Source organism: Mirounga angustirostris, unplaced genomic scaffold (assembly GCF_029215605.1).
Source record: "Mirounga angustirostris isolate CCGP_5_RB_7025 unplaced genomic scaffold, mMirAng1.0.hap1 SCAF_7, whole genome shotgun sequence".
In the NCBI taxonomy this organism is placed as follows: domain Eukaryota; kingdom Metazoa; phylum Chordata; class Mammalia; order Carnivora; family Phocidae; genus Mirounga; species Mirounga angustirostris.
In genome coordinates this window covers 88,605,709-89,558,095 of record NW_026991715.1, presented here as the reverse complement: position 1 = coordinate 89,558,095, position 952,387 = coordinate 88,605,709, and the positions used below count along the sequence as shown (strand labels likewise).

Here is a 952,387-nt window from a genome sequence, read left to right as displayed (position 1 = left end):
TGGACTGAATACCATTACGAAATGGATTTTGTGTCCAACATGATGAATACTGAAATTTTCCCAGTTTCATTCTCCAACAGATAAAACAATATTTTTATTGGCTTATTATCGTAGCTTTTCAAATATGCTTTGTGGTGGGTTTGCATAAGCCACCACAGAATGCTAACACAGACACAAGGCATCTAATCAGCATGGCTCAATGGCCAGTGTGCACAGGACTCCCCTCAAATGCTTATTAAAAATGCAGATTCTCATGCTCCACTACCTGCAGTCTGGTGACTCAGACCCCATCCCAAGAACCCAGGTCTAATTATGGCAATCATATGGATATCTGCATCCCACTTTCCATTGACTAGAAGGAGAATGCTCATGTTTTTGAAAGACCGGGGCTTTGGCACCCAACACTCTGAAGAATTCATCTGGTTAGTAGGCGTACAGCATGTCTGTTGTATATTAAAGGTAGGTAGTAGCCACTTATCCTGATAACACAAACCTGTGGCCTTGTGTGTGTAAGGACAGCCCTTCCTCTGCCTGCCACGGTGGGAAGAAGTGGGTACCACATCCCCCAGAGTCAGTTTAAATAGAGGAGAGACATGTATGCCTTTAGTCCAAATGTCCCGATTGTGGACCGCAGAGTCAACATGAGGTACCGGCTAAAGGTTCACATATGCAACGGGAAATGCCTATTTTCCAACAATCAAATGACCAAAAACACAAGACCAAGTGGTCAACCAAACAGGTTGACCAAGGCCAAGACCACTTCAATGCCCTTTCCCCTCCTCTACCTCTAGCAAAAGTTTGTAAAGAGGGGCGCCTGGGTGGCTCAGTGGGTTAAGCGTCTGCCTTTGGCTCAGGTCAGGATCCCAGAGTCCTGGGATCTAGGCCCACATCGAGCCCCGCACTGGGTTCCCTGCTCAGTGGGGAGTCTGCTTCTCCCTCTGCCCCTCTCCCTGCTTGTGCACATATGCTCTAATAAATATTTTCTTAAAAAAGTTTGGAAAGAGAGATCAAGAGACGGTGGGGGCGGGAGGGGTATGTGTATGCGGTCTGATCATCTACTGCTACATAAAAGGCTAAGTACCCTGAAGCCTAGTTGTGTACAACAATCATTTTTATGTTCATGGGTTCTGTGGACTGGAGATTTGAGAAGAGCATGGAAATGTGGTGAGTCCTCCACTCCATGACATCTGGGCTTCTGCTGGGATGACTTGAATGGCTGACACAAGAGCCCAGACGGCTCCTTCCTTGCACGTCTGGCACCTGGGCCCCAGTGGCTAAGGATGGACACCAGCGGGGACTGTCAGCTGGAGTGCCTGCACAGGGCTCCCGAGCAGGGGGGCTTCAGGCAGCGAGGTTTCTTACACAGTGGCTGGGAGCTCCAAGGGCCAGTGCTCCTGCCAAACAGGTGAAGCTGCCTGGCCTTTATGACCAGGCCCTGGAGGTTACAGCACGTTACTTTTGCCACTCCACTAATGGAAGCAATCACAAACCCACCCAGACTCAAAAAGAGGGAACAGGAATATCAACCTTGATATTCCTCTTGATAGGAGAAGCATCAAAGAATTTGGGGCAGTGTTGTAAAATCATCACAGTCATCAGGAGAGTAAATAATAAAATAATAATTGAAGAAAATTTCCCAGAGCTAAAGATGTGAGTATCAAATTAAAAGAGGACCCCAAGTGCTAAGAAGGAGAAAAAAAAAGGTTCAAATCTGGACACATCTTGATGTTGTTTCAGATCACCAAAGATAACTACAGTTGACCTGTGAATGACGTGGGTTTGAACTGTGCTTATACGTGGATTTTTTTTTTTTTTTTAAGTAGGCTCCACGCCCAGCATGGAGCCCAACGTGGGGCTTGAACTCACAACCCTGAGATCAAGACCTGAGCTGAGATCAAGAGTTGGATACTCAATCAACTGAGTCACTCAAGGCACCCCTGGATTTTTTTTGATAAGTAACAGTACAGTACTGTAAATGTTATTTTCTCTTTCTAATGATTTTCTTAATAACCTTTCCTTTTCTCTAGTTTATTATAATACAGTACATAATACATATAACATACAAAATCTGTTAATCAACTATTTATGTTAAATTGGTAAGGCCTCCAGTTGACAGTAGGCTATTAGTTTTAGGGGAGTCAAATGTTATACTAGGACTTTCAACTGTATGGGGGGTCAATGCCCCTAACCCGAGTTCTTCAAGAGTCAACTGTATTCCTAAAAACTTCGAGAAAGAGGGCGCCTGGGTGGCTCAGTTGGTTAAGCGATTGCCTTCGGCTCAGGTCATGATCCTGGAGTCCTGGGATCGAGTCCCGCATCGGGCTCCCTGCTCGGCAGGGAGTCTGCTTCTCCCTCTGACCCTCCTCCCTCTCATGCTCTCTGTATCTCATTCTCTCTGTCTCAAATAAATAAATAAAATCTTTAAAAAAAAACAAAACAAAACTTCGAGAAAGAAAAATAATCTACTCCAGAGGAGTAAGAACCAGAAGATGACATCAGACTTCTAGTTGGCAACACTAAGCAGAAGTGTAAGAGCAAAATAAATCTATTTTCACAGAGAGTTCAGAATGATTACCTCCCTGAAGCATCATCTCTAAGAGTTTCTGAAGGGTATGTGCCACAAAACCAAAAAAAAAGCAGAAGACACGGGACACAAGAATCACAAAGCAGAGAGACTACGCAAGCAAATAACTGAGAATTTTAAAACATTAATACCAATTTTGGAACTAAAATGCCACGTAATTTGTTAGTTTTCTCTTCTGCCCTCCCAGGATGGCGGAGACACCCCGCTACTTAAGACGGCTCTCGCAGGATCCACAGTGAATCCTGGTTCAGGATTCCAGATATATGGAGTTGTCAGCCAAGCAGTGATGCCCAAGGAGATGAGTTGAGCATGCAAGGCTGCGCCACTGCACAGGCATTCGACCCACGTCCCCCAGTTTCCTGAGTCTCGGTCACCTCCACCGCATGGCGTCACCTCAGTCCGGGGCTTGCCCATTTCCCTCCTAACATTCTCTCTCCACAAGATCCCATTCCTTCCTAAATTCTCACTGACCTGTGAAGTCTCCTAAACTCACCAACATAACCATTGCAAGTCCTTCCCTCCTTCTACATAATAGATTCTCCCTCTGGTTGCCAATCCCCACTTGCATGAGCTGGGATTATGTTCACCTGTGAGTAAAAGAAAACCCAACCCAACGCACGCACAGAAGTCGGTTTCTCTCCCTGTGAATGCCATCTCCAGTGGTGGCCAGTCCGGAGACCTTGGCATGCCGTCCTCCTGATGGCCTCGTGCCCAGCAGCCTGCTGCTCGCAGGTTATTCACCCACCATCTCTAAGCCTCAAGCCAGCCTTTCTATGCTGCTGTGTGACACTGGGTCTGAACTCTGCCGTTTCCCAGGCTCCGCCCCCAGCGGGCTTCCTGCTGAGTTCTGCCACTGGGAGGTGGTAGATGGAAGGGGAAGCAGGAAGAATGGACTTCCTTTTTTCCAAGGCCAGCAGCAGCAACCTGCACCAGGCGGCTCCCGCTTCCAGCACCCCCAGCAGCAGGACTTGCCCTGCCAGCCAAGAAAGTGCCAACTCTCCCAGGCTCCCCCCAACCGGAGCTGTGCCTCTCTTGCGAGTCCAAGTAGCCACCACGTTCCACCTTCTCACAGGGCCCTCCAAGCTCCAGGGCCCTCCAAGCTCCAGGGTTCTGGTAATATCACCGCTTCCTTTTGGTCCCTCTGGGAGGTATCTGTTTCCCATACTGAATTTCTAGCATATCTCAGGGCCCCTTTTTGCTCTCTCAGCCTTCCCACACCCCCATAACCAACGACCTATATTGAGCACCCTCTGTTTGAAATACCTAGTGTGGGGCGCCTGGGTGGCTCAGTTGGTTAAGCGACTGCCTTCGGCTCAGGTCATGATCCTGGAGTCCCGGGATCGAGTCCCGGGATTGAGCCCCGCATCGGGCTCCCTGCTCTGTGGGAAACCTGCTTCTCCCTCCGCCACTCCTCCTGCTTGTGTTCCTTCTCTCACTGTCTCTCTGTCAAATAAATAAACATCTTTAAAAAAATAAATAAAATACCTAGTGTGGCACGTTGTCCAGACTGGATCCTGAATCATACAATCTGTCTCCTCAGCCATACTGAGCTGTCCATCACTGTGCTGTACACTCTGCGAAGACAGGAACTGTACCTCTGCATCCCTGACCTACTGCCTAGTACATACTAGTTTATTAACAAAGATGTGTTGAATTAATTAGGCTTTAGTCCATGATGGAACTAAAATTGGAAGTCAAAACATGATAAAACCATGGGCAAGATTATTTTAGTGCACACATTCATTGCTGATATTATTATTATTTTTTAAGATTTTATTTATTTACTTGAGAGAGTAAGAGAGAATGAGAGACAGCGTGAGAGGGGGGAGGGTCAGAGGGAGAAGCAGGCTCCCTGCCGAGCAGGGAGCCCGACGCGGGACTCGATCCCGGGACTCCAGGATCATGACCTGAGCCGAAGGCAGTCGCCCAACCAACTGAGCCACCCAGGCACCCCCTCATTGCTGATATTATTGACTGAAATCAAGAAATGCCAAGTATTGGTCATGAGATTCATATAACACCACCCTGACCTATTTTTTTCTTAAAGATGTTGTCAGAGAGAGAGAGATTCTATTTATTTTTTAAAGATTTTATTTATTTTTCAGAAGTAAAATAAATATTTATTGTCAGAGGAGCAAAGGGAGAGGGAGAAGTAGACTCCCCGCTGAGCAGGAGCCCGATGTGGGGCTCAATCCCAGGACCCCGGGCATCATGACCCGAGCTGAAGGCAGACACTTAACCGACTGAGCCACCCAGGTGTCCCCGCCCTGCCCTTTTGAAAACAAAAGCAAAGGGGCGCCTGGGTGGCTCAGTCAGTTAAGCATCCAGCTCTTGATTTCGGCTCAGGTCATGATCTCAGGGTTGTGAGATCAAGCCCTGCCTCAGGTCCACGCTGGGAGTGGAGTGTGCTTAAGATTCTCTCTGGGGCACCTGGATGGTTCAGTCGGTTAAGCTACTGCCTTCAGCTCAGGTCATGATCCCAGGGTCCTGGGATCGAGCCTGCATCGGGCTCCCTGCTCGGCGGGAAGCCTGCTTCTCCCTCTCCCACTCCCCCTGCTTGTGTTCCCTCTCTCGCTGTGTCTCTCTCTGTCAAATAAATAAATAAAATCTTTAAAAAAATAAAAAAATAAAAAATAAAAGACATTACAGATGGCCAAGAGACACAAAATGATGCTCAACATCACTAATCACCAGGAAAATGCAAATCAAAACTACAATGAGGTATCACCTCACACCTGTCAGAATGGCTAGAATCAAAAAGACAAGAAACAGTAAGTGTACGTGAGGATGTGGAAAAAAAGGAACCCTCATGTACTGTTGGGAATGCAAACTGGTGCAGCCACTGTAGAAAACAATAGGGAGGGTCCTCAAAAAATTAAATATAGAAATACAGTATGATCCAGTAATTCCACTACTGGGTACTTACCCAAAGAAACCAAAAACACTAAATCAAACGAATATACGCACCCCTATGTTCACTGCAACATACAACAGTCAAGGTACAGAAGCGACTGAAGTGTCCCACACACAGACGAGTGGATAAAGATGTAGTATACATATACACAATGGAATCTCACTCAGCCGTAACAAGGAATGAGATCCTGCCATCTGCAACAACGTGGATGGACCTAGAGGGTATTATGCTAAGTGAAGTAAGTCAGAGAAAAACAAATACCCTGTGATTTCACTTATACGTCAAATCTAAAAAAAAACAAGACAAAGCAGACCCAGAAATATAGACCTGATGGCTGCCCGAGGTGCAGGGAGGTAGGGGATGGGCGAAGGGGAGTGTTCCGGCATGACTAAGTCACCCGGACGAGGAGGGCAGCATCGAGAAGACAGCCGATGGCGGCGGACTAGCGCTGCCCGGCGACGGCGACCGCACGTGTGCAAGCCTGGCGTCAGAGCTGTCCATCACTGTGCTGTACACCTTCAATTACTGTACCGCCGGGCGCCGCCACTGCAGTTAAAAACCAAGTAAAAGCTTCTCTTTTGATAGGTAAGTTCATGTTTAAATATTATATATGGAAAAATGCACAAATCTTTTTTTTCTTACAGATTTTATTTATTTGACCGAGAGACACACAGAGAGAGGGAACACAAGCAGGGGGAGTAGGAGAGGGAGAAGCAGGCCTCCTGCAGAGCAGGGAGCCCGACGCGGGGCTCGATCTCAGGACCCTGGGATCATGACCTGAGCCGAAGGCAGACGCTTAACGACTGAGCCACCAGGCACCCCAAAAATGCACAAATCTTACCAATGAATTTTCATTCCACTTCCCTTAGCCAAATGCAGGTCTTTCTCCATCTTCATCTGACTCCTTGTATCCACTTTCCTTAATTTTGTTCCCCTTAACCACGGTTACTGCTTGAGCTGTGTTCCCCCAAAAAGGTTATGTTGAGTCCCAATCCCCAGTACCTTACAATACAACTTTATTTGGAAATACGCTCTATGTAGATAGATCTATTCAAGTTAAGATGAGGTCATGGGGGTGGCTAATCCAATGTGACCAATGTCCTTACACAAAGGGGAAATTTGGAGGCAGAGGGAAGAGGATGTGAAGATGGCCATGCAGTGATGGAGTCAGAGATTGGAGTGATCTATGTCTATAAGCCAAGGAATGCCAAGGATTGCAGAGAATCTGCGAGACAATAAATTTCTGTTATTTAAAGCCACCAGTGTGTGGTACTTAGTTATGGCAGCTCTCAGAAACAAATGCAAGTACTAACATTGCATAGATTATACTTACTATATACTTTAAACTTACTTTACACTCTATTTATTTCACCTGATATCCCCACCAGACTAAGTTCCATGAGGAACCGTAAGTTCCTTTTACTCTGTTGTGTCCCAACGCTTTACACAGCGTGGGGCACACAGTGAGCACATCAGTATTAACCTGCAGTCCAGAGAAGACCCCTACACATTAGAAAATTTGACATATACACGAAGGAGAGCGGCAGGGCTGTTCTTAGCCTCAAATAACACAAAACAGGACTCACGGTAGTTTGAGCAAATACAAATTTATTTTTTACATAAAAGCCCAGTGGTCAGGAGTCCAGGGCTGTGGCAGCACCTCAGTGATGTCCTAAGGACCCACAGTCCATCCAGCTCTGGTGTTCACTTCCGCCCCGGTGGTCACAGGGGGCCTCTGCACCTTTGGGGGTCACCCCCACATGCCGGCAGGAGGAGGGGTATAGGCAAACAGCCACACCAGCTATCTACCACTTTCTACTGAGAACCTCCTCACAGCAGACTGCCTCCAGCATCTCAGCCGGCACAGAACCACCCTAGCTAAGAAACTGGAAGATGTAGCTGAGCATTTAGCCTTCTGGCCATGGAAGAGGAGGAAGAGGAGGGAGCGGTATCCGGAGTGCTTGACTCAGTGGTGCTGTGGCCCCTTTGGAAGGATGAATGTCAGGAAATGTGTTGGGACAACTGGCTAGACATAGTGGGAAAACCAGATCCCCACATCACACCCTACACGAAAGTTAATTCCATGGAGATTACATACTAAATATGAACAGCAAAATTTTTAAACTCTGGGGGGAATAAAATTTTTGAAAAAGATTAGTGAATGACATTAAAATGTAGACTGTACATCACCTGACATCATTAGAAAAGCAAAAAGATAAGCATCCTGAGAGGTATCTGCAAAGCACACAACCTAAGGATCGCATGACAACTCGTACATATCCACAAGGAAAAAGGGAGGGGCAAAAAAATTAAACCACCATGGAGGAAATACAAATAGATCTTTGAGGATAACAAAAATCCTCAACCTGTCTAGTAGAGAAATGCAAATTAAAACTTCTACACCTATCAGACTGTCAGAAAGTACACACTGACAATAGGGAGTGTTAAGAAATGGGCAGAGGGAATCTCTGTCACCAGGATAGAAGAATGGATACAACCCACTCCGGAGAGCAATGTGACATCAGTCCGGCAATTCCTGCACACTTGTGCCTGGATGGAGTCGTGCTCAAAAACAGAGCAGTATTCTAAGAGCAAAAACCTGGAAACCATCCAAACATCCAGCAATGGCCAAAGGTAGAAACTGGAGTCCACTCATGCCACATCTTGAGCTACATGTAACGCAAACATTCACAAACAATGCTGAATTTTAAGATCCGAAGAATACATCTGTGTACCACTTGTCATTTTTAAAATGCAAGATAATACTATGTATTTACTGATACATACCTCTACAGTAACATTTTTAAGAAACACTTAAAAAAAAAAAAAACCCAGAATCCGCAACAATCACCTCCAAAAGGAGGGGCACTTATTTAGGGCAGGGGACAAAGAGGGATGCAAGTGTGTCAGCAATGTTTTATTTCTCACGTTGCACAGCAGGTACAGGGATATACATTTATATTTATCTTTCATATGATGAAATTACTCACTCTATTTTTAAATGCACGTGGCAAAAATGTAGATTACAGCAGCATGATCCCACATGTGTGAAAAAGCAGATGTGAGAGCACACATCGAACCTTCTAGGGAAACACCTCCAGGCATGAACTTTGAAAGGGATGCAAAGGAGACGCTCATAGCCCAGAACAGACCACAACCACTTCAATCTTGGCCTTCAAATCACTGGTCTAACACCTGCTGGTTCCCAAGCCTATAAACTCATCCTACCCACCCAGCATGGTTGTTTTAAAACAGCCCTTGCCCTGCTGCCCCCCACCCCCAAAAAAACCCTGCCCTTGCCCACACCTCACTTTTTATTTTTTTATTTTTTAAAGATTTTATTTATTTATTTGAGAGAGAGCACATGAGAGGGGGGAGGGTCAGAGGGAGAAGCAGACTCCCTGCCGAGCAGGGAGCCCGATGCGGGACTCGATCCAGGGCTTCCAGGATCATGACCTGAGCCGAAGGCAGTCGCTTAACCAACTGAGCCACCCAGGCACCCCTCACTGACTTTTTAAACCTGAACCAGAGAACACAGAGAACTAACTTTCATTCTCCAGGTGACTCCAATGTGCAACCAAGGGCCAGAGCCATACGGTACAGGATGCCAATGTGCCTCACAATTCAGGAATTCACGGAAGGCCCAGACAGGGCCAAAACTAAAGGCCAAGTATGACGAGTGTGGTGCTGACGACGATGTTTGTAGCAGCCATGGGGAGTTCCAGACCCCAGGCCTGAGCCGTTCATGTCAGTGTGGACACGGTGCTCCCCGAGGAGGGAGATGGTCAGTGAGACAGGAGCCACCCAACCTGGTGGATTTCCGGTGTCTGAATGGGTTAAGTGTTGTGGAGAGAAATGAGTTAATACAGGTCACCCGCTCAGAACCATGCTTGGCATATAGTAAGCACTCAAAGTTAGCTACTTTTCAAGTAAAGAAACAGTTTTGGAGAAAGTGCTCAGTAAAATATTTCAATAAAGATCATGTTTACTCTTACAGCTTCATGAATGGGCTCCCAGCCCCATGAGAAGGAAACGCAGCTCAGACTTCTCTGTCACCGTGATCTCGTAATCTCTCGTCTAACCTGTGAAAGATGAGTCCTATATATGCAGGGGACACATCAAGAAGGACAAGAGACCATGAATACCCGATCAACGAAGAGATCAGGAGAGTGAAAGATTAACAGGAAAATAAGTTCTTACTCTTCACTTCATACACTTCTGTCAATTTTTTATGAGAATCTAATCAAGAATGTAAATTACAAAAAGCCTGGGTACAACAGGAAGACAGGGCTGCTCTCGCTTTTAAGATGGAGACTCAAATGTTATTTAATTTTGAGTAGGAAGATGCTGACGATGGTTCTGGAATGGATGAGGACACTGTTCTGTGGCAGGGTCAAAGACATCCAAGAGCAGTCTGGAGAGCATAGGCAGGCCATGGCCAAGATGGACAGACCTGTGAAAGCTGCCAGATAAGGGTGCTTTCCCTTCAGCTGCTGGCTTTCTTCCACTCCCTGTGCCACCTTTCTCCCCTCAAGGCACCCAAAGGGAATACTGACCCCAGCCTGTCCTCCTGTACCCACGAATCCCTTCCAGATCTTCCTGAAGGACCCTTAGCCAGAGTTCCCTAGAGTTCACTTACACTTAGGTCACACCCTCCATGTGGTACCCCACATTCTCCCCTGGCTGCAGCCTTTCACCCAGAGGCTCAGAGCACATGGGAGATGGCACAGGGCCCCATCCCCATGACCCCAATTGCTATGTGACACTGGACAAGTTTCACTTGACCTCCTAGAGCTGTGCTTCCCCACCTGGGAATGGGAGCATGGCACTTGCCTTCTGGGGCTGCGTGGCAGGGCCGAGGGGTGGAGGCTGAGAGCTGTAAAGCACTGGCCACTTGGAAGTTACTTGAAGAAAAAGAGAAGCAAGCCCCTTAGGACAATCACACAGCTGAGGTTGGTTATTTCACTTTATTTAGCAAATGGTTGCACTCTGAGCCCTACACCAAATTGCTCCTCCAGCCTCACTCAAGGGTCTGCCTTGGGAAGAAGCTCAGAGGGCAACCAGGAAGGCCCGGGTTCCCCAGTCAGCCTCCTCTCTCCACCAACACACCCTGCACAGAACAAAATCACTGCTCGTGTCCTCAGGCACCCACCCCAATGTGGTTGGCCCTCCAGTGTTCAAGAGCCACCTGCCAGGGCCCAGCTCCAGGCACAGACTCCTTCCTGCTCCTGAGATGCTGGCATCAGGCAAGTACCTCTGTCCCCAGCTGTGGGGTGCCAAACCCTATTCCCTAGCCCTGCAGCCTGTCCCTGCTGGGCAAGAAGCAAAATGTACGAAAATACTTTTTTAATTATTTCTTTGAAACGGTTAAGAAATAAGGTCGTCTTGTTTTTCTTTTACAATCCCAGTAAAAAAGAAGTTCACATTAGTGCTGGAGCCCAAAACTAGGCCCTTCCCCCGGGCAGAGCATCGGCCACTCAGTAGAAACGCTTGTTCCGCTCCTGCCGCTTCTGAAACACTACGGCCCCCACCACAGCGCACACGATGATGCCCAGGAGCGCACAGAGCAGCAGCAGGAACACCCGCCACCCCGTCAGGGGCCCGCTGCGGAAGTTTCCAGTCGGGTCATCCACATTGTCTGGGGGAGAAGAGAGGGGGAGCTGAAGCAGCAAGTGGAGGTGTCAGGCGGGCTCCAGGAGACAGGGGAGTCCGATAGGACGGGGCAGAGTGACAGACCGCAGCCGGCCAGCCCTACAGGGGGATGGATGGAGAGATAATCCCACTGGGACTGAGCTTCCCAGGGATCAAGGCCCCAGGAGCCTTCTGCTTCAAGAAGCTGGTGAAAACTGAATTCCTGGACTCCCCAGGAGAGCCTCAGTCTGCACAGGCACAAGATCCGTGTTCACAAGCCCCATCCCAGCCCCGTGCTGGGGTCCAAGGTCCCCCTCTGGAGAAACAGCTCTGGCCAAAGGCTGCCCTGACTCACACCTGGATGCATTCCATGGCTCCTAGGGGGTCTCCCAGCCACCGCTGCCGCCCCCGGCGCCGCCCCCCCCCCCCCATCCTTCTGCTCCAGCCACACCACTTCTCTGCCTGCTAAAACCATCAACAACTCCGCTGGGAATGAGGCCTTGACACATGAGGTATCTCCTGGAATCCCAGTCACACTGGGATGGGGAACTCATGATCTCCCTTTTATAGGAGGCTGACAGCAGAAACTGACTTTGTCAAATTCATCAGTCTACGGTGAAGGGACTGGGGTCTGGACTCATGTCCTTCTGCCCTGTGCAGCCTGGGCCCTGTTCCTGCCACTTGGCCTCCCTCCCCAGCCACAACCCTCCACTCCTTACTGTGGGGGCTGCTTGGGGCCTGGAATGCCAGCCAGGAGCCAACTTACATCCTCCTTTCCCACACAACCTGACCAGGGCAGGTCTGCTGACCCGGTCTTAACACCAGCCTCTCTCCTCCTCTGCCTCAGTCAGTAGACTAAGGCCCAGGACAGCACCTAGCCCATGGTTAGCTAGGCACAGAGTAGAAGCTCTGGAACTATCTGCTAAAGGAACGAAAGGATCAACAAGTCTGCAAACCAGTTAATCCCTGCCTAGCCAACCTCATGGGGTTGCTGGGTAGGTCAAAGCAGATGAGGTCTCTGAAAGCTCTCAGCAGCCAGAAACACTTCAATCAAAGGCTGCAAAAACAGCGGTGTATGGTAGGGTGTGTTTAGCCTGAGATGTTTACAAGTAATCTGAATCCTAAAACAGTGAGGTGTCACATAAAATGCTGGGTTTCACTCCCGCTCCCGCTCCACATGGTGACCTTGGACTAGGCTGAGAGGCTCCTCAGTGCCCCGACCCTGGCCCACAGGCACAACTTCAGGGTTCTTGGGGTGGATGTCCACACTCACAGGAGTTTCAGTTCAACCAGAACCCTTGCTCTGTGAAGACAGACTGGTGGCTAATTAGCACCACGGGAAGAGTCTGAGCTTTGGGGGCTTTGCAAAAACTTAAGGTCAAATCTTGCCTTTACTTGTTTCTGAGGAAAGCTGGAGTATCAGTTCCCCTGGCTCGTGGCAGGACCTACTGCCCAGGCCATGCACCAGTTGTATCAGAATGCCCTGCACGCCACCTACACCAACAAACTGCCCCTCTGGCTTTACTGGCCATTTACCCAGCACCAAGCACTGGCAGAAGCAGATGCCAGATGTTCTCATATCTACTCATTAGCACTGACTGCTGATCCAAGACCCCAGGCCACAGCCACAACCGGACCAGGGGAGAGCAAATGGACCACAGGCACTCAGCCAAGCTGGCCCCTCCCCGACCCCAGGCCAGGATGGGCCTCAAGCATGTACCTTTGGGTGACTTGAGGAAATTAACGCTGGGCTCAATCTTGGTCCAGTCAATGTTCTCTTCTTCAGGAGTGTGTTCTACCATCAGCTGGAACAGCTTCATGGAGATGATGTCATGATTGTCTGCAGGACCGAGAGTTAGCTTATAAGGGGCACAGAGCCTGCCTTAGGGCCACAGCCCATCCCCCCTCCCCAGAGTGGGGATGCTGCTCCAGTCAAGGAAAGTAGCCAGGCCCCCAGAGAAAACCCTGCTCCTGCCTACTGAGGGGCCTGTTTTCTTCCCAGTGACCTCCAGCCACCCCCAGCAGGCGGTATTCGAGGGGCTGGAATACCTCTAGAACTCAACAATAAGAGGAGGCAGAATGGACAGGGAAAAAAAGCATGGGTTTTACACTCAAAATCACCCGGGTCTAAATCCTGAGTCAGTTTCCTTGTTTGTAAATCCGGGTGATAATCTCCACCTTGCTTGGTTAGCATGGCAAGAAAATGAGAAAGTACATACAAAGCAAAAGACATTGCCCAGCAGATAGTATGTACAGAAAAACCCTGCATATTATTCTATGGCCAGTTGAGAAGCCTGATCCTCCCAAGGGGCAGGCAGGTAGCTGCTAGGCACTCCTGTCAGAGACCCAAGAACAGGATGCGAATGAATGACTCCACTACAGCTGAGGGCTAGGCCCCAATACATAGGCAGTGACTGTCCCTGAGGAGACATGAGAAAGGCTCAGGTCTAACCAGTTTGGGCAGAAGAGAACCTCTGCTTGACACTAAGTGATCACCCCATTTTGAGATGGGGAGGTTCAGAGCCGAGACAAGGGTCCTGGTCCCTTGATTCTAGTATCAACTCAGCTAACAAGCGGAACCTGAGGAAAAGCCTCATGTCAAAACTCTGGAGATTGGAAAAGGGAGAGCCTAAAAGCAAGGAGCTGGGTCAGGCAGAGCCATGAGGTACCTCAGAGCCGAGTGCGCACAGCCCCGGGGGCCCAGGGACAAGTCCTAACTCTGAAGTCCGACGGCAGTTCCCATCTGAGCTCTGCCCTTCCTAGGTCTGTGAACGTGGGGAAATCCCTTCACCTCTCAAACTCCCCACAGTGTCAGGTGTATAAAAGGGAAAAGAGGCCGCTTCGTCACCTGACTGTGAGACGCCTGCTGCAGAGGCTTGCGTTCACAAGCCTCTGATGGATGGCCAGGCACGACGACGTACACAGCCATCTCCAGCCCTCCTCCCTGGGCCTCTCCAAACAGCCCCGGAGAGCAGCCACCGCCACAGATCTGGCTTTGTGCCCAGAACCTTCTCCTACAGGCTGAAATACGATCAGGCGAAATTCCAGATAACCTGAGGGGAAAGACTGTGGTGGAACCCTAGATGAAACAGGACTGACAGCCAGCTGATAACTGACTACCAGGTCATCCATGAGCAACTAATGATTCCCTGAAGCTGGGTAGCAGGGGCAAAGGGACGTATTGGACCATTCTCCCCACTTTGGGGTATATAATTAAAATATCCACACTAAAAACTTTAAAACCCCAAACAACGACTCTCTGGGTACCAAGTGGACCCAGACATTTCCATGAAGGGGAGGCTCCTGGACAGTGGCTGGATTACAGGCCCTGGAAATGTCCATCCTGAGGATAAATAAGTCCTTTGTCTGATTCTTTACAGTTTCCCACTTCTTTTTAGCAGGAGCTGGTCCTGGGCCTGGTGCCCTCTGAGGGCCCTGATGCCTCCTGAGTACCATGGCCAAGGGTCACTATCAAGTGTCACCCAGGCCCAGTGGTCCAGCAAAGCTTGCAGAGGCTGGCAGCAGCCCAATGCTTATGGAGCACACTGTGAGCCAAAAAAGAGCCCTAACTTTATGAAAGTGAAGGGGACCCTTCGGTGAAGGGGACCCGGTGAAATAAATTATATGATAGATTTCAAGATAGTTAAAATGTTATAAAGAAAAATAAAGCCAAAAAAGGTGATAAGGAGTACACAGGAGACTGGTGTATGCATGTGCAATTTTAAATAAGGGAAGTAGGGGCACCTGGCTGGCTCGGTTGGTAGAACATGCGACTCTGGATCTTGGGGTTCTGAGCTCAAGCCCCACACTGTGTGTAGAGCTTACTTAACAAAAGTAAATAAAAATAAAATAAATAAGGGAATCAGGGAAGGCCCCACTGAGGAAGGGACATCTGAGTAAGACCTGAAGGAGACAAGAGTGAGGCACAGGTACAAAGGCCCGATGGAGGGCACTGGTGGGTCTGAAGAATAGCTGGGGGTGATATAAGGGAGTAGGGAGTCATGAGTCACAGGGGATGGGGTGGGGGAGGCACTGGCACACAGGGCCCAGCGGACCACTACTAGGACAGACAGTGGCCTTGACCCTGCAGGAGACAGAAGTGGCGAGACCTCACTTGAGCTTTCACGGAATCATTCTGGCTGCTGAGCTGGAAGAGACTGTTGGGGGCTAGTGTGGAAGAAGGGGACCACATGGGAGGCTCACACAGTCATCCAAGTGAGTGAAGACGATGGCCTGGACCTGCCAAGTAGTGACAGTGGGGAGAGAAGTGGTCTGCTGCACTGAGAAAACAAGGCCAGCAGGACTCACCAAAAGATGAGAGGTGGCGTGTAAGAGAGAAAAGAGAGACTGGAACAACACCAAGGTTTTTTGGGCTGAACAACTAGAATAACAGAGGTGCCATTTATGCCTCGGTGGCAAGATGTGGGCTTCAGCTGTGGGCATGTAAAGGCTGAAATGCTTGTTGGGTATCCAGGTAGAGATGTTGAGCAGGCTCTTGGTCACATAGGTCTGAAAGGTCTCAGCTGTGACGCAAAGCTGGGACTCTGCAGCATCTGGATTCAAAGCCCCCCAGTTGCTAAAGAGAGGGGAAGATGGCTGAGGGAGTGCTCATGGAATAAGCCCCAACTGTGCCAACATTCCCAGATGCTGGAAAGTGGAGGAAGAAACCCAGGTGCATGTGTACCCAAATGAAGGGAGTTCAAGAAGGAAAAGTGATCAACTACATCACAAGCTTCCAACAGACCAGGGAAAGTCAAGATTGAGACTTAATGCCTTGCTCAGGTCAAACACTCACCGGACAAGTCTCCAGTGCCTGCTGAAGCTCCAAAGTAGTAGCCGGTGGGCAGGCGCACTCCTGTGATGTCGATGCAATTCTTCCACTCATTCTTGTCCTCTAGGTCAGTCATCACCTGCAGCCAGCAGCAAGTCAAGTACACACCAGGCCCAAGCCTGCCCACCTCCCCAAGCCCTTACAGACAGAGCTGGCCCTGGCCCGCCTGCTTACTGTGAGACGGCCCCGGGAGTAGCGCACCGCCAGGAAGGTATCGTGATCACGGTTACGGAAGTCTGCCGTGCAGCCCGCCAGCTCGGTCCAGCGGCCATCTTTGCTATGGTCGTAGGACAGGGAGCCATTGTTCACCATCACCGAGACGTACGGGAACACACGCTGAGATCGAGACACCAGTTAATCCATGGCCAGTCCAGCCTGGGGGAAGCCCCTTTTGTGCCAAGACCAGGGAGAAGTCCTGGCCCCCACCTCCCGGCCGACTGCCCAGCTCTTCCTGTCCTGCCTGAGGGAGAAAGCAGAGGCATACCTCTGTGGTCTCATCGTTGGGATACGTGTCCAAGAAGATGGCTAAGCCATGGAAGTTGTCTTTGCTTCCAAACACAGGCCCTGGAATTAAAAGGAGATGCTCTCGTAATGGGAGATACTGGAGTTGTCCCCTGGGTACCTGAAGGACAAAGTAATGCCAGTGTAGGTGGGGGCAAGAGAGGTTAATCTGTGGTCATTCACCCAGGAAAGGGAAGGAATCTCTAAGGGAGGGGAGGTGTCAGGGGTGCAGCAAAGAAGACTCAAAGTCTGAAACCAGAACTGTTGAGGGGACAACACCTGGCCTTGTACTCTGACATATCTTGTGACAAGAGGGCAGAAAGGACCCCTACAAAGGAAACCCCATCCTCTAACCCAGGGGTCAGCAACTTTCTGTCAAGGGCCAGAGACGAAACATTTTAGACTTTGCAGACACACATGGTCTCAGCCACATAGTCTTGTTTTTGCTTTTTTAAAAAATGGTAGAATGATGGGGCACTTGGGTGGCTCAGTCAGTTAAGCATCCAACTCTTGGGAGGTGGCTCAGGTCATGATCTCAGGGTCCTGGGATTGAGCCCTGCATCAGACTCCGCACTTAGCTCTGCTTCCCCTCTCTCTCTCCCTCTGCCCCTCCCCCTGGCTCGCACATGCTCGCTAGCATGCTCTAGCATGCACTCTTGCTCTAAAATAAATAGGGCGCCTGGGTGGCTCAGTTGGTTAAGCAACTGCCTTCGGCTCAGGTCATGATCCTGGAGTCCCGGGATCGAGTCCCGCATCGGGCTCCCTGCTCAGCGAGGAGCCTGCTTCTCCCTCTGACCCTCCCCCCTCTCATGTACTCTCTCTCATTCTCGCTCTCTCAAATAAATAAATAAATCTTTAAAAAAATAAATAATATAATATAATCAAATAAATAAATAAATCTAAAAAAAAAAAAAAAGTAGAACAGTAAAATCCTTTCTTAGCTGGTGTACAACACCAGGCCACAATGGGGTACAAAATTGAGCTGCAGGATCCAGCTATCCCTCTTCTTACAGAGACACTTCCCAGAGCAGACTCGAGGTCCCGGGTTTCCTCAAAGAGGAGCAGCAGGACCGAGGGTGCAGAATGCCCCCACCTAGACAAGCGCCTCCCTACCTGGCACAAGGCGGTCCCGGGTGTACCACAAGGCAATGCCATCTCCATGGAGATTCTTCTTCCCTGAACCATGGACTTTAAAGTGGACATGCATCTCCCAGTCCTTGAGGAAGCAAGGCTGCAGGGAAAGCAGAAAGAACTGCTCAGAGCTCCCCAGGCTATCCTGCCAGCGAGAGGTGACCCGGCACAGGCCCGTCTCCTCCACTGAGACTGGCACTCCTTGAAACAGGGCCAGGCAGCAGAGTCACAAGTGCCACTGACCAAGAGACACCCCACCCCCTGGCATTCTCAGCAGGAAGGGAGGGGGCTGCTGGGCTTCCCAGGTGGGGAGGAGGGGGCCACACAGTGTCCCAAGGCTGCCTGAGGCCCAGACTCTGCCCATCCTGGCCCTAGTCTTCTCTTGGGTCTGGACACAGGTTCTCACTCTTATGATTCACTTTCCTCAACACCAGCCAAACCCATCAGCCATTTCCTCTCCATCCCCACTGCTTCTGCCCCAAAATCTTGTGGAAGGATTACTACCCCTATTTGGGCCACGTATTTTACAAAAAAGAAAACTCATTCGGAGACAAAATAACTTTCCACAGCAGGTTAAGTGGATGGTCTTGATTCACACCCAGATCTATCTCAGAAACTTGTGCTGTGTCTTGACCTTCAAGACTTTAACAGAAAGTGCAGCAACTCTTTTCTGGTCTCCCACCCCTACTGTCTTCCCTTCCAACCACACTTTCATGCTGAGAGACTCAACCCCAGGTCTGGACGCCTCCAAACCCCAAGCTCTTGGCCAGCACCCTTCCTGCCTCTTACAGACCCAGTCCAGCTTCAGTGTGATGGCATGACATGGCTGGGGGGGCTGGAAGGGTCATGCTCTGGGGTCTCTGGGTTATTGTGATGTGAGAAAAGGCAGATATTCCCTGGCATTCAGGAACACAAGGTGCAGAGCAGGGCACTGTCTACAGTAAGGGGAACAGCCTGGCCTCACCCACCAGGAAGTTGCTCGTGAAAACTAAGGTGTTGACACATACTGTGACAAGAATCCACTTGGGGGAAGTCTACATATGGGGATGTGAGCAAGTGTTTAAACAAAGGCCCATTAGAAAAGCAAACTAAAACAAAATGTCGTTTACTTATCAGATTGGCAACTATTAAAGAGATCATTAATGCCAGTGTAGAAGAGGATGGAAAGAAACACATGCCCTCAAACAACCAATGGGACTGTAGATGCTCCCATCTTCTTGGGGGCAATCTGGTTGTTGCAGCTTTTTAACAGACCATGGTAGATCCATAAGCCTTTACATTTGAAGATATCAAAGATATTAAGAAAAGTAAGTTGCAAAAGTTCCTTTTTTTAGAAAAAGGAATTCATATACAGAGAGAAAGAAAAAAATCAAAAGAACATGGACCAATATTAACGATACGTGACTTTGGTAGGGGAACTACAAGAAATGTTTACTTTCTAGATCTGAATTTTGTATAATTAACATAGTTTTTAAAAACTCAAAAATAGAAAACTTTATATCCTCTCTTGTGTGATCTGGCTTGGGCATTCACTGATTCATCAGACTTACTGTTCTGGCTCTGGGAACCAAAAACCAAGGTGATGAGACCCAGCTCCAGCCCCTGAGAACACAGCTGGCAGACACCTAACCAACAGCTTGCAAGTAGTGTGAAATCTTGGCCTTCCCAATTCTCGGCAGTTCACTGGCTCTGGGAAAATCTGCAGATTCTAGAGGGGACAACTGAGAGGTGGTAAGACCAGCTCTCAAGGACAGATGAACAAAGACTCTGACACCAAGGCCTACTGAGGGAGCGGAAGGCCTGGTGAACCACCCTTGCCTTGGGCTGGGACCACAAAGACGGCAACCCAAATAAAAGAGTGAATGAGGAAAAGCCCTCCCAGGGGCGGTTGCTCAGCTTGAGCTCTCTCATCCCTTAAAGTAGATTAAAGTGACTCACCTAAGCCTGAAATTTTTCAACAAACAATCTTACAAATACAATATCTGGCATACAATAAATAACCAGGCACAAAAGACAAGTTACCAACAAAAACGAAAAGGGAGGGAGGGAGGAAACAGACTGATGGTAACTCCAGATTCTGGACTTGCAAATAACTAGTTTACTACATTCAAGGAGATAAAAGACAAGACTGAGAACTTTGGAAAATAACTGAAGTTTTTAAAAACTCACCTCACAAAAAAAAAAAATCCAGAACTAAAAGAATAACTGAAATTAATAATGTAATAGACGGGCTTAACAACAGATTAAAAACAGATGAAGAGAGAACCAGTGATCTCAAGGCCAATCAGATAGATAAAAATATCCAGGAAGAAGCACAGAGAATGAATGGTAGACACAAAATTGTCAATAAGAGACAGTGAGAAACTCTAAGATACATATAACTGGAGTTTCAGAATGAGAAGTGAGAGAACAGGTCAAAGGAATATTTAAAGAGATGTCCACGTACTTACTAAAACTGATTCAAAAACATTATGCCACAAACCTTAAATCTTACAAACCAAAGGAGACAAAAAGAAAACCATACCTAGGCACATTAAAAAGGGAGAGAGGGAAGGAGAGGGAAAAAGAAAGTCTTAAAAGCAACCAGAGGGGGAAAAAAAACACAAGATTATCTTCAAAGGAACAATTAGCCTGTTATGGGGCTTCTCAACAGAAACACTGGGAGCAAGAAGACAACAGATTGAAATATTTGGAGTTAAAAGAAAATACCAACCAACACAGGATTCTATACTTAGCAAATGTTATCCTTCAAGAATGAAGGTGAAATTAAGACATTTTTAGATAAACAAAAACATTAAAACTGTCTTTCATTCATCAGAAAGAAGGAAAATTATCCAGATCCAGAGTAAAGTCAGAGATTCAGGAAGGAACAAAGAGCAACCAATACAGTAAATGTGGGGGTAAATAAATATTTGACTGTATAAAATAATGTTTTATGTGACTTAAAACAGAGAGGACTAAAATAAATGACAACAATGGGGTAAATAAAGTTAAAGTAGTCTCAGATCTTTGCATTGTCCAGGAAGAAGGTACACATTATCATTAGACTTTGGTAAAATATGGCTGTGTGTTTTAAACTCCAGAGTAATCACTGAAAAATCAGGGATCAAGCAAAGAACTTTCAAGCTAGCAGAAGACTAAAAATGGAATAAAAATTAACCAACCCAAAAGAAGTCCAGAGAGAAAAATGAACAGAGAATGAGCAGTACAAATAGAAAATAAATAATAGGAAGGTAGGTAAAACCAAAATCCGGGACACCTGGGTGGCTCAGTCAGTTGGGTGTCCAACTCTTGGTTTCAGCTCATATCGTGGTCTCAGGGTGGTGAGATTGAGCCCCGCATCGGGCTCTGCGCTCAGTGCAGGGTCTGCTTACGACTCTCTCTCCCTCTCCCTCTGCCCGTCCCCCTTTCTATTTAGATAAATAAATCTTTAAAAAAAAAAAAATCAGTAATTATCATAAATGTAGATGACTACATGCTGACAAGGCTACATAAGATCGCTCTGTATTATTTTTTACAACTGTATGTGAATTGGGGTGCCTAGGTGGCTCAGTCAGTTAAGCATCTGCCTTTGGCTCAGGTCATGATCCCAGGGTCCTGGGATCGAGCCCCATATCGGGCTCCCTGCTCAGCAGGGAGTCTGCTTCTCCCTCTCCCACTGCCCCTGCCCCCTGGCTCATGCTCTCTCTCTCCCTCTCTCTTAAATAAATAAAATCTTTAAAACAAAACAAAACAAAAACCTGTATGTGAATTTACAATTATCTCAAAATGTTTATTTTAAATAGTAAATAAAGGATCAAAGATAAACTTAAGAGCTAAAACTATAAACCTCTTAGAAAAAAACACAGGGAAAATGTTCACAACATTGGATTTAGCAAGATTTCTTGGACAGGACACCAAAGCACAGACAAAAACAAAAAAATAAAGTGAATTTCATCAAAATTAAAAATTCTTGCACATCAAAAACATCAAGAGTAAAAAGACAAACCACAAAATGGGAGAAAATATTTCCAAATCATGTATCTGATAAGGGAGTAGTGTCTCCCAAATATACAGAGAGCTCCTAAAGTTCAACAATAAAAAAAGAAAAAAAAATTTTTTTCAAAATGAGCAAAGGACTTTTTTTTTTTTTAAAGATTTTATTTATTTATTTGACAGAGACAGAGACAGCGAGAGCAGGAACACAAGCAGGGGGAGTGGGAGAGGGAGAAGCAGGCTTCCCTGCTGAGCAGGGAGCCTGATGCGGGGCTCAATCCCAGGACCCTGGGATCATGACCTGAGCCGAAGGCAGACGCTTAACCGACTGAACCACCCAGGCGCCCCGTCAAAATGAGCAGAGGACTTGACTAGACATTTTTCTAAGGTAGAAGATAAACACATGGCCAATATGCACATGAAAAATGCTCAATGTCATTAGTTATTAGAGAAATGCAAATCAAAACCACAAGACACTGCCTCATACCCATTAGAATGGATGACTATCATAAAAAAAAAACAAAACAAAAAAAAACCCAGAAAATAAGAAGTGTTGGCAGGGCATCTGGCCGGCTCCGTGGATGGAGCCTGTGACTCTCGATCTCCAGGTTGTGAGTTCGAGCCCCAGACTGGGTGTAGAGATTACTTAAATAAATAAATGAATAAACTTAAAAAAAAAACAAAAAAACAAGTGTTGGCAAGAAGTGGAAAAACTGGAACCTTTGTGCATTGCTGGTGGGAATGTAAAACGGTGTAGTTGCTGTGGAAAACAGTATGGCGGTTCTCAAAAAGTTAAACATAGGGGCACCTGGGTGGTTCAGTCAGTTAAGTGTCTGCCTTCAGCTCAGGTCTTGATACCAGGGTCCTGGGATTGAGCCCGGCATGAGGCTCTGCTCTCTGCTCTCAGAATTCTCTCTCTCTCAAATAAATAAAATCTTTTTTTTTTAAGATTTATTTATTTATTTATTTGACACAGAAGGAGAGATAGTGAGAGAGCACAAGCAGGGGGAGCGGCAGGCAGGCAGAGGGAGAGAAAGAAGCAGGCTTCCCACTGAGCAAGGAGACCGATGTGGGGCTGGATCCCAGGACACTGGGATCATGACCCGAGCCAAAGGCAGCCACCCAACTGATTGAGCCACCTAGGCACCCCTCACATAAATAAAATCTTCAAAAGAAAAAAAAAAGTTAAACATAGAATTACCATATGACCCAGCATTTCCACTTCCTAGGTATATACTCAAAATAACTAAAAGCAAGGACTCAAACACTCATGTACACCCATGTTCACAGCCCATTACTCACAACAGCCACAATGTAGAAACAACCCAGGAGTCCATCAACAAATAAATGGATTAACAAAATGTGGTAAACACACACAGGAATATTATTCAGCCATAAAAAGGAATGAAGTACCGATATATGCTACAACATGAAACTTGAGCTATGCTAACTGAAATAAGCCAAACACAAATATTCTACGATTTCATTAAATGAGGTCCCTAAAAGAGTCAAATTCAGGCAGAAAGTAGACTATTGGTTATCAGGGACCGTGGGGAACCGGGAATGGAGAGTCACTGTTTAATGAGTACCGAGTTTCAGTTTGGAAGGTCAGGAAAATTCTGGAGATAGACTGTGGTGATGGTTGTACAACAAGGTGAATGTACTTAACGCCACTGAACTGTACACTTAAAATGGTTAAGGTGGTAAATTTTATGCTATGTATATTTACCATGATAAAAAACGTTTGTGGAATTTTCTTTTGCATGTGTGCAGATACATAAATACAATAATCAAATAATTTTTTTAGATAGCCATTACATTTTTCAACACCATTTAAATGCCAATGAGAAGCCTACTGAAGGGAAAGTTTTCATAAAGGATTTAAAAGTGAAAAAAAAAAAGGTTAAAATGACCATTTGTTATGTGTTTTACCACAATAAAAATAAACCAATAATCCCCCGAAAGCCTAATTATATGCTCTTTACGGGACACAACTCTAAAACATGAAAAAAGGAAAAGGATAGAAAAGATATAGCATGCAAATGCTAACCAAAAGCAGGTTTGTGCAGCTATACCAATAACAAAGTTTAAAAGGGGACTTTTTAAAGATTTTTTATTTATTTATTTGACATGAGAGCGAGCGAGCTCGCGCACAAGCAGGGGGAGTGGCAGGCAGAGGGAGAAGCAGGCAGAAGCAGGCTCCCCGCTGAGCAGAGAGCCCGATGTGGGACTCGATCCCAGGACCCTGGGATCATGACCTGAGCCAAAGGCAGATGCTTTACCGACTGAGCCACCCAGGCGTCCCTAAAAGGGGGCTTTTTAATGACAAAAATATTTAATGAACAAAAGAGTTCATTTACCAGGAAAATTTTGGCCTCAAAATCTATAAAGCAGAGACTGACAGAATTACAAAAGTAAAAGCAAATCCACAAAGCAATTTTAACGCACCTCTTCAGTGATTGATAAAAACGAGCAAAAATGTCAGGAAGAATACAGATATTTGAACCCAATCAGCAAATCTGACCAAGGACCTAAATGGCACAATGCACTCAACTAGCTGAGAATCCACATTCTTTGCAAACACACACAGAAAATTTTCCAAAAACCCGACCATTTCCAAGACTCAACAGACCTCCAAGGATGGAATAGCTTGTGTTCTTTCACCACGATAAAATCAAACTAGATATTAATGACAACTTAATTTTTTCATAACTAGAAAAGCCTTCATGTTTGGAAAAAAAAAAAATGTTAAATATATCTCACCTCTATAAAAGCCCAGAAACCAGATTCCAAATGGTCTCTTTGGTGCCCAGGAGTTTTCTGCACCTGGGAACAATGCACTGAGCTAAGACCCCAAGCTGGTTCAAGGGGTGCCTCCAAGCAGAAGGGCAACTGTGAACAGGGAGATGAGAAAGGAACACCTACTCTCCTGCCCCTGGTATGGTTCATAGGGAGAGGAGTTTCTGGAAAGGGTACACAAAGAAGCTGAAACCTGGAAACTGATTCCTACAGGACAATCCAGGCCTTAGAAAGTCTCTGCGTACGGCAGATTGAAGACTGCAGATCAGTGGAGGGAAATACCAAGATAGAGACAATATAAATCCTCTGAAGGATTTTAAGCAGGTGCAGGTGAGGTACCAGCTGGAACGGATTTAGAAGCTGCTTTGGAGACAGAACGTGACACGGCCATGGTTTTCCACCCTCGCTGCAAAGCTGAGCCAACTGGGGAGCTCAGCAATCTTAACGCCCTGGCCCTCCCTGGGGCCAACTAAATCAGAATCACCTGGCAATCACAGAGCATTTTTACAGTTCGTGGTTTCCATGTCTTTGCATGGAAAGGCAGAGCTAATCAAATAGCTTATACATCATGACACATGTTGATGAAAGATCACCACATGATTTGGGGTTTGTAAACCTAAAGAAGTTTAAAATATTGAGTAACTCTGCTATAACAAAACTCCCTGCATCTCCATTACTATCTAAGTGAACACAAATTCTGAGCATTCACATCTATAAAAACAAAAAGCAGAAGTGGTGCTGAGAGGGGTGCCTGGGTGGCTCAGTCGTTAAGCGTCTGCCTTCGGCTCAGGTCATGATCCCAGAGTCCTGGGATCGAGCCCCGCATCGGGCTCCCCGCTCCGCGGGAAGCCTGCTTCTCCCTCTCCCACTCCCCCTGCTTGTGTTCCCTTTCTCGCTGTGTCTCTCTCTGTCAAATAAATAAAATCTTTAAAAAAAAAAAAAAAAAAAAAAGAAGTGGTGCTGAGGCCTGTCTTATTCTGACAATAATATCCATCCAGACAGGGATGGAGGGACAACAGTTTAGTGGGATGCATTCAATAAATTTTTACTTTTAAAATAATTATCAAAAAATTGTGTAATGCATTTATTTTTACCAACTGTGTATTAAAAATTATATTACCCCCAAAATATTAAAACTTAGTTTCAAGGTCCCAAAAAAGTTAAAAGGTTTAAATTATTACATTTTTTTAGTTGCAGAGGAATGGGACAAGTTATTCAGTAAGAGATTTTCAAGCACTAAATACACTGCATAGAACAAAATTCTGGGTGGGATGAAATGAAAATACAAATTCAAAAAAAAAAAAAACCTGATGTATAATTTGGGCTGATTCAGTGTTTAAAACATACAGTGGATAGCAAATTGAAATATTTAGATTCCACTGAATACACTTAAGAGTACTGAACAGTTTCATTTTTTTTAATTTTTTTAAAAAGATTTTGACAGAGAGAGGCACAGCGAAAGAGGGAACACAAGTAGGCGGAGTGGAAGAGGGAGAAGCAGACTCCCCGCTGAGCAAGGAGCCTGATGTGGGGCTGATCCCAAGACTCCCGGATCATGACCTGAGCCGAAGGCAGACACCCAACGACTGAGCCACCCAGGCGCCCCTGAACAATTCATTTTAAGATTTAGGGGCGCCTGGGTGGCTCCGTCAGTTGAGCGTCTGACTCTTGATTTCGGCTCTCAGCCCAGGTCATGATCTCGAGGTCTCACTCCCCCGCTCAGTTCTCAGTTTGCTCAGCTCGGAGTCCGAGGAAGATTCTCCCCTCCCCCTCTGCCCCTCCCCCCACCGGGGTGCATGCGCTCTCCTTCAATACAGTTACGTACACAAAATCTTAAAAAAAATAATAAAATGGGGGCGCCTGGGTGGCTCAGGCGTTAAGCGTCTGCCTTCGGCTCAGGTCATCATCCCAGCCTCCTCGGATTGAGCCCCGCATCGGGCTTCCTGCTAGGCAGGAAGCCTGCTTCTCCCTCTCCCACTCCCCCTGTTTGTGTTCCCTCTCTCGCTGTGTCTCTGTCAAATAAATAAAATCTTAAATAAATAAACAAACAAATAAAATGGCAATATTTAAAATATGCTGGAAACTACATCCTTTACAAATACTTAAACTTAAGAAAAGCAATTCTGGATACCAACTTTTAAAAAGTGCAAGAGGGTATGTACTTTCAGACAGTACATCAGCCAAAAAAGCTTAAATTCCACCCTGCAGCCTCCACACAAGGCTCAAGGTGGGGCCCAATCAGCCCCATGGGCTTCCCTCTGTCCTGTGCTCCAGCCACTGGACTCTTGGGAGTTCCAGTCACCTTGGGGCCACTCCTTGGTCTGAACCATTCTACCCCAAAACAGCAGAAGCTATGTCTTCTCTGCTTGGACAATAGCAGGTGCTTAGGAGTATCTGCTAATTCAGTGCCCCTCCCAGAAGTGAGGACAAAGAAAAGTTCAGAAAGCACCTCTCCAGTCAAGTAAAGGAAGAGATGGTTCTTGGGAAACAATAAGCAGAAAATTCTAAGAGTTCCAAGCAATTTCTTTCAAGAATTACAGGAAACACGCCAACCCTTTCAAGAATATCTGCCGGGCCAAATAGGAAAATCCCCAGAAGTGAATGGAGATGTGGGGAAAGGAAGAGAATTAGAGTCCAGACTGAAAATGTGATGAAGGTTAAGTGCAGAATTCTCTCAGCCTTGTGACATCACCACACCACTGACAATGCCAACCAACAGTTACCCACAACCATAATTAAGTTACTTGTAACTGAACGAATTTCTAAAAGTTCCAGAACTATTTGTACCTTACTTAAAAAATTAAAAAATTAATGACATATTGAACTCACTTCCATAAAAAATGTAATCCTACATTATAATTTTTAAAAATTATCTGAAAGCCCCAGACAGAATAACGTGACAGTATGTGACGCGGGGGAGAGAAAGTAGTTAATGAAATACTGAGTGGGTGGCACTCAAGCTGAGATATACCAGATGAGAAAGAAGCAAGCAGGCATGAAGAGCCAGGAGGCAGTGTCCCAGAGAGAGGGAACAACAAGTACAAAGGTCCTGAGGCAAGAAGGCAGCCAGAGAGGCTGGAACAAAATAACCAGTATAAATGGAGATGCCAAGCACCAGGAGCCAGACTGTGTAGACATAATGCTTGTTTATCCTCTTCGCAGGAGACCCCAGGCTCTGAGGATAAGAGTGAAAGCTAAAGAAAGTAACCCAGAAGCCCCTAGCAGAAAGGAGGAGGAGCAGAAGGGACAGGCAGCTGAGGCAACACAAGGACAGTGTGGGCTCCCAGAACTAAATGGGGAAGCCATCCAGAATGGACCAAAGAACAGGGTGATGGAGAAAAGTAGGACAATGGTCAACAGCTTAGGCCTACGGGAATAACTAGAATCAGGCAGGTTGAGGTAGGAGCAGCTTCCTACCTGTGACCCAGCCCCAAATTAGTCCCCTTTCCTAACCTAGACTTTCTCAGTGTAGAGTCTGTGTAGCAACTTATCTTGGCCACTGGTCATGTATGACATGCCACTGACACTTGAGGTTCCCTAACCTCTGGAGTAAAGATCACAAAAATTAAAACTGCCCACAAGTCCAGCTCCTCTATACCACTGATGACAAGACCCTCCGTGAAGCACTGAGGAAGTGGACTAAGTCTGCAAGTATTTCTTTTTTTTTTTTCCTAAAAATTTTATTTATTTATTTGACAGAGAGACACAGCGAGAGAGGGAACACAAGCAGGGGGAGTGGGAGAGGGAGAAGCAGGCTTCCCGCAGAGCAGGGAGCCCAACGCAGGGCTCCATCCCAGGACCCTGGGATCATGACCCGAGCCGAAGGTAGACGCCCAACGACTGAGCCACCCAGGCGCCCCCTCTGCAAGTATTTCTAAGGGATTCTTCCACTGTCCAGAGGGAGGGAAGGGGTCATGTGTAGCAAGTGAATTGCTGGGCTTAGGTATCAGACAGATCAGAATTTATTTTTTTTTATTTTTTTATTTTTTTTAAAGATTTTATTTATTTGACAGAGAGAGACACAGCGAGAGAGGAAACACAAGCAGGGGGAGTGGGAGAGGGAGAAGCAGGCTTCCCACTGAGCAGGGAGCCCGATGCGGGGCTCGATCCCAGGACCCCGGGACCATGACCTGAGCCGAAGGCAGACGCTTAACGACTGAGCCACCCAGGCGCCCCAGAGACAGATCAGAATTTAAATACTGATTATACCATTCACTGTGTTAGCTCTGCATAAAGCCATGACAGTCATCAACTTCAAACAGCCTGTTTGAGAATTAAATGCAGTAAGGCATTTTAAGTTCAGTGCCTAACACACACAAAATACCCAATAAAGATTCCATCTGTCCCATTTATCCCACTATTGACAGAGTTGAATTCAGACAGCCTGAGAGCTCCAATGCTTAGTAGCTATGCGACTTTGAGTAAGGCACTTTCAACTGAGCTTTAGCTTTGTCAGTAAAATGGAGATAACATCACTTACTTCACATGGCTTTCAAAGAAACTAAATGAGAAAGGTGTGAAGTGTCAGGCACAGCTCCTGACACACAGTAACTTCAGTAATCATTCCTGGTAACTTCAATAGTCACTGGTGAGTGCTACCAAGATGAGGAAACCTTGGGTGGTGGGGGGCGCAAGCCTTCAAACCAAGCGCAGGTCTGTGGTGCTGCGGAGACTGGGAGTAGTGGCTTACTTAAGGGTATACCTAGCGTCCTGGGAGCCACTCACCTGGTGGTTCCAGATAGAGCCCTCTTTGCTGCGCTCATCAGGGGTCAAACGCACGTACTGGCTCGTGAGTATAGTGCTGCCTTGGAAGTCCCAGAGGGGCATGGAGCTGGAACCGACCCCTGTGGGCAGAGATGGGCGTAGACAGATGCGTAAGAGGCCATGCCAGGACTGGCCTTGCCAGAGGCAGGAAACCCACAAAGCTGCTTTGCTCGGGAGAAAGGAAACCCCTTCACCCAACCCTGTCCAGCCTCGCCCTCACCCTGCACTCATTCCCGCCCCAGGCCTCACCTTGGTAAGGCTTGATAAGCGAATGCTCCCGCTTGAGGTGTTCACTGTTGCCGTCAGTTATATCCGCAACAACCGGCCCCAGCAACAGGAGAAGAAGTAGAGGTGCAGTGGGGCCAGGGCCGGGGCCGGGAAGCCCAGGCCTCCCCGGGCACCGCCGGCCCCAGCCCCAGCGCCAAATCCAGCCTTCGGCCGCCATTCTCCGTTCCTCTCGGCCACTTCCGCCCTAGGACTTCGGCCTTCCGGGTGTCCCATCTAATGTCCTCCGGCCGGAAACCCTTCAACCCAGTGTCACCGGGAAGTTAAAAAAGCAGAGCCTCGCAGCCGAAAGGAAGGCGGCTTTATTTACTGAGTGAGCAGCCCTCCAGCCTGGTCAAGTGCTGTTCCATCTCCTTGGCGGCTTCGAGGAAACTGTCGGCCTGCCTCAGCAAGGGGTTCCTAGGAGCGACAAGAGCCGCAACCAATCATGGAACAGCACGTTAGGCTTGTGAGCCAATGAGGAACAGAAGGGTAGTTTGATTCAGGGCAGCACGAAGGTCGTGTGCGTAGCTAGGCATGCTGGAACTCGTAGTTTTTGCGGGCCTTCCGCGCGGGCTGGACAGACGAAGACTATAACGACCTCGGCCACCGGCCGGTGATCGCGTCTCTGGAGTAACGTTTCCCAGTCCTGAGGGGAAAGAATTCAGAATGGAAGGAGGAGGCCTGAATTCCAACTCCCTCGCCCCTCGCTCTCACTGGGTGGCTCTGGCTAGCCTCTCTTTCGCCTCTCTGGTCCCACCCCTCTCCTAGCGTCACGCCTTTGGAGACGTAGAATTCCCAGTTGAGGGCGTACACTACTCCCAGCTCCGTGGCCCATGGAGTTTAAGCAGGAGGAGCCGACCCGGATCCTGTCCCGGACCCCAGTGACGGTTGGGACCCACCCGGATCCAAACCATGTTAGTGCCCGCCCGCTGCAGCTGGAAGCGGCCATGAATGGTCCAGAAAAGCTAACCTGTGGACCAGAGGTTAAAAAACTGCTGGCCCACAGCCAAACAGAGCTCTGTTTTACCTGCTCATGCTATACAATAATTTAAATACCGATATTTTTATCTTTTATTTGTATTATTTTAAATATTTTATTTGAGAGCAAGAGCGCACAAACCGGGGGAGGGGCATAGGGAGAGGGAGAAGCCGACTCCCCGCTGAGCAGCGATTCCCAGCCGCAGGCAGCCACTTAACAGACCCAGCCACCCAGGCGCCCATGGATATTTTTAAACGGACAGACTTAACATCAGAAATCCAAACTTCCGGTTTTTCAGAAAAATCTGGAGCTCCAACCACACTACGCCTACGTGGCCTTATAAAGGCCTTCCTCTGCTGAGCTAGCCTCCCCACTGGCCGCTAATTTATAGCACCTGCCCCGCCCCTCTAGCCATTTGAATTAATAACCCCTGTTACAGATCACGGGGTGGGAGGTGGAATCATTGGTTGGTTGCTCCTTTATATTGTCCAAGAATCTTCCCTTTTGAATGAGTGAACTTAAGATTAGTGCTGAGACATCTTTTCTGGATCACATATTTTTTATTAGCTTATTATTACTATGCTCATATATGTAGTACAGACATATAATACAACGAAAGTCCCCTGCCACTCCCCTCCCAAAGAGTATTCCCTTCCAGAGATTTATCTATAGCTATACAAACAAGGATATGTACCTTCCACTAGACCTCTAGGAAGGCTAGGGTTTTTGCCAGTTATTGTCACTTCTGAATCCCCAGCATCTGGAACCACACTTGGCACAAAGGAAGTGATTATTAAGTAATTAGTAAAAATATGAATATTTGTTCTAGAACCTGGAATTGGGTCATGAAGCATGAGTAGGAGTTTACCGGCAAGGGGAAAGGCATTCTCAGCAGAGGGAACAGGAGATGCAAAGGCCCAGAGGGATGCCTGAGAGCATATGGGATGAAAGCAGTTCGGAATGGCTGAGGAGAGATGGGGGAGAGTGTAGCTGAGGCCAGAACTTGAAGGGCCTTCAATTTCCAGCTAAGAAACGTGGCCTTTTTACAGAAAGCAATGGGATGGTTTTAAGCATGGGAGTGGCCAACATGGGTTTCTCTGGCTATGTTGAGGAGAAGAGATTGGAGGGGGGCTACCCTACCCAGGTGGGGAGACTGAATAGAATGTCATTATGGCCAGATGAGAGATAGCAAGGCCTGATCCAGGGAAGTCTCCAGAGGGAAGGGGGATGAGATCTCCCACAGGGAGACTAGATATCAGTAATTGATCCCCTGTGGAAAGCCAGGGAGAGAGAAGTTGAGAACAGCGTTCTGAGGGCTGGAGGGGAGAAAACTTGATAAGGACTAAGAGATGGGAAGTCCCAGGGTTGGCTGGGGTCCCTGGGGTAAAGATGTGATCAGAGCTGAAATTGGCATCCATAGTGGGGAGGTGAGGAGAGGAGAGGATGACCTTAGCAAGGGTCAGAGCCTGTAACAGGGTCTTTTTGGGGGGAAAGATGAACTGTTGGCACCTGGCCTGTGGGCAGCCCAGGTGCAGCTCCTGGCACCCAAGCATACATATTCACAACTTAGCAGTATCTAACTTGATGTATAACTTTGGGAACTCACTCCTCCCTGAGTCTCAGTTTCCTGATCTGTAAAATGGAAATAACACCACTCACAAAGAGGGTGTTAGGATCAAATGAAGTCATGTGGGGAGAAGACCCTGTAAACGGTGAAGCCCGCCATGAAACCTAGGCCCAGATCCATGGCACAGCAAATAGGCGGTCTCCGCTGACATCACGCACCCTAGAAACCCCTCCCAGGCACAATGCCATTGTCGTGCACCTTATTAAGACAATGCTCCAGGCCCAAAAGCAACCCCCAATACACATACCAAGTCTGACTGAATCCCTCTATCTGGGGGACCTGGAGCAAGGTGTCTGGGAAGAGGGGAGTCAGGGCCTGGTGAAGATGTATATTAAGTAGGGTAACACTAGCTGCTATCACAAATAGACTCAAATGTGTATAACGGTTCAAAGATTATTCCTCACTCATGTAACAGAGCAAAGCTAGTGTTCCTGGTTGATGGGTGGCTTCCCTTTGTGCCCTAATACAAAGACCCTGTCTCCTTCCTCCTGTGGCCCCACAATCCCTTAATCTCCTGCATCCAGCCAGCTAATGGTGAAAGAAACAATGTGGAGGGCACAAACTACATAAAAGTCTTGGCGCAGAAACGGCACCCGTCATTTCATTCACTTTTACTTGGTGGGACTAGTCACAAGGCCACACCTGACTGCAAGTGAGCCTGGGAAATTAAAGTTTAACCATGCACCCAGAGGAAGAGGACATGAACTCATGGTGAAGAGTCAGTCAGTTTCTGCCACCGAAAGGTTCAAGTCACAGCCGGGGAAGGGGACAGTAGGATAGAGGGTAGAAAACTGAAGAGGGACCCAAACCAGAGTGGTGGGTGACTTGAGGGCACTAAGCCCAAACGTAAGGTAAAACGCAAGTCCTTGTAGTAGGTGCGTGCCTGTATAAGAAAGAGGCCAACTGAGGACTCTGGCTAAGGGCCCCGAGTTCGGCTGGCCCGGGGCCGGGGCTGGAGGGCAGGGTGTCACTCTTCAGCTGATGGTACTACACCAAGGCAGGATTTTTGTGTGAGTGAGAATGAACAGCCAGGCATCACACACAGATGCCACCGATGCATTCCCCTGCCTGGGGGGTTGGGCACATGTCACCGGGGTGGCTGGGTGCTTACATGCCTATGTGCAGTTGCACCTGTCACAGGCCCCTGTCCAGGGGACTAGATATACACACCCAGGGGTTTCTTATGAAGGGCGAGCCTATGTGTTTATAACATGCAGACGTGAATGGTTTGGGTGTGCATGACCATGCATGCAAGGTGTCCATCTGTCTGTACGCTTGGACACATGCCTGGGCAGTGTCTGGGGATGAAGGTAGTCACTCTGCATGTGCACAGCTGCCTGGGGGGTGGGTACTGAGTATGCACCTGTGCAGCACAAACACAGCAGGTGTGAGATAAGCGTGTGCTGAGTAAAGTACCCGTGTGCATACTCGGTGCGCATGTCCGTGTGTTTGTGCGAGCCCCCGCCAGGGTGCAAAAAGGTGACTAAGTGTGTGAGCGCACACTTCTGTGTGCCCGGACGTGATCTTGGAGCTCCCTGGGCTGGGCCAGACCAGGCTCGGCTCCTTCCTGGGCGCACAGAGGCCTCTGCAATGTGCTGGTGACAGTGTGGGGCACTGCCAAGGGTGGACTGGTGGCATGTGTGTGTGCCTGTGAATGTGCGTGTGTGTGCATGTGCGTGTGCGTGTGCGTGTGTGTGTGTGTAGGAAGAGGCATTCGCTCTCTTAGACCTTGCTTCTTTCTGTGGTTCGGTTTCTATAGAGACACTTCCTGTGGCAGAGAAAAGAGGTAGTGAGCTGGTGTTTCAGGATGTGAGGGCCCGCAGGAGCAGAGCCGGGCTCTCTCTGTTGCCTGCCTGCTGCTGTGCAAGCTCTGGCCAGGGCTGCCCGCGGTCCCCATGGTGGGCGCTCCTCGCAGCAGGGACCCGTGAACAGCGGCGGCATGCCGGGGAAGCCCAAGCACCTGGGTGTCCCCAACGGGCGCATGGTGAGTGCGGGCTCCAGGCCAGGCCCATGGGGAAGGGGTGGGCACACCCAGGGTGGAGCCCAGGAGGCACAGCCGGCAGGGCTGGGCAAGAGCGTGCATGCTGCCGGCCAGCGGGAGAAGTTGGGTACGAACAGGAGCAGGCAGTGGGACCTGGGACTCTTGTCCTAGGACCTTCTAGATGGCCTGGCTGGGGACCTGGGCCAGCCTCAGAGAGGAGAGCAGAGTACAGTGGGCATAGGCTTCTGGTCCCCACTGCTTCCTCTCCTGCCACTTTGGCCCCATCCAGGGCTCCCCGCATCCTAGGGCAGCAGGGAGACCTGGCATGCCCTTTGACCCCTGCCTACCCCCACAGTGGCCCAGGCCTCCACATCTGACTTAGCCTCAGCCTTCCCCCCGCCTCACCCCACGTCCTGATGCATAAGGTCAGGTAAGGGGTAACCCTCAGTGGGTCACTGCCCTTCAGCTGGACCTGCTCAGAGGCTTCCTGCCAGAACAAGTAGTCCTTGGGCAGCCTGGGATGGGTCAGCAGGGTCAGGCCAGCTTGGTGCAGCTTGTCTTTTCTATTCCTGGGCCACCAGGAAGGGTGGGAGTAGCTGGGTGCTCAGATGCCCTGGCTCCTGCTGCTGCCACACCCTCTAAACCCTCTCCCTGGCTACTTCACCTTTATTTTTTTTTTAAGATTTTATTTATTTATTTATTAGAGAGCGAGCGAGAGAGAAACAGCATGAGAGGGGAGAGGGTCAGAGGGAGAAGCAGGCTCCCCGCTGAGCTGGGAGCCCGATGCGGGACTCGATCCAGGGACTCCGGGATCATGACCTGAGCCGAAGGCAGTCGCTTAACCAACTGAGCCACCCAGGCGCCCACTACTTCACCTTTAAATCAGAGCTGTGCTCAGACAGTCCAGCTTCTGTATTCATTCAGCTGATGGGGCAGACTGTGCTGGGCCTTCCTTCTCTCCCTAGGATACCAGCCCTCTTGGTAGAGCCCCAGCCCCTCCTAACAACCCCAGGAAGGCCAGACAGTGTCTTAACCTCCAACCTAGCCCCAGCCTAGGACTATGGGACAAAACCAATGGGTCTAGAAAGAACTGGGTTCCAGTCTTGGCTCCATTGTCCCTTACTAGGGGTCCTCTCTGACCCTCAGTTTCTTCACCTGTAAAATGAGGAAATTGGAACAGTTCTCCAAGGCTTGTTGAGATGATTAAGTGGAATGATGAATATGAGACCCTTGACCCATTGTGGGGGCTCCATAAATATCAGCCCAATGTCTCCCTTCATTCTCAGCCCCTCTTCAAGGATCCCCTGCCTCATTCAGAAACTGAGGTTTTACTCACACTCCTGCCTCCTAATTACCAAGACCTTTCTCCACCTCTCCTTCCAGTGTCTCTTTATTGCCCATCCCCAGGCTAGTTAGGTGGGAGAGAGGCAAATCCCATCAAGCTGGCCCAGTTCCCCACCTCACTGTCTTTACCATCAACCTAACTTTGGAAGTTCAAGAACCTAAGGTCCTCGCACTCCAACTCTAGAGGCATGATACTCAGGTGTCGAGGCCAAGGAGGAGCATGTCCACTCTCACGCCCAACCCAGCGGGCAGCTGGGTTGATGCTTCTGAGCAGTGCCCAGAACTGGAGGGCAACTGAGGGTGCCTGGAGATGGACCCAGCCTCTGCCCCTCCCACGTCAGCCATGGCTTCTCTACCCCAAAGTCATTCAGAGAAGGGAGGGCACCCAAGTTCTGCACCCAGCCCTGGCCAGCTCACAGATGTCCTGGTTCCTGGCAGCAACCTTCACACACAGGTTTATCTTTGCCCTTCCTGGGTCTGTTGTGAACTCTCCATGTCACCTCTTGGAATCCTGAGGGTCACAGCTCGGCTGCTCGCTGGCCATTGGTCTGCTTTCTGAGACGGTGCTCAGCTGATGGGGGAGGGGCGGACAGGTGTCAGCAGGGACGCACACAGAGGCACCTGTGGAGCAGGCAGCAGGCTCCTTCCACGAGTTACCCCCCCGACGGCGGCTCAGAGGAGTAAATGACATGCTGAAGGCGGCCAGCAAGTAAAGGGACCTGCATCTGAACCCAGCCTCTCTGACTCAATGCCAGTGGTCCCCCACCTCCCAGAAATGCCTGGCTCTGTCCTCCCCCACCTCCCCCTGCCACCACCCCCACCCACGGCTGCCATCATTCCCTGCTGAGGCAGCTTCATTTGTCAGCGTCTTTCCGCCACTCAGCTTGTCAGGCAGTTGCAATGAATCCTGTCACTTAGAGATGGCTCCCAGCCCCCTCCCAAAGACATCTTCACATAACCCCGAAGGCCACTTCATTTGTTCATGCAGGCATTCAGTCAATGGCCCCACCACAGGTCTGCTCTGTGCTGGCCCTGTCCTAGGCACAGGAGACCCAAACCCATGGCCCTAGCCCCTGCCCTCAAGCAGCTCCCGGTCTGGCAAGGCACAGAACACACAGGGCCAAATACCAGAACAAAATTCAGATTTGGTGAGAGCCATGGATCCAGGGTAGAGAAAGCTTGAGGAGGACGTGGGAAGGGAGAACTGACTTGTCGGATCATTTTGTACATTGTGCTATGAAGTTCTTGAAAGGATATGCCATCTGGAAGAGGGGATGGCATGGGGAAGGGTCTGGATGTGGGGAAACACAGGGTGTGTGTACAGGGACATGGCCTAAGGGGAAGCTGGGCCTAAAGCTTGGAGAGTGGTGGTTGTCATATCCTGTCACTCTCAGGGGGCCCAGCGAGTCTTCCCACCCGGAGAGACCTCTGCCTATCTTCCTGGCATCCAGCTCGGGGCTAGGGTTCAGCTCCACAGGGTTGACTCAGGCTGAAGGGGCCAGGCACCCAGGGTTCTCTGTGCATATACCCAGAGAGGATCTTGGGGCCTCAGTTTCCCCAAACTAGGATGAAAGGAGATGATGGTACAGAGTGCCCAGCACAGAAGATGCTAAGTAAATGGGCCCTCCCTTTGAGGTCTGACCTCTCCAGAGGGCAGAGTTCAAGAGGACCCCCTGGGCCCTTTACCCCTGATTGACTTTGCCCACCTGTGTCCAAAGGGCTGAGGCCCTGGGCCTCCCAGTTCCCCTTGTACATCTCCTGTCTGCCCAGGGAGGCGGCTTCGTGGAGGGAAGACCTCAGGCTCCAGTCAGGCACACTTGGCTTTTAACGTCAGCTCAGCCACTTCCACACTGTGGGACTTCTCTGGGTCTAGGTTTTCTCATCTGTAAAATGGGGCTAATAACACCTGCTACACAGATTGGAGGATAGAGTGAGAACGTGGATGTGTACTGTCAGAGAGAGCCCGTCACACAGTTGGAGCTCAGAAGTGTTGGTCCACTCCACGCTCACCTCAGTATCCTTAGACACCAGTGGCTCTTCCAGGGCCTAAGAGAAAGGTATGGCAAACTGAGGCCTGACCATGGGTCAGGGGTGTCACCTTCCACCACACCCTTCCTCATCCTTTCTTCCCCTTTTCTCCCATTCACTCACCACTTCTCCTCAGGCAAGCCAGGGTGGCGCAAGGCCAGCCCTGCTCAGCACAACTTCCCCAGGCCTGGGAGACTGGGCAGGCGGGAGCCCTGGGCAGGGCATCAGTATGAGGTCAGCAGGGCCCCTGACAGCTGCTTTCACACACCCCCTCACTCTTCCTAGCAGCCCCAAGAAATTGGGAATGCCGAGCCCCGTTCTACCCTGGGGGGAAACTGAGGCCCAGGGGAGGAAGTTACTTGCCCTTGAATGGTGGAACTGAAATTGGACCCTATCCTCACTCCCTCCCACCTCCAGATCTCTGTCCCTACCCCGTCTCAGCCCCAACTCTACAGATCAACAACCAGTGGGGCCAGAGGGACTGAGACACAGATGGGGCGTTCAGAGGTGAAGGATCCCTGGTGAAGGGGGTGCCAGGGCCTCACGGGAGGGCAGAGGAGGACTGCTAGGGCCCTGATGGCTGCTCATTGACACCAGAGCAAGGAGGGTGCTTCATGGGAGGGAGTTCAGGTTGGTTCCCTCTACAAACCAGGCCTGCCCTCTGGGAGCTACCAAATTGTAAGGAGAGAGAGGCCTAGACACGGGTGGGCAGAAGTGTGGTGGGCAGGAGGGCTCAGGGCAACTGGTCTTTGGAGGGGACTGGTGTCAATGAGCAGAGATTGGAGAGCAGTTAGTTCAGTGAGGGGAGCAGGAGCAGACACCCAGCAAGAGAAAGCAGCAAAGCAGGAAACAGGAGTGGGAAGGGGCGTGGGGCACCTAGAAAAGTTTGATAAAGTTCAGGGTGGAGTGAGGGGGAGGGAAATGGGGGAGGATGAAGGGGTTCATTAGTCAGGCCCAGGCTGAGCTTCAGCTGTAACCCAGCAACTGCTCCAGCCCCCGGGGCAGGGAGCTTGGCCACAGCCACCACCTGGGAGCCAGCCTAAAGACCCCGACAGTCAATTCAACGTAATGGCAAGAATAAAACGGAATAGGAGTGTCGGCTGGCTTCAGCTTCCGGTGCCTGCCCCAGCCACCATGGGGCTCTGAGCTTGGGAGAGGCTGAGTGCAGGGATGGAGGGCAGGGGGGAGAGAGGCCAGCGTGTGAGGGGGGACGGAGGACCAGGTGGCCACCGTGGAGCGGGAGGCAGGATGGTTCCGGGAGCCCGGAGCAGAGGTTGGTGACAGCCACCCTGAGGTTGGCAAAGCCTCAGAGCAGGCAGGACAAGCAGGTGCGGCATGAGCAGAGCTGCCAGGAACGGAAGGAGCAGGCTGGAAGGGACCCTGGGCTTCAATTTGTCTTCCTCACGCACCCCGGGAGTTGGGACTTTCTCAGGCAGCCAGCTGCTGGAGCTGACTCGGAAGAAGGGAAGAAGCCATCAGATGGGGGGGTGCAGAGGCAGGAGGGCGAGGGTGCTGGGGGTGGGAGTGGGGCACCTGCAAATGGGCTCCACGCCCAGCCACATTCTGCGCCAACTTTCTTTCCTCTTCAGCAAACTTTCACCTCCACACTCCAAGTGGGAGACGAGGCTCAGGGAGGAGCCCGAGGGCGTAAAACTGGAAAAGGGCAGAGCTGGGATTTGAATCTGGGTCTGACAGACCCCAACACCTGTGTTCTTTCCTCTACAACAGGGCTAGCAACCTCGGAAGCGGAGCAGGGTCAGACATCAATACTAATGTGCCAACAGCAGTAACAGTAACGTTCATGCCGGACAGTGTTCTGGGTTCCTTATCTATATATGTAACTTATTTAGTCCCAGCAACCCTTTGAAGTCAGGAGAAGCATTTGCCCCATTTCTATAGAGAAAGAAACTGAGGCACAGAGAGGTGTAGTGCCTTCTCCAAGATCACACAGCACAAATTGGAACTTGGGCAGTCCGGGGCAGCACCTGCCTCCGTAAGTAACATAAATGCATCACACTAGCCTCAGAGACCCCTGAAGAGAACGGGAGCCCCTTCCAGGGAAGGCCGTTGCTGCTCAGTGCCAGCCAACGTTGTCATGCTGGGAAGAAGCTCCAGGTAGCTGAGGCATCACAGGAGTTTATATAAAACTCCTGATTTTTAAATGTGGGAACACCTTTCAACGTAAAATGAAAAAAAAAAAATCTTGGGCCTCCTGGGTGGCTCAGTCAGTTAAACCCACTTACAAAAAATAAAGGCCAAGATATTAATAATGTCCTACATATTTCCAGGCCAGCTCTGGCCCACAGATGTGGGACCTGAGTGTTTCTAGGTGAGAGTGGGGAGCAAAGAGGGAGATTCCAGCTAGGAGGGCAGGGAGAGGCTTCCTGGGGGAGATGTTTGCAGACCTGTTTCCAGTGGGGATGTAACAAAGGGACAGGTGGTAGAAACTCCTGTGACAGGCCTAGTGAGAATATAGGATGTGAGAGAGAGGGAGGAACTGGGGATGATTGAGCCCAGGTGGCGGGAAGAAAGACAGGAACGATGTAGGGAAACTGTTCAGTGCCCTGCTTTGGTGGTGGCTTCCTTTGGGACTGGCTGAGTCGGAAGGGCTTGTGGGACATTTGGGCAGACATGGTAGCAGGAAGTTGGCTCTGTGGGTTTGGATCTGGGGAGATGTGGCAGGGGGAAAGGGCCCAGGACAGAGTCAGGGAGGGGTAGAAGCCATCTTGCGTGGGTAGGAGATGAGGAGGAAGCTGGAGGAGCTGCTAGGAAGGTAGGAAGACCAAGGGAAACCACTGCAAGAGTCATTTTGAAAGGAGGGTTTTTTTTTTTTCTATTTCACTAATGGTTGGGATTCCCAGAGAAGTCAGAGTTGTGTGTGGGATGGGGGGGGAGGGGGAGGACGGAGTTGGTCTCTACAGCAATGCTATTCACAGTGTGGTCTATGGACCAGCGCATCAGCATTGCCTGAGAGCTTGTTAGAAATGGAGAGTCTCGGCCCCATTCTGGACCTACTGAGCCTGAATCTCTGGAGGTGGGCTCCTACTGGTCATTTCAATGCACACTAGAGTCTGAGAATGACTGTCTATACTATAAAATAGCATCCCGGCACCAGCCTAAGGTGGGGTGGGGCCCAGGGTCTCTCAGGATCTTCTTCTCCAAAAGGAAATAGTTCCAACAAAGATATCACTGGCTATAGACACCAGCAAACATTGATGCAGCATTTACCACATGCTGGCCACTGTTCTGGATGCTTAAATATCTTAAACTGATTTGATCTTCACAACAGTCCCGGGAAGTAAGTTACTATTATTATCATCATCCCCTATTTGCAGATGGAAACAAACAAGTATCGAGTCACACAGCTAGTAAATGGCAGAGACAAGATTCAAAGTCTCTGCTGATCCCCACCATGCTGTACATTGGCGCTTACCCAGCACGTGCTGAGGGAGGAGGGAACCAGGGGCAAATGGAAAGTAACTGGCGTTAAGTCCCAGCACACGGTGGTTGGCACATGATGGAAGGGGAGCCAGGAGGAGCCTGAGCAAAATGCTGAGCAAGCAGTGACCTGGCTGGGAATGCCCAGCATGGCCCTCCAGGGGGAGAACACAGCTCCTGTCCTGGGGCCTGAACCCAGAACTGTACCCTGAGAATCCACCCTGGGCTCTGCTCTGACTGCCTACCTTGGGTCTCTTGTAGGTTCTGGCTGTCTCAGATGGAGGTAAGTGACAGCAGGTATGGAGGAGGCTTGCTGGGGTGGGGGAGGGTATGTGGAAACAGGGTGGGGACACCCCTGTCACTTGCTACCTTTCCAGGGAAAATACCTACAGATGGGGTTGGGCCAGGGCCTGGGGAAGGCCACAAGGTTCACCACCACTTGTCCATCCACCTACAGAGCTGAGCAGCACGGCAGGGCCTCAGGGCCAGGGCAAGGGCCGAGGAAGCTCCCTCAGTATCCACAGCCTCCCTAGTGGCCCCAGCAGCCCCTTCTCCACCGAGGAGCAGCCTGTGGCCAGCTGGGGTCTGTCCTTCGAGCGGCTGCTGCAGGACCCGCTGGGGCTGGCTTATTTCACTGTAAGCCTTGGGGTGGGATCGGAAGGGCAGGTGGCAGTGACCACTATGGTGTGTTGGGGGGGGGGGGGCAGCGGGCATGGGAGAGGACATGGAGCTTCAGGCTGGCCAGAGTGGGATTCCTCTGTCAGCTGCCTCCTCCAGCCTTTCCTTGGCACCTTCTTCCTGTTCCCTCAGCAGGGAACTTTCCATTTTCTCTCTGTGCCTTCCAATCTGGCCCCATCTGTCTGTCTGGCCCTATCTGCCTGACTTGGCCTCTTGGCCCTATCTCTATCCCAATCTCTTTGACTGCACCCCCTGACTGGGTCTCCGTGTCTCTAACTTCCTCCTCCTCTGCACCAGGAGTTTCTGAAGAAGGAGTTCAGCGCTGAGAATGTAACTTTCTGGAAGGCCTGCGAGCGCTTTCAGCAGATCCCGGCCAGCGACACCCAGCAGGTGGGGGAAAGGGGAGCTGGGGCAGAGTGGTGGGACCAGAGCCTGGGCCATGTCCTTGACCTTCTCTGTCCCTCCTGCAACAGCTTGCTCAGGAAGCCCGCCATATCTACCAGGAATTCCTGTCCAGCCAGGCGTTGAGCCCGGTGAACATCGACCGGCAGGCCTGGCTAGGCGAAGAGGTGCTGGCACAACCCCGACCGGACATGTTCCGCGCGCAGCAGCTCCAGGTGAGCGTTTCCGGGGGTCTCGTGTGATTAGGGGGCGTAGCTTTGGAAGAAAGGGCAAGAGGCGGGGCCAGATCCAGGGGCGGGGCCCGATTGTAGTGGGTGGGATGGGCGGGAGCGGGGTTCGGAAAAGGGCAAATTTGGATGCCCGCACCAAAGTAAAATGCAGGGGCAGGGCGTGGGTCAGAGGGCGGTACCAGAGGCTGCGGTGAACATGGGCTAGAGGCGGAGACTAGCTGAGGTAGAGGCGGAGCCAAGAGTGGGGGCGGGGCTGGACCAAGGAGTTGGGTGGGAGGGGCTCGGGTCTTGCCGGCCAGGTACGCGACCCAGCCGACCCCGAGGGTTGGGCCAAGCCGAACGCCCTTTCCGGCTCACCTTCCCTGCGCGGGTCCCGCAGATCTTCAACTTGATGAAGTTCGACAGCTATGCGCGCTTCGTCAAGTCCCCGCTATACCGCGAGTGTCTCCTGGCGGAGGCCGAGGGACGCCCCCTGCGGGAACCTGGCTCCTCCAGCCCGGGCAGCCCTGACTCCACGAGGAAGGTGCGGACTAGGGGCTGTGGGAAGCAGGGGGCCGGGTGCAGATCTGTAGGGCTGTGCCCCTGGTCTGCACGTGGGCTGGAGCCCAGCCCGGTGCCAGCGCCTTTCCTGTACCCGCAGAAGCCGAAGCTGAAGCCCGGGAAGTCGCTGCCGCTGGGCGTGGAGGAGTTGGGGCAGCTTCCGTCTGCTGAGGGCTCCGGGGGCCGCCCGCTCCGCAAGTCTTTCCGCAGGGGTGAGGGTCGGAGGCCACAGAGAAGAGTCGGGGTGGGAGTTTGGGCAAGCTTTGAGAATCCCCCCTTCCTCCTACTTGTCGCATAGACAGTCTGTAAATCTGAAAACCGAAATAGAGGTCTCTGTGACCACCGCGTTTCCCCGGTGGTTTGGTTTCTAGATTAGAGCAGAAGTTTGGGAAGCCCCCTCAGTAGCAACACTTCCATGGTCCCAAGCCGCGTTAGACCCCCGCGGGAGGGCTCCAGCGGGGTCCACCAGGTTGTGGAGAAGGGGGTGTGTCGGGGGGGGGGAAGGGCTGTTCTGCTCACTGCTCCCTCTCCCCTAGAACTGGGAGCCGAGGCCCCAAACTCGGCCTTGCACAGAGAGTCCCAGGGCTCCCTCAACTCGTCCGCCAGTCTGGACCTCGGCTTCCTGGCCTTTGTCAACAGCAAATCTGAGGTGAGCAGACTGCTGGGGGAGATGAGGTGCAGGCTAGGGCCACTACTCATGCACCTTTGTGGGGCCGCCATCATTCCTAGTCATGGTCCCCGCTTCCATCTCCCTGCTGCCAACCCCTCATATTCCTTACTTTCTTCCTGTCCTCACCACCTTGGGCCCCATGCATGGCATGGGTGTACATTCTATTTGTGTGTGTGCCCAGGTGTACCCAGCAGGTGTATGTGGGTCAGGGGGAGGACCTGTCTCTGGGTGGTCCTATGTCTGGGTGAGCATATATGTTGTTGTAGGAGGAGTATCTTTGCCTGCCGAAGAGTGTGCCCTTAGGTGTGTGTGTGCGTGTGTGTGCCCCAGTGAGCTTACCTGTCTGTGTGCCTCTCTGCATGTCCCTGAATGTGTACACATGACCTTCCCTCTACTCCTGCCCCAAATCAGAGCGACCGGAAGAGCCTTGGGAGCACAGAAGGTGAGAGCGAAAGCCGGCCAGGGAAGTACTGCTGTGTGTACTTGCCCGATGGCACAGCCTCCTTGGCCCTGGCGCGATCTGGCCTCACCATCCGTGCCATGCTGGCAGGCATCTGTGAGAAACGAGGCCTCTCTCTACCCGACATCAAGGTCTACCTGGTCGGCAATGAGCAGGTGTGAATCTGGCCTGGTCCCCAACTCTCACTCTCTTCCTGATCCTGACCCCAACCCCATTCCTGTCTCTGTTCAGCTATGACTTCAACCCCAATTCCATTCCTATTCTCACCCCCTTCCTAATTCCAGTCCCCAACAAAACCCTGCCCCTCCCCCCATGCCCAGCTTCAAAGCAACCCAGCAACAACTCCTCAAACTCAGGCCTCCACTCTCGTTCCATGAACGTCCCATCCCCACCCTACCCCCTCCCAGCTTCCAGCTTCACCCATCATCTTCACTGTGATGCTCTGGGGAGGTGGAGTAGGGGAGAACCACTGCCAGAGCTGGGTTTCCCCCATCACTCCCAGAGTTCCTACTGGCCATCTTTGAAATGGCTGTCAGGGGCACCCAAACGCACCTAGCCCATGAAAAAAATTTCTTGAGGTACAAGCATTAAGCTTTAAAGAGGAATCTAAGAAAAAGGGTGTGCAGAGGGACCCAAGCCTGAGCTCTGTCCTCCAGGTCCACCTCCGTGGTGGGGATCCCCACCAAGGTGGAGATGAGCCAGGCAGGATGTGATCAGGGAAGAGGAGCTGAAGCTTCAGAGAGTTTCTGGGGGAAGGTAGGCTTTTCTGGCTGGTTCCACGAAGGCTTCGTGGAAGAGGCTGCTGTTGATGAGGGGAGAATGAGGACAGGGAGTTTGCCTGGCAGAGCTGTTGGAAGAGGACATTCTAGGCAGAGGGAACATCTTAAATGAAGCCCTGGATGTGGGTAAGAAGTGCAGGGCAAGTTCCGGGGCCTGGAGAGTGGGACTGGGAGGGCAGCAGTGGGAGGAGCTCTGCCCACTCAGGCCACCCATGCAGCCTCTGAAGCCCAGATGGGCATTCATGACTGCTGAATATAACTTCCCACCCACACTCCACCTGTCCCTGCAGCACAACATAGGCCTATCCCTGGAAGAGGCTGCCTCCCTGCCTTGGGTAGTGCAGACAGTGGGGCCTATAGGGACAGGAGACTCTACACCTACTGTTCATGTACCTACGTGTGCCAGGTACTGTGCCAGATAGTTTACCTCCTTCTGGCCTCACAGCAGTCTTGGGGGAAGGGTTCTTGTTGCAGTGAGGAGACAAGTAGTAAGTGGGGATGGAGAGAAGTGGACAAGTGTCAAAAAAGGGGCAAGGCCCGGGTAGCTGATCAAAGGTGGGTGGTGAGGAAGGAAATGCATCCAGCTGGTCTGGTTGGGTTTCACATGCCTGAGAGACAAGGGGGCAGCTGTCCAGGAGGCAGGTCCTGGCCTGGCCTGGCCTGGCCTGGGAAGAGGCGGCCCCATGATCCAGAACCTAGGCCTGCTCCTTATCCAGCAGCCTCATTACCATTCCGTGCTCACCCCACTCCCATGCTTCCTGTAACTCCGTTTCTTTTCCAAAGCTGTCCAACCTTCTTGCCACCCTTCTCCCTGGCCTTGGCCATATTAGGCTCCCACTCCAGCCAGGAGTCTTACTCCATCCACATCTCTGCGGCTCACCCGCCCATTGGCCTTTCCCTCTGACCCTTAGGGGCCCCAGTGGGGGCTGTCGGAGGAAGTGAGGTGGTTCCCTCGGACCGTGGGGATGGTTGGGGCTGGGGAGGGAGGGACTCTGAGCCCTGCCTGGCATCTGCAGAAGGCCCTGGTCCTGGATCAGGACTGCACCGTGCTGGCGGACCAGGAAGTGCGGCTGGAGAACAGGATCACCTTCGAGTGAGTGCCCCTCCTCCCAGGCTTGGGTCCTGGGTTCCAACACTTGTTTGGGTCCCAGTTCAGGCTATTGTTCTCCCTCTCAGGTCCCGCCCCTGGTGCTAACTGCGTCCCCGGGGCTAAGGGCCCACCCCCAAGTTGTCCCACCCCCTCCCAGTTCAGGCTCCGCCCCCTCTTGGACCTGTCCCTGGGGGGCTGGGGGAGAGGCGGGCCCGCTCTCCTGCCCTGCCGCAGCGCGAGGGTCCCGTGCAGGGTCGAGTCGGTGGCTCTGGAGCGCGTGGTGCGGATCTCCGCCAAGCCCACCAAGCGGCTGCAGGAGGCGCTGCAGCCCATTCTGGCGAAGCATGGCCTGAGCCCGCAACAGGTGGCGCTGTGCCTGGTGAGCCGGGGGGGACAGCGGGGCAGGGCAGGGGCGGCCGGGAGCGGGCTGCCTGTCTCGCGGGCTGCTGACCTGTCCCCACAGCCAGGCGAGAAGCAGCCGCTGGATCTGGGGAAGCTAGTGAGCTCGGTGGCGGCCCAGAGACTGGTTTTGGACACTCACCCAGGTAGAGAAGCAAGGCCCCAGGGCTTGGTCCCTGGAGATGGCTTTGGCCCAGAAGGGAAGGGATCCAGGTGGGAGGCAAACACTAACGGTGGTGCGCTCTGCCACAGGTGTGGAGATTCCCGAAGCTAGGGACATAGCCCAGCGTCACCGCCAGGTGAGAGAGAGAGAAAGGGCTCCCCCTTCTACCCACTGCACCTCCCCTCCCAGCTGTGGCTCTGACTCCGCGCGTTCTTACAGGGCAGCCAACCTAGAGCCCAGAACAAGGCTGCCCATCCCCCTCCACTGTCCCTCAACTCCATGGCTGAGGCACGGAGTAGTCTCACTGGGAAGCGGCAGACCTGTGACATTGAAGGTACTTTGGGGACGGTGGGAGCTAGGGACCAGAAGCATTGGGGACCATTGAAGGTGGGCGGAATCAGAGAGGCTTGAGCTGAGGCCGGGACCTGCATGTCCTTGGGGCTGGAAGAGTGTCCATTGGGGCTGGGGGACCCAAGGGGCTGAAGGGCGGAAGGAGGTTAGGGAGGCTGTGGTCATAGTAAAAGCAGCAGGACGGGGGTGGGCTAGCACCAGTGGGCCTCTTGACTCTATGGCCACCCTTAGGCCTGGTGGAGCTGCTGAATCGGGTGCAGAGCAGTGGGGCCCACGACCAGAGGGGCCTTCTGCGCAAAGAGGACCTGGTGCTTCCAGAATTTCTGCAGCTGCCGGCCCAAGGGCCCAATTCCCAGGAGGCCCCACCACAGACTGAATCAGAGGTCCAGCCCAAGGGGGACCCCTCGGACTCCACTGCCCACTCGGGCCTCTGACAGCTGCCCAGCAGTCCAGGCCGGCTGCATGGCACCTGGCGGGCCAAGCATGCCATGGGCCCGCTCTGCATGCCCTGTCTGTGCCATGAGTGTCCTTGGCCCCTTCCTGCCATGGGCAGGCCCGCAGGAAGAGCTGGACGAGGGTGGAGAGCGGGCTCAGAGGAGCCACACCCCACAGCTACCACCGCTTGGTCCCTCATCAGTTCGCTCACCCATCCCTTGCTGCCAGGTCACTGAGGGGAGGTGGGCCTCGCCTCCCCAGTACAGGCATGCCCAGCACAGAGGGGCGGCATTGGTGGTGCCAGCCCCCCACCCTGTGCTAAGCCTCAGCGGGGAGCAGGAGGTGGGGCTGGCCCCTCCTCAGGGAGCTGGAATGAGTAAGGCCTGGGGGTGCAGGCGGGCAGCCCCTCACTCTACTCACATAGGCTCTGCTGGACGTATGGATTTTGCAGTCGGCCTGGGGCAGCTGGGTTTGTCCTGGATGTACGATATTGTTATTATAATAGTAATTATTATTCTCCCGTGAGGTGTGTTCCTTGTGTGCCTGTCCACCCTGGGTTCCCCCCCGCCCCCCACAACTGCACTGCCTCTGTCACCAAGGTCAGTGCCAGGAAGCTCTTGGGGACCTCAGGATGTGCCCCCCGACTTCCTGTTGTCAGAACTTCTCTTCCTGACTGCACAGAGTATTGGGGTGTGAATATGAGAGACAGACAGAGACGGGGAGCGAAGGAGGAAGGGGGGAGGGAGGGGAAGGCCCTTCTGGGGAGCTGCGCCTCTGCCACCTGCCCTCATGCTGTTCCTCAGTCTCTGGATCTGAGGAGAGCACAGCATCTGGTTGTTGTCCCTCTACTTCTGGTGGTGCTCGAGTGTGTCTCTGCAGACATGGCTGTGGGCTCCTTGGGATGCATGAAGGGCCTTGTGGAGGATACTGGTTGTTGTGGTGGGGGCAGGTTCTGTTCCTTGCCTGCTTTGGCTGGGTAGTCATCCCTGTCCCTAGGCAGCCCACACAGGGAGGGGGAGCAGGGAGGACCTCCCAGAAGGAGGGCCCAGCATGTGGGCGGAGAAGCCGGACTCAGTCCCGGTGCCGCTGAGACAGAGGAAACAAGGGGACATGGGAACCTCGAAGGGACACCTGGGGAGTGAGGGACCCTCCTGACCCCCTCGGGCAGGTCAAGCTCCCTTCCCCACTCCAGTTCTTTGTGCTTGCTGTCCCCTCTGCCAGGAACTGCCCCCCCCTCCGCCCCCATGCCATCATGGCACCTCGTTCTTGAAATTCCTGAGAGATCAGTGGGGTTTGCTGACCCATCATGCCTTTCTCCAGAAGTTGAACCCAAGCCTTTCTCAGGGGCCTTCAGCCCTCTGCCCCCTCTGCTCATTTTGCTTGGCTAGGTTGACCAGACCCCCTAGCTGCTGGAGGGGGGCTCATGACCCAGGCCTGGTCAATCAGAGTTTGGTGCAGGGATGATTCTCTGACCCCAATCAAAATCCCAGTCCTGGTCATCTACCATTTCCCGGGGATTTGAACAGAGGTTATGCAGGGAGAGAACCTGCATGTCAGTGAAGCCAATACAGGACAGCAGGACTGAGAGATAGAAGGAGATTCTTGACAAAATTTACCTGAACACCTAAATTCACCCAGGCCTGAAGTCAACCACCCCTAGACATTCTCATTTAGGCAAGCCAACACATTCTTTCTGTGTGCATGTGCCTCGGACTCTGAGTGGGTTTTCTAAGACCTGCAACCACAAAAGTTCTGCTTCATCATTCAGCTTGAACACCTCAGCAGAGCCTTCCCTGGTCACCTGATGCTGTGATCTAAACGTTTGTGTCCATCCCCCCACAACCCCGCCATTCATATGTTGAAACCCCAGTCCCAAGGTGATGATGGTATTAGGAGGTGGAGCCTTTGCAATGTGCTTGGTCTTGAGGGTGGAGTCCTCGTGAGTGAGGTTAGTGCCCTTATAAAAGAGATCCCAGAGAGCTCCCCCACCCCTCCCACCCTGTAAGGACAGAACAAGAAATTGGCTGTCTACAACCTGGAAGAGGGCTGTCACGAACACCAAATGTGCTGACACCCTGATCTTGGACTTTCAGCCTCTAGAATTGTGAGAGATAAATTTCTGTTGCTTATAAGCCACCTAGTCTCTGGTATTTTTGTTATAGCAGCCCAAACGGACTGATACCAGATTTGAAGTGCTCCCCAACTTTGTTCTCTACAATGCTGTCTAGTTTTCTTCCTTCATAGTGCTCATCCCACTCTGTAATGACCTTGTTTACTTATTTACACTTGTTGGCTGACAATATGAAAAACATGCCCTGATGGCAGTGACCTTGTCCCTCGTAGTCATTGCTGTATCTCTTTGGCCTAGTGGGAAATGATTCCACAGCCTCAGATAGACCCAGTGAAGGACGCAGGGACAGCAGAGCAGTGGGGTCCTGGGCAGGGGACTGCATAGCACCAGGATCACAGTCTGTGGCCAGATGGGGGTAGGGAGACAAACCCATGTCCCTTCCCCAATCAGCTGCAGAACCTTCCTTATAGTTCCGGGCCCTGGGGTTTCTCCCTTGGGGGCAGAGACACCTTTCCATGTGCCTAGATAGAGAGGTGGGGACACCAGGTGAGAGATGGGTATCTTCCCAAAGTTCGCAGATCCTGCAGGCAAGCCCACCCTTCACCCATCCCTGCCTATCTGCAGACCCAGCAGTGATGCCTACTACTCTTAGGGACCAACAGAGGCGATTGCCCCATGATAGAGGAGGTCATGGGTCAGGTGGAAGAGCCTCTATAGATGTTAGCTCCTGCAGGGGGGAGGAAAATTCACATCAGCTCAGGCCCCCAAGTTAGGCATGCTCCATCCTTTATCTCATTTTTGTCCTCATGACAAAATAGCCTGGTGGGGATGAAACCAAGGCTACAGGAAGGGAAGTGATGAGTCCAGGATCCTGCAAGGAATTTGTTGCTGGAGCTTGACCCGCACATAGGCTGTCTGACTCAGGGACACACACCAAGGAGGAACCCCTGATGGGAAGCCGGCACCCTCTTGGGGGAGGATATGTTGATATGGCTGCTCTGGGGAGCAGCTTGGGAGTTTCTGCTAAAAATTAAAAACACACAGCATGTGACCCCAGCAGTATCACCAGAGAATCACTCACTCCCAGGCACAAGGGGCCCCATCCCTGCAGGGTTGTTTATGACCCCAAAACTGGCAAACAGACAAATGTGGGTGGGGGTGTGGTATGGGGTAACAAAAAGGTGGTGGTGTGTCTATGCTCTGCAATACCACAGAGCAGATAAAGAATTGGGTAGAGCATGTCCTGCTATGGAAAGTTCTCCAAGATGTGTTATCGTTCGGTAAAAGAAAGTGGGGCAATGCCTATGACATGATACCTTTATATAAACCACAAACACAGAGACACACTTATAAGGATACAGAAAGAATAGAGAACGTTCTAGAAGGATACATGTCAAGCAGACAGGAAAATGGAGAGGGGACCAGGACTGGGGGTAGTAGTCAAAGGACACATAAAGAACTTCTCAAGGCCACTTATTTGTCACTCTGGCCCACTATCCCTTTCTCCAGAAGGAGAACCAACTCTTCCTTTGGGGGCTTCAGCTAGCACCCACCTTGGCCCACTTTGGCTGGCTGCTTTGTCCCTCTGCCACAATCCCGCAACATGTCCCCTGAAGCTGTCCTGGGCTGAGGGAGACCCAGTTCCCTCCTTCCAGCTCTGCACTCTCAGGATCCCTCAAGGTCCTGGCCCTCACTGCAGTGATAGGGGTCCAGGCCCAGGGGCAAAAGGCACCAGCTGGTCAACCCGCAGGCCGTTTTCAAAGCCCCTGCACTGCATGGAGCTGGGCTCCTGGGTGGTTGGGAAAAGCCATGGAAGCTGCTTCCCCCCACCCCACCAGATGGGAAGCCTGGAGGGGAGTCTGCCTATCCACCCAGCACCCAGTGTGAAGGAGGGGAGAGAACACACATTTGCTGACTGCTCTGCAGTCCCCAGCACCTCCACCTTATGGAGGACACAGGCAGAGAGCGGATGTGACTGCCCTGAGGACAGCCAAAGGACCCAAGCCTCTGAGAGAGAAACTTGCTACCTGTCTCTGGTCCCCTTACCCTTCTTAACAGTCGTGGCGACAGTCAAGCTGATGGTATGGGACGGGCACAGGGCAAGCAGAGAGCACACAATGACCTCGGCTCTGGGCCAAGGTGGGGGCAGGTAGAGGCACCAGCTGCTCGCCTGGTGCTGGTTGGAAGTGCTGACACGGCGGTGGGCAGATGCTCCCTGGGGCAGCCATCCCTACCCCCAAGAGCGAGCACAAGGTGCACCGTTCAGGGGGCCTGGCCGGTGGTCAGGTGACTCCAGTTTCTGGGGGATTAGAGGCTGGAATTCAGCTTTCACAGGGAAAGAAAGGCTCGGATGGGGAGGAACACATGTTGAATCAGACGCAGCCCAGGCCCATACCGCTGCACAAAAAACAGGGCCACCATTCATGTCCTTGGTGGTCCTGGCACGTCCAGGAAAAGCTGAAACATGAACACATGTATGTATCCTGTGGTTCCCGTATTGTCTAGGCAAGGGGTGCTCTGTGACTATCTCAGCTCCTATCTCCAGAGAACTGGCTTGGGGGTCGAACAGAGGCAGAAAGCCAAGGAGAAGCGCCGTAGAACCAGCATGCCACTTCTAGGCCAGCCCAGGATGCTGGCGGCCAGAATGAAGTCCCAGCCAGCTAGGAGGGGTGGGCAGCAATAACCCCACTAGCCAAGTAGGCCTTGATCTCCCAGCCTTATTGCTGAGGGGCTGAAGGAATCAGAAGCCAGACCCAAAACCTGGAGCGTGGAGTCTGCTGCTGGAGCGTGGAGCCTGGAGCCCAGACCAGAACCTGGAGCCAAGAGCCTGAAGTTTAAAAACTGGAGTCTGGAGGGGCACCTCCCTGGCTCATTTGGTAGAGTGTGAGACTCTTGATCTTGGGGTTGTAAGTCTGAGCCCCACGTTGGGTGTAGAGATTACTTAAAAATAAAATCTTTGAAAAATAATAATAATAAAATAAAAACTGGAGACCGGAATCTGGGATTGGAGGCTGCAGCCCGGAACCTAGAGCCCAAGGTCTAGAAGCAGAGCCCCTGCTTGGCTGGACATGGGATGCCTGAAACCGGAGCCAGGAGACTGGAGCTGAGATCCTGGAGCCCGGAACCTAGAGCTTGCACCTGAGAATTTACGGTGCAGGGCTTAGAGCTCCAGGCCCAGAACATGGAGCTCAGAACCTGAAGTCTAAAGCAGGAGCTCAGAGCTTCAGGTCTGGAACCTAGAAGCTAGAGCATAGGACGGCCATCTGGGAGTATGCTGTCACCCTCAGGCCTGGTCCCTGAGGCTGGCATGAGGGCACAGGGCTGGAGCCATATTAGGAAGGGAGCTGCAGGGAAAGAGGTGATTTCTGAGAAAAGCCCAAAGCAACCTCAGCTCTTTTGGCCACAGACTTTAGCCTCATCAGTCAATGAGTGACCGGTGCCTGGGCCACCAGGATTAAACATTACTCAGGGCACTTATCCCTCAAACAAGGATGGGGCATCCTCAGGTCAGCTGCCCCTGCCCTGGGTCCATGGATCTAATGTAGCCTGCGGCACCCAGTCTGGAAAATGGGGCTTGGATGGGAGAACATCGCAGGGCCCTGCTTCTTCTGTGCCAGGCAGCTCAGATGGAAGTCCAGATTCTCCAAGAGAGGACAAAGTCAAGAGGGCCAGGGGAGGGACTGCTCTGCTCCCTAAGGAGAGGAGGGAGGTGGCCCCTAGTATGTCACGCAGCCCATTGGTGAGAATGGCTGCCTCAGCCACAGACAGAGGATGCCCCCATGCGTGTGCAATGCACACTCACATCTGCGTCTGTGTGCAGCGGTGCTGGCCTGAATACTGGGGTGGAATGTTCACGGCCGTGTCCCCCATGTGCAGCAGCATGCTGACTCACTGTGGGGCTTATATGTTGGTTGGAGAAATAAACAAGTTGGTTCAAGGAGACAGGAGGAGCCCCATTGTGGGATTACACTGGTCGTTAATCAGTTCTCCCAAAAAAATCCAGTTCATGGAGGGATGGTCTAGAATGTTAGTTTTTCTTCCCTTGATTGTCCTCAAACTTTAGGTCCTGCAGAAAACTTACATGCAGCAAACTGTATTATTTAAAGGAGCCAATGGATCTTAGCCGGGGATTACAGAAACGGCTAGTTGTGCCAACTTCCACAGCTCGCTCCATTCCTGGACCAATGACTTGTTCTTGGGATCATTCTCTACTCTGCTCAGCAGTTATGCTGCTCCCGGGGAGACTGTTTTCATTGGCACGACCAAATTCCTTATCTGTCAGTCTGTCACGTTCACGTTGGCCACGCTGTCTCGGCTCCCATCTCCTGCTCCTTCCCAACCCCTCACAAGCTGCCCCCGCCCCCAGTACTGCCCCAGGACAGCTCTCCCAGGTCACTAAGTCCGCTCTGTCCTCACAATGCCTGACCTCTCTGCAGCATCTGACCTGGCTCATCAGGGTGTCTCCGTCTCAAAACGGGGGTGACCCCGGCTTCTGGGGCATCTACTTTTCTGTTCTTCTTCCCAATCCCTGTTATACCTGTTGGTTTCCTCTCAGGAGTCCCTCTTTTCTTTTTTTTTTTTTTAAGATTTTATTTATTTGCGAGAGAGAGAATGAGAGACAGAGAGCATGAGAGGGAGGAAGGTCAGAGGGAGAAGCAGACTCCCTGCTGAGTAGGGAGCCTAATGTGGGACTCGATCCCGGGACTCCAGGATCATGACCGGAGCCGAAGGCAATCGCTTAACCAACTGAGCCACCCAGGCGCCTGGGAGTCCCTCTTTTCTTTGCCCTCCCCCCAAATATGGGTGCTCCTCCAGGCTCAGCCCTGGGCCTTCTCTCTCCTCAATGTGCACATTCTCCCTGGGGGGGGGGGGGCATCTTCACAGGCCACACCTGAGGCCCTTGAGGCAGGCAGGACACCAAGTCACTCTGGGCCCCAAGGCTGTGACAGGACACTGGTCTTTGTACGAGCAGGGGCGGGTTTGAAAAGAGAGGGGTAACATAGTTAAAATTGCATTTTGAAAAGCTGGCTGGCTGCTACTTTGGAGACTGGATTGGGGGGCACAAGGGCAGAAGCAGGGAGAGCACTCGGTGAGAGATGGTGGACCGGACCAGGGAGGCGGCGACAGGCTGAGGGAGCTCCTGCAGAAGGGGAACGGGGAACACTGGGTGACGGAGGAGAGACAAGGAGGTGGAGGAGAAGGACATGTCAGAGAAGCTTCTCTGTTTCTGGATCAGATCAGAGGACCACATGCTGCTCACTGAGGCTGGGAACAGGCGGGAGGCCCCTTCTGGGCTAAGGAGCACGTCGTGGGCTTCAGACCCACAGATCCAACTGCTCACACCAGAGGCACTGCAGACACAGTCTGTTCAGATGGATCGTGGCATCTTCCCTCCAAAACTGCTCCTCCTCCTGGGTGCCATTTCTCAGTGTGAGACACCCCCAACCACCCAGGCTCCAGGCCTGGAGGTCTGGGGGAGGCCGCGGCCAGAGTACCGGTGGGCAGACAGGGCAGGAGTCAGCATTCAGGGGACATGCCGTCTGACACGGACTGGGAGGAGGCAGAATGTAAGCGGGAGGAGTCGAGGTGAACCGAGAGAGGCTCGCCTTCTCCAAGCTCTCAGGAGTCCTCACAACAACTCTGGTCAGCTCCGAGTGCTGGCGCTTTCCTCGGTGCTCTAGCGGCCGCCCTCCCAAATCCTTTCGGAAGCGGTCACTGTCTGCAGCATTTTATAAGGATGTCTCTTGCAGTGCATATGATCGGTAACTGCGTCCTTCCCTAAACCCCAAGCTCCATGAGAGCATGGAAGGTAGACTTCAAAATTACCAAAGATCCTAACTTTATTAAAAAGCAGCACCCCTAGTTCATAAGGAGCACCTTGGATACAGCTGCTTCTGCTCCAGGTCTGACCAGAGCAGGGCAGGAGAGAGGAACAGGGCCTGTGGTCTATGTCCCTGGACCCACTGTGGGTAGGGGTGCCTGGACCCAGACCGCCTCCGAGACCAATGTGACTTTAACAGGGCTTGTGAGCCCAGGGACAATTCTGACACAAGAACTCAGCAATGACTGCCTGTCCCTGGCTCAGAGACACCCCTCCCACCCATGCATAAACCCCAGTCTTATCCAGATCACTCCCTCCAGTTTGGAGAGTTTCTGGGACACCCAAGCATTCGCTACATAAATTAGGGTTCAGGAGAGGACATGATGCAACCATTAAAAACAACACTGGCACTGAGTGTAAATACACAGGGAAAGTAATATGTAATAGTAGGTGGAAAAAGAGCAAGATGCAGTCTTTCATAAACACTAAAATCCAAATAGGTTTAAGAGGTACAGAGAAAAGGATGAGAGGCACTGTTCTGTGACAACAATGTGTCGAAGAAGTAGGATTGTTTTTTTTTTCCTTTTTCTATGAATGGAGACCTTTCTAGGAAGTACCACGTGGCTGATTGCCTGCCCCAGTTCTCCAGAATCTCCCAGAACAGGTCATAAGGCTATATGGCTGATTTTCCAAACCAGGGCACTTTTTAAGTGAAAGGGAACTCTGGGCTAACGGTCATCAGCCAGGACTTGGCCAGGCAAAACAGGACTTATGGTCACTCTACCCAAAACCAATCCCAGCTGCACCTCTTCCTCCCACCTCTCCCTGAGCCCCTAGGGGTATTGTGGCCTAAACTGTCTGAGCCACAATGTGGTGGGGCTGGGATCCAAACCCAGGCTGGCCTTCCTCTCTGCTCTCAACCACTTCAACAGAGACAACTCCCCAGTGTTCTGCAAATTAAGTACAAACTAGTTAACTTTTGTCACAGTAGAGGGGAACTGTGCAGAAACGTCCATCTACCTTGATGGGAAAGGCTGGGTCTGTGTCACCCTAATATATGTAAGATATTGAATAGGACAGCAGCTCAGGGGGCCCCAAGCAATCAAAGGGCAACCGGTGAGCCAAGAGGAGTTGTTGACCTGAAATAGGGCTGTGAATCTAGAGGAAGTGGGGCCATTCCCTCAGGGGGGACCCTGCAGCCATCCCAGGGACAGTGAGAGGGACACAAGAGCATGAAGAGAACACACATGCTGAGGGACTCTTCTAGGCACTGAGATGGGTCAGCTAGCTCATTGACTTCAACCCACTGCAAAAGAGATGCTGGTTGCCTTTTTTTTTTTTTTTTTAAGATTTATTTATTTGACAGGGTGCCTAGGTGGCTCAGTCGTTAAGCGTCTGCCTTTGGCTCAGGTCATGGTCCCAGGGTCCTGGGATCGAGCCCCACATCAGGCTCCCTGCTTGGTGGGAAGTCTGCTTCTCCCTCTCCCACTCCCCCTGCTTGTGTTCCTTTTCTCTCTCTCTGTCAAATAAATAAATAAAAATCTTTAAAAAAAAATTTATTTATTTGCGAGAGAGAGAGAAAATGAGCGGGAGGGGCCGAGGGAGAGAGAATCCCAAGCAGATTCCCCACTGAGTGCAGAACCTGATGTGAGGCTTGATTTCACAACATCTCACAACCCCGAGATCATGACCTGAGCTGAAACCAAGAGTCAGATACTTAACCGACGGTGCCACCCAGGTGCCCCTCCGATTGCCATCTTATAGGTGAAGTGACTTGCCTCAGCACTCCAGGCTGACTCAGGGATTAGACCAGGAGAGAGCTGGCCTAGCCAATCTTGGCTCAGCGTAGAGAAGGAACTCAGCTAATGTTCTTGGAAATGGATGGATAGACACATGACTGGCTGGCTAGGTAGATGTGTGAGGCGGTGGATGGATGGATGGATGGATGGATGGATGGATGGATGGATGGATAGATGGTTAGACAGGTTACTTGGACAGTTGCCCAAGCTAGATTTTGAGTGGAACCCACCACAGCTAGATCTGTTAAACCTTCCTCCTGTAGAAGGGAATCTCTCTTGTGAATCTGGGCCCCAGTTCAGGCTCCAGAGTCCCATGAAAGGGAAACAAGCTTCTCAAAGGCTCCCTAAGAACCATCTCTGGGTTTCAGGACTTTTGCAACAGACCCCATACCATCAACAGCCTCTCGATCCAGAAACCCAACTGTCATAAATTTCCTCTTTCTGCCATGCTCCCCCTCCCCCATTCCACCGCCCAAGTATCCCTGGGATGCATCTTCTCCTTATCCCACCTGTTCCACTTGATTCAGACCTCATCATCTCTCCTTTGGACCACCTCATCAGCCTCTTAGCTGGTCTCTCTGCTTCCAGACTTGCCCCTTCGACAGACAACTCCCCCTTAAAGAGGCCATTCTAAAATGCAGAACAGGCCCTTCCTGATATGAGCAGGGCTCCACATTCTCTCAGACGCATCCTGGATTTATGGTCGCACACTGGAGACCTTCCCTGACTCAACACTATGCAGCCTTTCCAGGTCTCTCTCCTGTTACTTCTTCCATCACATGCTCCCTCTCCTCCAAATGCCCCCAAGACCCACAGACAGACCCACAGACATTCAGATGCATGGCAAGGCTACTCCATGGGGAGTCCTGTCAGGCAAGAAGGAGGGAAAGGGGCTGGAGCCCCTGGGACCCTGGGAATAAGGTGCCTAAGTGGCATCAGGGTCTCTGCCTGGGGGCAGAAGATGTGCCATAGCTGGGTTTGGGTCTCCTTCAGGCTGAGTTTCTGTGTGGGGAAAGGGAAAGCCTGACCACAGACTCCCCCAGCAAAGCTGACGATTAGTAATTAACTGGGAGGAATCTCAGGGGGGAGGTTAATCGGGGAACAGAGGGAGGGCAGCTAGGGTTTTGGGACTTTGCCCTTGACCCAAGGGTATAAAGAGGAGGGTCTCAGCTCTTTCTCAGGCCCCTGGGGCTTCCTTAAGCAGCTGAGCAGGAGGTGAAACACAGAACCCCAAGGTAAGCTCAGGGCTCCCCCCTCCCAAACCCATCCCCAAGTCTTAGTAGGCAATAACCTATCACCCTCGTTCCCTCTCCTCTGCTCTAACTGCTTCCTTTTCCTGCACCCATAACATCTCGGTCCCAGTCCAGCCTGGCTTACCCCCCCAAAGTAAAGAGGACTCATGCTCTTCTAGGGCTTGGAATTTAGCTCAGGAGCTCCCCACAACCCCACCAAACAGCCAAGGGCCTTTGGGATAATATAGGAGTCTGGGGGTATGGGTTGCTGATATAGGCCGGGGTACTCCCACCCCAACAACCAAGAACTCCCGGGGCAGTTCAGGGGGCCCTAAAGCAATCCAAGGGCTTCCCAGATTGGAGATAGAATGGGGAAACTTCCTTACCTAAACCAGTCCTGGTCTGAAACTCATTCATGGGAGAAAGGCCATCAGTGTTCGTTTGTTGCTGGGAGGGAGGGCGGAAAGTGGGGAAAGAAGTTCATTTGTGAGGGGAATCCAGGAACTTGGGATCCAGGCCAGTGGACCCCTCCCTGAGTGCACGTCCAGCTGGTCGCATGAGCCAGGTGTCCAGGGCTCCTCACGGCTCTCAGGATGGTCAGAACTCCCGCATGCGCAGCCTTGGCCCACATCTGCAAGCTCTGCTAACACCCGTTCCCTGGTCCCCTGCAGCTGCAGGGCACTCCCAGCTCCTTCCCCTCCCGGGGCCCCTGCACGCAAGCCCTTCTCCCTCGCCATCCATTGGGCAACTCCTACTCATGTTCAGCTCAGCTTGGTCGTCTCTCCCCTCCACTCCTTGCCATGGGGAACTCAGGTGGCACTTGTATCTGTCATTAGAACACTTTGCCCCATTGCCACTTTCTATTTGAGGGATTATTTCATTGACCTCTGTCTCCCTGAGAGACTTGGAGCTTTCTGGGGGCAGGAATTGTCCTTGGACTTAGTTATCGCTGTACCTCAGCATCTAGCTCAGTGCCTAGGATAGAGCAGATTCTCAAGAAACACTCGCTGAATGAATGAATACATGAATCTGGGCCGAGTACCTGAGTGTGCCTCTCTGGCACATGTGGGGGTAGAGGGTGCGCTTCACTGGGTGTGTGTTGGGAATCACACACCGTGGGTATTTGTGCGTGTGAGTACGTGGGTGTGGATATGGGCAGTGGGTGGGTGAGTAGGTTACGTGTGAGTCTCCAGGACACGGTAGCTGTCAGTCAGCGTTGCTGCTGCCCCACAGTGTGTGCCCAAGATGATGTCCTATGGAGAGAGGCTGGGGGGCCTGACTGTCTCCCCACTCCCAGTCCGAGGGGGACACATGATGCGTGGGACAGCCTTTGCCTACGTGCCCAGCCCTCAGGGTGAGTACGGCTCCCATTCCTGGACCCTGTGTGCCCACAGTTGCTCACGTCCCCGGTGAGGTCTCCATCCCTCTGCCAGCCCGCCCCCCCCCCCCAAACCTGCCTATCCCAGGGCTTCTGGGAACTCCTGACCAGCATCCCTCCCCAGTCCTGCACAGGATCCCAGGGACCCCCGCCTACGCCTTCCCCAGTCTCAGCGCTGTGGCCCTTACTGAGCACGGCTGCCCCTATGGGGAGGTTCTGGAGCGCCATGACCCCCTGCCTGCCAAGCTGGCCCTGGAGGAGGAGCAGAAGCCAGGTGGGCCTGGGCAGAGGGTGGACAGCAGGGGCAGCAGCACCCAGTGCCCTGGCCCCTGGCCCCTGGCCCGTGTGCTCACGACTGGAGCATCTCCAGAGCCTGGGCTGGCCCAGAAGCTGCGCCGGGCTGGCATGACTCTCCTCAAGGTGCCCCTGATGCTCGCCTTTCTCTACCTTTTCGTCTGCTCCCTGGACGTACTCAGCTCCGCCTTCCAGCTGGCTGGAGGTAGGGCCAGAGGAGGGGACCGGGACAGGGTTCCTGAAGGGCATCAGGCAATGCTGGCTCATGCTCCTCAGGGAAGGTGGCTGGTGACATCTTCAAGGACAATGCCATCCTGTCCAACCCAGTCGCGGGGCTGGTGGTGGGGATCCTGGTGACTGTGCTGGTGCAGAGCTCCAGCACCTCCACGTCCATCGTTGTCAGCATGGTCTCCTCTGGCTGTAAGTTGGCCCACCGGGGCTAGGGAAAGAGCGCGGGGGGCCTGCGGGGGCTGGAGGGGGCTGAGGGGGTGTGTCCGGGCTGGCGGCCAGGGAGCTAAGGGCAAGGGCAAGAGCAGGACTCCAGCATCTCCCACTCTGTCTTCTAAGGCATGGCCAGGAGTAGTCTCAGCCAGGAGGGATGCCTCAAGATCTGGAAAGGTGGCAAATGGGGAGTCCTGCCCCAGGAAGGCTCAGCTCCATACCACCACATAGTCACTTATTCCATCGGCCAGGGAAACAGACTCTGCTGGAGATGTACATAGGATTTATTGCAAGGAATTGGTTTACATGATTGTGAGGCTGGCTAAGCAAATCCAAACTCTGTAGGGCAGGTTGTTAGGAAGGGCAGGCTGGAACTCTTGGGTGGAAGCCAATGCTGGATAGCCTCAGTTTTGCTCTTAAGGCCTTTAATCTCGCTGGATGAGGCCCACTCAGATTATCCAGGCTAATCCCCTTTACTTAAAGTCAACTGGTTGTAGAGGTGAATCACACCTGCGGAATACCTTCACAGCAGCATCTACTGTCGGATCGAATGACTGAGTGCCAGAGCCTAGCTAAGCTGACTCGTGAAGCTAACCATCACACTCGTGTACACGTGCATGCACGAGCACAGATCTGCATTTGCATGCAGGACATGGGCCCTCAGATACATATGCGCACACGCAGTGCATCTGTTCACTGTGCACGCACACACATCACATGTGCCCGCATGTGCTTGTGACACCAAGGCTGGGCAGCGTCGTGGCAGGACTGGGGGCTGGGACGTGGGCAGCAGGTCTGGAGGGAGATGTTGCAGGGGCAGGAGCTGGGTGGTCCTCACACAGTTAAGAGGTCCCCTCTTCTACTAGTGCTGGAGGTGAGCTCTGCCATTCCCATTATCATGGGCTCCAACATCGGCACCTCTGTCACCAACACCATCGTGGCCTTGATGCAGGCGGGGGACAGGACTGACTTTCGGCGGTGAGGGGGTAGAGTGGTGAGGGGCCTGTGTGTGTCGAGGGAGGGTGGTCCCAGGTGCCGGGAGCCCCCAGCATAAGTGCATCCTGGCCCCGGCCTGCCCTGCAATATGGCCTCCCTGCCCAGGGCCTTCGCAGGGGCCACGGTGCATGACTGCTTTAACTGGCTGTCGGTTCTGGTCCTGCTGCCCCTGGAGGCCGCCACCGGGTACCTGCACCATGTCACTCGACTGGTGGTCGCCTCCTTCAACATCTGTGGTGGCCGCGACGCCCCTGACCTGCTCAAGATCATCACAGAGCCCTTCACCAAGCTCATCATCCAGGTGGGGGCAAGGCTGGCATGCAGTGGGGGCTGGGGGGATAGTAAGGACCCCCTCTCACCCCGACCCCACATCTTGCACACAGCTGGACAAGTCTGTGATTACCAGCATTGCCACCGGTGATGAGTCCCTGAGAAACCACAGTCTCATCCGGATCTGGTGCCACCCAGACCCCACAGGGGTGAGTCTCAGGCCTGGCCACAAGTAATTCTGTGCCAATCCTTTCCAGTCTCCCAGTGGCTTGAGGCAGCTATTATCAATCAACTCGAGTCGGCATGTCATCGGGAAAACGTATCAGAAAGAACTTGGGGGGTGGAACGCAGCAGCCTATGTTTCAACAAGTCCTCTAGGTCTGCTCCGTGCTCAAGTTTGAGAACCTCTGATCTGGCTCTACCTTCTGGCTTCACAGGTAGAGAACAGGCTCCGAGAGGCCTGCCGGAGCTTGTCCTACCATTTCAGGGCCCTGAGGACAGGTCTAGCAGTCTAGGGCTCTCTTCTCCCCGCTAGGGTGCCAGGGGGAGTCATGATTCAGCTGTGCCATGTTTTGAGGCCCAGGTAACATGGGGAGCAGGTGGTGAGGAGGCTATGAGGGCGCCTGGGGAAGCTGAACAAGCAGGAACAAGACAAGTGGGCCATGTGGAGATCTCACTGGAGACACGACAGCCACTGTACTCTCGTCGGCGCTCCTTCTCTGGGAGACTGCCACAGGCGTGTGTCCATGAGTCCTTCTGCCCGGAACGGAGATGTGTTTGGCTCAGTAGCACACCTGTGGACCTGCCATGACACCAGGCTCACAAGAAAGCAGGCGATCGGCATACTTTCTCACTCAGCCACGGAAAGGGAGGTGCTTCATCAAACCCATAATCCACGGTATTTGCTTCTCCTTAATTATCACATCCAAGAAGCAACTCCATTCAGAACAGAGAGAAGGAAACCTGAAGTCCAAGGCTCGGCACGGCCTGGCCCCCTCATCCTTCCTACTTGCTACTTGATGTCACCGGCCCTTGATCCTAGCGTGAACAGAGAGCATCCTTTCAACCCAACCTCTGTGTGGCTCCTTCGCATCTGAGCATCTGAGCATCTGAGCATCTGGGCATCTGAGCACCTGAGCATCTGAGCACCTGAGCATCTGAGCAGCTCTGGTTCAGCACTTCTGAGTGTTCTAGGTAGTCTGACATCAAAAAGCTCATGCGGGCAGCCTTAGGCTGGCTTTGTGACCCCTCAAACACAGTGCTGCCTTCTCACCAGCCCCCTGGGCACTCTCTGAGCTCTGTGAATTGCCCAAATCCTCTTCACTTCATAGCAGAATCTGGACGACACAGAAATCACACTGCTTGATCTTTACAGAAAACCAGCCACGGGAGGGAGCTCCTGGGCTGTGGAGGCCCTCCCTCGGGCTGACAGAGCTGCTGCCCACCTGCAGCCGCGCCCAGCAGGCCGCCCCTGGCAACATTGCGCCAGACGTAGCCTGCCCCTGACGGAATCCTCACGCAGCGCTGGCGAGGTGGACACGAGCATCCGTCTCCCACTCGTGTGGAGTCAGCCCCCTGAGTTCACTTGGCGGGGGCTGTCCCCACTGCGCCCGACGCTGCTAGCTTGAGCACTGGCCTCGCAGCCCAGTTCTCCCAGAAGAGCGGGTCCTCCAGAGCAGTATCCAGATGGGATTTCCCGGGCTTGAGCGTAGCTGAGGGGTGGCATCCAAGCTCCCTGTTCTCACCCTCTCTCGAGGTCGGGTCATGTGGAACACGGCTCCGCAGCCGAGTACCTGCTCCGACCATGGGTACTTGTGGCTCCTCCTGCACCAGACTCGAACTTTTCCTGTGGCCACCGAGTCTCCCTTCCAAGCTGTCCTTGTGGCCTCCAGCCTTCACCCAACTGGACACCCAACCTCGCCCAAACCAGTCTCCAAGGAACCCAGTCACCAAAGGCCGTATTGGGAATCTGATGGTTTCCAGATGGTGGAAGAAAACCCAGAGGCAATTTATTTATTTATTTATTTATTTATTTTTTAAAGATTTTATTTATTTATTCATGAGAGACAGAGAGAGAGACAGAGGCAGAGGGAGAAGCAGGCTCCCCGTGGAGCAGGGAGCCCGATGCGGGGCTCAATCCCAGGACCCTGGGATCATGACCTGAGCCGAAGGCAGACGCTTAACCGACTGAGCCACCCAGGCGTCCCCCCAGAGGCAATTTTAATGTTCCAACACCTCTTGACCCTCCAGGCCTACCCCGGTCCTGGGAATTACCTTCTTATGTACTCACACTATGGATTGTCAACCATACTTGCCTGGCTTAAACAAGCATCCTTTGAGGACTTGCAACCAGGGAAATAGGATTTATCACTGGCCCATTTTCCAGGCTCAGAGAGGCTTGCCCAAGTCCATACCTTCAAGGTAAAATGAAAATCCTGGTGGAATCTGGAGCCCATGCTTCTGAACCTCATCTCGCTGCCTCTTCCAGAAGCCAGTCTGGTGTCCCACCATATGTGTTCATTTCCCACTCTGCCCATCGGGCCTGAATACCACCAGGCGACCACAGCCACCCAGAGACTGCTCCAGGGGCAGTAGGTGCTGCTCTAAGAAGGAGTTCTCCTCTTTGCCACCAGATGGCGCTGCTGGCACGGTGATTTCTGCTTCCAGAAAAACAAAGCCCTTAGAGCCCCCCTTCCCCGGCAGGCTGAACTGCAGCACAGGCCCACATCCTGTGTGTTTCTCCCCAGGGAAAGGATTCTTGGAGCCTGACAGTCCTCTGTGAGCTTAATCATGTCCTTCAGTTCCTACTGGCACTTAAATCCTAACTCTCTTCCAAGATTCCTCAAAACTAGCCCCTGGGAAGAGGTGGGGGCGTTATAGACCTCATGCTGCAGGGAAGGAAATTGGGGCCCAGAGAGGTTAAGTGTTTGGTCCAGTGTCACACAGCTGGGAGTGGCTCAGCTGGGGTTTCAGCTTAGGGCTCCTGGGGCTCATTTATTCTGTTCTTCCCACAGATTTCACCACCCCCAGGCCCAGGAAGGATGGGCACATCTAGGGGTATGTTCCAGACCCTGGGCTGCCCAGTTATTTGTCAAGGCTAGAGCTCCCACCTTCCTGACAAGGAAGCCCTGGGCCTGCTCCCTCCCCTCACTCAGTACCCACCCCCAGCCTGACTGTGCAGCCTACCCACTCTCCGGCATCCCCACCCCTACTCCTCTCTCACACTTTCCAGTCTCTGCATCCCCCACCCCCACCCCTATGAGCTCAGCCAGAGCCACGCAATCCTGGCAGGAAGGTCAAGTGTCAAAACCCTAGGGGCCTTAGCCCTCAGCCTTGCCCTGCCCTAACACAGCCAGCCCTGAGTGGGACACCCCCCCACCCCCGGGGCCCCGTGAAGTTCCTCCCCTAAGAGACCCTGGGCCCAGCCAGGTCAATGGGGCACAAGCTGGTCAGGCACGCATTTATCTCAGGGATCATCTGCCTCCCAGGGCTCCAGGCTGGTCCACTATGGTCTTCCCCAACAGGACCCTGAGATACACCTGCAGGAGCCATTGATCCTGGCTAGGACGTCAATCTCACACAAACACATAAGCACACATCCTTCCCACTGTATGATCCTACATGGGCCCAGGGACGGAGGGGATCTAATCCTGATTAGGAGGCACGATGTCTTACTGAAGACTTATCATGAGATAAGCCTGCGGAGAGCACTTCACACACATTTTCTCCTGTAACCTCTACAACAGCTTTTTTTTTTTTAAGATTTATTTATTTATTCATTTGACAGAGAGAGAATAAGCAGGGGGGAGTGGCAGGCAGAAGGAGAGGGAGAAGCAGGCTCCCCACTGAGTAGAGAGCCTGATGCGGGATTCCATCCCAGGGCCCTGGGATCGTGACCAGAGCCGAAGCAGACGCTTGGCTGACGAGCCACCCAGGTGCCCCTTTATAACAGTTCTTATGTCATCCTGCTTTAAACAGGCTCAGAGAGGTGGCATGACTTGCCCCAGGTCGTTGGTGTAAAAAATGGGACTTGCTCAGATCTGCTGGATGGCAAACACACGGCTCTCCCCCTTACACCTGCTCCCTCCCACCCTCGCGGCACTTAACACCGGTTTTCCAGACCGCTTTTCCAGCAGAGCCCACCAGAGACTATTCTATCCCGGTTTCTCAGCTTGAAGCTGTGGCCTGGGTTTGAGGGTGCCCCAGGGCCCTGGTTGGGCCAGCTAGAACGCAGAAGAGCACACTGCCCCACTCACACTCATAGCAGCTCAGGCCCCTAAGAGAAACCAGATTTGAAGCCAAGCTCCAGAAATAGTTCTTACCTCTATGATATATTTTATAAATGACATGGTTTGGAATAAACCCTAAAGGAGCCATGCCATTGAAGTGCCGCTCCCCCGCCTGAGACACGACCCTCAGCACAGGGGAGGTCTGGGGCTGTGGGTGCAGAACTTCCTGGGACCAGAGCCCATATCAGCTCCCAGAGGCGGCAGAGGGTGAATAAGGAAAAGTTGTTGCTCTGGCGTTTTGCCTGGAGCCCTGGGAGTAAGTGTCCCTTTCTGGGGCTCAGTTCTTCCTTTGGGAGATGGTTTCTCCTCATCCAAGGTCAGCCCATTTTTTCCTTTCAAGGCTGGGATCCTGAAGGAAAGATAAGGCTCCCCAGTGGCATTTAAGAAAAGAATAATTCCTCAGACCAATGAGGCTGCAAAGTAGTGGTCCAGACCAACCTGGCCCTCACATAATTGTAAAGTATGGGGTTTCTCTTGTAGAATTGGGCCATTTGGCCATGCGGGGCTACGTCCCTGGATGGTGCCACTGGCCTGGAGCTGAGGGGCTGCTGCCCCTCTAGGCCCAACACACACCCCTCCACCACCCCCACGCTTAGACTGAGCCCCTCATTTAGGCTACCTGCCTGGCCCTGGGCCCTCTGAACTGGGGGGCCTCCCCCGCCGAGGAGTAGGTGGGGAATGGAAGAAAGGTGGGGCCTGGACTTCTGCCCACCGATGGTCCCCCCCACCCCCTGAACCCTAACTTCTCCCGTAAGGATTTTTTTTTTTTTAAGAATTTATTTATTTGACAGAGAGAGACACAGCGAGAAAGGGAACACAGCAGGGGGAGTGGGAGAGGGAGAAGCAGGCTCCTCACTGAGTAGGGAGCCTGATGTGGGGCTCAATCCCAGGATCCTGGGATCATGACCTGAGCCGAAGGCAGCCGCTTAACGACTGAGCCACCCAGGCGCCCCTCCCATAAGGATTTGAGCGAGAGGACAGTGGAGCTTGGGCTAATGGAGCCTCAGGCGAGAGGATGGGGCACAGATGCTGGGGAAGCAGGGGGCACTGAGAGAGGGACCGGTAATAAAGGATGGGGAAGGGAGAGTTTTCGGAAGGAGGGCCATAGTCAGAAGCACCCAATGCCAAGGAGAGGTGGAAGAAAATGAGGACAAGAAGCCACAGGATCAGGATGCCCCTGTGGGCCTCAGTGAGAGCACAGAATATTCAGAGGGCTGACCATGGCCAGATTCTTGTATGGCAGGCATTTCCACCCCCATCTCTCCAGCAGAGAAGACAGGCTCAGAGAGACAGGCCAACTGTCCAAGGGCATGTAGCCAGAAGGCCCACCTCCCTCCTCTCCCTAACTCCCCCCTTATCCCCAACCCCAGGCTACATTTTCCTAAATTGTCCCTAAGTCATTCTCCTCTTTTTTTTTTTTTTTTTTTTTAGATTTTATTTATTTATTTGACAGAGAGAGACACAGCGAGAGAGGGAACACAAGCAGGGGGAGTGGGAGAGGGAGAAGCAGGCCTCCTGCTGAGCAGGGAGCCTGATGCAGGGCTCGATCTCAGGACCCTGGGATCATGACCCAAGCCGAAGGCAGACGCCTAACCCAGGCACCCCTAAGTCACTCTCCTCTTAATCTAGGCTCCCACCCCCATGCCCAGGGCAGAAGCCAACAACAGCTGGACCGTTGGAAATGCCACTGTGGAGAAATGTGAGTGCCTACATCGTGGGAGATGTTTGGCATGGCAGGGGCAGAGCTGGGCAGAGGAAGGTCTGCCCCCCCAAACCCCCCCCCACTGCTGCTACCAGGCCCAGGAAAGCTAGCTGTCAACCAGCTCAGCTCCTGGGCTTTGGCTAGGCCCTGCTGTTGAAGCTGAAGGGGGCTGAGGTGGGATCTTAGGCTCCAATCCCGAGAGGGCAGCAAAGGTGGGGGGCTGGGAATCAGCTGTAGGGGTTCAGCTCTCAGCAGCTTGACACTCCCCCCTGCCAGGCAACCACATCTTCGTGGACACAGGGCTGCCTGACTTGGCCGTGGGGCTCATTCTGCTGGCCGGCTCCCTGGTGCTCCTATGCACCTGCCTCATCCTCCTCGTCAAGATGCTCAACTCTCTGCTTAAGGGCCAGGTGGCTAAGGTCATTCAGAAGGTTATCAACACTGGTGAGCCCCCAAAACCTGGGTGTGCGGGCTCCAGGACGGGACCTTCCAAATCTTACTAAGTCCCACCGCTGCCTTGCTGTGTGATCTGAGTGAAGCCCTGCCATCTCTGAGCCTCAGTTTCTCCCTGTGAACAAAGAAGGAGTTGGGTTGGGTGTAGATAGATCTGAGGCTCCCAAGGTGCTGGCAGCTGGGGATCTGCGCCTCCTCTGGCTGTGGTTCCATTCGAGTACGTGGCTCAAAACAGATTCTCAGAGGCCACTGACTCATTCAACAAGTACTCACACCCGTGTGCCCAAGCATGGGCTAGTGCCAAGGATACAGAGCTGAGCCACAGAGATGGATCCTACCTTCAGGGGACTCCCCGCCCAGAGGAGGAGATGGATGTACAATGAAAAATAAATGGTCAAGGGGGATACATTCAGATAGAGGAGTGACTGCCAAGGAGAAAGCAAAAGTGACAAATAGAGAATATGGAAGAAGCTGCTTTCAATGGGCAGTCAGCTGTCTCCGTGAGGGGGCCGAAATGAGGAGTTGTCAGATGTGGCTGAGCGGTGTTCGGGGCGGAGGGAACAGCAGGTGCAAAGGCACAGAGGCAGGGACCAGCTGGGCAGAAAGGTGGCCAGCAGTGTGGTGGGAGCTCAGTGAGCGAGGCAGGGAGAGGTCGGCAAGGTAACAGGGATAGAGCAGACCACAGGGCCCCCACAGGCTGTGTTCAGAGCCTGGACTTTATTAAGGGTAATGGGGGCCCTTGAAGGGTTGGGGCAGGGGAATGACACCATCTGATTTTCATCTCAAGCTTCATTTCAGGCTTTGGGGACGGTGCCCGGCCCTGGCGGAGGCTGCGTAACAAATACTGGAGTCAGGTGGATTCAGGGGAGCTTAGGGACGAGAGAAACAAAGTTGGCCAGAGGGCCAAGGGTCAGGGAGGGCTTTTCAGCAGCCGTGGAATCTGCACTGAGCCCCAAAGAGGAACATGTAGAAGCAAGGAGGATATTCTGGGCAGAGGGAACAGTTGAAGCAATGGTGTGAATGAACCAGGCTGAGAAGGGCCTTTAACCCAAGATCAAGGAGGGCGAGTAGAAGCCACCGCAGTTGAGCAGGGGACTGCACTGACAAGGCCCCACCTGGAAGCAGGCATCCAATCCCTCCTCCCTAGGGGAGGCCCTGGCTACTCTGTCAATGCCCTCCTACTGACCCTGCTGGGACGGGGGTGTCCTCGTAGACTTCCCCGCCCCCTTCACCTGGGCCACAGGCTACTTTGCCATGGTGGTGGGTGCCGGCATGACCTTCGTTGTCCAGAGCAGCTCTGTGTTCACCTCAGCCATCACCCCACTCATTGGTGAGTGCCCATGGCAAGGCGGGGTGGGGGGGGGCAGGCTGGCAGGGAAAGGGCTGAGGGAGGGGCCCGGGGAGAACCTATCCTCTCCGTCTGCCTCCAGGCCTGGGTGTGATCAGCATCGAGAGGGCCTACCCCCTCACACTGGGCTCCAACATCGGCACTACCACCACAGCCGTCCTGGCCGCACTGGCCAGCCCCAGGGACAAGCTGTCCAGCTCCTTCCAGGTGTGTCTGGGAGGGTGGCTGCCAGGGGCAAGACAGGACTGGGACTGAGTCGGGGCACCTGACCCAGGGTGGGACACCATGTAACAAGGTTTTTGACTGCCTACTGGGGGCCACCCACTATGCCAGGCTCTGTGGAAACCACACGGGGCAAAGTCGGCCTGGTGCCACCTCCAAGACCTTAGCACCTACCAGGCGCAAACTACTCAGATAAGCACACAAACAACAGCTAGTGGGATTTGCACTCTGAGGAAGGGCTGCAACACGACAGGGGCTGGCCCATTCTTGGGGACCAAGGACAAGTAGGGGGGGCAGATGGCAAAGGGGTTGCTGTTCTAGGAGCAAAGGAGTAATGACAAGCCTGGGGCTGGGGCCAGGGCTCAGACCAATCAGAAGGCCAGAGCTGCCGAGCCAGAAACTAGTATCCATCTCTCTGCTGCTGGGTTTGGGCAGGATCTGCTGGGCAATTTGCGAGAGGGGTCAGTGGGGGGGAATGTGTAGTGTTAGGGCAGCATCTATTTACCACCTGGTCCAGAAGTGCGTCTCAGTATTTTACCAGGAGCACATCAGCTCTGATTTTCCTGCTGCCCAGGCCAGGCCAGGCTTCGCTTATCTACCCCAGCTGGCATGATGGGCAGCCAGAGCCCACGCCCACTTCAGCCCCTCTGCCCTCTCCTCTACAGATCGCCCTCTGCCACTTCTTCTTCAACATCTCGGGCATCCTGCTGTGGTACCCGGTGCCCTGCACGCGCCTGCCCATCCGCATGGCCAAGGCGCTGGGCAAGCGCACCGCCAAGTACCGCTGGTTTGCCGTCCTCTACCTCCTCCTGTGCTTCCTGCTGCTGCCCTCGCTGGTGTTCGGCGTCTCCATGGCAGGCTGGCGGGCCATGGTGGGTGTGGGCGCGCCCTTTGGGGCCCTGCTGGCCTTTGTGGTGCTCGTCAGTGTCCTGCAGAATCGCAGCCCCAGACACCTGCCCAAGTGGCTGCAGACGTGGGACTTCCTGCCCCGCTGGATGCACTCCCTGCAGCCCCTGGACCGCCTCATCACCCGCGCCACTCTGTGCTGTGCCAGGCCTGAGCCCCGCTCCCCCCCGCTGCCCACCAGGGTGTTCCTGGAGGAGCTGCCCCCCGCCACCCCGTCCCCCCGCCTGGCACTGCCTGCTCGACACAATGCCACCCGCCTCTAGCCTGCGGCCCCAAGTGCCACCGGGGGCAGGGAAGGGCCTGTGCTTGGTGCCCGCTGTAGAAGGGCAGAGGGGCGTGTCCGTGCACTGTGGGCACGGGCCTGTCCTTGTGTGGGTCCTCAGGGGTCTGGGCTTGTGTGACTGAGAGTCAGTGTGTGGTGTGTGTGTAAGCATGCTCAGGTGAGACCGTGTGTCATCCTGCATGTGTGGACTGACGCACCTGTGGGGAGCTGTGTGCAGGCTGCAGGGTACCTGGCTATGATTTGAGTCCTTGGCCCACAAGGGGGTCTTGTTGGGAGGCCTGCGCTTGGTTCTCCTGTACACACAAGTCCGACTTGGCGGAGCGGGAGTAAGGGTGGGTCTGAGGACATGACTTGCGGCTGTTTGCTTGTGCAGAGATGTGGGTGCTGAGTCACTGGCTGAGTTCTCACCCCTCCCGGTCACCTTCCTTCCTCCATTATACCACTCTCCTCATCCTCACCAGCTGTTCTGCAGCACTGCCACAACCCCCTTTCCCGATACTGCATGGTGAAAAAGGAATTAAATTCTCATTATGCATTTACAAGTCTGTGTGCTCTCCATCTGGGGAGGGAGGTAGGCCATGGCTCGGGGTTCAGCAGCACTATTTCCTGCAAGCTCACCCCAACAATCCACCTAACCCTGCCTTAATGAGTCCAACCCCTGATTCAGACTTCCTGGGAGTCCCTCCTAGGGCCTGGGACCACCCCCAAGGCAAGTATAAAGAGGGCTCTCTGCGCCATCCCCACCCACCCCATCCAGCTGACTTCCTCTAGTCTCTCCCTGCCTCTGGACTCCCTTCCCCTTTCTGGGATAAGATTAGTGTTCCAGAAAACTAGTGACAGGTGGGGGCTTGTCAGGAGACACTGAGGTGGGGCAGGGAAGGTGGAAATGGGCAAGAGAGGCCATACCCTGGGGCCCCAGCACATATTGGGCAGGGACCAGCAACCCTCCCTCCCACCTTTGTCCTTTACCTTTGGGCAATAAACCAAGCCTCACTTAAACCCGTCCAAGATTTTTAATTCCTCCTCTTCCACAGGGCCCCTGGAGCTGAGGCCTGCAGAGTGAGGGTCAAGGGGTGGGCGATACCTAAGTTCTTCCTTAGACAGCAAGGGGGGAGGAAGGCCCTAGGGCCCCAGACCTCATTGTGATGGTCTTGGACATGCACTCTCCTTCCACTCCCTTTGGGGTATGTGAGAGGAAATGCAAGAAACTGGGAGCCCCAGAGCTGGCCCTACTCCACCACCCACTCACAACACTTGCAAAGGCTTCCTCCTGCCAAGTGGAGGGGGTGAGAAGTTACACCGGCCTCCAGCCTGACTCCCTGATCCCATAGGGCCTACCTGGGGTGCACCTGGGGAGGGATGTGGGAGGGGCTCCCTTTATAGTGTGTCTTGCACAGAGGTGTGCAAAGTTTTTTGGGAAAGGACTCTGGGAAGCCAGGCCAGAGGCCTCTGCAGGGCTCTCATGGATAAGAGGGTACAGGAGGCTGGGAAGCCTCTGGACTCAGAATCCCAGCCCCATCGGGTACCAACCCCCCCACCCCCCCCACCCCCGCAAGAATCTTTCAGGGAAACTGGTTTTCTCATCTGCAACCGCCCTGTTCGCAAACATAGGATGAACCAGCCACGCCCAGCAGTTTATTTTGGCCCAGCCACACGGCAGCCTAGCTGTCCTGCTAGGTGCCCTGCATGAGTAGCCCCTTGATCAGTTTATGCACTGTCTTGTTGAGGATGCCCCCGTGCACGCCGCGCCGGCCCATGAGCACGAGGAGCACACGTGGGGTGTGGCCCACGCAGACCGCGCGCCCATCCAGCCCTTTAGTGCGTGCGTCCAGAACTCCATCGCCCTCAGACAGCAAGTGGTCGCGGATGACGCAGCAGCGGCGGCCTGCCACGCTCAGGCCTGACTGCAGGAAGGTGCGCCGGTCAGGACCCGTGAGCACACCCACCTCTTGCGGTGATATGGCAGCCAGAAGGCCTCCGGGGCGCGATGCCCACACGCAGCGATTGTCCGAGTGACCCACGATGGCCACGTCGTCAATGCGCTGGTCCCGCAGCACCGCACTGATATAGCTTTTCCAGTCTCCCATTCCGGCTCAAAGCGCACCCCTAGCGTCTAGGCGCACTTTCGCGCGATATCCGGCTGTTCCATGTGCCTGGAACCGCGGACACTGTGACGCACGTCGGGCGGAGTTGTGACACTGAGGCATGGCGATGTCACAGAGAGGCTACGTACACTGGAGAATGTATACGTGGGGTGAGGGGAAGGCGTGGTGACGTTGTAAAGTTAGCCTAAAAGAGGAAACTGCGGAGCGCCTGGGTGGCTCAGTCGTTAAGCCTCCGCCTTCGGCTCAGGTCATGATCCCAGAGTCGGGGGATCGAGCCCCCCAACCGGGCCCCCTGCTCAGCGAGAAGCCTGCTTCTCCCTCTCCCACTCCCCCTGCTTGTGTTCCCTCTCTCGCTGTGTCTCTCTCTGTCAAATAAATAAATAAAATCTTAAAAAAAAAAAAAAAAAGAGGAAATCGCCTACGTCTAAGCCCCCCTTGAAAAACTAACTTAATTGGCTCACCAAGCACAGTGTACACGTGGGTTTAAGAACAAAAAGAAAGAGAGCAAGTCTGGACAGCCAGACCTCTCAGCCTGGTAACCATTCAACCCCCAGGATCCCCAGTTTGGTTCAACAGTAGGAACATCAGACTCTCCTGGAAATCTGTTAAACAGAGTGCTGGGTCCCAACTCAAAAGAGTTTCTGATTCAGTAGTATGGGAGGCAGCCAGAGAATATATGTGTTTCTAAAGTTTTCCGCTGATGCTGCTGCTGGTGGTCCAGGCACACTTTGAGCCCCACTGCCCTAGTGCAAGTTGGGTGTGGGGGGGTGTCTTCCACATTGCCAGCTCTGAGTCCACACCAGTGTGTTAATGTTAAGCCTTTCTGACCATGGTTCTCAGCCTCCACTGCACATGGAATCACCCGGAGAGTTATAAAAACATACGCTACCCATACCATACCCCATCCCTAGAGATACTGACTTAATTGATCTGAAGCGGATCTCAGGCATAGGTTCAGAAAGCTCCCCAGATGATTCTGGTGTACAGTAGAGGGTGAGAACCTCTGTTCTACAAATTTTAAATGTTAATAAGTTAGTTTCAAACAAGGAATAATATATGGAATCACCTTGCTCAGGGCTTGGTACACAGTACTACTTAGTAAACATCAATTGGACATGAATCTCTAGATCTTGCTTAAGATTTCAACAGCTCCTGTTCCCTGAGGGGTGTGGAGAAGTGCACCCGTTTACTGTCTTGGCATTCCCCATCGGGGCCCCTGCAGAGCTGTGCCTCTCAAGCATTTTCAAAAGCACTTTATTGAGTGCCTACTCCATGCCTGGCGCCGAGCTGATGTTGCTAAGAGGAATGGAACACAATCCTTGCCATCCATAATCATGGGCCAGCCACCCTTCCACTCCAGAATCGCACAGGAGGGAAGGACGAGTCTCTGGACGGTCAGGAACTGGTGTGCTCCTGGATCCAGGTCAGGTAGCTGGCCACGTCGGTGTACACACCTGGCTTGTAGCGGTCGCCACAACCCGAACCCCAGCTGATGATACCTCGCAGGATGAGCTGGCTCTCTGAGGCCTTGTCCTCACACACTAGCGGGCCCCCGGAGTCACCCTGGGTCGGGGACACGTGGCTCAGCACCCTTGATCTGGGGTCTGCACTTGACCGGGTGGAGGAGGGCGTTGAGCCCAATCCGGCCCATGGGCTCACCTGGCAGGCGTCGGTGCCGCCCTCGAGGAAGCCAGCGCAGAGCATGCCGGTGGTAAAAGAGGCTCCGTGCACGTCGGGGGCGGAGCAGCGCTCGGAAGGGATGAGCGGCACCTGCGCTTCCTGCAGGAAGCTGGAATATTCCCCCGCCCCTGCGAACCGAGAGCGCTTTCCTCACACCCCTCGCGACTCTGCTTGCAGCCCACTAATTGGCCTCTATCGCAGCAAGCCCGTGAGGAAGAGAGTTGCTGTTAACACCATTTCATAGACAAGAAAACTGAGACCAGAGAAGAGCCGGGATTTGAATGGGCGGGTCGGAGCAGGACTGCTTTGGAACCCCACCCCCACTTACCACCCAACGACTCAGAACAATGCACCCCAATTAGCGAACCGACTGCCCCGCAAGGCCGGCATCCTTGTTAGCCCTTGCATCGCAGCGCCCAGAAAGAACCAAGAGAAAGTGTGATTCTCTCTGTACCCCTTAGGAGACTTGGGGACACTGCCCCCCCCCCCCAGCAGTGAAGCCCAGGCCCTGGCAGGAGGGGACTGCAGAGACAAAGGCCCTGCAAGTCCTCCCAACCCAGGAGGTCAACGCCACCTGTCCCTAGTGGTACCAAAACTGCGGGTTTCTCTCGCCTACCCCGGTGGCCAGAGGTGTCCCTGCTGCCCCCAGCCGTTCTGCCTACCCTCGAACTGGTGGCCCCAGCCGGCCACCTCGCAGAGCGCGGCCTCGGGCTCGGCTGGGCTGGTAGCTCGGCTCCGCAGGCACACCGGCTGAACGAAACGCGACGGGAGCGCGCACTGGCCGTCCGCTCTCTCCTGCAGGCGCAGCAGCGCTAACGCAGGCGGGGAGGAGGGTGAGACCCGGGCGCCGGGACTCGGAGCCCTCCCCCCCTTCCCCCTGGTCGCCGCGGGGGCGCCCCCACGCACCCAGGTCGTGCTGGTAGGTGATGGGCGAGAAGGCCTCGTGCAGGCGGTACGCGCGCACGGCCAGCGTCTGGCACTGCTCACAGCTCTGGTTATGGCGGTCCTGGCCGAGCACCACCGTCAGCTCCTCCGGCGCGGGCCTGCGGGCGGAGGGGGGCCGGAGGGAAGCGCGCTCAGAGCCGGCCACTGGCCTCCTGCTCCTGAGCCCCTTGCTGGGTTTCAGCTTCCTCCTGGGGGCGCTGGGGAAGGATGGGGGGTGGTAGGGCAAGGGTTCGGGTGTCGCGCGGAAGCTGGGCACGTAGGAGAGAGGAGCTAGGGTCCCGGGCGGGGCGCCGGGCGGGCGGGGACTCGCCGGTCCTGCAGGCAGTGAGCCGCCGTCAGCACCCAGCAGGAGGCGATGAGGCTGCCGGCGCAGAAACTGTGGCGCCAGTACAGCGCGGCGATGTAGGGGTGCGCCCCGGGCAGGGCCACCAGTCCCCCGACGACGCGGCTCGCCGAGGACAGCCGTTTCCGGAGCCGCTGTCCGCAGCCCGAACTGGGCACTGTGGGAGCAGCCCAGGCTGAGTGCTGGGAGCCGCACCAAGGGTTGGAAGGTAGTTCGCCGTGCGCCCTCCGACTTCCCGCCCCTTCCCAGCTACCTGGGGTCGGGGGCTGAGGCATCTGCAATGCTGAAAGCGAGGGCAAGGGAAGGTCCGGGTGCCCAGAGGGGATCCAGGTTGGAGACAGGCTCTGAAGAGCCGCCAGGGTTGGGGTCTGGCACTGTGCCAGGCGGCAATATTCCCAGCTCAGCCGGTCGCCACTCCACACGAAGCACCACGGGCGGGTGTCATTGTCCGGGTTCCTATAACCACGGAGGGGGCGCTGTTAAAGCGCGAGGAGCCCCAGAGGGCCCTGGGGCAGAGGGGGACGCCCTACCCGCCCCACCCCCACCCAATGCACCGGCAGAAGGCATGGTTGCCCAGTCCCCAGTTAAGCGCTTGCTCTGCAGTCACTTTCTGATAGGTGGCCTCTGAGGCCCACGGTTGACACCGGGCGCCCGAGAGCGCAGTCTCGGCTCTACCGCGGTAATGAAGCCCGCGGCCGGCGTAGCAGCGCGCCTCGGTGTCTGGGGAGAGAGGAGGCTCCTTGCAGGCAGGAAGCGGTATGTTTTCCCACCACCCTCTCAGCCCCTGTCCCCATTCTCCCGACTCCCGCCCCGGGAGCCCTTTCTCTCTGGGGGCGAAGTTTCTGCTTCCCCCAAGACCCCGACTCACCGACGTCGCAGATGCGTCCAGCGTAGCCAGCTGGGCACCGGCACAGGAGGTGGCCCTCCGCCTCTAAGCAGCTGCCCCCGTTGAGGCACGGGTTGGTGCGGCAGGCTGGCAGATGGAGCACTCTGAGCCACCTCTGGGCTCAGAGACACCCCCCCCCCCCCCCGAGAATTCCCCTTTCCTTGGACACACCGCCCGATTTCCTAACAGCTTCTCCTCCTGGCCTTTGGCCTTCCTCCCAGGCCAGTTCCGGAGCCCTCCACTCACCCTGGGTGGCCAGCAGCTTGCAGTGGGCATCAGGACCCTTGCACTGGCACTTGGCCACACCTGCCGGCTCAAGCCTATGCCATATTTCTTTCTCATGGAAGAACTGGAGAAGCTGAGGCTCAAAGCACTTCTCTGGGGACAGAGGGGTGGGGGCAGTGGTCTCAGGAGAGGCTGGGATCTTGCCAAGTCTCTGGGGATCTGGAGACCTCTTCCGTAGGCCCAGGACTGCCCTGTTTTCCCCGCGCCCCCTCCCCTGGCTTCTCCGCCTGCTTACCTCTCTGGCAGTGCTTCCCAGTGAAGTGTTCTGGACAGATGCAGTGCGGGCCGTGTGGCATGCTCACACAGGTCCCTCCCTGCTGGCAGGGGCTGTGTTTGCTGCAGTGGTCTGAGAGATGGACACAGTGCAAGGAAGAGTGAGGAGTCTGAGTCAGACAGCCTGGCTCATGGGGGCCAAGTCCCTACCAAACCTGCTTGTGACCTTGGCACTCCCGAGTTTCCATGCTTTATTTACTCACCTGCAAAATGGGGCTACCTTCTCCTAGCTAGAACTTTCCCCTCTGCAGGGAGGGAAGGGTCTGGATGGGCCCAGAATACCAGATGTATAGGGGCTGATGATACCCAGGAGAATAACTAGTGGGAAGAAGAGGGCTCTGGGCCACCCCAAAGGTCGTGTGTAGCACCTTTCACTTTCCTGGGCTCCAGGCAGTATGCCCATTGCTGGTCCTGCTCAAAGTTGGGGGTGGTGGCACACCTGTAGAAAGAGATGAAGCTTCCCTGCTCTGCCCAGGGGACTGGCCCACCCTTCCCTATCAAAGCCCCCTCTCTCCAAGCAGGCTTCCTTGGGCAGAAGGATGGGCAGAATCCATCTCCCACAGGCCCCTGCTCCAACCCCCCCTGGGTAGTCTTACCAGGGCCGGGGGCCAGGCCGGCCCCTGTGGATGCATTTATGGTGCAGTTGCCGGTTGTACTGGAAGGGGAAGTAGCAGGGCTCCCCTGTGACCGTGAGAACTGCAGAGATAACACATGCCCTGATGACATTCCCATGCCCCCTGCCCAGGTGCCACCCCTCAGGGTCTGGTTGGAAAATAGGGAGACTCTTGAAAAGATTACTGTGCATTCAAGACGGCTTCCTGCTTAAGAGCTTCAGCTCTGGGGTGCCTGGGTGGCTCAGTCGTTAAGCCTCTGCCTTCGGCTCAGGTCATGATCCCAGGGTCCTGGGATCGAGCCCTGCGTCGGGCTCTCTGCTCCGCAGGAAGCCTGCTTCTCCCTCCCCCACTCCCCCTGCTTGTGTCTCTCTGTCGCTGTGTCTCTCTCCATCAAATAAATAAATAAAATCTTAAAAAAAAAAAAAAAAAAGAGCTTCAGCTCTGTAATCAGACAGCTGGAGTGGACTCTTGATTTCACCATCTACTCACTGGGTGACCTTGGGCAAGTCTGCCCCCCCCCCCAAGAATGCTTGCCACAAAGCAGGCACTTAATAAATACTAGTTGAAAGTAGAGGTCACTTGACCACTCTGAGCCTTGGTTTCCTCCTCTGTAAAATGGCAATGATAATAGTATGGTTGACCCTTGAAAAACCCAAGTTTGAACCGCACAGGTCTGCTTAGAGGTGGATTTTTTTTCAATAAATACAGTACTATAAATGTGTTTTCCTTATGATTTTCTTAATAACATTTTCTTTTCTCTAGCTTACTTTATACAATTTATAATACATTTAATGTACAAAATATGTCTTAACTGTTTACATTATCAGTAAGGCTTCTGGTCAGTAGGCTACAGCAGGCTATTAGTAGTTAAGTTTGGGGGAGTCAAAAGTTCTATGTGGATTTTCTACAGCAAGGGAGGGAGGGCATCAGCTCTGCTAACCTTGTTCAAGGGTCAACTATACAGTTGAAAAGTTTCAGTTTTCCAAGATGAAAAAAGTCTGGAAATGGAGGGTGGTGATTTTGCAGGACAATAGAACGTGCTTAATACCACTGACTTGTACACTTAAAAACGACAGTAAATTTTATGTATATTTTATAATAAAAATCACTTTTAGTGATGCAGATATAATAGTACAGAAAACATAATTTCAAATGAAGACCAAGTTAAAAAAAGCATGTCAAGGGGCGCCTGGGTGGCTCAGTTGGTTAAGCGACTGCCTTCGGCTCAGGTCATGATCCTGGAGTCCCGGGATCGAGTCCCGCATCGGGCTCCCTGCTCGGCGGGGAGTCTGCTTCTCCCTCTGACCCTCCCCCCTCTCATGCTCTCTATCTCATTCTCTCTCTCAAATAAATGAATAAAATCTTAAAAAAAAAAAAGCATGTCAAATGTGGTCCTATTTTTGTACAAATATATTTACATATTCATAAAAAAGAAATCTAGAAGGACATGCTCCAAAGTTTGTAGGAATGTTTTTTTTTTAGAAGATGGTGGATTCTGGAGGAATTTTTTTCTTCTTTTGCATTTCTGTAATTTCTAAAGTTTTTACAATGAAAATATTGCTATTATTATTTTTTAAAACAGTACCGTCGAACCTCTCTATTTGCCGCATTTGCAAATCTGCCTTCTTGTGCAAATTTATTTGTAATCCCCAAATCAATTCTCAAGGTGCTTTTATGGTCATTCATGGACATGCACGGAAAGGTGAAAAATGTGAGGTGCCTGAAACACACATCCCCAGCTGAGGTGAAACAAGGTAATGCTCTGCCTCTTGTTTTGGCTCTTGTCCTGTAAAGAAGTGTCCTTTTCACGGCCTATTTAGAGCCACATTTTTGAAATCATGTGCTTCTGGTAGATGCTTTTACTGTTGAAAAAAGCCCCTAGGGGTGCTTGGGTGGCTCAGTCAAGCGTCTGCCTTTGGCTCAGGTTGTGATCCCAGGGTCCTGGGATCGAGCCCTGCGTCCGGTTCCCTGCTCCACAGGGAGCCTGCTTCTGCCTCTCCCCCTGCTTGTGATCTTTCTTGCTATCTCTATCAAATAAATAAATAAAATCTTTAAAAAAAAAAAAAGAAAAAGAAAATGGCCCCTAGATATAGTGTTGATGTTGACGTTCCTAAGTGCAAGCAGACCATGACGGGTGCTACGGAGAGTGTTTCTGTGTGAGATAAGCTTTGTGCGGGCATGAGTTATAGTGCTGCTGGCCACGGCTTTGGTATTAATGAAGCAACAATATATTAAGGAGGGCATCTTGAAGGAGAAGGACACATAAAACAAGCTTTTATGTTGAGGATTGATGAAAATGTGACTGGAGCTCACAGGAACCTAATCTTATATTTCCTTTAGGAACAGCCATTCAGTATTTGCTAATTCAGTGGTCTCGGTGACTTTACAGAACATGGCAACCCGGAATGATAAGACTTGACGATCTACTTCAGAGGAGTGTTGTGAAGCTTATATGAGACAGTGTCTATCGAACACTTAGCACAGAGTCTGGCACATAGTATGCGCTCAGTAAGCATTAGCTGCTATTCTGTTGTTAAAGGCTCAGTGGCACTTGCTGAGGGCCAAACCAGGAACAGGAGTAAAGGAGGAGGGAGGAGTCTTAGATGGACCTTTAAGATGTCAATGGGATGGACAGAGAGGAGGAGGACCTCAAGTAGGTGGTCAGGCAAGGGCAGGGCACCCAGGTTGGCTTGGGCAAGAAAGAGGAAAGCAGTTTGGAAGGATGAGGAGAGGAGGCAGAGGCCAGCAGGGGGGCCCTAGTGCCATGCTGAGGGGCTGGGCCTGGCCTTAGTAAACCAGGCTTCCCATGGAAGGGTCACAGTAGTTCACAATTCTAGGCAAATATTGAGTGCCTGGAAGAATGAAGGCAATGGGGAGCTGTGGCATGGCTTGAGGAGGGGGGAGATGCAGACATCCCCCATTCAAAAGGGAGCTTGGTAAATAAAAGCTAATACAGTTTAATCATTTACCATGCCACAGTCTGTGGGCTGAGTGCTTCACATCGTTTAACAACTCATTTCTCGTCCACAACCCTAAGAGGTGTTACTATTACCAGCCTTTATGGTTGGGGAAATTGAAGCTTAGAGAGGTCAAGTCACTTGCCCAGAGTCACCCAGCACATAAGTGATGAAGCCAGGATTCAGAGGCATTAAAGCTCCAGAGCCCTGCTCTGATCCTTCCTTGTCCATCAAGGGCCCTGACCTCTGTGTGGTATGACTGGTGCCAACTGTGAGAGGTACTGAGGGAAGGGGAAGAAGAGGAGAGGCTAGGGAAATGAAAGAAGACTGGCAGGCACTGGCCTGGGCACTCAGATACAGCTCAAGCCCTGCCCTCAAGGAGCACACAGTTCACTATCACTCTGGCTCCCCAGTGCCCATAGCACCAGCCCTGGTGCACAGTGGACACTCTGGTCTGAATGCCAGCCAAAGTGGGGACAAAGTGAAGAGTACCCAGGATCCCTCCCCTTGCTCCAAGGGCCCCAAATCGCCATATGCACACTCCCCACCATACTCATTCCCCCCCAAGGGTCTCTTAGGAGATGCAGCCAGGGTACTTACCCACTGTGTGTTCATCCATTCTGTGCTTATGCTCCTTGGGGGCTTTCCAAGGTGGAATCTACAAGGGAGAGAAGAGGGCAGGGAATTTTCCCAGAAGTCATAGCTTGCCTCTGATCCCATGCCAGTTCTCAGCTTCCTCTCACATCTCAGAAATGCAGAAATTTCCTCAAAAGACCTAGACCCTTCCTCTTCCCATTGACTCCTTAAGGTCCCCTCCCCCAGAAATGAAGGCCATGTCCTCATATCCACCAGCTCTGGCTGTCTCTCTCTCTCTCCTCCACCTGGGCCTTATGGGTTACTCATGCCTTTCCAAAAAGGCCTTCCAGTCACCTGGACTAAAAGGACATGAGCAGAGGCCAAGGCTGTGATAGGGACGCCCAGGGCCATCCCAGCGTAGTCCTCCTGGTTTCCAAAGCCCTCACCAAAAGCGCTGACTCCAGGCTTCCCAGCAGGGACCCCAGGAACAGCAGAGCCCTCATGGTGTCTGTCTGTTAGCCCAGCTGCTTGCCCAGGAGTCCAGATCAATAGATTGGTCAAAGGTCCCTGAGTCCTGGGAAGCAGAGATTGGTCAAGCTGCCCTCCCGGGCCTGGCAGGGCACAGGCTGTTTGTGGAAGGCCAAGCAGAGTAGCCTCCTGGCTAGGCCACCAAGGGCGGAGGAGTTGAGATTTAGAGTGTGTGGATAGAATGATGAGGAGCAGGTCTCCCCATCTCTTTCACAGATAGTGGGACTGGAAGCAAGAAGAGTGACTATGTTTCAGGTCCTCCTGAGGGGAAGTTAAGGAAATCCAAAAGAGGTTTCCTACTTCAGGGATCTTAGAGTCCATGGGAAGCATATTCGTATTCTATTGCCTAAAACTGACCACAAACTTTGCAGCTTAAAACAATACCCATTTATTCACAAATCTGTAGGTTGAAAGTCTGGCACTGTGACTGGGCTTTCTGCTCAGGGTATCACGAAACTGATGAAGGTCAAGTTCTCTGGAAGATCTGGGGAAAAATCTACTTCCAAGGTCATTCAGATCATTGGCAGAATTCAGTTCCTTGCATTTGTAGGACTGAAATCCCAGTTTCTTTGCAGGCTGTCAGCCAGGGGCCAGCCTCAGGTCCGAGAAGCTGCTTGTATTTTTTTTTTTTTAAGGTTTTATTTATTCATTTATTTGAGAGAGTGAGAGAGAGAGAGAGCACATGAGAAGGGGGAGGGTCAGAGGGAGAAGCAGACTCCCTGCTGAGCAGGGAGCCCGATGCGGGACTCGATCCTGGGACTCCAGGATCATGACCTGAGCTGAAGGCAGTCACTTAACCAACTGAGCCACCCAGGCGCCCCAAAGCTGCTTGTATTTTTGCCATGTGGCCCCCTCTATCTTCCAAGTCAGCAACAGAGAATCTCCTCCATGTTGACTCTCTCTCACCCTTTGAATCTCCTTTGCTAGTCAGAACCTCATTCCATTTCCGGGCTCACCTGATTAGGTCAAGCCCACCAAGGGTAATCTCATTTTAAGGTCAGTTTATTTGGTACCTTAATTACATTTTCAGTATTCTTCTATAGAACATCTAGATTAGTGTTGTAATGAATAACTAGGAGAAGGTATGTATACACCACGGATCCTCGGGACCATCTTAGAATTCTACCTACCACAGAAAGGGAGCCAAGAAAGTAAATAATCCCATGAGAAAAATGCTAAACCAAGAGCTACTACTAAGATGTGCAGTTGGAGCACAAGGGAGGGAGATGGGGTGACATTATTGTTTCTCCTGCCCAAAAACCATTTACCATGGTTCAGTAGTGACAACCTGATTTTTCCTTTGGGAACCACTCCTCCTTCATCCTCTCTGTGAGTCTCTAGCGCTTCCAGCTCTACCCTCAGTTCTAGGGCTGGGCTTGTGACCTAGGTTTGGCCAATCAGAGCATGGTAACTCTAGACCACAGCTCTTAGTTTGGGGATAAGCATATACATGTATGGCCCATCAGAGTCAGCTTTGGGACTTTTGCCAGGACTTTTGGGAAAAGGACACTTTCTTCCCACTGATGTCACCAGGAATGCAAGCCTGGAGATGTTGGTGGCCATCTTTGTCACCGCTTGGGGAAAGCCAGCCTGAGAACGAAGCCTACACATAGGAAAAGTAAAACGAACAGGAAGGAAGGATGGAGGGATGCTGTGGGAGTCAGATGTTCCCTGGGATGCATGCCTTTGTATAGTCTTTTCCCACACTAAGTCAGAGTCAGAGCTGTTCTCTGTGTCCAATAGAATATGGTAGAAGCCCAGGTCATAAAAAGGATTGCAGTTTCTGCCTTGCTTTCTTGGATTGCTCGCTCTGGGAGAAGCAGCTGCCATGTTGTGAGGATACTCAAGCAACCTTTCAGAGAGGCCCATGTGAGGAGAAAGTAAAATCACCTGCCAACAACCAAAACCAGTTTGAATGGGCCACTTTGGAAGTAGACAGTGCAGCCGCAAACAACATCTGGCCTGCAACCTCATGGGAGAGAACCATTCAGCTAAGTTTCTTCTGAATTATTATTATTATTTTTTCAGGTATAATTGATTCTTGAACTTCAGAAATAGTGAGAAATGATAATTGATTGTTGTTGTTTTAAGCCATAAGTGTTAGAGTGATTTGTTACCCAGCATTTGATAACTAATACAGATGGATTGATTCCTAATGACTTACTCCATCCCTCAGCTGAGGCAGGAGTGGGAATGTGATCCATACCTGGCCAATCAGAACACTGCCTCTCTCTGTCCTCAGTGATTGGTTCAAAATGAACACCTGACCCAAATCAAACCAATCAGAGGCAGCCCCAGGATTTTTGCTGGAATCTTCAAGGTAGAGGCTTTCTCCTTCCATAGAAGTTGCCTTATTGGTAAGAAGTGAGCATGGGGCTGCTGACAGCCATCTTTAACATCTGAGAGAGTAAACCTGCCTGGGAATAAAGACAATGCAGATTAAAAGCAAAGTCAGAATATGAGAAAGACAAATTTTAAGTGATACTATTTGAGACCTGGGATCCAAAGACACATAAAGTCAGAACTACCACCTCTTCTTTTCAGTTACTTGAACCAATAAATTCCCTTTTTTTGCCTAAGCCAGTTTTAGTTGTAACCAGAAGTCCTAACTGATGCAAGACTTCATGTATTGTTACCAGGAAGTTCCTAAAACAAAACAAACAAAACAAAACAAAACAAAACAAAACAAAAACCCTCATGATCACTCTGTAAGTCAGTAGCTTAAAGTAGGGAAATAATGACTTTAGAAGCAGGAACTGGAAGAAAAAAACAGCAGTGAACTTGAATCAGGAAACCTTCAATTCCATCTTGGCCACCGACCCCCCCCCCCCCACCAGTGTGACCATGGGTCAGGGGCTCAGCTTCTGTGAATCTTTTTTTTGTTTTAATTCAAGTTATTTAACATATAGTATAGTATTGGTTTTAGGAGTAGAATTTAGTGATTCACCACTTATGTATAACATCCAGTGCTCATTACAAGTGCCCTCCTTAATGCCCATCACTCATTTAGCTCATCACCCCACCCACCTTCCCTCTAGCAACCCACAGTTTGTTCTCTATTGTTAGGAGTCTCTTATGATTTGCCTCCCTCTCTGTTTTTATCTTATTTTATTTTTCCTTCCCTTCCCCTATGTTCATCTGTTTTGTTTCTTAAATTACACATGAGTGAAATCATATGGTATTTGTCTTTCTCTGACTGACTTCTTTTGCTTAGCCTAATACACTCTAGTACCATCCGCGTTGTTGCAAATGGCAAGCTTTCATTCTTTTCTTTTTTTTTTTTAAAGGTTTTATTTATTTATTTGACAGAGACACAGTGAGAGAGGGAACACAAGCAGGGGGAGTGGGGGAGGGAGAAGCAGGCTTCCCGGTGAGCAGGGAGCCTGATGCGGGTCTCGATCCCAGGACCCTGGGATCATGACCTGAGCCGAAGGCAGATGCTTAACGACTGAGCCACCCAGGTGCCCCAAGCTTTCATTCTTTTTGATGGCTGAGTAATATTCCTATGTGTGTGTGTGTATGTGTGTGTATATCACATCTTTTTTTTTCTTTTTTTTTTTAGAGAGGGAGAGAGAGAAAAAGGAGGGGCAGAAGGAGAGGGAGAGAGAGAACCTTAAGCAGGCTCCATGCCCAGCAGGTAGCCTGACACAAGGCTCAACCTCATGACCCTGAGATCATGACCTGAGCCAAAATCAGGAGTTGGAGGCTTAACCAACTGAGCCCCCTGGGCGCCCCCACATCTTCTTTATCCATTCATCAGTCGATGGCCATTTGGGCTCTTTCCATAATTTGTCAGTCTCTATGACCCTTAATTGCCACACCTCTCTAGGGAGGGAGGAGCACTCACACTGGCCAGCTTGTTGCGATAGCTGAATGGGGATGCATTTGAAAGGCCAGAGCCTGGCGGCACCTGGGTTGTGTAGTCCTTAAGTGTCTGATGCTTGCTTCCTACTCAGGGTCCTCAGGGTCCTGATCTCGGTGGAGTCTGCTTAAGACTCTCTCTCCTTCTGCCTCCCCCCTCCCCACATTCTCATAAATAAATAAATAAATAAATAAATAAATAAATAAGTCTTTAAAAAAGAAAGAATGAACCAGAGCCTGGCATATGGTTAGGACTCAATCTACAGAAATTTGCAAAGAAACTTTCCCATATAGACGCACTCCCCTTTCTCAGTAATTTCTACACATCTGCCCCAGTTCTCCCTGTACATCTGGGTGTCTTCCAACCACTTTGGACTAGAGCAGAAAGGCACCATCTTCTTGCCCTGGCTTCTGTCTTTGTACAGTTGGGGCATCAGTCTATGGGATGAGAAGTCGGAAGCCATCAAGTTCCTGCTCACAAATGTATGGATACCCACACACAACACCCCACTTCTCTCCCGCAGAGACTTGGGGCATAAATTTCAAGAGGTGGCAGAAGTGCCTGTTCAAAGACAAGTTTAGTGGATCAAAAGGGTACTCAGCCTACCATCCTTCACTCCTCCTCAGTTGGTGGCACCATTTTTCTCCCAGTTATTCAGGCTGTCACCATGGAACCTTTGTACAAATGGAAGCCACTCCTTCCTCCAGACTAGTGCTATCTGGCAGAACTTTCTGTGATGATGGAAATATTCTCTGTATTGTCCAATACGGTAGCCACACACGGCTATTGGCTCTCCTCAAATGTCACACCTTGAGACCATTCCCCCCTCACACTTTAGTATTTTGTCTTAATGCCTTAATAGCACTTATCACTCTCTGAGACCATCCTGTTTGATTATTTATAGGACTAACCCTTACCACCCTTCTAGCATGTAGGCAGAGAGCTTGGCTGTCTTGCTGACACCACTCTATTCCCCAGCACCTGATTCAATGCCTGGCACAAAGCTAGTGCTCTGTATTTTTGGATGAATGAATGGATAGGGATCAGAGAAACCTGGTTGAATTCGGCTCTGCCTTACTCTTACTCGCTGAGTTTGGGCAAGCCTCCGTTTTCTGTTGTGTGAAGTGGGGTGGAGGGAGTAGGATGTTGGCCTTGTTTTCTTCCGAGCTTCTGGCCTCTAGCCAGCCGCTGGACTTCTCGCACTTCTGTTCTCTACCTGTATAATGGGTGTGAGCTCACCCCAACGTCTCCGGTGGTAGAGCTGCCTTATAAGGCAGCAGAGCCGAGGGCGGGCGAGGCCGTGTGGGTGGAGAGAAATCACAACATCCGGCTGCGGGGGCAGGGCGGGGGCTGGAGGCCGAGGAGCCGCTGGGGAGGCCAACCGCCTCCTCTGGACCTCTCCCCGCTTCCGATGTGCGCTCTCCAGAACGGGCCAAACCAAAGGAATACGGCTGAACACATGGCTCAAAATAGTTCGCAGCCGGCCCGCAGGAGACCCAAGACAGCAAGTGCATCCCCTACAAACCTTAGAAAAGCCAAGGCTGGTCAAAAGGACCCGGGCCACACCCCCATCTGATGGCCCAGTTAAAGTGCAGCGATGAAAATGACTGACGCTCCTTTTATCCAATTAAACATCCGCCCTCCAGGGCGTGACCCAGAGGACCCACCTCTGTTGTCCCAGCAGAGGGCTCGGCCCTAATTGGCAGTTCGCTATCCTACGAAGGCCCAGAAATTCGAACCTAGGGGCTGAACCCCACCTCAGACCAACCAGGAAGAGGTGACGTATTAAGTCCCGCCTCCCTGCTCCTTTGAGCGAATCTCTGGCTCGGAAGGCGGGGGTTAATGAAGAGGCTGCCTAATGGGAAGACGGCGCGGGGAGCGCCCGCCTAGTTATTGGCCGCGTAAAGTAAACAGAGGGCAGGGCTGGGCGGGTCGGGGCCGGGGTGGCCCCCGGGAGGGGGCGGAGTGTGCGCGGCGGGCGGCGGCGGCCGGGGAGGCCCGGGAGGCCGCGGCGCGGTCACTGCGAGCCGAACCGAGCCGAGCCGCGCCGCGCCGATCGCCATCCGGCCCCGGCTCCCGCGAGCGATCCCGGCCGGCGGCGCGGCCCGGCGGGCCCGGCGGCGCCGCAGCCCATGGAGCTCGAGAACATCGTAGCGAACACGGTGCTACTCAAGGCCCGGGAAGGTGAGGCGGCCAAGCAGGCGGCCGGGTGCGGGGAACACGGGCGCGCGGAACACGGGCGCGCGGCCTCGGAGCTCGGCTGGGCGCCCCAGTCACCAGATCCCCTAGGGCAGCGCGCTCCGCGCCCAGCACCCCGCGCAGAGGCGAGCCCTTCCGGCCGGTAGTCCTCGGCACCTGCCCCGGGGTGTCGGGGCCCAGGAAGGGGCGGGGGTCAGGCCACCGCCCTCGCGGCGCGGGGGTGTGGGGGGTTGCGGTGAGGAAAAGAGAGAGGAAGGAAGAGGGAAGGGTGGGACCTGGGTCCTTGGAGAGCCTCTCTGAGGCCTCTCCCAGGTTATAGGTGAGAAGATGCCCCAAGAAAGGGTAGCCTATCCCACGTGCCTCAGGCCCAGACCCTGGCGCCCAGCCTGGATCCGCACAAAGTTGGTGCAGGATAAAGGTTTGGAGAATGAATGAGCGGAGCCACTGCGGTACCACAGCCCACCCGGTTTGGGGAAACTGCTGGTCACATACGTTGCTCCGTGCCTCAGGACACTGGGGACAGAGGCTAATCGGGCATGATTTTTGCCCTCGGGAAGCCCACGGTGTAGTGGGCTAAATGGGCACAGGAATTAAGTGGGAGCTGTGCTTTGAAGGAAGAGAGCATGTGGGGCTGGCAGGACAGTAAGTGCAAGGCCTGGCAGAGGGAGCAAGTCTGGTGAGTGTGTATTGAGCTCCTCGGGGCTCCCACCCCAAATGTTACAAGGCACCTGCTCTCTGAGGGTTCTGGGGGACACAGAGGACCAGACCTGGTCCTCACTGCCTTGTGGTCAGTCTGGCCCTCACCTGCCATTGTCCACCTCAGTAACATAATCACGGAACACTCATTCTGTGCCCTGTCCTGTCTAGGGTGCTGGGGACCAGCGGTGAACAAGACCCTTCTTTTTTGAACTCTAGGGCAGGGAGGTCATGACATGATCATTTTCCACTCTTTGCTGGGCTTCCAGGCTGAGTCATCTGTTTCACTTTTCTGCTCCGTTTTATAGGTGGGAAACAGGTTCAGACTAGGGACTAGCCCCCAAGTCATACAGTGAGACTGTGGTTGACCCAGGCCTAGGACACAGGATGCCCCCAATATAGTCTATAGGCAGCCCAGAGGAGCCCTCAGATGGCACAGCATCTGGTACCCCCTGCCTGCCTAGTGTGTGTTGCCCCCTGGGAGGTGCTGCCTGGAAGTAGGCATGGCAGGCTGGGTCCTTAGTGCCCAGAGCCTTCCTTATCTCCTGTCCCTTATCAAGTCTCAGGGCTAGGCCTTCCTCCTAGCCTCTGGGGGCATCTGCCGATTCTGTTCTGCCTCGTCATCTAGCCAGCTAGGGAGGAGGGGTGGGGAGAGCCTGGCCAGGCCTCCCTCCCTAGGGCTGTAGCCCGTTCAGGCCTTAGACCTGCTGAGAGCACTGTCTTGCCTGGCCAGAGAGTGTGGCACCTCCCGACAGGCTTCCTCAGGCCCTGGGTGAGGCGAAGTGGGGTATGGCCGGACCTGGACTGCTGCCTCCCCTGGAGAACCCTTACCCAACCTGGTTCTGCCCCTCCCACCTGCATGCTTCTAGACAGGTCTCTTCTCTCTAAACTTTAGTAACCCTTTTTGTGGAATGGTTGGGGATGGGACATTAAAACTAAAAGAAATCCCTGTTGTCACAGAGTCCTAAACCCTGGCCCATAGACTGGCTGCATTGGAATCCCTTCATTAGCTGGCTGACAGCTTGGGGCCGGGCCTTTGCCACCTTCCCAAGGGATCTGAGGCCCTAAATGGTTTGGGAACGCTGGGATGGCCAGCATGGCGGGTTTGGGGTTGGAAAGGAGCATGGGTTGTGGTCCCAGAGAGCTGGGTTTGAATCCTGCCTCTGGCACCTCCAGGCTTTGTGATCTTGGACAAATTGATTCCTCATTTCAAGGCCTCCGTTTTCTCATGAGGTTGTGCCTAGCGTGGCAGCGTTGCTGTGAGGATGAAGTGGGGCAGCGCTGGGTGGGGGAGCCCTTGTTTAGTCCTCCTTCCTTGCCCAGGTACCCACAGGCACGGGGCGGGGGTTGCGGGGGCAGGCTAGGCCAGGGAGGAGCCCCACCAACTCTGGTGGCAGTTCCAGGACAGGATATTTGCATGTGACTCTTGTTGCTGCCTTGATGTGGCTGGGAGGAGGGGGAGGAGGAAGTAACTGGTGGGGGGAGGCCAGCGGATGGAGGGTTGGGTGAGGGACCTGTGGGGGTGGGGGAGGAGTTCCCCTTCTGAGGAGGCCTTGCCCCGGCTTGGGGGTGGGGGTCTGTTGCTCATTCACAGTGGAGCAATGACTGTGGGGTACGCTGGGTGCAGGCCGCCGCAGGGCTGCTAGCAGGTTTCCCAATGGGTGTCCTGCAACATTTCCTCCTCCAGGCAGCTTAGGTCACAGAACCCAGGGAGGCGCCCAGCTGTGCTCCCTCCCTGGAGCAGCCCCTTCCCCTGTGCCACCTGCCTTCAGCCAGGCCAGATGGAAACAAGGCTAGCTAAACCGAGGGGAAACTGAGGCCAGGCAAGGGAAAGTGGCTGCCTGAGCTTGCCATGAGTTGTTGGAGCCCAGCTCTTGCCCCAGCCCTGCAGAGTACTAGACACAGACTCTCCAAGTCACCCTGACAACACCTCTGGAGGTGGCTTTGGATCCAAGGTCCCTGTGAGGATATTGAGGTTCATAGAGGGCAAGGGATGGGCCTAAAGTGTGAATTGGAGATTCAGACCTATGTCTGTAGGGCTCTAAGACTCGGGCTCTTCCATTTTCCACCTCCTGGCCCATGGGCCACATCTGGCTAGCTCTCTAACATGTTTAATTCATTTGGCTGCAGTGGGTTTTTACAAAAAATATGAACCAGTATTTCATATAACAGTCCAGATTCCCAGCTGAACGCACTAAGCCTGCATTCCTGCCTGGCAACAACCAAGCGGCAGCCGCCCCTGTTGGAAGGGGCGTGCACGGCCTAGTTCACCACACTCCTCACCACTCCCTATTGTCTCCCATCTGGCCCACATTTACCATACCCATCTGGCTCTGTAGGCACCTGGGCTGCTACTCTGGTCTCAGCAGCTATAGATAGGGAGTCAGCTAGGTAAAATGAGGCGGGTATTGGGGTCATGGAAGCCCTTGTGTACTGAAGTGGGCATCCCGAATGCCAGCCCTCTTGCCACCACGTTGTCCCGAGTTTCTGATAGCTGTGGTGCGGGGCCAGGTAATAGGAGTCTGAAGCCTTCCCAGGGACCCAGGCCGCCCTGTGCCTCTGGCATGTCTCAGTTATGTCCCACATGTCCTGGAGTCTCTCCCTTCTGCACCTTGACTTACATAGTTCCCACCATTGTCATGTCCTCTGCTTTCTTCCCCTGGGAAACTCTTACCTGGTAGGAAGCAGCTAAGGCTTCCCAGAAGCGCCCCCTCCATACACACCACCCCAGTCCCCCACTCCTGGTGGCCCGTCCCTGTCCCTACCACCCCTCTTGGATCTTCCAGCCCAGGAGCACCCCCCCCCAGGAGGGCCCAGGGGACCATGTGTGTCCCAGAGCCCAGCGAGGGCATGCTGAAGCATGTAGAATGAAGACCTGAGGTGCCTCCTAAAGTGGGCTGTGCCTGGGCTGAGCCCAAAAGGCCTCTGGGTGCCCCGAGTGGTGAGGGAAGTGGGTGGCGGTGGGACTGGAAACCCAGTGCCTGTTTGCTCCCACAGGTGGTGGTGGGAATCGCAAAGGCAAAAGCAAGAAATGGCGACAGATGCTGCAGTTCCCCCACATCAGCCAGTGTGAAGAGCTGCGGCTCAGCCTCGGTGAGGCCTGGGTGGAGACTTGGGGGTGCTGGGGGAGCCTCCCCTGAGACCTCACCCTGGGGCAGGCAGGGTTGGGGGTTCTGGGGAGCAGGAAGATTGAGTCTGCACCACCCAACCCAGTTTCAGTTCCTGGGCTTGAGATGGGTGTAGAGCACAGTGTAAACAGGACAGCAGAGGTGGTTGGGGTGGGTGGATGGGGGGACTAGGGCAGGGTCAGATTTGGGGCAGTCTGAGAGAAGCAGAGGAAAGGAGGGTCAGGCCTAGGGTTTGAGGGACAGAAGACACAGTGGAGGCTGGAGCCAGCCCACAGGTGGACTGCATGAGGAGCCCCAAGCCCGTGCTTAGCACAGCCCAGCCCGGAGCAGGGTGAGTGGTGGGGGCAGCAAAACCTGGACCAGAAGGGCCAGGACCCCAGGTCCTGCTTATCTTGGCTGAGACCTCAGGTCTGCGCAGCCCCTAAGGTTGCCTAGGCCCCTCTGACAGCCTGCACGTGGGCAAGGAGTATACCATGGCTGCTTCCACCGCCTGGGAAGGAGGCCTAGCCTCAAGCTCGCCGGAAGCCACAGCTTCCTCCTGCACTTTCGCCAGGCAGGCAGCAGGTTTGGGCCTAGCCTGGGCCGGGCCGGAACCTCACAAACCACACCCAGGCCCAGCGCTGTGACGTATGTAGGTGGTGTCAACGAGGAGATAGCAGGGGGAGGTGAGGGCCTAGCTCCAGAGCCAAACTCCTGGCTGTGTGACCTTGAGCTAATTACTTGGCTTCTCTGGGCCTCAGAGTCCCAGGCTATGATGGAAATAAGAGTAATGTTGGGGCGCCTGGGTGGCTCAGTCGGTTAAGTGTCTGCCTTCGGCTCAGGTCATGACCCCAGGGTCCTGGGATGGAGCCCCACGTCGGGCTCCCTGCTCAGTGGGGAGCCTGCTTCTCCCTCTGCCTGCCGCTCCCCCTGCTGTGCTCCCTCTCTGGCAAATAAGTAAATAAAATCTTAAAAAGAAAGGAAAAAGGTAATGCCCCCCCTCAGTGTTGTGGTGAGGGTTCTGCAGGAGCTAATGGCTTCCATACCACAGGGCTGGAAGTTGCTGTTGGGGCCCAGGGCCTGGCGGTGTGGACAGGAGGGCCCCGCCGGCAGGCTCCAGGTCTGGGAACCCAGTAACTCCCACCCCTGCTTGCAGAGCGTGACTACCACAGCCTGTGTGAGCGGCAGCCCATTGGGCGCCTGTTGTTCCGAGAGTTTTGCGCGACAAGGCCCGAGCTGACCCGCTGCATTGCCTTCCTGGATGGAGTGGTGAGTGCGGCCCAGGCCAGCCCCGAGGGTGGGCAGAGGCCCCCAGGTCAGGTGTGCTCCATCTCCCCACACCTGCCGTTCTGCCCAGAGCCCGAGCTGCTCTGCCTCCCACCCTGCAGGCCGAGTATGAAGTGACCCCTGATGAGAAGCGGAAGGCCTGTGGGCGGCGGCTAATGCAGAATTTTCTGAGCCACACGGTGAGTGAGCAGTGATGGAGGGATGACGGCAGTGGGCAGAGCTCAGTGATGGGGAGAGGAATGACCACAGCCTGGGCAGAGAGTGCCCTGGAGCTGCTCCAGGTTCGCCAGGCAGACTGCGGGCAGGGAGCCTAGGAGGGTGGGCCAGGCAGGGCGGCCTCCAGCGGCTCTGCTTCACCCTGCCTCAAGGGTCGCAGTGGACCTGAGTTCAGCAACTAGGCGGGCTGGCGTACCACCAGCCTGCAGCTGCTCCTAGCACAGGCTTAAGATACCGGCTGTCTCTGCCCTGGGAGGGGGCAGCTGGCCGAGGGAGCCCCCTGCACTGACCTCTTTATTGCCTGTCCCTAGGGTCCTGACCTCATCCCTGAGGTCCCCCGGCAGCTGGTGACTAATTGCTCCCAGCGGCTGGAGCAGGGGCCGTGCAAAGACCTCTTCCAGGAGCTCACCCGGTAAGCCTCTCCCTGCCCACAGGCCTGGGATTGTGTCCCGAGGACGGGGCTTCTGTGGGCCCGGAAGGCTGTGAACGGCTCAGCAGCTGGTGAGGGAGCTCAGCCTCTCACCCTGGCCTTGCACGTGCTGTGTGAGCTTGGGCAGGTGGCCTTCCCTCTCTGTAGCATCTTCAGCTTCTGCATGGGTGCATGTCTCCCGCCTAGTCGGGTTAGCAAGAGGGTTGGCTGATGATGCTGCCTTTCAGACTGAGCGTGCACATAACAGGGGGTCTGGCCCCATAAGCCGAGAACCTGGAGGGTCAGGGGCTGACCCATGGGCTGGGCCCTCTCAACAGGCTGACCCACGAGTACCTGAGCATGGCTCCTTTTGCCGACTACCTCGACAGCATCTACTTCAACCGTTTCCTACAGTGGAAGTGGCTGGAAAGGTGAGCTCCTTGAAGGCTGGGCCATGGTAGGCCAAGTTGCTAGGACTCTCATGGCCTTGGGCCCCTGCTCAGCCTGTGTTTGCTCTGAAATCCCTTGCCCACAGGCAGCCAGTGACCAAAAACACCTTCAGGCAGTACCGAGTCCTGGGAAAAGGTGGCTTTGGTGAGGTAAGCAGCCAGGCCAGAGCCCCTAATGGAGTGGGGAGGTGGGGTACCATGGGCCCTGTACTGCTAGCCCCCCTCCCCGAACTCCTGTAGCCTCAGGAAGGGCACAGCTAGTCCCTATTTGCCCATCTACTTTGGCTACAGGTGTGTGCCTGCCAGGTGCGGGCAACAGGCAAGATGTACGCTTGCAAAAAGCTGGAGAAGAAGCGGATCAAGAAGCGGAAAGGGGAGGCCATGGCACTCAATGAGAAGCAGATCCTGGAGAAAGTGAACAGTAGGTTTGTAGTAAGTACAGACAGGAGACCCCTCCCTTCCCCCTGGCCACACACTTGCCCTGCCCTCCCCACTCACCAACTAGGTCTCTTCCTGCCCCGCCCCGTCCCCTCCAGGCACCGCCTTCCCGCTCTCAGAGATGCCTGGGAAGGGCGGGTTTGGGGTGTTGACACCAGGCCTGGGGAGCAGGCTGGGCCCCAAGGAGCGGCACTGAGAAGGATTTTTTGGGCGGCTGGTGCCAGCCATGCCACCGGGTGGCCCCTGGCCCCTGCTTGAGGGCTCGGGTCCCCTCGGCCACAGGTGAGCTTGGCTTATGCCTATGAGACCAAGGACGCGCTGTGCCTGGTGCTGACGCTGATGAACGGAGGCGACCTCAAGTTCCACATCTACCACATGGGCCAGGCCGGCTTCCCCGAGGCGCGGGCTGTCTTCTATGCCGCGGAGATCTGCTGCGGCCTGGAGGACCTGCACCGGGAGCGCATCGTGTACAGGTGCCGGGCCCGGGCCTCCCCTCAGGGGGCTGCAGCGGGGCACGGGTGGAGGCTGCCGGAGGACGTTGGTGCGCCGGGGCTGCCACGGCATGCAGAAGCTGGTTTGAGCCCTGCCACGCTTGCGCATGCCTGGTACACTTGAGAGCCTCTGGGTCTGGCTCGCTCACACGAATGCTCGTGTCGTCACCCCTCTCTGTGTGACCCTGGGCCAGTCGACTCCCTGCTCCCTACGCTCTTGCCTTTTCTGGGAAGCAGAGACTATAATTCCTGCCTTGCAGGTGGTTTTAGGGACCAAATGAGATAATGCAGTAAAGTGCACAGAGCCCGGCATGGGGGGCTTGGCAGTGGACAGCTCTGCCTGTTGTTATTGGCAGGGATTTCATTTGAACCTCACAACAGCCCCATGGAGGGACAGATGAGTTGCCCCATTTGGCAGGAAAGGTAGAGTCAGCCGCCAGAGTCAGGGGGAGGGTGGGACCCCCTCAATACTAGTGGTGAGCAAGGCTACTGGCGCTGTCTCCCCATGGGGGAGCTGCTCTCCACTTGCCTAGGGACTCCCAGGAAGGGTCCTGGCTGGACAGATCCTTGGGCTGCTCCCTCAAGTCAGGGCTGCTGTGGGCGAGGGCAGGGCCGTGTCTCAGCCTGGCAGTAAACGGCTCCCGCACCTTGCTGCACATTCCATCCTGGGAGACAAGTGAGCCAGGAGGTGGTGGCGTCCCATCTGGCTCCTCTGCAAACTGAACAACGTCTGACCCTGCCCTTCTCTCCTCCCCACAGGGACCTGAAGCCAGAGAACATCCTACTGGATGACCACGGTGGGTGGGTGGGGCCACAGAGGTGGGGTGCCGTGGAGTAGGGCAGGGTCTGGCCCACCTGCTTAGTGGGCCCCCCTGCTTCCCCACCCACTTTCAGGTCACATCCGAATCTCCGACCTGGGGCTGGCTGTGCATGTGCCAGAGGGCCAGACCATCAAGGGTCGTGTGGGCACTGTGGGCTACATGGGTGAGTCTCCCTCCACCCTGACCCCCTTGCTGTCCTGGGCTGGGCCCCACCACTTCTGTCTGGGAGTCTTCTATGTCTCGGGGAGTAGAAAAAGCTGATGTCCCTCTTTTATAAATTAGGACCGAGACTCAGCCAGGGCCCACACACCTGAGAATACTCATTCATTCACCAAATACTTACTGAGCTCCTGCTATTAGCTGGGCTTGCAGGTGGCTACCAGAGAAGGATGAGAAGGGGCTGATTTGGGGTCTCAGTCCTGCCCTCCCCTGAGCTGCCCAGGTTCCGAGAGGGAGTGCCCACCCGCAGTGCCAAGATGTGCCCCATATTTCCCTTGGGAACCGTGTGATACAGCAGACAGAGTCCCAGTTACAGGGCCCACCTCTTGTTTGTGGTGTGTCCTTGGCCACATACTGCTGCTCCCAGCCTCACTTTGCCCCACTGGAAAGCGGTCGTACTGGCTCCCAAATTTGCCTTGAAGATGCGAAGAGGTAGGAGAGGCAGAAATCCCCGTGTGCCCAGCCTGGCAGGGCTGGGTATGCAGCAGATGAGTCTCTTCTTTCTATATTAAATCCAGAGATTGCAAACTGGTAACCACACAGGCCTGATGTGGCCTCCATTTGTGTTTAAATCAAATTGTTTTTAAAACACTTGGAATGGGTTGCCAACATTTGATAGGCCAGACAGCGTCACATTAAAAACACGGATTTCGGACTTCTCTTGAAAAGTCTGCAGACCCGGTCCCCTGCAGGGCCACATCGGCTCCCTTTGATGGGGGCATGTGCTGTCCCACGCACTGAAGTCCCTGCCAGGCTGAGGGGGGTGCCTGCTGGCATCAGCTAATGCCCCACCTGATGTGTGTTGGGCCTTCCCGGGGCCCAGGGCTTGGTTCCTGCCTCCTGGCCCGCCCTCACTCCTGTTCCACCCTGCCCAGCTCCGGAGGTGGTGAAGAACGAACGGTACACATTCAGCCCAGACTGGTGGGCACTGGGCTGCCTCCTATACGAGATGATCGCAGGCCAGTCCCCCTTCCAGCAGAGGAAAAAGAAAATCAAGCGAGAGGAGGTGGAGCGGTTGGTAAAGGAGGTGCCTGAGGAGTACTCGGAGCGCTTCTCCCCGCAGGCCCGCTCGCTCTGCTCCCAGGTATGGCGGCCATCAGGAGGCTGACCGGCCAGGCCGGGGGGCAGCGGGCACCTCTCCCGCGCCACCCTGACCACCCCTGCCCTGCTGCAGCTCCTGTGCAAGGACCCTGCTGAGCGCCTGGGGTGTCGTGGAGGTGGTGCCCGTGAGGTGAAGGAACACCCCCTCTTCAAGAAGCTGAACTTCAAGCGGCTGGGAGCCGGCATGCTGGAGCCACCCTTCAAGCCCGATGTGAGTGCTTTCCACTTCTGCAGAGGGCCGGCCGAGCCGGGGCGGGCGCAGGGGGCTCGGGGCTCCTGGAGGCGCGGTCAGCACACCTTCAGTGCAAGTGTCAGCAAACCCACCTCCAAGGGCTTGGCCGACAGAACATATTTCACTGGGCTCACACAGGTGAAAAGCCTCAGGATAGATCTCGCCTTGGCATCCCTGGATCTGGGGCTCTGTTGCAGGAACTCTCTCTTCCTCTCCCTCCCCGCCGAACCGGCCAGTGTGCAGTCTTTGCTCCCTGGCCGCTCTCCCTAGGGTATGGCCGTGGTGGACCCAGTGTTTCAGGTCCACATCCTACCAGCTCAGCCAGCCCAGGAGACCCAGTGTATCTCTTGCCCAATCATTTCAAAAGAAGTCCTGAAAGGAAAAAAAAGAAAGAAAAAAGTCCTAAGGCTAGTGCTGATTGCCACTGATTGTTCGGAGGCCCCTCAGCAGCCACACTTGGATCACTTGCCCACCCGAACCACTGCCGGTGGGGGAGGTCAGTTTCCTAAAGGAAAGCCAACATGCCATTGCCAGCAGGGTAAGGGGCTGAAGATTGGCTCCCCCTTGTAGAGTCTCACCCATTTCCTGAGCATCTCGGTGGGTCAGGTGTTCTGTGGGCAGAGACATCCTCGAGTCCTCATATTCCAAGTGGCAGAAGCCAGCTAAAACTTATGTCCAACATGGAGCTTATTGGTTCATTTGGCCAGATGGTCCTAGCGTCGGGCCCGTGTCAGGGTTTCACGCAATGTTGCCAGAACTTCATCTCTTGGCTCTGCTTCAGCCTGTTAATTGTCCTCCCTCTGAATTCAGGCTTCTGTGTGTGAAGTCACAGGGAAGGTTGTGAGTGGCCAAGATGAAGTTATGTGCTTGTCCCCCTCCCATGTGTAAGAGGACTGGGTCCTGGCATTGACAGTTCACCGGCAGGCCAGACTGATGGCTGTCAGCCACACAGTGACTGTTTATTGGCTCAACAAATATCTGAGTGCCCATAAGTGCCAGACCTCGGAGAGAAAGAGGTCAACAGGACCCAGTCCTGCCTTCCTGTTGTAGTGGGGAGCATGGCGAAGGAAAGCACTAAGAGAAAAAGCATGTCAGGTAATGTGAAAAAAATAAATCCGGCTAAGAGGGAGATAAGGAATGATGGGGGGGTGGGAGTATTTTTAGACAGGGTGGTCTCTGAGAACCTGACGGTTAAACAGAAGCCTAAAATACATGAAAGAGAGAGCCATGCTGAGTTTTGGGGTGAGAGCATTCCAGGGAGAAGGAGAAACCTCGAGTGATCAGTGAGGAGGCCAGTGTGGCCCGAGCGAGCATGGGCTGGGAGAGGCGCAGGGTTTTATTCCCAGTGTGATGGGGGGCCTTTGGGGAATGTTGAGCAGGCCTGTGAGGTGTAGGGGCAGTGCTAGAGGGGGTGAGTAGAAGCGGGAGGCCAGCTAGGGAGCCGCTGCTTAGGAAGGATTGTGCGTTGTAGGCCTCACCAGCACCCTGGGGTGTGGGCCTTGCTGTGAGTGATTGAACTGAGAGCAGCCTGCCTCGGGGCTGACCCCCCCATCAAGTTTACCCCTGCTTCCAGTGCACATCATCTCATTTAACCTTGAAATCATCCCACCGCCCCTGAGTCTTCAAAGATAAAAAATCAGTGCCCCGGAATTTAACTTTTTTAAAAATTATTTTAATTTATTTTTTATTTTTTTTATTTTTAAGATTTTATTTATTTGACAGAGAGACAGCGAGAGAGGGAACACAAACAGGGGGAGAGGAAGAGGGAGAAGCAGGCTTCCCGCTGAGCAGGGAGCCTGATGTGGGGCTCGATCCCAGGACCTTGGGATCATGACCTGAGCTGAAGGCAGACACTTAACGTCTGAGCCACCCAGGCGCCCTGGAATTTTTTTTAGACGCAATAGATGAGAAGCAAGTTTGATGCTGATATCATTTTTAGTAGCTTTATTGAGATATATTGCACATACCATATAATTCACTCATTTAAAGTGTGTAACTAAATGGCTTTTGGCATATTCAGAGTTGTGCAGTCATCACCATAATCAATTTTAGAACATTCACATCACTCCTTTCCACCCACCCAACAAAAACCCCATGTCCATTAGCATTCATTCCCCATTCTCCTCTCCCTGCGGCCCTGGCCATCACTAATCTACTGTCTCTGTATATTTGCCTGTTCTGGATATTTCATGCAAATAGTGTTATACAATATGCGGTCCTTTGTGACTGTCTTCTTTCACTTAGTGGAATGTTTTCAAGGCTCATCAATATTGTAGCCTGTACTTTGTTCTTTTTTTTAATATTTTATTTATTTGAGAGAGAGAGCACATGTGTGGTGGGGAGGGACAGAGGGAGAGGGAGAAGCAGACACCCCCCTGAGCAGGGAGCCTGATGTGGGGCTCCATCCCAGGACCCTGGAATCATGAGCTGAGCCAAAGGCAGACACTTAACCAACTGAGCCACCCAGGTGCCCTACTTTGTTCCTTTTTTATTATTGAATAATATTCCATTGTATGAATACACCACATTTTGTTTATCAGTTGATGCACATTGGAGTTGTTTCCACTTTGGGCTATTATGAATAATTCTTCTAGTATGAACACTGACATGCAAGTTTTGGTGGGGACATATGTTTCCCTTTCTCTTGGATATATACCTAGGAGTGGAATTGCTGGCTAATATGATAACGCTACATTTAACCTTTTGGGGAAATGCCAGATTGTTTTCCAAAGCATCTGCACCATTTTACATTATGATGTTGTTTTAATTGACATCCTTAATAGTAGGATTTAGAAAACAATGGAGATGAAAAAGACAGTGGCCTTCTGGAGTGAGGTGGGCTCCCAGGAGGGAGGGGCCCTGGGGGTGTGGGGAGTTGGGAGGACCGTTCTAATCCTCTGGTTGGCCATGAAGCTTGAGGGGATGGAGCAGGCCATTGGACATCCTGGGACAGAGGACCTATCAGCTCCAGGCCCTGCATGGGGATGCTCAGCTGAAAGGACCAGCTAAGATTCTGCCATGCGTGCAGTGGTACCCCGAGACAGCCATGTGCGGGTGGAGGGGGTGCCTGTCACTGATTCCGCAGGGCACTGCGGGGGCTGGTTGGCTGCAGCAGGTCAGCTACCATGGACCGGGAAAGGCATGGCCTTTATGCAGCCTCATCAGTCAGGATCAATGAGGGGTAGTGATCCCCAGTTTACAGAGTGGGAATGACCTCAAAGAGAAGGGACTGCTGTGCTTCGGAAGTGCCTGGGGTACCTAGTTTGTGACTCCAAATCAGAGAGCTGCAAGGGTTGGGGCCCAACCAGGCCAAGGCTGGAGTGATTTTCAGGGCTGAGCTGCCTGCATGCGTGTAGATGGGCCGACGTGCGTGTGTGCCCGCTTGGGAGTCTGTTGCTCCCGGCTGACTGCCGTTTCCATCCCCACCAGCCCCAGGCCATTTACTGCAAGGATGTTCTGGACATCGAACAGTTTTCCACCGTCAAAGGTGTGGAGCTGGAGCCCACTGACCAGGACTTCTACCTGAAGTTTGCCACGGGCAGTGTGCCCATCCCCTGGCAGAATGAGGTATGGAGCTGCCCGGCTGGTGGGCCAGGCTCCAGAGGAGCAGCCCCGGAGCCAGTTCTCACGGCTGTCTGTGCTTGGGCAGATGGTGGAGACCGAGTGCTTCCAGGAGCTGAATGTCTTTGGGCTGGATGGCTCGGTTCCCCCAGACCTGGACTGGAAGGGTCAGCCACCTGCACCCCCCAAGAAGGGACTGCTGCAGAGACTCTTCAGTCGCCAGGTAACCCCCAGCAGGGTCCCTGCTTGGCCCCTCGCCTGGCTCCAGGGGACGGTGGGCGGGAGGCAGAGCTGGTGCCCGCGTGTGCTGGGAGTGGGCGTCTTCCAGCCATGCCACGTGTGCCCAGGGTCTCTGGCCTCATTCCCGCCTGTCCCCTACCCCTGGCTGGGCTCACGGCCTCTTTTCTCTTTCCAGAGGTGAGCAGTGTGGGCTCCCCGTGGGTTGGCCTTGCTGCCCGGCCTCGGGGAGCCACGGGCAGCCCTTCCATGGCAGAGGCGAGATGTGGGCGAAAGAAGTCTGGTGCCCGCTCCCCCCTCCCCCCAACTACTTCGTTCCCTGCACCCTGGCACCTTCAAGCTGCTAGCCTTGCTTAGCCATCTGTCTCCCCATGCTCTGCCTCCACCATCTCCAGGGGAGAAGGTCTGGACAGGGCCTTGCTCTGGCAGAGCCCGAGATCCACCTGGACCCTCTCACTTCCGCCTGCTGCCAGTAGACTCTGCGCTGAGGCGCACACACGTCTGGGCCCCTGGTGGGGAGCCCCCAGCCCTGAGCGTAGCTCCAGGCAGCTCCTAGCAGGGCCGGCCTGGCTGGTGGCACCAGTGGCTAATGGCCCTCGCTCTGCCTCTCTCCCTCCGTGTCTTCCCCATCCCTCCAGGACTGCTGTGGGAACTGCAGCGACAGTGAGGAAGAGCTCCCCACCCGCCTCGAGCTCCCCACCCGCCTCTAGCCCCGAGCCTGAGGCCTCCACCGGTGGTTGGCGGTAGCGGCTACTCCGAGCGCTGTTTACAGTTTTGCACAGTGGTCTTGCCCATTGCCCACGCACGTCGTGGCCTGGGGAACACAGCCGGAGCTGTCCCCGGTGTCCTCTGCCCCTCAGCCCCTGGTCTGGCTGAGTTCGGGCAAGGCCTGGGCTGTCCCTGGGACAAAGGTGCGTCCCTTCAGCTCTTGTCTGTGGAGCTCGGGGCTTTCTGTATTTATGTATTTGTACGAATGTATATATCAACCAGAGCGTTCTTAAGACCCACCCTGGAGCTGGCAGAGGGGCCACTGCCAAACTCAAGGCTCCTTGGGCCCAGCTTGGACAGGCCGAGACTGGGTCAGGCAAGGCCCCTGAGCCCCCAGCACTGTGCTCGCCACCGCCGACCTCCGAGTGAGACTCATGCCTGCCTCTGCTGCCTCGGGCTCAGGCCACCACCTCTGGGGTCCAATGCTGTCCCTTCTCAGCACTTGTCAAAGCTGGATCTGGGGCCTCTGTATACCCTAGGCCTGTGCCAAAGTGTGACCAGAGATTGGGCTGACCCTGGGACCCATCAGTCCACTGCCCAGGTTGTCCCACATGGGTCTGCCTCTGCCTTCCAGCTCCTAGGGCGCCTCGTCCCTCATGCTGGGCCCTGTCCTGAAGACACCTCTTGCAGAAACGCCCCAGCCCAGGCCTTGGGAAGGGGGGAGGAGGTTGTCCCTGGCCAACTCTCAAACATTCCAGACTCCCCTCTTAACAATAGACACATGTGCCCAGCAATAATCCATCCCTCCCTGTGTGTGCCTGTGGGGTGTGTATGTGAGCGTGTGCGTGTGTGTGGAGGGGGTAGGCTGAGATGTGTGTGTGCCTGCGCCCCAGGCCCCAGTTCTGGTCCTTCCCAGATTGTGATGGCCATCCTGGTCCCAGTGTTAGGATAGCATGGGATTACAGGGCCCTGGTTTTTCCGTATTTAAAGCCAATTTTTATTACTCATTTTGTCCAATGTAAGCTGCCACGTGTCTCTGAGTGAATACAGTCGAGCACAAACCTGGCCAGCCGCCCTGCCTGCCTCTTTCTTGCTCCTGGTGTTCCAGGGGTCTTTCTGCTTCCCTCGCCCTGCTGGAAGTGGGAAGGGATCAGAGGTGGGCCTGGTGGGGGCTGCCCTTCTCACATGCCCTGGACATCCCCCCCACCCCCCACCCCCATGGCTGATCTTGGAGTAGCCTCTCCAGGCAGCCAGGCCTCAGTGGCCTTTGGGCTCATCCAGTGGGTTTCTCAGCTTCCTAAATGAGAAGAGGCCTGAGGGAAGCCTTGGGTCCCCACTAGGGTACGAGTCTGGCTCTCCCTGTACTGGGGAGGCAGGTTTAGCTGGAAGGGTCCCCTCCAAGGCCAGGGTGGTCTGGTAACCAGTTGTGGGCTTGGAGCAGCTTGGGGAGCAAGATGGAAGCTGCTGTTAGAAACATCTGCCAACTCTGTCTTACCTGGACACCTGTTGTGTGCTTTGCCTAGGGCCAGTGAATTAAGGCCATCCCTTGGCCCTGGAAGCAGGCAGTGTGGCTGGGCAGAGGTGAGACAGTGGTGATGCTGGGAGTTAGGCTGTGGCAAGGGTGTGTGGGGACCAGCCATGGGGACATTAGGGTTCTCTGAGAAGTTGAGCCAGGTCTTTTTTTTTTTTTTTTTTTTTAAAGGAGACTTACCCATCTGGGGACAGAGGGATTGGGGGAGCATTCCATAGCGTTCCACCTATGCAAAGAAGGAGATGACAGTTTGTTGACAAGTCCGTCCCAGACTTCATAAACCTGTTGCCGCACTGTAGTCTCCCAGTGTCCCCAGCCCTCCAGGGATGCTCTGTAACCACAGTAAGGGTTTGTTCCTTGCCTCTGGGCCAGGCACCAGTGCCACGGGCCACATGAGCTTTGCAATTGGACAGTTCTGGGTTCGAGTCTCAGCCAGGCCACTTTTCAAGCTGGCTTTGCATAGGCCCTTCCCTTGTCTAGAAAGATGGGTGTGATACCCATCACCTCACAGGGCAGCTATGAGAATCCGTGAAAGCAGCTGGTCGCCTCCTTTTGCCCCTTTGTCACTGACAGGACTCTTGCTGATTAGGGGAGTGGGTGCTGGGTGCCAGGCTGACAGCTATCTCAAGGGCATCCAGAAGGTTCTAAGCACTGACTTACTAGAAGGGGCCTCTCTGGTGGTGGCCCAGCTCTTGATGGATGTGGAGCATGCGCTGCTGCTTCCAGTAACTTGAGGGAAAGGTCTTCCAGCTGGTGAGTGGCTGTTGCATGGTGGCAAGGAAGGGAGCTGAAGATGAAGCTGGATCCTAGCCATGATGGGTGATGTTGGGGCCTGAGGTGCATTTGCCCTTCTGTTTTGGTGGGAGGGCAGTTAGGTGTCAGTTGGCTGAAGTCCAGCCCTGAGCAGGTGTACAAGGGTGAGTGGGTACCATTTGGACCAGTAGGTCCCTGGAGCATTCTGCCTGTGGGTGGGTCAAGACCTCCCACCAAGCTTCCCCCTTGGGCTAGGTAGGCATCCAGGGAACTTGTTGGCTACAGTTCAGCTCCCTTTAAAACTCTTAGCACAGTGAGTCCAGCTCTGTGGTGGGAGCTGGGGACCCTGATGGAGACAAGGACCCCACCAGTTTGGAGCTCAGTCTGGTAGGGAGACAGAAATGGTAACAGTTAAGACCCAGTGTGATCAGCACTGTGGCAGAGATGATTCTAGAGCTGGTGGGGCTGGGTTCAACACCAAGCAGGGAGGCCTCTTGGCCACAAAAGTCTCAGAATTGGAGCACTCCAGGGTAACAGAACTAGATGTACCTGGGTGGAGGAGCCAGATGGATGATCCAGGGCCTCTAGTGGCTTAGGATGGCTTGGGGTGGGAGGGGTTGGTGATGGGTGGGTGAAGGAAGTGACTGGAGCCAAAGCCCGTGAGCGCCATGCAGGGCTTTGAAAGCCATGTTAAGGATGCGGGGCCTCATCTAGAAGGCAGGGGCATCCCTAAAGGATTTCAGCTGGTTGTATTGGGATGTCTGCCTAGTATGTACAAAAAGCACCCCATGTTTACTTTGGGGAACCTTCTGTCTCAGTCCATGTGATTTTGATGGGGCCGGTTTGCACCCCCTGCATACATATACACCTAGAGTGTGTGACCCAGGTGAAGCTGTTAGAGATCTTTGGTTGCAAGTGACAGAACTGTCCTCCAACTAAGAATGTTAAAAGGATATGGGGGAACATGATAGGAAGAACCAGGACTGGGGTACCTCCAGGGTCTTAGTCACAAACCCCATTCTCATCAGGGTATGATCCCCAGGAGCAAGATGCGACAGCCATGTCTGTGTCCGCATCATTAAGCCTGACTGCAAACCCAAGGAGCCCAAAAGGCCTAGCTGGAAATCTGCCCATGGATGCACTGGGGGAGCAGGGCACTTGGGTTCAAAGGCCCAGCATGATGGCACCCATGGCATGCAGTGAGTCCCCCTGATGAAGTAGGGTGCTTGTACCCAAAGAAAAGGAAATGGATACTGGGTGGCTGAACATATATCCTCTCCCCAGGCATGAAACTGGATTGGTTCACCCATGGACACTAAGCTAAAATGAGTCCAAAAAGACTCTTTTGGGGCACTTGCTAGAACTATTGGGAAAGAATTGAGGTTCTGGGGTTGGGTGGCAGTATATAAGCCTAGAGCCGTGGGGGTCATCCTTGCCACCACCTGGGAATTTTCAAGAATGATGCAAACAGAAGGCAGAGTGGAGAGAACATATATCCGATACCATTGTTGGGACACCTGGAATCAATTGTAATCACAGATAAAATCTACATCTGGACTTCCTTGTTACATGAGTCAAACACCTTTGGGCTCAAGCCTATTTATTTTGGGGTTCTGTCACTTGCAAATCAAAATGTCCCAGCTGATACGGTGGTGGAGGGTGTTTTTGGAAGATCACCGTAAGTGTGATATAGAAGTTGGACTGGAAACAGAGAACCCAATTGAGACTGATGAAGAGCCAGGTTCAGACTCAGCCTACACAGTGGGGCCCTTACTAGGCCTCACCTCTATTCCCTGGGGATGAGCAGGGTCCATGAAGACCGGGGCTATGGGTCCAGCACTGAGTTCTTCCTGTGCCATTTCTTAGTAGACATGGGGTGATGTATGCTCACTGGGGACGCACTGAGGAGGGGCCGTGAGTTGGGAGGGGGCAATGTATTGGTGAGTTGTAACAACACTGGGGTGCCTGCCTGCTGCAACCCTTGCCCACCGCATGTGTGCAGTGCCCCCTAGGATGTGGCCGGGGCGTGGACGTGTGTGTATGTGTGTTTTCCGGGTTGAACTATGTGTGTGTGTGTGTCAGGGTCCTTGACCTCAGCTGCTTGGCTTGAGCATCCTGTGTGCTCGGCCGATTGTGTACACCCCGTCTGCCTGCGTGCGCCCGGTTGCGGACAGCCTGTTGCCAGGAGCTGTGCGGCGTGGCGCGTGCATTCCCTGTGCAGGGTGAGCCCGGCGCCCCGCGTCCGAGTCTCCGCGCGGCAGGTGGGTGCCAGGTCCTCCGCCTTCGGCTCCCAGGACAGCCTCCTCGGCGGCGAGTGGCTGGGGGTGGGGGCCCTCTGCCGGCTGCCGCGCGCGCGCGCACGCCGGGCTGGTACGCGCCGTGAACGCGCCCGTGCGCGCGCCCCACGGCTCCAGCCCAGCGCTCGCAGCCGCCTTCGCTGCCACAGTCAGCTCCCCGGTGCCGCCGCCGCCTCCCCCAGGCCGGGGGCTCTGTCCGCGGGGCCCGCGCCACTCGCCCCGAGCCAGGAGGACGAGCTCGAGGAGGATGCCTGGGCCCGTGAGTACCGCGGCGGCGGCGGGCCGGGCAGGCCCGGAGCGGGGGAGGAAGATGATCCTGGGCTGAGCCCCTCCCCGCGGGCAGCTCCGCGCTCTGGCCCCGGGTCACCGCCCCGGACCCCCCGCCCCGGCCAGCCCCTCCCCCAGCCCACTCCGGAGGGAGGGGGAGAGAGGGAGGGCGCCAGTGAGCGAGGGAGCCAAAGCCGGGCGCGAGCCGCCACCGGTTCGCTTGGAAACGGTTGCCACAGCAACGGGGTTGCGCTCCCCGGCAACGCGGCTGCGGGGCGGCGACGCCCCCTCCCACCCCTCCCCCACTCCGAGCAGCCTAGGGGCGCAGGGGGAGAGAGGGTGCGGGGACTCCCTCTCGAGAGGTGGGGGTAACTTCGCCAGTCTGGGTGTGCCTGCCTCCACAGCTCGTCGAAGATGGGGGTGGGGGGGTGAGCGGCCCCGTGGGCACGAGCTGGCTCCCACGTGGCTGCAGTCGTCGCAGCAGGGCTCCTGGGGTGGCTGCAAACGTGGGGGCGGCCCAGCCCTTGGGCCTGCCGCGGGAGGAGGAGGCTTGGAGGCTGGGTCCGGCGTCTGCACTCCAACACCACCCCCACCACCACCACCACTACCACCTCTCGCCAGGGAAATGGCCTGACCCGAGTTGGGTGCCACAGAGGCGATGTTCCTTACCAGGGGGGAAGAAAGAAGCTCACATCCCTCCTCCTCATGGCCAGGGCATGTGCCAAACCGCGGCTAGGGCCTGTTGTGGGTTTCTGCTCCGTGGTCCAAGCCACCATTCTCCCGGGAGTGGTGGGAGCAGAGTGGGCAGGAGCAGAGGAAAGGACATTGCTGAGCCAGGGAAGCTGAAGCTCAGGCCAAATGGGAGCGCCCCGGCCCATTGTCTGGATCACAAGTGTCCCTTTCTTATCTGAGCACAAAGCCCAGACTGTGCTGGGTGGCATGCAGGTTGGCTGGCAGGCAGGCCAGCGCCACATGGAGATGCTCTGTCCTCCAGGGGAGCTCCTCTGGGAGGAGAGTGGCCGCTGAGTCAGAGGAAATGACCTCTGGCTCCTCTCCCAACCTCCCGCAGCTGGCAGCGGCAGGGTGCTGGGGAGAGAAATGGTCCTGCTGCCAGCTGTCCCAGACCTGACTCAGCAGACGCCAGCCTCCAATCACAGACCTTGGACTCAACATTCCAATGACCACAACCACCCTTGGGTTTCCTCTCCCATCCAGGAAGGTGTCCTGGGCACCAGGGATGACCATCACCCCAGGCATTTGAGGCCTTGGCGTAAGATGCCCTTAGATAGATGGTGCCCAGAGCCAGTCTTGAGTCCCCCTCCTGCAGGCAGGAGTGCCTTTGGAATTATTCACAGGCTCCTTTCATTCTGTCCCTGTTCTGTGCGAGACCTGTGTTGAGTGTTCTGCGTCCATTATCCCCTAAGCCTTTCAACGGTTGTACAAGGTAAGTTTATTATCCCCATTTTAGAGATGAACACTCCTAAGGCTCAGGGAGGTAAAGCGATTTCCCCAAGGTCACACGATCAGTAAGCGGTGGAGCTAGGTTTCCAGTGACGGTTTCTCAGCAGGCACAGCTGCTCTGCCTGCCACACAGCATCTCTTGCGACCCAGGCAGAAAAGAACTGGAGGGCCTTCTAGAGGAGCATTCTTAACTTTCTTTCATAGTCTTCCGGTGAGGCAATTCCCCAGGTCTTTCAAGCCTTAGTACACCTTTCCTTCTAGCAAAATCAGCTAGATTCTTGCTCACTCAGATGCTCTATGGGACTGTGATGCTGCTGGACGGGCTCCCTTCCTCCATTTTCTCTCTCTGGGTGAACCTGAGCAATGAGGGCTACCTCAGTTACCTGGGAACCCCCCAAGCCCCTAGTTTTTGGTTTGGGGGCTCTGTGGCCTGACCAGCTTGCAGCCTTCGCTGTGGTCGAATTCAGCAAAGATGGGTCTGTGTAGTGCTGGCTGTTGTGGGTGCTCACTCTAGTTCAGGGGCTGGAAACCCAAATGCCTCTAGGGCCCAGGGAGCAACGGAATGAGTGAAATGGGCCAGGGAGCTACTCAGTGACAGTCTGTGTCACTACGTGAGAATGTGGACTTGGAATGACCAGATAATTTTCAAGATGAGCCAAGAATCCCGACTTTTATGTAAAATCTCCTGGGCTTTAAATTTGGCAACTAATCAGAATATTTTTAAAAAATTGATTGTGGGCCAACAAAACATGCCCATGAACTGTGTCCAGCCTGAGAGTCACAAGGCCATGACCTCCGGTCCGTGGTAAAGTGATGGCAGTTTGTGCTGGGCCACTCCCAGGCTTGTGTTGATGTAGCACCATGGGCTGGTTCCCATATCTGAGCCTCTCGAGGCTGCAGAGTGCTGGCAGTTGGCTTGTCACGTGCGGCTGGGTACACCGGTCTTGAAGTATTTTCACTCCATCAGTTTTGCTCCTCCCTTGGCAGTGCTAGGCCGATCGCATCATCCCTGTCTTACGAGCAAAGAAACTTCAGCTCAGGCATGGGCACAGCTGGGATGGGGCCACACAGCCTGATCAAGGCAGAAGCAAGATTTAAACCCTGGGCTCTCCCTTCAGTGCTCTGTGTGTTACACCATGCTGCCTCTCGGAGAGGCCGTCCTCCTCTCCCCCCAGCCCCTGAGGTGTGGCCAACTCCCTTGGAAGGACAGATAGGAATACAGTAGACACTGAGCCCCATAGGGCCTCTCTGCCTACAAGCTCTCTTGAGACCCCAGTCCCTGTTGTCCTGTTCGCAGTTTCCAAGCTCCGGGTTCCTGGGCCAGTGCCAGGGTGGGGTCACAGAGGCGCTACCTGTAGGCAAGCGTGCCAGGCCAGTACCTTGGCCTAGCTGGAAATGAGACTCTGGTCAGCTCTATGCCTGGCCGACTGGCGGCAGCCCTCTCTGGCCTCAGTTCATGTGTCTTGGTGTGGGAGGAGTGTAAAGTTGTTACCAGGGCCTGCCTGAAATGCCCTTCCTGCCAGGACAGTGGGCTTTGCAGTCACCTGGGCGTCACAACCACCTGCCTGTGTGGGCCTGAACTGCCCCAGCTCCTTCTCTGGACAGTGGGGCTGGCAGGAGCCACCTGCTGGGTGTCACTGAGAGACTGAATGTGAAGAGGCCAGCAGTGGACCTGGCATGCGCTGGGCATGCAGGACAGGGTAGCAGTAACTTCTCCCACCCCATCCTCACTCTGTACACCACATTTCCCCTCCCTCTGCTGTCCCCTGGTCTGAGTCCCTGTCCCTTCACTTGACCAGCAGCTCTGGCCTTATATCCAGGGAACCTTATGACCTGGAGCCCCTGCTGTCTGGGGTTCCCTCTGTCCACTGCAGAGCCCCTGACATATGCCTCCATTTCCTTTTATTCACATGGATGTATGGATCCTCATCTCGTTTGTAGACCACCCTGCGAGGGCCAAGAGCTGGGTGATGGCTTCTCTCCCAGTGACTGTTTGGTGAACGGCTGCCATTTCCTAGCAGTGAGCGGGATGCAGACCCAGCTCTAGAGGTGTGCCCTGTCCTACGGCTAAAAGACCGGACGGGAAGTGGGCGGCTCCAGTTACCCAGCAAGTGGTTTTGGAGCTGCCGCATGCCAGGTGACAAGACCGACGCCACCCCTGGAGGTGCACACAGACAGCCGCAGCACACTGTCCTACCCCTGGGCTTCCCATCCAAGCCTGGGCAGTGAGGTGGCCCGGAGCTGACTTGTCTAGCAAAGCGACAGTGAGGCCATGAAGCTGAGCAGTAAGTGTGGGGGCAAGAGCTTTGAGGCTGTGTTGCAGGCCCCTCGGGGGAAGAAAGCAGGACTCTCAGCAGCTAGGACGGGAACACGGGCTGGTTGCAGAGGGAAGGGCACTGAGAGGTGAGGCTGAAGAGGCCTTGGCAGGAACTCATCCCAGAAGCCACTGATCTAGGTCAGTTCTCAAAGTGTGCTCTCTAGACCACAACATCAGTATCTGCTGGGAATTTGTTAGAAATGCAAACTCTCGGGTCCAACCCCAGACCTACTGAAGCAAACACTGGGAGCAGAGCCCAGCACTCTGTTTTAACGAGCCCTCCCTGTGGCTCTGCTGCTCATTCAAGGTTGAGAGGCACCCATCCAGACTGTCTTAAAGAGCCGGGCTGCCTCCTGAAATGGTGGGGAGTTGCCAGAGCGTTCAGGCAGGAGAGGGCCTGGGGGAAATGGGCAATGTGGAAAGTGGTAGGCTGGGCAGGGGCACAGCATGGAAGGAGAGCAGTGGCAAGCATGGCAATGGGGGCCCAGGTGAGAGATGATGGTGGCTTGGCCAAGGTGGTGGCAGGGGGACCAAAGGAAGTAGACAGATGAAGGCACAGTGCACTGAGGGTAAAAAGAACAGGATTTACTTTTTTTTTTTTAGATTTTATTTATTTGACAGAGAGAGAGAGACTACAAGCCGGGGCAGTGGCAGGCAGAGGGAGAGGGAGAAGCGGGCTCCCCGCTAAGCAGGGAACCCGATATGGGGCTTGATCCCAGGACCCTGGGACCATGACCTGGGCCGAAGGCAAACGCTTAATCGTCTGAGCCACCCAGGCGCCCGTACTTTTTTTTTTTATTTTAAAGATTTTATTTAGAGAGCGTGAGCAGGGGGAGGGGCAGAGGGAAAGAGGGAATCTCAAGCAGACTCCACACTGAGCTCAGAGCCTGACGCAGGGCTCGATCTCATGACCCTGAGATCATGACCTGAACCGAAATCGAGAGTTGGATGCCTAACCGACTGAGCCACCCAGGCGTCCTGTAAAGAGAACAGGATTTAGTGGATGGAGTGAATGGTGGGCCCTTTACTGAGATAAAGGATCCAATAGATCTTTGGGGTCTAAGACTGGAGTGCTGGGATTCATCATGCAGAGGAGCAATGTGATAGGTGCCCCCAGCAGTGTGCCAGGCCCCAGAATAAGAAATCTGTGTGACCTTGGGGGACCACGGAATCCCTGTGAGCCAAGTGCTCTCATCTGTCAAATGTGAGGAATGCTAACGTAGTTTGTAGGATACCTGAGAATGATTTGTGATGTCCAGCCCTCAGGCAGAGTGCCTTAAGGATACACACATCTCGGCGTCCCCAGCTCAGAAGCCACCATCAGCAGCACTAATGTTGTTGGGCATCTCCAAATCCTTTGCATGAACTAGCTCAGTTTTCACCATGGTCACTGACAAGGAAACTGGCATCATAGGCCTTAAGATATTCACCTCCTGGGGTCTCGTTTTTTGTCCTCCTGCTATACTCCCAGTGAATGCATGGCCTAAGAAAACCATACAAAGCAATACACGCACAAATTCTACAAATAAATCAAGATGGAATCCTAAAAAATGTTCAGATAGCCTGCAAGAAGGTAGGAAAAGAGAATGAAGAAACAAATCACAGAATGGCAGACTTAAGGAGGAGTCCATGTGGGGGCACCAGCCCTAGCACACAGTTGGAACTGGACAGGTGCAGCATTTGCCCTGGACAGTCTGGAGGGGATGGGGAAGTTGTATGGCTGCAGGCAGGGTCTGTTCGGAAGGGCTCCTCAGACAGGCAGGAGCATGCAAAGAAGCATGGAGGAAGCTTGGAGAAGCCTGGCCTGTCAGGAAGAGCATCTGGGAAGGTTTGAATGACTCTCTTGACATTTATGTATCGAGCACCTACTGTGGATTAGATGAGATGTACTGAGCGACTCCTGTGGGCTAGACAAAGACAGGAGGGAGGCCTCAGGCAGGATCCATGCTCTCTGGGCCTCCCAGAGCACCACTGAGTGAAGTAGCAGCCCAGGACGGAGTGTTTAGCATCAAACCCCTGCCCACTCAAACTGGGTATTGGCACCAGTGTGACATCAGAGAGCCTTCCTCTCGGACCTGCAGCGGCCTAATCTGTAAAATACGGCAATGGTTCCTGCCTCCTGGCTGAGGAGCCATACTGGCACCTCAGGGGTCTTGGGTGTGGCCTGCTGCCATGCACCCTAATGCCCAGTCAGCTGAGCTGGGCCCCTCACGCCAGAGTCTGTCCTTTATTCCTTGTTAACCTTGGAGCTGCCATCCTGTTTCTCTACCCTACTGCCTTTTCCTACTCTTGAGTTGAGGGCTGGTGGCCGGAAGTGCCAGGGTCTTGTTGGGAAGCAACAGGAAAGTGTGTTTTGGCTCCAACTTGGCCAGTTGGCCCAGTGTCTCTATGGCTGCCAAGTCCTCACGTACCAGGTGCTCACACGCACCGGGCTCTTCGTCTACATTCCGGTGGCCACATAAGGGAAGGTATTTTGACAGACTCTGGATTCAGATTCAGGCAAATCCTAGCTCCTCCCCTTATTAGCTGTGTGACCTGGGGCAGGTCATTTCTCTGTCTGAGCTTGTCTCCTCATCTATCAAATGGGCCCTCACTGAGCAGGTGGTGTTACATATCACATGAAATTCTGAATGGAAAGGGCCTAGAACAAGGCCCGACATGCAGTAGACAGTTCTTGGCAGGTATTTCTATTTCTAATTCAGCTAAACTCCATCACCTCCAGCCCCAGAAGTACCTTTTCTGATCTGAAGCTGTTCCTGCTGTGCAGGCCAAGGGGCCCCTTACTCAGTGCCAGCTTCCTCAGAGCATTCCTGAAAATTCCTGTGGGCTCAGGAAAAGGAGAACAACAGATTTAATTAACTCCCAGTGACTGGCAGCATCGTGTTTTTATCTGGGCTGCGTCGCCATGGCAGCCTCATGGTAGGGTTGTGGAGGGGGCGGGTGGAACTATTGTTCTTGCCATTGTCTGTTCTGGAACACAGGCCCAGCAGAAAGGGACTGGCACGGGGACCAAGTGGCACATGGCACAAGGCAGCCACAGAATCAGACAGGAGCCATCTGGGGAGAAGTGTGGGGTGGCCTCTGGCCTGGCTTCCTGTCAGAAGCCAGGCTTCCTCTGGCCCGGCTTGCTGTCAGAACAGTCTGAGACAGCTTGATGTGGAGCCCCCTGCTTGGGGCTCAGGCCCACCGTGGCCCCAGAGCTAAATGTGTGTGTGCGTTGGACATGCTGAGGAAGTGGGTGTGGGGGGGTCCATGGGGCTCTTGGAAGAGGCCCACAGAGTAGCTCAAGCAGCAGCACCCTCCCACCCTGGTTAGGGTTTTGTGGCCAGGCTTGGGTTCAGATTAAGGCACTGCCATCTGCCATTTACACAGCTAATTTCTTTCCCCCCTCCCTCATCTGTAAAATAGGAATAACTATAGTTATCCCAAAGGGTTGTATGTGAAAGCCCTGGGTAGTTAGAAGGCATTCAAGAAGGGCACACTTCTGTTCTGTGGGGGTGGTGAACAGTCGCCTGCCACCCGTCACTCGGCAGTCAGGGCTCCCTCCTACATACCTCTTAGGATGCAAGGTTCCCCTCTAAACCCTGGCTGTGGAGAGGAGGAGGCAGAACTAGACGTGCCCATCTGGAGTGATGAGAGACCAGGTGATACAGTAGCAAACGAGCTACTTCTCCTACCCTCTGCACAAACGGAAAGGAATTGAGAGGAAGCCATACCGCGCACAGGAGCTAGAAGGGTAGGGCCAAGCGGGGCTGCAAATTGGTAGGAGGCTGGGGAAACGGAGACGGAGCTGGGATCTGACAGGCGGAGGCGCCTAGAGGAAAGGAAGAGGGAACGGCCCACGCCTGGCGGTGCAGACAAAGGCAGGCCAGTGGCACGCAGTAACGACCCCGCCTGAGCCCCCTCTACGAGAGCGGCGACAGCCAGGAGGCCGCAGTGCGGGCCTGGATGTTCCATGCTTTGGGCGGCCAGGGGTAGGAGCGGGTACAAGGCCTAGAGCGCCTGGGGCTGCCAGGCGCATGCACTGGGCTGAAGCTGGGCGTCGGTGGGCGGCTTGTGGGGCTGTAGGAGGTGGGCCACCCTTTCCCGGCCGCGCAGCAACCGCCCCGAGACGCCTCTTCAGCGCCCCGGGGGATCTATCCACTGGCCTCTGCAACCCTTTCCGAACTGGGGTACCTTCTGGGGTGGCGAACCTCCCGTGCGCACTGAGGCTGAGTCTGACTTTCGCACGCCCTCTGCTGGCCCGTCTGGAGTCCCCTCGGCTCCGCAGCGGCGGCTGCCGGGTCTCAGATCCGGGAAAACCCTACCGGGGGAAACCTCCAGATGTGACGTCATCGTCCTCGGTGACGTCACCGCCCCCCCGGGGAGTGTGGGGGTTCCCGCAGAGGAGGCTTCCCCGGAACTGCGCAGGGCACCGGCGCGGGCAGGGAAGTCGTCCGGGACTGCAGCGCGCCTTCACCGCGCCCTGTGTCTGTCCTACAGGTCCCGCGCGGCCCCGGGTGAGGCCGGCCCGCGCGCCCACCGGCGCCATGGGAAGGAGCGGGCGCCGCTGCTGCTGTCCCCCGCCGGCGCGAGCACAACTTGAGTCCCGTCGCGGGCAGCCCCCGGCCGCGGGTCCCCGAGTGACGCTGGCGGCGCCTGGGAGCGTGGCGCGGGCCCGGGGTCACGTAGAGGAGCCCAGTGTCCAGTGAAGCAGCCGAGGACCCGCCGCCCCGCCGCCGCCATGGTTATGTCCCAGGGCACCTACACATTCCTCACGTGCTTCGCCGGTTTCTGGCTCATCTGGGGTCTCATCGTCCTACTCTGCTGCTTCTGCAGCTTCCTGCGCCGCCGCCTCAAACGGCGCCAGGAGGAGCGACTACGTGAGCAGAACCTGCGCGCCCTCGAGCTGGAGCCCCTGGAGCTCGAGGGCAGCCTGGCCGGGAGCCCCCCAGGCTTGGCACCACCGCCACCACCGCAGCGCGGCCGCCTGGAGGCGCCGGCGCACGCGCATCAGCACGTGCACGTTCACCCGCTGCTGCACCACGGGCCGGCGCAACCACACGCACACCCGCACGCACACCACCACGCGCTTCCGCACCCGCCGCCGGCGCACCTCTCCGTGCCGCCGCGGCCTTGGAGCTACCCGCGCCAAGGTGAGTCCTGACCTCTGCCCGGGGCAACGCGGGCCACTAAGGGTGGGCGGGACCACTGCAGACCAGCGAGGCTTCCAGTGGACAGCCTCCCTGAGGACCTTGGAGGGAGCGGGCTGGGCCGGGGGTTGGCGGCTGGCCAAGGCCTCCGCGGGAGGCCGGGGACGGGTGGCCTCACCCCTCGGATCGCTTCCCATTCTGCAGCGGAATCGGACATGTCCAAGCCACCGTGCTATGAAGAGGCGGTGCTGATGGCCGAGCCGCCGCCGCCCTACAGTGAGGTGCTCACGGACACGCGCGGCCTCTACCGTAAGATCGTCACACCCTTTCTGAGCCGCCGCGACAGCGCGGAGAAACAGGAGCAGCCGCCGCCCAGCTACAAGCCGCTCTTCCTGGACCGGGGCTACACGTCGGCGCTGCACCTGCCCAGCGCTCCACGGCCCGCACCACCCTGCCCTGCGCTCTGTCTGCAAGCGGACCGTAGCCGCCGGGTCTTCCCCAGCTGGACCGACTCGGAGCTCAGCAGCCGCGAGCCGCTGGAGCATGGAGCTTGGCGTCTGCCGGTCTCCATCCCCTTGTTCGGGAGGACTACAGCCGTATAGAGGGGCGTTCCGGGCCCCACCCGCGGACTCATGGCCTGACTGCGGGGCTTTTTAAACGCTTCCCTTGGACTGCGGGGGGGGGGGGGGGAGGGGGGAGGGATTTCTTACCCCGTTTGTTACATTTTGAGGATAATAAAGGTGTGTGATCTGGTTTGGTACAAGCGGAGGGGACACCCACTGCTTGCGCCCAAGGTTCTGGTAGCCAGGCGTGCCTGGGCCTTGGTGGGACAGAACCTGAGTGCGCCTTTTGACTACAAACTGGCCTGAGGGTGCGGAACCTAACTTCATAGGCTGGTTCCCCTGGGAGCCCCAGACCCTAACTTCCCTGCCCATCAGATCACAGTGAAGGCAGCCCCGGTGACCTTGGAGGTGGGAAGAGTTGGGAATCGGGATCAGGGCAGGCGGCACACCCCAGATCCGCCCCTGGAGGCCCGGAGCAGCAGGCCCGAAGGGATCTGGATTTCTTTATTAACAGACATGAGCACGACCCGTTACAGAAGTTTGTGCTTTCCAAAAAACAGTTACTGAACGTGAAAAAGGAACCCAAGCAAAGAGGGAGGAGTTGGGGAGGGGCCACCCAAGCCCCGGGCCCCACCAATAGCCCTGACCTGATCCTCGCCTAGGGCCTCCAGCTTGGGACCTGCCCAGCAGGAGGGGGGCAGGAAAGGGCCTGGAAGCTGAGGGGCCCCAGTTGGGCCTACTTCCTTTGGGACAGGCGGGGAGGGGTCAAGAGAAGGGCGGGGAGGGGGTCCCAGGGAGCCAGAGCCCACGAGCCATTTATTGCCATGTTTTAAAATTCGTGCAAAATATCTGAAGCCCTGGACAGAGAATACAAAGTGATATTTTTCCAAGAAACATAAAACTAGGAAAAGAGGTGGGGCATTTTCCCACCAGAGCTCCCCCGACGCCAGGCCCCAAGTAGGGTGAGGCCTCCACCCCGGCCAGCTTGAATGAGCAGGGAGGACTAAGAGCTACAATCTGGACCGGGCGGGGACGGGGTAGAATTTGCAACAGCGTCTCAACTACCAACGGGAGGAAAACCAGTCAACTGTACAAGTCTCCTATCAACTTTAAAAAAAAGAGAAAAGCTGTAAAAGTCGGGCCCTGTGGGTAGGGAAGCGGCCAAGTCCTGGGCCAGGGCCGGAATCCGGAGTGGGTGCCAGGCGGAGCTGCTGCGAGTGCAGGCGCGGCGGGCCGTCTGGCCAGAGGCCGGCACAGGTGGGCGGCCTTGGCAAGGGCAGCCTGAGGGCGGGCGCCACCGCTAATCACCGCCCTCGAAGCCCTCCTCCTCTTCTGGTACTGGGTCTGCATCCCAGCAGGTGATGTCGATTTCTGTGACGTTGGGAAGGGAGTGGAGTTAAGGAGATTGCCCAGCAGATCCACGGCTGTCCCCCAACCCCTGGGAGCTGTGGCTGTGTGTATATGCAAACACACTTGAACCCAGCACCGCCAACTGATTGTGTGCGTGCGCGCACGCGCATGTTCACACTTGAACCCAGCACCCCTACCGGAATCCCCCCATCGCCCATCCCAGTACTACCTGGAGGTTTGTTGTAGAACACAGGAGGCGGGGCCTTTGCGCACGGCTCTTCCGATTGGGCGAACTCCTCCTCCTGTGATTGGCTGAAGTAGCCCTCACTGGCCTGCAGGAGGAAAGCTCCAGGTCACTGGGCCCCACCCAGGATGACTAGGGCGGACCTACCAGGCCTGAGCTCGTTTCCCCAGCAACCAGTGATTCCATCAGTGGTTTCCAGGGAAACATATATACCTGCCTTGGGCAAAAAAAGCAGAGCTGGCCCAAGGAGGAAGAACGGAATGACCCTCCAATAACGTGGGTCACAGAGAAAGGGGGTACCCTCCTGCTAGAACCCTGACCACCACCCCTCCCACCAGGCTGTCCCTGCCCCACCTGGGTCCCCTCCTTCTGGGTGGTCTCGCCATTGGTCAGCAGGTGGGGCTCTGGCTCTGGCTCCTGATCCAGCTCCTCTAGAGCCGAGGGCAGAGTTGGGACCTGGGGGGCAGCTAGGGGCTCCCCTTCTAGTTCCTCCTCTGGGTCACAGAAGGTAGCTGGCGGCTCAGGCAGCTCATCAAAATTGAGAAGGTTGGCACAGCCTTTGCCTGCCAGTGGCAGTGGCTCCTCAGCCACCTCGTCTAGCAGGGGTACCTCTGCCAGAGTGACCTCGGCACCCGAGGGAGGTGTGGGGACCCGAGGCTCAGCCTGGGCTGTGGAGGCCTCTTCCCCGTTGCCAGGCCATAGGTCAATGAGGCTGGCAGCGGCGGGGGTTACGGGGGTGGCAACAGCGGTGTGAGCAGTGGCAGTGTCGGTCTCTACGGCCTCCGCGGCCGGGGTGTCAGCTGCGGTCGCACTGGCCGCGGCAGGCTCCAGCGGGGCAGCCAGGACGGCCTGCTCTGGAGCTGCCGTGAACATCAAGTCCTCCGTGGGGCTGCCTTGCCCCCGGGGAGGCTCCGGGGCCTGTGGGGGCTCCTCCCCGGGGCCGGCCCAGGCCTCAGGGGCTGCAGCTCTGGCCTCTTTGCTGGTCTCTTCGCTATCCAGGCCGGGCCCGGGCTCCTGGGTCTCTGTCATAGCACACATGGAGGACAGACAGGTGGTCAGCTCCCCCAGGAAAGGACGCAGGCCTGGGGACAGCCACCCTACTCTGCTCTGCCCACCCGCTGGGGAGTCAGCGGCTTCCAGGGGAGGAGGCTTCCATGAAGGGCTCCATACGGAGCACCTTCCAGCACACCCCCTGGGCCCTGCTGCCCCTCTATCTCCTAGGCTCTTTCAGCTGCTCGGCAGCCCCGGGAGAAGGCCGGATCCCCGTGCCAGGGAGACACGCCGAGGTTGAGAGACGGCAGGCCTGACCACAACACCAGGGCTCCCCCCGGCCATAGGCACCCCCAGCGCAGTACAACGTGGGTGATGGCTGACTCAGATCCCCGAGGAGGTGCTACCATGGCCACGTGGGGGTCCCAGCCCAAGGACTGGTGGGAGCCCTGGGGCAGCTAGGGTGTAGCCCCTCACTCACCTTGCGGGGGTGGCGGGGGCAGTGGTGGAGGCTGTGAGGACATGACCTCATCCAGAGCCCGCTCAATCTGTTCGGTGACAGGGGTAGAAGCCGTGCTGGAGTCAGATGGGCTCCGGGTGGGGATGGGGGTGGGTGCCATCCTCCGGTGGCTGTCCAGGTGGCTGCCTGTGGAACAAACCCCCAGGCTGGTCAGGGAGGGCCCGGGAGCCAGGTGGGGGCCAGGACTGTCCACCTTGGGGTCTGGCCAGCACCTCCTGTGTGGAGTCTGGGTGGAGGCTGGGAGCCCCCCCAGGCCCCTCAGGGGCCAGACCACAGCTCCAGATCCTATAAGCCAGGCCCCTTGGGGTCAGAGCCCCTTCGGGGCCAGGGGAAAGAGGCAGGTAGTACCTGCTCTGGGGACAAACACCAGAGATCAGCGGTCAGGCTGGGGGAGTGAGGGTGGGGGCACTGCTGGGAAGCGGGGCCCTCCTTACCCCTCCCACTGAAGCCTGGGGCTGCTACCTACATGGGAGGGAGGAAGAGAGGTTTGGGGTGCGGTGACAGGTGATATAGGGAAAGGGAGTCCGTGGAGGGGAGGAGGAGGAAGAGGAGGAGGAGGAAGGCCCACTGTCCGATGCCTTTATGAAAGGGCAGTACGGACGACCTGCCGAGAGAGACAGACAGAGAGAGACAGAGGACAAGAGAGGGTCAGTCTCCCCCACCCCTGCCCGAGGCCTCACCCGCCCCCAGGGCCGGCCCTAGCCGTCCAAACTGCTTTCAGCTAGGGCGCACAATCAGCCACGCTAGGCCACAGCCTCAAGCCATCAGATGACTCCCACCAGCACCAGGCACGCACAGCAATGAGCCTGCCACACCAAACCAGCCCCTAAGCATCACGGGACAGCGGGCCCCAGCCCTGGAACCCCAGCACAGGGCCAAGCACACAGCAGGGGCAAACACGCAGAGCAGCGGACAGAGCGGAAAGGTGCTTTGTGGAGGGAGGTGGGAGCCGCACCGCGAGAACCCCAGCAGCGAGCACTGGGTGCAGGGTCCCAGGCTGCTCAAACTCAGGTCCAGGGTCAGAGCCCACCCCACATGCACCCGCAGCCCTGCAAGCAAGACCTAGTTCAACCCCGGCGGGGCTGCTCCCTGCAGCCAGGGGGGTGCCTCAGCCCATGCCAGAGCTGCCCGGATGACCTCTGGCACTACCCGCTGCTCAGCCAAGGCCAACACCGACCCCGGCTTGAGCCCCTCTCAGTCCTGCCACCTCGGAGCCGGGGAGTGAAAGCAGACTCGATGAGTGGCCTTGCCTTCTCCAAGGGGTCCTTGGGCAAGGCTTCCCTTCCAAGAAAGAGCCGCAGGGAGGCTCAGGCCCCAGACCTGAGGAGTGGGGGTCAGGTGGGGGTGGGACCTGGGACTACCTGGCCGGTGGTTGAAGGGCGAGGGTGCATCGCAGCTGCCCGCAGAGGCTGATGCAACTCGTTCCTGCTGCTTGAAGAATTCCCGCGGGTTGTCAGGCCGCTGGGCAATAATGGCCGCTGCCTCCTAGGGGCACAGAGAAGGGGTCAGGGCGGGCCCAGCAGAGGCGAGCCCTGCCCACCTCATGTGCCCTCTTCCCAGCTCTCACCTCTACCTCCGATTCGGACTTCTTCATCTGGGTCTCTTCCTCCTCGTCCCGTTGGTCACCCTGGAAACCCAAGGGACAGTGTCCTGGGCACCCCACTCTCCCTGAGCTCTTGGCCTTCTAACAGGCCCCATGTTTTCTCCACAACCTGGCAGGAAGGGGCTTGGAGGTGGCACCTCTGCTCCCTTCACCACCCAGTCACATAGCTCCCTCTCCACCTGCACTGTCACTCCACAGCTCTGCGTCTTCCAGAATGAAAGTGCAAGTCCTCCTCTGACCAAGCTCTCTCTCTGGACCCTGGAAATGACCTGCTCGCTGCAGTCCCCACCATTCCCTATTGCACTGCACCAGCTAACTGCACTGCAGTTTTGAGGCTGCAACCCCAGGAATAAAGGCCCCTTGTTTGTCCCACGTTCCCTTTCCTCTTGTCTGATCTGGCCTGTCACCGCTCTAACACCCACCTCCTGCCCTGACTCACCCACACACCCTGTAAGATGTAGCCAGAAAGTCTCACTCAGCCCGACGTGGTCACAGTTCCTGGAACAGGAACACCGTCTCCCCCCTCCACGCCTTCGCACAGGAGCTCAATCTCTCCTGCCCCAAATGCCCAACTCCCACCCCAGGTCCAACTCTTCCCACTTCCAGCCTCAGCTTGGGCACTGCCTCCTGGGGAAGAGCTCCCTCGCCCATTCAGGTCATTTCTGGGTCTCCACGAGGCGGTCCAGGCACACACCCCAGGTTACACTGTATCCTAACTGCCTTTTTCCGGGATCCTTGCCCCATCCTCTGTGGGTGACACAGACCGGGAAGTCGGATCTGCGTATGAGCGGCCAGCACAAGGGTCAGCTGGTGCACGTTTGCTCACCTGCACTCACTACAGCATGGCTTCTGAACCATGCTGCACCTGCTGCTAGTGCGGCGGATGGGGCGGGAGGGGCTGTGCCGAGGGTACGGCGGGAAAGTTACAGGGCTTCTTTGTTTTGCACACATAACCTAAGACTTCAACTTTTCCCTCAGGATACATTAAGAGAATGGCCCTTCCAAGTACCCCCCTCAAGACGGTTGTCACTCCAACCACAGCTCTGCGTCTTCCAGAATGAAATCTCAAGTCCTCCTCTGACCGAGCTCTCTTTCCAATCAAATTTGCCTTGCTCCTCAGCCCACTGGGCTCTAGTCAGGCTCGCCTTCCCATAAATTATATCCCACCAGCCTTTGCTGGTATTCCTGCACTGCCTAGGCTGACCTCACGAGATTCCTCTGCCTCGTTCAAATGAAAGGACTAGAGGCAAGCTCACCACAAAAGCCTGAACTACCAACAAAGTACAAAACATTGAAACAAACTGGGCTACGGGTAGGAAAGTGAGATCAATACGCTAATCACAGGGTCAAAGACACCGCTGGGTCTGACCATTTTCAGATACATGGGGGCTCCCTGGCAGCCCACGCAAAAAGGGAACTCAGACAAGGAATGCAATTCTTCACAAAGAGAAAGCAGAACGACAGCTTAAGCAACGGGAAAGCATTTTATGGTTCTAAATTCCAAAGTTCTCACATGGGACCTTCTTCAGAGGGCCTGAAGTTGTAGGGTCACCACGCTGACCTGCTAGAACATCCACTGTCACTGTCACACGAGCCACACCTGAAGGGCCGGATGAGACTATAATACAATGGTGTGAGACCTTAAGACTTTGCCTGAGGCGCTGACAACTGGTGAAGATGAGTGATCACTTCAGGGGACTCACCATACTATTCTTTCAACTTTGGGGTGCCTGTGTGTGAAATTTTCTGTCAAAATACGCTTTTCCAGAGTGACCTTGCTCTGAATGGATAAACAACATGTGGCGTATTCATACAATGGAATATTATTAGCCTTAAAAAGGAAGACATTCTGACACGTGGATAAACCTTGAAGACACTGTGCTAAATGAAATAACCTAGTCACACACACAAAAAAATTACGATTCCATTCAAATGAGGTACTTAAGAGTAGTCAAATTCACAGACAGCAGAAAGGCAATTGCCAGGGGTCTGGGGGAGGAGAGAATGGGGAGTGAGTGTTTAATGCGGACAGAGTTTCAGTATGGGAAGATGAAAAAAAAATTCTGGAGGTAAACAGTGGGAACAGCTGTATGATGTGAATTTGTTGGGAATCTTAATGCCACTAAAATGTAATCTTAAAAATGGTGAAGACAGCCCATTCTACGGACATTTTGGCACAATTCAAAATAAACTTGCTTCATCAATTACTTTTGTGAAAAGTCTTGCCCACCTTGTCTGCCACTGTTTCTAACCCGCGGCAAAGGTGCGCCGAATGAATGGCTGCAGCTGGAGCTCACTACCCGCATGGCGTCTGACCCCCAGGGCTGGCGTGACTTCATGCCAGGGGCTGCAGGGCTGTCTGGTCTTCGCCCTCCCAGCCTCCTGTCTGGGTCCTCATGGCACAACTGGTCAGCACAGTCCCGTCCAGAGAACTGCCCACCTCCCATCCAGAACTATACCACGCTCCAGCCTGAATGACCTTCGCTATTTAAGAAATACAAAATTCCATTCAAAGCATGGAGACTCAACTCCAATACGATTTTGTGGGCCACCCCAAGGTTTGGAGGTCAGACAGCACCCTTGGGACGACACACACATGTGCACAGATGCTCCGAACGCTGGCCCAAACTCATTCATGTGGCTCTGCGGCACAACTGTGGTGGGGGCCAGGCCCTCAGCCCCCAAAGCGCAGGAAGCCTGTCTAATCCACCCCAGCCTCTCAGGCTCCACTGGGCGGGGGGGAGGGGGGGTGCGCCTGGTCAGTGAGGGTCTGGGTCAAGGTAGATTTTCTCTTTCAGTCTACAGAATAAGGTTCTTCAAAGAGGTCTCTTTCCCCAGCCAGGGAACAGAGACCCACGTGGTTGGGTGACAGGCCTGACACTCTATGACACTCCGTGCCCATGCAGAGGTACTCTGAACACCCAGAACTGTCCCCAAGCCACTGATAACCATCCCCCCGCTCCAGGCCCCCCTCCCAAGGCCCAGGAACACAGGGACCGTTCTCACATCCCCTCACCAGGAGACCGGGAGCCCTGGCTAAAAACTCACAAAGACAGACTGCTCCTTCAACCGCCGCTTGGCCTCCTCGGCTTCTAAAGTCTGCTGTTTCCTCCTGGAACGAGAAGGTGGCATGCACACCTTAGGGTGGGTCCACACGAGGCCGGAGCAGGTGGCCTAGGGCGGGGCAGGGCCAACCTGTGCTCCTCGATCTGCTGTTCCCGCTCTCGGTAGCGCCGTTCCCGCTCCTCCTGCTCCTGGCGCTCCTGCTCCATCCGCTCTTGCTCAAACCTCAGTCTCTCATCCAGGGCCTTCTTCCGCTCCTCCTCCTTCCTCAGCTCTTCCTCCTTCTGCAACCCCCCACACCAAGGCAGTGCAGGCCCTGAGCTGGGGCCCGCCCCTGCCCCTGCCCCTGCCCCTCCAGCCCATCCCCAACCCAGGACCAGGGAGGTTCTGGTTCTGGGAATTATGCCTTATGGGCTTAAGGCCAAAAGGGCTCCCTCTTTCAGCCGGGGTACCACACAAGACAGGACTCACTGTTTAAGGGACGGACTTGGGGACAGAGCCCAGAGCTATGCCTTGGGGCGGGGTCAGGGAGGGGCAGCTCAGCCTGAACGCTGGGGCGGGGTCCACACCTTGGCCTGCTCCCAGAACTGCTCGCGGTTAAGCCGCTTCATTTCCACAGCTGCATCCGTTTTCTGATAGGTGGTGCCCTGCAGAGTCAAACAGCTTGGCATGAGCGGGCGCGAGGAGCAGGCCCAGTGCTCTGGGAGCTCCCGTTCACAGACGGTGAGGACTGACTGGCAGGAAGGGGGTGGCCGAAGCCCTGGCAGGCCAGCCCGCCCCGGGCACACACTGACCACCGGCTCGGCGCCCTCATCCTCCCGCAGCCGCAGTCGGTGCAGCACGGGGCTGGAGAGCCGCGCCAGCCCGTTGGAGAGCCGCTGTCCGATGGCACCCGCATCGATGTCTTCCACGCTGCTGGCATTCACGATCACATCGACACCCTGCAGCAAGAAGGCGTGTTCAGGCGGCACGGCTCCATCCCGTGACCACCACCAGCCTGCAGACCCGGCCCCTGGGAGTCCGGCCCCACCCGAGCCCTGGCCCCACTCGCACCTGGAAGAACTCAGCCACCTTAGCCACGTGGCTGGCACAAGCGCATTTTCGGGCATCAGGCACATCTTCACCAACCTGCAAAGCACCCAGCAAAGAGGGGGTCGGGAAAGGACAAGAGGGAGAGCAGCCTGAGGCCCCGGGCTCTCTTCCCAAAGGGCTAGTGGGGCTCTCTCTGGCGGTGTCGGCAGGAGAAGCGGGGAGCAGGGGGCCTGTTCTGGGCCCTTCCCCCCTCCCCCAGCGCACAGCTGCATACCCAGTTGATGAGCACGTATTTTGGCAGAGCAGCCTGGGAGTCCTTGACGCTGCAGAAGCCGTACATCACCTTCTGGTTCTCAAAGTGGCCGGAGAGCTCCTGCAAACCCCCATCTGGGGGCATCAGGAGGGTGTCAAGCAAGACTCCCCATCTCCTGAGCCCTTACCCTGCAAAGGGCCCGGAACCCGAAGGAAAGACTCCTCTCGTGGGCTCTGCCAGGCGCACCCAGAGATCTGGAGGTCCCACAGCTCTGCGCTGGTGTGAATAGGGACAACAGGCAGGGGCAAGCTTTATCTCTGAATTCCCCAGGGCCCGATTTAGGACTGCGGAAGTGTTTGTTCTTCACACATCCCATGTCTCACTCTTCGCACATCATCACCTCTCACACAGTGCTATGCCCAGTGAGGTAAAATAAAACCCCTGGGCTCCGGAGAAAATGGATGTGATCTGGGCCATCCCTGCCAGCCCCCTTCTCCCTAGCTGTGTGACTTTGGGCAAGTCACTCTCCGTCTCTGAAGCTCAGTCTTCCCATAATCAAAGAACAAGCAAGGCTCCCTCCCTCCCCACCCTGGGGATCTTCGGGATGGCTGGAGGAAGGACACAGGCAGACAAGTGTGGGTTGGCTGGCTGCAGGCAGGGAGATGGCCCAGAGCCAGGAGGGTGGGGAAGAAAACAACCGGAGGAGGGGGCGGAGAGAAAGGCAAAGGAATGGCTGGAATTCTTACCTCCTGATGCTGCAAGCTTGAGGTCATCTGAGCCATCCTCATATGTATACAGAGCCCTGGGGAGAGGGAGGGGTGGCTCAGAGTACTGACAGGGCCCAGGCCGCCAATTCTGGGTGGGGATGGCCCTGGGGAGGAGGAGGGACCCAGAGCAGGCAGGACAGGAGTAGGGGTTCTGGTCCAGCACTGCCATGTCATCATGACAGCAGGGCTAGGCACCAATTCTGGCTGGAGCCCAGTGGGGGGCAGCCTGGGACTTGGTAGAGGGAGGCTCGAGTCAGGTGGGGAGTAGGCAAGGGGGCAAAAATTGCTGCCTGGTCGCTGGCTTTGAGGGAGCCCATGTGTCCCGTTCTCAGAACTCAGGCCCTGGCAGCCTACAACCCAGTGAGCGGGTGTGAGATGGAGACTCCAAGGCGACGGTTCCTTGGTTACCGTTCCCTGGCTACCACGATCCTCAGCCCCCATTGGCCGGCGCTGGGAACCTACCTGGCGTGTTCTTCAAGTATCCACCGCCCCTCCCCTTCATTGCAAGGGAGGGGGAGGAGAACCTGGTGCTCTCTTTGCTGGGCATCCCTCGGTAACCATGGCAACCTGGCAATTGGCACATGCTGGGGCCCACCCCAGCCACATTCTCCTGAACACAAAGGACCCTGGGGACATGCCCTTGGCCTCAATCTCCACCTCTCAGAAATGGGGATGAGGTCGCCCAGGTTACTCTTGCCCAGACTTGGACCCCTGGTGGGCATGTTCTCCTGAGCTTCCAGCTCCTAGGCCTCTGCCAGAGCTGAGAAGGCCCTGGCCTCCTGGGAATGCTGGCCTTTCCTTCTGCCTTAGCTTCACCAGAAAGCTGACCCTAGCAGCCTTCCTCCTTCCCCCTCCTCCCTGGCTTTTTCTGCCCTGGCGTTTTCTCCCTAGCCGCACCAGCACGGCATCCATGTCACGGAAGGGAAGGCAGAGACGTCTCCTCCTGAGAATCCAGTGGGGCAAGGGAGAAGGGCCTTGTCCCGGAGGCTCAGGAGGTCTCAAGCCCCTTCCCCATGCTTTCCTTTCCCTACTTGCAGGGGAGGTGGAGGAGGGTGGGGGCTAGAAGAAGGGGAGGCAGGGTGATGGAGAAAAGAAAGGGAGGGAGAAACAGGGAGAGAGGAGGAAGAAAGAGAAAAGAAAGGAAGGAAGTGAAGGGATGAAGAGAAAAATGAAAAAGGGGGGGAGAGGGAGGGAAGGGGGAGGAAGGGAGAGCGGGAAGAGGAAGGAGGGGGGTGGAGGAGGAGGAGGGAAGGAGGGAGGAAGGGAGGAGGAGGGAGGAGAGAGGGAGGAGGAAAGGAAAAGGAAGGCCTGGCCCAGTCTCATGAGGTCAGCACAAGTCACTGCCGGGGCCAAATGGCCCCCTAGCCCCCACCCCCCCCTTCTCCGGGAGCCCTCCCTCCGGAAAGGGACACAGGTGGGCTGTGGGGCTGGGAAGCTCCCGGTCCAACTGTTGCCTGGGCCCCAACCCTGGCAGCTGCTTCTCAACACAGCTGTCCCACCACCTGTCTGGCTACCCTAACCCACCACTGGGAACAAAGGGCCCTCAGAGAAGCAGGGGTCTGCCCCTCTCCACTCCACAGACCAGAAACAGAGGCAGAACTCAAAGACCCTGGGTGCCAGACACTGCTCTAGCTAGCACCCCTCCGTGGGACACCTTGTCAGCCTCTCTGAGGGCCCAGGGACACCGGCCCTGCCAAGGACCCCTTCCATCCTCAACCCTTACCCACTCGCCTCTGGCCACCTTTCCTGCTAACAGCCACAGCCCTGGCAGAAACCAGGCCTAAGTTCAAAGCCTTCAGCGGGCCTTCAAACCCTGAGCTCTGCCCCCGCCTGCCTTTCCAACTAGACCTCCAGATCCGTACCAAACACCTGGGATGCTGGATGGCTCCCTGATCCCAAACACAATTCTAGATGTTTCCCACCCGGGGGCCTCTGCATACGTGGTTCCCTCCACGGGAGGGCCAGTCCTACTTCTCTACCTCCTGGCCCACCCCTGGCTGAAATCCCTCAGGGACCCAAAGCCAGCTCCCGAGGAAGCCCTGCCCTAAGCCGCACCTCCCCAGAGCACTTACCATACCCCAGCAGGGATGGCAAGAAGCCTCCGAGCCCACCCCACATCTCATTCGACTGGGCTTCTCAAACACATCAGAGGCAGCCCAGGCCTGAATGGGTGGGAGCTGGTGAAGCCACAAGGTGTCAGGATGGGGGGCCCAGGAATCTACATGTCTCTCCAGCTTCAACCCCTGGAGACAGACAATGCCTCTCACGGCAAGCTGTGTGAGGCGGAGACATCCGATTCAGTCAAACCAACACCTCTCACTCCCTGGGTCCGGGGGCCAGCACAGGGCAGCCCCGATAGGGGCTGACACGGACTCTGAGAAGCCACCCAGGCCAGAGACACTGGACTCGGGTGAGGTGGGGCTGGAATGCAGCCAGTCCAGGGAGATCCTGCATTCAGCTGAGGTGGGGGACCAAAGGCACGTGGACCCCTCAGGACAATCCCACTCTCAGGATGTTGGAGCTGGAAGGGCCTTGGGGGTCCCGGATATGGCGGAGTCCCATCCCCTTTCTCTTTTCAAGAGGACCAGAGAGGAGCAGACACTTGTGTGTGGTCCACACAGTGAGCACACAGCCGGGGCAGTGGTCCATTTCAGAGGCTCCGCCGCTTAGGAGTGAGCTCCCCCCTAGGAGGCAAGGTAAGGGAGGGCAGTGCCAAGCCCCTTGACCAAGACAGCAACTAGACCCAAGATGCCCTCCTCTGGCCTCTGAGTGCAGAGTCTGGCCCTGAGTCTGGAGACTCCACTGTACCCCTGGCTCTGTGCTGGGCGCTGGGGGCACTCATGCCCCACTCTGCAGGATGTGACCCTCACACCCTTTTCACAACATGCTATCTAGGCCCTCGGGAGTGAGCAAATGTGTGTGTGTGCGAGGGTCCGTGTGTACGTATGTGTGTATCCCCCACACACAACCCAGATGGGGGGTGACGCATGCCAATGATGAATAACTTGCTTTGGCCACATGGATGCTGCTGGGAGGTGGGAGCCCAGGCCTCTGCTAAGCAGAATGTGGCCCAGCCGTGGTTGTGTGGCCCTGCACTGGGCTGCCAGAGCCCTGCTGTTAGGAGGTTAGAGGGAAATGGGGTGATGGTAGACAAGAAACACCAGACCAGAGGGTGAGAGGGGGGTTTTAAGGTGGGCTGTGCCTCTCTGCAGGGAAGGCCCCCTATCCCAAGCCTAGCTCCTCCACTGGGCCAAGCCGGCCCCTTGTCCTGAACTCCTCCCATGATCTCAGCCCCCTTGGGGCAGGGCTGGGACAAAGGGTGGGCCGCCTGCCGGCTTAGCCTGTGCTGGCCTCTCCTGTGGCTGACCCGGAGGACATGAGAGCTCGTCTCCCGCGTCCATCCCTCCAGGCCTGGCTGCCCGCCAGTGCTGCAGTACCATGGCGTGGATGCCTGGCCATCTCGCCCGGCCTCCAGCCCCCAGGGCAGTGTCCCTACCCCACTGCCCTCCTAGGATGAGGGGGAAGCCAGCCCAAGTGAGGTCCCTCAGACCTATCCTCTCTCTGTGCCTCAGTTTCCTGCCTTCCAAGAGAAGATCAGGCCTAGAGAACCGAAAGGGCACCTGTCCCGGGAGAGAGTATTTTGGAGGAAGAGGATTCCTGAATGGGGTAGTGTGGGACCCCTTTGCTTTCCTGCCCCCCAGCGGACTCCAGCCCGAGAGCAGGTGGTCCATTCCCTCCCACAGCTCAGGGGAAGACAACAGCAGGGGAAGGGGGAGACGGTAGTTCAGCTTTTCCCCCACCAAGGAGCTGAGAGCCTCTGGCCACAGGGCCATGAAGCTTAGGGGCTCATTGGATCTACTCACTCTCTCATTCCTCTTTCGGGGCTCCCTCCACACTTGTGCGCCTGAGAGCTTCCCCTCAGGGACCCCAGCTGGTCACCTCGCCAGGCAGTTCAGTCCCCATGGCATCTCCCAGCCCTGCGGTCTAGTCCCCGCAACCCCCTTCGGGATCGGGGAGAGGAGGACTCATCTCTGCCTCCTCCGCGACCCCTGAGGGGAAGAGGAGTCGCTTGGTGGTTGCTATGTGGCAGTGAACGTCTCTCCATCACACTCCAACTCCGAGAGGGCCCCGGTGGGCGGGGCGCCCCGGCCCCCAGCCCGCTCCGCTCCTCCCCCGCCCTAGCTTTCCTTTGTGCTGTGGCCGGGCCGGGCTGGGCCAGGCAGGCTGCGCTGGCTCCGCTGGCTCGGTCCCCGCCTCGTCCCCGCCCGGTCCTCGCCCGCTCGAAGGGGGCGAAGGTGCCCTTGGCCGCCCCGTGCACACCTGTCCCCCGGGCCCAGGGTGGGAGGGCAGAGGGCGGGGGATGGGCTCCCGCAGGGCCATGCGGCTCCGGGCCACACATCTGGACCCTGCGTGTCCCCGGCCGGCGTCCGGCCACCGCTCCCACCGCGCGACTTGGACCGCCTGTGGGCGCTCGGGGCCCGGCAGTGCCCCGCCTGGCCCGGCCCGGCCCCTCCCCCGGCGCGCACAAAGGCAGCCCCTCCCTGGCCCTCCCGGGCCGCTGCACCATTTCGGGATCTCCCCCTCCCTTCCCGGCTGCAGGGCGGCGGAGCCGGGTGGAAACAAAGGCGCGGCGGCGGCGGCGGCGCGGGGACAAAGGGGCCGGGGGGCGGGGGGCTCACCAGTCGGCCGCGCTCTCCTCCCGAATCACCTCCTCGTACGCCGCCAGCAGCTCCAGGCGGTGGCCGCTGAAGCTGACGCCGGCCATGCTGCTGGCCGGACCGAGGCCGAACGGACAGACGCACAGACGGACGGACGTCCAGAGGAGGAGGGAAGGAAAGAAGGAGTCGCCGCCGCCGCCGCCTCGAAGCCTCTGCAGCGTTGCGAGCGGAGCGAGCCAGCGGCCGGGGGAGGGGAGCCGGCCGGCGGGGGGCGGGGGGCGCAGGCTCCGCCCGGCTCGCTCCCTCCGCGCGCTCGGTCCTAGCGCCGCCCCGGCCCGGCCCAGGGGGGAGGGCCGCCCCCCCTTCCCGGCCTGCCCCGGGGCGCCCCCACGCCCCTCACCCACAGCCCGTGCGCGCCGCGCCCCGGCGCGGTTCTGCCCTTCCGCTCCCCAGGCGCGGCTCACCCACGTCCCAAACCCTCGCCTACCGTGTTCCCAGTGTAGGCGCTCACCCTCTTCCCCAGCCCCATACCCCGCGGCGACCCCACCTCACCGCGATCCCTGTCTGCAGCCACTACCCAGGCCCGGCTTCACCCCTGTCCTTTCCAGCTCCTGGTTCCAGTCCCAAATCCACTTCATTCCAACCGGGCCCAGCCCCACTCCGTGCTTAATTTCTCCCCGCCCCAGCCTCAGCCCCCATCCCTGGTCCATTTCCGTCCCAACCCCCAACCCCAACCCAACTGGACCAGCCACCCTGGCCCATCCGCAGCCCATATCCACCTCTGAAAGTTCCACTCCTAGTCCATCCCCATCACTATCTATTGCCATCTGTGTCTCCACCCCACATCCAACCCATTTCTTTCCCAGCCTACTCCCAACCCCATGATCAGTGCGCACCTCCACACATTCACAATCCGCCTTCGCTAGCAGCACCCTCCTCAGTCCAGCCTACCCTATTCCCGTGGGGTTCCCAGTTCCCAGTCACACCCCTCCATCCCTGCCTCCTTGACCATGCCCAGCCCCAATCCAGTTCAGTACCCCAACATTCCCAACTTCTTCTCGGTCCCTGCCCCATCCTGCTTCTGGGCACCCCCTCCCTTACTAGCTGCCCCCAGGGCTGTCTCAGATGGGGCCAGCCTAGGAATTCTTTTGCCTTCTCTCCCAAGGCTCAGGCCTCTCAGAGGAATCCCCAGTACAGTTCCAGAAGCAGCATCTAACCCCAGACTCCCAGGGCAGGGTTCCTCCAAGGACACTACTGGGCCAGCCTTCTGCACCTTTATTTCCCAAAAGCTCTGGGCACAGAAGTCCCCTACAAGGGAGTGAGCACCACTGCCAGGGCCTCCTGGAACATCTCCACCTTGCTGAGGTGGGACCCTGAAACCCTCCCCAGCTCTAAGAAGCCTTTCCACCTCCTACAAAGCCTCCCACCCCCAACTTTTGGGGGGAGGTGACAGAACCAAGCAAGCTTTACTTGGTCCAGTCTGGGAGATGGAGGAGGAGGTGATCCCCAGCTGGGCCTCTGAGTTCTGAGTTGGGTAATCAATTACACCAAGAGGAGAAGGAGATCAGTGTGCGTTGATCAGCAGTGAGTCCCAGTGCTTTAGAGTAGGAATAACCTCTTCAAACCCCCTGAATTTCACAGACACCTGCCTGGGGAACTGCACCTACCATGCCCATGGATCCCTGGCCCTAGCAGTTTCTCCACAGCCCCCACTTGGAGCAAGGCCCAGGCAGAATCAGTGGGATTAGGGCTGAGGGGTGCCTGGGAGGGGTAGGTAGAGGGATCTCAGGCCTCATTCCCCTCCTGCTCCCCTTGACGTATCCCAGCTCAGAACTCCCCACCACCTCCTCCTCCCCAGCCTCCTGCTCACTCAATTTCACATCCAAAAAACAGAAGTCCAATAAGCATACTCTCCCTTCCTCAAATTTCTGCTTCCCCTCAGCCACCTACAAACTCTCTCCAGCCACCCCACTCTCACCTCTTTGCCATCTATAATTTTAAATAAACTTTTAATTTTAGAACAGTTTTAAATTTACAGAGAAATTACAAAGATAGTACAGAGTCCTCATATGTCCCATGCCCCGTTTTCTTTATTTTCAGGGAGAGAAAAGAGGGTTCCCTGCTTACATGCCCTGGAGCCTACTCCTTCTGGTCTTCTTACCTTTCACCCCTCCATATCACCTGCATCCTATAATTTGTAGATCTGCAGTCTGTCCCTCCTGCTCCTGTTGTTCCTGGCACTGCTCCAGCCAGGGGCACTAAGGACCCTTAAGTTGCCAAATTTAGTGGCCCCATCATAGTCTTCAGTTTCCTTTACCAGTGGGAGGAAGGTGACCACTGATCTCCCTCTCCTCTGTGAATCTGCCTTTCTTCAGCCACCTGCTACCCCCGAAACAAACCCATGTGCCCAGCCTTGATGGGTGGGTCTCAGTGCCTCCTTGGAGGTCCCCGCCCCCCCAGGCTTTCATGTCTCCCACTCCCAGCACTGATCACCCTTCATGTCACTAACATATTGGGTGTCTCCCATCCCTAGAGTGCAAGTTCCCCTCCACACTGGGAAGCTGGTCCTGTGGCTCCTGGAGTAGAAAAGACAAGAAAGAGGGAGGATTCAGATCCAGAAGCTGGTCACTGGCTGTGTGACCTTGGCTAAAAGGCTTCCCGTCTCTGAGTTTCCTCTTTGATGACTTATAAAGATAAAATGTGACTGGATGGAGGCTTAAAAGGTGAGAAACCCCTCCCCTCCTCCTCGAAGCCTGGCTTTCCCACCTTCCACACCCATCTTCCCATCTTCCCATCTTCCCATTCTGTGCTTCCCCACAACTCTCAGGGAAGGTTTCAAGGCTGACATGTTGGCCTCAGCACGCGGTCAGCACCAGCTGGTAGAGCCTCTCTGCCCTCACCCTGCCTCTGCCAAGTTCCAACCAAGCACCCCTTCAAGAGTACCCATTATCACTCCAGTGCTCCCCGCATTTCCCAGGCATCGGCCCCTGGCGTGGGGCCAGCCACTTGACCACACTAGCTCTGCTCCTGCTAAGTCCATTGCTGTCACCGCACAGACTTTGCCAACCGTATAACCTTAGACTCATTGCTGGACCTTTCTCGTCTCACTCATCTTCCACTATAAAATGGGGATGATCATGATGGTGCCTACCTCATAGTGTCTGAGGATTTAAAAAAAGTAGAACGTGCTTAAAATGGCAACTGCACATAGTAGATGCTATTGATGCGTTGGCTGCTATTCCTGTTTTACAGATAGGAAAACTGAGGCTCAGAGAGGAGCAGTGACTTGCCCTGAGGCGTGTAGCTGGTGAGTGACAAAGTCTGGATGGGAACCCAGGTCTGTCCCATGTCACTTCACACCACAGGCTCTCTCTGCTTCCCCTCCTAGCACCCTCATTTCCAGGGGGTGTGGCCTAGCCTAGAGTTTGGTCAGAAGTAGTTCTTGAGGCTACAGCTGTAGAGACGAGGGTGGGACTCACAGGGCTGGGGGGGGGGGTGGTGGTGGTCCAGGACTCGGAGGGGAGGAAGTGTGCCCAGTGCTGTGGATGTCCATGGTTAGGTGTCCCTGTCGCTGTCTTCTGGCTGCTTTTCCACTGCAGGCTCCAGATGGGAGCATGTAGTCCAGGCCGGTGGGCAGATGCAGAGACTGCTTCAGGGAGGGACACGTCTCCCAAGTCAGTCCAATGGGTGTCAGCTCTAAGACTATTGCTGGAACCATTAAGAAAGGCTCCACTGGGGCTACTGAGCTGGCAAGATGTGGGCCTGGGGCTCGTTGAGGGGCATCTTTGCCAATAATGGGGAGACCCACCTGAGAATACAGCCAGCATGAAGAAATCAGAGCTGAGAGATGGAGAGTGAGGGAGAAAGCAAGCTCAGAGAGACTCCCACTGTCATTGACCTTTCCAGTTAAATGAGACAAATTCTCCCTGTTTTTGCTAAAACTAGTTTGAATGGCAGCTGAAAGAGTCCTTCCTAATCTACCTAATCCCCAAGTAGTAGTCATTTTTGTCTGCGGCAAGGACGTGGGTGAAAGCTGAGCTGGCCTTATGGTGCCCCGCCCTGCCCCAGCCCTGAGAGGGAGGACCCTCCCTGGCCACTCTGTGGTGACCTCACCGCACAATCTCCCTGGGCTGGCCCCGCCCCCCCACCCCCCTCCGAGTTCTTCCCAGACTCCCAGCAAGCTTCTTGCTCCACTGTGGCCCCTGGAGCCCTGGTCCCCACCTCCTCTAGGCCCTGCTAGGGAGGGGCCCTTCCTCCACTCACAGGGTTGTTGGAATCCCAGCCTGGCGGCTGGTCCCTGCGTGTTGTGGGGCCCGGCCCTTCAGCCCACGGCCTCAGCTCCCCTTCCCTAGCCAGGCTGCTGGGAAGGGCCCACAGGACTGTGAATATTCCAAGGCCACGTAGGACCTGGCACTGAGGAGGCAGCCCCAGAATCATCAGTTCTCTGTACTCTGTCCTCCGGTGGAACAGTCCCTCGCCCTGCACTGCCTCTCTCCCCGCTGACTTCAAATGAGCTCAAACCGCTCAGAGCTGGCAAAAGCCCCTCCCCTGCCTGCTGCCTCTCCGGCTGCCCACTCATGCCCCCGCCGTGGGGCTCTGCCCCCTTGGCTGGAGACTGTACTCTCCAAGGGCGCTAATGGCCTCCCCTGCCTGGCACAAGGACATTGCCCAGTCCCCATAGCCTCCACCCGCCCAGCCTCACGCCCCAGCTTTGGAACACCGTGGTCTCTGCAGCTCTGTGGGGAGGTGCCGTGGGGAGCACTTCAGCCTTCGATCCTTGAGCAGCAGACCCAGGCCGTTCTGGCGGGGGGGGCTCTGGACGGGTCACTTCCACTCTCCGAGCTTCAGTTCCCTCCTCTGAAGCATGCCTTTAATCGCATCCCTCTTAAGTGATTTTCTATGATTAAATTATATATAAGCCATTGCTCTGTGGTTCCTGGCAGAGGGAGCGGTACCCCACGCTTGTGTTTACTTCCATCTAGGCTAGCTCCTCTTTCCTGAGATTCGGGCCCCCAGTTTTCTGCTCCTCACCCTCCCCTCCCTGTCCACCCCCTCCCCCAACTTCCCTTTCTTCAACCACCTTCCCTGGGCAGAAGCCTCCCAGCTTCCTCCCTCCACCCATCGGGGCTGTCCAGCTGCCCCTGGCTGCTAGTGGTCCGGCTTCCTCCTGGCCCACCACAGCCAAGCCTCTGAAGAGCTGTCTACACTCTCTCACCTCCTCTCATTCCACATCTCGCAAGCCCTCCCCCTTGTTCCTCTCATCCTGCTGCCCCAGCTCTCTGCTAAACTGATCTGGCAAACATGGTCGCTTTGTTGAGAAATGCAATGGGGACTCTTTGGCCTTATCTGCCTGGATGACACACTGTTGGCAACTTCTGGAAACACTCCTGCCCTGCCCCTGCCTCCCTGCCCTGAGCTCTCCAGATGCTGTCATCTGTCTGCTTCCTCTGGGATGTTGCTGCTTCCTGGCCTCTCATTTCTTCCCCTGCTGTCCTTATGCTGGATTTGTTCCATGTTTATTATTTTTGTAACAGATTAAAAAAGAATTGAACTTAATTGCCAACATCCAAAAGCCAGATTTCACATAAAAGTCTGAATCTCTGGATTCTGTTGGTAAACTGTCAGATCTGGCACAGCTGGGCATTCCTACATGGTGGCCCTTGCTTGGGGCCGAGAGTGGCTGCCCCCAGAAGACTCCCCCCAGACTGCTCCCAGCAGCTCTCACCATCTTCCCCTGTGCTCTTGCTCACCTGTATCCATGGAAACCAAGGATGGACTGAGAGGGCTTCACGGTTCAAGAGAAGTGGGAGAGAGTACATTTCTTTGTGGAAGCGAAAGATACTGTGTTTAATATGCTAGGGATGTCTCAGTTGAAAGGACACCGCATCTTACCTGCTTTACTCCTGCTGTGACCTGCCTGGGCCCCTGCTCCTCTCGCTCTCTGGGCATCAATTACATGCATCTGTGACCTCCCCGGCCCTGTCCCAAACTCATTCCTGAATTGAATCTGAGGTGAATATGGACTTGAATCTTCATCTACTCCCTGAATTTGTCACATAAATGTCCCACAGGCACCCCATCCAGTCATTCAACAAACATTCACTGGGCATCCACTGTGTGCCAGACACTGTTCCAGGCTCTGGCAAGGCGTGATGAAAATGACACAGGAAGCCCTGCCCTCATGCTCCAGGGGTCCTCAAGAGAACACAACAGAGAGGCCATCTCTTCTCTTGAAAAGGATGGGCCCAAGGACCTGCTGAGAATGCCAACAACTTCAGACATGCTAAAGGTCCCCATGCCAGGTTGTCCTGGCCCTAGTCTGGCTTCTCCTCAGTCTCTCTCCAGTCCAGGCTTGAGACGGGAGGGAGAGATGACAGTTCTCCTAGGGTGGTGGATGGTATCGATGGGAAGCAAGAAGCCCCAGAGAAAGATGGGGCCACTACCAGAGCCTCCAAGTTTCAAGACAGCAGGCAGAAGGGAGCTTCCAAGGCACACTCACTGATGAAGGATGCCCAGACTCAGGTCTGGCATCCAGTCTGGCTCATGGCTCAGGAGCTATGAAACCTTGGTCAGGTTTCCTAACCTTTCATTCCCACAGTGAAGGTAAACACCTCCCAGGATGGCTGTGAGAATGGTATGAGATGGTGTGAGCAATGACTGGTATATTCCAGATGCGTAGCAGAGTTGCCTTCCTGCCTCTCCTCACCCCTCATCCCTCAGGCCCCCACTCTAGGCTCCCTGGGTTCCATCTCTGCCAAGTCACTTTCTGCTCCTCCCTTTCCGTGGCGCCTGCCCCTCCTCCTAGTCCCCCTCCTTCCGTCCACCTTGCTCACAGCTCTCAGAGCTCTTTTACAATACAAATCTGAACAAGTTGCTTCACTATTTCATGCTCTTCTGTGCCCTGACACCCCCACCTCGCCCTCACGACGCACTCCCAGCTCCTTGGCCTGGCCTCCCAGGCCCCGGGGGCTGTGTTCTCCAGCCCCACCCTCTGCTGTGGCATTCGGCTGGCACCCCTGGGCCTTCACTCTGGCTGTCGCTGTTTTCCACCTCCCATCTCTGCAGATGTACCAACTCCTCTTCTCTGACCCCCAAGTCAGTCCCGATCAGGCAGCCCTCCCGTGGGTGCTGGGGCCTAGCACATGGGATCCCCCTTGACCTTCTCCTGCTGACCATGAGCTGTCTAAGTCCCCATCGCAAGGATGACCAGGACAGCCAGCCCTGGGAAAACCATCTTAATCTCCACCCTGCCATGGGCCTCAAATCCCAGCCTCCCTAATGCACAGGCAGAAACACATGCAGGACACGGCTGGATACAGGTTTATTGTGGCACTGGATGTGAACAGGGGCTGGTGTGGCCAGCACCAGTGTGTGATGGAGGTGGAGGGAGTGCGGGGAAATGAAGGGGAGAGGGCAGGGCCCAGGGAACCCTAGGCTCAGGCCAGGAGTTGGGGTTGGGGTGACCTCCGCCAGCCCTATCCAGAAATCTGGGGCGATGCCCTGGAACTGGAGCTCCCTCGGGCTGGGCTGGATGAGGTGGCCGTGGGTGGGAGGCGCTCACACGTGGGAGAAGGCGTGGCTCTTGCAGAGGGGCTTGTCCTTTTTGGAGTAGAAAGTCTTTCCTTCCAGGTTGATCTGGCATATCTGAGGACAGCCAGGCTCAAGCCACACGGGGTTGGGGGTGGTAGGAAGAGTCCCCTTCCCAACCTCTCATGAATTCCAGAAGCAGGGAGTGGAAGGGAGGCTGGTGAAGAACCCTGGGTGGGGCCGGGGAGGGGGACCCGAGTCCAAGGCGGTGGGGGGTGGGGTGGGGGGGTGGTGGAGGGGTGGAACTCACCGCACACACAAAGCAAGTGTCATGCCAGCTGAAGCCCAGTGCCTCCAGGAAGCGGTCCCCCGCGTCGATCTTGAAGTCACAGCCCCGGCATTTCGTGCCAAACATCTTCTCATAGTCTGAGGGTGGAGGCAGAGAGGAAGGGGGCCCTGGGTTCTCACCTGCCGCACACCCCACCCCTTACCTGTGCCCCCCCACCCCCGGGGGGCCACCTACCTCGCTCGCAGTAGGGTGCGCCTTCCTCCATGTAGAAGGCCCTGTTCCGAATGGGCGTCTTGCAGGCCGCGCAGGTGAAGCAGTGCACATGCCAGGTCATCTTTAGGGCATGCATGATCTCCTAGGAGGACGCTACAGTCACCAGGCAGCTTGGCCCCTCCTCTCCAGAGCTGGGGACATAGGAAGGCTGGCCGTGGGCCCTCTTCCTTCCCAGGGTAAATGTTCCATCTGCACACCCACCATTCCCATTCTACTTCCGGCCCTGAGGTCTCCCCGTGGATGGCCACTATGCCTTTCAGATTTGCCCCGTCCAGAGCTCGGCGCCTCACCTCTGTACCCCAAACACGCCTCTCCCACAGCTGTCCCTAGCTCAGTTGACGGCAACTCCGTCCTTCCAATCTGCTCAGCTGAGATGCCCCTCTTTCTCTCATGCACCACATCAAGTCTGCCAGGAACCCCTGTTGGGTCCGTCTTCAAGGTGCATCCAGATCCTGACCACTTCTCACTGCCTCCCTGATGCGGGATGTGAGCCTCTGGCATCCCTGGCCTGGGGGACGGCCCAAAATTCACCTCTGAGCTCCTCCTTCTGCCCTACAGACTGACGTCAAGCTGAGCGAGTCCACATTCCCCTCTGCTTGAATCCCTGCCTGCGCTGCATTTCCCTCTGGCCTCTGCACCCTCTGCTCTCGCCACGTGGTCTCTTGCCCATGGCTGACGCCCCAGGAATGCCAGTCTTGGGGTTCACACCGGCTGTCCTCTCTGCCAGCTATGTCCCAAGTCTCACCCCTCACTGCCTTCCCGTTTCTGCTCCAGTGTCCCCTTCTCCAGAGGCCTGTTCTGACAACACCAGTTAAGACTTCCAATCTGCTCTTCCAATGCCACGTTCCCAATACCTTTAACTCTGTTCTCATCCCTCACCAGCTTGTACTAACGCAGTACCAGGTGACTTATTGTATCTATTGCTTAGCATTTCCTCTCCTCCCTTCTTCCTGCTCAAATGTAAGGTCTGGGAGGGAATGGGACAGGACTGTCCTAGTAACCACAGTACTGCGACAGCACCCGTCCCTGTAGGTGCTCATCAACAAGTGCTCGTGAGTTAACCTGCTCCAATGGACTGGGGAGGAAGCCGAGGCTCAGGGAGCCTGTTCTCTCCCTGGGCCTGGGCTGACAATCCCGGGGACCATTGGGTCAACCAGGGCCAGCAGTATTCAGATCTAGAGCAGGCAGAGGGCAGTGTGGGGCCTCGAGGCGGGTCAGATCTGTGGGTCCAACCAGACCTTACTTCTTAGCTGGGTAACTTGGCCAATGGCATTACTTTCTCTTGACACCTGGTTCCTTCCCTTGTGAACCTGGAACCTAATCCCAGCCTTGCAGGCTGAAAGGATGGCCCCACATTGGAAGCTGGGGGTCCCAGACCCCATGCCTGCTGGGGCCCGGTAGAGTACTCCATAGGGCAAGGTGTTGTTGGGGAGCACCTGTAGGGACGGTGCTGAGCAGTTCGTGCGGGAATGCCCGGAAGGCTCAGGTTGAAATCTAGGTGTTAAAGTGAAATCTGATCTTCAAATATTGCCCGTTAATTTAAAATGCAAGTGTAGACCAAGCAGGACATGTGGGCAGCCTCTGCTCTCAGATGGCCCATCAGTGCTCTCTGCCTCTCTGTCGCATCTCACATCTACCTCACAACCACCCTGGCCAGGCAGTGACTGCCACCATTTTAGTGAGGCCCAGGGAAAGTGACCTGCACCAGGTCACATAGACAATAGATGGCAGAAATGGGTTTCATGCCCAAGTCTAGCAGCTCCAAAGCTGGCTCTTCCCACTGCCTGGTGCTGCCTCTTTTCAAGAAGTAGACAAAGGCTCCAGGGGAAGGAATTGGCTGTAAGCTGGTGGCACAGGGGGCTTGGGCAAGAGCGAGGGTAGCCCAGGGCGGGGTCCAGTGTGTGTGTGTGTGTGTGTGTGTGTGTGTGTGTGAGCAGGGAGGCAGCTTTCTGCTGGTCTTCAGAAGAACCTGGAAGCCAGTTACCAGTATTTATTTTAATGCCCTAGTTTCCTCAGTCTGTCTGCCTCTCCCCTCTCCACTGCCCTGACCCAGGCCCCAGCAGCCTGTTCCCCTCTTCAGCTGTCTCCCCCTGCCCAGAGGAAGCTTGGCTCCAAACTCCTAACACGGCCCCCACTCACCTCTTCCGCCTCACCTCACACCCTTCCCAGGTGTTACCTTGTGACACAAGCTATTCCTTCTGCTTGGAGTGCTCTCTCCTGATCCTTCTTCAGCTAATTCCTACTCATTTTTAAAGTTCAGCTTAGAGGCCACTTCTGTCCATTCCTTCAAACATTTACTGATCACCCTCTGTATGTGGAGCACAATACTAAGCAGACCAGCCCCTGGTCCCAGCCCATGGAGTTCACACCTGGGGAGAAGACGGGACAAGAGGACTGGGGAGTAGTGAGCAAACTGTGGGAGACTTGGTCTGGTGGAAAGGGTGGTATGAGGGAAGGTGTTCCTGAGGAAATGATAGGAGTCCCAGATGAGAAGGAACAAGGTAAAGAGGGTGATCAAATAGTATTCCTGGCAGAGAGGACAGACTGTGCAAGGGCCCTGTGGTAAGGGAAACAGCACATTGGCAAAATGAAATGGGTCACACAGCTGGAGCACTGGAGAGGGGCAAGTGGTGAGAGGTGAACCTGAAGAGCATAGGGCTTCAGATGGCCCCCAAACCTGGGTAGGTCCCCTCTAATGTGTCCCTCATGCTGTGCAGTTTCCCTCCAACTCCACGGAAACTGATTGCCCTGCATTTCTCTCCCCATGCTCCATGCTGATCTCCCAGGGCAAGAACAGTTCTGAGCTCTGGGCGCAGACAGGAACGGAGCCCCTAGCAGGCTGGGGAGGTACGCCTCCCCCCGCCCTTTCCCTTAGGGTGAGGTGGGGGCTTCCTAGAGTTTGTCAGGCCCTGAGTCCCTGCAAGAGGGGAAGCTAAGGGCTCCTGGGCCTCTGTGAAACATTAGCCTGGACTGGGGCAGGAGAGGGTTTGCCACCCAAGGCTTACTCCAGGACCTGGGAGCCAGCCAGGCCCTGTTAGGCTTGGCTCCTCATCTGTGGCCTGGATGATAACCCTGTCCACTCAGCACAGGGATGCAGCAGGACAAGAGTGCAGTGTAATGCAGAGAGAGCAGTCATCCAACAGTGGGGCCTTGATTTGTGATGCCCAGCTCAAGACAGGTCCTGGGAGCCAGCCCATTCTCTTAGAATAGCCCAGTGGGGTGTGGCCCCGGCTGGCAGGGAAAGGACTGTGATCTGGGGCAAAATTCCCTCATCCAGAAAGTGGGAATCACTACACTGACTTCCTATAGTAGGACTGTGAAGCTGGACGCCCCACGCACTGTAAGTGCTCCACAACACAAACTGTCATTACAACAACAAAGACTGTGATAATATCCATTTCCCCCTTCCTGTCTACTGATGGAATCCCCATTTTTTTTGCTGGGCACATGGCTGTCCCAAATAGACTGTCTTTCCCAGCCTCTCTTGCAGCTCAGCATGGTCATGTGACTGAGATATGGTCAATGGGAAGGAAGCCCAAGGGCTGGGTGGTGGCATCTCGAGATGGCTGCCATGGGCCTTCGATCCCTTCTTCCCCTTCCCGCTTCCTGCTGGCTGAAATGTGGCAATTTTGGCCGAGGCTCATCTCAGACTAAGAGTGTTAAGTAAGCCTGTCCTGAGAATGGCCGAGAAACAAGATACAGAAGCCTAGATCTGCCCATTAGTCCCAGATTGCCCACCCCTGCACTTTCTTAGGTGGAAAATAAGCTGCCACTATTTTGAGTTTTCTACCGCTTTTGGGCAAGGTAATCCTTACTAATGGGAACATCACTACAGAGCTCTCCGGCCACATCTGGTGGCTCTGCCTCTGTATCCAGACATAAGAAGCATGAAATGTCGGGAAAAGCCCAAGCTGGGAGTCAACAGTGCCTGGGACCGCTCCAGCTTAGCTCTCATGCTTTGCAGCCTTTGGGCAGTTTCTGTCCCTCTCGGGCTTCAGTTTCCATACATGTGTGACAGGAACCCCATTAGCTTTTCACCCTGCCTGTTCTGCCCCTTTTTCTTCCCGCTGTGCCCTTGACCCCCTGACACCCTCTGAGTCCTCCCCGCCTAGTAGGAGCTCCCAGGGGCAGGGCCCAAACCTGTTACTTCATGAGGCGTCCTCGAGCAAGGGGCACACTACCTGGCACACTGTCCACACTTAATAAGAATGAATGGGGGCAGGGAGATGGCCCATCACTCTGTGCTCATCACATGCTGAGCCAAGCCCCAAGCCTGGCTCCTGTTGGCAGCTGGGTTACCCTGCAGAAAACATGGCCAGGCTCTGCTGTGTCTTTAGCCTCAGTGGGAAGAACAGGCTTTTGAATCACAAATTTGTGTCTGGCCTTCTGGCTTTGGCACTCCATAGTCCTATGCCTTCCAGGCACGGTGAACTGTCTGTCCTCTTGTGCACGGGAGGTGGCACACCCAGTGGGTCAGCCTCCTCAAAGCCTGTCACGACCCCCTTCTGCCTTCTCACGGAAGATGAAGGCTAACATACTGGGTTTGCCAACTTCCCCTGCAGCCCAGGTGCTCATAGGATAACAATTCCAAACACTGAGATAAAGATGCAAGGTCCTGGTTTTTCTTCCAGAGTCAAAAGCAAAAACCTTGTTAAAATAAGGCCATTTGGCCCTTCCCTCTCCTTCCCGCCTGCAACAAGAACACAAGGCCTGGGGCTTGAGTAGTCCTCGGGTAAGCATGGTATGAGAGGCTTGGGGACAAGGGTCTACATGCTAAGGATTTCGGAGCCAAAGGCAGGAAAAGCCTAAAGGCATCCTGGAGCTGCTGTTTCAGCCCTGGGATTCTTGTGACGGAAGTAAATAACCCCTTCTGCTGAAAGCTCTGTAGTGAGGTTTTATTACGGCCGCTGAATGCAACCCCACTGACGCAGCCACTGGGATCCGCGTGCGCCTTCCCTCTTTGGGTAACGTCATCTTGTTTTACTTCAGGGAACCGACCCTCCCTCACTCTGTCTGTGCTGCGGGTGGGACCGCCGGACCCCTGCTCCGGCGGGTGTCCCCCAGGCCCGGCTAATCTGAGTCCTGCAGCTCGAGGCCAGAGATGGGCATGTGACCCAGCTGTTGCCATGAGCATCAGCACTGGGACCCCTGACGTGTCCGCTGGCACCGGGGTGCTCCTATTCTCTTTGTGGCACTAAGCCGGGGAGAGGGAATCCTGGAGCTGCTGTGGCACCATCTTTGCCAGCTTCTAAGTAAAAGTATGCAGGGAATGAAGTCAACACAGAGGACGACAACAGAGGCCAGTGGGGGGAAGTCCTGACGACCCCAGGACCCGCCCTCAACTAGGCCTGAGGCTAGTGCCCCTCGGGCTTTCTGAGTGTTTGAGCCAATGCACAAACCTCCTGCTTTTTAGAAGCTAACAATATACCACTTCACTTTTACGACGGACCCTCTAACTGAAAGGAGCTTCGCTTTTACCAAAAAGGCAAAAAGTGAAAAAGAGCGTTCAGCGTTTGCTCCGCAGCGAGCCGTCACAGAGGCGGCTCGTACCTCTTACCCGAGCACGGGGCCCCACCGGCTCCTTCCCCGGGAGCCGCACTCGGCATCCGGAGCCGCATCCCCGCAGCAGGCTGCCACAGCTCTGAGCTGAGTCTGTGAGCATCTGCGCTTCATCTTGATTTACTTTGTGCATCTGCTAGCAAGATGTGTCCAAAGGTACCAGAAAAGCCTACATGAGGTTATTTTTTGGGTCTGGGAACGCTCAAATTTTCTTCCACATAAATTAACAGTACTTGCTTCTTCACCACGCCGTTTTGGCTTGTGAAAGTTTTCACAGGAACGCTCTACTTTCAGAGAGCTGGGGAAACCTGTAACACTCCTGCTTGCTTGAGCCCCTCTGAGCAGGACTTTGGTCATCGGTGAAGAGGATCTTGGCTAATGTAAAATGAGGCTAATATAGCATCCTGTTTATTAAGATGCTAAGAATCCACAGGACTCCTGAGGGGAGCGCCCCCAGGCCTAAGAGTTCCTCCGTAGTACTCTTCCACGCCGACGGGGTCAGATCTGCCCTCCCCCCGCCCCCCACCAGCCCCACTCACGCCTGTGATCTTCTTCTTGCACTTGGCACAGCTGGGTGCATAGCGCACATCATAGCAGGGTGGGCAGAAGATGGCACCCTTCTCCTCAAAGAAACCGCCCTCTTCCAGGACCTTCCCACACTGGCTGCACACAAATTCCTCGGGGTGGTACGCATGGCCCAGCGCAACCAGGTAGCGGCCCCTGAGGGGGAGGCGAGGGCAGTGAGAGGGAGTGCACGCCTGTCCTGTGTAACGTTAGTGGTCACCTACTCTGAGGCCTGGAAGGGAAATTCATGCTCCCCGTTGTCCAGATAAAGGAGAAACAGGCTTGGGAGGTGACCCGAGTGATGACACAGTGATGAAGCTGCACTGCTCTGACGACAAGAAATTGTGACAGGCCGTGCTGGGAGGAGGAAGAGGGTTACGCTGGCTGGGGGCTGCTGACCTGGGCCCAGTGAGACAAACCAGAGGAACTGGGGCTCTGGGGGCAGGAGGCCCAGAGTGCCCACGGGCTCTGAAGACCAGTGGGTACCTGAGCCGACCCTGGTCCCCACCTTGTCCCACTTGCCTGGTCCATCTGGCCTGGGGAGGGGCCTGCAGGTCCCACATAAATGTCTGAAGGGGTTCTTCGCAGAGCCTAAGAGCTGACAGGAGTCAAGAGCAGCGCAGGACCAGGGCTGAGAACTAGCAAGGTTCTAAGGAGCCAGCACGCTGACTCTGGGGGCGCTGTGTGACCCTGCTGGGCCCCAGGGAACAGGGCAGGGAGGGAGGGGCCTCGGGCCTGTCTGTCCTGAGAGCAGAGGTTTGGCAGAGACCAAGTGAACAGGAGGGAGAGCAGAGGGGCTGGGAGGGGCAGGCCCTTCCCTGCCCAGAGAGTGGCCTTTCTAGGGGTGCAGCTTGAGTGTGTTGTTGGTACTTCCTCCATGTCAGCAGGGCAAACGCTGATAGAGGCTGACGTGGGGTGCGGTGGGGGAAGGGATGCAGGATGCAGAATCGGAGGACCTAGGCCAGGTCCCTGCCCCCACCGCTATTGGGAACTGAATCCTCATCCTCCCACAGTGACAGCTAGATGAGTGGGGAGACAGTCAGGGGCGCAAAGGTCGGAAAGATGCCTGGGCCAGGCTTTAGGACGGGGAAGGCCAGAGTAGGAAAAGGAACAGGGCCACCCACCGGATGACCTTGTGGCAATGGTGGCACACGGGAGTCTTGCCATTGTTGCCACTGCCTGCTCCCGTGGCCCCTCCAGCGGCCGCCTGCACGATGGAGGTGCGGTTCTGCAGAGGCGTGGGCGTGGCTGGCTGGCTGTGCCGGGTCAGCACCGTGCTCGTCTTGTCCGGGGCGTAGCGCTCAGCAAATGCGGGGTCCACAGCCCAAGGTGGGCGGCTAGTGGGACTCGGGGTGGTAGGGCCTGCCGGGGCTAAGGAAAGTGGCTCCAGGGAGGTGCCCAGGACCCCAAAGGTCAGGGGGTTGAGCCTGGGGCAGCTTGGAGCACCCCCCGCCCCGGCATGCCCCTGGAGGCTACCCACCCTTCCCCAGGCCCAAGCCCACTCTCTCTCTCACCAGGCCAGGGTTCCTGGGGTGTAGCTGAGGCTGGGGCTGGGGCTTCTGTCCTGGGCACCTGGCTGCAAGATCTGCCATTCAAGGCCCTGTATGGTTGAGGCTCCTGGCGTGGCCCCACCCCCCAACCTTGGTCCTGCTGTCCCCATGGGAGATGCCTGGGTGCATGAGAGCTTCTGGGCTGGACTCCAGGTCCCACAGGGGTAGGTAGGGGTAGGGCAGCAGCTTCTCCTAGCCAGGTTCCAGCTGGCAGGTCTGTTGTACAGGGCTGGGAGGTGGAGCAGGACTCTCTCCCTTCTGGGGCAGTTCTCGGGGCTTCCTCATCCCAGAGATCTAGCTCTGACGGTAGGGCCCGCTTTGCCAGGTACCAGCCCTCATTGAGACCCAGACTGGCATGGCCCCACACTGGGTCTGAACCATCTAACACCCCCACACCCAAACCACAAACCAAGCCCACAAAGATAGAAGGCAGAGGCAGAGGAAGCAGGGCTGAGAATGTTTATTTCCATGCTTGAGCCAGCACAGACCTGGCAGAGAGTAATACCACAGGGCAAAGAGGGAAGGCAGTGTCAGACAGGGCCAGCCCCTCTGCCAGGCCAGCAGGAGGCTCAGTCCAGGGGCAGGAAAGGAGGGGGTGAGGTAGGCGGAAGCTGCAGCGACCAAGTGGGGGGAGTTGCCCTGGGTGGGAGGAACAGAAAGAGAGAGGCAGAGAGGGCAGCCGGCCGGCGAGGGCCGAGCTACGACTGCACGTTGAGCACGTGGGCAGAGCGCTGGTGGTGCCAGTCCCGGAGGCGGGTGTAGCGTGGGCTCTGCAGCTCCAGGACATACTTTTCCCTGGGGGGCAGAGAGAGAAGGAGGAGGAAGTAGAAGGAAGGAGAGTTGCAAGGGAGGAAGGGAGGGAGGACGGAAGGGAGGAAGGAAGGAAAGAAGGAAGGAAAATGGAGAGCCCTGGCGAGGGACCCTGAGGAGCAGACACAGGGCGGTGGCTGGAATGGGCAAGGCAGGAGGTGAGAAAGAGGGGCTACGGCCCGTCCTTTTACCTTGACTTCTTCAGGTGCTCCTCATCCGGGTCTTGCACTGAGAGGGCAGAGGCAGGCATTGACCAAGAGAAGACCGAGGGCCACCCCAGCCCTGAGCCCCGGCAGAAGGTCACAGGGCACCAGAGCAGGCTCCCAGCAGAGCCCAGGCCCAGGCTGGGAGCCAGCAGGAGAGTCCGCCCTGCCCTGGGCTGGCACTTACTGAACTCGGTGCCCGTGAGGTGGGCAAGGATGCGGAAGGAACGGGACTGGCCTGTCCCGGGCCGAGGCCGCCAGTCCTCCGTGTCCTCCATCAGCCGCTGCTTGCTGGCGTCTGGGACCAGCGGCCGGAGGGGCTGTCTGTGGGGAGGGTGTGGCTCAGAACCTCATGCGGGGGGTGGGCAGTGGGGGCAGCCCCTCCCGGGATTGGTGCATGTGGGTTATGGTGCTGGGAGAGTGGGGCAGGGCAAGGCCAGGGCCCTGCTGGGTGGTGGGGGGGAGGGTAGCTAAGTGAGAGCAAAGGAGGGCAGCTAGGGTGGGGAGGGGCCACCGCCCAGAATGCCAAAAAGAAGGAAGAAAGGGACAGGCAGAGGGGGCTCACTGACTTGTCAGGGGTCTGCACCTGTGAAGGAAATAGACAGATGGGACAGATAAAGGGACAAAGGGACAGACACAAGGAAGAAGAAAAATGGCAAGGGGTCAGAGTAGCCAGAGGCAAGGCTGCACTGAGTATCTAGGGCTCAGTCGCCCGACACCACACCCCAACCCCGGGCCACCAGTTGGGGGGCGCTGCCTGGCTCAGAGCGCCCAGGTAGCGCAGCGCCTGGGCAAGAGCCACACCCTCGGAGGGGCCCAGTGCCCACAGCCCCGCCCCGGCCGCCAGGGGTCGCTGCCGCACGGTTCCAGCCAGGCTGGGGCGCAATGCAGACTGAGCAGCAGTGCGCTGCGGGGGCGTGGGGCCTCAGACAGATGGCGTGGGCGCAGGCGGTGGGTGGGCAGGACCGACGTACCCATTCTGCTGCAGGGCGCTGTCAGCGGGCAGGGGTGCCCCGAAGGGCCGGGCCGTCTTGTTGAGGGAGGCGCTGGGTGCAAAGGTGTACCGCGGGGGGTCCGCGGCGGGGGCCAGGGCCTGGGCGGAGACAGAGCCGGGCAGGGCAGGCAGGGGCGGGGACGCTGGGCCGGAGGGGGGTGCCCCCCTGGCGTGGAGAGGACAGCGGTGCTCCAGCCCCACACCCACACATCTGGCCGGAGGCATGGGGCGGGGGGGTGGGGAGGTGGGGGGGAACTCAGGTTTCAAGGGGCCCATGTGGGAGGGATGATCTCAGCCCACGCGGGCCAAAGGGCAGACAAGCGCGACTGGTAGCACAGGCCAGCGGAAGGCAGCAGACAGACAGGCAGACATGCGTGGTGCCCAGACCGTGCGGCAGCTCCCAGCCCAACTCCCAGTTTCCCAGACTCCCCCAGCTCTGGCGCCCACCCTCTATTTCTGGCCAGGGATAGGGGTATCAAGGCTCCTTGCTGCGGGGGAGGGCTAGTCAGCTCAGCAGTCTAGTCCCACCCCTCCCACCGCCCAGATGTCGCGTTCAGATGTCCTAGGCCTACCTTCTGCGGTTTGCTCTGAGCCGGCTGGGCCCTGGAGGAGAAGGAGAAGGGGTAATAGCAGGCCAGGCCTGGGGGTGCCCCACCCACCAGGCAGGCCAGGGCCCTTGTACCTGCTGAGACCCAGGCTGAGGCGCTCCCCACAGGCACGAATCTTGTTCTGGGCTTCAATGTGAGTGAGGCCCCCGGCATTCTCTCCATCGATGCTCAGCACCCAGTCACCCACAGCCACACCGGCCTGTGCAGCTTTGCCTCCAGGAGTGAGCTGTGGAGAGATGGAAGGTCACGGCCGCCCAAGCCTCTGCAGACCAAACTGAGGCCAACATTAGTCAACCCTGCTTAAGCTGCCCTACTTCTCGAACCCAGAGGCCTCTTCATTCAATGTATTTCTGGGCAGCTGTGGAACACTAAAACAATCTGGGCGGGTGGGGTTCACCTGAACTTCACAAACACCTGAATCACCCTATTTATTTAGTCATTTGTTCACCTCCATGACCCCCCTCCCCACGGTGCAGAACTGCTGTGACATCACCAAGCAGCCACCTGCCGGTTAAGCCCCAAGCTTCTCAGCTCCAACCACAGCCTTTGAGCCCCCTGCCAGCCTCCTGCCCAGGCTGTTTCACCCACCGCTGGCTTCTGCCTATGGCCACTTCCTCCAGGACACCGCCAGGTGCTCCTACTGACCTCTTACACTCCCAGCACCCTGTCCTGGGGCCAGCTACAGGGATCTGCCAGGACCCTCTGAGAGCCAGGAATAGGCCCCCGGCATCTCCAGGTTCCCCGTGAAGTGACTGAAGGGGGCCCGAGGTATCAGCTGAGGTTGTAAATGAGTGTCACCCCAAAGCCTTCAATTGCCACATTACCCTCTCCCCCAGTCCTTTGGGCTCTGCCCTGGGAATCCCCGGTTCCTGTGGCAAATGAGGGGTAATAGTGGGCTGGCAGTAATGGTCACCACCAGCATGAACTAAGACTGTCATGAAGGAACCAGGACTTGGCCTTAAGGTTAGGAAGGGCCATCAGCCCTTTGAAAGTCCCAGTGGGGTACTTCCCAGAGCCCTGATAGAGGTAACCCTGACAAACCCCACTGGGCGCTCCCAGCCCTCTAGCCCCTCAGAAAGGGGTGACACAGCTGTTGTGGGTCTAAGCCCACAGAGCTGCCTGGGCATCTGGCAAGGGGCCTGGCATTAAGTACACTTCCATGGGGAAGTGCTGGAAGGCCAATTCACATTCAGAGGTTGGGGGGTAGGACTGCAAGGTATTGGCTGCCCGTGGCCTCAGGAGACTCCTCAGGTGGGCTGATGCACAGATGAAGTTGGGGCAGGGAGAGGGGAGGTGGGAGGTTCTAGAGAGATCTCCAGAAGGCAGAGACACCAGATGCAGCCCTGGGGCAAGAAGGGAGAGCTGGCTCCATATCATGCTTGGGAGGTTAGAAGGGCAGGACAGCTGGGTGCCTCCTTCTTCATCTGCTACATGGTAAGAAGAGCAGCTGACATTTACTGAGCACCTAGTACTGTCACATGCTAATATTGAATCTTCCAACAACCTGCGGAGTGGAGTCTGAGATTATATGCATTTTACACACGGGGAAAAAAAGAGTTTATGTAACTTGCCTCAAACTGCTCAGCTGGTAAGAGGCAAGGCCAGGTCTGACCCTGACCCTAAGGCTCCACTACACGAGGCTACCTCTGCTGAGTGTTGGGACCCAACTCAGAGGTCATCCTACCTCGAACAACTCCCTAAACCCCTGGTTGGGTCTGGGGCCTGGATCGCCTCTCTAGCTTTTAGTTCAATCCAACAACCCCTTATAATGAGCATACAGAAGTGACACCCTTGAAAGGAAGTGACTTACTCAAGGTCATGGTGAGTCAGTAGAAGGGAAACCTGGTCCAGCCACTCCCTACCCACACAAGCTGGCTCCTGGGAGGTGTGGGCTAAGCCTGAGGTAGAGGTCTTGGGGGTGGGCAGGAGCAGCTGGCTCCCAGGGAGGGGTGGGGATTTGGGGACTACTTCCTTTCCTGAGCAAGGAGGTCAGGAAGCACAAGAGGGAGAGAGGAATGGTCAGAGAGGTGGAGAGGGAAGCTGGAGAAAACCCTGGATGTGGGGTGGGGGGCTGGAGAGAGAAGCAAGGAGGCCTGAGGAGTCAAGAAGGGGAAAAGCTAGAGAGCTGGACACTGCATAGGGTGGGGGTGAGTCAGCCTGAGGACTCCAATAGCCAGCCCAACCCCCAAGTCTCAGACATTACCTCATCTCCCAGGCCTGGGCCCACAGCCAGCCCTAGCCCCTCCCTCCTCCCTGGGGTCAGGGGAGAGGGAGGGGCTGACCCAACTCAGAAAAGACCACCCCACCCGCCCACCCACCAGGGCCTAGGTCCAACTCCAGTGCTGGGCTCAGCCTGTGGCCCCACCCACAGCGAGGGCTGCTGACAAGGGAGCTCAGACCCAGAGTGCCCCCAACAGGCCACATCTTAAAGTCCATCCCTCAGGCTATTATGTTGCCCATCCCCTCCAATGAAGAAACTGAGTCTCAGAGTCCAGCCAAGGCCTACAGCTCCCAGCCACATTGGCTAGCACTTTCACAGAGAGGGGAACATAGAATACACTTTCAGGGCTAGCAAGGCTTGACAACTGTAGGGGTGGGTTTGTGTAGTAGGCGGACCTAAGCTACCCAGCTAGCAGGGCAGTTTCCAGGGGAACCCCATGGAAAGGTCCCTGGAAAGAACAGTGACCAACCGCCCGCCCTGTCCACCAGGCCCAACTCCTGTAGACAGACTTGGCCTTGGGGCCCCTCTCAGGCTGGGCAGTGCCTGGACAACCTGGCCCCCTCCAGCCTGTGCTTGCTTTGGGCTTCCTGCCAACAGCTGCCTGCCCGGTGGGCGCCTGGGTGGGCGTCTCTGGACAGGCGGATGTGCGGGCAGGAAGTCCCCGCCCCCTCCTGACCCCCTGGCCACAGACACCAGTCCCAGGGCTGGCCTCATTCTCTCTGGGCACCCTCTTTGTGTCCCACAACTGACCCTACAGTTGGAGCCATGTCCTCGTGGTCACCAGCTGAGGGGCCCACCAATGGCATTTAGGCGTTCAGGCCTCAACCAGCTTTTTTCGGCTCTGTGGACTCTAGTCACCAGCTGGCCATCCCAGCATGGGGTTGCATTCTTGGGCTTATAAGGCAATCCCCCTGCCACAGGGAGGAGCCAGCCCCCAGCTCCGCCCCTACCAGAGCAGGCCTTCAGGAGCTGAAGTTAGAACCTTAGAGGCCCAACCCACACCCCTGCTCTGGGTCAGAGGCCACTGCATCCTGAATAGGACCAATGGATGAAGATGGAGAAACCTCACAGAGGCTGGAAAGTACCCCCACTCCCCACCAAACTGCAGACCATCCCAATGCCTGAATTCAAATCCCTGCTTTGCCAAGGAATCGCTGTAAAGGCCCCTCTACCTCTCCGAGCCCTGAGTTCCCTCATCTGGAAAAACAGGATGACAATTGCTATTCCCTGGGTGGCAATGAGGCTGAAGTGAGATCCTGCAGTCAAGAATGCCCTGGCTGGGGCTTGGCTCCAAGCATTGCTCCTTCAAGCAGCTTAGATACTTCCCAGAGACCTCAGGCTCCCCTCCTGCAGAATGGGCATCCCCCTGGGGCCTCAGAGGTGGCCCCAGGAGCTTTGTGGAATGGCATCAAAGTACAGGGCAGTGCTGGGGAACTGTGGGTGCTCCTCTCCCAGTACCCACCTAGTTGGGAGTCTTTGTGGCAGGTGCCCACCACATCTCTGGACCTAGATACCTCCTGCTCTATTGAACCTGGCTCACTCCTGCTCAGACTCCTCCCATTACCCACCAGAGACCTGAACACCCAAAGACTCCTGGGGGAGCCCCTCCCCCAAAGATGGCTCACCCTGGAGATGGAGAGGGGTACATTGAAGTCCTTGCCCCCCTGTAGCCGAAAGCCCCAAGGTGCGGGCCCCTCCAGCACCACCTTGAAGGACTCCATGGTGCCTGCTCCTGGGAGGAAAGAAAAGGTGAGTGGACAGCATAGTGGGTGTGCACGCAGGCCCAGCTCCGGACACCAGCCTTGGACTGGTGCCAGGCAGGCACGAGCAGCCGCTAAACACAGCCAGGGCACCCGTAGACGGGCACCTTGTCAGGTGTGCCTGGGTTTCTGCCTAGCAGACCTCATTCTGGAAAGGCAGGGGCAAACCCCCTCCCCCAGGGACTGGGATGATGAGGGGTTCCCCTCATTTAATCTTGAGGTTCTTTTCATTCAGAAATGGGCCGCAGGGCTAATTTGACATGGTCTCCCCCCAAGCCAGCCTTAAGCCTCCCACAGACCGCGGGTGAGTCAGGGGCCGGCGCTCCTCTCCCCCGCCCCCAGGTCCCGACAGGCAGGCCGCGCTGAAGCCTGCTCGGACTATATAAGGCGTGTAAGCTGACACTGCGGAGCCAGCGGAGGGAGCACACGGGGGCTCGGGACGCGAGGGGGAGGGGTGGAAAGGGAGGCGGCTGGAGCGGGTCCTAGCCATTCCTGGACGGGTGGAGGCTGATGAGGACTCCTTTGGGCGCTGGGGGAGACCGGGCGGGGCCATGGCCCCTATGGAAATCGGTGAGGGCTTGGACCCCGAAGCATGGCCAGGTAGGGGATTCATTCTGGAGCCCAGCTGGGGTGGTGCCTCCCACACAGGCCTAGTACCATCCCGACGTGACTCAGTTTCCCCCGTCCCCCGCCCGGGCCCCATGCATTGGCAGAGTCCCGGGCGCAGGAAGCAGCGCAGGCGCCAATCGGCCCTGCCGCAGCCGGCTTCGCCGCAGGAAGGCGGGGGCGGGGGCGGAGGCAGGGGCCCAGACTCGCAAGAGGAAGCGCAGCGCTGGCCCCGACCCCGGTGCCCTCCGTGGTACCCAGCAGGCTCTTGCCCTCAGCCTGGCCCAGCCCGAGACGCCCCGCGCGGTCGCCAGTACCTGCTCGGCCCCGCCGAGGCGCTGCCCGGTGGCTGGCCACACAGAGCCGCGTTGGGATCGGCCACCCGTGTTCTGACCCCGCCCCCGCGGCCGCCGTCCGCTTTGAGCCCGCGGAAGGGGGCGGAGCCAGAGGCCACGCCCCGAGAAAGTCACGCCCGCGAGCGGCTTCTCTACGACTGGGAAGCCCTACCCAATCCTTCCGCCCCGCCCAATCACGAAGTCCCGTTTTGCTTGGAGCTCGAAGGCCTGGCCTGCCCGGGACCCCTTGGTGGGGCGGAGCCTGGGCGGGGTCTGGGCAGGGTCTGGGCTGCCCGTCGCCTGGTCTAGGAGCCAGCTAGCAGCTCGCCCAGCCCCTTGCGCCTCCCTCTGGCCCAGCCGAAAGAAAGCTGCCTTCGAAACCAAACAGACCTGGACATCCTGAATCTCAGTTTCCTCCTCGGAAAAACGGGACAATAATACTCGCCTTGCAGGTCCATCGTAAGGATAGGCATTGTTTGGCGTAAGGTGCAAGCCATCGGCGTCTCCAGACTTTCTAAATTGGAGGGACTTGCGGGTGTGGAACACCTCAAGGTGGGGTCAGTTGAGGTAGGGACAGGGGATCTTGAAGCTAGGTTTGTAGAACCCTCTACAAAAGGCAGAAAATAATGGCAGGGGCAGACAGAGTTGCAGGCGGCCCCTGGCCTGGCTCTGAGCCTGACCCCAGGCGGTCAACAGCCCTCTGCCCTGTAACGACTCCACACTGTTAAAATGGCCTGTTGCCTGGTACCCCACTCCAGAGAGGGCAGCGCAGGCAGTGGGGATGTAACAGGGTGACTCTAGCAGGGGTGTCAGAATCCCCACTTTGTCCCTAGTGGTCATCCCGGGCAGCTAGCACAGATGGCAGGGGAAATTGAGCAGAAGCAGCAGTGTTCGGCTGAGGGAATAGGCATCTACCCCTCAGCTCCTTCTAGGGCATGGCTGAGGCTGTTCTCCACCCCCACCCCCTGCCCTCATCACATTTCCCTCTTGTGCATTATTTCCCTGACTACACAGACTGCTGTAAGAGTTACCTTTAAAGAAATCCTCTCTTGACCCCACCTCCCCTTCAACTATTGCTCTTCTACTCTTTTTAAAATAGATTTTGCTTATTTATTTGAAAGAGAGAGCATGAGCAGGGGGAAGGGGGAGAGGAAGAAGCAGACTCCCTGCTGAGCAGACTCCCCAGATGCAGGACTTGATCCCAGGACCCCAGGATCATGACCCGAGCCAAAGGCAGATGCTCAACCGACTGAGCCACCCAGGCATCCCCTATTCTACTCCTTTTGAGAGTAAAATTTCTCAAATGAGTTGTCTGTAGTCCTGTCTGCACTTGCTTTCCTCCTGCTCTTTCTTGAACTCACTCTAGTCAGGCCGTTGTTTCCACCCGTCCTCTGAATTATTTCCCTCTTCTCAGGGTCTACAGTGACCTCCAAGTTATCAAGTCAATGGTGATTTGTCAGCTTTCCTTTTGCCCTGCCTGGGAGTAGCACTGGTCCAGGTGCCTTCTCCCTTGCCCCTTGCTTCCTACCTCCTCCTGCCACTGGCTATTCCTTCTCTACCTCCTTTGGCAGCTCCTCATCTGCCTCCCAACATGGCCATGAAATGTTCCCGACTACATTCATTTGCCGGGACCCCATCTTGTCCTGTGACTATCAATAACACCTATATGCCAAGGACTCCCAGGTTATATGTCCAGTCCTGACCTTCCCCCCACCCCAAATTCCAGACTCTAATATCCAACATCCTACCCAGGCTCTGTTTGGAGGTCTACTAGATATCTCAGCTCATCACATCCCAATTTAAACTTGTGATTTTCCACCTCCCTAACTTCTTCCTCACCTTAGTAAATGGCATCACCATTCATCCACCTGACTCAGTAAAAACTATGACGTTATCCTTCCTTTCTCTGTTATACCTTAAATTCTGCAAATTCCACCTTCAGAATATGTTCCATATCTGGTCACCAGCCAGCCATTCGTCTTGTGTCTGGACACCTTAACAGTGTCCTAACAGATCTTCCTGCTTCCACCCTTACCTAATCTAGAGTCTCCATGCAGCAGCTGTGATATTTTTTAAGCAGAAATCACACCACATCACCCTCAGCTTTTGGCATTCCAGTGGGCTCATGTTACGCTTGAAATAAAACTAAGGTCCTTAAGATGTACATGACATTAATAAGCTAAGTCTACCTCCCACTGCTCCCTTCCTTGCTCACTCTACCCCAGCCACTCCAGCCTCCTCACTGTTCCTGCAACGCATCAAGCATATTCCTGCCTCAGGGACTTTGCACTTGTAGCTCCTTCTGCTTGGAACAATTTCCCCTGCTACCTAAACAACAGGCTCTCTCACTTTGTTCAGATCTCTGCTCTGCTGTTGCCTCCTCCAAGGGGCCTTCCCTGATCACTGTATCTAAAACAATAGCTCCTTGACATGTCACTTGCATTGGGCACTTGGTCCCTTACGCTGCTTTATTTTTCCCCATAGCACTTACCACCATCTGACATTATATTAGGTGCTTGTTTCTTCATTGCTCTTTGTCCTCATTAGAATGTCAATCCCATTAGAGCAGGGATTTGTCTGTCTCATGCACCATTTCCCCAGTGTCTGTACACAGGGGATGTGAATGAAGAGATGAAGGAAGGATTGAGAAGGTGAAACAGCAAATGAGTAAGAGAATAAGTGGTGGCCTGGGGGTCCTGGCAGTCCTCCAGCAGAGGACACCAGGGTCCCATTCCTTGGCTTATGCAAGGTTCAGGCCTGGATGAAGCCACTAATGTTCCCTGCAAAGGCAGCCCAAGGGGAGGGACAGGCCCCAGGCTAGGACACAGTGCCCCCTAGTGTCCAGGACATGTGCAGCTCCAGGGCGAGGCCTGAGAATCCTGGAGATTTGCAAAGACTCTCTTTTATAGACTGGTTGGAATCTCACAAAAACTGACATAAAGCAAAGAGGCTTAGATTTGTAATAAAAAAGCATGCCAGAACAGAGACCCAGAGTTCTAGGTTCCAGTTCTGGCCATGACCCTAATTCTCTAGGTAACCTTCAGTGTCCTGGGATTTGCTGAGCTGTCAAGGGCTGGTTTGCCACTGTGGGGTGGAGGGGTCCTTGCTGCAGCCAATCGGACTGGGGAGGCTCTTGGCCTCAGCTTGCTTTATGGCCGGCAGCCTGATTGATCATGGGAAGACTTTCCCTGTCATAGGGAAGACATCACCCCCTCCCATAAGCGGGGCCGAAACCTACCTCCCCTTGCCTCTAACATCCGTCCAGTCTTTTCTCTCTGTGGCCAGCACTGCACAGAACCCCCCTGCCCACAACCTCCTTTCACACATTGCATCTGGAGATGTCTTTCAGACATCCAGGAGTGTGGTGTGCAGTTGGATTCTTAAATCTGGAGTTCAGGGGGACAGGTCTGTGCTGAGATGTACATTTGGGAGTCGTGAGCATTTAGATGGTCTATGAGATCTGGAGACAGAATTGGCTCACTTATGGCAGTGGTTCTCCACCTTGGACTCCCAAAGAAATCATCCGGGAAATTGAAAAACTGGACATTGGTGCCCACTAGACTGATGAAATCTCAGCCCCTGGGTGTAGGACAAGGCGTAGGCATTTTTAAAAAGGCTCCAGGTGATTCCATGTGCAGCCAGGGTTGAGCTACACTGTGTCTGAGGCTGGAGCCCCAGGCAGAACTCTGGCAGACGAGGTGCCGGCCGAGGCTGGGAAGGAGAGATTTGTGACAAGGGAGGAGAACCAAGTGAAAATGGTGTTTTAAGGAGAGATGTCAGATCCTGCTGAGAAGCTGGGGAGACCAGGTTGCTTTTGTTTGGGGGAACAAGAGGTTGGTGACCCTAATAAGAGTGATGTAATGGATCAGTGGGGCCCACGGGGAGACTTGAGTTGGCTAAAGGGAGAATAGGAGAAGGTGGAAATGAAAGTAATCAACAACACTTTTGAGGAGTTTCACTGTGAAGGGGAAAAGGGAACGGGGAGGTCGCTGAAGCCGAATGTGAGGTCAAAGGTTTCCTTTAAAGATGTGAAATTATGGAGCGTGTTTGCATGTGGCTGGAAAGGATGATGGCGATGGTGGAATTCCTGGGTGAGGAGAGAGGATGGCTCAGTTTGCCAAGCTGGGAGGGGACGGGGGCTGGGGTCAGAGCACGCGGGTTGGGGAGCAGACACTTCCGTCATCGCCGGGCAGGACGGAAATGGTGTGGCTGCTGGTGCGCTTGCCAGTGAAGTGCTGGGAGGTTGAGGGGCTTCGCTGCTGTCAGCTGCCATCTGTCCAGGATATCTTTGAGATGAGAAGGAGTGGGGATGGAGAGGAGAAGGTGAGAAGGTCTTGGGATGGAGGAGCTCTCCGGAGAGCCTGTCTATCTGAGCTTTGAGATCACATCGTGAGAGAATGTGGTCAGCCTGGTTGTGTGAATTTCTCTGGCCACGGGCAGCTGTCGGGGGACAGGCATGGAGGGGAGTTGGGTTCACCCGAGGCTGGGCATTTTGCCAGACAAATAAGATGGAAGAAGAGAGGACCACAATTTGCTCCATTGGCGGAGCAAAGAATTGAAGTCGGACAAGGATGGCGTTGTGGGGACCAACTGCACAGATGGTGAGGAAAGGGTCCTGTAGGCCAGTGTGGTTGGAGAGGAGCTTTATGGGCCATGCCAGAGGAAGTGGGCTGGAAGGAGAAAAGGAGGTGGCCAGAGGTGGATGCTTGGAAATAAGATTGCGAAGAGGGAGCATCACTGTCATGAAGAGGCGCAGGATGTGCCAATGGCATGGGCGGGGGAGGCAGAGTTGAGGTCAAGGGGCTGGGGGCAAGATTCTTGGGGGCATGATGCTTTTGTGCAGGGAGGCCTCAGGCATGGTGACAGGAGTAGCGTGAGGGCACCAAAGTCTTCAAGACACTTGTTTATCTCCCTCTGGAACATGAGATCCTTGAGAACGGAACCTCACTGAATTATGGGGCGCCTGGGTGGCTCGGTCGGTTAAGCCTCTGACTCTTGATGACGGCTCAGGTCATGATCTCAGGGTTGTGAGATCAAGCCCCATGTTGGGGCTCCGTGCTGAGCATGGAGCCTGCTTAGGATTCTCTCTCTCCCTCACCTGCCCGCCCCACACTCTCTACAAAAAAAAAAAAAAAAAAAAAAAGGAAAACAAAAACAAAAGGACCTCACTGTCTTGAACATGGCGGTGTCCCCAGTGCCTGGCACAGAGTAGGCAGGCAGTAAAACTCTAAGGCATGAATGAATGCCTGGTAGGTAATTTGACCTTTGTCCTCGACAGTTGAGGAGACTGAGGCCCAAGGTTCCCAGAAGTGTCTGCACATTTTGGAGTCTTATTGGGGAGCAGGTGTTTTGGTTGTGCAAACCTTTGAAGTCCCTTCCACCTGCCCTCCCCCCCCCGCCCCCCACCTATTACCTCCTCCCCAGCTCAGGCTACTTGGTCTCCAGTTGGGCTCCCTCAAATTTGTTTTCCGCACTGCTTCTTCTATAATCTGACTGTGTCTCTCTGCTGAGGATGAGACCAAGCTCACTGCAGGATGGTCAGGCCTCTCATGCTTGGCCACCAACTCCCTGTCAGCCCCATGCTTTTCCCTTTATCTCTGGGCCAGTGCAGACGCACCCTCAGCCTGGAAAGACCGGGGGCTTGCTGTCCACCTGGTAAGGCTCTGCCTGTCCTTCACGCTTAACTCAGAGGGCACCTCACGCATGGGCAAGCCCAATTTCTCCTCCTGCCTTACTGTCCCTGTCATTTTTGTTGCACAGGACTGACTACATGGGCCCTAATTATCTGCATCCCACCCATCTGCTCAAGTGGACTGGAGCCCACGGGTCGCAGAGGTCAAGTGCAGGCTAGGTGGGTCCCCGGCACCCAGCACAGGGCGCTGGTGTTTGCTTCAGGGCACGTGAGTGAGGGTCTGTGTGTCTGTGCGGCTCGGTGAGCACCACTGCCAAGGGCTGAAGGGAGGAACTGTACACTATGCGCTACAAGGTGGGACCAGGAGCAGAGCTGGGAGGTTTTATTACCAGCAAACCTGTTCACTGTACACGGCGGGGGAGGGGGGACCGGTGGGGCACAGGAGGGGTCCTCCCCAGCCTGCCTGCCTTACCCCTGCAGGCCAGAGTGGATGCAGGGCTGTGGCCCAATGTCCATTGTTGGCCCTGGCCCAGGAACAGCAGAGCACCTGTCTTTCCTCCTGCCACAGAGCCACGCAGGGCTTTCAGGGCCGGTCACAGGGGACTGGGCCCTTCTTCCGCTCACGGCTCAGCAGAGTCACCAGCTTGGCCTTGAAGCCCGTGTGAGCACTGGGGCGGCCAGAGCTCCCAGCTTCATCACTGTCGCCCAGCTCTAGTTCCAGCAGCCGCCGGTACTGGGCCTCGAGGCTGCTGTCGTGGGCAGGGCCCGGACCGCCCAGGTCCTCGCTGTTGTGGTAGATGGGGCTGGCCAGGGGGCTGCGGCAGCTGGGATCCTCCTGCTCGGGGTCCCTATCCCTGGGCAGCACGGGGCCTGCCTCCAGCAGGCATAGGTTCTCATAGAGGTGCTCGGCATTGCCTGGGGGCCCACTGGCCCGCTTGCACACGGATGCGTAGAGCCCAGACACTGGCTCATCTTGGGGCACCGGGCTCAGCAGTGGGGGCAGGCTCTGGGGGCCGGGCTCAGCCAGGCGTGCCCTCCGGGAGCTGGGCGGCTCCAGCCCTGGGGGCACCTCCCGCAGCTCTCCTGGCGGGTCCAGTGAGGGCAGGGAGGTGGCCCGAGGCAGGGGACAGGGTCGGGGCCTAGCCTGCTCTGGCAGCTGTTCCTGCTGGCGGGCAATGGCAGCGGCCACGGCCCTGCACAGGTCGAGGGCTCGGGGGCTGCTGAAGGCGAAGAGACCCTCGCCCGAGTCACAGCGGCGTCCGGCTTCAAAGGAGAACACGTCCTAGACACGGGGTTAGGGGGTGGTATGGGTGGGTTCACGGCGGAGGGACCTGGGCTCCTGTCCACCTACCACCCTTCCCAGCAGGGCACTCCTTGCACCTCACCTTGTCAGAGCCGAACTTGCGCAGGAAGCGGTAGGGCCAGGTGTAGAGGGCCTGGGGGCTGGAGGATTCCCGCAGCTGGATGGTGTCTTGGCTTAGCACTAGGAGGTAGGGCCCCTTCAGCTGGCAGTGGGTGGCAGCCTCGGTTCTCTGCACCACCACTGGAAACTCGCCCACTGCAGGCAGGAGGGTGGCGAGGGCATCAGGGATAGCCCGCCTGGGTCCCCCAAAGGTCCCAGCCCTGGGTGGAGGACGGCTGAGGCTGCCCCTGCCCCTCCCTGACTCACCTTCTTGCCAGGAGGAGTAGATGGAATTCTCCTCCATGGGGACCAGGCCCCTCTTGGAAGCTTCCACCTCCCCTGGTCCTGAGGAATACTCCCCTATGCCCTGGAGAATGAAAAGCAGTCAGAAGTTAGAGCCTTCCCCCCACTCCTCTTTCTACATCCTCTCCCTGGGCCAGTAACCCAGGACTCCAGGCCAAGCAGGAACATCCAGGGACTGGGGTGCCACTTCCAGTTCTGCCCCCGACACACTGCACGACCCTGGGGACCCCTCTGTTTCCCCACCTGCAGCCCCCACGTGCCCCCTTAAGGCTGCCGAGAGTTGTAAAGTAGCGGCACACAGGAGGAGGTCCCCATTGCACTTGCACTTGGCCAGGGACTGGGCCTCCTGTGTGTGTCCCTAACAGCTTGGAGTGATAAAGGGGCAGGAGCTTTAGGGGTGGGACACGCAAGTGAATTGGCTCCTCCATCCTTCTCCAGGCCTCTTTCACCATCTCCCCTCACATCCTCTGAGCTCTGTCAGCACCTCCAGCACAACCACCTTGGCCCACGGTGGCATGGCCGGGGTCACATGCGACAGCTTCCTCACTGGTCTCCTTGTTCCTGTTCATTTCCTTTTTTTTTTCTTTTTAAAGATTTATTTATTTATTTGAGAGAGCGAGAATGAGAGAGAGTACATGAGCGGGGGGAGGGCCAGAGGGAGAAGCAGGCTCCTCGCTGAGCAGGGAACCCGATGTGGGACTCGATCCCGGGACTCCAGGATCATGACCTGAGCCGAAGGCAGTTGCTTAACCAACTGAGCCACCCAGGCGCCCCCCCCCCTTTTTTTTAAACTTAAAATATTGTGGTGGGGATGCCTGCATGGCTCAGTCAGTTAAACGTCTGCCATCGGCTCAGGTCATGATCCCAGGGTCCTGGGATAGAGTCCCACATTGGGCTCCCTGCTCAACAGGGAGCCTGCTTCTCCCTTTCCCTCTGCCCCTCTCTGCTCATGCTCTCTCCCTCTCTCTCTGTCAAATAAATAAAATCTTTTAAAAAATAAAATATTGTGGTAGAATACACAACATAAAATTTACCATTTCACCATTTTAAAGTGTATAATTCAGTGGTTTTAGTATAGTCATAAGGTTGTGTAATGGTCACCTTTATCTAGTTCCAGAATTTTTCTTTTTTTCTTTTTCTTTTTTAAAGATTTTATTTATTTGACAGAGAGAGACACAGCGAGAGAGGGAACACAAGCAGGGGGAGTGGGAGAGGGAGAAGCAGGCTTCCCGCCAAGCAGGGAGCCCGATGCGGGGCTCGATCCCAGGAACCTGGGATCATGACCTGAGCTGAAGGCAGACGCTTAACGACTGAGCCACCCAGGCGCCCCTAGTTCCAGAATTTTTCATCATTCCACATGGAAACCCATTAGCAGTTACTACCCACTCCCTCTTCCTCAGCCCCTGGCAACCGCTAAGCTGCTTTCTGTCCCTATAGATTTGCCTATTCTGGGTGTTTCACATAAATAGACTGATACTAATGTGTGGTCTTTTGTGTCTGGCTCCTTTTACTTAGCATGATGTTCTCCAGGTTCATTTATTGTGTTAGCATGCATCACTACCTCATTTTTTTTTTTTTAATAGTCAGGTAATACTCTGTTGTATGTACAGACTACATTGGGTGTAACCATCAGTTAACAGACATTGGGGTTGTCTGCACCTTTGAGCTATTGTGAATATTGCTGCCCTGAGCATTCTCATACAAGTTCTGTTTGAACACCTGTTTCAATTCTCTTGGGTATACACCTACTAGTGCAATTGCTGGGTCATATGGCAACTCTATGTTTAAGTTTTTGAGGAACTGCTAGGCTCATTTCCTTTTGGTCCATCATAGACCCTGTGAAGCTTTAAAGCTCTCAGTACCTGGCTCCCCAAAGAACCCCCCTCTCAAAGGCATCTCCTCTCACTCAGAATAAAGCCCCGAACTCTGCATGTGGCCCAGAGTAGTTTCAGCTGGCTCCCACCAAACTCTCCACTTTTGCTTCCTCCTGGGCTCCCTCCCACTCCTTAGTCTCCAGCCACAATGGCCTTTCTGTCCCTTTAACACACCAAACTTTCCCCTGCCACAGGGCCTTTGCCCATGCTGCCCCCTCTGTTCAGGACACTCCTCAGACCTCAGTGTCTGGGTCACTCTTGCCTCAGATCTTTGCCTGGTGGGCTCTTATTTGTCCTTGAGGACTTGGCTCACTGTCCCTTCCTGAGAGGCCTTCCCATCTAACATCCCACCATTCATGCCTGGTCCCACCAGCCTTTCATTTTCCCCACAGCATGAATGGCCATCTGAGATTCGTTCTGTGGACTTCGAGGCTATTCCCCCGAAGGCTCACAGGTGCTTGGCAGGTACTTGCTGAGTGACAGGATGGGAGTGAGCATGGAGATGAACAAGGTCGGGGGTCAGGTGGCCCACCTCTTGCCCCTTATGCTCACCTGGAAGGCCAGCTGGCAGATGGGGCCCATCCATTCCTGGCGATGCTGCGCGGCCAGCAGGTGGCTTCGCTCTGTGGTGGTGAGCAGGAAGGCACCAGTGTCCTTGGGGCAGCTCTCACCGTCAGCCGGCAGCACAGACACACAGTCAGCCAGGCGGATGATCCGCCGTTCCCCACGCCGGCTGGGGCCTGCAGACCTGTCACATGCTGGCCCCAGGCCACCATCCCGGACCTCCCAGCTCTCCAGCCGTGCCACACCTGATGGGCTTCCTGCATACAGCAGACCCCATACCTTCCGCCAGGACTTCTGTGGGAGATGAGGATAGGGGAAAAGACCCTTGGGTGGCAGTTCTCCCTGTAGCTCAGCTCAGCACACACTGCTCAGCAAGTGCTCCTGGCCACCCTGGCTGGCCTCTGCTTCCCCCAGATCCGCAGGTCCCAGAGAAGGGGGCCCTGCCAGGGCCAGCCCAGCAGGGGGGAAGAGTCTGTGCTGGCAGGCGGTCAGCTGTGGGTTCAAGTCCATCCCACCAATTGCCTAACTGTGACCCCTATGAGCACTAGTGTCCTCATATCTCAAAAGCCCTGAGAACGCAAGGTTGGGGCTTCTATTGGATCATGTCCCTGACGTGGTTGAAGCAGACCACCTGACGCTACGATTGTATTGGTGCCCCCTACGCCCTCTCCCCAAAGAAAAGGTCACTCGGGCCATGGGACAAGGGCTGAGCAGGAGGGAGGCCTCGGTCTCATAATGGCAAGGAAGGAAACATGCAAATAGTGTAAAGCAAAGGAAACAGACTGTTTATCTGCCTGGGCAGCAGCTGCAGCTGAGCTGTGAGGGTGAAGGGCCTGCTGCCTGGGGAGAAAGGCAAAGCCCCCAACTGTGTCCTGTAACAGGGCTAGGAGGAGCTGAGCCCTCGTCTGCAGGCTGGTGCTCCTCCGACTCAGCCCCAGCCTTGTCCACAGGAGCCTGGGTGCCTCTACTACACAGGGCGGAAGGCTGTTGGGTTAGCCAGCCTCTCAGCTCTGCCCTGCCCCAAGGTTTGGATTCTTAGATCCTCCCCGCGCTTGGCTTCCCCATCCGCAAACAGGACAGGCTCTCCAAAAGGCCCACTCAAGCTGAGAATGGGGCTCTGCTCTACTCCCCAACACCTTGGTTGGGTTCCCCACCCTGACTCCTTCCCCATTCTCCCAGGTCCCGGTGGGCTGAGGCTGCCGCCTACTGTCCTGATCAAGCTGCCTGGCAGCCAGGGTCCCCACCTTGCCGAACTTGATGTGCTGCTGATAGAGGATGCCGTCCTTGATGGGAGTCTCCCGAGGCTCCATGGCCGCTGCCAGGCCCCGGGACTGCCACTCCGAGGGCCTGATGAGACTGGTGACAGGCCGGAGGGGAACTCCTCACACTTCCCCTTCTGGCCACTTCCCCCTCCCTCTGTCCAGAGAGGCAGCTGCAGGGCTGGGGGGAGGGGCGCCCGTCTTCAGTAAAGGAGCTAGGATAGGGGTGGGGACATCACATATTTCTTCCTCAGGGTCCAGCTGGCCCAAGGCGCCCACGTGTGCCTGGCCGGGGCCTCAGACCCCCGGAGGGCGGCTGACCTCTGCCTGCACCTGGGTCAGCTGGCTGTGAGTCATAAGCTCCGACCTCTCCTCTGAGCAGGACAGTCGCACACCCTGGCACCTGACGTTCCCGCGGCCCGGTCCCTGTCCCAGGACCTCCTCTAGCCAGACTGGCCTGCTCCTTGCTTTCCCCACTCTTGAGCCCTGGTTGGTACCCTCTCAGTGCCGCTCTGCTGGCCTTTATCCTGGAAATATTTCCAATATTCACCTGCTCCCCTGTCTTCACAGTCCCTGTCCATTACCAGCCTCTCATCTCCCCTTTGAACCACTGCCTGACAGGGCTCATTGTGGTCCTTTCCACCAACCCCAAACCAACCCCTCTGACTACCCCCTGCCCTGGGGTGTAGCCTGGGCTCCTCAGCCCTACACTCAAGGTGCCCTGTCCTGGCCTCCACCTCCCCTTGGCCCAGTGCCTCCCAGGAACCCCTTACCACTGTGCCACTTGATAGCTGGGCTGCCCAATCCCCTGGGGAGGTCCCCCTTGAGCACCCCACGCCGAGCACAAAGGCCCCACCAGTGAGCCCGTCCTCACGGCATGGCCCAGTCATGTGAGCGTGAGTGGCATGCCCCCATTGGGTCCCTGGAGAGATCACATGCTTTTTTTAAACTTCTTCTTGCTAGGCATTTTTTTTGGGGGGGGGGCCCTCACCTTGCTGGAGGCTACTAATGGGGCTCTGAGTGTGTGTCTGAATTCTGGGAACAGCCTCCTGTCACTCATTCAATGCCACCTTTAGGCAGGCATGTGTAACCAGGCTGAGCAATACTCTTTAGGGTCGCATATGGGGTGTGGACAGAAGTCTTTTCCATGGGCCTCTCCACCCGGCTTTGTGTCCCTTGCAGCCTGGGCAGCCCCAAGCTCCAGCAGCCGGACAGTCTGTTCTTTGCATTCTCATTGCCATTTCAATGATGAGGAAATCGAGGCTCAGAAATATTAAGTAACTTGCCCAAGGCCAAACACCAAGTGACAAACATGACTTGAGCAACTGCTGTCCTGCTGGGATAAGCATGTGGTCTTGCACATGAAGTGCCGGGCCCCGAGGACTTGCTGCCCATCCCTTGCCAGACGTGGAGATCCTGCGCCATCTGCCACCCCCGTTATTCCCATCTCCTGTCTCTCCCACTTACCTATGAGCCTCCCAGCAGGCGTCTGCCTGAATTGCCTGGATCCTGAGCCCAACAGACACCCAGGCACAGGGTGAGATCAGTGAGTGCTAGCTGCCTGAGTGGTGGTCCTGTGGCGTCTGCTGCCCCCTCAGCGAGGTGGACAGAGGGTTCCCCACTGGGAGTCTGTGCGGGCAGGCAAGTGGACAGGGGGCCTGAGGCAAGAAGTCGCCTCCCAAGGGGCTCCGGGAGCTTCATACAACTGACAGGAAGAGGGAGGCTGGGGCAAGTTTGGAGATTATAAGAGCCAACCAGAGACCAGAAAACCCAGCCATTTCCCCCGGGGCCCACCAATGCGGTCTCTCCCCGAGCCACAAATCCAGCTAGCCCAGAGGAGCTACCCAAAGCTCCCAGCAGGGGGCCCCAGGTACGTGGCTCTCTCCACAACCAAAACCCAGCCGGCCGTGTTGGCAGTAGCGGTGGGAGATGCCAGTTCCCCCGCCTTAGAGGGGCTACGGAGGTCAGAGGGTGAGGCCTGTCCAGGAAGCAGGGATCAGGGAAGGCGAAACACAGAGGCAGGGCTGGGCTGAGACCAGGGAAGCTTGTGCTTTAATGACAGCTGGGGTAAAGGGGAACAAAAATAGTAATTCTGGGGGACACAGGGAGCAGGCAGCCAGGCCCAGCCTGGCCCAGCCCAGGCCAGCTGGGCCAAAGATGCTGGCTTTTTGTCCAGGGGGCTGGTGTGTGTAGGAGGTGGCTGGAGACTGAGGTCTCTTGGAGACAAGGGATGACAGAAGGCTCAGAAGTCCATGGAACTGTGGGCCAGGTAGTCCTTGCGCCCGATGTTGCTAACCTGCTTGGTCTGCATAGCCTCGAGTTTGGGGCAGTCAGTGATTCGATGGCCCAAGCCCCCACAGAATGCACAGCCACGCTCTCCTGGGGGCATGGGGGTGAGAGTCAGCAGGACTGCAGGACCAGGCTCCACACCCCAGACCCTGGCTTCCCATTAGAGCCCTCCCTCAAGTCCTCTGATGTGCGGCAAATACTTGTTTTGTGGTGCCCTCGACATGTTCCCCTGCCCCCCGCCCGCACCGCCCCGGGGTCTCCTGGCCAGCGGTCACCTCCAATGTCCAGCATGGACTCATCCCCACAGTGCAGCACTTGTAGCACAGGGGGCACCTTCTGCTTAGCCTCCAGCAGCAGGGCTTTCAGGTCCATCAGCACCGACTCGTCTGTGGGGGTAGGAGGGAACCATGAGGCCCAACCCTAGGCCCTGCGGCCAGGACCTGGGTAGCCACAGGCAGAGGACCCAGGGCACAGCTGGGGTGGCCCTGGTGGCAGCCTTACCACAGGCCTTGTTGATGAAAGTGGTGGCGATGCCTGTGTTTCCTGAGCGCCCGGTACGGCCGATACGGTGCACTGCAGAGAGGGAACAGAACCTCTGGCCTACTGCCCAGGGGCTGGGGCCCAGCCCGCACCCCTGACACCTTGCCCCCCACCCAAGCTCCCCACCGTAGTTCTCGATCTCCTCAGGCATGTCATAATTTATGACATGCTGGATGGCAGGGAAGTCCAGGCCCTTGGAGGCTACGTCTGTGGCCACCAGGACATCCTTCTTGCCCTCCCGGAATGCCTCGATGGCCTTGGTCCGTTCCTCCTGGTCTGGGGAGGGTTAGGCAGGAGCTGTTAGAGTGACAGGAGTCTGGGGAGTAGTGGCGGGCCTACTAGGCAGGGAGAGGGATTAGGTGAGGGCAGCAATGGCAGCAAAATCCATGCCTATGTGTGCACTACCCCCTGACCTTTGCCCCCATGGATGGCCACCGCCTCGACCCCCTTGAGCAGCAGGTACTCGTGGATGGCATCCACATCTGCCTTCTTCTCCGCAAAGATGAGCACCTGTCCAGGAAAGCCAACTTCAGTCATGGGGGCTGACCCCAACCGGGCATGCCCGACCTTCTCCAGCATGCTGCCCCCACTGCCCCCTCCCCTTCATTCCAGGGGTCCTCAGCCAGCCTGGTGGGCTGCACTTACGGGTGGGGGTGTTTTCTGTAGGCACTCAAGCAGGTATACCATCTTGGCCTCCTCCTTGACATATTCCACCTCCTGCCATCACAGGGGCCAGGTCAGGTGGGCCTGCAAATGGGCTCACCAGCCCTGGCCCTGCCACAGAGCCTGGGCCCCCAATCCTGGCTGGGAGGAAACCAGAAGCCTCTTGCCATAAAGCACTGGCTGCCCTAAGAATGTTTCCTACTAAGGGCTGGGGATTTGAATGAAACCCCCAGTGCTCACAAGGTGGCCCCTCAACCCTACTCCAAGAGCTTCAACGCGGCCAGATCCAACCCCCACAAGTGAGACCCTGCTCATGAGGAGTGCCTGCCCACCTGGATGACATCCAGGCTGGCGGCCCCAGCGCGGCCCACGTTGATCGTGACCGGCTTTACCAGGGCACTCTTGGCAAAGTTCTGAATCTTCTTAGGCATGGTGGCACTGAAGAGTAGGGTCTGCCGCTGGCCCTGAGGAAGAGTAGGGCTAGGACTGAGGGCATGTGAGGCCTGGGAAGGCCGAGTAGCTGGGATGTAGCCCCCTGAAGCAGGGGCAGTGGGTGGGCAGTGCCAGGCCTCAGGGCCTGCCACAGTTGAATGGGGTGTGGTGGGGAGGGTGGCAGGAATGCCCTAGCCAGGCAGGGACGGGCACCTTGAAGTAGGAGAAGATGGTGCGGATGTCGCCCTCGAAACCCATGTCAATCATGCGGTCAGCCTCGTCCAGAGCCAGGTAGCGGCAGATGTCTAGGCTGACCATCTTCTTCTGCAGCAAATCCATGAGGCGCCCAGGGGTGGCCACCATCATGTGCACACCGCTGGGGATCAAGAGGACCCTGAGGTCAGGGCTACCCACCCATCCCTGCACCTAAGGGCTGGCATTCTGCTCATTCTGCCCTCTGGCCTCTTTCCTGTCTCTCCTCATCTGTCCCTTCATCACGTCCACCACCCTGCCCTACTTGTAAAACATGTCTCTTCTAGAAGGGGCTGCAACCTTCTTGACTACTGCTCTGCTCCAGAGCTCCTCCCCAGCCATGAATCAACCCTGCATACCCTTCCCTCTCTAGAAGGAGGGTGATCCTGAATCTCCACATAGGCCTCAGTATGTGCTCCCGCAGCTCCCTTTGTAGGCGTTGATGGGCTCACTTCCCTGGAATGCTAACTTAATCTTTTCTGTATCTGAATCTTCCCTGAGACCGGGAATGCCTTGGAAAGAAGGGCTTGAGTGTGGCCTGTCCGTGACTCCAGAGCCTGGTCCAGGGCAATTAGCATTGTCTGCTGGAGACTACACCGTGTGGAAAGGCCATGGATCTGGCCCTGCCCTAGTGTCTCAGCCTCCATGCTGGACCACACTGAATGACCCTGACCTTCCTGGACATCCTGGGTCCCCCACCTCTGTCTCTTCTACCCAGAATGCCCTGACCCCTGACCTCCCAGATACCCCCATTCCATCTGTTGTGCTCCCACAGTACCTTACCACATCCCTCTGTCCCACCCCAACTGATCTCCCCATGAGACAAGGAACTCCTTGAGGACAAGGAAGCTTCTGGAAGGGTCTGCAAGGGTAGCTAAAGCAAAGGACCCTTTAGCTTGTTGAGGGGCTCTGGGGAGGCCCACAGGGTGGGGGTGCTTATGCTCACTGTCGGATGGTTTCCATCTGCTCTTTAACAGACATGCCCCCGATGCAGAGAGCGCAGCGCAGGAGTGGGGAGCTGTCCTCCTGCAGCAGGCGGCAGTAATACTCCAGGATGCCATGGGTCTGCCGGGCGAGCTCCCGCTGTAGGAACAGGGCAGAGGTTGGTACCAGAAGGCAGTCCTGTCTCCGCTCTGTCTCCAGCCTGGTCTGTCTTACCGAGGGGCAGATGATGAGTCCATAGGGCCCTTCACGCTTGGAGAAAGGTAATCTTTTTTCTTGTTCCAGGCAGAACATGATGACAGGCAATGTGAACACCAGTGTCTTGCCTGAACCCGTGAAGGCGATACCTATCATGTCACGGCCAGATAGACTGTGGGGAGAGGAGAGGCCTGAGGATCAGGTTCAGCAGGATGTAGGGAATGAGTCTCCAGATGGACACCTAGTGACTGCTCCTCCCCATCACCACCCTCTTCAGGGCCCCCAGGTCCACACTCACATGGTGGGGATGCCCTGGATCTGAATGGGTGTTGGGTGGTGGATGCCTTTCTTCTTTAGGCCTCTCAGGATGGCTACGGAAAACAATCTCAGTATCATCCTTGTGTCTCACAGATACTTTATCAGGCCTCCCAAAGCTGTAAAATTGGCACTACTCCCACTCCCTTCAAGTTACAAATGAGGCCCAGAGAAAAAGAGAAAAAGAAAGACTTGTCTAAGATCTCTAGGATAACTGGAGGGAGGATTTACACCCAGGTCCACTTAAGGCCAAGATCACTTGCCCACTGAAGCTCCCTAATGGCAGAAAACAGTGAACAGGTACAGCTGGGGCAACTGAAATTCAAACCTAAGTCCCTCCATCTCCACTGGCTAGACCCATCGCTGCAGATGCTGAGCTCAGCGGGGGCTGGGACACAACCTCACAGTTGTTTGACTACCAAAGTTCCCAGGTACCTGCAGGAAATTTCATTTCCTTGAAGCTCTTGATGGGTGGTGGGATGCCATCTCCTTCCACCAGGATGTGGTACTTCTTCCGGACGCGTTCATGCCGCTCTTCAGACATGCTCAGGACATAACGGGGGGGTGTCCAACTGTGAGTGCGTGGTGGGGGTCAAGAGAGGCCCCGGGCACAACTGGCTGTGGGGTGCACCTGCCAGTCTCAGCCTACTACCATCCCAAGTAAAAGTGACTGCCTTCCCACAGACTGAAAAACATACCTGGTTTTGATCGGATCATCATATGTGATTCCCTTGGCCATTTCCTTCACTGACATCAAGGCTGAGGAAACAGACGAGGCTCAGGGCTGGCTCTTGCTTCCCAGAGGCCAGGCCCATGAGATATAACATGCCTGGGGTTTGGGGAGGAGGCTCGGTCCACCTCCCCCTCTGCCCTGGCTACAACCATACCTCGGCCCTCAGCCACACTCTCCAGGATCTTTTCCTCTTCTTTCAGCTGCTTCTCCTTGGCAGACTCCTTGCGGGCTGAGGAAAGTAGCAGATGTCAGACACCAAAGCACTGTACCAAGCTGAGCCTCCCCGCTGCTTTCCAGCCCACCTTCAGCCTTCTCTTTGAGGTGCTGGTGCTGATCCAGGAGGCTGACGTTGGACTGAGGGCCCAGCGGGATATCGTCCTCATCTCCCCGGGGCTCGCTGCCGCTGTCCTGCTGCTCCTCCTCCGCAGCTCCTTTGCGCCTTCGTTGCAGTAGCTTCTGGAGCTGAGGTTCCACCAGCGCCCCTCAGAGCCAAGCCCAAAACAGAGCGGAGCATTGGGCCCAGGGGGCCTGCGTCAAGATCTTGGCTTTTGGTAAAGGGATCTGTACCCTGCGACCTCAGATCAGGTTGCCCGTCCCTCGTTCGCCAGACGGCCACTGTCCCGAGTACTGGCAGCTCGCTCCACTGGCGGCCACCTCTCCCCAACCCCGCCCCCCGATCCCACGCCCTCATTCCTCTTCCGAACCGGGGCCCTCACCAGTAGTTGCCGGCGCTGTCGCAAAGGCACGTAAGGCACGTAGTCTTCGTCATCCTCATCCTCCGTCTCGGAGCGGCTTCCTGTGGCAGTCGCCTCGTCGGTGCGAGCCCGCTACAAATACAAAGAAGTCAGGCCCAGGCCCCCCGCTTTCACTGCCGCTCGCCACAAGCGCGGACCCCTGTCTCGCTCCTACCTTCCGCTCGGGTTCCGAGTCCTCCATCCTTTGCTGCACGCATGCGCGCTACGGTAAAACCCCGCCTCAACTTTTGAGTGAAATCCAATCAGATGTGAAGAAGCGGAACGTGGGCGCCTAGCAACGACCTCTGAATGCCGGATCGCGCAGAGGGACAAACTTTCTTCTGAGACCCTGTCAGGCAGCGCGGCGTCAAAGTCCCTTGGGCGGCTGCGCATTTGTTGCCAGGGGCGAGGGCAAAGCGTCAGACAATGCATTATGGGACGCTGGAGGATTTGGAGCATGCGCTAAAGGCTCAAACGAAGTCTGGTGGAAGAAGGTCCCTGAAGTGGAGACCGGGGATCCGGAAGAGGCCGGCTGGCCAGCTGCCCAGCCTCGCCCAGAGTATGACGTCATCAGGCACGTTCCGGGACAGGGCCAGCTGGGATCCCGCTCGGGCCTCCATCCCGGGCACGGGCGCGGGGACGGGGTGTGGCTTGCGGAAAAATGAATCAACTTACACTGCAGCTCTGACTGGCGTCCTCATCTATGTGAGACAACACGTATGTTCAGAGTGGTGAGGGATAAATAAAATGCTGGTGACAAGTGTTTTTTCGCCGAGGGTCTGTACATACATATGGAGCGATTATTATTGTAAATGCTATAATAGAGCTTAGAGTAACTCACTGGGGAACCAGAGAAGACTTCAAGGAGACCTGAATCTGAGCTTCCACAGGTGTAGAGTCTCAGAACAGGGAGTGGAGGAAAGAGAAGTTTTCTGATTGAGGGTGCTGTAGGAGTGAAGGCCTGGCCATGTGCAAGTAGATTCCTCAAAGAACAAACAAACCACGTGGCCGGCTCCTGTGGAGTGGGGGTGGCCAAAGCTAAAGCTGGATACGTAGGCTGGGTGGCCCAGAGCATGCAGGGCTGACTGTCAAAGTAACTTAAACTTCACTGAGTACTTTATTTGTATTTATTTTTAAAGATTTTATTTATTTTGAGAGAGAGCTCGAGCGGGGGCGAGGGGCAGAGGGAGAGGGGGAGAGAGAATCTCAAGCAAACTCCACGCTGAGCAAGGAGTCTGACATGGGGCTGGATCCCACTATGCTGAGATCATGAACTGAGCCAAAATCTAGAGTCAGAGGACTGAGCCACCCAGGTGCCCTGCACAGGGGACTTTTAAAGAGGAGTGATGCGTCAGTACTATTTTTTCCTTCATTCATGTATTTATCATCAGCACACGCTGGGCATTGTGCACAGTGCTGAAGCAGATAAAAGATGAACAAGATACAAACCTGGCTTGTGAGTTTATGGATTAGTTGAGGAGACAAAAATATAATGGGTCTTGAGGTTAAGGAGAAATATTCTAAGACAGATAGTTGTCCTTTTGGAGGCATCACAAGGCAGGGCAAACAGATTCTCCTAGTAAAAGTGGCCTTTCAGCTGGAATGTGAAGGATAAGCAGGACACAATGAAGGAAAGGTAATCTGGGAAGAAGGAAATGTGAGCCAAAGTTGGGAGACCTGAGGGTGCCAGGCCTAGAGGGAGACTGAGGTCATCTGGTGTGGCTGGAGTGAAGTGCTGGGAGGCAGGGGCCAGGCATGGAAGGCTCTGAATGCCACCCACACGTCTTTCTCTGTAGGTAAAGCAGCTCCTTGATCAGACAGGCAATTTTTGAATGATGAAGCAGAATTTTAGGTAGCTATGCCAGTTCGACTCCAGGGCAGGAGCCTGGTGCAAGACTTGAAGGGAGAGAGGAACACAGATAATATGTATAGAGACAGGTTTCACAGGGGCATATGCAGACTTCCCTGGGAATTAGGAAAGGCCAGGGACCAGGAATTGTGAGCCTTGAGCCTGTGGCGATGCTTTTTAACTTCTTTAGAAGAGGAAGCTGGCACTGACTGCCCATGGTGGGGTTCATCCTGGGAGGAGGTGGAAAGGGGAGGGAATGGTTTCTTTTTTCTTTTTTTTTGAAGATTTTATTCATTTATTCATGAGAGAGACAGAGAGACAGAGGCAGAGACAGAGGGAGAAGCAGGCTCCCCAAGGAGCAGGGAGCCCGATGCGGGACTCGATCCCAGGATCCTGGGATCATGACCCGAGCCAAAGGCAGACGCTTAACCATCTGAGCCACCCAGGTGCCCAGGGGAATGGTTTCTGATCCTGCTTCCCAACACTCTGTAAAGGGCTCTTAGTGACTGTGTGGCCACAGCCTCCACTGCTCCCCACATAAGCTCAAGTTAAGTGTCAGTTTGAGAAAACGACAACAGGGACAAGGATTTGGAGCACAAGTGTGTGTGAGGCATTTTTTTTTTTTTAGCAAACCTGTAATATTAAAATCTGAATTTATGAACCAGATCTGCAGGGGGTGGGAGATAGGAATGAGGTAGTTTACTTTACTTTACAGAAGGGTTCATTATTTGCAACTCTGAAGTACTTAGGCTATGTGTGTCATTCCCACTGGAAAGTCAGATCCAATTTCTAGAAACTCCATTTACTCCACTTCCCTTGACAATGTCAATAACCCAGGCTAAAGGAGCAGTCTGTAAAGGCCTCAAGCCTTTCCCAGACCCCTTCTCATAGCAGCTGCACAGAGACCGAGTCTCACTCCTCCATCTCGCAGAGGGGGAAACAGGGCATGGGGAAGGGGCTGTTCCAGGTCACATACCAGAGTCCTGCCACTAGGAGAAAGTACACAGATGCTGCTGTTATACAGGCCTAGGCTCTAACTCTGCTCAGCCAGACTGAGTGCACTAAAGTCACTTTCCTGCCTTAGCTTTAATTTCCTCATCTGTAAAATGGGATAACAGCCCCATTTAGAACAGTTGTGGAATTAAGTGAAAACTGCCAAACTGCTGACACATAATATCTGCTCAGTGAGGCTAATGACCAAGGCAGATCCCATGCTTCTGAGTACATTCCTCACCTCACCCCCGCCCCAGACCAGCAAACCATCAACACACTGACTCTGTGTCCAAATGTTGCTTTATCTTTCTGCAGGAAAGATCTTCACAGTATCAAAAGTAAAGAATTGAAAAACAAGAACAAAAACAAAACCAAACACAAAGAGAGCAGTGTTGGGCCAGCAGTACCATCAGCCCCCGGCCCACAGGCCAGTCCAGCCCCCAGGCTCTGAGTGAGGAGGCTGGGTAGCACCAGGAAGCGGCTCTGCGGAGGTCCTGAGGGGCCCCAGCACGGCACAGCATCCGTTCAACTTTTGGTTGGTCCAGGATGGCGAGGAGCAGGGAGGATCGTGGGCAGGTGGGTAGGGATGTGGAGGAAGAAACTGTAGACCTTCAGCTGGCAGTTGGGGTCTCAGGACACCCTGAAGCAGCTCGACCCGGCAGGGGGCTGAGAAAACAGAGCATGGCCATACCGTGAGCGATCCTTTGCCTGAGCCTCCCTGCGCTGGCTCTGGGTTTCCATGGATCCCCGTGGGTAGGAACAGCTGCCTGCTATTTTTGCTCCCTGGGCTGAAAATACTGAATAGACTTCCTTGATTACCTTTAGCAGAGGATGCAGGTTAAGACCCTGCCAGGGGACAGCTCCCCTGGCACACATCTATCCCAGCCAGGGTGGTCTAAGAGCCCCGCCTCTGGCCTTTGCTGTCCTGCTGACCAGCAGGGGAGAGGCAGCGTACGCACTCGGGCTCCGGGTACGCAGCCCAGGCTAGGTCCCGAATCTGCGCCTGCACTGCTTTCTCACACACTCTCCGGGCTCCCAGTCCCACTCAGAGGAGGGTGGAAAAGGTCAATGGAGAGCCCTCAGAGTCGGGTGGGGCAGGGAGGAAACATCTTCTGCTTTGCAAAAGAGCTCAACCAAAGAGGGGATCCCCGAGAGAAGATGGCTGAATGAGGTTTCCTGGCTGAGAGGGGCACTGGGCTGGGGGAGGGGTGTGCCCCTTTTTCTCTAAGAAGAGGCAACAAATCAAAGTGCCTGGGGTCCCCATAACTCCTGGATCCTGTGGAAGTGGACAAAAGGGGCAGGAGGGCACCCTGGCCCTGGCAGAAGCTCCTGAGGGTGTGGACATTTCAGTTTGGCAAAAGATGAGGGAGCCTAGCCCCTTCAGAGAGAGGGGCTGAGGTGCGTCTAAAGATAGTCCTGACTCCAGGCAGCCCAAGGTGCCATAGGGAGCCCAGCCCCAAGGGTGGGGAATCCTAAAACCAAAAGAGGACAAGGAGACTCGGCTGAGGGTCCAGGAAGTCTGCTGCCCGACCCAGAGAGGAGCTGTCCTGGCACTGAGAAGAGAAGGAGGAGGAGGACAGGTGAGGACATCCTCCCGGGGTTCCCTGAGTTCAGCTCACCTGCCCCAGTTTCCTGTTGCTTTAAGGGCAGTTGTGTGGTTGCCAGCCAGAAAAGGCCTGATCCCAGGGACAGAGCACAGGGTTATGTTCTCAGTCCAGAACATCATCTGATACGTCAGTATTTCACACAAAAGGACTTGTGTAGGTGGTTGGGAGAGGAGCCCTGAGCCCAGCTGGGGGCCAGGTGTCTTCTTCAGGAGGCAGCTTAGCTATTAATTTCTTCATGGGGCTTCTCCTGTTTGGGGAGAGCACTTACCACCTCCTCCATGCCTAAATGACCTCACTGAGGCCTTGGTCTAGCTCATCTGCCCTCTCACTGGTCCTTTGGGGCTACCACATCTTACATGGCTTTAGCTGGGAAGCACCTGGGTAGCCTACCAGGCTGGGCAAGTGAGATTCAACCCTGAGGCTAATATTGTCAGGGGTGGGGGCAGTCCTCTGGGGATTAAGGCTGCCTAGGCACTTGAGAGGCAGCCAGTAAGGGAAGTAGAGGCCTGGTGGAGATAGCCCAGGGATGGAGATTCAGGAACATAGGCAGGAGGGCTCCCAGGAGGCTCTGGCCCAGGAGGGAGCGATGAAAGGACAGAGGCCTAGGGGTGAGTGGCCACAGGAGAAGAGATGGGGCCTGTGTCTGCAGAGCGCATAGCTGTCACTGTGGAGGTGCAGGGGCCCAGGGCTGGCAAGCCACTAGCCCAACTCCGTGCCCCAGAGCATGAAATGGTCTGGTGGGGACACAGAAGGTGACAGAACTTGGGGAAAGGGAGTACATGCAATGCTTGGGGGTCTCCATACCTCACTGAGCTGTGCTGGGAGTGGTTTTCTTGAGGCTGAAGTTGGTCCAGTTCACAGCAACTTTCTGGCGAGTTTGCTTTGCAGAATCCAAACAGAACCTATTAGGTTTGAGAGAGAGCAGAAAAGCATAATCAGAGGTACCCCTCTCCCTGCTGGACCCCACTTCTAGACCCATGTGTCTTGGTCACTAAAGGAACCAAGTCAGCTCTGTACAACTCCTGTGGCTCCAGGGTATTGGGGTCTAGCAGGTTATGAGAGCTTTGCTGGCTTTCTGGACAGGGTGCCCATGAGCCCAGGGAACAGCGTATGAAGAGAGTGACACTGCCTCGGGATACAGGGTGGCTCCTCACGCTGTATTTTACTCTGGCTACACTGGGCAGCCTTCTGCAACCCTAAGTACTGCGTGTTGTTTTCAGCCTGAAACCTCTGTGCCTACCAGCTCTGCTGTCACAAAGGCCCTGTTTGACCTGGCCTATTGGTTCTTACTTCTCAGATCTTAGCTTGGTTCCCACCTCTTCTGGGAGCGCTGCCCACCCCTACGTCTCAGCTGGGTCTGCAGCCCCATGCCCTTACTCCTCCAACAGCACTTATCACTGGACTGTGTGTTTATGGCTCTCTCTCTCCATCTAGACTATATCTCATTTGCCTCCAGCCCAGAGCTCAGCCCAGGCAGAGCAGAGGAAGTGCAAGTGAACATACAAAGGGAATAAAGCTGGAGAAAGCCCTGGTTCTTGGGGCCTGACATGCCTCCTTCTCCCTGTCCCTTACCTTCCCAGATGGCCTGTCCTGCTGAGCGGCTACCTGGGTTCCAGCAGATAGACTGGTGGGAGAGAGCCTGGAGAGGCTCTCCTTCTGAGGGTGTCAGGCTGAGGGTGAGCCTGAGTGAGGGTGGGCAAGAAGGCATCCCCACACCTACCTCTTGAAGTACTCCACCTCCCGGTCAGTCTCATCCATCTCCACCCCATCCATGTCCTTGGGCAGGAACACATCGTCTAGGAAGACACAGCCAGGAGGGCTCAGTGCCCACGGCCAGGCCTCTGGGGTCATGCTCTTGGGGCAACACTGCCCACACCGAGGACTACCCTCCACCCTGTGGCCTGGCGGGGTGGGGGGCTAACCACTCAGTTCCTGGTGCACTCACCCAGGGAGGCGGCCGTCTTCTCCTGCTTGTTGCGGCTCCGGCGGCTGCGGCCCTTGCCCTGCGGCAAGCTCTGTGGCCTCGCTGGGCCTGGGGGCTGCATGGACTCCTGCTCCAGAGGCCGTGCTTTGGCCTCACCTGGCCAGTTTCGCCAGGAGCTGCCCTTCTCGTCGGCTTTGGGGCTGCCAGCCCAGCCTGGTCCTGGCTGGCTCCCCCGGCTCCCCTCTCCAGCCTCGGCACAGCTGCCCACTTTGGGAGGCTCCGGGGCCTTGCCTGGCTGCTTGGAGCTGGGGGTCTGGCCCTTGGCACTGGGAGCCTCGAGGCTGGCTGGGGACCGGGGGGCTGGGCTCACCTCGTTCTTCTTGGCCTGACTGCCCTGTCTCTTGCCCTTCCGCGGCTTCCCACTTGAGGCCATAGGCTCGGGCAGCTCCTGCTTGCAACTGGGAACCTCCTTTGGGCTTGGCTCCTCAGGGCTAGGGTTGCCTGGCTTGGGTGTCTTGACCCAGATCACCCGGGAAAGGTTGGGCACGGCGTTGAGTCTCCTCACTAGCCCATTCTCAGGGATGATACCGGGAGGGGGCCCCCTCACCTCTGTCCATGGTGGGTGAGAGCCTCTCATTTCTGTCCACGGTGGGGCTGGCTCACCTGGAACTCGTAGCATGTGGTTCTGAGAGGACCCCAAAGTCAAAGGGGACAGGTCAAGGTTAATGTCAGGCCGTTGCTCTGAGGAGCCATTGAGGTTTGAGGGGGATAGGCTCTGGGACTCTGGCTCAGCAGCCCCCTCCTTAGAGAATCCATTGCTGTCCATGTTGAGCTCACACACACTGAAGCTGGCACGGATAGAGTCCTTGACAGTGTTCTTGATCTCTTGCAGACGGCTGCTCAGGAAGCTGTTGACCCGATCCAGCTCCCGGTCAGGCCACTCCAAGAGCCTCTCCCTGGCAGGCCTAGGCTCCCGGCTTCCAGAAACACTACGATTCACCTGCTTTAGAGCTTCTGCTGCCAAGTGGGCCTTCTCCTTTTCCTGTCAATATAAGCAGCAGTTTCAGCTAGGGCCTGGCACCTGCCAGGTACAATGTGATACCTGACACATCAGCCTGGGGCCCAGCTTTGCAGCTAACTGGCTAGAGGCAGGACCTTGGCCATCCAGGCCTGCTCACCCACCCTGCAGGAGTGAGGATGAAATGCAATCGGATGCGTGTTCTGGGGATGGAGACAGACCCACAGAGAATAGGTTTTTATAGCTTGTTCACTCAGAGCCCCAGTGTGAGTCCTAGGGCCTAAGACCCACTGGGACTCAAAGGGATAGGAATGCAGCTAATTGCACCTTGCCTTCCAGGCCTGAACTTAAGCAATTCATTCATTGGCTGAGTCTCAGTGGACTCATCTGCAAAAGGCAGACAAAAATTCTGGGGTGAAGACCAAAGTGGGGATGCAAAGCGAGGGAGACGGCTGCTACAGGGGCATTCCCTCCAATTCTGCTGGTAGTAGGGGAAAAAAGCTGTGACATCATAGGAGGTCTTTCAAGAAGTGAGACGGGGCTGTGAGACCACCGCGGTAGGTCAGACTACTCTGGGTGGCAGGAATTGTGTACGGGTGCTATGGAACAGGGAGAAATTCCGTATAAAAGCCACTCACCACTCAGCTGCCTCAAGTAATCAAGGCCATGCCTAAAGCGTGCCCAATGGATAGCTATGTGGGGCCCCACAGCAAGATGTAAAAGCAGCCCCTCTGCCCAGGTGAGAACTGGGGGGCTAGACTCTGTCAGTCAGTGTTAACACACCCGGTTCTGGAGAATGAAAGTGAAGTCTGTGGGCTCCGAGTCACTCCATCCCTCTGCCCAACCTCCACACACCTGCAGACCAAGGAGGCCTTTAGAGGGAGACGAGAGACAGATGTCAAAAGCCCACGGGAAGGAGATGGTGGTGCTGGGCCAGGGGTTGGATGACTTCCACCATTTCACGTATTTCTAGCTGATTTGGGAATGGAGGGGGAGAAACAGGAAAAGGAAACTGGGGAGAGAAAAAGAGGGCATGCCACCACCTTAGAGTCAACTTAAAGAGGGTGACCCTGTGCCCCAGTAGGGCTCTGCGATGGACTAGGACCACCACTGTGGGACCTTGGACAAATCACTTACTCTCTCTGAACCTTACCGTCCCCCTTGGTGTATTTGGGAGAAAAACTGCCTACATATACCTCCCGGTGTTGCCTGGACACCTGAGAGGGCACGTGTCCCTTTCCCCAGGTGCTGACGAGGCTCTGACTTGGCACTGTGGTGCTCAAGTGGGGAAGCAGCTCGATCTGGAGCAGGGTTTCCAGCCTTGTGCCATGGAGGTCAAGGCCATGGGGATAAAAGAAGGACTGGAAGGCCCTTCACATCACTCCTCCCCTGTACCAGCACAGCTTTTTTCTGTTAGGAATGGAGATTCCATGCAGGACTTCAATTGCAAAAAAAGAGTTCTGCTGCTAAACAAAGAAGTCTGAAAACAATGAGTTAGAGGGAGTAACATGGAACCACGTGTGATTTGGTAGTGAGAGGAGAGCACAGAACACAGGCTTTCTGTTATGTGCCACGAGCCTGACCCTTTCCACACATTGTCTCTTTTAATCCTCACAATTGCCCTTGTTGCGCCATTATCCTCAATTTGCAGATGAGGACACCTGACTTTGGCACAAATAGGGAACTGGCCCAAGGTTACACGGCTAGAAAGTGGCAGAGTTGGGACAGCACACCCAGGTGTGATCTGCAGTTCCTAGTTCTTTCAGTCCTGTTCGACGATCACTTCTTGACCAGTTTCTATAAGGCACTGGGCTGGGCTCTGGGGGATTCAGCTGTGCATGAGAAGTCTGCTTGCGGACTTGAGTCTGCTGGGGGAGACGGACATGCAAACAAGCTGTTTAATTCTGAGTGATAGTGACAAGAACTACAGGGAAGAAAGCACAAGATGCTCTGGGAACTCAGACTGGGCCATCAGAGGTGCTTCCCAGAGGCGGCAGTAGCTCACTGGGCACTGGAGGGTGACTGGGATCATCCCGGAGAGTGAGACTAGCACTTTTTAGGCAAAAGGAAGAGCAAGTGACTGGGGAATGCGCACATATAATCTTTACAGGATGCAAACATTCACAGGGGGAGCTGGAGCCCAGGTTTCTTTTAGGAGTGGTGGGGAGTGGTAGGCGGGAAGGCCAGGGAGGAGAGACGGAGAGATGAAGCGGGCAAGGTAAGCAGAGGCTGAAGAGCCCTGCAGGCCAGGTTCAAGTCTGGGCTTGACGCTGAGGGCAATGTTTGGCCATTGACGGCTTTTTCAGTAGCAGTAGTAGGGTGGAGAGAAGCGGGTAGTTTGAGCTGTTTGGGAGGTCTCATGGCCAGGACTCGGGGACAGGTGGGGAGATGGGATGAGCCACAAGAACAATACTGACAACCCCTAGCGCGGCCACCGCTTCCCTGACCAAGCGCACTCTGTTGAGCCTTTCTGTGCATCACTTTGTTTCATTCCCGCAACCATCTGAGTTAGGTTCTACTGTTATTCTCATGTTGTGGATGAAGAAACTGAGGCTTAGAGCTGAAGTGATTTGCCCAAGGTCATCCAGCAAGTGTGGCAGAGCCAGGTTTCAAAGTGAGGTCCGATTCCAAGGCTCGCTGCTCCCGATCACCACGACGCATTCCTCCCAGGATGGCACCCTGGGTTCTGGTTCAGGCAACTGGGTGGATGGTGGTGCCATTAACTAGACAGACAATGGAGAAGGAAGAGCAGGCCTCCTTGGAGAAAGAGAACAAGCTCAGTTTTGGATGTGCTCAGTCTGAGTACCAGTGGGGCATTTGTGAGGTGCCCCGTAGCAGCAGGAGTTGTCAAGGTGAAGTGCAGGGAGGAAACCGGTAGACCTAGTGAACCAGGAACACTATCTAGACAGCTTCTCTTTGTCAGGGGGGTGGCCTTGAGGTTCCGGGAGGGTCAGAGGAAAGGAAGAGGAGTCCACGAAGGAGAGAGAAGTCAGAGAAGGTGAGAAATCTAGAGAACACGGCATTCCCATTGTTCTTCCCCTCCCCCACCTGGCTGAGGACAGGGGAGCCAAAGAGAACATGTTTGAAAAGGAAAACCAATACAACATGTGAGATATTGCCTACTGGACAGAGGTGAGACAGGAGGGTATGATTTAGCAACAAAGATGTCACTGGTGGTTCTGTGGAGGGGAGGGAGAGGAAAACAGTTTGCAATGAGCTGACAGGAAAGACAGTGAATGCAGACAACAGTTTTCAAGAAATCTGGCTGTGACGGGAGGAAAGAGATGAGGTGAAGGAGAGAGAGAGGCTGTACACTCAAGGCAGTTTGCTTTCAAAAGAGAGTATAGTGGGCACAGTGAAAGGCTGATGGGAGCCAGCCCAGGAAAGGCCAGAGCCAGAGCAGGAAGCCGAGCTTAAGACTGAGGCAGCGGTAAAGAACTGCACAGCCTTAAGCAGAAGGGGTAACTCTTCCCTCATGACAAGAAGAAAGTCTGCAGGTGGAATGGTAAGATGTTTGAGGGAGTGCCTGTTCACTGGCTTTTTTTCCCTTGCTGAAATAAGAAGTGAGCTCATCTAACAACTAAGAAAAGTGGGGTGGGAAGAGCCTGGGGATTTGAGAAGAATCTGGAGGTCTGACAAAGGGTCTGTGGTGAACAGAAGTGGTGAAGAGCGAGTGGACTAGAGGCCTGCTAGGCAATGTGAGGGCTCAGGCAAGAGGGAGATCACGCGGCCTGGGTGCCACAGATAGATGTGATCCAGTGCTTTCCTAGAGGTGTGGAAGGGGAGAGGCAGGGACGGGTCAAACCCAGGGCTGCGATTTTTCTGAGTGGGTGTAAATGGAAGGGCAACAGGGCAAGGAATTGAGAGTATTGGTAAGACAGTGAGTGAATGATGGTCAAGGGATCTCTATGGCCTGGGAAGAGGAGAAAGGGGCAGGTGACAACCTTCAGTGGATGAAGAGGAGTGGCCAGGAGACTGTAGGTGACAGAGCCAGTGTCAGTTTCAAAGTAGGGTTTAGTACATGAGGGACAGACAGTCACGGTCTGGAAATGGTGTAAGGGAGCAGAAAGATACTCAGCTTTATTGGTCTCCTGAGGTGGGAGAGAATGGGCAGTCTCCACTGGATGGCTCCCAGGGGAAGCTGTGTTTTTGGTGGACAGCCAGACTGTAGTTAAGTCTGAGAGGTAGAGGAAGGACACTGGAGAGGAGGCTGATGCATAAACAGACAACAACAATGACTGCCTATCACATGACCTTGCAACTGTCTGGTGCTGTGTTGTACTCTGGCCTCTAGACTGGACTGGGCAGACAGAAGCTGTGCAGCAAGTTTCTGAATGAGTGCATGGAGTGTGCGAAATGGCAGCTGAGAGAGATGTGCGAGGTACAGTGGCAGTAACGTGGAAGGAGTTACCTGAGGAAGTCTGAAGGAAGTTGCCAGGAGGAAAAGGAGGGGAGAGGAGTTGTTACTGGCATTACCAGCAAAGGGGTAGGGATGTGTGGGCGCAGATTTATGGAAAGCACACCAGGCTTGGGAACTTCAAAGTGTGCCTGCTCGCTGGGACCTAACTGGGAACCACTGCCTTAAGAAGCCAGGGAAGGCTAAAGAGACCGCTGTTGCCCACTGGACACTTCTGGTCAGGCAACACTGGATGGGAGAAAGAAAGTGCTGACCACTTTCTGAAGGCAGCAGTGGGACCCCTTGGCTCACTACTTCAGGCTGCAGGGAAAGGGTCCCGGTTTGTCCTTTGGGCTGGAAAAAGATGTAGAACTGCTGCTGCTTTCCAGAGCACCAGGGCTGTTTGACCACCCAGGACCTGGAGCTAGCTGGTTGTCAAACCCAACTCTTCCGCTGCTGGGCTCCTGAGTGTGGCGCTGTGCAGACGCAGCTGGGGGCAGGCAGGTGAAGAGGTAATGAGGTGGCAGGGGACGAGCTGCCAAGCCCTGGGGCTTGCCTGGGAGCAGGGCTGCCCAGGAATAGCTCACTGGGTTCTCTCCTCAGCCCTCTGAGCTCACTCAGCCCATGGGCTGGGTCATTCCCATGGCTTCAATTACATCTCCAAGCTGGCAACTCCCAGCCCCACACCTCCATCTCCACCTGGAGGTCTCCTGAGAATCTCTGAGTCAATGTTCCCCAACTGAATCCTGTTGTCTTCTGCCAATCCCATCCTTGCTCGGTGAAGGGCACACCATCCTGCCAGTCACCCAAGCAATCACCTGGAAGATATCCCTGACTTCTTCATCTCTGTTCCACAATCAGATCACCAAAGCCAGTCATGTCTGCTTCCCTTGCTCCAGACCCACCATCAATCAGCTTTCCCTGGGCCTCAGTATCCCTTCCGGGAGTGTCACCCCTCCAGGCCACCTTCCATATTGCCACAACGTCATAGTGGCATGCAGATTTGATAAAAGCCCTGCAGTGACTCCCCCTCAGCTACAGGATCAAGTCAAAACTCTTCAGCGGGACCTCTGAGGCCCTTTCGCACCTCTACTAGCTGTCCTGCCTCTCCTCTATTTGAGCTTTGGCTACGCCAAACCGCTGTGAATGTGCTATGCCTGTTGCCAGAATGACTCTCCTGATGAAACTGAACTCACTCCCTGCAACTCAGCTCTCAAGTCAGCCTCTTGGTGAGCCATTTCCAGCGTGCCCAGGCAGGATGGGGGCTTTCCTCATCCCAGGGCTTGTCACATGCTAATGAGCTCGTCCGGTTTTGTGTCAGTCTCTCCACTGGACTGAGCTTCTCCGGGGTAAGAACTTAACTGCATCATGCTTTGGCTCTCAGTATTTGCAGAAGTGTTTGCTGAATGAATAAATGACTGACTGACTGAAGCAAGTCCTGTGCTTTGAGGAATCCAGCAAGCAGCTTCTGAGGCCAGGACTCGTCTTTCCTCCAATCACTGGCCCCAGGCTCCCTGACCCTGATGCCTCCCAAATGCATTCAGACCTTCCCATAGCAGTAAGCTGTGCCAAGGCTTCTGGCAGCCAGCACTGTTCATGCCCCACAAGTCTTGGGGGGTTGGGGTGAGAGATTCCTCAGGGAGGAGAGGCGGTAGAGCTAGGCTCCCCCCCCACACCCACCTTCTTTTTCAGCTTGTGCCGGGCCCGCTTGGCGGCCCTGGCGCTGTTGGGGACTTTGGGCTCCGTGCTGTTGATGAATTCCAGCAGCTCATCCACATCTCGGTGGTCCACGGCGGGCTCCCCAGGGATCCCGCCCAGGGCGCCCCCCTTCACGGGCAGCTCCTCTTTCCGCCTGGTCAGCCTCGAGCGGAGCTTCTCGCGGATCTCTGTGTAATTCCGACTCGTCGGGGCAGCGGGTGGCTGGGGGAGGGGAGGTGCTGACGTTACACCCTGGGCCTGGGAAGCCCGGAGCACTCCCACCCGCTGGCACCGAACGTGTGGTGAGAAGCCAGACAACCGTTCTTCCTACCATAGCCACAAAGGCCAAGTGGCTTCAGCCTCGGCCAGGCCCAGAGCTGAGGCAGCTGTGGGCGGAGGGAGTGGGAGATACGTAACAGCATTGTGAGCACACTGACTCGGGAGCGAGGAAAGCAGGTTTGAGCCCGGGCTTTGTCACTTGGAAGCTGTATGACCTTGGGCAGGTCACTGAGTCTCTGTGTGCCTCGATTTTGTCATCTCTAAAATGAGAATAATAACCCTTAGCTTAAAGGTGACTAACAATGTAATTACGTTCATTTCTTCTGTCCTCAACTGCTCTACCCTAGCCGGCGGCCCTTTCCTCTTCACTTTATGAGACTTCTGAGCTGCTTTTGCCCTCTGTCCAGAGACAGCACGTACTCTGCCCTGAGCCTCCTGCCTGGTGCCGTCTGTGCTCATGGCCCGTCCCTCGCTGGCTCACGCCTGGGGGACCGAGAGCCTCTGCTTCCACTCTGCCTTCATCACGCACAAGTGTTCGCTTCTCTGTGATTACACACGTATGCATGCTCATCAGAATCATAGCTTTCTCTCTGCCATTTCCTTTCCTTCTGCCTAAGGAAAAAAAGTCAATCTTAAGGAGAAACCATGAAAAGAGCAAAGGTAGCAAGGTGTTTAAAAATCCCTACCTCACAAGTGTGCTGTAAGGATCAAGCGAGCGGACACAGGCTGTGAGGACTCAGAGGGTCCCAGTGTGGTTACTATACCCATGAGTGGGGGGAGGGGGTCTCTGGGGAGAGCAGGTGCTCCTTTGGCTCACCCTGACTGGCCCCCAGCCCTCTCTGGCCTGGGTGGGCTCACTCACCGCATTGTGGCCGAAGAACTCACAGTAGCAGCAGTCACAGAACTTTCCATCTCTCTGGTGAGTGGAGGAGGAGGTGCAGGAGCTGCGCTCTGAGCTGCTGTCCTCTTCCTCACCCAGGCCCTCATCTGCCTCGCAGGGCTGGGGGAGCTGGCAGGCCAGGCCGCTGTGCGGAAACCTGTGCCCCTTGCACCCAGGGTCCCTGCTGATGCGGGAGAGAGAGAAGCCCACAGGTGAGGGAGGGCAGGAGCAGGCTGCAGCAGGGGACGCATTGCTTCTGATGACCACTGCTGCGCGGACTACCCTTCATCTGCCTCATCCCATAAAAGCCAAGGCAGTCACACCATATCGGTGCCTCTCACAAGAACAGGGCCAACACGGTCACTGTCCCTCAGGGCCCAGCTCAATGGCATTATTCTGGAAAGGTAGGAACCTTATGTCTCCCATGCCCGCACCCACTGTGTGACCCTCCTGGACTCGGAAGGAGGGTCACAGAGTGGGTGTGTATACCTCCCTATCCTACTGTAGATCACACTTTACTTTGACGGTCTGTTTGCCCACCTGTTTCTGGGACCAGATTGTGCATTCCCTAAGGGCAGGGACTGTTACTTCTATTTTTGGGTCCCAGTGGGCAGCGTAACAACAGTGTATACAGCAGGTGCTCAATAAGCAGGTATCCGAAAAGATTAGTGGGCTGATGGCTCTCCTGGAGCATCCGAAGGAGGCTGACAAGGTCAATTTCATCATCTAAGGTTCTTAGACGGAGTCTGCCCCCATTGGTGGAGCTGCCTTAGTGTGGGGCCTTAAAGTTAGAGAAGTAAATATGCTTTGTGGGCCCGACTCTAAGAGCTACTTAACTGTTTGGGTCTGGTACTCTATTTAGCATATCATTTCTAAGTGTCTCCCAAGTCCTGCAAAACAGATGTTGCTATCCCCATCCTGCAGTGGAAGTAACTTAAGGGTCAGAGTGCTTAACTGCTTTGCCAAGGAGTATCTAGGACTCAGCCTGTGCCTGTGTGCAAAGCTCATGCTCTCCCACTGTACTGCTTTGCCTCTGGACTTTAGGAAGCACTGGGGGCATCATGTAATATAGCTTATTTTTCCAGGGTAAGAAAAGACTTGGGCCCACAAAGTCCCGTAACTGGAGCCAGAAGAGCAAGAGCCCTGGGTTGGCCATCAGAAGCTGGAGTGCCCTGGGGCTGGGGACATGGGGTGGGAGCTGGGAGAAAGGGCAGGATGAGGAGCAGTGAGGCGGCTTGGCTGTTGAGCAAGGAGTAGAAAAGGAGGGGCAGGGACCATTATCAGTGGTACTCAGAGAAGCTTAATCCAAATTGACCATTCTTCACCCACATTAGCAAAATTAAAATACCCACTGCTCCTGAGAATATGAAGAACCTAGCATCCTAATATTGGTGGTTACATCAATTTGGAGCCCTTTGAAAAGCAATTTTTCATTTGTATTAAGAATCCTCAAAAAAGACATCCTGACATCCTTTAAACTGAGAACTTTTTCATTCTGAGGGATCTATTCCAAGGAGTAAAAACCCAAAAGAGGGAAAAAGCTTTAGGCAAAGACATCTTTAGAGAGATTATTTACAGTGTTAAAATACTGGAATGACATAAATCATCAGCAACTGGAAAACAGTGAAGTACACTATGGAGAATATTCTTTAGCCTTCAGCTGAGGTCCAGAAGACCACATAGGAACCAAACAATGAATGCTGAGTGGAACAAGACAACAAAAAACTGTAAGCTTTATAGACACCACCACTACTGTGTGGGAAAGACCTGCAGGGAAAACTGCCAACAGTGGTGGTATTGGGATGGTGGGATTTTAGAATAAGAAAATATAAATGCATACTAAACACAGATCTGATTTATAATACAAAAATACACATTTATCTTCTCCAAAGAATTTTATCTTCCACATCTACATTAATAAACTTCTTCAGTTTCTATTAGAGTTACTTCAGGGAATCCTTAAGCCTGTAATTCCAAACTCAAATACAGATTTGGGTGCAAGGATGTTTATTACAGCCTTGTTTTTAGTGGCTAAAAACTAGAAATGCCCCGGGGTTCCTGGGTGGCTCAGTTGATTAAGTGTCTGCCTTCGGCTCAGGTCATGATCTCAGGGTCCTGGGATCAAGGTCCGCGTCAGGACTCCCTGCTCAGCGGGGAGCCTGCTTCTCCCTCTGCCTGCCGCTCTGCCTACTTGTGCTCTCTCTCTGTCAAATAAATAAAATCTTAAAAACAAAAACTAGAAATGCCCCAATGTCCAGAAATAGGGAATGATAAATTTATGCTAGAGGTATACAATAAGACATTTTGCAGTCACTTGAAAGTTTTTTGAAGAATTTTAACTGGGAAAATGATATATAATGTTAAAAAATAATTACCACAAAAATGTATAAACATGGACCTAATTTATATACAGAAACATCAGAAACAAAATATACTGCAGTGGTAGAAGTTTATCGTTAGTGGGACCTGGGTGGCTCAGTCAGTTAAGCAACCAACTGTTGATTTCGGCTCAGGTCGTGATCTCAGGGTTGTGAAATTGAGCCCTGTGTTGGGCTCTGTGCTCAGCGGGGAGTCTTCTTGTGTATTTTCTCTTTCTCCCTCTGCCCCTCACCTTGCTTGCGCACAGGTGCTCTCTTGCTCTCAAAATAAATAAATCTTAAAAAAAAAAAAAGTTTCTCTTTAGGTCATGAAATTTTTTCTTCATTAGACATCTCTGAATTTTTCCAAGTTTTTTAAAAAACAATAAACATTTACTTCTTTTATGACTGTAAAAACTATACAAAAGACCAAGTCTACCCTTTTTTTATTTTCTAAGATTTACTTATCTATCCTACAGAGAGAGAGAGCGTGAGTGGGGGGGAGAGGCAGAGGGAGAGGGAGAGAGAGAGACTCTTAAGCAGACTCTGTGCTGAGCACAGAGCCCGATGTGGGGCTCCATCCTGGGACCCCAAGATCATGACCCAAGCAGAAACCAAGAGTTGGATGTGCAACCGACTGAGCCACTCTGGCGCCCCTAGAGTCTCCCCTTTAATTTCTACCCCAAAGTTATGGTTTGTAAAGTTTCTCCGAACTCAAGGTTGAAGTTAGCAGGGAGTACGCCCCTCATGCCACTTACTTACCTGTGAGTGCTAGGGAGTTGCTGAGAGCTGGGAGGTGGGAGGAGAGGCCCACTGCAGTGCCCGCTGCAGTGCCCGCTACAGGGGTGGCTGCACCCCGAGAATGGTGGAGGCATCTTCAGGAGTGGCATGCTGGTGGAGGGCAGGTGGGGGGTCTGACATGCCCCTGGGGTGTGGGGGGCGGCAGCAGTGGCAACAGGGCATTCTGAAGCCTGGGCAGGGAAAGGCGCTGCCGGGGCAGCAGGCAGCAGGTGCGGGTGGGGTGGTGAGCCGAAGGATCCGGGCTGAGATGGGTTCAGCGATGCTGGCTGGGGGTGGTGGCCAGTGGGGCTGTTGGGTGGAGCAGTGAGGTCTGAGTGCCGGTGGTGCTCCGAGAGAGAGAAAACCTCACCTGTGGATGGTGAAGAAGGGGGTCAGAGTGAGAGCCAAGACCCTGGGAAGGAAAGCCCAAGGGCTCACTGTCACAACATCCTGCTTACTGTGATCAGAGGGAACCTGCCTGGGGACAGCCTCTCAGCACTGCGGACCAAGTCTAGCAGTACCTCGGGCTGGAGAGTTTTCCCTGCAGGGAGCAACTTGGCTGGACAGACCTGAGGACCCCAGATCTAAGAGAAGGACCCAGGAAGGCCACACCACCTCTGCTGTGGCACAAACAGGGGCTATGTGCTCTGTGTCTTGGGGTCTCTCTAGGACTTGCGTGCTTGTAGGCATTCCTCAGGCCCAGGAAAGGGTCTACAGAAGCCAGTGGAGCAGCAGGCCAAAGCTCTGCCTCTGGGCCATGAGGACTGAGGCAGCCAGGGTATGCCAGACTCCCAGGTGGCCCCAGATATCAGAGAAGTGGGAAGAGGCTCTGATGAGTCTTCTTTGGCTTATGCATCAAAATAAATGGAATTCTACTCCATTCTCACAGCTCAACTCTCACAAAGGGGAGCAGCACCCCTGTGGAGAACTCAGGCCCTCAATTTTTTATTCATCTTCTTATGTATTTTAATTCCAGTATAGTTAACCTAAGAGTGTTATACTAATCTCAAGCCCTCAATTTAGAAATAGATAGTAATGAATATTTACATAGTACCTCACTAACCTAAGACTTTTTCTTTGGCTATCTAAGGGTTAACTCAGGGTGTAAAGAAGGCTTATATAGCTGTGAACTTGGCTAATAATCCTGGCAGTCTGTGCCACCAACTTCTTGTGCTTTTTATACGTGTCCCTTAGGTGGAGAAAAGGCGGCCTAGGAAGACAAAGCACCCGGGTCCTCTGTGCTGCCGCAGGGGTCAGGTGTTAGGTGGCTGATGTCCAAAGGAGCACTCAGGTGGCTGAGTGTCCTAAGGACCCTCCCAGACTCCACTTTCTGTTCAGCCGGTGTTTACCACGTCCCCTCCTGAATCTGAAGGGAAAGCTATCAGAGCCAATGACAATATTTTTCAACTTCAGAGCTCTGGGGAAAGGAGCGCCATGGAGACAGCCAAGGGCTAGGTACCCCCTGCTTCCATCAGAACAGTTCCTCTTTTACTTATTTTAATAACTGACCTGATTTGTCTATCGAAGTGGTTAGAAAAACATAGCTCTCTACATTTATGTGGCCTGGCTCTCTCCCGAGCTCAGAGACTCACCAGGGATGGTAGGAGGACTCCCGAGTGAGCTACCCGGCACGGCCCCACTGGAGTGCGGAGAGTTCCAGAGGCCTGAAAGCTTATGTGCTGACAGGAAGGAGCTGGGATCCCAGTCCCCTGAGTTCCCATGGCAGGAGGAGGAGGACGAGGACGATGAAGAGGAGGACGAAGAGGAATGAGAGTCACCCCCACAAGACTGTGATTTGCAGGATGTGTGTGACAAGGAGATCTGGAGAAGGGGGAAGAAAAAGGCTCATGGTAAAACAGCAAACATGAGAGCTGACCCGCTGCTGCCTTAGCTTACTCAGGAGCACCTCCTCCTCCAGGCCCTGTGCCATGGCCAAAGTACAATTCCCACAACTCCAGGTGCACGGGCAGACATGGATCAGGCCTTTGCCGGGAGGGGCAGTGATGCTCCCAGTAAAGTGAAGTGTGTGGATACTGGTGAGAGAGACTGGTAGAGATACAGACTGCCTGTCAACTGTGGGCCTTTGGGGAGTCCTGAGAGCTGCCAAGGAAAGGAAGGGTCTTTAAGTCAAAAGTCCTGAAGCTGACATGATCCTGGGGTAAAAGAGAGGGGCTGGAGGGGAATGAGAACCAAGGAAAGTCTGACTGCTGTGATTCAGGAGATGCCACTTAGATGGCTCCTTCTAACTGAGGCACATGGTCGACCCTCAAACCAACCTTTGCCATCCGTCACATACTGGTTGGCTTTTAAGCTGTCACAGGGCTGAAGGTAGCACGGTGACACAGAAGGGGCAGAATCTCCATCGACAGTACCTACAAGCAGGCACTCACACCGCACAGGCTCTCCTCAGGGGCAAGGGGGCTGCCTGCAGCCTCTCCGTTCTTGCCCCGAGTGTGAACCCAAGCTGCTACTGCTGTGTGGACACAGCCCAGCAGCCACTCAGTGCCTGGGTGCAGGGGCTGCCGGAGGAGCGCCACCTGAGAGGGCAGGGAAGGAACAGCTCAACAGCCTGATGCCTCTGGGCAGGCAGCCCACCTGCATTCAGGGACCCCCTTCTCAGCCGTTACCTACCGCCACTGCATGCTCTCGACCTGTCTGCCTTTCATCTTCCTCCATGCTCTTTCGGCAACTCTGGCAGACCCATAGAGGCATCTCGCCTAGGAGATTCTTGACAAGCTTTGGCATGAAGTCAGGGGGCAGCTTCTCACCCTGCAACACCAGTCCGTTTTGGGAAGGGCCTTCTTCCCAGCCTTTGCGTTCCCGATGACATAGCAGGCAGCAAGTCTGCACAGACTGGGTGGAGGTGGGGGGGACCTGTCCAACAGACAGAAACAGGGTTTCCCAGGAGGGGAAAGGCTCTGCTTAGAAATAGTATTAACCATACTAATAACTTCACTTATTATATGCCAGGCACTGGGTTAGGCACTTTCTATACATAATTTTAGTCCTTGTAATAGCTCTGCAAACTAGGTGTTATTTTATTTTTTATTTTTATTTATTTATTTTTTTTAAGATTTTATTTATTTATTTGAGAGAGACAATGAGACAGAGAGAGCATGAGAGGGGGGAGGGTCAGAGGGAGAAGCAGACTCCCTGCTGAGCAGGGAGCCCGATGCGGGACTCGATCCCGGGACTCCAGGATCATGACCTGAGCTGAAGGCAGTCGCTTCACCAACTGAGCCACCCAGGTACCCTTATTCTATTTTTTTAAGACGAAGGAACAGATTTCGAGAAGTTAAGTAACTTGCCCAAAGTTACAGAGCTAGTGAGTGGCTGAATTAGGAGTTGAACTCCGGTTGACTTCAAAGCTCATGCTCAAATGCCCTACAAAGGTTAAAGGAAGGTCCCCTTCCTTCTCTGGTATGTCTAGGAGAGGCCACAATTCTTGGGCTGTCTGTGCAGTCCACAGACCAATCCTCACCTGGGGGTTGGGGAGATCCTTTCAGTTAATGTTGAGTTTGGGAGAACGCGTGGCTTTCCCAAAAGCCACACAATTCCATTACGATCACAGCAGCATTTTGGTGGAGGGGTTTGCATAATTCATCAGAAAGCATTAATTCAATAGAAAACTGAGTTGGAGAAAGGATAAAACAGACCCTGGTGCTTCCGAGAGGCAGTGAGGTATGGTGAAAAGACCTGGGCTTTGGGGGTCAGACTGAGCCACATTCTAATGCCTGCCTGAGCACACATTAGCTGGGTGACCTTGAGCAAGTTATTAGACTTCCTGAGCTCTGACTCCCTACCTACCTTGCAGAGTTGATGCGAGACTCAGTGCATAAACAGGGAAAGTGCTTAGCCCCGTGCATGCTCAAAGCATAGGCCCAATACCCAGTAATTATTACCTGGACTTTTTTTTTTTTCCTTCTAGGACAAATGACATAGAAATATAAGTCTACAGGTTTTTATGTCATATTGAGGGGTACTGATTGGGAGACTGATTACATTTAATGACCCCAATTAGTGGCTTTCCTATTTTCTGCAGCTTTGGAAGGCAGCTATGCTCACCACTATACCACGAATGCCACGGCTTCCAGGGCTATTCTGTAACTTCGTAGAACCCTCTTTGACACTGGGGTTGGTCATGTCACTTTCTTTGGCCAATGGGATGTTAGCAAATTTGCTGCCAGCATAAGGTTGAAAAGTATGTATGCATTTCTACTTGCTTCTTTGCATGGCTGGGCTTGCTCCCTCTTGCACCTCTGCCTGCCATGAGAGCATGACGGGGCTAGCTGCTGGAGGGATGTGAGAGACGTGTGGAGAAATCTGAGTCTTCCTCGCTGATGGGCCAGTGGATCACATACATGAGTAAGCCCAGCTAAGATCAGCCAAGCCAGCCCCGATCGACAGAAACACCCAGTCAACCCAGAGACTCATGAGAAATAGTAAATAGGGTTGTTTTAAGCCACTAAGTTTTGGTGTGGTTTGTTACATGCAATAGTTGTATTAACTGATATACCTTCCAAACTTACCCACCACTAGGTAGCAGGTATTTGCAGAGGCCTAAGCAAAGAAATAAGGGTACCATCCTCATCCTACCATGAAAATAAATGCCATCATCTTTCTCGAATAAAATCACCTTCTCACAATAAATTGGCACCAGGGTATCCTTAAATCTGTAATGTTACAATTACACTGATCTGGGTCTCTGGTTTCTAGAAAAAGAAAGGAACCAAATAGTACCAGAAGCATAATGAAACATCTGGGGAAGAACAAGGACGTTGGAAAAGAGTACCAGAGAGAGAGAAATCCTATATGTGGAACCTATGTGAGATACTGCCTAAAAAGTTTCTGTCAAGGGAACGTTTCAGTGGACAAGGCAGCTGCTTAACTGCAACTGTAAAAGGACAGAGCTTCTAACCCACTAGTGGTATCTCATGGAAAGGGGGGGGGGGAGATTGATGGAGAAGGATGGTATTCAGAGAAGTCAAGGAGGCCTTTTTGAGAAGTGTACCCAGGAAACTTTTCATACCTATTAGGTGCCATAGTAACTCCAGAGGGAGGAGATGAGGCCAACATCCAAGTCCCTTTCCCTGTGCTGATGGTGACCACATTCTTAAGGAAAACACCAGGACGTGTAGTTTTGCTACAAGAGAGTTTCATTTCATTTGGGTATTAGGTTCTAAAGTTACTACATAAGAGGAAAATCTTGTCTGAGTAAAATTATTCTGAAATTCTTTGTATGGCCTGTGATGTACAGTATATATAGTTTTGGCACAACCAAGATATCAAGTGTATAACATATATGGCAATGTTCACTAAGTGTTTTTTTTTTTTCTTTTAAAAGCATATCCAGAATTCTTTGTAAGTTGAACGTGTGATCAGTGTGATTGTACCTAGTGCCAAAGTACTTGTGGGAGGCACCGGGTGCAGTGGAAATGACATTGGCTTTGGCACTCATCTTGGGCCTCCACCACTTAGCAGCTATAGGATGTTGGGCAAGTTCTAGTCTCTGTCTCTTCATCTGTAAAACGGGATTAAGTCCTACCTTGTAGGGTTGGCTGTGAACATGGAATGGACAAAGCACCCAGTCCAGTGCCAGGCCCATAATATGTTGCCTCAACATATGATACTAATTATGAATATGATGGGAGTGATGGGAAACATTTAAAATCAGGACTAGGCTTGAAAAACATAGAAAATACGGTCACTATATTTTATAAGAATGCAACCATCTTTCATGTGGAATGAATTTAAGGTGACTTTCAGACATCTTAATCTCCGCCCTCTACCCCATAAAGTCATTCTTTAAGTTCCCCAAATATTCTCTGTACTCTCCTACCCCTACCTCATGCCTTTGCTAACGGGGATCCTCTGCCTCAAACCCCCTTCCTTCCCAAGTTTACCAATAAGTAGCTGGGCAGGGCTTAAACCCAACCTCATCCAAGCTTTCCCAGGGAGTCCCTCTTGTAATTCCTCTCCCCTCCCCATATCTCCACAGCACATTATGCCTTGCTTACAGCATCTGTGCCTTCCACTTTATTTATTTACCTGCATTTCCTGTCCCTTCTATTAGGTTGCGCTCCTAGAGGGCAAGCATCAGGTCTGATTCTTGTCTGGATCTCTCACAGTGTAGCACAGGGCATGGGATCAGCTGGGCACATACTGGCTAAATCAGATTTGTTAAATATCACCATGGCAGTACAGCTTAGCAAGACATTGCTTGAAATTTTGAAATTTTTGCTTCTCACAGAGAAAGGCCATCTCCCTACCCTGGACCTTCACCTCGATGGTTCCAATCTCAAGTGTGGAAGAGTGGAAGATCACATTCCTTGGGGATTACAATGAGATGGCCTCATTCATGGAAATAATGTGGCCCTTCCTAGAGCCAAACTGGTCTACATAATAAATGAGATTAGCCATCAATGGAAGCAAATTTACAGGACAGGCTGTCTTTCCAGTTAGAGGGAGAAAACACAGGGCCTGGCAAGCTAATTAGGTCCTAACTGAAGCAGGGATAATACTACCTACACTGCATAAGGTTGCTCAGAGAATTAAGTGACATTAGAGATGCAAAACTTAGCCCAAGGGTTCCATGCAGTAGACAATCTATTACCTAGGCCCTTTGGCCATTCTGTTCTTAATAAAAAGCTACGTTGGAATCTAGTTATTCACTGTCCTGAGTTTGGTATACCTGAGCTCTTTCTGGGCCGCAATTCTTGGGGCTACTCCCAAAGCTGTTTTAATCCTAAGCCTTGGTGTCTGCCCCTGAATACAATGCCTGGTGGGGCCTGGGGAGTTTTTTCTCTGACATTTTCATTTTTACTGCCAGAGGGTGGTGAGAATCCCGAGACCTGGAGATGTTATATTCAGTCAGTACTACCACTGTTTCTGCAAATTTTTGCTTTCGCAGAGAAAAGCTCTTGGTTCAGAATTCCCTTTGACTGCAATCTCCTGCCATTTTTCAAATTCCTGGCAATCATCATCCCTTATGCCCCGAAGTCAACTCAGGCTTTCAACTAGCTATTCTCAAGCTGCATTTTTAACATCAGGCACAGTATTCCCACACAAGAACATGAACAATAAATGTTTATCGAATGAATGAAAAACCCAACCATTTTTCTTCATCACAAAGCCTAGGGAACTGATCCTTAAACCCAGCAGCCCTGGGCAACAATTATTCCTTCTCACTTCAATTTAAATTTCAGAGCCTCTCCAGATAAAGGTCTAGTCCTAAGTATAAGATGGGGGAAAGAGCAAGGAAAGATTCCAGGGTTTTCTAGATTTGGGATCTGCTCAAAAAAGCTCCAAGATTAAATTCTGCTTCACTCTAGGCAAAATCAGCATCTCTGAGAGTGTGGGATTACTCACACAGGGGATCCATGTTTTAGCATGCACATCCCCAGGGCAGTCAAGGAGCCAGGTGAACCCTAGACTGTGGCCACTCCCAGCCCAGGGGGCTGGCATGTGCAGTCATTAAAATCATTATCTTTGCTCCCTCACCTGACCAGGCCCAAGACCTTTCTGTCTTGGCCTGAGAAACATACAGTATTCTAGATTTTCCTGGATAAGAGTAGTTAAAATCAAAGGAAAAGGAAGCCAGTTTTTCTCATGGAACATCATTTTTACTTGAAAGAATGACTGACAAACTGGTTATTCAGACTTGGAAACTGCCAGACATTTTCTCAAAAAATGAACAAAATGAGCCCGTCACTTCAAGGAAAACATCTTTTTATTTGTGGCCAATGACAAAATACAAGCTTTCAGGCAAAAATCAGAATTTTGGAAATTTGAAAATTAGAATTTTGTATCCTTCATCATGAACTTAACAGCTTCCCAATACTTAAAGACTTTTCTGGTGAAAATGGTGGTGATGTTAACAAATGTAGTCTTTTAATACTGTAAAATGAAATGGAAAAACACTTGGGAGAGCTGCATAACTCAGTGAACCTATTTTCCAAATGAGCAAAGCATGATGTTTTAGAATCATGCATTGGTAAAAAAAAATCCATTCAAAGTGCTAGATAAACGAACAGATTTTTAATGTAAATGAGTACGAAGACTTCATTGACACAGTCTCAGATTCCATATTGCAAAGAATATCAGCAATCACCTGGAAAGGCTATTAAAATACTCCTCCCTTTTTCAACTACATTATCTGTTTGGGGCTAGATTTTTGAAAAATATACTTCAAAACAATGTACTGCAACAGACGGGATACAGGAACATATATGAGCATCAGCTTCTTTTTATTAAGCCAGACAAAGACATTTGCAACAATGAAAATGAGACCATTCTTCTATTATTATTTTTTTTTGGAAAATGTATTTTCATTAAAAAATTATTCATGTTAACATGATAGGCTTAATACTGTTATTCTTAAATGAATTAGTCAACAAAATATTTTTAAGCTTTCTCAGTTTTAATACTTAATTTGGTAAATATCAATAGATAAAATCAACAAAAGAAAGCTCTTTTGGGTCCTCAGTAATTTTTAGGAGTATAACAGGGCCTCAGACCAAACACTTTGAGAACTGCTAACGTGAAGCCTCTAACGGTGCCTGTCACCTGGCGGGGGCACAGTTAGCAACAGTGTTTGTTAACAATGATACAGGTCATGGTATATCTGGATAGCTCTTTGGGGGCATGAATAAATTTTCCATCTCACCTTTTTGTCCACAATTTGGGAACTGCTGGGGAATAATCCAGGTCACCAGACCAGGCATCTATCAAGGTCTGCTCTGAAGCTGGATCTAATATCCAGCACTAAACTTGCTCTTATTCCTCTCATGGATTCCTTTTAATCCCAAGAGTGTGTATGTTTGTAGAGGATTCCCCCAAGACATATGCTGTATCTAACCAATGGCCCTGCAACAGCTTCCAAATTCTATTCTGAAATGACCCCATTAGAGCACTCTATTCTCAAGGCACCCAACTCCAAGAGCCTCCCTATCACCAAGGCAGACAGAGGACAACAGAAGCAGCCAAAATTCCCTTCTAGAAGCAGAGAAAAATGATTAATCCTAGCCTAGCAAAACTCATCAGTCCAGTCATTGCCACTTACTCTTCCATCCACCCATTCATTTCCTCATTCAATGAACACGCTTAGAGACCATTCTCATTGTGGTAGGTGCTGGGCAACATCAAACGATATAGAATCCCTGCCTTAAGAACACATGCTTAAACCACGCAGGTTCATGCATGGGGTTGGCAATGCTCCCAAACTCCTAGACGCCTCATTTTGGAGAATCAGGCAGGAACACAAATTTAAAATAACACGCAATTAAAATTAATATAACAAAATAATATACAAATTAAAACAACCATCCAACCAGGACAATAGGCTTCTCTAGTTCATGTAAGCTTATTATGTGCCTTCTCACGTACTTAACCAGTTTGAGGATCTCCTTCCTTTAGTTTAGCTCTTCTTCCTACCTTGGTCTCTCTTTAATCTCCTGGCTCCTTTCTGGTTGAGCTCACTACCATGACACCTTCTGGCTCCTGCGTTTCATGACTTGGCCCCAGTTGACCTCTCCATGCTTCATTTCCATGTGTAACACCTGACAATCTTAGGTTCTATTCATACTGCTCCTCCGATACACCTTATCCTGCAAATCTCAGCGTCTCAGTTCTACTCCTCAGCAAATCTGTACTCATGCCCTAAGATCCTGATCAAAGGTTAATGAGATTTTTGCTGGACCAGGGTAAGCAGAACTAATTCTTTTAGTATAGCACCTATTACACTGTGCCACAGACATATTCGGTCTGCCCCAAACCCCTGGCGGAATGAGAACTCCTTGGGGGCAGGGAGTGCATCTTAGTCATTTGAGTGTGCCCAGGAACCTAGGCTTGGCATGGACCTGACACATGGTAGGCATTCATCGAATAAATGAACAAATGCTTAAAGCCCACCTGGCTCCATTTCAGTTGCTCTACACAAAGGGAAGAATCTAAAGACAGCTGGACTAGCCCTTTCCTGGATATGCCATGCTAACGGCATAGCTCTGTCACTCTGGGTCACTGATGAAAGGGTATCAGTGCTAAAGTTAATTCTTAAGGATGTGATATAACTGCACCTCAGTGCCCTGGAGCTTTCACCCAAACTCACACTCAGGCTGTTGGCTCAGTTCCTTCCTGAAAGAACAGCTGTTTTACACCAGCTGGTTTGTGCAGAATCCTCTCTGGTTGTATAAGCTCAGTCAAGGATAGGGCAGTGAGTCTCTCTGACCCCAGTGGCCTTCCACCCCCCTCCCCCCAAGGCTGGCTCATCTGTTGAACCTACTTCCTGGGTACAATCAGCCACCGGAAGGCCTAAACTACGGTTATTAACCTAGAACTTCAGGCAAACCATATTACCTACTCTGTCACCCCAGTACAGATTTCTCATGGGTGGAAGAGTATGAACTTTGGAGACAGACTGTTGTGAGTTCAAATCCCAGTTCTGCCATTTCAGTATGATCTTGGATTATTACTCAATTTCTTTGAGCCTCAATTTCCTCATTTATGAAATGAGAATAAAACCATACTTCACAGAGTTGTGAGGACAGAAGGAAATAAATTATGTAAAGTACCTGGCCTGGGCCTGGCACACAGTAGGTGCTCAATACCCGTTAGTTTCTTTCCTCTTCTGTCCTGGAAGAAATGACAGGGAAACTTACTAAGTGAGACGTGCCCAATCCAAAGTTATTACTTGAAGCACAGGACAGAGGACTAGACAGGTGACCTTCAAGGCCCCTTTATACCCCCCCATCCACGATCTCTGGCTACAACTTCCTAGTAAGACCCTTCAGTATTTTAGGGCCCTTCTTTCTGCCTTAAGTTTCCCTTTATCACTTCTCAGAGTAGATGAAGAGGCCTATTCATTTCAGAATGGAGGGGGAACCACAAAGGGAGCTGGAGAGCTGAGAGCCTTGAGGAGGGACTAAAAGGAGATGGCCTAGGACTGCAGCATGTTCATCCACCCACAGGTTGAAGGATGAGGGGGGAGCATGGGCACAGAACCAAAGGGTGCAAACACAGGGCCTTTCCTGGGATGTAAGACTTCCTCTTCTCAGTCCTTTTCTGCTCTGCACATTCTGCCAGGAACAACCATTAACCATTTTTTCCCCTAATACCCATTTCTTTCCCCAAATACATAAAGCACTCACACCTTCACTCATGCTGTTCCCTCTGCCTCTTCCTTTTTAGGCACAGTTTGGGTGTTACATCCTCCTAAGTCCATAGGCAAAATTAACTGTGCTTTGCTCTGGAATGTCCTAACATTTCTTACATATCTCTTGAATAGAGCTTATCATATATGTATCCCAGTTTTTGAAATCTGTCTTCTCCACAACACTAAGAACACTGAATGGCAGGACCTGTGCCCCATGACTAACTGCATCCCAATCGTTCAGCAGAGATGGCAGCACCAAATGGGCATGGGTAAGCCTCTGGATACACAAAGGAAGATTAGCAGTTGGAGAATATCATTAATGGGGCAACAACTGGAGAACGGGGAAAGTCTGTTTTTTGTTTTTAAAACTAAGGCTGTTTCTGTTCCTGCTTATGGAAAAGCTCCCCTCTCTGGGAAGCCCCATTCTTTGAAGAATATCCTAGGCTTCCGCTAAGCTTCCCCATGCCACCCTCAACTCAGCATTTCCCAGACCCAGCCACACAATAGAATCACCTGGGGCAGTTTAACAACCACAGATTCCTGGGCTCCAGACCTAGAGACTCTGGTTCTGTAGGTCTGGGACAGGGTCCAGCAAAGCACTGGGGATCTGATGATTAGTTTGGCTGGGGTGAGGGAGAGGTAGAATCAAGCAATCACAGCTGCTTCGTCACTGAGATTGCTTTCTCTCATGCTATCAGAGAATACCCAAGAACATCATGTTCACTTTCTTATTTAAAAGCTTTCATTGATGGGGCACCTGGGTGGCTCAGTCGTTAAGCGTCTACCTTAGGCTCAGGTCATGTTCCCAGGGTCCTGGGATCGAGCCCCACATCGGACTCCCTGCTCCATGGGAAACCTGCTTCTCCCTCTCCCACTCCTCCTGCTTGTGTTCCCTCTCTCGCTGTGTCTCTCTCTGTCAAATAAATAAAATCTTAAAAAAAAAAAAAAGCTTTCATTGATTCTTCACTATCTGCAGGATAAAGCCCAAACTTCTTGGTGTGGTTTGTAGAACCCTGCTAACCTCTCCAGCCTGACCTCATGCTACTCTGCCGGAGTTGGGCAGTTCTCACCTCTGGGTCTCTATGTTGCTTTTTTTGTTTAGATACTTTCTCCCACCTTCTCCTCTAAAGGAACTTCTACTCAACCTTGAAACATCAGTTCTGAGAAGTCTCTAGGGCTATCATTTCTGTGCATCTTCAGTACCAAGTATCTGTAATAATTACGATTACCATTTGTGCTAAGTGCTTGACATGCAGTACTTGCTGCCCTAATGGGAGCCTGGCATCACTGTCATACATGTGAGAAAACAAATTAAGGCTAAAACTCTTCCAAAGGCCACATACTAGGATCTGGACTTGAACCTTAACTCAGAGGAAGTGATGCTCTTCTAGCCTAACTACAATTAATATATACATGTGGGCAGGGACTGATTCACCTCTGCGTCCCCAGCTAGCCCAGGGCCTGGCACAGATCAGGTGTCCATTAGTGTTTGCAGAATAAATTAACACCAGGTCAGGTGAGAGGGAGACTGGGTGTGGTGTGTGCATAATGGGCCTAAATGAATGAATGATGGCCAGCCTGGCCCAGCAGTAGAGGCTGGTAAGAAAAAAGTGGAAGAAACCTAACTTTTACTTCTTTTATTATAATTTGGTTTAACAGCCACTTATTGAGCACCTAAGGACCATGCAACAATAAATACCCCACAAATGAATTAGAACATAGCCCCTGCTCTCAAAAATTCTAGGTTCAGTATATAAGGTTGTCAGGATCTTAACAGGCTACCAGGTATTAAGCTTATAATTTTAGCAAGTAAGTCTTCATCTTCAAAGGCCTTTTAGCATTTCTACATTGTGAATCTCTATTGGCTTACAGAGAAAAACCAGAGGTGGCAGGGATTCCCCCCTCGGTATCATCTCCTACTACTTGCAATGAAAAGTGGCCAGGCTGGGTGGGCAGTGATTTTAAGGGGGAGGTCCCCTGGTATAGGGACTATCTTATTCATCTGTGTGCCCAAAATAAAGGCCGTGGCACAGAGGTCAGAATGCTTGTTGAGTGGATTAAACATAATGAGATGGTTTCAATAAAGATACTGACTGATCCTCTGTTCCAGTCTCTTGAGGGAGCAGGTTTAACTCTGAGCAGTGGGGAACCAGGTCTCTAGAGTCTCTCTAAACTGTGCTGGGCAGGACTCAGCAGGTGCTGTAGAGAGATGAGAGATGGGAAGGGCAGGATGAGCTCAAACAGTTCCAACTGCTGGTTTATAGTCTGGCAAGTCTCCTGAGGGTTTACTGAGTATGCACCTGGACTGCAGGCTGAGTGGTCCAAGAGAGACTAAAAGACAGACAGCAGAATTGGCAGGTGAGAACACTCAGGCTTTGGATGGCCATCTGGCAGTTCCCACTATCTCTGACTCCTGCTCTTGCCTCAGGAGCCTCGATGTACTAGGTACTACGTGGATTGCTCCATATTCTCTTATGATGTTGCTGATGAGGCTTAGAGAGAGGAAAAAACATGCCCAGGGTCACAAACCCAGAGACTGAGCTTGGGAGTTCACCCCAAGTCTGGAATACTAAACACTATTTCTCACTACTGCCTTATTCAGCTGCTTTAAGTTTTTTTTTCTTTGCTAATAAGGCAGTAACTGTTTTAGTCTTATTTAGAAAATGAGGATTTGGATTGTTAGCGAACAGATCAAGATAGTTTAGTGACCTGAAACAAATGGAAGTAGGGACTTTTGGGATACCAAATAGGCCAGCTCAAGGTCCTGCCTTTATATGTGAACAAGTTATGCAAATGAGCCAAGGGGACTGGATGGAACCAGCATGGCTTCAAACCTGAACTCAGGAATCACGGCTCTTCCAGCCTAACTGCAATTACTGTATACATGTTCTCTGGACCATGAGCCCTCTGTGGGCAGGGACCACATCTGATTCACTTCTGCATTCCCAGCTAGCCCAGGGCCTGGCACAGATCAGGTGTCCTTCATATCAGGGGGAGACACTATTCAGAGACTACAGATTACTGCCTTACAGCAATGTGGGCCCAGCAGCACCAGATTTTGAGTTTTAAGAAATGGCACAAGTCCAGTTTGTGGGAATCTTTTGTTTTTTAAAAAATTGGCTTAAATCAAAACAAAAACCAAACAATGTGTGACTTGGGACTTTAGAACCTGTCTGTGGACTACAAGTGGTCCTATTTGCTATCTTTGGCTTCAGTTTGGCCTGCAACACTGAGTTTCCCCTTACGTACGTACCCACTCTGTGTACACAGAGAATTTTAAGTGGCAGTGGGAGACACAGATCCTCACCAAAGGCACGCTAGTGGGCAGAACAATGACCCCAACCCTTTCAGCGGGTGCTTTTCACCAGGGCACAAAAGCCTGCTTCTGGCATTGAGAAACCCCCTCCCCAGCAAAAAAGTGGGGTACAATCAGAAGAGAGTTTGTCAGTTTGTTTCACCTCTTTGTGGCTATAGTATTTAAAAAAAAAAAAAAAGCCTTGTCAAATCCAGCACAGTACAGAAGAGTGTCCTTTTTTGGAGGGGCATGAGGCACCTGAGACCTACAGTGGGAGTTATTTGAGCAAATGCTTGCTCTGAGTTTCCGTTTCTTCATCTGAAAAATGGGGAAATAGTATTTATATCCTTCAGTTCATTCATTAAACATTTGTTAATCACAGGCACAGGGGTACAATAGTGACTGACGTGGTTCCTGCACTCTCAGAGTTTATGTAGCAAAAGCAGACCAATAATTAAACCAATAGTTAACTCATCACAATTGTACTAAACGCTGAGGAAAGAAAAGGGGTGGTGGGAAGATTAGAAGTATGGTATATATAGTGTCTGGCATGAATAAATTAATGGACTGGCAAGTCAAGCAGTGGAGCAGATAATGAAGCTTATAGCTCTTAGGAAAGCTGTGTCCTAAATAAAAACTAAATAGTTAAACCATTATCCAAAATTCTGGCCATGAATACTATAGCCTAGCTAAGTGGCAGGGGACCCTAAAGTGTTGCTGGTGAGTGGGAAGGAGAGAAGACAACAGCTCCCCTGGCTCTCCCTACCTTAATGCTCCCCTTTTGGATAACAGCATTCCCAGGGTGGCCCAGAGAAGAGAAAGAGCAAAGCTAGAGGGGGAAGCAGGTTCAGGGTCTAAAGTCAGACCAGGCAAGGGCGGAGTCCAACCTGGTGAGTTGTATCCCAGGGTAGGGGGTGGGGGTGAAGGTGAGGCTTCTGACACTCAATAAGTGGTGACATTTTCATTAATTAAAAATCTTATTGTGATATGAAACACAAAGGAGAACAGCATCGAAACTGGGTTACAATAAGCACAGGTTCTCAACGGATTCATTCTCTCTCTCATTCACCTAGTTATTTCTACTCAGTGTCAGCAAGGCCCAGGGCTAGGCATGGAGGATCAGAGATAGATGACATAGTCTGTGCCCCCGTGGAGTTCACAGTGCAGTGCAGGGAACAGATACATCAACAGAATGTCTTGAAGAATGGGGAATGCTACCAAAGGAAGCACAAGGGGCTGTGGGCACAAAGAGGGCACCTCACGCAATTGGGAAGGTAGGGAAGGCTTTCTGGGAATGGTACCCCAAATGGCATCCCCACTCACATGCACAATTCCAGAGATTCTACTAGAAGGCTGTCAAGAGCCATGCCTTCTGGCTGCACCAGCCTCCCAGAGTCCCCTGCTGCCCGATGCAGTGTCTGCAGAGCCAAACGCATCTTCCGCCACGCCTCATCCTCATCCGGCGCTGCATCCGACCCTCCAAGACTCCTGCAGGAGCCTGCCTTCCTTGGCAGGCTCAGCCAAAAGACCAACTCAAAACTCTTTTGTCAGAGCAAGCTTAGGGCGAGCCACCCAGCCCTCCCAGAGCAACTGTGGCTCATGCCACCCCGGGCTCTCAGTGAACACTAGCAGGGTACCTCCCATTATCTCCTTTGCTCAAAAGAAAGTGACCTTCTTCCAGGTGATAAGCTGGAAGCTTTGCTGAGTCCTGCTACTGCTCACTCTCAGCAGGATTCACCAAACCCAGGGATCTGAGGGTTGGGGTGGGCCACCTTGTTGGTCAGAGGTATACAGGGAAGAAAGGGCAGGCTTTGCTAGTTTACGCTTCAGTGCAGGCGCCCCACCAAATAGTCTTCTGGGCAGGGAGAGGCGGGAGGCCACAGGAGACATATGCTGGGGGCACACAGCTGCTCAGGGGGCAGTGGCTGCAGGCAGTGAGGGGAAAGGGTGGGGCCGCTCCCAGGGTGGGGAAAGGGAAGAGGCTGCAGCCTTCCAGGCCACAGCGCCCCAGGCTGGGCTGTGGGTAGGTGGGGAAGCAGGTGGGCCCAGGGGGAGGTGAAGGGCAGAGGGCTGAGCTGTGCCCTCAGGAGCACAGCCTAGTCCCAGTGTGGGTGTACGACCAGAAGGTTTAGCCCCTGCTCCAGCCGGGAGGCGGCGGGAGAGGGCAGGCAGCCCTGGTCACAGGACAGGACGGACCATGCTTCGGCTTGGAGAGAAGGGTCCAGCCTCCACTCCCGCCTCAGGGGAGACAGCCTCAGCCCCAGCCAGTGGAGGATGGTCCATCCCCAAGCTCACCCCGGCCCCGCTCCCGGGAGGGGAAAGTGCCGGAGCAGCCGGACTCTCCTCGCTCGCTCCTACCTGCGGTCCGGGCGCCAACTTGGGCTCGTCCTCCTCCCTGGGGCCGTCGCGGTCCGGCTCCACGGGCGCCGCCGGGGGCCCTGCACCCGCTCCCGCTTCCAGGCTCGGCGGCGGCGGGGGCTCGGGAGCCTGGGGCTTTTGCTGCCCCGCGGCCCGCATCCGCTCGCGCCGACCCGCGCCGCCGCTCGGCCTGCTCCGCCTCCGAGTCATGCTGCTGCTCGCGCCGCTCCCTCGCTTCACTCGCGCCGCCGCCGCCGCCGCCGCCGCTCCCCTCGCAGGACAACAGCCAATATGGCGGCGCCCGGCTCCCCCCTCTGCTGCTGCCAGCAGGTCATAGGGCGCGGCGTCCGCGCCGCCGCACTAGCCCCCGAGGCTGCCTGCGCCATTTTGAATAAGGTCACCACTTAAAGTTCTGTGAGAGTAAGAACCTGGCGGACTCCGGGATGCGACCTGCGCCGGGGAAGGGTGGTCGTTGTGGTAACCACGCGGCACAGCCCTGGGCGCTTCATAATTGTCTGCTGAATGGATGAGTGAATTAATTAACTTCTAGAGTACTTTCACACCCACCATCTGACTCCTCGCCCTCACGCGGCGAGGCGGGTACGGTCGTTCCCATTTTGCGGCGGACAAAATCGAGGCTACGGAAGGCGAAGGGGCTGCTCAACGTTAGCCAGCCAGAACTCGTGGGTTCGTGGATGGCCTGAGGTGAAAGGGGTGGAGGAATGGTCTAGGTCTTTATTTGCAACGTATGGTCGACTGGGGAGTCCAGTGTTCTGTGCTTGGGACAGCAGAGCTCAGACCCCGCTCCTGCCGCAGTCTGGTGGAGAAAGTGGACAGTTAAATACACAGTTACAACTAGTGTGATGGTGAGATGACTGGGGCGCATACTAGGTCAGTGTTTCTGCAAAAGTTGTATGTGCAGGGGAGGATTTTGAGTGGTACACAAAGGAACATTTAAAAAATGTGATAATTATGTATTTAATTGTTAAAATGAGCTTCCCCCTCTCTTTTTTTTTGAATATACGAGACATGCGCATGGTACAACTTTTAGAAAAAGTTTTGAGTGCAATATCTCGTGCCAGGGCCAGTGGTACCCTGAGACTGTATGGCGGTTATATGTAGAGTTGCTCTTGGTATCAACAGGCCAGAATTATGACATTAGCCTAATTAATGGGAACAAGGGCTATTTTGAGAAGGGCTACATGGCCCTGGAGCTTTCCTTAACTACCAAGAACGTAAATGAAAAATACTTCATCTCATTATAGGGATTAGTGCCATCATCAAGGATTTGAAGGATTCAGGGTGATTCCCACTACATGAACATTACTTCTTAGTTTGGCCAGAATAGAAGATAGATAGTATTTTTTCCCATTTATTTATTTTTATTGTGTTAAAATATGCCTAACAAAACTTAATCTTAACCATTTTTAAGCATATAGTCCAGTGGTATTAAGTACATTCTCATTGTGTGCAACCATTACCCTCATCCCTTTCCAGACCTCTTTTCATCTTGCAAAACTGAAACTCCATATTGATTAAATAACTCCTCATCCTCCCTTCCCACAGCCCCTGGCAACCACCATTCTACTTAAAAACAAACAAACAAACAAACAAAAACCCAACCTCTTTTTCTTCACACCCCAGCCTCTGGTACCACTATTCTACTTTCTGTTACTATGAGTTCAGCTTTTTTTCTTCCCCCTTAATATTCCATATATGTTAGATCATGCAATATTTGTCTTTTTGTGACTGACTTATTTCACTTTGCAGAGTGTCCTCCAGAATCATCCATGTTGTTGGAAATGGCAGGATTTTCTTCTTTTTTAGAGATGAATAATATTCCTTTATATATATTATGTACATATGCTTTGCATATAATATATATATATATTTTTTAAGATTTTATTTATTTCTTCGACAGAGAGAGACACAGCGAGAGAGGGAACACAAGCAGGGGGAGTGGGAGAGGGAGAAGCAGGCTTCCCGCTGAGCAGGAAGCCCGATGTGGGGCTCGATTCCAGGACCCTGGGATCATGACCTGAGCCGAAGGCAGACGCTTAACGACTGAGCCACCCAGGCGCCCCCTTTGTTTTTTTTTTTTATTTATTTTATTTATTTTATTTTTTTATTTTTTAAAGATTTTATTTATTTATCTGACAGAGAGAGAACAAGTAGGCAGAGAGACAGGCAGAGGGAGAGGGAGAAGCAGGCTGCCCGCTGAGCAGGAAGCCCGATGTGGGGCTCGATCCCAGCACCCTGGGATCATGACCTGAGCCGAAGGCAGACACTTAACCGGCTGAGCCACCCAGGTGCCCCCCCTTTGTTTTTTTTTTAAAGATTTTATTTATTTGTCAGAGAGAGAGCACAAGCAGGAGGAGCGGCAGGCAGAGGGAGAAGCAGGCTCCCCGCTGAGTGGGGAGCCCGATGCGGGACTTGATCCCAGGACCCCGGGATCATGACCTGAGCCGAAGGCAGCTGCCCAACCAACTGAGCCACCCAGGCATCCCATAATATATAGTCTTATACTAATGTATTTTATATATATTTCTTTCACATATATATATATATATGTATATATATGTGTGTGTGTGCGTATGCCACATTCTCTTCATTGATGGAGAAGACAGATGGTCCTGAAGAACAACAGAGCATTATGGCAAACTTATTCTGGTAAGGACCCCAGGTGTGGGCACTTTTTCAGAGTGGTCATTTTTGGAGCATATGGGAGCAGTTGTTAGCCTGTAATAGACAACTATAGTTCTAGTAAATGCTTTTCCTTCTATACCAAATTTTAGGAATAGTTTGTGTTCCTCTGGCAGGGGCAGTAGTAAACCTCTACTGTCTTTTGGGGCGCGTGGGTGGCTCAGTCGGCTCTGCCTGCCTCTCTGCCTACTTGTGCTCTCTCTGTCAAATAAATACATAAAATCTTTAAAACAAAACAAAAAAAACACCTTTACTGTCTTGCTTCAGGGGTATGTCACTCTCTGAACACACTTATTTTATAGGAAGTTTTGACCAAATCACCATTCCATTGGCTACCAGGCTAATCTACTGTGACACTGATGACATCATCCTGATGGGTCCCTTTCTCCCCTTGAGTCTTGGAGTTGGGCCTCAGCCTAATTAAGGACTTTATTTTTTTTTTTTTAATTTTTTCATTTTAAAGATTATTTATTTATTTGAGAGAGAGAGTGTGAGTGAGAGCACAAGCCGGGGTTGGGGGAGAGGCAGAAGAAGAGGGAGAAGCAGACTCCCTGCTGAGCAGGGAGCCTAACTCGGGGCTCCATCCCAGGACCCTGGGATCATGACCTGAGCTGAAGGCAGACACTTAACTGACTGAGCCACCCAGGCACCCCCTAACTAAGGACTTTCTTAACACTTTTTGAGGGAGGTAACCTTTTTGAGGGAGGGTCTCGTTCCTTCTCCCTCAATCCACCTCCCTCTAAACTTGAGAATGGGCTTGTACCTTTGGGCAGGAGGGCCTGGGACTGACTCTCCCTACTTCCCCTGAGAGGGGGAGAGGGTTTAGAGGAGAAGGAATAAAGTTGGAGAGGATGAGAGATTAGATCCAGCATGAAAAGGTCTTGAATCCCAGGTTGAGATTTGGACCATCCGTGAGGGTGGTGGAGCCTTGGCACAGGGGAAGACTGAAATAGGGAGGTCCCAGAGGAGGTGCTCTGGGAGGGGAAGTGCGTTGCTGTGACCTTTTCCAGGCCCTACAGGCCTCATTGTTAGAGTGACTATAGTAGAGTCTGCATGGTGCAATTCTAACAGATACTTTTTCTAGGTAGTAAATAGAAAATGGCTAGTTAAGTAGGTGGCTTTATTAGAGCAGTTGGTTATTGTTCCTAATCATTAATTGAGTAGGCAAGAACAATTGAACCTATGTTACAGGGCCCTGGGAGAAGACCATTGGGGAAGGAGGGAAAACTTTGCAGACAGTATTGAAGAACCTGAATTAGCCTGGGGTGTTTGGGAAACAAATCTCTCAAAAGGAAGAGAGACTTCCTCCTCCTCACCACCCTATCATCCATCTGACCTCCAAGTCTTGTTGATTCTGCTTCCAAAATATCTATTCCAGCAAGGAGGAATCTCTCATCGTAAATTTATCTGTGTAAGAAATATAATTAAAGTTTTTTAATAACTTAATTTCTATTTTGAACTCCCATTCTGTTGGAGTGGCAGAAACTTCATCTCAGCTAATGGAGGGTTTTACCCCTTCCCTGGGGCTTGTGTTTAGCCTCTGGAGCCTCATCTAGTACTCGGGTGTGAGTGTGTGTGTGTGTGTGTGTGTGTGTGTGTGTGTGTTAGGGGATCTCGCTCTCAATGTCATCTGTCTACACAGATATTTGTGGAGATGTCATTGGTCCCACTGGTTGCTGTTGAGACCTGGCTGTTCTCACTCACACGTCTGCTAGAGACCCCAACTCTCTTCCTGCTGCGTGCCACTCTTGCCTGTGGGAATCTTGCTGAGCTTAGCTAAGGTCTTTTTTTTTGGGTGGATGCTCCTCAGAGCCATCTCCATGACAGGGGTTGCTGCTTCCCTCTCTGCTCCTGGGTTTTCTGCCCTGTACTCCAGCCTCTATGAACTCTCATCACTCCCCTCCGTCCTCCTCTTCTACACTCCCTTTTCTCCAGACCTCGGAAACCCTCGTTTTGGGGTCTCTGGAGGACCCCCAAAAGTTGGCACTGTCTTACTGACGAGGGTTCTAAACATACTGGAAAATGAAGCAAAGGAGAGGCAGGTGAAGGCCAGGACATTGCCTTATTGCTGACAAAGGCCAGGGTGGAGCATTCACCCAGTGTGGGCAACTGAATCCCTGAGCTCAGTAGACACCCCCTGTCCCCAGTCATGGCAGTGCTCAACTGGGTAGGCCTCCCTCCAGAGCCCCTGCAGGGCAGTGGATATGGCAGATCTGAAGAGGAAGAAGAGAAGAACTGAGCAGAGCATGCACTGTATTCTTCCCAAATACACAAATCAGAGGAGTTTTTCTCCTCAGCAGAAGTATCCTGCTGGCAGAGCCTCCCTATCTCCTTTAGCTCATGTAGGTTCTTGAAACTTTTCAGCTATGTCTGAGATGTCTCTCGTCCCTAAGTCCTTTTTGAACCCAAATCTAACAGTACTTAAAATTTTTTAAGTAAAACTTAGAAACAAAGACAAATGTAAACAATTCTATAATGAATCCCTTGCAGCCATCATCCAGCTTCCACAGTTACCAGCTCATGGCCAATTATGATTCATCTATAATGCCCCCCACCCCCAACTCCTGTATTAATTGAAACAAGCCCAATACATCATACCAGAGAGACTTGTTTTCTGTCCTATCACATCCCACTCCCAAGGGGCAATGAGCACATAATGGACTAGCTATTTGAAAGGGGCTGGGGGATGAATTACCAGAAAAAGGAAAAACAAAGGGTAACGTTATAAAAACATTATCCTGCCAGAGCAGTGAGGCTGTTTCCATTTTCCTTACCACTGTTGGAGTTCAGGACTCATCATTTGTCTCTGGCGACAACCTCATAATTAGTCTCCTTGCTGCTTCTCTCCCTCTGGATTACTGGTGTTTCTTCAAGTGATGACTCATATCAGAATCCCTCGGAAAATGTTGAAATGCAGATCCCTGGGACCCTTTCCAGCCTGGCTGAATCACACATTTGGAGTGTGGGTTCCAGGTGTGTTTTATGAGCAGCCTGGATGATTCTGATCCACACCCATGCTGGGAACTGCTGTTCCAATTCAGCCTCCATGCTGTCCCCAGATTTCAAACAGTGAGTCTGACTGTATCTCCCCAGCTGAGAACAAGCCAGGACCCCCCCACCTCCCGGGTAAGTTCCAAGACCCCAGGTCTGGTATTTAGGGACCTTTGTGAGCTGGCCTTTGCCTACAGCAGCCTCTTCCCTCACCTTTGTTTCCCTTGAGACCTGGGTTTCAACCCCATCTTACAACCTTGAGGTGCTCAGCACTGTATTCTCTCCTTTACTCCTCCTGGGTCTGATAAACTTGTACTGATCATTGGAGGGCCCGTCCAAGGGTCTCTTCTTCGAATCTATCCGACTCGCTCCTCTGCACATTGTAGCAGAAAGTCATGGGACTCAGACGGACTTAGATTTTGCCACTTACTGGCTATTTGACCTCAGGAAAGCCCTCAATGTCTCTGGGTCTCAGTCTCATCATGTAGAGAATGGGGATAAAAGCAGGGTCGATGGGATTGTGACATACAGAGACCGTAGCACTGTAGGGAGGCAAAACTTCACCTCCATCCTCTTAGGGTCTCCAGCTGGGCCAGAGAGCTAAATTGACATAGGACAGATTAATAGGAGAAAAGCATGGAGATTTTTTTTTTTTTAAGATTTTATTTATTTATTTGAGAGAGAGAGAATGAGAGACAGAGAGCACGAAAGGGAAGAGGGCAGAGGGAGAAGCAGACCCCCTGCTGAGCAGGGAGCCCAATGCGGGACTCAATCCCGGGACTCCAGGATCATGACCTGAGCCGAAGGCAGTCGCTTAACCAACTGAGCCACCCAGGCGCCCCAAGCATGGAGATTTTTACGTGTGCATGGGAGCCCCCACAGGAAAACGGAGACCCAGAGAAGTGGCCAGGCTTAAGTGTTTATATACTAGGTTAAACAAAGAGAGTCAATTGTAGAAAAATAACTAGAATATATGGGGAGACTAAAGATAAGAATTATTTTAACAAAATCTATTTGTACAGATTTCTCTTGGCCTCCACTCTTTGTTTCTGGTGATAACATTTCTCTCCTCCTGGTATAGAGAGACCATCTTTCACATGGGATGTTTATCTCCTGATTTCAGGAAGTAAAGGGTAGGTCAAAGTACCTTTCTTGTACCTGCTGTTTTTCAAGTGACTTTAGCTCAATAATCCTCTGTCAAGAGGCATGTTTTGGGGGTGGCATATTCTGCTGCCCTTCGGCACAGAGCCTGGCACATACTGTACGGTATTGGTAAACAAAGGGGTCCTAACAAGGCCTTGGCCAAGAGAGAGTTAAAGTCCAGGGCATCCTGAAATACTGTGATAACTAACACAGCCTGCCCTGTCAGAAGTCAGCTAATACAGTGATTTATTATGGAAGCAACAATGAGGTCATCACTATCCTGTTGGCCAATAATAGCTCCACTGCAGTGCACTATGACTCTGAGTTTGCCCCTCCAGCCCCCTGCCATCCACTGCCCTATAATTTTCTAATAGGTATGATAGTGTTGTAACTCGGTTTTATTTTATTTTTAAAGATTTTATTTATTTATTAGAAAGAGCACAAGTAGGCAGAGCGGCAGGCAGAGGGAGAGGGAGAAGCAGGCTCCCCGCTGAGCAGGCAGCCCGATGTGGGGCTCGATCCCCAGACTCTGGGATCATAACTGAGCTGAAGGCAGACGCTTAACCGACTGAGCCACCAAAGCACCCCATAACTCAGAGTTTTAGTAATTTCCTTTTCCAAAGTGGCATCCCATGTCTGTGCTTTTGACTTAGTCTCTTCCCGGTTTCTTACTGAAATAGTCAAACTGAAGTTATAGGAAGAATTCTTCTCCATCACTGGAAATGAGGAAGGGTCTCATGCGCATTCTTGAGAATATATAGTAGTGGTAGGGAATCATTCAGATTAGGGCAGAGTGTGGATGGGGAGTCTTCAGGTGGCAGCCCACTCTCACACTCTCTAGTTCCACTGTTACTTCTTGCCTTAAAGTGGGGCCAGCAGATGAGAGGACTAGTAGTCTCCAAGGGATGAACTCCAGTGGGTTTGGAGCCCACACCTAGGGAGCCAAGTCTGTGGGGGGTGGGGATCCTACATTGCTCACATCCACAATGCCCATGACATTGGCTTCTTGAAGAGTAGTTAATGTAGGCGGCTTCCATGTAGCCACACAGTGGGATTGTGATGGAAGCTTCTGCCCAGGATGCAGGCAATAAGGGATGTGTCTGCAGAGAATTTAAAAACAACACCACCAGTTAAAAGTTGGTCTGTAAAAAGGTGGCTTCTCTGGAGTAGTTAATCTGTTTTAGTAACAAATTACACCAAAGCTTTGTGGCTTAAAACAAAAATAGACATTATCTCACATCATTTCTCTGTGGGTCAGGAATTTGGGGCAGCTCAGCTGGGTGTTCTGGCCCAGGGTCTAGCATGAGGTGCAGTCAAGATGTCACTCAGGGCCACATCATCTGAAGGCTTTGAGGGGCTGGAGGATCTCCCAAGGTGGCTCACTCATCTGGCTCTTGGCAGGAGGCAGTTCCTCACCATGTGGGCCTCTCCACAGGGCTGCTGGAGGTCCTCCTGACTTGGTGGCTGAGGCTATTACAGGCCAAGTGTGTAAATCACATATTCTCATTTCTGCAGCATCCTATTGGTTACACAGGTCAACGCTGTTCAGTGTGACAAGGGACTACGAAGGACCATGAATACAAGTAAGGAAGAATCTTGGGGCACCTGGGTGACTCAGTTGTTAAGCGTCTGTCTTTGGCTCAGGTCATGATCCCAGGGTCCTGGGATCGAGCCCCGCATCTGGCTCCCTGCTCCGCAGGGGGCCTGCTTCTCCCCTCCCACTCCCCCCTTCTTGTGTTTCCCCTCTCACTGTATCTCTCTCTGTCAAATAAATAAATAAAATCTTAAAAAAAAAGTAAGGAAGAATCATTCGGGGTCATCTTGGAGGCTGGCCACTCCAGGGCTGCTGTTTCATGCATCCTTGGATTACCAAGATGGAGAAGAGAAGAGGTCCCCCACTCCAAACACGGTATTATACGAAATGTAGAAACATTGTTCAGCTTGAGAAGAAGGAAGGGGCATCTTCAGGGCCAGAAGAAAGAGGGACATCAATGTAGCAAGTAAGCCTTGAAAGCCTGTGAGCAACAATGAATGAATGAACTTTAGGGGCTAGAGTTCACACCTGACCTCATGCTGTCGTAGGGTATATCCCGTCTCTGGGCAGCAACTTAGGGCACAGCGACCTTGACCTATAGGGCATTATGCTGATTTACTAAATGGATGATGTCATGCTGACAGGTACAGCTTAGATTCCTCCCCATAAAAAAAAAAGTTTCATGTCTTTTAATGATCCTATTAATTGGCTTGGGGCCCTAGTCACCATCCCAAGAATGTCTTCCTTCCCACAGTGGGTCCACAACTCAGTTGCCCTGGTCAGTCTTGGCTGCAGGTGTTTGCAGGATAAGACCCTGGGAAGCTTGAGGAATCTCCAGAAGCACCCTGATCGCTCTGGCGGCTGTTGCTGCCGGAGCCCCACTGTGTGGCCAGAATCCACCAGGGGGGAGGAAGTCTGTTCTGGTGTGACTGGAGTGCCCTTAGGAAGCTGGGGCTCTGCCACCATTGCTCAGACTGTTACCACTCTGTACCATCAGTGGCTATGGGAGGGAGAAGGCAGTGGGTAGGTCCAGGATCTGGCTCACCCTGTCCATCTTGAGGAGAAAAGCAGTTCTACTCCTTTAGAGCCTCCAGAGACACTGATTTTGGGCTGGACCACACTGGTGGCCTTGAATTTGGCACATTTCTTTTCCTCCATTCCAAAGCCCATCCTCATTTCCTAGCCCAGAGGTGGGACATCCCTAGAAGAGATGAGAGGAAACTAAGCTGGCTACATTCTTCTCTGTAGATAAGTCTTTGTAGTTAGTTACAAGGATGACAACCTCCCTTCAGAAATCTTTTCTTGGAGAGCATCCTGTGGTAGAAATGCCCTGTGCTTCTAGCCTTGTCCTCCAGGGCTGAGGATTTCTGCATCCAAGATAGCTTTTCACAGAGCCTGGGTTGTGGAGGAGGCATTTTCTCATTGCCTCATCTGGCAACCACTGCCTATTCTCTGGGCCTCCCTTATATGGGTTATACTCTTATCTCCCATGGGTGAGTCCTTTGGTCTCCCAGCTCCTCAGATCCATCCAGGACATGTCAGTCCTCAGCTAGACCTCTGCACATCACCCAGACTGAAAGGTGAAATCCTCAGTGTGGTCTATAAGGCCTTACCTCATCCTCTTCTATTTCTGAGTCCCTCCTCTCCCCCTTGCTGGCATTGTCCCAGCCACTTGGCCCCTTGCTCTTCATGCTCCCATCCTGGGGCCTTTGCACGTGCTGTTCCTTCTGCAAGGAATATGGCAGCTGACCAAGTATGGGTAATGGAAGCCTCCGCCCAGAATGTAGGTAATAAAGGGTGTGTCTATAAATAACTTAAAAACAGTAACACCAGTTATAAGTTGGTCTGCCTTTTATCATCACCATGCTGGCAACTCTAAATGATGTTACATAAGGTACTACCCTGACCCCCCAAAAATATCTTCGGCAGATCTAAGTTCTAAACAATTGCTATGGTTCTTGACGAGTTTTAATGAGTTTTAATGATACACGTATGTGTTTCAAATCAGCATGTTTGTATTACTTATCTTCTAATAAATATAAACACTGTTCTACATGGAAGTTAATTGAGAGAACTCCCAGTTAACACCATCACAATTACAGTCATCCTGCCCTGCCTGCCCCTCTCCAAGCACAAGCCCACAAGGCTTCTTTGCAAGAGAAACACTGTAACATTTTGGAATTATTGGAGCTACATTCAAGAACAGTCTGTGTTTTCAGTCTCTGTGGTAATATATATTCTTGGGTTTAAACAGAACATTCCAAATAAGCAATGATAGCCTAATGATTTTAAAGACCAACTGAACTTGGGAGCCTGGGTGGCTCAGTTGGTTAAGCAACTGCCTTCGGCTCAGGTCATGATCCTGGAGTCCCGGGATCAAGTCCCGCATTGGGCTCCCTGCTCAGCGGGGAGTCTGCTTCTCCCTCTGACCCTCCCCCCTCTCATGCTCCCTTTCTCTATCTCATTCTCTCTCAAATAAATAAATAAAATCTTAAAAAAAAAAAAAGACCAACTGAACTTGAGTTATTTCATTTCTGCCATTCTATATGTGACCACATTTATTTCTGTTTATTATTTTTTTTATTTAAATTCAATTAATTAACATATAATGTATTCTTAGTTTCAGAAGTAGAGGTCAGTGATCCATCAGTCTTATATAATACTCAGTGCTCATTACATCACACGCCCTCCTTAATGTCCATCACTCAGTTACCCCATCCCCCTACCCTCCTACCCTCCAGCAACCCTCAGTTTGTTTCCTATGATTAAACATCCCTTATGGTTTTTCTCCCTCTCTGATTTCATCTTGTTTTATTTTTCCCTCCCTTGAGGGAAAAATCCTATTTTGTGATCCTATGATCCTATTTTGTTTCTTAAATTCCACATATGACTGAGGTCATATGGCATACAAATCATTGATTTATTTTACTTAGTGTAATGCCATAATGCCTTCTAAGTCCATCCATGTTGTCACAAATAGCAGTATTTCATTCTTTCTTACACGGCTGAATAATATTCCATCGTATGAATATACCACATCTTCTTTATTTATTCATCCATTGATGGACACTTAGGTTGTTTCCATGTCTTGGCTGTTGTAAATAATGTTGCAGCGAACATGGGGGTGCAGGTACCTTTTTGAGATAATGGTTTCATTTTTTTTAGATAAATGTCCAGTAGTAGAATTTCTGGATCACATGGTAGTTCTATTTTTAATTTTTTGACGAACGTCCATGCTGTTTTCCATAGTGGCTGTACCAACTTGCCTTCCCACCAACACTGTGCAAGGGTTCCCTTTTCTCCACATCCTCACCAGCACCTCTTATTTATTGAAGATGAAAAAAAATTTTTTTAAAGATTTTATTTATTTATTTGACAGAGAGAGACACAGTGAGAGAGGGAACATAAGCAGGGGGAGCAGCAGGGAGAGGGAGAAGCAGGCTTCCTGCGGAGCAGAGAGCCCGATGCAGGGCTCGATCCCAGGACCTGGAATCATGACCTGAGCGGAAGGCAGCCGCTTAACCGACTGAGTCACCCAGGTGCTGCTTGAAGATGAAAATTCTATAGGTAGGGATGGGCATAAGCCAGATAAATCTGTTTTCCAGCTGGCCCTATGGTCCTCTGGACATGCTGTGTCTTAGGTCATCATTTTTTTTTTTTTTTTTTAAGATCTTATTTGTGAGAGCAAGTGAGAGAGAGAGTGAGAGAGTGCACAAGCAGGGGGAGCTGCAGGTAGAGGGAGAAGCAGGCTCCTTGCTGAGCAAGGAGACTGATGTCCTGTGGGGCTCGATCCCAGGACCCTGGGATCATGACCCAAGCCCAAGGCAGATGCTTTACCAACTGAGCCACCCAGGTGTCCCTTAGGTCATCATTTTATTTTATTTTATTTTTAAAGATTTTATTTATTTATTTGACAGAGAGCGACACAGCGAGAGAGGGAACACAAGCAGGAGGAGTGGGAGAGGGAGAAGCAGGCTTCCTGCGGAGAAGGGAGCCTGATGCGGGGCTCGATCCCAGGACCCTGGGATCATGACCTGAGCCGAAGGCAGATGCTTAACGACTGAGCCACCCAGGCACCCCAGGTCATCATTTTAAAACCTTGTAAGGATTTCTTCTTTGATCCTTGTCCTTATGTCGCTGAGAACTATTTTGTTCAGTTTAGTCTGCCTGGATTTAGGAGGTTGGGTCTGGCCCTGGTAGGTGATAACTGAGGTCTTTGGCCAAGCTCCAGAAAAATGGAGTTACACATGCACCATCCTTTTAGACCATTCAAATAGCTTCTTTCTCATTTAAAACTATGCCTATTCCAGGTCAAACACTCCTTTCCTGCATGTTTTCTCATTCTAGCACCACCAATTTGTACCCTTAGTTCTCTAAGTGGTACAATTTCACCAGTGACAGTTGGAATTGCAGTGGCCACTTGGGGAGATTTTGACATTGAAAAGATTGTTCATTTAGGACAAAAGATTTAAAACAAAGATTGTTCATATCTTAGGACAAAAAGCAAAGAAACCCTCATGAAAAGATGCTCTTGTATATCAAAAAGATAGTTTTATTTAATGCAGGAAGCACACCACTCCTTCATTTCCATACCTTGGAGATTAATAAGGGCTGGCTTTTTAATTGTATGGCTTGAGAAAATAGTCAAGCCCCAAGTTACTGTCTAAACCAGATGTAATGTGGTTTCTTTTTAAAAAGAATTTTTATTTATTTATTTTGAGAGAGAGAGTGTGTGTGTGTGTGTGTGTGTGAACAGGGGCATAGGGGGAGGGAGTGAATCTCAAGCAGATTCCACATTGAGCATGGAGCCCAACACGGGGCTTGATCCCACCATCCTGAGACCAGGACCCTGAGACCATGACCTGAGCTGAAACCAAGAGTTGGACACTTAACTGACTGAGCCACTCAGATGCCCCAAGGTTTCTTTTGTTTCTCTACATCTAAACTTTCTTCTCTCCTCTTGCAGAGGAAATGTAAGTAGGTTTTTTTTTTTAAATATTTTATTTATTTATTTGACAGAGAGAGAGAGACAGCAAGAGAGGGAACACAAGCAGGGGGAGTGGGAGAGGGAGAAGCAGGCTTCTCACTGAGCAGGGAGCCCAATGCGGGGCTCGATCCCAGGACCCTGGGATCATGACCTGAGCCGAAGGCAGACGCTTAATGACTGAGCCACCCTGTAAGTAGGGTTTTAAAATGACAATTTCATTTTGGTCTAAAGCCAGGTGCTTCTCACTCTTTTTGTTCCTCTCTCCTCGATTCTCTCTTTTGGGAAATTCTAAAGATTAGCTATTAAAAAAAAAAATCCTGCAAAAATCAAAACCCCCAGAACATTCTTAGTTATGTGCACACTAGAAATATCTAACCCCCCCAAAGCAGTAAAAGATATCTAAAACAAAGAAAGAAAAAGTTATCAATTGTGGTTTTTGATATGTGTGTGGACACTCAAAAATTTATGTTCATAATAGCCTTTGTTGCAAGATAAGAAAAAGCTTTAATTCCAAGCTAAAACAGCTTTTTGGCATGATTGAGTCTTTAAAAAGTAGTTTACCATATAAAAATAATGTTAGCACAATATTTTGGTTTGTACAAGACCAAGGTTAAATTTCTCATGAATTAAACTTTCTAAATTTCCTGATTGATTTTATGAGTTAAGTGAGTTACCACTGTTTCCATAACTTGTTTTAAATGAAAGATATGTATACAATTTTAACTAAATGAAGTTATAATAATGGACTTTTTTATTGTGGTAATATATACATACATATATATATAACATAAAATTTACCATTTTAGCCATTTTTATAAAAGATTTTATTTATTTATTTTAGAGAGAGAAAAACAGAGAGGGGAGGAGCAGAGGGAGGAAGAGAATCCCAAGCAGACTGTGCACTGAACTCGGAGCCTGAAGTGGGGCTCAATCCCATGACCCTGAGATCACGAGCTGAAATCAAGAGTCGGAGGCTTAACTGACTGAGGCACCCAGGCGCCCCAATGTTTTTCTTTTTTTAAAAAAATAAACTTTATTTTTAGAGATAGGTTCACAGCAAATTGAGTGTAAAGTGCACAGAGTTGGGGCGCCTGGGTGGCTCAGTCATTAGGCGTCTGCCTTCGGCTCAGGTCATGATCCCAGGGTCCTGGGATCGAGCCCTGCATCAGGCTCCCTGCTCCGCGGGAAGCCTGCTTCTCCCTCTCACACTCCCCTTGCTTGTGTTCCCTCTCTCCTGTCTCTCTCTCTGTCAAATAAATAAATAAAATCTTAAAAAAAAAATGTGCACAGAGTTACTATAAACCTTCTGCCCCCACACATGCATAGTCTCACCCACTTTCAACATCCTACAACAAGGTGGTACATTTGTTCTAATTAATGAACTTACACTGACACATCATTATGGCCCAAGGTCTGTAGTTTACATTAGGGTTCACTATAGGTATTGTACATTCTATGGATTTTGATAAATGTAGAATGATATGTATCGATCATTATAGCATTATACAGAACAGTTTCACTACTCTAAGTATCCTCCATGCTTTGCCTATTCATCCCTTCTTCTCTCCCAATCCCTGACAACCACTGATCTTTTTACTGTCTCCATAATTTTGCCTTTTCCAGAGTTTCATATAATTGGAATCATACAATATGTAGCTTTTTCAGATTGGCTTCTTTCACTTAGCAATATGCATTTAAGGTTCTTCCATGTCTTTCTATGGCTTTGAGCTCTTTTCTTTTCAGCACTGAATAATATTCCATCATCTGGATGTACCACAGTTTGATCCATTTACCTAGTAAAGGACATCTTGGTTGCTTCCAAGTATTGTAATTTTGAATCAAGCTACTATAAATATCAGTGTGCCTATTTTTGTGTGGACATAAATTTACAACTTGTTTGGGTAAATACCAAAGAGCATGATTGCTGGATTGTATGGTAAGAGTATGCTTAATTCTGTAAGAAACTGCCAAACAGTCTTCCAAAGTAGCTGTACCATTTTGCATTTCACCAGCAATGAACGAGGACTCCTATTGTTCCACATCTCCACAAGCATTTGGTGTTTTCATGTTCTGGATTTTGGCCATTCTGAATGTTGTGTTGTGGTATCTTGTTGTTTTAATTTGCATTTCTCTGATGACATGATATGGAACATCTTTCCATATGTTTATTTGCCATTTGTATATCTTTTTTGGTGAGTTGTCTATTCAGGTCTTTTGCCTCCATTTTTTAATTGGATTGTTAGTTTTCTTTTTTTTTTTTAGTAGATTTTTTAAAAGAGTATTTATTTATTTATCAGAGAGAGGGAGAGAGAGGGAGAGCACAAGCAGGGGGAGTGGCAGGCAGAGGGAGAAGCAGGCTTCCCACTAAGCAAGGAGCCCGATGCAGGACTCAATCCCAGGACCCTGAGATCATGACCTGAGCCGAAGGCAGGAGCTTAACTGACTGAGCCACCCAGGCATCCCTGGATTGTTAGTTTTCTTATTGTTGAGTTTTAAGAGTTCTTTGTATATATATGTGTGTGTGTGTATATATATATATATATATATATATGTATTTTAAAGCATTTTATTTATTTATTTTTAAAGATTTTATTTATTTATTTGACAGAGAGAGACACAGCGAGAGAGGGAACACAAGAAGGGGGAGTGGGAGAGGGAGAAGCAGGCTTCCTGCCAAGCAGGGAGCCCGATGCGGGGCTGGAGCCCAGGACCCTGGGATCATGACCTGAGCCGAAGGCAGCTGCTTAACCGACTGAGCCACCCAGGCGCCCCTCTTTGTATATTTTGGATAACAGTCCTTTATCACTATGTCTTTAACAAATATTTTCTCCCAGTTTGTGCCCTGTCTTTCCATTCTCTTAACAGTGTTTTTTGCAGAGCAGAAGTTTTAAATTTTAATGAAAATTAAATTATTTATTTTTATTTTTATTTTTATTTTTAAAAAAATTTTTAAAGATTTTATTTATTTATTTGAGACAGAGAATGAGAGAGATAGAGAGCACATGAGAGGGGGGAGGGTCAGAGGGAGAAGCAGGCTCCCTGCCGAGCAGGGAGCCCGATGCGGGACTCGATCCAGGGACTCCAGGATCATGACCTGAGCCGAAGGCAGTCGCTTAACCAACTGAGCCACTCAGGCGCCCCGAAAATTAAATTATTATCAATGATTTATTTCAAAGATCGTGACTCTGGTGTTGTCTTTAGTAAGTCATTGCCATATCCAAGGTCATCTAGATTTTCTCCTATGTTATCTTTAAGGAGTTTTATAGCTTTGCATTTTACATTTAGGTCTGTGATCCATTTTGAGTTAATTTTGTGAAGGGTGTAAGGCCTGTACTAGATTCCTTTTTTTTTTTTTTGTCTATGGATTTCCAGTTGTTCCAGCACCATTTGTTGAAAAGACTATCTTTCCTCCATTGTTTTGTCTTTGCTCCTTTGTCAAAGAGCAGTTGATGATATTTATGTGGGTCTATTTCTGGGCTCTCTATTCTGTCCTATTGATGTATTTGTCTATTCTTCCAGCAATACCTCACTGTCTGGACGACTGTAGCTTTATAGTAAAGTTAGGTAGGGTTAATCCTCCAACCTTGTTCTTTTCCTTCGATATTGTGTTGGCTATTCTGGCCAGCCCTTTTGCCCTTCCATAGAAACTTTAGAATCAGTTTGTTGATATCCACCAAATAATTTGCTGGGATTTTGATTGGGATTGCATTGAATCTATGTGTCAAGTTGGGATGAACAGACATCTTGACAATATTGAGTCTTCTTTCCCATGTATATGGAATATCTGTCCATTTATTTAAGATCTTTGATTTTTTTCATTAAAGTTTTATAGATATCTTTATATAAATCTTGTATATATTGGGGCACCTGGCTGGCTCAGTCAGTAGAGTATTCAACTCTTGATCTTGGGGTTGTAAGTTCGAGCTCCATGTTGGGTGTAGAGATTACTTAAAAATAAAATCTTGAAAAAATCCTGTATATGTTTTGTTAGATTTATATCTAAGTATTTCATTTTTGGGGGTGCTAATGTAAATTATGCTGTATTTTTAATTTCAAATTCCACTTTTCACTGCTGGTATGTAGGAAAGTGATTGACTTTTGTATATCCACCTTTTATCCTACAGACTTGTTATAATCATTCATTAGTTCCAAGAGTTGTTGTGTTGATTCTTTTGGATTTTCTACATAGACTATCAAAGTTCATTTGATTGAACAAAGTTTTATTTCTTCCTTTTCAGTATATTTTAATTTCCTTTTCTTGGGGTGCCTAGGTGGCTTGGTCATTAAACGTCTGCCTTTGGCTTGGGTCATGATCCCAGAGTCCTGGGATCGAGCCCCGCATCAGGCTCCTTGCTCAGTGGGGAGCCTGCTTCTCCCTCTTCTGCTCCCCCTGCTTGTATTCCCTCTTTTGCTGTCTCTCTCTCTCAAATAAATATATAAAATCCTTAAAAAAAAAGAAAAGAAAAAAAATTTCCTTTTCTTACTGCATTAGTGAGGATTTCAGTACAATGTTGAAAAGCAGTGGTGGGAGGGGACATCTTCGCCTTGTTTCTGATCTTAGCACGAAAGCTCTGAGTTTCTCACCATTAAGAATGATGTTAACTGTAGATTTTTTGTAAAACCTTTATCAAGTTGAGAAGGTTTCCCTCTATCTATTTTGCTGAGAGTTTTTATTATGAATGGATGTTGGATTTTGTCAGATCCTTTTCTGCACCTATTGAAATGATCATGTAATTTTTCTTCTTTTGTCTGGTGATGCATAAACAGGTGGAGATGTTGTGGTGGAATTGACCTTGGCCCAGTTTCTTGCTGCCATTTCACCAGGGAATGTAAATGTAACAACCAAAGACTTATGCCTTAATTCCTTTTGAGCCCCCAGTCTCTCCATCAACAATGACAGGCACCTATATTTGAAAGTTAAGAACCCTTTCTGTTTTGTATACTTGTTTGTACTAGCATACCCCTTTATGAAGGAAACTGAGCAACTACTATCTGCTAGGTGACTTTTTTGGAATTATAACTTTTGGGCAAAATAGTATACAAGGAATATCGCATATGTGTATGTAAAAATTCAAACAACTTTATTGTGAAGTGTATCATACATAGAGAAGAGTACGTAAAATGAATATTTACAGTTGGAAGAGAAATAATGTGGATAGCTGCATACCCATCGATCAGGTTAGGAAATAGGCTGGTCCCCAAACCGTAAGTAAGGTTCTTAGGGGCACACCATGTCCCCCACATCCTCCCAGATAACCACGAGCCTCACTTATTAATTCGTATTAGTCTTCTTTGCTTTTCTTTGTAGTTTGACTACAAATAATGTACTCCTAAATAATGCACTGTGTAGTTTTGAAAACCCCAAAAACAAACTTAAACCTATCTGTGCAAGGAAAAGGCAGTATAGTCACTATCAAATGAGGTTCTAGAAGATAAACTGAGCAGAGGTTCTGGGGCATAGCCTTGGCCTTCGCTGTCCTTGAGAGTTTTCAAGGGCCCCTCCAAGGAAGTCAGTGGGCAAGATCATGAGTGAGGCCTGGATGGTCTCACCGTAGTTGGGATATCCCACAGGGCTAACAGGGTTCACAGGTGCTGCACATCTGGCAGCAATGTGAATGGGAGAAGGGGTATTTCTATGCAGTGGGCTGAGCATCCCCAGCTAATGCAGAAAGCAGGGCATAGAGAGGAGAGCAGGAACTTTTTCTATACAAACCAAGTACACATGAAAATTAGGATCATGCTCAGCTTGGCATGTGTCTTCTGGTTATAAGATGATGCAGTGAAGGTGGGCACCCAGGGATTCTCCTTCAACATTCTCCTGGGTTTCCTTCACTTGCCTCTGTGTTAGATCTTTTGGTTCTATTAACCCATGTCTTCCACTTTCTTGTTTATATCTTTTGTTTTGGTGAGGAACATCTCTCAGTAGCCTTTCAAGAAAAGGTGTTTGGGAGGTCCATTTTTTAGACCTTGCATGCCCGAAAACATCTGTATTCAACCTTCCCACTTGATGGATAGTTTGTCTTGGATACAGAATTCTAGGATGGAAATTATTTTCTTTCAATATTTTGAAATTACTCCCTTGTCTTCTTATCTCCATTGTGGTTGTTGATAAATTTAAAGCCATTCTGACTCTTGATCTTTTTGTGTGTGTGACTTTTTTTTTCCTCTTTCTCTTCAAGTTTTAGAATTTTCCATTTGTCCCCAGTATTCTGAAACTTCATATAGTAACTTTCTCTGTTGTGGGCCTATAGATTTTTGAAGGGTTCTTCCAACCTTCCAACCTTCCAAGATCTTCAGTTCTGGCAACTTTCCTTCAATTACTGTTATTTGTTGTGATTGTTGATTATTTCCTCCCTTCCATTTTCTCATTTGGATGTTTGAGTAGAGTTGCTCTAACTTTTCTCATCTTTTTTCTCATCCCTTTTCCTTTGCTCTACTTTCTGGGAGATTTTCTCAAATTATCTTGCAACTTTTACATGGCATTCTTCTTTTTAAAAAAATATTTTATTTAAATTCAATTTAGTTAACACATATACATTGCATCTTTCCATTTATGCTTTCAGGTTTTATTTACTTATTTATTAATGATTTATTTATTTGAGAGGGAGAGGGAGAGAATCTCCAGCAGACTCCCCACTGAGCACAAAGTCAGATGCAGGGCTCAATCCCAGGACCCTGAGATCATGACCTGAGCCAAAACCAAGAGTCAGACACTTTATGGACTGAGTCACTGAGGCGCCCCTATGTTTTCAGGTTTTAAATTCCCTCGGGGAACCTGGGTGGCTCAGTTGGTTGAGCATCTGTGTTTGGCTCAGGTCATGATCCCAGAGTCCTGGGATCAAGTCCCACATAGGGCTCTCTGCTCAATAGGGAGCCTTCTCCCTCTCCCTTTGCCACTCCCCCCGCCCCTGTGCTTGCTCTCTCCCTCCCTCCCTCTCTCTCACTCTCTCTCTGTGTCAAATAAATAAATAAAATAAAATAAAAATTCCCGAGAGTGTTTTTTTTCTTCTTTTGAATGTTTCTTCCTTCTTCCTTTTTTCCCTCCCCCTTGGCCCTTCCTTCTATCCTTCTTCCCTTTCTTTGTTCTTTCTTTTTAGAAATAGCATCCGATTACTGTTTTAAAGATATATATTTAAACATCAATGATAGCTTAAAAAATCTTATTCAGTTTTAAAGTTTACATACAGTAGTATTCACTCATTGGGTGTACAGTTTAAAGAGTTTTAACACATGCATAAAATGTTCTTTTCCTGCATGGTGTCTATTTCCTCCAGGTTGTTTTTTTTCTCTTTTGTTTAAATGTGTTAGACATTTTTCTCAGATGTCTGGCAACTCCTGGTTCCCTGTTCAGGATTAAAACTGGGGACTAAGAAAACATAATGGGAGCTTCACAGCGGATGATGATGTGGACCATTTGTTGGGGGTCAGAGTCTCCAGGAAAGAGCCCTCCAATCTCCTGCCTAGAGGTAGGGGTGTGGCTGCCACCTCCTGGGCCCCCCGAGGTGGGGTTGGGGAAGTAGGGGGCATCTTTGCATTCAGCATTTTGTATGCATCTAGTTACTTAACCGCCTGTTTTTGGTATGCCACCCTGTCTTATTCCCTTAAGTATATCTTTATTACCTATTAGTTTAGATGAGTATCTATTTACTCTCCTGCTGGGAAAGATGGAAAGTCAGCATACTTGCTCTCTCTTCCACCACTTCTGAAACCAGTTTCTTTAATTATTTCTAAGTTTATGTTCTGGAGCCATAAATGCTGCAGTTGTCTTCGCCTCCCTTGTACACTGAAACGCATTCAGTACACCACCACTGACTTTGTTGTTGGCGTAGTCGCTAGTTTTTCTGTGCAGCTTTGGCTGAAAATCATCTTCTAGGACAGTGCTGTTCCAACTTCTATGTTCAAAAGATTCACCTGGGGATCATATCAAACTGCTGATTCTGGTTCAGCAGGTCTGGGATGGGGCTCGAAAGTCTGAAAGTCTGACTGGCATCGCTCAGGCAAGGCTGATGCTGCAGATGACAGTGCAAGTAGTGAGATTCTAGCAGTTTCTTCATGAGCTCTGAAACTTCGAAAACTTCTCTCTGTTGCCTTGCTACTGGTGTGAAATTTGGGCATGCAGTTGGGTCATATTTTTTTTCCTCCATGACTTTGTAGACATTGCTGCACTATCTGCTGATATTGAAAGTTGCTTGGGGTTTTGGAAGACAGCCTCATCTACCCCTTGCAGGTGGCTTGATTTTTGTATGCTTGTTTCTTTTTGGCTTGGATGCCATGAGATTCTTGCTTTAATCTTTGAAATTCAGTGTCTTTGCAGGCAACGTCTCAGCGCTGACTGATGTGTGAGAGCTGTTTTCTGGGATATGGTAGTAGTGCCCTTTTGAATGTGTGGATTCAAAGTTTCTTCTCTTTGGTAAGAGTTACCTGATTGTCTTGGATACAATTGTTGTTTTAACCTGAGTCATTTTTTAAAAACTAAGACATAATTCACATCCCATTATTATAGTATATTTATCCTTTTAAAATATACAATTCAGTGGTTTTTTTTTTTTTTAAGATTTTTAATTTATTTATTTGACAGAGAGAGACACAGCGAGAGAGGGAACACAAGCAGGGGGAGTGGGAGAGGGAGAAGCAGGCTTCTGCCAAGCAGGGGACTTGATGCAGGGCTTGATCCCAGGACCCTGGGACCAGGACCTGAGCCGAAGGCAGATGCCTAACGATTGAGCCACCCAGGCGCCCTCAATTCAGTGGTTTTTAGTACATTTGCAAGATTGCGCAACCATCTCTACTATCTACTTCCAGAACATTTTCTTTCTTTCTTTTTTTTTTTAAAGATTTTATTGATTTATTTGACAGAGAGAGACACAGCGAGAGAGGGAACACAAGCAGGGGGAGTGGGAGAGGGAGAAGGAGAAGCAGGCTTCCCGCCGAACAGGGAGTCCGATGCGGGGCTCGATCCTAGGACCCTGGGATCATGACCTGAGCCGAAGGCAGACGCTTAACCGACTGAGCCATCCAGGCGCCCCCTTCCAGAACATTTTCATTGCTCTAAAAGGAAATCCCATACCAATTAGGGGACATTCTCCATTACTTTCCTCTTCCAACCAAGGACAATTTACTAGCCTACTTCTGTCTCTATGGATTTGTCTATTCTGGACAGTTCACAGAATTGGGATCATACAACATGTGACATTTGTGTCTCTCTCCTTTCACCTAGCATAATGTTTTCAAGGTTCACCCATGTCAAAGCATGTATCAGAATTTCATTCCTTTTTATGGCTGAATAATATTCTATTGTATAGAGAGACCACATTTTGTTTATCTATTCATTAGCTGATGGACACTGAGTTGCTTCTACTACCTGCTATTTTAAAATCATTTTTGAGTATTTCTTTTTCTTTTTTTTTCTTAAGATTTTATTTATTTGACAGAGAGAGACACAGCGAGAGAGGGAACACAAGCAGGAGGAGTGGGAGAGGGAGAAGCAGGCTTCCCGCCGAGCAGGGAGCCCGATGTGGGGCTCGATCCCAGGACCCTGGGATCATGACCTGAGCCGAAGGCAGATGCTTAACGACTGAGCCATCCAGGCGCCCCGAGTATTTCTTTTCTTTCTTTTGCTTCTCTTCTTCAGAATTCCAACTATGTGTCTAGTAGATCCCTTTTTGTCTAATCCTTTTTCTTATTCAATCTTTTTCTTAATTTTCTCAGTCCTCTCCTTTCTGTCCCTGCTTGTTATCTGCAGTGCCTCCCCAATCTCCTCCTGGCCTCACATGTAGCCTTTATTTCAGTGACAGTCAAATTCTCCTCTTTCTCTTTTTCCTGAGCTCTGCTAGAAAAATTTGTTTCCATTTCTTTCTGCTATCCTATCATTTTTTCACTGTGCACTTATATTTCGACTTAGAGATCTTGCATAATGGAGGTGATACACTTAGTATATTCTGTGAATTCTTGGGAGAAAATCTTTGTTCATGATACTTATCTTTACAATAAAATCTTAAAGATTTTATTTATTTATTTGACAGAGAGAGAGAGAGACAGCTAGAGAGGGAACACAAGCAGGGGGAGTGGGAGAGGGAGAAGCAGCCTTCCCACGGAGCAGGGAGCCCGATGTGGGGCTCAATCCTGGGATCATGACCTGAGCCGAAGGCAGATGCTTAATGACTGAGCCACCCAGGCGCCCCAACAATAAAATCTTTTTGAGAGATGTTCTTCACTTGCTGCTTTATTTATCCTCTATCTTCCTCCCTGCCCACCCCCCCACCCCCCGCCGACTATAGATTCTTTGCCTATTCATTTTGTGGTTGAATTCTTCTCGGATTAGCTATTTTCACAAGGATGGTGTTGGGGAGAAGCCAGGGCATTTGCACTATCTCATGGGGAATCCTAATAAGGTGCTTGTGCCTAAGGCGGCTAACCTCTCCTTTGCTGAGCTTATCAACAGCAGCAGCTTTGGGGCTGTTACCTCCCCTAGAGTCCCTTTCTGCTCCCCGTGTTAGCCAAGGTAGTGGTTTGCCAGGTGCTCTACGCGGCCTCTTAATCTCCCTGAGCACCGTATCTCTTTCCACTCTACTGTATCAAATGTGTTTGTTTTGTTGGCCCCATATCTGTCCTGTGTCCTGTGCTGGCCCTGCCTTGAAGGTATCCCTAGATGGCCTGGTGTTCTCTGCCCTTGGCAGTCTTTCTCATTGACTTTAGAGTTTGGAGTTAGAGGTTTTCCCTCACTTTGTCAAAGACGGGGAGTTGCTGTTTCTCATTTTTTATGTTGCTTTTCGTGGGTTTGGGGGAAGAGGCAGACAGGAAGTCATGAGGAGTAATTTCTCATATGTACTTCTTGATACAAGAACTACCAAAAGCAAATGCATAAGAAGTAATAAAGATTTGGAGCTACCAGTCCCTTCCTGATAATAAAATGAAGGCAAAATTGAATACATGTAAATTCCTGAATTTAGCTCAAAATCTTTACAGGGGTACTTACTCTCCCCGCCATACATACGCTAGTTATGACAGTAAAAATATATGAAATGCTCCAATGCCTTTAAAACCAAATTTCAAATGTATTATATAGTTCATATTTTAAGTCAAGCCATGCCAAACATTGCTTTTGAATTTGGAGACAGTCCAGCCATCTCCATAATGTGGTAGCAAACAGTTATCTTATAGGAGGGCAGAAATAGGACTGGATACAAAGGAGCAGTGGGTGTTAATCACTGGGCAAACTTGTTGCTCCCGTTTGAAATCAACATTGGGTTTTTCTCTCTGCTTCATCTTCTCAAATCAAATCATATCAGGAACCTGTCCAGGTTATACTCCTGTAGGGAGTACTCCTCTTCATCAGGACTGGGCCCTTAGGATGGTAACTGGGCATCTCTCACCAGGTGCTGTGCTGGGCCCTTCCAGGGTCTGTGTCTACTTGACTGTGGTTTGGGCCTCTCTCTTTCTGAAGCATTATGATCTGGAAGGGCCCGCAGGTCTTTATAAGGCTGCTGGAGGCTCGTAATTCCCTGAAGTCACCATCACCCAGGGCTCTCAGCCTTGCTGTTTTCCAGCTCAGCCTTTAAAGCCAGTTCTCCAGATCATCTGGCCTCTGTCTCCATTCTTCCTAGTGTTCTCTACCTCTCCCTACAGGCTACTGCCGTCCTTATGGCAATCTTCACAGCCTCCCCCTGGCTTAACTGAAACCTGGCTCCCTCCCTTGTTGACCCCTCATTCTCCCTTGCCTGAACCTCTTGGTGCTAAACAGCAGGACTCAATGGAGTCACTAAGCTCCACGTTAGTAAACCAAGACTTAATATCCAACCTAATTGCAGTTTTAGTCCTTCCCAGGGATGTAATCTTAACTGGGAAGTACTAGTGAGTTAATCCACCTGATAGATCTCTTTTCTTCCCTAAAGGAAGGTGACCTTGCCTGAAAGCACTCATTTTCCTCTTCTGCCTGTAAGAGCCTTCCATTTTATATAGCTCCTTGGAGCTCCTTTCTATCTGCTGGATGAGATGCTGCCCTATTCATGAATTGTTGAATAAAGGCAATTAAATCTTCAGATTTACTCAGTTGAATTTTTTAAAACAGTGCCTAAGCTGAGACTGGAGTGTCCCCATGCTGTAGCCACCTCCCCGCAATTCTGTCCTGCTGTCCCTTTGAAATCCTCACTGTTTGAGCTCATTACCCTCCCCCATATTCCTCACCCCTTCCCTGGAAGCTCTGGGGCTGTGGCTCTTGGCTTCTGCTGTAGGCCTGGGAGATTTCCAGGGCCCAGTCTGCTGTGAAGGGTTATCACTATGCTTCCCCTGGATCCCCACAGCACATCATTCATCCCCCCCCCCCCCCCAATATGGCCCTGACCCCTGGGCATAGTTCCGTTTATGTGAGTGTCTCTCCCAGCCCACTGGAAGCTCCTCTCCTAAAAAACAGTTTTACTCATGGGTGTCCCATTGTCAAAGTTAGAGTCAAGCCCTTGATCAGCCCTAGATCTGTTCTAAGAATAAACAAAAGACTGGAAAGAAGGCAGGCAGAGAAACAGTCTCTGCTCTCCTCTGCTGTCCGTCGTGCTCCTGCTACCACCTGGAAGCCTTTCTCCATCTGCCAGCTCTACAGAACACTTCCTTCCTCCTCCTCCTTCCCTCTATAGCCCTCGTCCTCCAGGACAAGTCCTCCTGGCCCTGCTTCCTGTTCTACTTCTGTTTAGGTTAAGGGAGGCAGCTGGAGGCCTGAGCAGCCTGTGGCCAGTAGAGGGCAGGCATCCTCCCATTTGTGTGAATTGCCTGTCTGTCCCAGTGCCTGTGGCAGGTCAGGCAGGCACAGGTTAGATTAATTAAGGGTGCTTTGGTGCTGAGCCCTCAGCCATCCTGGTGTCTGTAGCTGGTGCCCTGCTCAGCAGCCTCTGCAGGGAAGGATTTGACCACTGACTCGTGGGTACCTGCTCTCCTGAGGAAGCCTTGGGTAGGACAGGGAAGGGATGAGGCTCCGGAGAAGGTGGGGTGACTTGACCCTCCACTGGTGAGAGACCCTGGGGACTGATGGGGAGGGAGGCCAAGCAGGGGCATGGGAAGGGCTGGAGAGGGAGCGTTGGGAGGCCCAGGTTAGTGGTCTCCTCTGTGCAGGTGCTCATTGCTGCCTGCTGTCCACTTTTCTGTTCCCAAGTATCACAGACAGAGGGAGAAGACTGTCTAGGAACTTTCCTGGAACTGGAAAAGAGTGGGTGGTGGGTCAAAGAGTTGTGTTTGACCAGATATGATTCTTCCACCCATTTATTACTTTTTTTTGAAGATTTTATTTATTTATTTGAGAGAGAGCAAGAGTGAGAGAAATCACAGAGGGAAAGGGAGAAGCAGACTCTCCGCCGAGCAGGCAGCCCGATGTGGGGCTTGATCCCAGGACCCCGAGATCACCAACCCGAGCTGAAGGCAGATGCTCAACCGACTGAGCCACCCAGGTGTCCCCCATTTATTACTTTTAAATTATTATGATGGGCACCTGGGTGGCGCAGTCAGTTAAGTGTCCAACTCTTGGTTTCAGCTCAGGTCCTGATCTCAGGGTTGTGGGATCAAGCCCCGAGTTGGGCTCTGAGCTGATTATGGAGCCTGCTTGGGATTCTGTCTCTACTTCTGCCCCTCCACCTTGCACCCCCACTTGTGCTCTATCTCTCTCACTCTAAAAAATAAAAATAAAAAATAAATTATTATAAAAATCTGCAAACAAGTACAGAAATTCAACAGTGGACTCACATATACTCATTTTATTTTAAAGATTTATTTATTTTTAGAGAGAGAGCATGTGAGCAGGGGAGAGGGAGAGAGAGAATCCTCAAGCAGACTCCCCGCTGAGCATGGAACCTGAGGAGGTGCTCTACCCCAGGACCCTGATATCATGACCCGAGCCGAAGGCAGATGCTTAACCGACTGAGCCACCTAGGCACCTCTCTTTAAGTCTGTTTTAATGGAGAGCAGTCTCCCTTTTATTCTGGTCAATGACCTGAGTCAATGACTGGTCATCCTATAGAATGGCTCTCAATCTGTGGAGTAGACAATGTTGCTGCCTTGCCCAGCACCCCTTACTGGCACATCCAGTCCCTGGCTGCAGTGAATGTTGGCGGCTAAGGGCTCACAGCTGCCCCCTATTCAGAATTGCTTCTGGAGAATTGCTGTTGGCTAACCTGAGTTCACCTTCTTCACCATGGCCGGCAGCCAGTGAGACTGATACAGGGGTACTGAAGCCTAGAGGGGGGCCATCCTGTGGTGGCGGTTATGCTCTAGAGCTTTGGCAGGGGCAGGGGGTATTAGAAGGAGCCTAGGCTTCAGCTGAAACCACTCATACTCTTAGCTTCTTCCCCTGTCCTACTCTGCCTCCCTCACTTCCTTGCAGGTTTCTTTTTTGAGAGTCTTTGCAAAAGATTCCTGGTGTCAAGCGTGCTTTGTAGAAGACCCAAACAAAGATAATTTATTTGCCTTCTTAGAGTCATTTAACTTATACCTTGATTTCCTGAATATCTGTAATGTCATCATTTCCTGACTTAATTATTTTTTTCTCGTATAGTATATAATAAGATATTGTTAACTCTAGTCACCATACTGTACATTAGATCCACAGGACTTATTCTTATTATGACTGAAAGTTTGTTCTCTTTGACCTACTTCTCCCCATTTCCCCCACCCCCACCCACCAATTCCTGGCAACCACCAGTCTACTCTGTTTCAGTGAGTTCAATTTTTTAGGTTAGTTTGCTGTAGTCCCACTTACGAGTTTTGGTTTTTGTTGCTTGTGCCTTTTGGTGTCCTATCAGCAAAAAAGTTGCCACACCCAATGCCAAGGAGTTTTTCCCCTATGTTTTCTTCTAGGAGTTTTACAGTTCAGGTCTTGTGTTTAAGTCTTTAGTCCATTTTGAGTTAACTTGCAAGTGGTGTAAGATATGGGTCTAATTTTATTCTTCTGCATGTGATTATTCAGTTTTCCCAACAGCATTTATTGAAGAGATTGTCTTTTTTCCATTGAGTATTCTTGGGGTCTTGGTTGACCATAAATGTGAAGGTTTATTTCTCAGTTATGTTCTCTTTTTTTTTTTTTAAGATTTTATTTATTTATTTGAGAGAGCGAGAATGAGAGAGAGAGTACATGAGAGGGAGGAGGGTTAGAGGGAGAAGCAGGCTCCTCGCCGAGCAGGGAGCCTGATGCGGGACTCGATCCTGGGACTCCAGGATCATGACCTGAGCCGAAGGCAGTCGCTTAACCAACTGAGCCACCCAGGCGCCCCTTCTCAGTTATGTTCTATTGGTCTATGTGTCAATGCTAGTATCATATTGTTCTGATTACGATAGCTTTGTAGTACAGTTTGAAATCAGGAAGTGTAATACCTCCAGCTTTGTTCTTCATTTATTTGTTTGTTCTTTTATTTATTTATTTTAGAGAAAGCATGTGTGTGCATGAGTTGGGGGAGGGGCAGAGGGAGAGAATCCCAAGCAGACTCCCCGAGGAGTGCAGAGTCCAATGTGGGGCTCAGTCTCATGACCCATGAGATCATGACCTGAGCCAAAATGAAGAGCTGGACACTCAACCAGTTGAGCCACCCAGGCACCCCTGTTCTTCTTTCTTAGGATTGCTTTGGTTATTTGGGGTCTTTTGTGGTTTCTGTGAATTTTAGTATTTGTTTTTCTGTTTCGGTGAAAAATGCCATTAGAATTTTGATAGAGATTGTATTAAATCTATAGATGGCTTTGAATAGTATGGAAATTTTAACAAGATTAATCTAGTCCATGGGACACTTGGGACACATTCCCATTTATTTGTGTCTTCTTCAATTTCTTTCATCAAAGTCTTACAGTTTTCAGTGTACAGAATGGATCTTTCACCTCTTTGGTTAAATTTATTCCTGAGTATTTTATTGTTTTTGATATTGTGAATGGAGTAATTTTCTTTCTTTTTTAGGTATTTTAGTGTTAGTGTATAGAAATGCAACTGAGGGGGGCACCTAGGTGGTTCAGTCGTTAAGCATCTGCCTTCGGTTCAGGTCATGGTCCCAGGGTACTGGGATCGAGCCCCGCATCAGGCTCCCTGCTCGGCGGGAAGCCTGCTTCTCCCTCTCCCACCCCTCCTGCTTGTGTTCCCTCTCTCGCTGTGTCTCTTTCTGTCAAATAAATAAATAAAATCTTTATTTAAAAAAAAAAGAAATGCAGCCGAGGGGCACCGGGGTGGCTCAGTTGGTTAAGCACCCGACTTTGGCTCAGGTCATGATCTTGGGGTCCTGGGATTGGGCCTCACATTTGGCTCTGCCCCTCCACCTGTTCGTGCTCTCTCTCTCTCAAATAAATAAATGAAATCTTAAAAAAAAAAAAAGAAATGCAACTGATTTCTCTATGTTGATTTTGTATCCTGCGACTTTACTGAATTTGTTAATTAGTTCTTTTTTTTTTTTAAGATTTATTTATTTGAGAGAGAGAGAGAGAGCGTGCATGTGCACAGGGGGGAGGGGCAGAGAGGGAGAGAGAGAGTCTCAGACAGACTCCCTGCTGAGCCATGGAACCCCATGTGGGGCTCCATCCTACAACCCCTAGATCATGACCTGAGCTGCAATCAAGAGTCAGATGCTTAACCAACTGAGCCACCCAGGCACCCTGAATTTGTTGATTAGTTCTAAGTTTTTTGGTGGAGTCTTTAGGATTTTTTAATATATAACATCTGTAATAGATATAACATATAACATATATATAACATCTGAAAAGACAATTTTACTTCTTTCCAATTTGTATGTCTTTTTTTTTTCTTGTCTAATTGCTCTAAGACTTCCAGCACTATATTGACTAGGAGTGGTGAGAGGATCACCCTTGTTTTGTTTCTGATTTAGAGGAAAAGCTTTCAACCTTTCACCGTTAAATACAATGTTAGTTGTTGGTTTGTCATATATGGTCTTTATTATGTTTAAATATGTTCCTTCCATACCCAATTTATTGAGAGTTTTTATCATGAAAGGATATTGTATTTTGTCAAATGCTTTTTCTACATCTATTGAGGTGATGATAGGATTCTTATCTTTCGTTCTATTAATGTGATAAATCAAATTTATTGGTTTGCATCTGTTGAATTATCCTTACATCCCAGGGATAAACCCCACTTGATCATGTTGTATGATCCTTTTAATGTGCTGTGGAATTTGATGTGCTAATATTTTGTTGAGAATTTTGCATTTATATTCATCAGGGATATTGGTCTGTTGCTTTCTTTTCTTTAGTGTCCTTATCTGGTTTTGGTATCAGGGTAATGCTGGCCTCTTAAAATGAATTTGGAAGTGAGTGTCCCTTCCTCTTTAATTTTTTGGACGTTCAAGAAGTATTGGCATTAATTCTTTAAGTGTTTGGTAGAATTCTCCATGGAGAATTCTAGTCCTGGGCTTTCTTTGTTGGAAATTTTTAATTACTGATTCAATCTCCTTACTTATTATTGATCTGTTCAGATTTTCTATTTTTTTCATAATTCAGTCTTGGTAAGTTGTATGTTTCTAGGAATTTATCCACTTCTATAGTTTAAGTCCAACGTTTCCTTACTGATTTTTTGTCTGAATGAGCTATCTTTTGTTGAAAGAAATATTCTTTATTTCTCCTTTCAGATCAGTTAGCATTTGCCTAATATATTTAACTGCTGTGATATTGGGTACATAAATATTTGCAATTGCTGTATGTTCCTGAGGAATTGATCCTTTTATCATTATATAATGACCTTTGTCTCTTGTTACAGTTTTTGGCTTAAGTCTATTTTGTTTGGTATAAATATAGTACCCTGCTCTCTTTTGGTTTCTACTTAGATGAAATGTCTTTTTCTATTCCTTCACCTTGAACCTATGTGTGTCATGAAGCTGAAGTGAATTTCTTGTAGACAGGAAGTAGTTGGATCTTGTTTTATTTTTGTTTGTTTGTTTTTAATTTATTTGACAGAGAAAGAGAGAGAGAAAGAGCGAGAGAGAGCACAAGGAGGGGGAGTAGCAGGCAGAGGGAGAAGCAGGATCCCCACTGAGCAGGGAGCCCAATGCAAGGCTTGATCCCAGGACCCTGAGATCATGACCTGAGCCAAAAGCAGACACCTAACCAACTGAGCCACCCAGGGGCCCCTATTTTTTTTTTCTTTCTTAAATCCATCCAGCCATTCTATGCCTTTTTTTTTCTTTAATGCACTCCCATGTTTATTGCACCATTCATAATAGCCAGGACTCATGGGAACAACTCAAGTGCCCATCAACAGATAAATGGACAAAGAAGTTGTGGTATGTGTATGTGTGTGTGTGTGTGTGTGTATATGAATATTAATCAGCCATGGGACAGAAGTAAATCCTGCATTCTTTGACAACATGGATGGAACTTGGGCATTATACCAAGTGAGGTAAATCAGACCATGAAAGACAAATACTGTATGATATCAGCTACATGTGGAATCCAAAAGATCAAACTCACAAAAACCAAGACTAAAATAGCAGTTACCATGGGCTGGGGTGTGGAAAAACAGGAGAAATTTTTCTTAGGGTCCAAATCTGCAACCAGTAGGCAGGAGAAGTCCTGGAAATCCAATGCACAGCATATGGACAATAACATTGTATTATATTAATCAAAATTGATAAGAGACTAGACCTTGGTTGTTCCCACCACAAAAAAGAAATGAGAATTATGTGACATGATAGAGGTGCCAATTATCACCACAATGATAATCATATTACAATACATAAATGCATCAAATCAACCTGTTGTGCACTTCAAACTCACATGTTTTATGTCAAATGTAATTCAATAAAAAAAAGAAAGTTGATATCCATCCTTTTCAAGTTTCAGAATTGTCTTTGTCCCAGCATCACCAGAATTAGGCAAGTAGTATATCCCAAACCTCAACCAACCCAAAGAATGTGGGTAAATTGCCATAAGTCTCACCCTAGGGGATGCAGTGGAAGACACCTTTGGAATGGAAGGTTGGAAGGAGTCTGACTACAAGAAGAATGAGTACAGTCTTGCTCCTGCTAAGAGCATAATGGTAATTTAATGCCTTTATCTTCCCAGACAAAGGTGAGGTATGTTTAACTTGAAGAGTCTCTTGCCAAGAGGGTAGCTATAAAAAGTAAGGCCCACTCATGCTGTCCTACTACTGATCCAGAGTGCCCCTCTGGCCCCACCATGAGGATCATTTTGTTGCTCTGACTCCTGGTGGTGGTTCTGTCAATGGTTTTGAAAGGCCCAGCCCTGGCTTAGGCAGCCCCAGACCTTTCTAGCACCTTGGAGCACATCCTGGATAAACTGAAGGAGTTTGGAAACAAGGGTTGGGTAGCCACTAAAAGCATCAGACAGAGTGACATTGCTGATGTTGATCAGCTTTCACCTGCAGGATGACTAGGGTCAGGGTCTCGTCTTTCATGAAGGTGATATAGCTCTCCAGCTAGCCTCAAACATACCCAGCTCTCACATATACAAACATGTGGAGCTCATAGTTAATGAGCTGGGGATACAGGTAGACAACATCTCAAGCTTCCATGGCTGCGGGTAGCCCAGGGTCATTTTGGTAGTGGCTGTTGATGATGTTTTCTTTTTTCTTTTTCTTTTTTTTTTAGATTTTATTTATTTGAGAGAGAGAGACAGAGATAGTGAGAGAGAGAGAACAAGTGGGGAGGAGAGGGAGAAGCAGGCTCCCCACAGAGCAGGGAGCCTGATGCGGGACTCGATCCCAGGACCCTGGGATCATGACCTGAGCCGAAGGCAGACGCTTAACCAACTGAGCCACCCAGGCGCCCCTGTTGATGATGTTTTCTGAAGGAAAATCTTGTTTTGGATGATAACTCTGGTGGATTTGATTCCCAACCACTTCCTTCTCTTCCCACAGAGGGTCCTGAGGAAACCCAGCTGCTGTCAGTGTAGACATGGAGACAAGTCCACTCTATGCCTTTTGATTAGAGTTTATGATGCAGTTAAAAGAATCCATGTTTTTTTTAATGCCCTCCAGGAGTCCTATTTGCTGCTCTCCCAGCCCCAGTCATGCAGCTCATGAGTCAGTACCCTGGATGGGGTGAGAGAGAAATGAGTCTCTTTGGCAGAGTCCTAAACAGCTAGGGAAGCCAGGTGCTTACTCACATGCTCTCACTTTCTACCCTGCTGGAGAAATCATGGACTGAGAAGGTGATTTCTTGGCACTGAGATGTGCATCTTAGGGGACAGGTGATATGGGCAAAGTCAAACTGTTCCTCTTACCTTCTCTGATGTGTCCAAACACACACAGAACTTCTCCTCTGGAAACCTGGTCTTATACGAAGACTCTCTTCTATAAGAGTGATTGTCTAAGACAGTGATCTCCAGAGGTTCCTGGACCTTGGCTGATGGGGGCTAGAGCTGATTCATGGGCCATTGCAGGCTCACAGATGTCACTGAGGTCTATAACTTGACACACGGGTGTGTGAGACTTCTCTTGGGTCCCTTGCATATGGTGCTGGACCCCACAGCTCCCATAAAGGCACTTTCATATGTGGATGGATGTCAAGTTGTTGTTGTTCGTCAGGGGTAGATATCAGTGAGGGACATTGTATTGGACTATGTTGCTGATGTCACTCTAAGCTCTCTTCTGTGCCCCATGTTGCTTCCCAGGGATTAAAGTGAGGGCAGAATTGTACATCAACCTCAGAAGAGGGGGAAATAATCTGCCTTCTCCCAAGAAGTTTTAGAGGCCACCTTAGCACCAAGTACCTTGTCTTTCCCTAGGATTTCCTATAGGCATAAGGCAGGGTTATGCACTTAAGCCTTCTCTACCCTACTCTGAGTAGGGCTAAGGCTCTTCAGGGCCTGGCATGGGAATGGGCTGGGAGAAGGTCCAGCCTCTAGATAATTCTGCCTTTTTTTTTGCCCTGGGCTGATCATAGCCTCCCATCTCACCCCAGGTCAGAGTGGAATTTGGGGATTCCTGGAGGATGGGTAGTGAGAATATGTGAAGCTGCCTGTGTCCAACTCCTGATTTCAGCTCAGGTCATGATCTCAGGGTTGTGAGATTGAGCCCCACGTTGAGCTGACGTGGAACCTGCTTAAGATGGTCTCTCTGCCACTCCCCCCACTCTCACACTCATTCTCTCACTCTCTCTCTAAAAAAAAGAAAAAGAAAGAACTCCACCAGTCTAAATTGGATGCTTGATTACCAGTCTGAGAGCCAGCATTGAACTAGACATTCCTCCTTTGCCCCCATATGATTGTTGCTCTGGGTAATGTTTCAGCAAGACCTGTCATATGCCTCCAGGGAAAGATTCAAGATGCTCCCACACAGTGAGTGGCAAGGGGCAGGAGGTAAGCCACAGACCCCCTTATAAGAGCTTTCTGGAGCCCAAGAACATTCAGAGGGAGTGCCCAATGATTATGCAAAGGGATCAACCAAATTGTTAACCTCAGCCTTGAAAAGGGATGTTGGTCTCTGCTTTGAATCTACAGTGCCCTTCTGCCCCATTGTCTGCCCAGGGATGGAATGGTGGTGACCAGAAACCCACAGGAGGGAGAGTGGGAAGGAGGGGAGCAGCTTGGTTTAGAGACTTCTGGACCTGAGAAGGTGGCAGAGGAAGGAAGGCAGGAAGGAGAGAAGCCTTCAGTGGCCCCAGGTTGCATAGGGGAAGGGCTGCTCAGCTGCTTTGGGACCCAGCCCCCAGTGCCCCATTCCTGAGACAAGATAGGGCTCAGAGATCAGACCCACCAGGAGGTCATCTGCAGGTTCTAGAACCATGAAGATGGAAAGATGCCCCTTTCAGATGAGTTCTCCATCTCTGTGAAGGCTTCAGAGGCCATGCAGGCTGAGAAGTTTGCTGGGTTTTGGCCAAACTGGGGTATGGGATAGTCTAGGAGAGGAGAAGGAAGAAATTCACTGAGTTACTATTATGTGCCTGGATCACCCTCTCTCCTCCACCAGGGGAGAATACAATTATACCTCTCAATCTGCAGTTGAGGCAACAAACCCTGGAAATAGAATATTTTCATACCCAAATTGTTAAAACTAAGTGGAAGATACATGAGGGTAGGTTTTATTATTTTCTTCCCATTTCTATCCATTTGATAAATAGTTACTGTGCACCTATTGTATTCATAGTAAGTCAGCTCTAGCATCTCTCATTTCTGGACTTAGGCTGAAGTGCAGAAACACAAGACAGAAACCAAACTATGCAGGCACATTTAAAGCCTGCATGCTTGTCACAACCACCTGCATCCCACTGGCCAAAGCGAGTCACAGGCCAAGGCCAAAGTATACTCCCACTACTCTGTTGGGCGGCTCTGCTAAGCCACAGGAAAGGGGCATGAATGTATTCTTCTATTGCTAGGAAGCCATGCTCAAGAAGGGAATAAATAATTGTGAGCAAAGAATATACTCTACCACACTTGTATCTATCTCTTGAGTTTGGAACAATGGCTTGCACAAAATACATGTGCAATAAATACTTGTTGGATGCATAAATGAATGTATTTTCTTACTTGTTTGACTACTAGAATGGGTTGAAGTAGTGGTTGCAAACTCAAATGCCAGTAAAGTCCAAACATTCAAAAAGGGGAACGGGAGATAGTGGCAATTTGTGACTTGTTGCCCTATTAATGTGTCAGGATAAGGTCTCACTTCCATGAAGGGGGCCGGGTCCCCCTAAAAAGGGTGGTTAATCACTGGGGTTAATCACTGGGGAAGAAGCAAGTCCGAGACAGACAAAAGGGAGGAGGGGAGACAGTGGCAATTTAGAAAGGCATGTTCCATCCAAGGATTTCAGCCAGCTGTGGACATGAAGGAATGAAGACCTAACAGAGCCAGAAATCTTTACTTCTTTTACTATTAAAGTTAGTAGCAGAGCTGTGGGACAGCCTGGTGAGGCCCACTCCTTCCTCATAAGAGACTGGAGTGACACAACCACGAGCCAAAGAACACCGGGAGCCACCAGAAGCTGTAAGATAAGAAGGAAGTCTCTCCCAGAGCCTTTGGAGGGAGTGTACTTCTGGCCTTCAGAACCATGAGAGAATACATTTCTGTTGTTTTAATTTACCAAGTTTGTGGTAATTTATGTCAGCCACAGGAAACAAATACATTTCCTATCCATACTGCTTACTCTTTAAAATCAGTGAATCTTCTCTCCCTGTGTGGGGTCTTTCCTCTATCTGTAGAAAAGTAGCTGTGACAGAGAAAAGAATGCCAAGAATTGAGTTGAATCGGCCAGGTTTTAGAATGGTCCACCGCCTCCTCACTGGCTCTCTTCTCTAGAGCTGGGACATGTGCATTTTCCTCTGCAGGGACGGGGAAGGACACATGTGGAGGTGAATGAGGAGACTGATACGAGGGGGGCTCCATTCTACTGTGTGTGCAGCTCTCCCGTGGCCTTCTGTTGCTCTTTTGTAACTTGTTGACCTATTGAAGTGTCAGGATAAGGTCTCACCCCAATGGGTAAGGAACAGGGTCCCCCTGAAAAGGGTGGTTCTCTGGGGTTAATCATTGGGGAAGAGGCAAGTCCTAGACAAAAATTATAATTTGGAAGGCAGGCACCTGGTGGTCTGTTGATTGTTTCCTTTTATTTTGATATAGTCCCAATAGTTTATTTTTGCTTTTATTTCCCATATCTCGGGAGACACATCTAGAAAAACATTGCTATGGCTCATGTCAAGAGACGTTATTGCCTGTGCTCTCTTCTAGGATTTTATTTTTATTTATTTATTTATTTATTTATTTATTTATTTATTTTAAAGATTTATTTATTTATTTGAGAGAGCGAGAATGAGAGAGAGTACGTGAGAGGGGGGAGGGTCAGAGGGAGAAGCAGGCTCCTCGCTGAGCAGGGAGCCCAATGCGGGACTCGACCCCGGGACTCCAGGATCATGACCTGAGCCGAAGGCAGTTGCTTAACCAACTGAGCCACCCAGGTGCCCTCTTCTAGGATTTTAATGGCTTCAGGTCTCACGTTTAGGTCTTTAAACCATTTTGAATTTATTTTTGTGTATGGTATAAGAAGTGGTCCACTTTCATTCTTTTGCATGTAGCTGACCAGTTTTCCCAACACCATTTGTGGAAGAGACTGTCTTTTCCTCATTGCCTAGTTTTTCCTAGGCAATGAGGCAAAGATTAATTGACCATATAATAGTGGCTTCATTTCTGGGTTTTCTATTTTGTTCTGTTGATCTATGTGTCTATGTGCCAGTACCATACTGTTTTCATTACTACAGCTTTGTAGGTCTGGAATTGTGATGCCTCCAGCTTTGCTTTTCTTTTTCAAAACTGCTTTGGCTATTCAGGGTCTTTTGTGGTTCCATACAAATTTTAGGATTTTTTGTTCTAGTTTTGTGAAAAATGCTGTTGGTATTTTGATAGAGATTGTATTAAATGTGTAGATTGCTTTGGGTAGTATAGACATTTTAACAATATTTGTTCTTCCAATCCATGAACGTGGCATCTCTTTCCATTTCTTTGTGTCGTCTTCAGTTTCTTTCATCAGTGTTTTATAAATTTCAGAGTACAGGTCTTTTACCTCTTTGGTTAGGTTTATTTCTAGGTATCTTATTATTTTTGGTGCATTTGTAAATGGGATCGATTCCCTGAGAAGAGATGAGTTTTGATTGGCAGGCAAGAATTCTACCGCTGAACCACCCATGCAAGATGAGTTTTGATTGGAAAGGAATATGAGTTTTATTCAGGAGGCTGGCCACCTGGGGTGAAACAGCTCCTGGTTTCATCGATCTATTGTTTTTTTATTTTCTATATCATTTATTTCTGCTCTAATCTTTACTATTTCATTCCTTCTGCTTGTTTGGGGTTTCGTTTGTTACTCTTTTTCTAGCTCCTTTAGGTTAGATTGTTTTTTTGAGATTTTTTTTTCTGGCTTCTTGAGGTAGGCCTGTATTGCTATAAACTTCCCTCTTAGAACTGCTTTTGCTGCATCCCAAAGGTTTTGGACCATTGTGTTTTTATTTTTAAAAATTTTATTTATTTATTTATTTATTTATTTATTTATTTATTTATTTATTTATTTATTTATTTTAATCACCATACATTACATCATTAGTTTTTGATGTAGTGTTCCATGATTCATTGTTTATTTTTATTTGTTTCATGTACTGTTTGGTTTCTTCTTTGATTTCTTGGCTGACCCATTCATTGCTTAGTAGCATGTTATTTAACCTCCATGTATTTGTAGTCTTTCCAGATTTTTTCTTGTGGTTGATTTCTAGTTTCATAGGTTTGTGGTCAGAAAAGATGCATGGTATGACTTCGATCTTTTTGAATTTGTTGAGGCTTATTTTGTGGCCTAATATGTTATCTGTTCTGGAGAATATTCCATGTGCATTTGAAAAAAAATATGTATTCTGCTATTGTTGGATGGAATGTTCTGAATATATCTGTTAAATCCATCTGTTCCAGTGTGTCATTCAAAGCCACTGTTTGTTGTCTTTGTTTTTGTCAATTTCTGTTTGGATGATCTGTCCATCGATGTAAGTGAGGTGTTAAAAGTCCCCTACTACTTTAAAAACATATTTATTTCCTTATTTATTTATTTTTTAAAAAAGATTTTATTTATTTATTTGACAGAGAGAGAGAGAGATCACAAGTAGGCAGACAGGCAGGCAGAGGGAGAGGGAGAAGCAGGCTCCCCGCTGAGCATGGAGCCCAATGCAGGGCTCGATCCAGGACGCTGGGATCATGACCTGAGCCAAAAGCAGAAGCTTAACAGACTGAGCTACAATGTGCCCCTGTTTATTTATTTTAGAGAGAGAGTGTGGGGCAGGGAGGGACAGAGGGAGAGAGAGAATCTCAAGCAGACTCTGCTGAGCCTGGAGCCGGATGCATAGCTTGATCCTACAACCCTGAGATCTTGGCCCAAGCTGAAATCAAGAGCTGGATGCTCAACCAACTGAGCCACCCAGGTGCCCCAAAGTCCCCTACTATTATTGTATTACTATCAATTAGTTCCTTTATGTTTGTTATTTACATATTTGGCTGCTCCCATGTTGGGTGCATATATATTTACAATTGTTGTATCTTCTTGTTGGATTGTTCCCTTTATTATTATATAGCATCTTTGTCTCTTTTCACAGAATTTGTTTTATTTTAATTTTTCCAAACTTTGTTTTAAAGTCTATTTTTCTGATAAAAATATTACAAATGGATGTCAAAAAAAAGCTAGAGTAGCATTATAAATACTTCTCTATCCCCTCACTTTCAATCTGCAGGTGTCTTTAAGTCTGAAATGAGCTTTTTGCAGGGAGCATATAGAGGGTCTTGTTTTTTTTATCCACTCTGTCACCTGTGTCTTTTGATTGGAGCATTTAGTCCATTTACATTCAAAGTAATTGTTGATATATATGTATTTATTGACATCTTGTGATTTGTTTTGTGGTTGTTTTTGTAGTTTTTCTCTGATCCTTCTCTTTTTTTCTTTTATGGTTTGCTGGTTTTCTTTAGTGATATACTTGGATTCCTTACTCTTTACTTTTTGTATATTTATTACTGTTTTTTGATTTGTGGTTACCATTCAGTTTATATATAACATCTTTTGCATATAGCAGTTTATATTAAGCTGTCACTTAATTTTGAACTCATTACTCCTCTCTCCTCCATGTTTGAGATATTTATTATCATATTTTATATTCTTTTATTTTGTGCTTCTCTTGACTGATTTTTACAAATATACTTATTTTCACTGCCTTTGTGCTTCCCATTTTTCTTACTCTTACTTTATGGTTTTTGTTTTCCACTCACAGAGTCCCCCTTACATTTCTTACAGGGCTGTTTAATGGTCATGAATTCTTTTAACTTTTGGGAAACTCTTCATCTCTCTTTCATAGCCTTGCTGGAGAGAGTATTCTTGGCTGCAGATTTTGAATACATCATGCCACTTTCTTCTGGCCTGCAAAGTTTCTGCCGAAAAATCATCTTACTTTAGGGCTTCCTTTTGTGCTTTATCCTCTGGCCAGAACAGTCGTCCTTCAGCTAACTCCTATTATGAGTCTTGGTTCTAAAAAGCAGCCTTCTTTGACCATCTAGACTAGGCTGGGACTCCTGTCATGTTGCCCCTGGCCTGTGCCCTTCTCGGAAATATGCATCACTCTTTTTATCTTATTTTATTTTATTTTTTTAAAAGATTTTATTTATTTATTTGATAGAGAGAGACACAGCGAGAGAGGGAACACAAGCAGGGGGAGCGGGAGAGGGAGAAGCAAGCTTCCTGCCAAGCAGGGAGCCCGATGTGGGGCTTGATCCCAGGACCCTGGGATCATGACCTGAGCCGAAGGCAGATGCTCAACGACTGAGCCACCCAGGCGCCCCAATATGCATCACTCTTATGTCTTGTTCAACCTCCTGCCTCATTTGGTGTCACATCACAGGCTCTGTGGACAAAAATGTGCCTGTCTGGGTCACTGTGTTTCCCCTACAGTAGAGAGCAGAGCACCACACTCTCAGCTTCAGGTGAGGGAGATGGACCCTAAGGTCACATTGATCAGCGGTTACTCTACAATGGTTTCCACTCTTCTTCCTGAGCCTTCAGGTAAGTCCCGTTGATACCTTCAGAGACCATTGTAGCCAGACCCACAAATGAGCAGTGTCCCCGAGGCTTGCAGTCATCCCTCAAGAGTATCCTGAAGGTGAGTCTATCTCAGGCCCCAAGAGCTGGCGCTGTCATGTCTCCGCTTCCTCATGTGGAATCTCCCTTTAATGACATCCTTGGCCTTGACAATTTGGACTTGATTTTGTTGAGGGTACCAACCAGTGAATTTCCTTATAACGGAAAATGTCAAATTCTAATGAGAGAAGACTATATTCCAAAAGGGCAACCAGCGCAGTCTTGATAAAATGTGGGCAAGATCAGGCAGAAGCAATGGGGGCATGGACGCCTGGTCATTTACACCTGTGTGCACATGTGAAGATCAAGTTACAGGGCGTGCTAAATATAATGGAAACAGTGATTTAGAACCCTATAAAAGTGAGCATTTCCTGAAAAAATTTAACCAATGACATCATAGAGACCCAGATTGACTGAAAAATAGTAGGAAAACCAACATGCTCATCTGATCTCCTGGAAGAACCCAGAAGTCAGGGTGACTGGAGTGGAATAGCACATGAATCTGACTGGAACCCAGAGACAGGCACAGGATCATCACAAGCACTCAGGTTATCCAAAAGATGGGCCCAAATTGGACTTTTCTGGAAAGGGCTCTCCACATGTTGCCAAGGCTTCTGGGTCACATCCCTTTACCCCAACCATTTTGGGATCAGTCCCCCACCAATGCATGCAGGGCTTCACATCAATATCTGGTTAGACACATAAAACACAGAATGAATTGCAGAGTGGGAGGCAATAAACGTTTAGGTTAGAAAGCAGTTTATTTTCCCTCTTATTTCTCCATCTTGGGACAGTTCATCCATCCTGTTTAACACAGGGGTTGGGAGCACCTTTACCCCTTTCCTGCTTAGCATCACGGAGTCACAAAGGAGCCCACAGCTTCTTCTGTCCAAGTGTCTCCAACTGGAAACCCATCCTCTCCCCAGTGCTGGCTGAGAAACCAGTTCAAAGAGATCCTCTGTCCCCCCGCAAGTAGCAAGGAAGCCCTGTGGGGTTGGGAGTGGTGGGGAAAGGCAAGAGATAGACCAGGCTAGGCCACTTCCCATCAGTCAACAGAAGGATAGTGAGTGGATGCTAGGTCTCTGGGGCCCATCTACACCAGCTTCTTGGCTTTAAGGAAGCTCTTGAGGTGCTGCATCTGCCAGATGCCAATGGCCACAAGGATGAGGTCTGTAGAATGGACCACAGTGGCACTCACTGATTGGTGTTCTTCCTGGTCTGCCAGAAGTGCTTCTCTTGACACTGTGCTAGGGGAGAATGGAGAAGGTGCCTAGCTAGGACTGAATCCCACCCTCCTTCTCCAAGAGTTGGAAGACTTGCTCCCTGGGAGTTACACATTCCCTGTCTCAACTGGGGCAGCCAAGCCCCTCACCCTCCAGTATTCCTGCCTCTTCTGGATCTGCTCTGTCTACCCCACCTGCTGCACCAGCTGCCGCATGCACAAATGCTGCAGGTCAGCTAGTTGTTGGCCACAAATTCCGCATAATCACTGGTGTGTTCACCCAACTGCATGTCCAAGTGAACAGTCTGGGGAGCAGGGAAGCCAAAGGTGGGGGCGAGGGACCCTGGCTCCATGCACCTGCCAGAAACCCAGCTTCCATGCCCCAGTGTGGGCCTGAACTGGCAGTTTGGTTCCTTACACTCACTGACTTGAGGACTGGCCCCGCTCCAGATGCTGAACACCAGATCAGGACCTTGCTTACATGGAGTTCCATGTTCAAAAGACAGAAGGGATGGGGCAACAAGTGCAGAGAAACAGAGGTATAACTCAGTGTTTGAGACAGGCTATTACTAGAAGTTCTGTGTTGGTGGGAGGTGACAATGGAGAGCCTGGGAGCACTGAGATGCAGAACGGCTCTGAATTTCACATTATGAAGCTTGGTCTTTACCCTAGGGATGTCAGGGAAACAAGGGATGATTTTAGGTTAGAGTGATTCCCTCTCATCCTCATCCCCTCATCCTCATCTCTGTATGCTTGCTTTCTGTAGAGCCCCAGCGCTCCTCAGTAGGCACCACCTTCTTACCCCAGGGACTGAGATGTTGAGCCCCTGAAATTGTGGACCTCTTGCCTGCCACATTCACCAGCTTGCCAATATAGAGGAGGATGAAGTGGATGGGCTCGATGTGAAGGCAGATTTGGTAATCTTGGGGAAACTGGGAGGTAGGTGATGGTGAAGCTGCCCTGAGGGCTATACTGATGACCAGAAGTTTCTATAGAGGAATCAGCTTCCAGTGAGCACATGTACCCACATCTAGGAGAGGAAATCTGGGGGTATCCTAGGTCTAGACCCCCATAGGCCAGGCCAGAGGAGAGGGGGTAAGGGAAATGGCATCAGTTTGAGCTGGAAAGTCTTAGATCCCAGGATTGCCACTACACAATATTCTGTAGTTTGCAAAGAGCATGGCCTCACAGGGCTTCCTTTGAGGAGGACTAGGCATTGACGCTGAAGGCTTGTGGGCTGCAGGTAGTCAAGGCCTGCCTTACCTTGTTCTCAGTGTCCTTCACAAATATGAACACATTGATCCACTATGGAGAGGCCTGCTACTTTTCTCTGGTGGATTCTTATAGCTCAGTCTTGTAGTTTCTTTTTTTTTTTTTTAAAGATTTAATTTATTTATTTGACACAGAGAGACCAGCAAGAGAGGGAACACAAGCAGGGGGAGGGGGAGAGGGAGAAGCAGGCTCCCTGAAGAACAGGGAGCCCGAAGTGGGGCTCGATCCCAGGACCCTGGGATCATGACCTGAGCCGAAGGCAGACACTTAATGACTGAAACACCCAGGCGCCCCATCAGTCTTGTAGTTTCTTAATGGAAAAATAGTATGGAGTTTCCTCAAGAGATTAAAAAAAGAACTACCATATGATCCAGCTTTCCTACTTCTGGGTATATATCCAAAGGAAATGGGACGATTATCTGGAAGAGATATCTGTACTCCCATGTGCATTGCAGCATTATTCACAATAGCCAAGGTATGGAAACAACCTGAGTGTCAGTGGATGAATAGATCAAGAAAATGTGATATATGTATTCTCTCTTTATATAATGGAATTATTCAGCCTTAAAAAAGAAGGAAATCCTGTCTTTTGCTACAACATAGATGAAAGTGGAGGGTGTCATGCTAAGTGAAATAAGCTAGAGAAAGACAAATTCTGCATAGTATTACTTAGATGTGGAATGTTCAAAAAATAAAAAAGTTCAAGCTTATTGAAACAGAGTAGAAGAAGGAGTGCCATGGGCTGTGGGAAGGAGAAATAGGGAGACTCGGGAGAGGAAGGAGTCACATTCTAACATGCCCATGAGTCATTACAAAGGAGTGAGCCCTAGTGTCCTAGAAGAGAACAAAACACACACTGGATGTTTTGGGAGATCCTAGAACAGAATGACATTGTGCTGCTTCCCCAGGTGGAGCCCCAGGGACACAGGCCAGGAAAGCATGGTGGTGTGGTGTGCCAAGGCCGGTGGGGCTGAGTGGGGTGTAGAGCAGTAGGCGGGGTGCAGAATCGGCAGTTATACACTGGACCTGAAGGTGCCCTGTGGCTGGGGACAAGCGAAGAAGGACACAGAAGTGACTTACGTTATTTGACAACCGAGGATCAGAAACGTCTTCTCACACTTCCTGATGACTTGACACCCTTTAAATCCTCCAGAATTTAGAATCAAGCCTAGGGATGGACTAGGGAGCCCCTGAATTAACTGAGATTAGGTTAATTAGAGAGAAATTAAGTCCTGCGCATCTGTGGAATGAAATCTGTTCCTACCACCTGAGGTTTAAGTAATTGTAAAATTTCTTAGTGCTCTATCATTTATTACATATGTAATTATATATGCATCAAAAAATGCATATTTTGCTAATACTCTGTATATGTACCTACAGATCTAGCTACATAGTAATCAGCTTAAAATGTGTATTAATAGATTAGCCACAAGGTGGTACTAGAAAGCTATCTTTGGCTTTTGGTCCCAGGCTGATTTTACTACACAACTGTGAACCGCTGTATAATGGCAGTAATCATAGTAAAAGTTGAGATGAAAGCAATTGTGTTCATGTGAGGCAGTGTTTGTATTTAAAAATCATAAAAATAGACTCTCTGGAAGATGCTATCAACTAGTTTGTACTCTTCCTCTTTTTCTTATCCACTGTCATGTCATTATAGAATAATCAGATCATTACCCAAAGCATCAAACACTAACACGTTCAGTACTCCTACAGCTCTCTTAAGCCTTAGAGTTTAACATTTAAATGAGTATTTTTACAAGATGTGCCTCAAAAACATCTGGAACACTCTTAAACCATCTCTCGAACACGAAAAAGCTCAGCCCCTGAATGTGAACACAATAGGTTAGCAGATGCATTGTGTAACTTCTGGAACACTTATTCTCATGCTGTGAATGACTGAAGAGGAAGAGAAGCACCTCTTTCTGGATTGTCTCTCTTTTTTGTTGGCTTTGTTCAATGTTTTGTTTCTTAAATTCTTCACATGAGTGAAATCATATGGTATTTGTCTTTCTCTGATTGGCTTATTTCACTTAGTGTTCTACTTTTTAGCTCCATCCATGTTGTTGCAAATGTCCAGATTTCATTCTTTTTTATGGCTGAGTGATATTCCATTGTATGTATGTACCACATTCTCTTTATCAGACTCTTAACTCTAGAGAACAGATGGTTACCAGAGGGGAGTGGGATGGGTGAAATAGGTGAAGGGGATTAAGAGTACACTTATCTTGATGAGCACTGAGTAATATATGGAACCGTTGAACCACTACATTGTACACCTGAAACTGATATAACACTGTATGTTGATTACACTGGAATTAAAAGAAAAAAAAGTACCTCTTCTAGGCAGTCTTGATAGGTTCCTCCCCACAAGTAAATGTAATTTTAAAGAGATGTACAGTAAATGGGGCAGAAGAGGTTAGGAAAAGCTCACAGGGAAGAACTTTCTAAATACAAGGTTGGTAGAGAAAAAGTACCATGTCACAACCTTGAAGACCACTCACTGGGAACATGGAGAGTTAGGCTGAAGGAGACAAGGAAAAAAGCAGTGACCCAACATGATCCATGGGAGTCTAGTCTCTGGTCTGGTAGCAAGGGAAATTTACTTTCCCAGGAACTGGAACCACTATATGGATTTAAAGATAGGAGTGACATAAATATGTCAGCTGGCATACGTCCTTGCAGAATTTTAAGGAAACCATGCTGTTAGGATGCCAGTCAAGAGTAGGCTCTGAGGGCGCCTGGGTGGCTCAGTTGGTTAGGCGACTGCCTTCGGCTCAGGTCATGATCCTGGAGTCCCAGGATCGAGTCCCGCATCGGGCTCCCTGCTCGGCGGGGAGTCTGTTTCTCCCTCTGACCCTCACCCCTCTCATGCTCTCTGTCTCTCATTCTCTCTCTCTCTCAAATAAATAAATAAAATCTTAAAAAAAAAAAAACAAAAAGAGTAGGCTCTGAAAATCCAGTGTGGAAATGATGACACTTTGAGAATTTAACTGCATTTGTAAAAAGGATCAGATGGGAATCTGTGGGAGGATGCAGCAGGATTGGGGGAATGACGCCCCTAGGTTTCTCCCTCAGGAGACTGCTAAAAGAACTGGGATACGAAGAAGGGGAGTCTGTCTGTCCATGGAGCCCTCTGTCAGGAACCCTTTCCTGGGGTCCTCTGAAGAGAAGAAAACATCAAAAACCCACTGAAAGAAAAAAGGCTTATCCCTGAATATTTAATGTTTCCATTTTATTAAAGAATGTAGTTTTAATTTTTTAAATTAAATTTTTAATTTTACTTCCAGTATGGTTAACATACAGTGCTATATAATAACATACACCTGCCATTTCAGGTGGACGATGTAGTGGTTCAGCACTTCCATACATCACCCAGTGCTCATCCCAACAAGTGCCCCCATCACCTATTTCACCCATCCCCCACCTCTCCCCATTGGTAACCATCGTTCCTCCTCTATAGTTAAGAGTCTGTTTTTTGGTTTGTCTATGTCTCTCTCTCTTTAACTTTGCTTGTTTGTTTAGTTAAAGAATTCAATTTTTAAAACTTAGGTCAAGGGATGCCTCGGTGGCTCAGTAGGTTAAGTGTCTGCCTTCGGCTTGAGTCATGATCCCAGGGTCCTGGGATCAAGTCCCACATGGGGCTCCTTGCTCGGCCTGCTGCTCCCCCTACTGTCTCTCTCTCTAACAAGTAAATAAATAAAATCTTAAAAAAAGCTTAGGTCAAATTTACCCGTGTATGTAGTTGAAGAAGGATTAGATATGTTTGCCTATAGCTTGATAGTGTATTTATACCCCACAAAATAATGAGTTTCTTTCCCCCATGGCACACTTACTACTTTGCAGATATAATACTTTTTCTCTCACTGTGTATTTTTCTTTAAAATCTTCACAAGCAATCACTGAATCTGAGTGGTGAATATGTGGATGCTCTTTACGCTACTCTTTACTTTTGGAGCATGTTTGAAACTGTTGATAATTAAAAAAAAACCATTAAAAGTCTTTCCAACTTTTCCAACACATATCAAATTAGTAAACCTATTTCACATGTGGGACAAATTAAGAAAGAGGCGTTCCTTTAGGAAATGCAACCACCTTGTTTGATCGGATCATCCAAAAGTAGTCAGAAAACTTCTCGGGGGCTGAGAAGTGCACTGGATGCATCTAACAACAGCACTAGCTTGGTAGTCTCCAGGAGAGGAATAATGTTTAAGAATATTCCCTTGCCAGATGTTTTGGGGACATTTCTTTCATGCCTGATTTAACAAACTGACTCATGTCTAACACTGGAAGGGAAGGGGGCCACATGATTAAAAGGAGACTGTATTATGCAGCTTGGGCTGCTATGCTAAAATACCCACAGACTGGGTGGCTTAAATGACCAAAGTTTATTTTCTCACAGTTGTGGAGGCTGGAAAGTCCCAGATCAATGGCTGGCAGCATCCAGTTCTGGTGAGAGCTCTCTTCCTGGCTTACAGATGGCTGCCTTCTTGCTGTGCGTTCACTAGACCTATCTTCGGAGAGTGTGTGTGGCGAGGGAGAGAGCAATCTCTTTTGTGTCTCCTCCAATAAGGTGCCAATTCCATCATGGGAACTGTCCTAGCCTCATCTAGCCCTAATTACCTCCCAGAGGCCCCATCTCCAAATTCCATCAAAGTGGGGCTTAGGGTTTCAAGGTGTAGATTTGAGGGGGACACACATTCAGTACCCAACACAGATGTAAGTAACTTTAGAATCATGTGCTAAAATTCAGGTGGACTGCAACTGAGTCAAGTCTCCCCAAACTATTCCTTAACCTTATTCCTTTCATAGCTCCTTTCCTGTGCCAGCTGGTCTACCACTTGGGGTAGTGGAGCCCAAGAAGTGCACTGGATTCACATCAGTGCCTTCACATTCTTCTTCAGTCCCTTCTCCTCCTACCCACAAGGCCTGTCTATCTAATGGACTATTTCTACAAAGTTTTAAATCAGTGCTTAGGGCTGAGTAGTCTTCCAGGGGCGTTTCCATTTTAATAGGGTGTCTTAAAGAGGAACCTCCAAAATGCAAAGAAAAAAATCTCTTCTGTAATTTTAGGAAATGCTATAGCTAGTGAGGAGTTTGCAAGCTTGGGATTTCATCTCATTATGCCCTAAATCACCGCATAGAAGTAGTCACTATTCTCTCTGCTTGTGAGACTGACCCTTGTCAAGAATTAGGTAACACATGAGCCGAGGACAATTCTACCTTGCCAATAACTTCCCAGTAATGGGTGATTGAAACTTTATGGCAAATAAATAATGGAATTTTAGAAATATCAGCTAGATCATGTTACAGTTGAGGAAATGAAAGTATAGCGTAGCTGGGTGGATTGCCCAATACTGCATAGCTACTTGAAGATCCAAAGACTAGAAAACCTTTCTATTATATCATTTCACATTAGTGCTCCAGGTCTGCCTCATATCATTAGACATCAAGACCAGCCTTTGGCAGCACACCCTCTCTCTGGGGCTGTTAATGAGGAGGTGGATGAGGGGGCCATTTCCTTACCAGCAAGCCTTTCATTTCTTAGCCCTGAGCAAGTAATTCTATGGGTTTCATGCTGTGTTGAGCCTCAAAGATTAGTTTGTGGCTTCCTGTTAAAGCAAACCACACATGTTGAATTGCCAGCTGTTGCCACCCCACCCTCTCTATTCATAATTTACAATGTCAGGCACTTTCCAGGTAGGTACAGGTCTTGCTGCCTCCTTAATTATCAATGCAGTGAAATAACAAGCATAAATCTCTTCTACCTTCACAGGTTCCTGGGAAGGTCTGACTTCAGAGAGATCTATGGGGTCAATGGAGAAATGCTGGAGTTAGTACATGTTTCAGACACAAAGCCACCATCTCCATCTCTTAGATCCCTTCTGATTACCCAGTGTGACTATGGTAGATCGGCCGCTCCTGGACCATCCGGTCTAATGCAACTTAGTATACTTGGCTGTTGGGAGCTGCCAGGAATGTGGAAGCAGCCTAGTGAATTCATTGCTTCCATGTTGGTTTGAGTTTATGAAGAAAAGATCATATTAGCCCTTGGATGGATTAATAACAAGAAGGAGTGTTAAAGGCATTGTGAGACATTTGTAGAAAATTTTAAATACAAAGTAAATAGAGTATAATGAATCTCCATGTACCTTTCACCCAGCTTTAACAATCTGCCATTCTTGATCTATCCATACCTTTATACACTTCCCACTCTTAATTATTATTATTTTTAAAATTAAAATATATGTACATTGAAATGCACAATTTTTAGCTATATAATTTGGAAATGCATACACCCATGTAACCCATACCCCTGTCATCTCCTTTTGGCACATTTAAGATATGTAAATTGGTAGATAAGGAGATAATTTGTATGTTTTAGCTTTTCTAATTTTTAAATCATGAAACATTGCTGTGGATGTTCCTCACTTTGGGGATTCTTCTCTTTTGCCTCCCATCCTCCCATTTCAGCACTGCAAGATCAACCTTTCCTTCCTCACCCTTGTTTCTGACACTGTTTTCCCCTGCACATTGGCTTTGGATTTCTGCCTACTTCCTTGGATTTGAGGATCCAAATGAGATTTCTAGTAATTTCTTTCTTTTTTTTTTTTTTAGAGATTTTTTTTTTTTTTTATTTGAGAGAGTGCACAAGCAGGGGCGGGGGAGGGGCAGAGGGAGATGGAGAAGCAGGCTCCCCGCAGGGCAAGGGGACACGGGGCTTGATCCCAGAACCCTAGGATCATGACCTGAGCTGAAGGCAGACGCTTAACTGACTGAGCCACCCAGGTGCCCATCTAGTAATTTCTTCACTGGCTCCACCTGTCTCAGATAAGAAGCCTGTTCCAATCCCCTCCCAGAACCCAACAGCCTAGTTCACTCTTGATTATTTTGCCTGCTAGGAGAGAGAAATGGAGCAGTCCAGCCTTCTTAGCCCACCCAGGGCACCAACTGGAAGGGAGAAGGGGCATAGAAGGAACAGAAATAAAATGCATTCTTCTTGATTACCCCAAGTCTAATGAATACAAGATGAATGAAATGGAAAGGAATAAGAGAAATGCCTCAAGCTATTCCTGATAAAAAGAAAGGAAAGCAAAGTAAGGCTTTTGGGCTGACTGTCAGGGTGGTAATTCTTGCTTTAAGTATCTTCCCCCTAAGGCAGTATATTTCAGCCAGATACACAACCGGCTACACACTCATTTTATATTATACCCCAGAAAAAACATACATTCACAAAAGAGTTTTCTGAAGCAATATGTATTTATGTAGTATATTTCTCTAGCTCATTAAAAAAAAAAAAGCTTGTCAACGTCCGCTAAAATGATTTTGTCACCCTTAGATAGGTTACCGCCTACAGTTTGAAAACCACTGCCCTGAAGTCTTTGAGATGTTGGGTTGGGGTTTCTCTCTCTGGTGTTCTGGGCCTCACTATTTTCTTCTTGGGGGCCAGTTTGATCCCTCAGAGTATGGTTGCTCAGCTTGAATCCAGGATACTTAGACTCCTTTCAAGAGATGATATCTGCTAGGGATTATTTAAATCCAACTAATACTGAGTACCCGCTAGAGGGAAGGCTCCTCTTCACAGTCTGCCAAACCCAAACCCACCATAGCTGGGGTGGAGGCAGCTGGAGAGCCAGCCACCGTCTGAGGTAATGAGCGAGTGCTGATGCTTCATAGCTGCGCACATGCTCAGCCTGCCCCCTAGTTCCCGGTCGTGTTTGCCATATCCTCCAGCCACAAGAAGAAATTCAAGCCTCTTACGGGGTGCTGTGTGTGCAAAGAAAGTACCAGGCCCATTCTCCGGAAATTTGAATCTAATACGGTAGAGCTGACTTCCTATATCTGAACCCAGAAAGAAAAATATTTAAAAAAAGGTCTGATGATATCAGCTATCCCACAATAAAGGTCTTAGAAATATTATGGTGCATAGCTTGATCCAGATTTTTTTTAACTTTTTTTTTATTATTGAAGTATAGTTGACCTACAATGTTACATTAGTTTCAGGTGTACAACATAGTGATTTGACAACTCTATACATTATTCAGTGCTCACCATGGTAAGTATGGTCACCATCTGTCACCATACAACATTATTACAATATTATTGACTATATTCTCTATGCTGTACCTTTTATCTCTGTGACTTATTTATTTTGTAACTGGAATTGTGTACCTCTTAATCCCCTTCCCCTATTTCACCCACCCCCTCCCCTCCCCTCTGGCAACCACCAGTTCTCTGAATTTATGAGTCTGTTCCTGTTTGTTCATTGGTTTTGTTTTTTACATTCCACATGTAAGTAAAATCATATGGTATTTACCTTTCTCTGTCTGACTTATTTACTTAGCATAATACCCTCTAGTTTCATCCATGTTGTTGCAAATGTCATGATCTCATTCTTTTTATGGCTGAGTAATATTTCGTTGTGTGTATATGTACATATATATACCACGTAATCATTATCCATTCATCTACCAATAGACACTTGGTTTGCTTCCATATCTTGGCTATTGCAAATAATGCTACAATAAACATAGAAGTATATTTATCTTTTTGAATTATTGTTTTCATTTTCCTCAGGTAAATACACAGAAGTGGAATTACTGGGTCATATGATACTTCTATTTTTAGTTTTTTGAGGAACCTCCATACTGTTTTCTATTAGTGACTGAACCAATTTACATTCCCACAAATAGTGCATGAGGGTTCCTTTTCCTCCACATCCCACATCCCCACAAACACTTCTTATTTTTTTGATTTTAGCCATTCTGACAGGTGTAAGATCATATCTCATTGTGGTTTTGATTTGCATTTCTCTGATGATGAGTGATGTTGAGCACCTTTTCTTGTGTCTTTTGGCCATCTGTATCTCTTCTTTGGAAACAATGTCTATTCAGGTCCCCTCCCCATTTTTAAATTGGATTATTTGTTTTTATGGTGTTGGGTTGTATGAGTTCTTTATATATCTTGGATATTGACCCCTTATTGGATATATCATTTGCAAATATCTTCTCCCATTCAGTAGGTTGCCTTTTCAATTTGTTGATGGTTTCTTTTGCTGTGCAAAAGCTTTTTATTTTGATGTAGTCCCAATTGTTCATTTTTTCTTTTGTTTCCCTTGCTTGGGGAGACACATCCAGAAAAATATTGCTAAAGTTGATGTCCAAGAGGTTACTGCTGACCCGGTTTCATGAAAAAAATAATAATAGTTAAGTTTCACCAGGCTCTTTCTGGCGATCCATATAGTGTATTTTACATGAATTATATCCTGGAGTTTTTACAATAGCCCTATGAAATAAATAATACCCCCATTTCACAGATGAGGAAACCGAAACTCAGGTCAAGTAATTTTCCAAGATCACCCAGTAAGTAATCAGTTTAGTCAGCGTTTGACCTCAGGCTATCTGATTCTCTGTGGGCACAAAGATGTGCCACTTGATTCCCCTTTAAGAAAGGGCTTGTGGCTTCTGCCTTCTGCTGCTGGAGGGCCTGTGGCAGCCTTCTTCTGTCAAACTGTTTAGGGATTGATTCAGCCTCAAAGAAACTCCTTGACCAGAGTCACAACCTTCTTGGAGCGGTTTATATCCAGTGGCTAGTTGAGGTGGAGATAGAAATGCCCAGCCATGACAGGCCAACATAAGACAACTCTGAAAGATCAGTTTAGCTCTGGAGCTCCCTATCAGATCATCTAAGATTGTCATCAGGTCTATACCAAGCTGTACTTTTCTCTCTGCTCAGTCTTGCTTCCTTTCTCTTTTTCCCACATTTCCATTCCAGCAGATTCCTTAATAGATATTCTACCCACCAAATTCTTTCTCTGGGTATGCTTCCCTGAGAAACAAAACTGAGCAAGTGAAAATACTCCTAATGGGCAGATCTTCAAGTTGTCATCCACTTTGTATAGAGAGAAATGGCCCAAAGTTAGAATATATACAGACTCATAGGGAGTGGCAAATGGCTTAGCCAGCTGGACAGGAACATGAAAGGAGGAAGAATGGAAGAATAGGGACACAAGAATGACTGGGTAGAGACATGTGAATGGACATAAGGCAGTGGACAAAAAATGTGTAGACCTTTCTATCACATATTAAAGTCCACCAAAGAGCATCCACCACAGAAGAGGCACTAAACAACCAACTAGACAAAATGACTCAGTCAGCCAGAGCCTGTCTTCAGCCACCCCAGCGCCAGGACAATGGGCATAGAATAAAGTAGCCTTGGTTACAGAAATGGGGCTATACATGGGCCCCAAAACACAGGCACCAGTTTAACAAGGCTGATGTCACTGCTACTGCTACCAAATGTCCAACCTGCCATTAACAGAGACTAATGCTGGGCCCCCAATATGCCACCATTCCTTGAGGAGACTAACTGACCATTGGATGGCAAGTTGAGTACATTGGGTCATTTCTCTGAAAGGACCAGCAATTCATGCTCATACTATACACACATTCCTGCTATAGGTTTGCCTTTCCTACCTGCAGGGCTTCAGCCAATATTACTATCCACAGTCTTACAGAGTGTTACTCTAGTGACATGAGGTCCCACATAGCACTGTGTCAAATCTGGTAACCCACATTACCTAATGTGTAGGAATGGCTCATGATCATGGGACCTACTGGTCATATCACATACTGCACCACCAAGAAGCTGCTGGAAAAAGTGGACCAGCCTCCTGGAAGCACAGCTGAAGTTCCATCTTGAAGGTGACACTTTATGAGGATGGTGAGCCACCCTCTAGGGCACAGCATATATGTTGAATCAAAGACTTCGTATAGAGCTACATCCCTGATAAGAAGTCTACATGGGTCTAAAAACCAAAGGGTGGAAGCAGGAGTGACCATACTTGTCTTAACTCCCTATTGGGAAATGATCCATTTGGGAAATTTGTGCCTCTTGTCCCCAAACCTCTTGTCTCTGCAGGGTTAGAATTCCTCTTCTCCAATGGAAGACCACCTCCACCAAGGGATAGATATCAGCAGGCAAGAAGAGTCACTATCTTGGCTGAGGTAATTTACACTAATCATCAAGAAGAGGCAGTGCTATAATTACACAACAGAGGCAAAAAGGAATATGTTTAGCACACAGGTGATTTATTTGGGCACCTCTTTGTTCCCCCTTCCGTTCTAACAGTAAATGAACAAGTGCAGCAATCAGAGGTGAGAATCTTGGTTGTGTCACCAAGTAAACAGCCTAGACCCGCTCTTGAGGGTGAGGGGATCTAGACTTGCTAGTGGAGGAGGGAGACAATGAGTAACATTTGGGACCCCAGGACCTACAGCAGTGCTGGGGATTGTAATTTTTCCCCACTAACCTTTCTCTTCTAAGATTCCCCCTGAAAGGGAGGCCCACCAGAATCTTGGAGGAGAGGCTCCCCAAATATATATGAAATGGATCAAGTGGCTCAAGGAGTGGCCTGTGATGAACACGGAAATGTACCACGCAGTTCTCCCCTCAAGACAGAATTGTTGCCAGGCTTCTAAGAGTGCTGTCAGAAGACAGCCTTCAGCTGTCAGGCCATCGGGAACTGACTCTTTACTTGGGCATGCTACTCTTAAATTTTTTGGATTTGCTTCCTCTCACTCACCACCTCCTACCCCACAAATAAGGATGATAAATACCTTCCCTACTCGATAGCGTTAAATAAGGTATTTAAACATTTAAATCAGTACTTACTGATTTGTGATAAGGGTTTAATGAAAGTTCAAGGTAAAGCTCAACTTTACCTTATTGTTTTCTCTCAGGAATTTACAACCTCATTTAATAATAAATAATTGGTACTGTGGGTAGGGGAGGCAAATCACCATTAAAGTGTATGATTCTTTTTTTTTTTTTTAAAGATTTTATTTATTTATTTATTCATGAGAGACACAGAGAGAGAGAGGCAGAGGGAGAAGCAGGCTTCCCGCGGAGCAGGGAGCCCGATGCGGGACTCGATCCCAGGACCCCGGGATCATGACCTGAGCCGAAGGCAGACGCTTAACCATCTGAGCCACCCAGGCGCCCTAAAGTGTATGATTCTTATCATTCTAATGATTCTGTCCTCAAAATGTGTACTTCAAGCTAAGAGAGCTCTGGAACATCATTGTGACCTGGGGAGGTAAAGGAAGGCTTCTTGAGGGATATAGGAGCTTAACTGGGCTCATAAAAACACCATACAGAGAGAAAGGGGGGCAGAGGGCACGGGGAGCTGTGGGGCAGGTGTGCATGTGGTCCTAGTTTAGGTAAACAGAATTTGGAAAGGCAAGTACCAGGTAATTAAGTTTGCACAGTGTTGCAATGGTTTTATTTGTTTTATTTATTTATTTATTTATTTATTTATTTATTTATTTAAAGATCTTATTTATTTATTTGACAGAGAGAGAGACACAGCGAGAGGGGGAACACAAGCAGGGGGAGTGGGAGGGGGAGAAGCAGGCTTCCCGCAGAGCAGGGAGCCCAACGCGGGGGCTCGATCCCAGGACCCTGGGATCATGACCTGAGCCGAAGGCAGATGCTTAACGACTGAGCCACCTAGACGCCCCGGTTTTATTTGTTTTAACTGGTGACTTTAGACATAGAGGACATATATCTTGTAATGTATGCAGTGTATTTTGAAATGTATGATAAAAATATGAACTGTTATTATAACCAAGAGGAATCTGAGAAAAGAAAACTGGGTAAGGACGGTGTTGAGCTATGTACTCATCTCAGATAAATACACAAAACCTTTGAAATTATGACATAACCAGTACTGTTAGATTTATGGCCATGGGTATTGCTCTCATTCCAAGCTCCTACTTTACATTTACCATCTTTATATTCATCTGGCATCTCTATTTTCAATGTCTTACAAATTTCTCCCTCTCCTAGTAACCTTTTCGGGTTAAATTCCATATGCTTCATATCAGCTCAGAAGCAAATTCTTTTCTGGAAGGTTGAATCTGTCTGTTCAGCCATTTATGAATTACCCAAGCATGAGCAAATGTTGTTTAGGAAATTTGTCAAGATCTACTTTTTCTGTGTTCAGATTTAATTCAAGATGGTTTAAATTTAAACCTCCAGAGCTGTCATGCACATATTCTCTCAGGAGAAAAACATTCTTTGCTTTGAAATATAATTGGTTGAGGTTTACACTCTGCTTTCTGTATATATGGAGTGTGGTTGTGAAGAGATATACTTGAATCCTGGAAAATCATTTGGGTTTCCAGACCCTCCATACATATGTATTTAGAAAAACTTTTTCTTTCTTTCTTTCTTTCTTTCTTTCTTTCTTTCTTTCTTTCTTTCTTTCTTTCTTTCTTTCTTTCTTTCTTTCTTTCTTCCTTTCCTTTCCTTTCCTTTCCTTTCCTTTCCTTTCCTTTCCTTTCCCTTCCCCTTCCCCTTCCCCTTCCCTTCCCTTTCCCTTTCCCTTCCCTTTCTTTTCTTTCCTTTTCTTTTCTTTCTTACACCCAAACCATCAATTTAGGTCTAGGAGGATTTAAGGGTAACAATTCCTGTCTGGCTATACTGTCAGACAGTAATAAAAGTTTTATTCTATGAAAAATTAGAAAAATAAAGATTCTAAATATTTTTTAGAAGCTTCAACATTGGTCCTTGTTCTATTGTAGGCAAGAATATTTATGTTGACAGCATCTTTTAAGCAAATACTATTGGATATATTGACAGAATTTTTCTTCTTTTTTTTTTTAAGATTTTATTTATTTACAGAGAGATAGAGAGCACAAGTAGGCAGAGCAGCAGGCAGAGGGAGTGGGAGAAGCAGGCTTTCCACTAAACAGGGAGTTGGACATGGGGCTCGATCCCAGGACCCTGGGATCATGACCTGAGCTGAAGGCAGCCGCTTAACCAACTGAGCCACCCAAGCGTCCCTTGACAGAATATTTCTAAGATGACATCCTATTCATTGTATGAATCATAAGTGCCCTGAAGTCCTGGGAACTTACAGATTTAAAAAGAACTGAAGTAGGAAGGGGTGGATGGGGCAGAGAGGGGAGAGAAGAGAGCAAAAACAGCTTCCTTCTGACCTGGCATAGTTTCAAGACATATGGACGTCTTCTGGTTTTATTGCTGCATGAAAAATGACCTCAAAACTTAGTGGTTTAAAACCACAACAATCCTTTTATTATTGCCATTGTATCTCTGGGGGTTGTCTGGGCTCAGTTGGACAATTTTTGTTCAGGGTGTAGAATCATCTGAAGGTTCTCTCATTCACTGGGGTCTGGCACCTGGGCTGGGAAGGCTCGAACAGCTGAGGTTCCTTGGGCATCTCTTTCTGTCTTTACATGGTCTCTCCAGCATGGCAGCTTAGTGTGGACAAATTTCTTTCAAGGTAGTTCAAGGCTTCCAAGGTCCTTGTCCCAAGCAAGAGAGCCAAATGGAATCTATAGTGTCTTTTCTAGCCTGGCCTCAGAGGTTAAGAGAATATTCATAAAGGCCCCCTCAGGTTCAAGGGGGAGGCAAACAGACTCTGTCTCTTGATGAGAGGTGCACCAAAGAATCTGCAGATGTGTTTTTAAAACTACCACAGGAATTTTCAGACCTCTGACAGAAAGTCTGGGACAGAATAACGAGTCATTCCCTAAACCACAAATTGGTTCATTGTGGTTCCCTTTCTGCTGTGGTGGAAGGATACTGTTGTGTTTAAGGGCTTCTGCTTTGGAGTGAGACTGCCTGCCTGGGCTTGCCTCTGCCCTGACACTTACTGAGCCTGGAATTTTAAGCAGGTCTGGGGGCCTTGGTTTTCTTATCTGTAAACTGGGGATAATGAGAGCTAACGTTTACTGAGTACTTAGTAGGTATCAAGACATTGGCCTAAGTTCATTATATACTACTATCTTATTGCCAAGATACCCTATGAAGTAGTTACCTACCTCCTAAAACATAGGGTTGATAATAATAGAGACATCTTTCAGGTCTGCAGTGAAATGAGACCATCTATTATGTTCGCTCTTGATGTTACTAAAACTGTGGGGTCAAATAGTAGTGACGTCAGGTCAGGAGCCGTTTCCAGAAATGGATCAAACGTGCACAATGCCACACCGGAGAGCAGATTGTTTACAGTACAGTGTGGAAGACCAGTCGGAGCTAAGGAGGTTCAGATTTCTTGACAGGTGTTAAAAATGCACAAATCCCCCGCCATTCCGGGTCTCATTTGTGGGTTATGGGTACAGAATCCAGCGCAGTCTTGCAGACTGAGACCAGGAGTATCGCTTTGAGTTTGCAAAACGGGAGTGTTTATCTTTCTCCTGAAAAGAAATCCACGACTCCTGGCAGTTGGAGGAGTTCTGCCGGGAGCACACTCGCCTCTGCCTGAGTCCCCAAGTGTCAGGGGTCCGCGTAGTGGTCGGATACGCGGAGCTGACACCCTTCCAGGGGACCTCCTGTGTACTCTGCCACCCTTCGCGTCCCCTGGCGTCCCCTCGGCATCTTTGGCTCCCCAACTCCACGATCCACCTTCCCCTCCTCCCTCTCCACTAAGGTGCCTACTCCGGCGATTGCAGAGAGCCCATCTTCCCAGCCCGGGCAAAACCCGGAGAGCTGGAATCCCGCGCCCGGAGCGCCCCGGCGGCCACTGGGCATGCTCCGTTGTCAGGCAGGTTCGGGGCTGCGAGCCGCTCTTGCGCCTCGCGGATTCCTCCCGCGGTCGCGCGTCCTCCTCCTCCGGAGCAGGCAGCCGGCGCATGATGGCGGCTGCGGCGGCGGCGGGGAGCGCCAGCGGCTGTGGCAGCAGCGGCGGCGGCGGCGGCAGCGGCAGCAGCGACACGTCCAGCACTGGCGAGGAGGAGCGGATGCGGCGCCTCTTCCAGACGTGCGACGGCGACGGGGACGGATACATTAGCAGGTACTGGGGAGGTACGCGAAACCGGCTGGGGCACAACCACCCTCTCCGCGCTGCCCTTGACCCCTCCTCTGCCCCCTCGCCCCAACTTCCAGCAAGTTGCTCAGAAGCTCACGGGAAAAGTTGGCTGCGTCTCTGAGAACGCGTCGCGGGCTCGGCCACCAAGGCCGAGGGGCTGAGCCGCTCGCCTTCTGGTGGTGCTAGTTGGTCCAACTTTTCCCAGCGCTGTCTTTGTCTGGGCGTTGGGAGACATCTCTTTTGGATGCGAGTCCTCCCCGCGTCTTGGAGCGTTCATGCCTCTGCTGAAACGGGTTCTGGCCACTTGTCCCAGGTAAGAGGGGCTGCCCTGCAGCCTCCGGCTCCTGGGTGAGATGCTATCGCACCGGGCAGCGATCCGTCGTCAGGCTGCTCAATGGACAGCCCCGCGACTGGACCAGGATAGGGATGCTCTCTCAGTGACAGAGTTTGGGCATGAGAACAGGCTGCGAAGAACTTTCGGGTGCTGCAGAGCCCCTATGTTCCAAACTGCGGAACCCACAGAATGACATGGCTTGCCACCCAGTACTGATTTAAACCTGTTAGCCTGAGGGAAACCAAGCACGCAGGCACAAACTGGGGGTTCAGAGGTGAGTCTGGAATATATAGACCCGACTCCCTACCTCCGCTGGGCAAGCTAACCAGGTGAGTCTCCAGTGGGGTGTGAGGGCGCTTCTGCGAGACCACTTAGAACCCTCAGTGTGTTTGCTTCTAGATTCCCTGTGGGGGCTGTGTTGTGGTTTCAAGCCGCAGGGCTTGGCAAAATAATTCTGCCCACCTTTTAATCACTTATCACACACAGATGGTGAAGAAGGCACTCGCAATGTTTTCTGGTATGCTTCTTTGAAGAGTTGACACAGGGCACGGAAGACCTTCCACGCTGAAATTTGAATTGCCTTCTAGGAAGGCCACCTAAATTGTATATTACATGTTAGTTTAGCCTTTGTCTTGATGATAGTAAAGATCTCTGAAAATCCCAGGCTGCCTCCTGCTGATTGTCCTCGCCTACTTAGAGAAAAAAAAAGTAGGGAATCCTGCCCCCCCCCCCAATTTTTTTTTAAAAGATCTCTAAAACAGGTAATTTGACATGTAAGATTTTGACAATTAAAAAAATAACTTATTTGGGACTCAATTCAGTTATGATGACTCTTGACTGAATTTTATTACTTTTCTAGAGTTTCATTGGGAAACATTAGAAAGATATCAGAAAACTTTATGGAGTAATTCTATTCTGAAATGAAAAAAAAAATGTAATTCTGGTTGACTCCATATGGATTTTCATCTGGAAGTCTTCCCTTTTTGGGTTCTGTGATGAAAAATTTCATCATATAGTTTAGATTTTTTTCCCTGCTTGAATAGCCTACTTGAATTTCCTACTTGAATGCCCATTATCTTATTTGTGATAATAAAACCACTCTACATTCTTCACATTAGGATGCACAAAGAATTTTAATTTCACATGGGCAAGGGTACATACAGAAAACTAGCAAAATTCTCTCCTTTCCTTCCTTTGATTTGGCCTATTAATATGTTGCTTTATCTGAACTATACTTTCTGTACAAATGTTCATATTATTTTGAATGCTGGCTGTATCTGCCCTGAAGAATAATGAATTCTGTAGGCATAATCTGAGGACTTTGTTTTGGAGGATGAGGCATTGTGTGTAAGGGTGTGTTAGTAAACAGATTTCAGATTAGAGTAGAAGCCTGCTAAGGCAAAAGTAGAAAAAACTATCATTCCTTGAGCCATATCACTTTAATACATCTGTGTGAAAGTTGAAAGGTGGTATGTGCAATAATGCACCCTAAGCCATAACTTTACCTGTGGGCAGAGTTGCTTCGGAAGTCATTTTATGCTGTGAAAAACTTGCATTTAGGAGGAGTTCAGGGATAGCAATCTCCTTGCAAGGAGGAACCGAGGAATGTCTCTAGAAGTATGTTTACAGAGCAAGCACAGTTTTACCTGGAATATATGTTTATTTGATACGGCTTGGGAAATGAGGTTAATGAAGATAAGCGGCATTAAATGTCTCCCTCTCTGGAGCTGCTGCTTTGTGCCACTTTTGTTTAATGACCTTTCCTGACCACTCTACAGTGGGTGATAAGGAGTGGAGTGCTGTGAACTTTCTCTTTTATAATCATGAGAGTTGGACTTTCTACACTAAAACCTTAAAAATCTTGGATTCTTTAAAAGGTGTTAAGTTTATGCTCACGGTATACCACTGTATCTGTTAGGATTTCAGTTGGCTATATATAATGGAAAACTAACGGGACAGTCAAAGATGGACTTTCTCACCTAGAGGTCTGGAGGTGGTTCATTCAGGCTGGGACCGCCATTCCACAATGGTGTCAATGCCCAGCTTCCTTCCATCTTTCTGCATCACTATTCTTCATATAAAACATTCATCCTCATGGTTATCTCCTAGTCTTAAAGCGATCGCTCTATTTCCAGCCTCATGTCCAGGTTCCAAGGAGGAAGGTATAAAAGGAAGCTGAAATGAATAGTGCCCATATCATTAAAGTCGAGCTTTCCCAAATCCCTTAATTGAAATCTTATTGGTTAAACTCCATCACCTTACCATGCAGTAGTGTTCTTGCAGTAGAGTTCAAGGAAGCATGTAATTCGATTAGTCACATTGCCTCCTAAACAAAATCTAAGTTCTGTTACTAAGAGCAGGGAATGGATATTGAGGAGGCAAGTAGCAACGAAACCTATAATAAAACTTCCATGGTAATCCTCATTCAGTTATTTTGGCTTTGGTCCTTTGCTTAACTCTTATTCTCAAACAGGAGTGGGCTGGAGATCTCATGTTTGGAGGGAGGCTAGTGGAAGATAGACTGAGAACAGGAGGGGACATGTCAGGGCACACAACCTCAGAAAGACGGAGAGAAAGGGTAGGGCTTTGAATCTTCAGTATTCTCTTGGCCCATACTTCCCCAGCAGGCTGACAAAAAAGGCACCAGCTCACTGGAGATTTCTAGAATTGCTGCCTTGGTCCAGGAACTCCCAACCTTCCCCCAGGCCTCAGAATCATCTCCATGAATAGTTAAACTGGAACAGACAACTACTCTTAGGTGGAGCCAAACTGCGGCTTGGACGGAGTAGAGTTGGGACTGTATAGTGGGACCACAGCAGGCTCTTCTGGTGCATTTCATTAACTTTATGATCACTTAACCCCACATTTTATAGTATTGAATTTTTTGGACCCCATTTACCATGGTATAGGAGGTGGTGGGGTTACTCTATGTGTTGAAATTAATTTCCCTTTGGAATTTTAAAGCTTCCTATTTTTACCTTTCAGTTTAAGAAACTGAGCATTAAGTTTAAACTTAAGTTTAAACATTAAGTTTAAGAAACTTGAATATTTGACAGATACCAAAAACCAACATTTGCCTTTATATCAAGTAGCCAAGCCTCAGCGCAAACATTGGTACCTTAGAGAGAGCTTCCCTGACCACTATATCAAAGTGAGTTAGCTCTTCCCCACCATTATTCGCTGTCATAGTACCAGGGGCTTTCTGCCATAGTACTCTTCACAATCTGTAATTGCACTTCTATTTTCTACTTTGTTTGCCTGTTTATTGTCAGTCTCCCACTAAATGTAGCTTCATGAGCGTAGGAATCATGTTTACTTTGTTAAAATAGTACACTCAGGGGCGCTTGGGTGGCTCAGTGGGTTAAGCATCTGACTCTTGATTTCAGCTCGGGGCTTGATCTCAGAGTGCATGCTGGGTGTGGAGCCTACTTAAAAACAACAACAAAAAAAACAAGCAAATAGACAAAAAAACAGTACATTTAGGATCTAGCACAGTATTGGCCTTAAAGTATTCAATCAGTAAATTCTGATGAAGAAATGGCCGACTATAAACACTGGTATGTTCAGGTATTTTGAAAAATCTTTCAACCATTTTCATTTCCAAGCATATTCCATGTTTATAAAGTACTTTAAATGTGAGTGTATTTTATTAAAGAATATTTTCCTTTTTTTAAAAAAAATATTTATTTGAGAGAGAGAGTGAGAGAGGGGTAAGGGACAGAGGGAGAAGCAGTCTCCCCGCTGAGTAGGGAGCCTGATATGGGGCTCAATCCTGGGACCTGGGATCATGACCTGGGTGCCCAGGTGATTCAGTCGGCTAAGCGCCCACCTTTGGCTCAGGTCATGATGATCCCAGGGTCCTGGGATTGAGCCCTGCACTGGGCTCCCCTCCCTCTCCCTCTGCTGCCCCTCCTACTCCCCCTGCTGTACTCTCTCTCTCTGTCAAGTAAATAAATAAATAAATAAAATATTAAAAGAATAACTTCTTTCTGGTTATATAAAAGATATTCTTGTTGAAAAATTGGAAAATGCAGAAATGTTTAAAAATAAAAATTACCAATTATCCCATAACCAAGGAATATCATTTCTGTTTTCCTGGGGACATAGCTACATCATCTCATTCCTCTAGTATATTAAAAATGACTGGATAGGGGCACCTGGGTGGCTCAGTCAGTTAAGCGTCTGCCTTTGGCTCAGGTCATGATCCCAGGGTCCTGGGATCGAGCCCTGCATCGGGTTCCCTGCTCAGCGGAGAATCTGCCTGAGATTTTCTCTCTCTCCCTCTGCCCCCCACCCCTGCTCATGCTCTCTCCATCTCTCTCACAAATAAATTTGAAAAAATGCTTCTTTCCCCCTTAAAAAAATGATTGGATAAAAGGAAAGACATCCCCTGTTCATAGATAGGAAGATTTAATATTGTTATGATAGCGGTGCTCCCCAAAGTTCATCCACAGATTTAATGCAAACTCTCTCAAAATCCAAGCTGCCATTGTGTGCAGAAATTGATAATTTAATCCTAAAATTAATATGGAAATTCAAGGGAGCCAGAATAGTCAAAACAATCTTGAAAAAGAAGAATTAAGGTGGAGGATTCACACTTCCCAATTTCAAAACTTACTGCAAAGCAACAGTCATCAAGACAGTGTGGTATTGGCAAAATGATAGACCTATAGATCAATGAAATAGGACTGAGAGTCCAGAAACAAACCATGTGTCTATAGTGAATTTATTTTCAATAAGAGCATGAAGACAAGGGTTTCAACATCAAGGGTGAAATGTGGAAAGAATTGACTTTTCAACAAATGGGGCTGGGACAACTGCATAGCCACAAGGGGAAGAGTGAACTTGGACACTTTCTTCACATACAAAAATGTATACATTCCTCATATACAAAATGTATGTATTCCTTACATTCCTCATATACAAAAATTAACTCAAAATGGATCAAAAACTTGAATGTTAAGAGCTAAAACTATTAAACTCTTAGAAGAAAACATAGGATAAAATCTTTGTCACCTTGGATTTGGCAATAGATTCTTGTATATGACACCAAAACATAGACTACAAAAGAAAAAATAGATAAATTTGGCTAATAAAAATTTTTAAAACTTGTGCTTCAAAGGACACCATCAGAAAAGTGAAAGACAACCCAAAGAATGGGAAAAAATATTTACAAATCATATACTTAACAAAGGATTTGCATCTAGATTATATAAAGAACTCTTACATCTCAATAATAAAATGATAAACCAATTAAAAATGGACAAAGGATCCAAATAGACTTTTCTTCAAAGAAGATATGCAGATGGCCAATAAGCACATAAAAAGGTGCTCATCATCATTAGCCACTAGGGAAATGCAAATCGAAACTACAGTGAGATAGTCTACGGCCATACCACCCTGAACACGCCCGATCTCATCTGATCTCGGAAGATAAGCAGGGTCGGGCCTGGTTAGTACTTGGATGGGAAACTACAGTGAGACACTACCATACATCCAGTAGAATGGCCATAATCAAAGTCAGATAATAACAAGTGTTAGCAAGGATGTGGAGAAACCAGAATCCTCATACAATGCTGATAGGAATATAAAAAGGTGCAGCCACTTTGGAAAATAGTCTAGTAGATCCTCATAAACTTAAACATAGAATTAACATATATTCCAACAACTCTGCTTCTAGGTATATATGCAAGAGAACTGAAGACATATGTCCTCACACAAACTTGTATATGAACATTCACAGCAGCTTTATTCATAATAGTCAAAGATGTAATTAACCCAAATGCCTATCAACTGATGAATAGACAAGATGTGGTATAGCCGTACAATGGAATATTATTCAGTCATAAAAAGGAATGAACTACTCTGAAACATGCTACAACATGGATGAGCCTTGAAAGTATTATGCTAAGTAAAAGGGTCCAGTCACAAAAAACTACATATTCTATAATTCTATTTATATGAAATGTCTAGAATATACAAATTTATAGAGACAGAAAGTAAATTAGTGGTTGCTTTAGGGCTGGGGAAAATGGGATTAAAGGATGATAGCTGAAGTGTACGGGATTTCTTTTTGAAGTGATGAAAATCTTTTTTTTTTTTTTAAGATTTTATTTATTTGAGACAGAGAGAATGAGAGACAGAGAGCATGAGAGGGAAGAGGGTCAGAGGGAGAAGCAGACTCCCTGCCGAGCAGGGAGCCCAATGCGGGACTCGATCCAGGGACTCCAGGATCACGACCTGAGCCGAAGGCAGTCGCTTAACCAACTGAGCCACCCAGGCGCCCGAAGTGATGAAAATCTTCTAAAGTTGATTATAGTGATAGTTGCACAACTCTATGAATATACAAAAAACCATTGGATCATACACTTCACATGGGTGAATTTTATGGCTTGTGGATTATATCTCAATAAAGCTGTCACCAAAATAAAAACGATTGGAAAATGTGATTTGTAATTATAATATTTCATTATTTATTTAATTTATTTAAGTATTCTTCTATTGTCAGACATTTAGATTGTTTCCAATTATTTGCTTTGGAATTTCATTAAATCGAAGATGCTATAGATTGGGACACACCATTGTTTTCTGTACCAGTCACACTATGATAAGATACATATCATTGGATAGATTTTTAATCTTATTTTTATTGAAAGTTCTGCCTTAAGCTTCTTTAGTCATAGATTTTAATCATATTTTACTGCTGTGCATACATAAAAAAGGAAGACAGCCTGATCAGATTGTTCAAAATAATCCTAAGATTTCTTCACATTTAAAGTGCAAGCCTTCCAAATCACTTTTTGGTTCAGAGTACTGATGTTGGGTCTCAGCACCCAGTGTCGGCCTCAATGACATCAAAATATTCAGAGATGCAGCATTTCTTTAAAGGAGGCGAACTCTTTTCTGTAGGATTGTTTAAGAGACTGACATCTTTCTGTAATCATTGATGTTGGTACTTCTGGTCTTACCAGATCGTGTAGATGGAAGATTCTCTGACAATAGCCAGAACTTGTATTCTTAAGGAAGCATTGAGAGTTATCTAGTCATGTTACCAGGAATGACAACGTGATTCACGCTGCACACGCAGTGGTCACTATGTCAGTGGCAGGCCAACGGAATTATAAGAAACCTTCAGATTTCACAATATTAATTCACTATGCATCTTAGAAGTTTGAAATACAGTATTTTATGTAATGCTAGAATAAACACCTTCATGGTTCCATGTACTGTATTATTAAAGAGTGAATCTAAACTGGAATTATCAATGAAATGTATGAACTAGAATTGCTTTGCAAACATTTTGCTTCATCTTCTTTAGACAAGGAAAGTAACTACAAGAGGATACTGTAGTGTTTAACTAAAGAATTACAGATTTACATAGTAAACAGACTCTATTATTCTTCCCCTGGGCAGTTAGCAGAAATCTGGTTTGGGGAAGCTAGAGAGAGGACTCATTTGGCTTTAAAAGTTACAGGAGACACTTGAACAAAAGTTAAATGGAGTAGAAAGACTATGACTTCTAGATTCCTTGTCTCATGGCCAGGTAGATTCCCAGGACATAAAGATTATTCTTAGAGGTGGTAAGTCTGGAACACAATTTTTGAAAGAGAGCCTTTGGTGATATTCAAAGAACAGCACAACCAAAGCCAAATTTTGAAGAAACTGAATAATACTGAAAGCCTCAAAGCTATAATCAAATTGTAATGTCACTCAGAAAAGCATAAATGGAACCTAAGTGAGGGTAAAAATGAAATCCATTATAATTAATACGAGAGAGAGAATTTTGAATGCGACAAATTTGGTACCTAATCATTCAGAAGAGCCCATTTGGATATATAGTATTTCCTGGTTATTGCATCACACATTCTTTGTATCTAAAGACTCTTAAGAATCATCTAGCGTAGCGCTTCCCAAACACGAATCATTTGTCTACCACATTTATGATTTTTCCATATCACTGACCACAACCTCTTCCTTGAATTTAAGGCAGGTATGTGCAGTAACTGCATATTTGACTTGCATGTCTGAAGATATCTCAAATTTATAAAACAAAATTCCTGACTCTTCTCCCCAACTCTTCTTCCCTCAGTTTTCTCCATTACAGTAAGTGGCTATTCCCTTGCTAGAGGCTCAAGTCAAAAAATAAAGTCATCATGCATTCTTCTCTTTTCTAAGAGTACATTCAGTCCATCAGCAAACTCACCAATTCTGCTTTTAAAATATAGCTTCTGACAGTTTCTCCTCACCTTTCTACTTTAGGTCCACACCCATCTCACACTGAGATTAGTACAACAGGCTCCTCCTGCCCTGGCCCCCTCAACCCTCCACACACTCAGATTATGCATACTGCAGCCAGGTGACCTACTAAAGAGTAAGTCATATCATGTTATTCCTCTGCAACATAGTGGACAGGGCACTGGATCTGAGTCAGGAAATCTGGGTTCACCTCGGATCTGCTACTAAGTAGTTACGTGACTTGGTACCAGTACCTGCCTCTGTCTTAGTTTCCTTACCTGTAAAGTGAGATGATAAAACACTCATCTGCTTTCTCCTGCTTGGGGTTTGTTGAAATTCTTGAGTCTGTAGATTTAGTTTTCATCAAATTTGGAAATTAACCAGCCATTATTTTTTTCAAACATCTTTTTTTTTTTTAAGATTTTATTTATTTATTTGACACAGAGAGAGAAAGCACAAGTAGGCAGAGAGGCAGGTGGAGAGAGAAGGAGAAGCAGGCTCTCCACTGAGCAGGGAGCCAGACGTGGGGCTCGATCCCAGGACCCAGGGATCGTGACCTGAGCCGAAGGCAGCCGCTTAACCGACTGAGCCACCCAGGCACCCCTTTTTCAAACATCTTTTCTGTCCCTTCTCTAATTTCTTTTTGGGACTCCAATTATGCATGTATTAGATTGCTTGATATTTGCCCACTTGTCATTGAGCCTCTCTTAATTTTTTCCCCATCTTTTTTTCTTTTTATGTTTCCATTTGGATAGTATCTGTTGTTATATCTTTTTTTTTTTTTAAGATTTTATTTATTTATTTGAGAGAGAGAATGAGACAGAGAGAGAGAGCACGAGATGGGGGAGGGTCAGAGGGAGAAGCAGGCTCCCCGCCGAGCAGGGAGCCCGATGTGGGACTCGATCCCGGGACTCCAGGATCATGACCTGAGCCGAAGGCAGTCGCTTAACCAACTGAGCCACCCAGGCGCCCCTCTGTTGTTATATCTTCAAATTTTCTGGTCTTTTCTGCAGTGTCTAGGCTGCTATTTTTTTTTTTTTTAAGATTTTATTTATTTATTTGACAGAGAGAGAGAGAGCGAGAGAGGGAACACAAGCAAGGGGAGTGGGAGAGGGAGAAGCAGGCTTCCTGCGGAGCAGGGAGCCCGATGCGGGCTCGATCCCAGGACCCTGGGATCATGACCTGAGCCGAAGGCAGATGCTTAACGACTGAGCCACCCAGGCGCCCCTCTAGGCTGCTATTAATCTCATTCATATTTCATTGTATTTTTCATTTCAAGAAGTTCCTTTGAATATATGGAATGTATTTATAATAGCTACTTTAACTTCCTTGTCTGCTAATTCCATCATTTCTGTCATTTCTGGGTCTGTTTCTATTGATTACTTTTTCTACTGGTTATGGAACATAGTTCTGTTTCTTTGCATGCCTGATAATTTTTTATTGGAGGCAGGATGTTATAACTTGTTGAGTTCTGGCTTTTGTTGTATTCCTTTACTTTGTTCTGCACTTGTCTTTGGATCTTTTGGGAGCTTGCCTTTGAGCTTTGTTATGCAGGATCAGATTAACCTTCAGCCTAGGGCTAATTTAGCCTCTGCAGATCTCTGGAGCTCCCTCTTTCTGAGGCATTCCCTCATCTTCTCTCTGCACCACAAATTCTATCCACCTTGAATTTGCTGAACTTTGTTCTCTGTCTCAGCTCAGTGGAACCACTGGGTTATGTTGGATTCCCTCTCCTGTTCTGCAGCCTGTAAACTGTCTGCAGGCAGTAGGTTGGTATAATTGTAGGCTCCTCTTGCTGGTTTACCTTTACTCAGGGATTCTAGTCTTGTGCTGTCTGTTATATAATGTCTGGAAATTATTATTTCTTATATTTTGCCTGGATTTCTAGTTGTTTTAGGTAGGAAAGTAAATCTAGCCTCTGTGGTTATCTAAAGACCTCAAGTGGAGTCTTGATTTTTCTTTTTCTATGTCTTCAAGTGAGCCTCCCTATTTGGAAACACTGTTTAATTAAGTTTACAAATAAATAATTTTATAATAACATTTACAGCAATATCATACCATTTTTAAGCTACTACCTACAGCCAAGGCCCACATATATATATTTTTAAACAGCTAACATTATTGGGGCAGTCATTTGAGCTCAGTCATTTGAGCATCTGACTCTTGGTTTCGGCTCAGGTCATGATCTCGTGGTTTGAGCCCCGAGTCAGGCTCCATGCTCAGTGTGGAGTCTGCTTCAGATTCCTTCTCCCTTTTCCTCCCCATCTGCCCCTCCCTGCTTATGCATGCTCTCTCTCTCTCAAATAAAGAAGTAAATAGACAAATAAATAAAATCTTAAGAAAAAACCAGCTAACATTATTGAGTGCTGTGTGCTAACCTGTATGCTAAGCCAACACCTTATATACATGACCTCAGTTACTACTCACAATAGCCCCTTTGAAAAGAGAATTATTATTATATTCAATTTAAAGACGAGAAAAACAGGCTAAGAGATATTGTTATTTGCTCAAGTTTCCACAGTTAGTAAGAACCGAACGTCAACTGATGTCTCTGGTTCTCAAATGAAGGTCTTGACCACTATTCAGTGTTGCTTTTCACATGTGTGTCTTTAACATATTTTCTAACAGCTTTATTGAGATATAACTTGCATACTATACAATCTGCCCATTTAAAGTATACAATTCGGGGCGCCTGGGTGGCTCAGTGGGTTAACATCGGCTCTTGAGCTCAGCTTAGGTCTTGATCTCAGGGTCATGAATTCAAGGCCTGTGTTGGGCTCCAGGCTGGGTGTGGAGCCTACTTAAAAATAAATAAATAAATAGATAGATAGATAGATAGATAGATAGATAGATAGAACAATTCAATGTGTGTGGTTTTTTTGTTGTTTTGCTTTTTGTTTTTGGTATATTCACGATTTTGCAGAAAGAAGCCCTGTACCCTTTAGCAGTATTCTTCCATCTTTCCCCAAACTTTCCAGCCCTAAGCAACCATTAATTTACTTTCTGCCTCTATAGATTTGCCTACTATGGACATTTCATGCAAATGGAATCATATATTATGTGACCTTTTTTGCTTGTGTTTTGGTGACATATCCAAGGAGACTTTGTCTAACCCAAGGTCACCTATGTTTTCTTCTAAGAGTTTTATAGTTTTAGTTCCTACATTTAGGTCTATGATCCATTTTGAGTTAATATTTGTGTATGATGTGAAGAAGGGGTCCAGGTTCATTCTTTCGCACATGGATATCCAGTTGTCCTAGCACCATTTGTTGAAAACACTATTCTTTTCCCATTTTCTTGGCAACTTTGTCAAAAACCAGTTGACCATAAATGTAAGGGTTTATTTTTGGACTTTCAGTTCTTTTCCGTTGATATATATGCCTACTCTTATACCAGTCCTACACTGTCTTGATTACTGTTGCTTTGTCGTAAGTCTTGAAATCAGAAAGTGTGAATCCTTCCACTTGGTTCTTCTTTTTTTTCAAGATTTTTTGGCTATTCTTAGTCCTTTGAATTCCCATACAGATTTTAGAATAAGCTTGTCAATTTCTTCAACCCAAGCAGCTGCGATTTTTTGATAGGGATTGAATTGAATATACAGATCAATTTGTTCACATGCGTTTTTAGTAACTTTATTTTTTCAGGGTATTTTTGTTTTTTCCCCTAGGCTGCATTTTTATTTTACAGTCCTTTTATTTTGAGTTCAGTATATTAGTGAAGGTCTAAATAATGGCATATGTTTATGGAAGCCTTTAGTTTATAATCAATTAATCTACACATTATCTCATGTCATCCTTGCAACAGGAATTAATATCTCTATTTTAAGACAAGGAGCCACGATAACAAAGCCTCTGGGGGAAGGATGAATCTGTGGTCCTACTTGAGGGCCTTTTCCATCATACATGCTGCCAAGCTAACACAAAAAAATGCATTTTCCCCAAAGCCTTACGTTTCTTTACTGTTTAATTTACCCAAGGCCTATGGTGAGGGTGAATTTTCATTTTATAACTGGCTTCTTAGCGTAAATGGGAATGGCATTTAAATATTTGGTACAGAAGGTGATGCATTTACATTCTAAATGAAGTTCCAGGGGAGTCTCAGCTGGGGAGACTCTCTGTTGTTCCGCAAATTGAAAATCTCTTTTAAGTGTTAGTCCCAGAGTAGAAACCATATGGAGAGAAAGGGCATTTCTTTTTTTTTTTTTTAAGATTTTATTTATTTATTTGAGACAGAGAGAATGAGAGACAGAGAGCATGAGAGGGAGGAGGGTCAGAGGGAGAAGCAGACTCCCTGCCGAGCAGGGAGCCCGATGCGGGACTCGATCCCGGGACTCCAGGATCATGACCTGAGCCGAAGGCAGTCGCTCAACCAACTGAGCCACCCAGGCGCCCCTCTTTTTTTTTTTTTAAAGATTTTATTTATTTGACAGAGAGAGACATAGCGAGAGAGGGAACACAAGCAGGGAGAGTGGGAGAGGGAGAAGCAGGCTTCCCACCGAGCAGGGAGCCCGATGCAGGGCTCATCCCAAGACCCTGGGATCATGACCTGAGCCGAAGACAGACGCTTAACGACTGAGCCACCCAGGCGCCCCGAGAAAGGGCATTTCTTTAGAGAACAGTTAATTGTCAGCTTCTCATTGTCATTTCAAAATGTCAGTTTAAATATGTAAATGAGTAATTCCTAAATTCATGCCATTGATTATTGCTGATTACCTGATGGGAGAAAAAAAGTTGGGTCAGCAGGCCTGGGTAAGGACTCCTGGACTTACTCATTTTTCAAACATTTGGATTCCTAATGAAGTTAGAATGTAAACAAGCACATTTCTAGATTGACCAATAAGCATTACATGTGTCTATCTGATGGGACAGATGTTAGTTGAGTTTAAGTGTAGCCCTCAGTTGAATATTTAGTTGTAACACTTGTGCTTGGAAAATTCTAGATAGATGAGCTTTGTGTTTATTATTATTTTTTTAACATTCACAACAACTAATGTAGATGTAGAAGATACTTAAAATGCATTTTATTTTAGACTTGATGTTGGTGTTAATTGGGCATCTATTTAACATAATGGCAGGCACCATTGATTACACCTGTTGTCTATTGTTTAAAACATCAGTATATGCAAATTTGTGATACAGATGAAGGAGTTAAGAAAATAGGTGGGGTGAAGGGCAGCATTTGTGTAAAAATGTGGCTGCATTTCCTTTAAATGTCAGAGTTTTTCACTTATTTACAAAAATTCAGAACCTCTTTCTGGGAAATAACAAATTTAACAGAACATCTCATTTCAGTAAGGGTGTTACTATGACAATTTTATGTACTATAGAGTCCTAACCTAAGTTTATTTCATGGTAATAAACAGGATGAAAATCAGTGTGAGGATACTGTTAGGGAAGTAGTTATTCTTCTAAAAAGTGTGATGGCAGTTTTATATTTATTATAAGCAGAGTGAAATCAGTGCTGCTTATCCTCCTCCACCTTCTTGGTTCCGTAAGTTCCTTTATTCTTAATCACAGTTATTGTCCTAGTGTCCTAACTTGTAAGCTCAGCCCATCCAGGCCTCTCTATGTGGACGCCAAAGTCATTTTTCACAAACATTTTTCTGTAACTGAGCAGGAAGCTCTTCTTAAAATCCTTCAACCATTGTCCATTTCTTTTGGATAAGTTCGGACTCCTTCTAAAGACTTTTAATTTAAGGCCCTTGGTCATCTGGCACAGTGACTATATCTCTGTCTAGCATGATCTGCCACAGTCCGCCCCTCCAGCGTGCCTGCCCAGCTGTTCCAAGCATCATGCTTCGCACACACAGCTCCTTCTCTCCCCATCGTCTACCCGATGAGCACCTTCTTATTTTTTTCTAGACTGTTCTCATGGAGCTCTTTCTCTGGAGACTTCCCTCATGCCTCGAGATCTTACACACACTCCTAGGCCAGCACTGCTTACATTTCATATTTTCACTGTTTCCATTTGCTGCCTCTCCATACTTAATATACTTAAGACAGAGACTACACTTTTTTTTGCCTTTTGTCTTTGTAACCTCAGCGCCCAGCATTTAATAGAAACTGAATAAATAGATAAAAGTGTTCATTGGGTAATAGTAATTTCAAACACTTTAGAATTTTTAGAAAAAGATTCTTCAGGATCTGTCCAGTTCAGAAGAAGCTGAGGAATTTATATTTGAAAATGCATTTCGTGTGCATTTTACCTAATCTAACATATCAGTATGGTGGGGATTCAAGGCCCCTGCTGCCAACTAGTCATGTGATGTTAGGCAAGTTACACAAGCCTCTCCAATCAGTTACTTCTTCTGTAAAATAATTTTAACAACTTTTCCAGGACTGAAATACCTTTATTTTGTAGTCTCTAGATCCTAGCTCAGGATTTTGGTGGCAGCATATTCATGCTGCTTACATTAGTCTCTATTGGGCAACTGGTGTTTGTTTATGAGCTAACCCTGATGAATCCATAGTTTCTCTATAGTAGTAGCTGTTCTCATCCTGGGAGGGTATGTGCTCTGGTAAGCGCTGTGAATTGTGTAAGACTGTTGAATCTCAGATCTGTACCTCTGAAACAAATAATGCAATATATGTTAAGAAAAAAAAAAAAGAAGAAGAAGAAGGTAGCGGGAGGGGAAGAATGAAGCGGGGGAAATCGGAGGGGTAGACGAACCATGAGAGACGATGGACTCTGAAAAACAAACAGGGTTCTAGAGGGGAGGGGGGTGGGAGGATGGGTTAGCCTGGTGGTGGGTATTGAGGAGGGCACATTCTGCATGGAGCACTGGGTGTTATGCACAAACAATGAATCATGGAACACTTCATCTAAAACTAATGATGTAATGTATGGGGATTAACATAAGAATAAAAAAAAAACCAATAGCCTTTAATACCACCTAGTAGGTAGTATTTTCAAAAGCAATGAACTGTTGGTTGGGTTTTTTTGTCTATTCCTAAGTACTGGTTATGAGATGAAGTGAACTTAAAAACTATTCTTACTTTTGTGTCCTAGTTACTAAAAAGTTGATAGACAGGTGTCCACATGGTTCTATCTTGACTCTCTCAAGGTATATAAAAGTTTAGAAAGAGAAGATTTTCAAATTAATATTTTATAGACCACTTTTCTGAGCCTATTCCTCTGTGGTTACTAGGTATTTGCAGTAAACTAACATTTTAAAGTAATGATAGAATAAAAATAAGGGAATATGCCCAGTCATAACTTGTATCATAGTAATTTCAATTTAACTCTGCCTACCAGATTATAAGCTTCATGAATGGGACAACTGTGCCTTTATATCTCTCATACTCATACCACCCAACACCATCCCTTGTACATAGATGCTATGTACGTAGATGCTAAGTCAGTGTTGAATGAATGAACTGATGGATTATTACTCCTTGAAGATAAAATTATATTGCTGCTTCCACACTCACAAGATAGAATTTTCATTTTTTTCATTCCCAAAATAGAGAAAAACTCCTATGCCGATGTTAACCTGTCTAACTGTATGCTTCCATGCTTCCAGAATTACCATCTGAGAAATAACATGGGATGAGGAAATTGCAAAGGATATTGTCTTTTGATCTTGTAAGGTAATTTGTTAAAGCCCCCTCCCTATTCTGATATAAAATACAGGTTCCCTTGAAGGAAGAGTTACTATTCACAGTGGTTTGTCACTTTCTAGATTTCCTTGTGAATCTTCAGTACTCAGAGCCTCTGAAAACAATCATAGGAGAGTGAATTTAAGAATATTGATTTTCATTTTCATTTAATTTAATTTAATTTTTCAAAGATTTTATTTATTTACTTGAGAGAGAGAGAGTGTGTGTATGAGAGAGAGAGCACAAACAGGGCGCAGAGGGAGAGGGAGAAGCAGACTCCTCCCTGAGCAGGGAGCCCACTGCGGGACTCGATCCCAGGACCCTGAGATCATGACCTGAGCCAAAGGCAGACGCTTAACCAACTGGGCCACCCAGCACCCCGATTTTTATTTTTAGGCATTCATTGAATGCCCACTGTATGCGCGGAGGAATACAGAGATGGGTGTGTTATAACTCCCACCCTCAAGGAGTATTTGGTCTTATGCAATAAGTCCACCCATGACCAGAAATGAGGAAAAGTGCAATGTGCTTAGGAAGGTTCCGGGAAAGGAGAAAAACCACCAACTGGGCTTTATAGAAGGGTATTGTTCTAGTCAAGGCTGAGTTTGTTGCAAGGAAAAGGGACCAGGCCCACAATGGCCACTGAGCTTCACTTCCCCTCCTTGATCATGGCCTCTTTCTTTACTTCAGCCAGGTGGCTCTAGTGATTGCTCACGTTGTTCTCTGCTTCCCTGCTCTCTCCCCCAACACTGAGGAGCCCCGTGCAACACTGATGACCAGGGGAGACCACCCTCCAGAGGCCTGGCTTCCTTTGTGGCTGCCTGAAGAGTCAGGTTCACAGCCTGAGGTGTTGTGGAGGTCACACCCTGAGGGGCAGCAGTCAGTGAGAGACAGGAGATGGGAGGAACCAGTTGATAAGTTGCTCCTCCTTCTCCCTGAGAAACTATTCTGAGTGCAGTCGTTTCTAATGGCCTCTCTGGAGACATTGTGTAAGACCAGATAACCAGCTGTTTTAAAGCGGTGGCCAGCTTGGTTATGCACCCCCTTATATTGGTTCTCCCCACTCTTTCCTCACTTAGCTTTCCCCTTCACTCTTGCTTCCCTGAGATTGCACCCCCAATAAAATAGAAGCATGTAAGCTTAAAGTAGAACCCATATAAACAGTTCATGGAAAGGAGATTATTGTTTAAATACATTGGGCTGCATAGCCCCTGAGCCTAATTGCCAAAAAAAAAAAAATCATCCAATAAGGAAAAATATAAAGAAAATGAGATCATTCTTAATCTCATCCACTTAAGATCATAAACACACAAAGAGATGCACACACAGATAGGATGTAGTGCCCATTATTAGTTGCCCCCACACTCTCTACCCTCACTTCTCTTCTTCTCAGCAGATCCCTATCGGAAGTGCAGGCAGCCACTCTGCCTACAAGAAACCCCAGTGTCACAGGGTCCCACTTCCAAATGTAAGGGGAAGCCTGACTGATCTAACGTCATCCTAGCCTCTTAGCAACAGTTGGGTTAGGAATGGGCATTTGAGGCAACTTGGACTAATGAGTCTCTAGAAAAAGTTTTCTGGAGATTTCTGGAAAAGTTTTCCACATTCTTCTGGTAGAGTTTCTGGAAGCAACTCCTTCTCTCCTTTCCTTCCAAGTGGGACATGGACCTGAAGAGGATGCAGGTGTCCTCGATTATCAGTAGCAGCCACCCACAGATCCAAAGGGAAATTAATACTAGGATGAAGACCACACATTGAAGGGAGGGAACAGCATGGAAAAAGCTAGAGCCCTGATGATACTGACTGAACCACGGAAACCCACCCTGCCTCTAGACTTCCTATTGTATAAGCCAATACATTTCTTTATTAAAGACTGCTTGAGTTATATCTTTTTGATTTATATGCCAAAGCATCCTAGAACACTCATGTGTTTATGTAAATGGGATTTTACTATGCATGCTGTTTTGTAATCTGCTTTTTCCACAAACTGTATCATATAAACTTTCCATGTAAATGTAGATCTTGTATCACCATTTAAAATTTATTCCATGGTTTGTGTGTGTATAAAACTTGATATATTATGCTAGTTATCTCTCTATAGAAATTTTTTTAAAATTTAATTTATTTATTTGACAGAGAGAGACACAGTGAGAGAGGGAGCACAAGCAGGGGGAGTGGGGGAGGGAGAAGCAGGCTTCCCGCGGAGCAGGGAGCCCGATGCGGGGCTCGATCCCAGGACCCTGGGATCATGACCTGAGCCGAAGGCAGACGCTTAACGACTGAGCCACCCAGGCGCCCCCTCTCTATAGAAATTTAATTTTACTTTCTGTCTTAGTTATTTGTTGCTTGCCCCAAAACTCAGTGGCTTAAAACAGCACATATTTATCATCTCAGTTTCATGTGTCTTGAGTCAAGGCACAGCTTAGTTGGGTCCTTTGTTTTAGGGACTCTCAGAAGGCAGCAGTCAAGGTATCAGCTAGAGCCAGAGTTATCTTCAACTGGGCAGGATCCATTTCCAAGGTCATGCAGTGGTTGCTGACAGGATTCAGTTCCTCGAGGGCTGTTGGATGAGGGCCTCAGTCCCTTGCTCACTATTGACCAGAGGCCACCCTTACCAAGTTCCTTACCAAGTGTTCCTCTTTACCAGAGCAAACACATGAGAAGCCAGAGAGAGAGTGCCAGCAAGAGAGAAGTCAGTCTTTTGTAACCTGGTCTCAGATGTGACATACCATCACTTGTGCCATATTCTGTTCTTCAGAAGCAAGTCACTATTTCCAGCTGATGTTCAAGAGGAGGGGGGTCACACAAGGGTGTGACAACCAGGAGGCAGGGATCATTGGGAGCTATTTAGAAGGCTGCCCATCACACTTTCTTGTATAAGCAGTGTTGTGGTAAATATTCTTATATATGCATCTTCGAAAACTCCTTCTGTTATGGGTTGAATTGTGCCCCCCCCATTCATATGTTGAAGTCCTAACCCCCAGTACCTCAGACTGTGACTATATTTGGAGATAGGGTCTTTCAAGAGGTAAATAAGGTTTAAGTGAGGCTTTGGGGTAGGCCCTAATCCAATATAACTGGTGTCCCTATAAGAAGCGATTAGGACATAGATCCATGCACAGAGGGAGCCCATGTGAGGACATAGGGAGAAAACGGCCATCTACAAGCCAAGGAGAGAGGCCTCAGAATGAAGCCAGCCTGCTGACACTTCCAGTCTCCAGAACTGTGAGGGCAAAAGCAAATTTCTGTTGTTTAAACCACCCAGTCTGTGGTACTTTGTTATGGCAGCCCTAGCAAACTAATAAACCCTTCCATTAATATCTGGGTTAATGTATTACTAATTGCCTTCCAGAATTTACTTTGCCATCAGCAATATATAAAAGTGCCTGTTTCCTCACATATTCAGTAACATTAAGTGTTATTACCTTTTTTTAAAAAAGATTTATTTATTTTAGAGGGGGAGAGAGAGAGAGCGTGCGCATGCATGCATGTCCACAGGGCCAGTTGGGGCCGGGGCCGGGCAGAGGCAGAGGGAGAGGGAGAAAGAATCCTAAGCAGGCTCTGTGCTGAGTGCAGAGCCCGACATGGTACTCAGTCTTACCACCTGGAGACCATGACCTGAGCCAAAACCAAGAGTTAGATGCCCAGCTGCGCCGCCCAGGAGCCCCTTTACTACCATTTTTAATCTTCATCAATCTGACATCTGAATGATGGTATGAGTTAATTTTACAATTATTCAAATCCTAGTGAGTTTGGACATGTTTTCCATTTATTTATTGACTATCTGTATTTCTAATATGTGAATTTTTTCTATGCTCATTTTTTCTGTTAGGGAATTTGTTTTTCTTTTTGACTTATAATAAGTCTTTGTATGTTGGGGACATTAATTTTTTGTCAGGTTGCAAATGTTTTCTCTCAGTTTTGCTTTCTTTTAAAATTTGTGTTATCTTTTGCAAAATGTAAGCTTTAAATTTTTGTGGAGCCAAATCTGTCACTTTCTTCTTTTACTTTTGCCCATGTTAAGGCTCTAATGAACTCAGGAGATAAATATTGATATTATTTTCTTATAGCTATCTTATGGGTTCATTTTGTAACTAAAATATCTAATCCCTATGTATTTATGTGCATATAGTTTACATGAAAGGAAACATCATTTTTTCCCCTAAATGGTTAGTAAATTGTCCTAATCCCATTTAATGAATCTATCCTTTCCCTATTGATTTGAAAATACACGTTTTATTGTGTACTGACTTTAAAAATATATATTCACATCTGGGGCGCCCGGGTGGCTCAGTTGGTTAAGCGACTGCCTTCAGCTCAGGTCATGATCCTGGAGTCCCGGGATCGAGTCCCACATCGGGCTCCCTGCTCGGCAGGGAGTCTGCTTCTCCCTCTGACCCTCCCCCCTCTCATGTGCTTGCTCTCTCTCATTCTCTCTCTCTCAGATAAATAAATAAATAAAATCTTAAAAAAAAATTAAAAAATATATATATATTCACATCTGATTATGGATCCTACATTTTCTTTTACTGATCTCCATGTTCTTGTATTAATACTGTTATTTTATAATATTGTTCAATATTTCATAAGATTTGCTTTCCTTCATCATCTATCCTCAACACCCTTCCCCTCTCCCCCTGCCAAAAAGCCATCTTGGCTATTTTCAGGCATTTTTTCCTCCCAAAAGAACTTTCGAAATTCCACTGAACTTTAGCTGGAATTGTGATACATTTTGAAATTAATTTAGAAAGAATTGATATCTTTGTAAGCCAGTTGTTTCATAAGAGAGATTGTACGTCTCTATATTTACTTAATATTTTTTGAAATGTCACTCAGTGGTTTTTCTCATATTTATGCCTTATTTCTTGTTTTGTTTCTATCTTACCCTCCAAATTTTTTGCTATCATGAATGGAGCTTTTAAGAAAATTTTTTTCTAGTTGATAACTGATGGCATTATATATATTTAAGCTACTTCTTTTGTCTGTTCAAATATTTATTCAACCAATATTTATTAAGTGCTTAGTATGTGATATACACTCTTCTAAGCACTTAGAATATAGAGATGAACAAAATAGACCAAATTCTCTGCCCTCAAGGAATTTACATTCTTTCTGTGAGGGGTGGGAGAATGAGATAAATAGTAAACACAAAAACAAAATATGACCTGTCAGGTGGTGAGAAATACCAAATTGTAGAGAGGTATGAGAGATTAACTTTAGCATTAAATAGAGTAATAAGGGGAGACTTCACTGAGAAAATAATTTTTGAGCAAAGACATGAAGAATTAAGGAATAGTCATTTATTTATGAGGAGGAATTAGGTTCCTGATTGAAGGAACAGCAAATACAAAAGCCATGAGATAGATGCTGGTGCATTCAAAGAATAAGGAGGTCAGTGTGTCTGGAGTGAGAAAGGGAAGAGCAGTAAAAGACAAGTGAGGAGGCAGATTTTACGACCTTGTAGATTACTGTAAGGCCTTTGGGTTGGTTGGCCTTTGGGTTAGTCTGAGTGAGCATTTCCTGCTTAATTCTGGAAGATTGTACTTTGTCCGTTTTCTTCTCATAAACTCCTCAGCCCATTCAGTTCTTGCGTCTGTCCCCCTCATTGATCCATATTATCACTCCATGGAAACAGTGCTAAGTCCACTAGTGACCTTCTTGTCAGTAAATAAAATGGGTATTTTCAGTCCTTGCCGTGTATCCCCTGTCAGTGATGGGTTGTGTTGACCATTGTTGGCCTCTTGAAGTACCCTCTTGTCTGGGCTCCCATGACCCACAGCCTCCTTGCTTTTCCCCCACCTCTGTGGCTCCCCTCCTTTTCCATCTCATTTGCAGGCTCATCTCTTCTCCCTGACTATTGAGGGCCAGGATTTCTCGAGGCCTCAAGTTTTCCATTCCTCTCTAGGTGTTCATGTCTCGTCTCTCCTGTTTCAGCTTCACTTGTCTTTGTAGATACCAGTGGTTCCCCAGTAAATGTCCAGCTCAGACTTCTCTTCAGAGCCTCGGACCTGAGTAACCAAGGAACTCAACTGCCTATCTATCATCGCCCACCAGATATTTCTAAAACATCTCAAACTCCACAGGTCCAATATTGGACTCATGGTCTCACCACAGAATCTAATCTTCCAGCTTTGCTATCTCAGTGAATGTGACCACTGTGCACCCACATACACAAGCCAGGAGAAACCTTGACATCATTCTTGACACCCCTCATCACCTCCCATATTAATTTCATCACCAAGTTCTATTATTTTCCATCTTTATTACTCCCACCCTAATTCTCTCTAAACTTTGAGTACTGAAATACTCCTAGCTGACTTCCTGTGTTTCCTTAGGCCCTCCTCCAATCCAGTCTCCACACTATAGCCTGAGAGTTCTTTTTGAAATGCCAATCTGCTCATATAGCCCCTGCTTAAATCCCTCCAAGTGAGACAGAAACCTCAACTTGGCCAACAAAGGCCCTGCATGGTTCCACCCCCTCCTGGCTCTCCGGCTAGCAACCACTTTAGTCTTCTTCTTTTTTTCAAGTTTTATTTATTTAAGTAATCTCTACACCCAACATGGGGCTTGAACTCATGACCCGGAGATCAAGAGTCACGTGTTCTCTTGACTGAGCCAGCCAGGCGCCCCTCTAGTCTTTGAATGTCTGTTTCTCCAATGCATTCTGCTCTCAATTTCCTTTTGATTCTCATGCAGCTGGATGCGTCCTGCTATTCCTGAACTTGTGCGCTCAGTTCAAGGGTCAACCTTTCAGCCTTCCTTGGCCCTCTCATCCTCCTTGCCTTCAGAGCACTTATTTCAGTTTGTAATGATATGTTTATTTGTGGGAATGCTTGATTAACGTATTTCTGGCCCACTCAACCACGAGCTCCATGAGAACAGGGACTGTGTCTGTTTTTGTTCACCACTGAATGCTCAGTCCTAGCTCAGTAACCTGGCACATTGTAGGTATTCAGTAAATATTTGTGGAAAGAATCAATGCAGTCCCTTTTGCTTAGAATGAAACCAAAAAGGTGCATTTTTGCATAACTGGCACACTAGTACATTTATTTTTATTTGCATAAGGAATTTATTTCCATAAACATAAAAAGTGCCCTTTTTTAGAAGTTTCTAAGTTTTTCTGGAGTTGTTAGGGAAGAAGATCTGATGTAACTGCCCTTTATCCTTTGTGCACACCACCTGGACTCAGGATTGAGTAAATGCAAAGATTCTGTGCTAATAGCTATCCAACACTGTTAATGATATTTCCAAATATATTAAAGATGTTGTTTTGACTTGGGTAAAATCCACTTTCTGGAGGCTTCAGGAAATGAGTGCAGCCTGAGGTGCTTTTCCTACTGTTTCTGCTGAGTACTGTCCTGGAGATTGTGAAACAAGCAGCCAGGAAAACCCAAGTCTGTGCCCAAATTTGAGATTAGAGGTGTGAGGTGTTTTAAAAGGACGCAAGGGGGGGCGCCTGGGTGGCTCAGTCATTAAGCGTCTGCCTTCGGCTCAGGTCATGATCCCAGGGTCCTGGGATCGAGCCCCACGTCGGGCTCCCTGCTCAGCGGAAAGCCTGCTTCTCCCTCCCCCGCTCCCCCTGCTTGTGTTGCCTCTCTCAGTGTGTCTCTCTCTGTCAAATAAATAAATAAAATCTTAAAAAAAATAAATAAATAAAAGGAGGCAAGGCCCGGAAGTAGAAAGTGGGTGAATGGCTGGGTCAGCTGAGGTCACATCACCACATGGACAGTTCCAGAAGGCCAGAGGCCTAGCTCTATGGCAGATCTGCAACTAGTTTTAACATATTTTGACCTGACTTTGACAAGTCCAGCAAGAAAAGTACCCACTTTTATTTTTTATTTTTTATTTTTTTAAAGATTTTATTTATTTATTTGACAGAGACAGAGACAGCGAGAGCAGGAACCCAAGCAGGGGGAGTGGGAGAGGGAGAAGCAGGCCTCCCGCCAAGCCGGGAGCCCGATGTGGGACTCAATCCCAGGACCCTGGGATCATGACCTGAGCCGAAGGCAGTCACCTAACCAATTGAGCCACCCAGGCGCCCGAAAAGTACCCACTTTTAATCTTATTTACTTCTCTCATTTTCTAATGTCTGTGTGGACATTAACAGGGGAAGGTTCTCATGCATGTGCGTTCAACTTTTTTACTTTACCATTCAGACTGACCTTCATTACGGAAAACATTTTTAAATGTATCAGTAAAGTGTAATCATTTTTGTTTATTTAGTTGTATGCCCTCTGTTTAGTAAGGTCTCACTCCTGCTATTCTTGGATGCCTGATTGTCTGATGGAAAGAAGCTTAGCTTCTTGCAGCCCTTCCTGAATTAAGAATCCTTTTGGAGCAAAGGATCTCTTTGGGATTCTACTGTAAACTGTAGCTTCCAGAATAGTTGCTGTTGTAAACAGCTGTGGGTATTTTTTTCTGATGCAAAGCGTCCAGCCTTTAATATCTGTTCTAATTATTTCTCGTATGTCTCCAAGAGGCAGGCAGTGTAGAATCGTGACATACAGAATGGATTCTGGAGTTCTAATCCCAACTCCATCATAAACAAGCTGTGTGACTTTAGGCAAGTACTTAACACTTTCATCCCTAGGTTTCCTGATCTGTACAATGGGGGTACAATAGTTCCTATACAGCCTATTATTATAAATGGGGTTGTTCAGAATGGGAAATGAATTACTATTTGAAAGAGTGAGTTACTGTTTTTAGGATTGCTTGGCTTATAGCAATTACTGTTTCTAAAATAGAATAAATGTGATAAAGTTCCAGAAACCAGTACTTCTTAAATTTCAGTGTGCATAGAAATCATTTGGGGGTATTATTAAACTGCGGACTCTGACTGTAGTTGTGGTGTGGGATCTGAGATTCGGCATTTCTTTCTTTTCTTTCCCTCCCTCCCTCTTTCCTTCCTTCCCTCCTTCCTTCCTCCACACCCAGCATGGAGCCCAGCATGGGGCTTGAACTCATGACCCTGAGAGCAAGACCTGAGCTGAGATCAGGAGTCGGCCACTGAACCCGCTGAGCCACCCAGGCGGCCCTCGGCATTTCTCAGGAGCTCCCAGGTGTTGCAGATGCTGCAGGGCCACACGCCATCCTTGGAGTAGCAGCCGCCAAATGTAAAGCAGCAAGCTCTGTCTCCCAATTTTCAGACGTGACAAGCTGCATTTAGAAGAAGCAGGGACTTAAAAATGCTCCTGTCTTTTGCAGCTCTGTGGGCACAGCACATACGATGTAGAGTGTGAGGCTGTTAGGGGAGCCTGGAGCAGTGTGCAGGCTCCCACAGTCCTCCCGCAGCTTTTAATGGGGTGAAGCCATTATCCTTATTGCTGGAAGTTAGTTCTCCCATCAGCTGAGGGTGAGCCACTGATGCAGTATGTGTCTTATGTGTTTCAGGGGAAAGAGAAGGAAAAGAGGAAAGAATGCTGATGACAAAATGCACAGGGAAAGAGATATCAATGCAAATATTAGTTGAATAAAAAATGGACACACCCAAGTCGAGAGTTCCTGTAGCTCTTCCATTGGGGAAACCACACTGACAAGGTGCCCCGGAGGATGTGTCAAAGGCCTCAGTCTTGACCCTCTTACCTGCCTCCAGATTGTTAGAATTTCCATGGCAAAAAGGGTTCCCTTCATTTAAGATATTCCCCAAATCCACCTGTGGTAATGATGAAAGGCTAGAAATAACTTCAGCTACAAACACTTGGGAGGTTTCTTTTTCTTTCTTTTTTAAGATTTATTTATTTATTTGAGAGCGAGAGAGAACGCATGAGTGTGCATGGGGGAGAGGGGGCACCAAGGGAGAGAATCCTGAAGCAAACTCCCTGCTGAGTACGGAGCCTGACACAGGGCTCAATCCCGGAACCCTGAGACCATGACCTGAGCAGAAACTAAGTCAGCTGCTCACTGCTCAACTAGGTGCCCCTCCCCTTTAATTTTTTTTTTAATCATTGAAGTGTAAACACTGCATCTGTTTTCATGCAAGGGACTCTTAGGCAACCTACTTAGTCTCTCTGGCTTTAGTTACTTTCCCTTTTCCTCAGCTTTCCTGAGTATCACGTGAACAGAGCACATGTTTACAGCCCAGTTCCCTGCCCTAGGATGCGCAGTTCTGCTCTCTTTATCTGTACTCACAGATTGGAGCCAAGGTGTACGTGCACTTGCACATGGGTGCGTGTTTCCCATAGTGATTCCTAGACTTTTTTTGGAGTAGATGTCTGAGTCCTCTAGTTGCATTTTTTTTTTTTTTTAAAGATTTTATTTATTTATTTGAGACAGAGAGAATGAGAGAGAGAGGGCACATGGTGGGGGGAGGGTCAGAGGGAGAAGCAGACTCCCTGCCGAGCAGGGAGCCCGATGCGGGACTCGATCCCGGGACTCCAGGATCATGACCTGAGCCGAAGGCAGTCGCTCAACCAACTGAGCCACCCAGGCGCCCCAACTCTAGTTGCATTTGAAGCGTGTCTGCCTTTTGACTTTTAGATTAGTGACGGCCTTGCAGTGGCTAAAGTTGAGGGGTCCACAGCAACACAGGTTTCTGAGGTACCCCGTGATGACCAGATACTTCTTCTGCTCCAAAAGGTGCTTCAGAATTCTCCCCACCAGTCAGAGAAGAGAATAATGTTCATAGGTCAAATACGATTCTGGGAACACAGAATTCTGATTTTTTTTTTTCCAAAACATTTATTTTTCTGGAATCTTCATTCACACACACATACACACATGCGTGCATGCACCCCTTGGCCCTGGTCCTGGACCTCTCAGCTTGCCCTAATCTTCTTGAGCAAGCTGTCTGTGAGAGGCTGGTATCTGACAACTTTGGGCTGTTTGTTTTCAGGATGAGGGTCCATTAATCAGTAACTTTCCCACAAAGTCAGTTCTACTTTGCTGAGGTGAAAAACCTTTCTTTCATCCTCTAAACTTTGATATAGGTGAGCTGAAGATTCCTCTGGTCAATTCCTGTGCACAGGCCCCTGAAAGTGAGATCTTATTAAACCAGCCAGCCACTTTGGGTTTGTCTGTGGATAACCACACCAGGCCCTTGCTGGTCAGGGCCTGGGGCACTCTCTGTGTGCAACCCTTGGAGCCTTCTTCTCTAATTCTAATTCCTTCTACGCGGCCCAGCAGCTCAATGGAGGAATAGCCCCGGCCGCTGTTATGCTGGCCTATGCAAGCAGTACACGTCAATCTGTTCTGGTCTCACAAACCAGTAGGTTTTTACCTGTGGTGCCTTGTAAAAGAGCCCTCATTCTTTTATACCTCAAATTGTATCATTTTTACATCTTGTAGTATGTAAAAATGTAGTATGCAGTATGACTTTGTCCCCCCCACCCCTCCTAGGTCTTTTGAGATTATAAAAAGGACTTAATTTTCCCTGGTGTGATCTCCCGGGCCCCACCCAGGAACCTGACATTCCAAAAACATTAAACCTCAGCCCGTGTAACAGCCATAAATAACTCAGCTTTAGCCTGCCCTGGGGTGCTGTGCCCAAGGGAGGCGGTGGTTAAGATCGGGATTCATCTCTGTAAGTTGGGAAGCAGGTTAATTTTTATTTTATTATTTTAGTTATTAGGCATTAATTTACATATGTCACCTATATTGTGTGCACCAAATACTACATCATTTAACCTTTTTACACATTTTAAGGGTAGAGTTCTGGAGTTGGGCATTGCATTCTAGTTTATTAGCTGTGTAAGTTACTTAACCTGTCTGTGCCCTTGTCTTCGTTTCTAAAATATGTAGGAACCATTGTGCAGCTCCATACTCCAAAAAAAATAAATAAAAAAATAAAAAAATAATAAAACTGACAGCTTTTTTGTAAGGTGGCTGCAAACTCACTAGGAAGCAAAACTTGATCCTGAATGGACCAGAGTCTATTTATAGTCTTTGCTTGTATCACTTAGTGTGATTGTTTGTATGTGTAGCTGATTGTTTGGTTATTGGTGATTGTAAGTGTATGATTATCGGTGCTGCCCAAATCTCTTTGGGGGCTATTACGTATACTCTTCAACACAACATGTTGCCTTTCTAAAATTCAAAAATTTCTGAAATTCAAACCCTATCTAGCCCTAAGAAACTTGGAAAAGGGCCTTCGGATCTGTACTTTCCGCCTCAGAGGGCTGCCGTGAGGATTATATGTGGAAATTTATTGCAAGTGCCTATCATATAAATTATGTTAGTTGTAACAGACCCCTTATATATGACCTTATTCGCTAAATAATATTTATTGAATTCTTACCATGTGCTGAGTGTGGGTAGAGGGTGGTGGTGGTGGTGGGAAGGCAGGAAAAAAATGCCATTGCTGTCCTTGAGGAGCCCTGGTCCAGTGAAGGGCAGACATGCAGGGTAAGGAAAGCTAGGCCGGAGGCCAGATGGTCTTGCAGACCGGCTTGTCAAGGAGGGATCTGGAGCCTGCCGGCGTGCAACATTAACAGAGCCAAGTGCGGGGTACGAAGAAGGCTTTTCCAAGCAGAGGATAAAGAATATGGGAGAGTGAGATCGCAGTGCTTTGTTGGGGAACAGGGTGCTGCAAGAAGTCAGGTAGGAAGGGAGCCGTGACAGCTCAGAGAGAGGAGGCAAATGGGTGGGAAGTCAGGGGCATGAAGTACTTGGTGTGTCTGGTGAAAGAGTTTGGATTTTACTCTGGAGGCCGCGGACAGATGGCGACGGAGGACGTGACAACTCTGAGCGCATGTACGTGTATGTCCGCAAGATGTAATTCATTTCAGTCAGTTACTATTCGCATAATATTATTTAGTGTACGAATCTATGTGTGCGTGTGCATAGTATTTCCTCTCCCAGATTAACAGTTTTCTGTGTAATAGTGTGTCTGTCCTTCTCATAGAACACATTTCAGTACTTCTAGTTTAATGAGGATGATGAAGGAGCATCTTTTGAATTTATAGGCTCTTCTTATAATTTTTGTTGATGATTCTCTCTTTGAAGTCAGTTGACGTAGTTAAAATAATGTAAAATGTTTCATTCAATTAGTCTTCCTTAGGGTTTTATTATGACTGACATTTAACTAGAAGAGTGACACTTTCTCAGGGAAACTGCCACCACCCATCTGCTTCGGGCCCTGGATTCTGCTACAAAATCTACTGAACTATATGAAAACAGAAACAAACAAAGCAATCCTTTCTAAATAAGGAGGAATAGGAACAGATTTTGAGGGGGTTCTTTAAAAAATATTCATTTTACATTTATTACTTTAATAATTCTTAAATTAGTCCCTGCACCACCCCCTCCCCAGAGATCTCTTCTGTGACTTTCTTCTTGTTGTCCCGCCCACTTTAGCAGTGGAGACACATAAAACACCTGGAAGGCAACTGTAAAGTCCCTTATAAGCCAGGCCTGCTTTCACACAGGAGGAAAATACCTTCCGTGAGAGTTTGAACCCAGAAAGGGCGGCAGGAGAACACAGCCACGGGCGCCTGAGAAGCACGGGCCCTCACAGCAGACAGTGCCATTCCAGGGTGGCTCCGAGTATTTCAAAAGAATTGCGAAACTCCAACGGAAAAAGTGTCAACTTTAATTTTCACTTACTTAAAATAGCTGTTCGATAGCATCTTAAATGATGGAACCGAACGTGCGTGTATGTGTGTGCACATGTGTGCGTGCAAGCTGGGCCTGGGATGAGCGGGTGTGTTAGGTGAGTTAGGCACTGGAGGAGTGTCACGCCTAAAAGAATCTCAGCCATGACAGTGTGTCTGTTCAAAGGAGAGGGTTTGACGGGATGACTGCTAAATGCGCCTTCAAGCTGGAGAATTTAATAAGGCTGTGCGTCAGTCGCCTAGACAGCCTTCTTCCCATGAGTTCTGCGGCCAAGTGGCTCTCTGCCATTACCATTCATCAGCAGATAGATAGCCATTGTTCAGCCAGTTGTTTGTCACCTCACACCTTGCTCTTCAAGTCCTTTCTGAGAACAGTGGCATTAGGCAGATGCCGTCAAATCAACAATTATGTCCGGGCCCTGCTTCATCTCTGCCTTCCAAATAAATGACACATAAAGGTACAGTTGCGGTGACGCTGGCACCACCCAAGAGCAGGGGCGGAACCCTGCGCCTGAGGCTGTGTCGGTGATGAAACCAGAACTCTAGACTTGAACATGTGGCATTCTTACTGATCTTTCGGAGTCCCACCTGTGCTCCTCTTGGTCTGGTAGGTTGTCTGCAAATGTAGCTGCCCACAACTCTTCCCATCCCTGTGCGTGCTTGCGACTTCTGCATCAACAGACTGACTCTATTTCCTTCCCCTTCAATCTGGTTGACCGGGCCTTGCTTTGACCGGTAGAAGGCAGTGGCAGTGATTCTGTGTGACTGCCAAGCCTAGCCTTAAGAGGCCTGGCAGTTTCCATTTTTGCCCGCCTGGAAGTCCTGCCAGGTAAAGAAAGAAGTCTGGGCTGTCCTACTGGAGAGACCATGAGAAGGGAGGTTTTGGAGGATGAGAGGCCAAGTGCAGGAGAACTGAGGTGCCTTGCCAATGGCTAACCATGACAATGAGGCCATCTCGATTGTTCCAGCCTCAGCAAACCTCCCAGTTGATGCTTTGTGGACCAAAAGAACTGCCCAGCCAACCTGGTTGACCTACAGAGTCATGAATACTTACAAATTTTTTTTTAAGAGTTTTTTTTTTTTTTTTACAGATTTTATTTATTTGACAGAGAGAGACACAGCGAGAGAGGAAACACAAGCAGGGGGAGTGGGAGAGGGAGAAGCAGGCTTCCCGCTGAGCAGGGAGCCAGACATGGGGCTCGATCCCAGGACACTGGGATCATGACCCGAGCCGAAGGCAGCCACTTAACCAACTGAGCCAGCCAGGCACCCCTAAATTTATTTTTTTAAGCCACTAAATTTTTGAGGTAGTTCGTTACACAGCAGTAGATAACTGAAATACTTGGTGTGTAGCTTGAGCAAATGATTTGACAGTTTCAAGCGTCAGTTTTCTTAATCTGTAAAATGGTTATTATATATAGGTGATCCCTGCCTCGCAGGGTTGTCGTGGCGACTGTAAGATAATATAAGTAAATATTCTGGATAAATTATAAATTGAATTTAAAAAGCTAGTTGTTGAATTGTTACTCTTTTTTCATCTCCTCCTGAGGAATCCCTTGTTTTACCTTAAGGCCTTTTGTTATAGTACAGAGAGAAGGAAGGCCCCATGGAGGGTCTAAAGAAATACAACCTCAGTCAAGGTATTTAAAACACTTTTCTTGGTGTTATTTTTCTCTACCTTTATCCCTTTTTCTTTTGACATTTTGAGATCTATATCTATATATGTGTGTGTGTGTGTGTGTTCGTATTTATTTGCAAATCTAGAAACATGTCAGTGGCTGGGAAGAGGTTCTCCTCTAACTTACTTCATGCAGGTCATATAAATGACAGGGTTTGGATATGGAGCATAGTCTCTTTTCTGCTGTGAAGTATGCAGCTGAAAAAGTGTTATTTAGGTATGGAGCTTTACAGAAATGTAAAGCATGGAGAGCAGTGTTTGGAATGGAGAGCAGTGTTTGCTTCATAAGTGTTAGCTGTTGTTATTGTAATGAAGTATAATAAAGGCATATTCCCCTTCTCTAACTCACCTCCTGCCCCCACTCAAAGCCCTCCACAGACAGTTCGGTTTCATCTCAGGGATTTGAGGAAGAGGTGAAAGGGCATCAGGTGGGGTCAGAAGAATGCCACCAGGTAGCAATTCTTATTTAACTTCCTGAATTTCACTTAAAGGGGCCAAACTGTGGTGGCATCTGCTGGCCTACGGCATAGGTAGGAAAGAAGAATATACATTTGTGGAAAAGGAAAGACGCATTAGAAGAAAAAAGGCAGAGAGGATGTGGGTTAGAGGGAGAATGGAGGAGGAAAAACAAAAGGAGGGGAAATACTGTCCTCAGAAAGGATGAGTCACAACCTACAAGGCCCTTCGTTAATACATCTTGATAATAAGAAGGAAGACAAACTGCCCTTTTCTGGAATAGAAAGGTATGTCTTTGTAAAACTATTGAGGAATTTGTGCATGTCTGGCTTCCCGCTGAGCAGGGAGCCAGACATGGGGCTCGATCCCAGGACCCTGGGATCATGAAGGTATGTCTTTGTAAAACTATTGAGGAATTTGTGCATGTCTGGCTTCCCGCTGAGCAGGGAGCCAGACATGGGGCTCGATCCCAGGACCCTGGGATCATGACCTGAGCCGTAGGACGGCCCAGACTTCTTTCTTTACATGGCAGGACTTCCAGGCGGGCAAAAATGGAAACTGCCAGGCCTCTTAAGGCTAGGCTTGGCAGTCACACAGAATCACTGCCACTGCCTTCTACTGGTCAAAGCAAGTCCCAATCAACCAGATTGAAGGGGAAGGAAATAGAGTCAGTCTGTTGATGCAGAAGTCGCAAGCACGCACAGGGATGGGCCTGTAGACTTTCCCAAAGATGCTGATGGTGAATTGCAGAGCTGCTCCCTCTCGGAGTCGACATTTCCTCAGGCATGTGTGTACCTGTGTAGTATGGAAGCGTCAGTTTAAGGTGAATGTGTTTCAAAATGCTTATGAAGAGAATTGCAAAATCATCCTTAGAGCGAGTGGTGGAAATTCTGAACTACCTTACAAGCATTTCTTAATGTAGCATATGCTGCGAGAACATCTGTTAAGTGGTTCAAAAGCGTGCTCCGTCCCCTAAGGGTCTGATAAGCAAATGGTCCTGCCAAAGTGCTTTATCTCCTGCCGTCCGCACACATCTGTCCAAGATGCTGCCAGGTTTGGGGGCACCATGTCCGTCAAAGACTGTTCGTCATGTTTGCCAAAAGAACGGTCTCAAGCCCGGATCCACAGCAGGCCAGGCCCACAGCTGACCCCACAGCAGCATGGAGCTCCTTCCTTCCTCCCAGAGTACCTTCAGCAGCCTGGGCACCTCTGTGGCCTCTCAGGTTCCTAGAGGCCGTTCTCAAGGCTTAAATTAATAAACTAATTCAAGGTAAGGTATTAATAACAAGGCAACATTTAATGTTATTTTTTCCTAACCTAATATTTGATTTTAACTCTGCCTCAAGGAAAGAGTCTAATGAAAGAATTTCATTCTTGGGGACACAGGGGAGGGTATATATGGGGAGGGACCCTTCTAGTATTCATAAAATCCTATCTTAAACAAATTCACTAAAATATTGGCAGTGCATTCCTCAAATTGTACATAATGAGCATGTGTTCCTTTTATAAAGGAAAAAGTAAACTTTTTTGTAATGAAATAAGTCATACTCCAAATGCAGCCATATTCTCCACCTACATGTGAGACCACCCAGGGCTCTCCATCCAAATGAAGGTGTTCTTCCCCCGCCCCCCCATGCAGGAGTATAAATTTTAAAAAAGTTTCTAATCTGGCAATACATATATTTTAATATCATCATTTATTTGTTGTGATTTGTGGATACTGCTGGGATCACTTTAGACAAATGTGACCAAAGAGAGAAGCTCATGGCTAGTTTTTGTCTTCCTCCATCTCCCAGATCCACATGGAGCCTGTCCTGGGTCTTAGCACCTATAACCCAGGGGCAGTTTGGCCTCAGAGCCTACTCCATGACTGTTCCCAGTTTGAATACTGCTCTTTTCCTGTTTCACTTTACCCTGCTCTGCTTCCCTCAAAAAGAAGAATCTTAAATATGCTAACTCCCAATTTGTCCCTCTGTCTTTAGATAGAAGTCCGCAGAAATCATCATGGGAAAGTGGGTGACTGGCCTCTGCTGAGGCAGCACCCGGCTGGTGTCTTGCTGAGAGTACAAACCTAGTGTGCACTGTGGAAGGAAGGGACAGGGGGAGGGAGGGAAGTGGGGAGGGAGGAAAGAAGGAAGAGAGGAAGGAGGAGAGGAAGGGAGGGAGGAAGGGAGGGAGGAAGGAAAGGAGGAAGGAAGGAGACCATGCTTTCTCCGTTCCCAGTTATGGTGTTGAATCCCTGACATCGCTATATGCATATTGGTCTCATTTTACTCTCATTCTTTCTTCCTTGCCTCAGCCACCTTTTCTGCTTTTCACATATGCAGGAAGACCTTTATTAGAATATTCTTCAGTGTCTTTTCCAGGTTAAGTAACTTGTTTCTTTTAGCTTTCCTCATAGGTACTATTCTCTGGCTTTTACAATTAGCTCTTTTTCTCTCACTTAAATCCCTGGTGCTGAGAGACATCAAACTGACTTTTTGTAAGTATCCTCCCTGACCTGAGAGTAATTACACAATTGATTAGTTCATGAACCATTTGTGCTATTTTATTCCCAGTAAGTAGGTGAGCTGGCCCTCTGTAGGATTTTCCTGATGACTATTAAAGGTTGGGCCAGCACTGATGAGTGGTTGAACATTAATAGTAAATTAGCTCCGGAAAAACAGTGTTAACTTTTATCTGTTACATGCCATATATATGTGACATGGAATATATATATATATATATGATCTATTTTGCAAGTCTTTTTTATTAGAGAGGAAAAAATCAGATATAAGATTGACAAGGTCAGAATCAAATGTTATGCTTTTATTTGTGTAGTTGCATTGGAGACTTCTTTAAAGATCATGTCTCCTTCTTTTTAGATACCTTCTCTTTCCCAATGAGTATTGAAACCTAAGGACTCTATGGTACTGATTTTTTTAAGGTGACAATTTTATAATGCCAGGAAAAAAATATGAAGAACTCCTTAATATGCCCAAACAGGGGATTTATTCCTACTATCAATAAAAATGCAAAATTTTGTTAAAAGCTATGTATTATATGCATTATAGCTGAAGGCACTGAATCAAATCTGAAAAATAAAAGACCTCAGGGGTGACTGGACCTGAGGCTGTCATTCTGTGTCCATAGGGTCTGTCAGTCTGGGGAAGGGGTATTAATTCCCTTTCACTTGAGGACTTTGCTGCTTTCTTTGTTATGAAGACGGTATTCTTGTGTCTGGCTTTACTTAAGATTAATATTTAAACAAAATGTTTACCCTGGGAAGATTTTTCTGATGTGAATGAAGCCAGTTGTGTCAGGAACGATGATTTTTTCACGAGTTATGTGTCCTTACCGGACTCATAGCTCTTCCTTCAAAAGTCACTCACCAAGAAGAAAAGAGAGGCGAGACCGACTGACCCCACTGATAGAACAGTCCCCCCACCCCACCCCACGGGGCTCCATCTCTCAGAAAAGGGCGCTCCATCTTGGCATAATTAGAAACTTTGGAAGCTAAGAGGAGGCCAATGACAGAAATGGGATGTCATTCTGTCCTGTTGTGAGATGTCGTGTGTGCTCCTTATTTTATTTATGGCGGCGGTGACATTCACATTTCAAGTGTATTTTTTCCAGATAGGTTTCATTTTCCTTCTTCCTCCTCCTAGTCCCTTTTTCCAGGCCCTGCCATCTCTCCCTGAATAATGGCCAGATTCCAGCCCCATAGGACTCCCAAAGAAGGCCCACAAAGCCACAACTATTTGCTGGCTCTCTTCCAGAGATTCCCCCGAAATGAGGCAGCTGGCCCTCTGTGTCAGAACGCTCTCCCTCGGTGGGCTGCCCCATGGCAGTTCCAGACACTGCTGGACTTTTGGCACCAGCCCAGACGCCCCATGTGTTGAACAGTCTCAGAGGTAGCGTCTTCCATCTCTGAGAAAGCCAATCTGGAGAGAGAGAATGTGGGGAGGATGTGTTTATTTGAATTCTAGCCAATTTAATAGTATCTCCTGTTTAAAAAAAAAAAAGATATATCTTTAAAAAAAAAATCCTTGAGGGATGAGCCAACTCGAAGAGAATGTCAAAATGTATTCATATTGTACATGTGGTCTTCCTCATCTGTCAGAGGAGGTAGTTGGACTAGATATTTCTAAGACCTCTTCTGGCTGTAAATTCAGCTATAGAAAAATCAAAGTGGGACCATAATGTACACGGGTACCTGCAAAACCTCAGGGAGAGAGGTTTAATCAGAGCTGAGGAAAGGCGGATGCAAGGAGCATTGGACCAGTTACTACAAATTATAAGAGTGTCATGTTCCCAAGACTCCCCAGACTTGGTACCTGGAAACCGATTTAGGACTCAGACTGGAAAGCGGGGATGGAAAGTCAGACCGGGGACCATGTTCCGAGGTAGAGAGAGTTGAAGTGCTTGGGCTACATCTGAGATACAGATTTGTGATCATTCAGGGAGATTGGATGATTTAAGATTAAGAGACAGTATTGTGTTATGGTGAAGCATACAGCTCTGCCCTTTACTAATCCTGACCTTAAATAAGTTACTTAAATTCTTTGAACCTCAGTTTTCTCATCCACAGCAGTACTTCCTTCATAAGGTTATTATGGGGATATGTGACATAAAACAATGTAAAGCCCATTTTACACTCCTAGTGTTGTAATCATTGGGTCATTGGCCTAGAAACTGACTCAAGGCCTTCAGTACAGAGAATTTTAATACGAAATAGCCACTAACCGAAAAGAGCTATAATAATTGACGAACAATAGAAGCCTTTCCCGTCAGCATAACTAACAGAGCCAGGAGTCAGTAGCAACAATAGAAAAGGAGACAGATGGCCTTTCAGTCCCAATAATGAAAGCAGACATTGGCTTGAGGGCCAAACCCCATCCTTCCCTGATTGTCGTCAAGGACAATGGCTACCCACCCTTCCCTTGATTGTCTTCAGGGCTGTATGGTCTGGATGTGGACTATACAATTATTACCCAAATAAATGTGGTGTCCACGCAACCCAGTCTTGCTTCTTGCTTGCTTGCTTCAAAGAAACTCAATCTAGTCACTCTTGAAGACTAGCAAAGGACATCAAGTGCACAACCTACAAGTGTAGTTTTAATAATCCCAATATCTCTTTATCTTTTCCTTTCTAGCTCTCTTCTCATCTCTCATTTTAACCTTTCAGCTGAAACCCTTTCCAGGCCTTCAGGCTCCTTTGTTTTTTCTTCCCCCGCTTTCCAGGGATGGGCAAACTATGGCCTGCCGGCCAAATTTGTCCAATCACCTATTTTTGTGTAGTCCTTGAGCTCAATATGGTTGTTACATTTTTAAAGTGTACAAAAAATAAAGAATTTGTGACAGAGACCACATGTGAACCTCAGAACACATGTGGTCTCTTTACTACCTCTTTATAGAAAATGTTTATCAACACCTGTTCTATTCCGCTCTCTCTTCTCCACTGCAAGTAGAACTTGTTTTTTTCCTAATTCCCCATCTGTCTTTGTTGGCTCTTCATCTGCCCATTAACCTAATTTGCAAATACATGGTGGGGATGGAGGTGGAGAGGAGGAGAAGAAGTTGTGAACTCCTACGCATGAACAATTTTTGTCCCTGTCACACCATGATTCCAGCAGCAATATGAATAACCAGGTGGTGTCTTTCATTATCAGCCAGACTCATTATATGTCATTGTCAAACTTCTGATATAATCCCCTATTTCTTTACTTTTTTTTTTTAAAGATTTTATTTATTTATTTGACAGAGAGAGACACAGTGAGAGAGGGAACACAAGCAGGGGGAGGGGGAGAGGGAGAAGCAGGCTTCTGGCTGAGCAGGGAGCCGGATGTGGGGCTTGATCCCAGGACCCTGAGATCATGACCTGAGCCGAAGGCAGACGCTTAACGACTGAGCCACCCAGGCACCCCTATAATCCCCTATTTCTTTCTTCCTCTTTTCTCTTTCCTGTTCCCTCTTGTTCCTCCTCTGTTTTCATTTGCTGATTTACTGAAAAATTTACTGGAAATGAGTTTCTTACAGTTCTCTTAAAGGATAGGCTTTCTCTCCTCTTTCTATTTCTTGCCTTTCATTTCTTTCCTCCTTCCTTCCTTCTTTCCTTATTTTCGTTAAACAGCATTTTTCAAGGACCTACAAAGCACTGTGCGCTGAGACTCCAGGGACAAATAAGATGTGATACTTGCCAGGGAAATGCTTTGTTGGGGAGACAGATAAGGAAGTGAACAACTACACTGCAGAGTGTTAAATGCTCATGATAAAAATGAGATCAAGGTGTTGTGGTCCGACTGAGGATGGGGTGAAGAGGGAAGCCAGGGAAGATTGAAATGAAGGCAGAGGCAGGCGTATAAGGAGGGATGAGGCAATCTAGGCAGGGTTGGCAGCACATGCAAAGGCCCAGAGATGAGAGATGTGGAGAATGTCGTTAAAATACAGTATCTGAGAGAGTCAGACACTGAAGGGCTCGAGATTCCAAAGGAATCTGCACTTGTTCCTATGGGCAATGGGGATCTATTTAGGAATTTGAAACAGGGGAATAAAATATCCAGATTTGTCTTGAATAAAAAACACTGAGGATCCATTGAAATGCTAGACTGGAGATAGACCAGTCAGGGGACTGTCATGGCAATGGGTGAGGAAAGATGAGGGGATGCGTGAAGGCAGTATCAGCAGCGAAGGCCCAGAGGTAATAAATGACCGTTAATATTAATAACAACAGCCAACACTAGTTAAGCACCTACTGTGTGCTGGCCTTTTGTTCAGCACTATCCATCATTGTCTCATTGGTTCCTTGCAATAATCCTACAGGATACATACTGTCATTGGCCCTATGTTATAAATGTGGATACTGAGGCTTGAGGAGATTGACTGGGAGGATTACTTGTGGCCCCAGCCTAGGGTTTTGCTTCTGCATTTCTCATCAGTGGCAGGGGTCTTTGTCAGAAAATTTGTGACTGACCATTGGATTTTGCTTCCTAGGCTTGTCAGTTGGGAGGTGCCCAGGGCACTGAGAGACCTAAGGGCACCTGCCATGTTATTCACCCCTACCTCCCCTGGGGCAAGTTTCATATAATAAAAGTTTGTTCTTTACTTTATTCATTAGCTATATTTGTCTGTGATTTATTCAGATGCTGTTTCTCTGGTAGTGGGATCTATCCACATCTACCTATCTAACTCTTCCCCTTATTTCAAAGCTCCTGTCTCTTCACCTCCGTACAAGCCTCCATCTGTCCCTTTTTAGCCACTTTCAATGCACTCAGCATGCCTTCACAGTCAAGTCTGGGACTTGACTGAAACCTTACTCTGAGCCTGTTATCACCACCAGTCTTGCACCCCTACCCCCTTTCTCTGGTCTGCCTAACTGATCAGTCACCTGTGTTCTTTATGTCTTTTCCAAATTGAACTTTGGGTCCCATTTTTCCATCTGATCCCTTATGTTTTTCAACCTGTTTTTTAATTGTTTCCTTAGCTCAGATCTTGGCCCTGCATTATGGAATGTCTACCCAGAGTGATCCGTGGCCCCTAAAGATTATGTCTGTAGTATTTGTTCTTTGGTTTCAGGAACTGTGGTCTTAGGAGACACTGCCCCCACACCCTGCCATGGGTCACCTCCCAGCCAGGAGTCTATATGAGGAAGCTCTTACACCTTCTTGGGCAACCCCAGCTCTCTGATTTCTGTCTTCTCTCCTATAAGATTTAGGAAATTTATTCCAAAATTAGCAGTTCTCCATCTACTTAAGTGTAATGTTGTCATATTACAATATAACATTCATATATATTCTAGTGATTTCCCCAACCTAAATGTAAAAATTTCTTGAAAGATGAGGCCATACCATAGTTTTTCAGCTTCCCTACAGTGCTTAATAGTGTTGAGAAAAATGGGGCCCCTGGGTGGCTCAGTCATTAAGTGTTTGCCTTCGGCTCAGGTCATGATCCCAGGGTCCTGGGATCGAGCCCCGCATTGGACTCCCTGCTCAACGGGAGTCCTGCTTCCCTCTCCCTCTACCCCTGCTTGTGTTCCTTCTTTCGCTGTGTCTCTCTCTGTCAAATAAATAAATAAAATCTTAAAAGAAAATAGTGTTGAGCAAAGTTCTCAATAGATACTTGAAACTTATTTGTTTACATGGTCCCTTCTAGAATGTTCTAAGGTATATCTAAATGTCACTTTGTACATAACTTGGGCCCAATATAGTCAAATGACTTTGCTTTAGGCCATTATGACATAATGCAATCCCAGGATAATAAGAGGTAATTTTCCAGGAGTTACCACATTTATCCCTCAAAATAACTGTGTGAAGTGCATCCCCATTTCACAGATGATATCCAGAGAAGGATGTAAGTTACTTTCCAAAAGTCATACTGCTAATAAGAAGGAGCCACTGGGACTTAAAACCAGCTTTATCTGCCCCATATCTGGTGTTCTCAGCCTAACTCAGCTCTTGGGCCTTACCATGTGGCAGATGGGGCCCTGAGAATGCATCTCTTCAGATATAGAATCACAAAGTGTTAGATGTGGAAAGGACCTTAAGAATTTCTAGTGAAAATACTCTCCTTTCTTTCCCTTTCTTTCTTTCTTTCTTTCTTTCTTTCTTTCTTTCTTTCTTTCTTTCTTTCTTTTTCTTCCTTTCTTGCTTTCTTCTTTCTTTCTTTTGCAAGTAAGGAAATAGAGGGACAAGAGGCACAAATCTCTTGCTTAAGATCATAAAATAAGTTGTCAAAGCCCTAGGACTAGGAATCAGGTCTCCCTTTATGCATTCCACGTAGGAAAACTATTTTCTTGCCCAGATCCTGAGAGTTCTGCTTGCTCAGTCACTAGGTTTTATAGACTGATGATGGCCAACAGCTTCAGTGTTGATTTTAGGACACCTTCATCAACCTATGGGATGGTTTCCAAAGAGAATCCCACAAGGCACCGAAGGAGCAGACACTCAGCATGATAGCAGCAAAAGCTGGGGGCCTTCTTGCCCCTCACCCCCCCCACTAAAATTTACAGAGTATATTTACCTAATCAATAATAAAATTCCTTAGTCAGGGTTCTGGAAGAGCTCTATTACCTGGAAAGTAGATAAGGAGCTCTTTGTAGTGAAAGCATCTAAAGAATCAAAGGAGGACAAAAAGGGGGTGGAGGTGTCTTGGGGAGTTGATTTTCAAAGTATGGCTCAGGGAATTTTGAGCAAAAACAGATATGTTCTGAGTGCTGCACTATTTCTGTTTTATCTCCAAGTGTTGTGTGTGTATATGTCTACATGAGAGTATGTGTGTGTATCATCTGTTGCCCAGATTTTTGTGGAATGCAAATATTCAATGACCCCATCAATTCAGGATTTTAGGTGTGATGTTCCTTCATAATCTTAAGGTAATTATTTGTCATTCTGTGTGACTACCTCATACCTCCCTGTCTTTACTCCTGAACAACGCAGAACACAAAGAAGATAAAGGAGTAATAATGGAGAATGGGTTTTCCCCTCTCCCTTCTGGGCCCCAGTCATTCGGTTCAGCCAGTGTTTATTCAGTGCAGGGCTGTGTGAGGCTCTGTGCTGAGGGCAGCCAGGGGACACACAGATGAGAAAGCCCAGTTTGCAAGATGCTGGCGTCCTTGACTCTCTTTTGTGTTTGCTTCTGCTTGTCTTTCCCTATTTCCTCTGTAAGATAATAGCATTGGGACCAAAATAAAATTGTCTAAGCTGTTTTATTCCTAAGGGTAAACATAACACTGGATGTTTGTCATTGTAGACAGCAATAAAGATAAACTTTTAAAGAAGGCTTGAAAAATATTTTTAAAGTATTAAGCTGACAGAAAGGATGGAAATCTCTTACCCCATATATGCTTCTTTCAATATTATCTTGGATTCTCAGGAGGAACATAGATATTGAAGAAAATGGGAGAGAAGAGAAGAAGAAATAGAAGCCAGCTTAACCTCTAGTTTATTCAATTTTGATTTTCTTATCTCATTACTCTCTCTCTTCTGTTCAAACTCTATATTGTTAACATTTGAAAAAGAGAATGTGGAAATTTTATTTCCATTTCTAACTCTTCTGTATTCTTGATCCTTCTCCTTGTTTTTTTTTTTTCTTCAGGTTTTTAATTTAAAATCTAGTTAATTAATACATAGGGTAAAATTTAGTGATTTATCACTTGCATAGAACACCCAGTGCTCATCACAAGTGCCCTCCTTAATATCCATAACCCGTTTAGCCCATCCCCCTGCCCACCTCCTCTCCAGCAATCCTCAGTTTGTTCTCTATTGTTAAGAGTCTCTTATGGTTTGCTTCCCTCTCTCTTTTTTTCTTTCCTTTCCCTGTGTTCATCTGTTTGTTTCTTAAATTACACATATGAGTGAAATCATATAGTATTTGTCTTTCTCTGACTGACTTATTTTGCTTAGCATAATACACTCTAGTTCCATCCACATTGTTGCAAATGGTAAGATTTCATTCTTTTTGGTGGCCAATAATATTCCATTGTGTATATATACCACATCTTCCTTATTCATTCATCAGTCGATGGACATTTGGGCTCTTTCTATAATTTGGCTATTGTTGATAATGCTGCAGTCAACATTGCAGTGCATGTGCCCCTTTGAATCAGTATTTTTGTATCCTTTGGGTAAATACCTACTAGTACAATTGCTGGGTCATAGGCTAGTTCTATTTTTAACTTTTTGAGGCACCTCCATACTCTTTTCCAGAGTGGCTGCACCAGTTTACATTCCCACCAACAATGTAAGAGGGTTCCCCTTTTTTTGCATCCTCGCCAACATCTGTTGTTTCCTGTGTTGTTAATTTTAGCCATTCTGACAGGTGTGAGGTGGTATCTCATTGTGGTTTTGATTTATATTTCCCTGATGATGAGTGATCTTGAGTATCTTTTCATGTGTCTGTTAGCCATCTGGATGTCTTCTTTGGAAAAATGTCTATTCATGTCTTCTGCCCATTTCTTAACTGGATTATTTGGTTTTTGAGTATTGAGTGTGATAAGTTCTTTATGTAGTTTGGATATTAACCCTTTATCAGATATGTCATTTGCCAATATCTTCTATTCCCAAGGTTGCCTTTTAGTTTTGTTGATTGTTTCCTTCACTGTGCAGAAGCTTTTTATCTTGATGAAGTCCCAATAGTTCATTTTTGCCTTTGCTTCCCTTGCCTCTGGAGACGTGTCTAGTAAGAAGTTGCTACAGCTGAGGTCAAAGAGGTTGCTGCCTGTGTTCTCCTCCAGGATTTTGATGGTTTCCTGTCTCACATTTAGGTCTTTAATCCATTTTGAATTTATTTTTGTGTATGTGTAATTTTGTGTATGTGTAAGAAAGTGGTCCAGTTCATTCTTCTGCTTGTGGCTGCCCAATACCATTTGTTGAAGAGACTGTCTTTTTTGCATTGGATATTCTTCCCTGATTTGTTGAAAATTAGTTGACCTTATAGTTGTGGGTCCATTTCTGGGTTTTCTATTCTGTTCCATCCATTTATGTGTCTGTTTTTGTGCCAGTACCATACTGTCTTGATGATTATATAATATAGCTTGAAGTCCGGAATTGTGATGCCTCCAGCTTTGCTTTTCTTTTTCAAGATTGCTTTGGTTCTTTGGAGTCTTTTGTGGTTCCATACAAATTTTAGGATTGTTTGTTCTAGCCCTGTGAAAAATGCTATTTTGATAGGGATTGCATTAAATGTGATCCTTTTCCTTGTAATCGATATTATAGCCAATTATTCTCTGCCACCCTCCCCAGAAGAAAACTTGGTAAATTAAGGAAAAGGTTTTCTTTTTTACTCATATACTTCTTATTTAAATGCTAACATCAACTTAATGGGAAAATTAATAGCTAATACTGGAAGCAATAAGACATAATTGTTACGAGCACGAACTTTTGATTTCTATAGATTGTTACTAGATGCATGATCTTCAGCAAGTTAGTCAAACTGTATGAGCCTCAGTTTCTTCATCTATAAAATAAGAATAATAATGTTAGGTGTGCTATGTATTAATGTGCTTAATTCTCATAACTCTATGGAATAGATCTTTCACAGATGGGACATTGAGGAAAAGTCAGTTTTAGTAACTTGCCTCCCCCTAAGTGGCATAGTTGAGCTTAAAACCCAGTCATGCTCCAGAGCCCACCACATTCTTTTTTTTTTTTTTTAAGATTTTTAATATATCTATTTGACAGAGAGAGAGATAGCGAGAGCAGGAACACAAGCAGAGGGAGTGGGAGAGGGAGAAGCAGGGCTTCCCGCAGAGCAGGGAGCCTGATGTGGGGCTCGATCCCAGGACCCTGGGATCATGACCTGAGCCGAAGGCAGATGCTTAACCGACTGAGCCACCCAGGCGCCCAGCCCACCACATTCTTAACGTCCAAGCTATTGCTTCTGGGTGTACCCCTCGAAGGCCACATCGTCATGGCTTGTTGCTGGCAGGCATAGAAAGAATTCAGAGTCAGTGCCCAGATGTCTTTGAATAGCACCTCTGCCTCAGCTTCCTAGTGCCTGGGAAAGCCCTTCATCCACTGTTATGAGTTGAGTTGTAGGCCCCCCACGTTTATATCTTGAAGTCCTAACCCCCAGTATGTCAGAACGTGACCTTATTTGGAAATAGGGTCATCACAGCTGTTATTGTTTAAGACAAGATCATACTGGAGTTGGCCGAGCACCTAATCCAGTGTGACTTGTGTCCTTATAAAGAGGGGAAATTCAGACACAGACACCTAACAGGAGAGACTGCCATGTGAAGTTAAGAGTTACACTGCTGTGAGTCAAGTGACTACTGGCAGCAAGGAGAGAAGGCTGGAACAGGTCCTTCCCTGGAGCCCTCGGAGGGAGCACAGTCCTGCCCGCACCTTGATCTCGGACTTGCAGCCCATGGAACTGTGAGGCAAGAAGTGTCCATTGTTGAAGCCACTCTGTTTGTGGTACTTTGTAACAGTGGCCCTTCCAAATGCCTACCACATGCAGCTGGCGTGGTTGGGCCCTTACCACCGCTCCGTCAGCTTGCTCTTCACCTCTTCTCACCTCTCCACCTTAACGCCCTGAATTGCTTATTTCGAGTACCGACCCTGCACCCTCAGCTCTGAAGCTTATTCCTGTAACCCAGCTTGTCTCCAGCACCCATGCTCCTCGTTTATAGCTACCTGGCAGTGGGCCCTACCTGTGGACTCTTCCGTCCTGACTGCCTTCTAAACCGAGCAAGTAGTCTGACCTCTGTACCAGCTTCTTCTCTCTTCTCTCTTTTCCGCAGTCAACCAGACCCAAAACTTTCTTTCCCATGCCCTCCTGCAAACAAAGTTGCCAAGACGTGTTGTTGATTCTTCGCAGTGCCTCCCATGAGCAAGCTTCTAATTTCACTAGACCATTTCCCATCCTCATCCTGAGCAGCTGCAGTAGCTTGCCTACGGTCCTTCCTGTCTCCTCGCACTAGCTTTCAGCCTGTTCTTCATATGCTGCCAGAGTCATCTTCTTGACATAGTGGTTATGCTCACATCATCACTACCCTAGGAGGGCTGGGCCCTGGTTGCATGCAGAATAAAGGCCCATCTTAAATTTGGCATTCAAAGCTCTTCTTTAATATGGCCCCAGCTCACCCCAATATTGCCCCCTAAGATAACCAAGGGAGACCAACAATCCAACAGGAAGAGCTTTACTGGGACCATCTGTTAATGGAAACTTATGGTCTGAAACTAGATTTTATCATTCTGTCAGAGTTGACCTGGCTCAGCTGAGTTCATTCATGTTAACAAAATTCATGAAAGACACAGCCTCTACTCTGATTGCATTTCATATCTGAGTATTCAAGGATGTGGACTTGATTGGGTTTTCATCTTTCCCTAACCACAGGATTATCTCACAGGATATATTACTTCTGTAGGTTGCTAACCTCATTTACAATGTTGGTTTCTTTGTTCATTTATTTGTTTATATGTTTGCTAATTTATTTTATTTTTTTATACGTTTGCTAATTTAGGTAAGAAGCTGCCTTTTCTCTAAATTCTAAGTGCTCCTTACTATTGAGCTCCTCAGAATTTCTCTGAGTAAGTTTTAGGCCACCGCTCAGCAGCCTCTGAAATCCTGAAAAGAACACCACCAGCTGGTCCAGCCAGGGCCAGAAAATAAAAATGTGCAGCCTTCTGGAGTTAAGGGCACTGACAGTGAATGAGCAGGAAAAAAGGAGCTGAACAAAGGCAGTTGAGAGAAAGGAGAGAAGCAGAGCTAAACAGGAAAGTGGTTCCCTTGTGAGGACTAGCACAGTGCTGTAGTTCGCTTAGATAATGAACCACTCACTCCCTGTACGATCTTCATCATAACAAAAGACCATAGGCTGAGTAGCTTCAACAACGGAAATTCACTTGCCCACATTTCTGGAGGCCAGCAAATCCAAGATCAAGGTGCCAGCTGATTTGGTTCTTGGTGAGAGCTCCCTTCCTGGCTCGCAGATGGCAACCTTCTTGGTGTGTCCTGATATGGCAGAGAAACAAATGTCTCTTTCTTCTTCTTCTTAGAAGGCCTGTGGCATTAGGGCTGCACTCTTATGACCTCATTTAATCTTGATTATCTCCCAAAGACCCTATTTCCAGATACAATTACATTGGGGGTTAGGGCTTTGACATATGAATGGGGGGACACAATTCAGTCCATAGCATCCTCCCTCACAAAAAGTATACATAAAGGGTTTTTTCCCCTTTTGCTTTAGTGAAAGAGAGCTGCTGGATAGTGAGATACTCAGGTATAGTGTGATTAGAGATACAGTAAGTTCTGACCCAACAGAACTACCTAGTAGGTCTAGGTTATTAGCTAGACTGGGAAGCAACTCAGCCCTGTTATGTTAAGTGAACCTAGGGGCTTCAAAGACAGTTCTTTTATTGGGAAGTTTAAATTTTATTTAATATCTTTTGGACTATGAAGAACTGAACCCTTAATCTAGGAAGTTCAACTGAGTTTGGTTGGAATTAATTTACTTCTTTACAGAAAGCTGAACTATGCAGATGAGTTCCTCTTAAATCCTTTTTTGAGTTTGGGTTCTTTAGGTAGGGATGTCGTAGGTCCGGTTTCCCAGGAAACAGACTCTGAGGGGATCTGGATGCAGAAGGCATGTTGGGGTGCCCTCTGGGGTCAACACCTGTGAGGGAATCCCAGGAAGCAGGATTAGGTAGATAGGGAAGTTGAACTGAGACATGTTTACAAGAGGTGTCTCAGCTGATCTTATGGAAAGCTCTGGAGGTTAAGATGGGCCTTCAGCACATCCAGAAGAATTGAAGAAAGGGGGCCAGGCCTTTGCAGCCCCTTATCAACCAGTCATTAGATATTGGCTGTCTCTGGGGAAGGGGTGTAACTTTGGTCGAGGTAGCCCCTTTTGCAGAGGGGCAGTTCCCAGAAAGGGACTCCATCATGAGCCTTCAGCAGGTACCATTCCTCATAGCTTCAGCCCATAAAGAGGGCGTCTGGTGCTGCATCACTGGGATGGGAGCTAAGGCCAAGCAACCATTAGTTATGCATTCAAATCTGTTGATATTCCTCTGCTTGGGATTCAGTTTTTTTGTTTGTTTGTTTTTGTTTTTTATGGTTAAAAGATCATTCTTGTGCTAGAGGCTAAAGATTTTTTGTATGTAGGAGCCCTCTGAAAATGGTGGGTTGTGGCCAGCTAAGACTAGTAATTAATTGTGAAACTAAGTGCACAATATTTCCCAGTCATGTCGTTACAGGCACAAGCGAGGGAGGAGCTAGAACTAGTTGTGCACTTAACTGAAAATTCTTGATAGAGGATGTGATGAAGAGCAAGTTTGAGACAAGCCTGGACATTTATCTTGGAGGAGCTCATTTCCTCAGATGTACATGTGGTTTCGGTAACTTTCTGGGCTTTTTTTTTTTTTTCCTGAGAGTATTTATGTTCATTTGCTAGAATGAGCAGAGGAGTTATGAATATGGAATATGGCTCAGTGCTATATAAGTGTTCCTCAACACTTGACTGTTAATTAGTGTGGTTGGTTTAATGAACTCATTTAATAACAATATTCCTGCTGAGAATTTTATTATACTAAATTCTTAAATTTAATAATGCAAAACATATTTGTAGAGTGTTAATAATAGTTGCAGGACTTTCAGAGAGTAAAATACTGAAGGTTAAGTGTAATGGGTTAATTAAATAAGAAAGCCCAAACTACCTTTCAGAGTGACTCCACAATGCTGTTCGCTTTCTTTTAATGAATAAAGCAGGCCATATCAAATGCCATTTGTGTGTGTTCGTTTAAAAACAGCAAGTTTAGACCAGAGGAAACTCAAACACAGCAAAATATTCTGCATGACAAACAGAGTTTTGTTTTCTGTACCGATCCATTAAATTGAATAACTTGATTTTCTTGCACGATGTCAACAATATGTTTCTTCCATGTAGAGGAATCAGCAGGAACTCTCCAACTGCCTCCTGAACAGGAGCAGCTTCTATCAGTGGTGGTCTGCATAAGCATTTGGGAAGTGTTTTAACTGCTTTAATTGCATTTTAGTGAAATGACACAAACTTCTTACAGCCTTTTCAAAATAAGCAGTTCATTTAAATTGGTGAAGAATTTTAAAACTGGTTATAAATGTCCTTTGTGTGATATATTCAAAATTATTTTTAGCAAACTTTTCAGGGTGATAAGTGTGTTTTGTCCTTCATTATCCTAATGAATTGTTTGGACCTAGGGAAGGTGTGCCCCTCAGTTTTCCCATCTGCACAATAGGGATAGAAAAATAATGCCGATTACGACGTGATAAGGCAACGTGTGATTAAGTGTGCACACTTTGAGCTCTCCAGAGTCCTCTAAGGCAGTTTTATTTGAGGATGAGTTTTGTGAATTTTGTTTCTGGAGAGGTAATTACTCTAGACAGGAGCCCTGGGGGAGAATATTGAACTCATTTTCCACTCCTGGTGGATTATAGAGGAGTGAATTTTGAGTTTCTGAAATATTAAGAAAGCCTGGAAGTTGTGGTTTCCAGTCAAATCCATTCCCATCACATTGGGAAGGCACATCAGTTAGGAATGTGTTTAGTTATTCTATTTCCGGCATCAAGAATTTTGGGGGTAGGTGACTCAATGATGCCTTCACTGAGTTCTTTTTCTTTCTTTCTTTCTTCCTTTCTTTCTTTCTTTCTTTCTTTCTTTCTTTCTTTCTTTCTTTCTTTCTTTCTTTCTTTCTTTTCTTTTCTTTTCTTTCTTCCTCCCTTCCTCCCTCTCTCTTTCTTTCTTTCTTTCTTTCTTTCTTCTTTCATCTATTTATCTTTCTGCTTGATATCCTTAGAATGCTTGTTGCTACAGGATTGCAAGATGCCCTACCCATTTCCAGGGAGCATGTTGCAGGCATGAAGAGGAGGGAAAGAAGAAGTAGGAAATGGTGGCTCCTGTATCAAGAAAGAAAAGCTTTTCCAGGAAACTTCAATGTTTCATTGGCTGCATAATTAGTTCATTATATGGATGAGGCACAGTTAAACTAGTCCTGGGAGTAGGTTTTGTGAGGGGGCTACGTATGGCTCCCAGTTGGGAAGTAACAGACATTTTAAAGGAAGACAATGGCCTGCAGCTCTCAGATCTAGTTCACTTAGTGTTTGTCAGGCCACAGAGATTTCTAGTTTTGCTTCCTTTGTTGCTCTCCTCTTCCATGCTCAGCCTGATCCCGGTTCTGAGCTCAGGCAAGATGGAGATAAAAAGTGAGCCCTAAGTACTCTGGGCCTCAGCATCTGCTCAGGTTGGCTGCCTGACAGGCTCCAACCTGGTGCCCCAGTTCTGAGACCCTAATCCCCATATTACATTGTTTCCTGGGCCTGACTCGCTGCCTTGGAAACCTCCCATCCCTCAGTCTCTGGAGGACCTGGCCTGCCTACTCTCACTTGTTTCCCTTTAGGGAGAGGAATTCTATCTTTGAGCTTCTGCCTAATGGCTGGGGTTCCGCCTTCTGCTGACAGACTCACTTAATGATGCCTCGGGCTTCAGAGCATCACCAACTCCCACGACACCAGATCCCTGGTTTGGCCTCCACCTACCAGTCCTCCACCACCACCACCACACATGCACACATACACACCCAGACGTTTGATCAAAGCTATCATGGCTGAAACAATCAAATAGATATTCAAGACTCATAATGAAAAACAGCACTGTTTTGTCCATCCCTCCCTACTTGCAATTCTTTTCTGTTTAACACTTCTAACAGTTTTAGCTGTTTCTTCTCATTTGCCTCTGTAATCTGTAACTTGCTTATATTGCTATTTCTTCCATTCAGTTGTAGATATTATATATTGATTTTCAACAAGAAAATGTGGATCCAGTGCCCTCCCCAAATACACACCAACTTCCCCTTTATCCAATCTCCTAATCTTAATTTTTGGTTAGATCAACATTCAGATTTCTTGCTACATAAGAAAAGAATCAGCTGTCTTGCTTATGCCACTTTTACTTGGTCACTGGTTCTATGCAGCCAAACCCATATACCATGTTTCTGTCTTCCTTATGAACAGCCTCTTGTTGGTGGATCCCTCCTCCAGTGGCTTCCTGAGAAAGCATCCATGATAGACCAGTGTTTTGAGAAACATCTAAATTCTGCCGTTGCATTTGATCGATAGTTTGGGCATAGAATTTGAAGCTGGACATTATTTTCTCTAGGGATTTTGAAGTGATTGTCCCGGTGTCTTTTGGCACCCAGAATTGCTATTGAGAAAGTAGGTGCCATTATGACTCCCAATCCCTTGAATGAGACCTGCTGTTGTTTCTCTTTTTCTTTCCTGGAAGCTTTTGGAATCCTCTTTGCCCAATGTTCTGAAATTTCATGCTGATGTGTCTTCGTATAAGTGTAGGTCTTTTTTTTTTTTTTTAAATCCATTTTGCTGATCCCATGAAGGACCCTCTCCTATGGAAACAGATAGCCTTCAGTTCTAGGAAATTAAAAAGTATCAGTGGTAATTTCCTCCCTTTCAGCTTCTCTGTCATATTTTGGGAACTGCTATAATTTGGACATTAGATATTCTAAAATTATCTCCTCATAATTTTACTTTGTCTCTCATATTTTCTCATTCTTTGGTTTTTACTCTTAGTATTGCAGCTCTATTTTCTTGGAGATTTTCTCAACTTTACATTTCAATTTTTTAAATTAAAATTTAGTTTCTGCTTTTAATTTCCAAAGGTTTTTTTATATTGTTATTCTCTGAGTGTTCTTTTTAAAACTTCCTATTCTTGTTCCATGAATATTATATCATTGTTTAACTCCATATTATTTTATGTTAGATACTCTCTTCGAATATCTAGTTGTTGTTGGCTGTCTCTTCATATTTAAGAGTAAGGCACAATAAAGCCGATTAGAAGGTATGTGAGTGTGTGTGTGTGTGTGTGTGTGTGTCTCTTTAGGGGAGGAAGACTGTTTGGCCAGTGGGCTTCACCAAACGATGATCTGAGAGGACTGTTTCATTGGGTGATCCATCCCTCCCCTGCCCAATATATACACAGGTATTTTCCTTTGGCCCAGGTAGTATCTCCAGAGGGACATCCTTCAGTCTCCTGTCTGGATGTTATAAAGCTATTACCAAGGGTTCTCGGAGCTGAGTGGGAGAAAAGGAGCCAATGATCTTATCATTCAACATGTGGACTTTCCCTTAACTCCCCAATTTCAGGATGACACTCTTATCCTCTGAGTGGTTGCCCAAAATCCAGAATCAATTTGGGATTAACTACTGTAGAGGGTAAACGTCTGGTTTCCTTCCTGGGTTGGGGAAGATAAATAGGGATCCAATGGCTCCTTACATACACTTTTAACGAAACCACCTGTTTGGAGCTGTACGTGTACTGTCTGGCTCTCCTGTCCACAGTGTTGCTTCACTATGTCTCTCTGCTGCACTAAATCCACTCATTTGTTTGCTTTGCAACTTCTGAAATGTAGTTCTAATCTTCTCTTCTTGCCATTATACAATCAATTCTCATTATTTGCAATAACTGTGTTCTATGAAGTTGCTTTACACGCTGAATTAATAAACACTGAACCATTGTTCCAAGGAAATATAGGGTTAGGTACCTGTGAGCCTCATTAACTCATCAATATGGAACCTTGTATTATGTGTATTTCTGTTTAAAGAAACCTTACTTAAAACATTATTGGGGCGCCTGGGTGGCTCAGTCGTTAAGCTTCTGCCTTCAGCTCGGGTCATGATCCCAGGGTCCTGGGATCGAGTCCACATTGGGCTCCCTGCTCGGTGGGAAGCCTGTTTCTCCCTTTCCCACTCCCCCTGTTTGTGTTCCCTCTCTCACGGTCTCTCTCCCTGTCAAATAGATAAATAAAATCTTTAAAAAAAACCCAACATATTATTGATTTGTTAATATCAAAGTCATGGCCAACAGTACTGGAATATATGCCTGAGTGAAGCGGATCCAATACATGCATTTTCTCCATAAGGTGCATCACAGCCTTCTTGTGCTCAGGTGCAGTACTTCTGCACCATGCCTGGAGGACATTTTAGACAACAAGATCACCAACAAAAAACACAGCAAGCCCGATGCAAGGCTCGATCTCAGGACCTGGAAATCATGACCTGAGCAGAAACCAAGAGTTGAACACTCAACCGATGGCACCACCCAGGTGCCCCGCTGAGTTAACATTTCTAATTCTACTGTATTTGGTTTTGGATTGGTTGCTTGAATCTTCTGGCAATAATAAAACTTACTTTGCAGCATTGTTCTGAACATTAAATAAGGCAAGCAACAGCTATAAAACTCTTAACACTTTGCCGGGTGCATCATGCATTGTCAAGACATGCTAGTTCTTTCTCCCCTTCACCAGATGGGCCAGGCTCAAGGTGCCTTTCAGCAGACCTAATGATGGCACTTGGCTCTAACCTCACTGAGATTCTCTGCAGGCAGGCCAGGCCTTCTGCTTGAACCTGCTGGTACTATATAGCAGGGACCTTCAATTCTCTATGTCAGATGTACAGCCTCAAACTTAAAAGTAATCTTCACTTATTTTATTTCTTATTTGCTTTTCTATGAGTGAAAGTTATTTTTTAAACATTATTCTGAATGAGTAGCCAGCTATATTTAGACGATTTGAAAAAAAATGTGGTTTAATTATGCTTTCACTAGTGGGTACAGATGGAGACTACATATGAGATTGTAGAGAATTATTTTTATTACTGGTTCAGAGGAGAGGGCAGAGGACCATGATAGAGTTTAAGCTTGAGGAAAATCTGCATTACATTTACATAGGCAAGAGTTTATTATGTCCTAACAGAATAGGTCTGCTTTGGGTAATTTTAGAAAATTCCCCAATGGGGCTAGAATCATTAATCCATGATATAAGTGAATTTCTGACTGCCTTGATTTTTCGATTAAAATCAGATCTTCATGGGGCACCTGAGTGGCTCAGTCGGTTAAGCGTCTATCTTCGGCTCAGGTCATGATCCCAGGGTCCTGGGATAGAGTCCCCAACCTGGCTTCCTGCTCAACGGGGAGTCTGCTTCTCCCTTTCCCTCTGCCCCTCCCCACTGCTCATGCGTGCATGCGCACTCTCTCTCTCTCAAATGAATAAATAAAATCTTTTAAAATATTAGATATCCATATGCAGCATGATCTTAAGCTAGCAACTCCTTTCCTTCATCTGGGAGGAAATAAAATGATATAGAGCTGGATGCTAAGATGTAAATTGCAGGGAAGATATCTGTAATTAACTTAAAAAGTACTATTTGTGTTTAGCTTCACCATAATTTTTCAGGATAAACAAATTGCACAATAGTGCAGGCAAGAAGTAAGGCCTTTAACAAGTGTAAATGTTTTTTTCCCCAGTCTCATTTTCTAAGATGAACCTGTGAACTTTTAATTTACACATTGGTTTGGAGTAATTAGCCCCTGAATTATCTAGCTTTTGAGACATAATTATTTAGAAAAAAGATAGACCATGGAGAGCATCCTGGTTTTCTGGAATCATCAGAAGAAAAATGATACCCTTCACTGAAAATCATACAATGATGCTCAAAAGGAAAATATAACATAGTCATGTAGACATATGCTAGGTACTTGAAATATTTATAATTTTTTTTTGTTTAAATATATTTTGTATGACTCTTTTTCCCTAGATCACTTTGCCTGGTAGGTTTTGAGCACTTTTTTTTATCTTTACAAAGTTTGGAGAGTGAAAAGAATTCAAATTCTCTCCAACTACCAGGTAATTAAATCTTTTAAAAATCTCTCCTATACTATTGTCCATATTATATAAGTCACCTACAGAAGATTAAGTAATGAGTTTTGGGCAATCAAAGTGAACTGTTGTCCAGGCCAAGTGTGAATTGCAAGCTACTAAAATCTCTTGGCAGGATAACAACCAGAATAATCTGTAAGCTGATACATGGTAAAGAGGCATCTGATTTTCCTCTTGGCAAGGCGCTGGATGCCAAAGCTAAGCTCCTTGGCTCACTTTTCTCTGACACTGCTCTTTAGATACCAGGATTCTGACTGTTGCTGCAGACCTGGTATGTAGCTTTTTAAAAAATGCTTTGTACGTGTACATGAATCAAAATTCACAATGTGCTGAAAAGGATAGGTGGCAGAATAAGTTTCTGTCCCATTGCTGTCTTCCAGACACATTCCCCACCCCCCCAGAGGCAGTCCCTGGTAAGGGTTCCTTAGATGTCCTTCCAGAGATAAGCTGTGCATATCAAGGGCACACAGACACATTCTGCTTCTTTTATACCTATGGTCATATAACGTACACACTGAACTGCTTCTGCTCTTTTGAAAACTTGACCTATTTTGGAGATTGTGCCATCATTATTTAGAGCTGCCTCATTCTTTTTAAAGGCTGTTAAGTATTCATTGCAGCGTATAGATGGACTTTATTTTATTTATTTATTTATTTATTTTAAAGATTTTATTTATTTATTTATTTGACAGAGAGAGAGACAGCACAAGTAGGCAGAGTGGCAGGCAGAGGGAGAGGGAGAAGCAGGCTTCCCGCTGAGCGGGGAGCCCGATGCGGGGCTCGATCCCAGGATCCTGGGATCATGACCTGAGCCGAAGGCAGCCACTTAGCCGACTGAGCCACCCAGGCGCCCCTAGATGGACTTTATTTACCACCGGTGGATGTTTATGTGATTTCCAATCTTTTGCTAATACAAACAGTGCTGCATTGGATGAATCTGTACATTGATTGTTTTGCCCACATCAGCATATCTATGGGATAGATATTTCTAGAAATAAAATTGCTGGTCAAATGATATATGCATTTTTCATTTTGACAAATGCTGCCAAGCTGGAGTATACCTGGTGTAAGTTATCTGCCCACTGGCTGAGTATGAGAGTGGCATGTGCTTTGTAAGTCCTAGACCTGGCCTTTGTCATTGAGGGTTGTATTTTTCTGAACCTGGTCACAGGTCAGAGCCTTTGGGCTCACTTATGTTACATCAGTGACTTTCCGTGTGTGATCGGGACTCATTTTCCAACACTCCGGGACACTGTATTCTATCCCAACCATTTGAAGGCATTGCTTACAGCCTTAATAGGAAAGAGACATATTTCTGTGTTTCCTCATAGATGCAGGGATCAGGGGGAGGTGCTGAGGCTTGAACGCGCCCTGAGTTTTGGTAATGTGGAGGCAATGGAGAGGTTAGTTTATTTTCCTTGGTTTGAAAATCACCATAGGAGGGAACCATCCCAGCCTTCAGGAAAGAAACAAACGGGAGTTTTGACCTTTGAAGCTACAGTGTTGGTGGTGTCTTACCGTTATTCACCACTGACCACTCTCCCTGCTGAGCACACAGCACACGCTCACCCCAGGGTCTGGCTCCCTGCCACCTTGGGGGCGGGGTGGGGGGGACTTGCATCCCTGTCCCCCTGCTACTTCCTCCCCTTCTCTTCCTCACCTGCATTTCCTTTCCTTCTTATCCAAACAGCTTTTTATGATGCCTGTTGGAACTTAATCACTTCTCCCTAAGCCACTGTCCTAACACGGCAGGTCCCGGCACAAACCAGGGCGAACTCTCTTTGATTCTTATGTCTATAGATCTCCCTCCTGTGCTTGCTCTTTTATAGTCTGTGATGTAGTTTGTATTCCAAACTTCTAAAACGTAAAGAGCCCTTTTTGTTCAGTTATGTGAAGCACCTAGTTCACAGTGTTATATTTTAATTGTAATTTATATTAAAAAATATATGTATATATTTTAGAACTGTAGTTCTCCATACAATTTGAGTAAATTTAATTCAACAAACCGACCCTAAATGCTTGAATTTGGTCAAGTAAGTATAGCTTTTTCTTCTTTGTTTTAAGTCTACTTCCTAATTCCAAGTAGCAAAAAAACCAAATTATTTTAACTTAAATATATTTATAACTACAAAACTATGATGACATTTCTGTGGGTTGTTTCCCCAATATGGTGTTCACTAATCCTGAACATAGACTTAAATGTTGCCATGTATACTTGCTTTCCTTGGAATGATCTGTCCAAGTGAACAACATGGGGGAGCTACCAAGGACGCTAGCATTATTACTATTTGGTACCATTCCTCACAACCTCTGTCGCCATGGAGTAAGGGATTGCTTTAGCCACATTCATGATACCTAGAACAGTGCTACCCAACTACCCACAGACTAGTGCTTTTCTTACCTGACTGCAACAAAGTAAGTACAGGAATTGGAAATAAGTGTTCAGAAACCTTTATATCAATCTGACAGAGCTGAATCTAATTTTTTAAATTGAGCTTATATTTTTTCTATGTCCTTTTAAAATCTTTTTCCCCCCAAACACTCATTTTATTTCATTCCGCAAAATACGAATCTATCACAGATTAGGCTTTTGAAAATAATCTAGAAAATTCCTCAAATTTTAATGACTGTCTAGCTTGTAAGGCAGATGCATTGCTCTAAAAGTCGCCGCCTTGGCTTGCTTTCATAGTGTGACAAGTGTGATATCCTCATGTAAAACTTCAGGAAATGAGACACAATGACAGAATTCTCGCCTGTGGCTGCTGCGTATCCCAAAATTAAATCTTTCCCTTCTCATTTCTGTCATCAGACTATGAGGCCTCATCTGCTTTTCATGATATGATATTCTAATTAGAATCTGAGAGAGTGAGTGGAATAAGAGAAAATTAGTCATGAAAAGAACATTGCATTTTCTTACCCTTCAAAGAAAAGTGCAGTAACATTTCCTCTCATGTTATTTTTCCTTTAGTGCCATTTTCTAAAACTGAAGTACTTTGGAAGATACTTAGGAGAATTTTAACACAATGGATGTGTGCTCAGAAAAAGTTCTCTGTGGGGCGCCTGGGTGGCTCAGTCGGTTAAGTGTCTGCCTTCGGCTAGGGTCATGATCCCGGAGTCCCCTCAGGCTTCTGTTCAGTGGGGAGTCTGCTTCTTCCTCTCCCTCTGCTCCTCCCCCCCCCCCCCGCTCCTGCTCTCTCTCTCTCTCTAATAAATAAATAAAGTCTTAAAAAAAAAAAAAGAAAAAAATCCTCTGTGTGCTGCATGTTATTTTATTTTTTTTACTCTTCTAACATTTAAATTCAATTAATTAACATATAGTGTATCATTGGTAACAGAGGTAGAATTTAGTGATTCATCAGTCTTATATAACACCCAATGCTCATCACATCACATGTCCTCCTTAATGTCCATCACCCAGTTACACCATCCCCCCACCCACCTCCCTTCCAGCAACTCTCAGTTTGTTTCCTGAGATTAAGAGTCTCTTATGGTTTTGTGCTGGATGTTTTTTTTTTTTAAGATTTTATTTATTTATCTGAAGAGAGAGACACAGCGAGAGAGGGAACACAAGCAGGGGGAGTGGGAGAGGGAGAAGCAGGCTTCCCGCTGAGTGGGGAGCCTGATGCGGGGCTCGATCCCAGGACCCTGGGATCATGACCTGAGCCGAAGGCAGACGCTTAACGACTGAGCCACCCAGGCGCCCCTGTGCTGGATGTTTTTAAATGCTGGTGGAGAGTATGTAAAGTAATAATATTTGGGGAAATTTGCAGGTGTTACCATGTCAGCATCAGGTAAGGTTTGGGTTTTTGTACCAGCCAAAGTACAACCAAGGAGCCAAAATAAACATCGACAATATTGCCTGTTCTTTTTTTTTTTTAAGATGTTATTTACTTATTTATTTGGGGGGTAGGCAGAAGGAGGGAGAGGGAAAGAATCCCAAGCAGATTCTGCACTGAGCCCAACGTGGGGCTCAGTCTCACGACCCCAAGATCATGACCCCGAGATTGTGATCTGAGCCGAAACCAAGTCAGAGACTTAACCCACTGAGCCACCCAGGCGCTCGGCAACATCACGTGTTCTGAGTGACAACATTGACCCACGCAGCTAGCGTTAGCTGTGCACGCAGAGTTGATAGGGGTTAGGGAGTCAGTCATAGAGGTCCAAATGACGTTTGAAGCAAGAACTGAGAGGGGTGTTACATGGTGGAGAGAATGAGACCAAAAGACAGAGGATGGGAAAGGATGGGGATAGGCGGGAGGCCACCAGGCTGGCTGGGCCTTGAGGCTCCCGGTGGCAGGCTCTGTGGGTGGAACCACTTACATTTACAAGGGCCAGGGGTCAAGTACATGTTTGGAACCTAGCATAAAAAATTTATTAGCTTTGGTTATTTGATTGAAGAGCACCTGATGAAAATTTTTGCTTTATCTTCTATTACCACTTCCAGCAACTCCTCTTTTACATTGGAAAAAATAAATACAGTTACAAGTTTATCATTCACAGCAGGTTGTGAGTCCTTTATATGTTAAAAATATGTAATATGAATCTTTCTGCCTTGATGAAAAAATGTGGGTGCAGTTGTCTTTTTATGATTATGGTGTTATGTGTATGCTGTAATTTCCCCATAAAAGTGTGACCTAAAAAAGATTTGAAAGGATAACTATTAATGAGATACCACCTCACACCAGTCAGAATGGCTAAAATTAACAAGTCAGGAAACAACAGATGTTGGCGGGGATGCGGAGAAAGGGGAACCCTCCTACACTGTTGGTGGGAATGCAAGCTGGTGCAGCCACTCTGGAAAACAGTATGGAGGTTCCTCAAAAAGTTGAAAATAGAGCTACCATATGATCCAGCAATTGCACTACTGGGTATTTACCCCAAAGATACAAAAGTAGGGATCTGAAAGGGTACGTGCACCCCGATGTTTATAGCAGCAATGTCCACAATAGCCAAACTGTGGAAAGAGCCAAGATGTCCATCGACAGATGAATGGATAAAGAAGATGTGGTATATATATATATACAATGGAATATTATGCAGCCATCAAAAGGAATGAGATCTTGCCATTTGCAACGACGTGGATGGAACTGGAGGGTATTATGTTGAGCGAAATAAGTCAAACAGAGAAAGACATGTATCATATGACCTCACTGATATGAGGAATTCTTAATCGCAGGAAACAAACTGAGGGTTGCTGGAGTGGGGGGGTGGGGTGGGAGGGATGGGGTGAATGGGATAGACATTGGGGAGGGTATGTGCTCTGGTAAGCACTGTGAATTGTGCAAGACTGTTGAATCTCAGATCTGTACCTCTGAAACAAATAATGCAATATATGTTAAGAAAAAAAAAAAAGAAGAAGAAGAAGAAGGTAGCAGGAGGGGAAGAATGAAGGGGGGGAAATCGGAGGGGTAGACGAACCATGAGAGACGATGGACTCTGAAAAACAAACTGAGGGTTCTAGAGGGGAGGGGGGTGGGAGGATGGGTTAGCCTGGTGATGGGTATTGAGGAGGGCACATTCTGCATGGAGCACTGGGTGTTATGCACAAACAATGAATCATGGAACACTACATCTAAAACTAATGATGCAATGTATGGGGATAATATAAGAAAAAAAATTAAAAAAATAAGAAAGAAAGGATAACTATTCTGGAAGTGTTGTTAAAATACACTTAGAAATAATTTTTAAAAAGTGGAACACTTCCCCAAATCTTTTATTGCCCCCAAATTTAAATCTCTGCAGTTTTTTCCAGTGTCCTCTCATTCTAGATCTTTCAGATGTGACTGTCTTGCCTAATTTTTGGATCTGGGAGGAACATTTATATATTAAGAACCACTTACCCATTTGTCATACTGACCATTATTGCTAGAATATTCAATTAGTAAGGACTTACTGAGTGCTTACCGGGAGGTTCTATGTCTGTCACTGAGATCACAGAAGAGGTGCCCTTTGTTCATTCATTCATCCACCAACCTGTTTAAGCATGGTGCCAGGAGCTTAGGACAGGTCCCGTTTTACAAGGAACTGATAGACTTTGTAAAATGGAGATATATCTTTTAAAGGTATTATGAGGATTAAATGAAATAATGTTTCTAAAGCACCTGAAACAGATATTCTGAATGAGTATTTTCCCACAGGAATGGCAAAGATAGCTTTTAAGAAATTTTTGCAAATCATTGTGAAGATAAGCTGAATCTTGCTTAATACTGAATGTTAATATACTGATTAAAAAAATCCAAGGGGCAAACACATTAAAATATTTTCTTCTTCTGGATTATCAATAGGAAACACCAAATTGAGGGATTGCCAAAACAATGAAGAGTAAGAGTATTAGAAATCAGTCACATGTAAAAGAATTATAGAAGAGCTTTTAAAAAAATATGTAAAAGTAATACTTTGTTTTCAGATGCTTTCTTCTTGAATGTTGGCTGTTAGTCACTCTTGACATTTTACCTGGAGAAGGGGAGACCATCATGTCAGTGACTGATCTTGGCTGTTCATTATTTCTGTGAACTCTCAGGAAGTTCAGTCTGAACATTAGAGTTAATATCACAGTAACTCAAGTCTAAGAAGACAAATCTGGTGCTTCCTCTGGAAACATACACATCCTTCCACCTGCCCCCTGAAGTCTGATAAATCTTGCAACTACAGTTTTTTGTCAATTGTAGTGTATTGGACATGAATTTGAATTTGATTGGATTTCCTTATGCAAAAGGTGGGCATTTTTGTGTATGTCTTCCAAATAGAAGTGATTCCAAAATTGGAAAATCAGCTGCAAAGAAAGCCTACAGATTTATGACACAAGGTTTTTTCTGTACTCAGGGGAAATGCCTCCAGTTTCATAATTCTTTCTTTACCTAGAAGCAATAACTGACATTTGTAACAATTTCCTTGCTTGACTGATACTATTGCCTGAAGCTTTTTGAGGATATTGTACTCTTTTTTATTTTCCCAGTGCTATTCAATAGAACTTTTTGCTATGACAGAAATGTTCTATATCTGTGTAGTGCAGGGTGGTAACCACTAGCCACATGTGGCTTTTGATTATTTGAAATGTGGCTATTGAGTTTGCATAACTGAGAAAATGAATTTTTTAATTGTATTTAATTTAAATGTAAACTTAAATAGCCACCTGTGTGTAGTGACTACTGTATTGAACAGTGCAATTCAAGATAAATATTAATATATATTAATTCACAAGAGTTAAAACAGGTTTCAGCATAGACAATATTGAGGAGCTTGGTAGCTGGAGATTCTGGTTTTGCAAAAGTTTTTTTTTTTTTTTTTTTTTGAGGGTGGGGAGGGGTACAGGGAGGGGGAAAGAGAGACTCCAAGCAGGCTCCATGCTCAGCATGGAGCCCAATGTGGGGCTCAATCTCACAACCGTAAGACCATGAACTGAGCTGAAATCAAGAGTCAGACACTTAACTGACTGAGCCACCCAGGTGCCCCTGGTTATGCAAAAGGTTTTATCTCAAAATTCCATTGGGTGTCTTGATCTCAGCTCAGATCTTGATCTCAGGGTCATGAGTTCAAGCCCTGAGTTGGACTCCACACTCGGTATGGAGCCTACTTAAAAAAAAAAAATTCCATTGGATGTGAAATAGGGAGAAGCAGGCTCCCCACTGAGCTGGGAGCCCGATGCGGGACTTGATCCCAGGACTCCGGGGTCATGACCCGAGCCGAAGGCAGTCTCTTAACCAACTGAGCCACCCAGGCGCCCTGGATGTGAAATTTCAAAAAAAAAATCTTTATAATATAAATTAGATAATGAAGTGTTTCTTCTTTCACTCTTGACTTTTGTTTTGTCTTTCCTATTTTCCCATATTTTTTTCAAGTTGGTAACCTCAACCAAAAGCATTTTTCAGATATAATAAAAATTAGGCCAACAGCTTCATCATTTCTAGCTGTATGTTCTTATGAGTGAGAGAGACAGACAAGAAGAGAGAGAGAGGGAGAGAATGAATGAGTAGGCTCAACTTTTAGCCAGCCTCAGTGTTTATTACTGCAGCTGACTTGGCTTTAAGACCATAGTGGGAGGTCCAGTATGATTCCACTTAATTTCTTAGAATGCATGTCATACGCTGTTTTGTTTGTTATGGTATGTCTTTTTCTTTCATGGCTTTTCATGATCTCATTCCATGTGTTTACAAACTACAACTGATCTTTTCAAAATTTTTTAATTAAAAAATATTTTGACATATAATTAATATACAGGGTTATATTAGTGTCAGTTGTACAACATAGTGATTCAATAATTCTATACCCACCTCACCTCTGGTAACCACCAATTCTATACAGTGCTCATCACCAGGAGTGTGCTCTTCATCCCCTTCACCTATTTCCCCCATCCCCCTACCCACCTCACCTCTGGTAACCACCAGTTTGTTCTCTATATTTAAGTCTGTTTTTGTTTGTCTTTTTTTTTTTTAAGTTTGTTCATTTGTTTCGTTTCTTAAATTCCACTTATGAATGAAATCATATGGTATTTGTCTTTCTCTGTCTGACTTATTTCACTTAGCATTATACCCTCTGGGTCCATCGATGTTGCTGCAAATGGCAAGATTTCATTCTTTTTTTATGGCCAAGTAATATTTCATCTTCTTTAGCCGTTCATCGATTGATGGACACTTGGGTTGCTTCCATATCTTGGCTATTGTAAATAATACTGCAGTAAACATAGGGGCATATATATCTTTTCAAATTAATGTTTTGTTTTCTTTGGGTAAATACCCAGTAGTGGAATTACTGGATCATATGGTGTTTCTTTTTTTAATTTTTTGAGGAACATCCATGCTGTTTTTCACAGTGGCTTCCCCAGTTTGCATTACCACTAACAGTGCATACAGGTTCCTTTTTCTCTACATTCTTGCCAATACTTGTTATTTCTTGTCTTTTTGATTCTAGCCATTCCGACAGCTATGAAGTCATAACTCAGTGTGGTTTTGATTTACGTTTCCCTGATGATAGTGATGTTGAGCATCCTTTCATGTATCTGTTGGCCATCTCTATGTCTTCTTTGGAAAAATGTCTATTCAGGTCTTCTGCCCATTTTTAAATTGCATTGTTTGTACAACTAACCTTTTAAAAAAAATTAAGATAGAAATTTTTAAAAGGAGCTGGGATGCATTTATCCATAGCAGTGTCTCTTTGCCTTCCTCTTTAACACCAAAGCACCGTTTTATTTTTTAAAGATTTTATTTTTAAGTCATCTCCACACCCAACGTGGGGTTTGAACTCACAACCTCAAGACCAAGAGTCGCATGCTGTACTGACTGAGCCAACCAGATGGCCCCCTGAAGCACCATTTTATATTGTAGAACATGTTTATTCCCCTAAAGGAAGTTGTTTGTTGATTAACTGAAGACTATATTTGCCAATTTGCCTTCTCCATATATATAACATTTCAATTAAATGGAATATTTCCAATCAGGGGCTTCTGGCTGATCAAAAGCAAATGAGAAAATTACTCATACATTCATCATTTATTTATGATCACCTATTATATGCCAGGTACTGCTCTTGGTAATGGGAATACAATGGTGAACAAAACAGACAAAATTCTCATCCTCATGGAGCTTAATTCTGGGAGAATCCTTTTTGTTTCCACTCCCATAGACAATTTTTCTAAAATGTCTGTTTCTCTTCATCTTGCAAGTATATCACGATCTAGTGTGTTTGGCTGGTTTTTATTACTAAGATTTCTGAGTGGCCTTGAAGCCCTCATTCCTCAGTACTATTAGTGTAGAACCAAAGTTCTACTCTGATGCACTTAGGGAGCCTTTTAGCAAATACTGATGACGCTCATCCTGCCCTATCCTGATTTAGTTTTCAGCCATGGGGCATGAGCTTCAATGTGTTTTAATCACCCCAGGTGATTATGATGTGCTGCCAGAGTTGAGTACCACCAGCATAGAAAGGCTTGAGGGATATGCTAGCTGCATATACACCAGAAGATATTTTAAGACCTAATGATACCAACTTGTTTTGTTTTGATTTGTGATTGCAAATTAAGATGTACAAGAAGCAAGGGAGAAATGGGATTGAAGGTTCTTTGTACCGAAAATCTAACATTTTATTTACCTACTCATTAATTTATTTAGCATCTATTATATTTCAGGTGTTAGGGTTTTGAAGATGAACAAAGAATGAGCCCTGTTTTCTATGAATTTATAATCTAGTAGGGGAGTTCACAAACTTTTTCTGTAAAGGGCCATATAGTAAATATTTTTGGTTTTATGAGCCACATAGTCTCTGTTGTAACTATCCAACTCTGCTGTTGTAGTGAGAAAGCAGCCATAGGCAATACGTAGACAGAGTACTGCGTTCCAGTAAACTTGATTTACAAAAACAGGCAATGGTCTGGATTTGGCTGCAGGCCTTAGTTGCCAGCCTTTGATCCAGTAGAAGAAAGAGAAAATAAATCAATAATTACTGTAGAGTAGAGTATGTGATCAAAGCGAGCACAGGTACTTCAGTAACACAGAGAAGGGACATTGAATAGGCCGGGGGTTTACCTGAGAGACTTAAGGAAGGTCTTGGAGGAGATGCTGTTCAAGTGGATTATAAAGCACGGGTGGGAGTTTGAAGAAAGGGAAAAGAAAGGATGCCCTAAACAGAGGGACAAACATGCAGAGCATGGGCATCTAAAACAGCACTGCCTCTCCTGGAAACTAAAAGAAATCCAGTGGGGCTAGAACGCAGGGTGCATGCTTGGGCAGGAGGATAGGGTGAGGAGAGAGGCTGGGCCATATTCTGATGGGCCTTGGCTAGGACGTGAGAAACATCAGGGGTGGAGCTGAAAGTCTTGGGGGGGGAGCAAATAAAGGATTTTAAGCAGGCAAGAGTAATTTGGTGGCTGCCCGCTGGAAAGGAGAAGATGCAGTAACTGTACTACTGTGGTAAATCAGATGGAAAATGGCAAGTGGCAAGTGTTTCTGGGATGGGATGCATAGGAGCGCTGTTTAGACTACAGAAATTTCTCGTCTTGGTGACTGCTTGCACGTGAGGACAGATGAGAAAGAAAGATCTCGGATAACTTCTAGATTTCTGGCTTGGGTGACCGGATGGTATAATCTATGTAGACGGGAGGAGGAAACTTGGGGAGGAGTAAAGATGATGAGTTCAATTCAGGACTTTGAGTTCAGGGTAAATGTATGACACCAAAACGTAGCTTCCCAGTAGAAAACGTATTGCTACTTAACAGGCCATGAAGATTTGGGAGTCGGCATGCCTAGGGATAGATAAGATAGATTAAGTCCCCCACAGAGAGCCTGTAAGGTGACCAAACAGACAGCAGTGGACAAGGCCTTGGGTAATATGCACATTTGGAACCAGAATTCTGAAGGAGCAGTCAAATCGAGGTGGGAGGAAACTGGAAGACGCTTGTTATCCAGGCTGAGGGGAGAAGTTTTGAGAAGGCCGCAGGCAGGGCTGAGAAAAGTGTCTCTGGGGTTCTGTGGTATGGATACTTTGCAGAGAATAAAAGTGAGGCCATAGAGACGGGGAATTAGACTACGCTCCCCAGAAACTTAGCTCAAGTGTGGGCAGCTCAAACACTGCTGCTGGCGCTGTAAATTGGTAGATGTTTCTCAAGGGATGTTTGGAAAACTGTATTGAGAAATTTGACCATTTCACAACAAGTAATTCCACTCTTTTTTTTTTTTAAAAAGATTTTATTTATTTATTTATTTGACAGAGAGAGAGACAGCGAGAGAAGGAACACAAGCAGGGGGAGTGGGAGAGGGAGAAGCAGGCTTCCCGCGGAGCAGGGAGCCCGATGCTGGGCTCGATCCCAGGACCCCGGGATCATGACCTGAGCCGAAGGCAGACACTTAACGACTGAGCCACCCAGGCGCCCCAAGTAATTCCACTCTTAAAAAATCATGTCAGGAAAAATAATCAGATGTTCTGTAGTTGGTAATGATGAACAAAATTTCCAAAATGACATTTGGGTCATCTAATTTGATTAATCCCAAGAGACATGCCCTGTAAGTGCTTACAGATATGAATGACATGGTTCATTTTAATTGTTTTACCCTTTGACCATGGCCTCAGACCAAATTTGTTCTGTTTGAGTTAGCTTTCTATGTGTTAGATTTTTTAAATTAAGAAATATTTAAAATACTGAACATTACAGAGTATATAAGGAACACACACGTACCCATTACCCAGATTGAAAGGATGTTAACATTGTGTCATGTCTGCCTATGATTTTTTAATATGACATTATAGATCCACGTTAAATCCCCTTCCCCAGTCCTATTTTCCTCACTCGCTCCCCACATCACAGTTGATATTTATGCTTCCTGGTTTTGTTTTTATTACTTGCCCATGTGTAAATCCATATATAATTTATAGTGTTGTTTTACATATTTTTAAACTTTAGGTAAGTGCTGTCCTACTGTTCACATTATTCTTCAATTTGAGGTTTTTACTCACCACTCTTTTGAGATTTATTTATGATCATATATTGTACCTATATTTCTTTCAAAAACTTTATTCTATAGTGTTTCGTTAACTGACAGAACCTCAATTTATATATTCATTGTCTGTTGGTAGGCACCTGGACTATTTCCTGTGCACCTCTGTTCTTCAAGTTCCTCTCTTATTAAATGGAGCTAATGAGAGTATCAACCTCATAGGGGGGTTGACATTAATTAAAAATTAATTAATATATTAATTACATTAACTACATTAATTAATATATGTAAAACACTAGCTCAGACCCTGACACACAATAAGCATCCAATGTACATTAGCTATTCTTATCAGTATGACCATTAATATTATTATTAAACTCTCTAAATCTTTGCTGTCATACATATTGTGCAACTCTCCTTATATCCATGCATCATTTTTTCTTTTTTTTTTTAAAGATTTTATTTATTTATTTGACAGAACGAGAGAGCAGGAGAGCACTAGCAGTGGAAGTGGCAGAGGGAGAGGGAGAAGCAGGCTTCCCGCAGAGCAGGGAGCCCGATGTGGGGCTCGATCCCAGGACCCCGAGATCATGACCTGAGCTGAAGGCAGATGCCCAACTGATTGAGCCACCCAAGCACCCCCATGCATAAGTTTCTTTAGCATTATACAACTAAAAGTTGAATTTCTGGTTGAAATGTGTGTTTAACTCTGCTATTTTGGATGTTGCCCATATCTTTTCTAAAGAGGTGGTACCATTTTTTCTTCCACCTACAACCCATGAAAGTTTCTTCTTCCTTGTCAACACTTGGTATTGTCAGACTGTGATTTTTGCCAACCCTCTTGGTATTGAAATGGTATTCCATTGTTTGCTTTAATCTGCATTTTCCTTATGTATAGTGAGATTGAGATGAGAATCTTTTCACATATTTTTTGACCATTTGGGTTTTCTTTTACGTTAATTTTCTGCCCACTTTGCAATTGGGTTGTCATCTTTCTCTTATTGCATGGTAGGAATTCATTATATATTTAAATGCTAATCTTTTGTTTGTTATATCTTGCATTAAATTAATGACTTTTTTGGTTTTTAAAATTTGAAAACCTTACTTTTATCAAAGCACTTCATGGATGAGGTCAAAAAAATGAATAAAATGGTACAGAAGAGCTTGCAACAAAACACAAGTCTCCTGACCCACCTCCCTCCTCATGCCCATGCCCACTCCCAGGGGTGGTTTCTTTCTCCCATTTGTGGTTTTAGTCCTCCTGATCATTTATTCCATAAGTGCTTGCACCTTGTATCCTGATACATCAAGGTGAACAATATCTCTGGGTTCTGTGCTGTGAAAGGTAAGGCTGGCCCCACTATTCTCAGCCCCCTTCTCAATATTACCATTTGTCTTCCTGGCCAGCTGCTCCCATCTCTCTATGTTGCTGAAATTTGTTGAAATCCCTTATCTTTGAGGGATACACTCTTCTCTTTTTATCTTAATTATGGGTTTGTTAGCTTATTTCCTTATTTGTTCAGTTCTTCACCTTAATTATTTCACTTGGGAGCAATGATAAAAGGCAAATGTATTTGTTCCATCCAACCCCTATCCCCAGAAATTACCAGCAGTAGCCCAGAGCCTTTTTTTTTCTTATTTATGGTTTTTCATACTTTGAATATTTATGGTTTTTCATACTTTGAATATTTATGGAACTGAAATTAGAGTCTTCTAAATTACATTTTTGTGTGACTCCAATTGAACAGTTAGGGGCAAAGTGAATTTTCAGACTCTTTTTTGAGTTTTTTCATAAGCAACTTTTTTTGGCCTACCTACCAAAGGTGTCTGTTGAGAATTGTGAGTAGAAGCATCTACTTCTTACTCAAAGTAATGACGGCATTTGCATAGCCTTTATTCCAACTGACTTTGGGATTTAGTATCATCGTGGGGAAGAATAATGTTTTTCTCTGCCTCTGAGCCTCTGAGATGTAAGCCTATCTTTTCCATTAGCTATTCCTGATGTTAGGCCGTGAATTTCCCTGAATGATAAATAACTTCATTGAATTTTCCCTTCCTACTCAATTTCTTTTTAAGTTGAAGGGAGAAGAATAGCCAAGAGACAAAAGGCTTTTATATACAGAAAGTAATAGCTGTACGTTGTGAAAACATGCAGTTTTGAGCTAGAATCATCAATCTTCAGTCATATTTTAATTTTGCTTCCTGGTGATTGGTGTTCTCTCCAGAACTAAATATTATCTGACTTGGCCAGTTCCTCTGTTGTAAATTGGAATCTGTTCCTTTCTTGCCTCATGGTAATATCCTCTGAAGATAAGATATGCATACATGAATATGAATAAATATGAAAAACCTCTTAGAGCAATTGTAGAAATGATTAAAGTAAAAAATTGATTGGGAGGACATTTATTTATTTAGAAGAAATTTAGAGGTTAAAATGTTCACCACATTTTTGTGAAATTAACCAAATGTTTGCGGTGGTTATTGCTGGGTAGAGTGACTGCGTGTGATTTGTGTTTTCTTCTTTTCTGCTTGTCTACATTTTCTATAATGAATGAATGTATTTTCTGAAATAATATACAAAATTTTGTTTTTTGTTTTTTATGTTTTTTTTTAGTTTATCTTCTGTGAGATATCGGTGTTACTGCAATGGTTCTCCACTATACTGTCTTGGTTTTGGACAACTGCTGCTTAGTATCTTAGTATCTCTTCCTCTGAAAAATGTTCCTGGCCTAGAACAGGGAAGCTGTCATTCTGCTCTGTCCCTAGGCTGCAGGGCTGTTGTTGTTTTTATGGTGTCCACAGGTCATTCATACTTAAAGGGCATCCCTTGTGCTGCCTTCTGTGAGAAAATACAAAGAGGTTTGTGTGGGGGCAATATCAAATCAATTGGGGACTCCCTTCAAAAAAGTGATCATTTTTTAACTTCTGAGAGTTTTATGAGTCAGTCCATCAAAACGGATGTCCTGGATATCTGCTGTGTACAGGGCAATGTGCCGGGTGCTGCACAGATCTTAAGGGAGAGTGGTGCATGGCCGACGCTGGCTTCCAGGAGCTTGTGGTCGCGTTGGGAAGATAAGACTGGGGTGTGGGAAAATAATAAAGAGAGAGAGAAATGCAAATTTAGTACAATTATCCCAAAATTGTCACGCAGCTGTACTTAGGCCCTGAGTGAATGGTGCAGGTGCTATATGCCATGGGAAGAAAGAGCTTGCCTGTGGGCCTGAGTGGGCTACAGGTCGCATGGAGTTGGACGGACTTGAGCTGAAAGTGGGAGCTACAAGGCTTCCTAAGGCCTGTACTCAGCGATCCTAGAATGTTATTTCTGGCATATGACATTGGTCAAAGCAAGTCACAAAGCCAACCCAGATTCAAGGGCAGGGAAATGGCCTCCACTTATTGAAGGGAGGGATAGCAAAGGCACATTGCAGACGGGCATGGTCACAGGTGAGTGGAATTCCCTAGAGCCATTTTAAACAACCCTGCACCATGGCTGGCGGTAAAACTGATGCAAAGTTCCAGCTCTTGCTATGTAAAGGAGAGCTTTGGGAATTTTTTCTCTCTTGTGTAATTTATCATGTTGATAACAAATTGTAATTTATTATTTCATCCGTATTTAACATAGAAGGTAATAATGTATAGGTGGATATGGCCTCTCTGGTTTAATATAAAAAGATTATTAATTAATGACCATTGATAATCAGGCTGCTCATATTAGTGCTGTCCTCACTTGTGTTCACCTGCCAAAATTTAGGTATCATTGATATCCAAGGTGCTGGATGATAGAATGGAAAGGGCAAGAGTGTTGGAATCAGAGCGATTCCAGATTTAGATTCTAACTCTGCTGCATATTAGCTCTGTGACTCTTTCAGCCTCCTCATCCTTATCTGTCAGGTGGGGTTAAATCGCACTGCCCTGGCCGGCTTGTCAGTTGTTATTGCTAGTTCTAGATCTCTATGCTGAAAGAATTTAGCTTTCATTCAGCCTTTAGAAACTAGTACTTCTAGTTAAAGATTACAATCTGACTTTATTTAGTGGAGTGCAGTGTATTTTGTTTTTGATCTTTTCTATCAGCCTCTCAGTGGCCCACACTTTTTAAAAATAAAAGTGTATCGTTACACATTCTCCCCTGAGTTGGGATTTCTAGAACACAAATTCTTTATTTAAGCCTTTTTTTTTTTTTTTTTTTTTTTGGTAGAATGAGGCTTCCCAAGCCTGGACAAAGTTGGGTTTCTCACCAGGGTGAGAAATCCGTAAGTGGGCCACAGGCAGGCGGAAGGTCAGTCTCTGCAGATGGAGTGCTCCACTTAGTGAGGCAGTCCGCTCAGTTCAGTAAGCACTTTTTTCCCCCTAAGCAGCTTGTGCTTAATTACTAAAGGCTTAATCATGAAACTGGGGCATTGTGAAAGATTATGATCAATAATTATAAAATAATCATAATAATGATTACCATTTATTGAGTGCTTAATATATGCCAGGAACTGTGTTAAGTGCTTTACGTGCATTATGTCATTTATTCTCAGAACAGTGCTCTGAGATATTTAAAACCTGAAAAATGACATAGCAATTTATGAAAGTAGTGTAGTATGTTGTAGAAGGTTACAGAATACAGACAGGCAAGTGTAAGAGTGAAAACACCATTTTCCTGCCATTCAGAAAATATTACTGTTAACATCTTTTTATGTGAACTTCTGGAATTTAGAAAACCTCTTTATTTTCTACCCAACCCAACTGTTAAGACTATTATCTGAAAATATAAAAAAGAAATTTCCATGTTAGAAAGTAAAATTTTTATATTAGAACATTGGCCCTTTCTATTTGCATTACTAATGCTTTAGCAATCCTAAACATCCCTAAGGTTTTTTTTTTTTTTTTTTAAAGATTTTATTTATCTATTTGAGAGAGAGAGAGAGAGCACACATGTGGGCGGGGAGTTGGGTGGCAAAGGGAGAAGCAGACTCCCCGCTGAGCAGAAAGCCCCATGGGGGGCTCCATCCCAGGACCCTGGGATCATGACCTGAGCTGAAAGCAGCTGATTAACCTACTGAGCCACCCAGGTGCCCTGACATCCCCAAGTCTTAGATGAAGCCAGCTGAATATTATGCTGTATTCAGGGAAGGGTAAAAAAGATAAGCATATAAGTGCATTAAAACAAAACACTTTCCAGTGTATCAGTTAGTTGTTGCTGGGGAGCAATCACAAAGTCTCATTGGCAGAAACGACAAGAACTTATCCTTGATCGCACATTGTGGGGTCAGCTGGAGTGGCTCTTAGGCTACGGATCTATAGGTTGGCTGAGGCGGCTCATCTTGGGGCCCAGACTAGAGGGTGAATGGCCACCGGGGCTCGTTCTTTTCACAATGATGGCAGGAGTGGCAGGGGACAAGCCCCACTGTATAAACATCTGTCTGCTAACATCCCAGGGTACCAAAGGAAGTTCGATGTCAAGCCTGAAGTTAAGGGATAAGGAAAGACATACCTGCCATAAGTGTCCTTAGTCCTGAGGCCAGGGCAAGGGTGTGGAGGTGTACTACTACTACTGGGGAATGAAAAATTAAGACGAATAATTTAATCTACCATCCCCACTTTCATGTGTATGTTTATTTATTCATCTACCCTACACATAAAAAAGTATAAATGTATACACATAGGCAAATATACATGATATACATATATACACACACATATACACAAGATAAAACATGTAGCTACGTGTAAAAAAGATTTATGAAACATGAAAATGGAATGGCATATGGAAGCAGGGTGATCGGTGGAGAAACTAGTGTAATATACCTGAAAAACCCAATTAAGAGTAAATATAAAAGCATTTCAGGGATAGGGCCAACAGAAATTTGATAATAAATTGGGACACTGGGGACCAGGGAGGGGGAAATGAAGGGGAAGATGGAGTGAAGGAGAAGATATTAAAATTATATACAATTCTGTGCGCCCAGGGAAAGTGGGGAGACCATAGTAGCACTGACCAGGAGCAGGAATGGGGGGCTGGAAGACAGCAGTTGGTCTTTCTTTGCACGGTTAGGTTTCAGGTATCAGCAAACATCAAATTGTTCATGTCCTCAAAATGATTGGACTTTGGTGGCATATTGAGACCAGGAGCACTAGTTAGCTTTGTTTGTGACCATGGACGAGTTTCTAATGTCTCTTCCAGCTCTTAAGATCCTTTGACCTTTATAAAGATGTACAGTTGGAGCAATATGAACAAAATGTTTCCCCAAAGAGTGCAGATCGAAAAGAATAAGACTTATGTGTTGGGGGCCAAATGATGTCCTCTAGATAATTGCTCTTGGCCAACATAGTGCTGTTGTTCTTGTTCCTTTTAAATTATTTTTCTTTTTGTTTTTTAAATTTGAAAACATATTGAGGCTGGATATACTTCTCTAGTCCAGCCCCAGACTCGACCAACCTCTCCTGTCTTAGAACAACCCACTTTACACATTTACATTGTGTCCTAGTCCTGGAAGACATTTGGGATTTTGACCCCTTCTCTGGGTCTTAGGGCTAACTGCTGATGGGAAGGTGGAAAATGCTCAAAGAAAATCAGGAAAAACCAGAGGTGGGCAAGCACTGAGTAATGAAAGTTGGGGTTAAATAGTCTTTTAAAGAAGTGCTAAAATTCACTGATTGGTCCAGAAAGCTGAAAACCAAGCTTGTTAACATTTTTGTTGTTCTTTTACAGTTGGACTAGATTTTAAACTCTGCCAAGGGTAGAAACAATGTCTTTTCTATGTTCTGAAAGTTTATCTTGCAGTGAGGTGTCAGGGCTATGCTCGACAGGTGCTCCATCGATTTTGAAAGAAAGACGGGGAAGGAGAGTGGAGACAGGAAGAAAAAGAGAACCAAAGGATTCAGAGTTGCCCCCCTCTCCCAAATAATTAAATAGAGTTCATGTCTAGAATCCCCCAGATGAAAGAGGTCTTTTTGCACACTTACCACTTTTCTAGAAGCACAAAGAGAGTTGGAAATAGGTTTCTTCTGTGTGGATATATTCGAGAAATGCTCTTTTCTCCCCCATTAACCACATTCTCTAGTTCAGTGTCTCTCCTAACGAGTTTTCTTCTGTTCAACCCTCCCGTAGAAATGACTTGTTGATGGTCTGTCGCCAATTGAATATGGAAGAGTCTGTGGCTGAGATCATGAACCAGTTGGGCGCAGATGAACATGGGAAGATTTCCTTTCAGGATTTTACACGGTGCCGCATGCAGCTCGTTCGAGAAATTAGGAAGGAGGAAGTAGGTCTTTCTGAGAAGTCAGACAACTCCTGTAAAAAGAAGAAGCTGAGGGATAGAATTGCGTCCTGGCCCACAAGCAGTGACAACAGTTTGGGTAGGTACAACCAGGTGGCAGTTTGGTAATGCCCCACTAACCTTGCTTGGTGACCTCTGTAATCGGGAGGGGCCTGCCCAGCCTGCTGCCGGCTCATCCCCAGGCTGTCTTCTTGGCCACACTTTCCCTGGGTGAATGCTCCCTCTTTCCCCCAGTTCTGTCCTACAGAGTTTTCTCTTTCTTATTTCTTATTGCTTTCTTTCTTTTAGTTCTTCCATTTTCCAAGCATAATAAAGCATAGCCATTTAGTTATTGGAGAGGAAGGGCACGCTGGATGGGAGAGGTGGTGACTGCATCAGCAGACCTCAGAAACTATTTGGGGACTCCTACACATATTAGTGTAGCTCTGGGCCGTGAGGTTTTAAAAATCCATCTCTTGTTTGCTTAATCTTTAAAATGTTTTCTGCAGAGTTTTCCTGTTCATAAGTATTGTTGGTTCCTACCAACGCAAGACAAGCAAATTAGAAAGAAAAATCCTACTGGGTGATGGGAATGTGGGGCTTATTGTATATATTTTTGAGCACTCAAATATATAAATATTTAGAGTATTTGTAATTTTTTACAATGAAAAAATTTAAAGGAAAGAGGCATCTGAAAGGGTAGCATGAATAAAGGGACAGAGGAAAGTATCTGAATTTTCTACTTATATTTTAGGGAATTTTTTTTTCCTTGAAAATATCTCCTGGGTCTCTCTCTCTTTGTTTCTTTCTCTCCTGGGTAGATCTAGAGGCAGGAAACAAAGCTCCATGTTAATTGTCCATCATTTGTTAAATATATACTAATTAGCGTGGATAATTATGTGGTACCCCACAACACACACACACACACACACACATCCTGAATAGTGCTCTTGGCAGTGGAATCATTCAGAGCATTATTACTGAGTAATTGAAATAATAAATGTGTCCTCATATCCCCTATGACTTACTATCTTAATGGATTCCATTTTAGCTTCAAATCAGATGTCTGGTAATGCATGTGCTCTCAGCATAATATGTAGAAATACTTAATTTTTGAAGTAACATTTTTCTGAGTATTAAAGTAATATATGTTCATTATAGAAAAATAAGGTAAAAAAAGGCAAGCAGAAGAAAATAAAAATTACCCTTAATATCTCACATCCAGAAATAACTACTGCTTAGATTTCTCCCCCTTCTCTCTCTCTCATGTGTGTGTGTATGTGATTTGCTTTTTACTAATTTTTTCACATACTTTCTATATAGTTTTATATCCTGCAATTCTTCCTTTGCATTTTCCTCATGCTTTTAAATAGCATTTGAAAGCATGATTTGTAATAGTTGCATGACATAAAAAGGACATGTAGTAATATTTATTAAGTGAAAGAATGAGTGGAGCTCTTTTTGCTAAGCTGTGTTTTCTAATTTTTCTGCCAAGAACATGGCCTTCTTATGTAAATTAATAAGCCCACACACATAAACATTTGAAGTCAACTGAGGCATATTCCAACAAGTGAATCCCATGTGGCCACTGAAGTACTATTTAATGTGTCTATAGGAGTAATACTTTGTATGGGAAAAAACCTATGCTGTTAAAAATTATATTTTAATATGTAGTATATGTTTATAAATATTCTATAAGGGGCAGTTTTGATAGAATTGTGCCCACATCTAATTGGATGGGCCATCTCATAGGATTGCCCCAACTAGAGAAAGAGGTAAAAAGCAGTTCCTCCCAACCTTTGTAACTGTGTGCCCGGATGAAAGAAGAGGTAACTTAGAGCCGGTGAGTCATAAAACGGGTCATGAACTGAAGAAATGCCAGCAGATGTGCAAACTTGTGCCAGTTTATCCTGGTAGTTAGAGCCTCAGAGTCAGATCATTTGAGTGTGAATCCTGGTCCTGTCACTTCCTGCCTCTGTGACACTGGACAAGTTACCCAACGTCTCCATATCTCAGTTTCCTCATTGAGTGTTGTGTGAGAACAATTATGGTTATTTGGGGGAATGTAGAAGCTAATATCTATAAAAAGCACATAAAACAGTGCCTAGCCCATAATAAGCACTAAATACAAGTTAATATTGTTGTTATTACCACTCAGTTTTACTTCCTGCTGATTGTGACAGTTCAGTCTAGAGTGAATCAAATACATTGAAAAATCTACAATAATTAAACAAAGAGTCCCTCTCTTTTCCCCACTGTTAATCATCCCTTCTGACTCTATGCGGAGAAAGTGGAGTTCCTCCCACCTTGGGGTTGGGGAAGCCCTTTCCTGGCTCCATGTCCCTTCCAGCTCCTGTCCCCCCTTCTCTGCTCCTCTTCACAGCTGATCATTTTGAAGAGTTTATCTACACTGAATGCTTACCAGTCCTCACCAAGGCTTCAACCCACTCTTCCCAGCTTTGGTTGTCACTGCTCCCCTGAACCTGCTCTGACTGCCTCCATGGGGACCAACTCGATGGGTCCTCTTCTGTCCTCATTTGGATCTTTGCCATTTTACTCAGTGAACTTCTCCTTCATTCCAGCTGCACTTCATTCTTTTGAACTTCTCCACACCACATCCTCTTGGGGTTCTGCTCCCCATTTTGGCCTCCCTTTCTCAGTGTCGGTCTCTCAGGTGCTTTGGGATTACAATCTCTCTCTAGATGATGCAGTGCCCGTGATGTCAAATACTGTTTTTGTAACAGCTACTCCCATGTTTGTATCTAGCCCTGCTCTTTCCCGTGAGCTTCCAAATCAGGTAAAAATGACACATATTCCTGGATGTCTTGTAGACCTCTCACCCTTAACACGGTCAAAAGGATTCTCGATTCCCTTCCTCACTCTTCCTCCCAGCATCATTGATCTCCCAGATATCCCCCCTAGAGGAAATATCACCATCCTCTAGTTTGCTCAAGCCAGCAAGTCCTGTTGTCTCTTGTCAAAGTACATCCACAATCTGTCTCCTTCCTTTGCTCTCCTGCCACCACCCTCGTCTAAATCACCCTCATGTCTTGCTTTGATGACTAAAATAGTCTGTAACTGGCCTCCCTGATTCCTACCTTGACCCCCTACATTTCATTCTTTATCCTGCAGTCAGAGTGGTCTTCTAACATTATGGAAACATGCTCAGCTCGTTCTCATGTCTGCAGCATTTTGTGGCTTCCATATCACCTAAAATGATGTCCGAATTCCTTACTGCAGTCTGGCTCATACCCACCACGCTAAGCTGTTATCATACTGATTGCCCTGACTAATTATGCATGTTCCAGCCACACTGACCTTCTGCTATTCCAACTTAGCAAACTGAACCAGCCTTCAGCCTTTGCCCTGGCCCTTTACTCTGGTCTAGAACACTCTTCTTTCTGACTTTTTCATTTATTCAGATTTCAGCTTAAATATTCCTTCTTTTTTTTAAAAGAGTTTATTTATTTATTTGCCAGAGAGAGAGAAAGCACAAGCAGGGGGAGTGGAAGGCAGAGGGGGAAGCAGGCTCCCCACTGAGCAGGGAGCCTGACCCTGGGCTTGATCTTAGGACCCTGAGATCATGACCTGAGCTGAACGCAGATGCTTAACCGACTGAGCCATCCAGATGCCCCCATACAACTTATTCTTATCTGTCATTACATTGTGTACTTACTCAGAGACTTATTTATGTATGTCCCCTAGTACAATGAAAGTTCCACCAGAGTGGAGTGCTGATGACCTTGTAGGCGTACTGCTATACCCCCAGCACTTGGAACAGAGCTTGCCACATTAGAGATGTTTAGTGCATATTTGTTGAATGATTGGATGAGCAATGCATGGTGTTCGTGCTCTTTTAAGGACACACGGCCGCACAGTGCATGGTTCCAGACACCAAGGAACTTACAATTTAATGTGAAGTGATAAGCATATGACAAATTAAATAGCATTGAAATTTAAGTTAAAATCAACAGAACGTTTGAAGCAACAGAATGGTGCAGAAGATAAGGTGTATAAGGAGAGCTAAGAAAGACTGTAAGCAGGAGTTTGAGGAAAGCTTTGGGATGTTACCTGTGGCTGCATTATGGAGAGAAGTAGAAAGAATGTTGTACTGCTGTGAGAAAAGCCTAAGAAAAACTTGGGTTTAACAGTTAAGGGTCAGAAGAACTTTATTGTCAGCTCTGACATTTCCCAGCACATCCACAGTGGGGAGTTGGCAGAAAAAGAAGAGCCATCAAAATATTACATGCTCAACTTGGAAGAGGAATTTCAATAGATTCCTTTTTCTCAAATGTTTTCCACAGAGCACTGGTTTCAAAGGATGGTCATAAATATTATGTGAAGAAATAATTCCTTTGTTAAATACATTTGAAAGCTTTGGATTAAACTAGATTTATAGTTTCCTTTACTGAAAGACATCTCGAGTCTTTAATATGCTAATATTTCTTGTGACTCTCCAGGAGAAGAATACAATATATAGCATTTCACATATTTAATTGACCATAAACTTTCCATGTACGCATCTTCTCTTTGCCTTTGTATTCTCTGCTCAAATATACTTTGGGGAAAAATGAAGATATCTGAACAACTAGATCATAATAGATTTTTGTATCTTTTAAGTCCTCTTAGAAATAATATTTAAAAAAATTCTTGTCTTTTAGGCACCAGCTATATAAAATCAAATACGGCAATAACAATAGTAAAAACGGTTAAAAATTACTAATATTTACTGTGCACAAGGCAATTTGCTAGGCATTTTATTTGTATCATATGCTAGAAAGATAAATTCCAGGTCACCGCTGAGTTGCTCTGGAATTTAGGCTACATTCTTGATTATTCTGGGCTTCAGTTTTCTTATCTCTAAAGATAGAGTAGTAATACCTGCATTATAGGATAGTTGGAAGGACTTAGTGAGATATCATTTGTAAAGTTCCTACACGGTGCCTATTCACAGTAGGTTTTCAATAAATAATAGTGTTCCTATAATTATCACTATCATCTCTAATGCTTTTGGCTACCTGCGAAGTTTAGAATAGAATCCTCCACTTATAGAGGAGGACACTGAGGCTCAGAGACATTACTGGACTTGCTCTATGCCACAGAGCTAATAATGAGTTGAGAACACTAAGACATTGCTTACTGAAAAGAGCTGATTCTGAGTTGCCTGCAACTTAGAAAAAACGGTCTTGATGACCAAGATGCCAATTAAAAAGAACACTGCCATCCAGAGGCCAGTCCCAGAAATTGCAGGCACATGGTCCCAAGGGTCTTCAGAAGGGCTCTGAGAGGACAATTCCTGTGAGATAAACCCGCCCCTTGGGCAGCGAAGTGACAACATACATTACAGCAAAATAGGTATGAGGTTTTGTGTATGCTGCCTAATTTTCCAGTGGAAAACAAGTGCTTTAGGTTTATTATAATTATTTGTAATGTTCATTTTAAAATTTTGTGATTTAATTTTTTTCATTTTAAAATTTAAATTAAATCACATTTTTAAAACTATGATTTAAATTTTTTTTCAATTTTCTTTGTGATTAGGAAAGACTGGAATTAAAACTTCCTAGCATGGTGTATTTATATATGTTAGCAATTCCAACAGGCATATCCTTTTAAATAAACGGTTTTTTTACTTCAACCAAGCTGTAAACTTTACCCATGATTTCCACATATTTTTGCCAAATGTGTGAATTATGTGAAAGAGATAGTGCTTCAGGGTGATGATCACAGGAAAAAAAACACTGAATTACCTGAGGAGAACTGATAAAAGCCTTCAAGCTTGCCTAATGAGGTTGTTATGAGCCTGTGCTTTTCAGATCTTCGGGGGCACTCATTTTTCTTCCTTTGGTCAGGTCTCAGAGAGCCCAAGACTTAATTTGAATCAAATCCCTATGGTTTTTAAACATTGTTTAAGACAGCAGACATTAAGACCTGTTAATACAACTACATTTAATTTATGCTAAGATTAGGACACTGGGCACAGTTTCCAATAAACTATATCTTCAAAGACCCTTTATTGGTCTTGCCTTGAGTTATATTCCCACCTGATGTGTCAGCCTTCATTACTGCTTTGGTAATGCCCCTGTGGTCCAGCAGGAACATTTAAAGTACTGAAGTGTCTCAGAGAAACTAATAGCAAGACTTTTCCTTAACAGGAATTCAAAGTAAAAAATTAGATCAAAGAACATGTAGTTTAGACAGGAAGGTCCCCAAACCCCACAAGCCTAAGGGAAGAATGTAAGGAGATACTGAATGCTTGGCATATTTAAAGAAATAAATAAGCAGCCCCCTGATTTTTGGTTTAGTAGCTTGCTTTCAAAAAATTAAAACCACAATTCATTAATATAACATAAAGCCTGTCTACTCCTGACACATCCCAATTTTTCCAGAATGAATGTTACTCTTAAATATTGTTGGGGCTGTTTTTGTGTATATAAAAATTCTTCTAAACTCTTGAAACAAGTTAAGTGAGACAAGAAGTCATTTTCCAATCCAGCTGCATTATCCCTAGTATGTAGGGTTCTGGCTGGTGAATTAAGAAAATAAAAAATGGTTTAAATCCCCTATGGGTTCTGATTGAGCAATTAATAATTAACACAGAGCCTTTAAAGAAAATCACTCATGAGAGTGATTCATTGTTAAAAGTACTGCCCAGCTAGCATAAAATCAAACTGAAGTCACAGTAGTTTTTAGTTTCAGTTGAAGGTTTCTGGAAGTTTGTTATTTGGGTGGTAGTGGTGATAGTTTTTTACATACCCTAAGCCCTCTGTCACAGAGTGAACAATATGTTTATTTAATTCATTCTACTACTAAATTGGGAGTTAGAATAAGCTTCTAAAGTTTTTAAGTAATAGATATCATTTCACGTTCTTTTTTTTTATGATTCCAATAAGTACAACATAATTTTATTGTATTACAAAGTATTGTATTGATTTGCCAAATTTTTGTAGTTTGGAGAAGGACTTGCCTTCCTTATTTTTTTAAAGTTTTTTTTGGTTTTTTTTTTTTTTTAAAGATTTTATTTATTTATTTGACAGAGAAAGACACAGCGAGAGAGGGAACACAAATGGGGAGTGGGAGAGGGAGAAGCAGACTCCCCGCTGAGCAGGGAGCCCGATGCGGGACTCGATCCCGGGACTCCAGGATCATGACCTGAGCCGAAGGCAGTTGCTTAACCAACTGAGCCACCCAGGCGCCCATTTTTTTAAAGTTTTAATTTAAATTCCAATTAGTTAATGTACAGTGAGTATTAGTTTCAGGTGTACAGTATAGTGATTCAACACTCCATACATAACCCGGTGCTCATCACAAGTGCCCTCCTAATCCCCATCACCTATTTAACCCATCTTCCCACCCACCTCCCTTCTGGTAACCATCAGAGGCCAAGAGATCTTTTGAACAAAGAAACAGGAGAGGATATTATAAATCACTTCTCCCCTAACCCCTACCAAGTTATGTCCTCACTGGTTATTTGAAGCATTGTGGGGTCTCAGATAGCTGAACCCACATATTAAAATTTAAGTACAAAACAGCTAATGAAATAAAAGATAACAAATGACTTTGACACCATCCGAGACAGTGAAAATAATCAAGTCAGATGTATGTTATTTATCAGACTGAAAATGTTTCTGTATTGGTTATATCTGAACTTTGATTCTTTGTGTTTATTTGGCTGTTCTTTGTCTGAACTTTAAATTTTGCACTTAAGATGTCAAATTCTATTTGTAGTACATGACTATCATCTCTCCATTCTGTAGTCACCACAGAAAAACCAAAAGACAATGTAAGAAGAAAAAAAATACGGTGTATTTCTTTTAATTTATTTATTTGAGAGAGAGAGAGAGAGAGCAAGTGGGGTAGGGGGGCAGAGGGAGAGAGAATCTCAAGCAGTCTGCACACCCAGTGCCAGGCCTGCGGCAGGGCTTGATCTCACGACCCTGAGATCATGACCTGAGCCAAAATCAAGAGTTGGATGGTAAGTGACTGAGCCACCCAGGTACCCCTGGTATATTTCTTTTTTAAACTTTCAAGCAAGTATGTATAAGATCACCAGATTCTTGGGTATCTCTTGAGATATTTAATAGTTTAGATTTCTTTTGCAGATTATTACGTCCTGTAAGTCACTATGCTGTTCTGTTGTGGTCTAAATTCTTGGAAAATGATGTCTCACATAGTGCACACTGGTTCTCTCTTACTTCCTGATTTTGTCTTTTATTGGTATTTCCGGCTATCTGGTGCTGCTCCTTTTGAATATATTATTTTAGCCCCCTTCCCAATGGCATTAATTACTTCATTTTAGTCAGCATAGAACAAAAAGTTCCTGAGGATCCAGGTGTGCTTATCTCAGGTGGTAATCCTGGTATGAGGGGCACCCCTGATTACCTGTGTTGATTGTATCTTTTGAAGGACATATAACACAATGAGATTGTTCATCTATTTTCCCTCCAGCATGATTTAGCTGAAGCAATTCTTTAAGTGTCATTGTTTTTATGGGATGTTGAAGCCATTCCAATTTCAGTGGCAGTGATACAACTTGGCACGATTTTAGATATTTTTCATGGAGTAAAAATGATTCCTTGGCTGAGATAAAGGCTCAGTCTGCTGGCAGAAAGTGTTTAGTTTGGCCAGACTATTTCATTGTCCATTGTTCTTTCTGGAGAATCTGTCACTCAACATTATAATCACAAAAAGCTCAGGAAGGCTTATTTTGCTTCCTGTTTTATCTTGTAAGGCTACTGAAAGTTCATTGGAGAACATAAGTGAAAGGGCATTAGTAAGTGACAGTTTAAATCAGTTAAATTTTTATGGTTGTTTTGGAAGGATTTTGTATGGTTTCCAGTTGATCCATTTATGTTTACTATCTACAAGAAAAACATTTTCACTTCTAGTTGAAGCAGAATTTAATCTGATATGTTGTATATTTATTTAGCTCTCATTTTCTGAATGTATATCAGTCAGTTCTAGATAAATTTTAATGCAAACTAATTACCGTGTCAGATTTGTCTCTTGGTATTTGTAGTGTTTTCTTTGGTTTATCTGACTTAAGATTTAGAGTCCTTTGATAAAATTGTGCCCTTGAATTACAGTACAGCCCAGAGGGTCTGTTAAAAACCCTCTGGTTTTATCCTCTGTATAGTATAGATGAGGAAATGAAGATGGAGGGGTTAAATAATAATAATTCTCAGGCCATGGAGTTAGTTGGTGGCATGGCTGGGGCTAGATGAGACCTCTCCTGAGTCCTGGCTTAATTGTTTTTCTAATAATTCACACCGCTGTGTTCTTTTCTATTTTTCTCCTGCTGTATTAACAAAAACTTAGAATTCCAATATTCAAGATGTTTTTTTTTTTTTTTTTCTTGTTAGGAAATTCTACAGCAAGATTTATGCCACCCTGGACTCATGCTAAAAGTAAATTTAATTACTAATCTCACCTATTTCAGTTGTTTTGAGGCCAAAACCAAAGCACTCAAAATGCTTACATCTTTCTAACACTTTACACTTTGCCCTCTTCTTTTTTTTTTTTTTTAAGATTTTATATATTTATTTGAGAGAGCAAGAGAGAGCACACAAGCAGGGAGAGTGGCAGGCAGAGGGAGAAGCAGACTCCCCACTGAGCAGGGAGCCCAATGTGGGACTCGATCCCAGGACCCTCGGATCATGACGTGAGCCGAAGGCACACGCTTAACTGACTGAGCCACCCAGGCGCCCCAAGACATTTGCAAAATCCTTTATGAATGCTGCCACTTTGGTCTGTTTGGGATATTGTCCCAAGGAAAAAGAATTGTCCATTCTTGAACCACAATGCCAAAGGGAATCAGCTCTGCCTCTTTATGGCCTGGGAATGGTTGCAGGGATAATTAGAAGGAAATCCTGAAGGGGGAGGCGTATCATGGAGCACAACAGTTGGGATTATGACGTTCTGCTCCATCATCCACATTGTGGAGATTCTCCATCCATTGCCAGCCTTGTAGGATAAGATAAGTTTTTATTAAGGGAACCATTTTCTCATGATTTGCTTTGATGTTGACTAATTTATACCCTGAGAGTCTATTCCTTTTGTTTATCCCCAAGAAATGCTTTTTCTAAAAGCTAAATAAATACCAGAAAACATATTTAGTCTTATCAGTCATTCATACTGTATATTAATAATATGACCAGATTTATTTTTGCTTGAAAGTTGCTTTATTGAGGAGGAGCCGTGGGAAAGTTCCTAAAGGACAGTGGTAGGACGAAGGAGAATTAGAGTTGTGGAAGAAACCTGAGGAAGGAAGGGGGTGGGGCTTATGAAAACCATTTTGTCTGTTTCACTCCTGCCTAAGCCTGGTCTGATAAAGTTCTCATTTATTTAGGGTGGCATAGATCTGTGTTTCCTGAACTGGGCTCAGTAGACTACCATAGTTTTGGGAATGGTGGCCTGAGATCTGGAATAGGTCATATGGCCCAAAGGGGCAAACAACCAAGGAGCACTAGACATCTGAGGAATTCCTCTAAAATGGAAAATAGAGACCAAAACAAGCAGAAAAACTTAATTTAAATGGAATGGAGACTCTGCAAGGAGAACGCTCAAAATAATCCCTTGTTAATATATTTTGAAATACAGGAGAAAATATTGTATATACACACAAAGAACAGGATAAAAAGAAACATTAAAAAAAAATCTACCCTGAAAAAAATATAGCACACATTATAAACTCAACAGAGAAAGAATGGGAAATAAAGATAATGTCTTCCAGAAAGGGGAGCAAAAAGAAAAAGAAATATAAGATAAGAGAGAAAAGATAAGAAAATCAGAGGGCTGGTACAGCATGTCTACCACTCAGATAATAGCTGTTCTAGAAAGACTAAATAAAGAAAACAGAAGAGAAGACATAACTACAAAATGGCCCATGAAGGGGCACCTGGGTGGCTCAGTCTTTAAGCGTCTGCCTTCGGCTCAGGTCATAATCCCAGGGTCCTGGGATCGAGTCCCACATCGGGCTCCCTGCTCTGCGGGAAGACTGCTTCTCCCTCTCCCACTCCCTCTGCTTGTGTTCCCTCTCTCACTGTCTCTCTCTCTGTCAAATAAATAAATAAAATCTTAAAAAAAAAAATGGCCCATGAATTTGTCTTGCAAAACGAAGGATGTGAGTTTCTTTTTTCTTTTTTTTAATTTAAATTCAACTAGCCAACATATAGTACATCATTAGTTTCAGATGTAGTGTTCAATCACTTGCCCTCCTTAATGTCCATCACCCAGTTACCTCATCCCCCCTCCCACCTCCCCTCCAGCAACCCTCAGTTTGTTTCCTATAGTTAAGAGTCTCTCATGGTTTGTCTCCCTCTCTCATTTCTTCCCATTCAGTTTCCCCTCCCTTCCCCTATGATCCTCTGCACAGTTTCTTATATTCCACATATGAGTGAAAACCATATGATAATTGTCTTTCTCCAATTGACTTAGTTCACTCAGCACAATACCCTCCAGTTCTACCCATGTCGATGTAAATGGTAAGTATTCATACTTTGTGATGGCTGAGTAATATTCCATTTTATACACATACCACATCTTTTTTATCCATTCATCTGTCGATGGACATCTTGGTTGAAGGATGTGAGTTTCTGATAGAAAGGGCCTACCAAATATCACCTACCATAAAACATAAGGACACACATCACTGTGAAATTTCATAACACTAGAGACAAAAGACCCTTCAAACTTCCAGAGAGGAATACAAAACAGGACAAATAAGAACAATTTGGAGTCAGAATGGCTTCTGACTTCTCAAAAACAATGACAGATATTAAATGAGCAATGTCTTCAAAATTTGAAGAAAAATGGTTTTCAACTTAGAATTCCTTACCAAACTATTAATGAAGTGTAAGAATAGAAGATAGGTGTTTTCATGCAAAAGACTTTGAGTGCAAAGTCTCAGAAAATTTACTTCCCATGCCTAATTTCTTCAAAATCTACTAGACCTCCAAAAAAAAAAAAAAGGAGATAACCTAGAAAGAGAAATACTTGGAAACATGAAACAAAGAGTGAAAAAAAGTTAGAAGAGAAGCATTCTGGTCATTGGAACCAGTCTAGGCTAGAGCAGATCAAAAAGCTCCAGGAAAATATTTTCAGACTAAAATTTTTTAAAAGATTTTATTTATTTATTTAACAGAGCAAGAGGGAGAGAGAGAGCACAAGCAGGGGGAGCTGGAGAGGGAGAAGCAGGTTCCCCGCTGAGCAAGGGAGCCTGATGCGGGGCTTGATCCCAGGACCGTGGGATCATGACCTGAGCTGAAGGCAGACACTTAACCGACTGAGCCACCTAGGCGCCCCATTTTCAGACTAAATTTGATGGAATTTTTATGCATCTTAAATTACTGAGAGGAGATTTAGATAACTGAGAATTTGAGACTGAATTCATGACATAGAAAACTAAACATGAAAATACAAAAAAATTATTAATCCCAGGGAAAACAAAAAATTATTCAAGAAAAGAAAAGTAGTCGTGGCCCATTTGTGAATATAGAGTTTACATCATCACAATTCATGTAGTCATAATCAAAGAACAAATATTGATTTCCATATCAAGTAATATTAGATATCAGGGCACCTGGGTGGCTCAGTGGGTAAGCGTCTGCCTTCCGCTCAGGTCATGATCCCAGGGTCCTGGGATCGAGCCCTGCATCGGGCTCCCTGCGCGGCGGGAAGCCTGCTTCTCCCTCTCCCACTCCCCCTGCTTGTGTTCCCTCTCTTGCCGTGCCTCTCTCTGTCAAATAAATAAATAAAATCTTAAAAAAAAAAGTAATATTAGATATCAAGATGTATTTTCTAGCTGAAAATAATTTTAAAAGCTGAAAGTCCTACTTTAACACATATCTATATCTAGCAAATAGTAAAGATTTCTGAGTCTAAAATCTAAGTGAATGAGGAAACTTGGAGCATCAAGCCACTTTTACTTTGAAACTATTGTCTGAACCTGGTAAAATCAAACTTTGGATTACATGACAATGTGGGCCCTGAGAACAGAAAACAAATTCCAAGGACTGCTCAGGTGGGGAATGTAATAAGATATACCCTATTTTTCAAACGCTAGACTACTAGGGGGCTCTACCCTTGTGTAAGGTTGAACCAGAAGTATACCAATCTGTATACTACCATTGGAGTATTCTCAAGGAAATTGCCTTGGAGATAAGTAAAGCAGTTCTAAAAGAATATCCAGAAATAACTTTCCAAGGAATTTGGGCAATTCAGTATCTAAAATTACTAAGTATAAAAGGAGACTACATACCATGATCAAGAATTAACATGACAAAACAAACCCATCAAGATTTCATTTGTTGGAATTATCAGACTCAGAATACAAAGTAATTATGTTTATTGTGTTCAGAAAGAAAATCTAAGCTCGCAAAAGAAAACAAAAAAGCCAAATGAACATCTAGGAATGAGAAATGTTATAACTGAAATAAAAGCTTAATTAAAGTTAAATTAGTTAGTGATGAAGAGAGAATTAGTGAAATAGAAGACAGGTTAGAGGACATTATTTAGAAAACACACAAGAAGAAAGAGATGTAAAATTTAAAATATAAAAGAAAGACTAAGAGTCAGGAAAGTTTAACATAACATAGAATTGGATTCTCAGAAGGAGAGGAAAGAAAGAATGAAGCAGAAGCAGCATTAATAAAAGATACTAACCAGTAGATTCCAAATACCAATGAGTCCTAAACAGGGAAAATGAAAAATATATACAAATCAAGTAACATAATTAAATAATTAGAAATATTATAGTGAGCCTGTGGAACACCAAAGACAAACAGAGAATCTAAATAGTTTTTTTTTTTTTCTTTTTAAGAGGCAGATTACTGGGGCACCTGGGTGGCTCAGTCGTTGGGCATCTGCCTTCGGCTCAGGTCATGATTCCAGGTCCTGGGATCGAGCCCCTCATCAGGCTCCCTGCTCAGCGGGAGGCCTGCTTTTCCCTCTCCCACTCCCCCTGCTTGTATTCCCTCTCTTGCTGTGTCTCTCTCTGTCAAATAAATAAATAAATAAATAAATTAATTAATTAATTAATTAAAAGAGGCAGATTACTTTCAGAGGAGCAACCTTTAGGCTGAGAGCACACTCTTGAGACCAATGGAAGGCAGTAGACCGTGGCATTCCTTTGTCCTCTATGTACTGAGAAAAAGTAACTGACAACCTAACATACCCAGCAAAAGTATCTTTCAAGAACCAAGATGAGGGGCACCTGGGTGGTTGAGCATCCGACTTGATTTTGGCTCAGGTCATGATCTCAGGGCTGTGAGATCAAGCCTTACTGCTGGGCTCCACACTCAGTGGGGAATCTGTTTGAGATTCTGTCTCTGCCCATCCCCTCCCATGCTTATTTGCATTCTCTCTCTCTCAAATAAGTAAGTCTTTTTTAAAAAAGGAACCAAGATGAAATAAAGACATTTGAAGACAAACATAAACCTAGAGGAGACCTTCATTAGGTGAAATTCTAAAGGATATATTTCAAGCAAAATGATAGTGGGTCCAGAAAGAAGTTTTGAGTTGCTAGAAAGAAAGAAGAATAAAGAAAGTGGTAAATATGTGGGTAAATATAAATAAAGAGTGTAAAACAATAATACTTTGTCTTGGAGATTTTAGGGAAAATAAATATAAAGTAATAGTAGCCTATAAGTTGGGAGTGGGATGGGTAGATTTCAAGTTTTCTAAGGTCCTTATATTGTCCAGAGATAGGTAAATATATTGATAAGCTTTATATTTTAATAAATTAAGGATGCATGTTGAAAATTCTAGCATAATCACTAAAATAGAAAGAAAATGGTTTTTTAAATTTTATTTATTTTTAAAGTTTATTTATATATTTAAGTAATCTCTACACCTAATGTGGGGCTCGAACTCATGACCATGAGATCAAGAGTCCCATTCTGTTCCAAATGAGCCAGCCAGGTGCCCCTAGAAAGAAAATGTTTAACTCTCAAACCTATAGATTTAAAAAATGGAATGAGAAAATTTTCAAAAAGGCAAGGAAAGAGTGGCACCTGACTGGCTTAGTCAGTTTAGCATCCAACTCTTGATTTTGGCTCAGGTCATGATCTCAGGGTCATGAGATCAGGCCCTGAGTCAGGCTTCCCTCTGGGTGTGGAGCCTGCTTAAGATTCTCTCTCTCCCTTTCCCTCGGCTCCTCCCCTACCCTCTCTCTTCCTCTCTAAAGAGCAAAAAAAAAAAAAAAAAAAAAAAGGCAAGAAAAGAGAAATAAATATAGAACAAGTAAATGTATAGGAAGAACAAAATGAGATGAAAGAGATTAATCCCTGTATTAGTAATTCAGTCAAACGTAAGTAGATTAAATTCTACAGTTAAAAAACATAGATGATAAGAATGGATTGTAAAAATCTGCTTGGCAGTGTTACTGATTTATAGGTTCATTGCTTCATTGGAAATTAAGGAACATACTCTGAAATAGCCCATAGACCTAAGAAAAAATTATGAGCATTCAAAAATATTTTGAATTGAAGGATTATGAAAATATCCATTGAAATGCAGTACTTAGAGGAAATTTGATGGCTTTATAAGAAAATAAAAGATATATAAATATATGTATATGACAGTAGAAGAAAAGGGCTGAGTTGAGCATCCATTCCAAGAATTTAGAAAAAGAATAGCAAAATAAAAACAAAATAGAAGAGGGGCACCTGGGTGGCTCAGTCTTTGAGTGTCTGCCTTCTGCTCAGGTCATGATCCCAGGGTCCTGGGATCGAGCCCTGTGTCAAGCTCCCTGCTCAGCGGGGAACCTGCTTCTCCCTCTCCCACTCCCCCTGCTTGTTTTCCTGCTCTCACTATCTCTCTCTCTCTGTCAAATAAAAAAATAAATAAAACAGAAGAAAGGATATAACAAAATAAGGAAGATTAATGAAATATAAAACAAGCACACAATATGAGGCACAATAAAAGCTAAAAATGGTTTTTAAAAAATACTTATGAAACTGATAACTTCTTGGTAAGAATGCTAAAGTAAAAAAAAAGAAAAGGCACAAATAATTGTTAAAGGGAACAAATAAAGACCAGTAGAAACCTAGGATTGATTGCTGAGTGGGAAATAGGCAGCCCAATCAAGCATGGAGTCCAGGAAAGTTCTCAAGGTTGAGGTTTGGTGGAAAAGAAGACCACAGCTGTCTTGGTCCTTATCAGAAATGTGAGATACCTGTGCACTGTTGACGGGCAATATCTGGGTTTGTTGGTTGGCTACACACTGGGCTGGCTGAAGGTCATATGTTATATAGGTAAGGCATAGATGGAGCAGAAGTGGGGCATCCAGGGGCCTGTGATATGCACATGTAGCAACTAAGTCAAGCTTGTGTCACCCTGCCAAGCCTATGCTCTTTTTGGCAGGGTAGTGGCCAAGTCAGGGTTTGTTATGACCAATATCAGGAGTGCACAGGAGACGTCACTATAGATACTGCAGACATGAACGAAAAGAAAATAGTATGAACAACTTTCTGCCAATATATTTAAAAATTTAAAGAAATAAGGAAATTTACAGGAAAATATGACTTACTAAATCTGCTTTATTAAGGAATGTAAAATCTGAATAGTTCTATAACTAGGAATGAAATTAAAACAGTAATTTAAAAAATGTCCACAAGGAACACTCCAGGCCCAGACAGCTTCACTGGCAAGGTCTACCTAACATTCAAAAACAAATAATTCCAGTCTCATATGGACTCACACATAATCTTAATACCAAAACGTGACAAGGACAGTATAAGAAAAGTTACAAGACCAATTTTATTTTTGAACAGAGATGCAAAAATCCTAGACAAAATACTAGGAAACCAACATCAATAATAAATATCACATATTTCGACTATGGTGGGTTTGTCTCTTAAATGCAAGTTTGGTTTAACATTAGAAAATTAATACAATCCGGGACACCTAGATGCCTCAGTTCGTTAAGCGTTTGCCTTTGGCTCGGGTCGTGATCAAGTCCCGTGCTCGGCGGGGAGTCTGCTTCTCCTTCTCCCTCTACCTGCCACTCACTTCCCCTGCTTGTCTGCTTTCTCTCTCTGTCAAGTGAATAAATAAGATCTTAAAAAAAATTAAATGGAGATGCCTGGGTGGCTTAGCCGGTTAAGCGTCTGCCTTCAGCTCAGGTCATGATCCCAGGGTTCTGGGATCAAGTCCCGCATCGGGCTCCTTGCTCTGTGGGGAGTCTGCTTCTCCCTCTGCCTGCCGCTCCCCCTGCTTGTGCTGCCTCTGTCTCTCTCTGACAAAAATAAATAAAATCTTTAAAAAAATTAGTATGATTCAACATATTAAAAAACTTAAATGAAAAATACCAATGTTTTAGGAAAAAAACATAATATAGTTATATTTCTTCTAAGAAGCTGGAATCAGAATCATTTTTTGTATTCCTATTTGTGTATTTTTCCTGCCTGGCAATTTCCATTTTGATTAGGCTGATTTTCAGCCAAGAAATATGACAGACCCTTTGGGCATGCCAACCAAAGGATATGTGTGATGCTTCTCATCACAGAGCAGGCCCAGATTAGCATTATCCGCATTCAGTCTGGTATTTAAAAATTAGGGACTACCAAGGGCTTACTGAATACATGGCCCATTAATATGCCTTGTAAGAGAAAGATAAATTGATCCAAAATACGGTCTCTGCCTTCTAACCAAGAAAAACAAGCCTTTTTTAAAAAAAAAAAAATCTTAATCTGTGTGGACCATAAACATTAGCACCCCCAACCCAAGCCAGCCTCAGGTTCAAATGAAACTCAGTCAATACTTCTTTACTCTAATGCTCATTTTAACACTTGCCCTAAACTCTCCTTTGAATTCTTTAGACCTAAATCAACCCTCTTGATTATCTCCTTCATATATCTAGTTTAGACAAGCCAAGATAATAAGCTGCCAAATATTATTTTTAGTTGTTTTTTTAAAGTTAAAGATGCTTGCCTCAGCTGTGCTTTCATAACTAAATTATTAACTGCCTAAGGGCAGCCATTTTCCCTTTTATATTAAATTTAGCAAACAGAACAATAGAATCTAGAGCTGGAGAAGAATTTTAAAGGTTATTTATTCCTGCTTCCTTTTGGTTGTCTCTAAACTGTCTTCCATTAGATGTTCCCAAGCCTGTGCTTAAATACAACAAGGATCATGGAACGTATTTGTACAGAGTGGGACATTAAGAAATAACCAGTAATGACGATGATGTTGATAAGCACATTTCCATAAGAAAAATGCATTTCTTCATTTCTTTCCTCCTTGTCATCTATCAGTAGTCTTGGCGCAGGGGGAAGGGAATTGCATTTCAAAATACATCTTCCACTCTATTCCTGATGTTTCATTGAAATTCAGTACATTGTCCCTAGATAGGCCACATGTGACGTATATTCAAAATAGGACACTAATTGGCTCACTTCCTGAAGATAGCCAAAGGCCGAAGAACTGACTTTTATCATTGGGAGCTAATATTTTTTACCTTCCCTTAGTAGGACATGTGCTTTGCATTGCTTTTGTTTTTTGTTTTTTCCCAGAAGGTTAGGTAGTCTCTATCTATCCTTTCCCACCCAATTTTCCTTGTGACCACAGGCCAGATTTTTAAGACAATTGGCCTGCATTTGCAATGTAATCTGTGCTGGAGGAAGCTAGAGGTCCTCCTGGGAGTTGGGCTCCTGAATTTTATACCAAGCATTGACATTAATAAATGACTAAAGACTCACATGGTGCTTCCCTTCTGGACTAAACGATTTACTGCTCCTTCTGTTGATGTCAGTATTATCTGGAAATAGTAAATGTGCTATGACAGGGAAGGCTGACAGCTGACAGCCGATTTGCTCAAATATTCCCACGCTTCTTTCTATGGTAATGGTGTGGTGGTTCTAAATGCAGAAAGGTAGCTGCCTCGGGTGTTTTGAAAGGAGTATTTTCTCTCTTGCCACTGAGGGTAATAGATTAGGTAATGTTTTCTAAACAATCCACACAGACGAAAAATTAATGACCACTAGATACAGACAGTGTCATAAGATACTATTAATCCAGGTCTCAGGACTGCCTAACCACTCTGTGTTATCATCTGCCTGTGATAGGATGAGAGGCCCCAACTCTCAAATGAAGGATGGAAAAGAAGGAACTGCGGGCAGAAAACAGAGGGGTAGCGAGGGTGGCCAGAGCACAGATACGATGAGTAACTCTTACATGCTCTGCTTTTGAGCTGCTCATGCTGCCGCTGGGCTGTGTGGCTTTCCTCCTGGTGCTGGCTGCCAGTTTGGGGAAGGCTAGTTGTCCTCTGGAGATAAGAGCTGGCCAAGTAAAATAGGGAAGCAAAGTGGGCCTGGGTGGCTCGGTCGGTCAGGCGTCTGCCTTTGGCTCTGGTCATGATCCCGGAGTCCTGGGATCGAGCCCTGTGTTGGACTCCTTGCTCAGTGGGGAGCCTGCTTCTCCCTCTGCCTGCCGCTCCCCCTGCTTGTGCTCTCTCTCTCTTGTTCTCTCTCTCTCTCTCAAATAGGGAAGCAAAGTCTCTCAAACCCAATAACCAAAGTCTTGGACTTACTAATGGAATATTCCTTACTCAGAGAGCCATAACTTTGACTCTGACCTAATTGGCTATATATTGTCTTTATAAGAACCTAGTATTAAAGTATAAAACCATTGATGAAATTTTGGTTTGGTGCCAAAGGTTTGTTTTTCAACAGTTACCTTCTACAAGCTGGGAGAGAGTATACTTTTGCCCCATATAGTGTTCCCTATTAAGTTGTCCAAAATGGGTTACAAATAACTAGAATTGTAAGATGGGACCAGATGATTGCTAACATTCATTGATCAATTTATTATATGCCAGGGGTTGTCTAAACGTTCTAGTATTTTTTTTTAAATTTAATTTTATTATGTTATGTTAGTCACCATACAGTACATCATTAGTTTTTGATGTAATGTTCCACGATTCATTTTTTTCGTGTAATACCCAGTGCTCCATGCAGTACATGCCCTCCTTAATACCCATCACCAGGCTTACCCATCCCCCCACCCCCCTCCCCTCTAAAATCCTCAGTTTGTTTCTCAGAGTCCATAGTCTCTCATGACTCATCTCTCCCTCCAATTTCCCACCCCCCTTTATGATTCCCTTCCTTCTCCTAATGTCCTCCATGCTATTCCTTATGTTCCACAAATAAGTGAAACCATATGATAATTGACTTTCTCTGCTTGACTTATTTCACTTAGCTTAATCTCCTCCAGTCCCATCCATGTTGATGTAAAAGTTGGGTATTCATCCTTTCTGATGGCTGAGTAATATTCCATTGTCTACATATTTTCATCTTGCTTAATTCTCACAACACCTCTGTGAAGAACACCTCAGTGTCCCCATTTTAAAGACGAAGAAACTGGGGCTTAGGCTAAGTAACTTGCTTGAGATCACATAGCTGGTCACAGTGACTCTTGATTTGACCCCACACAATCTGATTACAAGACCCCGGCTCTTAACCACTATCCTATGCAAACAGGGCAATGTCAACAAAAAGAAGCCAAGAGAGAGAAAATGTCCTCTTCTAAAACTGGGGAAAATGATTTAGTCATTCCTAGGCTGTGGGTAGAACTAAATAAGACAATATATGGACGATGCTTAGATTAGCGCCGGGCTCCTAGTGGCCTCGAGTAGATGTTAGGTATCATGATGGTTGTTCCTGTCTCTGAGGTGACTTTAAGGTGTTCTGAATGCTTTGCCTTAGCCTCATGGGGGGGTTGGCCTGCTGGGAAGGTTGCACTGAGCCTTTGGTGAATAAGCACAGTGACTGCAGGAGCCGAACCCGGGTGGCACTTTGAAGGTGGGATTAGAGCACGAGTTTGCAGCTGCTACGTACCCAGCAGAACCAGGGTCTCAGTGTTTGGCGGACTTTCTATTTCAGTATTTCTCTGAGAGCAGGGTTTCCCCAGTGATGTAGTTTATAGACATGTCAAAACACCAGCTGTTTTCCATGCTTTTCTGCTAAGGGAAACATTTAGAATCTGTGCTCCACCACCTTTAAACACGAAATATTTTGGTTTGAAATAAGAGAATACACCTTATCCCCTACTTCAGAGTGCCCTGAAGAATTACGGCGGCAGAAATGATAGCCTTCTCTGATCCTGGGCGTGCAGAGAACTCTAAGCCCAGGCAGTGCTTGGCCTCTGGTCTTTAAAGGGATGCCACACCGTCAGTGTCCTTTTTGGCCCAGAGAGCAACAGCTCAGTTGGTTGTTATGGACTGAGCTTTGTATTCCCCCCAAATTCACATATCGAAGCCCTAGTGCCCCTATGTGAGGGGGTTTGGAGATATGACTTTGGGGAGATAATTAGAGTCAGATGAGATCATGATGATGGTGCCCTCATGATGGGATTAGTGTCCTTATAAGAGGAGACCAGAGAGCCTCGTGAGCATTGGGGGACAGTAGAATGGTAATGGTATCCGTTTTAAGGAAAAGAAAGCACAGCCACCTCCCCGAGTTCAACAGGTTTTTCTTGAGGTTAGCAAGGGAGTGAGGTAAGGCCGGCTATAGGCTGAGTGTGAGCCTGGAAACTTCATGATACTTCAAAAGGCAAAAGGAAGATGGTTATCAGACCTACAGTTTTGATGGTTTTCAGTGAGATCATCCTAATTAACTGACTAATTTTGCCTCAGGAATGTTGGTTTTTATCCAGAAAAATCAGATATGAAGTCACATTGAAAGAGAGTAATGGGAATAGGGAACTGTATTTAAAAAGTGCACTTCCCTTTCTGGGGTCCATTCACATGGATGCTAATGTGATTGACTTGTCTCCCTAGCAGAAGATCTGAGTTCCTCAACATCACTTCGGCAAAAATTGTTATGGTAATAGGTGAGGGCCTTTTGATCTTGCTGATTAACATGGAGCTTGGCTAACTTGATTATATGACTCTGCCAGAAATTGGGTTTAGGTCTGTTAATACAGCATCATAATTCAAATGAAGCTTCCTTGGGCTGTCTTATCCCAGAACTGTTGTATTTTATTATTTAAAAATGAGACTCCCTGTTTGCATAGAGATAAAGTTTAAGTGTATAATTTATTTTGATTTAAAAATTAATCTTCATGTTCCTTTTCCCGTTAAGAAGTGAAACCCTGTGGTACCACAACCATGGATAATTCAGCCATCCACTCACTAAATGTATATTAAGTGCCTGACGTTGCAGGCTGTGTGTAAGGTACCAGGTCCTGTGGTGAAACATAAAGGCAAGGACCCAAACCTATGCTTGCTTATCTTCCACGGGAGAGAGGAGGCCCTCTGTGACTCAAACCATTTTTCAACTCTGACCTCAGGCAGTCTTCTTGCCATATGTTGCTGGGCCAGGGCAGAGAATGTGACCCAGCTAGGCAGATGGCAGAGATCACTTGGCCGGGGGTGGGGTGGGGCATTTTGCAGTCTATATTGAAGGAAAGCAAAACCACCCTTGCAATACAGTTGATAGATTTTAATATTAAAAGAAACTTTGAGGGGTGCCTGGGTGGCTCAGTGGTTAAGCGTCTGCCTTCAGCTTGGGTCATGATCCCAGGGTCCTGGGATCAAGCCCCGCATCGGGCTCCCTGCTCAGCGGGAAGCCTGCTTCTCCCTCTCCCACTCCTCCTACTTGTGTTCCCTCTCTTGCTGTGTCTCTCTCTGTCAAAAAAATAAATAAAATCTTAAAAAAAAAAAAAAGAAAGAAAGAAACTTTGAGGGGCACCTGGGTGGCTCAGTCGGTTAAGTGTCTGGCTTTGGCTCAGGTTCATGGTCTCAGGGTCCTGGGATTGAGCCCCGCATCGGGCTCCCTGCTCAGTGGGGAGTCTGCTTCTCCCTCTCCCCTGACCCCCGCTCATCCTCTCTCTCTCAAATAAATAAATAACTTTAAAAAATAAAAACAATAAAAAAAATAAAAGAAGAAACTTTGAGCAGTTGCAAACATAGTGCTTTAATACAAAGATATGTCACTCCAGCCATACAGCACTGTACAGAGTATTGGGTCAGAATGACTGAAGATCAGACCATGAACCACAGGGGGAAAACATCCTAAGTGGTTCCAGACAAAGAAAGTTTACCTAATCACATTGATTAAACTCACCAATACCTGATAAGGGGAGATTGGACATTCATATCAGAACCCACTGTACATAATTTGTAGTTTGCTATATGTAATTACACTCAAGTAAATTATAGGGTAATCTGTATATGTTCTCATTTCATAGCACAAATGGAATCATTTTAATGAGTCCCCTTTTTTTGCCATTAAAAGTCATGTGTTGAAGACCCACCAATATGAAAACTTCACAGGCAGGAATTAAGATCTGTTGTGCTCACTGCTTCATCCCCGGTACCTAGCACAGTGCCTGTGTATAGACGTTTGTGATGTTTTCTAGCTGTCTAGGCCTTTTGAAATACTCTTCCTGTGTTTGGGAAAGGTCTCCCTTACAAATCCTGCCTCCCCAAAGCAGAAACCAGAAAACAGATTTCCCAGCCTCCCTTGCAGCTAAGACACAGAGGCATGTGACCCAGGCTCCACCAGCCAGCTGCACCCAAGGGACTTCTGTTCAGAAGTGAGCAACACAGGGAAGAGGGCTTTGCCCCAAAACTAATTTTTCTAGCCACGGTGACAACTGAAGCATCAGGCTTTCTCCTCCAGAGAGCTTTCCCTGAACATCCCCACCCCTCTCCAGGTGTACTTTGTCATTATACTTTCCCATTGTATTATACTTTTTAATATCTTTTATTAGGTTTTAATCTGTTGTAATGGTTAAGGTCATACTAGCTGCTCTCACCAACAAACCAAAAATATATAGTGACCAAAGGAATTTCCCTTTCCTCATCTCATGAGGTCAAAACAGGGTGCTTGGCATCAGCAGACAGCCCTGCGCAGGAGATCATTCAGGGACTCAGGCATCCTCCATCTTGTGGCCTCATCATCTGTACCCCATGGCTTCCAGGGATGCCATGCCCATTTGAACCAGGCCAGAAGGCAGAGGGCATGGAGAATCGCACCCTGGGGGTTTTAGGAGCCAGGCCTTGAAGTGACTCTTGTCACTTCTGTTCACATTCTACTGCTCAGAACTCAGCCGCATGGCTACACCTAACTGGCAAACACCGTCTTGTTTCCTGTAGCTTCTTCCGAGTAAGGGAAAATTATGAGAAAGTGCCATTTCTGAACTTTCTGTCTTCTCACTTGCTCCCTTCTTCCTCAACTGGGGAAAATGATTACAGTAAGAAGGCTGATCATCCAGTAACCCTGTGCAAATCACAGACAGATGTGGCTCTGCTCTGGATTTCTTTTCCTTGGGTCTCTGGTGCTTTTTTGCCAAGTGGTTCTGTTTGGGGGGCATACAGTCATTGAATAGTTATTTCTGAACAATTGGCCTAAAACTGCTTTTATCTCCAGGTTCCCCATGTGTCTGTTTGAAAGAGAAAGTGCTTAGCACGCAGTCTGGGCGCCACATGTGTTCTGATATGCTGGCACGAGGAAGGCTTAGGGGGTTCCAGATCATTGCCTATTGGCCACCCGCAAGCTAATGAAGGAAACATCTTTTTATTTCCCCTGCCTCTCCTGGACGTAGGTGCCCTATCAGCAGCCAGGGAGAGCTGGGAGTACGACTCGGGAGCCAGGGACCTCCAGAGCCCGGACTTGCAGAGTCAGTGGGCCCTGCAGAAGCTTCTTGAGTACAGCGGACGCTCTTTGCATCAGCAGGCTGCTGACCTCCACAAACTGCTCACACAGTCACGGCATTTTGGCAGCTCTGTAGGAGGAAGCTATCTGGAGCTGGCCAACATGGTGAGTACTTTCTGGTTCATAGAACACATCTTTTGGCCTGTGTGTATTGCAGTACAGATAATTTGATTTTGAGCTCCAAGGGACATACTGGGTATTGTCTTTCTTCTGGAGCTAAACATTGTACCGTTGACAGCATTGCCAGGGATGTTAAGTGCTCCGAACACTTGTGATCAGTGACTTCACTCTCATCATCGAGAGCAAAGTGGACTCCTAAAAGGCGTTTCAGTGAAGTCTGTAACTTGCATGGATTTAATTACTAGGGTAACGACATCAGCGTTTCCATGACTAGAGTACTTCTATAGTACCAGACATTTCAAATTGATAGGATATGATCCTTTCTGTTCCCTAATTTGGATGTTACTCATTTAAAATACAAAGAGGAAAACAATTCATTGAAAGTTTGATTATTGTTTCTGCTTGTACTTCAAAAGTATTTTCTGTTGACAACCACCCCCCCGCCCCACCATTGCCTTGTGGCACTCTATCCCTTGTGCTATACTCAATAAATGTCTATCTCCTTTAAAAATATATATTTTCTGCTGAAAAGAAACAACTTACATTTTCATTATTAGTTACAGTTATTAGTAATTGTAATAATTACAATCATTATTAGTTCTTACAATTTCATTATTAGTTTAACTTTCCCTTTGACCTTGGGATGAATCACTACCGGGGTGGCCCTTTGGTGAAGAGCTATTGTCTTCCCTTTGAAGTTAGAGCTGTGGAACGCAGAGGGGTAGCTGATGGTCTGGTCCATTTTGGGTGACATGCAGGCAGTTTATAAATTGAGATTGCTATCCAAACACTGTGGGAAAGGTCTACAAACCTACCTGGCTTTTTTGAAACTGAAGTTTGAATGGTGGAATAAACATCTTGACAGCTTCACTTATGTATACTTATAGTCTGCTTTGACATAGACTAGTGATTTTCAAACTTCTTGTGTTTGAGGTAAATTTTCTAATTCTGACATTTTAGGTGACATGTTTGAAGGAACTAACAATTAATTCTAAATATACCAGCAATAATTAAAATACAGTCCTTAGACAAATCCCAATTAAAGGATATTCTATAAAATACCTGATCAGTATTCTTCAAAACTGTCAAGGATACTAGAGGCAAGGAAAGTCTGAGAAAGAGAAACCGTCACAGCTCAGAGGAGCCTGAGAAGATATGACAACTAAATGTAATGTGGCACCCTGAATAGGACATTAGGTAAAAATCTAAGGAAACTTGGATAAATTATAGGCTTTATAAGTGTCAGTATTGGTTCATTAATTGTGACAACTATAACCATAATAATGTAAGATGTTAATAATAACAGAAACAGGGTGTGAGGTATTTGAGAACTATCTTTGCAACTTTTCTGTAAATCTATAACATACAGAAGTGTTCACTTTATTAAAATTCATGAAGTACACCCTTACAGTTTACACACTTCATGTATATATGTTTTATGTCTATAAAAGCTTATGATAAACACATAATCAATAATGATGACTATTCATTGGGATACACTGAATAAGTAAAAAAAAGAAAGAAAAGGAGAGAGAGGCAGAAAGAAACAAAGAAACAAAGAAAAAAACAAAGATGGGACACCTGGGTGGCTCAGTCAGTTAAGCGTCTGCCTTCTGCTCAGGTCATGATCTCAGGGTCCTGGAATCGAGCCCCATGTCAGGCTCCCTGCTCAGTGGGGAGTCTGCTCCTCCCTCTCCCTCTGCCTCTCCCTTCCACTCGTTCTCTCTCTCTCTCAAATAAATAAAATCTTTAAAAAAAAAGAAAGAAACATAGAAAGAAACTATAACCCCTCAAACAAAGTTGTACACTCTTTTTTTTTTTTTTTAAAGATTTTATTTATTTATTCATGAGAGACAGAGAGAGAGAGAGAGAGGCAGAGGGAGAAGCAGGCTCCCAAGGAGCAGGGAGCCCGATGCGGGACTTGATCCCAGGACCCTGAGATCATGACCTGAGCCGAAGGCAGACGCTTAACCATCTGAGCCACCCAGGTGCCCCCAAAGTTGTACACTCTTACTTAAGGTGATCTGTTGGTGGGAATGAGACCATAAATACAAATGCAGGAACTGAAGTCCTGTGACTTCATTATCACAATGTGATTTATTTTTTCACTGAATTGAACATTTCAAAATACTGGGGCACCTGGCTGGCTCAGTTGGTTAAGCATCCAAGTCCTGATTTCCAGGGACATAATCTCAGGGTGGTGAGGTCGAGCCCTGCATCAAGCCCCTAGTGGGGCTCTGTGCTCAGTGGAGAGTCTGCTTGAGATTCTCTCTCCCTCTCCGTTTGCCCATCCGCTCCTCCCCCACCCCCACATGTACTCTCACGCTCTCTCTCTCTCTCTCAAAAACAAAAAAAGTTTGAAAATTTCAAAATACTATTTAAACTCACAGACCCTAGGTAATATCCTTGGACCCTGTGGTAGGGTGCATTTTTTTTAAAAAAGATTTTATTTATGTATTTATTTGAGAGAGAGAATGAGAGAGAGAGAGAGAGCACATGAGAGGGGGGAGGGTCAGAGAGAGAAGCAGGCTCCCCGCAGAGCAGGGAGCCCGATGTGGGACTCGATCCCAGGACTCCAGGATCATGAACTGAGCCGAAGACAGTCGCTTAACCAACTGAGCTACCCAGGCGCCCGGTAGGGTGCATTTTTGAACCCCGATTCCTCACCCTTTCCTGTATCTTCACCATTTGTCTTGTGACTTTGGAGTCCTCCTACCAAATGTGAGAAATAATAAATGATCATGATTTCAACCATCGCATTTAGGGCGGTTTGCTTCACAGCAATAGTTGACTCAGGCTCTGTTCACAGGAACCCATGGAGCCCACTTTGAGGAATACCTCACATAGGCAGCCAAAGAAAGCAAATACACTCTCTAAACTGCACACCCGGGCCGTCCCTTCACTTATGTACTCACATTACACATAATTTAAGTTCCTACTAAAACAAATCCTGAACTAATAAAATTAAGCTCTGTTTTTTTAATAGCTACTAAGAGCAAAAGACATTTTTATCAGTGTCCAGTTCGGAGACAGAAAGCGCACAGTAATTCACACAGGGAAGTTTAACATAAAAAACGATTAACTAGTCGCAGGAGATTACTTACTAAGGAGTAAAGAAAATTCTAACGAACACGGGTAGCATGTGTAAAGAGCAGCCCCTCCCTCCAGAGCGGAGGCATAGTGCTCCAAGAGGGCCCTGTCCTCAGCAGACCCCACTGCAAGGGAGCGGCTGGGGACCACTGGATGGCAGAGAAGTTCCCTGAGACGCTACAGGCCAGGGCTGCTGAGCAGGAAGCCAGCCCTCTGGAGTGTCAGCTCAGCTTGCTGGATGCCACCCATTTGGGTGTCCGCAAGACTCGTTGAGCATCACTAGGAAGGTGCCCACGAGATGTCCACTGAGGAATTCACTGGGAAGCAGCCTGCTGCTGCTTGGTGCCAGAAATCCACTGGGAAGTCCCCCAAATGGCGCCACCAAATGGGGTGACACTGGCTGTCCTGTGCTCCTGGCCTCCATCCACCATAAGAGCGAGCAGGGAAGAAGAGCAGCACAGAACCAGGATGAGAATTCCTTATTGAAAAAGGAGAGGGGCACCTGGGTGGCTCAGAGGGTTGAGCGGCTGGCTCTTGGTTTTGGCTCCATTGTGATCTTGGGGTTGTGGGGTCAAGCCCCGTGTTGGGCTCTGTGCTCAGCACAGAGTCTGCTTGGGATTCTTTCTCTCCCTCTGTCCCTCCCACTCATGCTCACTCTCTCTCTCTCTAAAATAAATGAATCATTTAAAAAAAGGAGAGGGGTGCGTGGTGGCTCTGTCATTAAGCGTCTGCCTTCAGCTCGGGTCATGGTCCCAGGGTCCTGGGATCGAGCTCCGCATCAGGCTCCCTGCTCAACGGGAAGCCTGCTTCTCCCTCTCCCACTCCCCCTGCGTGTGTTCCCTCTCTCGCTGTCTCTCTCTCTGCCAAATAAATAAATAAAATCTTAAAAAAAAAAAAAAAGGAGAAATGTTTACAGGGTCCAGCTTCACTATCACAAAGCAAGGCAAGGAAAGATGGATTTGAAGATGAGAGGCAATAAATCAATAACTGGCACTGGCATTTTTAGCATTGAGAATCTTCTGGGAGCTTCCTATAAAAGCTTTTACCTTTCTAAGAATCCCTTCCTTTTCTTCTACCACCAAATACCTGTCTTCTCCTTCTACCAAAGACAGTGGATATTACGACTTTGAGGTTTAACACACTGTTCAAAATGCAAAGGCAACAAGATGGTGGTGTACATAGAAGCTTATAGCAGCTAGAGTTTTATCTGAGAAGTGGATGGCTACCCGTGGTCTAGACTAAGGGTTTATTACAAGGGGTAGACCTGACACGAATGTGGGAGCTGGGCGAGTGATCTGTGCAGGCTGTTGACTCTGCATCTAGGGTTGAACCTAAAGTTCCTCCAAGTCCATCAGATCCGCATACGAGAAGGAAAGCTGAGAGCAAAGGAGGCAAAGACAAGCCAGCATGCATGAGGACAACCTGAGACCCATAAGGACACAGTGGACCCCACTTCTGTTCTCTTACTACCACGACCAACCTCAGTGCTGTGGGGGACCTGCAGGGGACATGGGCCCCCCCTTATCCTGGAGCTGCACACACACCTGGCCCAGGACTCAGAGCAGCAGGAGGAGGAGACCTAGGGTATCTGGAGCTGCCACAAGCCCGATACACCAGTAGGTAAGCAGCCCCTTAACCGTAACGTCCAGAAATCTTCACTTCTACCTCCTGGATTTCACATAGGTCTCTCAGGGCCGTACAGAATCACACAGGCAAGAGAACTCTGGGAAATGGCGTTCCAGCTTAGCTAAATGGACAGGGCAGTGGCAAAACTGCCGGTACCACGTAAACCTAACTCAGAAGGCGATCAGCAAAGCAAGATGAGACCCTTCAGGAGCTTAGTAAAGAGAGATGCCTTGGGAAAGATGCATCGTCGGCTCTCTGATGGATTTTCTCTCTGAAGATTTGTCCTGCAGCGAAGAGTCTAAGTATTAATTGTGATGTGATAGATTCTGAGTAGTGATATATTTAAGTATTATAAAACATAACTGAAGTTTTACTTTTTAGCTACGACACCGATAAATTTCTGAATGGAGTATCAATTTCTGATAGATTCTTTTCAGCCATCCTACTTGTTTTAAGTATTCATTATCAGCTTTATTAATTTTTACTAATAAAGACATTACCTAATTGATGGCAATTAAAAGTAATTATTCTATAAAAGAAGTCATGCACAAGATATAAAGTATTTGAAGCAATACAGAAAGTTGATGAAATGTTGAAGTCATCATTTGTCTCCCCATTTCCCCTCATTTAGAAGGTCTTCACCAAATTTTTCTTTTTTTTTTTAATGTATCCCTGAATTGCTTTTTTTTTTTTTTTTTTTTATTTGACAGAGAGAGATACAGTGAGAGAGGGAACACAAGCAGGGGGAGTGGGAGAGGGAGAAGCAGGCTTCCCGCGGAGCAGGGAGCCCAATGCGGGGCTCGATCCCAGGACCCTGGGATCATGACCCAAGCCGAAGGCAGACACTCAACGACTGAGCCACCCAGGTGCCCCCCTGAATTGCTTTTAATTTAGAGAACTTTCCATTTCTCCTTTTGTAATTTTAAGATGCTATGATCATATGGTTCTTTCCAAACTCGGGATGACCACATCAAAGCCTTTGTTCAAGAGATGTATCCTGATTGTGGTTAAAGCAAGCTGATTGTTCTGTGAGCACCCTCTTCTGGGCATTGTTCAGAATCAAAGAACAAGAGATTCTTAAGCACATGGCATGCTGATCACTCTTCAAGTTTTCAGAGAATTGAGACAGTACAAATAAAATACTGGATTTTTGAGAGGGGTGACAGAAGGGTCTAGAATATAGGGTAGATAGAAACTTTTCAGAATCTTGAATTGTTACTTCCAAATGATTAAAGCTGAATTTTAATAAGTAAACAAATTAGGTTCTGTGGAGAGACAAATAATACTGTTGGCTTTGTGTTGTTTGTTACCTGAAAAGCCAACTCTCCCTGCTCTGTGAGTTTTCCCTAACATTTCAAATGATGACTTTCTAGGCACACTTTGCCTCATTCCTACGCAGATGGAGAGCAGTTCTGCATTCTGCATCCTGTTCTTCAAGGCCAGCTTCCTTTAGAATCCTTTGGACAATTTGGCTTTAACTTGGCCCATTTTAAGATTTAATTTCATACTTCAAGTATTTTTGCAAAAGTGATTTACATTTTTACCTGTGCTAAAAGTCCGGTGTGCTACCCATTGCACCATAGAGCCTGCAGTGCGTTCCAAGGAGATTTACAAGGAGAAAAAAAAGACAGTTATGAGTTGTACAGATAAAAGTAGTGAATTTAAAACCTGACATAACAGGGCACCTGGATGGCTCAGTCGTTAAACGTCTGACTCTTGGTTTTGGCTCAGGTCATGATCTCAGATTGAGCCCTGCATGGGGCTCTGTGCTGGGTGTGGAGCCTGCTTAAGATTCTCTCTCCCTCTCCCTCTGTTCCTTCCCCCCACTCCCCCGAGCATGTGTGCACTCTCTCACTCTCTAAAAAAAGAAAAGAAAAGTAAACGAAAAATCTTCAAAATGTGTGTGAATAAATAAGGAATTTATCAGTAAATAAGGAATAAATAAGTAGTGGCAAGATAGGTAAGAGTCACCTTTTTGGTTAACCACTTGACCAACTCCTCATGTCTCATGCTAGCTTTTGGTGTTTCCCCCTTTCTTCATTACAAGTATGGGATACTGGGTTTTTATTTCCAAATTATTTTTATTTATTTTCTTATTCTTATGTTAATCCCCATACATTACATCATTAGTTTTAGATGTAGTTTCCATGATTCATTGTTTGTGCATAACACCCAGTGCTCCATGCAGAATGTGCCCTCCTCAATACCCATCACCAGGCTAACCCATCCTCCCACCCCCCTCCCCTCTAGAACCCTCAGTTTGTTTTTCAGAGTCCATCGTCTCTCATGGTTCGTCTACCCCTCCGATTTCCCCCCCTTCATTCTTCCCCTCCTGCTACCTTCTTCTTCTTCTTCTTTTTTTTTTTCTTAACATATATTGCATTATTTGTTTCAGAGGTACAGATCTGAGATTCAATAGTCTTGCACAATTCACAGTGCTTACCAGAGCACATACCCTCCCCAGTGTCTATCACCCAGTCACCCCATCCCTCCCACCCCACCCCCCCACTCCAGCAACCCTCAGTTTGTTTCCTGCGATTAAGAATTCCTCATATCAGTGAGGTCATATGATACATGTCTTTCTCTGTTTGACTTACTTCGTTCAACATAATACCCTCCAGTTCCATCCACGTCATTGCAAATGGCAAGATCTCATTCCTTTTGATGGCTGCATAATATTCCATTGTATATATATACCACTTCTTTTTTTTTTTTTAAAGATTTTATTTATTTATTTGCGAGAGAGAACGAGAGACAGAGAGCACGAGAGGGAGGAGGGTCAGAGGGAGAAGCAGACCCCCCGCTGAGCAGGGAGCCCGACGCGGGACTCGATCCCGGGACTCCAGGATCATGACCTGAGCCGAAGGCAGTCGCCTAACCGACTGAGCCACCCAGGCGCCCTATACCACATCTTCTTTATCCATTCATCTGTCGATGGACATCTTGGCTCTTTCCACAGTTTGGCTATTGTGGACATTGCTGCTATAAACATCGGGGTGCACGTACCCTTTCGGATCCCTACTTTTGTATCTTTGGGGTAAATACCCAGTAGTGCAATTGCTGGATCATATGGTAGCTCTATTTTCAACTTTTTGAGGAACCTCCATACTGTTTTCCAGAGTGGCTGCACCAGCTTGCATTCCCACCAACAGTGTAGGAGGGTTCCCCTTTCTCCGCATCCCTACCATCTGTCGTTTCCTGACTTGTTAATTTTAGCCATTCTGACTGGTGTGAGGTGGGGATACTGGGTTTTTTTTAATACTTGTCAGCTGCCAACATCCTTATTATAGCTCACTCTTGTTTAGATCAGCTGACTTGATGTTTTCGAGTCAAGGGATATGAAAACTCTTAAAACATTATCAAAATTTGGAAATAAAGGATAAATGGAGGCCTTTTAAAAGTCATATTAGAGCCCCCTACAAGCCATCTGATGCTATAGGAGATGGAGCTTTGTTTGGCTTACTGTTTACAAAAGAAGGGTAGCAGAATGTGCCACCCCAAAATATGAGTGTCTGTGTATAGGACATATCACTCCCAAATGTGCCACTATGGTATTTTGGTTAGTTTGAGCTTTAGGTACTTGAAAAACAGCAAGTGCAGGGAGAGGCTTTCTCTGCACTCCCTATATCTGCCTAAAGACAGATCCTCCAAAAGGAACTCAACTGTCATTGATCCTCTCCCGGGAGATACATCAACTAGGGCAAACTGACTCCTATCACAGGAAAGAAGACTAGAAGTCATCCCCACACCCAGACAGACTTCATCACAAACTGCCATTCCTCCCGTCTGCTCTTCCAAGGACCCAATCATCTTTCCCCCAAATAATTTACTCTCCCCTGAGAGGCCTATATCCCCCTACCCTTTCCCTATTAAGATGGTATTTAATCCTGAATTCTAAGCCACCTCAGGGAGGTACTCATTTTTCCCTGGGCATCTCCCATGTATACAAGAGGTATACATGTTAATAAACTTTTGTTTCTTTTTCTCTTGTTAATCTGTTTATTACAGGGGTCTCTGCTAAGAACTTGGAAGGGGAGAGGAATGGGGTGTCTGGCTGGTTCAGTCGGTGGATCCTGCAACTTTTGATCTCTGGGTTGTGAATTCAAGCTCCATATTGGGTGTAGAGATTACTTAAAAATACAATCTTAAAAAAAAGAAGAAGGGTAAAGGGAATATTATTTGGGTATGAATTTGCAGAAGATTGGTAACTTATCAATGATTTTTGTGCAGGTAAAGATGTAAATTTTTTTTCCAGCAGAAAAGATAACCTCAAATGTTACATTGTATTTGCCCTGGTAAGACATTAACCAGTTTGTTTGTTTTTAAAGTAACCTCTACACACAATGTGGGGCTCGAACCCACGGGCCTGAGAACAAGAGTCAAAAGCTCCACCAACTGAGCCAACCGGGTACTGCCACTAACCAGTTTTGTGACTGACTTTGCCATCTTACTCCAGCGCTCTCCCCACCTCCCCCCGCGATTATATAGCCTCTCCTATCCTTCTTTGAATCAGCTTTACTATCCTGCTAGGTTCTTCAATAAATTAGGTAAATCTTAGAACAATGCTCATTCTGTATTTATATGAAAGTCATGTTTTTCCTTTTATTGAAAATTATATTTTGACACTCTATTCTCTTTTTTGGTTTGTTTATTGCTAGTGAAAATAGAGAACTGGATAGGAGTTAACAAATGCAGCCTTACTGCTTGCCATGTAAATCCCCCCTGGTCATTACCTTTAGATTAGGCTTGTCCCAATCAGCCTCGTACTGGCCCTTTCCTTTCTTATTTCTTACAGGACTTTAAATCCTTTTCTTCTTCTTTGTCTTTTATACCCACCTCCATCCCCCGCCCCACCACCCTCACCTCTTTTCTGGAGAAAAATCCCCCCACATCGCCTTACCCCTGACTCCTAGTTTCTGAAGCTGGTACTTCCTGGAAGGGACTAGAAAGGAACACAGAGTCCTGTAGAGTCCTGTAAATTCTTTAGCCCCAAAGAAATTCATTGCATCTGCAGGGAAACTGGGAACGGGTGGTGTGAAGCTCTACCAGGTTTTACAAACAGGGTACTTTAGTTCAATCCTTGGTCAACAAAAAAGATAATATGGATGTATTTACAAACTACCATTTAGCTCACGCTTTTGTTGATTACATGACATGGAAGCATACAGAAGTTGCCAGAAAAAAAGGCACTAGAGTGGAAGAGTCACTTCTTTGAGACTTATTTGCCTTTTGGGAGATTTCCATTATTGTACAGAGATGATTTATTATGGTGTATACTAATTCTTTGTAAAGATTGAGTTGTGAAAAAGCCCTCACAAGTACCTTTTAATCTCTGAAGTCCTCTGCAGTGATAAAATTGAGATGAAGTTCCAACATCCTTTTGAAATTACAAAACTCCTTACAGGAAAAATTTTAAATTTGACAGAGGTCTTTATTTGTGAAAATGAAGATGCGCTCAAAGGATTGTTGCTTACTATTATTACTATTATTAGTATAAAATCTGCAAATTTAGGATCAGTGGTTTAAGTTAGTGTTTGTTTGTTTGTTTATTTTTTCCCCTGGAGAGGTTCTCTGTTCTTATTTAGCAGAATCTGAACTTACTCATACTTTTCCCCCTCTGCTCTTAGTTTAGCTTCTGTTTCCTCCGTGTCTTTGTCACAAACGGAAAGACTGACCAACTTATAGGGTGGCCAGAGGAATCCCCATCTTTTCCCCTTCTAGTTTATTCAGATTGTGAAGAGATGTTAATCTGACAGTCCTTACCAACAAATTATCGTCAGTAAGATACACAAAAGGCAGGCATACCACCCTTATGAAGCTTTTAATCTTGGGAATGAATGGAGTCTCTGCATAACACATGTTCATTCTACTAGAGAACAATGGCTCCCAGATATTGCAAATCCATGGACCAGTAACATTTCAAAAAATTGAGACTTGCCAACTTTTCATTTTGCCAAAAATCAAAAGCCACTCTACCTACTATCTAATACCACCATCATTCCATAAAAGAGAGGACTTTTTGGGCACAAATATAGGTAGGCATCTCTAAATAAGTAAATAAATGGAAAAGATAAATTTAACTTCATGGAAGGATTCACAGTTGTTCTTGTTTTTCCCATATCTCCATTAACTGGTGGGAACTTTGGCACGGATGAGGTTCTGTAGCAGGGTAACTGCGGATGTGGACTTTACTCACATATCCTGTGCTTGTATGTCTGACATTGGGTAAGTCATTTAACCTGTTAGCATCTGTGTTCTCATAAAATAGGGATAATAATACCTTCTTCATATGGTTGTCCTGGAAACTAAACAAGATGATGTGTAGAAAGTGCTTAATACAATGCCTCATGCAAGTAGGTGCTCAATAAATACTCATGGTTGTTACTGCTGTTTTCCCCACTGAGTTATCAGAAATAAGCCTTGAGAGTTACTTACAAGTGGATAAGTTTGGGGTGGAAACAATTTGGAAACAAAAACTTAAAACATTCTGAAGAAATGACATCTCAAGAAGATACCGAGATTTTGAGATATTGAGTACTTTTTTATGAGCTAGGAGTAGTCTCAAAGATGTTGTTGTTAAAAATTATGTTGAGTAATCCTATACGTAGAATTCACACGGAAATACCAGATCATGCAAAAGGGTAATAATTCCTATCTTTGTCTAACCCCTCCATTTAAAAAATGGGGGCATGGAAGCCCAGATCAAAAAATTCCCTTAATGTCAGTTAGAGAGAAGTAGTAGGACCAGGACTGGAGGGTGGGTTTCCTGACACCCCACTGTGCTCCCGCCCCAGACTAGGGGATGGCCGTCGCCATTGGCAAGAGAAGGAACAGCTGCTGGTGGGAAACAGGGGACCCCTGTGTCCTCTCCTTAGGATCTTTGCTATGGGCTCTGGGTCACTCTTCTGTTCTGCTGTTTGGTGCTGGGTTGGTGGTTCTTATGTCCTCTACTCTCTTTTGTGAAGGTAACATTCAACCATTTGTTAAAATATTGGCATGCGTCTCTACCAGGCCCCCCACTGCCCTGGCTACCTGGCGCCATCCGCTGTCCCCCAGGAATGCACAACCTCCCCGTGGTTCAGCCTCTGAGGGGAGGGTGCTGCCCTGCAGGGCCTGGTACTGCTGCCAGCTGGCATCTTCCAGGCAAATGTTCTAGATGCTTGTGGCTGGGCCACATCCAGCTGTTAAATGTTTTAAGTATCTCTTCTGCCCTCTGGCAACCTGTGGGAACAAAACAATAAATCCGGTTTTAGGGCCTGATAACAATGTGGACGTCAACAGATAGTGAGGAGGCAGGAAGCCCTCTGATCTTCCTCTCTTAGAAATTCTTTAAAATGATCCTGTTGGAAGGGGGCACCTGGCTGGCTCAGTCGGTAGAACACGCGACTCTTGATCTTGGGGTTGTGAGTTCAAAGCCCCGTGTGAGGTGTAGAGATTCCTTAAAAAAAAAAAAAAAAACTTAAAAAAATGATTCTGTTGGATAGTTCAATAGGGGTTCATGTTTTATTCTGCTTTCTACTGTCTTTGGGGGTAAGACCTCTGGTTTGCCAGGATAAAGGAATTTTGTCAATTTTAAAGTACACACTAGAGGGCAGTGGCCCCATGTGTAGACACCTGACAATTACCACTTTCTCTGCATTTCTCCACCCTTCCTTTGTATAGGGGAGGGGTAGAGGAGTCTTCCTCCACATCATACAAAGCTATTTATGTCTGAAGTGTTTTATGAACACAGAGCAGCTGCTTGGGAGCACCCAGTCTGTCATTCCTCGTAGTTTCTTTTCCATCCTTCTTCCAATCACTTCTCAGTGGGGCTTTAGTAGTAGACTTAGTTATTGTTCACATCGTAATGTCCTTTTTCTTTCTTTTTTTTTTTTAAGACAAGGCACAGAAAAGGTGGGAAACAAACATTCCTAATTGAGGGCAGTATGGTTTTCTATCTTTGCATCTTTGCATTTTCAGATAAAGTCATCAATTAAGAATGAAGAGAAAAATATGGTGAAGGGTCCTTGTATTTTGCATGTACAGAGGCAAAAACCATTTACCCAAGTCCGCAGAGCTGCCCCCTTGGCCATGATCACTAAGGAGAATCATGTTTCAACTGTGTTTACCTCTCCTGAGGGTTCCTAAGTAGTAGGAGGCCTGCTTGCTGAGAGAGGCGTAGCCAGTCTGTGTGATAGAGAGAGGGGGTAGGGGTGAGTGGGTTTAGAGACCGTGAAGCCACGAGGCTGTGTGTTTGCGGAGCTCTAGGGTATTAAGAGAGAAGTTCCGGCGCAGCTGATCGTGGCACGGTGTTCAAGAGGAAAGCAAAGGGACACTAAGACGTATGTCAGTGGATTATTTATGAATCTACCTTTCATGGAATCTGAGGAACCTAAATAAAGGGTTTGGTTTATTTTTAATTATTTTTGGTTGTTGTTCCTTTGAAAGGGATGACCCTCTGAGCCTGGATTCTGTGAGTCCCTTAGATTTATAAAAGTTGTAGATAGAATACATTTAGTGGGGTGTGTTTCTGAATTTGTGAGATCTACAGCAGTTGTGTTCATACATACATACATACATCTAGATCTATAAATTGTTGAAGTGTTTGAAGTGTTTGTTCACTATGTTTATTCTTAGGCACTTATGGGAGATAAGACACTCTTTTTTGCATTCACCAACTAGAGGCCTGGAGTGGGGAGAGGGAGAGGACATCTGGACCCTCATAACAGCCTTTGCTCTGCAACGCGGGGACAGGGATTCCCTCTGCATTTCTCTTGGTGTTGCTAATATTTATTGAGCATTTACTGTACACCACGTATTGTGTTAAGTGCTCGGCATGGATTATCTTGCTTAGTGCTCACAATAACCAGATGCCATACGTGTGGTTATGATCCCCGTTTAGAGATGAGGAACGTGAGGTTCAGGGAGGTTGCCCACGGTGTAACCGTGAGCATGCAGCAGGCTGAGATTTCAGTGCAGGCTGTCTGGAGGGAGGCTGCAGGTGGTGCCGTCACCAAACCATCCCTTCTCGTGACCAGATCGACAGGGTGCACTGCGGTCTCACACACCCTGAGCTGGCTACAGGCTTTCTGACCTTATTCCTTCTGAGTACAGCCAAGATACCCTGGCTGTTCTGGGGAGAGCCTGGGCCATCTCTCTCTCTCTTTCTCTCTCTCTGTCATGCACACACACACTCATTGGTTCGGTTTTCATGTCTCTGATTCGTATAAGACATTGCCACTGGAGAGTAATTAAAACCTCTGGTGGATTTATGGTGGGGCCTCCTGACATGCTTGTGTAGTTCTTTGTGCCTAGATGACAGGGAAGATTAGCATTAAATGTTGAGAGAAATGCACCTGCCACTATGCTGCAGTTAGAGGCATCTATTAAAGATGCATTTGGAACGCAGAGGCCTCCGTCTAATTTCTAGGAATAGTGCAGGCTTCCTTCAGCTCCACTTAAAACGGGGGAGAAGAAGAGTTAGTGGGGAGAGAAGTGGACCCTCATCTTCACTTGTCGGTAGATTCTTCAGGGGCCGAGGAGTAATCTCTTCACCAGTCCTGTGTCTCTTGGGTCTTTGAGGTAATTATCCTTGTGCCATGGCTGAGGGCAAAACCTGTCCCGAGAGACAGAAGCAGGCAGAAGGACTAATGTGTCCTACTATTTTTCCTGCTACTAATTGGTCACATTGGTTAAGTGTCTATTATGGGCTGGATATTCCTAGGGGGAGTCTCGCCTGCATCATCTCATCTAATCCGTAGATGGCCAGCCCCTCTTTGAAGCCTGAGCCTTTCCAGCCTTCCCCCAACTATCACTTACTGTGCCATTTGTTTCTCCGGGGGTCGGGGGAAGGCGCTGCCTGCTTGTAAGAGTGGCATTCACACAGCTCAAGGAAATACACATTGCCACTGACTAAGGCAGAAAAGGACTAGCTGACTTATGAATTATGTGTCAATTTTACTTCTACTGAGAAGGCTCATTTTGTTGTTAGTTTATAGTCCATGTTTACAGATGTCAGTATAATAGGTTTCACACTAAAATGTAATAATAATTAGTAGTAGCAATTATAATAACCCAAATGTCAACTGTCCCTTTGTCCTTCAGTTTCAGTGTCTATCTGTGCTATCTCTAATTTTGCCCTCATTGTGACCCAGAATTGGAACTCAGGGAAAAGAATCTATGGTCACAAATGAATTGGTGAGCGGGGCACCTGGCTGGCTCAGTCAGTAGGGTGTGCAACTCTTGATCTCAGGGTTGTGGGTTTGAGCCCCACGTTAGGTGTAGAGATTACTTAAAAATAAAATCTTAATGGGGTGCCTGGCTGGTTCAGTCAATGGAGCATGCGACCCTTGATCTCGGGGTGTAAGTTTGAGCCTCGTGTTGGGTGTAGAGATTACTTTAAACAAATCTTAGCAGCACCTGGGTGGCTCAGTCAGTTAAGCATCCAACTCTTGGTTTCGGCTCAGGTTGTGATCTCACAGTCCTGGGATGGAGCCCCGCATCAGGCTCTGCGCTCAGTGCAGAGTCTGCTTCAGATTCTCTCTCCCTCTCCCTCCCACTCCCTCTCTCTCTCTCTAATAAATAAATAAAATCTTTAAAAAATATCTTAAAACAACAACAACAAATGAATTGGTGAGCAACATGGGTTTTGTAAGGGATGAGGACATGGAGAGGTTTGTATCACAAGTAAATCACCCTCCACATACGCACACCTCTTCTTAAGCAAGAAGTTTAAGAGTCCATATTAGATACTTATGTGTTCTGCAGACCCTCCCTGTCTCAGATCTGAGGCTTTTCTCTCTATATTCTATACCCTTCTCCCTAGCAGTGCCCCTGCCCACTCTTCCCTATGTCCTTCTCCTTCACAGGAGGGATGCAAATTCCTCTCCTGATATTGTATGTTGTAGTTTAGAAACCATTTTTTGTTACTAAATACATTTTTAGCATCTTATGCTTCCACCCTTTGTGCTTTATCAAAGTATTCCTTTCAAAGAAACTCTACTTACAAGAAATTCTAGGGGAATAAAATTTTTGTTTCATTATAGAAAAAGGCCTTATTAGGACAGGATTCTGAAATGAAGGACCATCTACAGAATCTTGACTGTAAATGGTGTGACATCGCCCACCCCAATTCAGACATCTTACGTTTAACAGTACATGAAGGGGTTCATTAGCATGGGAATTTATGAAGATGATAGAGTTTTGGGAGTAACTGAATCCATATTTTGTAGTGAAAACCACAAGAAAATTCATTATAAACTTAATGTAGCCCCATGGGGTGCCTGGCTGGCTCAGCTGGTAGTGCATACAACTCTTGATCTCGGGGTCGTGAGTTCAAGACCACATTGGGCATAGAGCTTACTTAAAACAAAAACAAAAACAAAAACAACTTAAGATAGCACCAAAACTATATCAATAATATATTGTGATTTCTGTTGTGTCCTAACTTCCCCTTTACTATGAAACCAGATATAACCTTCAACCAGACAGTCCTGGTTCTGTTTGGGTTCTTCTTTGTGCCCCGTATTACTCTTATCCGTAGTTCTGGTTCATAGTTAGATGTGAGAAATTCAAACCATATCACATTCAAACATATTTTCTCCACTCGTGCCCACTAATGTCTTCAATCTAGACAAAATATCTAATTTATAACCAGAGGTGTAAATGAAACCCTAATTCCTGTATTTGCTCATTGCCTCCCCACCCCCTCCTCTCCCCTCCCAGAATCATCTCGGGTTACCCTTTTACAATGCAGTCCAAATTCCTGGTTTTTACCCTGGCTTTCCAGAGTTCAGGTTCATCAAGATCATGTCTCTGTTAGAGCTTATTGGCTAAAAATGTTTCCAATGAATCCAAAAAGGTAACTGTAGTATCCCAGGGGTAAAACTATATCAGGGTTGGCTATGGATGACTGGTTTAAAATTCCTGTGAACTTTAACCGTGGAGTGGCTCCTTTTATAAACAAAATACAGGTTTATGCTCTTGAAAGTCTTGCCTTCACATGAATTAAACCTTGATTGGAATGGCATCATGCATTGTAATACTTTCCATTAAGTAAATGGCTTTCAGTTGTTCAATAAAATATGCAAGATTATCACTGAGATTTAAGTTTCTCAGGGCCCACAGTACTTGTGATTCTGGAAGACAGCCTAAGATAGCAACAAAAGACTTTGCAGGGATGTCCAGGGAATCATATGAAAATAAGAATGGCTAATGTCCAGGAGGGGAAGAATTTTTATTTCAAACTTGATATCAGGTTATTAGAGATATATTGGGAGAAACTTAGACAACCAGGACAAACAGAACTTAATAGACTTCTCCAGACAGGCTTTGTTTTGAGGTTGAGAATTCAGTTTGAGCACTGTTACTGTATGAATTACTAAAAGCATATCCATCTCTTCAAGCACTGCTCCTATAGTTACAGAGGGGAGTTGGTTAGAATTTGTGGCAAGAAGAAACCTTTTTTTCTACCCCCCAATTTATTTATCTCAGTGGGAGGTATAAAAATGGTGCCAAAATCCTCTATGTAATGAACAGTCCTCAACTTTTATTTTCCTTTTCTAGTGAGCTAAGGAGGGAGGCTGAAATTAAGGAAATGCGTATTTGTGCAATGGCAACTCAGAGTGACAACTGCAGGTTTGAATGGATGGCCACCTGCCTTTAGACTCGCAGAAAGACAGAGGGGTAGCGTTCTTGGTCCTATTTATTTTCTTCCTTATATTTTCTGTATCTTCCAAACTACCTAAAATCAGTATTAGTGCCTTTTATAGTGGAGAAGGAAAAAAAAAAACTAAAAAATCTTAGTTGTACTGGTATATATTACATACAGGCATGAGGATACAAGAAGGATACTTACCAACATGAAAACGGTGTTTATCTTGGAGTAATTGGGGTGACCGGTAATGTTTAGGTTTCTTTCTCTTTTGTGCATTTGCATTTCTTAATTATTCTGCAATTCATATTACCTGCATAATAAATGAGTATTTTTCTACAGGGAGCATTATCTACATAATAAAACACTAAGTTTCTATTCTTAAAAAAAAAACATACCCATACCAAAAAGTAAATTTGTACTGTAAATTTGTTCTTGTCACGTCGACATTTTAGGCTTAGCAAGTAGATAACTCTTCTACGTTTGGAATTGGGTTCAGTGAGGTTCAGAGACTGCCTCAGAGGAGGCTGCGAGGGGGCGCCTGGCTGGCTCAGTCAGTAGTGACGGGTGATCTCAGGGTCATGAGTTCAAGCCCCATGCTAGGTGTGAAGCCTCCTTAGAAAAGAAAAGAAAAGAAAAGAAAAGAAAAGAAAAGAGAAGAGAAGAGAAGAGAAGAGAAGAGAAGAGAAGAGAAGAGAAGAGAAGAGAAGAAAAAGAAAAGGCCCTGTGGTCCTGCAGAAATGGGCAGATATCCCTGTTGCTTTCTCCCCTGCAGCAGCCCAGAGGCCACAGCAGGCCTGAATCTAGAATAATTGCATCAGTAATTGTGACAGTAATTAGATCTTTTCCTCATTCCTAATGCTTTCAAACCATTCCTGATCATTCTTTATTGAGCTCCTGAATAACTGACGAGTAGATAGCAGGCCAGGCATCAGTATTCCTTCCCCATACTGCAGCCCCAGTGAGGTTTTTAAAACAGAACAGATCACATTAGTCTTCTGCTAAAGACTCATCAAAGGATCCCCAATGCATTAAGATGCATTTTTATGCATCTTACAAGAGACGCCACCTGATTTGGCTAAGACAGCCTCTGTGACTTCATCTTTCCCACTTCCCCATAGGAATAAGCTCTGGCCACACTGCCCCCATATACAGCTCAGGACCTTCATGTGGTGCCCCTGTTCTGGAGTGCGGTTCTTCATCCTGCTACCACCACCACCACCTTCTCCTCAGGACTGACTCCATTTTATCCTTCGCAGCCTAAATGTCTCCCTTCTCAAGGAGGCCTTACCAGATGGCTGTGTTTAAATAAGCGTGTTCTGCCTCTCACCCAGTCTCTCCTGTTGTAGTTACCCATGGCTGTACAACAAATCACCCCAAACCTTAGTGGCTTAAAACAACAAGTGTTTATTGTCTCACACAGTTTCTGGGGATCACGAATCCAAGTGTGGCAGGGCTGGATTGATCTGGCTCAGGGTCTCTCAGGAGCTTGCAGTCAAGACTTCAGCGAGGGCTGGGGTCATCTGAAGGCTCGACTGGGGCTGGGGGCTCTGCTTCCAAAGTGACTCACCCACCTGTCTGCCAAGGCAGTGCTGCATGTTTTCTATTTTCAGTTAACTGTTTACTTGCTTATTGTTTGTCTCTTCCCACTCATTCGCTCTCTGTCCTCTGCACCCAGCCCAGTGCCTAACACACTGCTGGTGCTCAACAGATGCTTGTTGAATGAATAGGAAACCCCTACCTTCTAACTCAGCGGATTGCTTAAAACAGGAGGTATAGATTGGGATAAAATGAACATTGCTGGCTAATGTTGACTTCATCCAAGAAGCTTTAACTGAATAAATGGATCAGATAGGAGGAGTTGACTTCCTCTTTATGTGCAGAAGCACTTTCATTTACTTCAATTGGGAAACTAGTAATGTACAGTTTCAATTTTTTTCATAACTGATTCCTTGATTTTTTTTTAAGTGAAACTGTTCACAACAGATTTGTTTTTTTGTATCCTTTCCTGTGGGATCATTTTATTTACAGTTGACCCTTGACAACACAAGTTTGAAGTGCATGGATTCGCTTATACACAGATTTTTAAAATTCTTTTTGGCAAATACAATACTGCAAATGTATTTTCTCTTCCTCATGATTTTCTTTTTTTTTAAATTTTTTTTTAAGATTTTATTTATTTATTTGACAGAGAGAGACACAGGGAGAGAGGGAACACTAGCAGAGGGAATGGGAGAGGGAGAAGCAGGCTTCCCACAGAGCAGGGAGCCCGATGTGGGGCCCGATCCCAGGACCCTGGGATCACGATCTGAGCCGAAGGCAGACGCTTAATGACTGAGCCAACCAGGCGCCCCTCCTCATGATTTTCTTAAGAGTTTCTTTTCTCTGGCTTACTTTATTGTAAAAATACAGTATATAATACATATAACATGCAAATATGTGTTGATTATTTGTATTATCAGTAGGACTTTCCATCAACACTAGGCTATTAGTAGTTAAGTTTTTGGGAAGTCAAAAGTTATACACAAGGGCATCTGGGTGGCTCATTTGCTTGTCCCTGCCCCCTGCTTGTGCTCTTTCACTCAAATAACTAAATAAAATCTTTTTAAAAAGTTATACATAGATTTTTGACTGTGCAAGGGTCAGTGACCCTAACCCCAGGGTTTTTCAAAGATCCACTGTTGTGGTTTCAATACATTCATGAAAAGAAGTTTTAATGCAGAAATAATAAAAAAATTTATGACCACCGTATGAAAATCAGTAGGTAGGAGTGATTTAAGGTCAAACTACAATGGTTCCTTGTTTACTTAGAGGTTTTCCCCACTAGAGGGTAGAGCTGGGGAAGCCACAGTTGTATGTACTCTATATCCTTGCACTCAAGTGTGGTGGGTAAATCAGTAGCTTCCACCTCAACTGGGATTTCGTTAGAAATGCAAATCTTGGGCATCACTCCAGACCTAGTGAATCAAAACCTACATTTTAACAAGTTCTCAGGTGATTCATATGCACGTTAAAGTTTGAGAAGCACTGCTCTTTAATACCTAACCTGGGGCTTTACATTTTAGGAAGCCTTTTTACTTAACAGAAATGGAGCATTTGCTTTTCTGGAGTCAAGTTCAGGAATAAAAGGCCCTGTCTTCTAATAACTGAGATGCTTCTAACTGAGAAGATATTTTTATACATTCTAAGTGTTAACCACAAAACATCACCATCCTTCTTGAGTTTCCTAATGTGGCCGCTGCACCTGCCTGATACAGTTCCTCCCACATCCAGAAGGCTGCGCTCTGATTTAGGTTTTACCTCTAATTAGTAACCTGGTAAAGAGCTGGTTGCTTCTGATTCCCAAAACCAAGGTTTAATAATTGGGGTCGAAGTTATTAAAATTATATGACCCTGAGAATAATTCTTTTCCGTATTGTTTTTTGAAAAAAAAAATTTCGGATTTGCTTCATTTTACAGAGAAACATTGGTTTTTTAAAACTCAACTATGAAAAGGTATATTCTAGTTTAGTTTCTAGACTTCAGATTAAACATAGAAATTCTGTATTTTCAGATTTCAGTAGAAATGAGAATTGCTTACCATTCTTGTTTTTGTTTTCTTTCCTTTATATTTTGCAGTTTCAGTCGTTCTGAGGATATTTCACAAAAACACTGGAGCAATATGACCACTGGACCATGAGTGTGTGATGAAATATTGTTTCATGCCCATGTGTGTGTGTGTGTGTGTGTTTATTAAGTAAGCTCTACGCCCATCGTGGGGCTTGTACTCATGACCCAGAGATCAAGAGTTGCGTGTTCTACCGACTGAGCCAGTCAGGCACCCCTGTGTTTTCTCTTTTAAATAAAAATTTAGCTTTGGTGGGCACCTGGGTGGCTCAGTTGGTTAAGCGACTGCCTTCAGCTCAGGTCATGATCCTGGAGTCCCTGGATCGAGTCCCGCATCGGGCTCCCTGCTCAGCGGGAAGCCTGCTTCTCCCTCTCCCACTCCCCCGCTTGTGTTCCCTCTCTCGCTGTGTCTTTCTCTGTCAAATAAATAAATAAAATCTTAAAAAAAAAATTAGCTTTGGAGAATTAGAGCAACTGAATTTCCTGAAGCTGTTTATATTATTGTGTCAATTATGGAAGTATAGGATATTACATTAAAAATATTTGAGAAAGTATTGGGCGCCTGAGTGGGTCAGTTGGTTAAGAGTCTGCCTTCAGCTCATGTCATGATCCCAGGATCCTGGGATTGAGTCCCAGGTCTGACTCCCTGCTCAGTGGGGAGCCTGCTTCTCCCTCTCCCACTGCCCCTCCCCAGCTCATGCTCACCCTCTTTCTCTCTCTCAAATAAATAAATAAAAAATCTTTAAAAAAATATCTGAGAAAGTATCATTAGTGTTATACTGACACTCCTGAGAAAGGCAAAGGGATTGACATTCAAGTCAAGCCTCCTGTCACATTTCCAAAATCTGGCCAAATTATATTTAAGAGCAAGATCTCATCTATATACTGATTTACCCACTGAGGTTTCATTCAGCAATGTCCATGTGCCAGTGTTTGGGACCAGTGTTGGGTTGCAAAGAAGAGGGTGTAATCTGTGAGGGAACTACCTTTTTTGAAGCAATAGTTTGGTCAGGGAACTCTGTTAATAATTAAACTGGTTACTGGCTGGTGGAAAGTGTAAGATGTTAGCAATATGCTTTCCTAATTCTAGAACAAACCTGTATTTCTCCAGAAATATAAATATTTGGAACAAGCAGAGGGCTTGTAGGTTATCAGGCTTCTTTGCCAGTTGGTACTCTGTTCCTCCTGGACATTGACTTTTTTCTTTTCTTTTCTTTTCTTTTTGCAGTGACTCTGTTGCATTTTCTTAAATAGTCTTGTCTCATGTACAATTTTATCACCATTGGAAAATCTGTTTCCTGACATGACTCTGAATTTGCATTTCTTTCATTTTCAATGTATTTCTCACTTAGGATCCATTGCCATATTTGCTACTGAAATTCGTTTTTTAAGACAGCTTGTGTGTGTGTATGCATGTGTGTGTGTGTGTGTGTTAGTACATACTAAGTTTGGTACACATATGAATGTGGGTTTTTCTGGGATGACATAGTACATGCATATAAAAATACGGAAAGCTAAGATATTGTTTGTATTTTTGTAGAAGTTTAGATACCTTGTTAAACAGGCTAGTGAGTCCAATTACAGAAGATGAGGAAACAAAACACTTTTGAAACAGGGATGTAGAAATGTCTTTTGGTTATTCTGTTTGACATATGGAGGTGGTTTTTTAGTATTTTATGGTGATAATCTTGCTACTCTAATGGCCATGCTGCCATTCTGTTCTTTTTAGAAAAAAAAATGAGAAGGCCAAGACAAAATTATGCTGAGAAATGACTTTCAGGCCCCACCTGGCCACTCTTTGAGTCAGGTTTGCCCAGGAGTAGGCAAGGTATGAGGAACTTCTAGCCTGTCTTCTCGAGTTTTGTAAGAGAGAGGGGCCTGGTGATGTCTGCATCGTGATGTCCCACAGTAGTTTAACCAGGAACCATGGCAAAGGATACTCAATAGTTCCTAGATCCAGCATGCTCGAAGCCTGTTGAATAGCACTTTTAAAAAAGATTTTATTTGTTTATTTGAGAGAGAGAGAGAGTGAGCATGAGCAGTGGGGTGGGGAGAGGAGCAGAGCCAAAGGGAGAAGCAGACTCCCCGCTGAGCAGGGACCCTGACTCAGGGCTCTATCCCAGGACCCTGGGATCATGACTTGAGCCAAAGGCAGATGCTTCACCAACTGAGCCGCCCAGGCATCCTGAATATCAGTATTTTGAAAGAATTTAGCCCTATGTTTAACTTTGAGTTCAGTCTCAGATTTGTTACATATAAAATTTAATTGACTCATACATAGGAGCAGAGATTAGTTTTTTTCAAATTGAATTTTGATTTGAAAAAGATCAGATCCAGGGTGCCTGGGTGGCTCAGTTGGTTAAGCGACTGCCTTCAGCTCAGGTCATGATCCCAGCGTCCTGGGATCGAGTCCCATATCGGGCTCCCTGCTCTGCGGGGAGCCTGCTTCTCCCTCTCCCACTCCCCCTGCTTGTGTTCCCTCTCTCGCTGTGTCTCTCTCTGTCAAATAAATAAATAAAATCTTTAAAAAAAAAAAAAGATCAGATCCAATCAATTTCCTTCTATCTTCCCTGGCTCCAGCTCAAAAAAAAAAGGTCATTCAATGGCGCATAGTTCCCCAAATTGTGGCGAGCATGCCACTGTTGATAGGTAGGGTGATTCATTCCAGGTGGTATATCCACATGTGGCACATCCAGTCATCAAATAAAACTATAACACAGGAGACAAATAGGATTCCCATGTCAGTGCTCTTTCAGTCCTCCTGTTTACATCAAGAGAAAAGTTGGTGCACGAAGGTCTTTAATACCCCTCTAACTTCGCAAGCCCTCCTTACAAGGAAGAGTCAGGCCCCAGGATCAGAGCTTTGGATGGGTCACACTCTTCAGCTAGAATTTATTTTTGTAGTTGCCTTCTGCTTATGGCAAATGATAATTATTTTCTATTAATAATAGCATTATAAAATTTTTATTTTATTTTATTATTTTTAAGTAAGCTCCATGCCCAACATAGGGCTTGAACTCACAACCCTGAGATCAGGAGTTGCATGCTGTACTGTCTGAGCCAGCTGGGTGCCCCATAAATTATTTTATTTTATTTATTTATTATTATTATTTTTAAGTAAGCTCCATGCCCAGGGTGGAGCTTGAACTCACGACCCTGAGATTAAGAGTTGCATGCTCTACTGACTGGTACAACCAGATGCCCCTAATTAGGGAAAAGTATTAAATGGAATATAGCTCTGATGGCACGTGGTCTGGCAAAAGTTGTGAAGGTGATACATGAAAGACAGCCTTGTAAATACTTGTGCTCACATATCCGTCTGGGTAATTAGTAACTTTGTGAAATTATTTCATCTTTGAGCTTTTGTTGTCTTCATCTCAAAATGGCAATAACATCCAATGTATGTAAATTATGTAGTACAGTGCTTTAAAAAGTGAATGTACCCTAAAATGTAACTCCTCCCCAGCTAACTAAAATTCTTCAAGACTTCATCATTTATATCCGATTTCCTCCACAGATCAGTCTCGAGCCATCTCCCTACAGTGTGGTATCAATAATTGGAAATCACCGGGCCTCCACCTCTTTATAATTGATTTGCTTCCCTTTCGTCCTTGTAGGATTTATAAAGCACTTAAGTCTCCCGATGCATCTTGTGATACTGAAGCTATATAAGATCTGAAGTCTGTAAGACTACAAATATCAAAGCTGAAATTATCTCCTGATCATATTTTTTCCTTTTGATATTCACAGAATGGCTCTGGGATTTCTGGGACATCTGGGTATTTAGAGGTAGCCAACTTAATGGTATACCTTTCCTCATTTGCATCTTCATTAGTGCATCCACACTGGCGTTGTGGAAGACACGTGGATTACATTTACAATTTACATGGCCATATGCTATGATTCCATTTTTTAATTCTATTTGTGGAATGAAGTTTTTATGGAAAACATTTTGCTATAGAGTTGTGAATGTACTTAGGAAGATCCATGTTGTACATCACGACAGCTCTTCCCTATCATCACCGCATGCACTCGTCTCTTATTTGAAGTGCCTTCTTTAGCATCTGGCCATATATATCCATTTTTGGTATGATCACTCATGAAACAATGGCTAGTCCACCTGTATATATTTGAATGATGGCACATCTGATTAAGTAGACATCCCTATTACAGTGTCATATGCTCAAATAAATCTCCCAGTGTCCATTTCAACATAATGCAATAAACTCACTTTCCTAGCAAACCCAGAAATTGCAAGCCAAGCCCCATGTGGACCCAAGAGTCTGTTAATTCCACATATGGCCAATTCCCTGAAGGAAGATGTTTAAATACAGTCTTTTTTTTTTTTAAGTGTGTTAGCTAACAGAAAATTTAATTCATATGCTAAAGTGCGTCAGGCAGCTGAGTTGCAGCGTTCAGTTCATCATTATCTTGAATTGTGGGTTTAATCAAGTTCCTTCACTTAATTTGAATGTTTGTGTTCAAAACCTAGCATCCTGCTTTAAGGAAAATGCTCACCTTTTATTTCTTTTGGATAGTCCCCCGCTTTGCGAAATCTGATGAAGACAGCTAATGAAGTGAATCTAATTTGGGTGGTTGAACACGAGGAGGAATCAGGGAGACTGCAGAGTGTTGCTTTCATTAAAATAGCTTTGTCCAAGAAGACATTTTCACTGTACTTTTGCATCCGTTCCCGTGCTGTTTCCATTTTGCTTTGCTTAAATTAAAAAGGAAGGTTATTAAAATGAAAACTTGGTTTTAGAAATAGAGATCTGTAGGATCAAGTCAGTGGGTCGGGCTGAGTGCTGTGTTGACAGATTTTGTGTGTTTGTCCCAGGATGGGAGAGCAGTTTGGTTTACCCTCTTGGATACAAAGCCAGCACATGTAATGGAGTTTATTTGTTCGGAGCTGGGCAGCAGGTGTAATAAAATTATGCACTGTGTTTGTGTGACCCTGCCTTTCATATCCCTGTAGTTGCTCATTCATTCATTTTTCAGATGTAAATTAAAAGTGGAGGTTGCAGATTAGATGTGCCAGGGCTCATGTGGGCTATGTCAAATGTAGTTTCTCTCAGTCTCAGAACTTACTGGATCATGACAGAAATATAAATAAGCTCTAGGAGAATATTTGACTCTAATGAGAATTCATTTCCGTCAAGAATAGGTAGTTGGGGGGCGCCTGGGTGGCTCAGTCGTTAAGCATCTGCCTTCAGCTCAGGTCATGATCCCAGGGTCCTGGGATCGAGCCCCGCATCGGGCTCTCTGCCCAGCAGGGAGCCTGCTTCTTCCTCTCCCACTCCCCCTGCTTGTCTCTCTCTCTCTGTCAAATAAATAAATAAAATCTAAAAAAAAGAAAAAGGATGGTAGTTGGCTTTGCTAGCAGATGTGGCCTATAAATTTATTTTCCTCTTGTTCTTATTATTTGTTATTGTTACTTTAATTCAGTGAGCGATACAAAGGATTTTAAGCAATATTCTCAAGCTATCCTTATAGTCTTTCAATTGTGAATATGATTAATGTGAAATAGATTCTCCTACTTATTAGAAGAAACATCTCTTGAGAGTCTACTTTGTGTCCAGCAGCGTCTGGGTACTTTGCAAGGAGAAATAATCCATTCATCCCAATCTTTTGCTGTCATTTTTTAAAAAAAGGTCAAATGAAGAGCATTTGACCTCTCTGGATGCTATACCTATAAGTTGTGGAGCACTCACTAGAGAAATAACTGGGCTCAGTATCTGAAGACTATGCAAACCCTAACAATAGAAGAGACAGAACTTTGGGAACTGCTGTTGAAGAAAAACTCACTGAGTGGCTGTTAGAAAGTTGGGGATTTCCTAGCAGGGATGAGGCTATATGTATGAGAGCACCGCACTGAATATGGGATTTACAACTTAACATCTTCTAATACTCACCTTAAAAGAGCCTCACCCAGTAGTAAAAATCACCAACTTTATTTGCCGAGAACATGAATACTGACTAGAGCTTATAACATATTTCATTAAAAGATCCTTTCTTGCTGCTTGTTGGAGAACAACACTCACTGGCAGATTAAATAGAATATGCGAATCAGAGGCCATAGTGAAAGGCCAGAATGAGCCAGACCCTTGGACGAGAACTAAGAAGGTCCTGCTGGACCTTCAAACGGACTTGCCAAAATGAACATTCTGGCCCAGTGGAATGCAGCGAATCCAGGGTCCCAGTGGGGCTCTTTCTTGGTCCCTGTCAAGCATGCATTCAACAGCGCTCGGGCTGCTCGCAGTGTGGAGCTGAGCACAACAGTCTTCTCAGTGAGACCACCGGCACTAACAGTGCTCGGGTGCCCCTTTTTACTACGAACACCTCTGGACTGGCAGGAAAATAGTGGTCCCGAAAAATCTCTAAGACAGAGGGTTACAGTTATCCAAACTTGACTCCCAAGTCTAACCATATTGTAATTGGGAAAATGGGCTTTTGTTTGCCTATCGTATCATTTTTAAAGGCCAACTAAGGGCACAAAGAAGCCCAATGATCTTTTGATTTTATTCTACCATTTTGCCTAGAAAATGGCAGGTTCTTATATGGGCTTCTCCGAGAGCTTTGAGAGAATATGCAATATCTATTTTGAATTAAGGTATCTTCTCAGACATTAGGATTTCCACTAAAGGATGCACAAAGAACATCCCCAAACAATAGGAATCTAAGAAAATAGCCGAGTGCTGATACTGACCGGTAACTTCTGGATTAGGAGCTGCACTTCCACAGAGGAAGGTGCCCTGGGTCTCAGTGCACTGTTATTTGCCTTCGATTTCTCCTGTGTCTCCAGCCCGACTGCCCACTCACCCACGGGGTCAGATAGGACAGAAACTCTTAGGTCAGAATAGAAGCTGTGATGTCCTCAAGCCCATTTTTCTTCCTGTGTGTGTAACGTGGCCCTCTTCTCTACACTTTGATATTCCTTCTCTACGCTTTTAGATCACATTGTTCATATACCTCTGGGTTAGTAAGGACATCTCTTTCTTGTGTTCATCTCCCTCCTAGACTGTGACCATTCCAAGAGCAGGAGTCCTGCCTTTGGGTCTCTCCAGTACTTATCAGATTGCTTGGCACCGGCTCATTCATTCGTTGAATCTCTGAATCATATATTCATCCCCAATGGGAACCTCTTAATAAATGTTCATTAAATAAGTGGATGGATGATACCTTTGTTTTAGAGCTAACCTATGAAATTCATGGGCAAATTTCAAGATGTGTGATTGAGAAACTCCCTATCCACTGCACAGCCAGGTAAGCATGTGAGAAGAACAACTGTTATTACCATCTTGAAATTATTCAGTAGTTCTCCCTGTTCTTTGGATTGAGCCTGAAACCCTTCACATGTTTTGTAAGGTTTATAAGTCACTGTCTATGATTCCAGCTCATTTCTTTGCCTTGTCGCCTTTATCTCCATGTTCCAGCCACACCAGCCTTCTTATACTATCTTACTACTTGTATTCCTTCCCTACAAAGCCTTTGCACATGCTGTGCCAGGGACCTAAACAACACTTTTTCCCATTCTTCAGCTAGTGCACTTCTGCACATCCTTTGGATCTTAGCCCACGCATCCCTTCCTTGAAGAAGTGTTCTTTGACCTCTGCTCTCCACCTGCCTAGGCTAGATCTAGCTCTCCTGTACTCTCATGTTTCTATACTCCAGGCCTTCAGAGCACACATTGCAACTTCTAATTTTATGTTTATTTTTTAATGATTAAGTGATGTATCAGTACTCTGTTGCCACATAATGCTGTGTAATAAAACACCACAAAAATCTCAGTGGCACTCAGCAGTAATGGTTTATGGCTCATGTATTTGGAATCAGCTGCAGGTTGGCAAGGCAACTGCTGTTCTTGGGTGTAGAGGCTGGGCTCACCCATATATCTGGGGATGAGCTGGTTGACTACTGATCGAAGACTGGGGCAACGGCTCCACATGTCTCTCATCCTCCAGAAAGCTGGCTCAGGCACACTCTCGTGTCAGTGGCAGATGTGCAAGAGGACATGTGAAAGCCTCTTGAGGCGGCACATACACCATTACTTCTGGCTTATTCTAGTGGCCAAAGTAAGTCACATGGACAAGTCCCAAATCAGAGTGGGAGGGCACTGCAAAGTTACAAACGAAGACATGTTGACAAGGAGCTGTAAAGATTGGGGCCATCTTTCATCCTACTACAACGTGACTCTAGGATCAATGGAAGGCAATGCTGGTAATCTCTTTTTATTCACCACTATTTCCCCAGTACTTAGCAAGATGCTTGACATATAGTTGTTGATAAATATTTCTTGAATGAAAGCAAGACTGAATATGAAAAGACATCAATCTGTCGCTCTTATCTCAAAAATCTAGAGATGTGTTCACTTTTAGAGGAGGTTGACTGCCTTAAGAAAAGTAAAAGAAATTAGTTCAGAATTGTCATCTATTTCTCGTTCTTTAAATTTCCAAATTCCCTCAAATAACAGCTGTCTCCATCTTAGGGTTAGCTTTTATTTCTTATGAGATACATTTCTCTCTCTATCTTTGTTGCCAGTAAGGGTGTTTGAAAATAATTTCAAATGAAGAGAGTTAAACATGAGCTGTATGAAGAAAGGGGCAAAAACTTAATATTTTGGATATGAGGGAAAAATAGAGTAGCTTTCATTAGTTTGGATAGTGGCATGTGCACACTTTTTTCACAAAACAGGCTCTGAAGGGCCAAGAGGAGGCTGATGGTGCATTCAAATAGCTGTGTTCCTAATAACTGGGAAAATAAGGCAAATATTTTCATTAATTCGGGAACATGAAATCCTAAAAAGGTCCTAAGGGTATGAGATGCAAAAAGAAAAGAACAGAAAGGGGCACTTGGGTGGCTCAGTTGGTAGAGCTTCTGCCTTCGGCTCAGGTCATGATCTGGGGGTCCTGGGGTCAAGCCCCATATGGGGCTCCCTGCTCAGCAGGGACTCTGCTTCTTCCTCTGAACCCCCCCCCACCCCCACCGCTCTCTCTCTCAAATAAAAAAATCTTAAAAAAAGAGAAAGGAACTTGAGCTGGAAAGGAAAGACGGATTGGCATTGTCAAGAATGTGGAACCTTAAAAGGGTTTCATATTTGGAGAGTGATAAAGGAGTTGGGGAATACAGATTCAAATGCTGCTAGGAAATTCTATAAGAGTATGAGGATAATTTAACTGAACCATGTAATTGGGTATCTTTAATAAAGAAATGTATTCTTTGATTCTGTCTTCATTTAAGAAACCACATGTCTTTTCTCCAAGGGTGACATTCAAAATACTTGACAACAGGGAGTAGCCATAGTAATGGAGGAAGGTTCTAGAGTCCTTCATTGTGCCAGCTGTTAGTCCTCTGGCAGCTAAACTGTGAAAAGTTCTGGGAGTTTCTGGGGATAGGAATGGGGTAACCTGGGGAGCGACTGGTCAGGGAGTGGGCATTCTCTGAGTTGGGGCAGCGGTTATTTACCAACTGGACCAGAATTATTTCTACTTTCTAATACTGACATAGCCAATAGATGGTAATGGTTGTACAACTCTGAATATACTGAAAACCACTGAATTGTACACGTTAAAAAGTGCATTTTGGGACACCTGGGTGGCTCAATTGCTTAAGCGTCTGACTCTTGGTTTCAGCTCAGGTCATGATCTCAGGATCCTGAGATCGAGCTCCATGTCTGACTCCACGCTCAGCAGGGAGTCTGCTTGAAGATTCTCTTCTCTGCCCCTCCCCCCACTCACGTGCACTCTCCCTCTCAAATAAGTAAATATGTTTTTAAAAAGTGCATTTTATGTTTTGTGAATTATATCTCAATAAAGCTTATAAAAATACCTAAATAAAGATTTACTTGCACAATGACATGATCGAAAGCTGTAGTTTGGAGAAAAATAGCTGGGCCAGAGTATGCAAACTGATTTGGAGTTGAGTCATATTGCTAAGTTATAGTTATCAAAATATAAAGAGACAAGGCCTGGAAGATGCTGCTAGCAGTAAAAGTGGTGAGAAAGGCCTAAATGACTGGAAGAGGAGATGAGGGAGGAGGGGGCTGAAAATGACCCCAGTGTTTCTAGACTGGAAACTCTGATTCCATTTACAGAAATTTGCAAACTGAAATTAAAGCTGGCTTTTGGTGGAACATGACAAGCTCAGTTTTAGACATGCTTTATGGTGATGGCAAGACTTGATGAGAGTATCTGGTAGTCACATGAGAAACCATTAACTGGAGCACCAGTAAGGGTCATGGCTAGAGAGGCCGATCACCCCACATTTGCTTGGATGGGAGAGTCTGAGCTCATGAGGCAATCATGCAGAACAACTGAGGATGACTGGGAGAGATAGGCAAGACCCTGCTCCTCATGCCTTGGCTTGTCCGTAGGGGAAATCTCTACCACGGTAGCCCATCCATTGGCACCTATGGACTCAGTCGGGGATGACTTTCCCCAGCCCGTGCCTGAGAACTTCCTTCTTCACCCATCTGCTTGGGACGATGCCAAGCAAACTACTTCTTTGTCATTAGGCCTATGAGGCATATTAGATTAATTATTTCTCTACTCGTTATGGGCAGCTCCTGTAACATATTCTAGCTAAAAGAGAGTCATGGAATGATGCTGTTTTAACCTCTCAAAGAGCCCCAAATAACAGTGGCAGGCATTTGGAATTCATTTAATTTAAGCATGTTCTCCAAATTTTACTACATCTATTTTTATGCATCTATTTAATATATTTTTTCTTTTTCCTCTCCAGGAGATTGACCATATGCAAGCTCTTCTGGGAGGATTTAAAACCTTTTTTTTTTTAAACTCCCTGGATTTCCAAATCCCTTATCTCCACTGATTATTTTTTCTTTCTCTGGAGAATTTGATATAGTTTAAAGACATTTGGAGAACAAATGAGTGAAGGTTTGGAAAGATACTTTGAGTATTTAAGACAGGATGACACAGGTATTCATTGAGCTCCAAAATATCTTATCAGACAGCAAAGAGGTTTTTGAAGCATCACGTGAGTGATGTGTGTGAATCTCAGCTAGGAATTCCCCACTAATAAAGTCAGGGATGTTGATGCCAAATAATTTAGGTTGTTAGAATACCTAGGCTGGGAGGGAGGCAGCCCATGAATGCAATTAAGGAGATAGACAAACACCACAGGGGTGCTTTCTTTGCTTCAGTTACATTTGCCATTGGAGAAGGCTGGATTTTTTTGCTTGTTCTATGTGTGAGAGTTAATCTGGAAATAGTTTTCAAGTATTTCTTTTCTTAGCAAATTTTAAACACAGACTAACCAAATTATCTACTGCATTCCATCTATTTCACAGCAGTAAGTCATTGGGTCTAAAAGCAATGTGGCTGATTTCATAAACAATAAGGTGAAGACCCAGCGTGATGGAACAGACTTTGGTTACCAGTGTAGGGAGGGCTCCACCGTGGTAACAACTCAGAGTTTTGAATCCCAGCCAAGAAGGGACTTCAGGATAACTTGACTGAAGGGGCGTAGTGCAGGGAGAAACGCTCAGAAGTAGAAGTTAGGATTTTGGTTCAAGATTTCATCTGATAGTTCAGTAGAAGTGAGGCTTTGGGGCACCATGCTTCTCAAAAGTTATCTCCCTGTGCTCTCTCAGCATTTTCCTTCCTAGTCAGTATTCAATCCACACAAATCTAGCTTCTATCCCTCTCCACCATTTAATGAAATTGCTTCTTTCAAGGTCACCGGTAATCTCCAAAACCAAAGGACAAGCCAGTCTGTTTCACTGAAAATCCCATCTATTTCCTTGTCTCCTTTTTAAAAAAGATTTATTTATTTGAAAGGGAGAGAGCAAGAGAGAGAGTGGGTGCAGGGAGAGGGGCAGAGGGAGAGGAGAGAGAGAGATTCCCAAGCGGACTCCCCACTGAGTGTGGAGCACGAAGCAGGACTCCATCTCACGACCCATGAGATCATGACCTGAGCCGAAACCAAGAGTTGGATGCCCAACTGACTGAGCCACCCAGGCACTCCTGTACTTTTTTTTAAGTAGGCTCCACATCCGACTTGGGGCTTGAACTCACAACCCCGAGATCAAGAGTCACATGTGCCACCGACTAAGCCCCCCAGGTGCCCTTCCTCTACTATTTTGACACAAATCTCAGACATTGTGTCATTTTGCCCCTAAATATTTCAATCTATAGCTATAAAAGACAAAGACTCTTTTTAAGTATAACCCTAAGACCATTAACACATCTAAAAACTAATTTTTAATATCATCAAATATCTGAAAAGTATATTTCCTTTTTTTTTTTTTTTTAGATTTTATTTATTTATTTGACAGAGAGCGACACAGCGAGAGAGGGAACACAAGCAGGGGGAGTGGGAGAGAGAGAAGCAGGCTTCCTGCGGAGCAGGGAGCCTGATGCGGGGCTCGATCCCAGGACCCTGGGATCATGACTGGAGCTGAAGGCAGACGCTTAATGACTGAGCCACCCAGACGCCCCTGAAAAGTATATTTCTGAATGTCTCATAAATATATATTTTTTACAGTCAGGTTGTTTAACTCAAGATCCCAATAAGGACCACACATTACAATTGGTTGGGGATATGTCTATAAGATTCTCCTTCCATTAATATTTCACCCACTCACTTGATTTTCTCCTCCCTTGCAATTTATTTGAAGAACCCACATTGTTTGCTATGTAGAGTTATAGTCTGGATTTTGCTGATTGCACCCCTGTGATTAATTTAATGTGTTCCTAAGCTAAGATGGCCTCATGGGTGGTATTGTACTCTTCCACACATGGTGGTGTGTCTTTTTGTGATGTCAGTAGACGTTGCGCTTTATATCTTAATCTATTAATTCAGTAGAGGTTATAAAATAGGAATATTCCACATCTATCAATTCTTCATTTATTTGCAGGAGCACTTCTATAAAGGAGGAACTTTCTTTTGTCTATTTTTTAGGTTACCTATGAGTAAAGTTTGTATAGGAATAGATTTACCTTTTAAAAATGTAAATTGGATCATGTCTCTGCCCTGCTTGCAGTCTTGCCGTAACCTCTCCATGTACACAGGATGAAATATGTGAACCTCACATATCCTGCATTGTCTGGCTCCCCCATCATCCTTTTCATCAGGTTCCATCATACTGTCTACCTTTTTATTGAAATTTAAAATTAAATTAAATAAAAAACTTGAAGTGTATTGAAATTTATTGGAAAGGTGAAGTCCTTTCTTGCCCCTGAATTTTTGTGCCTGCTGCTCCCGCTGCCTGGTCTTCTTCCCCCACTTTCTACCTAGTTGGCTCCTTTTTGACCTTCCTGCAGAAATGTCCTCTCCTCATTGAGGCTGTCTCTGCTTCACTTAATGGGCCTGCTCTCCCTCATCATGGTACCTGTTTAATTCCTTGATAACACCCATCACAAACTGTAACTGTCTTCTTTATTTATTAATCATTTGCCACCAAGCACACTAGCTCTGTGAAAGCAAGGACTTTTTCTGTCCCATACACTGCTGAATCCCAAGGCATAGCACCATTTCTGGTACACAGTTTATGCTTTTCTTTTTTTGAATAAACACCACAAACTTGCTGACCCTGCATATCCTCATCTCTATAAGTGGGATGCTGGGATGAACGAGGTGATTATAGGATTTCTTCCAGTTTTTTAATGTTGTTCTCTGAGGACACAGAGACCAAGACAAAGATCATTCAGTGCAATGCTTTCTGAATTCTTTTTTTTTTTAAAGATTTTATTTATTTATTTGAGAGAGAGAGACTGAGAGAGAGAGCACATGAGGTGGGGAGGGTTGGGAGGGTCAGAGGGAGAAGCAGACTGCCCGCCGAGCAGGGAGCCCGATGCGGGACTCGATCCCGGGACTCCAGGATCATGACCTGAGCCGAAGGCAGTTGCTTAACGACTGAGCCACCCAGGCACCCCAATGCTTTCTGAATTCTTTGGGGGGGGGGTGGGTTGGACACCCTAGTGGGGAGAGATGGAGGGCATAGGTCAGCCAGTCCCAAAGTTTCAGTCCGTTTCCTGAATGCTGGAAGTTCAAGACTTTTACCCAAGATTGCTTTGATTAATCTGATGTTCATTACCAGAAGAGGGTATAGACAAGACCCAGAATATTATCCTGACTGTGTAGAAATTCACTGAGGTCAACAGCCATACATAGAGGGGCCAGACCGCCCCTGCCAGCAGAAAGGCAGTGCTGGGGTGGCTAGAGCGTGCAACCCGCACCCAGACATGTCCGCTCATGCATATGGCCACCTCTGCTTTCCCGGAAACTTTCCCAGGCCTGCTGCTGCCTCTTGGCCCAGAGATCAGATGGGAAGAGATTAGCCTCCAGGGCAGACAAGGCCCAGGAAGGAAGGGAACTCAGGGTATCGCCCAGTTGGAAAGCAGGTTTTCCTCCTCCTCCCAGACCTGCTCTCTGATCCTGATAAACACCTCTGCTACCTCCTGCTTGCGCCTCTTAAGAGGACCTACTCTCTGTTGAAGCAGAGCTTGGAGAAGCTCTTTGAGAGGGATCATGTTGAGGCAGCCACAATATGGAAAGATTTGCAGGCATTCACAGTTGTATACTTGGTAAACTACGGTGAGTGCTCATCTTGAGGCCTTTTTCTTAGGACACTGGAAATGCACTTGGGGCTTTATTTCCCTCTGGTGTGTTGAGATGACGTGCTGAGGTGTTCTTTGCCCTCCTCAGGTACTTAGGATGTTGACCCAGCTGTACTCTTGGGTACAGCACTGTCTTAGCTTTCTTGAGAGTAGAGATTCCCAGTCTGATTTCTGACTAGACTAAGAGGTTAAGAAAAATCACAAAATATTTAAATTCTAGACTTTCACGGAGTCTTAGATTGGAAGAAAACAAATTTGGACTTCCCTTCATTGCATGAAACTGTTCTCTACATACTACTGGGTTTCGGTGTGTCCCAGCAGCCTTTCACCCGGGCTGGGACAATTTCAGAGGTCGGGATTACAGCTGCTCTATTCTTGCATTGACAAACAACTCTATGGTCTTCCCTTCCTTAAGGTAAAATTCAGTCTTCATTACCCCTCCACAATCACAAGAGGAACTTGGATGACTCTTGAAATAAGTGCTGTTAGTTGGTATGTATGCCTGAAGTCTTCTCCCTACTAGTCTGTAAATTCTCCAGCTCTTGCAACTTTTCCTGCTGAAGAAGAATGGCGAAGAAACATCAGAATCCTCTGCCTCTCCAAGCCTATCCAAAGCTAATCTCATGGTTTGGGTCCTTGGCCCTTTCCCTCCCTCCCTTTTCAGGAACTTGGCTCCATCCCCCTTCTCTCTCTCTCTCTCTCTCGTATCTCCAGGGTTTCCTTTAGCCGCAGACTACAAATCTGCCCCTCCTACCCTCTAGTCAGTGCTGCTTACATGGGGCTCGATCCCAGGATCCCGAGATCATGACCTGAGTCGAAGACAGACGCTTAACCGACTGAGCCACCCAGGCGCCCCAGTCATACTGCTTCTTAAGAAGTTCAACACTGCCAGTTTTTCCTCCAGTCTTGGAACAGATCACTTTCACCAGATGAAGTCATCTGCTTGGTTTTAGGGGCCATCTAGTATGAAAAATATGTTTCTTTAAACACCAGCATCACACTCACCATAGTCTATTCGAATTCATGTGTTACTCATGAGTGTGGTACAGATCCATTGAAATGTCTCAAAGCACAGCTCTGATCCTATTATTTCTGTGCTCAGAAACCTTTAGTGGCTCTCCATTGCCTATCAGAAGTCCCATTTCTTTAGCTTGTCACTCAAAACTGTCCACGATCTGGCTTGAACTCACTTACCTAATCCAGATTCCACTCCAAAATGGAACACCTGCCATTCTCGACACATGCCTGGCACATTCTGGCTTCCATCCGTACTTTCTCCCACAGTGGTCCCTCTGTCTGGGGTACGTTTTGCTGTACTCAGCCATTCTTCAGAGATCAACTCAGGGGCTGCCTGTTCGAAGATTCCTTCACAGTTCTCCTCCAATTCAGCCCAGCCCAAATCCCATTTCCTCCTCTGAACCGCAGTAGATCTTTATTTGTATTGCTTTCATGGTAAGTTTCATTTTCTATCTAGAACTGTCGTCTTCTTTATGTTTTATGAGACTATAAACACCTTAGGGGCAGGGTTAGTGCTTGAGTCTCCTTTATATTTTTACATTCACCACCATCTGCATCTTAAAGCACACACTCAGTTCTCAATAGGTGTTTTGTAAATGATTTTTAAAGATTTAATTTTTAAATTCTTATTTTTAAAGATTGACTTATTTGAGGTGCCTGGGTGGCTCAGATGCTTAAGCGTCTGCCTTCAGCTCGGGTCATGATCCCGGGGTCCTGGGATCGAGCCCCACGTCGGGCTCCTGGCTCAGCGGGGAGCCTGCTTCTCCCTCTCCCTCTGCCTCTCTCCCTCCTCATGTTCTCTCTCTCTCTCTCTGTATCTCTGTGTCTCAAATGAATAAATAAAAAAAAATTAAAAAAAAAAGATTGACTAACTTGAGAGAGAGCAAGAGCATGAGAGCGCCACACATGGGTGAGAGGGGTGTCAGAGTTGGGGGGAGCAGAGGGAGAGAGAGAATCTCCAACAGATTCCCTGTTGGTGTGGAACCTGACTTGGAGCTCCATTCCACGACCCCAAGACCACAAATTGAGCCGAAATCAAGTCAGACGCTCAACTGACTGAGCCACCCAGGCTCCCCTAAAGATTTTATTTTTAAGTAATCTCTACACCCAACGTGGGGCTCAAACTCACAACCCCGAGATCAAGAGTTGCATGCTTCACCAACTGAGTCAGCCAGGTGCCCCAGTTCTCAGTAGGTTTTAATGAGTAAATAAGAAAAATAGGGCGCCTGGGTGGCTCAGTTGGTTAAGCGACTGCCTTCGGCTCAGGTCATGATCCTGGAGTCCCTGGATCAAGTCCCACGTCGGGCTCCCTGCTCGGCAGGGAGTCTGCTTTGTCCTCTGACCCTATCCCCCCTCATGTGTTCTCTCTCTCTCTCAAATAAATAAATAAAATCTTAAAAAAAAAAAAATAAGAAAAATAGATGTGGCTTCCTAACCCCTCCCCATGCAGCAGAGTTTCTCCCAATGTGCTCTAGTCTGGCTGTCCCCCAGAACTTTGGACCCAGGGCTCCCCCAAAGCAGCAAACTCTTCTTTTTCCCAGTAGTACCTCCATCAGGCAAAGAAATGAACACACCAGGAAGGCAGCTGGGCAAGAAGATAAATGCAAATGGTCAAGCTCTTTGCTCCTTCTTAAAGAGCAAAATAGGGGAGCGCCTGGGTGGCTCAGTTGTTGGGTGTCTGCCTTCAGCTCAGATCATGATCCCAGGGTTCTGGGATCAAGCCCCGTACCGGGCTCCCTGCTCAGCCAGAAGCCTGCTTCTCCCTCTCCCACTCCCCCTGCTTGGGTTCCCTCTCTCCCTGTCTCTCTCTGTCAAATAAATAAATAAATAAAATCTTTAAAAAAAGTAAAGAGCAAAATAAACATCCTATTTGATTAAAAAAAAAAAAGACCTTGAAAATTAACAATACAATGGCTTTTTCATAGAAGGTTCTAGGAAATGCCAAATCCGTCACTGGGGATGGAGACGTTTTGTTCCCATTTGTATAGCTAAAGAGACTGATGAGGTCTCCTAAGCAATGCTGCAGACCTGTTCTAAGGATCAGAATATTTTTCAGTGTATTTCAAGTTCAGTGGGACGTTAAGCTTTATGGAGAGAAAATCCCTCCCCTCCCACCTCCCTAGACAGGGATGCTTTTACCCCAAGGAAACTCGAAGCTGAGGGGAGCTCTGATTCCAGGAGTCCACTGGGTAGAACAGTCCGTTGAATCTTTTCTGATTCATACTCCAAACCCCAGAAATATAAACCCAGCTCTGCTCAGATAAGCAGTAAGATTTTTAAGGAAGGTATGGGGGTTGAGGAGGATGGGAAATGTAATACTTAAAAGGATGGTCTGGGGTTGGGGAGGATGGGAGATTGAAGCCTATTTTATATCTTTCAAGGGATGGGGCATCTTCATCTTTATTATGGACGTGCAGAAAATGTAATCTGCCTCAGCGACAGAGAGGGAGTTTGACTGAATTTACACCCTCGCTGTTGACTTTAGACCGTTCAGGGAAAATGACCGCCCCACACTCTTGTAAAATCTTAATGTACTATGGGAAGTGCACAGCGCTGCCTGATGTACAGCGTTCAGATTGGTCTTGACCTTATTAAATCATGGAAAGTGGCTTCTAGGAGAAATTAAAAATTTTTTTTTCTGCACAGTTACTCAGGTGGCTTTTCCTGTTTCTTCTCTTCCTCCTGGACTTGGGTCCTGTAATTACTATCGCAGAGAGCTGGAAGGATGCCTGCTCTCCCGGCACGGTCCCCTCTGCTCGGCCTCCTCCCTTCCCCCCACCCTTTCTCTTTCTGGCCCCGCCTCCTCCGCGCACCGCGCAGCTAGACAGCTGTGTTCAATCAGAAACCACTTAAAACTCCAGACGATTCAGAAGGGAAACTTCGGCGTGAAGTGCCGCCCCGCTCCGGCTCTCTCCAGCTCTCTCTCTCCTTCCCCGGAGCCTGAGGCGCGGGTCTCCCTCGCCCCGCCGCCCTGGTTTCTTCGGGAGCTCGCCGAAGCCGTCTGGGGTGCCGGATCCTGCTGGGAGGTGGCCTGCAGCCGGGTAGCGGGCAGCGGCGAGGCCCCGCAGGAGCGGCGAGGCGGCGCCCAGGGCGGCAGTGCTCCGGGACCGGGCGGTGGGCGCGCGCGGGCGGGTCCCCGCGCCGGCTCGGCCGCTGCAGCAGCTGCGAGCGCGCCACGCCACCGAGCCTCCTGCGGCAATGGCTCGTCCGTGAAACGCGAGCCGGCTCTGTGCCTTCCAGGAGAGCTTGCATCCTTCCTTGGGGCTTCCCCACGGTCTTGGGTGAAAATGGCTGTCTAGACTAAAATGTGCCAGAAGGGACCAAGCGGTGGATCTCGAGCCTGGTAAGCCCAAGTCAGAAGCTCCGAGACCCGGAGAAGGAGGAGCTCGGCTCTGAAAAGTGCAGTCATGAATTCTGGAGTTGCCATGAAATACGGAAACGACTCCTCGGCCGAGCTGAGTGAGGTAAGGAACAGCTGAGGTCGGGAGCTCTGGCTTCTTAGGCATTTGCTTTTCGACAACCCCTCCAATCTCCCCCAGCCCTACACCCAACCCCCCTCGTGCTCCCAGGCTGGAGGCAGCGCAATTAAAGATTAATAGATTTTTTTGGATCTTGTTTTAACTTGTAGTGTTACTCAGGAAATGACCTGAACTGGCTTTTGATATTTCAGTCTGAGACGAGGGGTTTAAAAAAAAACGAGCTCGCACTACGGCGTCAAGGCGTTCTGCTCTCCGCGAATCTGGGTCCCCCGTCCCTTCCCGCCCCGGTTCCCCCAGTTTATGTTCAACATTCCTTTTCGTAGCAGTCGGAGATCCCAAGCTGAGCCGCACCCGATGGTAACTAATTTGGTGGGGCTGGGGACCTCAGTGGATTATGAAGTCTGCCACTTGGCTCCCACGTGCGATGCGTTGGCTTAAGTTCGGGCACGGTGGTCTCTCGTCGGCGGAGATGAATGACCCGCGCTGGGGAGGGAAGTGGGGAGGAAGCACATCAAAGCCGCTTAGAACTTTATTTCCTGCCCGGGACCGGGCTCCTGAGTCTTTGAGGCAAGCGCATTTGCAATTCCTAGCTCTCACAGTAACATATCCACTTGAGTGTTGGAGACTAGCTTTGAAATTAAAGCTACATCAAACGGTATGCAAATATGTGAGCGGTAAGATGCCCAAAGCCACCTTTTTTGATGACTTTAGGGATGCCTCGGGCACATCCCCCCTTCCCCGCCGCCCCCCCCCCGGGGGGGCTTTGAATACCTGGAAAGTGGCGATGGGAAAGCTACGAAACTGGATGTTCGAAAGACAGGAGGGAGTCTCTGTGACCCATGTCTACAGCAGGAGGCTTGGTGGCTGTGGGTTTTCCTCCTGGCACCATCACTGAGCTATTCTGGGGGGCAAAAGTAGAATAAATAGTCTGTGCTTCTTGAGTATGGCTGAAGAGAGGAAAGGGGAAGAAAAGGAGACCAGCGTAAAAACAGCCGGAAGGCAGATAGAGGTGATGTCAGATTACCAACCGTGAAGGGAAGATGAAAGGCTGGAGCCCTCGCTTAGGGGGGAGAGGGTTGGAGATGGGGATGAGAGGGGGGTGTGGACAGGGGGAAACCCCGAGTAGGTCCGCGGCTGGTGGCCAGCAGGGAATGCAGTCGGCCCTGCCTGGTGCCCTGTGTTCTGCCGCTGCACTGTCCCTGCCCCGGGTTTGGATAAGTAGCCTTGTGAAGTGTTGGTGAATGAGGTAGAGGCATCTCCGAATCCCAGTGGCTTCCCCTGTGATGTAGAAGCTGGGGAGATGCTAAGAGGGGGAGAGCGTAACTTGAAAACAGGAGGTTAGGGGAAGAGGCAGGAAGACCTAAGTGATTTTTTTTGCCAATTTTACAAGCAGGGAGAGGTTCCACGTCTAAAATAGGACCTAGGACCCTGCTCCATGGCTCACCCTATTGAGGGAGAAGCCTGTGACTTACCTTGTAAGGTCACTTAAAAATCCAACACTTAAAGGTGTTTATCTTGCAGAGAGTCTTCCCCTGGTCCTTCGTGTTGTTTATTTGTGTGGCAGCTGTAACTCCCCATCACCTGAAGTGTGTTGTTTCGGTTGCCTTTGTTTTAAAAATGAAGCCCAGGTTTGGGATGAAGGGGGCTAGAATGCTGACTAGGGAGAGGAGGTCTGGCCTGACTCCATGGTATCGGTGCAGTCAGCGAGTGCGTGAGACGAACCCAGAGTATCCATGAAACTCAGGTGGGAGGGTCTTTGCCTGGTTGTGTCCACTCCTTGTGTACTCTTTAGAAAACGTGTGGCCGAAGCAAAGAGTGGAGGGTGCTCCGTGGCCCCTGCATTAGTTGGAGCCATACTATTTGAGCATTATGGGACATAGTTTTGTCCCTGGGGAAGTAAGTTTCTGGCCAATCATATCCTTTACCAAATTTTCTTTCCTTGTTCTCAGTGTGTGCTCATCATTTCTTACCTTCTTTTTGGCCTTCTTTCTAGATTTGGTGATTTAGTCCACCCTCTGTCCCCCCCAATCCCAGTTTCCCTGCAGGTCGGGTAGTTGCAGTAGACTGTAGGGTAGTTATTTTTAGTTTTTGGACGTATTTTCAATTGGGATACATGTAAGAGAATTTGTAAGGCAAGGGGGTGTGTGTGGTTCATACTTGTGGACCCTAAATCTCAGGTCAGTTGATCATGGGCAACAGTTGTAGGACTGACCTTTTCTATAATATCCACAGATCTGAATACAATTCGTTTGCATTTCTCACAACAGGTCTTTGGGGTACAGGAGAGTTTCTTGTCACAGTAATTTTTCTCTTAAACACTGGTTTTGCTTTAACATCTTGGGGGGGCAAAGTTGACATTCTTTTTTGATGGTTGGTTTCTCCTCCTCACCTGAAAGCAGAGCTAATAAAACCCCTACAGGGGCCCCTTTAGTGCCATATCTCTTACTGCCCAAGAGCCTCAACACGGTCTGGAGGTCACCGTGGGGTCAGATTCAGCCTGTTGTTCACCAGGCGTTTCAAGGGGCAGGAAAAACCGTGAAAGGGCTCAGTGTCATCCTAGGTGTCAGAAACAAGGGGCCTCTCTCCTTGGCTTGGACTTGTGAGCTGACCCCTTCTAGAGGGTCCCTCCAGCCACAGGAATCATGGACTGTTTGGCAGGAATGTTGGCACTGACTCCATAACCTCCTCAACAACGGGGAGTGATTTGAATCCGTTTCTGGTTGTAATCTGCTGGTCCAACTGCTAGGGCAGCCAGCCTTGGTCAGCTGCTGAGGTGCTGACCTCTGCTTACAAATCTCTGGGAATGCTTGCATGAGAGAGAGAGAGAGGAGAGATTTGGGCGTGAGGGATGCATAATTAGGAGATCTAGAGCTAGAGCTGGGCCTTGGGCGTGAGGTGTTTTGCATGTGTGAGAACTTTAAGATAGAAAAACAGGAAATTCGTGAATGTGTCCCTTCTGTGTCTTTAGTTGGAACAATAGCTGTTTAAGATCCTGTGAGATGATTCTAGGAGATGGTAAAATTGCCTCTACCTATGGGCATTCAAAACCTTTTTGTTGATCCATGACCACAAATGGATTATATCAAGTCTGAACACTTTAACGAGAGCAAACTAATCCTTAACATTAACCATGGTAATGCAAAAGGAAAATCTGAGAAACATGAATTGGCTAGTCTCTTTTCTTGGCTATTAGCTGTCCCTATCAGAGAACCAAAGGATGTTTTTCTTTTTTTTTTTTTAAAGATTTATTTATTTATTTATTTATTTATTTATTTGAGAGAGACAATGAGATAGAGAGCATGAGAAGGGGGAGGGTCAGAAGGAGAAGCAGACTCCCTGCTGAGCAGGGAGCCCGATGCGGGACTCAATCCTGGGACTCCAGGATCATGACCTGAGCCGAAGGCAGTCGCTTAACCAACTGAGCCACCCAGGTGCCCTGTTTTTCTTTTTCTAATGTGAGCTTAAGGAAGGATTCCAACACCAGCCAAATCAAAAGTCTTCAGAAAATCAAGTACAGGGTGCCTGGGTGGCTTAGTCCATTAAGCGTCTGCCTTCTGCTCAGGTCACGATCCCAGGGTCCTGGGATTGAGCCCTACATCGGGCTCCCTGCTCCGTGGAGAGTCTCCTTCTCCCTCTCCCCCGCACCCCTACCCTAGCTCGTGCTCTCTCTCACTTGCTCTCTCTCAAATAAAATCTTTTAATAAAAACAAAAAACAAGTATACTTTCAGCAGCACTACATTAAATTCTCCCAAACCTTGTCTAGGGAAGGTTCTATATTCCTCTTCCTCATTGCCATTGGCTTTTGGTTAGCGCTTCATTCTCTTTGTCTTGCTAAAACTTGTGGGACCAGTATGTAGTTTTAACCTTGCTTCACTATCACAATCACATCTCTTAGTTCTTAGAATCCTTCAGATTTGGGGAGAAAAATCTCTTAAGGCACAGCATTATCAAGGTATGACTTGAATTCACTAATCTTTACAAAAGAGCTGTCCACTGGATCTGCTTGTCTGGTGGACAGCTACCTATGTATGCAGCAAAATAAAAATTTCTCTTTTAAGACTTCTTTCCTGGTGATCATTAAAACCTCTGGGGATAAAAAAAAATATTCTTAAGGATAATTTCTCTGAAGCAATCAATTTAGATTTTTTGCCTTTTAAACATTAAACAATGAACAGGTAACATTCTCCTGTTGCTATTTACTCTGAAACCTTAGTTGCCCCTGGAAATCCTACTTCCCTTACTCTTTCCTTATCTCTTTAATGAAAGCTGCTTTCATGAGGTGGTTCCGCTTCGGAACATAGGCTGTAGCACCAGTAGCTTGTTGGGTAGCTCTGGAAACCCCACATCTTCACTGACACTCCAAGCAGATTTGTGTAGAAGGTTCTCTGCATGGATGGTCCTGTGTGGCCATCTCACAGATATATGCAGGGCTCATCATCAAGTGACAAAATAGCAGAGTTGGAAGGGCCTGTGAGCTCACCTAGTATTCCCACGCCCCTTCATGCTTCTTTATACTCCTTTGTTTTTGTAGAATCAACTTCATTCTGATGAGTTGTTTGAAGTCTGTCTCAGCTGTAGACCATCAGCACCAGAGGGCCAGTGTGAAGACCTGTCACAGTCTGGCACATCATAGGTGTTCTACAAATGTTTGGATGAATTAACACCTTGCCCCTTCTCTCCCTTTCCCTTTTGACACACAGGATTTGAGGAACTGCTTTAAGTGCTTCGTCTGAAGCCTTTTTTTTTTTGGTTGGGACCGTCTGTGGCTGTGTAACAAGCTGCCCCCAAATTTAGAGGCTTGAAGAAATCTTAGTTGTGCATGATTTTGCAATTTGGGGCAGAGCTCAGGGGGGAAGACTTGTGTCTATGACTGGAGCGAGAAGATCCACTTCTAATGGCTTCATCACGTGGCTGGCAAAGTGGTCCTGGTCCGTGGACTGGGAGATCACCTCTCTTCTCTTCTGCCTGGGCCTGTCTCTGTGCCTGCTTGGGTCTCCTCGCAACATGGCAGCTGGGTTCCAAGAGGGGGAGAGGGGCCAGCTGGCAGTTCTTTTAAATGTAGGATTGAAACGGGCCCAGAGTCACGTGGATGCCTCTGTGGGTCAGAAACCGCTCTATGCTTAGTTCAGATTGAAGGTGGTGAAGAAATAGATCCCACCTCTATCCTCTAAGGGGGATAGAACAAAGACTTTACAACCATTTTTAATCTACTCCAGAGGCCACAAAACGACAGAGCCTTGTCTGAAACCCTGGTCTCTTAATTCTCGGTGCCTGGTAATAGTTTTGTTGTTTTGTCTCTTAGCTGTTAATTCAGTGGTTTTCCCGGGTATTGACCTGCGTCATTATCAAAAACCCTACAAGAGACATCTTGTTATGCCCATAATACAGGTGTGGAGATTGAGGCATAATGAGGTGAAAACACTGACTGAGGTTCTACAGACTATTAGTGGTGGAGTCAGGATTTGAGCCCATGTAGTCTTTCTCTCAGGCCCACCATCCGTACCTGGCTTCCTTTCGTCAGTTTCTCTCCCTGTTCTCAGCTTTTGGTCACATGTTCCTAGGAGGGAGTATTCTATATAAAAGGCCTGTTGAACTTGATTTGGATTGAAATCTATGCAATACCCAGATAAACATTTTTGATAAAAATGAAATGGATATGATTAAAGAGCTCTGGTACCTGCCATCACCTTCAAGTGGCTGAGGAATTCTAGGCATGGGTTTTCCAGAGCCCTAAAAGCAGATCTGTCAATAAGGAATAGGGTGACGCTCATCCAGGAGAGCCCTGCCTTCCGCCCTTGGTCACTGGTGGGGAGATGGGTCCCACTGCCCGTGTGCTCAGAGGCACCTGAGGGGTTAGCGCTACCACGTTTGAGGTGTCCCAGAAGACTTCCTTTATCACAAGAATCAGTGTTCTCCCAGCCCTGCAGGTGGGGCTCTAGGCTCCCACCGCAGTGGCCTAAATCCCTGCGGGGCTGCAGAGGGCCAAGGTTGGTGAAGAAAGCCAGGGAACCCAGTGCAGTTGGCGGCCGGGGCTGCATGGCAAGGCAGCTGTTGGTGGTCAGGGCCCGAGGAAGCCCGAGCGGAACGTGGCAGTGAGGCCATGAATCCCACCCAGCTGGCCAGGGGGAAGGAGCTCAAGTGTGGCTGGAGCCAGGTGGTAGCCAAAGTACCAAGAAAAAGAACTACATTACGAGAGGAAGAGGTTAGTCACAGACCAGCCAGGTGGTCGGGACTGAGGTGGCCGCAGACGTGAAAGCCAAGAAAGAACCTTGATTCTGGGGACATGCTTTGTCTAACGGGAAAGTTGTAAAACGAATTCTGAGACTTTTTCATATTAAGAAAGTGCTTACAGGACTGTGGCTACCAGATTTGAGGTGCCAGAGCTTTGAGGGAGTGGGGGCACCCATCTAGGAGCGGCAATGTGATGGCAGGACTCAGGAAGTGAACTCAAGGGTGCCGGAAGCTGATGTGCCCAACGCAAGCCACGGGCAACGCGTCCTCCAAAATGAGATGGGAATTGGAATATAAAAGCTGCATTTGTGGCAAAATTAAGATGATGAACAAAGGCTTCAGATTTAGGTTTTGATCCAAGGAATCAAATTTCAGAAAACCAAGATTGCGTTTTAAGTAATTTGGTTCTGGGAAAGAGGTTTGTATTGGCAGGATTGCAGAATCGGACAAGCCAAAAAAAAAAAAAAAGACTTTGAAAGCTGATAATAGTTAGGGTGTGCATTTTTACATCAGCGAGGGGATGTCAGGGCAGAGATAAATTATATGCAATTATTTTCTCATCCCTCCTGGCCCCCACTACACCCGAATTCCTAACATTGGTATCTTTCACTCTTGAAAGAAACGAGGAGAGAATAACCTGGATCACAGAGATAAACACAAGTTCAATTTATAGAGTAAATATTGGGACCATAGAGCTATTCTCTTTCTAGCAAATGTCCTCTTTTTCTTGCTGAACAGAAATAGCCAAAATTAGTCCATAGGGGAAAGATGACACCTTTTGAGAGGTTTGCATGACCATAAGGAGTGACTGAAGTTGTAAAGCGCTTTATAAATGCAAATCTTTTAAGGTATTTCTTAAGCTCAGCAAAGACGTTAAACCAAATCAAGTCTAAGAAAAACAAAAATCCTGAATTAGCCGCTGTTGATTCTACTTGTCATATAAGAAGCTCTAGGTTAGGGTTTGTTAACTTTGTAAATAAGCAATAAAAACCTGGTGGGCTGGGAAAATTGGGTGCCAAAAGCTACTTGACGCTTTGTCAGGTGGGATATTTTGAGGCAGATCCCTTGTCATGATGGGACATACGGGGTCAGAGATGGAAATTCATCTAAAGCCAAAGGCTGTAGCGTTTGATTACCTGAGAACAGGAAGTATCATGAAACCTCAGTGTGTGTGCATGCATGTCAGTTAATGATTCCAGCTGGATTTGTAAAAAAATATTGAAGCAGTTGTCAAGGGACGAATGCCAACATGGAAGGAGATTGCCTGGCAATTAGAAAAGCAGGGGAGTCCTCTGGTTGGTTGCTTGGTGAGAGTGGGAGTAATTGCTTGTCCCTGTTTCCTATGGGCTGTGTGGACTTGTCCACAGAATACGTGGCACGCTTGCAACGACTTCTTGCTTTGTCTGGGCCCCTCCCGGCCTCCCACGTTGGTTGTTCCTTCCCTCACCTGTGTTCAGAACACTTCTTATAATCATCCACAGCCTCCATGGGAGACCAAGAGCTCTTTGCAGGCAGGGACAGAGGAAAACCCATCCGTATCACCAGCAGGTCCTTGTTTGGACTGAACTGCACATGATAGTGTGATGTGTTGGATTGACCACTTCCATTATTTTGGTTGAGGGACACATGTGAGGGAATGTAATTTGGTCATTATTACCATAACTTACTCTCTATTCCCCATTTGTTTGTTCATTCAACCAATACTGTGTGCCTTCCACATGCTAGGTGTGCTGTTCTTAGGCATGGGGATACAGAAACAAAACTGATAGTCCTTGTTCTAATGGATCCTCCATTCTAAAGGGAGGCAGGCCATACACATGACAGATGTATGTCCAAGTGGTGATACGTGCTGAAAAGAGAAAATACACAGGGAATGAAGGAGGGAGGATGCTCTTAGAGTGATGAGGGAAGACCTGTCTATGGAAAACTTTGGATTGAGACCAGAATGAAATGAGGGATAGAGCCATGCAAAGATGGGAGATGATCATTTCAGGCAGAGGGAAGAGCAAAGGTGGAGGTCAGATACACATGGTGTGTTTAAGCAAGGAGGTAATGTGGGAGTGAAACAAGCAAGGGGAGAGTGGAAGGAGATGATGTCGAGACAAATAGTTCTGGCTAAATTACCTATATCTCCTAGGCTATGGAAAAGAATCTGGATTTCTCTGGAGTGTTTTGATATTCCTGAACTGATTTTTTACATAGATATATGTACACATATATACATATACATTATATATAGGTATATATACACATATGTATATATACACACATATATAATTTTTTAAAAAGATTTTATTTGAGATACAGAGAAAGCAAGAGAGAGCATGAGCATGAGTGGGGGTGGGCAGAGGGAGAGGGAAAAGCAGACTCCCTGCTGAGCAGGGAGCCTGATATGGGGCTCCATCCAGGACCCTGAGATCACAACCTGAGCTCAAGGCAGACGCTTAATTAACCGACTGAGTCACCAGGCACCCCTATATAATAAATTTTAAATAAAGTATTTAAATTTTGGGACATCTGGGTGGCTCAGTCAAGCCTCCAACTCTTGATTTTGGCTCAGGTCATGATCTCAGGGTTATGAGATTGAGCCCTGAGTCAGCCTCCAAGCTGGGCATGGAGCCTGCTTTGGATTCTCTCTCTCCCTCTCCCCCTACTCATGCGTGAGTGCGCGGACACATGCATTCTCTCTAAAATAATAAAATATTAAAAAAAAAATCGTTTAAAGACCTGAGTGCCACAGACGTTGGCCATGAATGATTTGAAAACTGCCTTCCTTTGATGGATGGTTCAGTGTTGAGGGATGCTGATGATGTAGAATATAGGTGGGTTCTGAATTAGGAAAATTCAGACCAATTTCCTGGTCACTTGGACCAATTTCCTTCAACTATTTAGAATCATTGACTTTATTGTTATGAAACTTAGTTTATGGATTTATAACAAATGTAGCTCTAAGGAGTCTGGAATGCTAACACTTGTTTTCCTATTGAAAAGTTATCTGGTAGTCAGGTTATAACCAGAAAGTTGTCTGATGAGCTTGGAATTGGACAAAGGAGATGCTTCCATTGGGTGGTACCGTTAAGCCATTCTTTGATATGAGGCTTCTCTTATCCAAACCATTTGCATAACTGATGAGGAAACTGAGGTCTGAATAAGGCTGGCTAGGGGTAGAGGGGAAGTGCAGCATGTGTCCGAGTTTTCTTCCTTTGTGAGACTGATTTTTTCCACTGTGCGTATATATATCATATTTTGTCTGTCCACTCATTCATCAGTGTACCCTTGGGTGGCTTCTACCGTTTGGCTGGGGATAATGCTGCTACGAACATGTGTGTGCAATCATCTGAGCCCCCGTTTTCACGTTTTTTAGGTATACACCCAGAAGTGGAATTGCTAGACCATATGGTAATTCTGTGTTTAAATTTTTGAGGACTTGCCTTCACAGTTTCCATAGTGGCTGTTAGACTTTACATCACCCCACCAGCAGGGCGCAAAGTTCCAGTTCCTCCTCATCCTTGCCAACACTTGGTCTTTTTGGTGTTGCTTTGCTTTTTACATCCTAGCCATCCTCGTGGGTGTGAGGTGGTATCTCATCCTGGGTTCTGTTTGCATTTTCTTAATGATTCCTAAATGTTGAGGGTCTTCTCCTGTGCTTATCAGCCATCTCCATCTTTGGAGACATGCCTGTTGGAGCCCTTGCCCATTTTTTAATTGAGCTGTTTGGGATTTTGTTGTTGTTGTGCTGTTGGAGTTCTTCCTCTAGTTGGGATCTCCATTCTCTATCCCCTTTCTCCTTTGTACGGATCTCGTTCTCTCTGTGGCTGGGGCTTTGCAGGCGCTTCTTGGTATTTCCAGATGGAATGACAGCATAAAACGAGGCAGGAGAATAAAGAGCTTCCCCATGGAAAACAAACAGGCTCTGCCCAGGCCAGGAGGCTCCTTCCTCCACGGTGTCCAGGAAGAAGTGACTTTCGGGCGCATTGTGGGGCCAGCTCGCACTTCATGGGCTGATGACCCGCAGCTTTTCCTATGGACAAGCTAGACACGCTCCAGCGACGTTAGGCCCATACCAGAGCTACGAGTTTTCTGTTCATGGCATTTGAAGAGTTACTTTGCTCCACGACATGCTGGGATTTCACGGTATTGAAAGAGGAGTTTTAGGGGAGAGGGTTTTAGCAAGAGGGGCCTGTGGAGAGTAGCCAAGAAGTCTGAGGCTGGCCTGTTAGATTAGATAACTGTTACTTTATTTCTTGGTGCTGTGAATCTAATCCTGGTTAAACCAAAATCTAATTTATTTTCATGCTTGATCGGGAGCCCTTTTGATTAAATGTTTGGATGAGAGTAAGCATCATATAGGAGTGCTAGTGCTGTGGGAATGAGCTAGTCCAGGGACTGCTGTGCCTGGACTGATGATTAAGAGACTGTTAATAGTGAGTAGGGGGGAAATAGGTGAGTTGGACCCTGAGACAGGAGGAGTTTTTACTTCCAGCTTAGAAGGGTAGACTTAAACTCAAATATGGGACCCCCTCTTTTTAGGATGCCTTGATGTATGTGGGGGGCAGAAAGCAGTATGCCTTCTGCTATGGCTGAACGTGACTTCCAAGACTGGTTTCTCATTTGGGGCTTCTGAGTTGCTTATGAAAATGCTGTCTGGACACACAAGTGATTACTGCCAAAGAAAGTGTCCGATGCTGAGAAAGCTGCCTTCCGACCCTTTAATTCTCAAAGTGTGAAAGATGGGGCTTCTCTCGTACTCTCTTACATGAGAGTGTCCCCAGCCTGCAATGATGATCTACAGGGGTTGGAGGAATATGTCGAATGAGGAGGAAAGGCTCTGGTGTTTTGGCCACCTTCTCTACTAACTTCTTACTGGGTCAGGTTACTTGATCGATCACCTCGGCTGTCTGTGTGTAAAACTATAATGTGGTAAAGTTGTGCGCTCTGAAATCCTGCCACTTCCTAGCTAGGTGGTCTGGGGACAGTTGCTTTTCTGGGCTACACATTCCCTGTTATAAAACGGTGATGTTAGAAGAGTGTCATCCAGCTTAGACGAATGTTGTGAGGGCCAGTGAAATAACCCGGGTAGTGCTTATCCAAGTGTCTGGTAGATACTTTCGGTAGTTCTTGCTGCTGCAACAGTGACCCAACTACTACGTTGTTTTGCTACCACAGTACCAGTGCCAAGTAGAACAGAAGCACTTTATAAACAGAATGTTAGGAGCTCTGGTTGTAAGCACTGAAATAATGTAAAAGAAATTCGTAAGTGTAGATAAAGGAGTCATGAAGAAAACATCCAGGAATCCTGAGACTTGTACAGCCTCCTGATGGTTTTCTTCTCTGGACCTTAATGCCAAAAACTCACTCTGAGGGAAACTGCTCTTCCCAAATATTGGCAAGTCTTTGAAAAGCAAGGTGGCTCATTTCTTTTTTTGGATTCATGGAGCCAGAATGTTAATGAGCTCACAAATGGCAGACAACACTAATTAATTGCTTTTTAAATGTTACTCTTTTGGTTTATTATCTTTGTTAATTTTGTTTTAATTTTGTCTGGACTATCGTGTCTTCAGTCCCTCGTGTGCCCGGGAACAGCCCTTAGGAGAACCGCACTGGGTAATGGTGCGATGTGGGAGAGGGGCGGCTGTCAGGCCACCACCCCATGCCCAGAAGAAGGATGAGAAACAGACCCTGTTAATGTATTGCGTAACTACGCATTTCACGAAGATAAGGCTTTATCATTGATGCATACTTTGTGAATTCCCTTACAAGTTTAGATCTGTTAGCTGCGGGGAGAGAGAGCTTTGCTTGGGTTAGCTGTGGAGGATGGGAGGAGGCATGTCTGCGGGAGGTGAGGGAGGAGCCTTGGTCCGTGGGTTTGGGAGCGCCGGAGTCTGCCCCACAGGTAGTGGGGGCCGCTCTGGTAGGCTTGTGGCTGGCTTTTTCATTTGAAAGAAGGTTGTCGGGTGGTTTTGTCTGTTTGTTTTTAAGTGTCTTGATTGAGGTTTTGTCTACTGGTCCGAAAGGAGGAAATGGTAGAATAATCTCTCTCCTGTTTTGAAGTTGTTAGGTTTGATCCTTTGCTGAAGAGTGTATACCTGAGGGCAAGAGGAAGGAGATGGACAGGAGTCGTAGACCTAAGTGAGCCTGAGGCTCTAAGTCTCACTTGGTGGTGGTGGAGTTTTGGACGCCCTGAACGTCCACCTCTGTAGACACCGGTGGTGATGTTACCCAATCCCGGGGCTGAGACTCGTCTCCGGCTAAGCTGTTGCCTCCCAAGTCAGTGTCTGACGATGGGAACATCCAACTGGGTAAGCAGGGGCACAGGTCTTGTGTAATACGAAACGTCCTGCTCCTTCCTCCTGCCCTTACAAACGGAATCGCACTCGAGTCCCTCTTCCTGCAATGCTCTTCCTTCTGTGCGGATGGACAGCAGCTCATCTTCGACCCTACAACATGTCACCTTCTTCAGGAGGCCTTTCTAACCTTCCTGTCAGTGCTTGCTAAGTACCCGGTGCAGTCTGGCAGCACGGCTCATTCCACTGACTTTCCCCAGCTCCCTAGCATACAGTGTATTTCGTATTCCTCTGTCTCAGCTTACCTGGTGGAGGGTGGCCCGTGGCCAGAAAAAGGCTTTTTTTTCAGAGCACATTCTTGCAGTGTGGCTGACAAGATACATGACAGTTAATAATCATGAAAAGCAGTTTAAAAAAAAAAAAAAGCGGGGGCACCTGGGTGGCTCAGTCGGTTAAGCATCTGCCTTCAGCTCAGGTTATGATCCCAGGGTCCTGGGATCGAGTCCCGTGTTGGGCTCCCTGCTCCGCAAGGGAGTCTGCTTCTCCCTCTGCCCCTCCTCCCACTCATTCTCTCAGTCTCTCTCTCTCTCAAATAAATAAATAAAATGTTAAAAAGAAAAAAAAAAACAAGCCAAAAACTAAGCGGTAGAAAAAATACACAAAGGGCAGCTACTTATATACGAGCTAGTGGTGTAAGCCCTACGATCCACGCTCAGATTCCCTGTCCCTGCAGATGGATCCTGGCTATACCTCCCATCTTGTCCTGAAGGCCAACACTGGGCTTGCCTTCAGGGGCCCACCCAGTACGACTGGGGCTGGAGAGATGTGCTTCCATCTGTGTCTCAGAGTATCAGAACCTGGCTCGGTGTCCTCTCTTAGGATGAGAGATCAGAGTGGAGGCTGACTGGAGGTAGGTTCCAGGCCTGGGGTGGTAGGAGTAGCTCCAGGAGTTAGATTGTGTTATTGTATTAGAAATGATAAACGTGGAGGATGACAATACTAAGGTTTTGTTGAAATACTTCAAGTGAAGCAATTACTTCTGTTCCATCTTGCAAGTATTTTTCCCTTTATGCATATCGAAGTCTAAATCTGTGCTTCCTAAAATATGCAGGGGGGAAATTGGAGGGGGAGACAAACCATGAGAGACTATGGGTTCTGAGAAACAAACTGAAGGTTCTAGAGAGGAGGGGGGTGGGGGGATGGGTTAGCCTGGTGATGGGTATTAAAGAGGGCACGGGGGCGCCTGGGTGGCTCAGTCGTTGTGTCTGCCTTCGGCTCAGGTCATGATCCCAGGGTCCTGGGATTGAGCCCCGCATCGGGCTCCCTGCTCAGCAGGAAGCCTGCTTCTCCCTCTCCCACTCCCCCTGCTTGTGTTCCCTCTCTCGCTGTGTCTCTCTCTCTGTCAAATAAATAAAACCTTTAAAAAAAAAAAAAGTGCACGTATTGAATGGAGCACTGGGTGTTATATGCAAACAATGAATCATGGAACACTACATCAAAAACTAATGATGTAATGTATGGTGATTAACATAACATAAAATTTAAAAAAGATAGTAAAAAAAAATAAAATAAAATATGCCACTTTCAGTACAAGAAAACTTACATTCAGAAGCATCCCAGTAGAAATTACTGTTGTCCATTGATACTGCGATTAACCTAAAGTAAAATTGTAGAACTCAAAAGAATGGTTACCCTAATGCCTCTAACCTTATCAAGGTTTTTTTTCCAAATTAGAAATGAGTAAGTGGTATTTAAGGATGAGGATGTGGAGGATCATTCCATATATAATTGTGCCCACATGCAAAAAGACATCCTTTCTTATAAAGGTAGGGAAGTCCCTGCAGTTAAGCATCTGTATTCATTTGCAAGTGACAGAAATATGTTAATTGCTTTTCTTGGGTGAATGATTCTTAATCTGGTGGGAAGGATAAAGATTTCAATTCATTTCACTAATTTTAAAAATATCTGTGTTCATAGGTTATTATATGGAGCTAATAAGGCATTCCAGTGAGGTCTGGGTTACTGGGCGGATTTCATTGAACATGTGGCATTGCAGTATTCCTCACTGGTAGAATGAAGTCTTCATCAAAGCAGTCAGCAGATGATCCTCTGGGTGACCCTGAGTGCCCTGAACTACTGGTGCTGATGTGGGTCGGATGGGAAGATGGACGTGTATTATGCCTTGAAATGATGAGGCTGGGGCGGTATCTTATAAAGATACACAGCACAGCAGTTGGAAATGGGAAGTTAGTATGATCAGTTACGCAGAAGGTTCTGAGGTTTATGATAAGAAATTTACCTTTTCATTGTTCTTCTGTCAAAGGGCCCAGGTGAAGACTGATGACGTTTCTCACCTTTATTTCACCAAGTAAATTGAGGAAAAAATTTCCGTTGCTAGTTATTTATTTATTTATTTATTTATTTATTTAGTAATCTCTCTGCCCAACATGGGGCTCAAACTCCCAAGACCAAGAGTTGCATGCTGTGCTGACTGAGCCAGCTAGGTGCCCCTAAATTGTTTAAAAATACTCTAACAGCAACTCTTTCTGCCCATGGAGTCTTTCCTCTCTCTATGCTTTAATAAAACCACCTTTTTATGCACTGAAAAAAAAATACTCTAACATATTGATAATTAATAGGAAGAGGCCAGCTTAAGAAAAAAGACGTTTGGTTGTAAATTTGTGGATAGCATAAACCAGACTATATAGTGGTAAAAATGAAGGCAGTTACATACAGTATTGAGGATTAGCCCTCAAAAGTGTGAAGCACTTTGCATGCATTTTTTATGTCCTTTCCCAGCTTAAAACTCTTCATTTCAGGGCGCCCAGTCCCTCAGCCCCTGGTGATGTCTCACCCTTACATTCTAGTCTCTAGCCGACTCAACTTTCAGTACCTTCAAGGTGCCTGTCTCTTGGCCTCAGAACTTCACATCTGCTGTTCCTACGCTATCCATATCCTCAACCCTTGGGTATCTACCTTCTGTGTGTTCCTCTCCCAGGACTTCATTTAAGTGTGTGTTCTCTTCAAAGTCTTTCCAGGTATTCCCACTCTGCTCCAGATGCTGTGCTGTCCCCCCTGCCCCGATAGCATTAGCTGTTTCTGCGTTATAGCCCTTCACACACTGCACAGGCCTGTGCACTTGGGATCTCCTACCGGAGCGACTGCTGTTGACCACGATCACTGGTATCTGCATAGAGCCTAGCCCTCCACATTCCCTTTTAGAGTGAATGACCTTAACTGAAACCTTGCCACAGCCCCGTGATAGGATAAAGGTCCTAGCTTTAGGGGCATTTGGTAGTGAGGGAATGGAAGCTCAGACAGATGAAGGGTCTTGCCCAAGGTCCTGCATCTAGTAGGTGGCTAGGCCAAGTTTAAGCTGGGTTCTGATTCCAGAAGTCCCTGCTGTGTGCACAGTGCCTACAGCCTTCTCAGACCATGTGGTCATGGCCTCTAGAATGGGCATCTGTAGGACCTGGGCTTGGTGGGTGGGTTGATAGGTTCCAGGGAAGGAGGGGTATTCAGGATTCTGAGAGGATTATGCTGATAGGTGAGCTTGGAGATTTCATGGAAAATCTAATTTGTAGCGAATGATGAGACTGGACTTGGGCATGCTGAATTGGAGATGCCTGTTGGTCCTCAAAGTGGAAATGTACAGTAGGCTGTGGGATAATAAGGCTCAAAAATTGGTCAGGATTTGGGAATCCTTGGCTTTCATGGCTATTTGCTCCCAGTGCAGAGGAGCTGATGATGTGCTCTGTTCCAGTCACTCCCTCACAGACCACATAAATAAGGAGTAGAATGAAGCCACCAGGTATTGGGTGTTTTCAAATGCCGCTCAAAGAGCTGTAGTCTCTGCCTTTTAGCATTTTATGTACGTATAATATACACATTGATGCTGATGGCTCAGAATTGGCATTTGATTGAAGTAAGTTGTGTTTTTAAAGTTGTGGTTCTTTAATTTTTTAAAAGAAAAATCTACTTAGCTCATCACACATCCTATGAGCATTTCTGCCTTTGATCATTCCTTAAAGGGCAGGGTAAGGAGTAAGGAGTAAGGGGCATGTGGGTATGATCATAAAAGTAATGCGTGTACATACCAAATTTGGAAAATAAAGGCGTAAACAAAAAAGTCTTATATGGTCCAGTAACATTTTGGTATGTTCTTTTTAGTAACATTTCTTTGAATTTTAATGACTAAAGTATTTTATGGTATATAAGATGGACTATTGACTATTGAATAAATACTTAGGTTTTCAGTCTTTGTTCCTATAGGTAATGTCTCAACACAGTTTTGTGTTTTCTTCTATCTTTAGGGCAGATGGAGGGAGAAGGAGAGAGACTGAGAGGGAGAAAATGTGTGTAAATGAAGAAACGGAGCAGTATGTTGTGCAGAGTTGGTGTCTGATGTTAAAGAAGAAAAAATAAGGGTGCCTTGGGGCCCTGGGATGGTCTTTGTAAAATAATCCCAAGACTAAAAAGATCAGTTTAAAAACACACACACACACACACATACACACGGGCTGTAATAAATTGGGACCATCTGTTGTTCTATCTCAGCCTGCTTACTTAGTTTTCTGCCCTTTGCTGATTTAAGAATGCCTTTAAGATGGTGACGGAGCGCTGCCTGGGTGTCAGATGGCACCCGGGCAGCAGGTCTGGTCTGCAGCCAGCCTGGGTTGCTGCACTGTTCCCCACGATTACCCTCTGGGGCCAGCATAACTGCCTTGACATTCTGCTCCATGGGGGTGTGGAATGGAGGTTATGGGGGGTTAGGGAGTGAACCCCGCCTGCCTTTTTTTTTTTTTTAAACCACCACATGAAGCCAATTTTAAAATGGTGTTTTTAAAGAGCATATTTCATGGGCACGTCTAATAATGTATTACTTCCTTCTTATATGTATGTTGATACTAACCTGTTTCTGCACTATCTCATGCTAACCTATGGTCGCAAAGTCTTCTGTGAACCAGTATATGAGTAGGAAGCTTCATCCCTGGGGTCCTGTGGAGTCCTTTTTAATTACAGGGGCTGCTAAAATTTATTTTCTGGCCAAAGAGCATTACTGTTACGAATTGCTAGTGTTTCTCTGTTTTAATGGTGACTTCCTATAAATAACAACAAAATTATTACTTGAAAATCCCTCAAGTTGAACTACGTTGCTAAGTACTAGTCTATAGCTGGAGGCTTTATTTAATTTTTGTTTAAAGTGGGTATGACCAAAATGCTAATCTAGAGCAACATTTAACCTCCTGGTTTGGCAAACTATGTCAGGTAATTAGCTCTTGGAATCAGAGTAACTTTTTTTTTTTTTTTTTTCCTCCAGAGTAACTATTTTTGTAGCTGAGAGGAGGAGGGCCTGCTTTGTAGCTTCAGGTTTTGTTTTTGGGCGTTTATTGTTGTTGTTTTTCTTTTAAGGAGTTCGTTAACCCCTGTGGCCTACCCTGGATGACCTGTCTGGAGGCTTCCGTTGCTAGAATGGTCCCAGGGCTTTGCTGCTTTCAAGGAAGTGAAGGGATGGCCACAAGCTGCAAGTTGGCCTTGCTTTCCTCTGCACCCCAATCCCTCCCTTCTCTGATATGTTGAAAGCCAACCTGGGAATATAGGCAGGGTGCAAGTAGGTGTCAGAGCCTGGTTTCCTGCCCAGAAATGTCATTGAATGCAAACATTTTCTCAAGCATAAGATAGAACATTCATTCAGAAGTAAGTATGAAAATAGAAAGAGCTGATTGTGGGAACTTAGATGATGAAAACCTTCATACTTGGTGATTCCGATAGCCCAGGATTAGGCCTATCAAAGGATTATAGTAGAAACTTTGACTCAATGATTGGAAATGTTTTCAGAGTGCCAGTCTGGCTTTCATTTCATTAGCCCTCAAAGTATCTTTAGTCAAAATGAAATGATCCCAGCTTAAGATAGATGCTTCTCTATTGGTTTCCCTCTTTCCTGGGAGGAAGTTGGTTTGTTAAGAATTACCATTCTTAGCAAGGCAGAGGAAGGAACTGACCAGTTTCTAATCCTGGCATCTGATTTATGCTCAGCTGTAATTGCCACTACACATTGGAACAAGCATCCCGGCCATCCTAGGAAGTAGGTGTTGTCTGATAGCATGACTGAAGTAAGTCCCTACGTGGCCGTCCTCAGTGACTTCCTGGAAGTCTCCCACCCTGCTTCATATGGCTGGTGGGTGTACAGTGTTCAGCAACTTGTGTGTGCCAGAGAAGCTGGCAGTTCTCTGTGGAGAGGTGAAGCTCTGTCTTCCTCTGTGTGTCAGTGGTACAAATAAACCTGAGAGCCAGCCCATAATTAGTGGAATTTAGGGGCATAACAAGATGGAATTGGGAGGATGAAGAAAGGAAACCGGGAACAAAGCCTATTTCGTGGAGGAAGGTTTTATTAACCTATGCACCCTTGGTATTACTAGTTTCTTTCATCACCCAGTTTATTATGGATGAGGAGATTCCTGGTATTTATTACCATGGCCATTTGCATAGTGTTATTTGCATTTCTTAATCCCAATTCATCATGAAAATGCCCTTATTTGGTCCAGTTGCCTCAACTTGGCACCACTACATGCCTCCTCTCATCCCTTTTCTAAAAATCCTATTGCGTTTAATCTCAACATGCACATGTTAAGTGCTTTAAAATGTGTGGCCTCATCCTACATCTCATGCTGAAGTGTTTCCTGCCCTACAAATTTGTAAGCACCTTCAGTGGCTTGGAATGTCTGGTACTTTATGTGTTCTGCTGACCTTCGGTGATACCTAACACAAAATGGGAAAATCGAAGAAGACCCAGTTGATAAAGACTACACGTGGAAGGCATGACTCTGAACAGAGGATGGAATCCCTGACTCTCAGCTTTATATAAACTCCCCAAGATCTCATTGCTCATCCACAGGGCTTTCCCTGCAGGCGGCTTTTAGAAAACCCTGAGCAAGTGGGAAATCTCTGCCCCCCTTATAGAGTGTGCTGTGGCTGATAATGGAACTTTGCCAGAAGGGGAAAAGGACACACAGTCATGGCATTCCTCCTGTTTGCTAGGGACAGTGCATTGGCTCAGGCTTTGGTAATGAATCACTTTCCTGCTTTGGAGGAAATGCTGCTTTTCTTTAAACTCCAGAAGTTTGTCCAGTGTCACTGTCAGCCTCTCAGGAACTGTTCTGATAAATACAGTAGTTTCTTTTATTCTCTTTCTATTATCATGGGACCAATAGTTCTCTCTCCTTAGTTCATTAACGTTTTCACATTGGTGAAATAGGAATGGTAACTTTTTTTTTTTAAAGATTTTATTTATTTATTTGACAGAGAGAGACACAGCGAGAGAGGAAACCCAAGCAGGGGGAGTGGGAGAGGGAGAAGCAGGCTTCCCGCCGAGCAGGGGGCCCGATGCGGGGCTCGATCCCAGGACCCTGGGATCATGACCTGAGCCGAAGGCAGATGCCCAACGACTGAGCCACCCAGGTGCCCCTAATGGTAACTTCTTTATTGCTCACCCCATTTCTACAGTCCCTGTTGCTGGCAGTCCCAAGAATCAGCAGCCATCCTGTCAACATTATTATAGTTTTGTGATTCTGTGCTGCCTACTCACATGATAGTCAGTGGTTTTATTAGCTTGAGATTAAAAATTCAAATGAATAAAGGACAACAAAGTAAAAGAAACATAGATATGATAGGAGAGTAATGGCCCTTAATTCATTCACTGAAGTGTTTCCTTGCAATCCCTGCATTATCGTATTCATTTTTAAAGAATAATTACTGTGTTTTGTTGAAAGAATGGGCTCATAAATTCCAAGAAGCTAATTATATTTTGTTACTGGTGTTGCTAGAATTCTAATAAGCTTATTCCTATTTCTGTTGCTGTTGGAAAAGGGAACATATCCTAAAGTGGACAAGTGTATTCTGGTAATTAGAAATTACTGAGAAAGAAATAATGCTATTTTGGGGCACCTGGGTGGCTCAGTCAGTTAAGCGTCTGTCTTCGGCTCAGGTCATGATTCCAGGGTCCTGGGATCGAGTCCCGCATCAGGCTCCCTGCTCAGCAGGGAGTCTGCTTCTCCCTCTCCCCCTCTTCCCTGCTTGTGTTCTCTCTCTCTCAAATAAATAAATAAAATTTAACAAAAAAAAAATAATGCTATTTTGTCATTAGAAGAGTTTTCTAACACTTGGTCGTGCTGAAAGCAGCGTGGTAGAGCCTGATTTTTAAATTGAAGAAGGAAATCAAATTGCATCTTTCATTCTTTATGTAGCTCTGTCAGGGAAAAGGGGAGGAATTAAGGGAGGGCATATTAACTTGGTTGTACTTGTAGATTCTTCTGAGATTTAAGAGAAAAAAATCCAGAGCATTTATACAGATGATGGAGGATCTCTAAAAGTTACCAGCAGAACAAAGATGGTGGTACCACTAGGCTTCCAGTGTTCGAGCTGATAATGCTGGCTCACATTTGAGTGCTTACTATGTGCCTGGGAGGATGAAGAACTCTAGACCAAGGTGAAATAACTTACTTAAGGTCACAGAGGAAGTGGTGAGCCCCAGATAACTAAACCCATACTTAGTTCCCTTAGGTGAAACTGAAAAAAATCAAGAAAAGGATAAAATGCTCACAAGCTAAAGCTAGTCAAGCTCCAATTTTCAATGCAAAACACTGAGTTAAAGTAAGTACAGTCAATTAATCCTCTTTGATGATGCAAATATTTTTACTCGAATTTCTGTTAAGGTAACCAACTGTGTTGTAAGAACCCTTTTTTTTCTGTTCTTTTTTCTTTATAAGCTAGTCTTATAAAGACTGTGGGTTATGTCTGCCTTCTGTTTAAGATTTGAGCCTGGAGACATCATTGCGTACACAGTGCTTAGCACTTATCTAATAATTTGTGAATCCAGTGTTCTGGGTGGTTGGTGGAAGAGAGAACAACTGTGCTATTGTTAGTGACGGGGAAACTGAGTCAAGGAAAAGAAAAATATTTCTTGCTATAGGAATCCACAGGAGCCAAGTCAGTAGCAATACGTCCTGGTGAGTCTGTGCTTGGAAATGTAAACAAAGACCTCTTAGATAAAAATATTTCCTTCCCTTAAAGTAAACTTGCTTGATCATTTAAGGGTCCAATTCCAAATAGTCCTCCTGCAATCACTGCCTTGGTTAAATTGCTTAGTTAAGCTAGACTAGTCAATCGAAAATTTAATGAAGCAAATATTTTTGTCCTTGTCTCAGCAAACTTTAATCCCTCCTCGAGGAAAATTAATTTAAGCCTACGTATGCCAACATTTTACTTGTAGATTTGTTTAGTTTTTGCAGGGAAATTTAAGTGGTAAAGTGAAAGAGTTGTCTTTGTGTCCAAGACTTTTCTTAGCACCTATGTGGGTAGCATTTGGGCCCTTTAATTGAAAGAGCAAAGACCTCCCAGTCTACTTGGAAGACCACACGAGTGGGAGTTAGCGGGGAATCCCAGTCATGTGGGGTTTGATATTGGGTTTTCCGTTTCTCCGCTTCCATTTTCTCTGCTTTATCTAGTAAGCTGAAGAGTTAAAATAGGCCTGTATCAGAAAGCATGAGGCATTTCTATATCCCATTTTGTGGGGTAAAGTGAGTCAGGGAGAGATGGGGGGCGGGGGAAGAGGATGACACGAACATTTTGGGAGCCTGGAATTTTTATTCCGTAAGAGGGCAGCCTGTGGGGACTAGACTGAGTGCTTTATTTTCTTTATCCTTCGTTTTGTATGATTCTCCTTTTTCATGGCACTTGGAATGAATTTGATGTGTCACCATAGTAAATTTTGGACTTCTGTCAGTGAAAGGCTGAGTCCAGCCCCTCAAATCAACACTCATGCATGGGCTCCCCGCAACTCCCCTCATTCTGTTGCACTTAGCTTAAGTGAATGCCTCCCGTGCTGGGACATGCAGACACCCATGACCTAAAGGTGAATAGCCCTATTATCCATTACTGACTCTTAGAATGATTACCTTTGTTAACCACTTTGCTTATTTAGGAAGGGATAAATTGAAATGGCTGAAGAAGGAACCTATTTTTATTCTGTCCTGATTAAGTCATAAACAGATTGCTTTCATCACTTTTGCATAGGAAAAAAAAATCTAGATCTAGCTCCTTTAGGTGACTTATTTAGTATCCTAAATTTTGTTGTGAACAGAAGCAGATTTTGTTAAACTGCCCTGCTTTTCCCATTTCTTCCCCTGAAACATTTTATGCTCTCTTCCTCCTGTAGTTAGGCTTCTTATACCCTGTATGTTAAAAAATTTCAAAAATGTAATTGCACTTGAGACAAAATATGTAGTTAGGCTTTGGCACTGAGCTCTTTGTACTTTGCGGCCCCATCTCTGAGCTCAGTCTTGCGGTGGTGAAAGAAACACAAGCAGTCTGTCAGTGGGGTACTCTTGCTACCCTGCTAGTAATCATCTTTATTGCCTACGTTTCTCCTGATTGCTGCTCTGACATTTCCATGCAAATTACCAAGGGCAGCTGAACTAGATAAATTAGGCCCTTTCTGACCAAATAACAAACCATTGACATTTTGGCAGTGTTCAACTCATTAACAGTATTAGCCAGGAGTCCTGCTTTTAGCCGAGCTCCATCCTGGGCATGTGACTGGAGGTTGGGGAAGATAAAGACCTTACAGCTTCTAATTAGCAAGTGTAATAAATGGCAAACAGTTTGTGGGAGTCCCCGAATAACATTAATCAGATTTAGAAAGCGAATACCATTTAATAATTTGTTGCAGTGTCAGTGTGAAAAAACACATCATTCTAATGTGAAGGAAATGCTTTTTTTTTGTTTTTGTTTTTTTGATGTGTTATCATTGCAGTGGTTAAATTCGAGAGCTGGGTGTTCACCATGTTTATCATTCAGGCCTTATTTGAGAAGGTGGATGGCTAGGAGTAAGAAGGCGCCTGGTTCCCTGCAGGAGAGCCTGTTGGAGTCAAAGAGCCCAGTCGCCACCTGGAGAGAGCTCTTCCAGCTTTCAGCTCTGACTCCAGGAAAGGAACTCGCCTGCTGGTGTTCCCTGGGTTTCTGTAAGCAGGGAATGATTACGCCTTGTCTCCCTCCAGCTTGCAAAGCTGGTCTGACTTTTGTCTCTTCATCCCTGGCTTCTCTGTCAAACCGCACCCACCCTAGGGCCTTGCTCTTTCCACTACTACCTTCCCTGTTTGTCATTTTTGCTGCCATTTTTCTTTTGTTCCCCTCGGTCTGCGTTGCTTCTTCCCTGCATTCTTTTGAGAAGCAAGTCTGGCCTTTGCAGCTAACAGCCGCCAATGTTAATATTCCTGTCTCTGTGTTCTCTACTCACCAATCAGGATACCGGTGGGTAAAATTGTTAGCTTCTCCGAGCTGCTCTGTCTCAGCTGATGTTTCTCTCCCCTCGAGCCCCATGTTGGGGACCATTCTAGAAGCCAGTTAAAACTAGTTCCCAGATAACCAAAGATTAGTGGATGATTGGCTCAGATGGTTAAGCATCTGCCTTCAGCTCAGGTCATGATCCCAGGGTCCTGGGATGGAGTCACTCATCGGGCTCCCTGCTCAGCGGGGTGTCTACTTCTCCCTCTCTGCCTGCCGCTCCCCACCCCCCACCCCCCGCTCGTGCACTCTCGCTCGCTCTCTCAAATAAAATCTTTTCTTAAAAAAAAAATCTACTTCCCGACTAAAAAGTTTTTCTGTTGCCAACAGCTTCTGGGGTGTTATATTAGACAGTAACTGTTATTTCTAGGAGTGCACAGTATTCGTTAATGGCTGATACATTGAGGGACACTGTATATAACAGTGTTCAGTTTTAGGCCTGATGGTTGGAGGAAGGACACGGGAGATGCCACTCTAACTGCCCGAGCTGCCTTTTGACCCTCACTGGGGGACAGAACACCGCTTTGTGTTCTCCTGTTATATCAGTTATCAAGTGAGCCCTAGAGATTAGTGCGGGGTGTAGAAAGAAAGAAACATGATGGCCTGGAATGGTCAAGGGAAACTGATGAAGGTGGTGCATCCTAAAGGCCCTCTCGTCAGCAGGAAGAGGGATTTCTGGTGGTGGCTGTGCTGTGAGAGCGAGGCCCAGAGAGACTCAGGCAGGGGTGAGGGGGCAAGCGTGACTAGGTGGGACTCCAGATGGAGTGGGAAAGCCAGGGTTCAGCCAGGCTCCCCAAGGACCTCTGGATGCCAGGCGGAATTAGATACCAGCACCCACTGGCTGCTCTAGGAGAAACCATTGCAGAGCTTTAGTGGGGAAGCGGGGCAGAAAATGGCACCTTATGGAAGATGAATTTTGAACCTCTTTGTATAGGACTGTTGGACAGGGAGATGTGATGTGGTTGTGAGGCAGAAGACTCGAGGCATTGTTGTCAGTAACCCATGTTCGTAGAGACTGGGCCTGGATGGAGATGAAGTGCTGGGTACAAGAGTGACCGGATTGACGGGATTGTGAGGGAAAGGAGCAGAGAGGGGTTGAAGATGGAGCTGGGGTGGTGGCGGCGGCGGTGATGGTTGTCCACCATTCATTCTACTTTCTTTCACTCTAAGACCGGTTCTATTTCAGCAGACATATCTTATTCATAAGATGTTATGGATAAATGCAGAACTTATTTTTAGTAGCTTTATTAAGATCTTCATATATCATACAATCTGTGCATTTAAAGTGTACAATTCAGGGTTTTTGTATATCCACAGGATATGCAACCATCATCACAGTCTAATTTTAAAACCTTTCATCATCCCTGAAAGAAACCCCATTTGCAGTCACTCACTGCCTCCCCACTCCTAGGCAACTACTAATCTCCTGTCACTGTAGATGCCTGTTCTGGGAATCCTGCAATAGGTGGCTTCTTGTGACTGGCTTCTTTCACTTAGCATAATGTTTTCCAGGTTTAACTAGGGTATAGCAGGTCTCATTGTGAAGCTGGGTTCTGCTTGAGCTGTCAGGTGGGTGGGAAATAGTGTCCCAAGAGAAAGACGCTAGGAGATCAAGTGGCCTGGTAAATGGGAGGGATCATGCCACCTTCTTCTCAAAGTTATTGTGAAGATCAGATAATGGGTATGGACATGAAATTATTTTATATAAGCATAGAGGTTTTTATGAACTATTTTGCCAAAGGGGCGGTGAATGTTAGGGGTGAGGGGATAAAATGTAGACCTCATTACGTTTGGGCTGATAGCAGGTCGTGTGTGAAGAAGAGCCTCTTGGGAAGTCACGCTGTTGACAGTGGTTGAATTCATGTGAGCTGATGAGCTTCTCTGAGGCAGAGGTTAAAGAAGGGAGGGCAGAGGATGGAGATGGTGGGGGAGGCCTGCTGTGGGAGGGTGGGAAGAAGAGAGCTGCAGAGAGAGTGAGAGAGAGCCCTAGGATACGTGGAAGAGCTAAACCTGTTCTGCTGAAATGGTTCAATCATGCAATCATTGCTGAGTTGTTTTAATTAGCTAACTGTTGGCCAAGTCATGTCTGTGCAGGATTCTCTGACCCAATTTATTATTGGCCCAGGCCCACATGCTAACTGGTCAGTAACTTAGGCCCTTATTTAAAAAAACAGTGAAACAAAACAATAAGGTGCCCTGGGCTGGAAATGTGACCTGGATCCCGGGCCAAGATTGCACTATCTCATGTGTTGGCTTGAGCTTGACACCCAGTCACTTTGAGCCTTAGGGTTTTGGTTTTTTTGTCTGTACATGATCATTAGGTCTCTTGCTGGGATGTTGAAGGTCACATCACATACAACAGGATGTGCAAACAGGCTTTGTAAGTGCTAAGATGCCTTTAAATATAAGGGACTGGTGCTGTCCCATCTGCTGCCCATCCCTCTCCCATATAAACACAAATAAAGCCAGATGTAAGATAATGGGAATTTCCCAAGGACTGGCTGGGGTTCCATTTGTAAGAAGTCTTGCTATGTTGTGTAACACATTCTGTAAATGGTGTAATTAATTGCTGCTGTGTAAATAAGAGTCTCACTTTGTGAGATCAAACATTATTAATATTTTTCTTGTGTTAGGTTCCCCCCACCATGCCCCCCCCAAGAGAGGGGGTGATTCTTCTCTGGTGGGGGTGGTAGTGGTTGGTGTGTGCATGGAGGGAGGGGAGTATGGAGAAGGTGGAGTGGGAGAGGGGAAGCAAGCAAAAAAAAATGTAGATGGAAGGTGGAGGTGGTGGTCATCTGAGCTGGGACCAAAAAGTATAGATATTTTTCAAATTTCCAGCAGAAGGAATGAAACCAAGGGGAACCATAAAAAAGAACATCCAATTTTGGGGCACCTATGTGACATAGTTGGTTAAGCATCTGACTGTTGATTTCGGCTCTGGTCATGATCTCAGGGTCCTGGGATCCAGCCCCGCACTGGGCTCCGTGCTGGGTGCGGAGTCTGCTTGAGACTCCCTCTCCCCCTCCAGTATGTGCACACACATGTGCTCACATGCACTCTCTCTCTCTCAAATAAATAAATCTTTAAAAAAGAACATCCATTTTTGCTGGAGTTTGGCATGGGACCTTGGGTTTTAATAAAAGTTGAAATCAACTGCCCAAGACTGCCCCATACTGTGAGAGTCTTATTAGACTTGGCCTTGGAAGGAGATTTACTGTCTCCCTTCTTAAATGCATCTACCTTGTTGTCTCCTCCTGTATATTGGTAGGCAAGGTGGATACTTAAAGTATTGTTTATCTAGGTCTCTCCTCATTTTTTAGGAACCACCCTGCACTCCATTTATACTACTATGCTGGCCCTGTGCTCAACCCGTCTCCCGGGCATTTGGAAGCAGGGTATGATTTCACTCCTAGCTTGATTGTCTCTGAAACAGGGGAGATGCGAACCCTGGTGGCTTATGAACTGGGAAGGGGGCTTGGTCTGCAGTTAGGGAAGAATGAAGGAGATAAGCATAGGAGAGCAGAATTAGACGATGTGCTCATGGTCCTGCATGGTGCCCGCGAGCTCCTGGGGACCCCCATGTACTTAATAACAAGGAAAAAGGGAGTTGGCTTGCTTTTCTGCTTAAATTATTTCAAGTGGTTTTGGGAACTTGCAACGAAAGGAACCCTACTTATACAGCAGTTAAAAGCAGTCTGAGATTTTTATAGCTGCTTTAAGGGCCTATTAGAAGGTAACGCAGAGGATGTAAGTAGGGATTGAGTCACTGAAAAAGGGGCCCCATCGAAAGAGCCATCCCCCAAAGTTTTCCTCTCCCTGTTCCTTCTCCAATGCAGATGTTGGAGCTGGGGCGCAGGATAGCCTTGCTCTGAACTAGGAGGAGAAGCATTTGTTAAAGAGACCAGGTTGGGGTGAAACAACCACTGTGCTGCTTTTCAACATAATGGTCTCCAGCCTTCATTTTCTAAGGGTCTCAAAATGCTCAGAGGCAGGTAGGAATTGGGCTCCGAGCAAGGCAAACATTTTCTATAGAGGACCGGATAGTAAATATTTGAATTTTTGTGGGTCCCAGGGGCTGTGTTGTAATGACTCAGTTCTGTCATCATAGGATAAAAGCCACCATGCACAACATGTAAACAAAGCGGGGGGAGCTGTGTTCCAGCAGCACAACTTTATTTACGGACAGGGAGACTGCCCTTTCATGTAATTTTGGGGTGTCATGAGATACTGGTTTTATTTATTTATTTTTTTAAGAACCATTTAAACATGTAAAAGCCTTTCTTAGCTTGTAGTTGATACAAAAACACTCAGGGAGGTGGATCTGGCCCATGGGCTAGAACCTTAGCGCACGACCTGGAAGCATAGGGGTCCCTTCGGTTATATCAGGTGGGTGAGAACAGCTTTCATCAAGGGTGAGTCCTGACTATTTAAACCTTTTCATTAACCCCACCAGATCTCTGTAAGATTGCTGGCTAGTGTTGTGACTAAGCCTTGAGATGGAGGAAGGATTTTAAGCTCAGTGAGCTAGTTTTAGAACCGGGAGCTAATGATTGCCAAGCCAGGCTTTTAGGTGCTTGACCCATGACTGAGGCCCGCTGCATCGACCTGGAGCAGAGGCAGTTTCCTTAGGCAAACAGAGAAATCGGGGCCCCTAGAATATTGCCTAATGCTTTATGTGCAGCCCAAATTAGAATTACAGAGCTTATAGTTTTCTACTCTGTAGTTTAGCTGCCGAAATTCACACCTTTTTACTCAGTAGTTGAAAGATCTAAATATTTTTTTAAACTCTTCTGTTGATGTATAATTGACAATGAATTGTGGATGTTTAAGGTGTCTAAGCTGAGTTTTGAGATATGTATACACCCATGAAACCATGGTTGCAATCAAGATACTGAACATAACCATCATCCCCCAAAGTTTTCCTCTCCCTGCTCCCCATTCCCCTTCTCTTTCTTAGACAACTGCAAATCTGCTTTCTGTCCCTCTAGACTAGTTTACATTTTACTGAATTTAATGTAAATGGAAACTTATAATATGTACCTTTTTTTTTGTTTTTTTTTTTTTGGTCTGGCTTCTTTCATTTGGTATAACGATTTTAAGATTCATCCACGTTGCACATATCAGTAATTCATTCCTTGTGGCTGAGTAGTATTCCATTATATAGAATTTATCTGTTCATCTGTTGATGGACATTTGAATTGTTTCCACTTTTTGGACATTTCAAATAAATTTGCTGCTAACATTTGCGAATAGGTCTTTCTGTGGTGTCATTTCTTTGGGGGAAATACCTAAGAATGTGATAGCTGGTCACATGGAAAGTATATGTTCAACTTTTTAAGAAAGGCAGACTGTTTCCCACAGAGGTTATGACCCTTGACATTCCCACCAGTGTGCAGGGGGGTTCCAGTTCCTTCGAATCCTCACTACGTATGCTGGACATAGGAAGCCGTGTTAGTGGGCATTTATCTTATCAACTGTCTTAAATACAGAAAATCACATCTTTGTGGATCACTTGATTTTTGTTTCCAAAGAGCAATATCCAGCATCTCTTTTTCATTCACAGGACTTTCCTGTAAAATCAGCAATTAAGGAAGCAAATAGGTTGCATGACTGAATCAGTCCGATTGTTTGGCTTCCTGTCTGACCAGGGTTGTTGTTTTTCTTTTTCTTTCTCCCTCCCCTTAAAATATAAGCCCACTGGTATTCTTTCTTTCCTCATTTAGTCCCTTCGGTTATGTTGCTTTTGCCACGTTGACGTGCGAGATTGGTGTCTTGATCTGTGCGCAGTTGGCATTCTCGAGTCAAGCTGTTGTCGGCCACGCTGTGGTTGTCTCAGGAAAATTAAGATGCTCCTGGAGATAACCCCTTAGGTAATAGCTGTATTACAGCTTTTCCTTTTCAGAGTGGCTTCCCTGCAATAAAATTATTGCTGTCTTTTTGCCCTGTCCTTGAGTTATGTTACTCTGAGAAATGAAATGTTGCTGAAAATGTGTGCATCTCAGTAGGCGAGTTTTAAACAATTTGAAAGGGCCGTGTTTTAATGGTGCCAGTTTCGCAGCTTACGAGGTGGAGGTTTGTTACTTGAACCTGTAGCTCTTGAGCTGTCCGAGTGAATCAGGGGCATTATTGATTAATCAATAGTAACCCAGCTATGTCTTGGGTATAGCAGCCAATATCTGATCCAGAGTTAATGTACCGAGAAGATGTCTCCTCTCGTACATTCCATTTCCTTTGTCTTTGGCCTTCAGCTTCCATTTCCTTTAAGGGTCCACCCCGTCACAGTCACTTAGATATAGCTGCAGGCCCCTCTAACTAGTCAAGTTGGAAGGCTGTCCGCCCTCTCCTACTCCAGCAGACACTGCTAAACTGTTGTTTGGTCTAGAAGAGACATCAACACTCTGGTTGTTAGGGCTGGTCTCTTTGTTCTTTCCTGACTTGGGAATACTCCCCTCTACCATGTGGAGAACTGGATATTCTTGGTTTCTTACCAGCTCTTCTCCACCAGCTCGGGGTGGGGGCGGGTGGGGGTAGTGCCTGTTGTTCTGCAGACTCACCGATGGTGTCATGGGGCAAATGGAAACCTGAAGTGGGTTTTCTTGAAGGGCATAAAGACAGAGGAGGACAATACACAATTGGGAAAAAGCATTTCTCAAGTTGAATTTTGAAAAATGTCAGAATTCCAACCTTTTTATTCCGTATAAATTTGGTGACTGTGTTACCCTTCATTTGCTTTCTGCATGCACACTGAACCCTCTGCAAGGTCGTGTTGGCTGATGTGATTTAGAGCAGTAGGTCTCAATGTGTGGTCCCTGGATGAACAATATTAGCATAGAGGTTGGGGGGGCTTGTTAGAAATGCAAATTATCAGGCCCCACTCCAGGCATACTGAATCAGAAAATCAGGGGGTGGGCCCAGGAATTTCTTTTAACAGGCGCTCCAGGTGATTCTGACATAGACCAGCGTTTGAGAACCACTTGTTTAGGACCAAGCCTGTGTTTGCATCTTGTGTTACCTAAAAGCTAACTGGGGACTAGTTTTCCTTCTCTTGCCCTCTATAAAAAGAGGATAACCATTTCCTTTTTTTTAAAATTTAATTTTATTATGTTATGTTAATCACCATACATTACATCATTAGTTTTTGATGTAGTGTTCCATGATTCATTTTTTGCATGTAACACCCAGTGCTCCATTCAGTACGTGCCCTCTTTAATACCCATCACCAGGCTAACCCATCCCCCCATCCTCCTCCCCTCTAGAACCCTCAGTTTGTTTCTCAGAGTCCATAGTCCCTCGTGGTTCGTCTCCCCCTCCGATTTCCCCCCCTTCATTTTTCCCTTGGATAACCATTTCTACCTTCCACGGTCACTGTGGGGATTATTAAGATGATATATATAAATATTTGTACATAAATGCTCAGTAGACAGTAACTGCTGGTGCCATCTTTTAAAAGGTGTGGTGATCGGCAATGAATAAAGGCCTAAAACATGGGTCAGCTCTGAATTTTGCAGTCAAGAAGAGGTGACTTACATATAAATAAATGATTATCTGATGTCCCCCACCCCCCACCAAAGGTAACCTTTGTCATAAAATCCAAGTCAAGAGTATATGCCTTGACTTTTCCCCCTTTCTATCTGATAGCAAATGGAATAGTTGAAGTACAAGTGGCAATGGGATTCTAGAGTCATGAAATTGACATTACTCTTGTTGGAAATCTGTTGAGCTTGAATTTGTAGTCACATGCTAAAAGATTGAAGGTGTCTGGAAGCCCAGGGCATTCCAGAGGGTACCTTTGTTTTCAGGGAGCTGTAGGAGAACAGGCCTTTAGTTTTGCGTGGACCTTGTATTTTTAAAAAATCAGTTGAGAGACAGACCTGAAAAAAGTTAATGCTTTTGTGTTGGTGAGGGATTGGTTAATCAGTCTTTATTACCAATTCTTTATTAGCAGATAGATAGATGGATGCATTTTTTCAATTTTTTTTTAAATCACCTGGTAGCTTTGTGTATACTTCAGTAACATTAAATGATGTCAAATATCATGCTTCCAAAACAGCTTTCAGGAATTCTGTAGCATTGTGTTGACTCTGTAGTAAAAGGAAATGATCAGCAGAAAGGTCTTGGATTTTGGACAAAACTCATTTGTTCTGTCAAAATTACAAAAGGACAGTCTTTTGGGGGAAAAACATCTGAGTAAATGCATGCTTCTTACCTCCCGTGCCAGAAGACAGGGCCTGGTTTCTTTCCTGTTGGATGGGATGGAAGAGGATTTGTATTCCATTCTTTTTTGCTTGGGTCAGTGATGTTGAACTCAAGGTATTTTTGTTTTTGTTTCATTTTTTTTTTAGATTTTATTTATTTGAGAGAGAGAGCAAGCAGGAGGGAGAGGCAGAGGCAGAGGGAGAAGCAGGCTTCCCGCTGAATAAGGAGCCCTATGCAGGACTCAATCCCAGGACCCTGGGATCATAACCTGAGCCAAAGGCAGACACTTAACCAACTGAGCCACCTAGGCATCCCAAGATGTTTTTGTTTTTAAATTTGAAGATGATATTTTGTCAAGCTTTCCCATCAGTGTTAAAATTTGGTATTAATGAGTGTTTGTTTGTAAACTCTTTTAAAGGAATAGGGGCACCTGGTGGCTCAGTCAGTTGAGCTTCTGCTTTCGGCTCAGGTCATGATCTCAGGGTCCTGGGATCAAGCCCCACATCAGGCTCCCTGCTCAGCAGGGAGTCTGCTTCTCCCTTTCCCTCTCCTTCTCCTTCTGTGTGCTCGCTCTCTCTCTCTCAAATTAATAAAATCTTTAAAAAAATAAATTCTTTTAAAGGAATAGATACCTGCCTCTGCTTGAAAAAAAGTTTGGGTTTGGTTTTGTGGCTGTTTGGTCAAATACAGAAAAACCTCAAGAAATAAAAACTTTTAAAGCATAGCATACCAAAATGATTTTAAAACCACTGGGTTAGATGAATTTCTATGTTGAAAGAGTTTTTTTTCCCCCAAAGTTGGAGCACATTGATTTCCTGTTTCCACTCATGAATTTGTAATGAATTCAGGCCACCTTGAGAGATAATATTCATTAATCAGCTAAATTATTAATCTTTTTTTATCTGCTTGAGAGTCATTTTGTAGTGAGAACTTATTTATGCATTTTGGTTAAGTTTGAGGTATAACTTTTCCTAGATATATTTACCTGAGTGAAATATTACATTCTGTGGTACCCAGAACAGTGTCACACATACGAAGTAGCTTTTATTCACTTTTATTGTGATGATTAATGTGTGCTAGGGGTTGGAACCCTCCTAGAGGGAAGAATAATAGCCATGCCCTTCCCCTACCCCCCAGGTTTAAGCTGATTCCTGGAGATAAAGAAACAAGTGCTTCACAGCTCTCTTTGCAAATGACTTTTGAAGCGTATTAAGAGCAACATGCTTTCCAATTAATTTTGTTTTCCTGTGGTAAATGATAATGAGTCATTAAATGACTTGGAGGTGGGAGTAGAGTTCATTACCTGCCAACTTTGTTTTTTCCAAGGCTGGCTGTCTTCTAACCCGTGAAGTAGACACATGGAATTAGAAGTTGGAGCTGAATGATTCTGAAGGACAGCCTTGCTCTCCGAATAGTATTTGCTATTTGGCCAAATGAGAATGTTCATTTTTTTGGCTGTTTCAGTTGGGATTCATCTGTAACAATGGGGCCGCTCTCAAATGACTGAGGCTGGAAAATAAATGCATTTCTCTATAATGGAGTCATTTTTATGGTTCCTTTGGGGGTGGAGGAGTACCTTTCTAAGAGAGAATTTATTTGGCTTTAGTTATTAGAGAACACTTAACAAGAATGGGGTTCTGTGGGGTTTTTCTTTCTTTTTTGTCTTGCTTTTTGCTATTGTAAATCATAAAATGTGGGTGGTTTTAAAATAAAACACCTTTTAACATTTTTACTCCCAGCACATGATCTATCTTACAAGCTAAATAGATCACTTAAAGATCTTTTGATAGCAGAATTTTAATGGATAGCAAAGAGCATAATTACGTGGTCAAGCAGAGTACAGTCCCTTAATTTACTGTCAAATTACCTTAAAAGTTTTAATTAGCATAATTAAGCAGAATAAGTTATAAGATCTATTACTTTATGTATTTTTATATGCATTCTCTCCCTGAGTCACTGAATTTAACAGGAGTCTTCATTTTAATTACCTTCTCTAGGGCAGGCCAGGTGTGAGGCACAAATCGTTACAATGTGGATGAGTGCGGCCACAAACTAAATTGTTTCCAACTTCGCCTGAGTCCCCAGGGCTCCTAAGCCATTCCTTCTGTTTGTGCTCATCTGTTGGCTTTTCAGTATTTTGATTGCCACCCACAGAAAGAACACTTTGATGCCATGATTCCGTTTACATATAGACATGTTTTTTTTTTTTAAAGATTTTTATTTATTTGAGACAGAGAGAATGAGAGAGAGAGAGCACATGAGAGGGGGGAGGGTCAGAGGGAGAAGCAGACTCCCTGCTGAGCAGGGAGCCCGATGCGGGACTCGATCCAGGGACTCCAGGATCATGACCTGAGCCGAAGGCAGTCGCCCAACCAACTGAGCCACCCAGGCGCCCGACATATAGACATGTTATATTAATTTTATTATATACAATTATCGCTTTTACTATATGCAATGTACTCTCATTGTTTAAATCCCTTTTTAAAGAATACTGGTTTCAGGCTCCCTCGCCACCAGTTCACTGACAAACACTGCCCAGGACAGCTCTCTCTGCCATTCACCACAATGGTTATTTGCTATCTTTTCTACACTCCTAACTGATCACGTCTGTCAATTTCAGCAGCTGCCCTGGCCCCCCGCTTTACAGAGCCATTGAGTTGTGACTTCCTCAGCTTGTCACCAACCTGCAAATTTCTGTAGTGGTACCATCTGCCCATCTGTCTTCTCTCCCTCCCTTAATGGAAGAGGTTTCCTTTCTCCACACAAGCTCTAGATACCACCCTGTGAACTCTAGTCCCACACACCCTGCTAGGCCAGGATGACTAGGAATGGTGCCTGGAGTGTATGCCCGAATCCCTTGAATCTTAAAATTGAACATGCACAGCCCCATAAGACGTAGCTGCCTCTGTATCTTGATACCACAAACTTCTGGTAATCTCTACCAACAAGTTAGAAGGTAGAAGGCAAAAAGTAATGCGTTTGGGACACTGACTTGGTGACAACAGATACAGGAAGGGGGGGTCATGGAGTTTGATAGCCTCCTGCCAGGTCTCACGTCTTGCTTGAAAGATGAAGTTCGTTAACGTTGGAGAAGTCAAGGAAGGTTGTAATCTGACTCTCAGAATGATTTCCGGGTTTTGCTTTACTAATGTTTCCTGCAAAGTAAGCAAAAAGTTGGTATGCTGTAGAAATAAAGCAAAAACTGGCATTAACCCAGATTTGAAGGTCACCGTGACTCTTTTCTGATTTGAGGCTATGCTGAGTGTGTCAGGTTGAGAGATTGAAAGTGGCAGTGTCTGCAGTAATTGTACAACTCTTAACTTAGGTGACTACCCACTAGGTTCCTGTTTGAATATCTCAAACCTGTACTCCTTTAAATTCTTAATTTCAGTAATGATACAACTATCTACCTGAATATACAGGTAGATAAGTTCCTTGAACTTGAACTTCAAGTTTCTTGACTATACTATGTCATGTCTTGCCTCTAGACCCGTGTATTTGCTAGTTCCTTTATCCGGAGAACCCATCCTAAGCATCCCTTATTTTTATTTATTTATTTTTTTTAGGGCTCCTTTCCTGACTTTCCTTTCCTCTCCAAGTCCCTGTTCTGTATTTCCATAGTACTCTTGAATTTCCCCTTCCTAGGATTCAGTATACTATATTGTAACAGCTTCGTGACTTGGCCCTATCTGAACCCTTACCCTGGCCCTGCCATCTGTAGACAGAAGCCCTTTGAAGGCAAGTATTGTCTTAAATTCTAGAATATCCACAACACCTGGCAGAGCATCTGATATAGTAGATGCTCATTTAATAAATGTTCAATGAATGAAGCAGTACTAGGATGAGGATAGGCTTTGATTCAGTTAGAGGGGTGGTGTCAACTCGCTGCTTCTTGCATGGAAACTGGAGAGAACTAGGAATAACCCTACTAAAGAGAATAGGGTTGGCACAGCTAAACATCATGCTGGTTTCTTTTGAATCAGAACCTTCCATTTGGATTCGATTTATGTGGGTTGTGGTGAAGTACCAGAACAACAGACACCCAGTTTAAAATACAAATTCATTCAAGGAAGACATTATTTTGGCTTTTCGGTGCCATTGTTCAGTGAACAATGGAGAGTTGACTGGTGAATGTAGATGAAATGTAGATGTGACTGAATTCGACCAAACAAGCACTCTTGAATTTGAGAATTTGCTATGTTTTGAAATATTACTAGATTGATCTAAATTACTCCCTTCACTATGCTTACATAACATAATCCCATACTCTGGCAATATTTTATGTGTTTGTAGACTCTCTGCCCCTTTTTAATGGGGCCCACGAGGACAAATGTGGTGTCTTGTCAGCTTGGTGTCCCATATTCAGCACAGGAATTAGTCTGTGGTTGGGGCCAAGTTAGTATGTATGTATGTAGGTATTTATTTAAGATTTTATTTATTTGACAGAGCGAGCACAAGCAGAAGCAGGGAGAGGGGTAGAGGGAGAGGGGGAAGCAGGCTTCCCGCCGAGCAGGGAGCCCGATGCGGGGCTCGATCCCAGGACCTTGGGAGCATGACCTGAGCCAAAGGCAGACGCTTAGCGACTGAGCCACCCAGGCGCCCCCAAGTTAGTATTTAAATGAAAGCTCTGTGGATGCTACATAACATCCTATTCCTTTCAAGGCTGAAGGTAAAAGATTGGGTCTTTGTCCTTTGGAGCAAAGTGCAAAGAAAGAGGGTATGTATTAGATCTTTCTGGACCGCAGGTGACAGAAACCCAGCTCAAACTGGGTTTCATTCAAAATGGAAATTGATTCCTTGTTTCAGTTGAAGAAAGTGTTCCCCAACAACAGCAGACATGCAGCTAACCTCTTTAATGGAAAGGGTTAGCCTTCCGTGACAAGGAGCCCAAAGGAAGTCCATCCAAGGGTGGTAGGGGCACTCTTGGAGGTCATTTTGGACTCTCAAACCTCATGCCCACCATTCTTTTTTTTTTTTTTTTTTTTTAAGATTTTATTTATTTTTTAGAGAGAGTGAGAGAGAGAGAGAGTACGCACAAGCAGGGGGAGGGAGAGGGAGGAGAAGCAGACTCCCTGCCGAGCAGGGAGCCCGACATGGGGCTCCATCCCAGGATCCTGGAATCAAGACCTGAGCTGAAGGCAGACGCTTAACCCACTGAGCCACTCAGACGCCCCTCATGCCCATCATTCTTAATGTGTGGCTTTCATCCCTAGAAGCAAAATGGTGGGAAAAACAGGGAAGGGAAAAGGGCAAGGCTTTCTCGGGCGCCTGGGTGGCTCAGTTGGTTGCGCGACTGCCTTCGGCTCAGGTCATGATCCTGGAGTCCCGGGATTGAGTCCCGCATCGGGCTCCCTGCTCGGCAGGGAGTCTGCTTCTCCCTCTGACCCTCCTCCCTCTCATGCTCTGTCTCTCATTCTCTCTGTCTCAAATAAATAAATAAAAGAAAAGGGCAAGGCTTTCTCTTTAGCAAGTCTTGGCCTTTTTATCCTAAAGGAAACCACCCCAAGGACCTCAGCTCTAACTGGGGTCACATTGCAAAGGAGGTTAAGAAATTAAGGATGGGAAATGGAGGTTTCCTCAGCCGACTAACAGTGTCTTTCACACTCTTATATTGGGAAAATCCAGGAAATGGTTTGCTCTTTCTCTTGGTTAGATCCAGAGGTTCAGATACCTCTTTTAAAGTGGTATCCAAATGGACCATAAAGATAGAAATCTGTTTCTATGTGTAGGTCACTTAAAGGGAGATAGTCTGATCATCTAAGTCAAATTCTCTCTTTAGGTGTGATCAGTTGCTCAGACTCATGGCACACTTTTTTTTGCTTCATGTATGGACCATGACCATCTTGTGTAGCCCTGTTCTTCCTGGACCTTCTAATTGCCTCTTTCCATTAGCAAAAGTAACATTTTTAAAATGTACTCTTTCTCTTGATGCTAGAATAATGTATTCTCTCAATTATACAACTTTTTGGAATTTTTTTCATTAACTAACTGCTTTCTAAGACCTGCTTACACAGCTGTCATCCTGAAATTTCTTTTCCTCTTATTCTACTTTTTCTTGGATTCTATATCTTCCTCTTAGACATATTTTTAATTCTGCTGGAGCGTATTTTGAAATAAGTTTTCAGAAAGAGCGCATGGCAAGCATACTTTGAACTCCTGCTTATCTGCCGTCATACTTAATTGGTAATTTGGCTGGGTATGAAATGCTAAGTTGGAAATAATTTTCCCTCAGCATATGAAAGGAATTTCTTTCTAGCAGCCAATGTTGCTAAGTCTTGTGCCTTCATATGGACTTTTCTTTGGGAACTTAGAATATTTTATTCTTGATATTGTGAACTTCTGTGAGAATCTTTTTTCATATATTCTGCTCAGTACCTGTGGACTCTTCCACTGGAAAGATTGTTTTCAGCTCTTGGAACTCTCTTATTTAATTACTTCCTTTCCATGATTCTCCCCCCTCCCCCATTTTTTTGGGGTAAATTCAGTAGATTGACATTAGATCTCCTGGATTAACTCTCGTGTTACCTTATCAAAATTTCTCTCTCTGCCCCTATCCCCCCACCAGTTTTCTGGGAATTTCATCACCCTTTTATTTGGCTGTTCTATCGAATTTTTAACTTCATAAGTCAAATTTTTAATTTCTGTATTCTTCTCCTTTTCATAATGTGTTTGATGTATGTATTATATGTTTTCTGATGTCTTTGACTACACTCAGACACACACCCCCTCCTCCCCCTTCTCTCTGCTTCATGGATTACTGTCTCTTTTCTCTGGATCAGTTCTGTTTCATACTTGTTTTTCTCTTTTGTTCCTTTAGCGTTCCTCAAATCTGGTAATCCTTGGTTACCTATCCGTATGCACAAATGAAGGACTAGGTTATAGTTATAGGTAGCTGACTTGATCTCTCTCTGCTTCCAAACATCTGCCCATGCTGACCTTTTCCTTCATTGGCAGGGCTGACTGTTCATTCTGAAACTGAGGACATGGTATGTCCAAGGTGGGTTTTAGTTAGGGTATATCAAGATGAGGCAGCAGGACATGTTGATGTTCCCTCAGTGCCAGAGAAGAGGTCCCCATTGAGGGGTGCTATCCCTCCTGGCAGAGCATTTGCTTGTTTGGGAGAGCAAATGTCTGACTTCAGACCAGGGGACAATCCTATCCTACCCTCATAGGCTAAGGAAGGCTCAAGCTAGGCCCCCATTCTGCAGACGTGCTTCAGACTCTCAGTTTCTATGCTTTTAATCTCAGTTCCCGCCAACTCCCAACTCCGCTCTTTCTTTTACCTGCTTGTGTCCTTTCTAGCAGCCCAGTGTGTTCCCAAGCTCTCCTCTGCTTTATTTCTCAATATGCTCTCATCTCACTTATTAAAATTGTTAGTCCATGGATGAGCCCCTGTGGGTTGGGATGGGGAAATGTTTTGCTGCTTAATCTAGAAGCCCTGGGATACTACATTTTTAAAATGTACTCTATTTTTGAGAAAGTGATACACCTATGGTGAAAACAAAATTCAAAAAGCATGGAAGGAGATGCAGGGGTAAGTAAGACTTCCTCAAACCCGGGTTTTCCGTTCTCCAGGTCCCCCTTCTGGGAGCAACTACTGTTAGCAGTTTCATTCCTACTTGCAGAGAATTTATGATAGGTACACTGAAGAAAAATCACTTTGGTAGTTTTCTGTAGAAGGGACCAGGGTTGGAGAGAGGCAGAAGGAGAGGGAAATGAGTCTGGGGGTGCCATAGTGACGGCAGTGGTCTAGGCAATGGGTGAGGGCTGCACTGAGGTCACGGGATGGGAACGAGGGGCAGCTGCTTGTTGGTGCTAGCCACTGGCTGGGTGTCGGCAGGATGTCAGGGATGGCTGGAGTAAATGGGGGCATAGAGAGTGATGAGGGAGAGCAGGCCTCTTGGTTGACTTTTGTAGTGGATGAAGGGTGGGGCTTTATTTGCATTAACTGAGTGACTTCACAGAGAATCCGAATGCTTTCGTTGTCCCCTAAGTCTATGAAACTTTAATAATTTGCTGTCTCTGCTCATGTTCCTGTTCCTTTTATACATTTCCTCAGGCCACTGGAGGGTTTCTGAGACTAACATTCTAAAGGAATTTTAACAGTATCACAGTCCTTGAATATGTATTATTCCCTCTTCCTGTAGCAGAGGAAACACCAACCAAAGTCTAGCCATGCATGGGCATTTTTGGTTGGGCACTGTTTTATTTTCAACTTGAGTTGACATTCAAAAAAACTGAGACCTCCCCACAAACCTGGATTTGGGGCCTGTCTTGAGAAAGAGGAAGATCTGGCTACAGTACAGCAGTCTTCCTCACGGTAGTAATGGGCTAAGTCTGCACAGCTACTGCCCCTGTAGATGGGCCATACTTTCTCCACTTGGCCACAGCCCCTACCGCTCTGTGTCTGCATGTGAACTTGGCCCTGCCGTCTTGACTCATTTCGTTATCCGCCAAGGCTCTGCAGTCCTGCATTAGTCATCCTGGTTATAAAGATACAGCTGTAAAAGATTCCAAACTATCAGAGAAACTGTCTGCAGCTTCAAGTTTCTTTTAGTACACTTTCTTGTGGTATTTGTTTTCTCTCAGCACAAATGAATGGGATCATATGGAAACTTTAATCCTAAAAGTTGAAATCTAACCTAGGGAATAGCAATGTTTTTGTTTAAAAAGAAAAGAGTAGGCAGCACTGATTAAAAGGTATGAAAAGGAATACCTTCGAGCTTGGCCAGACTGACGTAAATATTCCTGACGCTGTGGTTAGCACATCTGCCATTCACAAAGGCGGTGAGGTGACAACTGGAATTCTTCTGAAGTTCATACGCTAAGAGTTGGGATAGCTTGATATTCCCCAGGACAGTAGTGATGTATTAACAGGGAAGAAAGTGGAGCTGAATAAAACGGTTTTGATGGTATTGTTGAAGCAGTAACCCTAAGGAAGCCTTCTGGATAAAATCTCTGCCCCTTAAGTGAATAAGGAAAAGGTTTAAATCCTTTGTTGCAGCATAATAGTTGGAAAGAACATTGTCACTTGAGATAGTTTATTGGAATGATGTGCCCGAAATTTACCTCTTTTGTGGGGGCCATGTTTCCCTAAGACCATCCTAGGGAGTTCCTGTTGTGTGTGTGTAGGTCGACCTCGGACTAACCCCAAGATTTCCAGTCATCAGGACATAGGAAGTGGAGGGAGTAGCATTACATGCACTTGGAACCCAGCCCGTTAGAAAAAAAGCCACATACATTTTCCAGTGTTGGCTGCCTTTGTCTTCAGTTTTGAGTCACTCACTGAATACTTGATCTGAATTCCCCATACTGCTTACATCAACAGGTCCACGCACTTCTCCGGAATCGTGTGACATAACTTTGTCATTGATGTTAAGATTCCAATAGCAAAGAACACGCGATCACAGAAAGCGTCTGGTAATATAGGTAACTTTGATTTATTTATAAAGGTATGTGTCTCCACGTGGAAGAGGACAGACCTAGGGAGGCCGTGCATGTACTGTGGTAGTGGGATCAATTGGGATGATGACCCAAGAAGCACGGGTTCCAGTCCCAGCTTTGTCTCTGTCTTGTTGTGTGACCTTCGAGCAAATTTCCTCCGCATCTCCTTTTCCTTTTCTATAACCTGAGGCCGTTGAACTGCCTGATGGTCTTCCAGGCAGTGTTCCCATGTCTGACATTCCAGCAATCATTTACTCTCATCATCTTGGCTGGAGAAATTGAGAATCCTGGGGAGGGGCACCTGGGTGGCTCAGTCGTTAAGCGTCTGCCTTCGGCTTAGGTCATGATCCCAGGGTCCTGGGATCGAGCCCCGCATCAGGCTCCCTGCTCCGCGGGAAGCCTGCTTCTCCCTCTCCCACTCCCCCTGCCTGTGTTCCCTCTCTCGCTGTGTCTCTGTCAAATAAATAAAATCTTAAAAAAAAAAAAAAAAAAGAAATTGAGAATCCTGGGGAAGATGCTCCTCAGTGGCGGCCTGATCAGAGACCTCGTCAGCCTCTTCTTCCCTGAGGTAATGGCAGAATGTCCTGTGTAACGTCTGATGGTGGTGAGTCTTCATGACTGTCTCTAATTCCTGCTGTGTGCAGTGCATCTGGAAACACCGTGGGAAGCAAGACTGGCTTTGTGGGGAGACCATCTTTTCTGTCTGGGTTTCAGAATGCCAGGGAAGTTCTGTTCCTTCTAAATGTTTCTCTTACTGTTTGGGAGTGGTTTCTGAAATTGAGCAATATTTTCTTTCATCTCCCCCCTGCCCCTTCTTGAAGACTGTTTTGGAGTCTGAAGAGGCTAGTAATATGGCAAGTCTTAAATCATAGAGGATTAGCTTAGTGGATGGCAATACTGAAGGGCTGGGAGGTAGACAGGGACACCAGAATAAGGGACAGCGGGTCAGAGGGCCTCTGCCACACTGGTCCAGTCCTGGTCGAGCAGATATGGAAGTGAGCTGAAGCCGGCTGCTCGGCACAGCTCTGCTCTCTGCCCCTGAGACCCAGTAGTCACAGGTGTACTCTACTTGCCCTGAACACACAGACATGAACAGAAGCAACCAGATTCCCTGACCGTGTTTGTGGGGTGAGCCAGGAGGAAGGGACAGAAGATACAAAGGAAAGGAAGTAGCTAATACAACCAGAGCTGGACTGAGGCTAGAAGGGATGGGATTGCAACGTAGGTCAAGTGTAAGCGTTTGTCAGACTTGACAGTAAACCTTGTTATCGCAGAAAGCAATGAAAGAAAAGCATAGGATATGGTTTGGACACTGGGGAGAGGGGTCCTTGAGGAATTGTTTATCTTCTGACTTGTCTTCAGTAAAGTGGGGAAGTCTTCCTGTCCTCATCTCTCTGCCGACCTCCTGATCTTTCTGTGTTTTATTTGGTTCTTAGTGGATCTTTATGTTGTTGAGATTGGCATTTGGAGGAGAATAGCTGTAAACAACAGGGACTTGGCTCTGCTCTACATCCGCTAAGCATTCCCTTTCCGAATCTGCAGTGTGGTGTCTAATTGGGCATTTAAACAAGGGAGGGATTGCTTCATGTGCACCAAGAACCAGAGAATTGTTCCATGCTGTTCCTGGTGCAGAGAACCTGTCTGTGTAGAACCGTCCTGTTACCGTGGAAAAGGAGGGTGGCAGTAGCTTTACTATTCGGAACCCTCCTTGCTAAATGTGTTGGCCCAAGAAGGCTTGATCTATGTCCCTTTTAGCATTTAGAAAATCAGCAGAGTTTCAATGCTAAGGAAATTCAGGAAGCAGCCAGATCATCTCTTACACACTGTCCTCATATTTCTACTTCACTTATATATAAAATAGATTTTTATATTTAGCTGGGCACTGAGGAATGGTCACAGGTAATAAAACTGGGTATTGTACTTGATCTGATTCACATTCTCCTGGGTGACTTTGATCTTTAGCTGCTTGTTGAAAGCAAGGAGATGACAGGCTGAGGGTAAGCTACTCTTTTGGGGTCCTGGCTTAATTGTAAATAAAGCAGAGCCCTTTGTTGAGATGTAAAGAAGCCGAGAAAGGGAAGCTGGGTCTTTCGGGAAGCCTTGGCAAAGACATCCTGTAACACAGAGCCTGAGAATCTCAGAATGTTAAGGCTGGAAATGTCAGCGAAGTCTAGCCATATTTTTACAGGTGAGAAAACTGAAGCTCAAAAGACCCGCTTTTGTCCAAGGCTACATAGTACTTGGCAAAGAGCAGTGACTAAGGTGCACTCGAGGCTTTGGACTTAATAGTTTAATTAAGCTAATACTTTATTAGCTTGTGTCCTTGGTCAAGTTCTAGAACTTCTCAATGCTTCATTTTCTACAATAAAAAAAAAAGGAACTAGTAGCGTTTGTTGGCCTGTTGTGGAGGTCAAGTTCATTAACATAGTCAAAAGCTTAACACGGTGCGTGGCACCCTTTCCTGCCCAGCACCTAGAGCTGGTGATACTGTTGGATCTCCAGTTTCCTGAATCAGTGCACAGAGCCTCCTGTTACATCTCCCCACCTTTCAGATTTTGTTGATTTTATTATTTCCTTACAGATTATCAGTGGAGATTTTTCAAGTTCCCGTATCTACTTTTGGACCATTTTATTGCTTAACATCAGCTTTCTTAACTTTTTCTTCTAATACCCATGATCTTCTAGTCACCTCATCTGATGCATTTTCTCTGTGTTCATTGACTCTGCCTCCTTGGACATTTAATACTGATTTGTGAAGCTCCTGCTTAGCTTTCTCTTATCCTGTCTTCATTCTTAGCCTCGTCATGAGGCTTTTCCCCCTTTGTCCCCTTTCCTGACTTTTCCTGCTGCTTACTGCCCCCTAACAATGGGGTATACCCCAGGCTGAGCTCTGGAACTCCTTGGATAACCCCTTCATCATCAGGAATTGGCTCTTACTTCTATATGATTCCCAACACTATACTTCCTAGTGTTTTTCCAGAACTGTAGTTTAGCATCTGATCTCTGCCTTTTTGGATCTGTCTTCATACGTGACCACCCTACCCCTGCCACCACCTGTCGGGGTATCCCTGACATCCTTCTCTCTGGTCATGGAGACCCCATCCTCCCAGACCTGTGCGTGAAGATGTAGAGCTTTCTTGGATTCCTCCATCTCTTTTATTCTGCCCCACATCCAGTTGATGGCCATATCCCATTGGCCATTCTCTGAATGTTCTTTCTTAGATCTATTCATCCTTCTCTTCACCGGGCCCCACCACCTAACACCTGAACTGCTGGTCTCCTCACAGATTTCCCTGATGCCAGTCTTCTTCAGTGCACCTTTTCTGCATTTCCAGCACTGTTCTCCTTAAAATGCTGCCTAGTATGCATTACTTTGTGTACCAGCAGAAATTTTTATTGGCTTTCTGGTAAGTAAAGTTGAAATTCCTCAGCCTGTCATTGAAAGCTTTCTATAGCTTTCCTACTTCCTTCTCATCCCTGTTCACATTCTTCTCTGGTTTCTGAAACAGGTCACAAACCTGAGGTTTGTGGTCACAAACATATTCCAATATGTTCATGTGCTGGGGATGGGACTGTAAGCCCACCACCCTCTCCCCATAGAGTGCTCTCTGTGGCCCTCACCTGTGGTCTGCTCTTTCTCCAGCAAATGTCCCCCACTGTCACAAAGCCTTCTCCTTTGCCCCTGCTCTGCCCTTGGCAAAGGCTCCCTCTTCTGGATTCTTGTAGGACTTTTGCTAACCATATTATCACCTATGTTTTCATGTATCTCCCTGTCTTCTTTAGTAGTTGTAAACTGCTCCAGGGCAGTGATTGTGTCCTAAAAATGTAACCAGAGCCCAAGGGTGCAAGGGCACTTGGCTCTGTGGGTCCCAAACAGACCAGGTTTGGCTACTCGACGCTGACAAAATCCAAAGGCAGATGAGTGGTGGTGAAACAAGAAAGGAATTTATTTCGATGAGACCAACACCGGGAAGATAGTGGACTTAGTCAAATGCCGTCAACAAAGTGCTGAAAATACTTCCAGGTTTATTTAGGAAAATGTAAGACAAAGGTCCGTGGATACATGCAAGTGGGTAGTAAAGGTCAGGTCGATCATTATCTTGGGGTCAGTCCTGTCTTGGGGTCAGTCACGGGGGTTTTGCTGGCTCAGGGCAGTCCTTACTGCTTGAGGGGGTAGTTTGGGTTCCCATCCAGGGGATATTTTGTCCATTAGGTCTTTTGCCTGAGTTAAGAGATGAGCTGGAAAGAACTTCATCAGTTAGAAAGTACAGACTGAGGTCAAAATAGAGGAAAAATCCTCTTTCAAGATTACATCTCCAGTGTCCAGCACCTTCCTTTTCAACAAATGATTTGAGGACAAAGGTAAAAAGAATAGGCTCCATATGGACTGAACAATGAACGGAGCGAGGAAATCTGCGTTAGAATCTCACTCGGGCTTCTAAAAGTCATCGAGAACCTTACCATATCTCTTGAGCTCTCTGGGGCTCCGTTTTTGCATACTTCAGTATGAAGGGAGTGGAGGTCATTTTTCAGGTCCTAAACCTAATGTTAAGTGAATGGCTCCAGTGATCGGACTTGGAAACAGTATCTGCATTGCAGCCTTTCCGTCCCTGTTATGAGTAAGCGGGGGTGTAGAGTGGTTTACAAAAGCAATATATAACTTAATAAAGACAATAGAGAGAGAATTCCAAAATAAAGTGGAAGGATTTTTCCTTACAATCACAGAAAGTGATGAGACAACTTTCAAGAAAATAATGAAAAGCCTAACTGGAGACAAAAGACGGTATTTCCTCTTAGGACTCATTTACTTGGCTCTCAGCCTCTGTCTGTGTCCTAAATAGGATTAGCCGCCTCTTTTTTCCATTCCTCTGAATTCCTGGTTGAATTGGCAATAGCAGGCACTTACCAAACCATTAACTTGGCCTTCCTGTTCTAAAAATTAAATCCACCCCTTCTTCCCTGCCCCACCCCTCAATCTGGAAGACATAATCTGAATTCCTTTTCCTTCCACAATACATCACTGCTTTTCTTTCTACTTTTCTTTCCCCTTAATGTTCTTCTTCCTCTAAATGAAGGCGAGACTACTTTTTACAAGAAATTGCTCTTGGAAGAATGAATTGACTTCCCGTTTACCAATTAAAAAAAAAATGTTTCAATGGGTAGGGATCTCACTATACTAAATTTCTAACTAGGGGCAAGCACATAGAAACATTTTTAACTGTCTCTGGAACTCTAAAACTTCTAGAATCTGAGTTGTTTGGGATAGTCTTGAAATTCTGGCTCACTGCTCTTTCCTACCATTGTTTATCAAATATAAACCATCTTTGATAACTGAATCCAAATGTTTCTCTTTTCTCCCAAAACTCCATTCTTTTTGCTCCCCATCTTCCCCTTGGGGAATAGGTTTGGTTAGGACCTTATCCCAAAGCCTTTTTAATAAGATCTTTCTCTAAAACCTCTGAAGTAACACTATTCTCCTTGGCCTCGGTGTCATTGTGAAGCCCAGACTTCCAGACATTTTCTGATCCCATTAGATGTTGATTACATTGTTGGCCTTTACTCCTGGTGACTTTTTTTTTTCCTTTTTTTTTCTCGTTCTAAGTGGCAGTTGCTGTGATTGAATGAGTTTTAAATTGTCTCAGTAGGAGTTCTTTATGGCTTGGATCCCTTCGGATTTTCCATCATTCCGAGCAGGGGGATGAAAATAAAACTATGAGGCTCAGTCAGACATTTGTTCCTGAAACTGAGAAGCTGTTCCCCCTGGGAAGTTTGCAGGGCGCTAGCACAGCTTCAACATTAATCACTAGGAGTTTTGTTTCTTACACTGGATTCCAAACCGACTATTATCCTGGTGGTACATGTCTTGTTGGCCCTGTGTCATTGGTTACTCCAAAGATACTGTGGCAAGGGCTGAATTCAATCCTGCTGACCCTTCTCTCTGACTAGTTAGATTGCCATGGCTTCAGCACATTTAAGTTAATCAACTTAAAATGTTCAATTGGGTGAAAAAGATCAGACAAAGGAGAGAACATGAGAGATTTCTTTGATTTGCTCTTCCAAGGGTCTTTCAGTTGAAACTCCATGGGGGGAGAAATTTAATGTCCTTTCCAGAAGCAAGAGCTACCCAGGTGACTTAATCTAACAGGTTTGTGTGATTATTATTTTTTTAACCCACATTGACTAATGGATACTAAATTTTGCATACCTGTGGGCAACACTGCTAGTTGAACAACAATGGAGAAACTCGGATTTTATCTGGCAAATTTATTGTCACGGTGGACTTACATTTCATATATATTGGGGAAGTGTTCTACTTATAAGAATTTATAGATGTGGTGTTTGGAGGGTAGTAGTAAAGTGAAACATTGTTTTCTTAATTACTTTAGGGAGGTATTTCTTAGCATTGCTATCTTTGCTACCAGCCTCCGAGAGTAGAACTCCGTAAACTCACTTAGTGACATCTTTTCTTCAGTAGGAGAGTGGGTTTGGATTTGAACTAATTTTGTTTCCTTCCTTTTGGAGTCTGACATTTTATCTTTCAGACTAAGTAAATTCTCAGTCACAAGAGATATTCCTAGTAGCCAAATGCATGTTATTTAAGGCTTTTTTTCTTTTTTTAAAAAGCCGAGATGACTAAAGTTTCATAATGTATAGGCTAAACGTCAGAGCAGATGTTAAACACATTCTCCCTACAGTTCCAGAGATTATATCAAGTATTATATAACGTGGAGTATTTCTTCCATTTACTCAGAGTATAACTATTGGAATATAAAAATACATCATGTTTGTTTCTACTGCTTTAATATTTGTCTCCTTACAGATTACTTAACTGTGGGTATTTATTTTGTATATTGACATTTCATTGAAATATACATGATCATCCTACATGTTAAAAGTACATCTGTAACTGAGACCACAGTTACATGACAGACACAATTTGGGGGTGACAGAAGCATGTTCCCATTTAGAAATGTGTTTATTACATAAGTCAAATCTGTCAGAATCAATTATTTAGATTTAGAGAAATTTTGGTATTTCCATATATACTACACAAGGAAATATCTGAATCAGATTTTCATATGTTTACTTAACTTGTTCCATAGAATCGGACCCCGTTTCCTGTGTATTGCTGCTGGGCATTTAGTCTTCTGATCAAGCCTAGCACTCAAATATGGGTTAAGCTGAGTGTTGCATGCTGGGAGAGCAGGGGATGATGGTGGTAGAGCCTGAAGCAAGGAGAGAAGGTAGGGAAATGCTGGATGTATTGAGAAATACCATAGTGTTAGCTGGCTGCAACATGGGGCAAGTGGGGGGTATCACTGAGAGCTGGGCCAAAGAGCTGTGAGTCCCATTGCCAAGGCCTTGAATGCCTGGCTGCGTTGGTAACTTCGTTCAGGAGTCCAAGGGAGCCAGTGATAGTTTTTAAACATGAAGAAGGGTGAAAACAGTAGGTGTGGCCAATACTCTTGAATTATTTTCCAGAAATCAAAGTTTGGCTTTCCTGAGTGTTCCTATATCTGCTAAAGCTTTGTTGGCATGTGAATTAATATTTTTTTATTAAGTCTTTTTTTAACCTCCCATTTATGTATGTTGATGATGCATTTCTAGAGAAGGATTGGTGTAACTGCAATAAAATTCTAGATCATGCCATTACTTGATACCATCCTATTAAAAAAATTAAAAAAAAAAACATGGTTATAGACAGCCATTTCTGGACCTGGGGCTTCTGGAATATATTGATTGCAAGATGTGGGATGCAGAGGGCATGGTTGTTAGTTTCAGGATTCAGTAGACGGCTTGCCTGGATGTTTTGGCTTAAATTCTTTATATAATATAATAGAGATACACACACACACATTTATATGTTATATATATATATATATATAATAGGTAATTCACTAGAAACAGGAGTCTGTCTACATGGCACCTCAGTGTGAACTGGATTGATTTGATGATCCTCATCTGAATGGGGAGTGGAAGCTCTCACTACCACTGATTCTTCTAACCGGGTGGTGGTCACTGGTCTCATCTGACCCTTTTTATTGTGAAGTCACAGCTTTCGTTTCGTAGGAGAGGCACTGAATGTATAGGAAACTCAGATTCTGAGGTTATGTGTTTAAGATTTCTTAATAATTTACCCTTATTCATTCAAATCTCCCTCTCTTTGTATAGCTTTTTAAAAATGCTATGGTGAGCACTGTGAATTGATTAAGACTGTTGAATCACCGACCTGTACCTCTGAAACAAATAATACATTATATGTTTAAAAAAGAAGAAGAAGATAGCAGGAAGGGAAAAATGAAGTGGGGGGGAAGTCGGAGGGGGAGACAAACCATGAGAGACTATGGACTCTGAGAAACAAACTGAGGGTTCTAGAGGGGAGGGGGGTGGGGGGATGGGTTAGCCTGGTGATGGGTATTAAAGAGGGCACATACTGAATGGAGCACTGGGTGTTATACATAAACAATGAATCACGGAACACTACATGAAGAACTAATGATGTAATGTATGGTGATTAACATAACATAATAAAATTAAGAATATAGGACAATTTTTGATCTAGTCAATTTTGTCCTTATTCTGCCTATTATTTCAAATTCTGTTTGGGTGGCATCCCTTTTCTGTCAGCTTATGTTGGCTGTCCCAGCTAGAGTGGTGTCATCTAAAGTTTGAGAACCATACCACTGACATAATTATCAATAACTTGAATAAGTGTCGAATAAGCCAGAATGGATGCCTTGTAACATACTACAGGAGGTCTCTTCTCCCCCAGGTTTAACCTTTCAGCCTGGCCATCTCTTGACACAAGGAACTTAAATGATCTCCTGAAAGAATTTGTTAATACCTTGCTGAGGCCCAGAATATTGAGAACGAATCCAGGCATATGAGGCATATTGGTCTGCTGCCAGAGGTGGTTCTGATGGGGGATTTTGTTAGCACTGGTAAGGGAAGTGGTGTAAGGGGTCATGGAAAAAACCGAAGTGTGGTTCATGAGAGGGAGAGAGCTCTCGTTTTACACTATATTACTAGATTTGGTCTCTCCGTTGGAGTAATTCCTCAAATGTATGGTGCTCTTGGTCATTGGCTCCTGTTTAAAAGAGTATGTAAAAGCCGATTGGAATCTCTATGGGAGCGTAGGGTGCTCTAGCGACAGGTGGGCTTTTGGAACCCACTGAATATTCGTAAATTAACTGGAGGTCTTGTCTGAGGTTTTCCAGAGAAGACACCTAATCTCCTACTTTGGGGGTATCTGTCTGGCTTCTGACATTTGGAGGAACGAAACTTTGGAGACGGGAAGGAACAGTTGCGTCCCATGGCTCAGAATGCATATTTTCATTTAATGCCCTTCCCCCCCCCCCCCCCCCGATTCCAAGCCTTACTTGTGTTGCCTATAAGTGCCTGAGGTCTGCAGTCGTCATACTTTACATTGTCCAGGGCTCTCTTGTTGAGGGAAGCTGGTGAAGGTGAGAAGATACCACGCCTGTACCTTTGAAGGGATAAGACAGAGACCTGGGGGTCCAACCTCTTTCTAAATAAACTTTCAAATAGTCTCTGAGTTTCCAGCGTCCTGTCTTCTGTCCTCCATGGTACATAGTGTCTCCAAACCTGAGCCTCTTTGCGTTTTTGTGAGGGCAAATTATTCTCAGTACTTCCTCTGCAGGTTCTTTAGGCTATAGCAGAGTTGAAGTTAGGTCAGGCATTGCTCTGTCTGCTTTGTCTTCCCAAAATTTGTTGAAATTAGTCTTCTGCTATTTTCTTTCCTATTCTCTTGCCCTCATCTATTTATTTTATATAGATACTAAATATATATTATATACATCATAAATATATTTTTAAATGTATAATGCACATAACTTAAATATGTAAATAAAATATAACCTATAATACATATAAATATTGATAAATAATATATAAATATAAACTAAAATATGTGTATATTTTGCTTTGCCATCATTTAGGTGGCTTTGAAAGGAAAGGTGAATTGTGTGTGGTCAGTCTGCTACATTTAACCAGAGGAGAGGCCTATATTATCACACCAAAAAGACCAGACTGAAAGTTAGTTGAGTTTTTATATAGTTCTATCAATATGTCCTATAACTCACCCTATTATTACTATGAGATTAAAGATATGTTTTTTAAGATTTTATTTATTTATTTGACAGAGATACAGAGAGGGAATACAAGCAGGGGGAGTGGCAGAGGGAGAGGGAGAAGCAGGCTTCCTGCTGAGCAGGGAGCCCGATGTGGAGCTCGATTCCAGGACTCTGGGATCATGACCTGAGCCAAAGGCTGATGCTTAACCAACTGAGCCACCCAGGTGCCCGAGATTGAAGGTATTTCTAAATGACAAACTGATGTTCCTCTGTTTCTGACTTAACCAACTTAGAGGGCAACCAAAGAATCTGGCAGGACATTGGCACTGGTGTTCTAGAGGCTGCATGACGGCCTAGAAGAGCAGTGGTACAGGACTAGACAAGGCTATTTCTCACCTAACTCTGTGGTGCTCTGAGTTGAATTACTCCCCGCTGTAGAACCCAGTTCCTTATTTTGTGAATCAAGGGTCTGGTCTTCAAGGTGACTTTTAGGGTGAACAACCTGTGATTCTCTGTGCAAATGGATGAAGGGGAGGGCAGTTTGTGTGGAAGCTGAGTACCTCTCCCTACAGGGTCTTTACTCTGGACCTGGAGACTCAAGCCCAGAGGAACTGAAATCCCTGTGAGACATTGCCTCATCTGTAAAGTGGAGCACGGGAGCCCCCCCGCCCCCCACCGGCTCTGGTTACCGGCTCTTCTGGTCCTGAGGCTTTAGTTCCTGGAGCAGATTCTGGTTGGCTGTAATGCAAACTCCCATCTGCTCTTCTCTGGCAGCTGGTGTGTTAACTGCATGAATGCAGTCACCCAGTTTGCTCTCTGTTGAGTATAGGCTAGAGGGCTAGAAACTCTGTTACAGCCAGCATTATGCTTTCTGAGGAAGGTCAATGTGATATGAGCGCAATCTCCATTGAAACTATCCTCCTGTAAATAGTCCTGCTGATCTGTTAAACAGCCATTATACGGAGGAGGGATAGATTGAGTATAGTTTTTTTTTTTTTAAGATTTTATTTATTTGAGAGAGAGAGAGAGAGAGCCAGAGAGCATGAGTGCACAAGCAGGGGGGAGGGGTAGAGGGAGAAGCAGACTCCCTGCCGAGCAGGGAGCCCGATTCGGGGCTCAATCCCAGGACCTCAGGATCGTGACCCAAGCCTAAGGCAGACCCCTAATCAACTAAGCCACCCAGGTGCCCCAGAGTGAGTATAGTTAAGCTTTATAAACTATAGAGTGGAATCCATGGGTCATGTTATAGGCTTCTATCCTGTTGAGTTGAAAGATCTGGACATATTTGCTCCTATAGCCTAATAAAGACGCATCTATTATAGTCAGCGCAATTCAATATGGTCTAAGTTCTAGGTTTATCTTAGTGAGAAGTTTAGAAACCTTTTCCAAACGACCTGAAAACAACAATAACAAAATTAGCTTATAGAACTTACAGGTGCAGGAGTGACTTGCCCCATAGCTAGATCCCGAGGCCAGGTATTCACGACTCACTCTCCCTTCATCTGTTAGTTGTGCTTCTGCATTTTGACCTCAGGGAGGACTCTCTTGGATCCAGTTCCAACCCCAGGCCAGTCACTGTGCTGGGAAGAGGATATTAGGACTGTTCTTTCTTAGGCAGCAGGCCTCTGGCAACCGACACAGGGGAGAGGAGCTTTCCCCAAAGGACCAGGGGGGTAATAACAGCTCCCCACCCTGCTGGTTCATTCCTGGAAAACATAGCCACTTGTGAAGATTTAATTGACAGAACAGGTAACCAGAAAGGAGCAGGATTTAGATTTTTAAAGGTAGGGAGGAGCCATGGGAGGATACAAATGATCTATGAATGCTCTGATGAGGCTTGCGGCTTAAGCTGGATCTGGGCCCTTTGTGGAGAATCCATCACTTACACGGACTTATAAATAGGAGAGCAGGTAATGATCAGAAACTGGCGGCACCTGGCACAGAACCAGGACTCTGTCTTTCTCAGTGTTTGGATTTGACTCAGAGAAGGGTTGGCAATTCCTTGTGGGAAATCTGACAAATGAGAAATGTGTGTGTGACAAATGAGCATATCCACCATCGTTGGCTACGATAAGCACCCCAGATTTGGGCTCCATCCGCACAAGCCATTTCCCCCTGGAGAGTTTGTCACAAATGTGCTGCACTCAGATGGATCAGACCTTAAGTCCCCACCCCCATCTTGACTTTACAACTGAGGGCCTTTCTAGTTGTGGCTGAATCCACGTATCTGCATCCTGCTTCCTAGAATTATGGTTCTGGGGACTCATGTATGCGTTTCAGCAGGTACATCAATCAAACCCCTGGAAATGTATGAGAAGGCCCATTCCACTTACCAGATTAATAGGGGGCTAAACTGAAGGAGATGAAGAACGACTGCTTCCTGAGAGTCCCCTGAAGAAATGAAGTAGCCATGCTTCCTCTCAGAGCTCCTGTTCTGGGATTCCAAACTCCCATTACTGAGTTTATTTCTGAGAGAGACCCACAGTATAATGGGATGTTCCAGTGAGATTTATTCCTGGGGCTGTCTGGATTAAAACATGGAACATGTTTAAGAGATCTTGTTATCAAGATGATAGCAAACATGGGGAATGCTGGTGTAGCTGTATAAGCAAATGGTCTCCAAACCTCTCTGTTTAAAAGTAAGAAGTTAGAGCTTTTACAGCTTGTACTGCCAATTTCTACATATTTAGAAATTACTTTTCCTACTGTATTAATGTTAAGTATCCTATAAAACAAACTAGGTGGGACGCTTAGGTGGCTCAGTCAGTTAAGCGTCTGCCTTCAGCTCAGGGCTCCTTGCTCAGCTGGGAGCCTGCTTCTCCCTCTGCCTGCCGCTCCCCCTGCTCATGTGCTCTCTCTCTGACAAATAATAAAATCTTTTTTTTTAAGATTTTATTTGAGAGAGAGAGTGAGAGAGAGCATGAGAGGGGAGAGTGTCAGAGGGAGAAGCAGACTCCCCACTGAGCAGGGAATCCAATGTGGGACTTGATCCTGGGACCCCGGGATCATGACCTGAGCCGAAGGCAGACGCTTAACCAACTGAGCCACCCAGGTGCCCCAATAAATAAAATCTTATAAAAAAAACTTTAAAAAACCCCATAAACTAGGTATTAAAAAGGCGAGAAACAAATGAATATTCTCACACTCCAGTGAATTATCACAATTACCTTATCTTGGAGAACTTTGGTTTAAACTACATGGGTTAGGGGCGCCTGGGTGGTTCAGGTAGTTAAGTGTCTGCCTTGGGCTCAGGTGGTGATCTCTAGGTCCTGGGATCGAGCCCCGCATCAGGCTCCCTGCTCAGCGGGGAGTCTGCTTCTCCCTCTCCCTCTGCCTCTCCCCTCCGCTTGTGCTCTCTCAAATGAATAATGAATAAATAAATATAAAAAATTTAAAAAAATTTAAAAACTACATGGATTAGATTTTGCAGAGTAAACTGGAAATATGCCCCAACCTGTTTCTTGTACTATTTCCCTGGAAAATGTGTGTGGTTTTTTTCAAAAATTTTTAAAGATTTTATTTATTTGAGAGCGAGAGAGACCACAAGCCTGGGGAGAGGCAGAGGGGGAGGGAGAATCAAGTTCACCGCTCAGCGCGGAGCCCGATGCGAGGCTCAATCCCAGGACCCTGAGATCCTGACCCAAGCCGAAGGCAGATGCTTAACTGCATGAGCCATCCAGGTGTCTCTCAATTTTTTTACTGAAGTATAATTAACCTACAAAGTTATTAGTTTCAGGTGTACAACATGTTGATTTGGCAATTGTATGCATTATTCAGTGCTCACCACAATAAGTATAGTCACCATCTGTCACCATAAATTATTACACTATTATTGACTATATTCCCTATGCTGTACTTTGCATCCCTATGACTTACTCATTTTTTAAAAAGATTTTATTTATTTATTTGACAGAGACACATCGAGAGAGGGAACACAAGCAGGGGGAGTGGGAGAGGGAGAAGCAGGCTTCTTGCCGAGCAGGGAGCCGGATGTGGGGCTCGATCCTGGTATCATGACCTGAGCCGAAGGCAGTCGCTTAACCAACTGAACCACCCAGGCGCCCCTATTTTTAATTTTTTGAGCCTCCTCCATACTGTTTTCCACAGTGGTTGCAACAATATGCATTCCTACTGAGAGTGCACGAGAGTTCCTTTTTCTCCACATCCTTGCCAACACTTGTTTCTTTTTGATACTAGCCATTCTGACAGGTGTAAGATGATATCTCATTTTGGATTTGATTTGCATTGCCCTAATGATGAGTGATGTTGAGCATCTTTTCATGTGTCTTTTGGCCTTCTGTCTTCTTTGGAAAAGTGTCTGTTCAAGTTCTCTGCCCATCTTTAATCAGATTATTATTTGGGTGTTGAGTTGTAAATGTTCTTTATATATTTTGGATATTAAATTCTTATTGGATATGTCATTTGCAAATATCTTCTACCATTCAGTAGGTTGCCTTTTGGTTTTGTTGATGATTTCCTTTACTGTGCAGCTTTTTATTTTGATGTGGTCCCAGTAGTTTTTTTTGCTTTTGTTTCCCTTGCCTCAGGAGACATATTCATTAATATGTTGCTAAGGGTGATGCCCAAGATATTATTGCCTATGTTTTCTTTTAGGAGTTTTATGGTTTCAAGGCCTCACATTTAGGTCTTTAATTGATTTTGAGTTTATTTTTGTGTATGGTGTAAGGAAGTGGTTCAGTTTCATTGCATGTAACTGTCTAGTTTTACTGAAATGACTGGCTTCTCCCCATTGTACATTCTTGCTTCCTTTATCATAGATTAATTGACCACATAGATATGGGTTTATTTTTCGGCTCTTGGAAAATGTTTTAAGTTCTAAACAAACATGTTAGTAAAAATGGGAGCTATAACTCTGTTATATATTTGAGACCCCAAGTATTTTCCTGCTGCCATACTGTATCATCTTGAGACTCTGGGACAAACCATGGTAAGGATGGGATGGCATCCTTACTACATCCCGTTGGGGTGTGGGAGCACAAACACAAATCCCCTGAGTTCTTCAAGGTGCTGACAGTTTCTTCTAATCCCCTGGCTCTTTGTCTATACTTGTAACTCTGAGATTGAACAGCCTTTGTTTTCGAAGTAGAAACAAACTACCATTACAAAATCTTAAAGTTGGGAGAAATCTATGAGCAAAATTTATTTTAGCTTAAATTACTGGATGGTTTTGTTTTAACAGCTTTAGTGAAGAGTTTTTTGAGAAGAGAGAATAAAATGCAAGACTTGGTTTCTTGTGTGGTACCATGTTTAACTGCCAAATAGGAAAATAGGACATAGGAAAAAAAAAAAAAAGGACTAGAATGAAATCTACAAAATGCTAACAATTAGTCGTGGATGGTGATATTGTAGGTGGCTTTTTTTCTCGTTTCCCAGTTTTCAGTGATAAAATTGCTTTATTTACAAAACAGAAAAAAAATTCCAAGATGTTATTGCCGTTCTAAAAATGCCAAAAACTGCATCAGCCTGATCTCAGAATGTGCATAACAACATGCGGGGGTAGGCACGGGGTAACATAAGTTGATATTTTACCACATTTTGTACTCTAAACTACCCAGGTGCCCTAACCCCAAAGCTTTGTAATTCTCACAATGCCTCCTTTCTGAATTGAAGTGACTGTGAGGCTGAGTGTGTCGCTGTGACTACTTCTTGCACTATGAGGGAAACCGAATGTGGCCGTATTCCTGATGTCTGTCTGATACTAGTCTAATAGCCATGAATATTGGAACTCTCCGTTATTGTGGAAGGAGGGAAAATCCACAAGGCACACTTCCTTCCTTCTCTGAATTCCTCCTTCAGTTTTACCTTCCCTCTCCCCACCATACTCAATTCATGGAAATTATTTTTCTGCTGTTGCTGAAAAATAGTTCAATTTTGATACTTCAAGCATGAGATGACCCTGATTGTTTTAAGAAATTAAATCACGAACAATATTTTGCATCCAGCCAGCACACATCAAAACTCCTGTCTGTGTTTAGCTTTGAGAGCCTTGGAAATTTTGGAATCAGTTAGAAATTATAGTAGAGCAGACTGATCAATGAGGAAGCCCAGTTTTATTCAAAACACAATCTCTCTCGTAGCCCATGTGTGCGCCATTGTTTTCTCTAAAATACACCTAGCTCTTATTCCCTTACTTGTTTTCGACCTGAAGCCTCTATGTTTTCCCCTGTGGCTTCTTGGTGGACAACTGTCATTTTAAAGTAAATGACCCTTCTGTAGATTTGAACTTTACTTGGATTTTCCTTGGCATAAATAAGATTAGGTAATTTTATGACCACCTAATCCTAGAGGCACCAGTTTTCCTAGTTTACAATTTTATTATTGGGCTTCTCCAGAAAAATATTGTAAGGATATTAAGATAAATGAGCGGTAGAAGCAGTTGGCAGTTGCTTTCCATGGAGCGAGCCTGTTTATTTCCCATCACATGGTACATGATGTCAATGAAATCACATTAAAATATCTTTGAGCTATGAAACTCAAATTTCTGAGTTTAAACATAATGGCCCAAACTGTACCCATTAAAAAAAAATAGGAATAAAATGTGTACATTTTCACCTCAGTGATCTCAGTAGTATAGTTATACCAGTTAAATATTTAACTTAAATATAAACTGTATTTTGTGGTTAATATCAAGCAACAAGATGCTTAGTGAATTGTATATGCCAAGATTTGTTCCCCAAAGGCATATACATTTCCAACTTTTCTTTGAACAGACAAGTCAGTCAATTAGCAAGTATTTACTATCTTGAGGGCTTTCAGTACAGTAGAAGCCCCTTTTACCATTCTCCTTCCCAGTTTTTTTAAAAAAATGTCAGTGACTACAACTTGAGGGTCTAATATCTTTTCTTTCTCTCCTTTGCTACGTTATTTTTTATTGACGTATAGCGAACACATTACGTTACGTTAGTTTCAGGTGTACAACAGTGATTCAGCAACTCTATTATGCTGTGCTCACAAGTGTAGCTGCCAACTGTCTGACAAGCCTGTTGGCCATCAGTATTTCTAGGAGTTGTTGAAATTTGCATTCCAGACTTTCCATCCTTCTTGGTTTATGCGTTAAATGTAGTAGTGTCGTTTCAAACCTGAAGTCAAGTATACCTCACCTGCTAACTTCCATCTTGTGCCCTCTTGGGGGCATGGCTTAGTTGTTTGGATCAGAGAAACCTGAAAAGGGGATACCACAGCCAGCATCTTGTCCTATTATAGAATTTCTACCTTGGAGGCACTCAAGGGTCTGACTTGAACATGGGGAATCCAGCCTTCTTAAGTTTAGGAAACCAAGGATATGGTAGCAGGAGCATCACCAATGCTGCCTTGGTCTTCTGGACTCCCAAGAGGTGTGGCAGACCCTCACAGTCTCATGGTTCTCAAAATTAGTCAAATTAAGCAGAACATTCAGATTCTAGTTATTTCTGCTTCTGCAAAGTTGGAGCTGTACAGCTGGATATAATGAAGTAAAAGGATGTCCCCTCAAAATGATTTTGTTTTCTGGAGAAATGGAAGTTCTGGGAGGTTTTTTCTTTTCTTTTCTTTTCTTTTTTTTTAATTAATCAAAATGGCATCTCTACAGAAGAAATCATCCCCAAAGAAACTTCCTTCCCTTGTAGTGAAGATGTGCTTCTAGAAGCTCTAAATCTCCTTGTGTAGTTCTGTGGTGAAAGGGATCTATGTGGATCAGGAGTGTTTCCCAGGCACTCTGCCCTCAAGTGGCATAATAGTTAAATCCACATCCACCATTTTATTATAACCTCCCCCCACTTCTTTAAGTATAATTGGATCCTCTTAATTCTCAAATGCTAAATTCCATTTAAATATACTTTCCCTGTGGCTCATTTACTTTCCTTATATTAAGTGGGTTAAAGAAACTAATCCACTTGCACGGCTGAATCAGATTAAATTTATTTGGGAATTTCTTTTGGGAAGGAGCATGGCATGTGTATGTTTGGCTATTGGAATCTAATAAGGAAACCAGTGTTTTTATTTAGGGGAAAATTTTTCTTTGATTCATTTCACATGTCTACTGAAATCATACTTTTGGAGAACCCAAGATGGGAAGTGAAAAGAAAGATGGGAGTTTTGTGTTGTTACCTGTATTGATATAGTTTTAAATCAAGCCCATTCTTATTGTGGAACAATTTAGAGTTTATATGGCACCTTGAGCAGAGTCATCTCATCTCTAAAGTTAGAGAAAATCTGTCGGCCACAGCCTGGGAGAAGCAAAAGAAGTTCAAGGGTTCCATTTTAGGAGTATTGTTGGTAAGGCAGCTGGAAGTTAGCCAGAACACTGCGGTTACCATCTAAATCTGTGGTGGGGAGCTCAAGAATCCTGACTGCTTGGATCAGGACCCTGGTTTTATCTCCTTTTATTGAGACATTTATGTCTCTTTCATGTATCTTTGGGCTGAATTGCTAGAACCCAAGAGTTGGTCATTCTGTGAGGAAACTGGAGCTGCTTTCAGCAGCTTAGATTTTATTTGGAGTCTGCATATCCGGGATCCATGAAGAAGTATAATATTATGTACGAGGCTGGGTGGGGCGGTGAGTTTCCTTGAGGAAATGGGCAGGAAGTAGAGTACTATTTTAACTGGTTGTTTTCTATATATAATATTTGTGCTCAGTGTTGCTTTCTATTTTTCTGTCTTTTTGAAGGAAAATTGAAAACTATGGGTAGAGATACAGAGAGACCTTTTCTTCAGGGATTTTGGTTTTGTAGAAAGCCTGAATTAGGGGACCTGTCTTGGCATCTTAAAGCATAATATGGTCCCATAGTATGTTCCTCTACCCTGGTCTGATACAGAGTCACTGCTTCTAGTCACATTGCACAAAGGAGGAAATTGGTAAGCTTACTTGCATTTTATTATTAAGGGTTGCTCTCAGAGGCCTCCTCTTCTTGGTGACTTCATAACCCTTGATTTTATCCAAATATTTATATGAGATTTCGGACTTTTTCTAGTAATATGAGTCAGTGTGAAGAATTCATCTCATGGGTGCTAAATGTTGAAAGTGACCATGGATCAAAGTAGCAGCTTTATTTAAAAGTAATTTTCAATATGATGGCAATATATCTAATAGGTTTCTTTATGTGTTTAAATGTCTTTTCCTCATCAAAGCAATGATTAGGCAATTTCATTTTCATGAACTATCAGAATGTTCCTGAAAGTAGGTCAGCAACACTAAATTCAGTTAGTCAACAAATATTGAGTTCCTATTATTCTTTCCAGTGCTAGTAAGAATGGATCTTTACGTTTACACTGTATGTTAAGTTTACACTGTTAGGCCAAGCGGCTCAGAATATTTCCCTCACTCTTAATGGTAGAATGTGGAAGAATTTATTCTCCAGTATATACACTTTTGTCTCTCTGTTCTTCCCCCCCATCCCCCCAGGGTTTCCCCATCCTGTGAATTCTTTTCTATTTGGGAACAGGGGATGATCAGATGAGCAGAAGTGGTTCTGACAATCAAGGTCCTCCTGGGCCATCTGTTAGTGTGACAAATTACATAGTAGTTAGGTTTGAATATTATTTGTAATCTAGGGATTTGGGGCAGCTAAATATATCTTAGGTGACTTGGGATGTATTTGGATCTAATTCTCCAAATGTTGATTTAATTGTAAATGTTTGAGCCTTTCCACCCTAAAGTGGCAGATGTGCTGTTACCATCTGGCTGGAATGGGGTGGGGGAGACTGGAGGGAGGGAGGGGGAGAGAATGCACACACAGGCAAGTTAGCATCACCTCAAAACTATAAACCACAGAGAAATGGGAGTTTTGAGCCTATTCTAAATTCCTGGATGGTCTCTTGGAGTAATAAAAGACTTGTCACACCTGGAGTTTCAGACTGACCAGTGAAGGAGACTTCATTACATTCGTATTTGTGCTTGAAGTGGTGATAAAACTATCCTAGGTGATTGTATTTCATAGTTTATGAATCCACTATTTAGTAAATATAAACCCAGAAGGTTAAGTTCAAAGTCAGAGTTTTGTAGAACTTAGTTAATTGTTGGATATAATAAAAACTAGGGATGAGTATAGATAAACAGAGTTGAAGTGTGCTAAAGAGTAAGCTATGATTTGGATGTGTATAGGGAACACTAACCACATGAAATACCCTTGAAATAAATATGAAAGCTCACAAAACTCATTGAGGATCATCAAAACTGTGATTTTTTTTTTTATTGTCTCAAAGTTCAATACATATTTTCCACGTCTCTCTACATTGGCAAATTGGTAATCATGATTACCTTAGATATGTAACTTGTATCTTTTCATAGCTGTCAAGAAAATTTGTGAGCATTGCCTTTCTAGGAGAAAATTCCAGTCTGAAGATGATATGGGGGGAAGGATTAATGAGGAAGCTCCGTAGCATATTTGGCTACAGGGAGAAAGCAAACATGGAAGGCCACCATGGCAAATGGAGGAAGAAGCCTCACCTACATCCTGTGGGCAAGTGAATGTTCTGGGTTGAGATCTGACTAAATAACAGGTCCCCCTCATTTTAAGTAAACAGGTTAAGAATAGCTCATTTGCAAAACTGAAAAAGCTTGATCCTTCTTCTGAAGGATTTGCATCCTAAGATAGTTTTTTTTTGGTGGGAGCAGACTTACTGGTGATGTGTGAGAATACAATACAAGCTGAGCTCCTAAAGTGTGACAGAATTTCTAAAGCAGGGAAACTCTTTTCTTATGAGGAAGCAGAGAGACTCGTGAGAAGCATTGAAATAGGAAAATGTTCCTATATCTTAATACTCCATTAAAAAAAAAGACTTAATCTCTGCCATTTTCACCAATGATTGAAGGCTAGGCTCTTGAAATTTTTTTGCCCCAAGGAACCATTTCTGGAATTAGATAGAGGTTTTGGAGAATAGGGTTTGCTTTTCAGAATGAGGACTTGAAAATTTTGATTGTGGTGTGTAAATTCTACAATTCAAGGAATTTCTGTAGCTGGGGAAAAGTGTGTGTTGGGCTCATCTCTTCAGAATCAGAACATTCCTTGCAAGGTATAGGAGGTATGTGGCAGCATGGTAATCAGAGGTGAGAGGTAACAGTCCATTTTCCAGGTGTTTTTGCAGTAGTATGGCTCATCTGCTGGAAGAGAGAGTCAATGCAACTGTAGTTTTTGTTTGGAGAAATCACAGTAAGGAGGTGCAGTCACAGGGTCAGGTTCATGTAACTGAGGTGGAATGGACACCAGGGTTCTTCCCTAGTTGCACCAAATACTCGTATTTTTTATCCACAAGCAAGTAGTTTATAGCTGCCAAAGAGGAAGAAGAGCAAACCTTTTTCCAAGTTAGTCTACATTAACATGTTCTTTCTGCTTCAGATGGACTAGTTATTTAATTCTTGTTGGATCAGAGGCATAACTTTGCCAAACGGAAAAATTATTGTGAATTATTTTCTCCTTTTTAAAGGAAGAAATGTCAGGTTACTATTGCTTTTCCAGTTCACTGTGCTGGAAGGAATAGTGAGATGGGCAGTATCACATACAAGAATTTGATTAGGGCCCTATTAACATGTGTGATAACAGATTGATTCATTTCTGAAAATACAGTGGTGTTTTGCTTTTATGAGCTGTGAGTCCTCCAGCCATGTCCTCTAAAATTGGACTAACCTCAAAGTCATTTCCCAAGGACGTGGATGTGTTAGCTCCCTTAAGTGTCTTCAGGTTGAATTTTTAATGAAGATATTTTTAAATTGTGAAAGCGAGTTTTAAAAATCCATGACCAGTTTTTAAAAAATCCTATTGCTGCTTTAATTTAGTAGAAAAAAGGATTAGATAGTTGAACTATTCGATGGCCATTTTTAGAATCCACTATTTAACTTCTGTTAGGGACTGAGAATTACTGAGGTGGTGTGAAGACTGCAATTTGCTTTCCTCCTTTGACTACACATCAGCAGAGAGAATTCTCAGCAGAAATGTAGCATATATAGTAATTGCCAAAAAGTTCTCTAGTTCTCTAGGTTACTATATAGCCTGGCCTGGGGTATTGTGTTCAAACCTATAGAGAGAGCATTAGAAAAGGTGGATTTGGACTTGTGGGCCTCAAAATATCTGTTTTGTTAACTCGAGAATTTTTCATCCTTTTGAAAAGCCAACTTCTCTGAGTGTAAGTTGAAATCACTAATAGTTTACATTATTGGGTGCTCAGAAAAATATGTAATTGCAATTTCTGGTTGCAGTCACCATTTTATGTGTACTTACAGGGTATCGAACTGGACACTCCCTAAAAGAACAAGCAGTTTCTGGAATTTTAAATTAGCTTTTAGTTCACATGTCCTAGGGTGGCCAGGGCGCTGCTGTCTCCGGGCTCTTCTCCCACCTCCTGGCCACCCTTCTTGAGCTCTGTGGCTGGTCCTCCCATCCGTCGCCAGCTCCTCATGTTAAGGTGTCCTAAAGCCCAATTTCCTGGCTATAAAACCATCTAAATGGTGACTTCTGAGTCCATGTCACCAGCCCACGCCTCTGTCCTAATTCTAGATCCATGTCCAGTGGCCCTTTCCTCTTCTTTACTTGAATATCGGCAGGTGTCTCCAAGTGAACACGCTAAAGCCAAACTGCAGGAACTTCTCACTATCCGTCCCGTGTATACAGATGGGGACCCTGTCCGTCCATTTGCTCAGGCCCAAAGTGTTGCGGTTTGCCTTGAATCTTCTTCCTCATACCTCGAAGTCCTATGGTCTCTACCTTTGAAGACTACCTGGAATCCAGGTAGTGTGCATATGCACAGCCAACTCCCCACCACCTGTGTCGTCTGTTTCTGTTTTTTGTTTTTGTAGCTGGTCTCTCTCTCTGTCCACTGTTGCCTTTCTACCATCCGTTTTCTCCACGGCAGCTGAATAATCCTTTTAAAGTGTGTCCGTCCATGGTATTCCTCTGCCCCAAAACCTCTTTCCATACACTCAGTATAAAAGCTGAAAGTCATAAGAGTGGGCCATAAAGCTCTGTATGAGCATCTGCCACCACCTGCAATTTCCCCTCATTCTCCCTGCTCCAGACACATTGGGTGCCTTGCTTTCCCTCTGGCATGCCAACACCTTCTCAGGGCCACACTTACCCCAGGTCACCACAGGATTGCCCCCTCACCTCGTTCAGGCCCCTGCGCACATGTCACCTTATTAGTGAGGCCTTTTGGATCATCCTATAAATACGGCAACATGCTCCCTACTCCTCCACTCCTGCACTCCCAGCACCATCTGAATTTTTAATTTATTTTTATTTTTTAAAAGATTTTATTTGTCAGAGAGAGAGAGCACAAGCAGGGGCAGTGGCAGGCAGAGGGAGAAGCAGGCTCCCCGCTGAGCAAGGAGCCCAAGTGGGACTCGATCCCAGGACCCTGGAATCATGACCTGAACCGAAGGCAGGCTCTTAACTGACTGAGCCACCAGGCGTCCCGCATCTGAATTTTTTAAATAGATAATTTGTTCACATACGTGTTTTTATTTATTTACATTTGTAAATAATTTTATATTAAATACATTTATTGAGGCACCTGGGTGGCTCAGTTGGTTGAGCATCTGCCTTTGGCTTAGGTCATGATCCCGGGGTCCTGGGATTGAGTCCCACGTCGGGCTCCCTGCTCAGTGGGGAATCTGCTTATGCTTGTGTGCTCTCTCCTGCGCTCACTCTGTCAAATAAATAAATAAATAAATAATAAATAAATTCTTTTTTTTTTTTTTTTAATTTTATTTATTTATTTGACAGAGACACAGCGAGAGAGGGAACATAAGCAGGGGAGGTGGGAGAGGGAGAAGCAGGCTTCCCGCCGAGCAGGGAGCCCGATGCGGGGCTCGATCCCAGGACCCTGGGATCATGACCTGAGCCGAAGGCAGACACTTAATGACTGAGCCACCCAGGCGCCCCCAAATAAATAAATTCTTTTAAAAATACATATATTTATGAATACAAACATTTATAATAGGAACAAATTTATATATTTAAAAAAAAGAGTAAAATCTTCCTTTATTGTCCCCTGAGTAAAGTAGAAGTTGCTTAAGGGCAGGAACTTATTTTGCATACCGCTGTGTTCCCGGCAGCCAGTGCAGCGCTGGGTACATGATACCCAAAGATAATTAACAGAAGGAATGGAGTTTGGATCCCCCCCTCCCCACCACCAAAGTTGCGAGAATATATTTTATACTATTTTTGATAGAGAAAATGACTGATAACTATTTTCCTGAATAATTTTATTTTAATTTCTTTTTTTTTTTAAGATTTTATTTATTTATTTGAGAGAGAGAATGAGATAGAGAGAGCATGGGGGGGAGGGGCAGAGGGAGAAGCAGACCCCCCAGCTGAGCAGGGAGCCCGATGCGGGACTTGATCCCGGGACTCCAGGATCATGACCTGAGCCAAAGGCAGTCGCTTAACCAACTGAGCCACCCAGGCGCCCCTATTTTAATTTCTTTCTATTAAAAAGCCTAGCTGTCCATATTATAGTTTTATTGAAACAAGTTAAACCTTGAGAAAAGTTGCAGGCATAGTATAATGAACATGTATATACCCTTCACGGATTCTAACATTTTGCCACTTTGTTTTAATCCCTCTATCTATACCTGGGTTATATATATATATTTTTTTTCTTCTGAATTTGAATGAATTGTAGACATCCTGACCCTTCATGCCTAAAACACTTCAGGGTACATCTTCTGCGGACAAGGACGTTCTCTGCGTATCTGTAATGTAAGTATCGTTCCCCCCAAATTTAACACTGATACAGTACTGCTGCCTTTTACAGCCCATCTTAAAATTTCCCAGTTGTCTCCAAAATGTTCATTACAACTGTTTTTAAACATCCGGGATCTAATCAAGTTTCAAGTGCATTAGTTGTCATGTGTCCTTAATCTCCTTAAATCTAGAACATAGTTCCCTAGATTTTATTAGTCTTTCATGACTTAACATTTTTTTTTTAGAATCCAGGCCAGATGTTTGATAGGATGTCCTTCAATGTGGGTTTATCTGATTGTGTGTTCTGAGTCTAGTCATGAGAAAATATTTTTGGCAGGAGAATAACCCATGAGATGTGGGTGCTTCTCAGACCATCAGTTGGGCACGTGATGTCATTCTGTCTCACTGTTGGTGATGCCAGTGGAGGTCGTCGGTTAAGATCTTAACCACTAATTCCTCTCTTGTAAAAATGCCTTTTTTTCCTAGTGTAGTAAATGGTCTGTGAAGTGATACTTTGAGACTGTGTGGTTGACCTGTTCCCCAACAACCTTTCAAGCAGTGGTATCAATTTCTCCTGAAGATTCTTGCCTGAAACAATTACTGTGGTGGCTATAAAATGGCAATTTTCTTTTTTCTATGATTCCTTCCAGTGTTAGTTGGGATTCTTCTGTAAAAAGCTTTCCCTTCTGTATCTCCCTTGTTTTAAATCTTGTTCGGTATCAGTATAAATTAGTGAATTATTTTCTATCCTGGGTGTTCTAATCATTACTCTGACTTATGTTGATACCCAAGTTGTCCCAAATTTGCCTAGGGGGAGTTCTCTATCCCAGTTTTGATGGGGAACATAACTGAGGTACGTTTTTTTCAATATAGTGAGACATTAGAAGAGCTAAAGGAGTCTACTCAGAATTGGAGAACATTGAAGGAAATGGATATATGGTAGATTCTCTGTGGGGAAGGTGAAGAGGCCTCGGGTGTCCCCGGGTGAACAGTCTTGTTCCTCTGGCACTCTGCCAATGATTCAGTACCTGCTGGTCTGGCTGAGGCGGGTCTGGAAGTGGCTGCTGTCTCCTGGAGCCGTTCCTACCCTGAGTAGAGCAATGTGGCAGAGTCTGGGAAGGTTAGGGTCTCTCACTGCAGCAGTGGTTTCCAAATGTAGGTGATCAACAGGAGAGAGATTTTGGCTGCTTTTTAGTTTGTTGTGTTTTTTGTCTTGTTTTCGAGTGCAGCATGTAGACCCATAATATCTAACTCTTTGGATCAGGCTCCATACCTATTCTGAATGTTTACAAGCTTCCCTCCAGTGATCTTCGTATCTTAGGTTTGGAAATAAGTTTTTTTTCTTTAACAGGGACGTGAGCAGTCAGACATTCTGGGCTTTTGGGTGTCATTGACTTCAGACTCACTGGGGCTAAAAGGCATAACCTGTGGATGGATTGCAAGTGGCCTGGCATCAGCTCTGTTGTCCTTAATACCTTTAACTGGTTTTGGTTAGCCTGGACTAGCCTTTAACCAGAAGGATGTGTTGGCTCAAGAGGGAATGATGAGGAGCATAGCTGATACATATTTCTTCCTATAGGATTTTCATGACAGGGGGGCACTGAGTGGCTCAGTCAGTTAAGTGTCTGCCTTCAGCTCAGGTCATGATCTCAGGGTCCTGGGATCAAGTCCATGCTCAGTGGGGAGTCTGCTTGTCCCTCTCCCTCTGTGATCTCTCTCGCTTTCACTGTCTCTCAAATAAATAAAATCTTTTTTTTTAAAAGAGGATTTTCATGACAGGTGCTAAAAAGTGGGAGGTAATGGAAAGTAATAGATCTAAAGGGGGCAGAGGGAAGGCTGCCTCTTAACTTACATGAGAGGAACAGTATGTTTGGCATCCACCTCCTACTTTATAGCTGTTACAGTTGTAGAGAAGTAGTATATACCCATGAGAATTTTATAAGCAATCCCAGTGTTGTTTCCTCCAGACTTACTTAAACTTTACTGTCTACTAAAACATGTAATTTGACCTTTGTTTAAGGATAAAAAAATATCAGTGGGGTAGCATGAACCATATTTATTTAAAGCACAAGGTTAGTATATGAGTGAACGAAGCACCACAGCTACAAGATTGGAACTGAAGTCAAATTTAGGAACCATCTTCCTACCTGGAAGGCACTGTATAGATGACTTGCCGTAAAGTATGGTTCAATTCAGGAAAGGAGGATTTGGAAAATGGATGTCTGAGTTATCCGAGATATGGTTAGATACTATATGACATATGATACTTTTGGTGAGGTTTCTTATTCTGTTTTCTCTAATATTTTGATAGCTTTCATAGTACCTGACACCAGATTATTAAACAAAAATGAACATGCTTATATTTTCTGGAGTGTTGGAGATAAAGTGAAATTTATTATTTGAAGATGGTATTGGGGCACCAGAGATGAGAGAAGATAATAGGCAGAGACAATTGCAAGAATTTAAAATGTGCATTAGAGCATTATGGGCAATTTTTGTTAGCCATCCAAAGTTTTGTGATGCTCTAATGCTAAACCAAATTACTTAATTAGTTCTTTTTAGAAGTAGGTTGTCTTATCATTTTGGTTGAAAAGTAAAATGAACTTTGAGGCTTGGTTTTGCTGAAACTGTTAAATATATCTGATCTAACTGCATTGCTTTATCCTTAGCAAGTAACAATATATATCCGTAATTTTCACAATATACAAGGCAGGTGCAATTATCTACATTTTCAGATGCAAAAACCAATATTAAAATAAAGTAATCCAGTTGAAGTCACTCAACTGGCTAATAGCAGAGACAGACTTTGAACTCCATCTATTTGAGACCAGGACTATTCTCTAAGACTTTTCCCCTGATGACAAATAGTATTTACCACAAAGAAAAACATCGTAATTTTCACATAATTTCTTATCCCAGCAATAAATGCTTTTACTATTTTAGAGGATATTGTTCATTATTGGTTTGAGAAAGTGTTCAATTAGCTTATTTAAAGCTTGTGAAAAGCATATGGGAAGTATTGAAATTGTAACATCTTTTCTTCTATAATGGGGCTTAATAACCTAGACCCTCACATTAAATGGTTAGTTACTTGCAAATGTAGAATTTAGACACACATATAACTTACTTTGAAAATACAAGCTGTCATTTGAAAGCCTGATTTGTTCCATGCACAGTCTCTCTGAACATTTCGGTGATGTTGCACCCTGGTACAGAAGGATTTGTGGATGTCCCCCTGCTTGCAAACATCTGAGCACATCTCCTCTTTCTCCATTCTGGCTCTTGCCTTTCCAGTGACATTAGTCCCTTCCCAGGGACTCAAAGTCGCTGTTTTTTTTGTCCTTCCTGGCCCTTCTTAAGTATGTTAGTACAACAAGGAAAGTTCCTTGCTCAGGACAGACCCTACTGCCTGCTAGCACTCACTGTGAACCCAGTTACTTCATCTCTATAGTTAAGGGATTAGATGCATTCATTTAATACCCCCTCTAGCTCTGACATTGTGTGATTCTCACTGCTTCCGGGGAGACCGTGACTGTCCAGCACACACCAGTGACCCAGGAACAAGTTGGTGTCTGTACAGGTTCCCTGGGTTGTGATACCCACCCTCCTGTTGGAATTATGTGAGAAGATCAAGGAGGTGAAGGACTCAGTGGGGCTTGCAGTCATGAGGTGCTCTTCGGAGTGGAGGACGGATAGTGTGTGAGGGTGCAGTGGAAGTGACTGGCAGAATTTAGCCAAATTGCACCAATGTTCAGTGAATGCCTGGAGGTAATTCTTGAGGCCCAAAGAAAGTTCAGTAGGAGCAAGGTGGCACAAGTGGAAAGGTGGCCAGGAGGTTTGGCTCAAGAAGGGAGTCTTGGTAGTGAGCTCTTAGAGGTAGAGCAATTCTAAATGGTGCCAGGTCTTGGAATGGAGATCTTTAGGATGGCAGCAGTCAGAACACCTCCATGGCAAGTTTTAGAAGGAAATTGATCACGTTAGTTCAGTGGAACATAGGGGAAAGCATGTAAGGTTTAGTGTTACAGCTGGGTTCAGGTCAAAAATTCAAATAATAGCTTAGTGCTATGGGCATCTTTGACTCTGTGTATGAATCGGTAAATACCCATGTCAGAGGTTCTCACCAAATCAGGTAGTGCATATAAAGGCCTGAGGAAATCAATAAAGCACTGTGTAGATCCGTCGGTGGTTGTTTGGTCCTTGTGGATGTGGCCTCATTCTGAAACCCCTTCCTCTCAGTTCTGCAAACTGAGTATAGGCTGGTAGCAGGGTCTCCGCTTCTACATCTCTTCTACCCTACCAGCTTCTTTTCCCTTTCCAGCCTGTCTGTCGTACGTAATGGATCTCGGACAAAAAATGTTCCGAAGAAGCCACTTGATATCTGCTGCTTGATGTTTGTCTCTGTGAAAGGGAATGTGAACTGAGGTTTACTTTGTTGCCTCCGTAAGAGATTTGGAGTTCGTAGGAACTATGCATAACCATTGTTTGGACTTCAGGAAGATCCTTTTTATGACCTTTCAGTGGAGGTTTTTCTTCTGTTTACTCCCATTCGAAGAGCTGCTGTTTGGATTAGTGGTGGTACTTTTGGAATTTACACAGAAGAAAACATACTGTTTACTGAGTCTGGGAGTCTTAAAAGGCTTCTCTTCTTCCCACAGTGATGTTAAAAAATTCAGTGTTATGCCACCATTAGAAAATTCTTAAAGATAAGGATATTTCCTCTAAGGAAAACAAGGATTTTTGGTTTTAGGCCCCTCTAATTCAGACTTGGAATAGTAAAAACAGTTTGCTTGCCTCAAGTATATAAAAGCAGGCTTTAAAAAAAAAAAAAGGCAGGCTTTTTAAAAGAGGGTGGAGAAGAGAGGAAGCCATTAAGGGCCAAAGGGGAAAGAAATATTATATAGGTATGCCCCCACCTAAAGACTATCCCATTATTAAAAAACAACAACAACAACAACAACAACAACTTTTGAACTTGAAAAGGTGACGGAGGTAGAGGGAATTCACTGATCTATAAAAAGAATCATTAATAAGTATTTCCAAGTCCTTTTTAGAAAATTAAACTATTTAAATTCAGGCTGGTGGCAATGAAGCTTAAAGCCTCAATGTTAGAAGTGAAGATTAGTTGATCAAACGTAGAGATTAAACATGTGTGATAACTTAATGTTTGGAAAGGCACAAGAATTTAACTTGCATGTAATGGTTTAGGACCCTGTCCTTAGAGCAGAAGTAACTTGGAGAAGAGAAGCCTGAGGTGAGAGCCAACTTGAGGTTTGTGAAGGACGCTCACATGAGAATAATATCAGGTCTGTCTTTCGGGATTCATGGGACACTTGATTGAACTTGTAGATCTATAGCTGTGAAGTAGGAGACTGTAACTCATGTGGTCCAGCCATCCAGCATGCTTGCAGAGCAAGTAGGCCACTGGGGCATCCGGCATCCCCAGGCTGAGTACCGTGGCATTGCCAGGGGTGTGGTACAAGGGGAAGTTCCTGGGTCTTCCAACTTGGTTTTTTGGGAAGGAACTTGAGATCTGTACTTGAAAACAGTTCTCCAGGAGAGTGTGATGAACCAGGTTGGGAAACCACAAGGCTAGACTGTCTAGGAAGAGGTGGTGATAAACATGGAGATGGTCAGCATATTAGTCTATAAAGTTGCTTTACATTCTTAGTTTTTCCAGAGTTTCTCAGTTAAAATTTATTCAAGTACAGGGTAGAAAATAGTTAAGAACATATGGTCTACTTAGAGTCAGACTGCCTAGATATGAATTCCGTCTTTATCACCTATTGGCTATGTGTCTTTGGGCAAGTTGCTTAACTTCTCTATTTCCTTACCTGCAAAATAAAGATATTAACAATGCCTACTGCCAGAGTGGTGTATTCCTTGAATTATTGTTTGTAAAAGACTTGAAAATCGTGCCTGGCACGTAGTAAGCTCTCAGGAATTATTGCTGGTATAGCAGCAGAGCAAGGATCTTGAGGTTCACGTGAAGGCCTCAGGAGTCCTCGGCCTAGAACCTCAAGAGAATGCCAGTATGTCAGGGCTTGGAAGGAGTGCCAGTTTTCAGGTTAGATGAACTGCACGTGAAGTACATATTTGGTGAAATGTCAAATCTATAGGCCAGTAATAGAAACAAGTGACTTTGCCATTCTGCTATCTAGGTTAGGAACCTTGACTCCTCTCTCTGTTGAATCACCATTTAATCCTTGCTTGAAAAAAATTCTCAAATAATCCTCCTTCCTCTCTAATTCCTCTTTCCACTGCCCTAATATATGCTGGTTGCCTCTCCTACCCTGTCCCTGCAACCAGTTGTCCTGTGCCAGACTTGGTGCTGCCACAAGAGATTTTATCTAGCACCTAGGTTGGGCAGGGACCTTGGTTGGGCAGGGACAACGTGTATCTCAACTCTGGGGGTCATGGACTGCATGTGGCTAGATCTTTTCAACAGAAGCCAAAAATTCAAATTTGTATATAAATCCCCAGAGTTTTAAACTTTCATAATTAATTCAAATGTTTCACAAACAGAACATGCTTATGGGCTAGCAGGTGTCCAGCCACGAGTTTGCGCCTTCTCTCAATGTCCGAGTCTAGGCACATAAGACCTTCCATAAGAGCCCTCCTGCTTGCCTTCCAGCCCCACCTTGTTACACTCCCTGTATCACACTCGAAGCTGCCCTTAGAGCTGGTGGTTCTTTTGAACCTCATTACACTGGTGCCTCTCCCCTATTAGTAAAATCCTGGCTGCCTGGAATGCCTGTTTTGACCTCCTCACACTTGACCTGGCAAGTCTGACCTTTACATTTTTGGGGAAATATCTGAGCCCTAGGCACTGTGCTGTGGTGATGGGGGTGGGGGGTGGGGATAGTCCTTGCCCTGAGTGCCTTTGCAGTCTCTAACTCAGGTGTCATATCCACAGGAGGTCTTCTTGAAGACGCCTTCTGCAACTTACCTTAGCAAGATTCTGCATCCAGTTCTGATGTGTGTGCGTTTTTCCACACTGTCAAGCACTTCTCAGATACCAACTGGGTGTCCTACAATTCAACTGAGTCCTGATATGATCTCCCCGGAGATAGCATCAGATCCCACAAGTCAAGAGCTCAGTCCCACGAGACTGCCCTCCACTTCAAATAACCAATTTCTAGTCCATGTTATTACCTGTACTTCTGGTTGACCGGCTATAAATCAGAGGTTCCCATGACCTCCTCCTTGGGTATGATTAACTTGCTATGGTGGCTCCTAGAACTTAGGAAACCAGTTGACTCATTAGATGATTGATTTATTACAAAGAATCTCAAAGGATACAAATCAACAGCCAGATGAAGAAATAGATAGGCCAGGCTGTATGGGAGGAGCTGTGGAGCCTCCATGTTCTCTGATCCTGCCATTCTCCTCTGAATTTCTACATATTCACCAACCCAGAACCACTACACACCCACTAGAATAGCTAAAAGTAAAAGGACTGAATAAACAAGAATTGGTGTGAGTGTGGAGCAAATGGAATTCTGATAACCCACTGGTGCATGTGTACAATTTTTCAACTACTCAAGAAAGCAATTTGACAATTTCTTAAAAGTTAAACGTACACCCACTGTATCACCTTGCCATTCCAAACACTCACACACACGTTCAGCACAGCTTTATTTACAACAGCCAAAACCTGGAAAAAACCTAGATGCCCATCAGCAAGTGAATGGATAAACAGACTGTGTTATATCCATACAATAGAGTACTCCACGATAAAAAGGCTATTGATACGTGCCACAACCAACGTGGTTGACCAGCTGAGGGAATACACTGAGGGAAACAAGATAGAAAAAGTCCAGAGTGTATGATTGCATTTATATAAAACTATGAAATGCAAAGTAATCTTTAGTGACAGAAGGCAGATCAGTGGTTGCCTGGGGTTGGTGAAAGTGGGAAGTGGCTGAGGAACTTTCTGAGGGTCATGGATGTGTTCACTCTCTTCATTGTAACGATGGTTTCACAGATGTATAAATGTCAAAACATTTTCTGTCTGCGTAAAATGTGAAGTTGATTATATGACTATTATACCTCAAAATTTAAATAAAGACAGGACTGATATTTATTTGATCTTGTCTGTTGTCCTAGAATACACCTTATGATAGGTGCTTATTAATTATGTCCTGAAGTGAATTTTTTTAAAAAGTTGGGTGTGGGAGAAAGTGGGTTAGGAAAACACCTGAGGAACCACTGCATAACGAGTTTACAGTTGAAGCTTCGTTTATTCAGATGAAGGCTGGCTGGGACCACCTTTCCTTTTAAATTACTCGAGCATTTATTTTCTTGTTTTTAATAGACTTGTTTCTGGAAGAAAGAATAAAATATAGCTGTGTTTGGGGCACCTGGGTGACGCAGTCAGTTGGGCATCCAACTTCTGGTTTCAGCTCGGGTCATGGTCTCCGGGTCGTGAGATCGAGCCCTGCGTCAGACTCCGCACTCGGTGGGGAGGCTGCTTGAGATTTTCTCTTCCTCTACCCTTTCTGCTCATGCTCTCTCTCTCTCTCTCAAATAAATCTTTTTTAAAAAATTTAAAAAATATAGAGCTGTATTTTAGCTCTGACAGAGCTTTAGGCTTGTATACCTTTATGCTCAGGGGGGCCTGAGGTACAGGAAGGCAAATCCCACTTTTTATAGGTGAGTAGACTGGGCCTGAATAGTTGTGGAAAACAGGCTGATACCACAGTGTAGCCTTTACCTAAAACGGTTTCACTTTTATTAGCTATCCTGTTCGTTACTAAGTTCTGTGTGGCAGATGCTTTCTCCAGGTCACACCGCCACTCCAGTTTATCTTCCTGCCTGGTTCTGAGAGAGGAGGATGTTCATTCTCACTTTCAGGAAACCTGAGTAGCCACTGAATACAAATTATTCTGAGTCGGATTCTCCTAAATATCATACCTCGGTATTTCTGCTGGAAATGACCTTAGGCACTTTGTCTTTGGATCCTTATACTGATGTTTTTAGGAACTCCAAGTGAGATCAAATGTATCCATACAATAGAGTACTCCACCATAAAAGCTGGGTTGACTTTATTTTGAGGGTTGACCAGGAGGATGTGATGAACCAGTTACTTGAACCTGGCTGGTCAGGTCCCACAGCACAACTGGGTGTGGAGCAGAAGAGGCTGTGGCAAGAACAGCAAGAACTATTCTGAAGGCCAGTTTGGGTGGTTGGAGGGGGATCAGTACCCTCATCACAGCAGACCCAGACCCTCTGGACTGTGTTTGAGGGACATGAAGTTTACCTTTAACATAACATCTGTCTAGTCTGCTGGGATTGGAGATATGTCTTTGTTATGGAAAATTTCAGCCATATGTAGAAGTTGGAAAAATAAGGGGATTCATTATATCGTCCCCTAGCTTAGATTTCTTACACAGTCATTTTATTTTAAAAATTTAATGACTATCAATAATATGCCATTAATATAATGAGAAAAGACTTATTCTGAGACATTAATGGTTTAACCTCACGTTTCTTCAAATAAACTTTCAAAAATATAAACATGTTAAAACCATCTGTAAATACATGTGTGGATAAATATAATAATTGATCGTTGCTGTTGTTTTTTAATTGCTGATTCTTAATGCTGGTAACTTAATATTGGAAGTCGCAGCAGGAGTCAAGGGCCCCAAGGAAAGGCCTCTGGAGGGAATTCATTGCCAAGGGCTGTTTCCTCAAACTTCCCTGTGCACAGACTGCACGGCACCTTCCAAACAATAGTCTCCAAACTGACTTGGCAGCTGAACTCTGTGTTCAAATGAAATCTTCAGCACCCCAATATTGAAAACAACCACAAAGCTAAAAGGAATGAACAGCTTACTTCTCCAGGCATTTTGGGTTTGACAGCAAATGCCTGATTGTTTGCAGGAAGCTGTAAACACTTGCAGGAGGCAGAGGACGCTTTAGAAACTGTGGTCTTACTACATTTCTCTCTTACACAGGGATTTAATTTAGACTCTGTCCCTACTCCCATTAAAACACACACACACACACACACACACACACAAATGACATACTGTCTGTGGAACGTCTAGAATTTCTATGGATACTCTTCGTTCTAGGTTATTTCCAAAGCTGCTCTTATAATGTTGCTCCTTCTATTTAGAATGATAGTTATTAACTAAAATTTTTTTATTAAAGTAGCTAAACATTTAAAACTGAGATTTGTTCATGCCTGAGTATATCTTGACCTGCACAAAATATATTGCCAAACACGTTGTGTGCAAATCAAAGGTTTTATGATTTAACATGCTTGTGTTTTATTTTTTTATATTTTTATATATATTTTATATTTTTATATTTATATTCTAAAAGAATTCTTTTTTTTTTTTTTAAGATTTTATTTATCTATTTGACAGAGAGAAACACAGTGAGAGAGGGAACACAAGCAGGGGAGTGGAAGAGGGAGAAGCAGGCTTCCCGTGGAGCAGGGAGCCCGATGTGGGGCTCCATCCCAGGACCCTGGGATCATGACCTGAGCCAAAGGCAGATGCTTAACGACTGAGCCACCCAGGTGCCCCTATATTCTAAAAGAATTCTATAGTAAGTTCGTTTGTGACATGAAAAAATAGCTGCCTAGCTTATCTGAGGGTAACTTACTTCTGACCTACATGAATCCGAATGCACCCACACTTTGGTGTTAGGAAATTCGTTTCTACCTCTAGGCATTTTCTCATTAGTTGCCCATGTGGGATTTGTAAGAAAGAAGGGGGGAAAACCCTAATGCATTTAACTGATTATCCTATCCTACCTTCTACCCTCCTGGTTGAGTGGATGGTAATGTCAGTAATAAGGAGGAAGCAGAGGCACTCAGCAGATCACACGGTGCCCTTTGCCCTTGTCTGACTTACACTCTGCTCCTGAAACCCTGTCTGCCCAAGCCCCAGCCTTTCAGCGTCGTGAAAAAACTCCCAGCTAATTGCAAGAGATGCAAATGTTGGAGATGCAAAAGAATAAAATTAATAAAAGCCAGGGTATGGATCCGCCTACCCAGCATACATTTTAAAAGTTATTTATTATAGATGAAGCATTTATAAGCCAGCCTCCCTCAGGTTGGTAAGTAAGAGAAGCCGGGTAGGGGCCTTTCCCATCCTCTTCCCTGCCCATCTTCTTAGGAGCCAGATGCTCAGTTAGGAGTTGTGGCTCCTTTCTAAGGGAAACCATTTGCAAAGTCTGGTTCGAGAGGGGGTAGATCAAACTGCAGAAAACAAAAATGCTGAAGAATTAGGTTTTGCATATCTACTGTATACATTTCCGGCCCCCAAAAACACATTGTGTTGGAAGAAGAGCGGAATATTCGGGCATGATGTACACACAGTACACATGTCCTTTTTGACCTCTCAATGTTTCTCCTGTCTCCTGGGAATAGATAGGCAATACTTCCATGAGCAATGCTCAGTGGGCTCTGCCTGAATTCTCTGGTTTCACTCCAGAAGATAAATGACAGCGCTCTGGCCATCCATCATAGTCACATGATGCAACTAGAGCGTCAATTTAGAGGTGTAGGTGGAGGGCAGAGCTTTCCCCCTAATTAGCTTAAGACTCCACCTTTCCCCTTAATTCCCAGCCTCTCCAAAGGTCTTAATATACTGACAGGATATCTGTGTGTTCCCCTTTTGGTGAATTTATTGGTATTACCTCATCTTTTTGTTTTGACATGTGCAAAACTTAAGTATGTCTACCCCAACCCCCATAGACTAACCTTTACTTAAAAAACAAAAACAAACTTTCACATATATTCATTAATTTGGCAAAAGTATCTTGGCAGTAATGAGAGGTTAAAAATTCACTTACTCAAAATTGTCCTTCTGAGTACCAAAATATCTACTCTTAAAAATTTGTAGCTTGAATTCTAAGGCATGTGTTTACAGCTAAAAAACATAATAGTAAAGTCTATCAGGGAAAGACAATTTACGGAACATTTTGTTGACTCCGCTTAGGATCGGCACTAATGCTTTGTAACTGATGAAGTTTTATGGAGGAGAGGGAAAGGCTCTGCTCTTAGAGTTTGCTGTTTTATTTTTATTGATGTAAGACCCAGCCACTTGTTTTTGTATTGTTAAATATGAACCAACCACCTGAACCTGGGCTCCTGCCATGAAAAGCTGAAGATAACGCTAATTACAGCCATGTTCATTACCAGTGTACTTGGAGCCTTAAAGCAGAGGAACTTGTCCATAAAAATAATAGCTCCTATTTATTGAGCACCGACATTGCTTGACAAGGTGGTGGGGCCTTTTACACATATTCCTGGTTTCACAACCACCTACTATCTCATTATCTTCACTTTATAGATGAGGCCACCGAGGTGCGAAGAGTAGACACCTTAAGTAAAATCATACAGCTAGTAAATGGCAAATGCAGGCTTTCAACCCTTATCTCGAGGAAGAATCCCCCAGTCAGGGTTTCCACTTTGTCACCTGTGTTGTCTATAAACTGGTCAAAAACTGATCACACACAAGAATAAAAACCTTGTGAATTGAACTATTGTGTGTTCACCAGGGGACCATGGCTGAACTTTTCTCAGAGCCTTTAAATACATTTATTTTTGAAATACCTCGTAAACACTCATCCACCTTGTTGGTATTTTTTTTGAATGGCTACTGTGTGCCTGGTGCTCTGCTGAGTTATAGCTGTAACTCATGAGCCCTGTCCTCAAGGAGCCTAGTCTGTTGGGGAAGACCGATAAATTCAGAATTACACTACAGGTTTGCAGTGGGAGGATGTCTGGGTGCCATGGGAACCATGAGGGAGGGAGACTGTGTCAGATGGGAAGACTGACAGATCCTGGGGATGCTGCGTTCCGCCTGTACTAGGCAACAGGATGACAAAGGCCAATGGAGACACAGTCATGAAGGTAGGAAGGAAACCTGTAGGAAAAGTTATACTAGATAGAACAGGGCTTGGCCAACTTTTTCTGTAGGGTCCGATAGAAACTATTGTAGGTATTGTGGGCCGTTTGACCTCAGTCACAACTACTTAACTCTGCCCTTATCACAGCCAAAGCACATCATCTCCATGTCCATGAATGGGCATGGCTGGGTTCCAGTAAAAGTTTATTTATAAAAACAGGCAGCAGGCCGGGTTTGGCTGATGGGCCATAGTTTCCTGATCCCTGGAATAGGCGAAGGAGAGGGACTTGTTACCAAACAGGGTATGACCAAAAAGTAACAGTTTTAACTGAACAACAAAGAAGTTGGTGGCTACTTTGGGAGATGTGTGTGGTTATTCTATTCCCACGTAGCATATTTTAGGCATTTAGTAAGGATTTGTCAAATGACTAAACTCTTGACTTCTAGTTAGCCTACAGGCTGTAGGCAATCTGGTAGTGAAGGGAGAGGGGAATGTGGTAGGAGTCTGAGTCTGATTCAGAGTCTAAATGAAATATGTCTAAATTACTTGATGTTCTATTTTGAAGAAAAACAAAAATAACATGTTTGAAAGCTTATTCTTATTTTTAAAAGGATTTACGATGCTGGCCACCTGTTTGGGGCCCAGTGGGCATTCTATTGTTTTTGGTTTTGTTTTTTTGTAGGGGGGAAGGGAAGTGCTGGTATTTAGTGTCCCCAAATATTCAACTAATTGACGCTGAAGGAAGTTTTGATCTCTTATTAAAAACCTGAGCATCTGCATCATCTACAGGGCACAGGCAAAATTCTTGAAAATGAAGGCTTGAACTTCAAGGTACCCATTTATTTGTTGGTATAGGTGATTTTAGTAACCTCTCATTGACATAAGAGTATTTGTGCTTCATTGCACACTATTCTTACTTCTGAACATCTAGGATAACAATACAAACCAGCTCTATTGTTTGAGTTACAGTGACAATAGTCATCCACAGTTCAGTCGTACAAATAAAAATTTGTCTCAGCAATTCAGCTTAGTGACCTTTTAGGGGGTACCAAAATGAAGTGTTTTGTCCCATATTGGGGAAGGCAGGGCCTATCTCTGGCAGCGATGTGGGGGCACAAGGCTAATGGGAAGGTAGGCTTTGCATTTGTTTTTGTTTTGTTTTGTTTTGTTTTTAATGAGAGACAGAGAGCATGAGAGGGAGGAGGGTCAGAGGGAGAAGCAGACTCCCTGCTGAGCAGGGAGCCCGATGTGACACTCGATCCCGGGACTCCAGGATCATGACCTGAGTCGAAGGCAGTTGCTTAACCAACTGAGCCACCCACGCGCCCCCTTTGCATTTGTTTTAAAATGAGGATCTTCCTAGAGTGCCAACCACTGACACCATAGTCGCAAGTGGGCCTCCCCAAACCTTGGGTGAACCATTTTCTTCCCTTCAGGACTGAGGTGATCTCTTCCTGGATGAAGCCTTCCACTGAAGCCTCCAGACAGAGTTTGTCCATTCAGTAAAGAGTCAACTGCTTCTGTCAGGCACTGTGCTAAGGACAAAGATGTAAAGGTAGACAAGTCCTAGTTCCTGTCCTGGGATTCCTTATTTGTAACAGATATCAAGAGACTACACAGGTCCTGTTCTAGTCCCCTTACTTTGTTAGACCTCTGACAGAGGCAAGAGGTTTGCTAGCAAGCATTTGTGGTTGGTGTAGGTTTTACAGCAGGAGCTTGAAAGAGAGGCACAAACTTAAAGGCCTGGGTGCAGCTAGCCAAGTGAAGGTTGGGGGTGGGAGGGAGCTGGGAATTGTGTTCTGGGGAGGATGAAGGGTTTGTGTGCCAAGTCCCAGGGGCAGGGTGGCAGGGTTGAGCATGGTGATTTGGGGGTACTATGGGTGTTTCAGCCTGGCTAAACCAGGTGCCAGGTGGGATGTGGAGAGACGGGAGGGGTTATGAACAGTGACCGATATTTTTAAGAGAGGGGCAGGACCTGCATTGAATGAGTGGTCTGAAAGAAGTGCCTGGCTGTGTGTGGAGCGTGGCTTAGAGGGAGATGAGAATAGAAGGAGAAAGAACCGTCAGCAGACTGAAGAGATCTGGAGAGAGTGGCTGATGAACTGAGTGTTGATTGGGGAAGTAGAAATTCCGCAGAATTTAGGTGCTAGAGTTGACACAGGTGGTGGGACGGACAAAGTGGGAGGACTCAAGGCACAGACCTGGCTTGCTGCTGATCTCCCAGATCTCACTGCATCTGTGTTCTAGCGCATGTCACATTGTATTTGAAGTGCTTCCTTTCGAGGTTGTCAAGTTGGACTGAAGCTATTCAGGGAGGTTGCATCAGGTGCATCCAGCATGAGAGAGCATGCAGGGTGACTCAGTTAAGGGCCGTGGATGGAACCAAGAGGGGAGCCCTGAGCACAGAGGATTGGGCGTCAGGTGGTGTCTCCCCATCCTCCACTCTGGTGTCCTTTGTGGGCTTTGAAAGCAGGCCTGAGGGAATGAGCAGGGGGCATGTCAGGCCTTGGCCACAGCCCACGGCACTTTTCAGGGCTGCTTGGTGTGTGGCTTTGTGCTTTTGTGCATTCACACCATGGTGCACGGCCTAGTATTTAGAGTCTGGAATAGGGAGACAGGCTGGGAGGAGGGACACAAAGAGACAATACCCCCGCACAACACATTTTGCCTTGGCTGCCTGGGTCTCTTGTGTTGTGTTCTGTGCCTGAAGGGGACTTGGGAAGTGGGGGGAAATGAATGATGTACCCTGCGGGAAACGCTTTAGTGCTCAGCAGGACTTGGGGATTAGTTGGGGTGTCCTCTTCCGGACAGAGTAGCCTCTGGTGAGAGAGTTACAGGATTGTGAGTGATGGGGGTAACAAAGGGAAGTAGCCGGGCCATTGCGAGTGTGTGTGAAAGACAGCACATGTCTGGAATTGGAAACTGGCCTTACTCTTTTGGCCTGCAGTTTGAGAACGTGTAGGCCCAGTGACTGCTCCCACCTCCTCTCTGTGCCCTGGGAAGGACTGTCAGCCAGCTCTCTCTCTCGCTCGCTTGCTCTCTCTCACGGACATGCTCTAACATGAGACTGTCAAGACCATGGGCAGCTTGTTGGTCTAGGTGGCCCGTCCTCCTTCGTTACGGGTCTGCGCATTCTTTGGGTGACATTATTGTTCTTATGACTGAGTGTTTTTATCAGGGCACTGCGGGCTGCGAGCTGCCTGAAGGTCATGGTGGTTGTGAGCCTTTCCTGAAAGCTGTGAACATGGCCATGGCCATGATGCGTAATGTGTCACACTGCTTCCTCAATCAGAGGTATCAGATTTTGTCGGCTCTCGCTTGCAAGCTGCCCGGGGCACTGTGTAACTCTTAGGACAGTGCTCCCATTCCGTTTCCTATTGGAATGCCTGGTGGCCTCCTCTCTTACCAGCCGGCTAACCCTACCAGCCGGCTAACCCTACCAGCCGGCTAACCCTAGCTCCCAAGAACTCTGATTTTTCTCCTGTTTATTCCTAGATCCACGAGTTTACTTCCTCTCAGGAAGATGAGGGAGCTGTGGGGTGGTCAGTAGGGAGCAGAGACCCTAGGAAAAAGTGGCAGATCGGAACAGCGATGACCCAGCACATGAGAGCAATTTCAGTTCCTGCAATCTTCTAGAAAACAGTCTTGGCGAGGTTATTCTAAGATACAGGTCAAAGAACCTTTTTACTGGGAAGCAAGCCTCGCAGAGTAGAATTCTAAATGCAGAGAAACAAGCAGACTCCAGAAGGAAGGATGAACACAACAAACACAAGAAGATGTATTTGGGAAGAATGAAAGATGAAATTGATTAACATAAATCAAAGGTAAGGACAAATCCGAATTGAGCGGAAAAGAGAAACAGTAGCAGGAAGGGAGGGTAAAGCTTGGAGCAAGATGGGTTTTTTTGCTTTTTCTTTCAGCAACAGTTAGAGCAGACGGACACCGTAGAAATTGTGCAATCTGGAAAGTACAGGAATGTCCCCCTTGGAGCTCCATGTGTGCAGAAATTGCATTTTGTCTAGTTTTGTGTTCCGTGACCGAGATTCTGCACCTTGGCATTCAGTGTGTGTTGGTGTGTGACTAGTAGGAGGAACAGGTTTTCGGAGGAAGGGGCTGGGAGTTGAGAGAATGAAATCTCAAGTGGTGGGGCGCCTGGGTGGCTCAGATGGTTAAGCGTCTGCCTTCAGCTCAGGTCATGATCTCCAGGTCCTGGGATCAAGCCCCACGTTGGGCTCCCTGCTCAGCAGGGAGTCTGCTTCTCCCTCTCCCTCTTCCTCTGCCTCTCCCCAATGCTCCCGCTCTCTCTCTCTCTCTGTATCTCTCTGTCTCAAATGAATAAATAAAAAATTATTAAAAAAAAAAACAAACCTCAAGTGGTGATACATGTTCCCTGAACTGGTGGAGATTTTGTGTTTGAATAATGGTGAAGTAAAAAAAGAAAAACAACAAAAAAAGATGGTTCTATTTAGAGGCTTACATTTTTGTTGTATATGTCTAACAACTGCATGCTCACATAGCAAAGCTGTCTGCAGTGTGGGATTTGTTTGGTTTTAAAAGATCAGGCTACATGTGGCAGTTGAATGCTTTCCAAGAATGGTATGAAGCCTTCTCTCTGGCCTTCCCTGGAGAGGAGTCAGGTCATAGAGCTCTGTCTGATGGTGGCTGTCAGCAGCAAATGTCCATGTGGAAATTATCTAGGGATTTAAGATTAGTGAGAAGGAAATGTGTACCATGCTGCTTGGCCAAGAAAGGGCTCTGGCTTTTCTTGCCTTTTAGCATTGGATATGTGTGCATTCTCTCTCTCTCTCTCAATTGATAAAGATTGATTATGTATGTAATTTATGTACCAACATAATTTTATTTACTAATGTATTCTTATTGAGAGATCTAGTAGGGTGTTAGTTATCAAATACTGGTTTTTAAATGCCAGATGTTAGTAAAATGCACTTCACTAAGCTGTCAATATGTATTCTTGCTAGATTCATTTGGAATCTTACAGCATCTTAGGGACATTCTCTTAGAGAAGCCGTGTAGGAATTAAAAAATTGTAGATACTTTTTTTTCATGTTTAGGTTCTGAATTTTTTTAAAGATTTTATTTATTAGAGAGTGAGACAGAGAGAACTCGAGCGAGCATGAGTGGGCAGAGGGAGAGGGAGAAGCAGGCTTCCCTCTGAGCAGGGAGCCCAATGTGGGGCTCGATCCCAGGACCCTGGGATCATGACCTGAGCTGAAGGCAGACGCTTAACCATCTGAGCCACCCAGGCGCCCCTTAGGTTCTGATTTTAATGAAAATCCATAGCAGTGTGCAGTTTCTACTTTTCAGGCATGTGTCCAGCATAACTACTCCCGTTTTTTATGATTTTAAAAATGTTAGTTTTTACGATACATTTGTTTCTAATAAAATGTCTTCATTCATGTGTGCTACAAACGGACTCTAAGCCATTTGGGTTATTTTAAATTAAGTGGGGTTTGGGATGGCTCTCAGTAACCTTTGGCAGTTGAGGTAGATGAGGGATAGAAGTCTTACTCCTCCGCCGTGTTCCCAGTGTTGAGTGCGGACTTCTCCCAACCCTCTATGTATGCAGATGCTTCATTGCCTAAGTAGGCGTGAAACAGCCACCGCGCCTGTCCTTTGAACTTCTGGATACCCTGACAATACCTTATGTGCAAAGTTACTGTGAAGCAGATGTGCCATGTCTGGGGAGCAGAATCCCGCTAACCTAGTCAGGATCTGATGACGAGAAGCCTCCAAGCCAGTGGCTGTACGTAGGACTGTCGCAGAATTGGGAAGTGGGCACCATGACACAGGACAAGGTCGGGCTTGTCAGATGCCCCTATCTCGCTGGTCCTCAGGTGGAGTGCCTTACCATACTTCTAGTGCATCCACATAGCTCAAACACCACTAATTTCACCAGTGGGAAATCTTTCCTGACCTCCACTAAGCTAATGGACAAAGTCTTCAGTGTTGACAGAGAGGTGAAGAGCTAAAAGTAGCTGCCTCTGGAGTGATACCTTTTGATGAGCAACTTGCAAATGCTAACCTCATGTCTGGAGTATGGGAGTGCGGTGCCTGGTTACGGTGGATACCGGCCCCTAGGGGGTAGATGAAAACTAACACGTCCCTAGCCTTTGGTCTGTGCTAGACTACGTTAAATTATTATTCTTATAGCTCTTTCTTCACTGGAAATCAGTTTTGTCGTTCAGGGAGCTTCCCTAGTACCAGTCAACCTTGGTTTCTCCTTCCTGTGTTCACTCAGGTCAGGTCTTCCTTTTTGCCTGTGTAGTTAGGTTCATGTGCCCCCAGACATCCTGTTTGCTTTTACCTCAGCAAATTCCACCTTCAGATTCCTCACCACACTTGGCTTTCTCATTCCTGATGCCTTTCTGAATCCCAGCCACAGTGAGTCTGGGAACATACATTCATCAGGGTACACTGGCCGGCTCATACTCAGTATAGGTTTTTGTGTATGTTAAGTAGGGGTGTGTGTGTTAGTCTTCTATTCCTTGCATTCCAGACTAAAATAGAAGGTTTATGATTAGGGCCTCATATGTGTTTCCTAAACTACTCCCACCCGCATTTAGCAGAGCACCAAACTCTAGTAAGTGTTGGGTGAATATCTAAGAGGGAGAATTGGGGAGGAGGAAGAGACGATGTGGACAAATTATGGGAAGGTATATTTAGATGCCCTCTAATGCCTGGTCAGAGTTACTTGTCTGGGAAAAAAAATGTCCTATTTTACTGTTGAGGGCTTAACACTTCACTCTTTCCAGCCACAGCTTTGTCACCACATTCCCTGCCCTAATTTATCCCTCTGTTAATGCCAAAATATGCGCTACGAGAGCCTACTGAATGTAATAGGTTGTTGTGGTGACTGCAAGAAAAAGAAAAAAACAAACACCAACCATATGTCCTTTAAGTCAGGTAGAGACTGTATCTTAGAAATCTTTTTAAGTTTTAATTTTAATTCTAGTATCGTTAACATACAGTGTTATTTTAGTTTTAGGTGTATAAAACAGTGATTCAGTAATTCTGTATATTACTCAGTGCTCCTAAGTGCACTCTTAATCCCCATCACCTAATTCACCCATCCCCCACCCACCTCCCCTCTGGTAACCATCAGTTTGTTCTTTGTAGTTAAGAGTCTGTTTCTTGGTTTGTCTCTCTCTCTCTCTTTTGAAGCTCATTTGTTTTGTTTCTTAAATTCCACATATGAGTGAAATCATATGGTATTTATCTTTTTCTGACTGACGCATTTTACTTAGCATTATACTCTCTAGGTCCATCCATGTTGTTGCAAATGGCAAGATTTCATTCTTTTTTATGGGTGAGTAATACTCCATTACACACACACACACACGCATCTTCTTTATCCATTTATCTGTTGCTTTTTTGGTTCTTTTTTTTTTTTTTTAAAGATTTTATTTATTTATTTGACAGAGAGAGACACAGCAAGAGACAGAACACAAGCAGGGGGAGTGGGGAGGGAGAAGCAGGCTTCCCACGGAGCAGGGAGCCCGATGCGGGGCTCGATCCCAGGACCCTGGGACCATGACTCAAGCCGAAGGCAGATGTTTAACGACTGAGTCACCCAGGTGCCCCTCCATTTATCTGTTGTTGAACAGTTGGGCTGCTTCCATAATTTGACTATTGTAAATAATGCTGCTATAAACATAGGATGTATCCCTTTGAATTAGTGTTTTTGTATTTTGGGGGTAAATACCAAGTAGTGCAATTACTGGATTGTATGGCAATTCTATTTTTAATTTTTTGAGGAACCTCCATACTGTTTTCCACAGTGGCTGCACCAGTTTGCGTTCCCACCAACAGAGCATGAGGATTCCTTTTTCTCCACATCCTCCCTGACGCTTGTTTGTGGTTTTGATTTTAGCCATTCTGACTGGTGTGAGGTGGTATCTCATTGTGGTATTGATTTGTTTTTCCCTGATGACGAGTGATGTTAAGCATTTTTTCATGTGTCTGTTTGCCATCTGTATGTCTTCTTTGGAGAAATGTCTGTTCATGTCTTCTGCCCATTTTTAAATTGGATTATTTGTTTTTTTGGGTGTTGAGTTTTGTAAGTTCTTTGTATATTTTGGATACTGACCCCTTTATCAGATATGTCATTTGCAAATATATTTTCCCATTCAGTTGGTTGTCTTTTAGTTTTGTTGATTGTTTCCTTTGCTGTGCAGAAACTTTTTATTTTGATGGAGTTTATTTTTGCTTTTATTTCCCTTGCTTCCGGAAAAATATCTAGAAAAATTTTGCTATGGCCAATGTCAGAGAAAGTACTGCCTGTGCTCTCTTCTAGGATTATTATGGTTTCAGGTTTCACATTAGGTCCTTAATCCATTTGAGTTTATTTTTGTGTATGGTGTAAGAAAGTGGTCAGTTTCATTTTTCTGCACATAGCTGACTAGTTTTCCCAACAGCGTTTGTTGAAGAGACTGTCTTTTTCCCATTGGATATTCATTCCTCCTTTGTTGAAGATTAATTGAGCATATAATTGAGGGTTTATTTCTGGGTTTTCTGTTCCATTGATCTTTGTGTCTGTTTTTATGCCAGTACCATACTGTTTTGATCACTATAGTTTTGTAATATAACTTGAAGCCTGAAATTGTGATGCCTCCAGTTTTATTTTTCTTTTTCAAGATTGCTTTGGCTATTTGGGGTCTTTAATGGTTCCATATAAATTTTAGGATTTTTTGTTCTAGTTCTGTGAAAAATGCTGTTGGTATTACATCTTACAAATCTTATCACTGCTGACAGAGATGGCTCTAAGTATGCACACCATTTTTATAGCAAAAATGAAATAGCCTCTAGACATATTCATTTACAAATTTAACAAAAGCATTATCCACTTTTCCCCGTTTCTACTTTGTGTGTGTGTGTGCCAGACTTGGATTTTGTCTTACCGCCCCAACCCCCCGCCCAACTCCCTCGAAGAGTAAGTAAGATGAATAAGGAACCTGACCAAAATATGCTATCCCAGGAAGTAGATGATTCCGTATAGGAATAGCCATGGAAAGAGATTGTTAGTAGATCAGCTGACACCAGGAGTTATAGTCTAATGTTTGAAAGCAGCTCCTTTCCTATTCTGAGTGCAGCGGTGGCCTTGAATAGAAAAAACATACCTTGCTTTTTGCTTGACAACTTAATATAAAACTCTTTCCCAGAAGAAATTTCTGTACTGGTCCTTTATATTTAAAATTATTGCAGCCATAAAGGTAGTCATGTACCCAAAGCCTAAAGGAAATCAGGATAGGTCTAAAATAACTGTATACATTCTGTCATCCTTCTATTTCCTTTGTAGTCTTTCTTTATGGGCTCTGGAGGAACCCAGTGGAATTGCCTTAGGCACAGTCTGGTGTTTTCTTGTGTTGCTTAGGCAGAGCATGGCTTATTGGGAGCCACTGATATATGACTATTGGGAACAATAACATTTTGGGAATAAACATAATTTTTGAAGCCTTACTTCCTCTACTTCTGAAGCATTTTAATAAGTTTGTTCTTTATGACTTTAGGTAAACATGTCAAGTATCCCTAAAATCTGAATGAATTCTGTATGCATGAATTAATGAATGTCTTAGAACATCAATCTTGAGATGTAAGAGTCTGTCAGGAAAACCCAGACCCTTGATGCAGAAAATAATCTTCTGTCGGATATACAGCTTCTGTAAAAAGCCTGGTTATAAGAGAGGATATTTAAGGAAGGTATCTTAAGAGGCAGTTTATATCAATCCACTTCTTGAAATATTTTAGGATCTGTCCTCGGATAAAATTAGATCACTACAGGATGTGGATGTATACTGCATCACTTAACCCCTCACAGAATGACCTCAGAATCTGACCTCAGATTTAGGCCTCTGAATTTTATAGTCAGTTGTATTAAATAAGAGCATTAGGAAACGCATGTCTGCCTTTTTGTGGCCATGTTGTTAGTGACATTGTGTTTGGGTAATACAGTGGAGATCTCTATAATTCTTCAGGCAAGAGATGTATCTTTAAAGAACTGAATCTTTTAAGAAACAGGTGTTTTTACTTTTTAATGTGGTACTCTTGTTAATTAAAATTTGTGACTTCCTCTTTGTCTCAGTTTCCAATAAGCTTAAAAGGCAGGTGTTCTCTTCTTCACAGCAATTATATTTCTGTTATGTTAAAAAAACTTGTGGGTCTTTTTTTTTTTCTTCAGTTTTTTCACCTCACATTTCAGATGAGAATGAAAAATCTAATCCCATCTCAAAGAATCAAGTTGAAGAAAGTTGAAAAGATTGTTATCCAAAGGACTTGGTCCCTCATTTTTTTATACAGGGCAGCAGCCTGAGACAGATTAGAACCATCTAGGAGGCAGGTATAAATAGCTTCTGGGTGTTCTTGAAAGGTGATAGTTTTTCCTTCTGCATAAGATTAAGGAATTTTGTAGAAAGGAGTTAATCTTGTCCATTGGGATAAAGGACAGATAGGTGCCAACTTCCTTACTTATAAAGTTGACCATGCAAAGGATTGATTTGAATTATCCAGCTTATGAATTATCATATTTTGTGACTTTGTTTTATCTTTAGTAGCAGAACTTTTTTTCTTAAAATTCATAGGCTAGCCCATTTTGGCCACATCTTCACTTCATCCCCATTAGCTCCTTCGGATACCAGGAGCAGGTAAGTTGAAAGGTATAAATGGAGAGGAAGTTAAAATCATAGTACAAAGTGGAAAGTGTGGGATTATTATTTACCTTACCTTCAGTAAGCAAATATTGCCTATGAGTAAGCATTTGGCCAGGTAAATTCTCTCCTTTAAATAAAAGGTGAAGTTCAAACAAGACTAGAGTCTCAAACATCTCAGGTTCCACCTCTGCTATGATAGTAGGATCCTCATTCAGCAGGCCACTGCTAACAAAAGTCATTTTGTTGAGGTTCTTTTTATAGGTGTGTATCTCTTAAGCTGTTACCACTGGCTCAGATCAGAATAGACCACAGCTCTGCCTCATTTCACCCAGTAGGTATAACTCTGAAAAGTTGTGGTATAATTCTTATAAATGTTTATAGCTCATATTTTAAGTATTCTAGGAAAACCCTTTATTCAAGGGAGCCCTGCTGAGAATCGTTTTGTAAAGCGCTGTGCTCACAGTAGGCGCTGGATAACTACACGGATGGACAGATGAAAAGAAGCATCCTTTTGTACACACAACCCTTTCATCAGAGCCATTGTCTACGATTCAGTTTCTCCAGAAACTTGGTCTCCCAAACCAAGTATGGGTGTTGTTGGGCCCCACTCCAATAATGACATTTGTATGACTCTATCATCATACTGTGTTAATGTTAATTAAAACAGGTATATACTTACTGAATGCTTACCATGAACCAGGCCCCGTACTAAATATCTTTCATTTGTTAGCTCCTTTGATCCTTGAGGCAGTCCTATGAGATGAAGAAACCACAGTTTAAAAACATTTGGTGATGGCGTGCCACGTTCACATAACTGGTAAATAGTGGAGTCTGCTTTCAAATGTGAGTGTAACCCCAAAGCTTTTAACCCCTGAAGACATGTTTTTGCTACCTGTGTGTGTGCGTGTGTGTGTGTGTGTGTGTGTGTCCACCAGACGCCAGCTCCCTGAAAACCTGAGCTCTGTTCTGTCCACCTTTGTCTCACTGTGCCTGATGTATAATAGGCTCCTACGGTGGATGGAATGGAGAAGGAAGGGCCAAGGTTGTGGTTGGAGGACTTGGGTCCAACTCTGGTTCAGATAAATCATTTAACCCCTCAAGAGCACCACATCAAGTTAGGGAAATAATCCCTGCCCTGCCTATATCACAGAGCTGTTGTGAAGGTCAGATGAGAAAGAGTTCATGGAAACCATAAGGAGCTATATAGGAAGGATTCATAGACCAATTACCTAATTTACCGATTTATTTATTTGTTAGAGAGAGAGAGAGAAGAGCTGGCATGAACCAGGGGAGGGGCAGAGAAGCAGACTCCCCACTGATCAGGGAGCCTGATGTGGGACTGAATCCCAGGACTCTGGGATCATGACCTGAACCAAAGGCAGATGCTTAACCGACTGAGCTACCCAGGTGCCCATAATTTACCTATTTTATAAGGTCAGAACAATTCAAGACCAGGGTTCCTCAGAGCACCTGAAATATTTAAATATTTGGAAAATAATTAAGGAAAGGATCGGGGAACAAAGATTTTTTTTTTATCAAGTCAGGAGGAGAAAATGCTCTAAGATAATTTGAAGTCTCATGGTGTATATATACACATATTGGCCAATGGGCAAACAATACAGTTCCAGTTAGGTGACAGAAAACATCCCAGGTTAGTGGAGTGGACACTGGGTGGGGAGTCTGGGGAGCAGGGTGCTCGGTGGAGCTTGGATGCTACCTTTCCCAAGGAAGTGCCTTCATTTTGCTGCCGAGCCTCAGTTTGCATATCTGTAAAATGAGATACTTGGTTCGAATGACTCCAGGCTCCAGGGTCATTCTAAGCTTGGGTGTCCAGGGTAATCCTACAGGACTGAGTGAGTTGTGCAGCTGTGTAGTTGTGCATGCCAGATGCCAGCACACCACGTCTGCTGCCAGCTTCTGGCCTTTCTCTGTGCTGGCCGAGGGCTGGGTAGACCCTCCCAGGCTGGGGCAACGGAGACGACCGTCCTTGCGGTATCCTTCAGGTGTCTTGTAGAAAGCTGCTGGATTCCACAGTGGGTCTGTGTGCTGTGTCAACTTAGTTCCTCGTTAACCCCTTTAGCTCTATTTCAATGGTCTTATTCGGAAGAATGTTCTATTCCCCACCCCTCATGCCCCTAATCCATCAATTTGAAACTATTCGATTTCCCTTATTAAAAGCAAGTACAGTTTTTTTTCTTAGAGTACAATATAAAAATGTCCTCTAAGACTTTCTTTCAGCCTTAGAACTATTTATACTCTAAAAACTTAGTTTTCAAAACTGATAAGAATGTGCCCTGTGATAGCATCTTGGGTTTTGTAATATTTATTTTCAAATGCATTGTTTAAAGCTTCATGTTGTCACTGGCAGGTACACAACAGGAATGACAATCCACATTTTACAAATGGCCTAAAAGGGGAAGGAAAGCACGCAAGGGACAGGGTGAGCTGGGGCTCAGGCTTTGTCTCCTTTATCCTGTTTAGTCCACCTTCTGGATGACACAAAGCCATGTTCACGGACCTGACCATACAAGCTCCAGGTCAGGCCCACGAGGGAAGCAAGCAGGGCAGGTCATGCTCTCAGGCCAGCCGAGGAGAGGAAGCCTCACACGTCCGACTCCTCGCACAGAGGCCTGGGGCTGCTGACGATTCTGTGTCTCCAACCCCCCTCTTCTGACTAGGAGGGCTGCTCTCCTCACTACATTTCCATTCAGCACTTCCCGTCAAAGCTTCGGGCAACGCATTCCTCTTACCAGCATAAAACACATCACGTTTTAGGGACTTACTGAGGAAAATGCTAGTAAAGCAGGAATCAGGAGAAAGGGGAAAGAAGGAAAAGACGAAGACCAGCACTTGGATGGCCTGCCTCCTTAACCAAGAGTGGGAAGCAACCCTCATGACAGGAACCTCTCCTGCTTTGTCCGTAAAACCCTAAACCAGCCCCCAGACTCTCTGCTTCCGCCTTGTCACGTGTTTAGGGGAAAGTTACGGACATTTCCACTTCTCATGCTAAGTATTTGTATAGTTTTTCTATTTTTGCATATTCGCATTTATCAGTTGCTCTATATGTAAGACTTCCAAATGGATTCACTTTAGTTTTCCAAAATTAATCCACCTTGAATTTGAGATCTCATATCTGACAAAATGCAAAAGATATTATCAGAAAGGAGTTGGGATTCGTCTCCCTTTGGGTAATCATTGTCAGACAGAAGGCAATCACCTTTGGAATGAATCTCCCCCTAATTTCTGCTGGGTTCTGGACGGCCATGCTCTCTGCTCCTGTTTTGCTGCCTTCAAGGGCTGTCTCTGCAGCCCACAGTGGCTCTCTCCCCACTTGACCTTTCTCCCTCCATGGGGTTCACCGTAGCACCCTCAGAACTGCCCAGCTGGTTGGAACAGAGACTTTGAATAAACTTCAAGTATCTTTTTTTCTTTTTTTAAAGATTTTATTTATTTGTCAGAGAGATACACAGCGAGAGAGGGAACACAAGCAGGGGGAGTGGGAGAGGGAGAAGCAGGTTCTCCACTGAGCAGGGAGCCCGATGCAGGGCTCGATCCCAGGACCCTGGGATCATGACCTGAGCCGAAGGCAGACGCTTAACGACTGAGCCACCCAGGCGTCCCTAAACTTCAGGTATTTTAATAGTAAATTTTTATTTGGTGCATATTTTTTATTTTAGTGTATTTCTGAGGAAAAGAGGTTGAATTTTGAGTAGCTGTCCTCACAGTTTTAGAACTAAAAACCTTTGTGTTCAAGATCAATAAGTAGAGCTTCTCTGAGGAAGAGAGCTCTGTGTGCACAGGGCTTCATCTGCTGAGCCGGCTTCATGACTTAACATTGAGTGCTGGCAAAATCCTTCGTGACGACTTTGTATATGGCCTAGCATTCTTGTTCTTACACGTAATGCTGATGAGACTGTTCTCAGAAAATCTCAGGACTGCCTCTGCAGGCACGTATGTGAGTGGTTCTCTGGGAACACCCAGTGATCTCCCTGACAGTTGTAGGCTCTGGACTCATCCCTCTTATTTATCTTATCTGCTCAGAAAGGCTGTGGAGAGAGACCGGTGTTCTCCTCTGCCAGCCATCATATTTTAAAAACAGGATAAAAATTGCTGGGAAAGATGAGGAAGTAGGAAAGATTGGTCTGTACTCTTTTTGGTTCCCTGGCACCTTCTCTCAGGTTTGAGAGACTATACCTCCATCGAGGTGCAGTGTAGACTCGATTGGCTAGGAACCAGTCTTAGTAATTGTGTTAGCCCTCTTAAACGTATCCTTCTCAGTCTAGATTAATGCGAGAATGAAATGCCATGTTGCCTCGCCTTGGATCTACTGGCAAAACCCATACATCTGGTATTTTTGAATCCATCTTAACCTGGCAGTTCATGTGCAGCCTTCATTTGTAATCTTTTGATTTGGTGGTAGGGGTGATGTATATAGCAACGATACTTTAACCATCGTGGTTGTGAACGACTTTTGTCACTGCATCTGTGTGAAATCCAGCCTAGCTTTCTCATCCCGGTGGCTTGCACGGCGCCTGGTTGTGCGGTTGAACATTGGTGGCTCAGTCGCTTTGTTAAAGCCACAAACTTTGGAAGTGAAATCCTCACACCAAGCGATCCGGCTTATGTCGACTCTTCTGTAAATAGTCCGCGCTGGGGGAGTATTCTCTGGCCCCAGGGGAAGGTCAGCAAAGTGGTTGTGAGACAGAGTAATCTGGTCTGGGCCGTGCTGAAAGCTCTTATTGATACGGGATTAGTCTCGGTGGAGACAACGCGCTGTCACATGGCCATCACTGTGATTGAGAGGAGTGAGCTGGGAGGCCAGTGGGGGAGGGGGAGGCTGCTGAGTCACTGAGTTCATTAAAAGGCTACCGCACGCGCCGGCAGCAAGACCAACGCCACCACACCCACACCTCTGGGCTGGTTAAGACTCCACTCCATGCCAGGTGAGGGGGACAACGGTGCTCGACAAGGTAGGAACTCGAGAAGCTCACCTCTGTCTCTCCCTCCCTCTCCCCCCCTCTCGGCCTGATACCTCTCACACAGCTCAGAGCCCCTGGGCAGATTTGTAGGGGCAGAAGAGTGAGACCCCAGCTGGAATGCGGGACCTCAGCCTCTGGTCCTTCCTGAGTGCGGGCTTCTCTGTGCAGATGGCCACCAGAAGATTTCCTGCCTTGGTGGCTCAGAAGTTCTAAAAGGGAAGAGAGGAAATTGTGTATGCGGGACAAGTAGCCAGCAGTCAAAAATACTATTTCTCCAGCTTGGGCACTGTTTAAAGTCCCATTTAAACTTGGCAGTGAGCAGGCGTTGTTGGTGTGGGTGGGAAAAACAGGGTTGAGAGTGTTAAGTCACTGTTCCGTCACAGGTGCCATACAGTTAGTCTGAAGCTTCTGTACTACTAGAAGAAGTACAAAAATGGCAAACTTTTGTCTGCAGCGGGGCTGGGGGTGGGGGACATGGAGGCTGTTTGGGGTGGGGGCAATGGGGACAGAAGTCAGGGTCTAATATACTGTGTCTCACGTCCCTAAGAAAGGAGGGTAGTTTTTGGTCTTTGCCTTCAGTTTTGTTCGCAGCCTTGCTCCAGTGTGTGTGAGAGTGTGCCTCCTGCTAGGTGGATGTGGTAGGTGTGTTTCTGTGTCCCCACCACATACAGTGTAGGTATATCTGAACGACTAATAAATGAACATGTCTAAAAAGGAAACTATAGAGATGAGTCTGGAGACCAATTGTATGTGTACGTTGTCAATAAAGACTGAAAATTGGTGGTGGCTGGAGAACACCGTTCAAAGTAAACTTGGAATGATGGAATGCCCCACTGTCCGTTTTGAATCCTGGAGAATTGACTTAGGCAAATCTTGATTAAAAATGGCTGCTTGGACAAGGGGAGTGGTTTTTTTTGTTTGTTTTGTTTTGTTTCTTTTTTTGTTTTTTTTAAAGATTTTATTTATTTTTTGACAGAGAGAGATAGCCAGAGAGGGAACACAAGCAGGCGGAGTGGGAAAGGGAGAAGCAGGCCTCCCGTGGAGCAGGGAGCCCGATGCGGGGCTCGATCCCAGAACCCTGGGATCATGACCTGAGCCGAAGGCAGACGCTTAACGACTGAGCCACCCAGGCGCCCCTTGTTTTTGTTTTTAACTAAGAAGCCATTTTCCCCTGAAGTTCCCTGTGCATTCAGGTAGAAGATAGGGCTTGCTTTATTTTTTGAACTTCTTTTCTGTCCCTCCTCTTCTTTCCCGTTTGCAAAGCTGAACATTGAGTTCTATTCATCTCAAGTTGTTCAGAGGTGTCTCAGGCGAAGAAGGCAGACAGCAGATGTTTGGTGGCTTCAGTGAATGGGGGATATTAGTAATGGAGGAGAGAGGTTGTGCAGGGTCGGGGAAGAAGGAAAGCTTGTTTTGGTGCAAGAAAAGTTTGCTGTTTAATTGGTTGTGTTGGCAGTCAGTAGGGATTGGGAAGGAAAGAGAGCAAAGATGAAGAGAACAGGGTGTTGGGGGGTCATTCCTTGCTCCTGTCATCTCTTTCCTGGCTGGCTTGAGTATAGCCTGTCTGGTGTGTTGCTTGGATGACCAGTCAGGAAACCACTTCATTCCTGGCTCCCCTGGTCTCAATTAGCTTGAGTGTAAAAACTTGCTTGGTTGAATCTGTCCTTCTAGCAGAATAAGACTTTCCCTTTTTAAAGAGAAAGGAACGTGTGTCTTGGGCATTAATGAACCTCTATTAAACTAACCTTCCTGCATAATTAAATTACTTTGAAGTGAAGGAACACCTAAAAATTAAGGGTTGAAGTATGATCCAGAACATGGTTTAAATAGTTCTTTCAAATTTTAATAAAAGTTCAAAAAAGGAGAATGTCAAAAGCATCAACTCTGAAGTGGAGGAAGTTTGTTTAACAACACTCATAACTGGGGAGAAAAACAAAACCTAATTGGTTCTTGAATTTTGTAAGTCACCAAGGAGCTGCAGATAAGGCTTCATCTAACTTGGGGCCCTTGGTTTATGGAGGGGGTGGGATTCTAGATTGCGGTGGGCCAGTCATTTCTAACTTGAGATCTGAACATATGTGATGGCAGATTAATTTTAGAGGGATAGATCAGAAGCTTTTTATCCACGTGGAATGGTTCAAAATGAGAATTTAAAAATTTACTTGTTTGAGAGAGTGCACACATGAGTGGGGGAAGGGGCAGAGGGAGAGGGAAAGAGAGAATCCCAAGCAGACTCCCCTCTGAGCACGGAGCCTGACTCGGGGGCTCGATCTCACAACCCTGAGATCCTGACCTGAGCCGAAATCACGAGTGGGAGGCTTAACTGGCTGAGCCACCCAAGTGAGAATGTAAATGTTTGGTCTCAAACTGCCATACTCCAAATTATGTATTACTGCCATACTGCAGATTATCCAGTGCAGAAAATTAACCTTCCATGTACTGCATGGTCAAGTTCGTTCGTGTTGAAGAAATGCAAATACATTTAAAGATTTAGCCTGACAAAAGTCCTCTCTCTCTCTTGGTTTTGTGGAGGACAGCACTTGTTCCCCACAGCTAAGGGGTCTTCAGACCTCACCCCTGGATATACCCAGATAGCTGTGGGGTGCTGTCTAGTTTCAAACCCCTTCATTGTTATGTCTGAAATTCTTCTTTGTTTCTGGGAATTGACCCTCTTGCTTATGAGGTCGGCTAGATATTTTTAATTTCTTTTTTTTTAAGATTTTAGTTATTTGAGACAGAGAGAGATCACAAGCATGGTGGGGAGGGGCAGAGGGAGAGGGAGAAGCGGGTTCCCTGCTCAGGGCTTGATCCCAGGACCCTGAGACGATGGCCTGAGCCGAAGGCAGACTCTTAACCAACTGAGCCACCCAGGCGCCCCCCCCTTTTTTTCATTTCTTAAGTTTTATCCAGTATTACTATATATTGAAAAGTAAGGAGCTTTCTGTGTCCCCTCAGTCTACTCTATAGACCCAGGTCTAGACTAAGCAGAGCTGAGAAGTTGAAGATAGAAGAACATTTCTTGAAGTTGAACCACTGAGTGGTGGTGTTGGAAGGAGCCCTGTTACCCCCTCCTTCATACAGTCTTCTGCGTTCTAGTGGGGAGGGCATCTGTGGAGACATAGGGATGTATTCTTACAGCGACAAGTGGTTCCACCGTGAAGTTGTCATCTTGACACACGGCTGCTCGCCTGCACGTCCCTCTGGATGGCTTTCTTCGAACAAGATGCCCCTTCCTGTTGCTTCCACCAAGCCTGTACTTGCATGAGATCACCTTTCCTTCATGAGTTCAGGTTCATGGTGTTTATTACCCACAGCCTATGCATTTATGATGATATTCCAGCTCCCTTTTATTCTTTCCTGTTGGGTTTGAAACCCCTTCTGTCAATTTATTGGCTTCCACGCTAGCTAGCTTTTAAGTTTTACCTAAGTGTCTTGCTCCACTTCCCAAATTTCACATTAAAATTGTTCACCTTGTCAGTTTGTCTTTTCAAAATTTCTCACCCGAGCTCAGGAGGTGCCCTTTCACCCCTGTTGGCAGGCGGGGTGGGGTGGGGCAGGGGGTTCCTCATTCCAGTGCCTTATATACTGCCTAAAAACTAAAAATCCTGTTTCTCATTGTCACATATGTTATGATCCATGTCCACTTTATCTTTAAAAATCCATGACCTTCACCTGGAGGAAACCAGGATCAAACTCCCTGGGGTTTCAGGACTGCCCTCAGAAAGTCCAGGAAGTTTTAATGGTTGTTCCTGTGTAAGAAAGCAGATGTGGAGAGGAGAGGAGAGGGTGGGGTCAGCGTTGGCAAGTGGTCACATCCTTCTCTGTACTGTTGGTCGTTTTCTTCAGGAAGTCTGCACCTTTGGGAGTCCTGATCTCATCTGTGGGGGTCTCCAGCTCCCCCCTCCTAGCATTCCCCTGGAGCGGCCCTGAGACCCTTGTGTGGCCCTGGGCACAGTCCCTTAGCCTGCTTGTGACTTGTGTTAGATAACGAGTCCTTTCAAGAAGCTGAAAGCTGCAAACCTTCCTCCCGGAGGAAATACACACATGTTCCATTTGTGTCCAGTTTCAGGGGATTCAGCATATCCCAGTCAAGGTGTGGGAACTCCGGGTGAAGGATCCCAGGCGTAAGCCATGCACACATTGCTTTGAAACCTGGCAATTTCTTTTTACTACAGTCTGTATCACAGATTGTTCTGCGTGCCGTGTGGTTTCGTTTATTATGTCCTTCCGGCCTCGGTGCACAGGACTGGGTTACTCGTATTTCATATCACCCTCATTACTGGTCCACACAGGGCCCTCTTCTGTCACTTTTATTTCTGTATAACAGCTAGCACTGTGAGCCCACCTCCAGCTCGGGAACTAGAGCGCGGCCATATTTACCTGTGCAGTCCACCTACCCAAGCCAGCGTCGCCTCTCTCCCTGATCGTAAGCCAATTATTGCCTTGCTTTTTTTGGAAATAATTTTGTCACATCTGTACATTTCTAAAGGGCCAGCTGGGATATGGTTTCAGTTCCTAAGTCCTCTCAAGAAACCTGTAAGTTCTCTGAGGCTTTTAAATTTAATATGTTTAGTTACATTTTAACATTTAAAAGGATTTAAATATTTAAATATTTATTTTAAAATATCTGAGCGCCTCCTAGGTGTTAGGTACTGAATGGCAGGGGAAGGTAGAAGTAAAGTGACAGACCTGCGCTCACACAGCTCAGGAAGAAGATGCCAGAACCCCTTACGCTCAAATAATTACACCAACAGACACAAATCGAACCACCTTCTGTGGGCGATGCCGTTTCTGTACGTGGCAGGAGACCTGTTTTAAGTCAGATGTAGACATATGATGAGCGAGAAGACCTACAGTACCCCCGCTTCCCTTGGATCTGAATTCGTATCTGCTCTCGGCGTGGCCAGCAGCCCCTCCTGTCCTCACTCCTGTGCTGGACTACCAGCTCACGTGCCTTCATCTTCCCCTCTCTGGCCACCTCGGTTTGTGGCAGGCAGCACGGCGTGGTACAAAAACCACAGCCCTCGGGGTCCGTGACCTTGGGTTCAAGTCCTGAGTTCCCAGGTGCTCTGTGACCTTGAGAAGATTACTTAATGCCTTCCCCTCTCTTTCCATGAGGGCAAAGTGATGATAGTAATAACTCCCTCGTAAGGTACTACGAAGACTGAATGAAGTAAATTCCCTTTATTTCATTTATCTCTGAAAACAATGAAAAGAAAGTGCTTAGTAAATAGTACACAGTAAGTTCTCAATATTTGAGGCCATTTCTAATTGTTTTGGGCCTGCCATGCCCCAAGAAATAGCAGGAGGCAAAAACGATGGAAGAGATGGGCTCTGTCACCTGCAGTCTGAGACCTCAAACTTCCTGCATGCTAGAACGGGCCTAATGAGAGCTTCTTTCAATAAGAAAGGAGCCAGTCACAGCGACCTCCAGCCCAGGACACCCCTTCTCACTTCACAAAGTCTTAAAGTCCTTTCTCCACAGTATCAACACGTGTTGCCATTTCCTGTTCCTGTTACTACACAGGCATGTTATGTGTCCAGAACTGAGGCTTAAGCTTTCTGAGGGTGGAGACTGTGTCTTTTATTGTCAGTGTTACACACAGGATGGCACCCTTCATAAATAATTGCGAAGAAAATCAGTGGCAGGACGCCTGAGTGGCTCAGTCAGTTTTGCATCTGCCTTCTATTCAGGTCATGATCCCAGAATCCTGGGATCGAGTCCTGCATTGGTCTCCTTGCTCAGTGGGGAGCCTGCTTCTTCCTCTCCCTCTACCTGCCGCTCCCCCTGCTTATGCTCTCTCTCTCTCTCTCATAAATAAATAAAATCTTAAATATCAGTGGAGGTTCTAGACCACTAGCCCCAACATACTTCTGTTTGCCCACAGATTTTTTTTTTTAAGTTAGCATTGGTAAATAGCCCTTTCACATCAAAATATTTCACTTAAAAATCCAGATTTTTGGTTTTTCTTACAAAATTGTCTAGCAATACAGGGTCCACATTCCCACCTGGCTATGAGTGCTGGTGTTGAGAAGCACATGCCAGGTGGGAATGTGGATCCTATGTTGCTATGTAAGCAGGGCGTGCCCTCTCCAGTTTGTCATGGACCACACTGTTCCCTGATGCTCATCTAGCCGGCCTCTCTCATATCCTGACCTCCTGGGCACCAGAGTTTGTTACCCAATCCCCATGGTATCATGAGAGCCTGCTACCAGGTAGGAGGGTTAGTCATCCATTCTGCTGCTTCTAAGAGCTGGCATTCGGTCCCGGGGCAGGGCAAGGGAGACAGGAATGAAGAGCCGGACTAGTTGATGTGTATCACCATTAGGTGTATCCGCGGTAGGACAGGTGGTTCGTGTGCAGGCGAGACCACAGTGGACGATGACCTGTGCCCAGTGAGTGGTGAAAGACAGAACTGAACAGAGGGGCGTGTGCTTCTGCCTGAGCTGCTTATGGGGGTCTCAGAAATTAAACGTAGCTCTTTAAGGATGACATTTCAATGTCTGGAGGAGAAAGTGGCCTTCTCTCTGGAGGGAGTGGTATATGCAGGAAAGGACAGCTGTGACTTGGCCAGTTCAACCCACACATGGAGGAGCAGAGGGAGCTGGAGAGGGAGGAGGGCTCAAACGAGGGACCTTGAAGGCCAGACCGTGGCATTTGGAAATAGGCACTGGGGAGCTGCCAAAGATTTTTGAGGACAATATTGTGATCAAAGGAGTTTGAGGAATGAACATTCTTTTCATTTGTCAGCAAAGGTGACATTTGTCACTTCATGCTCTGGGGCTTACAAAATGGGTTCTCTGGATGCTGGTTCATTTCACCCAAGTGCTATTTCTGTAGCTGGTGTTGTGGTCGCCAGGTGACCAGAGGGTGGGAGTGACAGGTGGATCCTCAGGTGTGGGTAATGGGAAAAAACAGGAAGAGCCCACAAAACATGCTTTCGGAGAAAATTAACAAATATTACCTAAGCTTTGGTTAATCCTTCTTAGAAAAGAATGATTAGAGGAGGAATTCTTAGTTGTATAGCCTTCATGGAAGTAAACCCCGGTTGGTCTGTAGACCTTGGTGTACAAATTGGCCCCACAGACAGATGGAAATGTACATGTATGTGTGACTGAAGAGCATAAACTCTGGGAAAGTGGATCCTAAGCTATGAAGTGGTTTCCATGAGAAGCAGAATTTGCTCTTACTTTATGCATCTCTGTATCATTTAAATTTGTAACAATGACTAAAATATACACAGATACAGGATTTGACAACAGACATGCTACTTTTATGGAAAGAATTTAGACAAACTAGGGCAAATAGTTCCAACAAATATATGTTACCATCTTCACAAAGCATTTTAATGCAGTAAAAACATCTGGTAGGCTGAATAATGTGCACCCCACTAAAGATGTCTGTGTCCTAATCCCTAGAATTTGCGAATGTTACCTTACAGGATAAAAGGGACTTGGTATATGTGATTAAGAATCTTGAGATGGGGGCGCCTGGGTGGCTCATTCGGTTAAGCGTCTGCCTTCGGCTCAGGTCATGATCCCAGGGTCCTGGGATTGAGCCCCGCATCGTGCTCCCTGCTCAGCGGTGAGCCTGCTTCTCCCTCTGCCCGTGCACTCGCTCTGCCTAGTTGCTGTTCTGGAATCAGTTTTGTCCCTTTACTGTCACATAATACAAAAGGTCAAAAAGAAAAAAATCGCCACATCCTCAGCTCTGTGACCTTGCTTCCTTTCTGTTCTTCCTCATGTACGTAGAGGTGCAGCTTGATAGGGAGGAGATCTCTGCCTGCATCACCGTGGGGTCAGGGAGTCCCCGTGAGCGTCCTCTCCCCACCCCATGGGGCCCCCTCTCCCCTGTCTACCAGCTTCCCTTTGTTCCAGCCGAGGACGACAGCCTGGCTGTGGGGACACATGGCCCAGCAGGTGCTCTTCAGATGCTGTGACGTCACACTCGGGGACCGGCCCATTTCCCCCACTGTGCAGTCTGGAACCTGGTCTCTCCAGGATAGCCGATGCTTCGGCAGGGGCCTGGGCCAGAAAGAGAGCTGTTGAAAAAAGAGAGAGGACCCCCTGCTCCTCTGAAGGAGTTGAAGGAGAGAAGAGTGGCAGGAGCAGAGCCCAGCGGGAGTGGAATGCAAGGTTCGGAAGTAGACTGGGAGGCTGAGTGGATGGAGAATGGGGTGAACACCTCGAGGAGTTCTCAGATCTGAGAAGCGAGGAGATCTAAGGTCAGAAAAAGGTGTGGCCATCTGCTGTGGAGGCTGATAGGGGCACGCCACCCTTCTTAACCCTTCCTCCTCTGACATTTGTCATGTCTGGGTGGGAAGAAATCAGGAGCATGGACAGCTTCTGCTCAGAGACATTGGGAACCAATATGCAGTGTGATGGGTAATTCCAAAAGGCAGTGATTGTAGTTTTTGCATTTGATGAGTACTGTTGTTTTATTTATTTATATATTTTTAAAAGATTTATTTATTTTAGAGGGGTGGGTGGGGGGAGAGAGAGAGAACGGTGAGTGGGGGCAGAGGGAGAGGGAGAAAGAGGCTTCAAGCAGACTCCCCGCTGATCCCAGAGCCCAATATGGGGCTCGATCTCACGACCCTGAGATCACGACCTGAGCTGAAACCAAGAGCTGGCTGTTCAACCGAGCCTCCCAGGTGCCCCGATTTCTGTTGTTTTAAAACTCAGGTGATCTGGAGGGTGGGACCCTGCAGACACACACTGAGGTCCCGCTGTCATGATCCCACCTGCTGCGTGCAGCCCCCCCACCCCCAGCTCTGGCCCTCCCTCCATCTCCCTCTCCCACTTTAGGGTACTTCTGTTTGGCCCTAAGCACAGCTGTGGATGTGGTGAGGGGAGTTGTTTTCAAGGGGCATTTCCGTGTCTATTCTGAAACTCGAGGCATGTTTATTGTTTTTCTTGGCCTCTCAGAATGAGGCAGGCCCCCAGAAAAAGGAATGGGCTCTGAGTGTGCTTTCTCCCAGTGCTGCTTGCCTCTGCCGTAGGGTCCCTTGGCACAGCTTTTCACGTCTCCAGATGCTGTAACGCTCGAACACGCAGGTATTTTTGCAGTACTGCACCAGCGTCTGGTGAAGATCACCCCACCAGCTCCTGTTTTCACCCCACCGGTGACACCCTAGGTTTGGTGGTGGTTCTGGCTGGCTGTTTAGTTTTATCAGCAGAAGGGAGAGCTCATACTGACTAGCTGTGAGGCAGGAACAAGTTTCCTCCCTGCTGTGGGGCTCTTCTGTGTTTGGATTCAGAATCATTTCTTTCCTGTGTCCTAAGGGCCTCCTTTTCCTGTGGACTGCCTCACTTGAAGTTTTTCTTTCTTTCTTTCTTTTTTTTTTTTAAAGAAATTTATTCATTTGAGAGAGAGAGTGCTCGTGCGTGCAAGTGAGGGGTGAGAGAGAGAATCCCAAGCAGACTCCACACTTGAGTGCAGAGCCTGACGTGGGGCCCGATCCCACGACCCTGAGATCATGACCCAAGCCGAAACCAAGAGTCAGACACTGAACTGACTGTGCCCCCCCAGGCGCCCCCACTTCAAATTTTTCTGACCTTGGAGGATTCCGATAGCCTTTCTCCTCCACCAGATTTTGCCCTTGCCAGGCAGGCCAAACAGCCAGGATCTGGGAAAACACAATTAGCTGTCACCTGTTGGTTCTCACCCTTCTTCCCTGTAGCTCGCTTAGCTGCGTGTGGACATGGAGACCAGGTGGCTTGTCAAAGCCTTTGGGACTGGGAGCGGCCTTGCAAATGCAAGCGGAAGACCAACCCTCTCACATCTTGCCAGCTGACCCGTAAGCTGTGGAGTTAGGTCACTTGACAACAACAGTTTGGTGAGGCAGGCGATAGGGGACATCCGAGGGACGTTAGCCATGATTGGATGCTAACAGAAGACCCCAGGAAGAGTGCTGGGCTGCAAGGTGGCTAGGCTGGGTACGACTGGCCGGTTAGGCCAGGGTCTCCGTAGGCTAATGCTGCCGTCTAGGTAACCAAGCAAAGAAGGAACGCCGGGGGCTCCTCCCGCAGGAACATTCTACCTCTGCTGTGGTGGTTGTAGCGCTGCCTCTGTGTGTGTGACTGTCTGATTAAGATTGTGGCTAATGAATGGTAAATGGCTAGCCTTGTACAATTAAATTTGGCAGTCCCATCCATGTCCTTCAACACAAAGTACTTCTCTTTTCAAAGCTTAACTGGGACTCTACCAGACTCTGATCACTGCATCAGCATTTGGAGGCTCTTGTTGGCTCAGTGGGTTTGCACTCACTTGGATTTTATTCTCTGTTGTGCAGCATGAATACAGAGGGATGTGTGAGGCACTGTGGCATAGTGATAGTTGGGGGTCTTGGAGTCATCCGAGTCCTGGCTCTGCTTTATCAAGTCAGTGATCCTAGAGGGTCCAGTCAGTTAACTTCTCAGACTCCATTTTACCACCTGTAAAATGGGCTTACATCCAAAGGGTAGGCTTTACTGTGAGGCTTTTTGATGATGATGATGATGATAATTAATTGAGTACTTGCTATGTGCCAGGCATATTGATTTATGTGCTTTAAGTACATTATTTAACCATAATGATGCCTCTGAGGAAGAGGCTGTTTTTATACCCACCATGTTACATGCCGGGAAACCAAAGTTTAGTGAGGCCAAGGAACTTTACTAATGTTGCATGAGCAACAGATTTCAGAGCCAGAATTCAAAGCCATGATTCTGACTCAAAAGCTCAAATTTTCTTATCACATTGAGATGTGAGTGGAAGTAAATTTTTTTTTTAAAAGATTTTATTTATTTATTTGAGAGAGAATGAGAGACAGAGAGCATGAGAGGGAGGAGGGTCAGAGGGAGAAGCAGACTCCCTGCCGAGCAGGGAGCCCGATGCGGGACTCGATCCCGGGACTCCAGGATTGTGACCTGAGCCGAAGGCAGTCACTTAACCAACTGAGCCACCCAGGTGCCCCGTGAGTGGAAGTAAATATTAAAGGAAGATTTCCACACCCATCCATGTATCAAAAATTAAACTCCAATCATATGATTTGTATTGGGATGAGAAATAATAGCCACTCTCATGCAGTGCTTATGGGAGTATAAATTGGTAGCACCATTTATAAAAGCATTTGGGTAGCTTTCCGGAAAACTGAAAGTAGTCTAACAGTTGTGCTTGTAGGTATTTCCAGGAGATGCTCCTTCATGAGCACAAGGAGACAAGTAGAGGACTCTACATCACTATGCTATTTATAGTAGTAAACAAATTAAGGGCAGCGGAAACTTCCAGCAGTAAGTAAATTGACAAACCCTGGAATCATCCTATGATGGAATACCATACGGCAGTTAAAATGAATACTTCATTGATATTGTTGCATCAGCATAGATCTTACTATGGCGAGTGGGGGGCATCATGTTAAAGGCTGTGTAGAAGAGAACACTACGTATAAAATTTAAAGAAAGATAAACAATTTTAGACATTCATGGAAAGCTATGTTACGTGAAAACCTGGTAGGGTGGGTTCCCACCAGCCTTGGTGGGGTAGCTGTCTTTGAGGAAGAGCATGGGATCAAGGATGGGCACAAGAGCTTCAGGTGGAGGTGTAACCTATTTCCTTTCAAAATATCTGGAAAAAAAATAGGACCAAAGATTGACATTTATGAAATCGAGGTAGTCAGTATATAGTACAATTCTCTACTGTTCTGTATGTTCTAAAGATTTTCTGATAAAAGGGGAAACAGAGACTGTCCCTAGGGGACCCTTTGTTTGGAATTCCTTGCAAAGATTGTCACACATTCTTGCTCTGACCTTTTCTTTTTTTTTTTTTTTTTAAGATTTTATTTATTTATTTGAGAGAGAGAATGAGAGAGAGCACATGAGAGGGGGGAGGGTGAGAGGGAGAAGCAGACTCCCTGCCGAGCAGGGAGCCCGATGCGGGACTCGATCCCGGGACTCCAGGATCATGACCTGAGCCGAAGGCAGTGGCTTAACCAACTGAGCCACCCAGGCGCCCTCTGACCTTTTCTTAGTAGCCACGCATCTTCATCCTTCAAGGGCAGATTGGATTTTTTTTTTTTTTTCCTAAATAAAGGGCAATTGGCGTTGAATCTGAGGGAGGTAGATAATAAAGCAGGGGAATGCTGTTTTTTAATTGAGAATTTGGTGTGGCCGTCAAGGAGAGAGTGTCTGAGTGGCAGCAGCTTCGGGAGAGCAGGTGCCCATCTTCCCAAGCAGACTTGTTGGGACAGAGCGCATCCACATAAATGGGTGAGTTGGGCCTGCTTGTTAATAGGTCACCCCTGATACTGGCCTGCCTCACATCCGGACTGCTGGATTTTCTCATAGACCCTCACGGTCTGTCTCTGCTCCTGTCTCCTGGTCCTTCAGGCCATTCTTTTCTGTTCAGGTGTAAAATTAGGCTAGAACTTCAGTTTCTTTCTCCTGTCCTGTGAAATCAGGGGGTGGCCTATGATGAGTCCCTCCACCAGAGCCACAGCTGAAAGCCCCACATTGCAGGGCACAGCTGACTGTTGGTCCCAGGACAGGATGCCAGCCTCTTGCAGAGAGGGGGTCGCGGCAAGTTAAGGGCTGTGGCTGTCAGTAGGCTCAGAGTGCACATGCTGGACTGTTCCGGAAGCTCTGGTTTCTGAAGCCTTTGGAAGCAGTGGGCAAGTCTGAGGTGTTAGGGATTCTGTTCAGGTGCATCTTCCGGATGCGTTCCAGGGCTCTCCTCTGTGGTTGCTTTTCACAGGGCTCGGCAGACAGCCTGATTCTTCCAAGGTGAAGCCGTCTCTGGGCTTTGCAGTCAGAAAATCTGTTGCAAAAAGTTCCGCCTTGTCCTGTGGGGGGGAGGGGGAGACAGGCATATTTCTCTTCTCACATTTATTTCTCCTTGTGTAGTATCTACTTCTCATCCACATTATCTATAATATTCTTTGCTCTGTTTTAAGAGTTCGCTGAATTCCGGAGTTTACCTAAGTAATAGGCATGGCTTTAGAGTTGGGCATTTTGATTCTTGGCTCTGCTGCTGATTGACCAGCTCGGTGATCTTGGGCGCATTATTCAGCCTCTGAGACTCCGTTAACTCACACTTAGGAGAAGAGCAGTAGCACCTTCCTTGAAGGGCCATTGTGATGACTGAATGACCCGATGTGTGTAGAATATGTTGCACATGACATTCAGGTTCAATGTTGATCGGCATCTTCTTACCGTAGTCCTCTGAAAAATGTGTGTGCCCTCAGTCTTGGTTTCCCCCTCCTCCTCTGTGCCGTTGGGTGTTGGTAATACATCTTTGCTTAATGATCATGTAAATATAAAGCCTTCAGCCTCTCGATCAGATTTACTTATTAAATAATAGAAACTTTTCAGCCATTCCCCTGCAGTCACCGTGGCTGTCCTTTTGAAACTGAATTTGGCCTGCCACGTGTACTGTGGTAAGACACACGATTCTGTGTTTCTTGGTTACCTGTTTGATGAAGGTGCTAGAATAATTGGAATCTTTTTTACCTCCTTTTGGTAAACAAAGATGAATTTAGTTTGTCAGCTGGCTCTTGTCTTTTCACGAAGCTTGACAGCATCCAGTCGCGCCTGTGATGAATTTATAATGGAAAATGGGGCGTCCAGAAGCAACCACAGGCTTGCATGTAATATGGACAAGCTGGCTCTGATATAAGCTTTATCTGTGATTTCAATTCCCATCTGAGGTCTCTGCCTCCTTAACTCTAAATAATGCATGACCCCTTTTACATCCCCTTTGGCAAACCCTGGGAGCGAGAGAGGCCTCTTTATGGCTTGGTTTACTTGCCCATCTCTAGAATGATCATGGGATCATGCTCCAGCAGGCCCACACACTAAATTTGTTTATGCCCCTGTTGTTATGTCTTTGTCCCTCACTTTGGTCTGAGTGCGCAGTCGAGCTGTAAGGAACCAGGCTTGTAACGTGGGTTCTATCTCACCTGCTTGGCTCACGTTTGTGAGCCTCTCTCAGGGAAAGAGTTTCGTTTTTCTGTTTTCGTCATGAGTGCACACATTCGCTTCTGCTTCTGCTTCTGTTGGTGTGTTTTATTACCACATTCTCTACTAGACTAAAGGATACATAGAGGTGGTTTGGGAGCTCGCTAAGTGTGTGTTAGCGTGCAGGAGATGCAGTCTGCACGGCCCGTATACCTTCTAAACGATGTCCTACGAAATGGTATTCAGGGGCGTGTCATAGCAGACAATGAATGCCTGTTTCAGGAATTCTGTAACAGACACACAAGGAGGGGCTAGGCTCTTTGCTGTGGACATGGGTGGATAAGTGGTTAATCTATAATTTAGGAGTAGACACTCTCTTGGTGTCTTGCTGGATCCTCAGAGAGTCCCAGCTCTGGGGCAGCTGACACTGTTTCTGGGGGACAGAGGGTGCATCTCGGGCTGGTGCTGTCTCTCTCCCTGGGCATGTGGGAGACCTACATACAGCACAGTCTGCAGCTGTGGTATTAGAAGTGCACCTGCCCTGAAAATAGCTCCATAATGCCTCGTCTCAGCTCTGAAATATCCTGGGATCCTCTGATCCTTCCAGTAACCTAGTCTGTTGAGGGTGCTCTTAAGGCCATTTTCATTAAAAAAAAAAAAAAATGATGAGGAGGAAACTTGCCTATGATTACAGAGCCAACAAGAGATGTGCAGCATCCACGTCCTGCGTGCAGAACCCAGGCTTTTAACCACCCCATTTATAACATGCTCTTGTTGCCCCTCAAGCAGCAGCATTGTGAGAATGAAATGAGAGCGTGTAAATACAGACAGATGCAACAACACACAACAAAGGTTGTCATGTTTGTGATATCATCAAGGTTTTTATTTTTAAAAATATGAGAACACAGAAGAAAACCCATCTGATTTGGCAAGGAAACCTTGGGGTCAGCTTCTAGGAGGTGGTAATATTGAAGGTGACCTTGAAAGGTCAGTAGGGATAGAAGGGGGTGGTATTAATACACGAAGGGCTGGTGTGGCCACACTGTGTCCGGGGGGAGCAGAAGGAGGATGGGTAGTGACAGGACAGGTGCAGAACGGAGGAGGAACAAGGGATGGAAGTTTAGATGCTTTTGGAATGGTTGGTGGAGGCCAGATGTTGAGGAGCCTCAAAATATCCTAAATCCTAAAGGCCAGCACTTCTCAAACATTCCCCTAAAGCAGAAGTTTGGGGTGGGTAATTCTTTGTGGGGGGGGACAGTCCTGAGCATTGGGGGTGTTTGGCAGCATCCTTGGCCTCTGCCCACTCTGTGCCCGTAGCACCCTCCTTGCCCCCACTCCCATTGTGAAAACCAGAAATACCTCTACACATTGTCTGGGAACGGAATTGCCCCTGATTGAGAACCACTGCCCTAAAATAAGACAAACTTAGAAACTGCCCACCTCTCAGGAAGCAGAGTGCAGCCAGTGCTGACCTTCGAAAGGGTTCATAGCTTGAAAGTTCTTCAACATCTCAGGGCTAATAGAGGTTTTCTCTTAAGAGTGCACGTGTGCTGACGACTACATAGCTATAGCAATCTTCGGAGGCAGGAAGGCTGTAGGTCTTCAGTGCGACACACTGATCTTTCCACTACACTATGCTCTGGGAATATGTTTCTTTGTTCAAATCACTCTTGAATACTTTGCTTTGTTTGTGTGTCAGTATTTTAATTTTAGAAGATGTCTTATGAAGTCAGGGAGCTTATCTTTTATATTTGGTATTAATATCTTTCAAGTATATATTCTATAATTTACATAATGGACACTTAGTTCTTTTTTATAATGATCATACATAAAATACGGTATTCCTGCTACTTGGCACTGTCTTTAAAAATATGGTTTCGAGGGGCGCCTGGGTGGCTCAGTCGGTTAATCGTCTGCCTTCGGCTCAGGTCATGATCCTAGGGTCCTGGGATCGAGTCCCGCATCGGGCTCCCTGCTTAGCAGAGAGTCTGCTTCTCCCTTTCTCTCTCGCTCTGCCTCTCCCCCTGCTTGTGCTTGCTCTCTCTCTCTCAAATAAATCAATAAAATCTTTAAAAAAAAATGGTTTCGAATGCATAAAATGTTTAGAATTTGATGTCAAATGATGGTTGAACGGAGTAAAGAAGGTATGTCCAGGGATTTTTTCTTCATAATAGTGATTTCTTCATAATAGTGATTCAGTATTTGATTAAAATAAATAATAACCCCAGCTTTCTCTTTAAAAAAAAAGTGCACACATGCTTTGCTTTGTTCTTTAATATATCCATGCCAGTCTTAAAAATGTTTTAAGTTATTGTTAAATAAAGTATTGCTCTAGGGCAGGCTTCCACAAACCCAAATGCAAGGCTGGGTAGGTTAAATCAATGAAGTGGGCTAGAAGGTTTATTTGCTTTTGTCTAAAAGAAGATGTTGGGGCTCCTGAGTGGCTCAGTTGGTTAAACGTCTGACTCTTGGTTTCGGCTCAGGGTCGTAAGCCCTAAGTCGAGCTCTGTGCTCAGTGCAGAGTCTGCTTGAGATTCTCTGTCTCTGCCCCCCTCCCCCCACTCATGTTCTCTCTCTCAAATAAATAAAATCTTAAAAAAAAAAAAAAGATGGGGGCACCTGGGTGCCTCAGTTGGTTAAGCGTCTGCCTTGGGCTCAGGTCATGATCCCAGGGTCCTGGGATCAAGCCCCATGTTGGGCTCCTTGCTCCCTCTGCCCCTCCCCACCCCTCGTGCACTCTCTCTCTCTGTCTCAGATAAATAAATAAAATCTTAAAAAAAAAAAGATGGTAATTATGGAGGGCCATGGTTGAGAGGCGAAGCTGCCTTCACTCCTAGTCCATTGTCACCATGCTTGCTACAGGCCTTAGGTTGCTAGAGTTCAGGTTGTTTAAAGAAACCCACAAACATGTTTTCATGTTAAATCCGTTCATATTTAAAACAGGCTCAAATAAAGGAGACTGTGCAGACCAAACACGAGGTATCTGAATGGTCAGTTGGTAACCCCCCCTTCCTTCTGGAGCCACCTATCTTGTGTCTTCAAGTGCTTACTGATACATACTCTCACTCACGCTCTGGGTTCCCCCAGTTTGAGAATCAGGGCCTCTGAGCCGGGGAGACTGTGCAGATGTGGTCAGATCCCTAGTAACTTGAGAGGATCAGTGCAGCACCGGGGTGTGCGTCCTCTGGGACCACCCCCCCCCCCCCCGCCCACGGGACCCCTACCCTGCTTTAGCAGCAGCTCTGATTCAATCCTACCTACTGGGTTTTTATGGATCCCTCCATCATGCACCCCATCCCTCTGCTAAAACACCCCCAAAACCTTTCTCATATCACCCATTTGCAAATCTCAGGGTCCTGGTGCCTCTCCTCTGAATGCATGCTTATTTGCTCTTCCTTCTCGAATCAAGGAGTCCAGAAATGAATTCATCTGACCCGTGTGGGGTCGGGAGGCATTAACTCCTCTTTCACACTCCCCACACAGCCTCTGTTACTATGTCCTCAGACTGCATAGCTCCTTGGCAGCCACAGTCACACTTAATTCACTGTGAACTTAGTGTGAACTAGAATTCCTAAATCTCTTTTATATATTCTGCTACCAAGCCGTATTTCTCTCCTACACTTGTAATAAATTACTTTAGCATGCTCCGGGATGGTAATGACTCAAGAGCGCCCCAAGTTGGTAAAGCTGTTTGTACCTCTCAGCAATCCTGGGCTGCTGCGGAGTGTTTAAATATGTTTGCTTTTTAACTGAATTGTCCTTCTTAACTTCTTGTCAGCGGTCAGTTTTTGTGGTTGCCTGTGTGGCTGTCTCTAGTCCTTTTCCTTTGCTGCTTCTAGTCTGCTAGGAATTGGGAATTCCTGCATCTAGGAATTTTAGAATTGTGTAACCAGAATTTCTAGAATTTTGGACAGGACAGATGGTCTCTGTGTGTGGACCCTTAGTATGGGTCAAGCATGTGACCACAGGTTGGAGATGATGTCTCCTTTGCTGGTCAGAGCCATTTATTTTCCCTCCAATTTTCAGGTCTGTAGAGTTGTTCCCTCTAGGACTTGACTTGGCTGCACAGAGAAACACTTCCCATTTAGGCAGCTGCCCTTCCTCACCTTCTCATCTCCCCCAACGGTCTGGGGAACTGGGACCTTGTCATGGATACCACCTAGATAGGACCCAGTCTGGGATGCATTCAATTCCTTATGCCCACTCTTTCATAAAGGTGAAGTTTCATCCACGGTGGAAAAGCCATTTACACAGGGAATGGTTAACAGCCTTCTGTGGCCTAACATTTATTCCATGGTTTTTGACCAGTGTTACTGTAGTCGGTGTGATGGTACATGTTATTAGATTCCCCCATGGGCTCCCCTGGGGGTCTTGGCCATCTTTTTCTGTCCTCCTTTTCAATTAAAAAGTGGAGGAGATGGGGCACCTGGATGGCTCAGTTGGTTTAGTTTCTGATTCTTGGTTTCGGCTCAGGTCATGATCCTGGGGTTGTGGGATCGAGCCTGCATTGGGCTCTGTGCTCAGTGGGGAGTCTGTGGCCCCCTTCCTCTGCCTCTCCCCCAGCTCGTACCGTTGCATTCTCTCTCTCTCAAATTAATAAATCTTTAAAAAGTGGAGGAGATGAGATTTGGGTTTGGGCACAGAGGTTCTCAGAATAACTTTTCCTTTCACTACAGTGTATGTCTGTGAGTCCTTTAAAAAACTTAAGATTGCCGATTTCAGAGTATAATTCTAGAATTGGGGATGTGAAGTTGAAGCTATTAGCTGTCTAGTATACCTCTGTCAGTGGAGTATAAAGTTTTTACACAGAAGTTCTGTCTTTGGACATACTCATTTGACTTAAACCTATCCATTTCTTGACATTTTTGATAAAAGCAAGCCTGGTTGACTTCTGTTCCTATAGGATTATGAAACTGAGCTGCTACAGAGGAAAGCCATGTGCTAGTCCACAAATCAGCAAAATAAAGTTTTACAAGTTGGTTTAATTTTTCTTCCAACATCTTTCTAAGCAGCCCAAACAAAAAAAATTAGGTTATGCCTATAAGTGAAGGAAAACCAATTGAGTTGGTGGAGAGTGGGTGGCAGACAATTAGAAGCTGATGTTGTAGCTTTTTTTTTTTTAAAGATTTTATTTATTTATTTATTTATTTGAGAGAGAGTGAGAGAGAGCGAGCACAAGAGGGGGTAGGGTTAGAGGGAGAAGCAGACTCCCTGCTGAGCAGGGAGCCCGATGTGGGACTCGATCCCGGGACTCCGGGATCATGACCTGAGCCGAAGGCAGTCACTTAACCAACTGAGCCACCCAGGCGCCCTGATGTTGTAGCTTTTTTAGACCATCTTAAGTAGAAACAGAGCTTTGGGATAAGGACCTGAGTTATCCCATGATGTCCTGCTAAAGTATTGATACTTTGTATTGCCAAGTTCATCTCAACAAATACATGGTGCTAGTAGGTGGGAAAACAATCTCATAGGAGCAAACTGTAACATTAAGAGATGACCGTTCTTTGGAAGATGACTAAAAATTAAATGCCGGCTCTCTCCTCTGATGAGCTTTGGAGGGAGGTGGAGATGGGTTTTGGCATCAGACATTCATTCTACTCAGCCAGCTTTGTGACTTTGGACAGTTACTCTAACCTCCATGGGCTTCAATTTGTGTGAGTGAAAAATAGAATTGGGAATTGGGAATTTTGGGGGAGGGATGAAAGGGAGGGTAACAAAGAAGGGGGTAGAGTGGCAGGAGCTAGAGAATGGTAGTAGCCCTTTACCCTCACTCCTCTCCACCTCTTGTGTCAGATAGAACATCAGATCAGGATTTCCAGATAGTTCACATCCCTCTGGATGGTCTGGTTTCCTGTGGTGCTCTGAGGATGGGGTTTTTGCATCTGCATAATTCCCCAGGTGTCGGACTAGCTCTGGGTCAGTATTCCCGGATATTGTGCTGGATACAATATTCCTGTTAAGACAGCTGGGGTTGGATTGTCATTTGGGGCAGTTAATGCAGTGTTCCCCTCCATGCTTATTTGGAACTGAAACCCTTGGGTGAAGCCAGGCCCTTCCTCAGGAGAGAGATGTCTGGGGGAAGGAGGTTGCTGAGTCAGTGATCTTGATGTTTTAAACAGGGCTGAACACCAATTGTACACTCTTCTGTCTTCTGAATTAAGAAAGGAAAATATGGGGCGCCTGGGTGGCTCAGTCGTTGAGCGTCTGCCTTTGGCTCAGGTCATGATTCCAGGGTCCTGGGATCAAGCCCTGCATCGGGCTCCCTGCTTCAGCGGGAAGCCTGCTTCTCCCTCTCCCACTCCCCCTGCTTGTGTTCCTGCTCTTGCTATCTCTCTCTGAAATAAATAAAATCTTAAAAAAAAAAATAAAGGAAAATAATATTTTTGAGAGTAGTTTTCTAGGTTTTCTCCAGCCTGGCACCTAAAGGAAAAAAAAAAAGATTTGGAAAGAGTCATATATTGAAAACATTGACATTTAGAGATACTTATTTTTAAAAAAAATCTTTTTCTGTCATACACACATAGCTTAAACTTTTCAAACCTGCCTCTAGTTTAAATCAGAAGGGTAAAGGATCTGCATTTTGGCTGCTAGAGCGAGCAGCCTCTAACCTTTTTTTTTTTTTTAAGATTTTATTTTGAGAGAGAGCAGAATAAATAAATGGGGGGCGGGCAGAGGCAGAGGGAGAGAGAGAATCTCAAGCTGACTCCACGCTGAGCACAGAGCCGACCTTGGGACTCCATCCCAGGACCCTGAGATCACGACCTGAGCTGCTGAAATCAAGAGTTGGAGGCTTAACTGACTGAGCCACCCAGGTGCCCCTAACCTTCTAAATCAGTAACAATAAGGAGCAGCTGGGGCTGCTGAGCCATCCAGAGCCCCAGCTGTGTAAGGCCATCTTCTGGCAGCTAGGTACCCAACATAAATCGTACGATGCTGTCACTTAAGCCGTTCTGCCCACCTGGATACCTTCCCCCCAGAATGAGAATTTTTTATACCTGTTGAACGACTCCCAGGCTTAGCCCAAATGCCCACTCTGCAATAAGGTCTTCCTAAGTCGCCGCTGGTGGGAACTGCATGGAGTCGCCTATGGTGGCAAATCACTGGGACCTGCACTGTGGCCCTATCACAAGCCCACAGTGCTGTACGGACGGTGCAGTTACTTGGTATACACCTTCCTGCCATAGATGGTCATGTCCTCACGGGCTCAACACGCAAGTTTGGGCTGGGACCTGGACCTTGCTTAAATTTAGGCACTCACCATCGTGTATGGAGCTGGTGTGTGCATACAGATCTCACCGGGATGTGAAGGGTGTCGTGTGGTGAAAGGAGGTAACAAGTACTGTAATAGTTTCCCGTGAGTGTCTCGTGTAACTTTCGGAGGTCTTACTGATCTTCCATACCTAACAGGTCCCCAGAATGTGCATATTAAATGAATCATCTGCCATTTCGTTAGCAAAAAGAATGCGTGCCCAATTAACCGCACTGAACCACTGGGTCGGGCTTGAGGGCTCTCATAGAAGAGCAGACGTAAATGCTAAGGGAAGGGGGACATTTTGTATGATGTGTATAAGGCAGTTTAATCCCTCCCCTCCTATAAAAACCTCCTTAAAATCATGTCAGTTGTGGGGGGCTCCCCTGATGGAGAACCTGACCTGACAGGTAAGGAGGGCCCCCAGTGGAGAAGAGCACTGTGGTGTTACCTTAGGAAAACACGGGGACGCTTCCAGCAGAGTCCGCTGAGCTGACACGGAGCACTGGGCCCCTCTACCTGGTGAGCCCAGCAGGGCCTCTGGCTGGGTGGTTAGGGAAGAACAGATGATGCAGGGAGCCCGCCCTGTGGAGAGCACCACATCTGCGCCTGGACTATTACAGGCACCCGCGCAGGACGGGCACTCGGAATGCATGGGGGCTGCAGTCCCAGCCGAAGACACTCGCTCGTCCTTCGCAGTGACCAGTTTCACCATCTTATTTTTATGCCATGTTGATTTTGGAGCTGCGACTTTTACATGTGAAGAGAGGAGCTATCCAGACGGATGATCTTCATTTTGGTTTGAGGTTTGCATTTTGTGGTTAGCACTGCAAGCCCGGCACCTCTCATTTGTCGACGCGGTCACCGTTTCCATTCACTCATACTCATCCTTTTGCTGCATCATTTCCAGTAGTCTAGGTATCCTGTAGCTGGGGAAACTGAGGCCCAAAGAATAAAGTCAGATTTGACCCCACTCTTCTGACGGCAGTGAGTAATCAGAATATAGCTAAGGCCACTGTGCATTCTCTCTCATTTATATTCCATTCTGTAGTTGGAGATGCAAGGTACTTTTGTTGGATGCCATCAGTTTAGTCTTTGGAGTTCATATACATTACCTCTTAGCTTCTTAAATACTGACTTCAGCTATTAGAAATAGTACAACAGCCAAGCTAAATTCCTTTGAGTCTCAGTAAAAGTGTAGCTCACCAGAACCTATTTCTGCATTCTAATCGGGACATTTCAAGGCTGGTCATGGTTTTCCGACAAATAGTGCTGCTCTGAAATTTGCCTGATATGGTCTTTGAAGAGGCCTGTGTGCATCCAGGCATATTTTCTTCTCAGCAGAACCAGGAAAACTGCTTCTTGGGATTTAGAGCTTCCCATCAAAATCTATTTTTAGGAATTGTCTAAATTTGGCTGTCTAAACTGTCTCAATTGTCTGTTTCTGGTGATTCAAATTAATTAATTTAATTGTCTTCTACTTCATGAAGACATTTGTTGGTCTTGGGGCTTAGAAGAATAGGCATATAGGTTTTTCGGGCACTGCTACATCAATATAATTTAATCAGTTTGGCTAGTCAAACCATGGCTCTTCAAAATTAGAAGTGGCTACTTAGGATTATTTCAGACTAAGTTGTAAATAGGATTAATGGTGGTTTGCAACATAGAGTGCTGAATGGGGATAGGTAGGACATCAATGATTTCACGTAATTATAATTTTTTTCTGATTAGAGAAGTAATTCTACCCTTCATTGTAAAATATAGGAAATCAGAAAAATACTAAAGCCAAAATTACCTAAAGTCCCACATCCAGATATATTTACCATTTACCATTTTTTAAAATTAACATATTATTTGTTTCAGGGGTACAGGTCTGTGATTCAACAGTCTTACATAACACCCAGCGCTCACCACAACACATACCCTCTCCAATGTCCATCACCCAGCTACCTCATCTCCCCATCCCCCTCCCCTCCAGCAACCCTCAGTTTGTTTCCTAAGATTAAGAGTCTCTTATGGTTTGTCTCCCTCTCTGGTTTCATCTTGTTTCATTTTTTCCTCTCTTTCCCTATGATCCTCTGCCTTGTTTCTTGAATTCTGCATATCTGTGAGATCATATGATAATTGTCTTTCTCTGATTGACTTATTTCGCTTAGCATAATAACCTCTAGTTCCATCCACGTTGTTGCAAATGGCAAGATTTCATTTTTTATGGCTGCATAATATTCCATTGTATATATGTACCACATATCCTTTATCCATTCATCTGTCGATGGACATCTGGGCTCTTTCCATAGTTTGGCTATTGTGGACATTGCTGCTTACCATTTACCTTTTAATTTTTCTGCTGTACAGAGAAAAAAATGGATCTTGTTGACATTGTCGAAATCCTAACATTTGAGAGAGCAGGCTGGGGACAGGCAGATGGAGAGGAAGAAGCAGGCTTCCCGTGGAGCAGGGAGCCTGATGTGGGGCTCGATCCCAGGACCCTGGGACCATGACCTGAGCCGAAGGCAGACGCTTAACGACTGAGCCACCCACACACCCCTCATTTACTGCTTTTTTCGTTACTCTACCATGTCACATATCAAAAACACAAACTTTTTTTTTTTTTTTTTTTGCAGGGTGATTTTTATTACAATTTACCTTTTTTTTTTTCAGACTTTTTTTTTATTCTTATGTTAATCCCCATACATTACATCATTAGTTTTAGATGAAGTGTTCCATGATTCACTGTTTGTGCATAACACCCCAAACTTTTTTTTTTTTTTTAATGATTTTATTTATTTATTTGCCAGAGAGCACAAACAGGGGGAGCGGCAGGCAGAGGGAGAGGGAGAAGCAGGCTCCCCACTGAGCAGGGCACCTGATAGACTAGATTCCAGGACCCAGGGATCATGACCTGAGCCGAAGGCAGTCGCTTAACCAACTGAGCCACCCAGGCGCCCCAGTTGCCGAATTTTAGAGTAAAATCTTACTGAATTCAGCCGCATCCTTTTGTCTTTTAGAGAACTTGCATACAGTTAATTAGTAATGAGGCAGTACACTAACTTCTTAAAAGAAATCAATGGAAACCGATCCAGCTGGCCTTAATTTAACAAAATCCTGCATCTACTGTTTTTAAAGTCTTAGAACAAAAGCACAGTGGTAACCAAAATCCTTGAACCAGTTTTGGGAAGAATTTCCCTTTGGTTCCCTCTGTAAGGAATCCTAGAGCCTGTCAGTTAAGTGTCCTGAGCATTGCCCTGAGGTAGCTCTTGTGTTCCTAACAGCCAGTGTACTTGCCTCTAACAGCATTTGAGAAGACAAATGTACCCAGTGCTAGGCTGCAAATGGATTAAAGCACTGTTGATCCTCATCTGTCAGAACAATTAACATGAGTAAAATACTTGCCCTACTTAAAGCAGATGGAGGGAGGGGAGGAGAGGGAGAGGGTGCTCTGTGCTACTGTTCATAAGATTAATGTTGCTCTATGGGCAGAGAGAGCACTGGATTTATTTTCTGAACATTACATGGATTTACAGGGATGTCAGTTATTGCTGAAAGCACAGACTGTTCTTAAAGGGTCTCTGTAGGGTATTGAATGAGGCACAGAAGAGGCATGGGGGTGGGGAGTGGTGCATGAGATATATAGCATTTTTAACAGTAAAGTATGACTTGTTGACCGTTTTGTGCTCTGATTTTTAAACTCTGCTAAATTCAAGGCTTAACAGTAACCCAACTTCTTAGAGGATGTATAAATATTGTTATAAGATTTTTTTGATAAAATAAATAGAATGGACAGACACAGGACTTCAGTGACTTGAGACCACAGCTCTGTGTTTGCAGGGAGACGTGAGACCCCCTTTGCCTTCCATTAGAGCTGGATCCGTGCTACCAGGGTGGGAGGAAAAGAAAACAGCATGTTAATGAAGAATGAGACATCCAGGAGGATTTTATTATTCTTTGACAGTGGAAGTGGAATGGGAAAATTGTTGAGGTTAGCACAAGAGTGATAGAAGATGACAGTTGTGTGAGAAATGTTTACATGAGCGCTGAATCAAATTTTAATTATAGGAAGCCTACTGAGGAAGGCAGCGGGCTGTTGGCAGAAGTTCAGCTGTCGCTGCCAGGACAGGACTTGGGGGTGAGGACGGAGTATTATGGAGTGACCACCAGCTGTGGGCAGATGAGGTAGACATTGTACTATTCCTTTGGATATGCTCCCCATAATGTCCCTCATAAATGAATTTTCTGTATTGGTAGCCACTTCTCCCTTGTTTGCTCTTCTTCTTGCCTCCTAGTCCCCCAGTTACTGGAAGAAGTTCAGAGTCCTCTGCTGTCAGTCACAGCTTTCATGTTTAAATGGGATACTTAGCCATCTTGCTAGAACAGCTGCTGGGCGCTGAGATGTCAAGATGGTCCACTCCCCCGTGGGATGTGCTCTTTCTGAACAGGGACAGCAGAAAGGTAGCATCTTAGTTAAGTGACTGAGAACCAAGAGTATCTCTGGAATTGCTCTTCTCAGGTCTTTCCAGAACATACTGCACTTGCGCCTTACCTGTCTGAATTCCGTCTTCTCCTCCACCTGAGCAGCATCTCTTCCTTTCTCTTGTCTTCATCACCACTCACAGCTTCCTTTCTTGCTCATTCCTCTTTGTGTACCACACACGAGTTTTGATCTGCAAGTGCCCTTTTCTGTAATTACACTAGGCACCGTTCTGAATATTGTTCTTGTGGACAGTGTCCCAAGCAGACATTCTTTTTAGGTTCTTTTTGGAAGGAAATAATCCTCTAAAATGAGAAAAAAATTAACTCTGTTCTGATTTGAAAAAAAAATGTACATATATATGTTTTATATATGTTACAACATTATTTAAATTAGTAAAGATTAGAAATTTCCTAAATATGATTAAGAAAATTGTGTACTTGATAGCATTTACTCAGCCATTAAAAATATGATATGAAGACTATACACCCACTTGGGAAAACCTATACAAGATAACGCTAAATTAGCAAAGTATGTATGCTATGATTATTACAGCTGCTAACCAAACTCCAAAAATATAAGGTTAAAAAATGGAAAGGACCACAGAGAAATCTAACAGCTGGTATAATTGTGGTTTTCAAATGTAATTTCTTTATATAAAGTTGTTTTAAAGGTAAAATGTATTTAATGTTCACATTGTTTATAATCCTAAGCAGTCTTACATAATTGACTCTAATGCTCATGTTTGTTTTGCGATTGTATGGCAGACACACAAACCTCTAGCTGTGGGTTTTCCATCCCTGTGCACCTCGGAGGTTTTATGCCTTCCCCGGCCACTGCCGAAAGTCCACACTGTGTCATTGTGCAAGTCCCACGAGGACCCTCCAATGCCTGGCTTAGCTTTTCCATAATTCCCATTGCCCCATACAGAGGAACTGAGTAATCTTCAACATACACACATTCCATATTTGCTGTGTGCTGGGCACAGTGCTGGATGTTATAAACCAGTCAGACACAATCCTGCTCCTCAGGGGGATCTAGAGGAGGAGACCTAAGAAATGGAGCCATTGGGTACTGAGGTAGATGCCATGGTAGGAGGGAGGAAGGGCACGTGGGAGTGGTGCCCACCAGGATTCAAGAAGTCCTTTCAGAAACCACCCGAGTGAGATGTGCAGGTAAGTGGCACAGGGTGGGAGGCAGGGGTTGCGACATACCTGGAGAACTGCAATTTGTTCAATGTGGCCAGAGAAGATAGATTTGGGGTGGGGAGGGGAGGGTGTGGTTCTTGGGCCACATTGAGAAATTTGGACTCGACCTAAGGGCAAAGGAAAGTCATTGAAATGTTGTTGCTGTTTATATTGATCTTTTAGCAAGAGAAGTGATACACAGGACTCAGAATTGCCTTTAGAGTGTTGGCTCTGGCTTTGGAGAACAGTTGGGAGAGAAGGCCAGAGGCAGGAGAGCCAGGTAAAGCACGGTTGCTGCAGTCCAGGTGAGCAATGGCATCCTGAGTTAGAATTATGATAGCCGGCATGGGGAGGAGCAAACGGTTTTCAGAAAGACTTACGAGGTAAGATCAACAACCTGGTAAGAGTGAAGAGTAGGGAGGAAGAATTCAAAAAAGGATGCCCATGTCTCTGGCTTAGGGAAACAGGCATGTAGAACCTGGCTTTTGGCGCCTCTTGGCTCATTGGGTTGAAGCGGCCAGCAGGGCAACACAGTGATGGGGGACAGGTTGGCTTTGCAAGGGAAGAAGACAGGTTGAGTTCTGGATGCGTTGAGTGTGCCTCTGGGTACAGAGGTCTGATAGGTGGCTGGATGTAGAAGTCTGAGGTGCAAGGGAGTTGTCACCATGGCTGTTGGGTTTGAGATCAGTGTTTAATTAACTTCTGTGTGTGAGGTGCATGGTAGAGCTTCAACAGATGTCATTCACCCTGAGAATTCTGCTGACAGTAGTAGCTTCTGGAATTCTACACGCCAGCAGCATACGGCAAGAAGCAACTTCTCAGATTTGAGTTAGCTCTTAGCTGTTGCACGCAGGGCAGAGTCCCTGAGCTCTTGGCTGCTGGTGCTGGGCTGTTACTGCAATCCTTCACAACCTAGCCTGATCCCAGCCTTACATCTCTGTTGTTGTAACCCCCTTATTTTTACATGGCATTTGAATATACAACAAAAGGGAATTTGGGAATTGCTTCTCAGGGAGTGATCCAAACGCAAAGCACTTACCTGTTAGAACAAACACTTTGTTGTGAGGTGGAGAAAATAGAATTATCTCTAATTTTTTTTTTTTTGAAGATTTTATGTATTTATTTGACAGAGAGAGACACAGCGAGAGTGGGAACACAAATGGGGGGAGTGGGAGAGGGAGAAGCAGTCTCCCCGCTGAGCAGGGAGCCCTACGTGGGGCTCGATCCCAGGACCCTGGGATCATGACCTGAGCCGAAGGCAGACGCTTAACAACTGAGCCACCCAGGTGCCCCTCTCTTTAATTTTCTAATGGATATTTGAACTTGACTTTTTTTTTTTTTTTTTTTTTAATGGCAAAATCAGCTCCTTTTCCTCCATATATGGCCAACAGACTTGAAAGTGTTTCGCTCTTGCTGGTTGGGAGTAGGAATAGGGATGGGGGCAGGAAAAAAGGGAGTATTTAAGGCAGTGGTTTTCAAACTTGTTTTTTTATCTAGACCTATGTGGATCACATCCTAAATTTATTTCTAGAGTGATTCATGGGTCAAGACCCCCAGGTTGAAAACATGAAAAGTACTCTCGGGATAGTTGACTGGGACCATTTTATTTCTTTCTTAGGGTTAACTATATTTTAGAGTATATTATAAGGAATGTCAGGTGATCTTTAATTTATTCCCCAGTTACTCCACAGCAAATTTGCACTCTCATACAACCTCCTTAATATTTTCCTGAGCAAGTTGAACGAGGCTTTCACAAGTCAAATAAATTATGGTGGATATAACCTCATCTCTACTTATCTGTCATTGCTTCCCCTGCAGTTTGAGTGGCTAATTGAACACCAACTATAGTAATCTGATTTGCATTTTCCCTGTCAAATATGCCACTCTATGAATAGCTAAATTAACTCAGTCTTCCTGGAATATACCCAAATGTTGAGAACCATTTAGGACTTTTCAAAACCATTTGGTCTATTAGCTCTGTCTTAAGATAAGCAGAATAAATGAGTCCCTGAAATCAAAGGGAAACTAATTGTAGTACCTCTTTCCAGCTTTGAGTCATCAAAGCTTGGCTGTCTCAAGTGTGTTCTAATGGGGTTCATTATTTTGTTTGTTCTACATTTGATAATTCTGAGATAATTTTACATTTGCATCGTTAATATCCATTTTTCAAAATTTGTTGACATGTCTGTTTATTTTCAAGAATAATAATTTATTAGGCTTCCCTTTCAAGGCACAAAAGCTATGTGTGCCCTATGTAACAAGTCAAATGACATAGAAGTAGCCCAAGAAAAAGCCAACTTCCGTCCCTTTTCCTCCATATATTTCCATCTTCCTCCTTAATGCATGTTAACAACTCAGTGTTTATTCTTCAATACCTATCTATGTGCATATAAAATACACAAATATGGTGAACATTTTAATAGAAATAGATCTGACTAGGGGCACCTGGGTGGCTCAGTCGTTAAGCGACGCTCTTTGGCTCAGATCATGATCCCAGGGTCCTGGGATCAAGCCCCACATCGGGCTCCCTGCTCCGCGGGAAGCCTGCTTCTCCCTCTCCCACTCCCCCTGCTCGTGTTCCCTCTCCTGCTGTCTCTCTCTGTGAAATAAATAAAATCTTAAAAAAAAAAAAAAGAAAGAAATCTGACTATTTACATCCACATTTTAACTTATTTAAAACTTACTAATATATCATGGTTTTCTAAGATCTCCAGTAGATCTCATTCTTTTTCAAAGCTGCAAAATATGGATAGGTCACTTTATTAGCATTTGCTCCCTTGTAGATGAGCACTCTGTGTTATGGTTGTTTAGTTCAGTTGTTGTCATTATTACATAGTACCTTTGTAAATAGATCCTAAAACTAGTAAATTAAGTCAAGCGAGTTGCTCCCTGGATATCCTAAATAACGCATGTGATCCTTACCAGTAGGCTGAGCACAATTCACATCATTCCTCCAGCCTCCACCAGCAGGTTGATTTTTTTTAGTTGAGTCCCTTCAACAAGGCATTGGGTCAAAGGTGGGTTAGGAACCCTGAGTCAGGCCATCTTTTGGACCCAGGTTGCTTCTTTCTCTACCCACCCGTGTCCTGGGCCATTGCTCTTTAAACGTCCTAAATCTTTCTTAGCATTGGCTCTAGGACTTTTTTTTTTTCCTCTAGAACTTTTTAAAAGCAGTTTGCTGACCTCTTTACTCGACTATGGCAATGATATAAAAGGGACCCCACTCTAGTAGGGTTTCTGTAGTTCTCAAGCATAAATTCCTACTCTGTGATTTTAGTTCATCTTAGTATATCCCAGTTTTACTCTTTCTTTTGCCCTTTGTGTTGCTATTGCAATAATTTAGGGAGGTTTCCATCTTTGGATTCGTTATGCCATTGGTCAGAGTTGGGTGCTGTGGCCTGTAAGTCCCTTGTACGTCTTTGCTCAGTTTACACACAACAAGTGCATTCAGAGTTAGGCTGCTGTTTTAGCTGTTTCGGGTTAGAGATACTAAACCAAATAAGATACTCAAGACAAAAAAAAAATTCTGGGCCACTTTGATTTCATTCATTAACTATATGTGTGCATGCACTGGACTAGCTGCTGGGAATATAATACACTAAGGGAAGAAACAGGCATGTGTTTGTCCTCAGGGAATTTGTGTCTAGGTTAAGGAGAGCCACTACAAAGAAAACTGCAGTTGATAAAATATTTTTAGGTTTTTAGGTGGCATTTCAGGCTTACACATGACTTCACTGACTTTGGGAGTGGAGATGGGAAGAGTGGAAGCTTAATGTTCTGATTCAAGCCCTGTGAGATTTAAAAAAAAATCTTCATAGTGATTTTCTCTGAAGAATAAATAGCTAAAATATTTTTGAAAAACAAAGGGGATATTTTAATATAACATTGGACATTAAAATACTATCATTTAAAATAGCATAAAAGGATTTAGTTATATCATAAAGGCTGCAATAAGAACAGTAGGGGTTTCATTATTTAGTAGTACTAGGACAATTGTTAAGTAAAAACAAACTTGGATTTGTAATTTATGTATACAATGAAATTCCATACGGAATAAATTTTTAAAAAATGACCATATTAGAAAAAATGAAGAAAATATAGGTAACTATCTGACTAGAGTGGAGAAGGAATTTCTAAACAAAAAGCAGAGGGAAAAAATCTGCAAAGGAGAAGATTTATGGAGACAATAATATAAAACATTGATGCAAAAAATGCTATATAAGTTAAAAGGTGAACAGTCATCTAGGAAAGAATAATTTCAAATACGTATGGTGAAAGATGAATATCTGTAATACACATTAAACTCTAAGAAGTCAACATCCTGCCAAAATGGCCAAAGAACATGAACAGGCAATTAGAAAAATAAAGGCATATGTCTAATAAACTTATGAAAAAAACTTAGCCTCAAATAATCAAGGAAATGAAGACTGAAAGTCATTTTGGAACTGTATTGGCAGAAGGAATTTTTACATGGTACATCTAGATTTGCTGGAAGTAAAGCAAAATAGATACACCTGACAGAAGTATATACTGCAATAGCTTTTCCTCAGCTTTTGTGAGGGAAGCAATTTCACATTCAGAGGCTTTGGACAAATTTTGCCTAATGTCTTCACTGCAGCATTATACAACAAAGGAAATTGGTCACACATCCAGTAACTGGTTTGTTGGTTAAATTATGGTACATCCAGGACATCAGTATTTACATCAAGATGGACAGATGGCCATGGGTGAGGTCTTCTTTCTAGTAGCCTGGTTTGCTCTGGGTTCTGTCAATGTTTAAAAGGTGTGGAGAAAGAGCAAACTCTTGCATTTGCCACCTCTGATCCTTTTTATTCCAACAAGATTACTTAGGTAGCTCTGTACATGGGAAGTAAAGATTTCTCAGTTCTAAACCTATAGGAAGTATGTGATCATATATGGAATGAAAGGAAGATGAAGCCTATTCTGTATCCAAATGAATTGTGGAAGAAGCTAAGACACTGTAATCACCTCCAAACCTTACCTGAAAGAGGTGATTTTGATACCTGAAATGTTTACCTGTGTTGTTTTGTGGTCACATGGGCAGAAACTGTGCCAGTCAGCTCTGAATCCTGTCTCATTTTTAAGTGGAATTTGGTCATCAGTATTAAGTCAGGCACCTGGATTGTTTGAGCTGAATTATGTTCATTTGGTATGAATTGTCCACTGGTATGTGTCTCTGTTGTTTTCCACTCATTGAGTGGAGAAAAGTAGCCTCTCTTTTTTCTTTTTCTTTTTCTTTTTTTAAGACTTTATTTGACAGGGAGATACAGTGAGAGAGAGGGAACACAAACAGGGGGAGTGGGAGAGGGAGAAGCAGGCTCCCCGCCGAACAGAGAGCCTGACGTGGGGCTAGATTCCAAGACCCTGGGATCACGACCTGAGTCGAAGGCAGATGCTTAATGACTGAGCCACCCAGGCGCCCCTCCTATGTGTTTTCATAGAGAATCCTTTCCGTAGATAATAATTCTTTTCTTTCTAAGGCTCCCACAGTGCCTGAAGTCAATCAGCCACATTTGGATAGCTTTCCATTTTATTTTCTATAGGCCAAAAGTTCAACTGATGGTAGATCGATCCTGGAGGCAGGGAAGGGAGAACCTTCCTTAGGTGGGCCTTCCTATAACAGTGCTGATTACCGCCGAGTTCCACGACTCCTCGGTTGACAAACAGATCTCTCTGAAACGCTGTGTGCCTTGAGACCTCACAGTTTCTGGAGAATTCCTTCTCGATGGCTGCTTCTTTTTTTGGAGGCTGCCCAAGAACCACTATGAAATGATAGGGGACATAGAGCCACTGATTACATTTTCTGGGTTAGGGGGGTTTCCACCTTCTGCTTGTCTGTGCATTTTTGCCCTTGTTAGCTAACTGCTTGACAGAACCTTAATACATTCTGGGGCAGGAATGCAGACTGATCGGTACACTAGTGATGAAACTGCTCTATTTTCTGTGCTCCTTCCTTTAGTCTCCAGAGTTAAGAAAATGGCTCCCTGTCTGATAGGAGATTACCTTGGACCATGCTGTGGTTACGCCTTAAAGAATTTGTCTCAGGAACTTCCTGGGGGATGTACTAAGTTGTGATAAGATGTTTTGTGTGAAAGCAGATAACTGAATGAACTTGCAGGAACTCAATTTCTGTAATTCGTTGAGGTCATGGCCAAATGCCCCAACAGAGCAGAAATGCTCCACAGAAGCACCTGACATATTAGAAGCCAGAGCTTTAGGGGCAGTCATTCCCAATACTTCAGTGAAGTGTCCGTTCAGAATTCAGAGATCCCAGTGTGGGGGCCAGACACCCATCCTTTACTTTAGGAGACTCCTATTAACATAACAATATTGCAAGTAATTTGGCAATATGTGGATCCTGACCCTCAAACTTCAAGTCTTGTCCTTAAGATCCCTTCTTAAGGCTCCTTGGTGGGAACAGAACACATCAGAGGTGCTTGCTTATACTGTAACCACTGACTCCATTAGCAAAGAGGCTGTTGTCCATAACGTGACTTCTTTGCAGACTCTATAAACAGAGGCAACATAAAGTGTGTGAGAGATGAATTTTGAAGACCCAAGTAAGAGAAGTTAAATAGAGAAGTCAGTAAATACCCCCCCTTGAACTGTATCATATAACATTTTTATAGTGCTTATAACCTATAACCTTCATATAAACATTTTCCTTTCTCCCCAGCATCCGTGGGAAGTGGCTATGGTGACTATTAGGTTTCACAGAACAGATAAGCAAGAAGTGGGTGGGGGTAAACAGAGGTTGGGCCCTGAGATACTTTAGTTACATGCACACACAAAAAGCAGTGAGCTTCCCATCATTCATGTGGTTGTGTTTCATCAGAAATTTTCAGCAATGTGGCTTCCTGCCTGAGAGGTGGGAAAATTGCACATTGCCCAGTCCTACAAGAGAAGGATGTTTCTGCCATAGGGTAGAAATAAAGTATGTTGATGAAAAGAAGAAAAAAAAAATGAAAGAAATAATGGGACCAGGTACATCCTGGGGCTCCATTTGCCCTTGTTTAAAAGTAGTAGTTGCTGCAAGGAAAGAAAGAAAAATAATAATGTGGATACCACATTAATTATTTCTTTCCATGAAGACCAGCCTGTCAGTGATCTTGTGCTTTCAAAAAAAAAAAAATTGTGCATTTTATAAAAATTCCTCATTTTACACTGGAGTTGAGATCTGGGGTAGACCCATCTCATTCTATCATGGTAGCTATAGCCAAGGTATCATGCACTTGCCATCTCCAGAAGAAAGTGCATTATTTAACCAAAGTGAAGTTGGACAATGTATGAATGCTGGGGAGGATAGCAACGTATCATTTATGCCTATCTCCCAAGCAGTGCACTTTGCTGACTGGTCCCTGAATTGCCTCTCGCTGCCTGAATAGCTACTATTAAAGAAATGAGGCATTTTGTTTTCCAGACAGCCCTCTGATTGTTCCCTACACTCACACAGGAGTGCCTGGCTGCAGAGCTTTCTGTTTTTCTCCTAGGTCATCCCACAGCAGTTCAAAAGGTGATCTGTCACAGGGAGGAGGGCAAGTCATTGCATTTTAAGAAACCCGCCCTTGTGTCTCCGCGTGGCCAGAATGTGACCACAGAATATCTGAACTTGAACATTAACCCCCTTGGCTCTGCACCTGAGCAGTTTGGCCAAGTCTGAATGAGACAATTCTTTTTTGAGAACAAACTCAAGCTGTTTCTTAGTCCACAACTCAACTCCACCCAACTATCTAAGTATGACTGCCCCTGGGTGTGCTTGGCTGGGGGGTGGGGGGTTGGCGATAAAGGAGATGATGCGAGATGAAGACTTCGACACATTTAGCCGCAGGCGGGATCCTGCCAGAAGTCTTTCAAACGGCACATTTTTTGAAAAAAAAAGTGGAGGTATAATTGATAGACAACCTTATTTATGTTAGTTTCAGGTGTGTAACGTGATGATTTAGTATTTGTATGTATTGTAAAAATGATCAACACCATGTCTAATTTAACATCCACGATCACACATAATTACAGAGGTTTTTTTTTTTCTTGTTATGAGAACTTTTAGGATCTCCTTTCTTAGCAACTTTCAAATACGCCCTACGGTTTTGTTAACTATAGTCACCATGCTGTGCATTACCTCCCCGGGACTTAATCTGTTTTATGACTGGAAGTCTGTACCTTTTGACTCCCTCCACCCATTGCACCCGCTGTCCCCTCCCCCACTCTCTCCCCTCTCTCTGGCGACCGCCAGTCTGTTCTCTGCATTTGTGAACTTGGTTCTCGTTTTGTTTTGTTTGTCCCAAAGGGCCCACTTTTTTTTTTTTAAACCTATAATGCTAATTCTCATCATGATTCTTTCCTTATTTTTCTCTCTCCTTCTGGGTTTCTTGGCTTCCTTCAGAATTAATGGCTGCCTCCATGTATATGGCATGTCCATTTTATTTCTCCTTTCCCCTATCCTTTGGATTGAATTCCTTCCCCCTTTTCCCCCTTCCCTTCTTATCTACAAAACCGCAAAAGCAAAGCAAATCAGTGTCCTTCTCCAGCAGGCATGTGGGATGGTGACAATTCCAAAATTTCTCTGCGGGGAGGACTCAGGATGCTCTGGGGCAGGGGATTGGGGGGACAGGGGGCACAAGGGACCTGGCCTTGTCTATTTTCTTAGCCAATGCAATCTCTACCTGGATTGATTGCTTCTATTAGAGGCTTACAGGAATGCTGGTGGGTATTATGGGGGCTGAAGCCCGCCTAAGTTATTGTTACTAGTCTAGCCCAAATTCAAGGGGTCTTTGCCTTATAGACTTTAAGGGGTAAAATGCAGTGCGTGGAATTAGCATTGCCAAGTCTTTGGTCCCTGCCTCGCTCTCCCCTCTCCAGCTCCAGTCGTTTGCCCTCTTCTTCCCCACCCCCTCGACTAAGAGGACTTCATAAAAAACTACAGACACAGCGGAGAAGCTTGGGTTGCTGGGGCCTGTGCCCTATTCAAACTTGGAGATTTGGAATTCCAGAAACCACAAGAGTTTTGTGCATATGGTATATTCTGGAATTTGAACTCGCCATAGGCGAGGTCTGCTTTATATTATCATCTTTCCTAGCATAGATTTATCGTTCTGTGTACACTATTAATGTATTTCTGTGGAAATCACTTAACTTATGGGGCATAGCTAACCTTTTTTACAAGTTTTTTTCTTAAAATACACGAATAACTGTGTTTTTGTCCCTAAAATGCAGTGGGAGAAAGAAATGTGAGTATGTTTTTCAGAAGTTTTCAAAGAACAGATCATGTAAAGCACTGGTCTGAATGGGTATGAAGCTACTCTTAACATCTGGAATTTATTAGGAAAAAAGAACACATATTCAGCAAAATTCTAACACTCCACATTTTAAGTTCTCAATTCCTTATGGCTCCCCAGCTGCCGTGTTGAAGTGAGCATGTACTACACTCCATATAAACTCCAGATTGGCTTGCTGGGGCTTGTCCGAGGCTTAATGCACACTGGGTATGTGAAATGACTAAAGAAAAGTCAGCCTAACCTTGTTGCTTTACAAGGACACTCTCCAGCTCTGTGAGTCCCCAGGAAATGATTTGAAATGTTCCCACTTTTTCTTTGTGAACATAAATCTATTGCACAAAAGAATGTAAAATCTGGAATGAGGCGGGTTAACTTTGTAATTAAAAAAAAAAAAATTCCGAGACAGGAGGCAATTTCTGAATAATTTTAGTTTTTTTAAGATGCGAATTGAAAGGGCAAACTGATGCCATACGTTAGGCGCGACTGCCCCAGGAGAGATTGCTTTAAAGATAGAAAGGGAGGTTAGATCTCTTCCATTGCGATTTAAGCGGGGAGTTCTCTGTACCGTTTTCACCCTGTTCTTTTGGGAGAGGGGGAGCTTTTCCTCGACATATCGATCACTTTAAATATCCAGTTCCAACACAGGCATCTTGTGGGTAGCTCTCACCCCTGTGGGTTTGTCAGTGCCCTAATTCTCAGACCAAAGTACAGCAGGGAACCTCTAGAGGCTCCTGTAAATACTGCTCCCGTTAGCACTCGCTATCGCTGGGTTTTTTTTTTTAAACCCAGAAAACAAACCCCAAAAAGCTTACTTTGAGGGACCTGTGCTTCCCTTGAAATAACCTCTGTGTTTCTTTGCCACATGAAAAGAAACGTCCTCCATAATCACTCTGTGTGTTGACTCACCTTTTTTGCCCCAGCTCATCTGTTGGTGTAAAAGGAGAGAATCATCAGACTGGAATGAATTTCAAGAGGTTGTAGACTAAACTCCCAGGCAGGACTGCACCCACATTAGCCCGGAGAGAAAGAGGCTCTCCCCTGTCTTGAAAGGGTTGATGGGATTAGAATTCCACAGCCACTGTGGTACCTTCTAAGACATAACAAGCTTCAGTGTCAGGAGAGACTTTGGGAGCAAACCGGAATCCTCATGCCGAAATGTAAACTCATTATCTCGGGCTGTACACGCTGGTGACTCTCCATGGAAGAGCTGATCATATGCCTGTCAGCTAGTGCTAATTTGCCTTCATCCTTCTTGCCTCAGAGCCAAATAATCCCATTTCACATTTGTGATATTTTTCTAGGAGCCCAGAACTAAGCTCAGTTATTTTTTATAAAAGGATGCCCCGGATTGAGATCAAAGGGAAGATGATCTCACAGCGTCTTTTGATTCGTACTCCTGTTTATCCATCTCGGAATGGTGTTTACATTTGAAGTATAATAACACCAACACAGTTTTATAATTAGCATTTCAGAATTTGGAGTACACAGGGCCATGCACTCTAGGCCTCTAAGGAGATTGCATCTGAATATCAGGCAAAATCTTGCTCACCTTTTTTCCCCACCCCCTGTGTTTAGTCCTATGCCTAGTGACCGACAGTGTCAACTTTAGCAGTGAAGCTAAGCTTTAATAGTTTGGGTAAATTTGGGGTTTTGTATTGTTGAAACTGCAGTATTTCTGGTCACTGTTAGATTTAGGCTTTCCTTTGACATTTTAGTCTAGGTTGGAAATGTTTCATTCTTAAACAGCCTAGGAATCTTTAATACTTTTTCTGTTCACTGCCTTTCTGCTCTCAGGAAACAAAATAAGGCAGCTTTAAGGAATTTTTGTTGGCATTCTAGTGCTCTGTCTGCAAGGAGTTAGGAGGGCAAAGGGTATTGGGGAGGGGTTAGACGGGCTAAGAAAGTCAAAAGTTAGATAGCCTCCTGTTTGGGTATGGGCATGTTTGAACTAATGATCAGGCCAACTTCTTGGGTTTGGGAAAATGGGTTCCCCCTCTCTCATAAGCGCAGGAGGAATTTGGTTTGCAAGTGAACCTGTGTGATGGGACGAAAGTGATGCCCTACCCAAAATACATGATGAAAGAACACCTTCCAGGAGGCCCTGTGCTAAAGCCTCTCCACCTCCTGGGCAACCAGGTAGTTCGTCTCTGTCTCCATCATTCAGCTAAGTCCAGAAGCATGCTTGTGTTTATTGCGAGCCATGCCTTACAGGCTGGGGGACCGTGCCTTCTTCCCTGGGGTCTCCTTTCATTCGGAAAAAGTCAGAGACAACTCATAGTGTCTGTGCCCAGAGGCACATTTCTTTCATCAGCCCTCCGGTATGGCCTCCTCTTTATCCTTTTTGCTGCTTGGCTCTCAGGTTGTTACAGAAGCCCCAGGACAGCAGAAGGGCAGAGATGAGCACTGCTTCAGGAGGTCTCGTGTTGCCCTTAGCTCCCTGCCTGTGGAATATGAGGTCTGCACCATCCCTGCTATACTTTATTCACTTCAGAGTTAGTCCGGAAACGGAGGGGCCAGGAAAGGGGAATAAACCTGTAAGAGAGAAAATCGTCGAGGCGTATGTGATGAAATATGGTCTTTGTAGGTAGAGGGGGAAAAAGGAAGGCTTTGTTGATTAAAATAATGCTGAGCTGTGATGTACCTGTTGGAATTCCTATTGTGTTATGGTTTCTAGAGGCAAAGCAGGAGGGCAGGGTGCGTTTGAAGGACAAGGGCTCCTTATAGGAAAGGAGCAGGAATGCTGTCAAGCTGGACTCAAACCACAGTGTTTGATTCTAGTCTGTGGCTCACTTGCTTGTGTCCTAGCTTTCAGCTGCAGTTCTGACATCTTTGTGATTTGGCAAGGGATTGTGCAGCACTCACCAGACCCTGGCCAGGCGAGCACTGGCAGATGGGGTGGGGTGCACACCCGCTCGGGGGGGGGGTGAAGGGCTCACTTGTATGCACGGGGGTCGTTATGGGTTCGTTTGGCCCTGCCCTTCACCTGCACTGTAGCTCCTCTCCAGAGCTGGGCACGGTCAAAGCGAGTACAGGGGAGCTCACCGAAACTCCCTTCTGGTGCCAGTGGCTTTTCCAGTTTGTGCAGCAGTGCTAGAAACCATCTGGTGCTGGGCGCCATCCAACTCTGCGGTCTCGACTCCTCCGATTCTTTCCCTTGGCCCACGTCAGATCGTGGGATCTGAGAATGTGCAACCCTGATACCCACAGTTGGTGGCGTGCGGTAATGGTAAACGGGATAGGTCAGCTTGGGAGTTGGGTTTCAAGTACTAGAAAAACTGTGCCCCTGATTGTTATCTGCAAAATGAAGTAATAATAGCTCCTATCTTGTCAGGTGAGAATTCAGTGAAACCCATGTAAGGCAACTAGCATGGTCTCTGGCTCATAGGAAGTGTGCTGGCCAGAATTCGTCTGGAGTGCTGTGCTTGGTCCTAGGTAGTACTTATCAAAAGTAACATTGACATGCTGGAGGGAGCACTGAGGGATGGAGGATTGTTCTAGAGATTTGATGACGTGGAGGGGGATGTTAATAATATGGTGAATTACCTGGAGAGTTTGAAGTATAAGAGAGAGTACTATATTAAACATACTGTTTTGCATAAGCTATTTTAAGTATATTTACTTGTAGAAAAATGTCTGACAGATATTTGTGAGTGATACGATCTCTAGGTGGTGGGGTTAAGGATAATGTAAATTCTTTTATCCGAATTTTTAAAATTTTCTCAATTTATCCATTTAATAAATACTGTCTCAACCATCACGTGGCAGGCTTGGTTCATCTTGTGTTTCGACTGTATCCCCGGTGTCTTGACTTGTGTGCCTTCTGGGAACTCATAGTCTCGTGAGGGAAATGGGTCAGCAAAAAAACCTATATGATATATTGTCAGGTAGTAATAAGTGTTATGAAAAATAAAGAGGAGTAAAAGGTGGGTATGAGGGAGGGGGGAGGGAAAACTTGTTCCAGAGGGCTGTTGGGGACAGGTGGAAAGCAGTCTGAATGACCTGCGGGAATGAGCATACATATGTGAAATCATGATTGCCAGGTTAATTATTATATACATTTCTCTATTTTGTTGACAACATAGTGTATTATTACACGTATCCTGCAATTTATTCAATAATCTTTTTTTTACCATCATGAACAGATCTTTATGCACATCCCTGGTTCACAGTGGCTTGTGTCTTCTTTCCATTCAGATACGTTTTTATGAAAATTAATTTTGGGGTCACTATATATGTCCCACTTGGTTCTTGATCATCTCTTACCTTGTGATATGAGTCAGGATGTCGGGGAGCAGGGAACACACTGGGCGTGAGGCTAGTCCAGTTTCTAGGCTGTTGAGGTCTTGCATGTTTGCGTGGGAGCCGTGGATTCAGTGGCACAAGCTTAAAGACTGAGGATACATTACTGTGATTAATGTGCTGTAGGCCTCAGTGTGATGAGTCATTCTGATTGCTTAATCAGGGTTTGTAAAAACAAGAAGACACAATAGTTACCATCACTGTTTGCAAAGGCTCAATTTTATCTTAAAACTTTTTAGCAAGCTCAACGTGTGACATGATGATCATGATAATTAAGATGATGATGGTCATTGTGACTCACATTCTGCCAGGCAGCACTGTGGTTAAGTGATTTACATGTAGTGTGTTCATTTAATCTTTACAGCTCTCTATGGTTGGGTATGGCTCCCATTTTACAGGGTGAGTAAACTGAGGTTTGGAAAATTTTAACAGTTTACCCAAGGCTGAACCTGGTACTCAGGTCTGGGGTTTGATTTGTTTTATTTTGTGTGAAACCTATGTCTTTAATCACAAAACAGTTTTTTGCCATTTTTTTCTCTCCCTCTTCTCCCTCTCCCGTTTTCTTCCTTTTCAGGGAACAAGGTAATCCTGGTTGGGGCTAGTATGGGCTGGGTTAGGCGATTCGGAAAGGAGAGGAGATTCAGACCTTTTCTCTTTAGCTGAATGCACTGTTCTCTGAACAATCAGCAGGACCCCTGATGGGCGAGAACATTTGAGCAGATTTGAAATGTGTGTCTCCTGCTCTCTCCTGTTGCTTAGGATTAGATGTACCAGTGAGTATAAAATGGCCCATCAGTCAGCAGTCCATGGTGAGGGGGGAGAAGTTCCTGCCTTCTCCTGCCTATGCCTTCACTGAAATGAGAATTTGTTTATGGCATCAAACATTTGAAAGGGATTATCTTTAAATGTACTGCATATTAAAGTAATTTTAATAGTTGGGGATGCATTTAAAAATGACTGTCTTCAATATTTCAGTGGTCAACATCTTAGCTGTCTCCTGTGCTTTAATGACAAATCTGAAAGCACGTGCCTTGAGTCTGGTATACTTACAAATTTCACACGTGTATATGTGTGTGTTAATACATGCATATGTGTATAAGTAGGTCTCTCTATATGTATCCACACAAACACTCAAATCTAAATCTTCAGTTTTTTCCCCTAAGAAAAAAACACTGTCTTTGATCCAGTAAAAAAACAGGGTCCTTCCAAAGCAATCCAACTGTTGCTGTAAACATACCTTGTCCTTTGCTGATCTGCAGAGTTTATTGACTGTTTCACCATTAAAGGTACTTGGTTTCCCTAGAATGGGGAATTCAGTACCTGCTAAATTAGATAAATATAAAAATTTATGAACAATGCAGGCCTTATCAGGGAACTCTTACTCCTGTTCATATAGTTCTGTGTGGGAGTTTTTGCCTCAGGGACCACATCGGTATTTAGTGCACGCTGAAATATTCATGTCCTCTGATTAGTGGGATTTAATTGTTACACCTTCATCTCTTTCATGGTGTGTCGTTAGGATGCAACACGCCTTTGAAATTTAAGTGGGTGCTACCAGTTTATTGCAGTGTCTTTTTTTGTCTGTGTTTCTTTCCAAAAATTCCTGTATGTGCATGTAATTTTGGTTTCCCTTGAAAATAACACTACAAAAAGTAAGAATTTGTTAGCAAAAAATACTAAACAACTTACTTTTACTGGCAACCATTGCACTATATTTGTATAATAAATTAAAAAATAAAAGCTTGAAGATTTTTTTTTTAATTTATCATTTTTTTCCAACCAACGGTCTCACATATTACTGAACCAACCTACTAGTATGGAAGCACAGAAACAGAAAAATCATTTTTCGAGTAAAACATGTCCAGTTGCTCAAGTGGTCGTGATATTTACAGAGTGATAAGGTGTGAGCGAGTGAGCTTGATAGAGCATGACCATGTGCGCCATCTCATGTGAACTTGATAGGGCGTGCATACGCCCGCCATGTCATTGTGATTCCTTGTAGACCGGGCTTGGTTCTTTTCCAGTGTCTCCTCCTGGGGCTGTACCTGATTTTATCACCAGTTTTTGTCCAAATCCACTGGGGGTTGGGGCGATTCTGCTTTTGTTTCTTGGCCAGGAATCGCTGGATCCTGGAAGTCATGAGAAGACATGGTGATGAACAATCAATTGCACACACCGTGATAATGGGAAAGAGAAGAGAGCTTGATTTTTTATTTTTGAAGATCAGTTAAATTAACCTTTCCTCCCATGTGCTGTTTATTTAGCTTTTCACCTACACATTTTCTTCTTCACCTGGTAGGGTGTGGAAATAGCTGGAGATTAATTTTTCTCTGAGAACTTCCTGTGTCTGGTATCAGCTAGGTAGTCTGCTATTTCTCAATGTTGGAAGTTTTAAAGAACTAATGTCTTTTTCCCCATGCTAATTTTGCAATTCTGCTCTCCCCTTTTAAAAAAGAACCTTCTGTCTCAGACCTTATCCTCTCAACAGTTTCATGGAGGATCTGGGAGGATCTCAGAAGTGCTATGACAGTGAGTTGCAAAGCATGAGGCATGGCGGTTATGAACGGGGCTCTGGAATTAGACAGACCTGGGCTTTCATTCTGGCTCTGCCACTTCCTAGTTTGACAAGATGCTGAACTTCTAAGGCTCAATTTTGACCTCTTTAAATTGGGGTTAACAACAGTGCATACTTCATAAGGCTCTGGGAAGAATGATGGAGAAAGTGCATGTTACATGCTTAACATAGCAACTAGCACATAGTAAGCACCCAAATGCTAACTAATATTCCCAGTAAAAATTATGATAGGATTTATTCTTACAGGAGCATATGTTCATGGATGGGGTGGGATTGAAAATCTTCGTCGAAGCTGGGATGGCCAATCTTGGGCACCTCCCCTTTTTGAGTGCCATCTCCCTGACCATTTACTTGAGGCAGAGAAAGCGTGGCTTTAGGTGTGGCTGCCTTCATGGTTTGTACCTGGGCCCTGCTTTGTGGTTTGGCACCATCACCTGTGTCAAGCACCCTTGGATGGGGTCGGTTTTTCTTGTATGAATGATAATTTTGTGCTACCATGTTGAAGAGGGCTTCAATGCTGTTTTCAACAACTGAATTTCCACAGACGTTTAAAGAGTAACTTGGGCCACTGATCTCTCAATGAAATTATCAGGTAAAATCAAAGACGAAAGGCTGATGCTTTTTGAGTTGATGTAAGTCAGCAAAAAGTGATTTGCTTGCAGTGAGCAATCTTGCAGATGATATTTAATGAGTTTTAAGTTTCAAGGCCATGAGCAACCTTTCTTGAAGTTACTACACAGCAGGTGCCCCTAGCTGGAGTTCTGGCAATAAATAGGAATGTTCCAGTCCTGGAAGCCACTGAACAGGCCTAACTATGTCCATTTGGAAGGGAACATTACCCTTTTGCCAGGGATTTTGTTCTTTGTGTATCTGAATTAGAGCATCCGGGATGTGGGGAGTCTTGGAGTGGAAGCTGAATGAGGCTGCTTTCTGGTGTGCAGATGTCTCCTGCTCTTTCCAAGGACAGGACTGGGATACACACACTTATTCACTACCCAGGAGCTCCTGGATTGTCATATGGGAGAGTGGGAAGCCTCAGGACGGGGAATGAGGAAATCTGGATTTGATGAGCCTTGTTTCTCTAGGTCTGTTTCATTTCTTTACAGTGAGGGAATTAGACTAGATATTCTCAATTTCCCTCGCCAGTGGGAAGATTATGTGTGATTCTGAGTGCTCTTTCATTTTCTAGGAGAAAGATCTTTGCTGATCAATTCTATGTAGAGTGAAGTTTCCTTATATGGTGAGCTTTAGCAGATACTTTCTGGGACTAGTGGGCAAATAAATAAAGTACGCAAAGCCCCAAATACAGACCTCAGGGTGGGGCCTGGGGAGGTAAATGTGCCAGGAATACATGCTTATAGGTTTAAAACCAGAAGGATCTTAGAGACCATCAGGTACAAACCCTTCTCAGGAGGATGGCAAAGCATAGGAAGTTAAAGAGATTTCCCCCAGACTCAGAGCTGAGCTGACTACCAGCCCCAAGTGTCATCATGCTGCCAGAGGGCTTCCCCTACCACCTCCCCCTGCTCCTCCCATCCATGGAGATCCTGACCCTGCTTCTCCCCATGTCCCTGCCCCTGCCAGTGCATACATTTGATCTCTTACCTCACATCCACCCTCCCACATACATGCACATACCTATGCATCCCACAAGAAAGGGAGAACAGTGATGTAATGAGTTGGAAGTGCCAGCAAGGCACATAGCAGAGCTTAGAACCCTGAGTGTCTGTGCATTAGCATCTCTTCTATGTTTTATCAGTTCTCTCCCCTGGCTGATTTCCTGCCCCGCTCTATGCCTGGGTTTCTTCGCTTGTCAGAAGGAGGTAGGAATAGCCGTCTCAGAGCATTGTGGTGAGGATTAAATGAGATACTGCATGAAATTCACTTAGCCCAAGCACCAGTTCCCATTAAACATTCAGCAGATGGTAGCTATTAATATTGTGACTTCTGTTGTTACTACTGAGTTGTCTGGAATTCTCAAAATATTCCTAGAGGCTGGCATTGGGGTTTGCACTGCCTTTCTTCTGCAGGACTCTGCAGCTGATTCAGTTTGGTAATATATAGAAAACAGTGCAGAACCTGTCAAGAATGTGTGTGTTCAGTAAGGTTTAGTTGTGCTTGTTTCTTGTTCTTTAATGAAGAAAACCGTTCCCTCGGTGAAATAAGTTGGCACTACCCATTGTCATCACTCAAACCTAAGCAGAAACTGGGTGTATCTTGTACTTGGAAGGCAGGTGGCTCAGGTGGCTCAGGTGGCTCAGGACAGAAAGGTAATTCCCATCATCACGTAGTGCGAAGGAAGTAGAGGTACCCTGTCAGTGAATGACTGGTAGGAACACCTTAAGTAGCCAGAGCACGTAAGAAAGAAAGAGAACAAGCACAGTTTGCCCTGGATGAGCTTACCTGCCGCCAGCGTGGGGAGGGCCGGCTCTGCCATCACACCATTCGTCTGCATGGTGCCTGTCTCTGGATGGAGATTCTGGGAATGAATTCATTCCCCTAAGTGTGGCTGTGGAAGCCTTTGGCCCTTTGAAGACAGTACTATTAAAGAATAGACCAAAGTCCCAGAAAGATGAGTTAAAATGGTGGACTTAGAATTTGGCAGCCTAGATTCAGGCCCTAGATCCCCTTCACCAACCGTGGTCTTGGGGTAAAGTACTCGTCCCTCTGCAGATGGGGAAGCCTAGCTATCCTGTAGGCCCCAGAGCTGGGCTGCGATGGGGACGGTCCAGTGGGCTGATGAAGGGAGAGTGCCGTGTAGATGGGACAGTGTGGGCCCCAGAGCTGGGCTGCGATGGGGACGGTCCAGTGGGCTGATGATGACGGGAGAGTGCCGTGTAGATGGGACAGTGTGGGCCCCAGAGCTGGGCTGCGATGGGGATGGTCCAATGGGCTAATGATGAAGGGAGAGTGCCGTGTAGATGGGACAGTGTGGGCCCCAGAGCTGGGCTGCGATGGGGACGGTCCAATGGGCTGATGAAGGGAGAGTGCCGTGTAGATGGGACCATGTGGGCCTGTGTTTGTTGTTGTTGTCAGTAGTAGCAAGGTGGAGAAGTGCCTTATAAACGGAAATTCACAGTGATGTCTGGGAGACTCATTTGAGTCACTGGGCTGCTGGCTTAAAAGGCGTCTTAAGTGTGAAGCCAGGGCGCCTGGGTGGCTCAGTCAGTTAAGTGTCTGCCTTCGGCTCAGGTCATGATGGGATTGAGCCCTGCATCGGGCTCCCTGCTCGGCGGGAAGCCTGCTTCTCCCTCTCCCACTCCCCCTGCTTGTGTTCCCTCTCTCGCTGTCTCTCTCTCTGTCAAATAAATAAAACCTTAAAAAAAAAAAAAAAAGTGTGAAGCCCTTTGTCTCATGGCCAAGGTGTACTAGGAGAAACATCTATCCACATAGCCCAGGAGGAACCACCAGGAGAGGCCATCACAAAGGCCCTGCTGGCTTCTCACCCAGGCCCCTGGCGGCTGAACATCTTATCTGTCCGAGGCTAAGCGAGCCTGTTCCGACAGCCAGATGAACAGTGAACTGTTAGTGAGTAGGGTTTCATCCAAAAATAACGACCGTTTTGACAGTTACCTTGCAGTCAAATTTCCAGGTGGTTTAGTTTCATTTGGATATACACTGTAAAATGAATGTGAGGCAGGTCTCCAAGCAGCCTGGGGACTTAGGGCCTCGTATCTCCAGAACGATGAGGTAAGTATGGATTTATATCCTTCATGCACTAGACCCACATTTGTTTGGGAAATGTCACAGTCCCATCCCAACCTTGCTTAGACCCTGGGTAAAAATTTCACAGAGATTGAAGAGCCTTGGCGGTCCGCAACTTCAGATAAACCTCAGGACTTCAGCAGAATCAGACAGAGCAGCCCTGGTCTCTGACGCCCGTGCCGATACCCACCAGGAAAGAAGCTGCTCTGAGACAGGACTGGCTTGCTCACTTGGCCCAACGTCACACTCACTGCCTCTGATGGGGCTTAGTCTGAGAAGGCTGTTGACTTGCAACCTGTTGACTTAAAACTTGACTGGAAAAGAGGATGAGTGCATTTGTTGAGTGCTTCCCTGGTTCCAGACACCAGGCGAGTTATTGATGCGGTCTCTCTCGTCTCTGGGGCAGCCTCATAACAGAGTGATTAAATAAGCTATCTAAAGACAAGTCACCCACAAGCGGCATAAATGAGATTTGAAACCAGGCTTAGCTGATTCTTTACAAGTTAGGATTAGATCAACTTCATTTGCCAGAGTCCCTCAACAGAAGAGGGGCCTACACGGTAGAGGTCTGTTGCTGGCTATTCTCTTCCACAAGTCTGGAGTCAGCGGTCCAAAGCTGGTAGGGGTGCCTCTACAGACTTGCTAGGGGCTCAGGCAACTTTGGGCTCCTTAGAGTGTGGTCTTCATCATTATGAAGGAGGGTGGCTGCTTGAGTTCCTTCCATCACTTTAATGTACCAAGCAGCAAGCATGGAGGAAGAGAAAAAGGGTATGGCTTCTCTCAGATTTTTTCTAGAAATCTCCCATAATATTTCTGCTTACATCTCATTGGCCAGAACTTGGTCACATGACTACACCCACCTCCACCTGCAGAGGGAGAGCTAGGAACTGAGATGACTTAGCTGAGCAGCAATAATATGACCAGCTAAAAATTGGGGTCTTGTTGTGGAGCAGGAGAGAAAAATGAGTTGGAGGGGAGACTGGGTGGCTCAGTCAGTTAAACGTCTGCCTTCGGCTCAGGTCATGATCCCGGCCGGGGTCCTGGGATCGAGCCCCGCATGGGGCTCCCTGCTCAGTGGGGAGCCTGCTTCTCTCTCTCCCTCTGCCTGATGCTCCCCCTGCTTGTGCTCTCTCTCTCTGTCAAATAAATAAATAAAATCTTAAAAAAAAAAAAAAAAGAGTTAGAAAGGACGCTGGCACAGACTCCAAACATCGTATATATTTGTTCTCTTTGGTCAGTGAAACATCTTCTTTTAATGGTTCTTTATGGGTCATATGTCTGAAGCTCTGACTCAAATTAGAGGCCATTTCCAAAACCAGAAAATAAAGAGAGCCCCAAAAAGGGTATACATATAATTTTCCTATTATATGTATTTAACAGTTTCGGTTGCTTTGGTAAAGTTGTCTTTCCAGGATTTAAGCCCCCTGTTACTCCTCTTAAAAATTTCCCCCAGAGACCCCTATCCTTCTTCGTGTTTAGTACTTGCCTTGACAGGGCCCAGGTTGTGTCCTAATAGTTGGAGCATTGCTCTCACACTCCCCAGCCTTTGACTTCCCAGGGCTACCAGCAGGTCTGCCAGAATGAGGGGGAGGAAGCCCACAAAGAAGGGGTGTCAAGCTACCTTGATTACTGGATTCTTAATGGGGGGAACTTCTTGTGGTGAGAACTTAGCGCACCTCGTGCTCAGTCGTCAGGGAGTAAGGGGGTGTCGTCAGCCCCCTCCCAAGCAACACGTCCTGTGACTCGCCTGCTTTGCCCACTCTACCTCCCGCCCTCTGATGTTAGTTTCTGCTGAGTAACTGTCAGCAACATTCGGGAATATGTGTATATTCTACCCTCCCCCCTTTCTTTAAAGTTTTATCTTCTATCAGAAGAGCTGGTAGACGGGGAAAAAGATGCATGCAGCAAGGAAGGGAAAGAACCCTTTACAGTTTTTATGCTACAGCCCTACATATACAGAAAATAGAGTCACAACTCTTTTGTTTCTTTAATACAGAGCCTCTTAAAAAAAAAAACCACTTAAAAATATATTGAACGAAATACTTTTTTTTTTAAGATTTTATTTATTTATTTATTTATTTGAGACAGAGAGAATGAGAGAGAGAGAGCACATGAGAGGGGGGAGGGTCAGAGGGAGAAGCAGACTCCCTGCCGAGCAGGGAGCCTGACGTGGGACTCGATCCCGGGACTCCGGGATCTTGACCTGAGCCGAAGGCAGTCGCCCAACCAACTGAGCCACCCAGGCGCCCCTGAACGAAATACTTTTTAAAAAATTTACTCAAAATGTCCCCCCAGAAATTTGAAACCATCCAGAGGCCACCACTAAAATGTTAGGATGCTCTCTTTCTGATTTAGTTTTCTGTTACATTTTTATTCTGCAACCAGAGGGAAATATTTTAAGTAAAAACTTCATACAAAATTGAGAATTACTGTCACAACATCATACAGTGGGGAAAGGGCAGTGGTGGCCTTGGTGCTAGTGCTGAGCTACCCATGGGACCCTGAGTGAGCAAGTCAATCTCTGGGTTTCAGGTCCTACCTGCAAATGGGGAATGGGAAATGTCAAGTACCCAGGGCCCTTTTCCCACTCAAACAACTATGATTATGACCCACAAGAGAATCTACAAAACTTATGTGGCCTCTGTGGTTTCTTAATTTGGAGTTCATGGAATGGTTCCAGAATGTGTCATCACCATAACTAGATAGGATACATGCATAAACCCCCAAATCTTTACTCTTCTCTAGGAGAAGGGTCCATCACCTGCATGGATTCTTAAGGGATTTGTGACCCAGGGAAGGTGAAGAACAACTGGTCTTTTCTCATTTTATGGACAGGCATCTTTCATCCAGGAAAGTGAAGAGATTTGCCCCAAATGCACATCCTATGCATCTTCCTGGCAATCTGGAAGACCCAAAGGTGTTATCCGTTCCAAGCGGGGTCCTCTCCCTGGTAGGGATGATCCATCCTAGACCCTCTCTGTCATGTACTACTCTATGTGTCCCCTCATCTGGCCCAGTTTATGATGTTAGCATGAAGTTTATAGCTTCCTCCGTCAGCTTTGCCTTCCTAATTCTCCCCCAAGTCCTTCAGGTAGTCCTTCCCCCCAGAAGTAGGAAGGAGATTTAGGAGAGAGGAAGCATATCTGGGCTTAGAGTTGGGATCTTAGTTTCTACTCCTATATTTCTTAAGGAACATTTCATCTCTGTATGTATTTTATCCTTCTTGCCAGAGGAGAGGTGGTAAAGCCTCTCACAAGACTTGACATAAAGTCCAACAGACCACAACATCTGACGCTGAAGGAGAATCTGCAGATGGACAGTTCGGAGGCAGAGGCGGGTACCCAGCCGTCTAAGGAGGGAGTGAATTTGTGTCCCTCCCTGGAAGCAGAATGGCCTCAAAAAGATCATACAGTGGGAACACTGTGGTATTTGTGCTGAGACTTCATCACACAAAACCTTGTATCTGAAACCCAAAGTGACCTTTTCCGAGCAGTCCTAGCCCTACACGAAAAGGCAAACACTGCCAAATTGCCTGACATTTCCGTTTTTAAATTTCAGGCATTCCTGATTTCAGATCGGCTGTTCTGTTGGTTGCAGCCCTGATGCAATTAAGCGAACTCATAGTCACTGCTGTTATAGTCTAACATAAACAACTGCTTTGAAAGCCCAGACCCTGCCCTGTATCTCCTCCTCCCCATCGCACCCCAACAAGCCTACCAGCCCACATGCGGTTGCAGAAAAGCATTTTCTAAACCTGCAATTAAAATCTTCAAAGTTGAACTGTGGACCGTCATACCATGTCCATCTTTAAAGATCACGTTTATTTGGTCACTCCTTATTTTAACCCCTCTTGGCAGAAGCTACTAAAAACATATCGAGAGGGAGGGTCTGTTCTGATTCTAGTCACTCCCCCAAATGTAGTGTGGAATTTGGCTAGGGAATAGTCTGCACTCCCCCTGGAGCTGACAGTGAAGACAGATGAGAAGCAGTGACTCAGAGGGCAAAGAAGGTTGAAGGGTGCTGCTCTGGGACCTGGGTGTTGAGCTCCACCCATTGGCCTGAAAAAGCCACAAAAGGCACATGGCGTAGCTTTGGTGCTGCTGAAGCTCAGGGTTTAGGCTCGGAAGTTGAGCACGTTGAGATCCTGGAGGTGCAAGGTACCCCTTGTTAATGTGTTCAAGAACATTCCTTGTAGCTCCAGATAACCTGAGGGAGTTGGCTGGAGAAAGAGATCTGGAGGGATTCTTGGTGTGTCTTTTCCTAGCATCATTAATCCGAGTTCTGGTTCTGTTCCTGCGAGTCAGCCTGCTAGCCCAGAAGCAGCATCTGGGCAATCTAGTCTCTCTGGGGGACAATGAGGAAAGATGAGCTGGCAGGGAAATAAAGGACCAACTTTAAGGGGAGACCATCTGAAAAAAAAAAATGAGCTCTCCCAGTTTTTCTTAATCCTCGGCCCCATGGTCTGTCTGTACACGTAGCAGCATGGGTGATAGAATTGCCCTATCCAACTTTCATATGTGCCAAAGGTCAAAGCTGATGCGGTTCTCCTTCCTTGCTGCTCGGGTTGAGAATCCCATGGCCCCACACCTGCAGTTAATCTCATCCTTGCTGAGTAACTGAGGGAAAGCCCTTAGAGTGGGAGGCTTTGCTCTCTATCCTGATGTGACCACTGAAATTAGGTCCTGCTGCCCACATGTGAGTTTTCTCCCTGTGACCACATAACCCGGCTTGCCTGTCCAACACCTGATTTAATAGCACCCCTTGGAGATGAGGCTTTTTTTTTTTTTATATGATCACACTAATTACAGGGAAGGAACGAGGTTCTGACAAAGGATCTAACCTTGTGCTGCTTTCTTTCCGTCTCCACAGCTCCACTTGGCAGCCCTGGCATCACTCAAGGGAGATATAGTGGAACTTAATAAACGTCTGCAGCAAACGGAGCGGGAACGAGACCTTCTGGAAAAGAAATTAGCCAAGGCACAGGTAAGGGATCTGGAGAGTTTTTTTTCAAACTCTTGTATTTTTTTATTTTAAGATAAAACATAGATCGAGGAAATCCAGCCAATCAAGTTACGGGGTAATGAGCAAACATTCTTATAAGCACCGTCCAGGTCAGGAAATAGGACTTGCCAGCCATCCCAGAAGTCCCTCCTTATGTCCTGTCCCAGTCGCACCTTCCCTCCGACCAAGGTGACCACCACCATGACTCCTATAGTCCTTTTTCCTGTCTCTTTATACTTTATCACTGAAGTTTAGATGTCCCTCGATAGTGGAGTTTAGTCTTGCTCATTGAAACACTTTGGGTTTCTTTTGAATCTCTTAATTTATAGGTTTTACTTCCATTCTTTGTTTGCTTTTAATTAATCTATTAGAAACCTGCCATTTGACCTGTGGAGTTCCCTACAGTCTGGATGTTGCTGATTATACACTCGCCGTACAGCTCACCACATTCCTCCGTCCCCTTTAGTTCCTGTAAAACGGCAGGTGGACCCAGAGGCTCAGTCAATTCATGTCTGGCCCCTTTGGCAAGACTGTAGAGAGGATTTGTTGTTTTACCAGGAGGCACATAATGTCTGGTTGTCTCATTTTCTGTGATGTTAGCAGCTGTTGATACTCAGTGCCTATGTTCATTGATTCACTGAATTATTAGGACTTACAAATGATGATATTTCCGTTGTACCATTTCTCATTAATTGGAATGCTTTTATAGAGACCTCTCCCATCATCTGTGATTTGTTGAAACAGTGGTTCGTCGAGGAAAAGCAGAATTCTTCATCTATTAACATTTTTCAAGAAAATTACCTATGATCCTCTGAAATTGCCCAATAATTTTTTAAACTATTATTATGAAATTATAGATTTAAACATATTTGGGGTTTCATTCCACTGTAACTATTTTCCTTACAGAAACCCGTATTATCTTTGGCCAATGTGAACTTCTTCAGGTTGGCTTCTGAGTCTTTTGACATGAGCCCAGGAGTTAGTTCAGACTCAACTAGTACATTTTTTGCCCCAAATCTGGTAGTAACTGTTCTCTGAGTAACTCTTACTTCTCTCAGCAGAAAATAGTATCTTAAGACCACAATCTGGGTGCTAAGAGTGCTTATGGCTTCTAGGTTGGTCATTTTTTTTCAGGCCTCTTTTATAGACGTAGCCAGGAAATTCTTTATTTCCTTATTTATCTACATCTGCATGTACATATAACTTTTAAGATAAAATACCTTAGGAGTTCATACTAATAGACCCGATTTAAATTCAGACTACAGCATACTTTTTACCTAGCTTCTTCTATGTTTTATCTGTATCACCTTTCTTTCACATGAAGAGTCCTGGTTCTTAATGCTACAGAGGATGATTGAATTAGAATATTCCATAATTACGTACTTGCTTCATTCCATATTATGAACAGCCTCAGAATAATATTACTCCTGCCATAACAGATACAGTTCCTGAGAAGAATGTAATTTGTTGTTGTTGTTGCATTACGCTCTCTTCACTCCCCATTTTTTTTTTTTTTTTAAGATTTTATTTATTTATTTGACAGAGAGAGAGCGAACGCAAACAGGGGGAGTGGGAGAGGGAGAAGCAGGCTCCCGGCAGAGCAGAGAGCCCGATGTGGGGCTTGATCCCAGGACCCTGGAATCATGACCTGAGTGGAAGGCAGACGCTTAACGACTGAGCCACCCAGGCGCCCCTCACTCCCCATTTTTTGCAGCTGTCTTATATCTACCTGCCTGACCATCTGGCCATTGCATCTCACCCTCTCCCCTTCTTGTCCTCCTTTAGGCTCCTATAAGCAACGTTATAGTTAGTGTTCACCATGGTCCTTATGTCCGTGTTCCTCCGTTCATTTGTTCGTTTATTGCCTGAAGTGGATTTTCTAGTATATTCCTCAGGGAGGACTCGGAATAATCTTCACCAGGTTCTTGCTCGTTATTAACAGTATGTCTGTTCTTTGCCCTTTGTACTTGAAAGACATTTCTGGGGGATAGAAAGCCCTTTGCCCATCTTTTCTTTATTTGAATATGTTTCCTTATTCTCTTTTGGCAGAGAGTGTTGTCCCCAAAGTCTGATAACACAGCTTTCTTTGCCTCACAGGACATTGACTCTAGATGTCCATAGCATGTTTTTTCTTTATTTCTTTTTTTTAAGTCTAGTAATTCTAGAGCAACTTTTTTTTTTTTTAAGTTTTTATTTTTAAGTAATTTCTACACCCAGCATGGGGCTGAAACTCACAACCCCCGAGATCAAGAGTCGCACATTCCACCGACTGAGCCAGCCGGCCGCCCCTACTAGAGTAACTCTTAATCTTAGTCATTCTGGTTTGATATTCTCAGGTTTGCCGTGTATTCTTTTGATTATCTCTTTTAATCTTTTAATTTCGGGGAAGTTGTAAAGAATTACAGTGTTTAATATTAGTTCTCTCACTTTGATTTTTTTCAAGGATGTTTATTATTTGTATGTTAGATCTTTTTTGCCTATTTTCAGGATCTCACTATCCACATCCTGTCTCTCCCTTTTTACTTGATTTTCCTATTGTTCATCTTCTGTTTCTTTCAGGGCATTATATGTTGTGTTTATTTCTTCTCGTGTGCCTTCTAGTTTAGTTTGTATTCCTGAAATGCGTTTTTATTTTATTTCTAGTTTTTTCTTGTGTTCTGTTACCGTATGAATTTTCTAATTCTCAGTTATGTTTTTTCATGTCTTATGTCATTTTATCTCCTTAAAGTCTTTTAACTTATTTTGAAATAATGGGCTTTGTTTGGGCTTTTTGGGGGGAGGGATATTCCATTTTGTGCCATGCTTTAATGGTATATAGGCATATATTCTGCTCTTTTTTTCTTCCTTCTTATAACTTTGTATGGAATTTGATGTCAGTACTTCTCCATTTTTCATTTTTATATGAAAAATAGTTTCCTTGAACTTTGAGGAGGCAGTGTTTAAGATGGCTTTATAAGTTCATAAAGCTTAGTCTTTTGTTGTTTTCACTTAGTCAAAAATATGGCAGCCTGCTTTCTAACACTTTCTGGTTCTGTTCCCCTCACCTACTTCTATCTGGATCTATTTCTTCCTTTGTCTCTGTTACTCCATACTGTTCAATCCTGATCCCACTGTCAGCAGGTTTTCCTCCTGGAAGCAAGTCCTGGGGCCAATCTTGAGAGTTCCCAGGTACTAGCTGCTTTAGCTCTTTCAGATCTTACTGTGGGCCCCTTCCTCACTTACTCTTGGCTCAGGCAGAATCCCTTTTAGTGTTAGCCTCTCTTTTCCAATTGGCCCTCCTCACTTTCCTGAGTATATGGACTTTTTTTTTTTAAAGAAGAGATGGAGGTAGTTTTTTTTTTTAAAGATTTTATTTATCCATTTGACAGAGAGAGAGACAGCGAGAGCAGGAACACAAGCAGGAGGGGGAGTGGGAGAGGGAGAAGCAGGCCTCCCGCCAAGCAGGGAGCCCGATGCGGGACTCGATCCCAGGACCCTGGGATCATGACCCTAGCCGAAGGCAGACGCTCAACGACTGAGCCACCGAGGCACCCTATACTGACTGCTTATGTTGGGGTTTTCCAGTTCTCACATCCACCAGCCTTGCTGCTTCCCACTGCTTCTGCCCATTCAGATACCCTTTCGGGCTTGTGGATGGTGTGGGTTTGTCCTTACTTGCTTGTATTTTGCTGTTCAAGAGGATACCTTGTCTCCAAGCATTTGGTTCTGTTGAGTAAGGTGCTCTGTTTTTATGTAGGAATTCAGAGAGCTCTAAAAACCAGGCTGTCATAGTCCTTGGTCTAGATGACCTGTGGAAAGTTTTGAAAACTCATGTCTCGTAATCGTAGATTGTTTGAGTAGGGAGGAGAGACCCTTTATACTTGAGATCATCTACTTCCACATTTGCCAGGCATCCCAGAGAGGTTAACTTGCTTACCCAAAGTCAAATGAGTAGCTTAGCACCAGAGCCAAGACAAGGTCCCAGTGTTCTTTCCTCATATAGGATGTTGTACAGACAAAAACTTTCAGTTTTTACTTGGATGAAAACTTACAATATTTTCCTTCTGATTATAAAAGTAATAAAAATGTGGTAGGAAAAGCTGGAAAGATAACAATATGATGTTTCAGTAGTGGGGTCTGGTGTATTAAAACATTTTTAATGCCTTTTTTTTGTTTTGTTTCATAAGGGTTTTTTTTTTTTTAAGATTTCATTTATTTATTTGAGAGAGAGAGAGAGCATGAGCAGGAAGGAGAGGGAGAAGGGAGAAGCAGGCTCCCCACTGAGCAGGGAGCACAATGCAGGGCTTGATCCTGGAACCCTGGGATCATGACCTGAGCCGAAGTTAGACGCTTAACTCACTGAGCCACCCAGGCGCCCCTGTGAGACTTTAAGAGGAAAGAAATTGTGAAAGCTCTTAACTGGAAGTTGGCATGTGCTATAGTCTTGGATTTTTAAAAATGACCAGGAGGGTGGGCGCCTGGGTGGCTCAGTTGGTTAAGCGACTGCCTTCGGCTCAGGTCATGATCCTGGAGTCCCGGGATCAAGTCCCACATCGGGCTCCCTGCTCGGCAGGGAGTCTGCTTCTCCCTCTGACCCTCTTCCCTCTCGTGCTCTCTGTCTCTCATTCTCTCTCTCTCAAATAAATAAATAAAATATTTAAAAAAAATGACCAGGAGGGTATTTATTAAAATTTAAGCCTACAAAGACAGAGCAACTTATGCAGAGGATGGTAGAGGATAATAGAAAACTTTTTCTGTGCTGTGTCAAGGAATGAGTCAGTTCCCTTTTAACTTATGGTCAAGACATTCTTATGTAATAATTTTTGGTGGCTCTTTACATCATGTTTGCATTCTTACACTAAATATACTTAAAAATTACTCTCTGTTCCTTTCAATGGAGAGGTCTTTCCAGTGCAGATACTGGGACCCAGGAAAGAGAACATAAAAACAAAAAAAAAAAGGTCAGACTCACCAGTCTCATACCTTTTATAAAGATGAGATTTATGCAAGAAAAAATGAGAACAATGAAATGACAGTGCTATTGCTTCCTGTGTGAGTGATTCATGTTTGAGGCTTGACCAGATTGTGGAAGAGCAAGTTCATGCATAAATTTATGCTCTCTGGCTTTACTAAGTTTTACCAGCTCTCTAAATATTACAGAGCTATGATTAAGCTAAAATGTAAATGGTGGCTGTATTCATCAGAAATAATCAAAAAGAGCTTCAACATCTGTTGAGTGATTCTTGATGGTGACACTGGAACTAGCTGAATAAAAAAAGGTTCAATATACATGGTCATAAGGTCAACCTGCCAGTAGAGTTTTGAGAATAGTGATGGGAAGGGAAAAGTTGAGTAAAGGAGACTAGATCAGCATGATGGGGAAGGTAAAGTGCTTCTGTGTTCATTTTCTATTGCTGTGTAGTAAGTTACCACAAAATTACTGGCTTAACACACGTTTATTAACTCATAGCTTCTGTGCATCAGGAGCTCAGGTATGGCATAACTGGGTTCTCTTTATGTTTGCAATCAAAGTGTTGGCCAGAGCTGAATGCTCATCTGAAGGCTCAACTTGGAAGAGTTCAGTCACCCATGTACTTGGCATAATTTATTTCTTTGTGGTTGTAGGATTGATGACAGTTGGCTTTTTCAAGGCCATCAATGCAGAGAAAGATTCCAGAATAAGTGTGCTAATAAGACAGAATCTTACATAATGTCATGGGAGTGACATCCCATCACCGTTGTCACATTGTATTAGTTAGAAGCCGGTCACAGGTGTCACCCAGGCTCAATGAGAAGGTACCACACAAAGGAGATACAGGGATCAGTAGGGGCATTTTGGAGGCTGTTCATCACAGCTTCCTAGGGGATTTGATTAACAATACCACTGTTGGTGTATACAGTAGTGATAATCACCACACTTCTTTAGCTTTGTTTTGTGCCAGGCAGTGTGCCAAGCATTCTGTTTGCTCTATCTTAGGGAGTTCTCATAATGACCTCTGGTGTAGGTACGGTTTTACAAGTGAAGAAATAAAGGTTTGAAGAATTTGAGTATCTTGCTTGAGATTATGTGGCTGTAAAGTACTAAGAGTTAGAATTTGAATCCAGGTTTTGTGGGAATCCACAACTGTACCAATCCCGTATTGTCTTTTAGGCTGCCCAGGCTGCCCTTAGTATCCAGAGGGCTTCTCAAAGTGGATGGGGCATGATGCACAGGTCCATTTGGTTTAAACTTCCCTGCCATCCCCATCAAACAGGTGCACAGATACATGCATGCTTTGGCACCAGCATTAAGCAGCCTTGTGGGGAACAGCCTTGTAGGAAACTGGCAGAGATTCTATATAGTACTGGTTCGATGCTTTCAGCATATTTGCTATTTATTGAGTACCAACAATTTTAAATTGCTGTATTTTTTAAGGGCTATAGAATGATATATCTCAAACAAGCTTATGAATCCTATGAATCCCTTTGAACTCAGTCAGTAGTAATACAGAACACTTTCTATTTCTAAGCTCTCTATCTTTGGATAGCAGATCTTCTGAATTTTCTACCTCTTGGCTTTTAGGAAGAAAACATAAATAGTTTTCGTTAAATGTAACAGAGAGAGCACTTTCTTGGTGCTTTCTCGTTGTATGAGATACTTAAAAGTACAGTTTGGATGTATTCTCTTTGTCAGGAATGTCCTCCATTCCTTTTTACTTGTTTCTACTTTTCTTTGGTAAATTGCCCTAGCTGTTTTGCTCATCAAGGGCATTTCCATTTGTGCTGGGCCTCTTTGTTTAGTTGGCCTGGTTCCTCCCATCTTCCCCCTGGGGGAGAACCTGGGCAAGGACTTAGAATGAGGGTGGAAATACCCTGAGTAATATTACTGAGACCAATCCAGTGTGGCCCTGAGAAAGTAGCGTGACTTCTTTGCATACTTTAAAAGGGAGTGGTGCTGACCCCCTTCACCAGGATGGTTGAGAGGGTTAACAGATTAATGATGGCGTTGCATTTTTCAAGAATGGAGTTCATAATGCTCTTAGGTTTGGCAGCTGAGACTAATGTGAAGATTAAAGATCAGTGGCCTCTGTGGAGTAAGATAAAACCCAGTGAAGAACATTAACAAAACCATACCTTAGCATCACCACATTGCACAGGGTTTTTCCAACAAGGACTCAAGTTCTCAGACCAGTCTGTCTCAAGGCTGACTCATGGCTTTATCCCAGGATTGCACCAATAGCAGAGAGATTCTTGGTGGTTGGAATGATACCACTTGTTTTTATTAAACATTTTTGCATATAGGCAATTTCACCAAGTTATGTGGCTAGACACAGGTATTTATATAGATCTTAAAGTTGCTTCCTCATCATGGTAGGAGAGCTGAAACCTCAGAGTACATATTAAGTGCCAGATAAAATTCAGGAAAAAAACAAAATTTCATCATATCCGATCCCAATCTTTTTTTCTTTGCCTTTCATACTGACTGTTTATAGTTGTGGGAGAAACCCTAGTGATTCTGACCTCCAGAAATTCATGGCAGGCAAGAGGCTGCAACCACAGGCTTGCTTTCTTTGCTGTAATGTAGGATCAGTCAAAAACTGAATATAGGCTAGGAAGAGGGAGAGCCCTGGATGCAATTCCCTGTGCTAATAGGAAAAAAGTGGCAGCGTGTTGTTTGAGACCATTTCTTATTTTGTTCAACTGAAATTATATGGGGTATTTCTGTATGGTGAGGAGAAGAAAATCATCCCTCACTTGCAAGTTTTGCTGGAAGAAGCTGCCATTCCTCCCTGTTAAGAAAGTTGTCACTGAATAATTGACTTTGGCAGCTAAAGCTGGCTTGATGGGAACCAGAGGGACCTAGAATTCCCTGTCTTATAACTCCTTGTGTCTACTCTATTTCGGTGCTCCATGGGGTTGAGGAGAGAGTTGTCTGGGTTTCCTACCTTCATCTGATATTGGAAGGCATAATATTTGTATTTCCTGGAGTTCACCGGAGTTGGGTCAGGGGAGACCAAGAAGGATGACTCTGCTGTCCCTGGAGATCTTTAGGCAAGTGGTACGGGGACAAGCCCGAAGGTCAAGGGGCTGGGAGGGAGTAGTGGAGAGAAGATGGTGGCTACAACAGCGTCTACCCTTTGATGGTGTGAATACAGATCAGACGGTTTTTCAGAGGGTTCTGCTTGTTGCCTAGGATATAACGAATCAGCCACTTTACATTTTGTTTTCATCTGTAAAATGGTTGTATCATCAGAATATGCAGTGATAAATAACCCCAAAGCCACCTCAGTGGCTTAACATAGCAAAGATTTTGTTTCTTGCTAGGAGCTCAGTAGGGCCGGCAGAAAACTGTCCCACATTGTCCTCAACCAGCCTCCTAAGCTGATGGAGCTTCTACTGTCTGGAACATTGCCAGAAGCCATGGCCAGGGAAGGGAATGTAGCAAATCCTGATGGAGCTCTTAAAGGCTTCTAGGCATAAGTGATATAAATTCACTTGTATCTCGTTGGCTAAAATAAGTCATATAGCCATATCTAGCTTTGACGGGGAGAGAAAGTATTATCCTGCCATGTGCATGGATGGGGGTGAACTGGAGTCCTGATGAATACCCCTGTTGGCTACCAGGGGTGCTGATGCTTACATGATGCACACCCCATATGGTGGTCCTGGCAGAGCCCCATGTACATACTGGAGAGAAATGAACACCATTAGAAAAAGGGTTTTGTTAATGAATTATGAAAAAAGTGGACATCTATCATTTTTTAATGTGTATAAAGTACTTCAACTTGTAATTTAAAAATAAAAAAATGTATGCAAACATTAAGGAGTAATCATAGAAGTCCTATTTCTTTTTCCTGTTTAGTTGTCATTGTTGTATGACCGTCTCGATTGAGGCTTTACGGGGAGGGCTGCCCAGAGGTGACTCTCAGATGGAGGTGCGGGTATCCAGCTTGAGCTCACCTGTGCCCCTGTGAAACAGAATACCTGAAACCCCATGCCCTCCCAGGCGAAACAAGGCTCTCACCAGTCATGAAAACTCGTGGTGAGAGGCGTGGGTCAGTCATGATAGCGGAATGTGCTCATAAAATCGGGCATGACTTGAACAGACCAGCCCTGCCGATGCAGGACTTGCCAGCGAAGGAACGCACCGATCACGCGCAGAATGGCTTTGTCTGTCCTGGGCGCCGCCGCTCATCTTCCACTTTCCCTGCACTGAAGTGCCCCTTTCCTGGGGTTGGTCTTGGGCAGTTCAGTGGGAGCTGTTGAACAAGGGTGTTCTGTTGGGTTCTTCGGGCTTGCGCAGGTGATGGCTTGTTTTCTCCTGCCCTGTTGCTCCACCTTGCCCTGCCCCGCAGCGTGGAGATAGGGCTTCAACCTATCTTTGTCTGGTACGACCAGTGTGCGCAGAATGGGTGAAGAGTGTTTAATGTGATACCTCCAGGGGATGTTGATTTGTACAGGTGACCCTTGGGCAGTGTCTTGTCAAGCCATCCATTCCACCTTGAGGCTGGGTGTTTTTTTGTTTTAAAAGATTTTATTCATTTATTTGAAAGAGAGAGAGCGTGAGTGCGAGAGCAGCAGAGGGGAGGGAGAAGCAGACTCTCCACTGAGCAGGGAACCCGATGTGGGGCTCGATCCCAAGACCCTGAGATCATGATCTGAGCTGAAGGCAGCCGTTTAACCAACTGAGCCACCCAGGCGCTGCGAGGCTGGGCGTTTTGATACTTTCCAGTGTTCTCTTTTCACTGTGTAAAGAATCCCCAGGGTACCATTCTACCATCTCTCCTTCCCGCACCCCTCATTTCTGTCCACGTTTCTTATTCTCCAGCAGAGAATTCTACCTAGAAGCTGTGACTGCAGTTCCCTTCAGAGGACATGTCATAATGACCCCCACTGTGTGTCACTCAGCCCGGTATCTTAAATGTTATGGGAAATCAAGATATATCTATTATTTTTAGAAAGAATTAAATTATAGAGGCTTTCCACTATTTTAAGAAACCATACTTGTGGGAAAAATATAGGAATATAAACCAGATATCTTTGCCTTCAGCTAAGAATTTTTTTTTCCTCCGATATATTCTTGTTGCTACTCCCAAATGAACCCCAAGTTCCAAATATACATTATGAGTCTTTTGTCTCCTTTTAGCTACAAGTGCTGTTCTGTCTGAATCATCAGGCTTCCTGTTGCCTCTTGTTCATACTCATACCCTCCAGGCAGACTTCCCAGTTACAGGCAGGGGCAAAGATGGTATAGTACCAGATAGCATGCTCTCGTTATCCAGGCATCAGCCATCTGTGCTGCGCCCCACCCCCCACCCCCGATCTTACCTGTTAGGCAGCTCACAGCAGTCACCAGGGATGCCTGGAGTTGTCTTGGTGATTATCAGTAGATTGTGTGCCTTTTTCTTGCATGAATATTTGCACACCTTCATTTTTAAGTGAATTTTGCAGTTTCTGGTCTGCCTTGGTGGTGGTGGTGGGCTGTTGACATCTAAAGACTGAAGGAGGAACTATAAGTGGGGAATTAAAGGAGAGTGAGAGGGTCGTCTGGGTGGCTCAGTCAGTTAAGCATCTGCCTTCTGCTCGGGTTGTGATCCCAGGGTCCTGGGATTGAGCCCTGCATGGAGCCCTGTGACCGGCTCAGAGCTCAGCGAGGAGTCTGCTTCTCCCTCTGCACCTTCCCCTGCTGGTGCTAGTTCACACATGCACTCTCTCTCTCTCTCAAATAAATAAAAATCTTAAAAAAAAAAAAAAAAAAAGAGAGAAAGGAGGGGCGCCTGGGTGGCTCAGTTGTTAAGTGTCTGCCTTCGGCTGAGGTCATGATCCCAGGGTCCTGGGATCGAGCCCCACATTGGGCTCCCTGCTCAGCGGGGAGCCTGCTTCTCCCTCTCTCACTCCCCCTACTTGTGTTCCCTCTCTCGCTGTGTCTCTCTCTGTCAAAATAAATAAATAAAATCTTTAAAAAGAGAGAGAGAGAAAGGAGAGTGAGAGTTGTTGACTTTGTAAAGGGAAGCATTTCACAGTGTTTTTTTTCTTATTAAAGATTTTGTCAGGGAGAGAGAGAGCATAAGCAGGGGGGAGTGGCAGGCAGAGTGAAAAGCAGGTTCTGCGCTGAGCAGGGAGCCCGATGTAGGACTCCATGTGGGACTCGATCCCAGGACCCTGGGATCACAGCCCAAGCGGAAGGCAGATGCTTAACTAACTGGGCCACCCAGGCACCCCATTTCACAGTGATCTGTAGCCCCAGAGAGCTGAATATGGAAAACCAAAGAGGAGGAGCCTGCAAGATGGCAGTGCAGTAGGAATCACGGCATAAACGAGATCCAGGTCAGGCTGGGCATTATCTTTTTTTTTTTTTTTTAAGATTTTATTTATTTATTTGAGAGAGACAATGAGATAGAGAGAGCATGAGAGGGGAGAGGGTCAGAGGGAGAAGCAGGCTCCCCGCTGCCGGGAGCCCGATGCGGGACTCGATCCCACGACTCCGGGACCATGACCTGAGCCGAAGGCAGTCGCTTAACCAACTGAGCCACCCAGGCACCAGGTTGGGCATTATCTTGTAATTATTTTAAGATCTAAAACTGGTGGTCTTCATAAGAGTGCTAGCTACCCTGACGCATATGCACATCTATACACACAAACACATTGTGAAGGTGGGAATAAAGACTAATAACAAAAGCTCATAGACATTTTGCAGGTATGGAGAGAAACAGTTTTCTGCTGTATGTTCCAGAGGAATATGAACCTTTTTCATTTATTGACACATACTGTCTGTGACACACTGTCATTTTGTGGACTTCTGTTGTTCCTTGTAAAATATGATGGATCGTGGATGAAAAGGCATAACTTCATGGAAAGAGTATTTGTGGCCTGTTAGGGTTTTGATCTGTTTAGGAAAGCCTCCCTGTAGATGTGACTTTCACTCACCCTTGATCCTTGCCTCCGTTTCCATGTACTCCCCGTCTGTCGGACCTTGAGTGGAGGTTATTTGATGTTGCAGTTTGTCCCTGAGAACAGAAGTTCACATCACTGTTTCTCTGAAAGCAGCTGTCTCACGAAGTTCTGTGATACAGCCCCCACAACCTTGTTGCCTCCAGTCTTGTTCCCGGAGCTCCCAGCAGCCCCCAGGAAGTTACCACGTTAATACTGACCAAGGTGGTTTGTAGCTGTGGTCTCTGCCGTGATATATACCACCATATTTAGCAGACTTACGTGCTGTGTACTTCTGTCTCAGTGTGGCGCTGGGCTTAGTGTGTTGTGCTTATCTTTGAAGGCGCTCGTCCCTGCCCAGTAGCTTCTGGGTTACACCATGGGAAGCAACAGATTTAGGGAAGGAGGAGGACATTGGACGTGGTGGGTGAGAAGTCTTACCCTTGCCCATCTGCCACCGGCCCTGAAAGTGCAGAGCTAGCAAGTACATATGGCTCTTGGCATTAGGAAAACCTCGCTGAAATGAAATTAAAATTCCTCTGCTGGACAGGAAATTAATCAGGGCTGAATGCAGTAGACAGGGACAGAAGCTGGATTCCTTGTTCCATCACTGATGAGTGTTTATTGTTATGCAAATGAGATTAAATGCACTGTGACTGGTGGGGCATTGAGGAGGGGGCAGAGAAGTGAAGGAGATGAACCGGTTCCTTAGGATTTGAACTCTAGCTACAAAAATGTTTTTAGAGCATTTGCTGCCTCTTAGACCATCAAATGCTGAGTAAGGGAAGCACCTCAGCTTTTTCTGTCATTGTTTCTGCAAAGCAGTCTTCTTGACAGTGTGATATATTGCCACTGATTCATTCCATAACGCTACTAGATCGCCCACAGTGAAGCAAGCCGCCGTTTGCCAGGTGTTAGGGCTAAATCATGAAAACGCCTAGTTCTTGCCTTCCCAGAGTTCATAGTCTGGTAGAAAAGGATATTGGAAAGAATGAAGTCTACAGATGACCAGCCAGATAAGAAATGTTGTCATACCACTTAGGATTATTTGGTTGAAAAGTGACTGAAAGGGGCACCTGGGTGGCTCAGTCATTAAGCGTCTGCCTTCGGCTCAGGTCATGATCCCGGGGTCCTGGGATCGAGCCCCGCATCGGGCTCTCTGCTCGGCCGGGAGCCTGCTTCTCCCTCTCCCACTCCCCCTGCTTGTGTTCCCTCTCTCGCTGTGTCTCTCTCTGTCAAATAAATAAATAAAATCTTTAAAAAAAAAAAAAAGTGGCTGAAACATACTCTGGCAATGTCAACAAAAAAGGGAATGAATTAAAACTAAAGAAATTAATTTTCATTAAAAAAAATTAAAACAAAAAAGGAATGAGTTGGTACAAGGAAAACTGAACAGCCATAAGGGAACCTGGGAGGGAAGCTCTGGGATATAGGTGTCGGGAACTAAGGGACAATCTTTTCAGGCCCCTCAGTCAAGTGAGTGAACTCCATGCAATCTTAAGTCCATTCACTCAAGATTCACATCCCCAAAAGAAGGTATCTGATGGATCCAGCTCCGGCACTTGCCTACTTCTTGGCGAGGGAAAAGCAAGAGACTTGGATAATGCCACAAAGATTGTGAGCAATGGCAGAGGGACTTTCCTCAAAGACAGAATGAATGCTACAAAGACAAAGACTTTGTCCACGGGGGCGGCGGGGGTGGGTGCATTATAAAATTCAGCTGCTGTTGTGGCTTCTGGGATTCCTGGCCAATGTGCGGGCCTGTGTTTATTGGGAGCATGCTCAACATTGAGGTTGTGGTTTGAGACCATAAAATTGAGCATCACTCACTGATAGGTGCATCTACTCACTGGCACTTGTGTCTTGTTCTCTTGATCCCAGTGTGAGCAGTCCCACCTCATGAGAGAACATGAGGATGTCCAGGAGCGGACAACGCTTCGGTACGAGGAGCGCATCACGGAACTCCACAGCATCATTGCTGAGCTCAATAAGAAGATAGACCGTTTGCAGGGCACCACCATCAGGTAGTGAGCTCCCAGCTGCGGCTTTCTCTCTGCCCCTCTGGGTTCTAACCTGGCTCTTGGAGTTGAAGTCGTCCCAATGAATAATAGTGATGTTTTATTTGCAGCTAAGACTTTTACAGTTGATAACTACTTTCTCTTTACCTTGTTAACCATGCCCTTTCCCCTCCACTATTCTGTTCTCATCTTGATCGTCTCGAGGGCTCCCCTGGAAAGTAGCCAGGGTAGGAGTTTTAATCCTCAGTTTACTGATAAGAGCGTCGAATCAGAAATGGGTGAAATGATTGATTAGCGAGTTCTGAAGGGCGCCCCTCCATCTCCCTCCCAGGATCCCTACCACCTCTCGAATACCCCAGGTCTGCTCTCGATGTGCAAACTGTGTGTCTCCCTTGGGAATTTTGAGAGATCTATGAATGTGGCTTAGGACTAAGCAGTACGTCTGCTTCTAGATAATCTAGCGTCTTGAGCTCACCTGAAGTTGATTTACCAACATTGATGTGGCCTCTTACAAACTCCTAGGGTAGGGAACAAGATTGGATACATCATTTTACTGGCAAAAAGGCTGGGCCTTAAAAATATTAGGGGATTACTTTGAAGTTCTAGTTAGCAGAGGATAGAGGTGGAGTTAGAACCCGAAGTCTCTCTGCTTTTACTTAATATTCTTTCCATGTAAGTGACTCTTGGGGGTCCTGCCTTCCTCATCAATCAGTTAACCCCTAAGGCTCCTGCACGCAGCCCTTAATTGGCGTATCTGCCTTGCTGTTCAGAGGAGGGGTTCTCTTTGAGTGACTTAGCCAAGGATAACTTCTATCTTCCTGCCTGTCCTCGGGGAACCACCCTGAGGAAAGCAAATGGTTGTCACCTACCTTTATGGAGAAAGAGGGCTTTGTTCACTGAATGTTTGTCCAAGCGGCAATCAGGGCAGTTGTAGAGGCAACTACTTTAAACTCTCCCTCTAGAAGTCCCAGGTTAGAAGAAACTTCGGGGACATTTTGTTCCAAGTCTGAGAGAGTAATGACAGGGTTATTTGATGAGGGAACTGATGGGCCTCTGGTTTTCTGGGCAAAATCATGGAAACTTTGCACTAAACTGGAGCCACACAGTAAATTCCATATTCCAATTTAGAACCTCAGGGCCTTGAAATTGTATCCCGGTCTTGAGAGTGATTGTAGGTTAGAAACGCATGAGCAGAGAAGAATTTTCAGACCAAAGAAATGATTATAGCAGATTTAAAGGAGGCTGACAGGGCGCCTGGGTGGCTCAGTTGGTTGAGCGACTGCCTTCGGCTCAGGTCATGATCCTGGAGTCCCGGGATCGAGTCCCGCATCGGGCTCCCTGCTCGGCAGGGAGCCTGCTTCTCCCTCTGACCCTTCCCCCTCTCATGTGCTCTCTGTCTCTCTCATTCTCTCTGTCTCAAATAAATAAATAAAATCTTAAAAAAAAAAAAAAAAATCTTTAAAGGAGGCTGACAGAGTATATTGGCAAATTTGTAATTTCCATTAAAACATGTTGCACTTTTATTTTTTTATTTTTATTTTTTTAAAGATTTTATTTATTTGCGAGAGAGAGAATGAGAGACAGAGAGCATGAGAGGGAGGAGGGTCAGAGGGAGAAGCAGACTCCCTGCTGAACAGGGAGCCCGATGTGGGACTCGATCCCGGGACTCCAGGATCATGACCTGAGCTGAAGGCAGTCGCTTAACCAACTGAGCCACCCAGGCGCCCAAAACATGTTGCACTTTTAAACACTTGAGAAGGTGAGGCAAATGGGCTCAGTGAGTTGTGGAAAAAAAGCATCACACATCACCTGGAAAACTCAGTTGCAGGGTGTTTAAATTGAATGTAACGGCCAAACTGCTTCGTGTTAAAATACAGTGAGCTTCTTGACCATAAACATTTATTGGTGCCTTTTATTTAAAGGGAGATGGCATCTGTGCAGATGTCACATTAAATTCTGCCAGTTTTCATTATGTAAATGAACTGGCCCCTCCTTAAGGGGACTCCCTGCAGGCCATGCGGACATGTGGGCCAGGAGGACAAGGCTCTTCTGGTCCCCTGACCTCCTCGGCTAAGGCATGTCTCCTGCCCCCAGCACTCCAGGAAATGGGTTTGCCCTCAGGTCCTGAGATGCTTGCTAGAGTGAGTGCGGTGGGAGCCAGACACCTTGGAGGAACTCCAACTGCCCTCGCAAATCCAGGGTGTAGAGAATGGATTGTCACACCACTCAGGTACAATGCTGGTACTTACAGATTTTCTTGTCATTTTAGTTTGGGCCTGAGTTAGGAATTTGCTGGAAGTGCTGAAAAATAATGGTAAGGAAATAGTTTATGTAAGCTATGATATATCCATACGTAAGCAATACTAAATTGCTTAAGTAAAAACAAAAATAATCTCATAGTTGTAAACTTTCATCTCAAGTCACAGTCAGAACGGGGACCTTCTTTGGCCACCCTAGAAGACACTCTCCCATCACCTGTAGCCACAGGGCTGACGCAGCTAAGAATCAGACACTGCAGGTGGCCGAATTCCAATGTAAGTTGAATTCACAGCCATACCAGATCTCTTAGGTAAAAATGAAACATTGATAGGAAAAGAAGAAATGGTGAGAATTTGAATCGAGACCCTTGGGTAGGTTTCCACAAATCAGAATACCTAGAGCCTACAAACTCCCGTAAACTCCAAGCACTCCCCCTCCCTGACTGATAAAGCTAGTCTTACTTTGCTTGGAGACTCTGTAGCAATCTGATCCCAAGTAGGGGGTACCAGCTATACACACTTAGGACCAAGTCCCTCAGGAATAAAGATTGCTAATTATTTCACTCGGTGAAGAGCTCTAACCGACCAAGGTGCTGGCCAAACACAAAGAAAATAGGGATTTCCTAGTGGAAGAAGAAGATTAGAAACATCAACCTTAGCCTTATGGCCAGTTGCAGAAAGGATGGCTAGACTGTGCATATTTCGGTGCTTATTTGTGTATACAATTTCTTTTTTATCTTCTTAATTTCTCCTATTATACAAGGTGAGCTGGTATTGGTGAAACTTATCTAATGATTAGGTTAGATGATATCTAGGGGGATTTGCCACTGACCTAGAAGAGAAGTGGTTACCTGACAATGGATACAATAACTGATGGGACTTAGGGTCTCCCACTTCGGTGAGAAGGTGAATCATTCACATTTGAATGAGGGATGGTTACAGAAGCTTGGTGTCACTGCTATTGTAACTTGGAAATTTCAGGGTGTATGAGAGGCTGTGTGTGGTTGTCGAGTAGCCAAAGAGGGTGGCCTATGACATGTTATCTAGCACTTGGTACCATTCCCACCCCTTCTCTCTACTCTCCCCAGAATCAGAGGCTGGACCCTTGGGACTGCTTCCCAGATTGCCTTAATAGCTGGGTTCTGGAGACAGTTTTGGTTCTGCCAGTGAGGTGCCTTCAAATGGGTTTGGAAAGCAGAAGGGAGGTGGGAGCCATTGTTCCTCAGGCCATGATAGAAGCAGCTGACAGAGGCTTTCATGGGCATGAGGTCCTGCACCTCAGAGCCAGGAGCTGTGGGCAGGTGTGAAGGCAGCGGCAGTTTGCTGACCTTTGAGGGGTCCATGCCTGCGATGGCAAATCTGACAGCTCCTGGTGGCCTCCGCCCACACTTCTCTGGTCCTTCCAACAGTTATGCAAGCGTGGAACTGCCTAAATTAAATCTCTTCTACTTGAAACATTCAGTGTAGTTTATGTTCCTAACTGAACCCTGCCTAATGCATCCTAAATCCCATCTCCTAGGAATAAACACTGAACATTTTGTATATATGGCCTTCTAAAAAATTTTACTCATGAATATTTTAAATAAATTGGATCATATAGCAAACAATGTTTTTGTAATATATGCTTTTCCACTTAACTGTATATTATGAGTGGCTTCTTTTAATGCTTATCTGACTTGGGGAGATTATATAATGGGATGGGGAAAGTGGAAAAATACATTAGTAGCTCACTTGAAATGGGGGGGGTGGATTTCGAAGCAAATTAAACATGAGCTGTTTTGTTTCCCAAAGAGGTTCTTTTTTTTTTTTTTTTTTAAAGATTTTATTTATTTATTTGAGAGAGAGAGAGAGCATGCACAAGTCGGGCGGGGGAGGGTAGAGGCAGAGGGAGAAACAGGCTTCCCCTTGAGCAGGGACCTTGAGGCGGGACTCGATCCCAGGACCCTGGGATCATGACCTGAGCTGAAGGTATATGCTTAACTGACTGAGCCCCCCAGGTGCCCCCGAGGAGATTATTTTCTTTGCCCCAAACCTACTCTCATAACATCATCCTTTCACTGCCAGCTCTCGTGAGTAGTCATGTTTTCTGCCTCATTTCCTGTTTGTTAGCCCATTGCTGTCTGGCTTCTGAGTGCAACAGTTTCCCGAAGCTCCTTTTGCTAAGGACTGAATTATGTATCTGAAAATCAAAATTCATATGTGGAAGCCCTACCCCTGAATATGATGGCATTTTGGAGTTGGAGCCTTTGGGAGTTACTTCTGTTTCGTTGAGGTCTGAGGATGGGGACTGCATGGTAGGTGTAGTGAGCGCCCTTAGAAGAAGAGACACCAGAGGGCTTGCTCATGGGGTGCACTCCCCCTGCTGTGAGGACCCGGTGACAGGGCAGCCATCTGTAAGCCAGGAAGAAAGCCCTTACCAGAAACTGACCATGCGGCCACCTTGATTTTGGACTTCAAACCAAAGCCTAGAACTAAGAGAAAATAAAATCCTGTTGCTTAAGCTAGCTCGTCTACAGCGTCTTGTTACAGCAGCAGCCTGAGTGAAGAGACTTTTTTAAAAATCACTAATGACTTCTTAACTGAAAAATCCAGGGACCTTTTCTTGTGTCTGGTCCTTTTCTGCAGGATTTGCTTCCAAATCTTCCTTCTTGGTGTGTTTTTCTTGAACTTCTAGGACCCTATATCTTCTGTCCCTGAGATTCACCTTCAGCCTTGGCTCTTACCCTAGGCTCTCCCCTCCCCTTTCACCTCCAAGGGCTACAACCCTGCAGCCCTGACCCCTCCCCTCTGAGTTACCTCCCTCTGCACTGGCAGTTCACCCTTCTGCTGCTTTGTCTGCAAAATGCTCATTAGCAACAAAGATAATATGCAAAGTCCCGTCTACTCTAACGTAATCCAGTCTCTAAAATCTCATACCTGCACTATGAGCCTGACCTTTTCATTTGCCCAGTTATTCACCAAAAGATTCATGGATGAGTCTGTCTTCCTTTGTGCTAGATGGAAAAATAAGAGGAGGAATTACAGAAAGAATCAGGACTTACCACTGATTTCTTGCTTTAGAGCCTCTAAGAGAATTGAAAGGAATACATTTCCTCATTGTATCTAAAAAGTCTTTGTTCTTTAAAAAAATGATGGCATTTCAGGGCAAGTCTGCCTTTACTTGTCAGGAAGAACGTAGTTCAACAAAACTCCCACCAGGGTCAGGTAGGCTGGGTTAGCTGGACATAGTTGACTGACAGGTGCCAAGGCATGTAGACATCCATCTGGATCTTGTTCACCCATCAATCCAGTGACAAGGCATGAATGTGCACACCAAAATAGAATAGGCATGGGGATTGCTAAAGAAGTAATATTCGTATCAAATATTACTGATTCCATGGTACTTCAGCTTCAGGTCTGGAAATTGGGAAAAGAATTAGCCTTTCATTGACTCTTCCCTTTTCAGATAAGATCATTTCACCCCTAGTCAATAATGAAAAGGAATCTTTAAAAATCATCGTCAGCAACAACAACCAAATCTTCTCCTTAGATCACCATATTTGACTGCTGTTTCATTGGTCCTAAATTTAGGAAAGAGGCTGCACTGCTCACTAGTTGTAGAATCTTGGGTAAATCACTAGCCTCTTGAAGCTTCAGTCGTCTTACTTGTAAATAAAAGGTATTGATCCCGGCTTTGACGAACCCTAAGATCTCTGCTGGTCAGCCACTGCTAGTTACGTAGGTTGTGGGTACAACCTAATGCCGCGTCCTTGGGAGCATTTTTCTTTTGTTGTTTAAGCTCGTAGCAAGCACTAATCATTGCCACTCTAAGAGCAACTTGGAAGCACTTCACAAATGCTTCTAGGTGAACGAAATAAGGTACATTTAGAAGCCTGTGAGATGATTCTTTATCTTCCAAAGAGAAACACCTGAGCACTTTGTAATTCCATAATTCTGAAACCACCACAATAGTGTATAATTACCAACATTTATCAGTCGATTAAGCTTCTGGGGTTTGTTTTGTTGTGGGTTTTTTTTTCTTTTTTTTTTTTTTTGGCTTAAAATGATCACTTCTTGGAAATTTTCATGTTTTCTTCTCTCTCATCTCCAGCATTAGCAGCTGGTGTTATTTGGGGAGATCCTTTTTCCCCCAAAGGAATAAGTTTCATTTGCCAAGAGTTACTGTATACACAACAGAAAGAAGCAAGCAATAAAGTCACTTTGAGATGCTGATGCTGTGGTGGTAGCTAGACATCTTTACCAGCCAGGGGACTCCTACTGCACAGAGCAGCCTTGAAGACACACCTCATGTTCTTGCTTTTGTAAAACTGCTGGGACTTGTAAAGGCTTTTTGACTTCTTGTTCCATTGCTCTGGATGAACTGGTGCTCCCGAATAACACAGTAGAGAGACAACCCCAAGCACCCATGTTCTACATACACTGCAATCACAGATTGACCGTCTGCTTACAAAAGGCCCTATGAGAATTGGCTTTTGTTCTTTCTCTGTCCCAGATTCCAGCCTCTTTTTAGGAATGATGCCAGTATTGCTGTTCAGGAGATGATAAGGATATGCAACTCTGTGAATTTTTTGACAAGGTCAGTGGGTGAAACAAAAGGGTTGTACATACTTTAATATTTGGGTTCAGTTTAACCATTTTTTCTACCTCTTCCTTTGTGGTACAGAACCCTGCCTGATGTTGCAAGGTTGCTTTCTGCCTCTCACTATTATTGACTTGGTTTGCACGAGTTGTTTGTACTATAATACTCACTATAATTACCATAAGGAGGAATCTTAACCAGGAATTGTGTGTGCTCAGCTCAGTGCTTCCCTTTGGGGTCAAGAACACAGACCTTAGGCACTTCCCCCCTGCTTCTTTTCTCTCTTTCCATAGGAGAGCTCGGCAACACTTACTTCTTCCCCTGAATTCCTAGACTTCATCATCTTATTTTTGTTTCTCCTGTCTAACTTTGCCTCCTTCAATTCAGTAAGTTCTCCTTCTGATCAAAATGGCCCGAGTGCCCCATCAGCCTCATGGTTTCCATTGGGCACCCCATGTGGTTTCAGCAATACCAACCACTTATTCCTCTCCATTCTCATCTCATTCACATTCAGAGGCACCTCTGAGCCTTTGCTTGTGCCCTTCCACCCTCGTGACCTACCTAAAATCTACTTGCCTGGGACTTCTCTGGAGCACTGCTCCATCGCGAAAGTCTTCCTTGGCTACTACTCAGCTGCAGCCCCAGATGCTCCTCCTGTGTCCACACACAGCGTGCTTCTTGGGTTAGAATTAGTTGTGAACACATTTGACTCCTGGAAGACAGCATCCAGCTGGTCTTTGCTTTCCTGTTCTTATTTTGGTGCTCGAATACATTGACCACGGATCCTTAGTTTGCATTTCATGACCCTGAAAGTCTTTTGCCTAAGATGACACTTCTAGTGTAGCGTGATTGTCCTTCAGACTGTGCTCTGACCTCAGTGAGGAGTGGCCCCTGCGATCGACAGGCTCCTTTTTCTAGCCCTTCCCTATTCACTGCTATATAAAGTTCATCCTAATAATCCCTAGAAGTAACTCCTTACAAAGCATGAGATTTGACAGGCCCTGTGTGTTTTGGAACCTGCCAAGCCAGGAGGGTTTAAGATGGCTATTAACGATTCTGCAAATGCCATTTATACCAGAGATACAGCAGCATTTATCTGGCTTTCTTGGCTGTAGAACAGTCTCAGCCAAGCTGAAGCTGATTAGATTGGCCATGCAACAAAGGTAATTTATTCATCATACACAAAACCTCCCATTAACTAAAATCAGATTTTTAAGTGCTGATTGAAAGGAGAGCTGATGTATCAGGGCACAATTACCCTCTAGACCAAAAAGGCTACTCTTAAGGTACTTTTTAATTGTTTTCATTCCTAAACCTAATTATTGTTAGCTTTACAGTGTCTAATAATTAACTTATTCATAGAACATTAACCTACATTTTTTGCCTTCACCACTCCCATTCTAATTCATAATTTGCATGTCTGGGGGCTTAGTATCTGTTAAAAGTCTCCCCAGATTTCTGGACGGCTTTTATTAAAAACACCTTATAAAGCAGGGGCTCAGCTGAATTCCTTCCCTGGGAGGATGTTGATTTCTTGAGAGAACTAGGAACTCTGGAGAGTTCTTCACATTTTCTAATTTATAGATGTGTCTTCGCAGCTTAAAATGGCAGTTGCCTCTTCCCCAAGTTTCAGTGGTCACCCATTACCATCTTGGTCTACCCCAAACCCAAGGCTGTAGACTCTCTGCCCCACTGGTGTCCACAACTTCAAGTGAATGCCAAACCAAGAGGACTTCTCTTCCTGGCTTTCTACACAGACTTTCGTGGGCTTTGCAGCCTCAATTAAATCCCTGACCGTTTTCTCTTCTGGCTCACTTGCAAAATAAATGCTCCGCAGCGGGTTGATTTTGCCCTCTCCACGTCCGTGTCCAGTGTGTGTGTGGTGATGACGGTGGTGTGAGGAAGAGGTATGCATGTGCTTCGAAAGACATAATACAATTGTAAGCTTCCTTCACTTGACCATAGCTAGTTCAGGGACCAAAGGTTGAGGGATTGTGTAGGGCTGAGAAGGGGCAGTGTGTGTGTGTGTGCAGATGCAACATGGCAGCATTTAAGTGTTGACTTCCTGTTGCAAGTGCTGACTGATGGGAACAGACCACTGAGTGACGTGCACTCACCCACTGTGTCCGTTTTTCTCCTCTCCGCATCCTCTTTTCCTATCCCCTAACTCCACTGACTTGCTTTAGGGAAAGTAAGTGTGGTATATACCAGATACATCTCTCAAAGCATCCAGGTTGATGTGCACAGGTAAGGTGCTGGTTTTCCGGTAGCTCCAGCCCCAAAACTTCCTTATATCCTCTTCCAAGGAGAAAGCCCTCCAGTGGGACCCTCCAGGTGATGGGATGTGACATTCCTGTGCACCAGACTCCTGCTTATTTTGCTCGCTGTAGCTTCAGCTCTCTGGTCTTGGGTTCTTTTTCACATCAGAATCTGAGGAGGTAAAGAAATCTAAATCTTAAAAGCAAAAAAGTTTCTAGTAGGCTGTTACATGGATCTTGTTCAGTATATGGATATGTATGTGGACCCAGGACCCTTTCAGTTTCACACAGGAACCGTAGAGGTGACTGACTGTTCATTTGGCCTGAAAAGAGTCCTAGTCCATATGGCTAAGGAGGGTAGGCAGGGGGAGTAGATCTGTCTGTTTTCTTTCTGAATGTCTTTCTTGTCCTTAGAAGTCATATTCTCTAGGAATTTGTCTTCTATCTCTGTCAGTGGTAGCTGACTCTTCTTTTTTTTTCAGGGAGGAAGATGAGTACTCAGAACTGCGATCAGAACTCAGCCAGAGTCAGCATGAGGTCAACGAAGACTCTCGAAGCATGGACCAAGACCAGACCTCTGTCTCCATCCCTGAAAACCAGTCCACCATGGTCACTGCTGACATGGGTGAGTCTGCCTGCCATTTCACGAAGCCAGAGTTTGGTTTCTGGATTGTAATGGGAATTTTAGAAATATGAGGCAGCCTGAATTAAAATTTAATTAGTCAGGGAGTTTGGTGAGTAGATGAAAGCACATCCATTTGAGTCCCTTACATGCTACTCTGTTGGAACTAAAGAGGTGAATGAGCTTTCTGCCCTGATGTTTGTGATTCGAACATAGATCACCTCTATTTGAAAATTCTGGAGATGGGGAACCAGCTGAAAAGGTTATTGTAGTATTCCAAGTTACAGTAAAAGCTGAGCTATGATGGCAGGAATAGGAAGGATGGAATGGGTGGCAACCCATTGCGGTGGAAGAACCAATAGGTTTCAGTAACTGCTGGGTAAGAAGAAATCCAAAATGACTCTAACCTGTTGATCCTGAGTGACTAAGAGAATGATCATAGTGCTTAGTAAGGATGTTTGAGAAATGAGTTGGGAAATAAATATATTATGTTTGAGGTTGTAGAGAAATGTCCATCTGGGAATACTTGGTTTGGTGTATTTTAAACTGCTGGTCATGACCTGTTAGTGGGTCTTGAGATTAAATGAAAAATCTTTTTTTTTAAAGATTTTATTTATTTATTTGACAGAGAGAGACAGAGAGAGAGGGAACACAAGCAGAGGGAGTGGGAGAGGGAGAAGCAGGCTTCCTGCTGAGCAGGGAGCCCGATGCGGGGCTCGATCCCAGGACCCTGGGATCATGACCTGAGCCGAAGGCAGACGCTTAACAACTGAGCCACCCAGACACCCCGAAAAATATTTTTTAAGTGAAATCAAATAGGAAAAAAATAAAATGACAGTATGACTTCATGAAACTTACTTGTTGAGTATGTGTGTGTGTGATAAGTTGCCGAATGAAATGTTTCTGCTGCGGGTTGCAGTCAACCCACAAAATGTTGCAAAACCACTGGTCTACTTGGAGATGCTTAACTGGATCTTTGGAGAGATAAGGGTTGAGGGTAAAGGCTTTGAAGTTATGAGGTAAGGAGATCTCTGTGGTCAAAAGGGTGTGGAGTCAGAAGAGGGAGGAGCACTGTATCTTAGGAAATGTTCACATGTAGGGAAGATAGAAGAAGGACTATGAGAAGGAGGCGTAAACATAGTGTAACTTTCTTAGAACCTAAAATTTTATTGGGGGGAGAGTCTTGAATATAGTACACATTTATATTAATTATGAAAGTGCTGTAACATTAAGGAACATAGTACCATGAGAGTTTATCAAAGGAATTTTTTTTTTTAAAGATTTTATTATTTATTTGACAGAGAGAGACACAGCGAGAGAGGGTACACAAGCAGGGGGAGTGGGAGAAGGAGAAGCAGGCTTCCTGCTGAGAGGGAGCCGGACGCGAGGCTCGATCCCAGGACTCTGGGATCATGACCTGAGCTGAAGGCAGACGCTTAACGACTGAGCCACCCAGGCGCCCCTCCTTTCTCTCTTTTTTTTTTTTTTAAGATTTTTATTTATTTGAGAACGAGAGAGAGAGAGAGAGAGAGAGAGAGTGCATGGAATTTGATTCAGTTTAAGATTCTAGAAGAGCTTCTTCTAGGAAGTGACATTTGAGCAGAGAGCTGGAGAGTAAGTAGGAATTAACCAGTTAAAGGAGGAGATGCATTCAGGGGAGGGTGGGGGAGTGGATGCATTCAAGGAAATGAAAAGAGATCATGGAGGGCCCAGAGATGTGAGATGGAGGCTGGAGAGGTAGGCCGGAGCCATAGCATGCAGGATCTTGTAGACCGTATTAGAGAGTTTGACCATGAATCAAAGATGCACAAGAAACCACTGAAAGATGTGAGTAGTGGGGGAAGGGGATGCAGTGATCAGGTTTGCATTTTGAATCAATCATTCTGTAGTAAAGAGAATCGGTGGATAAAGAATGAATGGGGGAGGGGCGCCTGGGTGGCTCAGGCGTTAAGCATTTGCCTTCCGCTCAGGTCATGATCCCAGGGTCCTGGGATCGAGCACCGCATCAGGCTCCCTGCTCCGCGGGAAGCCTGCTTCTTCTCCCACTCCCCCTGCTTGTGTTCCTGCTCTCACTGTGTCTCTCTCTGTCAAATAAATAAATAAAATCTTTAAAAAAAAAAAAAAAAAAAAGGAATGAATGGGGGAGGCCAGCTAGGAAACCATTGCTAAAGTCTCAGTGGGTATGATTCTTGCTAGGATGAGGGTGGTGGTAGTTAAGATCTAGAAAGATTTAATGTTGGCAAGATCTGCTGAAGGATTAGAAACGGAGGGGAAAAGGAAGTATGTATGCGGAGATGTTCTCTAAGTGTCTGGATCGCACGATGGGTGGACGGCACTGCCGAGTCCCAACTTGGGAGCGCAGGAAAAAGGACCAGGTGGTTTTGCGTCGAGTTTTGTTTTGTTTTGTTTTACTTGAAGGAAGTGGGAGTGCAGGGTGGAGCGCCTGTGTTTTGTTTGGGCGTAAGTTTGAGGTGTCTTGAGGTGTCTGGGTGGAGATGCTTCCGAAGGCAGCAGCTATTGATGAGAAGCCAAGAGGAGAGGTCTAGGCTGAAGAAAAGCAGTTAGGAGACACTGAGTTATGTGCAGTTACCAAAGCAGTGGGAGGCCGTGGTAGAGCGAGGAGTGCAGAGAACCAGGGCCTAAGCCTTGGGGGCCACCAGCCAGGGAGGAGGCCTGGCAGAGCTCCTGGCAAGGATGTGTCCCTCCTCATTTTAGTCTCGGTTTAAATGCACCTCCTTTGAAAGCATCTCATGGGCACTAGCCTGCAGCTTCCTGTGTTGACTCTGGCACTGCCCCATTTGTCTCCTTCTATTGAATTGAAATTTTAAATGATGTATTTCTAGCTCTTTGCTTGACTGACCATCCCACTAAATGCCACTGGGCATGTTTATCTACTAGCAGATCTCCAGAGCCCACCGCTGGGCCTGGCACATAGTGTGTGTTTGGAGATGTTTGCTGGGATGAACATGTGAAGCAGTCAGCGAGTCCATCAAGCAGTCGGCCGGCCAAAGCTGTAGGAGGAAAGGAGGAGAGCCATGTCTGGGAAGTCAGTGGGGACAGAGAAAGCTCTAAAAAGGAAGAGGTCGGTAGGATGGATGGGTGCTGAGGCTAGCAAAGTCATGGAGAGCTGTATATTGATACTGATGTGATCCCAACAGAAATGGAGTGAGGAGTAGAGGCACCTCCTAGATCCTCAGGCTCTTGGCTTCAGGCTGAAACTGCCTCTCTGAAATTCACCTGGACCCCTACCCTGGGCCTTGAGTTAAAACACACGCAACCTCCGGGGACCATCCCAGCTGTGGGTCCAAGTCCCATGTGCTGCTATACCAGCGCCGCAGTCTCTAACCCTAGTGGCCCGAGGCTTCTGGACTCTGCCCTCCAGCTTCGCGAGTGGGACAGGTGCAGACAGCCCAGAAGTTCCCATTCAAGCAAAGAGATACACCTATGCTGATCCCTCCATTCATGTCTCTGAATGTGTATTTTATGAAATAAGTGCCCCATGCTCCAATAAAGTTTCTTAGTCAAGTAAGGTTGGGAAGTAGAGGGATAAACCTACTTCAGTGGGCTGGGCATCTTTGCTGTGGGACTTCTCAGTGCTCCTAACAGAGTGCTCAGTAGCTCAGGCTGTCTGCCTGTCCGTGCTGTGAGCTGGCTTCCTTTTCCCAAATGATGAATCTCAAATCCTTTCTTTCTCCTCTTCCCCATTATAAATATATGTTCATTATAGCCAGTGATAGTATTTCTGCCAACAAGACTAAGCTCCTGGAGGGAGGGGACCCCATCTGCCCAATGTCTGTGTGTGTTCTCTGCCCACAGAGGCGGCCTCGATTCACTTATTCAGCAACTCACTGGGTGCTGGGCGAGGGACTGGGGGTGTGAGACACAGGATCTGCCCTCAGATCGCTGTCCTCGCATGCTCTCATCTCTCGCACTGAGAGTGACGTCCCGTCTCCTGACCACGGACTATCTGCCCCCACAGAACTGCACGTCCCCCACCTTGGGCCATGCTGGCCTCCATGCTGCCCCTCATACCTGACCAGCTTGTCTGTCCTCTCTGTTCCCTCTTCCTGGAGTGCTCCTTCCCTGAGCCGACCCTCGGTTTCCTCCACCTGTCAGGGCCCGGATGGAGCACTCTGGCCTTCCCTCACCCTCAACCTGAGATGAGAAGCAAAGAGGAGAGGTCTAGGCTGGAGAAAAGCAGTTAGGAGACACTGGGTTATGTGCAGTTACCAAAGCAGTGGGAGGCTGTGGTAGAGCGAGGAGTGCAGAGAACCAGGGCCTAAGCCTTGGGGGCCACCAGCCAGGGAGGAGACCCAGCCAGGCACTCTCCTCCCTTTCTGCTTCATTTCTCCTCACAGCACTTAGCTCTTCCTGGTGGTTCACTGTATGTGCCTTTCTCTTATCGTGTATTACTAGTTGCACTAGTATCTTACGCGAGAATCTAGAATGCAGGCCCCACGAGGGCAGGGGTGTCAGCCCTCTTGCCTGCCATTTGTCACAGTGCCCACACAGAGGAGGCACCCAAATACCGAGTAGCAGCGAATGCCATCTTGGAGTGCACACTTCTCCGGAGGATGCAGACAAGCCAACGGGGAATGACCCACAGTGAGATGAGGCCCACGACAGGAGGTGGACAGTGGGTCCTAGCCACACCCAGGGGCAGGAGCCTCGGCCAAGACCTCCCTGAGGTCGCATCTAGCAGAAAGCCGAGGAACAGATGGGAGTGAGGCAGGTGAAGAGCAGGGGCAGGAGGAGAGCACGGGAGGCCGGCAGCTGCCGGCTCTCTGGGGAATGCAGGCGCGGGGACAGCGAGGAGGAGGAGGGGCGCGTGACGGCTGCGGCAGAGCACAGTCCCCGGGTGTGGTCACTGGGACTGGACGTCTGCCTCTCCTTACTCCTTTGCCATTTTCCAATTAAACTGCTTCAATAGGGAAAAAAGCTTCCATATATAAACACCATTATAGGAAATCATTAAAAAGCGGCCATTTCATTATGGTTGCTATATTTGCAAGCCTGCATTAGCAACCCAAAGGTTTTCTTGAGCTGGATTTTATATGCAGAGTTTGCTGCGGTATATTTGCTGATCTTCATTTTAGATAGCAGGAGTTAGTCCCATCTATTCCCTTCCTCAGAAAGCACTCTGCTTTTGTTTTCAAGCCCCACCCATCAGAGCCAGCCTGCCCCTTCAGTAAGCTGGCTCCTGGGCACTGTCCTCAGGCCCTGGAGGAGGAGACCAACAATTTAGAAAGTGCTTTGACTTACCCGACCAGTCTCTGGAAGGAGGAAGGTCCCGGCAGTGTCACATTGCATCTGAAATTGTTCTGGCTCTGTTCAAACCCGGTCACACAGTCTGGAAGATAAAGGTAATTAAACAGACAAAGACAAGGCAGGAATCGTAGCTTGGGACTTCTATTCCCTCAGTTTGGCAAAGAGCTCTAGTTGAGAGAGGCTGGCTATAATAGATAACCTGTTTCGCTCACGTACTTTGTGTTGAGCGTTTACATGCATCCTCATGTGTAATCCTCAGCCTTGAGAGGAGGCCCTGTAAAACTCATCTGTAAAATTGGGCTAACAGAGTTCAGAGGGGGTGGGGCACTTGTGCAAGGCCGCACAGCTAATGGGTTCTCGCTGCTCTTGGTGCCCGTGTATCTGTGGATGGCTTCACCCTTCCTCCGACGTGCCCACGGTGAGCGTGCCCCGCTGCCCGCAGTCCTCTGAGGTCTCTAGTGCGGGTGGGGCTTGAGGGAGCAGCTGTGGCATCACGGCACCTGGCTTAATAGCAGAGTGTTGTTGTTAGTCGAGATTTTGCAGACCTCCATCTTAGAAAACAACACTTTGAGGCCAAATGATTCTGGGTGTTGCTGTAGAGCAAAACACAGATGTGTGTGCATGGGCTCATTGTAGCACACATGTTAGTGCGTGTGCGGTGTGCTCCCTGGGGGGCTGCTTCCCAGCTCTGTTCGTGGGATGGCAGAGCTCACCTGGAGCAAAATCCTTGGTCCGATGGACCTTTGCACAGCCTGTGTTGGGTTCGACTCCTTACTCTGAGCTCTCTTCTGGTTTTAGGTGAGAAATTCTTATTTTTCTGGAATCTAGCAGTGCTCAACTATTATCTCCTTAGGGATGAAAGGAAGCATATGATACCTTGTTTGCTGGTGGGATCATTTCGATAGAGATTTCCTCCTTATGAGTAGTTTTTGGAGGACAACCAAGGAGGAATTTACACATGAAACCTGGCTCTTTGGCACGGCTGTGATTATGAAATATGTTTAACGTTAAAGCCAGATTTTCCTGGCTCCATGGCCACTGAGGCTTAATGGCTTCAGGAAAAATGTTCCAAAGTGTCAGGCAGCCACTCCCAGTGAGGAGAAGGGGGGTCGGGCAGGGAGAGGCAGCCCTGCCTCCTCCAAAAAACGATTTCTGCAGGGTTGGGAGAGAAGTGGTTACAAAGGCAAAGGAGCCTGTCTGGAGAAAATGTGCATTTTGTTAGGAGTGAGGGGACTAGATAGCCAGTTATTCTCCAGTAAAGAATTTTTCAAAGACAATCAGGTTATTTGTAACCTGATTCTGGAACTTTGAGGAACTAGTCCATAGGTTGGAAAGGTTAGATGGGGCTGAAAACAGCACCTTGAGTAGTTGATGGAATAGGCTGAGCCCTTTGTTGCCCTTTTTTCCCGTCGCCTTACTTTAATTGGGCAGCTTAATTTCTTCCAAGAGGTTCACAGTGTTGGGCATCCCTGAGAACCAAGCCCAGAGGAGAACTTTGAAGTTTTGAACATGGACTCACCGGAGGACTCTTTGGGATGGCTGTGTGCTTTCTCCTTGGGATCTGAGCCTGCTCAAACAAGACCTGTCTGTGAACGTCAGCAAGGCAGAGTGACTGAGGAGTCCATCTAAAATCATTCTGGAACTTTCCTTAGAGTAATCAAGCTTAAAGGCAGGAAAGCTCACTGCCCCACTTCAGTTTGTGTTACTTTGGAATATTTCCCTCAAATTGTACTCAATAATTTTTTTTCAGCCCCTCAAAGACACTTGGGGTATAAGATGCAAATGGCAAGGCTTTGACCCACCACATTTGTTCAAAATGAGTTCCCATCAATGTGGGGATTCAGGAACTCCTTTTATAATATAAGTAGTCTAGATTTTCTAAACAGACTATGTCCCTTCAGGTTAGATTGGGGTTTTTGGTGATTTGAAACTCATGACATAAAGCCACATTATAAAGAAGTGTTGCTTCCAAGACCAGCCCGTGAAAGCCTGTTTTCATCTGTAATGGGAGTGAAGTATGGGACCTCCCTAATGCTACTACCACCCCAACCATTGTTCTGGGGGACAGGATTGTGTCGACCACATTTGACTGTTAGGGGCACATCTGCCCCCTTCTTCGGGAAGTTCTCCCATCCCTGCCACAGCGAGAGCCCCCAGGGTCTGGGACAGGTACCTACAGCCTACCCTGCATTTGTCACTGTTTGCTCTCGAGGGCTTAAGACAAGGGCTGGTCTGAAAAGGGCCCTTGAGCTGAGATGGGAGACCAGGCACGGAGGAAGGGCCCTTTGGACCAGAGGTTAGTGAGCTTGGGGGAGAGCTGTCAGAGGTGATGTTGTAGAGACACAGACTGCGCGAAAACTGCAAACTGACAATAGCAAAAACGAAAACAAATTCAGGCTGCTAAGATTTGGCTGAAATGGAAGTCCTGAAAATACAGCTTTGTTTTCTTCAGGGAAAAGAAACCCATCACTCCTGGCGAAGTTAGGACCCGGCCAGGATAGTGGCTGGTGGCTACCCCCCTGATCCGTGCCTGTGGCCTTGGGGGGGACTTGGGTGTGGCAATGACACTTTTTCAGGAGAGCATTTTGGTTCCCGTGGCTGCACTGAGAAATGGATCATCATAGGGGTCCCACGTCACATCTTGCCTCAGTGTACCCACGCTCTGTCAGGCCTCCTGGCCTTGAATGGTAAGGTATTTCTTTCCCCTCCACTTTTTATTTGAAAAACTTCAGACTTACATAAATGGTAGAATGAACCCCAGTGAACCCTTTGCCTAGACTGACTAGTCATTAACGTTATGCCACATTTGATTTTGCACACACGCGGAAATATTTTTCCGGAGCTATTTGAAAATAAGTTGCAGACCTCATGATGCTTCACCCTAAATATATCAGCACAGACCTCTTAAGAACGGGGAACGTCTCTTTTTTAACCACAGCACTTTTATCATACCCGAGAATTTTAACCCAGATGGAACGTTATATATAGTCCATATTCCAATTTCCTCCAAATGTACCATTCATGTCTTTTGTTGCTTTTGTTTAATCCAGGATCCAGTCAAGGCTCACACATTATATTTAGTTACCACGTCTCTTTATGTTCCTTTCACCTAGAACAGGTTCCCCCACCTTTCCTGTCCTTCATGACGTTGACATTTCTGAAGAGGCCGGGTTTGTAGTGCCATAGAAGGTCCTCAGTCTGGATGGTCTGATTGTTTTCTTGGTATTAGATTTGAGGTTAGCATTTTTCGCAAGAATATACAGGGGCAATGATGGGCCCTCACGACTGTCGCCACGGGAAGTTCATGATAGCAGTTTGTCTGTGGTGCTGTTAATGGTGACGTTGAGGTGTTTTTGAGCTATAACAACACGGTTCCTCCGCATTCTCTTGCCTTCGGGAGATGCAGGCCCTGTGCATATTATGCCGGGTGCAACTGCCTGGGTACTGTCCTTCTCCTTTCTCACAGGCCCTTCCATCTCCACCTTCTATTTCTCCATTTGTTGGGTTGCTTTGTTCTTGTTTTGCTTCTTCCGCCCTGCATGCAAGGAGGGAACTGCTTACACAGGAAAGCCACAACCCTCCTCGTCTCAGCCCTGGAGCCACAACAGGGGCTGGACTGTTAGGTCCCTAAGGACATCACCTCTGGCCTCTTAGCAGAACATCTGAGTTGCTGCTGAAAGAATCTGTAGCTCTTTCCTCTACTTGACTTGCCTTACAAGGCGCACGATGGGTGGCCATCGGAACAGAGATGGGGGGACATGTGCTGGTGGGGGTTACGGTTATGCCCTGAGCTGCCGCACTGCACAGGGAAGGCCTTCGGACTGTGCGCAGCAAGCCTACAGCTGCTTCTGTTCCTCAGACCGGCTCAGATTCCCTGTGCCTAACAGCTCTAGCTTGAGTGGACACATCCACCTTGGGGATCCACCCAACGGAAAGCTTTCTGCCTTTAGCAGGGTGTGTTCTGCCCCAAGATAGGTCTTAGATTTGATGATTCTTTAGCAGTGAGCAGACGAACAAAAACCGGATACTTATAAAAAGTTGATTTACAAAAAGTCTTTCTTTTACACGTTCAACTCAGGTAGTCTTTACTGAGCACGATCCACTGTTGTGAGCATCTGGGAACACAAGGACTAATAAACAGTCATTGGTCCCCAGGGCTGGGCTTAGTAGGGTCGATATGTCAGTTAATAAATAATTAGAGGGAATGCGATGCCTCAAAGAAAGAAGTAAAGGCAAGACTATGGGTGGGTGGGGGATGGGCGAAATGTGTGAAGGGGAGAGGGAGCTACAGGCTTCCGGTTACCGGAGGAGGGAGTCACAGGGCTGAAAGGCACAGCAGAGGGAATATAGTCAGTGATGTCAAAATAGCGCTGTGTGGCTATGACAGCAGCGACACCTGTGAGAATAGTGTAGTGAATAGACTTGTCCAATCACTGTGTTGTACACCTGAAACTAATATGACACTGTATGTCAACGATAGTACAGTTTAAAAATTTCTAAGGAAAAAAAATTTTTTTAAAGACCGTAGGTGATCAGGGAAGGCTTCCAGAAAAGGGTATTTCGAGGCAAAGCTTGGAAAAGGAGCCCTTCGGAAGAGGAGAAGGAGAGGCTTTCAGACGAGGCAGACACATGGCCATTTACTCTGGACGGGAAGCCCCGGGAGTGTGTACTCTGGAGGCTGGGACTGTGTTTTGGAGCAGATCCATTCTGGTACAGGTGCACAGCTCAGAATCAGGGAGACCAGGGGAGTGTTTCTAATGTCTCATGTTTTATTGGGGTTAGGGCTTTTACAGGAGGTTCAAAAAAAAAAAAAGAACAGGCAGCCTCTGACACCTGGTTCGAAATGAGCCAACTCTGGCATAGCTTCTTGTATGGAACTCGGCGGGTAGGCTGAGCTGATCCTGAGGGAGAGAGAAGAAAACCAGTGTGTGTGTTTAACCAAGCCAGAACGCTGGTTAGGCTTAATCTTCGTAGCCGTGAATGCCCTCTGACCCTCTTTCCGGACTCTCCTAGTACTCAGGTCTTCCCTCAAACAGCAACGTAAAAACCTAAGCCTCTGGGGTCTCATTAGAAAAGTTAACCTAAGCTGTCGTGTCTTCAGCTCCTCTCAGAAATGTAACTGGGGGGGGCGCCTGGGTGGCTCAGTTGGTTAAGCGACTGCCTTCGGCTCAGGTCATGATCCTGGAGTCCCGGGATCGAGTCCCGCATCGGGCTCCCTGCTCGGCGGGGGGTCTGCTTCTCCCTCTGACCCTCTTCCCTCTCATGCTCTCTGTCTCTCATTCTCTCTCTCTCAAATAAATAAATAAAATCTTTAAAAAAAAAAAAAAAGAAATGTAACTGGGAAAAGTCCTATTCAGAACCGACAGCCGAGGCGGGGCTGCAGACGGACGGGGCCCGGGGGGGCAGCGAGCGGCGGTGAGGGAAGCAGAGGGGCGCCGTGGCCATGCTGAGTCCGAAGGGCCCGGCTGCCGGCTGCTGCACACCTGGCAGTCATGTGAGGAGTGAGGAGCCGGGCCCCGTATTGCCAGGCCTGACTCGACAAGAAGAGCCATAAATTCTAATGACTTTCAAATGCTGACAATTAATTCAAAACTGTTCTAAAAAAACAAAAACCAAAAAGGCCGTGCCAGATACCTACTCCTGCCGTCCAAACAACACGCATCCTGGGCCGCAGGTGGCTGGGCTGCATCCTCTGGTCAAAGGGAGATGCTCGTTCCACTTAATCATCTGTGTCCTCTGTCTCGTCTTTACAGCAAATTAGACAATGGAAGGCACAGTGCCAAGATTGTGCGAACTTACTCCTTCCCAGAAGTCCCTTCATGTTGTACTTGAATGGCCCACGGCTTAATTTTAATTGAAGGTTCGCATAAGAAGAAACCATATGAAATCTGCGTCTCTTTGAAACTGGGTCTGAGGAGCCTGGCAATCCCATTGCTTTACACCACACATGAAGTCCCATATACCTCAATTCTTTTAGCATCTGTGGCTGAAAACACAGCGTCTCTCTTGGGAAGCCGGAATGCTTCCTCCTTTCTGACAGGAGAGGTTTCATTTTCGCTCTGGCTGCCAGGAAGCTCAGGGCTAAGTGGAAGAGTCTGCCCCAGCAGCCGTGTGAACCTCCATCAGCGTCCTTGTCCTTTCCCTGGGTCCGGTCACTCTGTTTCCCCCTTACATGTGGGTGTTTGCTACAGGCCACTTCAAATTCTTCTTTGGAAAGAGAAAAATAACCTCCCTTAAAAGAATGTGTATCCTATACGATGGGCCTCCTCTTTGTCCTTGGCACGCGGGGCCAAGCCATCACCTTTCTTAAATAAAGCACAGCACAGCCTGAGGTGCTGTAGCGAGTCAGCCTCCATGTCACCCTCATGACAAGTGTGGAGCTCAGTGGCAGGATGTACATTCAGAGTTGTGCCACCCTCACCACCATTCGTTTCCAGGACTTTCTCATCCTCCCAAACAGAAACCGTGTGTCTGTAAGCAGCCTTACCCCACCCCTGGTAAGCTCTACTCTACGTCCCTCATCTCAGGGGAATCCTGTAACATTTGTCCTTTTGGAACTGGCTTATTTCTGGTGTAATCTTCTCAAGGTTCATCCGTGTTGTAGCATGCATCCAAATTTCCTTCCTCTTGAAGGCTGAATAACATTCCATTGTGTATATAAGCCACATTTTGTTTTTCCATTCATTGGTCAATGGACACTTGGGTTGCTTCCACCTTTGACTATTGGGTATGAGGTTGCTAGGAACATGGGTGTACAAGTATCTATTTGAGCCCTACTTACGACTCTTTTGAAATTGGATTGAGAAATGGGATTGCTGGAGGATAGGGTAGTTCTATTTTTAATTTTTGAGGAACTGCTATAGTGTTTTTCACGGAGATTGCACCATTTTGCATTCCCACCAGTAGGGCACAAGGATGCTAATTTTCTCTCCATATCCTTACCAACACATTATTTTATGTTGTTGTTGTTGTAAACAGTAGCCATCCTAATGGGTGTGAGGTGATATCTCATTGTGGTTTTGATTTGTGAATGAGGCACCTTTTGCACAGTCTGGAATACTTGGTCCCTGTCTCAGTTTATCCTGCTCCTCTGGTCCCTTAACAAGAGGTCCCTTAATCTCTCTTGCATTCTGTAGAGACTCCCAGTGCCTCAACCTGTGGTGTTGATGCTCTCGTCTGTGGCAGGGGCCAGATGATGCAGAACATTGTAGGTCGGGAGAAGGGACTGAGAATTTATTCCAACTCAATGTCTAGAGGAATATGGCACAGACTCTGAAAGCTAATTCCACCCTGTATGGAGCAGCACTGATGCTCGGGGAGAATGGTGGTGAGTGATTGGTGCTGGGGGGCAGCACTCAGGGGACCCAGGATAGCTGCTCCGGCCAGCCTAGCCACCTTGTCCTCCTAAACTGAAGAATGACAAAAAGACAGCCACGTGTCACTGGATCACTAGTGGGACTTGGATCAAACCACTGTGCAGAACTCGGTGGATAACAGGCGGGAGTGTGTGGGGTTCATCATCCAAACTGTGCCTTAGACATTTGGCTTCCTAAGACCACAGAAAGCATTAATGGCCCTCTTTGGTTCAAAGGGAAGAAGCTCAGCTATTTTCAGTCTGGATGTTTATTTACATACCCTCCTCATCTCCTGATTCTCCATCCTGTACCAGCACCATGTTCTCTGTGGTCACTTTCCCCAGGGTGGTAGTGGACAGCTGAGAGAAGGGACTGTGGCATTTCCTCGTACACCTGTGAGCCTCTTAGGGTTGAGGAGAGTCTCTTATTTTTGTACCCTGCTGCTAGCCTGAGGCCAGGGCTCAGCAACTGTTTGGTTAAGCAATGAGAAAGAAGTATCGGCCAGATTTATACACCCTCCCCCTGTTCCCCAAAGCCCAACATCATCGGCATGCAGCCTGGTTCCACCTCTAGGTCCTGCCAGAGGATCCCAGAGCAGACATGTCCAGTGTGATCACTGTATCAGGTGGAGCTGTGCTGGGGAAATCCAGATGGAATGTGTGAATAGAACCATCTTTCTTCCTCATCCCACTCATAAGCACTTAATAATGCAGATAATTCAGGAGTTATGTGAACTCCAGCCCTGTGTACCAAGAGCCCTGCAGCTCGAGGTAAGTGATCATTTGGAGAAATTTCTCTGATTATTACTTACAATTAAGTGTGCTTCAGAGAGAGTTCCAGCGGCATGCTCTGCACCTCCTTAGCTTGAGTTGGTGGTGGGCACCTGTGGTGCCCTTCTCCAGAGGACCTTCTGCAGTGAGGACTGTCCCCCAGTTGTTAGCAGCTCAGGGCATGGTCTATGATGAGGACGAAAAGCATAAGGTTGATGTAAAACAGGCTGCTACTGGCAGTCTGTGTTTCCAGTCTGTCTCTTAAATACATGATGTGAGGTTCATATTTGCCCACTTAAAAATAATTCTTGATCACCTACACTCTTCTGTGTTGGAGATACAATGGTGAGGAACATCAAAGTTTCTTCTTCATGGAGCTCACATTTCAGTAGAGAAGAGGTAATAAACACATAAGTCGGATCAGATAGTGGTAATTGCCATGAAGAAGATAGGATAATGGGGTAGGGACTGAGCAGGGAGAAGAGCCAGAACCCCATGCTTTTTAGATAGGGAAGAGCTTGGTGAAGAGGTGGCATCTGAGCTGAGACCTGAGTAAGTGGAGACTTGGGTGGAATTCAGTCTTGGCAGAGGAAACAGCAAAGGAAAAGGAGGCATGCTCCAGGGATGGAGAGAAGGTCAGGAGTGTGAATAGAGCGGAGTGAGTGAGGGGGAGGTAGGCAGATGAGGCAAGGACAGCGTCTGTGGTTCTCATCCTGGCTCATGTGAGAGTGATCTGAAGACCTTTAAAAATTTTCTCAGTGCCCAAGCCCTACCCGCCAGAGACTGTGATTTAATTGGTCTGCGGTGGGGCCTGCACAGGGATAATTTATAAAAACTCCCCAGAAAATTCCACAGTGCAACCTGTGTTGAGAACATCATCAGTCTTGATCATGCAGAGTCTTACAGACTGTGGTGAGGAGTTTGGACTTGAGCTGAATGACGGTGGGAAGCCATTAGGTGGTTTGGGCTAGGAGAGTAACATCTGACTTACGTCCTTGAGAAGCTCACTTTGGCTGCAGTGTGGGGAGTGGAGGTTGGAGGTTGTTCGGGTGGGTTCACTGAAGAAATGATGGTAGCCTGAACTGTGGTGGTATCGGTGGAGATGGTAAGAAGAGGTCCCTTTGGGGATAAGTTTTGGAGGTTGCACTCACAAGGTGGATTGGGTTTAGGATGTGGGGCAAAAGGAAATGAAGCTTGCCTGACAGGTAACCTGAATAACTGAGCTGATGGTGGTGCCATTCACAGAGCTGGGAAGGAATAGGTGTGAGAGGAAGGGGAATAATTGGGTTCATTGGTTGGTGTGCAAGCCTCAGGCTGTCTTCTCTCTAGATTCAGGTAACTTGGAGATCCAGGCAGTCAAATAAGGTTGACCAAAAGATTCTGATATATTCTGTTACTATAGTACTGAGTTTCTTGATGTCTTCTAAAGGTAAGCCCCAAAAGCAATGGACTGTTTTAGTGCATGGAAGCTGTGATGAGAAGGGAGGAGGAACAAAGAAGAGAAATTGAAGACGTTGAGCTTCTTTCCTTTTTTTTTTTTTTTTTTTTAAAGATTTTATTTATTTATTCATGAGAGAGAGAGAGAGGCAGAGGGAGAAGCAGACTTCCCGCAGAGCGGGGAGCCCGATGTGGGACTCGATCCCAGGACTTTGGGATCATGACCTGAGCCGAAGGCAGACGCTTAACCATCTGAGCCACCCAGGCACCCGTTGAGCTTCTTTCATGTAGGAATCAGACTGGATGTAGGGGAGAAATGCCCTTTGAGAGGCTGCTTAACACCTGTCTTGCTATAATCCAAAATAGCAGGTTATTTGTGTTTGACTTTAAGGGGATTTTTTCCCCCAGCAGAATTATCTTCTAAAATATTTGTAGCTCATACTAAGATTATAATTAATTTTACTTCCCAGACCAAGCCCTAGATGTCCAGCAATTAAAAGTAACCCAGAGTTTTCACCTGGGTGGCTCAGTTAGTTAAGCATCCAACTCTTGATTTTGGCTCAGGTCATGATCTCAGGGATGCGAGATCAAGCCCCAAGTCATGGAGCCTGCTTAGGATTCTCTCTCTTCCTCTGTCGGGCCCCCCCCCCCCCCGTTCTCTCTCTCTCTTTAAAAAAAGGAAAAAATGTAACCCAGATTTTTTAAGTCAGGATCAAATTATTAGAATGACTTACAAGTCCTTTACATGGAGAACAATATGAACTTCATTAGAAGAGTTTACTTTTCCCCTGATGGAAAAGTGGGTTAAATTGCAATGGTAGAGCACATTGATTGGTCACATCAGAAAAAAGTCCTGATTATAAGCTCACTGAAGGCAAGGACTGTCTCTTACAGTTTATTTTTTTTTTTAATGCCTAGTGTCTCTGCTCATTCTGGGCCTTTTTGTTTTGTTGAGTAAAGCTCTGAGATCTTTGCTGAAACTCTTTCTGGAGTCGTACTTGTCTGAATAGCTAAGGAGGAAGGTTGACCAGAAGGCTTCTGAAGTCCCAACAGCCTCTTCTGGGACCCTTCTTTGTTCTTACCAAAGAACTTGAGACGTAGCTCCCTTCCAGTGAAAGACTAGAGCATTTAGTGTGGTATGGCTGTCTAGAAAATGACCGTGGTCTGAAACTCCTTAATAAAGGCTTTACCTTTGCTCTAAGCCTCAGAGGCAGTACGTACCAGCAGCCTATTGACATGAGGCCGCATAGCATTAAAGTCTAGAATATCAGGCTCCATTGCCATTCCATTTTACCCGACTGGGTTCCTCATGGTGAGTGAAATGGAGAGCATCCGTTGCCCACCTGCCTGCTTAACTCATCGTGTCCACCTTCACTCACAGATAATTGCAGTGACCTGAACTCAGAGCTGCAGAGGGTGCTGACGGGGCTGGAGAATGTCGTCTGCTGCAGGAAGAAGAGCAGCTGTAGTCTCTCCGTGGCCGAGGTGGACAGGCACATCGAGCAGCTCACCACGGCCAGTGAGCACTGTGACTTGGCCATCAAGGTATACGCTCCCCATTCTGGCTGGCTCTTTGAGGGCATGTGAGGGAAATGGTCAGATCTCTTTCTTCTGAAGTGTGGTTTTCTCAAATACCTGTTAGGAATGAGTGTTTCTAAGAAAACCGTACTATACTTCGGACCGCCAGGGAGAGGTAGGAGCCCTGTAAATTTTTGTTGGGCTGAATCATGTTTAAAAAAAAAAGTCATTATGTCAGCAGTCAAGATCACTGGCTTTTCAGGAAAAGTGACGGTTTCCTTGAAAACTCAGACTCCTAGTATTGAACCGTATCATTTTAGTGTGGCTCATCATGTAGCACTCGCAAGTTGTAGGATTAACTTGGAAGTTTCATTTAAACTTTAAGGCCTCTCATATATTAATTCAGAAGTTAGCAATTCATGGTGCTAACAAGAGGGAAGTTCAGGGCCTGAGTGAGTCATCTGTCCTGAGCACACTGGACGAGGCCTCAGCCACACCTTCCACAGCCTTCCATCTTGGTGCCTTGGGAGCTCGAATGAGGAATGTGCTGCATCTGCACAGAGTCCTCATGAGAGCAATGGGAACGCCAAGGCCTATTGCTACTGGGCCTCTGGTATCTGTATATGACTTCACCACAGCTTAGTAACCTAGGCATAGCAGTTCAAACTGAAAAGTCTGGGAGGAGCCCACGTAAAGGGAAAATGTGACACATTAATTGAAAAATCCCTTCGACACTAGGCCCAAGGTTCTATCCACAGGAATCCTGGCTTTCACAAAAGCGCTGTGGTATCATATCACGGTAAACCATGGTTCATATTTATAACACAGCTGGTTTTCCATCTTATTCATCGCAATTATAAACATATAGTTGATGTGGTTTGGGGAGGCAACCGCTGTCGTTTCTTTTGTTGGAGTCTCTGAGGCCCTGTATTTGATTGTAATGTCAATTTGGGTGTTAGTCCTGGCCTCAGCATTGCGAGGGCAGGAGGGGGTCGAGGGTTTCTGCCAGCCAGCAAGGGACGGACGGAGTGGGCCTGGAGCAGGGCTGAGAAGAGCTTCAGATCTGAGGGGAAGGATGAAGCCCCACATGTGGAAAGTGATGGCAAGATTTGTGTAACTTCTTCATCACGGAACCAGTGTGGGCATCCAAGGGTGTAGTCCCCTCACATTCTTGCATTTTTTAGACCACCTGTTTCTCCTCACATCTCCTCACATCTGCCTTCTGCCCTACATGGTCCTCCTCCCTCTTTTTTCCATATCAGTTTGTTGGCTTATGCTTCCTATGACAAAGGGCAGTGATGGGAATGAATAGTTTCTGAAGCAAAGCAGAATTACTTCTTCCTTTTTTTTTTTTCCTAATTTTATGCATGTCTCTTCTCCATTAATACTACATCTTAAATGAATTTGTAAAAGTCTCCAAGTACTATTAAGATTCTATTCTTTTTCGCTCATAGCTGTCTTATTAATTAATGAAATCCCTGCTGTCTTAGAAACATCCACAATGAGCTTCGTCTTTTCTGTGTCACTGAGGTTTATTTTTGTCTTCCACATCTTGGGACTGAACCTCATTCACACCCTCTGAATTCTGATGTGACACCAAAAGCTGGAAATGGTGATGTGACTTCTGCTATCCCAGACTTGCAACATGGGAGGCCTATGATTTGGGAAACTTCAAGTTAGCTTTTGTATGCTGTTTGCAACTTCGCACTTGCACTGTGAAGCCCGCTAATGGGCTTGCTGTCTGGTTACATGTATTTACCAACTCTGGAACGTGGACGGAGGACTGAAGCATTTGTATGGACGTGGCCGTTAGAACCACAGATAGACGAACATCCCATGAAGGGACTGTGTTGTTCTGACTCTGGGGACAGTTGGGAGACACAGACTGTGACCCAGGCGAGTGACAGAGCCTTCTCTGAAAATGGGGAGAGGGTGATTTGGGGGTGGTCATGGTTAGTGTTAGCAGTGAAAGGACCGTAGAACCCACTCCTGTCGACACTCGCGCCCATCCTGCCTATTGTCTTCCCTTCTCCTCGCTCCCAGGGAACCCACTGGGCTTGTCTTTATGTTTTCCAGACAGTCGAGGAGATTGAAGGGGTACTTGGCCGGGACCTGTATCCCAACCTGGCCGAAGAGCGGTCTCGTTGGGAGAAGGAGCTGGCTGGGCTGAGGGAAGAGAATGAGAGCCTGACTGCCATGCTGTGCAGCAAAGAGGAGGAGCTGAACAGGACCAAGGCCACCATGAACGCCATCCGGGAGGAGCGGGACCGGCTCCGGAGGCGGGTGAGCGCACCCAGTCCGGCCTGGCCAGGCCTTCCCCCCCGGGCTGTGGGGCTGGAAGACAAACAAGCATGTAAGAGCCAAGGGCAGCCCCAAGAATTTTGTGGCATTCGTAGTCTTGGGAATCTCCATCCCTTTCTGACCAGGAAGTCATTCTCAAAAGGGGAGTAGTTTGAAAGCGCTGAGGTATGCAGGTAAGATTTTAAAAAACACTCTTCTCTGGAATCACAAATCTAAGTGGATGGTAAAATTTTATCAGTGCAGTGACTCTCAAACCGTTCTCCAGGGTATGCACGTCTTCCCCAAACTCAATTAAAATGTTCTTCCTTTAAGATAGACTAATAATATTTTATAATTTGCAGAAATAAATAGAATTTTCCCCTTTGCAGTTTCTTCTATAAAATTTTCTTTACATTTGTAGTACCTGCTCTTACCTGCGGGGACTCTGATGTGAAGCGTCCCCTCCTCTAGTGCATTTATTAAGGTTATGACAATCGTGTGTGTGTATGTGTGTGTTTATGTACGTACGCGTGTCACTTGTCATTCACCCCAACTTACCAAATGGTTCTGTGGCCTGCAGCAGCCTTCAGAGCAGAAAGCACCAAAACTTGCTTAGGAAATACATCCTTTGCTGAAGGAGCTGATGTTTCAGCAGAGTCATGTTTGGCAGAATTGTTAAAGCACTCAGTTTTCTAAAGACAAAGTTTTTTTTTTTTTTCCTCCGGAACCCACAAGTACTTCTTTGTCTGGCTGTGAATTTGATCTGTGATTGGTCTGGAGCAGAGCAATGAATTCTTCAATCAGAAACATACCCTCTGAACTTCACTTTGAATTACTACACCGGCTTTACTCTCTTTCTCAATCTTGGCAATATTAGCAGCTTGCTTTCTAGCTGCGCTGACTGGCAATTCTGCACGCAGATAAAGCCGGCTTAGAGGGGCAAAGTACGTCTAGTAGATCCCTCATCCTTCACCATTGCTCTCGCTCCCTTACATTTAAAGAATACCTTGGAAATAACTTGTCTTCTGTAAGGTCAGCACGTGTACACCAGTCTGTTCTAAACACACACAGGTTTCCTTGGTTGCCATTATGCACAGATATGGAAGAAATGGCTGTTTTTGAATATTACCAACTCTTGTCCTCATTTATGGCTAATGTCATAATTAAAAGGCCAGCATTCCTACCTGTTCTATCTGAGCATGATTTTGTCTGAACTCACATGCCTAAGCTTATTTTTGGTCCCCAGCTGGACGGGATGCCTTTCTGCACTCTGGCATCAGCAGGTGTAAATCATCCCAGTCAGCAAAGACTTTATCTGGGCAAGCTGATGAAATGCACTTAGTGCTGAGGCCCACACCACCTGGAATTTCCTGGGTTACACTCCCTGGTTGTTATGACTAATGCCCTAATTAGGCATGCTTGCTCTTAGCGTGCACATTCAGATGGTGCATGTTTTGTGAAGGAAATGTTGGTCTTAGGTGTAATTGCATATTGTGGTTTAGAATAAATTTCCTCCTCTCAACTTGAGTTACTAATGTACAAGGCAGCCCTGGATTGTGACAAGCAGAGGATGAAAAGCCAGTCCCCCTTCTGTGCAAGTATGTTCTCCAACTCTGGAGGTTATAAGAACAGCATAATGTGGTGGTACTGTTATGATGTACCTGGGGTCACAGCCTGACCTACCAAGTCACCGTGAACCTTGAGCAAGTTACTGACCTCTCTGTGCCTCACTTGGCTCTGCCATGAGTAGGAGTAAGAATAGTATCCAAGGCAGGAAAATCAGTTCATACTCATAAAGCACTTAGAAAACCTTTATTCTTATTACCTTTTAAGTTTTGTAGTTAATATGGTTTTATATAATCTGTATTTCCATTACATCCAAATCATGAAATGTTGAGGAACTTGTGTCTCTTCCTCAACTGGAAATGTCCTCAGGAATGTGCATACCTACCCATGATTTATTTCTCTGTATTTCAAAACTAATTGTGGGTCTCATAGAATTTGCTAGCTGCCTTTGAATGCCAGTTTACTAGACTTTCAATGTTGGGTCACTTCCACCCACCACCACCCAATACATTTCATTTCCCTGAGGAATCTGTCTTCTGTGGTTCATTTTCTTCTGTTCTTCATGATGTGTATAGCTCTGTGGAATGACTAAGGTAGTTTCATTTCCATCTCTGTGATACCACATGATACATGGCTTGTTTGCCTTTGCTGTCTTTAGTGCAGGCCTGAATTCACAGTTCGTCCGAGTTGCCTGAAAAGCAACTGGGGCCACTTTTTTTTTCATTGCCCACATTCACTGTATAGAATTTGAACTGACCAGATCAATAGGATTGGTGCTTGCCCCCTGCCTGTAATTAAACAAAGTGCTCTCAGTAGGTTTTCTAAGCCTTGCTCAAGATTTAATTAAGTTAGATCTTTAATGTCAGTTAACAGATTGGGCTACTTGGCAGAGCAGTAACTAAGGAACAACAGGCAGACAATTTTTATTATTGGTCCCAGCTCGTTATTAAATGAGATAATCATTTATTTCTTCATGCTTTGTAATATAACCACTCATTTCCTCACACTTAAAGAATTGGGCTTAATTTAGGCAAGGTGGGATTAATTACCCTAGAAAGGAAGCACTCGGCTCTTCATTCATTTATTCATTTCATGAACATGACTGGCCATCTTCTCTGTGCTGGGCAGAGAGGTTGCCGTGATAAACAGGACACTGTCCTTGGCTGGGAGGATGTTGGGGAGACAGGCCGGTCAATAGGTTGTTACAATGTTGTAGGGAGGATAGAGCACAGAGGGCGCCCAGGCAGTCCACAGGAGGGACTTTGGATGGTAGGTCCAGCTTCTCCACACTACTTTCATCTTTTACCTAGTCGTTTAGGTCAACTGCCGTGTAGCAAAAATGATCAGTGCTTTCCTCAGATAGTTTGGTAAAGCATAGTCTGGTAAAGTTTTTGGTAAAACTATGACCACAAGCTCATGAATCTGTGTCCCATTGAGTCATAGACTTGAATCAAAATTAGGCCACACGAGTTCCTTCTGAGATTTTGTACAAATTCTTCAGAAAGTTCTGCAAATTCATGGCCTAAGGTGGTGGCAGGAGTTTGTTCTGTGTACCATACGTCCCACCTGGGTATTTTCATCATGTCGGGAAATGAATTTCATCAACCTCTCCTGGACTTCCTTCATCCTTGGGATCTGACTTCTGCTTTGAGTCTCTGGTCATCACCACAGTAAATTCAAGAGACTAGAAGATATACTGTCTTGAACTAAATAAAAGTCACCTTAATCTCAAATTTCTCCCTCTCTACTTCTTCTGCTTTCCCTCCAAATGTCTTAAAAACCCTTAGTGTTAGTTAATTGACTTGGCTGGGGCAGGGGAAGGGGGCAGTATTTCCAGTAGTGGTAAGAAGACACAAGTGTCTGTCTTTTCCAAACCAATTACTCTTGATTCCTAAATGTGGTGTTACATTTATGAAGGGATTTCATTGTTCTGTGTTCATAGGACCCATGTAATTCAAATGGAATCCCCCAGTTCAGCTAAAGTCTTTTAAAATATAAATGAGGACTCAGCTCCAGATTTTTAAATGGCTGCCATGTGGCTCCTTGGCCAGGAAAAAGGACGAGTAAATTTCTAGAATGCTGCAGTGCCCATTTCCTCCCCCCTCACCTTGTCCTACTAAGCAGGAAGTAAGCCCAAATTCCTGGTAATGTAGCCTTTGGGGAGGAAGGGAGCGGAAGCTGTGAAAGGAGGATTACAGGTAAAAAGAGAGAAATTTCCTTCACGCATTGTGCTCTCTGAGGACCATTAACTCTGAGGCTTTTCAAAGTAACAATCCTGTCATATATTCCTTTAGGCCACTTTTTTTTTTTTAACTTATGATTATAGTTCTATTATCGCAAAAAATCAGAAGCAGCCAAAATAAGGAGGCACAGGTCTGGAAGGGCTCCAAAAGCAGACGTTCCTGATGTCTTCTCCAGGTAAAACCCTGGCTGGTGTTACCGCCTTTGCGGGCAATACTCAGAGCATCACCAACGAGGGAAGCTCCCCCGAACTTCAGTATAAGTTTTTATTGGGGTTTCTCGATGTCGGCATGATTTATTACATTATTGGCCGTGTGGCTGAACTCCATTTCCAGCCCCTTCTCCTTCAGGGAGATAAGGCTGAGATCCTGGAGGCTCCTTGTAAGTTTGTGCCATGACAGGTGGGCTGGAGCTGCACTGTGTCTGCCACTGTCCTTCTCCTAGAGATCCAGGAGGATGGAAGGTTCCAGGGCTGTGCTGCTCAGCCAGGTGTGTGACACGCAGGTCAAGCACGCGTCCCACCAACTCACCAACCAGGGCCACTTAGAGAGCATCCTCTTCTATGACCTCAAGGTCCTCCCCTAGAGCCATTAGTTCTAAATTCCACTGGTTCTACACACCAGTTCCACCTTCAGTATCCATATTCACCTGCTATTACGTCCAAGGGTGCTTGTCTCATCGGGGGTCATGTTTAAAGGAGTTGGAAAGAAGAATCCAAAGTAAGCCAAAGGGCCTATTAGAAGAGTAATCACCTTTAAGTTGACTGTGTGTTTTATTGTGTACTTTCTTCCAGTCATTCATTTGTTTATAATACCTATTTACTAGTAGGCTGCCCACCTCTACCGGGAAATGAGATTTCTAGTGTCACACTGTTGCCTCCAGAGCACGGTCTGTCTCTGAAGCAGCCATTTACTTGGTCTGATTGTCTCCTGTTATATGCTAAGTCAGTAGCTCTTTGATATTTTTAACTAGAAAACAGTAATAGTGGAGATATTTCTGGAAGTGAAATCGTTGTGACCTTATGTAGGTTAAATAAAGATTCATCTCCGATTTGCCTTCCTTGGCTTTGAGTCCCATCTGAGCTCTTTCCGCTCTGCCTCCCCCTCCATGATGCTTTTCTTGACCACAGTGTCTGGATATGGAAAATGCAGGGCTGCAAAATGGTGCTTTATATTTACTATGAATTTGTATGTGTATAAATTTACATTGGCTATGTGTGCATGTATTTAAAATAGACCAGAACAGTATAAACCAATCTCATAATAGTTATGGTGAGGAGGGGAAGCAAGTACCTGGAAGTGTAGGTCAAAGGGTACTCAAACTTTTCCACAGTGTTCTAATTTTATTTTTTTTTAAGATTTTATTTATTTGAGAGAGAAAGAGCACAGAGGAGGAGAGGGAGAAGCAGACTTCCCACCAAGCAGAGAACTGAACTGAGCTGAAGGCAGATGCTTAACTGACTAAGCCACCCAGGCGCCCCCTAATTTTATTTTTTAAATGAATGTATTATTTTGTATAACTTTTAATAGGTAGAAATACATATACATAGACATAGACATAGAAAGAAAGCTAATAAGCCAAGATATTAACAGAGGCTAAATCCAGGCTGTGAAATGTTAAGCATATGTTTCTTCTTTATACTTTTCCTTAATTTTCAAATTAAACAAAAAGTGGATTATGGTCAGTGATCCCCATCTCCCAGCTTTAACAACTTGGTAGTCATACACAGTCTTCTCTTTTGTCCTTGATGGAATTTTGGTCATATCTTACATGTTGCATTTCTTCTTAGGAGTTTCTTTGTATGAAAAAGATATGGCTGGTATTAGCTAAGTTTAAATTTGTAAAAGGTTTGGAGAGAGAGGGAAAGAAAAAGAGAAAGACCACCTGTTTTAACACTCCCATCCCTAACCTGGCCACGAAGGAGGGAGCTGAGAGGAGTGGGGTCTGGCTCCAGGGCTCTCCTTCCAACTGCTATTTTGGGGGGGGGGTCTCAGGTGGCTCTCCTTTTGTGTGGCTGATCTGTTAGTCAGGATAAGGATAGGTTATACAGCCATTACAAATTAACTCCCCAAATTTCCGTGGCATGACACACCAGAAGAGCTTATTTCTTGCTTGCATTGCATGTCCAGCAGAGATGTGGGGATATGAGCACAAAGCAGAGCACAGAGCTCTGGTCACTCAGGGGGCCAGGCTGATGGCACCCATCACCTAAAACAGCCCTTGAAGGGACCCACCCCGCTCACTGTCGGTTGGCCAGAACTGGACAGACGCCCCCTCCTTAACCACAGAGGCACTGAGAAACGTGAAGGAGCACATGGAGATTCGTTGAGCAGAAAATGTTCCTAACTCAGCTGGTTTGTTTGAGCATTACACCAGATAGACTTGGTCGTGAATCAGAGTGCCAGGGAAACAGGCTGTCTGCCCCTCCATCTTGCTGTGGCTCTCAGTGTGTGTGTCAGAATCATTGGAAAGTCTTTTGGAGGATATGTGCCCTGGCCCTTCCATGAGCCACTGAATCAATGGTTGGGGTGCAGGACCCTGGCAAACTTTTGCTCATCTTGATCCCAGTAAGTTCTCGGGGACAGGAAAGGGAAGGAAGTGTCCTTCAGTCACCCACTGGATGTGGGCCAAGAGCCTCTCCAGGCATCTTCAGCTTATTTTTAAAAATCTGTTTTCATTTTTTTTTTTTTAAAGATTTTATTTATTTATTTGAGACAGAATGAGAGAGAGCACATGAGAGAGGGGAGGGTCAGAGGGAGAAGCAGACTCCCCGCCGAGCAGGGAGCCCGATGCGGGACTCGATCCAGGGACTCCAGGATCATGACCTGAGCCGAAGGCAGTCGCTTAACCGACTGAGCCACCCAGGCGCCCAGTATTAAACCCTTCTTGGAGATGAGAAAACGGAGACCCACAGAAGTTTGATAATCTTGTCCTAGTCCACAATGGTGCCAAAACTTGGGCCCTGGTAACCTTACTACGGGATGCAGTTTTCATTGTCCTGTTGTCCAGATGCTTTTCCTGGGTCCTCTTCTCCCTTTTCCTCATTCTGTCACCTGCTTGCACACAGACTAGAAGTTAGTAAACCATCCTCAGTTACAGTAACATGGGCACCAGATTTCCTTGGGCTTCTACAGACCAGTCTTGCTAGCATGGTAAGACAACACTAAGTGAGGGCAAAATGAGTTTTTTCATAGAGAACAAGTGACCTGTGTGTGTATTTCTCTTGATTTGAGCCCAACAGAGCATCACTGGTAAAACCTATCACCCTTCCTCTCTGTGGTTTGAGAAGGGGTGATGTGTGGGATCCAAGGCAGAGAACCCGCAGAACTAGGATTCTTTTCATGTCCTCTTTGGAAACTGTTCCAGGGACTCTAAAAGGGCTTTCTGCACATTTGTGCCATGGAAATTGTGAGGTAACTTTTTCAGTTGTGGGCACTGGTGTTTGCTTCTCCATCCCTGGCCTCTCTTTTCCAACCCTGCTTCGAAATTCCAGGTCAGGCTGCTTAAAGGCAGACTCATGGCCATCAAGAAAGTAGCTGACTCCCTTTGTTGGAAAGCTGGTAAGAAATCAGGAAGGCAGCCAAAACTCTGACCTCTTCCCTGATGTGGCCATTTTGATAATTCGGTCCAGGTTCTTCAGTGGTCTGTGGAACAAAAGAGAAAACAATGCACCTAGCAGATCTTCAGAGAATGGAAATGCTGTTGGGTTTGTTTCTCTTCTGTTTTGTAATCCCCTTCCTCTTCCATTTCAGCCTACATGAAATTGCCCTGACCAATAAAAATACGACTTTCTTGGAACACGGCATAAATGAGATTCATAGGAACAAATGTATCTTTTCTGTAAATAAATTCTGATTCCTCATTTGTCTGAGGGTTCCAAGAAAAGTCTTATAAAATCTCCAATAAGAGAGCGGTTCTTAGCAAACTCTGGACTTGGAGGAGGCTGCTCTCCGAGAAGCAGAAGGGCCCAACTGCCCAAAGCTCGTTGAGGAGAGCTTTTGCAGCCCAGCGGTTCTGCCCGTTTGCAGGGCTGAAACCCCCTCACCTCAGCCAGCTCCATTACACAGTGAAATTGTGAATCACCACCTAACTGCCTGAAATGACAGCCGCCCAGTGAACAGTGCTGCACATTGTAAGCCGAGCAGACTCCTTCTCTGGCTGGTAACCGTATTTCTAATCCTGCTCAGGACTCCCGGGCCACCTTTCATTCCTGCGTGTCACCCGTCTGTGAACCACATTCACAGATGACTTCATCAACTGCGCAGTCGTCTTGTCTGCGTCCCTGAGCTGTCCTGGGAGATGGAAGTGTCCATCAGCTGACCCGTCTTACACTTGTCCTAGCCTCCCTTTTTTCGGTGGACTTCCCCCCACTTGGGAAACCCTGTGCCCGCCCCTCCGGATGTTTGTCTTTGGCAGCTCCATTTCCAGATTCTTTGTCACCAGCATCTCGCTGTCTGGCTGCCATAATCTCGTAGGCTCCTGATCTCTCATCTTTGTATTTACTTTCTTTCATTTGTTGGCTTTTATTTGGCCTGCAAGGGCAGAGAGATAAGCTAATGACATTCCTCTGTTAAAAGCACACTCACTGATCCGTGAAAGGTCCCTCGCTTAACTTATTTACTCCTTTTATATCCCATTCCCTTTCCCCGTCTTGCATATGTCTTTATACACCGTGTTTTGTGTCTTGTTTTTAATTTACATAAATGTTTTTGCGCTGTAGACTCCTTTCTCCCACTCAGCACTCTGGATCTGTCCGGATTGCTGTGTACCCCATCGGGTCTGATGCGCTCGTGGCCACCTCGTAGTCTGTAGGGTCCCCCGCCGCACGGACCGTGCCCGACGACAAGACTTTCCACTGCCTGCCACCAATTTTAAGATGATCTCTTTGTTCCTTTTTCCCCCTACGTTTGCCTTACAGTGTTGCTACGTATGCAATTATGTTTGCATCCTCATTTTCCATGTAGCACTAGTGGCATAACAAACCACCCCCAACTTAAAGACCTTAAACAATGATTTATTCCTATCTGGAACCCCTTGGTTCCCCAGAACCATGCATTGGCTGTTCTCGCTTAGGTTCAGATGTGGTTACAGTCAGATGGTGGCCCGCGCCAGAGTCCTCTTGAAGGCGTCCTTACTCGTAGGTCTATGGGGACGAGGCTGTCGTCTGGGGCCATAGCAGGGACTATTGGTCAGATACACCTGCAAGCATCCTCTCCAGGTGGCCCGGGCTTCCTCACAGTGGAGTGGCCGGCTTATGAGAGCCAGCATCCCTAGAGGGAGCGGGCAAAGCGGATCCTCCTTTTCTAACCTCGCCTCAGAAGCTCTGTAGTACTGCTTCCGCTATATTCTGTTCATTAGAAGCCGTCCCTCAGGCCAGGCGCGGGCAAGGGGAGGGGACTCGGACGCCATCCCTTGATGGAGGGAACATCAAAGAACTTGCAGGCATCTCTCCACACTGCCGCACCTGGTTAGAACCCAGGGTGACGCTTCAGTGTTAGGACTCAGGTGCACCTCCACTTCTGGAAGACACCTCTATTTTCTTTCAGATACTGTTTCTCCGTCCTCTCCTGTGTTCTCTTCCTCTGGAACTCCTTTAAAAGTATGTTGGGGCCTTGGTGGGTCACTTGTGGTCTCAGTGACACATGCATATTTTGTATCTCTTTAGCTCCCTGTGCTGTGTTCTGAATTAATTTCTGTGCTCTGTTCCAAGTCACTCATTCTGTTTTCAGTTTTAACCAGTTGAGAGTTTAACCAGTACGTTGATTTTATGTCATCGGCTACATTTTCTACTGGCTTGTTTTTCTCGTCTACCTATTCTTGTTTGATGATATCTGCCTGTTTTTGTTTCCTAATTCCTTACTTTTTATAGAAAGTACTCCTTTTAGGGGCGCCTGGCTGGCTTAGTCGGAAGAGCCTGCGACTCCTGATCTTGGGGCCGTGAGTTTAAGCCCCACTTTGGGTGTAGCGATTACTTAAATAAATAAAAGACTTAAAAAAGAAATTAATCTTTTTATCTTGCAGAGGGCCCTACACTGATTATGATATAGTTTGCTGTCTGCTTTATTTTCGTTTCTTCTCAGGTGGCTTCCTCTCCTCCTGTAGATTGCTGCCTCTCCTGGGTGATCGACCCCGTTGCGCAACTGCCCCCCCCATGTCCAGCAGCTTCCAGTCACCGGAGCGTTAGGTCTCCTGTCCCCCCATGATACTGGGTGATTTACAAATTAAGTCCCTGAGGCAGTGACCGGCTGGCGAAATCCAGACCAGTTTTAACTCTTCATTTCTAAGTGGGGGCCCTGTAGTACACAGATGCTATAGATTTGGACTCAGCACCCTGTGTCCTGGGTCTGGGATTTTGGCTTCTTATGGTTGACCCCTGGGCACAGTTCTAGGGCTTCTTTCTGGCTTCCTGCCAGCTAGTGTGAGGGTCACAGAAGGGCGGGGCGGGAAGTTTCCAGGCTTACGGAGGAGGATCTGAGCACAGACGGCCTCTCAGGGGCCCTCTCTGGCCCTCCTGGCCCCACACACTGCACCCTGCTCTCCATTCCCAGGGCTGCTGCGGCACCGCCTCCCTTCTAACCTCTGTAGCTTTCTTTCCCACCTCAATTCTGGCACCTGGAGATTTCACTGCCTTTCCTTTAACCTTGGCAGTGAATTTCTTTCTCATTGTTCCTCTTTTATGCAACATTTCTATGCATCCTTAGCCGGAGGAGTGCCTGTTTACTTTAGCTGAGGCTGTCATGCGCTGGAAATTGTCATTTGTTCTGTATCCAGACCCTTATTCCTCCCGTTTTCAGCCTCCTCCTCATTCTTGTCCTTCATATACCTGCCAAAGCTGAGTCTAAGCCCTGCCAACCTTCTCCAGGGTAGACAGGCCGCCTCCCCTTGTGTATTTGATAGAATTTGGCTTTTCCATTCTGTTCCTTCCATCAATACTCTTCCCTCCACTTTGCACTTACGGAATGTGCCCAAATCTTTCTGCTAATGCCCTAAGCATGTGCTTTTCACTGTTACAGTTTTAATCCGGTTTTTATTCTTTACTATTATTTTCATGAGGTCTCCAGAGTTTGAAGAGAACAATGCATTTACTCAGCCTACTGTCTTGAATGAAAGAGCTCAGCTGAGTTCTCAGTGCTGCTGTGTAAGCTTTTTTTTTTTTTTCTTCTTTGGTCCTCATTCAGCTTCCTTCCTCGTTTCTGACATCTGCTATTCCCTCCCTCGCTCCTAGCAAAGGACCTCAGCTCTTTCCTCTTAGAGAAACAAACCATCAGATGGGGGCCGTTCTGTTACCCATCCTCTCTCTCCCATCTGCAAACTCACCTTTCTTACTGCCTATCCTCACCTTTTTCCCTTCTGTCCTGGAGCAAAATCACGGTCTCATCTGTCCTCCGTTGATCCTTCAGTTCACCTGGCTATGTGTGGGCTCTCCTCCCCGCCCCGCAACACCCCCCCCGGCCCCTACACCTAGTGCCTTGCCTCTTCCCTGGGCAGCCTTATCCACACACAAAATTCTTAAACGGTATACCCAGTTCTGATCTCCTTCCCTTAGGTTATATTTCTAACTGCTGACTGAATATCCTTACTCACATACTCCATGGTTTTCTCAAATTCAGCATCTTTATTTCTCTCTGGAAAGTCTGCTCCTTCTTACGTTTTCCCCATTGTGCCAAGTAGTGCCCTGATTCGCTGAATCACCCCGGCTACCAGTTTGGGTTGTTTGTGTGTGTGTGTGTGTTTGTTTGAACTTCCTTGAATAGTTCCAGAACTGCACACTGGCCATTACAGTAGCTACTGGCTACACACATCTATTTATATTTGAATTCAAGTGGACGAAAATAGAATACAATTAAAAATTCAGTTCTTTGGGTCTAGTAGGCACACTGCAAATTCTCAGTAGCCACGTGAGGCCAGAGCAGCTGTAGATCAGCATTGCTGTTCCCGGAAGTCGTTGGGCGCCGCTGCTCTAGGGTGTATTTTACCATTTCTGTTCCCATTTCGCTGTGTTGGAGCCTCATCATCTCTCTCGACTCACCCCCTTTTTCTTGCTCATTTCAGTTCATTCTCTTTTCTAATCAAATGATTTTTTTTTTTTTTTACATAGGGAGCACGAGTGAGAGAGAGCGCGCAAGCACAAGCAGGGGGAGCAGCAGGCAGGGGAGAAGCAGGCTCCCCTCTGAGCAGGGAGTCCGATGTGGGACTAGATCCCAGGACCCTGGGATCATGACCTGAGCCGAAGGCAGACACTTAACCAACTGAGCCACCCAGGCTCCCCTCAAATGATTTTCTTTTTTATAAGACCCTTTACTCCCTTTGAGACTCATTAAGTTATAAATGAGAAATGCAGAGTTCTGGCATTTTAACGTCATTTCCTTACTTGAACCTTTCAGAGTCCTCCCCAGCCTGCTCCACCCTGCCTCTGTTTGCCTTTTCCTTTTTATTTGCTTGATGAACAACTACATGACCTCCAAGATTGAATCCCAGTGTTTCCCACTGTGGCAAGGCAGAGGAAAATGTGTCTTTTAGACTTGGATGCTCCTGTTGATAGCCCTTTTCAGAGTGCATTCACATTGCAGTGTTTGGCTCAACTCCAAGCCCCTATAAAACAAGAATTTTACCTTCATACTCTATCATGTTTCCAATATATGCAAGAGATTGACTCCTTTTTTTTTTTTTTTTCTGAGAGAGAGAGCATGTGCGCATGAGTGGGGGTGGGGAGCGGCAGAGGAAGAGGGATAGAATCATAAGTAGGCTCCAGGCTCAGTGTGAAGCCCGACATGGGGCTCAGTCTCACCACCAGCGATCATAACAGCCGAAATCGAGAGTCGGACACTTAACCGACTGAGCCACCCAGGCACTCCTGCAGCAGGTTGACTTCTTTTCAGGGCATCTAGATGAGGACTGGCTACGTGCTCACTTCAAGAGAAATCAGAAAATGGCCACTCAAATCACGTTCTGTGTTTTGTTGCCGAACTCCGATTGAGAAAGCCTGGAAAGGGTGATGAATGACCTTCCAACAAGTATTGATTCCTTGTTTTGGGTAGCTGTGATTCCTGGCTACCCCCTGACTCCAAACCACATATTTTGTAGAGACAAACGTATTTTCTTTAATATTTTCAGTGAATGCAGGTATATTATTTAATTATCCCAAACTCAGTGGCTTAAAACAACAGAAATTTATTCTCTCACAGTTCTGGAGTCCACGCAGTCAAGGTGTTGGCAGGGCTGCGCTTCCTCCAAGGGCTCTGGAGGAGAATCCTTTCTTGACTTTCCAGCTTCTGGTAGGTCCTGCAGTTCTTTGACTTGAGGCCAATCTCAGCCTCCATTTTTACTTGGCCTTTTTCTCTGTGCCTCTGTCTTTTTTCCCCCCCCTTAAGTAATCTCTACGCTCAATGTGGAGCTCAAACTCACAACCCCAAGATCAAGAGTCACATGCTCCACCAACTGAGCCAGCCAGGTGCCTCATGTACCTCTGTGTCTTAAATTTCCCTCTCCTTTTTCTTACAAGGATACAAGTCATTAGATTTAGGACCCACCCTAAATCCAGGATGATCTCATCCTGAGAGTCTTAATTTAATCATATCTACAAAGACCATATTCCAAAATGAGGTCACATTCACAGGTACTGTGGGTTTTTTTTTTTTTAAAGATTTTATTTATTTGACAGAGAAACAGTGAGAGCGGGAACACAAGCAGAGGGAGTGAGAGAGAGAGAAGTAGGCTTCCCGTGGAGCAGGGAGCCCGATGTGAGGCTCGATCCCAGGTCCCTGGGATCATGACCTGAGCTGAAGGCAGATGCTTAATGACTGAGCCACCCAGGCACCCCGGTATTGTGGGTTTAGAACTTGAAGCTGTCTTTTGGGGGAGGGGGGCGGTGAAGGGCATGATGCAACCTGCTAGAGTGGTTAAGAATAGGAATGAAGACAATCACAGCTGTGTCTCTCCCCTCTCCCAGGCTTCACCTAAGCTGAATCAGCAAATTGGCTATAGCCTTCATTTCTGTGCATTTATTCATTTAAATTAATTAAGACCCCCCACCTCCAAATCAAGAAAAAAGAGAAGGCTATTTAATCCAGCTGGCTGTCTATCTTCATGACAAGCTCACTCCACTCCCTTCAGCTGGATTTTTTTCACTGCCTAACAATTACCATTAAATGATAAAGCGTACACCAAAAATAAACCTGTTTATCATTCTGTAGTTTTCAAAGGCATTCTCCAGGTCTAACGCTTTTTAAACGAAAATGGATATTTAGATTTAGAAATCATTTTAAGCATGCATGCCTGTGCACAAACAAGCCATGGAGAGAGAGGAAGAAAGAATATTAGGTACCTTCTCTGTTTTTATTTTTCAGTGCCATCTAAATTTTCCACAGTGGACATGTTTTACTTGAGTGATTAGAAGAAGAAACTTTTTTTCAATAACATGGGTAATTTTAACGAACTTTTAGTAAATTGCCCAAGACAATTTATTTATATATTTTAATGTAAGGTGAGTAGGCCACTTGGCATTGTAGGAACCGACCACGGATTATTCTGTGAATGATTTGGATACTCTTTAGATTTTGGAATGGTGTTAACATTGTCAGTTATTCAGGACCTCATCAGACTTTGATAGCAGTAGCAGTGGAAATCCCTGGTCTCCGTTAGGGAGGTTTCCCGGGTGCCAGGAAGCAGCTTGATGGGAAAGCAGGCCCTCTCTTTGCCATGCAGCCCTAACAAGGCATCTGCACTATACCTCTTCTTGGTTTGTTGGGGACCAGTCCAGAATAAGCCCTGTCAGCTCTCACCAGCAATACCCTCTGGCTTTAACAAGCGTGTGTTTTTCTAGTCTTTAAACTATTTTGAGGTCTGCCCTGTTTCTGGTGTGCTATGAGGACGACCCGTGTTTCCATCAACCCCCTGTTACTGGAAGCTGCAGCAGAGCGTGAGGCACTTTTTAGCTGTTACACCATTGAATGCAATTCACTCTGAGGGAATTTTCCTATTTTGGCTTCTAATATGTTGATGAATTATTGAAATCTCAATTACTTTTGGTTCCCAATTTAGCAGGATGGAGACATCCAAGATATTTAATATGAAAAGCTTTCCAGTTGCTTTTGGAGAAGGGTTTGGTGTCAAGGATGTGGTTGCATTCCTCCTGTCTCTGGGACTAAAGTGCTGTGTGGCCCCAGGAGTCCCTTAGGACTCGGGGTGTGAGCCCCCAACTGGGAGCATCTGCAGATCCTGGGAGCCTATCAGATATGCACATTCCACCTACTAAATCAGAATCCCTGGGGATGGGACCCTAGGCTCTTTAGCAAGCCTCCTGGACATTCTGGTGCACTGACAAGTTTGGAAAGCCCTGACTTAGATGTCCCGGTGCTAATTCTTCCCAGCAGGACCTGGTGCCCATTTGTAGGGACCCATGGGTGCTATAGTCAGTTTGCCCTTCAAGGTAGACATTGTACCTGATGACAAAACTGTGATCCAAGTCATCAGACCAATTTCTCTCAATTATTTTCACTTCCTTGGAACACTTCTCACTTTGGAAATCACTGAGCCATAACCATAGAGAAGAGAGTCTGCACATTTAAGTTCTGTGCAGGTAAATGTGTGTTCTAAATGTAATTCAGAGGACCCTGGGTTTCTCTTTTATGCAGAAAGACTGTAGATATTCCTTCCCGCTGTCCCATGGATAATCCCATCTTCAAGTCTCTTGGGGGGAAGCTGCAGGTGCATCTGTGTCTTGCCCTTGGCCTCTCCTCCTTGCTAGTGCCTTCGGCTCTTCCACACCGTGCAGTTCTCCCAGTACAGTGTCACCCTGATGCCTGTGCCCTCGTGCAAGCTGTTCCCCCACCCCCAGCTTGCTCAGCACCCCCATCAGAGCCGCCCCTCCTCATCTTGTCCATTGTGATCTGGTCGCTTCCAAGACTCTGTTCAAGCACCATCCCCTCCTTCCCTGTCAACTTGAGATGGAGGTACATTCTTCCCCTTTTCAGCTTCCTACAGCACCTTAGGTGGATATTTACAGCATTAATGTGCACTTGCATTGAAATGATTTGTTCTCTCTTCCTCTGAGCTTTGAGTTCCAGGCGAGTGGCGATTTCATCCCGGGTTCTCCATCTGCAGTGCCCAAGACGTTCAGGCCCATGAGGCAGAATGAACAAACATTCCTTAAAGATGGTCCTTCCCCCTCTGCTGGAAGCCTTCAAAGCCTTAGAAAACATTTTTAGATCATACCTGTGAAAAACAGATGATGGCCAGCCAGTGGCAGGTCTAGTTAAGAATACAACAAACTTTTATGTGGACTCAACCAAGTTAGCTTTAGTTAGGTTTTCAGTGAAGCTAATCTCTTCATGGAAATGAAAACCCAGCCATCTGGCTACTTTGCTCCTTGGCCAGGGAAGCCACCAACTGTGTCTAAAGTTTGCATTATTATTTCAGGTTCGAGAGCTTCAAACGCGACTACAGAGCGTGCAGGCCACGGGGCCCTCCAGCCCTGGCCGCCTCACTTCTGCCAACCGCCCAGTTAACCCCAGCACCGGGGAGCTGAGCACAAGCAGCAGCAGCAATGACATTCCCATTGCCAAGGTGAGCGCCCGGGGACGGGCGGGAAGCCTGCTCTTTTATCTGGAATCCGCACCAGCCTCTACCAAGCTTGGCCACTGTGCAGGCCTGGGATGAGCTCACAGGGTGCCGAGGAGCTTCCCTCGGGTCTCTCACAGGCCTCCTACGCTGGGGCTGCAGGGAGAGATAGCCCGCTGGTAGTTTTGTCTGTCTTGGCTGTGACCTGGATGCCAACTCTCCTTAATCAGCCAGCGGGAGCAGGTCACAGCTGACCAGTCGTTGTGGAAAATGAGATATTTTGTCAGGTTCTACCATAGTAAGGGGTGGATGGATAGTTCCTCTGGGGGACTGAGATTCAGCCCAGGAGGGGACCCTGAGTAATGGAACAGTGATCGTCCTTCTCATAGGACCAACAGCCCTGGCTGCAGAAAAATAGATTCTGCTGGACAGGCCAAGGCAGTTAGAGGAGCGGCCCCACCCCTGCACACATGCTGAGTCTGCCCCAGAGGGACTGTAACAATGACACACACGCTCTTCCCTGGTGGGCTGCCGGTCTCTGCAGGGGGGCGGGTTCTCAACCATCAAGTTGGATAAGTGGGGTCAAACCATTGTTTCTCAACTAGAAGTGATTCTGTCCTCCCCCAAGGGATATTGGGCAACGTCTGGAGACAGTCCTGATGGTCACCGCTAGAGTGCTGGTGGCATCTTGCGGCTAGAAGCCAGGGGTGCTGCAAACAATCCCACAGGGCACAGAATAGCCCTCTACAACAAAGAACATCCAACCCAAGATGTCACGAGTGCTGAGGTTGGAAAACCCTGGGTGAAGCAGATGGTGGAAAAATTGGATGAGTGAGTTATTTTTAGGAAATTGACGAATTGGTTTAGTCGCCATGACTAAACAGTAGCCCTGTATAAGCACAGTCTTCGACGGTTTATCTGGACAGTGATATGTCATTTTTCGATAATTTTTTGTTTTTCTAGATTGCTGAGAGGGTGAAGCTATCGAAGACCAGGTCTGAGTCTTCGTCATCGGATCGGCCAGTCCTGGGATCAGAAATCAGTAGCATTGGGGTGAGTGTTCGTGAGATGCAAGACAAGAGAGTGCCCAGTAGGGCTACACAGATGGCAGATCGTAGGTGACAGAACTTCCCAAGTTCACCTCCTGTAAACAAGTTAATTATAAAACAAGTCATACCCCATTTCCTTCCAGAGGATCAGATTAAAGGGTACAGTGGTTTCCTCATTGGAGAATTACTTCTTCAGCTATAAGGGAGTTTCTCTCTTTCTCTACCTGCAAACTGTCCGAAAGAAATGATTTAGGTCTAGTTACTGGTGATGGAGATGAAAGTCTTAAAGTACCTGCTCTGTATCACCCTGCTACCCCTGAGACCGAGCGGGTCAGGGAGCTCTGAAAGAATTTTACCTTTCTCACATGCCTCTTAAAAGGGAACGTGCTCTCCAGTGAGGATGAATGCTGCCTTTGAAGCGTAGCCCAATGCTGGGAGAGACCGGAACCTTCTCGCTTAGTACCAGGGTTTTCATCTGGGGAGCCTACAAACCCCTTGGGGCTGTAAGAGCTGATGGATGGTGAAAAGGGAGTCGTTTTAGTTCCCTAAGGAATATTTTTTTAGGATTGACGATGAGGCTGAGAGAGCCAGCTATTTGATCCCCAGGGGTGGGGAAAGCTTGAACAGTACTTTTAAAGCCCTAATTTAGAATTATGTGCTGAGAAAAATTGCCTGCATCCAGATTCGGTGCCAAAGCCAAACTGTGAAAATAAAGGAGCCGCCTGCTCTCTTTGGCTGCAGCAACCAGAGACGAGGGCCTGGGGGACGGGGGCACAGGGGGCTCAGGAAGGGGAAGGGAGTCCAGACTCTGTTCAATATCCAGAAATTGAGGAATTCTAAAGAGGCATGCTCCCCCAGGTCTGCTGCCCAGCAACACATGCCTGGAGGATACAGCTGTGTTTTGATCCTGTTCATGTACTATTTTCACAGTAGTTAGCTTTTGATCATAGAATCCTATTATACAGACTGAGAAAAATCAGGGTCACCATCTTCTGGTGCCTGACTGTCGAGGAATATTGGCTGTAGATTCTTCCGCATGCAAAGTCCTGTCTGAGGACCGGTCCCTAAAGCGACCACTGTCTAGAGCGGGATTCGTGCTTACCTGTGCAGGTATCCAGCAGTGTGGCGGAACACCTGGCCCACTCTCTTCAGGACTGCTCCAACATCCAGGAGATCTTCCAAACACTCTACTCACACGGATCTGCCATCTCGGAAAGCAAAATTAGAGAGTTTGAGGTGGAAACAGAACGGTTGAATAGGTAAGGAGAAATCCTGTGTATTTGAACTGCGGTGTTGTGGGGGTGGGGAGCTGCCCTCCTTTCCCTTTCAAAGATCAGTTCAAGTTGGCTTAGGAGCTGGGACATAGGGAGATGCTGTCAGCCTGGTGGGTGGGGACTTCCCATCTTCTTCTTCAGCAGAAAAGCGCTTACCGAAGTCGGGGCTGGCTTCATGGGCGTTGTGTGACCTATGTGTTCAAGTGCACAAGCCTCATGTTTGGAAGGATCTCACACTTGGCTTTACTGCTCTGCTGTCACCGTTTTAATTTCTTGGGGCACCTGGGGGGCTCCGTTGACTAAGCATCTGCCTTCAGCTCGGGTCCTGATCCCGGGGTCCTGGGATCGAGCCCTGAGTTGGACTCCCTGCTCAGCAGGGACCCTGCTTCTCCCTCTCCCTCTGCAGCTACCCCTGCTTGTATGCTCTCTCTGTGTCAAATAAATGAATAGAATCTTGAAAAAATAAAAATAAATTCTTAATTTATGAAGCAGGGCTCCACCTTTTCATTTTGCACCGGGCCTTGCAAATTTTGTAGCAAGTCCTGGGAGCTGTTCGTATTGAATGACAAGTAGGTCAGAAAGACAAGACGGCTACCAAGCATGCAGGCCTGTGCTGCCAGGAACTACAGAGAGCAGCTCTGGAATGTTGAGTCAGCATCCTAGGGGCGCCTGGAGCTATCAGGAACCAGCAAAGGCAGTCTGATCGAGGCATTCTGGGATTGACCAGGCATGCTGGTCTAGCCCTCCCTGCTCCTCCGGAGGGTTGCCTAATTTTTACTTATGTTCTTTGCAAAAGTACACAACCCTCCGTCCCTACGTTCTATCCCACTTAGTCCTACTTAGAATCACTTTCTAAGTAGCTCTAACTGTCCTACTTAGAAAATTTTTCCAGTTTTATGGATTCTTCCCAAATCTCATAACAGAGGTAGTTAGAGTTTGCACTCATGCCTCTTGGCAAAGCCTGGCTTGTAGGTCATCCCGGTGATGGGAGTTGCTGAAAAAGCAAAGAAGGACCAGGGCCAAGTCCTGGTAAACCACTGACTCAGAATGGGTCCTGCAGGGGCAGAGCGCACTACTGAATCCTATCCAAGTGTGGCGTGGCTGCCTTGACCCACCAGCCTTCAGTGGGAGAGCACAGTAAGAATTTGAAAGGCTCGTGAACTCACCAGGAAGAAATGTGGATGCCGGTCCCCCTCCACGGTTGCCGAATGCCGTTCCCCTGGTGTCTGGCAAACCTGAATAAATTGAATTACCATATTAGTCCTCCCTGATTTGAAGCTGTTTAATATAGTGCTTGAGGACTAAGGAAACGTAGCAATCTAGGTCATTTCAAATCTGGAAATTAAATGGTTTCCTTATTAAATCCAAAATACTTGAGAGTGACAATCCCGATGATTACCTTGTAGCAGTAAAGAAGCAGTCCTCTCTGTACCAGGCTGGGGGGTGCTTAAGAATTGAATCAGATATGCCCTTTGCAATTTAATGAAGTCAGATGCCTTCAGGGGCCCTCTGTGAGTGAGGATCTCCTCTCCACAGATTCTGGGACTTAACAAGCCTGCTTTGTGGTTGAACTTGGGGGAGGTTCCTTTCTCCTCCGTTCTGCGCACCTAGGAGACGCCAAAGAAAGGGGAAGCATTTGGTCCTTGTAGCTCACGTTATTATGGTGTTTCACAGTTTACAAAGGGTTCTCACGACTACTTAATCTTCAGCTTGGGAGGGCAGAACAGTCCCATTTTGCAAATGAGAAAACAAAGGCTTCGATGTTGAGCAACTTGCTTGGAGTCCAGAGCTGTTAAATAGCCCAGCTGGAATTCTACCCCTGCCCTTGGACTTCCCCTCCAGTGTTTTCCCTATGGCCATAGCTACAACTAGAATGTGGGAATAACCTTAGACTCTGTTATTAAACTACCTACCTCAAAGTTGGAGGCCTTGTTACACCCCCCAAAATGAGAGCCCTTAGCTTTTTGATTGTGTGTGGGGTAGGGGGGTCATACCTCCTCAGAAATGTTTCCTGACTTAACAAATCTGTTTTAAGTACGTACTCTGTGCTCAGCTATTTGTCATGCAAAGGAAAGTAAGACAGACAAGGTCCCTGTCTCTCATGGAGCTTCTGTTCTGTTTGGGGAGCTATACAAAAAGCAAACAGAGATCATAAGAAAACTCCCCGTAAACAGGGCACTGTGGTAGCATAGGGGCGGGGGGGGGGGGTGATTATTAAGTAGGGCTCCACGTCCAACATGGAGCCCAACGCGGAGCTCGAACTCACAGATCAAGAGTCAGATGCTCAGCCGACAGAACCACCCAGGTGCCCCCAGGAGACGTTGATTTTAGATAGGTAGCCAGGGAAGGCATCTCTGAAGAGGTGGCTTTAAGTTGCGATTTTAAGGGGAAAAGGAAGCAGCCATATGACAAACTGAGAGTCTTACGGAGCAATTGACAACCTTAAGGCGGAAAAGGAGGTTGACATGAAGTGGGAACTGTCCCCAAGGCCAGTGGAACTGAAATGGAGTGAATGAAAAGAAGTAGTCACACGCAGTAAGGTGGTGGAGTTGGCAGGGCGTGGTGGGTATGAAGTTTGAGGCCGTGGACCAAGTTTGCTCTTTATTCTAAGTGTCATTGGAAGTCGTTAAAGGGTTTGGTTTTTTTGTTTGGTTGGTTGGTTTATGTAGCAGAAGAGCAGATCTGGTTTAAATTCTGAGAGCTGACTCAGGTGTGAAGAATGGAAGGAGGGCAAGAGTAGAAACAGCAATGAGTGTAGTGGCCTGATGTGGCCAAGGTGGAGGTGATGTGAGGAGGTGGGGGTCAGTGTGTTTGGTGGTAGAATCAGTGGAAACCGCAGTTGGATTAGATCTGGATGTAAGAGGAAGGGACGGTCTCAAAGAAGATTCTCACGTGTCTCCCATGTACTGCTGGGTGGATGGTGGTAGCATTTACTGAGATGGAGAAGATAGGGAAGGACAAGGTTTGGGGGAAAATCCAGAGTCTCATTTGGTAATGTTAAATTTGAGGTTCTGGTGTGACATCCACATTGGAAATATCAGGAAACAGCTGGAGATATGAGACAGGCACTCAGAAGAGAGGTCTGGGCTAAAGAAATTTGAGAGCCAGAGGAACGTAAATGCCTGTTAAAGTCATGGGACTGGATAAAATCACACCGGGGAGCAGGGGAAGTGCTGATAGAGGAGGACAGCCATGAGTCCCGAGGCAACGCCAACCCCCACAGACTTCATAGAGAATGAGGAGCCAACAAAGGAGACAGAAGAAATGACCTTCAAGGCAGGAAGAAAACCAGTAGAGATCTATCATGCCCCAAGTGAGACAGAACATTTTCAGAAGGAAGGAGTAGCCTGTTAGTGGGGTGTTGCCTGAGAAGGCCTCTAAGATGGGATCGGTCACGAGGAGTCTGTGAGCGGCCTAAAGAGTTTCATCTGCTTAGTGGGGACCGAACTGGAGCAAGTTGAATGTTGAAGAGAGTGGTGACTGTTTCAAGGAGTCTTAACCAACTGAGCCACCCAGGCGCCTCAAGAAGTCTTAATGTCAACAAGAACAGAAAAGTATGTTCTTGGAACACCTTACATTGAATCAAGCTTGGACTTGCCAAAACCTCACGGTGGTTTTAATTACACGCTCACCAGACATCTCCCATGTTGGTGAGTGTCTCTACATTCTGCTCTAAAATACGTGGTCCTAAGATTGATCCTCAAGGCAAATGGCGTGCAGGCCCCTTACCATTTTAAGAGTCCCTTGCGTTGTGTATGTGTGAAACCCCCTGTGTCTTTAAGACTTGGTGGTCAGAGTACTATAAATGGGTGTGTGCATGGGAATTAAATCACTGCATCCAGGGCCTCTGTCCCAGGGCAGAAAACAGAGAAGCTGAAGGCTTATGCTTTTCTGACTTTGCCACAAACTCATTTGACCTGAATTTAGAGTCCCGAGTCCTATAAAGCGTGAGGTCCCTGCCTGCAGCCAGCAGTCGTGGGACTGTCCAGCCTGGAGGGGGTTTGGGACACAATCCACAGTTCCTGTCCGCCGCCCATTCAGAGGCCCTTAGGGACAGTTTCTTACTCCCGGATTCATCTGTTGCTTCTGCTCTGTAGTGAGTGGTTCAGAGCACAGGATCTGAGGTCAAACTGCCTGAAGGCACTTAACCCTTCCGTGCCTCTACTTACTCTTCTGAGAATGGGGATAATCATACTTAATTCAAAGGGCCACGGAGGGTTATTGAGCAGGGGTTTAACAAATAGTAGCTATTACTGTGGCACTGCTTCTTGTTTGTCCCCGTGGAGTGTGGCTTATTGAAGTGCACCTGTCCTACCTCTCCTGAGGGCCTGAGGTCACGTGGCTGGCTCCTTTCCCTGGTGGATCCTCAGCACCTCACGCGGCACCCGGCACATGGTGTGTTGCCGGCTGGGTGGGAATTAACCAGGGGGCCTGTGTGTATTTCCAGTTCACACAGAATTTAGTGATTCTCATACTTAGGGTTGCTTCCTTTATTATCCATGTCAGTTACGTTTGCTAAAACCGCTGACGAGCTCACATCCTAACACGCGTGTCTGGCCTGGGTCTAGATGAGATGGCTCAACTATCGGCAAATGAACTGTAATCCTAATGTGAAGTCGTGAAAAGAGATTTTTCTTCCTTTGTAGCCGCATCGAGCACCTCAAATCCCAAAATGACCTCCTGACCATAACGCTGGAAGAATGCAAAAGCAACGCTGAGAGGATGAGCATGCTGGTGGGAAAGTATGAGTCCAATGCCACGGCCCTGCGGCTGGCCCTGCAGTACAGGTAGGAAGTGCAGGCCCTGAGTGCGCATGTGCAAGGTTGGGGGGCGGGGTTAACTTAGAAATGCATGCACAGTAACCTGCCTCAAAGTAGAAACCAGGCTTTTAGAGCACATACGGAGGGGGTTGGACCAGCAAATACCAATGTGATACATACTGAAAATCCATTAGCACCTTGTGGCAATTAAGAAAAGAAGAGTAATGAGTATGGTATAGGAAAATTGAGATGTTTCTGCCAGCATGTTCAACTTAAATATTATTTTATTTATTTATTTTTAAGATTTTATTTATTTATTTGACAGAGAGAGACAGCGAGAGAGGGAACACGAGCAGGGGGAGTGGGAGAGGGAGAAGCAGGCTTCCTGCCGAGCAGGGAGCCCGATGCGGGGCTCGATCCCAGGACCCTGGGATCATGACCTGAGCCGAAGGCAGATGCTTAACAACTGAGCCACCCAGGCGCCCCCAACTTAAATATTATTTTCTTCAAGTAATATCACTCAAAACATTTATTTTCATATTTATATATCCATTTGCTCTTTCCAGTCTTTTTTCATTGTCCTATATATTTTACATTGTTAGAAATCTAGGACATTCTGTTTCTTCAGTTTATGGTGGTTTTGTTTTTTGTTTGTTTGTTTTTAAAGATTTTATTTATTTATTTGACAGAGAAAGAGATAGCGAGAGCAGGAACACAAGCAGGGGGAGTGGGAGAGGGAGAAGCAGGCCTCCCGCGGAGCAGGGAGCCCGATGCGGGGCTCGATCCCAGGACCCTGGGATCATGACCTGAGCCGAAGGCAGACGCTTAATGATTGAGCCACCCAGGCGCCCTTTATGGTGGTTTTGTAATGTTGCTTCAGGGTCTCCCTGCATTTTGAATGGCTGTATCCCCTGGATCAAGTTTATATTTTGTTGTTTTGTTTACTCAGTTCTCTAAAAGACATTTAGACTTTTGCAGACTTAGGATATTAAAATACTTTAATATCCTAATAAAATAATTTTATGGTGAATAATGTAATACAGATAATACCTTCATTCTTTTGAATATTTTCCTTGGAATAAAATCTCCAAAGCAGGAATTAATAGGTCAAAGGATATGAATATTTTTGTGGCTCTTCAGGCATGCTCCCAGTTTTTCCCCATAAAAACAAGCCAGTTTAAATGACTGTAGTTCATTCATCAATGAGCAAGTGGTATATGAATGTTCCACTTCTTTTCAGCCTCATCAGCTTTGGAATTTATCTGTTTTTAGGTTACTGTTTGTTTCATAGCTACAAAGCTATGCATTACTGTTTTCAGAGGTTTCTTTTATTAGTGGCACCCTTAGGCATATTTGCCAAGATCCCAGAGTAGTGACTGTACCTTATTCTTAGCATCCTCCGAAAAGATCAATATGTTTTAAGAAACTTTAAGAAACTTTGTTTCTTCACAAAACAAAATCAAACCCCAAAACCTATGAGACCAGGGGCGCCTGGGTGGCTCAATTGGTTAAGCATCCGACTCTTGACCTCAGCTCAGGTCTTGATCTCAGGGTCGTGAGTTCAAGCCCCATGTTGGGCTCTATCTATGCTGGGCGTGGAGCCTACTTAAAAAAAACAAAACACATGAGGGGCGCCTGGGTGGCTCAGTCATTAAGCGTCTGCCTTCGGCTCAGGTCATGATCCCAGGGTCCTGGGATCTGGCCCCACATCAGGCTCCCTGCTCAGGGGGAAGCCTGCTTCTCCCTCTCCCTGCTGCTCCCCCTGCATGTGTTCCCTCTCTTGCTGTCTCTCTCTGTCAAAATAAATAAAATCTTTAAAAAAAGAACAAAACACATGAGACCAAAGCTAGAGCACAATCATGCTAGTTTACAGACACACCAAAGCAAGCAGATAATCCACGTGTGATAACTCTTGAAACAGGCTGTTCTGCAGTCTGCCTTTGATCTGTGTGGATGAAGCAATGTCGCAGGATCTCTAACCTGAAAGATGGACTACCCATGAAAAGAGGAGCGGCCAACACCCGGGGCACTAGCTAGGATGGGGTTTATCCTTTTCTCTTACCTCTTAGTGAAAGAAGATGAAAGTGAGACAATAGACAAACAGATGGTCTGTTGACTAAATGTTGAGTAAAGCAACATTTCCCCTGCTTAGCTGAGAGAAGCTAATCGGTTATTTGCTTGGCAGGGAAATTTCTGCACTGCAGGCATCTTGTCCTGGACTACTCAGGCATTACGCACACATTCCACTTCCTGTGCCGACGTGGGTCCCTGTGGGTCCCATGTGGCAGTGGGGAAGGGGTCCCTCCTAGATCCTATACCTGGTGTGTCCAGTGATGACAGGCATGAAGAAGAGAGACTGATTTCTTCCTCTTAGAAATTCACATTTGTCAGAGATTTCCTAAGTGTTTCAAAGGGCAACCTTACAAGCATCTGGTAGAACCTTCTGTGATGATGGGCCTGTTACCTGTTACGCTGTCCAGTGTGGTAACTGCTAGCCACATGTGGCTCTTAAACATACGATATATGGCTATCGCAACAGAGAAACTGAATTTTTCATTTTACTTAAATTCTTTTTACTTTAAATAGCCACATGTGGCTAGGGGCTACTACAAGTCTGGGTCAAAATAGTCTTCTTTCTGGGGCCTTCTTTCTTTCTTTCTACCAATTATTGTGTAACTATTTCTTGTGGCACAGTTTCTAGGGTCAGGAAGCTGGGAGTGACTTCTCTGGGTTGCGTTCCAGCTCGGAGTCTCTTAGGCGGTCCTGCTCAAGCGGTCAGCCAGGGCTGTGTCATCTGAAACCTTAACCAGAGCTGGCTGATGTGCTTCTAGGGAGGCTTATTCACACAGCTGTTTGGTGGAGTCCTCAGTCCTTCACTCACTGTTGGCTGGAAGCTTTAGTTCCTCACCACATGGGTCTCTCCATGGGGCTGCTCGAGAGTCTTTAAGACGTGGCAGCTGGCCTTCTCTAGAGAGGATGATCCAAGAGAAAAAGTGAAGGGAGAGAGAGAGGGAGTGACCAAGATGGAAGTCACAATGCTTTTAAATAACCTCGTCTTAGAAGTGACATCCCATATCCTCTTAGTCACATAGACCAACTCTGGTACAGTGCAGAAGGAGCTAACACAAGGATGCAGATACCAGCATATGGGATCAGTGGGGGCCATCGTGGAGGCTGGCTACCATAGGCATATTACCTTTCCTTTTTAGCCGATTGTTAAAGAGGCATTAAATTGAACTCTCCCACTTTCATTGCTTCCCTTGTATTTTTCTACATCCTAGTTCAAGTATGTATTTGTTTTGAGAGATCGAGAGCGTGCACTTGGGTGCGAGTGGGGGTGGGGAGTGGCAGAAGGACAGGGAGAGAGAGAATCCCAAGCAGGCTCTACACGGGGCTCGATCTCATCACCCTGAGCCCAAATCAAGAGGTGAATGCTTAACTGACTGAGCCACCCAGGCGCCCCTAGATTCTAGTTTAAAGTAAAAGTTTAAGTTAAGTAGAAAGGGGGGAGGGTGGGCAACATAGCAGAGCCCCAAGCCCTTGGCTTTATGCAGGAATATTTGCGGGTCTTTCCTCACTTGCATGGACAGCGAGGTTGGAGCTGCTTCCCCAGGGGCGCAGTGCCGCCCTGAGGAGGCCCACCGTCCTCTGCCAGAACTGAGGGTACGCTGTGCTTCTGTCCCAGTGAGCAGTGCATAGAAGCCTACGAACTCCTCCTGGCACTGGCCGAGAGCGAGCAGAGCCTCATCCTGGGGCAGTTCCGGGCGGCCGGCGTGGGCTCCTCCCCTGGTGAGTGTGGCCCGAGTCCCTCCCTCCCTCCCCCTGCCTTCTGGGGGGGGGGGCCCTGCCTCCCTTGCTCCGTGGTGCCCCCATTTCGCTGTTGGCATTGGAACACCTCCCGACGACACGAAATTCGCTTGTCAAGTGTGTTTTTCGTTTCTTCCTCATGACTGAATGAGTAAATTGTTTATGTTGAATGCAGCAAGAACTGGAGTGGAAACAGAATTACGGACAAGTTAAAACAAACAAGCCCTCTTAGGAAACATACCCTCCCAGGCCAACAGTAGGACCAGATGGAGCAGGAGGCCCACAGTTTGTGATGAAAGGGACCGACTTTCCCACAGCCTCTCTGGGATGCTGATTGTTAAGGGTCCCTTTGCTGCCCACGTGGCCTTTGCGGAGACTCGCTGCTTCTTTTGGCTGCCTGGCCTCAGGTTTGTTCTTTTGGGCGGTTTTGAGGCATGGGCTCCCCGTCTCTGGTCTCCAGGTGCCTTGTGAACACAGAGGAAGTGGTTTCTCACCCTGCTGTCCGCTGCAGAGGGCTCTCCCCGGAGCGCAGAGCCCAGCCCTGTGGGGGAACAGAGCGGACCGCTGACCCACTCGCCTCCCCCGCCCCGGGGGCATGTGTCCTGTCGGCCCACTCTGTACCTCAGATCTACACCGCCCCCTACAACGACCCCTCAATTTTGAGTAACTGGAAGAGGTATATAATTGAAAAAGACACAATTGTGTCATCCTGGTTAGCAGTATTTGCTAAAACTTGGCCTGTGCTTGTGTTCTGGGCCTTACAGTAGTGTGAGATGGACACAGGAGAAATAGTGCTTAGGAGGGAAGAGAGATCAAGGGAGAGAGGTTGCCATAGCTCAGTGCCGTGGCCTGGATGCTCCCTCAGCCTCCGCTTTAGAACAGTGGCTTCTTTGGAGAAGCACTGACAGGTACACAGAAAACTGTTTAACTCCAGAGCCGAACCTGGGCAGGTGGACAAACCAGGAGTCCCCGGCCACAGGAACCAGGCCATCTGCCAGGGATGGGCTTCTCGGCCAGGGCTGGGAGCCTCCACGGGGGCCGCCCTTCCAGGAGGCACCTTTCCAAGAATGTCTGCATCAGGGCCCCTGCGGACTGCAGCCCCACCCCCACCCCGCTGTTCTCACCAGCTCCTGCCCCTCCCCCTCCCCTGTGGTCGAGCTTGGGCACTGACCACTCACAGGTGTTTCCTCCTTCAGTTTTGACCTGGACAGGAATCTGAAGCAAATCTGAAGGAAAGGAAGTATCCTGGGCATTAATTTCCTGCTTCATATCTAAGTTATGAGACAAGGGAGCAGGCCTCCATTTGTATGGGTGACCTCTCTCTCTCTCTCTCTCTCTCTCTCTTTTAAATAGAATTAACATCCCGCCCCAGAAGTAGAAGCTCTGCCAGCATTTCCATTAGAAACCTCATTTTTCAGGGTCTTTCCACTAAACCATAAAACTTTATACCTCATATTAAACAGATCCTAAAATGATCTTGGTCTGCTGTCAAGTTTTTTTTTTTTTTTAATATATGTATTAAGGAAAATGATCAATTAAAGGGGAAAAAAAATCAATCCTCTTATTTCCAGTTTGTATCATCAGACAATGTCTTTAAACCATCCTGCCCTGGAAAGGCACCTTTCATTAGGCTTGTCTCTACTTGGCGCAGTTACTTGGTAGGAGCTGGAAGGGCTTATATAAATCTGCATTTAAAATACTTAAAATCAATAATGAAATGCTTTGCATTAACATAATCCTGGGTAGCTCATGATATATTTATAGAATGAGCCAGTCAGTATTACCATGCCTGCTTCACAGAATTCGGAGAGCTGTCAGTTGGTGAGACAGATGTAAGATACCTCGTTTGTGGAAGGAAGGACGGACTGATGGAAGGAAGGGAGGGAGGGAGAAAGGAAGGAAGAAAGGCAGACATGAAAGCTGTCAGAGACATGGCTGCAGGGAGCCCAGGGAGCCCAGGGAAGCTCAGCCTGCAGGACGGAGGCCCCCACACTTCTTCCCCACTCTCCGTAAAGCTGTGAGTTGGCTTACCTGGAGCAGCTCCGCTGCTCCGCTGACGGCAGCAATGGACCTGCCATTCTGGTGAGCAAGTACTGGTTGATGACATTACCCCCAGTACCGGCCCCAGTGGTTTTTTCTGTTTCTTGTTGATGGCGCAGGCATTCGTTACACTCATTCTAGATGACTTAAACCAGTGGTTTTCAAACTGTGCCGTGGGAAGCTGGAGGAGTGTCTTAGGGCCTCAGCAGTGGGCTCGGAGGATGGGAGGACCCGGAGTGTATGACCCCCACACCTATTCACGTCAGCCGGTTCTGCATTTACCATTTTGGTGTCTTAGGCTTCGGCACATGGTTCCATTTGAAAGCATCTGGAAGACTAGGGATGTAGGCTGAAGAGGTAGCAAGCTGGTGACTTGTTGGGCCACTATGGTTTTTAAAACACAACAAGAACGTGAACATTTTCGACCGGGAAGTCGCCGTCTGGCTTTGCGTGGGTGCCAGCCACTCCTGAGGTCGCTCCAGCCCAGGTACCTGATTTCTGGAGGCATCGGGGCTCACCACTGACTGTGTCCCAGTGAGACAGGAAAGTCAGGGATAGCACTGCTACAGAAAAGACACTGCCGATCTCAAGTTCTCATTTTAACTATTCGGTGTGTTTCTCTTGCCTACCCAAAGCTCTGAGCAAAGCTCTGGATGTGTGCAGGGCACAGTTTGGTCCTCGTTCATGAGAAGGTGCCACCACAGGAAAGAATGGCCAAGTGGTAGATTGCAACTGAGTGGGTGAAGTCAGGAGCCTGGATAATTAGAAAATCATAGCATGTTAGAGCTGGAGACAGACCTCAGAGATCGCCCTGCCAGCCCTTCATCGATAGGGTCAGTAGAGCCCAGAGCAGAGACATGCCTTGCTCCATATAGTCTCTTAAGTGACGGCGCCCAGCCCCGCACATGGGTCTCTTCATTGGCCATCCACTGCTAGTTTCTCTCCCCACCGGGCCACCTCTGCCCTGAGTAACGAAGAACCGATGATCTGACCATGCTCCCAGGCTTGTCTCCTGTAGAACTGTGTTGATTAATCCTTTGGCCTCTTTGCAACGTAGGAGACCACTCAGGGGATGAAAACATCACTCAGATGCTCAAGCGCGCTCACGACTGCCGGAAGACAGCTGAGAACGCGGCCAAGGCCCTGCTCATGAAGCTGGACGGCAGCTGCGGGGGTGCCTTTGCCGTGGCCGGCTGCAGCATGCAGCCCTGGGAGAGCCTGTCCTCCAACAGCCACACCAGGTAATTCCCGGCCCTCCTGCCACCAGACGGACGTGTGTCCGCGTGTGGTCTGTTCACCAGGTTTGACATGTGGTGACCCAGCTCTCAGAGACTGTGAGGCTTGGATGAGGACAGCGTTGTCCCTGTGCTTGCAGCCTGCTCTGTCCGGGGAGTCGGGGGATCAGCATGGAGAGCTGGGAAGGGCCTTCCGTGGCCAGTGTGGGAACCACAGCCCAGAGAGAAGGGGACGTTGGCTCAAGAAGGTGGAACCTGAAGATGGAGCCCGAATCTCCCTTTCTGTCTGGTGCTCTCTCCCCCACTTTGTTCTGTTCGCCATTTCTTCATAGTTTTTGATTTCTGAGAGTATTTGGGGTAGTGTGAGGCTCATTTGCTGCAAACGGTCCCTAAGTACCCACGACCCACACCGCATCCTATTTCCAGGCTGCATTCTCTGCCCCCTTCTCCTCAGGCCTCTGTCCTTTGTAAGCTTTTCTTGGGCAATAGCCTCCTCTTTTCCCATCTCTTTTGCTCTGCAGAGTGATACCAAATTCATAGCAGGTACTCAGCAGACACTCAGTGATGAACCTGAGTTCAGGTTCTGTGTCTGTGAATCTAGAAAACTGCAGTGGGTACGTGAAAAAGATGGGGAGGAAAGCAGTGAAGACCTGGCTAAGCATAATTTGCTGAAGCCGTTGGATTCTTGCAGAAGTGGGGAGAGGATCAGAATGAAGCCTCTGCTAGCCATCTTCTCATGTCTTACCACCAAAGCCCTAAAACCATGAATGCCTTCCCTTTACATATCAGTTCTCGGTCTAGAAAGTACTTTGTTACAGATTTTCATATGGTAGCCAAATCACAAAAGACGGGAAGGGTGATTTACCCCATTCGCACAGGTGAGAAAGCCTCAGCTCCGAGATCTGTAAGGGACTTGGCTAAATAAGGTCTCACCGCTGATAGAGGGGAATCAGGACTGAGCTCCAGCACTTTGGCACCAAGCTTATTATTCTTGCCACTACAACAGGTTGGATATCATGATGTTAAAAAACAGCGCTCACTTGCAGATCAAGTGCCAAGAACCACATAAGGCTAGATGGAATCTCAAGAGCCAAAGGAGAAATACTCATGTTTCCTCGGTGCCTGAAAGCAACTTAACATTGCCATCTCTCTCTGAACCGGCAGGACCCAGCCATCTGCCTGAGTGCCCCCATTTACCTGCCCTGGACCCGGGGCCTCAGGAGGGGGGCCGTTCCCAGTAACGGAGTTGGCCAGGTGCCCACAAACTCAAGGGAGTTAGTTGCTTTTGACTCCAGCGCACCAATCGTCTTATTCAGTGAAACAGAGATTATAATTTATTTTTTTCTTAAAACCACATTCTTCTGCTTAACACAGAAAGCAGATGCTCTTCTTAATGACTTTCCCAGATGTGTATGATCTGTAATTTCCTTGTTCGTTTAGAGTAGAAACGTAGTCCTCATGTTGTCACTGATACTGTTCTATTGAGTTAGTGAACATGAGAAGCAAGTTGACGGGGAATATATGCTGTTTCAGTAGCTTCTAAGGAGCGTGTTACACATCTTTTGCTCACACCTCCCCACCTCCAAAATAATTTTGTTTTAATCCAAATCAGAGATAAATTTGGAGTCTGTCAAAAGTAAGAACTCTCCCCATCCTTTTAGGGAAGATCCTGGTTTTGAACGCTTGTTAGAAATACCTTAATGTATAGGTGAGCCTTGATTCTGAGACAGCTTTCTTAGAGAAATTTCATTTTTGGTGATATATCAACGCAGGTTGAGATCAGTTCAGGACATGGTCTTTCTTTTTAAGGATGATCTCACAAAAGAATGGCCCTTGAACTGATTTCAGTCTCAAATGGGTCTTCCATCAAAGTACCAGGACTTTAGTTCAGATTTCGCTCCGTTGTCCTTAAAAATTCATTTTCACCCTCCCACCCAAGTGCGAGCAGCCAGGGTGGGCACGAAAGCGCCCCACACAGGCCGTTTGTGTGACACACCACATTCTTTGGTCCTGACACAACCAATCTACTTGAAGTGACATGTGGGCTCTGAGAAAACGTCCCAAACCACCAACCCTTTTCATAATTACAATGACTAATTTTGTGTGTAAATCTTGCCATTCCAGCTCAGACATCCCCCCATGTCAAGTTTAGGGGAGAAAGAAATGGAGTTTTCTGTGTCGGAGCTGTACATGGCTTCATAGCCCCCTTTCCTCCCACTGTCACCAGCTGGTGCAGAGAATCCTAATCAGAGTCCACTGTTCCTCAAGGTCTCAGGAAAGGAACGCCGAGTGTCAGGTCTCCAGATGCCTTTCTGGCAGCGGACGAACGGCCCCTGATGACAGGAGGGTCGTGGTTTGGGAAAGGAGCAGTGGCAGAGCAGTTCCCAGCAAGGAGAATAAAAATGGTAGCCAGCCTATCAGCTGACTGTTGGCAGGAGCCCAGAGACGCTGCTGTTTCGCTTTTGAAAAATTCAACCATAGCCTCATCAGGAGTTACCGTTGTCTTAAAGGACAGAGGGCCTAGGTAATGTTGATGGCCTGGATAGCTTTATCAGCCTCTCACAACAGAGAGGCCAGTGGACTGAATTGTTGAGGTGGGAATAGGGAATCCTTAATCAAGCCCACCCTTCCTGTCCAGCATCACAATTTCCGTTCATTCCATGGAAGCACAGTCATCGATCTAAATCTACAGAAGGACATGTGGCCCAGACAGAATAAGCCTCAGCGGGTCTGCTCTAGTGGAGCCTAGAGTTGCATCCCTCCCGTCCCACCGTTGGGTCGGGATCATGGTGAGCCGTGGGAGTCCGGTGGTAGCAGCCTCGCAGGTGAGCCGCCGGGCACCTTCCGGGTGTCCGGGTTCCGCCTGGCTGACCATTCACCCCCAAAGTGGAATAAGGGCAGTGGAACTCAGGATGCCCACCTTTCACCTTCTAAGCTCGTCTTCTTAGGTGAAGGCTCACTGGAGCAGAAAGGAGGGTGATGACAGTGGAACCCTGTCCTTTGAAGGGATGGATGGGATTAGAATGGCCGGCCATTAGGAGAGGCCGGGGCCACCACCATCAGCAAGCTTCGGGGAGTGAGAGACCAGATCTGGCTGTTGTAACTGTAATCTTCACGTCCCTCTGAAGAAGGGAGTTGCTTTCTCCTCCCAAGTGTCGGGAGAGTCCATCCAAAGTCCTTGGGATTCATGCTTAGAGCGCTAGTAGATTCTAAAGTCCACCTCAGACACATTCCCCAACATGACAGCATGGTGCTCAGGCCTGCTGCTCAAATGTCCTTGTCGTTTATCTTTTAGGCTCTGTGAAAACTAGGTAGAGAGCTGAAATGCCTTTTTTTTTTTTTTTAAAGATTTTATTTATTTATTTGACAGAGAGAGACACAGCGAGAGAGGGAACACCAGCAGGGGGAGGGGGAGAGGGAGAAGCAGGCTCCCTGCAGAGCAGGGAGCCCGATGTGGGACTTGATCCCAGGACCCTGGGATCATGACCTGAGCCGAAGGCAGTCGCCTAACCGACTGAGCCACCCAGGCTCCCAATGCCTTTTTTTTTTTTTTTAATACTACCTGATTTCAGAAGAATTACATGATCTTTTTTTTTTAAGATTTTATTTATTTATTTGACAGAGAGAGAGAGCATGAGCAGGGGGAGAGGCAGAGGGAGAAGCAGGCTCCCCACTGAGCAGGGAGCCCGACGCGGGGCTCGATCCCAGGACCCCGCGATCATGACCTGAGCTGAAGGCAGATGCTTAACCAACTGCACCACCCAGGCGCCCCAGAATTAAGTGATCATTTTCAAACCAGATAATTAAAATCCAAGCATTATATCAAATTCTCCATTGGGAGGACCCTCACTGGAAAGGACACTGCAAACAGTTTGGGGTATATTTCCACAGATTTACCTGTCCATTTTTTCCTTTGTTAAGACCCTTGGCTGACCCTTTCTTTCCCACGTGGCATTCGTATCTGTCATAGCTGCGCACTCCCATTGGGTGGCAGTCCATCGTGTATTCAAGCAGCTTCCTCTTACTGGACGTTTCTCCCCACCTTTTCACTATTAACCGTTAGAGCTGCCGTCCTTGACCACACACCGGTCCCTCTTGTGCAATTTCTATGGGAAACTCAAAGAAACCGAATTTGCTGGCCCCAAAATGATTGTTTCCAATATCAAATAGTCCTCCGTACATGATCAAGTTATTCTCCTCTTCCTCCACACCCTTGCTAAAACTGGGTAGTGTAGATTTTTTCGATTTGGCTGATCTCTGGACAAAAAATACCCTTAATACTTTGCTTTCTACCTCCTAATTGTTGATATCTTGGTATGTTACCAGTGACTGAATGAGGAAAAGGTTAATGTTTGGTTGAGAGAGGTCTCATTTCCAACACTATTATAAGGACACCTTTAAAAATGGCTGTGGAAATAGAATCTGTTTCTCATTTTGACTTTCAGCTAAGTTCTTGGGAGCTTTCTGGAACCAGGCAGGTTTTGAGGACTTCAGTTATCTGGCAACAGGTTTTCCCTGTATTTTGTTAGATAATTTTTCTTCATATAACCTCCACTTCTCCTCCTAGAGAATTCTGATAACCATCCGAGAGAATATAGACCTAAAAGGTTAGGATTATGTTTAGGTGTTTTTAGTCCTTAGTGACAATTGTCAGACGAGGTGAGGAGGTACCCACAGCCAACACTCCAAGATGCAGGCAGATGATAAGACCCACCTTCTGCTTGGAGGAATGGGGCCATTTAGGAGTGGCTGACCCCCTCCTTCAAGTAAATGTAAAATGCTCAGCAAAACAGAAGGCCAGCCTGATGGCATTTTCCTTCTGAAAATGAGCTGCCCTTTGGTGGAAATGAGATCTTAATGGGGGCCAGATAAGACATTGATAAAAACTCAGAGGAAAACCCATCTCTGGTTTTTGTGGCAAAGAAATGAAATGCCATTCTAGCTTTTTGCCATGACAAGATGAGGAGGCTGCAGAGAAATGGATTTTTCTTCTGAAAAGCAGGATGGGGAGTTGTCTTGAGGATGAGGCTGGGACACAAAGAAGGGGGACAGAAGACCAGATACTTGAAACCCACAGCTGCTTAACTAAACCTGAGTCCGTGTGCCGCTGTGGCCAGGGCAGGTGGAAGGGTTCGGTGTCCCAGGCGGCCAGCACTCCCCCTCCACCCCCCTGGCTGCAGGCCACCCCACGTGCAGTGTGCCAGAAGATTCCTGGCACCTCATGGACGCGGAGCAAAGCCAGCAGGAGGGGGCTCCAGCAGAGCATCCGGGAAAGGAGAAACCCACATGACCTGGCCCAGCTTACTGAAAAAACAGAGCTGACTGCAAAGACGGGCTGTTCCACCATTCTGGGGTGGGCTGGGGCTCTCCACCTGCAGCCCTCCCCGAAATCGCTCTCAGAGAACAGGCCTCCCACCCTGGAGACGAGGAGTAACCGGTCCGGGTGGACAGTGATTCATTCCCCCTTGACAGCTGAGACCATCCAGCATTCCAAGCTGGGAGAGCTAATGGATGACCTACCCTGGGCCCCACAGCCAGTGGCAGGCCCTCGGGAGACCGGCAGCGCCTTTGTCGGCTGCAGGAGGCAGAGGAGAGGCCAGAGGCTTCCCTGCCTTTCACACCGTCACAATCCTATTCCACACTGGAACATTAAGGCACAAAGCAGAATTGTAATTAACCTCCCTGATCCGCTCCCCGCCGGCTTCCCAGAAGGGAGGGAGGGAAGCCACAGGGGCTTCGGGGGATGCAGTGCGTAGCTGGAAATCAAACTTCGCCCTGGTAAGAGCATTTTAGAGTGCTGAGCGTCCCACAAGGGTCCATCTGGGGAGCGACATCTTTTTTCTTTTTTGAAAACTATACCCATGGTAGAGACAGTGAGATAAAGGCCTCCCCCCACCCCTGGCCAGGTATCAGGGCTCAGACCTTCAGGGGTCTAGGACACCCCAAAGCCTGTCAGCCTCTGCCCACCTGTGTTGGTGTTTCCTAGAACATTATAGGTGGTTTCTCTAGTCCCGTTGAGCACTTGCTGTATTGCTTCTCCCTCAGCCCGGGTATTCTGCATGACCTGCTAGGTGGTTGTCATACCTAGAGGGAGCTCCTGAGACTGTGCAGGGAGGTGCTGGGAAGGGCACACGTGTTTCTCCAACTCCCCCAGAACGAGTGCTGCACTAGCCGGCCCTGCCCACTTCGGGACCCATCGTCTCCCTTCCAACAGCCTGGTGAGAGGGGAATTATTCGGATTCCCACTTTACTGCAGCCTGGGAACGTTGGGTCATTTACTCTGGACCATAAAGCTAGGCAGTGGCAGAGGAAGAACATTTACTCAGGTCTGTCTGGTGTTAGAGGTGTGCTCATAATCACTGGCACTTGCCAGATCAGCCCAAGAGTGTATGGCCTCTCCCTAGAGAATTTGGGGAGGGGGAGGAATCCCGTTACCCCACAGGCTACCTACCATGCAAATGCCCACCTGTCTTATGGGGTAGACCAGTTGTTCTCAAACCTGGCTGTGCCTCAGAATGATAGGGAGGGTACATTAAAATGCAGATTGCTGGGCCCCACTCCCAGAGTCCCCATTCTAGAGGTCTTGGGAGTGGGCCTGGGAATGTGCATTCTTCACAAGTTCCCAGGCGGTGCTGCTACAACTAGTCCAGCAACGACTCTTGACAGCCACTGGGGTATACCAGTCCTGCTAAATGGAAGTCTGCCCAAATAGTATCATTTTAGTGCCTGCAGAATAATTACAGAACTCTAGCTTCTAGTGCTCTTCGAATTTTGAAATTTAAGTGAAAGAGAACAAAGGGTACTTTGAAAGTGTTCTATTTCTTTAAAAAAAAAAAAAGTAGTCCAAAGAAAATATAAAACTCATCTGGGTGGTAGGTACGTGGGTATTGATTCATCTCTGTGTTTTTCTATACGTTTAAAATTTTTCAAAATAATTTTTAACGTAAGGAAGGACGGGAATTGTAAAGTGAGCCTCGGGTCCGGAGCCCCAGCTCCCCCGGAAAGGATTTCATACCTGAAGCCCCCTCCCGGCTCACTGGAAGAGAGGTGTTGGTGCTGCCCCGCGCCACGCGGTGGGACACGCGCCCCTGCGAGCGCAGCCCCATTCTCAGCCCTGTGGCATGCTGTGCCAGCGAATGCCACGCTGCGGTTGGCTTTCGTCTTGCTCATTTGTCTGTGGGACATTGAGACATCTGTCCCTCCATGTCCGTGTTGACGGTCCACGGAGGTGAGCGCTGAGTCCTACTTGAATGGTTTTGTTCCAGGCATGCCTACCGCCCCCACAGCCCTCCCACCCCTCGGCTGGGGGAGGGCAGTGCTTTACTGCAGAGCACAGAGATGCTGAGGGAGGGACCTTGTTCCAGAGAAGTCCCCCGAGTTCAGAAGTCCCACCGGCCTCCCCAGCGCCCTCTGCTGGGGCTACTGTTAGCTTGTTCGCTTCACCTGAGCTGCTTCGTTTCTTTATGAAATTGGCACCTGAAGTATTCCAACCAGAGGGTGTTGCTGCTTCTCCCTTCTCGTCCTTTTTAAAATGCAGCCTGAGAAAACATGGGGATGGTGATTGATCATCATAACTGTATCCTCCTTCCTGCACTCCCAGCTTCCACCATCTCTTCCCGGGATTGCCGCGATAGCCCAGAATGGGTCTCCCTACCTCTGCCCTTGCCTCCCTGCATCTCCTCAGCCCAGTAGCCAGAGGGAGCCTATCAAGATGTAAGGCAGATCACATCACCCCTGTTACAAACCCTCCAGTGGCTTCCATTCTAATTCTAGAGAAAAAGACACAACCCTTATAAAACCTGACATGACCTGGCTCTCTGCCCTCCCCCCCCCGACCTCTCCCCTCTCCCTCAACTGACTCTAACTCAGCCACAGTCTCATTCGTGCTGGCCACGCTCACTGCCTCAGGGCCTTTGCATTTGCTGTGTCCTCTGCCTGGATCACTCTTCCTCCAAATATCCACACAGCTCCCTTTCTCATATCCTGTGGGTCTACTTTATCCTTAGGTCTACTTTATGAAACTTTTCATGCAGGCCCTCCCTACAACTCTGTTGCACAAAATAATCCCATCTTCTCTTTGTGCTCCCCATAACTGCTTCATTTTTCTCTGCTGTACTTCTCACTGTCTGATATACTGTGTATTTTATTTGTTTGTCTCCCCTATTAGAATGAGTTCCATGAGAGCAGAGATTTTTCTAGGGCCTGGAAGAGTACCTCATAGTGGCCCTCCAGTATCACTTAATTGAATGATAACTACATTAATTGAGTGCTTATTGCATGCTAGGCACTGTTCTAAACACTACATTTCAACTTTACAGATGAGGAAGTAGGCCCAGGGAGGTTGAGTCATGCTACCTGTAAATCTACCAAGTGGCAAAGATGCTTGGGTTACAGATCAAGGTAGCACCTCTGTATTAGGGTTCTCCAGAGAAACAGGACCAACAGGGGTAGAGGTGGTGGTATGTATATATAGGAAAAGAGTGACTAATTTTAAGGAATTGGCTCATACAGTTATGGGGACTGGCAAGTCCTAAATCTGTAGGGCAGGCACACTGGCTGGAGACCCAAGGAAGGCTTGATGTAGCAGTCTTGAATCTGAAGGCTGTCCGGAGGCAGAATTTCTTTCTTGGGGGACCTCAGTCTTTTCTCTTAAGGCTTTCAACTGATTGGACGAGACCCACTTACATCATGGAAGGTAGTCTGCTTTACTCAGCATCTGATTTAAGTGTTAATCACATCTCAGGGCACCTTGGTGGCTCAGTCGCTTGAGCATCCAACTCTTGATTTTGGCTCAGGTCATGATCTCAGGGTCCTGGGATCAAGCCCTGTGTCAGGCTCCTTGCTCAGCAGGGAGACTGCTGGAGATTCTCTCTCCCTCTCCCTCTGTCCCTCCCCCAACACTCACTCACTCATGCTCTCTTAAATAAATAAATGTTAATTACAGCTTTAAAAAAAATACCTTCACAATGACATCTAGGTGGGTGTTTGACCGAGCACCTAGGCACTGTAGCCCAGCCCCCGTTGCCACATGAAATGAACAGTCAGAACCTGAAAGGAGATGATGTATGTTGGCCAGGCTGATCTTGCTCCCTTCCCTTGCAAGATACATCCTGCCTGTCCTGATGGGGTGAAGAGGGTGGGGTGGGAGAGCAGCCCCAAAGAGTCTGTGGTGCTCAGGAACTTGCAGTGCTAGTGGGACTTCTCTGACTCGAAGATCACCCAAGCCCTGGGATGTCTTCTTCCGGTGCAGGGTCAGCTGAGTGGTGGAGCTCCAGCTCACCCCCTCTCCTCACCCTTGTGTCCACAGAAGCCCTGTCTTCTAGGTAATGCGTCACACGCAAGAGTGGAATGGTCCTTGGTCACACCTAGGTTATGGGGCAATTGCATCTGCTGAGTTGGGGTCCCGGGCCTGTTACGCCTGTTCCAGGGTGAGGTGAGGAGGGCAGGCCTGGGCCTCCAGCAGCCAGCAGCCTGTGGAGACCACTCGTTGCTCCTGGCCCAGCTTCTAGCAATGGGAGTCTTGGGAGGGTGGGGCTGAGGAATGAGAAGACAGTGGCCCAAGTCCAGGTGTACCAGTGTCCAGCCTCATGACCCGGCAAGCCGCCTAATGTCTCTGAGCCTCCGTCACCAAATCTGTAATGAGATGATAATGCCAACCTGGCCTGTTTTGATGAGAGTTCAATGGGCCCTTGCTTGATTTTGTGCCATCTTTCCAAGGCCGGAGCCTTGAGGGCTATGTCAAGTGTTGGTGGGTCCAGTGTAGGTCCAGAGAAACTAGATCCACACCAGCCTCAACTGCTTGAGGACTGACAGGGTGCAGTGGGCCTCATTCTGAGCCAGTGGGGGCAGCCTGCCCACTGCTGGAAAAAGTCAGCGCCCTCTTAAGAGCCGGAGCCTCAAGTTTTCCTGCGGTGCTCACCCTTGCATGGTGGCCTGGGTAATACAGAAACCTTCAGGGGCCGCCAGTTCTCAGGGTTCATCCTAAGTGCTCCTCAGGTGTGGCAGTTGTCACCATTCAGCACGGGCCTCCCAGGGCCCCATGGGCAGACCTGAGTCCCTCTGGTGGACAGTATGCTCAGCCGTGACGCAGGAGGAATGGCGGGGGGCGGGGTGGGGGGGTGTCCTGCTTTCGAGGTTGTCACAGTAGCAGTACACGTGGGGGGGCTTATTGCATGGTACCCCCTCCCCCTCTTCCACCACACCCTCCAGCTCCTGCCCCGAGGGGACGTGTGTTTGCACAAGCGAATAGGTTCACGTACACACACGTATCAGTACATCACACCATAGGTGTTTCGTTCTCCAACTTTGTTCCTTAACATATCCCTTTTTGTAAGTCTGGCCCACATGTATGCCTATTTTTTAATCAAATACTACTTTTGTCCTATTTCTCCACTTAAGATAGTTCCACTGTGTCGTAAATTACTACTGTGATGTCCATATAACTTCCCCCCTTTTGGAATGTACCATAATTAACTACACCCGCTGTGCCACAAAACGTCTTTGTATCTTGTTGCCTCTGTGGGATTATTTCCTTAGAATTCATTTTTAGGGTCCACATGTTGTGTTAAAGGAGGTAATAAGTATTTCCGTTATTCTTCAGACTGATTTCTCTCCTCGAAGGTGGTATCAGTGCCCCATGGCAGGAAGAATGCCTTTCTCTTTTGGCGGGGGGGGGGGGGGGGCAGGGGGGGCGGGATTCCCGTGGGCCGCTGTTGGAGAGACGGGGTGTGGGAAGGAGTCAGGGACAGGACCCGCTCACAGTGGCTGGGACCGCGAGAGGGTTTCTCTGTCTCCTCAGCACAACTAGCTCCACAGCCAGCAGCTGTGACACAGAGTTCACCAAAGAAGACGAGCAGCGGCTGAAGGATTACATCCAGCAGCTCCGGAATGACAGGGCGGCAGTCAAGTTGACCATGCTGGAGCTGGAGAGCATCCACATCGACCCGCTCAGCTACGACGTGAAGCCCCGCGGGGACAGCCAGCGGCTGGATCTGGAAAACGCCGTGCTGATGCAGGAGCTGATGGCCATGAAGGTAGCGTGGGGATGGGGCCCGACACAGCCCGGGGCCCGTGCGCTGCCGTGTCCTCACCGGGAGACTGGAGAAGGCCCTCTGACAGCAGGTCAGCGATGATGACCAGTCGACCCCGTCTGGGTTCAGTCACCTGCTGGAGGACAGCCAGAGCCTCATTTGTAGGCAGGACTAGTTTCAGTGTGTCCGGGGTCCCTGGGGCTGGGCATGACCCCGGAGGGGTGTCTCAGCTCCGCTCTGGAACACCTCATTCTCCACGAGAAGCCAGATCAGATCCCTAGAGGTGGGAGCAGCCCCTGTCCCCGGAAAAGGACCTCTCCTCTCTAGGAGCTTAAAGTGCTTCTGGGGTGGATGCTGATGTTAATGGGGAGTAGGGGAGGACGGGGCGCGGACAGGTGCAGCACTGGGACCGGAGCCCCGGTGTCCTGACGCCCTTTTCCCTGCCGTGGGGGTCCTGACACCCTCCAGGGAAGTTGGCCAGTGCCCTTTCACATCCGTGTTTCCTGATGAGATTTTGTGCTCACCGGCCAGCGGGCTGAATTCTCTGGTGGCATCTGGAAACTTGGGGAGGGGAGGGGGGAGCTTTCTTGGACAGGTAGTGCCCGTCATCGGGGAGTGGTTACACTGCCGTCCCTTCCGCAGGACGCACTTTGCACGGCTCTGGCCAGGGGCGCCAAGCACGGGGCCTTACCCTGCCGAGTGCTTTCTCAGAAGACAGCAATACCTGCTCTGGGTTCCCAGCTCCCGCTGAGAGCTCCCCAGACCCTTGGAATTTCCTGAGCTTTGTTATGCTAATGAGGCCACTCCTGGTTGGCGGGGCTGAAACCAGCACTGGGGCTGTCCCTGGAAGAATGGAGCCTGTGATTATAGGGTCGGACTTTGAGGCCCTTGACTTCCAGGGAGGGGAGGAGGGCTACAGATTAAGTTCCCTGTGTGGCCAGTGATTTTCTCCACCATGCCCAGTCATGAAACCCCAGTAAGTTCCCTGGGCACCAAGGCTCAGGAAAGATCTGCATGCAGCGCTCTTCCAGGGACCCCCGTGTGCACTCCCTGTGATAAAACCCTAATCCTAAGTACAGTGCACTCCTGAGCTGAGGGAGTCGTTGATCTGAGTGGGTTGTGCATGCCCCTGAGTTAGTGAGAAGTGCAAGTGGCCTGGGGACCCCCCCCCCCCGCCAGTACTCGTGGCTGGTGTTGGAAGTGAAGGCAGGCTTGGAGGACTGTCCTTACCTGTGGGGTCTGCGAGAACCCAGCAAGTTCAGGCCAGAGTATGTTGGATTGTGTGCACCCAGCTGGAGTGGAAACAGAGTAACCACTCGCCAGGAGCATGGTCCTGCAGGGCTGTGACCAGCTCTTAGCAGGCCTGGGGCAGAGGTGGGCACTTGTAAGGCCTGCTCCTGCAGGTCCGGGCCCCCTAACGTAGGGAGTAGGAGCTGGGAGCCATGTCCCCAAGCCTGCTCTCCAAACTCCACTCTCCTGTGCACAAAGGCCTGATTTGCACAGCCTTGGATTCTGCAGTGTCTCTAGACCCTAGGTGTTGAGACAGGAGAGGCTCTCAGGGACAGAAGCCAGCTTAGGAACCAGAGGCAGGTCCGATGAGCCGGGTGGTCGAGGAAGTGCTGAATCAATAGCTCATAAGTGGTGTCTCCTGTTGGAACCAGCACTGTCCCTGCAAGAGAGCAGGCCCCCCTCTCCTTAACTCACCTCTGGAAAGAGGAGCCGCCATCATGGTCAATCCAACACGCTCGGGTCACTTGGTCAATGTGTCCCTGTCCTTGGCGACTGCTCAATCTTGAGTCTGGCTGAATCCTGGGAAGACTTTGGGCAGTGACAGCAGATTAGGAATCAGCCCTTTGCTTCCAAGCTGTTTTATCATGTCCCACTCACCCAGCTCTGACCCTGACTTCTGTCCCCTCTGGGGAATCCTCACGCAACCTTGGCTGATTTCTCCTCTCATGGCCCATGAGCCAGGCATTGGGTCCATCATCACAGTGCCTTTTTCCCCCAGTCAGGAGACCTGTTTGTGGGCCTTTGCGCCCTGCAGCATGAGCTGGGAGGCTGCCCTTTCGTTATGTGTTCCATCATCATGTTTCATTTGGCCAAAGACTAAGGATTTCCTTTTTATAGTCAAGCCAGCATGTGTGATAAATTCTGGGTTACTCTGGCCAGGAAAGACATTTTTGGTGTAATAAAATATTCCCTTTGCTATTGAAAATAAAATGTGTATATATCATAGAAATTGTCTAAAAGAGCAGAAATGGGGCATCCGGGTGGGTCAGTCCGTTAAGCTTCCAACTTTTGATTTTGGCTCGGGTCATGATCATCTCAGGGTTATGAGATCAAGCCCTGCATCGGGCTCTGTGCTGGGCGTGGAGGCTGCTTAAGATTCTCTCTCTCCCTCTCCCCTCCTCCTCCTCTCTCTCTCTGTCTCTCTCAAAATAAATAAAATTTAAAAAATAAAAGAACAAATTACAAAAAGCTGGGAGAGAAATAACCCATAATATGAGCCAGAGGCAGCCATTGCTGGTGTTCTGGCTTCGGTTCCTTCCTGTGAGGTTTCTGAAGGATAAACATCAGAGTCCTGGGTGCCTGGGTGGCTCAGTTGGTTAGGCGACTGCCTTTGGCTCAGGTCATAATCCTGGAGTCCCAGGATTGAGTCTTGCATTGGGCGCCCTGCTCGGTGGGGAGTCTGCTTCTCCCTCTGACCCTCCTCCCTCTCATGCTTTCTCTCTCTCATTCAATAAATAAATAAAATCTTTAAAAAAAGAAACAAAACACAAAAAACATCAGAGTCCTCTCCCTTCCCTACACAGTGTGCTCACGGGGATGTGCGCGCCCATTCCAAAACGACAAGCAGCAGGTTATATTGGATTTCACCATTTCATTCTAGGATACAGTTGCTGAGAAACTCAAGTTTTCTGGGTTTTTCCCTTCTTGTACATGATCTTTAGTAAACACCTTTTCATTTCTTGGTTCCTTTTTAAAGCCACTCTTCTTTTTTGAATATCCTATCCTTCCATTAGGACCCTTCTTCCTCTCTTCATTTTAAATATTTATTTTCTAGTGTTTCACCTGTTATCTCTGGTTCTCGTAAGTGCTGATTCTGTCTCACATGATTTGTTTTCCATTTTCTCTTTGTGTGGGTTGAGGGGAGGGTGTGCATACCAGCTCATCTTCGGTGGGGATTGTGTATTCTACGGAGTCTTATGGGTCCTGGGTTGTAGATGTCCCTACAGAGTGGTTCTGTGCATGGATCTCTTGGGACCTGTGGGCTTCAGAGGTTTAGGGCTAGTTTCTGTTACATTCTTGGCTTGGATTCCTGTTTCACATCTACATATGACAAGTATGTGGCTCTGATTCCTCAAAAGAGGCTCTTTTCACTTTTCCCACCCAGACCCTGAGGGATAAGTTTCCTCACCACATCTCCAAAAAGGGAATCTTCTAGTCTTTTACTCTAGGCAGTACTTTTTTTTTTAAAATATTTTATTTATTTATTTGAAAGAGAGAGTGAGAGCACAAGCCAGGAGACAGAGGGAGAAGCAGGTTCCTCGCTAAGCAGGGAGCCCGACATGAGACTCGATCCCAGGACCCTGGGATCATGACCTGAGCCGAAGGCAGACGCTTAACCAACTGAGCCACTCAGGCGCCTCTAGGCAGTACTTTGAGAGTCCTGGCTCATGTAGGGGGTCTCTGTTCCGGCTCTCTGCCCTGCCCTCAGCACAGGTGCCAGAAGCCCAGGTCCTGGGGCCTCCATATTGGTCTGAAACCTCTGTTGGCCTGTATCATGGCCACCTTGCCTTTCTTCTTGGGCAGAGTTCTTTTCATTTCTGGCACCCATGGATTCATCTCTCCTTCTTTTAAGCTTGCGTTTATGTTTGTTCTGGGTGTGACTGGCCCCATTAGCTCAGTGTGCAGTGTTGCCAGAACCTTCAGAATCCTGCTTCTGATGGCAAAAGATGAGAAGGCTTCAGCTGTGGGGTGCCAAGGGAGGATTGAATATGTAGGTTGGGGCCATGGAAAATGGAGAAGGAAATGGGAATCGGAAGGGAGCTAGTCAGACCCAGCCTTGTGTGGATGACCCTCCTTCACAACCTCTTTGACTGATGGAGCATGGCCGACGCATGCCAGAAACCTGGTTTCCAACAGAGACAGGTGTGCCCATTGAGCGGGGGCCCGGAGTGGTGGGGGTGTGTGTGTTCCAGTTGTTCGAAAGGTTCTTCTTACAGTGAACCAAAATCTGCTTGCCTGTAACTCCCCTTCATTTATCTCCGTCCCGGTCCATAGAGTGACAAAGCCCATGGCTTTGTCCACACATCAGTCCTTCAGATGGCGGAGACAGCTGGCTTGTCTCCTCCCGGTCATCTTGTCCAGGCTGCGAAGGGGTAACTCCACCGCCCTCGTCACTGGCCTGCTTTCCCACGCCCGGGCCTGCTCCCACAGCGTGGATCCCTCGCACCCTCTGTGCTCCGCAGGAGGAGATGGCCGAGCTGAAGGCCCAGCTCTACCTCCTGGAGAAGGAGAAGAAGGCCCTGGAGCTGAAGCTGAGCACGCGGGAGGCCCAGGAGCAGGCCTACCTGGTGCACATCGAACACCTGAAGTCCGAGGTGGAGGAACAGAAGGAGCAGTGCACGCGGTCCCTGAGCTCCACCAACAGCGGCGGCAAGGACAAGCCCGGCAAGGTAGGAGCAGGGCTGCGGGCACCCCCCAGCCCCAGCCTTACCGCCCACCCAGTCTCCACCACCCCCTCCCTGCCCCACAGCCTCAGTTTCCTTATTTGCATGGGAACTGCAAGCCTTTCCAGAGATCTTAAAGAAGGTAACATTTTGAGAGCAAAGAAACCAAATCCACTTTTTAAAAAAATCGCACTTTAGGTACTAGTTGGAGCATTTTCCTGTGCCACAGTCTGATCGGGGAGGGATCGGCACTGTCACCCAGGGCTCTGACACCGGGCCGCCTCCTTGGCTCCCCTGCCTGGCACAGTGACCATCGCCTGTGGCCTGTTGGTCACATCTGCACTGATCATTGCATTTGTTGGCCTCCTAGGAATCTCAGCGCTGGGGACAGAGTAGGTACCCCCATTTACACGAGGGGAACGAGGCTCACAAGCGAGGGGGTCTCGCGGCTAATAAATGCAGCATCAGGATTTAACCCGAATTTGACTAATGGCCCTCCTCCCCTCAGCCAGGTTGCCACCTCAGCTTCTGTTGGCATTTCTGCCGTCGGTGAGGGGGGAAGCAGGAAGCCGCTGAGGCAGAGGAGGAGGAAGGCAGGCCCCGGCTCACACACAGGGTGTCACAGAGCGTGGGCTGACAGGTGATGTCATCTGGCAAACTCACACTCCCATGAGCCCAGAAGTCTTTTTCTCTAGAATCCAAGCTCATTCCATCATACTGTATCTCAGAATTATTCCAGATATTGCATTGGGGGAAAAAAATACTCCAGACCCTAAAGAATTACATGCCTCATGCCAGGGTACTGCAATTCTGTGTTCTGCGTTGTACTTCCGTTCCTAATAAATGCTAGCTTCCCCGAGCTGCAGTTTGTTTCCAGCCCAGGAGCTGGGGGCATACGCTGACTTGCCCAGTCTGAGGAGTGGCTTCTCACAGCCCAAATGCAGGGGTGTCCCTGGGGGAGTTTTGCACCTGGAAAGGAAGCAACTTGCTGATTGGTGTGGCAGTCAGTGGTCACTCCCTAGACCGCTAAGAACTGGAGCGTACTTCGCAGGGGACCATAGCTGCACTCTGTCCACCCGTCACCTAGCGAAGGCGGCAGGGGCGTTCACGTCCCTGGGACCTGGCTGGTCCAGCTGAGGTGCTGGAGGCAGTTCGAGGAGTTTCTATCCAGAGAGAGACACTGATGGGCAAACAGATGATTGTAACACAGGGACCTGAGACCAAGGATCGATTCCTAGTGCCATGGGAGGCCACGGGCCCGACAGAGAACCCAGGTGTGGAGATTTGGGACAGGTTTCCTGAACTGAGAGCCAGTGGAGAGTGGCAGCTAGCCCGATGAAGAGGGTTCGGGCAGAGAAGTCAGTCCCCCATAATCAGGCGGCTGTGCTGGCCTGGGGACAGTGAGCGATCACGAAGGCTTGGCAGCGGGGTGGGGGGGGGGGGGACATGCACCGTCTGGGCCTAGGAGAGGCCCCGAGAAACCATCTGCCTGCTGCCTGTGGAGTGGAGTCTGGGTGGACAGCAGCGTACAAAGAGTTTCATGCGGTAATATCTGGGGCTCAAGAAAATGGGGTCTCCCCTTCCACGCCAACACCTTAGAAATCTTTGTACAGCCGCTTGAGTCTGTTACCAGTCACTGGGACAGAGCTGAGAGGGCTGCGGCGTTGGCCGGTGCGCTCCTAGTGTGTGGCGGAGACGGACCTACCGGGTTCTCGCCGGAAGGCCCGCGAGCCGAGCACTTCCCCAGTTCTTGGTGTTTATTTTGACTGAGGGAGACACTGTGTTGTGTGGAATGGCTTCGAAGTACAGAAATCTAAGGGAAAAGGCCAGAAGGCTTTATTTTTAATTTTTTGTTACATTCAAGTAAGAGGCTTTATAAGAGTACCTTGTGTTGTTCAGCTAATGAAATTATTGTAGCTGATTATCTTGTCTTTCCAATATCAGACCCATTTACTCTTTCAGTGCAGTCTCCCTTCTGGGCTCTCATTTAGCCTTGTTGGTCGGCAGCTGAGGCGGGCAGTCCGTAGGAGGGGTTGCCAAACTGAAGGAGCCGGAGTCATTATCTTACGGTCTTCAGGTCACAGACGCCTCCGCGAGCACGGAGCCGGGCCGTTCTGGAACTGTAGCGTGAAAGCAGACAGAGGGTAGACACAAAGAGGTGTGGGCTGTGTCCTAATAACACTTCCTTCACGGACACGGACATTTCGTATAATGTGTGCACATCACGAAATAGTCTTTCTTCCCGAGTTTAAAAACAGAAGACCGTGCTTGGCCTGCAGGCCTTACAGAAACAGGTGGCCGGCAAGGCTTGGAGTTGGCACGTCCCCTCTGGCTCCACAGGGTGCGTGCCGTGAGCGCTCTAAGACTTCCCTCCGGCCAGCGGGCTGCGTCCCAGCTGTTATCCGGGCCGCCTTCGGGTTTGCGGCTGCGGTCTGTGTGCAACAGACACGAGCGCACGTGTTCTCGGAGAGGCACCGGGCGAGGCAGAGCCGCCCTGCCTTCAAGGACTCCTAGGAAATGACCTCATGTGGGAGCTGATACACACAGAGCACGGTGGAGTCTCAGCGGATCCCAGGGGTGGGCAGAGGGGGCCTGGGTCTGCAGGCAGAGAGAGGTGGCGGGAGGCTGGCGGGGTTGCCGCAGAGGGGCCCCCCGGGTGTGGTCCTGCGCTGGAGGGGGCTGGCGGACACCCTGTGCCCTCCTGTTATCTGGACTGGGCCACTCACTTCGTACATCCCATCGCGATACACCTTTCCGCTGACATTCCGTCCCCTGCGACAGGCCGCGGGCTTTTCGGTCTCAAGCGCGGGTTGTGGTAGATCCTCAGTACGAGTCTGCTGAGCAGGCGGTCAGATGAGCGCCTCCCGGGCCCCCCGGTTCCGCAGCACAGCTTCTGCCCTCCGTCTGCTCAGAGGGGCAAGAGGGCTGCCGTACGAGGGTCCGAGCTCAGTTTAGGACTTAGGAGTTCGGGCCCTCACACTGCCTCATCTGTAAAAGGAGAGGATTGGGTTTCGATGACGTCAAAATTCCTGTCTGAGGGTCAGAACCGAAACTAATGGTCAGCTATACTTCAATTAAAAAAAGGGGGGGGTCGTCTGTGGCTCAGTCCATTAAGCGTCTGACTCTTGATTTGGGGTCAGGTCATGATCTCAGGGTGGTGAGATGGAGGCCTGCTGGAAGCCCTGCGTCAGGCTCCACCCGCACCCACCCCCCTCTCTCTCCCTCTCTCTCTCTCTCTCTCTCTCTCTCTCTCTCACGCACACACACACACACACACACGGAGGGTGCACATCTGTCTTCCTTTTTTCCTGGGTTTTCTAGATGATTATACTCACACACACACACACACACACACACGGAGGGTGCACATCTGTCTTCCTTTTTTCCTGGGTTTTCTAGATGATTATACTGTACCCACTAAAGCTCCTAAATCTAGAGAAGGTTGGTTTTCTCCCAAGGAGTGTGTTGGGAGAGGGGCGAGGATACTCAGGTGCATTTCCCACTTGTCTTTTATGCATCACAAGAGGCTTAACCCAGCGGTGAAAAGCGCAGATGTGTCCCAGCTGACCCAGGTTTGAATCCTGGCTCCACCCTGTCCGAGCTGACGGCGGCAACGCAACTTCTCTGTACCTTAGTTTTGTCCTTGGTAAATGGGCATAAAGACAGTATGTGCCTCAAAGGGTCACCACGATGGTTCGGTGGGAGAACGTGTGTGTGGAGAGCTCAGAGCATGCCGGGAACCCCCGTGGCCCACCAGCCAGGTTACAAAGGTCCAGAGAAGTGGGCAGAGCTGCCTTGCGCCTCCAGGTTGCTGTCGGGCTCGGCTCCAGGGCTAACCGGAATGTGTCTGCCGTCCTCAGGAATGTGCTGATGCTGCCTCCCCGGCTCTCTCACTGGCTGAACTAAGGACAACGTGTAGCGACAGTGAGCTGGCTGCCGAGTTCGCCAATGCCATCCGTAGGTAAGCACCCTTCCCACGGCCCCGGTGAGCGGTGTATTCCCGGTTCTCTTGCAGGTCAGCTCTTCGTGGGTCATTACGGGGAAGGAGCAGGTGCTGATAGGTCCGACTCTTACCCAGGCCTTGGAGGCTGGAGAATGTAGCCCCGGCTTGGAACGTGGAGAAGCCTGCTGGCGCCAGGCCTTTTGAGAGGGGAGCGGCGGGGGAGAGCATATAGGCAGTCATTTCACCTGCAAGCAGAAAATGTCTCTTTCTTTGCTTTTTTGTTGTGCTCTTGTGTTGACGAGAACCTCAGGACAGTGTTAAATGGTGATGATCAGTCATCTTTGTCTCGTTCTCACCTTTGTGGGAACACTTCCTTTCAACATCACTGGCTCTTTCCAATCAGAAGGCCTCATGGGTGTATTTATTCAGTCCTGGACATTCTTCCTCTGCTCTGTCAGTGTTTCTTTCCCTCCCTTCTTCCTCTCCTTCTGCAAGGAGAAACATGCTGACTCATTCAGATCTGTCTCCCACTTGGCATACTCCCACCATCCTTTTGCTGTGCCATCCAGTAGGCATGGAACGCAAGCCACCTAGGAAGTTTCATTCTCTAGTAGTCAAATTAAAGTAAAAAGAGGGAGCCTGGGTGGCTCAGTTGGTTAAGTGTCCAACTCTTCATCTCAGCTCAGGTCTTGATCTCAGGTCATGAGTTCAAGCCCTGCATTGGGCTCCATGCTGTGTGTGGAGCCTACTTAAAAAAAAAAAAGTAAAAAAACAGTAAATCCACTCTAATTTATTTTGTTTAACCCAGTGTATCCAAAATATTTCAATGTAATTCGTATTTTTTTTAAAAAACGTATAAGATAATTTTTCTTCCTCCTTCTCCTCCTCTTTCTCATTCGTCTTCCTCACTAAGTCTTCAAATCTGGTATATATTTTACACTTACAGCACATCTCACATTCAAACCAGCCAACATTTCAAGTGCACAGGAGCTCATGTAGCCATTCTGGAAAGGTTCTTTGGCTCAGTTTTCCAGCTCACAGATTCCTTCTCTGGTATATCCATTGTGGTGTGTGGCTTCTATGTTGAGTTTTTCATTTTGGTGATGAAATATATCATCTCTTTTTTTAACAAGATGAGGCTATCTGAGGCTGTTTATTATATATATTCTAAAAACGTTATTCTGTCTGCTGTAGTAACTTTGTTTCCTCATGTGTAAGTTCTTTTTAGAGTTGAGTTTTGTGACTCTTGGTTTTGGGTCACAAGCCCAACTGTTGGGCTTTCGGTCCTCCTGGCTGACAACACCTCTCTGTGCAGATGTGGTCCAAGCATCTGGCCCTCTCCTGTTCACATGGCTGGCACCCCTGGGTTTGGCCCCTCTGAATCCCCTTCCTCCTTTTCTAGCAGCTTCCTTCCCTGTGCATTCTGAGTTGTGGTTTCCCTTTTCAAGAAGAATAAAAGTCTGCCTTTCATTTTTTACAGTTGCTCATAGTTTCTGGTATACAAACAGTGCTCCTTGCTTTCCTGACATGCTTGAGGATTTTTTGAAAATGGGTTTCCCATCATTTCTGGGGGCTGTGGGGGTAGGAGGGGACGGCGACAGCAGCCGCTCTGTCTGCTGTCCTGATCCAGCTGGGGCCGTTTCCGTTACGGTGTGGCCTCCAAGCGGAGGGTGGGTGGAAGGCTGCCTGGTGGGGAACTTCGCCACCCTCCTGATTTACCCACTGTCCCTTGGTGTCTGTCCTTCCAAATTGTAATAGCTCTGCTTCACATTGCCAGCACCTCTGGCCATGAGGTGAAGTGGTAATTGCTTTGCTTGAGGTGGGAAGAGAAAAGCAGCGCAGGGAAAATGCCCTCAACAAATCCTCAGGACGTGACTGTGCCAGAAACATGGGATGCAAATACTCTCCCTGCTTCCAACTGGGAGCCATTTGGATATTGTATCTCTAAGCTAAGCCCCTCAATTTTTCAAATTCCCCAAACCCCCAAGGCCTTCGCTGGCTCAAGTAGGATGCGGGTTCCGATGACTAAACAGAGAGAGACTTCATTTGTTTTGTCAGTCACAACGGGCTTCCAGTAACCAGCCGAAAGTTGGTTAGCATGGATTTCTAATCAAGACCCGGATAGATGGAGCCAAGAAAGAACCCACAGCGCTAGAGGAAAAAGGAAAATAACATCATTATACTGTAAATATAGCCTAGGAACTGGAATAATCATTTCATGAGGGCAGAGAATTCGGACACCTGAGAGCTGAGGTCTGGGGTGGTTTTTATTTTTAAAAATCAAGTGGAAACTAACATCTTCTTTGAAGGTCTTAAATCACTGCCCAACTCTTGGTTGAAATCAGTTGGGGGAATCTGCCTTGTATTTTCAGAAATAGTCCTCCCTTAAAAAAGGATGGTTGCAAACACCAACGTCGTGGGGCCGGGTGTCCAGGCTCCAAAGAGCAGGGGTAAGGAGGGTCTCGAGGAACAGGCGAAGCAGTGGTCTTTTCTTGAGGAGAAACCTCTCAGGAAGGTGCCTTGTGACCCCCGGGTTGCTGGTTCTAGGTCACGGCCCTGTCCCAGGCAGGTCTCCCCGCGAGCTACCTCACTGGGCTTCGGCCTCCGCCAGCCCTTCGCGACCCAGCCCTGCCCTCTGTGTGTCTTCTCCCAGCCTTCTGTTTGGAGCCAGACCAGGACTCCAGACAATCCCACACGGACTGCGTCACTCCCTTCTGGTCTGGTTTCGTCCCTGCACGTGCATGAGCACGTAGGGCGCACTATGGCTGCAGGGTTACCATCAGACCCCATCTGGATGGCCAGGTTTCCAGCCTGGCACGGCAGGAGTCATCTTACCGGGGTGCTGCGTTTTTGCTGTGTTCTGCACCAGCCGTGTGCCACGGAACCCTTCTTCATCTCCGATCCCTCTCTTGCTCTTGGTCCTAGTAAACTTCCAGTGAATGACCTTTCCAGCAGAGAAGTGAACTGTAAAAATGCAGTTGAGAGTGTATTTTTTTTTAAGATTTTATTTATTTGCTAGAGAGAGCATAGGCCAGAGAGAGCGAGCGAGAGTACAAGCAGGGGGAGCTTCAGGCAGAGGGAGAACCACGCTTCCCGCTGAGCAGGGAGCCTGATGCGGGGCTCGATCCCAGGACCCTGGGATCATGACCTGAGTCAAAGGCAGCCGTTTAACCGACTGAGCCACCCAGGTGCCCCGAGAGTGTATTTTCAGAAATGTCTCTGCTTTGTACTGATCTGGTGTTTGTGCAGCCTGCCTTCGGGACCTGAGCACGGCCGAGAGGAGACGCTGTTTCATCTCTGTCCTACTCTTGGGAGGCAGCGAGGGGCAGGTGTTGCTCTCCACAGGATGGGGGTGGGCTGGGGACTGGCACAGCGAGGCCAAGGAGCTTCCCAAGGGCACGCAGGGAGGCAGAGGGGAAATTGCGTGCCTTCACCTTCTCTGCTGGGCCCCCATGTGAGGGCAGCGGTGCTCACAGAGGTGAGCTGAGCCTGCTTGTGTGGGCTCAGCTGAAGCCTCTGTCCACTGTAGTGTGCGTGGTCTGGGCAAACGGGAGCGCCCGTACCGCCAGGACATGACTGTGCATCTGTTTCCCAAATGCTGAGGGCACATCAAGTGCTGGGGGTCAGGGGGCAAGCTTCCGCACACACACAGACGGGAGGAGGCTGGGGGCATGCAGTCCCAGGCCCACCGGGGGCTCTGCTGAGCCCTTCAGGGAACCGGGACCCACCACCTGTGCATGCACGTGTGCCAATCATTCTGCAAAATGCTGCCTAAAGGCAATCCACACACGAGTGGCCACTCTGTCCAGGAACCAGATGTGCCGACTCTTGAAGCAGAGGAGTGCACAGACCTCCTTCTCCGGGGAGTAACAGGCCACAGCTGCTTGGAGAGGGGCTGCGCATCACATCCCTGCGAGGAGCACTCTGGGGCAGGCGGGCCTCACCTGACTGGTGGGGTCATGAGACACCAGATCTGGGGGACCTGGACGTGCCCCTGTTGGGCGTGCAGCTGGCCCACGCAGGACGGGGCAGGCAGGAGGCGGTGTCTCGGACTTGAGAGGGACGTGTGGGAAGCCCCCATCCCCCCGGCCCATGGGTCGGCACCAGTGTGCAAGTCACTGCGGAGGCGAAGAGCTCCAGGCGGCAGGCCCTGACGCGGCGACCAGCAGGAATGACCCAAGAGCCAAGAAAAGAAGAAGTCTCAGAGCCAGGCGGCCAGTCCTTCCCGCTGGAGCTGGCTGAGAACGGGCGAGCGGGCCGTGGCAGGCCTCAGTGAAGGGCGCGGGCCTGCAGCCTCACCACGCGTTTGTAAGGTGCAGATCTGCTGGTTACTCTGTGCTAGTGTTCTGTGTAACAGACCCCCACAAGCTGAGGGGCTGGAAACAACACCCAGTCGTTAGCTCACGGCGTCCAGTGTCCGTGGGGCAGAAGTCTGGGCACAGCGTGCCTGGCTACTCCGCTCAGGGCCGCGTCCGCATCTGAGGCTCTCAGGAAGAATCTGCCTCCAACTCCTTCTGCCTCTTGGCAGGTCAGTTCCTTGTGGTTGTAGGGCTGACATCCCGTTTCCTTGCTGGCTGTTGGCCTGTGGTAACTCGGCTCCTGGAGGCCTCTGACATACCTTCTGCACAACCCCCTCCAGCCTGAAAGTCAGCAAGGAGAACCTCCCACTCATCAAATCCCTTGCCTGCTTTAAATCTCTTCTAGGAGGAGCCCGGCCCCTTTTAAGGGCTCACCTAATTAGGTCAGGTCTACCCAGAATAATCTCCTTATCTTAAGATCAGCTGTTTGGGGCCTTAATTACACCTTCAAAATTCTCTCACAGCGGTACCTAGATTCGTTTTTGATTGAATAACCGGGAGAAGGTGTGTCTATCCTAAGGGCCATTTTAGAATCCTTCCTAGCTCACCTTGTTACTTAAAACCTTCCAGTGACTCGCAGCAGTGTCCATATGCCTTAACAAGTGTGTGATCTGGCCCCCCCCCCCCGCCACCCCCGCTTCTCCACCCTCACCTCCTATCACAGGCCCCCTCCCACCCTGAGCCGTCCCAGACCACTTGCTCTCTTTTGTGCCCCTTGAGGACTTGACTCAGCTGCGACTCCAGCCCTCACACCATAACCTCACGCTCTAAGTGCTCACATCAGTGTGCTTCTACCCTGTCTACAACATGGGTTTGTTTGGTGTTTCTTTGGCTCCTGTGCCCTGAATTTCCTTCTGTCCCAGAACACATCATTGCTCTGCTTCTCATTCCCTGGTTCCAGCCTCCCCTCCCCGTTTCACCCACCACCCCCTGCAAAAAGAGTCCTTTTTGGGTGGGGATCGCGACTTAATCATCCAGGTATATGACCTCAACTTGGATGACTTTGTTCCTTCTAAATGGTCCCTAAATTCTCTCAGCTGCATTTCTCTCTGCCCACTGGACATTTCTCCCAAATACCATGCTAGAACTTCAAAACAGCACGTCCAAAACAAATTCTAATCTGTCTCCTCCTGCACTTTGAAATCGGCCCCTTCTTCAGAATTCTTATAGTACAAATTATATTTTGCTGATGATCCAGGATTACAACTTTGCAGTCTCCTCCCTCTGCCTCCTGTTAGCAGAGGTGGTCTTTTCCCTTAAAATCCCAGGCATACGTGGCCATTTGCATTGTCTTCTCCTGAGGTTAGCCCTCAACTCCTTGGGACTCTGGGGGTAGCATCCTGATGGCTCACCCCACGTTCTGCCACCAAGTACACCTTTAAGCACACTTCTGATTGGGTCTCTCTGCAGAGACCTCTTCGGTGGCTTGGCGTGCCAGATCATGTGTATGTGGACTTCCTAGCCCACATTTCAGATGTTCCTCCTGTATGGAACCTATAGTCCAAGTTCTTCTGGACACTTCATCTTTCCAGGAGCATGCTCTTCACTTCGTGCCCCTGACTCTCTCAAGCCGTGGACCCCCTCCTCTCATCCCCTCCGGTACAACACTCAACTTCCCGAAGCTTTCCTGTCGCCTCCACTGTGTACCTTCCTGCTCTTCTCTGTGGCCCCACAGGTGCTGACCACAAGACTCCTCGGTTCAAAGCCATGTCCAAGTTCTACAAATACCTGCCCAGCTCTAGAAATCTTCCAGACTTGTAGGAAACATGCATCCATGAGAGGACAAAAGATGGCACTAGGTGACCCCTCTTAGCAGCAGCTATGGATTACTAATGTTTTTGAGCCATACAAATAGTGGAATGAAATGAAAAGGGAATTAGTTGGGGTCCTTTAAAAGAAGGAGCCCCCAGTGAGCAAAAGATCAGCAGAATCTTCATCATTTTGATAGGCCAGTATTTTAAAAGGTGCTATCTCATTAAACTTGCACTTGCTGATTCTTCATATTTGGCTGATTTATACTGGCAATCAGATAACCGAAATTGTGCTTAGAATTCTGTAAATGCACATGGATGTTAATGGAAGACAAAGCGCACCAATGAGTTGATGATCACGTAAATAACTTGCTGAGTTCTAGAGCCAGGGCCCCATAGGGCACCAGTAAAAACCAGGGCTCACCCCTAGGGTTGAGGTGGGCGTAGTTTGGGTAACTGAGATCTCGGTGCATTTCTGTCATCCCCTCCATGGTCCAGAAGCTCGGAGGGAAGGCCTGAGCCGGGATCTCATAAAAGCACGGTGATGGTGAGCACCCCGCAGGCAAAGGCAGGAGCATGCCTGTGATCACGCAGCTGCATTTCCCGGGCGAGAACCATGGTCCTAGGAAAGTATGGGCCAAAACGCTAGATGGTCACGATCATCTTGCTGCTATTCCTGCCAAAAACAGCCGTGCTCCCCCACAGGACCTGAGGAGCATCACTACCGGGGCACGCCCCCTCGTCGGGCCACAGATGTGCTCTTCACTAGACGTCTGGAGCACCTGCTCCACGCCTCCCTCTATGAGCCATGGCAGGGTGCTGCCCGAGAGCTCGGGGCTTGCACACAGCCCCTGGTGTGCCTCCCAGTTCCGTGGGCGTACCGGCAAGTCTCTTACCTGGGCCCCGAATTCCTCATCTAGAAAATGAGAGGAATACGAATAGTACTGACGTCCAAGGGTTGTGGTGAGAAGTAAATCATTCCATCCCTGTGAAGAACTTCGAGATCACTGTTACTGCTGCCTGCATTTGCTAAAAGATGAGTGTATTGGCAGACTCTGGTGATAACCATCAAGGAAATAACTAGGGTGGTGTGATACATTCACTGTGGAGATGTTTCTTAGATTAAATATAGATTGCAGTGAATACTATGGAGAAAGTGACAAGTGCTGGTTATAACCCTGTTGCTTTTGAGGGGGTGGTTTCGGTTCCCTTCAAGGGGATGCTTTACCCGTTGGTTTTCTGCCTGAGTTAAGAGATAAGCTGGAAAGAAACACTTAAAAAGTACAGACTAAGGTCAAAAGGGAGGGTAAAGACCTCTTTTATTGTCCTTCAAAGTGGTTTGTAGAGTTTCAGTCCATGAGCTGTTGCTCATTGGAGGCCTCACTCAGATGAAAACAGGTAAAGTAACACACATTTTAGGTTTAGGTTTGAGGTTTGGCCTCGTCTTGATATTGTTAAATAAATCAGCATCCTAGGTCTGTCCTGGACACTGTACAAACAAGTGCACTTTGGTCTCCTTCCTGCGGCCCAGGAGCTCTTGGGGGCAGTTCTCAGCTCCCAGCATGCTCCCCACCCGGAGGGGGTTGGGCAGGGTCTTTGAGGGCCTCTCCTGTCTCCAATGTCCCCCATTGGAGCCTGCCAGGTCCAGAAAGTTCCCTCCAGTCTCCCAGGGGCCTGGGTACCAGGCAAAGAAACCCTTTGTTTTGTGGTGAGGCTGGGATTTCTGTACTCTCGGCTGGTGGGGCAGCGGTGTGGATGGAATTGGGGGATGGGAAGGGGTAGTGCTCTGGGCAGTTTTGTTTTGAATTTACTGAGCTCATGGTGACATTTTAAATTCTCTTCAGTTTTCTTTTTTTCCCTTTACACTATTAATCAACTTCAGGATGAAAAAGAAAAGAATTGAAACAGTAACAAAATGTAGGACAAATAACCCCTTCCCCATTCTTACTAGTCCGAGGGGAGGGGGAGAACTCTTTCCTGTTTTCCTAGCCTTCCCTCAGCGACAGAGGCCTGTATGTAGGGCCCCACCTCCCAAGACACTTCTCACTTCTAGGAAATGGTCCCTCTCTGGATTTCAGTAGGAAATGCAACCACATCTGAGATTTCCTGGTGGCTGCTAGGGCCCAGGAGAGACCCACATTCCTCAGGAATTCCTCTGCAGCTCTGGCTTCCTTAGGGTGGGTGGGAGGATTCGCTGAGGAATCAGGAGTCCTCGAGATTTAGAGCTGGTTGTTAGGTTTCATTTAAAAAGATCTTTCCTCCTCCATCCTCACAACAGCAGGACGAGATTTTTGTGTTGCAATTCTTTCATTAATGAGCTTGAAAAGCTTGACTTGTGCTCACAGTAGCTGGAGGCAGAAATGTAAGATATTTGAAAAGCCAGGAAGGGCTGAATCATCTGAACATCTGAGAGCCCTCCACGTGGGGGGTCAGCCCCCCCTTAGCCCTCCTACAGGAAGCAGAGCCATTGAGACTGGCTCTCACATACTTCACAAAAAAAGCATACAAAATTCTAAAAACTTCAAGCAATGCAGAAGTGAGTAAAGCAGGAAATGAAAGCCTTCAGGCAGCCCCCCTCTGGGAGTCGCCCATTGTCGAGCGGGCGGGCAGCTTTCTGGTCTATTGTTAGAGTAGCTCAGCCATTCACACTCAGATTTTTAGTTGTTTTTGCAAAAGTGGCATCCAATAGAAGTCACCCTTTTCACTTGACAATGTATCAGACACTTTTCCATGCCAATGCTTGTTGATCTGAGCTTTTTAAAAATAATTGCAGAGTATTTCAATAGAACCATTATACCTTGCGGAATTTAACCAGTACCCCGGCTGATTCCCATTCTTAGCTGTTGTAACCAATACTGAAGTGAACCCAGCTGTAATCCCCTCATGTGTCTTTATACACCAACACATAAGAAAAATTCCTAGAAATCAGGTTGCCTTGTCGAGGAATAGGTTTTTTATTTTGCTAGATCCTCCCAGATGGCCTTCCAAAACAGCTGTGCTCAGGTACATTCCTCATACACTCATCAATCATTTGTAGAGGAATTTCTTCCACAAATCTGGTTTCTCATGATGCTCCAAAGAATCAGATAGCTACCTTCAAGGGAGTTGTTCATACGCTGTTTTAACAACTGTTGTCACTGAGAAGCTGTCACCCAGGCGTGGTGCTCAACACTGGGGGTACGTTTGGGTAAGGTCTTCGCCACCTGAGAGCCTACATGCCAGTGGGGGGGTGCCTGCGGAGGTGAAAGGCGGATCAGGGGCGCCTGGGTGGCTGCCTTCGGCTCAGGTCATAATCCCAGGGTCCTGGGACGAGCCCCACATCTCCCACTCCCCCTGCTCGAGCTCTCTCTCCGCCTGACAAATAACGGATCAGATTGTGCTGCATGTGAGATTTGTGCTGCACAGGGCCCTGACGATGCAGTGATACTGTGCCTATGACGGGTACCTCTAGAGGGAGGGTGCTCATGAGTGTTTCCCTGCCCAGGTCTTCTGCTCAAGGGCATCAGAGGAAGGCAGGAAGTGCACTGGGCACTAGAAACCTCCCCTAACTGAATCGTAAGTCAATTACTTTGGCTTACCCCGGCAGGAAAGAGCCCATGGAACTTGAAGCCTTGGGGGAGGGAGGTTGTCAAAGTGCAAATGTAAGTACTTTAAAGGGGCACCAAGGACCTTGAAAATGAGAGTATCAATTTCTACTCCCTCTATCACTACTGTTTTTTGTTTTTGTGAAGTAGGATCATGTTGATTTCACGGAGTCCGGACCTGTCCAAGGTAGGGGCCCAGACCAGAGGTTTCTGTTCTCAAATCAGTGATTCAAGAGATACTTCTTAGCATTCCTGGAAAAGAGGGGGGTGGAACCCAAAGGAGGTTTGTAGTTAAGCTGCACTCCTGAGCATTTGATAGGCCCACAGGACAAAGGAACTTCTAGATTGGCTGATTCCGTATCTGGATGGCTACAACCTCTTGTCTTGTTCCTTTGTGACATGAACTGCGATCTGAGCTCTCCAAAGGGCCCTTATCAGCCTTCAGGAATGCAGTGGTGAGATGTTCTGGACCTGAGGGGGCCTCTAGGTACCTCGAATACCTTCCGTTTCGTACCTGTCTTTTGACTTGGCAGCTCAACCTTCTTCCTCTGCCACCATTTCCAGGGTAACAGCCACCGCCCTCATCTTGTCAAGTTACTCCAGGCGTGCTTTGTCTCTCCTCCTTACAGAGAAAAGAAGTTAAAGGCCAGAGTTCAAGAGTTGGTGAGTGCCTTGGAAAGACTCACCAAGAGCAGTGAAATCCGACACCAGCAATCGGCAGAGTTCGTGAATGACCTAAAGCGAGCCAACAGGTAAAATCTCCATTTGTGGATTTCCAGTGGTGCATGGACTCCTACACCAGGGAGGGCATTTCCATAATTGCTGGGAACCTCACCAGCCCGCGTCCCCCCACCCCCACCCCAAGTCCTGGCCTTCCCTAAGGCATCATTTCCCAGTGTTCCATAGGAAACTAAGAAATGCTCAGTAAAGGCTTCTCCTTGGGCCAGATGTGTTTGGGCAATGCAGCATACTAAAGTCCCCTTAATTCCTACGGTAAAGGTTCTGAGAAGTTAAAAAATTAAAAAAAAAAAAAAAAAAAGTAGTGTTTAAGCCAGTATTTTCCAAACAAAACTGGCTATGTAACTTTTGTATGAGCAACAGCTTTTATTTATTAGTAAACTCTGGCCCCCAATGTGGGGCTCTAATTCATGACTCCAAGATCAAGAGTTACTCTACCAACTGAGCTGACCAGGTGACCCTATTGGTGGGACACTTTATGGGGCACTTCTGTAAGACAGCAGCCTCAAGCTTTTTGGGCTCAGGACCCCTTTATGCTCATAAAAAACTAAGGAACCCAAAGAACTTTGTTCTCATAAATTACTTAGCTTAGAAACTAAAACCGAGACAAATTTTTCTAAGTTTTTGTTTACCAAAAAAATAATAAATTCAAAATAATAGTAATAAATTGGTAACATGTAATACCATTGGCATTTATTAAAAAAACTATTTTCCAAAAAGATAGTTAGAAAAGTGGCACTGGTTTTTACAATCTGCAAATCTCTTTACTGTCTGGTTGATTCGCACCTTCACTTCTACAGGCAGTATTCTGTTGTGAAGTAAGTTGGGACACCTAGCTTCGTGTGGAGCTGAGGTAAAGGGCGTCCAAGGCCGCTCTCCCAAGAGGGTTTTGGGAATCCTAGGGAGTCGGTTTCCAGACCACACTTGGATGACCTAACTGTACATGGAAGGAACTGGGCTGCTATTTTGGACCAGAGCAGGTATTAGGGCTTACCCAGCCCTGGGCTCGTACCCTGCTCTCCCCACCAGGCTCTCAGGGAGACCGTTCCGAGGGGCCTATGTTCTGAGGGCTGGCAGCAGGAGTTGATGGCCTTGTGCTCTGAATCCCACCAGCCCCAAGCGTAGAGAATTCCTCGGAGCCTCCCTCCCTCCTCCTAGGTGGGGTCTCTTAAGACTGCAGGGCTTGAGAACACTCCTGGTAACTTACACTGGACCATCTGTTGCAGGCAGCCATGGAATGACAGACTCATTACTTATATTTATTTTTAAAGATTTTCTTTGTCAGAGAGAGAGAGAGAGCACAAGCAGGGGGAGGGGTGTGGGAGAGGGAGAAGCAGGCTCCCCGCTGAGCAGGGAGCCCGATGTGGGGCTGGATCCCAGGACCCCTGGGATCATGACCTGAGCAGAAGGCAGATGCTTAACTGACTGAGCCACCCAGGTGCCCCTCATCACTTGTATTTAAATGACAGACTTCTGAAATTCAGCTACCTTTTCTATCTTACCTATTTTGGATGTGGCTAGTCTGGGTCATTGGTTTACACCCTTCCTAACAGATTAGGGACAAGCCTCCAGCAGGGAAGCGACCTGTAGTTAAGCCAACAGGTGAATGGCCGTGAGTGCAGAATACTTGACTTCCCATTCTTTAGAGGCTGAGTGACCTCTCCAGACCTGCTTACCCAGCAGACAGGACAAGGTGTGTCTCCACACTACTCAGCTGACTCTTCCCTCTCCTCCCTGCTCCCACACAGCAACCTGGTGGCTGCCTATGAAAAGGCCAAGAAGAAGCATCAAAACAAACTGAAGAAGTTGGAGTCTCAGATGATGGCCATGGTGGAGAGACATGAGACCCAAGTGAGGATGCTCAAGCAAAGAATAGCTCTGCTGGAGGAGGAGAACTCAAGGCCACACACCAACGAAACTTCACTTTAATTGGCACTTGGGCACCAAAGCTCTGCCTGTGGAAGCTGAACCCGAGCAGGTCACCAGGGAGAGAAGGGCCCCAGGAGACAGAGCACCTGGTGGGAGAGACAAAAGGGAAGGCCGGCAGGTAGGTCAGCACCTGCGCAATGGAGTACCATGGACTCCGCGCCGCGTACGAGTGGCCTGCTGACCCCGAGTGGACTGGAGCCAGAGGGTCCCGTTTCCTCCCCGTCTGGGCCCGGAGACAGTGTGTAAAGAGCAGGCCTTGCTTCTGCTTCCAGCGCGGGCAGCCCCCCACCGGCCTGTTCTTTCCGGAGGCTGTGCGTCAGTGGTACCCTCGGCATGTTTTAGAAGACCGTCCGTTCTGTTCTTTTTTTGGTGGTGACCGGATCTCTGACATCCCCAGTTTCTCATCTTTCTTTCTCCTTCAGGGATAAACTCTGACACATGTGGGAGTGCGGAGGGGGTGTCTTCAGCTTCTAGAACTGCTGATTTGCTTACTGCAACCGGGCTTTGGTTTTCGAGACCCATGTACCAGCTCTGAGACATAGGCTGTCGCTCAGAGGTGCTCTGAGGCGGATGACAGGTGATGGTGCGTAGGGGCCACAGTCCCCGATACACTCGAAGTTACAGGTAGAGCAACCCCAGGGCTTCGGCCTGAACAGTTCTTTTTGGGAATATGGGCACTTCTTTCACCTCTCACTGTGGAGGTAGGGCTGGGAAGGGCACTTTCTTTTGACTGGGGGATTTTCCCTTCCAGTGGAGCCTTATTAAAGCCAAGACTTAGAGCTGAGGTGGTCCTGTTAATACAGAGTGGAACTAAAATTTTATCAGGGGTTTCTTCAAGAGCAGGGGAGCACTGTTAGGACTTTTGCCCACCTGAGGGCTCTACATAATTGCTGTTTTGCATGAATCAAAATTCATCCACAGGAATACATACGTAGCTGTGGACCTGCCTCTATTTCTCTAAGGGCAAGAGGCAGGACACCAAGCAGAATGTCTTGCAGGCTAAGCCCACCTATTTAAGAGATGGCTACGGAACCATCAGTTCAAGACTTTGCTCCTGCTGTTATGAAAGGCAGGGAGTAAAGGAATGGTCCTTGGGACCTCCTTTTATCCCGCCCCCCAAAGTGGAGGTTAGTATACGGTACTTAAACAGGTTAAATTTCAAGCAAAATGCTGACAGGGCTGGGCCAGGACCAAAGTACCTGATGTCTTTCAGGAAGGCCTCCATCTTAAATTCATTATTCCATCTCCTGTCTTTCACTTCTTCTATAGTTACCCTACACTGATACATTGTAAAGGACCACCTGCCTTTCATTCTGTAGTACTTGAAGACCCACCCGAAGTCCCCTGAGAATTCTATCCCAGAGTTCACAGTTCTGTTTAGGACCAGGTCACCACCTTAGAGTTCCAACGTCCATGTTTTCAGACAACCGGATAGAAGTTCCTCAGCTGCCTTTGCCCTGGAGAAGGCCACTCCAGCCACCACCTGGAGGGCAGAGCAGTTCGAGCAGTTCTATCCCAAAAGCAACCACCCTTCTTTCTTAGGCCAGCAGTAAGGCTGCCCATCTTCCCAAAAAAGTCACCAAAAACCAAAAAAAACCGTTGCCAGTCTGTAAGGACCAGCTTTTGGCTGGTTTGATCACTGTGTAAGTGCCCACCGGCTCCTGTTTCTGTTATGGATCTTCCATTTAGTCAAAGTTGGTTCTTGTGATTTATTTTTAATCAATTTTTACTCTTTGGATAAAGTTTCATTTTGTCATAAGGAAAATGTGACTGAAAAAGTTATATGCAAAAAAAAAAAAAAAGCTTAAAAGACAAAATACTAGTTTTCCCCATTTTTCAGTTTGCCGAGGGGAAGTATTTGTGACTGAACAGACATCAAAACAGCTTTCATCTTCACCAACACTGAAAAGTATAGCTGACACAGGAATATAATCCTGTCTGCTGACTTCTGTCTACCATTCTTGGTCCAGCTTAAAAGAAAACTCACCCTTTTAGCATCATGTAACTCTTCCAGACCCAAGAGGTCTCAGCTCCTCCATTATAAGCCCCAGTATTACTGACCCTACCTGGCCTCCTTTCGAATTTATACTTCAATATAATACTTTTAAATATGTGGTGATTGGGTGAAAACTATTTCCCCAGAAAAACTGTTACTTTCATAAATGTGTGGAATAAAAACAAGCAATTAAATAGTTGATTTCCTTTCCTTGTATTTTTCAAATACTCCCTAAGATAAGATCCTTGTTGAAGGTGAACCAACAGGCATTTGTTTATGCTAATTGTGGGGCCCACTAAAACCACATTGATTAAATAATTGCAGGTACCTGAAGACTTTTTTTTTTATAACCTGAGTTTTTCTTTTTAAATAGTAGCTGGTTTATATTAACCTCTCCATCAAAGGTAAACAATGATACTGATTTAACTTGTATGAGGTTAAAAGTCTTCAGACTTCCATGTTTTTGTTTTCCACTTCCCTCAATGGTTACCTCTTTTAGGCAGTCACCGTCTCTGTTCCATCTTCGGCTCTTAGAGAAACAGGCATGGGAAGAAAGGATCCATTTCACAGTTCCCTTGGAGTGTATTTCCCACTGCTGAATTAAGGTAAAAATCATAGGCAAGAGAGACTTCGTCTGTAGCTGGAGTAGCATCAATGTGTGGGCCTACCAACTGATCTGATGTTCTGCCAAAGCCTGTCTGCACCAGCTACCAAAACTGCTATGGACTCGCAGGTGGTTAAGATTCCTCTTGGAGACTGAAGATACTTAATCATAAATAACTTTGGGTATTAAGTGATCAGACAGCTGAGATTGATCAAGCCCTTTCTCCCTCTCCTGCTCCAGCGGTACACTAGCTGTTTCATCATTGCCAATGCAGGTAATTAACTGTTTCAGATTCACGCTCACCTACAAGCATGTCAGCTTTCTGAAGTTAACATCCAAGCTGCCCGAAACTGGAACGTTAGGTTAATAAAAAATTAAGTGCCAGTTAAACATAATTGCTTAATTCTCCTTTGAGATGCTTGCACTTGTTGCTAAGTCTTCCTCTGAGCCTGCAGCAATACTTTTACAGGGATCTCTGAGAACTTTAAATGAGAGCCTTGACATTCTGACTACTCCAGAAAGGCGTCCAAATTAGAGCCTATATGATTTCTTCTTAAAAACTGTTAAAGTAGTAAAATCCTGACTAGCCTCATCCTAAGAAAAACTTGAAACTGTATGAAAATCTCCTAGTGCCTACCTGCATATCGATTATATTATTTTAAAAGAAAACACCCCATAGTTTTACCTCATCTGGACTGTACTATGCCACTGGCATGAGTTAGGAACTTCTGTAGTTGCCTGTTCCCTTCTAAAGGTGTTCTACGGCCACTAAAGTTATCCTGCAATTATTTTTAAACTCTATCAATTCTCTTAAAGCTCTCGAGAGTTTGGGGTGTCATGTTCATATTTTAAGTAGTGAGAAAGACATCCAGACTACAGAAAACACCCAAAGGATCCCTAAAACTTTCAAGCCATTAGCAAAGGCCTAACTGGGAGTTACGTCTCCTCCATGAAACTATGTAAAGCAAAAAGATCATGCTAGGTTTATAGCTGTACCTGTATTTCTAGATGCAGCAGAGATAGAACATTTTTGGAGGCCAAAAGGGAGAGAATTCTCTGATGAAATTTCTGCATTGAATTGAATTAGGGTGCAGTCACAGGGTTGCCAAGGTTTTTTCCTGCAGTGACAGCTTTGTAGAACCATAGTATTAAAAAAAACTCCAAAAAAAAAAAAGTCCTAGAGCAAATATTTTTCTATTTATCTATGTGGAATGGCCTATTTGACAAGAAATGATACAAACTCTACTTGCTGCCACCTGTTTTTCACTGAGGTTTATCCAAATCCTATTCTGTTTCATTGAAACCTTGTGTTTATGTAGGCCAGGCTGAAGTCAGCTACGAATCTGTGGCCCTCTGAAGTTCCCTGTTTCACACACTTGAAGTTACTTTCTAATAGATATGTGTCTTCGGCTGCCAAGCACTGACTTTTTAGAATTGGACCCAGAACTACCAAAGTAATGCTGACCGCTGCCACCGTGTCATCACTGAGCACTCGAGGGCTGTTAAAATATGAACAAGCTGAAAGCAGCTGTACCTGCACTCTTGTTTTACCAATTCCTGTATAGAGGAAGACTGTTTCACATACAATGGTTGCATTTTTGATTGAGTTAGATTGGATAAATTCTCTATCACACTGCATCTGAGTGAGCTCTTGCATGGGACCAAGACAAGAAATCAATCTGCCCGTAACAGCAACTGCTATTGAGTAACTAGATCCTTGACTAATAGTGCTTGATTTTTCCATAGTCAAGGTTGCTACACATCACTCATCCACTGATCATCTGAAATACCAGCTTAGCAGAATGAAGAAGCAAGCTATATACAAAATTCCCTCACATTCACACCGATGACCTACTTTTAGTTAGTGCTTACTGTACCTTTCACTAATGCACTTTCTGCAGATCAAATCCATGTGGAAAATGTTGTTCGTAGAACTCACAGAATTCACTAAGAGTGCTCGTGTCAACGACTGCCAAATGAATGAGAGCCCCTAATAATCTGCTTTTGTTTGAACCTAATGCAAAGATGACACATGTTCTTTTCTAATCAGTTTCTAGACATATTAACACTTACTTACTTTGCATGAGATTTAAGTTTCCTATTATTTGAAAATTGTGCTCCTTTTAAACCACTTGAATTAGAAGAACCTGCTTGAATGTACGGTCAGTTATTAAAGCACATGTGACTAAGTCTGCATTCGTCAGTATTGTTCTGTTTGTACTGAAAGTCTCATTTTAAAGTTGCCCCTTAACACTGTACTATACCTTGTAATTTTTTAGATTCTTCACTTGTATGCTTTAAATGTTTCCAGATGCCTTTAGTTTTAGCTGCTGTAAAATAGCTACTTTGTGTTATTTGATATAATTGTTTAAAAAAAAAACTCCATTTATTTATACAGAGACATAATATTTTACAAACATTCTTATATTCTGAATAAATATTTCTAATTCCATGACGTACTTTAACTGTGTTCATTAAAGGGTGATAAGACTGTCCTTCTGCAATACTGTTGTACATGTAAATGTCCAACCTATGCTGCTTCACGTTACATTGAAAGCCCTAGTCAAAACTGGGACCCAGAAGACACTACATTAGGTCAAATCAGCCACAGAACCCTCATTTATCACCAATTTCTATTTGGCTGCCTTTTAAAATTTGGTATGAATGGAAGTTATCTATCGAGAAAAATCTTGTTTCATTTTTAAAAATCAGGGAAACAGACTATCATCAAGAACTGGAAGTGCAAGGAAGTCACACATGACTACAGGAAAGATGGCAAGCAGCTCTGCAACCCGTCTACCTGTCCACTAGAGGGACAATGTTCTGCAATGAGGGCGTCTCTCCGGAGGCAAGCAAAATGTGTATGTTGGTGCTCCTCTTAAGATTTTAAATAAAAATTATATACATGAGGTTTGTAGTGGAGAAGAATGTATTTCTCCCATTTCTCTCCCAGAAGACTGTTAAGTATTCTATTTGGAAAGCCTGGTTGGAGAACAACTGTTTAAGAAATACTGGATTGTATGTATCTAACCAATTCTGCTTTAGAGCAATAACCAAACTGTTAAGTGTTTGAGATGGAGAATACATACCATTTCTTTATTTTCACTTTTGCAGAGGCACTCTTTTAACAGTTCTTCCCATCATATAAACATACCTTTATCTCATACTTGTCATTTTTTATTGGTCCAAAGAGAGACAAAATATGAGTAAATTGGAACCTATGAAACAAGTAACAGTAGCAGAAACCAGGTTAAGGTAGTAATTAAAACTGCCTAAGCAGCAAAATTTATTGATATTGCACTACAAACAGCCTAAATTTAACACGATATTTTTACAGAAAGCCAATATTTGAACAATCAACTGTAAAAATGTTTTAAAATACAAAAGGAAACCTTCATTCATTCAAATTGTATTCTGTAAGATAAAAGGTTTTTCATTTCTAAACTGGTGTTATTTACATCAAAAAGCTTTCAAAAAAGAGTAACTGTTAAGACACAGGACTTTGTTCATTTTCTCAGGGGAGCGTACAGCTGGCATTGCTAGTCAACTCTGGCAGTATGATAATCCTGCAAACATTTAAACTCACTGGAAATTCTTAATTTATGATAGTCACACCCAATATAAGTGAGAATCAGTCCTCATCCTTTGATTAACACTGAGGGAAAGAGACAAAGCTACTGTTTAGCCAGAACGTAGTAAATCCAGAAACACAATAAATCCAATCCAAAGGTATCAATTTGTATAACAACAAGGTAAACCCCACAGCTATTTTGAGGTTCCTTTTCTGCTCTAATTGTTTGACGACTAACCAAAACAAGTACCAGGAACTTCATTACTACCACAGGCAGAATTACTCCCAATGGTTTACTTACAGTCTTTTTCCAAACATTAAAATGCCCTAGAAGGTGAAGTCATAAAACGCTGTGATAATTAAGGCAAAAATTAAATGTTATATCATTTCACATAAGACAAAAAGGTACTAAGAGTTTACAAATCTAGTCACATTCACTCTAAAGTCCAGTTTTCTCAACATCATATTTAGGGAAACCATTTCAATTTTTTTCTACCAGCTTTTGTAGGTCCCACACAAAATTTAACATGACTCAGCATAAATATCTTCACCTTCTTCAGACTAAAACCCGCTCCCAAGAAAACTGTTTAAAGACTACACATCTTCCTTGAACATTACCTAATCTCTGCAGCATAAAAGACACTTCAAACCCTTGTTTTGGAAGTAGTAGGATTAAAAAAGTTTAAAAAAAAAATTCTTATTCCCTTTCCCATCCAAACTAAACTGCATGAAAGACAATCTTATATAGGATTTCACTTGTTAATACACGAACTATAATTCCATTTGATTAATCATTTTATTCTGAAATAACTGTTTTAAGTTTACATTAAAGCCAACACATAAACCTTTAAATCTGAATTGTATATGTCAATTACCAAAGGTGATTTTTTATAAGGTATTAAGCTAATAAACTTCAAACACAATCATAAGAAAATATATATATGTGTGTATATTACATAAATGTGTGTGTTATATACACAAATATATATATACAAAATAGTTCATGGTTTTATTTTCCTTCCCTGTTACTGAAGGAAAAGTCTGTAAGAAAATGGAAAGTCAGTTAGCTATCTCTTGTCCTAACTTTGAAGTGAAATATGAGCAAAAAAGTAAAATTAAAGACTCAGTTCTTCAGACACTTCTATGTGAAATTAAAAGGTACTTGTACAGCATCCAAATGCAAACCTAAAATGAACAACAGAGACAGCACTGCGCTAGGACAGTAGTGAAATGCACAAAGAAACTTGTAGATACGTCTTTTGTGCTTTTCTATCAGTGCACATTATATATACAGGACATGAAGAGAGCAAGTCCACTGCTACTCATTCACTGCAAAAAGTATTAACATCTAACCAAACTGCTGAGGAATAGTTACTACCTTGCTAAACTGCATTCAGTTGAGAACCTTTACTTTCATTTGCTGCCATCCATAGCTGATTCCAAAATTACCACAAAAGAATAATATAAACCAAGATATTTTACAAAGAACTAATTTCTTAAAGCTTGAGAAATGACTAAAAATGTAGATTTGTGCCCAGAATGTTTCACACCATAGTTTGTAGCTAGAGATTGTTTCAGAACCTCAGTCAATGAATTAAAAGCAGATTAAATTAAAATGTTATATTCTACCTCAGAAAGTCCACAACCTAAGACTGTTACCTAAGACCTCTCAAGGACTAAGGACTAGCAGAACACTGCCCATCTCACCCTAGAACCACAGTTTTCTTTGTTCTCAATCTGATAGCTACATGCACTGAGACCCAAAACGGCACTGGTATCCACAGCCTTCCTCTCTGCTTGTGGCCCAAGGGTTGAGTGAGATCATCTCTGAAGGGTAAGATATGATCACTGCATATAAATTCCCACAGTGGCAGATTTACCATAAGGATGTAGCACAAACTATTCTTCTACAGAAGGGACAAGATACAAAGGGCGGGTGGGATAGCAGTGGGGACTCCATGGCCTCTTCCTGACTTCAGAAGCCAATAATCAAAACAACACCCAAACCCCTACAAGAGCCCTCCCACCAAAAAAGCAGCATATATATATATATGTTCAGGGCCTTATTCTTCCATTGGACTAAAGGACTAAAGAAGTCTACTAAGAGGAGGGTCCACGTGGGACGAAGTTACAAAACAAGGTAATTGAGTCCTGCATCCAATCCCTTTCCCACAAGCGCCGTCGGCCAATACTACACAGCTAATGCAAGCACTCTGTGCGGGTCGAGTCTTTTCAGATTGTGCTCTCAAGACGCTACCATTGCTAAACCATCCCCTCTGCTAACCAGATTAAAGATTCAATTATAAACATCTCTCAAAATAAAACTTCCATACTTTGCCATAGTTTTTATTTACATTTCTTTGTACGTTAAAGTCTGAGCAACTACGCTGGTGGAAGCCAGCCTTTCAAGTCCACTCCCATGTATGAGAGGTAGCTTTATTCTTTTCCCTAGCTTTACTGTTTCAATAGTAAATGCAGTTTGTCACAAGACAGCTCGATGGAAAGGTACGGATCGAAGAACGTACCTTTTAAAAGAACGAAGGTACAGCTACCTCATGAAGTGGCTATGTCACACACCTGACCATGGCTGGCTGTGCTCTGACTTACGTTCCTGTAAGAGAGCAGAGCACTTCAGTGTGGCTGCAGTTGTAAATTATCAGCACAGGAAGGACCAGACTCCCAAACACCGATCTTTAAAGTGAGAAAAAGTACTTCAGATTAACTGGATTGCTTGGCAACCATAAAAAAATAACAACTTTATCCAGAGCTAGAAAACACTTGGTAATGGCCACATATATTAGACACTGCTTGGCCGAGGCAATTATCATGTTTCTAGCCTAATACAACAGACAGCACTCAAGAACTGGTTTATCTTCTAAAATTTCTTCCTTATACTCTCACTATAGCTATCTCCTCCCTTCAGGGCACTTTTGTTGTATAATAATAACCTATCCTGTATTTTGAAACGGCAATCCAAAACTTTATTTTGAAAGCAAGGGACAGAGCCTTTATTGCCTATTTGCAATCTGCCATCTTCAGGACACCCGAGTATAAACTTCAAGAGCAACTCAATTCTAGGAAGATGCTGATGCCATCATAATCTCATTTTTAGAGTTCTCAGCAACTATACAAATACACTTTAAAGTCTTAGGACAGAATATAAAATGAGGAACTCTAGCTAGGCTTTACCAAGCTATCAGAAATAAGGTTTAACAAAACTGTTGTTTTACTAACACCTGTTTAGCCATAGAGAGATACTTAAAGGTAAAGGATATTGATACCTTCAGACAAAGTTAAGACTTTGTCTTGCTTATCATTAATCTAAAATTACATCAATACATATGAGCCCCTTCCCCAGGCCAGAATATAATCCGAGTCAAAATCACTAAGTGACACTTTTCTTCAATCATAAAAATGTTAATGAATCTGACCTTGTAACTATGATTAATATGCAAAGAAAACACTGCCTCAGAGCACACAGAGACATAATAGATGTCGGTCAAAACAAAATCTCAACAGGCAGAGGGAGGTACTGGTACAAAAATAAAGATAAAAAGCTAAGAGATATTATCATAGTAAGAAAAGTAACTTGGCAAAACAGTCTAATTTTTATGTTGACTTTGCATACTGTTCAAGTTAACTGTTGGAAACAAACAAAAACAAAAAAGAGGGACTTAGGTAATGAAATGTTTTTAATGCGTACATGCACTTAGACCTGAACTTCTCTAAAGACCACCATAATATGTTGAGCTTTATAATAAAATTTAAATTTAATCCCTGTGGAAGGATGTCATTCACTTGGAGTTTTTTATTTGATATTACGCACAAACTACTAAAGCCGTAAAAGACAAAGTACCAACCCAATCTTATAGCATAAAAGTATTTTTGCTATATTTTGCTATACATCTTCATTATCTGCACTTACTAATTGATATTTAATAGAAAAATAAGAATATCCAAAGCTCAAAGCAGCAAGCAGTGACCACAAATCCCTTGACAACATAAGAGACTCGCTTTTATATATTAACATGAAAATCCAACTTAAGTTTCAAACCTCTTCAAATTTCACCCATGCTAAGGGTTCTATTCAGTTTATGTCTCAGGAAGAGTGTCACTGGTTGAAATCCTAAAACCATTCATTTGCTATTTCTTAACAAAAACTTGTGAAAGCATGTAAACTATACCCCTATCTTTTGGATAACAATGGTTAAGTACAAAAAAATTCATTTAACATCTTACAAATCATTACAGTTATACATAAAAGCACCTACAAAATTTAAAAAAATAAAAGATTCACAGTGCACTGAACCTTGGAACATGTAAGGTTGGAACATAAGAACATTTAAAAAGTGGATTCAAAGACCTATTTTTCCTCTCAAAGACATAAAACACAATGAAGCCAACCCAACTACTCTTCTCATCTAGCTTCTTAAAATGCAGCACACAGAAGTAAATTATTGCATATTCAGCACACTCCTTTATCACTTGATTTCTTCAAACCATGCTAAAATTTCTCGAAGGAGAAATCCAGTTCTGTGCTAAGCATGGCCTTTCTGAAGGTAACCTGAACACTGAGAAACTAATACACAGGTTCAAGGGAATAAGTATAGCAGATGTACATAAAACAGGTACATCCAACTTATACATTTTCTGCATAGTTAAGTCACATCACACACATAAACTTTAACTCACATCTTTATCTCAAACTGTCAAGAGAGCTAAAAGCCTCAAGTTACCAAAATCCCATCCCAACAATACCCTTATTTTGTTCCACAGTGCATTAAACGAAGCAGCACAACAGCAATAACATTTAACCATAGTTAAACTGCTGTAATTGAAAAGAGATAATCTGTTGGTTCTTGAAAAGGCTCAACACCTTTAGAGGACATACTTCTGGTAACTAACTCTAATCTCTTTTGCTTTTGCATTAAGAGCTGAAAAACCCAACTCTAGGCACCAGAAAGATTGACCAAAATACTCAAAAAACAAAAACCACACACACACACACACACACACACACACACAAAATTACTAAAAATTATATGGTTTCCAGATGACAGTAAATGAGTGAAAATGATTTACCTGCCAGGCAAACTAAGTTTTCACTCCCTTAACAATTTAATAGAAATCTGGAATGCTGGGACCAACTATAAATATGGCTCAAGGAGACCCAAGCAAAGCAGCTGTATTTCTGGAAAGAACAGTAAGAGCTTCCAAAAGCAATCATATAATGCATTTTAAAAAAGGTCACAGAAGGATTCACAAGTTTGTCACATTAAAAGATGCAGGATTATGAATAACCTAATTTTAAACACACTGCTGTAATCGTGAATTCTCCTGCTTAGCACCAAGAGGGTGACACTTTTATTAATAAATAGAATTTCTCCTTTAAATTTAATCAAGCCATTTAAAAGCTAAAGCAAAGAAATACCAAGTGAATTCCTTACAATAGTACTTCTTCTGAAAGTCCCACTGGGTTAAATAGAACCCCTATTAAATAGGCTATCTATACAGAATAAAGATTTCTACAATAAAATTTACAAGCAGAGATATATTCTGTGGATACCACATGTAAAAAAAGATTTTTAAAACCCACATGGCAGATGCACACGCACGCATATGCTCACACATAACACCCCCAAAAGAAATACCTTCAATGAGGTCAGAAGCAGCCCCAACACTAAAGCCCCCTTTTAAAGTTCTGGCGATTGTCCTCAATTAGAGCTGAAATTCTTCTTAAAATGGGCATTGCCATCTTTATTTAGATTTAAGAATCCTGAAAGAGCAAAATACAGTCCTAGAAGTGAGTTATGTATGTTACCTTCATGTTCTGATCGTCCCCTAGTGAAATGCTTTATTTGTACTTGGGTGAACCGCATACCCCTTCCCTTCTCACTCCATCATCCAGGGGCTTCAGCATGCTCATAAAAGCATGTCAGTTTCTGCTGCTACTGCAAATTGGAACCTAATACAACATTAGTTTCCAGAGATCAACACCAAGATGCAATGTAAAACCTAATAATGTCAGTATTCCATTCATATTTACACAACTGTAATAGGGAATAAATTTTCACAGGAATGAAACCATTGTACAATACTGAAGAGCTGGTGGCAGGACAGTGAAGACAAGACCAAAGCAGCTGCCACCAAAGCAGTTGCCGGGTCCCGGCCTCCATGCTCCACGCTCCCCTCTCCCCACCACTCTCCCAGGTTTGCTGACTGCACAAGGCTCTCAACTCCAAGTCAGAGTGTACTCCCCCCACCTAACCAACTCAGTCCCTCTCCAGGCTGAGGACTTTTGTCTTTTAATGAAGTGCTGTGTTCATTTTTAACATGAACATTACACAGTAGATGCTGGCTCTAAATAAACCTTTCAACAAATCTCCCAGCACAGGAGGATTAGAGAACCCGAGTGGTTAGAAGCAGAGAAATGCGCAAAATGCCACCAAAGCAGATGACCTGTGATCTTAACTTCTGTGACATTTTTAGCTCTTGCATTCATTTATTATTTGTGAATTTTAAGTTTCTTTTAAAAACGTCAACATAGGCAAACTCTAATTGCAGTCACTGTCATGGATAGATGGAACATTCCCATTAACTTGGCTACCTGATGATGACTCAAACACTATTTTCTTGACCAGAACACGAAATAAAAATCACAATCACACAGAAAAAATGCTCTCATAAAAAGCAACTTAAATTCGTTAGCCAAACACTGAAAAGGTATATCTGTATAAAAGGTTATAACTGCATTTACAGTGCAAACTCATGTTTCTTTCTACTCTCTCTTCTGCAGAGAACGTTATCTTCAGAAACATCATTGCCTCCCTGCATTTCTTTAAAACACCTGAGAAAGGTAAGGCTCAAAGAGACACCCACTCAAATGCAACAGGTCTCTGATCCTGGGACTTCCACAACACATCTGCTGCTTTCAAAGGTCCAAGATTTTCATTATAGCATTATGGTCAAACTTAAAACTCAAAAAGGCTCTGGATGAAAAGGGGAACTTGCAATGACCATTACATGCCACAGACTGTCCCTCGGCATGTTCTAGCAACTGGTCTTCACCGGAGCAAGGCAAGTCATATGCAGCATCTGTTTAAATAAACAAACAAACAAACTCAGTAACTTTATAGTAAGAACTCAAATACTGCCCTTCCCACCTTTTGTTCTACAGGAATGCAGGTACAGTATATACTTTTCCTCACCACACTCTAAGTCTAACCTAAGCAGAACCGCCAAGATACTTTCCTTTCCCTAAACTGGGGCTCAACTGATTTTCTAATCTATGATTATTGATTTCCACACATTCATTCAAAATCTAATCTCAGCCTTTAAGACCCTTACTATTCACATGCTTTTGTCTACCTCCCATATTTGTTTTCTGTGCCAACATAAAGGGAGCTTCTTAAAAGATCAAAATGTAAGCACTGTAGAAAAAAGAAAAAAAAAAGGCAAGCACTATAAAGATTACAACTGTAATCTAAAATTTATAAAGAGTCCAATTCTAGAAAAATAAAGATGGAGCTTACCACATCTCTAGGGAATATATTAACCTACAGAAAAATCCAAATTTTCAAAATCATGGTCCAACAAAACTCCCAACTTACCAGGGTTTTGTTTTGTTTTTTTTGTTTTAAAGGTAGAACAGAGACCTAACCAGGAAAGTGGATTGGGAATAGACAAAGAACCTGGGAGGTTCAGTCAATTAAGCATCTGCCTTCAGCCCAGGTCATGATCTCAGGGTCCTGGGATCAATTCCTGCTTCGGGCTCCCTGAAAAGCAGGGAGCCTGCTTCTCCCTTTCCCTCTGCCCCTCCCCCCTGCTTGGGAGCGCTCTCTCTCTCTCCAATAAATAAATAAAATCTTAAAAAAAAAAAAAAAAAAAGGCTGAGGCACAAAGAAAATCTCAAATGTTTCCCAGGACAAAAATCCTTTTATACTTCCTTTTCAAGACAAATTTTATATGTCCATACCATGCCCAACTAAGCTGGGTATATGAAGTTACAGTATACCTTCTTTTAATTTCTTCCTGAACATATGGCTTTTTAAAGATTTGTAAAGTAACTGATTTCTGAGCTTACATAATTAAACTACCAGCCTATCATGACCCCACCAGACAACATGGCCAGAAAAATCTTATTATGGGAACTTCTACCTCCATATCTATGTATACCAAACTACTGATAGTTCCTACGACTTCATAGTTAACCTTAATTTTCCAAAATAGGGTTAAAGCATCTTTGAAAATAGCATTTATCCTGCTTAAATCATAAACAGTACTGCAAGAAAATATGATAATGCTTCTTATTTCTTAGACTTTTCTATATGAAAGCCTTAAATTTAAATGGTGAATAATGTATATATCTACTGCATAGGGATTTCACACAACTCAAAACAGCACATAAGAAAAGTCTACTATACTTCCAAATGACGTCTATTAAATCAGTATTACCAAATAACTTTCTACATTCATCACCACTACCTTCCAAATCAGATCACACACCTACTCTTTATAACTGACAATGGAGAAGTTCCAGATGTCATTTTAATAAAAGCTATCCATAGTGCCTCCTTAAAAAGTTGCTCATTACCTCCTAAAAGTGGGAAATGTTGCCATTCTGAAGTTAGTACTCATATATATATATATATGTGAGAATGAGGTCTCCTCACCTTTACAATACTTGGTTCTACTTCCCTCTCACTAATAATTACTGACTTACAATGTTCACACACAGTACCAAGGTTTGACATTCACACACAAAAACAGCACACTGAAAGGGAAAATCATTTCATCTTGATCATTTAAGGTCATTTTAGCGAGTTTCATATTTAGAGAACATGACCATTTTAGAGAATATGAACTCTACAGACATGTGCAACTCTTCCTGCTTATCTTTCACAGTCCATTATACTCTCAACTAAAATCAAGGTTAGGCCAAAACCAAATCAAATCCCACCAGAGATTTTAAAAAGAAAATGACTTGCCTGTTTCGAAATTATCCTGAAGTTTTCGTGGATGAAGTCTTTTTTCACATTTCTAAAAAAACAAACAAACAAGAAACACACAACACACCAGCTGTAGTTATTCTAATTACTATAAATGAGGAGATATACGATCAAATTTCTCAGGAAGAAAATTAAGCCAGTAATATAATCACCATCCCCAGTCTTACACTAGTATTTTTATTTTTTTAAGCCTAAAATTTTTTTAGTTCTTGATTACATGTACAATATAGAAACACCAGAAAAAGAAAATTACTCATTAAATTTCTCAACCCAAAGATAATTAAGTATTAACATTTTGGCATATCGTTGTAGCTTTTTCTCTATGAAGATACTGAAAATTTTCATATAATTACTAAAAATTAAGTGGAATTATTTAGTACATAGGACTATTCTATAACCTACTTTTTAAAAAGATTTATTTATTTTAGAGAGAGAGAGAGGAAAAGAGTGAACGCATGCGAGTGGGGGGGGAAGGGGCAGAGGGAGAGAGAGAAACTCCAGCAGACTCCCCACTGAGCATGCAGCACAAAATGGGGCTCAAGCACATGGGGCCCAATCCCACGATCCTGAGATCATGACCTGAGCTGAAATAAAGAGTTGGACAGTTGGATGCTTAACTGACTGAGCCACCCAGGCGCCCCAATCTACTTTTTAAGTGTAATATACTGTGAACATTTTTGTTAATATAAAACCACACCATCATTTTTAATGACTACAAGGTAGTCCATTGCATAGATCTGTAATATTGCATTTAAAATTATATTCTTGGATATTTAGACTGTTTCCATATTTTCATTATTCAAAAGAATAATGGGATGAACATTCTTTAAAATTTTCTTCTAGGGAAACAATTTAAGAACCTTTTCAGGCGTTCCATATAGTCAAGCTACTCTCTAGAAGGTTTTACCAGTTAGTTATTTTTAAGTGTTGCCAAAACACTCAACAATATACAAATGGCTCTCTTTTTACCTGTGCCAATCTGACAGGAAAAAAGTGTAATAGTAAAAGGCAAGTAATCTAACAGTAAACTGATCTTTAACATGTGTTTGCCCGTGAAATCAATACACCCCAAGTTAAGTAAACAGCAAATAGAAATTCAGGTAAAAAATTTTTGCTAAAACCTTAAAACTATTATCACCCACTATTAAAAAAGAGAAGTAGGTGAAACTACAACAAGAAAACTCAACATACAAATACCAGGACTTACAGAAAAGATAAGCAATGGAGACCCATTAGTTATGAATTGCTACTTTCTGGAGCACAGACTAAAAGAGTGGAAGTAAATGCCTTAAAATGCTCACAGGTAACAGACAGTTACCTGTCTGCAGGCCTAGTCTAAGGGTTATGGCACTGGCTTTATTTTATTTTTAATTTTCTAAATTCTATCAACTTGAAGGAAAAAAAATACACCGTGACATTCTTCCCAACTTTCAACTTTCTTAAAACAATACAGACTCTATTTAGAAAAATAAAGAAAAATAGCCAAGGACTTGCTCTTTCTAGAAAGCAGAGTTGACTACACACTATTTTTGCAGTACTAAAAAATATTTAAATACCCACATAAAAAAGCAAAAATCAGATGTGCAATTGAATCAATGTGACAAACCTGTAACAGAGTAGCCAGAGATTTTAAGTGAGCAAATAATGCACAATTTCACTTCATAAAATCTTATCAATATATCAATTCAATGTGCTTTGACAATGCCCTTGCTCCACTCCTAAAAATAGGGTGAACTGCCTTCTTAGAGTTAGAGCTGTAAGTCTTACCATCAAGGGATTCTGCTGCTTGGCTGGCTGGCTGTGGACCCCGTTTGTTCTTTTCTTTTGATTAGGTGAATCCTGATACTGTTTTCTGCCATTTCCCCTCATACTTTGATTCTGTTTTTCCAATGAGAAGAAATAAAATGTAAACCTACAATATAATGTAACAGGACAAAAGCATATACCCCCAAGATTATATTTAGCTGGCTGAGTAAGAGTTTAGCAAAGTCCCCCCCAAATTTTCCTAAAGTACTAGGGAACCACATCATATATTTTCTTACAGAACATAGTGCTCACAAAACAAGATTCCTCTAAAGGTACGAAATAGCAAATATAATGGTCCCTAGGACTCTTGTCTTATCCCATTTCTGCGTACAGATTTTGTTTACAATGCATGAGTTAAAAAAATAAAAAAGGGAGGGGGAGAGAGGAACAAGTTTGAAAACCTTATGCGACTGTCAAAATAACCTTTTGTGAGGGGAATGCAAAGGTACATTGGCCACAGTTCTTATTTTTATTTTTTTATTCTTATGTTAATCCCCATACATTACATCATTAGTTTTAGATGAAGTGTTCCATGATTCATTGTTTGTGCATAACACCCAGTGCTCCATGCAGAATGTGCCCTCCTCAATACCCACCACCAGGCTAACCCATCCTCCCACCCCCCTCCCCTCTAGAACCCTGTTTGTTTTTCAGAGTCCATCGTCTCTCATGGTTCGTCTACCCCTCCGATTTCCCCCGCTTCATTCTTCCCCTCCCGCTACATTCTTCTTTTTTTTTTTCTTAGGCCACAGTTCTTAAAACAAGAAATATATAGCAGATGTGATCAACTGTTACCCTAAAATCTGCTTTAAATTATTAACAAGTAAATATTTTTAAATTAATAATCTTTTATACGAAATAAAGACTGGTATTCTTTTTTAAGATTTATTTATTTGATAGAGAGAGAGCAGAGAGAGCACAAGCAGGGGGAGATGCAGAAGGAGAGGGAGAAGCAGACTCCCCACTGAGCTGGGAGCCCAACATGGGGCTTGATCCCAGGACCCAGGAATCATGACCTGAGCCAAAGGCAGATATCTGAGCCACCCAGGTGCCTCAAAGAGTGGTATTTTAAAAACTTAGGCCATTATAGGGCGCCTGGGTGGCTCAGTTGGTTAAGCGACTGCCTTGGGCTCAGGTCATGATCCTGGAGTCCCGGGATCGAGTCCCGCATCGGGCTCCCTGCTCAGCGGGGAGTCTGCTTCTCCCTCTGACCCTCCCCCCTCTCATGCTCTCTGTTTCTCATTCTCTCTCTCTCAAATAAATAAATAAAATCTTAAAAAAAAAAAAAAAAAAAAAAACTTAGGCCATTATCTCTAAAGTTAGACCTAAAGCCTAAACATGCATTAGTTGACATTTTGCAATTGTATTATTTAACAGTTAAATTTCTTACCACCCCCCCAAAAAATCTAAGTTTAACTTAAAAAATAAAGTTTTTAAACATTAATTTGTCCCTAGAGGTCTTTTTTTTTTTTTTTAAGATTTTATTTATTTATTTGACAGAGAGAGACACAGTGAGAGAGTGAGAGAGGGAACACAAGCAGGGGGAGTGGGAGAAGGAGAAGCAGGCTTCCCGCGGAGCAGGGAGCCCGATGCGGGGCTCGATCCCAGGACCCTGGGATCATGACCTGAGCCGAAGGCAGACGCTTAACGACTGAGCCACCCAGGCGCCCCTATCCCTAGAGGTCTTGAAAGGACAACTAGTTAAGACTAAAACAACGTGAATAATTATTTTATTGTATTTTAAAATATCAAAATATATTTGTTTATATTCTATCTACCTACCAAAAAAGTTAAGCAGTTCCTAAAACAGCTTGAAAACAATAGGCTTTTTTTTTAAAGTTTTTATTTCAACATGGGGCTCATACTCACAACCCAAGATCAAGAGCTGCGTGCTCTTCTGACTGAGACCCAGGCATCCCAACATTAAACTAACTTAAATAAAGAATGGTAAGGAACAGAGAACAAACTGATGGTTGCCAAAAGGGGGATGGGCAAAATGGGTGAAGAGGAGTGGGAGATACAGGCTTCTAGTTAGGGAATGAATAAGTCACAAGAATAAAAGGCACAGTGTAGGGAATATAGTCAATCACACTGTAATAGTGTTATACATACGGTGGTTTTATGGTGACAGATGGGAGCTACACTTGTGGTAACATACAGAGATGATGAATCACTATGTTGTGCTCCTGAAACTAACATAATATTGTCAACTATACTCCAATTAAAAAAAAATTATTTTTTAAATAGGAAGGGATGCGTGGGTGGCTCAGTCGGTTAAGTGTCTGCCTTCGGCTCAGGTCATGATCCCAGGGTTCTGGGATCGAGCCCCACATTGGGGTCCCTGCTCCGCGGGAAGCCTGCTTCTCCCTCTTCCACTACCCCTGCTGTGTTCCCTCTCTCGCTGTCTCTCTGTTGAATAAATAAATAAAATCTTTAAAAAAAAACAGTAAGGAAACAGGTTTACAGAAACTCATGTTACACATACTTTTAACTCAATTTCATTCATTCTGCTCTTCCTGGTATATTTTAGTGTGGTAGAAGAAATATAAAGTTTACCACTATAACTACTTTTAAATGTACAATTCAGTGGCAGTAAATATAGTCACAATGTTGTGCAACCACCACCAGTATCCATCTCCAGAACTTTTTTCATCATCCCAAACAGAAACTTTATATCCATTAAATAACTCTGTATTAACCTGTCCCTCAGCTTTGGTAAAACCCTAAGTTAATTTATATCTATAAATTTGTCTATTAGGTACCAAATATAAGCAGAATGGTACAATATTTGTCAGTGGTGTGTGACTTATTTCACACAGCATGTGTCTAAGTTTCAATGACCATGTTGTAGTATGTGTGTGTCATAATTTCATTCCTTTTTACAACTAATATACCTCTGTATGTATATTCTGTTCATTTGTTAATCTGTTGATGGACATGTGGGCTGTTTCCACCTTTTGGCTATTGTGAATAATGCCACTATGAACACTGGTATACAAGTTACCTGGTTGAGTCCTTGTTTTCAGTTTTGTGAGGTATATACCGAGGAAGTGGAATTGCTGGATCACATGGTAATTCTGTATTTAACTTTTTGAGGAACCACCAAACTATTTTCCATGGCAGCTGTACCATTTACATGCCCACCAAAAATGCATGGGATTCTAATTTCTCCACATTCTTGTCAACATTTGCTATTTTCCTTTTTTTTTTCCTTATTACAGCTATCCTAATGGATATGAAGTGGTATCTCAGTGTGGTTTTGATTTGCATTTCTCTAAAGACTAATGATGCTGAGATTCTTTTCATGTGTTTATTGGCCATTTGCCTATCTTCTTTGGGGAAATGTCTATCCAAGTTGTTTGCTCATTTTTTAAATTGGGGTTTTTTCACGAATTTGTCAGCCTCGTGCAGGGGTCATGCTAATCTTCTCTGTATCATTCCAATTTTAGGATATGTGCTGCTGAAGTGAGCACTAATTGGGGTTTTTTGTTATTGAGTTAGAGGAGTTCTGGATTTTAATTTAACATTAGATATGTGATTTGCAAATATATTATCTTTTCACTCTTTGAGAGTGTCCTCTGATGCACAAAAGTTTGTAATTTTGATGAGCCCAGTATATTTTTTAAAAGAATGAAAACAAAGAAGAGTGTCAGCCAAATGGATGGCTAAAATGATAAAGACAGATAATGCCAAGAATTAGTAAAGATGTGCAACAAGCGGAGCTCTCATATATTTGGTTGGGGATAACTTGAGAACAGGCATATCCGGTGATCCAGAAATTCTGTTCATTATCTATACACAAAAGAATGCTCATCAAAATATACGTACAGAAATATCCATAGCAGCACTGTTTGCAAAGCCCAAAACTGGAAACGACCAAAATGTCCATTAAGAGTAGAATGGATAAAGTGTGGTATAATCATGCACTCGAATACAACACAATAATAAACCCTTCATTGATGGCATATATATCAAAGTTAGATGCTAATTTTTATTACTTACTACACTGTATTTATACCAAAACTGTAAAGGTTACAAAGTTCAGTTGCGCTTCAAATCACAAGTCAGGAACACAGAAGTCTGATCAACAATTCAGAGCTCTGTAACTCTTAATCTGCAATTCTTCAATTCAGATACATTTCAAAGTCAAATCTAAAGTTATGAAAATCTTTAAATGTATTATCACTCACCTTCGCTTTTAAAAGGTCAGACATTTCAGAATGATTATTATATGGCTTTTGCTGCAGTGGTTGCCTGTGCTTTACCCACTGGTCACCAGGAGAACCTTCAGGAAACAACTGCTGACTGTGGCGGAATTTGGTTCGACTACACCAAGATTTAAAAAATAAAAACCAGATCACAAAATTTTCACTTAAAATTCTTCTAACATCTTGATAGTTTATCTTACAGATCACAAACTTTACTTTCCTATTTACTGTCTACCTCCCCGCATGGAATGCAAGTTCCGTAAGGGAGGGATTCTTATCTGCTTTACCTACTGCTCTATTCCCAGCACCCAGAGGAGTGCCTGGTGTTCACTATTTCTTGAATGAATGAATGAATGGTGTTATTTTTATTTTTAATCCCAAACTTTCCTAAATTATCCATATTACCTCCTCCCTATAAGTGATTATACCTTTAAAAACCTGAAGAAAATTCTAAATTTAGTTGAAACAAACAAATATAAGTGGATATTCCTTCTTATTAGGAGAGACAGCTCATTCTCAACCAGGATGTCTGAAGTGTGGAATTTGATCCTACACAGGTCGGTTACAAATCCCTTCCATGCTAAAAGAGGATCTGAAAATTTAAGCTATATTCTAAAGCAAAAAATTAAGGGGCCCAAGACAATAGATGAGCAAATTAAATAAAGGTCTGTGAAAGAATTTGATTGTAAAAGGTTGTACTCACACAGTATTTTGTAATAAAGAAATACCACTTTATAGTACCGCATATATGTATAGTAACAGTCCAGAGTCACTGATCCAAAGAACTGTACTACAGTGACTGTTTCTGAATATTTCAGAGTTCTTCTCCTTTCCCATTTAAAAATTATAATAAAATTGCAGCATGCCTACTTTTTTGAAACAAAATTCAGGTATTTCCTCCAACACATCATCACAGACATTAGTCTATATGCTAAAAACATACCATCTTGCCTAAGAAACCTGAAATTTGGTTCAAGTTGCTTCATAATGTCCTTACTCCACTCTCCAAGACCACAAAGCCTTAGGACTAAAAGATACGGGAGTCACATCACAAACTATGGTTTGTGTCTCCCAAACATGAACAGTCATACCACTGTTTTCCAAACACTGTCACGACTTTGTAACTTTTTAATAGTATGCTTCTTTTAAATCTTAGCTACACTCCTATTTTCCTACACTGTTTCATTTATGTCTAGTAGTATATAACTTGATTATAATCACAGGTTCTGAAAGGCAGAAATGATTCTCAAGGCATTTAGTCCAAGCTCCTGTCCTCATAAAACCCAACTAAGATAGAATATTCCCTATGTATTTAAAAAAATATTAACTCTAGATGTGGTTTGTTCCTGTTTAATTTTTGAAGCCCTCAGACAGAATCAGAACATCTAAATTAAATAAAATGTATAATGCAACTAACTCTCTGAACCTAACATATAGAAGTTCTAGCAAGCTTATTACAAATATATACGCTTATTTAACAAAATTATTTGCTCAGCCTACTCTATAATTGCCATTTGGATATAATTAAGTTCCAACCAAGAAAATGTTCTTTGTGGTTCCTGTCCATGTAACAGTCACTTTTTACAGTACAACAGTCTTTGTAAGGGAAAGAAAAGCAGCAAGCCCAAGTCTTCACAGTTCTATCTTTCTGAACAAATTATACATCAGCATTCCTCATCTCCCCTATACAAAAACAGACCTCAATATATCCTCTATTCAACAATCTTCAGAGATGCAATGGTCTCTGAAGTAGGATATGAGAACAGAGAACAATAGCAACACACACAGTGGCAGATTTTTTTTCTTTTCCTCATGTTCTATCTACCCATCTAAAAAGTTGGTACCCTCTTGTGCATACTATTTTAAAATGTGCCTGAAGCTCCTTTCCAACTCCAATTAACCTTTTTCATCTCATCAAAAACCCTTTAAAATTTTTTTCTATTATCTCTAAGACCAGTAACAAAATAATATACTACAAAAAGGAATCCAATGCTTCTGTAAACTTCACAAGGAAAATGCTACTGGCATTAAAAACTATCAGAAAGTAGGAATCCTATGAATATATTTCTTTACCTCAATTTTTCCACAGTGGGCTTAGCTGGTGTGCTACCGACTGAGGAAAATCCATTGTCACTGTCTGAGGAATCTCCAAATCTCCGCGAAAGCCAGTCCCTTAGTGGTCTACGGAAACATTAAGAATTCACTCTTAAAACTTAGCTACATAAAAAAACAACCAGAATTAGTTTTGTACTTCAAGAAATAGGAACATACCTGATAAAGGGAATGGCCATAAAAAATTTGTTAGGTGCCAAACCAAGTTTGGATTTCGGGGTCATATCATTTCTATGACAGGGCAATTTCTCAATGGAGAACCACTCAATGTTCTGAGACACACAAAAAATAATTCATTTAGTTAATTATCATCAAGGAGTTTCTAAAAGCAATTTCCTACTTCATTCAATTGGGATACTGTCCAGTAGCCTGAAAATACTTTCAATTACATACCCGAATTTCTCTTCTGGTTTTCGGGTTAAATTTTGTGTCTTTTGGAATTCCTGGAATGATGTACAAACGAGCAAGCTGGTCATTGATTCGAAGTTCAATGTAATCATCTTTACAAATATAATCTTTGATATCAAAACCAGTTTCCTCAAAGACCTGGAAATAACAAATTGAGATGGCGATTTTCAATTGTTGCTGTTAGATCTCCAGTTTGTTAAAATTTGTTTCAACAAAAACTCAGAAATATCCAGGCAATTAAAGGCATGAAAACACCAGACAAGAAATCAAAATATTCTAGGATCTAGTTCTAGCTCTGAACTGTTCAACTATGGATAAACCCTTTTATATATCTAAGCCCAAGTTCTTCACCTATTCAATGAAGGAAGATGTGTGATACTGTGATTTACAAAAAGAAATATATATTATTTGGTCTTCATCTCCTTTCTGATACAAAGCTCCTAAAACCCTTGGAATTTCCTAATCGATGAAAGCAACCAAGGTACCTTTTGTCCATGTTACTAAGGTGACTTTTGGATCCCACCTAAAGATGGGGGGCTGATTGCCAGGACAACCAACCAAGGGATCAGAGGATTAGAACTCTCAGTCTACCCTCAACCCCTACCCCACCTCCAACCTCCATGAAGGGGACGAAAGGCTGGAGACTGAGCTCAATGGTCAACAGCCAATGATTAAATCAACCCTGCCTGCATAAGGAAGCCTCCATAAAAACCCAAGGAAGTGGGGGGACATGACTTCCAGGTTGGTGAACGTGGAGATTTGGAAAGAATGGTACACTAGGAGACAACATAGAAGTGCACCCTTTCCCCATATCCTGCCCTCTGTAGCTCTTCCATCTGGGTGTTCTTGAGTTATATATCCTTTTTTTTTTTAAAGATTTTATTTATTTATTTGAGAGAGAGAGAATGAGAGACAGAGAGCATGAGAGGAAGGAAGGTCAGAGGGAGAAGCAGACTCCCCACTGAGCAGGGAGCCCAATGCGGGACTCGATCCCGGGACTCCAGGATCATGACCTGAGCCGAAGGCAGTCGCTCAACCAACTGAGCCACCCAGGCGCCCCGAGTTATATATCCTTTTAAATACACTGGTGATCAAGTAAGTAAAATGTTTCTCTCAGTTCTGAAAGCCACTCTAGCAAATTAAACCCAAGGAGGGGGTCTTTGGAACCTCCAATAGGTCAGAAGCACAGACAACAACCTGGACTTGCAAGTGTTATCTGAAGTAAAGGGCAGTCTTGTAGGACTGAGCCCTTAACCTGTAGAATCTGATGCCATTTCCAGGTAGACAGAGTCAGAACTGAGCTGAACTGTAGGACACCCAACCAGTATCTGACAATTGCTTGTTGGTGTTAGGAATGCCACCCCCCACCCCCAAACACAAACACATTATAATTGAGTCTGGAACTCTTAAAATGTTAGAATACAGCAGCAGTTCCCAGTCTGTGGAAAGTACATACTGGGACCACATATGGATTTTAATCACAGCATCTACAAATCTACAGGTACGCCAAGCTACAGACTAAAAATTGCCTTACACATATAAAACTATTTTTTGGGCTAGGTGCCTCAGTCGGTTAAACATCTGCCGTTGGCCCAGATCATGATCCCAGAGTCCTGGCACAGAGTCCTGCACTGGGCTCCCTGCTCAGTGGGGAGTCTACTTCTCCTTCTCCCGCTGCCCCTCCCCACCCTGCTCGTACCCTCTCTCTCTTGCTCTCTAATAAAATTTAAAAAAAAAACAAAACTATTTTTCAAAAATGAAAACTGAATTGTGATTAATCCTAACATTTAAATGGACAGATTCCAAAAGTACAGCTACAACCCCATGTGTGGGGGTCTGGGGGTGGGGAGGTGAATGCAAAAAAACTGAAAACCAGTGAAATAGACTCGTGGTTCTAAACTGCCTTCCCTCAGCAGTGCCTCAAGGGCTGGAAGAGGAGGAACTAGGAGAACATATATCTCAGGAACTGATGTTACATCTAACCTTCACCTCTTCCCTCAACCAGAGAAACCACATTTATTCTGATTAACACACTGGGCTTCTGTATAAAGTAAAAAACCACTGGTCTCTTCTGGCCTTAAAGTTCTCCTTCAAATAACATTTGTATTACTCTGACAAAGGCCTTCCCAACTTCACCCCCACCAATCAAAAAGGCTTTGAATTCTCAGTGGCTAGAACCCACTGTGGATCTTTTACACATCCCCAGTTCCTCCCCTTTCCTCTGGTTTCAGCATCTCTTAACCAACCAGTGGGACAGAAGATGTTAAAACACATGGACAGGCCTGAATCTCTTACAAGGTACAGGTATGAAGGAGCTATTTCTACTCATTGTCTCTTCCCTCTCTGTCAGTTCATGTACCTCTTTCTACATTCCTCAAAAAAGGCACAGCTATCCTTCTCCCAGACATGTGTAGTTTAGGACTCCCAATTTAAGCTCCTCCATGACACCCAACTCATTTCTGTCACCCTTTCAGTAAGCCCCTAAGTATGCTAAACCTCCTATTCTTCATTAAAAAATGAAAAAATTTAAAAACTAGGTGAAGGGTGCCTGGGTGGCTCAGTCGTTAAGCATCTGCCTTCAGCTCAGGTCATGATCCCAGAGTCCTGGGATAGAGCCCAGCAGGAAGCCTGCTTCTCCCTCTCCCACTCCCCCTGCTTGTATTCCGTCTCTCACTGTCTCTCTCTGTCAAATAAATAAATAAAATCTTAAAAAAATAAAAACTAGGTGAATATACTCACTTAAAAAATGTTCTGTGGTATACAGAAAATGAGAAACATTATTTGTATTTCCTACTTCTGGAAATGTCAGACTGGGTATCTAAGTACATATGTGGTATTGAAAAAAAGGAAGTTCTCTTGTCCTATGTTTCTTTATATCTACATCAGGTATTGTAGGTATACAGAGAAACAGTCTATTAAAGGTGGTCAGTGACATTCAAACACAGCAAAACTATGTATCTTTTCCAGAACAACATTCTGAAGCTCAGTGACAGAGGTTTCATACCTCCCCAAATCTTAACATTTATATACACAAGACAATGTAATTAAAACCATCATGTGGATTTATTTTGCAATGCATATATGCTATCTGATGTTTGCATGAAAGCAAAATCCAGATGCTTTAGTTTTCCTTTTACTTAAAACAAAGGTCTACTCTACTGCTTGAGATAGAGCTTAAAAGCATTTTTGATTATAAATCAACCTTAATGGATATTAGATTTATAACAATTAAGACTGGGGCACCAAAAAAAAAAAAAAAAAAGGACTGGGATACCTAAACAGGAAACTGCTTCTCTTCATCAAAGGGAAGACATAAACCACAAGACATTCACAATACAATCCAGAATATATTGGAAAGTCCTATCAATTAGACAAGTAACCCAACTTTTTAAAAATGGGTAACATGTAAGTGGGTACTTAATCAAGAAAACATTCAAATGGCCAATAAGAACATGACAATGTGCTTAAAATCCTTAAACTTCAAGAAAAAACAAATGAAAAATACAATGATAAAGCATTACATTCCCATCAGAAGGGCTAAATTTTTAATTGAGATATAATTAACAGATAACATTCTTATATTAGTTTCAGTACAACACAATGATTTGATATTTGTATATACTGTAAAACGACCATAAGATTTTCTGTACTTTTACTGATATATAATTGACAAATATCACTGTATAAGCTTAAAGTGTACAGCATAATGCTCTGACTTACATATATTGTGAAATTACCACCTTAAGTTTAGTTAGCAACCCTTGCCTCATATAGAGTAAAAAGAAAAGGCAAAGGGATTTTTTTTTCCTTGTGATGAGAACACTTAAGATCTACTCTCTCAACAACTTTCATATATATCATACAGCAGTGGTTACCTATAGTCATCATGCTGTATATTACACCCCTATTACCAAGCTATAATGGGAAGTTTGCACCTTTTGACCACGTTCCTCCAATTCTCCCTAGCCCCCATCCCCACTTCTGGGCACAACAAATGTGATCTCTTTTTCTGAGACTGGTTTTTTGTTTTTTCTTTTTAGATTCCACATATAACTGAGATCATACAACATTTATCTTTCTCTGACTTATTTCACTTAGCATAATGCCCTCATGGTCCATACATGTTGCACAAATGGCAGGATTTCCCTGATAATGGCTGAATAATATCCATTTTGTGTGCAGGTGTGTATGAATATATACACCCCACAACTTCTTTATCAACTGTCAATGGACACTTAGGTTGTTTCCATTTCTTAGCTACTGTAAATAATGCTATGACCATGGCTACAGTATCTTTTCAAATTAGAGTATTAGTCTCTTTTGAATATATTCCCAGAAGTGAAATTCCTGGATCATATGGTAGTTCTATTTTTTTGAGAAACCTCCATACTGTTTTCCATAGTGGTTACACCAGTTTACAATCTCACCACCAGTACAAAACAGTTCTCTTTTCTCCACATCCTTACATTTGTCATTTATCTTTTTGATAATCAGGCCATTCTAACAGGTGTGAGGTGATATCTCATCATGGTTTTTTTTTTCTCTCATTGCGGTTTTGATTTGCAATTTCCCTAATGACTAGTGTTACTGAATATCTTTTCATCTACCTGTTGGTTATTTGTGTATCTCCCTTGGGAAAATGTCTATTCAGGTCTTTTGCCCATTTTTAATTGGATTATTAGGGGGTTTTTTGCTATTGTGTTCTAGGAGTTCTTTATATATTTTGGCTATTAACCCCCAAAATAGTTTGCAAATATTTTTTTCCATCCTATAGGCTGTCTCTTTATTTTTTTTTTTTAAAGATTTTATTTATTTATTTGAGACAGAGAGAATGAGAGACAGAGAGCATGAGAGGGAGGAGGGTCAGAGGGAGAAGCAGACTCCCTGCCGAGCAGGGAGCCCGATGCGGGACTCGATCCCGGGACTCCAGGATCATGACCTGAGCCGAAGGCAGTCGCTTAACCAACTGAGCCACCCAGGCGCCCGTGTCTCTTTACTTTATTGATGCTTTCTTTTGCTGTAGCTTTTCAGTTTGATGTAGTCCCACTTTTTTTTTTTTTTAAAGATTTTATTTACTCATTTCAGACACAGAGATACAGAGAGAGAGAGAGAGAGCATGAGCAGGGAGGGAGGGAGAAGCAGGCTCTCCGCTGAGCCAGGAGCCCAACTTGGGGCTCGATCCCAGGAGGCAGACGCTTAACCATCTGAGCCATCCAGGTGCCCCGTGTCCCACTTGTTTTTTATTTTGTTGCTCATGCTTTAGGGATCACATTAAAAAAGCATTGCTAAAACCTATGTCCATGAGCTCTTTTCCTATATCTCCTTCCAGAAGCTTCATGGTTTTAGGTCTTACATTTAATTCTTTCATCCACTTTGAGTTAATTTTTATGAGTGGTATTAAGACAGGGGTCTAGTTTCATTCTTTTGTCGATGTCTAATTTTGTCAGCACCCTTTACGGAAGAGACCATCTTTCCTCCCTTGTGTTTTCTTGACTCCCTTATGAAACATTAGTTGACCGTATACGCTTGGGTTTATCTCTGGGCTCTCAATTCTGTTCCACTGATCCATTTTTTTGTTTTTAGGTCAGTACCATGCTGTTTTGATGACTAAAGCCTTATAAGTACAGCTTGAAACCAGAAGTGTGATGCCTCCCACTTTGTTCTTCTCAGGATTGCTTTGGCTATTTGGGTCTTTTATGGTTCTGAACAAATTTTAGGACTGTTTTTTCCTGCTTCTATAAAAAAAATGCCATTGAATCTTGATACGGATTGAACAGAATTTATAGAAGGCTTTTACTAGTATTGACTTTTTTTTTTTTTTAAGATTTTATTTATTTACTTGACAGAGACAGATACAGCAAGAGAGGGAACACAAGCAGGGGGAGTGGGAGAGGGAGAAGTAGGCTTCCTACTGAGCAGGGAGCCCGACGTGGTGCTTGATCCCAGGACTCTGGGATCATGACCTGGGCTAAAGGCAGACACTTACGACTGAACCACCCAGGCACCCCTAGTATTGACATTTTAACAATATTAATTCTTCCAATCCATAAACATGGAATAAAATTGTTGAATTTCTCATGTAGGCCTGGATAACCAGAACTCTCATATATAGGTGGTAGGAATGTAAATTGGTACAACCACCCAGAAAACTACTGGCAATAGGTTTGCATCTTCTTTATGACCAAGTCACACCTAGAGAAATAAAAGCTTAATAATGACCTCAACAAAGACAGACAAGAATATTTACAACAGTTTTATTAATAATAGCCAAAAGTGGGGTGCCTGAATGGCTCAGTCAGTTAAGCATCTGCCTTTGGCTCGGGTCATTATTGGGTCCTGGGACTGAGCCCCACACCAGGCTCTCTGCTCAGCAGGGAGTCTGCTTCTCCCTCTCCCTCTGTGCTTGCATGCTCACTCTCTCTCTCAAATAAATAAAGTCTTGAAAAAAATAATAATAGCCAAAAGATGGATACAATCCAATGCATAAGAGATAAAGCACTGTATCTATCTGTACACTGGAATACTAAAGAGCAAAAAAAAAAACCCAACTACTGATATATGCAACAATATAAAGGAATCTCACAGACTTATATCGATCCAAACACACAAAGTAACGCAAAATCCTTTTAATATGTAGCTCAAGAACAAGCAAAACTAATCAATGGTGATAAAAGGCAAAGTAGTGTTTCCCTCCAGGAGGTGTGAGAAAACTGTGTATCGACTGAGAAGGGGCAGGAAAGAATCTTCTGAGGTGTTGGCAATATTCTATATCTTGATCTGGATAGTAGTTTCAGATATATACATACATAAAAATTATTAAACTGTTCTGATTAGCTTCCTTCCTTGAATAGTATTTATAATCAGAAATAAGTATACACACCTAGTCATGTAAGTCTGTATGTGAGAAACTATGCTGAAAGTAAATAGTATATCTAAGTTCCTTGTGAGCAAAACCTGTTAACTTTGTGTTACAAATAGTATCTAACTACATACATGCTTAATAAAGTAAGTATTGAGGGGCGCTTAGGTGGCTCAGTCAGCTAAGGATTGAGTCCCATTGTCAGGCTCCTTGCTCAGTAGGGAGCCTGCTTTTCCCTCTCCCCTGCTTGGTGCTCCCCCTTGTGCTCGCTCTCTCGCTATGTCTCTGTCAAATAAATCAGTAAAATCTTAAAAAAAAAAAAAAAGTATTGAAGACAACTGAGGAACTTTTTCAAATTAAAGGAGACTGAAGATATGTAATAATTAAATGCAAACACAATGTCTGAGCCTGGAAGAGAATCCTGTCTGGGGAAGGGGATTGAAACTGCTGAAAAGGACCATAGTGGGGCAATTAGGAAATGTGAACATTAAATGCCCATTAGATAACAACACCTCCCGATGTTAAATTCCTGAATTTGACAATTACACTGAGATTACATAAGAGAACTTCCTAGTTCTTAAAACTTATATGCAGAAGTATTTCGGGATTAAGGTGCAGGATGTCTGCAATTTACTCCTAAATTATTCAGCAATAATAATAAAAACCAAGGGATATCTGGGTGGTATAGTCGGTTAAGCGTGTGACTCTTGGTTTTGGTTCAGGTTGTGATCTCACAGTCATGAGATCGAACCCCGTGTGAGGTTTCACACTCAGCTTGGAGTCTAGACTCTCCCTCTGCTTCTCCCCACCATGTGCTTATACACACACACGCACATGCACGCTATTTCTCTCTAAAATATATAAATAAATCTTTAGGGGAGCCTGGGTAGCTCAGTCAGTTAAGCGTTTGACTATTTCAGCTCAGATCATGATCTCAGGGTCATGAGATTGAGTCCTGCATCAGGCTCCATGCTCAGCAGGGAGTCTGCTTAGGATTCTCTCTCTCTCTCTCTGCCCCTCCCTCCCCCCCGCTCCTGTGCTCTCTCTAAAATAAATAAATCGTTTTTAAAAAATAAAAAACTGGGGCACGTGGGTGGCTCAGTTGTTTAAGTGTCTGCCTTCGGCTCAGGTCATGATCTCGGGGTCCTGGGATCAACCCCTGCATCAGGCTCCCTGCTCAGAGGGGAGTCTGTTTCTCCCTCTCCCTCTGCCCCTCTCCCGCCACCCCCACTTGTGTTCACTGGGCTCTCTCTCTCAAATAAATAAGTCTTTAAAAAATAAAATAAAAACCATATGCACATATATAGCAAACATAATAAACCAAATATGGCAAAATATTAGCAGGCGAATCTATTCTTTGTGTTATTTTGCTCTATACTACTTGAAATTATCTCAATATTAATACCTTTAGTGCATTCAAATACGTACTGTGTGCTTAGTAAGTTAACAGCTACCATCCTATGCATGGGCTTCAGAAATTAATAGAGCAAGCACTGCTCTTTAAGGAGCTCAGTCTAAAGAAAATAATTGTAATAGGACATACATGCCAAGAGGTAGTGGGTACTATGGGAATACATAACTAAGCTCTGGGTTAAGGTGAGGTGTGAGTTGTGAAATGGGGTGGTTATCTGGAGAAGGTGTCATGGACAGCATCCTATTCCGTTGGATACACCTGAGCTGGGACTTCAAAGATGAATAGGAGTTTGCCAGGTAAGAAGAAAAAGGCATTCCATTTAGAGAGATGGGAATGGCTATAGCTGGAATCATATGGGAGGAAGTGGTACAATAGGAGGCAAAATAAAAAGAGCCATCAGCGCTGAACACAGGCAGCTTCAAACCCTGTACAACCAAACTTATAACAAGTATAATAAAGTAAAAGATATAATCTCTCAATTCTAGAAGTGATAATAATTGATTTGCCTCTAAAGTTAGGAATCCACTCTCATCATACTTACTGGGAAAAGTGTTTAGTAGCTCACTTACACATAAAGATACCAAAGACAAAAATTTTAATACCATCTCCTGTGGATCAAATTCATTTCTGTATTATAATACTTAATTTTCCTGGCACATAAAAAAGCATTCACTTCTCAAATGGTATCAGATAAAAATCCCTAAGTAAGATTTAAAAATGTGCTATTCAAAAAGCACCAGCACAGGCAGATAATGAAATCCTCTACCTACTATCTAATGTCCTTTTATAAACTTATAGGAAGAGGTAGACTAGATCTACCAACAGTTCCTCTGTAGGAATTCTATCAAAATTAAATCACAATACACAGGATTAAATGCATAATGTCAATTTCATTACAATAAAATATATTGTTTTGCTAAGTAAAAACACCAAAATAAATCCTGAAACAAGTGAACTGCCAAGTATCATTTGCTTGTGCAACAACTGATGTTTCACCACCACTAACAATAAAAATATACTGAGGTTATCCTAACGCATCCTTTTAAGAATATCTAGAAAACATTTTTCACATCTTTGTCCTAAATCTACTTCACTGAATAAAAGTAATCAGAACCCAATTAAGAAAGGTGAACCGAGAGGTCAAGGATTGGCAACTACTAAGGAAGACGGCACTAAGCTTTCTATTGACAATTATTCATACCTTGTCCCTGAGAAGGCTGCCACTGCTTCTTTCAGTTCAGCCCACATACACAGCCCTTAAAAGATGGGTCAGCTTCTGCTATAACAAAACACTCCTGGACAGCCACATGTAATGAAATAATAACAGTAACATAACTATAATAAACCAAATTAATATGCCATTAGCAACTGAAAAGAAGGGTAAGCACCCATGACAGAACTGCATAACTTAAAAGTCCAAGAAAAAGTGTTGAAGGCATCAGCCTAAGTCTAACTAATGGCAGCTAAAAAAATTAGGACAGAACTCCTCCTTATAGGTTAATACAAGTGAAAATTAAAAGGAACATTGTTTTTTTCAGAGAAGTTTGTGGTAATATCCCAATCTGGTTTTAAACTCAAATTTAACATAGATGGTACGTCCCACCCCTACCACCACCAAACAGTACTGCAGTACCACCAAGTGGCAGAAGGACACACTACAAGTCTAGGACTGCTAGTTGAATACTTTTCATTACTCAAAATGGCAACTGCTATGAACTAAACTTTGTCTCACCAAAATTCATGTTGAAGGCATAACACTCAATGTGACTGTATTTGGAGACAGGGCCTGTGAGGAGGTGATAAAGGTAAAATGAGGTCATAAGGTTGGGGACCTAATCCAATAGGGCTCATGCCCTTATATGAAGAGGAAGAGACATGGCACACTCTCTGCACTCACAAAGGCACCCAGGAAAGACCACATAAGCACACAGTGAGAAAGCAGCCCCCGCAAGCCAGGATGAGAGCCCTCACCAGGAATCTTACCAGCAGGCACCTTGATCTTGGGACTTCTCAGCCTCTAGAACTAGGAGGGATAAATTTCTGTTGTTTAAGCCACTCAGACTGTGGTATTTCATTATGTCTGCCTGACTGAACTAATAAAGCAATGCTCAACTTTAATCCTAAAACTTTTCTCTTTATAACAGAGGTAACCATCTAAAAATCAGATATAAAAGTCAAATTCTCATCCCAAAATGTACAAAAATTAAAGACAAGTTTTCTTCTGACAAGTTCCTTTATCAACTAAAAGAGGATGTTTCTTAGATCAGAAAGGTTAGAAGGATTAATTCTTATTATCGAAAGGAAAAAATCTTTCCCTGAAATTAAGAGAATATGGTTCCGAAGAATATCTGTGCTCTCCTCAGAGCAATACAAAAACTCTAAAACGGGGGGAAAAAAAATCATGATTCAAATCAGAAAGGTAAATATTATTAGAAAATACATATACTTAAAAATCACAAATTCCTTCCGTTTTCATCTATGTGTTTAGAAATACCATTTACAATATTCCTTGACTGCCTATACTGTAGTAGTCAGGAACACAGACTCCGGAACCAACCGCCAGGGTTTTGCATCCCTGTTCTGCTGCTCACTGTGAGACCTTGGTATGTTACCAAACTGCTCTGTTTCAGTTCCTCTCCTATAAAGTGGAGACGATCATCTTCCGTAATGGCTGTATCCCTCCCCACAAGATTCTCTATAGCATCCTATCATCTACACTCCATTCTCCCACTCCCCCTGCCCTAATAAATTTTATTTACTTTCTTACAAACTATGGTGATCTATAATCATTATTGAAATTAGCACCACATGAATCGGACAATCCTTTACCTTAGTATCCCAGAGCAGAAAACAAACAAGTAAGATAAACTAAAGTGAAAACTGGGTGCCTCAGCTCACAGGTTAACTGCCTCTGCCCCTCTCTCCCATCCCCTCCCCCAATACCTTATTTCTGCATCATCCTCTTTATAATATAGTGTATAAAACTGGTCAGAAGAAAGGTTCTAGTGGTAGATGTAGATAATCCTTTGGGCATGGGATACTTCTCTTCAGTTTTGCAAGTTTAAATATTTGATTTCCTCCAAGTTCCCTCAAAAAGATCCAATTACAGAGACAGCTGATCTCACCAAATTTAGTCCAAATTTAGCCTGTTTCCTAGTTAACATAGTGTCTTTTCTGGACCCAGACAATTACCTTACTGCTATAGGACTAATCTAACTCTATGAACAGAACTACACATCAATTCCTCTAAGTAGGATGCTATGATTTCTATTTTGTCCTTCCTTTTGAGCAAGAGAACCACAAAGTTTGAGGACATAAAAGGGAGACTTTACAATTGCTCCATTTCATCTCCTACCATAGACAAAAAGGAAAGGGAAAGCTTAGAATGTGTGTCAGTTTCTCACCTACTACCTAAACAGCTTTCAATTTTAAGAGGTATGCATAAATAAACCTTCACTTACCTGCAAAAATGGCTTTGTCTATAAGCTGTTCAAAACACTTACTTACATAAGCTGTTGCATACTAAATTTAAAATGCAGCACTTTTAATCATTTTTTAAATCCTACTCCAAATAACCACTAATGGTTTTTCTGTGTTAAATAACTACTAGTAGTTTATAAGAATTTTAATTACTATCGCTCACTAATAATTACATCCAAATTCAAACCAGGTGGTGAACACTGCTGCAGGAAAAAATGAGTCAAAAATAAATAAATAAGGCAACAGTTCCAAATGAGATATGCCACAAAATTCATATTGCCATCTCAAAAATATCTCAAAGTTAACCACTGACACCTTAGATTTTAAAGATACTTCTAGTTATGAACGCTTTAAGTAACTCTTCTTAACAAATGTGTATCTCACAGAGAAATTAAGTGACTTACCCAAAGCCTCTAGGCTACTGACTAACATATATGAGAACTATAACAGAAAAAAAATCTTTCAACTCCTAGACTAGTTTTCTTTCCATTGTATTATGCTTCTTTATAGCTCAACATCTCAAATTTCAAGGGTAAGATGTAATGTGGTAAGTGACAAGGAACTGATAAATAAGAATACAGTCCACAATGTATTACAGGTACTACATAATTAATGCCAAGCAAATGTCTAGACAATAACTTATTAAAGCTCCAAGACTATTATAGGGTAGAGCTCACTGATTAAATTTTTAAATAAATGGAATTTTAATTAAGAATGAGCTTTAGAAATTATCCACTCTACAGAATGGCGAGAATCAAAAAGACAAGAAACGACAAGTGCTGGTGAGGATGTGGAGAAAGAAACCCCATGCATCTGTTGGTGGGAATGCAAACTGGTGCCACCATTGTGCAAAACAGTATGGAGGTTCCTTAAAAAATTAAAAATAATAATACCACATGATCCAGTAATTTCACTACTAGGTATTTATCCAAAGAATACAAAAACACTAATTTGAAAAGGTATATGCACCCCCATGTTTATTATAACACTATATACAACAGCCAAGATATGGAAGCAACCCCAGCACCCACTGACAGATGACTGAATAAAGATATGGTGTGTACACACACACACACACACACGAATATTACTCAGCCATAAAAAAGAATGAGATCTTGCCATTTGCAACAACATGGATAGGATCTAGAAGGTATCATGTTAGGTGAAATAAATCAGACAGAGAAAGACATTACCATATGATTTCACTTACATGTGGAATCTAAAAAAACAAAACAAAAAGCAGAAACAGAGCCATAAATAGAGAACTGATGGTTGCCACAGGGGAGGGGGTTAGGTGATGGGCAAAATGGATGAAGAGGAGTGGGAAGTACAGTACATTCCAATTATGGAATGAATAACTCACAAGGATGAAAGGTAGAGTATACTTAGGGAATATAGCCAATGGTATTTTAATTAACAGTGTATGAAATCAGGTGCTGGATACAGAGCTAGTTGGTGGCAATCCTTCAGGAAAAAAGGTATTTTGAGCTGGGTCTAGATAGGATTTGAATAGGCAGGAAGAAGAGAGAACTTTCCAGTTAGGGAAATAATATAAGCAAAGTTCAGAGGCTGAAACAAAGCAGTCAAATTCAGAGACAGAGAATAAATCCTCTTGACTGAGAATAAAGGCAAATAAATTTAGGGATAGCTAAATTTTGCGTTGGGGATAAGGGAAGGAGTTTCAATACTTAAAAGAATTAAACTTCATCTTATAGGCACTATGAAGCTAGAGAAGGTTCTGAGCAAAAAATGTAAATTTCTTAGGAAAGCCCAAATTGTGTACTTGTCTGGAAGCCAAGACTATAAACATAAAACAAGCACTGTAATTGCCAAAATGTTTTACCAATTATAAATCCATCTAAAAAAAAACAAAGGCAGAGAATATATCATCAAAATAGAAAGGAGTTAGAGATAACAATTAAAAATGGGCAAAAAAGAAAATGGAAACAAACTAAGGGAAGAATGATAGATATGGACAAAAGAATCACTATAAAAGATAAGTTATTTCATGCAGTCAAGTTTTAGAAAGAGGATTAGAGGGTCCAAACAATAAATCTCCATGGCTAAAAAAGCACACTCAAAGCATAATCATCGAATGTTACTAGGTTTCAAACTGCAGTAACTCACCTCTCTAGCAGCACAGTCATGAGGAGCTTCTTCTTTATTTACTTTTCCTTTTGGAAATCCCCAGCCTGATTTTGCTAGATACCCCTGAACCAGTAGTACCTATAAAAACGAGCAGAGGTAAAAATAAAACTTGCCCTCTTTTCCCACACTCCTTTCTAAATGTCAAAGGTGTCTTTCTCCTTACTTCAAGTAACTGTCATCACCAATAATTTTATACAGTACTTGGTTTTAGTATCTTCCAAGAGTCTGACTATACTACTACTAGTGTAGAGAAAGGCATTCTGACCATTTTAAAGTACTTCTTCAACAATTAAATGACTTTTTTTTTCAATAAGTCATACAAGTATAAAATAGTAAGACCCAGAATGCAGACAAAATATGCAAAATTTGGCCTTTTAGCAATAGAAAAGTCTATTTTAAAACCTCAGTTCAGAACAAAACACAAAAATTTCACTAATAAGATGAAAACAGCTGATCATTGCACTAAAAATCTTTTATTACACTCACATTTTCAAGTGTCTCATCAAGAATAATTGCACCATAGGTTGGTACTCCCATTTTATATTCCTTCCATTCATCCAAAATTTTTTCCACATCTTCACCTTGAGGCAGCAAAAATGGACAATGACTGAAGAGTATACATAGTGTTAAGGAAGCTCTTTTCTCTCTAAATACAGCTTGAGTACTTATTATATACAGACAGAAACCTATTTAAATCAACTATGAATTTTATATTAAATTACTCAAGTCTTCACCTAAGTTCTTCCTTGCTTTTTCTCCCACATTTGTTTTCTCCTGAACAAGTCATTGTTAACTCTCTCTCAAAAATAAATAAAATCTTAAAAAAGAAAAAATTACAGAGAAAGATAAACCTGGGCATTAAGGAAAGAACAGCTTCTTTCAAAAGAAACTGGGCATGGCCCCCCCACCCCATACTGGGCAGTGTAAAAACTTATTTTTTAAGTAAATAAAACCTAAACCTGTAAAGTATATGGTCAGGCTTCCAATTCTCCATGTTATCAAATGCCTCATCACTATAACACTGTTAATTATGAAAAATATGAGAAAAATTATAATTTATGAGTGTTTCTCAAACGAAGGACATATTCTTAAGGGTCCTCAAGTCCTCTATGAAAACATATATTCTGTGTTTTTATTTTGATGTTAACCTAAAAACATGTAATATGAGCATATTTTCAATCATCTGGATGACCACATATATCAAGTACTACAACTTGATTTCAGAGACCATACTGATACTAGTACTACTTTAGCTGCTGTGGGCTACCAAAAACAGAAGAAAGCTAATACACAAATGATGCATTAGGGTCAAATGATATCCCAGCACAATATAAAAAAGGTTTCTTAACAGATATAGAAAAGAAAGGTGGTGCAAAAACTGGAAGTACAGGCACATCAAAATATCCTCAAAGAAGCATTATATTCACATTGTGACTGGCAGCTAGTTGGTTTAAAAAAAACCCTATTTTAAGTTCTATAAGCTTTGTATTTAAAATTTTATTTTGGTTTTATATTTGTAGTAAAAACTACAGAGGCCTTCAAAGAGCCCAAAGAAGTCAACCATCTATGACAACATTGTAATTAAGACAGGCACTAGGTTAACCTCAATATAATTAATATAATCTCAATGTAATGCTTTCAACTGGGGAAGAGAGAAAAAAGGAATAAAGTTTGGATACAACATCAACCATTCCATGAAGCCCTACAATTCTCTACGGCTTTGCTAACATTGTGGAAAGGTACTTCCCAATAATAGTCGGGCTTTAAATGTTTACTAAAGGGGTGCCTGGGTGGCTCAGTTGTTAAGCATCTGCCTTCGGCTCGGGTCATGATCTCAGGGTCCTAGGACCAAGCCCCACATCGGGCTCCCTGCTCAGCGGGGAGCCTGCTTCTCCCTCTCTCACTCCCCCTGCTTGTGTTCCCTCTCTTGCTGTGTCTCTGTCAAATAAATAAAATCTTAAAAAAAAAAAAAAAAAGTTTACTAAAACCCCTTATGTGTTTTACAATCATCACAGGTTTTTGTGAATCTACATATAAATTTTAAATAAATGTTTATTTCTTCCATTAAAAGCTTTACCAGGAGTGCCTGGGTGGCTCAGTCGTTAAACATCTGCCTTCGGCTCAGGTCAAGATCCCAGGGTCCTGGGATTGAGCCCCGCATCGGGCTCCCTGCTTGGTGGGAAGCCTGCTTCTCCTTCTCCCACTCTCCCTGCTTGTGTTTCCTCTCGCTGTCTCTGTTTCTCTCTCTCGTCAAATAAATAAATAAATAAATCTTTAAAAAAAAAAAAAAGCTTTACCAGAGGAAAACATAAAAATACACCAGGAGCAGAGATAACTCCTAACAGTTCAGAGAGTAGGATACTTATCCAGTTATTCCTCTTTCTTTTATCTACAATGTTCCTAATAATCTCAAGGTACATCACTGTCTCCACAAAGCAGTGGAGAAAGATTTAACAAGAGAAATTATAAATGAACTGACTTAATTTTGGAAATCATTTACATTCTTCATTTTCCCATTATTTCTACCCGCAAACCACCACAAAATGAGTTGACTGAACCATCCAACTACAGTTCAAGATATACTTGGAATTAACACTGAAAAGAACCTGTTAAATATTTGCTCAAGGGGACGCCAGTGTGGTTCGGTTGGTTAAGCATCTGCCTTCGGATTGGGTGATAATCCCAGCGTCCTGGGATGGAGTCCCGCATCAGGCTCCTTGCTCAGTGGTGAACCTGCATCTCCTGCTGCCTGCCTCTCTCTCTCTGACAAATAAATAAAATCTTAAAAAACAACAACAAAAAAAAAACTTGCTCAAGGCCACACAATTAGCAAGTAACAGAACCCAGTCCACCATGGTATCAATTTCCCCAATGACAACTTTTCAATCATCCTCCATACTTAATAGTACATACAAGTAATTCAATTCAGGGGCGCCTGGGTGGCTCACTCTGAGTGTCTGCCTTCAGCTCAGGTCATGATCCTGGGGTCCTGGGCTAGAGCCCCCCTCCTTGGGCTCCATGCTCAGTGGGGAGCAGGCTTCTCCCTCTTCCTCTGCCTCTCCCCCCTGTTCGTGCTCTCTCTCAGATAAACAAAATCTTAAAAAAAAAAAAGTAATTCAACTCAAACATGGGAATGGAAACTTTTTAAATACCATTTTTTATTTAATGAGTTAAGGTATTTAATTCAAAAAATCCTTTAAGACACACTGATGTTATCATTTCTAATTTTTACTAAAATTCTTGACTATTGTATTTTCTTAAACCCCAAATTATTTTGATTCTTGAATCTGAGTTACTAGGCCTTTACACGGTACAGCTGACACTTGAACAATACGGGTTTGAATTGCATGGGTCCACTTATATGCAGATTTTTTTTCAGTAAGTACAGTACAAAACTGTAAATGTATTTCTTCTTCCTTATGGTTTTAATAACATTTTCTTTTCTCTAGCTTTATTGTGAGAATACAGTATATAATACATGTCACGTGCAAAATAGGAGTTAATCAACTATTTTATTGGTAAGGGTCCTAGTCAACAGAAGACTATTAGCAGTTAAGTTTTGGGGAGTCAAAAGTTATACACACTTTTTATTACAAGGAAGGTCAGGACCCCTAACCCCCATATTGTTTGAGGGTCAACCGTAGCTCTAAAAGATAGGTTACACTGACTAGATAAAGAATTTGAAGCACAAGTCCACTTGTATTATATACATTCTTTAAAAAAAAAAAATCCAGTATTTTTTTTACCTTCTCTTTTTATACTAACATTTTTGCATAAACATGAAAAATCTGCTCTAGGCATAAACAATCATTTAGACAGTAATCTCCCTCCAAATTCCTACCATTATCTTGGATGATACAAATTTCCTCATGGACAACTCATCTCAAGCTCTAGCCTCAGTTCCTTGTATTCCTTGTCCTATCCATTCCCACTTCTCAGCCCAATTCCCAAAGCAACATTCTAGACCTTGCTATCACTGTAACTATTCCAGCAATTTGGTCGGAAACAAAACGTCATGACCATAATCTTCTACTGCATTCTTCTAATTACTCACACTGTACCACCACTCTACATCAATCTTTGTATTCCTTTCTCTGCATTAACACCCTGCTGCTTTTTTTTCTGCCCCAAACAATATGGCCCACCACTTTAATCAACCTCTTAGCAATATCCAAAATCCCTTTGCCCCATTGTTCTCTGAACATAGCTCCCTAGCAAAACTTCAACCCTGCATGCCCAGTTCTATACCCACCTTGCGGAGTACTGAAAACAAATCACAAGACTACACACAACTTATAAAAAAAGAAAATTCTTAACAGAAAAGATCCACAATTTGCCCAAGCTTCCACGGCAAGTAAATGGCAAAGATGGGATGCTAACCCAAGGAATGTGGCTCCAGAACTCATGCTATTAACTTTTACTCTATGCCCTTCAGTACCCTATCATAACTTACCATACTGCACTAACAATTTCCTTTCATCTTCTTGAAAACAGGGACCAAATCCACATTGTTCACTACATAATGCCTGGCATCAAGTAAGCACCCACTTATTTAATGAAATCACATCAGCAATAAAAGCTTTTTCTCCATACAACTGAAATTAAACATAACTAAAACAAAAGTTTATTTTCTTAATAGCAAGGGAAGTTTAAAATTCATGTGCATACACACACAAAATTTTATCCAGAACCCCAAAGTATGTAAAGTTGCTATGGTAGAAGGCTGTCTGTGCAAAATAGATCAAACAGGATCTGCCTGTTTTGATCATGTTTCTATACCTAAATTATAGCTTCTTAAAAGCCAAGTCATCCATGATTTCTCCACAGAAATCTATGACCAAGACTTTAACAAAGATAATGTTCAATAGAACTTCTATTCCCCCTGATTCCTCATATACTTCTTCATATTTAATCAAACAATTGATCATTTCTGCCACTGACATGTCTCTTCAGTCTTTTCTTTGTAGTCCCTCTACTATGGCTTAGGACCTTATTGCTACGATCTCAAGTAATTTGACAGCCCATCCTATGGTTTAACCTATCCTGCCAAGTAAGTCTTCTTGAATACTATTTTCAAATGATTTGCATAATATTCCTCAGCCTTGCTCAAAAATGTTTTATGGCTAACAGTTGTCTAGAACAAACAGTGTTTCAGTCCATTTTCTACAGTGACCTGGGGGGGTGGGGGGGATCCTTATTTCATGGAGCTCAAGGAAAATTATAGGGAGCTGAGTACAAGGGTTGTTTTCATTCTTATTCCAATTCTAGCAGAGTACAGTGAATTTGTGGGTATAACTGCTTTTGAATACATGAAACAATGACCTACAGGATAAAAATCACTTTGGCTCAAGATTTAAGAACCCACAAATCCCCCCTATATACCTGCCATCTCTACTTCCTACTGTATCCCCATAAAAACTGTCTGCTCAATACAAACTAATTTATTTCCCAAGATATCCCTTATCTTTTCCAACTCTCTAATTTTGCTCAATCCTTTTCTTTATGTGGAACATACTCCCCACTCCTCTTTATAAAATCCTGTATTCCCTTACAAATATAGCTTTGCCTAAAAAAAAAATCTCTAAGTTCTAAAAACATTTAATACTAGAATTATTAGCAATTCATCGATTTTTTTTGCCTTGTGACATAGTTTCTTTTATAATCTTAAATTTTGGGGGCACCTGGGTGGCTCAGTCGGTTGAGCATCCAACTCTTGATTTTTAGGTCAGGTCATGGGATCCAGCTAGAGTTGAGCCCCGTGTCAGGCTCTGCACTCAGCAGGGAGTCCGCTTAAGATTTCCCCCCCTCTCCTTCTGCCCCTCCCCCACTCATGCACGCTAATAAATCTTTAAAAATAATTATAATAATAATCTTAAATTTCCAAGTGTATCCTTTATAACTGACAAGCTTGTCTTATTTGTAAAGAGGAAAAAAAACTTCAAAAGCAAAGACTTCTTTGTATTTGCCACAAAACTAAAAACACTGCTTTTAACATATGAAGTATTCAATAATTATTTAAGAATTTCTATCCCAGAAAGGTAGTGATCTGATTAAAGATCTGATTAAATGGAACAGCAAGAAGAAAGTAAAAATAACAGATCAGTTCTAGAAATAGGCTAGTTATTTCTGAAAGAGAAAATAAAATTTAATTCTAATCATCAGTGCATATTCAAGGGGTCCTCTACATAAAAATAAAAATAGTATTAAGTTCTACCTACTACTCATATATGACAATTTTTAGAAATCAAGTATGTCTACTTAATTAAGTTTTAAATCTCAAAGATGATCAAAAGGAAATCTGTGCTAAAATATGTTATTAGCAATAATGAAAGACAGTCATTATAATTATAAAAAGGATATCAGCTTTAGCAAAGTCTCTTATCCCACACTGAGGTAATCCTGGTGTGTTCTGCATGTAGAAATCCAAGTAAAACCAATGGGCAAGTTCAATCTGAAAACACACTCGGATAGCATTGTCTCTTTCCTCGCTGGGAATATGCAAAATAAATCGGCTGTCAAAGACAAAAAACATGTTAAAATTACATTTACAAATGGTAATGATTTTAACCTACTTAACTGCTTTACCCCTGACCCACCAACATAAAAAAGGGACCAAGAGCAGAGCTGATCAAGGAAGCAAAATCTGGGGAAAATTACTACAGGAAGAGGAGTCTGGAAGGCAGCTATGCTCACCACTATGACACCAATGCTGCACAGGGAAGAGGAGGCTGGGAAAACAGTTTACCACAGGTATCTCCCCTATAATCAAATTTTTTTAAGAAGCCTTCTAAGAATATATACAAATATATTCATTCATTCAAACAGGAAAGATGTTAGCTGCTTAATCTCCACATTTAGAGTATTACAAAGAGACATTAAAGAAATCAACTGTTCATTAATAGACTAGACTTCTCAAATAACCTCATCTGCAGAACCTGAGTTCAAAATAAAGTATATTCACTTTTTAAAATCCTAAATTGTCTTTTCCAAGTACATTTGAAGGGAGCTGGAGAAATAGTTTATATATATAGTATAAATGTACACTCTTTATTATTTGTATGTGATTGAGATAACGAACCCCTCTTTGTGCAACAAGTCCGAATTTAAAAATCTAAGTGAACGGGATTTTCAGCACTCATTAAGCAACTACCAATTGCTTCTTCCACTGCATAGCCTATTTTGGTAATGACCTCAAGAGACAGACTGAACTACATAAAAGAAATCCACTGGTTTTTTGAGTTATTTTAAAAAAATTAAAAATTAGTATCACCCAGCTTGATCACTCACACTATTCACTAGCAAATGTTCTTGGTGGTTTCCAAGTTTCAAATCAACCTCAAAAACATGCTTTTAAATTATAAAAATGTAACATTCCAATAGGGGCATGAATATGTAAATGGTAAGACAAATAGGTACAATAACCTACTTTCAGTATAGAAAAACTATGGGGAAAGGGAGCTTAAACACCACATATACTAAGAATAAAATGTGTAACATGAAACTCTGATGGCATTAGCTAAGATACAAAAATCAAAACTCTTCTACATGGCATTCGAGATCCAGTCCCTGCTCACCTGCACAACCTCTAAGATTGCTCAATGAGTTCTTTATACCCAGTGATACCAAATTCTTGGAAATGTCCTAAACTATCGTCCATATACTATATATACTTCCTTTCCCTTGTCCATCTAGCAAATTCCTAATTTGTCCTTCATGACTAACACTACTCTCCTGTGTAGATACACCAGCCTCCTCTGAACAGATTTACATACTCTCTCAGACTCCCACTCCTTTACAATCATGTGGCTTTTACTATTATTGTCCACAAACTCCTCCAAATTAGTTCATTGAGATAATGTACTCTATCTTTGTATATTTTTATTCCCATAGTCTAGCAAACTGTTTGACATATACATTGAAAGTGACACACTGATAGTCATAATTTATCTTTTAAATGCTTACATAGGTTCCTAGTCTGGTTAGATGAAACAAACACTCCACTCTCTCCCTCCCATAAAATGCAGCTATTAAAACCTTAACAAAATGCATAGAGCAGCTATCTGAGGACTGTGAAAAGTAAACAGTAGCAGGAAGACTGGGGAAGACAGTATTCGAAGTGAATTTACCATTTTTCCACCCTCCAGTGTCGCCTAGCTGGACTGGGGTTTGGAGGTGAGCACCAGCAGGGACAGAGAGCCCCAGAAACCTTCTAGTTTTGCCTCAAGGGTTGAGAGAGGAGTCTAAGCACATCTCCTAAGACTTGGAGATAGTGGGGAAAATTCTTCCTTTCTTTTCTCCTTTCTCCCATGCCCCAGCCCCCCAGCAGTACCATCATGGTTAGAGGTGGCTGCAACAGTGGCTTTAACAGAGACCCACAGAGGCTAAAACTCTAAGGGACAGGAAACTTCCTCTTGAATCATAAGAACTGTGTGGTCCCAAGAGAGTAGGGCCAATCTCCACTGCTTTTATTCTTCTAACCTCCAGGTGCTCGGTCTCAGTGAACACGTGAAGTGTGTGCCAGAGTGGCTCTCTGGCTCTAGAACCCTAAAGGACAGACCTAAAGAGCCAATCAGTAGCAGGAAGATAGCAAAAGAGAAGCAGCTCAGGAAAATGGTCCTGGGAAATTATTTATGAGCTAAGGCTCAACCCCAAGCTACACAAGTTCGGATTAGACTACGAACAACACACCACGAACACTGTGAGCTGAACTCTGAGACAGACCAATGCCCAAGTCTCAGAATGGCCAGTGGGTGATAAAACAGAACAGCAATACAAAAAAACTAACCTTCTTTTGTCTGATTTTATTTTACTTAACACATCTCTAAAATAAACTCTGGTATTTGTTTTCTCAGTTTGGGGCATTATTTCCATTATGGAATTCACTCTATTCCCACTCCCATTCTACACAGCCTTCTCATCTCTCCACCCACCCAACAAAATTCTATCAGTTTTGGTTAGGTTATCCACTTCAGCACCACTGACATTTTGAAGAAGGTACCTATGTTGAGAGGAGCTTTCCTGTGTACTGGATGATGTCCAGCAGCAACCCTAGCTTCTACCTATTAGATGTCAACAGCACTCCCCACCAAGGTGTAACAACAAAAAGATCTCCAGATATTACCAAATGTTCCCTGAGGGGAGCAAAAATCACTCCCACTGATAACCACAGAGTTAGATCAGCATTCAGTCTTTACATTACTCTGACTCTGTAAATGCAATTCACAACTAAGCTACATAGTAAGCTAGGATTACTTTTCCTTTCCTGAACAATCCTTCGTTCTTCCCATAATTAATAGATGTCTTATCATTGCATTTACTTTGTGTTCTCTATCATACCTGTCACTAATTCAATCTTCCACTAGTTTCCTAAATTTTTTTCTCAGATATTAATTCAAACACACCATTTCATCTTGAAGAATATCCTTAAGCCTTCTGATCTGTTCCAATCTGAGGTAGTTGTCATCTACACCTGATACACACCTATCATCCTATGCTGTCCTTTCACCGGCATCCCATGGTTCCCTAGGCCTCTATCCTATTAGATTTCATGTTTCTTGTATCCTTTCTTTCTCCTCAATTTTCTTTCTTCTTTCCTTTGAAGTATATCCTCCCAAACCTCCTGGAGGAAAAATGCAAGGGAGATAAATACGGATACATTCTGTATCTCAAAGTATCTTTATCCTCATATTTAACAATTAGGCTAGATAAAGAATTCTAGGTTGAAAATCATTTTCCTTCATAATTTTGAAGACAGTGCTGTCTCCTGCCAGCCTCCAATTTTGATACTGACTGAAGCCATTCGGATTCCTTTGGCGTATTTTTTTCAGTCTGGAAGATTTCAGGTTTTTCCTTCTGTCCCCAGTGTTCTGAAATTTCCCAGTTGTCTATTTTTTATCTACTGCACTGGCCATTCAATGGATCTTGCCTATTTGGAAACTCACATCCCTCAGTGTTAAAGGACCTCATGGACTGATCCTCATGATTCTTTACTCTCCTCTGGTATTTCCTACCTCTGATTCCTCCCCTCACCCCCACCTTCTGAGAAACATTCTCAACTTTATTTTGCAAACCATCTATTAAGATTTTTGGTTTTGCTCTCATATTTTTAATTTCCAAATGCTAGTTTTAACTGTTTAGATTATGCTTTTATAGATTATCCTGTTATTCAATGATTGTAAAACTCTACCTCTCTAAGGAGATCAATATGGGTTTTTTTTTTTTTAAGTTTTCTCTACCTGCATAGTTTGATTCTTCCCAGTTCCTCTTTTTTCTTTTAGTTTTAAGCTCTACCTTTCATGTTAAGAGGCCTATTCAGATGTTCACATTTAAGTGACAGACCACAAAGCTATTTAGGAAGGTTGTCAAACTATCGGCACCATTTATTAATTTTTTTTAAAGATTTTATTTATTTATTTGCCAGGGAGAGCGAGCGAGCGAGCGAGAGAGAGAGAGAGCAAGAGAGCACAGCTGGGGGAGCAGCAGGCAGAGGGAGAGGTAGAAGTGGACTCCCCGCTGAGCAGGGAGCCTGATGCAGGGCTGGATCCCAGGACCTTGGGATCATGACCTGAGCCAAAGGCAGATGCTTAATCTACTGAGCCACCCAGGCGTCCCTATCAGGAACCATTTAAAGTAAGTTATCAGGCTGAGCCATTTAACTGAGGAACCACCAATGTCAGTATCTTTAGATCTATCCTCATGAGTTAGTCCGATCACCTAAAGATTCTTCCCATCTTGGACCTGGAGGGTAAAGGCCAAGCTCTGCCACGTTCTAGGAGCTGAGCAAGGGAAGAAGGCTGAGGGTTTTCAGTATGTTTACAGGATATATAAATTCAGTTCTGCCATTTTTCAATATGCTCTTATTCTAGAGTAGATTGACACTATTACACTAGTTTCTCATTTGGGTCTATTACGTCTGCTAAATTATATACAACATTCCCTTTTAGTTACCAAATTTTGTTGCTCATCTTTTCACTTCTTCCTTTCCCTGTGGCTTTATATATTCAAGTTTGTTTTAAACTTTACTCTTTTAGTGGAATCGATGTTTGCATACAACCTACTATATCTTTAACCAAAAATTTTCATTTCTAGTTAAGTTTCTAGACACTAACCACAACCTAAAATGTGGTAAGAAAGTACATAGGACAAAGAAATTCAATCTCATTCCCATCCAATCCAGAAAAGCCTCAAGTGAAGAAAGGTAAGCTGGAAATGGGAATAAGAAATAGGACTTTAAAAAAAGGAGAAACAGGGTGCCTGAGTGGCTCAGTCAGTTGAGCAGCTGCTTTCGGCTCAGGTCATGATCCTGGAGTCCCACATGGGGCGCCCTGCTCAGTGGGGAGCCTGCTTCTCCCTCCGCCTGCTGCTCCCCCTGCTTGTGTTCTCTCTCTTGCTCATTCTATCTCAGATAAATAAATAAAATCTAAAAAAAAAAAAAAAAGGAGAATCATGCCAGGGCACCCCCTGCATATAGCACCCCAGGAGTCCCCAGCCTACACCCACCTCAGCTCCAACCACCCTGCCAGGGAACCTGCTGCACAGAACGCCCTGAGACAGTCCCCCCCACACACACTTGTGCCCAGCCTCAGCTCCAGCCATCCAGCCAGGGCGCCTCTGCATGGGCCATCCCAGGCCAGCCCACTTTGCACCTATTTCAATTTCAGGAATCCTGCCAGCATACCTCCGTGCAGAGAACCTCAGACCACCCCACTCACTGCCTACTTCAGCTTCAGTGATCCTGCCAGAGTGCCTATGCATGAAGAACCCCAGGACTCCCTCTGCTTCCAGTCACTTCAGTTTTAGCTGTCCTGCCAGGGAACACTCTATGCAGAGAGCTCTGGGACCACCCTGGCCCATGCCCAATTCAGCTACAGACATCCCACCAGGGCAGTCCCAGCACAGAGTGCCCCAGGACCCCTAGCCCACGCTAGTCAAAGCTCCAGCCAGTGAACGTCACTGGGCACACACAGTCTACAAAGGGGACAACCATACACAAGACCATTCCCCTCAAGTTTAGAAGTAGCTGTTCTACCCAATTCATAGAAACACACACAGAAAGTCAAGCAAAATGAGGAGACAGGAATAAGCTCCAAACAAACAGACAAAACCTCACAGAAAGAGCTAAATGAAACGGAGATAACCAATCTACCTGACAAAGACTTCAAAGTAATAGTCATGCTCACCAGACTGGAGAGAAGAGTGGAGGAACTCAGTAAAAATTTCAACAAAGAGAGAGAAAATATGAAAAAAAAAAAAAATACAGTTGAGGAATATAATAACTGAAATGAAAAGTACACTAGAGGGAATCAACAGATTAGAAAATGCAGAAGCAGCATGCTGGAAAACACAATGGAAAGCACCCAAGCTCAACTGTTTAAAAAAAAAAAAGAGAGAGAGAGAAAGAGAATAGGTTATGGGATCTCTCGGATAACATCAAGTGAACAAAATTTGCATTGTAGGAGTCCCACACCATGATTAAAATGTCAAAGATTAAAAATAAAAGAACTTGGGGCACCTGGGTGGCTCAGATGGTTAAGCGCCTGCCTTCGGCTCAGGTCATGATCCCAGGGTCCTGGGATCGAGCCCCACATCAGGCTCCTGACTCAGCGGGGAGTCTGCTTCTTCCTCTCCCTCTGCCTCTCCCACTGCTCATGCTCTCTCTCTCTCTGTATCTCTGTGTCTCAAATGAATAAATAAAATCTTTAAAAAATAAATAAATAAAAATAAAAGAACTTTAAAAGCAGAAAGAGCAAAACACTTATGTACAAGGGAAACCCCACAAGGCTATCAGCTAATTTTTCAGCAAAAACTCTGCAGGCCAGAAACAAGTGGCATGACGTATTCAAAATGCTGAAAGGAAAAAAAATCACAACCAAGAATGATCTCTCTGGCAAATTATCATTTAGAATTGAAGAAGAGATAAACAGTTACACAAAAATGAAAGGAGTTCATCACCAAAACCAGCCTTAAAGAATGCTAGAGACTTCTTTAAGTGAAAAAGAAAAAGCCATAACTAGAAGAAAATTATGAAAGGAAAAAATTTCATGAGTAAAAGCAAACATACATAAGGTAGTAGAGCAATCACTTATAAAGCTAGTATGAAAGCTGAAAGACAAAAGTAGTCAAATCAATTATATCTACAATATTAGTTAGGGGGACTCACTAAACAAAAAGACAAAATATGGGGCGCCTGGGTGGCTCAGTCGTTAAGCGTCTGCCTTCGGCTCAGGTCATGATCCCAGGGTCCTGGGATCGAGCCCCACATCGGGCTCCCTGCTCCGCAGGAAGCCTGCTTCTCCCTCTCCCACTCCCCCTGCTTGTGTTCCTTCTCTCGCTGTGTCTCTCTCTGTCAAATAAATAAATAAAATCTTAAAAAAAAAAAAAAAAAGACAAAATATGACAATGTATACATAAAACACGGAGGGGTGGTAAAAATGAAATTCTTTTAGAATGTGTTCAAACTTAAGTGACCAACTTAAGTTTGCTATTTATTTAGGATATTACATATGAATCCCATGGTAACTACAAACCAAAAACCTGTAATAGATAAAAAATAAGAACAAACAAAACCAAGTATAACACCAAATAAAGTCCTCAATACAAGGAAAGAGCAAGGGAAGAAGAAAAGAACAGAGAAGAACTACATAACAACTAGAAAGCAATTAATAAAATGGCAATAAATACACACCTATCAATAATTTTTTCAGATTTTTTTTTTTTAAAGATTTTATTTATTCATTCATGAGAGACAGAGAGAGAGAGAGAGGCAGAGGGAGAAGCAGGCTCCCAAGGAGCAGGGAGCCTGATGCGGGACTCGATCCCAGGACCCTGGGATCATGACCTGAGCCGAAGGCAGACGCTTAACCATCTGAGCCACCCAGGCGCCCCAGATTTTTTTATTTAAATTCAGTTAACATATAGTGTATTATTAATTTCAGAGGTAGAGTTCAGTGATTCATCAGTCTTATATAACACCCAGTGTTCATTACATCACAAGCCCTCCTTCATGTCCATCACCCAGTTACCCCATCCCCAACCCCCTCCCCTCCAGCAACCCTCAGTTTGTTTCCTATGATTGAGAATCTCTTATGGTTTATCTCCCTCTCTGATTTCACCTTGTTTTATTTTTCCCTCCCTTCCCCTATGATCCTGTTTTGTTTCTTAAATTCCCCATATGAATGAAATCATATGGTAATTGTCTTTCTCTGACTGACTTATTTCACTTAGCATAATACCCTCTAGTTCCATCCATGTCTTTGCAAATGGCAAGATTTCATTTTTTGATGGCTGAGTAGTATTCCATCGACAATTACTTTAAATGTAAATGGTCTAAATGCTCCAAAGGACACAGAGTGACAGAACAGACAAAAAACAAATCCCAGCAATAGGCTGCTTACAAAAGGCTCACTTGAGACCTAAAGACACATACAGACTGAAACTGATGGGATGGAAAAAGATATTCTATGCAGATGGAAGCGGGGGCGGGGGGAAAAACAGCAGGAATACTTGTATTAGACAAATACTTATATGAGATAAAACAGACCTCAAAACAAATACTGTAGCAAGAGACAAAGAGGGGGCATTACCTAATGATAAAAGGATCAATACAAAAAGGGGATGTAACAATTTTAATATCTATGTACCCAACACTGGAACACCTAAATAAAGCAAGTATTAACAACACAGAGGGAGAAATTGACAGTAATACAATAATACAACAATAGCAGGGAACCTGAACACCCCACTTAACATCAATTGATAGATCATCCAGGCAAAAAAAAAAAAAAATCAATAAGGAAATGGTGTCTGTGAATGACACATTAGACTGAATGGACTTAACAATATATACAGAACATTCCATCCTATAACAGAATATACATTCTTTTCAAGTACACGTGAAACACTCCCAGGATGGATCACACATTAGGCTACAAAACAAGTCTCAGTAAATTTAAGACTGAAATCATATCATGCATCTTTTCTGACCACAACAGTATAAAACTATAACTCAACTATAAGAAAATAACTAGAGGGGCACCTGCGTGGCTCAGTTGGTTAAGTGCTGATGTCAGCTCAGGTCATGATCTCAGGGTCCTGGGATGGAGCAGTGTCAGCCCTTCCTCTCCCTATGCCCCTCCCCCCAGCTCCTGCATACACTCGCTCTCAAGCTCTCTCTCAAATAAAATCTTTAAAAATAATTTTAAAATAAAAGGAAAAAAAGAAAGAAAAACTAGAAAAAACACAAACACATGGAGACTAAACACCATGCTACTAAACAACCAATGGGTCAAAGAAGAAATTAAAGAGGAAATTAAAAAATACACGGAGACCAATGACAATGAAAACACAACAGTCCAAAATCTTTGGGACGTAGCAAACGCAGTTGTAAGGGGAAATTTATAGCAACAGAGCCTGCCTCACGAAACAAGAAGCATCTCAAACAATCTAACATTATACCTAAAGGAACTACAAAAAGAACAAACCCAAAGTTAGTAGAAAAAAAGGAAATAATAAAGATCAGAGCAGAAATAAGAAACTAAAAAAAAAAAGAAAAGATCAATGAAACCAAGAGCTGGTTCTTTGTAAAGACAAGCAAAACTGATAAACCTTTAGAGAGACTCAAAAGGAGAAAAGACCCAAATAAATAAAATCAGAAAAGAATGAGAAGAACCAACACCACAGATATACAAATGATTGTAAGAGGCTACTATAAAGAACTATATGCCAACAAATTGGACAATCTAGAAGAAAATGGATAAATTCCTAGAAATATACAATCTTCCAAAACTGAATCAGGAAGAAATAGAAAATCTGAGTTGACTGATTCCTAGTAACAACATTGAATCAGTAATCAAAAAACTCCCAACAAACAAAAGTCCAGGACCAGACTAATTCACAAGTGAATTCCACCAAACATTTAAAGAGTTAATACCTATTCTCCTCAAACTATTCCAAAAAATACAACAAAAAGGAAAACGTCCAAATACATTCTACAAGGCCAGCATTATCCTGATACCAAAACCAGACAAAGTACCAAAGAAGAATTCCAGCATCCTTGGATGGCATCCTGGGATTGAGTCCTACAATGGGCTCCCTGCTCAGCAGGGAGCCTGCTTCTCCCTCTGCCTGAAGCTCCCCCTGCTTGTGCATGTGCTCTCTCTCTGACAAACGAATAAAATCTTTTAAAAAAAAAAAAGAAAGAAAAAGATATACCACCAAGCTATAATCATCAAAATAGTAAAGTAATAGCACAAAAATAAACACACAGATCAATGGAACAGAGAATCCAGAAATAAACCCACGTTTATATGGTCAATCTACAATAAATGGTGCTGGGAAAACTGGACACCTATATGCAAAAGAATGAAACTGGACTACTTTATAACACCACACACAAAAATAAACTCAATATAAAGATCTAAATGTAAAATATGAAACCATAAAACTGGAAGAAAACATAGGCAGTCTTTTTTTTAAGATTTTATTTATTCATTTGCGAGAGTGAGCGAGCATGCGTGCACAAGCAGGGGGAACAGCAGGGAGAGGGAGAAACAAGCTTCCTGATGAGCAGGAAACCCGACTCAGGGCTCGATCCCAGGACCCTGGGATCACGACCCAAGCCGAAGGCAGCCGCTCAATTGACTGAGCCACCCAAGCACCCCAGCACTAACTTCTCTGACACCAAACTTAGCAACATTTTACTGGGTATGTCTCTTCAGGCAAGAAAACAGAAGCAAAAAATAAGCCACTGGGACTACACCAAAATAAAAAGCTTCTGCACAGCGAAGGAAATCATCAACAAAACAACAAAACAACCTACTGAATATAAGAAGGTATTTGCAAATGATATATCCGATAAAGAGTTAATATCCAAACTATATAAAGAACTTACGCAACTCAACATCAAAAAACAAATAATCTGATTAAAAATGGCAGAGGACCTGAACAGACATTTTTCCAAAGACATACAGATGGCAGAGACAAATGAAAAGATGCTCAACATCACTCATCATCAGGGAAATGCATATCAAAACCATAATGAGGGGTGTCTGGGTGGCTCAGTCGGTTAAGCGTCTGCCTTCGGCTTGGGTCATGATCCTAGGGTCCTGGGATACAGCCCCGCATCGAGATCCCTGCTCAGTGGAGAGCCTGCTTCTCCGTCTCCTTCTGCCTGCTGCTCTGCCTACTTGTGACTCCTCTCTCTCTCAAATAAATTTAAAAAAACAAAAAACAAAAAACAAAACCCATAATGAAATATCATCTCATACCTGTCAGAATGGCCAAAATCAAAACGACAAGAAATAACAAGTGTTGGCAAGGATATGGAGAAAAAGAAACCCTCATGCATTGCTGGTAGGAATTTAAACTGGTGCAGCCACTGTAGAAAACAGTATAAAGATTTCTCAAAAAATTAAAATAGAAATACCATATGATACAATAATTCCACTACTGGGTATTTACCCAAAGAAAACAGAAACACCAATTTAAGAAGATACACACACCCCTATGTTTACTGCAGCATTATTTACAATAGTCAAGATAAAGAAGCAACCCAAGTGTCCACCAATAGATGGATGAAGATATATATGCGCATATATACATACATATATACAATGGAATATCACTCAGCCATAAAGAATGATCTAGCCATTTGTGAAAACATGGATGGACCTAGAGAGTGAAACAAGTGAAGCTAAGTGAAACAAGTCAGACAAATAGCATGATTTCACTGATGTCTGGAAATCTAAACAAAACAAATGAACAAACAAAACAGAAAAGACCCATAAATACAGAGAACAAACTAAACTGATGGTTGCCAGAGGGGAAGGGATTAGGGTATGGGCAAAATGGGTGAAGGGAAGTGAGAGATAACACGCTTCCAGTTTGGAATGAGTAAGTCACAGAGATGAAAGGTATGGTATAGGGAATATAGTCAATGGTATTTTAATAGCATTTGTATGGTGACAGATGGCAGCTACACTTGTGGTGAGCACAGCATAACAGAGTACTCAAATCACTTATTCTGTACACCTGAAACTAATGTAACATTGTGTCAGCTGTACTTCAATTTTTAAAAAGGGAGAGGGGGAAGGGCAAGGTCTACTTATGTAATAGAAGACTGTCTATTCTTCTTTCACTCCTTTGAGTCAGGAGTTTCTCCTATAAGAGAGTGGGGGAAGGAGTAACAACATCTGAGGCTCTTTTCCAACTTTAGCTGATAGGTTTGGGTGTTGGCACCCCAAAGCAAAACTGGTTTTCAAGGATTCCCAGTGTAAGAGCTAACACCCTATCCACTCACATAAAAGAGCCTATCAATAAACAAGCCCCTTATAACCTCATCTTAAATATGAAACAGCAACAAAAACCATCCAACATCAAAGGAAAATCTGGGGCATGACAAAGAAAAAATTACATTGAAAAAACTGGCCCTGAAGAAAAGATTGTTGAGGTTATCTCCTAGAACCTTGGTACTCAAAAAAGTGTGAACCCTGGACCACCTGGGAACATAAGTGTGGGAAGAGAAACAGGCATTTTAGTCATATAGGGACTCAGAAGTTTATTTCTAATGATCCTCTCGAAGGAAATTACTTTAGAATGTGCACCAGGAAAACAAGAATGAAAACCAAGAAAGCATAAAACATGAGATTTAAGAGATAAGAGACCCGGGGCGCCTGGGTGGCTCAGTCGTTAAACGTCTGCCTTTGGCTCAGGTCATGATCCCAGGGTCCTGAGATCGAGCCCTGCATCGGGCTCCCTGCTCCGCGGGAAGCCTGCTTCTCCTTCTCCCACTCCCCCTGCTTGTGTTCCCACTCTCGCTGTGTCTCTCTCTGTCAAATAAATAAAATCTTAAAAAAGAAAAAAAAAAAGAGATAAGAGACCCGACCCGGCAGAGCCATGAAAGAGAATTCTAGCAGGCCAGTTGTTTGGCAAGTCTAGGGAACAACCAGTCCAGACTGGGCTAGAAAAGTGGAGGTCTCCAAGAAGGCACTCTCCAGGAAAAAAGAATTCTGTAGCATAGACAGTATGACTAAGAGTACGACTGAGGACAAAATAAAGGAGCAGACAGGGGTGAAGGGGAGGAAGTTATTTTGAAGATGTTGGGGAAGAGAGGTAAATGTACAAAAGAATCATAATCCAAGTATGAAGCAAAAGTCAACACTGGAACAAAAAGACAATCAAAAAGAAAAAAAATAGACTTCAAGGATAGCCAGAAAGAGGGGTGCCTGGCTGGCTCAGTCGGTAGTGTCCAACTCCTGATCTTGGGGTTGTAAGCTCAAGCCCTATGTTGGATGTACAAATTACTTAAAAATAAAATCTTAAAAAAAAAAAAGAATAGCCAGAAAGAATGAGGGAATAATGAAGAAAGCATATGCTTCTTTCTCCAAAAGAAAAAACTATAAAAGGCAGCATCATTTTGACCAATTAGTAGAATATAAGAAAGAGAATTCATTTTGGCATTCTCTCCCAAGGCCCTTACGGAAGGGATCCTAACTATGACTAGAGGGAAAAGAAACAAAATCCTAGCCATTGTAAACTTGCCTCTACTGTGAAAAATACGTGCATAGTTATACCATATAAAAATGCTATTATTCTTGTTCAGCTTTTGCAGTCAACCAATAGTAAAAATTTAAGAATTTAATTCTTAAAGGGGCTTTAAAACCTCATTAAGGTTACAAAATGGAATGTAAATACTATCAATTTTTAAGTTCACCTGGATAGAAGCTGAGGGAATGTGTAAGAAGGAAAAGGAAGAAAAGATGGGACACTGACTGCCCCACCTTATCAAATACAGACTCAAAATACTGACCATAAATCCATAAAGCAGAAAGCTAACCAACAGAACAATTTAAAATAGTGATATAACTGTACTGGAAGTAGGGCAAAGGAATCAGTAGGCTTTTGATAAACTAAACCCTCACCTATCTACCAAGGTTAACTAAATTTTCAATCTAACATCTGAAGTTGATAAAACAAGAAACTAGTCCAAGTATATTTTAAAATACTACATTATCTACCAGGAGAATTCAACACAAAACAGGTAAAAGTCTGGAGAGCAGAACTCAGATAAAAAGGGGTAGGGCAGAAGACTGTTGCTTTTCTTTTATAACTTCACCCTTACTCCTCAACTTTTTTTTTTTAACCTTACACATGAGCACATCTTTTTAACAACTAAAAGCTGACTTCTTGGGGCACCTGGGTGGCTCGGTCGGTTAAGCGTCTGCCTTTCGGTCAGATCAGGATCTCAGGGTCCTGGGATGGAGCCCTGGGGCTCCCTGCTCATCAGGGAACCGGCTTCTCCCTCTGCCTGCCGCTCCCCCGCTTATACGTGCTCACGCACGCTCACTCTGTCAAATAAATAAATAAAATCTTAAAAAAAAAAAAAAAGCTGCCTTCTTTAAGAAACTTTATAAGAAAAAGGAGGGCTCCTGGGTGGCTCACTCGGTTAAGCAACAACAGATTTTTTTTTTTTAAGATTTTATTTATTTGACAGAGAGCGAGAGAGCACAAGCAGGGGGAGCAGGAGAGGGAGAAGCAGGCCCCCCGCTGAGCAGTGAGCCGGTTGAGGGGGCTCGATCCCAGGACCCTGGGATCATGACCGGAGCTGAAGGCAGACGCTTAACCATCTGAGCCACCCAGGCAACGGACACTTGATTTCAAACTCAGGTCATAATCTCAGGGTCATGAGATCAAGCCCTGCATAGGGCTGGGTGCGGAGCTTGCTTAAGATTCTCAGGCACCTGGGTGGCTCAGTCCTTAAGCATCTGCCCTTGGCTAAGGTCATGATCCCCAGGGTCCTGGGATCGAGCCCCACACATCAGGCTCCCTGCTCAGTGGAAAGCCTGCCTCTCCCTCTCCCTCTGCTGCTCTCCCTGCCTGTGCTCTCTCTTTCTGTCAAATAAATAAAACATATATATATATATTTTAAAAAAAGGGTTCTCTCTCCCTCTCCCCCACCCATGCCCCTCAGCGCTGTGTGCAAGCACACGCTCGCTCGCTCTCAAAAAAAAAAAAAAAAAAGGAAATTTCAATACATGAAAATAACACGTCGATGCTTTCATTCTATGTATGTTTTTGATCTGTTTTAAAGATTTGAAAGTGTGTGCAGGGGTACCTGGCTGACTCAGTTGGAGGAGCACAGGACTAAATCTCGGGGTCATGAGTTCAAGCCCCACATTGGGTGATTACTAAAAATAAAAATAAATAAATGTGTGTATACGTAGCATATATGAAATAAAATGCTTTTCACCATAATTTGTTGAGAAAAATTTCTCCACCTCACAAAATGTCATCTTTTCAATTTTCCTACAGATAGAACATTAACAGAACTACAATTAGTACAAAACTGTTGCAGAATTGAACACTAAAATGGCAACCTGAAGATGAGCAAGAATTATTTGATTAGCTTACACAATCACCAAAATAGCAGCAACATTAGTTGCCAGAACATACCTTTCTCCTTTTAACACTAGAGTGGCTTCACCATTTAATTCTTAAAGGGGCTTTAAAAAAAACTCCAAGCATTTCTTTAAAAGAGAAACAAGCTGTAGTTTTCAATTTTTACTTTAAAAACATACTTTTCAGGTATTTAATAAGCTAATTTAAATGGTATTGAAAAATTCTTTGACTTTTAATGTCAAAAATCATGGTGCAACAGAGGCAAATATCACCATAAGATGGGAGCAGATTTACTTTCTACATACAAGTTTACTAGAATGTTCACTAGAACATTTTAGATGACAGTCTTTCCTTCCTCTCCTCTAATTTCATTTTACCCAGAAATAACTAGTGTTTTTCAGTTTTCAGTTTTCTGAGAGTATATGCTCTCAGACTTCCTTGGGCATACACATACACATACACACACACACACAAAACATTTAAAAATTTGTTTAACAAAAGGCATCAAATGACTAAGTATTATGTTCAATAGTATACTGTATCCATCTTTCAAGACACAAGTATTTTCCTTCAGTTTACTGTTTGCTAACTGCCTTAGGAACTTCTAATGGCTACACTGGTATCCCAGTAAATGAAATGTTGCGTATGAAACCATCTGCAAAATAACATTCCATGTCTTAGGTTATAAGCAGTCTAACCGTTACAAAGTCACTTCTTGAGAATGTAAGTCTCCTCTAATTTTTCACATCAAAATCATTCTCAATTTTACATTTCTCCAGAATTATTACTATATGGTCAATGACTGAAGTAGACAAGATTAGCAGGAATATGTATCAGAAATCAATAACACAAAACAAAAAACTTCTTAAATACACTAATAATAAACAACAGAATTGGGGAATATATAAAAACGAGTCAAAGCCAAACATAAATCAAGAGGTACTTAAAAGAGCAGAAAAATTAACCTTTTTCCATTAAGCTTTATTTTTATAGAAATTAAACATAAATTTTTAGTAAATTTATTTCTTAAAAACCCCACAATCATAAAAGCCTGAATTGTTCACATTAAAAGTCTTTAAATTTACCAATAAAAATATTATAAACACTAACTTTAAAATTGCATGATTTTTAAAACTTAAAGTTTTTTAAGAAATGGTTATTTGGTTTATTAGTCAAGCAGCTAGCCCTAATATTTAAACATATAATGCTTATTTATATAGCCAAAACACAGTAATTACAAAAATGTTACTCTCATTTCTTAAAGAAAAAAAAAATGTTACCCTATTCCAAAAGATTTGTATAAAATTGCTTAAACTCACTGGAACACCAAGAATCTTTAACACTCAGCAGACGTTTAACGTATTGTTTACAAAACAAATTTTGTGAGTAAACAGGTTCCACATAAAATCAATCACCTTCATAACGGTTGCTAGGACTTCTTTCAATGATGTAATCCTCTGTAGTATACAAAATAAACCCATACGAGTAGGAAGATTATTTTAGATGCCTGTAAAAAGTGTGAGATTACCCATCTTTTTATTAACCTGTATCCCTAGTAATCCATACATAATTAATGCTCACCTTTTAAAAAACACACCCATCTTTACTTTTTTTCTAACTATAAAAATACACATCCTTTAAAAAATCTTGGAAACATCAATAAAAAAATCATAATCTCACTTCTTGTACATGTTCATCCAGTCATTTATCCACACAGACATACATACATTAAATCTTTTCTTATGAAACTGGGATCACAGAAAATAAGTGCATTTTAAGTGGTTTGTTTGAATCGATCATATTCCAAAAATTAAAATCATATCATCACCAAAGAAGTATAGCGACATTAATTCTTATTAGTTCCAAAATTAGTCTATATAGTTATCTACATGTACTTTTGTGAGGTTTAAAATGTTAGACTTGACTTTCTGCAACGTCTACCTAGCATAGGGGGAAAAGCACAGGCGTTGTAGAGAAAAAGGCCTAGGTTTCAAATCTTGATTTTCTGAATTATGAGAAATGTGACCTTGTGTAAATTACAAACCGACTCTGTCATATGAAAATAACTGCACCAAACAGGACTTGTTTCGGGGAATAAATAAAATGATATATGTGAAGGGAGCACCCAATGCCTGGCACACAGCAGTACCTCCACAAGTATTAGTTCTTTCCTTCCCATTAAAAAAAAAAAAAAAAAGGGCGTGAATGCGACACAACTATTAAAAGTCAGATTTCTATACATAAACGCAGTAAATGTACTTCAAAAGGTGTTATTTTATCAGAGCCTTTTACTCACTTATAATTTATTTCACAATCCACCTAAGCCGGCGACAACCCAGGGTATTACTGCATCAAAAATTTTACTTCGGAAAAGAAAATATTTTAAGTCCATTTTCCCTAAGTTTGGCTATCTGAAATTATCGCTAACAAGAGGGAAGAGAGTAAAAAATTTCTCAAAAGTATACCATGCGTTAAAACCCTGCGGTTGAGAATTTCCTTTAAGGAAAATTAAAGAATGAAAAAAAAGCAACTCTCTACCCACCCCCCTTCCAAAAAGTTTGGGGATGAACGAGACAGTAATTCCTTACAGCAATTTAGAAAATGCCACGGACGTGTGAGAGCACACGGGCGAAAGGTTAAGTTTGAAACTGCTTCCCTGCGTAGATCCGGGGGCGTGGGACTACTAAGGCTCAAAACCTTGGGGTCTTTGGACAGAATTGAGGCATGAGAAAAGGGAGGAGGAGGGGAACAGTCTATAAAAGTCAAGAGGCAGAAAAAAAAAAACAATGAGAGGGGGAGGGGGCAGCCGAAAAACGCTCCAGACCCAGGGTTTGGCGCAGCGGCTTCACTTGCAGCAAAGGAAGAGTTGGGGAACTAAGAAAATGAGGAAATTCCGGTGGCCCGTGAGGAAGGACGGAGCGGCCGTGAGAAACCGGGAGGCTGCGGCGGAAAGACAGGGGTGGTGTCGTCCGAGAAAAGGGTCGAGCGGGGAAAGCGAGCAACGGCGGGACCGGAAAGCGAGGACAAGGATGTGGGCGGGGGGAGGAAACGCGGAGGCCTCCGCGGTCGACCAGTGTGAGAGAAAACGAGGAGGGGACGAAGGGGGCCCTGGCAGCGCCGCGGTACCTGCAGAGATCGTCCAGGACGCTGCCGGGAATCTCCACCCGTTTGGTCTCCATGATGAGGACCCACAGCAGGAGCAGTGCATCCCGGCTCCGCGCGGCCGGGGACCGAGGGTACGGCACGGAGACTCCGGCTCGCCGGAGAGGAGGCAGCGACTGTAGCGGCAGCGGCTCCAGCAAAGACGAGGGGGGAAGGGGCGGGACCCACTCACTTCCGTCCCGCTCCCTCAGCCCCGGACCCCGAAGCTGGGCCAGAGCGCGGGGAGGAGCCCCGGGAGTCACGCCCCTGCTCTGCTTGAAAGATCCAATAGCAAGCTGGAGAATTGGGAAGCTGAGCAGGCTAAACCAATGAAATGTTTGTTTATTGGTCTGTCATCTCCAATCGGTCTTCAAGCAGCTCAGTTGCTACTCAGAAAACCAACTTCCCGCCGCCTTTGATTGAGCCCTGGGGTGGTCATGCGCATGCGCACCATGCCGCCTTTTGGACTACTAGGAAGGCCAGAGGATTCGGGTCTTGAAAGATAGACTCCGAGCCCAACATCCTAGGGTGCGGCGTGGTCTGAGCGTCCTCTCCGTGACGAAGGAGGCTCTCGTTCTTCTACAGGGCAGACCCCCGGAGGCGGTCCTGCGCAAGCGTGCATTTACAGTTCCTGTCACCAAGTATCCTGCACAAACATTCATTGTCGTCCCCCCCGCCATCCCCTCCAGGCCAAGGGCTGTACCTCCTTAACTACAAACACCTGAAGGGGTTTGTCTTTTTTCTGGTGACCTTCCTCTGCCTTTCCTCAGGCGACCCAGACAAAACTTTATCCCAATATCTGACACCTACTGAGAAAATACTGATTGAACCTGAACTCGGGAATCTGCATTCTACCTCCTACACCACTCCAACCTACTGGTCCTCGCTGATTCCTCATCTTGCTTAATGGAGCCCAGTACATTTAGGATCTTGCAGAAAAATCTAGATCCATCCGCTCTTTAACCTTTTACATCAGATCCACAACCCCCCCACCACACACACACACCTGCTCAGTCACAACTTCAGTTTGTTCCACCATTTAATCTCTCATCTTTTTCTTAATTTCTGTCCAAATGTCCTCTGTCCTTACATCAGGTGCTCATTAGTTCTCATTAATGCAAGAACTGCCTAAGCAGGACCTCTGCCTCCATTCTTGGCCTGCACAACTGCCCAAGTTTTATTTCCTTTTGTTCAGGTATGAGCAGGTTCCCGTCTTTTATCTTCTGATAGCTCCCCTACATCAGCTTCTGATGTATACTCAAACCCAAACTTGATGTAAGAGCCCTTTTACCATCTATTTTACTCTCCTGTTTTCCATCTTTGTTTTTTTGCTCTTTATTGGAGAACTCAAATTTTTCTTCCAGCCATCTATACAGTTTTTATTTTTCTGGAGTTTTCTTTTGTTTTTCAAATGCGTCTTCATTATGGTGTCATAGCTTTGCTTCATAGATTTCTAATCCCTATGAGGATATTAACAATACATTTTTAGGGGCACCTGGGTGACTCAGTTGGTTAAGTGATTGACTCTTGATTTCAGCTTAGGTCATGATCTTAGGGTTGTGATGTCTAGCCCTGCATTGGGCTCTGCCCTGGGTATGAAGCCTGCTTAAGATTCTCTCTCTGTCCCTCTCTCCTTCTCTAAAAAAACAAAAAACAAAACAAAAACCACATACACACAATACATTTTTAAAGTTTTCTAATTCTTGAATAGTCTCTTCTTCCTTTCAGCTGCTTTTTGCTATTAATTTGGTCTCCGTCTATCATATTGGAAGTTTTCTGGTAGTCTTCAACTATTCACTCATACTTAAGAGTACATAATTAAGGGCACCTGGGTGGCTCAGTCGGTTGAGCATCTGCCTTCTGCTCAGTCCATGATCTCAGGGTCCTGGGGTTGAACCCGCATCGGGCTCCCTGCTCAGTGGGGAGCCTGCTTTTCCCTCTCCTTCTGCCCCTCCCCCCACTCATGTGTTCTCTCTCTCTCTCAAATAATAAAAATAAAATCTTTTTATTTTTTTTTTAAAGATTTTTATTTATTTTAGAGACAGAGCACAAGAGGGGGGAGGGTCAGAGGGAGAAGCAGACTCCCTGCTGAGCAGGGAGCCCGATGCGGGACTCGATCCAGGGACTCGATCCAGGGACTCCAGGATCATGACCTGAGCCGAAGGCAGTTGCTTAACCAACTGAGCCACCCAGGCGCCCCCAAAATAAAATCTTTTTAAAAAGTACATAACTAAAAAACTGGAGTTAAGTGCTATAAAAGCTGATCGGAAGCTTCCAGCATGAAGGTGGAACTTGTTTCCTGAGGGCTTCTCTGTAGGGTGATCTGGCTGGGCTGTTAGTTGGGAACACATGACATCAGTAACTATAGGTCATTCTTTCCAGCTGGTCAAATTCTCTAAAGAGAAAATCCTTCCAGACCAAACTGGAAGTGTTCTAGGAGTCAAGTAGGAGAGCACAGGCAGGAGTATTCTGTTTGCTTTATTTAATCCTCCTGGCACACTACAAGTCTCAGTTTGGGTTTCCTAAGAAGCAGGCCCTGAGACAAGGATTTGAAAGCAAGTAGTTTATGTGGGAGGTGATCCAGGAAAAAATGGTAGCAGAGCAGGGAAGTGAGTCAGAAAGGAAAGAAAGCCAAAAAATGGATTATTATCAAGGGAGTTAGCACTGTGGGTAACTGGAGCTGATCCCACTGGAGAATTCTGGAGACCAGGGTAAAACATACACTGCCTACTGAAGGGGTGAGGAAGATGGGGTATTTATATACTAACTTCCATCGTCCTTGGTTACGGCATGTTCCTGGAGCTTACACCCCAGCCTGCCCCATGAGCCAGGAAAAGCCCTCATGGAAAGAAATGCAGATGCTAGCAGTTAGAAGTCCAGGCAGCATGGTGTAATGGATCTTTAAGTGTGGGAGTGAGCCCCTTGAATGGTTCTATTTTGCTGGATATGCATCCTATCTGTCTTAACTGAACTTCTTTTCTCTGGCTGGGGGTATCTTAGCAGCTATTTTTCTCAGTGGTCCACGTGAAGCTCAAGTCTGGTTTTCAGAGTACTCTAAATGATGGCAGTGAAACAACAGTGGAAGGCCCAGTGGTGCTTATCCCCCAGGGGCCAATGATATCTATGGAAAGAAGCAGGCTACCGGGCCCTTACCAAAGGACCTGGAGGAAGTCCTCCTGCTCCCTTATCGCTCTGAAGTTTCATCTTAGGGATAAGCTCTACAACCCTTTTTGAGCTCTAAGGGGCCTGCAGATCTCCAGGCTTCCATACAGTGCTAAACCAATTCCTTCACTGAGAATTCCACAGATGTCTGGGGGCAAGCATCTTTCAAGCTACTTTCCTGCCCATTCACCATCCCACCCCTGCCTCCTCACACACACATCTAGGAGCCGGACATGTGCACAGTAGAACAGCCCTTATGGCAGCCCCCTGAGCTGTGACTTCCAAAGAATTCAGGGCCTCATTCAAACCCAACTGCCCACAGGCCCCAGCAGCCTGTGGCTTGAGAAAGGCCGATAAATTGGAGCTTGAAATTAAGGGAAAGGGAGATGCTAGGCTTCTTAAATTATAATATAGATACAATTTTAAAATAATTGGGTTGATCAAAACCTTTGCCGTTTTATGCTATCTCATTTAGTCTTTTTAACTACATGGGATAGGCAGATAGAGATTTCAGTTCTGAGCTCACAGAAGGAATTCTGCTTTAGGGAGAATGACACAATAACAATTATTATTAATGTCTGTACAGCATGGTATAGAATAATATTCTTTCAAATACAATAATCCTTACAACAAAACAAGTTATCGCATTCTTTTTTTTTTTTTTTAAGATTTTATTTATTTATTTGAGAGAGAGAGAATGAGAGCGAGCACATGAGAGGGGGGAGGGTCAGAGGGAGAAGCAGACTCCCTGCAGAGCAGGGAGCCCGATGCAGGACTCGATCCAGGGACTCCAGGATCATGACCTGAGCCGAAGGCAGTCGCTTAACCAACTGAGCCACCCAGGCGCCCTATCGCATTCTTTAAAAAATACTTAATATGCTTATTGGCCTTCCTTTAAATTGAGTGAGATTAAGTCTGTCGAAGCCTATTCACATACCTTCAAAGTTCTTTTTTTAAATTTATTTTCCAGCTTTATTGAGGTGTGATTGACAAATAAAAATTGTACATATTTAAGGTGTTGTCCATTCAGGCTCCTATGACAAAAAATGCCAGAAATTGGGTGTCTTATAAACAACAAACATTTATTTCTCACAATTCTGGAGGCTGGGAAGTTCAAGATCATGGCACTAGCAGATGTAGTGTCTGGTGAGAACCCATCTCCTAGTTCATAGACTGTGCCTTCTAGGTGTCAGCTTACACAGCGGAAGAGGCAAGCTAGCTCTCTGGGCTCTTTTACGAGGGCACTAATCCCATTCATAAGGGCTTTACCTTCATGACGTAAGCATGAAGCCCCCACCTCCTAATACTACCACATTGGGCACTCGGATTTGAACACATGAATTTGCAGGGGGACACAAACATCAGACCATAGCAGATGTACAACATGTTGTTTTGATATATACTGTGTAATGATTACCACAATCAAGCTAATTAACATATCCATTACCTCAATAGTTACTGTGTGTGTGTGTGTGTGTATGTGTGTGGTAAGAACACTTAAGATCTACTCTGAGCAAATTTCAAGGGGAGGCTGACACAAAGGGCAAATATGTGTTGTTGTGTAAATGTTGACTTGAATCATAATATCTTTGTTAGTTGAAGGTACACATTTTGTTATGAGATGAATAAGTTCTGGAGACCTACTGTACAGCTTGGTGACTATAGCTAATAATGTATTATACACTTAAGGGGAGGGGCAGTTAAGTAGTTAAGTTCAAACTGGTCTGGGTGGTCTGGGGCTGTGGAGCTCCTCCTCCAGGCAGTCATTACTGCTTGAGGGGTAGCTTCGGTTTCCTTCAGGTCTCTTGCCTGAGTTAAGAGATAAGCTGGAAAGAAGGAAAAACTTGGAACAAAGGTGGCTGGGTACAAACAGGTGAGCAGTAAAGGTCAGGTCTTGGGTCTAGCTGGTGATAGAACTACTAGGGCCATCTCACCATCATCCTGAGGATAAAGTAACACATGCAGGAGGGCAAAGCTGAAAGACCTGTGGAGAAAAGGAGGCAGATTTGTCAGGAGCTCAGCTCAGCTGGGGTGGGGGTGGGGGTGGGGGTGGGGGTGGGGGTGGGGGTGGGGAGGAGGATGCGGGAAGAATGAGAGAGAGAGAGCACAATCCCGAGCACCGGGTCCCAGGTGGGAGCCAGAGTTGTCAGGTGTCAGAGTTGCCAATTAAAGCAAGAAGCCGAAAATGAGAGTTAAGCCTTTAATCAACTTACCATGATGGCTAAAACCAGAGAAAGCACTGACCCCTTCTGCTCCACTTTCCCATGGAACAGGGTCAGGGGGAGGTCAAGGGCCAGGTGGATCTCACTGAACAAAAGGCTCATGCAGTTTTATGGACCCTGGGAAAGAGGAACGAGGGGAAGTCTTAGTGTGGAAAAGTACTCCTCCTTCCCCCAGGAGGTGGCTTCAGTGAGGAGACTAAAGAAGACCTCTGCCAAGGCCTCAGATAAGGAGATAGTATTGGAGGACCTGGGGCTGGGAATGCAAACAGGAGAAGCATGGGAGTCACAGGGGCCCAAGTCCCTGACTGCCGTGCTCCCCAGAGACTGCAGTGTACTGGCTGTGTGGGGAGGGCAGTCACTCCCGGGGAGACCTGTCAGGTAAAGCTTCTGTGATTGCCTAAGGTTAGGCCCGAAAAATCACACGTAGATCTCTAACCACAAGCCAGACTCCTCAAGAACTGCTGAAGTGAATCCTGAAGCCTGTCCTACCTCTGAACTTATATGAACTCACACATGTCTCTTGGTTTCAGCCAAAGCTTTCTTTTACTTTGGCCCAAATCATTTCAATTGACATGTTCCACTGGGCATCCAGAGGCTCAAACCTGAAGCCTAAGAGTGAACCTTAGTTCCTGTCTTTCTCACACATGCACATGTCCAACCCACACTGAGTCCTGGCCAATCAACCTCCAAGATCCATCCCTTCTTCTCCACTTCAGCTTTCCCTACCTCAGGCCAAGCCTCCTCAACCTCAGCCGGACTGCTTCCACAGGCTTCTGAATGTCTCCTGACCCCCTTGCAACCCATTCTCCACAAAGCAGCAAGAGTGATCATCTAAACACATTAATTTGATCACTCTTTTGCTTAAAAGTCGTGACCTCAGGGTAGAATCCAATTTGTGTGCCATGGCTTGAGAGACTTTACGCGAGGGGCACCTGCCCGGCATTCACTCTCCTTTCCTCTCATGTCCCATCTTCATCTCTCACTACACTCTCGCCACAGTAGTCTCCTTGCAATTCATCACATACTCCAAGCTCTTTCTGCATACCGTTCCTTCTGCCTGGAATGCTGCCCACCCCTCCACAATTCCCTCTTTTGTGGCTTTCTGTACAGCTTAACATCACCTCCTCAGAAATTCTTCCCAGACCCCTCGATCTAAATAGCCTCCTCAATTTGAAAATTTCTCGGGCCATTTTTCTCCTCTCCCCACTATACTATAAGTTACAAGAAAAGCAGGGACCTTTTCTAACTTACGCATTGAATCCCCAGTGCTTAGAGGTGGGCACTCTCTAAACAGTTGCTAACTAATGTTTAGGCAAAGGAGTAAGTTATCACCAAGTATGTGTTGAGGTTACTGAGGAGCAGGTGGTGGGATGCAAAATTCTGTTATGTGTAAGTGTGAATCTATTAAAAAGAAAGTAAATCTGCTGTTGGATGAGATGTACTCATCCTAGCTTAGATGGGTTTTGTTACTTTGATTAAAGAGTCCTAATTAGTACAGAGCTAACTTGCTCTCTTTCTTTATGTTTGTGTATCTATGTAATAGATATATATTATATAAATATAATACAATATACATATATAATATAAATACATGTCATATTAACTTTGTATGTTAAGTACAAGAATATTATGTGCAAATATACATATGAAACAATTCTACACTCTAGAACTCTAGAACCTCTTCCTTCTCTTTTGCCTTCTCCTTCCTGCCCCTCTGTCACCTCTAACCTCCATGCTTTAATGGGTTTGCCCAGAATAGGAGAAGGCAGTTGGAAGAGGTGGGAATGAAGTTGCCAGACCAAATGAAAAAGCTTGGTCCACTGGTAAACAACCTTCTTTTGCGTAGGAACAAATCAGGAAAAAGAACTTGTTTCAGGATATTTCTTTTTTTTTAAATAAATCATTTCTTAATTTAAAAAAATCAGAAATATAATCTCTATAACAGTTCTTAAGAATTCTCTTCTTAATTCCTTGTCACGGATGAAGGGATTATTTTTGACTAAAATTTCAGAAACTAACACACTACCACCTTGAGTCTTTGAACAAATGTTGAGTAAGCATGCTGGAGGCTGGCTTGTTTCTCTTTAACTGAACTTGCAAGCATCTTAACTGGAAAAGATGTTTGTCTCATAGTATCTCTTATATTGCATTCTTTAAAAGAGAAGGTTCTGTTGAAACAACAAACAGATCTAAAGAGGTACTTCTCCAACCACGCGTTGTGAAAATAATCAGCTCAGTGTGGCCCCATTGGTATTTTACAGTCTGCATGGGGCTCAGAGCTCAGTTAGTCCAAACCGAGGCCCACCGCTGACAGGCCCAGGATCGCCTTCCCTCTTCCCAGAATATACAAGGAAACCAGAATCCAAAACAGGAAAAGTCTGTTTTCTATCTACCAGCAGGGGGTGTACATTCCTTTTTTTTTCCATTTTCAAATTTTATAGCACACTGCTGACTTACATTCTTAGCACAAGAGCAGGACTTGAAAACTGAGGCTTTTGCCATCTGTAGGACCTACTTCCGAGGAGTTGGTGTAATTACATTATTTTCTGGCTAAAGGATTCAGATCTCTGAAGAAACCTTTCCCACCTGTTCCCTTCAAGTTGCCAAATGGTGACCGCCTCTCACTCTGTTCGTTAGTTTTGTGTTGCAGTGCTAACAAATTACCACAGCTGTGGTGGCTTTTGAACATTACAGATTTCTTATTTTAGAGTTCTCCAGGTGAGAAGTCTAGCACAGATCTCACTGGACTGAAATAGAGATGTCAGCAGGGCTGTGTTCTCCAGTTGGGGCTCTAAGGCAGAGTACGCCTCCTTGCCTTTTCCAGCTCCTAGAGGCCATAGGCATTCTTTGGCTCCTGCCCTGCTTCCTCCATCTCCCAAGCCAGCAATGGCCGGTCGATTCCCATTACATCACATCACTCTGGCCCTCAGTCACATCTCTCTGTGACTCACCTCTGCTTCCTCTTCCATTTTTAAGGAACCATGTGATTACATTGGGCCCACCCAGATAACCGGGGACAATCTATCTTAAAGTCAGCCAATTAGCAACAGTAATTCCATCTGCAACTGTTTTCCTCCTTTTCCTTTAAGGCAACATATTCACAGATTCCAGGGATTAGGATGGACATTTTGCGGGGCATTATTTTGCTTGTTACATTCTGTATCCCTGCTCTGTGCCTATCTACCCTCTCACTTCCATCTCCAGGAATCAGTAACTACACATTTTTTCAGTACGTGGAAATTGCTAGTTTTAGTCGTTTGAAATTATGGAGTTTTATCTCCCTTGTTCGTGTGCTTGGGATCACAGAGTTTAAAAATAGCCTTTATTGAAGGCTAAAATAATATAATGTCTGGGATTTGCTTTAAAATAATCCATCCAGGGAAAAACTGCCAGACAAATAGATAAAATAAGACTAGCAAAAGGGTGGTAATTGTTGAATTGGGTAATGAGTACATGGAGTTTAATTATATTCTTTTATATATATTTTCAAATGTTCAGAATAAAACGTTTTCAAAAATTGAGACCTTCTTACTGAGAATTCAACTGGTTTCCCCCCCTTAATGTTTCTTCAATATTTGAAAGGAAAAAAATTGATGAGACTAATCGAAACTGCATACTATGTCATTTTTAAACGTACCAGTTTGAAATACAATTGACTTAAAAAATTATTGAGATATAATTTTACGATGAAATGCTGTTGACTTTTGTGAAATTAAACTTTTGATTTTGAAGAAGCTGTAGAGTCCCATCTAGCTGTGAGACGAGAGATGCGGTGGGCTCACATTTTTGTCACCACAAAGGCCCTTCATATCGCCCTTTATGTTGTCTGGATGTCAAATATTTATGACCTCTTCCAAATGAAAACCTTCTCAGGACTTCCCTGGGCCTTCCTCTCAGCTTTGTGTATCTTAAAATGGCCCACACCTATTTTTCAGAGCTGTCAAACCTACTGTATGACGGACATCCTAAAATGGTACAGACTAAATTTTAGGTACCATAGATGAGCTAGCAGAAGATGACTTCAAATAAGGGATTGAGAGCAATGCACGGGAGAGCAAAGAGGCATCTCGGAACTCACCAACCGTGTGGCAGCTGCCTTTTCCCCCATCCAGTCCCTTCCTTCCTCTCAGTTAAAGGGCTCATTGAAAAGCCTCTATGTTCTGGCCCTCTCACAGCTACCTGTGACAAGATGTGGCAACTATCTTTGGGCAAGGAGATGTAAGCACAGGGTGGCCGAGGACTTCTGGGAAGTTCTCAAAAAAAAAAAAAGTGGCAGGCTTTGCTTCACTCCTTTCTCTTTGTTCCTTCCTGTGGCCAGCAAGTGATCGTCTGGGCAGAGAAGCAAAATAGTAGATGCCCTGGTCTCTGAAGACCTTGGAGCTGCAAACCAGCACTGGAGGGCCTGTCTCTAGACTTCTTTTACTGAAAGAGTGATAAACTTATATCTTTTTTTTTTTTTTAAGATTTTATTTATTTATCTGAGACAGAGAGAATGAGAGACAGAGAGCATGAGAGGGAGGAGGGTCAGAGGGAGAAGCAGACTCCGCGCCGAGCAGGGAGCCCGATGCGGGACTCGATCCCGGGACTCCAGGATCATGACCTGAGCCGAAGGCAGTCGCTCAACCAACTGAGCCACCCAGGCGCCCTCAACTTCTATCGTGTTGAAGCCACAATATTGGGCTTTTTTCTGTTTTAGGCAGACAATAGTCCAAACTGACGTAGGCAATCTTCTTATCTAGAGACAGAGGCAGTTCTCATTTGAGGCTTGATTCTGCTCTTTTGATTTGGGAAAAAAAAAAAAATTCAATAGACCTTTTGATCATACAAAATCAAAGGCCCCAAAGGATTCCAGACAGAAGAGTTTGAGACTGTTGGAAGGTAAACAGCTCTGCAGAATGATGCAGAGTTGTACCTTCCTTTGAGCAGAGCTGAAGCTCTGCAGAAAGAGGGCTAGGATGGTAGAGAAAGGAAAAAGGAGCAGTCAGGAGGGTTCCCCTCATTTTAGAAGGAAAAAAAGGGGATAGTGGAGGGCCTGTACCCTGAGTAGAGTTTAGGGTCAAGGATTCCCACATGTATCATCTATTCTCTCAAAGATGTTCCTGCCACCGGGGGCCTAAGGAGAGTGACTGCCAGTGTAGCAGCCCTCTACAGAGACAGATCTAGAAGCCAGGGTATCAGTATGCATTAATTTTAAAGTGGATTTTTGGGGGGCACCTGGGTGGCCCAGTTGGTTAAGCGTCTGCCTTCAGCTTGGGTCATGATCCCAGGATCCTGGGATCGAGCCCCGCATTAGGCTCCTTGCTCGGCGGGAAGCCTGCTTCTCCTTCTCCCTCTGCCTGCAGCTCCCCCTGATTGTGCTCTCTCTCTCTCTGTCAAACAAATGAATAAAATCTTAAAAAAAAAAAAAAAAAAAAAGTGGATTTTTTTCTTTTCTGCTCCGTAATTTTCTTTGCTAATGTCCAAGCACAGTGAACATCTGTTTTGTTTTGTTTCATTTGATTTTTCGGCATCCATTTTCCCTCTGGTAGCATGAAGGTATTTTCCTTCAGGAGCTCTTCCTCCTCCACTCTCATCCCTGTGTTTGGGTGGATTTGACTCCCCACCCCCAACCCCTTCATTCTGGCTCTCAGTCTCCAAGAGCATTTGTCATGGTGATTATTTAAGGGATAGCTAGGAACCCAAGCCAAATCCAAAGACCCAATGCTGGGATGTTTGCTGAGCTTAATGGGAAAGAAATGCCTTCTTTCTGCTCAACTTGCTAAAGTGCTGGAACGTAAGCCCAGAGATTCTGTATCTTATGCAATGCATGAAGAGAAAAACAGCATGAAAAAAAAAGTTATGAGACAAAGAGACGATTGGCAGGAATTGAGCAATAGTCCAAAGCAAGAGGGCAAACTTGGGGGTGGAAATGGGAGCCTAGACCCTGCTACTTTGGCATTGAACAAATGATCTCTGAAACCTGAAGAACTCAAGAATGTTCCAGTTACAGTAATAAAATCAATATATCATGAATGAAATATGATATCTTCAGAAAAACTGCTCACAAGTCCAAGTGGGAAGAGCTGAATCAGACAGTTGGCTAACATTACTTACATCTTCAAAGAAAACAATGAGTCAACAAGGCATAGAGGAAAAAGCCTGAGAGAAATCAAAGATGCTGAATCTGGCACTGCCTCTCCAAATCCCAGAGACTGGAGACACACTGAGTAGCCAGCCTGACTGTTTGCTAGTACTTCCATATAATGGCACTGAATGGACCCTTAACCTTTAAGTGTCACTCACCTTGGGCTCTGTGTCAATTCAACACTCTTCAAGCAACATTAAGATGATAATATCACAGGGTGCCAGGGTGCCTGGGTGCTAAGCCTCAGTCAGTTAAGCAACCAAATCTTGGTTTCAGCTCGGGTCATGATCTCAGGGTCATGAGATCGAGCCCCACATTGGGCTCTGGCTCAGCACAGTCTGCTTGAGATTCTCTCTCCCTCTTCCTTTGCCCCTCCCCCAACTTGCACGCATACTCTTTCTCCCAAATAAATAAATAAAATCTTAAAAAAAAAAGATGACAATTACACATCTGATGTGCTTCCCATTAGCACTATTAAGGCTGATGCAGGGCCCTGCAAAGGAGATGGGGGGAGTCCAGAGCAAAACCATTTGAGAGAAGAGAAAGTCACACTACAGCTGGGAGGCCAAGTCCAAGGATCAGGTCTGGATGGTCCTAAACAGAATCAGAATTTGGGGAAAGGGTGTGGAATTGGAAGGGGGGTTTTGGGTGAGGGGCTACACTTTCTGAGTCAGAGACACACTAATGAAAGATCAATTTGGGGGGCCCCTGGGGGGCACAGTCAGTTAGGCGTCCGACTCTTGGTTTTGGCTCTGGTCGTGATCTCAGCGTCGTGAGATCGAGCCCCATATCCGGCTCTGTGGTCAGTGTGATGTCTGCTTGAGTCTCTCCCTCTCCCTCTGCCCCTCCCCTGCCAAATAAATAAATCTTAAAAAAAAAAGATCAAAGTTGGAAATGAACAAAGAGATTTTGGTAATTGTTCTAATCAGCCTGGAAAGGTCTGCATCTAGCCTTTGTTGGCTAGGGCTGAAGAGTGGAGCTGATCTGAGAGCAGGGAGCCAGGTGCATAGGAACAGGGCCCTATTCTTGGTTCTAGTCCTTTACATGATAGAAAGTTCCCTGCCCACTAGGGACCAAACCTCTATTTCATTAATGTTAGAAATACTATTTTAAAATTCCTTTGTTCTAAAGCTTTTTCCCCTCTAAAAATGCAAATGTCCATGAAGAGAGTTAATACATTAAACATTACCCCTCATATTTACATTCTTACTCAGAAATTTCTTTTTTTAAGCAAAAATTAAGTGCCCTCTATTTTATTACTTAAAAGAGTTTCATTGTTTCTACTAGTAAATGATTTTCTAAAAGTTAATTTTCCTAAGTTTGAAAATGAAAAATTCATGCAAATCAATGAAGGAATCATGCTGGAAATAAATAACATATGTAATTTTCATGCTTAAAAAGCCCAAGCCATGAAATTATTAATATGCAAAAATGGATTGTTAATTTCCATACATTTGCCCACATATGTATTACTGTTTTCATGACAACGGGGTATGTGAACCATAAATTTATACTTTCCAAAATTATATAAGTCTTAAAGATTATCTACATCTGGCTTTGAGTGCCATTTCTTCAGAGGTATTTGTTTGGGGAAGAATAGCAAATAATGATCAGCAGGCAGACTGCCAGTTTTCAAAAGAACTGCTGGTTTGGCCGTGTTTCAGTACTTACATTAAAGACTGTTTATTTAATTTTCTACAGAAGAGAATTTGCATTGCTAAACTTGGAATATATAGTACGAATCCCTAATTTGGGTAAAACACCCATTCTGCCAGAGCTCTGTAATTAGAAAACAACCATAAAAGCTATACAAAAACATATGCTAGTTTTCACAAATTTCAAGCTTTATTTGCAAAGCATCAGCCCACTCTACACAGGTGCTACGCCTATCATGAATTATTGCTTAAGCTTATGTTCCTGGTCCTACTTCTCTCCTCTCTCTTCCCTTCTCCTGGCTGACTCCATCCCCCTGCTCTGAGCAAGTTAACCACCTCTGTGTGCCCTTGCATACCTTCTACCTACTCTTTTAATTAGACAAACTCATATACGTGGGGATTTCTTCATTACTGTTTTACAAAATAAAGGGAGGGTTATAAAATTTTTTGCATTTCCTTTCCCAGTAAAAATACATAGTGGAAATCTCTCCAAGTCAATTGATAGAGAGCTCACTCACCCTTTTAGCTGTATAATAGCCTGCGTTGCTTAATCTTCCACCATTTAGTCAATTATTTCCTTAGTGAAGGTCATACTTTGTTTCCAATTTTTTGTCCCTAGAAAAAGTGCTGCAATAAAATAATACATGTTCTCATGTAATAGTGCCTTTATTTGCAAGGACCAGCAGGAGGAAGATGATTGAGGCAAAGGTATGCATATTTTTCATTTTATTTTAAAGATTTTATTTATTTATTTGAGACAGAGAGAGAGTGAGCAGGGGAGAGGGGCAGAAGGAGAGGGAGAAGCAGACTCCCTGCCAAACAGTGAGACTGATGCAGGGCCTGAGATCATGACCTGAGCCGAAGGCAAATGTTTAACCGACTGAGCCACCCAGGCGGCCCTGCATATTTTTTATTTTAATAGGTGGTGCCAGATTGCGTTGCCAATGGTGTGTACTGAATTCACAGCTCCAAATGCAGTGTATGAGCCAGCCCTCTCCTGTACTCCTGCATTCATCGCGGCTGCCACTAGCCATAGGCATTATGCTCTTCTCAATTATCGCATCTTGGTAAAAAGTGTTGTTTTTTTTAAATGTTCATCTTTGTTAATTTTATCTCGCACACATACACACACACACACACAAGAAGTTCTGGATCAGGGTTAGATTCCTAACACTTCACAGTAAATAAGTGAGCTGCCCCCTGGCCCCGCTCTGGTCCAGCTATTGTCTCTCTCACTCCTGTGCTGGCCTCCTTTCCATAGATGCACATAGACTTTTCTTTCACCCTAACAGATGAACCGTACCTAAGCTGGGGGAGGTTTCTTGGGGAGGGTTTGTTGTTATTTCATTTGTTTGGTACTGTCTGTGGATTTTACTTCATTTTCCCTAGCTTCAGGTTTTTAAAGCAAAATGTCATGCCAGGCTGATATTTTTCCTTTTTAAGTAAATTCTTCTTTCTATCCAAAGACTCTAAAATTAGTACTTTGACATAAAATAAAATAAAATAAAATAAAATAAAATAAAATAAAATCAGTACTTCAACTCTTGGAGTTCAGGAATTTTACCACAACATGCTTGTATGTAAGTAGATATACCTGTTGTTGTTTTTAATCAATCTGACCGGAATTCAGTAAGGCCTTTCAATCTTCAGATTCAAATTTTCTTTCCCTCTGAGAAATTTTCTTCCTTTTTTTGTTCCATTATTGCCTCTCCTCCATTCCTTTTTTTTCCTTCTGGTAATCTTGCATCTCCTGCATCTGTCCTCCATATCTTGAATTTTTTCACCATTTCTATTGCTTTTTTTCCTTCTCTCTGTATTTTGAAATCTTTCTTCCACTTTCCAGACCACTAACTCAGGTTCCAACATTACCATCTTTTCTTTATTTTTAAAAAAATTTATTTAAGTACTCTCTGCACCCAATGAGGGGCTTGAACTCACGACCCCGAAATCAAGCATCTCACACTCTTCTGACTGAGCCAGCCAGGCAGCACATTCTTTAAATTTATCTACTGACCTGTAAAATGAGAAAACTATGCTTAATGCTTTCAGACATTCTCTTTCACGCTATAACGGAAACTTGTTAAAGTCTCTTGCTTTTTTGGGGCACCTGGATAGCTCAGTTGGTTAGGCGTCTGCCTTCAGCTCAGGTCATGATCCCAGAGTCCTTGGACTGAGCCCCCAGTCGGGCTCCCTGCTCAGTGGGGAGCATGCTTCTCCCTCTCCCTTTCCCCCTCCCCCTTACTTGTGTGCGTGCGCACGCACTCTCTCTCAAAATAAATGAATAAAATCTTTAAAAAAAAAGTCTCTTACTTTTCTGGTGGTGGCTCAAACTATCATCTTTCTCCTACAGCACTTTGCATTTTGTGAGGAGTCGTCTGATGCATTAGTTATCTATTTGCTGCAAAACAAATCATCTCAAAACTTTGTGTCTTAAAATAATAAGCATGGATCATCTCTGGAGAATTCAAATGGAATAAAAGGGAGCCCAAGAAAAGTAAAAGTTTCCTTTCTGCCTCAGAGATCCAGTTCCATCTACCCATCCACCTACCCAGAGATAACTGTATTTTACAGTTAAAAAAATTTCTAAGTGTATATAAAGAAATGTTTTTGCCTTTTTGTTTTGATAATTTCAGACTTTAAAAAATCATAAAAATAGTACAAAAAACCACATATCCTTCACCTAGAACTTTGCAAATATTAGCATTTTGCCACATTTGTTTTATTATTCCTTCTCTGTCATATATATATATAATTTTTCTCTCTATGTAGTCTCTTTTTCATACACACACCATACATATATATCACACATTTTTTTCTGAAAAATTTGAGATTGGATTGTAAATATGATGCCTATTTACATCAGTGTGTGTTTCCTGAAAATAAGACAATTTTCCCTTATAAACATAGTATAATTATAAAAATCAAGACAGTAACATCAATTTGATACAATTATTTAATCTGTAGACCTTATTCAAATTTTACTAATTACTCTACTAATGTCTTTTATATATCAGAAGAAAAAGAATTTTTTTCTGCTCTAGGATCCAATCCAAGATCACACATTGCATTTAGATGTCATGCCTTTTTAGTCTCCTTTAAATTGGAAGAGTTCCTCAGTCTTTTTCTGTAGATAACATTTTTATAAAATCACAAATAGAATAATTCTATTTACATTTATGTCCCTTGTCTTTTTCCCTTACTAATCTAATTTTTCATTTCAATACATATGCATTATCTCATTCACTTCACTGACTACACAGTATACTGTATCAGTCAGAATGATCTAGTTTCTGTCATGATAACAAACACCACCAGAATCTCAGTGGCTTAATGCTGCAAACATTTATTTCTTGTGTATGGGACAAGCCTCCCTGTGAAGGCTCAGTGCTCTGGCTGCTTCTGTCTCATGACTCTTCCCCCCAGTGTGTGTTTCTACAAATGCTGTACCAGAAGAGCATGGAGAGCCTCACATGGACTCTTAAAATCCTTTTAAAATTTCAGAGGACAAAGCAAATCACATCAGCATGCTCACCCTCAAAAGGGCAGAAATGTATTCCTTCCACGTACCCAGAAGAAGGAATCAAGAAATAATGGCAAGGACTGGTATTATCCACCACATGTATCATTGAATGGGCATACCATAACTTATTTAAGTAGTCCCTTACTTATGGACATTTAGATTGCTTCTGGGTTTTTTTCCAAAACCGTTATAGATTTATTTTTGCACACTTGTATGAGTATATCTACAGTATAAATTCCAAGAAATGGAATTGCAAAAACAAAGGGAATGTGCATCTAAAGTTTAGGCTGCCATTTTGAGCTTTGTGCAAGATGAGTGAACAGAGGGAGCCCGACAACAGGGATAGAGACAGAAAAACAAAAGAAAGAGATGGAAGACAGAGAAAGTAGATTTCAAGACTGACTTTCCATTTTACAAGCCCTTTGAATCTTGACTGTTCATGTCTATTAAACTGCAGTATGTGTTCAATAAGCTCTTGTTTTCACTTTTGCATGTTTGAGTGGGTTTCTGCTACTTGTCATAAGTTGCACCACAGTTGGAGGGGACAGAAAGAGGGATGGCATAATCATTCCTCTCATTTCAGTTTCAACACAGCAAAGAGTTGGGACAAGGAAAGAGCTGAGCACTCAGTTATCATACCAAAGTTTCCCCACTGGACCAGTGTTTTGTAAGCTGAGCTGCTTTTAAATCCAGTGCCAATGGTTGATAAAAGTGAAGCTTACCCAGATCTGAAATAAGAGTACTGCCCAAGGAAAGTCTTGATTTTAAATTCCATCTCAGGATAAGTTCTCATTTTTGAAAACCCAGCTCAGATTCCACTTCATGAAGGGTCGTCAATTGCTACCAGAGCTCATCCTGATCTCCAATTTTTCTAAATCTTTTTAACACAAGACATACAATCAGCCCACATTTGGTTTTATGCTGTTCTCTGTTTGTCTTACTGCTAGAAGGAATTGTTAAGTTCTTTGCGTGTAGAGAAAATATTTTATATCTATTTTGAATTTCCTAAGAACCCTGTGGATAAAACACTTAATAAAGGTGCAACTCTTGACTGATTGCTTCTACCTAAGTTATATAAACCTGGCTTAAGTTGAGTGTATTTATAAACCATAAATAAAATGAAGGACAGCTCAGCTAAAACCAACATGTGGTTCCCATCTGCCACATCTCCCAAGGAATATAGATTATTGCTTTAGTGATATAACTGCAGCAATTCTGAAAACGGACAGCAGACTCCTGTGTGTACCATTCTAGTGACTACAGACCTTTTTCTCAGACTTGTATCAACTTAAGTAAGCCTACCCACATTTTCTATGCATATTTATAGAATATGACACTGTCACTAATCACTCTGTAGGTTTATTTATTTTAAAGTATTGGAAGCCTCTTTCCCCCTTTCTTAGACAATCATTCTATAAATGTTGGTGTATATCATTCCCCTGCATTTTTTCATATTTTTACCATACTACTATGTATCCATAAATAATATATACTATTGTTAGGGGTGCCTGGCTAGTTCAGCTGGTAGAGCATGTTTCTCCCGATCTTGGGGTTGTGGGTTCAAACCCCATATTGGCAATAGAGCTTATACACACACACACACACCATTGTTGCACATGCATATTTTAAGTCATAAATGTTGTCATACCCTTATTATTCGGCAACCTCCCTTTTTCTTCTTCATAATAAATACTTGTAATTTATCTCATGTTAATATGGTAACTCTAGATCACTTAACTATCTAGAATTTCATTTCACAAACCCATTTTCCTGTTGATACACATTTAAGTTACTTTGAGTTTTTCCCAGTTTCAAAAAAATGCTGCAAGGAAATGTTCTGGTACATATCTACTTATGCACATACACAGGAGTTTGTCTATGGTATATACCCGACAAGTGGAATTCCTGCATATGCGTATCAATTTTGATAATGCCTCCATTTGATAAATGGCTCTCCAAAATGGTTGTAACATTTCAACTCCCACCAGTAATACGTGAAAGTACCATTTCTCCCGCATCCTCCCTTGATTTGTGTTAATTTGGTCTGCCACAATGAACAGACTTTTAATAAGCCAAGCCCTGCCCTGACCACTGTGTGGCTTTTGGGGATCAATATCTTGTGATCTACCAGGTGGGAAGCTCTCATTCCTTTGTTATATATCAATTCAATCAAGCTTATTAATTTTATTTCTTTTGGCCGGCTTGATCTATTAATTAAAGGGTTGTTAAGATCTTCCCTCCTGATTATGATTTGGTTGAAGATCCTTCTATGGTTCTTGCTTGTTCTATCTTCTGGTAAATTATTCTTTTTTATCAAACAGTTTTACTTGTTACCCCAAATGATGCTTTTTATCTTGGATTCCATTTGTTTGCTATTAATTCCATTAAATACTATTATTCTTCTGCATATTTTTCTTTTTCATTTGTACTTGATCATCACATTTTCCCTTTCTTTTATTTTCAAATTTCTGGATGGTTTTAAGTGTGTTTCTTATGTATGTATGTATTTAGCAATCTCTATATCCAACGTGGGGCTAAAACTCACGACCCTGAGATCAAGAGTCGCATGTCACATGCTCTACTGACTGAGCCCCAGTCAGGCACCCCTTAAGTGTGTTTCTTGAACTAGATATAAATTTATTTGCTTGCTTGCTTATTAATCAAATGGGATGCTCTTTTAGTAAATGAGTTCTATCCAATAAACTCAAACAGTGATCCTGGTGTATTTGGATTTATTCTACCATCTAATTCATGTCTTCTCTTTACGATCCTTTTCCTTTTTCTCCTTTATTCCTTTTTTCTCTTCTTTGGGACTGACAAAGTCTTCTATATTCTTTTTCCTCCTTTGTTGATTTTGAAGCTATGCATTATATTTCTATTTTTTAACATAAATATTTAGCTCTACATTTTTCCTACAAAGTCTTGTTATTCAATGATTTTTTCTTTCTCCTAAATAAGACATAAAGTTAAGCATGTTTTAACTACCTATTAAGCACTCCCATATTGTTTTTTAAACCTCAACTTAGTTTTATAATAATTATATTTATCTACTTAAATTATAATTTTTAAAAAGATTTGTTTATTTATTTGAGAGAGAGAAAGGGAGACAGAGAGAGAGAAAGGGAGAGAATCTCAAGCAGACTCCATGTTGAGTGCAGAGCCCGACGTGGGGCTGGATCCCAGGACTCTTGAGATCACAACCTGAGCTGAAACCAAGAGTTGGATGCTTAACCAACTGAGCCACCCATGTGTCCCTACTTAAATTATCATTATCTGTGCTCACTATTTTTTCTTCCATCTAATTTTTCCCCCTAGGTTATTCTTCCTATTGCGGTATATCTTTTAATAGGTCTGTGGTTATTAAGTTCTCTTATTTTTGTATATTTCATCTTTCTAAACATGTATTTTCATCAAGCATTTATGCTACCTTTCTTATACAGTGTAAGCTAATTAAGTCGAGGAGAAGCTTTCCATTATGGAAGTATTTTGTCAACTAAATAAAGAAGTAAAAATTTAATTTAAATATCACCATTTTGAACTTTATAATGGATTAATGGATTAATGACTGCTTGCATCACACAGAGAGATAATCAGCTATTACATGTCTCCTACATGGCACCTACAAAGAAGCTGGACCCAAAATTATACCTGAATCTGATCAAGTCCATAATCCCATTACCAGTTAGAAAATGCAGAAGAACTGGGTAAATTACATGGGAATGTGATTAGCAAAATCCAGATGTGAGAAACTCTACAAGACAAATCAAACAACCCAGTTTCTTCCAGAACTAAGTTGTAAAGAAAAAGGTAGCAGGCGGGCAAAAGGAGAATGGAGGGGTGCTTGGAGAATTGGAAGAAACTTAAAAGATGTATACTCTTTTTTTAAAATAGTTTTTATTATTATTTATTTATTTGACAGAGAGAGAGAGAGCACAAGTAGGCAGAGCGGCAGGCAGAGGGAGAGGGAGAAGCAGGCTCCCCACTGAGCAGAGAGCCCGATGCGGGGCTCGATCCCAGGACCCTCGGATCATGACCTGAGCTGAAGGCAGACGCTCAAACTGACTGAGCCACCCAGGCACCCAAAAGATGTATACTCTTTACAAAGCAAGTTAAATTATAGGGCTTAGAGTTGTCTTGGGTGATAGACTAGAAAGATGATGACCATAAAAGTGAAGATGTGGTTACTTTTAGGTAAAGGGAAAGCATTGGGATTGGGACAGGGTACATGAAGGACATCTGGGGCACCTGGGGAGTGGACCCACTTGGGATATAGCACAGAACAGGTCCAAGTCCCCAACCCTCAGGGAGTCTGCATCGTATTGAGAGATATAAACCAATAAATGTATAATAATACTATGACAGTCAGTGATATTAGTGATAAATGCTCAAAAAAATATAAAGTATGATTGATCCCAAACCTCTAAATAAGTGACAACTGACTTTCACTCCTAACATTAAATATATGGAAAATGTAATTATTTGATAAAGCCAATAAGTAACATAATTTTTTCTAATATATGGCCAATTAAGAGAAAAAGATAAAGAGAAAAGGAAGGAAATGAGAGAAAAAGAAATAGAATCATAAAACGCAAGGCCAAAGATGATACACAGGGAGAGAGATACCCACAAAGGTGTAAAGGAACATGCACAGCCCAGGGCCAGAATTTTATGGAGTAAAACCCTTTACTACTGCTACAAATTCACGACACTGTGTAGAGACAAGGTATGATCTCTTGGAGCTTCCCTTTCAGATGACAACCAGTCAAGGTCTGGAGGACCTATGTTGGCCCTAAAGTTTGGTCCCTATTTTGATCCAAACACCCTGGGCTGAAGTGACACTTTATGACCACATTTCTGAAAACAGATTTTGTAGGGAAAATAAAGGTGGAAGGTGAGTATCTGCCACAGAAGAGTATCTGCCGCAGAGGTGCCTGAGCAAACCCCCCAATTTAGCCAGGACTGGTAACTACATGCCCCGCAGTCCCCTTTCCTTGCGGCCAGGCAGGGTCACAAAATGGATGCACAGAATGCAGAACGTGTCTCCCTCTGTTCACCTTGGAAGGTTCATTTATAGCTCATTTCTCTGGATGCAAAAAGGAAGTCAATCTCACTACCTACAGCAGTAACAAAAATGGCAACAAAATGACTGTGGTTTTTAATTTCTTCCCTTTGTGGCAGCTTCAGTTTGTCCTGTTATTACTGGGTTTATTAGAAATAACTATCCAAGTCAATAAAACCACAAAAAGTTATAAGCCCCATCTCTCTAGAAAGAAGGATCCTAAATGCAGCCATAATTCACTTCAAATATATATAGTTTATGTACATTACATTATATACATACTTATATTATGTAATAATTGTATAATAATATCATAGCTATATTTTGACTTACAAAGATAGGGAATATTAACATTAGTTGGCAGACTGAGAGGACAGAAGGTCATCAGAGCAATAATCCACCATTTAGCAGTACGACCTCAGCCAAATGCTGTCTCATAAGTTTTCCAGTAATACTGATTTTTCCTCTTTGTAACAAAAACAGATTCTTATCTTGGTTATAAAAATATAAAAAAGTAACACATTAAAGTAACGGACCAACAGCTCTGGTAAGCGCTGTGAATTGTGCAAGACTGTTGAATCTCAGATCTGTACCTCTGAAACAAATAATGCAATATATGTTAAGAAAAAAAAAAGAAGAAGAAGAAGGTAGCGGGAGGGGAAGAATGAAGCGGGGGAAATCGGAGGGGTGGACGAACCATGAGAGATGATGGACTCTGAAAAACAAACTGAGGGTTCTAGAGGGGAGGGGGGTGGGAGGATGGGTTGGCCTGGTGGTGGGTATTGAGGAGGGCACGTTCTGCATGGAGCACTGGGTGTTATGCACAAACAATGAATCATTAAACACTTCATCTAGAACTAATGATGTAATGTATGGGGATTAACATAAGAATAATAAAAAAAAAGGTAACGGACCAACAAACATATAAAAAAGTGCTTCAGAGGGGCGCCTGGCTGGCTCAGTCAGTAGAGTGTGCAACTCTGGATCTCTGGGTTGTGAGTTGAGCCCCACATTGGGTGTAGAGATTACTTAAAAATAAAATCTTTCAGAAAAAAAAAGAAGGTGCTTCAGAAAAAAAGTAATACAAACTCCTTATTTTAAAAACTTAAACACTAGAGGGGCGCCTGCGTGGCGCAGTGGGTTAGCGTCTGACTCTTGGTTTCAGCTCAGGTCGTGATCTCACAGTTGCGAGATTGAGCCCCCCCAATGGGCTCCGGGCTCAGCTTGGAATCTCCTTGAGATTCTCTCTCTCCCTCTGCCCCTCCCACTCATGCTCTCTCTCTTTCTCTCTGAAGTATATAAATAAATCTTTAAAAACTTAAACAGTAGAAAAAGTAGCAAAAAACTAAAAAAAAAAAAAGGAACAAAAAACTAAAAGTCACCTGGGGCGCCTGGGTGACTCAGTCGTTAAGCGTCTGCCTTCAGCTCAGGTCATGATCGCAGGGTCCTGGGATCGAGTCCCACATCGGGCTCCCTGCTCGGCGGGAAACCTGCTTCTCCCTCTCCCACTGCCCCTGCTTGTGTTCCTGCTCTCGCTGTCTCTCTCTCTGTCAAATAAATAAAATCTTTAAAAAAAAAAAAAAACCTAAAAGTCACCTGTACTCTCCCAACCAAGAAATCTACATACCCAGACTTTTCCGTTTGCCTATAAATATGTGCACACGTGTGTGTGCACGCGCACACACTCACACACAAACACACACAGTTTACAAAAGCAGGATCACTCTAAACATGCTGTTTATAATCTTATTTTCTTACTTAATATATCATAGACATTCCTGATATGTTATAGAATGGAAAAGGAAGTTACTGAATTATACATTATGTTCAGGTATGACTCATATTTTAAGAATTCTCTATGTTTTAATTTATGTTTAATTTATGTAATTTATGTTTAATTATGTAATGCCTTGACTTCAGGGTTGTGAGTTTGAGCCCCATGTTGGCTGTAGAAGTTACTTAAAAATAAAATCTTAAAAAAAAAGAAAAAGGCTTTTGTAAGTTTATATCTAGATATAAATATAAATCTAGATACACTGATATATGATTTTGTTTGCACAGGAAGTGACCTGGCAGGGTACAAACTGAATTTTTAAACGGGATGAAAGGGTAAGTAGAAGGAACATTACATTTGTATTTTATTTTTATTTTTAAGATTTTATTTATTTATTTGAGAGAGAGAGTACAAGCAGGGGGAGCGGCAGAGGGAGAGGGAGAAGCAGGCTCCCCACTGAACAAGGAGCCTGACATGGGGCTCGATGCCAGGACCCTGGGATCATGACCTGAGCCAAAGGCAGATGATTAACCGACTGAGCCACCCAGGCGCCCCAAGAAGAGTTTTGATAAGAGAATTAAAAGAGGAAAGAACAAGGAGTACTGGGATACTGGACATATGGGCTGTGTAAAGGTAAAAAAAAAAAAAAAAGTCGAGAGAAGTAAGCTAAAATTTATACATTTCTTTGGGCAGGAAGTGCATCTTGTTCATCCTCAAGCATCATGCTTAGCACATGACAGCCACTATGTAGATATGTGTAAAACGGATGAGTCAGTGGGTAAGCAGCTCTGCTCACCTCACAGCTTTGCCAATGAGTTGTTCTGACCAAAGCTGCAGTCTCAGGGCTATTTTGGGGTGACCACTGCTCTGCTGTTCTGACTTACTTTCCTCAGAATTGCTCATATAGGATGGGATGCCAGAACCTCATTGCTAACAGATGTTAGTTCACTGCTGTAACAAACAACTGTTAAGTGCTAACACATTTTGCATTGAGGTAAAACAGTAAGATGTCTATTTATACAGGATAAATGTCTCCCTATAGAATAAAAAGGGATTATTATCATCAGATGTTTGGTCAGGTCAACAAGGAGTTCTGCTTCCCACTCCTCATGGGTCTGATCATTTCAAAACTGACCCCACTGGGGAAGTATGGGGAGCCTGGGGGACAAGGGATAAACAATGAATCTTTCCCCACTGTTTAGTTTTTTTCCACTGTTGGTGTTTATGAACTTACTATATAATGTAGCAAAATGATGACTCAAGCACAGTCACCACTCCCGCAACTCCTGTTGGATCTGAGGAAAAGGGAGGAAAGCTGATGGAGCAGGAGAGTGTTTGCTGCCAGCAGAGGAGAGGGTGGGGGTAGAAAAAGAACAAATAGTATATCATGTAAGAGCCAAGTGGAGACTTTCTTACTGATAACAATTTTTTCTTTGGTGATGAAAAAAATATATTGTGTTAAGATGCAAAAGTTTATGTCAAATCCTCAATGATGGACACCAAAAGTTGCTATGGCAATTACCTCCTTTGAGATTCATAAAGCTTGGACCTTGTCTATCTTGGTTCCCAGGGCACCTTCAGTGCCTACCAGATAGTGGGTACTCCATAAATAACTGTTGGGTGGATGAGTGAATATTTAATACTGAGGATTCATTATTCTTCTGAAAATGAGTAGAAAACCTTTAACAAGTTAAATCTAAATAATTGGGAAGGGACTTCAAGGGTAGAGGAGTATATTCTGGGATCTGTTTTATGCCTGACAAAAACAGCACTGACCATTCCTTGGTCTCAAACTAAGTCACCCTGAAAAATCTACCCATCTCCAATTGTTCTCTATCAAAAGGTCTTAACCTGGGGCTGTCTACTCCAAGTAATTATTCAGATAATTTTTACTGGCAAAATCCTAAGATAGGTGCTTCCCTCTCCACTTTGTTGTCAGTGTAGATGTGATCTAGGGCAAGTGAAAAGAAGCCATGTTATATAAACTGATCAGGGTCTCAGTCTAAGCTGATTTTTTTTTTCCTTCATTCTCCTGTGAATTAGTATGAACTAGAGAAAGTGATTTGAGGTAACTCTACAGGATAATTTGTTTTTAAAAGATTACTCTGAGGGCGCCTGGGTGGCTCAGTCGGTTAAGCGTCTGCCTTCGGCTCAGGTCATGATCCCAAGGTCCTGGGATCGAGTCCCACATCGGGCTCCTTGCTCAGTGGGGAGCCTCTCTCTCTCTGTCTCTCTGTCTCTCTGTGTCTCATGAATAAATAAATAAAATCTTTAAAAAAAATAAAAGATTACTCTGAATTGAGCTAATGTTATTTTTCTGTCAATTAAGATAACTGACCATCCTCCACCTCATTAAAATATGCTCTCAGATCCTTCAGGCACACAAATTGCTTCATACAAAATAGATGCTCAGTATACATTTTCGTTTTCCTCCTCCTTTGCCATAATCAAATTACTGATGAAAATGTGCTTTTATTTCTTCTAGGGTATTTTTATTTTCACAGATACCAAATCCTGGAATCAATGGAATGAGACAAGAGGGAGGAATTTTAACCATCAACTCTTGCGACTGTCTACTTCATTTGTATATGAGTCTTCTGGGTTAGCTAAAATCTCAGCATACTCCATGAGGGAGGCAATCTTCAGAATGCTTTACAGGGAATATGTCATTTCCCCCAACAACGCTATGAGGTAATATATTAGCCCATTTAGGCTGCTATGACAAAAATAGACGGGGTGACTTAAACAACATTTATTTCTCATGCTTCTGGAGGCTCGCAGACCCAGGATCAAGGTACCAACAGATTCCGTGTCTGGTGAGGGCTCACGTCCTGCTTTACAGACAGCAATCTTTCCTCGGTGTCCTGACATGGTGGGAGGGGTGAGGGAGCTCTCTGGTGTCTCTTTTATCTCATCATGAGGGCTCCACCCCCATGACCTCATCACCCACTAAAGTCCCCACTTCCAATTATCATCCAATTTGGGGTTAGGTTCAACATATGAATTTTGGGAGGACACACACATTCAGCCTATAACAGGTAGATACTGACATTAGCTTTATGTTATAGGCTGAGGAAAGTGGGCCTCTGGAGGGTGAGAATTTTCCTAAAATCACACAGCAAGTAAGAAATGGAGCCAGGGCATCTGCTGTGGGGCCTGTGCCTTAAGCCTGTGCCATGTCATGGGTGGGCTCTCAACATGAGGGAAAGGGCTACACCGGTTGATTAATCTCAACACGTGCATTCTTTTCAGGGACCTTGAGGCTGGTTACGGATCCCCCATCTAAGGCCGGTGTAGGAGGCAAAATAATGACCTCCCAAAGATGTCCCTACTTGTAATATCCAGAACTTGTAAGTTTGTCCCCTTACACGGCAAAAGGAACTTTGCAGATGTGATTAAGGTTATGGACCTTAAAATCGGGAGATTATTCTGGATTATATTGGTGGGCTCAACTTAATCACACGAGACCTTAAAAATGGAAGTGGAAGACAGATAGATCAGAGAGATGAGACCAAAGAAAAAAGAAGGGAAATTTCAAGTATGAGGGGGATTCAAACCACTGCTGCTGGCTTTGAAAATGAGGAAGGAAATGGGGAGCTCAGTCCTATAACCACGGGGACCTGAATTCTGCCAACAACCCCAAATGAACAAAAAAAACCCCTGATCTTCCCCTGAGCCTCTAAAAAGGAATGCAACCCTGCTGATGATAAGTTGATTTAGTCCAGTTAGACTTGTGTCAGATGTCTGATGTAGAGAACGGCAAGATAATAAATTGTTGCTGTTTTAAGCCACCAAGCTTGTGGTAATTTGTTGCAGGAGCAATAGGAAATTAATAATTGGTTAGTTCCTTTATTCAAGTTAACTAAATCCCCCTAATGCCTAGTCAGGAAAGGAAATGCACAAAATTGTCTGACTCTGGTCCTTCTCTTACATGGAAAGAAAAGCAAAAATGCATGAGGCCAAGCTGGATTGTTCTCTGTGGTTTGAGCCATATCCCAGGGTCAGTGGACACAGTACCACCCCGGTATGGGTCTAAATGCCATGGTTTGTCCAGAACTGGATTAACTGGTCTTGAACCTAGAGAAACAATCTCTCAGTGACTTCTTTTCTATCTGTCTCCTGTGCAATGCCATGAGAGACACGAAAGGGTGAATTAGAGCGCACTTTTATATCTGGTGAAAATCTCTAGATTTCTGTGCAATAGCAAAGACATACGGTATTTGATTTCAGAATAAAAATACTTTGCTAAAGAAAAGGATATTCCCAGGTTGATTTATTCTCAATTGTGCGCAGTAATTTTCTAAAATGCAACCTCCTGTTTGATCAATGGAGACCTATAATAAAATGCTTTGTCTATATTTTTAGTAGAAAAGGTTTAAGAATCAGACAAGTGAAAAATCAAAACAGAACTCAAACGTATTCAATGAAGCCCCGTAACGTTCATGTCTTCTTTCTTTGAATACTCTTTCTTAAGTTACATCCAGGCTCTGCATTTTCCTCTTGTTGCCTGGCACATCTGTGTCTCAGGTTTTCTTTGCTTTGTCTTTCCCCTCCTTATTTCTGTCACATCACCCGCCATCAGCCTCCTCCGGCAACAGGAGAGAGATGTGCCAACCAGGCTGTGTCTGCAGGGGCTGAGGGCCTCCTGACTGGGCAGCTGGCTGCCTCATCAGTGCCCGGCTTCAACAAAAGCCAGGGTCCCCTCCAAATGTGTGGGTTGAGGGAGGGTAATAAAGAGACTACCTGGGAGATTATGCACATCTTCTTCCTACCATATATGACAGAACGAAAGTGCATTCATGACTTCAGATAGTTGTGAAATTTTCTTAACCTGAAGAGAGGCTTATGGAGAAAACAAAAGTGACCCGATCTCAGATCTTTGGCAGAGTTTTCTTCTGTAGCCCATGAAAGATACAGCAGTAGCATTTGCATCATCCCAGGTTGGTTTGACTTCCTTCTTAGGAATTGCCAAAGTCAACCTGTCTCAGGCCAGCTTTCTCCATGGCCTTCCAGACAGAGACCTGGTCTGTCTGGTTCCCAGGTCTGGCAGCATCTGGCACATAGGCTTCGCTCTATAGATATGAGCGTGTGAACAGCCTGGGACCTATGGTCAAGTTCTCATCTTCTGCATCTCTTTCTCATCCATGAAAGGGGGTCTAACCTTTGTAGAGATGACTGGATGACCTAAGAGTCTCATACTCCCCAGACTGATAGTAATTTCTTAAAGGTAAGATTTATGCAGTATTCTTCTATCTCAATTTTAATATCTAGCTGTGCTTTTTTTCCCTTAACTTATTTAACACTTACTTTGCATTAGGCATTCTTCCAAAAACTTTGCAAATTATAATTTATTTAATCATTATGACAACCCTGTGAAGTAGTTACTATTGTTATCCCTATTTTATGGATGAGGCAAGAAGCACAGAGAGGTTATGTAACTTGCCCAAAGTCACACAGCTAAATGGTGGAGCTGGGATATCATCCATCCAAGCTGGATCCAGAGACAGGGCTCGACATCCTGTGCCTTTCTAGGCTGCTTTGTCTTACTAGTATTAGGTAGAATGGTGAAGGAAGGAAAAACTTTGGAATCTAAGTCAGGAGAAAATTGAGAAAGGAGCAGTATTTATACAAAAGAAGTCCAAATGAATAGTATGTTTCCAGATACTTCATGCATAGTTGATATAATAGAAATGTTAACAGCGAAGGGACGCCTGGGTGGCTCAGGCAGTTAATTGTCTGCCTTCAGCTCATGTCATGATCCCAGAGTCCTGGGATGGAGTCCCGCATCGGGCTCTTTGCTCAGTGGGGAGCCTGCTTCTCCCTTTCCCTCTGCCTACTTGTGCTCTCTCTGTCAAATAAATAAACAAAATCTTAAAAAAAAAAAAAAAGAAATGTTAACACTGTATAAAACATAGTGATAAAAATCTAGGTTGATTTGAATACATAACTTAAAAGAATTTTGCTCCTCGGCTAAAAAAACCTTAAAAATATCAAATTATGAATCATTTAAAGTACTCAAAAACATGACCCCAACTTCCAGTTAAGTAATAATTATTGCATTCATTTAGTAGGTAATTATACAAACTTATAATCAGCTAAAAAGTTCCAAATTCAGCTATTCTTGTAAGCAGTTATAATAGTTTGCTAGGGCTGCTGTAATAAAGTACCACAAAATGGTTGGCTTAAATAACAGAAACTTACTGTCTCACAGTTCTGGATATCAGACGTGCAAGATCAAGGTGTCCACAGGGTTGCTTTCTTCTGAGGGCTGTGAGGGACGGATCTGTTCCAGCACTCTCTCCTTGGCATATAGACAACAGACTTCTCCCTGTGTGTCTCACATCTCTTCTTCTGTGTGTCTGTCTATGTGTCCAAATTCCTCCTTTTTTGGGGAGAGAGAGAGAGAGAGAACACGCAAGCAAGGGGGAAAGGGGCGGGGAGGGAGAGAGAGAGAAACTTTTTTAAAGATTTTATTTATTTGTCAGAGAGAGAGAGAGAGAGAAAGTATGAGCAGGGGGAGGGGCAGAGGGAGAGGCAGGCTCCCGAGCGAGCAAGGAGCCTGATGTGGGCTCTGTCCCAGGACCCTGGGATCATGACCCGAGCCAAAGGCAGACGCTTAAAGACTGAGCCACTCAGGCGTCCCGAGAGAATTTTTTTAAAAATATTTTTTAAAGATTTATTTATTTGAGGTGGGGGAGGGGCAGAGGGTGAGGGAGAGAGAAACTCAAGCAGACTTTGCACTGAGCTAGAAGCCCAATGCAGGGCTCGATCCCATGCCCCTGAGATCACGACCTGAGTCAAAACCAAGAGTCAGACACTTAACCAACTGCACCACCCAGGTGCCCCAAAAGAGAGAGAGAATCTTAAGCAGGCTCCACACCCAGCCTGATGCAGGGCTCAATCTTACAATCTTGAGATCATGACCTGAACCAAAATCGAGAGTCAGATGCTTAACTGACTGAGCCAGCAAGGATCTTCCTTTTTATAAGGACACCGGTCATATTGGATTAGAGCCCATATAATCACCTCATTTTAACTTGATTGCCTTTGTAAACACCTTTCTCCAAAAAGGTCACATTCTGAGGTATGGAGGGTTAGGATTCTAACATATCTTTTTTGGGGAAGACACAGTTCAACCCATATTGGCAGTATAAAAAAGGGGTAAGAATTTTAGCTCTGACATTTATTAATCATCAAAGTTTGCTATACCTGATTTTCTTCCCTTAAATGAGGATAAAACAGATAGTAACTGCCTCATGCTTCATGAGGATTAAATGAATTAGGACATGAAGCACTTAAGAATACTGGGTAGTACAGGGGCGCCTGGGTGGCTCAGCCGTTAAGCGTCTGCCTTCGGCTCAGGTCATGATCCCAGGGTCCTGGGATCGAGCCCCGCATCAGGCTCCTGCTCGGCGGGAAGCCTGCTTCTCCCTCTCCCTCTGCCTGCCGCTCTGCCTACTTGTGCTCTCTCTCTGTCAAATAAATAAATAAAATCTTTAAAAAAAAAACAAAACCCGAAAGAGTATTGGGTAGTACAATGCACGTTACATATCCATTCATTCAAAAAATAGTTTCTGAACCTATTAAGTGCCAGGCTCTATTCTAGGTGTTTGAGATACAGAAGTAAACAAAAGAGGCAAAAATATCTATGTTGGTGGAGCTTATAATGTAATGTCCTAATTTAAAAATTAGAATATACAGAGAGTTACAAGCCAGTATCTCTGATGCAAAAAATCCTCAACAAAATATTAGCAAACTGAATACATTAAAAAAAAATCATTCACCATGATCAAGTGGGATTTATTACCAGGATGCAAGGATAGTTCCATATTCGCAAAACAACACAATTCATCATGTTAATGAGAAAAAATAAAAACCATATGATCCTTTCAATAGATGCAGGAAAAGCATTTGACAAAGTACAACATCCACTCATGATAAAAACCCTCAACAAACTAGGTTTAGAGGAAACATACCTCAACATAATAAAGGCCATATATGAAAAACCCACAGCGAACATCATCCTCAATGGTGAAAAACTGAGAGCTTTTCCGCTAAGATCAGGAACAAGACAAGGATGTCCACTCTGGCCACTTTTATTTATTTATTTGTTTATTTATATTTTTTTATTTATCTGAGAGAGAGAGAGAGAACACAAGAGGGGGTAGGGTGAGAGGGAGAAGCAGACTCCCTGCCGAGCAGGGAGCCCGATGCAGGACTCGATCCCAGGACTCCGGGATCATGACCTGAGCCGAAGGCAGTCGCCCAACCAACTGAGCCACCCAGGCGCCCTGACCACTTTTACTCAACGCAGTACTGGAAGTCCTAGCCACAGCAATCAGACAAGGAAAAGGAATAAAAGGCATCCAGATTAGTAATGAAGAAGTAAATTTTCACTGTTTGCAGATGACATGGCACTATATATAGAAAACCCTAAAGATTCTACCAAAAAACTACTAGAACTGATAAATGAATTCAGTAAGGTCACAGGATACAAAATCAATGTACAGAAATCTGTTGCATTTCTTTTTTTTTAATTTAATTAATTAACATATAGTGTATTATTAGTTTCAGAGGTAGAGTTTAGTGATTCATCAGTTGCATATAATACCCAGTGCTGATTACATCACATGCCCTCCTTATTGCCCATCACCAGTTACCCCATGCCCCCACCCATCTCCCCTCCAGCAACCCTCAGTTTGTTTTGATAGTTAAGAGTCTATTATGGTTTGTCTCCTTCTCTGATTTTGTCTTGTTTTATTTTTCCTTCCCTTCCCCATGATCCTCTGTTTTGTTTCTTAAATTCCACACATGAGTGAAATCATATAATTGTCTTCTCTGATTGACTTATTTCGCTTAGCATAATACACTTTAGCTCCATCCATGTCACTGCAAATGGGAAGATTTCATTTTTTTGATGGCTGAGTAATATTCCAATGTATATATACATAGCACATCTTCTTTATCCATTCCTTTGTCAATGGCATCTGGGCTCTTTCCATATTTTGGCTATTATGGACATGACTACTATAAACATTGGGGTGCAAGTACCCTTTCGGATTACAAGGTTTGTATCCTTTGGGTAAATACCTAGTAGTGCAATTGCTGGGTTGTAGGGTAGCTCTATTTTTTAACTTTGTGAGCAACCTCCATACTGTTTTCTGGAGTGGCTGTACCAGCTTGCATTCCACCAGCAGCATACGAGGGTTTCCCTTTCTCCACATCCTTGCCAACATGTGTTGTTTCCTTCAATGTACAGAAATCTGTTGCATTTCTATACACTAATAATGAAGCAGTAGAAGAGAAATTAAGAAAAAAAAATCCATTGCTAATTGCACCAAAAATAATAATATACCTAGGAATAAACCTAACCAAGGAGGCCAAAGACCTGTACTCTGAAAACTATAAGCTACTGATGAATGAAATTGAAGACGACACAAAGAAATGGAAAGACATTCCATGCTCATGGGTTGGAAGAACAAATATTGTTAAAATGCGCATACTACCCAAAGCAATCTACAGATTTAATGCAATCCCTATCAAAATACCAACTGCATTTTTCACAGAACTAGAACAAACAATTCTAAAATTTGTATGGAACCACAAAAGACCCCTAATAGCCAAAGCAGTCTTAAAAAAGAAAAACAAAGTCAGAGATATCACAATTCCAGGTTTTAAATTATACTACAAAGCTGTAGTAATCAAACAGTATGGCACTGGCACAAAAATAGACACATAGATCAGTGGAACAGGATAGAAAGCCCAGAAACAAACCCATCATTATCTGGTCAATTAATCTTCAACAAAGGAGGCAAGAATATGCAATGGGAAAAACAGTCTCTTCAACAAATGGTGTTGGGAAAACTGGTCAGCTACATGCAAAAGAATAAACCTGGACCACTTTCTTACACCACACACAAAAATGAATTAAAAATGGATTAAAGACCTAAATGTGAGACCTGAAACCATAAAAATCCTAGAAGAGAGCACAGGCAGTAATTTCTCTGACATTGGCCATAGCAATATTTTTCTATTGTCTCCTGAGGGATGGGAAACAAAAGGAAGAATAAACTATTAAGACTACATCAAAATAAAAAGCTTCTGCACAGCAAAGGAAACAATCAACAAAACTAAAAGACTGAATGGGAGAAGATATTTGCGAATGACCTATCCAATAAAGGGCTAGTACCCAAAATATACAAAGAACTTATACAGCCCAACACCAAAGAAAACAAATAATCCAATTTAAAAATGGGCAGAACACACAAACAGACATTTCTCCAAAGAAGACATCCAGATGGCCAAGTGACACATGAAAAGATGCTCAACATCACTCATCATCAGGGAAATGCAAATCAAAACCACAATGGGATACCACCTCACACCTGTCAGAGAATGGCTAAAATCAAAAACACAAGAAACAAGAAGTATTGGCAAGGATGGGGAAAAAAAGGAACCCTCTTGCACTGTTAGTGGGAATGCAAACTGGTGTAGCCACTGTGGAAAACAGTATGGAGATTCCTCAAAAAATTACAGATGCAATTACCATGGGGCGCTTGGGTGGCTCAGGTGGTTGAGTGGCTGGCTCTTGATTTCCTCTCAGATCATGAGCTCAGGGATCGAGCCGTGTGTCTGGCTTCAAGCTCAGCAGGGAGTCTGCTTAAGGATTCTCTGTCTCCCTCTGCCCCTACCCCTGCTCACTCTCTCTCTCAAATAAATAAAAAAATCTTAAAAAAAAAAAAAAGAATTACCATATGATCCAGTAATCACATTACTAGGCATTTACCCAAAAACCCCACAAAAGCACTAATTCAACATCCCTGTGTTTACTGCAGCATTATTTACAGTAACTAAATTATAGAAGTGGCCCGTGTCCACTGATAGGTAAACGGATAAATCAGAGGTTTTACACACACACACACACACACACACACACACACACACACACTGGAATATTATTCAGCCATAAAAATGACTGAAATCTTGCTGTGGGGCATCTGTATTGGGTGGGGGCCCGCAGCAAGGTGGTGAAAGAACTCACCCACGGCAGAACAAAGGAGACAGAAATTTACTGAATACACGGCAAGGGAGCTGTGGGCAAGACAGCGAAGGAGAGACTGCCATGAGGCGGTGGTGAGGGGCTAGGGTTATAGAGGAGAGTAAGGGAATATGGGAAACTACGGAATTTTACCATTTTTGGTAATCTTAGGCACTGTGCCTGGTTAGGGGCTATGGCTTAATGAGCCTGTTTGCATCAGGTCAGCGGTCACTGTGGGCCCTTCTGCCCTGCTCAAGTTTCCACTGCTCAGGCCTGTTGCCTAAAAGTGGCCTCTACGCTTGCCATTTGCAACTACATGAATGGATCTAGAGAGCGTAATGCTAAGCAAAGTCCATCAGTCAGAGAAAGACAAATACCGCATGATTTCACTCATATGTGGAATTTAAGAAACAAAACAAATGAACAAAGGAAAAAAACAGACTCTTAACTATAGAGAACAAACTGATGGTTACCAGAGGGGAGGTGAGTGGGGGATGGGTGAAACAGGTGATGGGGATTAAAGAGGGCACTTACCTTTTTTTAAATATTTATTTATTTATTTGAGAGAAAGAATGAGAGAGAGAGAGACCACAAGCGGGGTGGGGGATGGGGTGGGAGGAGGGGAAGAGGAAGAGGGAGAAGCAGACTCCCAGATGAGCATGGAGCCCGGTGGGGGTTGATCCCAGGGCCCAGAGATCATGACCTAAGCTGGAGGAAGACGCTTAACTGACTAAGCCACCAAGAGTGCACTTACCTTGATGAGCACTGAGTAATGTATAGAACTGCTGAATCACTACACTGTACACTGAAACTAATATAACACCGTACTTTAACGCTACTGGAATTAAAATAAATGAATAAAACAACATCATTTAAAAATATATATTTTTTAAAAAGTAGGATGTATAGAATGTCAGACATAGTAAGTTATATGGAGAATAATAAAGCCAGACAGGGGCCAGAGAGCATTGGGGGTTACAATTCAGGATCAGAGAAGGCCCCACGGAGGTGCCATTTGAGCAGAGACCTACAAAGTGAGAGGAGAGAGACAGTTGAGTAGTTCCCTGGAGCTCTTGAGATATCGGAGGGTTCCCCCATATCAGTACTATTGCCACGGGGGGCTGGATAATCTTGCGGGAGGGCTGTCCTGTACACTGTAAGATGTTTAGCAGCATCCACTTCTCCAGTTGTGACCATCAGTTTGACAACCAAAGACGTCTCCAGACATTGCCACATGTCCTGTACGGGGCAAAATCACTCCTAGGTGAAACCCATGGAGATAGAAGGAGACGGAAAGGCCAGAGGCAGGAATGCATTCAGCTTGTTTGAGGCACAGCAAGGAGGCAGGTAGTAGGTGAAATTAGAAGAGAGACGGATAAACCACATCACCTACGACAGATGGGAAGCTACTGGACAGTGCAGGGCAAACAGCTGGGAGCAAAAGGCTTTTGCGCTGAACACAATTTGACCCATCTTTAAAAAGATCCAATTGGCTGACACATTGAGAATTGACTGTAGGTGGAAAGACAGAAATGGACAGCTCAGTTGGGACACTATCACAATAATCCCAATAATTTTTTATTTGGTTTAATTTGTTCACTGATGTGGCTGGATGGCGGTGGGAGTGCTGAGAGAATTGAGCTAAGAATCTCTAGGGAAGAAAAGAGGAAGGAGAATTAACATAAAAGGGAAAAGCTAGGAGTGGGCAAGTTATTTTTTTTATTTTTTGCGGAAGTGGAAGGCAGTGCTGTAGTTAACGTGAAAGAGCAGAGGGGTTGTGTGGGACAAAGAGGAAACGCTGGGGGCCAGTTTGTGCGCCCGGCCGGTGAAGGCCATACTGAGGAACGGGAGCTCTAGTCTGTAAGGAACCGGGAGCTTCGAAGCTTAAGCAAGGAGGAAAACTCTACCCCGCTGTGTAGATCATAGGAGTCACAAAGATAATTTCAAAAGGAGTTTCCTGAAATAATATGGTGAGAGATAACCAGAGCCAGGGTTTCGGTGGAGGAAGAGCATGAGCATGACGTTCTGAAGGCAGTAACGCGAGGCCCTGCCCTAGTTGTTGGATTACCTTCTTCAGGGTAATTTTGCTTTTAGGCAAGGGCAAACGACTGTCTCCGCGGGGGCAGGGGGTGGGGGAGTGGGGGTGGAAACGTTTCCAGGGTATCAGATATCAATCAAATTCAACTCCACCACAAAAAGGTTTAGGTAGTGCAGCACTTTCTCGGAAAGGGTGTCCCCCAGAGGAGGGTCTCTTAAGTCTCTTCAAGGGTCTTTCCAAAAAGACTATTGAGAAAAACTATGCTGGGTTCCGGCAACGAGGGAAAAAGCAGGTCTCCGACAGAGTTCTTTAAGGGTGGTCGTACATTTCAATTGTTAGATTTAAATGCCTCGGCAGGGTTAGCACTGCAGGATAGGCACGTTCAAACCAGTCCCACTCTGCTGCGGGTGGGAGCAATAGGGGCGCCTGCCTCCCCCTTTCCACCTGCTTTTGCACTAGTGCGATTTGCGCAAGGCGCTCACAGGAGTCATCGCTCATCTTTACCTTCCGTGGAATAAGGCTGCCCCGCCGGGAGCCGCTGCAGCTCGGGACCCTCTCCACTGCCAGGGAGGCGCAGGTCCGGCCGCGGCCGACGCCGGGGCCGGGGCCGGGGCCGGGCCCGGGAGTGGCGCCGGCCGCGGAGCGCGCGGCGCGGGCGCGGGGGGCGGGGCGGGGCGGGGCGCGGCCAGGAGGGGGGCCGCGCCGGGAGGGGGACGCGTCAACAAGCGCGGGTCCCGCCCGCCTCCCGCCCCGCCCGCCTCCCGCCTCCCGCCTCCGCCCCAGTCCCTCGGCTCTGCGGCCACCCGGCACTAAGAGCAGCCCGGGCGGCGGCGCGAAGGTCCTCGCCATGTCTGCGGCCATGAGACAGAGGTTCGACCGGTTTCTGCAGGAGAAGAACTGCATGACCGACCTTTTGGCCAAGCTCGAGGGCAGGACCGGCGTGAACCGGAGATACATCGCGCTCGGTGGGTGCGCGGTCGCCGCCCGTGGCCGGGCCCCGGGAGCAGCTGCTGCACCAGCTGCTGGGGAAGCGAGCGGGAAGGGGATTCGGAGGAGATGGTGTTGGTGACAGATGGGGGCGAGCGGCATCGTCGGCACCGATCTGGCCGTCCCGGCAGGCCAGGGGCCGGAGACCCCGCCGGGGCGCCTGGGCTCGGGGGTGGGGGGAGCGCTGGCCGGTGTCCGGGGCGCGGGGAGGGCCGGCGCTGACGTGTCTGTGCCCGAGTCCCAGTGGCCGTGCGCAGGCTTGGCGCCGAGTGGAGGGGGCCTCCTGCGGGAGTGCGCGCGGCCACGGTCCTACCAGCCTGTCGATGGAGCTCAGCACGAAGAAGGGTGTCCCCCGGACGGGAGGGGCCGCGGGCGGGGGAGTCGGGGCCTCTCCAGATCCTCTGTGGAGCGGGGTTCCCTAGGCGGGTGAGCTGCACGGCGGGGGACCTCTGCGGGAGGGAGGGCGCGAAGGTAGGGGCTGCCGGGTATCCTCAGACAGACTGCAAAGCCGCGTCAAGGCCCGGGCCCAGCCTTAGGGCGGTTTGTTTTTCTCGATCGCCTGCACTAGGCCAAGCCTCGCGGTAGGGCGGGGGCTGTCCGGAGTCGCGCGTCTTGTGCCACCGGACCCACTTCTCTCCTCGTGTCTCCAGGTGTCATCGGGCTGTTGGCTTTGTACCTGGTGTTCGGTTATGGAGCCTCGCTCCTCTGCAACTTGATAGGATTTGGCTACCCAGCCTACGTCTCGTAAGTGGCTCCCCCCTGCAACCCTCCCTTCCTCCCCTTCCTTCCCCATACCCCATCCAGGGCTGCCCTAGTTAGTACACATCCTCATTTGACTGGGAGAGCCGTCAGTGCACCAGAGGGTAGAAAGTGCTTAAGGTTACACATTTTAGAGCCCTAATTTGATGCCTGATCTCCTGATGACTAGCCGAAATGCTTATTTCATCGGATTATGCTGGCGGGGCGGGTACCTTGTAATGCATGCACGGATGGAAAGTGCTACAACAAAGTCGTCCTGCCTTTACTGCTGGGGAGATCTCAGCTGGGTACAGAGAGCTGATCCCTTCTCCTTAATAATTATTTTAATGTGTATTTCACTTTATACTTAGTAAAACCCCATCAAATGAGACTTCCCTAATTCAGAATTACTGTTAATTCAGACACTGGAGAATTTTGCCGTCTTGATTTTGAAAAGACTAGCCACTTACTACAGTCAAATAGAAAACATTGACCCTAGTATAAAAACAAAAACAACCTTTTTTTTTTTTTTAAGATTTTCTTTATTTATTTGAGAGAGAGATAGCAACAGAGAGCAGGAGTGGGGAGGAGAGGGAGAAGCAGGCTCCCCATAGGGAGCCCAAAGGACGTGGGGCTCCATCCCAGGACCCCGAGATCATGACCTTAGCCCAAGACAGACGCTGAACTGACTGAGCTACCCAGGTGCCCCCAAAAAACAACCTTAGAAGATGCATCCCTAATATAGCTCCCTGGTTATATAAATGACTCATTTATATAATTAAACTTAAAAATGAATCTTAGCAGAGTAGGATCTGAATTTATTACTATTTGAGGTTTTTACTCTACAGTACTTATTTTGAAAATATTCTACAATTTCGTGTTTTCATTCATTCAAATCAGAATTCTTCACCACAAATGAATTGTTTTAGTCTGTAGCTCTACCCAACAAAGCTGGCGGGTTTTATTTTCATTGAATTGGTCTCTGCAACTTTTCTCACCCATAGAGATAAAGGAAGAAAAACTTTTCGGCTGGGAGGCTAACACACAGATAACACATTTATTACATCTTGTGTCTATTACAGGACAAGCTAGAATTTAGTATCTGACTAGAAAGGAGGAAACATGTTTTAGAAGTTAGTTCTGATTTGAACAATTAAATTGAAGTTACATACATAGTTACTGTATTCGTCTGGTGCAGACACTTAGAGGCACTCCACAAAGTCTGGCTACGTTAGGATACTACTTGCTTATGAATTGGGAGCTCCTGTCTGCATGTTGAGAAAAACGTTTACCTTCTTCCAGCGTTACCTGCTAAAGTACCATCCAGGTTTCATGTGTATACCACAGAAGGGCAGACTAGGAAAACTGTTTGGCTTTCAGATCACTGAAAAAGGTACAAGAATAGCAGTTTTCCATAAAATGTAATCGACTGATAATACGGTATATGTGAAAAGTTTGTAGGCAACACTGATTCAAAATGATTTGCACGACGTGTCTGTGCTATCAGACAAAATAACATAAAAGTACATTACTTCTGGTTGTGTAGTCTACTTGCAAGAGTTCCTTTAGTAAGAGTTTGGGGGGAAAAAAGTTGGAAGCATTATTCCAGTTTGTGCTTTAGAGGTTATTGATCCCATTTTGAACAAATCCTGGGTGGCACTTTAGTAACTGCCTAGCTGCTTGAATTATTTTGAGCCAGAAAGGAATATGGATTTTTGGAAATACTGAACAGCATAAAACCCTTTTCCACGTCAGTACCGTTTGGCACATAATCCCATGCAAAACATAACCTTCTCTGTTGGTGTGATGAGGTCATTGGTGTGGGCTTTCCTAAAGTAAAAGTCTGTTTCTGGGATCTACATAGATTCAGGTGAGGGTGGAAGCAGATGTGACCACAGACAGAACTCTAGTATGTTTCTCCTTGACCTGAAGTGGATTAATACTAGCAGGAATCTCTTTTTTAGTCCTATTTTAAAGCAAGTCAATTTCAGTTTTTTTTGGTGTGTGTGTGTGTTTTAAATCATGTGTTTGTAGTCATTCTTTCATTCCCTGCATTGTCAACTGAATAGTATTGGCTCTTTTTACTTCCAAGAAGCTAAATGCTCTTGTCTATTGCTCAGAATTCTGTGAAATGATAGAGACGTTCATATTTCTAAGTGGGTCAGGCACATGGGTTTTACATGTTTTAGATTTATTCTGTTCACCAAGTATATATACTTTCTTTTCTATTTGAATATTCTGAGGCAAAGTGACATTTGTAGTATACTGTACTAGGAGCAGGAAAAGTGCTAAAAATCTAATAAAGGGAATTTAATGATTTCAGCAAAAATTCAGGAAATAATGAGTCATCTCTAGAGTGGGTTTTTTTTTTAAATTTTTTAAAGATTTTATTTATTTATTTGACAGAGAGAGACACAGCGAGAGAGGGAACACAAGCAGGGGCAGTGGGAGAGGGAGAAGCAGGCTCCCCGCAGAGCAGGGAGCCCGATGCGGGACTCGATCCCAGGACCCTGGGATCATGACCTGAGTTGAAGGCAGTCGCTTAACCAACTGAGCCACCCAGGCGCCCCTCTAGAGTGGTATTTATTCATAGGATGCTTCCTTTTGGTAGACCCAACTCTTTCACCTTTAAATTAAAGATAACATTCTATGACCATAAGGGAATTAAGTGAAGGTTGCTCTCTGTGGATATTTGGACTTTTCCCTAAAACAATGGTTCTCAGCCTTGGATGCCCATCAGAGTTATTGGAAGGAACTTTGAAAAATCCTAATGCGTGGGCCCTACCTCGAGAGATTCTGGGGAATTGGTCTGCGGTGCAGCCTGGGCTCGGAGGTTTAAGGCTCCTTGATCTTTTACAGTCTGTAAAGGATTCTAACGTCCGCCCATGTTTTGAACCCCCGATGTAGAGCGGCAGCAGCAACGGGTGCTTGTTACGCGTGATGGGCTGAAAGGGAGGGGAACATGGCCTGCTGACCCTGGGACCCTACCTGACCTCTGCTTTGTCAAGGTGACATGGGATTGTGTGCACGGTATAAAGCATACAGACCCCCAGTGAGTAACATCACTGAGGCATCAGTGTTAAACATTCGTCTAATCAAGTTTGTTCATTGCTTAACCAGTGTCATTGTGTGACCGGCAGAAAATCGTTGAAAATGGTGTTATTGGTGGCACCAGAATCCCTTACTTAAAATGTGATCTGTGATCCTCTTCCCTTTACTTGTTCACTTGCCTCTTGTAACTCTCCCTGTGCCCCCCAGCCAGAGTTCTCCTGAAAAATACGAGTTCATCTATTTAGCAAGGATCAAATCTAGCCGCACTGCAGGCACGGTGGCAGCACTTCAGCTGCACCGTGGACTAAGGTGGACACGCTCTCCATTCTCTTCAGCGAACCGTCTCCCGAGGTAAACCGCAATGAATAGTAGCGTAGTGGCCGGAGTGTGGTTAGGGAGCCCTGTGAGGAAAATGGACAGGGAGCTGGGGTAGGGAATAACAGGGAGGACGCCCTCTGCATATTTATCTGAGGTCCTGTTTGAGTTAAGGCTTGGGGAATGGGAAGGTGCCAGGCCAGCCAAGAGCAGAGCCGGGCGGAGGAGCCGCGGGTGCCGAGAGCCGCTGCACTGGAAGCTCTGCGCCCGGACAGAGGTGAGGGGGACCGCGGAAGGTGCGGGTGCCGCGACGCAGGGCTCGCGGCCGGGGGACCAGTGTGCATTTATGCCAGGTGGTTGAAGGGAGTTTGCAGCTTGTCGGATTGTCTTGGCTGGGTTTTAAATAGGGGGTGACGTGATACGATTTACATTTTGAGGTCATTGTGGCCACCCTGCCCACCTGTTGCCAGTCTCGGCCTTTCTCACCGTGCGCTCTGGCCCCTGCTGGTTCCCGTCCTCTCCCTCCGTCGCGGGGAGGCCCACACCACGTAATGGTCAGCACGGGGCTTAGAGGCCGCAGGGCACAGAAGGCAAATTTGGAGAAGCTCCCATGGCTTCCTTGCTTGTCTTATGACTCAGCCCCTGGGAAAACCGTGGGTGCGACCCCGGCGTACCTGGCTTCGGGTCAGGTTGTGGCGTGTTGGAATCCAGATGGCTGGAGGCCTGGCCAGCGCTCGTGGAGGGGCAGTTAGGGCCTGAGGAGGCCCCGTCTTCCTGCTGGCTACTCTTATTTTCGGGTACCTCATTTCCCTTCGGGAGCAGGGCCTTTAATCTTCTACCTCTACGTTTCCAGACTTTTTGGCCACCCTGTACAGGGAGGCTGAAATCTAACTCCAGCCTTCTCAGTGTCAAGAGCTGTTGACAGAATTGCTGTCATCTCTTGACTTCTTCGCTCTGTTCCTGGGAAGAGAAGGCAGGCCACTGCATCGTGTGAGCCTCTGTTGTTAGAGTAGATCTACCGCCATGCCGCCGCATTTTTTTGCTGAGGTATAATTCACCCGCAACCTTTGTAAAGTGTACGTTCAGTGTTTGGTATATTCATCAAGTTGTACATCCATCACCACTATCTAATTCCAACACATTTCCATCACCCCCCAAAAGAAACGATCCATTAGCAGTCACTCCCTCTTTGTCCTATGTCCCAGTCTCCAGAAACCACTTACTACTTTCCGTCTCTATGGATTGGCCTATTCTGGACAGTTCGTATCTTTGGAATCCTAACATGGGGCCTTTTTTTTTTTTTCCTGGTGCAGCCCTACTTCCAGGGGCATTGCACAAATAAGAGTCTTTCCGAGAGATGCCCCTGGAGCGCGTGCTCTGTGTGCCCTCATATGCAGAGGCTGTTGCCAGAGACCTCAGGCAGCCCCCACCAGGGTTCTCGAATGGGTGCCAGTCTTGTCGCTGCTTCTTTGGTCAAATGGAAGTATGAAAGCAAGTCTAATGACTTTATTTTCTATTTTTATTTTTGCCCTGCAGAGAAAGGTAAGGAGGAGAGTTTGCTTTTTATCCTACTCAGTGACTTTTTAAAAAGTCTACAAAAACGTCTATTACTTTTTCTTTTGATTTCATATTTTTCACAAAGATCAGGCTACCACCTTCCTGGGACTACCAGAGTTGGGCCGTAGGGAGCATGTAATCTAATTCCTTTAGTTTTCAAATGACCCAGGCACAGAGAGAGAGGTAGAGTGTGTTTCCCAAGGTCACCCAGAAGCCAAACGTTGTCTGGAACCTCAGTTACTAGGCAGGAATGTGAAAGCACAGTTAGGCGTATTTTAGATAGATTAAAAGATTAAATAGGAGTCCAGCATTTTGGTGACTACATTCAGTCTAATGTTTGGCAGCACTTTTGCAATCTCATGCCCACTTCAGTGATGTGTCATTTTATCTTCTGTGTCCTCACCAGCCCATTTTAAGCTGTGCCACCGGGACAGAGAAGGTTATTGCTTTTAGCAGTTTGCACAGCTGAATACCTGCATAGCACTTCATTTAATAGACACTTATATACCCCGTTAAGTACTTGCTTTACAAATATAGCTCATGTAATCCTCATGGCACCCCGCTGACATAAGTACTATGATTGTTCCATTTTACAGATGAGGAAACAGAGGAAGAAATAACTTTTTTTTTTTAAGATTTTTATTTATTTATTGAGAGAAATAGTGATAGAGAGCGAGCATGAGAGGGGGAGAGTCAGAGGGAGAAGCAGACTCTCCGCTGAGCAGGGAGCCTGATGCGGGGCTCGATCCCGGGACTCCAGGATCATGACCTGAGCCAAAGGCAGTCGCTTAAACAACTGAGCCACCCAGGCACCCAGGAAGAAATAACTTGATCAGGTTCTCACAACTAGTAGATGGTAAAATGTATTTAAACCCAGGGAGCCTGCCTGCCTCAGTTGGTAGAGCATAAGACTCTTAATCTTGGGGGTTGTGAGTTTGCCCCAGATTGGGCATAGAGCTTATTTTTAAAATAAATAAATAGGGACACCTGGGTGGCTCTGTCGGTTAAGCGTCTGCCTTCAGCACAGGTCCTGATCCCAGGGTCCTGGGACCGAGCCCCATGTCGAGCCCCACATCGGGCTCTCTGCTCAGCAGGGAGTCTGCTTCTCCCTCTCCCTCTTCCCCTCCCTCTTCCCCTCCGTCTGTGATCACTCTCGCTCTCTCTCAAATAAATAAAAAACTAAAGTAAATAAATAAATAAATAAGCCAACCAAACAACCCAGGGACTCTGGTTCCAAAGTCTGTGTTTTTTTCTGTTACACTACGTTGTTCTGTGTGGCTCTTGGGCTATCTCAGATACACGCCATACACCAGGCAGAGATGAAAAGTGAACTGTTGATGTGAACTTCTTCTTTTCTCGATTTGACATTGTCAATATATTGTCTTCATGCAGTGTATTTTTCCTCTCAAGTAGGGTACTGCCCTCCCAAATCCTACATCTGCACACACATAGCCATTCGCAGTGTTTTGTGAACATGAGTTAGAATGTATTACTAACAGGTTCTTTCACTTGTTACAGAGCATTGATTTACAAGAGCAGTAGCATAACCAGCTATTTGCAGAGACTTGCTCTGTTTTCCCAGGGCAAGCCCATCTGAGGAAGACACCCGGAATTGGATTTCCTGAGGGAATCTGGCCTTGCCTTTAGTTCTGTATCAGGAGGCAAAGAATCTCAAGGAGAAGATGTTTGGGGATGACCCCTGTGAGGTCAGATCAGAAAGGGATCAGTGAGGGGGAAAATTCGGAAGAGACACTGTCAAAATAACTACAAGAACTATAATACAATTAACCCCACGTAAAAGCCCCAGCATTTTCTTAGTTAATGATTCATAGCAGACAAAGTGCGGGAGCATAGGTTACAAAGGACTGAAATCTCATTTAAGATCTACAGTGGCAGACTCCTAACCGGAGGTTTGGGACCCAGAGGAGACTTTGAGAAAGTGGCCCTGGTGTGACTGGCATTTGGGTACCACTTTGTTTCAGCAAAGTCAGGCTTCCCTGATGGTGCTGGAGGATGTGTATTTGTGGTTTTCAGACTCATTCGTAAGGGGCGTGTTTGTTTTCGTGTGTGTGTGTGTGTGTGTGTGTGTTTCCAGAACGTGTAATTATGGGGTTTTTTGGTCCTTTTTTATTGATGAGAATTTGGGAGTAGATCTATTTTCTACTAAGCTGAGTATGTTCCTGTTACACTAGCTTTTCCCTTGGCAGCCGGGAGCTCTGTGCTGGGGTGCTCAGGAGTAGGGCAGTGCAGCCCATGCGGACTTCACTGGGGGGTGTGAGCACATGCGACGTCCTGGCCGACTCTGCACTTGGACCAGGAACTGGCATCCTGTAAATTTTGCCTCGAACATCCTGAAATCTTAGACGTTTAAACATTTTACTTTTGTCGGCTTTTTATCGGTTGCGTTTTCACTTAGGATTACTGCTAATCGTGCTAAACTATTTTACGATGGAATTGTGGAGAAAACTAGAAAAAGGGATAAAAATGTCCTTATAACAGCATGTCACTATTTTTGTAGGTAATCACAGCCAGCATTTTGGTTAGTTTCCTCCCCCCTCCCCCTTGCCTGTGCCATAGAGAAAAGAAAGTCTTGAGGAGCAAGTAAGATGAATGATTTAAACGACTTATTCATGATCTACTTTCTGGGCTCTAAAGGAGTTGTGGGGAGAGAGCCCATTCCTAATACTCTGGTCTAGAATGTTCCGTATGGATTTTAATGATTTTTTTTTTTTTTTTTCCTGTTCACGAGGGCCCTGGAGATGTAGTTTATCTGTCCTTTTGCCTTCATCCACCCCATCTGGGACTTCTCTTTTTCAGGACTGACTTTAAATGAGTATTCCTCATCTCTTATGGTATTTCCAACAACTAGAAATACATATGGAGCATTTTAAGGTAATTTGTGGCTGTTGACAACATTACCAATGAGTTAATATAGAAGCTGAGAAACAGTTTCAAAAATTGTTCATGAAATGGCTTTTTTGGTAGCAATTGAAGTAAAAGTGGGGGCTGTAGAAACCTCTTCTGACTTTACTCTGTCACTCGCACACTCTCTGGTTCCTGGGAGTAGAGCTTATCAGCGCCTCTCAGTCACACGGCCACTATATATATCCTGCAGCTTCTGGTAGTTAGACCAGGTGATCTGGTGAAGGGGTCACTTACACGTCTGAGGTAACTCGAGGCTGCTACCTGCCTATCTTGATGTGGCTTTCTTTTGCTTGGGAAATGTCAGTTTAGATGGTTCTTGTCCAGGCTGTGAAGGTACTTGAGCTTAAGTTAAACTTTATGATATATTTACAGAACCATCAATTTTATCAACAAAGGTTGTTCCAGTAGGATTCACATCTGCTGTTTTATTGCTTTAGGCATACATTTTTTTTAAACTATCAAATAGCTGAAGGCATTCAGTTTTGAGTTATAAAATGTTAGAGGTGCCTGGGTGGCTCAGTCGGTCAAGCATGTGACTTTTTTTTTTTTTTTAAGATTTTATTTGTTTATTTGACAGAGAAAGACACAGCGAGAGAGGGAACACAAACGGGGAGTGGGAGAGGGAGAAGCAGACTCCCTGCCGATCAGGGAGCCCGATGTGGGACTCGATCCAGGGACTCCAGGATCATGACCTGAGCGACCTGAAGGCAGTCGCTTTACCAACTGAGCCACCCAGGCGCCCAAGCATGTGACTCTTGATCTCAGCTCAGGTCTTCTCGGGATCGTGGGTTCAGGCCCCGTGTTGGGCTCCACACTGGGTGTGGAGCCTCTTAAAAAAAAAAGTTATCTAGTTTAGGTCCTAGAGATCAAGCTGCTGGGGTGAGAGCTGCCTTTTACGGATTTGGAAACTAAGGCCACAAACAAGTTACTGGACCAGGGTCATGGGTTTGTGGGGGGCAAAGCCTGGCGTAGGTGTAGGGACGCCTGAATTCTCTGGCCTGCACACTTCAACATTCCTCATGTTTTATATTTGTGACTGAATTTTTCATTTTTCATTAAAAAACAAAACGGTGGGGGCGCCTGGGTGGCTCAGTCATTAAGCGTCTGCCTTCGGCTCAGGTCATGATCCCAGGGTGCTGGGATCGAGCCCCACATCGGGCTTCCTGCTCCGCGGGAAGCCTGCTTCTCCCTCTCCCACTCCCCCTGCTTGTGTTCCCTCTCTTGCTGTGTCTCTCTCTGTCAAATAAATAATAAAATCTTTAAAACAAACAAACAAACAAAAAAAACCCGTGGACAGTTGGTTAAAAAAAGATCATTATAATTAAACATCAAAATGTTTGACTACTGAATGATGGTTTTTGTTTTAATATTCGGTCCCATTAGAGATGTTTCATATTTTATAGACTCATCTTAAAGTGTATTTGCCTATGAATTTAGCTTATTTATGTATTTCACTAAGTTGGTCATTTTATATAGGGGAACACCATATTAAAGAGTAAAGGAGCATTTTTTTTTTTTTTTTTTTTTACTGTTCTTGTATAGTCACCTTAGAAGATACTTTCTATGTATTTAGGAGGCATATCCAGCTAGCTGTCTCATATCTTTTTCTTTCTTTCCCTTTCTTTCTTTCTTTTTTGAGTAGGAGAGAAGGGCTGGGCACGATATAAATGGTAAATAAGCAAATTGCTTTTATTGTATGGGCAGGATCCTCTCTCTTGCTTTGAGAGCATAACTGCTCTGCCGTGAAAAGCAAGTGGAACTTGGCATCCCCATAGCTTCTTACCTTCCTTTTTTCCATGAAGAAGAAAAATCTTTTCTTTATCAGCATGGAAACAAACTAGTGTTTACGTCTTAAAATATGTCATTCTTTTCCCTTCTAATTTGATGCACTATATGAGTCAAATAAGATTCACAGTGACATTCTTCTAAACCAATAAAGGTTGAAGAAAGTATAGGTAATAAAGAATAGGAAAACCATTTTGAGCTCTCAGGAATTCCTATATCACACTCTCTGATAAATACAGCGGAAGTAGTCCTGTGCATAGTGGGTGCTGTGGATGGTCATGCTACGTGTCTGTCATATCAAAAAAAGGATTATAGACATTATGGTCTGTATTCTTCATATTCAAGCTTCAAATAATCTCTCCTGAAATCTGGAATATTTGCTATTAAATATGATTTACCACATTCAAAATAAAACAAAGCAAATTGATCCCAGGCAGATTTCTTTCTGTTCTTTACCAGCGGCGTATCTCAAAGCTGTTTGTTTATTGTTATAGGGTTTTTTTATTAGCTGCTTTTTTGGATTCACTGTCTGGTAATATAATAGACTCATTAAAATTAAAATTCTGTGGGTGGATACAACCAGTTTTAGTAGTAAAGCCAGTGCTTTGAAGAAATGTATTACTTAATTTTATGTTATTTGGCTAATTTGAATTGTAGCGACCAAGTTATACACAAACCATGAACAGTACAGGTGGTAGGTACCAGAATTTCTTTGCTGTGAGTGATCAGAAGCATATGTATATGGATCTGATAATTCCTAGCTCTGTTAACCCTTGCGCAAATTGCTTAACTTTCATAAAACTCAATTTTCTTATAAGTAAAAGGGGTGGATAGTATATGTCAAGCACTTAGCACAGAATCTAGCAATCAGTAAGTGCTTAATTAAGGGTGGTTACTTTTATTGACCTACAAAGAAGAAAACGAACTTAATCATAGTTATGATTAACTCTAGGTTATTGAGCTTTTAAATGATTAAGGGAAAACCTCCTTAGTAGTTTCTTTCATTAATTCCTTCCACTTTTTTTGGCTCCCTGTCTTATTTTTTTCTTACACCTGTATCAGCAGCTTAAGACATTATTATTCCAAGAGCATTAGAGGACAAGAAAATTTTGTTCTTCCAGGTCATAAAGATGTGGTGGTATAGCTAATGGTTTTCTTCTCTTACGGTACAGTGTTATACATGTTCCTAAGCACTGGGTATAATTTTAACAATTTGTAAGTATTAAATCCCATTTTTCACTGTTTTGTTTCTATTAAGATTTCCCGTTTCCCACAACTCGGCCTCCACAACCCTCCTTCATAGGACCCTTCCCCAAGCACACATGTGCTCCTTAATTAGGAGTGGAACTACTTTTGATGTCGACTTTTGGTCCTTGAGAATCACTGTGTTGGCCCCAGGGCTTACTTACAATGTCAGATGCCACGTCAGTGCTCTGTATATGCTTGTATCTGAATGCATCTGTCGCTGATTTGCTGTGGTGGATTACCACATGGGGCAGGGAATACCTTAGGTTCTCTGAGGAATGACTCAGTTTGGGAGGGAGAGAATACTAGAAGCCCAAGATCATCTCTGCGCAACCTTTGTTTTCTTTCCATGTGCTTAATGCTATCCTTTGGCCACCCTTCCTTCCTGCCCTTGCTCTTAGAAAATAGCAGTAAAGGTATAAACAACTAGATGGGCCACAAAGGGTGGAGGCAGCCGGTACCTGCCACAGGATCCCAGTGGTCTGGCCAGTGGGTTCTGTGCGTATCAATACCAATCCAGTACTGAGGTAGAGAATATGTCCACCTTCACACCATGGGCCTGAAAAATGTTCTCAGCAGTGTCCATGTTTGTTCCCATTGACCTGCAAATGAGATTTTGGGATTTCAACTCTTTACTCCCTGTAGCATTTGGGATTTGGAGAGTGAGGTATAATTAAAATCCATGGGTAATTCTCTTATCTCCTTTTAGCCTTATTAACAATGCTGTTAACCCTTTACCAGCTCTGCTTAGCCAGAAGGACTGGAGTGTTCTTATCACTTGCTTTTCCTTTTAGTCTGTTGCCTTGCTGTAACAATAATAAATCATTATCACGTTATAAGTATTTATCTATTAAGGTAATATTTAACAAGAGCTTCCTCGGTTCAGGTCATTGATCCTAAGTGCTTTACATGTATTAATTTAATCTTCACGACAACATGATAAGTTTTATCATTCCTGCTTGACCAGTGAGGACACTAAGGCCCAGAATAACTTGCTCAAGGTCATGTGCCTAGTAAGTGGTAAAAGCAGATTACAAGGTACAAGCCAAGGATGGTGAAATGATGCAAAGTCAGATGAGCATTGGGAAGGACGGAAGGGGAAAGTCTAGCTATTCCATAGTAATTACGAATTTTTTGATAGTTTGCTTTGTTTAAATAGAAAATTAGAATGAGTCCATTCCATGTGATGGCCTATTGGACTCTCTTTTCTCTTTCGGTGTTTATGTGTGTATTGAAGGCCTTTCAGTGCTCTAAAACACAACAGCGTGTGTCCAGTCATTGTTAGAGAAGTTTGTTTGTAAGAAAACCACGAGCTGTTTCCTCAAGAGAGAAATGAAATGAGTGCCTGATGTTCACTTCCGTGTTTAACAAAGCCCGAGAGAGAGCTAGTCTCATGGGAGGAAGCAGTTGTAGAAAGTCTGCTGTTCATTTTTTTTTCCCCACACAGAAATCTTTTTCCTTCCTCTTGTTATGAAAAATAGTACAGGCTCATTACAAAGACCTAAAATGAAATTCTTCAATCCCAATGCCCAGGATTAACTTTACCCAATTTGAAATATATATTTCTGGACACCGTTCTTGGTCTGAAAACACATACAAATATATATCTGCCTCTCTTTTTTTCAAAACACAAAGTTAGTAATCTCCTTTTTACATTCAACCCTATACCTTGGACATCTTTCTCTGTTAATATCCTTTTTCAAGGCTTCAGAATATTTCATTGTGTGGACACACCAACATGTATTTACACAGTTCATTGCTGCCCTTAAAAAATGTGTAGACACATGCTTCTATAATATTTTATTTTCAGTTGAAATTCATTTTAATACCAATATTTCCTCTTTGAACTTCATATTTTGGTCTATAAAATATAGAATAGGAAGAGCTTGTAAGACAGTTTCCAACTCGACATTCGACAGTTTCTAATTCCGCTCTGTGAATCTTTAGAACTGCGAGCAACTCCCCTAGGTCGTATTGCCGGTCATCTTCAGCAGCCTAGCGGTGTCTGTGTTGCTCAGCCAGGCCTCATTTCCTTTTTGCCACCTGCCCCAAGTAGGCCAGGCCCTGCCCCTGGAACATGGCAGGTGGCTGAGGAGAGAACCAAGAGTCCCCAGCACTGAGCCCAGGTGGCCAGGCACTGGATCAGTAGGGAGAATATGCCAGTTAAGAGTCTGCAGAGAGCAATCTAAGACCATGCTGTCTGACTTTTGTGACTGTGCCCCCCCCCCCCCCGGAGTAGTTCTGAAACCAGCTTCAGTGTCCGTGGTTCAGCTAACGTACCCCACTGCGGGCAAGGGAAAAGAGAGAGAGAATGTATAAGACAGTGGCCCACGCCTGTAGGGGGAGGGGGAGTGCTTGGAATAGTGGGCAGCTGCTTTTGGGATAGTTCCAGAGCTCCTCTAGGGTTTAGCTAGGGATTGAAAAGCCCTGGGGGAGGTTAGTGTTCTAGCCAAACAAATACAGGCCTTTTAGATTGGTTCTTGAAATTTTAGCAAAGAGTTTTGGTTAGGAGATGTTTTTATTTTGAATCCTTTTACACATTTGAGAATGTTCAGGTGAACATACTAGATCATCTTAGAGTGACTCATCCTAATTGTTGCAGAGACATTATTCAATTTGCCTTCCCTGTCTAACTTTTCTTCTCTCTTGGCCGCCCAGTCATTGCTGGAAAGGGGTCACCTACCCTTTGGCTACAGCCGATTGGCTCCAAGTCCATCACTTGGATTTTCTTTCCTAGAAAGGACGGGGAGGTGGTGCTGAGACTGAACTGTGAGCTGGAGGTTCTGAAACTTGGCTCAGCCTTAGGATCACCTCCCCAACTTTCTTTAAGTTTATACCTGTGCCCTACATGCCAGAGCCTGAACACTAGGTATGAAAAGGACCCAGGCATGTATATGTTTAATTAGTCCTCTAGGTGGAGGTGGATCATCATCGAAGTTTGAGAAACAGTGGACTAGGGCACCAACTTGGTACACTGTCCTGTTCACTTCTAATTGCCCTCCCTGCCCTTCCCACCTCTGCCTGCCTTCCGCCCAAGTAAGCAGGATGGAGGGTGGAAGGGTTCTCCAAGGATCTGGACCTTGAGACTGACGTTTCCTCCTATTTGTCTTCTCTGACCCACTCTGCCCTTTCTGAGCCTTGGTTTTCTTCAACATAAGACTAGGTCATTGTGGTCCCTTCCAAAAGGAAGACCACGAACCCTTTTTTGTATTTATGTTAATGCAATGAATATTTATTAAATGCCTACTTGGTCCCAGACATTTTGCTAAGTGTTATACAGCCTGGTGGTGAGTTGTTCTAACTAGGAAAACAGCCTGGAATAGTGTGGAATTGTGTGAAATAGGCACAGGCTTTGTCGGAGTTACTTTTGGGTGTAAATCCAGTCTCTGCTATTTGTTCTTTTCTTTTTTCTTTCTCCTTCCTTTCCCTTTCCCTTCCTTTTTTCTTTCTTAAGCTCTCCACCCAGCATGGGGCTTGAACTCATGACCCTGAGATCAAGAGTTGCTTGCTCTCCCACTGAGCCAGCCAGACACCCCCAATCTCTGCTACTTGTAGCTACAAGCCCTGCACATGTTATTTTTCTTCCCTGAGCCTCAGCCTTTCCCTCAAAAATGAAAGTAACAATACCTATTTCACAGGGCTATTATGAAGTTAAATAATTATTAGGTAAAATTTAACCAAGGATGTGAAAAACCTGTACTCTGAAAACTATGAGGCACTGATGAAAGAAACTGAAGAGGACACAAATGGAAAGATGTACCACACTCATGGATTGGAAGAACTAATATATTGTTCAAATGTCCATACTGCTCAAAGCTATCTACAGATTCAGTGTAATCCCTATCAAAATATCAATAGTACTTTTCACAGGACTAGAACAAATAATCCTAACATTTATATGGAATCACAAAAGACCCTGAATTAGCAAAAGCAATATCGAGAAAGAACAAAGCTGCAGGTATCACAATCCCAGATTTCAGATCTGTTACAAAGCTATAGTAAAACAGTATGGTACTGGTGAAAAACAGACACATAGATCAATGGAACAGAATAGAAAGCCCAGAAATAAACTCATGCTTATATGGTCAATTCATCTACAACAAAGGAGGCAAGAATATGAAGTGGGGAAAAGACAGTCTTGTCAATAAGTGATGTCAGGGAAAAAAATTATTAGGTTCTTATCTCTCCCAGTCTTCAGCTGCACCATGTTGACCAAAATGGAAATGACCTAAAGGCATGGAGCACTGCCTAAGATTTCTTGAGTCCCTGTGTTGCCTGAGAAGTTGCTACATCCTCATTCTGATATACTGAGTTGAAATGTGGTTTAGTATATGTATGAGGTAGGAGAGTGTATTGCTGAGTAATCACCTGTGTCCACTCACTTGGACAAGGAAGTATATAAGTAAATAGCATTCAGGAAATGGCAGTTGTGTTATTGTTGTTGTTTTTAAAAGACTTTATTTATTTATTTGAGAGAGAGACAGAGCACTAACAGAGCAGCAGAGGGAGAGGGAGAAGCAGATTCCCCGCTGAGCAGGGAGCCCGATGCGGAGCTCGATCCCAGGACCCTGGGATCATGACCTGAGCCGAAGGCAGACGCTTAACCAACTGAGCCACCCAGGTGCCACCAGGAAATGGCAATTTTAAGCTCTTCTCTCCCCATAACTAGACTGGGGCACTTCATCTTTTTGAGTCTCAGGTTCCACTTGTTGTGACTAATTGATGATGTTATGACATGTAGACATTTTTAGAAACGAACCTTGGCTCTTTTAAATTAAAACAATAATTAAATTCTTCAGTCATATGAGAAATTCTATTAAAAATCTCTTCAGCTTAAGGGTGCCTGGGTGGCTCAGTCAGTTAAGCATCTACCTTCTGCTCAGGTCATGATCTCCTGGTCCTGGGGTCAAGCCCCAATCCACTGATAGATCGACAGATAGGGCTCCCTGCTCAGCGGGGAGCCTGCTTCTCCCTCTCTGTCTGCCCCTCCCACTCATGCGTGCTCTCTCTTTCTCCCTGTCTCTGTCTCAAATAAATAAATAAATAAATAAATAAATAAATAAGATCTTTAAAAAAAAAATCTCTTTAGCTTAATAAGACTTTGTGGTCCTGTCTTCTTTGATGTGCCTTGGTTTTCTACAAAGTCATGGTCAACCTGTGTGTTCAGTTTTGAGCTCTTTTTTCCTGCTTTTCAGTGTTAATACATAGTGTTCCGAGTATTAACACGGAAGCTTTTGAATCCATGGTGTTCATAAGTTAGAGGACTAACCATTTTTTTTAATTCCTTGAAGCACTGAACTTGAACTGTTTGGGTGGCTTTTCTGGTTTTGAATCTGCGGATCTTGACTAACCTCTTAAAGATAATGACACAGAATGGAATTGAAAATATCAGAATGTTTCCATGGCATGTTTATTTCAGTTTATGTTTATGTGTGGGCATGTTTGTTGACTGAATCATGTTTGTTTACTTAGTGTTGAATTGCTTTTGTTCCTCAAACCGAGACCAGAAGTGAATTATAACTCTGCACCCCCTCTGCTCAGGAGTGATGTATAAGAAACAAATCTTTATCAAAATGATAACTTAAAAGATCCACTTAAATAGAAATTGGGAGGAAAACGACCTTACCTGTAAAGGGGATACCGTTGTTAGTTCTCGGGCTCATGTGCTTGCCTGCACTTTTCCTTTGGTCCTCCATTACATTTGCCAGCTTTTATCTGAGGAAAAGCTAAAACACAGACAGACATAGTCCACATGTTACAAGCCATTATTTTACAGGCAGCTCTCTTAAATTCATCTTGTGACTCTTTTGTGTAAACTGAAACACTTTTGCCTACTCTTGACTTTCAGAGTAGCATTCGCTTCATCACTTCTCCCTGTCTCTCCCTCACGCCATCAGCGCTCATCTCAGTCAGCGGTAGCTTTTCCCCTTTAGTTGTTTCCTTAAAACGGTCATGCACACAAACAAATATAATACCCACAGCTGCTTCTCACCAGTTCGGAGGCTTTCTTAGTGAATGACTCGGCATGATTCAGCAGCCCTAACGGTCTCTTTTGGGAACCCATTTTACCAAGTATTTTCAATAGTTAACCCATCTCATAGGCTAACAAGATTCATACTTCTGGTTTACTATTTTAGTTCAAATGAGTTATGATAAGTATCCAGACATATGTCAGGATAGGATAAAAAAATTAGTGGAGTTCAGGTTTAGAATGAAGAGATTCCCAGGCCTGGAAGAGATTTCTGTGATTCAGAAGTAAAAGATGATTTTAAATTTATTTCCATTCATTTGCAGAATGAAATTTGTTTAAGCAGTAGTTGATACTGAGAAAGTCACATTATTAAGATGAGGGGAGGAGAGACCACAGCCCGAGGATCACATAATGACAGTCGGAACCAAATGGACACCACGGTGTTTGCTTTCACTTGTTTGTCACGAAGTACGTTATAGACTTCAGGCAGTGTCTGAACTGTGTTCCCAAAATTCCTTTACAGAAGTTTCTATTTACCCATAATATACCTCAGTTATTAAAAGCACATAGAACTAAGTTACCATGAGAGAATTCTTTTTTTTTTTTTAAGATTTTATTTTTAAGTAATCTCTACACCCAACATGGGGGTTAGACTCACAACCCCAAGATCAAGAGTCGCACACTCCACCGACCAAGCCAGCCAGGCACCCCACCCTGAGAGAATTCTTGATGTATCTCTGGTGTCAGGACGCCACTTGGGGGTTCCCAGTCATTGGTGCGTGGGTTGAGGCACAGACAGGGTGGAAATCCGGGGGAAAGCTAGTGCAGGTTTCTCTGGTGACCAGAAGGTTGGTAACCAATGGCTTGTCTTATTATACCCACACTGCTTCCTATCCTTATGTGGTATTCTTATCTCAGTGACATGGTGCATGCATTTGCCTGAGTTTCCTGCTTGGGGTTGGAGGGCGGGCTGTCGAAGTCTACTGTTGGAAAGTGTTTCATGGAGGTCTCCCTACATGATCTGTGTGCTTTTTATTGCCTTTCAGAATCAAAGCCATAGAGAGTCCCAACAAAGAAGATGATACCCAGTGGCTGACCTACTGGGTAGTGTATGGTGTGTTCAGCATTGTTGAATTCTTCTCTGACCTCTTCCTGTCATGGGTCCCCTTCTACTACATGCTGAAGGTATGTTGGCTTTTCCTGAACTGCTCTGTTTCCTTCCATCTGTGGATTTGCTTTGTGCCCTACCACTAAAATGAACTCCATCTCAGGACCTCTGTAGAGGCATAGGAACAAAGGCTTGAATGTTGAACATCTGTGGCTCTTCCTCCCCTTAGAAACAGGAAGACTGAGTGCGGCACAGCTCACTTACTTTGTATACTGCCTTGGAAACAGCCAAAGCAAGTATGTATTCAAAGTGTGCTTGATAATAAAAGATGGAAATTCGGTGACGTCACACAGGCCTTGCCGGGAGTTTGCCAAGACCCTGTGTTCAAGCAGAGCTGGCTGTGGTCAGCGCAGAAGCACTGCACGACTTGGCAGTTCACTGAGTATTCACACCGGTGTGCAGGAGTCATTATTTCTAGAAGAAAAAAGTACTCATTTCTTACATAGGTTTGGAGAAAGATGTGAAAGGGGCGCTCTGAGGAAGTCATTTTGAGGACATTGGCAGGTGCCTTGGTCAGGGAGCTGCCCTGCCACACCTTGTGTTTGGTGGAGAACCGAGCTTGGTAACCAGCATGTGAGGAAAAGGATTAGGAAGTTGAAACTCATTCCTACTGGGACCCGTATCGATTCTGAATGAGAACGTTAACATCTTCTAAGAGATAGGGTGTATGTAAGGTTTCATTGGAAACCTTAAATGCTCTCATCAGATCTTTTTCTTTGTCACTTTTACATTTCGTCCTGCTTCTGTACCTCCAAGTTAGAAAACATTCTCCTGTCCTTTTTTTCTAAAACGGAGGTTTGGGCACAGAAGTCCTGTCCTTGTTGAGGCGCTGAGGAAAATGAGTGGAACTCAGGAGCCAGGGTGGTTCCTCCCCGTCCACTCCTGCTCTGCCCCCTTGAGCTGTGCAGTACAGCTTATGAGCATCTCCTTCTAATGCTTCTCGGGGAGCAAAGGGTGCTCCCTTGGCCTGCGGGACTGTTTAGTGGGAGAAGAGTGATGAACTGTGGTTCCTTTGCCGTCTGGGGCTTCCTACCCACAGCTTACTGGGACCAGCATGCATTGGCGTGTGGTTTTCCTCCATCCCAGGGCCTAACAGAGCAGCTGATACTCCCAGCGGAAAACGAGCTTACAGGCCAAAATAACAAGATATTTGAAAAGTACAACCATTTCAAAAGAAAGACAACGCAATCAATTACAAAATTCTGTCAGCAGTAGAAATAGTAGAACTGACTAACCAAGACTTCTAAGATAGACTGCTAGCAGGAGAAGTATAGCAATATGAAATAGGAACCAGAAAACGCAGGAAAGAGCCAAGGAAAAATATGAGATATGAAAAGGAGTTGAAATAAAGAACACATGGTATGGCATAAATAACAGAATGGAACAAACTTGAAAACTGGAAGGAAAGATTGCAAAAATATATATATATATACATATACATATATTTCAAAGTAATGTACAGATTCAGTGCATTCCCTATCAAAATACCAATAGCATTTTACATAGAACTAGAATAAATAATCCTAAAATTTGTATGGCACCACAAAAGACCCGGAATAGCCAAGGTAGTTTTGAAAAAGAAAAACAGAGCTGGAGGCTTCACAAGCCCAGATTCCAGAGCTACTACAAAAGTGTAGAAATCAAAACAATAGGGCATTGGCACAAAAATAGACATATAGATCAAAGGAACAGAATAGAGTCCCCAGAAATGAACCCATGCTTATATGATTGATTAACCTATGACAAAGGAGGTGAGACTATAAAATGGAGAAAAGATAGTCTCTTCCATAAATGGTTCTGGGAAAACTGGACAGCCACATCAAAAGAATGAAACTGGACCACTTTCTTACACCATATACAAAAATAAACTCAAAATGGGTTAAAGACCTAAATGTGAGACCTGAAACCATAAAACTCCTAAAAGAAAATAGAGGTAGTGTTTCTTTGACATTGAACTTAGCCACATATTTCTAGATATATCTCCTCAAGGGAAACAAAAGCAAAAAATAAACTATTAGGAGAGCGAGAAGCAGACTGCCCCCTAAGCAGGGAACCTGATGGGACTTGAACCCAGGACCCCGGAATCGTGACCTGAGCCGAAGGCAGATGCTTAACCGACTGAGCCACCCAGGTGCCCTATAATTTCTTAATTTTGAATGATATGACCATAGAATGCCTTGTGAGATGGCTGAAGAATTTTCCTTTCAAGATACATTTTTTTAAAATTCTGTGGTAAGATTTAAGATTTCAAAGACTGCTGGATTTTCTGTGTGTTTTTTTTTTTTTTTTTTTTTTAAAGATTTTATTTATTTATTTGAGAGAGAGAATGAGAGACAGCACAAGAGGGAAGAGGGTCAGAGGGAGAAGCAGGCTCCCCGCCGAGCAGGGAGCCCGATGCGGGACTCCAGGATCATGACCTGAGCCGAAGGCAGTCGCTTAACCAACTGAGCCACCCAGGCGCCCTTCTGTGTGTTTTTGTTATTCAAAGACATTCGGCATTTCTAGAGATATTTTTATGATCTTACTTGGATATCACATATTTTAAACTACAAACAATTTTGAAGTCTTTCATAAGATCCATCTAATGGTAGTGACATCACAGTGCAGTCTCTAAGGAAAGAAACTTGGCTTTTGCCTTGGGTCCACCTGCTTGCTGCAATGAACAGTATCCTGTCAGCAGAACCACTCACACCAGGAGCTGACCTCAGACTTCCAAAACATGAGCAAGCCTGACTCCAGCCGGCCTCTGGTCACCTCTGCTAATGGAGGTCACACAAGGTAAAGAGAGGATCCCGAATAAGAGATAACTACTAAATCATTTATATTTGGTTTTGAACTACATTACAAAAAAGGCTTTGCAGCAAAATCTTCTTCCCTAGTATTAAAATAAATGTGCATCCATTAGTAGTCATCAGTGAGAATGAGAGAATTTACTGCATGTTCCAAATAGATAATATACTTGAGATGATTAAAAATTGATTATCCTGTCAATCAAAATGCTTTCTTCCTACAGTAGTGCATATTCTGAGTGGCTTCAGAGAACAGACTGAGAAAAAGCCTCTGACTTGCAGAGTGGGTAGGAAAACATCCCCCCTTTTTTTAATTTAAAGGTTTTATTTATTTATTTGAGAGAGAGCACACAAGCCGGAGGAGTGGGCAGAGGGAGAAGGAGAAGCAGACTCCCCACTGAGCAGGGAGCCTGATGTGGGGCTCGATCCCAGGACCCGGAGATCATGACCTGAGCTGAAGGCAGACACTTAACCAACTGAGCCACCCAGGCGCCCTGAAAATATCTACTTTTAAGGGCTAGCACAGACCATATTCCATTGCTGCAATCACATGGTGATGTATAGAGTGAGAAAAGAGATCTAAGTAAGGACACGTCTAATATTTATCTTTTTAAGAATTAATATTGGTATTTTTTATAAAGCAGCCTAAGATTGGAGGTGCCTGGATGGCTCAGCCGGTTTAGCATCTGACTTCGGCTCAGGTCATGATCTCAGGGTTCTGAGATCGATCCTCCCATTGGGCTCCGAGCTCATCAGGGTCTGCTTGTCCCTCTGCCCCTTCCCCCGCTCGTGCTCTCTCTCAGATAAATAAATAAAAATAAAATAAAATAAAAATCTCTAAAACAGCCCAAGATTGGAGGAAAATAAGAGGAACCAGTGATTAGGCATCAAAGATTAGTTGGCAAGATAATATACAATCTATTCAGGTCAGTGCTGAAGTGGGGGGGTTTTTTGTTTTTTGACATTAACTCAGTTCTGCCCAGGCTGGTCTCAAACTGTGTATAAAACATATCCCTACCTTGGAGATACCTCTTCTAGGAGGAAACTGGACGGTGACAGTATTAGAACCACAGACAGAATTATCTGTAATTGAAGGAGTTAGTATGTTAGTGCTCATCGTGCCAAGAATCCGTTAAAATAGCACAGATTCTCCTTGGGTGGCTCAAGTCAGCTAAGCGTCTGACTCTTGATTTCAGTTCAGGTCATGGTCTCAGGGTCATGGGATCGAGAGCCGCGTCAAGCTCCGTGCTCAGTCGGGAGTCTGCTTGTCCCTCTCCCTCTGCTCCTCTCTCTGTCTCTCTCAAATAAATAGATAAACAAAACATAAATAAATTAGCAAAATCTTTAAAAATAATAGGAGGATGGTTGCCTATGTGTAGTTCAGAGTACTCCTGGGCTCTAGAACAGTTATGTAGATTAAGAAAAGGGAGTTATAAAAGCTGGTGGCTGAATATCACCGTGAGAGTTGAACAGTAATTTATTTTTTAATACAAGAAAGCTATTTCATTTGAAAACTGGGAAATGCTAACGATGTAGGTAGAGAGCAGTAATTATTTTACTGTCCCAAGACAATAGCTAGAGGGTACTGGGAAGAAATGAGCAGACCAGAGTATAGCCTAATCACATTGGAGAGGTACAAAAATGTAGACACTTAGCTCTGGTTCTGTCTGGTAGTCTTGCCTTCATTCATCCAGAAAAGATGAATGAATTAGCTTTTCTGGATTGCTGAGGGGTTGATGTCTACATGGGCAGATAATACTTCAGAGATTTTCAACAACAGTGAGGACTGTAGGACTTGGTAATACTGCTGCTATCTGGTGTACTTTCTTCAAGGACATTAATTTGTGACTTGCCTAAAATCCTGTGCAAGAGAAAACTGACTCTTAGGGAGGTTGTTTATGACTTTACCTCAAGTCATAAAATAAAGTAGATACCAACTGATGCCTAATCCAGTGAGTCATTTCCACTTCACCTTGATGCTGATGCTTGTAATACGGGCATCTATCTCTACATCAGTAATCCATTCCTGAAAATTAGATATTTTACATAGGAATACCAGGCAGGAGACTATTTCCTACACTTTTAAATGGTAAAAATTAAGATGTATAAATCTAAAACTCCATACCAGTTTCCCAAATATTAGTAAAACTCAGCAAAATACCCTTATATAAGTAACAAATATGCACCACTTCTAGCTCTCCAGTTAACAGAGTTGGTAAGAAATTATTGCTTCGTATGCAGTAGTACATGGCCCATCTCCTTGAATACTCTGCATACTCTTTAAAATGTCCACATGGAATTCTAATTCAATGTCAGGGATGTAGTTTTTCCTTTTTACTGCACATCATTTTGTTTAAACAGTTGTATTGAGTTTGGGGTGTGTATGTATTAGCGTTACCTATATAAGCAGCCAATGGAAAACATTGTGTTTGGATATTAAGAACCAGAAATCTTGGGGCGCCTGGGTGGCTCAGTTGGTTAAGCATCCAACGTGGTTTCGGCTCAGGTCAGGATTTTGGGCTTGTGAGATTGAGCCCCCCCTCCCTCATGGGCCTCCGAGCTCAGCAGAGAGTCTGCTTGGGATTCTCTTCCTCATTCTTTGCCTCTGCTCCTCCCCTGTGTACACACATTCTCTCTCTCAAGTAAATAAATCTTTTAAAAAGTAAATAAATAAATAATAACCAGAAGTCTCCCAGAGGCAAACGTTAATGAGAGAGATGGTCTGCAGGGTCTGCCGGTAATTAACCTGGCTCTAAGCAGAGGCAGTGGAAGCGAAAGCCAGTGAAAGATGCAGTCACTCCATTCTGCATTTTGGGTTACTACGAGTGTGTAGTTAAGAAAATCAAGGTTTCTCTGGCAACATCTTCTTATAATTCAGTAGGATAGCCGGCCAAGCCCAGCAGGTGCTAGCGCAGAGTTGCTGGGAAAACTAACAGGAAACGTGGACCGGCCCGCACAAACTGTGAGGTGCTGAGGGTATTTCAGGGATTTGGCTCCATTTAAGGGCTTGGACCTGTAGCAGAAGGTGTCACTCTGCCATTATGTACGTGAGAGGGCTCGGCGGAGCTTGGGTTGGTTGCAACAGATGTGTGTTGTGAGACTAGGAGGTGGCTCGTCTGAATGTTTGCTCTTCCCCTTCCTACTGCCATGCTTTCCCTTCATTGCTTTTCTCACTCTGAGCATTCTGTTTTCCTGCTGTTACGCTCAATAAATGAGCTGTGGAGTCTGTCACACATCAGGGGGAGGAGAGTTGAGGGAGAGTTGGCTTAAAATTGTAACTTGGAGGGGCGCCTGGGTGGCTCAGTTGGTTAAGCGGCTGCCTTCGGCTCGGGTCGTGATCCCAGGGTCCTGGGATCGAGTCCCGCATCGGGCTCCCTGCTCGGCGGGGAGTCTGCTTCTCCCTCTGACCCTCCTCCCTCTCATGCTCTCTGTCTCTCACTCTCTCTCTCTCAAATAAATAAATAAAATCTTTAAAAAAAAAAATTGTAACTTGGAGATGACGACGGGGAATCGCATTTGGTTGAGCACTCAGATATGGGAAGCAGCCTGCATAGTCCATTCAGTTCAGAAATTCTCAACCTTTTGGAAATACATGGAGGAAATTTTGTTTGTAGCTGTTAATAATAGTCACTGATTTCTTTTTTTTTTTTTAAAGATTTTATTTATTTATTTGAGAGAGAGAATGAGAGAGAGAGAGCACATGAGAGGGGGGAGGGTCAGAGGGAGAAGCAGACCCCCTGCTGAGCAAGGAGCCCGATATGGGACTCGATCCCGGGACTCCAGGATCATGACCTGAGCCGAAGTCAGTCGCTTAACCAACTGAGCTACCCAGGCGCCCAATAGTCACTGATTTCTGTTCAGGAGTATTTCATGGTGTTGTCTAGTATAGTTTGGCTTGAACATTTACACGTTGAAAAATACATACCTTTTATGATAAATTACTTTCACTTTATTTTTCCTTTATTTTGCCATTAGAGAACTTCTTGATTTTTTTTTTTTGAATTTATATGTGTAGGTATATCATTAAGTTTTATTTCAGGTAGTAAAAGAGTTATGAAATAATTGTTTAAAAAGGGTATATGTTGGGGGCTCAGTTGGTTAAGCGTCTGCCTTCAGCTCAGGTCATGATCCCAGGGGCTGGGATGGAGCCTCCCTGCGGTGGGCTCCCTGCTCAGTGGGGAGCTTGCTTCTCCCTCTGTCTCTCCCCCTGCTCGTGCTCCCCCTCCCTCCCTCTCTTACTCTCTCAAGTAAATAAGTAAAATCTTTTTTAAGAAAAGGGTATATGTTGGTTTTGGGATTTGATTGTAATTACCCCATTTAAAGCTAATTACTTAAGCTGTTACTGTTCCATGGCTGTTGGTAGAAGACAGTTTTCTTGGGACAGAGACAGAGCCCCAGCTATTCTGGATGGCCCAGATGTTTCTTATTTTCTCACAAAATCTATATGAGGTAGATTTTTTTTTAATTTTAGTTAACGCCTATTTATGTTAAAGTCTGTACAGACTTAAGCAATTAAGTAACTCACACAAGGTTTGCCTCACTAGTAAGTGGCAGAACCAGGGTTAGAACCCAGTTTCTCTGAGCTTATTCTTTTAATCTCTATATCTGTAGTATATAATTGTCTTAAAATCAATTTTGTTGGGCGCCTGGGTGGCTCAGTCAGTTAAGGATCTGCCTTCGGTTCAGGTCATGATCCCAGGGTTCTGGGATCGAGTCTGCATCGGGCTCCCTGCTCAGCGGGGAGCCTGCTTCTCCTTCTCTCTCTGCCTGCCACTCTGCCTACTTGTGCTCTCTCTGTTAAATAAATTAAAAAATCAATTTGTTGGGTGGAGAGATCTGTATATTTTTAGATCAAGATTTTTAATTTTGTGTTCCTTGTTCTTATTAGTTTCTAGTTTGTTTCAGATATCAATTTCTGGTGGAAGTGTTAAAAATTATGATTGTGGATTTTCTCCATTTATATAATTCTGACTTTTTAATTTACATAATTCAAAGCTATATTTGGAAGCTATCTATAATTAATTAAAATTATAAAAACAAAAATTATATAGATAATTCTGTAATTGCACATATATATACAAAGCTATATATAATTTATATTTTCAAAGATATGTAGGTTTGTGTGAATCTTCTTGGCAAATTGTTTTTCTTCTTTAACACGGTTTACTTATTTTGCCTTAAATAATGTTTATGTACTGTTAACATTACTAAATGAGCTGTTTTGAGAATTGGTATTTGTCTGAAACATCTCTTTACACTCTTTTATTTTCAGTGTTCCTAGGTGGCTTTGGCTTAGGTGTGTTTCTTATAAGAAGCATATAGCTATACTGTAACTTGTTTTTAATCTAGTCTGATGAGCCCCTGTCTTTTGAAAGCTTGCCCCCTGCTCTCCTGTGTCTGTAACAAATTCTAATTTATGAATACTACTTTTCCAGAGTTCTGTAGTTCAGATAATCTAGAGAGAGTCATCTGTTGAGAACATGTTTTGTATTCTGAGTGTGGTAGAAGCCCAAAATGCAATACAAACTCCTCAGAGCCAACATGGTGCTGATGGAGTGAGCTTTAGGGCACAAATGTGTGCATTTTAAACTCAAGCTCTCCATTATTGGTATTAGCCCCTTAACAGCTTTTTATCTCTAGAGCAGACTTAAAAGACTGTCTTAGAAAAGCATTGTAGCTTCTTGATTACTTGAATATATTCTTTGGATTGGAATAACAGAGACTAAAGGTGTAGAGTTTAATTTATAGCATAAGAAGTAGGAGATTTTTTTCTTTAAGAAGCTGTAAAATGCACAGATTGGGAATCTCGAGAAGTGACTTCTATTTTTTGGCTGTGTGGAAGACAATAGTTAGAATCTTTTAAACTGAGAGAACCCAGTAGGTTGTTTAACTTTCTAGGGAAATGAGCATGTTTCTGTGCAGATCCCCCTTCTTGCTCAGTATCTTAGATAAGAATAAACTCCTGGGGGCGCCTGGGTGGCTCAGTCGGTTGAGCGACTGCCTTCGGCTCAGGTCATGATCCTGGAGTCCCGGGATCGAGTCCCGTATCGGGCTCCCCGCTCAGCGGGGAGTCTGCTTCTCCCTCTGACCCTCCTCCCTCTCGTGCTGTCTCTCATTCTCTCTCTCACAAATAAATAAATAAAATCTTAAAAAAAAAAAAAAAGAATAAACTCCTGGGACAACTTAAAGTGCTGAGTTGTTGTCATTTGAAAAAACAGTAAAACTTTTTTGGACATATAGTGTGACAGTTCTTGTTTTTTAAATTTTTAGGGCATAATTCTTGTCCATTTTTCATTCTGATGGCAAAGTAGAGTTAGGAATGATATTATTTTATTTTATTCCAATGGCAAAAGAAAGAGTTAGGAATAATATCTTCATTCAAAGGGGAAGATGATGAAGAGCTGACTGTAAAGATTCCTGGAAGGCAAAAACTACCAAAAACTGAGATTCTGCTAAGGAAAGAATTCAAAACATGGCCAGGGTATTTTGTCTATAACGGATGAAAAAATGGGACAGACCTACTGGGGTAAGCCAGTGAGAACGAGGCTTATCCAGACAGCTTTCTTTACACATGCAGGTAAATGCTATGTTTCTTCAATTGATTTTTAAGAGCTATGATTAATAAAACTTCTTGCAGCTATAAACTAAAAAGTAATTCAAGTTAGGAAAGAAGTTAAGCTGTTGGACTTGGTGTGTTTTGCCTTTCTTTTTTCAGTCTCAGCTTTTCCTTACTAGGTCATTTGTCGGGTGTTTTTCCCATCTAAGAAAAGTGCACTTGTAGCCTACAGAAAATACTGGAAATGCTGTCGGAGAACATGGCCGAGGCAGTGCCATCCCAGAGCAGTGGTGGCAGTGTGTGTTGTCAGGATGCCTGCTGCCTGTGCCGTTTCCATGGTTACCATGCAGCCTGTGTTGTCAGGATGCCTGCTGCCTGTCCCGTTACCATGGTCACCATGCAGGCTCTCTTTCTGTGCAGTGCGGCTTCCTGTTGTGGTGCATGGCCCCAAGCCCTTCTAACGGGGCCGAACTGCTGTACAAGCGCATCATCCAACCTGTCTTCCTGAAGCATGAGTCCCAGGTGGACACTATGGTGAATGACTTGAAGGACAAAGCCAAAGAGACTGTAGATACCATCACTAAAGAAGGTAAGACTCGGAAGCTGCGTTCAGCAGGTGGGAGGAGTTGGGGGGTCCTGGGCCCAAATAACAAGCTGCTTCTCCTCCTCTCCTGTTAGCTTTCCTCAGCTAAATGCCAAGGCCCCTCTGCGATCTCTTGACCAACACTTTGCATGTTGCCCTTTACTTTTCCCCAGATTCTTCCACCATGCTACATTTAAGGCACTATTTGGTCAGCATATTAGGAAAAATGACTTTCCTGTGCTGGGCAGAGATTTTAGAGAATCATCTGTATTTATATACAAGCATAATCTCTTTAATACATTTCAGGTTGAACTGTTTAATATGCTTTTGTTATAGGTCAAGAGAATGCCCTTTCCATTCACCTGATTCATTTATTCAGCATTTATTTATTGAGGTGTTTAATATGTGCCAAGCATGTTCATAGCACTGAGGATGAGCCAGTGAACCAAACAGACCATACTACTTGAACTCATGAAGCTTACACTCTTATTGAGAGATACAGTAAAATTTTAAAGTTATATGATATAGTTAGCGGAGGATATAGAGAAAAATAAAGCAGATAGGTAGATAGGGAGTTCCAGGGGCTGAAGGGAAGTTACTAATTTTAAACAGAATGATTTAGGGAATCCTCACCAAGAAGGCCATACTGGATCAGACTTGAAAGAAATCATGGGGAAGGATGCTCCAGCTAGAGAAAACTGCATGCGGGAGCAGTATGGTTAGAAGTCAGAGAGGTTGGGGAGCGGAGGCTGGAAGAAGACAGATCATGGAAGGCCTTATAGGCTTTTGTAGAGGCTTTGGCTTTAACTCTGTGGGATGGGGTGCTGTTGGAGAACTTTGAGCCGAGGAGCAACATGATCCATCCTGTGCTTTAACAGGATCACTCTGGCCCCTGTATTAAGAATAGACTGAAGGGGGACAGGGAGGAAATCAGGAGACCAGTCATAAGGTGCTTGCAGTGATCTGGCTGGAGAGGACCACCTGGCTTGGGTCGTAGGTGTAGCAGTAGGAGGCAGGAAGTCATTGGAGTCTTGATATATTCTGAAGGTAGAACCAAGAGGATTTGCTTAGGGATCAGGTGTGGAGTAGGAGACACGAGTCATGCACGAAGCCAAGCTTTTCAGCCAGAGGAGATGGAAGGATAGAATTGCTGTTGAGCTGGGGGAGCCTAGATGTAACAGGCTTAGAGGGGAAAACAAGGAATTCAGTTCTGGATATGAAACCGGATGAGATCACAAAGGGAGTGAATATAGTTAGAAAAGATGAGGTCCAAGACTGAGCCAGGGGGTTTCCCAGGTGGGGGAGATGAGGAGCAACGGACAAGGCCGACTAAGGAGTGGCCAGTTGTGGTAGCAAGAAAGCCATGTGACTGGTGTCTTCGGGGCCAAGTGAAGAAAGTGTTTCAAAGGGGGGGGTGGGGAGTGGTCCATAGTGTCACATGCTGCAGACAGGTCAAGTGAAGTAACGACGGAAAACTGGCCATCACACTTGGCAGTGAGGAAGGCACTAGTGCTCTTGACTAAACAGTTTGTGGAGCAGTGGGACTGAAATCCTGATCGGAAGGATGTGAGAGATGAGAGGCAATGCTGAGAGAAGATAGGTAAGGCTTTTGGGAAATTTCCTGAAAAAGGAGAAGAATGGGGCTGCAACTGGGAGGAGGAGCTAGGGTCCTGAGGGTGTATTTTTCTTCTTCTTCTTCTTAAAGTAGAAGGAACAACATATGTTTGAAAATTGGGGGAATGATCCAGTAGAGAGCAAAAAACTGATATGAATGAGGGGAGAACTACTGGAGCTCTGTCCTTGATTAGACCAGAGGAGCTAGGATCTAGAGTCCAAACAGGATTGGTCACGGGGCACAAGAGTTTATGGTTTATTTTTTTAGATAAATTTTAGTTAACATAGTTAACATACAGTGCAGTATTGGTTTGTAGGTAGTATTCAGTGATTCATCGCTTACATACAACACCCAGTGCTCATCACAACAAACGCCCATCCCCCCCCAGCCCACCCACCCCCCCCCTTCCTCCAGCAACCCTCAGTTTGTTTTCTGTCCTTAAGAATCTCTTATGGTTTGTTTCCCTCTCTCCCTTTTTTCCTTTCCCCCTTCCCATATGTTCATCTGTTTTCTTTCTTAAATTCCACGTATGAGTGAGATCATATGGTGTTTGTCTTTCTCTGACTTATTTCACTTAGCATAATACATTCCGGCTCCATCCCTGTGATTGCAAATGGCAAGATTTCATTCTTTTTGATAGCTGAGTAATATTCCATCGTGTATACACACACACATCTTCGTCCATTCATCTGCTGATGGACATTTGGGCTCTCTCCACAGTTTGGCTGTTGTGGACAGTGCTGCTGTAAACATCGGGGTGCACGTACCCCTTCAGATCTGTGTTTTTGGATCCTAGTAGTGCAATTGCTGGATCGCTCTATTGTTCACTTTTTGAGGAGCCTCCATAGGGCTCTCCAGATGGCTGCACTAGTTTGCCTTCCCGGGGGCACAAGGGTTCCTAACACGAGTAGAGATGCTGGTAGGTGTTTATGTGATGGAGGGAGCTTACAGAAGTCACTCCCTGATGGCTCCACATTTCTCAGTAAAGTAGCAAGAAAGGTCAGCGGAGAGAGGATGGGAAGGAGGGGACAGAAGGAGGAGATGGTATGAAATCATGGCCTAGGACTGGGGTCAGGTAACAGCTGTTCGTCTCTGTGGGCCACCAGCTCGGTCTTGCAGCCACTCACCCCTGCCATGGGAGTATTAAGCTGCCAGAGACCCGTCACGCGTGAGCAGACCGCCGGCGCGGTGGGAGAGGGGCCGGGGCGGGCCGGGTCACACGGCTGCCAGGAGTAGGAGCGGCTCACTGCGGATCTGTGTTCGGGAACTTAAAGTGAGGCTGGTTCGTCTAGGTGTTCCTTCAGCCCCATTCAGCGGCACAGGCGTGGCTGCAGAGTGCGCGGAGCGCCATGTCGAGAGCTGGGAAGGGAGAATGGGACTAGGGAGGGGGTAGGGGCTGACAGCTGGACTTAAACAGGCCGGCGAGGGGAGGGAGTGAGGAACAGTGGAGGAGAGGTGGTAGGATCAGTGTGTTATAAAAGCAGGTGGTGGGGGAGAACTCTGAATCAGGATACCGGAGGGCGTGAGCTGCAAAGGTAGGAGGTGGTGGGGGACAGTGGGATGCTTGACACGGACATTGAAGAGGGACTGTGGTTCCTGGTAGTGAGAAGGATCATGGAAGGAGTGGCTGGGGTAGGTAGAGAGGCTGGGGTCCCTAGGACGGAATGTAAAGGTTATTGGAGGGGGGAGCCGAGAGGCCAGGATATTGGAAGAATACAGAAATCACCAATAATTAAAATAGGAGTAGTGTGAGAGAGTGATATTAACTTTGGAGCTAAAATCTTCAAGAAATGAGGCAGCATAGCCCAAGGGTCAGAGGTGATTGGGGAAAGAAAGGCTGGTGGCAGATATGATCTCATGACATGAGATTCTGAACACGGTGATGAAGAACAGGGACTGCTTACCAAATCCTCCAGAACCACTTGTACCAGGGTCAAGGAAGAAAGAAAAAAAAAAAACAAAACAGCCACCACCACGGGTGGGGTAACTGGGTTATGGGCATTATTAGGAGGACACTTGATGAAATGAGCCCTGGGTGTTGTAGGCAACTGATCAATCTCTAATTTCTACCTCTGAAACGAACAATACACTGTATGTTAATTTAAATTGTATTAAAAAACAACAACAACAACAAACCAGCTGCCACTTGAGAAAAGCAGTGTCCTCAGGGGACAGCCAGATTTCTGTAAAAGTAAGAAGGTAAAAGAAACATTCAGAGAGATGGATAGTGATAGAGGGGATTTTGCTGATGATTCATTGGGTCTTAAGTTCCAGAGGGCACTGGGAGGGTTTTAGAAGTTGGACAAAAGTGGCAAGGAGGGGCACCTGGGTGGCTCAGTCGTTGGGCGTCTGCCTTCGGCTCAGGTCATGATCCCGGGGTCCTGGGATCGAGTCCCGCATCGGGCTCCCTGCTCGGCAGGAAGCCTGCTTCTCCCTCTCTCACTCCCCTTGCTTGTGTTCCCTCTCTCGCTGTGTCTCTCTCTGTCAAATAAATAAACAAAATCTTTAAAAAAAAAAAAAAAGTGGCAAGGAACATAGAATTACTGTTTTGTTTTGAGAGCTCTATAGTAATTAGAAAGTGAGAGATGAGAATTGACCTCACCACGGGGCAAGTGAGATCCCCAGCACAGCTCTCCAGCCCCACAGCTATGTTCTCGCTGTTCTCCCTCACACGCCTTGCGCTCCGCTGGACTCCTCGGCGCACCGCTCCGGTCTACTTGCATTCAGTTTCCTACAATTTTAAGTGTTTTCTGACCTGTAGCCTTCATGTCCTCCCACTTGGGGATTGCCAGTTTCTTTTTAAGAGATTTCCTTTCTGTTCCTCCCCTCAGCCTAACCAGCAACCTCCGGTGACATCACTTCTGTCTAGTTCACTCACATTTCTTAGTCCCTTGGTTCTCTTCGATCTCAATACTCTAAAATCCAGTTTTACTTTGATAGGATCCATTCCTAAACAGGAGTGTAAGAAAGAAAATAAATTAGGACGGACTTACATGGTGACACATTCTAGACTTTTCTCAGAACTTCTGGATTCTCCAGGAAGTAAATTTTTACAATGGGCTAGTTAAGAAAGAGGCTGCAATTTCTTAACTCTGTTCAGCGACTTTAATTAAGTGGAGTGAGAACAGCTCTCAGGCAGTTGGTGAACAAGGTAGGACTGGCATCGCTGGACTTCAGGCCCGTCAAAGACAGGTGCCATTTATGGATTCTCCAGGACACCCTGGAGGCTTCCAGAACACCCCTGCCCCCCATCATACACACCACACTAGTTCTTACAGCTTGTTCCAAGTCACATGGTAATTAGGAAGAGGAAGGTTTAATCTCCCACAGATGTAAGAATATTTTCTTGATGAATGTAGCATCTTGCCACCAACTTACAGCAAGCTCTTGCCATCATAGGGGGAAATGGTGGCACAGTGAAGAGAATATAAATGGGTATAAATAGTCCATCATTTCTGGGTTGTGGGAATGAGGACTTTCTCTGATTTTTTGGCACCATGCGATAGACGACCTAGTTGTCATCAGATTGAGACATAGTCAGATTATACAGGTGAGCACCCAGACGCAAATGAGAATTTCTTGATTGTACAGAGAGACACTGGACGTGTCAGGAATCTCTGCTTCTTGTGCCCCTGGGTGGGGGGGCGGGGACAGATGGTTTAGATGACACTGCTACTGTAAGGGGGCTAGGCCAGCTGACCTTGAAGAACTTTGCTGGAGTACTCCGGATTTGGGCTCTGAAGAGGTCTCTCCATCTGCTGGAAACTCTTAGCCCGGCTGCAAACCTCAGTGCTAGTGTCTGAACAGGAGTCATCCAAGTTGCCGTCTAGTCACTACATTAGGCACAGAGCCTGTATTGCAAGTTGCCTTGACACAGTTTTCTTTCCTCCTCACAGCCAAGAAAGCAGCAGTGAATTTACTTGGTGAAGAAAAGAAGAGCACCTAAACCACTGACTGGATGAAACCTTTCTGCCCTCACTGTACCTTCCTATTAGCGCTTGGTGTTATATTAGGGACTGTGGTATAATCATTTTAATAATGTTGCCTTGGAAACATTTTTGATATATTAAAAAGAGGAATGTGTTGTGTTTTTTTTTTGGTTTTTTTTTTTTTGCTTACTTTGATTGTCTATATACACAGGGAGCACTTAAATTTAATGCAATGGGCAGTGTCCAAATTTTTGGAAAATATATTTTGCCTCTGGGTGGGAAATGTCACCATCCTGCAGGAAATGCAAACTTAAAATTATATATCCCATAGGCTTTGTACTTCAGCAGGCTCTCTCTGCATGCATTTTCTCTGTACTTACATTTTAAGATAATCTTTAAGGTTCTACTTCATGTAATGTACAATTTTGTATTAAATGTTTTTAATGTATTTGTGCATACATATATGTAGGGAAATGTTACTGTCTGTGACATGTATAATGCTCATAGGGAGCACCTGCCAAAAGCTAAAGGTTTCATTGTGCTGGTATGATCTGTTAAATAAGGCTTCAGAAAATTAATGCTAACATTTCCATGAATAGTTAAGTGATCAGTGAGGTTGAATGGGGGCTGGCCTGGTTGTTCTAACACTGCAGCAGCTGAATACCAGAATAGCTCTGTAAAGCAGTCACTTTAGTGATAAATGGGGAAAGGTACCCACACACCAGTAATACACAGCTCCCACATCCCTGTAGAACCAGTAATATTGTCTTGTGGCCTTTTAAAAAATTGTTTATAAGTTTTAGATATGTCTGTTTTTAAGATGCTATAATGGAAACCATCCCTGGTTTCTCCTTCAGAGCTGAGTAACATGTTGGTTTAGTCTTGTTTTTTCACCTAGTCTTTTTTTTTTTTTTTTAACCAGTTTAAGGAATCTCTAGACTTGCCCACCTTTGATTACATGTATGTTCTCGTTTGTATCATTAGCAGTTACATGCTAATGATGACACCAGGCTCTAAGAACAATTCTGGGAGAATGAAGGATGATATAACCTATTATCTAGTTGGCAGTGAAAGCAAACTGCCTTCACCTTCTTTCTCTGGTGTTTAAGGTCAAACGCAAGAGGCCTTCCCAGTTTACAAGTCAGAATCATTTGTGGTCTATTTAAATGCCTTCATCTTTATATTTCATTTTGATAAACTGCAGATAACTACATAGTTTAAGTACAGAACAAAAAGTTAAAATTAAGGTTTCCAGCTTGATTAGCCTGCTTATAGGAAGCTCGACAGCTCGTCTGAACGAGAAAACCCGAGCTTCACACCAACCATACTGCTAGGATCCTTCCGAATTAGATTACACTGACTAAAACAAAACTGAGTGTAACAAAATGAAAACAAGTTTAAATATCCAGCCTGTAAAATACCTTATAAGGGAAAAAGAGAGGATTAGTGTCTTTTGGATAACAGTTAAGACCATAATGAAATCTCATGATGTAAACAATATCAAAGATATCCAGAATTAGGGACACTATCACCTAAATATTATAATATAGATTAGGGTATTTATTTTTTTCCTGGCGAAACCATGGTAATCATAAGGCATCTTATTAAAATTCAAGAAAAAAACTTTTAGAAAACAAGCAATTAATGGTTATTGGGAGAAAATCAAGCCTTAGATTAAAAAAAAAAAAAGTACCTCTAGGAGTATTTAAATCCGTTTCCCCGTAGTAAATTACACTTTTCTTGGTGGCAGAAGAATGAAAATCAGCAACTTCTATCATACAGAATATATAAAATCAGATTGTTAGTATACAGAATATAAAACTTTCAGTATACAAACTATCAGGCAAGATGGGGAAACATAAATGCTACTATTGCTCATAACTACTTACAGGCTGATATCAGTTTAAAAACTACTATAGAAAGAAAATATATTCTGAATGCAACTTTTTTTGTCCTTTTAGCTTTTTCCTGTAGTGCATTCTGTAAGAAATGTAAGTTACTATTTTTGGCAGTCAAGGTGTACATGTTAATGACAAGAGAAGTTAATGAGTGAGTTGAGCAGTTCTGTCTCAGTTTAGATTTCCCAAAGAACATATTGCCATGGCTAGAGTATTTGGAAAACTAATTGAGCCAGTGTCTAGCTAGAAGACAAGCATTTATTTGTATATGAATGGTGATTTAGGGGTAAGTCAAGTCAAAGAATCTCCACAATTCTCCCCTTACTTGAAAGCTTTCAGACCAACAGTTACCGCTACTCTGGGGAGAGGCTTCTATCCACAGCCTGAAGAGAATGAGCATAGCTCTTAAATAGGTTACCGCCCATCCTGAAGATGTGATATATTACATGGAAATGGATGTAAATAAAATTCTGTTATCCCATTAAACTGTTGTTTCATTTTTTGGGGGGGGCTTTCAACAAATCTAGAATCATTTAAGCGAAGCCTGAAGTAAATCCAGATAAATGAACCTGAAACACTGCTGTTTATTGCCCCATTCCTCCCCTGGCCTGAGGCTTTCCCCTGGTGACCACGACCTGTCAGAGGAAGACTCCTGAAGGCGAACATACCAATGGTGAAAAGTTTCTAGCCATAATTAGGTTTAAAGGAAACCTAAACTGCTTTCTACCACCTGTCATGTTACACAGTCTCAGAGAATTTGGTTGCCTCTAAGTATATTTTGACATAGTAAACACTTGTATGTGCCTCCAAATTACTCTGTACTTTAAAGAGACCAAGGAAGAACTTCAGAATTTTATTAAAACTATCTGCTTCTGGAGGGTGTGTTTTGGTCAGCTGTGTCTTCTACGTCTGCTTTTACGTCTGTCTACCTAGAATCATGGTGTCTGGAGTAAGAGTTCACATCCTTAGCCATCAGATACTAAGTTCTATGTAGTGCAGTAGGAAAGTAAATATATTTGAGAATGACCTTAATTAAACGTTTTTCTGGCTCTTTACTACAATATTAGCTTATAAAATCTATAACATAAACCTCATAGAGGATTAAGAGCAATAAGGAGTTTCTTTGGTTAGATCACTGGTTTTCAAACTTCAGTGTGTATTGGATTTTCTCTTGGGGGGAGGGGACTGTTAAAACAGATTGCTAGTCTCATCCCCCAGAATGTCTGATTCAGCAGGTCCGGGGTGGGACTGAAAAATCTGCATTTCCAGTAAATTCCTGGGTGATGCTGATGGTCCAGGAACCACACTTTGAGGTAAAACCCCTGGGTTAGGTAAATGCTATCTTTACACTTAGTATACAGTGGATTTTAGATCTGGCTGCATATTACAATTACCTGAGAAACTTTCCCAAAAATGCTGGTATCTGCCTCCACTACCAGAAATTCTGACATTAATCTACCGTGATACCCAGGCACCAGGATGCTTTTAAAACTCTAGGGTGATTCTGGGGTGCCTGCGTGGCTCAGTCGCTTAAGCGGCTGCCTTCAGCTCATGATCCCAGGGTCCTGGGATCGAGTCCCGCATCAGGCTCCTTGCTCAGCGGGAAGCCTGCTTCTCCCTCTCCCACTCCCCCTGCTTGTGTTCCCTCTCGCTGTCTCTCTGTCAGATAAATAAAATCTTTTAAAAAACCCAACAACTCTAGGGTGATTCTAGTATGTAGCTAGGGTTGAGAAATAGAAACTACTAGTGAGGTCAAGAATCCTGAGGTCTGGAGAGTTTGTCTTAGCTCATTAGTTCACCAGGAGTGCATTCCCTAATGCTGCAGTAACACCTTGCCACAAATGTAGGGGCTCAAACAATATAAATTGTTTAGCTTACAGTTCTGGAGATCAGACATCCGAAATGGGTGTGCAGGGCTGCATTCCTCCTGGAGACCGTAGGGGAGAATCCTTTTCCTTACTTCTTTCAGCTGGAAGCCGCTTGCACTCATTGGCCTGTGGCCCCTTAGTCCTCCAATTTTGCTTCCCTTTTAGAAGGATCCTTTTGATGACATTGGGTCCACCTGGATAATCCAGGCTACTCTCTCCAGCTGAAGATACTTAATCACATCTGCAAGGCCTTTTGCCATGTGAGGTAATATTCACAAGGGTTTTTTTGGGGGGGCACATTATTCTGCTACCACACCTCATCTCTTTGGTATAGAAATTTCGTTATAAAGTCACCCCCAATATCAAAATAACTGCAAAGAGCAATCTTAATGTTGGGAGGGAACTAAAAAAAGGAATGGTGAAGAAATACCTTATCTTCTTCCAAATGAAAGACCAGCAGTTTGTCCTCCAGAGATAATAAGATCTTTTTTTTTTTTTTAAAGATTTTTTATTTATTTGACAGAGAGAGAGATAGCGAGAGCAGGAACACAAGCAGGGGGAGTGGGAGAGGGAGAAGCAGGCTTCCCGCCGAGCCGGGAGCCCGATGCGGGACCCGATTCCAGGACCCTGAGATCATGACCCGAGCCGAAGGCAGACGCTTAACGACTGAGCCACCCAGGCGCCCCAGAGATAATAAGATCTTTAGAGTGGGGAGGACACAGGCAGAGTTGAGGGAGGGAAGTTGTGTTAAAAACAGGACTGAGGGGCGCCTGTGTGGCTCAGTCTGTTAAGCGTCTGTCTGCCTTCAGCTCAGGTCGTGATTCCAGAGTCCTGGGATCGAGTTCCCCATTGGGCTCCTTGCTCAGCAGAGAGCCTGTTTCTCCCTTTCCCTTTCTGCTCATGTGCTCTCTCTCTCTCAAATAAATAAAATCTTTAAAAATAAAAAAGCAAACAAAACAGGATTGAGTGACTGAACGCTGAGACCCATTTCTCTCACGCCACCTTCTCCCCCTGGGCTCCTAGACCTTTATCCTCCTGGAAGCTTGTTGAACTCCTCTCTAGGGAACAGATCAGCCTAAAACATTTCTGATCTTGGAAATTCCCCCTAAAAGGATATTTGAGCCAGATATCCCTTTAGTGAAACAGTCTGCAAGCCCTTCTTAAGTGCCTAGAACTTCCAATCAACTTTTATGGGTTTTTTTACTCTTAAAAAGCCATCAATCTAAGGAAAGCCACTTAACATATCAGGGATCAAAATAAAAACAAACAAGCCAAAAAGGTAATTGGAAGCAAAAAAATATAAACCATATCCCCTGAGAAATAAGAATGACACTTATGAATTAAGGACAGAATGCAGGGCGCCTGGGTGGCTCAGTCGGTTGAGCGTCTCTTGGTTTTGACTCAGGTCATGATCTCAGGGTTGTGGGACTGAGCCCCGCGTTGGCTCTGTGCTCAGTGTGTGGAGTCTGCTTGAGAGATTCTCTCTCTCCATCTCCCTCCACCTTGGCTTCCCCCCCAGCTCGTGTTCTCTCTCAAATACATAAATAAAAATCTTTAAAAAAAAAAAAACGCTAGAAAAAGGAAATATTCAGATGACAAGAGAGCTTGGAGAAGTTGAAAATACAAGAAAAATGAAAAGTTCAACAGAGGGGTTGGAAGACAGAGTTAAGGAATTCAAAATAGAACATAAAGGCCAAGAAACAGAAATAAGAGGAAAAAAAGATGAGAAAACTTGAGAACCAGTCCAGCATGTCCAATATCCAAATAAGGAGTTCCAAGATCAGAAACGGTAGAAAAACCATTGATGAAATTTTCAAGAAAATTCCCAGAACTGAAGAACACAAGTTTCCAAATTGAAAGGGCCCATTAGGTACCCAGCACAATAGACAAAAAAGGGCCCACACAAACCACACTATTGTGATATTTTAGAATTCTGAGATGTGGTGAGTTTCAACAAGAAAATTGTGGGTGACAAAAGATCATGAACTGGGGCACCTTGGTGGCTCAGTCAGTTAAGCATCTGCCTTCGGCTCAGGTCATGATCCCGGGGTCCTGGGATTGAGCCCCACATAGGGCTCCCTGCTCAGCGGGGAATCTGCTTCTCCTTCTGCCCTTCCTCCCCACTCGTGCTCTCATGCTCTCTCTCTCACTCCGCTCTCTCTCTCTCAAATAAACTAAAAACAAAACAAAACACAAAAACACATGAACTACAATGGCTTGGACTTCCCTGCAGCTATAACATTAGTCAGAGGACCATGTATAGAGTGTAGCTGTGCACTAGGCCTAAAGGGTTGTAAGTAGAGAGGGTAAAAGGCTCCAGAAGAGACTTCTTTAAAAAGATGACATTAAACTATCTGATGTGAACAAACTTATGTACTTACATACATATTTACTTAGCTCCATGCCCAGCACAGAGCCCAACATGGGGCTTGAACTCAATACCCTGAAATCAAGACCTGCACTGAAATCGAGTCAGATGCCCAATGGACTGAGCCACCCAGGTACCCTTGAACAAACTTTTTAAGATTTATTTTAGAGAGAGGGCACAAGAAGGAGGGGCAGAGGGAGAGTGAGATCTCAAGCAGACTCCATGCTGAGCGCACAGCCCGACTCTGGGCTTGATCCCACAACCCTGAGATCATGACCTGAGCTGAGATCAAGAATGAGACGCTTAACTGACTGCACTACCCAGATGCCCCAAACTTTTTGAAAGGACATTCTGACAACTGGTAATTTGTGGTTGAGTTAGTGATATTCAAATAAAAAAAAAATTAGCTCTGAGGAACACACAAATCCAGAAAACAAAAATAACAATAGCATACTTCAGTGTTTCTCACTTTAATGTGCGTTAAGAATACCTTGGAGATCTTTTACATTCTGGGCTGGGCCAGTTTCTGCATTTTTCACAAGCTCCCAGGGGAGACCAGTGCTGCTGGACCCCTGACCACACTTTTGAGTAGCAAAGTACTACATGGTTCAGCTATGAATGAAATATAGGATAGTAATGTAAACTATGAATAGTGATTAAAATCAAGAAATATATTGGTAGGAGGGAGGATGGGAAGCATATGTTGGGGGTAAAGGAAGGAAAACTAAATCGTCCTCTTCTACAGATTAAAATTAACACTTAAAACCGAAACTATTAAAACTAGCTAGCTCTTTAAATTATATGTAACACTGATAATAATAAAGTCCTTAAAAAGGGGGCAAAGGATGTAAACAGCAATCACTGAAATAAATACAAATGGCATTTCAACATAAGTGCTCAGTCTTGCTCACTAGAAAAGATTCTATTTTCTACTTAAGAAAGGTTCAGTTATGCAATGATTGCAACAATGTGAAGAAACAGCAATACAATGTTACAGCAAGAGTTCTGAAACCTTTTCTGACACTCTTTATTGCCCCATAACCAAAGTAATTTTAGACTCTGGTCATCTTTCTGTGACAAATTATTTGACTGCCCCAATATCCAGTGTCAACTTTCTTCTTTGGCTGACTATTCTCATTACTGAGAAAGCTATATAGTCACTTTCCTAGCCTCTCATGTAGCTGAAGATGGACATGAGCCACAGTACTCAACAAGGAGACTTAAATGAAAGTTGGCTGGGAGGGATTTTGAGAAATCTTTAGCTTTCCTTTTAAGAGGGGACAGAACTGGCTGGCACAGCTATCTCTTCATTCTACCCTGAACTCTGATGTGACATTCGATGTTCTATCAGCCCTTTTATAAGCTTCAGACAACAATCCCAGAGGTGTTAGAAACCATGGATAGTGGAGTGGAAAGAGAAAAGAGAGTGTCAGTGAGCAGCTGAACTAATACCTGTAGTAACTTTTGGACTTCATGTTAATTCAAGGAAAAAATTATTCCTGATTAAGTTCATTGTTTTGTTACGCACATTCCTGATACATTTTCCCAGAGGGTTGCTCTGAATCTTGTTTTGCATGTGCTGCCCCAGTATTTACTTATAAGTCAAATATATAAACTGCTATACCATTATGTTCACTCTAAGACATGTTACCGACAGAAATTATTAGAGAAAAAAGTGAAGATTCTAATCTTCTTCCTGCACATCCATGGATCATCTTCATACAGCTTGGGTGTTTTAAGTCCACTTAAAGCTCTGAAACACTGGGTTCACTTATTTTGTAACCAAGTGGAATTTCTTATCTCAAGCAATAAAAACTTAAAGAAAATGGGATTTACTAGAATGATATAAAGCACAGTTGACAGAATTCACAGAAGAGCCAAACCAGGCCACAAGAACAGGACTCGGATAACTCAAATTTGTAGACCATTATATATCTTGGCTCCCAGCATCTTTATGTCTGTATTTCTGTTACAGATTTGAATTCCTGAAAAATAAACCATTGGCCTGGCTTGGGTCATACACTGTGGTCAAGAGGCAGTCCTGTAATTAATAGCCCTTCCAGAAGCATATGAAGTCAGAGAAGGCAGTTCCCCAAATGATGCTCAGTAGACAAAAACAAGTGGCTGGATAGGGATTCTCTTAAATCTTACACAAAATTACCACTTTCAGAAACAGTGCTTTGGAATAAAAGTCAGAATCTTCGATCCAATTTAGTTTCTTGAAAAAAAGTACATCTCAAGGTGTTAAAGCATGGGTGATTTTATTTTTATTTTTTAAGATTTTACTTACTTGACAGAAAGAGAGAGCACAAGTAGGCAGAGTGGCAGGCAGAGAGAGAGGGAGAAGCAGGCTCCCTGACGCGGGGCCCAACTGGGATCATGACCCGAGCTGAAGGCAGACACTCAACCGACTGAGCCACCCAGGCACCCCAAGCATGGGTAATTTTAGAACTCCAATTAAAATAATGTTCTTAAGCCTACAAAATAAGCAAATCTAAAGCTTAACGTCCAGGACTTTCCATACATCAAAAAACTAGTAATTGAACAATTACAATTGATTAAAATAATATGATCAGTAGATGTCCAAGAGGATTTAACCATTTTCTTCTAGTTTTAAGCTCACACTAAGCTTCCACTACCCATTTTATTCACTTAAATTATCTCCTCTACTAGCATTAATTAGTTCATAAGCAAAGGAGCAAAAGCCACAAAAGTCAAATTTTATTTCATTAACTTAAATGCTGAAGAAAATGTGTATTTCAAATCTTTAATTGAACTCATTTATCTGAAACATGTTTACACACAGGACAGATACAGGATTTCAAGCAACTTATGGTAGAGTCCATTGTCCATTTAAAAATATGCTTCTTTCTTCCACAAAAACTCTGTGTTGATAGGCAAAAAAAATTTCCTTTATACTACATAAAAGCTAGATGCAAACTTCTGATGTATATTTATTTCATTGTCAACTCTGATGCTGAAGCTGGGAGGCAGAGATGTCCATAGTTCGGTTAAATGATGCAAATAAAAAGCTTCCATTTCTGAGATATAAATTAGAAGCCTTCATTCACTGTCTATCACAGTAGTACCACAGACTTGATTGACTCATATCCGGTCACTTCTTCTTCTTTCCTTTCCCTTTTTTACTTCCCTCTCCTTGCTGAAGACTTTGGTCACCACCTCCTATTTTTTGTGTCCTTGTTTTTAGTTTGGGTATCATTTCTGCTACATACAACATTACTGACTTACCTAGGAACAAGAAGTTAGGCTTAGTGTACAATCTAAGGAATAAGACAAACAAGCTCATTAACTTGAAAATCACATCAGGAAAATGACAAGGATTTAAACAAAACAAAACAAAACAAAAAAACACTACAAAGACATGACTTACTCAAGTGGGAGCTTTCCTGGAGAAAATGTGCTAAGAATAATACTGAAATATTTAATTGAACAAAATCAAAACTTAAAACACTTTATTTGAAACACAAATTTTGGTCCTGGTTCTATAATTGACTTCAAGATCAAAGGAGAGTATCTAGTCTAAATACAACAATCTGGAAACAGAGTCAGGATATCATTATATCTTAAGCTAAAGAAACACAGGGCCGCTCCATCTTATAACAAAAAACCAATGTTATCAAGCTACAAAAGATATTACTCACATGCCCAGATGATTTAATGTGTACAGGTACCCTGCTCTGTGCACTAACTACCTCCTCCAGATCTAGTAGCTACTTTCAACACACAGAGCCCCTTAGTTTTTCCCTTTTTACTTTCTTACTTTTTTCTTATTGGAAACTGGGAGCAACATTTTTCAACTGTAATTTTTACTTACAGTTTATTTACTGGTCAAGTTAAAAGTTTTTTGTCTCTTGATTTGTCTTTTGACTTTTTTTTTTTGAGATTTTATTTATTTATTTGAGAGAGAGAGCGAGAGCAAGCACAAGTGGGGGAGGGGGTAGAGGGAGAGAGAGAAGCAGACTCCCCCCTAACCAGGAAACCGGAGACAGGGCTCGATCCCAGGATCCTAGGATCATGACCTGAGCTAAAGGAAGATGCTTAACCAACTGAGCCATCCAGGCTTCCCTGTCTTTTGACTTTTAAGAAATAGTAAAGGAAGATGTCCAAGAGAAGAAGAAATACACCGTAACATACTACCTGTTACTCCAGAGTCAAAATCTTGTTTCTAGAAATATCTACCAATCTGGACAGGTTTTAGCATAGAAAAACCAATCTAGGGATGCCTGGATGGTTCAGTCAGTTAAGTGTCTGCCTTCGGTTCAGGTCATGATTCCAGGGTCCTGGGATCGAGTCCCACACCAGGCTCCTTGCTCAGCGGGGAGCCTGCTTCTCCCTCTGCCTGCTGTTCCCCCTGCTTGCGCTCTCTTGCTCTGACATAATGAATAAATAAAATCTTAAAAAAAAGGAAAAACCAATGTATTTTAATTTAGCGGACACTGGGTGGCTGTTGGTTGAGTGTCTGCCTTTGGCTCAGGTCATGATCTCAGGATCCTGGGATCGAGCCCCGCACTGGGCTCCCTGCTCAGCGGGAAGCCTGCTTCTCCCTCTGCCTGCCATTCCCCCTGCTTGTGCTCGCGCTCTCTTTCTGACAAACAAACAAACAAACAAATAAATAAATACCATTTAGTTGTCAGCTTGGGGTTATTGTGACAAGAAAAAAAATAACAGTTCCATTTAAAAAATTACAGTTTTTAGAAATAAAGAATTCAGAAAAGAATCATGTGCATCTTCCCCAAACCCAGAATTAATTATTTTGCAATACTGATATTTGGTTACTGTTTTTTTTTTAAGAAATAAAACACTAGAGATAATGTTAGTCTTCTCTGACCACCATTCCTGTGCCCCACTCCCCACTCCCTGCTCATCATCATTAGGTTACCTACTATTTTAAGACTGGGGTTTTCTTCCAGTCCATTAAATAAAATTTATATATATAATATCAATAAACAATATTACATATACATCAATAAACAGTAACATTTTGTATTTAAATGTACTGAAGTGGTACCACACTATGCATTTCTTTTGCTGTTTTCACTCAGTATGGCTTTTAGATTAATGATAGAAATTATTAACAGGCCTCAAAGTCCTCTAGGATCTGAAATGGCAATTAACATCTGACCACTCAATAATTCTACACTCTTAACCTGAGAGTAATGACAGACTTCCAGAGGTTTATAAGAAGTTCACAAAACAAATTTTTTGGACAGACGATTAGGTTTCATCACATTCTCAGAGGTCCCTAGCTTAAAAGGCGTGAGAACCACTGTTTTCCTCTCCTCAGCAGTAGTCCTTTCCTAAGTTCATCTGCAGAATGCAAATTATTATTTTTACCTTTCAAAGGGGTCAGTTTTAGAATGTTTTTTGCAGAGTAGAGGAATACCCTGTTGCCAAACTTTATTTGTTCATTTTTTAAAAAAGCTTACGTGATGGGAACTGTACGAGACAGAGGCTGCCGTCTTCCTGTTTGAGCTGGACCCGGACTCTGCCCCTGTACTGAACATCACGATTCCACTCTCTAGAGTACATTTTATTTTTCTAACACAAAAAACAAAAAAACACACACAAAAAAACAGGCTTTAAAAAGTTGTTACATCAATGAGATTCAGTAGGAAAAATAGTGAAGAAAGAACCCTCTTACCTCAAGGAATACATTAAGTCCAACTGCTGAGCACACATCTTGAATCTCAGTAGCTGTAGGATTTTCAACAGCCTGAACAGTTAAAAACAAAAACACTAAATAGCTTACCTTCAGTGGATACTACTATATTGTTGTGTAAATCATTTCAAATATGAGGATGACAACAGTTATCAAAACCTTAGATTTCCTTTGTCACTAGGTATGGTTGTTTCCACTGTAATTTTTAAAAGTACAGGAATAACACTGATTCATACTGTGTGTCCATCTCCCTTTCAACAGAACATACACTTCACAAAGGCAGGGACTGTTCTGTTTATCTGTATATTCCCAAGTATCTGGAATGATGCTTGGAACATAGTAGGTGCTCAATGAATACTGATTAAACAACTATTATAGATACAACCACTTTAGAAAATTGTTTGGTAGTATCCACTAAAGCTAAACATATGCATTCTTTATGGCTCTGCAATTCCACTTCTACGTACATATCCAAGAACGATACAAAAATATGTTTCCTATGGGGCACCTGGGTGGCTCAGTTGTTAAGTGTCTGCCTTCGGCTCAGGTCATGATCCCCGGGTCCTGGGATCAAGCCCCGCATTGGGCTCCTTACTTGGCAGGAAGCCTGCTTCTCCCTCTCCCTCTGCCCCTGCTTGTGTTCCCTCTCTCACAGTCTTTCTCTCTGTCAAATAAATAAATTAAAAAAAAATACATGTTTCCTAGAAGAAAAACTCAAGAATGTTGACAGCAGTAATATATATAACAGCCTCTAACTAGAAACAACCCAATTATCCATCAATGGTAGGATGGACTGTGATATATTTATACAATTCAGTACTACATTCTGGTTCAGCAAGGCAATTCTGCCCCATGACATTTAGCAATGTTAGGAGACATTTCTAATTGCCACAGGAGTCAGGTAAGGCACTGGTATCTCGTGGGTAGAGGCTGAAGATGCTGCTAAACAACCTAAAATGCACACACCAGCCCTGATAACAAAGAATTACCTGGCTCAAAATGTCAATGGTGCTGCTGTTGAGAAACCCTGCTACACAGCAATGAAAATTAACAAACTACACTAACAAATGTGAATAAATTTAAGCTTAAAGTTCAGTGAAAAAAGACATACAAAAGTACATAGTGTATAATGCCTTTTAAATAAAGTTTTAAAACAAGCAAAAGTAATCTATTGCGTTGGAAGTCAGGATACGGTTATCCTTGTGTGTGAGTCTACGTGGTGGGGGAAGTGACTGTGAGAAGACAAAGGAATCTTCCTGCGTGCTGATCGAGCTTTCTTTTTTTAATTTGGTTGCTTGGTTACCCATGTGTATTCTGTTTGTAAAGGTTAATCAAGAGAGACACTTCAGACTTATGTATACTTCTGTGTGTATGCTGTACACCAATAAAGTTAAAAACAATTCAGTTATTCTCCAAATTATGTGAGAGCTTGCTACCAGAGGCCTCTGTCACAGTGGCTTGATGTCAGGCATTTTCCTGAATGAGTGCTTTGGTAGTCTCTTTTACCCTGGGGCAGCAGAGGAGACTTTCCTTTAGATATATTTAAACAGCAAAATGGGAGACATTAAATAACACAAAAATAATGCACTGCTTTAGGCCAAGTTACCTTGAATCTGTTGTTAGATTACAAAATTTAAGTAACTCTTAAAAAACAGAATATGACATCAATTTTGAAAATAAAAAGCTACAGGGGCACCTGGGTGGCTCAGTCATTAAGCATCTGCCTTCGGCTTGGGTCGTGATCCCAGGGGCCTGGGATCGAGCCCCACATCGGGCTCCCTGCTCTGCGGGAAGCCTTCTTCTCCCTCTCCCACTCCCCTTGCTTATGTTCCCTCTCTCGCTATGTCTCTGTCAAATAAATAAATAAAATCTTAAAAAATAATAAATAAAAAGCTACAAAGACCCTTCGCTTGTCATTAGGCACGTTCCAAACAAGTCACCACGCCAACTGAGAACTTGAATTTTCCCATTCAAACAGCACAAGGGAGAAATCATATTTTTTTCAAACTGTAACACCTACTTTTTAGGAGTATTAATTTTAAACTTTACCCCTCAAAAAAAAAAGATTATGGACATAAACTATAGAACTCAACACATCTAAATTCTCTGCAAGTCTTGGGGCACCTGGGTGGTTCAGTCTGTTAATAATCAGACTGTTGTTTTTTTTTTTAAGATTTTATTTATTCATGAGAGACAGACTGAGAGAGAGAGGCAGAGGGAGAGGGAGAGGGAGAAGCACCCAATGCGGGACTCGATCCCAGGACGCTGGGATCATGACCCGAGCCAAAGACAAATGCTCAACCGACTGAGCCACCCAGGCGCCCAAGGGTCGGACTCTTGATTTCAGCTCAGCTCATGATCTCTGGGTGGTGGGATGGAGCCGCTCAATGGGGAGTCTGCTTGGGATTCTCTCTCTCTCCCTCTCCCCCCATCCCTGCCCCCCTCTTACTCTCTCTCAAATAAACAAATCTTAAAAAAAAAAAAAAAATTCTCCTTAAGTCTTGTTTAATAACTCAACTGCATTCTGGAGTTGAGTTATATAATATCATATAATGCTACAGTTTCATTTCCTTTATTATAAGGGCAAGATTGTCATAACCTTGGTTTAAAAAACAACAGGCAAACCCTACCTTACTTATGGGGATTCGCCTCCCCTCCGCGATGGTCTTCTTGTTATTTAAATAAGCAGGATAGATACAAATGAACCTGCCACAGAAAGAAGCACAGCTAGTATTACTAGAGCAGTATTGCCAAAATTTCATTCATTCTTTCATCATCATCAGGATAGCCAGCACGCCTATTATTTGCTTAATATTTTTTCTTTAAATTGCCTCCCCTGTACTTAACTTACTTAAAAAGCAAACTTTAGTTTACTACCCCAGATGGAAAATAACATCACTTATTAGAGAAGGTTTAAAACCAAACCAAAACAATGCCTTCACCGTTCAGTTAGACACAGCTGGCTATCAAGTTCCTGTGGGTGGAGCCTGCTCTCAGAAACCACGCCATCAGAAGTATCAGAACACTTGGAAGAACCCAAACGTGCCTTTCTGAACGTAACAATGAAAAGAACACATTTCTCACTTTGTGAGTCTGTTATTTAATGTCCTGTCCACGTAGCACCCAAAGTCCTTTGTCTCAGGTGCAGGCAGACAGTGAGCTATCTAGAGTCGGAATTTCGGGGACACTACGAAAAGCCTGGAGCTGCTGGGCACCCGGAGGAACCAACACCTGGAAGAGGCCCGGAGCCTGGGGCCGGAGCCAAGCTCCACCCTCCAGCCTTTCTCGGGGATGGGGAGGGCGGTGCAGCACCCCTTCTCAGGACCCACCTGTCCTGGTCGGCCGGGGACCGAGCGGCGGCACAAGCCATCTTCACCCAAGCCCGCAGAGTGCCCACCCAGGACCTCCGGGGGAACTACCGCCCGGAACTCGGATCTGAGATTTCGCGGACAACTCCGGCTTCCGGCGGAAGTCCTGCCCACGGACGCGCCTACGCGTCCGTGGCTTTTCGCCGATCGTTTGTTCCGGCATCTGTCGCTCGGCGCCAGCGTCTCTAGTTTCTGACGTGGCGTTAGAACCTCTCCTCTCGCGAGAGGATCCACGAAAGCGTCAAATTCCTACTCAAATCTTGTCAAAAGTTTTAAGAGTCTACGCTGCGGCTGAAACGGGGTTACGTTTTTACGGGTCCTTCACGTCCAACTTCACACTGACTTTGAATGGTGTTAGCCACCCTCACCCTTAGGTGAAGGCTTTATACCGCGGGTGATCTGTCTACACGGATCCGAGCAGGCAAGGAAATGCCTTTTAGGTTTAATCTTTATCTGCTTCTGGGCCCCACAGTTTGCTTTCAACTTGGCAAATACGGGTTTTATAGTGGTGAAACAAGAAAAATTACTGGTACTGTTTCAGTGAGCTGTGTAAATGTTAGAAATTTGACCATACACCTTTTTAAACTTCAGAAGATCACCTTCTACCCTGTAATTCATTATTTTTTGCATACCTTAGGTTAATTGCAAAGCACTATTTCAGCATTTCCGTTCATCAACAGAATACACCTTCACTCCTGTTTGAGTAGTGGTTGCTTATTCCACACCAACAAAGGCACTTTTCATAAAACCGGGCAAGTTAAGATAAATGTTTAATATTACAGATGAAAAAACAAACTAGACAAACACCCCCCTCACCCCCACCCCCAAAAGCCTGAGTCTCACTGAGGTTAGGTAATTTGCCAATTCAGGCTAATGATGGCTGAGTATAGATATCCAGCTGGTCCGTCTGGAAGCCCCTGACTTTTCTCCATCCCCTCAATCCCCGCCTCTCAGTCATCCTTGTAGTTTCTTAGTACCAGATTAGTTTGGTGCTGATTTAAATACGTAAGTCTTACTTCTTAAAGTATGCATGATTCCTGTAAGAAGAGCTTCATGCAATGACCAACAAAACGGAACAGGGTTGAAATGAAACTAAGCTTTAAAATACCTAGTTTGCCTGCTTTAGGATTTTGCTTTTATACTTTAGTTCCATCATAAAAACTCAAATACTTCTTTTCAGAAAATCAACATTTTACATATACATATGGAAAAACTGGGAATGAACAAGGTAGTCTGAGGTTAAATATATGCAGTAGCCTATTTACCATAGGGTTTTCTTAGACCTACGTAATTGCAGACAAAAAACCCAATATTAAAATTGGTTATATTTCCTGGCTCATAAACACTAAGGGAGTTAATGATGGAGCTGTTATTTTTGAGTGTCATTGTATGCTAGATTCATAACTTCTATTTAACTCTACGCTATTGTTGAAATATCCTACAAGGAGAAGATGGTGGGAAGGGAGACAGCAATATTGTTACTGCACTGATGATTAAAGAAACAGTGAATACAAAGTTTTAAAATGCTAATGCTTGTGGAAAAGCAAGCATTAGCAAGCAAAAGGTTGGTTTAAAGGGGAATGAAGTTGGACGTGGAAATGAAAATGATGAAAGGGCTTTAGAGATTGAGGCACTGGTTTTCAAATCTAATTTTTATCAAACTGTCTTCCTTTTCCTTATTTAGATGTGCCACTAAATCCAGCCTTTCAACCTTGGTTGAGGCTTCTGGGTAAGGGTGGAGTGGAAAGAGAAGACCAAGGTGGGCAAGAGAAGTTTTCCAAAATAGTTGAATAAGAATTGGAAGAAGGAGGAAGAAAGGGATGAAAGAAGAGGTGTGATATATATGTGTGTGGGGGCAGGAGGGGACTGGCAGAGATGTAAGTAAGATGATCTGTGAGCTTTGACAGAAAAAGTGATAAGGGGAAGAAATGGTGAATTAGATAATATCTGTACTACAAATCACTTGATGGCTTCTACTGCATCCAACAAGGACATTTTGAGAAGCTGTGCCAGCTACTCTGAGAAGTGTTAGGGATACAGATAAAAATAATAAAATAACTCTTGCTCAAGTTTCTCACAAGTCTAAGGGGTGAGACTGTTAGGCAGACATGTATACCAGGGCTATCCAAGCCTGCAGAGTCCATGAGAGTACTCGGGCACGCTTGGGTATGGCTAACTCATGGTTTGGTTTGCCTGTTTCACTTGTGTATTATGATGTAACAAAACACCCTAAAACTTAGTGCTTTAAAACAACAACTTATTTGCTAACAAAACTGTAGTTTGGGTAGAGCTCAGCTGGAACAGCTTATCCCTATTCTATATGGCATCTGGTGGAGCTAGAAAATCCCAAGTGACTTCTTCACTCCTATATCTCTGCCTCAGCTGGTATGGCTGGAACAGCTGAAGGTTGGCCGGTACCTTCCTCTTTCTGTGGTGTAGCCTTTCCATATGGCTACGCTGAACTTTGACAAAGGCTCTCTCCTTGGTGCACCTGGGTGGTTCAGTTGGTTAAGTGTCTGCCTTTGGCTCAGGTCTTGATCTCAGGGTCCTGGGATCAAGTCCGGTGTAGGGTTCCCTGCTCAGTGGGAAGCCTGCTTCTCCCTCTCCCTTTGCCCATACCCTGCTTGTGCTCTCTCTCTCTCAAACAAATACATAAAAATCTTTAAAAAAAAAAAAAAAAGGCTCGCTACTTGACCAAATCTTAGGTAGGATCCTCTGAGCTCTTGTTTTGACAAGGCCTTGACCTTGGCCCATGCTCTATCTTCTGCCTGCTAGCCCAATTTTAACAAGAATACTGCTACATTAGGTATATTTGTTAGGGTTCTCCAGGGGGGCAGAACTATAGTATATATATAGATATATGAGATTATTATAGGAATTGGCTCACACCATTATGGAGGCTGCACTATGCCACAATATGCTATCTGAAAGCTGGAGAACCAGGAAAGCTGATGGTATAAATCAATCTGAGTCCAAAAGCCTGAGAACCAGGAGAGCTGATGGTGTAAGTCCAAGAGTTAAGATATCTGAGAACTAGGAGATCAGATATTGGAGGGCAGGAGATGGAGGTCCCAGTCCAAGAAGAGAGAGAAAAATTTGCTCTTCCTCTACCTTTTTGTTCTATTTGGACTCTCAACAGATTAGATGATGCCTGACCATATTGGTGAAGGCAGATATTCTTTACTCAGTTTTCTGATTAGATGCTAATCTCTTCTAGAAACAAATTCACAGGCACACCCTGAAATGCTTTAACGGCTATCTGGGCATCCCTTAGCCCAGTTAATTTGACACAGAAAATTAACCATCACAGTAAATGTGGTGAGTGTCCCCCCTTACCCTTGTTATCTGATCACCCTCAATATCTGATCAAATTCCTCATTCCCCATCTCTGATATGTAAGTCCTTGGCCTGTCTTCAACAAGAATTTACCCTTAGTAATTTTCTATCTACTCATGCCCTCATTCTGTTCTTTGGTTATAAATCTCCAACTGTCTTTGCTGCATTTGGAGTTGAGCTGATCCCTCTCCTCTACTGCAATATCCCTATTGCAATAGTCTTGAATAAAGTCTTCCTTACCATTTTACCAAGTGTCAGAATAACTTTTTCTTTAGCAACTTCTTCATAGCATGGTAATTTCAGAACTTCGTACATGGTGGCTGGCTTCCTGCAGATCACACTGTAGAAGCTACCAGGCCTTTTTAATGCCAGGTCTTGTAACTTCCTCTACATTTTACTGGTCAAGGCAGTCACAGGGCCAGCTCAGTAACAGGCTCATATTGTGAAAAAGCATGTGGAATGGCAGATACTATGCCATCTTTGAAAATACTATCTACCATAATGTCAGAAGTCAATCTTTCTTTTTTCTTTCTTTCTTTTCTTTCTCTGTCTCTCCTTCCTTCCTTCCTCCTCTCTTTTTCTTTCTTTCTTCCTTCCTTCTTTTTCTCTTTTCTTTCTTCCTTTCTTCCATTCCTCCTTCCTTCCTCCCTCCCTCCCTCTCTCCTCCTCTCTCCCTATTTTCTTTTCTCTTTTCTTGTCTTGTCCTGTCTTTTTTCTTTTCTTTCATAGACTCCATGCCCAGCATGGAGTCAAATGCAGGGTTTGAACTCAAACACTGAGATCAAGACCTGAGCTGAAATCAAGAGTCGGACACTTAACCAACTGAGTCATCCAGGAACCCCAAAAAGTCAATTTCTACAGAAGACAGAATTTACCCTAGGATAACTAAAAGTTAAGTACACCAGCCCGACCTAATGACAGAGCTTTCACTGTCCAGGGGAAAATACAGAGCACAACGTGGTGTTTATGAGTAAGATTTGTCTACATGCCATATCCAGTCTCTGTTAGATTTGTATCTATATCTTGGGATGGGAGAGTAGAGTATAAGGAAAATCTGTTTTAATGAAACTGTTTCATTAAAAATCCTTTAAAGCATTTGAACACAAGCAGTACTGCTTTGGCACTCTTATGGGAAAACGTTGATACCGAAGTGGAAGATAGGTGCTCTTTCCATTTCTAGAGGAATATAGTGCAATGTCTAGACACCAGCAACTGACAGTATAGTCCCCACATAGGCATCACCAAGATTCTGACTGGTGTCAGATGGAGAGGGCCATTTTGGTAAATATGGTTGGTCTGAAGTTGGTGTTCATAACAGTATTATGGCTTGGTTTCTGCCCCTGCAAAGTGAGAGAAAGGAAGTAATGCAGGAGCAGCAGTAAGAACAGAGATAACATGAGAATATTTACTGAAGAATCAAGATCAAAAAGATTCAATATCAAAAGACAGAGTTGTGGAAAAAAGACACACAGCTGGACTTATGCCAGTACAATTTCTTTATTTCAAGGATAAAACCAAAACCCTACAAACACCAAGATAGGAAATAAAAGTGATATATAATGGAAACAAAACTAGACTGATAGTTGAACTTCTTAGTAAACAATAGAAGTTTTCTGAGGAAAAAGAATTGTGACCAAAGTTGTGACCCAAATTATCTTTTGTGTGATGGCAAAAGAAAACAAAATTTTTAAAAGATTTTATTTATGAGAGACAGAGAGAGAGAGAGAGCTTGCGCACATGAGCAGGGGGAGGGGGAGGGGTACAGAGACAAGCAGGCTCCTCGCTGAGCAGGGAGCCCGACTCCGACTCCAGCTCGATCCCAGGAACCCGAGATCATGAACTGAGCTGAAGTCAGACATTTAACCGACTGAGCCACCCAGGTGCCCCAAGAAAACAATTTTAAACAAGCTAGGATTTAGAAAGTATATCCCCAACTTAGCTTTTCTGGAAAAAAGTAACTATTTAAGGACAGTCCAGTCAAGCCAAATTATATTAACATAATTGAATTGAAGAAAGTGAAAGACATGTTAACAGAGGAAACAGTGGACACTTACATATAATTTATAAATTCAAATAATTATTGATAATGTGATGGTGAAGCCAATTGCAATTGTTAAGAAAAGATTCTGAAAATTAAAAACAAGTGAGTACATTAATACTGGAATAGAGAATTTGCAAAGAACTTAGGGTTCCAACTAAAATAGTCAGTTTCTAAAATCATTTTAGCTGCTGCACCACCAGGGTTTTCATAGGACCCTGACTTCTCATTTTGCTGCCTCCTCATTCTTTTTGTCCTCCCCTATCTCTACTCCTCAGCCCCCTTCCCGCCCCCCCATTGCCTGGGTACCCGGAGAATCCCAAGTTCTTGCCTCTCTTAAGCAAATCTGTGAAATTTTCTCTAACCCTCCTCCCACCTAAATTCCAGGCTTGGTTTTACAGATCCCCAAACCATCAAGGTCCTCAGCTAAAGAAATGGACCTCTGAGAACCTTCCTTTAACAAAATCCACCCTGCCCTGTCTGGAAGGAAGTTGTGGTTTTAAATAAAAAGTTCCTTTTGTTTTGTAAAGACCAAGTCATCTGTCAAACACTGAGTCTCACTTGTTCCATGGTTTTTGTCAATATTTTGTAACTTTGATTCATACATTTGATGCTAAGTCATTTGAAATATAAAGAAAGTCGTAAGTGATGTTACTCTCCTTTTTCATTGTTTGATGCCTTGTATCCAGAATTATACTGTGTCTGACATAAATTTGCCTTAACTGCTTTCTTTGCATTTGCCTGTGCAAGTTGTACTTTTAGTTTAATTCATTCTTGATCATTTTAGTGTGTCTTTTATTAATGGCATATAGTTGGAGGACTTTTTTACTTGACTCCAATCTGAGAGTCATTATTATATATGTTTAATCCATTTGTTGCTATGGTATTACACTGTCATTTTATGCTTCTTTGTGGCTAATTCTCCCTTTATTTCTCCCATTCTTTGATATCTTGATCAAGTATTCTGAATTGTTGTCTTTGGCTAGTGATTTAGGTGGAAAATTTTATTTTTTAACATTGGGGTTACCATTAAAGTAAAAAATTGAATTTGTATTTTTCTAAGTTTAAAAATAAAATAGTATTATTAACACTGCCTACATAAAACTAGAAATTTAGCATGCTTCTCTCCCCTTGTGACTCGTTTCCCAATTTGGGTTAGAGTAATCTGGAATTTAAGATTATGAAAATTATTAAACATTTCATCTTTTCATTTTTGAGTTATGTAGACATTCATACTGAGATTACCAGATTAACCACAATTATTAACGTATTTATTCAGCTTTAAAAGTTTTATTGCTCAAACTTTGTTTCCTTAATACTTTTCCATTTATTTTAATTGTTTGGGCAGCAGGAATACTATGGTAAAACATATCATGGTTTCTGGTTGCCCAGTGCTTTCAAAATACCCCTCATGGATTTGAAGAGTTCATGTTTTATGAATCCAGCTTCCTTGATGAAGACCAAAATTTGGACTTTCCCAGACTCTACAGGCATGTGACATAGCCTCTGCCAATCATGTCCACTCAAGCAAGACTTCAGTCCAGAAGTGAGCAGCGTGAGGAAGCAAGTGCCACAAGTAATCTTATTTTATGCCGAGGATAGTCAGATGGTTCTGGCTTTTAGGAGAAGCAAAGGGAAAATCTTTACTGAAGCGGTCTCACAGATGGTTGGGTATCCTTTCTGCTGTTTGGCTTCCAAGAATGATTTTTCTGGCCCTCAAACAGATCCTGAGAGCCACCTAATATTCTTTAAATGAACATCTTATCTTTTAGAGGTCTCGTTAACAGCCGTAAGAATCCTGAGTTACACAACTATTTCAGATAAATTAAATGTTACTTTGGCTGGTTTCAAAATTCTTAGGTAATATTTCCATTTCCTTCCAAATACTGCACACATTGTTCCATTGTTTCTTTTTTGGCATTCAGTATTGCAGAGAAATCTGATACCAACCTTTTTTTTTTTTTTTTTGGTAGGCAGCCTATTCCTCTCTCCCCACAGATGTTTTTAGAAAGTGTTCTCTATCTTTGAAATTAAAAAATTAAGGTGGGTCTAAATGTGGTTTTCTGTTATTTCAAGTTAACTCAGCCTAATGCTACAAGATCTTTCAGTTCGAGCACTCAATCACCAACCAGAAATTTCCTTTGTGACTTTTATTTCAAGTTGATTGGCTCCGTCTTTTTTTTTTTTTTTAAGCCAGGCAGGTCTTTGGTCACTAGCTAGTTGATGATGAGTCTCTTTTAGGTCAAGTATCCACCTCTGGTGCAAACAGCTATGGTCAGGGGGAAAGACTGGGTACATGGTTCAACGACCAACAGTGGGGCTAAGTGTTTAGATTCCAATAGGTGTAGGTGGGCCAGGTAATGCTTGGCCTCATTGTCAATTGTTATTTTTCACTAATGCTGCTTTATATTCAATGGTCACCTTCACCAGTATACACTATGTTGAATATTTTTAATTAAAAAGAAGTACCAATCACACAATTTAGGAAAATAAGTGAATAGTCACAAGAGTAGAGAAAGAATTATCCTGAATATCAGAGAAAAGAAAGTGTATTTAGCACCAAGAACAATATAATACACATAGAACATACAGGTTGAAAGAAGCATCATTGGCCTAACAAAAACCAGGATATAGTTTTATAAACCACAGAACAGCTAAGAGAATGGCAGAAAAATGACCTGGTGTTTACAGGAGTTAAAGTCCATAGTTTTTAACACTATATAGTATTTTAAGGTCAGCATAGTATGAGGGAATTAGAAGTTAAAAAATAATTTATATATTCTATTTCAGCCACCATGACTTTTGAAAAATTTGTTTGGTAAATTTTGATGATCTGACTACTCAAATATTCTTCAGCTCTTGGCAATTTCCTTTTTGCATTTCTAGCACTGTTCTTTTCTTATTTAAGATACAAAGAAACTATGTGATAACATGAATTTAGATATAGTGCAACTAGCTCCCATCCTCAGCAAAAGCTTCATCTTCACTTAACCTGTGGTAGCATGATCTATATATATATATATTTAAAGATTTTATTTATTTATTTGACAGAGAGAGAGACGGTGAGAGAGGGAACACAAGCAGGGGGAATGGGAGAGGGAGAAGCCGGCTTCCTGCGGAGCAGAGCCCAATGTGGGGCTTGATCCCAGGACCCTGGGATCATGACCTGAGCTGAAGGCAGATGCTTAACGACTGAGCCACCCAGGTGCCCCAGCATGATCTGTATTTTATGGAAAAAAAAATATTTTGACTTACAGGGCTATTTTTTCCATTTGGGCTTATCTTTCATTATTTCCCTCTCATTAACTTTCCTCTTTGTATCCAAGTAATTTGGAAAGTTTACTCCCAAATACCAATTTGCCACAGTTAATTGTTAATCACTCGCACTGTGTATTAGCAAATCAAGCACATTTTCATCTGAAATAATTCTGAGGACAAAATTATTAGTCTCTTCTGCTATCTTCAGATCTTACTGCAAAGCCAAATTAGGGATTTGCTGAACTTTGCCTTTTCAATAACTGTTCCAAAGGGAACATGATCCAATCTCTCAAAAAGTCATTGTCTTTAGAATTCATGTCTGCTAAATTTGTCCACTACTGGGAGTGAAGATGGATGGGCTATATCAGATTGTATAGCTTAGTATTCATGCCTAAAGTAGGGGAAAGTTTATTTGTTGGAATACTTTGTCAGATTAAAAGGTCCAGTTGAGAGGAATAGCTACAACTGAAGGCAATCACTCAAGGAGCTTCATTGTAACTTAGGGCAATCAACCTCAAAGTATGGTTCTCAGATCAGCAGCAAGCATCACCAGAGAACTTGTTAGAATTGCAAATTCTTGGGCCCTACTCAGAACCAGCTTTGGGGTGTGGCCCAGCTCTGTCTTAATAAGCACTTCCAGTGACTCAAATGCAGTCTAGTTTGAAAACCACTGCCTTAGGAGTTGTTTGCTGCAGTCCAATTTAGTATCTGTGCTGCCGAAGCGAGCACTGTTTGCTGCAGTCCAAAGCTAAATAGAGCACTGCTTCTCTTAACGGGTATCACAACTGTTAATTCCCAATGCTGGGCTCCGTGTACCATTTTCAACAAGCATAAACTGGGAATATCTGGCCTATCAGTTATGGCAGCACCCTGTGAACTTCTAAAAGTAGAACTGAAATTTGCTCCTTTCCTAATTCAGAGCTATTGTAACAGAAGAGCCTCATCCGACAACTTTTTCCTCAATGGGCAATGTAGACTGACCGGACCTCACAGGACGTGTCGCCTACAGTAATTCCTGAGTTTTCCAGTGTGTGGAAGGCACCCTTTTTAATTTCCAGTATTGATAGTGGTTTTTTTTTTCCTTCCTTGGAAAAAGGCAATTTTATTCTAATTGACTAACATCCCATCTCTTTCCATAAAAGTACTTGGAAGTGCGCATAAAAACTGGCATGCAGTAATTCAGAAAAATAGAAAATCAGGACCAAAAGAGGAAATATGACCTATATGCACTCGTATCCCTGTTAGAGGAAGCAGCCTTTTAAACTATTATTATTCACAAGCCATTTCATTCAGATAAATGACAAAAATTTAAATGTCGATATATTCCAAAGATCAGTAAATTGAGGTGTTTGCAAAGTGGTACAGTGGAAAGAGTATGGGCTTTGGAGTATTTACTGGCACTGATAAACACAGGTAAGGGGTAGATAACCACATGTGATTTCAAGGGCATCAAAATTGATGTGCTTACTCCTTCTCAACCCCTTTTCCCAGCATCCCATCGTACCTAAATCTTTTCCCTTCCCCAAATGCAGAGCGCATGACTTTTATCATTAAAAGTAGGCTTCATTTATTCAACAAATATGTGAGCATTTATCATTCTCACCCTCTCATCATTTAGGACAAATTCTGGGAAGACACATTAAATTACCTGTTAATACATGTATCGGTTTATCTCCCTTTCCTTCAAGGAGGATCTCCCTGCTCTGAGAGGAAGGGGGCACCTGAACATGTACCCCACAACTCTACCCACCAAAACCAAAGTTTTCCTTAATGGGCAGGGGTTTTTAAATAGTCTTGAATATCTTAACGGTATTAAATCTAGCTTTGAAGTTCCACGTGATCTGCATTTTCTGAGCATGGCAAAATGCTGATTACAATTGGCTGCTGGAATTTTGCCCTAACATACAGGGTGATAAAAGGTGTTCATTCTGGACCCAGTAGCAACAGAGGGTAGATGAAGGGACAAGACAGTTACATTCCAAGACAGGCTTGGAAGAGACTACTTACACCTAAGAATAATCAATTAATTTTTCAAGTAGAGAATTCTATTAAGATAAAGGAAATATTCTATGTAGGCCTATTATGTTCAACATCCAGTCCTGTGCTAGGTAGTTCACACTGCTACTACATGAATTTGTTTTGAATCAACTCCAATGGAATAAGAAAAAATATTAAACACTGGGAGTGCTAAGCTAATCTCATTTAAGAAAAGTAAGTTTCAGGAATGGTTAAGTGCCAATGCATGGAATGGTTAAATGCCAACAGTTAGCTTCAGTTGTTTTTATTACAGTAAGAGGAATTTTACTCTTAATGCATAGACTTTGAAGAAAAAATTTATATAAGCTTTTAAAAGAGGCCTTTTTGAAAATTATTAATACAAACAAGAAATAAGACCCTCTAAACAAATACCAATTTCAGTAATAGTTTACATACAGCAATAATTTATTCTGAAATGTTCATTTAGTTTCTGTTGAGACACGATTTATGTCTCATTAATAAAAGAGCAGCCATCTCACCTCAAATACCAGAATATACAACAAGTTACAGCATAGCAAAATTCTACCTACTTTCAGATAAAATCTAGTTCAGGTAAAATAGTTTCATTCAATGTTTTACAGTTACACAGATTTTTTGTTTTTGTTTTGTTTTGAGCACAAAATAGTGTAAATTGTTACACCATAGCTATCTATATGCACATAATGTGACCACAGAACTGTTAATCATTACTTCTGAAATTGAACCATCAGTTTCATTCATGCAGTAAAGCAAAGCAGGCTGGGTTAACTTGTTCATCGGGAACCATATTACTGTGAATTTCACAGCCACATGATTAATTATGATGTTAGATGGACTCACAAGGACTAAAGCAGAATGGTTTTTTGCATAAATACCAATTTCTCCCTGATGTAAGTTTAGTCAGTTTATAATCTAGAAATGATTGAGAACAGCAATATATCATATCCTCTATCTGTAGTGTTATTTTAAGACAAGCAATAATTAAAGGATGATGGGATGGGATGCTACTTAAATACATGTAAAACATACTGTACAAATATACTTGGCTTTACCATTTTCTTCCTAACTATCAAGAGTGCCTCCCAAAATATGACCAGTGAAGACAAAGTATACTATCAAATATGGCTTCCAGAACAAAAACTCTCTAACAATCAAACCTATTTACACAATTTTTCAGTCTTTTAAAGTTTCATTTGAAACAAAATTTCTACATAGCAGTTGCAATTAACACATAATTTTCTGAGTTTCATCATTCCAGCTCTTTTACACAGATGTCACAAGGTAAGACCCAGAATGGCGCTTAGGACTTTGAGTTCCACTGGATTCTGTGCTGTCAGTTTTTGAATCTCGTTTCTTCGTGTTGTTATTCACTGGCGTTGGGATCTGAGATGGCCGGGCTGAAGTGCTATCTGCGCTGCTTTTCCTAGGGCTCGGATTGTAATTAAAAGGAGTCACTCTGGCAGCAACAGTCCCACTAGGTGAACTGTGCTTGCTTGAGCTGCTAGAACTGAATGGTGTACGCTCAGCTACAGAACTTTCATTAGTCTCTGAGGCAGGGACAGGATTACTTTGTCCTGGTTTTGCCTCTGTTCCTTTTTGGTCTGGAGCATCTACCTGAATAAAGGAGTTCAGGCGGTTTTCCAAACCCACGGTGCGTCCGGGAGCACTGCCATTACCCACATTTTGTTTTCCCTGATTATCTTTTGCATCTTTAGCGTTTGGATTTCCCTTTTCTGAAACAGTGTCAATCACTGGGGGAGTATTTCCTGTTGGAGACCTTCCGGATCTAGGGTTGTTAATGGGACAGTCCTCAATTCTCACCCAAACATCCTCTGTTTTAGAAACAGCAGGTGCCATTTGATAAATTAGAGTCTTTGATTCAGCACCATTTGCAGCACCTGAGGAAGTGGTCTGAGAAGTACTATTTGTGGGAGAAATCTCACTTTCTTTTATTTTTCTCCATGTTCCTTTTGTGGATACTTGGTTTTCTTTAGTTTGTTTGGTTCCTGAAATAGAGTTCACATGTTTTTCATCCTCACTTTTTGCTTTTTCACTGGATTCTGATGAAGCAGAAAGAATTGAAGATGAACTTCCAGTTCTTCTCCAAGTGCTTACTCGAGGAAGGGATGATGAATGTTTGCTGTGCTCACGTTTCCAGGTTCCTGACCTATTAATTGGAAGTCTAGAAGGACTTTCAGAATGGGAGCGTGCTATATCATGGCGCTTTGCTGGTCTTCCATCATTATACTCTATGGTGGGACTGAGATTAGGTGGGAGTTTTCGCCATCCACCAGACTGAACAGACGAATGTGTGGACAGAGACATATCAGGAAGGGAAGGACTTAAAACTGGAGTCTGTGCCTGGGACCTAGTGGGAGAATCTGGTCTAGAAGATGGAGAAAGAGATTCAAATGAAGCAGATTCCTCCAATTTTCTCCTTAGGGTTGGGCTCGGAGCTTCCTTGATGAAAGTTGACTGGCGTACTAATACGGGTCTCTCTGACCTATCAGATTCACTTCCACTTGATTTAGTTGAAGACATTCTAGAAAGTTCCACCTTCTTATTGGATCCATTGCTATTATTCATCTGATTTAGTCCTTTGGAGGCAGACTCACTTCTTGGGATACTACTGCCATTCTTGGATAAACCCGTTTGTTTGGTAAGGTTTTGTTGGCTCATCTGTCTGCCTGGAGATGTATATGACATCTTCCCAGAACCCGAGGACTTAGTTGAAGCAGTACTAGGGGATGAAGTCCTTGGCAACTGAGATAATTTGTTAGGAGGACTTATTCCATTTCTACCAGGAGAAATTGAGTTTCGCCCTGGAGACTGCATAGGTCTACTTAATGGTTGTTGGGCAGGTCTTGAAGGAGTGGAATCTCTAGATCCTGATCTAGAAGGCCCTTTATTTGCCCCAACTGGTTGGGATGTCTGCCTGGTTACAGGGCTTAGTTCTGACTTCACTGACGGCTTGGCTCCTCTAGGAGAAGTGGTGGCTGTCTGACCTTCGCTAGGGCTTTTGGAGGCTGGAGTCTTAAGGGGTGGGCCTTTTTTAGAAACTGGACTTGTACTTGAAGAGCTATTTCGAACTCCTGGAATATGAATCATTGTCCTGCCTCGAGAGATTGAAGGCATGTTTGCTTGAAGGGGCTGCTTCATTTGGCTTGAAACCTCTGAATTAGATCGAACTTTTCCAGTAATTAAACTTCTATAAACTTTTTTCCCTCCTTTGATTCCTTTATTTTCAGATTCTATCTTTTTAGTTTCCAATGTACTCTTCTCCCCAGGTTTTAGAATTCGTGGGCCCTTATTGCTTGTAAAGGGTTTTTCCTCTTGATCAGGTGTAAGATGAAATGGTGATCCCAGAGAGATTCCTGATTTCAGTGAAAGGATGGAATCTGAGTCAGATGAAGCTTGTCTGGATAAACAGGCAGCAGCAGCAGCTTGATGTAAACTACTTACTATGGAATTTGCACCTTCCTGAATAGCTTTCCAATCAAAATTTTCTGAATCTGGGGATAAACCATGTTCTGAATCTGGTCTCTGTATATCTTTCAAATCGAGTGTCAAATCTTCTGCTAATATGCCACTCATATTTCTGGGACTATGCTTTTCATTATCACCCTTGAGTCTTGAAGGCTTTTTCTTTTTCGGCATTGCAGAACTTATACATTCCTGCAATAGGTCATCTTCAGAATCAATACTAAGAGAACTGAGAGAACTGTTTCTCGAGAAACAAACAGGGGTATCTTCAACATGAAATGATTTAGGAGCGTAACCTGATGCCTGAGGTTTACTCGGTTCTCCCTGTGAGTCAGGGGGCTCTGTCTCTTTGATAGGTTCATTTTCTTTGTTATTGTTGTTTTCTTGATCAATGTCACTAAGAGAACTTAGAGAGGAGTTTCGAGAAAAGCACACTGGAGTATTTTCAATAGCAAAATTTTGTAATTTCTCATCAGTTGCTGCTCCTCTGTCTGGTATGTCTTTGGATGACTGTGGAAAAGTGGATTGCTTCTGCAGCATGGATTTAGACTGACCTCGATTTATTGGATGTTTTGTAACAGCCTGTGTCTTATTAGCTGATTGTTGGTTAGAGGTTAGTTCTGTGTGGCTGGTAACTTTAGCTTCTGATTCCTTATTTTCTTTCCCCTTTCTTAATTCAGCCTTTTCCCTGGAAAGATCGACATCATCATCATCAAAATCTAGAGAACTCAAAGAATCATTTCGTGAAAAACAGTATGGAGTTCCTTCAATAGGCGTGTAGTGATGAGGTGAATCAAAAGTAAAACTTCCTCTGACTCGATCTTCATTATTTGGTAGCTTATCACTGAAGTCCTTGGAATTATTTTTCAAGTTCTGTTTCTTTGAATCTTTGTTGTCTGAGAAAGTTCTTTCAGCATTTAAATTATTTTTTGAGTCTGTGTTTTTTCTTACACGTGTCCTATATTCGGTATTTTGTGGTATAGGTTTTACTGGTGAAGTAGGTTTCTTTTTCTTACCATCTAACTGATTTTTGTTAGCTCCAGATGAAGACATAGATGCTTGCTGGACCTGGTCCATTATCTTTTTCACACGAAAAGGCTTGTGACTTTTTCCTTTGGGCATAGCAGAATTAATACATTCTGCAAGAATATCACCTTCTTCTGTTTTATTGTCATCCAGCTCAGGTATAGTTACAGACGGGGTTTTTCCTCTTTGAGCCTCATCTGTACATCTGCCTTCGGTAGGAATGGTATCTCGTTTTTCGAATTCACTTGACTGTGCCCCTGTTCTAACCCCTTCTCCAGCAGCTAACTCATTTGGAGGAGATTCTATCGTTAGATCACTTAAAGATGTAGCTGTGGAAAAGTTTATAGGTGTCCCTTCTACACAATATACCCGCGGCATGTCATCTCCTGGTGTAAAACTAACATGCTTTTGCGCTTGTAACCTGTTTTGTGATGGAAGAAGCTTGTACACAGGGAGTTGACTTGGTTTCCTTGCCACAGGTGGAGGTAATTTGGAAGCAGTCTGGGCTGGTTTTTTTGCTTTGCGTGAAGATTTTGTTGGCATGGCAGAAATAATACATTCTTCTAGTATTTCAATATCATCATCATCTGAGTCATCTAACAGATCTTTTTCAGAATCAGTAGGTTTTTCTGTCTCTTTTTCCTGGTTTTCGTTTGCTTCTTCAGGCTGCTCAGATTCAGTTTCATTCCCATTGTCATTTTCCTGAACTGGAGGCATTATTCTTAATTCCACATCTTTCTGTATAAATGGCTCATCGAGGCTCAGAGCACTCAGGCTAGATGAACAAGAAAATCCATCTGGAGTACTTTCTGTGGCAAAATGTAATAGAGTGTCAGCATCTGGAAGAACCTGGACTCTCTGTACCGCAGCGTTTACAGCAGCTTGCTTAGGTCCACTCTCTCTCTTTTCCGCAGGAGGGGCTTTGTTTTTAGGGATCTCTCGCTTAGTTTGAACTGTTTGAGGAGGAGGGGGAGGGGTCTTACTTCTGCTTGGTGGCATGGTTTGTCCAGGGCTATCTGGAAGGTCACTGGGGCTTATGATGCCACTTACCATTCCACTGCAGGGTTCACTTTGAACAGAGCTGGCAATTGAACGACTCTCAAAGCTATCGAGTGAACTGACTGAAGTACATCGGCTAAACATGAGTGGAGTCTCCTGAACATAGTGCTCTGGTGGACTTTTAGGTGTCTGAGCACCACTTTTTGATGGAGATTTGGCCCCTGAAGAAAATTCAACAGCTTTGTGCCTGGTTGATTCTGCAGATAAACCAGAAGCCTGAAGTCTGCTGGATTTGGTTCTAATGTGCTGTGACACTGTTGGAACTTCACTCACAGAATCTTCTGTTGTTCTAGTCCCACTGTTTTCTTTGATTTCTGCTATTTGTAGAGTATTAGCAGAATCTGTTTCCTGTGTTGCCTGATCACATCCTATTTCATCTTCAGCTGATGACAAAGATGATAATGAACTGCAACGTGAAAAACAAATTGGGGTATCCTCTACACAGTATGTCTGTATTGTTTCTTGGTTGATTGAGGGAACTTTGCAGGAGGTGGCTTTTGGGGTCTGACCATTTCTGCTTTGTGCTGAACTTGGATGGTGCTGATTCTGCCTCTTGGCATTAGATGAAGGTGTGGATGTATTCTCACTGCTTGAAGAGATGTGTTCACTTTTAGTGCTCTGTCCAGATGAATTCTTTGAGAATGAAAATGGTGGTTTCTGTGAAGAAGGAATGTCTGTGGCATATTTTAAACTATAATCAATAGGCTGATCGACATGATGTTTTTCTTCATTATATTTTATGCTATAATTTGTTGGTCTTTCTTCTTCCTCATGTTGCTCTTCCTCGGAGTAACGTTCACTATAGTTGGTTGGCTTATCATCTTCATAGTCATCTTCTTGACACAAAGACTGGTTTACATTTTGATTAATTCCATGATTAGAACCTACTCGATTTGTTTCTGATCCATTGGCTCCTCTTGACCTATATGGGGAAACACATTCCTGCTGTCCAAAATGTGGTTGGAACTTGAGGTGTTTATCATCAGTGCTCTCAGTATATACGGGGTAAGTTGTGGTTTGACTTCTTGATTGTCTTTGCTCACTTTGTTTTATTTCATCTTCTATTATATGTTTGGGTCTTGCCCATCTTTCATTCTGTGAAGGGCTTTGCCTTCCAGAGTTCAACTGCTCATCTGAATATTTAAGACTATAATTTATTGGTGTATCTAGTTCTCCGTCATTGTCATCCATATGATTTGCACTGTGTATTTTATGGGCTAGGTCAGCTGGATATTGACCATAGCTGCAAAATTTACTTTCATCATCTTCAGAATAGGATTCAATGGAAGGCTTCATCTGACCTCTTTTACCATAACCATCACTACTACTCACACTATTTAAACTATCATTTGAAGATCTCTTATATTCCAATTTGGCATAAGGCATAGGACATGTCCTAGTTGAATTTTCTGACTTACTGAAGTTGTAAGTGTTTGCATGTGAGTGGGCAGTAGAGCTTCTTCTTAGTGCATTCCTCTCCTCTGTCCCACAATGTAACTCGGTGGTAGACCCAGAACTTCTGTCTTCCTGGGAGGTGTGAATGGCTGATACTTCTTCCATGACTTTGGCAATCTGGGCTGCAGTGGTGGAAATCTGCAAACCTCGCTTTGAAGAAGTGCCTGGATTTTCTGTTGCTGGGTGGTAGCTGCCTAGGCTAATTCCTCGTTCTCTCTCCAAACTTCTATCTTTTTCAGAACGAGAACTGTCTACACTTCCTCTTGATGAAGAAGAGCTGGGCAACACTGTAGTATTTAAATATGGTGAAAGGACAGTCATATTTCCAGTATTAAAATTGTCTGACCTATTATCATCATGTCGATTGGTGTCAAAAACATAGTCACTATAGAGACTTTGTTTGTGTCGTTGCTTATTACGATGAGAGGCCTTGGGACTTAAATTGTCAATATTGTCAAAAGTTTCTGATAAATGCTGAGCATCTAATTCTGCTTCTAGGGCTTTTTGTTTTCTGACATGAAGAGATGGCAAGCTTGAACCAGGAGACATAATATTGGCATCCTTATACTTTGCAGGTCTATTTGCCATGAGATTCCTTAAAGCTGCGGCACTTCCCATAGCAATCATTTTGTGCTTTGAATGAATGAGGTTCTTGAGCATGCTGACTGCCCCCATGTCCCATAATGCTTCCTGGTCTTTAGGATTTCTTGCTGAGAGATTCCACAAGGTTCCACAGGCATTACTGACTATTGTCAAACTGTGAGATTTCAAGTGTTGTAATAAGGTTTGCAGGCAGTTGTTCTCTCTTAGGATTTGCCTGAAATAAAATAAGAGATCCCAAAATTAAGGTAAAAATCTCCTTATTGTAACAACAAATAAAAGGTTAGAAAACAAATTTAAATCTAAAGATAACTACTAAAACTTACTAATAGACATAATAAAACTGCCCCAAATTATACTACAAATTTCAAGCATTTCACATCTCCCTTTGTTCCTACTTCATTTAATGTTTATTGTTTAAAAATACTCATCTGTCAGACTAAAAGAAGTAAAAGTGTTAATTTTAATTTGTTCTGCATTTCCTATTCTGACCCAATAGCTTTTTTCTTTTTTAAAGATTTTATTTATTTATTTGGCAGAGAGAGAGCACAAGCAGGGGGAGCAGCAGAGGGAGAGGCAGAAGCAGACTCCCCGCTGAGCAGGGAGCCCAACACGGGGCTCGATCCCAGGACTCTGGGCTCATGACCTGAGCCGAAAGCAGATGCTTAACGGACTGAACCACCCAGGTACCCCTGACCCAATAACGTTTAAAATTTTTCCTGGGGTGCCTGGGTGGCTCAGTAAGTTGACCATCCAACTCTTGATTACAGCTCAGGTCATGATCTCAGGGTCTTGGGATAGAGCCTTGTGTCAGGCTCCCCACTCAGCAGGGAGTCTGCTTGAGGATACTCTCTCTCTCTCCCTCCACCTCTCCCCACTCACACACTCTCTTTAAAATAATTCCTGAGCAGACACATTTGCTTTATTTACATGGTGACAGAGTTCCCCAATGAATGTATCATAAAATCTTATGCTGAACAGGGACTTTGTGATAACTTAATCTATGGATGGGTTCCACAATGTTGACGGTAAGACATCTTGGAAGAGGTAGAAAAATTGATCGATGGATCTTTATGTAGTCAGGGAGCACACTGTAAGCTCCTAGACTGGCAAACTGACTTAGAATAACCTCTATGCTCCCAACTGATTTTGTGATAATGCCATCCCCCTTAGAAGTGTGCTCTGTCAAACTGTGTGTGTAGTTGTTACCTCTAATGAAATGTTTTGAAAATATAAAGGTAACTATAAAAACAAGGTTGAGAGTTAGCATAATGAACTTCGGGACTTGAAAGAGCTATAGCTTGTTTAATGCACGGTAAACTTAAGTTTAATGATACCATGTGCAGCTTTAGAGGGCTTTAAAACTGATTGGCAAGGGTGTACAAGGAGCTTTAACACAACAATCTTCTCTCAGCAGCCCGGCAGACGCCTGAGGGCTTACTGAATTTAAGAGGTCTTCTCTGCATAGCAGAGAGGGCTATAAGGCTTGTCTGTGCATCAAATACTTAAAGAGAAGATGTTCACATTCTTTACAAGTTCATTACTAAAAGTACCTCATGGTCTTTCTGAAAATGAGAAGCAATACTGGATAAAAAATAAATAAATATGCTGTGAAAATACCCATATGTATATATTTTTTGAGAGGGGGGAGAGGGCAGAGAGAAAGAATCCCAAGCAGGCTCCACACCCATCATGGAGCCCAATAAGGCGCTTGACCTCATGACCCCAAGATGGTGAACTGAGCCGAAATCAAGTCAGATGCTTAACCAAATGAGCCACCCAGGCGCCCCAAGATATTCATATTTTTGTTGACAAAACACAAGCCCAAGTTATGAAAATGTGTGCCTTGTATCCGAGATGCCTTCTTAGGTTTCATAGCCCTGGATGAATGGCTGTTGGCTAAATAATATTAACATTATTGATATTAAGACACCATTAGAAAAATGTGAACCATTGGGGGTGTCGGGGTGTCTCGGTTCAGTTAAATGTCCGACTCTTTTTTTTTTTTTTTTTAAAGATTTTATTTATTTATTTGAGAGAGAGAGACACAGCGAGAGAGGGAACACAGGCAGGGGGAGTGGGAGAGGGAGAAGCCGGCTTCCCGCCGAGCAGGGAGCCCGATGCGGGGCTCGATCCCAGGACCCTGGGATCATGACCTGAGCCAAAGGCAGACGCTTAACGACTGAGCCACCCAGGCGCCCCAAATGTCCGACTCTTGATTTTGACTCAGGTCATGATCTCAGGGTCCTGGGATTAAGCCCCACACTGGGCTCCTCACTTGGCAGGGAGTCTGCTTGAGATTGTCTCCCTCTTCCCTTGCCCCTCCCCTGGCTCTCCTCTCAAATAAATAATCTTAAAAAAAAAAAAAAAGATCTACTGGATTCTCTGGATCATACCCATAGTTTTGTTTTTTATAAAACTTATATTCCCTTATGTCATACTAACATACAATGGGATTTTGTTCTCTGTAGTATTCATGACTTCAATTTTTTTTCCCTTCATATGGGTTATACCTCTTAATTATCATTTGTTTACTTCTACACATCTTTATACTATAAACTTTTATTAGAATAAATATACTAACAAGTTAGGAATTAATGGTTATCTTTTCACTGTAATATAATTTGGCTTAGCACTTGCACAATTACACAAAACACTGCTTACAACTGGGTCTTTTTGAGGGTATGAATTCTACACTAATTCATTTAAAAGTAATATAAAATGCTGTATTTACCTGTGGTCCTCATTTGTAGCTATTAAGCTGGACACGTTCCGTAATATCCCACCTCCACTTTCAATAATGGCTAAAGTATTTGTCTGGCTTCGGTAAGTGAGAGTGCCAACCAGAAATGCAAGCGCACCATCTACAGCACATATATCAGCTTTATTCTCAGTGCAATGTGCTGACAAGTTCCATAAGGCACTCAATACACTTTTGAGGGTTGATTCCTATTAAGAAATAGAACATGTGTCATCTAATTAGAGTTGGAATATGCCTCTTACAAATTCTATGTTTACTTCTATTGAATAAGTTGTTATTGTTATTACTTATCTCCCCTGCTCCTCACCCCTCATGGGCAAAGTTAGGCACTCTCCATTTAGAAAAACTGATAAAATACCAAATGGAACTTAAGTAAATGATATCCCCATAGAACAAGCAGAACACAATACTAAACTAATGACCTTTTTGAACTTTATTCTAAGTGTTTAGAGCTCATATTAGAATATGAAACAGAACTGATGTGCATTCTGAAAAGAACATTTGCATGATAATAAAACCAGATATGGAAAGCTGATATGGAAAGATGTCTAAAACATATTATTAAATAAAAAGAGCAAGTTGCAGAGCAGTATGTACAATATTCTGTTTGTATAAAAAGCACACATATATACTTATATGTGGTTGATTCAAAAGTAACAATATAACTTATTAAAAAGTAAGCATACTGAAAAACTCCAATTTCTTAAAACTCCCAAAGGAACAAAGTAATTCCAGAAATTAGAACTTCCTTGGTATATAACAACATAGCAAGCTGTCAAATTGTAATTGCTACAAAAACAAAACACTGAGTATATAATTAAGGATATTTGGTTAAAACTCGCCATAATCCTGATGTCAGCTTTTCTTGTTACTATAAATCAACTAAGGAACAAACACTCATTAAAAATCTACTGTGCCTATCACAATTAGAGGCACTCTAGAGGATACCAATGTGGCAAGCTGATACCTGCTAACAGTTTACTTAGGGGGGAAAAAAAAGCGCAAAACCATACATGAACAAAGGAAAGATTACTGCTACCTGAATTTAATCAAATAAATATTTCATGGAGAGCAGCTCTGTAGAAGATAAGACCTGTACCTTCAGAGAGAAGACAGGTGCTCCTGGCATGGAAGTGGGAATCAGCAAGGGAGGACTGAAGAATAGAAAGAAGACACAGAGGAGATCCAAGTCCATGTTGGGGAGCAGTGTTAGGTCAGGTGAGATGGTAAAAGGCGGCCTTGAATGTCAGGGCAAACACTTTGGGCCTGACCCAATAAATAGCTAGCCACCTTATTCTCTTCATCAGGAAATTAAGAGAATCTAGGAGCAAATACTATTTGTCAGGAGGCAGGGAAGAAGTGCTTTCACCAATCGAGATGTGAGAAGGTTAAGAGCTCAATTTTAATTACACTGTGATTGTCAAGGTAAAGATGGGACATTCAAAATATCCTGGGAACAGAGAAAACAGCAACAGTTTAGAGGTATAAGTGAGCTCAACTACAAATGGCCCAGAGGTCAGAGGTGAGAGGTAAAGGTAAGAAAATGCAAGTTGCTCTCTACGAGACTATGTGTAGAGGAAAGGGTTTTGTTTCAAAAAAGCTTTATAGTTAGAATTAGAGGAGAAATGATTAGAAGTTGTAAGTATAGGTGGTAAAAACAAAGGAAGGAATTTCAATAAGGTATGTGATTCAAAAGTATCAAATATAGGTGTAGGTAGAAAAGAAACCCCAGTTAAACTATAAACCTAGATTTTGTTAAGAAGCAAAATTAGAAGGAACTGAAGAAGGTATGGCCAGTGAAGAAATGGAGCCAGTGATTTGTTCAGTGTTTTGGTTGCTCCAGGAAAAAGAGAAACACTGCCGGAGTTACAAGAAGCAAAAGAAAGGTTGTTTGTTTGTTTTCTTAATTTTCAAAACATTGGGCTTCTTATAGAGACAGTTGAAACAAAAAAACCATCTCTATACTCAGTAGAGAAGATACAGAAGATAGGAGTAAGGGACTAATGTATTTTTTTTCTAAGATTTTATTTATTTGAGAGCGAGAGAATGAAAGAGAGAGAGAAATCACGAGCAGAGGGGAGGGGCTGAGGGAGAAGCAGACTCCCCGCTGAGCAGGGAGCCCGATGCAGGACTCCATCCCAGGACCCTGGGATCATGACCTGAGCCGAAGGCAGACACTTAACCAACTGAGCCACCCACGCACCCAGGGACTAACAGCTTTGCGTAAACAGCAATGCTTGGGGCACAGAGTGCAGGGAAGGAAAGGTTCTGTGTAGAAAAGTAGGAGCCTGCTTAATGAAGTTAAAATGAGGCAATGCATGGGGATATGGGAGGTAGTTCTGACTCTCCTGGTCATTAGTAGTAAAGCTGAAAAGGAAGAGATGATGAATTAAAAAGAGAATGTTCAGAATGACTATTGCATTGAATGCAGAAAAGGAGGAAAAAAGTAAATTCTAACACTTAACCAGAAGCAGGCCCAAACTAGAATTGGAGACATTATAAATTTCTGCTGAGCCAGTTTTTCCAAGATTGGGCTTACATTAAAAATTTATAGATAAAAAAAAAATTTATAGGGGTGCTGGGTGGCTTAGTCTTTAAGCGTCTGCCTTCGGCTCAGTCACAATCCCAGGGTCCTGGATGGAGCCCCGCATCGGGCTCCCTGCTCCGTGGGAAGCCTGCTTCTCCCTCTCCCACTCCCCCTGCTTGTGTTGCCTCTCTCGCTGTGTCTCTCTCTGTCAAATAAATAAATAAAATCTTTTAAAAAAATAAAGAAAAAAAAAGGAAAAAAATTTATAGATGAATTTATGGATGATGATCTTTAAAATACTACTCTTCCTTTAGAAGAACAGGGTATGTCTTTCCATTTATTACGGTCTTCTGCATTTCTCAGTAGGAGGAATCTTTTATTTTAGCTTTCTCAGTTTGTAGCAACTATTTGTATAAAGATCTTTGAGGTTCTTGAAAGATAAAGTCATGAACTCTTAGCAACAGTACAAATTCCCATAATACATACAAACACATTAAATCTTTCTGAAAACATACACACTTAATTAGGAGTCTTAAAGTGTGGACACTAATTTTTTGGTATAATTTTATTGAGGTATACTTTGAGAACAATAAACTGCACATATTTCAAATGTGCAATATGATCACTTTTGATGTATGAGCATACCCATGAAACCATCACTACATTCAAGATAACAAACAATTGTATCATCCCCCCAAATTTCCTAGTACCCTCTTGTAATCTACTCTCAGCCCCAGGCAACTACTGATCTGTTTTCTGTCATTATAGATTATTGCAGGTATCAATAGTTCATTTTTTAAATAGCCAAATAGTGTTACATTGCGGACATCCCATAATTTGTTTACCCATTCACCTGTTGATAGACATTAGAATTACTTCTAGTTTTTGGCTATCAAACAGTATTGCTGTGAATATCTGTGTTTAAGACTTTGTGCAAATAGAAGTTTTGGTTTTTCTTAGGTAAATACTTAGGACTGGAATGGCTGGATTGTGTGGTTGGTATATATTTAACTTTGAAACACCATCAAATGTTCTTCAAAGTGATATACCATCTTACACTCCCACCAGCAGTGCATGAGAATTCCAGCTGCTTAACATCCTTGACAACACTTGGTTAATCTTTTACATATTAACCAATATAGTATATGTAATGGTATCTCACTGTAGTTTTTTTTTCCCCCCACTGTAGTTTTATTTTTTTATTTTTTTTATTTTTTTATTTTTTTAAGATTTTATTTATTTATTCATGAGAGACAGAGAGAGAGAGAGGCAGAGGGAGAAGCAGGCTCCCGCGGAGCAGGGAGCCCGATGCGGGACTCGATCCCAGGACCCTGGGATCATGACCTGAGCCGAAGGCAGACGCTTAACCATCTGAGCCACCCAGGCGCCCCCCACTGTAGTTTTAATTTGTATTTCCCTCATGACTAATGATGTTGAGTATCTTTTCAAGTGCTTAAGGGCCTTTCGTATATCTTCTTTCCTGCAAGAAATACAAGTGTTCTGCTGATTCAAGAGTGTTTTAAAGGTATTTTTGTGCAGATCCTAAGTATATTTGAATATTATCATTATAACCATTTTTTTAGTTGAATACTTTTCTTATTTCTAATGATTTATCAGTTGATTTTCTTGGGGTTTCCAGGTATAAAATAATTTCACAAAAATACATAAACAAATAAAAACTGAAAATTCTTTGCCTTCCCTAAAACGGAAATTTTGAGGGAAAAAAATGTAGACTGTAGGTCTAGCGGGATTGGTTGAGTAAAGGAAGCCCAGATTAGTCTAAGAAGACCTGCTTAGTCCCTCCCAAATTTCAAGTTTAATTTTTTCTTTTTAAATTAGCTTAGTTTCTGAAGTAGATATGCCACCTGGTGATATTTCCTTTTTTAAACAAATTATTATTTGAGGAATTCCTTACCCTTGGGTCTGATCACCTCTTGATATGGTGACTATCAGAACTAAGGACTCTGGAGAGCAAAGAGGTAACAGTGACCCCACGTACACAGTGATTCTCCACTGGGGGTGATTTTCTCCCTTTGCCCCTCGGGGCACCTCTGGTAATACTGGAGACATTTTTGACGGTCATGAATGGGGGGAAGTGTATTGGTATCTAGCGGGCAAAGGCCCTTCGAAGATGTTAAATATCCTACAAAACACAGGTCAGTCCCTTCAAACAAACAATTATCTGGTCCAAGATGCCACTAGTGTCAAATCTGAAAAACCCTGACTTAACCAAGGCTGCTTTGTACAATCTTTTCCATCTTAATACTTCACGAGTTTGGAGTCGTCTAAGACTAAGAACTGGCGAGATAAGCAGGACAGAAATTAGGGAATCTTAAGGGTGGGAAAGGGTAACAAAAAACTAACCAAAAATGAAATCCAAATGAGAATGTTAAATGTTTCCAAAGGTACCTTTTTAACTTCCAGAGCACATTCCATCAATGCTTTCACACTTCCAACTTCACGCAATGTCTTTTTACTATTTACATCTGCTCGCCAAGACAAATTCCTCAAAACACTTGCAATAACCTGCAAATGAAATTTTAGAATAATTTGAAAATAAAATAATTTATAGTTGTTTTGTTTTTAATGCTAGTGGTAAGAGTAGACATCTACTAATAAAGAAATTCCTCCCTAAATGCTAATACAGTGCCCAAAGGAATTTCTACAATATAATTATTTTCCTTTATTCTGGTGTTAATGTAACCATAATTGAAACATGAGACACTAAATACTGAGCCACAGTTTAAATTAATCTAAATCAGGATATTAACCCACTAATATCCAAGAAAAACATCTGAAATTCTAACTGGTACCTGCTGTAAGTCCTCACTTTCAGATTTTAGTTGGGCCACAAGCGCTCTCATGCAGCCTTTCATAGAGCAGAGTGTAGCCTGTAAAATTAGAAATGGAACAGAGGGTCAATAACAAGACAACGTGAAGCTGTGCTTTATTTTTGACTAATAAACTTCAAATCTAGTTTTAATTGTCTCATTTTAATCATCCTAATATTTTACCCATAAAAGCCCCAGAACCAGATTACAGAAAGGAAGTCTTTTGCGATCTGTTCCTTTCCTAATAAACTAGAAAAATAAAATGAGTAAATGATAAGAAATGATAAGCAAAGGGTTTTAAAGTAAAGTCTCTTCTTTGGATGGAAGTGTTATATGTGTAACACATCTGTCATCAGAATTTTTAGACACTTGTTCTCGTTCCTGGGAATAGTATTTCAAATGCAATTACATAGACCCACTGTGTTCCACCTTTTGCCTTTGTTTAGGCATAAGACAACCTACTGAGTAAAACTATGCAGTGGTGTGTGAAGTTCAGTTTTTTTTTTTTTTTAATCAGTGTTTAATGAGGAGAGTGAAAAAAGAAAATTAGTGAAAACTAGTTTGTATGAAATTAACTCATACCAGAGATATCTTAAGAAATGGATCTTATAAAACATACCTTGTTGGCTACATCTCCAAAAGTCAAGTTTGTCAAAGCCATTCCAGCATATCGTCTTAATGTAATACTGTAGTGGTCATTAGTTAGCCCATACATTTCACAGTCCACTTGCAATAATTCTGCAATGGCCTGTAGTCCCCCTAATTTAAAAAGGGCAAGAGGAAAAAGACAGTAATCTAAAATAAAACAAGTGGCACCAAGTTTAAAAATTAATTATTAGGAAAACATCTCAAAGAAGGAGAATATATGGTTTAAATACATCTTTAGAATTACAAGCTACAAAAACTGTTATAAAGAACTTCTGTGTAATGCTCAAAATACAACTGATAATGACTCCATTTTCTGCCAGTTCTCTCCACCCTCCACACCCTTGCCTTACTGAGTGAAGTGAGCATTAAACTCTATTTACTGCATATATATTATATCTTGTCATTGATGAAAAAGGCTATGTTCTAACACTAGGTGTTCCTGCATGAGGCAGAAAAAGGTAACTTATTTTTATTATTACAACTTTACAAACATTCTTCAATGTTATACACTGTGGCCTAATTACTTTAATGTTTTTTATTTGCCAAATAATTATCCTTAGGAATCCTGAGACTTTTAAATGAAACTATGCATGAAGCAAAGCTTATTTTTTTAATGAAAAAGAATTATCTGTTCAACTTATTACTAAGTTCTATAAAACCATTTATTATTTATTATTTATATATTTAAAAAAATTTCTTAACTTTGATACTCACAAGTGTCAAATACCAACTATGCTAGGATTTAATATTTTCTTTCCCCTTGATTCCCACCACTGGGTATGCCTGACAATGCCCACAGTGGTCAACACTAGGAAGGCAAGGAGAAAAACGAAGGAAAAGGAAAGGGAAAGATAGAAAGGAAAGGGCAGTAACAAAACAGAACAAAAAAACCCCCAAAAAACAAACAAAAAACAAAGGTAAAGCACAATGGTGAGCGAGTAAATAAAAATAAAAATGTATTATGGAAGCTATTCAAAATATTTATCATCAATATTAATCATTATGGGACTGGGGATATTGTTTTGTCACAGAGAAGTGGCTTAGACAGAAAAAAGGAGGATGAACATAAACAGGCGATTCTTGGAAATTTTAAGTCTAGACAGTCAGGTTATTAATTTGGAAGAAGACCTGTACGTTTAGTATTTTCATAAATGATCTAGAAGGGTCAGTATGTAGAGGAATCCACAAGTTTGTAAAACAAAGTTCTAACTTGGGTCAAGAATTGCAAGCCAGGAGAATTAACTGTAGGAAGACTGGTGCAAATCTTTATGACTAGCAGCAATGACAGATGAGTCTGAATGTAGATAAGTGAAAATTACTTTGGTTAAGGAAAACCCAAACCATATTTAGAAAGATTTTCTTCCATCCACCCATGATAATGGAAAAATACATAGCCAGTGAACACAATACAGTCACTATCTTTATGGAGCTTATACATTAGAGCAAAAGCAGACCTTGAACAACTAATTTAGGCATAACAGACTGTGTAGAAGCACAGGGAAAGGTAACAGGTGGACTTACCCTAGATTAAGAGTATCAAGAAAAAGGCTGAGGAAATAATGTTTAGGTTAAGAAAGACTTAAAGGTGAATGAGTATCTAAAACAGGTGGGGCAGGAATAACAGAAAAGCATTTTAGGCAGATGAAAAACAGTATGTGCAAGAGCCCTTGAGCCTGAAATACACAGCAATAAGGAGAAGGTCTCAAGATGAGGCTACAAAATGGGTAGAGGCCGTATCGTGCAAGACTTTATATGTCACACCAAGGATTTCTGACAGGGGAAGGAATAATTAAATGTACATTCTAAATAGATTCCTGTGGTTGCAGGATGCAGAATGGGTAACTGGAAGTGGGGAGCCAAGACAAAGATCTGCAGAGTAGGAGAGAAGATAGTGGCCTGAACTGGGGATGGAAAGAAGAGCAGTGATTTGAGATAAATTTAAGAAGCAGAATTACAGTACTCAGTTACTAAATGCAGGGGATGAGGAGGATAGAGTTATGGGATGTCTTCCGAAGATTCTGGCCTGAGGAACTGGGTTGACTGCCATGCCATTTTCTGAGAAAAAGAACCCTGGAAGAGACAGAGATTTGGAGTTGAAGGAGATAACAAGTTCAGTTGGGGCAGTTGAGTTAAAAATGTCTGAAAAACCATCTAAGTGAAGATGTCAGATGAAGAATTTGATAGTGTGTCTAAAACTCAGGAGAGAGAATGTGGATTAACATGTAAATCTGAAAAACACTGTAGCTGAAGCTATGGATTGAAGGACATTGTTTAGAGAGAGACGAAGAAAACCTAGGACAGAGCTTTGAGGAATTCCCACCATTTAATACTTGAGTAAAAGGGGAGGAGCCAGTAAAAGAGCTGAGGGTTTTGACTCAGGAAATTGACTTGGGAGTGACTGATGATCTAAAGACCACGGCCCTGTATACTGGTAAGATCACCAAGATGTTGATCATTATAAAGCAGGTTATTGATACCAAAAGAAACATACTATGCTTTGTGCCTATATAAAATCCTGCGTGGTGTGGCAATATCTGTGATACTTTCTTAAGAAAGGTGAAATAATCTAATAAAGAAGGTCTCAAGAAGGCACTAAATGAAGAAAGAGTTTTTTTTGAATGGAAAAAATGAAATACTAGGACTTGATTCTGAAAACAAAGATTAAAGAAGGATATGGTCAATATCAACAAAACCATGAGGAAAAAAGAACATTCAATGAAATTTAGGATATCAGATAAAAGAGAGTCTTTTATGATTTCAGGCAAATGAAAACTTTCTGTAAATTTTAAGGCAATGAATAAAATTCATATGTCAAAACTACAAATGGATTCACAAAAATTATGATGTGAATTCATGACTGATGGAATAAAAAACAGATTGCCCTTAGAAAGGTTAGGCTGTTTCAAGGTAATGCAAAGATGATAAGCATATTCTTTCACATTTTGCTCAGTGTCTATGTTTAAAAAAAGTGGTCCAGATGGACCAGATATTATTCAATGTGCGATCTCATAACCTTAAAGCTGGTAGAGGACCAATGGTTTCAACAGAAACCATGCAACAGAACCCTTAGACTTATGTATATAAAAAAGATAACAGAAAGATGACACTTAGTTTTAAAAAGTATATTATTTTCCTTTTACTTGGGTTAGATAGTCACCATTAGCATGAAATGCCTCATTCTAAAATAAACATTAGGGGCCCAACATGAATATTCTATATATTGGTGTTTCACAAAATTTACTGATCATAAGAATCACCTAGGCCACTAATTAAATGATTTCTAGGTACCCCTCTGGAGATTCTGCTTTACTAAGCTTGCTTGCTACAGGGCCAGAGAATCTATATGGTTTGACAAGTATCTCTGTGATTGTTATGATCTAGTTTGGAAATACTAATACAAATAAATTGTGAGTTCCTTTAAAGTCAGAACCATATCTTCACCATTTTTACTAGCACAGTTTCTGGGACAGAGCTGGGACTTAATCAATGTATACATCACTGACAGCATAGTCTAAAACCTGCAACTCTAACAGGTGCAAACCTAAGTGACTTTGATAAGTTGTAGAATCTTCTTGTATGTACAAATGACAGTTCCAGCTGGCTGGGCTCAGGAATTTCCCTTCATCTATTTGGGACTTCATTCCTCCTTATCCCTCACTGTCAGATACCTTGTGCTTCCTTACTCCATCTCCCCACAATCCACATCCTTGATTTATCTTTTGCTTTGTGCAACTTTAGAGGCTAGGAATGAGAAGAAAGTAATCCCCTGTGGCTCTGTCCCCAACAGTCACACCCCCAGAGGCCCCATCCTGCTCCTCACCTGAAAGCCCCTGCCCTAGCTCCTGTGATGAAATGCCCCGGGTAGCCTTCCTACCTGAAGAAGGAAGAGGAACAAATACTGAGTCTAGGTTTTACTTTGAAATTCAGATTCATGTGTCAGTCCTAGTCTACAGTTCATTGGAACACAGGGACATTTACAGAAAAACCTTTGCTGTAGTTTAAAATTGGATTAGTTTTCTTATTTATTCAAGATTTTTATCTGCTTCCCATTATTAGTAGCATTAAAAAAATAACCAAACATAAAATTTTCACAAATGCTGAGACTGCTGAGGAGGGGAGAACCCGTAAGACCACACTCAGTTCCACAGGAGGCTGGGGTATGGGGGAAGGAAAGAGAATCAGATGGGCCAACTGCAAGGGCCTGTGGGAAGAAAAGCATGGCTGGAGGGCAGGCCTGAGATCACAAAGTACACAGTCCCCCATAGTGATGACTCTGAAGGAGACAACACTCATTTTTGGCCGTGCAGGTTTTCTGTGTTTAAGAGTCTCATGATTTTGTGACTTTTAAGATAAATGATGAATGACAATGATGAGGGTGGTAGGAATACAAAGTGGGGCTGGGATGTAATGTAAAATAAACAGCACAAAAAGCAAGGGCACAGCTACACTAAGATGGGAACTCAGTGTACAGTTCTTGCTTGTGGCATAACTAGACAGATCCAGTTCACATGAGATGGCTCAGCATGATGCAATTTATAAATACCACATGTGCAAAATGAACCTAGAAATCAAAGAAAAACTGTTACATGACAAACGGGGTACACAAAAATGCAGGTTATAAATAAGGTTTAGAGTGTGTGATAACATACATAAAAGAGTAATCCTTCCAAAATTAGTGGAATATTTCTAACTTAAATTAGAGCATAATGCTTTTCTTCATTAACCAGTTTCAAAGATACCATGCCACTTATCATGAAAATCCAGTAAGTACTGGTAACCATGAAGAGAAATGAGAATCTTAATAATAATTTCTTCTGGTGTCCATCAGAAGTGATTGAGTTCAAGAACAATCACGTAGCTCCGCATTTCAAAATAATTTAAATTACCCTCCCCATCAACTATCACGTAGGGTCTACTGTGGGAACAGGGGCAAGGAGTGGCCCACTTAGTAATCTTTCTAATTGTTGGCTAAGATTTTGAAAAGCCAAGTTAGTTTATACAGGGTAGCAGTTTCTATCATTAAGAACCTTTCCTCCTCTGGAAACCAGGGCATAATCATTTGCTATAAGGAGGAAGAAGGTGGTAACAGAAATTAGTGGCCTTATACCCAATTCAACGATGCTGAAAAATCTTCAGTACCCTTCTATGGCATTAAGAAACATTTCTGTCTTACCAAGTTCATTCATTGCATGTCTATGCTCTTCATCAAATGAAAGTTTCATTAGAACACACACAGCAGGACAGATCTGATGTTCAACAGGGGCTGGCACTGAAAAATAAAATTGACATAGACCATAATGCTTTGTTTTTTTCAAAAGCAACAATGTTTATTATATTTTAAAAAAAGCAGGGCTCACTAATATATCCCTGATGCATAATAGTTTAGTAGATCAACAAATATTTGCTGAATAGATAACTACTACCAACATGGAAAAGAAAATATGAGTAAAGGGCTTTTCTTGGTTCCAGAAAAATGTTTACTCCTTATCTTCCTTTAACTATCTCTGTTAGAATAAATCCCTTGCAGGTTTATACTATAACTCAAATAATAATTTAAAATTATGTTGAATATGTAAAAGAATAAAGACGCTTTGGTATAAAGCTGTTTTTGTTATAATTTCTATTTAAACTCTTGTCACGAGTGTGGGTTAAAAGCACTTATTTGTGTACAAATAAAGTAAAGAAATCTAGCACAAACCTGTGGAGAAAGCTTACCATATAGACAGTAAACAAGAATCTAAAGAAGAGGTGTCCAAGAAAATGTACCTCCACATTTAATACCATGCACACAGTTTCAAAGCTCATTATTTGAAATAAAAATTTAAAAAGTAAGTCTATTTTTCAGAAGTAATATTAATTTATTTTATTTAAGCATTTTGAGAACAGTTATTAAGATAACAAAATACAAGTTATTACATAATTGTTGATACCCACAGAAAAAAATCCAGAAAGACAATGTTCTCTCAGTAAAGTATCTTATTAGTTTTCTTTATCCCTAGGACAAAAAGATATAAAGGACTATTTCTGCTATTTTCTTATTCTTGAAAATTTGTAAATTTTAAATAAATTCACCTTTATACCTAAGCTAAAAAAATTTGCTAAAGCTTCAGAGAAGGTGTTCTCACCATCACCCCTTCTACTGCTCCCTGAATCAACAGGTTGATACAATTGTCCCCTGTCCTGTGTGTGTGGATGTGTTTGTGTGTGTGTTCTTATCAGGTAAAAGGAAGGTCTTACCTTATATACTTGCTGCTTTTGGTTCTTGCTACAGGAATGAAGTAAGTTATGTCCCCAAGGGTCCCAATTCCTAACTTCCCTGCTCCTGATGGAGAGGAGTTGGTAGCCCAGCGTTTCTCTGCACAGAGCTGGATGGCTGATCAACCCAAGCAACTGGGACCTATCGCCTGAAGCAGGAGGGTGCAGTGGGAAGAGCACTGGGTTGACAGTCAGAAGATCTGGCCTCTGTTCCTGGCTCTACCACTTATTAGCTATGAGGCTACAGGCAAGTCTTTTAGTGTCTCTGAGCCTCAGTTTCTTCATCTGTAAAATGGACATGATAATACCTTCCCTTCCTACTCCAGGAGTTTGTTGTGAAGCTCAAATAACATAACAGATTTAACACAGCTTTGTATCCACTGAGTAGAGTGTTGTGCAAATGTAAAGATTATGGCTTGGTCACTAACTGCTGAAGGAACTAAAGTCACATTCTTGAGCTTAATCTATAAAATGGAAGGGATGGAAACATAATTGCTTAAGTTCTTTCTAGATTATTATGCTGTGACTATAAATCTCTCTTAATCTCTCATTCTTTTTTGGTTGCAGAGTACTGCATGTAACATTCTCCTTTACTATTTTTTTTCTCTAGAAAAATACAGACCTAAGTTTTAAACTATGTTAGCAGTGTAGATGGCTACTATAAACTTCCCATTCCAACTCATAAAGACAACATACTACCTAAAAAAGTTTTCATTTAAAAAATGTTTACATTTGCTTTTTGTAACATGCACTATAGGGAACATACTTGGATTTTTGTCCTGGTCCATGCCTTGTTCATGGGCTTCCTGCCACTCCCAACAGGTTTCACAGTAAGCTCGTATCTGTTCCAAAAGATGAAGGACTCGGATTTCACGCCTGCCTCTCTTGTCATCAGGCTGTGAGTGAATGATGTTGTGAAGTGCTGCACTGGCCCTGGCCCGAGCCTCTTTACTGCCCCGGGAATTTCCCAACAACACAGAGTCTTTGTCATTGCCATGTAAAAGCTGGATGAGGAGAGGAAGACATCCAGACTGTCGCATGGATATACAGCTGTCTTGGGAGCTAGACATAGCTAGCAAAGTTCGCGACATATCATCCTTATCATGAGTACCAAGCATTGACAACAATGAATACACCATTTCCACCTGTGGGCCAAATGAGTTTAGAAACAAAATTATGACTTTAATATCCAAACGCTAACACCAATGAAGTGATGAATGGGATATTTATTGTAACTCATTAAAAAGAAAAAACTCAAAACCCATTTCTAGGATGAAGTAATGAGTATTATTTCAAAATCCATCACCAATTTGTTTATATGAGTAAATAGAAGTAGGTGGCATACAGTGTTGAAAGAGAAAGTAGGTTCTCACATAAAGTGCAGTTTGTCTGGATCAGCTGGTCATAGTGAATGACAATTGATATCACACACACACACACACAAAATGAGGAATGTGGTTTATTTAAATATTTTACATAATTTAAAATTTTTACTTCTTTTAATTTACAACTATAATCAATAAATAGAAAACAATTTCAACAATTATTATTTACTAAGTACTAGTTCTCGACAATCACTAACCCTTGCCAGATTATAACGTTAAAAGTGTATGATTTCTCCCTTAAACATACAAAAATATTTTGTCATAAGAAGAAGAATGCCATGATCACATAGGGAGTACAAGGCTAGGATTCTTAATTTTCTTTTTTTAAAGCATCCAGTAAGCACCAATTACTCTCTGACAATAAATTCTAAGGGTTTATTCAGAAGTAGAATAGAAACTGGAAAGAGTACCCAGTTATCCTGGATTGTAATTAGCCTCATTTCAAAGCCAGAGTCATTACATAAAAGTAGAGGCTATTATATAAAGAATGTATCATCTCTATAAATCAGTGGTTCTCAATCAGGGGTGATTTTGGCCCTCCTAGGACACTTTGGGCAATGTTTTGGAGACATGTTTGGTGGTCACAACTGTGAGAGAAAGTGCTATGGGCATCTACTAGGTAAAGACCAGGGATACTGCTATAAACATCCTACAATAAAGAATTATCCAGTCAAGAATGCTGAGGCTGACAAACTCTAAATAAATACACACTACTCTTAGATATTAATGTTTTAGGAAGGTGGTACAGAACTGTGGATAAACTGGGCTTTCAAATTCTGGTTCCACCACTTATGAATGAACTGTGTGACACTACCATGTTATTTGATTTCTCTGAGCCCCAGTTTTCTCAGTTACAAAATGGAGAAATTTACCTAACAAGGTTTTCTCTGTGAAGATTAAATGAAATAATACATGTATAGGAAGAGTAGCTAGCATTCAAAAATGTAGCAAGGTCTTAATATTATCATTCATAAGTCACTTCAAAAGGCAATGGTATTCTAGCTGCTAGTTTTCATGCAACGGTACTGGTGAATATTAGATTTTCTTTATAGTAAGAACTACACGTTGATGTTGGACAGACCTGGGGTTCAAGTCCAATTTAAATATGCAACAGCTGCCTAAACCAAATTTTTTGCTTCAGTTTTCTCTTTTAAAAAAGAGGGACAAGAATACTTCACAGTGTTTTCGAGAAGATCAGAGAAAATGTACACACAACTTCTAGCGCAGTTATTGGCAAATCAGAGGTCCCAATTAGCAGCTATTGTGAGTTATTAAAAGGATGAAGTCTCATATTAACAATATTGTTGATTATTCTAAATTCATTTCTTAAATCACATTAGTTATTTCAGTAATGCTTTTCATAAGAGCCATTATATTGTTAAAGAAAGAATAGGTAGAGTATGTTGTGAAAACAGTTAATGGAATTATTTAGATTTAACTGAAAATATACTGTTTAGTTATATTAGAATTTCCTCTTTGTCAATATAATATTAAAGACTCTGGCTTTAAAACAACAATAAAACAATTGTTTTCTTTTTAAACACACCATTCTCAAGTCCTAAAATATTTGCTAATATCTGAGAGACTAAGAAAACTCACTTATCAGCACTGGGTAACATTCTATTTCAGTAATTTTTCCATCCACTTAAGTAAATTTATTGAACACTCATTATGTGCAGGCTCTGTGGTAGATGTCACAAAAGATTAAATAAAAAAAAAGTCCCTATTCCCCAAGAGAGTTTCACGCAAATTGCAGTGACTCAAAGGAGGTAGACAGACTGCATGGGGAGGTAAGAGGACACTGGGAACCAGAAAACATTTTGTAAAGAAGTAAAACCCAAGCAGAGTGCTGCTGGCTGCCTCGGATTCTGACAGCCATTTGGGAGTGGGGTAGAAAGGGGAGGTGGTACCACCTCAGGCAACGCACGGAGGCAGAAAGTCCCACGGAGTGCTTGGGAAGCAGCAAGTAAGCAAGCCAGTCTGGCTGGAGCTTAAGATACTTGCAGAGAAGTGGATGATATGGCTGAGAAAGAGTAAAAAAACTAGCTAAATTGGCACTTTTTAATAATCCTCATTTTTCCTTTGTACTCTTCTGTATAAAGATGTTTCTTTAAGAAGAGACTGGGGTGATGGAACCAGAATTCTCTTCTAGTTGAATTTAAAAGATGAGTGAAGAATGTTTTAGCAAAGTACTCTTAGTATTAGTGACCAGAGTTTATAATCTTCTGTTACCTTGGTTCCCAGATGACTTGTCAACCTTCGAGGAGCAGAGTGTGTGCTACTAGAACTCAAAACACTGGCTGTTTCATGATCCATTCGTGTAGTTGAACCCTAGAAATTAAGCAAATTATGGATAGTATAATTTAGATGATAAATAAACAGAGTTAACTTCATGTTAAGGTGCACCAAATGAACTGTCTTTAGGGTAAATAGCTAAATACAGCATGAAAAGTGTGGACATTTTAACTGCTCAAAATGAGTATTTTTACCTGTGAACTTAAGTAGATTTTAAGGAAAAACTGAAGAAAAGTTAAATACAGTGTGGGAAATAACCAAACACTGAAGAAATTCTAAGAGTGGTATTTTTTCAAAGATCAAAAGACATGAAACCACATTCAGTTAAAGATAAATTTATTGATAGAAAGCTTTATTAGTTGATGAAATGCTCTAAATTACCACAAAACTAATTTGGAATTTGGTATAGTCCATGTTCTCCAGGAACTCACAGTACAGAGAAGGACTGCTTAAAACTTAATTAGAGAAAGACATGAAAAGATCAGTAACTGCACTGTGGGATGATAAGCACCATAGTATAAAAAGGTATAAAATACTGAGGAGAAAAACTAATAAAGTATTGAAGGAAAACAGGAAGAAACAACTACTTGGTATAAGGAACTATTAAAGGTTGCATAAAATAAGTAACATTTAAGGTAGGCCTTGAATTCTGGGGTAAGAGACAAATGCAGCAGTCTGTATAAAGGTATAAATATGGAGAGCATGGGGTTTGTTTAACGTGGACAGAACACAAGGTGTATGATGGGAGATGAAGGTTGGGTTAAATTATTAAGTGTCTCATGAGTCATTTTAAAGATGTTGCTTTTAAGCTGTGGATGTTGGAGAGCCACTAGACTTTCGGCAGGAGGGTGGCACAGCCAGAATTATATCTTTATTTATTTTTTAAGTTTTATTTTGTAATCTCTACTCCCAACATGGGGCTTGAACTCATGATCCTGACTGAGATCAAGAGTTGCATGCTCTTCTGACTGAGCCAGCCAGGCACCCCCAGAATCACATCTTTAAAAGAGTATAAAAGACAGAATGGAGAGATCACAGTGGGAAATCAGGAAGAGGGTGCTTTCAATAACTGAGCCGTCATGAGGGCACAAAGTAAGGAAGTAGGAATAGGGAGTTGGGGATACCCTGTATTTAGAGGACAGAATCAATTGGTTTGCTAACTGACTAGATGTGAGTAAAGAGATGCTGGGAACCAAGGACAACTTGGAGGCGCTGAGCTTGGATAAATGGGCAAATAGTGCAGGCAGTGTGAATACAGGAAACCCAGGAAGAGATGATGGGTTTCAGTGTGGGACCTGAGATCACCAATCAATATACTGACATACAGTAAAAATGCACAATGGGCATCTGAAAACACAAGATGCAACTCTGGACAGGAGTAGGGACTACAGATAAATATGTGGGACCTATCAAAATACTGGCTATACCTAAAGCCATTCATTAATGATTAAGAATAATGATTATAAGAATATATCCAATTAGAAAACAATACTGGCAGGTATTCTGCTACAGTTCTTAATCTTTCAAAAGGAAAAGCTAGAATATAAACTCTTTGAGGGCAGAAACTTTATTCTGCTCACTGTTATATTCTCAATACCAAGGGTAGTTTTAAGTTCATAGTAGGTATCCACAAAATATTTATTATGAATGAAAGAGGAGCTAGTAGTAAAATCTGTAAGAATATCTGGGCAGAGGACACCTTTGCTGGTTCCTTCACATATAGATGCTCTTGCTAATTGGAGAATGGGGTGTGGCAAAGGGGTGTTTTTCCCATTATGGGAAAAACAGGTTTGAGGATTGTGAGTTGTTTATTTCTACTCTGGAGGGTTCAATGAGTTGGAAAAAGTCACTATCTCTGAATGTACCCAATATCCCTAAATTTTGGAACCAACAGACCTTGTAATTTCCTTTGTGCATTAGCCTCAGGGCAGCCCAACATTAAGCAAAGGCAGAAGCATTAAGCAAAGGTAAGAAAGAATACAGTGTGTGGCGGTGGGAGTCAGATTGGGGACAAAACTGCAAATAAATTTGGACATAAAGAGCTTATTCTGGTTGTAATAAGGAGGATGGATTTGAGGAACCAAGATTCAGGGTAGAGAATAGTCCGGGTTTTCTTTTAAAGTAAATTTCAGGCAAGGATCCTTTCTTGGTCTACAGGAGAAGGTGAATGACTCTGTATCCTGACGCAAACATATTATCTTTGAGGATATCTGAACGTTTGTGGTAGGTAGGCTGTAAGGCAACCCCAGTGATCCTTATCTCCTGGCAGTCATGCCCTAATGTAATGTAATCCCCTCGTTTTGAGTGTGGGCTAGATTTAGGGACTGGATTCCAGTGAAAAGAATGCTGCAGAGGAGATGAGAAGTCACTTCCAAGATAAGGTTACAAGGACTGTGCTTCCACCATGGGTACCCTCTCTTGTTTTCTCTGAGGGAAGCCAGCCACTATGTTGTGAACTGCTCTATGGCCAGGCCCAGGTGGCAAAGAACTGATTTCTCTGGCCAACAGTCGGTAAGGACATGAGGTCTGCCAACAGCCCTCTGGGTGAGCTTAGAAGCAGATCTTTCCCTAGTCAAGCCTTGACATGACTGTGGTCCCAGCCAACGCCATGACTGTAGTCTTATGAGAGACCCTGAATCAGAGGCACCCAACTAGGCTGCACCAGGATTCCTGACCTACAGAAACAAATGTTTGCTGTTTTAAGCTGCTACATTTGTTAGGTAGCAACAGATAACACACTGTTTGAAACAAAAGAGAAACAAAGAGCTAAATTATAAAACAAGGGAAAACCTATTTTTACAATAAAAAACATGTTTCTGGCATTCATTTCAGTGTAGATATCAAATTATCTTTAAGCTTCAATCTAAGTATCTTCCTGTACTGAAAGAAATCAGCTCCTTGATTTTGGGACACTTCCCCTTCTCCCAATCTACCGAGATAGAAATTCAGATACTTTTTTTTTTTAAGATTTTATTTATTTATTTGACAGAGATACAGCAAGAGAGGGAACACAAGCAGGGGCAGTGGGAGAGGGAGAAGCAGGCTTCCCGCTGAGCAGGGAGCCCGATGCGGGGCTCAGTCCCAGGACCCTAGGATCATGACCTGAGCCGAAGGCAGATGCTTAACGACTGAGCCACCCAGCCCCCAGATGCATTTATTATAAGGAGATAACAAGAAAACATTCCCATACCCACACGACCTATAGAACTTGGGCCTTGAGAATCTTTCCTGGGCCCTTTTATTATGACTAGACCTGTGCCAACATCTTTCAGAGGAACTTAGAGAAATGATAACTCACAAGAAATGGTAACTTCCTAAGAAGTGTTTTCTACCCAACTCATGAGTAAATTCTGAAGACACTTGAGTGTGATTAACTCTCTCATAAACTCAAGACCTGTTAAAGCAGTCATCTTGCACATCTCTGGAATTGGCCTTGCTCGCTGTTCAAGATACAAGTATTCTCTATATCATTCTCAACTCTCAGCTGTAAAATGTGTGAGACCCCTTTTTCCCCACTGTGTTCTTTCCTATCCAACCTTTCTTGGGGAATCTAGATTCCGTGCGGCATGAATCCTCAACTTTTCACCTACTGCTGCTGTTACTCCTGGCTTTCCCCAAAACCTGGCTCTCACAGGAAACCCCTTCTTGCTGCAGCCTTCTCTCCTACGAGCCATGTACTTCGCAGAGTCAGGAGGCAGTGTAAGCCTATGTTTTCCTCACTCTAAATCATTTTGAAGCCCTGTAAAAGGCCCAAATCTCTTTGCGTTATAATCGCCTTTCCCCCCTTTCCCAGTCCTAACATAATTTCTGACCTCCCAATCACTATACCCAATCATTACTTTGGCACAAGGGTCACTGACCTCCTTCCACTTTAACTACTGCATCATTCTGGATAACTTCAACATCCATGCACATAACCCATTCAAAACCTTGGCCCCTCAGTTTTCTGATATCATCTTCAAAGACATTTTTCTCCTCTACTCCATTTTAGCCACCGACCTCAATGATTATATCCTGGACTATTTCCATTACCCCAAAATGCACCATCTCTAAATAACACATTTAGTTATCCCATGGTAGCTCTGATAGCTTATTCTTCTAGCAATCTCCTTTAACCTTCCCCAAGAAAGCTTCTTCGAAATGACTGGAATAGCAAGTCATGGATCTCTCTACATATTCCAGCTTGAATTTCTTGCAGTATATCACTTCCATTAATTCTCTTAGTTTTCAATAGCTTTACTCCATGGTTATTCCATCCCACTTGCCTGCAAACACCGAAATTACAGATGAATCCAGCTGTTTTTTTCTATACCCTGATATGGACTGCTGAGCAGTATCTGAGAAATCTGACCATGTGAGAAAATAACACAACTCTCCAGGATGCTGCGCATTTAACATTTATGGTCACCAATACATTTGGGCCCTTAGTACTGTACCTGCAGTCTTTGTTTCCCTAGTCAGCTCTCCTTTCTTTCCTTACACTGGCTTTTTTTTTTTTTTTCTTAAAGATTTTATTATTTCACAGAGAGAAACACAGTGAGAGAGGGAATACAAGCAGAGGCAGAAGGAGAGGGAGAAGCAGGCTTCCCGCAGAGCGGGGAGCCCGATGCGGGGCTCGATCCCAGGACCCTGGGATCATGACCTGAGCCAAAGGCAGACGTTCAACGACTGAGCCACCCAGGCGCCCCTACACTGGCTATTTTATACAGGCCTCCTTTTGCACAAAATTGACTATTCTTCCTTTACCACAAATAATTTTACCTTCTAATTTACAGGGAAATAGAAGCCATCAGACAAAACTTCAACTTTTTGCTACCAAACCAACAAAATAACCTGACACCATATCCATCTCTACCTTCTGCTGTTGCATCCTTCTGTGGCCCATCCCTTCATGTGTGCTCTGGATCCTTTCCCTCTACTGATTCCTTCTCATTGTCATTCAAGCATGCTCATCTCTTCTATCTTAAAAAAATAAAACAATCTGCAAATTTTCTCTCAAATCTGTATTCTGCATCAGGTAACAGCCTGTTCACTTTTTGAGTTAGCTAGAATTGCTCTCTTCTACTTTTTTTTTTTTTTTTTTAAGATTTTATTTTAAAGTCATCTCTACATCCACTGTGGGGCTCAAACTCACAACCCTGAGACCAAAAGTTGCAGGCTCTATTGACTAAGTCCACCAGGCACCCTGCTCTCTTCTATTTTTTAATCTTCCATTTAAGCCTCAACTCACTTCAGTATAATATGGTAGGGAAGAAAGCCAATGAAATTGCTCTTGCTAAGATCAACAATGACCTTATTTTGGTAAAACCCAATGCAGATTTTTTTACTCCTTATGATCAGTGGTGAATAATGTTAACTGTTTCCTCTTTCTTGGAACAATATGATTCCCTTGCTTTACGATGTTAGCCCACGTCTTCATCTTCTCACTCTATAATCACAGGGGATGTAAAAATCTTCCATACCTTGAGTTATCATCACATTCTTCACCCTTCCCTTCAATTCCAAACTCAAAATTCTAACAGCCTACCTGACATAGTTCTACTTCAATGTCTCATATTTAACACCTTCAAACTTAACCTTAATTTTAACATTTTTGAAACTAGATTATTTTCTTCCACAAACCTCCTCCTCATCTAGAGTTATCACTGAATTATATCACCATCCTTCTAGCTGCCTATGACAAAAACCTGGAAGTCACTCTTTACTTCTTTCCCTTTCCCCCTTAACTGTCATATCCAACACCAAACCTTACGGATTCTATTTCCTAAATATTCTCAGGTACTCAGATATCCACCAACCGACTCTCTCAAATCTATCAATTGTTCCCCTAATCCTGAGGCCACCTTTCACCTAGATATGGTACCTAATTTACCCAATCATTTTTGAGGTGTCATAATAAATTAATTTATAACTTTCTCTAGGACCAACATCATCCTAACACTAGTTAAGTGCTTCTAATATGTGTTCCTGTAATACTATGTACTTGCCCTCTCATAATACTTAACACACTTTGTGGAAACTGCTCATCTGTCTTACTTTTAGATTGTAAGTTTCTTAAGGAAAAGGTAGCACGTACCTAGCTCACTCCCATATCCTGGGGCTGTGAACAGTCTTGGCATAATACAGATGCTTAGTAAACAGATGCTGAACATTGATGAATGAATTTTATATTATCTTTTGGTTACAGGAGTGGGGGAAAAGGTGAACAGTAAAGTGAAAAATGGGTGGCAAATACAGAGGTGGGGATAAGATGAATGGCTGGAGGGGACCCTTCCAAGTAACTATAATTTCTTTTAATCACTACATATTAAAATCAAGCATTTCTTTATTTTCTACTTTTCCCTTATGCATCCTTAAATAGCCACTGCCAATAGAGACAGGCACTCAAAAGTTCACTAAGGAGACCTAGAAGGGCTATGCCTGATGGCTGCACTTAGTGGAGTGGCGATACAGTCAATTTCAAGTATTCCTCCTGGGTCGGAACCCGTCTTGTCTCTTCCTGCTTACTCACTTTAGAAAGTGACTCTAGGGTTTCTATTTCACAGGCAGCAGGAGTCTCTATGTCACTGTGAAACCTGGCCTAAGGAGGGGAAGAAGGAAGCATTTACCCCCTTTTCTTCCTAATCAAATTGTACATGGAAGTAATCAAACAGTACACAAGAATTTCTCCTTATAGAAGTTTCCCAGCTAATTTTGTACCCCCTAACGAATTAATGGAGCTGGGTATAAGGTATCAGTTACTGTTAATATCACAAAAAGATAGACAACCACACATTATATACTTCCTGACTGAAGACCAGAAGACCACAATCCACCCTCAAAAGACTTGCAAAAACAAAACAAAACAAAAAAAGAAGGCTTGAAAATCCAAAGCTGATCACATCTCTAGATCCAAATACCAATTTAAAGGAAATACAGGGGACAGAGAAAAATGTCAAACTACACACCATGAAGATGTTATCAGCAAAATCCAGACTATGGAAAACTGTATAAAACAAAGAACTTTCATTCCTCAACTAATAAACATCCAGAAAACAAGAGACAAAAAAGGAACCTAGAGATTAAAAGAAACTTTGTGGAGGGACGCCTGGGTGGCTCAGTATGTTAAGTATCTGCCTTCAGCTCAGGTCATGATCCCAGGGTCCTGGGATTGAGGCCCGCATCAGGCTCCCTGCTTAGTGGGGAGCCGGCTTCTCCCTCTCCCTCCCCCTGCTTGTGCTTGCTTGCTTTCTCATTCTCTCTCTCTCTGCGTCAAATAAATAGGTGAAATCTTTAAAAACAAACAAACAAAAAACCCCACAAAACTCTGGAGACTTATTAACTAATCCCAAAGCATGAACCTTACCTGGAAAGAGTCAAATAAGCTGTGAAAAATTATGACATTTATGAAAACAATTGCAGATTTGGATACTGACTAGATATAGATGCTATTACTGTTGGTTCCTTTGGGAATGTAATAATGGCAGTGTAGTTACATACTTTCAGTTTTGTTTTTTTTTTTAAATAAGCTCTACACCCAATGTGGGGCTTGAGCTCACATGCTCTACCAGCTGAGGCAGCCAGGCCCCCCCCCCAATAGTTATGTATTTTTATTATTTATTTATTTATTTATATTTTTAAAGATTTTTATTTATTTATTTGACAGAGAGAGAGAGCGGCAGGCAGAGGGAGAGTGAGAAGCAGGCTCCCCGCTAAGTAGGGAGCCCGATGTGGGACTCGATCATGTCCTGGGATCATGACCTGAGCCGAAGGCAGATGCTTAACGACTGAGCCCCAGTTATGTATTTTTAAAAAGTGTTGTTATCTTTTGGAAATACAGAGTGAAATATTTATGGAAGAAATGATGATGATGTTGGATCTTCTTCAAAAATAAAATGGGAGGGCAAAGTGGAATAGGGTACGTGTGGATTACTATATTATTTTATCTGCCTCTGTATATGTTTGAAATTTTCCATAGTAAAGTTTTAAAATGCTCATTAGCCGCAAAGCATTCTCTTATCATTTCATTTCTTTCCCACTCTTGGCTGAACTTCACCATTACTTACTGGCTATCACTAGAGATCTGGTTCTAAACTTTAAACAGAAAAGCTAAGAACCAATTCATAAATGAATTATACATGGTAGTTATATACTAAGCAAGCAGGGATCTGACCTGTATAATTTACTTCCAGCTTTCTCCTTCCATTTAACTTCCAGGGGAGATTAATCACAGATCAAGAAACACTATTTCTAGAAGGGATGTGAGATCTTCCTTCCAACCAACATATATTTACTGTTATTTACTATTTACCAGGGACTGTGAAGATATGAAAATAGACAAAACTAGATAAAATCTTCGCCCTTCTGGAGCTTACAGTCTAGTGGGGGAAATCAATATTAATCAAATAATCACACAGATAAATGTAAAACTGCAAATGTGGTAGTCTTCAAAGAGAGGAATGTTCTAGGACAGCTTATAACAATGGGATTTGAACTGTTCAAGCCTCTTGAGAAAGTCATGCTTAAGTGCAAAGACACATGAACTGGTGTTAATGGAGTGAAATGGGATGAGAAGAGCACTGTAAAGAAGGGGTATAGATTGTGCACAGGCTGTGGAAAGAGGAGGCCCAATAAATATGAGGTACTGAAAGGCCAGTGTGGCTGAAGTAGTGAGAGCAAAGCGTGATGTAGAGCTGACGAGTTAGGCAGGAGCCAGGTTATATAGGTCATAAAAAAGGGTTATCTTATTCTAAAAACCAAGGGAAGCCAATAAAGGGTTTTAAAGAGGGTGATTTACTCTTTGCAAAGATCATTCTGGCAGGGTGGATGGCAGGCAGGATACCAGGTGAGAGAGGGTGTACAATGAACTTGCATATGCAGTGGTAGCCTAAGTGCACCAGAACAGAAGCTTTGCTGGATCATGCTACTTTGATCCTGAGAAATTCAGAGGCTGATTTTCATTTTTAGTTATTGTCAATGGCTTTTATTTCTGGGGCAAATAATAAAATAAAACAAATGAACAAATCCCAAGAGGTTATCATGTATAGCTCCTATTAAGATAGTTTAAAGGAATCGTGGCTAACTGAATCACAGTCCCACAGGTTTGTATCACTTGGCTACATCAGGATTGGGGCAGCTGTAGTATTGTTTTAAACAGTGACTAAAAGTAACCAAATAAATATTTAGAAAGGTCTAATCCTAAGCAAACAGTTTTTTCTGTCAAGAGCTTGAAACTTTTCTTTCTTTTCTTCTACATATATGTAGGAAAACAAATTTCCCAAATAATTCCCTAAAGGTAGAAAAAAAATATACTCAAAATAACTCAAATATGCTAAAATGTAATTTCTTTTGCCACAATTTACCATCTATAAGTGAAGAGTTTTCCCCAGTATAATGCTAACTAGTAATACTAAAATGAAATACCTTTAACTCAGTAAAATAACTTTAAATGAGACATTTTTAAAAACCTTAAAAAAATTTTTTTTATATATTTTTTAAGATTTTCTTTATTTATTTGTCAGAGAGAGAGAGGGAGAGAGTGAACAAGCACAAGCGGACAGAGGGAGAAGCAGGCTCCCTGCTGAGCAGGGAACCTGATACCAGACTTGATCCCAGGACCCTGAGATCACAACCCAGGTCGAAGGCAGACACTTAACCGACTCAGCAACCCAGGTGCCCCAATTTTTTTTTTTAAAGATTTTATTTATTTATTTGACAGAGAGGGAGAGCACAAGTAGGCAGAGTGCCAGGCAGAGGGAGAGGGAGAAGAAGGCTCCCCGCTGAGCAAGGAGCTGGATGCAGGACTTGGTCCCAGGACCGTGGGATCATGACCTGAGCTGAAGGCAGATGCTGAACCAACTGAGCCACCCAGGCGTCCCTTAAATATGAGACATTATAAGCTTTAAATTTTAACCCATGCTCTTTTAAAAAATATTAAATCAAAAATAACCTATAGACACTACAGGAATATTTTATATCAATAGTGGGGAAATTATCTTTAAAAACTTAGTGAAATTCTATTTTAAAAAAATCACTAATTTACAACATAAAATATTCACTGAAAAAATGTGAAGACCAAACACCCCAAACAGAATTCTGTCATATTATGATGCATTCTGATAAAACTCTAATAGAAAATTAATGGCAGAATTACAAGATAACAGTGCTACATTAAAAAAAAAATCAAGTTGACTTCCACAATTTTGCTAAAAAATGATGTGATAATGGTTAAACATGACTAGGCTATGTCTCTTTTTAAGAGCATTAGTATCATTTTTTTCAATTATAAAACTTGGATTTCTAGATTCATGTAACCTTGAAGTACAACAGAAAACAAGAATTATAACAAAGTCTTTATCACTTTTAAAAACATAAAAATGTCTTTGCAAAGAATGCCTTAGAGAAAGAGCAAATCTGTTCAATGCAAGCAATAATAACTAGGTCAAATCATACATAACCAAAATGCAGTTTAGCATTTATTTTTCAAAAAAAACCTCTACCCACACTAATCATTTTTAGACTAAAACAGAAATACACAATTTAGAGCTATAAAATATACTTAGAAATTTTGAAAGCATTATTGTTAGATGTAATAAAGAAAAATGACATAGCATTTTGGCACTGAATTCTTCTGGAGATATCCATTTAGGACTAAGGAAATCAATAAGATTTACAGATCATTCTGAGGACTATCTCACTCCATATTCCTTTAAAAATATTTAAATAGCTAATTAAAAAGAAAACCAATAAAATAATTTATTTACCTGACCACTATCAGAAGTTGCCATGTTGATTTCTGCCACTCCTTGACCTTCATTCTGCCGCTCAGCTTCATGTGAGCCAGCTTCGTGCTTGCTCTGAGATGACCTCTGTCAACATGGAGTTAACATCATTACATACAGAAACAGTGAATGCTTTCTTAGCCCACAGCTTTTTTTCTTTCCCGTATTAAAGCTCTGAATGCATCAATTATACAGGTTTACAAAAGCATGGAACTGCACTTATACTTCATAACCTCCAGCATGGTAGGCAGCTGACTATTTCAGTAAGAGGAAAGTGAAGTGTGTCCCCTGAGCATTAAAGCCACACAAGACAAAGGATTTTCTGAGACTCACAGAAACACCATCCTCCACCAGCTGTGCTCACATCACTCCCAGGGATATAACCCAACTAGAACAAATACTTGTCTCTTCCACAAGGTCACATGGTCCTGGCATTTAATAGAGCTGCAAATATAACAGTTAAACTATTACCTAGGCTTACAAATACATTCTGTATACGTATATTTATACACAGAATATATATATATTTTCTGCTAACAAAAGTCATGAAATCAATAAGCTCTTAGATCCTGATAGGAATAGAACCAAAAACCTTTTCTAATGTAACCACCATCTGTTATATGAAATGAAAATGACAGTAAAAGCAGTCATTTCAAGATAGATTATATCCAGTATAAAGCACTCTGTAAAAATACCACTGCAGAATCAAAGAAGTAAACTAATTTTTCCATTATCTTTTATAGAAGCACAAATGTGCTTGCATGCTCTAGGAAAATGATACTCAAAAATAAAAATTACACTTTAAAACACTTGCCATATTTAATAGCAGATAATTGTATTACAAAATGGCTTCCACTGGAATTTCCTTAAACATCAAGCTTTCCTAGACCATTTAAAATGTGACTTAAAAGTTAATTTACATGCAGTATTTCCACCAATAAACTAAGTTATATATAGGCAAAAATGAGATAGCCCCAATAATTCAGAAATAGAAGAAAAAATAGTATCATCTGAAAATCACACTATAAAATGCAACAAATTCAGTAAAAGTAGAGACAATACCAAAGTTAATCGAGAGGCAAAATGAATAAAAACCCACTAAAAGCACAAAGATTTGACACTAACATAATTAAAGATGTCAATGTAAAAGTAATTCCTGAGCATCTGATATGTTAAAGTTACTTGTATGAGGTGCCACAGAATACAGTGCTGGCAAAACAAGACACTGTTCTACATACTCCTCAAGCTTATAGTCTCATCAGGGATACTATCAAATAATGTTAAAACTTTGACAAGCACACTGAAAAAAAGAGTACAAGGTGCTGTGAGAATAAATAAGCAGAGGGATATCACATGGCCTAACAGTTTGGGAAAGAGCCATCTTAGGAAGTGCTGTCTGAACTGAGATCTAAAGAATAGGAGTTCTGGGAAAATGGACAGGGTTAGGGGAAGGTTTTAGGTAAACAGATCAAATGCGAAGGACCTGAGGTTTGGGGGGGGAGGGCTAGTTTGTTCTAGTACATCAGAAAAATCATGGTGCAGAGAGTAGAAAAAAAGATGGTAAAAAAAAAAACCTTACTGATTTTGTTGAATTTTAGTGTGATTCTCATACATCACTCCTGCCCTCACATAACCAATACTAGACTATTAATGGGAAAATTAATGTAAATTGATTTTTTAAGGTCAAATTTAATTTTAAATGGTCTAAGTAGGTAGGAAATATAGATGAGACCAGTTTGGAAGCTAATGTATTAACTTAAGTGTGAGATGATGGTACCTGACACCAGGCAAGCAGTGGCAGGGACAGAAGTAGGGACAGAGAGGTAAATCTGAAGGACTTGATATTACTGCATATGGGATAGAAGAAGAGATCTGCTGTCAAGAATTATTCCTATATTCCTTAACTCACACAACTGAATAATGATGGTGAGACTTGCAGAGAGGTAATACTAAGGGAGTGAGGGTTTTCTGGAGGAGTGGCATGGTAAGAAGGACTTAGGAGGAGAAGATCATTAATTATACTTTGAATATGTTGGATTTAAGGTGTCTTTGAGACATCTAAGTGGAGATACAGAGAAGGCACATAGATTTAGGAGTCTGGAACTGAGGGCTAGGAAAATGAATTTGAGAGCCAATAGTGTATAAAAGGTAAGCGAAGCTGTAAGCACAAATGAGACGGTCTAAGGGAAAGATAATACAGATAACAGAAATAAAGACTTAAGGAATGTGTACAATTAATGTCCAGATAAAAGAGCATGGGCCTATAAAAGCCAAAGAGATGGGGAAAAAAAAAAGTGTTGCCATAAATGCCAAGAGAAAAATATTTCAAGCAACAGGAAGTGTTTAATAATGTAGAAAATGTCAAGATGAAGACTGAAAATATCAATTTAATTAATAATATAGAAGTCACTGATGGGAGTAGAGACTAGCTAGATTGGTGTGTTTTAAGAGTGAATGGTGGGGGAGAAAAGAGTAAATGGTGGGGAGGAAATACAGACTTGGGAGTCTAGAAACACTTGTGGAGTGGGGGAATGGGAAAAGACAGTGAGGGAGGTAAGGGGATGAAGGAAGGTAGTTGCAGGGAGAGGCAGAATTGAGGAAGGTTCCTTTTATATTTTGAAAGATAAGATTTGAGCAGGTTTAAATGGCAATACAAAGGTGCCACAGAAGAGGAAGGAGATAAATATGTGAGAGAAAAGAGATAAGAGTAAGAAGTTCCTGAAAAGGCAGGAAATGAAAATCCAAAGCACAGGCAAGAAAGCAGAACACCTCTTGACAGGAAAGACAGGCAATTCTGATGACAGGTACTATTTTCTCTATGAAGGAGGAGATGGAATTATGGAGGGAGATTAGTAAAGTCATTTCCAAGAGAAGAAGAATCCACAGAATTCTTCCACAGAATTCAGGGGGATCCACAGAAACATAGTAGTCATGAAGGATTACCAGACCCATTTGATGATAGGATGATGAATGTGATAAAGTTAAAAAAAAAGTCTAATGTTTACTATGCATTAATCACTTGGCATCTACTGATTTATTTAATCCTCATACCAACTCTGTGAGTTAAGGTATTATTATTATCCCCACTTTACAGATAAAGAAACTGAGGCACAGAGAAGATAAGTATCTGGCTTTAGGTGACATACCTAGTAAATGGCAGAGTCAGAGCTGGGATCACAAGCCTGACTCTAGGGCCCAAAATAATATTTAACACTTATTATCTTTGTTTTCTTTCCTCCTCCTCCTTTCTATTTGTTATTTTACTTCCCTTTATTCTTTTACTGATCCTAGGCTACAGGCCTGCCTGCACTCTTTACCACTGTCCAATTTAGTATATGTGCTGTCAAAGTGAGCACTCTTTACCATGGTCCAAAGCTACTGCTAACATTAAAGGCAAAGAAACTGTTGCTGATTCCTAATGAAAGAATGATCCTAATTAGCATCCTCATTTCCAGAGTTGCTGGACAACTTCCCCAAAGTTTTCTACCCTAGGGACGAAAAAAAATTGTTGAGATATTTGCATACCACAACATTCACCCCTTTTAAGTGTACCATTTTTTGTAAGCGTAGCAAGCATCACCATAATCCAGCTTTAGAATATTTTTATCATTCTAGTATATGTGCTGCCAAAGCGAGCACCATTTTTATCATTCTAATAGGATGACTTGTGCTCGTTTACAGTTAATCCTCATTCCCACCCATACCTGTCTTAACTACTTTGTCTATATAAATTTAACTTTTCTAGACATTTCTTATAAATGAAATATGTAGACTTACATGTCTAGTTTCTTTTACTTAGCATGTTTTTGAGCTTGATCCATGTTACAGTATGTATCACCAATTTGTTCCTTTTTATTGCAGAACAGTATTCAGTTGTAAAGATATACCACACTGTGTTTTAATCATTCACCAGCTGATACACGTTTGCATAGTTTCTACTTTGGGGGCTACTATGAATAATACTGCTATGAACATTCACCTTAAAGTCTTTGTGTGAACATATGTTTTCATTTCTCTTGGATAGGTACCTTGAAGTGGAATTGCTGGATCACACGATAACTCTATGTTTAATACTTTAAGTAACTGCCAAACTGTTTTCCAAGTGGCTGCACATTTTATATTCCCAATAGCAATATATGATGGCTTCTATTTATCTACATTCTTTTTTTTTTTTTTTTTTAAAGATTTTATTTATTTATTTGACAGAGAGAGACACAGTGAGAGCAGGAACACAAGCAGGGGGAGTGGGAGAGGGAGAAGCAGGCCTCCCGCGGAGCGGGGAGCCCGATGCGGGACTCGATCCCAGGACCCCGGGATCACGACCTGAGCCGAAGGCAGACACCCAACGACTGAGCCACCCAGGTGCCCCTATTTATCTACATTCTTGCCAATGTTTATTATCTGTCTTTATGATTATAGCCATCCTAATGGGTGTAAAGTGGTATCTCACTGTGGTTTTGATTTGCATTTCCTGAATGACTAATGATGGTGAGCATATTTTCATGTGCCTACCAGCCATTTCTGTACATTTTCTGGTAAAACATCTATTCAAATCTTTTTTTTTAATTTTTAAAAAAATTTTTAAATTGAGCGGTCTCCTTTTACTAATAGTTACAAAAGTACTTTGCATAGGATTTTTTTTTCTAAGTTTTATATTTATTTATTTTTTTATTCTTATGTTAATCCCCATACATTACATCATTAGTTCTAGATGAAGTGTTCCATGATTCATTGTTTGTGCATAACACCCAGTGCTCCATGCAGAATGTGCCCTCCTCAATACCCACCACCAGGCTAACCCATCCTCCCACCCCCCTCCCCTCTAGAACCCTCAGTTTGTTTTTCAGAGTCCATCGTCTCTCATGGTTCGTCCACCCCTCCGATTTCCCCCGCTTCATTCTTCCCCTCCCACTACCTTCTTCTTTTTTTTTTCTTAACATATATTGCATTATTTGTTTCAGAGGTACAGATTGCATAGGATTTTAATAAATATTTCTCACTGGCTATTTTCTTTTTCTTTTAAAAGATTTATTTATTTACTTATTTATTTGAGGGCGAGAACAGACAGGAGATCTTCAAGCAGACTCCCTGTAGAGAGCGGAGCCCGATGCAGGGCTTCATCTCAGGACCTGAGCCGAAATGAAGTCAGATACTCAACTGACTGAGCCACCTGGCTCTCTCACTGGCTATTTTCTAGAGATTTTACAACCATGCTACAACTCTCCTCACAGCTCCCATCTTTTTGATCTCCCCAAATGTATTTGCTGGTCAATAAATAATCCACCTTTTCTGAAAAGATATACAAGAAAGTGGTAAACTGGTTGCTTCACATATCTTTTTGTAATTTTTGATATTTGAATCATGTACAATAATTACATCACTTGAATTATGTACTGCATCTTGACCCTAAACCAGAGTTGTCAACAGGCAGGACAAAGAGTGCTATATGCAATACGCTTCATAGTGGAGAAATTATTTGACAGATATCCTCTCTTTTCTAATCTATGCTGTATGTGAGCTAATTTATGAGTGTCCAAGCCCTGGTTTTCTCCATTTTCCAGATCCTCCCACTTATCTATATTAGCCGAACAACAATAATGGAATAAAGAAACTTTAAAAAGCAAATTAAAAAAAAAAAGTTTTGGTTCTTTCTTAAATGTGATATGTCACCTTCCTTTAATCTACATTCACTGAACTAGTAGACTAAATGTAACCACTGTAGGCTATGACTAATATAATCACTTTCATAACAAAAGAAAACAAGAAGAGACTGGATCACAACAGTGGAGAGCTGGCACAGTTGGCCCCAGATCCAATGGTATGAATAAAAGTTTTGAACAAATAAAAAAACACGAACAAGTCTCCAACCTGCAAAAAACTTATAACCATGCTGGAAAATAAGGGAGGCAATGAACAAACAACAATTTTTTAGGGCTTTCCAGAGGACAGAAAGTTGGTAAACTTTGAAATACCAGCAGGGAATATATTATAGTGGGAAAATGATAACAAAAAGCTAGGGTGGTAATATTAATAGCAAACAAAATGAAATTCAAGGTGAAGAGCATTAAATGCTATACACAGAGCTATTTCATACAAATAAAAGATTCAATCAACTAGAAAAAAATAAATGCAAATATTCATTCCGAAATATAAAAGGATCTGTTAGATGCAGACAACAATAATCAGGATATAAGAAAGAGGAAAAAACTGTAACTACAGAAATGAGAAAAACAATAGCAGGAGAAAATATAAAAGAGAAAATATAAAATGTAGTACTGCTCAATAAAAACAAAAGGCTGCCTCTTTAAAAATAGTTAAAAAAATAGAGTGTTACAGTAAGTTTAATCAAGTGGGAAAAAAAGATAAACTACACTGGAAAGCCAAAGGGGTGGCAACAACCAGAATACTGCCAAACAACAATACCAGTGAGACTGAAAAAGGAGCAGAGATACTGTTCTTTTTTTCCCCCAGTCCTTAAGAGTCAACATTGCAAAATGGACACTTATTCCTTATATTACAAATACCGAGTTTTTATTGGCTTAAGTCAGCCAAGTTAAACTGCTTTTAGGAATATGACTTCATAGTACTTGTACTTAAAATGCCTACTTAGCAAATACATGTTTCTGCATATTTCAAATTCAGATGTGCTAAAGCCAAAGTTCCTATGATATTAAGAGTCAGACATAGAGGAAAACAGGTGACTAGAAGGTTGAAACTTTGGGCCAGACTGACCTCCAGGGAGGAGGAAGAGAGGGGCCTGGAAATTGAGGTCAGTAATATAGCTACCTATTTAATCAAGTGTGCCTACATAATGAAACCCCAATAAAACTTTGGACGCTGAAGCTCAGTGGAGCTTCCTGGTTGAGGAACATATTGATATGTTGGGAGAATGACGTGTTGAGATTCTATGAGAGCACGGAAGTTCTGCATTCTTATCCCTCACTTTCCCCAGATTTTGCCCTATATTGGTCTCATTTGGCTGTTCCTGATCTGTATCTTCTATAATAAAACTGTAATTGTATGTTAGTATTTCCAGTGAGTTCTGAGTCACTCCAGTGAATTACTGAACCTAGGGGGGTGTGGGAAGCCCCTAATTTGTAGCCAGTTGGGCAGAAATATGGGTGCCTTGGGGGGGGGTTAGTCTTGTGAAGGACTCTGCCATTAACCTGTATAGGCTATGTTAATTCTAGGTAGTTAAGTGTCAGAATTGAATTGCACTAGAATATACCCACTTAGAATAGAATGTACAGCAAGCTGGGCAGAGTGCAGGTGGCTTGAGGACACCTGACACTGGTAGTTGGTGTCTGAAGTGAGGGCAGTCTTGTGAATGACTTTATCCTTAAATGTGGGGTCTGCACTCCGCACTCTGGGTGTCAGAACTGAATGGAATTACGGGACACCCAGTGGTGTCAGAGAACAGGTGTTAGAATATAGCTGGAAATAATTTTCTTTCAGAAATTTTAAGAAATTGGTATTCTACTTCCCAGCTCCCAGTGTTGCTGTTTATATAGCTAAAGACATTTACATTCCTGGTTTTTTGTTTTGTTTTTTTCTTGCTTGATTTCCTCTCCTTCTCTAGAATGTTTTAGGACTTCCTTTTTATTCCTAGTGAAATGAAACTGTACCATGATGTGCCTGCTGTGGGATTATTTTCATCTGTGGTATTGGATACCAAAGAGACCATTTTATTTGGAAAACTATGCCCCTCAATTCTAGGGTATTTTATTTCTGTGATAATTTCCTCCTTCTAGCTCCTCCATTCTCTTTCTGGAACTCCTTTTTATATGAATAGTGAACCCTCCAGAAATGATTCTCTGATTTTCTCATCTTTTCTGTCTTCCATCTCATATCTTTCTGTTTTCCGAGAAATTTATCTTCTAACCTTTCTGAGTTTTCATTTCTGCTACCATCACACTTTTAATTCCCAAGAACTCTTTCTTGAATTCTCTGAATGTTCCGTTTGCGTAGCATCGTTTCCTACCACTACGGATGCATCCTCTTTTATCTGAGAATGTTAGTTTTAGGTTTTAAAGTGTTCTCTCTGCATACTATCTTTTTCCATTACATCTTTCTTTTTAGGAACTTACTTAAAATGTCTGGTAGTCTTTAGCTGTCCATCCCTATTTCAGAATGGGCTACCTACGAAAAGGTTAAGTGCTGCTCTATGCATGAAGGATGAAGACTGGCAACTACAGCTACTCTATAGGGTGGTCCAGCTGGGTTGTTTTACTGGGGAGTCCTCCAATGTCAGTACCTTCAGGTCTGTTTTCTTGGGTTAGTCACATTTCTTAGAGAAGTTGCTTCTAGAAACTTGCCTGTATTATAAGCTTGAAAGTGAGTGAGGGTTTCAGCATTCATAAGTAAATTTTCACTTATTTCAGTTTTTAGTATGATATCCCAACTTCAGTTACATTAGGGTTACCTCTACCTAAAGACCCTTTCTTTTACCCTTTCTAGAATAAGTCCCTCCTCTTTTGCTGGGATTGGAAAGAAGTTACTTGCTACTGAGAGTTCAAGACAGCCTCTGGAGGCTCTACCTGCATCTTAACAAATTTTCAGTCATCCTCTAACTAAAATTTTAGCCACCTTTTTTAATCCTTATATCCAGAGGTACCTATTTTGGAACCTTTTAGGACTCCACAGTATAAAATGAGTTACTTCGTGACTTCCTACAGCTGACTTAGGTATTAATTCACTACTATATACTAAAACCGTGCATTTATTTACCTGCTTTCCAGCTCCCCCAATTTTATTGTTACCTCCCCTGTCTTTGTGCCTTTTTCATTTTATGCTTTTACTATAATTTTAATGAGGACTGTGGAGCAAGCATAAATAAATTTGTATGATCAGTTTTAATCATGAATTACAGACAGGTAATAGCTTATTTACTAGTTGATAATAGCCAATTTAAGTTAGCTATCTGATTATATGTAATCTGAGGACTGAAGTAAAGTATCTGTATTTACGGCTCTATAAATTTTAATTGATAGGAGTTATTAAAAGATCAACATAGTCAAGGTTTTTGATAATTCATTTAATTTCATGAAAAAACTTACGAAGTGTCTCAATTCTCTAGAAGAAACATCTATATTTCAATGATGCCACATTAATTAGACATTTTCTTTTCCATATCTATATCTGTAAACAAACAAAAAAACCAACTTACTAACCTCTGCTTCTGTTGCTTGGGACTGTAAAAGCTGCCGTATACGAAGTATGTCCTTTTCTATTTGTTGAATTCTGGTTACTCTTCGCTAAAAGAAAGTAAGGGACCAAATTAGATCTCATTTTATTGAAAACATTCGTATAAACAGTCATACTATGGCTATCATTTAACAGCTCGGGGTTATGCTAAATCATTCTTATATAATAAGTTAGATATACATATATTCACACACTGATGACATATTGCAGCAGTTCAATTTTTTAATACACCTCATTTTATAAGATAGATTTGTTTAGGAAAATTGTACAAATATAAGTCATATATCAAATTGCATGATGCATGTGGTAAAAATATTGGTATTTAAGTTACTCTCAAAAAATAGTTCAACAAGTTAAAAATTACACCTAAATTTGATCTTTATACTAATCCAGATGCCAGTATAATGTAATAGATTTATAGAAAGCATGGTATATGTGTAAAGGGAAGGAGCATCTGATTTGTGTTAGTAGGCATCAGGGTTTAAACAGTAGCATTAACCTGTTCAAGAGTTGTTCCTATTACAAGACATTAGTACCTTTCAGATGTAGCTTTCCCAAATACCTTCTGTAGCTAAACATTATTTTTACTACCAACACTAGGATCACAATGATGTTAGAAGCTTTTGCTTTCCCACTGTCCTAAGACCATTAAGTGAACACAAAGCACTTACTATAGATGGAACAACATGGAACTGAAACAATGTGGAAAAAGTGTTTTTATAAAAAGCTAGATTTGGGGGCACCTGGGTGGCTCAGTCAGTTAAGCCTCCAAATCTTGATTTCAGCCCTGGGTCGTGAGATTAAGCCTCACGATTGAGCTCTGTGCTCAGTGGCTCAGTGGAGAGCTTGCTTAAGATTCTCTCTCTTCTCCCACCCCCATGCCCCTGCTCTCATGCTCTCTCTAAAAAAAAAAAAAGAGCTAGGTTTTGCTTTAATTTGATGGACACAAGTGGAAGTGAGAAAAACCAAATCACTTTATGAAAACCTTGCAAATTCAAATTATTTTAACTACCTTTGTGACAACAAATACTTAGGTTTTAGAAACAAGTACTGCCAATGTTATACCATTTTCTGTGGTAATTCTACAGTTGATATCTTAATATTGAAGCACCAGAAATTATGAGTAATTGTTTTGATGGGGGAAAAAATGTGTTGGAGGCTAGATAGAGTCATTTCCAAACTATTTTTGATTATGTGCTCCATCAATAAAAGATTCCTGAGTGCGTATATCCCAATAAATACTAAAAGAACTGAAATAGTTTAAGTATATATAGTTTAAAAACTTCCATATAAAACCTACCCACTGATCATACCTAGTTTTGCTTAAATACAATGTCCCTATGATTTTATTACACAGTAAAAACACTTATTGCTGCTATTATCCAATGTCACGATAAACAACCACAGAAAAACTCAAAATGTGCTCACCAAAACACAAACCCCCAAACCAAACCCTTCCTTCCCTCCCTCTCTCCCTTCCCTCATAACACTACAACTATGCTGATTCTCTATTGTGATTGTGAAAATAGTGAACTTAAGGTAAGTAATACTCTAATAAACAAAGCTTTTCACATCTAATTTGCTCATGAGAACATGCTCAAGGAGAAATGCCTATATTTTTGGTAGCTTTCTAAATATACTGCAAAGATGAGTGAACACCTCTACAAGCAGATGATAAACATTTTCTGGCTTTACATGAAACAAAGAAACTATGCACAATTCGCTTTGTAATATTTATTTTCCCTTTCTCTATATAACAAGCTCCCCTCCACCAATAAAATCTTTACTTCATTTTTATTTTTAATTCCAGTATAATACACACGCAGTGCTATATTGGTTTCAGGTGTACAATATAGTGATTCAACAATTCTACACACTGCTCAGTGCCCATCATTATAAGTACACTCCTTAATCCTTATCACTTATTTCACCCACTGCCCCACCACCTCCCCTCTGGTAACCATGTTTGTCCTCTACAGTTAAGAGTCTGTTCCTTGGTTTGTTTCTTTTTTCCCTTCATTTGTTTTTCTTAAATTCCACATATGAGTGAAATCATATGAGTGAAATCATATGGTATATGGTATTTGTCTTTCTGACTGACTTATTTCACTTAGCATTATACTCTGCCTCCATCCATGTTACTGCAAATGGCAAGATTTCATTCTTTTTTAGGGCTGAGTAATATTCTATTGTATATATACACCACTCTTCTTTATCCATTCATCTGTTGATGGACACTTGGGCTGTTTCCACAATTTGGCTATTGTAACTAGTGCTGCAATAAACACAGGGGTGCATGTATTCTTTTGAATTAGTATTTTCATATTCTTTGGGTAAATACCCAGTAGTGCAATTAAGGTAGTTCAATTTTTAACTTTTTGAGGAAACTCCATACTGTCTTCCACAGTGGCTGCACCAGTCTGCATTCCCACCAACAGGGCAAGAGGGTTCCCCTTTCTCCACATCCTCACCAACACTTGCTTCTTGTGTTTTTGATTTTAGTCATTCTGACAGGTGTGAGGTGATATCTCATTGTGGTTTCGATTTGCATTTCCCTGATGATGAGTGATGTTGAGCATTTTTTCATGGGTCTGTTGGCCATCTGTATGGAGATGAGAAATGTCTGTTCTGTCTTCTGACCATGTTTTCATTGGATTATCTGGTTTTGGGGTTTTGAGTCGTATAAGTTTTTTATATATTTGATACCAACCTTTTATCAGATATGTCATTTGCAAATGTATTTTCCCAGTCAGTTGTCTTTTAGTTTTGTTGACTGTTTCCTCTCCTGTGCAGAAGCTTTTTATTTTGATGTAGTACCAATAGTTTATTTTTGCTTTTGTTTCCCTTGCCTTAGGGGACTGATCTAGAAGAAAGTTGCTACAGTCAATGTCAGAGAGATTACTGCCTATATTCTCTTTCTAGGATTTTTATGGTTTCAAGTCTCACACTTAAGTCTTTAATCCATTTCGAAGTCAGTTTTGTGTATGGTGTAAGAAAGTGGTCCAGTCTCATTCTTTTGCATGTTGCTGTCCAGTTTTCCCAACACCATTTGATGAAGAGACTGTTTTTCCCATTGCATATTCTTGCCTCTTTTGTTGAAGATTAATTGACCAGATAATGATGGGTTTGTTTCTGGGCTTTCTATCCTGTTCCACTGATCTATGTGTCTATTTTTGTGCCAGTGCCATACTGTTTGATTACTACAGCTTTGTAGTATAACTTGAAATCTGGAATTGTGATACTTCGAGCTTTTTCTTTTTCAAGATTGTTTTGGCTATTCGGGTCTTTTGTGGGTCCATACACATTTTAGGATTGTTTGTTCTAGTTCTGTGAAAAAATGTTATTGGTATTTGGATAGGGATTGTATTAAATGTTTACATTGCTTTGGGTAGTATGAATATCTTTTTTTTTTTTTTTAAGATTTTATTTATTTATTTGAGACAGAATGAGAGAGACAAAGAGCACAAGAGGGGGGGACGGGAGAGGGAGAAGCAGACTCCCTGCTGAGCAGGTAGCCCGATGTGGGACTCGATCCCGGGACTCCAGGATCATGACCTGAGCCGAAGGCAGTCGCTTAACCAACTGAGCCACCCAGGCGCCCGGGTAGTATGAATATCTTAACAATATTTGTTCTCTCAATCCATGAGCATGGAACGTCTTTCCATTTCTTTGTGTTGTTTTCAATTTCTTTCATCAGTGTTTTATAGTTTCCAGAGTACAGATCTTTCACCTCCTTCGTTAAGTTTATTCCTAGATATTTTATTATTTTTGCTGCAATTGTAAATGGGATTGTTTTCTTAATTTCTCTTTCTGTTGCTTCATTATTAGTGTACAGAAATGCAACAGATTTCTGTACAGTGATTTTGTGCCCTGGGACCTTACTGAATTCATTTATTAATTCTAGTAGTTTTTTGGTGGAGTCTTTAGGGTTTTCTATATACAGTATCATGTCATCTGCAAATAGTGAAAGTTTTACTTCTTCCTAACCAATCTGGATGCCTTTTATCCCTTTTCCTTGTCTGATTGCTATGGTTAGGACTTCCAGTATTGTTAATAAAAGTGAGATTGGACATCCTTGTCTTGTTCTTGATCTTAGGGGAAAAGCTCTGTTTTTCCCCATTGAGGATGATGTTAGCTCTGGGTTTTTCATATAAGGACTTTATTATGTTGAGGTATGTTCCCTCTAAACCTACTTTGTGGAGGGTTTTTATCATGAATCGATGTTGTACTTTGTCAAATGCTTTTTTTTTTTTTGCATCTATTGAAATGAGCATATGGTTTTTATCCTTTCTCTTATTAATGTGATGCATCACACTGATTGATTTGTGAATATTCAACCACCCCTGATCCTGGAAATAAATCCCACTTGATGGTGGTGAATGATTTTTAAAAATGTATTGTTGGACTCAGTTTGCTAATATTATGTTGGGGAATTCTGCATCTATGTTCACCACAGACACTGGCTTGCAGTTCTCTTTTTCTAGTCTCTTTATATGGTTTTGGTATCAGGGTAATGCATGCCTTGTAGAATGAATTTAGAAGTTTTCCTTCCTTTTCTATTTTTGGGAATGGTTTGAGAAGAAGAGTTGTATTAACTCTTCTTTAAATGTTTGGTAGACTTTTGCTGTGAAGCATCTGGTCTGGACTTGTTTGCTGGGAGTCTTTTGATTGCTAATTCAATTTCATTGCTGGTAACCAGTCTGTTCCAATTTTCTATTTCTTCCTGATTCAATTTTGGAAGGCTCTATATTTCTAGGAATTTATCCATTTCTTCTAGGTTGTTCAATTTGTTGGCATGTAATTTTTCATAAATTCTGTTGTAATCCTTTGTATTTCTGTGGTGTCAGTTGTTTTTTCTCCTCTTTCATTTCTGATTTTATTTGAATCCTCTTCCTCTCTTTTTTTTAAAATGAGTCTAGCTAAAGGTTTATCAATTTTGTTAATCTTTTCAAAGAACCAGCTCCTGGTTTCATCAATCTGTTCTACTGCTTTTTTAAGTTTCTGTTTTATTTCTGCTAATTTTTGTTATTTCCTTCCTTCTACTGATTTTGGGTTTTGTTTGTTCTTCTGTTTTAGCTCCTTTAGGTGTAAGGTTAGGTTTTTTATTTGAGATTTTTCATGTATCTTGAGGTAGGCCCGTTTTGCTATAAATTTCCCTTTTAGAATAGCTTTTGCTGCATCCCAAAGATTTTGGACCATTATGTTTTCATTTTTATTTGTCTCCATGTATTTTTTTAATTTTCTCTTTGATTTCTTGGTGGACCCCATTCATTGTTTAGTAGCATGTTATTTAGCCTCCATGTATTTGTGGTCTTTCCAGATTTTTTCTTGTGGTTCATTTCTAGTTTCATAGTGTTGTGGTCAGAAAAAATGCATGGATTCACTTTGATCTCTTTGACTTTGTTGAGACTTTTTTGTGGCCATATTAATATGTGATCTATTCTGGAGAATGTTCCATGAACACTTGAAAAGAATGTGTATTTTGCTGATGGAATGTTCTGAATATATCTGTTATATCCTCCCAGTCCAATGTGTCATTCAAAGCCACTGTTTCCTTCTTGATTTTCTGTTTGGATGATCTGCCCATTGATATAAGTGGAGTGTTAAAGTCCCTTACTATTATTGCATTACTATCTATTATTTTCTTTATATTTGTTATTAACTCCTTTAAATACTTGGTGCTCCCATGTTGGGTCCATAAATATTTACAATTGTTAGATTTCCCTGCTGGATTGTCCCCTTAATGATTATATAGTGTCCTTCTCTGTCTTTTGTTACAGTCTTTATTTCAAAGCCTATTTTGTCAAATACAAGTATCTGCTTCCCTTTCACATCCATTTGCATGATAAATGCTTCTCCATCCCTTCACTTTCAATATGTATGTGTCTTTAGGTCTGAAATCAGTCTCTTGTAGGCAGCATATAGATGGGTCTTGTTTTTTAATCCATTCTGTCACCCTATGTCTTATGATTGGAGCATTTAGTCCATTTACATTCAAAGTAATTTTTTTTTTTTTTTTTGCGAGAGCGAATGAGAGACAGAGAGCATGAGAGGGAGGAGGGTCAGAGGGAGAAGCAGACTCCCTGCTGAGCAGGGAGCCCGATGTGGGACTCGATCCCGGGACTCCAGGATCATGACCTGAGCCGAAGGCAATCGCTTAACCAACTGAGCCACCCAGGCGCCCCTCAAAGTAATTATTGATAGGTATGTATTTATTGCCATTTTGGTACTTGTTTTATGGTTGTTTTGTAGTTTTTCTCCATTCCTTTCTTCTCTTGCTCTCTTCCCCCAACTAGTTGGCTTTCTTTAGTAATATACTTGAATTCCCTTCTTTTTATTTTTGCATATTATTGGTTTTTTGGTTATTTGGTTTGTATGCAACATCTCCTATATGTAGAAGCCTATATTAAGATGATGGTCGCTTAAGGTTGAACCCATTCTTTACTCCTCTCTTTTCCACATTTTAGGTATATGGTATCATACTTTATATCCTTTTATTTCATGAGTCCTTTGACTGATTTTTTAAAAAATATTTTATTTGCCAGAGAGAGAGAGATCAAAAGCAGGGGGAGCAGCAGGCAGGGGAGAAGCAGGCTCTCTGCTAAGCAAGAAGCCCTATGGGGACTTGATCCAGGACCCTGGAATCAAGACCTGAGCCGAAGGCAGACACTTAACTGACTGAGCCACCCAGGCGCCCCCCTTTGATGGATTTTTTTTTTTTTTTACTTATTTTTATTACTTTTGTGCTTCCTACATTCCTTACTCTTTCCTTTCCACTTGAAGAGTCCCCTTTAAACTTTTCTTGTAGGGTTGGTTTAGTGGTAATGAATTCCTTTACTTTTGTTTGTCTGGGAAATTATTCCTCCTTCTATTCTGTATGATAGCCTTGCTGGATATTCTTGCTGCAGGTTTTTTTCCTTCAGTACCTTGACTATATCATACTACTCCTTTCTGGCCTGCAAAATCTGCTGAAAAATCCACTGCTAGCCTAATAGGGTTTCCCTTGTATGTAACTGGTTTCTCCTCTCTTGGCGCTTTTAAAATTCCCTCATCACTACTTTTTGCCATCTTAATTACTATGTGTCTTGGTGTGGACCTCCCTGGGCTGATATGCTGGCAGATCTCTGTGCCTGCTGGATGTAGATTTCTGTTTCCTTCCCCAGATTCAGTTAGTTTTCAGCTATTATTTCTTCAAATAAATTTTCTGCCCCCTTTTCTCTCTCTTCTCCTTCTGGGATCTCTATAATGCAAATGTTATTATGCTTGATGGTATCAATGAATTCCTTAAGTCTATTCTCATTATGCATAATTTTTTCTCTCATCTGCTCAGCTTGATTACTTTCCATTACTCTGTCCTCCAAGTCACTGATTCATTTTTCTGCTTCCACTATTTACTTCATCTAGTGTATTTTTATTTCATTTAATGTGTTCTTCATCTCTGGGTCTTTTTTATCCCATTGTTAAGGACCTCACTGATGTCTTCCACTCTTTTCTCAAGTCCAGTGAGTATATTAATGATCATTTCTTTGAATTCTTAGGCATATTGGGGTGCCTGGGTGGCTCAGTCGTTAAGCATCTGCCTTCAGCTCAGGTCATGATCCCAGGGTCCTGGGTTCGAGCCCAACATCAGGCTCCCTCCTTAGTGGGAAGCCTGCTTCTCCCTCTTCCACTCCCCTGCTTGTGTTCCCTCTCTCGCTGTGTCTCTCTCTGTCAAATAAATAAAATCTTTAAAAAAAAGAAAAGAATTATTAGGCATATTATGTATCCCTGTTTTGCTTGGGTCTCTTGCTGTGATTTTGTCCTGTTGTTTCATTTTGGACATGTTCTTCTATCTCCTCATTTTGTCTAACTCACTGTGTCTGTTTCTCTGTGTTAGGAAAAACAGCGATGTTTCCTGCACCTGAAAGTAATGGCCTTATGAAGAAGAGATCTTGTAGTGCCCTGCTGTGCAGTGTCCCCTGTTCACCGGAACCTGGTGCTTTAGGGGTATCTCCTATGTGTGATGTGTGTGCCCTGCTGTTATGGCTGAGCTGCTTTTTCCTTCAGTCCAGTCATCTGCAATGGCTCTCTTCTGCTTGTTGTGGGCAGTGTCTAGTTCCTGTAGTGGTAGTGGGCCAGTCTGGGGATGCCTCAGACTTGAGCTGAGTCAGACCAGGTGTTTGCTAGAGATGCAGTAGCACCAAACTGCTGTGTCCCTCCCCTATGTTGTCCGAAAAAGCTTTTGTTGGTGGGTGGGACCTCCAGTCAAACCACTTGTCTGCTTCTAGCCCACTGCTGGGGCCTCCCCAGACTGGTATGTGTGATTATCTTTCCCTTTCTCTGGGGTAGGAGTCACTTTGGAGTAGTGCTGGCCACTGTAGGAGCTGCTTGCACACTACCAGGCCTTTGGCACTGCCTTGTATGGGCTCTGGCTAAGAGAGTATTGGAGAGGGCAGGTGTCCCATAGCACAGAGCTGGGGGGCAGTGCCAGCAAGCTTTTTGTGCCCCCAGTCTTCTGTGGGAGGGGCTCTGCAGTGCTGGGACTAAAGCTGCCTGATGGGCTCCTTAGAAGCACAGCCCAGGAGCACGTGGGGCGGGGGGAGGGGGTATGTCCACCAATAAAATCTTAAAAGATTTAATATTTAAAAGATAAAAGTAGGAAATTGCATTTAATATTCCTCTTGGTTTCTGTATTGCCAATATGTCACTAAATCTTGAAGTCGTTCTATATCTTGATACCCACTGTGGTAGAGGATTTCTAACAACACAACTCCTGTGCTTCTGTTTCTCAAAATGAAAATGGAAAAATCTAGTAGTATTTCTTTCCTTTTTTTATATAATAACCTTGAATATTGGTGAAACTATGCTTAATAACAAGTGCTTAACAGTTCAGGGTAATATAGTTGGTATGACTTCTGAAAAACTGATTTAAAAAATTTTTAATAATAATACAGTTCAATACAGATTCAGGATAACTCTCAACAAACTGGGAATAGAAGGCAAATTCCTTAACTTGAGGAAGGGTGTCTATTAAAAACTGAGTAAACACCACACTTAACAGTGAAACTTTAGGAGTCCCTTTAAAGTCATAGTAAGACAGAGAAGACCAGTATCACTGCTTCTTATTCAAAGATGTATTAGAATTTTTATGCAATATAAGGAGAAAAAAAAAAAACAAACCCAAACAACTGAAAAGGGCAAAGAAAATTACCTTTTGCAAATAATGCAAAAAAAAAAAAAAAGCAACTGCCATATTTGACAGTTTATATGGAAAATGCAAGAAAAATGCAAGAAAATCTTAAACTACTGAGATGATTTAATAAAAGAGCTCAGGAAGGTCACTGGATATTTATTATTTAAATGTAATTTAGTAATTATAGTAAATCCCATTCACAACAGTAACAAAAACTGTATGGTATCTAGGAATAATAAAAAAAAGATGTATAAAATCTTTATAGAGGATATTACAAAATTTTATTGCGGGCCATAAAATTACACCTAAATGAATGGAGACATACAATTAATAACAACACCTAATATATATATTGAGTATTTACTATGTGTCAGATTCTAAGTGCTTTTACATGTATTAACTCATTTAATCCTCACATTTCAGTTTAGCATTATATTTTACCAGTAAGAAAACTGAGGCAGAAAATTTACCCAAAATCAGTGCTGATAAAGTAGCAGGTGTGGCATTAGAACCTAGGAGGTCTGGCTCCAGAGTCTATCCTTTCAACCAAGAACCAATCTTTATATTGTAAAGACAGGAATTCTCTTCAAATTAATTTATAAATTCAATGTGATTCTAATAAAAAAATGTATCAGGCTTTTCTTTGAATTAGAGAAGCTGAAACTAAATTTCAGACAGAAGAGAAATAAGACAGAATATAACCACAATTTTACAAACAAAAATAGAACTCACTCTACCAAGATTTATAAAACTACTGCAAATAAAACAAATGTGGTATCAGTGCAGGCACAGAGAAACTAAAAAAAATTAGTGGAATAGAGTCTAGAAATACCCAGCAAATATAAACTTACCATATGCCAGAGATGGCATTACTAATTAATGGGGAAATAGTGGCGTATCACATAAAGATAATGGGTAATTTAGTTAAAAACATAAATATGCACATATCTGTGTATATGTTATACAGATAATTGATCATATATTAGTAAAAACCAATATACTACTTAAAATTCAAGTTATATATTAAATAATTATATATACATATAAAAATCATATACACTTGTGTTTATCTACGTAAAATTAGATCCCTACCTCCAAAACATACATAATTGCACGCTGGAGATGAACTAAAGACCTAATTGTAAAAATAAAACATTGTAACTATTATAAATAATAAGAGGATAACTTTACGATTCCAGGATAGGAAAAGATGTATAAATAATTCATAGAAAGCAAAACTATGGCAATATACTTAATTTAGCTCTATAACAAAAACTAATTTTTGTTATCACAAAGCTAAAATAGATAATGGATTTTGCAGGGAGGGGTTGTGATGTGTATTATCTATAACACAGTGGTATCAAGAGAATATTAATATATCTCTCAAATATTTAAGAGTAAGACATTTAACATAATAGAAAATGGGAAAAAGATGAACAAATAACAGAATGTCCAAAAGTCTAATAAATACATGAGAAGATATTCAACCTCAGCAGTATTCAAGAAAATATAAATAAAACGACAAGCTAATGTTTCATTGCCCACTGACTGTTAATTATGAAGTCTGACTCACAAGGGCTGGAGACATACAGAAGAAACAGGATTCTCACATACTACTAGTAGAAGTGTAAATTGATAAAATCATTTTGAGTGCAATTTGGCAAACAAGTTCAAAACACTCATACCTTATGGCCAGCAATGATGCTTTTAGGTATATACCCTAGAGCTGAAGTTGGCAAATTAGGGCCTATTAGCCATCTGTTTTGTTAATTAAGTTTTACTGAAACAACCATGCCCATATGCTTACAGATGATCATCTATGGTTGCTTTCTTGCTACAAAAGCAGAGTTGAGTAGCTGTGACTGAGACCATATGGCCCACAAAGAATAATATATTTATTTTTTTATGACTCTTTAAGAAAAAGATTGCTGACTCTTAACTGAGAGAGATTCTTACACGTTTACAAGATACGAGTAAGTATGTTTATCAGAGTTGTTTTAACAGTGAAAAATTACAAACAACCTAAATGTCCATCAACCAGGAAACATATAAACTCTGTTATCCATATAATTATAAAAAATTATGGTAAAATGGAAGTGTAAGGAACTTTCACCCTACCAACCCCCAGTCCCCCAAAATAATCTCCATTAATAACTTGGTGTACATTTTCCCAGCATGTATACAGGAAAGTAGGGGCTACCATACTAGATGCCCAAATATGTGCTGAACAAATAAAAAATAAATAACCAAACTGTTAACAGGGATAGCTGAAGACGGACAATCTCACATAGGCATGGGCAAGAGTGGATTTTATTTTGAACTTCCCTAAATTGTTTACCAGTCATTTGTATGTGTTTACTAATCATCTGCATTTTTTTCAGTAAGTTGATTACAGCCTCTACCCATTAAAGAGTTGCCTTTTCCTTATTAGTTGTAGGAATTCTTACATTATAGGGATAATGACCTTTCTCCTTTTACGTGTTAAAAATATTTTCCCTTAGTTTATCTGCTGCAGAATGTTTTAAAATTTTATGACAATTTACATTTGTTGTCCTATATCTTCTTTCATTAATTTCAGGCTTATTTTTCACATTTAGGTATTTAATCCATTTGTAATTTTTCTTATACAAGATGTGGGTTAGGGATCTAATTTAATTTCTCCCAAACAGGTTGCTAGTTGTACTTATATATTTACTGATTTACCATTCTTCCCCAAATTCATATATTTTTAAGGTACGTGATAAAGATAAATCCTGAATTCTAATATAGTGAAATTTATGTCTTCTCTTTTAAAAATAGTGTTTTGTCTAGTTTAAGAAATCCTTTGTTCCCCCAATATTAGAAAGATATTCATGTATATTTTCTATTGAAAGGCTTATTTTTATTTACTTTTAAAAATATTTATTTATTTATTTAGAGGGAGAGAGAATAGGGGAGAGGCAGAGGGACATGGGGAGACAGAGAATCTCAAGCAGACTCCCTGCTGAGTACAGACTGACATGGCTGGATTCCAAGACCCTGAGATCATGGCCTGAGCCGAATCTAAGAGTCAGACGCTTAACCAACTGAGCCACCCAATGCCCCCAAAAGGTTTATTTTTAAAGTTTTACTTTTGGCATTTAAGATGTTAATTTGATTGGAATGGGGGTGAGAGGAAATTAACAAAAACTATATTATATATATACAAATTATAGCATAACTAACTAGCATGGTAGTTGAGCCTCTAGCTCCATTGTGAAACTAACAGGTATGGACTGTAAAAGGTACCGTGGTACTAGTGTTTAAGTGTCTCCTTAGTCTACCACCATACTGTAGCATAAAATGAATATACATTATGTTTAGGTAGCTACCATATAAAAGGTAAAGACTATACTTTGAGGATGGAAAATGTCTTGTATTAGTGATTTTAAAACTACAAATAAACTTTTTAGAACACAAAAATGTATTTATACCATACATATGAATGTATGTACTCCATTTACTATTCCCTTAAATAAAATCTTTCAAATAATGTTTTCTTACCAGTTTGTCCTAAGACTTTTCCTTTTTTTTTTTTTTTTTTAAATGCCCATACTTGCTTTGAAATAGACAAGGCAAACAGCAAAGCCTCCTCAGGGCTTAAAAACATCAGCCAGTAATATGTAAATACAAAGTGCTAAATTCAATAATGTATGAAAATGCTTAGCAAATAGCAAAGCTATTTAATATTCTTTCTTGACATCAGCTGAGGGCAGAAATACGGGAATGTTCTCCATCCAACTCATTTCACCTTTCCCACTATTCTCTATGTTCCCTTTCTACTTTCCTTAAATGAGGACTTCCCTTTTTTGCATACAACTTAAGCAGTGAAATATTCTGAATGTCATTACACATACTTAGATTACAAGAAGTAAAAATCTTAAAGGAGAAGTGAAGTTAGCTATCAGCTACCAGATGACCAGCATTTAACCCTTTTTCCCTCTTATAATTCCAGTGCAGAGCAGAATAGTATCAGGGAAATCAAATATGGTGGAGGCAGAATTATGTGAACATTAGTTATGTTGCCCAGCAGCCATGATAAATTATTATTTTGAAATAGTGCCAAAGTGAAGGTAGACTTATAAATATCTTTAATAATAAAATTTAATCAATGTTTAACAGAGCTATAATTCATTACATTCTTAATAGCTCTTCTCTAGCCTGTGCTGTTTTATAGTTTAATAATAAATAATTTACCTGCGCTCTTTTTTCCATATCCTGGCAAGTACCTAGTTGTTCTTCCATTGCAACTCTGATTTGCCTTGCTTCATATTCTAATTGTCTTCTGGTCATATCTGTTTGTAAGGAAAACTAAAACCACAAATTAAATTGAAATGTTAATACCTCATGTTATGTGTTTATCAGTAAAAGCAAAGAAGCATATAAATACCAATAAAGAAAATGAGTATCAAATATGTAAGTTATGGAGCATAACAAGATTATTTTTTTACTTCAAGGAGTCCTAAAATTTGATTATAGGTGCTGGGCTCAGTCTGGGTCTCTGATGTAAAATGCTGAGTTGAAACACTTTTATTGTCCCACAGCCACAAGTGGCTTTAAACTGTACTGATTCACTTAAAATATATAATTGGTCCAGTTAGGGTAAGTCTTCTTCAGTTCCCATCTTCTGCACTGAAGAGGTATACTTTAATTATTAAAAACTAGTACATTAATGTGGACAACATAGAAAAGTCAAGAAATAGTCCATCATCCTTAAGTTTGTATCTCAATTTAAGGATTGTTATAAACGTGCAGACTGAACAGAGAAAACCTCTCCATTAACGAAGAAAATGGGATAAGGAAAAGCTTTTATTTAATACAGATAATCATAAATTGCAAAACAACACAAACTTTTTGCCGAAAGTGAAACAAAGCTGAAATAAACAAAAAGACGTACTTTTTCCTGCAGGGGGTGTTAATTCATTCAAAAATCAATTAACCCTCTAATTAAAATTCCAGGCACTGAGATAACTGCTAGGCATACAAAAGGATGAAAAGGACAAGGTAATGAAACTTATAAACACATGCACCAAGAGGTAATAATAGCTAAAAGTCTGATTAAATGATAATGGGCCATGAAGGAAATGAGAAAGTGCAATAGATTTTTTATGTTCTATATACTCAGCTGTGTGAGACATGTGCCTGACTCAGAGTAACATTCTGTCGGCCCAAGGATTCCAAATTGCACCGTCAGTTAAGTCAGGGGAACTCTCATCCTTTTCCCTTGCAATAATGCAGATGACATTCTATAGATAATGTATACCTATAGGCATACCCAAATTATGGGTTGCAAACAGATGAAATAGTCTGTATGCTATTTCTAATTCCCAATGAGACAGCTTTAACTCCACTTACTTATCCTTCACTTTTCAAAACCCCCTGCAAAAAAAAAGTTGAACATGACAAAGTATGTTGTAATAATGTGGTTTAGATCTGATGTTTTAAAAGTAATGTTTAATATCCTGATAATATTTCCATATGGAAGTGCTCTTAACTTGCTTCGCAATACTTATGACACACAAGCAGTTTACACCTGGTTATGTTGCCAAATAGTCTATAATGTCTTATATACACTATTAAATAAATACGATTATTTAATAAATATGGGAACAGTTTGACAACTCATCTTTGTTTCAGATATTAACCAACTGCTCTCAAGTTATCACATACATCTGAGCTCTTTCCTAAACCTGACTGCATGCAGACAATAGGACTCTAAATTTTGTACATTCTAATTATCAATGTGAATGGTAAGCAAAACTATGCTTAGGTACTTTTTATTTAAGAGTAAAAATCCCACCAAACCTTCCTGAATTCCTATTCCTTGTTATGTTCCTAATCCAAGAACTCTTCATTAACTGTTCTTTCACTATCTGGGTCTCTTTAACACCCAGGAAGATGTCAAGGACATTGTCAGGAAAAGGGATCCTTTCTCTTCTTCTCAAAACCTTGTCTGATTGTTCTAGGAGACTATGCACCTAAGTTTCTGGTTCTAGCTCTGCCAGACAATGATCACTCAGGAAATCTGGTTAAGTACATGTTTTGAAAGTGTTCCTTCTTTCTACTTTTGTTTTTCATTTATTATGTCCTCTCAAAAGTGCTGTTAGAAAATCAAAAATCTAGGCTAACAGAGGACAATATATTTTAATTACCCTATTTTTTCTCTTTTTAAAAATTATAAGAAATATTTATGGACAATAGTCAGTTAAAATACAGTCTTGCTTAAAATTATTAATGTATTCCAGAACATTCAGAAATGTTCTTACATGTGTCACCCATGAGTAAAATAGTTGACATGAGAGTTTGGGTGGGGAAGGAAAGGCTGACAAGATTAAATTCTTTTTCACATAGTTATATTTGCAAAACAAACACATTTTAGTACTTGTAAAAAGTCCCAAGATCCTTGCCAAAAGATTTGTCACTTATAAGAACTGGAATAGCACTCAAATTATCTTCAAAGATGCTTTTATTGCAAAAACTATATAGTATGTAATTTGGTTCAAAAGATAGATGGTAATAAACATTTCTACAGAGTATGTTTGGTAATTTAATAGACAGAATAAAAAACCAGTTGCCTAGTTGAATCCTGAGTCCTTAAGAATTCAAACTTAATAGATTTTCTTAATTGGGGGCTTAAAGTAAGTATTTGCTTGAGCATAATGAAGTTTTATCACCTTTACATTATTTACAAACAAAAATTCATTATTACATATTTGAGTTTAAAGTTAAGATAAAGATAAAATATATTACAGTTTACAAATAAGTAAAAATGCAATTATCCTGAAATTTTTAAATGAGTAACACAGATACTTTTAAAAGATCAAAGTTATTACAGCCTAAAGTAGGTCATAATGCTAAGTTACTTACATTTTCGGTTAAAGGGAGACTATCTATTCTTTTAGTGAGATTCTGAAGTTGAGCATAATACCAGTCTTTTTCCTTTTCTTCTTTGTCAAGATCAGCAAGAAGTAATGATCTGTTTATTAAAAAAAGGTAAGTTTACACAATGCTAATAGAGTACATACCAGTAATTCTTATCAGTTGTAATTGTCATGTTCTCTATTTAAACTATAGTATTAATAATGAATACGTGGAACATTTATTTATTTTGGATTTTTGAAGGCAGGACTTAGAATATTATGATCATTAAAATTTAAGTATTAAAAAGTTTTTACTTTTTCACCTAAATAAGATACTCAACATCCTTACTAGACTATTTACATTTCAACCAAAGGCTTTCTTCACTTTATTTGCAGTCTGAGAATATGATGATGGTTTACAGAAAAAAGTACAGATATAACAAAACCCAAAATTAATATAAAAATAAAAAGTATAATAGAGGAGTAAGAAAAAGCAGTAGTTACACAAAAAACAAACCGAGAGTTTAGGAAGCCACTGCACTGGACACAGATGTGGCTTTCAAATTCTCAGCAGCCAAAATAATAAGATATACTTTGTCACTGTGCATTTCTCCAAAGAAGACATCCAGATGGCCAAGTGACACATGAAAAGATGCTCAACATCACTCATCATCAGGGAAATGCAAATCAAAACTACAATACGGTATCACCTCACATCTGACAGAATGGCTAAAGTCAAAAACACAAGAAACAAGTGTTGGTGCAGATGTGGAGAAAAAGGAACCTTCGTGCACTGTTGGTGGGAATGCAAACTCGTGCAGCCACTATGGAAAACAGTATGGAGGTTCCTCAAAAAATTAAAAATATGAAAACACTAATTCAAAAAGATATATGCACCCCTATGTTTATTGCAGCATTATTTGCAATAGCCAAATCATGGAAGCAACTCAAGGTCCATCAATAGATGAATGGATAAAGAAGAATGGATATATATGTATGTATACCCACATATATATATATATAAAGGCACACACACACACACACATACTATGGAATATTACTCAGCCATAAAAAAGAATGAAATCTTGCCATTTGCAACAACATGGCTGGATCTAGAGAGTATAATGCTAAGTGAAGTAAGTCAGAAAAAGACAAATACCGTACGATTTCACTCACATGGAATTTAAGGAACACAACAAACAAACAAAGAGACAAACCAAAAAAATAGACTGTACAGAATGAACTGATGGTTACCAGAGGGGAGGCCAGTAGGGGGATGGTTGGAATAGATGAAGGGGATTAAGAGTACACCTATCATGATGAGCATTCACTAATGTATAGAATTGGCAAATCACTATATATTGTATACCTGAAACTAACATAACACTATATGTTAACTGTATTAGAATTAAAAAGAAAAAGATTATTGCAGAAACTTTTTTTTTAAAGTTTTTTTTTTTTTTTTTTAATAATTTATTTGACAGAGAGAGACACAGCGAGAGAGGGAACACAAGCAGGGGGAGCAGGAGAGGGAGAAGCAGGCTTCTCGCCGAGCAGGAAGCCCGATGCGGGGCTCGATCCCAGGACCCTGGGATCATGACCTGAGCCGAAGGCAGACGCTTAATGACTGAGCCACCCAGGCACCCCTAGTTGCAGAAACTTTAAAAAAAATATTGTCACTGTGTGGTAATGAGAAGTTATTCTGAGAGAGAGAAACTTTTTCTTAGTTTGGAATTTGAAGATGAATTTGCTATGTAACTCCTGAACAATCCAATCAATGTCCTCAATAATATTTTATGTCAAGTTACTCTATATCTGATCATTTTAAACATAAATGCAAAATAAGGGTGTTCATGGGATAAAACTCAGTAGGTACAAAAAGTCTATGATTTCCTATCACATGTCTCTTTCCCAGTGACACCTAGTATCATTTTTTTGTGTATATTTCCAGAGAGATTCTATTAAAATGCAAAGATCTATGTGTACACTTACATGTACATTTTTAAACATGAACAGTAGCATAGTATTCTATGTATTGTCCTATAAACTTTTTTTTCACTTAAAAAAATCTATCTTGGGAGATAATTCTGTGTCATAACATAAAAAGGTCCTACATATTTTTTGCTAGCTGTATAGTATGCATGAATCCATAATGGAATACACTATAACTAGTTTCGTTTTAGAGGGCATATAGGGCCTTTCTAATCCTTTGCTATTATCAACAATGCTGCACTGAATATGCTTATATATAACCCCATTTCACAAATGTGCAAGCATGTATATAAGATAAATTCCTAGGGTATGTATATTTTTAACTTACTGCTCTTATTAGATATTGTACCAATTTATGCCCCTACCACTTTCACCAATATAAATGTTTCATCAAACTTTATTTTTGCATATTTAGTTTTTTTAAACAGTATATTATATATATATTATGGTTTGGTTTCTTTTAGGGTAAGGTTAAGCATTTTTTTCAAGTTTAAAAACCATTTGTGTTTCCTTGCCTATAACTTTTACTTACTTATTTATAGGACCTCATCGATATTATGAATGATTGTACTTTGTGGGTTATATGGGCTTTAAATACATTTTCTCTGTTTATCACTTGTCTTTTAATTTTGCTTATAATGTTTTTGTCATGTAGAAAATTTTGATTTTTTTGTAGTCAAATTTGTGGATATTTTCTATTATCACTTCTGGAGTTTGCTCATTTACAGAGATGATCCCCACTCTAACACCGTTACTTTAAAATTCTGTTTGATTATATTGTTTTGCAAAATATGCATGCATATGAGTATGTGGAAGGTTATACTCTTGCTAAAATTCCCTTTCCTTTACTGAGAAACAATAAAAAAAAAAAAAAGAAATAAGCCTTCATTTTTGATGTGGCAACTGGAGCAGTGAGGGAATCCACGGGAAGACAGTAAGCCCCTGCTTATGATGTAGCAACCTTGGGGGCAGTGCAGACCAATGAGAAGCTGCCTCCTCCCTCCCATTTCTGACAACAGAAGCAGGAGAAAACACCGTAGAAAGCCTAAAGCCCTCTCACAAGCTGGCATAAAGATGCGCTCTGATTCTATTTTTCAGTGCTCCCTGGTGAGAACTGCAGGACCTACCAGGACTTAGCTGGGGAACAAATGGTGATGCTACTATTTCCTCTGATTATTCTCCAATAAATAGGCTCATTAAATAAGAGCTGGGTGTCATAAGTGCTTAAACTGATAGGCCAGCTAGTGGTGGTGGTGGAGTGATAGGCTATGGAGAATAGGGACAACCTGTTATTGTCAAGTTTAAGGTGGAACTATGGAAAAACGCTCTGGGGAAGCCAAGGTTACAGTGTTTTGAACCAAAATGTTGTTAACAAGTGGTTAAATGATAGTGGTTGATCACAGTGCTTAAGGCTCAGAACTGAAAACAGGTCTAGACCTCAAGGCAGGTAGGTCTTTATGGTTTAGACTTTTTTTAGTGATTGTTAACAGTCTTCTTTAAAATATAAGTTTTGTGTTATATTAGTCCTCTAGCTAACTTAGGGTCACCTAAAAGAGCATGGCATAAATGTACTAGGCATTTAATAAATATTTGTTAAATGAGCGAATAGCTAACATGATAATAGCTTACATTTATTGAATGTTCTAAGTACTAGACACAGTGCTAAGTATTTTTTTTTTAAATCTAATTTAATCTTCACTACATCCTTTGAGGTAGTTATTCTTAGGCTCACTCTTCAGACTGAAAACTGAGGTTCAAAAAGGTTATGGAGCTGTGTAGCTGGGTTTGAACCCTGCCCTGACTACTTTCTAGCACTTACCTTGGGTAATATAGAAAACAAGAAAAAAAGAGACAGAGAGTATATCTATGACTTAAGAGAGGGAAAGAAAGAATAGAAAAACAGGGGAGAAAACCATCAAAGAAATAACATAACAGAATTTTCCAAAAGCTGAAGAAAGTAAATTTCCAGATTAAAAGGGCACAGTGAGTACCCAGCATGATGAATGAAGAAAACTCATATACTGAGGCATTCTAAAGACTTCTAAAGAAGAAAAATGATGACCTTCAAAGGAATGAGAATCAGGTTTGTATTAAATTTCTCATCAAAGACATTGATAATGAAGAAAGAAAATGAGTTTGAGCCTAGACCTATCTAAACTATCAATCGAGCACGACAGCAAAATAATGATTCTGTCATATATGCAAGGACTCAATTTACCTCCCTCCAAAACAGTGAGAACCAAGAGGGCCCAAGATATATCAGAACTACACACACACATACTCTCTTCTCTCTCTGCTAATAAACTTGGGACTTTATCTACATGAAGCAAAGCAAGTTCCTAGGAAAGGGGGTATGCTCACATGCCCTTTGTCTCTTCACAGAGCTCAAAGAGGACAACAGATGGAAGACTGAGGACCCCAGTTAACTTCTTACTATTCACGATAGTGTTTCCTATACCATCAGACAGAAATAGTCCTGGTTCAAGGTATGACACAGAGACTCATGTAAACTCAAGATGAAAGAAAGCTTAACACTACTTCTGGTCCAGAAGATTACCCTATTTTTACAGACACACCGAAAACCAGAGAGAAAGTAGTAAAAGATCTTTTGCCTTTTACTTAGATATGCTGGACATTATTACACTAATAACCACTTTTCAAAACTGTGCAAGGTAGAACCATATCCCTATTTTACAGGAGAAAATGACACAAAATTTAAGGACATGACCAAGGTCCCAGAGCTAATATGTAATGTTTATACATTTTAACATTCCTGAATGTTTAATAGAATTTTTAGGAGTATAAAAATAATGTTATTCATGCATTAAGGAATTCATAATCTTTTACACAACATTTGACAAAGTTCTTGATAATGATACGTATTCTGGTATTTATAGTGAGATAATTTTAACTTCAGTAAGAGAAGAATTAATACATTAGCTGTGAGAAACCAGATAATATATATTATCAAACAATGTTTTTTTAAGACACTGGAACTGATAAATTAAGAAATGTTACATTTGTGGCCACTTGTAATAGGCTTTCCCTAATGGAAACAGTTACCTCATACTGGTTCTCTAGTTAATTTATTTCAAAAGGTAACTCAATTAAAAATCAGTTACATATTTAATGTGACCTAACTGTTGTGATCATGTGCTTACTCAATGTACAGGGCATCTGAAGTATTTTTTTTTTTTAAAGATTTTATTTATTCATTTGAGTCACAGAGATAGAGATAGAGACAGAGAGAGAGAGCATGAGCAGAGGGAGAGGCAGAGGGAGAGGGAGAAGTGGGCTCCCCGCCGAGCAAGGAGCCTAATGCTGGGCTCGATCCCAGGACCCTGGGATCATGACCTGAGCTGAAGGCAGTCGCTTAACCGACTGAGCCACCCAGGCGTCCCTACATTTTCATATTTAATACTGCCTCTTTACAGTTTTAGATTTAATATAAGTATGATCAGTAACATACTATCTTTGAATAAGTGTAAAATACTCTCTTAAGTGTTACTGATCATTTGCCATACATGCTTCATAATTCCTATCTTTTACTACAAAATGACAAAATAATAGTAAACACTGGAGTATACAAGTTTACAACTTAATGAAGAAAATTTACCTCTCTTTCTCAAGTTCTTCTAAATAACCGGTATTTTCTCTGCTTCCGTTTACAAACCCTCTTCTTGGAAATGAACCCATAGGAACAGGACTGCACTCTCCTGAACGACTAGATACAGATCCTTCACGGCTTCCATAAGAACGGAGGGACATTTTTGACCGTAGTTTCACTCCAGGGAAATTACTGCTATCTAAGTTAAGTTCTAAATGAAAGAGAGACAAGTTTTTATGTAACAGCTGCTTTAAGTGGTCTAAAATATTGCTAGGCAATTATATTGTCTTAAAAATAAAATATTAGGTTCATATTTCAGTCCTCAAATTTGAACCCATTTTATAATATATGTTATATATATTACATAAAGCCTGTGGAAGTACTAAACTATGGCAGCTATAGAGCAGCAGATTTATGCAAGGAACAAAGAATCCTTATCACAAATGTTGATGCTGTGAGATAGTCACTGACTTCTGGTTCCAGGTAGAATTGCAATATATACAAATATCAAATCATTAAAAAAAAGTGTTCACTGCAACTCTAAATTTTTAAGAGAGGAACCACAAATACACATGATTGAATAAACAATTATTTAGGAAGAGAATGACTAAACTTTCCCTCCAAAGTAGCTTGAGTCAAGAGGGGAAAAGAGTATATTAAAGGAAAATCAGACAAAATATCTTTCCTTAGATTCCTGCTAAATAATAATATATTTTAGGACCCAGAGGTAATTTCTCAGTCTAGTTTCAATTATAATAATCAAGCACTTTCCCTGTTTTGATATTTGAATTTTTAAGCAACAAAATGAGAAAGATTTTTTAAAATTCTACTAAAAATTACATATAATCAGCTTATATATCTGAAAAGATAAAGCAATTCTATCCTGGATGGAAGAGAGGACACTATTCTTTCAACTAAGGCAATAGGCCCAGTCTGTGGTGTACAGCTTACTTAAGGTCTATATAGTGACTGGCAGAACAGCAATGAGCTTTAAAAAGAGCTAAAAATGATCAAATAAGGAATCTAAAGTAGTTGATTTAAAGCCAGTTAAATGTTTAACTGAAGGAATGACAAGTAAATACACAGTTTATATATCTGTATTTTAACAACTAAATCCTAATAGATAAGGCTGATATATATTACAGTATTTGTAGTGACATAATTTTAACTTCAGTAAGAGAAGAATTAATACATTAGCTGTGAGAAACCAGATAATATATGTCAAGCAATGTTTGAAAGCAAGAAAACTGAAAGCAACATTCAAATCAAGAGAACCTGTGTTTGGATATACACACCTAAAGTTGACAAGTGGAGCTTAAAAAATTATTTTAAAACTTTTTTAAAAATCTACCTTTGAGACGTTCTAATAAATCAATCTGTCCAGAAGAAGCCATAGCTTCATCTTCAATGCTTCCTTGTAGTTGTTTAAGTACTTCCTGCAAAAAAGAATACATTACCATAACAAAATTCTAAATAACTTCTTGAAGATATGATTCTAAGTTTCTTGACATTTAGGTGTGCTGGGGAAAAAAGTTTCAGATCAATGTGAAAATATATCTTAACCTATAAAGCACTTTACACATATTATCTATTATTAATTATGAATAATAAATTATATCCTGACAATAGTGATATTTTGTGATAATGGAGATTATGGGGAGCCTCCATAAGATACATTATCCCTAACTTTTAAAACATACAACAAGGTGAATTCTCATTTTTCATATGGGTCCATCAAGACTCAAAGCCCTATCCAAGCTGTAAAAGCTAGTTATGTGTTTAGAATCCACGTCTCTGAAGCTTGCACCAATATGACCATGAAAAAACCCCAAATTAACAATTATAATATGCTGTTTTATTTAACACCCTAATACATATTCAAGCTTTTATATACCATATTTAACTATTACTACTAGCATACCGAATTACATTCAGCAGATATTGAAATAACTGTATGCTCACTGCCTCCTGACTTTTGATGCCATTATTTCCTTTCCCATTTAAATCCTTCTCTTGATAAATTTTCCTCAAAGAATGTTGGAAACTGTCATTTTCCACCAGTTTTTCTGCATGTTCCTTAATAATAATTTATGTTATATCTTTCCTATTTCGGGGCATTCCATTCAAGTTTCCAGCGAAGTCTTTTTTTGGCCAATTAGGTTTCCAAATGCAAGACAATGTTCTTGAATGTTTATGACCTTGTACCTATGGGCAGTATTCTCCAAAATGAAAAATGATCCATAGACAGATGGAAAAGGAAATCTTTCAAAAAGTGAATGAATGCAGCAAAGACAACTTTACTGGTTTACCTTGACGGTGACATGACTGGCATTAAAAAAGAATGCCTATGTTAACAAGAAATAAACTGTGGTCTTAAGATCTGACTTTCAAATAATAGACCACGTTGGAGGTTGAAAGGCTTTGGTAAGTAGATACAGGAACATGGAGGTGACTGATACCATGTTCAGATTATTATGGCTGAAATGTATCACATCTGTGGGACAGGAAACAAACTTGTACAGGGATGCCATCTTTGAATGAATGTAGAGTACTCTACAACATCTACTCTAAACTTCAGGACACCATTGCTTCCATCAAGTTCGAGAACTATCATTCTAGGCTATCTGTGTTTTTCAGGATCCCAATTCTTCCATCCATCCACTGCTACTACTTGTAGTCCTTCAGTGATCCTTTAATCTTATGTCTATTTCTTATACTCCCCAGCCTTGCAATTCAACAACTACCCTTCCACAGATAACTTCAAATTATATGTCTCTAATCCTAACCTCACTTGCAAACTTCAGATTCACTTTCCCAATGTGACTGATAGATGCTTTACATCTGGATGATACGCACTTCCTATGTAAATGTCCAGAACTATCATTTTGTGCCACTACAATTTGTTCTTTGCCTTGTATCTTGTCAGTTAAATGTAAATAGCCTTTTCTTCCCCACTCAAATCCTTAGCATCACCTCCTTCATGTCACCAATTAGTTCTCAAATTCTGTATTCAACCTCTAGTATTTCTCTTAGAATCATCTCTTTTCTAGTCTTACTGTCATTACCCTGATTAGTAACCCTTCCAAACTACTAAAATAATCTCTTAATATGGTCCTACCTTGCATAGGACTTTTGTGTTCAGAGTAAGTCTATATTTTATTTATTGTTATTATTATTATTATTATTATTTTTTAGAGTAAGCCTTTTAAAGCATAGCTCTGATCAGGTCTCCATACAAGATTCTTCTCCAAAGTTTACAATGGTGGTCTGAAACTTCAGTATGGATCAGAATCACCTGAAAAACTAGTTACAACACAGACTGCTCGTTTCAGTAAGTCTGGGATAGAGGTTGAAAACCTTCATTTTCAACAAGTTCCCAGGTGATGTTGATGCTGAAAACAATCATCAAGATGTTACCAGTGGTATTCTAAGAAGGTGGGGTTATAAGCAATTTTTTAGCTTTTTGGGGCTTGTTTTGTAATTTTTCAAGAATGGGTATTACAAAAAATACTGTTTTTAGAAAAGGTACAAAGATGTAGAAGTTCAAAACAACAAAAGAAATCCTTGGCATGTCATAGGACATATATTTATTTTTTCAAAACTAAAAATAATAAACAAAAAATTAAAATAGCATCAAAACCAAATTAAAAGGCCATGTAACCTTGGACATCCAACAATAAAAATCAAATAAACTTACAGCATTAGCCATACAATGGAATACTATGCAACTATAATATCACAAAATATTTAATGATATGAAAAGATGATGATGATATATTAAAGTTTTAAACAGCATGCTGCAAAATATAATCCCATCAAATGCATGCCTGCACAGAATGTGCAGAGAGAGAAATATATACTGTCAAAGGTTACCTCTGATTTAAAAAAGAATACAAAAAGAATTTTTAATGGGTGATATGGTATCTTTTTGTTCCTACTTCCTAATTTTAAAAAATATTAAATATGCACAATTTGTATTAAGAGTTTTTTTAAAAAGTTTCTATACATATTGTTAGAAATCTATTGATAAAAGTTGTAACCATAAAGGTAAATAAAATTATTGAAATTTAAGGTTTAAAAAATTTTTTAAAGACTTTCAGTTAATTTGGAATGTTTGTGAACTTCATATAAATGGAATCATACAACATAGTCTTTCGTGTCTCATGTTTTTTGCTCACCAAATATGAGATTCACCCATGCTGTTGTATGTATCAGTTAATTGTTTTTTAATGCTGTGTAGTAGTCCACCATATGAATATATCCTAATTGATTTATCCTTTATCCTCTTGATGGGCATTTTGGTTGTTACATGTTATAGGCCATTATGAAGAACGCTACTATGCACATTCTTGCACATATCTTTTAGTGAACATATGTACTCACTTCTCGAGTACATATCTCGGAGTCTGAATGCTAAGTCATAGGATTTAACTCTAAAAGAAACTGCCTAATTGTTTTCCAATGTGGCTGTACTATTTTATACTCCTACCAGCAATGTATGAGCATCCTGATGTTCCACAGTTGGCATGATCAGTCTTTTAAATTTTAGCGATTTGAGTGAAGAGAAATAACATTTGTATTTCCCTGATGATGAAGGATATAGAATCCCTTTTATGTGCTTACTGGCCATTTATCTCCCTTTTTGAATTGTCTTTACAAACTTTGGCCATATTTTAAAAATTGGACTTTCTTCGGTTATTGGTTTGCAAAAATTCTTTATATATTCTGTACTGAGTTCTGTTAGATAAATGTATTGTAAATATTTTCTTCCAGTCCATGGCTTGGCTTTTCATTTTCTTAATGAAGTCTTTTGAAAAGATTTTATTTTAAATTTAGTTTTTAATTCGGTGAAGTCCATTTTACATCTTTTTTCTTTTATGTTTAGTCCTTTATGTGTCCTAAGAAATCTTGCCTATCCCAAGGTCACAAAGATATTATCTTGTATCTGCTTTTAAAAGCACTACAAAAGATCTTGGTTTTAATATATCAGTTTTTTCTTTTATGTTTAGTGCTTTGTCATTCTGTTTAAGAAATCTTTGCCTACCTAAAAACATGAAGCTGTTCTCCATGTTTCCTTCTGGAAGCCACTATTTTGTCTTTCACACTTAGGTCTATAATGAATCTTGAATTAATTTTTGCATATATTATGAGGTAGGGCTCTGAGATCCTTTTTTTTCTTTTTCTTTATGCAAATATTGAATTGCTCCTGTACCACTTATTGAAAAGATCCCCCTTTCCCCACTGAAATGCAGGGATGCCTTGGTCATAAATCAAGTAACCCCATATATGTAGCTACTTTTCTCCACTCTATTTCTGCTAGTCAACTAGTCTAACCTATTATCACACTGTCTTAATAACTTTGTAACTTTACACTAATTCTCAGCCACTTTCTCTTTAAATATTACTTTTGCTCCATTTTCTATCCCTGCCCCTTCTGACACTTCAGATTTGCCTGTATCTATTTGCCTGTGTCCCTCATAACTCTTACGTACCGTTTTTTAAAAAAAATATTTATTTTAGAGACAGAGAGAGAGAGAGTGCGTGTGCGCACACACTCACAAGCAGGGGGGAGGGGCAGAGGGAGAGAGGGAATCTCAAGCCAACTTCCCACTGAGTGCAAGGCTCAATCTCATGACCCTGAGACCCTGACCTGAGCCAAAATCAAGAGTCAGACCCTTAACTAAGCCACTCAGGTGCCCCCATACTGTTTTTATTCCCGTTTTTTATCTTTCTGTGCTTCAGTATGGATATTTTCTATAGATTTATCTTCTCACTAGTTTATTAATTCTGTGTTTACAAGCCCATCTAATAAGTTATTAGTAAAACTATTTTTTGGTTTTAGACTATTATAGATAACAATTCTTTGTCTAAATTTTCTGAATTGTCATCCATTTTATTCATATTCTTTAAGACATTTATAATAATTATGTTAAAATCTTTGCTAATTCCAATATCTAGATCACCTTTGGATTTGCTTCTATTAACTATTTGTTCTCTTAATGATCACTCATTTTCCTATTTCTTGGAACTTTTAGCTGTATGCCAATCATTATGTATACAGAAAAAGAGAGACTTAAGATATATTTTCCTTTAGAGTTTGCCCTTTCCACCATTGGGGTTTTACCTCCTCCATCCAGTCAGGAACTAAAAATGGGCTGCAGGTGCAGTTCAAGCAAAATTCACATCTGATTTGACTTGCCAAGTTCTGTGAATGTGTCTCTAAAATTAGACTGAAAATAATACAGGTTTCTGTCTCCTCAGCCCTTAGTGTACTACCCTCTACAGACCTCAAATCTGGTATTTATCTTGAAAGGAAAACCAGCTATGTTTAATACAGGCCCCTTCCGTCTGGTGAGTCTGTGTCTCTCAAGCACTGCAAGATTATAGAATATTTCACTTTGCCTTATTCTCAGGTGGTGCCTGACTCCTTAGCCCTAAAAGTTCTATCTTTTGAAGGTAGTGAGCTTGGGTCTTTAATTTCCTACTCCACAAAGTTAAAAATATGGTAAATGTCTTCAGAAGGAGCCCTCTTGTGTGAAAGTAATGTGCCTTTCCCATAGCAGGACTTTGTCTTGTAACATTTAGCTTTCCCAGTCTGTCCCTAGCATCCTTTACAAGACTCAACCAATGTTCCATGGGGAAAACTAGCCATGCATTTGGGGTTCCTCTAAAAATGTCAATACTTCACATCTGGTCACATGTTTGTCAAGACCTACAACAGTTTCCTTCCTCCAGTGGAGTCCTGCTTGTGCCAGCAATGAACAGCAGCCTGTGCTCAGAATTAACAAATATCCCTGGGGAAGAAAATCACCAGCAATGTCAGTTATTCTAGAAAGGGCTCTTTCAAGCTCTTATCAAGTTTAGTTAATACAGTCCTTGATGACTCCACAGTTCTGTTCTCCAACGTCTTTTAAAGTATGATTTTTGTATTTTATCCAGTGTTTTTTAGTTGTTGCAGTAGGAATGATTCCCTGGAGCTGAGTACTGCATTCAACCTAAAAGAAGTAGTCCTCAATTTCAAAGAGTTTTTTTTAAAAATGCAACACAACTGCCAAGTAATTCCAAATAAAATATTTTAAAAAATGCTTTGAGAGGGGTGCCTGGGTGGCTCAGTTGTTAAGCATCTGCCTTTGGCTCAGGTCATGATCCCAGGGTCCTGGGATCGAGCCCCGCATTGGGCTCCCTGTTCAGCAGGAAGCCTGTTTCTCCCTCTCCCATTCCCCCTGCTTGTGTTCCCTCTCTTGCTGTGTCTCTCTCTGTCAAATAAATAAATAAAATCTTCAAAAAAAAATGCTTTGAGAAATGGCAGCTTTTAAAATTAATATGTAATTTTGAAGGAGAGAATATTCATTTGTATTTATAAATCCTGCAAGTTTGGATTTAAAAAATTAGTTATTTACATTATATAACCACACATTATTTCTTAAAATATTTTAAGAGTTTAGAAACATTAAAGGATTATTTATTAGAGATGAAATGTTCTGTGGTGATATCAGTGAAAAGAAAATATTTATCAATGAGCAACTGTGTCATTTCAGGGAGGCTGCTACTTGATCCACTTCTGTTTTTGTCATTATATCAGTTATAGATTCCTTTCATTACCAAACACTAGTATATTTGATAATTAAATCTTCAAAATAAATTATGAAATGTGTCAATCTGAACTTTTATTTCTAATTTCTTCTTACACTCTGAAAATAAGATATTCTACATGTATATGATTTTGCAGTTATAAAACAATTTATAAAATTTCATTCTGTCAAAATACAACAAAGACATAAATAGTTCATTACTAATTTACCTACAGATAATTTTTATTTAATACCAGGACATCTCTCAGTTTAAATGCTTAACATCTCTACATGACCATGTTTTTGTTGCTATGCTCAGCAGTTTAAAGTAAATCAAGTTGAGTTCTAGCCCCCAAATTAAAAAGTACAGTATGTAGTTTCTTTTAAATTTAAGCTACAATTCCTGCATTTATCTAATTCCAGGTCATCTAAATCCCATGAAATCTCTATTTAATTTTACTATATTTTTACTGCAGATAATGTCAAACATAAACCTAAGTATAGAGAATATTATAGCAATCTCCCATGTATCCTCACATCCCACCTCAATAATGATCAACTCATGATCTTGTTTCATCTATATCCATACCCACTTCCTCTATTCCCTTCCCTGACTCAAATTCATTTGGAAAATAAATCTCAGACATCATATTACTTCTTCTATAAATAATTAAGATATATATTTAAACAGGGATTCTTCCTAACCACAACCACAATGCCATCATTATACCCAAAAAATAAACACTTTCTTAATGTTTTCAAATACATAGGGTTCACATTTCCCTAATTAGTTGTACACATATTTCCCTGTCACACACACACAAAATATTTTTATAGTTTATTTGTATCAATGCCTTGTAATCAACAGCAAAACAGTATTCTTTTTTGCCACTAGATGGTACTACTGCATAAATTTCAGAAATCCTTACATTACCTAGTTGAAGGGGACCCACCTTGCCTTTCTTTGGGGCAAACAAGTTAATGAGCAGGAAACAGGATTCAAGATTACATAATGTATTCCAAAGAATAATATGTGATTTTGGGTAAATAACCATTGTTTTGGATTAACTAATCCAATGTGGGAAGTGCCAGTGTTTCCAAGTGTCTTTTCACAAATCAATATTCTAAGACAAAACAAATGGTCATGGTTCCTGCTCTTGAACAGCTTAAATCCTCTTAAGGAGAGATACATAAGTAATTTCATTATAAAGCTGTAACTGCTATGATACCATATGCCCAATCCTAAAGAAATAAGTGGATGGCTTTGCAAGGATGTCTGCAGAAGCACTTGCTGAGTAATTATCAATTCATGGTTGAATTCAGACATAAGTGTCAATATTCATGATGTACAATATGATACACCACATGGATAAGTGGTCAACCTGATATTCCATTGTAGAAATGTAAGGGTCTAACTTGTATTTTTACTCCAAGACATTTCTATTCAGCATGGAGATGGGCCTAAGGGCAAGTTAAAATATCTCCCAAAAATAAATTTTGAATTTGTTCAAGTAGTTAAGCAAAAACTTAAAACGGATCTCAAAACTGTGCACTATAAAACATCCAGATAGGCCTGCCAAGAGGAATTCTTTGCAAAATATACCTCCCAAAGTAGATGAAAGAGTAGTCCTGTTGGGAATTTTACTCTTTTTATCTTTAAACTTTTAAAACCACATGCCATGTACAATAATTTTAGATATATTGTGTTGATCGGTGTTAAAATAGCAAACTATTCTTTTTTAATATTAGATAACTGATTTGGCTGTTTTTAAGGTCACCCACAGTTTGTGGTGAGAAAACATGTTTTCTTAAAGTCTACCTTATTTCTGAAAGGACTGGAGGTAGGTATCTTGGAGATTTGTCCTCACTGAGGACAGTTCTTAACCACAGAAATAGGTAATTAGAGTAGAAAAGATTTATGGGTAGAAAGAATAGTATATATGAGTAAAAGGTTGAACTGTTATGATACTGACAATAAAGAGTAAAAGGGGAGCAAAAATAGTTCAGTGATGTACAGAAGCTTGAAGAATAAGGGAGACCTCAAAATGCACAGAAAAAGAACGAGAAAAAAATAGGCAATGAATAAGGAATAAGAGAGTAGTGAACAGACAGGAAGAATAGCATCAGGCACCCAGATGCTAAACAGCCAAGGGGCAGAAATAACACAAAGCAGGAAGAATTTTTAAAAGAGAAAGAGGTTAACAGTTTTGTTGATGAATCTCCAAATCTACAAAGTTATTAAGTTCAGTGAGAAGGGAATCTACCTAAGTACTGGAAATTAAAACGGCTAAAATTTTAACCTCAATTATTCTGAAATTAGAACATATCTACCCCACTGCAGACTGAATATTTTATAACTTTCCTTGGAGGTTATCACAACTTTTCAATGGTATTCGGCAAACCAATTTCAGGACTTGAAGGAGCCATGGAAATCATCTAGGCTAGTGTGATACTTGTATTTTCCAAATAAGGCACCTTAAGTCCAGAAGGGTACCTAGAGGTGATACAGCTCGGCTTGTGGCAAAACAAGGAATAGGACCAGGTACTGACTTTCAGTTCTGGACTGTTCCCATTGGGCATTCTGTTTTTCTTGATCATTTATCATTGCGGCACTTAAGTGGAGACAAGATCTGGGAGAGCTGGGGAGGAAGACTATATTTAATAACTGAGATATATTCTAAAGTAGTGAAACTAGTTTCTATGAATTATACAGAACACCCCGCCTCAGTATAGTGATACTAAAGTTGGTCTCTTATTTTTAAGCTTAAAAATAACTAAGAACAAATTAACTAGCCATTGGGTTTTTACAATTTTTTTCTTTCTATGATTCACTGGATTAATTTAATACATTTTGTTCAAAATATACATGCTAACTTTGCAAGAAAGAGTTTACATATTGCTGCTTAACGTAAAATACACTTTTAAGTAAGCAAAGTATCTAACCCCAACTTTACAGAAGGGAACACTGGATAAAAATGGATAAACTACAATTAAAAGTCACAGTCTTGATACCTTCATATTAGATGCCTCAGTTTCCAGTTTTGTAAGATGATTGGAATTATCTTCTAGCTCTTGTCGAAGATTTGAGTTCTCCATCTTCAGTGCCTCAACTTGCTTTAACAACTGATCATATGAAGCTGCAGCCATCCTTGGCTACCCTTGGACCTATAAGGTTAAAAAGGATTTTGAAATTCACTACTAAAAATATCGTGGCTGCTTGTTTACAAAGAAAGGGATAAAGAAACAAAACTCTGGAGACATTTAATAACAATATTGTTTAAGCAGCATTATCGTTCTAAGAGGATGAAACACTAGAGTCTTAGCTGAAGACAAGCGGAACTAAAATAGAAGAGAACCTCAGTAGTGCTTGACTACATTTTCCTTTTCACAAGTAGATGAGATTTCTGTCAGGCTAGAATTTTTTTCAAGTTTTTAAAGATACTTTAACTGGTCTTACAGGTAAAACTTATATAATGAAATGTAATCATTGATAATAAGTTCATATTGGTAATATTACTTATGGATTTTGTTCAAGTTACATTATTTTAAAGCCAGAATGAATTAATGAGATTGGGTATTACATTCTATCACTTTGACAGAAGGGTAGTCTTAGATATCATCCATGGTGAAGTAGGTCTGAACTTTCAAGAAGGCTTCATTAAAAAGGTAGCCATTTAACAAAATGGATACAAAGGAGAGCATTAGCTTGAGACTTCAATCTTTTTAATAGGAAGATGATAAGTAAGAATTACTAAAATAAAGTTCTACTACATTTATTTAAAAAGATGAATATAATAGGCCATGCTATAGCGTTATGTGGTCTTGGGACCCACTGTGCTCAGAACTGAGGCCAAAAGACACTTAAAGAAAATGTATCAGTCTAGAAGCAGAAATTATCAAAGAGAAGTGAGGCAGAGTCTGGCAATTAATTGTATCAGTGTGAAAGAAGAGGGAGAAAAGAAAGAGAAGATGGTCAGGTAGTAAGAGGTCCTTAGCATGAATCAGAGAATGCTAGGAGTTAGATTAAGACTAACCAAGTTCAGAAGACCCAGATTCTCTTTTTAGTTTAATCCCAAACTCAATTTGGAATAAATAAAATTCTGTCTTAATTCTTTTAGAGCTAAAAAGCATTACAAAAGTGTTTTTTTTTTTTATAAACAATACTTAAAGATCTTGACGTAAGAAAGTGCTTCTGTAATAAAATCCACTACACAAAATAAGGCAGACAGGTTTAACACTGTAGTCATGACAGTATTGGAGCTTAGCAAATGAAGGCCTTTAACAAGGGAAATGGAAGGACTCAGGTCTAGCTACTTCTCCAATGAGTTAATGATAAATCTGATGCAACCCACCGTCATTTGAGGAGGAAGTGAGTCCTGGGAGGTGGGCAATCACTCACAAAAGTCTTTATGATTGAAAACAATGAGAACTAGATTTGTGTTTGGAGACACAAGTCTTAATTTTAGGGTTGGTCATGGTTTACTTTGCCCCTTCATTTTAATTCATTTCACCGTTTGTAAAATGGTTATCTACTACCTGAACAAATATAATTTACAGGGATACTATTAGAAGTAAGGAAGAAGGCAGGCTGAAAAGTGCTATGAAAATATAAATTATGTTATAAAAGTACACATGTAACATATCTTCCTTAATAAGACCTAATTTCAATCTATTATTAAAAGTTTCTGCCCCCTGACCAAGGGACAAGAGGTAAAGAAGTAATTCTGCTACTTGAAAAGGATAGAGACATGTCAAAAATGAAGGAGAAATTCATAGGTATGATCATTTATCTGCTTTACGTCATCCCATTAACAAGCAGGTCTGAAAATATCCAGCACATTAAAAACTATGTAACAGAAGTGGGGATCTGAAAGAACTTAATAATAATGCAAGCCCTGAAATTCTTTACTTCAAATAAAATTTTAACAGGCAATTTTGCAATAAAATAATAAAACAATATAAAAGGTAGTAACATAGAGAAAGAGACAGGTATACACAGGTATGTTAAGATATGCAGGTTATAGGGACGCCTGGGTGGCTCAGTTGGTTAAGCAGCTGCCTTCAGCTCAGGTCATGATCCCAGAATCCTGGGATTGAGTCCTGCATCGGGCTCTCTACTCAGCGGGGAGTCTGCTTCTCCCTCTGCCTGCTGCTCCCCTTGCTGTACATGTTTTCTCTCTCTCTGACAAATAAAATCTTAAAAAAAAAAAAAGATATGCAGGTTATAACCTTACACAATCACAGAAAGAGCCAGAAGGGCAAAATGAGCATAGACGAAGTGCTCTTTATTGAGGGGGAAAAATCCAACCCTTCAAATGGACAATTAAAGCATTTGAACATGGGCGCCTGGGTGGCTCAGATGGTTAAGCGTCTGCCTTCGGCTCAGGTCATGGTCCCAGGGTCCTGGGATCGAGTCCCGCATCGGGCTCCCTGCTCCTTGGGAGCCTGCTTCTCCCTCTGCCTCTCTCTCTCTCATGAATAAATAAATAAAATCTTTAAAAAAAAACAAACAAAAAAACATTTGGACATTTTTTCTACCCCCTCGGCCCCACTCCAGAATCACAAGCATTAAAGTCATTTCTGCTCTAGAAAGCAGGGTATTTCATATAATTTGATGGAAAAAAGAAGATGATTCATGGAGTAATATATTTCCTATATTCTTTTAAGATGTTGCACCCTTTTAAGATGTTGTCCACCCTTCCCTAACTCAAAACTGCTTTATGCAAAATTTGAGAAATCATAAATTTACATTAGAATGCATTTTATGCAATCATTAGAATTTCATATGAAATGTATCTTAACTGCAAGTCAGTCAACATTCAAAAAAATCAAAATTTACTCATGAAATGGGGAAAATCTCTTAATCTTTCACTTTCATCAGAGTATGCAAACATCCCAATTTGTTTTTCTGTAGTGTCAAGATGCCCATTAAAGAGACCCTCACCCTGTAAGAGTAGGGTAGGGGAGAAGAAAGCAAAGGGACTCTTATTTAGACTTTTATTCAAATGTTCACTGAAAAACAAATTTACAAGTATCCTAAGAAATTAATGCAAGTAGGAAAAAAAGTTTCAGGCTGGCAAGAGAATATTCAATTAGAATTAAATTTGGAGTTACCATTATTATTAATAATGTAAGAAGTTTGGGATCACTTTTTTTTTAATTAGTGGAACTATTTTTACTGTTTTGTTTTGATGGATTAAAAAATACATATTTGCTAGCACTTTTAGATGGCAATAAGAGAAAAATACCAACAGAAAGAGAAGAAAGCAAAAGAATCTTAAGACTACTTTGTTCAACTGTATGCAAATAAATTTGAAAACTTAATTTTCTAGAAAATGTAATTTATCAAAACTAATCCCAAAGAGATAGAAAATCCAAAATTTCCAATAAAAATCACTATTAGAAAATCAGTATCATTCAACAGGCTAATAGATCTACACAGATAAAAATATGATTATGCCAAAGATGGTGAAAAGATGTTCTACAAAGTCAATGCCCACTCTTGTTGAGAATACTGAATTTAAAAGGACTCTTCTTTAATATGATCCATATCAGCCGGAAAGCCAGCACCATACTTAATGTGGAAACAGTAGATCTCTTCCTAAAGTCAGGGGAAGCCCATTTTTACCACTATTACTCATTATACTAGTCAGCACAATTAAAGAATGAAGTTAGAAAGAAATACTACTGGGGCGCCTGGGTGACTCAGTCATTAAGTGCCTGCCTTCGGCTCAGGTCATGATCCCAGGTTCCTGGGATCGAGCCCCGCATCAGGCTCCCTGCTCAGTGGGAAGCCTGCTTCTCCCTCTCGCTCTGCCCCTGCTTGTGTTCCCTCTCTCGCTGTCTCTCTCTCTCTGTCAAATAAATAAATAAAATCTTAAAAAAAAAAAAGGAATACTACTGGCAGATGACATAATTATATACCTAGAATATCCCAAAGAATTAACTAAATATTACTATAATAAGATAGTTGAGTAATTTAGCAAAGTCCAAAATATACAGAAATCTTTCCTTTATGTGCAAAGAGAAATCAGATAGAGGATGAAATGGGAGTTTCCTTTTAGGAAAGGTCCTATTTATAATTTTTAGAAGTAAAAAACACTTAGGCATAAACTGAACAAGAGTCCAAAACATATATGAGGAAAACTATAAACATACCTTGTTCATGTACATAAAGATTCAGTATCATGAAGATGTCATTTCCCCCCAAGTTAATTTATAAATCTTATGCAGTCCCAATAAATATGCTATGTAAGATTTGTTTTCATTTTGTTTTCTGCAGCATGTAGACATTTGGAAAAACAAGCAAAAAAGGCAAAGTATGAAAAGAGAAGAGAAGGAATAGACCTACCACATACTAAAATACTGTACAAAGCCTTTATAAATAAAATAAAATAGTTAACTGCATTGTACCAATAAATTAATTTCTTAGTCCTGATATGTAAGATGTTAACATTAAGGGAAGCCGGGAAGCTGAGTGAAAGGTATACAGAAACCTACTATTCTATTTTTCCAACTCTTTTTTAAGTCTAAATTTATTTCAAAAATACAAAAGTTTTTAAAACCTATGATACTGTCATATGACTAGATCAATCATGGGAACACATGCACGCACACACACACACACACAAATCCAGAAGTAAATATATGTAAATTTAGTCATAATGAAGGTAGTATCTCAAATACATGTGAAAAGATGGACTTTAAATAAATGGCATTAGGCAAAAGGGTGGCCATAAGAAACAGGATAAAATTACATCTACTCCTCATACTACATACTAAGGTAAACTGCAAAAGGAACAGAGATTTAAACGTTTATGGCATTTAAATTATGAAAACAGTTTTGTTTTTTAATTAAAGATATTTAAATGGAATATACCCTCTCTTTCAAGGAGTTCTCTGAAGTGATGATGTCTGTTACTACTATATCAGGTTAATTCAAGCAAGTGGGGAGGTTTTTATTTGGTATAAAAGCGTAACTACTTTTAAGTAAGTAGGATACAACCATGCAGTGGAACACTACATTGGCATTAAAAAGAATGAGGTTGATGTTAAGAAAAAAAGGCAAAAAAAAAAAAAAAAAGGAAGGAAGAAAGGAAGAAAGGGAGAAGAAAGAAAGAGAAAGAAAGAAAGAAAGAAAGAAAGAAAGAGAAAGAAAGAAAGAAAGAAAGAAAGAAAGAAAGAAAGAAAGAAAGAAAGAAAGAAAGAAAGAAAGAAAGAAAGAAAGAGAAAGAAAGAGTGCAGGTCACTACTCATATGGTCCATCCTGTTATATCAAAAATAAAAGAACTGTGTAAGGATAAAAAATGTCATTGAAAGGATATGCAAAAATACAGTCACTGACTCTAGAAATAAAAGGCCTGAGGTGTGTTGAGAAGCAGCCTTCCTTTTTATTGATTACCCTCTGGTAGTTTGAAGATCAAAGCAAAAAGTTGATTCTTTGAAAAGGCTAAATAGGATTACACAGACAGACGAAACCAAAGAACTTGAACAAAATGTGAGGGGTCGGGGAGGCTGCTTTAAGAAGAAATAGGAAATCTTAATAGTTCTGTAACTACCGAAAAATTAGAACAGTAGTTAAATATCTTCTCCCTTCTCCTCCCAACACACAAAGAAAATAAACATTTAAGAAACAAATCATTCTGACCTTATAAAAACTTTCCCAGGAATAGAAATAAATAGGAAATATTCCCTAATGCATTCAATGAGGCCAATATAATCGTGATATGAAAGTCAAAGGTAGTGTGAAAATAATTAAGGGCTAATATTATGAATGTTGATATAAAAATCCTGAACAAAGTTTCAGGAAACAATACATTAGTATACAGTAAAGAAACTACAACAGAAGCAGGCTGAGTTTATTCTAGGAATGCAAGGATAGCTTAACATTAGATCATTTATATGTCATTCACTACATTAAAATACTAAAGAAAAGGGGTGCCTGGGTGGCTCAGTTGGTTAAGCGTCCACCTTTGGCTCAGGTCATGATCCCAGGGTCCTGGGATGGAGGCCTTACTTGGACTCCCTGCTCAGCAGGGAGTCTGCTTCTCCCTCTCCTTCTGCCCCTCCCACTGCTCGTGTGTTTGTGCACGCAATCTCTAATAAATAAGTAAAATCTAAAAAAAATACAATACTAAATAAGAAAAATCATATGATCATCTCAATAGACAAAGAAAAAACATTTGATAAAAGTCATAAGCTATTCAAGATAAAAACTCTTAATAAACTGGAAACAGGGAAACTGCAAAAAATGTACAGTAAACATTTTTATTTATTTTTAAGATTTTATTCATTTGTCAGAGAGAGAGAGAGAGCAAGCACAAGCTGGGGGGGGGGGGCAGGCAGAGGGAGAAGCAAGCTCCCCACTGAGCAAGGAGCCCGGGATGCGGGACTCGATCCCAGGACCCTGGGATCATGACCTGAGCTGAAGGAGATGCTTAACCGACTGAGCTACCCAGGCACCCAGTAAACATTTTTAATAGTGTAATGCTGGAGACATTCTTTTTATTTTAAAATTTTTTAAAGATTTTATTTATTTTTGAGAGAGAAAGAGCGAGAGCAAGAGTGCACGAGGGGAGAGGCAGAGGCAGAAGCAGACTCCCTGCTGAGTAGGGAGCCCAATGGGGAACTCGATCCCAGGACCCTGGGATCATGACCTGAGCAGAAGGCAGACATTTAACCAACTGAGCCACCCAGGCATCTGAGACATTCTTTTTAAAATCAAGAACAAGATAAGTATGTCTACTATTAAACATTTTTATTCAACATAATCTTGGAAGTCCTAATTAGCACAGCAAATTACTAGAAAGAATAACGATTGGAAAGGCAGAAACAAAACAGAAAAATCTTTTTTTAAAAAGATTTTATTTATTTATTTGACAGAGAGAGCGAGCACAAGCAGGGGGAAGTGGCAGAGGGAGAGGGAGAGAGAGAAATAGGGAGCCCAAAGTGGGACATGATCCCAGGATTCTGGATCATGACCTGGGCTGAAGGCAGATGCTTAACTGACTGAGCCACTCAGGCACCCCAGAAAAATCTTAAATATGAAAATTTAACAAGTTAGATAAAAAAAATCAATATACCGAAAAAAAAAATTTTAATTCCAAGCAGAGCACCTCACCTATTTTTAATTATTTTCTCTTTATTTAACAACCAATGCAGGTTCTTATCCTCCATTCTACTTCTCTTCCAATTCTCTGCTAAGACCCAATAAGTCATGATGTGCAGTTTCTAATCTGCTATATTCTTTGCCTACTCCTTCTTCTTTCCTTACATTCTGCAAATGGCTACTTAATTTGGATAGGCTCCATCCAAGCCCATCCCAAGTAAGGTCAAACTCCTAGATGGCCACCAAAATTATGTGAAACAGAGGCTGGTAAACATTTTCCACAAAGGTCAGGTAATAAAAAAGGCTTTACGGGCCCTATGATTTCTGTCACATCTACCTCTGTTGCTTCTAACACAAAAGCAGCCATAGATAATACATAAATAAATGGGCACGACCAGGAGCGCCTGGGTGGCTCAGTTGGTGTCCAACTCTTGATTTTGGCTCAGATCCTGGTCTCGGGGTCCTGGGTCCTGGGATCAAGCCCAGCATTGGGCTCTGGGTTCAGCAGAGAGTCTGCTTGAGATTCTCCTTCTCCCTCTGCCCCTCCCCTCACTGAGTGCACTCTCTCTCTCAATAAAATCTAAAAAAAAAAAAAAGTGGGCATGACCATGTTCCAATAAAACCTAGTTTACAAAAACAGCAGTGGTTTGCTGACCCCTGGCCCAAAGCATGAATTCCCAATTCTGGCTTTTCAACACCCAAAGTATGACAAATAATTTCAAAGGCTACTAAAATTTTCAAGATTAATATTTCACTTTTATTTTTTTTTAAAGATTTTATTTATTTATTTGACAAGAGAGAGACACAGCAAGAGGGAACACAAGCAGGGGGAATGGGAAAGGGAGAAGCAGGCTTCCTGCGGAGCAGGGAGCCCCATGTGGGGCTCAATCCCAGGACCCGGGGATCATGACCTGAGCTGAAGGCAGACGCTTAACGACTGAGCCACCCAGAGGCCCCTTTATTTCACTTCTAAATAACAGGAAGTAACCTGCTATGCTGGAAAGAACAGAGAACTAGGAAGTCTTAGGTCCTTGATTAATTTTCAGCAATCATTTTTAATTTCCATGATTTCTTCATCTTCCAGAAATTTGTTGGAAATCTCTATTTGGCCCTCTCACTCTATGGTATTATAAGTACATATCTTTAACATTTTTTTTTTTTACCATCACTTAAATGGGGTTTTAGGAGAAAGAAGTGATAAATACAAGTGATTAATTTACTAGCTGGTATCAGAAATTCTATTTTTACATTAAGGTCTTTAATTCACATAGAATTTCTATTTTTATATATGGTATGAATATAGTGCTTTAATTTTATTGTCTCTCATATGGATAACCAATTACACCAGCACTACTTATTAAACATTTCCTTTCCACTGAACAGAAATGTATTTATCATATGCTAAATTCTCATGTATACTTAAAACTGTCACTGCATACATTTATATTAATTTGAGACAGATTACATTTCTATGGTACTAAATCTTAGCTCTCTGTGTCATGAATAATTCAGGTCCTTCAATCAAATTTTCTAGTTTTTTTCAAGAGAAGGTTCTATGCTTTATCAAATTTATTTCTGGGTTTTTTTGTTGTGAATAAACACCACCATTCCATGCCAGATACTGCTAGTACAGATAAAAGCTACTGATTTTATTTAATACATAACCCTTATGTACCCACCTTTTCAAACTATCCCATTAGTTCTAATAGTTTTTCTTGTGGATTTTCTGGCTATAATCATATAATTTATAATTAAAGGTCATTTTGTCTCTTCTTTCCCAGTATTTACACCTCGTTTCTTTTTCTTAACAGTTACCTGGAAACTTCAAAATAATGTTGAATAGTGATCTTATCCCTGATTTGAATAGGAACGGTTTAGTGTTTCACCATATATACATATATAAATAGTCTTACTCTTTAAGATTTCTGTAAATACTTCTTAGGTATTTTCCTTAAAGTTTTTTTTTTTTTAAAGGATTTTATTTACTTATTTGAGAGAGACAGTAAGCGAGAGAGAGAGCACGAGCAGGAGGAGGAGCAGAGGGAGAGGAGGAAACAGACTCCCCACTGAGCAGGGAGCTTGACATGGGGCTAGATCCCCCGGACTCTGGGATCATGACCCAACTGAACCACCCAGGCGTCCCTTCCTTTAAGTTTTTATTAGGAGTAGTTTCTAAATGTTTTTACAACACCTTTTTTTTTTTAAAAAAAGATTTTATTTATTTATTTGACAGAGAGAGAGTGAGAGCAGGAACACAAGCAGGAGGAGTGGGAGAGGGAGAAGCAGGCTTCCCGCTGAGCAGGGAGCCCTATGTGGGCTCGATCCCAGGACCCTGGGACCATGACCTGAGCCGAAGGCAGATGTTTAACGACTGAGCCACCCAGGCGCCCCTACAACACCTTTTGATAAAACATAGAACTATATAGTTTTTTCTTTTAATTTGTTGCTGTCAATTATAAGATTTTCTTATTTTGACCCATCCTCTTCTGTTCCTGCAACAAACCATACTTGTTCATGATTTTACTAGTTTGTTCATTTTTCACATTTTACATAGAAGTGTTTTCCTCTTTATTTATTTCTTGATAATTTATAATTTCAATAGATTTCATCTTTGAGGGGCGCCTGGGTGGCTCAGTCATTAAGTGTCTGCCTTCGGCTCAGATCATGATCCCAGGGTCCTGGGATCGAGCCCCACGTTGGGCTCCCTGCTCTGCGGGAAGCCTGCTTCTCCCTCTCCCACTCCCCTGCTTGTGTTCCCTCTCTTGCTTTGTCTCTCTCCCTCAAATAAATAAATAAAATCTTAAAAAAAAGAAAAAGATTTCCTCTTTGATCTAGGGGGTACCTGGAAGACCCTTCTTAATTATTAGGTGTATAAGATGACTTTTGAGGCATTTTTTTATTGCTACTAATTTCTTATTTATTAGACTGGAGACTGCTGCCTACAAAACTGCTATTATTTGGAATTTTTTTAAGGTTTGTCTCGTAGCCAAGAACATGATTAATTTTCATAAATATCCCATTGAAATTTTAAAAAAAGGAAAAAGTATAAAAAGTTCTATCATTTAAATCCCCTATACATGTGCTTTTCTTTGTATTTGGCATGTGAAATTTAGAAAGCCTACCATTTATTGCATACTTACAATATGCTATGTAGTATAAGTGCCCTACATATGTGTGTGTGTGTGTATTTATATATCTCATCTACTCTTAAAATTCTGAGGTAGGTATCACTTACCATTTTAGAGTTAGATTTCAAAATGCTAAATAACTTTCCTAAGAATACAAATCAAGTTGTTAAGCCAGAATTCAAACTCCTCTATCTGTTTCCAATGCTCATGCTTTGAAAGACCATATAATATAATACTACCGCTATGTGGCTTTCATGACCTGTTATACCTGATAACAGTCTACCTTCCAAACTTATTTTCTATTAGGTCTCAATATAAAGTCTCTCCTCAAGTCCCTCGTCATTATTCCGTACAGATTATTTTGTACTTTTGTTCACAATTCATCTCCTTTTTGAACACCCCATCCTTTTTCCTCTGCTTTGCTAACGTATCTCCATCCTTTAAGGCCTAGTTCTGTTGCCTTACATAAAACCTTCCTGTCCTTTCCAGCCAATAATGAGTCTCTGTTGACTATACAGTAAATACCACAAAACTTGGCTTACCTATTCTCTAACTATTCCATTTTACTTTAGTGAGTTTTGTTTCTCCACCTTTAAGACAAGGTTTATTATTGAATACTTAGCTTTTGTAATTCCCAAAATGCTTTATTCTATGATAGCCACAAAAAGACAAATACATGCAAGAATAAACTTAAGTAGTGCTTTATCAGCCACGGGGGGCAAAGGAGAGAAAACAAGGGTACAGATTCAAAGAATGTCTAAGATGACTCCCATTAAAATAGTAAGATGATGGGGCGCTGTTTAAAGATGGCGGCGGAGGAACCTCAGCAGCAGAAGCAGGAGCCGCTCGGCAGCGACTCGGAAGGTGTTAACTGTCTTGCTTATGATGAAGCCATCAGGGCTCAGCAGGACCGAATTCGGCAAGAGACTGCTGTGCAGAACCCCCTGGTCTCGGAGCGCCTGGAGCTTTCGGTCCTGTACAAGGAGTATGCTGAGGATGACAACATCTATCAACAGAAGATCAAGGACCTCCACAAAAAGTACTCATACATCCGCAAGACCAGGCCCGACAGAAACTGCTTCCACCGAGCTTTCGGATTCTCGCACTTGGAGGCGCTGCTGGACGACAGCAAGGAATTGCAGCGGTTTAAGGCCATGTCTGCCAAGAGCAAAGAGGACCTGGTGTCCCAGGGCTTCACCGAGTTCACAATCGAGGATTTCCACAACACGTTCATGGACCTGATCGAGCAGGTGGAGGAGCAGACCTCCGTAGCCGACCTGCTGGCCTCCTTCAACGACCAGAGCACCTCGGACTACCTGCTGGTGTACCTGCGGCTGCTCACGTCGGGCTACCTGCAGCGGGAGAGCAAGTTCTTCGAGCACTTCATCGAGGAGGGGCGGACGGTCAAGGAGTTCTGTCAGCAGGAGGTGGAGCCCATGTGCAAGGAGAGCGACCACATCCACATCATCGCGCTGGCGCAGGCCCTGAGCGTCTCCAACCAGGTGGAGTACATGGACCGCGGCGAGGGCGGCACCACCAACCCGCACATCTTTCCCGAGGGCTTCGAGCCCAAGGTGTACCTCCTGTACCGGCCCAGACACTACGACATCCTCTACAAATAGGGCTGGCCCCGCCCGCCGCTGCCCCGCCTGTCCTCCCCTCTGCCAGGCGCTAGACATGTACAGAGGTTTTTTGTGGTTGTAAATGGTCATTTTTCACCCCCCTCCCTGTCACACAACCTTCCACATTTTATTAAAGGGGATGCTGGTGGTGAAAAAAAAAAAATAGTAAGATGATGGATTTCTCTCTGTGGCTATACAATTCAAATCAACGAACATTTGAGGACTTATTATTCACAAGACACCATACACATATTATAAGGAGACTTTGTAGCTTGAATTGTGTTCCCCAAAAAGATATGTTGAGTCATAGGTAGCTGGCCCCTAGTATCTCTGAAAAGTGACCTTATTTGAAAAGAGGATCTTCACACATACACTCAAGTTAAGATAAAGTCTTACTGGATTAGGGTGGGCCCTAAATCCAATGACTGGTACCCTTAAAGGAAGGCTGTGTGAAGAAATGGACACAGAGACCTAGGGAAAACACCATGTGACAATGGAGGCAAAGACTGGAGTAAGAGAGATGCAAGCAAAGGAATGCCCAAGATTGCCAGCAACCACCAGGAGCTGGGGAGAGAGGCATGGAACAGATTCTCCCTCATTGTCTCCAGAAGGAACCAACCTTAAGAACACCTTGATTTTGGACTTTTAGCCTCCAGAACTGTGAGGGAATAGATTTCTATAACCACCAGTCTGTGGTACTCCATCACAAGAGCCTTACAAGACTAGGAGGAAAGGTAAGTTGACACATTCCTTATTCTCAAGTATCTTATTATCTAGCAAAGGAGTAATATTCCATTAGGAAAGGTATATTGGGTCAGTATACAAATATATCAGATACTTGTGTCCCACCTTACATTCTCTTGGCTTCCTTTGACTCTAGTCATTGGTGCATCAATCAGCTCATTGCAGATGTAAACTGATGGTACATTAGCTGCACCGGGTATCTTTTGCATTTTGTCCTAGAGATACCCCAGTATAGGTCCCCAACATTCATGCATGTACAACCTATAAAAGAATGAACATTTGATGGAGCAATCCTCGACTAAAGGGAAATGGAAGCTAGTATATATAATTCTTTCCTATGGTTGGACAATTCTACGTGGTTCCTCAAAAAGTCCTGACAGATCAAGCCACAGTTGTCCAAAGTGGTGACCAACTTGAGAACATATGCTTATCCTGGCTGTTCCTCTTCACTACTTAACTCCTTTTAGTCCTCTACTCCTGGATCACTTCCCAAAGAAAGTATTTCACCCAAAGTCTTGTCTCAAGATTCTGACTTACAGGGGACCCAGGCTAAGATACAAATTACCTACAATTCAAAGGCAAATTTGTATTTAAAAACATCTGATAGAAGCTATGGGAGTTACACCTTGCTGAGAGAATTAGGAAAAGCGTTCAGAATGTAAAAGTATTTAAGAAGGGACTTGAAAGATGGCATAACTGCTAATAAACATAAATGTGAGAGGATAGTATTTCAGAAAACAGAACAGCATAATCAAAGTTCAGAAGTTGGAAAAATGATATATATTTGGGGGAATGGACAGCAGTTTAACTTAACTGAAATTCAGTGTAGAGGAATCACAGAAAAAAGGGAGGGGTAAGAGCATAAATATGGATGGGAACCACATTGTGGCTAGGTGATTTCGCAATGTGAGGAAGAGGAGGTTTGGATAAAGTAGCTACAGAAATGGTGTGATAACAAGCCTAAAAGGTACAAGGCCATGCTGCTTTAACATTTCTCACTTTCTATTATAAACTATCTCAGAAGTAGCTAATATACTGACACACGTTAAGTGATACTAAAACCGAGAATCTAAAAATAGCTAGTGGAAATATATTTTAATATTCTTCAATGTTCTATTTATTTACCATATGAGTGACATTATATACTACTACACTTTAAATAAATGTGGTAAATGAAAATGTGAATTTACCGGGCGCCTGGGTGGCTCAGTTGGTTGAGCGACTGCCTTCAGCTCAGGTCATGATCCTGGAGTCCCGGGATCGAGTCCCACATCGGGCTCCCTGCTCAGCAGGGAGTCTGCTTCTCCCTCTGACCCTCCCCCCTCTCATGTGCTCTCTCTCTCATTCTGTCTCTCAAATAAATAAATAAAATCTTAAAAAAAAAAAAGAAAATGTGAATTTACCTAAAAAAGTAACATTATTCACCAAAATATAACTCAAAAAAAACCCCACAAAAACTAAAACTCAAAAACTTCAGCCTAAAGGATAAAGAAAGAACTGTGTATATATATACCAATAGTAGACAGAATAATGGCCCCGTGAAGATGTCCACATCCTTATCCCTGAAGCTCTTTATATGGTTAAAGGGACTTTGCAGATGTGATTAAGTTAAGGGTCTTAACATGGGGAGATTTTACTGAATTATATAGGTGGACCTAAGGTAGTCACAAGGGGTCTTGGTCTTCTAAGGAGATGGAAGGGTCAGAGTCAGAGAAGCATATGTAACAACAGAAGCAAAGGGTCAGAGAGAGATTTAGTATGCTGCTGGCACTGAAGACAGAGGAAGGGACCAGAAGTCAGTACAGGTGGCCCCTAGAAGCTAGAAAAAAGGAAATGGGTTCTCCCCTATAGCCTCTGGAGGAAGTGCAGCACGCTGCTATTTTGATTTTGGGCCAGTGAAAACCATTTCAGACTTCTGACCTCTAGGGCTATAAGAAAATAAAGTGCTGTGTTAAACCACCAAATTTGTGGAAATTTATTACAACAGCAATAGGAAAAAATGCCCTATGATCCAGTGATCCTTCTCCTGGGAAAAAATTCCACTGAAACTTCTTACTGGCCATGTAGTGATCTTAAAATATACCCACAATTTGACTCTATCCCTTCAAAAGGTAGAGCTTAATTTATCTCCTTTTATGTGGACTGGACTTAATAATGACTCACTTCTTTTTTTTTTTTTTTTTTAAAGATTTTATTTATTTATTTGACAGAGAGAGGCAGTGAGAGAGGGAACACAAGCAGGGGGAGTGGGAGAGGGAGAAGCAGGCTTCCCGCAGAGCAGGGAGCCCGATGTGGGGCTCGATCCCAGGACCCTGAGATCATGACCTGAGCCGAAGGCAGACGCTTAACGACTGAGCCACCCAGGCGCCCCAATAATGACTCACTTCTAATAAAGAAAATATGGTAGCAGTGTGGCTTTTGAGACTATGTCATAGATGGCTTCCTTCTTCCTTCTTGTTCTTTCTCTCTGGGATCAGTAGAAGAAGCCAGCGGCCCTGTCATGAAGATATTCAAGCAACTCCATGGAGAGGCCTGTGGCAAAGCACTGAGGCCTCTTGCCAACAGTCAAGAGAAACAGACTATGTGAGTGAACCATCTTGGAAGTGAATCCTCCAGTTTAGTCAGGCCTTTAGATGACTGCAGCCCTGGCTGACATCTTGACTGCAACTTCATGAGAGATTCTGAGCTGGACCACACAACTAAGACATTCTTAAATTTCTCCATAGAAACTCTAAAATAATAAATATTTGTTGTTTAAGCCACTAAGATTTGAGGTAATTTGTTATACGGATAGGTAAATAACATAGTCTAAAAAGAGTCACACAGAAGGATATACACCATAGCAGTGTTTGTGGTAAAAGAGATTTGGAAAAAACCTAGGATCTTCACTACAGGAACAGTCATAGATATTACCTAACACTATACAGAAGAGTTAGCACCAAAAACTAGACAAAATACATAGATCTTAAAAACAGTATTGAATTATAAACGTTCCAAAATTATGTAAATTAAAAAACAAATTTAGGATGGGGCACCTGGGTGGCTCAGTCAGTTAAGCATCTTTTTTTTTTTTTTTTAAAGATTTTATTTATTTGACAGAGAGAGACACAGCGAGAGAGTGAACATAAGCAGGGGTGAGTGGGAGAGGGAGAAGCAGGCCTCCCGCCGAGCAGGAAGCCCGATGCAGGGCTCGATCCCACTGGGATCATGACCTGAGCCGAAGGCAGACGCTTAACGACTGAGCCACCCAGGTGCCCCTGGACTTTTTTAAAAACACTTTATTTATTATTTTTTTTTATTTGACAGAGTGAGAGAGAGAGAGCGAGTACAAGTGAAGTTAGGGGCAGAGGGAGAAGCAGACTCCCCACTGAGCAGGGAGCCAGAGGTGGGGCTCAATCCCAGGACTCCGGGATCATGACCTGAGCCAAAGGCAGACGCCTAACCGACTGAACCACCTAGGTGCCCCAAGCATCCGACTCGTGATTTCTGTTCAGGTCATGACTGCAGGGTTGTGAAATCAAGCCCCGCATGGGCATGGAGCCTGTTTGAGACTCTCCCCCCAACCCAAAAAAGAAAAGCCAAATTTGGATACATATCCCAAAGAAATAAAAGCAGGGATTTAAAGAGATTATCTGTACATCCACGTTCACAGCAGCATTATTCACAACAGCCAAAGGTGGAAGTGACCCAGGAGTCCATCCACAGATGAACGGATAAATAAACTGTGGTATACATTTTCAGCCTCACAAAGGAAGGGTATTGTGACACATGCTACAACATGGATGAACCCTGAAGACATTATGCTAAGTGAAATAAGCCAGTCACAGAGGGACAAATATTGTATTATTCCTCTTATATGAAGTACCTAGGAAGTCAAATTTATAGAAAGTGAAAGAAAAATGGTGCCAGGGCTGTAGACAGGAGGAAATGGGGAGCTGGTGTTTAACGGGTACAGTTTCAGCTGGGGAACATGAAAAAGTTCTGGAGATTGGTTGTGGTACCTTCACAACAATATGAATATACTTAATGCCACAGAACTATTATATACTCAAAAAAGGTTAAGATGGTAAATTTTAGGTATGTATATTTTACCACAATAAAAATCCTCATTAACTACAGAAAAAATGGGCACATAAAATGAGGCTAAATATTTCACAAGAACTGATGCATATATATTTTTAAAGATTTTATTTATTTGAGAGAGACAGAGAAAGATAGGGAGAGAGAGCATGAGCAGGGGGGAGAGGGAGAAGCAGGCTCTCTGCTCAGCAAGGAGCCAGCCCAATGTGGGGCTCGATCCCAGCACCCTGGGATCATGACCTAAGCTGAAGGCAGACGCTTAACCAACTGAGCCACCCAGGCACCCCAGAACTGATGCATATTTAAGAACACATTTGAATGAGTGCCTAAAAAGGGAGTGGGAGTATGGTAAGAGAATAAAGGGAATAAGGCTTGCCCTACATGGACTGATGATGTCATGATTTGATTGACAAAAATCAATTTTCAAGAACATATCTAATACATAACATGAGAGATGCCACCTATACCAAAACAAGAGCTGGTATAACTTTCCTTCTAGAAGTTGACCCTACAGAAATCAAGAACCACAGATAATTGACTATGAGCACTAGAAGATCTAGAAATCACTTCATCTAACCTTCTCATTTTACATTCAAGACCCTTCAAAGTAATTTACTTTTCAGAATTATCTGTGATTCCAAGCAGATTTTTATAAAGCATGGTGTTTCACATAGCAAACTACTACATTCCTCTAAATTAGAAGATATCTTAGATGATATAAACCTTTAGAGATCCCAGGAGTAGCCAAAGCAATAACTAGCAATAACATTTCTTCTTTTTTTTTTTTTTTTAAGATTTTATTTATTTATTCATGAGAGATAGAGAGAGAGGAGCGGGGAGCCCGATGCGGAACTCGATCCCAGGACCCTGGGATCATGACCTGAGCTGAAGGCAGACGCTTAACCAACTGAGCCACCCAGGCGTCCCACTAGCAATAACATTTCACTTAGTTCTATTATGTTTCTTAGAGGTAGGTTTCCATGTCTTATTTGACTCTCCAGATCATTTTACTGGTCTGGCATTAAGTAGGTACTCAAATACATAGTGAATGTACACCCTCAGGTATTAGTCATCTTCTATCAAAATGCCCTATCTCATCTTGTTTCCTATGTAATGTTTCACTCAGATTGTAATACCAAAAAAAAAGAGAGAAAGAAAGAAAAAAAAAAAACAGGGGGAAGGTCAAAATTAAGAAATTAAGGAGAACATTTAATATAAAAAGGCTGGCTAAATTGTAATTAATGACAGCAAAAAATAGAGAAAAATGATAAGACAAAAATCCACAGAGCATCAATAAATAGCTTTCAGTTCATAGACATACTTATGAATATTTAACTTTTGAATTCCTTAATAGTTCAATTTCAAAGACCACAAAAGCCAACAGTTCAATCTTAGGTATTTCACACCACAAGGGGAAAGAAATCAACTTTTCTTATTTCAGTTATTTCTTATTTAATTCCAGAAAATACCCCAATCTAAGGCTATTCTATTTAGAAGTGTGCATATGATTAATAAGATGATCTTTAAAAAAAAGTATGTTATGAATGTCATTATGGAAACTGCTATCTCTCCATTTGCTTGCTATCAGGTATTTTACAAAGCATTCTAATATCACGGTTAAAAAGTCAATACCAAGTAAGATTTATTTTTCATTTAATGAATAATTTGTCGATGACTTATACTGCTTTTCAAATAATTTCTATTATATGCTGTTTTATACATTATGTAATGAGACATATTATGAAATAGTTTTATAGACCTATGTTCTTTACATCCTTATACAACACATGACCTTGGATAAAGTCACAACATAATTAATAATACTCTTAACATTTAAAATGAAAATAATGCTACACCGAGCTATTTAGATAGTAAAAGAAGATAATCATAAACTCTCAAAGACTATCCTAACTTGAGGTTCAAAGAACTAAATGGTACTAGCTATTAAGCTTCATTTGCAATTTTAATGTGACATCTTTAATTCTAGCTACAGTTTCCATCAGATTTTTAAAAAGAGATCTTAAGGACTATTAACCCTGATATCCATGATCAAATAATTCTTAAAGCAGAAATAATTGTTTAAATAAAGAATAAAATTGCTTTATCAGTGGAAACATTATATAGCCTAATTTATTCAAGTCCAATTCCTTATGTTGAAAAAAAATTACTGAAACAAAATTCCAGGTTCTCTGAAGACTTTCTACTATACAAGCACGATTTAAGAGACACTGTCACTGATCCTGAAGGGCTTTACAAAGCCGCTGCCATCCTGTTCAGGGAGTAGGGAGGTGTGGCAGGCTGGCTACCATAATATGCATAAAGATACAGTATTTAAAACCGTGTTTAATCTGAAAACATATGTTTTTAGACATTTAAGAAAAAGAAAAAAATAAGTGCAATGAAAACACTCTATATCAAGAGTGTATCTTAAGAGTATTTACTAAACAGAAATACATCTAAAAGAAAAACCTTGGTGCTTTAATTTAAAATATTTGCCTTTAGAGTTTATTCAGTAATATCTAAAAGTAAAGAGTAATAAAAAATTACTTAATATAGATCTTAAGTATTAATCCTATGAAAAATCTGTCACTATAATTTTTCATAAAGTAATTCACATTATTGTGATTTACTCCTGAATAACCTAATTGATGGCATAAAGCTACACTAACAAAGGAAAAGAGCCACACTGCTTCATACATAATTTATTAACATTTCCTATAGGATTTATGTTAAAGCAAAGAATTTTAACATCTCTTTTGTGATGCAGAATCAAAGTGTCTGATACATTCCACCGTCAAAACATTTCAGCCTGGTATTTTTCCTACTTTAAAAAATTAAACATTTTTTTCCTCCTATTCAGGTTGCAATTATACACCATGGCTTCTTGTAAATGGACTTCTACCACCAGCACTGCTGCAAGGTTTCTTATTCCTCTGCAGTTGTCTTTTCAGCCTCACAGAGGGAGAAGAGCACTGCTGCAGTCATCTACAAGAAGCCACTACCATTTCGACTTGTAACTAACAAAGGCGCTGGTATTTTTTTTTGCCATCCTATTCAGAGACAATTCATTTAGATGTGTTGCAAAAGCAGGCACTTTTGGTGACCAAAATTTCTCCCATCAACCAAAACCACCACTCAAGCTCTGCAGTACCTGCCTCCTCCTCTTCCTCCTCTCCCAAGTAGCCCTGTCCACTAGGTTCACATCAGCCATCAGCAGCAGCTTTGTATCCCCTCTCTTGGCTACCACTGCATAGGTCCTTGTGGCCAGGGAGGAAAAAAAGCCTTTCAATGGGCTAGAGCTTTTGCTTCTCGCCATGAATATGCTCCATTCTTTGTTGTCCTCTACCCGTTTCCTTAGATACTGTTATTGCACTCTGTCAACAGGCATTATAAAAACAAAACCTCCTTCTAGCTTCAAAAACAGCTTTCTCACCAGACTCCCCTTAACACTCCTACCCCTCCCCCCTTCTTCCTCTTCTGTCAAAAACCCTGGATCAGAAGCACAGGAAATCCACCTCCTGTGCTGCAGTAGGGGGGAGGGGGGAGACGCCCCTGCCTCCTGGCTTGGCATGTGGCAATGGACCCTGTGCCAAGGAAAGGCCACCGGTTTCAGACAGCGCGAGGGAAAATCGCCTCCTCCCCCCCACCCGCAGCAAGCCGGGCCATCGTGGCTCCAGCACCTACCCCATTTCCGAGCCCAGCAGCACCTCCATTCCGTCTCCAGTGACACCCAGGCGGGCTGCGCCAATACAGCCACATGTCGGTCACGTGTGTCCGCGTCCAGCCAATCAGTGGGTCCCCGACGGGAATGGGGAGCGCCCTGGTCCGCATCCAGCGGATTACACAGCTGCTTCATGCTCGGCTTCCCGACCCGCACTCCGCAATAGGGCACCAAGCCCCGCCCCGCCGCACAGCAGCTGAACCCTAGCCGGCACCTAGTGCGGGTGGGTGCGCCCTCACAGCCCGGGTCCCCAGGCAACCCACAGAAGCCAAGGAAGCTGACTAGGATAATAGGGTGGGGTGGGGGAGGTCCGCAGGGCAGAAAGATTAGCGTGAGATGCTGGAGCTCTGTGGGTGAATAATAAATTACATCTCTGCTGAGATTTATAAGTTTGCAGCACAGAGGAAAAGAATTCTATTAAATGCATTATAACATAAGTTTACTTTACAAGTCACTGATTTGTTAGGTAAATCACTTGAACTATGTTTGAATTAAAAATAGCTACCACAGGGTTGCCTGGGTGGCTCAGTCCTTGGGCGTCTGCCTTCAGCTCAGGTCATAATCCCAAGGTCCAGGGATCAAGCCCCGCGTCGGGCTTCCTACTGGGCGGGAAGCCTGCTTCTCCCTCTCCCATTCACCCCTGCTTGTGTTCTCTCTCTCACTGTGTCTCTGTCAAATAAATAAATAAAATCTTTTAAAAAAATGATAAAAATAAAAAGAGTTACCACAAAAACTGTGATGGCAGCATAGAATGGCGGAGATCAGAATCACGGAGTCACTGTCTGCTCCTGCCACTTAGTAGTTGTGTAGACTTTAGTCACTTAAAGGCTCAGTGCTTCAATTTCCTCTACAAAATGGGAGAAGTACGGAATAAAGGAGTTAATATAAATGATGCAGAATTCAGAGCAGTCCCTGACACAGTAAGTGCTATCAGCTACTCCTAACCTGAAACTTAAAACTTTTTAATGCAAATTCTACATCTCATTTAAATTAAACCACATGATGCTTAAATTACTAATATTTATAAGGTGGAAGGGCAAATTCAAATTGCCAAGAATTTAAAGTAGATTTCAATTTTGGTTTAAATTGGGGGACACCAGTGTGTCCATGATCTATTTCAATTTTTTTTTAAAGATTTTATTTATTTATTTGACAGAGAGAGACAGAGAGAGAGAAGGAACACAAGCGAGGGGAGTGAGTGAGGGAGAAACAAGCTTCCCGCTGAGCAGGGAGCACAATGTGGGGCTCGACCCCAGGACCCTGGGACCATGACCTGAGCCAAAGGCAGACACTTAACGACTGAGCCACCCAGGTGCCCCCTATTTCAAATTTGAAAGGATATTTAACTTCAGGTTTTTAATTTTTTTTGAAGAGTTTATTTATTTATTTGACAGAGTGAGAGATAGCAAGAGCAGGAACACAAGCAGGGGGAGTGGGAAAGGTAGAAGCAGGCTTCCCGTGGAGCGGGGAGCCTGATGCGGGGCTCGATCCCAGGACCCTGGGATCATGACCTGAGCTTAAGGCAGATGCTTAACGACTGAGCCACCCAGGCACCCTAGGTTTTTAAAAGGAAATGTTATTGGGGCGCCTGGGTGGCTCAGTTGGTTAAGCGACTGCCTTTGGCTCAGGTCATGATCCTGGAGTCCCTGGATCGAGTCCCGCATAGGGCTCCCTGCTCGGCAGGGAGTCTGCTGCTCCCTCTGACCCTCCCCCCTCTCATGTGCTCTCTCTCATTCTCTCTCTCTCAAATAAATAAATAAAATCTTTAAAAAAAATAAATAAAAAAAAGGAAATGTTATTTACTATCTTTTCTCAATTTTTTAAATTAATAGCATGAAAAGAAGAAAGCTATTAAACAGCATATTTGGAGTAATTCCTTTTTATTAAAAATTGTATGAATTAGAAAAGTAACAGACATAGCAAAATGCTCATAGATGTGCACAGAACCAGTGCTCAGTGGTCATCCTTGGAAATTGGGATTTTGGAGTTCTCTCTTTTTCCTTTGTGCTTTTGAATAGTTTTTCTTTGTGTCTATCTTATAATGCCTGATATATATAGCAAATACCCTCCAAATATTTGTTGAACACATGAGCAAACACTGACCATATACTACTAGTAATTAGAAAAATTATATATTAAAAGTTTAAATATATTTAGAAACAATTTTCCTCATATTTGAAAGAAAGGAAACGTGAATCAATTTGACTCTCTCAAATAGCCCTTTCATCAGGATGACTTAGTTTTACAAAAGCCTTTCAAGAGTCTCTTACTGAAAGTGCATGATTCATTGAACAAGACTTAGTTATTTATATAGTCACTGACTATTTGTGACAAATTCAGAGTAGATAATTCCTCATAAGGCCTAAACTTCTGGAAAGAAAAAGTACCCTTCAAAACAAAGAATACACTTTAGAAGCTCCTAAAAATAACTTCTTAGTATCCTAAGAAACAATTCTATGACTCTTGACTCAGACTATGATTCAAGCTGTTCTTTAGTAATAAACCAGTTTGTAGCTAAAATATTTGTCTAAATTTTTACTGTTATGTCTTGCACAAGTCAATCAGTGACTCAAATGACAAAATTTTGTAAGAAAGCTCTGACCGTTACATGTCCATTAATCATGATAATTCAAATCTAAAAGTAAGCCAATCTAAAAACTTCACATTTTACAATATTGCCAACTGAATTATTCAGTAAGATTTTCTCTTTAAGTACTCCACAAAAGTTTGATTTGAATTTTTTTTTAAGATTTTATTTATTTATTTGAGAGAAGCAGCATGAACACGGGGCAAGGGTAGAGGGAGAGGGAGAGGCAGACTCCCTGCTGAGCAGGGAGCTCGATATGGACTGGATCCCAGGACTCTGCCTGGGATTATGACCTGAGCCGAAGATAAATGCTTAACTGACTGGGCCAGCCAGGCGCCCCTGATTTGAATTTTATTTTTAAAATATATTTAGCTATTTTAAAAACAATTAATTAAAAATATGTACAATCGACGGGGCGCCTGGGTGGCTCAGTTGGTTAAGCGACTGCCTTCGGCTCAGGTCATGATCCTGGAGTCCCGGGATCGAGTCCCGCATCAGGCTCCCTGCTTGGCAGGGAGTCTGCTTCGTCCTCTGACCCTATCCCCTCTCATGTGTTCTCTCTCTCTCATTCTCTCTCTCTCAAATAAATAAATAAATAAATCTTAAAAAAAAAAAATATGTACAATCGAAATGTATTGGGCCAAGTCTGAACACAATGAAGATCATTAAAACATTAATTGGTGCTACCACGTTTGTATGTATTTCAGAATATAGCTTCTGCCATCCCTATTTGAATAAAAATGTTAGCATTAAGACTATATATGTATTTATGCACTAAAAATATTTTATGATTAAAGTGAAACACCACAGAAATAAATGTATGTTAAGGCTATTGCAAGACTGCACTGATAAACATGCTTTTGATTTCAAATATCTGTTCATTTATGATCAGATCTGATGGCTTTTAGTAAATGTTAGTAAGTAAATGTTACAAATATGAACACATGGGTTCATCTTAAAAAAAGAAAACCTTCGAACCTTCTGCAGGTTAAACAATTAATGATTAAATAAATAAATACGATTCTTAATGTCTTAAATCTTGCATTCCATTTTAACATAGGCACGTTTGGCCTAATTTTAAGACTTGTGATTTCAAAAACTGACAAGAATAATACGGGCAACATTATTAACTAGTATAAAAGGAGTTAGTTAGTGCTCCTTTCTGTTATCTTAATCGACTCTTGTGCTTTGTCAATATTTAACTCTCTTTATTGGAGACCTCAGATACAGTGAAATAGAATAGATTTATGCCTATGTAGATATCAACAAAAGTTTTTTTCTTTAAAAATAATAATTATGTATTGAAAAAGTACACACTAGTGTAAATCTAAGTTCTCCAGGTGCTAAGCCATCAGATAAAGCTCAGATTCATTTAGAAACCTCAGGTCTTTAGATTTATACTGGCTTATAGTAAGACAAAAAAGCATAAAAAGAGAATTAAATGAGACCCATTTCAAAGGCCAATTTGGTTATGAAGACCAGGTCTCCCATCTTTTCTATATTTTTCAGGACATGGGAAGAGCCGAATTGTTACAATCGCAATGGGATTTTTAGTGATGTATAAACTAAGTGGGAGATACAATCATAGTCTACTCATCTGTATATTCTATGTTACCTCAAGAGGCAAAAATTTCTCAAAATAAATTTTCCTAGCACCAAAATTCTCCCTCCAATCTTTTTCCTCTCTAATCGGCAAGTAATACCAAAATAATTTTTTACACCCCTACTCAAAGAACATTTCATGGCTTTCCACTGCTAACAGTGGCACTGAGACAGCTTGGAGTTTAATCATGGAGTGCCTTGAATGGCATATCAATTAATTAGTCTTCCTACACTAAAAGGCTTCCTACTTGTATTAAGTTTCTTATGGCTGCCACAAAAATTACCACAAAGTCCATGGCCTAAAACAACAAAATGTGTTATCTCACACTTTTGCAGTTCAGAAGTCCAAAATGGGTCTCACTCTAAGCTAAAATCAAGGTATCTACAGGGCTGCCCTCCTTCCTGGAGGCCTTAAGGCAGAATCTGTTTTGTCCTTTCTAGCTTCCAGAGACCGAATACATTCCTTGGTTCAAGGCCTCCTTCCTCCATCTTCAGAGCTAGCAACAGTGGAGCGAGTCCTCAGTTTGTAGCGCTATGACTTTGCTGCTACTGTCATCTCTTTCCTTGGCTCCTGTTCTACTTCCCTCTTACACTTTCACTTCAAGGACTCTTACACTGGTCCACCTCAACAACCCAGGACAATCTCCCTATTTTCAGGTTACCTCATTAGCGACTTTATTCCATCTGGAACCTTAATTCCTCTTTGTTACATAATCTAACATACTTACAGGTTCTGGGGATTAAGAGGTGGACATCTTTGGGGAGCCACTATTCTGCCTACCACACTACAGTTTAATCTTTATTTCAGAACTTGCATCCTAATAATAGTCCAATCAAACTAAATACTTAGCCATTTCTGTAACTCACCTTAAATGTAGGATTTTTGCCTTTATTCTAATGTGATACAGTAGAAGGTTCCAACATATAGAGATTGAAGACTAAGGCTCAAAGTTCTGAATCTTTCATTTTGTAGCTCTATGACTTTGGATAAGTCACTTAACTATTCTAAAATTTGGCTACTTTTTCATCTGTAAAATGAGAATAACTGTTTGGCTTATTATACAGCGCTGTTTAATGATCAAATGTGTAAGTCTGAACAAATTTTATAAACTATAAAATACTTTTTTGAAAGTAAAGGATTACTAATTGTTCTACTGGTCCAAATCAAGGCTCAGCTTAAATATACATTTCCACGAAGTAATCTACCATCCCATCTAGAATCAATTCACCCTCCTCTTTGCTCCATTGATACTATCTCTTTTGTGGCACACACACATTTTGCACCTTTGTGTGCACATCTCCTTTCCCATTCCTGACCATAACAATCTTGAGGGAAGAGTCACACTTGATTTTATCTTGTACATCTCATGGTATGTACCACAGTATTTTGTGCAATACAGCTATTCACTAAATATTAGTATAAGGAATGATTTAAAATTAATCTCCAAAGGGCATCAATGCAGACATTTTCATGGGATAAAAGTAGAGCAAATGCTGAATAATGAATACCATTGCAAAATACAACTTCTACAGAAGAAACAGAATACTTTAAATAAAAGACCCTGGGTCCTGTAGATGGAAAAAACGTGATGCAGCCTTGGGACTAAGTTTCTAAGGTTAGGTGGCTGCACAGTAGAATCACTTTAGGAGCTTGAAGAATTTAAAACACCATTAAGTCAGAAACTCTAAAAATGAGGCCCAGGCATTAGTATGTGCTACCAGGATTGAGAAGTAGTAAGCTCTACTTTAGCTTTTGTTGCCAAAGTTCCTACTGCACGATGGGAGGGAGGCCTTTTTTGAAATGCCTTTTAATTTAGAGTGCTATATAGCCTGAGACATCTGCTTACAGGAGAAAAAAGTTCCTATTAGATGAAATTTAAATTAAAATAATATTGTGGATCAGTGAGGATACATGAAAATAGGCAGTAGTTTCAAAGGTCCTTAAAATGTTTACAATGCTTATATTGAAGTAAATCCAGTGAAAAATTATCCTATATATAATTAGATACATACACAAAGAGTTATATTCAAAGACACTCAGTATTGTTTACACTCTTGAAATGTTAGAAACAACCTCAACGATTGATAACAACTTGGCTAATCATACTTGTGGTACACTTAAAGAGGATTAAAATTATGTCAGATATACAATTGCATAAAAAAGCATAAAATACTTCAGAATAAATTTAACTAAACAGATGAAAGATCTGTACACTGAAAACTATAAGACACTGATGAAAGCAATTAAAGAAAACACAAATAAATACAAAGACATTCCATGATTATAGACTGGAAGAATACTGTTAAAATGTCTATACTACCCAAAGCAATCTACAGATTTAATGCAATCCCCATCAAAATTCCAACAGCATTTTACACAGAAATAGAACAAAAAATCCTAATATATTTTGTATGAAACCACAAAAGGCCCTGAATAGCCAGAGTGATCTTGAGAAAGAACAAAGCTGGAGGCACCACACTTCCTGATTTCAAACTACATTACAAACCTATAGTAATCAGAACAGTATGGGGGCGCCTGGGTGGCTCAGTTGGTTAGGCGACTGGCTTTGGCTCAGGTCATGATCCTGGAGTCCCGGGATCGAGTCCCGCATCGGGCTCCCTGCTCAGTGGGGAGTCTGCTTCTCCCTCTGACCCTCCCCCCTCTCATGCTCTCTCTCATTCTCTCTCTCAAATAAATAAATAAAATCTTAAAAAAAAAAAAAAAAAAGAACAGCATGGTATTGGCATAAAACCAGACATACAGGGATGGGTGCCTGGCTGGCTCAATCAGTACAATACACGACTCTTGATTTTGGGGTAGTGAGTTTGAGCCCCATCTTGGGTGTAGAGATTACTTTTTAAAAAAATTAAAAACTTAAAAGATGATCCTGGGTAGGCCCAGTGTAATCAAATGAGTCCGCAAAAGCTTCAAAGCAGTTAATGACTTCCCAATGAAATTCAAATAAATTTCAAATGCCTTACCTTGGTTTATAAAATTGTAGATATAACCTAGCTCCTGCTTCCATTCCCACTCTTCTCCCCACCTCACCTTCTCGTTGCTCTGTCTTATGCTTTTGTACTGCCTTTCCTTCAGCCTCAAGAACTCTGCTCCCACATCTTCAAATGACTGCTCCATCTTATTCAGATCTTGACATAAATGCCACATCTTCAAAGAGACCTTCCATGATTACCTTATCAACATTGGTACTGACCTTAAACTTTCTACCACAGCATGCTGTTTTGTCCTCAAATCATTTAAGATCTGAAAGGCTCTATCCATGTATCTATGTGTTTATTTTTCTGTCTCCTTAATTGCTTGCCAAACTGGAATATAAATTCCCTGAGGACAGGATTCTAGATTCTTGTGCACTGCTGTTCCCTTCACATCTAGAATAGTACTTGGTGCACGGTACACATTCAATACATACTGTTGAATGTATGAATGTAGAGGATATAAAGATGAGTGAGACATCAATTTAGAATCAAGTAGGGGGCCTAAAACATTTACAACAAAAGTTTCAATACAACGCAACGTGTATCAAAGGATGAGAGATTAGATGATTTCTGGCTAGTTGATCAAGAAAGATTTCAGACAGAAAAGAGCAACAGAACCAGCCTTGAAAGGTGTTTAGGAATTTTTCAGGACAAAGATTTTGATTTTGTCTCTTAGGTTAAAAAATTTAGACTTCACCTTATGGGCAATTAAAAATATAGGTGTTTCAAAAAAATTAGGATACACAATTAGAGGCAAAAGCCACGAAAATTAAGAAGACTAGTTTCTAGTTCTTAAGACGATAAAGAATCAGAAATTATATGTATATTACTACTAATTTATAGTTAAATTTAATGACCAAAGACTTGTTCAATTGGAAAATATAATGGCAGGGAAAAACACTAAATTTTATACTCTATAAGAAATTTAATTTTGCTTTATTTGTTGTTATTTTAGCAATTTTGACAACACTTATTAATTTTATGTTGTTAACAAAACAACAAAAAAACCACAAAGTCATCTTTGGCAACCATTTTATCCAACTAATACAATATTCAAATATTTGCATATAAGTGAGGGATATTTTGTTTTCTAATTTTTTTTTTTTTTAAGATTTATTTATCTATTATTTTAGAGAGAGAGAGACAGCATGTGTGGGGCTGGGGGGAGGAGGAAGGCCAGACGGAGAGGGAGAGAGAGAATACCAAGCAGACTTCCCACAACGTAGAGCCCAACATGGGGCTGGATCCCATAACCCTGAGATTGCGAGCTGAGCTGAAACCAAGAGTCGGATGCTCAATCGACTGAGATACCCAGACACCCCGTTTTCTAAATTCTTAACATGACCTATTCAGGTCAAGTTCCAGGTTTAGGGCATCCAGTGTTTCAAACTATCCTCTTGGGGAAAAAAATTCTGATCAATTTTTTAAAACTAATTGTTTAAAATAAGACTTTATGCTTTCCCTTTTTTAAAAAAAAAATAGTATGCCTTGTTTAATGATGTTAACTTGGATCTTTACCAAAAACAACTGTAAGATTGCTCCCCAAAATACAACTTAAAATACAAACTTATAAACCCTATTCATAAAGGTAACATTTTAACACTAACAGCTCAGGGACTTCAGTTACCAAAACGGCACCAAATGTTTATAGTTATCACTGTGAATTCAAGAAAAAGAAGCATACAGAACGAGTTTTTTAAAATAGTCTTTCTCATGTGGTGCCTGGCAGTCTCAGTCAGTAAAGCATGCGAATCTTGATCTCAGTGTCATGAGCTCAAGCCCCACGTGGATGCAGAGATTACTTAAAAATAAAATCTTTAGGTGCGGCTGGGTGGCTTAATTGGTTAAGCATCAGACTCTTGGGGCGCCTAGGTGGCTCAGTCAGTTAAGTGTCTGCCTTCAGCTCAGGTCATGATCTCAGGGTCCTGGGATCGAGTCCCTCATCGGGCTCTCTGCTCTGTGGAGAGCCTGTTTCTCCCTCTCCCCCTGCTCTTCTCTCTCTCTCTCTGTCAAATAAATAAATAAAATCTTAAAAAAAAAAAAAATGCTCTAAACTCTTAAAAAAAAAAAAAAGGCATCAGACTCTTGATTTCAGCTCAGGTCATGATCTCAAGGTTGTGAGATTTAGCCCTGCAGCAGGCTTTGTGCTCAGTGGGGAGTCTGCTTGAGATTCTCTCCCTTTGCCCCTCTCCCTGCTCACACTTTCTCTCTCTCTCTCACTCAAATAAATAAATAAAATCTTAAAAAAAACCCAAACAAACCTTGGGGCACCTGGGTGGCTCAGTCAGTTAAGCATCTGCCTTTGGCTCAGGTCATGATCTCAGGATCCTGGGATAGAGTACCACATTCGGCTCTCCACTCAATGGTGAGTCTGATTCTCCCTCTCCCTCTCCTGTGAGCTCTTGCTTTCTTTCAAATGAATAAATAAAAATCTTAAAAAAAAAATAAAATCTTTAAAATAAATAAAACAGACTTTCTCCAAGGAAAACGTAATTAAAAATTATGTTAAATTATCATAAAATATCTAGATAACTTGATGGATCATTTATAAATTTGTAACATACACATTGGCCCTTGAACTATATTAGAATCAATAAGGAAAAACCCAATTTTTATTTATGTTAAAAACAAAACTTGGTGTACATAAAAGAATAAATTACAGCCAAATAACAGCACTTACTTTATTTATTACAACCTTAAACCAAATCCTTGAGTCAAGATTTTTATTCTCATACTAATATCCCCAAATCCTTACCTTGGATGAGGAAATAATCACTTTTTCAACACCCTATATGCCAATTGCATTTGGTATTGCCTAGTTCTAAATAATTTGCTTTCTTTTTGAAAATATTCCCTTCCTCTTGCTTTATGCTGAATTTTAAACATGTAAGGCAAAGTACAGACTATAAAATCATTTCACTTCTGGATACCTGAGCGTAAATATTTGCTATTATAGGCTAAATAATCCAAACATATTATTATTAAGTAAAATGAAAAAAAAAATCTACCAAGAATTATTGGACTGTGTCAGTCAAGTAAGAAACCTCTGGTCACCTGAACTATCCCCAAAAGTACCTAACATATAGATTCATTTTAACATTCAGGATAATGAATCACCTAACAAAAGAACTCAAAATAAATACTTAATATTATGTTTTAAGAGGGAAGAGAGAAAGGAAAACCAAGGCAAACGAATAAACCTAATTCCCTTCTTCAATATAATGTTTTTTAAAACTAGGACTTCAGGGGCGCCTGGGTGGCTCAGTCAGTTGAGCGTCTGCCCTCGGCTCGGGTCATGATCCCAGCGTCCTGGGATCGAGTCCCACATCGGGCTCCCTGCTTGTCGGGTAATCCGCCTCTCCCTTTCCTCCCCACCCCCCGCTCATGCTCTCTCTCTTTCTCACTATCTCTCTCTCTATATATAAATAAATACAATCTTTAAAAAAACAAACTAGGACTTCACATTTACTTTGTCTTTTTAAACTTTCTTTACCAAGTCTGCCAACATTGGGTAGAATTATTTGAAGTGTCACAAAGCTTTTATGGAAGCAAAAAGTAAGATTTCTTAAGAACTGGACCAAATTTCATTTCACATTCTACCACCTTTCTCAGTAGACACCAGCATTAATCAATAAGTATCTTGATCCCAAATCAGTGTGTACCTAATACAATATGAAAAAGGTATTTTCTTAATCTTTTCCCAAAGAAGGTCAGCAATTTAATTCAAACAGATCTGCTGAATAAAACACTGGAGACTTTCAGAGAAAAGAGATCTTTCTGATAATCATTCTTTTACAACAGGGAACACAAAATTCTTTACAAAAAAAGTCTCCTACGGAGTGATAAGACATTTTGGCAGGATTTATCAACCATTTATTTTATGCAAACAGTCTATATAAAATATTATTTGCTGGAAGCTTAGACAGTTGATTCTCACCCTCTTCCCACAGTCCCTGGACACTTCTTTGAAATAGTTTTTTTGTTTTTTTTTTTTTGTCTAGTACTACTTTACACTATGCTACTTGAAATGTTTTAAAAACTACTCAAGAAACTTAATAGTGGTTTCCTCTGGGGAGTCGAATTGAGTGGTGCTTTCATTTTTACCGCTTAAAATTTTTTTAAGTAAGCTCTACACTTAACGTGGGGCTTGAACTCACAACCCTGAGATCAAGACTCGCATGCTCTACCTCCTGAACCAGCCTAGCTAGCACCCTCTTTACTGCTTAAATTTTTAAGTGATCTGTACTACTTCTACATGAACAAACAAAGCACTAAGCTATATTTAAAACAACAAAAAAATTCCTAATTGTTAGCTTCTACAAAGACCTTTCAAGATTAGTATTTTCCACCTTTCATAGCGTTCAACTGGTGACAAAATAAAAGTTCAAGCTCATTAGCAACACATGTGTAAGGTCCTTTATGATCTGAGCCCTTCATACCTCTCTAAGCCACCCAACTACTCTAGCTATACTCCAACCAAATGGACCCCTATACACTTACCCCCAACTCATACTATTTTATCTCCTGGAAGGTTCTCACCCCCACTTTTTTACCTACCTAATGCTAACCCATTTTTAGGACTCAGTGTAGATGGCACCTCCCAAAAGCCTTCTCTAACTTCTCTTATCAGAGTCAGATCCCCTCTTCCCCAATATGCTTTCAGAGGGTCCTCAGTTTACCAGCTATTTCATTTACCGTACACTTGGGATTATTTATTTACTGATCTTTCTCATTAAACTCCTTCAAGACAAGACTCTCATCTTGTATTTCAACATTGTGTTCTCAATAGCCAGTAGCCTGGTCCAAAGTAGTTACTAGAATGTTTGTGGAATATGAGGGAACTACCTCTCATATGTCAAGATTCACTTCTGTGAAGCTATCTTTATTCTGAGTAGTCAGATGATCTTCCCCCTAGGCTCCTGTAGAACTTAAATCAATTATCAACTTAAATTAGATCTATTTTCCCCATTAGACCATGAGCTTCTGAACAAGGATCTCTGTCTTCATTTTCTTAACTATACAAGCATTGTCCCAGGTATCTAGCAGAAATTAAATGTGTTGAGTGAAAGAAATGAATATTCCTTAAAAAGTACAAGTGAAAAAATAACAAGTGTAGGATAGTCTGCTCATTTTTAAAAAAAGATTTTATTTATTTATTTGAGAGTGAGAGAGAGCATGAGTGGGACGAGGGGCAAAGGGGGAAGTAGACTCCCTGCTGAGCAGACCTGAGTTGAAGGCAGACACTTAACCAATTGAGCCACCCAGAGCCCCAGCCTGCTCATTTTTTATTTATTTCTCTGTGTTTATGATAATAAGACACCATAAAGCTCTAAAAACATTTTGTGCTTGCTTATGATTAGGGATAGGATAGGCAGCCACTAAGCCTGGTGATGGGTATTAAAGAGGGCACGTATTGAATGGAGCACTGGGTGTTATACGCAATGACTCATGGAACACTACATCAAAACCTAATGATGTGGGGCACCTGGGTGGCTCAGTCGTTAAGCGTCTGCCTTCGGCTCAGGTCATGATCCCAGAGTCCTGGGATCGAGCCCCACGTCGAGCTCCCCGCTCTGCAGGAAGCCTGATTCTCCCTCCCTCTCCCACTCTCCCTGCTTGTGTTCCCTCTCTCGCTGTGTCTCTGTCAAATAAATAAATAAAATCTTTAAAACAAAAAAACTAATGATGTAATGTATGGTGATTAACATAACATAATAAAACAAAATTAAAAAAAAAAAGTCCCACTTTAAATGCCTTGCAAAGACTTGGGGAAGGGTTGAGAATGATAAGTGAAGGAGAGAAACTTTCTCCAGGGCAACAAAATGTAAGGATGTTGCTGGCATGCCAAACTGAAATGCTGAATGCATTTTCCTATAGAAATAGTGGTATTCAGTGTTATCCATGGTAGTTATGGGAGTTAACACTACCTATGGATTAAATGGTCTATGGGCAGAGCTGGGACATAACTGTAACAGTCAACACTATCCTGTGGGTCCATACTGGAGGTTTAGATTTTTGAATACTAGATATTCTTCTCCTAATATTCCTCCCCCCCAACAAAAGAATATCTTAATTTCATCACAACAGGTTTGATATAGTGTTTAACATATTCAATAAAACAGCACAGAAATTTATGTAACTCACATAATTGAACAGTACATTTTAACACTATTGTATTAAAAATATACCAATAAATTAATCAAATAACTCCCCTGTAACCTCAAGCTTTTCAAGGCACATCTTCACCTATTTATCTTAGTTTAAATCCAATGACTCCACTTTCTTTGCTACTTTCTCAAGGGGAGATTTTTTTCCCCTCACATCCCCTTAGGCAGGGCTGGAGTGGGGGGGGGGGGGGGGAGTAGTGCTGGTGGTGGGATAATGGAGCTGGCTTGGTTCACACTAAATTTACAACTATAAACATGCTAAGATATTCAACACTGCCTGGCAGGATTACTGGGTTTCCTAGAAAGCCAGCTTTCCCAGTCTCTGAGTTAACGTCTTCATACCTTTCTTCTCTCCTTAAACCTACAACACACCTATTTTCCTACCCAGGCCACTTTCAGTTGAAGACCTACTTCACTCCATTAGAGAGAAATTCTCTCATACTTCCCTACCAAGCCTACACTGTTTCCCTCCTATTAAAATGGATAAAGCACTCCTGTTCCTATGAAAGACCAATACCCTCACTTGGGCAATGGATTCCAACTACTCTTATGTTTCCAAGAAGTTGCCTTTGAGTAGCCCCTCTCTCTCCTGCATAACCAATTTCTCCTCTTCTACTTGATCATTCTCATGAACACACACACGCTCTAGTATCACTCATCTTTACAAACCCCTCTCTTGACCTTAGCCCACCACACATACACTAGATATGACCCCTCTCTCTGTTCTACTCACAGCAAAACTTCTTGATCTAGTGACCTTCATTTCCTGTCTCTATTTTCTCATCTCTAATTCATTCTTTAACCCTCCCTAATCTTAAACAATTTCCTGAAGCTCAACTGCCAAGGTCACCAATGACCACGTGTAGCCAAATTCCACTGTTAGTACAACAGTCTCTTAGTAACATGAGACAAACATGATCTCACTCTTCTACCTTAAATAACGTCTTCTCTTGGCCTGTATGCCATTCTCCTGTTTTCCCTCTCCATTTCCTTTAATGATTCTGCTTTTCACTAGTCTTCTAAAAGATGGAGTGCCTCAGCAAGTATTTTAGGACTACTTTTTCTCTTTGTTGTTTTCTCACCTAGTCCCAAGGTTTTAACCAACATCCATATGATGCTAAACCTCAAATTTATATCTCCATCCTAATCCTCTCTGAATATCCAACTATTTCATATGTCATTTGGATGTCTGAGACATTTATTTTTTAAAAGATTTTATTTATTTATGAGAGAGCAAGCGAGAGTGAGCGAGAGCGAGTGAGAGCGCGCACACATGCGTGCACACACACGCACACTCACAAGCAGTGGGGAGGGGCAGAGAAGAGGGAGAAGCAGATTCCCCACTGAGCAGGGAGCCCAATCCGGGGCTTGATCCCAGGACTCTGGGATCATGACCTGAGCTGAAGGCAGATGCTTAACCAACTGAGCCACTCAGGCATCCATCTGAGACATTTGAACAAAATCTCCGCCACACTTAAATCTTCAAACTCTCACTCCACTTAAATCTTCAAACTCTCACTCCTCTAACATTACACATGGGCAATTTTTTTTGTTTTATCTTACATGGCAGCCTTACTCTTCCATACCATTCCAGAGGCATAAAAATGCCAAAACCTTAAATTTCTGCAGATTATAATCAGAATTCATTATTTTGTGAGTGAAAGATGCCCTATATCCACTCCAATTTCCAGATGACACCTGGATTCAAAGGCTAGATTAAAGTAATAACATCTATAGACGATGTAGCAAAGATTTCAGCAATGTGTTAAAGCCAAAGGATACATCCTACAATTTCTAAGAGGAAGATTGTGTTAGTATCTTTAGATAGTCCCAGTTTACGTGATTTTTCTTCTCATCAAACATCAAACATAATAAAAATTAAATCACTGCAAAAAGCTTGGCAATCAAACATGCATTTTCCTGAGCAGCACATGAATAATAGAGAGGGGTACGGCATCCTGAAAGCCTTAGGCTCTCTTGCATAAATTCACCTTGAGATTACCACAAACATAAAATAAAAGAGTGCTGATCCAATCCTTATTTAAATGGGGGTGAGGTGCTATGGTTCGGAGGTACTTCCATCACATTCCAAAATTATCCCCAATAATCTTTAAAATGCTCGTCTTCAAGCCTTCGGATGCTACTGTACCATGCTTAATAGATCCGACCTATAGATCATTAAGATACTGTAGAAGTGACTTCTGAGGCTAGGTCACAAAGACATTGTAGCTTCCACCTTGATCTCGTGGATTGCTCACTCTGAAGCCAGCCACCAGTGTTATGAGGATACTCAGGTAACCCTATGGAAAGGCCAATCTGGAGCCCAAAGCAGCACCAACTTGTCAGCCTAATGAGTGAGTGACCTTGGAAGCAGATCCTCTAGCCCCAGTAAAGTCAACAAATGTTGCTCATGTAGACAGGGAATAAGCAGAATATACAGATTCCCTCACCTTATTGTAATCCACAGTGGAAATTCCTAACAACCACCTTTTTGTGTGGTTAGCAAATGACCTACTCTAGTCAGATTTTCCCAAATTAACTTTTAATCATGGGGCCACTTTTGTTAAATTCTAAACAAGCAGGATTTTCACAATTTAGTATCAGATAATCAGATTTAAATAGCAAGTTGTTTATCCCCTTGCAGTATCTGCTTCATACCTTTTAAAGTAAAAAAATTCTTCTGGAGGTCAAATAAGAATTATCATTATGATTTAAAATTCTTAAGTGTATTATGTTCCAGAATGCTAATTTTTGATGAAAACACAAATCACTCTACCATATTAGCATATGTATTTGCCTTCTTAAAGAACATCCACAGATAGTGTTTGTGAAATTTTGGGTTTCTGTGGACTACAGCTTGAAAGACTAAACAAAAAATGGTAACGGTGTTTGCCTCTGCAGAGAGGATGCAGGTGGCTGAAGGACAGGACTAGATTTATTTTCATTTCATACATACTTTCTTATACTTTTTGAAATGTGTGCTATATGCATGTAATATTTGCTCAAAGATAATACTGCTCAAAGATGATAAAGTCTCTTTTCCTGAGGAAGCTATATTTTTTGTCTAAAATGAGAGACACCGGAAACAACTTTAGTACTTATTCAAAACCATGTTCATTACTTCTAAGTAAGACATTATCTTGGTATCTTAATAGTGCCTACATCTAAGTTTGAGGCTAAGAAGCAAGTTAGGTTTTTACAAATCTGCAAACAACCAAAATGATATGAGAAGAAACAATCTGGCTTTGACAACATAAAAACAGCATATGATTTTTTAAATTTCACATGCAGATCAGCTTTAGAAAAGTCACCTGAGATGGTTGCTCCTTATACCACTTCAGAAAAATATTTGGAATAAAAACATAGTTAAAACATAATATGCCCTCATTTTGTAGACACATAAGTTAAATCACAAGAAGGTTAAGTGATTTGTCCTGATCTAGCTAAAGACAGTGCCAAATATTTGACTCCAGGTTTCATTCTCCACTAAACCAAAGTCAATTATTTCTGATTTAGAAATCCAAATATATTTGTCTTTAACAGAGAAATGTCTTCCTATACCACTGGTCGGTCCTTAATGTCAATAAAAAATGGACAAATATAATGAGGATATAGGTATTAGGTAAAAATCAGTAAAACACCCTAATTAAATTAAATGATGAACATAGGTAACACAAGTAATAAAACTGGAAGCCTCCACTACTAGGCTTACAGAGGGCCTTCAAGCAACTTCATTAACAACCAATAAAAGACAAAAGAAATATTTTAATTTGCAACTCAGTGAGATACATTAGGAACAGAATTAGCCCCCCGCCCACACAATAACCTGCTTTTTGGGGGGCATATAAAGCAGTATACAAAACACTGGTCACAGAAAATGAGAACTCTCTTTTTTTTCCCCATTCAATTACTCTTTTCAGTTCCTTACATTTAACATTTTGGCAAGAAAACTGTCATGGCTTAAGTCCGGTCTTCACAGCGCTAATAACATTTAATTAGCAGGTGGTTATCTGAATTGAGATACAAAACTTTTGTCAAAGACCGAATTCTACACTAAATCAAAAATCTCATTAGTACAATACAAACTAATGTAAAATCATAGCATGTGGTAACTCATCATAAAATATCAAGTTGTGGGGGGGAAATCCTACCAATACGTACTTCCAAAAGACAGCATATAAATTCTCTATGGAAGTGAAGCAATAACTGGATTTTAAAGCTGGCATAATACATCACATTGGTATAAAAGAACTGATTTTTCTCAGTTTTTTTGAGTAAGCATTAACTTTCTGCAAAAATTCGTAACTTGTTTCAAGGTAGGCCACTTTGTAATTCATTAGAATATACGAGATATGAGTGAGTATTCAACCAAATGAGCACAATAATTAAAATACGTTTGTAGATTTTGTCCAGTGTGACATTTTTTCCCAAGTTTATTTTCTTAACTGATAGCTAGTATCATCTTTCAGTGATGCTAATGTGTAAACTGATGTTAGAGAAAACAGACGGAGAACTCTTGTGTTAGAATTAAGAAGCTATAAATGCTATTGAAATAATAGAAAAGATATCAGCGTCTCTGAAATGAAACTATAACAAAGAAAAATAAGACAAGAAACGAAAGACTAGAATAAGAAGAGTAGAATGTCATAGGCCTAATTAACTAATTAAACTAAAATCCAGCTCTAATGAACATAAAATATAGGGAAATTGTGTGTTACGGTGGTAACAGAGGCACTGCAAGATTTTGGAAACGAGTTAATAAGCACATTGACTGAATATACTAAATGTTATTACGGTAGAATGGTATCATTCATCATTGTCTAGAGGTACTTATTCTAACATAAGAGCTGCTTTTCTATATTAGTGAAATAAAAATCTTCAGAAAATACATATGAAAGTCCAATTCAGGAATAGCACAGACATTAAGAAATGCTGAGACTGAATGTTGAGACTAATTCATATCTGAATTTAGTCATAGCTAGCAAATTAAGGAATTAAACATTAGACTCCACAAATTAAATTTAGAAAGTATAAAATTAATTGAATTTGTAATAAGTATATAGATATTCAAGATGCATTAATATTTTATCAGTTCTTAATAGTTGCTGATAAATCATCATCTTAGCTGTGTCTGGTATAGCTATAGTATCATATGGCTGAAAAGAACCTCAAGAAACTATAAAGAGCAAGAGATGTGGATATTAGGTCAGTATAACTTTAGGGAAATCAAGTCACCCAGACTTCCTTGGGCCTCTGTCTTAACATGTTTAAAATGGGAGAGGGGCAGGAACAGAGGGCACATGAAAAACTCGCTGTCTAGAGTCTCTTCTAGTTCTAAAATTCTGTCACTTCATTCTTTGGTTCACTGAAGGGAAGTGAGCAAATCTAAAACAAGGAAGCTGTTTAAATCTGACATAGTAGGGAAGTGAAGGGAACTGTAATTAACAAGAAACTTAGTATTTTCTTTTAGCAGAGAGAAAAAAGAATCAAGTAAACAAATATGAGAATTCTAGGTTTCCTTAAAAGAGAACTGCTTTTGTATTTTGTTGATGCATCAATGTAATCACAAAGTGACACGGCATTTCATGGGAACAGCTGTGATTAATATCAGGTTAAACGTCTTTAAAATAAAAATATATTGGTGTTATACAAAGTTTTCAACACTCCTCCAACCACAGAATGTCAATTTATGTAGACTACTACAGTTTAGTTTGCCTAGTAAGATTTCTAACCTGTGTGTTTAACCTATTTAATCAATTCAATTTCTGAAATCAAATGCAAATTATACATATAATACTTTAAAAAGATGTGGGTTCGAAGGTTCAAAAATCACATTCGGTCCCTGAGATATACCAAAAAATATTTAGGAAAATAAAAATAGAAATCACGACATCCATATGGCATTAAAGAAAGCTGTCACAATTACTGGAAATAAACCCCACTTCCAACAAAAATACTAAGGGACAAATGTTTACAGTCCTTCCTCAGCTCAGTGCATTCTCCTTCCCTCTTCACATATCTCTTCAAAAAATGTTCACATTTTACCTCTTTGCTCACAGAAAGGAGAATTCCTATCACAATGTACTACCCTCATTACACTTATTTCTGACTTCCCCAGTCAAAGAAAAGATCTTCTGCCTCCTTCCCTTGGGGCTTTGCAAAGTAATGGAATAATGCGATAAACAATGCTAAAGTATTAAAAGGCAACCATACTTTAATGTTTACCTTTTCCAGATATCTCATTTGTAACATAAAAGGGCCTGAATACAAAGAAATGCCTACTGTAGAAGTGTCAAGTCCTCCTTGAACAAGTTAGTCAAAGAAATATTTGGACTTCTGATTGTAGAAATAGAGACTATGCAATTCAAACAGCTATCTTTTTTTTAAAAAAGATTTTATTTATTTATTTGAGAGACAGAGTGAGAGAGAGCGAGAGAGAGCGCACAAGCGGGGAGGGAGGGAGAGGGAGAAGCAGACTCTCCTGCTGAGCAGGGAGCCGGATGTGGGGCTCGATCCCAGAACCCTGGGATCATGATGTGAGCCGAAGGCAGACACTTAACCGACTGAACCACCCGGGCGCCCCCAAACAGTTATCCTTTTGAAGTCAATTTAAAAAGCTAGATAAAATATGAAAGTTATCTTCTTAAAAGCATCAAATAACTACCAAAATAGTGAGGAATGAATAACCAGCTCAAATGCACCAAAAGTCGAAACCCAGAAAGGTAAGCTCCGCTTTTTGGGTTTGTCAACAAAGAAGTATTTAAGAGTCTGAACTCTGATTTGTTGCCTGACTTTCAGGACTGGGGAACAAAGGTCAGAATCTGGGACCAACCAATGGTAAAGACTGTAATAAAAACACCATTGGCTTTGGGCTTGGACTCCACAGCGATGCATCTTAAGATAAGTAAGAAGGAACCAGAAGGTGGCCCAGAAAAGTTAAAGATTTGAAATCGGATTAAGATGGTCTCACACTCCAAGGCTCTTGGCAATGGCAGATGAAAATATTCTCTAGAGAAAAATTAACTTCATCTTATACATCAAATTATTTCTGCAACAGACAACAGAATCAGACCCACAGAGAGTTGACATGTTGGAATTATAAGACACAGAGGGAAAATACTACATTTAAGGGGATAAAGTCAAGCTTAACTATTTTTGCATGGAACTGAAAACTATACAAAGTGACATGGTAGATATGAAAAAGAACCAAATAAAAATTCTAGTAACTAGTAAAAGAGGAAAAAAAGAGGTGGTAACTTCCAAACAGTAAGAGAAAAAAAATCCTGAAATGAAAAAATAGTCAATTTGTCTAAATGACAAAAAAGTAGAGAAAAGGGAATAGGGCAAATGTAAAGTACACAGTAAGATGGGAGAGTTAAATCCAACCACGTCACACAAGAGACACACCAAAAACATAAGAATGCAAAAAGGCTGGAGGTAAAAGAATAGATAAAGATATACCACGCAAGCAATAATGAAGAGAAAGCTGGTGTTGTTATAGCAATCTCGGACAAACTAAACTTTAAAGCAAAAAAAACCCCAAGAAACAAAAATGCTATCCAAATAAAAGAGGAACACTTCATAATAGTAAGTCACTAAGAAGATATAACTACTATGCATTTCCATGCATCTACTAGCACAGCCTCAAATACATAAAACAAAAACTGAGAGAACTACAGGATGAAATAATCAAATCCACAACCGTAATGGGATATTTTAACATACCCTTCTTTATAACTGATACAAGCAAAAAAAAAAAAAAAATCACTAATGATGCTAAAGATTTGAAATAAGATTAACAAACATGACCTAATGAAAACATCTGACCACTGCACTCAACTGTGGAGGAAAAAAAAGACAATATTCTGGGTCATAATGCAGATCTCAAGTTTTAAAGGTGTGAAATCACAGACCGTTGAAACAGAGTGTATTCTCTAATTATCTTGCACAGTTGTTAGAAATCAAAAACATTAAAAAATAACTAGAATATCTCCATGTGTTTAGTAATTAAGAAATATAATACTTCCAACTAATCCAAAAGTCAAAGTTTTCTATCAATAAAAATTAGAAAACATTTTAAGTGCATTATAAAAATACACATACCATAATTTGAGTAATATGGCTAGCTAAAACAGTGTTGAGAAGGAAATGCTTAGCCTTAAATGCACGTAATTAAAAGGAAATGCTGGGGCGCCTGGGTGTCTCAGTTGGTTAAGCAACTGCCTTCGGCTCAGGTCACGATCCTGGAGTCCCAGGATCGAGTCCCGCATCAGGCTCCCTGCTTAGCAGGGAGTCTGCTTCTCCCTCTGACCCTTACCCCTCTCATGCTCTCTCTCTGTCATTCTCTCTCTCTCAAAAAGAAATAGAATCTTAAAAAAAAAAAAAAAGGAAGAAATGCTGAAAAGTAGTGAACTACAAGAAATTAACAAAGGAACTGTAAGAAATTACCCTCCCCCCAAAACAGAAGAAAGGAAATAAAGCAGAAATCAGTGCCCTAGAACACAAACATGCAATAAAAAAGATCAGGAAGATTCAAAATTTAGTTCTTTTGAAAGACTACTAAATCTCTGGTGAGATTGATGAAGGAAAAAGAGAAGGTTCTTATGGCCTATATCAGACATAAGAAGGGAATTCTTCCCTGAAGCCAATAATATATAATTTTGTGAAGGTAAATTAAAAAGTCTGGATGAAAAAAGACAACCTCTTAGGGGAAAAATTACCAAAATAATTAAGAGACAGAAAAACTGAACGGGCTTAGAAAGGAGAAATCCAATTATTTAAGAACCTTTCCACAAAGAAAATTCCTAGCACAGATGGCTTCTCTGCCAGATTGTAGCAAAAAATTTGAGGAATAAAATTCTAGTCATACACAAACTTTTCCAAAACAGAAAATAAGGGTCAATTCACCCTATGAGGCTAGCATAACATTGATTTCAAATCTTGACAAGAACAATATAGGCCATCTCATTTATGAACACGGATACAAAACAAACTCTCAGGCAAAATATTAATAAACTGAACCCAGGAATAATTTAAAAAGATAATACAGTAAAACCAAATTAGGTGTATCCCAAGAATCAGATTAGGTTAAACAGTTAAATAAAATTCAATATATTAACACACGAAGAGAAAATTCATATGGCAATGAAAAGTTGCAAAAAAAGAAAGCATTAAATTCAAACAGAACAAAACACACAATTGTTAGTAAATGAGATATAGCAGGGAACTTTTTTTTTAAGTTTTTATTTTAATCACCTGGTGCTCACTATGACACGTGCACTCTTTAATCCCCATCATTTATTTCACCCATACCCCCTACCCACTTCCCCTTTGGTAATCATCAGTTTGTTCTCTACAGTTAAGAGTCTGTTTTTTGGGGTTTTTTTCCTTTTGCTCATTTGTTTTGTTTCTTAAATTCCACCTATGAGTGAAATCATATGGTACTTGTCTTTCTCAGACTTATTTTGCTTAGCATCCTCTCTAGCTCCATCCATGTCATTGGAAATGGCAAGATTTCATTCCTTTTAATGGCTGAATAATATTTCATCGTATATATATACCACTTCTTTAACCATTCATCAATCGATGGACACTTGAGCTACTTCCATATCTTGGCTATTGCAAATAATACTGCAATAAACACAGGGGTGCATGTATCCCTTTGAATTAGTGTTTTTGTATTCTCTGGGCAAATACCCAGTAGTGTGATTGCTGGATTGTAGGGTAGTTCTATTTTTAACTTTGTGAGGAAATTTCATACTGTTTTCCAGTGACTGCACCAGTTTGCATTCCCACCAACAGTGCACAAGGGTTCCTTTTTCTCCACATCCTCACCAACACCTGTTGTTTCTTGTGTTCTTGAGTTTAGCCATTCTGACAGGTGTGAAGTGCTATTTCACTGTGGTTTTGATTTGCATTTCCCTGATGGTAAGTGATGATGAGCATCTTTTCAAGTGTCTGTTGCTCATCTGTATGTCTTCCTTGGAGAAGTGTCTGTTTATGTCTTCTGCCCAGTTTTTCCATTGTATTATTTGGTTTTTGGGTGTTAAGTTATGTAAGTTATTTATGTATTTCAGATACTAATCCTCTATCGGACATGTCATTTGCAAATATCTTCTCCCATTCAGTAGGTTGGCTTTTACCTTTGTTGATTGTTTCCTTTGCTGTGTAGACGTAGTCCCAATAGTTTACTTTTGCTTTTGAGGCAAGGGGACCTATCTAAAAAAAGTTGCTGTAGCCAATGTCAGAGAAATTACTGCCTGTGCTATCGTCTAGGATTTTTATGGTTTCAGGTCTCATATTAATCCATTTTGAATTTAGTTTTGTGTATGGTATAAGAAAGTGGTCCAGTTTCATTCTTTTGCATGTTGCTGTCCAGTTTTCCCAACACCATTTGTTGAAGAGACTGTCTTTTTCCCACTGCATAGCTTTTCCTGCTTTGTCGAAGATTAATTGACTACATAATTGTGGGCTTACTTCTAGATTTTCTACTCTGTTCCATAAATCTATATGTCTATTTTTGTGCCAATATCATACTATTTTGATTACTATAGCTTTGTAATATAATTTGATGTCTGGAATTGTGATGCCTCCAGCTTTGCTTTTGTTTTTCAAGACTGCTTTGGCTATTCAAGTCTTTTGTGGTTCCACACAAATTTTAGGATTGTTTGTTCTAGTTCTGTGAAAAATGCTGTTGGTATTTGGATAGGGATTGCTTTAAATGTGTAGATTGCTTTGGGTAGTAAAGACATTTTAACAATATTTGTTCTTCCAATCCTTAAGCATGGAATGTTCTTCCATTTCTTTGTCTTCAATTTATTTCATCAGTGTTTTATAGTTTTCAGAGTACAGGTCTTTCACCTCCTTGGTTAGGTTTATTCCTAGGTATCTTACTATTTTTTGGTGCAATTGTAAATGGGATGGTTTTCTTAATTTCTCTTTCTGTGGCTTCATTATTGGTGTACAGAAACGCAACAGATTTCTGTAGACTGATTTTGAGCAGGGAACTTCTTTAATGTGATAAAAGTTTTAACAAAAACAAAACAACAAACCTTCAGCAAATGTACTTGGGAGTGAAATGTTAAAAGCTTTCTCTCTGAGATCAGGAAAAAGACAGGGAGAGCAGCCCTGGGATGATGCAGTGTTCTATTTCTTGACCTGGGTAATAAATTCATGTGTGTTTACAATAACGTATTAAGTTCTTCATTTTATGTTTTATGTACAATCTAGAATATGTGTTGTAGAAAAAAAAGAAATACTTGGAGATGAACAAAAGGCTGATTAAGACTATCACTAAAGCTCAGCAACTCTGTAGGTCCTAATTTTTCCCCCATTATGATTAATTTCAAACCAACTAACATTTATTGGGCCTATAAGACATTGTACAATCTGGCAACATGCATTATTAACCTTAAAGATGTTTGCAGCCTATCATCCAGTAACTCTATTATCTACGAACCCATCTTAAGGAAAAAGGCCAAGATAAAGAGAAAAAGAAATCCATTATGTGCTAAGATGTTCATTGCACACATGAAAATAAAATGGAAAACAACTAAACTACAGGGAACAGTTAAGAAAAGTAATTCTTACAATGGGATTATTATACAGTCAATAAAAATTAAGATTTACAAAAGAGTCTAAGAAATGTACATACCCTAATTTTTTTAAATTGGAAATATATACACACAAACAGTATGACTAATGGGGGATATGTCTTAGGCACAGAAAAAAGACAAAATGAGGAGGGACAGAGGGCTATAAAGCTATACTGGTTTTCTTTATGTGATGAGCTTATGGATATTATCTGTACTTTTATTTCCTGAATTTCCTGTAATGATCATATAAAGCTTTAATAATGGGGTATATAAGAACTGAAGAAAATAATCACAAACCTAATGTATCTTATTTTAATTACTTCAAAATGTAACTAAAATTTCAATCAGTTTTTATCTCAGTATGATTTTATTCAGGTAAACTATTTTCTAACAATTAAACTGTTTAAGTCTATAATTTGCTAATTATTTATAATAATTTCTAATTATATTTAGTATTTTAAATCCTATAGCCTTAAAAATAATAATAATTAGATCTCCAAAGATATATCATCTCCAGTTTTCTGGCCATAATTCTAAACCAGTTTGCTCTAACAGTGAAAAGAGAAAATGATCTATAAACAGGCTTCAAGCAGTCATTTCTGTAAAAGCAAAATAACTGTTAGTCTCTGAATAAAAGATTTGTTATGGCTCCTCACTTTCTTGAGTAACCATTTTCAACCTCAGTTTTGCCAATATCCTGGTATTTTCTGACCAGTTGTGAGGTATGTCTCAAGTAATCTGTTATCAATCATAAAGTATAAATGCGTTCAATGCTTATCATTAGAAATAATAAATTGAAGCAAATGTAAGATCAACCCTATATGACTTAACAGTTTGCATTCCAGTATACTTGAAAGAACACAGTAGAGATAAATCTTACATTTTGCGAATTCTACATTCACTTACTCAGTACTTACTGAGCATCTGTTAGAAGCAAGGAACTAAAGGCACCGTGCAAACAATAGAAACAGAACTGAAAACTATTAGGTCATAGAGTTAAACATAACTATCATTTTACATTTTAAAACTTTTAATAGACTAACCCAATCCTACTTTTCACTACTTGCCAGCACAAACTTTTTTCCTCTAGTTCTCTGATTTTCTTTTAAAATATTCTAGCCTTCCCTGCTGCCAAATCTCAGCTCGAGCTGTTCCCCAGCCTAAGTGCTTTTTGTTCATTCACCAGCACCTGTAGAATGCTCACTATATGCCACGCACTGTGCTTGGAATGAGAGAAGGAAAAAGACTTTTCTATCTTTTCTATTCTTTGAGCCTGGATTGAGTCCTGCTTCTTTCTCCAAGAATTACTCATTATCCTCTCCATACTCTGAATGCTGTAACCATTACTATCTAACACAGTGGGCTCCCACTCTTTAATGTAAGAAACCATTTTTAATATCAAAATGTTTCATGAATCTGATTCTCACTCCTTAGGTGACCTCATTTGGTCCGATGGCCCTAAATACCATCTATACACTGATAACTTCCAAACATAAACCTCCAGCTCCACCTCTCCCTTGAACTCCTAATAGATATGCCTATTCAACGTCTCCACTTGAAATCTGACAGGTATCTCAAACAGCCACATCCAAAACAAAACTCTTGATTTACATCTCCAAATCTGTTTTCCACCTACCCACTACCTCACAGCCCCCATCTCAGTAAAATATGCCATCTTTCACCCAGTTGCTCATGTTGAAAAACTTGGGGAGTCATCCTTTACTTCTCTCTCCCTCACACTCCACATCTAATCCATCAGTAAATCCTAATTACTCTACTTTTTTTTCTTTAAGGATTTTATTTAATTATTTTGAGAGAGAGAGGGAAAGAGAGTGCAAGTAAGGGAGGGGCAGAGGGAGAGAATCTCAAGCTGACTCCAGGCTGAGTGTGGAGCCCGACATGGGGCTTGATCTCCTGAACCTGAGATCATGACCTGAGCCAAAATCAAGAGCTGGACACTTAACTGACTGAGCCACTCAGGTGCCTCTCTACTTTCTAAGTGCATCACAAATCTGACCACTTCTTTGCTCCCCTAACACTACTACCTTCTCCAAGTAGCACGTTTCCAACCTAGATTATTGTAAGATTTTCCTAACTGGTTTTCCTGCTTCCATTCTTGCCTTCAATTTTCAACAAAAGTCGGAGTGATCCTCCAAAAAACAAACAAACAAACAAAAAACAAGTCAAATCTGGATATTCCCATGTTTAAAACACTTTAATGATTTCCATTTCACTCAGAGTAAAATTGAGTCTTCAAACGACCTTCAATGCTCTACCTGATCTAGCCTCTGCCTGTCCTACCAACTGTCCTACCACACTCCCCTTCACTCACTCTATTTCTGCCACACCGGCCTCCCTGTTGTTCTTCCAACATGCCAAACACACCTCCATCTCAGAAGGTGCCGCTCCCTCTACCTGAACATTTTACCTCAGATAGCTCCACAGCTAACTCCCATCGCTTCCTTCAGGTCTCTCAGCTCAAAGGGCTTCTCAAAAAGACCTTCCCTCACCAACCTATCTAAAGTAACATCCTGTTACTCTTTTATCCACTAAAACTGTTTTATTTATGTCAAAGCCTATTAACTACCGTGTGTGTGTGTGTCTGTGTGTGTGTGTTCACATGGACAATGTTTATTGGCAGCATCTTTAACCAACATTTATGCTCAGACAGAGCAGAGGCTCGATTTTGTTCACTATTGTTGCCACATTATGTGCACACAGCAGACCCCAAGAATATTCACTGGATGAATGATGGTAATTGCTTTTAGTTTTGTTGAGAAAATAATGAAAAAACACTACTAGAATTCAGTAAGGCTTTCAAATGAATTTATAATACTCTATTAATCACAAAAGCATTATATACATGCTTTGGTGGCAGAAGGAGTACAATGTACATAATTCAGGGTTCAATAACAACTAAGGGATGGAGCCTTCTTATAATTCTCTCTCCCTTCTCACATCCTTCCTATGCCATTCATTAATTCTTTCCATAAATGGTTACTGTGTACCTCTTAGCCAGAGTATTCTAGACATTAAGAATACAAAAATAATTAAGACAAGATAATGCATTGAGACATATAAAAATAATACTTACAGAATATGACATATACTAGAAATACAAATATAGATTATAAAATTGTACCATAACAGGGGAAGTAATCCACATTTTAGGGGTAGGTGTTGAGGGAAAGTTTTAGTAGTGATGATAACTCAACAAATACTCGCAAAATCAAATAACAAGGTATTCTTCAGTTTACTTTACATGTGAAATGAGGGTTTTAAGTCTTAAAGTGCTACAGTAATTTGCTACCATGAGATAAGCTGGCCTTAGAATGAAACCAAAACAAGGGGAATGACAGAACTGAACAGATCACAGAGAAACTGAGCCAAGTCCTTGATGATTTCAGGCTGGATAAAGCCTTAGATAAAGTTTAGCTACAAGATCTAATCATTCCCTTTATTGTTGAAGCAGTTTGAATTTTGTTTTCTGTCACTTGCAATATAAGAATACAAATGAATGTCTATGAATTCTTTTGAAAAGCAAAGCATTTGCTTATTTCAAGGTGTAGGACCACTACTGGCATTTTTGAAGAGATGAATCTTGTTTTGTGGGAGACATCACAGGACTTTTAGTATACGTGACTTCTACCCACTAATTGTCAGTAGGCCCTCACAAACACTGTGACAACCAAAAATGTCCCTATATATTTTCCAAATGCCTCCACCCCCAAGGGGCAAAACAAATCTATTTTCTAATAGTTTTATATGTACCCATTTGCCTCAGTGGTTCCACCAGGTACACATAAATATATGTACTTAACATCAACCTTAGGGGTAACTGGGTGATGGACATTAAGGAGGGCACATGATGTAATGAAGCGCTGGGTGTTATATAAGACTGATGAATCACTGAACTCTACCTCTGAAACTAATAATACACTATATGTTAATTGAATTTAAATTTAAAAAAAGAAAAGAAAAACATCAACCTTAGGAGAACAGGGATACATCACTCAAATGTCTTAATTTTACATAATCCAATTTTAATCAGTCATTTATGACTATCTCAATGTTTGGCCAAAATCCTATGTATAGTGTATATCAACTCTTGGGGTAAGCAGTGCTGTAAGTTTGCTCCTACTATTGGGAAATTCTTACTTACTTAAACTTACTTTTCCATAAAATACTATAGAGACATGTCACTGATATTGTTGGTCACCTTCCCTTCAGTCATTCACCTAACTTCCTCCTAGACTGAAATGCCAGATAATGGTTCCCCCTGGCAAGTAGGACATGAACATGCCAGGATGACATCTGACATAGGGGTTCTGTGAAAGGTTTATCTGCCTAATCAAGAGATTGGAGGGCAAACTTCCTCCTATCTTTGGTGGCTGTGTGAGAATGTGATGTCTGGAGCAGAAAGAGTAATGTGCAACAATAAGGGGATGAGCCTGAGCACAAAGATCAGCACACTAAGGATAAAGAAGAAAAGCACCTAGATCCTTGATATAACACTACACTGACTGACCAGTAATCCTCCAACTCTGGACTTCTTTTTACGTGAAATACTGTTTACTCTTGGTCGATATTATGTAATCTGAGGCCAAACTAATAGAAGATATATTCAAGATTTGACAGCTGCTGAAAGTGGGAGAACCAAGACGACTGCAGGGTTAGTGTGGGTGGCTGGGAGAAAGGTGTTTACAAAAGAGAAATTAGAAGGAAGAGAAACACATATACACACATGCACATGTAAACACAATAGGTGAGCGTAGGTGGATTAAAATCAAATTCGATTTGATTCTGTTTGGTATGAGGTAAGCTTATGATAGTACATCTAAGATAAGAGATATACAGCAAGCAATGTAGGTGGGAAGTCAAGTTACAGAATGGAGAAACATCCACACAAAAATGATGATTTATATCATTAAAAATAGGATACAACCACCAAGAGAACACAGTGAAAAGCACAGAGACCTTTAAGTACACTGGTTACCTCTTGTCATTTTAGATGAGGTTCATCCACCAGTTAGGCCAATTAGAATAATTTCATCCCTTTTGACAAAGATATTGTGACAGACTTGGCAGCATGACCTTCTCCATTTGTTCAATCAGAATAGGGGTTAGGACTTTGGGGAAAAGGCTAGAAGAGAATCCTTCTCTCTCCCTTTGGAAATAAAGAAGGCTATCAGATGAACATTGCTGATAGCCATTTTTTTTTACTAGGAGGGAAGCCAGTCTGAGCATAAAGCCCAAACAGGAGGACAAAGTTGAGATATTAGCAGAAAAATGGAACTTCAGCCCCAATGACATAAGCCTATTCTTGAAGACAATTCTATCTATGCACTTGCCAATTATATAAGCCAATACATTCTTTTTGCTTTTATTATTTATTTATTTATTTATTTTACCACAGCACTAAGTTTTATTAGGGATTTCATTAAGGTTAAATCTCTAGAAATGAGGGAGTCAGTTCAGGAGCACAAAGCTGATGAAGCCACCTCAGATCTCATAATGAACCACTGGCTCAGGCTCTTTGGTGGGATCGCTGCCTCGTTCCAGGTACAGATTATTATAAGGATACTGCTTTGGCCCCACAGGCTGGTAGGTGGGGTAAGTCTTCCCCACCCAAAACATCAACAGCATGAAGGCCACGAAGCCGAGGAGGGGCTTACACCTGAGATTCCAGGAAATAGGCGTGGGGGATGTGTCCACACAGTTCCTGATACACATGTCAAAGTCCCAGTGCATCGGTTCACCCCAGTTCAACCTCAGGTCTGGGTGGTCCCAGTTTTACCGCGGATCCCTCTTCTGCTGTGAGCGGTCAGGGAGCTTCGGGTAGTTGCCACACCCCATGCCATCATCCGGGTACGGTTGGTAGTCTTCTACCCGCATACTGTATTTCTTGGCGGTGGCGGCCCGTTCGTCCGGGGTTTTGGGATAGGGCCCCGGGAGCATGTCCTTCGTAATGTGCGTTGCTGTCCGTGCACCCAACCGCACCACGGTCCAGATTGCCCTTTGCAGCCATCGGACTCCCAGGACCCGCGCCCCAGCCGCCGCCATCTTCACCTTCCTCCCTCTTTTTGCTTTTAAATCTAGTTTGCATCCTAACTAATGTAGGAACCGCTATGTTTTGGGGGAAGAAGTGCAGGAAATGCTAAAAAACTTTCAGAGACGTAAGAGAATCAGGACATACAAGGCAGAAGAACAAAGAAATCAGATAATCTTATTCCTATAGAGTATATTTCACAAATGATCTTAGGAAACCAAGGATAACAAGAGGAAAGACCATTAGATTTGGTGATTAGGAGGTCATAGGTGACTTTTAAACAATTTTTTTTTTTAAAGATTTTATTTATTCATTCAAGACACAGAGATACAGAGCGAGAGAGAGCACGAGTAGGGGGAGAAGCAGAGGGAGAAGCAGAGGGAGAAGCAGGCTCCCCGCTGAGCCAGGAGCCGGACGTGGGGCTCGATCCCAGGACCCTGGGATCATGACCCAAGCCGAAGGCAGACGCTTAACCATCTGAGCCACCCAGGTGCCCCGGTCATAGGTGACTTTTAAAGTAGCAATTTCAGTGCTGAAATGGCAAAGGAAGTCAGAGTGCAAAGGAAAGAATAATTTATATTTATTAGGAACTCCATAATGTACCAAACATTTGGGTGGACATTAAACATGAGTTAAACTCCTTCAATTATGACTCTGTAAGCAAGTTTAATATTCTATTTTATAGATAAAGAATAAAGTGAGTAGTAACTTGCCCTCAGCCACATAGCCACTAAGTGGTTTTAACAGACTTCAAACCCAAATTTATCTGGCTCAAAAGTCAATGTTCTTCCTACTACACCAGGCTCCTGGAATTAAAGAATAAAAATACAATGGCACAGCAGGCTCAAAATTCAGACTGGCTTCCCTGAGTTGTACAGCACACAACACTGTATTTGGCAGCCTTGACATAGAAGCATATACATAGGCTGGAGAGGGAGAGACTGAAGAAGGAATGATAAAGACAGTTCTACAGAAAGAAAGACAGGCAGGGATGATTGTGGACACATCTGGAGGGGACTACTCTTGAAAAGGGGGAAGGACATTTCTTCCTCTGAGATAGGAGTAAATAAGGAAATGATACTGAGGATAGAAAAGAATATACCTCAGACAGTTGAGATTTTTCTCAGGAAAGGAAGAGATCAAGTTATTTGCTGTAAAATCCTTCAGGAAATGAGACAGAAAGGAACACAATCAGCACTAACGACCCAGCAGAGAGCAGAGCACCAACTGATATGAAAACTAACCAATGTCCACACATAACTGTCTCTTGTATCCTTCAGGAGCTCAGGGGTCACACTGAAAGAGCTAGTGATGAGGCTTATTCTGAACTGGGGACTAGAAAGGTAAATCTACAGAAAATAAAGCATTCTAGGGCATCAGTGAGAGCTTAGTAAAAATTGATGACAGTGGGATCCTGGTTTAGAGAGGCAAATGAAATCAGCAGTAGGCTAATGGGTTGGATGAAGAGAGAAAGAGGGGGTTCATAAAGACTGTGTGAGAGGGAGAAAACAGGTTCCCTAAGAGTGAAAGAGTAAGAGATTTTAATAACAGTTTGTAAACAGAGATGTGTTTTGACAGAATCCTTCAAATTATTTTCCCAGAGGCAGAGAGCCATTGACTGGAGCTCAGCAGTCCTACTATCCCTTCAGCCAAAAGCGCAGAATTGAGATAACCCCCTCAAAAAACATACAGTCCCTGATTGTAGAAAAATGAAGGCTAAAACAAACAAATGAATGAACCAGCCCATACAGAAATCAAACATAAAAATATCTCCCCTTATTTTGAACTAAACAATTCTATCTCTAAATTTAAGAAATTTAAAAAAAATTTAAAAAAAGGAAATTCATTAAGAGGTAAAAGTCTACAGCAAAGGGAAAGAGAGATTGTATGTCATGAGGCAGAATGAAAAGTAAACAAATCTATCAGGCCAATTATACAACCCACATATTAAAGATTGTTAGTACAGAATTCCAATAGGGCAAGGATAGTTTGTGCTTTAATAACTTGGGAGAGCACCTAGGATAGCTTCAACAAAATGATATTACTCAATTTAATGTTAATAAAGTAGTCCACCCATTTGCAATAGCAAAGGAGAAGCTATTATTTATATCTTTAATCTCATTTTTACAACTTTGGGGCTCTTGAGAAATTATCCAACTACTTCTCTCTCTCCCTTTGGAAGTAAATGACAAAGGCTATCACATGAACGTTGCTGATAGCCATCTTTTTACTAGGAGGGAAGCCAGTCCGAGCACGAAGCCCTTTAGGAGGACAGAACTGAGATAACTGCAGAAAGACAGAAAATATGGGAGAAACAGAAATGGCAACTTCCTCCACTGCCATTTCAATCCTGCAGTTTGCACTTACAAACTTTGGCAAGATACCAGGTTATTTAGGACAGTTTCTTACACCATTAATTCTGAGTACCCTTGCCCCAGTAACGAAAGAGGGAGAACTGAGACTGGCACAGCCTAAATTTTGCAGAAAATATCAAGTCCTATAGCGACTGTTAAGTAGTAGCAACAATCGAGAATCCAAGAAATTTGAGAAGTTTTGAGTTTAAAAAGCCCTTCTCCATTTTAGTCCCTTCTAAATAAAACAAAAGCTTGTACAATACGGGATTCTAAAGCTTCACTGGGCAATTTAAGCGAACACTGAATGAAAGAATAAATCACTTAACCTTTCTTGTGCTATTACATATCTTACATTCACAAAGCCTTCTTTTTAAAAACGAACACTTCCCAATTCTTTCACTAGATCTAGAAAACGTAAGCCCCCGCCTTAAAAGTTCGGAGACCAGAGGTTTACTATAGTCAGAGATTAATTTCCATGAACAATCATTTGCATCACAGGCACCATTCTCTACTTTGCAGGAGTTCAATGGGCCAAGAAGTCCAACTCTTCAAACGACCCGTCTCCTGGGGACTTGTCTCCTTCATCAAGGTGAAGCTTTTTCTTTGTAACTATATACAAGACTACCGGGTATTATTCCCAGACAGTTAAACTTTTAAAGGAAGCAAGAGAGTCGAAACCAGGAAGATGGGGAGGCGACTAAAATAGGAGGGGCAACGACCCACCCACCTAACGCGAAGGAGAGACCGCTTGGACCGGTGAAGCTTCACCAGGAGCCAGGAAAGGTGCGGAGGGCGGCAGGCGTCGCGACCCCCTCGCACGGTGTGAGAATGGAGGGCTTGCAAAGCCAGGGTCCAACTGGAGGCCTGAAAGGGGGCGCAGGGCGGGGAGGGGGTGGGACGTGGAGACAAGAGAGCGGCAGAGTCCGGCCGAGCACCATTAGGGTCTGGAGCAACGGCGGGCCAAAGACGTCAATGCTTGCGTCTCACTCACCTGCCAGACGCTCGCCCCGCGGCAAGAAGTACGGACGCCGCTTGGGCGCTTGCTCTCCTGCGGTACACAGCCGCTGCCGCTGCCGGAGCTCCAGGACCCGAGAGCAGAAGGTGGTGCAGAAGCACGCAAAGCGGCGACCAGACCCGAGCCCAGAGAGGCGTACATAGGGGGCGCCGGGAGTCCGGGAAGGCAGCTCTGTGCTTCACCTTCCTCAGCAGTAACTAACGACGCTTCCCGGGCACAGCATCTTGCCAGCCTCGGCCCGCTGCTCCCGGGCCTTCGCCCGCAGCTACCCCCCAGCAGCGGCCGGGTTTCCGGCGGCCACACTCCGCCCCCTTGCTACTTGGCCTCCGCCATCTTGTTGGAGGCGGGAAGAATGCAGCGCGCATGCGTGCGCAGGGATCGCCGGCGTCCTCCAGCCCCGCAAGGAGGGGCCGCAATGCGCAGTCGCTTTGCCGCAGCGTTCAGACTGGGTTCTTCGCGGTCCGAAACCGAATCTGAGTCGCCGGACCTCCTGGCTTTTCTTTGACCGGGAAGCCGCCGAATTAATAAAACCCTTCTGCACATCCACACTCAGTAATTCAGCAAATACCTATGTAGCGCCTACAATGTGAAGCGTTCTAGGCTGGGTGCTGATAAACCTGGCTCCAGCCCAAAAGGAGCTCATAATCTAGTGAAAAAGACGGAGATGAACGAGTGATTCCCTAAATTCTTGTTTTGTACCTGCGCGCCACCTCCTATCCCTCGCCCTCCCCCCGCCCATTTTAATTCAAAGCATACCTATTCTGGGAAGTCCTCGTTAGTCTCACACAGTTTTACCTGTTCTTTACCTTTAATTACCTCTCTACCTTAATTTCATTCAACATTACATTAATTCAACAAATAATATCTGGGTTTCTACTATATACTTGATACTGTCCTGGGCTCCAGCAGTAGGAAGTATAAACTCATGAAATTTGCACTCTAGTGGGAAAGAATGGACAATAAAAGACAAGTCACAGAATTAATGTTTGATAGTGATTAGGGATGGGGAGAGAGCAAACCACCAAAAGATGAAGGAGAGTGAAGGGCGGTAATTAGCAATCTTTCTCCGGAGATGACATCTGATCTGAGGCCTGGCTGACCACACGGGCCAGGAGCCAAGAGAAGATCTGGGTCAGAGCCTTCCAGGCAGAGGGAACAGCAAAAGCAGAGGCCTGAGGTGGGAATGAGACCAGCAGGTAAGAAGGACAAAGAGAAAAGGTGGCATGGACAGTGGGAGGAGATGAGGAGAGGCAGGGGTCAAATTAGGTAGGGCATTGAGGCCATGGTAAGAGTTGGATTTTACCACAAGGGGCCTGTCTACCTTGCTGACACTGTCCCAACTGCTTTCCAAATACTAAAACTTCCTGACTGCCTGTGCTTTGCATGTGCTGTCCCACAGTCTTGAAGATCCTTACTACTGTTCTTTAAATGTCTAGCTTGTCATCTTTTCAGGTTTCAGTGTAACTGTCACCTCAGAAAGGCCGTCCTTCCTAAGCTACGTATCCCTCCTGCTCTCCAGTTAGGTTCCAATATTGCATCTGATCATTTCTTCCATGGCACTCAACATTTTTGTTTTTCTCTTTCACCCATCCTCCTACCCAACTCTCTGGCAACCTAGTTTGTTCTCTGTATTTAAGAATCTGTTCTTTGGAGGCGCCTGGATGGCTCCGTGGGTTAAGCATCCAACTCTTGATTTGGGCTCGGGTCATGATCTCAGGGTGGTGGGATCAAGCCCCAGTTGAGCCCCACATCACGCTCTGTACCTAGCGTGGAGCCTGCTTAAGATTATCTTGCTTCCTCTCCCTCTCTGCTCGTGTGCATGCTTGCTATCTCTCTCTCTCTAAAAGAAAAAAAATCTGTTTTTTTGTTTGTCTCTTTTTTTCTTTGTTAAATTGTTTTGTTTCTTAAATTCTACACAAGTGAAATCAAGTGGTATTTGTCTCTGACTTCCTCACTTAGTATTATACCCTCCAGGTCCATCTGTGTTGTTGCAAATGGCAAGATCTCATCCTTTTTTTATAGCTGAGTAATATTCCATTTTGTATATATCTCACATCTTTATCCATTCATCTATGGATGAACATTTGGGTTGCTTCCATATCTTGGCTATTGTAAATAATGCTACAATAAACATAGGGGTGCATATATTTTTTCAAAATAGTGTTTTTGCTTTCTTGAGGTAAATACCCAGTACCGAAATTACTGGGTCACATGGTGGTAATTCTATTTTTAATTTTTTGAGGAACCTCCATACTGTTTTCACAGTGGCTGCACCAGTTTGTGTTCCCACCAACAGTGCAAGAGGGTTCCTATATCTCCACATCCTCGCCAACACTTGTTATCTCTTGTCCTTTTGATTTTAAGCCATTCTGACAGGTGTGAAGTGCTGTATCATTGTGGTTTTGATTTTCATTTCCCTGATGATTAGTGATATTGAGCATCTTTTCATATGTCTGTCGGGCATCTGTATGTTTGCTTTGGAAAAAATGTCTATTCAAGTCCTCTGCCCATTTTTAAGTTGGATTATTTGTGGGTTTTTGCTATTGAAGTGTGTAAGTTCTTTATATATTTTGGATATTAGCCCCTTATTGGATATATCATTTGCAAATATCTTCTCTCATTCAGTAGGTTGCTTTTTCATTTTGTTGATGGTTTCCTTCACTGCGAAAAGCCTTTTATTTTTGGTATAGTCCCAATAGTTTAATTTTGGTTTTGTTTCCCTTGCCTGAGGAGACATATCTAGAAAAATGTTTTTATAGCTGATGTTAAAGAAATCACTGCCTATGTTTCCTTCTAGGATTTTTATGGTTGTAGGTCTCACATTTAAGTCTTCAATCCATTTTGAGTTTATTTTTGTGTATGGTGTAAGAAGGTGGTCCAGTTTCATTCTTTTGCATGTAGCTGACCAGTTTTCCCAGCACCGTTTGTTGAAGAGACTGTCTTTTTTTCCCATTGTATATTCTTGCCTCCTTTGTTGTAGATTAATTGACCATATATGGGTTTATTTCTGGGCTCTCTCTTCTGTTCCATTGATCTATGTGTGTTTTTGTGCCAGTGCCATTCTGTTTTGATTACTACAGCTTTGTAGTATAACTTGAAATCTGGAATCGTGATACCTCCAGTTTATTTTTCTTTCTCAAAATTGCTTTGGGTATGATTTTTTTGTCTTTTGTGGTTCCATACATATTTTAGTATTATTTGTTCTAGTTCTGTGAAAAATGTTGGTATTTTGATAAAGATTGCATTAAATCTGTAGATTGCTCTGGGTAATATGGACATTTTAACAATACTGGTTCTTCCAATCAATGAGCATGGAATATCTTTCCATATGTTTGTGTCATCTTCAGTTTCTTCCATCAGTGTTTTATTGTTTTTGAAGTACAGGTATTTTATCTCCTTGGTAAGTTTACCCCTAGGTGTTTTATTATTTTTGGTACAATTATAAAGTGATTGTTTTCTTAATTTCTCTTCCTGCTACTTCATTATTAGTGTCTAGAAATGCAACAGATTTCTGTATATTAATTTTCCATCCTGTGACTTTACTGAATTCATTTATCAATTCTAGTAGTTTTTTTGGTGGAGTCTTCAGGGTTTTCTGTATGTCAGAAAATGTCACGTTATGTCATCTGCACATAGTGGAAGTTTTACTTCTTGCCTACCAATGTGGATGCCTTTTATTTTTGTTATTGTTGTTGTTGTTGTTGTTGCCTAATTGCTGTTGCTGGGACTTCCAGTACTATGTTGAGTAGAAGTGGTGAGAGTTTAGTCCTTGAAAC

The 952,387-nt window shown here is 44.6% G+C and overlaps 18 protein-coding genes, 2 long non-coding RNA genes, 1 other non-coding gene and 1 pseudogene across 84 annotated transcripts; 8 read left to right on the top strand and 14 right to left on the bottom strand.

The window, feature by feature from the left end:
* Positions 1-7,652: 7,652 nt before the first annotated feature.
* Positions 7,653-29,813, bottom strand: LMAN2 (lectin, mannose binding 2). 2 transcript variants are annotated; one of them, XM_064596500.1, is made up of 8 exons: positions 29,380-29,813; positions 29,092-29,210; positions 17,575-17,692; positions 16,445-16,524; positions 16,135-16,296; positions 15,925-16,039; positions 12,850-12,969; positions 7,653-11,249 (listed from the first exon to the last, which is right to left on the bottom strand). In XM_064596500.1, exons 1-8 carry the CDS (start codon positions 29,573-29,575, stop codon positions 11,092-11,094), a joined length of 1,068 nt encoding a protein of 355 aa, XP_064452570.1. In that variant the 5' UTR covers positions 29,576-29,813; the 3' UTR covers positions 7,653-11,091. The 2 variants fall into 2 exon arrangements, with proteins under 2 accessions (XP_064452570.1, XP_045756355.1); XM_045900399.3 differs by having other exon boundaries at positions 8,401-11,136; positions 29,380-29,808.
* A 3,880-nt stretch (positions 29,814-33,693) lies between these two features.
* Positions 33,694-48,991, top strand: RGS14 (regulator of G protein signaling 14). 3 transcript variants are annotated; one of them, XM_045900371.3, is made up of 15 exons: positions 33,694-33,987; positions 41,056-41,077; positions 41,252-41,430; positions 41,770-41,862; positions 41,946-42,089; positions 42,484-42,627; positions 42,745-42,856; positions 43,181-43,293; positions 43,726-43,929; positions 45,570-45,646; positions 45,896-46,022; positions 46,107-46,188; positions 46,295-46,341; positions 46,425-46,539; positions 46,788-48,991. In XM_045900371.3, the coding sequence occupies exons 1-15, from the start codon at positions 33,943-33,945 to the stop codon at positions 46,988-46,990; spliced, it is 1,707 nt and encodes a 568-aa protein (XP_045756327.1). In that variant the 5' UTR covers positions 33,694-33,942; the 3' UTR covers positions 46,991-48,991. The 3 variants fall into 3 exon arrangements, with proteins under 3 accessions (XP_045756327.1, XP_045756336.1, XP_045756342.1); XM_045900386.3 differs by lacking the exon at positions 41,252-41,430 and having other exon boundaries at positions 33,818-33,987; XM_045900380.3 differs by lacking the exons at positions 46,107-46,188; positions 46,295-46,341.
* A 10,168-nt stretch (positions 48,992-59,159) lies between these two features.
* Positions 59,160-70,950, top strand: SLC34A1 (solute carrier family 34 member 1). Its single transcript, XM_045887275.2, has 12 exons — positions 59,160-59,268; positions 59,417-59,566; positions 59,663-59,791; positions 59,863-60,006; positions 60,894-61,005; positions 61,129-61,324; positions 61,407-61,502; positions 67,212-67,281; positions 67,561-67,728; positions 68,951-69,067; positions 69,168-69,292; positions 69,973-70,950. The coding sequence occupies exons 1-12, from the start codon at positions 59,160-59,162 to the stop codon at positions 70,474-70,476; spliced, it is 1,920 nt and encodes a 639-aa protein (XP_045743231.1). The 3' UTR covers positions 70,477-70,950.
* A 1,123-nt stretch (positions 70,951-72,073) lies between these two features.
* Positions 72,074-72,906, bottom strand: PFN3 (profilin 3). The gene has a single exon (XM_045887261.3). The coding sequence runs from the start codon at positions 72,581-72,583 to the stop codon at positions 72,170-72,172; it is 414 nt and encodes a 137-aa protein (XP_045743217.1). The 5' UTR covers positions 72,584-72,906; the 3' UTR covers positions 72,074-72,169.
* Positions 72,907-73,839: 933 nt separating this feature from the next.
* Positions 73,840-81,663, bottom strand: F12 (coagulation factor XII). The gene is made up of 14 exons (XM_064596499.1): positions 81,607-81,663; positions 81,185-81,242; positions 77,610-77,709; positions 77,382-77,452; positions 76,976-77,086; positions 76,702-76,833; positions 76,438-76,542; positions 76,124-76,289; positions 75,823-76,025; positions 75,537-75,726; positions 75,188-75,324; positions 74,944-75,093; positions 74,261-74,409; positions 73,840-74,164 (listed from the first exon to the last, which is right to left on the bottom strand). Exons 1-14 carry the CDS (start codon positions 81,661-81,663, stop codon positions 73,997-73,999), a joined length of 1,797 nt encoding a protein of 598 aa, XP_064452569.1. The 3' UTR covers positions 73,840-73,996.
* Positions 81,664-87,512: 5,849 nt separating this feature from the next.
* Positions 87,513-114,966, top strand: GRK6 (G protein-coupled receptor kinase 6). 6 transcript variants are annotated; one of them, XR_010413186.1, is made up of 17 exons: positions 87,513-87,734; positions 91,443-91,538; positions 92,709-92,821; positions 92,941-93,018; positions 93,367-93,467; positions 93,803-93,895; positions 94,000-94,063; positions 94,205-94,345; positions 94,634-94,824; positions 95,602-95,639; positions 95,737-95,826; positions 96,758-96,966; positions 97,057-97,194; positions 100,645-100,782; positions 100,865-100,999; positions 101,650-101,924; positions 114,830-114,966. XR_010413186.1 is itself a non-coding variant. In XM_064596496.1 (16 exons), exons 1-16 carry the CDS (start codon positions 87,683-87,685, stop codon positions 114,848-114,850), a joined length of 1,698 nt encoding a protein of 565 aa, XP_064452566.1. In that variant the 5' UTR covers positions 87,514-87,682; the 3' UTR covers positions 114,851-114,966. The 6 variants fall into 6 exon arrangements, 5 of the variants coding, with proteins under 5 accessions (XP_064452566.1, XP_045756265.1, XP_045756273.1 ...); XM_064596496.1 differs by lacking the exon at positions 101,650-101,924 and having other exon boundaries at positions 87,514-87,734; XM_045900309.2 differs by lacking the exon at positions 114,830-114,966 and having other exon boundaries at positions 87,514-87,734; positions 101,652-102,787.
* Positions 114,967-115,070: 104 nt separating this feature from the next.
* PRR7 (proline rich 7, synaptic) lies at positions 115,071-117,168 on the top strand. Its single transcript, XM_045900344.3, has 2 exons — positions 115,071-115,482; positions 115,684-117,168. Exons 1-2 carry the CDS (start codon positions 115,071-115,073, stop codon positions 116,079-116,081), a joined length of 810 nt encoding a protein of 269 aa, XP_045756300.1. The 3' UTR covers positions 116,082-117,168.
* On the bottom strand, positions 116,905-130,789 carry DBN1 (drebrin 1). Of its 3 annotated transcripts, XM_045900279.3 has the most exons (15): positions 130,544-130,789; positions 125,844-125,899; positions 125,119-125,231; positions 124,866-124,940; positions 124,607-124,753; positions 124,382-124,459; positions 123,945-124,096; positions 123,798-123,861; positions 120,714-120,773; positions 120,508-120,631; positions 119,613-119,750; positions 119,108-119,272; positions 117,991-118,658; positions 117,622-117,724; positions 116,905-117,413 (listed from the first exon to the last, which is right to left on the bottom strand). In XM_045900279.3, the coding sequence occupies exons 1-15, from the start codon at positions 130,627-130,629 to the stop codon at positions 117,343-117,345; spliced, it is 2,100 nt and encodes a 699-aa protein (XP_045756235.1). In that variant the 5' UTR covers positions 130,630-130,789; the 3' UTR covers positions 116,905-117,342. The 3 variants fall into 3 exon arrangements, with proteins under 3 accessions (XP_045756235.1, XP_045756251.1, XP_064452565.1); XM_045900295.3 differs by lacking the exon at positions 119,613-119,750 and having other exon boundaries at positions 130,544-130,781; XM_064596495.1 differs by lacking the exons at positions 119,613-119,750; positions 130,544-130,789 and adding an exon at positions 129,728-129,912.
* Positions 130,790-137,826: 7,037 nt separating this feature from the next.
* PDLIM7 (PDZ and LIM domain 7) lies at positions 137,827-153,942 on the bottom strand. Of its 10 annotated transcripts, none has more exons than XM_054513258.2 (14): positions 153,804-153,942; positions 152,746-152,852; positions 148,974-149,125; positions 148,864-148,894; positions 148,272-148,390; positions 147,863-147,883; positions 147,485-147,621; positions 147,286-147,322; positions 146,249-146,319; positions 145,859-146,105; positions 144,710-144,890; positions 138,573-138,693; positions 138,360-138,475; positions 137,827-138,166 (listed from the first exon to the last, which is right to left on the bottom strand). In XM_054513258.2, exons 2-14 carry the CDS (start codon positions 152,839-152,841, stop codon positions 138,080-138,082), a joined length of 1,416 nt encoding a protein of 471 aa, XP_054369233.1. In that variant the 5' UTR covers positions 152,842-152,852; positions 153,804-153,942; the 3' UTR covers positions 137,827-138,079. The 10 variants fall into 10 exon arrangements, with proteins under 10 accessions (XP_054369233.1, XP_045756176.1, XP_054369234.1 ...); XM_045900220.3 differs by having other exon boundaries at positions 146,249-146,310; XM_054513259.2 differs by lacking the exon at positions 147,863-147,883.
* Positions 153,943-159,820: 5,878 nt separating this feature from the next.
* Positions 159,821-166,747, bottom strand: DOK3 (docking protein 3). Of its 2 annotated transcripts, XM_064596494.1 has the most exons (6): positions 166,323-166,747; positions 164,841-165,070; positions 163,585-163,890; positions 161,123-161,222; positions 160,839-161,011; positions 159,821-160,735 (listed from the first exon to the last, which is right to left on the bottom strand). In XM_064596494.1, exons 2-6 carry the CDS (start codon positions 164,904-164,906, stop codon positions 160,037-160,039), a joined length of 1,344 nt encoding a protein of 447 aa, XP_064452564.1. In that variant the 5' UTR covers positions 164,907-165,070; positions 166,323-166,747; the 3' UTR covers positions 159,821-160,036. The 2 variants fall into 2 exon arrangements, with proteins under 2 accessions (XP_064452564.1, XP_045743203.1); XM_045887247.3 differs by lacking the exon at positions 166,323-166,747 and having other exon boundaries at positions 164,841-165,129.
* Positions 166,748-166,890: 143 nt separating this feature from the next.
* On the bottom strand, positions 166,891-172,724 carry DDX41 (DEAD-box helicase 41). Of its 2 annotated transcripts, none has more exons than XM_045900203.3 (17): positions 172,129-172,724; positions 171,936-172,046; positions 171,522-171,681; positions 171,374-171,448; positions 171,185-171,245; positions 170,922-171,031; positions 170,470-170,542; positions 170,190-170,343; positions 169,978-170,114; positions 168,993-169,155; positions 168,680-168,811; positions 168,330-168,401; positions 168,098-168,194; positions 167,811-167,960; positions 167,646-167,717; positions 167,420-167,530; positions 166,891-167,234 (listed from the first exon to the last, which is right to left on the bottom strand). In XM_045900203.3, the coding sequence occupies exons 1-17, from the start codon at positions 172,153-172,155 to the stop codon at positions 167,098-167,100; spliced, it is 1,842 nt and encodes a 613-aa protein (XP_045756159.1). In that variant the 5' UTR covers positions 172,156-172,724; the 3' UTR covers positions 166,891-167,097. The 2 variants fall into 2 exon arrangements, with proteins under 2 accessions (XP_045756159.1, XP_045756151.1); XM_045900195.3 differs by having other exon boundaries at positions 170,922-171,058; positions 172,129-172,716.
* A 2,353-nt stretch (positions 172,725-175,077) lies between these two features.
* FAM193B (family with sequence similarity 193 member B) lies at positions 175,078-206,847 on the bottom strand. Of its 22 annotated transcripts, none has more exons than XM_064596482.1 (12): positions 205,502-206,679; positions 200,303-200,363; positions 194,764-194,877; positions 192,366-192,608; positions 191,327-191,555; positions 189,717-190,104; positions 186,580-186,781; positions 185,421-185,660; positions 178,348-179,368; positions 178,123-178,198; positions 177,207-177,304; positions 175,078-175,461 (listed from the first exon to the last, which is right to left on the bottom strand). In XM_064596482.1, the coding sequence occupies exons 4-11, from the start codon at positions 192,477-192,479 to the stop codon at positions 177,208-177,210; spliced, it is 2,367 nt and encodes a 788-aa protein (XP_064452552.1). In that variant the 5' UTR covers positions 192,480-192,608; positions 194,764-194,877; positions 200,303-200,363; positions 205,502-206,679; the 3' UTR covers positions 175,078-175,461; position 177,207. The 22 variants fall into 22 exon arrangements, with proteins under 22 accessions (XP_064452552.1, XP_054369228.1, XP_064452549.1 ...); XM_054513253.2 differs by having other exon boundaries at positions 192,503-192,608; XM_064596479.1 differs by having other exon boundaries at positions 192,503-192,608; positions 200,303-200,358.
* Positions 206,848-265,568: 58,721 nt separating this feature from the next.
* MCC (MCC regulator of WNT signaling pathway) lies at positions 265,569-660,605 on the top strand. 6 transcript variants are annotated; one of them, XR_010413183.1, is made up of 21 exons: positions 265,569-265,768; positions 339,328-339,575; positions 364,019-364,233; positions 550,634-550,747; positions 564,536-564,678; positions 574,250-574,392; positions 590,601-590,764; positions 592,814-593,020; positions 606,010-606,099; positions 609,242-609,388; positions 610,346-610,435; positions 611,542-611,690; positions 616,352-616,492; positions 620,151-620,254; positions 623,370-623,553; positions 634,346-634,580; positions 639,050-639,256; positions 643,111-643,211; positions 653,516-653,638; positions 655,373-658,427; positions 659,473-660,605. XR_010413183.1 is itself a non-coding variant. In XM_054513238.2 (20 exons), the coding sequence occupies exons 1-20, from the start codon at positions 265,608-265,610 to the stop codon at positions 655,551-655,553; spliced, it is 3,147 nt and encodes a 1,048-aa protein (XP_054369213.1). In that variant the 5' UTR covers positions 265,569-265,607; the 3' UTR covers positions 655,554-660,605. The 6 variants fall into 6 exon arrangements, 5 of the variants coding, with proteins under 5 accessions (XP_054369213.1, XP_045756041.1, XP_054369219.1 ...); XM_054513238.2 differs by having other exon boundaries at positions 655,373-660,605; XM_054513244.2 differs by having other exon boundaries at positions 265,648-265,779; positions 655,373-660,605.
* LOC135365408 (uncharacterized) lies at positions 374,212-390,212 on the top strand. The gene is made up of 2 exons (XR_010413185.1): positions 374,212-375,189; positions 385,214-390,212. It is a non-coding gene; the product is annotated as an uncharacterized LOC135365408 (long non-coding RNA).
* Positions 660,606-661,293: 688 nt separating the features above from the next.
* Positions 661,294-754,910, bottom strand: DCP2 (decapping mRNA 2). 6 transcript variants are annotated; one of them, XM_064596476.1, is made up of 13 exons: positions 754,798-754,910; positions 749,194-749,351; positions 747,419-747,599; positions 699,528-699,679; positions 693,654-693,781; positions 693,147-693,245; positions 679,252-679,404; positions 679,018-679,130; positions 678,820-678,927; positions 676,729-676,864; positions 672,500-672,610; positions 670,712-670,763; positions 661,294-668,819 (listed from the first exon to the last, which is right to left on the bottom strand). In XM_064596476.1, exons 4-13 carry the CDS (start codon positions 699,580-699,582, stop codon positions 668,656-668,658), a joined length of 1,119 nt encoding a protein of 372 aa, XP_064452546.1. In that variant the 5' UTR covers positions 699,583-699,679; positions 747,419-747,599; positions 749,194-749,351; positions 754,798-754,910; the 3' UTR covers positions 661,294-668,655. The 6 variants fall into 6 exon arrangements, 5 of the variants coding, with proteins under 5 accessions (XP_064452546.1, XP_045756060.1, XP_054369221.1 ...); XR_010413184.1 differs by lacking the exons at positions 747,419-747,599; positions 749,194-749,351; positions 754,798-754,910 and adding an exon at positions 717,687-717,939 and having other exon boundaries at positions 661,294-661,371; positions 668,604-668,819; XM_045900104.3 differs by lacking the exons at positions 747,419-747,599; positions 749,194-749,351; positions 754,798-754,910 and adding an exon at positions 717,687-717,939.
* Positions 675,909-676,011, bottom strand: LOC123836392 (U6 spliceosomal RNA). Its single transcript, XR_006788959.1, has one exon. It is a non-coding gene; the product is annotated as a U6 spliceosomal RNA (small nuclear RNA).
* Positions 754,911-755,055: 145 nt separating the features above from the next.
* On the top strand, positions 755,056-791,891 carry REEP5 (receptor accessory protein 5). The gene is made up of 5 exons (XM_045900056.2): positions 755,056-755,258; positions 755,931-756,024; positions 773,914-774,052; positions 783,801-783,969; positions 789,475-791,891. The coding sequence occupies exons 1-5, from the start codon at positions 755,141-755,143 to the stop codon at positions 789,522-789,524; spliced, it is 570 nt and encodes a 189-aa protein (XP_045756012.1). The 5' UTR covers positions 755,056-755,140; the 3' UTR covers positions 789,525-791,891.
* LOC135365407 (uncharacterized) lies at positions 768,816-774,497 on the bottom strand. The gene is made up of 3 exons (XR_010413182.1): positions 774,240-774,497; positions 772,523-772,622; positions 768,816-769,033 (listed from the first exon to the last, which is right to left on the bottom strand). It is a non-coding gene; the product is annotated as an uncharacterized LOC135365407 (long non-coding RNA).
* A 5,994-nt stretch (positions 791,892-797,885) lies between the features above and the next one.
* On the bottom strand, positions 797,886-804,805 carry SRP19 (signal recognition particle 19). 2 transcript variants are annotated; one of them, XM_045900046.3, is made up of 5 exons: positions 804,651-804,804; positions 803,952-804,027; positions 801,304-801,375; positions 801,089-801,200; positions 797,886-798,890 (listed from the first exon to the last, which is right to left on the bottom strand). In XM_045900046.3, the coding sequence occupies exons 1-5, from the start codon at positions 804,689-804,691 to the stop codon at positions 798,757-798,759; spliced, it is 435 nt and encodes a 144-aa protein (XP_045756002.1). In that variant the 5' UTR covers positions 804,692-804,804; the 3' UTR covers positions 797,886-798,756. The 2 variants fall into 2 exon arrangements, with proteins under 2 accessions (XP_045756002.1, XP_064452541.1); XM_064596471.1 differs by lacking the exon at positions 797,886-798,890 and adding an exon at positions 798,897-800,247 and having other exon boundaries at positions 804,651-804,805.
* A 10,937-nt stretch (positions 804,806-815,742) lies between these two features.
* On the bottom strand, positions 815,743-948,953 carry APC (APC regulator of WNT signaling pathway). 11 transcript variants are annotated; one of them, XM_045899959.3, is made up of 17 exons: positions 948,588-948,726; positions 893,859-894,011; positions 884,627-884,711; positions 883,285-883,486; positions 877,684-877,792; positions 875,014-875,127; positions 861,593-861,676; positions 852,405-852,509; positions 841,600-841,698; positions 838,749-839,127; positions 836,901-836,996; positions 835,548-835,601; positions 831,699-831,838; positions 831,062-831,139; positions 830,658-830,774; positions 825,695-825,909; positions 815,743-823,177 (listed from the first exon to the last, which is right to left on the bottom strand). In XM_045899959.3, the coding sequence occupies exons 2-17, from the start codon at positions 893,991-893,993 to the stop codon at positions 816,601-816,603; spliced, it is 8,589 nt and encodes a 2,862-aa protein (XP_045755915.2). In that variant the 5' UTR covers positions 893,994-894,011; positions 948,588-948,726; the 3' UTR covers positions 815,743-816,600. The 11 variants fall into 11 exon arrangements, with proteins under 11 accessions (XP_045755915.2, XP_054369198.2, XP_054369193.2 ...); XM_054513223.2 differs by having other exon boundaries at positions 838,749-838,824; XM_054513218.2 differs by lacking the exon at positions 948,588-948,726 and adding an exon at positions 914,975-915,092.
* Positions 904,878-905,867, top strand: LOC123861175 (ubiquitin thioesterase OTUB1-like). Its single transcript, XM_045900021.3, has one exon. It carries the CDS (start codon positions 904,889-904,891, stop codon positions 905,702-905,704), a length of 816 nt encoding a protein of 271 aa, XP_045755977.2. The 5' UTR covers positions 904,878-904,888; the 3' UTR covers positions 905,705-905,867.
* On the bottom strand, positions 944,424-948,578 carry LOC123861181 (NADH dehydrogenase [ubiquinone] 1 beta subcomplex subunit 8, mitochondrial-like; annotated as a pseudogene).
* Positions 948,954-952,387: the final 3,434 nt, after the last annotated feature.

Bases quoted from the DNA above. Each gene is read 5' to 3' on its own strand.
- LMAN2 (XM_045900399.3), bottom strand. From the start codon at position 29,575: ATGGCGGCCGAAGGCTGGATTTGGCGCTGGGGCTGGGGCCGGCGGTGC. The intron at 29,211-29,379 runs GTGAGGCCTGGG...CTCTGCCCACAG, and splicing joins GCTTATCAAGCCTTACCAAG to GGGTCGGTTCCAGCTCCATG. The intron at 11,137-12,849 runs GTACATGCTTGA...CTTCTCCCCCAG, and splicing joins TTTCCTCAAGTCACCCAAAG to ACAATGTGGATGACCCGACT.
- RGS14 (XM_045900371.3), top strand. From the start codon at position 33,943: ATGCCGGGGAAGCCCAAGCACCTGGGTGTCCCCAACGGGCGCATG. The intron at 43,930-45,569 runs GTGTGAATCTGG...TGGCATCTGCAG, and splicing joins ACCTGGTCGGCAATGAGCAG to AAGGCCCTGGTCCTGGATCA. The intron at 46,023-46,106 runs GTGAGCCGGGGG...CTGTCCCCACAG, and splicing joins AACAGGTGGCGCTGTGCCTG to CCAGGCGAGAAGCAGCCGCT.
- SLC34A1 (XM_045887275.2), top strand. From the start codon at position 59,160: ATGATGTCCTATGGAGAGAGGCTGGGGGGCCTGACTGTCTCCCCACTC. The intron at 67,282-67,560 runs GTGAGTGCCTAC...CCCCCCTGCCAG, and splicing joins AAATGCCACTGTGGAGAAAT to GCAACCACATCTTCGTGGAC. The intron at 67,729-68,950 runs GTGAGCCCCCAA...GTGTCCTCGTAG, and splicing joins TCAGAAGGTTATCAACACTG to ACTTCCCCGCCCCCTTCACC.
- PFN3 (XM_045887261.3), bottom strand. From the start codon at position 72,583: ATGGGAGACTGGAAAAGCTATATCAGTGCGGTGCTGCGGGACCAGCGC.
- F12 (XM_064596499.1), bottom strand. From the start codon at position 81,663: ATGAGGGCTCTGCTGTTCCTGGGGTCCCTGCTGGGAAGCCTGGAGTCA. The intron at 75,094-75,187 runs GTGCGTGGGGGC...CGCCTGCGTTAG, and splicing joins CACCTACCAGCACGACCTGG to CGCTGCTGCGCCTGCAGGAG. The intron at 74,410-74,943 runs GTAGGCAGAACG...CTCGGTTCGCAG, and splicing joins CTGGGGCCACCAGTTCGAGG to GGGCGGGGGAATATTCCAGC.
- GRK6 (XM_045900309.2), top strand. From the start codon at position 87,683: ATGGAGCTCGAGAACATCGTAGCGAACACGGTGCTACTCAAGGCCCGG. The intron at 93,019-93,366 runs GTGAGTGAGCAG...GCCTGTCCCTAG, and splicing joins AGAATTTTCTGAGCCACACG to GGTCCTGACCTCATCCCTGA. The intron at 94,064-94,204 runs GTAAGCAGCCAG...CTTTGGCTACAG, and splicing joins GAAAAGGTGGCTTTGGTGAG to GTGTGTGCCTGCCAGGTGCG.
- PRR7 (XM_045900344.3), top strand. From the start codon at position 115,071: ATGGTTATGTCCCAGGGCACCTACACATTCCTCACGTGCTTCGCCGGT. The intron at 115,483-115,683 runs GTGAGTCCTGAC...CCCATTCTGCAG, and splicing joins TTGGAGCTACCCGCGCCAAG to CGGAATCGGACATGTCCAAG.
- DBN1 (XM_045900279.3), bottom strand. From the start codon at position 130,629: ATGGCCGGCGTCAGCTTCAGCGGCCACCGCCTGGAGCTGCTGGCGGCG. The intron at 125,232-125,843 runs GTAAGAATTCCA...TGATGCCCCCAG, and splicing joins CAAGCTTGCAGCATCAGGAG to ATGGGGGTTTGCAGGAGCTC. The intron at 117,725-117,990 runs GTGGGGCAGGGA...TTCCTCCTGCAG, and splicing joins CCCAGAAGGAGGGGACCCAG to GCCAGTGAGGGCTACTTCAG.
- PDLIM7 (XM_054513258.2), bottom strand. From the start codon at position 152,841: ATGGAGTCCTTCAAGGTGGTGCTGGAGGGGCCCGCACCTTGGGGCTTT. The intron at 147,884-148,271 runs GTACGTCGGTCC...TTTCCTTCACAG, and splicing joins AGCGCCCTGCAGCAGAATGG to GTGCAGACCCCTGACAAGTC. The intron at 138,476-138,572 runs GTAGGTGGCCCC...CTCCACCCTCAG, and splicing joins CGCACCCTACTGCGAGCGAG to ACTATGAGAAGATGTTTGGC.
- DOK3 (XM_064596494.1), bottom strand. From the start codon at position 164,906: ATGGAGCCTCGGGAGACTCCCATCAAGGACGGCATCCTCTATCAGCAG. The intron at 161,223-163,584 runs GTGAGCATAAGG...TTCATTCTCCAG, and splicing joins TCTGCCAGCTGGCCTTCCAG to GGCATAGGGGAGTATTCCTC. The intron at 160,736-160,838 runs GTGAGGTGCAAG...CCCCGTGTCTAG, and splicing joins GCAAGTTCGGCTCTGACAAG to GACGTGTTCTCCTTTGAAGC.
- DDX41 (XM_045900195.3), bottom strand. From the start codon at position 172,155: ATGGAGGACTCGGAACCCGAGCGGAAG. The intron at 168,402-168,679 runs GTGGGCAGGCAC...CTGTGATGGCAG, and splicing joins CCAGCCTGGATGTCATCCAG to GAGGTGGAATATGTCAAGGA. The intron at 167,718-167,810 runs GTGGGGAGCTTG...CCCTCTCTGCAG, and splicing joins TGAGGAGATCGAGAACTACG to TGCACCGTATCGGCCGTACC.
- FAM193B (XM_045900126.3), bottom strand. From the start codon at position 206,746: ATGACTCGGAGGCGGAGCAGGCCGAGCGGCGGCGCGGGTCGGCGCGAG. The intron at 190,105-191,326 runs GTGAGTCTCTGA...CACCATCCACAG, and splicing joins GAGTCCTCCTACCATCCCTG to GTGAGGTTTTCTCTCTCTCG. The intron at 179,369-185,420 runs GTGGGTGTGGGG...TTATATTGACAG, and splicing joins GGCACAAGCTGAAAAAGAAG to GAAAAGGAGAAGGCCCACTT.
- MCC (XM_054513238.2), top strand. From the start codon at position 265,608: ATGATGGCGGCTGCGGCGGCGGCGGGGAGCGCCAGCGGCTGTGGCAGC. The intron at 606,100-609,241 runs GTAGGTCCTGCA...TTATTATTTCAG, and splicing joins TCTTGACTTTCCAGCTTCTG to GTTCGAGAGCTTCAAACGCG. The intron at 616,493-620,150 runs GTAGGAAGTGCA...CTTCTGTCCCAG, and splicing joins CGGCTGGCCCTGCAGTACAG to TGAGCAGTGCATAGAAGCCT.
- DCP2 (XM_045900104.3), bottom strand. From the start codon at position 717,739: ATGGAGACCAAACGGGTGGAGATTCCCGGCAGCGTCCTGGACGATCTC. The intron at 679,131-679,251 runs GTATGTAATTGA...TGTGTGTCTCAG, and splicing joins AAACCAGAAGAGAAATTCGG to AACATTGAGTGGTTCTCCAT. The intron at 672,611-676,728 runs GTGAGTGATAAT...TTGGAAAAACAG, and splicing joins CTGACCTTTTAAAAGCGAAG to AATCAAAGTATGAGGGGAAA.
- REEP5 (XM_045900056.2), top strand. From the start codon at position 755,141: ATGTCTGCGGCCATGAGACAGAGGTTCGACCGGTTTCTGCAGGAGAAG. The intron at 755,259-755,930 runs GTGGGTGCGCGG...TCGTGTCTCCAG, and splicing joins CCGGAGATACATCGCGCTCG to GTGTCATCGGGCTGTTGGCT. The intron at 774,053-783,800 runs GTATGTTGGCTT...CTTTCTGTGCAG, and splicing joins CCTTCTACTACATGCTGAAG to TGCGGCTTCCTGTTGTGGTG.
- SRP19 (XM_045900046.3), bottom strand. From the start codon at position 804,691: ATGGCTTGTGCCGCCGCTCGGTCCCCGGCCGACCAGGACAG. The intron at 801,376-803,951 runs GTAGGGTTTGCC...TTAACTGTTCAG, and splicing joins GGCGAATCCCCATAAGTAAG to GCTGTTGAAAATCCTACAGC. The intron at 801,201-801,303 runs GTAAGAGGGTTC...TTTTTGTGTTAG, and splicing joins GACTTAATGTATTCCTTGAG to AAAAATAAAATGTACTCTAG.
- LOC123861175 (XM_045900021.3), top strand. From the start codon at position 904,889: ATGGCGGCGGAGGAACCTCAGCAGCAGAAGCAGGAGCCGCTCGGCAGC.
- APC (XM_064596467.1), bottom strand. From the start codon at position 948,752: ATGTACGCCTCTCTGGGCTCGGGTCTGGTCGCCGCTTTGCGTGCTTCT. The intron at 883,487-884,626 runs GTAGATTTTTAA...TCTTTCATTTAG, and splicing joins TTTATTAGAACGTCTCAAAG to AACTTAACTTAGATAGCAGT. The intron at 852,510-861,592 runs GTTAGTAAGTTG...CCATGTTGACAG, and splicing joins CCCAAGCAACAGAAGCAGAG to AGGTCATCTCAGAGCAAGCA.